This window comes from Podarcis liolepis (genome assembly GCF_965112155.1).
Source record: "Podarcis liolepis genome assembly, chromosome: 7".
Taxonomy (NCBI): domain Eukaryota; kingdom Metazoa; phylum Chordata; class Lepidosauria; order Squamata; family Lacertidae; genus Podarcis; species Podarcis liolepis.
Genome location: NC_139561.1, coordinates 61,796,611 through 62,950,043, shown reverse-complemented (window position 1 = coordinate 62,950,043; position 1,153,433 = coordinate 61,796,611). Strand labels below are relative to the sequence as shown.

General features: G+C 43.8%; 6 protein-coding genes across 26 annotated transcripts; 3 read left to right on the top strand and 3 right to left on the bottom strand.

Annotated features, from left to right (window-relative positions):
- Positions 1-319,445: 319,445 nt before the first annotated feature.
- LOC310710638 (uncharacterized protein C1orf94) lies at positions 319,446-337,640 on the bottom strand. 2 transcript variants are annotated; one of them, XM_083511621.1, is made up of 6 exons: positions 337,244-337,640; positions 330,277-330,950; positions 328,763-328,932; positions 322,480-322,554; positions 320,668-320,852; positions 319,446-319,871 (listed from the first exon to the last, which is right to left on the bottom strand). In XM_083511621.1, the coding sequence occupies exons 1-6, from the start codon at positions 337,519-337,521 to the stop codon at positions 319,796-319,798; spliced, it is 1,458 nt and encodes a 485-aa protein (XP_083367747.1). In that variant the 5' UTR covers positions 337,522-337,640; the 3' UTR covers positions 319,446-319,795. The 2 variants fall into 2 exon arrangements, with proteins under 2 accessions (XP_083367747.1, XP_083367748.1); XM_083511622.1 differs by having other exon boundaries at positions 320,705-320,852.
- Positions 337,641-345,185: 7,545 nt separating this feature from the next.
- On the top strand, positions 345,186-840,702 carry CSMD2 (CUB and Sushi multiple domains 2). Of its 12 annotated transcripts, XM_083511534.1 has the most exons (71): positions 345,186-345,601; positions 409,438-409,654; positions 442,975-443,087; positions 486,978-487,172; positions 503,831-504,038; positions 598,152-598,264; positions 601,025-601,102; positions 610,317-610,404; positions 622,505-622,629; positions 629,438-629,559; positions 638,894-638,997; positions 647,501-647,613; positions 665,685-665,867; positions 687,365-687,691; positions 691,169-691,363; positions 696,804-696,942; positions 697,496-697,683; positions 699,436-699,624; positions 700,601-700,717; positions 709,499-709,714; positions 710,170-710,358; positions 714,390-714,559; positions 716,079-716,235; positions 717,743-717,934; positions 720,019-720,145; positions 723,746-723,948; positions 726,382-726,573; positions 728,545-728,683; positions 736,074-736,261; positions 743,599-743,793; positions 744,651-744,767; positions 747,666-747,779; positions 750,410-750,505; positions 752,382-752,585; positions 753,814-753,938; positions 758,645-758,741; positions 761,991-762,095; positions 763,773-763,891; positions 765,263-765,332; positions 767,139-767,255; positions 770,075-770,284; positions 771,454-771,642; positions 773,808-773,985; positions 774,411-774,556; positions 775,115-775,195; positions 776,251-776,364; positions 777,232-777,420; positions 779,571-779,717; positions 783,508-783,696; positions 790,260-790,445; positions 791,248-791,442; positions 796,653-796,826; positions 798,119-798,292; positions 799,547-799,720; positions 801,456-801,644; positions 811,324-811,497; positions 814,387-814,572; positions 819,758-819,934; positions 821,075-821,254; positions 822,312-822,485; positions 823,636-823,809; positions 824,770-824,843; positions 826,233-826,344; positions 827,838-828,017; positions 829,218-829,283; positions 830,302-830,463; positions 832,052-832,164; positions 833,718-833,805; positions 834,074-834,206; positions 834,394-834,572; positions 835,695-840,702. In XM_083511534.1, the coding sequence occupies exons 1-70, from the start codon at positions 345,445-345,447 to the stop codon at positions 834,551-834,553; spliced, it is 10,791 nt and encodes a 3,596-aa protein (XP_083367660.1). In that variant the 5' UTR covers positions 345,186-345,444; the 3' UTR covers positions 834,554-834,572; positions 835,695-840,702. The 12 variants fall into 12 exon arrangements, with proteins under 12 accessions (XP_083367660.1, XP_083367664.1, XP_083367665.1 ...); XM_083511538.1 differs by lacking the exon at positions 801,456-801,644; XM_083511539.1 differs by lacking the exon at positions 687,365-687,691 and having other exon boundaries at positions 345,187-345,601.
- A 102,461-nt stretch (positions 840,703-943,163) lies between these two features.
- On the bottom strand, positions 943,164-991,787 carry COL9A2 (collagen type IX alpha 2 chain). The gene is made up of 32 exons (XM_083511605.1): positions 991,576-991,787; positions 988,049-988,123; positions 984,907-984,942; positions 984,283-984,345; positions 981,475-981,528; positions 981,014-981,049; positions 979,917-979,940; positions 978,055-978,108; positions 975,680-975,733; positions 975,003-975,050; positions 973,743-973,799; positions 971,343-971,396; positions 970,257-970,310; positions 968,493-968,546; positions 968,287-968,340; positions 965,997-966,050; positions 963,263-963,316; positions 963,034-963,087; positions 961,259-961,312; positions 959,775-959,819; positions 959,505-959,558; positions 958,226-958,279; positions 957,728-957,781; positions 956,223-956,294; positions 955,068-955,103; positions 953,739-953,783; positions 951,400-951,432; positions 950,187-950,333; positions 948,357-948,411; positions 945,858-946,046; positions 945,037-945,114; positions 943,164-943,748 (listed from the first exon to the last, which is right to left on the bottom strand). Exons 1-32 carry the CDS (start codon positions 991,645-991,647, stop codon positions 943,543-943,545), a joined length of 2,073 nt encoding a protein of 690 aa, XP_083367731.1. The 5' UTR covers positions 991,648-991,787; the 3' UTR covers positions 943,164-943,542.
- Positions 991,788-995,175: 3,388 nt separating this feature from the next.
- Positions 995,176-1,026,194, top strand: SMAP2 (small ArfGAP2). Of its 3 annotated transcripts, none has more exons than XM_083511642.1 (11): positions 995,176-995,668; positions 996,462-996,580; positions 1,012,817-1,012,950; positions 1,014,231-1,014,316; positions 1,015,764-1,015,842; positions 1,016,663-1,016,743; positions 1,017,298-1,017,376; positions 1,020,321-1,020,415; positions 1,021,311-1,021,476; positions 1,022,690-1,023,012; positions 1,025,119-1,026,194. In XM_083511642.1, the coding sequence occupies exons 2-11, from the start codon at positions 996,478-996,480 to the stop codon at positions 1,025,242-1,025,244; spliced, it is 1,272 nt and encodes a 423-aa protein (XP_083367768.1). In that variant the 5' UTR covers positions 995,176-995,668; positions 996,462-996,477; the 3' UTR covers positions 1,025,245-1,026,194. The 3 variants fall into 3 exon arrangements, with proteins under 3 accessions (XP_083367768.1, XP_083367770.1, XP_083367769.1); XM_083511644.1 differs by having other exon boundaries at positions 995,192-995,623; XM_083511643.1 differs by having other exon boundaries at positions 995,192-996,580.
- Positions 1,026,195-1,032,317: 6,123 nt separating this feature from the next.
- On the bottom strand, positions 1,032,318-1,090,461 carry RIMS3 (regulating synaptic membrane exocytosis 3). Of its 4 annotated transcripts, none has more exons than XM_083511670.1 (7): positions 1,089,955-1,090,461; positions 1,057,171-1,057,435; positions 1,043,349-1,043,490; positions 1,042,173-1,042,285; positions 1,039,064-1,039,165; positions 1,038,108-1,038,247; positions 1,032,318-1,035,450 (listed from the first exon to the last, which is right to left on the bottom strand). In XM_083511670.1, the coding sequence occupies exons 1-7, from the start codon at positions 1,090,009-1,090,011 to the stop codon at positions 1,035,238-1,035,240; spliced, it is 1,032 nt and encodes a 343-aa protein (XP_083367796.1). In that variant the 5' UTR covers positions 1,090,012-1,090,461; the 3' UTR covers positions 1,032,318-1,035,237. The 4 variants fall into 4 exon arrangements, with proteins under 4 accessions (XP_083367796.1, XP_083367797.1, XP_083367795.1 ...); XM_083511671.1 differs by lacking the exon at positions 1,089,955-1,090,461 and adding an exon at positions 1,069,452-1,069,697; XM_083511669.1 differs by lacking the exon at positions 1,089,955-1,090,461 and adding an exon at positions 1,068,979-1,069,168.
- An 8,943-nt stretch (positions 1,090,462-1,099,404) lies between these two features.
- NFYC (nuclear transcription factor Y subunit gamma) lies at positions 1,099,405-1,153,137 on the top strand. 4 transcript variants are annotated; one of them, XM_083511650.1, is made up of 11 exons: positions 1,099,424-1,099,569; positions 1,101,015-1,101,080; positions 1,130,032-1,130,144; positions 1,134,893-1,134,964; positions 1,136,226-1,136,339; positions 1,137,810-1,137,905; positions 1,145,445-1,145,618; positions 1,146,677-1,146,835; positions 1,149,668-1,149,775; positions 1,151,241-1,151,300; positions 1,152,153-1,153,137. In XM_083511650.1, exons 2-11 carry the CDS (start codon positions 1,101,068-1,101,070, stop codon positions 1,152,267-1,152,269), a joined length of 1,026 nt encoding a protein of 341 aa, XP_083367776.1. In that variant the 5' UTR covers positions 1,099,424-1,099,569; positions 1,101,015-1,101,067; the 3' UTR covers positions 1,152,270-1,153,137. The 4 variants fall into 4 exon arrangements, with proteins under 4 accessions (XP_083367777.1, XP_083367776.1, XP_083367778.1 ...); XM_083511651.1 differs by lacking the exon at positions 1,101,015-1,101,080 and having other exon boundaries at positions 1,099,405-1,099,569; XM_083511652.1 differs by lacking the exons at positions 1,099,424-1,099,569; positions 1,101,015-1,101,080 and adding an exon at positions 1,111,217-1,111,519.
- Positions 1,153,138-1,153,433: the final 296 nt, after the last annotated feature.

Below are 1,153,433 nucleotides of genomic sequence, written 5' to 3'. Positions count from 1 at the left end.
AATACAGATTTCCTCACAGATACTGGATGGAGAAAACTGGTTGTGGATCTAAGCTTTCACTTACTGCTGGAAGAAGCAAGCTGGGGTCTTGGCAATGCTGTGGGATACTTTTCAATCACAAAGCTGCTCAGCTGAAGAATAAAGGATGGCTGGGAACTGTCAGATGGCTTTTCTCAACAGCTAAGCTGCTTACAAGGGCTTGGGTGAGTGGGCTGGAGGAGATGGAGGAGAAGAAAACAGGAGTAATGCCATTTCCAGACAGCCTGAAACAAGCTGGGGAGGGGACCCTCAAAATTCACACAAGAGAAACAAGGCATGGAAGACACCTATTTTACCTGTTGAGAGAGGAGGGCCTGCCTGGCCGTGCCACGGTTTAACTCTCCCATGGCCACTCCGCCTCCTGGCACTGATTGCCCAGTGAGGCCACACTCAGTGTGGCCCCACCCAGCACTGGAGAACTGGCCAGGATGACATGGAAGAGGGTGTCAACTCTCCCTCCCCTGTTGGATCACTACAGAGTCCCAGATGCCTGGCCACAACACCGCCCACCAGATGAGGCGAGCAGATTTATCACTCCCTCTAATATTGAACTTGGTTGGCACGTGCCAATCACTTTGTAGGCAAAATGGGGCTAATGAGAAAGAAGGGGGAGGTACTATATCTCCGTGCTTGGGTGAATTCTCAGGTATGTAAAACTACTAAGCAAATCAGAAAATGATTGTGACATTTGTCATTTGCTTTGCCATGTTCCACTCACCACTGGGACTCTGCAAACAAGGGGCATTTTTGGGTAAGGATGGAGAGAATGTTGTTTGGTCTGAATTTTTAGAAGGAACATACCTAATGTCTCCCCCCACCCCCCGGAATAATACATAGATTGGAATGCATTTTTTTTACATATATTGTGATTCCCTAAATATTGCAACACTGTTATTGGCTCAGACAACATCATTATTGCAAAAATTGGAGGAATGCGATATCTGAAGGACAATTACATTCCAATCTGTGTAACGGTCTTGGGGTGTGCGGGTGTGCAAAATTGGGTACGTTTGCTTAACAATGCAGATCAAATGAAGTTACACATTTAGAAATGCATACATCACAGATATGGATCACTTCCTTGTCTACCATTAAGTCGATGTTGAAAGAGCTGAGGGAATCTACAAAGGCTGCATTGATGGAAAGGGACCTATCCTTTTGCAAAGGAGTTTGCAAGACTCTTCAATTTTGTGATGGCCACAAGTACAGAGAACTTTCAAAGGAGGCTGCAACACCTGCCATCCCTCACCATTTGTCATGCTGTCTGGGGCTGCTGGGATTTGGGAGTTCATAAACGTATGGATGGCCATAGATTAACCACCTCTGCACCAGGGCACCAGTCTTCTGCTCGTGGGATGTACAGCAGAGATTGGGAACCATTGTCAGCTTGAGCTCTGTTCCCTTCTGGGCAATCTTCCAAGGGCCACATGCCAGTGGTGGATGGGGAGAGAGGCAAAAGTGGGTGTATACATGTATACATTTTACTTTTTGTATAGTAGGCTAGTTTCGTAAATCCATGTCTGTCTTCCATCCCAGGCAGGCAAAAGGCATCACTGCTGTTCAAGGACACATTTCCAACCAAGCAAAATCACTCAAGAAGGATGTTAAGTTAGGCCAGTGTGAAGTGCAGCCTGGGCAAACAGGGTGTGGCAGGGGATTGTGAGTTGCCTGGGGAGTGTCCCAAGGGCCAGAGAGAGAGGCACGGAGGACTGCGTTTGGCCCTAGGGTCTGAGGATTCTGACCCCCATTGTAAAGGTTCAAAGCCCTTTAGGGTGTTGTAAATTTGGGTGTTAACTCAGCTTTCTGAGAGAGGTTTGCATAGGCTAAGACAGAGAGTGGGGGACCCCCATATTCCCAAACTATCCCTGTTCTTTTATTGCTTTGTTGTCTTCTTTCTATGTCTTGATGTCTAGACTGATAAATCTTAGTTGCATCCAGTTTGCAATTTCCTGCTCCTCCTCACAGTCTTTTTTCTGGACCTTGAGGCGAGAGGTCATCTTGCATCTAGCTTCTGCGAACAGAGGGATAAGCATGGCTTCTTTGCTTCTCCAACTAGATAGTTAGCTAGAACTACAGAACTCTTTCCTGTCAAGAATGTGCTTCCTTAAAAAACATAAGCTTTCTTACTTTATACCAAGTCTCAATCTGAATACTTTTCAACTAAAGCTGTGCTCCAAGCAAGGATTAATTTGACTGAAGTTAACTACTTCTTCTGCATATAAGCTCTATATGCCAACATAGGGAAGCATATCTGCCATTATTGATCTTCTCTTGGAGGAACCCACAGAGTTCCCATGAGCACAATTCCAAAATCATTACATTCAATGGTTCTCTTTACATTTCTATTCTGTAGCATACATAGATAGGCAATTCTGTCCATTTTGCTTGTTCTCCATGTCTCGTTTTCCCCTCTTCAGTTCTCCACATTTCCTGATCAGTTTGCGATTTTTGTAAAAGTCCTCATGAAAATTCATCAGCACTTCTGTATGAATTTCTCCTATTATACACATTTTTGCATGCAATTCTGCACACACACACACACACACACACACACACACACACACACTATTTGCAAGCCGTGCATTTCTAATGTTATCTTCAGCAATGTATATACATGTTTACACAGGCATTTTTGGTCACATTATTTGGGCTGGGGTACTGCATTGCAAAATTCAGAGAAGTGTGAATTTTGAAGGAAGGTTGTGCTGTGATTCCCACCTTGTTTTAGGGAATGCAATTTTGGTGTATTTGCCTTTAAATGTGAACTGAACCAAATTTCCCCACCATTCTTAGCAGCATCTGTCCTCTGTTGAAAGCATTTCTGACCCAGAAAATGGACTGCCCAGTGTGTACCACATAGTGCTGATTTAAAAGAAAAGACCTCTGCTGCCTCCCCGGCCATCAGCAGGGCACCAATTCTCCATTGATAGCAGGAGGATTGTGAGCGAGAAGTGAGCAATCTTTCAGGACTCATCAAACACTCTGGTCGTTTGAGGTTTTTATATCTGACTATCTCCTACATTAGCCATTTAAATTAAAACATTTATAATTAATTGAGCCAATCATGCCTCCTCCCCACCCACCCCTGCTTTGGGGGATTTGGAGCGTATGAGCTGTCAGTAAATTTTAGTTTCTTAAGCAGTAGAGTAGCCATTTCATTTACGGGCATCTCGTTTCCCTGCAAGGCATGAATCAAGGGCAGACAAAGAGCAGCTTTAACATGAAAATCAATTGATAGGAAAGACAGATGAATGCATATTTTTCAGAAGCGGAAATGAAGGGAAAAGCAAGGATGTCATTAGGAATGGACCCGAAAGACAGCAAGAGAGAGAGAAAAAGGAGTGAAAGGGAAGAAGAGGGAGAGGGAGGGAGGTCAATATCCTAAAGAGATAATTGGGAAGATAAAGAGTGCAGAAGAAAGTAGTGAAATTGGGGTTACTTTGTACCTTTGTACATGCAAGTAATGCAGGTCTAGTATACCTGAATAAAGTAACTGCTAAATTCCCTGCTAAACCATGAAGCTCGTTTGCTGACCTTGGACAAGTCATTCTATCACAGCCTAACATACCTGCCAGGATCTTTCAGATGTGCAGTGTCTCCTGGAAAACTGGCATATATTGAGGCAAAGAATTTGAATGGGACTAGAGAGACAGCTCATGGGAAGCGGGGAATGGAGATGGGCAAATATGTCCATTTCAGCTTCAGGTTCTTTCCAATCTTAAGTTCAGTTCTCTACATTTCCACATCAGCTTGGAATTTTTAAAAACAGGTCCTCATGAAAGTTCAGCAGGATCTTAGTGCAATTTTCTCCTGATAGGAACGCTTGCATTTTGCCTAATGAACACACTTTTGCAAAGCAATTGCCCCTAGAACAATTCATGTCTGTCTGTTATTTTCAGCCATATATGCATTTTTTAGGCACACTTTACCCTAGTTATGTTCACTTTTGTACACATTACGTGGCTGGGGAATTGCATTGCAAAATTTGGAGATGTGGAAATTCCTGCATATCATATCGGAAAGTGTGCATTAGCAAAGTTTGCCTCCAAATGCAAAAGTGGATTGAATTAGAATGGATCTCAGGAAACAGCTTGTGGAAAGTAGAGGGTGGGATAAGGGGACTGGGTTGTATATCACTATTCCATTGCTGTAACATTGTAAAATGGGACTTCCCACTTTGGGCAATTAGATTCTCAGAATTAATTGAAAAAGTTTTAGAGCTCTCAGCAAGAGGTGGAGGGGGGTGGGTAAGTAATGTGCTGGAGGAAAAGCCCATAAAGAAGCCAAGCCGCCAGCATTCTCACTCAAGTATTAAATAGAATCATCTGTAATGGAAGGGAAGTTAAATAAGAAAGCGTAATAAGCAGAGAGAATGGGTGATGGGGGGCTTTTCTCTTCTGTAATTCAAAGGAAATAGAATTGATCCTGCTGGGTTTCAGTTTGTCATTCAGTAATAATCATTTCCTGATCAACAGGTAGGAACAATTCAAGCTCTTTCAATTACATTATCATCCTGCTAAGCGTACCTGTAGCGACTGCTGAAATCATCTGCTCATGATAAGAAGTGAAATGCTCACCAAACGTTAGGGATGCATGGAAACTGTAGACATGTATTTGTATGTATTTATTGCATTTACATACAACCTTTTCTTCCAAGGAGCTCTTCCTCTTCCCATTTTATTCTCACAGCAACCCTGAGAGACAGTGACTGGTGCAAGGTCACCAAGAGAGCTTCATGGCTGAGTGGGGCTTTGAACCCCAGTCTCCCAAGTCAAAGTCCAGCACTTTAACCACTACACCACACTGGATGGGAGTTGTGGCCCAAAATAATCTGGAGGGCACCAATGTTGGCTATATTTGGTTGACAGTAGTGGTAGCACATCACCAGGTTTTCAGGCAGGAGACTTTTCCTGCCTTCCCACGGGATGTCAGAGATGGACCCTGGCACCTTCTACCTCCTGCAAACTCTATCTCTGGAGGCTCACCAAAGACCAAGGACTCTGCACACTGGCTCTCAATGCTGCTCATGGAAGCTGCTTTTTCTGCTCTGCATATTTCTCCCAGCTTTGTGTAGGTTCCTGAAACCCAGTCCCTTCTACTTCCTCCCAGTTGTGGTATTTGTGGACAGCTTAGACATGGGTGACTTCTTTCTATCCCTGACATGTGACAGAATGACACATCTTGGCATTGTGTGTTTCCCCCCGGCAGAGTGACAGAATACATTAACACCAGCATGGTGCCTTCACATTGGTTGTGTGTGTGTGTGTGTGTGTGTGTGTGTGTGTGTGTTTAGAGAAGGCAATTGCAAAACATCAAAGCCCTGCTGACTCCTGGTGCTGGTAGAATTCATCATAAAATCTTTATTTATGTTCCATGAGTCAGGTGGAATAACAAAGACCTGACAGTCAACACCCCCTCATGCCCTGACCGCCATCGCTCTTCACTGAGAAGAACAGCCGCAACATACCTGGGAACCCATCAGGAAGACAGTGGGGCTACTGTGACAATGATAGGGACATCTGTGGAGGGGAGCCGGCCCATCTGGAAATGGGGCTTGAGAGCCATTAATCATTCAGTGAATGCATGTAACTGATTCCTTTTCAACCTTCACAGAATATTCTCTTATTCTGGCATTTGTTTCCAAACCAGCATACTCATCATGTTCCAGGGGTGGGGAACTTCTCTCCTGTGGGATGAATGTGGCCCTCCAGTTTTCTCTATCTGGCTCTTGGCACTATCTCCAGGCCACACCCATCTCCACAGGCCACACCCCTCTCCAGCCATGCTTCACACCCTTTTGAAGTGCTTTTGTCTGCCTTGACCTGTCTCCTTGAATTGTGTTCGTGCCTTGTGCTTCTGTGGATTGAGAGGTGTGTGCATAGTTTGTGTTTGTGTGTGTGTGCATGCACAGATGTAGAAACAGTTTGGGGTAGATGGAATGGAAGCTACTGCATAAATGTAAGACACACATCCATTGCTTCATCCACTTCTGGTTCTGGCCCCATGCAGCTTTGCCTCTGACTTTCCCCACTTTTGCCTCTGGCCATAGCCATCACTTCCATGTGTAAGGCTGTTAAGGAGACATCATTTCCCATTCTGCCTTGAATTTGTGGCATGCAGCAACATTTCCATTCTGCTGCAGTTTTTCTTCTGGCAACAACTACACTATTCATCTTGCTGTCTGCACTGGCAAATTTACTTAACTTATGTAATTTGCATAATTAGTTACACAAATTAAGTTGTCGTCATGTTATTCCACCCCATTCACTTCAGTGCAAAGGAAACACTATGCAAAAAGGAGAAAAAAAGTAATCATTTACATATCATTTGTGGACTGGAAGCAGCAGCAACAGCGGTTTCGGATGGGGGGGAGTAAGAAGGCATTGCTTTCCATTCAGCTCTGTATTTAGCACATGAGGCACTGTTTCTGTTCATCTCCTGCCAACAACTACATTTTTCGTCTCACTGTCTGCTGTGGTGAAATTCCATAACTTCCATAATTTACATAATTACACACAACTCCTACTGGAATGCTCGTTATCCAAAATATCAGAATTCTACTCAAATCTTGCTATACAAACAGCTGATTTGGATATCCAAACAGCCAGAGTTTGTCCACTTCCTTGCATGTTTGTATTTTGTTGGTCAGCGGCAGCCATGTTAGGCAGAAACCATGGAGGGAGGGAGAGAGGTCTGACAAATCAGGGATCAGGACAGATTGGACAAATCAGTTTTCCCTTTGTTTGGCTTTTGCTGATTGGCTGCAGCAGTTTCAGACAGAAAGCATGGTTGGAGAAAGCATGGATTAGAAATGTTTCCATAGGAAATAATGTGAATCATCATCTTGTTATGTGAATTGCTCATCTAACGAATGATTCTCTGGGAACACTGTGTTTGGAAAGCAGGACATGCATGTATATAAATTACCTGTTACATTGGTATTATTCTATTCCATTCATTTCAATGTGAAGGAAACACAATGAGAATGGCAAGGGGTTTAATAAACTATGTATCATTTGCAGACTGAAATGAATAACAACTGTGAATGCTGATTATATTTGATGGATTTGACATGGGCTGAAAAACTGAACTCCAAAAACTTTTGTTCCCATTTTTTGTTTTCATCTCTGACACCCCTATTTGGGTCAACTTTCACTCATGAAGCAAACATGAAATTAGGTAAATAGTTTTGACTCAGTTCTGCAGAAGTTTGTCAAAAGTCCACTCAAGAGCTATTTCTGTATTCCCCCGCCCTCTCTCTCATCTACTAGGAATCAACATTGATTGAGGATCAATAGTAGCCTGTGCTCATGAAATATTAGGTAGGGATGCACCATGTATCCTTGGCCTTTTTGACTCCTGAAGTGAAAATCATGTATTTGAAGTTGGTTGTTCAGAATAAGGCAAGTAGTTTCCAAAAAGGTTTAATGCATCCACACATACACAACATTCATTCAGTGAGGTGATGGAATCATAGAATTGTTGAGTTGGAAGGGACCCTGAGGATCATCTAGTAGTAGTAGTAGTAGTAGTAGTAGTAGTAGTAGTAATAATAATAATAATAATAATAATAATAATAATAATAATAATAATAATTTATTTATAACCCACCCATCTGGTTGGGTTTCCCCAGCCACTCAGGAATATGCAGCTGTCCCATACAGGGATCAAACCTGCGACCTTGGTGTTATCAGCACCATGCTCTAACCAACTGAGCTATCCATTAGGAACCCCACAAATATCCCTCCTTTAAAAAAGTAGATTGTTCTGTAAAGCATTTCCAAATTAAGCCTATTTCTCTGGATGGAAAGAAGCATAATAGTCAAGACTCTTCATCAACAATCTGACATATGTTAAACAGGAAGGTAGTCAATTCTTTGATGACAGAAAGTAGCTAGCCAGTCAGCAATTTGACAGATAACTACAGAAGGCAAAAGTGTGGTCTGCACCTTGATGGGTAAAACAATGATAAGCAACAGCCTGGCACATTGTGATATTACAAGTTAAATAAGAGACAGCAGTGCAATACAATAGCACATTGAATAAGAGACAATGCACATTTGTAGGAATGGAAACTGAAATGCAAGTAATGTGCACACTAACCACTTGGTTATTTGTGATATAATGGCAATTTTATTGCTTATATTTGCATTTTTTTTAATTTAAAAATCTACCTTGTAAACATAGGTCTTGTAATTCAAAGTCAGGATATAATTCTTTTAAATACAGAAATTAAAGCTCCAGTCCTCTACATACACAGTAAGGCTTACTTCTAAGTAGGCATACATCGGACTGCAAAATATGAAGTTTCCTGGCTCCCTCCCACAAACATGCAAGCAGAGGCTCTTAAAAATGAGAGGAGATATCTATTCAGGCAAATGACAGCACAGACCCAACAGCAGACACAAGGCTCAGATGTCATGGTTTTGGAGTCCAAGCGAAGGGCAAGTCGTTCAGAACTAGACCGAAGCAACAAAGATGTCACGACAAGTTTCCATGCCTTGCCCACCAAGCTATTAAAGACAAGGTGCGGTACGCACACTTGCAAGGCTCGCATGTCATTCAAGGATGTTGGAATTTCAAATGGTCACTCCTTCATAGGTGGGGTCTGTTGGGTGTAGTGATCTGCAAAGGTGCTATCTGATTCTAGGTGACAAGACTGCACCCACTTGTTTGGGTTTCTGGTCAGTTGCTGCTGCCCCCAGTTTTGCCTTCCTGTTGACTGCTCCAAACTCTTCCCAGCTTCCACTGCGGTTCTGTATTGCACAAGAATGTGGGGGTGGGGAGAGTCAACATCCCCGCTCCCCATTCCAAAGTGGCTGAAGTTGGGGCAGAAAGGTGGGATTCTCCCCCCTCCAACCCAGGTTTCCAACATTCATCCCCCTCCCCTGTTTCTTTCTCCTTGTGTGTCAGGACCCTAACAAATGGATTCAAATTAGAAGAAGGGTTCCAATAAACATTAGGGAGAGCTTTCTGGCAGTAAGAGCTCTTCGACAGTGGAATGGACAGTCTCGGAAGGTGATGGACCCTTCATCCAACAGAGGTTGGATGCACATCTGTCAGGGATTCATAGAACTGTAGAGTTGTAGGGTTGGAAGATATCCCAAGGGACATCTAGTCTAACACTCTGCAATACAAGACTCACAGCTAATGAAAGGAGATTCCAACTAAACATCAGGAAGAACTTTCTGATAGTAAGAGCTGTTCATCAGCGGAGCGGACTCCCTTGGAAAGTGTCATGGGTGCTTTAGTTGACATTCCTGTGTTTTGCAGGGGTCGGACTGGATGAGCACTGTTTTCCTGTGACAATTGTGTGCCATTTGGAAGGCTATATTATGGAGACGCTTAACTGTCACATAGCTATAAACTTGTGGCCACTGGGATAGTTCTCCTATAACCAGCCCTTTAAGAGCCATTTGATTAATTGATTAATTAGCAGGTGATCAGGCTTACCCAAATCATATGAAAAATCTCGTATTTTAAAATAAATTTTAAAAATAGATGAAGCAAACTCGCAAGTGATGCATTATAAACCCTTGGAAGTGTGAACGAAGATATTAGAGGAAGTAGCCACTAATCCCACTCACTTTAAAGTCAAATTTAATACGCAGTCTTGTAATACTGGGCACTCTCCATTACCTTGAAGAAGGACTAATAACTATTGATATAATGTGATTGTTCTGCCAAGCTGCAAAGGGAAGTAGATTGTTGCTGTGGAAAGCACTTGGCAAACATAGTTTCAGAAAGCTCCTGGATGAGTGGAGTTCAGAAGCTCCTTTCAGAGTGCTATCTTGCAGAGCACGTTCAATAAGGCTCTTCAGGCACTGCCTCCCACCTGACATCATAGTCATAGAATTGTAGATTTGGAAGGGGGTCTGGTCCAATGCCCTCCAATGCAGAAACTACACCTAAGAAATCCCTGGCAGATGGCCAGCCAATCTTTGTTTCAAAACCTCCACACATCTGTCTGTGAGCTGTAGACCAGGTCAGTTTAGAATTTGCAAAGAAATAATTTCTGTTTCACACTCATTCCTAAATCCTTACCCATTGTGCCACCAAACCTTCCTAGAAGGTTAAGGTTGTGAAGGAATGCATCTTGAAAATATTGGGTTTCACTGGACCATTACAAGAACCTCAACCCAATATTATTATTTTCAGGGGAAGGGATGTGGCTCAATAGCACAGCGTCTGTTTTGCATGTCAAAGATCCCAGGTCCAAACCCCAGCATGCCCAGGTGAAGTTTCCAGGTCCAAAGCTGGTCTTCTTGACTTCAAAAACGGATCAGTGTGTTTTAAGTTTAGGGATTTGGCTCCGTCTCTTCTTCAACTACTACCGCTTAAATTTTGGCTCAGAAAGTACATAGACAACTAAACTTTTAACAGCCAAGGAGAAGGATGCATCCTCTGGCCTTCCTGTTGGGAATCTTTCTGGTTGCAATCGCTTTGCAGACAGCAGAGTATAATGAAAAAGAATGCAAGGTGAGGCAGTGAGCTTGGGAGCAATTACCGAGATCGCCCGGCAGTCCATTTGATCGGACTCGTGTTCACCCTCCCTGCCCATTCCCTGGTATCTTTTCCCAGGCAATACATTTGGAATTAAGGACAAATTGTAATTACTTTTGTTGGTAACGAGAGCTTCTGAAGAAAAAGAAAGTGATAGATTCCAAATTTTATCAGAGCTGACAGGCAACATTATTTGTGTTGCATTAGTACTGGCACATTGTCAAACTTGAAAGGCCCTAAAGATCGCTTCCCTCCTGCTCTTCCCTACAGGGGAAGAGTGGTCAACCAAGGCATTCACAAAACGAAACCTAGAAATGACAGACACTACCCTTGCTTCACGAGAAACCCATGCAGGTCTTTATTCTGAACAGGGAGGGGCAAATGTGTCAGTTTCAGTTTCTCATCTTTCCTTTAAAAATATATATTTTCTTTTCTGTTATTCCATTTTATAATATTCAACAATGAATGGAAATCCACAAAAATTCAGTAATGTTTTCTGTGACTTTCCTCCCTTCTGTTCTGTGGTTTCTTATTTTTCTATCATATTCTTACTGCGTATCCAAATTTACCCTTTTTACCAGTTTATCCTTTTTAATTCCCTTAGATTTCTTACAGCTTGTGTTTATATCAATGTTTTCAGTTGTTTACAGTTTGTTTTCATATATTCAATAAATTTTCCCCGTTCTGCTACAAAACATTTATCATCTTGATCTCTTAATCTTCCGATAAGTTTTGCCATCTCTGCGTGTTCCATCAGTTTTAGTTGCCAATCTTTTGGGGCTCAGTTCTTCTTTCCAGTTTTGTCCACATCTTTAATCTCCATGGAGAGATCTGCAAGTGCTTCAGGGGGTTCCAGTTCTGGGTCTAAATGACTGTTGAGTCATTTAATGTAGCCAATATCCATCTGCAAGAGTCTTTGTATTGACTTGTGGCACCCTTCAGAACGGGATTTATATCACAAAGTTCCCATATTTGCCATCTCACTGAAGGAGGGAAAACCACTGGATTTTCAAATTTCTCTACCTACTCATACCTTTGCAACATACTTATGACAAGTCTGCAGGAGTTTACTCGGTTGCTGCTGATACTTCTCTGATTCCTGGATGATACATTCAGGAGAGAAGAGCTCCTCAGAGAGTCTGGCCAAATGTTCATCCATTTTCTTTACCATCTCCTTCTCTATCTCTTTCCCCTCATTCACCAGGCACTTCTCTTCATCCTCCAGAAACTGATGCACTTGTTTGAACTCAGCCACAGTCATTTCCTTATCAGTTCCCATTATTTTAAGAAGCTCTCATCTTTCCTTTCCTGTGTTTTCTTTATGTAACAGCATAGGAGCCAACCCCAGGGGGTCATGGGTGCCTGAGCATCCACAATAATATAATTGTGAGGGCCAAGCACCCACAAAGCCATTGAGAAAAGTCAGCAGATGGCAGCGGAACAACCTCTGAGAGAGAAGCAGTTCAGCTCCTTTCTTCGCAGCCAGAGAGCGAGGCAGTCTCTTCACATGTTCATGTTGAGGGTGTGTGTCCTGGCAAAGGCCAGGCAAAGAGACCTGGAAGGCTACATTTGACCCTCAGGCCTGAGGTTCCTCATCCCTTCTCTATCCTGTTTCCCCTGGGATGCCCTTAGCATCTATCCTGTGGTCCCCAGGATTGGTGCCTTAGTGCTTATGTTTTCATCTGGCCCAGCTGCAACATTTTCTGCATCTCACCACACTCAACTTTTTTTCAGATTGTTGATCTCCCTTTTTCAAATTAACACTGACTGCATTATATTGGAGGCTTTTTTTTCCCCTTTTAAGGTGGGAAGGGTAATTAAGTGCCACAAAATTAAAGACTGAGAGGGAAATGATGTAAAGAAATTAGTTCGGATATTAAATGGGAAGTTTATATGAGACCTTTACAGCATTTTGTCAAGCAGAAACCAACTCATTTATTTCAAACGTTAAAAAGGAGCCCTCAATCAATCTCAGAACTTCATTTAACACCGTAATGAATTCAATTGACCTTTATGTTGCAGGGAAACTGTGTTTAAGGAAGGGGGAGGCTGCAACTTATCTGAGTGGCAAGTTTATCACTATTGGCAACTGATGGTTGATGAGGGGATTCTAATTCCCCTTGTTTAGCTATACACACACTGTCGTCCCTGAGCCTGCTGAACAGACTGCTCACAAATCCTGATACCAAAGGAATTTTTTTTTATTACATCAGTGGAATGCAAATGTGTGTTTCACCGAGACATGGGGGGGGGACTGACCTGGGAGGGCCAAATTTGACTCAGCTCTGCCCACCTGTGGACTTGGTGTGCTATCAGGCTAGACTGGAGGGGCAGGGTGGAGGTGCTGCTGTAGACCACAGGAGTTCATTTTCCACCACTGGGAAACCCCTCATTCTTGAAGTGAGACTGGAGGGTCAGCACCTGATGTTGGGCCAAAGGGACAAGTTAGGAATGCTGTTAGGATACAACTCACCTGGTGCTTAAATGTCTCCCTGATCAAGCTGGCCAAGGTTGCCTCTGGCGTGGGGTTGAAGGGACCCAGGACCGTGGTTTTGGGTGACTTCAGAATTCATGCTGAGGATGCCTCAGGTCTGGCTCACAAGTTTATGTCCTCCATGGCAACTATGTGCCTCTCTCAGAAGGCCATTGGTCCAATGCACAGGTGTTCATTGGTCTAGAGCAGGGCATACCCTTGATTTAGTGTTTGCCCCCATGCAGGTAAGGGTGGTGGTGGTCTGGGAATAGGTAGGGTGGATATCACTACATTCTCATGGTCATACGACTTCCTGGTGAGGTTTGGATTTGCTGACAATTCTTCCTTGCAAGGGTAGGACACCAATGGTCCACCCTAGAGATTGCTCTGGATGGTCCCCCCCCCCCCCAGTGAGTAGAGTAGAGCAGAGCAGAGCAGGTGATCTTGTTAAGGCCCTAGTTTCTCTTTGGAATTTTGACATGAGCACTCTTCAGGGCCCTCTCTGGTGTGGCTATGAGGGCAACAAAGACATCCTACTTCACTGTCTCCATTGTGTGATTTGAAAGGTGTTTCTTGCAGTTTAGAGGTTGGTTACTCCTCACCAGGGTGGTAGAGCTCTGGAGAACACAATGTTTAACTGTAACCAAATGACTAAACACTTGTACATAATTTCCTTTAATTATACACATTTTTCCCCAGAGCAATTTTCACAAACAGAACACATTTTTCTATGACATTTTCACTAATATATGCATTTCCTGCACACTTTACCCTTGTACATGCTTTTCTGTAGACATAGTTGGAGAACAGCAGCGCAAAATTTGGAGAAGTGTGAGTCAAGAAGGATGACTGTGTTTTGGTTCACATATTGTTTTGGAATGCATTGGCCTTTGGAGCTTGTTGGCCTTTAAATGATGGTAATATTGTTATACCCACTTCTTGGCCAGGATAGCCAGACCACTGTCATCCATGGTAACCTCTAGGCTGGATTACTGCAAGGTGCTCTATGTGGGGCTGCCCTTGAGGTGGCTCCAGAAACTGCATCTAGTACCAAATGTGGCATATTGACTGTTCACTGGGGCAGGACTAGGGTTTAGTGTTACATGGAAACCTGGCTCTGAGGGCTTGCATTCCAAGACATCATGCACAAGGGTCAAGCGATGAAGCTGGGATGGCAGCCAAGCTCCAATTTGTAACAAGGCTGTTGTCAACAGCCAGCTGATCCCTGCTGACAAAGCATCCCTTGGGTCTTCCCTGTGAGAATCCATGACTTTTTCCTGTTCACTGCCCACAACATGCAGCATTTGACCTGACTGCATCTGCTGGGTTTACTTACTACCTGCCATACCACCACTCATCTATGTTCCTAGCAGTCTTAAGCTGAACACCTGGGTCCTTTTTGTTCACTTCCAGGCAACAAAACAAAAGGAAGGAAGACTTTGTCCTCACTCAAGGACTTATCCCGCCTTCTTCAGCTGGCACGGGAACAAACATTTTGTTCTGCAAACTAACCAGCAGAGAAGGGAACAAAAAATAAAAAATAAAAATGTACGGGCAACTTTCCTACTCCCAGAGCAATTATTATCAGCTAATATGAGCTGAGAGTCCCCACACCTCTCCTGCTGATTGAAATCTCATTTGTCTCTGTGCACTTTCAAAATGGAAGTGAATGCAATCACTACCCCTGGAAAATAATAGAGTGCTGGGATTTGAAGCTCAGGGTCACCCTCGTTACTTAAAGAGAGGAGGAAAGAGTTGACTGGGGACAGAAAGATTATTTGTCAAGTACAGTCATTCCAGTGGAAATGGCAGATTAGCAGTCTGATCTGATGCATGTTTACCCAGACGTTTACCAATGGAACTTACTCTCATGCTTAAGAGTGCAACCTTACAACTTGCTTTTATGCATGTTTACTCAGAGTCCCACACCCTTAGGAATGCAGACAACTGCTTTAAACTGATCCAGACTATTGACTAATCTAGTGCCAACACTGGTAGCCATTGATAGTCTGATCTTCCATGACATTGTCTAACCCTTCTTCAAAATCATCAAGTTGCTGGTTATTATACAAGAGCAAACCTCATAGTTTAACTACCGGTATGTGCCATGTCAAGAAATTCTATCCGCCATGACCCCAAGATCTTTTGCCTGGTCAGTCACTCCCAATTCAGACCACATATGTGTTGGCATCCATCTGTCTTGGGAGGCAATGGAAGGGTAAAGTCAAACCTATGAGAAGTTACAGCACCTGCTGTGGCTGTAGAGACCAATATGGGAGAGGTATGTTTTATTACAGGTGGGGCAGATGAAAGTATCCAGTTTTGCTGCTACAGGTGCACCATGGTGTTTCTTCTCTCTGCCCTCCTTCCAACTGACATTCATCCTCTGGTCACTGCTATGGATGTATGGCCTGACTGTATCCAGGCACTGCAATCAAATGCAAGGGATTCTCATACAGTGGGGTTGATGTTGCCAGGCTTCATGTCACATTTTCAGACATCCTTGTAACACAGAGTAGGTCTGTCAACAGCCCTAGGGCCTGAAGCCAGCTCCCTGTAAAGCATGTCTTTGGGGATCCAGCCATCTTCCATTCTGTGTACATTACCAAGCCAGCACAGACGTTGCTGAGACAAAACTGTGAACATGCTGGGAAAGTGGGCTTTGGAGAGCGCATATTGGTTTGAGACTCTGTCCTGCCATGTGATGCCCAAAATCTTCCTGATGGACCACATATGGAAAGCATTGAGGCATAGCTGTTGGTGGTTGCAAGTTGTGAATGAGTCACTTCTATAAAGCAGCATGCTCAACACACAAGCCTGGTAGGCTTCCATCTTGGTGTTGGTTGTTAGCATCACATTCTCCAATACCCTTTTGCAGAGGTGAGCCATTGTCGTAGCTGCCTTGCCAATATGCTTGCATATATGATATTATTTACCCTCTTCTGAATCTGTGGTTATATCCAGTGTTTGTCCTACTCACTGTAAACCACTGAACCTAATGGACATGGGACTACTTTGAGCAAAACTTAGTTGGTACAACCCATGGGTTCTTCACCATAAATGGCTTATGCCTCACACTATCCTTACTCCCATTTTGGGGTACCCCCCTTTTGCCTCTTAGATTGTGTTTCCAGCCTGATTGATAGATGCCTTCAAACTGGCAGTGGTGGTGGGGTGGTGGTGGTGGCACCTCCAAGAAAACAAAGAGATTGAGTCGTCATCCCTGGCAAGATAAGTCACAAAGGGGAGCTGTTTGCAGCATCAGTAACAGATGCTTTCCAGGTGATATCTGACAAGCTATTAACAAAGCAGACTGAGAAAAGGAGATGCTTTGTAACAGAGATGGTTATGCAAGATTAATGCTGATTTGGAAGCTATTACATCCAACACCAGCTATCAGATGCTACGCTTTGAAAAGAGATCTAAGGGGTTCTTACTCTTCCTTCCCTTTTGCTTGATTTCGTGGATTCCACCTGCAAGTAAGGACCACTTCCAGATACATTTAAAGCATTATGATACTACTTTAAACAGTCGTGTCTTCTCCCAAAGAATTCTGGGAGCTGTAGTTTGTTAAGGGTGCTGAGAGTTGTGGGAGACCCCCATTCCCCTTACAGAGCTACCATTCTCAGAGTGGTCCCTTCACAGGAAACTCTGAGAACTGTAGCTCAGAAAAAAGAAAGTTCCATTGTGTCTAATGGGGTTTACTCTCCGGTCAGTGTATTAAGGGCTTTCATTCTAATACCAGTATCAGAGGATTAATGGACACATCAGGTTCTCAATACCTGGGGGGAATCACCCAATGCCCTCTCTGTTTCCAGCACCTCCTCCTTCTCAAAGCCTTTTCAATATGATTAGTTTTCACAATCTGTTTATTTTTTAAAATGTAAAATGTAAATTTTAATTTGGCGAAAGGCTAGATTACCCAAACTCTTCAGAATGAACCAATGTGGCATACATACTTCAGATAATTTGCTGTGGACTCAAGATGATTATTTATATTCTGCTATCAGCTTCCAGTGCATTGTAGTGGCAGCCAATAATTTAAGTTGCTTTAAAATTGTTTTTAATTTTGTTTTTAATGCTGTAACCTGCCCTAGGATCTTAGGATGAAGGGCAGGTTATTGATATTGATAATAATATTAATAATAATAATAGCTCCCCCATGACATAAGGCCTAATATCTAATAATAGAAAATTGACTTTGGGGGAAAAAATTCAAACCCAACAATATGAGTAGTAATAGTAGCATTACTGGTATTATTACTATTAGTTCTGGGTAATGTTTGAACAGTTGATAAATAAATGCTTCCATGTAAGCCACTGTCAAAATTACATTGAGTGGGATGGAATACATGAGTCAAATTTTCCACTTCCTTAGACCCACACTGATTTTCTGCAGCAGGAATTTCTCTCATGTGACTGCTTAACTGAGCAGACATTAAGCAGACAAATGACATTGTGTCTCCCACACATTGGGGGGAGAATCAGCAAACTACACTGGGAGCTTGTATACCTGAATAAATGATGCATAATGGTTATGCATTCATAACTCAGGTCTTCACTGGGTGAATTTTTTTGGTGGCAGTAAAACCATACCCGGCTTGTACTACTCCAGAGTGTAGGTGGCGCTGGGAGAAATCACACAATAGAAATGTTCCTTCTTATAGAGTGGGGTGTGTGTGCAAATCTATCAGTTTTGGTGTCGCTCTTTTTTCCAACCTGAAGCTCAGTTCCCCACATTTCCACATCAGTCTGCAATTTTTATTTCATTTTTTTAAAAAAGACCGCATGAAAATTCATCAGCATTTCACTGTGAATTTCTCCTACCATGCATTTGTAGGCGAGCATAGTTAAACTTTAGAATTTGCTCCCACAGGAGGCAGTGATGACCACCAACATTTTGGGCTTTAAAAGAGGATTGGACGAATTAATGGCGAAGAAGGTTATCAATTCCCACTAGCCACAATGGCTACGCTCTGCTTCCACAGCCAGAGACTGACTGACACCACTTGCTGGAAGCCACAGGAGGCCTCAGTACTGATGGCTTCCTACAGGCACCTTGCAGGCCGCTGTGAGAACAGGATGTTGGATGAGCCATTAGTTTGACCAAGCAGGCTCTTCTTGTGTTCTTATGTTTTTGCATGCGATTTCTCCTGATATAGGGACACAGGTGGCACTGTGGGTTAAACCACAGAGCTAAGACTTGCCGATCAGAAGGTCAGCGGTTCGAATCCCTGTGACGGGATGAGCTCCTGTTGCTCGGTCCCAGCTCCTGCCAACCTAGCAGTTCAAAAGCACGTCAAAGTGCAAGTAGATAAATAGGAACCGCTCCAGCGGGAAGGCAAATGGCGTTTCCATGCGTTGCTCTGGTTCGCCAGAAGTGGCTTAGTCATGCTGGCCACATGACCTGGAAGCTGTACGCCGGCTCCCTCGGCCAATAAAGCGAGATGAGCGCCGCAACCCCAGAGTCGGCCACGACTGGACCTAATGGTCAGGGGTCCCTTTACTTTTACCTCTCCTGATATAATGCATTTTTGTATCTTATTTTCACTAATATATGCACACTTTAACCTACTTTATACATTTTTTTTGTACACATAGCATGGTTGGAGAACAGCACTGCAAATTGTGCTGTTGGAGAAATGACAACTTTGAAGGGATGGCGGTGGCTCAGTTCACATCTTGTTTCGGAAATTGCGAATTATGTAAGTTCGCCTTCAAATTTGCACTGAGCTGAATTTCTCCCCCTTCCCTAGCAAGAACACTTTAATTGTGGTAGAGAAATCTGTTATGTGATAGTCTAAGGGTGGTGCAGCCAAGGCAGCGAGTATACCACCACCACCATCACATCCTTCCAGCTCCTTTGCTAGAATAATCTTCCCAATAAACAACTGAGCCAATGCTAATGAGAAAAAAGTAGTTACAATGTATATACAGAGAAGCCATCTATTGTTGAGTGGGAAACTCTATAATTGCGCTAGAGATAATTGCCTTTTTGCAAGAATCCCATTCATAACCAACATGTATTAACCTTTGAGGCAAATAGAACAACAACAGAAGATGGGGAAAAAATCTATATCTGATGCGCCAGCAAAAGGTGGGGGTTTATTTGGTGGGGGAGAAATCCACTCAGAACAGCCAGTTTCATGACCCTGAACACCAACTTTGCTGGACTTTTCAAATATTCTTTGTCAGTCCCTTCAGCTTAAAGACAGACGGCTCTTTCTGCTTTCCTCACTGTTTTTCCAGCATCAGCCCTGACTAGAGACATCCGGGATCAATTCAAGGTGTCCTTTCTGACAGCTGAGACTGCAATCCTAAGTGCACTTGGAAGTAAATCTGACTGAAATCAGTGGGAAATGCTGATAAATAGAAAGGTCAGAGAATCCTGATGAAAACAAAAATAGGAGTGGAAATAGGCAACTTTTACTTATTTATCCCATGTCTGGAAAAGAACTCTGTCCAATGAATTTGGTTGGTGTCTCCTACTGCTGTTGCTTTCAGTCCACAAATAATCTGTAATTAAGCATGTTTCCCCCTGTTTGTATTGCATTTCCTTTGCACTGAAATGAAGAGGTTGGAATAAACGTACTAACAAGGCAACCTGCATAACTTATGACATTAATTACACAAATTATGTATATTACATAGTTTTGCTACAGCAGGTAGCGAGATGAATAATGAACTTTGGCAGAAGGGAAACTGCAGCAGAAGAGAAACAGTGTTGCATGGCACAATGGAAAACAGGGCATTTTCACATTCCTACTTCTGAGAAATAAACTAACATTGACCCTTAGTAGAGCTGGGCAGAAACCTCTCCTCTCTGATCCAGAATTAATTCAGACCTTATTGAATTCCAAACTCTGATCCTGGTTCGGTTACCTCCAGGCATGCTTGGCCAACTGATTAGTTGTTGTTATGCCACATCTTCCTCCTTCCTGGAGTCCAGGACAGCTATCAATAATCTTAAAACATGAGGCAAAGCTGTGTGTCACCTGCATACTTATTTAAATAGGTGAAGATGCATCCAGGTATTTCCTTGATCTCTTGACCTGAGTCTTCTGTTTTTGTGTATTTTAATTATGGATGGAACACACACACACCCCTACCTCACAGTGTAATGAGATTATTTTATCATATATTTTAGTTATGGGTGTTCATATGTCAGTGTTTGTGCATTTGCTTTTTTATTTCGCAACCTATTTTGGCAACAACAACAACAACGGTATTCAATTACCATATCTTGTTAACACAAAGATGTCCACTTCTGCAATGGGACTTCCTCCCCCTCCTCCCTCCACATGCAACTCTCGCCCACATCTGCTTCAGAAGGTTCATTGAACATCTAGAAGAGATTTAGGGGACATACAAGAGGAGGAGATGGGGAGAATGCTTTGTTCAGCAAACAGAAATCCTCGCACTGATGGAACATTCACTTAGCAATATATCCTAATATATTTATTTTATGTATATAAAAATGCCCATGCACCATTCAGGGCAGCTCATCACATTAAAAATCACAATACAACAAAACAAACCTTAGCCCAAACCTCTGGATGACCTTACCCAATGACTCATGCAGATATTAAAGAGCATGGGAGAAAAAATTGATTCCAAGAAGCAAAGATGTCTAGGGGTCCTTCCCCTTATGTGGCCTGCCTGACCTATATGGTTGATCTCCCGCTGCCCCCAATATTTTAAATGGTGACACCACCAACCACTGGGCATAGGTCCTTAATCACCCAGCTCCCCAACACATCTTGGACAAGCCACCCTTTAGAGCTTTTCAGGCTCAATGAAAGGAATTTAATTTGGAGCTCTCCCTGACTCCCTGCACCTGGCAGGCTAGACTGATGTCGGCACAGCCTGAGCATCAAGAGCCAGCAGCCTCCTTGTCCACTTGTTCCTTCCCTGGAATAAATGGCCCTTAACAGCATTTCCCATCCTATTCCCAGGTGATTCGAGAGTGATGAGAAGTGAATGGCCCTTTCAAAGTCTTTCTTGCTGCAAAATGAGCCTCTTAGGTTCAGTTTAGTGCACTTCTTTTTGGCTGTAATCGTTTCGGCTGCCATTGCCAAGCTGATCTCTGAACTGAGCCCCTGGTGGCACCCCCTTCAGGGAAGGCCAACTGTTTCCCTCAAGCAGAACTTACAAAGGAGGCTTAAGAGCTGGCAGGGAAATTTTGCTGACAGAAAGCAGCCGAGGCAAAGTTGGAGGTTCCTGCTGGAGAGGAACATCTCAGGAGAATTTTGCAGTCATGGAAAGGACTCAGTAAGACCAGTGTGTGATATTTCTCAAGGGTTTCCCAAGCATTTCAGCTTGGGACACATGGAAAACACTGAGATCTTGGAATGAGATCCGACCATGAATTTCACCTAGGGAAGTTTCAAGGCAATTTGGGAATTGGGGTGGGCTCTGGGGGGCCTTCTCAGGTGCAGCCCAACCATAAGAGTGAGTGAGAGAGAGAGAATTGATGAATGGTGGATTAATGAATGAGAGAGAGGGGAGAATAAAGGCTAGAGCCATCTAGCCTTTGCATTTCCAGAGATGGCTAGGAGCCCTGGAGAGCTTTTGACAGTTAGTGTAGGCAATGCTGTGCTACAGACCAATGGTCTGACTCAGTATGAGGCAGCTTCCTAAGCTCCTATGAGAGGGCTGGTGGCAAAAATCACTGAGCAGCAGAAGACTTTAGAGTCAGATGCCACCCCGCACATTCATTGAATCATAATTATTCCCATTCATATTTCAAGGGCAGGTGTCCAGATTTGTAAAAGGGGTGGGACATCTTTTTTGCTTCTAGAGTGGGATGTCCCCTTGGCCAACCCTTCAGGGGCTGCATGGCCCAAACCAGGTAGGGTATATCTGCCATCTGATGCTGCACCACAACACTTAAAACCTCAGAGGGGACTGTTTCTATGACTCCTCCCAGTTTCTTTGTTTTGTTGGGACATGACTCAGTTTATTCAGTGACTGTACCAGATCCCTAGACTTCTGTTGTTTTTCCTTTGATTCAACTCCCCTCACTGCAGATGCTTTGGGCCTAGCGAGAAGCCTGCCAACACCACCCTTGTGAGGTGGGGCTCCATACTGTCAAGTTCAATATAAGCAACCCAAGTCACCTTTATCCTTGGCACATGCCCATCTGCGAGAGCTGTGTCTAGCAGTTCTGGAACATGCTACCGTACAAGTATCAAGGATGGCCCAAATGGATCCTTCCCCCATTCCATATGCTGAATCCAACTCAATTGGAAGTTTGATTTTCTTACACCTGAAGGCAGCAGCCCTGTTCTTCAGCACCTCACCCAGCATCTGCCACCTGAGGAAACAGCCTCGCTCTCCATAATGGTAGGTCCGGCCCTGGCAAGAATGCTGCTGTATGTGCAGTGCAGAGGAATTCAGCAATGGACACGGATGTGAAAAGCAGGCCTTGGTTTCTCCTTTTGCAATTGAAACCTCTTGCGTTGTTTTCTCTTCTCAGCGGATATGGCAACAGTTGCTTTGTTTTTTTCATGTTAACGCTGAGCTTCAACCAGCCTGCCTGGTAGCTGTTTCTAGTATTTAACAGTCATAGGAATCATGCTGAGATTGAAAAATACCTGACTTTCCCTGATAATTGGAGGTGCTTCCGTCTTTCCTTGTTTTCTCCTTTCTGCAAACATTCTGGGCAACTTCCAGAAAAGGTCAGCTAATACAGTTGTGGAGTCAATGCTGCTCAGTTTCAGCCACAAGATGAGAGGCTCTGAGAAATCCCCAATCTATTAGTGAAAGCCCCCCATCAGACTGGATGAAAATTGGTCTCTCTGTTTGGGGTCCAAGGCATCTGGGTATGCCCTGCCAAATACCATCCATTGTTGTTTGCACCAGTTATTCCCAGTACAATCTTGCTCAAAGAAATGGCAATTTAGTTTTCATTGCTTGCAACTAGAAGGACCCTCATGCACATCAGAGAGAAGGAGAGCTGGGGCAGGGGGTGGGGGGAAAGAGAAGTAGAGAGAGGAAGAAGCTGGTCCAAGATTTAAATTGAAAATAGTAATCAATATCCCCCTCTTTGCAAAAAAAGAGATGGAAAGGAAAAAGTGGGCTTGAAATTGTCCTCAGCACCTTCTCATTAGCAAAACCCTTTGCAGCTTTAGATCTCTTTAGCACTTTCCCTTTTAATAGGATGTTGTAAAAAAAATAAAAAATAAAGAATTCTGAAGGGAAATGGATAAGTTAAAAGTATGAAGGACTTGGCAGAGGTTGTGAGATGATAAAGGATCTGTTGCTTTCATGTCTGCCTCCCAGAAGGTGAAAATGTGGACATGAAAGATGAATGTATGGATTCCACTTTGGTAGGTGCAGAATATTATGGCCTGATCCTGCCAGGTTTGCTCCATGAGAATAAGAAGAAACTTTCTGTGGCTCAGGCCAGAGGGAGCCCATTTAATTTTGCATTGCTTTTTCACAGTGACCAACTAGAGGCCTGTGGGAATGCAGTAGTCCGGGTTAAGCCAGGAGCCATGGGGTCAGCCTGTAGTCAGAACCAAAAAGGATGAACTAGGAGGCATGGTTGGGAATGAACTAAGCAAAGAGTAGGCAGTGAATGAAGGAGAAGCCAGGTGGGTAGGGTTGAGGGCCAAACTAGGTTTCCATGTTGAAGAATAACCAAGAATTAGAGGAACACATCAGAAGTCAGGAAGCACCTTGTTGCCAAAGCCAAGCTCAGCTAGAACAGGAAGTATTCTTATACCACTTCCTGTCTAGGATGAGTCAAAGGAAGGGCTGTAGCTCAGTGGTAGAGCATCTGCTTTGAATGGAGAAGGTCGCAGGTCAATCCCTGATATATCCAGTATAACTGGAAAAGACTTCTGCCTGAAACTCTGGACTGAAGCTGCCAGTCAGTGTATCATACTTAGAACATCCCTTCCCAGAGTGACAGCGAGGACTCTGAAGAGGAGGGGTGGCAGGCTGGGGAAAACAGAGGCTAGCTTCCTTCCCATACTGAGATGATGCAAGCCCCTCCCATCCTGGAGAGCCTGCTGTAAATACCCAAGATGGCGTAGGTCAGACAGAGGCAGGTTCAGAGGAACTTTAGCCTTTAGAGACGGCTCCAGAGGGGGATGGGCAAACTGCCCCCTGAGTCCCCACGGACACAATGAAGGAGTAGGGTCCAGGCTTGGTGTCAGTCCAACAGGAAGAAGAAGAAGAAGAGTTTGGATTTGATATCCCGCTTTATTAGTACCCTAGGGAGTCTCAAAGCGGCCAACAGTCTCCTTTCCCTTCCTCCCCCACAACAAACACTCTGTGTGGTGAGGCTGAGAGACTTCAGAGAAGTGTGACTAACCCAAGGTCACCCAGCAGCTGCATGTGGAGGAGCGGAGACGTGAACCCGGTTCCCCAGATTACGAGTCTATCGATTTTAACCACTACGCCACACAGGAGGAGGGGCGGGCGATGGAGGGTATCCTGTTGGTGGATGACCTGCCCTTTAGTGAGCTCAACGTCATCGTCAGCAGATGACTGAGTTGTGAGCTCAGACTGAAACAACTCTGTAAATACTAATAAATCTATGGGCAATTAAACCACTAGCTTGTTGCGTTCTTGGTGTAAGAGGGACGTCTGTAATCCTGACACCCATATTGTTTTTCTCACTGTGATCCAGAGTGACTTACAGTATACCATCCAAGTGTCCCTATTTTCCAGGGACAGTCCCAGAATTACAGAAGCCATCCCAGTTTCTGATTTGATCCTGATGGAAGGCAATGATGATGATGATAGTTGTAGTCTGAGGACACAATCCTAAACACACTTATCTTGGAATCAGTCTTATTAAACTCAGCTGGATTTTCCTCCTAGTAGGCATGCCTAGGAGTATGCTGCACACAAGTATAATCAGGAGATCAATCAACTAAAATTTCAGTTGATTAATTGGCTGGGAGGTGAATTTTAATTGGTGGGCTTTGAGTAAAGGGGTGGAAATGCTTATTTCTTAAGGCTGTTAGGTTTCTTGCAACTTACCATAGCAGAAAAAATGTAAATTGTAAACAATGAATGATGGATGCTATTTTATTACATTGTACATTAGCTCACATTTCTTTCAATATCTCAGAAATGCACCTGTATGGAGGTTTAAGCAATATGCAAATTTATTGAAATTTAATTCATTACTCACTTAATATGAATGAAAGCAAATGAATGACAGCCCTAAATGTAACCTTTCTCTATTTAGAAATATTTTAGTTGTTAGGGATAGACACGGGGTAATTTTAGGCATATTTTTACATATATTATATAATTCTATATATGTGTGTTTTTAAAATGACTGCTTAAGGAAAAAGGAAGACATGAGGAATACCTTGCCTTATTGGCTACTAACATATTTCTTCACCAAGCAGGTAAATTGTCAATGTCGCACCTCATTTAACAAGAAATTAATAATGATCAATAACTAGGTTTTCTTTTCTTTTTTTGCCTACTCAGTCGCTCTGTTATTAGCAGAACTGGCAAGGTTCCCATATCAGGTCATTAGCAGAAATGCATAGCCATGCAGAGTTGATGAATGACCATTTATGCTTAGAAGTACAAAGCCAGATTGCAGAAGGCTAAATGTTAGTCTTTGAGGTGGAAGAGAAAATGGAGGGGAAAGAGAATGAACTAGTTCCACTTGGGCTGGGTTGGGGGGAGAGAAACCATTATCTTTCATCATATCAATCTCAGGTGGTCAAGTGCCTATCAGCTTGGAATCAAGAGAGAACCACCCAAATATAAAGGAGTATAGGCAATCCTCGTTTTGCACAGGAGTTACATTCTGGACCCCCACACACGTCAGCAGAGCGCATGTAAGCCCACTCTGCCCTGCCCCTTTTTGTGACATCTTTATGACGTGGTGGGGGCTACTTCCAGGTTTGACACTGTGTGCATATGTGCGATCGCACATCCTTTGTATGCACCTAAATTGGTTGTTGCCTGTACGCATATATTTACAGTGGTACCTTGGGTTAAGAACTTAATTCGTTCTGGAAGTCCGTTCTTAACCTGAAACTGTTCTTAACCTGAGGTACCACTTTAGCTTATGGGGCCTCCTGCTGCTGCCGTGCCGGCGAGATTTCTGTTCTCATCCTGAAGCAAAGTTCTTAACCCGAGGTACTATTTCTGGGTTAGCGGAGTCTGTAACCTGAAGCGTCTGTAACCCGAGGTACCACTGTATTTATCACTTTTATTTCACACCTTTCCTCCAAGGAGCTCAAGGTGATATAGGTAGCTACTCTTCCTCCCCACAACCTACCTGTGAGCAAAGGAGAGCAAAGGAGTGGTACGTGTTGCTCAGTGAGCTCCATGGCTGAGAAGGGATCTGAACCTTCATTTCTCAGGTCTTAGTCCAACACTCTATCGACTCTGACACACACTTTCCTAGGGAGTCTAGGTAAACAAAAGCACATTGGCTATAGATTTATTATTATTACTTTTCATCAAAATCAAATGTTTAATATAATAAGACCTGTGAGCTTCCAGGATGTGTGGAATGTTGAGGTGCAGGTTCAGAAACTGTAACAACTCCAAAGCCAAAAAACCAAAACAAGGGAACACCCCATAAAAGAAATACGTCATGTAGTTTCTTTATGCTTTGCATATACAGAATGCTCCACTGCATATTCTTACTGGTTAAATAGTGCTTATCAGTCTTCACTGTTGCACCTAATGACTTGATTCCAATGTAGCGCTGTCACTTTTTCTGTGGGCACAAGGATTTCTATTTACACAATGGAACTCCCCTCCCTTTCCCAAAATCTGTTGTGAGTTTTCCCAAACCCTCCAGAGCAGATCTGGGGAGGGTGCAGGGCATGCATAGGGGAAGGTTCCCTTGCGCTAGCATCAATCTGTGCACTAATGGAACAAGGGGGTGGGACACCACCCTATAACTGCACATCCTTCTGTTTCTTAAAAAAGAAATATTTTTTCTTGATTTTGAAAAATTTCTATACTGCTTGATTGAAAAGAAAACTCAAAGTGGTTTACAAAGAGAATAAAACAATAAAATTATCAGTAAAAAACAGTTAAAGACAGCTATTTAAAAGCATGCAAAGAAAACTTCAATCATTAATAGGCTAAAAACCGTTTAAATCACATATCAAGATTCTACATATCTGGGTATGTATGTCTAAACAAAAATGTTTTTAGTGGGCAATAGAAAGCAGTGAAAGCAATAGGCATATATGCGGGAGACTTTTCTGGGTGGGAGAAAAGCTTTCCATTTAAAGCTCTGTCTACTTTGCTTGCTGTATTGCAATGATGATGGCAAGCTGTGACAAGCATCAGAAAGCAACAGTAACACGACCATTTCTCTGTTTGGCTCCATAACTCCCAGCTGGGAGCAGCAGCTGCCCTGTTCCTGTCTAAACTTTCTCATCCTTCTTGCCCTGTTTGGCTTGGGTGGTCTTTCCATGGCAGTATGAGCAGCTTTGGACACCACTGAATGCAGAGGGAACCTGAAGAGATGATCAGTCATGTGCTCTCATGAAAGGCAGTTTCTGGTGTTATTATGTCATCAGAGGAGTGCCTTTGACCCGAGTCTGACCACAGGTCCATCTAGCTCAGTAACCTCTGCTTCTCTCCAGGGTTTCAAGCAAACCTTCCTCAGTCCTACTTGAAGATCCCAGGGATTAGCTGGGATGTTCTGCATGCAAAGCCTTTGCTGTACCACAACACATGCTCAACCCATTATGACAGTTATAATGCCTACACTCATACTACCAGAGGCACAAGATATATCTTTTGCATCTCACAGTTGGTAGAGTTGTGCAAGTAGAGAAGACAGGAAGCTCAAGCTTCAGGCTCAAAAAAGGGCAACCCAAGCGATCCAAGGATTGGATTAACTCCTCTATGAGAAAAGGTTGCACCGTGTGGGCTTTTTAGTTTGCAGAAAAAGCAAACAAGAAGTGATATAACAGAGGAGTATAAAATTGTATAAGGTATGGAAATGGTGGAGAAAGAGACATTTTTCTCCCAAAATAATAGAACACAGGACGTTCAATGAAGCTGAATATTCATTCATTCATTCATTCATTCATTCATTCATTCCTCACCCATCTGGCTGGGTTTCCCCAGCCACTCTGGGCTGCTCCCAACAGAATATTAAAGATACGATAAAACATCAAACATTAAAAACTTCCCGAAACAGGGCTGCCTTCGGATGTCTTCTAAAAATCAGATATTTGTTTATTTTCTTGACATCTGATGAGAGGGCGTTCCACAGGGTCCTGTGCCTGGTTCCCTGTAACTTGGCTTCTCGCAGTGAGGGAACCGCCAGAATGTCCTCAGAGCTGGACCTCAGTGTCCGGGCTGAACTATGGGGTTGGAGACACTCCTTCAGGTTGGAAGATTCAGGAAAGACCAAAAAAGCTACTTATTCATGCTGTGCATACTATGGATCCCACTCCGACAAGAGGTACTGGTGGATGGATTTAGGAAAGGGTTACAGAAATTCATGAAGGGCAAGGCTACTGATGGCTACTAGCCATGATGGCTGTTTTCTACCTTCACTGTCTGAGTACCAGTTTCTTGTAATCACAGGTAGGCAGAGTGCTACTGCACCCAGGTCTTGTTCTGGGGCTTCCCATAGGCATCTGTTCCGTCACTGTAAGAACCAGATGGCCTGATTCAGCAGGATCTTGTGTTCTTAAGCAACTGGCACTTCCTCTCTATCCCCTCCCCCCTCCCTCTTACACATTTCTGAAGCTTTTCCATATACACTTGAAAATACAAATTTGGTTCTTATAATCTTTGAATGCTCTCTGACAGTTCCTTCTCCTCCAGATCCTGGTGAATTTGTTTACTGCACATGTAGGAATAGCATATCGGAAGGGATTGGTTTCAAGAAACTTCTCTCAAACCCAGGCATTTTATTACGCAGCAATCAAGAGGCACCGGGGACTTTCACCGTTATGCACAGTACTCCATAAAGATTCCTAGAGTCAACAAAAGGTGATTGAATTCAGTGCAGCTATAAAAGTAGGAGATGTTTTCAGAAGGAACAATGAGAAGCAATTATGCTTATCTCAACCATTTTAGAGGAATTTTGCAAGTCCGCAGTCTGGGTGCCAGTAATCAAAGTAAATTTTACGAAGTCAGAGTGAAATATTGGAGAGATTTAGATGTTCTAATTATGTGGGAGAATGCAGGAAGGAGGCGAGGCTGAGGCTGCTGATCAAAATGTAGAAAAAAAGAATCTCAAGGGACTGTTAAGGACAAGAGGAGAGGCACAACTTGCATGTCCTCCACACAATTACTTGGGGAATTGAAAGCCCATTGTGTAAGTCCACAAGGACAGGGACTGCCAAGTTTGCCAGTCTTGCATTGCCACAAGATATACAGTTCATTTCAGGCAGAGAACATTGGACTGTGTGTGTGTGTGTGTGAGAGAGAGAGAGAGGGGGGGGGCAGAGGAGAGCAGTTCAGAGATGAGAGGGGATGGAACTTTCTTCCCTCATTTGTATTTCAGGGGGCACTGTGGGCAAATTTGGGGGACTGGGGGTGAAATTTGCCAGCCCCTTTGCAACCTTCTTTTCTTCTCCAGAAAGTCCTGGAATAATATCACGTCACGGTGTAATCTCATTCCTAGAGCATGCTGGGGAAGAGGGAAAAATCTACAGTAATTAAATTACAGCATTTTAATAACACTCTTCAGCCAAAAACAGTTCCCAGAGTGGCCTACAGATATCAATAGTGAAGCTATTCTTGCCCTCAGGTTTACAATCTAAAAGGCGTAGCACAACAGAAATCTGGGGAAGGAGGAGGGGAAAAGCAAACCCAGGCACTATTTTGTAGTTACACAATACATGTAATGACCATATTTAATGGAAGGAGTTCAAGGAGAGGGGGAGATCCAAAGGTTGTTGGTCCTTCAGCAGAATCAATAGAGAGGCCTGCAGCCCCAGCCCTCCCCGTCTCCTGTAGCATGATGGAACACCCATAGGTGCTTTGGATGCTTCCCAGTCATCGAGCAGAATACCACCCCAATGGCAAGGGCTGCTTGCCCTACTGCCATGCAAACCCTACTTACCAGCTGTGTAGTCAATAAAGTTGTGGCACATTTTCACCCAAGACCACATCACACATGTATCATTTCTGCTGCACCCATGAGCCGCAAATCTCTGACTGTCCCACATCAGGGGAACCTATAGGCCTTCCAGGGGTGGTTGGACTCCAACTCCCATCAACACCAGCCAGCATGGCCAATGGTCAGGCTTGAAGGGAGTTGTAGTCCAACAACATCTGGAGGGCCGCAGGTCTCCCATCCTTGCTACATCAGAATACACAATTGCTCTTCAAGGGTGTGCTAGGTCTGGGCCTTGGGACATCAGAAAACCCCCAAACAGTAGAACCAGGAGAAGTCACCCATATGTTTCCATAGCCTTTCACCCTGCTTGTTCTTTTCTTCAGACCAGCTCTTTCAGTCCTGCTTATTACCTGATTATCATCAGGGGTGGAGGGAGGGAGGAGAGAGACATTCTTACAGCAATGTCATTGACAAGTAGCTGAAAGTATTCACTTGGCTTCTTTCCCTCCCTATCCTCTGCTGGTCTCTTGAACCAGATGGAGTTTCTTATTTAATCAGAGCCTTTTGCTTCCAATCAACCCAAAAACTTCACTTAAAGGTTTTGATGGAAGGCTTCTTGTAAATGGCTAATAGGATACATGTTCCTCACCCTGGCCTCTTCTCCAGGCCTCTTGTCAGGCCTTTCAAATGAATCTGAAGAAAACGAGATAGGGATTTTTAGGGCACCGGCTTGTGGAGGCAAGTGATTATTGGGCCTGTCAAGGGACGGAGCTCATTTCAAAGAGACTTTTCTGCTGGTAGCTTCTATTAAGAGGTGACCTGAAGCAACTCAACCTTTGGGAAGGTGAACATTTTTGGTGGTATTCTGCCCCCAGCCTTCAACCCCAATTTGGGGTTGTATACAATGTTTATCCTACTCAGAGCAGACACATTGAAATCAAAGGACTCAAGTTAGTTGTGTCCATTAATTTTTACGAGCCTACTCTGAGACAACCCTCAGTCAATAGTTTGAATTGCTGTCAGATCTGCGTCTATTCATTCATTATAGGAACAAGAAGGTTCAAATCACAATTCAACCTTATTCTTTATTAGGAGGAACATGACCAGAAGCTGTCTCTTTCTTTCTTTGGGTCGCATCCAGCTAAGTTCTACTCAGAACAGCTCAACTGAAATTAATTAACCAAAGTGGGTCATGACCGTTCATTCTAGCGGTTCTACTCTGGGTGCAGCTAGCATTGGGTACAATCCTTTAATTTTTATTTAGGAGGATGTTGTCAGTGTTGTCATTTTCTGACCATTATAATGTATCTCTACTTTTCCATTATTGTGGTTGTTGTTTTTTTGCTTATCTTTGTTATTAAAATTTCTTATAAGGTCATCATTATAAATACATAATGAATAAGAAATAAGAAATAATTCTGTTAATAAGAATAAAAAAACAGTAACAGCAAAAACTTTTTCCCTCGCTTACTCTTACATGCCCACAAGTAAAAGTGGATAATGAGTGCATTCTCCCTTGATAAACTAGGGGAATACCTTCAGAGTTTCTTTCTGTATTGTGAAAATTATATTTAAAAGATTTACCAAAAAAGGGAGGCACTCAGTTTTGTTAGTAGGAGCTGGTGATGTGGCTGAATATTATTCATTTATTTATCTAAAAGATTTCTTCTCCACCCTTCATTGTTGCTGATTCCAGGGCAAATGAGATCACAACAACAATAAAATAAGAGCAGATAACGATGCAACGATTAAACCACCATTATTATTTTTTTAAAAAATCCTATTAAAAATTCAGAGGATACCACAAACAATTCCATAGACTTATCTCACATAAATGCTTGGGGGCACAGGAATGTTTTACATTGGCGCCAGCAAGAAAAGCCTGTTGGCATCAACCCTACCTCTGATTAAGATTTCAATCGATTTATGAAGAACAGGAAAGAATACAGAATTTACTGTTGTGGACATGAACAAACGTAATGTCTGCTGGTTTTATGCATACAGATTGTTGGTATCTGAATGGATTTTGAAACTAAAATAATGTGTGTGAATGTGTGTGTGTGCATTTACTTTATTTGCTTTGGGAACGGTAAATGGGATAATGTGGAAAGAGCAACAGATTTAAATTTTACTTTGTACAGTAGGTCACCTTCTACACACCCTGGCACACTCTCCTCTGTTCTCCATCCAGGAAAGCCAGAGGCATCATCAGAGTTCAAGGACACTTTAACGCTTGCTAGGCAAAAACACTCCAGGAGAGTGTGAGGGCCAGACAGAGAGGCTTGGAAGAATGCATTTGTGGCTGAGAGGGAGTCTGGGTGCTCAAGGGTGGGGTGGTGGGAGCCATGAGGGCATTCTTCTTGCATTTGGATTTTCCGAACCTTCTCCAAAATTGGTGAAATGCAAGCTGCCCAACCAGTGGAAGCAGATCTATTAAAGTCAATGTGGCACTGCCCCATCAACATCAGTCTGCGCTCAACCAATTACCACCAGCCCACCTAGCTACTTCCAACCAGTCCAGGGCATTGTAGCCCATGCCATCATCTTCCTCCTCCATAGGCTCAGTGCTGTCCTTGTAAAACTCAGGAGGGGAAAGAATGGGGCCAAAACTAGACTGCTCTATCTCTCACTGACTCTGCCTCCACCTACTGTTGGCCTCCTTACCTTCTGCCCTACCAGTCCCAGTGAGCACCAGGCCCTGCTGTTCCCCACACCCCCTCCGAGGGCTCCTTGAAGACGCTAGACCGGGAGGCGATCCCCATAAAATGTTTCCTAAGCCGTGCTCATGGAGCTCATCCCTCATGGATGTGTTTCAGCTCCTGGAAGTTTGAGAAATGCTGTGCTAGGTTTAGACAATTCATTTCTGGAGAGTAATAGAGATGAGTCTCTCCACTCACAGCCTGCCACTCCCCCTTCCCCCTCTCTCCTTTCTGTCTGACCTCTGTGTGTTTTGACCACCTTGTTTCAGGAACAGATAAATACACAATAGAAGGGGTTCTCATTTCCCATGGGACGAAGCAGGCATTCAAGCCTTGATATATTAGTGTTTGATTCTCTGGATAAGTGTAGACTTCTAACAGCTGAGAAGAACACATTAATACATCAACCGATCCATTGGTAACTTTAATAAGACATTGTTGCTTTTAATCTTCTTTTATGGCTGCCTCCTACAGAATTTCAACAGGATACTAAGACGAAGAAGTGTCTAGAATGGGCAATTGCAGGCTTGTACGTATGTGTTTTTGTTTCCTTTGGTTTATAAAGGAACTTGCAACTAGAAATATGTGAAAAAGGAAGGAAAGGGGGAAAGAGAGTATACAAGGGCTAAAGTGTTTATTTTATGCTGTCAATCACTGTAGCACTCCTCTCCCCTAATGTTGGCAGTATAGGGATTCTTGCAAATTAATAAAAATAAATAAGTCTGGCACTACACCCTGCAGATTGTTGCAGAGCACTCTCCCAGAAACAGGGTTTTCTATAGTTGCCCCCTCTGCAATTTGCAAGGTGCTTTGAGTTATCTGTCTTGGCCGTCTCTCATAAACATCTCTTTTTGCCTGGGCCTTTCCGGATCCCTGAGGCTGGATTTTTACACCTCTGTGTTTTTGTTCTTCTGTTGTTGTAATTTTTACTGTTCTTATGATGTGTTTAATGATTTTGTGGCATCTTCTTGCGTTATGTTTTATCGCAAATTGTATACTGCTTAGATAGTTTTAAGCGTTAAGCTGTCTAGGAATGTTCTACATAAATAGCAATTACGTCTTCTAGTTCTGTCCTTATCTTGCCTTTTGGAGAAGTGCAGGGCATATCTCCAGAGGTCAGCCCTGCTTACCAGGTCTCTGGAAGTTAAATTTCAGGGTAGTTTCCTCCTTTGCCATAATGTCCATGAGCATCTGGTCAGCCACTGTGGGAACAGGACAGTGGATTGGATGGGTCTTTGGCCTGAACCAGCAGGGCTCTTCTTATGTTTGTCCTGGAAGCCGTGTGAGCCTGTGTGCTGCTTTTTAGCTCCTGACCCATGGCTGCAAGCCTGTGTTTTCTTACTTCATGTAGTTCCATCCATTGATTTCCTAAGCAGCTTAACAAGAGAGGGGGAAATAAAGCAGGAAATGTAATTATTTCATTTGGTAGCACTTATCTATAGTTTCTCTGTGTTCAGAGGCCCTTCAGTACCAGACACCCACATACAAAAGCATGATATTACTCAAGTGGTCAGCTACTTTCAGGATATATTTGTCCCAAACAATCCACAATTTCTCTTGAAAGAAATATTTCTTTCTCTGAAAGGTTGACAAGTGTCCCGAGGAAGGTAGAGTTATGAACTTGGTACTAGCAAAGTCTTTGGAGGAATCCCTTCAATTCAGATCAGCTCAGAGCAGTTTGGTGGGTAAAAAACAGGATGTCCTCAGGTTCAGCTAGCAAATCTAATAGGTCACCTACTCCTTATCAGCTTCTTGCTTAAGATACTCTCTTAGGACCCTTCAGATGGATGATTAATGAAGAAACAATCTTTAATGTGGTGGCGCAAAAACTATGAAATGTTCTCCCAGGACATGTCCACTTGCTACCAAACCTGTTATCTGTTATGCACTAGATAGGGATGAGTGGTGGGAAATGTGCCTATTTCCATTTATTTCAGTTTCTTACTTTTCCAGTTTCAAGTTCAATTCCTTACATTTCCCCATCAGTTTGGGATTCTCTTAAGACTTCATGAAAGTTCACCCGCATTTTAGTGCAATTTATCCTAATGCACCTTTTTGTGTACATTTTTGCCTGATACAGTGGTACCTCAGGTTATGTTACTTTTGGGTAACGTAACTTTTGGGTTGCGAACGCGGCAAACCCGGAAGTGTATACTTCCAGGTTTCGCAGCGCGTGCATGCGCAGAACTGCTTTGCACACCGCATGCATGTGCGGAAGCGCTCTATCATGCCGCACACATGAACAGAAGCGGCGCCTCTTGTTGCAGACTTTTCAGGTTGCGCACGGACCCCCGGAACAAATTAAGTTCATATCTGGAGGGTCCACTGTATACATATTTTTGCAAAACAGTTTTCCCTAGTATAATGCAGTTTTGTATGTTATTTTCGCTAATATATCAGTACAAGGGCACCTTCTGTGCAGGCAGAAACTCTCAAGGAGGGCATGAAGTGGGGCTGGGGAGGGGGCATGGTCTGAGGAGAACCCAGGGGCCAGGTGAAGAGGCCTGGAGAGCCACACCCAGACTCCTAGGCTGCAGTTCCCCACCCCTGCACTAAGCAAAGGCCATCCTGTTCTCTCATTCTTCTAATGACAGTGAAGATCATTTTATATGTTTCTTGCTTCTATTTTAATGCACTGCGTTTATCATTGTGTCTCTATTCTTGTTTTGCTGTTTTATTACGCGTCATTGTTAATATTGATTGCTTGTAAGCCACCTTTGCATCAGAAGGTGGAGTATAAATACTATAGATAAGTCGAGAGAGCATGGAGAGAGAGGTGAAATGAGGACAGTGGAGTCAAACTGGAGGGGAGGATACGGCTATCAATGGCTACTAGTCACAATGGCTATGAACTGCCTGCATGGTTACGAGGCAGTAATGCTTCTGCACACCAGATGCTGGAAGCCACAGTAAGAGAGAGGGCTCTTGTGCTTGGATTCTGCTTGCCAGTTTGCTACAGGTATCTGGTTGGCCACTGTGAGAACAGGATGCTGGGCTAGATGGGCCATTGGCTTGAACCAGCAGGCTCTTCTTATGAATTTTGAGTCTGGAAATATAACTTCACATCCAGGACTAGGAGTAGTACCTGGCATCTTCAGGCAGTTGCTAATAGCCAAGCATCTTGGAAGCTCAATTGAGTTGGGTTTCCTGTCTTCTCCAGTGAATTAACTGAGTGGCAGGTGGTGAGGAAGCCATTTTGACATTCCTACAATGCTCTGGGGTGATGCTATGTTGGGATGTTAGGAAAATGTCAAAATGTTGGTCATCTCTTGTCAACCTGCTGAAAATTGCAATGGTGCTGTCATGACTGGCAAATCTACCAGGGAAGGGGGCACCCCAATTGATGTTGTTTTGTCCATGTCATGGGTCCCATGGCACTGCCTGACTCATGGCTGGAAGGATCTGTCAGGGGAAGATTCAAAGGCTGGAGCTGGGGAGAACCTCAGTATTCAGTTGGGATTGCCTCATTATTGATGGACATCACAGAAGGGAATGGAGAACCAAGTGGACCAGTGCTTAACCTACCTTCCAAGAGTGAGGCCTCCATGGCCTGACTCCATGCTGAGGCCAGAAGAACCAGAGATGGAAGGGGCTCAGAGGGACTGGTTCACCTCCCATTGCCAAGTACATACATGAACAGACCCAGACTACTTGCTGGAGTGCATGCTTGCAAGCTATGTGAATGATTGGTCCTACCCTGTTCTTTAAAAGAGGGGCATGTCAAGTGCTGGGACCATGTTTTAGCTATTGCCTAGTCATGACTCATAGAGATCTGTTGTAGACTTATGAGTCTTGTATCTTGTCTTTTGAGCTGATGCTGAGACTTTGTACTGATTTATTGAACAAGCATTTATGTTTCCTCAGATCTCACCTTGCACTTCGCAGTGCAGATCTCACTCTGCAGCTAAACCATGCAGATATTTTTCACAAGCTTTAGTGCAGCCTTCCTCAACTAGGTGTCCTCTAGGGCTGATGGGAGTAGTGGTTCAAAACATCTGGAAGGTACCAGGTTGGAGAAGGCTGCTGTAGGGTAACATGGTTGGAATTGACTGTGCTCCCATTCTTCATACCATGTGCCACCACACTCATGATGTCAGAGCACATCCTTCAGGAACTGGAAAGGAATTGTTACCGGCACAAGGACTGTAGGTAGATTACACAGAAAGCATGATTTCAATTCAGTATTAGTTTGTTATCTACACTCTGGACAAGACTGGGTCTCTTGACTGGGGGCGGATAGCAAAATGTTCAGCTGCTGTGGCACAGAAGTTGCTCTGAATTGCCAGGATTCTAATGCACAGCATAAATCCAGCTTTGAAAAATGGAGTCTTGATATAGTTACCTAAAATATATAGTATATAGAGAGTCAAGCTTTGTATGCAATTACATCTTGATCTTGCCTGCCATGTGCTGATTGATTCAGGCAAAACTGATCCAGGTATTCCAGAGAAATTTGAGAAGGCCTTAAATTTCAAAAGAGTTGTGTAGAGGTGCTTAAAGGGTTATTTAATTCAGATTGAAGAGCTGAGGATGCATTTACAACATCCTCTCTAAATGAGATGCATGTGTGTCAATATCAGAGTAGGCAAAGGATTCTGAGTAATCACTCCCAGTTTGGTTGGCAAAAGCATAACTGCAACAGTTAATAACCAGCTGCATATACTCATAAAATCATAGGACTGGAGAGTTGGAAGGGACCAAAAGGGCCATCTAGTCCAACCCCTGCAATGCAGGAATCACAGCTATGCACCAAGCTGGCAAACAGATTCCAAATGACCTGGATTAATATACCTCCTGGCTAGGCTAGCAAGCCTACAACATAGGGCAGTAGGGTCCTTAATCCAGGGGTAGAGGACCTATGACCCTCCAGAACTTCTTTGACCACAACACACATCAACCCGATAAACAGGTCCAATGGTTAGGACTTATAAGGGTCTCATCACACGTCATCATCTGAAGGGCCAATCCCTGCTGTTCTGACTGGCATAGGAACATAGAAAGCTACCTAAAGTGGAGTCTGATCATTGCTCCATCTAGCTCAATATTGTCTAGTCTGAATGGCAAAAGTTCCCTGGGGTTTTAGACATCAGCCTTTCTTGCCCGTCCCTGGAGATGCCCCTGGGGATTGAACCCTGGGAGTTCTGCTTGCAAACAGATACTTTACCACTGAGCCATCTCCACCCACTCCCTACCCACCCTCCCTATCCACTGACAGGCAAGGAGTTCTCCAGACCTGGGGAATTTCCTTATGGGTTAGGAGTGTGGAGTGGCTCCTGATGGGGAAGATACTTAATCGGATGTCCAAGTAGTTCTCTGTCACTGTCTGTTACATGGTTTCCTTGCCTATGCGTGAGTGAAGGGTTGATGCGGGCACTGCATCCTCTGCCAGAGCTCCATATGTGCTTGTCTGTCTCATCGTATTACCCAGCTCTTCCCAAATAGGATTTCATCTCCAACTGGGTCATCAGCTGCTCACCTTCCTTGTAGCAGATGTTTACCTTGAGGTCATGTGTTTCTCCTTCTCCTCTGAAGATGGAATCTTTCCTATTCTGTACTCAAAGCGTGGTACCCATGGGAAATACTCCCACAAAACTGTTGCCTGCCAGTACATGAAAGGCAGAAAATTAAATCTGCGGGACACCGAACCGTCGCAGGCCAACTGGCAATTGCTGCCGTCAAATCAGAGAAACATCAGGAAGGAAATAATAAATCAGAGCAAGGAGGAGGAGAAGGCAGGAAAGGGGAACCTTTCAAGTTCATAACCTAGCTTCGCAGCCTATGTGGGAACCTCACAGAATATTTCTCCCAGCCCAGGTTGCTCATTTTAGGAACATGTGAATCATAGAATTGTAGAGTTGGAAGTGTCCAAAAGGGTTATGTAATCCAATCCCCTGAAATGCAGGGATCTCAGCTAAAGAATCCCTGACAGATTGACATCCAACCTCTATTTAAAAACCTCCAATGAAGGGGAGTCCACCACCTTCCTCTCATGTCTAAATAGCTGGTTGAATTTGTTGCCACAAGATTCAATGATGGTCACTAGCTTTACACAAGGATTAGCTGAATTCATGGAGAGTAATGAACCATAACAGGTAGCTTCCATGTTTAATATGCCCTAGAATACCGATGGTTGGAGCCAGACATCAGGAGACAACTCCTGTTCTCATGATGCTTCTGCCTATGGGCTTTTTTGGGAAGTTGGTCAGTGTTAGAAAGAGGCTCTTACAGGAGCAGAGAACCTTTACAACCTGAGAGCCACATTCCCTTTTAGGCATAGGAGCCAAATGATAGGGGATGAGGTCCCTTCAGCCTCCCCAATAAAATATTTGAGAAGGCCAAGCCACCTCAAAGTTGACGGCCATTGCTATTCAAGTGGTGTGTATGTGCTGCATCTTGTGATCAATTTTGTGGGGCAGGTCTGCTCCCCCCCCATATTTTATTCAAGTTGGCACCCTTGCTTTTAGGCTACCTTCAGGGCCCACATGTTAGCTGTGGTAAGGCTGAGGCAAAAGCAGGTGGAGCCAAGATGCATACCGGCCAGGCCAAAAACAGAGTTCATAGGGCCAGAGTTCCAGAAGGGCCACATTCAGCCCCCAGACCTGAGGTTCCTCACTCCTGAGATACTGAATGAGTTTTGAGCCTTGATGAGATCTAACAGGATGCTTCTTGTGGAGAATCCATCTACCGCAAGGCTCTCAGCAGCCTAGCCTGTGAGCTTTGGTGACAGCAGTCAGAAACTGGACTAATGAGCAATGTTTGTGTGAAAGCTATTAATAGCCCGAATAAATAAGAGCTTACAGGACCGGTGCTGCTATAACACCCTCCACCCCCTTCTTGGCAAGAAGGAGCAGAGAAAATGCACAGGGGAGCTAATATTCTCCACTAAACAGCAGGCTACACTATAGCATTGTAGTATTAAAAGGTGTGAGAGAGAGCGAGGTGGGGAGGGGAGGGGAGGGAGAGATTGCTACCAGCTGTGTAAATCTGATGGCTATGAAGATTTTCCTGAAGACTCACACCCAATGTGCACCCAACATGGATAAAAATGTAGTTTTAAAAAGTTATTTCAGAAACAGTTTGTGGTGGGATTCCGCCCCCCACTTTCTCTAAAGCTTCCGGGCTTTAGAAAGCCAGATTCCCAGGGAATTCGATGATGGAAATTAGCAGCAAGGCAATGCTGGGTCCAAAATGACTGCTTTTTCTTCCCAAGGAACCTTTGCAGCCTGCAAAATTTGGAGGTTTTCTATAAGCACGAAGACTGTCGGACCACAAGATGCTGCCTTATGCTTAATCAGATCATTGGTGCTCAGTATAGTCTACATTGACTGGCTATGGTTCTCCAGGGTTTCAGGCAGGGAACATTTCCAGTCCTAACCGGAGAATGCTGGGCACTGAACCTGGAACCTTCTGCAACCGAGGCAGATATTCTACTGCTGAGCTATGGCTCTTCTCCAATTTGACCTTGCAGAGTCAAATGGCAATGCTGTATCCCTTCCCGAGCGGGTGACAGGAAGAAAGACAAACTATTGACGCAAACTGGAGGCTGCTTGGACAGAAATTGGCATAAAGAAGCTCTCCCTTGTGTCCTCTCACCTTGTGTCCTCCATATGTTTTGGACCACAATTCCCACCAGCCCCAGCCACCTTGACATAGTTGTGGTCCAAAATATCTGGAGGGCACTGGGTTAGAGGAAAATTGTGGTTCTGGGGGCCTCATTGATGTGTTAAAGTTTGGAAATACTGAAGGTCCCATGGAAGAGTAAAGCAAAGCAAAGCAGATGCTTCTCAGCAGATTCCCCTTTATTACATCAAAATTAAGAAAGAAATGCAAAATGCTCAGGGGGATTGAGTGACTCACCTATGAGTTTGGAACTTTTCATTTAAGAGAAAAATATGTGAGTAATATGTGACCTGACTGAAGTTTATAAAATTATGCATAGCATGGAAAAAGTGGAGAAAGAAAAGTTTTTCTCCATCTCTCGTAACACTAGCAACTCATTGACATCCAATGAAGTTGACTGTTGGAAGATTCAGGATGGATAAAAGAAATTATTTCTTCACCCAGCACATAGTTAAACTATGGAACTTGCTCCCACAGCAGCTAGCAATAAAAGAAAGTCCTATTTCACCTAACACATAATTAAACTGTGGAGCTCGCTCCTATAGGAGGCAGCGATGGCCACTGAATTAGATGCCTTTAAAAGAAGATTGCGCAAATCCATAGAGGATAAGGCCATTAATTGCTACAAGCCAAGATGGCTATGCTCTGCCTCCATGGTTAGTAATGCTTCTGAATACCTTCTGCTGGAAACTACAGGAGGGCAGAGTGCTCTTACACTCAGGTCCTGATTGCAGGTTTCCCACAGGCATCTGGTTGGCCACTCTGAGAACAGCTTACTGGATTGGATGGGCCATTGTCCTGATCAGCAGGCTCTTCTTATGTTCTTGCTTCTGTGTGGGTGCCAAAGGTGAGTAAGAGGCTGGGAGAAAGTCAGGCTGTCACTCCCAAATGCAATAATATAATGCCCCTCTCCCCAACCTTGTGATGTTTCCACTCTAGGGTGAAAACTTGTGCATTCAGATGGATGCAGCTCAACAGCACTGAGACTGGTGAACCTAACAGCTGGAACATGTGGTCAGCAGTCTCCCATGATGTATCTGAATTTCATAAGCCTCTTTTCAATCCAGCTAAGCTATCTTATTTTGGATCCTGCTGTAAGGGACTGGCTGGATGCCAAGGAGTGGTAGGAGGCACCAGCTGGGCACTCCCAAGGGAAGAAGAGCTACGGAATGGGTGGTGGGATGATGATGAGTGGTCAGAGGGAAAAGAGGGGGCAAAGTTGGAGGAGGTGTTAAGGAGGTAACAGGATTTAGTGAGCAGGAGGAGGCTGTGACAGAGAGCAGTCCAGCAGCAGAGGCAGAAGCAGAGGCTGGTGAGGAGGGGAGCCAAGAGGCAGAGTGGAGACAGACTGCTGAATAATCTAGGGAGTCTCCCCCTCCTACTGAGACCAGTTCCCTTCCTGCCTGATCTCCCAGAACACCAAGAGGAATGAAGAGGACAGAGCAGAGAGAGATCAGACAAAGGAGCCTCAGGTTGCTGGTGAAGGACCCAGGAGAGGAGCAGCTGTAGGGAACTGTGGGAAGGCGGGGACCTTCAGTCCTCACAGCTGTCTCATTGGGGCAAGACCTACTGGGAAGAGTTGTTGTGACCACAGCAAGAGTTAACTTCACTGACACTGGTGTTTTATTGCTGACCTGTTTCTGACTCCAGCTCCTGACACCCTCCCCTCCCCTCCCAATTCCTCTGATGTAAATTGTTTTAACTGATTTCAACATTGTATTATTATTATATTGTCATAGCCTGCCCTGGAACCTTATGGTGAAGGATGAGTAACAAATCCTATAAATAAAGTAAATAAATAACAAACAATACTGGCTGACATTACATCTTGTGGCCACAGATTCTGCACATTAATGATGTGCTACTTGAAGAATTAATCACGAGCCCCAGGATTTTGTGGGGATCATAGTGATGACAGTAAAGCTCCCGGCACTTTGGAAATGCTACAGTAAATCACCGTGATCGACAGATCAGGGAGCTGGACTCGTCACCTCACTTTTATTATTTCTTTTTTTTATGCGAGCCTGAATTGCCTCACTGGTTTAGAAATACTTTGTTTCCCGGCAACCCTGACGGCAATGCTAGACTGACGAGGCCATGCTGCACTGTCACCTGCTTTCATCCTGGCCCCATCAGAACATCTCTTGTTGATGAGCAGGGGAAAGATTCCACACACCTGGCAGCTGGCTTGGTTTGCAAACAGATGCTCTTCCTCTTCACTTGGCCTTGCCTTGAATGGATCAGACAGTGAAGGTGAGCAGCAGAAAGGGAGCTACATGGCATGTGGGCTTGTTGTTTTCAGTCTGCCTTGTGGTGCACTGCCTCGGAGGATGGTAGAAATGCAACCTGATCAACGCACTTGGAGGATGCAACCCCCTGCCTCCTGTGACCAGTTCACAACAGGACACCTACCTATAATAGTGAGCATTTGGGAGCTTTCCTTGTATTGGTTTGGAGCATTGGCCTAGCTAGCTCAATACTTAGAGAGCCAATGTGGTGTAGTGGTTAAGAGCAGTAGACTCGTAATCTGGTGAACCGGGTTCGCGTCCCTGCTCCTCCACATGCAGCTGCTGGGTGACCTTGGGCTAGTCACATTTCTCTGAAGTCTCTCAGCCTCACTCACCTCATAGTTTGTTGTGGGGGAGGAAGGCAAAGGAGAATGTCAGCCGCTTTGAGACTCCTTTTGGTAGTGATAACGCGGGATATAAAATCCAAACTCTTCTTCTTCTCTTCTTTTTAGAAGTGGGCTCACATGACCTCTCCTGTGCATTCACAAGTATGTGGAGTTAATACAATCATGGCTATCACCCACAGCACCTGCACATCTCTGTATGTGCTGGCTACTCTCCTCATCTGCCAAAGTTTTGGAGTTAGTGTGAAGGATCATGGTGTGTGGACAGATACATAGGGTTTTTTCCAGGGCTGAGTAAACTTTTTCAGCCGGAGACCCATGTTCCTTCTGGCCACATATATGGGGGATTTGTGCCAAAGGCGAGTAGCACCAGAAACCAAAATGGGGGGGGGGGGAATCCTTTTGTGCACTCACATGTCTCTTTCTATCCACCATCCAGGGAAGCAAGATGCTGTGTTCAAGGGCACATTCCAACCAGGCAAAAATGTGGGGTGCAAAGCAGAGCCAGGAGGAGGTATGGCTGGGAGCGGGTGTGGTCTGGAAGGAGACCTAAGGGCCAGATAGAGAGGTGTGGAGGGCCACATTCAGTCCTGGGTTACTGGATGTTACTGAGAACCCTGATTTTCACAGAGTGTGGAGGAGCACAATGTGCATAAATTTGTGTGCATGTAGCACCCCTTCATGGTACTCTCAAATGCGCCGGGGTCATGTCTGTGGTGCGAGCTTGCTCCTGGTCACATGGAGTTATAGGAACTCTTCTACTGTCTTCTCCAATTAGCAGTATCCCATCCCATCAGTCTAGAATGATAAGGCTTTGTATTCCTCATCATGCCAGCAAGGACAGCAACCAGTACAACAGGTCAAGAAGTCAATCTATGGAAGGTTGCTGAAGCTGCAGGGAGTTGTTCAGCCAAGGAAACACCCCTAGAACTGGATGGAAGGTGTGGCTGCACTAGAAACACCCATGCAGTAATTGAGCAGTTTGATACCTGGTCCAATTTGACTCCCTGTTTTCTGTCTTGATGCCAGGCAGTCCAGATGAAACCATTCATCCAAACAGCCTTATATTGGCTTGGTGTAAGTGAAGCCCCTTCAAGTACGTGAGCATGTGTGTGTTCCAGACCTCTGACAGCAAATGCTTGGAGAGCAATTGGCCATGGATATGCTGCTTTGTAGTTGCCTGTCTAGCCCTTTAATCCTGGATCTTTATTCAGCACTGATTTGTTGGCAGCTGGATAGGGAGTCAGGGGACAAAAGAGGGACAGAAGATGAATGCCTTCAATGTCATGCCACTAACGTCACTGGTGGAAGCAGCCTTTACTTACCAAAGAACTAAACCCCCACAGGTCTCTAGGTGCAGAAGAGAAGTGAAAGTCTCTACCCTTCTGTGAACTGAATTGCAGTAGCAATGAAATAGCAAATAGGACTGGGGAATTCACATTCCACTGCAGCAATCTAAAGCAGGGGAGGGGAACCTGTGTCCCCCCAGCTCCCATCAACCCCAACCAGCATGGCCTTATCTGGTGTCTTTCTGGTGTCGGGGGAAGACCTTATAGATTTATTTGTCTCGAACTCTGGCATTTCATCAGTAACTGGTAACTTGGGGTCAGGAGGACAAGGGATATGCCATAGCTCACTGCACTGCTCTTCCCTTAGCCCAATTGGATAGAGAAATTTGCAGGCTGGAACTGAAGCAACGTGACAACATAGGGGCTGGGGGGTAGCATTCGGAAGAAAGTGAGGCAGGGAAGTTGACAGAACGAGGAAGGTGTAACCTGAGAAACAAGAAGGGGAGAAAAGAGAGGACAGAGACAAAAGTATAGCTGCATATGTGACAAAGGAACCACTCTGGGGTTTGTTAAGCCCAGTGACAAGCCAGGAAGGGGGGAGGGGGAAAACCTGAACTGTGAGGGAAAATAAATTAAGGGTCTTGTGATGTGATGGGTACCCAATCCTTGGTAGCAAGGGACACACCAGGTAGTGTCTGAAGGTAAGAGAATGCTGGAAACCTTAGGTAGGTTGAGTCTGACATCTGGCATTACTTGCTTCGTTTTGTTTTTCCTGATTCTGATGGTTTTATTGGTGGGTTGTCCTTTTAGTGGTTCCCCTGATTTAATATTGTGTTTTATTGCATTTGAAACTGTTTTGATTAGTCTGTGAGCTGCCTTAGGAGTTTTGCAAAATGAAAGATGGCATACAAATGCGCTGTGTATATGTCAGTATGTAATTACATGCTTATGAACGAACCAGCAAACAAACATGAGAAGATTAATTTGGGATTCTTCCACTCCTTCCCAGAATACATAAAAAGCTTTTGGCTGTCCACGTAATGGCCTGTGATCTGTATGTTCTTCAGCTGTGCCTTACGAAAAGGAAAAATACTTTTAAATGAGCTACGTCAAGCCAGGCAACCAAGAAAACACACAGCCTTGCAGGAGCAATTTCCATTAAGTGTAGGGATAGCTGTGTGAAAATTCTCTTCTGCCCAAGACAGGAAGTTAAGCGAGTTGCTCATAATGACCCCTGCTGCTTTTAATACCTAGGAACATATGGGGAAAATGAGAGGGCCATGTTGGTTATTCACACTGGTCTTTTTTTGTCTCGTTTGGAGAGGACGAATGGCTCATCCCTCTCCCTCCTCCCCTCACACAACCCTTTCTTTTAACAAATGTAAATAAGAAGAAAAATATCTTGGATGGTATCTTTCAAGCTTATTCCCTTAGCTGCAGGGGTCTGATGAAGGGAAACTTTGCCGACGCTGACGTCACAGGGAATTTTGTTGCCAAGGAGACAGAGGCTCTTTTGTGTGTCCAGCATGTAGCCAGAGCTTAGGAGGCGGGGGGAACAGCCCCTTGATCTCTTTCTGACGCTTGTTATCTTGAAACCTGTTGCCAGTGGAGTCTGGTCCATTCGGGCAAATGGATCACTGTTCCATCAACCTCTGTCCTGTCTTTTTGCCTTCCTACTTACATACCATCCCAGGGTTGGCACTGCCTGCCACTTTCATCCTCCTTAGTCTCAGAGCTGCCACATGTAGGGAAGAGGATGGGGTCGGAAACTGGAACGAGTATGCTGTGGATGTGATTGGCTCCGGGGCAACCTCTTTTTGGATACCCTGCATGCAGCCTCACCAGCCCCAATGGTAACCAGCCACCACCGCCAATCGGGATGGCCTCTGTTGGACCAGCGGCAGAGCATATGTCTCATGGAGGGAGCACACTGTGGCTACAGCTCACCGCTGCTTCAAGGGTGCACTCAGGCCACCCTGACAGCCCTGCATGGCTTAGCAAGGCTGGGGTCAGGCCTCAAGGCTGGGATCAGTAAATGCTGCCATCGCCTCTTCTCTGCCTCTCTGCCCTGGGGTCAGACCTGACCCAAGAGCAGAGATGTGGCTGCCTGGTGGCATTGGGCCATTGCACAAAGAAGCTGCCTTCACTGCTCACTCATCTACCTGAGCCAGGCCTCAAAGGCCTGTCCCAGCCCCAGCTTCCTGCCCTATGGCTCTGGCCTCAACAAGGGAGCCTGTCATGGAGGCACCTGGTTGTGCCCCCTCAAAAAAACCCCAAAAAACAACAAACAAAACAAAACAAAAAACCATTGTTAGGGCAATAGTTTCCCCAGCCTCCCATGCAACGCCAATGTGTTGGGCTATTGATCAATAAGAGATGGGGCTAGGGGGAGACTGATCACAGCCCCCCTTGATCCCTTGGATATTCTACCATAGGTATCGGTACCTTCCAATCTGCTATCAAGATTGAGAGCTATTTTTGTTTTACTTCCTATGTGACCATACTTGCACCATGGCAGCTAAGTTCTTGGCAGCACTTCCAAATAAGCATCTAAACATTAGACCTACATCTAAAATCACAGAGCATTAGGACCCATGCTGTCTGGGTGGGTATGATTGTGTACCAAGGATGTGGAGTGGGGCAGGGCTGTAGCTCAATGGTAGAACATGTGGCTTTACATGGAGAAAGACCAGGTTCAGTCTCCATAGATAGGACTGGGTATGTCCCCTGTCTGAAACCCCAGAGATATAGGCAACTGTGAGCTAAACGGACCTAGATGGATCAATGGTTGACTCAGTATACATCATCTTCCTATGTTCCTAGTCCTTCATTATGATGTTCATACAATCTGAGACACCACTACCATTTCCATTGAATGTTGATCTCATTTGCAACTTTGGTCTTGATTTCCCCCCCTTTTCCCTTGAGGGTTCTTTCAAAAGGCTGAAAACCTCGACCAGTGTTTCTCTCTCTTGAGCCACAGGTCTTCATGCCATGGGGAGTCATCCCAGCTCAGCCACAGCCTTTGGCAAAAGTAATCATTGACAGGTGCAGGAAGACCATGGGCTGTCCTGGTGGTGTTTGCAACTTGCAAACAGGGCAGTGAGGTGAGAAAATTCATTTAGACTCAATTTCTCAGCTGCTGTTGGCTTCCGGTGCTGATGGGTAGAACCAAATAGACTAGAGTCTTGCACCCTTTGTAGTCTGGGGCAACTGATGATTCTGATCAGAGCCCCGCAGAAACTTTGCATTGCCTTCCAGCAGAATATACACTCAAAGCAGTAAGAACTTAGCAAAATGGAGTGGTCTGAAGGAAAGTTTCTTTAGATTAAGCACTTCTTACCTTAAGCTACTTCAGCTTCTTACCTTAAGACTCTTGAAATATGGGCCCAAATCCACCAATATCAGAGTCTAGAACAGCTTCTGCAATCTTTTGTACTGCTACAAAAAGCCAGGTATCCTTTCTCGGTTCACTCTTTTGTTGAGAGGATTTGGCTGTGGTCAGGTTGTAGACATGCAAAGCAAGCGGTAATCTCAAGCCAAGCTATTCATGGGTTCATATGTTATCGGCGCTGCGTCATTCTCTGTGCCAATGTTATGGAAGAGGCTTTGCATTGTGAATCGATTCCAGGACTCTGTAAAGCAGCTTGAATGAGTTGTTAATGTTCTGTAAGGAATTGTCCAAATCGCTTCATTTGAAACCTGGGAGGATGAGAGAGGCAAAGCACATTTAGAAGGGGGGAAAGCCCTCTCCCTGTTGTGTTAACATTCTTGTTGATGATATGGTGAGTTCTGTATGCCTGACACACAGGTTCTTTGGGTACCTGACACACAGGTTCTTTCAGAATTAAAACTGTAGGCTTCATTTATTTATTCATTCCAAATTATAACTGGGATGGGCAGTGGAGGGTGGAGTGGATCTGGGGATTAAGATCATGGTGTGTATGAAAGTAAGGCAACCTGCAGCACTTGTAGGAATCAAACCTGCCTCATGAGGATAGGGATGTAAGATGGCATCATTTGCCATCCCACTCTGTATTTGTCACATGCAGGACTGTTTCCATTCCACTGCTGTTCATTTTCTGCAAAAAAAGAGAGACTATGTTATTCGCCTTGTTGTCCCCTGTGATTTAATTTATTTTTTGTAATTAATTAAATGGAGTATGTAGCTGAATGCTAGATTTGGGTTGCGAGTGAGTCTGAGAGGAGCAATTGAACTAAATTGTGATCTTTTTGTAATCTGCCCTGGGAATGCTTGGTGACGTGTGGCCTATAAGTATGACTGTAAACAAACACGCAAATAAACAGGTATTTGCTGAGACTCAAGGTCTATTTTGTAGAGGTATTTGAAACCAAACCACCCATTGGCATAAAGTGACGAAATATGAGTGGGGTGAGAATTAGGACTTTTGGTGCAGCATGTAAAGTACTGCTTAAGAACACAGGGGTTAATACATGGTTGTTTAGTGGAATTTTAAATAGGAAAGCTTAGTGGGGGGGGGTTTGCTAAGTTTACTGAAGAAGCATCACTGGAAGGGGTGTGTGATAAAGATTTCCCTTTCCCCTTTTCAAATCCCATTCCATCTCTGCCGGCAGGTCCTCGCCTCCTTTCCTGCATGAATGGGAAAGTAATTACTTACCCCATTTCACCCTTTCATTCCAGCCCAGAAATGCTGCTGCAATCAGCTTCACAGCCTCCTCCCCACATCTAAAGATGGGCAAATGTGCCAGTTTCAGTTCTTCTCAGTTCCTCATTTCTCCAGTCTCTAAATTCAGTTTGCTACATTCCTGCAGCAGTTTGTGATATTTATAAAAAATATTCCCTTAAAAATTCATCAGCATTTTATTGCACATTTCTCCTAATGCATACATTTTTTAAAGCAATTTTCTGTAATATCATGAACTTTTGTGTGTTATTTTTACTTACTAATGCATTTTATGAGCACTTTCCCCTAATTTCCTCTAATTTTGCATTGCAAAATTCAGAGAAGTGTGAATGCTGAAGGACAACTGCATTTCATTCTGTGTATTGTTTCAGAAAACATGGTTTTGCGTAAAATACCATTAAAATGTGAACTGGTCTGAATTTCTCCCCCAACTACATTTCCTTAAAAAGCAAATAAGTGGCAGGAGATCGTATAGCAGCACTGGAGAATACTGCAGCATTCCCATACACTGTTCTCTCTCCATCCCCCAAGCTGGCAATACGGATGTAACAATACTCGGCTCTTTTGCAGAACTGCATTGGTAGGATATTTCTTGAAAGGAAGCCCTGAGTGAGAAAGAACATGAACTGCTATCTCTGCTTCTTCCTTTTGTTCTGGGCAGAATAACTAATGCTCAATAACAGCTATACTGAAATTCGGGATTTTGCTATTCTTTTCTATGAACAATACTCCAGCAGCGAAGAAGAAAAATAAGAAAAGGATTCAAAATGAACCAAAGCATCCCTTCTCTCTTCTCCTTTCTGACAATGGCTAGGCCACTCAGCACTTTCATACAAGCAGTCTCCTAAATGTCAATCATACCTGGGACTGCACTCATTGGTTTAAAACTCTGAAACGCAGGAAGGGGCTCATTTCTCACAATACCTGTAGATTTATTTTGGGGCTTTTGGGGCCTCTGAAGCAAGTTTAGCCTTATGCATTAGTGGTGGATTTCTTGTCTTAAGCCCTGATTTCCCTGCAGTTTGGAGCTTTAAAGGAAGTACCCAAACTGTGTCCAACAGAGTGAATGGTCTGCATGTATGGGGGAGCTGTCAATATAGCAAAGCAGTAAGCTAGTTATAGCAAGTCGAGTTATTGTTTCTGTGGTGTAAGGTACCATAGAAAGGGGAAAGCTTTTCAAACTTTCCCATACAGTGGCCCATGTTCTTAGCTGCTACTCCAGAGCTCTCCAAAACAGGGGTCTGTTAATAGGGGTCCACATCAGCCTTTTACTTCCCGAATTATGAAGATGAAGAGGAAGAAGAAGAAGAAGAAGAAGAGAAGAGGACTTTGGATTTGATATCCTGCTTTATCACTACCCGAAGGAGTCTCAAAGTGGCTAACATTCTCCTTTCCCTTCCTCCCCCACAACAAATACTCTGTGAGGTGAGTGGGGCTGAGAGACTTCAGAGAAGTGTGACTAGCCCAAGGTCACCCAGCAGCTGCATGTGGAGGAGTGGAGATGCGAACCCGGTCCACCAGATGACGAGTCTACTGCTCTTAACCACTACACCACACTCTCTCTCCAGTGAGATCAGTTGTGGTGATTTAGGTGAGCTGTCCACATTCTCAAGTCAAATTGCACTGTAAACAAGGAGTCTCAGATAGCATCAGAAATTCCCTAATGCTCCAAGTCACTTAGTCAGTTTGGCTGCCCACAAAATGTGACATTTTAAAAGTGACTGCTGCAATCTTTTTTTTTTTTTTTTTTTTAAGAAAATGAAAGAAAGCTAACTAGGAAGAATCTCTCCTTGTGTGGGGAGAGCATAGGTGCTGATTCCCTGGGGCTCCGGGTGCTGAAGCACCCCCGAAATTCCCCATGAAAGGGCTGGGCACCCACAAATGTCAGCACCAGGGCCATGCATGCTGCATGGGACCCATGGCCACAGGCACTCAGGGTCACGAGGCCAAGCTGGCACTCCTGGGGGAGAGAGTGTAAAGAAGAGAGGGGGGTGTTTCATTATAACTGACAGGTCTCGGTCACAGTGAATTGTTTTCTCTGGCAACTTCAGTCACAGTGATTCGTGGGTCTTTGCTGTTGTTTCTACCACCACCCTCTCTCCTATGCAAGTCAACAGAGACATTCTGTTAAACAGCCTTGCTGTTTTAGATCATCCACACACTGCATAGGTGACCACCCCCTTGGTCTTTTAAAATTGTAGGGTCCTCACACTAGCAATGTCCCCCCCCATCGGTCTGAATTGCCTCTTGCCGCATGTCCTGTATATGTCCGTTTCAACTTCCCAGCCTTTTCCACTACTTTAACAACTTTTAATTTTTGCCGTATCCAATTGGTTTTTATATCTTTTAATTATATTCCTAACATTGCATGTCCCACGGCATGTTGTGTTGTTCTTAAACTATTTGTGTTTCTCTGTGTCAAGGGCCAATTAAAAAAAATATGGTATCAAATATGTGAACCATATGTGAACCCTTTAAAGCACTGCCATCCTTTGAAATTCTTACTTCGGAATTTAATACTCTAACAAAAGAATGTGTACAAAAATGCATATATTAGGATAGAATGTGCATCAAAGTACACATATTAGTGAAAACAATATACAAATGTACAAATTTGCTTTGCTAAAATCTGTATATGATGCATACAAAAAATGTGTATATCAGGAAAAAATGCATTAAAAAGCTAATGAATTTCCATGAAGGTTTTTTTTTTTTAAAAAAAAAGTTATGGAATGATGAGAATGTGGAGCATTGACCTTAATACTGGAAAAAATGGGGAAATGTGAGAACTCCAAATTGACAGATTTCCCAATCTCTAATCAGTTCATTAGGAAGGGTCTGCCTGCTCCAGTGAGCATAGAGTGATGGGTTTCTGCCAACTTTATAACTTTATTTTCCAAGGCACCGTCTTACAGCCCTCTCTTGTGGCGCTCTAATTGTGCTGCTGCACTCAGCCTGAGACCTACCGTCTTGCAGAAAGGGCACCTTCCATGAATGAAATTGACATGAATATTGACAGACACCTAAGCATTAAAAAGAGAGCTTGACATATTCACTACGATTTTTTGCCCAGCCATTCACTGGAAGAATGGCTTGGGGAAGCTGTGTTAAGGTACACCTAGTTTCAGCAGAGCTAATTTTAAATGTCAGTCCCTGTTCACCGAGGAGGGCTAATTAGGATGGAAAAGAGAGGGGGGAAAGGACGGATTTATTTTTTTTAAAACCCAAGCAAAGCTAAATAGAGATGCAAGGAATTCAATTTTAGGCGTAGCCAACCTTGAAATACATTCTGGGCTGGTCATTAGCCTTGGTTTCCTAATTTTGACTCCAAATGTTAGTCAATATAACAAATGGACTACAAATAGCATATTGAGGACTTGCTGAAGCAGTCAAGGTTGCTGACTTCTGCAAGTAGTTCACCTTATCCCTGGGCCAACTCTCAGAAAGCCCCCTAGCACAGTGACTCCAGGCATTGGGACATATCCAGGGGTGGCCCTATCACAAGGCACAATGAACCTACCATCTCATGTAGCAGATATTGAGCAACAGTGAGAGTGGAATAAACTCTCCCTCACTTGACATTTTCTTTATTTTTTATTTATTTTGAGAACTCCCCCCCCCCACTCTGGTTTCTGTTCTCTGGATCCCACAAACTTGGGAAGGTGGTGCTGTGATGCAAAATACAGCAGGCAACAGTGGGTTAGATGGACCGGCGATGTGGCTCAGAATAAGGCAGGTCTTGTTGAGCTGGGCCAGAATTCCTCAGAAAAGAATTTGCTGATACGTTGCGTGAGAATGTCTGCTTTTGAACTCCTCTTGTTGGGAGTCGATGGGAGAAATGTCACCCCTATTCAGAGAATATTCAGGACTATTTCCCCATCCCCCCACTCCCACAATTTCACAATCTAAAAATAGGATGGAGAACTTTAGCCGCAGCTGTGGATCCAGTTTTAATATTGTTTAATAGTGTTCTAATGTCTGGTTGGGCTAGATGGGCTATTGGCTTGGTCCAGCAGGCTCTTCTTATGTACTTAATGTTGTTGAAGGAAAGAATAGGCCTGACCCCTAACTCCTTCCACTCCTCCATTCTTAGCCCATTGCTTCCTTCATACATCATCATGTACTAACACTAGCTGAATCTCTTGATTTTGGTTTCTCTCCATTTCTCCTTTTTCCCTGTCTTAAATTCAATTCTCCCTTTTTCTACAACAGATTTTTTTTTTTAAATAAGGGAGGGGGCACATGAAATAGTGCATGTGTTTATATACATCTTGCAAATGATTTTCCAGAATATAATGCATTTTGCACAATATTTTCACTAACACGAGCCATTTTTCTGCGCCTATATGCCTTTTGCATGCATTTTTCACTGCGCCATAAATTTGGGAGAAGTGTGGATTTTGAGGAATAGCTGTGTTTCATTTTGCATATTGGTTTTGAGAAGCATAGTTTAGGTAGGTTGGCATTAAAATGTGAACCAAACCCTCCCAAAAATCTCACCTATCCCTGACACTTTTCTTTCCATCTATGTACAGTGGTGCCTCGGGTTACATACGCTTCAGGTTACAGACTCCACTAACCCAGAAATAGTACCACAGGTTAAGAACTTTGCTTCAGGATGAGAACAGAAATCGCATGGCGGCGACGCAGCTAAAGTGGTGCTTCAGGTTAAGAACAGTTTCAGGTTAAGAACGGACCTCCGGAATGAATTAAGTGCATAACCAGAGGTACCACTGTATAGCAAAGTTTTCTCCGCCCCCTCAACACACACAATTTAACTGCCTGAAAAGAGAATGGAGAATTTTGAAGCCCACTTTTGGTTCAGCCCTCCTATATTCATATAAAGACCTCTCTGTATGCCTCCACATCAGCTTTATTCAAACCTCTGCCATTATTTAAAACAGCCACTTCCCCCCTCTCAATGTCTCTTCTTTCTTGCTCCCATGCCATGACCGCTGTTGTTGTTGTACAACCTGCCTTCACTATTGCCCCGCTGTTTCATCCTGACTTCATGCAAATCCAGGATTGTGATGAGGCACAACAAATCCTCCAATGGGGGTTGCATGATGACATTCATACATTTTTATTCTATAAAGAGGCATATTGATACTGCTTCTCCTGTTTTATTTGTTGTATTTTCACTGCTCTTAGCTGATTATTCTGTTGTAGTTGTTGTACATTCTTTTATTTTATTTTTTGCTCTACTTCTACAGTTTAGTTAAACTGCTGTGGGATTTATTAAGTTCTGCACTTTGAAGATTCAGCTGTTTGCCTATGTGTCTGGGCAGTGAAGATGGAGGGACGGAGGTAACTCATGCTATTTTTACAAGGAGACTGTAGATATTTTTATAACGGCCAGACATTTGTATAAACTTTTAGTTGTGGGTTGACCAATATTTTTTGCATTTTCATTGTTGCTGTTAGGAACATAAGAAGCTGCCTTCCACCAAGTCAGACAATTGACCCATCTGCGTAGCTTAGCATTATCTACACTTACCTTACAGTACAGGATTTCAGACAGAGTTTTCTCCCTGCCTGAGATAAAGATGCCAGGGATTGAACCTGGGACCTTCTACATGCAGAGCAGGAGCTCTACCACTAAGCCACACCCTCTCACCTCTTATGGCTTTATTACTGCTACTATTACTGTTTATCTATTGGTTGTGAGCTGCTCTGAGCTCCAGATGTGAGATGGGTGGGATAGAACACTCTTGAATAATGATAAATAAAGAAAGAAGCTGCTCTGAGCACCTACGTCAGGGAAAACGCAGCTCACCATTTTTGTTTTTATTTTAAGCACAGCCGCTGAAAAAGTTACAAAGCCGTTGTTGCAAATGATGGGTTTTCATTATCAAGACAATAGATTAAGATGGTGGCCGGGGCAGTGTCCTTCTGCTAGATTCAAAGTCAAAGCAGATGAGCTGAGAAGAAGCTCTGGAGAAGCAGAGTGCACACATTTTCCACCTGGTCAGCCAGAGAAGAGAGCAGATTCATTTCTCTTTGTCTCTGCAGCCAGTGGGTTTCCTTTCACGCCTTTGTGTGTGTGTGTAAAGCAGAACATCAAACACACTTATGTCATTCCCCCCTTCTCTTTCTGACCTTCATCTTCTTAGACGTCTCTCGGCAAAGAACAAAGTAGACAGAAAAAGCCAATTGAAATCTGTTATCATCCGTGCCTACTAATATCACACACACAAACGTTCTTGTTCCGTTGCAAAAACAAAGCCCAAAAGGAAATTGCATTTCCAGTTTCTTGTGGTTGGGCCATCCTTTCATCCGGTTAAGATATTCTCCATGAAAGAGGGCAGTGGTGCAGATACGATTCCAGAACAGAAAGCAGTGGGCCGGCCTTGTGTAGTGGGCAGCACGGCTTCTCTGTAGTTGTGTAGGAGAAAGGATTTCAGTAAGGACAGCTTTTTCATCCCTTCAAGGACAAAAACATAAGAAGAGCCTTGCTGGATCAGATCAGTGGTCCACCTAGGCCAGATGTCTGTTCCCAAAAGTGGACAGAAGCCCACCAAAAAGGACTGAGGGCAGCAGTTCTCTACTTTTATCATCATCATCACCACTCATCTGGTATCTTGAAGTATACATTCCCTCAGTTCCACCTAGCTTCGATGGCTACTAGCATCTGATGCCATCCATGAATTTATCTAATCCCCTTTAAAATGGGGCTGGGTGAAAAAGTCCTCCCCAAATTCTCTCAATCCTATCTGTCGGTATCAGCCTATTTTCACTAGGTGGCAGTTTCACACATTTCCCCTCATAAATCCAACCAGTCTCCTGTAGATTGCCAGGAAAATATAAATGAAAAAAACTGCTCATGAGTTGTGCACATTTCCCCCTAATACACAACATCTGCGAGTGCAGAGGCACCCACAGGACCCAATTTTCCCTACCTCCTCTCCACACTGAAAGAAGGAAGATGTCTATTGTAGCCAATAGAAGTCCCTTCCCCCACAAATAATAATAATTGCAGTGCATGAGGACAATGGGATGGGGTTACCATATACACTCCTAAGCTGTGGCACTTCCACAAAAACTAATGAAGCTGTGTTCAGATGTTATGCCTGAACTGGAAAAATTAACACAAGAAGAAGGCAATGAAGATGCATCGATAACATACCTGTTCCTGGCCACATAGTTCCCAACCTTTCCATGTTGACTGGAAGTTTCTATTTGCACTCAATTATGTACAAAAGAGGAAGATGTTGGATCAGGCAAAAGGCCCATTTAGTGCAAAACTCTACTTTTACCATGCCCCACCCGATGACCACGGGAGGCCTGCAAGTAGGACCTGTGTAATTCCCAGCAACTGGTATTCAGACTGGTATACTGATTCTGACAGTGGAGGTCGAACATATTTATCCTCCATGAGTATGTCTAACATACTTTTAAATTGATCCAAACTGGTGGATATCACTGCTTCCTGTGGGAGTGAATTGCATAGTTTAACTACACACTCTGCGAAGAGTGCATAGTTAAACTTTTGTCTTCCAACATTCGGCTTTATTGAATGCTTACAGGTTCTAGTAAGAGGAGAGAGGCTGAGAAGCTTTTCATTCCACTTCCTCCTTACTATGCATAATTTTATACACCTCTATCATGTCCCCTCTTACCTCCCCTTTTCTTTAAGCTAAACAGCCACACATGTTGTAAGCTTTCCTCATGGAGGGGGTATGGTCTCTCCATCCCCTTGATCATTTTGTGATATGATTGCAACTGTACACAGTATATTCCAAGTAATGTCAGGCCATAGATGTGCATAATCCCATTATGATATTGGCAGTTTTCTATACACTGGGACTGTACTCTGGAACACAGAGGGAGGAAGGTCAGTTAATAAGCTGTATTGTGTGTTAATAAGAGCTGGTGCTCTTTTAAACTGCTTTACGGCTTTCCTCCTTTCCCCAATCTCCTCCTCAACTGGGCAAGGGCTGTAACTCAGTGGCATAGGACCAGCTTTGCATGAGGATTCAATCCTGGATTCAATCCCCAGCACCCCCAGGTACAGACAGGAATGTTCCCTCCCTCAAACCCTGAAGAGCTTCTGCCAGTCAGTGCAGACAGTTCTGAGCTAGATGAGCCAATGGGTTGATTCAGTGTAAGGCAGCTTCCGAAGACTCTAGCTCTTCTGGAACTCCCCCCGCCATCTGGAATTTTTGCCACCTTGATAGGAATGCTTGAAGTAGAGAGCTAGCCCCCAAGGAGAATACCTGTGCTAGCCTAGTTCACCACAGGACAGAACTAAAGCCCATTGCACCCTGGTTTCATGCAGAAGAAGTGCAGATTTAGAAGGATGGCTAGGTTTGCATTCACATATTGTGTTGGCAAGTAAGAATCAGGTCGGTTTGCATTGGAATTCAAACCTTATCAAATTTCTCCCCCCATGCTTACAGTCTAGGCTTATAACTGGGCCCTCTCCCACACTTGCTATTCAGTATTGGAGGCAGAGGTGGAGAAAGGTGGGTGCGGTCCGCCCCGGGTGCCATCCCTGAGGGGGGGTGTGACATCGCCGTGCTGCCCCCAATGCATGCCATCCTGGTGCGCGTCCTGGGGGTGTGGTGCACCGCCTGCGGGGGCGTGGTGCCCAGCACAGGTGGGGGGGGCAGCCGGCATGTCACCCCACCAGGATCATGCTGCCGGGGGCGGTGCGCTCCCCCCCCCACTCCTCTTCCTCTGCCAGTGGGTTCATTCAAGCTCAGTAGCACTGGGCTTCTCTGCAGGATCCCACTCCTCCTCTTCAGATCTCTCCAAGCTAGTTTCGGCAGGATCCTGACAGATGCTAGTTCTTTAGACAGGTTGCATTTTGAAGGTAGAATGTATGAAAAGCATCATTTTCAAGGCAGTCCTCAGGCTATAACCTTAGCTTGACTGAAGCCAAAAGGTTCTCTCCTCTCCTTTTTATGAAAGAGCGCTGGAATAGTGAGTCTTGCTGACAGATGTATTATTTTTTTTAAAGCTTAGCCTCTGTCTGCTTGAGGGGTGGAGGAAAGGAGCCATTTCAGATGTGTTGGATGAAAACTGTTATAAAATATCAATACAGTATAATTTTATCTACCTGGAGAACTGACAGGCATTTTTGACACCAGACTATTTTCAATTATCAGTCCCACAGCATATCTTCTCTTTTACAATTTCAGGGAAATCGCTTGTCAGGAGGATGGAAGGAAACCTCAGATCTTTTCCTGCAGACAGGCAGTCCCATTTGCTGAGCAATCTATCCTGACCTCTAGGAGCCACTTCATACAATCAGAATAATCAAGTGGAAACACTTCCCTTCTTCTTCAGTGGTCTCATTTCATAGAATTGTAGAAACCATTAATTTGGAGGAGACCTCAGATATAATCTAGTCAACCCCCTGCCAGTACAGGAAAAAAATTAAGACGCCAGAACTCTCGTGTAACACTATAATTTGTGGACATCCAATGAAGTGGAATGTTGGAAGATTCAGGACTGAGAAAAGGAAGGACTTCTTCACACAGTGCATAGTTAAACTAAGGAACTCGCTTCTACAGGATGCAGCAATGACCCCCTACTTGGATGGCTTTAAAAGGGGAGTAGACTAAATCATAGAGGAGAAGACCGCCAATGGCTACTAGCTATGATGGCTGCGTTCTACCTTCATTGTTGGAGGCTCTGAATACTAGCTGCTGGGAGTCACAAGTTGAGAGAGTTGCTGTTGTGCTCAATTTCTGCTTGTGGCATCTGTCTGGCCACTGCAAGAATAGGAGGCTGAACAAGATGGGCCATTGGCCTGATCCAGCAAGCTCCTCTGATGTTAATAAACCCACTAACACAGCATTCTTTATCAGTGGCCATTAGGATGAGTGCTTTTGAATTATGGTGCTGGAGGAGACTCTTGAGAGTCCCATGGACTGCAAGAAGATCAAACCTATCCATTCTTAAGGAAATCAGCCCTGAGTGACCACTGGAAGGACAGGCTCTAATACTTTGGCCACCTCATGAGAAGAGAAGACTCCCTGGAAAAGACCCTGATGTTGGGAAAGATGGAGGGCACAAGGAGAAGGGGACGACAGAGGACGAGATGGTTGGATGGTGTTCTCGAAGCTACCAGCATGAGTTTGACCAAACTGCGGGAGGCAGTGGAAGACAGGAGTGCCTGGGGTGCTCTGGTCCATGGGGTCACGAGGAGTCGGACACGACTAAACTACTAAACAACAACAATTAGGATGAGGGAGATTGTCGCTTCACGCAAAAATCTCTCCACACTAACTAGCATCATCTAATAGGGCTCTGCACAAGTTTTGACCCAGCCGAAACAGACATAACTGAAGAGCCTTGGACAAGTCAGGCACACACAGTGATGGATTGCTGCAAGTTGGGTTGGATTGACCCAGAGCAATCTGTGGCTGGGGGTGGGGGTAGGAAGGGGTCAAGCAAGAGGGAAAAGAGGACAGGAAGGATGGGAAAACCATGCAAGAAAACCTGATGGGCAGCTGCATCTTCCTGGAAGGAAGGCTCAACACCATGGAGTACAGCACCAGATGCTTAGCAGCTTTTAAGCAGGAGGATCCAATCCTGTGCAGTGCTGGCTCCTCCTTGTTTGGGAGCAGCTTCCCTCAAATGCCACTCATGAAGGAACAGCAATCAGCACTGTGCAGGATTAGATCATCCTGCTTAATAGCTGTTAAGCGGGAAGAGCCAATCCTATGTGGTGCCATGCACTCCCCAACCTTTTAAAACCTGTATCTTAAAAGTCTTTCCCCAAATTATTGTAGGGATGGATCCATGGTGGGGTGGGTGGTTCCCCAGGACAGCACAGGGCAAATTGCCACAGGGTAGCCTAGGGAGTCTATGCACAGCCCTGTTTTCGGATGATGGCCAAGTCAAACCTTTGTACTTGACCTCCAAGCTTTCTAAGTGGAAGGAGTGTTTTTATAAGAGAGGCCAAATGTGCTACAGTGCAGGAAAATATTGTCTCTGTAATGTAACCCTTGACTCTGTAAAGCAACTTCATATGTGCCTACTAAATCCTAAATACACTTGAATGACGATTCATTTTTAAAGCAGCTAAATATTTCTAAGTGGGGGTGTATATGAAATAAAGAACAAAATAATACATGGTGTCAGGCTTATAAACTGAAATACATGACACAAAAGGGAAGGGGGATGGCGACATCAGTTCTTAAAGTTACCAGATTCTTATAGTAACCATATTGAATGGAAACCTTTCAGGGATAGGAGGAGCCAAAAGACAGCCAGTATCTCAGTTGAGATGATGGAGTGGGACCTGATGTCCCATTTCTGCTCCTGCTGCAGCCATGTGGAATTGTTGTTGACCACTGAGGGCAAAGGTGGCTTTGATATTGTCTGCTTCAACAGCCCATGAGGACAATAAACCAGCCCTTTAAAATTTCTGTGCAGAATTAAACCAGATTCTGCATTAAATGCAGCTTCCAAGAAACCTTCTAATAACAAGTTTGAAAGTAAGTGCTCTGTTAGTCAGGAGGAGGGGGAATGTGGAATTTAGCAATCGTATAACAGATTTGCTCCCCCAAGATTCTGTTGAAGGCAACAAAGGATAATGTTTTCTAATGTTTTTTTCATTACAAATCTTCGGCTTCTTGTGTGCACAGACCTCTGGGTATTATAATGCCAGCTGCAATAATCACTTGCTGCTAGGGTATCCTTTATATTACTTCTCTCTCTCTCTCTCTCTCTCTCTCTCTCTCTCTCTCTCTCTCAAATATAGGAACTAACCCCCTACACACACACATACACAGTAAAATGGCTTAATCAGTTTTGCTTTTGGAATTTCTTGAGATGTGCAATTCCAACTGACTTTACAATATAATGGTATGGGAGGCATTCTTGATATTCAGTGGAGGGGGGAGCATCCAGGGGCTATAATCATGGCAAGGTTTTCTCATACGCATTTGCATTAATTAAGTCATCGGTGGAAGCAGCAATTCCCCAATCCACATCCTTGATTGTGCTTTTGGAGGAACATTCAGACAATTTAGATTACAGGGACTTGGTAAAAACACACACAAAGAAACTCCCAAAATTGTGGAAGATTATGACTGATAGTTATAACATCTTCCCCTTTAAAAGTTTGGAGGGAGGGGACTGAGGCCAAGGAGAAGTGGCTTCCTTGACCCATTTCACAATCAGTTATGTCTCAGGTGTTATTTGAGTTGTGTTTTAGCTTGTACTCTTATTCCCTTATGGGACTCGGGTGGCGCTGTGGGTTAAACCACAGAGCCTAGGACTTGCAGATCAGAAGGTTGGTGGTTCGAATCCCCGTGACGGGGTGAGCTCCCGTTGCTCCTGCCAATCTAGCAGTTCGAAAGCACGTCAAAGTGCAAGTAGATAAATAGGTACCGCTCCAGCGGGAAGGTAAACGGCGTTTGCGTGCGCTGCTCTGGTTCGCCAGAAGTGGCTTGGTCATGCTGGCCACATGACCCAGAAGCTGTACGCCGGCTCCCTCGGCCAATAAAGCGAGATGAGCACCGCAACCCCAGAGTCGGTCACGACTGGACCTAATGGTCAGGGGTCCCTTTACCTTATTCCCTTGGTGTCTATTCAGAATCAACTTGGCAAATGGAGCTATCTTCCAGGGAACGACTTGGTTTTCCCCAATTCTGCAACTCCTACACACTAGTAGGTAACACTGATCATTTCCCCATTAATGCAGGTGAGCATGGCTTGGATGAAATGACCTCTCAGGCCTAATAAGGAGGCTTTTCAGAGATTTTCACTGAAGCCTTGAGTCAGATATGGGGCTCATTTGTCCTCATGCTAAATGGGTCTTTTATATATAAAAAACTCCTGTTCCCCCCTTTAAAACCTTATTTTTAAACATCGATTGATTAAGAGGTCCCATAGTATCTCCCTAGTTCTATCTGCAGAATATCTCCAGCTCCTAGGCTTTGCATCTCTCTGTAAACTCATGACCTCCCTGACACCAATCTTCCTCTGCTATCGTTACTGAGCATCCCACAGTGATGGCTGGTGCCTCTTGGGACTGGTAGGGCAGAAAGCAGAGAGAGCAGGAAGTGGTGCCAGAGCCAATTTCAATCAGAGCCGACTAATTCAAACTTTGCCTCCACCCTCCTCCTTACATGGGGCAACACTGACGCTAAGGAGGAGGAAGTCAGAGCCACTCCCTGGACAGGATGGAAATAAGAAGGTAGGCTGGTAGGGATTGGCTGAGGGCAGAGTGAGCTTGCTGGGGCAGTGCCCATTTGTCCTAATGAGCCAGCCTCCACAGGCATCTCAGTTTTGCTTTGTTTTCTCTAGCACTGTGCAGATTCCCCCACCATCACCACCTGACACAGGGACTATCTGCCTCACCCCAGATCCAGCCCCAATGGGGTGTTTCCCCCCTTTAAACCAATTAAACATACAGTATAGAGTGGGAAGGTGCTTGCACCCCACAGAACTCAGTCTCTTAGGCTCTGCTTCCCCAGCACATTCCCTGTGGGGAACACACACTGGTGAAGCAGACCCCTGCAGCCTTTCTGCCTGATGCCCTGCCCCCTGGCAGCCCTGGAACACCCTGGGCAACTCAGCCCAAGCTTGGATCCTCACAGAATTGGTCCAATCTAGTTCAGGCTGTGGCCAAAGCTGTTGACAGCCCTTGTTTTCTTTTCTTGTTCCGTCATCCCTTTGCCCAGTGCATTTCTCTGTCTTGTTGCCCTGTCCTCCGATGCCAGCGATGAAAACTCTGTGTCTTCTTGCTCGCCCTCCCTTAAGCGTCATTCATTTGGACCACTACGGACGGCACATAGGGGATTGGTACGTCAGGATGAAGTGCTCTCACACAGCCTGTGTGTTTGAAGTACAGAAATGAAAGGTTGACTCAAGGTATCTTTGCCCACAGCTGGAACCCAGCATGAACATCTGGGAAGTGACAGAAATGGTTTGCGGTGAGGTTCGTTCCTGTAATGAGCATAAAGCAGGGAGTTGATTAAAAAAGGAGCTTCCTTTTACATCAAAGCAAACCTAAACCGTAGGGTGACCAAATGCAAATGAGGACAGGGTTCGCACACCTTTAATAGCAGTGAAGGAGAGTAAGTGAGGAACATCATAGGAAGTTTTCTTATACCCAGTCAGACCATTGATCATTCTATCCTAGTACTGTCTGCGCTGGCTAGCTGTGACTCTCTAGGTTTCAGGCAGGATTATTTCCCAGGGATGCTGGTGATTGAGTGTGGGACCTTCTGCATGCAGATCAGATGCTCTGCTTCAGAGATATGACCCTTCCCTTTTGGGGGGCAGATACAGGTTCTCTCAAGCAGCACTTATCAAAATTAGATGGTTCAATCTTTTAACTTGGCAAATTATAGGGAGCTCAGCCATTACCTTTGTGAGTGGGCAAAATCCCTTTCCACTCTAACTGTGATCTGCACAGCATGCAAATGCAAGAAATATATAGGGCTTGAATGTCCTTTCTATTCTGTCTGCCACTGATGTCTTTGTGCGTCAACCCAGCTATGCAGATCTGGACATGTATCAATTGCTGGATCAGTAAACATTGATGTAAACTGGTGCTAAGCTGAATGTCATCCAGGTTCAACTTTCACCTTGAAAGCAGTGGGGATTTTCTGAAAAGCTCCTTGATCCTTCCCTTATTGTCACTGCTTGCAAATGATTGCAGCCACACTGCATACTATTATTATTTTTAGTTTTTCACTATACTCCCAATAATAGCCAAATTATAACAATAACAATTAATTCCAAAATTATACATTTATCAAAATGCCAATCAACTTCCAGTTAATACATTTTAGTTAAAGTGGCTCCCTGCATGGTGGTTTGGATGCATTTCCGATCTTAAATCGCTGCATTCCATAATCTTAATTAATATCAGTTACATTTCAGTTATAATAATAATCCCTTAGTCAAAAGCTACATAATTAATGATTTCCATTTGTGATGTTACAATATATAAATTTATAAAGCTTTAAGTGAGGAACTCAAACTATTATCTTTATTCTGCCCTGCGTGTGAAAACTTCTATATCTATGGAGATCCCTTCTGCCCATATATGATGTTGTCTCTTTCACTTCCCAGCTGTTATTTTCTCCCACCGTGGCTTGGGACAGAACTTAATCTAGAAGTTTCTCAGAGGTCTTATCTCTCCATCCCTTGCTTCGATGTTTCGGAACAGGTGGCAGTCTGCTAGAAACCATTCTGTCTCACTAGAAAAACATGTTGCAGATCTTCGCCATTTTCCCCAAGATCCAATTAAACCGAAAACCTCTGCTTCTTAATGGCGGCATAGGAGGGTTTTTGCCAGGCAAAGTGCTTTTGCACTCAGTGCCTCGCTGCCACCCACATTCCATGCTGGAGTGAGAGCCAGGTACCGAGACAAACTGCAAGTGAAGCCCTGAGGGGACTTGGCAAGGATGATTTACCCTCTGTCATCCTTGTTTTTCATTTGCCGACGATCCCCCGCTGTCATAGGGGCTGCCTCCATTAAAGCAGGCAGGACCAGAAGTACAGCTACACGGCACACCCATTATTTCCAGCACACAGAAATCTCTGCTGCTCAATTGGCAGCTGGTTTTCCTCAGTATTATTCTTCATTTACTGATCACAACCAGCGAAGTTTCATGTACTGGCTGTGGAGGCATCGTGGCACTGGGTTCTTACTGTCTATTTGTAGGCCACCCTGAGAACTCTGCTATAGAGCACCCAGTGAATGGATGAATGCAACCCGTGAGATTAAGATATTTGTTGATGTCACCCATGGTTAACTCAAACCTGTTAGACAGGTCAATGCCTTCTGTTTAAGCCACATCCTAGTCAATCACACGTCACCATAATAACTGGGCAGTTGCTCAACACTCTTGCAATGATCTCTGGGACCAAAGTGCTGAAAGGAGATGCTGCCTCTCAGTTTTGCCTAGGGATGGGTGATTCTGTTAATTTTGGTTTCTGTGTTTTTGTTTTTTCCATTCTTAAGTCCAATTCTCCACATTTCCATATCAGTTTGTGTGTGTTTTTTTAAGTTCTCATAAATATGCATCAACTGTTCAGTGCAAATTTCTCCTAATCTACACATTTTGTTATGCACTTTTCTCTAATGCACACAAGTGCAAGTGATTTGCTTGTCATTTTCACCAATGTATATATTTTATGCACACTTTACCCTAATATATACATTTTTGCCCACATTACATGGCTAGAAAACTGCACTGCAAAATTCAAAAGATGGTTGTGTTTTGTTTTGCATTCAGAAAAGGATTAATTAGATAGGTTCGCCTTTATACGCAAACCAAAATGACTTTCTTCCCCATCCCTTGCCTGATGCACAGATTTATGAAGATGCCTTCCTGACTTTGGCTCAGCACTAGAAAATCAGAGGCCCATCAGAGCACACATCCAGTTGTGGCTATCATATAACTTTTGCTTCAATAGGATGAACATTTGCATGCACATCAGAATAGATATTTGAGCTAGGGGAAAAAAATGCTTTATTGGGATAAGCATTTGAATGTGCATTCCAATCCAGTTTCTGATGCAAGCTCTCAAGAGTACGTACCTTTTAAAAGAATTTGTGGAACTGGATTGCTGCATTTGCTGCATTTGTCTGGGCACATCCAGAAGAATCCAAGGCCAGGGCTTGTACAGTGGGTTTATTGTCTTCAGTCTGCAAAGCATCAGTGATGTCCTCAGTTGTTTTGACCTTTGCTCTATTGACTTAGCTCCATGTAGCCCCATGGAGAGAAGATTTCTTTATTCATGAGCGTTGTTGGGAGATGAGAGAAACGGGGGAGAAATGAAGGCTGTGACAATGACCTCAGGAAAATAAAATAAAATACAATGCTTGACATGGTTTGCCCAGAACTAAGGCCAAGGGACTGCGATCTTGTCAAGGACTCGAAACGATGTGAACGGCAGTGTGATTTCATTCACTGACATCTGATCACTACAGAGCCATCTCACATGCTGACAGGCATATGCGCGTGCATGCACACACACACACAAACACTGCCCAACAGTGAGGTGATGTCAACATGATGTGGCATTTGTTCAAGCAGGAATTCTATCTGTGTATACAACTTTGTATAGATATATATGACAAAGTCAGAAAGTAGACTTTCCATTGGAAGAAGGTGAACATCCATTCAACTCATAGGTGACAGATATGAGGCCCTTGAGTAGGTTCTTAAGAAGGCTTCCGTTGGGATGGGGAGTATAACCCCCCCATTTCTCAAATGAGAGCAAGGGGACTCAATCCTGTGGGGTGATGCTTCACAAAAAGCACACACTCCTACTGCAGCTGCAGCTTATATGGGAGGAGGGGTGATGTCAGGAAACTGTAGCCTTGATGCTGGTGGCACCATGTCGTCTCTTGCACGACCATGTTTACATCTGCCTGAGCCCATACAACAACCTACTGCACAGCACATTTTTTTTTTTTTGAATTCTTGAAAATTGGCATCATGGATACAGAATGAATACAGTGTGGTGTAATGGTTAGAGTATTGGACTAGGACTTGGGAGACCAGGGTTCGAATCCCTACTCAGCCATGAACTTCACTGGGTGACCTTGTGCCAGTCATCATCTCTTAGCCTCAGCTACCTCACAGGAGGAGGAGAACTATGTCCACCACCTTGAGCTCTTTGGAAGAAAAAGGTGGTATATAAATGCAACATATAAATAAATAAATTTCTGCTAAAACTAGAATGTGACTTTCTCCATTTGTGAATCATTCTATTGGTGGCATTTGAAATCAGTGTAATGGCAAGTTGCTCCCCATTATTCAAAAGTCAGGCAGTATAATGCTGCCTGTCACACATGCAATAGGCTTGATTGTACAAGGTCTTGCATTCTGCAAGTCTGGGTTAAGTTTGGGTATTTTATATGTGGTTGGCTTCATTTGCACAACATCCTCCACAATTAAGCTGTCGCTTTTGAGGGCATATCCAGTAGAAACATGTACAATCTTGCTGGAGTTATTCACAAGGGCAGCAGCCAAATAAGGGTTTCACTTTGGTACAAGAAAGTCACAGGTGTTGCTGCATCCCTCACTCTGCCAAAGGGAAAACAGAACCGGACTAGTAGCAGAGATGAAGGATAAATTTTATTCTGTTCACATGAACCTACCTAATAAACGGCGTTTCCGTGCGCTGCTCTGGTTCGCCAGAAGTGGCTTAGTCATGCTGGCCACATGACCCGGAAGCTGTATGCCAGCTCCCTCGGCCAATAAAGCGAGATGAGCGCCGTAACCCCAGAGTTGGTCATGACTGGACCTAATGGTCAGGGGTCCCTTTCCCTTTCCCTTTACCTAATTCACACCAATGAGTAAGCTGAAGTGCAGAAAACCTTTGAAAGTTATAATTGTCCAAATTTTGTGATAGAGTTCTCCAAACAGAAAAAAGTGGGAGAATGCATATATTAAGGGAAGTCATTTGTAAAGATTGCATATTAGGCAAAACTGGACACACAAATGTGTGTATCAGGAGAAATGTACATGAAATCTTTTTAAGTTGATGAAAAACAAATAAATCACAAACCAATGTGGAAATGGGATGAACCGAACTGAAGTTTGGAAAAATGAGAAGCCGAGTGAAACCCAAACTTGATGGCTATGTCCATCTCTAGGTAGGACTGGAATGGTGTGAAGGGAATGGTGAGGCATGAGAATGGGAAAAAATGACAGAAAGAGGGGAATACACAGGGGTGTTATAGAGCACATTGGGAACAAGCTTTAAGTCAAGAGAACAGAATAAAATAGCTGACGAAACTGGATAAAAGAAGCATTTTAAAAAATAATATTTTACAATGCACGTCATTTTTAGTGGTTGACACAGCTTTTCATTCTTCACCAAATGAAGCCTGCAAGGAAGGGGGGGGGGCTCATCATTAATGCAGAGATGGGACCTTGAAAATCTCTATTACAGTTATGAGGTCTGGCAAGAGAAGCCGAGTTGGCAAATATTCCCATCTCAACTGTAAAGAAGCGCCTCATTGTGTTTCTAGTGTTGTACTTTTCAATTTGGACTAGATAGGGGTGATTTACAGTGGAGGACGAGTCTGATGTCTCTTCCCCACCACATCTCCCTCAGTTCAACACCCACTGGTGTAAGGAATCAACAGAAGCTGAATGCTGAGTTTAATGGCTCGTGAATTTTGCTGTGATGTGATCCTGTGTGGGATTTTTTAATTTTTTTTATTTTGGGAGGGGCAATACGATTTCACCATTATTTTTAGAGATGAGGCAAGGTGAGGGATGTAGCAGTCAGAATTGGCTCCTCTGGTGGTCTGAGGCAACAGTAAGCCCTTAGCTGCTTAGACAAACAGGCAGCGATCTGGAAGTTTTTTTAGGAGACAGGGCAGGGATGGGTGGCTAAACTGTGGCCCTCCAGTTGTTTTCAGCCTGTGACACCCATCAGCCACTACCAGAACAGCTAATGGTCAGAGATTATGGAAGTTGTCGTCCAATAGCACCTGGATGATTAACCACTTCTGGGTTAGACACTATCACCTGGCCCACTCAGGCCTATAAATGCAATTTATTGCATTTTAATAGGTTATATATTTTAGTGTTTTGTTGGAAGCTGCCCAGAGTGGCTGGGGGGACCCAGCCAGATGGGCGGGGTATTATTATTATTATTATTATTATTATTATTATTATTATGAAGTTGTTTGGGCTGATGTGGGTAGTAGTTCCCCACATCTGCCATTCCTTCCTTTGTTCAGGCTCAAGTGGTGGGACACACAAGTTGAATCCCTGCCTGAGCTCCAGTCCATGGTTCTACATAAGGTTGACTAGCCTCATGCAGCCACCATAACACCATTGCCCCACAGTGGACAGGGTAGTGAATTAGGAGAGCTGCATTCAATCTCCACTCAGTCACTAAAACCACTGGATTATCTCAGCCAGCCATTATTTCTCAGCCTCTCCTACATCACTGTGTTGTTGTGAGGACAGAATGTGCAGGAGAACCATGCACACCACACTGAGCTTCTTGGAAGAAAGGCAGGGTAGAAAACGCAGCAGCAAAGGACAGATCAATACATTAATGCCACTATGTGCAGCTGTGCTCATTCTGCGTGCCTATTTTATAGTTTGCTTCCCTTTTCTCATTTTCTTCTGTTGTTACAATTGTCCTCTCTGTGCTATATATATATTACAAAATGAAATAAAAATCTTCACCTCCCCCCCAAAATACACGAATGCCAAACTGAAACATCCTGCTTTATTTCAGTCATTTGAAGTGGAGGAGCCCTTGGAGATGGAGTAAGGGCAGATGAATGTCATTGAACCTTTCAGTTTAGGGAAGGGTTTATCTTATCCTGCCTCAGGGGTAGGGTGCCTGTGGCCCTCCGGATGTTGCTGGACTACAAATCCCAGCATCTCTAACCATGAATGATCCACTGGTGCAACTTGGGGTCCAGCATCTGGAGGGCTGCAGGTGCCCCATCCCTTCCTTGCATAAATGGACATTTGGGGCCAACACCCAGTAGGAATCATATTGGGGCAGAAACTTCCAAAGTTTATTTGTACCTGTTCAGGGCAGTCATGGGAGGCTTGTTTATCTATGCTATAAAAAATGGGGGGAATGTATATCAGCATCTCATTTAGGTAAATTAAGACTAATCCTCCCTTAACCCCTCCCCAATAGTTCAATGAACATTATCTCATCCCCATGTAGCATCTCATTTTATAAGGCATGGACCGTCTTCTTGAAAATGGGGTGCAGATTTCAGTTTAGTACTGCGATAAACAAGCCATTGGAAACCTGATGCCTAGGTTGGTGAGGGGAGCAATAATTCACGCAATAATTTGTGCAGAAAGGTGCTGTTAAGAGAGTCAGTGTGGTGTTGCTGTTAGGGTGTCAGATTAGGACCTGGGAGGCCAAAGTTCAAGTCCCCACTTGGTCATAAAGCTCAGTGGGGGACCTTGAGCCAGTCACTGCCTCTCAGCCTAATCAGCCTCACAGAGTTGTTGCAGGGATTAAATGGGGGTGAAATGAGTTCCTTGGAGAGAAAGATGGGGATATAAATACATTAAATAAATAATAAGAAGGTGCTAACTTAAACGAAATGCTACCAAAATTCCACAACTGGTAAAAGCTGCAGCCTCCCCATGGAGGAATCACCCTGGTGTGTCATACACAAAGAGAAACCATCTTAAAATGACTGTAGCACATCAAGAAGTCATCTGTGAATCGCTCCCTGGTTGATCAAAATAGGAAAAAGGCTTATTGGCACGTGGCTCACGCTGGAACCTCTTCAACAAATCATTTGCAACGAGGGTTGGAAGAGATGATGTGATCGCAAAGCCTGTACCAGTTGGAAACAATTGTTAAACATGATCCCTGTGGAGCAGAGGGTGTGCGCTTCATGATCCATCTCTTTCTCGGTGCATTCCCTTTGAGTTCATTTCACTGGGGTATGAGGAGGAATTCCTAGAGATAAGCAATTAAGCCTCTAATCAATAACTTTCACAGTTCTGGCTCCTTTGGGAGGCTTAATTGGCAACTCCAAGTCATATGGGAAGAGAGGCCAGACCTTTGAAGAGAAAGTAAGCATAATCCTTTGGCTTCAGAGTCAACATGGCAAACATCTTATGCCCAAATTAGGTGGTTTTTGTTCTGCTGGGGCAAAATTATTAAGTAAAGGGAAGATTTAGATGTGGTGTGATCAGCTCTGATTCACATTAGGACAAGTACATCAGCTAACAAACCCGTTTCATTTTTAATTCAACAACCAACTGAGTAGCTCTCATATTAAATGAGGGGTGAAGCTAAGCTTCACAAAAAGTCAAAATCTTCAAAATTTAAACCCTTCAGTTTAGACTTTAATATTTTATTATCTCCCCAACCCAGGGGGAACTCCTGGCTCTTATGGCTGACTTGCAAAGAATTATCTGGCTTTTAAAGCACCACATACAGTATAATGCCCTTGTAAACCACACCTAGAGCTGACCACTGTAATTTTGCTGAAATTAAATAGATATGTGGGGTTGGATCCAGAGAAGACATGAGAGAAACTGAAATAATGTGTTGGGGTTTTCCTAGCTCCAGCTCCCCCCACCCATGAGTGTGAAAGACCCCTCTGGAAGGATGTAGGGCAGGGCTGTAGATCGGGGTGGGGAACAGGATCTGGCAAGTGAGCTGGATCCTGGTGTTCCGGACCCATTCTCATTGGCTCTTTTGACAAGTGAATAGAAATTCCCACCTGTCAATCGCCTTGTGTCACAATGATGTCAGGTTAGCCAAAACAAAACAAAAAGACTCTTGAGGGTGTGGCTCAAGCTACACCCACAGAAGAACAAGCTTTACACTGCTGGCTTTTTCATTCCAGTAATGGACAAATGTACTTGCGCTTACAGAAAACCCCACTTTGTCAGTACAGATCAGCTGTCTGGCACTTAAAGCAAAGTAGCTTTGGGCAGGGGTTGGCTGTGCTGTGAAGTTCCCCATCAGGAACTCTGAAGGGCAGCCAATCTCAGTGGACTTCCTGCGAGCACCAAGCAGCTGTTCAGTGCTTCCAGTTAGCCCACTGAACTTGGTTTGCTCCCACTGTCAATCAGTTGGTTGACTCTGACAGCCAGCTTCTCTGACCAAGGAACTATAAGAAAAAATGGCCTCATGGGCCAAACTGGGACCTGTACTTGACTTAACTGGGGCTTGTGTTGAGGTGCATCCTGCAGATCAGGAAAGGTACCACAAGGACCAAGAGGATGCCTAGGTGGTTAATAAGCAGAGTCAAAGAGGCTGTTAGAGGTAAGAAGGCTTTCTTCAAAAAGCTGAAGTCTTGTCCAAATGAAGAGAACACCAGTTTTTGTTTTAAGGATCCAAGTTTGGAAATCACAGGCCAGTTACATTAATGTCTGTCCTACGAAAACTGGTGGAAAGTATTAAAGGTAAAATAAGCAAGCATGTAGAACAACAAGGCTTGTTGAAGCAGAGCCAGCATGGGCAAGTCTTGTCTCACAAACCTATTAGAGTTCTTTGAGGGTGTCAACAAGCATATAGATAGAGGTGAATGACATAGCATATAAGCAGGAGACAAACAAAAATTTCTCCCCAGTATTGCAAGGTTCTGAAACGATACAAAATACTCTTCACCAAAGGAGAAAGCAGGCTGAGTTGACACAGTCTGGGCAGCCACCCTTCTTTAAAATTGCCTTCCACTCCAACCATCTGTTGTCATTTCTAACCATCTGTTGGGGAAGGGCCATGGCTCCATGGAAGAACATTTGTTTTGCATGCAGAGGGTCCCAGTTTCAATCCTTGGCATTTCTAGGTATGGGTTGGAGAGGTCCCTGCCTGATACCCTGGAGAGCCAATACCAGTCAGTATATACTAAATTAAAAAGGTAAAGGGACCCCTGACCACTAGGTTCAGTCGTGGCCGACTCTGGGTTTGCGGCACTCATCTTGCTTTATTGGCCGAGGGAGCCAGCGTAAAGCTTCCGGGTCATGTGGCCAGCATGACTAAGCCATTTCTGGCGAACCAGAGCAGCGCACGGAAACGCCATTTACCTTCTCACCTATTTATCTACTTGCACTTTTGATGTGCTTTCAAACTGCTAGGGACTGAGCAATGGGAGCTCACCCCGTCGTGGGGATCCGAACCGCCGACCTTCTGATCGGCAAGTCCTAGGCTCTGTGGTTTAACCCACAGCGCCACCCGCATCCCTCCATAGGCTAAATTACTAAATACTAAATTAGATGGACCAGTGGCCTGACTTGGCATAATGCATCTGTTTATTTATTTGATCAGCAGGAGGTTAGACTAGAAGATTATTGAGGTCTTTCACAACTATGCATTTGATTGTAGGTATAATTGTAATTTCAGTTCAAGAAGAAAGAAAGCAAAATAGGTACGCCTATGTCTCCTTCCAACTGAAATTTGAGCTGAATGTTCACTTTCAGCTCAGTCTTAGGCATGATACAAATGTCACAATGGGTTAAATAACAGTCCATGTTCTGGGTTCTAGGGGCCATGACACTTTACGGAGCATCAAATAGCATGATTCACAAAAAGTGTGTTCTGCTATGCTGTCGCTTCCTCCTAATCGTGGTCTCCAGCAGACACAGAAATTTGTCAGTCCAAAAGTGATTTCTGTTTAAGTGTTTAGAGACAAGCGGCTTCATTTAGCTTGTCACTGCAGATTCCACCTGGGAGATAAATAGGCAGAAATGAAAAGCAGATTAAATGAGGGATGGGGCGGGGGAAGAAGAGAAATATATTAATATATCAGGTTGCCACAAGGGAGATAGCTTTGTAATGGACCTGTGGAGACTGATTGTCATATACGGCCCCTGGGTAAACATAGTCACTTCCACCACCACCCATCCCTATCACCAATAATTTGAAGGAGGCTTCTCCTGTATCTCTGGGCACAGCTGGGAAAGGGAATCCAAACAGCTGGTTTCAGCATGGCTATGTTGATTCTTCCATAATGAGAGAATAGAAACTAGAGAATGTTAATTGAGTGGGTGGAGAAAGCAGGGTTTGTTCTGGAAGGCAGGACACATTTGCCATGCTGCCTGGAAATAAATGGAAAAGGAATAAACTGGCAGAAAAGGAAGGGGAGCCCTTTCATTGGCAAGGAAAGCAAGACCCTTGTACAAGGCTACTGGGCTTTGGATTACACCACAGCTGTAAACCTGGAGTATATATCTTAATTCATTTGTTCATGTATAGGATTTATATACCACTCAGGGCAGATCCACACCATACATTCAAAGCACATTCATCACATGTTTAAAGCACATAACTTATGGGAACTCTTGTTCATTAAGGTTGCTGGAAATGGTAGCTCTGTGATGAGAAAACTACAGTTCCCAGGATTTGGCGGTGGGGGGGGGGGAGAGTCATTTCAACACACATTTAAAGCACATGACTACCCTCAAAGAATCCTGGGAACTGTAGCCTATATCAGTAGGCAGGGAGTTCCAAAGTGTAGGCAGCGCCACACTGAAATATTAATTCTTTGCAAGTGCAGAATGAACATTATAAAGCATTTGTAAAAATGCCAGTACCCAAGGTTCTAGAGTCTGGGGATGGAGATGGAGGTGAGGCTGTGATGCAGCAGGATAAGCAGAAGATTCTGTTCAGTTGGGCAGGCAAAGGGGCATGGAGGCTATCTCCCACTGCCCTGAATACCCACACTATACCAGCCTTCCTTATTCTGGTGTGTGCCTCCCCCCCATTGTTGCTGGATTACAACTCCCATAATCCATGAATGTTGGCCATGCTGGCTGAAGCTGGAGCAGTGGCGTAGCGTGGGTTGTCAGCACCCGGGGCAAGGCAAGTAATTTGCGCCCCCTAACCCGTGGATTTGCGCCCCCTAACCCATGGATTTGCGCCCCCTAACCCTAACCCCTAGATGTTGCACCCGGTGCGGCCGGCCCCCCCTGCACCCCCCACGCTACGCCACTGAGCTGGAGTTGTAGTTCAATGACAGCTGGATGGCACCAGGCTGGGCAAGGATGTGCTGTTAAATGACAGTTCAAGTATATATTTCCAAATATTCCAAGTTCACTCCAGAGAGCCTGTCTCTTTGTATAGAAGTCTTTAGCTTTTAGCTGTGACTCCTGCGTTGCAGTGGGTTGGACTAGATGACCCTTGGGGTTTCTTCCAACTCTATGATTCTGTTATTCTAAGTATGGTGCCTTCTAGATGATTGGGACTGCAGCTACCATCACATGTAACCAGAAAAGGGGGGCAGGAACCAACTCGCTTATTTCCCCAAGTCAGTCTAAGGCTCTAAAAGGGAGTCACTTGGCAAGTAATGGAGAGATGCTTCCATAGCTTCATTAGGGAGGTCGTTGAAGGACTATATATATATATATATATATGTTTGTGTGTGTGTGTGTAAGTGTGGGCTACAAAGGGGTGCAATTAGGTTGATCCTCATGGGGGATCCTAGGGGTAAGAGGACCCTGGATGGAGTAGGCTTTGCCTCGTCTGTTTTCCTGAAATCAACTCTTCAAACGCTCAACATGGAAATCTTCTCTGCTCAGATTTTAATCTAAGCCAGAGAAAAAAAGTGGGAATTTTTGTAGGGGCATGTGGGGAGGGGGAGAATGTTGAACCCCATCCTGCTTATTCTCCTTTTCCTGAAGAGATGACCTCTCACTACCCCACAGTTGCTCAAGACGGGACAGATACTAAGTCCCCAAAGCTCTCATGTGAACAAAAGACTTGCACGTTTCACCATACTTACCTGGAATTTTACATTGGGCATGTAAACAGTGTCCACTGAAGAGGACAATAAGAATCTGACTGTCATTTTCCATGTAATCCAAAGTCAGTCTGTGCCGTTATGGCGTGGTACTCTGACCCATAATGGAAGCCCCACTGGGTCAGACCCCAAGGTCCGTTCTGTTGCAAAAGGGCACTGTGACACTTGTTCCAAATGGAGGCAAAAGAGCCAGCCTTTTCAATAACACATTTTGCTTGTTTACAAGTGCAGACGCCCATTAAAGGAAAAGGCCAGGATGAATGCAAACAGAGTCTAGCAGAGAAATGAATAAATGCTAATACATACTCTCATGCTCCACATAAATGACTCTGCATACATTCAAAGCTGGTCCATTCATGTGCGTGCTCACATTGTGCCCCCTCCCCGTTATGGACACATATACAAAGAGAGACATGCTTAGGTCAGTGGGCAATTCTTTGGCATGACTGCCGAGCCAAATTGTGATTTGCTTTTCAGATGAAATGCCACTCTGGAAACATCCAGTGCTGAAATGAATACAGTTTTGAGCAGGTTAGGGGGGGAGGGAGGGAGGGAAAGGAACGTTTTACATGACTTCTCTGGAGAGTTAATTGAAGCCGTAGATCAAATTGCAATAATGAGGTTGGAAAGTTGCATCATCTTGTGAATAAACAATTGGGTAGGAATGTGGATAAGGGAGCGTCCAATAGGCAGGGCTGACCCAACCCAAGAAGCAGCAGAGACAGCTGCTTTGTGGAGCAGGATTCTAGGGGTTCCAGCTAATTTGGAAATCTCCCAAGGGAACTTCAATTCTTGACACATCACTTGGATCAACATGGCCTGATAGGGCAATCATTACTTATCATGCTGCCCATTTTCTTGACCATAAGTCCCCTTTACCTGCTCCTTTCAAATGGATGGAGTGAAAGCATTATGTGCACTTTACAAGGAAAATGGGTTGCAGACTGGGAAAATTCCTTGCAGAGGGAACATACCCCTTTGTTTGCCCTAGACTTTGTTGCCCTAAACAGTGGCGTAGCGTGGGGAGTGCAGGGGGGGCCGGCTGCACCGGGCGCAACATCTGGGGGTTAGGGGGCACAAATCCACGGGTTAGGGGGCGCAAATCCACGGGCTAGGGGGCGCAAATTACTTGCCTTGCCCCGGGTGCTGACAACCCACGCTACGCCACTGGCCCTAAAGATAACTTTGGACAAGAACAAAGGAAGGTCACTTTATAAATAAGCCACAACATTACTAAATGAAATAAGAATGTAAGAAGAACCTCTCTAGATCAGCATCCTCTGCCGTTGGCCAAGCAGTTGCCCATGGAAAACCTGAAAGCAAGATTTTTCAGCACTTTCCCCATTTGAAATCCCCAACAACTGCTGATCGCTTGCCACAGACACTGCCGATCGCACACCTCACTGCAGCCGCCAATTGTCTGCCTGCTCGCCACCACTAACAGCCCACCTGTCCAAATGCCGCAGCCACAGCCAATCGCCAGCAGGCCGTGCCACAGCCACCAATCACCTGCCCAGTCATCGCTGCCAATCTCCTGCTTGCTGCTGCCATTAATCACACGTCCCCCCTCTGCATTCACTATCTGTGTATAAGACAACACCCAATTTTTGCCCCCCCCCCTTTTTAAGCAAAAAGCATCGTCTTATACACTGAAAAATATGGTACATCTTGTGGGAGCAAATTCCATAGTTTTCCTTTTATGTGGCCCACTGGTCTTCAGAAAATGGCACTTTGACTTGGAGACTCCGCTCCCTCCTCAGCTTGTGCTGCTTTGAGACAAGTGCCTGATCTTACCACAGCTTTACATAAGAGGGCCTTCAACATTTCCCCATAAAAAGTATACATTTTATTAAGCATTTTCCCTTTTTGTGGAGCCGAGAACCACAAAATCCAGAGGAATCTGAAGGGCAACTGCATTCTGGTCTGCGTTGTAGTTCATGCGGTACAAATTCGGTTGGCACACTTCATCTCAACTTAAAAAGGATAGTGTTGGGAAAGATCCAGAAATGGGCAACCAAAATGACCAAAGGTATAGAGCAGCTCACCTAGGAGGAACAGTTGCAGCCTTTGGGACTTTTTGCATTGCTCTGAGGCAGCAGGGCTCTCTTTCAGTCCAATAGTCATCATTTCCACCTGTTTCCTGATTGGCATGCCCTTTCTCTTAAGTGGTAAATTATACTCCCCTTGCCACAAAAGGCTCCATCCTTGCTCAGCTGAACTCCAACAAGACTTAAACAATTTGAATGGGGAAGGGATTATTTATGGGGAAACCTATTGTTGGGTCTGGCTTGATTTATTTTAATGCTTGCCATTAAACATCAGAATGGTAGTCTGCTTCCCCCAGCCCTCATGCTGCGGTTCTAGCTGAGGAAATAATAACAGCCCTAGTTATTGGTGCTGTGAGACTGCAGCTGCCAATTACATTGAATTATACATTTCGGTTTGGGAATATAAAATAATTAGTTTCATAAGGTCGGAGAAAAATGGCTCATTCGGTAGGAAGAATCCTCTTTCTAAATGCCCAGGATGTTTGTTAAGGTTGTAATAAAGGGGATCTATGTATAGTTTGGGGCCTGCATTAAAAAATGATTTCAGTGTCTTTCGTGATTGCCCTGGTAATATCTCAAGCGGGAGGCTGTTGTCACAGCTGGCTGAGACATGAAGCAAGAGACCTTTGCAAAACTGGGTTCAAAAAGCTAGGTTACTTTCCTTGTTGGTGTCACATGGATTAAGGCAGACCATGGCACCACTTAGAGAAGACAAGGGCTGAAGCTCTGTGGCAGAGAATCTGCCTTGCATGTCGAAGTTTCCAGGTTCAATCTGCAGGCACCCTGGAGAGCTACTTCCAGTCAGTGTGGACAATATTGAAGTAGATGGATCAATGGTCTGACATGGTATAAGGCAGCTTCCTAGGCTGTATGTTCCACTGTCCATTTCTTCAGCCAGAAACATTCGATTTGAGGTTAAATGTTTGGCCCAATTGATTGACTGATTGGGTTTTATTCCCCAGCCATAATTACTATCTAGAGCAAATTGGGCTCTCAAGCCAGGTAACTGAAATAGTACCATCCAGACCCAGAAGGGGAGATGTCAGAATGGCAGATGAGCTGGGTGACCAGAAGGGACAGCTGAAAACCCCGCACCATAGTCAGGCTTGCACAATTAAACAATCCTTCACTTAAAAGAACCACAGAAAACGTTTCTCCCTCCCATAATCCCTTGTCTGAAACCTTTTCCAGCCTGAGGACCGCATTCCCTCCTGGACAACCTTCTGGGGGCCACATGCCACTGGCAAGGCCTGAGGCAAATTTGAGTAGAGCAATGGCTGCAGCTTTAATCTTGCACTATAGGCTTCATTCCAGCTACAGAAAAATCAGAGTTTTCTGTGTGTATATGTCTTCACATACATCTCACTATCCAGGCAAGAAAGGGGCATTAGGCCCAGTCCACCCATGAGGCAAAGTGAAGCGACTGCCTCAGGCGGCAGGATCCTTAGGGACAGCAGATCAGGTCTTCAAGGAATGCATCGCCTGTTGTTGCTGCTGGTGCCACTGTTGCAGTGCACTCCTTGGAGGCCAGATCTGTGGTGTGCTTGGCGGCGCCTCACCATGCTGCCTCTATAGCAGCTTCTCGGTGAATAAGGCACACTGCTGGTCTCCTCCTAAGGAGGAAGTGGCAGACCCTCTGGGGTCTCTTGGGCTCTGCACTTGCTCATCGTGATCCAGAGTGGGTCTCTTTTCTCCGCTGTGATGACCATCAACCATCAGGTGAGTTTGGTTTGATCCCCCCATGTTTCCAATGTAGATCTGCACTCACCCCTTCTTCCCTAGTGGGCAGAGAGAGCATGATTTTGGGGTTTGCTTCAGGTGCCAAAATGTCTTGGGCTTAACCCTGAGGGGCAAGGACACATTCCTCTGGGCTCCTTGGGGAGGAAAGGCAGGATATAAATTAAAAATAGTAATAATTCCAGCCAAGCAAAGTACTTGAGGAGGTGTGGAGCAGGGCCAGTGAGAGGTGTGGCCTGATAAGAGGAAGTGTGACTTGGTGAGAGACCTGAGGACCAGATAAGGAGGACATTTAGCCCACAAGCCTGAGGTTCCCTGCCCAGGCCCCAGGACCTGCCTTTAATTGCATCTTCATAAGGCTTTATCATCATTTGCCATCAACTCACCACCACTTGCCAAATGTGTAGATCTACTCTGCAAATGGGGAAGGTGTGGTCAGGAGACTTTTTTGACCATAATTGTTAACGTTATTACCTCTCCCCACCTGCTTTCTCCACCCACTCTCCCCTTTCGGAGGGGTATGGGAGTCAAATATTATTTAGAAACGAATGTGTAGGCACTCATTCCTGAGAGAAGCTCTTCAAAACAGAGAGGATATAATTACCACAATGTCTCAAGACAGCTGGCATAGTTTCCTTAGGGGGCTTTTTTGCCTCCTGAAATTAAAATGACTTTAATTGAAAGGAGTCCATGCTTTTGGATTTATATAGCTGTAACTATATAACTAGGGAAATCTTATGAAATGGGGGTGAGGATAATTCCTAGTCCCACACCATGTAATTCTGACATATTCCTTAAAATTAAAATGCTTTTAATTGAAGGGTATATTAAAAATAAATAAATCAGTGAGCCTCTCTCCTAACTCAAGCAATATTAATTGCACATCACTCTCTGATTTTCATTTTCTTAACTGACATTTTACTCACACACATTTACTTCCGAACTCCCTGAAAATTTTCCTGTACCTTAACCCCACCCACCTCTGCCCTGCTCAAAAGACCTAGGCAGTACGGCATCCTTCATCTTAAAGGCAACTGAACATATGCTATTCTGAGCAAGTTCCATAATATCCAGTGTCCTTTCACAAAGTCCAAAGGATAAAAAGAATAATGGCAAGAGTTCTTTCAAGAACAGTTAGGATATTTTCCCATTAGTAAAAGGTATCTGCTGCTCCCAAGCTGTGAAATCAAGTACAGTATATTGTGAATATATCCATATGTGTAGCAACCAAAAGATTCACTTGTAGTTTTTCAGATGCAGATAGATCTGTTTCAGATTTTTTCCATGTCATTCTTTTTTGGATCCAAATCTGATCTGTTAAATCTAAAGCTCTGTTTATCTCCATCCCCTCTTGACTATTATGGAGAATCTAAAAACAGCTATAACTATTTCCCCTTTCTTCACTAAGTGGGTATACTGGATTTGATATTGTTGTTATACTTGCAGTGGTTTTAACTGTTTTTATTTTATTGTGAATTTGCTTTATAGGAAGCAATTTATAAATAATAAACTACTATTACTACTACTGATGATGATGATGACATCAAAGGAGCCCATCCAGAGTGGATTCAGCCTGCCAAATTCCAGGCAAATCCACCTGGATGTTTTCATGTAGGGAACCTTTAATTTTTAATGCATTTCTTTTTAAAAAAAAGAACTGGTGCAAATTGGAGAGCTATTTGCCCTTCTGAGGGGAGGGGAGCTTGCCGGATTTCAGCCAGATAGCTGTAGCAGTTCTCCTTCAAGTGTGGGAAAATAGAAACGATGTTCTCTCCCCCCCATATTTACTTACTTTTATTTATTTACCTATTTGGTGAGCAATCAGTTTGAAAACTGGAGGATTTGAAGAAGGTGCTCCTGGGTAAGAAGCTTGCCAAGGTTCAGACAAATAGTTCCTGGGGTTATCAGATGATTTTATTTTATGTTATCTAAAACTGGAAAAGACACCATTTTCTCTCACCTCTGTTGCCCCACCCCATCCCAGAAAATCTGTCTGTGAAGAAGAGAGTGAGAGCAAGAGATTTGCAGGGGCAGGGTCCGAGGGTGTGACTTTGGCAAGGTTTGAGCTGGGCTATGTGTCCTTAGCAGTGCCGGATTTACGTACAGTGGTACCTCAGGATAAAATAAAACCTACATACAGCAACAGTGTTTTGTGTTGTGTAGGCTCCTATGATGTAAGTAATGGGCCCTGCCTGCTAGCCTGCTCCTTATTCAACACAAAAAACAGCAGCAATTTGTTGTTGACTAAGGACAGCTGGACATATAAAGGGCCCCATTACCTTCAGTAGCTTAGGGCCTCATCAAACCTAAATCCGGCCCTGCTCCTTAGTTGCACCACCCGCATTCAGATGTTTGCATGATAAGTACAAAGGTTGGAAGTGGTCATTTGTTTACTTATTGCATTTCTTAGTCAATTGTTTTTTAAGAGTTCAGGCAACTCTCAACTTGGGGTTACATTCCAGGGATAGCAGGCAAAGCCAAAATTGTGTCTAGTCAAAACATTGGGTTCAGTGGTGGGTGGAATTGCCAAAGGTCATCCCCCCACCATGCTTGCCCCCTTTCCACCCCCTTTTGAGTTTTTATTTGTGCCAAGAATGTAAGGCTGAATGTGCACAAGTTAAATGTGTGTTGTGAGTTACCTGTAAAAGTTGTGAGTTACCTGTAAATGACCCAAAGCTACTTATAGAATAATACCAAGATTAAAACCATTGTTTCAAGTTGTGTTAGTTATTATTAAGAGCCAGGATGGAGTAATATAAGACAAATAACTTTATTTACACAAGCTTGCATTCCTCCCCTAACTCTTTCTGACTCTCCTCCTCTGTTTCTCTATGGCTTGTGCTAAATCAATTCCTGGTTCCCTTAATCTATGCCTCCCCTTTGCGTAACTAAGTATATCTCCTTGTCTGCTGTCCTAACCCTCTTACTTAGTTCCACATACATCGATAACAGCTATGGACAAAATTTTGAAAAATGCCCTGAATCAAATATAGACAGAAGCCTCCTTGAAAATGGCAAACTTTGGCTCATCGGGGTTTTCGTTCACAGGGTTAGTTTCTAAGCACCTTTAGGTGGATACTCCTTTAAAAAACCCTTCAGACCTTTGCGCTAAAAGTGCATTGGCCTGAACATGTGTTTAATGTTCTCTAAATACCAGGGCTATGAAGCTCTCCTGGGTGGGCAGACATGTGCCATTGCCAGTCCCCTCCCTCCCCTCCCCTCTCCCGCCTCCTCCACATCTCTATGGGCTGTGCGTAATTAGGCTATGAGGGTCACATGGCTTTTGTTTTTCCAAATGCCATTTTCCCAAGCATTTTTAGGTAATTTCATGCAGTGTTGGTCATTTGTTCTGTTTTATGATCTTTTTAATTATCTTATCATTTTATGATGTTCTAATAATATTTTTGCAGACTGCTATGGTTTTTAAATGAACTGATGGTTTATAAATATTTTTATAAACAAACAAATGTGATCCACAAGCCTTAGTTCCCCAGCATTGTTATAAAGGGTTTTATTGATTTGTCTGGCGTCTCTACTTCCTACCAAATTGGGCTAGCGTCTATGAACCAATCCTATGCCCATTTAAGGATCTAATTTTTATTCTCTTTTTTGTTTTGCTTTTCAAATGTTTTGGCACTTGAAGGATAAAATTCCATCTTCCTACTTTCCAGCTGTTTGCATTACCCTTGTCTCCTCCCATAAAACGTAAATGCTCTTCTCATTTTATTACGAAAAAAAAAAAGGAGGAGGAGGATGGAAGTTTAATATTCTTTTCTCCCCCGAGAATTTGCTTCAGGGCTTTGTCACTCAGCCTTCCCTGTGAGAATCTGATGAACTCTTTGGTTTAACAAACTTTTCACATTCTAATCATATTCCCCCCTCACCATGAAAAATAAGAAAATAACCAAAACATATTAAAGAGACAGATGGAAATCTTTGCAATGCCATTGCAGATACATAGGGGGAAGTAATAAAAGAAAGGATGAGAGGCATGGGAGTGAGGTTTTTATTATGACAATTATAACTCTAAAAACATTTGAGGGTAGGTGGTGAGCTGGCATACTAGCTTACTGTTTCTTTGCAAAACCAACTTTTTATTTGAACTGGCCAAGAATGGGTCTCTGACATTTTAAATCCCTGCCCCACCCCATCTCCCAAACTCTTTGAACCTATTTAACTTTAGGAATCGGTGCTTGAGGTTGCTTTCTTCCTCTTTCCTCCCTCTCACTTTTTTTTCTTTTCCATAATTTATTTTAGATTGCAAGCCTGTGAGCAGTGAGTTCTGGTTTTAACTGACCATAAGGTAAGTAAGCTGCTGTAGGAAGCTTTGTGGCTGAAGAATGGATTGCAAATGCTACAAAGAAAATACAATACAATACAATCAATGCAATGCAATGCAATGTATTGGTTTGCATTTTTAAGCAAACCATCCTAATTTGCTGGTCCCAATGTAGATCAGAATGCAGCTGACAGACTGTACACTTCTCTGAATTTTGCAATACAGTTTTGTTTCAAAAATGTATAAAAAAATGTGAATCTTAGAGGGAAATGTGCTGAAAATCACACACATGCATATTTCAGGGGAAGGAATAATGCATATAGAATGAGTGCAATTCAAATGCCCATTTAACATGGCAGTGTATTTTTTAAAGTAGAGGGGATAAAGCATGTGGGAAATGGTGGGGGTGGAGTATGGTAATAAGAGGATGAAACTACTCACCCCATTTCATTCCATTTTTTAAAAAACCAGGATTGATTTCTTTTTATTTTTGGTTTTTACAATGTCTCTGGAAATGCTGTGCAATTTTGTTTCAAACAAAACTAAAGCCAAAACTACTCATAAGTTTTCAGTCAGGTATTTTACACACAAGAACTTTCAGTGGTTTCATAATTTCAGTTGCTGCCTTGATACATACATGAGGAAAGCAACCCAGTTTATGAGAACAGCAATTTTACTGGAGCAGTCAGTGTGTGCAAGCAATCAGAGGGACTGTCTCGGGAGTAAGGAGCTGAATTTACACACACTGTGGCTCCTGCCATCAGCCAGGAGCTCAAGGGCCATAAGGAAGCTGCACCCTCAGCCTCCCAGGAAGAACATCATAGAAAGAAGGAGAACAGTCTGGCCCCTGGCATGACCCTGGCATCAGAACCCCCTTCTTCAAGGGAAAAGACTCTTGAGGCAGAAGTTGGTGGCCATCACTGCCTCATGTGGAAGTGAGTTCCATAGTTTAACTGGGTGCTGCACAAAGTACTTTCCTTTATCTGTTCTGAATCTTCCAACCTTCAACCACATTGGATGCCTAAAAGTTCTAGGGCTATGACAGAGGAAGAATTTTTTTCTCTACATCCACTTTTTCTCTATGCATAATTTTATAAACTTCTGTCATGTCACACCTTGCTTGGCCTTTCATCTAAACTAAAGGTAAAGGTCAAGGGACGCCTGACCATTAGGTCCAGTCACGGACGACTCTGGGGTTGCGGTGCTCATCTCGCTTTATTGGCTGAGGGAGCCGGCGTACAACTTCCGGGTCATGTGGGCAGCATGACTAAGCCGCTTCTGGCGAACCAAAGCAGCGCACGGAAACGCTGTTTACCTTCCCGCCAGAGCGGTACCTATTTATCTACTTGCACTTCGTGCTTTTGAACTGCTAGGTTGGCAGGAGCAGGGACCAAGCAACGGGAGCTCACCTGTCATGGAGATTCGAACCGCCAACCTTCTGATCGCCAAGCCCTAGGCTCTGTGGTTTAACCCACAGTGCCACCTGTGTCCCCAAATGCTTGCAAAGAAAATGCTGAACCTTCTCCTCATAGATGAGTTGCTCCATCCCCTTGATTATTTTGTCTGCCCTTGTGTGGACTTTCCTACCGTTACAAGATCCTTTCTGAGGGCTTCACTGAGGATCACAGCGTTTCTGACTAACCAGAAACTTCTCACCACCTTCCATCAACTCAAGCAGAATGAAAACATACTCAATATTAACATCTAATAATAAAATTGTCATGATGGAAGCAATACTCATGAAGTAGTATATGTGCAAGATTAGTATGTAGGAAGAAATGTAAAATTTTCATGAATACAGCAATGAGGGTAGGATATTCAAAGTCTTATTATTGTTGCTAGGAGCTAGTGTGCTTGTTTTATGTCCCCAGCTACCATAAAATATAAAAATTTAGAACTGCTGATAGACCAGTTGGCTCCCCACCAAGAAATTTGTGTTGTAATATTCTTCTGGAAAAGTCCTCCATCTTCATGCGCTATAAATTCGCACATTCCACTTGGGGAAAGCAGAGAAAAATAGAATGATGTAAATTCTCAATTTTTATGTTGTTTGTTTGGATCTCTCCCCTTGTTATTCCAATTCATCAAAAGGATTTTCAATTTCATATATATCTATATATCCTGATATCGGGGGGAGGGGGGCTTGGCCTTGGATGAATTGCTGTTGCGTTACAGAATGTTCACAAACATTCTAACTGATGATAGAGATAGGCACGAAGTGCTGAATGCAGCAGCTGGAATGCTACCTGAGACTCTGAACTTTGTCCATGTTTGGACAACTTCAGTATCTAGTGCTAATAAAATTTGGGGACCCTTTTTCAGCTCAATATTCCAGCTTCTGCCACTGGCCTCAGGGATCATGGGATGGAGAACAAACTTGTCAGGTCTAGCTTGGCACATGCAGAGATTTAAGAAGGCAGCACTGTTTCTATTCCACTGCAATCTGTCCTCTTCCCAAAATTACTTTACAGTGGTACCTCTAGTTGTGGACATGATCTGTTCCGGGGTGCCATCTGCAACCCGAAAAGTCTGCAACTAGACCGGCGCTTCTGTGCAAGCTTGGAGTGCGATAGAGCGCTTCTGCACATGTGCAAAGTGTGCAGAACGCTTCTGCGTGTGCAGCAAAACCTGGAAGTATACATTTCCGGGTTTGCCACGTTTGCAACCCAAAAAGCCGCAACGTGAAGCAAACACAACAAGAGATATGACTGTATTAATATTGCTGTGTACTGTAGGAAATTTACATAATTTATGTAATTAATTGGGTAAATTATGCCAATTATGTTGGCATTATGTTATTTTGGTGCAAAGAAAACTCAGTGAAAATTAGGCGAAAAAGTGATTGATGGTGTATTGTTTGGGGACTGAAAGCAACAACATCAGTAAATACTGATTGTATTTCCTGGATTGATTTCCATTCTGAACATGGGATGCATGGTCCGCTCCCCTTTTCATTTGAGTCTGGATCCTATGACATCTTTAGACAAATGTCACTTCTGGCCCCCATAGTTTAAACTCGTCTTAGTCCTGTTCTCATGTTCTCTGCACTGTCAAAATGCCACCTCGTGCTTTCTCCCCAGCTTGAGACACAGTGCAATGAACATCACCTAAGATTATAACCATGAGAACTTGGGAAGGCTTTCACTGTCCCACAAAGGTTGTCTATGATGATTACTGAGAATCAGAGTTTACTTTGGAGATTCAAATCGGAGGTGCAAAAGTGGCTTGATTTGGACCTAATTTGGGTCATATTCACAGGTGCCTCCCCAAGGAAGTATCACCTCGAGCAATAGGCAGAGGGAGACCAGATGTATTCCTGGAATTACTGATTGCCTTGCAGGAGGCCTCCCTCCCCATGAGCCTTCCCCCCCCTCAAGGATTTCATCATATGTAGGCATTGATTTCAATCACTAACCTATTTCCATGTATAACTCTCGCTATTTTTAAGCCTGAATAGTTCATAAATAGCATCACATTTTTTCCCCTTTGCTACCACTGGATGGGGAGGGCAGAAGGTGCGACATACTGGTGTCCTACTTTTCTCTTTTTTTAACTTTAGACTTCCCCAGGTGTTAAGCTTGCTGCAGCTTTCTCCTGCTTGCCTTGAAGAGACACCAAAGTCACAAGGTCGCTTATAAGATCCGGTGGTACAAGGTAATGTCATTTCATCAGAAAAACATCCTCTTCGGATAGCTTCTGCCTCACTGAGCCTGCATGGCCCATTGATACACTCAAGGCACAAGCCCATGTTTCCACCAAGGGTTGTGAATCTAAATCAATAAATGTTGACTTCTTTGCTTAGCTTGTTCAGCTTCCAAGACACAGCACTTGAAAGATCAGTTGCAGAAGGATTGAGAAACAAAGATGGAGGGAGGGGCATTGAGAAGCAGAGAAGCATAGATGGGATGTTGCTTGTGCAAACAGGTGCTGAAATCCCCTTGGGCTCCATCTACATTAAAATCTGGGATTCTTCCTGATTTGCGGTTTGGGATGGCCAGCAAGGGCTGGTTTTAGCGCCCTTCTGATTCCCTTCCAAACAACCAATCTCTGGGCACAGTCCAGATTGTTAAAGAAGGGTCATGGTCATGCTGCTCTGTTTGATGTTTTGGAGCAGGGCCAGAAACTCAAAATGTGCATTTTAGTATTTCAGGCAATGTGCTTGAAGGAGCCGAAGTGGCATTGGGGATGAATGAATCTGTCAATTCCATCATAGCTCATTTTCTCAGTTTTCCAATTTTAAGTTCAGTTTGTCACATCTCTGCATCAGTTTGGTGTTTTATATATATTTTTTAAGTCTTCACAAAAAAAAAAAAAATCACCAACAGTTTAGTGTACATTTTTCTTAATGCACATATTTTAAATCCCACCCCCATCCCTGAGAATAAACCCTTATCCTGCTTCTAGTAGCAACTGATATAATCGTGAAAAGGAAATGTGGCCCAAGCTGCTACTTTATGATTCTCAGTGAAGAAGATCCAGCTGTCAGCAGACTGGAAGGATGCTTCCCTTTATAATTGCCAGTGTGGTTCCATGTTATAGACATCCTTTGGGCAATAGCATCTTAGTTGGCCCACTGCAGTTGCCATGGCTGCTTTGCTTGCCTCTCCCTCTGGGCTCAGTCTACACTATGTCTCAGAGAAAGAGGACAAGGTATGAGGGAGGTCCTCTTCCTTGCTACTTGTTTGGAGGGGGCAGCTGCACAGGCAGCAACAGGAAGAGGGATGGGCCTCTTCTCCTTTCTCCATTGCTGCTGTTTCCTGACTCCAGTTCTAATAATGGCTCAGGTGGGACTGATCAAAACCAGTAGGTAGAAAAGTAAGCCTTGTGTCCAAACCAAGCAGCAATGGAGCAAGGAGAAGAGGCAGCAATATCCAGGCCTGTGACCTCCAAGAGTTAAACATGAAGAAGAAGAAGAGGAGGAGGAGGAGGAGGAGGAGGAGGAGTTTGGACTTGATACCCCACCTTTCACTCCCCTTAAGGAGTCTCAAAGTGGCTAACAATCTCCTTTTCCCTTTCTCCCCCACAACAAACACTCTGTGTGGTGAGTGAGGCTGAGAGACTTCAGAGAAGTGTGACTAGCTCAAGGTCATCCTGCAGCTGCATGTGGAGGAGCGGGGACGTGAACCTGGTTCACCAGATTACGAGTCTACCACTCTTAACCACTATACCACACTGGCTCTCATGAAGGATTGTTGGTCACATTGTAATTATAGCATGTGCCCAGGATCTCTGATAGGCTTGCTGGGCATCAAGGTCTGACTTGACCTTATAAGGGTTTTCGTCTCCTTCTCAGAGGCTTCAGGGGAAGGAGGGTAGAATGAAGAGGGGTAAGTCATTTCTCACAGGGCTTCTCCTCAGCCTTCTCACTCCATTTGAAAACTTAAACCAACTTCCCTTTCACAGTACACACTCTCACTCTTGTTCCCAGGTAAGTGGGGTTAGAAATGCAACCTGAGTCCGCAATCTTAGTTACTGCCAGTCACTTTTCATCATATGATATCTAAGCTTGCTGTTAACATAGAATGAACACTTCCTCAAAATGAATGTTCCAAGCAAATTAAAAAGAGAGGACAAAAATATGATTCTTTTTCTTCACTTTTAAAGTTGGTTTTATTTTATTTTTAAATAAACTTAATGTTAAATAGAAACACCCAAAATGTGTGTGAATGTGATTTGGTAACCAAAAGCCGCTGCAAATATGACATCTCCACTTAGCCATTCAGAGAAAGGTGACGTGGTGGTCAATAATTGCAAGTGTTAGCTACAGGCAGCAGCACATCCGGTTCAGCCTATTACTCCTGCTCAAGACTGGCAGCACAAAATGTTCAATGTGAAGTAGTAAAAATGCAATTCCTGTCCTCCTTTATGCATTTCTCAGCTTCAGCAGATTTATCGTTGCCATTGAGTAAATGAGTGGTGGAGAGATGTTTCCTTTAATAAACATGAGATGAATAATGTTCCTCGGGCTCACATCAGAGAAAGTCTTGAAATAAAGTCACCTGAATGAAACTCTTTGACAAGGAAGGCTGGATATTGTGTTTACTGTCCTCATGAATTGCAATGAAACGGACTTGTTGGTGTGCAATTACTGAAGTGCAAAGCTAGAGGAGACGTGAAAGTCATTGATGCCCAGCTTCTTTTCTTGGGAACCTCCACATTTGTGAAATAGGCTACGGAGAAGCGAAAGCTATTGATTGTAGCTGAAGATCACAAAGGTTAAAATAAATGTATTGCCCTGTTTTTGTGATGGAATCTTGTATTCTGCATGCACTTATTCTGATGCATACTTTTGGTTTGTGATCTGTGTATTACCAGTATGTGTGTGCGTTGGCCTGGTTGGCCAAAGAGCAATAAACCAGTCATCCATATATGCATTTTTGTACACATTTCTGGTTGCAGAAATCCACACCAGTATTTGGAGATGCCAGGGATTGAACCTGGGACTTTCTGCATGCAAAGCAGATGCTCTGCCACTGAGCTATGTCCTTATGGCAAGTCCACATATTTCTGAAACAGAAGATAAATATCTTCAGAGCTGACTCCAAGCTCTGAACTTCATGTGACCCTGGCACGTGCTCCTTCTTTTGGCTGCAGCTCCTCAAACAGTGAAATGGAGCACCTGGTCCTTCCAAGTGCAATGTTAATTGAAACACAGAGCTGTTTTTCCGTGGTACAGCATATACAAATATTATTCCTCCTACTGGAACATTTGAACAACGGGAACAAGGGGGAAGATCGATAATTCTTCTATTAGATAATTGAAACATGCCACATGATTTACGCTAATGTACTTGTTAAGCAATAAGTAATCAGGCCCAAGCAAGCCTTGCATATGAGATGGAAATGTTTGATTTAACACTCTGTAGAAATGCCCCAAATGAGTTAGTCTGGGAACTGCATGTTAGAGATCCCACCAAATTTCACCTGAAGTGAAATTCAAGGAGAATTTGAGGTGGGGGTTCCTTCTCAGGAACAGCATCTGGGGGATTTTCAGGGAAGCTATATTGATAACCCCAGTGTGAATCCACCAGGGCATATATGCACACACCTGAAATTGAATGTCAGCAATAAAAGTTTGTTGACCCCTGGTTAAAGTGGTATATTAGTGCTTTAAATCTATGGTGTGGGCAAGCCTGGAGGGTGATGAATTCAAGGAATTAACATTTCTGAAGAAAGAGGGGAAAGGAGGACCCCCCCAAAGGTTTAGATTAATTATATCTAGAACTTCAACACCACACCCCATTTTTGCTTCATTATAGAAACGCATCAGGATATGCCATAGCTGTCAACGTTTTCCTTTTTTGAGGGAAATTCCCTTATTCTGAATAGGATTCCTCACAAAAAAGGGAAAAGTTGACAGCTATGGGATATGCAGAGAGCTACAAACAGAACCACCATTGGAAGCTTTGAGGGCATAAGAATTTACATAAGGTTGAAACTGAATGGATCCAGGTGGCTATTTTGACCAGATGTGCTGACCCAGAGTTCCTTCTCCCCTTGTTTGTGCAGCTATTTGTCTCTAATCATATCAGATAATGGAGTAAGTCCCTTTTATGACTCTTGTTAGGAGGTTACACCAGTGACCCTGATGCAGCACAGCTCTCTCTCTCTCTCTCTCGCTCTCTCTTCCCTGAGAAATAAATTCATTCCCCATCTATGGAACAGCAAGGAGGAGGGTGTGCTAAAAAAAGGGGGGGGGGAGACTGGTTGTGGCATGCAGCGCATGCACATCAAATGTGAGGCCAGTAATGAGGCTGGGCCTGGTGGGGCCAGGGAGTTAATTTCTGCTCTGCAACTAATGAGATGGCAGACAGGCGGCAAGGAAGATGCTGAGGCCGTGGGACCCACACAGGCAGCATAATTAATCCTTGCCTTGTTAAGAAGTGGTGGCACCTTCAGGACATGCTAATAGGATCCTCTGCTTCGGACTGCCCTGCGTTTGTTTTGACCTCTGCTTTCAACACTAGATCTTATTAGCAAAGGGCTTCTGTCTTATATCTTACTTGTAAGACATGGCAGTGTCAAAGGTGCTTTTTAGAGCAGAACACACAGTTCATATTAATGCCACCAAGGGCTTGAAAAACAGCTTCCCATTGTTATTTTATTTATTTTATTTTATTTCTGACTTTTGTATACCACTTTTTTGTCATAACGACTCCCAAGTAGCTTTCATGTATCAATAAAAGCAACCACACATCCATATTAGTCAATGCACAGTTTCATTCCATTTCCTGATAAGAGCAACAATCCAGGTTGAAATTTCGTCTCCCTAAAGCTTTAGAAAATAGGTGGGTTTTCTCCATGTTGCAAAAACCCATAAAGGTTGCCAAGGGGAGGGAACTGCGTGATTGCAGTGCCACTGTGGAAAAGGTCCTGTTCTGGATCTGGAGCAGAATTGTTGGCAAGTCTGCCAATTTCTCTGTTTGGGTCAGGCTGTATGGATAGAGGCATTTCATCATACACTAGGTCCCATATCATGAAGAACTGTATTGTTTAATGTTTGCACCTCAAATTGGGCCTGGTAACATACAGGCTGCCAGGGCAGAATCCTCAGAATAGGTGCTTATATAACACAAAACCACAGTGCTGGCTAGTACTCTCAGGGCTGTATTCTGTAGTAGCTGTAGCTTTCAAAGGGCAGCCCAATTAGAGTACATTACATTAGCCTATACAGGAGGTAACCAGAGGGTCATAACTGAGACTTTTGGTTGAAGATGGCAATGCGTAAGGCTGTTCATCATTAAGCTTTGCGGCCTGTTTTAATTTGTTTTTATTTTGAATAGTTTTAAAGTCAGTTGGCTCAGCTGTTAATGTTAATATTAATCGCAGCATGCAGGCAAGGAGCATATCTGTTTTGTCTTTTCTTAGTTTTACGTGGGCTTAAAAGCCATATTTTTAATTGGAGGGCAGGCGCTGGGAAAGCATCTGTTTTGACTCAGCATTTAGTATTTAGCTGATAAGGAAAGATTAGAAGCTCATTAGAAGCATGTTTCTCATGAGTGGGTGTCACCATTAGCTGTGACAACAGGACATCTCCTTTCCTCCCCCACCCCCAAGGTTTCCCACCACCACCACTACTGAAAGTGAAAGCAGGAGGACCTGTATTGGCAGCCTGGAAATATTGGATTGTACTCAATATAGTGCAAAGGTGAATGTTCCATTAACACAAGGATTTTTCCTGCACAATGGAACATTATCTGCCTCTCCTCTCCCTGTGTGCCCCCTAAATCTGTTCTGAGTTGTTCCCTCAACTCTGAAGCAGATTTGGGGATGGGGTTGGGGTGTGCATGTAGGGGAGGGATAAATTCCCTTGTGCTGGTGCTCATTTTTGTGTGAGTGCAAGAACTTAGTTGAATACCACCTATCACCTTGAACCCAACCTCATTCTGGGGCATCAGAGTGGCATTGGGAGGGGGGAGTGAATAGCAACCACCACCCAAAAGACAGATGGGAAACACTTAGTGAAAATTCTGCAAAGTTGCCTTTCTTTAAAAATAAAAAAAATCTCAGCTATGTTCTCAGGAAACTGTCTACTGATTTTTTTTGACTCAGCACAAGCTTGTGTGTTGGGTATCTTGTCAGAATACTGGGAATTAGATATCACCTTAGTTCATATAGTTTGTCAGCCAAACAAATATCCGATTCTACAATTAAATGTGTCTCCAAGGCCCTCTACAGTCTAGCTTCTCCTTCCCCATCTCTCCCGTGCCAGCTGGGGATGGATACTAACTTGATTATTGGGTTCTGTTTCCTAGACACTCCCTCTTAGACCTATCATACCAATTCAGCCTAATGTGCCTTGTATTTGTACATCCTGGATGCTGTGCTTGCTTGTTAGAGGAACCCTAGTGGAAAATCAGCCCCTCCCTGCCAGCCAGCCACTTCCACCCACAAGCCTGGGGATTTGTGTTGTGATGTGTCTGATCTCCTAGCACTAAGATATCCACAGCTGGTGTGTGTGTGTGTGTGTGTGTGTGTGTGTGTGTGTGTGTGTGTAGGTTGGCACTTGGTGCTTATTTTTCTGTCTGAACATGTGAGTTGCTGCTCTGGATGCTCTGCCAGACAGAGAGAAAATCAGTAATGAGAACTGCAAAATAACTGAAGAGCGGGGGGATGTTGGATGGATGACAAATATCAGCAGAGCCAAATAGAGTGGAGATCTAGTGGTACAGCGGCACGGACAGAATTGGAGAGATACAGCAAATAATCCAGCAGGGGTTCTGGGGCTGAAATAGAGCAAGGCTGGGAGCTGGATCAGCACCTGGGACTGGCATTTTGGGGAGATGTCTAGGCCCGGGTATACTGAAAGGGCTCACAGCCCAGACTTTGCTTACATTTCCACTAATCCCCACCATCTCCCAGAAGGAGGGAGCAGAAGAGCAAGCATGTATTTGCTCCACTTCCTTGCTGCTATTGACTCACCCATTGGCTTTCTGAGTAACTAACTGCATGGTTGTCAAAAGTCATTGAAGCTTGACATCTCTATTTTGCTATGTCTATTTTGTATTGTTTTGGCTTTAAATGTATTGATTAGGTTTTGTTGTGTTTTTAAACTGGTTTGTTTGCTAAGTTTTTTTACACATTGCCCTGAGACAATTTTTGGGTTTTGTGCCACTGAATTGTGTCTTGGTAATTTAGTACCCTCGTGACCTGGGCTGTCCCTGCCCACCCAGACTGGGTATTGGCTCCTCTTGGTCAGGAAGGAATAAGAGAAGTCTTCCTGTTCCAGATGAGTCTTGCTTGAGAAACCAGGTCTTCCTGAGCTTTGGAGCTTTCCAGTGTCTTTGGTTGTCATTCGGTCCAAGCTTTCGGCTTCTTCTTCATTCCCTGACATCTGGTTAGTCCTCCAGTTCTGACTTGCTCTTAGATACTGATTACTACTAAATGTTCCTACAACTCTTGAATAAACTCAGATTGCTTCCCATAGCTGAGCCCTGAGAAATGTCGATGCTACTGGGTCCCCTTGTCCATATGTAACAATGGTACTTGTCAGATGCTTCATAGAATTATGGTGTATTCTTATTTCCTCAACAGTAATGGTGTCCATCTTCACTAACCTCTCAAAATTCTCAATCCTTCAGTTGTCCTTTGGCCCTGATGCTCTGGCTTACTCCTCAATCCTGCCTCATGGTTTGATCTTGAATCCTGGGGAACTATTTGATCCTTCCTACTGCCACAGCTCCTGGTAAGGTCAGCCCTGAGAATAGGATGGTGATGATGATGAGCTGCTATCTGCTTGCTCAAGTCATCTGCCGTGGATGGGATAGGGGTCCACCAAGTGGTATCTTTCTGAGCACCTCCAGAATCTAGCATCTAGAATTTGAGGATGCTCAGAATGATTCTGCAGATTCTAGGGTTAGCCCTAACTGTGGGTAAGAAGCACACAAGCCTGAGGTGTCCCTCCTCCCACATTACAGCATGATGACTATAGGAAAGACTTCCTTCAGTTTGCCCAAGTATACCCTGGATATTCTAAAAAAAGCTTTTGTCTTCTGGAAATTGTGTCAATATTTTGCTATTTCACCTAACCACCACCTACATTTCTATCCCACCTTGCAAATACTTCCAAGGACAGCATTTTCCTCCTCTCTCCACAGAGCCATGGAGCTTTGGCCAATCTCTCTGTCATGGCTCATCATGTTCAAACAGAGGCCTTCTCTTCCTGAGGCACCAGCCTTGGGCTGCCCTTAGCTAATGTCATTTTGTCAAAACAAGCTGATGATCTCTGGATCCAACTCCTCCTTTTCCTCCACGTTGGACAGGGTGAGACTGGAGTAGTGAGAGTCATCTGGCAAAGAGCACATGTCCCTGGGGAAGACAAAGCATTGGCGATTAAGTCTCTCCATGTTACTGACACTTCCCTCTGTCTCATGACATGAGCCTTTATTATAGCCAGGAACCAGCTGATCCACTCTCCTCATTGCCCCTATTCCAACATCTCTGTCCTATCCTCAGTCTAGCATTTTCCACAGGACAATTCAAGTGGACTGAGCAATGTAGATTTTAGACAGTAGCAGTGGGTGGAGTGGCAGCACTTGCCTGGCCTTCTGTTCTCATGATCAAAATGTATCTTTAAACACGGTTTTAGTAAGCTGACAACCTAATAAGCAGAAGCCCTATGCCCAACTTGTGTATTTGTCAACCTGGCGTTAATATCTGTTAGCGATCAAGGCTGGGGGTTGGACTTGATGATCCTTGGGGTCTCTTCCAACTCTACAATACAATGATTCTGTGATCTATATGTTTGCACTGTGTTTACCTCACTGCCACCTCTCTCTCCCAGTAAGTTACAGAAATGCTAGTGTTGGAGGTCAAGGAAGCACACATACCCCTCCTGCTACTGAGATTAGGATATGTGAAATTTCCCCCAGAAATGTCCTGTTGACACACTCCTCACCCAGCAGGAGTGGCTCTCCAAGCAGCTGTTCTTTGATCTGTGATGTGGAGACAAAAAAAAGGAGGAAGAGCCTTGTGATGGGTGAATCTGCCTATTTTGGTTTCTCTCCGTTCCTCAGTTTTTTATTCTGAAGTTCAGTTCTCCACATTTCCACATCAATTTGTTGTTGTTGTTGTTGTTGTTGTTGTTGTTGTTGTTGTTGTTGTTATTATTATTATTATTTTAAAAAGCCCTCATGAAAACTCATCAACACCTTATTGATTCCCCCTATATACATGTCTTTGTATGCAATTTTGCCTATTATACACATTTTGCAACAGAATTTATCCTTATATAATGCATTTCAAAACACGATTTTGACTAATATATGCAATTTTATGCATACTTTACCCTAGTGTGTGCATTTTTGTATGCACTGTTTGACTGGAGAAGTGTGCAATTTTAAGGATTACAGTGGGCCAATAGGCCTGACTCAGTACGAGGCATTTTCATGTTCGTGTGATGACTCTAAAAGGGAAATAAAACATAAAGGGGGAGGGAGAGAGAGAGAAGAGGAAGAATAATGAGAACACAGTCAATGGCTATAGTGGCAGGGAAAGTTGTATTCATTTGAAATCACCAACCAACCATTGGGCCGTAGGGACAGAGAAGGTATGGTTTACAGAGAAGGGAGCTTGTAAAGATACACTGCCAGGGGGAAGAGAACTCTTTCCTGCCCTTCAAGGAGTCACACAACCCTGCTTATTTAGGCTCCCCCAATACAACAGGCCGACTTGGGCTTGGAACTACGATCGCTGCCACAAGCACATGTGCTAAATCAAAGACAGCCATTCCACTGAGACAGAAAGCTGACGCAGCATCTTCCTCCCGTCACTTGTGAAATGGGCTGAGTGACACGTTTACAAGGCCGAGTGCAGTCAGGTCACCCAGCCATGCTGAGGTATTGCTGAAAAGCTGCCCAGTTTGCATGGATGGAAAAGCTGTCCACCTTCAGCGCCCTACCGCTGCCTGACATCTGTTTACTTTATCTAGTTCCTTTCTCTGGCCATGTCCTTTGCGTCAAGAGTGATCGACACCCCTCCGGAATGAGGTCAGGGGGAGGCCAGCTAGATTAAGCTCTGTAGGGAGAAGACAAACCTGTTTTCTGGGGGACGTGCTATGCAAAATGGGTTTCTTCCAGTGGGCAACCAGAGGAGTGCTATCAGGCAATCAGACTTTGAAACTATTTTAAGCAGACCCTGACCAGGGGCTTTGCATGTTTAGTTTCTCCACTCATTTTTCATTATTGGAACCTCTTTCTTTAGTTGGTCATTCATTTAGCCAATCACACCCACCTTTGCTCCTGTTTCCCATTGCCTTCAATGGGTGACTCAGATGCTCTTCAGCTGCCTGCAACTTGTGTGTTTTTATTCAAATTAGTATGGCATATTCAAGCATGCCACTGCCTCTCCAAGGGATTGCTCTGCCAAATTTCAGACAGGTGTAAAACAAGGACTCTTCATTTTAAATTTAGTATTTGGGGGTGGAGGGAATCTACATGGACACATAGCCTAACAACTACCTAAAATCATTAGACTGGATTCAAAGTATAGCTGCTGGCCTTTGCAAACTTTCCCAGGGCTAAACTGCATTAAACTGCAATATACTAAACTGCATTAAACTGCAATATATGTGGAATATATTGTATATTGTATACCACAAAGAGTAGCCCTGTCTCCAATACAGTGGTACCTTGGTTTACAACCATAATCTGTTCCGGAGGTCCATTTGTAAACCAAAACAGGTTGTAACTCAAGGCGCGCTTTCGCCAATGGGGCTTCCAAAAAAATTTGTTCGTAAAAAAGAAAAGAAAAAAGGGTTGTAGTCCAAAAAAGGTTTGCAAACTGGGACACACACTTCTGGGTTTGATGTGTTTGTAATCCAAAATGTATGCAAACCAGACTGTTTGCCAAGGTACCACTGTAATGCACCCTCCTCTTCCAATAAATGTATATGCAAATGGTAACATTTATAGTGAAAGGGCCTCTGAATGCATGCACACAAAGGCCCACTGCCTACAGACATTTCTGGTGTACTTGTCGGTGTCAGGTGGAGGCCTAGTTGGGTGTGCATGATGTGAGGGTGGGGCCCCTCTTTTTGATCCCATGTTGATGAACACAGGAGTTATAATTCCTACATATGGCTTTAGATTGGATCCAGACTTATCATTGTTTTGCAGGTGTGATTCAAACTCATACCAGAAATGTTGGTTTGGCAATTAAAGTGGATTAAAGCACTCTTCCACTCTGGTAAAACATATCTACTTAAAACAACAACAACAACAACCCTGGGATTTTTCGGATTGCAAAAGCAATAGGGAAATGCACTCAAAAATGTGGGATGAATGAATGAGCAACAGAAAGATGTGGAAACATCATACAAGGAAATTGGGATGAATGTTTGTTGTTGTGTAACCTCCACACAAAAACCTCCAGCACTAATGCTCCAGACACCCTCTTTATTGAGCATTCATCCTGATTTGTTTGCAGGGAGATTGGGGAGAAGCAGCCCCTCTTTTCTTTGCTCTCTCCCTCTGCGTACAAATGGGACCCAAACTGAGAGGCCAAACATATGAGAATTGGTGACATCCGTGAGAAGAGCAGGGCCCACTGATGACATCTTACAATGGGAAAGGACAATAGTGTTGCATGAAGAAGGTCTTATGTTCAATCCCAGGCATCTCCATCTTGGACTGGAAATATCCCCTACCTGTAACCTTGGAGAGCTGCTGCCTGTTGTGGTAGACAGTACTAAGTCAGATGAACCAATGGTCTAAGTCAGTGATAATCCCTACCTGATGCTGCAAGGGCTGTGCTGGTGCTGCTCCCTTGGGAGTGGCTGAGAAGCAGATGAAGCCTCCTCCTGGCTCCCGTTGCCCTTCCTTCTCCTCTTGCTTTGGCCTTGTTACCTGGAGCCCACTAAGAGGAACAGCTGTGGGACCCAACTTTGCCTGGCTCCCCATCAATATGTTTTGCAGCACCACATTGTAATAGCTTTTGCTAATAGCAGCGGTATCAAACCCCACTGAAGGCGTCATCAGTTTGAGGAAGATGTGTTTCTCATTTGATTTTACATCTTGTACATGATTTCTTGCCATTGTGAGCACCTTCTCACCAACCTCCTCCTTCCTCTCTTCTAACATGAATAATATTGACTTTTCTAAAAGAAAGTTCATCTTCATTGGTCTGTTGAAAATTAAATTTTGCTCTAACCACCTGCCGTTGGTTGCTGTTATCTGTCATATCCAGACTTCACTACTGGCCCTAAAATGTTTTGAAGTTCTGCTATGTAAAGATTGGGATCCAAGGGAATCAAAATGCTTTATACAGTGAAGTGATGGCATTGCACTCAGAGAATCACCTCCTAGCCCAGTATCTGCTGTTACTTTATTTTGAGCAACCAAGGAGCCAAGCACCTTGCTGCAGTTCTTCCCTCCTTGAGAAAGATCATTTCCATCCAATGTCTCCAGGCAGAGGTGGCACTGCAAGTCCAAAGGAATTCACAGATATTGCTCAGGGACTCTGGGTAAACTCTCTGAGGACTCCTGTCTCCCACAATCACCTCCATAAAATGAAGAACAGAACAAAAAACTGCAAGCAAATAATAATAATAATAATAATAATAATAATAATAATAATAATATATTATTTATACCCCACACATCTGGCTGGATTTCCCCAGCCACTCTGGATGGCTCCCAACAGAATATTAATAACAGAATCAAACATTAAAACCTTCCCTAAAGAGGTCTGCGTTCAGATGTCTCCTAAAGGTTAGGTAGTTGTTTATTTCCTTCACATCTGGTGGGAGGGTGTTCCATAGGTTGGGTGTCACTACCAAGAAGGCCCTCTGCCTGGTTCCCTGTAACCTCAGTTCTCGCAGTGAGGGAACCACTAGAAGGCCCTCGGAGCTGTCCTGGCAGAACGATGAGGATGGAAATGCTCCTTCAGGTATACTGGGCCAAGGCCGGTTAGGGCTTTAAAGGTCAGCACCAACACTTTGAATTGTGCTTGGAAACATACTGGGAGCCAATGTAGGTCTTTCAGGACCGGTGTTATGTGGTCTCAGCGGCCATTCACATTTACTTAGAATATAAGAAGAGCCCGCTGGATCAGTTCAGTATCCCATCAAGTTCACCACCCTGTTATAATTGTGGTCAACCCACAAGCAGGACCTGAGCACATAATCACTCTCCTTTCATCTGGTTTCCAGCAACTGGTATTCAGAAGCATTTCTGCCTCCAACCATGGAGGCAGAACACAGCTATCATGCATGGTTGGTAGATGTTGATAATCTTGTCCTCCATTGATCTGTCAAATCCTCATTTAAAGACCTCCATGTTGGTAGCCATCAGCCCCTCCTGTGGGAATGAGTTCCATCTGTCATGAATATGAATCCCTCTTGAAGTACAGCATTAGGTTCAGTGTTCGTTGCTGTTAGGAGTTGTGACATCAGAGGCAGGCTGAAAGCCCAACCTACTTAGTTAGGAACAAAGGAAGCTGCCTTCTACCAAGTCAGGCCAATGGTGCACCTATCTCAATATTGTCTACATTGATTGACAGTGACTCTCCAGGGTTTCATAGTGGGGTCTTTCTCAGTCCTATCTGGGATTAAAACTGGGACCTTATGCATACAAAGCTGATGCTCTGCCATTGAACTATGGTCTTTCCTCACTGAGTTATGATCCTTTCACACATAGGGTTCTTTTCTAGGATGTAGGGATGGGGGAGAAATTTGTTTTTCTTTTCAGATTAACGAGAAACCACCCAATTTGCACTTCTCGCAACAATATGCAAACCTAAACCCAGCTATCCATAAATTCTCCAGCTTTTATGCTGCAGCTCTCTAACCAAACAAGGCATTTATTGGAAGAAAGTATGCATGGAAATGTATGTGAAAAATAACACGAAAAATTATATGCAACAATGCTTTCATTATATTGGGGAAAATGCTTACAAAAAATGTGTTTAGTGGTCCAAAATGCAGACAAAAAAATGCTCTTAATAGGAGAAATGTCCACTAAACCGCTGGTGAATTTTCATGAAGTTGTGTTTTTTGTAAGGGAATTGTTGCAGAAATGCGGGGAATGGAATTTAAGATTGGAAAAATGAGAAACAGAGAGAGCAGATACTGACTGATTCATCCATCCTTATGCAGCGGTTATGTCCACACAAATGACACGTGAATAGGGCTTATGTAATAACCCTTCAAGTGTTGGCAAGATTAGAAACTGAACAACCATCTTCCGCAGAAACTGCTGCTTGCCTTCTATCACTGTGCCATTGAGAGCGTGCTCACTTATGGCTTATGTGTGTGGTACGGAAGCTGTACTACCCGGGACAGGTTGGAGTTGTGCAGAGTTGTTAAGGCAGCAGAGAGCATTGTTGGCTGCCCACTCTCCACCTTAGAGCAGATTTATGCCACAAGGTGCCATAGGAAGGCACTGGACATAGTAAAAGATCCATCGCATCCTGGTCACTGTCTCTTCGAGCTCCTGCCGTCGGGACGGAGATACAGGACGATGAAGACAAGAACAAGCCGTCTTAAGAACAGCTTCTTCCCCAGAGCGATCTCGGCCCTGAATGGGAAGCCTGGACTTTGAAAGTCATCTAATCTTCCTTGCTGTTTTATACTGTATTGTTTTAATTAGTGTTTTTATAGTTGTTTTGATTTTGTGTGGAGTGCCCTACCTGGGTGGATGGAGCAGCCAAGTAATTTCGTTGTCCCCGAGAGGGGGCAATGATAATAAAGATATTATTATTATTATTATTATTATTATTATTATTATTATTTGCACAGGGTTGATTTCTTCAGGAGATGGAGGATGGGAGTTCACTTTGCTTTCTATAGGCATGAATTACCTGGGTGTGTAGTGTATATGAGTAGTCTTCAGCCTTTTCAGAGCCAGGACCCACTTTGAATCCAAACGTGCATTTGGGGACCCATTTCTTAATCCTTTGCCATATATTTGTAAGGTAGTAAGGCTGCTATGGTGACCCACCTTGGATCAGGCTATGCCCCACTGGTGGGTCCTGACCCACCAGTTGAAGACAAGTGGCATACATTGCAGTGTGCCTTCTGGGACGTTGTTGTGAAGAAAAAGGGCTCTGCGGATCCTTAAGCCAATCCCCTCCTGAGTATGCTGCTGTATTGTCTCTCCCTCTGCCTCCCTCTCTCTCACACATACCCTGTTGGAGAATTTTAAATAACACCTCAACAAGTCATTCGTAAAATAAATGGAGAGTGTTCAAGGGTGGAATCCAATCATTCTTCTTTTTCTCTATACACAATGATAAAACAGAATGCCAGCGTACTGATTCTCCAGAAAGGATTTTCTCCAGAACAGACACCACTAGCACTTTTCCTGCTGAACTCAGGGAAATGTTTTCAGCAGAGGTGGGGTTGGGGTGGGGTGGAAGAAATTGGCAAATAATAGAACTGCTATCGCATACATTTCAGGTCTCCTGTTGATTCATTAAACTCCGTGGGAGTTTACATTCATTCCAGTGACCCAGGTGCAAGAGAGATGAAAAAGTCAAAACAAAGCTCTTGAAAGGTAAAGGCAGAATCAGGCTCTTGTCAAAAGTCAGGCGAGATGAGAAATTTATTTGGAGTAGTACTCAACAAAAGGGTTAGAATTCATTAATTAATTAGCATTTATGGACCTCTATTGCCATTTATTCATTTCAATGGGTCTCCTCTGAGTAGGACTAGCATTGTTTACAACCCTGGACTGGAATTAAGAGGGATATGCATGCAGGGATAGGGTACCATCTTGAATAAAATATTGAGGGGGGGGGGTGCGCAATGATCTCTGGCAGGCAAGCAAGCCTTCGAAAAGAAGTAATGACTCCCGGAAAGTTTATGTATGTTTATTTACAAAAAGACACATCCCGAGCCCGGCTTCTCGCCTGCTCAAATTTACATTTGTTGCGCAGTCTGAAGTTTTGCTGCTCCCACAGCAGGAAGGACACCAGACTCCCCCCTTTCTCCTCTTGCCCTACCGTTGCCATCTGATTTTATCCCAATGTCTAGATCGGGGACTGAGAGGCTGACATTCTATCTCCTCCTCACTCTCACTCGACCCAGCCTCAGATTCCTGCTGATTGCCTAGCAACACCCTGGCTGCCTTCCAACTCTTCCTCTTCTTGAGAGCTAAAAGTGTCTTCCCCGTGAAAGGGGGCCAGACAACCCTTTATAGATTATGTCAGGCAATTCTCATCTGCAGAGTCGATTCCTCGTTCACTCTCTGAGTCTAACTCATCCCCTGCACACTAGGGGGCCATGTTCTTGATTGGGGGGACCCAGGTAAGCCCCACATATATACAGATGTACGTATACAATTCTTATGCAAACCACTGACCTCTTTTGTCCTCTTTTCTGGTGACACTGCATCTCTGATGCTGGGGTTTTGAAGATGCCTCGGTAGCCATGCTAACCATAACTGTCTGGCAGTGGGTTGACAGTCCTACTGTGTCAGTGCCCTCTGCTGGTGCCATGTAATCATCCCTCCTCCCGATCCTGCCCCGGTTAGCCTTCAGGAAGAAGGGGCAAAAAAACCCTCAGAGAGCCACTGCCTCCAAAGGCATTCAAGAGGTCAACTGATTTCCAATCTGCCCTTGATCAATCTCCAGGAATGTGAAAAACAAGCCCCTTCGAGGAGCATCTCCTCCATAGGCCATTTATCAGCCTTGGATCCGGCACTCTCTTTAGTCTTTTTATTAGTTCTGCTTGTGGGAGACATTCACACACAGAGGCCTTGCTTAATGCGGCGAGTGCAGTACATATTTCTGTGTTAGAGGTAGCCATTATTCACTAGGCGGTGGGGATGTGATGGGGAGTTAATGAAGCCCTACAACGAAAAAGAAAGTGCCTCTTCCGTCTGCCTCCTCCCTGCCGCCACCCCATCCCATGCCTACAGTTTCATCCACAGCCTGAGTTTTCTTTCTAATCCTCTTTCTGCGGACTCCTCTTTCCCTTCAGGTCAGGGATGGAGAACCTTTTCAGCCCAAAGGGAGGCATTCCCTCCTAACTGAACTTCCAGGGGCCATTTGCCAAGGGTGAGAGGCAACTGTAGGCAGAGCAATGGAAGGGATTTGATACCTTTGCATCAGCAGGCTACCCTTCAGCTGTTCAAAAGTCAGAACTCACCCTTTCATATCCAGGCAAGTAGGAGGGATTATCATAATTCAAGGACACATCTCAGACCAGCCAAAGCATTTGAGGAAGGTGTAGCTGCAAATAGCCTTTACGACAATGAATTGGTCTGATCTTTAAAAAGTTGGAAGCCATCACTTCCTCCTGTGGGTATGTGTTCCACAGCTGAACTGTGTGCTGTGCAAAGTAAGTAGAATAATTTTGGTTTATTGTTTCTCAGAATTATTGTGATAAGACTGGATATAATATATCCTCTGTGTAAGCTTTCTGCAAGCAAATCAGGAGAAATGCTCATCAAGAGGAGCTCCAAGACAGTTTTCTATGTTTCTATGTTCTGTTCACTGTTATACTGATGCAGCCTGAGCTCATTAGCACACAAGAATCTCAATGCAACTGTACATTTGCCCCATCAGGGTTGCTTTTTAGCAGTTTCTTATCAACGCACAGAGGCACATCAGCAAAGAAAAAGAGGTACATAAAGGCACAAATAAACTAAATGAAATGAAAGCTATGTACAGCACAGCACAGGGACAAGTGCTCCGTACTTAAGTATGGAAAACAATGGGGGCTGGGAGCTTTCTAGTTCAGCCTTCTCTAACCTGGTGTCCTCTAGATTGGTCCTGATGGCTGGGGTTGATGGGAATTGGAGTTCCAAACCTCTGGAGGACACCAAACTGAGAAAGGCTGACATATGCAATGGTTCCATTGCAAAAATGGATAGTTCAAAATCCAGGCATAAATGTGAACAAGGAGAATTTACAAGCATCCGTAAAAATACTTGCGAGAAAACAAGGACTATTCCTGAAAAAGTTCCCATTTAAATATTTGCCATGGCAAAGGCATCTACGCCAAACAAAGCCACTAGTTTTGAAAGTGGTGCATAATCTTCATTTGAACTCAACCATGTAGGGAAAGATCACATTAATGGCAACACTGATTAGCTAAAGCAGATAAAGCAAGCTAAGTGATATAAATTGGTCACAATGAAGCACACCTTCAATTGAATAATCAATAAACACTCAATTGAAGAGGTAACGGAACAGTGATGATCCCAAGATGCTTAAAATCCTCCTGGGGATGAATGTGCCTCTTGCATAAACCCCTCATAAGGCAGTAGCAGCAAATGTCTAAGATGGCAGCAGTACACAAAGCATTTATATGCAATACACACAGTGGATCGTTGCTGCTGCTTCTCCTGAGAAGAGAGACTGAGCCACTTTAAAAAAATTAAAAAAATCACACTTTAATTAAAATCTGATGGGGCTGCAGGAAGGGATGAATCTCACAGAAGGCAGTGATGGCCACTAACTTGGATGGAATTAAAAGAATAGATAAAGTCAAGGAGAAAAAGACTATAAATGGCTACTAAATGTGATGGATATGTTCTACCTCCACGGAATGCCAGTTGCTGAAAACTGTAGGAGAGAATTGTGGTGTTGCACTCAGGTCCTACTTTCATGTGGCTGCGGTGAGAGTGGGATGCTGAATTAGGTTGGCCACTGGCTTGATCCAGCACGCTTGTCCTATGTTCTTATGTAGTACTGAATGTGTATTTTTAAAGTAGGATGATTTCTAAATGTCATACCAGAATTGTAACTTCTTCTTCTTTACTCGTAGCTGAGTAAGATGGTCTTCCATGAACATGGTTTTAACAGTGAGTCCATAAGTGACTGTGGAGGCCAATTCTGGATCCACACGCCCCTCTGTGGTGCCACAAATCCAACTCAGTGGTGTAACGTTGGAAAATGTTGATCACTTCTCCTACCTGTGCAGTTATCTTTCCACAAGGGCCGACATATATGCTGAAATCCAGCATCACCTGTGCTCTGCGAGTGCAGCTTTCTCCCAAATGGAATTGTAGAATGCACATTTTGCCTACAGGACCTCTGCACACCCCTGACCACACCTATATGAAGCTTTTGCTGGTCGGCTAACCCAGAACAATTTGACTCCTCAAGGTCAGCTAACCTCCTGCTGACTCATCTCATCTACGATCAGCAAGTTGCAGGGCTGAATTGCATGGCTCTTGCTCATGTTGAGTATGCTCTATATAACGTCAAGTTTATTTATCATTACCAGCATCGCAGCATCTGACATTTTGTAAGTGATGTACATATATTAAAAGATAAGCCCTTTCCGCGGGCTCACAATCTGATAAGGCACGATAGAAAAGAAAAGATGGACAAAGAGGGAAAAGAAAAGCAAGGGCTGCAGCAGCTGCTGCCTCACTGGCCCAAACTCATCCTATTGCATGTGACAAGCTGTCGAGTACATTTATTAAGAAAGACTGTGCCAGAGAACCATATATTTGGATTATTTCTCCAAGGGTACAATACTCACTCCTCTCTTTAAATGAGTCTAGTAAATTGTGGATGCAATAATGAATAAGTAACATTTAAGGCAATTAGAACTGCATGTTGGCTATTCCAATTATTATTATGAATGACACTAACAGTTATTAAATAATCCAGTGCAAAGTGAGATATTACAAAGGTATTGGCTCAGCTTAATTTATTTTAAATGATATTTAACAAGGAAAAACGGAAGGAAGATGGGCTGTGGGCACCAGCAATCTGTTTTGTGCAACTTGAACACACCTGCCGTTTCGCTGCACAGATTCCCTGGCTCTGTATATTTTAAAAACCAAGTTTCAAGTCCTCATGAAGGGATGTGGGGGAAGTCAGACTGAAAGTGAGTGAGCTGTAGAGGAATTTCAAACCGAACTAAATTCTGGGGTTGTGCTCCCACAAATTTGAAAGTCAAGCCCCAGAGGAATTTTACTAGAAGCTGCATAAAGAACCCATAAGCCTTCCTTCCATTACCAAGCTGGAACTAACTAGGCTTGCACTAAGCCCTGTAATGCTTACTAGAGACAGAGCAGTGTACTGAGTTTATACACTAAGACTGAGCCAAAATTCCTCACATGAAAACTTTGGATTCAAATAAGGTGAAAAGTGGGAAAGGCATCCCCTGGCTAGCTTACTTTTTCTTTCTCTCACGGCTGGTATATCAGCAGGTGGCAGCAAAGCTTTTTCTAGCTTCTTCTACCTGCCATCTTTATTATGCAGACCCCACCATTGCTACATCAAGGGAGCTTATGGGGGGGGAATTGGGGTTGCCAGTAGATGCCACTATCCCCACCTCCCTGAAGCCCCTTTGGAATGATGCTACAGAATAAGAATGCCTCCTGTGGCGCAATGGGCCAGTGGATCTGGCTGTTAACCAGAAGGTTGGTGGTTCAAGCATACCTAGAGACCACTGTGAGCAGGATTCCTGCATTGCTGAGGGCTGGACTCGATGACCCTCCGGATCCCTTCCAACTCTACAATTCTATGATTCTAGTCCAGTGTCTGGGCGACCAAGATGATCAAGGGCCTGGAAACCAAGGTCTCAGCTACCAAGATGATCAAGGGCCTGGAAACCAAGGTCTCAGCTACCAAGATGATCAAGGGCCTGGAAACCAAGGTCTCAGCTACCAAGATGATCAAGGGCCTGGAAACCAAGGTCTCAGCAAATAAAACATTTAAAGTGTGTTATAAAGTACAATATACAAATGGTACACTTGATGGGAATGGTGAGCTATGGCAAATTCAAAATATTTTTCAAAACTTTTTTTTTTTAAAGCATTTGCATAGCGTTTTTTAAATGTGTGTGTTGATTCTACCCAAGTCTTATGAGGAACAGTTGAGTGAGCTGAGTATATTTCTAGCCTGGAAAAGAGAAGTCTGAGAAGTATCTGAAGGGGTGTCACAAGGAAGATGAAGCAAGTTTGTTATTCTGCTGCTTTGGAGGGTGGGATCTGTACCAATGGATTCAAATCACAAGAAAGGAAATTCTGACTCAACACTAGGAAGAACTTTCTGAGGGGAAGAGCTGTTTAACCATGGAATGGACTCTCTTGGGAGGTTGTGGACTCTCCTTCACTGGAGGTATTAAAATGGAGTGGATAGCCATCTGTCAGGGATTCTTTGGCTGTGATTCCTGCTTTGCTGGGGGTTGAACTTGATGGTCTTTGGGGTTGCCTTCCAACTCTACTATGATTCTATAATTCATGCATGAAGTGGCTTATCTGCAATCTATTTTGTTTCTCTTCACAAATGTTTTATTGTCACCCGCATGCTCACAAAAACTGGAGCCGCGTAAATCAGAGAGGATGAGAGGAGCAGGTTTACCGTTGCTGTGATGTCCATAGCTGGAAGGTTTTATGGTGCGTTACTGAGGAAATGGCTACTTATATTTAATACGATGCTTTGAAAAGGACAACAGGACTCCATGAAACCCAGTCAACCACCAATGTTTTGCCTGAATGCTCCATGCTGGCCTAGGAGCAAAGGCAACTGCCTTTTACTAAGTCAGACCATGGACCATCTAAATCCATATTGCCTATATCCATTTCCCCCAGTATGGAACCCATGAACATCTCCCCTGGGGCCCACAAGGGTCCCTGCCACCTCCTAATTTAAAAAAAAAATAAATTATTTTTTTTCATGTGGTTGGTTGGATGTAGTGCAAAGCCAATCACTGCCACCCAACCAGCCACTATCTTCATTTCTTCAGAATACCTCTGAGTCCAACATTCCTCTGTCCCCTGCCCCAGTACATGGACTTGCCTAGTCACTGAGGTTTTCCTGGTGGAGTCTCATGCTCCTGGGGTCTGCTGTGGAGGTCCCTATAAAAGGACCTTCAGCATCATGGTTTCTCTTATACAGAACATTCTCCCCACTGATATAAGACATGCACCATCAATAATGAGCTTCTGATATCATCTGAAAACCTTTTTTGTTTTGTTTCTGTAAGCTTTCCCAGAGGACTGATGCCAGCCATTGACATCATTGTCACTGTAATGGTTCAGACTTGCTTTAAACATTGTTTTATTGCATATAGTTCACTTTTATTTTTTATTTTAGTGCACCACTTAGGGATCTTTTGACATGAAAGTGATTTATAAATATTTCAGATAAGGATTTGATCATTCTGTATTCAGAGTTGCATACACTGATGCATCTGTGGACATACTTCTCAGACTTAGGGTTGCCTGAAGACTGCACATGCAGCTTGTAAGCTTCAGCCTAGCAGAAGAACTTAAACCATTCTGCCCAGAAGCAAATAGTCTAGATTAAAATCTTCCTAACCAGGCTCCCTAAACAGCTGAGAAGCAAGGGTTCCTTCATTTCAGCTCCTGGGAACACCCCAGGTATCTGAAGAAGTGTGCATGCACACAAAAGCTCATACCAATAACTAACTTAGTTGGTCTCTAAGGTGCTACTGGAAGGAACTTTTTATTATTTTATTTTATTTATTTTATTTTTTTGTTTTAACTATGGCAGACCAACATGGCTACCTTCCTGTAACTGGGAACACCCCCTTTAGCTAAGGTTTCTGAATGTCCAAGCAGTGGCATTTTTCCTTATTTTAAAAGCTTTGTGTTTTTTTATTTGAATGATGTGCTCTTGGTGACTATGCTTAATGTGTCCTGCTTAAGGATGTGACCAGGACCTGACCACTGTGACTTCACCAGAGGCCTCCCTTGGTCTCAGGTTTGGGCCCTGAAATCTCAAGAATTGAGATGCTCTGGAGCAAAAGAAAAGAAAAGAAAAGAGGGAGAACACTGAGCTTTAAAGCATGATTGTGCCTGGAAAGAGTGCAGGAAAGGTAAGTGTGGATAAGCCCTTTATTATCTTAGTGTATGTCTTTGTTGTGAGTAAATAGCTTGCCACAATCCGCTTCCCTGCTTTTGAGCTGCGGATTTTGGTGGGGAGGGGGCATGTGCCCTGCGGGTTTTATTTTTGACATTAGTTACCTTAACAACCTTTCCTTTAAGCCTCAGAACACCTCCAAGGAGATGGAATCGGCATCCTTGGGCAATAAATAATGCCTGGATCATAGCAGCTCAGGACCTCACGGCAGTAATTTTGAGCAATGGCTTACAAGGTCGAAATGTTCCTTCAAAAGCCTCTCCTTCCCTGGGCTGGCACTACCACAACCCATTGGCTGCTGTATTTATGTGACAGCACACTCAGCCTGAGCAGGAAGCAGGTCTATCCCCGGTAATGAAAGGATCTTTCATGGGGGCTTCTCTCTGGCTTACTCTCCTTCCTCAATTGCTTTTCATCTTCACCCTTTTTGCCCTCGGGGAAATATGACAGATCTCCTTCTCTCCCGTTCCCCCTCCTGCCGCCACCTACATTGTGATGCATATGCCCCTGGAATGCAGCTGGAGATATGTGGAGTCTTGTAATAAAAAATTAGTCTCTTCTTCCTCACCCCAAGCAGGGACCTTGTTGGTTCAGCAATGGTGGTTCCATTCCTCACGGATTTGACTGCTTAGGGCAGAAAGTTGCCTCACTCAGCCTGATTATTTGTCATTGTGGTGCCTGCTGTGCTTACCATCATAATGGAGGACAAGTTCTCATCCTGTCCAGTGGTTTTCAAACTTACTACCTGTAGGAAATGTGTTGTTGTTTATTAATGGGGGGAGGGGAATGGAGTTGGAGTCAAAGAAAGTTCCTGTTGATTTAATCACATGGAGATCAAGTTAGCATACCACCACTGACTTCAATGTAATGTGACCACCTTCCTCTGGAACCATCCCATTTATTATTGCATATAGTGTGCCACTTTGGGTGTCTCCGGGTCAAAAATTGCTATTTATTAATTATGATTATTATCATCATCATCATCATCATAAAAAGGTGCCATTACTCTCCATGAAGTTGTTACAGTGCCACACTTTTAACATCTGAAAAAGAAAATGTCCTGGTACTTCATATCCTTCAGTACCTCCAGAAAAAAGCACAGATGAAGATGGTGATGATTTCTACACCAGCTTATCTCAGAAGAACTCTTATGGGTCTTGTTGCAGACGTTTCCAGTGTGGGTTCTAGGTAAGTGACCCTGCCAAAGTTCTAAAACAGGGTTGGGGCACAATTTGCAGCCCATGCATTTTACAGTGCTGTGCATGGACCCTCCCAATCTGATTTGCAACTCCAATTTGTAAATGTGGATTGAGCCCGATCCAGACCCGTTACAACTCAATGTAGATCCAAATCCACATCCAAATCCAGGTTTTACAAATATCTGGGTATCCCATTGGCTTCCATTGCAAATTGGATATAGTTATTACCTTCTTGCCTTTTTTAAAAAAAAACATAGGGGTATGAAATTCATGGACATGCTAGCCCCTACAGTATTTCAGAAGCGTAGCTCCAGGGGTTTTCACCTTTCAAAGCACCTTTTAAGCTAAAAATGTTTTTGAAATTAAAATGGACATCTCTCTCTCTCCCCCCCCCCCATAGGGATGTGAACTTTGTCGAAATGGTAGGCCATACAGAGGGGAATTGACCCTGCCAAATTCAGGTGAGTTGCTCGAGGGGTTTCCATGCTAGTCACCTTTAAAGTTTGCTTTTGCAAAAAGTTTGTTCTCAGAATTCAAACTTGCCAGTTCTCATTTTCCTGTGTTTACCCTATTACTTCCATCAAGATTTATAAAACATTTGAGAGTTGTTGTTTTTTTAAAAGGCTTGAGATGGCATCAGGGATGGTATAGGGAATTTCCCTAGCAATGTCTAACCTAGGAGATTTGTATCTTGTCTCTCATAATGCCTTACAGGGAAGCATGAATTCTCCTGGAAGATGCTAACAACAACAACAACAACAACAACAACAACAACAACAACAACAACAACACCCACCGAAGAGGAGCCTGGCTGAATCAGCACAGCACAGATCTCAGGGCAGAGTCAGACAATGATCCAGGGAAAACCACAATTCGTCTAGAAATACCTTTTCCCTCAATGCACACACCCCTCCAATTTTCCTCCTCTTGTATTTTATGCCTTCCTTACCCATTTCCAGAAATAGTCATCCAATTGGGTCTTATTAATATAGGCCCTTCATTAAGAAGCAAATTTTATTAATGAAAATATCTCAGTGTTGGATTTAATAAGCCCAGTGGAATCAGCATCCTATGAAAGCTGAAAGAGCTTCTGTAAACAAAAAAGTTAAGATTCCCTTGACTTCCCACCACAAGTTGGTAATTCCCCTTACACAGAGTGTCAGAAGAGGAGACAGTAGACACGTAGGCATTTTGTGTGCTTTTCAGAGTGTCCCCTCCTCTTTTACGGGCATAGCCCGTAACTGGTTGTGCTCTTTTATCTCTGGTCGGGAACAGAGGGTGGCACTAGGGAGGGAAATGTCGTCGCGCCACTCCTTGGTGTGTGGAGTGCCGCAGGGCGCAATTCTCTCCCCGATGCTTTTTAACATCTTTATGTGCCCCCTTGCCCAGATTATCCAGAGCTTTGGGCTGGGCTGTCACCAATATGCTGATGGATGGCCACACCGACTCGGCCCCTTACACACTCACCAGATGCTTGGAAGCTGTGGCTGGATGGTTTTGTGGGAGCTGATTGAAACTAAATCCTTCGAAGACAGAGGTCCTATGGCTAGGTCAGGATGGCATGGGGATGAGGGACCAACTCCCTTCTCTTGCGGGGGCCCAATTAGTGCCATTGCCTTCCGTTAAGAGTTTGGGTGTAATCCTTGACGTCTCCCTTTCCATGGAGGCGCAAGTTACAGCAACAGCCAAGGCAACATTTTTCCACCTTCGCCGCATCAAGCAGTTGGTCCCTTACCTTTCCCACCCCGACCTGGCCACAGTGATCCGTGTGACGGTCATCTCCAGGCTTGACTACTGTAATTCGCTCTACGCAGGGCTGCCCTTGAAGCTGTCCCAGAAACTCCAGCGGGTGCAGAATGCTGCAGCGAGGCTCCTCACGGGGTCTCTGCCATGGGAGCATATTCACCCAGTGCTTTTCAAGCTGCACTGGCTCCCGGTGGAGTACAGGGTCAGATTTAAGGTGCTGCTTTTGACCTTTAAAGCCCTTCACAGCCTAGGACCCTCGTACCTACGGGACCGCCTCTCCCGGTATGCCCCACGGAGAGCCTCAAGGTCCATAAATAGCTACACCCTAGTGGTCCCAGGCCCTAAGGAAGTTAGATTGGCTTCAACCAGAGCCAGGGCCTTTTCAGCTCTGGCTCCGGCCTGGTGGAACGCTCTGCCTCATGAGACCAGGGCCCTGCAGGATCTGATTTGCAAGATCTGATTTCTTTCCGCAGGGCCTGTAAGACAGAGTTGTTCCGCCTGGCTTTTGGCTTGGAACCAATTTGATTCCCTCCCTCCCTCTCTTTCTTTTTTCTTTTTCTTCTCCTCCTGCGATGAGGCTACATTTTAATATTTTAATGTTCCATTATTTTAATGTTGTATTTTATTTTTGTTTTTAAGTTGTAATCATTCATCTTGTTTTTATTATTGCTTGTAAGCCGCTCTGAGCCCGGCCTTGGCTGGGGAGGGCGGGGTATAAATAAAAAATTATTATTATTATTATTATTATTAGTAGTAGTAGTAGTAGTAGTAGTAGTATTTTTGTATGCATTTCCCCATAAAATATACAGTTTTACACATCTTTTCCATCCCAAAATTCATTGCAAAATTCAGAAGAGTATCTAATCTGATCCCATCTATATATAAGGCAAATACAGTTTTCTTCATATGTGGACTAATCAAATTCTTCCTTCATTCTCTTTTTAATTTTTATTCTTATTCTTATTATTAAGAATGAACTATTGACCATAGCTGCACCACTGGACCCAGGAGTATCCAATGCAGACACAGACCCTCCAAGTGTCCCTATTTTCCAGGGACAGTCCTGGATTTACAAAAGCTGCCCCAGTTTCTGATTTGATCTTGGAATGTTCCACTTTTCCTGAGGATGTCCCTATTTTCACCAGAGAAAGGTTGAAGGGTATGGTAGAACATCCCTATTTTCATCGGAAGGTATGTAGTTATGCAAGCCAGGGAGACAAGCAACTATCCAACCTTTATAAGACACCTGGAGGCAGTCCTGCATAGGGAAGTTTTTAATGTTTTGTTATCTTTTTATATAAGATAGAAGCCACCCAGAGTGGCTGGGGCACCCCAGTCAGATGGGCAGGGTATAAATAATAAAATGATGATGATGATGATGATGATGGTATGACTGGACACCCCTATTTTCATGGGAGAAATGTTGGAGAGTATGCAGACAATGCATTGCCTCAAGATCAGCTGGACTCCAAACAGCCAGCATCTCAATCTTAGCTAAAATGTGTTCAGATTCATTGCCTCTCCTTGAGCCTACCGGTGCTGCTACAGAGAATCCACTGCTACATCTCAATTCAGATGCAAATGAGAAATAGAGGTAAGTGTCATCAGCATACAGATGATACCTGGGCTCCATCACCCTCAGCACATTTGATGCCATGAGGGCTCTAGCAAAGTCAAATTCAAACAAAGTGTTAAAAGAGACCTCCCTCAATTTTACTTTAGTGTCACATATAGTCCAATAGTCCAATAAAGCAGTGGTGGCCAAACTTGGCCTTCCAGCTGTTTTGAGACTACAATTCCCACCATCCCTCACCACTGTTCCTGCTAGCTAGGGGTTGATGGGTAGTCCAAAAACAGCTGGAGACCCAAGGTTGGCCACCACTGCTGTAAAGGAAGAGATTGTGGGTGTTTTTTTCCCTGAGAACCTTGTTAATTATTACCATGTTTGATACAGCATTATATTAAAATGAAAGCAGCATTGGAACAGATTAATACTCTTTTGCATCAAATTAGCAATTCTAGTTTGGATGCTCTTAGAAGGACTAACCTTTTCATCTTTCTTACAAAACTCTTGGGCAGGCATCTCTCCCTTGAATTCTGATATGATATCATTTGTTTAACTTACTGAGTAAAGTAATTAATACTACAGAGCCTTGGCTGCTTGGCAGAATACATTGTTACAGCTAACAAATTTTTATGTCTTTAGGCTTCACAGAAGAATTTGATTTAATTTGTCCCAAGGTTAAAATGGGGGTGGGGGAGAGAGGCAGGGGAAAGTCTCCACTTCTCCTTTAACTGTGCTCTTGGAATAATTTCAAATATATTATGTATCACATGGACAGCACTTACTGGACTGGTGACTGGGAGTGGCCGCCAAGACCACATAACACCGGTCTTCTAGTACATTTCCGAGCAAAATTCAAAGTGTTGGTGCTGACCTTTAAAGCCCTAAACGGCCTCAGCTCAGTATACCTGAAGGAGCATTGCCACCCCAGTTGTTCAGCCCAGACACTGAAGTCCAGCACTGAGGGCCTTCTGGCGGTTCCCTCACTGCGAGAAGCAAAGTTACAGGGAACCAGGCAGAGGGCCTTCTGGGTTGTGGCACCCGCTCTGTGGAACACCCTCCCATCAGATGTCAAGGAAATAAACAACTATCTGACTTTTAGAGGACATCTGAAGGCAGCCCTGTTTCGGGAAGTTTTTAATGTCTGATGTTTTATTGTATTTTTAATATTTTGTTGGAAGCCACCCAGAGTGGCTCAGGAAACCCAGCCAGATGGGTGGGGTATAAATAATAAATCTAAATCTATCTTACCCCAGGTTTAGATGTTTGCCTAGTGATATTTGTTTTGCCCTCAGATGCATGTATATCTGATTTAAGCATGTTCATCTCTACTTACACTGTCCAACTCAGGTTTTGCGGGGTGTTCCCAGGCCCCAAAGAGATAGATAGCAGCAGGGGGCATAAGATCATTATACACCCCAGGTGATCTGTGGCATCAAGCCACACCCCACATAAGGTAGTAAAATGTGGTCAAAGCTAAGAAGTGATGCAAAGTGTTTGACTTACAAAGGGTTGCTTTTGCACAGATATGTAAGGAAGAGCTTGCTGGATCGGGACATGGTTCTGCCTGGTCCAGCAACCTTTTCTCACAGTGATCAGCCAGTGTGGTGCAGTGGTTAAGAGCGATAGACTTGTAATTTGGGGAACCGGGTTCGTGTCTCCGCTCCTCCACATGCAGCTGCTGGGTGACCTTGGGTCCAGTCACACTTCTCTGAAGTCTCTCAGCCCCACTCACCCCACAGAGTGTTTGTTGTGGGGGAGGAAGGGAAAGGAGAATGTTAGCTGCTTTGAGACTCCTTAAAGGGAGTGAAAGGCGGGGTATCAAATCCAAACTCTTCTTCTTCTTCTTCTTCAACCACTGAAGCTGACAAAAAGAAGCTGAGTGTGACAGCAACTCTGCCCTTGCGATTCCCAGTAACGAGCATTCAGAAGCATTTGCTTTTGTCAACAGTAGAGCCTGGACTAGTTGTGGCTAGTGGTCCTTGATAGCTTTTCCCTCCAGGAATTTGTCCAATCCTCTCTTAAAACCATTCCATGTTCTGGGAAGAAGATACACATTTTGGAGTGAAGTCCTTCTTTGGGAACTATAGACTGAAACAGACAATATTAGTGCCTCCGTTTTTTAAAAAAACATAGCACGTTGCATATGTTGCGTAGTATCCAATGCTAGAGCTACTCAGAGTAGACCCACAGAAACAAACGAGCCTGACTAACTTGGGTCTATTCATTTTAATGCTGTCTACTCTGTATAGTATGTCATTGGAAGCAACCCATACAATAGAAAGTTTGCATGGTTCAAAAATCTATCTATCTAGAACCAAGTGTCCTGCAGATCATCAGCTTCCATCAACCCTTTTGACCACTGGTCATTTTTGCTGCAGGTGTAGGAGTAGTAGTCTAAAACATCTGGAGAGCAGGCTGGTTTGTAGCACAGAAATATTTCAGCTTTAGCTTTAGCAGTGGCAGGGAGGTAAAGGATCCAATACCAGTGTTCTATTGCCTTTCATTGTGAAACCATTAACAAGGTGGTTTACAACAATAAAACCAGTACAATAAAATAACACTAAAACATAAACCATAATATCTAGAGCTTAGTAAAGCCAGTACTAATGACTAGAGTGTAGAGGTGCCTGCCTGTATGAACAGGTAAGTTTTTACCTCCTTGGAGTTCCTTAGTATAGTGTATTCTTTGTGCCTGTTCTCTGCTTGTGGTTCAGATGATGACAGCTAATTAATGTGGGGCTGGTGAGCAGAAGATCCTGCTTTTGGGGAGAAGAAGCTGGGCTTGATGACTACAATTCCTTTGCTTGCACTGTAGCTAACTGAATCTGATCATACCATTACAGTGTCAGAATGTAGGGGCTGTAAGGGTAGAGTGGATCTCTGTGACAGCGCTCCATTGTATTATTAATTCACTAGGTCTGCAGCAGAACTGTCCAGGGGAGAAAGGTTTTAGACTTTACAGGGCCTAGCAAGCAGAAATGAGGTCTTTACGTGAACTGAGATGAATCTACAGTTGAAATAACGGGTCACTGCAGTCTACTGCAGTGCATATATTTAAAACTAGTCTTGTAACCCTGAGAGAAAGAGAGAGCTGATTTAGTTATGTAAAAGCTTCTTTACCATGTCTACATTTTAATTTAATAGGCATTCTTATATGCAGTATGATTTGGGCAAATCTCATTTGCAGCCTTTTATTTTAGATCATGTTCATTATGCTCTAATTATACAAGGGCATTCTGTGTTTTGGAATTTTTTCAGCAAACTGTGAAAGTGTTATACAGTGTATATTTCAGGGGGGGGCATTAAGGGTAATGTATTATTCCTCTCTTTATGAACCTTGGGCTGTTGTTTTTCTACATTCTACAGGTTTTTATCAATGAACAACAAAATAAGCACCAAAAGTATTGGGGATTTTTGTGTTGTCTTTTGCCATAAATCTGCCTTTCCTCTTGATTCACCAAAATCCAAGCCAACTGTATTTTATCAGAAGTACTATAACATTTTTTTCCTTGCAAGTCTGGGCTTTGGCTGGGGTGACAGTCTTGAAAACAGTGTCACCAACTGACAGGGAAATATGATTTTTTTAAAAAAGGCATTTGTGAAGGATGGCAGAAAAGAAAGGGGCAATGCCATGAATTCCTCTAGGGGAGGCTGCTTCACTGTCATTTCCCCCCCAGCTGGATCCTTCTTCATGGATTTGTCACATGTATGGATGGTGCCAAAGTTTGTTAAGAGCAAGCAAAAGAACTCCATCAAAGCTCATTCCCTAACACAGAAACCAATCTCCGGCCTTACATGCAAGACTTAGCGAGCAGTCTTCGATACCAATCTTTTAATACTTTCATCCCGAATTTCATGTCACTGTTCTCAATCTCTGAACTAACTTGTAACTTTGCTCTCTGTTATTGTTTCTGTATATTGGAACTGTCTGTGTCTCCTGCAGTAGCAATACACAAGAAACTTACAGAAGACCTTTTTTGAAAAATGTACTAGCAATGAGCAGCATCCATTGCCAAAAGCAGAAAAGAGAGGTATAAATTCATAATCATGTACCTGCATTCTATGATTCTATGAATCAGGGAATATGTAAAGATATTTTTTATTTTTTAAAAAATACAGGCTTTTGGCCAATAGTCTTGTGAAGTTTTGACTCTACTTGTTTTAACTGCAGTATGTTATACAGTGGTACCTCGGGTTACATACGCTTCAGGTTACATATGCTTCAGGTTACAGACTCCACTAACCCAGAAATAGTACCTTGGGTTAAGAACTTTGCTTCAGGATGAGAACAGAAATCATGCTCTGGCGGCATGGCAGCAGTGGGAGGCCCCATTAGCTAAAGTGTTGTTTCAGGTTAAGAACAGTTTCAGGTTAAGAACAAACCTCCGGAATGAATTAAGTACTTAACCTGAGGTACCACTGTAGTGTTGTTTTATATTGTTCTTTGGTGTGTGCGTGCATGTGTGTGTAACCAAACGTATTGAAATTATGATTAAGTGAATCAATCACAGAATCTTTGAAATCTCCAATGAAGGAGAGTCCACCACCTTCTGACATAATATATTCTACTGTCAAACAGCTTTTACCCTCAAAGTTCTTCCTAATGTTGAGTCCAAATCTCCTTTCTTGTAGCATGAATCCATTGGTTTGAGACCTACGCCCTGGAGCAGCAGAAAACAAGCTTGTTCCACCTGACAGCCCTGCAGATATTTGAAGATGACTATCATATCACTTCTCAGCCTTCTTGAAGCTAAACATACCTAACTTATTGTCAATATTATTTTTAAACTGTGGTGCTTTGAACGAAGTGGGGTCTGACCAAGGCGGAATAGAGTAATACTATTACTTCCCTTGATTAGGACACTATACTTTTTTTGGTGCAATCTGGAATTGTGTTAGCTTTCTTTGGTGCTACACCACACTGCTGACTTATATTAAGCTTGTGGTCTACTAAGACCCCTGGATCCTTTTCCTTGCCATCAGGTCCGGACGACTTGGCCCCCTCCATCTCAGCCTTCACCTCGGGGCCGCCAGCAATGTTCTGGACCTTGGTAAGGGTGGGGTAGAGGGACGGGCGGACCTCCACCTTCAGGGAGATGATCCAGTGCTTGGTGCTGCTGCATTGGTGCGGGACGTGGCCGGGGCTTCCGAGGCCGCTGCTGCAGAGGCAGGCCTGAGTCCGGGGAGGGGGCTTGGCCTTTTCACATGTACTACTTGATCCTTTTCACATGTACTACTGACAAGCCAGGTGTTCTCCATTCTTTATTTGTGTACCTGATTATTCCAGCCTAAGTGTAGAATCTTACATTTGTCATTATTGAAATTCATTTTGTTAGAGCTGAAATCAATCACAACATTAAGCTGGAGATCAACATTGTGGCTGACAGCAGAGTCAATATATCTGCTATGGGCCAAGTGGACTAAGTATTAGTATGAGCTGAGCTAGTGTGGTGAGAAGCACAACACAAAAGGGGCACAGACAAGCAGTGAACCCCATCCCTAGTCACATGGGTAAGCTATGGCAGACTGGACTTGCCCTACCAAAAAGTAGAGTGAAACAGCTGCTGGGGGCAACACAAAGGAGAGAATGGTGTGTGCTTGCACTGCTGCCCTGGATTGTAGTGGATGGTGCTATCCAATTGCCAGTATCAAAGTAACAGTAGTCCATGTACTGGGGGTGGCCATCTTGTCCTTTGCCTCAGGTGGCAAAACATCTTGGACCAGCCCTGAAGCTCACCAGGGATTATATGGATGGTCAAGAGGATGATTTCACAAGGATTTACAGGTAAACAAAATTGGCTATGTGATTACATCACTAAGGACAAAGCCTTCTAGTCATATAGATGATCCTACCCAACCAGGGATTAGTCACTGAATGAGATATTATGAATCAGATATGGTTGTTCTTTCCAACATGGCCTGAGTTAGTTGTTTTCATCCACTCTAGAGAGGCTCCTGTGCCTTTAAATTTTATCCACTTTGGCCAAAATGGAAAAACTTACCGGTATCCATTTTAGTGTCTTCATTATAGTGGATAGAGGACAGAGACTTTTTTTATATTTTCGAAACATTTATATTTTTTACTTAGTATTCAAGAAAGACTCTGCTACAGCAGGGTTGTAAACCTCATTCTTGTGGTGAAGATAATTTATTTCTGCAAAAGAGTCCAGATCAGGAACTTAGTTGCGCAACTTGTAACACCATACAGACCCCTGGCTACTGGACCCAGCTACAGCGGGGGCTGAGACAAGTGTTTTCCCTCTGTATATGTCAGTGGAGACGTAGTCTGGCTGCTGAAATATAGCCAGCAATGGAGAAACAGATATGAATGTTGAAGCTAGCTGAGGAGAACTGCATGCTGTTTGCTTTGGGGAAAACAGAGACTGCTTTTTGCACTGTCTGCATCTGCATGCTTGCTTGCTTCATGCTATGACATTTGTAAATAAAGAGATACTACACGAATACACAGACACAAAATCCTAGCCTTCTTTCTTCAGAAGGACACTGATCTTGTAGCAGCTGCCCCTTCAAGCTACCATTCAGGGAAGCCTGGAGTCCCTGACACAATATTGTTAACTGCTCCAAGCCCTGGGGTGAATGAAATATCAATACAATAAATAGTTACAAGGGCAGCAGAAAATAAAAACGCAGCTGCCCTTAAAAAAAAGAAAAGCCTGCACCTAAAATGACAAAGTCATTTCCTGCTTTCTGTGCAACAGGCTTGCCCAATAGACTATAACTTGCAAAGGGCTTTTGTGGAATACCGTTCTCCTCCAGCCTGTGTAGAGAGCAGTCAGCCGAAGGAATTAACCTTTTGAAAGAGCTCACAAGCAGGTGCCTTGTATCCCCACGGGCCTTGTGTAAATTATTGACAACATGACTAAAAGGACGCAGGATTTGCCTTAGAGATAGACCAGAGATGGGTTCTGCTGGGGGTTGCATGACGCATATCTAATGACATTTGGAAATCCAGGCAAGATGCTGTGTGCTGCCTGAGCCATCAGCTACTAAAGCTTTAAGGGGATTACTATCAGAGGTGATCCAATTTCTCTAGGGGCATGGTCTATACTTACATATTTCATTCTGTTTACTAATCATGGCTTTCCACTCACCCCGACCCTGGCAATTGTATTTGCAAGAGGGGCTCATGGTAAACTTCATTATTATGATTATTTTTTATATATTGTTGCAGGAAATTCCAGTCTTTGAGCGGCAAGAGACTCGAGGACTACCAACGCTTACCCATCATTTGGTTTCCTTGGAGACCTGAGTGTCTTTAGGATATATGGTTTTATTTGCACATACATACAATCCTGGGATGGAGTATGGGATGGAGGGGCTCACATCATTAATAATACCCCTGTAGGTCTTCCTCCCCATTGGGGTTTCCAGGGAAGCCCCAAACTCACAGCCTTGGGTCTAGCACAGAACAGACACGCCTCTGTCTCTTCAGCATCCTGCGTCAGCCCAACTCACACACATATCTGACATACACAGCTCCCTTTGGCCTATTGTCCTCCAGCCAGATGAGGCGGGAAAAGACCCACCCATTTCTCTCTATGGCAGCCTCTTAGCACATATAAATAGAAGTACTATGGTGGTGTAGTGGTTAAGAGCAGTGGACTCGTAATCTGGTGAACCCGGTTTGAGTCTCCGCTCCTCCACATGCAACTGCTGGGTGACCTTGGGCCAGTCACACTTCTTTGAAGTCTCTCAGTCCCACTCACCCCACAGAGTGTTTGTTGTGGGGGAGGAAGGGAAAGGAGAATGTTAGCCGCTTTGAGACTCCTTAAAGGGAGTGAAAGGCGGGATATCAAATCCAAACTCTTCTTCTCTTCTACTTAACTGGTCAGTTTGGATGGTTCAGCAGGTTTCTTCTTATACATTCTTCCCTCACAGATAAAGGATCTCAGGTTTGGAAGAGACCCAGGGAATCACCCAGACTGAACCCCCACAAAAAGACATAACAATATATTTAGTGCATCCATAATAAATAAATGCTGTACATAAATCAAGCCTAGGGCTGTGCCCAACATTCTCCAGCTTTGATCTGCAGATCAAAAATATTAACTTCAAAGTGGTAGACACAAGGTAGACATGCCACACAAAGCCCACAATTAAACTATGCAATTTGCTTCTACAAGGTTAGTGATGACTACAGACTTGGATGGCTTTAAAAGAGAACTGGATAAGACTATCAAATGTCAGTAGCCACAATGGCTATGCTCTGCCATATAACCTCTGGTGTGGAGGAAGTGTGCCTGGGCACCATAGTTTAAGAAATATATTAACATGCCGGAATGTGTGGAGAATCACCAACTTTATTAAAAGTCTGGAAAGAAAGCCATGTGAGAAATGACTGCAGGAGTTGTGTATGTTTAGCATGCAGAAAAGAAGACTGAGAGGTGATATGATAGCCGCATTTGTATATCTGAAGGACTGTCACATGGAAGATTGAACACACTTGTTTTCTGGTAGGGCCAATGGATTCAAATTACAACAAGAAACCTTTTGATGGTGTTCACTGTTTGACAGTGAAATAGAGAGAAGATGGTGGATTCTTCTTCACTGGAGTTTTTAGAGGTTGGATGGCCATCTGTCAGGGACTATTTAGCTCTGATTCCTGCATTGTAGGGGGGTGGATTAGCTGGTCCTTGGTACCCCTTCAAACTATATGATTCTATGACTTAAAGAAGAAGTCTTCAACTCAGTTCCCCTAGGATGACTGACTTAAGATCAAGTGGCTCTCTGACTCAGTGCCCTGTGTGCCATGCCAGCCCCCTTACAGTTTACCCTAGGCTCCCGCACCCAGGAACCAGCCACCTCCAGCATATTCACCACAGCAGGTCTAGGAGACTCTCATCAGTAGGGCCCCCTGTTAGGATGCGGGGCATTGGTAGAACACTCAATTGCCAGGAATGAATGAAGGGTAATGAGAACAGCCAACCCACAATGACCCAACCCACAATGAGTGCTGGGTGTTGTGTGTGTGTGTGAGGGAGGGAGGGAGGTCACCAGTGAGGGAGGGAGCACACCAGGGTGTGCTATGTGTCAGAGGCGGTGAAAATAGCCCCACTCTGATTGTATGTTATACTTTTTCATAAAATCTTTAGAAGTTCTGGATCAAAAGGCACGGTAGCAATCACATTTATTCATACATATCGCTGATGATAAAACATTGAGATAAAAACTATCTGGTGATAGGTTATCCCTCCGCTCCAACCCGGTCGTCTTGTCACACTATGAGATTTTCCCTTTCATGATGCTCTTTTTGGGTGATGTTTCAGCCTTAGAATGTTTGGAAATAGACATTGTAATAACGATTGCAATCAGCCCTTTGTTAATCAGCAAATTACAGGCTTGCCTTGTATTACAATGCATTTAAGCGCCAGCTGCTTATCAAAGCATATTTATGCGGTAACAAGTCTGCCAAGCCGATTCCCCGTCTATTACTGAGCTGTTAAGACTCGGCAAATGTGGTCTTAATGACTGGCTGCCATTTATTTAGGACACGGTAACCCGCCTGCTACAGGATATTGAAAAGAGACCCACAGGTGAGTGCATTTAAGGGTCCACACTGGAGAGTCTATTATGGAAACAATGAATGGGACTGAATGCAGACCAGACTAGTCTGACAGCTGTGCAAGGGGCAAGCAGGGAAATGGATAAGGCACGGCAGGGTTTGGGGGTTTTGCCTCTGGGGCACATCCAGCATGGAATAAATTACACACATACACACACAGAGAGAAAATCACAGATATTTAAAAGACTTTGACAAAACTGCTGAGTTATTTTTTTTAAAAAAGCACAACAGTTTTCAGTTCTCTTTTTTTAAGAGCAGTTTTTCAAAGTTTTTCAATGTGGCATGTGTATGTGTGTGTAATTTGTTTGTGCTAGATGTGTACCATAAGCAAACCCCAAACCCTGCAGAGCCTTCTCCATTTTCCCTCTTGCCCCGTGCACAACTGCGAAAGCAGCCCAGTCCACGTTCAGCCCCATTCATTGTTTCCATAATAGACTTTCCAGTGTCGTCCCTTAAATAGACTCACCTGCAGGTCTCTTTTCAATTTGCTGAAGCAGGTGGGTTACCGTGTCCTCAATAAATGCCAGCCAGTCATTAAGACCACATTCACCGAGTTTTTAACAGCTCAGTTTTCAAAACTATTTCAAAACAGTTCATAATGCTTTATAGGTTTTCCCACCGACACACACTCAGTTGATAGTTACTCTGGCCAGAGTATTGGATGCCTGAAAATTAATTAGGTCTACAGGTTTGGTTAAGCCAATGCTTAATTTCTATTTTGTTTTTAGAATATCTGCAAGCAACCTTGTGATGCCAAGCCTTCTCCAAGTGCAGAGCAGCAATTGAAAAAAACGATGCACTGAAAAGCAAGGGGTTGTTAAGGATGCTGCCTGTGAGGAAGGGCTGTCGATCAGTGGCAGAGCATATGGCTTACATGCAGAAGGTCCTGGTTGCAATTCCCAGCATCTCCAGGTACAGCTGGGAGAGAACCCTGTCTGAAACCCTGGAGAGCCACTGCCAGTCAGGGGAGACAATACCTATGTTCTTACTAGGATTGCTGATGTAATCTCAGCTCCTGTACAACCAGGCTCTGTTAAATGCAGGGAAATCAGGGTTGCCATTCCCCACCTTCCCACTGCCAGTTCTCATTGCCAGGGGGCCTCTGATAGCACCTTGGTTTGTAGGCAATAACAAATGGTGACGTTTATATTTGTTCTGTAAAAACCTTCACATGCAAACCTCTTCGGTTCGAACTGCTAGGCTCAAGAGTAGGATATGTCTTGTTTAGTTGGCAACCCCTGTGCAGCCTAAGGGAAACTCTTGATTGGAAGGGAGAAAGTGCTGCTCTAACATTTATCTAGTGGGTACACCAGACTGAGAGAAGGGCATAAACTGAGGAGTGAAACTGAAATTGCCCAAGCCATACATCTGGTAATTATTTTTCACCTGAAGGTGCAGGATTCCCCCCTCCCTCCTCAAAACAACAACAACAGCAAGGGATGGTTTATTTATTAATTAATTTAGTTTAAAAATATTGCTTGATATTAAAAAACCTCTATGCAGTTTACATAAAAACAATAAAAATGTGGCATTCAGTATACTTTTCTAAAAGCTGGATAAAATCAAACCACATCTGCATATCACAAAGAAAAATGAGCAGTGTGCAAATTTACAAAATCCAAAGGAAAGCTTGGATAAGCATACACCTTTAAGAGACGTTCAGAAGGAAGGCAGTGTGGTAGGAATTTTGAGGTCTTAGATATATGTTAAATGTTCGTAAGTGTACCAACCAAGCACGTACATAGATCAGTATAGGAAGACCGACCGGAAACCATTTTTGATTCCCAGGCTGACCAAGTGTTTTCTCTGCAAGGTCAGGGGAAGATGGAAAAGCCTCCCCATTGTCTTTTCCTTCACAAATCCTGTCTTAAGGGCACATTTAAGATATGAATAGGGTGTGAGCCTGTGACCTGGCTCAGGAACTAAGTATTTATCATTACAAAAGACTGGCCAGGCTCCCCAGGCAATCAAATCAAATGATCATTAAACAGGTAACCTGGCAGGCAGGAGGTAAACAAAGCACTAAGATTTCCTGTAGACCGCCCTTTCTGTGATGTAGGTATGATGTTTCTGGGGGTGGTCTTGATCTACAGGGTGGCAATTTCAAAAGTCTATTTAAAGGCTTGCACACCATTGTTCTGCATTCCTCCTTCCTCCTGTGTGTGGTAAGTGAGGACCCTGTTGCAACAGATCAATAAAGATCAGGCTTACTAGCTACTTTGCTTCTCAATATTCTCTGGTTGGCTTCTGTTATTTTCTCCTACCAATAGGGAACCTACATAAGGACTCTATATGGGCTCTTTGATACCCCATAAGGGAAAAGGGCAGATTTTTGTTTACAACAGCAGTATGGTGCTGTGGCTAGAGTGCTGTATTAGGACATGTGACACCGGGGTTCAAATTCCCACTCAACCAAGTTCCCACTCAACCAAGCCCCTCAGCTCTGGGCAGCAAAGGGGTTTTGTACCCTGCTAGCTGGGTCCTGTGGCCCTGAGTGCAATGTCTCAGAAGTCCCCTCTGAAGTCTTGCCTTTGTTCTTACCTGCCTGTGTTACATTTTCCCGTACCCCCTGGCCATAATAGCCCAAACAACTTGCTTAATGTACATTTAGATACATCCAAGGTACTAACACTGGGTAGACAGCATAGACTAGGTGAATTCACTGTTAAACTACCCCAATCGGGTAAGCAAACAACAACAACAACCCCCTACTCAGCTCATTTGCAATCAATTAATCCTATGCTGTAACCCTAGCCTGGAGTGCGGTTCTAAGAGAGCAGCAAAAGAGAGCTAGTTGTGGGTGCTTAAATATTCCACCGGCCTTCTCACCTCAACCATCATTTGTGTGAAATGTTTGTATACACATGCCTTGCCCATATCCCAGGTGGCCATAAGGACTGGCCCAGCCCAAATTCATTTTAATCAGGAGGAATTAAAAAAAGGGGGGGGGAGGTAAAGGACCCCTGGATGGTTAAGTCTAGTCAAAGGCGACTATGGGGTTGCGGCACTCACCTTGCTTCAGGCTGAGGGAGCTGGCATTTGTCCACAGACAGCTTTCCAGGTCATGTGGCCAGCAAGACTAAACTGCTTCCTCATGGAATACCAGTCCGCACAGAAATGCTGTTTACCTTCCTGCCAGAGTGGTACCTATTTATCTACTTGTACAGGCATGCTTTCAAACTGCTAGGCTGGCAGGAGCTGGGACAGAGCAACCGGAGCTCACCCCATTGTGTGTATTTGAACCACCGACCTTCTGATCAGAAAGCCCAAGAGGCTCAGTGGTTTTAACCACAGCACTACACACGTCCCTTTTACCTTTTATCAGGAAGAACATGCAGGTGTCAGTGCCTCTTTCTTCCGTTTGTGTGTAGATCATTTCTCCTCTGAATATGCATCCAGATCCATTATCCAATGCATTCCAGAAAAGTCTATCAATACTAAGTATTAAATGAGCCTCCTTTCCTCTCAAGTGCCTTGAAGGGACAGATGAGATAATCCTCCTTTGGAAATCATAGCAATGGTTCCCACCCCGCTGTCAATAAACAGAAGAAAGGCAGAAAGGTATGTACCTGCTTCTCTCTCAGAAGCTACTTTCTCCCAGGAAAATCATTGGGAAAGTGTTTTCCTTTGGTGTGAGCCTGGGCCTGATTTCCTAGGATCTTGCCCTTCTCATTAATTTCTATTTTATGGTTTGAGTTACAGCACCCTCCTGGTCGTTGTTAGTTCTGCTGGGCTGCCAGGTCACTTGACCAAGCTGAATGGGGTTAGGATCCAGCATAACTCTGTCCTTCTTGGTCCCACCTCCACCACTCCCACAGGACACCCACTTTTCAGGACCTACAGCAGTTTAAGATCCACTAGGATCAGCTGAGCCAGTTATGTCCTGTCTGAACTGAGCTTGGAGACTTATTCTAGCATGGCCAGCTGAGTCAGGACCCAGCCAACTGAGCCAGAGATCTTCTGAATCCTAACTCATCCCGGTGGATCTAGGGATAGGGTTGCACTTTAAATTAGGTCCATTAATTTCAGTGTGTCTACTTGGAATAAAACCTAGTTGGCTACAACCCTATATGTCCAAGAAAATGTATGTATAATCATGCTAATGTTTGTTAAAATAATAAAATTGCATATATCTGCTTTGTTCCTCTTTTAGAGGATATAAAGTACTCAGAAACCAAAAATGAGACTGATGACGACTGTGTTCCTGGAGACGGAAGAATGGCCATTATGTTCTGCTCTTAAAGCCATGAGAGCTAAATTGGCAATGCGGACCAAAATTGCAGGCATAACATTTGAAGATATTTATTTTTAAAAATGTGAGGGGTGGGGTGGTTACAGATGAAAAAATTATTCTGAGCATGATGGAAAAGCTGCAGGATTTGGTGCTTTTCGATCAAGCATTTTTCTTCCGCTATCACTCATTTTTTGAAAGCTAAACCTTTTTTTTTTTGCTCGCTATTTCATAAGGCAGGAAAATGCCTTACTATTAGCTCCCATTAGCCAACCATTCTGAGCCATTAAACAGCAATCTGCCTAACAAAGGTGTGTCCAGTGGTCAGCCAGCAGTGTAACAATACAAAGGGAGGGGGCAGATCAAATGCATATTTGCATATGAACATGAGAAGAACCTGCCGAGTGACCCAATCAGGCCAGCATCCTGTTTTCACAGTGGCCAGCCAGATGCCTGTGAGAAACTCTCAAGGGGACCTGAACACAGTGATAAAGGTAAAGGTAAAGGGACTCCTGACCATTAGGTCCAGTCGTGACCGACTCTGGGGTTGTGGCGCTCATCTCACTTTATTGACCAAGGGAGCCGGCGTACAGCTTCTGGGTCATGTGGCCAGCATGACTAAGCCACTTCTGGCGAACCAGAGCAGTGCACAGAAACGCCGTTTACCTTCCCGCTGGAGTGGTACCTATTTATCTACTTGCACTTCGACATGCTTTCGAACTGCTAGGTTAGCAGGAGCAGAGACCGAGCAACAGGAGCTCACCCCGTCGCAGGGATTCGAACCACCGATCTTCTGACCGGCAAGTCCTAGGCTCTGTGGATTAACCCACAGCGCCACCTGCGTCAAACACAGTGATACTCTCCCCATTTATTCAACCCCCCCCTAATTCCTGTTTCCCTCCCTGCTTTCTGTCTTGCTGCCCTACATCCATCTTCAGACTGTAAGGCTCTTAGGTAGGGCTATAGCTCAGTGACAGAGCATCTGCTTTGCATACAGGAAGTCCCAGGTTCAATTCCTGGAATGCCAAGGTAGAACTGAGAGACATTGTGGTTTGAAATCCTGGAGAGCCTGTCAGTGTAGACAATGCTAGGCTATGTGGACCAATGGTCCAATTCAGTATAAGACAGCCCCCTGTGTTCTTATGGGTGTTGTTGCTAATAACATTGTATGAAGTTGCCAAAAATATTTACATAATTCCTTTCTCCTCCATAGCTTCTAATTAGGGGGCAGGGACGGAAGTCAAATACCTAGGTTCAAATCACAGCTCTGTCAAGGAAATTTACTGGATAGCCTTGCCACCAACCACCTTTGCTCATTCAACTGTGTTTCACAAGGTTTCCATGCATGGATAAAATGGATAAAATTGCATGGATAAAAAATCCCCTGCCCGGAGATCGCTTGAGGAAAATCTGGATATAGAAAGAGGAGAGAGAGAGAAAAGCAAGCCCAGTCATTCAAAACATTGTGTCATTCGTAGGAGATTGCTGTGATTGTTAGCACTGAAACGCATCTGTTGTAAATTGACTGGCAGGGAAGGAAAAAGAAAGTCCTTTACTCAATGCATAAATATCTCATGTGGCTTTCACTACTATAACTACCAAACAGAGCAATGGGCTGTTAGATAGCTTTTTTTTAAATATTAGATAAGTCTACCAATGACCACTGGCTGTGATGGGCATTTGGAACGTCTGAGTCAGCCTTCCTCAGCCTGGGATGCTACAAATGTTGTTAGACTACAATTCCCTTCACCCCTGATGGCTGGGCAGGCTGGCTGAGCTAGATGAGCCTTCAGTCTCACTTAGGAAGGCAACTTTCCAAGAGAAACTTAGTTGGATGCATTTTCTTTCCCCAGTGGCCCCACGAGATCTTGCTGAGCCTGTTGGAGCCTTTCTGAGTGAATCTTTGTGGAGGATGGGTGGAGGAAATCTATGTCTTCATCTTCCTGTGAGCGTTTGGCCACTTTGCCAGCCATAAATAATTGAGATAATACTTATTTTAATTATATCTGGATAGAATAAATTAGAAATTCAATTACTGTGCTGCGCGCTGAAGAGGCATTCAAAATGTTTGGGCTATTAGTTGAACAAATTATCGGTAAAAGACAACAGCATTTGTGGAGACTCACCCCAATGCCCTTATTTTAATGAGAGTGAGTCAAGGCAGAAAACATGACTAAGCAGATTTCTGTACAAGAGGACTCGGGTGCCCCTTCGCCCAGGCTTTGTTGTGGGAGGGGGAAACCAAAGGATCTCATGTCTACAGTTACCTTATTCCTTAGCTTGTAGCTTTCACATTTGTGGTTGCTGCTGCTATGACCATAATGCAGGAAAGAAGAAGACAAAACAATGGGAAGTGGGTACTACATGGACTGCATTTTTAACTAGGGAGATTTGGAGGGTGACAATCTGTGCAGAAAGCTAAATACAGTTCAACTGCCATTTACTTGGTATACTTCTCCCTTGTTCCTTGAACCCCACAACTCTGAGCAGGTTCAACAAGTTCACCCAAGAGATGATCCTTACTCTGGCCACAGACCCTGTGTGTTTATAATAATTGTCATTTTAATTACTGGATATTGAATATGGTTGTCATAGAATCATTAAATTGTAGAGTTGGAAGGGACATTAAGGGTCATCTAGTCAAACTCTCTGCAATATAGGAATATCAACTAAAGCATCCATGACAGATTGCCATCCAACCTCTGCTTAAAAACCTTGAAGGAATGAGAGTCCACCGCCTTAATGGCATAATGATGTAACTGCAATCTTCTTAAGAGGGAGAAGGACAGCAGAGCCACCTGTTCACTGAGAGGCCACTGTAGAGGTAGCAGATCTGGCCTCCAAAGAGTGTATTGCAGTCCTTGCTGCCACCACGTGGGCAATTGTGGGCAACACATTCCCTGGAAGCCAGATCTGCTCTCTTTGTAGATCCTGCCACCTGAGGCAGTTGCTTCACCTTGCCTCATGAGTGGGCTGGCCCTGTCTTGTTATATTTATCATTCTGAAATGTTGTTTTAGATATATGTTGTTATATTTGCTATTACGTGGCTGTTTTCTTATGTTATTAAGCAATTGTTCTCGCCATGTTTGATTTTGAGATGCATTCCTTTTTTCTTTGCTGTAAGACACTTTGAGCATGATTTGTGTGTGTGTGTGTAATAGAGGTGTATAAATAAAATTATAAATGCACGAGAGCTTTAGGGTGATGATTATGCTTTTCTGGCATACCTGTAAGCAAAACAGATACCTTTTGGGAAGGGGGCATGGCTGTTGCAGTGTAAATGCGAGGATAAGAACTGAAGAACCTTCAGCAATGTGTAATGGTTGAAGGAGATAGAGTTGGCAATGTATGGGATCAGGACCATTAAATATGTATCCCGCTTTTCATCTGTGAAATTGTAGAGGGCATTCTTACCAATATGGCCAGAATGTGCATTTCAGCTCCCTACTTGCTTAATTGCCTATGGCAGGGATGGGGAACCTGTGGCCACCCAGATGTTGTTGGACTCCAGCTCCTATCAGCCCTATCCAGCACAGCCAATGGTCAGAGATGATGGGAGTTGGGATACAGCAACATCTGCAGGGACACAGGATCCCCATCTTTGGCCTATGGCAAACCCTGAGCAACTTACAATGGAGAGACAGGATTGACACTGAAGGTTCGAGAAGAAGGCAGCTGTCTACCATGTCCTCTGCACAATCTCTTGCTTTAGCAGAGGCCAGCCCCAGGAGCTGTCATCTGCAGTGGTGGGCGGGGAGGTTTTTTCAGGTGGGATTCCTGGACTTTCCACTACTTGGGGCCCACAGCCAACTACTTGGAGGAAGATCACCCCAGTCAGACATTGTTTATTATCCCTTGCTCCTGACTGCTGTCGCATGCGGCCTTGGAAGTTTCTCTCTGGACCTGACCCAGTGTGAATAATGCATGAACTACCCATTGTCTCGCTTGCTTGCTGAACTGTGGCTCTCTCTTTCCGCAGAGGCAATGTGGATGGCGTTGATTTTAATATTTATTTCTTATCCTCCATAAATATTTAAATGTTCTGCCTTTTGGAGGCCAGCAGAGCTCATGAAGGGGAGGGAGGCAGGGAAGATGACCCATTTGCTCATACTAGTGACTGCCCAAGCAAAACCTCTGCTGCTTTAGGGCAGTAATATTCCTCAGTAAACATGGCTGAGGGGTGATGAGGGTTACATCTTCTGAGAAACCTATGCAACTCAGTTTGCCCCAGGCTGAAGAAGACAAACACATCAAGGAAGGTCTGGCAAATGGGGGGGGGGGTGGTCTCCAAAGGCTTTAAAAGAATTCTCAACCAAAAACCACAGTCTGAATAGCAAATATGAATTCCTATGCATTTCAGTCCATCATTCACGATGCTCATTCAGCAATAAGCTATCTGCTTGTAGACTGAGGAGCTTCCTGAAAATAACTCTTTGAATATCCTTCACCAGATCTTAATTTAAACCATGGTCAAGTAGAACCTTATTTATGGTGCCAGGGCTTCAATTATAATGTGGAGTAAAAAATAGTGTTTTTCCTTAACCATTCAATAATGAGGGAGAGGGGGGATTTAGGATTGTGGGAAAGGGCTGCCAACTCAATCCATGAATTCCCCTAAGTCCTCAGACTAATTCCTCTAATTTAGATTATGATAATGTTGAGCATTAAGGATGGTGTATTCCATTTGGGAATTGTCAGGGACTGGGCAGAGGAGGAATGGTGGAGACCGCCCCCCTATCCTGACCCTTCCAGGGAGGAGGAAGTATAGATTTAGAGCAGGGGGTTGAGGGAGGTAGCAGCTCAGAGGCAGATGAGGGGAAAAGCTGGGAAAGCATTGGGGCAGCCGGAACAATAGCCAGCTGACATATTGTCATTAGAAACCATTCCAGATCCTCCATCTCCCAGAACCTGGTGAGCCTTAAAAGTAGGAGAGCAAATAGCTCAAAGACAGAGGGCACATAGCAGCACCCGTAGAAGAGATGATGAGAATAATGAATGAGGGAGTGGGAGAGACATGAATGGGGTGGGGTGGAGATTCACTTGGTACAATGCCATTATCCAAGAGGCTGGGTTCTATAGCCTCTCTCTGTAATTGTTGAAATAAAAAAGGATGGTAATAAACTTTTCCTTGTATTTATATTTTCCTGGGCAACCAGCCGGCACCTGCTGACATCATCCTGACAGGTATCATGTTCTGGATGTTGTGTGTGCATTCAGATCTGCATATCCTCCAACATTTCTCTGATGAAAACAGGGACGTCCTCTATTCCATGCTCTCCAATATTTCTCCTATGGAAATTGGGACGTCTTAAGGAAAAGCAGGACATTTCAGGATCAAATCAGAAATGGGGATGGCTTCTGTAAATCTGGGACTGTTCCTGGAAAATAGGGAGAATTGGAGGGTCTGGACTTGGGGAATATTGCATTCGTTTTCCTGATTACAATGCTAGCATTTTTCTAATGTTCTTTGCATCCTGCAATACCTGTTGTGCTATGGAACTGTGGCTTTTCAACTGATACACTGGCATGTTGTACTAAATGTCATTCGCCAGTGTCTGCCCTCCCCTCCCATGTGTAACGACTGGAGAATTCCCCCTCCTCCTGGAGAAATTTGGTGAAATGTCCCACCTCCCAGTTTGTGTGATAAAAAATAGGATGTAGAATTTCAAGAGGCCATTTGCACACAGCTCTAACTCTGAACCTACTGCCAATTAATTTCACTGGGCTGTTCTGAGTTGTAGTACTATGAGAAAGGGTTACAAATTCCTTCTACGTATGGAGTCTATGAACAAAATGTGTGCTGTGCTATAGTTAACTGAAATGAACAAGCAGAATTCTGACGAAGTCTAATAGCTGCTGGAGTTTATGGGTCTGGCGCAATGCAACTCGCCATGATCTGACAGGTTAAGTATGGCATTAAAGCTGAATCGTCACCATCTACTGGTTATGAGGCCATCTTCTGAATCCTGTCAATGTGGTGGTAGCAGCAGGATAATAGAAAATTAGTGAGCAATAAAAATATTCTGGGAGCCTGGACAGCTGCCATGTAACAGTTCCACTCCATGAATGAACTTTGCTAAATGTTTAGAAACCCAGATACACTATACAATTAATTGAGCATAGCACACAAAGCAAATATCACTGTGAAATGAGATAAAACAGAGACATAAAAATAAAAACAGCCAAATCAAGGCAATGTAACTGGTGCACAAAATAGCCAAGGAATGAGTGTGTTAATGGATACTGTAATAAATACGATGGATGACATAATAAAAATATACCTAGACATTTTCCACAGATGGCCAAATTGCAAGACAGGAAACTAAAGGCAACTAAAGCTTGGAGGGTAGCAAGACCCCTCAGAAGTTCCAAGGTGCTTCTACTGACAGTGTTAACAGGTCCTATTTTATGAATTCTTTTTGCTGCTGCCTGTGTCAGTTTGCATTTCTTAGTGCAGAAAGTATTGATCTGATGTGTAGAGATCTTTCCTATTCTACTTAATTCAAAAGGGTTCTGGAAGCTTCTCTGTGTGAAAGAAACAAGCAGAAGGTTCATGATGTTTGGGTTATACCTTCAGAGAAACTGAGTATAGCTGGCTTAAACTGGTTCGCTTATCTTCTTCTGTCAAGGTCATGCTGACTATAAAAGTAAGGTCAAAAAGAGCCTGGCTTTCACTTTCTCTTTCTATCTCTTTTCCTTCTGGTGTGATGTTCTGTACATAGTATGCTTAGTGTTAAGGTTTAGACTTATTATAAGCTATTGTAAGTTTAAGTTAAGTCTGCTGAAACTGGATTTCTTATGGGCAGCACCAATTCTGAATATATTGGATTTGTGACCATTATGTTCATTTGCCTTCAGTAGCAGTAAAGCTCTGCTGGATGAACTATAATTGCCTCTGGTCTATTTTTTTTGGGGAATCCTGCAACGTGTTTAAGTTTTTATTCTTCCAGCTATACATTGGAATCTGCTCTGGATTGATATTGAGGAGAATTCCATGACAGCCTGTGGTGGTAGTGGCGGTAAAGATCCTTGTGGTAGCTATCATTCTTTCCCCCTCCAAAGCCTCTGGATGATGCAGCAGCAACCGTTCTGAGGTGCTGTATTATTTCAACACCATTATCTTGAAATCATTCTCTCTTATTAGAAGCTAGACCTGTCAATCAGAGGAGCTCCCCGCTCCCCACAGCATGGGGTTTTCCTTATATGGCATGCTTGGGGAGAAATATTTCAATTTTTGCATGCACACAGCATGCAAAAACATCTGAATCTCTGAAACACTCCAAAGCACTCCAGAGATTCACACTTCAGCCTGGGATGCTTTGGAGAGATCTTTCTTCAGCTCTGACAAGCTCTGAATCTCTCCAAAGTGACTCTACTTTGGTTCTTGATTTGGGAGTTATCCAAACCTTTTGCGTATCCTACTGGAAACCCTGAGATTTTGAACTGAACCAGCTTTGCAGATTGTGCTCTGAATCTCAGCCAACAAAAATATTCTGCACTCAGACAGTTTCCCATAATATATTGCAGCATGGCTACATTTTGTCCATATGGCTTATTATATTAAAAGCTTATTACACAATCAGTACTGCAGGGAAGTTGCCCTTTGCGTATGTTTACTGTGTACTCGTAAATCCCCAGTGTCCATATGCTCAGCTCAGCCTAATGGCTCCAACAACAGACCCATCAAATACTGCTGTTTCCAACAATGTGTTCCGGGAACGGCTGTGACAAATGGAAATCGGAAGCTGCCTCCTTCTGGAAAACTCTTTCATCCGAGTGTTTGAGCATTAAGTACTATTCATCCAAAGCAGCCTACAAATCCCATGCATCTTATCAAACACAGTCTAAACAATCATACAATCACAATCTAGATCTACTTCAGCATGGAGTAGTCCCCAGGGCAACATCTACATAAGTTCAGAGGAGACAACAGTGCTTTCAAGGTGAGGACTAACCTGCCACAAACTAAGTTGGAATGTGAGAGTGTGGCAGTCATTTAATCAGGGATGGAGAACCTCTGCCCTGATGTTGTTGTGCTCCAACTCCCATCAGCTGCAGCCCGTATAGTCCTTAGTCAGTGCTGATGGGAATTTTAGACCAGAAAAATCTGCTGGCCACAGATTCCGTGTCCCTGCATCCCAGCGTGGGTCTGTCCCCTGCCCATCTCCTTTGCATCCTTTGCATTTGAACAAATTTATTCTCTGACTGAAGCACTAAATATTCTTAAACCCTTTCATGCCCCCCCCCTCATAATTCCACCTTCTATACTGCCGAATTTACTCGGCAGATATAAGGGTATTTTCATTTGAGGATGGATTATAGAAAGACACACTCCAAGCCAAGCCCTGCTGTATTCAGAGAAGCCATTATCTGAAGGAACAGCTAAGCTTAATAAAAAGAAAGAAAGAAAACCTTCAGGAAATAAAAGTGTTCGTGGCGTATTTAACCATGATCTAGCCTCCGGTGTAAGTAAAGAGCAAGGCAATTAATAAGGTATATTTAGCATACAGCTGAGAAACATGGGTACCCAAGTGGATTGGTGGAGCAATTTAAATAATATTTATCTTTAAGATCATTCTAGCTGTGACTAGTTCAACTAGAACCTGTGATTCTGTACAAACTTGACTTTTCCACCCCCCAAAAAAGAAAAGAAATTGGAGCATGTCTCCACACGAGGATTAATATGAGGGCCCCATTGCCTTGCTCTGCCCCACCCTGCCCTGCTTTTGAGTCTGTTAAGCATTAATCCAAATACTGGTGCTACTGACCTTCAGTTGGAGAAATGTAGCAGCATGTTACAGGCAGAAGAGTTGGGGTAGAAGTTCTAGCTGCCACTAGGTGCTGCCTGTTTGGCACTGACTCATGGCAAACCCTTCTCGGGGCAGTTCTCCATTTGTGGAATGCCATCTCTGTCTCCCATATTATTAACATTCAGGAGGAATTTAAATGCACTTCTGTTCATCCAGGCATTTGATGACAGTAAGACAAGGCTCCTGGCAACCTTGAAATTACTAGGTGTGAGGGTATGTGACTGCATTTACATGTTTTTAATTCTTCTAAAATGTCTTAAATGTGTTATTTTGTTTTTAATTGCATTGGCTTACCATTTTCGCTCCTCGGCTTCTTTGGGATGAGAAGTGTGGGGAAGTTAAAAGGGCTCTGCCTCTAAGCGTTGAGCTGTGGCATTGTTTAATGGCCTTCAACTGCATCCTCACCCTGCTCCATCAAGGACCCATGGGAAACCAAGCTTCACTGGTTGATAGGTTGGTTGCTTCAGAAGTCAAAAGATCGGAGCTCCTCCTATCAGGTTAGAAGCATAGTAACTTGTCTTCCAGTTCAATCAGGTGTTTGGAAGGGTGTGGTATTCATTCATTCATTCATTCACTCACTCACTCACTCATTCATTCTATTTCCATCCTGCTTTGTATGGGGGGTGGGATGCTTTCCCAGTTGAATACAGTAACGGTGGCAAGCACGGGACATAAGTAAGGCAGACGGACTGTCCTCAACAGAAATGATAAGACACACAAATTAAGAGGACTAGAGGCATAGTACAATGCCAAAATGAAGTGACTTCCCCCCCCAACCAACACAGAAACATAAAAGCTGGTGGATACATCTAGCTCAACATTGTCTGAACTGCATGGCAGCAGCTCCCTGGGGTTTCAGCCAAGGTTCTGTCCCAAACCTGGTGGGAATTGCTGCAGACTGTGCCAAGGGTCCCTTTGTATACATATCTGGGCAGAAGAGGTGCAACTGTTAGAGCCAGGTCAACTGTAAAAAGGTAAAGGAAAAAGACCTCTGGCAGTTTAGTCTTGTCACAGACTACTCTGGGGTTGCGGCGCTCATCTCACTTTACAGGCCGAGGGAGCTGGTGTTTGTCCACAGACAGTTTTTCCAGGTCATGTGGCCAGCATGACTAAGCAGCTTCTGGTGAAATGGAACACCGAAACCAGAGCCGCACACGGAAACGCCGTTTACCTTGCACTTTTTGGTGTGCTTTCGAACTGCTAGATTGGCAGGAACTGGGACCAAACAACGGGAGTTAACCCCATTGCAGGGGCTTCGAACTGCTAACCTACTGATTGGAAAGCCCAAGAGGCTCAGTGCTTTAGACCACAGCACTACCTGTGTCCCACTAGGTCAACAGTAACATGTCCTAAATACCTGTTTAAGAAGATGTGTTTCCCTAAGCATCATGGGCTCTAAGGCTTGTTTCCAATGCAGCACATAGTAACTGTTCCATCAGTGCAAGAGTTTACTCTTGTGCAATGGGGCTTCCCTGCTTTTCCTCCTTCTCCTGGGCTGGGGTTGATGAAAGTCACAGTTCAGAACATCTGGAGGGCACCACATTGGCAAAGGCTGCTCTAGAGCCCACTTGGCCCCCATTTTCTGAGTCAGATTTTCACTTATTTTCCTTTCCCCCTTTTTATAAAAAGAAAAATAATAATCCATTGATGGGATGAATAGCCTCTTAAAATAATAGCCAAATGGCTGGGCTGATTGACTTCTCACCCTGACCTTATCCACCAGTCATTTCCCAGCTTCCTTTATCTGCTGCAGGGATGCAGAGAGCTCTCCGTCTCGGCGTGATTAAAGCTGGCCTATTTGCGGCTGGTAATAAAATCCTCCACACAAGGGCTTTATTACAACCCCACCAAATGGAAAAAGGATGGTTAAGAGATTTAGGAGTGGAAAAAACAGGAGGAGGAAAAAAGGCCTGATCTCAGCAAAATCTCTATGCAAATGAGCAGTTAAAACTTCCAAGACTTGACATTATGGACCTAGAAGCAAAACGTATGAGAGCCATTGTAAAGAGTTAAGCGTCTTTTCCCCAGTGAAGAAAGTGAAGTTTTGAAATGAACAGCACTGGGATGTTCTATTAACGATCTTTATTGCCTTGTAATTTATGGTGACCCTCCCCCCCCCTTGAGGAATTGTTTTGGAGGAAAAGGGACATCAGCCCTTCCTCTCTGCATGACATATGCCCAGCCCCTTGCTGTCCTTTGCTTTAAGCCCATGCAGAGTGGGGTTGGCCTGGCGAGTCCAGAGGGTCAGGCAGATAGACCTGAAGGGATGCATTTGGGTACAGAATCTCAAGCCAAATGCAGCCCTTCAGGGCCCTTCCCAGGCTGCCACCACCCCTCACTCTGCTGCATGTCCTCCGTGAATGCTTTTGCCCAACTCACTAGCTACCTTGTTGTTAAGAATTCAAACAAAAAGTAAACTCACAGGTGTCTCAAACGTCCTTCTCTACCACATTGATGAACTGCTAGGACAGTGGCTTGAGCACTTCCTGGGCTTGGTGGCAATTAAAAATATAATTTGGTAGCACAAGTGACATTGCCTCTCCACAAAACTCACCTTGCCTGCTTCCCTCATGAAGCCAGTTCATAGACTGAAGGGGGAAGAACTAAGAAATGGATCTTCCTTTTCCACTTAGGTCACAGTGTTGCCCTTTTGCCCAGCACTGGCAACCTTGGGCAGCTGACAGAGATCTCCTTCCTTGGCAGGCTTCACTGCTGATGCTTGCCAAGACCATACTCTGCCTTTTTTTTGCTGTTCTGGTAGTCCCAGCAGTCTCATATGTAGGGTTGCCGTACTTCCAGAATTTCCCGGAGATATCTGGAATACTGTAGTTTTCACTGTTTGAAATATGGCAACCCTACTTGTGTGGCTGGATCTACCCATTCATTTAAAGCCTCTATTCTAGCACCACTCGGGGAAATTGTGGGTAATTAAAAGTGTAACTAGATCCACCTGTCTGGTGCTGCACATGCTGTCCAGTCAAAAAGAAATGAAGAATTGGGTAGGGCAGGCATCAGCAGTGATCCCTGACAGGATGCTGAAGGCCTGACAGCTGCCCGAGGATGCCAGGTGAACCTGTGCTATTATTATTTGCTTCCAGTATGTTCTGATCCCTTTCTAAACCAGCGCTTTGCTCTCCAGCCAACAAGAATGAGCATCAAATTACAACCCAACTAGATGAGACACCATTCATGCAATTAGCTGCTTGACATGTTGCCACCTCAGCCAGGGGGTCCACAGCAGGGCACTTTGCCCAGGGCCCTCTGAAACAGGAAGCCATCCCTGCTGTCATCAGTCTCCTTACAAAAACTAGGATTAGGTCTCAATCATTGTAAGGGAAAGGTTCCAAATTATTTCAGCCACACAATAACAAAATTCGGTCAAACGATTTAGCAAAACAAAGAATGTTTATCAGACAATAGAGGTGGTCTCACAAAAATCTTAACTGCAAAAGGTCAGTGTAAAGAGGTGCCTCTTTAGCAAATATGAAAACTTTATAATGAGGAGTGGAGAAGGAGTCCTGAGCATACAGGGGTTTAGCTCATGGGCACAGCCCACACACTTTAAACAGGTTTGTCTCCTTCAGAGATTTCCCCAGTATCTCATAGGAACGTAGGAAGTTGCCTTATACCAAGTCCATTTAGCTCTGCATTGTCTACACTGACCAGCAGTGTCTCTCCAGAGTTTCAAACAGGGGATATTTGCAACCCAACCTAGGGATGCCAGTGATTGAACCTGGAACCTTCTGCATGCTTTGTTCTACAAGTGCCCTTCAAATGTGTGGTGGTGGTGCTGGGCAGGATAGGTGAGCATTAAGGAAATTTAGCCCACTGTGTCAAGGTAAAGGTCGCATCCATTACTCTGCCCACTTTTGCCTCTGGCCTCATCCATCCCTGGAAGTTTGCTGTGATGTTCAAAAGTATATGCAAATAATGTCATGTGTTAATGTAATGAGATATTAGAGTAATGAAGGTAAACTAATATGTGACAAATGTGTAGGTAAATATAATACGTAAATCATAGTGTTTGGTTGATATCAGTGAGGGAGTGTGCTTGGAATGCTGGAAGTGAATGGAGAATGGATAAGAGTTTGAAAGGGAGCTTGAATGCTGGTGGGAGACCATTTAGAGAGACAGTTGAGTTGAAGCTAGTGAGTTGTATGTGGAGAGAGTGTGTTTTGAGGGAGCAGGGTCAGCATTGTTATTAGTTGTTGCTTTATATGAACCAAAGAAACTGGTAAGGAAGTGCAAAACTGGAACAATATGCTTCTGGACTCTGAGTTACCTTAAAACCTTTTTATTGTTGTTGTTTAGTCATTTAGTCGTGTCCGACTCTTTGTGACCCCATGGACCAGAGCACGCCAAGCACTCCTGTCTTCCACTGCCTCCCACATTTTTTATTACTTCTGTTCTAATAAATTGCTGTATCATATTCTCATGCCTATTGACTGGTTGTATTAGAGGTAGGAGATAGTCAGCTACTTGGTCTCTGTGGTGGCAGTAGAAATAGAGTTTAAGAATACCTATTAACAAACCCAGCTCAGGACTGTACACCTTACAGAAAGAGGGAGAAGAATGGTGGTACAAGGGAGCTGAGGTGACTCCATGGGTAGTGCCAGGGCACCCCATAGCTGGAGTGGGGGTGGCATGAGAGTTGCCTATGAAAGAATGCATCCTTCAGACTGTTCTAAACAATTTTAAAAAAAATCTTAAATACACATTGAAAATGAATGTGGTATACTTTTGAGCCAAGAAGTATACTGCAAAATTCAGATGAGCATAAAGTACAGTGGTACCTCAGGTTACAAAAATCTCGGGTTACAAACACTTCGGGTTACAGACTCCGCTAACCCGGAAGTAGTACCTTGGGTTAAGAACTTTACCACAGGATGAGAAGAGAAATCGTCTGCCAGTGGTGCAGTGGCAATGGGAGGCCCCATTAGCTAAAGTGGTACCTCAGGTTAAGAACGGTTTCAGGTTAAGAACGGACCTCAGGAACAAATTAAGTTCGTAACCAGAGGTACCACTGTAATTATGTTCTGATACCCACATTTGCTTGAGAGGTACAGCTTTGCTCAGTTCACGCAGGAATTCATAGAAATCAAACTCATCAGACATCCCTAGGTTGGATAAAAAAACCAGACGTTGTGTATAAAGAGATATCAGCGAAACAGCCCAACAGGATATGACTCTGTGGCAGTGCTAATAAACAGCTATTTTTGCTCCCTGTATGTTAAAATTACTTTCTGCAGCTCTAGGGATGGCAGTCACCTTCTGCCCTCTCTTTCCCCCGATCTAGCAAGGCCATTAAGAGTTTCTCCTGGAATTGTACCAGAGTATTTGTCTCCTTTATAGCAACTGCCACCCAGAGTATACAACCTACACCAAAGCACTTCTGACCTGGCCTCTGTGAGTGAGAGGGGAAATGGTGGCACGTCGCATAGAGGCAATAACAATACTTCGTGGTGTTGCAGCTCTGAGGGTTGTTGGAAGTGTTTTACAGGCCATAGATTTCAGAGGCTGAAAAACTACAAAGTATATAACATTTCTCTCTCTCTCTCTCTCTCTCTCTCTCTCTCTCTCTCTCTCTCTCTGGCATACACACTGGAAGCTATAACCAAGGCTATTCAGATCATGCAAGTATAAACATGCAAAATTAGCTATTTCTTTATCTGCAATAATTTTAACCCCTCTCCCTTCTGTCCTCACACCCACCCTGTGAGGTAGGTTGAGCAAATACTTCATGAGTTGCTCAGACATAAGCAGACATTCAATGCAAGAGGAAGTCCATTGCCAGCATAGCTCATTCGAGTGGGGACAGCCATATTCTGTCTCTAAATCCATTTAAAATGGATTCCTCCTCCCTCCTTACAACAGACTGTAGGAGCCAAGCATTAGAGGACTCACACAATAGTCTAGAAAATTATCAGGATTCCCACCATCCTGCTTTTCTTTGTTTAATCTTTAAGCATTTGATTCTGCAGCACAGTCAAAGCTCATGAAGTATGGACCTGATTTGTGCTTAAACATGAGACCACTGGGAATCCAGCTAAATTGTGCAAGGACTTGTTTATTTCAAAATTACATTTGAGTTTTGTTGTTATTGTTATTAGAGATGCCATTCATTTTGTTAGTCATTAAAACCATATTTGGTCTCTTACATGATAATTAAAGTCATGTTTGTTTCATTATATTCATTCTTCTTTCATATGTTGCTTCCCCCACTCCTTAACCCCTTTCTTTCGGCCAATTAAGGCAACATTGAAACTGATTCCATTACCTGCCCCTTGGAGGCCACCATTTTATTTTGCCAGATCCCCCTGACATGACATTGCTATGGGGAAATCTGGGGGTGAAATGGTGGCCCCTACTGGTGGCCACCATTCCCGTACCCCCCAGAATGCCCCAGAATGATGCAACACGCAGGGCAGCTAGATAAAATAGAATGGTTGCCCTAAGGAGACAGCCAGTGAAATCAGTTCTACTGATCCTAGTGAAGAGGCACCACCAAATACATTTTCTAAATAATCTGCAGAACATTTTAAAATCAGGGGTTGGCCCACAAAGTGGTCAATAGCCAGGGATGATGGGAGTTGCAGTCCAGCAACATCTTGGAGGGCCACACATTCCCTATTCTGTCTCTTAAATAGTGGGCACCACATCAACATGGACCAGTTGCTCCTAGAGTGTTTGATCAGCTACTGGTCTCTGGGCCACAGTAACTCTCCTACAGTTTTTCTGGTGTAATGCCAATGTCAGTGAGATGAGGTGCAAATTCGGAAAGGCTCTCCCCATTGCCACTCTTGATGGTGCAAAAAAAGGGGGGGCATATTACATTGGACTCTAAGCCACAAGCACTCCACGGAGATTGTACAAGACTGACATTAATGAAAATGAGATCGGATGCAAATGCAGAGAAAGTCCACGGGGGGCAGACCAGAGTGACACCACTATAAATAGGATGAGATGTAATTCTGGAGTAACTTTAACTTGGCTTACTATCGAGTGACATTAATGTTCAGGTTTACAGATGGATACATGGGAGATCTTTTTTTCTTTACTCTTTTTCCGAGATGAGGTGAGATAAATCATCAGCCCTAACTTCACAGCCTCGTTCGTAATCTGCAAAATCTGCACTTTTTGTCAGTTTTTGGGGAAGCTACAAAGATTGGTGAAGTTGTTCCATGACAGTCTGCCTAAGCAAGTGGTCAAAGTTACCTTATTGTTATAGTTTGCTTTTCCTCAAAGGAGCTCATGGTGGTAAACATGGAGGATAAAGCTATTAGTGTCTACTAGGCATGATGGCTATGCTCCGCCTCCATGGTTGGAAGCCACAGGTGGCAAATGTGCTCCTGTGCTTGGGGTCCTGCTGTTGGATTACCCACAGACATCTGGCTGGCCATGGTGAAAACAGGATAGTGGACTAGATGGGCTATTGGCCTGATCCAGCAGGCCCTTCTTATGTTCTTAAAGGGGTCAGGCTGGTGATTTACCAGCTTGTGTAAATAAAGGAAAAGAAAGGGAGGATGTTGGTCACTAGTCACTGTGGTTGGTTGGTCCCTCTGCTCTCATAATTGGCCTCATTACATGTTCCTGTGCTGCAGAGCTTCTAGACCAGGGGTTGCCAACATGGTGTCCACAATCCTCTGAGCCCCCCAATCAGAGGGTGGCTAACTTTCAATCCCTTGAAAAGTACATCAAACGGAAAGAGGAAGTTGGAAAAGTTCAACAGGGGCAAACACTGAAACTTTGGAGGAACAGGAAGCTTGTGGCCAGTCCCACCGTCTGGATGATTGCAAGTAAGATGGCAAGAAAGTAGGTACTGGCTGGGGCTAATGGGCATTGTAGTCCAAAACAGCTGGAAGGCACCAGGTTGGCAAAGGCTGGCATCACTCGTCCCCTGAGTTGCCAATGTCCAGCACTCATTTAGCTGCAATTGTCTCCCTGCTAATTTAACTTATATGCAGAATTCATCATGCGAAAGGCTGGGCCGGATGAATCCTTAGCCGGAATTAAGATTGCTGGAAGAAATATCAACAACCTCAGATATGCAGATGACACAACCTTGATGGCAGAAAGTGAGGAGGAATTAAAGAACCTTTTATTGAGGGTGAAAGAGGAGAGCGCAAAATATGGTCTGAAGCTCAACATTAAAAAAATGAAGATCATGGCCACTGGTCCCATCACCTCCTGGCAAATAGAAGGGGAAGAAATGGAGGCAGTGAGAGATTTTACTTTCTTGGGCTCCATTATCACTGCAGATGGTGACAACAGCCACGAAATTAAAAGACGCCTGCTTCTTGGGAGAAAAGCAAGGACAAACCTAGACAGCATCCTAAAAAGTAGAGACATCACCTTGCCAACAAAGGTCCGTATAGTAAAAGCTATGGTTTTCCCAGTAGTGATGTATGGAAGTGAAAGCTGGAGCATAAAGAAGGCTGATCGCCGAAGAATTGATGTTTTTGAATTATGGTGCTGGAGGAGACTCTTGAGAGTCCCATGGACTGCAAGAAGATCAAACGCATCCATTCTGAAGGAAATCAGCCCTGAGTGCTCACTGGAAAGACAGATCGTGAAGCTGAGGCTCCAATACTTTGGCCACCTCATGAGAAGAGAAGACTCGCTGGAAAAGACCCTGATGTTGAGAAAGATGGAGGGCACAAGGAGAAGGGAACGACAGAGGATGAGAAGGTTGGATAGTGTTCTTGAAGCTACCAGCATGAGTTTGACTAAACTGCGGGAGGCAGTGGAAGACAGAAGTGCCTGGTGTGCTCTGGTCCATGGGGTCACGAAGAGTTGGACACGGCTAAACGACTAAACAACAACAAAAGGGGTGGAGTTTTGGTGTAAATGTTTGGCTTGCCTCTTTTCTATAGCCTCCTCCACTAAAGGTCACTTGAGATGAGATAAACAGGCTGTCACCAAGCTGGACCAATTCTGTCTGAGTTTTGAGGGCAATGTAAGACATGGCTTAATGGAGCCAGACAGGGTAGGTGAATCATTGGAGCAGATAAGCCCCATCCATAATGAATTTTCTTCTTTGTGCCGAGCTCCTCTTCCCGCCAGGAGCCCCCTAACGCCTTTAATTTAAAAGCTCTGTAATCTATTCCCTTACCTGCTGCTTCTTAAACTTGTGTTGATTTCCTCCTCTGGGTCTCTCAGGCAGCCTGACATTCTCCACTGTCTTCTGCTTCTCCTTTTGTTTGCTTTCCCTTTCTTCCTGGTGAGTAGCCGCAGGCTGCTCTATTCCCTTTCTGTTGAGGTACTTACAACAGGCTCCCGTCCCTTCCTTTCCTTTTTCTTCATTCCTTTCTCTAATGCACAGAGACATGAAATCTGCTGTGAGTGTGTACATTAGGTTTGGGGTTTTTTTGCATATTTCCATCACACAAAGGCCACATTCACACCAGACATTTAAAGCACTATTATATCACTTTAAATAGTTATGCCAACCCCCAAAGAATTCTGGGAGCTGTAGTTGTTAAGGGTGCTGTGAGGTGTTAGGAGACCCCTATTCCCCTCACAGAGCTACAATTCTCAGAGCTCCCTGTGAAGAGGGATTGGTTGTTAAATCACCCTGAGAATAGTAGCTCTGGGAGCAGACTAGGGGTCTTCCTAACAAGAACCATGACATTAAAGTGGTATGGTCCTATGGGTGTATAGAGCAAATGGTGTCTCAGTTGTTGTGAGGATACAATGGGATAACTTTGGGGAAATGTGTAGAACCCCTGTCCTAAGAAATCTGTTTAGTCTCTGTAACCCTTTTATAGCTTCTCTTAAGGTTCCTGAGACATTTTAACTTTGGGATGCTCCCAAAATCATGTTAAATTTCATTCTTGGAAGAAACTGAGTTAACTCTAACCTCAAGGGTGCTGCTGACTGCTTATAAGAATAGTGAACTACAAACTCCATGAAAACGTAGCTAGTTGGGCTTCCAAAAAAATCAGATGGGTAAAATCATATAATGAAGAAACTGCCTTATACTGAATCAGAGCACTAATATGATGCTTAATATTTCAAAGAAAAAAAAATCTCAAAGCAGTTTACAACACAATAAAACATCAGATAAAACAATCCATAATAAAACATTATGGAAGAAAGTCAAATATAAAGTTTATATTCAAAGCAACATAATTAACAGGAAACTAAAATATTATCTTAAAGATTTCAAAATAAAACATTATAAAGGAGATCAACTACAGAATGCATATTCAATACAGCAAAGTTTGCAACAAATATCTTAAACATTTCAAAAGAAAACATTACTAAAGGAAGTTAGATATCAAATGCACATTTAAAACAGAATAATTAACAAGAGAATAAAATATTATCATAAGCATAGAACACACAGTATCTGCTGATCTTGCTGCCAGTCCTGCCACTGGTGGTTCATAGTGGGCGGTGGCTGTTGAAGCTAAGACTCGATGATCTAGGTCTGCAGTTAAGAGACTGCCAATATGGTCTTTGGCCTCCCTGTGGGGATGGGACCCTGACTGACTCCAACTACAAAAGCTACAAAAGCTACGACTGCTTTCAGGGTCCCGTCTTCCCAGGTGAGGTGGGAGAAGCTCACAAGGCAGGAAGCAGGTCTTCCAGGACTCACAGCCAAGATGGTCAAGCTTATTAGATTCCAGCTGAGTGCCTGCCAAACCTCCCCATACATAACTTCCTTGCATAGCTAACACGAAAAGGCCTGTAAACAAGAGATGTTTTGTTAAAAAAGAATCTGAAAGTGAAGCCTCTTCTTCTGTCTCAATGACCCATCCAAAATCTAAAGCTCTAATTGCCGGGTGGGCATCGCAGCTGGATGCCGCTTAAATTGGTTATTATGCCAAGAGAGAGAATTGTTCCCTTTGATGCAGAATATGCAACCAGATGAGACAAACACTTTTGAGAAAGCAAAGCTTTCTTTTCTTTTTTTCCTGCATGACAATCCATAACAATAAAAGAACATCAGGAGAAGATTGAGGCCCAAACCATCCAATTAGCTATATGGATGCCTTGTAACATCCGCAAGGAGACATCCCTTCTCTTTGTGTTTCCTTAAAGAGTCTCTTGGTCGTTTAAAAAAAGCTGTGGCATTTCCATGCATTTGAATCATCTCACCTTTGGGACACAGAATTTGGTTTAGCTTCAGCCAATTTGCTTCTGAAGCAAGAGTTTAAGGTGCTGAGCAACTTGGGGCCTGGTTACCTGAGAGAGCACTTGTGCCTGACTACCAAGATCTCAAGATGAGGATCTCTTGCTTGTGCTACAGCCAGTGGATGTACATCTGGCAGCTTCCAAGAAGAGGATCTTCTCTGTAGTGCCACCCAGCTTATAGAACCATCTCCACCTAGAAATAAGGCAGGCATCACTGAGTTTCGGAACCTGCCATTAATCTATCCAGAACTTTGAGGGCTACTGATACCTGTCCTTGAGAATTTATTACATATCCTCCAACATTTGGCTTATGAAAATTGGGACACCCATCTTTTGGTTCCCAGCACCAAAAGATGGGTGTTTTAATTATTATTTGATTTCCTCACCTCAGCTCTGGCCAACTCTGGCCTCTGAACCACAGGTTGTGGTGGCGACAGCTTCTGCTGCTCCCGTTGAGGAAGAGGCAGCTCCCAGTCTTGGCTGGTCTACAAAGTATATGGCCAGAAGCAGCGGAGGAAGTGGCTGGAGCTGAACAGGGCCTGCCATTCCTGGCACTGAACTCAATGTGGCCTTCAGGCCCATTGCCAGGAGCACCCAAGACCAACGCTCATGTCCCTCACCTTGGGATTCTTCTTAAGGAGACTCTGCATTAAAGAAGTCTAGAGATCTTTCGCAAAGGCGTTATTTTCTCCAGCCATGCAACGGAAGCCTTAAAGAAGCCCTCTTGCTCTGCATCCACCTCTTTGATTTGAAAATAGGGAGGCATGTATTTTGATGCTACTGACTAATTTGCGGGGAGCAGGTGGCAATTGGAGGGCTCTACAATTCCAGGCTGTACAATTTCCTCCGGCAAAAAAACTTCATTGATCAGCATTTGGATTTATGCAGGTAATTATAATTACCCTTACTGCCCCCTCATCTCAATGTCATTCGGAAAGTGGGAGTTCAGAAAGGCGATAATAGATCTGCTCAATTCCTCTTCTAGTGTCAGTATGGAGTTTCAACATGCTACCACAACTAGTGTGTGACAGAGACACCTTCCGTGGCCCTCCTATGGATCCCTTGAACTAGCATTGCTATAAATCAGGGATGGGAAACCACTCTCAGTCTGAGGGCCATATACCCTCCTAGGAAACCTTCCGGGGGCCACAAAACCTCTTCTCAATCTCCCTCCAGGCAAGTAAGAAGTATTATCAAAATTCAAGGACACATTCCAGCCAGGCAAAAACACTCAAGGCATGGCTGGTGAGAGCTGTGAGTGCAGAGCTTGTGTGACCTGGGGCCGGACAGAGACGCCTGGAGGGCTGCCTGTGGCCCCCAGGCTGGAGCATCCCCATCCCTGTTATAAATGCTTCTGGATAAAGCTTGGGGTTTCTTTGGGCAAGAGTGAGCTTTGACCTTATCTGCCCACTGTTATCAAGGGCCCTTTGGGTAATTCCTTTGCCCTTGGGTGTTCGACGGGTGGCACCCCAGGAGAGGGCATCCTCTTTGGCAGCCCTCGAGTTGTGCAACTCCCTCTGGCACCTTGATTGTGCAGCTTTCATCACCTGTACCTCTTTACCCTGGCCTTTGACAGCTGAACGATATCTATAGGAGTCACCTTGTCCTTGTGATGTAAATTGTTTTAACAGATCTTAAAATTTTATTTTTTTAATTGTTGCAGTCTACCTTGGGACCTTGAAGGGACGCAGGTGGCACTGTGGGTAAAACCTCAGCGCCTAGGACTTGCCGATCGTATGGTCGGCGGTTCGAATCCCCGCGGCGGGGTGAGCTCCCGTCATTCGGTTCCTGCTCCTGCCCACCTAGCAGTTCGAAAGCACTCTTAAGTGCAAGTAGATAAATAGGGACCGCTTCCTAGCGGGAAGGTAAATGGTGTTTCCGTGTGCTGTGCTGGTGCTGGCTCGCCAGCTGCAGCTTCATCACGCTGGCCACGTGACCCGGAAGTGTCTTCGGACGGCGCCGGCTCACGGCCTCTAGAGCGAGATGAGCACGCAACCCCAGAGTCGGACACGACTGGCCCATATGGGCAGGGGTACCTTTACCTTTACCTTGGGACCTAATGGTGGAGAAAGGAAGGTAGGAAATCCTATAATTAAATGAATGAATATCTGTCCTGGTTTGCCTGAGGCTCTGGTCCCAGGCATCCCTACTCCTCACCCTGCAAATCTATAACCTGCCTACAGCAAGGAACATCGTGACATGAAAACACAATCTGTTCAATAAAGGAAAATGAAAGTTCTCTTTTGTTGGGCCATGGGCAGAAAATTGGGATATAGATGTATACAACAAATAAATGTGAAAGAAGCAATAGCTTCATTATTATTATTTACTTACTATTTTTAACTGAATACTTGCAAGCAAGCCACGGAAGTCTGTCATCCCCTTGCTTTTTTAGTTTATTTATTTTTATTTATTTTTTAAAATGGTCCCAGCACAATGAATTATTTAACATGGATTTATCTCATTAATTCTCAACAGGGCCTTAAGTAGCTTGTGTAACTGGGATAATTCAAGGTAATGAGCACGAATCTGTACCTATTGTGGCCAGGACCTGTAGGATGTTATTTGAAAGAGGACTTCATTATTGCTTTTGTTATCATCATTGGCTCTGTAGTATAGTAATTATTTGGAATGCAAGAAGTTCAAGTTCAATGCCTGCCATCTCCTGAAACCTGGAGAGACCCTGTCAATCAGGATAGGCAACACTGAGCCAGATGGAAAGGTCTGTAGTGCAGTCATACACATCCTTTGCACAGAGAGGGTCTCCAGTTCAGTATTGTCTACACCCCTTGGCCTTCTAGATATTGCTGAACTACAGCTCCCACCAGCTCCAGGAAGCATAACCAATGGTCATGGAAGATGGGAGTTGCAGTTCCACAACATCTGGAAGGCCATTGATAAGGTTGCCATGTGTCCTCTTTTTCCAGGACACGTCCTCTTTTTCAGGGGTAAAATATGAGACAAGTTGCATTTATTTGCTTTGAATGGCCGTCATAGCGTCCTCTTTTTTGCTCTTCAAAATATGGCAGCCCTAAAGGTTTCCCTTTCCTGGCCACGTAACACTGAACTAAATGGACCAGGCTTCGTATAAAACAACTCCCCATCCTGTAAAAATTAGAAGCCCTTAGAAGGGCTGTGACTCAGTTGTGGTGAAGCACAGGCTTTGCACATGAAAGGTCCCGGCTTCAATCCCAACATCTCCAGGCAGGAATGAAAAAGGAACATACCTTGCCCCAAATCTTGGAGAGCCCCTGCCACTCAGTGTAGTCAACACTGCGCTGGATGCACCAACGCTCTGACTCATTGCAAGGAAGCTTCCAGTGTTCCTATGTGTGTGTCTGGAATGGTAAAAGGCTGGCGTTATTAAGTGTCTTTAAGTGGACCAGGCCCAATAATGCTTGGATCTAATTAGTTACAAGCACTTCTACTTTGGTGACAAAGCTGGATTTTAACACATGGAACGCTCCATTCCTGGCATGGCGATGAATGCTAATTACTGGCAGCAGCTGCTGAACAGCGAAGCCTGGCGCAGTTGTGATAAAGGCGAGGTCTGTGTAAATCCAACCAGACTCATGCCACTCAGGCCTAAATACTTTGTTTTAATATCTGTAGCCAATCCCAGGGCTTTTTGGCAAATATTTGTAAGACGTAAACAGAGGGAGGGAGGGAGGGAGGGAGGGAGAGAGAGAAAGAGAGAGAGAGAGAGAGAGAGAGAGAGAGCGCCTGTCCCAGAGCCTGTCCTCGCTGCATCTTGAAAAGAGGTAATAAAAATGAATAGACTTTATTCCCCTGGGGGGCTCATTCGATCTCAGCCTCCATTCTTCTCACACATGCTTTCTCGTCACATCTTTCCCCTGGCCTTGCAAAGATCAGGACTTGAGGAGAGGAAGAAGAAGACAATTTACTGCAGAGGGAGCAGGAAGTGTTTACAATGGGCTGATTTGCAGGTCCAGAGGGTGGAGTGCAAGCCAGATTCTTTCAAGGTTTGATACTTAAGTCTGATTGGGTAGAGACTGAGCTGAAGCTGACACTGAAAAATGCTATAGAGAGAGAAACCAACTCCCAATGTTTGTTATTTCTGCAGAGGCGTCCTCATCCCCTGATTGTTGCTGCTGGCAGGAGGGGGTAAGGACATGGCCAAAGAAGTTCCACTTCTGCAAAGGTCCCTGCCACACCCAGCTTGGTGTGATGTCATTGCTGGCAGCAGAGAGAGCCTTTGGTCCATCTAGCTCAGTATTGTTTATACTACCGGGGAATGACTGAACTCTCTCTGTCCCAGCTGAAGAAGCCCATGGTTGAATTTTGGATCTTCCACATGAAAGCAATTTTTTTTATTTTAAGTTTATATCCTGCTCTTCACAGGTGTCTCGCCACTGATTTACTAAATGTAGTGTTGCACACACCCTAATCTCCAAATGGTGAGAGACTCCAGGAGTTGCAATGCTTACCCAGGGTTTGATTGCCTTGGAATGAAGATCAACAGAGACTGTGGTGTCTTTAGGATATGTGGTTTTCTCTACACATATACACATCCTGAGCATAGAATGGAGGAGCTCTCAGCTTTAACACCTCAACTGATCTTGTGTTCCCATTAAATTTCATAAGAAGCCCCAAGTCACAGCTCTTGAGTCCAGCACAGAGCACATCTCTGTGTCTGCAGCTTCCAACCTCAGCCCCAAAGCTTCTCACACACCCTACACTCCCATACACAGCCCCTCTTGGCTTATTGTTCTCCATCCTAGGATGAGATGGCATCCAGCCAGGTGAGCTGGGGAAAGGCCAGGACTCAAAACCTATTCCATAAGTTTAAGGATGGAGGAACAGACTTTCTCATTGTCAGGCTTCTTAGGGTCAAACAGGGGGCTGCAGAGGGGACTCAAAGCCTCTTCCTTGAGATCATGGATACCAAGCCAGTCACATGCATAGATTACATAGCACCCAAAAAATAAATTATTTTGTCATTGGGACCCCTAAGGTTCTGGGGCCACACAGAGGGCTGTGGAGACTTGAAATCTCTCCCATATAGTCAGGAGCAATGAGATAATTGCATAAAGGGGCCACAACCCATCCCTAAAACCAAAATAAGTGAGACTTCTGGTGAAATGTGAGAGCGACACCTGCCTTTTTAAAGTTTGGTGAATGGCTGGTTCAGGAATGTCAGCACTGACTGGCAGTGGCTCTCCAGGGTTTCAGGCAAGAGATGCCACCTGGAGATGTTACAGATTGAACCTGGACCTTCTGCATGCAATCCACTGACCTAAATCCACTGACCTAAATCTATTCCTCAAAGGTAAGAACATAAGAACACAGGATACTGCCCTATATTCTCCAGCATTTCAGACTGGTGTCTCTCCCAATTCTATTTGGAGGTGATGGGGATTGAACCTGGGACTTTTTGCATGCAAAGGAAATTCTCTACCACTGAGCTATGGGCCTGTCCCAACTTCTGTAGTGCCACAGGTTCCCCACTCCTGTTCTGCAGGCAACTGATGGCCTGTTGATGTGAAAAGAATGACAGATTACATGGGTCTTAGTCTGGTCCAGCCAGGCATTTTGTATGTTCTTATGCCATGTGTGGCTGTCACTGGGCATCTGCCTGGATTTAAAGAAGGCTCTCAGGTCCTATGGCCTTTGGCTCAGTTCAGCAGCTCTAGGCATTGCCCTTCTGCCAGTGGAGCAACACTGCAGGCGTCAAGGTCAGGGAAGACGTAGAGCTGCTTCCATGATATTAATATTACATTGAGAAGATGTAATGGAGAATGTGAATGAAGGCTATCAGTCACCAGCTCATAATCCATCACACAGAGGGTGGAAGGTGACAGTGACTTTTGTTTCTTGTACCAGCTCTCTTTGTCAAGAAAAGCACAGAAAGAATTTCCCCAGAGTGAAGCCTGTTAACTAGTAAAGTACAATCAATATAGATGTGAGTCACCCCAAACTTTCCATCCACTGGTTTCAATCTGGTAAGGCTTAAGTATAATAGCAGCTGGAGGAGGAGAGGGCAAGAGGCTATGGAAAGAACTGTGAGTGGAGGAGTGTCCTGTCCCCATCCTTGGGACCTCCTGGGAAACTCACCAAACCTGCTGAACCTGAAACTGTGTGTGGAAAGTGCAGCTGGCTGCTGAATTAGACTATTTGCTATTGTTGTGGCAAAGCAATGTATTTTTTTTTATTAAAAATGTAAATGAAGCTTCATAAATAGTTTTTTTAATCCTTCCCTGTTGTGCTTTAACACCAACAAAAAATATAGAGCTCTTCAGCGCTTTGCAGGCAATATTTTGGAAAGTCTCACTTTTTGTAAGCTAAAACCCATGGACCTAGAGAAACAGTTATGAGTGCCATATAGCTCTGCATTTCCTTATAAGTACAGAAATAACAGAGTTCCACAATGCTCTATGGGGGCCCTGATCCACCTCAAAGTGTATAAATGACTCAGAAGGTGGGAAAGACCACCAAACAACCCTGATTTGCCTGATTATTTGGCCTACAGTCAGAGCTGATGCAGACTCCTAATGCATATTATTACGAAAGAAAAGAAAAGGGGAGAAATAGAAATTTAATAGACTGTGCATTATTTCCATTTACTGAAAACTGCATTCCATGTTTGGAAACAACTAACTCTTTCTGTTCCAAACAATAAACATCCAATTTTTAACCCAAAAATAAATCTTACCTTGGTCTCCTTTTTGCCTTTGATCTCAAAAGGTGTGTAACATTTGCCACTGAAATGAATGCATTGCTATATTTAACTTTTAATATCATATTCATCACCTCATGGTATAGGTAATGACTTCGGCTGACTAGTTAAGTACTGCTATTTTCCTTCTCCAAATAGATTGCTCTTTTGCTATAGATACAAATGGGTGGACCTTTCCACACCTCACCTGGCTGGATGTCACCTCATCCTAGTTTGGAGAACAATAGAACAAGGGGAACTGTATATGGGACAGTTTTGAGTGAGAGTTTTGGCTGATGCTGGAAGTTGGATACAAAGACACCTTATGCTCTGTGCTAAACCCACAGTCAGCTTTGGGGTTTCCCTGGAAACATAATGAGAAAGCAAGGTCCACTGGAGTGTTAATGCTGTGAGCTCCTCCATCCTTTGTTCAGGTACTCTATCTGTGTAAATAAAAAGACATATCCACTACAGACTCTGTTGCCCTTCATTCCAAGGAAACTGAATCCTGTGTTAAGTTCATGAACCCCTGGAGTCTCTTGCTACTCAGTGACCGGGACGCATGCAACAATATTTAAATATAAAGTTGCATTTGTTTAACTGTGTTGCATGTTGTCTAGAAAATCTATATTATGAGATGACTTGTGCATCAAACAAACAAACAAACAAACAAACAAACAAACAAACAAACAAACAAACAAAGTCAATCCTACTTTGTCTTCCTTCTCCCAATGTACAATGACCACCCACTCCTCCCTCCCTTAGCCCAGGGGACTGCCCCAGATAGCGATCTCAAAATCTACAATTTGTGCAGATGGTTTTCCCATCACTGACAAACCTGCACACAGGAGCCCTGTTGCTTCGAATCCCTTAAATGCAATTACCACCAAACAGAGCCCAAGCCGCAAGAGTTCAGGCGGCTGCTACTCCTGTTGAATGTACAATTAACAAACTAATCTGAAGATGTGATAATTGATGTCACTTCATACCGAGCCTACGATAACAAAAGAAGCCTGAGAGATCTCTCTCCTGTCCTGCCAGTGACATAGAACTGGGAAATTTAATCGCATCAATACAGGGGGTCAGACACTTGGAAGCCATTTCCATATTTATTGACAAATTTAATTTACACCCTGAATTTTCACTTTGCCAAGTGTATTCTTTAACTGCAGAATGTATTGGTCTTTAGCAGCTGGCAACCCTCCCCCCTTTTGTCTCTCAGACTTTTTTCTTCTTTTTAACACAAAGGTGCTGATTTTTTTTATTTAAAAAATCCATATGGTTGTAACAATTTCAAAGAAAAAACTTTTAAGTGTCCATTTTAAGAACTGAGATGCAAATTAATTGCAGCACACAACAATCTGGGAAGGAAGCAGCAGAATAGGAAATTATATGGTTGTGAAGCACTCGTACACATTCTTTGACTGAAAGAGGACTCTCAAGGCTTCTTTCCTATCAAGAATCGTGTGTGGTCCATGAAGGTTTCTCTGAAGCTGGAGATTTGATGATTTTCTGTTATTTTATTGCAGGGGTGGCCAATTAGGTGCCCTCCAAATGTAATTCCCATAATCCCTGATCATTGGCCATACTGGCCAAAGTTGATGGGAGTTGGAGTCCAATAATATCTAGAAAGCCACAGGTTCCTCATTTTGTGACCTAGACTGTGGAACTCATTCTTTGAAAGGACACGGCAACCATCTCCAAAACAGGCTATTTCAAAATTGGTTGGCATAAGAGTGCAATCCTGTTTTTTAAGCACCCTTATGGTGCTGGAGGAGACTCTTGAGAGTCCCATGGACTGCAAGAAGATCAAACGCATCCATTCTGAAGGAAATCAGCCCTGAGTGCTCACTGGAAGGACAGATCCTGAAGCTGAGGCTCCAATACTTTGGCCACCTCATGAGAAGAGAAGACTCGCTGGAAAAGACCCTGATGTTGGGAAAGATTGAGGGCACAAGGAGAAGGGGACGACAGAGAACGAGATGGTTGGACAGTGTTCTTGAAGCTACAAACATGAGTTTGACCAAACTGTGGGAGGCAGTGGAAGACAGGAGTGCCTGGTGTGCTCTGGTCCATGGGGTCATGAGGAGTCAGATACAACTAAATGACTAAACAACAACAAAACAAACTATAGCTCCCAGAATTCTTTGAGGGAAGCCATGACTATTTGATACAGTGAAGGTTGAGGTGCCTTGTTGCTGTCCTTGGTCCTGCAGACCAAGCTGGCAGATTTTTCAACAACCTGCAGGCTAATAATGATGTTGGAGCGTTGGTTACTACGTCCTCCAGTGGAGACTCCTCTATTGGGTAACCCTTCCAAGATTCTTCTGCTCATCTCCTCTGCTAGAGGGAATTATTGTGAAATCACTCTGGAAATTGCAGCTCTGTGTGGGGAACTCCCTGCACCCTTAAAGAACTACAGCTCCCATAATTCCTTGTGGGAAGTCATGACTGTTTAGGATGGTATCATGGTGCTTAACTGTGTGGTGTGAATGTAGCCCGCGAGTACTGAAATTCCTTGTTAGACAGATCAATCTGGAACAGATTACCAGAGGTTAGGATATTTTGAAAAAAGCATGTGTAAATCCACAACAGTCAAATGCTCTTCTCTGATAGATTTTTTTGAGGAACATTTTTCAGTTTTCATTTCCTATTCGCACACACTTGTTCTGTCACATTCTGCCATTAATCTCTTGTTAAGCTTTAGGTTTCTATTTCTTCTTGCCGTTCCACACACAACCATCAAAGAGACAACAAAATGGATCCTGATATGTAACAAATAGGAAGTGTTAAGGTTACCTGATAATTGCTTTCTTACTAAGACATGGTCCATGCATCTCCCTAGCTCTGAGAGGAGACTCTCTTTGAAACCTGTTGACAGCTATTTCTAACCACCTCAAAGGTGCTTTGAACCTGTCCAGAAAGTTCGGGGGGGGGGGAGGAGAAGGACGGTCTTATTTCTAAATGTGATTTGCTCTTCTAGCTAACTGAGTGACGAGCAGAAGATATAATGCAAGTCTAAAACTTGCTTTATGGCAGGTGTGAGGAACCCTTTTGGCCCACCTTGCAAGTCAATTTTGACAGGTGAGAGGGATAACCCCCCTGCCAATCAAATGATGCCATTATGACACCATGATTGACAACTGGCTGTTGGGCACTTGGGAACTACATTGCAAAGGGCATTGCCAGGCCTATATCCAGTGCTTTGGAAGCTCTGAGCATAGACCTGGCAAAGCACTAGCCTCACCCTCTTGCACATCAGCTGAGTTCATGAATGACAGCTGGGTATGGTTGGTTTGGGGGAAATGGTCGCAAGGGCCAGATTGGATCCCCTTATAGGCCAAGATTAGCCCTTGGGCCAGAGGTTCCCCACCTCTGCTTTATAGTGTTCCACTGGGCCATTCAACTCTGCATTGACTGGTAGTAGCTCTCAAAGGTTTCAGGCAGGGAACATTCTCAGCCCTACCTGGAGATGCTGAAGATTGAACCTGATACCTTCTGGTTTCAAAGTGAATGCTCTACCACTCAGATATGCCTCTTACTTTAAGAGGCAGTCCTTTAAGGTTACTCCCTTAAGGTAGGATGGCATTGGGGCAGGAGCAGAAAAAAAGTTTTGCAGTGGTCCTCATTTGGATTTCCAGGACTGAACCCATCAGTAGTTCTGGTGCAGTGCTTTATTTTTGGCTCCAGGAATAAATAAATTGCCTGCTATAAAGGGCATGCCACATAGGGCTATTGGGGTGCTTCCTTGGGGTTGTGTAAGTGGAGATTACTATTTATTAAGATGTTTTAAAAATGGTATTTCTCTTCCCTCTTCCTAGGCAACAAAACATGCTCTAGCCCATTACCTGAGCATTACCTTCCTTGAGACAGTCAATAATTATGGGACAATGTTAACAGCCAGGCTATTCCAACGGATTTTAAAGATCAGCGATATGCCAATGGCCACTTTCTAACCCAAAATCCATTAAAACGTTTCTGTTCTGCTGTCCCTAGGAATAAAATCCTCGAAGAAGAAATTGCATCTCCATTAAAGAGAAATAGAGGAGGGAGGGAAGGGGAGACTACTTATGATCAGTCCCTTTGCTTCCAGCTTAGAACAGTTATCGGCCTCTGCAGGCCTCTTTCATGTCAAGAAGGATGCTATAAGACATCAGTCTAGAAAGTAGACTGGGTCTGGTGAGGACTACATAACCTTTACTTTCACCGTTGTACTTAACAGTTTTGACTTGTATTCTTCTTGCAGAAAGGAGATGACTATCGGCTACAATCCAGGACACAAGGTGAAACTGTCAGATGTTTTATATTGAGCCCTGTGTGTGTAAGCAGGGAAGGAGTTGGGCTTCGGGGAAGACTTTCTTCATGAAGGAGGACCAGAGGGCCCAGCATTAGAATTCCCAACAATATTTCACCTAGGCAAACTCTTTCTCTCTCACACACAAACAAACATATCAGAAGTGAAGGCATGGTGAGGGGAATTTCTCCACTGTGTTACATGCAACCCAAGGTGGTCTAAAGCGAGAAGCAAATTTTTGAGGTTCTTCCTCAAGCAAAGCATTTGAAGAAATCTTGTAGAAGCCAAAAGTGTGCAGATAATGAAGTCTACTGAAAAGACAGGGTGGCTCACATGTCACTTTGACCTTGGCTGATCTGTGAAATTTGACTAAACTGCGGGAGGCAGTGGAAGACAGAAGTGCCTGGCATGCTCTGGTCCATGGGGTCACGAAGAGTCGGACACAACTAAACAACAACAAATCTGTGAAAAAGCTTATCCCTATGGTAGTAATTCAACTGTGGTTTGCTCAGAGTAGACCTGTTGAAATTAAAAGATGTCTCAGTCATGTTCATCAATTTCAATAGCTCTGCTCTAAGTAAGTATTCAACTAATACCCCCCCCCCCCATTTCTCTAGCATTCTCTGTGTTCATGCTATACAAAAGAGGTAAGGAACCAAATGTGACAATTCGAGTCTCTCTTTCTGGCCCTTGCAACTCCCCCCCCCCCCAGGCCACACTGCTCACTTGCTCCCCACTTACATGTTTTTGCCTGACTGGAATGTGTCCTTGAACTCTGATAATACATCTTGTTTGGTATAAAGGAGTAGAAAGCAGGTAGAAAGGAGTCAGTTAGTGGGCGTAAAAGCTAACCTGCTTTACAAAGGTGAAATTAGCATTTGTTGCTCCACATATTTTTGCCTCTGGTCCCACCCAGTGGCTCCCAGAAGGAAAAGTGACCCTTGCATTAAAAAAGCTTTCCTACCCCTGCTATACAGAGGTAAAGAAGCCAAAATACAGTTTTTTGCCGCAAAATGAGTTGTGTGAAGGAAAGGAAAGAAAGCCAAGGGTAGCAAGGGTAAGAGGATGCTGGCAAATTATTATTGTTGTTAATAGCATCATTATTATCATTCTTTTTTGGAGTTATCTGTACACATGTCTATGATAAGCAGTTGTTTTCTGCTGCTCCAGAGAAGTGGACACGGAGCAATGGATCCAAACTACAAGAAAGAAGATTCCACCTAAACATTAGGAAGAACTTCCTGACAGTAAGAGCTGTTCGACAGTGGAATTTGCTGCCAAGGAGTGTGGTGGAGTCTCCTTCTTTGGAGGTCTTTAAGCAGAGGCTTGACAACCATATGTCAGGAGTGCTCTGATGGTGTTTCCTGCTTGGCAGGGGGTTGGACTCGATGGCCCTTGTGGTCTCTTCCAACTCTATGATTCTATGATTCTATAAAAATGGACAATCTCTGTATTCACTAAGGATAACAGCTAATTGCAACCAAGCTTATTTTTTTCTTTTAAAGGGGGGGGCATAGATATAATAATAATAATAATAATAATAATAATAATAATAATAATAATAGAAACAATAATGGAACCTCTTTGTATGAATGAGATCATTAAAGACGTAGAATGTACCAGTCACTTGAAATGAAATGGGCAATCACCAAATTATAGTGGCTACAATGACAGGAAGAGGGTTAGCTGGAAACCTGATGCTTTAAAAAAGAGGTGTGCAAAATCCTCAGGCATGGAGGAACAAAGTTTCATTCCTGGGGGTCATAATATGAAGAGGGAAAAGAGGGGCTGTATGCTGCTTGTACTAGCAGTGGTGGTTCAGAGAGCTGGAAATAAAGATGGTGGAAAAATTCAATTTTCTTTCAATTTTAATGAGAAACTAATTAATTCACACTTCTGAAGCCAATACGTGAACCAAAACAATTGTTCAAAATTTAAATTTCTTTGAATTTTGTGAGCCCGTTCTTCTCCCTTACAATGTATACAAAAATGCATATTTGAGTGAAAATAACATAATTATATTAGCAATGAAAAACGCTTTGAACGTAAGTATGTTAGGCAAAATTGCATGCAAACCTGTGTTTATTTAGGGAAATCCGCACTAAAATGCTGGTGGAATTTCATGAGTTTTATTTCTAAATGCGAATTGCTGCAGAAATGTGAAGAACTGAAATCAAGGTTGAAAAGAAGAGAAGCTGAGAAAAAAAAATGACAGATTCGTCCAGCTCCACTTTGTAATTCTGCCCCAGGAAGTCGGTATCAAAGCTAACGGGCAGCGGGTGATTCTGAAATTCACATATTGAGATACCAGCCATATTTTTGCCTGCAGGGTTTTAGTTATTAATTGGTTTTTAACCACTGTAAGTCACGTTGAGCATTCAGAGACGGAGCAGGTTAAAAATACCCAATCAAATCAATCTATTGTCTGGGCAACCAGAAATGCATTGATTCCACATTCGTTTTCATGCCTGCTGGGTGCAGCTTAAAATCATTGACTTCTGAGGCTTTCAGCAGAGGATGTCTTTCTCCCCTCCCCCCCCCAACGTCTTGCTACTCAAATGCACCATTTGGCAAACCTGAATGTTGACAGCTTGGTAAGCGAGTGAGCATCAAGAGAGGAAGAAATATGTGTGCAGTTGCTTTGTCTGGATTGGTGACTGAAATATGACACCCAAGACTTCATTTTGCAGTCCGGGCAAATATGAAGCACCCTATCTAAAACCCTGGGATGGCTGCAATCACAAACAATAGCGCACCGGAGTGATTTTGCTGCCTTTCTCTGCATAGAGGCCAGGTATTGTGAGAGGAGGTAGACCCTGGATTTCTCAGTTTCATTTTTTGATTCAGGTGCAAAATGTGGACTCAGGCTCTGTTACTCCCACCCAGAGCTTTAGTGAAGTTTAGTGCAGGGCCATAATTCACTCAAGGGTTCGGAAAGATGCGGCAGTAGAGAACATGCTTTCCTTGCAGAAGATTCCAGGTTCAATTCCCAGAGTCTCCAGGAATAACTCCTGCCTGAAACCCTAGAGAACTTCTGCCATTCAGTGCAGACCTTACTGAGCTATAGGGACCAACTGATTTGGAATAAGGCAGCTTAATTGAAGGGCTACAGCTGTGTGGTAGACCACAGGCTTTGTATGCAAGAGGTCTCACTTTCAATACACAACATTTATGATTAAAAAGCAAACTGGGATTAATGCTCAATAAAAAAAATGGAGGAGCTCTAATATGGCATGGTGGATTCATCACGGTGCATATTGCATCTCTGGACTGTTTTAAATCTGCTAGATTTTAGAATAAATTCCTGAATCTGTTTCAGAGTCATTCCATGAAGGGCAAAGCTATAATTTGCCACTGACTTCTAGGTTTCCCAGTGGTAACCCACGATTTTCTCCTAGAAATCTGTTCATCTCTAGTTCATTCATGACTGATTATCTCAGCAGCACTGGTTCAGGCACCAGGCATCACTCTTTCACAAAGCTACTTGTCCTGGACAATGATGCTGACCCACCACACCATATCAGGTGCCATCAACAGCAGCCACCTCACCTAGGAATACCAGGACACAGCTGGATGTATCTTTGTCCCTCCATTCTGCTCAGTGGGCTTTTACTTTGGTTGTCATGGCAATGACTCAAGCAGGGATTACTCCAGGTGTAGGAAAGATGAGCCCCCTCCAGATGTTGCTAGACTACAACTCCCATCATCCCTAAATAATGGCCTGGCTCGTGGAAGCTGTAGTCCAACAACATCTGGACAGCACCAGGTTCCCTATCCCTGAATTAGACCCATTTGTGATGTGCAGAAAAGGTCAACCAACAGGACCACTTGGAATTTCACCTGATGCAAAAGAACCAGTGTGATGCAGTAAGACCTCAGAGGCCAGACTTCAAATCTCTACTCAGCCATGAAGGCCAGGGTGACTTTGGACTAGTCACTCAGTCTTAACCTACCTCATAAGGTTGTTTTATTGATAAAATGAGGAAGGAGAAAACCAAGTATGTCACTTTGTGCTCCTTGGATGAATGGCGGGACATCATCACCACCACCACCACCACCACCATCCTATCCATGTCTGCTCAGAAGTAAATCCTGTTGAATTCATTGGAGCTTATTCACAGGTAAATGGAGTTAGGAATGCATTGATCTATTGCAGAATATGCTTTACTTGCAAAAAAACCCCAAAAAAACTACAGGAGAAAAGGATTGGGAGGTATGTTAGACATTGGAATGCAGCCCTGTTTTGGGAAGCTTTTAATGGTTATGGTTGTTGTTGTTGTTGTTGTGTCTTACCTGTACATTTGTAGGAAGCTGCCAGAGTGGTGGGGACAACCCAGCCAGAAGGGCAGGGTATAAAAAATAAATAATTGTTGTTGTTGATATTGTTGTTGTTGTTATTACAAAGTTGCCCTGCTTTTTAAAACGTTTATATAAACTGTATTCTTACAATATGCACTAACTCATACATAAAAATAATGTAAATGGAACTTTGATCTTTTCCCAGTATTTTGCACAGTAAATCTTCATAGCCACAACCATTCACAAGATTGGTTCACGAGACTGTGTAGGAAAATCTTCAATAAAAGCCAACAGATTCTGACGTTAATATCAATATGGGTTTGAACAGAATAGGGGTCTAGATACAACACTTAAATCTGTAGAGCAGAGAAAGAGAAGTTGTGTTCAAGGCAACTGTGTCTATCTACAGTACATCTTAATTTAATTTATTTTTGTCATTTAGATTGGCAGGTACTTTTTAGAACTACTGGGAGTTCTTGTTGACAATAGTAAGAGGGGACAGGCTATAAGCACAATAGGAAATGGGAATTCACAAGTCCTGTTTTCTGTTCTATCATTTACAGTAATGGACATGGCCAAGCTAGGCTATGTTCAATGTGATACAGCAAGTAGTATTTAGTTAGAGCTGATGGATACTGCCAAGATGAAATTTCCTCCCAACGCATTTTGACACAAATCCCATTTTGCAATGACAAAAATCTACTCAGCCTTGTAAGATGCCCAAGGCTATTTGCTGGGACATGAAGATACAAGGGACCATCTTCCCATCTAGCATGTCAAAAGCATCCAAACCAGCTATGCTTCTGGGCATGCTGTGAATAGGTTTAGAAATGCACACCCTGTCCCTGGAGGGTATGAAGAACACCTCTGTGAAATGTCGCTCAAAGAGTTTTGACACTCCTTCCAAAATTTGGTGGAATTTTTTTTCCAAAGAAGGTTCTCTGAAATTCACCTTGGGGTTTTGCATTAGGCTAGTATATGCCCAGATATTATCAACTAGGTAGGAGAGACGTTCCTCCACCCTGCACCAGCTCTTGTGGGATTGGTTCAGAAATAAGTCATTCCATTTCCCACTCAGCTTAAAGGTAAAAGGTGCCCTGACCATTAGGTCCAGTCATGACTGACTCTGGGGTTGCGGCGCACATCTCGCTTTATTGGCCGAGGGAGCCGGCGTACAGCTTCCGGGTCATGTGGTCAGCATGACTAAGCCGCTTCTGGCGAACCAGAGCAGCGCACGGAAACGCTGTTTACCTTCCCTATTTATCTACTTGCACTTTGACGTGCTTTCGAACTGCTAGGTTGGCAGGAGCAGGGACTGAGCAATGGGAGCTCACCCCGTCGCGGGGATTCAAACCGCCGACCTTCTGATCGGCAAGTCCTAGCTTCTGCGGTTTAACCCACAGCGCCACCCGTGTCCCTCCCACTTTTAAGCAAATCTAAGTTGAGCCTCCAAAGTCACCGTCTATGCAGAAGCCTCAGCTCTCAGCCCTACCCACACACAGCTCCAAAGTCCTGGAAAACCTGCACCCTGCCTTGCTGGCCTTTCCCCATCTGGCCTGGGAGCGTGGAGTGCTGACTGACTCCAGCTACAAAGGCTGAGGCTGTTGAACAGATTCTTGGGCTGGATTATTGTTTAAGTGGGGTTTAGAGAGTTGGTTGCTGTTATTGATATTATTGTTGTATCTTTAGTTTTAGATCTTATGATTTACATTGAAATTGTTTCCATTTGGTTGTGTACTTTTTGATGTTTTAGTTATTGTTTATGACCTCTGTTATGATTGTACTTATGTTAATCTTGTCGTGTTGTAAGCCATCTTGAGCATAGTTTCAACTATGGAAAGACGGCATACAAATAAAATGGTGGTGGTGGTGATGATGATGATGATGATGATGATGATGATGATGATGAAGTTCTCATTTGTAGCTAGCAGTCATGGAATAAGATGGGGCTGGCTGAACTGTGAAAGAGAGTGGGGTAAAAGCCAGACCCTCCTCTAGTCCTCACTTATTGCCAAAGGAGATGTGCACTGACATCTTTATTAGTTAATCACAAGGCAGAAACAAAGCCTGCGCTGTCTTGTTCTATGCATTTTTTTAAAATTATAAAAATCACAAAAGGCCCAAACAGGGGTGGAGAACCTCAGACCCAGGGTCAAAAGGGCCCCCAGACCCTTCTGTCTGGCCCTTGGGACTCTCCCCAGGCCACACCCTTCACTGGCCCTTCACACCCTCCTTTTGTCTGGTTGGAATATGGTGAAAGTAACATATTAGAGAAAATTGTTTTCCAAAAATGTAGGCAAAATTTGCACACAAAATGCAGACATTCAGATAAATTCTCACAAAGATGCTAATGAATTTCCAGGAGGATTTTTTAAATAAAAAATTGCAAATTAAGGTGGAAAGGTGGCAAACTGAACTTAAGACTAAAGAAACTGAAACTGAAATGTACAGATTAGCCTATCCCTATCTGCAACCTTGCGTTAATATTTTCTGTGAGTCATTTGGTGGGATAGCTAGAGAAATCGTTTAAGGAGTTCTTGGGATTAGATTAGGAGTGTGCACCAAGCATGGTGATTGCATACAGGATTAACTCGGTTGGAACAAGTTGCTGGAAATGTCAGGAAGCGAGAAGGGACTACATTCACATGTGGTGGAAGTATAAGATTTTCATATAATAAAAAACCAAATTATACAGATTTTAGGATATGGGATCCCACTGCAGCCTATATTCTTTTCACTTAATTATATTAGACAGTTGGTGAAATTAGAAGACCAAGAGATGGTTTCTTAAATGCTCACTATAGCTAGAATTCTTTGTGCTGAATATTGAATATTCCAAACTATACCATCAGTCACTATACCAAGAATCAAAGAATGGGTTGAAAAAATGGGATTAACAAACTTTCTGAAAGATCAAGAAAGAAGACAAAGTTGACATAATTGTTTGGCAAAAGGGCAGAAATGTATGGGGTATCGATCCCAATCAATACTTATGGACTTACTGTGTATTAATAGTACTGTGGAAAAATGACTAGAAATACTATTAAAATTTAAAATTAGTCCTATAGAAAGTAGATAAAGATATGATTTATATATGAAGAGATTAAGAAAATTATGGAAATGGTGCTTTATATTAATTTGAAAATCAAATGGGCAGGAAGATTAAAGTTTACCTTTTGGATAAGCTTTTGGTTATTTAAGGATTATTATTAAGGGATCAATGTTATATTGTTTTATCTGTTACCACAGAGCTTTCCAAACTGTGTGTCACGACACATTAGTGTGTTGGCTGCAGTATGTAGGTGTGTTGCACAAATGATCCCTGTGCTCCTCTCTGGGCTGGAAAGGGGTTAGTTTAACCTCCAGTTTGCTAGTAAAACTGAATTGCTTTGTCGTGAAACGATGCAGGTCTAAAAAGTGTGCCACCAACACAAAAAGTTTGGAAAACTCTGTGTTAGCATGGACAATTTATTCATTTTGTGATATGATTATGTATGCTGTTATGATAATAAATTAACTGATCTTTTGCTGTAGGTTGCAGGTAGGTATGTGTGGGACACTCCCAATATGAGAAAAGTACCCCCTGAGGAACAAAGCCTACAGACAGGGTGGAGAACCTTTTCAAACTGAGGCATTCTCATCTGAGCAGATTTCCAGAAGTCAAATGCCTGTGGTGGGCAGGGCCAGAGACAAAACTGAGGGGAGTAAAAAAAAATAAATGCAAATTTTGCTTTTCTACAGTAAACTAGTTTCTACACAAACTCATGCACCTCTTTCTATCCTGCCAGCTAAATAAAAGAGGCAATATTGTTCAACTACATATTTCAGACAGGTAAAAATAGTTAAGGAACATAGTGGTGACAGGAGTGCCATGGGGGAATGGCAGATGCCCTGGAGAGAGACCTGAGGGCTGGACAGAGAGATCTTAAAGTCTGGATTTGTATCCTTGGGCCTAAGGGTATGAATCGTATCCAGCTATACACAATTATGGAGGGCCGCATATACATAATTATCAATTATTTCCAGTAGTTGGGTTTGTGAAGGTAGCAAGAATAGCATGTTGACCACAGTAATTTGAGAATTTCACTTGGAGCCAGTTCCCAAGTTTGGGGAGCTGCCAAGTTTCAGATGAAGTACAAAGTCATGTTCCTGTCTGGTTCTCTGCTGTGTGTTCAGTTGATACATATTTTCCAGCTAAGAAATTGCTTGGTGCCAGGATGCCAGATTCCTAGCCTGTTGTGTAGCAGCTGCTCTTATATGCCTTTTTCAACTCTTTGTACAAAGGACAAAAGTGGCAACCTTTGGTGAAGTGAATAGCACCTACAAATGAAGAAGGGAATCCCTATCAGAGATGCTACAGGGTGCTACATTGGCTATCCCTGAGGTATAGGGAGGATTACATTATTATTCATATGTTTGAAAACTTGGACTTAGCAAACAGATGGGGAATATCTCTACTGAGAACAGAGAGGGGAGTGTGAGTGTTTGTAGAAATCAGTGCAAAGGTTAGGGATGGGCATAATATTGGACGCAGTTTGCATTTAAAGGCAAACCTCATTAATTTGCACTTTTTGAAACAATAAGAAAACTGAAATGCAACCATCCTTTGAATTTTGCAGCCCAGTGCTCCAGCACAGCACTAGGTACCAAAATCCATATACTGGGATAAAGTGTGCATACAAATGCATGTATAGTAGTGAAAGCAGTGTACAAAGAAGCATTATATTAGGCAAAACCTCTTTGCAAAAATTGTATTAGGCAACATTGCATGCAAACATGTATATATTAGAAATTCACAGTAAAATGCTGGTGGATGTTCACGAGGACTTTTAAAAAAACTTCATAAATTTCATGTGGAAATGTGGCGAACAGAACAAGATTGGAAAAGAGCAAAATAGAGAGAAACCAAAATAGATAGATTCAGCCACCCCTAACAATGTAACATTATATCCATCACTCCACCAAATTTGCCCCAGGCCTCACCCACCACCATTATCTGGCCCCAGAAGATTACCTAGAAGGGAATGAGGTCTCCAGATTGCAAAAAGTTCCCCACTCTTGCCTTAGGGCACAGTGTCTCACCAAACAAAACCCTGGGGATTTGCTGGACACTTTGTGGACCACCACTGATATCTGTTCAACATCTTGCTTCTCGCAGTAGCCAACCAGATACTTCTGGGAAGTTCAAAAGCAAGGCATGAAAAAGGCCATATTTCTCCCTGCAGTTCCTACCCAGAAGCAAACTGCCTTTGAACCTGCAGGTTCCACTTAGCCATCATGGTGACTAGCCACTGACAGCCATTCCCTCCTCTGTGAACTTGTCTCATCCCCTTTTAATGCCATCTAAGCTATTAGCTATCACTGCATTTAGCAGCGATGAATTCCATAAATTATGTATTGCACAAAGAAATACTTTTCTTTTGTCTGTCCTGAATTTCCTGTCAATCATTTTAATTGGATGGTCCTGAATTTTAGTGTTACAAAACGGGAGGAAAGTTCCCATTTATCCACTTCCTCAACATCATGAATTGTTTTGTTTTTTTAAAAAAACTTCTGTCATGTCCCCCAGTACCACCACCTCCCTGCAGTTGTCAAAATGTCAACATTTGCTGCACACACACATGCAAAAAGAGAATGAGCAAGTGTGAGAAAGAGAATCCCATATATACAATTCTAGTAGGAACGGGTCTGGCTGCTTTGGGAAACAGGAATCCGGTCTGAAGACAGAGAGATCCCATGGCTTATGTTCCAAAATCTGGGTTGCTAACAAGAATTAAGCTGAGCTTGAACCCAGAGAACATTGGAATCTGAGAACGAAAACAGATCCATTAAACTCCTCACTGTTTAAAACCTGCTGACATGTTGATCAATAAAATTTTGAAAAATTGAGGCTTCTTGTTACTTCTTTAAAAAGGAACCCCCCCAAAAAAACTCCACCACATTTATTTAGGAAATTAATTTTATTTAATTATATGAAGAAATCAATCTATAGAACCCTGTATGTTGATAGTGGAATTGTCCAACTACTTTATGTATTGGCCCACTGAATTAAAGCAGACGATTGAGGATTCCTGTTTCTTAAAGCCCACCTTCTAGGAAAGAACCCCTCTTAGGGCACCTTCCAATATTTTATCATTTTGGTTAAAAACAAGAACAGGGATTATGTGGTGATGATGCATTCTATGTGGGGCTATCTTTGAAAGTCCTCAGAAACTCCAGCAATCTAAAAGAGCTGCAACCAGACTGTTGACCAGGATCCTTATATAACTCCTCTGTTACAACTGCTCCACTGGCTGCCACTCAGTTTCCAGGCACAATTCAAAGCACTGGTTATGGCCTGATATGGCTTGTGACAAGGGAGAGGGCCTTCTTGGTGGCTGCTCCCAAGCTTTGGAACTCCCTTTGTAGAGAAGTTAGGTTGGCTCCCTCCTTGCTCCCTTCCACTGGCAAGTGAATACATTTCTATTCCAAAAGGCCTTTGGTGACTGACTTTTTGAGGAAAGGGGTGGTGCAGTAATTTTTGTGTTTTTAATGGTTCTTTGATATTACTTTAAATCTATTAGTGTTTAATTAAATTTCCATGATTGTCCTTTGTATGTTTTTAGCTTGCTCTATTTCATCTGGGGGAAAGGTGGGATATAAATATAACAATATAAATATAAGAACATAATATAGTATATACGGTAATATATAATTATATTATATTATAAATATATATAATATAATAATATAGCAACAAATTATTTATACAACGTATAATAAACACTTGATTTAACAAACACTGAATTAACACCAAGCATGGAACCGCATAGGCATCTGTACCAGACACCATACAGCTATGTTCTGGTTTAGATTCTTTCTTTTATATTACTCTCTCTCCAGCCACCAGCTGCTTGGACATTTGTTCTCCTTCCCAACTGACAAGTCTCCAAGCAGCAGGAGAGCCACCATCTGGAAGGTCAGGAGAAAAGATAGTTTGGGAAGTGCAAATGAGCTGGCAGTCTTTCATCTGGTGCCTGGGAAATGGCAACCGCTCCCGACTCACTCAAGCAGGCCTGGGAAACAGGCCGTGCCACGTTGGGGGCCTGAGGCCTGAGGCCTGGTTGGAGAGAGGGAGGAGATGATAGGGAAGATGGGAGCCTATCAACATCCCCTTGCACTGAGGGATGTCTTGCCATCTGTGAGAGATGTCCTGCTAAGGGAAAAGGAGTTAATGAGGAAACGAGCAAGTTATTCATGTAGGACACAGTGGATGGAGGAAGCTCCGTGGCAGTCATGTTTTGCCTGCAGGACAGAATCATCATTATTTATTTATTTTGCAAGAATATTTATATGCTACAAAATCATAAGAAAGGAACTGTCCTCCGTTCCTGCTACTATTTGTTTTAGTTTTTGAGCCTCTGGCACTGCACTTGAGGACTGTGGTGGGAACACAGGGGCTCCTGACTGGTGACAAAATATACATTTTAGAGACGTACTCAGACAACATGGTGTGGGTTACACTCATCCAATTCACACAGCTATGATTCTGAAAGAAGAATGAGGGGCGGGGGGCAGGGAGAGAGTATAGTTTCTGGCTTGAAAGAGAATTTCCTTAAACTAGGGGTTATGCTCATTAATATTCAACCATATATACAGACTCCCCTTTTCAAGCACTTCCAGTTTGGATACCCCCCCCCCCCGACAATTGGCTATATGGAAAAAGAAACGAAATAGCATACCCTGCAAGTGTCCTGGAAAACAGGGACATTCCATTTTCTCGCACAAGAGCACAGCGGCTATTTTGGGTGCTGTAATCTCACACAATTTTGAAATGAGATCTCAAACTGAAAAAAAGCAGGGGTGGGGTGTGTGTGTGTTTCCGGGGCTGCAATCTTGCGTGCCACCCCAAAATGCACATCTTTTGGCACTTTGTAAGCATGGCCACCCCAAAATGCATGTCCTTTGGGCTCCGTGATCTTGTGTGGGAGCATGGATGGCAAGATGCATGTCCCAGTTTTGGAACTCAAGGTGTTGGAGGGTATGAAATATGTTTATCTTTAAGTCAACTAGACCTATATTATTATTTTTTTAAGAGCTTTATACAAGACTATTGGTTGGTGGCTGGGGAGTTCTGAACCTTGCCCATTACTATTATGCTTGACAATTAAGTCACATGTTTTCCCTGATAATAGAGAATGAAAGTGATCTATGGATGCAAATGGGAAATGTGGAACTGGAAGGTACCTTGCTCTATGCTTATCCATTCTGGAAATACAAATTTTGTTCTCCAAATTGGTTAACTAATATATTTTCATTAACAATGTTTAACCTCTGGATTAAATGGGTAGAACACCTGGCACATGGCATGTTTCCAATCATTTCATTGCAACATCACCCCTTGTTCAAAACTAAAAGTAGACCTTACAATACTGCTTCCTGGAAAATCAGCCACTTAGTTTGCTGGAGTTTTGTGCAGAGGGTGCCCCTTTTTCTATAGCAGGCATAAAATACCATATAGGTAATATGCAGGTCCCCCTATTCATTTTGGCTCACAAACAAAAAGTGATGCAACCAGTGTGATGTGAGGGGGAGTGAGGAAGAGAGAGATGGAAATGGGAGTATGGATTGCCAACACCACAGGGGGAAGGCTATGTCAGGAAATCTACTGAATTCCCTCAAAACCAGGAGGTTCACCATCAAACTCAGCTGGTTTGTGGTGCCATAGTTTAGCCCCTGAGCCATGTTTTTACAATCCAGTTGAGTTTGCAGCTTCTTGTCGCTGAGGTTCACTGAAGGATGGAGGCTTTACGATAAACCATTCCACCGCTTCTGCTATAAAAACTGGTTCCAGGTCACTAGAGCCTGCAATGAACTCAATTGCTAGAAAAACTCACATTGAATTTATAAAGCTATTTTAGCTATTGACAAATGAAATTGTTTTCATAACAGGGGAAATGAGAGTCCACTTATACCCTCCCCCCCAAAAAAAAATATTTCGCCATCACATCAACAACAACAACCTAAAAGATCATCTCACACCTTATATATCCAATTTAACACTGTGCTCTGCAGGTGGGGGTGTCTTGCAGATACCAACCTATCAGGAAGCCCACTCTACACAGTATAGGACTTAGGTCTTCCCAGTTTGTGTTAAATATTAGACAAGCGCAATCTTTGCTGCTGTTTTTGGTGCCTACTGAGATCGTTCCAAGTCTGCAGAGATCTTTCTCAGTCTGCATCTGTACTGGATTTATTTTTAGAAGTTTATATGCCTGCTGCCCTGACTCTTCTGGGAGGAAGGGTGGGATAGAAATTTAAGAGGAGGGACAATAATAAAAACTAAAGGCTATTCCTGAACCCTACCACTTCCCCACGCACACTATTTTTCTATGTCCAGGGAATTGTATTTATTTTTATTTTTTTCTCCCCTCTTCCTCTGTGTAAGCTTGCAACATGGGGCACATACACACCATACATTTAAAGCACTATGATACCACTTTAAACACCCATGGCTTTCCCCAAATAATTTTGGGAACTGTAGTTTGTTAAGGGTGCTGAGAGTTGTTAGGAGACCTTTATTCCTCTTACAAATATTCACATTCAGTATTCATATTCCCCATATGAATATCCATACTTTGATTGGACTTCTTGTTGTTGCTTAGTTGTTCAGTTGTGTCCGACTCTTTGTGACCCCATGGACCACAACACGCCAGGCACTCCTGTCTTCCACTACCTCCCGCAGTTTGGTCAGACTCATGTTTGTAGCTTCGAGAACACTGTCCAACCATCTCATCCTCTGTCGTCTCCTTTTCCTTGTGCCCTCAATCTTTCTTAACATCAGGGTCTTTTCCGGGGAGTCATCTCTTCTCATGAGGTGGCCAAAGTACTGGAGCCTCAGCTTCAGGATCTGTCCTTCCAGTGAGCACTCAGGGCTGATTTCCTTCAGAATGGATAGGTTTGATCTTCTTGCAGTCCATGGGACTCTCAAGAATCTCCTCCAGCACCATAATTCAAAAGCATCTTTTCTTTGACAATCAGCCTTCTTCCATTCATCAATACTGGGAAAACCATAGCTTTAACATTAAATGTGCATTTTGTTGCTTTTTCAGAGAGCATGATGGACCAGATGCATGTCATGTATACCTTTGTCCTGAACTGGCTGGATGCAAAGGAGTGGTGAGGCACCAGCTGGGGAACCCCCAAGGGAAGATGGCTCAGAGTCAGGTGATTGGTGGTGGGATGACAATAAACGATCAGGTGGAGAAGAGGGAGCAGAGCGGGAGGAGGAGGTGTCAGGAGCTGAAGAGGTAACAAGGTTTAGTGAGCAGGAAGAGGCTGTGGCAGAGAGCAATTCAGAATCAGAGGCAAAAGCAGAGATTGGAGAAAAGGGGGCAAGAGGCAAATATGAGGCGCTATGCTGAAGAAGCCAGGGGGTCTCACCCTCCTGCTGTGACCAGCTTCCATTTCCCGCCCCAGAACACAGAGATATGAAAAGGGTGGAGCAAAGACAGGCAAGACAAAAAAGTCAAGTCTTGTAAAGGACCTGAGGGGAGGAGAAGACTTAGGGAACAGTCTTCACAGCTGTCTCATTAGGACAAAACTTACGGAGAAGAGTTGCTGTGCTCACTAGGCTTAAGCTGTTTTGTTTCTTTGAATAAAGAGTCAACTTCACTGGCACCTTGCGAGTTATTGCTGACTTGCACTTTGCTCTTGCCTCGACAACCACCCCACTATTGAAAAATCTAAAGATGCTTTTCATCATTTGGGTACCTTCATCCTAGCCACTACAAGAAAGAATGTTAACAACACCTAAAGATGGGCGAGAAATGTTTTCAATTTTAAAGGAAACCTACCTGATTCATGCTTAGGAGAACAATGCACAAACTGAAACACAGCTCCCCTTCAAAAGTCACACACCTCCAAATGTTGTGATGCAATTCTCCAACCAAATAATGTGCACAGAAATGTATGTATCACAGGAAGGTTGCATAAATATGCATATAGTGGTGACAGTAACATAAAATTGCGTATAAGTGAAATTGCTTGCTAAACATGTATTGGAAAATTGCAAGCAAAAAAGAGTATATTTGGATGAATTTGCACTAAAACGCTGACACGTTTTCATGAGGATCTTTTTGTTTTTGTTTTTAATGCAAACCAATGCAGAAATTTGCTTAAGGCTGAAAAGTAGAGAAACTGAGAGGAACCAAAACTGACAGATTCATCCATCCCTAGCAGGTCCTTAGGAACCATTATCCTAAGCATATATGGACAGGCGAGATCAATAAAGATGTTCTGTCTCTATCCTGTTCCAGGCAGGGTGCAAAGGGAGAACAGGGAGAACACAGCAAAAGTTCAGACAAAGCAGCCAAGCTAAGCAAACCACCGGCTGATAGTCTGTTTCACTGTCAAACAGCAGTTCCTAATGTTCAATCAGACTCTCATTTCTTGTAATTTGAATCCCTTGGTTTGGGTCTTACACGCTGGAGCAGTAGAAAACAAGCTTGCTCCATCTTCCATGTGACAGCCCTTCAGATATTTGACAATGGTTATCATATCACCTCTCAGTCTTCTCTTCTCTAGGCTAAACATACCCAACTCCCTCAACCATTCCTCATAAGTCTTGGTTTCTGGACCCTTTATCATATTGGTCATCTTCCTCTGCACATGTTCCAGCTTGTCAATATCATTTCTAAACTGTGGTGTCCAGAACTGTACACAGTACTCCATGTGGGGTCTGACCACGGCAGAATACAGTGGTACTATAACTTCCCTTGGCAACAAGCCATTGGTGAGCACTCCATGTGTTCGGACATTCAACCAGCTACAAACCTGCCTGACAGTAACCGCGTCTAGATCACATTTTCCAGCTGCTCCACAAAGATATCATGGACTTTGTCAAAAGCCTTACTGAAATGAAGATACATTACAAGCTTGTAACTTTGTTAAAAACAAAACAAAACATGGTAATCCCAGCATCCTTTTCTAAGTGTTCACAGATTGCCTCCTTAATTGTCTGTTTAGGTCCTTTCCTGGTATGAATGAAAGCTGGCCAGTCAGTAGTTGCCTGGGTCCTCTTCCCCCCACTTTTTTTTTTTTTTAATTTTTATTGGTTTTACAAAATTTTAAAAAGACAAACAAACACTAAAAGTGACAAACATACACGTATAGTTTCAAACATATTTTCATATAAACCTCTTTTCTTGGACTTCCCCATACCCCCCCTCTCTGCATCCCAATGTCCATACTTCAACTAGCAACTCCCAATTGTTGCTTTCAAATCTCTGTCATCTTAGTCCTCTTTTATATTCTAACCTTATATCCCTGTACCCCTTTGTTTCTGGAAACCACAACATTTTAGCATTCATTAAGTTTGTAGTAGTCCTTAAGGTAACTTTTGAATTTTCTCCATTCTTCTTCCACCGTCTCTTTTCGTTGGTCACGGATTCTGCCTGTCATCTCGGCCAATGTCATATAGTCCATCACTTTCATCTGCCATTCTTCCAGAGTGGGTAAGTCTTGTGTCTTCCAATACTTTGCGATGAGTATTCTTGCTGCTGTTGTAGCGTACATGAAAAAAGTTCTATCCTTCTTTGTCACCAATTGGCCGACAATGCCCAAAAGAAAGGCCTCTGGCTTTTTAAAGAAGGTACATTTAAGTACCTTTTTCATTTCATTATAGATCATTTCCCAGAAGGCCTTAATCTTCGGGCATGTCCACCAAAGGTGGTAGAAGGTACCTTCAGTCTCCTTACACTTCCAACATTTGTTGTCGGGCAAATGATAAATTTTTGCCAGCTTGACTGGGGTCATGTACCACCTATAAACCATTTTCATGGTGTTTTCCTTTAAGGCATTACATGCCGTAAATTTAATGCCGGTGTTCCATAACCATTCCCAGTCAGCTGACATAATGTTATGTCCAACATCCTGTGCCCACTTAATCATAACCGATTTGACTGTTTCATCCTGTGTATTCCACTTCAACAACAAGTTATACATTCTAGATAAATTCTTAGTATTGGGTTCTAGCAGTTCGGTTTCTAATTTTGATTTTTCCACTTGGAAACCGATTTTCCTGTCCTGTTTAAAAAATTCCATTATTTGGCGATATTGGAACCAATTTTCTACTTTGTGTTTCAATTTCTCCTGACTTTGTAGTTTGAACTTATCTCCATCCTGTTCTAAAATTTCCCAATACTTCGGCCATCCGACCTCCATATTGAGTTTCTTCACTGCTTTGGCCTCCACTGGTGACACCCATCTAGGGGTTTTATTTTCCAATAGATCTTTGTATCTTATCCAAACATTAATCAGTGCTTTTCTGACAATGTGATTTTTAAAGGCACTGTTGACTTTATCATACCAAAGATATGCATGCCAACCAAAAGCATTATTGAAACCTTCCAGATCCAAGATGTCCGTGTTCTCGAGGAGCATCCATTCTTTCAGCCAGCAAAAAGCTGCTGCCTCATAGTACAATTTTAAGTCCGGCAGGGCAAAACCCCCTCTTTGTTTAGCATCTGTCAGTATCTTAAATTTAATTCTGGGCTTTTTGCCCTGCCAGACAAATTTCGAGATATCTTTGTGCCACCTCTTAAAACATTCCATCTTGTCAAGAATCTGCAAGGTCTGAAACAGAAATAACATTCTAGGCAATACATTCATTTTAATCACTGCAATTCGGCCTAACATTGACAATTTCAACTTTGACCATATTTCTAGATCTTTTTTAATTTCTGACCAACATTTTTCGTAGTTATCCTTGTACAAATTCACATTCTTAGATGTTAAGTAAACCCCTAGGTATTTCACCTTCTTGACCACAGTCAAACCTGTCTCCTCTTGAAATTTCTCCTTTTCCATATCTGTTAAGTTCTTCCCTAAAACTTTAGTTTTTTGCTTATTCAACTTAAATCCAGCTACCTGGCCAAACTGTTGTATTATTTCTAAAACCTTTTTCGTACTAGTGTTTGGCTCTTGCAAAGTCAATACTAAGTCATCTGCAAACGCTCTTAACTTATAGTGTTTAGCTCCGACCTGCACACCTTTGACCTGCTGGTCATTTCTTATCATGTTCAGCAACACCTCCAGAACTGAGATAAAAAGTAATGGGGAGATCGGGCACCCCTGTCGTGTTCCTTTTTCTATCTTAAGTTCCTCAGTCACAACATTGTTTACAATCAGTTTAGCTTTTTGTTCAGAATATATTGCAGCCATACCATTCTCAAAACCCTGGCCTACCCCCATCCCATGAAGATTCTTCCTCATAAAACTCCAAGAAATATTGTCAAAGGCTTTCTCCGCGTCCACAAAGATCAATACTGCTTTAGTGTTTATGTTCACCTCTAGCTTTTCTAGAATGTCTATTACATTCCTTACATTATCTGCCAGGTGTCTTTTAGGGAGGAAGCCTGCTTGGTCCCTATGAATCTTCTCCATCAATACTCTTTTAAATCTTTTTGCCAAAATGTCTGCAAAAATTTTGTAATCCACATTGAGCAATGATATTGGGCGGTAGTTCTTAAGTTGGGTCTTTTCAGTCTCTGACTTTGGTATGAGTGAAATATATGCCTCTTTCCACGATTCAGGTGCCCTTTTTCCCTCAAGGATCTCATTACAAACTTCTCTTAATGGTTGAGTCACCCATTCCTTCAGCGATTTGTAGTATCTGGAAGTCAGTCCATCTGGTCCCGGAGATTTGCCCAGTTGCATATTCTGAATGGCAGCCTCTATCTCTTGTTCTGAGATTCTCTGGTTCAAATCCATCTTACTTTGATGAGAGATGTTTTGTAGTCCATATTTTCCAAGGAATTTGTCTATATCCTCTTCATTTTGCGGGCCTTGAGTGTAGAGTTTTTTGAAATAACTTAAAAAGCAGTTTCTAATTTCATTGGGTTTAGATATATTCTTTCCGTCGACCTCTAGACTTGTGACTGTATTTAATTTCTGCCTTTTCTTCAGTTGCCAAGCCAAAAGTTTGCCACATTTATTTGCTGATTCAAAAGTCTTTTGCTTCATTTGCTTTATCTTCCATTCAATCTCTTGGTTCATCAATTCCATATATTGTGTTTGGTATAACTTAATCTCTCTTAAAATGTCCTGAGACTTTGGTTTTGTTCTTAATTTTCTCTCTCCTTCCTTTATCTTTTCCAGGATCTTTTCTTTTTTCTCATTTTGTTTTTTCCTCTTTATTGAATTTTGTTGAATCAAAAATCCTCTCATCACCGCTTTACTTGCATCCCAGATCACTCTTTTCTCCACGTCGGTCCTCAAATTTATTTCAAAATAGTCTTTTAGGGTCTTTTGGGCCTTCGTGAGAATCTCCTTATCTCGGAAGAGGGTGTCATTCATTCTCCATCTAAATTGACCAGTTATTGCGAGTTTCATCTCCATCTTCACGGCGTTATGGTCGGAGCAAGTTTTTGGGCAGATTTCCACTTTCTTGATCTTTGGGGCCATTCCACTAGTAATCCAAATTTGATCGATTCTGGTCCAGGTCATCATTGCTTGGGAGAAGAAAGTTCCCTCTCTCTCCAGAGGGTTCCTTGTTCTCCATATGTCTGTCAAGTCCATATTTTCTGTCATTTCGAAAAAAGTCTTAGGGAGTCTCCCTTCCTTGCTAACTGTTAGTCTTTGTGCCTTGTCCATATTAGTGGAGACCACGCCATTCATGTCTCCCATGATTATCATATTGTAATCCAAATAGTCGGTGAGGGTTTCATGGAGTCTCTTAAAGAAGTCAGATTTGCCTTCATTTGGTGCATAAATTCCGACCACTAAGAATTTTTCTCCTTGTATTTGTATCTCCACTGCCAAGTATCTCCCTTGTTCGTCTTTAAATATCATTTTTGGGGCCCATTTCTCTTTCACGTATATTACAACTCCTCTTTTCTTAACTTTATCTGATGAAATAAATTCTTGTCCTAGCCTTTTATTTATGAGTAGTCTCCTGTGGGCTCTGGTTATGTGAGTTTCTTGCAGACATATCAGATCCAATTGTTGTCTGTTCAATATATGAAATACCTGTCTTCTCTTCAAAGGCCCATTGAGCCCATTACAATTCCAACTAAGGAATTGCAAAGCCATCTTGTTATTTTTCTAAACTCCTCCCACAGCTCCGAGTTGTTGCTCTTCCTCTGTTGGTGGTAGTTTTTGTCCAGTCGAGAGATTCAGAATCTCTAGTGCTCTCCTCTGTTCTGCAAGTGGGTCCACAGTCCCCTTCTGGAGGTCCTCCTGATTTCTTGCCAAAAATTTGTCCTTGTCTTGAATTGTCTTTATTTTCACCTTCTTTGCCTTGTAGTCGAATGACAGTCCTTGTGGGAACTCCCACCTGAAGCGGATAGAATTTTTCTTTAGCAAAAGAACCAAATCCTTGTAGAAATTTCTTAAATCCAGAATATATTTTGGGATGTCTTTAAAGATCTGTACAGCTGAGTTTCCGATTTGCAGGGCCTTTTCAAAGTGTAGTCCTAGTATTTTGTCTCTTTCCTCCTTGGATCTGAGTGTGATCAAGCAGTCTCTCGGAGTCTTTCTGTCTTGCTTTTTACCCAGTCTAAAGGCTGTCGTAATTTTAACTTCGTCTTCCTCAAAGTCCCAACAGTCCACAAACTCCCGTGTCAGATATTCCACAAGGTTGTCTCTTTCATTCTCCGGGATCAGTCTTAATTTTAAATTCCTCTCTTTTCTCTGTAACTCCCACAAGGCCAAAGTTGCATCATGCTCATAAACCTTCTTGGCAATCGGCTCTAATTTCTCCTGTGTCTCTCCAGCAGTAACTCTAGCTTCTTCAGCAATTTGGCGCGTGGTGGCGTTTTCCTCCACCAATTTATTTATAGATTCTGTATTTTGGTTTAATCTTACTGATATTTCTGTTAATTTTTGTGTGTTCTCTGAAGTCTGTTTTGTCAAAGACTCCAGAGTTTGGTTTATCTTGAGCAGAGCATCTGTCACAGCTTCCATAGAGGCGGCTGTACCTTTATCTTGTCCTGTTGTTCCTACTGATCCGGCTGTTGCGCCTGAAATTGAGCCTCTTTTCTTTGTCTGTTGCTGCTGCAGCTGTTGTTGTTGTTGTTGCTTGGTCTTAGCTCTTGTAACTATCTCTTCTTGTGAGCCACTCATGTCAAGGTCAATTCCCACGGGATCTGTTCTCCGTTGGAAAATTCCACTGTCTTAGGCCGTGCCGAGCTTACTTTATCCTCTAGAGGGAGCAAATCAAGATGGCCATAGAGCAGAATATCCGGATACAAAAACAAAGGAGATTATTCAAAGATGTAAAAAAGAAGATTAACACAGTCAAAGTCAGTATTACTAGAAACTTATAACTTCAAATTGCCACAGTTGCCCAATTTATGCTGTTTCTTCTTGTATTATACAGTAACCAGGCACTGTGGAAACTTTGTATCAAAGTATCACTTCACAGGGAAAAGTCAGTTCAGTGTCCTAGGAAGGCAGACCGTTTCATGCTTTCAATAGGTGAGACAGCAGAGGTTTTTTACTTCATATAGATCATGCAGATATTGATCTCATACGCCTCCCCTCTGCTCTGCTAGCTAGAGGGGAGATCAAAGGTCTAAATGTCCGGTTTAGCTGATCAAAGAGCGGGTTTCAACGGATGCGAGTTCAGAGTTCCGTTGCTTTCACTTTCATGCAGTCGGGGGGAGGCAGACTTCCTTAGTTTAAATCTCCCCGTTTTCAGCTCAATTTTCAAGATTAAAAGGGGTCCCGATTATTTTCCAATTCTTACTCACGGGAATTCAGTCCAAATTTTCTTTTCAGGAAGGAATCGGCGCTCTCCGCTTATGGCGACGCGGCTTCACTTCGCAGGCTGGGTAGCGACTCTCAGCACCGCGCTCACTCCCGATGTCGATCCGTAGCCTTTAAAAAGGCTCTTTCACGGTACCGGGGGGCGCAAAGGTGCCCACCGAGTCTCCTTGTTCTCAGGCTTCAGCGCCTGGGATTTTAGGGGTCCCCCGCTTGCCGTAGCGGGTAAGACCCGAACTTGCGAAGCAGTCCTTCTCCGGAGCTCGGAGCTAGGACCGCCATTAAGCGCTGGCACCGACCGGAAGTCCCTCTTCCCCCCCACTTTTTGAAGGTGGGGACAACATTTGCCTGCCTCCATTCTGCAGTGGTCTCATGTGTTTTCCAAGAACAAGGCTCCCCCTCTCACCAGTAATTTTTGCAATGCCCAAAGATCTTGATTCCCGAGAAAATATATTTCCCCCATTTACAGATGACTTCTCTCTTTACCAGAAGATATGACACTCTGTTAGCATGTGTGTGTGCAGTGGGGAGAGGGAATCAAAATTGGCTGTGGAGTGAAAACATATTTACATTTCATTCTACGGGAAATAAATCTAATGACCATGTAAGTGATTCAAAATTACATAAGCAATAAAAGCATAATTACCTTTGTATTAATGTCTCTACTAGAGTAGGGCCTCCCCTCCCCCCGACAGCAAGTACCCGCTGGCGCTTGACCAGAGTGATATGGCGAAAAAGTGATTAGGAGCAGGTAATTGTTAACAGAGAGAGATGGGTAGGTATTAATTAATAATTAACTGAGTAAGTAGAATTCTATAGGAAAGTGTAATTAATTCCACTTGGGTTTTGTGGGACCGGCACTTATTAAAATGTAATAATGAGCTTCCAGAATGCCAGAGGCTCTTGCTCTATGAATGTGTGTGTGTGTGTTTTAAAAAAATTCTGGACTAGTATCAAGAGAGCTGATGGAGGATTCAGCATCAAGCTTAGTTTTAATCCTACTAGTCTCAGGGCTAGAGCCGATACTAGCGCCCAGCCAAACAGGAAGCAAAATTATGTTATATATTCTGTTGGCTAAAAAACCCCCATCCCTCACTTTTCAAATGGTCCATTCTGCCTTTCATTAAATTGTAGATGTTGCTTGAAAGATGAACTGCCCAATGATTCTTGGGTGTCACCTGAAGCAAAGGACAAGATGCACATACATACACACACAATTCCATTTCAGAAGGTGACTGACAGTTGAATCTTCCTTCAATACTGCCAGCAGGAAAGGGTCCTGAGAGCAGGAGGCTGGATACAGAGGAGCGAGACAGATAATGTGGCACACACAGCCCTGTCTTCCACCCAATGGGTGTGGCCAGTAGACTCTGGAGGAACAACTATGGGAGTAGTTGCCTTACTGTGCCTAATGGTAGGGCCGGCCCTGACAATACTGTCACAGTTATCCAGGGCTGAACCTAGGGAAACTTTCAACTAGCAAAAGTTGTTCTCATCCAGCTCATCTTTTCAGACAATGACCACCAGTTTTGCTGTGGTGGCAACATTTCTTCCCCAAGTACAGACACTCCACCTGTTTACCTGAACAGCGAGCAGCTGCGATCCCCTTCTCACTTAAAGTCACCAGTGAACAATACAGTGAAGGGGGAATCCTTTTTGCCCCCTGCTGGGCAAACTTCCAGGGGGCACATCCCAACAGTGAGCAGGGCCAGAGGCAAAAATGGGTAGAGCAATAAATGTGAATTTTACCTTTGTGCAGTAGGCTAGTTTCTTCACTTTCACACATTGCTCTCTATTCCCCATTCAGGGAACCAAGAAACATGATCGGCATTCAAAGACACATTCTAGCCAGGCAAAAGCACTCGTGGAGGGTGCAAAAGAGGAGCATTTTGGGAGATTGTGTGGCCTAAGAGCCAGACTGAGAGGCCTGGAGGGTCATATTTGGCCCGTGCAGCTGAGCTTCCCCATTCCTAGTGTACAACCTTGACTCCCATGTTTGCCAGGCTTGGTATGAATGTATCACAAATAGGTTTGCACTCTTGGACTCAGGGGCGTATGAAGGGGGGGTGCAGTGGGGGTGGTCCACCCTGGGTGCCATCCCAGAGGAGGGTGACAAAATCCCCCACCGGCAGACTGCACCGCCTCGCTGTGATTGGCCCCCCGCTGGGAGAATTGTGCCACCACACTGCGTGCCACCACACCCTCGCCAGGAGGATCATGCCACCTCACCACGATCGGACCCCGGCCAGGAGGATAGCACCACCTCACCGTGATTGGCCCCCTGCCGGAAGGATTGCACTGCCTCGCTGCGATTGGCCTCCTGCCAAGAGGATCGCGCCCCCTCATCATGATCGGACCCCCCCCCGGATCACGCCATTGCACCGATCGCCCCATGGGCAGATTGCCCCACCCCGTGAACGGATCGCCCCACCTCACTGCTCCAGATGCAGGAGCAGCTAGCTCCGCCACTACTTGGACTAAGCAAAAACAAAAAAGCCCAGATAATTTCTGACTTTGGAGTGCTCTGGTGAATGACCTAGCTTTGTCCTTGAATTAAATTGATAAATAATGCACTGAGGACTAATGTTTTTCAAAGTGTTTTGCATGTAAAAATGAAAAGCAACCTGGGATTGTGAGGAGCGGAGTGGGAAGAAAGAAACTATCGAGCTCTCTGGGCCTTTGTTTATGCATCTGTTGAATGTGTGGAATCAGATGCTCTTTAGGGAGGCTGTGGTGGGCTTAATTATTTTCTGTTTGCAAAGCTGTTTAAGATCCTAAGTGAGCAGCGACACAGGAGCAGAAGGTATTGTGGTGACATTAGAGCTGGCACTGCTGCCGTGCCAAGTTCACAATAAGGCACAAAAGCAGGTCTGCAGTGGGAGAACAGAGAACCATGGAGATATGCTAAGAAGGGATGCTGCCAAGTTTTGCAATTGTGGGGTTCAGAAACAAACAAGCACCCATCCACCCGTCCAGCAAGAAGAAGCTTTTTTACATTCCAAGTTAACATGCATACCCTTTTGGATTTTAGCTCAGCTTGTAAAACAGTTTTGCCCATTCTAAGTTGTTCCTTTCCTTTCCCCAAAATTTACCTTCCAGCATTCTGTGGGGTGGGGTGGGGGGTGGTATGGAGTTGTGATGAGGAAGGTTGTTCATGCCATTATTAGCCCCCAAAGCCCTACTAATAGGAAGACTAGGGATGCTCAAATATTTCATTCTGTCTGCATATTTAAATGATGCCACTTGAGGCATTCTTTCTGAACTGATACATTGTTCAAAACAAAGTAGAAGTGGCTTGCTGGTTGGGGTGGGGACACCATGCTAACTTCCCAGCAGGTGGGTTGCTGCTGCATACCAGGAGGGGTGAGATGGTGGGAAGGTAGGAATGGTACAAATGCACTGGCAGGGCTGATCTGGTGCTCCTGCCAGTGTGTCTGCACTGTGCCAACCTCCCTGCCATTTCGCCCTCCCTTCTGGCAAGCAGCCCATTCCGTCCCCACATGCCCTGTCTCTAGGTGGGAGGGAAGAGAAAATCTGCCCCTAATGAAAGCTAAGTGGATGGCATTGTGTGTGTTTTGTCAGCAATTTTGAACCATAGAGAAGTGGCATGAATGGTTATTCAACGAAAATCTAAATGAATGCAAAACAAAATAAAAGGCACAGCCCCTGCCCTCAGACTTCTAATATGAAAGGCTCGAAAGAGACAACAGAAGATGAATGCAGGGGGAAAGAAGATGATCAGTTTGAGAAGAACGTGAGTTTCACATCACAATCCCATGGCTGTTTCCTAGGGCTCTGTGTGCCTTCCCCCAAATATGACCCAGAGCCCAATTTGAACTTTGGATCAGCCCCAGCACAAGCTGATCCAGAGCCAACCCAGCCCATATCTGGACCCTGAATCAATTTGGGGACAAGTGCTTTAATTAGGCTTTAGTTAGGAGCAATCTGAGCTGTCTCATTTCAACCTGATTTGGCCAAAAAATTGATCCACCCAGAACTGTCTGAATTGGTTCAGAATCCAGGTTTGGACTGAATCCAGTGCACATCCCTACTGTTTACTCAGAAGAAATCCCATTGAGTTCAAGGGGACTTCCTCCTTAGTATGGTTAGCCAAAGGTTGTGGGGCCTTTTTGCTGCTCCAGCAGGAATCTTACATTCTTACATCCTATAAGCAAATTCAAAAAACAACTGGATGTCCCAACAGCCCCCCAAGAGCAGTGACTGAGATTTGTTGTTGTTGTTTGTGTGTGTGCAGTTTTGCCACTAAGGCTGAGTTGACCAAACAGAAAGATGTACACAACTATTCTGACTACCCAAGCTCCATAAAAATGTAAGAGCCTGATCAGGTCAATGGCCCATCTAGTCCAACGTCCTGTTGTCCCAGTGGCCAGACATACCGATGGGAGACCAGCAAGCCGGCCCCAAGCACAAGAGCACACTCCCCTCCTGTGACCTCCAGCAATTGGTCTTTAGAAACATTACGGCCTCCAGCTGTGGAGACATGATGATGGGTGTTAAAACTAGCAGTGGGGTGGGTGTGTCAGTGACAGCTCGTGGTTCTTTCCCTTCAGAAGGGAAATGATTCTCCTTTGCTAGAGCCATCCCCGGCTCTGTGCTGTAATGAAGGCATCCCTCTTCGGTGGTTGTCTTTTGAAGTGGCTAATTATGTGGCATGGCTGATGGGCCAACACGCCTCGCTTGCGTATTGAGTGGGCCACGCATATCGTACGGCGAATTACAGACTAAGATGAAGTGCCGGGAATCATTTGAAGATGAACGTCAGGATAAAGAGCTGAGTAGTGATCTCAATTAGGCAGCCCAAAGATCTCCTGGGGGATGTAAAGAACAAAAATCCATAGCTTGAACCATTTTAAATTGAAGAGGATGAAGGAAACCATGGGTGTAGGAGTCAGTATATGGACATTTACTTATCTGTTTCCAAATTTCTGCATAAGCTGGTCAGCATTGCTTTAGTTGTGGAGGGAAGTTTCCACCTCCTGTCCCTGTTCTCTCTTTATGTGACAACTATATTGTCTGCTGCCTCCCCATCCTGACTCACTTACCTCTCTTTTCTCTGCTTTTGCTCCTCCACTGCCCCATCAGACCCTCCCCACATTACTAAATCTCCGCTCTTTTATCAATCCAGTGTAAAGTACCTCCCACCCCCCAAAGGAGATAGCCTGTATATTTTTTTAGCCCCTCACATACTGTTGGGACTCTACATGTATATTCTGTCTCTTTGTCATAGTGTAGTGTGAGCAAGTCAGAAAAGCCGGAGTGAGACAATGCCAATGAAGCTGAGAGACTATATAAGCAGCAGCAGGGGTGGAATGGGACGGTGCAGTTTCCCTGGCTTCCTAGGAGAGACATAACTACTGGCAACCGAAAGGGAGAGGGCCATTGTCCTGATCCAGCAGATTCTTATTACATTATTATGTTCCTATGATTCCATTTGCATGGGATCTTGAGCTTGAGTTCATGAAAACATGGGTAGAATTCCCCCTTCAAACCTTCTACCGTCAACATGGGAAAGTCAGTTACTGAGTGGGCAGGGATAGACACGCTGAGGTTGAAGGTGGCAGGCTCTTTCCTGCTCAGAACTGCAGTTCAGAAAATGCAGAGTTGGGCTGGTTCATCTAAAGACCCATCAGCATAGTGGCCAACCAGATGTTCCAATGGGAAGCTTGCAAGCAGAACTTGAGCACAGCAGCAACTCTCCCTACTTGTGAATCCAAGAAACTATTATTCAGAGGCATTCTCCCTTTGGCAGTGAAGGTAGAATGTAGGCTGGAAGCCAGGGATAGTATTTATGCAAACATTAGCTTGTTCCCATAGAATAAGTCTGAGCCTTGTGAAAAAGTTTGGTGTGGAAGATGAAATCATGCTCTAGGAAGACCTTCCAGGTCTGGAGGGCAGCAAGAAAGAATGGATGGAGTTGGTTAAAAGTGGCAGCCCTAGACCTGCTTACCTGGGAGGAAGTCCCATTGAAAGCATGTGGGATAGCTCAGTTTGTAGAGCATGAAACTCTGAACTTCAGGGTCATGGGTCTGAGTGCCACGTTGAGCAAAAGATTCCTGCATTGCAGGGGTTGGACTAGATGACCCTCGTGGTCCCTTCCAGCTCTACAGTTCTATGATTCTGTGATTGTTCTGGAAGAGACTCTAGGGTGGCCAAGACAGCAGCAAAGATCACTGGCTGGATATAACAGGAGGAGTCATAATAGATTGACTCTAGATGGCGCAACTGTCTGCACTCCCAGTGCAGTTAAAGAGCCATGAATGAAGTGAGGTTTAAAGCTTCCAATAAATGAGAAGAAAAAGACTGAGCACCGTAGTCTCTTCACTTCATTCTCCTATCATTAATAGCCTCTCAACAACCTCATTTGCATCCTCTTAAAAGGCAGCAGAGCGCATTAAGCCCCAAGGAACTGTGTGCTAATGTGTCAGGGTGTGTGCTAATGGAAAACTCAGGTGAGGTTTCAGTTGCAATCCTGTCTTAAGGGCAGCACTTTGAAAATAATTCTCAGTGCCATGTTTCTCCAGACTATCATCATACTACTACTTCTCTACCTACGCCTCCCTCCCCTGCCTCCTCAGTGACATACCTTCCAAGATAACAACAGGACTCTCGATCCCTGGCCCGGTGGGCTTTCAGGAAGGGTTAGCTTTTGCTAGCCAACAGGCTCTCGGGAGCTCATTCTGACATTGGGGGTGGAGAGGAGGAAGGCACCATTCAATTATCTCAGGGCAATGTACAATAAAAACAGGAAAAATCTGTTGCATTTTCAGGGGGGGACCTAGTAATTTTAAGTAGGGCATAATTTCTCCAAATAAACACAATGCAATCCTTTATTCCATGGGTTAGGAACTTCAGATCTGGGGATCAAATATTGCCCTCCAGGCTTCTCTATTTGGCTCCTGGGACTCTTCCTAGGCCAAACCAGCCACTTGCCCTACTTATATTTCCCTTTTCTTTCATCATGGAGCTGCAGGTGATATACATGTGGCTCCCAGGTGGTCATTCTTCCAGATCCAGGCTCAGACATGTTTAGCTTCAGGAAGGTGATGGACTCAGGTGATGCCTTCAGAAGATACCTTAGGGTTATATTGGTAGGGTGACAATCTGTTAGGGCAATGTATTTATTTAATTAAACATCTTTTGGTGTTGTTTTGAAATTGATGTTGTCTTGTATTAGTAAAGATGGAGGGTGAGCGTGACATTTTTCTACCTCTCTCATAAGACATAACACTCCTGGCAGATCATGTTATGAGTGGCTACTAGCCACAATGGCTATTGGCCAACATTGGAGACAAAATGCCTCTGAGCAACAGTTGCTCGGAATCACAATTAGCATGAGTGCTGTTGCACTCATTTCTTGCGTGTGGACTTCCCAGAGGCATCTGGTTGTCCACTATGAGAATATTATGCTGGCCTGATCCTGCTGCAGGCCCCTTCATGTTATCCTGAGGGCATTTAGTCTTGTCTCCTCCTTTCATAGTATTCTTGCAGGAAGTCAAACCTTCCTTTTCAGGAATGCTTGTGGGTCAGGAGTGCTCATCCTAACATTTCAATCGATTTCACTTGCTAAAAGCTGTCTGGTTAAAATTGTGTTTAACGACTGTCTGCTTTGTTGTTTTTTTAAAAAAATAAAATACAATCAAATAACTGGCTAAAGAAACAACGATTGGAAGCTTGATGCAAGGACGCCCATTACCAGCAAGAGAACAGCCTGCTTTGCCCAGATTATTCAGAGCCCATGTGTCAATCCAGGGTTCAAGCTGGGATTTCATCCTAAAGCCACCACACATGACTGCTCAATATTAGCTCGACGGCTGGAGTCCTTGCTGCCAATTATTTAAAAAGCACTCTTCCACTCAGGCTCTTTGTTACTGCTCCTGCTCTCCGAGGCAGCAGATGTAACAAATGCCAGGGAGATTCTAGGCAGAGACTGGACCACGTGCCCTGAGGCAGACCCTAGAATGCATACAATAATTCCTCCATGATGTGGTCTGGTCCCTGCACTGCCACTAGGGTGCACACTTGCATTAAAATGTAGTTCCAGAGCAAGGTTGTCTCCAGCTGGGAATTTAATAAGCAGCTTCACTTTTTATTAAAACCTTCTTGAAGGTGAGCAGCTGGGTGTGTGTGTGTTAATCTGTGGGCCAGTTCATGCACAACTCCATGAAAAATGCTCTATACAATGAGAAGCCTCTGAGTGACTGTAGCAGCTAGTGGTTCATATGTAAAACATTAAGATGGTATTTGGGAGCAGTTGGAGCACTTTTATCAATATCCTCACATTCATCCTTACTCCAGCCTATGGTGAACCAGCGGGATGGGAATCCATTCTGCACCTGAGAGAGTGAGAGAATAGTGGTTTATCAAAAATCACCTAGTGAGCTATAGGAATGAATCAGACTTCCAGATATTTGAAGGTTTGTTCCTAATATTCTGTGTTGGTGAGATGATCCATTTCCACCCAGGGGTTGAAACTGTAATTAGGAAGTGATACATTTTATTTTGCACGTGGGGGCCTTGCATAGTGCCTTGTGTTGGCTGGTCCTTTGCCTTCATGGTTTCATTTCAAACTCTGGGGGGGGGGGGACTTGTGGGGCTCCCCACCTGTCAGTGACCTGTCAATCTTGGCAGGGCCGGATTTAGGTTTGATGAGGCCCTAAGCTACTGAAGGTAATGGGGCCCTTTATATGTCCAGCTGTCCTTTTTTAACAACAAATTGTCGCTGTTTTTTTGTTGAATATATGCTATATAGTAATTGATGGACCTAATAGGTATCTAAAGCCATTTGCCACTGTTGCTGTATGTAGGTTTTATTTTATTTGTTTTTTATCTTATATTTTGGAAATGTACATCCAATTTTTTCTCTCCTTTAATCTTTTTGGGGGCCCCCAAGAGAGTGGGGCCCTAAACTATAGCTTGTTTAGCTTATACGTAAATCTGGCACTGAATCTTGCCCACCACCCAATCTACATTCCCACTCCAGAACTAGTATTACAGAGTATAGGGGGCTATTGCCATTGTACAGTCAGTTTCCTGACCAACAACCAATGCAGTGGAGTAGAGACAGGGAATTCTCAACCACGCACCTCCCACGGCATCTAATTCTGGCTTCTGTATTGCTATATTTCCAGATGGCTTTACTGTTTCCTTCAGTTAGCTGATTCCTGGTAGGGCGCTTTGCTTCCTTATGCTTTGGTAGCTTTCGTAGGGTAGACAACTTCACAGACTCCCTGGAGGTTAGAGGATGCAAGAAAAACTGCCATTCCTTTCTGTCATTGTCTTTTCTTTGGGAAAAAGCAAACTTACTGGGGGAAAACGAACCATTTTAAATGATGCATGCAAAGTGTGAGAGAGGGAGGCAAATCAAAAAAGTGGATTCTAAATAGGTGAAACTGACAACTTTCCCCCCAGTCCTGCCATGTCCTAATAAGTTAACAGACCAGAGAAAGTTTGTCACCATCTCTTAAGAGAAGCAGGAAAGTGGAACTCTTGATATCTATCTTCTTGCCTTCACTCCTTCCAGGGAGAAGTATGCAAGCAGCATTGTAAAGATGCCATATCTGAACTCCAATGGCGATGGTGAATTTTGGGGTGGAGGGGAATCAGAAAGAAAGCTTGGGAATTGCGTCGCCCCCATGGAGCAAGCTGTGCTTGAGCAAATTGAAAACTACAGTTCCCTAGATTCCTGGTTGCAACTGAGGCTTTAGAATGTGCTGAAAGGCCTTCATTGCTGCTAGAAACTCAAGGATGAGACTTCCTGTGTTTCTGGATTTCCTCCTCCTAAGTTTTAGGAATGAGCGGATCAAGCAAGGAGTTCTGAAAGTCAGTGCCTGCCACCCTAAAGGCTCAGTCTGTGGTAAAGGCCAACCAAACCTCAGGGGCATAAGGAATCAGTGAAAGACTGTACAAAAATGCACATTTTCATCGAAGCAAACATTTCTAAATGTATTTAACCCTTAAAAAAATATTTTTACACATTTTCAGTTCATACACATTTTTCTTCATTTTTTTTTTGGAGCAAAACTCAAAGTGTGACATCTGAATGGTCATTGGTATTAGTCTAGGAGGTGCAAATTGGGCCACTTTTGCTTAAAAGTAGAGACCAGACTAAATTCTCCTGCAACTTGAGGCTGCCTTTGAAAACAACTCAGAAACTTCAGTTGGTCCAAAATGAAACAGCCAGGTTACTGGTTGAGGTTCCCTTTAGATCTCACATAATCCCTGTTTTAAAACAGCTTCCCTGGTTGCCAGTTCATTTCTGGGCCCAATTCAAGGTGTTCATATGAGAGTTTAAAGCTGTAAAATGGCTCAGGCCCCAAATACTTGAAAGCATCCCTATTATATTTATTCACTTGGAATATTTATGAACAACCCTTCCTCCAAAGGAGCTCAGGGTGATATATAACATGCACAGGAGCAAATTAAATCAACATCAATAAAACATGTGCAAGTTGTTGTTTTTTAAAGCAAGTAACAAAAACATTATTGAAACGTATTTTTAATATTTTTAAAGAAAAATTTCTATAGGGCAGCTTCCTCTGGGAGCCTCTCATAGAAAGCTGCTTTATATCAGGTCTTTGGTCCATTTAGCTCAGTTTCGTCTACACTGACGAGCAGCAGCTTTCAGGCAGGAGTCTTTCCCACCCCTAACCTGATGATGTTGGGGAATGAACACAGAACCTTTTTGCATGCAAAGCAACTGAGCTATAGCCGAACCTCCAAGGATAACTTGGCAACTGAATCTCCAGTCTGAGATGTACATTACTGGGAAAAACAAACCCCCGTGTTCTGCAGAGGGAAAGCAGAAGAACGGGGAAGTAATTCCTTTTGCAATCAGCTGCCCACATGAACTGAAACACATTCTCATCTTTCTCTCTCTCTTTTTAATAGTTTGGTAATATGTTTTCGGAGTCAGGTTTGGTGGTGGAGTGGAGGTTGGGAGACTGTGGGACTCTCAGAACTGTTATAAAAATAACAGTGTGATGAATGACCCCACACTCCATTAGATGGGGAGGAGGAGGGTTCCCCACCCCCCAGCACAAGATAAATTGTGCTTGTCATGAAAGGTACTGTACCGATTTACCTGCAGTATACCTAGGCCAGCTCACCAGTGACCTGGCTGTGCCAGCTTTTATCTCAGAAAGGAGTATCTTTATTGGTCTGGTTTGTAATGGAAATTAATATAGTTTGGAGATAGGAAGGCAGCTCTGTAGCAAGAGGTGCAAGGGCAAACCAGCTATTATGCTTCTCACACAGGGACCCTTGGCCAATCATTTGGCTGAGGTGAAGGAAATAACTGTCACCCCACCCCCATGTTCAGAAGCAGACCCCTTTAGCAAGTAAACCTCATTAACCTTTTCAAGATCTTTGAGAGTGTCAGCAAGCATCTAGATAGAGACAGTCAAGTCAACATTGTGTAGGTATGCTGTACACAACATACTGCTATAGTAATAATGATAATAATTTATACCCCATCCATCTGGGTGGGTTTCCCCAGCCATTCTGGGCAGCTCCCAACAGAACATTAAAAACAGAATAAAACTTCAAACATGAAAAACTTCCCTAAACAGGGCTGCCTTCAGATGTCTTCTAAAAGTTAGATAGTTGTTTATTTCCTTGACATCTGATGGGAGGGCATTCCACAGGGTGAGTGCCACTACCGAGAAGGCCCTCTGCCTGGTTCCCTGTAGCTTCACTTCTCGCAGTGAGGCCCTTGGTGCTGGACCTCAGCATCCAGGGCAGAACGATGGGGATGGAGACGCTCCTTCAGGCATACTGGGTTGCGGGCAGGGGGTCTTTCCACACATGCAATCTGGTATGTGACACTAGGATGTATAAGTTAAGTATCTATCCTTTCCATCTCAAAGAGCAAGCTATGTTGCCACAGAGATAAATGGGTGTGCCTTTACCCACCTCACCTGGTTAGATGTCATTCTAACCCTAGGATTGAGAATGATAGACTAATGGGCAGGGGCTGTGTGTGTGTGATTTGCGAGAACAGAATGCTGGACTAGATGAGCATTTGGAGTGATCCAGCAGGACTCTTCCTATGTTCAGCCCTGGGCAACAAAACCATACTTTAGAATTTTTACATGAATTCATCCTTTTGGAAAACAGCAAGCATCAATCCGTATGCAACTCAACACTCTTTGTAAAATGTTAGCCAGAATCAAGCCAACAGACTATTCAAGCCCTCTAAAGGATCATTATAAGGAATTCCACCACCCAGGAGCAACTGTAGCTTTGAAACATTTTCTGTGTGCATGTATTTAGGCATGAATGTGTTAAGGAAGCTTGAAGAATTGGATTTTTATGAATTTCTGGCATGAACTGGCCCAATTCTGCACATTTCAGGAAAATAAAGAGCAGATTGGAACCCAGTTATCTGAATTTTTCACTTTTCTGAAATTTGTGCTAACAATCTTTCGCTCAAAGAATGTACCAAAATACAAAATGTGTACTTTAGGATATAATATATCTGGAAATGTGTAGATTAAGATAAAATACATATTTTAAAATGTGCTTTGTGAAACAACAATCAGATTAATGTAGCAACAGAATGGAAGGAGCACATGTGAAATTGATACGGAGCACAGAAATAGATATTGCCACTCCTAATTTTAGAGAATATTCCTTCCTTCCATGCAGGAGAAATCCATTTCATCACCTAACATGAAATTATAAAAATTCACAAGAGACATTATGCAGGCTTATTTTTTAATGTTGGAGTTCACCTGGTGGTGACATTTACATTGTAAAATACCCATTATGTAAACTCACACTAAGTCTCACTTTGTAGATTTTCAGCAGAGGAGGAAAAGCTCTGCATTAACCCATCATACCCACTGCATGAACCATACTCCATTCTTCCTCCTGGCTAAAATACAATGAGCAAGCCACTTGTATGGAAAAGGGAATGACATTTTTATGACAGAGTCTCTTCACATCTTGGCTGAGTAGGAAACAACAGCTGCACACAAGAGACATGAATAGCCTTCTTGCTCGACTCTATACAAATCCCCACCCTGAGTTTCCACTTTGAATAGTTGCAAGGTTGGTCTTAGAATAACCATTATCTGTATCTGTACCTTTCCTTAGACAGCTGGCTCACAGCATGGCCTAATGGATGCAGATATTCTGGTTTCTAGCTAAGGGGCTATTAACAGTGTTATTCCACCAGTGTGGTGTAGTGGTTAAGAGAGGTAGTCTCATAATCTGGGGAACCGGGTTCACGTCTCCTCTCCTCTACATGCAATTGCTGGGTGACCTTGGGCTAGTCACACTTCTCTGAAGTCTCTCAGCCCCACTCACCTCACAGAGTGTTTGTTGTGGGGGAGGAAGGGAAAGGAGAATGTTAGCCGCTTGGAGACTCCTTAGGGTAGTGATAAAGTGGGATATCAAATCCAAACTCTTCTTCTTCTACACATGCCTGCTCAAAAGGGACTTACTCCTAGATAAGTGTGTATAGGATATTAAGTGGGACTTACTCCCAGGTAATTGTGCCTAGAACTGCAGGTTTAGTTTGTTCTCTTTGTGAACTTGAGTCATCCACCTTCTATAACCAAGGATTTGGGGTGTTTTTTTTTAAAAAAAACCTCTTGGGATCACTCCTGTCACAACTGACAGAGCCCTTCTTCCCTATTTGAGAGGGGGAGAGTTGGAAGAGTGGCGATTACATGGTAGGTTTGCTGGGCTCCTTGGAAAAACTGAGTCAAATGTCAACAGGTTCTTTGTCTGTTTTTAGTTGTGCTGTACTGAACTCTGCCAAAGAGGCTTCCATGGCTCTGCTCCATTCTTGAGTCACCTTAGAATTTCGTTTAGAATTTCAGACAGTGAGGGGCTTTGAGCTTAATTTATCATAGTAAGATGGCTGAAGGTGGCATGTGTGTTTTTCTTCCTAGTAAACATTTCTCCAGCGCTCTGCAGTCTCCCTGACTGCAAATAGTTTCTTAACTGAAGAAGCCCTATGGAATAAAATATCTCATGATGCTTTCCCCTGGACTTCCCCTGGTTCACCTCATCTCCATATTACCTCACAATAACCCTGTGAAGTAGGTTAGGCTGAGAGACAGTAAATGGCCCAAGGTCACGTCTTGAGCTTCATGGCCAAATGGGAATTTGAACTCTAGAGACTGAGGTCTTACTATTATATCACACAGTCTGAAATCTGCCTGATCAGCCATTGCAAGTGAGTGTAGGCAAGGCACAGTTACAGTTGCTATTAAAGAGTTTGTCAGTGAAATAATGAATACTAGCAATGTTGGCCCTGAATATGAATCTTTCCTGGCAACAACAAGGTACACAATGGCTAATAACAACACAGTTGTTTTTATCAACAGGTTTTACCTTGTGAGAGGCAGCATGGTCGATGCCATAGGCCTGGTTTGAATGATAACCAAGACTCTTCCTGAAACCCTTAATGCAAAACCACTTTCCTTCTAAACTTATTAAGTGTACTTGGTAAATTATGCAGAGACTTTGATGTGGGGAGGTTTTCTTTTGATCAGTACCTTGAAGGGTCACTCAATGAGGTAACCCATGCCAAAAGAACTGCTGAGATGAAGTCAGTGTATTGTTATGTAAATGATGTCAGACAGATAAAATCAGTGAAAGACATTCTGGCCAACATGAACACCAAAGCTGAACTAACTACTTCATTAAGAAAGTCATCACCCATTTCCATAACAATCAACAGAAGATGCTGGCTGCTTATCAAACTGTCATAAGGGACAATAGCCGCCTTTCAGAAATTGTCAGAATGATAATTGTGGAAGGGTAATTGTCCTGGTGGGCCCATTGCTGAAGGATGCACATGAATCCTGAGCAATCAGTGAATATTACTCTGAATGTGACTCCAGATCAAGCTGACCCCACATCCATACAAATGCAGTGCAGATCACCCCAGAATGAAGACAAAAACCAGAAGTGGAATCATCAAAAGGTCACAGCTAACGTCACAAACCATTCTATTTCCAGTTTATGTTCCTTTTACATGAGTGCTCTTATAAGTCTATTCCATCCTGTTTCACATTAATCCGCTTTAAAAAACAACAACCTCCAAACCTCCACCCAAAATACATTTAAATACTAGGGGTATGCAAAAAAATCAGATAAATCCCAAATCAAGAACTTAAACAGGGTTGCTGTAGAAAAGGCAGGTCCAGGGGGGTGTCCCTGGTCAATTGCCTTAGTGTTCCAAAACCAGAAAGAAAGAAAGAAAGAAAGAAAGAAAGAAAGAAAGAAAGAAAGAAAGAAAGAAAGAAAGAAAGAAAGCTGAACAACTTTGGCAAAACCTCTCCTTAAAAAAGCTCAAGAACTTTGGTCAATCCTCCCCTAAAGAAACTCAACAGCTCCTGGCAATGACAATGGGTGGATCACAGCCAGTCTTTTTATACTGTGAGTAGATTGCAGTCTCTTGGAAGTTGGACGTGTCTGCTGTAGACCAAATTGGCAATTGCTGAAGTCAATGGAGGAACGCCTCAATGTGTTCCCAAGCAAAGTGTGACCTCCAAAGTGCTTTGAGAAGCTTCAGAGAACCAGATTTATTTATTTATGCAAAACCTTTCTCCCAAAGCTTGCCATATAAGGAAAAATGCAAAGTTGAGGTGAAGGAGGAGGTGGAGCTTTTTTCTTTTGTGATGGATGGGTCTGATTTCTAGTTGGAGGGAATGATTTTACCAGGGCTCTGCACTCAAGGTGTTGAGAGAAGGATGTTGAAGCAACATATTACCTGGTGAACACAACTTTTCTCTGTACACTTTATTCACGCTGTGTGTTCATCTACCCATCTCTTATCAGAAGTCCCTCTATACCAGCTTTCTCTGTAAACTAAAATATACCAACTCTTTAGCTTGTTCTCATGGGGAAGATGCTCTGACCTTTTGATCATTTCCACAACCCAGGCATGAAGAACATTGTTCAGACCAATTCTCATCTGGGCAAGCTTTTGTGAGCCACACAGCAGTGATGGAAGCAAAGAATGGAATTTTAACTTTATATGTTATGGTAGTTTCTACAAAGACTCAGGGAATCTTCCCTATCCTCCATCCAGACAACTGGGAGACATTATGAGAGCTCAAGGATGTATTCAGGGCAGGCAAAGCACTCAAGGAGGTTGTAATGCAGACTGGTAAGGGATGCAGCCTTTGGAGAAGCCTGAGGGCCAGGCAGAGAGGACATTTGGCCTCTAGGTCCGAGGATGCTTGCTGTTGGTGTCACTCTTTCTAGATGCTTTTTACAAGCTCTGCAACAATCTTTTTGAGATGGAGTGAGCAGAACTGCATTCCAAATGCTGCCACACCCAGGGAAGACTGAAGAATCTGGTCATTGCAAACTCCTACATGAAATGGCTCGATTTGTATCTCTTGTGTTAATATGTCCAAACTTAGATTTCCATCGATTTTTGCACTTCTTCAGATGTTTTTATGCTAGTCTGGGCAGTTTGAACATATCAAATTGATGCCTATTTTGAGAGAAAATATACATTTATAATATGTTTTTTGAGAATATTTGTTTTTTAAAAAAATTAAATTCAGATTAACCTGGAAACAGAATGCAATAAAATGATGGTAAAAATATGCTAAAGTGGTACAGACCAGAAATATATAGATTTATATGTTCCTAGACACATTTTTTAAAATAATAATAATAATTAAATAAATAAATAAGCTGTCTATCCTAATACTCTCTAGTATAACAAGGAAAATCAATTCCATCTACTGGAACCCCAAGCTCACCCCCCCAATACCCCTTTTAAAAAGAAATTGACCACTGGGATTGCTTCCCTACCAGGTTCCTATCTAGAGTCATCATGTTATCTAGACATTGCAGGAGTTTCTTAGAATGTGGCATCCTCATCCTTGTTCACAAACTCAGGACCATTTTTGAGGTTCTGCGGTTGCTATAGCAACTCAGCATCACTATCAATTGCAATAGGTCAAAATGCTGGGTAGCATCAGAAATGTAATTTTCCTGCCGCCTCTCTCTCTCTCTTTCTCTCTTGTGACTGTTTCAAAGGTTTCAGTACAGTGACAGCAACATCTGAACAAATTCGCATGTGGGTGGGGGAGTGGGGAGAAGGGAGGAGACCTGGGCTGTGTTGCTGCTAAACATTATCGATCAAAAGCACAGTTTGTCTCTGCACCTACCTTCATTTTTCATCTGCCCCTAAAGATGTTAAACCAAAACAGGGAAGCAGAGCAGAGGATGGGGCCATGTTGCAGTGTGCGCAAGGAGATGTAGGCAGGATTGTTAAGGACAAGCTAAGTACTTTTTATTCTAGGGATCCTTCTCCACAACACAGTGAGTCATCCTCGAGGCCAAATATACCTTTCAGAGAAGGCAGAGTTGAGAAGAGCTTGTGCATTAAGGGGGCACATCTCAAAATGGCATATGTTAAACACAAACTGCTTGGCACATATTGTACTAGTTTGAATTAATTCTGATGGGTTGGTAAGGTGGCTGCTGTTCCCGCTTGTGGAAAGGGGCATTATTCAGTGAAGGGCCATGGCTCAGTGACACAACACACGCTTTGTGTGCATGAGGTCCCAGGTTGAACCCCAGCATCAGTTCCCAGCATGGCAGGGAAATGCCCCTGTCTGAGAATTCTAGTGAGTGCAGACCTCGGATGGCTAATCTGTGGTCCACCAAGTGTTGTTGGACTACAACTCCCATCACCCCTGACCATTGGCCATGCTGCCTGGGGCTGATGGGAGTTGCAGTCCAACAACAACTGGAGGACTATAAGTTCCAAGTCCTTTTATCCAGAGTGGATAAAACCTGCCAAGTTAGAGACAAATTGGTGCAGGATTTTCTGTGTGTTGGGCACTTTTAAAATTTGCTCTCTCTCTCTTTAAGTCTATTTCTTTTTTTATTTTTGAACAGGATTTGATAAAATTTGTAGGCACATCAGTTCCTTCTGAGGAAATGGATTCTGACAAATTTTAAAATGGTTTCAACATAGTGACAGCTGCTACAGTTTAGGGATAGTTAAAAAATGAATCTCTCCCCTAGTGTTCTGTGGAGAATTGTCATAAAAATTGCAGAGAGCTGCATCCTTCAGTAAGAAGGCTGACAAATTGCAGACAAGCAAGTCCAGGGGCTTTTGTACTAGGCACTTTTTAAGTTTATTTGGGTGTTAAGAACTAAAGGGGATGTGCCTTCTGGGTAAAATCATTCCCTCTGATTACAAGCTTGACCTGCGAGTCACCACAGAGTTCTCCCTCTGCCTCTCCCCATGCCAGTGTTTGCTCTCTGTTCTTCCACAGTCTCCAGGCTGAGTCCTGCATGGAGCTGTCCGTGGTGCAATTGAAGTCTTCCTTTGCCTTGCCCTGTTGAGACCATTACTCAGAATTGGTCACTGAACTCCTTGATGCTATAGTTAGGATATAATTGGAGTAAAGGAAATACATAAGCGGACAAATCATTTGTTGAGAAGGGGAAGAGGGTCAGATTGGGAAGGGCCTAAACCCACCAGAGATTCATTTCTCCTACAGTAAGAATTAAGTGCAAACCAACAAGCACTCTAATCTTAGGACCTCTTCTCACAATATTTTGTGTGGATTCTAGCTATCATCTCTCTATCTATCATCTATATCTATCTATCATCTATCATCTATCATCTATCATCTATCATCTATCATCTATCATCTATCATCTATCATCTATCATCTATCATCTATCTATCTATCTATCTATCTCTATCTATCATCTATCTATCTATCTATCTATCTATCTATCTATCTATCTATCTATCTATCATCTATCTATCTATCTATCTATCTATCTATCTATCATCTATCTATCTATCTATCTATCTATCTATCTATCATCTATCATCTATCATCTATCATCTCTATCATCTATCTATATCTATCTATCTATCTATCTATCTATCTATCTATCTATCTATCATCATCTATCTATCTATCTATCTATCTATCTATCTATCTATCTATCATCTATCATCTATCATCTATCATTTATCATCTCTCTCTCTCTCTCTCTAGCTATCATCTATCATCTATCCATCGGTCTACACAATCTTTATTAGTTTTTTAAAAACAATCCTTCGCTTAACAGAAAACCCTCTTGACACAACACAAGGTTATACTACTCCCAGGCCAGAATCCAGACTATGAAAAGAAAACTCAGAGCAACCCTCCCAAATCTGAATGCCTTAGGGCATGTATGGTTGTCCTTATTTATGTAAGCAATAAAGCAATATCAGCTGGCTGTAAAAGAATCTTCTCACAATATTTTGTACTTGGGTGCCGATTCCTAAGAACAAATGCCTGTACTGGATCCCACTTGGTCAACAGGCAGGCTCTTTTGCTAGAAGTGCCTTTTACCAACTGGAATTGGTACAACAGGTATGACCATTCTTGGACCATGGAAGCTTGATGACAGTAGTTTGTGAATTGGTTAGCAATTAGCTCTGTTTGTGGCTTCCTTTGCACCCGATCCAGAAGCTGCAGTTAGTGCAGGATGCTGCAGCACCACTGCTGAGAGAAGCGAGAGCTTGTCAGCATATAATACGTGTGCTCGGGGATCTGCACTGATGACTGATTTGCTACCAAGACAGGTTCAAGGTGTTACGTTTAGTATATAAAGTCCAGTTTACCTACAAGATTGCCTTACCCCATATACACCCACCCAACTGCTTCGATCTACAGAACTGAAATGCCATGTGATATCTGTTCTACATTTGATATCTCCAGTTGCTAGTCACAAACTGAAAAAAGGATGCATTATGTATTTTGTAGCCAACGGGGGTTACACAATTTTATTATATTTTTTAAGTAGTCAGTTAAACCTTGTGGGCATATCAATTAGCCACAGCCTTCTGAATTCAGGATGATGATCATAATGCACGAGAACTGGCATGACTGTACACTCATAATTTTTTTTTAAAGGTGGTTAGCATGAAAACCCCTGGAGCTACAAATCTGCAATTTGGGAAGATTTAATCCCTCTACAGAGGCTACCATGTCTCCAAATTTCATGTCCCTGGGCTAAAAGCAATAATGTTATGGCCATATTTTGTTTCTCAAAACAAGTCAATGGGATTTCTGAAGATTTGTCAAATCCGGATCTGGATCCAGATCAAGTCAGACTTGTTCAGGCCTAATCAGGTTTTACGAATTGGAGTCACAAATATGACCAGATGGCCTATACACAGCCATAGTAAATTGAGCTTGCTTTTGCTGGACTCAGTTCTAATTCACAAATCCTGCTATGTTTGTTACATATCCAGCAACATATCCTCTTCTTCCTCTTGTGGCCTGGTGGAGCTCTGGAGGCCTCAGCAGTCTCTTCTCTCTGTCTCTCTGTGCCTCTTTTTACTCCTTCCTTCCTTCCTTCCTTCCTTCCTTCCTTCCTTCCTTCCTTCCTTCCTTCCTTCCCCTCCTTCCCTCCCTCCCCTTCTCTCTGCCACTTGTTTTCCCAGGGTACCCATGGGTATGTGTGGTGGGGCAACAGACCTACAACAAAGGGTAAATATCTTCTCCAGTTTGGGTTACAATCAAAGCCAGAGGATAACTATCAAATATTGAAGATTGCCCCATAATGCATTTGAAGTTCTCTTCCAAGCCAGGGAATAAGCAAACTTCATTAGCCTCACTAGTCACCATTGCATTACATTGCATCAGATCCACCACAACACACAACGGAGTCACTTTTGCATTAGTATATGGTCACTGTTGTATGTTGGGAGGGGATCTAATGCCAGATGACTGCTTGTCTAAAACCAAGTGGCCCTTCAGGCATTGATGACAACAAGTCCCATCATCCATGACCATTGGCTATGCTGGCTGAGCCTCGTGGGAGATGACATCCCACAACAACTGCTGGGCCACAGGTTGTGCAACCTTTGGTCTAAGTCACTAGTCCATAAGGAATTGCTCTTGACATACAAAGGGCTCTTGACCTTCAAGGGCTTCCAGTTGGAGGCCTAGATACCCAAGTCCTCTAGACCTCTGTTGCTAGCTGTGTACTTCCTATGGCATTTTTTTTAATTCATCCCTCTCTCTCAAAAAGAGATATAGCTTCACAGCCTCCAGCACAGCATGACTCCATCAGACCAGAGCATTCATGAGCAACTTGGTTGTTCAGTTTGTTTTGAAACACATGTTCCCCAGGCCTCCTTAGGCTTCCTTTAACCCAGCAGGGTCAAGATGCTCCAGTTCTCTTTGGTGCAGTGGGAAGGCTTAAGCAATAAAAGCAAATCAATACACAGGATGAAGATACAAAGTGCCCCGGTGCAGCTCAGAGTTGTGTCTGACACGCGTCATTCACAGGCAGAGAGGGAGGACTGGAGGGAAGAGTCAAGCAGCCGGGCCTCGGTGAGAGAAGATCTCACAGCTTCCTTACACACACATACACACACACTCCTTCGTTGCTCACAACAGCTGTCAGAAGCATAAAGCCGTTTGATTTAAAATCAATTGCCCAGTCAAGACATACCCTTTCTGCTAGAGTGAAATATAACATTCAAAACGCAGAAGTGAAGGCAAAGGAGGCAAGGGAGCTTTTCTTTTTCATTGCTGAGAGCTCCTGCGGTTTGTGAAATGAGTGTAAAACCTCCCAGTTAATCTGATCATGCAAGTTGGGGTCAGCTTCAGCAAACAGAGTTCAGAAGAGTGCCAGAGTTCAAGCAAACAGATGATAATGATGTACAGCAGACTTTGCAAAATGGACCCGTTTTGCTTATTTGGAATCATAGGAACCAACTCCTAGTGGCCGAGGTCCCTTCAGCCCCCCAATAAAACATTTGAGGGGGCCAGGCTCCCCCCAAGTTGATGTGCATTGCCATTCAAATGGTGTGTTTACACCTCATCAAGTGACTGATTAAGCAGGGTGGTGCAGGGCTTACCTGCTCCCCTCCAATATTTTATTCAAATTGGCACCTCTGTTTGAGAGCCAGTGTGGTGTAGTGGTTAAGAGTGGTAGACTCGCAATCTGGTGAACCGGGTTTGCGTCTCCACTCCTCCACATGCAGCTGCTGGGTGACCTTGGGCCAGTCACACTTCTCTGAAGTCTCTCAGCCTCACTCACCTCACAGAGTGTTTGTTGTGGGGGAGGAAGGGAAAGGAGAATGTTAGCCGCTTTGAGACTCCTTCGGGTAGTGATAAAGTGGGATATCAAATCCAAACTCTTCTTCTTCATCTTCTTGGAGGGGTGGCTTGTAGTAGGTGGGTAAAACTGGGGGTGAAACCAAAGGACTTTTTTGGGGGGGCAGAGCAAAAAATAAAAATTGGAGGTGAGTGTGTGGGGGCTTGGGCAGTTCTTGCTTCAAATATCTTTTAGATTTTTTTTTTAGAAAAGCCAGATTGAAACAGTAACGGCCCAGCTGAATTACCACATCCTCCAAGCTTTTCCCTGACCCATATTTTGCTCACAACATAAGGTAAGGCTGGAAGCCTGTGACTGGCCCATGGTCCCCACGTGACCCTCATGGCTGAACCCTGGTCTTCCAGGCCCTAGTCCAACACTCTAATCATGACACTCTAGCCAATATAATCAGAAGATCCCAGGTTCAAACTTTCACATCCCTAGTCTTAGAGATCACAGCCAGATAGGAGCTCCTCCTGAGTGCTGCTGCCAATCTGAGTAGATGATACTGACCCAGCAACTTCATACGTTTAGAAAAGAAAACTGCAAGCAAATCAATGGCCTGGTGATGCTGGAACTAATCAGCCTCTAAATCCCAAATACCCGTGTCTTTCATTTTACTATAACCTAGAGCACTGTGTGTATTGCTGCTGCCACAGTATACATAATAAGCTGTTGTAGAAATAATAGCATCAGTAACCCCAGGGAAAATTACCCCATATCAGATCATTTCACTTCCTAGGAATGAAGAGCCTGAGGTGCATGTTGGGTGGGGAGAATATTCCTGACAAGGTCAGCAAGGAAGAGAAAAGAATTGGCCACAATCAAATCAGGGAAACTTGTGAGCAGCAGAAACCCAATTAAGGGTGGTGAATTACTTCCAGACACTCTAGTTAAAAATGAAGCAACATCCCCCCCCCCCATATGTCATGGCATTGGCACTCTCTCCCACCTCTTCCAGGAACAAGGGCAGACCAAGACATTTTGCAAGGAGCATAGTATCCAAGGCTGGTCAACTAATTCACTTCGCTAAACCTTTATTAGGCATTACAAGTATAGGCCATCATAAAGCATCCATATATAAAATTTAAAAAATATATACAAATAAACAGGGCTGGTCAACTTACTTTGGCACCTTAGGTAGAAAATCCCACCACTGGCAATAAAAATACAACAATAATACATTAAGTCACCAACAATTTGCTGTCTTTTCATGACATCTCAAGTCTCTGCCAAAAATGGTAGGGCTAACCCCATCAAAGAGCAGGAGTCAACTTGTCTCCATCCCTTTGAAGAGGGAAGATATGGAAGTGTGCCAGGTTTACTGCTTCGTGCCCAGCATGTAACAGGAAATACCTGGTCTAGAAACAGGAACCATCCACTCTCTGTGTGGCTGCTCCCTGAGGTAAGCTACCAGTGAACGAGAATGTCTCATCTCCCATTATCTCTCTGTTAGAACTCCATTTTGTTTGTTAAAGCTCCATATTTGATATTAGAAATGCTGTTTAGCAATCCATGTATGAACTCTCAACCTACCCCTTCTAGTTAAAAAAAAAAAGGAGAGATTGTTTCAAGTACACCCTGTATTCTAATGTTAAACACACCCTGTATTCTAATGTGAAAGAATGAAAAGTTGAGAACATATGAAGGGCATTGGCTAGGCAGAACAGTATAATTGAATTTAAGTTAATGTAGAGAATGGATGTGTTAATCATTGATTATTAAGAATAGATGTTTGCAGACGTGCAAATAATAGAATAATTAATCCGAAATTAAATTAGACCTTGAAGGATGACAATGTGTGATCTCACATTATTATAATGAGAAAACTGTGGTTGGCTAGCCAAAAGAGCTACTGATGACTATGGGTTGTAATATCTATGGGAAAGTTGTAATCATTTGATGGGTTGTTTAGAAATCATGTGTGTAATCTGGAAGTGTACAAGAAACATTGCTTTGGATGTTTTTCTCAGCCTCCTCCTTATTTTTTAAGCTGTCCCTATGCAAATTTGTATTTCAGGAAAGGACTATCTTTCCACTTGGAGCCTGCATCCTTTTCTTTTGAGTTTCTGGGTGGGATATATTCAGTCTAGAATAAGGTTACCAGGCTTTTTTCAATGAATCCAGGAACACTTTTCAACTTTCTACTAAACAGATGGATTTTGTCAGGGGACTGATTTGTAAATCTGGTGACTGTCCTGGGAAATGGGGACGTCTGGTAACCTTAGTCTAGGAACCCCTTTTCAATTTCTCCAACACTACAACTGTGACTTGAGAGTATTGTCCTGGGCAGAATAGTGTTTGTGGGTTCTAGGACGGCTCCACCCAGCCAGGCAAGCCACTGGGTGCTTTTAGACACAACTTTGGAATCTTGCCTGCGAACCAAAGGTCTTCCTCAGCTCTGGTGTGTTTTGGTTTCCTTTATTGGCTTTGACTCTTGATCTGCTGGCTTGAGCCCTCAACTCTGACACACCCTGCTGGCACAACTCCTGCTTGCTATCTCTCAGCTCAACTTGAACTACAGCTGAGCCTGGCAGTGGGAAAGTGGTGTGGCCCTTTTTTGTCTGGTGTAGCTTACCTGGTTAACACAAGGATATGACCGAATCCACCCTTTCCCCCACTTCTAATTTGTTTTAACAGCTTTTCATGTTGGATTTTTATATTACTGTAATCTGTCCTGACACCTTATGGTGAAAGGGGGAGGGTAATGCTTGAAATCATCATCATCATCATCATCATCATCATCATCATCATCATCCTTCCCTTTCTGGAATTGACTGGAAAGGGGGGCAGTTTTGTTTTCTTTGCTTGACATTACAGATTAATTATTGGCTGTTTAATTGCATTAATTAAATAGGTCACAAATGAAGCATGTGCATGTGTTTGTTGCTTTTTTATTTATGCTTAGTTGTTTTCCTCCTTGTTTTGGTTTACTTTTGCAAAGTTGCATCCTCTTCTCTTCACTTTTAGGATACCTGGGATTTCATTACACTGAATTGTTGTTGTCCTTTGTTATTAATATAATATTAAGATTGTTTCCCTCTTCCCTCTCCTGGACTGGTACTTTCCCTCCACTCAGCCAGGCCTGCCTGTCCCATAAATGAGCTCCCAGGTGTGTTGATCATTGCCAGCCTAATTACCCACCTACCTAGAGGCATCTCTCTCACGTCACCAGGTTTTCAGACTGATTGCCCACAAAACACATGGGGAGGTAAGAGATTTCTGTTTTACCAATTCTGCAATGCTAACTCCTGCTCTTGCAGGAAAACCACCACACTTATCATTCTGACATTTGTCAGGCTTCCTCCCCTCAGAAGAAGCAACCGCATCTGCAAATTGCATCTATGTCTGGCAGAAAATAAAAAAGGTTTTTATTTAATTTTTTTGTAAAGTTCTCCACATGAAAACTCATGGAACGGCCTGCCTGCAATTTGGAATGTTCAACCACTCCATTGCCTGAAAATTTCATCTACTTCTGAAATAATAATAATAATAATAATAATAATAATAAGAAGAAGAAGAAGAAGAAGAAGAAGAAGAACATGAGTGAATACCCACCTCCTTGTATGCCACATTTCCAATCAAGATCAGGTACCCATCCAGTTGCTATAAATTAATGGAGAGGAAAAGAAGAGGAGGAAGAAGATGAAAAGGAAAAGACTGGTGTTAAGCACAATTTATTTTAAAAGTATTTAAAAGCCATTGTTTGACCTTTAGTGCATTATAATAGGAGCCCCCTTGACAGCAATGATGCTACTCCTGAAATACGGCAGCCACAGAGAGAAAGAACTAAAAGCCCTTTAAATGTGCTCATCATTTAAACTACGTAGTAATGGTCGGCTTTGTTTTCAGATCTAAAAAGTAATTTCTGAGACTGCTTCCTTGTGCCAGGAGTTCACATAAAATTGATCGGTGTCTCAGCCCAAGAAGCAACCTGGGTGTTAAAAATTCCAGAGATACAAAACAATCTGGTTATGAAATATTTTCTGGTTTGATTTTGAATCTCCTCTTTGGGTCTCATTAGTGTCCTTCGGAGGTCCAAAAGAATCATTTGACTGCAGAAGTGAGCCGGTTTGCGAGGGGTGCTGCTGCTGCTGCTTGCTCTCTTTCCAAATGTTTGCCGCATGCTGCGTACCCTTGGCTCCCTCGCCATGCAGAACATGCTGCTTCTATTTTTTTATCTGAAGGAATAAAAGGGCAATGGGAAACAGTGTTTTTCTCAGGGTAGTAACTGTCATTTTTGCAGTGCTGGACCAATAAAAGAAAGGGCCTTGAAGGGAGCCACAAGGGAGCTGGGAGGCCAAGCTCCCATCCATGCTTTGTTTGCAGGAGGCTGAAATCTTTAATGACACACCAAAATAGAAAGGGCAACCATAAAGAATATGGGGCTGGGGAACAGCGCATATCAATTGGGATAGTGAATTGAGGACTTCTTGGTTTGGGAAAATTGTAGGTAACAATGGTAGGGACCCGTGGTAGAACCAGGAGAAGCGAGAGAATGTTCTCAGCCCAAGGGCCATATTGATAACCTTCTAGGAGCTGCATGTGGTAGTGAGCATGGCCAGAAGCAAAAGTGAGTGGAGCAACAGATGTAGTTTTTCCCCTTTGTACAGTAGCCTACATACCCCTCTAAGCACACAAGCCATAGGTTTCTACAGACTCACACATTCTTCTTTCTCCACCTATTTAAGCCAGAGACATTATCAGAGTTTGACCTATTCCAGCCAGGCAATAACACTGAAAGAGTTACTAGAAACCTGGGCTCACCAAACCCAATGGGTTGGCAGGACATTCGGGGCAGAGAAAAGAAAGTATGTAATGCATCCTTGACTTAGGAAATTGACTTCCACAAAGAGTGCTGGTGGCACACTTAGATCATTTCGGAGGAGAAAGAGAGGCAAAAAGCTTAATGTTAGCTAAACAGAAGCTCTAGATCCTGGCCACATTCACACCATATATTGAAAGCACTTTGATACCATCATTACTCCCCCCCCAAAATTCTGTGAGGTAGTTTGCAAAGGGTGCTGAGAGTTGTTAAGAGGCCCCTATTCCCTCCGCAATCCCTGATTGATTTAACAATCAATCTCTCTTCTCAGGGGAATCTGTATGGTGTGGATGTGGCCCCAGAGCCATCTAATAAATTATCTTTGGGAATGCTTAGTGTGTGGGGAGGAATCCTATTTCACTCCATTGTGATGGTCCCTGAAGAAGACACACTTCCAAGAGAGTGGAAGCTTAGTATGCTGTGTGAGGCATTTTACAGGTGAATCCAACTCCCAGCTACCTGCTAGCTCTTTTCCTTGTTGCTTCACAGGAAGGAGTTTTTCTACTGCCCTTCTCCCAGAGTTTGTACCTCCAAACCGCTCAAGCCCCCCCCCCATTTCCTCCAGGGCTGGATGAGCCTCTCTGCCACTGTGAGGTCAATAGGCTACTGATGACTCTGCCTCTGGGGAAAAAAGTATTTGCTGCCAGACACTCTCTTTGCTCACCCACAGACTCATCATTCCTTGCTTCTCCTTCAGGACTGATGTGCCTTTTAGAGGCACCACAGCTCATGCTACACCACCTCCTGACCCCTGGCACCCTCTTTCTGCTTAACATCTAACCTGAGTTTGCCATGAGAGGCAGTAATGTGTTTTGTATATTGTAAGCTGTTTCAAATGCAATCACTTTGGTTGGAAAGCAGCACAGAAATTAAAGCCTAATCTAAGTCTAATCTGGGACCTAAGAACATGCCCACCTGCTACCTAGTTGCTACATTCTCCTGTCATTTAACCCGGCAGCTGCTCCGTCTTAAACACCATCTGATTGTTAACACAGCAGGCTCAGAGCAAGGCAGAAGACTGCAGCCATGTGTGAATAAAAGGTCTGTCAAAGAACAAAAGGAAAAACCTGTCCATTGCCTAGAGGAGATACACCGCAGTGTAAACAGAGATGACACATTAGGTCCATCTGGAACCTCAGACAGGAGCACACACATATGCACGTATTTATCTTTGGCTGTATAGCAACAAATTCTGCCAGTCCTGCACAATGCTGTTTTGTTGGTTATTGGTAGGAATGCTGCAAATATTTGCACCTGTCGAGCTACTTGTCAGTGTAGCTCAGTATTCCCTACATTGACTGGAAGACATTCTTCAGGGCTTCAGGAAGAAGTCTTTCCCAAACCTGGCTGGACATGCTGGGAATTGAACCCTAGGCCGTCTGCATGCAAATCTGATGCTCTACCACAGAGCTACATCTCTTTCTCCAACTGACGGTGTAAGCTCTGGCAACCTCATGCTTAGATGACAATGCACTTTACATGATATATGTAATTAATTAGGTAAATAAGGTAAGTTACATAATTATGCTGCAGCAGACAGTGAGATGAACAACATGGATTTTAGCAGAAACTGAACTGCAGTGGAATGGAAACAGTGCTGTATGAGACAACTACAGGGCAGAATGGGAAAACAATGCTGTCTTACAGCCCTACCATAAAGTATCCAGTGAAGTAGTGACATTCTTACAGAGGAGGGGGACAAAGTTCTCCACATTCCTAGGTTCCATCCAATCTTTAGTCCCCTCTTAACCTTTGGAGCCAACTCAAAAGTTCCTTGCCAAGCAATACATCTGAGGAATTTTGGGAGATGTCAAAAGAGTTTTGGCAAGCCTAGCAAAATCCCCCTGTTGTACTGTGTTGATTCTCAGATGCTGATTCAAAGCTGCCAGCCAATTCTTTACATGCCTGTCTTTACCATTTCATAATGAGCCACAGTGTCATGCCTTGCAGGAGTGCAGAAACAAGGAACGCCCTGGTATACCTGCATCAGCACAACCGGACACCTTCATCTGTCCCAGTTGTACAAAACATGTATTTCCCATATCGGTCTCTACAGCCACAGCAGACACTGTAACTCTCCAGTGGTTTGACTTCACACCCGAAGGCACACTCTACCACTGTCTCCCAAGACAGACAGATGGTAAACAGTGCTTTGTATGGAGAAGATCCCAGATCAAATCCCAGTATCTCCAGGTAGGGCTCGGATTGTTCTCCAGCCTGAAGCCACGGAGAATCTCTGCCAGTCAGTCCCAAACCTCCCCACCCCCTTCTGACCACTTGAAAATTACTTAGGATCTTGGCAGAGCACTGAAACTTTTTTATGCCTGTTGTTTAGCGATTGTAATGTGTTGTGCTACTATATCCTAAGTTTTTTTAAAAAAAGTTTACTACAATCAATAATTTTATGTGTATGTCATCTTTCCTAAGTTAAAACCATGTTCACAGCAGTTTACAACATGTAAAAAAACCCCTACAGTTACAATCATAACAGAAGTAGTCATAAACAATAAATAAAACATCAAAAAAACCACATTGAACAATTTCCACACAAATTTTAAGGAGATCTAAAATGAAAATACACTGGTGCCTTGCAAGACGAAATTAATCCGTTCCGCGAGTCTCTTCGTCTTGTGGTTTTTTCGTCTTGCGAAGCACGGCTATTAGCGGCTTAGCGGCTATTAACGGCTTAGCGGCTTAGCGGCTTTAAGAAAAAGGAAACAAACTCGCAAGAACTCTCAAGACGTTTCACCTTGCGAAGCAAGCCCATAGGGAAATTTGTCTTGCGGAACGACTCAAAAAACGGAAAACTCTTTCGTCTAGCGAGTTTTTCGTCTTGCAAGGCATTCGTCTTGCGGGGCACCACTGTACAACAAATTAATATCAATAACAGCAACAACACCCCCAAGAAGAAACGAAATCCCAAACAATTCCCAAGCCCAGGACCACTTGAATAAAGTTCACTAACCACTGGTGGTCTGCAAACCAAATTTTGGGAACCCTGGTCTAGAAAGTACTGAGTTAGATGGACCAATGGATTGATTCAGAATAAGACAACTTCCTATGCTTCTATATCTATGTAGATCTGTTGCACATTCTCTTCTGGCCTATATTGAAATGTTACCCTTTTTTTGCTTTTGTGAGATTCTTCCAGCTGGTGTTTTTGCAGAGGAGGAAATGTTGGAAGGAGGAGGGGGAGACCACAACAACCTTCAATCACACGATAAGTATTGCCAAATGGGATCATAACCTTTCCCAAAGAGCTATAAAGAAAACATCCAGCTATAATTTATTTACACACAACTAGGGTGAATATGAAATTGTGTATTAATCACCATACAGAGGAACAAAAACTGGAAGGAGGTAGCTCATTACTGTGAAGGAGATACAATTCCATTACTTTTCCAGGCGCTGCCCCCTGCCTTCTGAAAGTAAGGTAATGCTTTGTCATTGCAATCAAGAATGAGTTCCCTATGCAAGTGAGGCCACAGGAGGGAGAGGAAAATATTGTTGCTCAGCAAGACCTGATAGCCAGTCATCAACTTATTTTGCCCTTTGCACAGACAAGCTAAAATGTAATCCTATACATGCCTATTCATAAGCTCCACTGAGTTTGATATGACTTACTCTCAGGTACGTGTGCATAGGAGCGACAGGGAACTGTTTTCAGACTGAAGGGGACAATGCCTTATGGTCAACCTCCCAGGCGCCACCTGACAGTGGTGAGTGGAACAAGGGACAAAACGTGGGTGGAGCAAATTTGTACTATGATTGCAATGAGAAAGTAACTGTACTTACAGTATGTACAGCGGCCTACATTCCAGTCATGCAAAAGTCAATGGCTTGTGTGTGTGCGCGCACCTCCCCCCCCCCATTAGGGATGGAGGAGAAATTTGTTTGTTCACATTTAAAGGCAAAGCTACCCAATTTGCACTTCCCGAAACGGTAAGAGATCTGAAACCATGCCGTCCTTTGACACTTACGTGTCTCTGAATTTTGCAATGCTGTTCTCCAGCCAAGTAATTTGTACAGAAATGCATATTTATGGAAGTGAGTCATGGGCAACTTACAACCTTCAGGAGTGATATCTCAATACCTTCCAGATGCGCTGTGTCAGGAAGATTTTGGGCATCACATGGCAGGGCAGAGTCTGAAACAAAGATATGCTCTCCCAAGCCCATATTCTTAGCATGTTCGTACTCCTGTCTTAAAAATATCTATGCTGTGTTTGTCATGTCCACAAAATGGAAAATGGCAAGATCCCCAAAAACATGCTCCACAGGGAGCTGGCTTTAGGCACTAGGCCCATTGACAGACTAACTCTGTGTGTCAAAGAGGTGTGCAAAAGTGACTGGAAGGCTGGCAACATCAACCCCATCATGTGAGAATCCCTTGCAGATGACCACAGTGCCTGGAAACACACAGGTTGTGTATCCACAGCAGTGACGTGAGGAAGAATGACTGCTGGGAAGAGCACAGAGAGAAGAAATGCCATGGTGCATCTGCAACAGCACAACCGGACACCTTCATCTGCCCCAGTTGCAACAAAACATCTCTCCTGTATCAGTAGAGTACAGCAGGCACTGTAACTCTCCAATGGTTTGATTTTACCCCCGAAGGCGCAGTCTTCTATTTTCCCCTTAGACAGACAAATGCATACCCTCTAATTTTCCACGGAGAGTCCCAGAATTACAAAAGCCATTCAGGTTTCTGAATTGATCTGGGAATGTCCCTATTTCTCCTGCTAGTGCTGCTGCCACCAAGCTCAAGGAAGAGGAGGAGCCAGGGCTTGTCCCAAACACTTGTCCGGCAGCTGCAGCTGCAAAGGAGCATCCCATTGCCTCTCCATGGCCACCGCTGCCAGCCTCCTCCCTTGGGCAGCTCATAGCAGCTGCTGGAGAGGTGGAGGAGAGGCTGCTGCCGCCATGGCCCAGCCTTGCATGAAATGCCAGCTCTGAGGGGCAGGCTGAGAGCTGGGCCACCCTGGGTGGGAAGAAAAGGGGAGCAGAGAGCAAGGAGTTTTGTTTTTTTATCTGCGTCTAATCTTGCCCCTTTCTAAAATTTATTTTTTGGTACAGTGGTACCTCGGGTTACAGACTCTTCAGGTTACAGACACTTCAGGTTACAGACTCCGCTAACCCAGAAATAGTACCTTGGGTTAAGAACTTTGCTTCAGGATGAGAACGGAAATTGTGTGATGGTGGCACAGCGGCTGCGGGAGGCCCCAGACCTCTGGAACAAATTAAGTTCTTAATCCAAGGTACCACTGTATGTGTTTTTCTTTTTGGAAATCTACCAAAGAATAAAATAAAATTGGGATTAAGGTGTTTTCACAGAACAGTGGAGGGCATGTGTGCCGTGTCCCATTGGGGTGGCGGCCCTCACCTTTCTTCTGACATAAAATGCGTTGTGGTGGGGGGCAAAAAATGGGGTCGAAGAGAGTCAGTTGGAGGGAAGTGAGAACTCCTGCTGTGGACAGAAGCACAGACATTGAAGGGGCAGTTGCAGGGCAGGAGAGAGATGGACATGCAGAGATACCCATCCATTTGTCACATGATCCCATCTTGGGAGCAGGTGAGTCTGTACATGGACGAAAAGGGTCCCAGAAGTACCTGCTCTGGTAGTGAACGTGCTGAATCCCATTGGGTAATGATGGCACTCGCCCTTTCTCTAGTGGGAAATGTTCTGCGTGAAAGTTGGGGGGGATCCAAAAAAGTGGGGGTCATTGAGGGCTAATTGGGGGGCAGTGAGAACTCCTGGGGAGTGGTGGCAGAAACATAGATGCCCAAGGGGCAGCATACCCTCCAACATTCCTCAAATGAAAATGTCCCTATTTCCATCTGAGGATTATTGGAGTGTATGTGAATGCCAACAAAAAGCATATTAGGAAGCAGGGGTGTGGGCTAAGGAGAGGGTGTGTGGTTAGGGAGCAGACACAGACTGAGAGAATCCTGAGAACTAGACAGAGGGGTTTCGAGCACCACATTCAGCCCCTCCTGCTCCCCACCCCATTCTTGGTTGTTTAGGATGGCAGGCTCAGGCTAGGATCCTTCACACACTTATCTGGGACTAAACCTCATGGAAGTGAACCTGGCTTATTTCTGAGTAGATGTGTACAGGACTGCACAGTTTCCTAAGAATATCGCATTTCTTTTTTTTTCTTCAAAAATCAAGCTTTTACTCTTCGTGGTTGAAAAGATAGGATGATCCCAGGACATTCAGAACTTCAATATCCCAGGAAAAATTCAGGTAAGGAGGATTTCTCTTAAGAACTGTTGTTTTCCCCTCCATGTCCCAGCACTATTTTATTCACCTGGAAAAGGGATTTACAAGTGAGGTTCATGTTCCAAAGCATGCTTGTCAATAAATCTCATTGCGTGGAAATAAATCCAGAGAGATTAATCTCAGACAGTCTAATGAATGTTATCAAGATGGCTTTCTAAGAAGAATTTCAATGAGTGCTGGGAGGAAAGTGCACTTGTATTCATGGTGACTTGACAAACAGCTAATAGTGGGAGCCACAATGGACTTGAAAAGTTGTGCAATTTAGGGTTTGCAATCTGAAGTTTCAGATTGGCCTAACTCAAGATTCACACTGAAGATTTATGTGTTTTCAACCTGAAAAAATGCACTTTCTATTACTACTACTACTACTACAACATTCCTTTTCAGACTTTCCTACGAAGAGATCAAGGTGGAATTTATGCTTCTCTCCCATTTTATTTTTACAACAGCCCTTTGAGATAGGCTCGGTTGAGAGAGAGGCAATACCAGGTGCTAGAAAATGTACTTTATTGAAGACCCAGGGCATCTTGGAAAATTCCTTCTTCTTCCAACACAGTTTTTAGAAACAGCTATCTTATCTAAGTTATACTGCAATAACACAGGTATTTCCAGCAGCTAGAGTTTTCTTCTTCTTCTTCTTTTGACCTGGCATGATACTTGGGGGTGGATAAATATGACACGATCACTTTCTCTCAATTTCTCATTTTTCCCAGTTTTAAGTTCCATTTGTTGTATTTCTCCCAAATATGCACATTTTTGTTTGGTTCCAGAATTGCATCATAAAATTTGAAGAACTGTGACTTTCAAAGTCAGCTGCGTTATGGTTTGGGAACTGTCCCTAACAGTGAATTAAAATGTGAAGCAAACTGAATTCCTCCCTCATCATGCAAAGTGCTATCCCATTTTGGGGCTGTTGTTTTTCCAGGCTGAGAGATAGGATGTAATGCAAAGTCATTCACTGTCAGGTTTGGTCTGTGAGCAGCTGTCTGAGCTGAGCCTAGTGACAGTGGCCAGAAACCACAGCACAAACCAGGAGACAGGAGTGTGGACCAAATAAAGCCCAAACTCAAGGGTGAGGGAGGAGCAGACCAGGAGGGCTGCAGAATAACCAAGGAAAGAGGAAGGCCCACGAAGATCATGTTACTAGGCTCAGCTGGAACACGAAACCCTCTTATACCCCTTGTCTGAGTAGATCCAGTCACCTTCCTAGGTGGTAGTAGGAGTCAGTCCAGGGCCTGAAGGTATTTCAGTGAGAAGCTGCCACCCGCAATTCTGTGGTTCATCAAATGGGGCAACTGACCATGGGCATGCTAGCAGCTGGACCTGATGGGAGTTGTAATCTAGCAACATCCAGAAGGTAACAGGTTCCAAATCCTTGTGTTAGGAATTTTTTTTAGTAAAAAGTCCTCATTCTATTAATATTTTTCATAGCTTTTTAAAAGGCTTGCTTCCCAGGGCAGGATACTTGGAAGGAAGGATGCAATGATGGCTTTTATTTCCTGGAGGAAAAATAAATGTGTATAAGTTACGATGTGAATATGATACGGGCACTGAATTAAGCAAAAGAATATAGGTGTACAACGGGGGGAACTATTTTGAGTTGTTTTCATTTTTTAAAGCCACATTCATCATCTTTTGTTTTTGTTTAATTGACTTTGTTTTTGTTTTGCCACTGATTTCAACGGAGGCCCATCCTTGTCTCCTGCTTCTTGATAACGTTTGCATTTTCCATTCAAATGGCACAAATTTTTCAGGCCTTCTGCTGTTTCCCCTCCCCAATCTCAGCCAGGCCATCAGAACTATTAAATTCCAGACAGATGGAACAAAAGGTCCTCATGTAAAATGAAGGTGAAAGGGAAAAGAACCACAAGTGAATGTAACCACATGTTGTTTCTCATTCATTCTTGAAAATGAATGCACACTAAAAGAATAGCATCCTGGACATTTTATTGCAGTTCCATGGTGGGAAATGCAACACTTTGTTGCACATTGAGGCTGGCCCTTTGAGCAATAGCTGGCACCTGCTCAATAGCAGACCTGTCAGTCTTTTGAATGGGAAGCTGTGATGAGCTGTAACAAATTGGTCAGGATTCTCAATGGGTAACTAGATGAGTAATGGACAGTCAGTGCTGTAAATAAGAAGCATGCACAATTAAACAATTTCCCTTGCCCCCACAATCCAGAAGAGCATGTTAAATTTGTTTAAAAGGGTTGGATGTGCACACATACACTTATGGTTTTAAAATTAATCCATGTGCCTTTAGAACAGAGATAGGGGAACCTATTTCCCTCCATATGTTGCTGAAATACAACTCCCATCATCCCGACCATTGGTCAGACTGAGTGGGTCTGGTTGGAGATAGAGTCCAACAACACCTACAAGGCCACAGGTTCCTTCCTCACCACTGCTTTAAAAGGATGGTAGACATTGCAAAGTAATGCTACCACCTGAAATTACAGGCAAATGAACAACTAAAAACACACACCTGTCCATGCAGATATTGCAGCCTGTTTCAGCAGACCTAAATATGATGCCACTTTCTGACCATGTGGAAGCATCTGGAGAAATGACATGTGACAGGCCAGCTCCATCAGGTCTTCTCTCTTGCACCTTTCACCAGGGAGCAGTCATTTAATCAGACTGCATCAGTGGAAGAGATGGGAAGCAAGATTCATTTCATCAGCTTTGCCAAAAGACCTACTCCATGAGGCGCCTCCTACTCCAGAACGGTGTCACCTGGGCATTTATAAGAACACCTGTTTAAGAATTGGTGCCAGAGTTTGATTCCCTCACCCCATCCCTCCCCTCTCTGTCATTTCCCCCTTGTGTGTCTTTTTTATTATTGTAAACTGTTTATATTGTAAGCTAGCAGACAGGGACTATCTTGTTTTAATTGAGTGGTGTACAAATGCAAATAATAATAATAATAATAATAAGCAGAGTTCGACACATCACAAATTTGTCTTTGCCATCTTTGGGGGTGGAACTTTCTTCTGTGCCCCTTCAGGATTGTTATCAAGGAGAACAGAAAAGCAGAGCATTTGAGTAGAGGGTTTTTGTGGGTTATTTTAATGGTCCCTTCTGAGATATAAACTGCTTTCTAAGTGAATCAGCAGCTCTGAGTTCCCACAATCCTTTAATCCCCAGAGTAAGATCCCCCACTATCTCTCCAGTACAAGACACATTATTAATGGATTATGTTTGCTGCAGGTAAAGGTCATTTTTTAATGCTTTTAATGATTTAAACCTGGATCTTCCCTTTTGGATTTACTGTATTCAAGTGGGCCAGCTGTGAAATCCCCACTGAATAATTAATTTTTATTCAAAGGGTGGAGATGCCACCCTTTCTTAATTCTCCAGCAGGACTACTTAGAACAAAAAAATACAGTATATGTCACAGCCAATTTACCCCCTTTCCCAACAGAAATGCTCCGCAGATAACAGCGTTGGAGAATTCAGTTTGGTCAAGACTGTAGGCAGATAGCGTTGGAATAACTAAACCAGAAGACTGATAAGTAAACCAATTTCAAAATGATGTATTTTTAAAACATGATTGTGAACATGCTCCTTTATTTTGCAAAAGTCTTCTCCCCCCCCATTTCTTTCTGCTCTTCTATAGCAGATGTTTATGGACAATAGGATCATCATTAATAGACTCTGATGGCTTGTGGCTCTTCCAAGCCCTTGGAATCTGTGTCCCATGGACACCAATAGCAGATGTGCTGCTATCCTGACTCTCTAGCTTCACTGCTGCCCACAAGGACCAAGAGTGGGGTGGTGGAGTGAGGTTAGTAAGGTAAAGGGACCCCTGACCATTAGGTCCAGTCGTGACCGACTCTGGGGTTGTGGCGCTCATCTTGCTTTATTGGCTGAGGGAGCCGGCGTACAGCTTCCAGGTCATGTGGCCAGCATGACTTAGCCACTTAGGTTTTTTTACTTACAAATCATGTCAAAAAACTGGGCTCGTCCAATACACGGATAGTAGCATGGGGGGGGGGAGCGGCACACCCGCCAGTCAACCGGTTGGCAAGAGCGCAACTTTTCCTGATGCCACTGCATGCGGGAAACACTCCCTATATCGTTCCTGCGCACAGCTCCGGGGGGGGGGGAGCGGCGCACCTGCTCACCCACTGGTTGGCAGGAGCACAACTTCCTCCAATGCTGCTGTGCGTGGGAAACAATCTAGGCAGTGTTTCCTGTCCACAGCTGCGAAGGGGGGAGAAGCTCAACAACTTTAGGCCATCTCCCCTCATTTTCTTAAAATTGAGTCCCCCAAAATAAGGGGGGTGTCTTATACATGGCGGAGTCTTATAGATGGAAAAATACAGTAATTGTAAAGGAGTCTTTGTTTTAAAAATGTTTTAAACATTGCATTTTACTTATTGTAACTCACCCTGGGACCTTGGGGTGAAGCACAGTTAATCAGTTGTAAAAGTAAAAAGAGTAGGTGTTGCCACACTAAAGGCCCTGTTCTGTGCTGCCATGTACAGGAACTGTCCCCCCCCCCCCCGGCTCATGGCAGCATCAAGAGAGCCTCCCATTATGACTGCAGTGACCAACTCAGGGTATGTGAAATAAGGTGCTTTCTCAAGGACATTGATCTTTCTATAACAAGGAGTTTATTTACTAACTCTGAAGCCTTAAACCTGGCCTGTCACCATATTGACAGCCAGCACAGATCCATCAGTGATGTTGTGATCCAGTGTGTTCTGAGATGTTCCTTGCTTCTGTCCCCTGGTTCCTGGCTCCACTATTTACTGCTCAGCCCTGACCCTATAGAATCACAGAATTGCAAAGTTGGAAGGGTCATCTAGTCCAGGGGTCAGCAAACTTTTTTCAGCAGGGAGCCAGTCCACTGTCCCTCAGACCTTGTGGGGGACCAGACTATATTTTGGAGAGAAAAAAATGAACCATGCCCCACAAATAACCCAGAGATGCATTTTAAATAAAAGGACACATTCTACTCATGTGGAAACACGCTGATTCCCAGACTGTCTGCGGGCCAGATTTAGAAGGCAAATGGGCCAGATCCGGTCCCCGGGCCTTAGTTTGCCCACTCATTATCTAGTCCAAGCCCCTGCAATGCAGGAATCTTTTGCCCAACGTGGGGCTTGAACCAGCCACCCTGAGATTAAGAGTCTCATGCTCTCCCAACTGAGCTTGCACTTTAGTCTTCTTAAAGTATACCTGTTTACTACAAATTCAAGTTTGTATCGAAGCACTGGGCTTTGGACTTCACTGAATCTTCCCCTATTCTACCCAATGGGAGACTGTCCAGAGTTTGTCAATCATAATTCGCTGCCCTGAGGTTGGACAGCAATCCCAAGATAGAAAGAGAACGAAGCATGTGTCATGGACAACCACCACAGGAGATGTGAGCCTGTAGCCCTTCTCAAAGTTGCTGGACTCATGCGAGCTCTACTCAGCATGACCAGTGGCCAGGGTTGATGGAAGTTGTAGTCAAACAACATCTGGAGATCCACAGGTTCTGCATCCCTGCTGTGAAATAAACAGGCTCATTCCTATTATATGCAGGAGTGCTAGTTCTCCCTGGAACACGGGGAGTATAAATTTAAATGCTCTGAGTGTGGTCAGTCTGTAGCATTGAACAGGGGCTGGACCAATTTCACCCCCTTCTCCATCAACATGCTCTTGGCAGGAGAGAGGGTGATAATCTCCCTTTCTTTGCCTGATGGAATCTTTAGCTAATAAATAATCATTAACAACATGTTTATAGCTTCTTTTTAAAAGGCTCTTTATTGCATTGAGAATTCGGGAGGATATATGTTAGTCCTCGCTTCCAGCTCCCCTTGTCTCCTTTCTCTCAGCCACCATCTCTTCCTCCCCCAACCCATCAACAATTACAAAGCTTCCTAGCACTACCCAAGTCCCCATCTCAGAAAAACCATATTGCCTGCTTTATTAATAATAAAGATATAGAAAATTAAAGTAATACATCATTAGGGGCCCATAGCTCTGATGGAGTGTGGCTACAATGCATCATCCGGGAGGCTGGAAGCAGGCTTCAGAATCCCAAGGAGACAGGCCTGTCCATTATGTAGGGGTGTAAATCTTTACATCTAGCCCCCATGTGCATGCTTGGGTGTTGCTGAAGAAGGAATGGAAGTCTGGGGTAGTGGGAAATGAATTTTGCAGGCAAGAAGCAGATACGGCACAATCAAGTTGCCGTTGCAAAGATACGAGACCCTTAGGGTAACTCATGCTGCTGTACAGCTTGAACTTGCCACAATGCTTAAAAGAACCATGAATGGATGCTTCAATAAGATGCTCCCATAGTCAGGGTTAAGTGTCGGCCAAACCAGGGCATTCATTTAAACATAGAGAATGAATATCATGATTTCCCACTAGCTTAACAAAAAACCCCACACATTTGGTGGAGCAGATAAGGGCTCCAGCAAGGTAGTAGTTGTGTGGTGATTATCATCACAACTTAGGGGAAGGGGTGGCTTGATAACTCAAGGCTTGCACATAGAGCATATCGTGTTTGGGGTGTTTCAGATCTGCAGTGATATACACTGCTGCTTGTGTTTCTGAATGCACAATTCTGCCAGTAGGACATACAACTTAAAGCATTGGTCCTTATCTGTGTTTGCTGCCATGCTTTCAGATTGGGAATATGATAGATAGATAGATAGATGATAGAAAGATAGAAAGATAGAAAGATAGAAAGATAGAAAGATAGAAAGATAGATAGATAGATAGATAGATAGATAGATAGATAGATAGATGACAGACAGACAGACAGACAGGTGGAGCAGCAATGATTTAGTGCAGCAATGATTTTGATCAGAACTGTGAAAACTGCATACTGACACACAAACACCATTTATGTGGTTGTTACATTTCAAGGCACCACAAGAGTCAGTGTAATCGCATATATTTGAAACACCACTGGAAAAAACCCTGCAAACACCTTGTTCTGTCCCCACCCAATTCTGCCCCTTTTTGTGACTTTTGGGGTCACTTCCAGGTTTGGCGTGATGTGCGCGTACGTGGTCACACACATATTGAATGTGCATAAATTCAGGTGGGGTGTTGCCTGTATTTGCTCTTCTGCAGAGAGCAGGACAATCCAAACCCTCAATTTGCCACTCTGGGGCAGAGGTGTTCGATAAAGTCGAAGGGTCTCTATTCCCAGCTCTGCAGAGGTGCAGCATGCTCATATAGGTCTGCCATCAAAGTGCTCCCTGCTTCACTCACCTAAACTGTTGATGATATCCCTGCAAATGGCAACCAGTTTTTCTGGGTCAAAGATAAAATGATTATGGGAGTGGAGCTGGGCCAGCCCAGGAACTGCTGAATCCTAAGTTGGTCAGGCCTAATATGGCTTCTCTGTTGATGCAGAAAACAAGCCCCACCTTCTACACTGACTGGTGAGCCCCTGGATGCATGACCATATTTTAAGCAAGCAAGAAGATGTAAATATTTGGGAACAGATTTTGCATACTGCCAATCAAACATGTAAACCGGATCATGGAGACTTAACAGGAATTACACCTGAAGCCAAGCCTGAATTTAGCACACCAAAGAAATGGTATCTGGTTAAGAAACCAAACTGCTGTTTCTTCCTCTTCTCATGACTATTTCTGGAAATAAGGTAAGCAAATCGAGTTTGGCCAGCTTAAAGCTGGGCATGTAGTAATTCTGTTTCTGCCTCTGATTCCCTTTGCCCCCCAAAGCTATTTCGTTTGTATATTTCAAACTGTGACGGATTACACTCCAGGGAAAGCCAAGATTTTGTTAAACCCTCTCAACATAAATAACAATTAACAGCCATGTTTTGACTTGAAGGCACTTGTTGCTAAATATTGTTTGGAGAATCTCATTTAAAGGCTGGGCTTGGGCACCCAGGAAGCCAACCCAAAAGTAAGAAACATTTTCCGCTCCTTTCAGGCTTTCATGATGGGCTTTTCAGTATCAAATAAAAGGCTTTGGGAGTGAGGGACCTGGCTCTTAAAACAAAATTTACATCTGGAGACAAATTTTACTGGTTCAAATGTTTTTTTCCCTTATTCGCAACAGTTCTTTCCCACTCAGTCAAAACGTTTGACGATAGGTTACAAAATATTTTATCTTATTTGCTTCCTCTATAAGCAACCTCATGCCCTCCCAAACACCAATCAGCCCAGTCAATGAGTTAGAGTCCAAAAGATCTGGAAGGGGAAGACTTCTCTATACCATCATTTCTAATGTAAAAACTTTGAAGCCAGATACAGTAATGCCCACATGGTCATGGTCACCAGTTTCTAATAGAACGACAGCCATGGGAAGCCTATTATACCAGTGCTCTGAACTGACTGCTATTCACCTGCTTGGTGCGATTTTAAGGGACCTACAATCCTGATATTTTGTCATCTACTGAAAATGTTTCTGTTTCACCAAGTATTTAATTGTTCTTCGATAATAAATTAGATAATTCTTAGTCAGTTAATTATTCTTAGTTAGCTAATTTGAATTGGTGTTGGTCATTTCTTCTGTACTTTATTATTTTATTACGTTTTAATGACTTCATTGCATACTGCCTCGATATTGAAATGCTTTGATAAATAAATAAATAACTTGCAAAATTGTATTATATTTGGAAATTTGCTTGCAAAAATGCACGTATTAGGAGAAATCTGCACAAATTTCCATGCGGACTTTTTAGGGGCAAGGGTAGGGTGTTCATAAACTGATTCAGAAATAAGGTGAATGGAACTTAAAGTTTGGGAGAAATGAGAAAATGAAACAAACAAGTATGCTTGGTGACTGTCCATCTTCCCCTGGCAACTTGCCAAGCCTTTGCATGCTCCAAAAGTAGTGTACATTCAAACCGATTTCAGTGAAGTCTGGTATTAAAGAGCAATGAGGGTGCAAGGTAGGAAGCCAATTGCTCCTTACTTTAAACAGCTACCCTGTTCTCATGATTGTAATTTACTTTAAGATGCTTTTAATATTGCACTTCAAATTGTTGTGATCTGCCCTGGGACCTGAGAGGGCAGGGTGAGTTATGCATTGAAGAAGAAGAAGAAGAAGAAGAAGAAGAAGAAGAAGAAGAAGAAGAAGAAGAAGAGGAAGAAGAAGAAGAAGAAGAAGAAGAAGAAGAAGAAGAAGAAGAAGAAGAAGAAGAAGAAGATTGGGGAGGGGAATCAAGCACTAGTGGGAAAACAAAGGTGGACTCTGGGTAAATTCATATTAAGAGTGTCATTTTAAAAAATCATCATGATTATGCACTGTCAGCATGGAGAGAAATAAATTATAGCTCAGGGAAGTGAGGAGATCTTGCTCGGAGTCTTGGCAAGGGAAGACCTGGAATTTTGCCTAATGCAAAAGTCTCATGAAAGTGGAGCCCGATTTCTCAGCATCCCTGAAACAGCTTGTTTATGGACAGTGCCAGCACAATTTCAATTTAATGCTATGATGAGCATTAAAGCAGAAGAAGAGCCCTGCCGGATCAGACCAAGAACCCATCTAATTCAGCATCTGTTTTCCAACAGTGGCCAAACAGATGCATTTTCTCAGGAGCTCACAAGCAGAGCATGAAGGCAAATGGTCCCACTCTGCCCATGTTTTTCCCTGGCAGGTGGTACTCAGATGTACATTGCTTAGAAACTGTCACGTTCTGGTCCGATGACAGAACCTATGGAGAAAACAGCAAGGCTGGTTGCAAAGATGGTCAAAGGTCGTCAGCCCATGGATAGCTCCATGTGAGCAATTTGCTCCAACAAAGTTTGCAAGAGCTACTCTTTGGATTTCAAAAATTGGCACCTGAGTTTGTTTCCACTCATCTTCCCTCCCTGTCCCTTTTGTTCCTTTTGTGTTTTGTCTTTTCAATTGTAAGTCAACAGCCCAGAGACTATCTTACTTTAATTTATTGCATTTTTATTATTTATTTTTGCTGAAGGGCAAACAAACAAACAAACAAACAAACAAACATCTGTTACCCCCGCTCCCTAAAGTCTGAAATACCATGATCAGACTAACTGTAGCTCCAAAGAAACTGGAAAACATCAATAATTAAGGGGAGAAGCTCCCCTATTAGATGGCAGTCTTTCCAGCCAAGTAAAATCCTAGTCTCTTTTCCTTGCAATGAACCACCAATACGTTTTTCCCCTGCCTTTGAAACACCTCACCTGTTTCACTCAAGAAGGAACCTCCAAATTCCACTAAGCGTTGAGCTTTAGCTGAAGGTCCTACCTGACCTGGCCTGGCCTGGCCTCCGCACTTTTGAGGAAAATCATGTATTGCAATCGTGTGTGCAATACTCTCACATTTTATCTGCAGCGTGCTGGCTGCTAATGTAACCCCAAATACCATTTTGCTTTTTAGCAAACGTAAGGAGATTAAAGTGGCTTGCTAAGGAAGATTTATGCCTCTGCTACCTTCATAAGTCTTGTGAGTAAAGGCATGTCAGGTTGTACAGAAACCCTCCATTATCCAACACAGCTCAGCCTATGGGGGCCAAATGGCATTTTAAACAGCTTGGGACATAAGTGAGTAACTGCGGTATTATTTGTAGCCGAGTGAGATTTAATTGCTCACCTTCAACGGATATGTTTTTGTCTTGACAGAAGTGTCAAATTTAACTCAAGGCGTTCTGAGAGCATTTCTCTCCTCTGTCCTTGCTGAGGGGAAAAAGTGGGCAGGGGCAGAAAGGGAAAAGAGGCAGAAGGAAGAGCAAGAACACAAAGATGGTTAGGAAGCTTCAACTGAGGCAGAATGTGCAGCAAGAATGTTTGTTAGAGGCAGGCATTCATTCTAGTTACATTATCTCTACTCTGCACTTTGCATAGACTGCCGATTAACTTCTAAGCCCAGTTTAAGGTGCTGATACTGACTTTCCAAGCTCTAAACAAAGTAGGACCAGACGATCTAAAGCAGTGCTCTTCATCCTTGGGTGTCCCTTGGCTAAGCTGGCTGGGAATGATGGGAATTGTAGTCCAACAACACCTGGGGATCCAAGAATGAAGAACACTGACCCAAAGGTCATATGTATGAACTAAGGGTGTGCACATGACCCAAGTTTCACCTTATGTCTGTGTGCTTTTTAAAATTGTTGTCTGTTTCTGGGTCTCTCTGTGCTCCCTCAAGCTTTGATCTTCAATTCAGTTCCTGAGTCGCTTCATATGAAACAAACCTCCCCATTGCTTATAATGGGGAATCTAAAGGTGGGCCAAAGTAGCTGAAAATCACAGGCATAGTAGTGTTGGTTTGTTTTGATTCTATTCTCTGCATTCCTTCGTTGTTGGATACTGACCAGCAGAATAAGACAAGCAGGTTCTCCATCAGCTGGATTTTAATAAAAGCCTATTGTATTTTAATATTTTGTTGGAAGCCACCCAGAGTGGCTGGGGAAATCCAGCCAAATGGGCAGAGTATAAATAATAAATAATAAATTATTATTATTATTATTATTATTATTATTATTAGGTGAGCTGGCCATGAAAGGCTCTCATCAATCTAACATCTGCTGGGTAGAACCTCAAGCCCAGTCGTAGCATTGCTCATGTGAAAAAAGAATAGGATTCTACCCCTCTGCTCACCTGGAAGGACACTGACACCCTGCCCCGTTACTTCAAACTATTGGGTCATGTGATGTGAGGGATTTCCCAGGGCAAATCTCCAGGTGGACGTAGGAACAAACGTGAGAACATATAATGAACCTGCTGGATCATGCCAACGGCTCATCTGTTCCAGCATCTTGCTTGCACAGTGGCCAGCCAGAGGCCTGTGGGGAATCCCTCAGACAGGACCAACGCACAAGATCACTGTCCCTCCCTGCGGTTTCTCAGGTACTGGTATTCAGATGCATTTACTGGCTAGTAGCCTTCCACAACCCTCTCCTCCATGAATTTGTCTAATCATTTCTTAAATCCATCTAGGTAGCTGGCAATTGCTGTCTCCTGTGGGAAAGAGTTCCATAGTTTAACTCTGCCCTGCATGAAGAAGTAGCTTCACAATCAGTTTCACTGGGTGTACATGAGTTCTAGTGTCATGGGGGGTGGGGGCAGGACTTTGCTCAATTCCCTTTCTCCATGCCATGCATAATTCCACAAACTTCTAATATGTCACCTCCTACGTGCTTTTTCTCTAAACGAAAAAGTCTCAAGCGCTGCAGATCAGGACAGGATCTGGGTGGGGGAATCTTGGAAAGAACCACACTGAAATTATTCCCATTCATTGTTTTTATGCCCATTCATTGTTCTGATTTATGCAGTTGCACAAGTCTTGCATTTTTAATATCAGATCTTTCCTCTGTGTTGCTTTTGCGTTTGGTTCAGTAGCACTGGGTTGGGGAGTCCATTATTAACAAGCTGGGTTTTCTAAGCGCCCTGCCATAATTTTAGCAAAGTGAGCCTTCTTGGTTGGGGAAAAAGGAGCAACCCTGTTGTTTATGGGCCAATCCCATAGATTATTCATTGCAGGGTTGCCTGCCATATGCACCTTGTGTGATTTAAAACCTTTTCCCGTAGCCACTGTGGATGGAGTCACCCTGAGCGAAAGGAGAAGAAAAATAATGAGAGGTGGGGGAGGAGATACAGAGTGTGAGCGGGTATCAAACAGAAAAAAGAAAAGGTGCCATTTAGAAAACGTATTAGCATTATGCACTAGAAGCCGATGTGGTGGGGCACGTTGCTTACCTAGATGGGGCTGGAGTGGGGGAGTACTGCTGCATTTTATCTGGTTATTGGAACAGGGCTCGAATGGGGCATTGCTACAGCTTCCCTAGATGAGACTGGGGTGGGGCATTGCAGCAATTTATCTGGATGGGGCTACCCCAGGGCCCGACTTCAGTTTACATGGATGGGGCCAGAGTGGGTCATTATCTGGACAGGGTTGGAACAGGGGCAAACGAAGGCTAAATGACACCTAGGGTGGGGCAAACCGCCGGCTGCACATGTGTTGTACTGCTACAAACGATGCATGTGCAGAGTCGCTATGTACAGCGCATATGTGCAACACTACGCATGCATTGTATGTAGCGGTTTGCCGCAGGCGCTGCCTGAGAGCCATACAGACGGTGGTGGGATCCTTTGCTCACGGCTGCAGAGGTGATGGAGGGATCCCACCGCCATCTGTATGGTGCTCAGGCAGCGCTGGTGGCAAACCGCTATGTACAGCAAATGTGTGGCATCGCTACGTACAGCGCATAAGTTGGAATGGGGCATTGATACAGCTTCCCTAACTGGGGCTGGTGTGGGGCATTGCTGCAGTTTGACAGGATGGGGGGGGGGTAATCTGGCTGTACCAACGGGAGTGTTAGATTGCTTCTGCCAATGTGCCCACACAGCACCCCCAGCCCCACTTCCAGTCCCATCCAGGTAGGCTGCACCAATGCTGGTGAAGCTCTGTGCTACCAGATTGGCTACACTACCACAAAATGTTTTAAATTGTTGTTTAGTCTCTTTACTCATAAAAATGACTCAAAGCAACTTACAAACACAATAGAAATACTAAAAACTAATTACAACAAACAGAATCAATAAAAACTTAACAAACAAACACAACTATCCAAAGACAAGTCTAACAGATCCCTCCCAAAGAAAATAGGTCATAAATACTTAAAATCCCTTCAAACTAATAGCCAGAGCCCTGGTAGAAAGGATTTTTTTTTTTTGCCTGGTACCTAAAACTAAAAGACATGTGATACCAGATGATCGTCCCTGAGGCAGCATTCCACAAGTGAGGAGCTCACAATGAAAACATGCTCTCCCAAGCCCACATTTCTAGCATGTTCACACTCCTGTCTCAGAGACGTCTACATTGGCTTGGTCAGGTCCACTGAATGGAAGATGACAGGATCCCCAAGGATGTGCTGTATGGGGAGCTGGCTTCAGCCACCAGGCCCGTTGGCAGACCAACTCTGTGTTACAAAGATGTCTGCAAGCATGACATGAAGGCTGGCAACATTGACCCTGCTCTATGGAAAACCATTGCAGACAACTGCTGTGCCTGGAGACAGACAGGGAGGTTGTGTATCCACAGCAGTGACCTGAGGAAGAAAAACTGCAGAGAGAAGAAATGTCACGGTGCATCTGCAGTAGTACAATGGGACACGCCATCTGCTCCAGCTACAACCAAACATGTCTCTCCAGTCTCAGTCTCTTCAGCCACAGCAAGCGCTGTGACCTTCCGAGAGTTTGACTTCACCCCGAAAGGAGCACTCCCCACTGTCTCCCAAAATAGATGAATGCCAACAACAATCCACATTTGTTTCACCACTAGGGGGCACTATTAAGATGGCAACACCTTGTGACTTAGAATTTGCAGCAGCAGAATATTGTTCCTCTAGTCCAGAGGTTTTCAATCTTTTGGAGTCCACAGCTCCCTTGACCAACTACATTCTTTCTGTGGCACCCCTGTGGGGCAGTGGCATGTGGTCAGTGGACAAGGGGGACTAAGCTAGTCCTCTAAATGTTCCCAGTAAATTAGAGTATTGAAGTATAAAAACCTAGTGCCCCCTTTCTAAAGCCTGCGAAGCTTCTGCCTGGTTTAGGAGAGCACGATGCTATGTGAGCAACACCACAACATCCCCCTACCCCGTAATCTTCCTCAAGCTGGTGCCTCTAGCCCTAAGTGTTCCCCTACTGTGGGGCTCAGGAGCCCAGCTATGTCACCCCTTGCCTGCAGAGCTGGCAACCACTCACCCTTTTTCAAACACTCTCCCTTGTGAAGTATTCCCTCAGCCTCCTCTCCTCTCCCCTCTCCTTGGGAGTTCTCTGGGCCACCGCTGTTGCTGCCCCTGGGCTCTGAGCTGCCCCCTCTGCCTCAAAGAGTGGTGCCTCCTCACATTGTCCACAGGGGCCTGGGACTTGTCTGTCCGTTCCCAACAGCAAGGGCTGGGTGCATTAGTTCTCTCGCCCGCTTGCTTGCTTGCTTGCTTGCTTGCTTGCTTGCTTACTCTGAGGTTGCCTCAGCTCCTGGCAACCAGCACCCCTTGGCCAGCCCCAGAGGCACCATTTGCCTGGGGAGCTTGTAGCCAGGGCTGCTGCAACAAACAGCTGCACAAGCCTTTGGCAGGCAGAGATGCAAGAGGGCATCAGAGGAGGGAGGGAAGAAAAGAGGGGCAGAGGCCAGTGTTGCCCGTGGCACCCCTGACCATCATTCAAGGTATCCCAGGGTGCCCTGGCATACTGGTTGAAAATGTGGGAATGTTCAGGGATGCAGGAGAGGATATATTGTTTGATTATAGCCTTTCCAACTTGCGTAAACAAGTTCACAATTTAGCAGAGTAACATTCCCCTTTTTAAACTCACAGCGGATGCGTTTGCTCAGGCTCGCTAAAGCCTCTATAATAACTGTTTTGGTATTTCCCCCTTATTCCCTCATAAAAGATAAGACATGACACAGTCATCTATAAAAGTATAAAAGGAGTTTACTCACTCACATTCTGTTCACAGTTGGATCCCAGAAGGCAGACTTAGCCTAGAAAAGTAACATACACCTGGAAACTATCCCATAAAGAGACAGTTCCTTTGTCCTCTCTTGGCTGGAGGCCAAGAGAGCATCTTTAGCTAAGCAGATGTTGCTTCTTCTACGAAAGTAGTCATAGAGAGAAAGATGGCTGTCCTGCCCTGTGCTTTTGTCATTACCTGCACAGGTGAGGCCACGCCCACCTCTAGTCACATGCAGAGGAAGTCTGTCCCAGCCCAGAAGGAAACAGGAAGTCTACCTGCTGGCTGGACAAACATTCCTCCCCATGTGTAAACATGTTCACTCTAGGAACGTTGTACTTGACTGCTCTTGTGTTTCAAATCCCACAGAAAACCACTGCCCTAGCTGATGTCCTGGTTGCAACCAGTATTTAGCATGCTTTTACTTATGTGTCTCCCCTCATAAAAGGATATCTGAGGGTTCCTTTTTCAACACGGCTCCCACTCATGCACCCTAAATTGCTGGACCTAGACCCTTCATGCTGAGGGGAAGTATCTTCAAGCCCAGGCTCGGCCTAGACATACAAAGTCAGAGGTCTGAATACTGTAGCATATGATACAATGTCCAGTCCCAGCCCAGTCAAGTAAAATATTACTTGCACTCTGCAAAAACAACTAGACCCCATTGGAACTAGAAAGGAAATACAAAATCAAAAAAGTACCAGGGTGCAACCTCCCCACACACTTTGGGAATAGGGCAAACTGGAGAAACCATCTCAAAGCACCTGGGGTGTGTTTTTTTTTGGAGGGGCAGCAGAGGCAATACCCCAGGCCCTCTTCCTCCATGAGGCACAAGCAAAGAATGCAGCTGTTCTTGGCTGCACCTTCCAGTGGCTTGTGGCTCAAATTGCAAACAACACAGTGGTTTAGGTATGGCCCTCTCTTTTCTCCTGACATGCTTTCTTCATATTCTATTCTTCCTCTCTGCTTTCCTGGAGGTGGTCTGACTCTGAGCGAGGGCCTGTGTCAGAGTAAGTGATTTCTAGATCACCTAACACTTGCTCAGCTTGCCTCCCATCACTAACTGTTAGAAACCTGCCTGCTCATGGCACAAGGAGCTTGAAAGGGAACCACCAGTGATAAGGGCTTTTTTTCAGCGCTGTTGTAGAGGGCATGAATGCTCACCTCCTCTTCAGAATTTCAAGGCAGCTATCCAGGAAAATCTCTCTTAATGGCTGCTTATAGTTTAGTTCCCTGAAGGGTGCCCTAAAAACAGAATCCTTCTTACTGAATAATTATGTTGTAGGGGGAGCCATCACTATGGGCCCATGGACCCAAGCCCCTATGGGCCCTCTCAAAATCATCAAGGGAAAGGGGGCGATCAAGATTCAGGCTTTTAAACCAGCCCACCAGGAAAGTGGCATATCTGTCCCCTTCCTCCCTCTTTCCCTTGGACCTCACTCACTCTAAAATTCCTTCCGTGCTCCTGTTTGGAGTGCTTCTCTAGCTTCAGCTCAAATAGCTCCAATTCAGTTTGATTGTCTGAAGCCAGTAACATTGCCTCATTAGCAGTTTTAGTGATTTCAGCCACCTGGGTTGAAAGTGCTTTTATTTCTTCCTCTAACCATTAGAGGGCAGTGGCCCAATCAGCCCTTCAACCTCTTCTTATTTTTTGCACTTGCTCATCCTGCTCTTCCCCTTCTGTTAAGGCATTTGTCAATCCCACACCCGTGAGCGTTATTGAGGAGCTGCATGCCTTACTGTAGGCCTCCTCTTCATAAATCAGAGCATGCACCACTCAGGTCAATTTCTCTCTCAGCAGATAACCTCAGCAACTTCACTTGCATTCCCTGGTTCCTTTGATTTATTACCTTCACAGAGCTTTGGAGAGGAGTGAAAAAGCTCAAGAACTCTGCTGTCCTCAGCTTCAAAGGCCCTGTGGGTGTGGGAAACATAGATTTAAGCTTCCATTATGCTTATGTGCGAGCCAAACACCTCCATACAGTTCCAAGATCACCCAAAGATCAGCACTGATTAGGTGACAAGTTCTCAGCTTCTACTTAAAACTGACCAGTTTCAGGCCCAAACTCAAAACATATTTCTTATAGATTACAGGTCAGTTCCAGGAATAGACTGGGAATGACCCCTAGGCATGGCATGCCTCTCCACTCATGACCTGGTCCATGGTGCAGGTTCACTTTCACCACTGACTCCACAGTGACCTGGGTAGCTCCACAAGCTAAAAGCGCCAAATGGACTGCAACATTCACTCTCAATTTAGAAGTCCACTTCAGCTGTTTTTAGCAAAACTGGATCTCTTTTGTTCTGCTAAATATTTATGAACTGAGCTTAGCAATTCTGCCTATCCTTAGACTATCCCATTTTTTATTTTTCACAAGAAGTTCAAAGATTTCATAAGTTATTGTTTGGTTTTTAAAAATATTTTTCCCCTACCTGGGAAAAATAACTTGAGAATGAACAATCCCAAGCTCCTCAATGCCAGTGGTGAAATAGCAGCATGCCTTATCATTTTGTCTTTGAAATCAAATATATTTATTTGTTCAATGTGGCCGAGAAAGTCTCTAAATGCCCCGTATAACTTTACAGTGTTCTGTAGTCATTGTGTGTGCTCAACGCTGCAGTAGGTGGGTTTTGTGTGCTTGCGTCTGTAAATATTTGTCTCTTGTTGGATATTAAGTTCTGCTGCACTGGACTTCACTAAACATTCCGATTCAGAAAGCTGCCTGGGCCATAACCGGGCTCTATACGTTCTATCAGAATGAGGACTATAAAAGGTAATGTTGGACGAGGGGATTTTATGAGCTGCCATTGGAGCTGGTGTAATGCACAAAGGTCAGCGTTTGAAAGAAAAGGGCCTTTCTCATATCGCCCATCAGTTCCAGATTCATACCTGCCAAGTGCATTTGGCAGTGTGAAACAGGAGTGCAGCCTTTGGCTGCTGCCATCTCCATGAACCTAGCTATGACTTCCAAAGTTTGACCTTTTGATCCACTTCTTTATTTCTAATCTAGGAAGCACTGCCTATTTTATTTTATTTTTGTATTATTCAAACTGTAAATCTCTTACCAGTATTATACTACCTTAACCACCTGAGCTATCCAGGCTGATCAACTATATATTTGGCAGATATATTTCAATATAGGCACACGAAACTGAAGATGTGCAGAAATGTAGCTCTGCTTCACAGATTCAGGTAAACCATATGAGTACTAGGAACACAGGAAGCTGCCTTATACTATGACCACATTCACACCATACATGTTAAGCACTCTGCTAAAAGTTTAAGCAGTCACACCTTCTCCCAAAGAATTCTGGGAATGGTAGTTTATTAAGAATGCTGAGAGTTCTTAAGAGACCCCTGCTCACCTTCCAGAACCACAATTCCCAGAGTTCCCTGAGAAGAGGGATTGATTGTTCAACCACTCTGAGAATTGTAGCTCTGGAAATGGTAGGCAGCTAGCAAGAGAAGCTTGCCATGCCATAGGGCTAAATTTGTTCCTGACCTGGGCTAGGGGGCAAGCTGCCCTCCTTAACAAATGACACCACACTGGATTTTTATTTTTATTTTTGAAAACGTAAGCTGCCAGCAACACAATGGTATTCTTGGACTATTTGTTATTCAAAGAATAGTCAGTGACCTGACCAGCACACCAACCCAAATCTCCTGTGATTGCTTTTATGAATGGGTCACTCTGCTCTTACCTTGGATATAATTGAGATCTGCAAAGAAATATCACAGGCCACAATTCATGGTTTGCAGGCACCAATATTTATAAGGCACTTTTCTCTGTGCCCATGTAATAATGTATGTGTGTGCATCTATTTGCCAACAGGTGATAACTCTGCATGCATTTAATGAAGTGGACTCTGCCTTATAGTTAGTCTTTAAAATGCTGCAGGATGCTTTAAAGCACAGACCTGTGCCTGGAAAGCAGAAGGAAAAAGGTAAGTGTAGGTGAGCCCTCAGTGGCCACACCCACTCTTCCTATTTCTACTTCAGGGGTAGCCAACATGGTGGTACCCTCCCAGTGTTGCTGGATTACAACTCCCATAATCCCTGACCATTGGCTATGCTGTCTGAGGCTGATGGGAACTGATATCTGAAAAAGCACCTCATTGGCTACTCTTGTACTGCTTTGAGAGAACTTCAGACGTGGCATTGAGGAGAAAATAGATATAAAGTCCGAGGAGAGGGTTATATAAAACAGGAGGCTGGGTAACACAGAAATGCATGCCACAATTTTATGGAGAAAACAGATGATCATATATATGGTGTCAGGTGTGCGTGCAGGAGCCAGGCCCTGTGACCAATAGGACTTTGCAGGACTGGGGCCTTCCTAAGTTTGTTCTGAAGAGGCAAGGCGCGGCCTCACAGGTGAGGCCGATTGGTAACTCACAGCACCTGGTGGCAAGAGCTGGGAAGGGTTATAAGGTCAGCATTTCCCTTCAGCTCTTTGCCCCAGCAACACATTTCCTGCCTTACTGCGTTTGGCTTCTTGCTTCCTGATCCTTGAACCTCGGCTTCTTGACTCCCTGCTTCTTGTTCCTTGGATCCCTGACTTTGTGACTCCTTGCTTCCTGACCCTTGGACCCAAGGCTTCCTGAATCCTGGCTTCTGGACCCCCGTTCCTGCTCCCACCCCGCCATCTTGCCCCTGGTCCTGACGTCCCCTGCCGGGACTTCAATTGCCTGTGAACTGGACCGTGACATATGGGGTGTGTGGGGGGGGGTATAGGTGCACCATGCTTGGTTTGGAGAAAGTGGATAGGGTGGCAAAAGCACATATTAGAATTTAATGAAGCTGGATATTGGGAGATGCAAATACTTCTGCACCCAGGGCATACTTAAAACTATGCAGTTCACTCCCCAAATATGTAGCGATGGCCACCAACTTGGATGGCTTTAAAAGAGAGTTAGACAAAACCATGGACGGCTACATTCTACCTTCACTGTTGGAGGCAGTATGGCTGTGAAGACTAGGAGCCACACGTGGGAAGGAGCACTGTTCCACTCAAGACCTGCCTGGGAGACCCTCATAGGCTTCTGGTTGACCACAGTGAGAACAGGATTCTAGGTTAGGTGGTCCTTTGGTCTAATTCAGCAGGGTTTTTATATCAGGGGCAAGAATTGAGGAGAGACCAGTTGCTTGTCCTCTTCAGCAAGGAGGGTGCACTGCCACTCACTAGCCCCCCTTTTTAACATGTCAGGGAAGATTGAGCAACTGTGTTCTTGCACCCCTCCTTCCCAGTGAACCTTGGAAATCGGTTGCATATTAATAAGCAGGTTGGATTTTTTAAAACACTGGCGACAGCTCACTGTATTCCTTTGACTGCCGGCTTCAGCCAGTTTATCATGCAAACTAAAGCCATGCAATCCAAAAAATTATTGATTGCTTTACCAGGCCTTGTACTACACAACCGGACAATTTAATTCATTTCTTTTCAATAAGTTACCTTGAGCTACCTCTTTGGCATAGCAGGGAGAAAGCTGACATGTTGTTCACAGAGTACATGATAATGATACAAAACATCCTATTTTTACATTTGTTTCCAACAGCTGCCAAAACCAGAAAGATCCTGATATTTATGAAAGCAACCCAAGGAGATGAAATAACTTTATCATCCATCCTTTGAAGAACAGGGTAGTATGAGGTTGCTTTTTTGAAACACACACACACACACCAAACCAAATATCTAGACAGCTTCTTCAGATGGCAAAAAAAGACTCTGTTGCTCCTGTCAAGTTTTGGACACAGCGATTTGATTACCACCCCCTTCTCCTATCCCTTCAGAAGCAATTCTTGTCTCTCTCTTTTTGATTTTATGGTGTTCACTGAAGGAAAAAGACGCATTATCAGTAATAGGGTCTGCCCATGATGAAATCTGATTGATGGACTGTACTAAAAGATATTATAATTCAACCGGTGGCTCTGAGAAAGCGACCAGATATATCAAAAAGGTGCAACAATAAAAATGGGGGAATGTCTGCAGAAAAATGATTATAGCTTTTGGCTACGTAGCTATTTCCTTCCATCCACCTCAGAGAGAAAAAGGGAAGACACCAGTGGGATAAAAGTGCAGAGCAAAAGGGCACATTGCTTACCAGAGGCAACTTTGCTTGTGCAAGTGAAGCTGGTGTTGTTAACAAGGCCATTATCATGGAAATCAGGAATCCACAAGAGCTGATGGGAGCTAATAAGTAGGGTTGCCACCTTTGTACTAGCAAAATACAGGACAGGACAGCTGGGGGGGGGCATTGGGGTGATTCCCCCCCCCCCCCACCTGGTGCTGAAATGACTTCAAAACAATCTATTACAATCTATTGCAGCCTAACTGGGTGGCCCCTCTTGAAGTCCGTCCCCCCAACACGCACCAATTTGTAAATCTGTCTGTGCTTTACTACCCAGAGCTGAAATGCACAGCCTTTCATAGGCAGTACTGTACAGCCCAGGGCAAAACTAAAACTAAATAAAGAGAGGCATATTCTGATGAGGGGAAGAGCTTTGTTCCACATGTTAAATTTCTGAAAGAGTGAAAAAAAATTAGGCAAGCCTTGTGGGTAGCTACTTCTCCCCCACCCTCCTCTCTCAAATATCATGCAGATAACTCACAAGATAACAAATAGGTTGAAGGGGATACTGGAAGCACTCAACCCTCACCCAGCAGAACCAAGTACAGTGGTACCTCGGGTTAAGAATTTAATTCATTCTGGAGGTCTGTTCTTAACCTGAAACTGTTCTTAACCTGAGGCACCACTTTAGCTAATGGGGCCTCCTGCTGCCACCACGCGATTTCTGTTCTCAACCCGAAGCAAAGTACTTAACCCGAGGTATTATTTCTGGATTAGCGGAGTCTGTAACCTGAAGCGTCTGTAACCTGAAGCATCTGTAACCTGAGGTACCACTGTAAGGATTAGGCACTTTTAAAGCAAAACAGGAACTTTGTTTACACTCATAGATGTAGCGTAGTGGTTACTTTTGCAAGGCACAATTCTTTATTTTAAATATTCATTTTTAACAGAGATGTTTAATAACTGTCTTAACACTTTCAATCTGTCACTGAGCAGTGAAATACTTTCTAGGATGGCTATTGGCTTATATTATCCCTAAAAACCTTCCAGCCCTTTCTACAGTGCTAGTAGCCTTTCCCTCAGGTGGTTAAACCCTTGTCTGGGCATAGATTGTTCCTAACTCTAACTGAGAGCCACTAAATGAACTGTTCCTTCTAACAGATAAATCCTACCCAAGTATGTTTAGATAACCAAATACCCCTTCTGCCCACCCAGACAGAAAATCCCTATTTCACCTACCTAATCCATAGACAATCCATGCTTGCACTCTCTCAGACAGTCCTTGTCCCTAACTGACTGCTAACTGTGAGCACCTAACTTAAATTCTACCCCCCCTACCCCGGCTGGCTGATCTACTCACATGTTCCCACTGATTGTTGGGTCCCAAGGAGGGAGCTCCAAGGTCTGTCTGTCATGCACCTTGACTAATTGAGATCATGGGAGAAGGTGGTAGTAGTATAACAATGAGAAAGACAGAATATTTCAAGCGAATCTCTCTCTCTCTCTCTCTCTCTCTCTCTCTCTCTCTCTCTCATTTGAAAATCCACAGGTGTTTCCCCTATTGCAAAAACTTTTACATCCCTCTAAAACATTTGTTGCTCTAGGCAAACTTTGGTAGCAAGTCTGCTCCCAGTTCTGAGCCAGTGTGGTGTAGTGGTTAAGAGCGGTAGACTCATAATCTGGTGAACCAGGTTCGCATCTCCTCTCCTCCACATGCAGCTGCTGGGTGACCTTGGGCTAGTCACACTTCTCTGAAGTCTCTCAGCCTCACTCACCTCACAGAGTGTTTGTTGTGGGGGAGGAAGGGAAAGGAGAATGTTAGCCACTTTGAGACTCCTTCGAGTAGTGATAAAGCGGGATAACAAATCCAAACTCTTCTCTTCTTGTTCTGTATTACACAGAGATTATCACAGCTACATGCAAGGTCCAAACAGGAACCTAGTGCTAGCGGCAGACAGTGAATGCAAACCTATGTAGTGCACACTTCCTGAAACAATACAGAAACTGAAGCAAAGCTGTTCTTCAAAATTCCTACTTCTCTGAATTTTGCAATGCAGTTCTCCATACAAATAATGTGCAAAAAAGTATACATATAAAACTGGGGAAAGTGTTTATAAAATTGGATATATTAGTGAAAATGAAATACTAACATGCATTATATTAGGTAAAATTGCTTACAAATGTATGCATATTAGGGAAAATTACATTTTAAAAATAATAGGAGAAATGCACAATGAATGAATTGCTGATGTTTGTTGTTTTTGTTTTAATCTAAAAATTTGTAAACTGTCCCGTGATCCTCATATGGAGGGCATTATAGCAATTAAATTAATAAATAATAAACCATCCCTATTCTGTGGCGTGGTATCAGAACTATTATTCTTTTTATAAAAAAATCAAAAAGAAAAAGAGATTGGGAAACCTTTTTTCATCCAAGGGCCACATCCTCCAAGGGCTGCATGCCAGGGTTGGGCACAGCGATAAATGCAAAGAGGCTGTGTGGTGCAGTGGTTAGAGTGTTGGACTAGGACCTGGGAGACCCGGGTTCAAAGCCCCACTCAGCCATCAAGCTCATTGGGTGACCTTGGACCGGTCACCGTCTCTCAGCCTAATCTACCTCACAAGGTTATTGTGGGGATTAATGAGGAGAGGGACCACGTTGAGGTCCTTGGAGGAAAAAAGGATAATAATAATAATAATAATAATAGTTGGCTTTGTACAGTAGGCAACCCCTCTCTATCCTCATCTAGGGAAGCAAGAGGTATGATACATTCCAAGGAAGCAGAAACACACACAGCAGGACTAGTGAGGGACATTTCCTAGGGAAGAGTCCCAAGGGCCAGATGGAGGTGCTTGGAGGGCCACATTTGGCTCCCAAGCCAGAGATGCCTCATCTCTGTTTTACAGAATCATATCTCTCCCCCCCCCCCCCAGTGCTGGAGGAGAAGAATCTTTTATTTTAGAGTCTCCTGTTCCACAGTGACAGACAATGGTGTATATGTGTATGTATAACCTGATATCTCATCTGCTTGTGTTGGGAAGGTTATTATTAACTTCATTATACTCCCACAACAGGGAACCCTCTTGTAAAATGATGCAGACAGAGAGAAACATAAGCAAAAGACTGCATTTCAGCACTTGCCCAATTGGGCTAGGAGGCAGGAGGCATAATTTGAAATACAGACACATCTCCCAATTCTTTTGCAATTTTAGAGGCCTCTCTTGTCTTGGTTTGTTGACAACAGCTCTGCCTGTCATGCATTTTTCTTACCATTCTCCCTTGAATTTTCTACTATACAGACTAATTGCATTGTCAGGACTCAGCAGCTAACGAGACATCGTGGCTGCTGCCAGTCAGTGTAGACAAGGCTGAACTTGATGGATCAATGGCCTGACACAACGAAAGGCAGCTTTCTGCGTTCCTAACTGTGTGCAATCAGGGCTCCTAATTCCATGAAGTGCCTGCTTACATATAGCTGCACACACATAGGCATTCCTGTGCAGGTGTGCCCTGAAAGGTGTGCCTCTCAGGGACAGATAGGTGTGACAACATCCTAAGAACATAAGAAGAAACCAGTTGCATCTGGCCAAAGAAGAACTCAGTTGCATCTAGTCCAACTTCCTGTTCTCACAGTGTCCTACAAGCCGGACTTGAGCACAACAGCAGCTCTCCCCATTTGAGATTCCCAGCAGTTGGTATTCATAGGTATGCTGCCTTCAACAGTGGAGGCAGAACATAGCCATCATGACCACAAGCTATTTATACTATTGATGCCCTTATTTTCCATGAATTTGTCTTTGTTCTTGTGAACACAGAATCGAGACACTCCAAGTGTCCTTATTTTCCAGGGACAGTCCCAGATTTACCAAAGCTGTCCCAGTTTCTGATTTGATCCTGGAATGTCCTGCTTTTCCTTAGGACATCCCTGTTTTCACTGGAGAAATCTTGGAGGGTATTGAGTTATGCAACACCCCGAGCCATGGAGATAAGTAACTATACAACCCTTAGAAGATATCCTTGTACAGTGGACGCTCGGGTTGTGAACGTGATCCATGCAGGATGCATGTTCGCAAGGCGCAGCGGCGCATGTGCGGGTTGTGATTCGGCGCTTCTGCACATGTGCAAAGCGCAATTTAGTGCTTCTGCGCATGCATGACTGCTGAAACCCGGAAGTAACCCGTTCCGGTACTTCTGGGTTTTGGCGGTCCGTAGCCCGAAAAAACACAACCTGAAGCATCTGTAACCCAAGGTATGACTGTATAGGGAAGTTTAAAAAAAATGTTTAATGTTCAGTTGTGTTTTTATATATGTTTGAAGGGCTTTTCCTTGCAGAGCCTCACCACTCCCCTCTCCCACCACGATGGCAGGGCATTTTACCTTGTGTGCAAAACTGTGTTGTCAGGGGCGGGGGGCAGCTGTTCCCTTAGACCAACCTTTCCCTCATCATTCTGGCCCTCACAACACTTCTTAAATAAAAAGGGATGCATCTAAATGATCCAGATGCCACATCTTAAAAGAGAAAATAACTACACTTGTGATGAACAAGAAGGCTGTTTGAGAGACATCTGTTTGTTTCCAATATAAAAACAAGACCTCCACATTCCAGCTTTAGGATCAGGAGAGGCTATAACAGATGCCGTCGTCTGCCCTACAGCAGAGGCTGAGAGGACCATTTTTATAAAGTGCCATTTTAATTATTAAAATCAGTACCGTGGCATATTTATCATTGAAGCAGCCTGGGCAGCATCCAAAGGAAAAGAAGAAGAAAAAGGCTGCAGTATTTCTTGGAGTGGAGAGTGGTGGCAAATTCCAGGAATGCTTATATTGTTCCCAGTGGATTTATTGATTTATCTCATTGGCATCCCATGCTTCCTCTAAGGACTTCAGAGAGCAGCAGAAAATGGTGTTTTCTCCCTCACAATCCCCTGGGTGAGAAATGTTAGAGGAAGTGATGTAACCAATGCTCTCGCCATGCTTAGGAATAATGGCTGGTGTCTTCTTGGGACAGAAGGGCAGAAGGCAGTGGGTGGAGCGAGAGCCAATGACAGGTGGAACCTGAACCAGTGGCAATACCAGAGGGGGGAGAAATCAGGAGAGGAAAAGGGGGCATAAACAGAGGCAGATTGAGAGGAGTGTAGTTGGTTTGGTCACACTGGGTGTGGAGCCTGGGGGGTGCCACAGAGAGCTCTGCAACTACGAGGTTAAAAAGGAAGACAAGTGGCAGGGGGCGCTGAATTTTGGTGTCACACGGACACCACTGGCACAAGCCTGGGCAATGTGTCTGTAGGTCCTGAGCTGCTCAGACAAGACCCCCCTCTCAGCTTGTCTGATGTGGTCCAAAGGAAAGGAAAGCAAAAGAATTGGCACCAGCTTGGCTGCAAGAGTTGCCAGAAAGAGGCATACAAGGCACCAGCCAACTGCCTTAGGGACTCCACTTCAGATTTGTGTAGGGTGTGCTTAGAGAAACCTTTAACTGAATGTAACAGATGCAGAAAAAAGGGATGCAGGTGGCGCTGTGGTCTAAACCACTGAGTCTCTTGGGCTTGCCGATCAGAAGGTCAGTGGTTTCAATACCCCGATGGGGTGAGCTCCCGTTGCTCGGTCCCAGCTCCTGCCAACCTAGCAGTTTGAAAGCATGCCAGTGCAAGTAGATAAATAGGTACTGCTCCGGTGGGAAGGTAAATGGCGTTTCCGTGCGCTTTTCTGGTTTCACCAGAAACAGCTGAGTCATGCTGGCCACATGACCTGGAAAAACTGTCTGCGGACAAATGCCAGTTCCCTTGGCCTGTAAAGCGAGATGAGCGCCACAACTCCAGAGTCGTCTGCGACTGGACTTAACTGTCAGGGGTCCTTTACCTTTATCTTTTAACCGATGCAGAAAGGTATTATACGTGTTGCTCTGCCCTCAGTGGCATGTAGTTCTTGGAAGGGTTTCCTTGGGCTGAAAAAGGTTCCGCACGCCACTTTGAAAAGAGATTAGCAATTTGCATACATAGGATGTTGTCTCATTAAGCAATGTTTTCCACCGTTGTTTCTGAATGGAAGGTTTATCACCGCATGGAGCACACAGAGGTGGTGGGAGAGAAACTAGAGCAATGCCTCTTACTGCATGATGCTATCCCTACTGCAGGATCCAAATGCTTTTTGAACAGCTCTGTGGCTGAACACGGCAGCCTTCTAAATGAATTCAGCATAAATATTTCACACGGTGCTATGATCAGCTTCATAGAAGGAGGGGGAAATGGGGTGGGAGATATTTGCCATAATCACTGGAAAATTTAATTGCATTTGATAACTTTGTACAGTCACGGCCACAAATGCTACTTTTTCCTGGCACCTTCTTTTGTTGTGGTGTTTTATTTTGTTTTTCAATATACTTGAGCTGCTAAATTGTTGGAATGGAAACAGAGCTTGGCGGTTGGATGCAATGCAATGCAATGCAATGCAATGCAAGACAATCCATCCTTGCAAGGGTCAACAAGGGAAAATAGGTAGAGCTATTCACAGAGCTCAGCATTGTATTCCAGCTGGGAGGTGGATTATATGGGTAGCACTGAAGATAAAGTTGCATGTTGGCTGAGCTGGCCAACCTTCTCTTCCACAAGATGTTGGGATGGCCACCAACTTGGATGGCTCCAGAAGAGAAGTAGACAAAGACATGGGAAACTGAGAGGTGAGAGCCATTCTGGCTCTGTTCTGCCTCTTTGATGTTTCTTCTACAAGGAAACAGTATATACATTTTATGAAATATGTCAATTAAAAAAATTACCTCCGCTGTTGAGTCCCCACCTGGTTTTGCAGTCTTTGACTTCTGCAAGGCTAGGGAGACAGAGGTACTCCAAGAAACTCATCCTCCAAGTTAAAAATATATATAAATGGCCACAGGGCTGCCTTCTGCAAAGTACACAGTTGGTGGCGTATAATACTGAAAATATGAGACAACTGAGAAGTATCTAGAATTTTGCTAAGAATATCAGCTCAGTTAAAGCATTTCTCAATGGGTTGTTGTTGTTTTGCTGGATGCTGTTTAATTTTCCCATGGCTATAGTTATAGTTTCTGTGCTATTATGTGTAAGCAGCACAAGAAGAGGTTCCTGCTGGCAGGGATCTCACCAGCAACACTTCTGCCTGCTCCACATCAGCAGAGTAATGCGGATGTCACTCTATGTGCAGAGGCCAGTGGAGATTGTGAGAGCTGCAGGGGGTGTCTGCACCCAATCTTCCACCAGGCCAGCATATAGAAAATTTGAATTGCACTGCCAATCTGGATCCAACCCATTACTTGTTCATATTTTTTTACATTTATACCAAGCTTCTTACAAGCTCCACGACTACAGAAATTCGGAATTCTGTTTATATTAAAAATGAAAACATGGCCTTTGAGACTGTATTGCAGAGCCTCTAAATAGACTCCCGAAGTTCAGTTTTCTCAATTAATTTGAACCACTCCCTTTAATAGCAGGAAAGCAAAAGAAAAGAAATTGAGAATCAGACAATGAGATAGAAAACTCCCCAGTGAAGAGAAGTCTGTCTACCTTCCAGTTTAATAAAACAACTTTTTTTTTACTGCAAAGATTAAGAACAAAGAGAAAACAATTTATATAATTCCCTGGTTTCATGGCAACCTCTGGGATCAGTGTTAATGACCACATACCTTTCACTTACGATCTACTCACAAGCAGGAACACCTCATTCCCCACATTCATTGGGACTGGTGCTTGCAAAATTGAAAAAAGATGCTCGTAAAAGCATCATAATAGCCTATCATTTCTCAAATTCTTGAAAGGTGCATCCAGATGTTAGTTATACTGAGTCATGAGTTTTGGTATTTATCACATAGCCCATATGTAAATTCTCCCCACTTTATTTTTCATGGGATTTTATTAGCTTTCTGTTCCCCCTTCCTCACTCATTTCATTCTGTAGTGTACCTCATAGACCAGGTATTTTCCAGCCCCCCCCCAGCTGTTCTCCCTCAGAGAGGAGCAGGGTGAGCCACTTAACTTGAACACTTGAGGTGGCTGAGGGGTGCTTCATTTTTTAAAAAAACCTTGAAAAGAAACATACTGCTCATAACAGTGTGAGCTCCTCTATACCAGCTCCTGTCATGGTCCCAAGAGTCCAGAAGCAGTAGAGACTTAGAGGCTGCAGAGTCTCAGCTAAAGAGCCAGACCAGGTGCAGGACCCCAGTCTGCTGCTAGAGATCAGGAGACCACTGAGCCTGAAGCTGATGGACATGAGCCACCAGAAGAACCTGGACCCTCATGGACAACTTCCCCTGGGCCTGAGGAGCCAAATGCCTCCCACAGGACCTCATTGTCTAGTAGCACACAGAGTGCACCAGGAAGGGGTCTACAGAACTGAGGAGGAGTGTCCTTCTTCAGGCCAGAGGATTGGTCCTTTAAGAATCCACAAGGAGGCAGAGCCTGAAAGAGGTAGTCTGCAGGCATAGGCTTACAAAGGCTGAGTCTGGTCTCAGCAGTCGATGGAGCACCTAGCTCACTTGGCACCATCCAACCATGATTCATTGAGTAGCTCTGGAACTGAAGCCCTTCTAGGAAGTGTGGGCAAAAGGAATGATGCTGTTGTGAACATCACAAGCCCCTTCTTTGAATGCAGGTATGGCCAGGGTCCTAATTTGGCCTGTAAGGCCATTTCCCACAAACCACACTCACCTGTCTCACACTTGGCATCATATGTGTTGCCAAGTGTAGAGCCGTAAAAAACCTGGCTGCAAAGGAACAGTAGGAAGCCTGATCATCCCTTACTGCAATTGCCAAGTTCCTGATCAACCATTCCCAATTAGGAAATCTGTAATGCAACTGATTGCTGCCAAAAAGCAAGGTAAGGATGAGTGTACACTGTGGCTGAACTGTACAAATCAACATATGTGCACCCATTCTGACTAGGGTTGCCATGCATCCAGAATTCCTGGACATACCCGGAATACTGCAGTTGGAAGAATGCCTGCATGTTGGCAGCATGGTTTTTGCCAATTTGCTCAATAACTCCACTCCCACCTCCCCAATGCTCAACAACACTGCCCCAAAAAAAGCTAAACAACTTTTGCGTCTGGATTTTCACTTTTTGAAATATGGCAACCCTAATTCAAACAAGCACTTGTATGTGTTTAGAGACAGCTTGTACCTTTGTCTTCAGCGTAACATGTGAACAAGCCCCACATATTTCCTGATGCACATGGCTTCTCAGCACACTGCTTTTTTCCACAGGATTTTGGTCTATCATTGCCTCTCTTTCTACTCAGAGCTTAGTCAAGGCTCTCACATTCCTTATTACTTTTTATCTCCAAGTTAATAATCCCCTTCCATAAGAATAATTCGTACAAGATTGTACACCAGCTGCCAGCATGTAAAATTCCTTAGGTTTCCTGCAGAGCCAACAGACCACCTACTTCTAAGTGAACAAATCATTCTTTTAATGGGTATTTGCCACATATTTCTTTTTGCCATCCCAAACTACCCTACTGGGCTCAGGATGCTGTCCTTGTAAAACACTTTCAATTTCAACTTTTGTTTGACGATGTAGGAGCTTTAGATGCAAGGCATTTATGAGCTCCACAGTTCGCCCATTGGGTGGTAGCCCACTCATCTGAATTTTACTGTCTTAATTTAACTTGTATTACCATGACAGATTGTTTGCAAATTAGTGTTCCATTCTTTTTTGTCTTCTGCAAAAGATCATAAAGGATCTCCCTTGAGTCTAACAACTGGAGTAGTCTCAAACTTGCAGAAAGCCTTGCTCCTCCACGATCATCACTACAACATCATAAATTGGGTTTATTGATAGGAAATTGTGTTATAGAAAATAAAAAGAGAGAGGGAGAGGGAGTTGAAAGATTTATCACTGTTTTGCAAATGATCCCATGGCCCTGGGCTGCAACTGGTGGCTCAAGACAATAGTAAAAAAAAATATTTTGAACTAAATATGCCAAGACTCAGCTGTTACTGTCACAGAGGTGCTTGGGGCTCTTACCATATCATACTGCAGACCGGGGTTCACATGGTTAAATATTCCTTTGTTGGAGGCAATTGGGGGGAGGGCAATTGGTCTTCAGTTTACACACACCCAGAGGCCAGATTCAACCTAATTAAGTCTAATGGGAAGAACTACGACCCAAATGAAGTTTTACAGTTTCTTGATTTCTTTTGTGGGGGTAGAGTTATGGCAGCATATAACAAAGGCTAGCAGTTGAGCTGGCCAAGGAAAAGGCTTCACAGGAGGTGCTGTGATATGAGATTTTCTATTTAGATGTATGAGCCAAATTATTATTATTATTTTAAATATGTCACTTAATTTATTGCTACGTCAAGCCATTGGCAGTAAGTCACAGGCAATAACTTTCCCCAAAACAGATCACTCATTCCTTTTAAAAAAAACTTTTATTTATGCACTTTTAACAGCCTTTATACACAAATTGTACAGTATCCATTGCTTATCTCTTTTCCTAAGACTTCCCAGTCGATCTCTCTGTGGCATTCCAGGGAAATCTTGATCTGCTGCATATCCTGATATTTCACCCATTATCATGCCAAGTCTTACTTTTTTGATGTTATTTGCTGCTCATATGTTAACTCCTACTTGTAGGTTCAATTGTATATTATACCCTCTAAGATAATCTCCAAAACACCTCCACTCTTCTCTTATCTTTAACTCATCCTTATTCCTTAGCTTCGCGGTCATGGTTACTAATTCTATGTATTCTATCAATTTGTTCTGCCAAATTTCCTTCATGGGTATCTCTTCTTCTTTCCCTTTTTTGTTTTTTGTTTTTGCATATACTATTCTAGCTGTAGTGGTTACATACAGAAAAATATTGCTTTTTTTTGGAATGTCATCATTTATTATCCCTAATAGAAAGGCCTCTGGTCTTTTGGGAAATGTGAATTTTGGAATCCTTATTTAATTCTGTGTGGATCATTTCCCAATACTCTCTAGCATATTTACACGACCACCACATATGGATCAGGGTTCCCTCCACCTTGTGGCACTTCCAGCATAAATTAGACCCCTTTTTTATACATCTTCACTAATTTGCTGGAGATGTGTGAGACAAACATCCAGTAACAGGATGACCCACTTGCCAGATTCCTGTAGTAAACATTGACACACATCCGAAAGACATGTGCATGCTATGAGACACCAACAGAGTCAGCAGAAGCAAGATTGTGCAGGAATTGTGGCATCAAACATTTATTATTTACAGCAAAGAAAACAAAAGCAATATGGTGTGCAGTGTGAGCTCCTTCTCACACATCTTCTCTGTCCGGAGAGAGAGAACAAAGAGCGCTTATACACAGAGTGATAAGAAGTGGAAACATTCGATCATGTGACCCTCTGCAATAGTAGCAGTGAAAATACTAGTTACAGGTGGGTAGCCGTGTTGGTCTGCCATAGTTGAAACAAAATAAAAAAAATCCTTCCAGTAGCACCTTAGAGACCAACTAAGTTTGTTATTGGTATGTGTATGCACACGAAAGCTCATACCAATAACAAACTTAGTTGGTCTCTATGGTGCTACTGGAAGTGAAAATACTGACACCCAGCACCTCTAAGAGGTATGGAGCCACAATCTGCAAGTAGTCACTGTCAGAGCGAACAACTAGTTGCAGAGAAATGAATCTTGCTGAGGCACTTTCCTCATCTCTTACATGCACAGGCTGAGAAACCAGCATAAATGAGTAATTACTCTGCCTATCTGTGGTATTTATCAAACCATTAAATAATCAATAGTCACCTTGCATCAGAAGCTTTCTTATTAGACTTATACATCTGCATTCAAAAGGAGACTTGCTTTCCAAATGTCATAGGATGTACCTTTTTATTTGAAGAAGCTTCACAAGTCTCTCTTCCCCTTCCTAAGGAGACCCGTTGAAATTCAGCACCCACTCCCTAAACTTTTAATTCATTGCAGTGGGACAATAAATCTGATACTTCATTTTATAATGAGGAACTGGGGAGGAGGGAGTTTTACTAGGCCTTCAGAATCAAAGGGGAAGTGAAAGCAAGTATCTCATGTGGAACATTTAGGGCCCCTCCAGATGACCAATTTATTCAAGATTCATACTGATTTGCTTGCACATCAGTCTTTTTTGAGCACTCATTCTCATTTCTTTGCAGGACACTTATATGACAATGAACATTCATCCTTCCAGGGTATCATCCAATTAATCATTCATTCATCCTACACTTTTCAATGCATTTCTCCATCACTTTCAAACCACAAAAGTATTTGTTTTTACAATGGATCTGTTGTGTTAGGATGACAGCATCCTCTAATTCACTTTAAATGTGCAAACCTAAAGTTCTGATATGTACTTCAATCCTTCCACAAAATACAGGAAATCTGGAGGCATATTTTGTCACAGAAAGGTTATGTCAACAAGGAAGTACTCTTTTGAAAAGCTTCTGATTCCAAACTTCAAATGAAACGAGGGCAAGGGGTTTCAGCTGCGGCTTTGCCAGTTAAAGCTAACTGACCAGTAAGACGTGAAAGCACTTGATTCACTAGTACATATGGCAAGCTTGTGCAATTGGTAGGTGCCTCTGGGGTACCTGTTGCCCTTTGAAAGCAGGTGCAGCATTCGCTCTCAACTGTTTCAAATTGCTGTCCCTATTACAACATCACATCATCATAACCCATGGCCCAATTGGTGTATTGGTTAGTGAAATGAGAATATGCCGCATCCATAGCTCTCTTTATATGCAGTTGCATAAAGAAACAAATACAGGTACAAAGGAGCTGTAGAGCCACACATTTAGTCCTGTCCCTGAAGTCAGATGGTTCCTCCAAAGACAAGCTATGCATTATAATAATACTACACCAGTGTGGTGTAGTGGTTAAGAGCAGTGGACTTGTAATCTGGTGAACCGGGTTCGGTTCCCTGCTCCTCCACATGCAGCTGCTGGGTGACCTTGGGCTACTCACACTTCTTTGAAGTCTCTCAGCCTCACTCACCTCACAGAGTGTTTGTTGTGGGGGAGGAAGGGAAAGGAGAATGTTAGCCGCTTTGAGACTCCTTCGGGTAGCGATAAAGCAGGATATCAAATTCAAACTCTTCTTATTCTCTTCTTAATAATAATAATTTATTATTTCTACTCCGCCCATCTGGCTGGGTTTCCTCAGCCACTCTGAGAGGCTTTCAACAGAACATTAAAACCAGAATAAAACTTCAGACATTAAAAACTTCCCTAAACAGGGCTGCCTTCAGATATCTTCTAAAAGTCAGATAGTTGTTTATTTCCTTGACATCTGATGGGAGGGTGTTCCATAGGGTGGGTGCCACTACCAAGAAGGCCCTCTGCCTGGTTCCCTGTAACCTTACTTTTCACAGTGAGGGAACTGCCAGAAGGCCCTCGGAGCTGGACCTCAATGTCCGGGCAGAACAACAGGGGTGGAGATGCTCCTTCAGGTATACTGGGCCGAGTCCGTTTATTTTGCAGTTATTTTGATGGTAACTCTAGGCAGGCCAGAACTCTGGACAGCTCCCAGTGGCTTTAAAAGATGTCTCAGCAGCAGGAGAGAGAAAGAAGGAAGAATTTTATAACCATGTAGCTCCCCGCACTATTGAGAAAGCTGAATGAAAAGGGTTGCCCACTTCACAAACTATCCCTCAACACACAAGGGGGTGGGAGGAGCTGTGAGACCTTGGGGTGGGGCTAAGGCTAAATGCATGGAGCTCCACTCCCTTTACATCCATATTGCGGGAGTCATGTGTAAGGAGGGCATCTTAGCCTGTGCATGTTTCAGCAAAGGAAACTGTGTTTTTCACCTTTCTCCCTGCCCAAGTAAAAGTCATGCTCTATCCAGGCTTCGTTGAACAGTCGGGCAAAATATGTGCAGTTGTAAAAGAGTTGGCAGTATCTTCGCTATCTCATAAGACATGATAGGCAAAGGAAGGAACTGAACAGATAGGGGTTATCTGTGAGTTAAGATAATGGTGGCTATCAGGCAGACACTTTCCTGACTCAGGAGCACTTTGAAGAGTTTATTAACCTCCCCAGTAACTATGCGGTTTCTCTTGTTGGCATTTTCAGCCCAGCAGAAGTTATAACAGCTGTCAGGCTCTGAAATAATACTAAATCTTGATTGATGCCCTCCTGCCTCCCATTGTATGCAGGAGCAATGGTCTGACACAGAACTGAAGGATAATGTTTGAGGTGCCAAAGGCATCATAAATGCCATTGAGTTAATACAGAGATTGGCAACAGGAGGCCACACCTCTATTAGCGTCAAGAAGGATGAAATTACCATTGTATATTGGGGGAAAAATAGGCCAGAATCCAGGTATGTGTATTGAAGGAAGATGAATTATGCATGTATCTGGCTGGTGCACCCCCTTCCCCGAAAAAATCCCTTAGAAAGTTTCCAGGAGTCCAGCCCAGGTCAGTGCTGTTTGTTTGATCAACTGATTTTTCCCCAAATTCCTCACAGCAACCCTGTGAGGTAGGTTAGGCTGAGATGTGGTGATTGGCCCAAGGTTACCCAGTAAGCTTAATGGCTGGGTGGAGATTTGAACCCGTCTTCCAAATCCTAGTCTAACCACCACACCATACTGGCTCTACTGCAGACAAGAAATAGAACCTGCCACCAAATTTCACTGAAAGCATGTGTGCATGCCGCATAGATAGGCAGATGAATTCAGGGCTTCCTCCTCAAGCAAAACTGAGTTTCAACAAGACTAGTGAAATTTATCAAAGGGTTGGCCTGGAGATTCTTCACAGCTGATGAATATGTAGCTCGACGAGGCCCTGAGCAGGTGAGTAAACACTGACTGTTGTCAAAACAACCTAGCTGTGTGAATATATATTTTGTACAGCTGAAGGAACGGATCTCATTATGTGTCTAAAGGGGGGGACACCTGAAATTCTCATTGACAGATTTTTGTTTTCCTAGAGCTTTAAGAACAACAGCATCATACATACTAGGGCTGTGCACCAGAATTGTCAAAGGCTCAAGCCAAGCAGAGCATATGCAGAATGACTTGGTCATCGGAAAAGTTGGGTACAGGAAGCCATGGATCACTATAGGTTGGAGAGCCTAGAGCAAGGCATGGCTATAAGAAGGTAAGGCATCAGACAGGAAGCCCTATGAAAAGGCCCACACCTACCCTGACTGCCAGCTGCATCTTCATGGGAGAAGACAGAGTGCCTGGGGCAACCCAGTCAAATGGGCCGGGTACAAATGATAAAATTGTTGTCATTGTCATTGATGTCATTGCCATCATTATTATAGGAGCCCACTGCCTGGCTTGCCTTCTTTCTTGAGGCCAGTCCTGGAAGCAACACCATGCAGGATCAATGGCTCCAACAATGGAGGCAACATTCTTGCATGATGTGGGTTCTCCTTTGCATAGAAGCCACTGGCAAAGGAGCACCTTGCAGAATTGACCCCCACCTCGCTGCTCTCAGTTGGCAGTGAGGAAAATATAAACATTAGACCCAACTCAAAAGAAATCCAATATCAGATCTAGGGTGAGAGCTGGTGGTCCCCAGGGTAGCCCAGGATAGGTCAGCCTGCTTGGGGACCCCCAGATTGGGACCTTTGGGTTTACAGTGGGACCATGAACAGCCTAATATATGTGAATAGCAGTGTCATTCTCTGAGTGCCAGCCCTGATGTAGCTAGAAAGCCATGTCCATATCAAAAAGGAAGGTCTCAGTATGCTCAAGAGAACCCTCGCAGTTTGGGGACAGCCTTTTTTTTTAAAAAAAAAAAACAAAACATTCAGGAAGCAAAACTAAAAGGGGAAGAGCCCAGTGAGGATAGCAGGCTCAGTAGTCACAGAATGCAGACTGGGAATGGATGGAATTGTTGGGATCTCCACTCGGCCAAGCTGATAAGGCTAATTTTCCTCCGGCCGAGTCCTCCGACGATAATTAATGACCTGAGCCTTTGATGAGGCCTCAGGAACATTCCCGTTCAGCAGAGTTTCCAGCACAGGGAAGTGATGAGATTTATGGCTACATCGCTATGCTTTATTTCTTACTACGCAGGCAGCAAAGAAATATACATCCTCTCTCTATGAAAGCAGAGAGCAACTGAAACAAACAAAGGAACAAAGGAACAGGAAACCAGTACGTCACATCCGTCTCCCGTGAGACTTCCAACAGTATGGAATCCCCAGGAATGTAAACAGAGTCCTGTGACTCCAAGCACTGCATAGTGGCAACACACAGAAACCAACAGGAATATCGTGTAAAGGATCCCTTTGCACTGCATCATTTTGTTGCAGGTCCTGCTTGTGAAGTTCTTAAATAAGTGATTTTTCCAAGCTATTTTCTGATTACCCTGTCTAGGCTGACAAGAGCCACCTGTGCATCTACCAATGAATCCCTGCATGCTGCAAGAGGATTTGGGGCAATTGTCTAGGGATACACACACACTCAATCTATAGAAGGCAATGAGCCAGGCCTATATCTAAAGCACACCCAACAATTCCCCAAGACTTCAAATTCCAGAGAGCGAACAGCAGCAGTGAACAAACTGTCTTTCAGGAAAGCTAAATCGTTATTACTGCTCTTATCATTAAGGAACCTCCTGAAGCTACTAAGGAACCACAGGATTTCCTACGAACATACTTCTGAAAACCAGCTTTCTTAAATTCTTTCCAATTAATTGCATGATTTATATTCATAGTGCATATGAAGTGTGATTTAGTTACTAAGGTAACTAAACAAATATGAAATGATAGAATGAGCACCTTTGCTCACCCTATCTCTCTTTTAACTTACATGTTGCATTTTCAAAAATTATTTAAAAGCATTTGAATACTTCATTTTTGTTTTGTTTTTAAAGAGAGACAAGAGTACTGAGAACCATGCTATGCTTCTGAATGAAAGACTGGAAGGAGATGAGCAAATGTTGATTCTCCCTACCTTTCCAAATGTTTTGCCTCTGACAGCCCTCAGCTGCCTTGTTAGCAAATAATAATTGCAATTGGTATAATTTTTTAATTTCTACTATTGGCAAGGGAGCGACTCGAGGCAGAGGGAGGGGAAACAAGAAGGTGGCTGGGAGAGAGAGAGAGTGAGAGAGAGATTGTTGCCTGACATTGGGTGCAGCCAAGCTTAGAAGCCAAAGCGTGCTTCTTATTAAAGAGCTTGCTCTCAATTCTCCTCTGCCGAATTTTAGTCAATAAAGCCCTAACGATAACAAATGGCAACATGACATGTGTGGGGGACTTTTGCAGCTCTGTACGTGTTATGGAGCCAGCAGTGAACTCTATCAATGTTCCACTTTCTAATTGCAATGTGCCTGGCTCATATCTTTTCCTTCTGCTTCCTTGTTTCCAACACACACACACACACACACACACACACACACACAAAACACCTAGCATCATGGTCTATGGAACTGGAAGTATTGCAGATACCACATATTACTTCTGCATTTGTGAGAAATTACTCTTTTAGTGGGTAGTACCCACAATTTGGAACTCCCTCCATACTGACACTGGGCAGGCACCTTCACTGTATCCCTTTTTGGCACCTGATAAAAACAGTTTTGTTTAGGCAAGCCTACCCAGATATGTAGAACGTTAATATGTGTTTTAAGCTGGTTTTAATGTTCTGCAAATTGGGTGTGTTTTTTTGCTGTTTTTATTGATAATTTCATTATTTTATTAAACCACTTTGAGGTGGTTGTTTTTACAATCAAGTGGTACATTCAATCTTAATGATAAAATAAATAAATAAAACAATATTTTGGGAACGTTTGTCAAAAAAAGTTTGCAATTTTCACAGTTGGATCCCCCTACCCTGACCTACTAGTTCAGGGGTCTGCAACCCACAGCTTCGGAGCTGCATGTGGCTCTTTTACACCTTTGCCGCGGCTCCGGGGTGGATACTAGTGAGGGGTGGAGGCGCATTGTGCGCCCCGACACTCCCCACTGTGGCGGGCGCTGTACTGGCTGTGACTTCGCATGGGGGTGGTGCGTGCATTAGTCACACACCGTCCCGACGTCACCTTCCCGCCCGCCCGCTACATTGTAAGGGGCATGTACGCTGGTCACTGTTTTGAAGGGGAGTGAAGAACACACACACACAAAAAAAGGTAACTTCTTAATTTAACGTTTATTTCTATGAGGAGGAGTAATTCTGAGGGGTCAAACAAAGAAATAATAATAATAAGTGACAAAAAAGTTATTTTTATAATGACGAGTTTTGCGGCTCCCAGTTTTTTTTTTCCTTCGGAAATGGGTCCAAGTGGCTCTTTTTGTCTTAAAGATTGCAGACCCCTGTACTAGTTCATGTAGATTAGTATATAATCATCTTAATAACTGTGATCTAGAAGTGCCTTCTTCCATATGTGGTGGGGATGTGGGGAGATTTGGCATTTGCGGTCTTAAGTCTTTCCTCCATTATATGCTATTGCAGGTAAAACTCTTGTTTGAGGCCCCTCTTTAGCTCCATCTGGAAATGACCTAGAATCCTGAAGTCAAACAGAAAACATTCGTATCTTTGCTCTTCGCAGCCACTAGAATGACAGTGGCTAGGCACTAGAAATATTCTACCCTTCCATTGCCAACAGGCAGGTTTCAAGCACTCTCAGAGCATCTCACCCACCATCCTAGAGCGCTTCTGGGGGGCACTAAAAGTACCATTTTGATTGGGTGCCGTATCAATTTATCACTTATATAAGCAAAATGGAAGAAGTGCCCTGTGCTCCAGCCACTCACGTGTCAAAGTGCAGAAGTTATTTTGGTGTACATTAAAAATATAAAGGGAATATGATCATCCCTTCTCTCCCCCCTCATTTGTTTATGATCTACTTACTTATATTGATCTGTTTTGTGCTACAAGTCTGTAAGCTCCACTGATGTTTTGGAAAGTGGTTACTTCCTCTCTTCTTTGTATGCTAAGAAAGAAAGATCATGTTGATCAACTTGCTCGTGTGCACGGCTCCAGGGAGGCTTCATGTGGCATGTTGCTTACAAGTTTCCATTTTTGCAATCCACAGATGAATGAATCCCTCTCTTTCCAGATCCTGTCACAATCACAGCCCTAGCTTTCAGCTCAATAGTCAGGAGGAAAAGCTGGCCTCCTCATAATGCAAGAATCCAGGGGAAGGGACAGAATCATCCAAGCAAGCTGCATGTTGGAAAATTCAAGGCAACATGAAGCATTTCTTTGCACAGTGCCCAAATTATGGAAATCTTTTTCAGCCCAAAGGCCACATTCCCTTCCGGGCAACTTTCTGTGAGCCACATGCCTGTGGTGGGTGGGGCCAGAGCCACAAGCAGCTAAAGCAATTAATGTAAATTTTACCATTGTGCAGTTGGCTAGTTTCTACACACACTCATGTGCTCCTGTCTAGCTTCCATCCAGGCAAGCAAGAGGTTACATTGCAGCCAGGCAAAAACACTTGAAGGTTAATAGCAGGGCCATTATGAGGTGTGCCTAGGAAGCAGGGTGTGTGTCTGAGGAAGAGTCCTGAGACTGAGATATAGATGCTCAGAGGCTTCTCCCCTCCCACAGTAGATCCTAACCTGAGAAAGAGGTGGCCATCTCATTCTAGGTACTAAATTGCATCTTCGTTATTCTTGTTGCTTTGTGTTTACATTTAGTTCTTGGGAGTCACCCAGCTATCTCCATCATATAGAATTACCATAAATGCTATTGAAAAAATAGATTCATTCACTGCTGAGATAACTGAGCACCCAGCCTGTCTCACAGAGTCAGCAGCTGTTGAGGAAATAAAATGTAATTTAGTGTCGTTAGTTTAAAAATAACATCGTTATATCAGATTATAAGATAAAAAGGAAATGAAGAGAAATAAGAGTTCTTAATTGTGTTACAGTGCAGTCCTAGCCCATGCTGTTGGGCATGGGTGGGGGAGACTAGTTAGAATTGTTGGAGGAACTGGACATGGAGGAAGGGGTTAATTTCCTTCATGAGCAGAAATCACCTTATGGTTGAGATAAGACAACAGGTGCAAGGTCAACTAAGCCAGTTGCTATGGCAATGGCCCAGCGATGGCAATACAGGTGATTAAGGCACATCAGCTCATTAGGTCTGGGGGTCTTAGAATAATAGAATTGTAGCATTGTAGAAATGTAGAATTGGAAGAGACCCCAAGGGTCATCTAGTCCAATCACCTGCAATGCAGGAATCTCAGCTTAAACATCAATGGCAGATGGCCATCCAACCTCTGCTTTAAAACCTCCAATGAAGGAGAGTTCACAATGTCCCGAGGAGACCATTCCAATGTCAAACAGCTCTTATTGTCAGAAAGTTCTCCCTGATGTTTAGTCGGAATCTCCTTTATTGTAACCTGAAGCCATTGATTCAGGTCCTACCCTCTGGGGCAGGAGAAGACAAGCTTGCTAGGTTGGAATGGAGCCCCACACCCTTGTATTTAAATCAGCCTTCCCCAACAATATGCCCACCAGATGTTTTAGACTACAACTCCCAACATCCTTGACCACTGGCCATTCTTGCTAGGGCTGATGGGAGCTCTGTCTGCACACAAGGTGTGGTGTGCTTCAGTATGCTGTGCTCCAACACTGTGCCTTCAATGCTGTTTAGCTGAGTATTGCACAAATTGACTGAAACCTGGTAGCTCCATCAGTGCTTGCAAAGACAGCAGCTCGCAGTAGATCAGGTGTGGAGAGCCTTTGGCTATCCAGATGTGGCTGAACTACATCTCCCATCAGACCAGCAAGCATAGCCGGCTTCCTCCCACTTGCAGTAGACAATACTGAGCTAAATGAACCAATGATCTCACTCTATATGGCAGCTCCTTTTGTCCCTATGTACCTATTTCTCTGGCTTCACTTGCCCAGACTGGCTTTTGTTCAACAATGCAAACCTTTGTTGATATCACTGGAAGAGTTAAGCATTTGGTTCCATCACTCCCATGGAAATCAATAGAACTTCCAGGTGATCTGGTTAGGGGTTTGGGAGATGAGTTTTTAAATGCACATGCTAGTTTCCCACAAACAATTGCATTCTAAATGGCTCTGAATAAACGCACACAGAAACCCCGAAAGCAATAGCAATTTATTGAGGAAAATATATATCAGCATATCGGTAGACATTTTGAATCTAATTAATGTAGGAGCAATATAGCAATGTAAGCAAAAGCAATAAAAAACAAAGAAATCTAATACCAGCAGGAGCCATAACAATAAAACCAACAAAGCATCAAATAGTAAGGAAGAATACAGATACCATCACAACACAAATACAGATGGCAACTAAAGAGCAAATTGTTGTTTCCTATCCCACTTGGAAGTCTGCACAGTTTGGGTCACTCGCATATCCAAAAATCCACACACACACCTCATGCCAGTAGAATCCTTATCCCATTAGCCCACACTCTCCCATGAAACTGAGAGGCTATCATCCCAATCTCCAGATGTCCCTATAGGACCTCCAGTATGTGCAAAAATCCAAATGTTCATATGCTCCTCATATACGATCCATGCCATCCATTCTGCAATGACACATTGCATGTCCAGAGCCTATGCTCATTAGGACTTCAACCCAATACCAGTGAGACCTCGGCCATCTGGAGGTTTGGGGTGAGGCTAGCAAGCATGTTCCTGACTCGCTCTTTCCCAACACATTCATTCATACAAATTTTTGACTCCACATGGCCAGCTTATATCCTTTTAATGTCCCCTGTTTCCTTCTGCATGCTTCAGTGGAATATAATTTATTCTCTTGGCTCTGTTTATGATGAAATTTTGACTTAGGGACAGCATAATTTTGTACCAAGGAAAATAAAAAAATAAAAAATAAAAACTTCAATACATTTTGGGGGGTGGGGCAGGGCATAACAGGCCATCCATCTAATGGGCAGAGAAAAGAGACCACTATTGGAGAGGACCCCCCCCCCTTTCACTCTGGATCATAATCTGGCTTGGGAAGTCAGAAATTGGTAATGGGGTGGCCTCACCATCAACCAAAGGTAAACTTCTCAGTATGCTAAATTTTGGCTGGACCATGCCTTCTGGTTTTGCCTTGCTGTTTGGACAGGGAACACACCCTTTGAGTGTGCAGGTTGACTTTTATGGGTTTTTCTTTTTTTAATTCCACCCTCTGTTTTCTGAAAAACACAAACACCTCCTACAACAGGCACCATCTTTCCTTCCCACTTTGTCCTTGAGAGTAGATGCACAACTTCACCATTCTCCATTCCACCCATGAAACACACACACACACACACACACACACTTCATTACATTTCTGCCTCTGATAAATATTGGATATTATTATCGTGTCTCTGCTGAGATTTCAATACATCACTGAACAAATTATTAGCTGTAAGTTGTCTTGTGCTTTGATTATACCAATAAATAATGCCTCGTAAATTAAACAAAAGAAATTAGGGAGGGGGAGAAAAATACAAATCTTCCCAGTGGAGCCATTACAATTAAGCTATTTTGACAGCACAATTAGGGTTAATCGGTCTCCAAAAAAGAAAAAGAAAAAAAGAAAGCATGATTGTGCATCTGTTCCATATGCACTTCAACCAAACAATATCATTACCACCCAGGCATGCAGTTTCTCAAGAACTGAGATGTTTACCATGTAAATACAGTGTGCCACACATAAGGCATGAATGCAGGAAAGTAAAGGATCACTTCAAATGGAAGCCTTCTTGCAAGTAGGTCTACTCATGAGCAAGGCAGCTGAAGGGCATTCCAACAAGGCCAGAGGGAGACATTGAGTTAAAGTTCCACTAATGCAGCAGGTGTCATGTGACATGTTTCTCCTGGCCCTACAAAGCCTCCCACTCCATCCTGGGTCTTCAGTTTGAGCAACTTGTCCTTAGGAAATAGTCCCTAGATGCTGCTAGATGGACAGGGTGTACCTGCTTGTAACTTTGTTTTGCCTAGCATCACAGCAGTGACTCCCGTCTTCCAACTGATTAACTGATGGCAATCACCCTTCTGTTGCTCAGCTCATCCATGTCTGAGCCTCCAGGCCACCAGACCTGAGAACAAGTAAAGTTAAAAAAAAAAGGCACACTAAGAAAAATCAAGAAACGTCCCCTCTGACCAGAGGGGAAATTTCTTCTACAAATTTGACAGATGGCAGCCTATAGGGCACTTCCAGGGTGATGCCCTGGAATTTGAAAGCATTTCTGGAAGATGAGAGCTTTCTTATGTCTTAATTTACTTCTGTCTCTTTGCAGGCTATAAGTGGATGTTGCAGAGAGCTGAAGGTAATGATAGCTCAAGGTCATTGAAAAATGCCAGGTAGTCAGTTTTTTTTCCTCATTCTGCTATGGGTAAAATGCTACTAAAGCAAATAATTGACAAAGGGTTCTATAGCTCTTACACCTCCCTCCCCCCATACACATATATCTCTTCATCCATCATGCATGTGTGAATACTTCTTCTTCCCTTTATCTAGCAAACATAATTATCTGCCTAACGTTTATTAAGTTTCAAGGTAATCATAAACTAGGTATCAATGTGGTGGCAAGTTGTCATGTCATGAGAATGGCAACAGAGGAAAGGAAATGGCAGGTATCCCAGCAGAGGCCTAGTTGTTTGAGCATAGCCTCTGTGCAAGTAGCAAGATTCCCAACAAGGTCAAGCCATTCCACTTCCTTTTTTCTTCCCGCTTCAAAACCACCTCACTGTCTTCAAACCATCCCACTTTCCCACTTCACCTTAGTCAGGCAGAGAATCACATCAATTCAGAATCAACAGGTGAAGGCATTGTGTGTGTGTGTGTGTGTGTGTATGAGAGAGATAATGATTCATACTATTCATTAATCATAGCATTTGTTCATTTTTGGAAAACCAAAGAACTGAATTTTCAGAATTTCTGTTGGTCCTTGACAACCATCCATTGATATCAGATAAATCTAACCTTTGCTGAGAAAAACAACAACATGAAATTCCACTTTCACTGCAAATCACTTTGATACCGTGATTCAGAAGTTTTCCTTTGATGTTCTGGAATAACCAGATCAAACCAGAAGAGAGAAGAGGGGGGAAAATCTCTTTTAACAGCTAATAGTTTACACTAAAGAAAGTGCAGCTCCATGAACCGACTGATTTGGCTCTTTCCTACCCTCCAAACACTTTAAAGTTGAACTCTTTGTCCAATTCGAACCCCGATACGTGGATTCATTCAAGGTGAGGTGACACCTGAAGTGTCAATTTTTAAAATGTGACTATGTTTGTGTGTGAAAGTACAGTTTAATAGGGACATTCCGCCCTCCAGAAGGAAGACACAAAATATATTATATGGAATTATTGAGAGCAAATGTGGTCGTAGTGATCACAGTGTTGGACTAAGACCTGGGAGACCAGGGGTTTTGTTGGACCTTGACAATCATCCATTGAGAGCAGGTAAATTTAACCCTTGCTAGGAAAAAATATTAAAGGCTACTCTCACTTTAAATCCCCACTCAGCCATTAAGCTAAAGGAACAGTCACAGTTTCTCATTCTAACTTACCTGGAGGGCAGCAGAACCATGTATGCCAACATGAAAACTGGGATCTCAATGTAATAATAAATATTAAAAATAAGCTGAGGACACTATGAAAACTCGGTCAAATATTCAAAAAAGGGGAAGAAACTCAAAAGATGCTGGATATCAAACCCTTTTACTAGACCCAGGAACCACCAACCCACAATACCTCCATCCTGTCAGGATTCAGTACTTTTAAATGTTCTTATAATCTGCTTTCCAAGATATATAATTGACTGATTAATATTCTAAGATGTTGCTTGGTGTACATAGCTAGCTGAGAGAATGACTGAAAACAGCAATTAGCAGGAAGATAGATAGATATGGACCCATATACCCAACTGTTTGCTATTTCCAGCAATTAAAGAATGGCAAATTAAATGACTTTATCAATCATGATTGACTCTAGAAAATAGCAAACAAACTGAGGGTTGCTGAATGGAGGAATTATGTTTGGTAGGAAATTTGCCAACAATTATTATGGAAATGGATTTATCATCATTGTACACTTCAGCCAAGAAGATCTTTGTGCGAGAGAGACATATATGGGATTATTATATTCTATCCTCATGACAGACCATAACCACTTTATATTTCAAAAACAAAAACATCTTAAAGGCATTTATAACTTAACTTAAAGTATCAAACTGAGTGTTACAAGATACAGATTTCTCCCAGTAAATTTGTAGCCCACCTTTTCTATCTCCTGATGACAGTATCATGCTGGTTTACTGGTCCATCAAGGTCAACAGTGTGTGCTCTGAAGGGCAACATCTTAGACAAACTGAAGACTTTCTTTCATTTCTTATTTAAAATATATTTTATTGATTTTCATGAGAAAAATTGCCCCTTAACTCACCCACACAAGAATAAGCAGCTGAATAGCTTTTGAGGCTATCCAAAGCAGAATAATCTAGAGTCCAAATGACAGAGGACATTTCGACCAGTGTTGCACAGTCTCAGGAAGGCAGCTAAGTGATGAAGACCTTGTATATGCCCCTTGATGTATTCCATGCTTGGGCTTTGGGTGGAGGGAGTCAAAAGGTTTTAGCTTTCCTTTGGCCAATTTTATACTGAACATCAGTTTTTCTGCAAGTGCGATATACAAAGGTCCATAGAGCCAGAACATACACAGATGTCTGAAAAACTATGTACTCATACCACCAAAAGACAACAACAACCCTTCTACATTTCACATTTGTATTTTTTCGTACTGATTCAATGTCTGTCTGTGGCAAATAAGGTGATTTGGTTTGACATACCCAACCTGACAAAGCCACATGGTAAGTGGGCTGCTGTTCTACTGCAGCACTTAAGTGGTGATGTCATCAAACCACAGTAGGGCAAAAGAAGTTCTGCCTTATCAACTCCAGTCTGCCATCAACCAGCCCCTATCTGCCTGCCTGCCTTGTTTACAGCCAGGCTGTAGGTGCTGGCAGTCAGCATCATCCTCAGTCTCAATGTTGCCCTTGTAGAACTCAGCAGGACAAGGGTGGGGACAAAAATAAAAATAGCTAGCTCTGGCTCTCATGCGCTTTGTCTCCAGCTACTGCCTTCTGCACTGCAAGCTTCAGTGGACACCAGCCACCACTGATCAGGGTCCAACAGAGAGCCATGAATGAGTGGAACCTTCTCCTCCTGTACAACTTTCCAGTGTGTGCTGTTCTTTTGCTGGATCAACAGCTCTCATACCATTTCCCAAGCTTCAGCTTTCCTGACCTGAGGAAACGGACCCCCCCCCTTTGTGTTGTGCTGTGATGCGGTTCACCGATTTTGGATGATTGGATGATGAGAAAACATCTTGCCCAGAGATTTCTGTGTCCCTTCCCTCCTCTCCACTCCCCCTGCCTACCTCTATACATTTATCTATATGAAATCAATTCCCTTATTCAATGGACCATAATACCACTATCACCCGTAAAACGGAATGTATACAACTTTATATAGACATTTCTTGCCCCATTAAACCATTCTCTCAATGACAAGAGGCTATGAATAAGTTATAAGGTGTTTAAGGCAACGGCTGTTTTAGGACGTGGCTCCTTGTAATATAATAAAACTAAAGGAATATATAATATATCTGAACGCATCGCATCCCTCTAATCATGGGACGCAATAAAAAATATATGTAAACCAATTACCTCATACGTATTAAGAGGAGGTAGAATTATGTCGAGGGCCAGTGGCCAAAGGCCATGGGGGTGGGAGGGTTGCAGCATGAGGCAGAGAAACCAGGGGCCTGACTCTGTTCTCTCACAATACTAGAACCCAGGACTACCCAATGAAGCTCAGTGTTGGGATATTTGGGACAGACAATAGAGAGTACTTCTTCAGATGGCACACGGTTAAACTAGCCACATTCATGATAGACTATCAGTGGCTACTAGCCACGATGGCTATGTTTTAGACAGGCAAAGAATAAATCAATCTTAATTTAATGTATTCGCTCATGGGGCCTGCTCAAGTGGCAGTGACTGACGAGGAATGAGATCTTAGGGTCATTAGGATATGAATTTAAAATAAAACTGCCAATATAATTCCACTATACAAATTGATTGTGCAGCCACACTTGGAATACAAGGACAAGAAGGAGCAGAGGACACACAGGACATTTCCAGGTCAACAATTTATGGAACATTAAGCCATATTTGATTGCACAAAGTTTTCAGGGAGGTTATATGACAGCCACTATTTATTGTGCATTTATTCTGATTTGTTTGAGGGGAGCTAATACAACATTGCACCAAGCTTTTCCTGTCACTTTTCTTATTGCAGAAGGTCTGGGAGGGTTGGAGTGTTGCACAACACCACCAAATCCACTTTAATTGTGTGCCCTGAATTTGCCAGTATGTGATAGAATCAAGCCTGGAAATAAGGACAGCCTGGAAACTCCCCAAACTTCTTGCATTGATTTGAAATAAATGGCGGCACTTTGGGCTGTAGGTTCCACTCCAGTTTCTAAAACTTTCCACAGATAACAATGGATAATTTAAAGCAGCAAATGTCAATCTGTTTGAATCAATGCAGAACAAATACATCATCCCCTATTATAATAGCAGAAGACAAGATGCTGATGAGAGTAAAAAGAGAAGCAAATACCTTTACATCCCAGTTTACCCACCAAGTAATCATCTAATCATTTCTTTAGAGAAATGGGAAATGCTTTGTGTTATTCTTCCACCCCCCTGCACAAACATACTCATTATCCTCATGTACAAAACACAAGTGCTACTTTGATGCTGTCATGTTAAATAAGAGCCCAAATAACACACTGTGACAGTTTCCTTTCCATTCCCATGTGAGAGGCACACATTTTTAAACAACTATGTTTAAGGGTTTGTCCACACTTCTTCTTGTCCCAATGCTTTTCATCAGAGTAAAGCTCTCTTTAGTGCTCATTCGGAACAAATGGCATTTCAGGTTTCCCCCAGGTTGCCATTTGTTTTGAACTATGACTAAAGAGTGGGTTTTCCCTGGGAAAGGAGCGGGGCAATGGGAAAACTTCTCAGACCCATGCCAAGCAGAAAACCACTTGGACTTTCTAGGCACAGCACAAGTGAAAGAGTGGGGGAGCCTTAAGCAGACCCTCCACTTTTCAAAAGAGGGACTTCCAACCATCTCTGTTGACTCCTCTTTGTGATAACAAAGCCAGTTTAAGGCCAAACCTACATAATCTCACATAGGGAGAACTTGCCCTGCCATCTTAGACCAATTGGAAATGGACAACGTTATCCACCTCCTACAGAAATACGGATGCAGGGGAAAATTCATCCAATCTGCATTTAAAGGGAAACTTACCCAATGCACTATTTTCTAAAACAACATGCAAAAAGAAACAGCCATTCTTTGAAATTCACACTTCACTGGTTTCTGTAATGCAGTTCTCCAGCTAAGATGGCTACAAAAATGAATATACTAAGATAAAGTATACAGATTGGGATAAATTTGTAGTAAAACACTGATGAATTTTCATGAGCACTTGCTTCTAAAAAGGAGGGAGGGAGAAACACTATGCAAACCGATGTGGAAACTGAGGGAAACCAAAATGGACAGATTCACCTATCCCTACTACAAATGAAAATAGTGTGTGTCATATCTCAGAAGGTTCCACGTCAGTCTCTACGGCCACAGCAAATGCTGCAACCTTCCAACAGTTTGATTTCACTCTCAGAGGCACACCCCTCCATTGTCTCCCAAAACAGCTGGATGCCAAGAAAAACCAACGCTTCTCATTTCAACTGCCAAATCTCAGAAGGCACCTAGTTTCAGGTCTCTCTACTTTTGATTTGAAAATTACTCCCTACCAGCAGGAGCAGCAGCTGGAACCAGCCAAGGATGAATCAGGGGTGGGGTGGGGCAGGGCAGAATCTTTGGGTCAGGATGGAGTTAAAAAAGAGTCTAGTAAATCAAGGGTGGAGCCTTGGATTGAACTTGATAGGATCTGGAGCTTACTGTTTTTTTGCAGACTCCACTGCTGGTTATCTAACAGAACATGTTTTTAGTGGTTGGGCCATTAAAATATTTGCTGCAGGCATTCAACATGTCCATGCTTTAATAATAATAGTAATAATAATAATAATAATAATTAATAATTTTTATTTATATCCCACCCTCCCCAGCCGAAGCCAAGCTCAGAGCGGCTAACAACAGTAAAAATAACACAGTTTACATAAGATCACAATCAATTAATTAAAATACATTCTAAAATCAATTCATTCTAAAATCAATTCAAAATCAAATTAATGGCAACCATTGGGCTAGAGTACTATGAGGATTACAGAGGGAGGGGGTCAGACTGCGCCTTGGCCAAAGGCCTGGTGGAACAGCTCTGTCTTGCAGGCCCTGCAGAAAGATGTCAAGTCCTGCAGGGCCCTAGCATTCCACCAGAATTTAATAATAATAATAATAATAATAATAATAATAATAATAATAATAATAAAATTTTATTTATATCCCGCCCTCCCCAGCCGAAGCCGGGCTCAGGGCGGCTAACAACACTAAAATAGTGCAACATTATAAAAACATCATAAGAATTAATTAAAATCAAAATTGATGGCAACCATAAACTAAAGTATTGTAAAGATTGCCAAAGGAGGGAGTCAGGCTGTGCCCTAACCAAAGGCCTGGTGGAACAGCTCTGTCTTGCAGGCCCTGCGGAAAGATGTCAAGCCTGCAGGGCCCTTGTCTCTTGTGACAGAGTGTTCCACCAGGTTGGAGCCGCAGCCGAAAAAGCCCTGGCTCTAGTTGAGGCCAGCCTAACCTCTCTGTGGCCTGGGACCTTCAAGATGTTTTTATTTGAAGACCGTAAGTTCCTCTGTGGGGCATACCAGGAGAGGCGGTCCCGTAGATACGAGGGTCCTAGGCCGTGTAGGGCTTTGAAGGTTAAAACCAGCACCTTAAACCTGATCCTGTACTCCACCGGGAGCCAGTGCAGCTGGTATAGCACCGGATGAATGTGATCCCGCAGCGAAGACCCCGTAAGGAGTCTCGCTGCGGCATTCTGCACCCGCTGGAGTTTCTGGGTCAGTCTCAAGGGCAGCCCCACGTAGAGCGAGTTACAATAATCCAGTCTGGAGGTGACCGTCGCGTGGATCACAGTGGCTAGGTCAGGGCGAGAGAGGTAAGGAGCCAACTGCTTAGCTTGGCGGAGATGAAAAAATGCCGCCTTTGTTATAGCTGCAATCTGCGCCTCCATGGAGAGGGAGGTACCGAAGATTACACCCAAACTCTTAACGGACGGTGCTGGCACTAATTGCACCCCCGCAAGAGATGGGAGTTGCCCCCTCAATCCCATATCATCCCGTCCCAGCCAGAGGACCTCTGTCTTCGAAGGATTTAACTTCAACCGGCTCCCACGTAACCATCCAGCCACAGCTTCCAAGCATCTGATCAGTGTGTCTGGGGCCGAGTCAGGATGGCCATCCATCAACAGATAGAGTTGGGTGTCATCAGCATACTGATGGCAGCCCAGCCCAAAACTCCGGACAAGCTGGGCGAGGGGCGCATAAAGATGTTAGAAAGCATCGGGGAGAGAATCGCACCCTGAGGCACTCCACACACCAAGGAGTGGCGGGATGACAGTTCCCCCCCAAGCGCCACCCTCTGTCCCCGACCAGAGAGAAACGAGCGCAGCCATTGAAGGACTGTGCCCTGGATCCCCACGTCGGCGAGGCGGTGGTCCAGAAGTTCGTGATCGACCATGTCAAAAGCTGCTGACAGATCTAGAAGAATCAGCAGCCCCGACCCGCCTCGATCCAGCTGTCTACGAAGATCATCTGTTAGGGCGACCAGAGCCGTCTCGGTCCCATGACCAGCGCGGAAGCCGGACTGGAATGGATCCAGAGCCGATGTTTCATCCAGAAACCTACCAAGCTGTTCAGCAACCACTCTCTCAATCACCTTACCCAGGAATGGAAGATTTGAAACTGGGCAGTAATTGGATAGATCTAAGGGATCTAATGATGTTTTCTTTAAGAGCGGACGCACCACTGCCTCCTTCAGTTCCCCTGGGAATGTCCCGGTGCCAAGGGACAAATTGATGATATCCCCCAGGGGGGCCCGCACCTCGTCTGGACACGCTCTAATCAGCCAAGACGGGCACGGGTCGAGAGGACAAGTGGTGGGCTTTCCAGCTCGGAGGAGTCTGTCCACATCAGCTGGGGATATCCGGTCAAAGTGGTCCAATACTGGACCCGAGGACAGTCGAGGGGCCTCCAGTTCCTTTATTGTATCCAAATTGGCAGGGACGTCATGGCGGAGCGACAGGAACTCAAATTGTAATTGGTGGCCCCCTACCTTTTGTGTCTGCTATCCTAGATACTATTTTTAGAAGTTTTCTGTAGTGGAGGGTATTATTTTGTTAAAGGGGGTTGAGGCAATAAGTCACAACAGGGTCTAGAGATAACATGAAGAGCCCCCTACCACCTTGTGAGTCAAGTACTACCAAATGATCATGGCAAGTTTAGTTATGTCTTTTAAGACTTCCTTTTCTTGGCACAAATGAACTCTCTCTCTCTCTCTCTCTCTCTGTGTGTGTGTGTGTGTGTGTGTGAGAGAGAGAGAGAGAGAGAGAGAGAGAGAGAGAGAGAAATACTACAGAGACAGAGTAATTGGGGCATCTTATGGCTGTGTGTAAAAAATGAGTAGAATGCACATAGCAATTACTGTCATGTTTCTATTCCATACCAACTGTTTGAGGTGTACCTGAGCCAGACAAAGGTGCGTTAAATGGAAACAATCAGTGCGTAAAAGCTGCAACAAAACCTGATCCCCCTCAAGAGATGCGCCTGAAACAGCATATTGTTTGAGAAGCTAAGGGATGGAAAATAAACAGAAGGCAACTGATTCCCACAATCTAATTAAATTCCCATTGGTCTTAGTAGAAGAAGCTTTTTCCACTTTGGAAGCATTGGGAGAAAATATGTGGAAGAGACAGAACTGTTAGTAGCCACTAAAGACCAGGCAGAAGGGAGCCATTGTTTGAGTTTTTATGGAAATTTTGCCTAAAGCAAGAACTGAAGCAAACTGGGAGGTCCTTCTCAGCTGAGAAGTTGAGGACTATTGAGGGGTATCAAAAGACTTTTGAAAAGTGAATTGTCTTTAGATTAAAACAGCCTAAAACAAAATTCAAAGCAAATTTGGGGGTTACTCTTTTGGGGGAAAATACAATGGATTGCTGAGGAAAGTTAGATGAGTTTTAGGAAGATTGGTAGACTTTTCCCAATGGGCTTCAAAATTCCATAATAATGATCTAACATTTGGAGGATATAAAGTCTCTCCTGAATTAAATACTTTTCACTTGTACTTAATAGGGCCAGCTCATGTCTATGGAACAAAACCCTGCCAAGGCTGGTGTTGGGCATGGATTGGAACTGCAGTGAGAGGGCCCTTTCCCAACTCTGTTGATACAGGAACCTCTCTTGGTCCGAACAACTAGGTTCAGCAGCCGGGCCCAAATCCTGAACTCCCGCTATGCAATGTGCCACTAAAAAACTGGCAATCACTTCACTTCCTCTTGTCAGCAGGTTGCAGCAAACTGTCTAATTCAAACTTATTCAACTGGAAAAGAATGTAATGATATGATATTGAACAATGTATGTTTGGGGCCTCAGGCACAGATGCAAGTACCCCTTCCTATCCACACAGCACATATTGCAGTCAATCATACGAGTGTGGTTAAATCTATAGCTCTATTAAAGACCACTCCGTAAAATTCACATGCACAGTTCTTCCACCCAAAGAAATAGTGCTTTTTTGTGTCTTTGTTTTGCAAAATGGGTATAAAACTGCCTAGAATATATATCCATAGTTGTACATGAATTGTCACTACCTCCTAAATTATTAAACAGCAATGAAAAAAAACAAATAGGGAGAGAATTCAATTATGATAAAGAAATACATTTCCTTGGCTCATTTTGGCTCAATGGGAAGCTGCTAGTTTCCTTATTATGCCTTCATTCACAGCCTTTCCAGTGTTTGGGTAGGGAGCTGTGTGTGAACAGGCAGGAGCTCCACACCACAAGGAGTTACACTAGGGATGGGGAACCTGTGACTCTACAGACATTGCTGAACTATAATCCCCACCACTCCTGGCCATGCTGGTCTGTGCTGATGGAAGTTGGAATCCAAAGACATCTAGGGGGGCCACGAGTTCCCCATCCCTAGTTTATACCATGACACACACAAAAATATTGTTATGAATTTGGGGGTTTGGAGAACATCTGACATCCCTTTAAGACCTGTGATCTTGTGTCTGTAGGAGAGAATCCAAAGGAGGAAACCAGCCAAATCAGTTCCTATGTTAAGGTAATGGCCTTGGCTGGTCAGCTAAGTGCTGCTATTTAGGATATCTAAAGAAGTTGCTCTATTGTCATAGAATCAAATGGGTAGATTTATTCCTATCCCACCTGGTTGGATGCCACATCATCCTAGGATACAGGGAAAGCAGAAATGTGGTATTTACCTTATCTGCACAAGGGTGGAAGCATAAACGTTAAACTTTTTGCCACACCCCACTGACAAAGCCACGCAATTTGAAATGCAGTGTGGAGAGCTTGGCTGCTTTTTCATAGACTCTTTAGAGTTGATCTCCTGAATTCTGCTTAACATGGCATTTTAAATCATCTTGGTTCTGAAAGAGTCTTGCAAAGATGTGCAGAAATTCTCAAAGAGTTGATACGTCTCTATATTTCACACAAAGCACAAATTAAGAAATTCCTTTTCGGGCCAAACCTCTGACAAATTTCACAGGGAAAGCAAGAGTAAAATAGTGATCTGAGCCAATTTCACCTCAGCATGGGAAACCCCAGAGTTTTCAGATCATCCCTCCTGTACACTTCTCCTGAGCTCAGATGTTTCATATGAAATTACTCTAGGCTCAGAGTACACAGGATGAAATACAACCTCTTCATCTCTAACATACCAGGAGTCATGTTGTCTTTGCTTAAGTTGAATTGGGAAGAATTTGTGATGCTTTCCTGAAGGTAACTGAAGCACATAAGCTCTAGAGGAGTCCACAGTACATAACAAATCAATGGTAAAGAGGAGTTCCCCAGATCCAATCAAAGTTGGTATCAATCTTGAGCTGACACCCACATGAAGCAAAGGCTTTAATTCCCTTGTCAATGTTGAAATGCTGTTTGTAGATTCTAAGCATCATATAATCTCTAAAGCTTCCCGAATGACTTTTTTTTTTTGTAATCCTAATATCTACACTGCTTTGTACTTTCTCAGTGGTGCAGAAAAAAGACTCTTGGATCTCAGAATCCTCTGGTAAGATTCCATTCCTGGCTCTGTGATCTCTCTTTCCCTCCCTCTTTCATAGACACAAACATTCACACAGTCACCACAGAACTGAGTATATGTTTGCAACATGAGAGTATAGCCTGAACTTTGTCTAAATCAGCTGATCATCAATGTTTGCAAAGCCATTTCCGAGCTTGGGAGGAGAAGGGTTGCGGGTTACCCCTTCCCACACATGCGGGGGCTGGCCTTTTGCCCCCGCGAGATCCAGGGAATCCCTCGGCGTGCCTGCGACCTGGCCCGCCAATCGGCGGGCTGGGGAGGCGTGGCCTAGCCTACTTAAGGCCAGGCACGCCCGGGGACCGCCCTCTTTCCCCTTGCCAGCTGAGCGGTTTTCCCATCCCACCCACCCTTAGGCTTAGCTAGCTACGACCTTGCTATGGACTCCGGTTGGTCGCCGCAAGGGGCCTGGTAGGAATTTTTCCAATTTGGTGCACTGTCAGCCTTTTGGGTTTTTTGCCTACCTAGTAGCAAACGTCACAACTTCCGTGGTATTGGCGGTTAGGCATTGGCAGGGGTTTATTGTTATGCAAATGAATGGGAGGGATAGAAAGTGACTGCAAGCCCTCTTTGGGTCCAGCCAGGTCTTTACCTACCCTAAACCTGATGACATCAACTGTGTAGGGCAGGTAGCAATAGTTTGGCCAAAACAGCATTGTGGGCCAAATGGGAAAGCCTACCAGCCTGATTAGATCCACTGGATGATTCACGCTGATTTAAGAGACAAATGGTAGATGGTTGGGAATTTTCAGTGACATGAAGAATCAGATTTCACCATCATCCCTGTGTATCATAGTCCCTACCCTGGTTAGCAAGTGTGCACACACACTTTTCTTCTTTTTTAAAAAAAAGTATTGGGTAGGCAGTCACATGGCAAATGTATCATTTTTTCCAGGTCTAAGTGAATGTCCAAATACAGAGTTAAACCTTTCGGCTTTTGCCTTCGTTATTCACACAGTTGGGATTTCAAATGCACACATGCAGAAGAAGATTCCCACTCCCAAAGGAAATGGGAGTCAATAGGTTAAATAGAAATTGTGTCAACTTCCAGATTAAATCCATGCCCAACCCCCTGCAATGCAGACATCTCAACTAAAGCATCCATGATAGATGGCCATCCAACCTCTGCTTAAAAACTTCCAATAAAGGAGAGTCCAACACATTCTGAGGGAGTCCATTCCACTGTCAATCAACTCTTATCATCACACAGAGCATCCTGACATTTAGTCAGAATCTGCTTTCTTGTAACTTGACTCTATTGGTTTGGGTCCTACCCTCTGGAGCAGCAGAAAACTAGCTTGCTGCATCTTCCATGTGAAAGCCCTTTAGACATTTGAAGATGGCTCTCATATCTTAGTCTCCTCTTTTACCCAACTTCCTCAACCATTTGCCATAAAGTTTGGTTTCCAGACCCTTGATCATCTTGGTCACTGTCCTCCATACATGCTCCAACTTGTCAATATCCTTTTTAAATTGTGGTGCCCATAACTGGACCCAGTACACAGTGCAGATGTGGCCTGGCCAAGGCAGATTAGAGCAAGACTATTACTTTCCTTGGTCAGGACACTATACTTCTGTTGATGCAGCCTAGAATAGCATTAGCTTTTTTTGCTGCATCATCACACTGTTTACTCATGTTCAACATGTGAATCCTTTTCACATGTACTACTAGCAAGTCTGGTGTCACTCATCTTATATTTGTGCAACTGGTTCTTCCTGCCTAAGTGTAGAATCTTACATTTGTCCCTGTTGAAATTAATTTTGTTAGTAAGGGCCCAGTTTTTCAATCAGTTAAGATAATCTTAAATCCTGATGCTGTCTTCTGTGGCATTAGCTACCCCTCCCAGTTTGGTGTCACCTGCAAATTGGATGAACATCTCCTCAATTCCTTCATCCAAGCCATTTATAAAGATGTTGAACAACAATGGGCCCAGGACAGAACCCTCTGATACTCCATTTCCCACTTTCCCCCAGGATGATAATGAGCCATTACTGAGCACTCTTTGGGTTCAGTCAACCAGCTGCATATCCACCTAACAGTTACCTTGTCCAGCCCACATTTTACCAACTTCTCCACAATAATATCATGAGAGACTTTGTCAAAAGCCTTAATGAAATCAAGATAAACTACATCCACAGCATTCCCCTGATTCACCATGTTTGTAACTTTATATATAAAAAAGAATGAGATTTATCTGGCATGACTTCTTTTTGAGAAACCCATGCTGGATCTTAGTAATCACAGCATAATTTTCTAAGTGCTCACAGACAGTTTATCTGTTCTAACACCTTTCTTGGTATCAACATCAAGCTGATTGGTCGGTAGTTACCTGGTTATTTCCCACATGCCACTTTTTGAACATGGAGACAATCTTTGTCCACCTCCAGTTCATAGGGACCTCACCTGTTCTCCAAGAATTCTCAAAGATTATAGATAGAGACTCTGAAATTACATCCACAAGCTCCTTTAGTACCCTTGGGTGCAGCTCATCAAGCCCTGGAGATTTGAGTCATATAAAGTTGCAAGGTGTTCCCTTACAAGTTATTTTCCTATCTTGGGCTGCAGTTCCCTCCTTGCATCATTTATACTGTTATCACTAGGTTGGGCACTGCTTTCCTATTGGGTGAAGACAGGCAAAGTAGGTATTGCCTTATGTCTGTCACCCAATAGCATTGTTCTATCTTCTTCACACAGAGGACCTACTACTTGCTTGACCTTCTTGCTTCAAACACAGATAAATAAATTTTAAAAATTATTTTTAACCTCTCTTGCAACCCTGAACTCATTCTGAGCTTAGGCCTGCCTAACTTTCTCCCTGCAACTGTTGGCTACTCATGTATACTTTTCCTTCATGATTTCCCATTTCTTCCTTTTATTATACATGTCCTTCTTAAATCTCAGCCCATCTATATGTGAAATGCATGTGGTTGAATAAATATACTTCTATGTGCCTGGAGACTTCCTACTCCTGTTCCCTGGCACTTTTATGCACCAACTCCAGGAATTCTGTCTGTGGTGTAGATATTTGGCACTAGAGATACCTCTGTCCACCCAAGTGGAGGAGGAGGCCAGCCAGGTATGGAGATATACCAGTGGAGGCTGCTTGATGGGGTGAAAGTCAATTGAAAATATTTGGAAGGAAACAGATGGTGGTGGACTCCCATCAGTCCCAGCCAGCACGGCCAATTTGCATAATATGCAAATTAACTGATGAAGTGATTAACACATATTATTAACACCATTAGGTTCATAACTAACCTAGGGGCCCAGACTGTCACAAGGGTGGAGAAACTGAGGCCTGTGGGATGAATATGATCCTCCAGTCTTCTCTGTCAAGCTCTTAGGACTGTCCTCAGGCCATGCCCACCTTCTGCCCTGCTCCATGCCTCTTGCCTGCCTAGAATCTGTCATTGAACTGCTTTTGCTTGGCAGGCAGAAGAGAAAGCTTCTCGCTTTTGAACTGCTGGAACATAGTCTACTGTACAACCGCTTTTGACACCGGCCATATCCACCACTGACATGCAGTCCTCAGACTGGAAAGGTTTGTCTTCACTTGGGCCAAGAACACGGCTGCATACTCTTAAATTGGAATCTGCTTCCTCGAGTGTAAGTCCCATCAAACTCAGTGGGAATTTGAGCATTTGCATGATGTAAAAGCCACTTCAGGAAATCTAGCAGAATTTAGCGGAAAATTACAGAAAATTACAGGAGTAACGGGATGAAATTTGGGGTGGGATACCAACATACAGCTGTTTTAATGGATGAATCATGGGGAAGCAGGAATATACATGTGTGAATAAGGAAGGGGCGTAGCACGGTTGTCCAAAGAAGTTGGTTGCCATGTCCCACCACGTCCACTGGATGTGAATAAAAAAAGCCACAGTTCCATAAAACAATAGATACTGCAGAGTGAAAGGACCATTAGAAAACAGAAAAGAAGTGCTAACATTACAGTCAGGAAAACTAATGCAGTATTGTCCATGTCTGAATGCACCCTTACGTCTACAAAAACACGCATAGGGTTGCACCATAAAGTTTCATTAAATTCATAATGAATCTCATTTCCATTCAGATTTCTCCACTTTTATCCTATACTCTTGTGGCTGCGCTGACTGGGACTGTTAGAAGTTGGAGGATACCAGGTTGGTGAAGGCTGTTCTAATACAACAAAATATGGCCTAACAAATAGATGGCCATTTTTGTCCTTTTTTTAAAAAAAATGCCATGCACAGCAGATCTATGCTGTCTGGTTTACTTGGCTTCCATTCCCACCCCCCCCCCTCGCCCCAGAGGCTTGACAGAAGCTGACATGTAAAGATGCATTGAGTTTGACATCCAGCATTTTTGAAAAAAAGATAAGTCCCGTCAAATAGCCTTACAGTCTCCGAGAGACGTGAAAAGGAAGAGTTAGAAGAGCAGCGAAGGAACTCAGGAAAAGGCATCTGTGTGTCATTTCCACAGCCCCAGCAACAAAGAGCTTTGAGCCACAACAATGTTCGACGGGTAGAGTTGCCAGCAAGGCATACTGAGGTGATTTGGAAGGCCTTCACATAAGGAATGGGCATTGAAGCCTGCTCAGAAGAACCTAACCTGACATCTCCCATCTCAAACTATCATCTAAAATGCAGAGGTTTCCTCTTTAAAGGAAATGAAAATCTGGAGGTTCCTGTCTGGGCCAAACGTCTGGCAAATTTGCAAGCAGAACTCGGAAGGCGTTTCAAGAAGACAGCTTAGGGCCAGGTTACCTGAAAGACCGTCTACCCATGGGTAGACCTGTAAGATCACATCTAGGAAAATTCAACCCATGGTGCCATACCATGAAGAACAGCATGGTGGTGGTGACCAGAAAATGGGCATTTTCTGCTATTGTTCCTGCACTGTGGAGTCCTCTTTTAAAGCCATCCAAGTTGGTTTCATAGGGTTCTACCCAGTGTTAATCATACTTAGAGTATAATAAATGCATATGACTAACTTTAGTCTCAGTAGATCTACGCTAAGTGGAACTTAGTTGGATGCATTTCAAGGGGTGCAGGAGTTTGCAGGGAGAGGAGGGAGGGAGGGAGGGAAGGCAAAGGCAAAAACTCAGGGAACAGTAGAAGGCAGAGAGGGGCACTCTGCAAGAGCAATCTGTGTTTCTGGCAAGAGCAATCTGTGTTTCTGCCAAGAGCAATCTGTGTTTCTCCTGTAAGCCCCTTGGATGAGGGAGGATGGGGAGAAAGCTTGGGCTGCAGAGGGAGAGAGAGAAGGGTGGCAGAAAGAGAAAGAAGAGGGAGGGTGAGGGAAGGAGAGATAAAAGGTGTGGCCTCACCCATCCTGACTCAGGTGCTGTCCACTTTTAGATCTGATCTACCTGCCAGGTTTTTTGACCCAACCTGTCACGAACATACACCCCCTGCATTTCCTCAGAATACCACTAGGTCATATCCACACTTAAAGCACATTTGAAGTGCACGGCTTCCCCCAAATAATCCTGGTAATGGAACTTTGTTGAGGGTGCTGGGAATCATAGCTCCCAGCTACAGTTCCAAAGGTTCCCAAAGCCATGACTGTTAAAGTGGTATAAGCTGCTTTAAATGGATGGTAAGGATGTGTCCTTCTCACTGGAAGGACAGATCGTGAAGCTGAGGCTCCAATACTTTGGCCACCTCATGAGAAGAGAAGACTCCCTGGAAAAGACCCTGATGTTGGGAAAGATGGAGGGCACAAGGAGAAGGGGACGACAGAGGACGAGATGGTTGGACAGCGTTCTCAAAGCTACAAACATGAGTCTGACCAAACTGCGGGAGGCAGTGGAAGACAGAAGTGCCTGGCGTGCTCTGGTCCATGGGGTCACAAAGAGTCGGACACGACTAAACGACGAAACAACAACAACAAAGGATGTGACCCTTGATTGGGGGGGGGGGGAGTTCCTTACCATGGCAGTAAATAAATGATTCATTGTATGAAGAAATTTGTGCTGTCCTGCATGTAAATGCCAATTAGCTTTTTGGGTGACTTCCAGTTTTCATATCATGTGGGCAGCAGACAAAGTCCCTTTCCTGCCACTCTCCCTTTCTCTCGGTGCTACACTTTTTTAAAACCTCTGTCATCACTGCTTACTCTTGTCATGCATGAAGCCCAAGCCAGATTGTCACCATGGCCCTTTCCAGCTTCCCAAACTGTTAGCAATCTTATTGAGTAGCTAGGTCTTTATCCGGACCAATTGTTGCCAGTTTTTTGTGTTTTTTTTGCAATAACCCAATTGAGGAGTAAATAAATAAATTACCCGAGGTGAAACAACCCCTTTTAAAATAAGGTTACAAAAGTTGAACGCAAAACAATTTGCCGCTCCTGTTGTACTCGAGTGATATTTGATTATATCCCCAATAGCTGAATGGGCAACAAAATCAAAAAGCAATTTCACAGAGCAAATGCTGCACTACTCATTTGCCATGATGGGTCGCCCTGGAAGTGAAAGGAAGGTCTTATGCTTTGTGAAATAAAATAAAAATAATTAGCCACCCAGTTTCTGCAGTGCTAAAAGTGAGACCTATCACAGCTAGAAACTAGCAGACTGGATTGAATATTGGTTATTTAAATCCATCAAGAATCTAGTTATACTTAGAAATATACGGATCATAGGAGCCAATAATAGCTGCAAAGCCTCTTCAGACTTGCCTTGTGCAGTGCTCCATTCATTTCTTATAAAGGCCCCTAAGAGATAGGAACAGCCATTTCCCCCAAAACTACTGCTACCAAGAAGGACATTGCAAGATTTGCACCAGGAACCCTACAGGGTCAGGTAACCATTCCTCACTTTCTCCGGCAGCAGAGCTGATGGATGGGGAAGGGAACTGCCAGCAGATCATGCTATAATGCTAACACCATAAACCAGAATGCTCCTTGTTCCAGGAGTTAGTTGATTCTTGAGCAACCTTTGCCAACCTAGTGTCCTCTAGATGTTTGGAACAACAACTCCCATCAGCCCAGCCAGCTCACACAGGGACTTACTCCCCTGCCTCTCTCCTGATAAAGGGTGACCAAGGCTGTTTAGGTGCAAAAAATAAGCCTTAATCAGACTGAAATGGATTTAGATAATCCAGAGCCAGAAAATCTAGACCTAGCAAGCTCTTGGCTGATCATGCAAGGAGGGACATACTTCTTATACTGGGAAAATCCAAAGGTTTTGTACTCTCTGCCCATCACAAGGGTAAAAGTTGGCAGGTTAGGTCTCAACCCCAGATCCAGAATATCTCAGAAACTAACCAATAGCACCATGAGATATGTCATAGCTCGGCAGTAGAGTGAATGCTCTTGCATGCAAAAGGCCCCAGGTTCTATTCTGGGCATCACCAGGAAAGGCAGAGAAAGATGTTTGTCTGAACCCCTGGAGGGCTACTGCCAGTTGCTGTATAGAATACTGAGCAAGATGGACCAAATGTTCTGACTTAGTGAAGGATAAAAAAGGTAAAGGTAAAGGACCCCTGACAGTTAAGTCTAGTCGCAAACGACTCTGGGGTTGCAGTGCTCCTCTCACTTTACTGGCCGAAGGAGCCGACGTTTGTCAGCAGACAGTTTTTCCGGGTCATGTGGCCAGCATGACTAAGACACTTCTGGCGAAACTAGAGCAGCGCACAGAAATACTGTTTACCTTCCCAGCGGAGCAGTACCTATTTATCTACTTGCACTTTGGCGTGCTTTCGAACTGCTAGGTTGGCAGGAGCTGGGACTGAGCAAAGGGAGCTCACCACGTTGCAGGGATTTGAACTGCCAACCTTCCAATCAGCAAGCCCTAGACTCAGTGGTTTAGACCACAGCGCCACCCACATCCCTCCCGTGTCAGCTTTGCTGGTGCTCAGTCATGAGCGCACTCAGTGCGTTTTTTGAAAACCACATTTATGTGGCATAGAGCTAGTGTGGTGTAGGCGTTAGAGTATTAGACCAGTACCTAAGACGCTGGGATTCAAATCATAATCCTCACTGGGTGAACGAGGGTCAGTCACTGTCTCTCAGTCAAACCTAACTCACAGGGTTGCTATGAGGGTAAAATGGGGTTGAAGTAAAGAATGTGCTCCTTGGGCTCCTTGGCTGGGATATACATGCAGTAAATAAAATAACTCTTTTTTTTATTTATTGAGGGGAGGGGTGAAACTGCATCACACAAGATGAAGAAGTGATGTTCCAATATGCACACAATTTGAGGTACATTGAATTGGCTTGGTCTGCTGAAAAAAACCCACACAAATCATACACAGTCCTCCTCCATCCCAAAATAAATCAGAACATGTGAGGTTCCAGCGTACCAATCCTATGAGATGCCACTGCTCTTCTGTTGCCTCAAGAGATCATCCTTGCTCAACAAACTGAACACTAGTTATTGTCTCCCACGTTCAGTAAGGCAACTTATATGAGACAGGTCAAAAGGAATTGGCCAAAGACACTGGCCAATAGAAGCAGACCTACTGCTTTTGGTCTTAGAGCTCAATTGCAAGTGGAAAAACCCAGTGTCAGTTTCCTAGGAACATTCCACCCCCCCACCCCCGTGGTTAAGATGGTGGGCTATATATATAATGTTTTGTTTCTAGATTACCTACAGAATATTTCATTGCAGTCCCAAGCTTTCCAGCTGTCATTTCTGTCATTTTTAGCACCTTTGGACTTTTCGATGATATGCCCTTTTCTGACAAGGAAGCAGAAGGGCTGTCAGCCTCATACATCAAATTGGCTTCCCTGGAATTATTCAAAAATCAAGGTGCCTCTCCAAAAATAACAATACAAGAAAGACAAGTTTGAGTGGCTATTTCTTTCTCCCGGTGCCTTTTAATTTCATGATAATGGGGACCAATTAGCTTATGGAAGCGCTCATCTTTGAAACGTTCCCCAGGCTGCTATAAAATAGGCTTCAGTTCATCTTGTCCATTTTTCTTCTGCAAGAAAAAAAGGAAAGGGGAAGAGGGGAAAGAAAAATTGGGAAATGTTCTCTTCTTTAAAAAAAAAACGGGGGGGGGGGGGAGAAGGGTTGTGGACAAGTGGATGCTTTTATCCTGATAACACTTGGGTTGTTTCCCTCGCAGCAACGTCCATTCTTTAAAACAGAGAATGAATCAGGATCTCTAGATTGTTCAACACCCAGATCAGATTTTGGCATGATTTTATTGCTAATCCAGGTGTTGACCTTGCACTGTTTTTAGATCTGTCACCTTGCCATTAAACACCACATATTTCAAGTTTCTATGTTTCTGTCTCTTTTCCTCCTGTTTTGAGAAGTTGACTTTTATCTGGTCCCATTTGACACTTATGGAACTGATGTGAGTAACATTCACTGGCAATTAAAGTTTAGACCAGACAGATAGGCAACCATGCTGTCTGTGGGTTCTCCATCCCAGTGGAGGCATTTTTCCTGGGCCTGAAGATAGAAGCTGAGGCCTACAGTGCCTAGAATGCAGACAATCTAGAGACCTGATTCATATTAAGACTGTGCACTGGATCACAAACAAGGGTTTGGGCAGATCAGATTGAGGCAGCCCTGAATTGACCCAGCTCAGATTACCCAGACTAATCTGGGGCTTTCAAAATGGGGTTGGCTTGATAATGAGGAGAGATGGGCAGGCAGCCTAGGCATATCTCCTCCTCTACCCACTTCACTGTGCAAGGCCCCCAAATCAGTTCAGAGGTCAGGTTGCCCCCAGATCATCCCAGGTTGATTTGGGACCATTCCAAAGTGCCTGATCAGGCCCTGAATCAGATCTGGAACCCCAGTGCACAACCTTAGTCTCACACAGAGTGTGAATGAAGAGCTGACTGGGAGGTAATGGGCTTCCAGCCTCGAGGACAGAGGACTGCCTCTTAAAAGAGCACAGCTGTCAAAGGGAACCCTGTGGCCCTCCTGATGTTGTTGGGCTCCTGCTCCCATCAGCTCCATGGTCAGCAGTCAGGGGTGATGGGTATTGTAGTCCAGCAAAAGCTGAAGGCTCGCAGGTTCTGTACCCCTGCCCAAGGGGGATAAAAGGTCTCAGTTGAGTATCAGATTGGAATTTCAGGACCTTGGGCAGCTCTAAGCAGACACCTTCCTCCCATAAGGTCTGATGCTCACTTGAAGCCTTGTATCCCTCTTGGGCCAGACCAGTGGAGGTTCGTGCAGACAAGACTTGGTAGGTGGGGCTCCTAAGAGGTCACAGAAGCATAGCCAATAAGGTCACAGTGATGTGACCAAGTTGTTTTGGTTTTCTCCCCAACCTCCTCCCTTGCAAAAAATACTGTGAGAATTTAAGCATTACACTTTAAAAAATACTTATTACTAAACTGAAAAGTGTCTTGCTTTGATTCAGCAGGGTTCCTGGTATCGAGAGAAAGGTTGTGTGAGTCCCACCCTGTTCTGGTTCTCTTCCTATCCTCCTCCTTTGCAAAGAAACAGTGGGCACTTAAAACATTGCAGTTTTGTTCATACTTAGCATTCAAGTATCATAGCTTGGTTCAGAAGAGGTCCCTGCTGCCACCGTTTCTAGTGTGGGTTCATGCCAAAGAAACTACATTTCTCACAAGTAAGCCCCACTGAATTCCATGAGGATTGCTCCCTGATAAGTAAGTACAGGACGACAGCCTGAATTGGTTAGTATTAAAGGTTCCACACAGGGTTGTTAACATGGGAAGCCATACATTTTCAAATTATCTTGCTGTTTTAAATCATGATTTCAATTTGCTAAAGTGTTTTATAGTATTTTTAGCCTCATAACAACCTGTAAATTGTAGGAAAACATCAACAGGTATAGTGCTAGCACCTTAAAGACTAACAAATTTCTTTTGACATAACCTTCATAAAATGTATCATTCTTGGTAATCATTTTATGTAATAATACCTTTATGAGCCTCTGAAGTAGTACTACTATTGTTTCATTTTTGCTTATACTAAGTCAGACCATTGTTCCATCTAGTTCAGCATCATCTAGACTGACAGCAGCTCTCCAGGGTTTCAGTCTGGGGTCTCTTCTCACCATGCAATTTCCAGAAATAATTGAGATCTACCTTGTGAAAAATCATGTCAGCTTTTGTTGATAGGTCTCGGGCCAAGTCTGTACTTCCCCAGCCAGTTCTCTTCTCAGGATCTCACGAAGGCAAGGGAGAGTGTTTCTTTCCATTGCAGTTGCTGCATTGGCATCCAGGGATGCTTTCCTTGAGTAGATTATAGGCTTGTTAGTATTCACACACCACAGCGCCCTCTTCAAACAATGACCCCAAGCATTAATATGCAAAGTAAACAGCAAAATAGTTCCACATGGAACAGCTGGGATGCTCACTAACCAAGAACTTCCACAGTCAATGTTTGCCATTGGTACAATCTGCCAGCAATGCTGCCAGCCATTTTCAAATCAAATCAGTAAACAGGCGATGCAGCTGTTTATAATATGTGTAATGGTGAAAAATTGCTTTGGGTGAAATTGGGGGCACTTCTCATATTGTTGCTTTTCCTTTTTTGTTTTTTGTTTTGTTTATCATCCTCCCACCTCACCCCCTTTGCTTCCCCCTTTCATCCAAGCAGCTCAGGAACCACATAAATGGGTTTATCAGGTTTTAACCCTGCCATAATCCTGCGAGGTAGATTACACTGCAAGAAAAAGAAAAACAATGTTCCCAAAATCACCCAGTGAACTTCATGGTTAAGCAATATTTGGATTTCCAGTTAGCACAGTCTCCAGAGTAGGAACAGGGGAGAAAAATTGACTCAGTTTGCGTTTAAAGGTGGTGTTAACTAATTCACACTTTGCAAAACAATGTGTGAACTGAAACCCAGCCACACTTCTAAATTTGCATTTATCTAAGTTTGCAGTGTAGTTCTCCAGTCAAGTAATGCATACAAAAACACATACACTCAGGTAAACTGTGAATGTAAATGTATGCATTAGTGAAAATACACACCATTATCAGGGGAAACTGCTTTGCAAAAATGTGCATGTTATGAAAATTTACATGCAAAAATGTGTCTAAAAGGAAAAATTTGCCCTACAGTGATAATTAATTTTCATGAGGATTTCTTTTTTTAAAAAAATTGTGAACCAACATGGAAATGTGGAAAACGTAATGTAAGACTGAAAAAAAGAGAATCTGAAAAGAACCCAAATCTATATTAGCTCATCTGTACCCAAGTCTGCCTCCATAGATTGTACCCTGCTCTCACAGCCAAAGTGCTGAAACAACCCATATGAAGACCACCTTTCCTGTAAATCACTGCAACTGGAATGCACTGAGACAGTAATTCACTGTGGTGAAATGCTAGCTCTCTTTGCCAAAATGAAATATTCCCCAAGTCTCCACCCCTCCCCTCTCAAGGTCTGGGCATTTCGCAGCTTGATTCTGTTTCTCATAAAATCAGAGGGTATGTGCTCGAAAAACAGAGGTAACAAAAGTATTGAGATGGTTGGAGACTGCCTTAACATGCTTTATTAACAGCATGATCTGACTGGGAAACATGATATTCTGCTCCAAATCACCCAATCTGCCCAGCGCTCATGTACATCATTATATATCCAATGCCCTGTGGCCAAACCAAACCTCCCCAAAGCAGTTGCTGCTCACCTCTGCTGTAAAGTCACTTACTGGCAATGTTGAAATCATCCAAAAGGAGTGCTGGAAGAAAATGTCACAGTATTGCATCTTCAGAAACTGGCAGCTGCTTTGAATAAGCAAATTGTTCTCCTAGCTACAATTCAGACCTGTGCTTCCACAAATCCAGCATGGGACATTTGACAGGACTGGGAAGAGGCTCCTGGGCCACAACTCCTGAAAACGCCTCTCTTTGAGCAAATAAAGGTGATCGCTGAAACTGAAGAACTGTCACTGAAGAATGCTGGTGAATTGAGTGGGTCACAGCCTCTGACAAAACCACAGAAGCTGTAGGAACATAGGAAGCAGCTTTGTATGCCTTAGACCATTAGTCCATCTAACTCAGTATTTTCTACAATGGCTGGCAGCTTGTGAACAAACCTTATGTTGACCTGTGTAGTTGAGCTAAGATCCCACCTGTCTGTCCAACATCTTGCTTCTCTGCCTTTGTCAGGTGGCAGCCGTTATCAGTGTCTGCAGCCTGAAATGAAGAAAACCATGCCAGGGAGCTTGGGGTATCAGCTCCTCAAGCGACAATCAGTCCTTCATGCTGTGTTTTGTAACAGTTCCAGGTTTGGGGGGAGCCTCCTGGGCTTCCTTGTCACTGCAAAAATGGACACCCTTGGTAGTGTGTGGGCCCCAGCAGATGTCTAACCTTGGTGCTGCATCTTTGCAACATTTATTTCTTTTAGTACTTAAAACTGTAACACATCTTGGGTGACAACTGGCAAGGCGGAAGCTAGTGTTAGCATACCTGTGAACCCTGGCATTCAACAGTGCCAGAGTAGCATCTAGTCGGCAAAAGCACTACAAGAAGGAAAGGCAATTCAGAACTCCTTAGTGGGAACTATTGCCAAAGTGGGGTAGTGGTTAGAGTGTTGGGCCATAAATGAATGAAGAAGAAACATATGAGAAATTGCACTGCTGGTTGCTGATTCATGGTTAAAGGTAAAGGGACCCCTGACCATTAGGTCCAGCCGTGACCGACTCTGGGGTTGCGGCGCTCATCTCGCTTTATTGGCTGAGGGAGCTGGCGTACAGCTTCCGGGTCATGTGGCCAGCATGACTAAGCTGCTTCTGGTGAACCAGAGCAGCACATGGAAACGCTGTTTACCTTCCCGCCGGAGCAGTACCTATTTATCTACTTGAGCTTTGACGTGCTTTCCAACTGCTAGGTTGGCAGGAGCAGGGACCGAGCAACGGGAGCTCACCCTGTCACGGGGATTCGAACTGCCAACCTTCTGAACAACAAGTCCTAGGCTCTGTGGTTTAACCCACAGCGCCACCCGCGTCCCTTCATGATTCATGGTTAATTATCAATAATTCAGACCATTGGTATTCCCATACATGGCACATCACCTTGTGTGAAAAAATCTCACATAAGCTGAATGTGTCTTGGCCAAAGTGCTTGAGATTTCTTCTTTGCCATGTGGTTTAATTTTATTTCCTATACAAACACAAGAGGGTCAGGTCCGATAAGTCTGTGTGAATGTCTGGGTTTAGTACTGTTGAAGGTTACCTTTCATTTCTTTTTTGAAATAAAAATTTGTAATTGATTTAGACTATGGAACCCTTTTTAATCATACACTACCCATCCTTTTCCTTTTGGTGTGTTTTATTATGACTCAGTAAATTGCATAGCTGTATCCTGTATTTCCTTTATTGGCAATTGCGGTAACTTATACTTTTTTTAATTAATTTTGTTTCATCCCCCCCCCCCCGGCAACCTGTCAGTTGTTATTAAAATTCAATGAAAAATATTTGAGGAACACAAAGACATGCAAAGAAATCATACTGTTAACCAAAATTGGATAGCATTCAGGAAGCTCTTTACATCTTGAACAACAACAAAGTGTGAGGACAGAATAAGGCAACACATTCTGCTCCAACAAGCAATAACAAGCACCAATCAGTCCATTTTCAAAAAATGTGCATATTTTTGTATATGGGAAGGAAAGGTTTCCTTTTGGAGACTTCAGAGAACCAATGGAAAGCAGATGTTTTTGGCTTTGGTTTACTTTGCCTAAGTGAATGAAATAATTGAGGAAAACATGGCTTGTGAAGATATCATGTGATAGTATTATTTTGTTTTCCTTGCTTTCCCTGCAAACTAAAATGGTTAAGCAAGATAATAAAGGACTATAATGCATCCCCCCCCCCTTAGCTCCATCGCTCACAGGTTAGGTCACAGAAGTGCTTAGTATTTCAAAGGGAAATATAAACACTAATGGTGAAAACATTAATGCTGATTAGAAAAGAACTATTTCTCACTAGCTGGCATTTTTAACCTTGTTTCAAATGCTATACTTAATAATTAAAATAATTACAATGATGTGACTAGAGACCAGTACTTATCCTCTAACGAAACACCCACCATTATGACAGGTGGGGGAGTGTTTGGAAAGTGGAGAAACAGGAGGGAAAATAAGAGTAAAACACAGCTTGAATTTCTGGTGAAAATGGAAAGCCAGAGACCTAGTGGAGATGCCAGAAAAAGCATATTCACCATCCCAAATGCAAGCTCCATGACCATGCCTGTGGTGGAATTCAAGGCTACAGTTTCTCAATATAGTTGTCACTGCTTGAATGGCAATGTCACATAGCTGCCTTATTATTATCTAGGGTTGCATAACATCTGGATTTTCCTGGACATTACCAGGATTTCAATTGCATTTGTGACGTCTGGGGGTTCATCCTGGATTTCTGGTAACATAACCCCAAAATTGTGGTTTTTGTGTTTGTGCTCCCCCCTGAAATAGCCCAACAACTTAGTTTATTTCTCAAAAAAAAAAAAAAAAAGCTCAACAAATTTGGGTCAACAATTTATTGAAATATGGCAACCTCATATTATTGATATTATTATTCATTACATTTCTATATTTTAAGAAAAAAGCTCAAAACAGTTTACAATATATTAAAACATCAAATAAAACAATCCAGAATAAGACATTATTGACGAAATTCAAATATGAAATATACATTCGAACCAACTAATTAGCATGAAACTAAAACATTCCGAAGGAGGTCAGCTACAGGTGGGATCCCAGAGCATCAGAAGAGTCAGGATCAGGCCAAAGGCTCACATTCTCCAAGACCCTGTTTTCACAGTGGACAATCAGATACTTGTAGAAGCCCACAAGCAGGACCTGAGGACAAGAGCACTTCCCTGACCTGCATTTCCCAGCAACTGGTATTCAGAAGCATCACTGCCTCACTCTGGATCAGGCTACTCCTGATTAGTAGCCATCGATAAGCCTTATCCTTCATGCATCTGTCTAAATCATCTTTTGGGAATTGTGACAGCAAATTCCATATTTTAACAATACACAGTGCAAAGTACTTTTGTTAGTGCGTCCTGAATCTTCCAACATTCAGCCGAATAGGATATCTATGAATTCTATTGTTATGACATGGGGAAACACTTCTCTATCCACTTTTCCCGTGCCTTGTATAATTTTATAAATCTTTATTGTGTCACCTCTTACGTGTTCTCTAAACTAAAAAGTCTCAAACATGGCAACCTTTCCTCGTAGGAGAGTTGCTCCCTCCCCATGATCATTTTGGTTGTCCTTTTCTGAAACTTCTCCAACTCTACAATATCCTTTTTGAGGTGAGGTGACCAGAATTGTACACCATGTTCCTGCAGTCACATTTGAATGTATATAAAGCCATTATGATATTGGTAGTTTTATTTTCAATTTCTTTCCTAATGATCCCTAGATGGAATTTGCCTTTTCCCCCCACAGCTGCCACACACTGGGTCTACATCTCCTTAGAACAATCCATTATGACTCCAAAATCTCATTCCTGGTCAATCAGTGACAGTCTGAGCCCCATAAGCATATCCATGAAATTAAGATTTTTTTGCTCTGATATGCATCAATTTACACTTGTTGACAATTAATTGCATTTGCCATTTTACTGCCCATCTACTCAGTTTGGAGAGCTCCTTTGGGAGCACTTCACAATCTCTTTTTTGTTTTAGCAACCCTGAACATCAGCAAACTTGGCCACCTCACTGCTTTTCCTAGCTCTAGGTCATTTTTGAACAATTTAAAGAGCACAGGTCTCAATACTGATCCTTGGAGGGCTCCATGTTCTGCATCCCTCCATATGAAGGACTATTTATTCCTGCTCTTTGCTTCCTGCTACTTAACCCGTTGCAGATCCACAAAAGTACTTCTCTTCTTGTTCAGCTCAGCTTACTCACAAATCTTTGGTGAGTTGCCTTTTCAAATGCTTTTTCAAGTCCAAGTACACTATGTCAACTGGATCATGCCTTTCTATGTGGTTATTGACACTCTTAAAGAACTCTGATAGCTTTGTGAGACAGAACTTGCCCTTGAAGAAGTCATACCAGTTCTGCTTCAGCAATGCTTGTTTTTCTATATGCTTGGTTATTTCATCCTTAACTATACTTTCCACCACTTACAATCCTCAAGGGAATCTGTAAGCATCAGACCTGGTCAATCCACTGTAAAAAAAACCAGAATGAACAAATTCTACCTCCATCCCTATCCATGGTCAGAGAAATGGAAACAGAGCAATAGTCATAAATGAGATATTGCATGTTTAAATTCTTGTCTCTCACGCAATAAGACACATTTCATCCAGGCCACAATTTTTTATGCCAACAGATAGGGATGTAAAAAGGCGTTGTTTTCTGTACTACCCTGCATTTGTAACAAGCAGCACTGTTTTCATTCCTCTGTGGTTTCTCTTCACCAAAAAAATACCTTCTTTGTCTCTTTGTTAGCTGTAGCAAAATTATGTACTCTATATACCTTATATAATTAAGGGTGTAAATTATATGTTACATTATCTTTGTTATTCCACCCCATTCATTTCAGTGCAAAGGAAATGGAATGTACCGGTAAATAGAAATGGGGAGTCATCAATGATGTATCATTTGTGAACTGAAAAACAAGTTTGCTTGTTTGCTGGATTATATTCCATTTCAGATATGGGATGAATAGGTGAACACCAAAAATGTCTGGTGATTTTAGAATTTTGTTAGAACTTCCAGGTGAAGGAAATTCCATAAATGAGGAGCACATTGAAGAACGCTTCTCTATATAAATGCAAAACACTTAGAATCAGTGCACAGGATATATAATTGGTGGTATTGTTATTATTGTAATTTGGACTGATTTGATTTAATTTGTCATCAATTGGAAGATTGTTATTGAAAATGAATATTTTTTTTAAAAAAAAATCAGTGCACAGGTGGTACGGTTAAGTGGACCTTCTCCTTTAATCTCAGTGGTGTAACAAACCGGCCTTTTATTGCTTATTTCTGTAGTACATGGGGGGAGAGTAATCCATCGATCTGCCCCAGAATTAGCAGCTGCTAAAACACTGCCTTTGTGGCCTTGGTTATTTCCCTCTTCCCAGCCCAGACTTCAGCTGCAAGGGCTAAATCGTTCTGTTGATGAAGACATTGAATACCACAAAAGCAATTAATAACAACCATGCCAAAATGGTGCAGCCAGGCTAGCTAGAAGTGCCGAGAAGGTCTCATGCAGGGCAAAAGGGAGGGTGGAAGCTGAGACTTAATTAATTTAGTTTCAGAACTCCAGCAATTTCTGGTCTTTAGGAGGTTTCATATAAATGTGACATGATTATTATGAGTGGCATTACTATGCATTGCTCATTCTATGCAGGATCAACAGGCCAGAAAAGCCAAGTCAGAGAGCCTCTTTCAAAAGAAGCAAGCAGGAGGCAGAATGATGTAACCTGAACAAGAGTGAAACATCAGGGGTGGTCTCAGAGCCCCAGAGGGGACAAGCATTGTACAGCAGCAGAAAGTCCTGGTGCTGGTCACAATATGGCATGCTGTGCAAACACCAAAAGCGGTTAATGAGAGGGATGGGTCTGATAATATTAAACTGTGCATGTGTACAGGGGATGGATCAATTTATCAGTTTCAGCTTCTCATTTTTCTACTCTTATGTTCAGTTCTCCACATTTCCAAATTCAGTTCAATAAGTTTATTTTGCTAGCCAAAGGCCATAGCAACTGCATTATAGTGTACCAAAATGCAAACATAATAACAAACATCAACAATATAAAAGAACAGTCAGAAGTACCACCAACTAACTCACCTTCACATTAAACTCCACAATCTCCAGAACAATTTATAGCAATATTAACTGACATTACCATGACAGTTTGTGAAATTTAAGTCCTGGTGAAAATTCAACAGCACTTTAGTGTAAAGTTATCCTAATATGAACAATTTCATTTTAATTTTGCCCAATATACACATTATCCCTAATGTATTTTGGTGTTATTTTCATTAACATATGCATCCTTATGCTACTTGCCTCCAGTATATTCATTTTTATAGACGTTATTTTGGCTGGAGAACTACATTGCAAAATTCAGAAAAGAAGCATTTCAAAAGATGGCTGTGTTTCAGTTCACATATTGTTTTGGCAAGTGCAAATTAGATTGGTCTTCCTATAAATGCAAACTTAAATGGAATGTCTGCCCCATCTGACTTGAATGGCTTTAAAAGGGTCCATATGATTCAATAGCTCTCTCTCACTCTCTTTTTATTAGGGACAATCCTGAATTTCCAGTAACCGTCCTCAGAAAATTCCTGCCTGTCTTGTGCCTATAAGGAGATTTGGGGTAGACTTTTACAAATGCTGTTAGAGTTGTCACTAGAGGTGCCATTTTCCAGGACTTTGCCCCCCCTCGCTGGATTGAACCTGGACCCTTTTGTATACAAAGCCGCTGAGCTATGGCCCTCTCCCAAACCTCTGAACTTGACAGGGCAATCCTATGCATGTTAACCTATTGAGTTCCAAAGTTGTATGTCGTAGGCATGGAGGAACCTTTTTCCTGTTGAGGACAATTTTGCCGTGAGGGTAAAAACCTGCCAGGGCACATGCTGGCGATGGGTGCTGCCAGTGCCCAAAGTGTTCTTCATTAGCTAGTATGGTGTATTGCTGTGAGTATTTTGAGATTAGAACTTGGGAAACCAGGGTTCATATCCCCATGAAGCCATGAAGCTTACTGGGGTGACACAGTCTCACAGAGCTACCACACAGGTGTGTTGGGGGGGATAAAATGAAGAGGGAGAGAAGCAGGTATCCCAGCTTCAGCTTGGCGTATAAATATAGGAAGGCAGGAAGGACGGAGTCTAGAATAAAGACAGCAGCCATCCTTCAATTTCTACTATAGCTTACTCTGATACTACAGTATTGTTAATGACTCCACCTTTGTATTTCTTATGTGGAGGGGGGGTGCCTTCCACTTCCCCCATTCAGTCAGATAAAAGACCTCATCACCCTCCCGTGGTGCAGTGGCCTGCTTTCCACAGGCCTGGTACTTGACATGCAGCTGCTCTCCTGCCGCCTGCCTTTGTAGAAACCCCACCTGGACAATTGAACACTTCACAGAGGGTTCTGCATCCCTGCTGAGCCACTGCGTATGGACAGGGCTATGGACCGCAGCTTCATATTATTTCTTTCCTAGACGGTGCACAGCCATTTAGTGGGTCCTCAGAGACTCGGACAGCTTCAGATTTCTCCCATTTCAAAGGGCAGCATCGTGGAGGGTGGGGGAGGGAAGGAAACCTTCCAGAGCTTTGTGGCAAGGGAGATCTGTAGAGTGGATAGGACAGGGCTCCATGGCTGTAGCAAGACTGGATGTGGGCTGCTTAGCTGCTTTTATGTTTTATTGCTCATCTTCCTGACAAGAGCTCCATTTCAGATATGGAAATGGTGCTCACAGGAGGTGCATTCAAGCTTTTTGCCTTCCAGTCCAGCCACTTCCTCTCAGATTCTTCCTCTGTTACACTAAACAGACCAATAAAAACCTCTATATTTACTCTTATTTCTACTAGTAATAAGTTCATTGTGTTTAATGTTAAGAATAATTTTAATTATTTAAAAATATTTATGTACTGTACCACATCCATTAAAAACATCGAAAGTGGAGTACAAGATAGGGCTAGATCGGCAATAAAACACCCAATGTCAGTGAAGTTAACTCTTTATTCAAAGAAACCAAAACAGTGCAGGCCTAGCAATCGGAGCAACTCTTCCCAGTAGGTCTTCCCCCAACGTGGCCGTTGCAAGGTCTGAAGGCCACCATTCTCTAAGGCTCCTTCCCCAGCAGCCTAAGGCTCCTTAATCTTTGTCTCTCTTTTCTCCACCCTTTTCATTTTTCTGCATGTTCTGGAAGACCAGGGAAGAGAGGAGCTGATCACAGGACGAGGAGGAGCTTCCCTGCTTATTCAGCAGCCTGCCTCCACTATGCCTCTTGACCCCCCTCTGATTCTGCCTCTGATTCTGAACTGCTCTCTGCCATAGCCTCTTCCTTCTCATGAAACCCACTTGCCACTTCAACTTCTGACACCTCCTCCTTCCAGCCTGTTCCCTCTTCTCTTTCCGACCACTCATCGTTATCCCACCACCAATCCCCTGGCTCTGAGTCTTCTACACCTGGGGGTTCCCTTGAGGGTTCCCCAGCTGGTGTCTCCCACCACTTCTCTGCATCTAGCCAGTCCATGACAACAGCTGTCCTGAGAATACAGAAGCAAGAGGAAAGGACATTCTGGCCCCACCTATCAGCCAGAAGCCAGACCTACTCTTAGCCAGAGCGAGGCAGTAGAATACAACTTTATGTGTGCCAAAGGCCTGTCAAGCATCTCTAAGCCTATTTCTACCCATGTCCCAGGCTGTTCTCACCCATGTCCTTCAGCAGGCCTCCTCTCCTGGGGTGCCTGGCTTCCATGGTGTTGACCTTGCCAGGCTAAAGCCAAGACTTCTATGCCTCCCTGTGGAGGAAGGGGTGGGCATGATTAAAGGGCAAGGTGTCAGCAAAGGACCAACAAGCCCCAGAGACCTATCACATGATGGCAAGTAGATAGCTTGAATATTGCAAGCCACGCTAGGGCAAAGATGGCTCCACACTGGCTCAGTTCCCCAAACTTTTCTTTCTCTCCCCCTCCCTGGACCCTCCCCCAATGTTGGTGAAAGCAGCAGCAAAGGGTGGGAGTGGGAAGGGAGATTTTTCCTGCCTCAGTAATCAGATTGATTGAAGAAGCAATAGCCCCTCTCCACAGTGGATGTGCATGAAGACTAGGGGGATTCCTGCTTCCACTGGTGATCCCATGATCTCCACAACCATATACTGGGCTCTGGCAGTGGATAGATGGATAGATTGTTCAAAACAACAACAACAGCAAACACTATGGAAACAGCTTTGTGATAAGTATGAAGTTATTGAGAAGATGGAAATGAACACTCTGGTCAGTGAAGGCCACCAGATTCTTTGCATGAGTTAATAGTAGGAAAAAATCTAATTCCTGAGGCAGATTTAATGAATGACTGTCATTTTAAAGAAGATTAAAGGAACAAGAAGGGCTCAGGCTACTCTTAAGTGGTTTAAAGTCAAAGCAAATGTTCTGACATGTTGGAAATATGTAGAGGCCAAAGCCTTTGAAGAAAAAACTGGAGGGATCACTGATAGTTTAATTACAGAAATGCAGAAGGGGCTTTGCTACAAGTTAGGTTAGCTCCAGGCCTTTCCTGTTTTGAACCTTCCTAGTGCAAGTTCAGGTGGAGGTAGCTCTAAGTACACCAGATCTTTTAAATGAGTCTGGGATTAGAAAGTCTAATTTTCTTTCATTTAAGAGAGGCTAAAAGGTCACAGATAGGTTATGAATTCTGATAGATGGACAATTCTTCTGCATGCAGTAATTTAGGAAAGAGGGAGGACTCTATATATGCTTTGGAACATCAGGAAGGATTCAGTTGTATGAGGTTGAACTCAGTAACTTTAGCAGTCATATATTGTTAGCAGGAGGTGTTCATAGCTGCCGTCTAGCAGTATTGCACGGACGTTAATTTATATGGGTTGGTAAGGTTGTCAGCATCAACCCATATAATGGGGTTTGGGTTTCCAACCACAGTTTGTCGTATCCCATTTAACAATTACTGTTACATGTTGGTTATCAAGTAACTGGTAAATTTCAAATGCCATTGCAGGTCAATTATCACATACTTTCAGAAAGTAAATTCATTTATTTCCATTTAAAACTCACATGACCCTTGTTTTAAAACAGCTGCACTGGTTACTAATTGGTTTCTGAGATGAATTCAAGGTATCAGTTTTTAAAGCCCTAAACAACTTAAGCCCCATATATATGAAAGACTACCAACTTTCCTACATACAATATCAGGTGTTAAGAGTGTCAGAGTGTTCTTTGTGGCAGCCCCTAAGCTGTGGAATTCCCTCCTCAAAGATGCACCCTGCAGATGCACCCTGGCTTTTAACACCTGAGAGGCCCATCTTAGGGCCATCTTAGGCCCATCCTATTCTCCTGACTGTAATCTTTTTTCGCTTGTCTTAATGTTGTTGTTGTTGTTGTTATTGTTACCCACTGTTGGAACCTCATAGTGAAGGACAGGTAAGTAACATAAATAATACCTTTCCCAATTCCTGACCCCACCCACCGCTCACGTGTAACCCTCAGAAGGTTTTCCCACAACAGAATGTGGTCCTTGGACTTCCGGGGTGGCGCCATCAGTAATGGCGGATTCCCTCTGATCCGGAGGGACTGGCTTCAAGGAAAACGGGTCTGTTCCGCTACGGCGAAGCAGGGACCCTTTAAAAAATCACAGGCGGATGAAGCCTGTGACCATGGGACTCGGCGGGCACCTTTCGCGCACCCCAATTCGTAAAGGAACCCAATTACGGGCTCCGGAGCGAAGAGGGGTTAGTGGAGCGGTGCTGAGAGTCAACTGCTTCTTCCGTGGAGCGAAGCCGCACAGCCGTTGCCGGAGAGCGATACCTTTTTCCTGGGACAATTTGGCTACAAAAACAACTACCCGTGAGCAGAACAAATTTAGACAATTGGACTTTAAACAACGATCTGTGAGTAGAACGGAAAATTGGATTAAGAAATTCCTCTTAATTTGGCACTGAAGCGGGAAGGTCTAAACAGGAAGTCAGCCTTCCGTTTCTTGTAGATAGATTAAAGCAAAGACATGGCAAACTAGAGTTTAGAAAATCGTTTGTAAAGGATCAACTTTCATCATCTAAAACTACTGAACCCCCTTTGGAAGCAGGAGAAGAGGGGCGATTTTTTTTCCGGATTGTTTAAACCTGCAGAAGAGAGTGTAAAGAAAAGTAATTTTCCACCGTCTTGAACCTGGGAGCGGGGTGTCAGGACAGACGTTTTTGGGAAGTTCATTGACTATAGACAAATGTTTTTGAGACAGTTAAAAGAAGAGAAACATAGTGATTCCATTGTTCTCTTTTGCATTTTAAAGGAACAAATATTGACAAAATATCTGAAAAAGGAAACTTTGTTGTTAGATCTGCTGTTAAAAAAAAAGAAAAAAAGAAAAGAGATTGATACAAATAGAAGTTCTTCCCCTAGAGGGAGCTTGTGAAACTGTTATTAAATTTGAACTGGTGAGCTTTGCAGCTGCAAACAGATTAAGATCGTGGGAACAGACTTCTGACCTTGCATAACAATGTATTCAGAGGCTCTGGTGCATGCTTTCTGCAAGACAAGTGCTTTATTGGAACAGTTACATGAGAAGACAGATTTGATGACTCTTGCAATTAGAAATTTTGGACAGGTAGTGGGTATCTATATAGAGCCCACCCAGGAATCAACTCAGGAGTGTGCTCTGACAGATCAGATGAGGGAGGAGGTTGTTGCTGGATCTCGGGTGGCAGAGATGGAGGGAGCTGTGGCCCAGCAGGAACATGAGCTGTTGGATCTGACAAATGAACTTGGAAAAAGCCAGATTTGGAGAGATAGAGTTTTGTTTGGCTTGGAGATGGGGGGCTGGATAGACCCTCCCTATGCAGGGATGTCTTGACTTTTCAAGTCTGGCAATGGGCCGTGAGGAGTTTGGGGTTGTGGGGGTCCTCAACTCTGGAGGGACCTTGAAACATGCTTTTAAATACCACATGGAGCTCAGTGTGGACTATGGAAAAGGGGCTGATCTGTCGAGAAGGGACAAAAATACTGTCAAGTTGGAGTTTCCACGAGTGAAAGGACCAGGAGACAAAGTAAAGTACAGGTATAAATATGAAGAAGATCTGCGGAAGGGACATGAAAGACACTTAAGGGCCTCGGACATAAGATTACCAGGTTAATGAACTAGATGGATGGGATAGAAAGGACTGACAAAACCCGGGACCAGGAGGAAGAGACGTTGGATGAAGATTGGAAGAAAGCTTTAAAAAATTTTTATTTAGGATTGTTTTGTAAAATTAATGAGTATTAGAAAAATGTTGGAACAAAATTATTTGGCTTTAGCAGAAATGATAAAAAGAACTATGCAAGAATATGTTATGGTTATGAGAAATTGGTATAAATAAGATTTAAGTTTTAAGTTTTAGGGTTCTTTATAGTAAGATAAGGTTAAAATAGATTAAGGTAATTTAATGACGGAATATTATGAAAAATGGGAAGGATTTGCTGTGATAATTAATAACTAGAATACAAAAAAGGGAGGTGTGAGGAGGTCGATGAAATAAGGTAATGACAGTTAAGGATTTGAGAATATTGGATCTGTTTTTAAATTTTTGTGGTTTACTTTTGTTTTTTTTGATTTTGATGTGTTATGTGTTTTGGTTTTGCTTTTTGCTTTTGCTTTTTATTGTTTGATTGCTATTTGTTTTTCCCTTGTTTTTTTCTTTGTTTCTTTGTTTTTTCTGTAATTTTAAAATGCTTAATAAATATCATTTTTAAAAAAAACAAAAACAGAATGTGGTCCTCAGGTGCAGGGCCATTTTTAGCAGATGCGGCGCCGGGGTGCAAATATCCACCCAGTACCCCCAAATTACCACGAATAGTGTTGGGGTGGATGTAGCTGCGCACTGCCATCCATCAGGGAGCCGCAACTCTCCCCATGCTGCTGCAGGAGAGCAATCCCCACAGAGGCTTGGGAGTGAAGCTGAGCTCTTCTCCCGCTGAGGCTTAGGAGGGGTGCAACTTCACTCCCTCTGTGAGGCTCACTCTCCTCCTGAGGAGGCTTGGGAGGGAAGCTGCACGCCCGCCAGACTTATGGTTGCCGGGGCGCAGCTGGCAGGCATTCTGGGAAAGGGGAGGCCTCCGGTAAAGCCGCATAGCTCCCCTACTTGCTGGGGTGCCCCTAAGAGGCCGGCGCCATGGCACGATACACCACTAAGCCATATGGGAAATATGGCTCCGCTCAGGTGGCAAAAAGTTTTCCCATCACTGTGTTACAAAGACTCACAGGCTTTGAATTTCTTTCCTTCTCTGTAATTGTTCTCATCTAACATTCAATGTCCTTCATGCCTTCATTTGTTCTGAGGAGAGGGCATGTCCCTGACTGTCCTTCATGTAGAGAGCTTCTATCCCTCATTTTGATGTCCAGGGGTTGAGAGGTATCCCCATATGGACTCGATTTTGGCACACTTTGTCAAGATTGTCAGCTGAACGCTAAAAGAGCCAACTCCAAAACTCTCTCTCCATTTGCTAGATCCTCTTTCCAAGGGTCTTGCTCCAAACATGACGGTTCAGCATGAAAGAGTCCTTAATTTCTGTGTACGTTTGCTGTGGCCCACCATAAATCATTTGGGAAAGTTACTGGGAACGAGCACAAAAGAAATTGACTCAGCAGCCTTTGAAAACCGTCTTTCACAAGAGGCCTTTTGATTTCTCTGTGTGGGTTAGAACATGTTTCCATCAGCCCAAATCCAAACCTGAGTCTTTCGACAGTTTGAACCATCTTAATGAGTGCTACTCATCAAAATTGTGCAGGAGATCAAAGTGATCCCCCCAAGCCCCACTTTCATTGGGGAAAGGGAATGCATTAAGGTCCCTGTTATCCAAAGGTTAGATTAACTGAATTGATATTTTCCTTCCCACAATAAAAAGCCATGATATGATTTATAACAAGAATGACACAGATTGGTAAAAAAATACATCCATGTATTAAAAGCATAATGAGAGTAAAAACCTCCAATGACTAAAGCTGCCCAGATGTATAAAGGAGGCTATGTCTGGAATTGAATTTTCTTTGTAAAACACCTTTGTGTTTCTGCAGGCAGGTATTTGCATGGACCAAACACAAGGCCAAATCGGAGTGATATATTCCTCACAAGGAAAGTACGAGGCAATCCCTTTCATTTATTTCTTACAAATTCTTGTTCCATGCAGGTGTCTGGCATATAGCTTACAGCATTGTCAGTAAAAACTCGGCACTGTGACTGTGGCATGCAGGGAACTAAGGGCTATATTTAGAAGTCATTTACACTTTCATCAGTTAAAGGGGAGACATGATTATTTATGTACAGGAGGCATCTTCCATTACTATGGAAGAAGAAGAAGAAAACAACCCATGCATCTATTTCCTGGTCAATTCCCCCTGCTTCTAGAACCCAGATTCTGCTTGCTCATTGTGCATAAAACTTCCTTGATTGTTTTACCTTAGTCAAAGTCATAGGCCTAGTTAAATGTATATTATTATCATTTATAAGACAAACCTGACTCCTGGGTCAGACCAAACTCCAATCTAGATCACTATCCAGAGTGTCTCATCTAACGCCTGTGGGAAGCCATTCTTTGGTGATGTTGGACCCCAAATGTCAGCTAAAGTGAAGTTTGCAGCAAATGCTGAGGTTTCTTTTTGATTTAATAGCCAAGGAATTAGTGGGGAGGGGGACAAAAGTATTTCAATATTAGGCAAATTTGGGGTAATGAGCATAGCACCAGTAATGGATCATTATGTGATCTTGCAATCTAAACTTTGCATTTGTAGCTGCTGTTTCACTTAAGAACACAATATGAGCCACACTAGATCTCACTGATGGTCTATCTAGTGCAGGAATGGAGAAACTTCTTTGGCCCAAGGGCAGTATTCTCTTGTTGGCAACCTTCCAGGGGTAACATGCCAGTGGCTGGTAGGGTGAGAGACAAGGGTGAACAGAACAACTTTACCTTTGTACACTAGGCTACTTCCCTTTGTACACTAGGCTACTCCCTACACACATCTTCCAATCCTCCAGCCAGCCAGGCAAGAGTCCTTATTTGTCAGGCTTTGAGGAATCGGCTCTCCCGCCCCCCGTGGCAGTAGATAAGAAGATCAAACAAAAGGAACGTCTTACCTGTTAGAATCTTTAATAATCACAGTGAGAGAATAAAGAACACATCTCCTAGAAATGGCAGTGCTCCCAATTATCCTTCGTCTTGTAATCTGAGCTTGTACCATCTGCACTTTCTGTTCTAACACTTTCTGAGCTCTCCGTGACTTTGGAGAAGGGGAGTGAATGCTGTCCAGAGACTGTGAATCTGTTAACCCTCTCTCTTCTAGTGTTTCTTCTCCTAGCTGTGCCCCATCCAGTATTTCCCAGCTTCTGCCTTCTGAACTATGCCCCTCTGCAAACCACTGTTCCAAATCTATACTGTCCTCCTGCTCCTGGGAAGATTCAGGATCAGGGGGAGGGGTGGCTCCCACCATTCTTCCTCAGTGCAGCTCTCCTCAGCACTGTCCCTGACATTATTAGAGTCCTCCGTTCCAGCCAGGCAAAAGCAAAGGCACAAAAGAAGGTCTGGTGCGGGATGTGACCATGGAAGAAGGTGTGTTTGCGTGGACAGGCGGAGTCCCCAGATCCCGAGCGGTCCCCCCGTCATGTGGAATAACGACTCAAGACAACGTGCGATGGGATTAAATTGGCCACAACTTTATTAAATTTCAAATGTGGGTAGACCTTGGCTCAGGCATTGGGCGTTCTCCCTCCCCAGTCCCCAGCCGGGGACCTAGGGAGCATCAGGGTTATCCAGTGTTTGTGTGGGGGATGGGCCGGCTCTGGAGAACATATGTTCAAGCAGAGATAGCCGCCCCCATTACGCCGCCGCAGGGGAGAGCAATGACGACCTTTTAGCATACGGTCAAAGCCTCCCTTCAGAAACCCCTTTAACGGGGAACCCTGGTATTGCCGCTGCAAAGAGGAAGATGGACAAAAGGATTCCACCCAAGGCCTGATACCGCCAAAGTTGTGACGTTTTGCTACGGGAAAGGCGAAACCTGCCAATGCAGGGAAATTCCTTTCCGGCCCTTTGACAGCGACCTTAACGTAGCAGCGCCCGCATACCTGTGAAGAAAAGTTAACCTGCAAAATAATGCATTAACTGAGGGTGGGTAGGGTGGGAGAAGCTCTGGAGCCAAGTGAGGATTCCCAGATAAGATCCTCCCTCTATTGTGTGGGCAGGTAATCCCTCCCCTACCTGGCCTGATCTCCTTGGCAACGCTTCCCCCAGGTGGGATTGGACAGCTGACTGGGGTAGGCAGAGACCTCCAGGTATCCCACCTGAGGGAAGGCAAAGCCAAGCCTATGCTGATGGAGCCGCTCCAGATCCAGGGGCTGTGTGCGTCCACGCAAAGGTCGCCCCCCGTTTTATACAGGGAGCGGTCATTCCTGTGGAGACTTCTGATGGCAAGATGGAGAAGCCTGGAACATTTGAGGGGCCCCTTCCCCAAGGTCCCCCTTCTCTGAACTAGTGACTAGATTCTAGTTCATCATATTTCTTTCCAACAATGGGCAAACAAATGTTTCAAGGAAACCCACAATACACAAGGGCCACTATCCTCTTTACTGTTAGTTCACTGAATACTCCCTCTGTTCCATTTTAATTCCATGGACAGTAGCTGCTAATAGTCCTATCCTCTCCATGTGTGCCTTAATTCCTTTTAAAGTCATCTAAACAAATGATTATCAACACATCTTATTCATTCTGTGCAAAAAATATTTGGAGAGAGGGGTGGGTCTAAGAATGCTCTGCTTTTTGACATCCCTTGAGAAATATCCCCTCCCTATTAATTTACATTGTCATGGTTTTCTCCCCCTCCTCCCTCACTGGGCACCATCAGCCCAGTGATACCAGCCCCCATGTCAGCTTCACTGCACATCCATGTCATCTCATTCATGCATGGTGCCTGACTGATTGGGTTGAACTCTGCGACTGATCCTACAAAGAGAAAGCAGTGGCAGGAACCAGAGGGATTCACTGTGAGGGATACTCACAGTGTTTAATATTCACGTTAGGTAAATATTTCATTGGAAGGGGGTATATGCTATATTCCTCTGCCCCACTAAAATCTCTACTACTAAGCCAAAAATCCAAACTTGTGAATATTCAGCAGAGGCATTTGAATAGATAAACATTTCTGCTCCAGTAAGAATGCATAAATGAAGGAGCCCTGCTGTTTTGCATGCAAAGACCTCTTGCTTACTCCTGTCACTGCAAAGGTAGGTTGATTCTCTCAATTAAGAGCCTTTTATTTTATTTATTGGTAGACATATGCAGTTGATGAATGCCAGTTGGTAATTAATAGCACTGAAACAAGGTCAACACTCAAGGACATTCCCCAGCAAAGGTCACTTTCCCTAAAGTCAGTACTGGCATAAAGTTGGCTCTAACCTCAACAGGGGATGGGAGAAAATAATATCAAGGAAACTGGCAACAAGCTGTTTGAATTGTGTAAATTCTCAGGTGACTGTAGGCTTTGACCTTTCATTAAAAATAAAAAAATAAAAAATTGCAGCTTTAATTTAGGATTCAAGGCATCATTCTGTCTAAATAGCTGCCAAGTCAACTTAGATGCTTATTACTCTAATTGAAGGCTGTTACATTCAATCTGGTTGGAGTTGAGACAGCAATGCCATTTGGTAAGTGTGGATCTCAGGTAGCTACTGGAATGCTTTGTGGTGGAGGGTGTACTGCTAAGCAGTTTGTGAAGATATCACTGTGCTGAAGTATACAGTGTTACCTCAGTTTAAGAACAGCCCTGTTTGCGAATGATTCGGTTTATGAACTCCGCAAAACCGGAAGTAATGTCCTGGTTTGTGAACTTTACCTCAGTGTAAGAACGGAATCTGAACGGTGGAAGGGCACCGGCAGTGGGAGGCCTCATTAGGGAAAGCGCACCTCGGCTTAAGAATGGTTTCAGTTTAAGAATGGACTTCTGGAACGGATTAAGTTCATAAACCAAAGTACCACAGTATTGTACTGTGGGATCTTCAGCAAGATCAAGGTGAAATGCAACCAGTTTCTGTGGTCTATTGACACAACATCAATACTTGGATGCCAATATGTCCAGATCAGCTGGAATTTGGCCCAGGAGCTTCCTGGAGAGCCACCAGAGGTCACAAGAAGGGAAAGAACGGTCAACATTGCCTCTTTCCAGGTGTCTGCATGGCCCCATTCTCCACCATACCCAAGAGGAAGCCACTGGTTGCTTCTGAACTAAAGCTGATGAGATATTAAATGCCAAATAAAAGCAATCAGGTGGACCCCATAATACATCACAAAGGTACAGGGAAAATTGGAGTGTGGTTGTATCTTAGTAGCACTGCCTATGTTCCAACACTCACATATCCAGCTTATTGTCCTCAAATGTTTCTCCCATACCCCACCCAAGTACATTTACTTGCTAAGTCATTTTGAAGACAGTAAGAGCATAAATGCTGCACAGACCATACAGCTTCTAATTAGGTCAGCAAAGAGGAGAAAGAGTTCATTTTGCTTTGCCTTGAGTCCCTGACTGGCAAATAATACCTGTCTAGGGGCATGTATGCGAATTGATGAAATGAGGGTAGAGGGCGGAAACACCAAGGGAGGGCATGGGCTTAATCTAGAGTCAGAATAAGAACAAAGAGAAGAACAAGAGCAAAGATAATGAGCCATATTGACACTTCCCATCCCGCTTTCAGAGTGAACAACTTAGCCTTAGGGTAGCAGAGTTAAGAGGCAGCACCCAAAGAGAGGCAAAAGTAGAAAAGGAATTTGAAGAGTGGTGCCATTTTTGCTATGAAAGCAGAAGCAGACCAGCAAAAATACTGCCCTCACCTTAGACAAGATAATAAGGGAACAAGAAATTGAGACCAAAGTATGAGGGCATATATATATAGCAGGAGATTAGTAGGTAGAAAGCAGAGTTAATGACATGCCTGGGTGTCATGGCTGGTTGGACTCTACTAAACTTGCTTAAATGGGGGACATTTTATGGGAGATGCAAATGTTTCTGAGCTCTCTCCCATTTCACCTCATCCCTGCTTCTAATGCTTCCCAGTCTCCCCGCCCGACTTAATATTTAAATAGTTTCAACAGCCTCAATATTTGAGTCATTAAAGAAAAAGTGACTTCTTTGCATCATGTGGAAATCGGCTCAGATTTTCTAAGGCCTTAATATGTACATCTTTTCCTACCTCACAACCACTTTTCTCTGCTCACTCTCCATTTAAAAAGTTACTTGCTTCACTCTTGATTTTTCATCTCTAGGGACATTACTTGAGGCACACACACAAAAAGGGTGAATTCAGCTGTGCTGAATAATGAATATTATATTATCTAAAGTGAAAATGAAATACAGTCAAAAAAAGATTCAGTATTTCACGGTAAAATGTTTTCATGTTGACAAAGCCATGGATTGCCCTGGGATTTGTAAATATTGATTTATCTGTTTAATGTAGAGCAGAACATGTGGCATGGATGTGGAGTTGGAATTCATGATTCACAGAATTGTAGGGTGGGAAGGGACCACAAAGGTTCATCTAGTCTAACCCCCTGCAATGCAGGAATCACAGCTAAAGAATCACTGACAGATGGCCCTCCAACTTCTGTTTTAAAAAACCTAATGAACGACAGTCTACCATGGTAACTGCTTTTAGATGTTATTCATTGTGATTGCTTTTATAATGTTTTATAATGTTTTGCAGAAGTTTTCTGCCCTGGGCTCCTTGAGGAAGAAGGGCAGTGTAAAAATACAATAAATAAATGATTATAATTATATACTGCTTTCTGTCGACACCTCAGAGTAGTTTCCAAAATAGTCATAATAATACCAGTACAATTATGAAAACAAATGGAAATAAAATCACAATGTAACAATAATCAGTGTGGTATATAGTGTTTACGGGACGCGGGTGGCGCTGTGGGTTAAACCACAGAGCCTAGGACTTGCTGATCAGAAGGTCGGCAGTTTGAGTCCCCGCGATGGGGTGAGCTCCCATTGCTTGGTCCCAGCTCCTGACAACCTAGCAGTTTGAAAGCATGTCAAAGTGCAAGTAAATAAATAGGTACCGCTCCAGCAGGAAGGTAAACGGCCTTTCTGTGCGCTGCTCTGGTTCGCTGGAAGCGGCTTAGTTATGCTGGCCACACGACCCGGAAGCTGTACACTGGCTCCCTCGGCCAATAAAGGAAGAAGAGCGCCAGAACCCCAGAGTCAGTCATGACTGAACCTAATTGTCAGGGGTCCCTTTACCTTTACCTATATAGTGTTTAGACTAGGACTTGGAAGACGTGGGTTCAAAAGCCCACTCAGCCATGAAGCTCCCTGTGTAACTTTGAGGCAGACATTGCCTCTCAGTCTAACCAACCTCATAGGGCTGTTGTGAGGAGAGCCCTATATGCCACTTTCCTTGGAGAAAAGGTGGGGTATAAAGGTAACAGTAAAAGAAAATAAGCAATGAGACAGTCACAACAGAGCAGCTTAAAAGGGCTCCTGAAAAGCCCAGGGCAAACTGACCAGCTCCCCTAAAGGCCTAGGAGAAAATATAAGTCAACAGCATCTGTGACTCTGAGAAGGAAGAAGTTCCTAAGCCAAAGCACAGCTACCCATAAGCCCTGTCCTGCATTCCCACATGATGAAATACATTTGCTGATGGGACCACAAGGGCGCACTCCTCAAATTGATCTCAGAGCCAAAATTGGCTGATCTGGAGAGAGTGGTGGTCCACCAAAAACCCAGGTCCCAGGTAAATCAGCACTTTAAATGCAAACAGTAACACCTTGCATTGGACCCAGTAACATATCAGCAGCCAGTGAAGATCCCACACCATTGGAGCATCTGTTGACACCACATTTTATTTCCATCCTTGACCAAAAAGCAAACAAACAGACAGGCAAGATTTTCCTCGCTGGCAGGCTTTTGTCCACAGAGCAAAATGTGTTGTTTTACTTGCTGTTGCTGTGTTGTTGGTTTTTTTTTAAAGGTATCGTTTATAATGTGTACACACACACACACACACTCCTGCTTTTCTAGAAGGGATTTGTTACAATGCCGAGGTAAACAACGGCTGCTTCCGACGAGACCGGCTTGAATGAATAAATAGCATGTCATTTTATTTGTGTCTCCCATCACTTGCTTGATTTCCATGCTGTGCATGTTTTTCCATGCCCTAGCAACATCCATTCTGTTTGCTGGATGAGTAAGCCCTCATCCACCGTGTAAGGTATTTGCTAGAGCAAACTGGCTGGCAGTCATAATCAGCCAACCCCACTGCTGCTGCTTGCATAGATCTGTGATCATTTCATGTCAATGGCTGGGGTTGCAGTTTAGGGCTGTGTAGCCTCAAGGTGGGAAACGCCCTGGAATAGAGGAGTGTAACATTGACCCCTACGACAGGCAAGCCCTGCCATTTTCCATCAGGGATGGGGACAGTGTGAACCTTCAAATGTCCCTGGATTCCAGCTCTCATCAGCCCCTGCAGTAATTGCTGGTAAGTTGGAGCATCATTGCTCACCTGGTTTTCCAACATGGAGGTCAGAGATGACACCTGTCAGGCAGCAAAGGAACCAACCCCCGAGGCAGGTTGCCAGGAACAGATAAGACAAGGAAAAGTCATTACCATCTGCATTTATTCAATATTTACAGAGATAGGCTTGAGAATGCAGCTTCTTGGAATAATAGTGTTGTCCCAAGTAAATCTCCACCCCACTTTTCTCCCACTTCTCATTCGTCAATGGTTGCTGCTTAGGGTCGTCTGTCTCCGAGCTCTTTGCTCTCCTACTTTTAAGGCTTACCAGGTTCTGGGAGATGGTGGGTCTGGAATGCTTTCTAGTGATAACGTGTCAGCCAGCTGCTCCAGCTCTGCCTCCTCCTTCTCTCCCATTATTTCCCAACTCCCCCCCCTCTCTTCTTCCTCTGAGCTGTGACCTCCCTCAAACCCCTGTTGTAATTCTGAACTGTCTTCTTCTCCTCTGGAAAGGTCAGGCTGGGGTGGCAGTCTCTGCCCAGTCCCTGGCAATAACTGAGAAAGAGATGGACATGGAGGTTAGCGCAGTGCAGACATAGTGGCAGGAGTGCTGGATTGGCTCCATTGCTGCACCTGCACTTCTTTCCCTGCCACCTTCCCCCTCTCCCTCTTGGTTGCCTCTGTGTTGGGAAGCCAGGTGAGCCACACTATCCTTTTCTGCCCCGCCACTCACTATGGAGCCCCAGCCAGTTTGGTTAATGATGAGGGGGTGATGGGAATTGCAGTCCAGTAGTGTCTAGAAGGCCACTGGTTTCCCACTGCTGCCCTAACCTGTTGGATTATCCAAGGCAAGGGTTGCTCAAGTGACTGCATCACTCCATGGGAGGTGTGGTGCAAAAGAGAGCTGGTGTTGAATCATGGCCTTGTTACATCAGACCCAAGGAAAGGAATTTGCACACAAGGCTGACCAGCTGGGCAACAAAGCAAAACTGCTCAATTTCCATGTGCCAGACTTCTCTTAAGGATATAGGAGTACAGCTTGCTTAAAAATATGGTAATCCTAATCAGATAGATCGGCCAGAAGGGCCAATGGTCAGGGATGGAGAGAGTTTAGATCCAGCAACATCTGGAAAGCCAAATGGTCACCAACCCTGTTTTAAATCATAAGCTTGTGGCTAAGGGCCATTGTGTTGTATTGCTGTACAACAGTGATTAGTATATTTCTGGAGCTTTTTAAAACAACCAGTTGTTTCTCGTTGCAAAAAATAAAATAAAATGTATATATTTAAAAGGTATCCCACTGTTCCTCAAAAAAAGCCAGAGCATATGATATAATTGAATGGCATCAACTCAACATATAAACCAAAGAAAAACAAAACAGAAAGAAACAGAAACAAATCAAAAGCAATGGAGTGTAAAGTTCCAAGATAATGCTCAACCTGATGGGCTAGTTTCCTTCATGTGTGTGTAGATAGATAGATGACAGATAGACAGATATACTAATACACACATCTTTCCTTTTCTGTTATTCTTTGCCTTTTTCTTGTGTTGTTCAATATGATTTTGCTAATCACATTCTTTATTCTGTGATATGATATGGCATGTTTTACACCGTAAACCTTTGCATTTTCTCAAGTTCAAGTGTTTCTTAGAAAAACCAAGAGCAGCATAAATCAGCAAAATAACCACTAAAAACATCAGCAGGTCAACAATAAAGAGGGAAACATAATCACAAGGCAGCAACAAAAAGAAAACAAAAGTAAAACAGCCTGCAGTCTCCACCAAAGACCTCTCTCTCTAAAAAAAGTCTCTGCCTGATGTTTAGAAGCAGGGCTGACCCTACTATTAGGCAAAGTCGGATGACGGCATCAGGGGGCAAAAGCTGGGAGGTGGCAGTTCCCAGCTGTTTGTCCTGAGGTCCTAGTCTATTTCCCTCTGTTGCCACTCTGTAAGCCATGCAAAGTGGCTGGGGAAACCCAGCCAGATGGGCGGAGTATAAATAATAAATTATTATTATTACTTAGTCTGTCCTCAGCATCCTAATTTGGCTTACTCATCAGATGTGGTGGAGGATGAAATCCCATTGACAAGACTTGAAGTAAGGGTGAACTGCCAGTCCATTCAGCTTTTGTACATGGAATGGTGAGGGGGGTGGGGGATCTTGTACTTTGCTTCATGCCCCAGCAATACAAGTAGACACCCACAGCAGAGACCTATTTATCCAGCTGGGAAAGCTTGTCAGGACAGAAATGCCTTGTATCATTTCTGGAAAGTGCAGATAGTGTGCACCGGTCACATCCCAACAGGAATGATGATCCATAGAAGAGGGGCACCAGACTGGAAGCTCTGATCCATGTTACAGTGGAGTGGGCATCTGGTATTTTGGAACTTGGAGGAAAAGCTCACCCACAGACCACTGTGAAGCAGTGGCAGAGCTTCATGCTCCGGCACCGGGGGGTGGAGAGCAGGTGGGGGCAGGGTGCGTGTCCTGGGGGCAGGGCATGCCGCCTGCAAGGGCGGGGCGCCCAGCGCGGGCGGGGGGCAACCACGATGGAACCCTACACTCCTATTACTCCACCAGTGCTGTGAAGTACTGGGTATATATTTATGCCTGCTTAGAACATGTTCCTGATTCCTCCTTTGGAATTTTGCATTGTAGCTTCACCAGTCCATCACATGACACCATAAGACATCACATAATGGGCAGGTGGTTATGGGTTTTCTAATCAAAACCACTTGATGGGTTAAATAAGGATATCTAGTGGGCCAAAACAGGAGTAAGGCTTCCCACAGCTCCCTAGTTTGAGAGCAGATGTTTTACTCTGCAATATAATTTAACCATAGTTCCAAGGATAAAAGACTAATCCAGTCTCCCACAGAGACCAGCAAAATGTTTCTGGAAAGGTCAGGAGCAGGGCATGATATTAAGAGTATTTATTTCTCACATTCATGTACTTTCTTTCTTCCAAGACGGATCTCAGTGCAGGTTTCCCCAGTGGTCTCCTAAATGAAAACGGACTAGACTTGAGACTGTGGTTTGACCTCAGTATCTATATACTCAAGTATATTGCCCTGTACATACAGGTTAGTTGCCACAGCAAGTTTAACCAGCAACAAAATATTGCAGCATATCCTCACTCCCTCGGCAGTTGTGGCTGGTGTCCTTTGGGGCTAGCAGGGAGGTCAACAGCAGGTGGAGTCAGAGTCAATGACAGGCAGAAGCAGAGCCAACTAATTCTAGTTTTGTCCCCATTCTCTTCCCTGTTGAGTTCTACAAGGGCAACACTGAGACTAATGAGGAAGATGATCGCCAGGGTCCCCTCCTATCCTATTTGTAAGGGGGCTTGGCTTAGGGCACAGGTTGGTGGGGCAATGCTCTCTTCACAGTTCCCAGGCTACTACCCCAACAAATGAAATGGTCCCCACCCCTCCTTTTTTTTTTTTTTTTTGGAAAAGGGATCAATTATTGCAAAAACACTCTTTGTTCTCCAGCGACTTCTCCTCCAAAACTCAGGTAGTTCTGCCACTGGAACATGAGGGACGTGGGGAGTAGGGATTGGGGAGAGATTCAGTTCACAGTTAATGGTGAATTTACCAAATTTGCACTTTTTGAAAAAGCTGATACACAACCATCATTCAAAATTTACACTGATCTGAAATTTTCTAAATAAAAAAATTCCTTCCAGTATTTTATTTTAAATACTTCCAGTATTTTATTTTGACTATGGCAGACCAACACGGCTACCTATCTGTAACTGAAATTTTCTAGACAGTTTTCCAATGAAAAACCTATCACAAAAATGCATTTATTAGGGGAAAGTGTGCATAAAACCAAATATATTATTAGTATTATTTGTGAAGCTAACAGACCAAAATGCATTCTATTAGGAGAAGCTGCTTGCAAAAATGTGTCCGTTAGCCAAAACTGCAAACAGAAATGTGTTTGTTGGTAGAAATTCATTCTAAAATGCTAAAGAATTCTCATGAGGATTGCACAAATTGCTGCAGAAACTTGGAGAGTTGAATTTAAGATTGAAAACAAAGAAAGGAAAGTGAGAGACATGAAACTGGCACATCCTTCCATCCCTAGTGGGGAGTGTTGGTATTAAAAGTATAGCTACAGCAGCTAGCTAAAAGGTTGGCAACCGTAGAGTGAATTGGGAATGGGTGCACATCCTCGTGTGGCCAACAAAGGAACAAATAAATCTAATCCACCACCAAACTTCTGTGCCTGCAAGAAAATCCCCACTTCCTTCCAGACATGGCTTATCTGTGTATTCCTTTTCTAAAATAAAAGCTTTAATTCTCAAGTCAGGTTTTAGCTTGTGCCGGTTGAGTGGAAGTATAAATGTTGCACCATATCTTATTATACATTCCAGCTCTCCCCCCCCCCTTGCATCTATTACTTGGGAAGCAGGGCCCCCACAGAATGTATGCTGCTATGTCCATGGGCACAACAACACGGATGCTGGCATAGCCTATGGGTGCAAGCATAGGCGCCGACTCCATGGGGCTTGAGGGGGCTCGAGCCCCCTCAAAAAATTTTTTTGGGGGGCTCAGCCCCCCCAATAATCTCGGGCGGGCGCCCTTCCAGCAGAGCGCCGCCGCCGTCCCCCGCCTCCTCCCCACCTGCTCCTTCGCCAGCCAGCCAGCCGCGCGCCCTAATCGGAGAGCCCCGGCCGGAAATCCCGCGAGAACAGGGGAATCCCGACTGGCCACACCTCCCAATCGGCTGGCTGGGGGGCGTGGCTTGCCCTATTTAGGGCCGGAGCCACTTTATTTGCATATTCATGAGCTTATTTATTATTCATGAGCTTTCCCGGCCCCCCCCAATATTTTTTCTAAGTCCGCGTCCCTGGGTGCAAGACAGGTCTGTAAACCAAGACAGGGACTTGGACAAGAGTCTTTCTCAGTCTCAACTCTCCATCTGCAATTGGTGACCAATAATACTGACCTGCCATGCAGGGTTGTTTGTTAGCTAGCTGCCACACTAAGTTACAGAGAAACAGGCAGAGGGCCTTCTGGGTAGTGGTGCCCACCCTGTGGAACATCTTCCCATCAGATGTCAGAGAGATAAACAGCTACATGACTTTCCAAAAACATCTAAAGGCAGCCCTGTATTAGGATGTTTTTTATGTCTGACATTTTGCTGTGCTTTTATTATGCTGGAGATTGTCCAGGGTGGCTGGGGCAACCCAGTTGTACCTTGGTTCTCAAACGCCTTGGTACTCAAACAACTAGGAACCCAAACACTGCAAACCCAGAAGTAAGAGTTCCAGTTTGCAAACTTTTTTTGGAAGCTGAACATGCTCCGTTTTGAGTGTTATGCTTCCAATTTGAGTACCACACTTCCATTTTGAGTGTAACACTATTTGCTATTTATTTTGCGTTTTTGTTTATGTGGGTCTTTTTGTGTGTGACACTGTGGAACCCAGTTCAGCTGCCAAGGAGTGTGGTGGAGTCTCCTTCTTTGGAGGTCTTTAAGCAGAGGCTTCACAACCATATGTCAGGAGTGCTCTGATGGTGTTTCCTGCTTGGCAGGGGGTTGGACTCGATGGCCCTTGTGGTCTATTCCAACTCTATGATTCTATGATTCTACTGATTGATCAATTGTGTGACTGCAGTACATTGTTTATTGCTTTCATTTTATGGATCAATGGTCTCATTAGATAGTAAAATTCATGTTAAATTGCTGTTTTGGGGGTTGTTTTAAAAGTCTGGAACAAATTAACCCATTTTGCATTACTTTCTATGGGAAAACGTGCCTTGGTTTTGGAACACTTTGGTTTTGGAACGGACTTCCGGAACAGATTAAGTTTGAGAACCAAGGTAATACATTATAATTATATAATTATATAATGTATTATGTAATACATTATTATTATTACTACCATCATCATCATCATTCCACTGATGTCTGTTTTTAACTTCTTTGTTGTTTCCATAGTATAGTTTTACATTTTTATTGCTATAAACCACTTTGATACATTTTTTACACTACAACAGTATACACATATTTTATCAATAAATTAATAAAAATGCTGGCACTGATGTCGCCTTATTCTTATTCTTATTCTTATTCTTATTATTACTGCTGCTGCTACTGGTACTACTCTAGTTTCTTTTCAAGTTATTATTATACATTTATATTTCATTTTTCCCAGTATTCGTTTCTTTTTCTTCTTCCCACTGTTCTAATTTACCAGATACAGGACACTGGATAGACTCCAAAATCTACTTAGGGAGGGGTGGATGGGAAACTTTCCCATTCCGAAACCATAAAGTACTACCACCACTTCATCTCTATAGATCCCTCTCTTTCCAGACTCTCCAATTGCATCCGCCGAGACAATGTGAAAAAGAACAGGGGGGAAAATTTCCCCAATTAATAATTTAGGCTTTTGTTTAAACATTTATGAGTAAAAAATGAACAGTCCTCTATCTGAACAGAATTGATTGCCTAAGCTGATATTGGAGTCTGTCTGGGGGATGGAGAACAAGACGAGTGATAGTAATGCAATTGCAGAAATATTTGGCTGGTTATAAAACTTGAAGGATTGGAGGAAGAGAGGTTCTGGGAGAAGCATGGAAAATAAGACAATGAGCATTCCAGAGGCTGAATTATACTTCTGAAGTATAATTGAGCTGGCCAGAGTTTTCTGGGTTTCTTGGCATAGCTGTATTTCAGTAATCCAACATTATTTTTTAACTTTTATACAGTGGTACCTCGGTTTACGAACTTAATCCATTCGGGAAGTCCGTTCTTAAACCAAAACCATTCTTAAACCGAGGTCGCACTTTCCCTAATGAGGCCTCCTGCCGCCAGTGCCCTTCCACCGTTCGGATTCACTTTTTCGACCGAGGTAAAGTTCTCAAACTGGGACACTATTTCCGGTTTTGCGGAGTTTGTAAACCAAATCGTTCTTAAACTGGACTGTTCTTAAAACGAGGTACCACTCTACTTGCCACACACCCTGCTCATTGCTAGCCACTTCATAACAGATCAGCAGTTCCCTGCTTGTTAGGAACTGGGTGGTTAGATGAGTTTGAAACCCATTTAATCTACAGTAGCCATGGTTTTGCACATTGCAATTGCACTGATATGGTAAGCCTCCTTGGATAGCCAATGCTGCTGCAGGCTTCTGTTCCTATGACATTAACAGTGGCTTGATCTGTAATGCTGCTCTGCTCAACTCCATAAAGCTGTGCCTGGTGTTTCCTGCTAATAGAAATAGAATAGAAATACTTTATTGTCACTGTACCACTTGTTTACAAGGAGATTAAATGAGCCCTCCCTCCCCCCCCATCTCTCAGTCCTTGTTACACTCTGTGTGCTGTCGTACGACCACCAACCCCAAACGTCAGCTGCAATGTTGCTGTCTTCCATTCAGTAGTCTCACGGCCCACGGGTAGAAACTGTACTTTAATCTGTTAGTGCAGCTTATCATGCTTCTATATCTGCTGCCCGAGGGCAGGAGATTAAAAAGGTGCTGGCCAGGGTGTGAGTCATCCCTGAGAATGTTCCTCGCCCTTCTGAGGCAATGGTCTCCTGCCGCTGCTAAAGGCAAGGGAGCAGGCCAGGACATCCCCACCCAACCCCACCATTCACTTCGCAAACCTGTTCCAGGCTTTTTGAAAATGAATATTTGAAAATGGTGACTAGAAGAAGGCTTTTAGAAGGACCAAAATGAAGGCAAGCAGATTTATATCACTTCACAATCTGATGTACGCACCTTGGACTGAGAACCTCTCAAGAGAAATGCATGCCATGGTAACAGTCTAAGAGCAGAAGGGGGTGGGGAAGAAAACAACAGACATATAGAGGTTCCAGCACAAACAGAACCATTCATATAACCATTCAGTGAAAGCTGCCTGTTTTTGTGCTTGTGTCAGAGCGATGCCCAAGCATGAAGCAAGAACAAAATCTACCTCAAAACATTAATGGTGGCATTTCTACTCCTAGGATGCAACGCCCACCACCCATCTAAACGCAGGGTAGACATGTGCTCCAACCATTATTGTTTATTGGGAACTGCCTCAATATACAGATACCCTTTCCAGAAATCTGTTTGGTGATCTAGATTGTGTTTTTAGCTTTTCCTTCTGTTTATTAATGTATTACAGTGTCTTTCTTTTTTCCTATGTTGGTTAAATAAAAACAATAACAATAATAATAATTTTTTAAAAGTTATTATAAAAATTATTTTTAAAAAGTTTTCCAAAACATCCCAGTCCCACATTGCCCACCCACTCTCTGACAGGAAAAGTTGCCAATTGTCTTTTGAGGTTTGGGTACCAACCCAAATCCTGTGCTTCTTCACAGCAGCCAGATATGCAGTAGTCAAGGGGCTTTACCTGCTCAACTCCTTCATATTATTTGTCCTTTGGATCAGGCTGGTGGTGAGACACAGGAGCAGGGCCAGTAAAAAAGAAGAAGTTAGCAAGCCTTCCAAGAGTCTAAAGGAAATATAAGTGTTCAAAGTCCATTTTAAGAGAAATGTAACATGATATAAATACTTAAGGTAGCTGCCTCACAATTGGGATATGATTGCTGAAAGCAGAGGTGGTTGGAAAACGTATATCCTTAAGCAAGGCTTTTCATTCCCACCCACCCAGCTGTGTGCTTTGCAGAGCTCCCCCCTTCTAGTCTGCAGCCTGTCCCTGTCTCCTTCCATCCTTCTTTACTTGTTACAAAAGATTCGTTGAAGTTGCCAACAGCAAGCAAATATATAAAGGCCCCTAGTGGTCAGAAGCACACACACACACACCCCAGCCTCCCAGAGCTTATCAGTCCATGCCTCCTCTCTCCAGTCACAGAGATTGTGAAGACCTTGACAGCAAATCATTGTCGTTCATCTCTTCCAGACTAGGAGAAAGCTGATGGGTCAGAATGATTGCATTTGGACTCCTATCTGTGTGTGACATTGATGGATAGCTGGAAGGTGCTGATGGAGAGATGGAGACTGAATGGCAACCGTTCCTAATCAACACAGGCGGCGGGGGGGGGGAGAGTAATATGCAAACTTTCCGCCCTCCTCAATAAGATCTCACACAAATAATTTCTTCTAGATGCACTTTGCTTCTTCTTCACCTCCAAACAGAGGTGTGCCTGGGACTGCAAGATGTAAGAACACACATGTTTCTGGTCCACAGTGTTTTCAAGTAGCCCACACGGCACTTAAGTTATTTGTGGGCGCTCTCTCTCACTCTCTCTGTGGGGGTGGGTGGGTAGGGGTGGGGGTGAGAGAGAGAATGAGAATGAATTAGTAATAGGGGCAAAATTCAACTTAGTTTGCATGAAAAGGTGAATGTTCCAAATTTGCACTTTGCAAAGCAATATGTGAATTGAAACACAGCCATCCTTTGAAATTCACAGGAAAATTACATGCAAAAACACATTCTGATAGGGAAATTTGCTTTGCAAGAATGTGTGTACAAAAATGTGCCTATTATGAGCAATTCATACTAAAAGTTGATTTTTATTTTTATTTTTTTTAAATCACGAACTGCTACTTAAGACTGGAAAGCTCAGAGAAATTGAAATTGTAGCTTGTGGTCAAAGTCAGAAGCCCATGTGTCACTGGCTTTGAAACCACTGCACTGGCTGACAGAAAGCAAGCACCCAAGTCAATGTATTAGTACTGGAATATAAAGCCGTAAATGGCCCAGGACCAAACTACCTAAAACAGCACCTTCATGACTACTAACCATTTTGGACCCTTCAGTCAGCAGTTGGGACCCTGCTAGTGCCACCCTAGAGCAGTCTACTTGGCATTGACCCATGACAGAGTCTTTTCAGCAACAATTCCCCACTTGCTGAATCCTAGTAAGGTGCAACTTCTCTCTCTCATTATTGACTTTCAGGAGGAATCTAAAAACATCCCTGTTTATCCAGATCTTTGAGGACTGAAGAATAATGCTCCTGGAAACCCTGAAATCATGTTTCAAACTGTTTATGGAATGCTTTAAAAATGTTTTTAATGCCTATGTGTTTCCCTGAGCTCCTTCAGGAAGAGGGGTGAGATATAAGTTAATACAGTGGTGCCCCGCAAGACGAATGCCTCGCAAGACGGAAAACTCGCTAGACGAAAGAGTTTTCCGTTTTGGAGGTCCTTCGCAAAACGAATCTCCTATGGGCTTGCTTCGCAAGACGACAATGTCTTGCGAGTTCCTGCTGGGGTCCCCCCCCCCTTTTCTAAGCTGCTAAGCCGCTTATCAGCTGATCTGATCAGCAGATAAGCCGCTAAAAGCAGCTAAAAGCCACTAATAGCGCTAATAGCGCTAAGCCGTTTATCAGCTGATCCGATCAACAGATAAGCCGCTAATAGCGCTAATAGCGCTAAGCCACTTATCAGCTGATCCGATCAGCAGATAAGCCACTAAAAGCCTCTAAAAGCGCTAATAGCGCTAATCCGCTAATCCTTCAATGGGCTTGCTTCGCAAGACAAAAAAACCACTAGACGAAGAGAATCACAGAACGGATTCTTTTCGTCTTGTGAGGCACCACTGTAATAAATAATAATAATAATGATGATGATGATGATGATGATGATGGGGTATGGTTTAAACTAGATCTGAAGTCAGCAGCACCAACTTGAGCCAAAGTTAAGCAAATGCCAGTTTGACTTCCTGTTCTGAATGCAATCTGCTGAAAATCACAGCAGATTTGCCATTTGCTCATCTGTGCTGGATGCCTCAGTCTCCCAGGAGGCACAATCTGAACCGTGAGGTGAGGGTTGAGCACCAATTCAAGGAGACACTTAATTTCTGATCAGCCTCTTTGCATAAGCATCCCAGGAAGATTAACTTGCAGGCATGTTCATAAAAAAGTGACTATGCATATGGAATTAGATTTTCATATCAAGGTGTCGGATGCTATTCCTGAGCATCTTTTACTCTCCTCTAACCATTGCCATTCCCTCATGACAGCTTTTCTCTTATGCTTCAGTCACAAAGATGGATTTAGCCATTCAATTCCATTGACAGCCCCCTTTCTTCCCCTCCCCTTTCTAAGAAGAGTAATTACGCACAGAGATTGATAAATACCTCCTCAGCATCTACGAGGTTTCAGTCCCTGAGGCCTGTTAACAGTACAATATGCTTATTACCTGTGTCTATCATAGCATGATCGAGTGTTAAGAGGTTAATCTGCAAAGTACTGCTAAGAGTCAGAAAGAATTAAAGGCATGAAACTTGGTTTCTGATTTATCAACACACAAACAAATGAGCTTCGCCTTAGTTACAAGACTAGCAAGGTACTCCAAGCGTGTGGAAATGTGTGTGGACAGGCTGTGGATGCGATGCTGATCAGATCTCATTTCTTATCCCTCTTTCCTGTTCTCATTTGTTCCTGCTTCTCTTCTAGGCCCTGTGAGTCTCTTCTCTGGTTCTCTGGTATGCATCCGCCCTATCTCCTCCATTCGTGAACCCCGACTTGACCCAACTGCCATCATTGGCTTCTGACCTCACCATGCCTCTTTCCTCCAAACTTCTCATTTTGATCCAGGTTCACCTGTCCTTGCTAGAAGACACAGTGGGTTAGCACCAGCCAAGCCAAAATACCTCAACCCAAGATTGTAGTTGCTTACATCAACTCAGGTGCATCTACCCCACGTGATGGCCACCAAATGTAGTCTGGAATAGGGTTCTTCTGAAGCTTATCTGCCATGCCTCAATGAGAAGATGGGTAGGGATGGGCAAATCTGTTCCAGTTTCTCCTAGTTTTTCATTTTTCCAATCTTAAATTCAGTTCTCCGCATCAGTTTGTATTCTTTATTTTTTTACTTGTCAGCATTTTAGTGGACGTTTCTCCTAATACACACATTTTGTCTCATGTTTTTGCAAAACAATTTCCCCATATAGAATGCATTTGTGTATCTTCTTTTCACTACTATATGCATTTCACCAGCATATATTATGCTAGTATATATGTTTTTGTACACAAGACTTGACTGGAGAAGTGCATTACAAAATTTAGGGCAGTGTGAATTTCAAAAGATGGCTGTGCTCCAGTTCATATATTGTTTTGGAAAGTGCAAAATTTCAAAGTGTGAAGGTTTGCCTTTCATTTATATATAATTTTTATTAACTTTTCTATTCTACCATTTAAAGCACTAATTTTTACATCATTAAGATATCAACGACTTCCATTCTTCTCTTTCCGTGGTTCATTTTGCATATCATAAATCCCTGCATATTTTACAAAAACTATACCATTCAATATTTCATTATTACATCCATCAAAATTTATTTACACTGTTGAATTTATCTTAATGCTGCCAACGTTTTCAGCTGCGCACAGTTATTTCCCATATATTCAATAAACGTTTTCCAGTCTTCTCTAAACGTATGTCCTTCTTGATCTCTTATTCTATATGTTAAGTCTGCAAGCTTCACTTTTCAACACAAGCTAAATTGAATTTCTCCTCCATCTCTGAATTGGCAGGCAAGCCCTCCTGAATGACCGTTTATGCCCATGGCACCTAGTATCCTTTGTTGCAATGTGCAACTGTGCTACAATTGGGTGCACGCTCAGTAAATGTTGGGGGATGAAACTGATGTGGTACCTTCCACATACTGCTGGGCCATTAACCATGCTGTCTGGGACTGATGAGAGTTGGAGTCCAACATTATCTGAAGGGTACCACCACACTGCTGGTCCATGTTATAATGTGAGATGGTAATAGGGAAGGGCTGTGGCCCAGCAATAGAGCACATGATTTGTGTGCAAAGTCAATCCTCAGAAAATCTAAGGAGAAGTGACTCCTGCCTAAAATCCTGGAGAGCTGCTGCAAGCTAGTATGGACACTACTGAGCTAAATGGACCAATGGTCTGCCTTGGTATTAGTTAAGATTCCTATGTTCCTTACAGCGCAGTCTGAGCCTGGGTGAACAGGCGATACCCCAGAATGCTAAACAGTGTGATTGGAGGCTCGGTGGTTGCTCAGCAAATAAGTAGGCACAGAGAGGCAATAGAGCGTTTGAAAGCTGCAGCTTTGAACAAATGCTCTCCTTATCCCACTCTTACGGCTCCTTGAGATAAGAGCTCCTGAATCTTGACTGTTTAAACAAGCAATCTGCAGTGGTAAATGAGATTCAAAAATAATAAGGTGGTAGCTAGAAAGTAGGTTCCCAACTATTACTGGTGGTGTCTTTAAAATTCATCCATTTTCACATTCCCTCTAAAATAGCATTTTTATGCAGTCTGAAATTGCATTTTTTCCCCTTTTATTTTAAACAGGACGCTGGTCTAGATAGAGCATGGGCCTGATCCAGCAGGGATCTTCTCCTTACATACCTTCTGCCTGTGACAGGGCCCTGGGTGGCATCCTGTCCCAGACAGACTCTCAAGTCAGTCCTGGCTACTATAGACACCTGTCCTAAAGGATGCAGCGGTGTAATAGGATCCTGCCAGAGTCCCAAGCTTACACAGCTTTGCAGGTTCGATGCACCCTAAGTTCTCGTGACTGTGGGCCAGAAAGCGAGCCATGTGACCACAGAAGGAAATGTGGAAATGAACACGGCTCTGCTAAGTGGTTTTCAGTCTGTCCTGCCGTTTGATAGATGAGAGTTTTTATTGGACGCTCTAACTTAATGAACTCCTATGTGGTAAAAGTAATTCAATAACAAATCAGATTCCTAGTTTGTCATCAGCCCTTTGCTAAAGGAGAAGCCGAGGTGGAGGAAGGATGTAATTTGACTTGATGATTGCTTTATCTCATTACTTAAATTGTGTTAGGAATCCCGGAGAATAATGGGTAGTTGTGAAAAGTTCCCCCAGTATTTTGAAGCAAAACCCAGTCATCATCTCCTTCACAACCTCCACACCAGCACACATTATGGAAACATCAGCCCCTGGTTCCACCGTGTTCCCTGGACATCTGTCCGCAACAGTGACTTATAGGCAGCAAGACCAAGGTGCATTTGGACATGGGCAGGGCCGGCCCAATACATTTTGGCATCTGAGGCAAACCACAAAATGGTGCTGCCCTCTCTGCCAGGGAAGAAGAGGTGAGTGAAGATTTATATCTTGGGGCTGGGGGTTAAAGGTCTACATCAGGATTTGCTACCCCCATGGATCCTGCTGCCTGAGACCTTCACCTCACCTTGCCTCACGGGTGGGCTGGCCCTGGACATAGGGAATACTGCATTCATTTATAATAATAATAGTAATTTTATTATTTGTACCCTGCTCATCTGACTGGTGTTGCTCCAACCACTCAAAATAATGCCTCAAAATCCACACTTTTCCAAATTTTGTGATGCAGCTCTCCAGTCAAGCCAAATGTAAACAAAAACACATGCATTATGTTAAAGTGTGCATAAAAGTACAATACTAGTGAAAATAACATAAAAAGATGCAGTATATTAGGGGAAATCGCTTTGCAAATTGTGTACAGTTACTAAAATGCACACCCCACAATTTTTCAAAATCTTTTCCTATATCAACCCTTCCAGGCACTGTGTTTGGTGTTTGTGTTGGGGGGATGGTCTTCTCGTTATCCCTCCACTGGGTTTTGCCTGCTGAGTGGTGACACAGGATAGGGCCTTCTCAGACGTGGCTCCCCAGCTTTTGAATTCCTTTCTCTTGGAGAGAATGACAGCAGAGACCTTAACCGATTTCCACTACCAAAAAAAAATAATTTCCATTCTCCCAGGCACTGATGGTTAACCAGCGAGAGCTGCCATTGTTATTGGTCATTGAACTGCTACAGCAATGTTTCAATTTTTATTGGTTGTTCCATTTAAAAGTCATTTTAATTGGGTTGCTTCTATGTTGGAAACTGTCCCGGGGTTTACTGATGTAATGGATAATGGTCAATAAAAACGGGCAAATAAAAAAAAATGCAGACAATTTTTTGTGAGGACTTAAAAAAAATCAAACTGGTGTGGCAGTGTGGCAAATTAAATTAAAAACTGGAAAAAAAGAAACTAAGATTAATTAAAGTTAGCAGATATTACTCTGAAGTTCCCTTGTTTGGCATGAGATGGTCACCCACAGATTGACTTTCAGCCTGATATTTATCAGCTCAGCAACTAAAGAGCTGCTGTATGTTCCAGTGCTGACAGAAACACAGAGTGCCATGCCAAAGACAAAACAAAGAATTAGGGGATCATTCCCTCCCCCCTCCCCGGTAAACAAGCATTAAAAAACCCCCCAAAACTGTTTTTTTCTCAGCCCTCATTTTTTTTCTTTGAAGGTGAGGATTGGGTGTCAAAGACATGTCTGCCCACTATGCACAACTTTTAAAAGTTACAAAAAGGGGAGAAAGGGAAGAAGCCCTCCTACCTCCATTGTTGCATCTTTCCTTTAAAAGTGTTTTAAGATAATGTCATCAAAAGACCTGAAATGGCACAAATTCCCTTTCTTTCCATTTCAGGATTTACCCTAAATCTGGAATGGGGAACCCTGCAGGCCTCCAGATGTTGTTTAGACTCCAACTCCCATCAGCCCCAGTCAGAATGGCCAATGGTCAGAGATGATGGGACTTGTAACCCACCAATATGAGAGGGCCTGCAAATTCCCTAGCTCTGCTGCAAATGATAACCCATAAACTCAGGTCAGCAGTCAAACAGTTAATCTCACTCTGAACATTGGCTAAAAGATATCACTTCTATTTAAAACAAAAACAAAAACACAATGGGATCCTTTCTTCATCAGCCATCTTTATTACAGCAAAATTCAACTTTAAATAGTTTCAATAAACTTTTTATTATTATTATGCCTCTCTCTTTCATTTCAAAAAATAAAAAACAAGTTTCTTAAAAGTACCTGAGTGTTTCATCCATTTCTGCTAAACAAAATTCTGTTTTTTTCAGATGAACTTGCAAGCCTATTTGCCATGAATCTACACTGTTTGTGGTTTGGAATCAAATTATTTTAACTTTGTTCCAAAATGTTCAAACAGAAATGAAAAACCCTAAGGATTTCATACTGCTCCCAAAATGTTCCTATCTCAAAAAAAACCCCTCACCCTAAAAACAGTGCTGGCAGATCTAAAAACTGTTGCCACCTCCATTGGAAGAGAAGTAAGGATTGGTCCTTACAGGTCCAGCAGTAGTAGATGTGAACCTGAGAGTAAAATAAACAGATTGAGCTCAGCCTCCCTCAATAACTACCACTATTTTATTTTATCTATTGTATGCTGCCCCTTCTTCCAATTCATCAACATGTCTGGATCCTGAGATCATCACCTATGGGGATTCTAAAGATACAGATAGGGTTCTGTTTCTTCAGCAATTCTAGGGAATGCAGATATGCCATTGGTATAGATTTTCCCACCCAATCTTGCAGTGATGGCCACTGCCCTCCTTTCCTTCTCCAGCATACTTTCCCAAGGTGGCAATGGAGCCAGGGAGCCACACGGTGCCCTCCAGATGTTGCTTGACACCCCAACTCCCACCAGCATAGCCAACAGTCAGGGTCCATGGATGATGGGAGTTGTAGTCCAACAATATCTGGAGAGTGCCACATTACGCTTTAAAAGTTACCAAAAAGTGTGGAAATGTAAAAAAACAAAAACCCTTTCTGTCCATTTTAAGCCCCCATCACTATTCCCCAAAATGTGTTTAAGAAAGGAAGAAGCCCGTCTGTCATCAAAATCCTCCTTCCAAAATTGGCATGAATTACTTTATGCCATCCTCTTCTCCCCATTTCAGGGTTTTCCCAACATGTATCTTCATAATTCATCCTAAACGCACCCCTGACCCCCAAAGAGGAAGAGGAAGAGGAAGACGAAGAGGAAGATGAGGAAGAAGAAAGTGAATCCTAAAATGGAGAGAAAGGAAACTATCCCTAAACATGCAAATTGATTTCCACCTTTGACTATTCTGCACTTATGCACGGCCACTACAAAGCACAGACTCACCCATAGGAAGGAGAAAATGGATACTGTGGACCATCACCTGCCATTGCTGGGGGATCACGTACGCTGCTGGATGGCTTGGTCGGGTTCCTCTGCTGATAAGAGTAACCTGGCTGAACCAGTGGGATGTAGCTGAGCACAGGTGTGTAAGGTGAGCGGAAGATTTGCTGCGGATTGTAAGGAGTGACCTAAAGAATCAGGAGGGAAAGAGGAATGGAAAGGGATGATGCTTTGGGGAAAGCGGAATTTTTTTAGAGTTCACAGTGGCTTGAGTAGACCCACCAGCATTAATGGGCATGACTGACTTAGGCCATTGATTTCAATGGGTCTACTCTGAGTATAATTTACTTGGCTACAACCCAATGTCTTAAATTGTTATACCTGTTCAAAATGGGGCTGGAATCACCAGGATATCAGCATTATTTATGGAGGGGGGCATATCCGAGGCAACAGCCACTACATAAAGGGGTGGCATGTCTTGGTTCCCCGCCTGAGAGATCTCACCAGAAGCCACTGCCACTTCTCCGACAGTGGCAGAAGCAGCAAGATGGGCCAGGTGTTCATGGGGCTGCTGCCTCTTGGGTTTCTGTCACACAAGGTATATTTATGCAGCCTCTTGATTGTCTCACTTGGCCTTGATCTTCCCACTTTAAAAGCTGAGTTTGAGAAAGCTCCCTTCTCTCCCTCATCATCCTCTGCCTCTCAACTTACCTAGAAAATCCATATGGATTCTAAACTTGCCAAACATCTTGAGCCCCTGCGTTTTGCACTACTCCAGCAAAATATTCTGCAAACTATGTACAACTCAGTCTCTCTTCTTGATAAAAAAATCATCTTCCCAAGGTGGCCATACTTGATCTCCTCCCCTTGTTAATATTGCCTAGGTATAGGTAAAGGGACCCCTGACCATTAGGTCCAGTCGTGACCAACTCTGGGGTTGTGGCAGTCATCTCGCTTTATAGACTGAGGGAGCAGGCATACAGCTTCTGGGTCATGTGGCCAGCATGACTAAGCCGCTTCTGGCGAACCAGAGCAGCGCACAGAAACGCCATTTACCTTCCCGCTGGAGCGGTACCTATTTATCTACTTGCACTTTGACGTGCTTTCGAACTGCTAGGTTGGCAGGAGCAGGGAGCGAGCAACGGGAGCTCACCCTGTCGCAGGGATTTGAATCGCCAACCTTCTGATCGGCAAGTCCTAGGCTATGTGGTTTAACCCACAGCACCACCCTAGGTCTACTTTAGAGAGAATTCACAGCAGGAGGAGCCCAGAATTGGATTCCCAGCCATGTCACTGAGGTGGGCAGAGGAAAATGGAGGAGGAGGAAGAGAAATGGCCTGCTTAAGCCCATATCAATGTAGTATTTTGGAAGGGGGATTAAACCATTAACTCCATGTGACAATTCCAGAGAAAAAATATGGGACTTAGGTCAATCTTTCCGCCCTTGACAGCCAACTAGCTCCAAGGTAGCAGTGAAACTTGGACTAACCAAGGCCAGATGACGTTATGCCAAAGCATAATAACCCCACACTTTCCACGGCATATCCCCATCACTTTCCTTATTGCAAAAAGTCTAACCATTTGGGGAAGCAGTTTTGTTGCACAAGACCTCCCAACCAAGTATAACTGCGCAACCCAATTTTGCTGTTATGTGATTGAATCCCACCCCAATATGGTGACATTCTGGAAGCACCAAAAGGCTGCAAGAGATGGACTTGCTTAAAGCCACTGAAAGCTGAAACCATATTCTTCCTCCCCATGCCCAGCAAATCAACAGCCTCTATACTGACTCATGCTAGAGTACTTATGCCATACCTGTCTAGAATAGCATCCCAACTGAGGATGTAGCGTCTGCTGGTATGGGATCCGTGCTCTTTGCTGATACAAACTCTGTTAAAAATACACAAGGCAGGAAGTGACCGTTGTAGGCCTCAACCTATTATTCTTATGATTATGATTAACCAATTAATTTTGGATCTCACTCCAGTGGTGATCTGTGTTCCGATATCACATGCTGATTTGAGGACCTCACTGTCATATCTTATATGAGTGGGCAATTTTTTGTTTTTTAATTTGCTACTCATACAAATTTGAATAAATCTGCATCTTGCCAGACTCTAAGACAGGTCGTTTTTTAAGAAACTGAGGGAATAATAGAATCACAGAATCGTAGAATTATAGAATTGGGTTATCTAGTCCAACCCTCTGCAATGCAGGAATCACAACTGGTAAAGGTTGGTCTATTCCAATGTCAACTGGAATCCTTGTTCCCTCATCCCTGCCTCATAGTGCAAATCTATACATATTTACTCAAAAGTAAGCTTCACTATGTTTAATGGTCCTTACTCCTAAGTAGGGATCATGGAGAAATTTAATTATGTTTGCATTTAAAGACAAACTAACCTAATTTGAGCTTTTCAAAACCACACAAGAACTGAACATAGCCATCGTTTGACATTTCCACTTTTCCGAATTTTACCATGTTCCCCAGTTAAGTCATGTGCCCCAAAATGCATATAACTGGAGTAAAATGTCCAGTAAAATTAGTAAAAATAGCATACAGAATTTCATTTTATTAGGGGGCATTGTGCTGCAAAAAATGTGTATATCAGGCAAAAATGCATACAGATGTGTATATTAGGAGAGATTCACACTGAAATGCTGACGAATTCTCATGAGGATGCATTTTTTAAAAAATCTTAAACTGATGTGGAAATATGGAAAACTGAGCTTCCGACCGGGAAAAGAAGAAACTAGAGAAACTAAAATTAACAGTTCTAGGTAAGCATGTATAGGATTGCAGAAGGTACTACCTTAATAGTAAGGATGGGCAGATCAGTCTGTTTTTAGTCTGTGTCAATTTTGCACCTATTTATTCATAAATCCATTCTGTCCTGTTTTTGCATTAAGCGGTGATTCCGCCCCCCACCCCCAAATCAACATGACAATTTAAATAGGTCATATTACAAACTTATTTAGCTGCATATTCTATCTTAACATAGACATTTTAAAGTGTATTTTAACCTAAAATATGCATTGTGGGGAAATTTTTGGTATTTCTTTTGAGCTAAAAATATTCAGTGCAATCCTAACCATGTCTACTCAGAAGTAAGGCCTACTCAATTCAGTGGGGCTTACTCCCAGGTTAGTTGGGTTAGGATTGCAGCCTGTATCACAAAATTCAGAGAAGTGATCTGTACATTCCCAATCCACACGAGTCTGGCAGGTGTGAGTCAGGTTAGTTCACAATGGAATGCATAGATATCATATTCAAGAAGCTTCACTACCTGCTAGATGGAAAGGACATCTTTTCTTCCCCATTCCGTACAACAGTAACACACCAAAACCACAATAGCCCCCAAAGGTGAGCAATGTGCCCTTAACTTCCAATTATCCAAGATAAATTTCCCCCTCTGATTAAACCAAAGCTTTAATTAATAAATGGAAGGAATTAAGGATTTTACCTATTATTATGGCTACTGCTGCTATCCTTTCCCCCACCAGCTGTGGCTGTTGCCCATTGGGACTGGTAGCACAGTAGGCAGAGAGGACAATAGCAGATGGAGTCAGAACCAATGATAGGCAAAGTCCACTATTTCTAATTTTGTCCCCATCCTCTTCCCTGCTGAGTTCTCCAAGGGCAACACTGGGTCTAAGTTGGAGGAAGCTGAGAGAGGGCAGTCTGAGGTGGGTTGGGCCGTGCCCCATTAGCCTTAACGGATCAACCTCTGCTGCGTCTTTCTGTGCTATGTATAGAAAATTAAATAAACATGGCAGTGATTTATATTTCTCAAGTCATGTTGACTTTTAATTTGGGAGGGATCATCAGTAGACACATTGGGAAATCATTATGTAGACATGAGATAATAGGAATCATTATTATTGTCATTGCAGTAATTGCTGGGGCTCCCCAGGTTGCTGCAGCTTGGATCCCTGCCCTGTATTTTCTGCAGTGCTAAATTGAGAGGGAGAATAGACATGGCATTCTCCTGTCCATTTTCTCCTTGCCTAGAGGGAACAACAGGAGCTTTAAAGATAGCGGGGGAAGGTCCATGTTGCATTGTGCCATCACACAAGTTACTGTCATGATGTTGTTGTTTAGACATTTAGTTGTGTCCGACTCTTCATGACCCCATGGACCAGAGCATGCCAGGCACTCCTGTCTTCCACTGCCTCCCGCAGTTTGGTCAAACTCATGTTAGTAGCTTCAAGAACACTGTCCAACCATCTCGTCCTCTGTTGTCCCCTTCTCCTTGGACCCTCTATCTTTCCCAACATCAGGGTCTTTTCTGGGGAGTCTTCTCTTCTCATGAGGTGGCCAAAGTATTGGAGCCTCAGCTTCAGGATCTGTCCTTCCAGTGAGCACTCAGGGCTGATTTCCTTCAGAATGGATAGGTTTGATCTTCTTGCAGTCCATGGGACTCTCAAGAGTCTCCTCCAGCACCATGGTATCATGTTATTTATAAGGAATTCTATCTTCCCTTCTATAGACACTCCAATCCAGGGCACATACATTCCCCACTGGATCGGGAATCAAACCTGTACATCTCCTCTTTCTTTCTTTCTTTCTTTCTTTCCTATTTATTTTCCATAATTTAAAAACATCAACCATAAAAACATTTACAGATGTAGAGGTGCTACCATGCTAAACCCTGACCCCTACACTGAACATAAGGATCTCCTGATGAGATGGTATCTGCAGGAGGTCTTCTACCATAGAGCACAGTGGTTGATTGGGTATATAAGGGGTAATTTGGTCATTAGGTGTCCTGGTGCCAAGTTGTATAGGGCCTTGTACACTAGTACTAACACCTTGAACTTAGCCTGGTAGCTAATTTGCAGCTAGTGTAATTCTTTTAGCAACAGCCTGATATGATGGTGATAGTCAGCCCCAGTGAGAAGTTGGGCCGCTACTTTTTGCACTAGCTGCAGCTACAGGGCCAACCGCAGGGGCCGCCTTGTATACAACACATTGCACCATTCTAACCTGGAGGTTACAGTGCCAAATCAACAGTGATCAAGCAGGCTATCCCCATGTAGAAACAGCTGTAGTTGTCTTACCAACCAAAGCTGATAAAAGGCATGGTTCACCACTGAAGTCACATTAGCCTCTGGTGCCAGAGATGGTCAACAAGACAAGGATGGGAATTTTTGGAAGTTGAATCACCACCTCTTTCAAGATGCCCAGAACTACTCCATGGTGCAAGAGTGTGCTAGCCATGCACTGGATCCATTGATTTCTGAAAACTACCACCCAGTGTCAAATACCTCATTTGGGGAAGGTGATCAGGAGGACCATGTTAGGACAATTGCAAACACACCTGGATAAAACAGATAAACTTTACACAATCTGGGTTCTGGCCTGGTTCTGTGGCTGAATCAGCCTTGGTCATGCTGATGGATGAATTTTATCAAAAGGATGTGTGTGTGGTGCTGTTATTATTACTTAATCTCTCAATGGCTTTTGATACCATTGCCCACGGTATCCTCTGAGCTACCTTGATGAGACAGGTATTGAAGGGTATTGAAACCATGATGTTACAGCGGGTGTTGCCCTGGACGTCTCAATGCTGTAAATGTGAGGCCAATATTGCTACAGAGATGAGAGACAGAACCCTCAAAGTGCCTTTCAAATAACACACAATAGGCTTCCAATTGGTCTAAAACTCTATTCACTGGAGATGATGTTTATAGGCCCTGGACAATACAGAAAAGCTCTACGGGATGGCTACTTGAGGATGTGATGAAAGCAGAGAAGTGACCCATCTTCCCTGCCCTCAATACCATGTGATAAACATGATTGTGCTGTTTAACTCATGTTGGGTCAGCTTCCCAGTGCATCTTTTGCTACTTGCACTCAGTCGTCCAGCCTGTTTCATCATCCTTAGTGCTCTGATACGTGAAGGTGCAGAACCGGTTCGACAGTGCTAGAGGAGACACTTGGGTACCCCCTGTCAAGAGCTCAATGCATCTCCCCATTCTACAGTGAAACAAGGGTCTCAACAGGATTGTGTGTTCACTGGAAAAACTCTGAGAGCATTCAGGAATCCTTCCATGTCTAGACCACACCTTCCTCCAATTGTAGCAAAAGACATACCCAATTATTTCTGCTTTTTCACACAAGGTATGTCTCCAAGGTCCTCTGTTATTACTAGTGGCTCCTCTGAATCCGTTCCCCTATCAACATATACCATGAATGGGCATCTTCATGATTTTCAGGTCCTCTCCAGCATCCTGAAAACTTGAACACGTGGATATCACAAACTGCTTCAGTGTTCCCTGTGCCACTGAGACTCCTGCCCTCTCTGACTTACTGCCTCTTATGCTTCACACAGCCTCCCAGAATGCCTATGTGGTGCTACTAAAGATGAGGGAGAAATTTGGTTTGCATTTTAATGCGAACCTACCTAGTTCGCGCTTCCTGCAAAACTGCTGTCCTTCACTTCAGTTTGAACTTCTCTTGAATTTTGTAATACAGTTCACCAACCAAAAAATGGGCACAAAAACACATGTTTTAGCGAGGAGTATGCATAAATATGCATATATTAGTGAAAATTACATTAAAAATAAATTATACTACTGAAATTGCTTGCATTGCAGAGTAGCATGTGTATATGAGAAATGAGCACTAAAATGCCAATGAATATTCATTAAGATTTCTTTCTTTTCTTTTTTACATTGCAAACTGATGTAGAAATATGATGAACTGAACTTAAGATTGGGAAAATGAGAGAAACTGAAACTGGCAGATCCATCCACCCCTAGATGCTACCTCTTGTACTTCACATTGCTCTAAAAATGCCCATAATGTCCCACAATTCCCCACAATGTCTTGGGCACAACTCCCCAAATTCCCATGCCTTGATGCAACTATGTCTGCAACTAAAGCCAAATTCACACCATACATTTACAGCACCATGACACCAGTTTAAACAGTCATGGGTTTCCCCAAACGGGAAGCTGTAATTTGTTAAGGGTGCTAAGAGTTGTTAAGGGTCCCCTATTACCCTCACAGAGCTACAATTCCCAGAGTTCCCTGAGAAGAGGGATTAACTGCTAAGCCACTTGGGAAATGGTAGCTCTGGGAAAAGGGACAGGGGTCTCCTGACAACTTTCTGCACCCTTAATGAGCTACAGCTCCCAGTGTTATTTGGGGGAAGCCTTGGCTGCTTAAGGTGTATGGTGTGGATGTGGCCTAAATCTAAATAAGCTGATAACCAAAACCCTAGAAATTGTGATGGCAAAAAGCACGCAGGGGCTGAGGGCACATAAACTCTGGTCTGAAGGGTTTTGGAATTGCATTATTTCCACTGAATTCACTATAAAACCTCCACCCAGGTGGGAACCTTAATAAAGTTCCTGATTGTGGGAAGGTTTCTAAACATGTCCAACTGAGCGTGCATAGAACCCTCCTTCAGACCCTCCCACTCAGCATCGCGTTGGAGCAGGCACACCTGGCACAGATGGGGACACTGGAGGCAGGGTGGGTGTGCATGCCCTCCACCCTATACCTGCTTGGTCTTCTCATGCTTCCAGAAAGAACACAGAGTTGGGCTCCAAACTAAATATGTGATGAAATCAAATATTATTTCCCTGTTAACCACTGGCTCCCCTTCCCTCCCTGTTGTCTCTTGTGTGTCAAATTTTATACTGTAAATTTCTTGAGGGAGGGACCTATCTTCTTGCACCAGGCAACTGATGGCAGCATCAGCATCTGGGAAGGAGATACCACAAACTAGAATTCATCTGGTCATGAAAATCAGATGAGCATGGATGAGCCAATCCCAGGCCATGGCCTGCCTTATGACTCAAACGTTTGTTGCACAAGCCTTCAGTCTGGATTCTTCATTGAAGGAATCCATAGTTAGGTTTTCTGGGCTTCCAAACTGTCTAGAAACCCTCTTAATTTCAATTTATTGCCACCCTTCCAGATTTGGTCTTGGTCTGAATCTTGACACTTCAGGCTTGGTTGCCTGTCGGTGTTTCTAAATCTGAGTTATGCAACCTCATAGCTCTTTCTTTCCTCCTCACTGCCAGCCTCATTCAGTTTTGGAGCTCTTTCCACACCCCATTCATAAGGGTTCGTGTCATTCATTACCTGATACTGTGGGAAGCTGGAGTGGTTTGGGAAAACAGGAGGTGGAGGGTAGTTAAGGCTAAGCCACATTGGCTGTTTTAATGAGGTGGCCGTTGAGTTCGTCGGGAATCGTGGGGTGAAAACATTCCCACTGTATTTAAGGTTGTTCTTATCAATGGCTGTAGAGGTTGCTGTGGAAAATACAAAACAGAGTTAGGCACCATCAATGGGGGCTGTTTGACAGAACTCTTAACATTTTAATTATATGTATATTTGCCTCATATCTGGCATTGGTCAGGAATTCTAGGAAACCAAAGCAATTAGCACAGTTTTGAAATCAATGCTTCAAATCAGTGCAGGGTTGAAAGGTTGAGTCCGCTATCTTGATCCCAATGGCATTAGGTTGTATCCTGTACAAAACCAGTTGTATCCTGAACAAAAACCTGTTCTTTGATCTCAGGAGCCATCAATGCAAAATTTGATTATGGTAGCTTAAGAAGTGTCCAAATGTATAGTGAGCAAACAACTTTCTAAAATAGATAGTAGACCTCTATGAAACAGAGCATTTTTGCAGCTGAAAGAGAGGGCCACTGTTGTTGTAATAAATAAGAAGAAGAACAACAATAACAGTAGTAGTAGTAGTCAGAACACTGCTCTACCAAGTTCACTACTGTGTTCTCTGACTGCTAGTGGTTCTCCAGGGGGTCTTTCTCAGCCATCCTTGGAGATGCCAGAGATTGAACTCAGGACCTTTTGCATACAAAACTTGTGCTTTGCCAATGAGTTAGTGCAGTTGCTCTGAACCAAAGGAACAATAAAAGGAACAATAAAAGAAGGTAATTGATGAGGATCCTCTATCAACCCTAATCCCTGACCCCAAGGTGTTATACAAGCCTGGCTCTGCCTTTCCTGCCCACAGCCCAGAGCTGACAACCCCCCTCACTAGAAGTGACCCACCTGTAAAACTGATGAGTGAGCAAGGATGGGCACCTATTTCATATAGGCTTTGACTGCAAAATAAACGGGAACTCCTGGGATGCCAAAGGATAACAGGAGGAGCAGGTAGCAGGAGTTATTTCAACTGACTCATCTGTTTTAACCAGAATGCTACATAATAACATAAGAAGGGTCCCACTGAATCAGAACTATGGCTCATCTAGTCTAGCATCTTGTTTCCTACAGTGACCAATCAGATGCTTTTGGAAGCCCACTGGCAGGACAACTAATATTCAGTAGCATTCTGCCTTGGAACATGCAGGCTCTATATAGCCAGCATGAGCTGTAACCATTTATAGACTGATCTTTCTCCATACACTTGTCTAATACCCTTTTAAAGCCATCACCACATCTTTTGGCAGAGAATTCCATAGACAAATATATGTGAGCTTGTCTTTCCTGAATCTCCTATCAATCAGTTTCATAAAACAATGATGATAGGGAAAGCATTTTTCTCTGCACATGTTCACAACACACCTTGGGTTCCTTTCCCTTCATCATTCTCGAATAATCATCACTAGTTAGCCCACAACCCTTACCATTATTTTGACAGAGCCCATCAGCAACTAGTTCAGGGTCAGTTTTTGAGCAGATCTTGGCAAATACTGGGAGCTGTTTCTTTTGCACAGATCCTTGACTTTCCATGACTGCCATTATTGGGGATGGCCTTGTTACATTGTCTTTGTGGGCTGCAGATCCAAAGACATTGTTCTGCAGTAGTAGGTCCTTGATAAACTTGGTTTCTTCTGTCACCGTTTTGGTGTCCAGAGTCTTGGTGGCCTCAACACGTTTGAGTGGGAACTGTGCCAAAAGCTTGGCAATCTGAGTGTTGGAACCCATCACATTACTGTTTCCACTTTCTGTACTTTTGGCATTCTTGTAGATTAATTTTGCAGGGAGCAAGATCCCTGTGACAGTGGACTTAGTGGACAGCTGGACATCACATATGGACCTCAGTTTCACTTCCCTTTTGTTTCCAGTGAGTGCTCTGTAGACATTTTCCATTGCATCCCTCTCATCTAACATCTGGTCTCCATCAGAGGGCATTGTGAGGTGGTTGTTTGCTGGGGCTTGACACGAAGCAGCTGGGGTGGCCTTCTCCTCTTCAGATCTTTGCATCTCTAGTTCAGTTGCATTCTCTTGTGTAAGGCTCAAATACTCTTGCTCAACCAGCATGGATATTTCATCTTTACAAATGCTGTTTTCCAAAGATCTATGTGAAACAGAGAAAGAACCATTTATGTAGGATTGCACAAATTGGATAAGAGGAAGGGCTGTTGCCTAGTGATAGAGCACATGCATTTCATGAAAATCCTTGACTTCAGTATGTGGGTTTAGGAAAGACCCCTCCCTGAAACCTTGAAAGCTATGGGCTTTTGTCAGCTTTTGTCAGCATGGACAATACTGAGCTAGGTAGACCAGCTCCCTTTGATCATAGAAAAGGCAACTACCAGTGTAGTTAAATAGAAAACAAATCCTTCCTTCAACCAAGTTTGATTGGGGGGTAGTATAAAAATGTTAAAAGAAAACAAACGAAAATATTCTACATATTATATTTATACATCACCATTCAGCAATATAGGATCCTAAAGAGGCTTGTCCAGAAATGCAAGACTATTCACAATCACATCAATTAAAATACTAAAGTAAGGGCCCCTTCAGACACCCTTTTACTGAGCATTCACGATAATTTCTGCTCATTGTGGTATTGAGACAGTTATTTGCAAAGGGGGGGGAGAGTGTGTGTGAAAAACTAATACTCAATGGAAATAGGCTGATTTGTTGGTCACCTATTCCCACCTGCATTTTTCCTGAAGAACTGTTTGGGTCCTGCAATTATTCCTTGATAATACTTGAAAAGCCTCCATGGGCTTTATGACTACTTGCAATGAATGTTTACCAAACCCAGATGGCAGACCTCCTCTCCTGCTCATCATTCCACCCCTTTGCAACTAACCTTAGTAAACGGACACAAAGTCACTGTTGGTAGGAGAAAGCCTTTGACTATGATCCAGACAGGCCTGTTACCCTGGCTGCCCAATGGATCTAAAAGTTGAAGCATCATTTTCTGTTGGGATCAGCGGATTTGTAGGAAATATTGCTACCCCCTCAACTCACACTACTATTAGGGATTAAAGAAGACATTGTTTCCCATTCTGTCCTGTTTTTGTTGCATGCAGCCCTGTCTCCATGCTGCTGCAGTTTGCCTTCTGCCCAAAATTACATCCATCATCTTACTTTCTGCTATGGTGAAATTACAAAAATCACATAATTAAGTACACAAATACCATAAGTCTCATTTCATTAAATTGTTCCATTGCATTCATTTCAATGCAAAGGAAACACAAGGCAAAGTGTGGGAGGATGTAATCAATTACATATCCTTTGCAAACTGAAAGCAACAACAGTGAATACCAATCATATATGCTGGACTGATTCCCATTCCAGACAAGGGATGAATAAGCAAACATTGACAATTTCTTCTCTTGTTGCTGCTTTTGTCAGAATTCTCTGACATCCCTAGTTACTCCAGAGCTCTGATATTATTTGGAAATATAACAAACAGGGGTGAAAAGAATGATGTGGCAAGTGAAGTGAAGGTGCACTGTGGAAAAGAGACAAAAGAATAACTAAAGCAAGGGAGTGCATTTCCATGCTACAAAAGAGGGCCACAAAGATTAAGCCTTTGCTTTTATGCTGTCTGAGAAACCGAGGAAGAAGCCACAGTAAGAGTTTGTACAACTGCACCATCTGGCAACACAAACAAGAACTTTGTTTGGATTGCCAATCCAGCTTGATCACTCATTACCGATTGCCATTAACAGCATAAATGTAGTTTGTTTGTTTTTTACTTACTTTGTTACAGGCTCTGAGGATGGAACAGCTGGTGTTATAAACATGCACTATGTATGTACTTATCTATACATATAAATATTGTGTCAAATTTCTTTGTAAACTGCATATTACTTAATTATCCTCTAATTATGGCATCACTGTGTAATTAGAGCAGCCTTTATTATTTTATAAATTGAACCAATCTTCCATTCCCTTTCCTTTAGAGCATCTCTGAAATGTTGCTGGGTCGTTGTTTTTTAATTCAGTAATCTTTTCTCGGTATATATCTCCTGCAATTGATGCAAAAGACTGAAATACACCCCTGATCATTAACCAGAGAAATTAACCCACCAGACTCCTCGGTGGTCTGATGTGACTGTCAAAACGACTAGTTGTCTCCATTCCTCCTTTGCCTCTTGGGTTGTGATGATAGTGGGGTAAATGTCAGTACACAGGAAACTGGAATTGGCCAAGGGACACCAATTGTTGAATCGCTGCTCAAATTGCAGGGGCATGGTGAGGATGTCTGAGAACACTGGGGAAAATGGAAACAAAGGTGGAAATTGCTGGTGTTTGTTCATTTGTTCCATGTCTGGAACGGGAATCAATCCAGTCAATATGAGCGATATTTGGTGTACTTGTTACTTTCAGTCTGCAAACAACAAATAATTGATCGTGTTCCTCCTTCCCCATTCACATGGTTTCCTTGGTATTGAAATGAATGGGGTGGTATAACATAACGACAATGTATTTTATGTAGTTTATTACTCAAGTTACATAATTTTGCCATAAAAATAGACAGTGAGACATATAATGCAGCTTGTAAGAACATAAGAACAGCCTGCTGGATCAGGCCAGTGGCTTATCTAGTCCAGCTTCCTGCTCTTGCAATGGCCAACCAAATGCCTGTGGGAAAACAGCAAGCAAAACATGAGCACAAGAGCATTTGCCCCCTCACAGTTTCCAGCAGCTGACACTTGGAAGCATTGTTGCTTCCATTGCTGGTAGTAGCCATTGATAGCCCTCTCCTCCATGAATTTGTCTAAACCCCTTTTAAGGCAATCCAAGTTGGTGGCTAAACCCAGATACACTATGTCAACAGCTTGTAACTCTATCAAAATAAATGAATGAATGAATGAATGAATGAATGAATGAATGAGATTTGTCTAGCATGGCTTGTTTTTGAGAAGCCATGCTGGGTCTTAGTGATCCTAGCATCCGTCTCTAAGTGCTCACAGATTGACTGCTTAATTATCTGTTCTCAGACTTTTCCTGGTATTGACATTAAGCTGACCAGTTGGTGGTTGCTTCGGTCTTCTGCCTCCCCTTTTGGAAAATGGGGACAACATCTGCCTGACTTGTCTATTCAAGTCAACACCTGACTAAAATCCTTATACAGCTAATAGATAGTAACAAAATTGATGAAAGCCAGTACTCAAAATGGATAAAATTGCAAAAAAATAGTATATCAATTTCACTTCTCTAGTAACATCAAAGTCTGATCAAAATCCAATAAACAACAACAAATATATATATATACCTCGGGTTAAGAACTTTGCTTCAGGATGAGAACAGAAATTGTGCGGTGGTAGCAGGGCAGCAGCAGTGGGAGGCCCCATTAGCTAAAGTGGTACCTCAGGTTAAGAACAGTTTCAGGTTAAGAACAGACCTCCAGAATGAATTAAGTTCTTAACCCGAGGTACCACTGTATATGCGGCTTTCATTATTTGACGTTTCAAAATATTTTTTGTTTAAAATTATTTGATATTAACACTATCACTCTGGATATTATTATTTTTATTTGAAATTGAAAAGTGAGCTCCAAGTAGCCTAGATAAATCAACTCAATTTGGGACTGCCATTCTCTGCTACCAGCGGCGTAGCGTGAGTTGTCAGCACCCGGGGCAACGCAAGTAATTTGCGCCCCCTAACCCGGGGCAAGGCAAGTAATTTGCGCCCCCCCAACCCCTAACCTGCGAGTTGCCGCGCAAACAACGCTGCTTGCCCGGAGGAGGATGGAGGCAGAAGCAGCCGCCGCCTGTGGCTGGGCCGAGGGGATGGCGGCGGCGGCAGGGTGCAGAGGCTGCCCGTGCCCGGCCAGGCGTCGGTGGCGGCGTCGGCGCTGCTGCAGCGGCTGCTCCTCCTGCGAGCAGTGAGCGGAGCGCAGCCACAGCGACGGCGGGGGGCGCGCGCTCTAGGGCGCAAGGCTGGCGGTAGCGGCGGGGAGCCCGGCGGAGGAAGGAACTTGTCCCTTCCCTCTGAACTCGCGCCCCCCCCAGATGTTGCGCCCGGTGCGGTCGGCAGCCCTGGCACCCCCCACGCTACGCCACTGTCTGCTACTAGCACCTATATCTCTCAATGCCTCATTTTGTCCTGAACACCTCCAGAAGGAGACACAACCGAGAAGACTAGCCTGGTTCTCCCTCCTCATGTGACTTCTGCAAGGCAGTGGGGCTTGTCTTGAAACTGCAGAAACTTGAGAAATTTCATATCACCTTTCGGGGACTGTTTCTGATGAGGGAGAAAAAATTAGGCATGACACAAGCCAAACTGTGTGTGTGGTGTGTGTGAATTCTGGTCAGCTTCTACTGAGGCATGTGATTAAATCTCACTGAATAAAGTGAAGAGAATTTTGATCTTGTCATTTTAAATTCTCTTGACCATGGAAGCAGAAGCCTCCATGACAAACACCTTTGATTCATTAGAGTCTTCCTAAAGGGCACAGTTTTGTTGTTGTTCTTTGCATCCTGCCGCTGCCCTGTTTAGATCTCTGCCTACACTTGCCTGCCAAGGATGGAAGGTGTCTGTTCAATTTGTCATCTGCTGCAACATTTTGGGCCAAGATTATACCTTCTGCCCTTTTGCTTGATCCACGGCCTTTAATTATTTTAACATATTGACTTATGCAAATAGGATGCTCCAAGTCCAATTTGAAAGGGCTCTGGAATCTTTTGAACAAACAACAAAGATTTGCCTTCCTGGTCTGGGGTATTTTCTTTTGCTTAGTGTTATTTTGTAACCACAAAGGGATGAGAATTAGGAGAATTCTATCACAGTGTCAACATTATTTTTCATTACATTAAGGCTGAGAGATGCCATAATTTAACATCATGAATCCCTTCTGGCCCCAACTTGTTATCCCTTCCTCACTGAGACTGAAGTACAACATTTCCCCAAACTTTTGATATTGAGAACACAGTTTAAAACTAGAGGCACACACTCCAAAAAAGATGTATGTACCTCTGCACTCATCTTCCTTGTAACTGAATGGCAGCCTAGTTAATCTTCCTACTTTGGCAGTTCCTAGAGAATGAAAATATAAATATAAATTCCTCCTTCTCCCTTTCTCTTTTCTACCTTCCCCCTTGACATCTCCTCACCAATGGAGGTTTTTGTAAAACACCCCCTTGCCAAATCTGGCATTTCAGAAAAGTAGATCTTTTTAGCCACCACCTTTGAAACTCATTTTTGTTTTTAACTTCTGAATGCTTCCTTTCATCTTTCCCGTAGAAGTATTTCAATTTAAAAAATATAAATGTACAAGCAACTATGGGCACTATGGACTTCTGGTTGTTTCCAGTATCACAGATGTAGGCATATATCACAAGGAGACAATTTTTACAGTGGGGAAAAAGACATTCTATTTATTCTGCACCTTCTCTTTTAATATGGTATTGAAGCCCTCTCATAGTGTGGTCAGATTTCACCCTAAAAAATATTTGAGTCTAAATGTGCAGCCAATCTGAATTCCATGCCCCTACTTTTGAAATCCTCTTGGGGTTTGACTGTTTTAGATCTCTGGAGGAGAGTTCTAAAATTGAGGATTAGCAGCTAAGAATACCTTTCGATATGCATAGGAACATAGGAAGTAGTTTTATGCTGAGTAGGACCACTGCTCCTTTTAGTTCACTGTTGTCTATGCTGACTTGCAGTGGCTCTCCAGGGTTTCCCAGCCAGGGAGTCTCTCCCAGAACGACCTGGAGATGCCAGGGATTGAATCTGGGATGCTCTGCATTCAAGGCAGATGCTCTACCACAGATCTATGGCCCTTCTTACATGCCGTTGCCACATGGCAGTGGTGACCAACTGTCAAATCTCAGCAGCCCCAGCTAACATGGCCTCCAAGGAAGATGGCAGTTGTATTCCAACAACTTCTGGAGACCCAACGTTAACCACCCCTGTTGTATGGTCTTGGCAGATGTCCAAAAATATGAGAATGTGTGGTATCCTTCCTACAGCCATAATTTTGGGCCAAGAAGTGTTACTGGTCCAGGGTGCCTGTGGTTATGGCAAGGCACTCAACAGATGCTCAATATTTACTTTCCACTCTGTTATTAATTCATGGTTCTCTGGCATTCAAAGAGGTCCAGGCTCAAAGTTAGACTGAGAACAATTTGAAGAGTATTTGACCACAAAAATTGCAGTTGGGTGCATGGAAGGAGATTGTCCTTGGGGCATGTGAAGCCCATAGGGACTGATTAGGGCATTATACAATTAAATAAATGAATTACATAAACACTTTCCCATTATTTCAGATTAACCGCTATGAAATATATTCTCCAAGACTCTAGTTTCAGCTAGCTAGGTAGAGCTTCTATCGATTTGTGAGTTAGGAAAGATTCCTCCTCTCCTTTTTTTGTGTTGAGGTGTTTTGTTTTTTAAAACACTCACTCTTTTTGGGAGCTGCTGGTGTTATTACTGCTATCTTCTCTGAGAGCCTCTGAAGATGTGACAGGATGACAGCTAAGTTGGAGAAGCGGTGATGAGGATCTTGGTTGGAGTTCCTCAGGGAGGCCTTGGACCCTTTTCCAGATCTCATGGCAGGCTTTGTCCAAGCTGTCCTGAGGAGTGTTGTGATGGATCCAGATGTGTCTTGGAAAAGGGCCTAGGGGGAAAGGACCTTTAGGGTTGACTGTTGAACACTGAAGGCTGCTCCTACCAGTCAGCATCCTGCCTTGTACAGTAAGGAACAGGGGAATTGAAAATTAAAAACAGGAGAGCTGCCTACACACCTTTGTGTTGTGTGTTTTATTTTTATTTTTTATTTTTTAAAAAGGTGGCATAGAATGAACTAGATGGCAACAAACTGTGGTAGCCAAGTAACCGTAGAACCCTTGTGGCATAGCAACTGTTATGAAGGAAAACAACCGGATGGAGCTATACTGTGTCCCAAAGACCCAGCAGCAGCTGAAGCAAGATGGCACATAAATGAATTCAAAGGAGCTCAGTGTCTCAAAGTGGTATGTCTGGAACATATAATCTGGGATGCTGCTGTCAGTCTTGCTGGCTGGGGCTGATACAATCAGCTCCACGTGTAGTCCAACAATATATGGAGTGCACCACATTGGGAAACAGGGTTCTAAGCCCAAACACATAGAAGCGCATTTGTGCAAGCAAATCCATCTCTTGATGCTCTCTTTTCTCCTCCCTGCATTCTACAGTTGGTTTCTTCCGTCAAAATTAAGTTGTAAGCTTTTGCCTCTTCTTGCTAAAAACAGGTATGTTACTCTGTTGAGTGCAGTGTTCAAAGGTGGTACAATATTTATTGTAGTAAACAACAATAGATGGAATGTTTGTCTCATTGGATGCTGCCCTACTAATCCTATCAATATATATCAACAAAGATAAATACCTGTGTTAAACCAAAGTTTCCACAGAAGAGATCTTGAGAAGCAATTTGAAGGGTGGAAGCTTGCAGCAGCTCTCCATGTAAAACTTTTCAACAGATCCCATAGCTGTGCCTTTAAGAGGCATTTGACAGACGGACAAGTGATAGGTAGCTTCATAAGAGACGGGGAGCAATCATTGCTTCTTTATCCCAGAGTCCCAGATGTATAACCTGGTATCTTTAGTTCCTGGAATTGGAGGGGTTTATTCAGCCTTCAATCACTGTATTGTTTTGGGTTTGTTGTTGTTGTTTAGTCTTTTAGTCGTGTCCGACTCTTCGTGACCCCATGGACCAGAGCACGCCAGGCACTTCTGTCTTCCACTGCCTCCCGCAGTTTAGTCAAACTCATGCTGGTAGCTTTGAGAACACTATCCAACCATCTCGTCCTCTGTCGTCCCCTTCTCCTTGTGCCCTCCATCTTTCCCAACATCAGGGTCTTTTCCAGGGAGTCTTCTCTTCTCATGAGGTGGCCAAAGTATTGGAGCCTCAGCTTCAGGATCTGTCCTTCCAGTGAGCACTCAGGGCTGATTTCCTTCAGAATGGATAGGTTTGATCTTCTTGCAGTCCATGGGACTCTCAAGAGTCTCCTCCAGCACCATAATTCAAAGGCATCAATTCTTCGGCGATCAGCCTTCTTTATGGTCCAGCTCTCACTTCCATACATCACTACTGGGAAAACCATAGCTTTAACTATACGGATCTTTGTTGGCAAGGTGATGTCTCTGGTAGGAGTTTCAAAACAGGAGGAATCCTTTTCCACTTGTTTGTTCCTGTTATTTTCTTTTGACTGTAGGTGGCACTGCAGAGTGATCTTGTTTTTTCTTTTTACAACTAGTCGAAATGGTTATGAGCTTTTAAATATATGCCTTAGCAAAGTAAGACACTTACCAGTTAGGGTTCAGGACAGAGAGATCTAATATTGATTAACCAATAAATTCTTTTGCAAAAAGAGAGAGTGTTTGTGTGTTATTTGGGATATATGCAACCATTTCCCTGGGAAAACATTCACTTTCATAAAGAAATTGAAATTAAGTAGACAGGGGTTTGTTGAAAGTTAATTTCAAATGCTGGACCCATAACCACAGTGATATATTGAAAGGAACAAATGACAGGCAGCAAGTAATGTAAGTCTACCCCCCTCCAAGGAACAGGTAGTGACTAAGGGCTTAACCACACTTCTCATTCTGCTGCTTCTCACCCCGCCCCACATCCCAGGGGAAACCGCTCTTTAGCATTCAATCAGAGCAAACAGTGATTTCGGTTTTCTTTGGGTTGGTGTTTGCCCTGATTTTTGCCCTGATTTAGCACTAAAGAGCAGGGTTTTTTGTGAGAAAGGAGTGGGGCAAGTAGAAAACCACTCAGACCCATTCTTCCTAGGCATGGGACAAGCGGAAGTAAGAACAAACCCCACCCCCTCATTGGCACTGGCTTTGCATTTACAGCAATGTCATGGCTTCTGTTCTCCCCACCCATAAATTTGTTTAGGCTTGTTTTCTTTCGTTGAAAATCTCAGGCTCCATTTAAAAAAAATTAAAGCACATAGCCATTGCTTTTGCAAAAGACAGGAAAGTCATGAATCCTATGCATGCATGCATGCTCTGGCAAGAGTCCAGACATGCATGCCGATAGAAAGTAAGCAGCCTGTTGAATTAACTTGTTTAAGTGCCAGTAGCAAGGCCCATTTAAGTCTGTAGGATGCATTTCTGAGTTAAATGTACACAGGGGCTAATGGGAGGAAATCCCACAAACCAGCCCTTATACAGTGGTACCTCGGGTTACGTACTTAATTCATTCTGGAGGTCCATTCTTAACCTGAAACGGTTCTTAACCCGAAGCACTACTTTAGGTAATGGGGCCTCCCGCTGCTGCCGCGCCGCCGCCGCATGATTTCTGTTCTCATCCTGAAGCAAAGTTCTTAACCCGAGGTACTATTTCTGGGTTAGCAGAGTCTGTAACCTGAAGCGTATGTAACCTGAAGTGTATGTAACCTGAGGTACCACTGTATTTAGAACTTGCTACTAGAAGCCCCTGCCTCCAGCTGCTAGCTGTTTCCTAGTTCTCTCACTACATGACCATGTTTTACCTCCTCTGCCAGAGGCAGTAGCCCTCTGAATATCAGTTTCTGGGATTCACAAGTGCAAAGAGTGCTCTCATACTCAGGTCCTGCTTGTGGGCTTCTGATGAGCACATCTGGTTGGCCACTGTGAGAACAGGATGCTAGACTAGATGAGCCTTTGGCTCAACCCAGTACCAAGGGATGTTCTTATATGAGTTGCTTTGTTACCCAGTGTGAATATATGATCTATTCCAGATCTGGCTGCTCACAATCTGGGACTTGTTGGAGTTTGGTATATATTGCAGCAGAGTGCAGAAATGAAAAAATCTGGGAGAACTGCTGGTTGAAAGAATCAAGGAACGTTTGCATTAGGCATGGGAGGTTTCACTCTGGCAAATGCAGCAGAAAAGGGTGGATGTTTCTGTTTCAGTTAGGCTAATTGATGACGCATCCTGGAAACCTGATATGCAGATCTCTCACAGTAGGAATGTGGAACCTGAGAACGAGATGATGGAGCCAGTAGCAGTAGTGGCTCAGTTCCTCAATGGTGATATACCTAAGCATATTGCTTACGCTCTCTCTCTCTCTGGGACCTAAGCTTTTACCTAAGCTCTTATCTCCATATGGAGCTTGGAGATGGAGCAGAGACAACAAAGGGAAGCTTTTTATGTTGGGTTGCATCCCTTTGTGGGTAATCTTTTGGGAGCTTTTTAGCTGTGGTGAGTGGGGCTGAACATAAAGTGGGCAGAACCACCCTTTCTCTCTCTCCTTATCTCATATGATGGTGAGCAGAGATCCCAATGACCAGCAAAGCCAGCTCATTCTGGTTTCGTCCCCACCCTCTCTCCTGATGATTTCTACAAAGTCAGCAATGAGACTACAAGGAAGAAGCCAACAGCCAGTACCACTCCTTGGACTAGTTGTAACTAAGGAGGCAGGCAGGTGGTGGCTAGCAGAGGGGAGACAATGGCTGGTAGGGCAGTGCCCTGTTCACCCTAATGGAGCAGCATTCACTGGCGAGGAAAAAGAAACTTGCCTCTGCTTTGCTCAGTGCTCTGCCTAACACTTGCTCACTCAAACAATTGCTGCAATGCAGCAGTGGTGGCACCAGTATGTGGCACATGATCAGAGCAATGCACGTGCATGCACAATGCCTGCTGGAGTACATGGGTTGGGATGGCTCTCTGCCTATTCAATGATGGTCCATTCCAAGCAGTGCTGTTGGTGAGACACTGGGAGAAGACAACTAGGCAAGACAGCCCAAACCACTTACAGGCACGAATGGCACCGAATCAGGAGAATGGGAATTGGGGGAGGGCAGGAGAGTGTACAGGAGCAGCACCTGAGGACAGGAATTGATACCTTTCACTCCCACCATAGCATCTGCTGCCTCACTCTGCTTAATGATAGGCCTGGCCCTGGCCCTGTGCTTAGTTTTGCACATACAGTACAATTGCATTATGCAGGGGTTCGGTTCCAAGGGTTCCACCTATATGCAAAAACATGTATAGTCAAGCATGACCATCCCTAGCCTTCTGGAGATGGTGTGCTAGCAGTACTTGCAAGGAAAGCTAGGCTTAAAAGCTCTTTTCACACTGGGTAATCCAAATGGACCTAGTACAAAAAGCTTTTAAGCTCTCTGTCTTGTGTGTCAGGTGAGGCCCACTCAGCACACTAGCTCCAGAAGGTTAGGGATGCTCACAGAGGAACTCAAATGGTGGCATGAGATCTCATGAGAGCTTCCCTTGGTGCATCCCAAGAAAGACAGATTTTCCCCCCAGAGAAAAAAAGAGCTTTTAAGCTCCCCTGCCTTGCTTGCATTTAACTTGCAGAATTTCAGCCAGCTGGCCTTCAACAGGGTGTGGTTGAAATTGTGCAAGTTAAATGTGTGTAAGATGTGGTTGTACTGTACGTACGTACGTATGTATGTATGTATGTATGTATGTATGTATGTATGTGTATTGTAATTAAACATAAAAGATACAGTTCTTATCTCCCTTCCTTCCAGTGGTGTAGCATGGGGGGACACAGGGGCAGTTACCCTAGGTGGGAAATTCTTAGGGGTGCAAAATTTCAACACCCATTGCTGCCTCAATACAACTGTGCTCTTCTGTCACTGGGCTCTTTTGGAAATGGCTTCTCTGTGAGAACCAGGAAGTGACCTCTGCAGACAAGAGAGCAACTCTTCTTTTCTTATCTCTGCAGCTGCGATCTCCTGGGTGACACAGAGGCCATTACAAAGTTGGAGGCACACCCCTCCTCCATCCGTTCCCCTCCCTCCCACCCCTGGGCACTGGCAACCCACACTACCCTATTGCTTCCTTGCATGTAGAAGGGAGGCAGGAAAATCATATTTGTGGATGATGGAAAGCTGGGTGTAAGGGCCAAAAGTGGGAACTTCACCATATGGCTGGTTCTTGTCCTGAGGTTCAGACCTTGAGATAGAAGGTGGGGCTTGGGAGTTCAGGGGTGGTGTCTTAGAGATTAGGGAATGGAGTCCACTGAAGGCACCTAAGTCATTAGGAGCAGAGCCTGGTGAAAGGTAATGGACTGATAGGCAAAAAGCTCAAGACAGCAGTTCCATTCACACACAAACTTTCTGGCAGCCTAAGCTTCAAAACAGTGGCAAATGGATCGGTCCAGGGCAAAATTGCTTACTTACAGCACAATACTTACTGGCTACAATGGTTATGTTCTATGTCCAAGGCAAACTGAAAGCTATTTCCTGGAAAGAGAATAGTGCTCGGGTCCTGCTTGTGGACTTCTCAGACAACAACAAAATGTTTATTCGGCTTTAAGCCCATCATTGGACTTCTCAGAGGTTGGGCATTGTAAGAACAAAATCCTGGATTAGATGGGTATTTTGTTTAGTCCAGCAGATTGTTCTTATGTTCAGACCTAGCCATGTCTGCTCAGAAGCAAGCTCTATTGCATTCAGTGGTGCTTACTCCCAGGTAAGGGGTTAGAAATCCATTTAAATGATTGGCTAATCAAGAAAGTTTAAACAGCTGCAGAAGGCCTGTCATCACAAAGAGGTCTTCAAGAGACACCTGGAAGTCAATAGTGAGGATTCCTGCTGAATTTCTGCTTGAAGAGGAGCAAACTGTTTGTGACCAGTGACCTGAAATACCCAACTTCTAGTTGAAACCAGTCAGGTCTTTGTAACAGAAGAAGGGACAGTTACTCTCTCTGGGAAACAGTCCTTGCCCTCCAACCCCAAACAAAGCGAGGTAACTTTTACATTTAATGCAATCGGCTTGCAAGCCTAGAACGTGTGCAGATTACATGCTTCCTCGGAAGTAATCGCTCCTTTGATTTTTGCTGGCATTTACTTCCTCGAGCATACAGAGGGCTGCACTGCAGCCACGCGTTTACTCAGGAGTAAGCTGCACTGAGTTAAGTGCTACTTAAGGAAAAAAAGTGTGTGCATAGTACAGTATTGCAAGCGAGACCTTGTTGTTTGCCTTGATTCTCGCTGGCGCATTGTCTGGAGAGGCATCTTTGCACCTCAAGCGCGTTTCCCACCCGAATCTCCGCGCGCGCGCGCGCGCGCATATACTACACAATTTCTCATTCATGTTCTTTCTCCTGGTTTGTATTTTTGAATATGATGTAATATTACTCCCCACAGCACCAGTACACTTCTCAGATAAATAAGAGGGTGCCCCCCCTTATCTGTTGTCGGAGAGGGGACACTGGGGTCGAAATGGTCAACGGAAAAGCCGCGTGTGTGTGTGTGTGTGTGTGTGTGTGTGTGTGTGTGTGTGATGCCTTTTGGAACGAATCCGGAAGCTTTTGGAGTGTGGGGGGAATTGACAGCCTGACCATTTCCAGCCTCCGCCGAAAGCTAATCAAGCCCCCCACTGTTTCTTTAATTTCCTTTATGTTCGCCCTTTTGCATTGCATAGGTGCGCCATCTGAGGGGGGTGGGAGAGAGAGGGGGGAATATCCCCTCCTCCTTCCCCAGCAAGCCGTTCTCCTCTCTGCAAAAGGACACTAGTACCCGAGCCCAGCATCATTTAAGGAGTACTCGGCAGGGTAATGGCCGAGATTTCTGAATCCCCCTTCCGTCCCACTCAAAGCCCTTCCAAGAGCAGACATAGACAAAGTCGCCTGCGAAAGAGGTGGGGGGGGGAAGGCTCCGATTCTTTGTTGCGGGGGGGGGGGAGAGAATTACCTTGTAAATCCTCGCTAGCTCTTGCAACATCCTACAAATGGTTTACAAATGCAGACATCTCGCCCTCGCCCTCCTGAGCGAAAGGGGCGATTGTCTCCCCACCTTCCCATCAATGCAGGGCTTGGACCTTGTCAATTCAACTCAAGGGTCTGTGGATTGTTCCCTGGAAGAAATGGTGGCGTGAAACTGGCACGCTTCCCCGGCGCCCCCCTTTCTTCTTAAAGGTGGTGATGAGGAAGAGATTTTGCAGGGAATTTTATTCTCATCAAATCAAGCTAATGCAAGCTGGATTGGAGGGTTTTCCTTCCCCGCACGATGCGGAAAGCGCTGGGAAGTTAACGAACCTTTCAGCGGCCCATCCAGACTTGAGTCCCCCTCCTCAATCTTCCCAACCCCCAGTATTTAGTGTTTGTTTTAAAGGTAAGAGACCATTAAAACAAAATCCCCAGCGATGTAGCGGTGATTAATCACCTGGAACTTAAAAGAATAATTCCCTGGGGAGCTTCAGCTGTTAATCCTGAAAAGCTTGATCCAAGGTAGGCATAAAAAATAAAAAAAGACCGAGGAAGAAGAGAAGGGAGGGTGGAAAAGGGGGAGAGAGAAAGAGATAGCCAGTTCTCTCCCCAAGCTACGGTGTGAGTTGGTTTAGCCCAGCTGCAGCAGCTGGGAGGAGAGAGAAAAAAAGCTCTGTGCGTTCGGATCTTTTTTTTCTTTATGAGCAAATATATATGTATGTATATATGTATATAAGATTAAATAAGCGCCATCCTGACCCCCCCCTTTAAAAGAAGCCTCCCTTTCCTCCTATCCTAATTATCCCATTGAGCAAAGGAAGGGGGGGTTAAGACGAAAATTTCAAACCAATCACCCATCTCTCTCTTCTCCCCCCCCCTTTCCTCCTCTTCCACCTCCTCCTCCTCCCCGTCTTCCCTCCTCCTCCAAGCAAATCAACCCCCCAACCCCTCTTTGACATGCAACCCTCTTTCGGTTGGGACAAGCCGGCATGCCACTGCAGCTTTAAACGGAATTGGGGAAAATTGGGGATTTTTGCTCTCATGACGGTGGAGGTGAGCTACTGGAGCCGGATTCTTCTGCTTTCGGTGGGGGTTTTGGCAACATCAGCCGCCGGTAAGTGGGGCCAGAGGAGGGTGGCTAAGTTTGGGAAGACCTTTCGAGGTGTGGGTGGCGGGTGACTTTGGGCTGAGGCTGGGGGTTCCCCCAGTCCATGGAGCCACCTAAATTCTCATGCATTTTTCGGCTGTGTGTGTCGGGGCGGAGGGGGGGGGGTAATCTCTGTGCTTAAGGAAAGCCTTCCTAGGATCTCTGCTTTGCAGTTGTTGTTTTTACAGCAGGATGTTAAAGTTTGCAGGGATCTGGTTCTGAGAGCAACGCTGTTCCAAGGGAGATTTGCTTTGGGGGGTGGGTGGGTGGGTGAGATGGGACGGAAATGGGCAACTCCTCTTTTCAGAATGTCAAATAAGCCTACAACACCCCCCCCCCTTGTAAAGCAGGATGATAGCTCCATCAAGGTGGGAAATTGAACATGTTTCATGGCTTTTTCCACCCGCCACCCCTCTTGATGATCCCTCGCCAAATGTTGTGTCTGTAAACCTGTAGTTCTTGAATGATGATAGAACCACTGTGTAACACATCACACCTCTTCTCCCCACATTATAAGGACAGAAGGGTTAAGGATGGGCTCCTTCCTATTTTGGCCCTGGCATTTTTGATAACCAGTCTACCAGAAGAGGTAAAAGAGTAGTCTGAAATCACAAATGCCCCCCTTTTCCATCCTCGCCCCTGACTGCTTCTCCTGCAAGTGCCCTTGCTGCAGAAGCCAAGCAAAGAAATCTATTGCTGAAGTTTCATTTCTTGATGGAGTGGGATTGAGGGAAGGAAGAAGTGGTGGTCAGTTTTCTTCCCTAAGAGGGCTTTCCTAAAATTTCTGTTACTGTCTGGAATAATGAGGATGTCTTCATAGATGGCTGCTTTTGGCACTCTTCCCTACCAGAATCATGAAGGTATTCCTCCCTTCTCTCCCCCCACCCTACTTTTTAAAGTGGTGGGCCACAGTCCTAAACATACATTACAAGGGTGTAAACTCCACTGAACATAATGAGGATTACTTCTGCAGAAAGAAAAAAAATACAGTGTAGGATTGCTCTGTGGATAGGCTTATATGGTTGGTCAACTTTGTGGTTGTAATTGAAATTCAGCACCGAGGTCTTTCCATAGGGAGAGTCTCTCCAAGAGGACATTGGCTGACAATTAACTGTTTGTCTGAGAGTATCTTTTGGAAAGTCGTATATGGATGGGGGTTGAGATGGAGGGGGTGCGGAGAGAGTCAACTAACTGGGTATGGGTAGAATATTGCTTTTCACTTGCTGCAGGCGCTTTTTCCTCTTTGCAAAACCTTTGTGGGTCTGTGATGGTGAAAGGGAAGAAAGCAGTCAGATCTGGTTTATCCTACAAGTGGGACACTGGTTAGCCATGGCTGATGGATTGTCATATGGGTCTACTATTCCCCTCCCTTGATCTCCATTGTTTCTTCGCACTGGCTATTTCCAGTTTTAACTTCACTTGATGTTCCCAATTTTGCCTATTCATGTGCCTTTTTAATTTATTTATAAATGGATGCTTGCTTTGAAGTCAAACCATACTTTGGATTGTGTCCAGAGGTACAGTCTGTACTACTATCTCTTGGTTCTCCCTTATGCTCTCCTGCCACCTCCTCAGTCCGTGGTCTCCGTGGACTTCAGTGAGTTTCAGTTGGGTTCCTTAAATCCACACCTATTGAATCCACCTGTCTGGTTTTTTAAAAAAGAAAAAAAAATACCTAATCTAGATTTTAGGAAGAAAAATGATATTCCTTCCCCAAGGGAACAAGTTATTACTGCCTAAATAGATATATAAATGAATGAATGAATGCAGTGATTATTTCATGCTTGCTTCCTTGCTCCTTTGTTGCACAGATGTTACTGTTGCCATCAAACTGTTGGCATTTTTCAAGGCTGCGGTGTGATGCTGGCTGGTTAGTCAAAGGATTACCACTATAATGGAGCAAAATTGGAACCTCAGTGGTTCGACATCTACCTGGTTCTTTTTCCATGGAAAAAGGTGCTTTATTAGAGAGTAATGACCAGGAGTGCCCAAAGTGTGGCACTACAGTTGTGTGAATAAAACTACCAGGAAGTAGTTGTAGCCTGTATTAAATGTATAAACTCAGTTGCGTATCTAAACCCACCCACCTTACTAGTGTTGCGCTAACCTTCTTCTAATTATTGAAACCTGTCAATATTTTGAATTCCTTTTGGAGTTTTGTAAATGAGAATTACAAAAAAGGGGCAAATACACCATTTCTCTCTGCAGATGTTGATGGCTGGAGGTGATCATGAGTACAGCCAAATCCTGAGATGCATAGATAGCTTATTCTATGTAAGGTTACTTCTGATTTGGATTGTCTGTCAAAATAGCTTGCTTCTTTTGCATAAAGATATTTTGGAATAAAGCATTTAAGGGGGGAAAATACAGTAACGAGCTGTAAGAAGGGACAGGTTTTTTTAGGGTTGAAATTTTTCATTTTAAGCTAATACTCTGCTCTAAAACAGGATATTCTATACCTAATTTACTTGTGTCTTTACTTGCAAATCAATACAGGGAGAAATTAATCCACTGCTTCCAATGATAACATATTTCATTGCTGAACTGCTTCTGACAGGTTGTAGTCCACAGGAAACTGCATTTATTAACTTATCCTGATATCACAACAACCCTGTGAAGTAGGCTAGACTGAGAGTATAGCAACTCAACCAGAGTCACCCAGGGAGTTTCATACCTGAGTATGGATTTGAACCCAAATCTGGATGGTTCTTATCCAAACATTCTGTCCGTTGCACCAGGCTACCTCTCTCAACCCAAGGATACCTGAAAGGCTGGTGAGTTGCATATGGCTTTGTGGACTTCAAAAGCATGGGGCCATGCTCTCCCACCATATACATTCAGCACTTCAGGGTGGTGGGAATGTTACTAGTTTCTATAAAGGTCACTTGCTGGATTCTACTACTTGGTCATGCTACAGAGCAATGGAGTAACTGAACTTTGGGATATGCAGGTATGGAAAGATTTACTTCTCAAACCAAGGCAGATGTATTGGGCCAGTAGCACATCTAGTCTAGCATCCTATTCTCACAGTGGCCAGCAAGGTGACTCTGGGTAACCTGCAGACCAGGACCTGGTTGAAAGGGTGAGGAAAACCTGCCTAATGTAATTCTTCCAGAAGCTCCTAATGCCTAATATACCACCATAGAATTGCAGAGCTGGAAGGAACCCTAAGGATCATCAAGTCCAACCCCGCGTAATTGCAGGAATATGAGCTGTCCCATATGGGGATTGAACCTGCAACTTTAGCATTATCAGCACCGCACTCTAACCAACTGAGCTATCCAGGCTGGATTCTATTCTTACATGTTTCTATTAGCCTTTCAGATTGTAGGACCATTTTAAATTTTGTTATGTCTTCTAATTGCTAATGAAATATCTTACATAAACTTCCTGATGCTGTGAGCCACTTTGAGCGTGGTTTACCATGGAAAAGCAGGATACAAGTAAACAATGATGGTGGGTACTTTCTTAGTCTCATCATAATTCTTTTCAGCCATTACTCATGAATTCTGCTTTTCCCATACAGACCGTTGTCGTGTGTTGTGGCTTTGAAGTGGGTATTTTGTTTTCGTTTTTATCAAATTATGCAAATAATATGCTGGTTTCAATCTGTGCATAAGGGATATGAGAGAGCTGACTGATTGGGGAAACGTGTCTCTAGTCTGATACATCTTAGATCCATGCATGATTGAAACAAATTATTTACATGATTCAGGGATAAATCTGAAGTAGAAAGGAGGAGTCAAGAAAAGAGCTCCTGAATAATTAGGGGTGTAGTAGTCATCTTTCTTACCAGTTGTCTAAATCATCATTTGGCCACAACACAGTTGGTGATGAGACCAGAATTTGCAGAGATCCTGATCGCAGGTCCTGTTGTTTCAGTTTTAACAACTGCTTGATAGTTTAACAGCACATTGAATATAAGCAAGCAGGACCAACTAGGGGGTGGTGGTGAGGCATTTGGCCTGGACATCAAGTGCAAAGGGAATGACAATGAAACAGCCAAATTTGTACTTTGTATGTGTGTGCCTGTGCATGTGTGTGTTTAATTGTAGTTTTCATTTGATTCTCTGTTGTTTTTCTTTTGTGTTATCTGTTTTTGTGTTGTTGAATTTTTAATTTTTTTTTTTTTAAATTCACTTCTTGATCTTTTGGCATTCGATAAGCTTACCGCCTTTCATTTACTTGCATCTGGCCAAAATGTGGCACACTCTCTCAGTTTAGAGCAGCAATTTTAAGCAAATAAGAGATGTGATTTGGAGATAGATCAATATGCTAACCAATGCAGATTTTGTCATGTTAAAAGAGGTCAATTAATATTTATGAACATTTTAAAATACATCCATTCTGATGGCACAAGATTAGACCATGATGATTGTGTCCTCTCTGATCAGCTGATTATATAAACCAGTGGTTCCCAATTAGCTAATTACTGAGGACCCCCTATTTTTCAAAAGCTAAGCCACAGACCCCATACTTTTGAAAATTTTGATAACTCTATGGTAGTTACCTGAGCAAAGCAGTTTTCTGAAGAAAATGTGGGGTGGTCCCTAAAAAGCAAAGGATTTTAAGTGTACAGTGGTACCTTGGTTTGCAAACAGTCTGATTTGCATATGTTTTGGTTCGCAAACACATCAGACCCTGAAGTGCGTGTCCTGGTTTGCAAACTTTTTTTGGATTACAACCCATTTTTTTTGGATTATGAACAAAAAAATTGAAGGCCCCATTGGCGAAAGCACGCCTTGGGTTACAACCTGTTTTGGTTTACAAATGGACCTCCAGAATGGATTATGGTTGTAAACCAAGGTAAACCATTAGGTCCAGTCGTGACCAACTCTGGCGTTGTGGCGCTCATCTCGCTTTATTGGCTGAGAGAGCTGGCGTACAGCTTCCGGGTCATGTGGCCAGCATGACTAAGCTGCTTCTGGTGAACCAGAGCAGCGCACGGAAACACTGTTTACCTTCCTGTGTCCCTAACTTGCAAGTGTTCTATATGCAGAAGTCTTTTTATATGAAAGAGTATTCAGACATGCTATTCCTTACTTGTAATCTAAGATGGTATATCTCAGCAAAACTTTAGAAACATATGGTTCTGCTAACTGAGGGATCTTGCACCTTCAAGTTATAAGTGATGGCTTCATCAGGGCTTGATAAAATATTGCTGAAAACTGGGTAGAAAACAGCTGGAATTTTGTAATGTTCGTATTATTATTATTAGTCTGCTCAAAGTGGCTCACAACATCAGGAAGTTTATGCAAAATATTTCACTAACAATTAGAAGACATAACAAAATTTAAATTGTCCAACAAACTGAAAGGCTAATAGAAACATACCATAAATATAAGAATATAACCCAGCCTGGGTTGCTCAGTTGGTTAGAATGTTGTGCTGATAATGCTAAGGTTGCAGGTTCACTCCCCATATAGGACAGCTGCATATTCCTGCAATACACAGTTTTGGACTAGATCAGGGGTCTGCAACCTTTAAGACAAAAAGAGCCACTTGGACCCATTTCCGAAGAAAAAAAAACCTGGGAGCCGCAAAACCATTGCGACATTTAAAACAAATATATCTCCAGAGCCGCGATCTGACAGCGGGTGGGAAGGTGATGTCGGGACGGTGCGTGACTAACGCACTCACTGCCCCCATGCGACGTCACAGCCAGTACAGCGCCCACCACAGTGGGGAGTGTTGGGGCGCACAATGCGCCTCCTCCCCTTGCTAGTATCCGCCCCGGAGCCGCGGCAAAGGTGTAAAAGAGCCACATGCGGCTCCGGAGCCGTGGGTTGCAGACCCCTGGACTAGATGATCCTCAGGATTCCTTCCAGCTCTACAATTCTGAGGCCTCTTCCATCCCCCAGCTGAGCAGTTCAGCAAAGCCCCAGTGCTCCTCAACTCACGCGTGAGCCTTGAGAGGCATCAGGACTCGCTCACTGTGTAGGGCTGGGCCATGTTTTTCTGCTGCTTCTTCCTTCCCTAAGTAAGGCCTGCCCTAGGGGAGGAAGAAGCAGCCCAAATAAATTCCAGTCATTATGATATATCAGCATATACCAGCATTTAGCTGCTGATATATCACGATGTTGAAACGAAAGTGTCACCCAGCCCGAGCACTAAACTAAATCATCAGAGGGTGAGCTGTTGTGCTAATCATTGTGGCAATTTGCTTAGCTATTTCCCCTGTTGGGAACATGAAGCCCAAACTCATGAGGCAAGGTTCAATGAAAACCCTACCTACAAGTACTGGTAGAGTGCTCAAAGCTTGATAGTTGTTGAACGCAATTAAAGTTCTTTTCAGTTAAAAAGTAGAGAGCAAGGGGAAGGAATCGGTTACATTTTTTTTTTTTTTATGATATGCAAGTGAGCTGTTTGCAATCTCTTCCCCCACCCCTCCAATCACAAGAGTGAGTCTTAAGAAACTGCACCATAGGTTTGCTCCCAATCCCAGCTCACTTGCCATCCAGCAACTCTTTCACAAGTTTTCCCCCTGCCAGCAAGCAGGCGCTGTTCATGAGCAGTGGCAGGATGATCTGTGGAAGGCTTTCACTGTGCAATTAACAAGGTAAGTGAGTCCCAGGCAGGGGATGGTGCTGGGGACCCCTCTGGCACCATCCCCTGCCAGGGACCCCCACTGGTCCCCAGACCCCTAACTGGGAACCACTGATATAAACAAACTACTGCAAGAGATTTTATGATGCTTAGAGGCCTTAAAAGCTGGACTTGGACTTGGTGTTGGCTGTAATCAAGTCTAATCTTCAGCTTCAAATGAAAGTGGGAAACCTTGGTACAATCATGCCTTGGTTCCCAAACGCCTTGCAAGTCGAACGTTTTGGCTCGCAAACGCCGCAAGCCCAGAAGTGAGTGTTCTGGTTTGTGAAAGTTCTTTGGAACCCGAACATCCAGCACAGCTTACACAGCTTCCGATTGGCTGCAGGAGCTTCATATAAATAGCCAAGGTACCTTTTGAAAGTAGTCAGTGTAAATATATTTCCTTTTTTAACCTGGTATTTCTACCAGCAGTGATTCTGTGATTTGATTTCTTCCTCAGGTTTCTGATTTATTGTGCTCGGTGTCCTCTTTGACATGTAGGGCAACACGATTGCCGGCATGACCTACTCTCTTTTATGTAGAGATTTTATATCCAGAGATAACTGCATTGCATTGATTATCACTATTCCACCAGGCATCTTACATTCCCACTATATCAGCGGGTGCTCTTAAGTCACCCATCTTGGCTTTGAAGATTCTGGTATGAAATGTGTTTCCCCTTTCATCTGGAATCTTCCTTTCCTTTTGCTCTCCTTCCCACCACCTGCTCTTTTCTCAAGGGTAGGGGTCAGCTACTGCAGGCCCCTGTCAGTGCACCTCCATTATCTCCCCACTGCCCACCCAGAGGTGGATGTAATAAAAGAAAAGAAAAAAAGGCTGTGGTGCTTGCGGCAATAGGATCTGGCAGCAGCTGTTTGGATTGGGTGGGGTTGCAGCCCTGGCCTTCCATTTCTTCTTCTAGGCTTTGCCAACCATGTGCCCTCCAGATGTTTTGGAGTAGAACTCCCACCAGCCCTGGCCAATACAATTGATGAGTTGTTGTCCCAAACATCTGGAGGGTGCCAGGTTGGTGAAGACTCCATTCTCAAAACTGTTTGCTGAGGGAACCTGATTGCTGACCACAGTTTCTAAGACTTCAGAGCACTCCAGCATCAGCACGCAGCTTCCAGGACACTGTGAGATATTAAAATGGCCGCTAAGCTATTGCTACCACCAAATTAGCTTAGGAGGTGTTTCACCAGAGTGCCTTTGGCCAAGGGCCCCCTCAGGCCTGGATGGATTTAGGGACTGGTATGACCAGGAAATCAGCCCTGAATGCTCACTGGAAGGACAGATCCTGAAACTGAGGCTCCAATACTTTGGCCACCTCATGAGAAGAGAAGACTCCCTGGAAAAGACCCTGATGTTGGGAAAGATTGAGGGCACAAGGAGAAGGGGCGACAGAGGATGAGATGGTTGGACAGTGTTCTCAAAGCTACCAGCATGAGATTTACCGAACTGCGGGAGGCAGTGGAAGACAGGAGTGCCTGGAGTGCTCTGGTCCATGGGGTCACGAAGAGTCGGACACGACTAAACGACTAAACAATGACCAGGCTAGGAAAGATCAGTGTTCATTCCAGTAGAGGTCATCCCCAAATAGTCCCCTTATGAGGAAATGGTGGGTGGTATGTTGGGACAGGAAAGAGATTCCCTAAGACCCAATAGGTGACCCTGGTTTTTTTGTTTGTGTCTGTGTTTAAAAATGGGCCATAGTTCAGTTGGTAAAGCAGCTACTTTGAAAGTAAGAGGTTCCTTGGTATCTCCCATTAAAAGTATCAGCTGATTACAATCAATTATTATTGCTTCATTTGTTTAAAAAAAGAATATTCAAAATGGCTGATAAGAAAAACACGACTGATTGACCACTGTGAAAGACCTCTGCCTGAAATCTTTCAAAGCTACCACTAGTACACCATACTGGGGTGGGCCAATGTTCTGACTTGGTAAAAGAGACAGAAATACTTTTGGAAACAAACAAACAAAAAAAGATACATTTGGAGTGATGGGGAACGTATGAGACAGTTTCATATGGTCTCCATGTGACTAGGCTCACTTACTAGAGCCATCTTGTGCTAGAACTAATGAACATTTCTGCTCCTTTGGTGTTGTGATTTTATTTTATTCCTACTCCTTGCTTATACTCTGAATTAGTTCACTTAATCTGTAATAAGGTTGTGGGTGCAGTGTCCTACTCTTTGGGGTGGGGGTTTAGACTGGCTGACCTTCCCATTAATTCCAGTGCTGAGATTAGAATCTGGGAGTGGAAAAGAAGTATACAGATGTCGCAATTGCTGAATGCTAAGATTGAGAGGGGAAAGAAAGCCAACTGAGATTCAGATCCATCTGAACATCTTGAAACAAGTAGAACTTGCCTCTTGGTAGACTGTAAAAGCATGAGAATTGCCTCAATAGCTTTTCTAGTCTAGCATTTTGTTTCCAAGAGGTAGCATACATTTGCTTCTTTGGGGTTATAAGCAAGATGTGAAGGTGATAGCATTCCCTTATTATTTGTGCCCAGAGTATGAGATGTAGGTGTTCTACCTCTGCATTTGAAGGCTTAACTTTGCTTCAATGGCCAATGGCAATGGATAGGTTATCCTCCACAAAGCAGTTCAATCTTTTAAGGAAGCGATCTATTAGAACACCCTGTGGTATCACAACAGTGTTATGCCTTGGGTTAATTCCGTGTGTGTCAGGTACCATTTTAGTTTAAGAAATAGTGCAGCTCAAGAGCATCTCAAAAAGGGCTGTGGTGGAACCTGCTGTTCTAAATTGGGATTTGGGAAATGTCTAGGAAAGTCTTCCCTGGCCTTTCCAATCCCCACCCCAGTACAAGTAAACACTGAGAGTTTGGGGATAAATAAATCTGTTCCACAGAAAGTTGTAGTGAAGATATACACAGTTTATTTCCAAACCATGCCCCTACAGTTTATTTTATATCTCTGTGTTGAAATAAGGGGACTCTTTTCCACACACACACATCCCCCCCCCCCAAGCTCAGATTTGGAAATTCATTGTCACATTAGTACCACAAAGGCTGGATTATTAATATTTTAAATAATAGCAGAAATAGCAATAGCAGTGACAAATGCCACTGTCCAAACAACATACCTTGGTATTTGATTCTTCTGGTGGTCAGGCTCACACATCCTGGTGTTTCAGCAGTACAAACCCTGTCAAGGGACACCCTGGTCTCAGGATTGTTCAGTCTGCCTGCTGAGCTTTTTCTGCAGAGCCACTGATGGGAAGGAAGGAAGGCGAGAGGTAACCTTGTGTTGCCGTCTTCCAGTTGTCTGGGAGGTTCTGTCAGAAGGAGACACATATCAAAATGGGTGCATGGAATATGATCCAGGCACTCTGCCATGGGATCTCGGTCATTCATGTTCACTGTCAGGTTGATTCACTGTTGAGAGTATCACTAAGCAATTTGCCAGGATGATTTCCCCCTCTTCTCTTCCCTCCCCCTGTCTTGCATCAAGCTCTTTCTTACAATCATTGGTTTAGACGCTCTAAAGGAGCCTGACATTTGATGGGGCTCCTCCTCAGCCATTATTTATCAATTAATTAAAACAATTGATTAAATGGCTAATTAAAAGAGCCAGTGTTGTATAGTTCTCAGCCATGAAATTCTCTGGGTGACCTTGAGCTGGTCACTTTCTAGTCTACCTCACAGAGTTGCTGTGAAATAAAAATAGGGGAGGCAGGAGAGCCACGTACATCACATTGAGCTTCTCGGAGGAAAAGTGGGGTGCAACTGTAATGATTGATAAATCATGACAAGTTTTGACAATCTATCTCTTAAACACTGGGGGGCTCATATTCAGGGTTTCTGTTCAGCCTTGCTCTTTAAAGATACAGTGGTACCTCACGTTAAGGACTTAATTCGTTCTGGAGGTCTGTTCTTAACCTGAAACTGTTCTTAACCTGAGGTACCACTTTAGCTAATGGGGCCTCCCACTGCTGCCGTGCTGCTGCTGCACGATTTCTGTTCTCATTCTGAAGCAAAGTTCTTAACCCAAGGTACTATTTCTGGGTTAGCGGAGTCTGTAACCTGAAGTGTCTGTAACCCGAGGTAGCACTGTAATTGAAATAGAGAGAGGCAATGTGGTGCCTTGCAGAGGTTGTTAGACTACGTCTCTCATCAATCACGGCTATTGGCTTTCCAGCTGGAGCTGATGGGAATTGAAGTCCACAAACATATTGAGAATGCCACATTTGCTATACCTGCTAGACCAGGCATCCCCAACCTTCAGCCCTCCAGATGTTTTGGACTACAATTCCCACCATCCCTGACCTGGTCCTGTTAGCTAGGGATCATGGGAGTTGTAGGCCAAAACATCTGGAGGGCTGCAGTTTGGGGATGGCTGTGCTAGACTGCAAAGAGTTCAATCAAGGCATTCCACCCTCCACTTCTTTTCTTTCCCATCTGATGCTCAGCATTCTGTGGATTGGTTTTTTGTTAGTTAGTTTGTTGTGGTTTGTTTGTAGACTTAAACAGACCTTTACTTCAGCAGACCTTGAAGTCCCCCTGAGTATGCTGGTGCTTCTTGTTGCGCAGTTACTTTGTTTTGGGTTCACATTCTGTTGACACTCACCACCTGAGTTTGCAGTTAGAAGGAATGATAAGTGGGTGAGAAATTGGATCCTCAAAGGCGTGGTGGTTTCAGAGAAGAATAAAATATAAATGGAAGCCAGTTCTTCCAGCCTGTCCTGCAGTCACACTCCAGTCTGAAAAGTAATGGAGCTCTGGGTGGAGCTGTGCAAATAAAAGGTCAGGGCTATGCAAATCTCATGTGTTATATTTCTTAGCTCTTAAGGTGTTGTTGTTGGGGTTTTGTTGGGTTTTATTCCCTATACTGGAGAACCTTGAAGGAAAGTGATTTTTCAGTCTTATTTTGTGTAGCATAAGACAGTACAGGAAAAGAATACCTTTTTCTAAATGTTGTGCCAAAATTGATCCAAAAATGGATGTCCTCTCTTGAAGTTTTGCAACTCCGTAAAGGTAAAGGGATCCCTGACCATTAGGTCCAGTCGTGACCGACTCTGGGGTTGCGGCGCTCATCTTGCTTTATTGGCCGAGGGAGCCGGCGTACAGCTTCTGGGTCATGTGGCCAGCATGACTAAGCCACTTCTGGCGAACCAGAGCAGCACAAAGAAATGCCATTTACCTTCCCGCCGGAGTGGTACCTATTTATCTACTTGCACTTTGACGTGCTTTCGAACTGCTAGGTTGGCAGGAGCAGGGACCAAGCAACGGGAGCTCACCCTGCCACAGTGATTCGAACCGCCGATCTTCTGATCGGCAAGTCCTAGGCTCTGTGGTTTAACCCACAGCGCCACCCTTTGCAACTCCATACCCAGCACTAAATGAAAAGTATCTGTATTTAAAGATTTGTACAAAGTCTTAGGTGTGTGATAATGCCAGCCAAGCCATTGTTTCATGCATCAGAGCACAGAGCATCTGTTGAATTGCTGTGTCTCTTAAAAGGCTTTCTAGAAAACATGATAGTAATGCCTCCCCTGCCCTCTGCAAGACCCTTTGTCACACCTTTGCTTAAATCAGCCATTTATATCCAGGCAGGGAGAAGAGGGTTCCTTGGCTGAAATTAAAGCCTAGGCTGCTACTTTTGTCTGAACATAGCTTGTGCACCTTTAAAAACTGTCAGTTCAAGGGCAGTTCTGGGGGGGGGGGGGAGATTCCTATTACTTCAGTTGTTTCCTGAGAAAATCTTTACCAGCTGAAGTCATGTTAAAGACACAGAAGATTGTGCTGGATTCATTGGTGGATGAATTATGGTCTTGGGCTGATTTTTTACAGCTTTCATAGCCAGCACCCACAAACATAAGTTTAGGGGGCTGGGGTCACAAAGTGGAATGAGTTAGAGGCTTTCGAGCAAATGTGAGAACTCTCAGTCTTGGATCTAAAGAAGTTCAAAGCATGTGCAAAGACTGTTTCCTATAGTGAAAAACAGTTGTAACCAGTACCAGAAAATCTGGTCATCTTGTGGTCAGTAAGATTGCATACATACAAATATACCTTCCTCCAGGAGCAAGTGTGCGTTTTTCCATTTTCCCTCCTGCTCTCACTCTTCTGTGCTTGGCTCAGATGATGGTGCAGGCATTTATGCTCACCTCCATAAGTCTCTTGGCTATTTTTAGCTCCCCCTAGGTGCTGAACATGTTTCTATTTCAAACATTTATTTGGTGTGATCATTGATATTATTTGAAGCCAGCACATTTCTTAAAAGACTTGAAACATTGCTCTTGATGGAGCAGAGGGAGTTTGGAAGGGTTTTCATGATTGTGGTCTGCACAAAGGGGAGGGGCACTTTTGTGTTTCCCACAAGGGCCAGCCAATTGGTGTTCTGAACATCTGGCTTCTCCTGGCAACAGGAAAAAGCAGTTGCTCCTGAGCTCAATTCAGTCTGGAAGTTTGTATGTACATCCCAGGTGTGGTGACTGTGGATCTTCAGTGATGTCTCTGCTTAAGCGGTGAACAACTTAAAAAGTTCAGGACTTTTCGTTCAAAGGAATAGCAGTGTGCGCAACTCATATAGAATGTGGATATTAGGACTTGATTTTTGGTGGAAATTCTCAGCTCCTGATGAGGGAACAAGCAATGGGATTTCCTGAGGCGGTTCAGCAGTTCTCCCCCTCCCCCCCGAGAGTTTAGATTTTAAAATACCAAACTGGCTTCCTGCTGTGTTGTTGCCTCTTCTGCTTTGTTGACTAGATAAAACATGATTCTCTCTCTCCCCCCCCCCCAATATCCTTGTAAATACTTGACTAGCACTGGCCATGCTATGGCTTTTGGACTCTCTGTCTTCAGGGAGTCATTTCCATTGTGATTTGTGTGCTGAATTACCCCTGCTTATTTGCCATGGAATCCCAGTGCAACAACAGTAAATTCTAAGTGATGTTCAAGGGTGCATGTTGAATTTGTGTGGAGCACAGGCTAAGCCTGGTGGGCTTTGTCAGGAGTGGGGAACTGGCTCCAGCCCGTGTGCTGAACGCTTACCTCATATATCTCATGGGACACATTTAACAGGCTGGTAGGGCCACCCGCCTGCAAACGCCGGACATCGTTCTAATGGGCCTCACTCTCAGTGCTGATCAATGCTGAGTGCATGGTCCATGTGCTGCATTAGGGAGTTATCCATTAGAAACCCTGGTGTAGCCAATCTCAAGTGGTCAGTCAATGAGTCCTACTTGGCAAGGAACAATTAGGAATACACTCTAGAGACGACTGATCTTTTCCAGCCATGTCCTTACCTGCCATCACATATGTGGTGATGTCATAAACCAAATTGGAGCTATTGAGCCTAATGGGTCTATTGAGGAGTTTCTGCACCATTGAAATATGTAAACAAAGTGCAGTTTTATACACACTTAATATTCATTGATAGTTACGCATTATTGGGAAGATAGTGTTGGGCAAGCTTCCTTTCAGAGATGCTTGCTTGCCATGGAAGATCTGATTGAATAACTCTTGAGATGCTTCCAAAGCTGAAGTCAAGTCAGCATGGTCAAGCATCTACAGAGCCCACCTGGGTGCCAACTGACAAGAGTCTCCTAGACATGCTGCAAGGAGGAGGTGGACTCACTGAGAGAGAAGGGCCCATGGAGGGTGACTTGCCAAAAGACCCTTCAAAAGCTGGACTTCACTCTGTAAATCTCTGTGTAACTTTGTAAGACTCCTGAAAGCACATCTTTGAAGCCATAACAGAGTGTTGAAATAGAAATGGGGGTAGCCCCGGGTCCAGATTCTGCTTAGTGACAAATTGCATTGGTCCAAACTTTTTCTTTCAGCCTGCCTACCATGCAGGATTGTTGTGGTGCTAAAGTTAGGCAGGGGGTGCTGGTGGAATCCCATGTATCCTGTCCTTAATTACTTGGAAGAAGAAGAAGAAGAAGAAGAAGAAGAAGAAGAAGAGGAGGAGGAGTTTGGATTTGATATCCCGCTTTATCACTACCTGAAGGAGTCTCAAAGTGGCTAACATTCCCCTTTCCCTTTCTCCCCCACAACAAACACTCTTTGAAGTGAGTGGGGCTGAGAGACTTCAGAGAAGTGTGACTAGCCCAAGGTCACCCAGCAGCTGCATGTGGAGGAGCGGAGACACGAACCCAGTTCACCAGATTACGAGTCTACTGCTCTTAACCACTATACCACACTGGCTCTCTCTTACTTGGAGAAAGCCTGAAGAAAGTTTTTAATGTTTAGTGTTCTGTTGGGAGCTGCCCAGAGTGGCTGGGGAAACCCAGCCAGATGGGTGGGGTATAAATAATAAAATTATTATTATTATTCCAAATGCAATAAATAAAAACAAGCACCTGTGGGATTAAATTCCAGTGTGGTTTAAATAGCCTAACCCTTAAGCCTTTTCTTCTCATAGCTTTCCAGAAGCATGGACTGATTGCTCCTGGATAGAACAGTGTTTTCTTCTCTGCAATGAAAAATAAATCTCCATGCATTTTAGTTGATGGAGTCATAAATATTCATAACCTGCCACAATAACATGTGACCTGTAGTGTCCTTGACCTCAAAAGTCAGATACGGTTCGCTTATGGCTCTTCTTATTACATAAGAAAGCAGGTTTTAAGTTGGTGCTGTGGATTCTGTTTTAAGAGATTGTGAGTACAGGTGTCAGGCTTTGCAACTGAAATCACTTTCAAGCAGGTGGATGTTATTTGTAAAAGAGACACTTAATATAACTGACTTAAATGCAAGCACACACATATTGTAAAGCTTCCAGTTTTAGCCTCCCTCCATGCAGGACAACACCACTTGATGCGCTGTCACTTGATGGGCATCCACCAGCCTGGAACTGTCCAGATGTTTTGGACTCCAACTCCCATCAGTCCCAGTTGGAGTCAGAAAGAACTGGAGGACATCAGGTTGGAGAGGGATGGGCGATTGAAATCTGCAGGAGCTCCTTGTCCATTTACTGTCTCTGGCATTTAGAATTGCTACTGAGCCTGCTTGTTGTCACATCAACAGGTATGACCTATTTGAATGGCAGGGCCTTCTTTGTGGTGACACCTGGAGTGCAGAACTCCCTCCCCATCGAGTTGCAGCTGTTCCTCACATTGTCATCTGTCTGTCAACAGTTAAAAACATACTCAAGTGTCTGGGGAATGGTGATTGGGAATGATTGCCCATTATTTATTTCTACTGTATACAGCATGGCACATTCTTACTGTTTTTAATATTAGTTTTATATTATGACATTTAAGGATTTTGATTGGAGTGATTTGGTTTGTAGCATGCAACCCTAAGCTGTGGCAAAGAAGGGTGTGGTAAAACTGTAACAAATAAATAACACCCATGTGTGAACCAGTCTTGAACCGGGTGGATGTTGTTGTTTAGTCATTTAGTCGTGTCCGACTCTTCGTGACCCCATGGACCAGAGCACGCCAGGCACTTCTGTCTTCCACTGCCTCCCACAGTTTGATCAAACTCATGCTGGTAGCTTCGAGAACACTATCCAACCATCTCTTCCTCTGACGTCCCCTATACCGGGTGGATAGGGAGAGCCTAATGACACAGTGTGCTACATTTATTTACTCCAACCGTTCGTTTCTGACAAAATATGAGCATGCTTATATGTGCATGCATACACAAGCAAAACCCTAGTTATGAGAACAGTCTACTTGTGTGAGCAGTGTAACATCATAAGTAAGAACCACATGTGTTTGTGTCTCTGCTGTTTTGCCATTCATGTGACTAGAGTGCTTTATGGTTGCTGGTGCATCCTTGGGTCTTTGCTGTCAGAAGCGTTCATGTGTCCTTGCTTTGTACTGGCTATGCCTGGCTCGAAACAGTTAAGACAGCATGTGAGGATATTGCCTAGCAACAGCACCACTGGTTCCCTCATTATCTCCTCCTCCGTTTCCCATGGATAGCGGTTCCATCAGAGGTATGGGAGAAGGAAGAGGGATGCATTGAGGGAGAGAATTGTGGGAGGCAAGTTATCTAGGAGGAACTTCTGACTGCTTTCCTCTTTTTCTTGCTCACCTCACTCTCTGTCCCTTGGTCATGTACGGTTGAGGTTGGTGAACACAGGGAACTGTCAAATTCCAGTTTGGATAATTGACTCCTCTTGTTCAATATTGTCTGCACTGGCTGGCAGTAGCTCTCCAAGGTCCTAAACAGCATCTTTGTCAGCCCTACCTGGCACCCTCTGCATACAAAGCTCTTTCCACTTAGCCCCCTTTCCATTTGATTACAGAGGACTGTGGCACCTAACAGACAGTTTCTGTAAGTGCCTTTGCACCTGCACCTTCCAAATTGTTGGGTGCAGGTGCAAAGTGCTTCCCTTGCTTGAGGCAGCATGAGTAGCAGCACGTACATTAAGCTGGATAGGTCTCTTCATCCCACCCACACCAGGTTTTTGCCCCTGTATTCTATTGCACTAACACAGGTGGTGCTTCTGACATGACAGCTATGGCTCAGTTGGTAGAACATGAGACTCTTAATCTTAAGGTTGGTGGGTTTGAGCTCCACCTTGGGCAAAAAGTTTTCTGCATTGCAGGTGGTTGGACTAGATGAGCCTTGCAGGCCCTGCAACTCTATGATTCTATGATTGGCATGCAAAATCTTCCTCTCTACAAACTCATATTATCAAGAAAGTGACTTGGCACTTCTTAAGACACTTTTGTGCAAAAGCAAATTTTTATGAGTGTTGGATTTTTTATATGGTTTCTTGAGATGCTGTTTTCGGGTGGGAAAAAGGCAAAGTCTACTTCAATCTCCCTGTAAATTACTGTTTCACAAAGTTCTGGCTGTATTTAAGTATCTTAAATATAGTCATAGTTTTCCAAACACTTATTTGAAACTCAAAAGATGTGATTTTTCTTGAAAGCAACGAGTGTAATTCTTCACTTGAGACAGCAAAAGACTGGGACAAATATTTTATTTATTTCATAAGTGCTCCCCTTCCCCCTTATATGATGACAAACACCAGATTGGCTCGCTAGTAAAAATCGATAAAAAACCTCACAGAAATAAGATACCACAAAATGCAACAACAGCAACAACAACCCACAGATTTACCATAACCACAAGCACTACAATACATCAGGTTGAAAATCTGAAGGGAAGAATCAAATTAATCCAAGACATGCTGAAAAAACTAAGGCTTATCCAATATACATCTTATACCCCACCTCTCACAAAAATCCCCAGAAATGTTAAGATCAACTCTTTCTAGCCTGTATGCTGAGCTGGTGCAGATCACACAAGATTGGAGTCACATGCACTTTAATTTTAGATGTCCTCAAGGTATATGTGCCTTTGCCTTCCCCTTTAGGCAGTTGTGAAAAAGGCAGGTGCTAAGGATCATTAGGAAAGGAATTGAAAATAAAACTGCTAGTATCATACCTTTATACAACTCTATGGTGACACCACAGTTGGAATACTGTGTATAGTTCTGGTCACCTCAACTCAAAAAGGATATTGTAGAGTTGGAAAAGGTTCTGAAAAGGACCTTTTCAGATGAAGACATCTAGATGTCTGAAGACACTAGACAACTCGCGGGGTCCCTTCCAACTCTACAATTGTATGATTCTACGGACACTTCTGCAAGCAATTTCCCCATATATAATCCAATTTTGTATGCTGTTTTTACTAACATATGTGAGCGTTTCCCTAGTTTTTGGTTGGCGAAATACACAGGAAAATTCAGTGAAATACAAAAGTCAAAGGACAGCTGCATGTTGGGTCACATTTTGGATGGAATTTAAAGTTGAGCTCACACAGTTGTTCCATCAGTGCAAGCATTTCTGCTTCCAGGGGGACTGATCTCCCTTCCTCCCCCCTGCATACTGTTCCACAGGTTCTCCTGCCCCTCTAACATGGATTTTGGGGAGGTGTGGGGTGTGTGTGGAGAAACTCTCAAGGTTGCAGTGTTCAGTGTTTTTATATAAAGAAAAGGCAAGTAAGAGATGACATGGCAGAAGTTTATAAAAATACCCAACTCCCTCAACCATTCCTCATAAGGCTCAGTTTCCCAAGCCATCATCATCTTCGTTGCCCTCCTTTGCACATGTTCCAGCTTGTCAATATCCTTCTCAAACTGTGGTGCCCAGAATTGGATACAGTACTCCAGGTGGGGCTTGATCAAGGCTGAATAGAGCAGTACTATTACTTCTCTTGAGCTGGACACTATACTTCTGTTGTGCAGCATACAACAACATTAGCTCCCCCCCCCCCCGTTGCTGCTGCATCACACTGTTGACTCATGTTAAGCTTGTGGTCTACTAAGACCCCTAAATCCTTTACACGTGTACAGCTGTCAAGACAGGTGTTCCTCAGCCTATTCAAATTCATTTTGTTAATTCTTGCCTAGTTCTCCAATCTGTTAAGGTTATTGTGATTCTATCTTCTGCGGTATTCACTACCCCATCCAGTTTGGTGTCATCTGAAAATTTGATTAGCAACCCCTCAATTCATTTGCCCACATAATATATAAAGATGTTGAACAGCACTTAGCCTGGGACAGAACCCCACATCACTTTTTCTAGGATGACAAGGGACTATTGGTGAGCACTGTTTGGGTTTGGCCAGTCAACCAACTACAAATCCACCTAACAGCCCACATCTGTGATACAACTCATTCGTGGTATTCTCTCACTGTTAGACTTATTCATGTGGCTGCCTCCACACATTTAATCTATGTGTGGAGGGGTAGCAGGAGCACAGTTGCTGATCATCATCCCCCAACACCACAAACATGCTGCTGCCATCATCCACACTTCAGGCAAAATGTATCTGTTGTATACATATGGACTTGGCACATCATAGAGAAGCCAATCAGCAAGAGAGGCTGTGCCCATACAGTACACTGAGCATGTGGGTGTTGGGGTTGGGCCAAAGGAGCACATGACAATCAGGTGTGGGACTAGAATGAATGGTTGCTGTCTGCCCCTCCACATATAGACTAATCATATGGAGGTGACTGCAGTACCTAGGATGGGGTCAGGGTTGGGCCATTGATGGTAGTCAAAGGTGAGACAAGAAACAGAAGCTGTGGGGCAAGTCAGAAGTCAGGACCAAAGTACCAGTGCACACTAGACCAACCCTGCTGGATCAGGCCACAGGTCCGGTTAGTCCAGCATCCTGTTCTCACAGTGGATAGCAAGATGCTTGAGGTAAGCCTGCAAGCCAGACATGAGCACATAGTAAAAGAGGTGGAGGAAGAAGGCCTTAGAATGTGATCTGAAGGTACATGACATAGCAGCCTTCCCAAAGACAAGCAGGTCTAGCTCTGGTCAGTGACTGTATGGAAAATCACCCGAGAGCCATGTGAAAGGTTGGCTATACATGTAAAAATAAACTCTCTATTTTCTGAAAAAATGAACTTACTGCTGTGTTAGAATTGCAAGGAACGACCCTGGTGGGGATGAATGAAGCAGGCTTGGCTGCCTGTCTCTTAGGGTTTAATGTCCTTGTTAAAAATGGACACCTTTCTCTGAATTGATATGATGAGTGTAACGAGAAAAACAAAATCTGCCTTGCGTGTTTTTCTTTCTTTCCGATCACTGTTTGTTCTCGCACAGTGTGAGCTGCTGCTCTGTGGCAAGCCTCATTCCTTTGGTAAATGTTGCTGCTGTGTTGTTTGGAGATGGTGGAGAATGATTGTTACGGGTTGTCAAGGTTTTCCAACAGTCCCAGTTGCTGTAATATGGGAAACGGGTAATTATTACCTGGTGCTTTGCGGTGCTGTCTGATGTGGTGTTAGGAAGGAAGCTAGTTCAGTGGATGGCCTTGGTTTTGTTTTTATAAAAGAAGCAATTAAATGAGGTTACCACTCTAGCTATACCTTCTATTTATACAACCTCCTTTTCTTTTTTTTAAAAAAGAATTGAAATTCAACACATTTATGTAATTCAGTGAACTTGGCTTACGATAAACACTGCATGGTAATGTGAAACCCATATCTATACTCATACCATGTGCTGCTACTGCAGCAGCCTGATCTGATGGTGTTTAATGTGTAATTGGGAAAATCCCGTTGACTAACAGAATTGTTTTAGCACTCTTTTACTGTTGATGATCTGTTACTCTGGGCATATTGCTGGATTGGGCAAAGATACTCTGCTGCTGTTTAAGGTAGTGCATATATTTTATGTGAGCCTGCTAGCCTGCAAATGGAAAGACGCAAATTCAAATGGGACATTTGGTTCACATGGTTACTATTGTCATGAGACCATTAATATAGATACAGGAATGGGCAAATAGTTTGTTTTTGGTGCATGCCATTTTTTTTGCACGTGTTCACTCTATAAATCTGCTCCATCCCATGTTCCTATTGATCTGCCATTATTATTTTTAATCTGCATGACGATGTCTGAGTGATACAGTTCAGAATTCACAGAAACTGAATTTCCTAGGACCTATCTTTGGGTAGATACAGATATCTACACCTAAACCTGGTTACTGTTACCTGCAGTGTCTTCTCCCAATCTCCTTCCTGAGTTATAATGGTATTACAGAATGAATAGTTTAATAAACAGGAAGGGTCAGTCAGTGTTGGCAATTAGTGCTGCTGTGAGGGACATAGAAACTTAATTGGTGGGTATGTTAGGGCCAAGGGTCAAGTGATCCCATCTGCTGCTTAGGGAATAGAGAAGCTAAACATGGGGGTGGGGTTCAGTGCTGGGGTTAAGGTGCTTAGGAATTGAAGGGGGTGTCAGTGGTGTGTGAATAGGGTCTGCATGGGGGCCCCCGCATGGGGGCCCTATGGGCAATACGCACTGTGGACCACTGAGCTTTCACAGCAACTTCCTGGTGTTCATGATGAGATTATCAGAAATAGTGAATCAAGTTTCCCTGAAAGATTATTTGTCCCCAGCTTCTCCAGCAATATACCTCCACAGGTGAATGGTAGGGGTGCTCCAGGGCTCATCCTCCTCTGTTTTCTTGGAGCAATGGTGAAGCTTCATGGTCTTCAACAGGATTCCCACGTGTCTTGAGTGTGTTCTTTGCCCCAGATCATGACTCAGAGTCCTCTACAACAGATGTGGTTTCCATCACAGAGAAAGGGCTAATCATTTGACTGCTCCCCCCCCCCCAAGGAAAAAAAAGATATAGCTAATTGACCAATCAACTATTTTTAATGCATTAGTGTTATGGGCACAACAAAGTTTTGTTTGATATCTATGCTAATCATAACAAATGAGAGAGCTGTTGTGAAACAATTACATTGGATTGTATCCAACTAACTTTTACTCAGAGTTGAAATTAATAGACCTAAGTTAATCACATCCAGTCATTTCATTGGGTCTACTCTTATTAAATATTAGTTCACTGTAATCCACTAATTGTAATGAATTGCTCATTTTTATTTTATTGCATATTTTACAGCACCATCTCTCCACTACTCCCCATAACTCAAGCTAGTTCCCTGTCCCCCTTTTGATCCTCACAATAGCCCCATGCAGTAGGCTAGTCTGAATGTGTGCAACTGGCCCTTAGAAGCTTTGTGGCTGTGTGAAGATTTGAACTTGGCTCTCTCGGCTCCTAATCCATTACTTTCCCCACTAGGGCAGCCTTGCTTCACCTGGTGCCCTCCAGGTATTTTGCATTGTAACTACCATCAGCTCCAGACAGCATTGGCAGTGATCAATGATGATGGAAGTGGAAGCCCAGGGTTCTGTCCCAGGCAGTGGTCCCTGCCACAGGACAGTGCTTACACACAATCCAGAGACACCAGTTCAAATACCACCAGCACCAGTTCCAAATCTAAGAAGCAGAATCAGGCCAAGCATAGTTCAGGTTCCAGCAAGGCAAGGTCAAACACAGCAGAGTGTAAGTGTAGTAAGCAAGAGGACAAAGTCCAAAAGGCAAGCAAATAAGCAAGATAATTAGCACCCTGGATAGCTCCAAGAGTTTCCTCAGCTGCTGGTGAGATGAAGCAGACTTGAATATTGTTCCAGCAGCCCGCAAATTCTGCTTGACTCATAAATAGACCTTCAACTTCCCTTGAGCAACTGCTGTCACCTCTGATGAGTGGAGCCTCTTATCTTTTAGAGCCATGGACTCTAGCGGCACTGGATAAGCCATGGTTCTACCATGGTCTCTGAGCCCTCTGAGTCTGATTTCAAATTCTTTAGGTTGGAGAGATGCTGGTATTCCTCAGGTACTGGAACTCCTAAGAAGGAAGGGGTATCAAAGGCTGAGGTTCAGAGGGTGCATCCTCCTCCCAGGGAGAGATGTCCTTTGAGTCTATGACCTCTTCTCCAGATGATGGAAATTCAGAATTATGACTTTCGGCAACAAATAGAAGGCACCAGGTTGGCGAAGGTTGCACCTAGGTATTTTCCACTGGTGTCTGCGTTATTGCTTGGAAATGCATTCATTTCTAGCAAGTGGCCAGCAGGAGAAGCCCTTCCTCACTGCTGGAAGGTCAGGGGCAACACTGGCCCGATTTCTGCCCTTCCTAACAAATGACAACAAAATAAAACACGAAAGATCAGCTGCCATCTTGTACAGACATACGTAGAATATTTGACCATTGTCAAGTAATGGCTGTTACTCAACCACTTGAGAGATAAATGGACTGACAATCCTTGTTGCAGATTATCAGTGGTATGTTGACAGACAATTGGATGTGGATATTCAAAAGCTGCTGGGCCAGGGAGATGCCTCAATTTGGAGAGCTCAATTTCATACACCAATTAGAGGTAACCAGCCAGATCTTCCAGCTTTTGTCTCATTTATTCTCTTGGTGCCAGTTAGTGTACAGAATGCAGAGGTTAACAGTTCCTCTTCCACGTTAGACCAGCAGCAATCTCTTGTCAAGAAACTTTCATAGACAGTTCTTGCTTCTGAACTGTCCATACATAAAAGTGCTGTTAGTACACAGCCCCCTTCTTGAGATGCTTCTGGCCACCATAGATTACATGAATAATCCTGATCCAGTTTGCAGGAACCTATTTGCCCCCATTTTTAAAGTCTACAGACTCTGTCCCTGTAATGCTGATAAGGTGAAACCAGAAGTATAGGAAGCTTTGCCTGAAACTAGGAAGGAAATTTCAATTATAACCCCGACCCCCCCCCCCCACTTTCTCGAAGGAGCTCAGGGTGCTTTATATGATTTCCTTTCCAACTTTCTCTTCACAGTAACCCTATTATTGGTAATTTAAATAGTATTGGAAATGGTAACTAGTTTAAGGTTACCCACTGAGCTTAATGACAGAATGAGGATTTTAACCTGAGTCTCCCTGGCTGTAGTCTGACATTCTAGCTGGGGTAGCCAACTTGCCCATAGTATCTAGCTGGGGTAGCCAACTTGCCCGTAGTGCCTTTGGTATTTTGTTGAACTACAATAGCCCCTGTCCCTTCTCATTGGTCATTCTGGGTAGGACTGATGGAGTCTTGTAGAGAATGGAGGCAGCTGTGTTTCCCCTCTGTCTAATTTTTCCTGAGAGTGATGGAAGGTCATTAAATCCCATTGCTCCCCAGAGACTTTATATACTGCATTCAGTGTGTGTGGTGACAAGAAGTTCCATATACTGGCTACTGTAGGCAGCTGGATTGCTTGGTTTTTGTTTTTAAATGAGGAAATATATTTTAGATTAACGTAAAGGGATCTGTGGATTTGGAAGAGGACCCTTGATCTGATCTGCCAAAATTAAATCAGATGAGTCTGCTTTGGAATTGTGAGTTTGGTGGATCCCTTCCTCACTGTCAGCTAGAAATGTGTTCTCTTTCATTCAAGTATTATGTTTTGTGTGTGTACAGAATTATGCAATGCATGCTGCCTGCCCTGTTAGCATCTGGTGGAAGAAAGCAAGTTACAACCTTAGTGCAAAACTGTTGCAATGGTGGGCTTTGGGATCTCAGATTTCAACAGCCTCCTGTGTGACACTGTGTGCCCACTTTGAAATTTGCAGAAGTACATAACATCTATAGGAAAATAGTATAAGGGATGGGAACACCCAACGCCCCTGGATAGTTCAGTGACGACTTTGCATTCTCATTGAACATGGAATGTTGACTGACTTACTGTCTGTGGAGTAAGGATGACGGAATGCCAAGGGAGTATGGAATGGAGTATCCTGGAAAAGGGCATGGCTGGCTAGCTGGTATACTCACCTACAGCACTCTGTACTGCCAAATTTGTTTCAGATATCACTGGTTGTTGATCTATAAGTGTTATGTAATTTTTACTTTGATCAATAGCAGACTTTTCTGACTGATCATTGTTCCCATTCAGCATTAAAGAATGGGTTTCCCTGGAGAAAGTGGCAGGGTACAAAAATTGAAAATCATTCAGAAACAGAGCTTAGACATGGACTTTTGCCTAGTAAGTGCAGGGTGGGGCAAAAGGTAATTGTGGATGAGCCCTTAATGACATTCAAAAGCCACTTATGTTTGAGGTTCAGGGAACCATGCAGATTGAAATTAGCCCAGGGCAGAAGAGTTTTCAGTTTAATAAATAATATTTCATTGGTGGACAATCCCAGCCTCTAAAGACTGTGTGGATTTAGCAGAAAAACATTAGCTACCCACTGAAGTATGTGTGTGTATATGTGGAGTAGAGAAAAGGTAAATTGGCTTTCTTCCTAAACAGAATCTTAAATTACCTTAAATATCATGTGGTGGAAACTACAGGGGGAAAATGGACAGAGCAGCTTAAACCTGTTAAAGAAATGTGTAGTAACTAGTGCTTGCTTTATAACTGTGGCATGTGAAATGACAGTCATCAGCAGAAGTTCTTTCCAACTGGCCTGTTCAAGAAAATGACTTTGCATCCCTGTGAAAATGAAGGAGGGCACCGAAGAGAACTTTGAGCAGCTGGAGAGACAGAGCAGCTGTGAGGAAGATTATGTAGACAAAGATTTAAATAAATGCAGTGGCTCTTCTGAAGTAGTTCAGGTCTGGAGGGACATGATAGAGGTTTATGAAATTTCGAATGGCAAGAGCGGAATGAGAGGAAATTTCCCAGCTCTCTTAAGGATCAGCCAAGTTGATTTGCAGCAGGGTCTGCTGGGTAAAGAGAAGAAAATGCTTCTAGGTGCAATGTGTTGAACGGAGGCTTAATCTGGTTCAAAATGCACTTGCCAAGTTATTATCTAGGATAGGGGTGAGGAGCCTAAGGGACTTTTACCTCACAGGCAATGTACCAAGGGTCACAAACCAGTAGGGGTGGGGAGAAAAGGCAAAGTAGATGGCAAATAGAATAGACTTCCAGAGGTTTCTACCCTCTCACACACCTCACCATCCTCTCTCCGGGTAAGAAAGAAGCATTATCACAGTGCAAGCACACTCCAGTCAGGAAGAATTGCAAGGGGGTGGGGATAGAAGCAGAGTTGATGTGGGGTGCAGCCTGAGAAGAGTTGTAGAGGTCAGATAGATATGTTTTGAAGAGCACAAAGGCCCCCAGACTTGAGGCTGCTTCCTCCTGATTTAGGGCTAGTAGGTCAAGCCATATTTCTCCAGTATTAAGTCATCTCCATTGGTAACTAGTGTGTTTCTGAGCCCAATTCAAAGTGCTAGTTCAGACCTTTATTTATCTGTAGCCCAACTCTCATGATCTTGGAGTAGATACAACCAGTGCTTGGGTATGTGTGTAAATATGAGGTGCTGGTACTTGGATCCCAAATAAAATGTTGTGGGTACCAGCACTCAATGGCTGCCACGGGCAGCAAAAAAGAAAAGAACTGTATTTTGTACCTATGAGCACCATCAGAAAAAGCATTGGGTACAACGCAATCAGAATCCAACAAATACATTAAAAAAATCACAAACCAAAAAACTAAAGCAAAACTATCAACAATAAGAACAAGTGAAGACAGCACTGTAATAACTGGCATATAAGACTACTTTTTAACCCAGGAAAATCTTCTCAAAAGTCGGGGGTCGTCTTATACACCGGCTACAGCAGCAGCTCCTGCAGCAACCCCCACCAAAGGACAAAATGACAGCAAATTAAATCAGAGGACACCAAGCTCTCTAGATGAAGCAGAAATACGCTTGAAAATTGGCCCCAGAAGCCCCCCCAATCACCAGCAACAGAATGACCCTAACCGTTCCCCGTAGTAGACCACGTGGTCCAAAATGGCAGCCTCGCATTGCCCCAGCAACTAGACACGTGGCCGCTGCCTCAGCCCAAGCAGCCCCCGCAGTAAAAGAAAAGGAAAGGCTCGTAACAAAGGCAGGGAACCAACAACAGTATTAAGCGCAACCCCAGCCACTGGGAAGTGGAGCGGATTTCCGAGCCGGAGTAAATACAGTTTTTTTTAAAAAAAATATATTTGGTGTGCGTTGGAAGAGGGGTAGTCTTATACGGTGAGTATATCCCAAACTCTATATTATACGCCCAGTCGTCTTATACGCCGGAAAATACAGTAATTTGAACCACAAATCCTTCAAAATACTGATCCTTAAAATTTCAAAGTAGGCTGCATATGAAGAGTAGGGCCTTTTTTGCTGTGGTGCCAAGAATTTGAAATGATCTGTGGAGGAGAGCCCACCAGGCTCCACTCCTTAGTGGCCTTCAAGCATGTGGTGGAAGATAATTTTATTTCAATAGGTCTTTAGTGATCCTTATTGATGATCATTGTACTGCATATGTTTTATCTGCAATTTTATTACATTGTATTTATTATGTACCTTAAATTTTGTAAGCTGATCTGAGTACCTATGGAAGAACAGGGTGAAAATATTAAGAATAAGTAAGTTCCAAGGGGATTGGATGACAGATGCATGCAACTGAAAATCCAAGGAAGGTTAGCGAAAGTGTTGGAAAAATGGGTGTTAATTGGTTAATGCTTGTGTAGTGCATTAGAGGTGAGAAATAGCTGAGTAATGCCTGGGGTTATCATTATGCTGACAATGACTATGCAATGTGCTAAGGGACCCATTGGAACCGATTAAGAGATGGTTAAGAGGAGGAAAGTTTTTAAAAGGTAAATTATGTCCCCAGAGAAGAGGCTGTGGTGGTCAAAGCTTGATAAGTTCTGTGATGTTTGCCAGTTCTTCATCTGAATTCTTACATCAACCAAAAGAGTGCAATAACTTATGTGTTGCTTGGCATCCACCACATAGGTTTGCTCATTTTGTTCATTTTTTATGAGTTACATCTCACCTTTTGATCACATTATTAAGGCTGCTTACAGCAGGTTGTAATCTGATTTGATTTAATATTTGTCTGTCATTTTCCAACAATGATGCAAAGCGTCAAGTGGCTCACAAAGAATTCCTAATTTGCAAACATTTCTATCAATATAATCATTTTTTTAATAAAATACCAACAATACCATATAAGTAAAGGGGGGGGGGTGGACACACAAGCAATTAAGTAATCAACTGGTGCAATTTAATACAAAGTCAGAATAATTCCAAAATAGTTTTTCAGAAATGGTTGCTAAGCACTAGGTCAGCACCAGTTGACATATTCCCTCTGGGAAGGGGGCTTCTTCACCCAATGCAAAAGCAGTCCCAGGCAGAAGGTTTTTTTCATAATTCTAGTCACAAGGAAGGTGGGGCTGGTCTCTCAGCCTTGGAATGGACAAACGCTCTTCTAATAATGCAACCCCAGTTCCCAAAGTACACATATAAACATAACCCAGCAGCCCTTAGTCTGCTGCTTGATGGATGGAGCCAGAGCATGTTTCCTTTGGGTTCTGCAGAGCAACTAGCAAGTGAATTCAACCTGCAAGCTCTCTAAAGTTTCCTGTGTTAGTTTTCCTTATTTTAGCTAAGCAAAAGGGAGTGCATGTACTATCTGTGGACTAATTTAAGTGTGTTTTCTTGGACTCTTTCTGAACTAGAGGGAAAGGGGGCCTTATTCCACATATGATTCCAGGAGGTGTCATCAATGGATTTGCCTGAGTCTTGTTCCCAGCAGGCCTTTAGTGGTTAAAGGTTTTAAGGAAAACTGAAACAAAGACTTGTAGATCAATGAGGTTAAAAGTTTCCCCAAAGGGTGGGTGGAATATGTTGGGATACTGCCAGGGAGATAAAGTCCATCATGGCCCCAAGCCGGCTGCCAGACGATCCATCGATCTCCCGTAGTCACGCAGTATGAGCAATTAGTGACATGAGGTTCCAGAAATTTATTGCCACATTCCAGTGCTCATGCACACTCTTTATCAGCAGATAATGCACAGCCAAAAGTTGCACTCAGGAGAGCATTATTTACAAGTTTATTCAGCGTTGATCAGAACAAAGAAAGACATGACTGTCTGCGTCAGTGTCTCCGACAGAGAGAGAAAAACGAAAGCAACAGGAAACATAAACATCCTGTGAACAGGACATGCACAGACTCTGTGACTCACAAAGCCTGCTCCCTTTTAAGGTGGAACGGAAATATCCTAACATCCTCCCCCTTTCCGTGTAACCTGTAGTACCTGTGGTTCAACCCAATTGCAACCTTTGTACGTAAACCTTAAGTTGTTCTCTGTTAACAACCTTAGACAATAGATCAGCAGGAATTTCATTTCCTGCCATGTAGGACACCTGAATGAGTCCTTTCTGAATACACTCTCTTGCACGATGTAGCTTAATCTGCAAGTACTTGGTTCTTTGCTTGCAACTCTCTGAGTTCAGCAAAGCCAAACACGATCTATTGTCTTGATACACTTGTACAGGACATTTCACAGAAACTCTGATGTCCTTAAACAGTTGCATCAACCATTCACAATCCATGAGTGAAAATGACAGAGCATTGAGTTCTGCTTCACAGGAACTTAGGCTCACTGTTGCCTGCTTCCCGCACAACCAGTCAAACAGGCAGTGGTTGTACATGTAGCATACTCCAGAAGTGCTTGTACCATCCGTGGTGCCACTTCCAAAACTTGCATCTGCAAAGATTTCAAGACCTCCAGTCTTCTGACTGGTGAACCTCAGCCTGTAGTGCAAAGTCCCTTTCAAATAGCGGGCTATGCGCTTCAGAGCTTTCCAACCCTGAACAGTAGGATTGTTAGCATGTCTGCTAAGCAGGTTAGTGCTTACAGCTATGTCAGGTCTTGAGCATCTAGCAATGAAATTCAACTTGCCTAGAATGCATCTGTACAGCGTTGTGTCAGAAAACGCTTCAGCAGTACTGTCTACCTGGTAACCTGTCACCATCGGTGTGTCTGCTGGGTTTGCATCAACCAAATTCAACCTGGTTAATACATCAACAATTTTCTGTGTTTGGTGTACCAGAAAATTACCTGCTTGGTCCCTCTCCACCTGCAGAGAAAGATAGTTGGATACCTCACCAAGATCCTTCATGTCAAAGTGCTCCTTCAGCTGAGCTAGGGTGCTTTGATAAAAAGCCTGATTCTTCCAAAACATCAGAAGATCATCAACAAAACATAAACAATACAGTTTGTTTTGCCCCTCCTCCTTGACAAACACACACGGATCAGCTTTGCCCTGGTGAAAACCTAGAGAAAGCAAAGTTCCTGTGAGAACTAGAGGGAAAGGGGGCCTTATTCCACATATGATTCCAGGAGGTGCCATCAATGGATTTGCCTGAGTCTTGTTCCCAGCAGGCCTTTAGTGGTTAAAGGTTTTAAGGAAAACTGAAACAAAGACTTGTAGATCAATGAGGTTAAAAGTTTCCCCAAAGGGTGGGTGGAATATACCATACGTTCAAAGGAAGTCAACAGGTGACTGATAAGAGTCCACCAGTTCCAGACCCATTTGGGTCTTGGAAATTACTACAATAGCTGTAGTTTTCCAGGTGTTCAGGACTCAGCCACTTTCCTGAATATCTAGGAATAATTTTAATAAGAGGGGAATCTATGGATTGCCAATGGCTTTATAGAAGCTTACAGTGTAGCCATCAGGGTGGGTGGATTTCAATGATTTTAATTTTTTCCCTTAAAAAAAAATTCTATGTAGAAGGCCTGATTCAGAAAATTATTGTGGTCAGATATCAATTTGGGTTTATTGAGTTTCTCAAGATGGTATTCTATTTTTAGTGTTGCCTTTTTATTTGTGGAGTGGGAAGGAGCCGGGGGTTAAGGTGCCATCTTAGTTAGAGATATAACGCTTTAAGTTATTTTTATGTGACTGAAATTTAGACTTGCACAACCCCTCCTTTTTTCTTCTCTGATGTGGTCACAAATAGAATATGGGAAGTGGCCACTTTCATTTTCAACTAAACATACCGTATTTTTTGCCCTATAGGACGCACTTTTCCCCCTCCAAAAATGAAGGGGAAATGTTTTTGCGTCCTATGGGGCGAATGCAGGCTTCACGGACCTCTTCGCAAGCAGCGGGAGCGCTCCTGCTGCTTGCGGAGAGTTGCCTGCATGCCGAAGACTGTGTGCGCTGAGATCAGCGCATCCAGGCTTCGCGGACCTCTCCGCAAGCAGCGGGAGCACTCCTGCTGCTTGCGGAGAGTTGCCTGCATGCCGAAGCCTGCGCGTGCTGAGATCAGCGTGTCCAGGCTTCGCGGACCTCTCTGCAAGCAGCGGGAGCCAGCGCTGGGCTCCCATGGCTTGCAGAGAGCTGCCTGTTTGGGGGCTGGGGTCGGGGGAAGCTCGGGCCTCCCCCGCCCCAGCCCCGCGCCTGGGGGGGGGGGAAAATAATTTTTTTCCCTTTATTTCCCCCCCCAAAAAAAACTAGGTGCACCTTATAGGACGGTGCGTCCTATAGGGCGAAGAATATGGTAGTTTGCTGCTTGGTCTGAACTGGGTGGTTGTGGTGGTTAGTTTCAACTATGGCTTATCTGAGCTTACCATTATTATTTTTTAAAAAACTTGTAGATGCGAACAAAGTCCAACCTGTGGTTTATGATATTGGCTTATTGGATAAACAATAGTTAAAACTAACCATGGTTTGCAGTTTGGACAAAGTGACAAACTGTGGATAGTTTAAAATGGAAGCAGATGTTTCCAGCCAGGTAGGCTTAGGAGGGGAAGGGAGCAGACTTTTGCAGATGACACTTATCTGTGCTTTAGTGTTGTCTCCAAGCTAGGTCAGTACCAGGGACAGTACCAGGGACAGTACCAGGAAAATAGGGAGTGTGCCATTTTAATAAGAGTTGTTCAAATGTATGCATTCCCCTCTGTGCATCAGTTCTGTTCTGCTCATATTTTTACTTCCAATACCCTGAACTCCTGGTTGACCACGCCAGAACACACAAGGTTGCATCCCTTCTGGCATTTTCATGTAATCTTCAGGAAAAATTGCTTGAAAATTGAAGGAAAGCCCTAGGCATACAGTCAAACTTGAAAGCCCAATAGGTTTGTAAAGCTACACTGTGTCCTGCTGAACACCCTCTTAATCAAGGTACATTGTGTGATTTTGGTTTTGTGAATTGTTGCTGCTGCTGTTTTTTGTTTTTATTCGTATTTGTATTCATGGCACTTTACAAATAGCAGATATGACAGGTCACAACCCCCAAAGCGTTTACAATTTAAAAAAACAAACAGAGAGAATCAACGGAGGAAGGAGGGGAATGGAGGCTGGACGGGGACAGAATAAGATATTATTTTAATTCCATGTGCTTTGCCCTTAGTTGCAACAGGAATCTTCTGAAGTATCTGGTATGACTAGGGCTTTCTCACTTTGATCCCAGTTTTGCTACAATGAGGGGTGCATGTCAAATTTATCTCCCTTTAAGACACCATGATAACAAAAGAAATAAATACTTTTCAGAGCAATTAAAGATAACCTTGGAGACATTCAAAGGAGTTTGTTTTATGGACCACCCGTAAATGGGGGCAGTGGTCCATTCTTCCTTGAAAATCACAGAAGTGTGGAGTTGGAAGGGACACGGGGGGACGGACATCTGATTCAACCCCGTGCAATGCAGGAATCTCAGGTACACCATACATGACAGATGACCACCTCTGCTTAAAAATCTCCAAGGAAGGAGAGTCCACCACCTCCAAAGGGAGACTGTTTCACTGTTGAACAGCTTTTACTGCCAGAAAGTTATTCCCCGTGTTTAGTTGGAATCTCCTTTCTTGCTTTCCGCTTCTGTCCTTTTAGGAGCCTCGATAAGCTCAGTGAATTTTAACCTTTGTTCCTGGAAGGCACAATGTTTGTTTTGTTCTAGACACATCCCTTATTCCATCACCTTTCAGATGGTGAACCTTCATGGTTTTCTCTGTCCCACTCCATCTTTCCTCACTTGGCTGTGCTTGTGGCCAAGGGTGGGACAGAGAGACCTTTTCCTGCCTTCTAAGCTTTGTGTGCTTGCTTTATACGCCTTGTGTTCTGCAATGCTACTATTGTGGAGGACAAGGTCTGCTGCACCTTGTGTCACATGGGTCTCTTGTTTGCTGCAATCTGAAATGATAGTCCAATTTGGTATTTATAAGGCTGCATTATTCTCCTGCACCCAGCTACCTTCCCTTAGCCTTGACTCTGTTCATTGTTAGTAGCCTTGAAATCCAGTGATCATTGCCAGGCTGTCTCTTGTGACATCAGTTCTGTTTTTAAGTTCAGTGTTTAACTGAATTTGGGCTTATTGGTGGTAGCCACAGCTCTGCTGATCTGCATTTGTGACACAGGAAGTGAAGCAGGGCTGGCCCTAGGCTTTGGGGGGGGGGTCCTGGACAAACAGTGTGTCCTCTGGTGGCTTCCCTTCCTCTCTGAGTGGTTTATTTGCCTGTGGTGGAAGTGCCCTGAACAATTCTGGCTGGCTGGCACTAGCCATTTTTTTTATTTCCTACAATGCCCCACAGAGATACTAATGCAGAAGAATTAAATGCATGACTAAATCTAGCAACCTGGAATGGCTCAGAGTGCTGGACTGGTGTTTCTTCTTTGACTGTGGTCAGCCATTGGCAATGGACACTGGTTGAGCAAAAACAGAAACAGGAATGGAAATTGCTGGTGTTTACTTATTGACCATTGGCAATGCTGGCTGGAGCGGATGGGAAGTGTGGTCCAAAATGTCTTGAGGCTCCAGATTAGAGATACATTTTCATGTTGATATTAGCTGTTATATTCTGTGTTATTGTGAGCCTCTTTAAGGATAGCTTTCTGTGGAAAATCAGCATATAAATTAATCTGATCTCCTGGGCCAGATGAAGCAGGGGTCTGACTCAATATTAGGCAGCTTTATGTTTCTCTTTTCCCTCTAGTTTTTGAACAAGGAATTAATCTCCCAAAGATTGAAACTCTTATTGGGCTAAAAATCCAGTTTAGCTCTTCATTCCTTAGCTAGGTGGCTTATATCGGGGTACAGAACCATTTTCAGCCTGAGGGCCTTGTTCCCTTCTTGGCGACCTTCCAAGGGCCACATGTCAGTAGTGGGCAGTGCCACAGGCAAAAATGAGTGGGGAAATTGTATTTATTTTACCTTCGTATAGTAGACTAGTTTCTACACCCCCCCACACACCAACACCTACACCTCTATCCTCAATCCAGACAAGTAAGAGGCATTATTAGAGTCCAAGAACACATTAAAGCCAGGAGGTTATAAGGCAGGCCTGGTGAGGGGCATGGCTTGGGAGGGTCAGACAGAGGATTGCATTTAGCACCTAGGCCTGAGGTTCCTGACCCCCATTTTGTCATTTCCTTGCTCTACTCCTATTCTGTATCTGCCTCTCTCTACATGGTCAGAATCCATTGGTGCTGGAACTGGTAATGCTTGGATCGGGTTTCCAGCTCCCTGTGGCTACTTAGCCCCTGACACACTCTCTTCTCTTTTTGCAAAAAAAGCCTTCTGTCCTGTGGTATAGCAGACTGCACTTAGTGCTGCTGAATATTGATGATCTGGGTGCTGCAAAGGCAAAGAGGCAACAGACCTGAGTTGTGGCGACCTCTCGGAATGCAAGCCTGAATTCGCCAGGGATTGTTTATAAGCTGGTCACTGGTTAAGTCGGGGTTCTCCTCCCCTTCCCGTCCTCCAGAAAGCCTTTGTTGTTTATTTAATCACCCAGGCCCGGCTTTCATTTTTATTTTATTTTATTTCAAAGCTCGTCCTGCCATGGAACAGCTCAGCAGTTTCCTGTGCGCCTTTGCCTAGCAACTGTGCCTACCAACGTCATAGCGTCACAGCAAAGAATCCATCACAAGGGGATGAACCAGGCTGGCTGTCAGGGAGCTGGTTAGAATGGTAATTTGTAATGAAAGATATTCGGGCCTCCTGCGCGAAGCATTCAAAAGCTGGGCTCCCGTTTCTTGATCTTCAGTCCTCCTTGAGTGCTTGCAGAAGACTCACTGCTCTCACGCTGTGACTTGCCTGGCAGAATCGGAGGATGGGGCTGCCCCCACCTATGCAACCCTCCTGAATAGACTTGAGTTGCTTTAATAACAAAATAAAGCAAAAGGAGGGCCATCTGCGGACCTTCGGCTCTTTTCAATGCAGCCATGTTACTACGTGAGAGAAAAGGCCACTTGTAGCATGGAGATGTTTTTAAAAATAAAGCTCTGTTTTGGCTAGTTTATTCATTGCTGTGTAAGTTGTGCCAAGTGGGTGGGGTGTATAGGAGTGATGTAAAGGAGGGGCATGTAGAGTTCAGTGGGCATGCTGAGCACATGCCTTGCATGCAGAATGACCCTTTGTGCAATCCCTGGCATTGCCAGGTAGGGCTGGGAAAGACTCCTGTCTGAAACTCTGGAGAGCCAGTGCTCATCAATGCTGAGCTAAATGGACCCAATGGTCTGATGTGAGATAAGGCAACTTCTGGCCCTTCCAAGGTGAATGCTGGAATGCTTCATTTGTTCCAGGTTTTTATTTTGCCTTTTCTCTCCAAAAGGCTAAGGATGGGGGAGAAATTCATTTGGCCTGCTCTTTACAGCAGACCAGCTAGACCCAAAGCTTGCAAACTTGCTTGAGGATTGGAACGCAACACCCCACCCAGATGTTGCATTTATCTGGATTTTGCCATGTAGTTTTAGTGCGTAAGAAATAATGCATTTTACATTAAACGTGTATATAAAATGTATATTGTAAAGGAAAAAAATGTGTATTTTTTGAAAATTCATTTTATGAAAAAAGTATGATTCCCAGTTAGAGATTAAATATAAAATAGTTTTGCTTTACCTTTTAATGCAAGTCCACCTAATTTGCCTTTCCTGAACCAACAGCAGAACTGAAATGGAGTTATCCTTCAAAAGTCACATTCCTTTGAATTTTGTAATGCAGTTCACCAACCGAAATACATACAGACCCTCCACCCAAAAATCCCCTTTCGTGTGATCAACTCGCACAGTTTCACCCATACATGCAGTGCCAGGAAACAGATGAATAATTCAAATGGCAGGAGAGAGCTGGAAAGTCCCCATAGCTCACGAGGAGACCCTCTCCAGATGTCAGTGGGGTGGAGCAAGCCTCAAAGAGGTGATAGGGAAATACTTTACTCTGCCTGAAACCTAAGGGAACATCTGCAACTTGATGTTCTCTAGATGATGTTAGACTCCAACTCCCATCAGTCCCAGCCAGCATGGCCAATGGCATGGGATGATGGAGTTTGTAATCCAGCAACGTCTAGAGGGCACCAGGTAGGGAAAGACAATGGTGAGCCAGATTGGCAAATCATGTGACATGGTATAAGACAGCTCACTTTGATCCTAAATGAGTTATGTTAGCTGGGGCAGATGGGAATTGCCATCCCAAACATTTAATAATAATAATAATAATAATAAATTTTATTTATATCCCGCCCTCCCCAGCCGAAGCCGGGTTCAGGGCGGCTAACAACAATAAAACAGTATAAAAGTATAACATAAACAACACTCCAAAATCATTCATTATAAAATTAATTAATTCAGGCCACTGGCAACCATTGGGCCAGAGCTCCGCGAAGATTGTCGAGGGAGGGAGTCAGGCTGTGCCCTGGCCAAAAGCCTGGTGGAACAGCTCTGTCTTGCAGGCCCTCCGGAAAGATGTCAAGTCCCGCAGGGCCCTGGTCTCTTGTGACCGAGTGTTCCACCAGATCGGAGCCACAGCCGAAAAAGCCCTGGCTCTAGTTGAGGCCAGCCTAACTTCTCTATGGCCTGGGACCTTCAAGATGTTTTTATTTGAAGACCATAAATTTCTCTGTGGGGCATACCAGGAGAGGCGGTCCCGTAGGTACGAGGGTCCTAGGCCGTATAGGGCTTTAAAGGTTAAAACCAGCACCTTAAACCTGATCCTGTACTCCACCGGGAGCCAGTGCAGCTGGTGTAGCACCGGGTGAATGTGATCTCGCAGCGAAGACCTCGTAAGAAGTCTCGCTGCAGCATTCTGCACCCGCTGGAGTTTCTGGGTCAGTCTCAAGGGCAGCCCCACGTAGAGCGAGTTACAATAATCCAATCTGGGGGTGACCGTCACGTGGATCACAGTGGCTAGGTCAGGGCGAGAGAGGTAAGGAGCCAACTGCTTAGCTTGGCGGAGATGGAAAAATGCCGCCTTTGTTATAGCTGCAATCTGCGCCTCCATGGAAAGGGAGGTGTCGAAGATTACATCCAAACTCTTAACAGACGGTGCTGGCACTAATTGCGCCCCCGCAAGAGATGGGAGTTGCCCCCCCCCCAATCCCATATCGCCCCGTCCTAGCCACAGGACCTCTGTCTTCGAAGGATTTAGCTTCAACCGGCTCCCACGTAACCATCCAGCCACAGCTTCCAAACATTTGAAGGGTGCCAGGTTGGCAAATGCTACTCTGGACATTTTGAAAAAAACTTCCCAGTGTAAATTATTCTAATGTGCTTCCATAATCACTAGCACTAGATTATTACTATTTTTAAGGTGAGTTTTTCATTCATTTGTACTGCATGGAAATGCAAAGTGGCCAGCTTGTATGCAAACACACTAGTAAAGAGGAGTTGCTAAGGCTCCAAATGCAATGTCTCCTTCCTTCCAAATGCTGGCAGAATCGCAGTGATTCTGAATGTAGAAATTGGGCTGAATGTTTTTCCTCCTTCTTTACTCTAGAAATCTTGCTAAATGATGCTTAAGTCTGGATTTCTCTTATGATCTCACTGACCTGTGACATGTGTCCTCCTAACCAGTGCAAAGTCTTCAGAGTGCTGTTTGGCAGTCAGCGTCAAGGATGTGTGTCCCCTGCTTTCCCCCTTGTTTTATGGGGCAGAGGGGAGGGGAGAGAGAGGTGTGTGTGCTGTGTTGTCATGACAACCATGCCTGAGGTTCTCTCAATGTCACACTGAGCATCTTTTATCCAAAGGCTGCCTTTAAATGCTGCTCCCTCCCCACCCCCATACACCCAATTTGACAGCGGGGATTGTTGCTCTGTTGTGAATGTGTGCAACACTCTTCTCTATCCTCCTCCTTTTGCAATCATCCCAGTTTCCTTCTCACCAGTGTGGTCAAATGAGAATCTAAAATCCATTGATGTGTTTCATGTATCTATTTTATTTAATTGTCTTTCTTTCTCTCTCTCTCTCTCTTTCCTTTTTTGCAATTGTTGTTTAAAAGCAGGGGTGCAAAGGCATCTTGTTCCTTGAAGGAGCAGATCATTGATTTTCTGTCCTTCTTGGTATGAGCTGCGGAGGGGTTCTTCTCTTGAAATGATGCTGACTAAACTAAGAGAGTACACTGTAGTCTCTGTCAGGAGGCATTCAGGGCCAGAGTTAGGGGCTGGCATCCTCAGGCAGCTGCCAAGGCCCATCATCCAGGGAGATGCGTCAACTGCTGCTGTTTGGTCACAGATACAGGAGAGTTGCATTCCTGTTAGTGCAGACCAGGGGTGGGGAACTTCTGGTTCATGGGTCTAGTGAGGCCCAGCAGGGGACCTAATTTGTCACACAGGGCCATTTCCCCCAAACCACGCCCACCTGCCCCAACCCTGAAGTTGGGGGGTGGTGAAGCAAGTAAAGGCATGGCTACCATCCCTTTGAAGTTACTTTCCAAGTAGTTTGCAGTGTGGTATAGTGGTTAAGAGCGGTAGACTCGTAATCTGGGAAACTGGGTTTGCGTCCCCGCTCTTCCACATGCAGCTGCTGGGTGACCTTGGGCCAGTCACACTTCTCTGAAGTCTCTCAGCCCCACTCACCTCACAGAGTGTTTGTTGTGGGGGAGGAAGGGAAAGGAGAATGTTAGCCGCTTTGAGACTCCTTAAAGGGAGTGAAAGGCGGGATATCAAATCCAAACTCTTCTTCTTCTTCTTCTTCTTCTTCTTCTTCTTCTTCTTCTTCTTCTTCTTCTTCTGAGAAATTGAAATGACTTCAAAGGTGATGCCTCTCAGTGCTGATTAGCTGATGGGCACCAGGAGACATCACACTGAAGTCTTTTTGCAAATGGCTTGTATTGCAAAAGTGTTTGGAAATGGACTTCGAATGCGAGTCCCATTCAGGTTGTCAGCAGACGTGACAATGGCATCAGGTGACTGTTGGGTGGGTAGCCTCACCCACCTATCCAAGTTGCCCAGGGTGGGGTGGTCATGCTAGCTGGATGCTGTCCCCCAACACTGGTGTGGACAGCACTGAGCGAAATTGACTTACTTGGAATAAGCCATATTTTCATGCTTCAACACAAACCTCTCCGTTCCTGTTAAGGCTAATCCCACTCCTATCTGGAAAGAAAGTGAAGGTGGCAAATATAGCTGACTCTCCTTGCTGCCATTACTATTCACCTGGGAGAGCAAGGAGGTGATGAGGGCTATATGCAGCAGCCTGCTGTCTCATTTCTGGTACTGGATTGGGCCAAGAGGATGAAGAAGAGTCCATGCCATGGACAGTGGTGAGAAATGGTGGGGCACGGGAAAGCATCCAATAATCTGGTGGCATTTCTGCCCCTTCAGGTAGAAGAGTGGTGTGCGTGGTTGACCTTCCAAAACTGCTGTTTCAAAATATCAATCAGAAATGTGCTGGAAGGATCCCCTGGCTGTGAAGTAGTTGCTGTGCTTGGATGTTATGCTATACCACAGGTGTGGAACTTCTGTGTGTGGCAACAGGTGCATTCTCTGGGGTGGCAATTTGTCAGTGGCCATATGTCAGTGGTGAGTGAGGCTTAGGTAAGAGGGTGGAGTTAGGTCCAAAAGTGGATATGGAACCTCTCCTCTCTTTCTTTGCCTACTTCTTCCCCCTAACCCTCATGAAATTAGGACCAGGGCTGCATCAGCCCCATGCTAAGCCATAGTTCAGCACGATGTGAATGAACCTAGGTGACATTCAGGTTTATATGATATCCCTGTCCTCTCTCCTGCTCTGGCATCCCTGCAAAGAGGAGTCTGGAAGATTTGCTTCTGTCTTTGCTCAGCCACAGCTTGGCTTGTTGTCTGAACCAAATATACTGTGGTTTGTGTTTAACCATGTTTCCAAGTTGGCTGGCTTAAATGAAAGCGTAGTCAACATTAGCCATGTTTTATCAATTTGGATTACACAATAAACTGTAGTTAATAAAAATTGGAAGTGTAACTTTTTCAACTTCTCACAGCCATGCAAGAAGAAGAGAGGATGCATATTAAAGCTTGTTCACATAGGACTAAACTATGGTTTGCCCTAACATTGAATGTAGCTTGTGTGCTCTTTTTAAAGACTATCTTTGAGAGTTTGTATGGAAACCCAGAGCAAATCAAGGAGTTAATATTAGTTGCCAGTTAATGCTGTTTGTTCTTTTTGGGGGGGGGGTCAGTATAGCAGATTACACCCTACCCCTCCTCTGCTTTTTGCTTTTCTCTTTCTCTTCTACCTTTAGGCTTCTTATTCACAGAGCAAATCATTGCCTTTGAATGATGCATTCCTATACTTAGGTTCCTCCTTGGATCTTTGCCAGCCACAGGCATTGCTGTGGAGACGTTGCTGCTTTTTGAAACCCAGTGATAACAGAACTGAATCTGTATCATTTTCTCCAAAGCATTGCAGACCTCTTTTGATGTTTTTGAAGCCAGATTTTGCAGGAAACTAGGAAGGGAGACTAGTATGTGCACACTGAGCTGCTTCAGCTACAATCTGAAGCCCATTTACCTGGGAGTAAGCAGCATTGAATTCAATAGGACTTTTTGGGCTGCATTTTTCATTTCTTGTGGTTTGTTTGCTGGCCAAAACATGAGCAGCAAGATAATCTGTAGACTCACAATGGTTCAAGGGTTACTAGGATCATAAACACCAGAGGATAGGAAGGAATGGTTTCTGCAGTATCTGAGCTTGGAATTTTTAGATGTTACAGGTATGGTAGAGGGAGAGGATTGGTCTACAGGTTGCTGATGTCACAGCAGTCCAAAACTCATGTGAGTGAGACACTACTGTTGATCCTAGAGGGCTGAGACACTTGGGAGAAGGGCGGTCTCTATCCCAGATGAAGATTCAGGTAAAACAGTGATAACTATAGCATGTTGATTTCAGCAGAAATCCTCAAATAACCCTCTGAGATAGCTCAGTGTTGTGAGTGTGTCACTGTTCAAGCATGATAAGTGCCCCCCACCCTCAAATAAGCAAGCAGTGCTTCAAGAGAATGAGAGCCTAGTGACTTGCTTTGGCTTAAAAATAAATGAAATGAGTGCAAAGGTCTTTGAGAATCCTTGTGTCATGGAAAGGATTGCAGACAAAATTCTGTACTGGCAGGTGCAAAAGTCTGCCTCAGGTCTGCCCAGACCCCAGTTGACTAAAGGTCCAGTTGGAGAGACAGCACTCTGCAGTCCATCCAGAGGAAGGAGAGTTAAAGACATAGGAAATCATTTTATACTGAGTCATGCCATAGGCCCATCTAGCACAGTATTGTTTATGCTGATTGGCAGAGGCTTTCTGACAGAAGTCCTTCCCAGTTGATGGGGAGCCCGGGGGGAGCTGGTTAGATAAGGGAAGAAGCTAGTGGAGTAGTGATGTTATCTTCCTTGAGGTCAAAGGCACTTTTCAGATGTCCGGGGATGGCTGAAGTAGAATTCTAACAGCTCACATCTTAGGATCATAGCCTGTGAACTGGGACAACCATTTAATCAGCATGAGGGGAGCAATGATAGTTATGTCGAAGCGCTGACCATTGCTATACTTTTCTCTAGCTGATTAAAAACCCCAATTTGTGCAGCATGAGAATTAAATTAAAGGCTCTAATACTATTCACCAACAATATTGCCCGTTGCTTCTCTGCATGATTTGCAGCTCTGGCCTTTCCTCCTTCTAGTCAGTTTTTGTAGTTAGTTCTTCTGCTTTACTCCTAATTTTAGAGTTGCAGCAAACTCTGTCCATCTTTGGGGGGAACTGCCTGTTGCAGGTGTGAGGAACCTGTGGCCCTTAAGATGTTATTGAACTACAGCTCCCATAATCCCAGCCAAAGTCGGGTGCCTCAGAGGGATTTGTGGCTTGTCTGAGGCAAAGTGGGATTCACAGGCCGGAACAAGGCCTCCTGAAGCTCTCTGTGACATCTCAGAGATCCAGGCATAAAAAAGTTGCATGCAAAAGTTTGCTAAAAGCGGAACTATGTACCTAAACTTACATAGTAAGGGAAACAGCAAAGGGGGTGGGTATGAGTGAGGTAGCAGCTTAACGAAATCAAAACTTGTCTAAGAAAGGCAACAGGATGGGGGAGAGGGAACTGCTTTGCAACTGACAGGTCTAGATTGTAATCTGAGGTAGTTTTAATCAGTAGTTAGGAACCTGTGAGCTAGCTTACTTGAGTGAAGAAATGAAGTTTTCCTTCTGATTTTAATACAGGAAAAAATATGTGTTGGGTATCAGGACCAAGAAACACTACTCCAGCTATACCTCTTTTGCTGTTCCTATGCAGAACCAAACACCAAGAGCAAACATACCCACCCATGCTACAACCCCCTGTTAATGCTCATTTCTCCTTCCAGACATAGACACACACACACACACACACACACACACACACAGAGAGAGAGAGAGAGAGAGAGAGAGAGAATAGAGAAAAGGTGTCTGTATGCCAGCAGGTGTTATGATTCAGCAGCCTTGTGGTGCATTGTGATGCGTACTATCCTTTGTGGTTGCTTGACATCTTGAGACCTCATGTTTCTGTTGCTGAAGAAAGTGGGAATCTGAGCTGTTCAAAATAGCAACAGCGACGACAAAAATAAAATATAAAAAACGCTGCCATTATTAAAAGCTTCTCTTGGAGAGGCTTCTTTTGGGAACTGCTCTCTCTTTTGTCTGGCTACGCTGGGTCAATTTATCTGCTTGTTTGTGTGCCTGAGAATAGACTGGTTTAATACAAGAAGGAGAAGGGGGCGGGGGCTCAATAGGATAATGAAATTACCGATGAGTTTCTGGCTGCTTCTGAGTTGCTCGTTTAATTCTCTTAGCCAGGCCGCCTTAGCTGGGGAATTTGCCTCCTGACAAAAGAAGCGCAATTCTTGCCCATTGGAATGATTGAAAATGCTGGGCACCTGAACCCTTCTTAGAGCTAGTGACCGTGAAAACATTACAAGCTTCATCAATTATTTGTTGTCATAAAATGAGGACTTACGTGGCCAAGCTTTGTGGATGACTAATTGTGAGCTTCAGTCATGCTGTGGTTTATCTCCAGATTACGCCATCAGAACCAAATGGGAATCTTCCGGAGTGAAGTTTTGAGTGATTTTATTTTAGTTTAAAAACAAACAAACCCCAAACTTATTTTTAAAATAGCAGACCTGACAGTTTTATGAGGCATATGAGGGCATATGAAACTCACTGGGTTGTGAATGCTTTATGGCTGCCTTCTCCAACCTATGTCCTCCAGATGTTTTTGACTACAACTCACATCATCCATCACGGTTGGGATTGGGGGAGGGCTCATTTATGGATATGACCTCATGCTAATTTTTGACACTGAAGTATTGCTGTTGCATTCTGTGTACTGTGAGGCTCTTTAGGGACATTTTCCTATGGAGAATGACCTGTCCCACTTCAGGCAACCCACTGTGTGGGAATGCTCGAGAGATGGAGGTGGCAAAAAGAGGGAGATAAAAGAGATGACCACAACCACGGCTGGTTTTGTTCCGACCTTCTGCTGCTATGTGGTCCCCAATAGATTAAAGGTAAAGGACCCCTGACAGTTAAGTCCAGTCACAGATGACTCTGGGGTTGTGGCGCTCATCTCACTTTACAGGCTGGGGGAACCAGTGTTTGTCCGCAGACAGTTTTTCCGGGTCATGTGGCCAGCATGACTAAGCCACTTCTGGCGCAATGGAACACCGAAACCAGAGCAGCGCATGGAAATGCCGTTTACCTTCCCACCGGAGCAGTACCTATGTATCTACTTGCACTTTGGGGCATGCTTTCGAACTGCTAGGTTGGCAGGAGCTGGGACCAAGCAATGGGAGCTCACCCTGTCACGGGGATTTGAACCACCGACCTTCTGATCGGCAAGCCCAAGAGGCTTAGTGGTTTAGACCACAGTGCCCTTCCCCAATAGATTACTCCTGAGCTAATATGGCCCTCAAGCTAATATGGCCCTCAACAACAACAACAGGTTATCCACACCTGGACTAGAGTAACCAGATGGAGCTTTGGACGGATCTGGGAGGACTGGTCTTATGTACTGAATTTTGGAAAAAAAGCTGCAACCCCAAAGAAAAGCACCTTGCACCTGCGGTGACAAGCAGTGGCACAGGTATGCGTAAATAAGACACAGGGATTAAGTCTCAAATTGATGCTTCTATGAACTTCCATTCCATCCTGAAAAGACTCAGTGCAGGTTTTCCCAGTTCTTGGAAAGACTATCAGTCAATGAAATATTGATTCACCCCCATTTAATGTCACCAAGGAAAGACTCTCAGCATCAAAGCACACATATCTGTCAAAGTTGGTTTCTTTCGGTTTCTCATTTCCCCACAAACCTAAAGTAAATACTCCACTTTCCCACAGAAATCCCTGTGTGTTTTTTTAAAAAACCGTCATGAAAATTTGGAAGCAATGTAGTGTGAATTTCTCCTAATATGCACATTATTGTTCACAGTTTTGGCAATATACACACCTTTTTGCAAGCACTTGCTGCATTTTTGTATATTTTCCCCACTGATATATGCAGTTTTTTTGACCACTTTCCCCTAATATGTGCACTTCTGTGCACACTGAGGAACCACATCACAAAATTTGAAGAAGTGTGACTTTTGAATGAAGCTTTGTTTGAGTCACATATTGGTTTGAAATCTGATTTGTGTAGTTTCTCATTAGAACACAAACAGAACTGAATTCTACCTGCCAACCTTAGTTTAAATACTTGAACATGCATATCTCAGTGACTTCAAGGAGTGAGACTAAGACCATGTGGGGTAGACCTGCTGGTTCCTGGATGTGTTCCCAAGAATTCACTGGCATTTTTCCTGGAATGCTGTGGGGTGTATATTAGGACTGTGGAAAAATCCCTGAAATGAAGTATTTTCCCTAAGGAGGGGCATTTGGAGGTTTCCTGAAATGGGAGCTATGATTTTCAATGGTGTATATGTCTCGGGTGCGGGCAAAATAATTCAGCTGGTTTTAAGAGGGAAAGGAGAGAAATCTTATTAATATGGTGACACTGTTTTTAACTTCTTTTCAACTTAAAACTCCACTTGATTTTGAGTTTTTTAAAGCCTGAGAACCTTATTGGTCTCTACTGCTCATCACCCAAAGCCAGAATTACCAATGATCTGTGAAGCTGGGAGTTCTAGTCAGGGCTGATGGGTCACATTCCTAAATTAAACCATGGAGTCCAGAGCAGATTCATTTGCTATGTACCCCTCCCCATGGTTGCTGCCATTCCAAAAGGAGAAAAGCATAGCACCTGCCAGCTTAAACAAAATGAACAAAAAAGCACCCCAAGGGCTCTCAAACTTCTAAGGAAATCGGGTCCTCCCTTAAAGAGGGCACGTGGTGCGGTGAGACCTGGCAACCAAACCCTGTGTTGTGGGTGGGTTCGATTGAATAGCCACAACACCCAATTGGTAGGTCCCTAGATGCTGTTTTTAATCAGGCCAATGGATCAAGGGACCTATATATACCTATGGACTTGACCCAGTGCTTCCTCTTTCGGTGGGTGCATCGGAACACCTGCCCACCTCTCCCTATATTTAGGGCTTGTGCGATTGACCTTCCTATGCCGTCGTGTGTCGTCTGTCATTGGGACAGGGGCATGGCAGGAATTTCCCCACTTGGTGGATTGGCTGTTGCCATTTGGGTTTCGCCTGCCGCATAGCAAATTGTCACAACTTGTAAGGTTGTGGATAGGCTCTGGTTCAGGTGAAAGGGATGGGAGAACACTCTTGCCATCTCTATGTGAAGGGTATTCCATTAAAGGAATCCAGGGACTCAATGGTTTGGTCAACCCCTGTGAGGGGGTTGTGCCCGTGCCTGAATCCAGGGGGGCATTTGGGTGGCGGAGATAGCCTGTTCCTGGCTTTCCGCTTATCCAGATGTTCACCCTAGGCTGCCCTATGCTGGTGCCCTGGGTCAGCGCTACCTGCAACAGTGCAGGGAGCTAGTCGAACCAGAGTCTATGCAACCAGTCACTTTCTGTAATCCATAAAGTTGAGTTCTAAATTCTGCCAAAAACCAAACCAAAATTTGAGTCTTGTCTGAATTTATTTAAGGGGGAGGTTTAAAGGTCTGAACACGCAAATGTTTAAAATGAGGAAGCTGCCACTAGCACGGCAACAACGTGCACCCCCCATACCATCTGAATAATTTAGCCCCCCACTTCTTCTGAAAAAGTAACAAAATGCCCTCCCTCAATTTGCCACCTGCCATGCCTCAATATTGGCTGTATACCAGTTTAACTGTCAGGGCTCTCTCACACCCCCAAAGAATCCTTGTTATTTTAGTTGCATAAGAGTCATGACAATTTTCTGTTATAGGACCCTATGCTTGACCCCTCCCTACAATTCCCACAATTCCCTGAAGATAAATAAATATTTGTTAAACCAGTTTAAGTCTCCACACAGAAGTACCCACAGTTGTACATATGGATAGGCAGGTCTGTCAATTGCAGTTTCTCTTGGTTTTTGCGGTCTTATATTCCGTTTGCCACATTCTGACATCAGTTTGCTATTTATTTATTTTTCAAGTCCTTACAAAAATAACCAGCATTTTAAAGTGAATTTATCTGGATATGCATATTTTTATGTTATTTTCCCTAATACACATATTTTTGCAAGCTATTTCCTCTAGGATAATTATTTTTCTTTGCTATTTTCACTAATATGTGCATTTTCATCCACACTTTACCTAGCACATTCAGGGTTTCTTTTGTACATTAAAAGGTAACGGGACCCCTGACCATTAGGTCCAGTCGCGGACAACTCTGGGGTTGCGGCGCTCATCTCACTTTATTGACTGAGGGAGCCAATGTACAGCTTCTGGGTCATGTGGCCAGCATGACTAACCACTTCTGGCAAACCAGAGCAGCACACAGAAACACCGTTACCTTCCCACCGGAGCGGTACCTATTCATCTACTTGCACTTTGATATGCTTTTGAACCGCTAGGTTGGCAGGAGCAGGGACCCAGCAATGGGAGCTCACCCCGTCGCGGGGATTCGAACCGCCGACCTTCTGATCAGCAAGCCCTAGGCTCTGTGGTTTAACCCACAGCACCACCCACGTCCCTTTTTTGCACATTACTTGATGGAAAACTCCATTGCATAATTTGGAGAAGTGCAAAGTCGTGGCTACATTTCGGTTTATGTCTTGTACTGGGAAGTGTGAATTAGGTAGGGTTGCCTTTAAATGGGAACTAAAGTGGATGTCATCCCCATCCCTAATTGTACCTAATATTTCTTAGGCAGGTGATCTTGGAAAAGCTATGGAAAAGCTATGTATGTTGTGAGTTGCCTTCCGGCGAGAAACAAAGAAATTCCTGGCTTAGGACTGATGCATACCACTGAGTGTTTTACATGTGTTTTCCTTAAGAGATAGGGAAGTACTGAACAGGCGAAATGACAACCGCTTTCCCCTTGATGTTCTTATCTCTGTACTGGTGAATTTTGATTAAAAGTTATAGCAAATGGAATTGTCCTGCATTATTCATTACCCAGAAGGCCCCTGCTATGAGATTGTGGGCTAAGTAGAAAGAGCAGCAAAAAGTCGAAAGCTTTAGGAGAAAGGAGCCGTGAAGAGACCCCAGCAGAAGGGATGTTGGCTGTGATATGGTGTGCCTGAACTAGGTCTAGTCGTATGCAGAGTATGGAAATAAAGACCGTAGATTTACTAGAAGTCACGAAACCAACATTTGTGCGCATGTGTGTGTGCGCGCGCATACACGGGGCAATGTTTGCAAGCAGGCTTTGTGATTGCTATAGCAGAAACATAGGCGGGTTGTTGCCAGATATGTGTTGAGCTCCAGGGCTTCAGATCCTGCTGAAGCACAGCATGCTTTTTGTGATTCTCCTGTTCTGAAGTTTGTACCTTCTAAATATACATTCCTTTTCTTAGCCTCTGGTGAGCATGATGCTGACTGTAACAGGGACAAGCTTCTGGCTACCATCCTTGCCACCAATGTAGTTAGGTGATTTTAGACTCTGGACTGAGGACAGATGAATTGGTCAATTTCAGTTTCTCATTTTTCCAATTTTAAGTTCACTGCTCAAAATTTTGATATCAGTTTATTTAAAGACCCCATGGAAAACGATCAAAATTTTCATGATTTTTCCTAACATGCTCATGTTTGTATGCAATTTTGCTTAATATACACATTTCTGAAAAGCGTTGTCCCTAAATAGAATGCCTTTTTGATGCCGTTTTCATGATTATATGCATTTATATGCACACTTCACCACTGTGCATGCAAAACCCTTGTTCTGTCATCAAGTTATGGCTCTTTCCCCAGTAAAAGAGAGGGGTAGGTGCAATAAAACCAGCTAAAACTTATGGACCCTTATCACTACATCCTTGATGAAGAAACTGAAATCTTAATATCTGTAAATTTTTTAAGGTGAATAGATTTGTCTCTGCACCCTGATGCAGACTGTTTCGATTGTGTGGACAAAGCTCTCCCTGATGTGTCTGGTGAATGTCATTGCCACATGACTGAGTTCAGAGGTAGCAAAGTGATCCATTGCAGTCCTATTTTGTCAGGCTGGAACCTGGGCATCCGGTTTAAAATCCCATCATAGATGGGCTAATAGGAAGGAGGATGGAAGAGTCATACAAAGCTAAATGTCTGAATTCCATCCTACTTTTTTTTGAGTTTTGCAACTGTCCCTGTTCTGGAATTTTGGAGGTTCCCATCAGCAGAGGAGGCATTGACTGTGCTTGTGTATAACACTTAAGTCATGGTTTGTTCAACCACAGGCAAGTGAACTGCTGTGGCTTCTTTCTCCAAAACTTTGTGTTCCAGTTGCTGTTGCATCATGCCTCTATAGTTTCTATAGCTTGGCAAGTGTCTACAGGGAGACTACAGGGTTTTGAACAGAACTCCAAAGAGCAGTTAAAGCACCCAGCCAACTATAACATCACATCAAAAAGAAATAATGGCTTTGCACTGCAGATTGTTGCTAGAAAACAAACCATGGTTAGTCTACTGCCTGGGTTTGCATATTCAACGAAACCAAACTTGGATAAACAAACTGTGACTTGGCATTATGTGCAAATAAGGTAACTGAGTGAAGAATAAAATTGGGTGGGGTGGGGAGTTTAGCACAGGTGAGGACCATCATTGCATGACCTGAAGATTCCTTTGCCCCATGATAAGGGGCTTGTGTCATGTAAAGTGCTCCTCACCACACTATGTGTAATTATTACTTCTCTTTGCCTCTTACCTGGATGATGTAGATTAATCTGCAGGTGGCTGGCAAATGGGTGATTAGTGATAAATACTTGGACCTGGTGGGACTTCTGCCCCCTTCCTAACTGTTCGATCTGACTTCCATGCATATAAAGTCTGTGCAGCTTCTGTTTCTTTCCCCACCTCTTTGCCAGGCCTGCTGCCTGCCCCCACCAGCCAAGAGTCCCCGCTGCTCTAGGAAATTGCATTTTGCAATCGCATTGGTTCTGTCTGCCCTAGTGTTTTGCTGGCATCTGCTGTGACGATGATTTAGCTTGATCAGGCAGCTCTGAGACGATTTGTGGGGACAGTGTAGGGACACGCTGGATTTATGACAGGCATTCAGTTTGGCCTAAACTGTAAATGGCACAAACAAACTCTTGCTTCAGAGTTTCTTACAAGGTGTTTTCAGACAGGTTTAATTCTCTGTGGATGTATTCACTTGATACTTGTGCAGGGGTTATTAAGGAGACCATGCCTTATGACTATGTTGTGTGCACATCAGTTATAGGCCTATGCTCTCCACCATCACATGGTGGCTCATGCTCAGTGAAGTAATGATGTCTGGGTTACCTCAGGACTTGAGCCACAGTGAGCACTCACACTTTACATTGTGGGTACCCTTTGCGGGATCACATGTGGTGCTGGAGTTCCTAGGGAACTTTATGGCAAACAGGGACTGGCCTACCTCTCAGTGTTATTATTTGGAGGTTTACGCCCAGTTTCAGTAGTCAAGTTTCATTGCTGGGAGGTGGGGCCAGACCTATTTATATACAGTGGTACCTCGGGTTACAAACACTTCAGGTTACAGACTCTGTTAACCCAGAAGTAGTACATTGGGTTAAGAACTTTACCTCAGGTTGAGAACAGAAATTCCACGGTGGCGGCGCAGCAGCAGCGGGAGGCCCCATTAGCTAAAGTGGTACCTCAGGTTAAGAACAGTTTCTGGTTAAGAACGGACCTCCGGAATGAATTAAGTTCTTAACCAGAGGTACCACTGTATAGGGGTTGGAGCTGACAGCAGCCAGGCAGTTGGCTCAGGAGATTCACCCACCCTCCCCTCTCTTAGTTTAATGTTTTCTTGTTTGCATGTTAACTTTTTTTTCCTGTTTAGTGGGTGCTGCTGTGGTCTTTGACTGGTTGCTGTTGAAAGACCAGGATGAAATTTTCCTGCATTGGCAGGTTTTGTCTTCGCTGGAGCAATTCATCACAACTTTGGCGGTTATGGCCTTGTGTGGAATCCTTTTGTCTTTTCTTCCCTATATGGGGGTGGCATGAAGTGGTGACTCACCCCCCTGCAGCGTCAATTCCAGAGTCCCCTCTTAAAAGGGGTTATATAATGGGTGTCACTGGCCATACATCGAAAGGCTGTCAGTGAACTACCCTGCGTGAATGGGCTGAGCTGCCTGCTACACTTACGTCTCACAGAGCACCCCCATATCCCATTTACCCTGATGAGCCCCAGTTCCCCCCGGCTGGGGGGCTGGGAGGAGTACACGCCCGAGGCCTAAGCCCAAGGTCTTCCTATATTCAGAAGTTTAATAAAGTTGTGGCCTAATTTAATTCCATAACACATTGTCAGAGTCTTTATTCCTTCCCTATGATCCCTGGGGGTTGGGGCTGTCACGGCCTGGTCACACAATGGTGAGCCCTGAACTTGGGACCTGAGGGAGATCAGGTGGAGTGTGTGTGTGTGTGTGTGTGTGTGTGTGTGTGTGTGTTTGTGTTCCACCCAGGTCTGACCAAATAAGAAATTACTGGAAGATCTTCATTGAGGATTGACTCTGCAGCAATAGGCCAGAATGGGACATGCAATATCCCCTGCAGAAATCTGGACTGACACAAGCAGGTTTGGGGAGCTCCAAGTTTCTGCTTAGGCACAAAACACTTAGACCTGCTGCGGACGCCTCACTACTAAACAAAGGACGTGGGGTGCTTTATATAAGAGCATAAAACAACCTCCCAGTAATCATGTGCACGTGTGTTTCAAAATCAAGGAATAACCTGTAGCTAGGAAAGGGAGAAGTGAGCATTGCAAAGCCCTCAGTTTTTCACCAGCTTGGAATGAACTCTGAGTCAGAGAAGTCTTGGATTGACACACCAGGCCCTGAAAATCCAAATGACAACTTTCTTTGGCCAAGGAGAAGCCTCCTTGGGATGTCTCTTGGCTATATAAATCTATCAAGGGGAGCTGGGGACCAGGGAGGCTTGTATATCTCCTACAACCTGTGGCTGACTTTGGCAGCTGTAAAAGTCACTGATGCAAAGGGAAAACTCAGATCTCTAGTTCAACTCATTTCCAAGTCACACTGGCATGGTTGGAGCACTGCCACTGTTAGTGGTGCCCCACAGCTCAGACATAAGGCTCATATCCATCAGGAGCTATTGTTTCAATACTGGGGACCCAATCCTGTGGAACTCCCTCTTGGCTGAGATCAAACAGGACCCCCTATGTTGAACTTGCTTGGTGAATACTTTTGTTTATTTCAGCTAGCATTTTCAATACGTTTTCTGATTTTATGGTTAATTTTAACTGATTTTACATCTGTTGTGTCCTTTGTTATCTTGTACGCTGCTTCGGCACTATGGTGCTCAGTGGTATATAAACTGCTGAAATAAACAGAATAAACCTTGCCCCAAGGTTCCTCTGAGGGAGTGTTTTATGGGTAAAGTATCTTTCAAACTCCCTGTTTAGTCTAACAGAACCACAGAGAGGGCAATTTGAAGGAGCTGTAACTGTAGAAGCTTATAGGTGTGTGTGGGGGGGGGGACTCCTTGGAGACTGCCCTCTTGCCCCCAAATTCTCTCTTTGCGGGAATCTCTCCAAAAAGTGTTTATAGGTGCAACCCTGGGGAGCTTGCAAGTGATCCCTGACTGCTGTTCGTGTGAGAGGGGGTGGGGGTGGTCAGATTCAGAGTGGCTTGGAAATAGCTGTTCCTCATCTATTATAGTTGTTTAAAAGTGACTTAGCACATTTCTGATCCCGTCTGATGTGAGCCCTGGGTGGTTTGTCCATTTCTAGTTCCAAACACTTTATGAGAGCAGACTCAGCATGGAAGTGGGTAGGACTGGGGTGGGGAATCAAGTCCTTAGGCATAAACTTCTGGTGATTAAAAAGTGAAATGAGATTTATTCATGGCAATCAGGGTTTATAGGCTTCAAACAGATGGAGGGAAAGATGGGGGGAAAGATCAACAAGTAACATGAAAATGGTCCGTGCTTTAATACTAGCTTACTTCTGAACGTTTGGCAGAGGGGCAGAGCAGGAGTTTTCATTTCTCAATTGGAAAAGGTCATTTCAAATGTTCTGATGCCATCCTCAAAAGAAAAATGGTTGTGGACACATTGGAGAGGAGAGTGAGGAGTTCTCTGTGATATTCTCTAGCAGCCTTCTCCAACCTGGTGCCCTCCAGAACTTTTGGATCAGAACTCCCATCATTCCTGGCAATTATTCATGCTACTTGGGGCTGATGGGGATAATCTAATGCTTATTTCCCCTAAATTGTTTTTTGAATTTTATTGTTATTCATGTTTTTATACTGTATTTTATGCTGCTTTTATAATTAAATGTTTTAAATTGGTTGTTAGCTGCCCTGAGCCTGGTTTTTGAACCGGGAAGGGCGGGGTATAAATAAACATTTATTATTATTATTATTATTATTATTATTATTATTATTATTATTAGAGGACCTGCTTGCATGTGGACGATGCCTGGTTCATTCCCTTCCATCTCCATGTAGGGCTGAAGAGGACTCCCTATCTGAAAACCCTGGAATCCTGCTAGTCAGTGTAAACAGGGCTAAACTAGGTGGACCAGTAGTCTGACTCTGTATAAGGCAGCTTCCTACATCATCCAAAAATAACAAAGTATCAAAACAACTCCCAATTTATTATAGCAAAACAGCATAACAGAAAAAGCAGGGAGAAAAATATGTTTTGGAAATAACATAAATGCTGTGAAGCTTTATTGGTTTTCACCAAAAAACAGAGGAAGGTGGACATTGCCCATCAAGAGGAAAATGTACAAAGCTCCCTTCACCATTTTGAAAGCATTTAACAATACTTAGCCCATTGGAGAAGAAATTGAAAATATTTGAATGGGCAACTGATTCCAACTTCACACAGGGCTGGTAGTTGAGCTACACAGAGAAAGAGAGAGACCAGGCCTGAGCAAGTGATAGGTTTGAAATAAGGCTGGTTGGCTCTCCAAAATAAAGGTTTTCATCCAAACCTTTAAAGTTGTTCCTTAGGTTTTCTGCGTTCTCCTGATGCCTGTGGATGCTTCCAGGTTAGGCTTACTCATCATCTGGGCAACAAAGAGCTGTTGTTCTCTGCAGTAGACCCACCTCTGTTTCCGCCCTGCCTTGCCCTCTCCAGCATGGGGAGGAGCAGCTTCTGACAGTGAGATGGGAGGTGTACAGTTCTGTTGCTGCAGTGATGCTCTTCAGAGGCTTGCAAGGAATGTGTCCTTCGGTTGCTAGGCAACTGCTTTCTGCATCCTCCTCTCCCCTCCCTGCACCTGGCCTGCCTTAAGAGCTGAAGCATGCTGGTCACCCAGCAGGTGGGGAAAAACATGTACATCTCGTAACCTGACAGCTCTCAAAAGGAACTGCTGAGTTCCCCTCAAGATCTGGGGGCTGAAGTTGTATTTGGTATTCTCCCCCCCCCCATATATTCTCAGAACAGTCACAAGAGGAGGAAGAGCCACACATTGGCATGTGCAGTCATTGTGGGAGTCCAGGGATGCATGCTGAATGTGTGGCCTGCAGGTCTCCAAGGTGCTGGTCTGGGATTTGCTGAAATATAAATTCCTCTCTGTATTTAACAAAGGCCGCTGGAGAGGAAAAGTGGGGAGAATTGTGATGAAGCTTCACAACTCTTCCCTCCAACCCTCTCCTGCCTTCCCTGCTTTGAAATGCAGAATTTTAAATTGAGGATGGCTGATCAAACTCAGACTGAGCAACCACCAACCCAAACCAGATTATTTAGTGTGAATGAAGTCTCCTGTGGCTCCTTCGTCTCTTTCCCATGCCTTCTGACTGGTCTCATCACCATCCAATATAATCCAAGCTCCTGCCTATTATGGCTGATGAAGAATTTATTGCCTTCTAGGTTGTCAGCTTTGGGGAAAATCTATTTTCTCTCCCTCCCCCCCTTTCTATTTTCCTCTGCAGTAAGAAATTCTTCTTATGGACAGATCCATCTGCAAAGTGCTTCTTAGCCAGGATTGTGAATGCAAAATTATTTTTAGTGGATTGATTGGAAAAGTAAGGTGCTCTGTTTTTCTTTTCCTGCTCTTAGACGCTGCGCCCTCGTGTGTTTATTGTTTTCCATCCCCACTGGCAACAGCTGTTTATATCCCTCCCACTTTATATCACCAAAGGATACACAAAAGAGCTTTACAAGAATTACAAAAAAATGCCCAACTATGAAAATCAAATGCATGATACAAAACTATTGTAAAACCACAATAAAAGCAGGCAGTATGAAACCAACTTGTAAATATTCCCACCAATTTACTAGCCTGCATGCTCTTTATTAGCCTGCTAAGAGGAGGGAAATACCCACTTGCAAGGACCAGGCATGCAAGAGAAATGCAGGCTCCTAGTCTCTTATTATGCTGTTAAAACATTTGCTTTCTACCAGTTGGACTGGTGCAGGGAAGATGAGATTATCCACAACCCACTGTGCTTCTGTGCTGGTTGTGGTGAAAGAGGCTTTTCTTTCCTGAAAGCCCACATATCAACTAAACAGGCTGGTGGAAGAGAGAGTGGTCTGTCCCTTCTTCATCAGCTCCAGACTGGTTTATAAAGCCAGCAACCAAACTAAAAGCAGGAAACAGCCATTCTAATACGAAAAACAAGCAAACACACACTGCATAGAATCTTGTGTCTTCCAGATGTTTTAGACTAGAACTATGTCACCCTGTCCAGGACTGATGGGAGCTGTACTCCAAAACATCTGGAGGGTACCAGGTTGGGGAAGGCTGAAATAGCCCTTTTGCCACTTAGGTGATCGTGTGTCCTACTTTCCAGAAGGAAGCTGTCTATTTAAATAGCTGTCCATTCCAAGTCCACTATAAAGATAAAGGACTCTAAAGAAGGGAGAACAGGGGCCTTGAAGTAGTTTCCTGTCAAAAGTGAGCATCTGGAGAACAGACTGAGCAGGCACACAGGTCATCTAGTCTTCCTCACTATGGTGAGATGCACTTCTTATTTTAGTAATTCTAAATTTGCATCTATACCTTGCATAATGCCAATGTATATCTTCTTTTTTTGGGTGGTGCGTAATTAGGCACCCTGCTTGGAGTAACTGTTCCCCAACACTTTGCAGATGCAAAGGAGAAATAAAAAATATTTGCTGCTGCCACATAGTAGACTCCAGTGGAGGGGTGGGCCATATTGCCAAAAATGGATGTGGTCAGAGCAATCAATGCTCCCCAGATCTTGCAAAAGCTCAGCAGGGTCCAGTATGGTTTCAAACTGGATGGGGGACTGTGTGTTGAGATTTCCTGCATGGGGTTGGACTTGATGACCCTCAGGATCCCTTCCAACTGTACAATTCTATGCTGCTAGCATCCTTCTGTATTCACCACTTTCCAGAGAGAACATTGTATCAAGAAATTTTCTTCCAACAATTAGCTCCCCAAAGAGGCATGAACTAGCCTTACAGGCCGATTAAGAAATAATAACATTCCTTTGTCTATTCCCAGACTCTGCTCAGGTATTGCCTTACAGCAAGACCATGGTAACTGTCTCATTTGCAATAACCAGACAGTAAACCCAAAACAATATAATGTAGTATAAGATTATGCAAACAACCACTGAAGAGGAAAAGCACAAAATACATGGACACAAATTGTGTCTTTTAAAAAATCTATATCAAAAACTGAAAACAATCAGATATAAAATTTAAAGGCAATTTTGACTCAGAACTTACATTCCCTTCATTTTTTGAAAAAAATATTTTATTATTATTTTTCTCCTTAAACAATATTTTCAACAATACAATAACATACACATTTACTTTCAGCTCTGCCGAGCCTGTAGCTTCCCTCCCTCCCTTCAGCAGGTTTTCCACTTTCAAGTCCTATCTCACACTTTAGCTCTTTAACATTTTGTCCACATTGTAGGATTTATTTCAGTCCTGCTAGTGTCTTCAGATTTTTGCAATTATTATTCAAATGTACAATAAATTTACTCCAACCCCTTTGTAATTTTTGATCATCCTGGTCTCGAATCCTGCAGGTCAGTTTGGCCAATTCTGCAAAGTCCATCATCTTTGCCTGCCACTCCGCAATCATTGGTAATTCCTGTAACTTCCACTTTTGGGCCATTAAAGTTCTTGCTGCTACTGTGGCATACATAAATAGTCTTTGGTCTATCTTCGCAATTTCATCTCCCATCAAACCTAGCAAAAATGCTTCAGGTTTTTTGGGAAAGGTATATCTAAACATATTTTTAAATTCATTATAGATCAGTTCCCAAAATATTTTTATTTTGTCACATGTTCAGCACATATGGTAAAAGTCTCTGTCTGCTTCTTTACATTTCCAGCATGTTTTATCTCTCATCCTATACATTTTAGCTAACTTTACTGGTGTCAAATATCATCTATACATCATCTTCATTACATTTTCTTTTAATGTCATACAAGCTGTGAATTTCAAGTTTTCATTCCACAATTTTGTCCAAGAATCGAACTCAATATTGTGCCCAAAATCTATTGCCCATTTTATCACTTCTTTGATTTCCTCATGTTTTGTATACCATTCTAACAACAAATTGTATATCTTAGATAATAATTTACCTCTGCTTTCCAGCAGATCGATTTGAAATCTTGATTTTTTATTTTCAAAACCAACCTTCCTCTTTTCAACATTAAAAATATCATTGACTTGATGATATTGCACCCAACCTGTAAAAAAAAATTCAGTTTGATCATATGGTTTAAGTTTTAGACCCTTATCGGGTCGATATTCCTTTCAATAATGGTGGTCTAGTTTTGAGGGCTACAATGAAGAACCTGCCTACGTTATCTGCAATCTTATGTTGAAGTCTGCTATTAAAATTGAAGCATGGAATTCATCTGTGTTCCCCACATGCCAAGAAAGTTCTAGAGAGATAACTTGGAATATTTTATCCCTGTAAATGTTGCATTATAGAAGAACATGGGCTAACATTTTAAATGAGCTGCTTTACAAGGACAAACTCTCAAATGGCAAGTAAACCTGATAACCAATATTTTAAATATTGTCTTCTCATGAACATTTTAATATATTTTAAATATCTTAATATCTTTTAAATATTGCCTTTTCCTGAAGCTAATCTATTGGTATTGCATGTTACATGTTGGGACCCCCCCCCCCCCCAATTTTACCTTTGCAGCAAGTCTGAGAGGAAGGTTTTTCTGAGGTACAGGGGCTGACTCAAGGTCATCCAGCAAACGTCAAAGCTTGGGATGTGATTACTGGTCTTCCCATGAGTCCAAACTGACTTCCTTTACGTTTCCTCTGAAAGTCTGAGGAAAAGAGTCCAAGCAGCAGAAAGTTTAGGATTTAGTGCTATTCTGTGGAAATCCAGCTTCACATCCTCAAGATAAGACCAATCCCCCAGCATACAGCAGTTTGGTTGTCTCTGGTGTTTATGTCTAAACCCACAGCCTTGAAATTGCACAGTTAACGCCATGCCGGCATCTGACAGACTTCTCAGCAGCTCCTCTGGTGATGCGGCCTTTATAAATTGCTACTTTCTTAACATCTTTTTGACATTTCCTGATGATTGAAATTAAAAGTATGCTGTAGAGTCAAATGGCTTCGTTCGACTTCGCTCGCTGAACCCTTGTGCTGCCGTCGTGGATGTGACAGGGATGGGAATGTGATTTGACAGGGAGGCTGGAAAATTGAGGGGGTGGCGGCTCCCAGGCCTGTTTGTGAGGCCCTGAGGAAAAGAACGTACATGTTGTCTATTTGCTTGAAGTGATATCTGGCAGAAGGGCGGGGGGCACCCCTTTGAAACCATCACCAAGGCATCGCAGACAGGTCTATGAGCCCTGTGCAATAGTAGCACTCTGTATTCCCCCCTCCTGCTCCATTTTTTATTTTATTTTTTGGTAGTCTTATCAAAACTTGTTCAATTTTTCTTGACAGTTATCAGCTGTTTTTCCCAAGCAGGAACTTCCAAACTTCTCCTCAGAATTTTGCTGTAGGTGGAAGTCGAAGGGAACTGAATTCTTTCCCTTTGAGAATTTGGTGTTCCTTAACTCTTGGCCATAGAATCGTAGAATCGAAGCACACCCGAAGGGTCATCTAGTCCAACCCCCTGCAATGTAGGAATCTCAGCTGAAGCATCCACGACAGATGGCCATCCAACCTCTGCTTAAAAACCTCCAATGAAGGAGAGTTCACAATCTCCCGAGGGAGACCATTTCCAATGTCAACAGCTCTTACTGTCAAAAGGTTTTTCCTGATGGTCATTTCAACACTCTTCTACTCTCCTATCCTGCTGTTCTTCTTGCTGGAAGAGGGGCCTCCAAATTTGCCACAGATTACTCTTCAGGTGAAATTAGCCTTTCAGTTTTAAAGAAAAATGTCACCTCAGTCTGTCCAAGGACCCCAGGAGCTCAAAAGGGCCTTGAATTGACTCTGCTGTCAACTCACTGTTCCTCTCCGCTGGCCATTTTAGTGGTGGGCAAGTGCCTGTGTTGGCTCCCATTCACAGTGGCCTCTTGGCAGCTTAATTTATCCAAAATGCAATGCCCCCCCTCTCTATATATCCCAGCCTATAGATCTCTAAAATCTATAGACCTATAAAATCTAGCATTTGGGGTAAATACTGTGCACTTGAGGTTGTGTGCATGGGGTTGTGGGGGTTTAGCCCATCACTGATACTGTGCCAAGGGCTCCTTAATATCCAAATAGACTTTTGGTAACCTGATGCAGCAATCTCTTGCTGATTTCTGCTACGGAGAATCCGAGCTAAGTGAGCTAATGTCCTTCTTTGTAACTTTGCCTAGATAGGTGAAGGCTGACTGTAAAATGCTCTTAGCACATGCTCAGAAGTGCTCCTTTATTTTTACTCCACAAGACTGAGTCCCCTAAATGCATATTAAAGCTTTAAGCTTTAGCTTAATGGACTGTTGGTGGACTTTGGTGGGTGACTATGACAATTCACCCCCCCCCCATTTCCAGACAAACCCTTCTCTCCACGTGGTTAGAGGACTAAAGCTAGGGCATGGTCCTGATCCGTATTTTGTACTGTTGACCATTTGAGAAAGGCCCATCACTGCTATGGAGGCTATGAATTCCCAAGCCGGACCTGAGGCATCCTCAGCATGGATATAGAAGTCACCCAAGACCACAGTTCTGGGTTCCTTCAACGCAACACTCAAGACAACCTCAGCCAGCTCAGTCAGTCAAATACTAACCTGTCTCTCTGGCCCCAACACCAGATGCCAGCCCTCCAGTTCCACACCAAGAGAGAGGGGTTTCCTGATGGTATGAAGTGGACTCCCGTGGACTACAACAACACAACCTGCACCACCACCACAACCCCATTCCAGGCTGGCCTGATGTTGCCCTGAGTAACTGGTTGGGAAGAGCTGAGTCAGATTTGGTCCACCAGGTTCCCCCACCCAGATCTTGGTGATGCACACCAGGTCAGCTTGCTTATACACAATCAAATCATGAATCAGCATGCTTTTACTACAGACTGGCCAGTTCTTCAGCAACAGGACCACCCAACTGTTAGGGGCAGTTGTAGAGCATCTATTGCATGCCCAGGCAGAGACCCCTGACCCCAAGAGCCACCCGGAAGAAATGAATGACTCATGACAACATGTTGTGGGATTAAATTGGCCACAACTTTATTTAAACTTTCCTTGGCTTAGGAATTGGGTGTGTATCCCTCCCAGTCCCCAGCCAGGGATCTGAGGCACATCAGGGTAATCAGGTCTGTCTGGGAAGTGGGCTGGCTCTGGAAGACATTTGTTTACTCAGAGTGCCCGCCCTCATTTCACCGCAGCACTGGGGAGTGCACTGACCACCTTTCAGCGTATGGCCAGTGACTCCCCTCTGACTCAGCCCCTTTAATGGGGAACCCTGGGATCACTGCTGCGGTGGGGGGGGGGGAGGCATCACCACTTCACCCCTCCCCCACATTTAGGGAAGATAGACCAGGATTCCGCCCAAGGCCTAAAACTGCCAAAGTTGTGACATCTGCTATGGGGAAGGCGAAACCTGCCAATGCAGGGAAATTCCTTCCCTGTCCCTTAACAGCAACCATCCTAAGACCGTAGCAGCACCTGCATATCTGTGGTGGGGGATGTCAGGTGCAAACACCAATCATCATCCCTTCAATGTCTTCCTCTGTAATGTCTACCCATCCCCTCAACCACTTAGACTCAGTATGACCCATGCAACTGTTTGGCACAGGCTGCCATTATGGCCACTCACATAAAATGGCTTTAGAAAAAGATGAGGTTGATTAGAGAAGGGCGGGACTTCTTTATGGCTACCAACCAGGAACTCCAGAAACACACCTTCCACTTTCAGCCACAGTATGGATCTAACCTGGGAATGCTTGAGGAATGCAATCTTGCAAATTGTGACATGGACTGACCTAATCTGCACCTCCCAAACTAATGTGCAGATCTGAACATAGCTGTCATCAACTTTCATACTCATCCAAATGCTGCGACTCAGTTCTTGGCTCACAAAAAGCATCAGAATGTGTTTAGAAATGCATATTCAAATGTGGGTTTTCATGTGAGTTTTATTTAAAATGCAAATTATCGTAGAAAAGGAACAGAACAGGTTTACGAGTGACAGACGGATTGGAAAGAAACTGATCCTGTGCCTAATCTGATTTAGGGGAGGGATCGATGATACCATTGTGTGCTTCTCAGCGGCTTGTGGTTGGCTGTTGTCAGCAGATAGAATGCTGAGAAAAATAAAGATTTCTTTTTATTGGAACAGCATCTAGCAAGCTATTTATATATCGGTCACCTTGGTACATTTCTGTTGTAAAGGCACTGTAATTTTGCTTTGCTGATCTGACTTAACTGTGTGACTCATTAGTGTCTTGCCCCTCTGGAGCAATCCTAATAAATATGATCATTTGCCTAATCCAACTACAGACAGGCTCCCTCCTTGGGATAAAGATGGCAACTGAAGATCTATGGAGGGGAGCAATGGAAGTCCAGCAAGCAGACAGTCACAGAACTGGAGTCAAAGCTTTCAAAAGACAAATATGCACCCCTCCCCACTAAAAAGGACATAAAGCTATGGGTTTCTTTTTGTGGTGGCAGAGCAGGTCAACCAAATTACGTCTGGTTCTAATGAATGCTCACATTTAGTTTAGTTCCTTGGTGTGTTTGTGTGTGTTTTGGATGTGGTGTAGTCAATCAGCCTGGTGTTTGTAACTCCACTGGCAGTGTTTATGAAAAGCAGCAGCAGCAAGCAGAAAGAAATATTTTAAAAAGTGCCATCACTGCCACAGATCAATGCATTTTAAAATTAAAATGGCTCAGCATTTATCATGTGCAAGGAGTGAACCAAGCCAGACTCATGGGTGAAGGGGAGACAGTAGTTGTTGCATCAGGACAAAGCCTCACAGTGGCTTTGGTTTTTTTATGTGGTTTATTTTTATAACGTGTTTGTTTCACTATTTATATGCTGCCTTTCAGTGTGCATTTTGTTCAATGGCTGAGATCTTGGTTTTGTTCCTGTTGGCAGGAGTATTCCCTGCACAGATTTACACTCATGTGCAGGGATGCCAACAGGATTTCCTGGGCCCAGTACACTGTGTGTGGATTGAGCCTCCAGCATCCCACCCCCTCCCACATCCGTTAAGAATTGCTGGATATGTACACGTAACAACTTAATCTAGCCTACCTCACAGGGCTGTTGCAAATATAAAAGAGGGGGGGGGGAGAGGAAAACATCCACCACCTTGAGCTGCTGGGTGGAAAATCAAAATACAGATCTATGCCCCCCCTGGCAGCTTATGCTCACTAGACCTGTTGGGCTGCTAGGTGGTTACAGGGATGTGGCTAATGATAAATTTAAAAATGCTAATAATAAAAAGTCTGTTTCCTGCCTGCCTTTCTCTGATTTTGAATGGGTGTGTGGGATGGGAGGCAGGTTTGGAATTAGGGGGGGGGAGCCCTAAAAATCAAGGAAAAGGGAATCTGGGACACAACCAGACATTACATGTAGCTCCGCAGCAGATCTAATGTGTAGCTGCCTGTTGGGACTAGCTTGTATGAGTGAGGCGTTCAGGCAGGTTGCAATTCATGCTCCCCTGCTGCATGTAGTCTTTGCACACTTGAGTTCTCCTTTGAACTATCCTCTTTTTTCTAAGAGCGTTTTAAATTTACCATATTGTTTTATAGTCTCTTATCCTTTCTTTGGCGATCACTTGTAGCCGAGTAGGATTGTCTTCCATAAACACGGTTTATCCTTAGAGCAGACCTGTAAAGTAGAATGTAGTGCAGTTTTAGCAAAACAAAAGGAACTGTGACTTAAAGACTAATAAATGGATAAATATTATGGCATAAGCTTTATTTGGCTATTGGATGCCTCATTCCTCATAATCTATGTACGTTTATGTAATTATACATTTGCTCACCTTCAAATTACTACCGGGCTGTTGCTTTATTTCTGCTATCCCTTTGGCTGATAGGGTGCCAGAGCAATGTAACAATGAGTAATGCACAATGAGCCTGTGGCAGCAGAAATGTTCAATTAGGTCTCTGGATCTGATGGGCTGACTTAAAGTTTAAAGACAAGACTCTTGCCAATTGGCTTATTGAGAAAATTGATAGGGCTCATGAGCAAGATAGTACTATTACACTCATGCTCTGCTTGTTAGGCATCTATAGGCATCTGGTTGTCCACAGTGAGAAGAGAATGCTGGACTGTAGAGGTCTTTGTCTGATCCAGCAAGGCTGCTCTTATGTTTCTATGTTCAGAAAGCAGTGAAACAAACAAAGGCATTTATGGTGGCTGCTGTCCTCTTATAGCACTCTCACTCCAGAGTCTCCCAAATTCAATCCAAATCCACAACTTCCTTGTGAAGCTTATATCTTTAGGAGTGGTCCACATTCCTTCCTCTGATTGCTTCGCAACAGCAGTGGATGTTAGCAGAAGTTAAGAACTCCCTTCATGCTTCGTGTTCCAACTTTCCTTAGAAACAACCAATTGATTTTTGAAATTGAGACCTAAGAGTCTGGGGCTTCTGTTGGCCTTGGACTCCCCTGAAGTGTGATCCCTTTTTCACATCTGCCAGTGGTCCTGCTCATGTGGTTCCCCTAACAGTGAAGGACTGGGGGGGGGGGGAGGTGACTCTTGCTGATTCCCTTTTCAGCCCCTTGCATTTCCACAAATTAGAGAGAGGTGGCACAAGGAGCTGAATGAACAGGGGGAAAATTGCCTCTCAACAAGACTCTTGTCAGCAGGATCTCCTGCTCAATATGTTCATGAACGAAAGAAGCACTTGCCTTCATGATAGTCTAGTTCATATCAAAGCCATTGAAATCAATTAGTTGTTTTGTGGCCTTTGAGTTTATGGGGGAGCTAGTCATTACTATGATTGGGCTATAATCTCCTAATGATTCAGTGATGGCTCTTGTGTTGCCCAGCTAAAATCCTGCAGCAATAATGGAGCTTCTGTCATATTTTCTCCTTTCCTCTTCTCCCCAGCCCAGAACTGCAGTTACGTTTTGCGAGGTCCAAACGGGACAATACAAAGTCCAGGATTCCCGTACGGCTATCCAAATTATGCAAACTGTACATGGACAATCACCGCCAAGGAGCAGAACAGAGTGCAGCTTGTATTCCAGTCCTTTGCGCTAGAGGAAGATTTTGATGTGCTGTCTGTCTACGATGGGTTGCCTCAGCAGGGAAATCTAAGAACGAGGTATGAAAAAGGAGGGTTTAAAAAAAATACCTGTCATTCAGAGAAGGGAAATGTTCACAAGCACATTAAGATGTCTGTTGGTTGGATTAGAACACTTTGAATGAAGGTTTTATGTTGCAATAAAAGCAGGTCCTAGCTCTATTTCTGTAGTTATCTCAGCTGTCTGGATTTCACACACTTGATAAGGCCTCAAAAATATTGCTAAGCATGTTCGATGGCATAGTGTTATCAGTGCAGTTGCTGCCTGAGACATCTGGAAAAGTTAATTAGAAGTTGTTGCTAGAGGAACTGAGCTTGGAGAGGAAGCTTTCTAAAAGTCAAGTCCCTCCCCTCCCTGCAACCCCATCTTTAGGGATAGCAGATAAATAATTGGCAATTTGTGAAACTCTTAAAACTGAGAGGTTTTGCACCCCCTCTCCAGTCTTTGAAGTCTCCCTCTTCAAAACCTTATACTGTTCATTTTATATATTAAAGTATTTCTGTACCAATATATCATAAAATATCAGGGTGCTTTGCAGTTAAAATATAAAACACAGGAACACAGTGTTGTTTTTTAAAAAAATAAAAATAAAATGCAGATAATAGCTAAGATGACTGGGAAATCATTTTTTTAAAAAAAATAATTTAAAAAGCCACAAAAGTGTGTCAGAATAAAATGGTTTTCAAGAGATGCCTGAAAGTCAAAAGCAAGGATCCCTGTGAAATCTCTGCCTGAAGAATGTTACCCAACATGGGACTAACAGCACTAAATCCCTGATTTCTACTTGAAGTCTGGCCCCCTGTAACAACTAGCAGATGCTCCAGATGGTCTAAGTGATCAAACTGGAATATAAGAGGTCATGCTGGGATATAGCAAGTTGAGATGTATGTAGTCAGGAAAGGTTTGGCTTCTTGGACTTTGGTCTCCACTTCCTGGAGGAAGGACTTCTGGCTAGAGATGGGCTGCATGTTGCATCTCACAGCAGTTGGCAATAATGTGTTTGCTAAGAGTCTCATGAACCTGATTAGGAGAGCCATAAACTAAATCCTGAGGGGGAGGGAGACAATATTACAGATAACAGGGGAACACATGGTACTGGAGATAATAGCTTCATTGTTGCACAGGAAACTGAGGTGGTGGTACAGAAACTTGCCAAAGGGCAGGAAACTACAAGAAGGAAGCAGCTTGTGGTGTCAGTTTTCTCTATACTAATGCACAGAGTATGGGAAACAAGCAAGAAGAATTGGAGCTTTTAATACAGGATGGTAAATATGACCTGGTAGGCACTACTGAAACCTGGTGGGATGAGACTCATGACTGGAATATATGAATTGAGGGGTATAACCTGTTTAAAAGGAATAGACCAAACAAGAAGGAAGAAGGAATAGCATTATATGTAAAGGATGCGTACACTTGTGAAAAGATCCATGACCTGGAGCACAGAAGGCAGATTGACAGTATATGGAGGAATATTGTAGGAGATGGAAACAACAGTGACGTTACTATGTCACCTCCAAGCCAGACTGAAGAATTAGATAATGCCTTCCTAGAGCAGATTATCAGACTTTCAAAACGGAGAAATATAGTAGTCATAGGAGACTTCAATAAACCTGATATCTGTTGGAACTCAAACTCTGCCAAGAATGTTAGATCCAACAAATTCCTAAATTTCCCCATTGACAGTTTCATTTACCAGAAGGTAGAAGAAGCAACAAAGGGAACATATATCTTGGACTTGGTCCTCACTAAAAGGGAGGGTCCTCAACAAAAGAGAGAAACTGATCGATGAAGTGGAAGTACTGCAAACCGTGGGAAGAATTGATCATGTCCTCTTGGGTGTCATGATACAGAAGAAAGGGAAAGCTGAGTGTAAAGACAAAAATTGTCTTTAAAAAGCTTCAAAAAGCTGAAAGAACTACTGGGTGAGATCCCATGATCAGAAATACTACCAGCCCCATGATTCTCAGTGGGCAATGATTCCATACAGGTCATTTGCTACTGAGTGTGCAACCACTTGGGGAAGAAGGGGCCAGAGGAAAAAGAGTGTTGGCTAAATTAGATTATGCTTTCTAAGTGCTTGTACTCAACACATGAAAATCCCTCAGAGGGGTTTTGAGCATGGAGTACGGATCACTTGAAGAGCACAGTTTGTTGTTTGGGACAAGCAGCAGGATGCTCACACATTCCTTGTCAGTACACCAGCCCCCTACTTTGTTTCTTGGTTATTTCCTCAGAGTTTAACAAAAGCACGTTCATTATGCCAAGTTTATTACACAACAGCATTTGATTTCCATTTCATTCAGATTGCAGAGTTTCCTAGTGCCAGACTCCATGTATAGTCCAGCAGATGATTTTCAAATATGTGTGGCTGTAGCTCAGTAGTGAATCCCATGCTCTATGTGCAGATGTTCCAGCCCCAGTCTTTGACACCCCTGTCTACATGGACCTCAGGCAGCAGAGCTGGAAGACTGCCTGACACCTTAGATAATTGTTGTCTATCAATAGTTTGACAGTGCTGGTGTGAGATGGGCCACATGTCCACTTTGTACAGTAATCTGAGGAGCAGCATCCTGAAAAGGTCCAGGTGGAAGCTGCAGACTGCCTTTAGCAGGAAAACTTCATTGAAGAACTGAGTGTTTTCAGTCCTCTTGGCACATTCTCATGCCTTGGCTCCCTAGCCGATGGAGATCTCACTATGACAAAAACTTCAGAACCAAGCAAAAGCTATGATAATGGAGGGCCATGATCTCCCATCATTGATTTGAGGCAGGAATTAACTGGGTGGATTTCTGTGTGACCCAATTATGTGCACAAGGTCAGATGTTGACAACTTTTAATGGTCCCCTCTGGCCTTCAAGTACTCTGAAAGTTATCATGTGTTACATTATACAGTAAGCCATTTGCTCTCTGGTGTAACTTCAGAACAAGTCCCACAACCTTTGAGTGTCTCTGTTAGCTCAACTGGAAGAATCTGGGTTAAAGAAGCAGAAGTTACAGTGGAAGCCAGCTGCTCTGCTGGTGTGAGAGATGAGCAGAGCAGTGCCAGTAAATAAATTATACCTTTTGCTTATGACAATGGAGGTTTCACTTCCTTTCTTTTTATTATCTTTAAGAGCATGTTTGTGCAAATTTCTTACTTTATTACTTAATTCCTAAAAGGGAAGGGCTGTAGCTCAGTTGTACAGCATTTGCTTTGCATGCAGGAAGTCTCAGGTTTAATCCCCAACATCTCCAGTTAGGGCTGGGAAAGCACCTGTCTGAAATCCTTGAGAGCCACAGCCAGTAAATGTACTAGACCAGGCATCCCCAAACTCGGCCCTCCAGATGTTTTGGGACTACAATTCCCATCACCCCTGACCACTGGTCCTATTATCTAGGGGTGATGGGAGCTGAAGTCCCAAAACATCTGGAGGGCCGAGTTTGGGGATGCCGGCACTAGACAATACTGAGCTAGATGGACTAATGGTCTGACTTAGTTTAAAGCATCTTCTTTGTCCATGTAGCTGGTGGCACCTTATTCGAAGAAGTCCTTTGGTGGTATTCAACACTGACCATAATAATAATAACAATAATGGAATTTATATACCACCCTAGACTCTCAGGGCGATTCACAGAACAAAATCAAAATAGAAAACCACAAAATATATAATCAAAATAAAAACAACAATCCACATCCCCCAACAATGAAGTCTAGTTTCCTTTTGAGTGAGGTACAGTAATGAAGAGGGATGCAGGTGGCGCTGTGGGTTAAACCACAGAGCCTAGGACTTGCCGATCAGAAGGTCGGCGGTTCGAAACCCCACGACGGAGTGAGCTCCTGTTGCTCGGTCCCTGCTCCTGCCAACCTAGCAGTTCGAAAGCACAAAGTGCAAGTAGATAAATAGGTACCACTCAGGCGGGAAGGTAAATGGTGTTTCCGTGCATTGCTCTGGTTCACCAGAAGCAGCTTAGTCATGCTGGCCACATGACCCGGAAGCTGTATGCTGGCTCCCTCAGCCAATAAAGTGAGATGAGCGTCACACCCCAGAGTCGGTCACAACTGGACCCTTTACCTTTACAGTAATGAAGACGCCTGGTGTCTTATTGCTACATTTCTTACTCTCAGATATACAAGCAGATTGGAAGTAAGGGGACTCATAAAAACAAGGTGGAAACCCACCAAATCTTACACTGGATTCTCATCATCAACAACTAATAATCAGCTCTCTGTCAGTGAACATAAACTCATCAGCACTGAGCATTAGCAACTAATCAGCAGGAACACCTGGTCATCCTTGTTCTTCAACAAACGTTTTGACTGATTCTCTTGAAGAACATTGGCAATGAGAGACTCCCGAGCATTGAAGAGGACAGGTGGGAAGTGAAGATGCTCATTCAAAAGAGACATTCTTGAATGTGTGCTTTCAGTGACCCTCGTTCGTATGGAACTGATTGGACTTTGAAAATCACTTGGGGTTATGTAGTTGGGTTTAGTTATTCCCTTGTTTTATTGAACCAACCATAACCAAGCTGTGAAGTTGTTTATGGCGTTTGAGTTTCTATATCAACAAAATGAGAATGGCCTCCTAATTTTTCATCTGTTTTGGTGACAGGGAGCCCCGTGCACTAGCTGGCTTGCTTGTAGGTGACTTAAATCACTTTTAAAGAACAAAAGTAACATGCACTGCCCCCGGCCCCATCCTGCAAAACCATTGAGGTGAATGTCAGTGATGGTGCTACCAGAAGACCAGCCCCTTAGTGCCATGCCAGTCACTCCTGAAGAGAAGGCAGGCAGGCAGAGTTTAGCTAAGCGCACAAACTTCAAATTAACTTGCAATCGATCGTGGTTTGAATTACAATAATATTAGCTAGGGGCCATGTAAGGCTTGGTGCACATCCAGTCTTTTCAAACCCATCAGGTTCACTTTCTAAACTGCCATATATTTGTGGCAGCACAACTTAAAGCAAAATGTATTTTAAAATATCTCTTTGGGGTTTTTTTCCTGAAGGGGGAAACCTTTACATATCCCCATGTTAACCCTAATTCTCTATGTGGTTACCTGGAAGTTCCATTAGCTTAAATGAAACAGACAGAGCAATCGAAACTAGAGGCATGATTTATGTCTGCTGGCAACATCCCAACTTAAAAACTTCATTCAAACCCTGTTCAGAATCATCTGGGAGGGTCTGATGCCAGCAGAAATTGCCGGAGCCCAGTGGAAGAAACACAAAGATTCACACAGCACCCACAGCAACACCACTGATGTCACATAATCAGCACACACTGCTCACTCGGCAAGCACAGCACCCCCACCACACACAATCATGAATGAACATGGACAAACACCAGCCCATGTACAGGCAAACAGGTACAAACAGGTATATATGGCACAGCCAGAACACACACACAAACAGCAAGACCAAGCAGAACATTAAACAGACACAGACCTGCCCAAAGTCCCTAGTGCCCAGTGATGGCAGTCTCTCGCACACAGGCCAAGGGACAAGCCATTAAAGTAAGGTTTGCTGCAAGCATGGAAGGCGATGCAGCCCCCAAATGGCACAGCAGCTCAGAGTAGAGACAGGCAAATCGAACACCCTCTCTCACAGCAGGTCTTGACAAACGTTCACCACACTCTGCTGCAGGGGACCAGAATGGCTGCAAGAGGCGGTGACTGTGCTGCAAACCCTCTGTAAGAAGGTTGCTGTTGTCTGCAGCTGTATCTTCCCAACGCCCCCCACAGTGTGTTGCCAGTGCCAAGTTTAAATGGTCAATCTCCCAATTTCCCCCTCTTCCTTTTTGAGGGTATGGTGATGCTGAGCAGATCCTGTGGGCACTGACAGCATGTATCTATGCCAGCATTGGTTTTCCTCTGCTGGATGGGTGATCTCTCTCTCTCTCATATATATGTATATACACACACCAGCATACCTGGGGCTTTAGTTTCCTAGTAAATATACTTAGAATCATAGAGTTGGAATAGACCACAAGGGCCATCGAGTCCAACCCCCTGCCAAGCAGGGGGTTAAGATTGTCCCATCCTGAAAAATGAATTTTAAAAAGAGTTTAACCCATATCTCATTGTTATGTGCTTTATCAGCATTTTGATTTTGGTTCTACTAATATTTTTTTCTGCATCCTTTCTTTATAAAACTTTTTTAAAAAAGAAAAAAAACTCACAGCTGTTGCCAATACAGAATTTTTGTTTCTTTTCTAAGCTATCAATTTTACGTGCCCCCCCCCAACTTCCTCTCTCTGCTTTCCAAATGTACTCCATTCATCATCTGCCTGCTAGCCTTGAAGATGGATGACTGTACATCATTTATCAAAGCTCATGCCACCAACTTGCTGGCCAGAAAAGGGGAGCAGGGGAGGACTATAGAGGAAAGTTTCTGGAAGGAAAGATGAACAGGTCCATCGATGAAACATGCTCCAGTCAAGTGTATAGGATGAAGCCCCATCTGCATTTGATTTCTTCTTTTTAATGGAGAAGGTTGCTCTTTGGAGCAGAAATGTGGCAGAAGGGAGAAAGTGCATATCCCTTTTCAAAGATTGTTTTTCTGGTTATAATTTCCCTGCCCCAAATGCTTTCCCTCTGTGCATCTCCTTTTCCTGCATAGGAATGGGGGAGAAATTTGATGTAGTTCGCATTTAAAGGTGAACTTACCTAATTTACACTTTGAATTGAAACATAGGCAACTTTTGAAATTCACACTTCTCTGAATTTTGCAATGCAGTTCTTAAGCTAAGATGTGTACAAAAGTGAATATACATTGCTGGTAAAGTGCACATAAAAATGCATGTTTTAGCAAAAAAGATGCAAAATGTGTTATGTTATGGGAAATGGGCAAAAATGTGTATATTAAGCAAAATTTCCTATGTAAAATTAGGAGAAATTAGCACTAAAATGCAGATTGATCTTGATGAGAACTGAATTCAGGATTGGAAAAATGAGAAAATGAGAATCTGAAATTGGCTCAGGGGAAGATGTCATGAGGTAACTCCTCCAAGAGAACCTTTTTTGGATTAGGAAGAAAACAAGGGAAACAGTCTGAGTAGGTTGCAAAGCACTGGATACATTTTAATGAGGAAACACACACACACACACACACACACACACACACACACAGCATTGTCAACCACTGTGCAGCCATATGGTAAACTCAATCCTGCACACACCAAGATTCTAAAGAATTTCTAAAGTCCCCTGTACACAAGGCAGAAAAACATAAGCCTCTACATATGAGGTCCACTCAGCTCTTTGAATGACAAATATTAGTAAATGTTGCACTTTAGATTTAGTTACTAATAGGAGTGCACCTGCTCAGAGTGCCAGTCAGCCAGCCAGCCATTCCCTCTTCCAGGTTACTCCACTCTGTTCTTCCCACCCCTTCCCCATTTTTCTTTTGCAATTGACTTTCAACATTCCATGGCTACTTAGCATGCTCCATCCTCCTTGAACTGTTTGGGGTTGGGGTTCCTCCTCACACACTTAAGTTTAATTGTTCTTTTTTCCTTTTTGGTATGTTTGCAGTCTCAGCTTCCTGAGGCATGCATTTACCTCCTCTCGTTCCCTTGTTCCCCTGCTTTGGTTTCTTTCCGTTGCCAATCACCACCTGACACCTGAAGAAGGAAATGATGGAGCTATATAAACTGAGGTTGGAACAAGAGCCTATGTTTTGATATCCCTTCTCCCTTGTTGTCCATGTTCTGATTATGGACCCTGACATCAAAGAGGAAACATTTGCTAGCACTGCTACTGTAAGATTAGAGGAAACAGTAGAATCTCTTATCCATTATTCAGTGAGCATCTGTTGGCATTCGTGTGCTGTTCAATGGCAGCCGCTGAGCCCGGTGCCAGAAACATACATCATTTGTTAATGGAGAAATGCCCTCGTCAGATCTGCGAATGAGTGCTATTGGCTTTAGAAGCGTCTTAAATGCTTTTGCAGCTGTAAAACTTGGCCTCCTCAGCAGTGTGATCAACCGATGAGAGACATAATTTTATTATTGTTGTCATTATTGTTAAACAAAACTTTTATTGTGTGATTGTGTGAAGGGAGGATCAATTATTAACCAGGTTGGTCCGTGTAAAGATCATTGGCAAATTACCTGTTTACCTGTTTGATTCATCTTGTAGTTATTCTTGCAAGAGAATTGGGCTTCAATGATTTTCAGTTGTATGTGCTGAAACCTTGAAAGTTTTCAAGGATAGCCCCAGATAGAGTCCACTGGAATCATATAATCAAGAGGTTAGTAGAGGATGCACGACTGTAACTAAGCCATTCCAGGAAAGGCAGTAGCTACTGAACCAGCCATAGCTGGGTAAAGGTGCTTCATGACATTGGAGCCAGTTGGGCTCCCAAAAACACCAGTGACTCCAAGAGCACCTGCAAGCTATAAACCTGCTTGCTCAGCAGGAGTGCAACACTATCCAGAGCAGGCTGTCTACCCAATCTGCATGTGCTTTTTAGTTTGGAGAAAAAGGTGAGTAAGAGGCAACATGATATAAGTTGTAAAATTAAACATGAGGTGGAGAAAGCAGAGAAAAGCTTTTCTCCCTCTCAGTGATGGAATTTGTGTTCCTATAGTGAAGCTGAATGTTGGAAGATTTGGGACAGATAAAAGAAAGTACTCCTTCATGCAGCGCATAGTTAAACTTTGAAAGTTGCACCCCCGGGTGGTAGTGATGGTCATCAACTTGGATGGCTTTAAAAGAGGATTAGACCAATTGATGGCAAGTAACTGTGATGGCTAAAGGGACACAGGTGGCTCTGTGGTCTAAACCACAGAGCCTAGGGCTTGCTGATCAGAAGGTCAGCGGTTCGAATCCCCGTGACGGGGTGAGCTCCCGTTGTTCGGTCCCTGCTCCTGCCCACCTAGCAGTTTGAAAGCACGTCAGAGTGCAAGTAGATAAATAGGTACCACTCTGGCGGGAAGGTAAAAGGCATTTCTGTGCACTGCTCTGGTTCACCAGAAGTGGCTTAGTCATGCTGGCCACATGACCTGGAAAAAACTGCGGACAAACGCCGGCTCCCTTGGCCTATAGAGTGAGATGAGCACCACAACCCCAGAGTCGTCCGCAACTTGACCTAACAGTCAGGGGTATCTTTACCTTTAGCCGTAATGGCTATGCTCTGCCTCCATGGTTAGAGGCGAAAATGCATTTGAATGCCAGTTGTTGGTATCATTTGCACTTCCATTTTTAAAAAGGTTTTAAAGGCTGCAAGATCCATGATGGATCTTGCACACCACGTCTGTTTTGGCTTTTAGGTACTGCAGGATCTGGGAAAGCTCCCAGGAACAGTAGGAGTTGACTCAACAAAGCTCAGCTGAGTCCTTTTATCCACAAGCAGGGTGTGATGACTGCACTCTTAGAATTCTGGGTCCATGCTGCGTGCTTTGTCACCAGGGAATCCCCTTGGATTGTGTGCTCTCTGCCTTCATCTTTGGGAACTTTGAAGAAACAGTCGTGCTTCTTGAATGGTCAGTTGCTGCTGCCAAGTTTGCCCTCCACAGAATGCTGCTCCTTTAATAGTGTGTTTGGGTTCTTCAGGGGCCATGAGACCTCATCAGCAGATGATGTGAATCTGGGTCTGAATCAGAGGGGTCTGGGTTGTAATCCTGTGAAATTTCCCCACTATAGATTTGGAATGACATCATGGTCAGCCTTCAGTAGCTCATGTGGATGTAGATTCATGATGAGCAAGGGGGCCTGGGGTCAGCACAGTTCATCTGGCATCCAATGAGTTCCTTGCTAAGCTGGAGACTGAATCTTTACCTCTCCAGTTAAAATGAAATATTTCTGTGCTATGGATCACTTCATTACTTAACTTGGCTTGCAACCTCTGCAGAATATACAAAATAGCTGTATTCAGGGAAATTATATGTGTCTGCATTAGCTTTTCTGAAATACCAATCTTGCTGCGCTGGAGGGATGTGGGGAGTTTATTGTTTGTCATGTTGTATTGGCTTGCCGGGAGTTAAATGCACTTAACATCTGTGTGCTGCTGTTGGAAAATAATAAACTATGCACTGTTTGTCTCGCACACATATTCACCTGAGAAAGGTCAGATAATCAGAGGTCCTGTCATATCACCTTAGGGAGGTTCTGAATATTTATATGTGACTTTGACTCCTGCTACTGCACAAGGCAAGAGACAGGAAGGACAGTCAATGTTGGTCTGGGGAAAATGATTCGGCATATTTCTGCAATGGTGAGAAATTTGAGAGTGCATGAAATCAGGCTTTATTTTTCTTATTTGTAAAAAAAGGTGTTTAGCACCCCCCACTTTAGCCAAAGCTTCCAAGGTAGTGGACACTTTTCAAGAACAGTTTAACACAACAGAACTGCAATTAAAATCATAGTGGAAGAACCACGAAACGAACATAAACCCAGCATAAAAATATGAAAATTAAAACCAGAAGCTCTCAAAAGTTATATATTAAATGTATGGGGAAAAGGTGGTCACCTAGCTCTGAAAAGATAGCAAAGATAGCTAGATACCAGCTGAGTGTTCCTAGAGTGAGCATTCTACAGCTGGGGCACTACCACAGATAAGGCTCTGTCTCTGTAGCCATGCACAACACAATAACAGGTAACAGTAAGGCTGCATAGGACTCTGAATTGTACCTGGAAACAACTTGAAAGCTAATGAGAGATCTCTCTCAATTAGTTCCAGCCACCTGGAATATATCTAAAAGTAACTCTAAATTTGTTTGATGTATTCTGATCCAACTATAGCCAGTTGGTAGGCTCGACACTGAGCTCTAACCTGTGTCTGGTCCGATTCAGAATGAGTTTTCCACCACCGATGCTCTAGCCCTCAGCCCTGGAGAAAACCATGGGGCTGTCCGGGCTCAATGCAATCAGAGAGGGTGCTTCAATAGCCCTGGTTAACTCCGCATTCCAGTGGGCCATCAGGGAAACAGCAAACAGTTATAAGTAGCAGCATCAGTATTGGTGTTGCCCTTCTGGCCACCAGGTCACATCCTTTGCAATGCCCAGGACCTAGCATCCATCTGGGCCAGTGTGTATGTGTGTGGCAGTGGCTGCCACCAAAAAACCGTGGAGAATATTTATAGAAAATTCTGCAAAGTGGTCTTTTTTTCTGGGAGGAAAGGGGCTGAAGAACTTCTCAGAATTCCAGCCCCAACCAAAAGCATGTCTTTCATGACATTTTTGGCTCAGCTCCAGTCACAACTATGCCCAAGGTGTAACATGACAGCTTAAGGATGGTGAAAGGTAGCAGAATCACAAGTTTTTGTTTATTAGATTTCTGTACCTCAGCACTGATTACCTGGCAGAGCACAGTTTTACTGGTTGTGCCAGTCAAATGCTGGCTGGCAACCCTAATTATTTTTGTCAGTTGTCTGGGAGCAAAATCTCCCCTCCTCCAAACATTCAGATTTGTAATTTATCTTCATCTGCCCCTGCTTCTAGCCTTTGTTAGCCATTTAACCTTCCAGTACCATATTTTTCCTCATCAGTCAATGGAAGCACCCGGCTCCCGAACTCTGAGGTGTCACTGTGCTTGAAGGTTTGCAAAAAAAACCAAAGACCCTCAAAGTGGTATGAATAGGATGTATTTTTAGCTTCTCCCTTCTCCCATTTGAAAGGAAGGGTCTCCCTAATGCTGACCCCAAATGCTTGCCGCTAGCAGATTTTGCAAATTGCTGCTTCCACACTTAAAAAAGAGAGAGAGCAAGCAGAACAGCTACTCTGTTGCCGTGAATGAATGGGGATTTAGATCATTTTATAAATGTCTCTGTTCCTCTTACAGCCATAAAAATGAATTGTGTTATATAAACACACATACCTGATGATCATTTTGACCTTCAATTAGTGTGGTTAATGAGAGAGACAGCTTGTTGGAGGAGAAAAATAGAACAGGAGATGCAAAATTACTGTTAAAAAGGGCTTGAGAGGAATTATGTAGATGGGTAATGGAAATGGAAGCATAGACTGTAACACAGGCTGTGCATGCTAGAAAAACTGGAATTCTGCACTAAGCAGGGCACAATTCTACAACTTGACTTGGCCAGGATGCCCAAAATGCTGGTAAATTCCAGATTGGATTATTGCAATGTATTCTACTTGGGGCTGCCCTTGAAGACGACCCAAAAACTTCAACAGGTCCAAAATGCAGTAGCAAAATTATTGGCAGAGGTTGCTTTTAGAACTCTCATAGCCCCTTGTTCTAAAACAGCCACATTGGCTGCCAGCTCATTTTTGGGCCCAGTTCAAGGCGCTGACATTAGTGTTCAAAGCCCTAAATGACTTTGGCCCCAGATATCTGAAAGACCACCTCCTTCCATACAAACTCAAATAGGATCATTTTTTATTCTGAAAAGATGGAGATCCTAGGGAGTGGGAGTAGATGTAGACCCCTCCCCAATAGTATTCAGAACTGCACCACTTGTAAGGCTGTTGCAGAGCTAGTCCTGAAACTGGCAAAGGGGGTGGAGTCGGGAGCAAGTAGGTAGTCCAGGTCAGGTGAAAGTTAAGATCCAGAGCACCAACCATATTTCTGAGGGGCCAGTGGCTGGTTCATAGTCAAGCTTAGACAGCTGGTCAGATGGTATGACAAGGCACAGGAGTCTAGAATAGCTACAACTTCTGACGAGTTGCGTAACCTGAGGAATCAAACCCAAGGCAATGTTTATATAAGGCCAGCTGGATCACTTGGTCTGGCTGGGCCAATGAGTAGCAGTACCCCCCTCCGACCATTATCTAGGTGGCACAACAGTGTCCCAAAAATCATGTCAATAGCTTCTTTCACCTGACAATTGGCCTGGTGGTACAGGGGATAAGGAACCTGGCTCTTGCTGCCAGAGTCTCTGATGTGAGCTCCCTGGAAACTTACATCACCTTAGTTTCTCCTATATAAGTGAATGGCAGCCAATCCTTCCTTTGGGGAATGGCAGAATGGAGACACTGGGGCACAGCATGCCTACCACCCCTGACAGTGGATGGTCTGACCAACAGGTACCCATTTGGAGGTGCAGGCTAAGGTCCTGTATATCAAACTGCAGGCATCTAGCATTTATTGACGGTCTTAAATGTTGTGGGAGGCATGTGTAGGCCTGCTGTTGGGGGAAGAATTGTAGCTCACTGGTAGAGTACATGCTTTCTGTGCAGAAAGCCCCAGGTCCCAGTCCCTGCCATCTGCTGGTAGGGCTTGGGATGGGAGAGACTCCTGTCTTGAAACCTTGGACAGCTGTTGCCAGTCAGTGTGGATCAGACTAAGCAAGATGAACCCATTGGATTGAGTTGGAATAAAGCAGCTCCCTATGTTCCATTGCAGGATGATGGTGACCGGATCTGAATTTCTCCCTCTGCCTTTCTTTGCCTGCCAAACATAAAGGGTCTCTAGCTGGTAAATAATATGTGCTATTCCCCAGTGATGTAATTGCTTCTTAAATGGAGAAACATGAGCACAGATGCAATGGGGTTTCTGAATGGGCATCACTAAAGTAAAAGGGGTGAGGTTACAAGGGCAAAACCAACTGTCCGTGTAAGAGATGATTTGATTTCCCTCCCACTACTGACACCACTCCTTTGGCTCTTAAGCAATACAGATGGTTAATATTGTACTATCATTGCATATAACTGGAGTTCTATAATATATCAGAGACAGAGACTGTGTAATAGAGAAGTTCAGTTATTTCTCAATAAATGATTATACCAGCATAGATGTATGCATATTTTTGTTTCATATATTATGTGGGGAGAATGGGAGTGTATGCAGGGACATACACACACAGTAGTCGTGACCTTCAGAGTTTCCCAAGGGAGGCACCTCTTTAGCTGCTAGATTTCCCTTTTATCAAAATTAATGGCCGCCTACGAGAAGCAATGCAATCTTAGTAGATCATTGAAGATACAATGAAATTGTGGAGTGCTATTGCTAGAGATATCAAATTGCTAGAGATATCAAATGGAGAACTGACAAATCTTTTGCACCCATTGACTTTAATTCATTGCTGCTGCTGGGCTCTCTAAGGGGAGGGAAGAACAATGCAGCTTTGAGAAGCAGCTTAAGAATTGGAAAATCGTGCTCAGAGAGCCAAGCTTCAAAAACCTTTTCTTCGTTTGGTATAGAAAACAACCGTTGGGTTTTCAGAGCTTTGAAGAAATGTGTTAGCAACCTCAACTGATGAATGCTTGCTTCCCCGATCCCCAGAAGGTAGGAGGAAGGTGTCTGTACCTTGAGTCCTCAGGTGGAGCTGGTAATGGGTTTGGAGTTTTCACAGAAAACCTATGGGAACCATTTGGTTTCATTTTTATTTAAACATTTATACCATGCTTTTTGGGGAACTGCCTTCACAAAGGAGCTTGCAATCTCAAATAAAAGCCAACTCCATCTGATAATAAAATATAAACAATACAAGATACAACTAAACAATAAACCAGCATAAAATGTGAAGGGCAGGGAAAAAATGTAAAGCAAAATACAGATTATAGAAATAACATGAGAACTAACAATATTTTTTTTAACACTGTACAAATAAATAGGCTTATCTGGGAAGGCTTGGCAGAAAAATGATTTTCTATAAACACCAAAACCACAAGAAAGTTGGGTCTTGCTGCTCTTCTTCGTTGTTGTTGTTGTTGTTGTTTAGTCGTTTAGTGGTGTCCGACTCTTCGTGACCCCATGGACCAGAGCACGCCAGGCACTTCTGTCTTCCACTGCCTCCCGCAGTTTGGTCAAACTCATGCTGGTAGCTTCAAGAACACTATCCAACAATCTCGTCCTCTGTCGTCCCCTTCTTCTTGTGCCCTCTATCCTTCCCAACATCAGGGTCTTTTCCAGTGAGTCGAGTCTTCTCATGAGGTGGCCAAAGTATTGGAGCCTCAGCTTCACGATCTGTCCTTCCAGTGAGCACTCAGGGCTGATTTCCTTAAGAATGGATGCGTTTGATCTTCTTGCAGTCCATGGGATTCTCAAGAGTCTCCTTCAGCACCATAATTCAAAAGCATCAATTCTTCGGCGATCAGCCTTCTTTATGGTCCAGCTTTCACTTCCATACATCATGGATCACTGCCTTGATGTGGTGAAGGGGCTTGAATAACTCAGAGAAGCTATGAACTATGCCGAGCAGGGCACCCAAGATGAACAGGTCATAGTGGAGAGTTTTGACCAAATGTGATCCACCTGGAGGAGGAACCGGCAAGCCACTCCAGTATCCCTGCCAAGAAAACTCCATGGACAAAGACAACAGGCTGCTCTTCTTAGGGAAAAGAAATCCAGAACTGGTGCCAGAATGCTAAACGTTTGTCTTTGAGTCACAACATGCCTTTCCTATGGCACCTTAACCATTAAGCCTAAGTATTGGTCACTCCATCCCTTCATGATTTACAGCTAGGTTCTGGTCCAGCTGTGCACTGGTACTGACTTTCCCCTCCTGCCAATTAATACAATGCAAGGGGCAGCCACATGCTGTCAAGTGGGCTATTTGGTGTTTCCTCTGAGTCTTTCCCTTGTTCGGTGTCATCTCTGCTCCTGATATCCCAGGAGAGAGAAGGGAGAGCCAGAGTTGGACTCAGGAAGGCAGCTCTGAGGTCAGCTGATTCCTGACAGTGACCCACTATGCTGAGGATGGAATGGCACATGGCAAAGAGTCCAAGCTGTCATTGAAAATGGCAGCTTCATGTCCAGTCGCCTCCCATCCCCTGCTTCATAGTGTCTACCTCAGTTTGCCTTAGACTAAGTATGAGAGAAGCGCTGAGTTAGGCACATTCAGTGGCAATTGTATTCTTTTCTCGACTTCCTTTCCTTTCTCCTCCTCCTGGTCCAGCCTTGAGAAGGAGATTGTTTCATCTGCTCCAGCCTTGAGAAGGAGATTGTTTCATCTGCTTTTAAACTAACAATAGTTTGTTGTTTCACCTGACACGGAAGAACTCTAGTTAGCTGAAACTATGATTCATTAACAAATTGGAATAAAAAATCATGGAAACAAAAGCTTGTGATCTCCTAATGACCATGTCAGAGGAGGAAAGGGGACAAGTGAGCAGCTGAACCTGAGGGTCACTGCCTTTTGTTCTTATAATCCTAAGCCATCATTAAGTGTTGGGATGGTGAATCTGTTGCCCTTGAGATGTTGCTGGACTACAGCTCCAATCACCCCTAGTATTAGCTGGGGCTGATGAAGGTTGGATCCAAACAACACCTGGAAGGTCACAGGTTTCCCACCTTTGCTCTAGCTCTGGGTGCAAAACAGGCCATCCTTTCTGGCTTCTTTTCTTAAAGTTTCCTGATACATAACCTATTCCTTGGAACATCTGCGTGGTATCAGTGATCTCTCTTGAAATGCCTCTTCAAAGCCCGCCTTTTCTATGAAGTCTTTGGCTAAACCTCTGTTTCTATTCATAACCAAAACAAATCCCAAGGAAACACAACTGTGTGTGTCTACCCTTTCCTCCTTTTCTTCTGTCTTCCAATCCCAAAGGAGCCCCTAGACAACCATTCCAAGATGATATAACAATTAAAATAATTATTTAAAACACACAAGCAGAAGCAGCAATATGAAGCATAAGAAAGATGCCAAACACATTTTAAATACCTAACAGAATAATAATAATAATAATAATAATAATAATAATAATAATAATACTTTATTATTTATACCCTTCCCCTCTGGCTGGGTTTCCCCAGTCACACTGGGAAGCTTCTAACAGGAGATTAAAATACATTAAAACATCAATCCTTAAAAAACTTCCCTAAACAGGGCTGCCTTCAGATGTCATCTCAATGTCAGATAGTTGTTTATTCCTTTGACATCTGATGGGAGGGTGTTCCACAGGGCGGTAGCCACTACCGAGATGGCACTCTGCCTGGTTCCCTGTAACTTTGCTTCTTGCAGCGCAGCCAGAAGGCCCTCGGCGCTGGACCTCAGTGTCTAGGCTGAACGATGGGGATGGAGACGCTCCTTCGGGTATACTGGGCTGATGGCGTTTAGGTCTTTAAAGGTCAGCACCAACACTTTGAATTGTGCTTGGAAATGTACTGGGAGCCAATGTAGGTCTTTCAAAACCAGTGTTAAGTGGTCTTGGCCACTCCCAGTCATCAGTCTAGCTGCTGCAGTCTGGATTAATTGTAGTTTCCGGGTCACCTTCAAAGGTAGCCCCATGTAGACCACATTGCAGTAGTCCAAGCGGGAGATAACTACAGCATGCACCACTCTGGCAAGACAGTCCACGGGCAGGTAGGGATGGAGCTGGTAGACAGCTGCCCTGGACACATAATTGACCTGTGCCTCAATGGACAGCTGTGAGTCCAAAACGACTCCCAGGCTGCGCACCTTACACAGGACCTTCACCGCCTTCACTGGTTCTGAATTGAAAGAGAGGTAGAGCTGGGTATCATCTGCATACTGATGAACACCAAGCCGAAACCCCCTGATGATCTCTCCCAGTGGCTTCATATAGATGTTAAAAAGTAGGGGGGAGAGGACGGAACTCTGAGGCACCCCACAAGTGAGAGCCTAGGGGTCTGAACACTTGTCCCCCAAAACCACTTTCTGAACACAGCCCAGGAAGATGGAGCAGAACCTCTGTATAACAGTGCCCCCAGGTCCAGAAGGATGTTATAGTCAGTGGTGTCAAAGGCCCCTGAGAGATCCAGCAGAACTAGGAAACAGCTTTCACCTTTGTCTCTAGCTCGCCGGAGATCATCGACCAGTGCGACCAAGGCAGTTTCAGTCCCATGATGAGGCTTGAATACCCTAATTACTTCTTAAAAACAGCCATGATGTTTTAATCAGTAACGGGACCAAATGGGTTCTTCCTTGGGAGGACTTGCCGGAAAAAATACCATGGCCCAAAGGGCATTGCCCTGTGTGCTCACCTGTCCCATCTCTGAGCATAGCAAACTCCAGAGCAAGCCCTCAGATGTTGACCTGACAATATCGGTAGGCACAGATGACACAAAATGTCTCTTCATGTATTCCCCCCCCCCAATCATTTTTACTTTGCTTAATTTTGCCTCTGTTGTCTTCCCACACTCTGACTAAATTTAGACTGTAAGGTTTTTATTGGGGGGGGGCAGGCAGCTGTCATTTGCTTGCATTACTCTGCAAAAGGCATCTACACAAATGGTGCATGTTAAATAAAAATGAGATGATGATTGATATTATTAATAACAATAATAATTATTCCATCTCCTCTGCTGAGAGAACAGCTGTCTTCAGCTCTCCCTCAGTCATTACCAAGTGGCAGTCTCCCATCAGGCTACCTGAACTGTTTCCATCCCAGCTGGTAGTTATGAGAAGTGGAACTGTAACTGGTGTCTCTGAGCTTGATTTTTTTCACTCTTCCCTTCCCGTCCCCATTTTTCCTTTTATGTTGTTAAGATGATAACCCCAAGGCTGGTACTGATTTTTTATTTATTTTAAAGCTTTTATTATACGAAACAGATAATATTCCAAACAACATATACAGCATAAACAAATCTAAGCAGTATATATAACGACAACATCAAATCCTGAGTGCAGGTGGGAGGATTTCTATATTTTCTCTCTCTTAACTTTAGGCTCTTTTGGGGGCTATCCTTAGAAGTAGCATCTCCCAGCTCTGGACTTTTGTTACAAAATTTAATGAACCTTTTAAGAACTCCAAGTCAGTGCATGCTTGCTATTGATTTTTGTAAAAGGCTCTGGGGTACTTTTTGGATGAAGAGTGGGGCAAGAATGACTGGACAGAAGAAAGGGGGGGGACTGTATGGCGTGGGCCAGAGCTACATTCACCCTTCATTAGCAGGCCAAGCCATGGTCTTCTCCCATTGCTCCAATCTATTTCAGGCATAGAAGTTTATTTACTGTGGATCATATGCAGCGCTGACAGAAGTGAAGCACCTGACAGCAGAGCTACGCCTACACCAGTCACATATTTATGGAGGAAGCCTGTAATAGCTGGCAAAATCCTTGTTTGCTGTGTCGATTTGCACTGTCTATCCATATTTATTTCAGCCATCAGCTGCTGTTCATCACAGCGAGATAGGATGCTGTTGTCTTAATCCTGAGTCTATGGTTAATGGTCTGTGTGCATGTTTTTCTATCAAGCTTAGAAACTGAGTAAACATACATTTCTCAATTTTGGTTCTTAATCGCCCTGGTGCCCATGAATCACAAATACCCTCCATATGGGAAGAATGGTGCATGGTTGATACTATTTTTAAGAGTACTGCTTCTGCTTTAGCGCTTTCTTATGACTTTTTAGTTACCTTGCTAAGATTTCTGGCTATTCACACCTGTCTAAATAGAAGTCCTGAACTTCTGTAGTGTGCAGGTGACGCCAGAAGTTATGTAAGAGCCACTCAGTGGTAGTGCAGATGAGAGGCAGGAGTGTTTTTCAGGGCTGAATTCAGATTCAAAAGCTGAAAGAAAGGAACTGGATGGGAGAGAACATCTATACATCATTGTCCATGTCTACATGTTGGTATTTTCTATTTCCAAGTAGCTCCCTCATATTCTTGAACCACCATTGGGAAGCGTCAGCTAGGAATGATTGGAGTGGTGTTTTTCCTGCCATAGTGGACAGCTCCTGGGTTCTGATGTTGGCAGAGTGTTTCACTTACACTAATTAGACTGGTTATGTGTTGAGTGTTGTGCCATTTTCCTCTAAGGGCTGGGAGACCTTTTTCAGCTTGAGGGTCACGTTTGCTTCTTGATGACCTTCTGAGGGTCACATGCCAGTGGTGAGTGGAGCCGAAAGCAAAGGTGGATGGGGCAACACATGTAAATCTTACGTTTGTACAGTAAGCTGGTTTCTACACACAATCATGTTATTGGGGGGAGGGGTAGAGGAGTCTGCTGCATCAGGCCGTGGCCCATCTAGTCCAGCATACTCTTCATGTGGCCAACAAGATGGCTATGGGAAGCAGGACCTGAGCATAGCAGCTCTTTCCCCTTCTGTGAATTCGAGCAACTGGTATTCAGAAGCATTTTGTCTTTGATGGTGGAGGTAGAGGCTGGTAAGGAGTCTGTTGAGCTAAGATATCAGAATTCTCATTGGTTCAGGAAAAGTAGAAGCAGACCTCCTATTCCCCCTACTGCCAGGGCAAAATGAGACATTCTGTTCCACCCTCAGCATAGGTGCCAAGTGTCCAGGGCCCTGGGTGCTCCAGACCTCCCAACATTCCACATGAAGGGGCTAGGCACCCACAATTTTTTGTGCGGGGGCTGTGCATGGCACGGGTGTGCAAACATCACACACCCACACACCTGTGGCATGCACAGCCCCAGGCACTCATGGCCCCGGTGCCAAGTTGGCAGGCCTGACCCTCAGTAAGGTGCTAAGGAAATACGGGCCATGAGAAAGAGAGAGAGGCACAATTCAAGAGCATTGGAGATATTCCGTGCATTTTGCTTCCTCATTGGACAATGAGGAGCACTGATAGTCCCTTGTCCAGGCTTTCAAATCCTGCAGTAGACCCTGCCACTGTTCCAGTTCTAAGGGGTCAGGACAGTGGTGTACAAAAAGATGTGACCCTTGTTAATCTATGTCCTTTCTTGCTTAGATTGCTGCTATCTCCTTGGATTCTCTTTTGACATTGGCAGGTGTAGTTTGATGACATTTTCACCCCATCTGTCAATCTAGGAGAGTGCTCTTGTGCCTAAGTCCTGCATCCAGGTTTCCCACAGGCATCCTATTGGCCACTATGAGAAAAGGGTGTCATACTAGATAGGTCATTGGTCCAGCATTCATTATTCTACCAGGACTTCCTTCCTTCCTTCCTTCCTTCCTTCCTTCCTTCCTTCCTTCCTTCCTTCCTTCCTTGACAATAGTCATTCAGCCCCCAATCCAAGCATTAGAACACAAGAATGCATGGTAATTTGAACAAATTGGTGAACAATGGTGTTTTCGGGAGGGGAAAAATAATTCTAAATGGAACTGTTACAAAGCTATAACGGAGGGAAAGGCAAAGAAGGGGAAGAAAGGAGTAAAACAAAACAAAACCCTGAGAATCCTTGAGTAGACTTGAGTGGGGTTAAAAAAAGTACCCACAAAAATGGCACAGCATGGCTGTCATTTATCCTAAACTGCTTTAAATTGTTGATTGGAAGGATTTAATGAAAAATACCAAATCATAAATGAAACCATTTCATTGAAAAATGAAGAGAGAGATTGAGGGAAAGTGAGCCATTTTGTGGCAATGGCCCGTAGGTAGTAATATCCCCCCCCCCTTGACATTATTGATTGTATGCCGCATATTCTCCTGGCAAGAAACATAATTAACCGTTCTGTCAGGCTCGCTACATGGAACCGCTTGTCAAAATTTGTCAGATTGATGTTTTTGTTGCTTAGGAGAAGCAGAAATAGAGCCGAAATAGCCAGAGACAGCTTTAAAAATAAATAAATAAACAAAACAAAATAATACCTTTTGCATGCTTGGACTCCGCAAGCAAATTCTTAAATGGGGGGGGGGGGGGCATTCCATAGAGGTGTGTCTCAGTTCTTGAGGCTTGGCCTGCCAGGTGCTAATTTTTAACAGTGGCCACAATTTCTATCCATTTAACAGAAGCCTGCACCAGAACACATAACGATGACTAACTTGGATGGCTTTAAAACAGTCATTTAGAAAAATTCGTGGAGAGCATAAGAAAAGCCTTGCTGAATCAGACCACAGACCCATTTAATTCAGCATTCTGATCCCACAGTGGCTCACCAAGTGCCTGTAGGAAGCCTGCAAGCAGCACATGCTTGCAGTAGCCTTTCCATGCATGTTTCCAAGCAACTGGCACCCAGAGACTTGATGCCTCTATTACTGGAGATAGTAAAAAGGTAAAGGGACCCCTGACCATGGGGTTGCAGCGCTCATCTCGCTTTATTGGCTGAGGGAGCTGGTGTACAGCTTCCGGGTCATGTGGCCAGCATGACTAAGCCACTTCTGGCAAACCAGAGCAGCGCACGGAAATGCTGTTTACCTTCCCGCCGGAGCGGTACCTATTTATCTACTTGCACTTTGACGTGCTTTCAAACTGCTAGGTTGGCAGGAGCAGGGACTGAGCAACGGGTGCTCACCTCATTGCAGGGATTCGAACCGCTGACCTTCTGATCAGCAAGTCCTAGGCTCTGTGGTTTAACCCACAGCACCACCTGTGTCCCTACTGGAGATAGTAGCCTGTAGCTAATTCATCTTACTCCTCTTTAAACCATCCAAGTTGGTGGCCATTGCAAAAGCTTCTGGTAGTGCCTTCCATAGTTTAACTGTGGGTGAACATGTACTTCCTTTTGTCTGTCCTGGATTTTTCAACATTTGGCTTCACTGAATGGTTCTACTACTATGAGAGCAGGGTGAGGGCAGGATGACTTGTCCCTATCCACTTACTTTAGAGTATTTCCCCATTCCCAGAGATTTGTTCATCTGCTTGGCATAGCCAAAACCACTTATTTTTCTCCCTTAATAGAGCAGTTGTTCCAGCCTGATTATCATTTTGGATTTTCTTTTCCAATATCCTTTTTTACAATATCATTTTCGAGGCACAGCATCCAGATCAGTGTGTAATATTCCAAGTGAATACACACTGTAGATTTGTGTAATACCATTATGATATTGGCAGTTTTATGGATAGTAAGTTCATCAATGGGTGTGAGCCATAATAGCTGGAAAGGAAACCTCCACAGGCAGAGGCAATATGTTGCTGATTAATTTGTGGTAGGGCCAAGTGTGCTGGGCTTATACGTTTTTCAAAGTATATAGCATTTCCATGTTAAGTAATATTAAATGTTTCCTACTTTTAAGTATAGGTATTCCTTGATCAGACCCAAATCCACCCAATCCATCAGTTTTTGTATGAATGCCAAGCTAGTCTGCATATTATTAAACCATGGTGTTATTGTCGTGTGCTAACACAGCCACACATGGTAGAAGTGTTGCCAGTTCTGATGTGTCTTTGCCCAGCCTGGATTTAATCATGACCATTTCTCCCCCTTGTCTCAATTTCTTTCCCTGGGGCACCTTGTTTTGGATGTCAGTCCATTTGGGGGCAGAAATTTGTCAGATCCTATCAGATTTATTTGTCACTTCATAATACTTAACAAAAACCTTGGTTGGTTAGCCATTTTGGGGTTATGGTCACATGTTCTTTTTGCATAAACCTGCCTTTGATCATCATGATTTGAACTGAGGAAGCAACCTAGTATTCTGTATGGTGGAAAAGTGATAGGCATCAGAGACAGTGCATGCTTTTTAACTTCCCTGATTATGCAATATGAAAATGTGGTTTATTGATATTCAGAGTATTCAGAATATGTGAAGACTTTACTTGTGTAGTCTGAGATCCCTGGCTGAGGGTGCTGTCTTGTCTAGGAAGGATTTCCCCCCAGATGCATTTAAACTGAACGCAAAGATCCATCCACTATGAAATGTAAGACTGTCCCAAGAGACAAGCCCATGTTATTGGTTAATGGAGTGTTTATTATCAATGTCCGACTAATAAGCAAGAGGGCAGTTTGATACATTGCTTTTGGTGCATGGAAAAACAAGGTGGGGGTTAAAGGGGGTTATCTGCAATATTGACATCCAGGTGCTTTATTTATCCCATTCCATATTTGCTTTGGGATTTGATGCAAAGAAAGGAGGGGAAAATGACAAATAAGCAAATCATGCAGAATAAACAAATCACACCTAAAATTAGAGAAGAGATTAAGGCCTGAGGTGGGGATGTGATATGTGTTGTTGACTTCTGTCTTGTGCTTCCTTTCTCACTTCTCTGTATTTTTACATCACTGCTGTGGTCATACATGGAAAGATAGGAATCAAACTTCTGTTCCACATTCCTAGGTTCTTTATGTGTAATAGATAGATATAAGGGATCAGTTCAAATTGAATTCATGTTTGTTTGTTTTTTTTAGAGTACTTTGGGTCAGTTACCTTGTAGAGAGTTGCATTCAAAGGGGAGTATGTGTAGAATAATTACAACAGTGGCAGAAACTGACGTGGGGAAAGGTGTGACCAAAGGAATCATGACCTGCCACCAATATTGCACCTAAGGCAAAATCAAACTATGAAGAAAGCCAAAAGAGTTTCATGGGAAATGATTAAAATGCTTTGGGGCAAGTTCTGTACGCTGTTCATTCAAGTGGATTTTCCAGGAAGGATATGGAAATTCTCAAAACGGTCCAGATAATATCCAATTCTGCCATAACAGGATTGTTTTGCATGCATGTCTTCCTTTATGGGATTCATTCCAGAAACACTCCCTTGGTAACAAACTTCATGTAAAAATAGGGTCTCAAGTCGAGCTTTTGGGAAGTGAATTGGAAGGTTGAGAGATGGGCATAGGATGAAAGAGGATTAATTTGGCTCACGTTAGCAACTGCATCGACTCACAGTTGTACATTCTCTGTGTGTACTGAAAGGAACAAGTATATGGCTTGCTGTGTTTTTCTTGCAACATGTCCATGATGGAAGGTGTTGGTTCAGAGATCTCTGTGCAGCTTGACTTGAAATTAAAGGAGGCCTGATTTTGGTCATAAATCATTCCAATGCGCTGGGCTCCACCATCTTTCATTTCTACTTTGAGTGCAATGAGCCTGTTCCCTCCCTAACTTCTAGAATTAATAGGTTTTTAAATTAATAAAGGAAAGGAAGAGGTGACTATATGTTTGTTCATTTGTTTTTGCATTGGAAACCTGAAAATGTGTGGGTGAGTGGCCTATATGGATATGCAAATCCTTTCCCTTCATTTTCATGGAGTTTCTCCCTATGGCCTGAGATATCCATGGAAACTCTACAGAGTGTCTTAGAAATCCATACTTGTGTGTAAATAGGAAGGGCTATGGGAATGCACATTGATATCTCAATGGTGTCCATTGCTTTTAGTGCACATCTGGATGCACATCTAAATGTAATAATAATAATAATAATAAATTTTATTTATATCCCACCCTCCCCAGCCGAAGCCGGGGATAAATAATAAAATAATACAACATTCTGTTGTATGCATTCTGTAGATGCATTTCTTTGCTTTGAGTAAGAGACACAATTGGATGTGAACCCCTATTCATAAATTCCTGTTAACCTGTGCGTGCAGTTGCACATTCAACCGCTGATAATTTCCCTACCCCACAATTGTCTTCAGAAGTGAAATTACTGTGCCCAGGTTGTAAATCAGGCCTTCCAGATTACTGACATCTGCAATGGTTAGTAAGATCTGCTCTAATTACCGTATTTTTTGCACCATAACACTCACTTTCTTCCTCCTAGAAAGTAAGGGGAAATGTCTGTGCGTGTTATGGAGGAAATGCCTACGGGTGGCATGCCTATGGATTTTCCTCCTCTAAAAACTATGTGCATGTTATGGTCGGGTGCGTGTTATAGAGCGAAAAATACGGTAGTTAATCTATATTTTACCAGTGAAAATGCTTGGATATATGTTGCGGCAGGGGACAGCAGCAATTGGTCCCATATCACTGGCACTTGCACAAGTGGTTTCGGGTACTTTAGAGCAGGCAAGATCATCCTTTTTCCTTTAGGTAGAATGTGACCCTGTGATCCTGGTGGCTGCCTTTGGCTCTCTGGATACGGTTGGACTCCCAGCTCCCATTAGTCCAGGCTCACACCGCTAATGGGCAGAGATGATGGGAGTTGTAATCTAACAGCATCCGAAGGGCCACAGGTTTGACGCATCTCTGCCAGGACAATGACTGTCAAGCTTTCAACATGTGTGGATCCCTTTCCACATTCTGAGGAACTCCTATGCATTACACAGAATTCTTGATTATACTCTAGCCCCATGTTTGGCTCTCTCTTTCATTTGTCTTTTGCGTGGAAAATCAACTGGAGGGATTAGCCTAATCATTGGGACAGGGAATGAATGCCATCAAATAAAGACAAATAGCTTCAAAAACCTACACAAAGGTTTGCCTTAGTGTGTCATAACAATATAATTTGAAGTTGGCTGAGCTTTGTGTGGCCCAGAGCACCGTGTCTGCCTCCAGGGAGCAGAGATTTAAAGGACAACCATCCGTGTAGTGCTCCTAAGCTCAGCCTGGCAGACAGCACTGCCCTTTAACTGATTCCATATAAGGCAGTGCAGCAGAATTTTGCTTCGCTTCTGCACCAAGCTAATTTTCCTTCTTGATTAATGAGGTTATTTAAGATATCAATTATTATTCTGCCAATATAAAATAATGTCACTCTACAAATCTCATTGTAATGGCTTGTAGTATTAAAAATTCAAAGTAACAACTAGGGGGGGGGGAACTTTGAGAAAAATGGAAGTCATCAAAACTTATAGTGAAAACTTTTGGCTGTGCTACAAAAGGCTACTCCTGACATGAGGTTTTCCTCAATTTCACCACTGGTGGCCAGTGCATTGGCAATCTGTGTGCCATCTCTTTATGGAGGGGAGCAGAGTTGCATTTAAAGCAGGGATGGGGAGCCTTTTTCAGCCAAAGGGACATATTCCCTTTTCTACAGCCTTCCAAGGAACGCATGAGCAGGGTTAGAAGCAAAAGCAGGTAGAACAATCAATGTCAATTTTACTTTTGCACAGTAGGCTGGTTCACACTCATCACATACCTCTTTTTGCTCTCCATAACGTAAAGGTAAAGGGACCCCTGACCATTAGGTCCAGTCATGGCCGACTCTGGGGTTGCGGTGCTCATCTTGCTTTATTGGCCGAGGGAGCCGGCGTACTGCTTCCGAGTCATGTGGCCAGCATGACTAAGCAGCTTCTGGCGAACCAGAACAGCACATGGAAACACCGTTTACCTTCCCGCCGGAGCAGTACCTATTTACCTACTTGCACCTTGATGTGCTTTCGAACTGCTAGGTTGGCAGGAACTGGGAACAAGCAATGGGAGCTCACCCCGTCGCGAGGATTTGAACCGCCGACCTTCTGATCAGCAAGTCCTAGGCTCTGTGGTTCAACCCACAGTGCCACCCGCGTCCTAGCGCCACCCGCGTCCTGCTCTCCATAGGGACAAGCAAATGACATAATCAGAGTCCAATATATCATTCCAACCAGGCAAAAATAAAAATACACGAGAAACGCATGAGAGGGGAAGCAGTGGGGCCTGGAGCAGGGGTGGACTTTCAAATTTCAGCAGCACCCTGTGCAAAGCCAAAATTTGGCGCCTCCCCCTCTGCCTCTCACCTTCCATTCTGTTTAATTCACGACATAATAGTTGTGACTCCCTTAGGTGCTCCTAGACTTAGCACCCAGTGTGGCAAAAGCAGATGGGGAACTGTGACCCTCCAGATGTCCTCCTGTCACCTCTGGCACTTGGTTGTTGCTGGCTAGGACTGATGGGAGTCAGAGTCCCACAACATCTGGAGAACCACAGGTTCCCCATCTTTGGAACGAAGCTTTGAAGGTATCCAGTGCCCTCGGAGTATCACTTTGAGTGCAGCTCTACAGGCCCAGTCTCTATTAGGCTACAACAACACCCATATGATGGCTAGAGCTGGATCTGCAGCCCTACAGCTCAGCGGGGGCCAAGTTGCTTGAAGAGTCAATATGGGCTGGCTGGCTCTATATAACTCTATAAACTTCTGCTCCAGATCATGTTAGTCTGAGCAACTCATCTTTATGCATAGTAGTAGCAATCTCCTGCTGCCTTCCCTGCCCTCATACCTGTTATCCAGCCTATATCTGACATCATTCCTGCTCCAGCTCTTTAGCTTTTGTTTAACCAACCATCAGCCTGTCTTTTGACTACATCTTCTGTAAATGGCTCTGATCCAGTGGCTTTTCTCCTCATCCCCATTTTTTTCTGTGTGCAGATCTTCAGCTTCTAACCAACTAATATTGGTTAACATTGTTTCCAATATTCACCCTGCCCCTTGGGAAATGGGAGGGTAACATCCCACCTGATTGGATTGTCTGGCCAAGAGAGTCTCTTGTAGGGGTAGTCTTTGTTCTACACTCAGAATTTGTGTGTAAGTGTGTGAGCTTTTCAAAACAGGTCCCTGAGAAAGCAACAAGACATATCGCTGCCAATTAGCTGTTGGTCTAAGTTCATGGTACTGATTTTGCTCTATGAAGCTGTAAATTGCTTGGGGCTGGATCACCTGAAAGGTCATCTCACCCCTTATATACCCAATTCATCACTGTGCTCTGCAGGTGAAGACCTCTCCTAGATTCCATTTAACCAGGAGCTCTGTTCTGCACCATGCAGGAACCAAACCTTTATTGCACCAACCCTTTGGGATTCCCTCCTTTAAAATATTAGGTGTTGCCTCTGTTTTCTCTTTGGCACCTTCTCTAGACTTTCCAACAAAACTTTTAGGTAGAGCTCTTTCCCAGCCTGTCTCTATATTGGGATTGTTTTAAATATGTTTTTATTGTTGTATTGTTTGTTGTTTGCTGCCCTGGACTCCTTTGGGAGGAAGAGTGGGAAATAAGTTTCATAATAATCATAATATAGTATAATACATACAAGACAAAGGTAGATAATATAATATTATATAAATATTTGCTTGGCTATAGGCAGATTTGAAGATCTGCCCTGGGGAGATGGGAATGAGTCCAATGGTCCTCCGAGGGGTGCTGGCTTTTGCCCTCGCTCCCAGTTTTACTGGGGGCAGCTCTACAATTCTGCTTCTAAGCCAACAATGGAGAAAAGGGGACATGATGACTGGGAACAGTCACCAAAAACAAACACACCAAGGTACAAGTGGTTTTTCAGGGGAAATTTCAGCTCCCTTTCCAAAGCACATCTTTCATCCTGAAGACTGAAATGGGCAAACATTTGGCACAGCCATAGTTCTGCTGTATGCAGTTCACAGATAGTGAGACGTGAATTGCAAATTAATGAAGGAAAAACTCAGAAAATTTATTTTGCTGTTCATTTCTGGAAAGGATCTCTGGTTAGTCTTCATTACTGAATGAATGCTTAGAGGTCTGCTGCTTAATTAATATGTGAATTATAAATGTTTCAAAACATTGAGTATCTGTTTTGCTTCTCTTTAAAAAGATGTTTTCTTCCAACTTTGCAGTTTTTCCTAGAGTAGGTAGCCTTGTGCTGCTTTCTCCCACAAGACCCCATATCATATTAACTGCATATGGTTAAAAGCAAGAGAAAAGCTAATTTGATGGGGAAATTCTCATTAATAGGCAACATTTAAATTTGGTGCGAGTAAATGCACTGGACTATGAGGTAGAGTAATTTAATGCCAGGTTAAATGGTGCATTCCACTGGATTTTCATTAGAGGAAGTCGGAAAAGTTTGGAGAGCGTTCCCTGGCCTTCTGGCTTTTAATAGGTTAGTCACCAGGAGCAGTAACTGTTGTTGATTGAATTGATGATGAGAACCATATCAGAAAAGGGGGTAATGGATTCTGTGTTATCACAGAGAAGTTTTAGACCTAGAGGAAGGAAAAGGGGGCACTTATAGCCTATATTATATTTTGTGATATGACAGGATATCTCTCTATATTAAATACAGGAGAAGTGTTTCTGGGAAACTTTGCTAGACTTAATTAGAACTCTTGATTTCCCTTGGAATTATTCAGATGCATAATATAAGAGAGAACCTTCGAATATGTCTCATATTTAACTATAGACGTAATTCAGTAATATTTTTTTAAAAAAATTACTCCTGGATTTTTTTAATAGCTGTAACAAAACTCCCTCAGAATTTCTCAAGTGTTTTGCTTCAAGCAGAACCCGCAGGTTTGCTTCAATTTCCACTTTAGGCAAAACGTGAATTGCCTTCTACCATGATGCCTTCTTCACCAACAGTACAGAACAGTGTGTCTATGTGTGTGTGTGTAACATCTTTATTGAAAGTTCAGAAAGTACATAGTTATATGTGCACTAAACATGGTAAGCTGTAAAGAAAAGAGAGAGAAAGAAAAAGAGAAACAGCACCCATATAGAAGGAAAAATAAAGGGGAGAGGGGGGGAACCCAAAACTATATACTTTACAAAGTTGTTATTGTACTTCACCAGATCTTAACCTATTACAGTATTTGTAAGAATGGACAAATATCATAATGGAAGTTAAACAGACCGCAGCCGTTGCACAGAGATCAAACCAATGGCACAAGAGAATGCCAGCCAGGCACCTGAACTGCCACACTCTGACCAGATGGTTGCCTAAACACCTCCACCAGACCTGCTCAACTGTGGCATCAAGTTTGGAATGGGTGAGATGGACTTTACCCTCAAAGTTTTTGCAAAACTCTTGCAATGCGCTGCTGAGCTGGGTGCATTGGAGACTTGGGGTGCATTGGAGACAGAGAAGTACGCTTTCTTTGCTGCCGCATAGCAAACATGACTATGTGCTCTGTCCTGTCACACTCACCATGAGATTTGAACCACTTGTGCTGTAGCTGTCAGCTACATAGTCCAATTGTAATTGCTACTACAATGCTCATTGCAATGGGAAGTGAGTATATTGCATAATGCTTTTCTCAGGTTGTTTGAAGGATGTGGGGGGAGGGGGTCGAACTGCCAGGTTGGCTTTCCATGACAATATGACATAGATGTTACTAAGAAACCCGCTTTATTGGCAAGAATGTTTTCCCGCTTACAATATTCTTGAATCTACAAGTGTGTACCTGTGTGTTGTTTTAACAACTAATGGAGGTCAATGTGCTCCCCCCTATTTCACCTGTGATATAAGTTGATGTGTGTATCTGGAGGGTGAAAATGTAAGAATGGAGGATGTGAGCACTGGTAGACTCTCATATTCCATGTATTTGTGGCAGTTGGTCATATCTTTATCTTATTAAGAGCTTAGTAAAAAGGTAAAAGACGGTTAAATCCAGTGCCCTGGATCTCACTTCAGACTGAAGGAGCTGGCATTTGCCCACAGACAGCTTTCCAGGTCATGTGGCTAGCATGACCAAACTGCTTCTGACGCAACGAAACACTGTGACGGAAGCCAGAACGCATGGAAACGCCACTTACCTTCCCGCCACAGCAGTACCTATTTATCTACTTGCACTGGTGTGCTTTCGAACTGCCAGGTTGGCAAAAGCTGGAACAGAGCAACGGGAGCTCACTCCATTGTGGGGATTTGAACCACTGACCTTCTGATCAGGAAGCCCAAGAGGCTCAGTGGTTTAGACCACAATGCCACCCGCTCCCCTAAGAGCTTGATATTGGGAACTGGGCTTCAGGCAGCCTTAATAGAACCTGTCAGTGAGTACTCTAGTTTAGGAAGGTCATGTGTACCCCAAAGTCCAACTTTGGTACAATGGAGACTTTGTTACAATCCAGCAAACCTTTTTAAAGTGTAAATGGCACCAGGTGAGACGTCTGGGGGTGCTGTGGTATTCACAGGCACTGCCTTGCCAACTGCAGACACATATGATATATATTGCGTTGGCAGGGTGGTGCTCGTGAGCACACCTGTGACCTCAGAGGCCTTCTCTGCTGCAACAGCCCCCTGCTGAGTTAGGCTTGAAAGATGCAGCAGGTTGTGGTGTGTACTTGGTTGTGGGGGAGGACATAACAGTTTCTATGGTTTGTATATGAGCCCATGGGCCTAAAATAGTTGACAAACCCTGGACTATATTATGGGAATATAACTGTAAACGAGAGCTATGGTTCTGAAGGAACCATATGAGAGAGCTAACTTTTTTAAAAAAGAAAAAAGAAAACACCACACAATTTAAACAGCAGAACAAAATATAATAGAAAAAAGACAACAATAGCAGAAAAAATAAACTCCTCTTCTCCCAGGCCTATGACTAATTAGCAATCTACAGCTTTTCAAACTGAGGAGGGGGGTGTTGCTTTGTTTGCTATTATGTTATGTATTTTTGTGTTTCATACTGCAAACCACCCCTGTGATCCTTGAATGCAGGGTGGTATATAAATGTAGTAAACCAACAAATAAACCTAGGGAACTGCTTTATTCTAGGTAGGCGATGAACAGAACAAGTAATTCTGTCCTTTGTCAGTCTCACTGATGCTTAACCTCAATTTGTGTGGACTTTTTGAAGGAACACATTAAAAGTGTGCAGCTCCTTTTACATAAAAACACACAATCTTCAGTTTTTTGTGTGCATTTTTTATTTAGCAAGGGGTGCACACATTTTTCACACCAAAGCTGCATCATGAAATATGCTGAAGAGGCTTATCCAACCAAGAGTCGTGTTCCAGTCCAGAAAGAAGTTTGGTAGCATTGTGTTGGGTCAGCCCACTGGGAAAAGTGGACCAAATGAATTTTCCCCTTGTCCCTACATCTGAGTCCGATTATGGGTCCTTTTATCCTGGTGTTGCCTACACTGACTGGCAGAGTCTTCAGTGCCTTCCTCCAGCCCTGCTTCATGAGTTGCTGTGGACTGGACTTGGAAACTTCTGTGTTCAAAGCTCTGCCACTGAGTTATTGCCTCTCTCCAGTGTTTTTATGTAGTATAATTTTAGGTCTTAAGCTGATGAAAGCAAAGAGAGAGAGAGAGAGCACTTTAAATTAAAATCCACATTTAAAGCTTTTTTAAAAAATAAATTGCCTTAGCCAGGTGAGAGGCAATAGGATTGGAAGATAAAACTGTAATTGTTCGTCAGAAATGTACATCAGCTATTTCCCAGCTGTGTCAATAGAACAGCTGGGAATTAATACCTGGGATATCGTAATGCCAGTTCAGAAATGATTGCTGAACAAACCTGTGTTAATAAAATTAACAATTGCCATCTAGCTGCGGAAGAAAAGTCATTCAGGGATGGAACCTACAAGGGCTGCAGAATGTCACCAGCTATTATCTTTAATTCACATATCGAGTCAGCCTTTGTCAAGCTCATTGAGCCTGCCCTATGAGTTACTTTGACGGCAAAGACATAAGTGTTGCTTTTTTTATCAGTGTGAATGAACATATGAAGCTGCCGTAATTGTCAACCTTTTTGTTCATCTACTGTAGCTCTTGGGTAGGCAATCTTCTTTTCATTCTGAGGGGTAGATTCCCTTCTGGACCACTTTCTGGGGCCAAATGCCAGTGGGGGGGGGGAGGGCAAGGGCAAAAGTGGATGGAACAATAAATGTAATTTTTGCCTTGTTTCTACACACACTCGTACACACCCCTCCCTCTCTCTCTCCTTCCAGGCAAGCAAGAAACATGATCAGAGTTCAAGGGCACATTCCATCCAGGCATAAGCATCCACAGAGAGTGCAAAGTAGGGGCTGCTGAGGGATGTGGCCTGGGGAGGGTTATAGTCTGGGGAGAGTTTAAAGAGTCAGCTATAAAGGGGCCCCAACCATTGTGGGTGGCAGTCATGTTACCCAGGTAGTGCAGAGGTCAGGACTGTGCCACAGTCTGAGTAATCCCCGTTTTACAGTATTACACCTTCACCTAAAAGGAAGGCAGGAGATGGTTGGGCAGGTTGGTAACAGGATGATTCTGCATTACATGTTTAATAGGAAGTGCCTGGTGTGATTCTTCCCATTGTGATCTCTTTCAGGTTAACAGGATTCCAACTGCCTCCTCCCATCGTGAGTACTGGGGTGGTGCTGTCCTTGTGGCTTGTAAGCGATTATGCTGTCAGTGCTCAAGGATTTCAGGCAAACTATGAAGGTAGGTCAGCTTTTCGTGTCCAGCCTTTGCTTCTGTACAGGAGTTCAAGATCCATTTGGGTTTTCTGGGACAAATTATGTTTTGCAACTCAAAACCACTGTCTTTTTTCTTAAGGGTAATTCTGTGCATTATGTACTCTGTCCTGTATTTTGCTGCAGTTCTGTCTTGGTTTTAATTGTGGTTTTTTATGTTTTTACATTACTGTTCACCACCCTAATATTTTAGTATATAAATGCTTTGGGGGGTGGATATCTAACTATATTATTGCTTTGAATCTAAAATTGGACCAATACTCCTTTCCTTACATTTTTTTAAAAACAACAACAAAGAAACTCCATCTACTGTATCTATCAGTCTAGAGAGAGAGAGAGAGAGAGAGAGAACAATGGCTAAATTGACAAATTATGTGTATGTGTAAGAAAGAATCAAAATGTTGAGTAATTCCATGGAAATGTCAACCCATTTTTCATTTTCACCTATTCTTAATATGCTCTGTAACATTTTAAATACAATTGTCCAAAGTTTCATTATCTGGCAACAATTTTTCAAAATGGAATTTTACATGTGAGTAAAATAACTAGAAGCGTGACATCCAAAATGACAAGACAATGATTTTCTTCTAAACTTCAGTTAAAGATATCTCCAAGCAAATAGGCAATAGATTAATGATCCTTTATTATATTGATAGCGTTGTTTTTTATTTGGTAACAGAGAAGAAGTTTTATGTTAGTAATAAGATCAGAGAAACTTAGTGCAATCAAAAATAGGTTGGCTGAGTGTGCTATGTTGGTCACAAAAGCACATGGAGTGTGAGAGGTGTAGGGGTACCAAATTCTGGTGTTGAGGGAGCTGCTGAAATTTGAGACCCTAAGGTCCACCACTGTTAAATATGCCACTGAACAGGTTCATCCCACACGCAGGAGAGCCTACTTGCTTGCATAATCCCATCTCTTGAGATGTGAATCGTGCCCTGTGCCCACCCCACTCAAAAGAGAAGCCCAAGGGGCATGTCCAGTGTTGAGACAAAGTTTTCAGCTTGTACCTATCCATGTATCTTAGAGCTATGTTTAAACCATGCCCTAATTCATGGGTAGGCAAACTAAGGCTGTGGGCCGGATCTGGGAATTAGCGTGCTTTTACATGAGTAGAATGTGTCCTTTTATTGAAAATGCATCTCTGGGTTATTTGTGGGGCCTGCCTGGTGTTTTTACATAAGTAGAATGTGTGCTTTAATTTAAAATGCATCTCTGGGTTATTTGTGGGGCATGGGAATTTGTTCTTTTTCCCCTTCAAAATATAGTCCTCCCCTACAAGGTCTGAGGGACAGTGGACCAGCCCCCTGCTGAAAAAGTTTGCAGACCCCTGCACTTATGGAATAAAGTATTCGGGAATAATCGAGTTGAGAGTCAAAGTGCCATGAATAAGAGTGGGAGCTTGGGCAATATGCTCTAACTATATGCTCCCAGTGGTCAGGGATGATGGGAGCTGTAATCCCAAAACATCTGGAGGGCCGAGTTTGCCTATGCCTGATATAGAGAGACATGGATTGCATCTCTGTCTGTCTCTATATCTTTCTATCCATCACAGAGAGACTGATTTGGAGTTCAGACTGCCTGCCTTGGCTTGCAGACAAGCAAGTGCTCTTAGTACCCTTCCCTGAGGATTACGTATGCTAGCCATGTCGGTACGATGTGAAATTAATTACAATCACCTCTACAGCATACCTGATGAATATATGGTGAAGTGACATTTAAAATAAATTGAGGGAGTGTTTTGCAGTAAATGGGAAATCAGTATGAATTCCGCACCACATCCTGGTTAATACCAACAACAGTTCATCATAGCAGAGGACGAGGTTTTTTGTTTTTTAAAATAAGCACATTAATACCGTGTGCATGACAGAATTGCATTATAATTTATAAACCGCTGCCTCTTGGCTGTGCTGTTGTTTGCGTGGAGGGCATGAGTAACAAGTCAGGGAAAGCTAAATGCAGTGATGGGAAGGTTTGTTCTTTATCATAAGGCAAATAAAGAAGGAGCAGTTCTATAAAACAACAAGCTGGGCTTAATAAAGTTTCAGAGTTTTTTGTGCTGATTTCTGGTTCAATGTTTCAAAGCACTTAGCTGGGCATCATGCTGTCTACCATGGCTGCCTGGTGCTCTGATGGTTGATGGTGGTCTGTCCATTGGATAAAGAAAGTAGCAGCTATACTGTACCTTTGATGTCTTAATGAACCAATCCATCCCACTTACTGATAAACTAAGCATAATGGTGTGTTTTTTAAGGAAAAAAAAACACCAAGAAGAATTTGTGTTAGAATTCTCATTAGGACTAGGAACCAATTCATTTCAAACATCGTCAGATGTTGAAGGAGGTGTGAAGTGGAGTGGGTGACTTGAAAGATTTGGGAATCGATCCCACCTAGGCTTGGACCTTTCTGTGGTCTCTTAATGCTTTTTCAGGCATCCCCTTTGCACCAGGATGAAAATCATATGTAAAATGATGATGACCTTGAGATCTCTTTGGAGTTCCCAGCATCTTAGGGACAATCCAAATTGCAGTTTCAGTTTTAAAACTCACATTTGCGCAGCAGTTGTATCTGCTTTTTCTTCTTGTGCGTTCACTGTAAAAGAGAGACACATACTTACTCCTCGTACCAATACTGGCTCAGTTGTCTCTTGCACATTATCCCTACATCATTCTGACAGGCTGTCCACCTTTTTTAATGTCAACCTTTTTAAAAAACAAATGCATGCTGTATTCAGTTTGATGCTCGTTTAGCAGGCTGTGTCTGGGGGGGGGGGAGTTAGAGTGTTTAATTGGTTAATCCATGAGTAGGATACCTTTGGCCCTCCAGATGTTGTTGGATCTCAGGCCCAGTCAGCATGGCCAATGCTCAGGGGTAGTGAAAGCTGGAGTCCAACAACATCTGGAGGCAGTAAGAGGCCTACTATGAGCTTTATGGAGCCACTTGACTCAGGTGGCAGACAGGAAAGGGTATGCTCCCCATCCAACGCTCACTGGTGGAAGCATGAGATACAACTGAGTTGACTCCTTCTCATCCATGGTTGCTTCAGTCCCACCAGTCCCTCATAGCCCACTCACTGAGTACATACCCTCCAACATCTTGAAGGTCCCAGGCCACAGAGAGGTTAGGCTGGCCTCAACTAGAGCCAGGGCTTTTCGGTTGCGGCTCCAACCTGGTGGAACGCTCTGTTACAAAAGACAAGGGCCCTGCAGGACTTGACATCTTTCCACAGGGCCTGCAAGACAGAGCTGTTCCACCAGGCCTTTGGTCAGGGCGCAGCCTGACTCCCTCCTTTGGCAATCTTTACAGAACTTTAGTTTATGGTTGCCATCAATTTTGATTTTAATTAATTTTTATAATGTTTTTAGAATGTTGCACTACTTTAGTGTTGTTAGCCGCCCTGAGCCCGGCTTCGGCTGGGGAGGGCGGGATATAAATAAAATTTATTATTATTATTATTATTATTATTATTATTATTATTATTATTAACATTCCTCAGATGAAAATAGGGACATTAATCACTCCTCCCCCAACTGACCCTCCTCGACACCCTATTTTTTTTGTTCCCTGCCCCACAGAGCATTTCCTATCAGAAGAAGGGCAAGTGCCTGTCAGGAGCTTGTCCTACACTCGAGTAGGACCCTGGTAGAAACACATGCCCGACTGCCATGTTCTCTCCCTCCTGGTCATTCATTCGGGAGCTTCAAAAGCTTTCTTCTACCCAAACATCACAGCGACCAATGCCAACAGACATCGGCACAAAGGGATCTGCAGAGTGTTCGCAGTTTGTGTGACAGACCTCAGCAACTCAGCATTTTGGCTAATCTACTCTTTTTACATATAAACACACACGGAGCACTGCAACATGGCTCCCTCTCTCTCTAGCATCAGACAGCAAAGAGAAAAAGAGCAAAGGACAATAGTCCCACTTCACGGAACACAGGAACACAAACACCCTGTCTCCTTCACTTCCCACTCGGTGGAGTCAAAACATATACCGTCATGTGATAGACAAAAATCCCATGACTGCAATCATGGAGCAGGAATTCTATCAGTGCCACCACCACTACACCAATGGGAACAGCAGACATGTCCTCCACCATCTTGAGAAAACCCCTTAACCCTGATTTTATTTTTTCTTTGGTAGATTTACAAAAAGAAAACACACACCAATGAATGAATTTTAGAAAGGGCAAGATTAGACAGGGACACACAAAGCAGTCCCCCACCCCAATCAAGACACGTTGTGCTCTGCTCTGCTCTGCTCTGCTCCCCCTTTCTTCCAACCAAGGACAGCTCTGCCCTCTGCCTGCCCCCTCAGAGCAGGTGTGTCATGTGGGCCTTGGCCTTGGTGACGACAGTCTTTCCTCCTCCTTGCCCACTCTTCAGCAGCAGCTGCTATGAGTTTCCAAGGGAGGAGGCCAGCTGCTGTGGCCATGGAGAGACAACAGGGTGTTCCTTCTTAGCCTTGGCCATTATCATCATTCGGGACAAGCACTGGCTCATCTTCCTCCCCCAGCTTGGCAGTGGTGCTGCTGTGGGGGAAAAGGGACATTCTGGGATCAAGTCAAACGGTTTTCACAATTCTGGGACTGTCCCTGGAAAATCAGGTGTGTGTGTGAATATGTGAGTATCTCCAGCGCCTTCTGCTAGCACACCCATTGCTGACAAAACAGAAGTGACACTGATCCTCCATGACTCAGTATGAGTCCTTTGTGGATGCACTTGTCCAAAAAGCATCTGCGCTACTGAAGGTCTGCCACAATGGCTGCAAAGTACTATTTAAAGATAACTAGCTTTCTAAAAAGGATGCGGGTGGCGCTGTGGTCTAAACCACAGAGGCTAGGGCTTGCCAATCAGAAGGTCGGCTGTTCGAATCCCCATGACGGGGTGAGCTCCCATTGTTCGGTCCCTGCTCCTGCCAACCTAGCAGTTAGAAAGCATGTCAAAGTGCAAGTAGATAAATAGGTACCGCTCCAGTGGAAAGGTAAACGGTGTTTCCATGCACTGCTCTGGTTTTACCAGAAGCAGCTTAGTCATGCTGGCCACATGACCCGGAAACTGTACGCCAGCTCCCTTGGCCAGTAAAGCGAGATGAGCGCCGCAAACCCAGAGTCGTCCGCGACTGAACCTAATTGTCAGGGTCCCTTTACCTTTACCTAGCCTTCTAAAAGAATGCCTGCCGTGGCACAAAGATTTACATTTAAAAAGTGTGCTTCTTGATTCAGAAATATTGTTTCAATCCATATGCTAATCTAACTGATATATCAATCAGCTACACAACCAAATGCATATGATTAATCAATTTCACATTTCTTTATTCAGGTTGCAGCCACAACATTCATACTGAAGGGAAATCAAGGAATGAAACAACTAAAACATGACCAATTTAATTTTAAGAGGTTGAAAAACTGGTGGGAGGACAAGGATAAGAAGGTGGTATTCTGTTGTCAAAGCTGCCAGTCAGTCAAAGCAACATGCAGCTGAGTCATGCTACAAACGAGCAAAACTTGCATTTCTTCAGTTTAACCCCAGAGATTGTCAGAAAGCAATGTGTGACCTTCCAAAGTGCAGCAACTGCTGTTTTGATGTAAAAACAGCCTGCCTCTTCAGCAGTCCAGGAGGCAGCAGTGGATTGCTCAAGGAAAGTAGAAGGGTTCAGATGAAACTCCCTTCAGTGTCATAGTGTGGTCATGTGGAATGTATGGGGTGATGGGGAACAGTAGTATTATTATCATGCTCCTTCTGGGGTAGTTTGTTCACCTTTGGTCCCCACCCTGCATCCAGCTCTCATGTGTGGCTCCTAGATGCTGTCATCATATGACAGCAGCCACACCTTAGGAAACAGCTTCCACTGGCCGGCTAAACTATGTGGAGGTAGTCAATGGGTCTCAAACCCTTGGTGGGTTAGGGACTTGCCTTGTCTTTTGAAGACAGGCTCCAGCAGTTTGAACGGATGAGACCAATAGTGGGTCCAATGGTCAAGAAGGTGGTTTCTGCCAAACATGCCAAATGTATTGCTCTGTTTTCCTTTAGACCACATCAGTGCAGCTGGGGGCGGGGGCGGGTCTTGTTGCCTGGGCAGCTCAGGACTTCCATATACATTGCCCAGGCTTGTGCCCCACTTTGGTGCTGCTAATGCATCAAAAACCATGCAGGAGGCAGCAGTTATGAGTTACCACTCTCCGCAGCCACAGTGATTCTTCACTGGTTTGACTTCACCCGGAGGGACAATCCATTGTCTCTCAAGGCAGATGAATGCCAGCAACAATGTGGGGAGGGGATTCCTAGCAGAGCTGTGTGGCTACCAGGTGTGGCAGAAGTGGTAAGCATGGCTAGCTCACATGGCCACATGAGCCTCCTGCCCCCGCCCCCCAAATGAGTGGGGGATTATCTGAACCTCCCTACTCTCAGCTGCATATGTAGTACTTTGACATGCAAACAGCTAGCTTTATTAGAATGTGGCTGTGGGTTATTTTCCCAAGGACTGATCAGATTTGACATTTATTTGCTTCCATTTTTGAAAAGTCCAAACTGCATTTTAAGATTTTCTAAGGCCAGTCCTAAAGGGCATCTGGATGAAATTTACATTTCCTTTGTTTAAGCCTCTCTAATCTACACATGGAGTAGGTTTGGACCTTCCAAAGACTCTTATTTTAAATGTTAATAACTCTGTTAGTAGGCATAGGTCGAGATGAGGTGACAAAGCTCTGGTGCAGGTCTGTATCCATGACTTCTCCCATTCTAATTGGTTCAGGGACCCAGAGGCATGGAGATCTGGTCTCCTTATGTGGAACTTTGTTAGTTTAAAAATATGGTGGGACTAGTTCTCTTTGGCTTCCTTCCTCTTGCTACTTTCTGCCTGCATATGTTAGAGTCAAGCAATTAGTCTATAAGAAGCAGTTCTCAGGCAGAGCTATTCCACTAGGGGATGGCGTAGTCATGATATGGCCACAGATACGGACCTTATTAAGTGTTCTGAACAAAATTAAACTGCTACAAGCCGAATAACTAAAGCATGTATCTAAGGAAGGCGGCCCAACTTTTCGTACCAAGTGGACTGCAAGAGTATTTCAACACAGAACTCACAGGCCACACACTGTCTTGGCAGGGAGCGGGGGGGGGGGGCGGGAAGGAGTGAGGCCAGCCTTCTCTTAAAGCCATCCAAGTAGGTGGCCATCACTGCCTCCTGGGAGAGTGTGTTTCAAAGTTTAACAATGCACTCTACTTCCTTTTATCTGTCCTGAATCTTCCAACATTTAGCTGCATTTGATATTCATGAGTTCTGGTGTGTGTGTGTGTGTGTGTGTGTGTGAGAGAGAGAGAGAGAGAGAGAGAGAGAGAGAGAGAGAGAGAACATTCTTTTGCATTGTTCTTATCAGGGAAATCATAGCATTGAAAGGGACCTTGGTGGTCTCTTTGTCGAACTTCCTGTTCAATGCTGGACTTGAAATCTGTCATGCCATGGTTCAAGCTCATTTCCTTAGGTGGTTTGTGAAGGTTGTGTACTATAGCATCCAATCGAGAAAAGTGTTGTGCTTTGTTATCCTGCTCCATAGAGGCGCTCTGTTCTGAAAGTAGGTGAGGATTCATTTTCTTGTGTTGTGATTCCAGCTGTGACAAATTTGATGGCCACAAACATCAACATTGAAAAGCAGTAATTATGCATTGAAGCATACTGCTTATTTTTAGAAATTTGAAGCATTTACATACAGAGAGAAGCAGCCTTAAGTAAAGCAGCTCTCTCTCTCTCTCTCTCTCTCTCTCTCTCTCTCTCTCTCTCTGTGTGTGTGTGTGTGTGTGAGTCCCTCCCTCCATCTCTCTTTCTGTTCCCCTCCCCCAACGCTTTCCTTTCTTTTTTTTTGCACAAAATGTTTTATTTGTATTTTTAACAGGCTGGTTCTGTAGCACTATTCAAATTGTCTTCATCCCCCACAAGTGTTCCTGAAGCCACTCTGCTTTCCACTCTCTTGCGTGCCCATCAGTTTGATTTGCAAGCCTATCTGATTTTGCATGCCTTCTAAGACTGCATTATTTTAACTTTAGGAACACATGGTTCAGTTACTAGATCGCTTTACCATCTCTCACAATATTAGAACTCAGGGTCATCTGGTGAAGTCAATTACCAGTATGTGTGAGAGACAAACTGACATGACACAAAATTCACACATAGAATTTGCTACCATGAAATTGTGGTGGCAGCCTCTAGATTATATTGACTTTCCTTTTAAGGACCGGATATATTCATGGACCATAGGTGTATTGACAGTCAGTCATGATAGCTTGGTGGAACCTTTATGTTCAGAAGTGTTATATAAGCAATGTACCTTTATTAATTATTATTTATTACCTTTGAATTATAGATCCTGGGGGAAGATCCCAGGGACAGATCATCACTTGCATACTTTGTTTCCAAGTGTCCTCAGAGCACATGATATTTCATAATTGGAAACAGAGTGTTGGGTGAAATGTTCTTAACCTTACCCACATGTGCCCACTCAAAAGCTTCAGCAGAATTGGCACTACTACAGATGCCACATAATACCCAAACTTGTAAGAACTCAGTTGTTTGGTGTGGCAGCATCTGCACTTTGGAACTTCCTGCCTATTGAGATCACTCTTTTCTGTGCCTGCTAAAAACATTCTTGTTTAGACAAAGTCTAAAAGGAAATTTTAATCTGTTTTAGTATTTTAACTTTTGTATGTTTTAAAGTACGTTTGCGATTTTTTTCTTGATTTTCTTGTTTTGTCTTTTTTGTGTGTAAACCACTTTGAAGTTTTTTAACAATCAAGCAGTATGTGTGTGTGTGTGTAGAATTTTTATGAAATAAATAACCTGGCTGTATTACTCCTACACACGTGCGATCTGCTGGATGATCTTTGAAGTCTTTTCCATTATAGTTATCTTCTAAGAACATCTGCATCTTTCACAAATTTAATGCATTCAAATGCAGGCAGATTTAACACCAGACATTGCTGGTTTTATAGTTTCTACTTGGTGGAGAGGAGAATAAATTATGAGGCTGGTTAAAAAATAACAATATGCAATCCAAACAGCTATCTTGATATATGACAATAGAGATAGCACAACGTGAGTGTGGATCTGTCACGAGGTTCAGATTGGGAGTCTTGTGGGCAAGGCACCAGTTCTTGCACTGTTAGGGTTTCTGCTTGAAGTAGAAAACTATAATACTATAGAGTAGAGTTGGAAGCTCTAGGAGAGCAAGTCCCTTGCCACTACCAGCTATATAAATCTTTGTGTCAAAATCCTTCCTTCAGTAGTATTTACTGCCGTGAGTTTAGGTACACTTTGGCTTCCAGGTGTTCCACCTGCTGCCTACTCAGTGGCAGACCTACATTTTGGGAGCCCTGAAGCTTGAACTGTTATGGGGGGCCCTTTGCAACCAGCAGCAAGGCCTGGGTAACCACTGTCATCTTCTACAATGGGAATAGACCAAAGTCGGTTTTGGACTCTCTCCAGGATTATTAGGGGTCCTGAAGTTTAAGCTTCATTAGTTTCACAGTAGATCCGCCCCTGTGCCTCCAAGTTGTTGCTGTCTGCAGTTTCCCCCTAGTCAATTCCTTTGCCTATGCAACCCTGTCATCTGTGTCTGGTCCTGAGAACCTTAGGAACTGCTGTCTGGGCACAGCCCAGTCTCCTCTGTAGCCTAATCAGTCCCTTGAACTAATTTTCCCAGCACTCTGTACTTGGCATCTAAAAATGTAGACCCTTCCATGTCTTATAAACCATAAGGTAGATCAGAATCTACAGGTAGATCTCATGGCTCCCTGCAGAAGACCAGCAAATGTTTCTGATTTCCAATGATCTAGTCATAGAAAGTAATGTTACAAATTATTATTATTTTTAATTAAAAAATAACCACACCCATTATCTGCCACAGAATTATTATCCCACACTTTCCAGTGAATATTTTTTGTAAATTTTCTTATTGGAAAAAAATATGATTTGGGGAGGACAGAGTGGGTTTGCTGCACAAGAGTGCCAAATAACTGTTCTGTGTGCAACATCAATTTGCCAGATTGTTGGAAATAGTAATAATCTGGAAGCCCCTTTAATCTCACCAAGCTGTAAAATGAGGGTATTGATTGGTGCCTCTGGCCAAGTTTTTTATGCAGTTGTCCTGGTCAAATTTTGGTGTATTTTTCCTCAGTTCTCTGACCAGTAGCAACTTATGATGGGGGTGAGGAGGTAAAATAAAAGGTTGGGTTTCTAATAAGAGATTTGTATTTGTATATGCAGGTTACCCTACCATAAGACTTGTTGGATGCCATATGCAATTGGTTCTGCATGTGGAGCTACCATTTTACATTTAGCTACAGGAGGTGGTGCTGTAGCAAAAGAAAAAGAAAGAAAGAAGGAAGGAAGGAAAGTGTATCCTATTAGCATCTGCCACCCCTTGGTTTGAAATCCACCCTCCACCTGACAGTGCCAAACATCCAAGACCTCTAGGCAACCAGCACTGACCATCCCTATTATAAAGCTCCTCTTGCTGCTGCTGTGTTAGGTTAGGAGAGGAAAAACCCCTCTCTCTCCTTATCAGTGCCCCAAGACCATTTCATTTGCCTGATCGGCTGCAGCCTGTTAGGGAGCAGCTTAATGTGCTTAAAATAACAAATGACCTGCACTCAGCCGCATCCCTCTTAATGCCTTAAATTATTGATCAGCCTCTAAAGAGCGCCTCTTTCTTTTCAACTTACCTTCCAGATGGCTTGAGCCTTTTAGGACCTAGAATATGTCGGTGATTTTCATACGACTATACGAAGAGCCCAGCTGCTGGATCAGACCAAAAGTCCTTCTTCCCCAGAATCCTGTTCTCACACTGGCCAACCAGATGCCTCTTGGGAATTCCATAAACAGGACCCCACCCTCCATTTACTAGAGCATGAAATGTTCAGTCCCTAAGAATTTGAGTACATGTCTCAAGTTTTTGAACTTTTCCACCCTATGTACAGACAGATAAATTGCAGGGACCATTTCTCTGAATTTCTCCATGGGGAGGTCAGGTTATCCAACAGTTTCTCTGTAGTAGGGCTCAACATTGGCAGGAGCACAGCTCCTTAATTTTTTTCCTAATGCCCCCACAACCACACACACACAGAGCAAGTAGTAGTGGTAGTAGAAGAAGCTTGTCCATCATTTTGCATCCTCCACAATACCCTGGAGCTAGTAATGTTCTGGACTTTGCAGCTGAGTCGGTAGGGGGGTTGTGGAGGGCAATAAAAAGAAAAATCTTAGATTTGTTTTATGCCAGTTAGCCCTCTGAGAGTTTCTCCACTTCTGAAGCCATTGCCGGTGATTAAATACATCAGCATAGGTGGGGCCTGTTCAGGCAATTCCTGGGTCTCCTTGTCTCCTGTATACATAAGAAATACAAATGGGCCTGTAGCTTTTTTTGTTTAAGCAATGACCATTCTCAGCCTTCAATACTTAGAAATTCCCTAGCTGATGAGCAATTTCAGTTTGCATCTATGCCTGAGGTAATTTAAATCCGCATAAACAGCATTCAGATCCTCAGGGATGTTTTAATCTCTCTTTCTGAATTTTCATATTCTAGATTTTTAAAAAACCCATCACACACCGTACAACCAGCCCTCACCTAGTCTTGCTTTGTTTGTTTTATCCTGTCTACAGATAAATCTTGTGCAGGTTGATTGCATTTCCCCCACTGATGTGCTGAAATATTTATATTTAAAAGGTGTTCTTCGGTTCTTTAATGCAGCACGAATTTTCATATCTTGGTGCCCAGCTTCTTCTATGTGTCATAGTGCAATCCCTCACATCACCAGAGAGTACTACTTTAATAATACCATATGTGTGTTTTTTGAAAGTCAAGGGCAGAGAGAGAGAGAATGGTACTCTGAGCTAGGAAAGAGGCAGACATTTTATTTGGATCACATTAAAACACTCATAGGTTTCATTTCTTATCAAGATTCTGGCAAATAAATAATAAATACATTTAAAGGCACACCAAAACAATACAGAACCAAACAGAACATTTTTTAAAAAAAAGTTTGCACTTCTCTGAATTTTGCAATGCAGTTCTCTAGCCAAGTAATGTGTACACAAATATATACCCATCTACTATCTGTTAGGCAGTCGTTGCCAACCTTTTATTGGTCCACAGACAAATATGGAATTTGGAATAGGTGCCAATGGCACAAGTCACAAAATGGCTGCTGCCAGGGGTGTGGTCTGACACAAAATGGCTGCTACCTCCAAAAGAAAACAGAAAGAAAAAAGTTGTTCTTGCTGACAACTAATGAATGAAAAACTTTGTTCTTTTCCAGACAGTGTTAAGCTTTGGTTGTTATGTTGTCTGTTGCTAGTGTGCTGCTGTAGATTGGAGCTGGGAAATAAAAGATACTTGAAACTAGAGATAATTTTCAGTTACTGCAACCAGCCATACACATCCATAGTCACAAGTAAAAGTAAATATATTAAGGAATAGAAAAGGATAGAAATACAAAGAAAATAAGCAGAAAATACATCATCATCATCAATTTCTTGTTGCAGATTTACTGTACAGTTGTCCTGAAACTTACAAGCAGTTTATTCATGTAATCACAGGTTTTCAGGTGTTGCTGAAAGATAGATAGATAGATAGATAGATAGATAGATAGATAGATAGATAGATAAGGGGCAGGAGACAGGGGGGAAATGTCAAAACGGGTTGTGAGAGATCTTACAAGAGCCTTCAAAGCCTGGAAAGAAAGGTGGAAGGCTTCAAAAGCTCCTTCCACTGCAGGAAAACCCATCATGGAAATAAATTTGTAAGCCTTCCACCTTGCTTACTGGCCTCTAGGAAGGTCCTATGGTACTCCCAAGATCTCACCCACTCAACGCTTTAGCTTTGGACAGATAGATATGGTCATGGAGGAAGGAGTGGCAGTTCCAGGGGTCTTCCCAATTTTATGTGATCTTGCTTTTGTGCACTAACCCCACCCCACCCCAGAATGTAACCCTCTCATAAGTTTCAGGCCTACTGCAGAGACAACAGAAACAATGAGTCTTTGTCTCCAACTGCTTCCTTATTTTTTCCTGCCCATTAGCAGGTTCCTGTACCCCCCCCCCATCCCACCCCTAGTGAACCCTATTACACCTTTGGGGCCTGTATGCTTACTGCTGTGTTTCTTTGATCCCTCTCTGCTATCTTCCTTCACCTTCAATAAGTTGCACAGAGGCTAGATAGGTGCTAGCTGCAGACCTTCACAGAACCCCATGATTAGGACTAAGGCTGACAGGGATCGGGATCCAGTTTGGATCAGCCTGGACTATGGATGGGTGAGATCCAAAATGTACCCTGGCTGGAAACCGTTCCTGCAGTTAGGCATTTGCTAAAACATCTTGAGATGTAGGTTGCTGCATTTCCAGATTTTGATCCTGGCTGATGTGTGACTCAGCCTAATGGGTAGCAGGCAAGGGGCAGCTGGATGGGCAAGGAAGAGGTAGAAACAGGCTCCTGCTCTTCTGTTTCCGGTCACTTGGTCAACTGGACAACTTCAGTTGCTGATCACCAATCATTTTGTTAATTTAAAAAAATAAACAAATACAAAATTATTTTTCACTCTGATGAGTGGACCTTCTCTCTCTCTCTCTCTCTCACACACACCTGTCTCTCTGCATCTCCTAAGAGGGTCAACGTATCTTCTAAAGTCTTTACGGGTAAACAGGCGTGTTGTATTTTGTTCCAAGAGACAAAGATCTGTTTGCCAGAAGAGTGGGCATTTTCCGCTTATCTCTGCCATTATGTCCTGTGTGCTGGGTAATACTGTTAGTGTTAGCATCCCATTTCAATAAGCAATTCAAGCAGATGCCCCGATTTCCCCCTTCCTTTTCCTTTTCCATTACAACTTCAGATTAAAACAACTCCCGGGGGGCACTTGGAACCCAGCCTCATCCACGTGCATTTTCTTCTCCTCCTCCTTCCACTTTGTTAAGCTACACAAAAACGATTTTTATTACTTAAATGAGCTCCCAGCCAGTGTGGCTTAATATACTAACTAATTGATTTTTAAGGCTGGGAAAGCAGTGAAGTTTAATGGCATTTGCCGAGTCAGCTAGAAAATAGAGAGAGAGAGACTTTGCTTGCAGACATGAGTGAGAGAAACCCATTTGCAGCAAATGCAGCACATGGCCTCCAAGCACTGGGCCAGCTTTCCTTACTGACTTCTCCAGAAAAAAAAATCTATCCCTTTCCCCAGTAAGCTATCTTGCAACAGTTAAGCCAGCTAATTGAAGTGTATTGGTAGCAGATTGCACCTGCAGCCTCACCATGGTTTTTGTTCAGGGATGTGGGGAACCTGTGGCTGTCTAGATGTTGATGCTCTTCAACTCCCATTCTCCCTAATTAGCATTCCCACCATATTTATATCCCACCGTGTTAATTCCCACAATGATTATATCACCATCTCAAGTCCAAAGACAGGAAACACAACCAAGCCTTTGTCTGTTGGTCACGTCCCCTGCTCCTCAGTCTGTTCCATAGAAGGCATTGGAAACAGATTCTGACACAGGAAAGAAACATCTAAACAACATGATGAGCCCTACATACTAACTAATCAGCAGCTTAAACCCAGAGTTGCCTCCTAAAGAACCACCTGGAGAATCTGCCGGTCAAAAGCCACCTCTACAGATACATACTTACCTATCCTATGTTGTTTTATGGATATTGCTGGATTCACCCAAGTCGCTGCTCTGCCCACCTCATAGCACATTGGCTGAAAAAGCTGTTGTGGTTGCGGATCAGGGGTGTTGGAAGTTGTAGTCCATCAAAATCTAGTAGGACACAGTTTCCATGTCCTTATTTAGACAATCAGGAGTCAAAGCGGAAAAAGATGGTATCTTTCTCACTCTGTGGCTCTGAAGTGCTTTTACAATTGAGGACTGATCTTCTAATTTGTCTGCACTATCAGATACCCATTTTGCAGCTACTCTCATGGAGCATATTTGAGTGGGAGATCGAAATAATTCCATTTCTCCTCTGTGGTCTTGCTTTTGTGGAACTATATTTATGCACAGGTGAGATCTCCCCCTGCCTGGAATGAACAAACTATCCTTTGCTCTTTTTGGACTGAACTGAAAATGGACCCAAACAATCAGAATTTTTTTTTTTGGGGGGGGGACATGTAGTGCATAATTAAACAATAAAACAATGGCACTCACTCCCACAGGAGCCAGTGATGACATCCAAGTTAGATGGCTTTAAAAGAGGATTAGACAAATCAATGGATACATTCTACCTACACTGTCAGATACATCATGCTGGGGATCACAGGTGGGGAATGCTGTTATGCTGATGTCCAGCTAGCATACTTCTCATGGGCATCTGGTTGGTCGCCATAAAAACAGAATGCTGTCATATCATGTCATATTCTAGAGATCATTTCCTGAGCCAGTTGGGGGTGGGGTTCAGGAGATGTCCACCAATCTGCAAACTTAACTACAAGGAGGGAGTGGAGACTTTGGTGGTAGCAGCAGCACGGAGAAGGCTAGTTTTCCTCTGTAACAAACTGGGCAGCACATCTGGACCAAATGAGCAGCACTTGATCAAAGTCATTGCAAAAGCTATGACAGGTAGATCTTGAGAGGTCTCCAGTTTACAAGCGCAACTGCTCTTCCATTCCTGATGCACAGTGGAGCATTTTAGGATGGCTGGGAGGGAGTAGGTGCAAGGATAAAGATGCGGGGAGGACTGCTGTGAATCCTTTTCTGGCTTGGGTATTGATTCAAGCCAAAAAGCTTTGGGGTGGGTGGGTGGGTTGTTCTTCTTTTTTAAAAATGCAAACGTTACAGAAAGAAAAAGATAGAAACATTGTCAGTTGACATGGACAATAAATATATGCTATTGATTCTGACTTAAGCATCTAAAATAAGAAGAACCTTCCAGATTAGGCCAATGGCTTATCTAGTTCAGCATCCTGTTCTCACAAGAGCACTCTTTCCTTTTGTGGCTTCCATTAACTGACATTCAGAACTTCACTGTGCTCTAAGGTGGCAAGGTGCACACTCCCTAGGTCTCTGCAACCCTAAGGGCTTTCAGAGTCCACTTTTGTGATGCCATCTGCGTCTTTGCAGGTACTTAGAAGCACACTTTTCTTTCAAGGAGCCCTTTTAAGAACAATCACTCAGGTGAACTTCTGCAACATCTCTGGTACCCACAACATGGGTCGTTCTTTGTGTGTTTGCCGCAAGCTGGGATTTTTTTTTTAAAAAATGAAAATGTAAATGGGCTGATTCTTCAGCAAGTTGTGAAATCTTCTAAAAAAAAAAACCTCTCTGTCTTCAGTATTTCTATCATGATTTCAAGAGCCAGGGGCAATAGATTACAATCCCCAGATTGCAGTTTAAGAACAAGAGGTGACAATTAGTATGAACTAGTCCAAAGCAAGGGATATATGAACAGTAATAAACTGTTGCGAACCAGAGATGGAAATGTTGGGTCTTAGTTAATTATGCCCCTAAGTATTTCCCTCCCCCTTTGTCTGTTCAGTCTTGAGTTTATTTTTTCAGATCATACAATCATTAAATGTGTTTGAATCTGGTAGAAAAGGCAAACTCTCCAATATTGGCTACCAATTAACTGTGATAAAACATCAGATTCTCTGCCAAGACAATTTGTTTATAAGGCTCCTCCCTCCTTCAGTACCAACTGGCTTGTGCAATGAGGAAACAGGTGTAAATCACAGAGACTGGAGAAAAGTAAAGGATGACATCCCATGATATCAAAGCTTTGGAAGAATGTGCCCCCTCCCTGGTGGATGCTGTACAGCTGCTCCCCTCCTTTTAATTTTTACTTCATTTTTGAGTTTTATTTTTATCCTCCATATGTTGGGTTCCCGGCTATATTTCATCAATGGAACTGAGCCATCAAAATTAGGAACGGAGCTGCTGGTGTTTCCATCCACATGGCGAGTTGGCTGAAGCTCTCCCCTTCCTCCTTGCTTCTAATTTTGTCCAATCTTATGTTGTGTGTGTGTGTGTGTGTGTGTATAAGTATAAAACATGGTAATGTCTTTTGCAGAAGAACCACTTGCCCACTAAGCTCTGGCAAGTATCAATTGTCTCCAGCTAGAAGCGAGTTGGCTTGTGTGTAGCCTTTCAGGCTGTTGATCTATTGTCAATGACTTGCACTGCTTTGCATGAGCAGATGGGCTAATAACTGTGGTGGATTTATCTGGTCTTTTTATTTCACCTCCCTCCCGACTTTATATCCATTGACATAGCATTTTCTTTTTATATGCAAGCACTCCTGACCACCCTTGAATGTGTCTCTGTACAGGGAATGTAATATATGACCTGGATATACCTCAGCTATAGCACTTCCTGGGATCATGAGGGTTGTCCGATTAGAGCTGAGGCAAAAGAGCTCTCTGAAGACCTGTTGCCTTGAAAGTGTGTGTGTGTGTGTGTGTGAGAGAGAGAGAGAGAGAGAGAGAGAGAGAGGCGGGGATGGGGAAGAAGGAAGGAAAGGGGCAGCCTCCATCAAATTGTGTGGGTCAGATCTGAGATGGGTGGGGGAAACTCACCAGGCAGAACACTTCCTCTGGGGGTTGCTAAGTTTAACACCAAAGTTCCCATAAAGGAAATTTGAGACTCATATCTTGATCTCTCCCCATCTTGGTTACTGAAAGCCGTCAGAGTGAGGGGCTTTGACTTCTGTGCTTGTGAATGCCTTCATGGTTGGGGTGGGGTAGGGGGCAAGTTTTTTTTTTTAAATGAAGCAGTATTGTGTGACCTTTGCTTAAATAAATTATAAAAATCTACACAAGCATAGGTCCTATGAACTTGGACAACTACCATCATACAAAGTCTAATATTAACTTTTGGGTGTTTGAGAGGGTGATGGCAAAGTATCATAAATCAACATGAGAACATTGCTACAATTTCAAGTAAGAGACCTTCCCAGATTACATACCTGCTCCTTCAAGGGGAGCTCAACCCCACCCAGAGCAGGCTGAACTGTCATTTCCTGCACCACAAGAACCAACCACCATCAGCGCTTCAGTCTTGATGGGATTCACCTTCAGAATCTTAATGTGATCATGAACAATCAGGTCTGGATTGGTAGTGTTTTATGCAAATGAAAGGAAGGAGCTGCGTTCTCCAGTTTTAGAAATTGTCCTATTTCATTCAAAATTCAGGAGGAGTAAAATGCAGGGTACAGTGAACTAGAGGAAAAGGGTGAGGGAAATTATTTTAACCCTACTCACAAACCACTCCCATTGTAGCCTGATTGTGCCCTTAATTCACTAGTTCTCCTTTTCCTAACTCTGTCCCCTGTCGTCATCAAGGAAGTCCACAATTATTTTTATTTCTTTAATTGAAAGTTGTCAAATCCAGCAAGAGCTGCTTGCACTGAGAGTGAAACAGCCCTGGAAAAGGTAGCCTTGGAAAGGCTCTCTAGGGGAAACCTAGAGGTTGGTCCAGACTAACCAGACTGCGATGTGAGGGTTGCAATCTCATAAGTGCTAGACATCTTTTAAAAAGTAATGCCTCTGTTGGATTCCGTGTTTATTACCTTGATCTCCTTGTGTTTTTACTCTTGTATCCTCTCCGGTACTTCACCATTATTTCTTTTGAAATGTCAAGTGGGTGTTTTCTATAACTATGTTTTAATTGGGTTCTTTTGTTCCTGTTTTTTACAATCTTGCTTTCATGGTGCTCCTCCCCGTCCTTAACCTACTCTCTTCACTTCAGTGTGTAAAGTCATTTTCTTTTTATAACATTGGCTATTATTGCTTTGGCCTTGTAAAGCGACCAAGGAGCCACAAAGTGCTTTGTGATGCTCATCCTTCATGCTATACATCACGGGTCAGTAAACATTTTCAGCAGGGGGCTGGTCCACTGTCCCTCAGACCTTGTGGGGGGTGCAGACTATATTGGGAGGGGCGGCGGAAATGATGCAAGACCAACATGAGCCCCAGTGGCTGCTTACCTGTGTCTTGCGAGCGGCAGAGACTGGCGGCAGTGGAGGGATGATGTGAAAGGGCTCCAGAGAGGGGCTGCTTAAAATGGCGGCAACTCAAGCACTGCTGCTGCTGGCACCAACAAAGCTCAGCCCCCTTCCTCCTCTAGGCAGGGCAGGGAGAAGCCAGGAGAAGGGAGGGTGGAGGTGGCGGTGGCTGCGTGTGAGGGAGAGAGAGGGAGAGGGAAAGAATTTGTGCACTGATCCATGCAGCAGTTCCCAGACTGTCTGTGGGCTGGATCCAGAAGGCTATTGGGCCTGATCTGGCCGTGGTCCTTAGTTTGCCTACCCATGCTGTACCTCCTGGGTTCCCACTTTCTTGGGGTGGTGTGCGGATTTGGTAAAGGAGAATAGAAGAAGCAAATATTGCTTGAAAGACATGCTCGAATCCTTCTGCTGGTACTTGTGGAGCAAGGGAAAATGCAGCCGCAGAAAATCCACTTCTGCCAGCTGATTTGGATCTAAGCTGCTTGTAAAACATCTCATCTCAATCCGCTCAAATCCGCCTGGCCCCTGACTGGTACTTTTCTCTCCTCTTCTTCACCTGGTGGTGTTTCTTTCCGTTTTCATGATTAAACTGTCAACCACTCCAGCAGAGCCTGACTGTAAAGGAGCCATGAACTTCAAAGCAGTTTGTCCAATATGCGCTTTCCTAGCCAAAGGATTAGATATAGTTTCATTTTGCAGTCCTTTCAGCTGGTTTGATATGTTAGTAAAACAAAATAAGGAGGGTGGGGCGGGAAATCATTCCCTATCATGTTTCCTCTGCAGTGTATGATGTGGGGAATCTCTCATCTTCCCCTGAAGAGGCGGGTCTAAATTTGCATGGGATGACCATGGTTTCATGTTCTAATGTTACCATGGAACCCCTACATCAATGGTAGCCAATGTGGTGCCCTTCAGATGTTGCTGGACTGCAACTCCTATAATCTAGCTGGACCTGCTGAAGAGTTGATGTCCACCAAAATCTAGAGGGCAGCACATTGTCTACCTCTGCCCTCTGCAATTAAGTGCCCAAACCAATACAGGCCAGCCCCTCTGGACATATAAGAACCCAAGTTGATGACAATAAAAGGAATCAGATTGTACCTGGGACCAAAGTCTTATTGTGGCATCAAGAGGTGGGACAAGGAAAGTAAAGAAAGCTGCACAGGGTGAGGCAATACAGTTCTATGATGCTTATGGCTTTTTTCAGTTGGGCCATTTATAAATAGAAGGGAATGAAAGCCACACTATTGGATGATGGTGGTGGAATCACATGCATTCGGGCAAAAATCTACATTGTATTCCTTTTGGAAAAAATAACGTTGGAGGATGGCAGCTACTGAGGGTGACTGCAGAGTGAATCCATCTTAATTCAAATTAAATGACTTTAATTAACATAATCTCTACTTCCAGAAGCAAGTTTGTGCACCACATGTTTATCTGTGTGTGTCTGATTATGCTGTATTTCACCTTGAACAAAATTTTATTAAGAATTGCAGGACGATTAGCCGTACTCAGTTTAAGATAAAGTCTGGGCCAAAGGAATTGTGGTGAAGGTGGGAAGAGAGTGGGAGAATCTTTTATTCATCCAGACTGTGTTTTACATATCCTACATACTAATAGTAAACTTGTTCTCCAAAAGCTGTCTTTATGTAGTCATATTATGTAGCCAATCAGACACCACCCACACTTATGAGAGAAGTATCAGAACACTTGAGGAAATCCCAAGATTTGCAGAAGAAAGAAACTCTACACACACCAGTCCAATGAAGACTCAGCATGCTCAGTGGCCACTCACACACTCGGCAGTTTTAAAACCCAAATACAATGGGTCACTGCCAAGCACACAGAAATAAGATACACTCCAAATATCTGAAAGAACAATGGACTCATGCTCCACCCCCACTGGATCACCTAATACTCCTCTCCCATTTCTCACCTGAGAATGACCCCAATCTATACCATAGCAGGCTCACACCCCGGAGGGCATTGAACTACTTCCAGGTATGGAATCATAACATACATGGTACCACATAACCCCAGCACCTGTTAAAGGTCAACCAGTCAATCATCTGTTGAACTTAGGTAGTTGAGGGCCTCACTTTTTTGAGCATAACTGGAGTGGCAGTTGCTTGAGGAGTAATTCCCCCCCCCCATATACTCAGCAAACAAAGCTTAATGGATCCCAAAATTCACCTGTAGTAGATATTGGTGGACCAGAGGGAGAGGTGCACATTATGACCAGTAAATGAGGTGGTGTGAGCCTATCTAGAGCTCACATCCAACTGAAATATGACCTGTGAAATATTGGAATGAATTTTATAATTGTTAGGGAAACCAGAGTGTCACATAGCTCAGTGTTGTTGTTGTTTGAAACTGTGTTCTAGAGGACTCTGGGGCTCCTTGAAAGCTTTACAAGGGTTTTTCAGTTATGGAATCAGAAACTGTATTTTTTTTAAAAAAATCATCTAGTTAATCATTGACATTTCTAACCAGTGTACATAAAGATTACAGAAAGCATACAGTAGGTAAAAACAGTTGGAATTCATAAGGAAAATAGAAAACTTCCTTAAAATATCTGCTAAAATAGATAGGTCTTTGTCAAGATACTGAAATTCAACAGAGAGCGGGTTTGTCTGATCTCAGCCAGGAGGAAGTTTCAAAGAATTGGGACCATAATACTGAATGCACAGCTCCTGGTAGATACAAGTCATGCATTTGAGGCATAGGTGACCACTAACAGCGACTCCCCCAAATATCTCAGTAATTAGACAGAGATACAAGGAATCAGGCAGTCCTTTAAGGTATCCTGGACTCAAGTTGTTAAGGGGCATTGCAAATTGATATGAGAACCTTGAACTTGACCTGGTGTCATATGGGCAGTCAGTGCAAGCCTTTCAGCACTGGAGTTAAGTGCTGGTATCAGAAGCTGCATTGTACCCAGCCTCCTTGTCTCGCTCATTATTTACACTGACTGGCAGGGGCTTTCTGAGATTTCAGACAGGTCTTCTTCCCCAGTCCTACCTGGAGATGCCAGGGATTGAGTCTGGGACTTTTTGTGTGCAGGGCATGTGATCTACAATTGAACCATGGCCATGATCCTTTCAGTGGCAGATCTGCCATTTATAAATGCAAGAAAGTTGAGATAGCTCTATGTTGTGTTATTCTAGATCATGTAAAGTGATGCCCAGTGGGTCTCAGCAACAAACAGCATAAACTGGGCACACAACCTAAAATGGATGTCTCAGTTGGCCACTGCGAGTACAGAATGCTGGTCTAAATGGGCTTTTGGTCTGATCTAACAGGATGCTTCATGGTCTACTTCTTATATATTTTATTAAAGAGATTACTTGTATGATGAGTTTAAATGTAGAGTTTGTGGTCAGCATCTCCTAAGAGCTTTGGACAGGCATAATATATCTGTGTTCTGTGCATCCTGATAATAGCCCCCCCCTTAAGTACACAAATGCAATGCTGGATCAACCCCTCTAGTCCAGCATTCAGTGCAAGAATAACAACAACCAGTATTTAGTCCACCATAGTTTGACCACAACCCACATCATGCCAACCCATACCCTGGAGCGTGCTCCCATATCTTCTCAGCACGGTGCTTTCTGTGGCAGATGTTGTGGGAGGAAGTGGACAACAGAGCATGTCTGGTGAAAAAGAGTGTTTGACTAGGGTTCAAGTTTCCACTCAGGCATGAAGCTCACTAGATGACCTTGGGACAGTCATCATCCGTCAGCCTAGCTCAATGCAATTGTTGTGCTGTGAGGATAAAATGGGGAGTGGGGAAGCAATGTACACTCCCTTGAGCTCCTGGGATGTAAATGTATTAATAATAATTGTGGAAAATGCTCCTTTCTAGTACTTAGTGGCCAATGTGCTTCTTGGGTACCTCAGCTAGCACAATTAGAACCACAGAAACATGGAATTGCAGACTTGGAAGGCGCCCAAAGAGTCATATAGTCCAGTTCTCTGCAGCTGTGAGTTTGTGGCATGCCTAGACAAGGCAGTGAGACCCAGCAGCCTAGAGTTTGCAATTAAATATGTTCTGGGTCTGTTTTCTTTCTAGAATGTACATTGCATAAGTTTTATGGAATAAATAAGTAAAGTTGGTCCTACTCAGAGTAGACACATTAAACATAAAGGATGCGACTAGCTTAGGCCCAGTTATTTTAATAGGCAGGACCCAACTGGATACAACCCAGAAAAACAACTTCCGAATTCAACTCTGAGCAACATTGACTGTGATCCAGCTCTCAGAATCTGAAAGGGGCGGGGGGGTGGGGAGCTGTGTGACTGCTTTCATGTTGGTGGGCATGGGAAGAGGCTGTCGGAAAAGGTTCCTTCCCCTCCTTCCTTCTTTTGTGTGAGAAATTGCAAGATGTTTTGAAAACAAATACACACACTTACGGTCTCAGGTTCAAACCTTAAAAGCATTAATTATCTTTTCTTAAAGGTAATTTCATCCTTCCAGTGCCAGTAAGCACAATAAATAACATAACAATGTTAGGACCAGAAAAAGCAGAGAAAAGAACAGTCTTCTTCAGCAGCAGGAGCCGAGACTCACGGGGAAGTGGTGTGTGTGTGTGTGTGTGTGTGTGTGTGTGTGTGTGTGTGAAGCTGCTGCTTTTTCATGTGCATATGCCAATAACCATTGTAAAACAATCAAACCCTTAAAGCAGTTTACAAAAAAGGTAAAGCAACAAAATAACCAATGATAGTTAATAATAATTCGAGACTTTCGAGAAGTTAAAATAACAATAGGCTAAAAAGAGATTAAAACTTTCTAATGTTGGATACACCCCTCTGTGTTTGAAACTCTTAATTAATTTTTATTTGTTAATTTTTGGTTTTCGTCTACTCAGTTTATTGTTGCACAACAACTCTGTGAGGTAGTTTAGACTGTGAGACAGTGACTGGGCCAAGATTGTTCAGTGCCTGATTTGACTTTCCAGGATAGAGCTGTTCTCTAAACAAAGATGGCCACTGCCAGACTGCAGAAGATGAGAAGGCTATTAGCTGGCAAGTATTTTGGGGAAAGCTTGTGTGTGTGTATGTGTGTGTGTGTGTGTGTGTGAAAGTGACAGCACCTGGACCACTTAGAGAGGTCTTGATCACTAAGTAAGAAACTGAACATTTCATATACCAATGAAGCATTTGAGGTAAGATAATAATCAGGACATGGGTGGCGCTGTGGTCTAAACCACAGAGCCTAGAGCTTGCCAATCAGAAGGTTGGCGGTTCGAATCCCTGCGTCGGGGTGAGCTCCCGTTGCTCGGTCCCTGCTCCTGCCAACCTAGCCATTCGAAAGCACATCAAAATGCAAGTAGATAAATAGGTGCCGCTCTGGTGGGAAGGTAAACGGCATTTCCGTTCACTACTCTGGTTCTCCAGAAGCGGTTTAGTCATGCTGGCCACATGACCCGGAAGCTGTGCACCAGCTCCCTTGGCCAGTAAAACATGACGAGCGCCGCAACCCCAGAGTCGGTCACGACTGGACCTAATGGTCAGGGGTCCCTTTACCTTTAATAAGCAGGAAATGCTTACAATAGTAATGAGACTGTTTGCTATGGTGGTCAGCGTTTTTGTATTCTCCATTCTCCAAATGCACTGCGACTTTTGACATGATGTTTATATAAATATGTTTTGTTCCATAATTTGAGACTCAGTGGTAGGTATTTGTCCCAAACCTGCCAGAGAGCTTCATGGTTGAACATGAAGCTGAACTTGAATTTGTCTTGTCTGAATCTGCACTCTTTTCAGCTTGAGCAAATCTTTATTATCATTATCATCATCAATATTATCTACTATATATTTTGGAAAGTTGTTCCTGTCCTCTTTCTTTGCAATTCTTTTTAATTGATTTTTCACATTTTAACTAATTATACAAATGTTTCTGTCTGTTCTCTATGCATTTGGACACCTCTTGTTAGCAAATTTGCGTGATGGATCCTGAGATTTGTTTGCTCACTGGGTGGGGAAGAAGGGGGAAGGGGTTGGGTTAGGATTTCCCCCCTGTGAACTATCTGAATTTTGCACTCCTATGTTATCTTTCACGTTGTATCTTTCACATGGTTTTTCAACTGCTTTTGTTCTATGTTGGAGAATAAGATGTCCTTTGAGCCATCTCTATTGCTGTTGTCGAAATGGGAATAAATACAACCTTCTTCCCAGGCTTGTTATGTGAAAGGTTATGAGGAGCTTTTGTAGGTGGGCAGACCAGAATTCAACATTGTGTGCAATTAGTCCCACATCACCAAGGCAGTTTCAGCAGCCTGCCCTCCAAGCAGAATGTTATATATTTCTATTTGATATTCTATCGTCTCTTTTTCGTGCCTTTTTTCCTTCAATGGAAGTGATGCATGCGTGTGCGTATATAATACAGAAAGTTGCTTTGTTTACAGTGGCTGCTTTTAACATTAGGGGTGACTTTGTTAAAGACCACACGGCTGTGGGGATTTGGGTAAGTGGATTTTTTTTTTGAATGGTGGCTTCATTCATTCATTCATTTATAAAACATATTTATATGCCTCTATTTATTTAAAGAAACAGAATGGTTTAGAACAATTGTACACAAAACCGTCAAAGCATTAAAAACAGTAAAATCAAAAATCTGATAACTATTGTGGAAAGATTTACTGTCAGCGAAAGCCTGATGGAATAGAAAAGTTTACAGCAGCCGTTTAAAAGTCAAAACAGAAGGTGCATGCTGAGTCTCTATTGGAATAGTATTCCAGAGGCTTGGGCTGATGACCCTCCGTTTCTTGTTGTTGTCAAATGAATCTTGCCAACGTAGGGAATGACTAACGATGTTCCTGCAAATGATCTCAGTGATCGAGTTCAGGCAGTCCCTGAGGTACCCTGTACCCAAGTTGTCCATGGCTTTGTAAATTAATGCCAGGACCTTGAGCCTTTGCAATAATGGACAGTTGTGTAAAGAATACATGTCCACAGAAAGCGAGATGTGCATATATATATATATTTGTCCTCATCCCACATATGGCTGCCTACTGAGGGCATGAGACACCTCCTGCTGCTGCAGTTTGGAGCTTTTTTTACCAGATTAAGCTGTGACACCTTCTGGATAGAGGGGATCTGGCCATCATTATCCCTGCACAAGTAACCTTGAGGCCGTTTATCTGCTCGTAATTTCACTGGTGGTTTTTTTTTGTAAATATTTTTATTGATTTTCAAAAGTACAAGAAAACAAGCAAGACTTGAGTAATATCAGTCAACGTTCAACAAGGTTAGCGTATGCTGAGCGAAATACAGATATAGTACTGTTTAAAGTTTAAGAAATGAACCAAGTTGCTCAAGTTTTTTGGACATATCTGTTCCATGATATAGAACGCAACATTGGTGGGAAAGCATTAGTTCCACGCCAAATTATGTAGCTGAGAAAGGGAGCAAGCCCCATTGAATCTGTCATGTTTTGAAATATCTTTGACTACCCATTGGTGTTCCATCAAGCGTTCAGATAGCCCTATCTCCCTTAAAATCCACATAAAACAGGATGGAATGGATTTATGATGGGGTGTGTGGAGAGGCTGATCTGTCCATCCCAAGTGTTGTCCACATGCTTTCAGTGTGGCTTTCCAACCATGAAGGCTAGAAACTTATTATTTTTTAGAAATGAGAGAATACAGATTCTCATGAAGTCAAATTCTGTAATCTTTGCTTCAGTGGAATTGTGACACCCATGTGCCCCCTCCCCTTTCTATTAAACCAGCTGAAATTTTAATAAGATGGGGAAAGAAGGTCAAAGAATCCATACACTCAATTCAGAATAATATTGTCCTCAGGCTCAGAAATCAGACGAGATAAAGAAAATCTTTATTAAAAAGGGGGAGGGGGTATTTTCACAGTAATTTCATCTTCTTGTCATTGTTGTATAAACAGCTCCATCCTTTCCTTAACACAAAAGATCTTCGTGTTTTGTTTTGTTATGCCTTGGGGAACAGCAAATGGATTTTCCTTGTATTTTAGTGCTGACAAAGATTAATTGGATAAAAATAAAACACACACTGATGGGTGCACAAATGCATATATTTGTAGGTCCTCAGATATATAAATCTGCACAATCTTATCATGAACCCTAATTTCCATTTTCTCATGTACAACATGATTGACCAAGATTTGCCACCACTAAGTTGCTGATTCTTATTGACTGAAAGTGCTGGTTTTTGTTTTGTTTTTTAAATTCCACATCATCAATGTGTTGGATTTGTTTAGCTTGCACCCATCTTTGTGGGCTAGCTATCTTGGTGCTTGACTTATGAGAAGAGGTAGGGAAAGTCTTAATACAACTCACCCCCCGCCCCCTCATTCCATTAAGGATTCCTAAAGTAGTGGTTTCTGCATTGCCAAATAAGAAGAAAAGGCACCACACACAAAAATGCCGAAGGAAGATTTGTTTCCACAAAGATAAACACAGATTTAGAAATAAGTACTGTAATTGAAACAGAAATGCAGCACATCTCACCATAGTGACCTTTTGAACATAGGTTTGCAAGTTATTTTAGTTAATGGCTTTGCCTTTAAGGTCAATTCACCATGTCCTCCCATCCCCAGGGCATCTGTAATGGTGCTCAGGAAGCAACATAATGGTGATGCTTTGTTTCGGTGGAAGTGCAGGAGCAAACAAGGAACTGGGTGTGTGAGTTGACAGCGCAGAAAGGTGCAACCACTGGAACTGGAATTAAGAGTCCCATAAAGGGAAGCCATCATTCAGTTTTGGGGCCCAGTCATGTGAAACACTTTGGAGTCAATTGGACCATTCAAGGGCAGTAAAATAATATGCTTGATGGCAGTTTGCAAGTAATTGAGCCTTAAATCAGATTTGTTTTCTTTCTCCTTGTCTTCTGGTCTTTCTTTCTCTATGTTGAAATGCTTCTGATGATGAAAATCATTTAAACTGTAAACACAAGAAATTTTCCTGGTGCAAAGTTGGCAACATCCCTAGCTAGGAGCTATTTCTATGTGTGTCTTCCTTTCTTGGAAACATTTATGCTAGTGCTGAATACGATATCCTGCAGCAGTAGGTTCCACTGTCCAATTTTTTGAGTTACAAAGGAAGGATTAATTGCATCTCAGAAACACATATATTTGAAAATTAAATGGGCACCATGGATTGATTTTTGTATTGGACATTTCTCCTTCTTCTGACTTTGTTGGGTTTGGTAAATATCTTTCTGTCTCTGTGGCAAATTGTATGTTTAGTCATCTGTTAAGTGCTCCCTTTTGACACAAAAGTTGATGTCTGTAATCATGGTGAACTTGGTGAACAGCCATGCCTAGAATTTTTTCTTTTCCTTATGTTTCTTTTCAAATATTGTGCTGTGAGTTTCATAGGTTATTTACAAGTTGTACTAGCCTTGGAATCTGAACAAATCCTAATGAGCCTTGAGCAAAATCTCAGTTTGAATCTCAGAATCTCGGATCTTGCTGTTAACTCAGGGCTTAACACGTTTAACTTTCTTCTGTGCTTTCCAGGCATGGTCCACACTTTAAAGCTCTGTGTCCAAGCACTCCCCCCCCCCTTTTGCTCCACAGCTTTCCCTTAGAAAACCCACTTTGAATCAAAGGAAGTGGTGATACATGGAAAATGCCAATGCCTGTGGGTTTTCACAGGGAAAGCTCCGGGGTGCAAAAAAGAACACTTGGACAGAGCTTTAAAGCTTGGATCTGTGCCTGGAAAGTGTGGGGCAAAAGGTAAATGTGGATAAGCCCTCGATCTGTCCATAGCCAGCTTATATAAAACAGCCTTAGTCACAAACCACTGTGATTCTACCACTCCACAGGAAGAGCATCTGAGCAACTCTCCCACGTTTCGGTGGATGATGTTTCTAAAACATCATGGGGAGATATATTGCAGCAGTGACAACAGAAGGTGGCCTTGGGCTATAGCTCTTGCCCTGGAGAAATGTCCATCAAAATGGAACAGGAGGATGATAGATAGATAGCAGAAGTGCATAGCAAGCATCATTAGGTACACATTTTGGGCTATTGTGGTTCAGCTAATCTTCCAGATTCCTTTTCTAGCATACAGCCTACTGCTGACTTGTTGATTTAAGACTATATGCTTTTTCCAAGAGAGAAGCTTAGGCAGTTTATTTAGAAGTATGAGCATGTTCCTGGTCCGTTCTTTTGTACCTTCTCTGCGTGCCACAAGGAATATCTGGGCAGGGTATAAATAATATATTATTATTATTATTATTATTATTATTATTATTATTATTATTATTATTGTTATTATTGGAAGATTTTCATTTTTGAAATGAATGGTCTGCTCAGAACCCTTTGCATTAATATGTACATTGGAATTTCACTGTCCACCAGATTGAAGATAGGTTATAATGGAATTTAAGTATATCAAAATATACTGTACATCTAAAATATATCTTTTTTCTGAGAGAGAGACAGCTCATATTTAAATAAACATCTTAAGAGGGATCCTTTTTTTAAAAAAAATGCAGATTAATGCATCAGTGGAGTGGAATGATGGCTAAAAATATGTGCGAGTGCCATGGCCACTGGAACATTGTGTGCCTACCGTGGGTCACAGGGGAGGGGTTTTGGGGTAGTTTTGCATAATGGCATTATAATGTTGCTTTACAAACCTATGGTGTGACTACATTTGGAATACAGTGTACTATTACAGTTGGTGCACCTCCAAAATGGCTATGTAGAGTTGGAAAATGTGCAGAAAAAGCAAGCAAAATGACCAAGCAACTCTCCTATGACAACACCTGGAGCTAAAAGGCGAGTAAGTGAGGACACAGAAGCATAAAATTGTAAGGTTGGAAGGGACCTCAAGAGTCATGTAGTCCAACCCTCTGCAGTGCTTGAGTCACAGCTAAAGAATCCCCCACAGATGGTCACCCAACCTATGTTTTAAAACCTCAAATGAAGAAGAGCCCACCATCTTCTATTAGATCATATCTTCACATGTGATGGGGATGTCATAGGGTTCAAGAGTTTGGGAATTTGTTTTTGTCTTTTGTCAATGAGCAACATTAGATAATGCTCCAAGACCTAGGAATGGGTTTTTGCCTATTTCTGGGGGAGGGTGTGGAATATAAAATGCTTTATGGAGCAGGGCTGAGCAAGAGATATCAAAAGTGCTGTAAGAATTTGCATTAGCGCAATCAAGCCTGAAGAAGGAAAGTGGGGGGTGGAGAGGTTAGAGAAGAGTTAATCAGCTCAGTTCTATTCCGGGTTGAGCTGCAGCCTCTTTCTTCCCACCCTGATACGTACAATTCTCTTTTAAAGGCCTTTAAGTGGAGAAGATGCTCTGTTTCCATGACAATGTTTATGAAATAGCCTTTCTATTTTCCCCCCACCTCCCTCATTTCTACCCCCTCCCCTCTTTTTGCAACAATTCCATGTGGCTTTCTTCTTTTTTGGAATGCCAGCAATGCCCTTGGCTGTGGAACACTACTGAAGGGCCCTCGGGAGCTCCTCTTGAAACTGAGTAGGGTACGACAATGCGTAGATATTGGGGAAACTAGTGCCAGCTTAGATAATTGATTTACTTTCCACATGTCTCTCTCCTTTAAGAACACAAGAAAGGCCCTCCTGGAGCAGGCCATGGCCCATCGTTCAGCATCCTATTCTTCACAGTGGCCAGCCAGATGCCTGTGGGAAGCCCCAAAGCAGAACTTGAGTGAAACATGTGCGATTCCCAGCAACAGACGTTGAAAGGCACAATGCCTTTGACAGCGGGAGTAGAACATAATAAGAGTCATGTTGGATCAGACCTCCTTACCAGGGACTTCTGAGTTCAGCTGAAGGGAGCTATGATTTCTTTGCCATCTCTGAAACCTAAGATTGGGGCTAGAAGCATATTTATCTCTTTATTTAATTGATTTCTACCCTACCATTCTGTTTATAGAATCTATAAAGTGCCTTGCAACAAAACTGCAAAACAATATATGTCCATCCATATGAAGAAGAAGAAGAAGAGTTTGGATTTGATATCCCACCTTTCACTCCCCTTCAGGAGTCTCAAAGCGGCTAACATTCTCCTTTCCCTTCCTCCCCCACAACAAACACTCTGTGAGGTGAGTGGGGCTGAGAGACTTCAAAGAAGTGTGACTGGCCCAAGGTCACCCAGCAGCTGCAGGTGGAGGAGTGGAGACGCAAACCCGGTTACCCAGATTACGTGACTACCGCTCTTAACCACTACACCACACTGGCTCTCAGTGTGAGAGCATAGGAAACTGCCTTTTACCAAGTCAGACCATTGGTCCATGTAGCACAGTGTTATCAGCACTGACTGGCAGGGACTGTAGGGTTTCAAGCAGGGATCTCCTAGTTGGAAATGTTGGACATTGAACCTGGGACTTTATTTATGCAATGGAGGTGCTTTACCACTGACCTATGGCCCTTCCATTTATCCATGCACTCTAAAAACCAAGCATGTGATGAAACCAACAACTCAAAGGTGGCATAAAAGCATGATGCCAATAAAAACTGAAGCGATGCTTAGTAGGATAGGACAGTCCTGGAGTGATGCCTGAAGGTGTCTGCTGAACTGCCTAAGGGATGTACAGTCTCCACAGTAGCCATCCCTTACAAACTTCTCACAGAAAAGGGTCTTCACTGCACATCTTAAATAATGGACAAGTTAATATGATGGTCCTGTAAGTCTGTGGTCAAAGGCCATTTAGGACTATTTAGGTAAGATCCAGCACCTTGAATTATGCAGCTAATGTGGTATGTCCATCTCTGGTCTGTCTATGCGTGAAGAGACTTTGAACATGGATTGTTTCAGGTAGCTCAATAAGCTACACCTGAGTCTCAGGCCAAGCAGGTCCCACTTGAAGCCTCAAGAGTCCCTAACAACATGGAGCCTGGAGACTGCCCCCTCCTCTTGCTCTCCACCCCACCCCACTCCTCTGACCACCTTTGGCATGTAGGCCCCCATGAATAACCCTAGTAATGAGATGCAGAGGCCTTAGGCATGTTTTTATGGCACAGTTATGCCATTTCAGCTTTGTTTGCAGTACAGCATAATAGGATTTCTTCTTGAACTTCATACTCTCCTATTTGATGATCGTTTATGACTGCATATTATGTCATCAATCTCCCAGACTCCGTGAGAAAACGCCATAATCATTACAACAATGCAATGGTCTGGCGGCCCATTCAGGGGAAATTTATGTGACCTTTTTGCATTGTAGCATAAGCTGACTTGAACTATGAGCTCAGCATTTCTGGTGCGCCTTATTAATGAGCCTCTAAGAGAGAACCCACAACACGCACAAACCCTTCCATACAAACACACACTTTTCCGTTGGTGCTTGCAGGCTCCCTGCTGCAAGGTTTTGGTTCATGGACTGGAAATGTCAAAAAGGTCATGTTTTCTATTATAGTCTGATCAAATGCTGTCTGAGATTCCACAATAATAACCTTGTGAGGGTTGCCTCCTTTGTATACCCCACTCAGACAAATGAGGCTTACTTGAGACCATGTTTTGGAGCGGGCAAATGCTGCAATAGTGTGATGCTGGAAGTGGTGGGGCATGATGCAGCCAAAGTTAAGGACTTCACTTCCACTCCACACCCCCAGCAAGGGGGATTTAAGCATGTTCTTAATTTCCCCACTGAAATCAACGTGACTCCAAAGTGCTTGGCTGGTTCATACCCATAATGTATGAGTATACAATGTATAATGTATAAATGAAATTCCCACCTGGAAAACATGCAGATTAGTTCATATGCATATGATATGCAAGTGAATATGTACATTTCAGACTCAGATAGTATGCTTTATATTACTTTGGAGACTTAAGATGTGATCCAAGCCCACCTTGCACTGGATTGTGGGGGGTTTGGATGGAGTGGAAGCACCCCCCCCCCCGCTTGCTTCAGCTGGCTGAGCTAGGCATTCTGAGGGTGGCGGGTCTGCTGGGTTCTGAGCCACTATCGCAACTGGCACCTGCCAGCATAAGGCCTGAAACTGGCTCAATCACTGCACCAGCCTGGAGCTGGCATGGAGACCAGGACCAATCTCCCTGCCCCTGCTGAGCTTCCACTGCTGCTGCCATGAGTGACCTGTCTACCGATGCAACAGGGCTGCAGTGCCCTGCAAGAGCCCCCACCGCAGCTGCAACAGAGTGTTTTGGACTGATCTGTTAAGCTGAGAAAGTGAGATGCTGGCTGAGGGTATGTTTACATCCAGCTCAGTGAATCCCATGATGAGTGTCCCAAGAGAAGTTGCATTATGTGCCTTGAAAAAACCTCTAAGGCATCATATTGTATGTCTGCTTGAGCAGGGAGGCACTGTGCAGTGTTCCTCTCCCCTTTTCTGTCACTATTTGGGGATGGTGACCACACAGGGATTCATTAACAGTAAGAGCTGTTCGACAGTGGAATTTGCTGCCAAGGAGTGTGGTGGAGTCTCCTTCTTTGGAGGTCTTTAAGCAGAGGCTTGACAACCATATGTCAGGAGTGCTCTAGTGGTGTTTCTTGCGTGGCAGGGGGTTGGACTCGATGGCCCTTGTGGTCTTTTCCAACTCTATGATTCTATGATTTAGTCAGCCTGAATTGCAGTTTACACTTCTCAGGAATGACTGAAAGCACCACCATTTCCCACAAAGCCCAATTCCAACATTGAGCTCTAAATAACCACATAAAGGAATGTTGGGAGGCACACCTGGAGAATGTAGTCGCAAGGAAGATGGCTGCCCATTATTTGGGGAGCTGCTGATTCAAAAAATATTTGTGTAACATTTCACATGTGAGAGTAACATGTGCCTCCCATTTTAACCAGTGTGGTGGGGGGAACCCAAGGAACAAAAAAGTATACTGAAACACTGGTCTAAATGATCAGAACTGATTGGTGAGTTATCTCTGTGCAGCACATAATGTTGAAAAGGTACTGATGTTTCCAAAGGAAATATGTGGAGGTGGTAAGGAATTTATCTGTGCTCCAGTCATACTTCCATTTTCAGATGTTGCGCATGAAGTAGGGCCTTCTCGGTGGTTGCACCACAACTGTGGAACACTCTCCCCAGAGAGGCTTACCAAGCAAGGTACTTCACCAGATAGCATCTGATGACATTGCAAGGCTCTTCTATTCACGGGAGGCCATTATAAATTATTTTTGAAGGGTAGTTTTTACAATCTGCTTTCACTGTTTTTTTCCCATAGTTGGTTCATCTAACGGTTAATTTAAAAACGGTTAATTTTCCTTCTAGCCATCTAAATATCTTGGGCCCGGGATGCCTTTACCCTACCCTCTTGCCATCTCACAGCTTTTACCTTTTGAGAGAGAAATGGAAGAGGGGAAATCCACATAGCAAATTACATCTTCACTCAGTTTGATGAATGCTCCCAGCCATGTTCTTGGCAAGATGTTTTGTTCTTCCTAGCCAAGCAGTAGCAAGGGAAGGTCAGTGAGACTGCAAAGTTTTCTGACTCCCATAAAGTTGTAAGCTTCTGAGTATTTTCATGATCAACAAACAAAACCTCTTGGACAAAGGAGGAATCTCCGGCATATTATATACAGTGTAGATCAACACTGGCCCCCAGTGTTTGGATGAAATAATTTCAGATCTGAACCTCTGTCTCCCTGTCTTCCCCCTGCTGGCAAATCAAGGTGTAAAATGTTCTGATAACGTCCGATAGCTAGACTCTTAGAAGGCAATGTTTGTTGACCCATGCGGCTATTTGCTTGCCATGATGCTAGCCCATTTGGGGGCAAATATGGAGGTTCTGGCTCAGGAAATATAACTGAGAAAAGCAAGTTTAGTGGTTCTTTCTCAGGAAAATCATCTGAAGATTTTAAAGAAACCTAAGAATTTGATGAGCAAAATTTCTCAGGAAAATTTACTTTTGCCAAAAAAGAGGATTTTCATCAGTATAGGACAAAAAAAAATGCTTATGGTAATTAATATGTATAGACACATATTTAGTAGCAATTAGTGTAATTTAAATAGAAACACAGTACATCTCACTCCAGTGGCGAAGACACCAGGTGGCTTGTGTGGCTGCAGGTGCTGCTAGCCATTATTGGGTGACTCCTGTTTCTTTCTTTTGATGGTTCTTTACCTTTAAACGAGCTTTGGACTGGACAGCCCACAAATAGAGGACACCTTTAAATAGCAAGCTATCCTCTGAAATCTCACGAGTAAATACAGGCCCAGGGCAGGCATTCACAATAGACCATCCCAGGCTGCTGGGACCCTGCCATCTGCCTGTAGATGCCGAGTTCTGCCTGGGAGGAATTCCTCTGAGCTCAAGTTTATTTAAACATCCTGAAGTTTCTGTCTGCCTGTCACTGTGTTTGTTAAGAAGGAACATCTGTGCTGCAGTGGCAACTACCAGGGTCCTAGACTGCAGGAACATCCCTAGTCCCTTCCAAGCATTCAGGTTCTCTGTGGTAAAGACCTTGGTGGCCTGGTGTGTGTGTGTGTGTGTGTTACTCTTAATGGAGAGTAAACATCTTGAATCTAAAGGTATCCTGGAGGTCATGACCATGGACTAGAAGGAAGGAAGGCTATTTCTGTGAGAAATCATTGTGGCGGCAGTTCTAAATACATGCATTAGGGAGTAGGGATGTAAGAAGGCATTGCCTTCCATCCCCCGCAGTATTTGTTGCACGCAGCACTATTTCCATTCCATTGCAGTTCATCTTCTGCCAAAATTTACAATATTCGCCTGGCTGTCTGCTCTGGAGAAATTACATAACTTAGGTAAGTTACCTAATTACGTTATGTATGTTGGCATTGTCTTACTCCACCGCATTGATTTCAGTGCAAAGGTAACACAATGCAAATGCAGAAAAGGTAATCAGTTGCATATTATCTGAAAAATGAAAGCAGCCATGAATACTGATGATTTGGGCTGGAACGAATAAGCGAACACTAGTAATTTCTGCTCCTGTTTCTGTTTTTGTTGGAATTTTCTGACATCTCAATTAGCGAGTAATCCCCATCAAATGCAGTAGGGCTGTGTTCCAAGTAACCATGCCTAGGATTTTGTTCGATTTGTACTTTCAATTTCCTCTCCTGTGCTGGTAGATTCCAGAAGTGGAAAATTGGAAAAAGTGGTTTTTTTCCACATACCCCCCCTCCCTCCCCATATCTACAAGATGGATGATGTCGCATTCAAAACCATTACATTTGAGGGTGGGGGTGGAGAGAGAGGGAGAGGGGGGGAAGTATCTTTCTGGTTGTTGTTTTTAGTGAACAAAGAAATAGAGAAGAGCGAGAAAATAGTTTCCATTTAGCTTTAGCTTTCTTGGCCATACTGGAAATGAATCATGACATAAAAGGGGGATAAAATGAAATGAAAAAAGATACCATTTATTTCCTCTTCTCTAGAGCTCGCCGGACACTTATTCTGAAGGTTAAAAAACTTTGCTTTGGCACTGAAACACATCACATGAAGATCGAGATAAAAGGCTCTCAAACAGCCACAGCCTTACTTAGCCAAGAATTATGGCCACAGATTGGGGAAAACAAATTTATCTGCCGACAAAGCTAGTATGGCTTAAGTGTTTTTAGAGGTGGTAGCTTTTTTGTACAGAGGTCATCGTAGATGAATGGCCATGCATGTTGTTTGCATGCAGAAAGCTCTGGGGTCAATGATAGGCACCTCCCATTAAAGATTTTCACAACCACTTTGCATAGGAGTAGGTGGAGGAATAACACTTGCAAAGGAAGGCTCTATCCATCCTACCCTTCAATATCAAGATGCTCAGCTTCCAAATGCATATCCATTTGTGTGTATTACTCAGGAAACCTGTAAGGTTTTGGCATAAGGTTGCCTATTCTTTAGGTGCTGGAGAACCAGTGTACTCACAGTGACAGTTGTTGGGGGACCAATGATCTGACTTTCCCTCAAGCCCAAATGTCCTCCCCCAAGTATTTATGATTTAGAGCACCTTTATCCCATGCTTTAGCCAAAAAGGTTCCCGCCAGAGCATCTTGCAAACATCAGTAATAAGAATGTTATTTCTTATTTAGGCTTACAGTCTTGAAGACATGACACACAAGGGGGAAAGGGTGGGGAGGGAGAAGGCAAGGAGGCAAGTGAGCTCAGGCAACTCTTCTTGTAACAACCAACTTGGAACCCAGGGCATCTGATGGAATGGCTCCTTCTAGGTGGCAGCTCATGGAGGACTAAAGACAGCTAGTCTCTCAGCAGTAGGGATAGGATAGCCTTTCCTCTCCCCTTCCTCTCTGTTCTGCAGCCTCGTTATCATACATATATATTACATATTGCATTTTATATCTGGTTCAGCAAAAAACAAACAAACAAACAAACAAAAAACCCTGAAAAAATGGGTCTTGCTATATAAATTGTCCTATTTGGTATCACACCCACCATTAATAAGAATGCATCTTTCTCTAGAGAATCAGACCAGTTTTTTTGTTTTGTTTTTACTTAATAATTATTAAAACATTGCACTTTTTAAAGGGCAAAAGTGTTGAAAGATTCTCCTCTCCCTCTCTTGGCATACAGATTTTATGTTCTCCAAACAACCTGGCTTTCCTTTCCTTTTTGGTCTGGGTGGGGAGTTGAAGAAGACTGTTAAAGCAGCAAATAACATTCCTTTCCTTATATGCATAAGTCCTTGGTTTTTTCCTTTGAATTATTATTAATTATTATTAAAGGGTGCTTTTCAGTTAATCTGATGTTTCAGTATTTTGACCTGACCTAAGTCCTTAACTGTGAGGGTACGTTGAATGAATGAATGAATTTCAGGAAGCTTCATCCACCCCCGCTCTTCGAAAGTGAATTGGCTGATGACTGAGGAAGTTGTGTGGGAACCTTATTTCCTAAAGGCAAAGGATGTTTCTCTCATTGATAAAGCTTCAAGGTTGGAGCCACAATGGTGTTTAAAATATAGCTGTCATAGGCTGCCACAAGTAATTCAGGCAATAAAGTATTTCTTTTATCCATGTAAATAAGGCAATAGGCAAGGCTGAGAAATGGATATCTATGTGCAAGCTGTGCAGAAGAGGATGGAGACAGAACTGTAGATTGATCTGGAGAGAAACTGGGGAAGACATTTAATCGGAATGGTAAATGAGCAGGGGGTAGGTTTCTCCCACTGAAAATTATCTGAGATGGTGCCGTTCTTGCCAGATTTGTTTATGTGAGAAACACAGGAGGAAGCATCTTTCTCAACTTTGTAAGAAAATCAGTTTCAAGCTTCTAGTATCAAAAATGGACAGGCATATGTGCCCTTTGGGCTGCTTCTGGATGGAGTTTGGATTCCACCTGGCAGCCACCATTCCACCTGCTGTGGCAGAGGGAGAGGTGAAAAAACAGGACTCCCCTCCATAAGCTCGGAAGGCACCCTGAATAGCCATCCTGCTAGAAAGTTTTCTTGTTCCTGTTTGCCTTTCTCCTCTCCGTTCCCTGTTTATATGTGAACATGAGGTCTTTGTCATTTGGGGGGGGGCAAGCAGAGGAGAAATAAATAATATGTCCCAAAGCGTAGGTGGTGCCAAACTAAAAGATCAATTTCTTACAAGTGTGGAACAAATATTATGTGGCACCTGTAACAGTTTGATCGAAGCAGTGAATTGGGCTAAAGATGGGGTAAGGCATCTTTACACATAAACTGGCTCCAAGCTCTTGGGGACTTTATACACTAATAATAACACCTTGAACTTGGCCTGGGAGAAAATCAACAAGCTGTCCTGGTGTCTGAGCAGAGCTGTTATATGCTGACAAGGTCTCGTTCCTCTCAGCAGTTGTGGCCATTCAGACATTACAGAGGCAGGTGTATAACCATTTTCATCTTTCCCCATCTTTTTTTAAACATCCAAAGTGGTCCTTCCCCCCCCCCCTCCAACTGTTCTAGGAGACATCACTGAGCAAATAACTGCACGTATACCCCTTTGCTCCCTGCTTTTAAAACATTCAGCAAATCTTTTGACAACTCCCAAAGGTTTTCTTCTTTTCTACATCCATTAATTTGATGCATCAGGCAGAGAACTGGATTTTTATTTGCGAGCCAATAAACAGGGCTTTTATGCAGCTGTATCTATCTTTGTCTTTTGCCTGCCTTGGCTTCCATATAATTACGGGAAGGGAGACTCTTTGGTTGGTTGTTAGCAGAAAAGCTTTTATGGAGGGGGACCTGTTTCCAAAGGCTGTAGAGGAATTGGAAATTGGCTGGATCCAAAGGCTTGATGTTATTATTACACTGCACAGCATCTGATGTAATAAATAATATCTATGCCTTAATCTCAGCAGCAGCTGAAAAGGGGACAGCTCTGACAATCAGGCAAACGTAAGCAATAATATTAGTTCAGAGGACATTTGTGGTGGTGGAATTTTTATGTATTTAAGTTTATATGCTGCTGTATCCCAGGAACTCTTGGTGTGATTTACACTGCATTATAAAACATGAAAATATACTGTTCCTTGGCCCGAAAGCTCACCATCACTGAGTGAGCATGTAGAATTATGAAAGCAGGGAAGGAAAGAACAGGGGAGAGAGGATGGGCATGCACAAAGGGCCCTTTTCATGTGCTCAGAACAAGAGCATGCAGAGTTACATTTTTGCATGTGCTCCAGGCAAGGCACATGCAGGAACACAGGAAGCTGCCTTATACCAAGTTAGACCCTTGATCTATCTATCTCAGCATTGTCTACATTGACTGGCAGTGGCTCTCCAGGGTTTCAGATAGGGGGCATCCCCAGTCCTCCCTGGAGATGTTGGGGATTGAACCTGGGACCTTCTGAATACAAAGCAGATGCTCTACCACTGAGCCATGGTCCTTCATGTAAAAGAAGACCCTTCAAGGAAAGCACCTTTCCCACTGCCTTCTCTCTCTTATCCTGCCCACTTCCTGGGTATGTTTCTGGATCTGTGAAGGCAGATGTGATGGCAAGCACACATGCAGTGTGGATTGAACAGGGCCCCATTTGAACACACCTCAACAAAAGTATGAACCAGGGTGGAGATTTTTGTGGAAGTTCCTGTACGATTTCCCATGGCATCCCCATTCCCCTGTCACTCAGCACTGTTTTCATGTGAGTCGCTTCTTCTGAATAGGCCTACAATGGAACTGAGAGTTCTAATCTGAGGTGGCCATAGTGAAAACTGAAGGAAAGACATATTCACTTCATTAATCCAGAGCAGTTCTTCTCTGGCTTTGCTGCTGGCAGATGCCCTCAAAAAATGTGGCTCTCAAAAGAAAAATGGTCAACACCTGCTGTAAGCACATTCCTAGGGACAGGGAAGGGTCAGCAAGGGTTAATTCCAATTTGTCTATAATCCAGAGGTGGACAGTTCATGGCCTTCCAAATTTTATTGGAACATTGACTGTGTTGGTTGAGACTGATGGGAGTTGGGGTACCACAACATCCCAAGGACCACAGAAGACCCCACCTGCTTAACCTAAAGGAAAGATATACTGAGTATAACCATCATGGGATACAGGACTAAACCTAACGGCCTAAGACTGGGTCCTAGCCTAATGAGCTAGCCAGAAGTGGTCTATGAACCCTGGAGTAGTATCAGCACCTGTGATTGGCAGACAATATAAAATCCCAGGATTGGCTATGCTTGCTGTAAATAAGAGGAACATGGTCTTCTGACCTGGTCAACTGAACAGAACTTTCTGTCTTCTGGGTCTCAGACTCCTGCATAAGCCAAGGTTCTCAGTTAGGGAATACACTTACTAGGCTAGGATATATCTGTCTGCAGCCCCAGCCCTGCCCATAGCCAGCTTACACTGATGTGCATTTTACAACGTTGTAATGTGCACCCAAGCCCTCAGGATGTGCATGTTGTCTAGAAGTGAATATCACATTTGCTAAAAGAGGCAAATGAGGCGGAATTTGTAAACGAGATTCTAGTTTTCCAAATATTATGTGTAAAGAAGCAAGCAGCCTCAACCTGCGTCTTATCTTAACAGTTCATTAAGTAAAGAGCAGAGAGTGTTCAGTGGTGACCTTTTTTAAGAAAAAAAGAAGATAGATTTTTACTTGGAGTGACGTTTCGGTCATTAATTTCAAACGAAGAAGGCTCAAAAGCCGGGAACAGGTTCAATTTTTGTTGCTGCTGTTTTAAAAATGACATCAATGATATAATTAAATTGGGTACTGGAGTGTCAGTGCAGAAAATGAAGTGCTCATTTTGTGCTGCTCCTCAAACCATTTGTTCATTTTAAATGGTGCCCCTATTTGTGGGAGCACTGGAGGATTCTTGCCTCATTTCCCACGTGATGGGGTGCCACAGTAATGCAGTCATTCTTGGTGGTATCTCTGTGTCATGAACTGGCAGAACTACAGGGAGGAGGAAGAGAATCCCAGTGAGGGGTGTAGCTGGGACTGGGACATACAGGGGCAAGCAGGGGAAGGAGAGGTTGGTGTAGGAAGTACTCATAGGGTGACAGAACTAGAGCAGCAGGACCAATCACCAGAGTCAAAGGGGAACATCTCAATGAACATGGCTGGTGCTAATGTATAGGAAGCAATGGGCTGGGCATTCCAGGAGGCTAAGGCAGGCAAGGGCCCACAACCCAGCTCAGTAGCTGGCCAGGTGGGTCTCGCTAGCTCTGGGAGGAGGAGTATGATTTCTCAGCTGAAGTAGGCTTGGAACTGATGAAGGTCACCTGCCTCATCAAGTCCAGGTGCTGCAGTCAGCATGCAAAGTATAGAAGGGCAGCAGAGCTGTGTCTACTCAGTTACCCATGTTGATGGACCTTAGCTTTGATGCTCCAGGATCTCTGTGGGACTGTGGTTCAGTTTGGGCTTTGGATGTGTGGCTTGACCCTGGACTGGGGGCTTGACATACTGACTTGCTGCCAGGTAGGCCAGGGGTTCAGGACACTCTAGTGAGCATCCGTCTGTCTCTGCAGACAGTGGAGGAGTGTGCCTTTGGGGGTGAAGTCAAACCACCAGAGTCTCACAGTGCCTGCTGTGTCTGTAGAGACTGAGGAGCACATTTAAACAATTGGGCTATTAAAGGACGTTGAGCAGAGGTGCAGTTAACCACAACAGCATCATTGGGTGTTTGGGAATTGCCCCGCAGAACTGCTTCCAGGGCTGGTGGAACCCATTGTGGATGACTGCCCCACCCCTATTTCTTATTTTGTTTAGCCCATCACTATGAACTGTGCCAAGCAATTGGATTTAGCCATGCCGCAACTAAATGTCATCCTGGGGCATTCTGAGACATTTATAGACACAGCCACCCTCTGCATGATCACTGCAGTCAGGTGGTCCCATTGGGACCCACTGGTTAGGGGCCAACAAGATGACACTTCTTCCATACCTTCTTTAGATCTGGAGCTGGCCCTGATAGCTTCACACATTCAGACTTAAAAGGCGTATTTACTTATGACATTTTGATTCAATGTTTCCTCTAAAATGCTCTGGGCAGAGTACACTTTTATTTTCATAATGACCCTGGGAGTTAAGCCAGGTTGAGAGACGGTGGCCTGCTGAAGGTCATCTAGTGAACTTTTTCTTGGCTGAGCAGGAATTTGAATCTAGGCCTCCTCCCTAGTTCAGCTCTCTTAACAGGATCACCACACTTTCTAGGTGGTGGACTCTTCTTCCTGAGAGGTTTCTAAGCAGAGGTTGGATGGCCATGTGTCATATATGATCTAGTTGAGGTTCCCGCATTGCAGGTGGTTGGACTAGTCAGACATGGCGAAACTTGGCCCTCCAGATGTTTTGGAACTACAGTTCCCATCATCCCTGACCACTGATCCTATTAGCTATGGATGATGGGAGTTGTAGTCCCAAAATATCTGGAAGGCCAGGTTTGGCCATGCCTGGACTAGATGATGCTTGGGAACCCTTCCAACTCGACAATTCTATGATTTTGACCATGTGTACAGCCTAGTCAGCAAACTGGACCACACTGAAGGAAAGGTTATGTATAGTGGGGCCCCATTCCACTACAGAGGGCTGTCTTCATGGAAGTGCTGTTGCCACAGGAATTTATTCATCTATCTTGCTCCTGAGTTAGCAGCTAAGTACTCCTCGAGGAACTAGAGACTTTCAGCTGTTAATCCCTAGAAGAGATCTAAGTTGTTTGTATAATATCTCCTATAAAAATGTGTTTTCTATTCATTTATCTTAAAAATCTAATTCTGTGTTCTGTGCTGCTGAAGTGACATTGAAAACTGTGCAAAACATTGCTGTTGGATACTGTAGAAGATTAACAGTGACAATTAAAAATATGGGTATGCAGGGGGGCAGGGGAAGGAAACTAAATTAATTTGCCTGCAGCCAGCAGCAGAAACTTTCCCGAAGATCTAGGTTTATACCCACATACAGTGGTTGCTAAATCTAAACTCGCTTCCAGTGGAAACGCATTTCAAATTATAGCTGCTGCCAGAGAAAAGGTATCTGTGGGGTTTGATGTAATTTGCAAGACAAGGGCAAGTTATAGTTTGAAGGATTGGATGTCACTATGGTTTGTCATAAAGCAGGAAATAAGCAATTAAGCAAAACAAGATGAGGATAAGGTAGAGCACATACGGACAGGTTTTGTTCCCATTGATTTGGTGTTGCCTGTCTTGATCCTTGAAGGCTGAGACATGAAGTGTGAACTGTGGGGATAGCACCCCTGTATTCATTTCCACCAATTCCCTGGGCCCGGAGCAAGGAGCTATTACAGCTTATCAAGGAAGAAGTTGTCATGTCACGATTCCCATTGTTTGATGCTTTGCATGGCCTGACCTGAAAGGTCTGGAAGAGGAAGACAAGACACTGCTCCTGTACTCTGAGTCTTTTCAGTGATGTGGAATAATGGGAAGGCAAGCGAGAGGGTGGTGGAAGAGGGCAGAGCAGTAAATGAAGCCTGTGTTTGCAGAAGGGACTGAACATTTGATTGATTATAGCTTGGTGCTTTTGACTAACCAAGTGTCATTCCTTCTTCTCCTGCTCTGCACTCAGTTCTGCCAAGTCACACATGTGGAAATCCAGGAAGGCTGCAGAATGGAATCCAGCAGGGGACGACGTTCAGTGTTGGCGACAAAGTGCGTTACAGCTGTAACCCGGGCTTCTTTCTGGAGGGTCATGCACTGCTCACTTGTCACTCCAGTTCAGAAAACACTGCCTCCTGGGACTTCCCTCTGCCCTTCTGTCGAGGTAGGTGTGCTTCTCCTCCATTTATTCTGGGGAAGGGATGGTGTGTTAAATTCAGTTCTCCATACAGTGGTGCCCCGCAAGACGAATGCCTCGCAAGATGGAAAACCTGCTAGATGAAAGGGTTTTCCGTTTTTGAGCTGCTTCGCAAGACGAATTTCCCTATGGGCTTGCTTCGCAAGACGAAAACGTCTTGCGAGTGTTCCGATTTTTTTCCGCTCCCCCCCTTTTTCTAAGCTGCTAAGCCGCTAATAGCCTTTTAGCCGCTAAGCCGCTAAGCCTTTAATAGCCACTAAACCGCTAATACTGCTAATCCACTAAGCTGCTATTAGGGTTGCTTCGCAAGACAAAAAAACCGCTAGACGAAGAGACTCGCAGAACGGATTATTTTTGTCTTGCAAGGCACCACTGTATTTCCACATCAGGTTTTTTTTCCTTTCATGAAAATTGGTCAGCATGTTTGTTTGAATTGCTCCTAAAATGCACACTTTTGTTGCAATTTTGTCTAATATACACACCTCTGCAAGTAATTTCCCAGAATGCTTTTTATGCACACTTCACATAGCACATGCATTCTCATATGCATTACATGGCTGGAGAATTGCATTGCAAAATTCAGAGAAGTGAGAATTTTGAAGGATGATTAAATTTCAGTCTGCATATTGTTTTTGGAAATTGTGAATTATGTAGATTCATCTTTAAAGGCAAACTGGGTCATCCCCCCCCCCCCCGCCAATCACTATTGTTGGGTCATTCCAATGTCTAGGTCCAGACTAACACTGTGGACATTTTGAAGTTGTTCTGTAGGGAGGAGACAATACTCAGACTGCATTTTAATGGGATGTTTGGTTTTTGGTGTGGGGGGAGAATCTGTGTCATTCAGTCCAAATTCTGCACCAAGCAAAGCTGAATTGTGAGGCCTGCATGTATAAACTAAGCAGGGAATATTTGAGTATTTTATTATGTATAATTTATTATGTTTCTGCTGAGTGGGGGGAGGAAGTGAAGTCCTCCTTATTAAAACCACTAGAAATGCTAATATCCAGTCATCTTACTTGCTTCCACAACTTCAGCTGACACTGGGCACGTAAATATAATTTGGTACCCATAATGGCATGAAACTTGGTTTTAAGTAAAAGGGAGAATGCATAAGAACCTAAATACTACATTTTGCATTTTCCCCCATGCACTTCCACAGAATTGTGACATAAAAATAGTCCGCTTATACTATGGAATGTATAAGGAGGGTTGGGGGGTATGTCTATTTTCATTTCTTTTATGCATCTATAGAAAAGCTGTGGGTACAACCATTTGAGAAGAATATTGATAAGCTGAAAGGTGTGCAGAGGAGGGCGCCCAATATGATGAAGGGTCTGGAAGCCAAGCCTTATGAGGAATGGTTGAGGGAGTTGGGTATGTTTAGCCTGGAGAAGAAAAGACAGAGGTGATATGATAGCCATCTTCAAATATCTCAAAGGCTGAACTAGATGACACTTTGGGGTCCCTTCCAACTCTGATTATATGAAAGCTTCCCAATACCCCCCACCTCACATTTGGGACTAGCCAATCAATCTATAAATAGAAGCATTTGATTTGATACACAGTAATAAATGTCGTGAGAATTCTGCCTCTTTCCTCCATTCTATCATGTATCCTACGTGCCTTTCACTCAATTATCTCATATTGATTCCTTTATTGATTCTTTGTTCATGTAATCAATTAGCAATCCTGAGCTGGAGCATACATCTTATATTTAAATTGAGCAAAGATGGTTTGCCTAGCGGTGCATAATTCCCGGTGCTTTCCTTAGTTTAACTCTGATATATGCAGCTGGCTGCATTTTTGTCTTGCATTTATCCACTCCTGCCCATTTTTGTTACCAGTGCTCTGAGTACGAATAGTATGGCTAGTGCAGCTGGGGTGATACCAGAGAGGGACCATTCTGCCTCCTTCATTTTTCTTCTCTGGAGTTAGCATCATCCATCTTGACTCCTTAGCGGAACTTCATGCTGAGTTGGTGCTTCCACCGAGAAACCTTATTTTTCAACTTGGCTGTAGGAAATAATCATTTTATCTCGGTGCTCTGCTCCGCATCATGTTTTATTTTCTTGCAAAAATAAGGAGGAGAAAGCTGCACTGGCAGAGACCAGTGTTCTACATAGGACTGAGCCAAACCTACTTGCTGGACCCACAAAAGTTAATAGAATCATAGAATTGTAGAGTTGGAAGGGACCCCAAGGGTCATCTAGCCCAACCCACGGCAATACAGGAATCTCAACTAAAGCATCCGACAGAAAACAACACACCAACGAGGACTAATATTGCAAACACAAGGTGCCCGGATGCAATTCAGCCTCTTGATAATCGTGAAAGCCCTGGCCTCACTATAGTTCATCTCCCCACGGAAGGCAGACCTGATATTGTCACTGCTGAAGAGATGCTTAACTGGTCTATTAACCCAGCATTTTATGACGACGTCTCTAATGAACCTGGGCAACACCAAGCCTCGCAAGTGAAAACTACACTGCCAACAGGCAAAGATGCCCCCATCACAGAAACGCAGCCACCAGGTGAAAGTGGGGTCTCTGAACTGTGGGAGACCCTTTTGGGACCACTGTCTTCTATCTCACCACATTGTGGAAGAACTTTTTAGAAGCATGGACTCACTTTGCAAGGAGGTAACGGGTCTCAAGGCCACTACTGAGAGACCCTTGTGGGACTTGTTGAAAATGGCATCTTGATTGCAGCCCCTCCTTCCAACCATGAGAACACAGAATCTGGAGCTTTAAATGACAGGCGTTTGCCAATGCGGGGTTACTGGGAACCAAGGGTTCAGGGCAAGCTGGGAGCCCCTGACTAAACATTATGCATATTCAGCAGCCCTTGCTGCATGCTGTTGCTGCTATCTTATGGCTTTTAACCCACCTGTTAGGGCATAGGTAGCAAACCCATGGGTAGAATCTGACCTGTCAAGCTGTGGGAAATGGACTACCAGGCCACACAGCTTTTATCTTCTGATCCTAGAGCGGAGGTGCTCAGTAATGAGATCCAGAGATAAGGCACTCTGCCTGCTCTTTAGCTAGGAAAAAGAAAATGAAGCATTTTACCCCACCCCAGAGCCATGTGGTGGTGCGGGTCCTGTAAACACTGCAGTCACAGATCATATTGTGAAGACTAAAAGGCAGCATCTCCCAGCAATCAGAGAATGCTGTGTGTGCGTGCGCGCATGTGAGTTTGTGTCCATGTATACAATCAAGCGTTACGGCTGCATATGTGCGATGAGTGTGTGTGCTGTGTATGTGGATTTGTGTGTACTCTCTTTCTCTTTTTTTAGCCACTCTGGGCAACAATGGGAGCGTCAATTATGCACTGCCACCTGCAGCCCATTAGAGGCAGAATTGCCCAGAGAATACTCATCCCGTTCTGAAAATTCAGATCACGTCCCTGCATAGCCAGCTCTGAATCTGTGGTTCTCTTACGGCTGTTGATTATTTTTTCACAGTGATCACGTTCCTTTATCTCTTTTGCCTGTTCCAATTAGCTTTAGTCAAATTTATCTTCTGCGCCAGCATTATACTAACTTTCCTCACTTATTAGTTTGCACACCAGTGGGAGGAATGGCAGCGTGCAGGCATTTGTGCCTATTAGGGGAGCAGCCACAAGAAGAACCTCAAAATCACACACACACCCCAGCATCATGCATTGTGACAAATTAGACTTGCAGAGATGAGACAGTAAAAACAAATACCCATCTCTGGCAGGAGTGAAGAATGTGGCCTTCCAGATGTCTGTGGGCTATAGCTCCCATCATCTCTGGCTGTTCACATGCTGATTGGGGCTAACTGGAACTGCTGGAGGGCTGCAGGTTCACCATATTGGATCTATAGCATCTGCACTGTTTTCATACTTGTTTCTAAGTTGACTCGTTTGCCAAGGAGTTCCTGCTCCTGTGTCATGGGGAAAAGTGAAAGGATACCTGTTGCAGGCAAAGGAAGATGCACAGCATTTTGAAAAATCATTGCTGTTGGAGTCGCCACAACCCAGGGTTCCAATCCTCCCTTTCTCAATGGAAAAGGCCCCAGAAGGTGTGCATGGACAAAAACAGATCACCTGCTGTGCCAGCCCCAGTGATCAGCTGATTGTCTGGGCTTTCAAAGCCCTACACACAACACTTGTAAGCCCCCGTGATTGGCCAAAAACCTATTTAGAGTTTGCTATCAGTCCAGTTAAGGCTCTCTGGTTTCCATCTCCATTCTGAGCTGTGCATGGTGCTACCAACTTCCTTGGTTCTGCCCATCGGAGACATGACCTCTGCTTCATCTGACAGCATTTCTGGAACCCCCTCCTTTCTGGCCGTCCTAGAACTTGACCTTTTGCTGTGTCTGCCTGTGCATATTGGAACTGGACTCCTGTTTGCTGACCTGCCCTTCCAGACATCAAGCTAAAATTAAATGACTCTGCTTACTGCACCCTGGGCATGGAACCCATTGTTATTTCTCCCACTGTAGCTGTGCCACCACAGACTCTTTCCCCAACAGAGACTGCTGCCTCAAATAAAACAAGAGTGCAATCCAGTTCTTCCTTGGAGGCATTCTTGCTGGGAAAACCTGGGGTTCCTCAGACCATGTCAGGGGTTATTTAATTAGAAGATCAGTAATGGTAGACAAGCTTCCCTGAAAGACAGCTCCCCCCACCCCCCGCGTTGTGTGAAAGTAGGTGTAGGGAGTGCCAGGTGTGTTTTGGAATGTGAATTTAGTTAATACAGGGTGGCAATGAAGCCAACTGTCCTAATCCCCATGTTGTGTGAAGTAGGGTATGAGTGGAATGTTTCTGGAATCCTCTGCAGCTCTCAAGAGTCTTTAGATGTGGAAAGAATTCTCTTAAGATTTAAAGTTTGAAAGCTCCTACCTTGGAGGAAGACTCTACTGACATGGGGAACAGGGCTGTTAAAGAAAAGAATAATGGAGATCCTAATAAACTGCTGGTCAATTGTTAAAAGGGCCAAGCAGGTCAATAAGTTGATAGTAACAACCTATCATGCCTTTCACTGAGCGAGTCCAGAATTGTCTTGTCATTGACATGGTCTGCAATTTACAGCACAAGCTGGTGCGTGCTTCCTTAAAAACCCATTGGGCAGCTGTGTCTTGTAGGGCTTTCTCCCAGGAAAGTGTGCATATGATTGAAGCTTCAGATGCATGAGAATCACCATGTAGGGAGAAAGACAGATCCAGTGTCCTGCTGCCTATGGTCATTCAGTTGGAAGCCTCAAATCATAAATAAAAATGGATAGAGATGTGGCACCCAGCTGTAACCAGCACAGGTCTTGCTGAAAGTGGCTTCACTGTATACAGAGGCCCAACGTTTCCCAAGAGGCGCATTTTCGTGGGTGCAGCTGCTGCAGCATTGTCAGCACTGGCGTGGAAGCCCCATTACGCCACAATTGATTCTCAAGCTCTGAGCTAAAAGAAGTAATAAATCCCTCAACTGCACAGACTCCCTGGTTGAGTTATGGCTATCATTTGTTTCGTAGTGGAAGGAGGATTTTTTTTTTAAAAAAAAAGCAGGGCAAGAAATGCACCAAAAAATGAAAGAGGGTTGGTCCTTTGGCACACAGCACTGACAGCTGGCACAAAGGGCTGGAGCATGGGACATCTTCCATTGCACAGTTTGAGAAGTGATGGGTTGGTATTTCGTTTCCTGGGCCACTTAGGAAGCATTCCAGGGTAAGAAACCAGAGGCATGCGTCTTCTGTCCCTGGTAGCTCCTCCTCCCTCTCCAGGGGAAACCCTGTTCATGTTATTTCCAGAGCTTCTGTGTTAATGGATATGATTCTATGATTTTGCAAAAACAAAACAGAAAACAAACCCACAAAATAGATAAAAGGGTGAGGGCAAGGAGCAAGTAACTGTGCTGGAAGCAACCTGTCCTGATCACCACTGAGCTAAAATAACGTCATGTAAAATATTTCTCTTAAAATTTTATTGTAAGACCTCCTCTAAAAGCACCTTCTATCACCTTTTTGGTTGCTGCAACTTTCACCACCTTTCTTTCTTTACCTCAGGCTTCCTCATACTCGGCCCTCCAGATGTTTTTGGCTTACAACTCCCATGATCCCTAGCTAGCAGGATCAGTGTTCAGGGATGATGGGAATTGTAGTCTCAAAACATCTGGAGGGCCAAGTTTGAGGAAGCCAGATCTGCCTCCTGCTGGTGCCCATTTCTCCATCTACCTTCTTTCCCCCCTCCTCCTGTCCCCATCCCCTGCCCGGCCAGATGGCAGTTGCCCCCCCCCCATCTACCTTCTTTAAGTATTTGTCCTCTCTTACCTGTCTTGCCTTTGTTTTTCCCTTCCTCTCCTTTGCCTCCTTGCATGTTTTCAGTCCTCCCTCTGCTATATTTACTGTTGCTTCCCCTCCCCTCAACCCTTTCTATCATCGGCTGTCTGCCTCTAGCTTCTTTCCTTGCACCTTCTTCCATATTCTCTTTACCTTTTCAAACATTTCTCTCCTTTCTTTTTTCACCTTCCGCTTCCTTTTACCTGTCAGCAATGTCTTTCCGTCTCCCTCTCATTTTCTTTTATGCTCTGCTCACTTTAATTCACCTTAACTGCTACTTCAGTTCACCTCTCTGTGATCCTTGGCCCCTCCTAATGTCAGCTTGCCTGGGGGGGGGGGGGGAATCAACAGGATTTCTTGGGGAGGTCACTCTCTTAACTTAACCTAGGCAGCAGCTGCTCTTTGTTGCCTCTTTGCGGGATGCTCATGTCTGAAGAAACTTATTTCTCCCACTCTGAAGCAACACATCGTTGTTCCCAAACAAGAAGTTTCTTTTTTTCTAGTTTGCAAAGTCTTTTCATTTTACAGTTCTTTTTAAAAAGCAACTAAATATTAATACTCCCAAATCAATGCTGAAATACTGAAGATGCAGTCCTGTGTATACTTGAGTGAGCCCTTTAAAAATAAACGGGCCTTACTTCTGAGTAGACTTGCAGAGGATTTGCTTAGGAATTCAATTAAGGTTAAGTAAGGGTCTCCCTTCCTGAGGAGCCAAATCTCCCCTACCTTTCCTGCATTCCCCCCCCCCCCGCCATCTTTTATGGATGCCCTTCCAGCTGCACTTTTTTTGTGTCAGCTTACTTAAAATCAAATGTATCAAAAATAAATCTGGAAAAGTTTCAATATCCTCATAACCTATTATAGGCAGCAACTGTTTGCTGCTGTCTAACACCACTTGCCAGTAATTTTGAGTTAAGTCCCACATTCATTTAAGGCCCAGTTCTTTCAGTGCAGTGCCCATTTGCTTCCCCAGTCTAAAGGCACTGTGCCCATCCCATTCTTTAGAAGCAAAGAGCAAGGGGTGTTCTGTTCACTGGGTGAACAGTCTTAGCTTGCTTAGCTATGTTGTTCTGCTGTGCCTTCAACCCTTCACCTTGCTGATCTGCACTGTACTTATCTGAGCATGAAAGATGCTGGCAGAAACCATAATCCAAGTTCAAGTTCTTCATCCAGCAAGATCCAGGACAGTACAGTGGTACCTTGGTTTTCGAACGTATCCATTGACGAACATTTCAGTTTTTGAACACCGTAAGCCCAGAAGTAAATGCTTCAGTTTTCAAACACACCTCGGCAGTTGAACATACCACATGGCTTCCATTGAGTGCAAGATCCTGAGGCCTAACTGTCAGCTGTTGAGTTTTTGGTTTTCAAATGTTTCAGAACTTGAACCGCCTTCCAGAATGGATTACATTCGAAAACCAAGGTACCACTGTACTTAGCTATATGAACTAATGGCCTGAGTCAGTATAAGACAAGCAGCAACTTGTCTTCCTAAGGTCCTGGAAACAGAATTCTAAAATCAAGTGTGGCTGATATGATTGCTTTGCCACCTTCAGTTCAGTTTAACTTAGCCATAGGTAATAGTGATCAGCAGAAAAGAGCTGACATACGCAGATGAGACAGCACCCGAAGTTACAAGGGGAAAACACCAGAGTAAAACCATAATTAAAATATTATGTCTGTCAACCTGTTGCAGGGTGATCATGCATATAATTGCAAAGCATTAGGAGGAGAAGTAGAAGTAGTCAACAAAAAATGGATACAGAACCAGCCCAATTACAAATATATCTGTTTTGCCGAACCTCTACAAAATTTACCCACTCTCTCCAAATACCTGTACTGTCCAAAGATCTTCAGCTCTTGAGAGGTGTGTCATTTGAATCCTCTCATGGCTCATTGCCCTCATGGTGAATAGAGATGCCACCACACCATCTTCCATGCTCTAGGACAGTGTTTCCCAAACGTTTTTGGGCAACGGCACACCTGCTTACCGGAAAAAAATCTCGCGGCACACCACCATTAAAGCCCCGCCCCGTGACGTCAGCGCGCAGCGTCACGCGGGGGGGGGGGGACGCACAAAAGTGAACGTTTTTTCCCTTCCCCTTGCCGGGGTGGGAGGAGGCAGCAGAGCGAGGGCAGCTGAGGCGGCGGCGGCGATAGCGGGCGGAGGAGGAGCCGTCGCCGGGAGTTGCTGCTGCTGCTGTTGCTGCTGCTGCCCGGACATGCCGGCCTCCTCCTCCTCCGCTGTCTCGCGCTCCTCCCTTTTGCGCGAGCTGCCCCGCCGCTCGGCACCACCACCGCGGAGCCGCCCCCGGCTCGACGCGCATCCTCGCCGCCGCCGCCGCCGCCTCTCGCCGCCCGACTCGCCCGCCTCCCTCCCACGGCACACCAGCCGGTGTCTCACGGCACAGTAGTGTGCCGCGGCACACCGGTTGGGAAACACTGCTCTAGGAAGAATAATAATAAAAAAAACCTTCCTCCTGCCACATAGGCAAAGCTTGCTAAGTGAAAAACACCCCAAACCCTTTGTTAGTTAGTTTGCTGAATTTAAGCGGAGCTGATGGGTTTATGACTCCACTTGGCAGCTGAGCACAGATTCAGGAAGCCAGCCGAAGGAGTTGAGAACATTTGTAATGCTGCTTTTTAAGCATATCAAATACGCATTATCTCATTAAAAGTGCCCTGGCCTATTAGAACTCAAACAGTTGCTTGGAATGCGCTGTGCACAAAGTGTGTGTTTATGTTTTGTTTTTATTTATTTATTAATCCTGGGCTCTTGACAGGCACTTTGATATGTTGTAATAATAAGTTAAAAATAAGCTCATCAAATTAGGGGAAATATTAACAAGTAGTGCTGGAAGCTCTTAATATTTTAAAAGGGTTTTTTAATTAAAGTTTCAAGAACAAAGGGGATAATTCTCCAGAAAAGGAACCAGCTGGTTTATACTGTTTTGGTATCAGGTCTGACATAATGGTTTTATTCAGAGAGAGTGCCGTGGGATGATTTCCATGAAGAATTTAACGGAGAAATGATTTTCAGGATGGAAAATCGACTCTTTAATTGGGGCCTTTAAAAAAAAAATCCACATTGTCTCTGTCATCAGTATTCCTGCTGTCCTGTTTCTTAAATTGTCTGTCAACAGTCATGTCATCCAGGCCTCAGGAACTTGAACTACAAAACTCATAGCCTTGGGCTGTGACCTATCTTGGTGCGTTACCTGGGACCATGTGTGCTTAGACCTCAAAGCACTCTTCAGATGTGGAAGGAAATGCTGCTGCACAACAACTGCCACCGTCTAAAACATATCGATTCACAAGCACTGGGAAGCTTCTGGATTGGGCAGGCCTACTATGTGGACTGATAACCTGACTTTCTGCTCTTCACTGGTCAGCACAACAGAAGGAGATGGGGCTGTGTGTATCATCCACCTCTATGAATATGGCAGGCAGCAAGAGGCCTCTGGTTTGGCCAAGTCAAATATACTATAAACTCTAGAAGCTGCCCCAGCCTGCCTGACAGAGCAATGCCTTATGCCAGCTGAAACCCAGCTGTTCTGGCTCCAGCAACTGACCTTAGGGATCCTAAGATGGAGAGAACACACTCTAGTTCTGGGTTTTGAGAATGATAACCACACAACTTTGGTCTGATCATGATATCACGAGTACCAGAAACTTAGTCTGATTTACCCAGATGAAGATGCTGGAAATGGTTCAATGAATGCAGAGTGTTATCTGGAGAGCTCCTGCTTTTGAAGAAGATTGCCTCAGCCACAAATTAACCATTATTCCTCTCAGCTTCAGTGTCTCCCTTCCTAATTATGGAGAGAATACCACTGGCCTGCCTAAGTAGGCTGTTGGAAGGGTTCCTGAGGTACTTTATGTTAAGCACTTGAGCATTAGACATACATACAGTAAATACTTAAAACTAATTCTGTTATTACTCATTCTGTTCTAAATGGAACTTGGGCTTTTGGAAGGCCAGTAAAGGATCGTGGTTGTCACAGTTGAACTCTGCCTAGACCTTGAACTTGAACTGTCCTCAGAGGAGGAGCAAGAGGAGCAGCAAATCTCCATAATGCCAATGTTCCTGAGGAGACCTTGTCCTAAGGAAGCCTTGCCTCACATCAGCTGCCTGGATTCCTGGACTACTCTCGCCTCACCCAGAACCACAGGGGTAGAGGAGGCAATAAGCCAGGCAGAAACTTCAGAGCCAAAGTGCCCTGCAAGGCTACTTGGGAGGAGGCTGAAGGGCACTGAAGCACCTGTTAGGATCAGGGCCTGTCAGCAAAAGAACCTTCATTGCTGAACCTCTAGCCTTCCTCACATGGGGAAATGCATAATGGACTCCACAGAAGTGATTAAGAAACTCACATGTCCATGGCCTTCAGACACTGTTCCTGTCCCCCCAAGTGGCTGTAGCAATTATTTGCCAGTTTGGCTTGTTCCTTTTCAAAATGCAGACAGAATTGTGATTTGGGTTATTTCTGCCCCGAGTACCAGCTGTCACACACAGGGATGCAATTTGTACTTACGCAATGTGTTTGCCTCACCGGCTTGACACAGTTAGGCAACAGATGGTCATAAGAAATCTGAGTTGGCGTGAAGGAGAGTGTCTTTCCTCCTGGAGTTTACAGCAGTCATTTCAGGCCCTGCTCATTGAGATGGTGGCTGAATTGTTCAAAAACCAAGATTCTACCAATCATAATTCAGGCTCAAAGTGTGTTAAAGATTGCTTCCTTCGCTGGATACCGTTATAATATTTTAAGGTGCACAGAGAGATTCCTCTTAATGATACCATCCATGTACTAGATTCAAGCAGCAAATGTGGGGAAAGAGAGGTTCTCAGTGGATCCCACCTCCTTAGGGATCTCCCTTGCTGGAGCATTTAAGTTTGTGTCCAGCTTTTATGCACACCCAGTGCCTTGCTCCAAACCTAGCCTCAATTCCAGATGACAAATGATGATCTGCAAGCTTTATTCAGGCTTCTGAGTTCTATTTGTGGCTCCCCCTCTTTTTAAGACTGTTTGAAGTATTGGGAATAAGATACTGATGCAAGAATTCTCCTGCACAATGTGGCCTAGTGCTTCACCATAAACCTCAATATACCTACCAACATTACAATTCCAGAGATGCCAAATCCTGAGCACCTTTGGACCAAGTGTCTTAAGTTGTACCTGTTTGGACTGGCCTTTGGGGCTGTGGATTAGCTCAGCCCAAAGCCTTTGGCACAGATTATGCGGGAAATAATCAAGATAACATTGTGACAATATGCCTTTGTGGTAAATATTCCAGGACCAAGCCAGCTGTCTCATATTGCGAAAAGGAGAGCTCTGCTGATTTGACCAAGGATCAGACTAGAGCAGGGGTAGCCAACATGCTGCTCTCCAGAGATTGTTTTCCTACAACACTCAAGTTTCCTGACCATGGGCCATTGTGTCTGGAGCTGATGGGAACTGTAGTCCAGCAAACACTAGAGGGCGCCATGTTGGATAGCTCTGGTCTAGAGAAGAAAAAACTGGCAGAACCAAAGAAGCAGATGAAAGCTTGTCAACTCATTGTGGGGTAAGGTAAGGACAGTGCAGGGAACAGTGCAGGTTTACAGGTACATTTTTAAATCCTTCTGCTGGGTCTGACTGAAGGCCCATCTAGTCTGGATCCTGTTTCCTACAAGTGCCTCAACACCTTCAGGTTAAGAACAGTTTCAGGTTAAGAACAGACCTCCAGAACAAATTAAGTACTTAACCTGAGGTACCACTGTAGTTGATGTTCAGCAGCAGGCTGCCTTGACTCATGGTGAACCTAGGTATTGTGGTTAGTAGCCAATAATGCTTGCATACTTCATGAATATGTTTACTCACTTTTTTAAAGATGTACAGTAAGCTCGCAACTTACATCTGGGGATCATGCCTAAAGCCAAAATCGTGCATAGTCAAAAACATATTGGGTGCCATGCATGTGGAATTGCTGAAGTCTTTTTTCCTGGATGCCCAGCCCCTTTCCACCCCTTTTTAATTAATTTATTTTTTTGAGAATATTTTGCCAAGAGCCTGAAGCTGAATGCACGCAAGTTAAATTCACATAAGTTGCAAGCTTGCAGCATATGACATCACAACAGCTTTGCCTAAAGTAGGAAGGCAATCTGATGAACTGCTTCAATACCCTAATGAGAAGTGTATAGGGCTTAGCCTATAAGAGACTGATGTATACTAAAGATGGTATTGGGCCTTGCAAATATTTCCCTCTCTTCAGTTTGAAGAGGACACCCAGGGAGTGGATGTATTGGGGGGGGGGGGTTAAGAGGCTGTTTTGCTGCTGGCATAGTATTGTGTGACCCAAAGTGCCCAGATATAGGACTGATGAATGTGACGCAACAGTGCTGTAAATGTTCAAGTGGAGATGACCTGTGCCTTCAACCAGAAGTCTTTTGAAAATAAAATGACAATATTTATCATTCGGTTTTAAAGCTGCTTGAGACAAATAGGTGTTCACCATGTAAAGCTGGAGAGAGCCCCTTGACGAACGCATCTGCAATGCTGTTCTGTAGTGTGCATTGTAAAGTTAACAGGCTTTTGTTGGCGCCTTCTCAATAAATAGTGCCGCCTTTTGATGGCTCTCCAACATCCTAAAGTGACACACTACCACAATGCAAGTCAAATTAATTCTTCACTTCCCTTTATCTTCTTCCCCATGTTTTTCGTCCTTGATCCTCCTACTTTATTTGCTCTAATAGCTTTGCGTTAATAGAGTCAGCTTGTACAGGAAGATAACCTGTGGCAAGCCACGGATCCCGTTCTCTTTCTGCACAGTAAATGCTGTCAGCTTTACTGAATGACTTTGTGTGTGTGCGTGTGCATGCGCGTGTGTGTGTTGCTTATTTAGAGGTGGGACCTGCAGCAAAACATTGCAGTGTGGAACACAGTACTTTTGTTTAGAATTCCAACTACTCCAGTTCATGAAAAACCCTCCATTCAGGTTTTTCATGCCTCTGTCCTCATTTCACTGTTTTTGGGTCTGGTTATTTCCCCTTCAGTATTTCTGTCCTTGTGCAAACCTTGGGATTCCCCCAGCCTGCTGATACCTCTCTTTTATGTGTGGGTGGTGCTGTTTTGGCTACACAAGCAGCAATAATCACAGACTGAACTTGGAACTAGAGGAAACCCCCCTAATATTAATAGTGATTTAATAGTGGTTTAATAGCAAAGGTGAGCAAATGCACCCATTCTGTTCCTATATCATCCTTTACTACTCAGCCCTCTCTTACTGCATTCATTGCCAAACTCCTAATGCTTTGGGGATGAGGCCTTGGATACTGAAGAGATGATAGAGTTTGGGAGGAAGGGAGAGAATAATTTCCCTTGCACCAGCCTTGGATAACCCCACTTCCCACCCCTTGAGCCCACCCCTTGAGCAGGGCCCCACCTAGTGCCAGCGGCATAGACAAGCAGCAATGAGAAGGGTGCCAGTCTCTGTCCCCTGCTCGGATCATCATGGGGCCCAGGGCCACCCACCAAAGAAGCAGACTTATTAGACAGGAATGGCAATAAAGTGTTTATTGTTTGGGCTGAGAGTTTGCGTGAACAGCAATGGCACTGCTAGTTCTGGACCAGATTATCTCCATGGTCTCTTCCAGCTCTGCAATTCAATGATATGTTTTTCAGTTCTGGTTCAGCTCTAACTTGTTTGCAAAACTCCCACCTTCCTTGTAATGGTTCTAGGGGTTGCTCGTGCATAAATCGGCACCACCACTGGCTGGGTTACCTGGGTGAACTCTCACTGTCCGGACAGCCATTCACCCGTGGCTGTCTCAATCGCTGGCAGAATCCGTCAGTGGGCGTTTCTTGAACTTCTTCCAGCATAAAAGTTCTTTGACGCCTAGTCGCCGCCTACTCTCCCTGCGCGGAAGCCTTCTGCACAAGGAGGGTGTGGGCAGCGAAGGACCAGTGCTCTCCCCGCTGGTCTCCGGTGAAGAGCCATGGAGCCACCTCGCCGATTCCCCCATCTGCCCCCCTTCTCCACTGGTGCTACGCTGATTTCCTTCCCCAGAAGATGGGCTGCTTCTCTCCCTCCCGGGACGCTCTCCGGAATCCCTCTGGACTCCTCCCTCTCCCTCTGGCTCCGATGGCAGTTCCCTGACATTCCTGCTCCCAGTCCCTGGTTCAGCCCTCAAATACTGAGGAAAATGCTGCAACTCCTATCTCTGGGGACTGGAGATACCTTGCTGTGAGATACTTACAGAAGAAGAACCCAATTAATATTTTTCAACAATTGTTATCAACTGATGGCAATGAAGGCAGTATTTTTGGTTGCTAACATAATCTATTTCTGAAATATGGAAAGGGGGGAGACTTGCGGTCTTTTCTCTTTTTTAATATGCATGTTAAGCAACGGAAAGGATTACATTCATGAATCAGCCATTTTTAAGTCGTTTTTAGCCATGGGCTATTACGAATAATTGCCAGTTATATATGCCACTTGGCACATGCACACACTCTATGGCATAAGCAACAATAAACTAAATAGAACCAAATATTAGACTGTGACTTGTCAAAAATTTAAATAGATTATGTTTTAAAAATGAAAATGTCCAACATGTCAACAAGAGATAATTCAAAATTACCAAATTCTTCTGAAATGCTGTGGAATACAAGATTACTGTATATAGAATTCAACTTGCAGATAGCTAAATCAATCATTTGTCTATTCTTCTGTTTTCATTAAAGCTGCTGCTGCCTTGGTATTTTTGTGTTTTGCCACCTTGATGGAACACTTGTGAACTGTTTCCTTCAAGCTATGTTCAAGCACACTCCAGATTTCATTGCACTCCTATTTGTTGTTAGTTTTGTGAGCTTGTGGCTGAGAAGGGGTTTCAACCAAGGACAGTAGGCTTACATTATAGACAGTAAAATGAGCATTGCATCCAACTCCACAACCGGCGTGATGAAAAACAAGGACAAAGCAAGCCATTTCATGGAGAAAGCTGCCTTGGGTGCTGTTTATGTTGAATGTCAGAATATAAGCTGTTGCAAAAAGAACAATAGTGGTGCATTTTTTTCCAAAGCAGAATTGTGTTTTTTTTTTGCCCCAGTGGAGGGTGGTGTCCCACTAATGCACTAATGCTCAAAGCCCCATGCCCGAGTGGAGGGTCCTAATGCCCAGTGGCAAAGCACATTCTTTTCTTGCAGATAATCTACAGTTCAGTCTCCAGTGTATTCCATTAGAAGAATCAGGTTCTAGTTGGTGATATGAAAGGACTTCTTGCTTTAAACTCTGAAGAGCTGCTGCCTGTCAATACTGGTCTTGGTGGGCAAATAGTCTGACCTGCTATAAGACAGCTTTCTATGTTCCTGATTCCACCCACCTTCCAGATTTGCCTGGTCTCTTCTATCTGTTCTGTTGCTCCGTTCCAAGCTGCATTCCCTCCCCCTTGCTATCACCTCCAAGGATTTTTACATTAAAAACAAACCAATATATCAGGGCGAAAGGTCACTCACATTTCTGCCATGTATCGTTTGAGCCTGAACTGCCTTGTGCTAAATGACTGTGTGTCGGAAAGAACATAATATTTCAGCTTTGGCAAACTGTCATCACTTTGCTGTGCCCTCCCATGGGGATGAGCGATATACTTTCTTGATGGCATTTACAACAAAGCCCCCCACCTTGTAGAAGCCAGAAACACAAATAAGCAGACTAAGGACTCATCCAGCCCTTGCCCTGAAACTTTCCCCCAAGGAAACCCGATCTTTACTGCTGAATTGGAGCAAATGTCAACTGAGTTTGGCGTTTGCTCCGATTTATCGCTAAAGAACGGGTTTTCCAGGGGAAAGTGGAGAGGCAAGGGAAAACTAATCAGACCTGTGCTTTCTAGGCAAGGGACAAGCACAAGTTTGTATGAGTCCTAAAGTTGGATCCTGGAATATGTGTGAAGAAATATTCAATTTGCTTCTAAGCATGCACAGACTGCCTTCCCCACACTATGAAGCACCCCCAGCTGCATTGTTTTAGAGCAGGTCTTCCAAGACCTTACAAAACTAGAGCCTAGAGTTTGTCCTTAAGTTGTGGGTGCCTAGGGATGGTGGTGGGGCAGTTCAGTTTGACCCATTTCCACATCCATTTGCATATATCATCATCATCATCCTCTTCCTCCATGCAAAAATTGGTCTAGGTAACCACCCACTAAGAGTGCCTCAGTATTATATGTACTTCTGTGCAAACCATTTTGGTTGGAGAACTACATCACAAAATCTGTAAGGAAGTGAGAATGACATAGGTTTGCCTGAAAATGCAAACTAAATACATCTTCTAATTCAACTTCATATTTTGCCTTCAGCTGATGATGCCTGTGGTGGAACACTTCGGGGGCAGAGTGGGATTATTTCGACCCCCCATTATCCTTCGGAGTACAGCAACAATGCAGACTGCACATGGACCATTCTAGCAGAGCCTGGGGACACCATTGCTTTGGTATTCCTGGATTTCCAACTAGAAGACGAATACGACTTTTTAGAGGTTACTGGAACTGAAGGGTCCTCCCTATGGTAAGATGATGGCTATGCTTTCTTATATCTGTGGGTTATCTGCCAGTATATCTCTCAACTTTGGTGAATCTGTGGGGAAAGAAAACTCCAAGCCTCTACGTGTGTGTCCTTGCAGACTTAAATTAGACAGATCTCTCAAGGCTTCCAAAATTAGTCTATTTTTAATGCAGTCTTTCATTCTCGTTGGTTGTTTTCTTTTAACACTGCTTTATGACCTGTATTATGTTTTATATTCTATTTCTGCACACCACTCGCGTACGCTTTGATGTAGAACAGCAGATGAGTTCTGAAATAAAATAAATAAATAAAAGTAGAGGTATTTAAAAAGGGCACTGCGAGTCTTAAAAGCTGCAATATATCATAGGGGTTGAGGCTTTGATAGTCTGGGACTATCTTTGATAGTCTGGGTCCAGATTTTTTTAAGGATTTGTGGGATGTATCTCACATTAGTTACACTCAGAGCAGACGCACTGAAATTAATGAACATGACTAATTTAGATTTATTTCAGTGGGTCTTCTTTTAGCATAGCTGATGTTGGATACAACCCTTTGCTGTTAGTGTTTGTGGAGTGCAGTTAAGTTCTGATTTTCCATACCGCTCACATTGGCATACAAATTTAATTGTATCTGTGCATTTATGATTTTAACTCTGAAATGAAATGCAGGGTGTCATCTATGATGCACTAAAGTTTTGCACTTAAAGGGAAGATTTCATGGTCAGGATTTGCAGCTTGTTATAGTCACTATTAAGAGCTTTTTAAAGCATGCAGTAATGAGAAATATCTAGATATTTTTGATAGCTTGGTTAAGCTTTGCAGCAATGGGCTTCTGTCTTTGATACATGTCCTTGCTGATGATTTCCATAGCAGAGAGCTAGTTAAGTAGAATTTAAAGTGTAGGATGTAACGGTCCGTAACCTTGCTTTTTAGAATGGTGTTATTATTTTAAAATGGGTTGCTGCCTCTGTTATGGGAACTGTGGTGATCTTGCTAAAATTAGGTTTTCTCTGAAGTGTGGCTTGGGATGAACCTCAGGCTTCTGTAGACCAGTCAAGCTCCCTTCGCTCTGGAATGCTACCATTGCCTCTGTCCATTTGTCTCTGTAACTATTGGTGGCGCTAGTTAAGTAATTAGGGTACACAATCCCTTGTTGACTGGGTGAAACTCTGAACTTCTGCCACGGCACCTCATCCCCACCCCCAGAAATTGTGAAGAGGAAGAAGATATTTGTGCTGCTGGAAATGTCCCACTGTTTTAGATTAAGATGTACCAGCAGTAACAGGAACCATAAGACTTTTGAAGCCAGGTGGTCTCAGTGTTGGTATGATGCTGTAACAGAGGTACATCTTTCAAGTTTCCCATAGTCATCTGGTTAGCCGCTATGAGCACAGGATGGTGGACTAGATGGGTCATTGGCCTGATCCAGCAAGGCACTTCTTATGTTCTAATGTTGTTATGTTCAAATAAAATGGGGGTTCTTGCAAAGGCAATACAAATGTGTTTTGGGGAAGAACTCAAAGCAGATTTTTGTTTTCTAACTGCTCTGGAGGATTCAAGGGTGGGGAAATAGAGTGAGACATGGAAACTTTAATTGCAATCAAATAATATTTAATCAAATGGGAAGATGAAAGGAAGATTCGTGAAGCAATTGGAAGCAGCCATGTGTCTTTTGTAGGATATTGCTTTTGCCTTAATTTCTAATGTGTAAGTGTACCCTGGGCCCGTGTGACATTGACAAAGCATTTTTTATCAAGGCCCCCACTGGGGCTGCAGCGGCTGCTGACTCCAGGGCTTTACATGCAGGATGGGAATGCAGTCTCTTCAAAGACAAGGTCTTCCTTTTGGGCTCTGATGGCAGGATTAGCATTTTGTCACCTATCTCTCCCGCTCTCCCCTCCTGCTGTGTTACAAGACACTGTGACTGAGAGATACCCAGAATAAAAGATGCAGAGAATCATTCATGAAGGAGTCTTAAAATAACACAGGCTCCATCTGCTTAGAGCAAAATAAATCAATCTTCTCTTGTAATCACAGTTGTGTTTCTTTTTTATTTCCTGTGGTAAATAATTCTCAGTGGTGAAAAAGAGAGCAACCTTTGCATCTGGGGCTGGACCTGTGCTTTCTTTCTGGAAGGGAGGAGGACACAGAGGGCATGTCTTGAGGTCCAAGACAGGGTACTTGTGAAGTATCTGAAGAAGAGAAACCAACGGGTGGAGTTTGGTGGCTGCCCAGATAAAATGCCACCATGGCAGTGGAAATCACCACCACCACAATAAGCAGCCAGTATGTTGGGCTGAAACAACTCCACAGGTGGCTAAATTGGAGAAGGAATATGTTTTGTAAATTGGGGTGGGTGCAATGGAGGTCTTATCAGTGCCAGCAGCATTTGTCTTGGATGTCCAGTAACCCCCCCCCCAAAAAAAGACTTGGAATGATGTTGAATCATGGCAGCCATCCACTGTCTGCCACTGGCAGAAGAACTTGCCTCCACCACAGATAGGCTTTGTGCGCCTCTCACACATTTCTTGAAATTTTGCAGGTTTGGACAGCTCAGAGGTTTCACTTACTTCTAATATTTCAAGTTCCAAAGTCTTGTTGAACATACTGCTGCATTGATAAAAAGAGAGTATAAGTTCTGGCCCTTTGGTAGCTGTGGAATGAGCATCAAGAACTGGGAGCCAGACACAGTAGAGTAGACACTTGTGTTGCCCAGGAAAAATCCCAGCCTGATCCAAAAGCCAGATCAGAGAGCCAGTGGTCAGCTTGGGTCAATCACTCCAGAGCCTACGAGCACTTTACCATCCAGGGAATGCTCCAACCTACAGCCTCAGTGGCTCACCAGATAGGTTTGCAGAACACAGGCCTGCAAGTCCCCTGTCCTAGCCATGAAAAATGCTGACACAGACTTGAAATCTCCAGTAACTGCAAACATTCTTTTTCTCAAACATAATGCTGTAAGTGATTTGTGGTAGTTAGATGGTGAAAAGGAGGTGGTGGAGGAGAGGAACTCTCTTCTAATTGACTAGATCATCCTTTCCTTGCCTTGTCACTCATAACCAATCCTTAGTCATCGTAGGTGACCAGGCAATTTACAAGATGTTGGGGGGGGGGGGGAGGCCATTATTTCTACACTCCAAATCCTCTCAGGAAGGGGAAAGGTTGTCAACTGCTGACATAATTAGAGATATTGCTGGGTATTAAATTAAAAGGTAATGTGTTTACCACAGTTGTGTCACCATCAGAAGTAAAGACGTATTCATGTAGCTAATTTTATACTTGCCTGACAAGCTGTTTGGGGGGAATTATAGTCTGAGTTGTTGCAAAGCTATTAATCTGGGATAGCTGCCATTTAACTCGTACCCAATTGTTTAATGTTCCTGGAGCTTGCATGAAAATTAGATGTTGCTCTTTTTAATGCAGAAATGGCATTTATTAGTGTACGTTAATACTTTAGGGGGCAGTCACTTTCATCTGGTGCTGGCAAACTTCACAAGCTATGAAGCTTCTGAGGCTAGTCAGGCCTTTGGCTTGTCTTGGTGTAGTGCTGGCAGCAAGTGCCTATTGCAGGTAGGAGGGACGTGAGCTTCTCCCAACAGCCTTTCTGTCCTGTTTCTCTTCCCTAAGGACAGAGAAGAGCCCAAGTTTGCAGCTGCTCCTGAATATGGGGTGGTATTATGCTACCATCAGGGGAAGGGCTGTAGCTCTGTGGTAGAGCATCTGCTTTGTATGTGAAGGTCTCTGGTTTGATCCCTGGTATCTCCAGGTAGGGCTGGAAAAGACTGCCACCTAAAACCTTAGAGAGCTGCTTCTAGCCATTGCAGCCAGTATTGAACTAGGTGGACCCCATTGGTCTGACACACTATAATGCAGCTTGCTATGTTCCTAGGCAGAGATTTCTCCTGGGTATTTTGGATCTGCAAAATCTTGATTAACAGTGATTAAGACCACATCAAGTCATGTGACCAGTTCTGATCTCTGTAAGAGCTTTCAGATTATATCCAGTGAATTGAAGTAGGGATGGAGAACCCGTGGCCATCCAGATTTCATTGGGTACAATTGGCCATTGGTATGCTGTCTGTGGCTGATGGCTGCTGAACAGCATGAATGAATCAGGGAGAAGGCTAGCAAACAATCTTTCTTTTATGCTTATGCAGGACTTCTTCCTGGTGCATTATGCTATGTTAGTGGGTACTGTGTGGATCCCCCCCCCCCCAGGGACTAGCTGCCTTGGGCTGTCTTTGGCAAACCTCATTATTTGTAAAAGTCCCTTTTCAGAAAAGGGCCAGGTCTCTGTTGTCTAAAGTAAGCCAGAGGGCTGCTCTTTCCAGTCTACTAGCCTGGAGAACTCCCCATGATTTCAGCATAATTTAATTTCATATTCACAAGAAACTAACTTCTCAAGTTCTAGGCACAGACTTGGAAAAGGCTTTTCAAATTTTACTTTTGAAAGCTGCCAAAGAATACCCAGAGGTTGGTAATTAAATTCAAATGATTCATTTCCCCCCTTCTTTTTGTAAGTAATTTTTGCCAGTGGGGGTGGGGGTGGAGTGGGCTGAGAGAGAGAAGAAATCTGGTGTTTTGTTTAAAATATGTTTATGATTCTGTTTCACAATACTGCTAGAAATCATTTCCCCTTTTGCCTTTTAATTTCCTTTATTAAAACAAAATAAGAGCCATGATTTTAATTATTAGCAACATGCCAGATAGACTCAAGGCCAAATTATGCATTCTGACTCAAATATTTAATAAGAATTATAAACAGCTATAATTAGGTCAAAAAACTCATAGAAAACACACAGAAAAATTTGAGCCATCCATGTAGCAAACTTGTGTTGGATGTGGTGCCATGCTTCAGGATGGAAGAGGCACAACCATAACTGGAGGCAGCATAAAATCAAAGAATTGTAGGGTTGGAGGAATCACAACTGAAAAAATCCCTGACTGATTGCCACCCAACCTCTATTTAAAAACCTCTAAAAAATGAGTCCTCCACCCTCTGAGGCTGTCCGTCTCACCTTGGAACAGCTGTTACCATCAGAAAGTTCTTCCTAAAATTTTGTCGGAATATCCTTTCTTGTCATTTTAATTCATTGGTTTGGGTCCTACACTCTGGAGCAGCAGGAAACAAACTTGCTCCATCTTCTATGTGACAGCCCTTCAGATATATGAAAATGGATAGCATATCACCTCTCAGTCTTCTCTTCTCCAGTCTAAATGTACCCAACTCTCTCAACGATTCCTCATAAGGCTTGGTTTCCAGACTCTTGAACATCCTGGTCTCCCTCCTCTGTACATGTTCCCGCTTGCCAGTATTATCCTTAAAATGTGGTGCCCAGAACGGGACACAGTACTTCAGGTATGGTCTGACCAAGGCAGAATAGAGCAGCGCTATTACTTCCCTTGATCAGGATACTATACTTCTGTTGATGCAGCCTAGAGTGGCATTATGCTTTTTTCTTCTGCTGCTTCACACAGTTGACTCATGCTAAACTTGTGGTCTCTTAAAAAACCCATATTCTTTCTGCATGCATTGTTGTCAAGTCATATTTTTCCTGCACAAGTTAAGAACCTTACATTTGTTCCTAATGGAATTTGTTTTGTTAGTTTTGGCCCAGTTCTCCAATCTTGAATCCTAATTCTGCCTTCTGCAGCATTAGCTACCTCTCCCTGGTTGGTGTCATCCTGCATCCAAGTCATTTATAAAGATGTTGAACAACACTGAGTCCTGGAAAAAACCCTGCGGCATCCCACTTGTCACTCTTTTCCAGAAAGGGGAGGAAGCATCTGTACGCAAAACAGCTTGACAGAAGTTTTTAAGCCTGGAGACAACAAGAAAGAATTGGCAGCGTGCTAGTAGCTCATTCTTGAGCTAAGACAATTTTACAGTGCCAGGTGGGATGTGTTTTGTCTCTGCCCCTCCACATCTTTCCAAAGGCACGAGCTGCTTTAATAGTCTCCTTATGTGACAGTCCAGTGGTGATCAAGCAAGGCCCTCCAGCTGCCAATTTCCTTCTGGTAGAAAAAAACAATGTGCCTGGGCTGCATGGCCAAAGTTCCAAGTCTGATATCCCAGCTACCTTAAATCTCTCAGAATTCACATCCAGAATAACCCCCTCCCTCAAAAAGAAGGGCTTGCCTTATGAGACCCCATCACACACAAAAAAAGTCTTGCTTTAACTCACTTTTGTGTCAGGATTCACAACTGACAGAGCAGGGCATCACATCAATACATTCCTTCTAGATTTGGGAGCCAAGGTTTGGAAGAAAAAATGGGCACTTGCAGGCAAGTCTTACAGCTTCTACATTTCCCATTTATATAGAGAAATTAGTGTTGTTGTTTTCAAGGCTACTACTGGCAGATTAGTAGTGACTAAATCATGTACCCTGCTAAGTCATTAGTCAGCTATTTCTTCCCTCTTGTTTCTATATAAAAAAACCTGTTTCTGGCTTAAGACTAGAAAGGTACATTTTTTAGGGGCTAGAAATTGACCAGTTTAAAAATTGACTGTTCCTAACACAAAACTGGGGTGCCATTTTGGAGGAGTAATTGCTGCCCCCTCTGTTTATGTCTGTATACAATTATGTCTCAGGATAACCTATACATGCCAGAGGTCTGGTTCTACATACCAAGTGCTAAGAGACTGAGCTAAGAACCAGGTACCCTCTTGTCTGAATGTCACTTCAGCCATGAACTCAGTAGACACGCCTCTCTCTCTCTCTCTCTCTCTCTCTCTCTGCTTCATTCTTTTCCATCCCAGTTGTTGCTAAGTTTAGGTTTATTAAATTTATGTATCACTTCCCACTAAAAAGTCCTTAAGTGATATATAAGCAAGTAAATAAATGTATGTATGTATGTCAAAGGCACAAATCCATTTCTCCCCTATATGCATAAAAATATCAGACCGTCACCATGCTGCAGTTAGTGTGGCTGCCAGTAGGTGGCCTCACACCTGCAGTGAGGTTTAATGAAGGGGGAGGCACTTCACGTAGCAGTTTAGCAAGCTGCTGTACAAAGCACCTCTCCAATTCAATTAAAATGGGGTAGGGATGAGCTGGGAGGGCAGGGGGCAGGTGGTGAGCTTGTGGGTATAGGCAAGGGGGTGGATGAAGTGGAAAGTGAGAAGGTTTGCTTAGGTGTGGAGGAAGAGTGGTTGGCAAGGTAGGGTTTGCAAATGGAGAAAGTAGAGCAGCAATCCTTTAATAAAAAGGATGATAGTTTGACCTGCATTAGATTTAATCCCAAGAGTGAGCTTTTGAGCCTTGTTGCAAATTTTGTTCCTCGGCTCTACTCCAGAGTGAGTTTCTCTATACATCAGGACAGCTTTGTTGTTCTTCTGCAGATGAAATGAGAATGCCATAGATGTGTCATGCAGCCATTGCTTCAGTTGCGAGAAAGCAGGATTTTGCTAAACTTCTTTCTGAGCTTGACATGTGCTAGGGCATTTGTTTGCTTCCTGCATTTGACCTCCTGGCTTTTGGCTCTTACCTGCCTCAGGCTCACATGGATATCATGTTACCAGGTGGGTGTGAAACAGGCAGTCCAGGAGTGGTTCACCACATGCGGATCACCTAACAATGAAACAACACTTCTCACAGCTCATGAAACAACACTTTTTACAGCCCCTTTAATGGCAATTGCACTGTTTCTGGTGAGATCTTGGGCCCTCCTGTTTTCCTGAAAAGTGTGAAATGAAGCTGTAATGGAGATGGAATAAAAGTAGGAGAGAAGCAGTGAGGGGGAATGAAAAGCCTTCTAGCCAATTAGAAATGACAGTTCTGGGTTTTCTCGCCTGGTAGGGAAATGTTGGCAACATATTCTAGTTCAGTGGGCCTTCCCTAATTGTGTTTTCTCTTGTAGGGAACGGGTGAACAGGCTTTATAGAAGAATAGAAAACAAAAATACCATATATATTTTCTGCCATATTGACCCTCTCATTTTCTAAAGCTATTGTTTCTACCTCTCAGCCATCACCAGGACACAGAGATATAAACAGGCATCAACATTCACCTCTCCTAGATTTCTTGTTGGTTTAGACCAAATTATTGTCAAGCTGGGCATGGGGTGAGACACAGGTGAAGCGGGAAAGGTAGAAGGAGGCTTCACAATAGTAAGGAGAGCAAATCTTCAATTTGTTTTAACTGTTGCACTGCACTGCTCAGCACAGAAGGATGCTCAGGTCAAATGTATTCTGGTCTGCAGAATTTCCATGTGTTCCCCCATTAGTTGGTTCCTTTTTGCATCTGCAAGAAGTTTGCCATAAAAAAAGAACCTGCTTGAAAATTCATATTAAAACAGATTAAAAAAAAAATCCTCTCCAATTTATGCATTTAAAAACGTATTTTGATATACTTGTGAGTTGAGAAATTCCTTGAACATCCTTAAAGGTGAAGGTAAAGGGACCCCCTGACCATTAGGTCCAGTGGCAGATGACTCTGGGGTTGTGGCGCTTATCTCGCTTTACTGGACAAGGGAGCCGGCGTACAGCTTCTAGGTCATGTGGCCAGCATGACTAAGCCGCTTTTGGCAAACCAGAGCAGTGAATGCAAATGCCGTGCATCCTTACTTAGGTACATCCTTACTTAGGCTAAATGTCTCTTATTAGGATTTAAGAGATATAGCCTATAATGCCCCATATGAGTTTCTCTGGCCAGCATTCTTCTTATTCTGAATTCTGGTATAATTAGGAGAATTTCTAGAATTAATTCCAGCATTGAAGTATGTGCAGTTTGCTGCAGTTTTGGCTTCCTAAGTTCATTTGCATCTCTTCCCTAAATACAGTTTTCTGTATTTAGAAATTTTGGTAGTTGGGCCACAGTAGGCCATCACTGAGGCATATAGATTGAAATGGATTATAGAACAATGCTATTGTCCCTGGGAGCTCTCCCTGGTCCTGTAGTACCTAAACTGACCAGTTGCTGTAACCAACTCTCTAGCATCTGAGACCTGCTCCTTGTTGCTTCATCCTAATGCTGATTTCTCAATAGATTATCTCTCCTCACCTTATCCATCAAATAAAATCTGTAGTCCAATACATGATTTAGACTTTAACCCTTGGGGCCAAGTGTGCTCCGGTATCAAAAGTTTAATCTAACAAGATATCTGAATTTGCCATGAACTGCAAGCATGGAGATATTTTGCTTTGGCTTTTTCCTTGGAGGTGAATTTAACCTGGAATAATTTCAGGCACTTGAAATAAGGTTGGGTTATTCATTAATTGATAGCCTCTCCATCAAAATGCTGTCAATGCAAGCCATAAAACCAAACTGCAATAGCTTGCAGTTTCTTAAGGCAAGTGTTCTTAGATATTGCAATGATGAATATGGAAGTTAAAAGTGTAATATCATTTAATTGATTTTTATAACTTTTGGCCAATTGTCATTAAACATTTAGCTTTCAGGGGGAGTGTAGGGAAAGAGGCTCTGGTGGTTAAATGACACATTTTTACAACTGTTCTGTCCCCAGAATATGAACAGCTTCCTCATCATAGTTAATTATTGCTTTGCCACTGAACAGTGTCTTCTGTAATGATGATGAACAGCTTTTGATTTTAGTACTGTTTAAGGACATATAGTTGGAAGATAAAATTGGAGACCAGCTTTGAAATGTACTTTGCAAAGAAAAGGGAAGAACTTACAAAGTGATCCTTACAGGAAGCTAAGTGGTAGAGCAGCTGTTTTAAATGCAGAATGTCCCAGGTTCAATCCCTGGTGTCTCTGGGTAGGGCTGGGAATATTCTCTGCCTGAAACTTTGAAGAGCTGCTGCCAGTCAGTGTAAGCAGTACTGAGCTAGGTGGACCAATGATCGATCACACCCTTAATGTTCTCAAGTGGCTTCCTGTGCTCCCATTCTGGTAAGCAGTATTGATTTGTGAACTAGTAGATTATAACAAAAGTCATTCTAACAAAAATCCTTTCAGAGATTTGGGCCCAATGAACATTGCAAAAAGAGTCAGTGTCGCTCTGTAATAGATGTGTTCCACATCAGTTTTGTGTGTGAGGTTGTGCAAATGGAAGAACACCTTGCATGACTCTCTAGTGTGAGGTGCAAATCAACCCTTCTGTGAGCAAGCAGGATAAGTTACTATCTGATCAGAGCCCATTGATGATGTTGATTTAAAAAGCACAAACACTGAAAACAATTTGTACAACATGTCTTCAGAAATAAAGAGCTACTGTGAAACTAAAGGATTTCTGCAAGATCCACAAGTGCCTTGACCAGGGAGAGCCTAGCTGGTGTCCTCCATATGCTATTTTACGACATCTGTGACCATTGGAGCTGGGGTTGATGGAAGCTGGAGTCCAACCACACATTGCCTATCCCCAGTCTAAGGTCTTGCTGTATAGTTTTTGACAGCTACTGCGAGGCTAGAGCTGAGAGCACTGTGGGACTTGTATTGCTGCCCTGATGAAATTGTAGGCAGTTCCCACCAGACCTGCTGCACTTCTGTAGCTTGGACAATGGGTTGCTATTCCTCTGCACAGGCAGATGACTGACCTCCTTGCCTCTGGTCTTTCCATCCCAAATACTTGCCCAGACTTTGATTTGAGAGTCTGACAGCTCTCACCAAAAAGTGATGGAAAGTGAGTCGTAGGCTGACCCTATCCACATGATCAGTTCTTGTTCTCCACCCCAAATGGGGTCAAGCGAATCAGTTATTAGAACCTTTTCTTTAAACACACAGGTTTTCTCTCTGTTGCTGCTTGAATGTTAATTACCGTCTCGTAACTGTGTGGAAGTCAGTTCAGTATGTATGGTGTATCTTTAAAATAAAAGTGCAAAATTAGATCCTAAAGCGAGTGATTATTTCCCTAGCTCCCATAGCCTTGCCTGTGCTCTTTTGAAATTTGTGCTATTCCCAGGTAAGAGTTGTGATCTGAGAAAGAGCTTCGTTTGCCCAGGGTTGTCTGATCCCAGTCATGGCAGCCTTCTTTCATTTCTAGTGCTGTGAACACTTTACTTAGATTAAGAACTGGATAAAGCTTTTACATAGGTGGTACCTCACACTGCTTAGCTTGTCTGCTTAAGTTAAAACACTAAAAAAAAGGATTAATACCTCAACTTTCTAAGCATCTGGTTAGGCTTGTCTATACAGGAATGGTTTGAGCAGGTGCTGAAAGCAGTACACCGAAGGCACCTGCTTGATCTCAATAAGCAGGGAGTTCCAAAGTGTAGGTGCAGCCACACTAAATGATCAAGTTCTTACAAATGTGGAAGGGGTGTCATGTGGCACCTGTAGTAGTATTTGAAGCAGTTGTGTAGGCACATCTGGGATAAGGCAATCTCGTAGGTACAGTGGTACCTCGGGTTACATAAGCTTCAGGTTACATACGCTTCAGGTTACAGACTCCGCTAACCCATAAACAGTGCTTCAGGTTAAGAACTTTGCTTCAGGATGAGAACAGAAATCGTGTTCTGGCAGTGCGGCGGCAGCAGGAGGCCCCATTACCTAAAGTGGTGCTTCAGGTTAAGAACAGTTTCAGGTTAAGAACGGACCTCCGGAACGAATTAAGTACTTAACCCGAGGTACCACTGTAAACTGGTCCCAATATGTTAAGGGCTTTCTATACTAATAGTGACACCTTGAACCTCGCCCAGCAGCAAATCTCCAAACAGTGCAGATCTCTGAGCACAGGTGTTTTATGCTGACAAGACCTCACTCCTTCTGGATCAAGTGTGAGGAAAACCCAACATAAGCAAAAATTATATGGACTGGACAATTGCCTGTCTCTAGAAATATTATGCCACTAAACTGCCACTCTTTTTTTTTTTAATCTCTTCTTTGGTGAAGTTTGTTAAACATGGAAGGGTCAGAATTTTATGCAAGGAACTATCTCCAGCAAGGTTTGCAAAGGAGCTCTGAATGGGAGTCTCTGGAGGGTCTCTGGGCATGTAAGTGGCTTTGAAGATGCTATTAGCTACTCACTCCATCTTCCTTTTCCTCCTCCCAAGGGTGTGCACAAAGGCTGCCTTCAGGGGCCTCTAGCCCCTTCAGTAGGTTTCAGAACTGTGTTCTTCCGATTGACATTACAATAGCAAATTGCAAGTCAGTGAGCTGAATACTGCCTGATGGGAAACAGCTGACCAAGCTCCCTTTCCATGTTTTGCTTCACTGTCCGCTGTTTTAACAACTTGAGTTCATCGACAGTGCCATCAGAAAGCCTTGCCTCTGGCACTGAGGGACTTGTTTTACTAAATGTGTATATACTAGACACTCTGTGTATATGCTACAGTATATAGACAGGAACCCTGGAAACCAGGAATCAGTACCAGGAATCAGTTTTGCCTAGAAACCATATGGGGGGGGGGAGAGAGATGAATTTGGTTGTTCAAGAATGGATGCCCTCTAAAGGGACACAGGTGGCACTGTGGTCTAAACCACAGAGCCTAGGGCTTGCTGATCAGAAGGTCGGCGGTTTGAATCCCTGCGATGGGGTGAGCTGATGTTCCTTGGTCCCTGCTCCTGCCAATCTAGCAGTTCAAAAGCATGTCAAAGTGCAAGTAGATGAATAGGTACCACTCTGGCGGGAAGGTAAACGGCGTTTCTGTGTGCTGCTGTGGTTTGCCAGAAGTGGCTTAGTCATGCTGGCCACACGACCTGGCTCCCTCGGCAAGTAAAGCAAGATGAGTGCCGCAACCCCAGAGTCGTCCGTGACTGGACCTAACGGTCAGGGATCCCTTTACTAAACATGCTCAGAGACACCCACATTATTATTGCACTGTAGAATAAAAGTCTTAGATGAGAGGCAATTGCTGGAGGCAGATTCTGGTTAGCCATGACAAAAGATTTTATCTCCAATGCTTCTCTCTCCAATGTCTTTCACTGGAAAGGGCATTTCTGATGTGTCAGGAAATGTGATGTTGATGTAGTCTACCTGGAATCAAAGGCCTCAGATGAAGGAAATAATGTCTGCTATCACCTGATTCCTCCTCTTGGTTCTTTCCAATGCCACCCTAAGGCATTTTGTTGTACATGACTTTGCAAGGACCACTTGTGAAAATACTTGTTGTACCATTCAGTCATCAATTCCTGCCTTCATCTTCTGCCTTCCCCCACAGTGGTGTTTCCTGTGGTACCTATTTATCAACTCGCACTGGTATGTTTTTGAACTGCTAGGTTGGCAGGAGTTGAGGCAGAGCAATGGGAGCTCACCCTGTCTTGCAGATTCAAACTCTTGACCTTGTAATCTGAAAGCCCCAGAGGCTTGGTGGTTTAAACCACCATGCCACCTGTGTTCCCAATAGCGTTTCCCTGTGCTCTGGCTTCGGTCATGGTGTCCTGTTGCGCCAGAAGCAGTCATGTTTAGTCATGTTGGCCACATGACCCGGAAAAACTGACTGTAGACAAATACCGACTCCCTCAGCCTGAAAGCGGATATGAGTGCCACACCCCATAGTCAAATTCGACTGGACTTAACCATCTGTCCAGGTGTTTCCTGAAACAGACTGCTTCACCCTGTATCATAAGTGGGTTTTCCCATCTATTATAATGGAGCCTTTGGGGATGGCTCATTGGCTGTCCTCTGTCTGTCTGCCTCTTTTGCTAATTGCCAGTCACACATGGTTCCTATGTCTCGCCTGAAGCCTTATGAAACTTGCAGGATACACCTTTGTTTGCTGGAGGCTGTGGCTGTTTCTCTGTGCATCAACAGATCTTGCTAGCTTCCACCTGCCTAGGGTGAAGCTCACTCCACCACTTACTTGATTGATTGATTGATTGATTGATTGATTGACTGACTGATTGATTTAGGGTATATTGGATTTCTTTTACAACCCCCTCCAGAGCTTAATGTAACACCCCAGAAGCCTGACTTTTGCACGTTGTTTTTGAATTCTGCACTGTGCCACACTGGGTTGCGGGTGGAGGAGCCCAGGGTGTCACGGGTGGGGTGCTGCATGTTCCATTACTGTTGAATCCTCATGTGCACCATCAAACTTGCATTCATTCTGAAGCTTGAAATCCAGTTTGTTGGCAGGAGCTGCCCTTCCAGACAGCTGTCTTGGAGAGAAGCCACAATCCTGCTTATTAAAGTCTTAGCATGGCCTTCCCTTTTTCATTCTGGTGTGGCTGGAGGGTGCATTACACTTCTGCAGTTAGGCCGTAGGTTCTTTTCCCATCCCCCTTCCCTCTGGCTGTCTTCTCTCCCCTTCTGCAGCAAGGCAGTTAAGAAAAAGAATTCACAACACATTACAGTGCAGAGACCCTTTGACCTTTCCTGCTTTGTTTCATTCAATAAAACATGATTAGATTTTATAAAGTGTTTCCTGACTAATCTGATTTCCTTCACCTCCCCTGCTCCTCAGCATACTTGAAATATGATTAATTTAGCTTGCAAGATAGGCCAGGGTGTTTTCCCCATGAACACATACACCAGCCTTCCACAACTTGGTGCTGTCCAGATGTTTTGGACTACATCCCCCATTAACTCCAACCAAAAATGTTGTGGAGTTGACTTACTGGGGTGATGTTGTGGTGCAATGTCACCACAGTGCCATATTTTTTTATCTCTATTTCCTGATCCTACACACTTACAGTGGTACCTCAGGTTAAGTACTTAATTTGTTCTGGAGGTCCATACTTAACCTGAAACTGTTCTTAACCTGAAGCACCACTCTAGCTAATGGGGCCTCCTGCTGCCGCCGTGCCGCCGGAGCACAATTTCTGTTCTCATCCTGAAGCAAAGTTCTTAACCCGAGGTAGTAATTCTGGGTTAGCGGAGTCTGTAACCTGAAGCGTATGTAACCTGAAGTGTATGTAACCCAAGGTACCACTGTACTCTCCCATGTATATAGCAAGCTGCCTTGTACCAAGTCAGACTATTGTTCCACCTAGCTCAAGATTTTAGCAGTGGCTTTGCAAGGTTTCCACTAGGTTTCTCTGGGGTTTCAGGTAACAGACATTCCCAGCCCCACGTGGAGTTGCCAGGTATTGAACCTGGGATGTTCTGCATGCAAAGTGAATGTTACTGGACTGAGCTTATAGCCCTTCTACAATTCTGGGACAATTGCTATGGTCCCATTCTTTTCGCTATTGGTGCTAGGTTCATGGCACCCTTTATAGGACAAATTCCCCAGGAAACACTGGCTGCTGATAGCATCATTATAATTTTATTTTCAAATACACTGGTTGAGCAGGCATTATCAGGGTCGAGGAGCAAGCATACAGGCTAGCAGTGCTAGTTCCAATACAGCATTAGTCCATTGCTGCTGCTGTTGTTGATGATGATAGTGATGATTTTAAAAAGAAATTATCAATAACATGACCTCAGTGAGCTGCAAAATAGATAGACGTGTTGTTCATAGGATGTTGTGGATTGTTGTTGTTGTTTAGTCGTTTAGTCATGTCCGACTCTTCGTGACCCCATGGACCAGAGCACGCCAGGCACTCCTGTCTTCCACTGCCTCCTGCAGTTTGGTCAAACTCATGTTGGTAGCTTCGAGAGCACCATCCAACCATCTTGTCCCCTTCTCCTTGTGCCCTCCATCTTTCCCAACATCAGGGTATTTTCCAGGGAGTCTTCTCTTCTCATGATGCGGCCAAAGTATTGTAGCCTCAGCTTCAGGATCTGTCCTTCCAGTGAGCACTCAGGGCTGATTTTTTTCAGAATGGATAGGTTTGATCTTCTTGCAGTCCATGGGACTCTCAAGAGTCTCCTCCAGCACCATAATTTGAAAGCATCAATTCTTTGGCAATCAGCCTTCTTTATGGTCCGGATTACCATTGCTCCTAATTTTACATTAGCATCCTTGGTCTCCATCAATAGACATAAAGAGGATGGCATGGCATCAATACACTTAAATTCTAATTTACATAGTTTATGGTTTGTCGGCTCTGTCTCCAAATCCATGGCATTGTGAGAGTGTACAAAGTTGAGAGTATGACAATAAGAATGTGAAGCTGGAGGAGAAGTATTTAAACATTCCCATTTGCTGGTTCTCCACCCCTCATCCTTCTGAATCTTACCCTTGCTTCCAAAAATAATTTTTTACCTGCAGGCTAAAAAAGAAATTATTGGCAGGTTATGCAAATGTAGCTCTGAGAGAGAGAGAGAGAGAGAGAGAGAGAGAGAGAGAGAGAAATTGGATGGAAATACTGCTTAAAGATGAATAGCAAAATGAAATCCTATAGACATGTGTAGCTAGAAAGTGGGGAACTGGAAGTCTACCCTCCCTAAGAATCCAGTAAAATTCATAGTGAGGTGTGCCCAATGTAAAGTAGTAGTAGGAATATGTCTATCAAATCCAAGGCTATTGTGGTTGAGCCATGGGTCTATGGAGATATGGTTTAGGACATGTTCATAAAAGGACATAGGAACATAACCCAATGCATAACCTGTTGTTTTTCTCCCCTGTCTCTGAACACTGAGAAACTTAATGAGGTCAATGACACCTGGCTTGCCAGTAGTACATGTGAAGAGGATCTAGGGGTCTTTAGCAGACTACAAGCTTAACAAGAGTCAACAGTGTGATGCAGCAGCAGCAGCAGCAGCAACAACAACAAAAACTACCACTATCCTAGGCTGCATCAACAGAAGTATAATGTCTGGATCAAGGGAAGAATAGTACCACACTATTCTGCCTTGGTCAGACCACACCTGGAATGCTGTGTCCAGTTCTGTGCACCACAGTTTAAGAAGGGTATTGACAAACATGAACATGTGCAGAGGAGGGTGACCAAGTTGATCAAGGATCTGGAAACCAAGCCTTATGGGAAAGGGTTGAGGAAGTTTATTGTGTTTAGTCTGGAAAAGAGGAGATTGAGAGGAGATATCCATCTTCAAATATCTAAAAGGCTGTCACATGGAAGATGGTACAAGCTTGTTTTCTCCTGCTCTGCAGGGTAGGACTCGAACCAATGACTTCAAGTTACAAGAAAGGAGATTCAGACTAAACATCAGGAAGAACTTTCTGGCCGTAAGAGCTGTTTGACAGTGAAACAGTTTCCCTTGGGAAGTTGTGGACTTCCTTTCCTTGGCGGCTTTTAAGCAGAGGTTGAATGACCATCTGTTGTGGATGTTTTAGCTGTGATTATTGCATTGCAAGGGTTTAGACTAGATGGCCCTTGGTGTCCCTTCCAACTCTATGATTATGGGATTCTACGACCCCTCGCCACCCCTGTGCCCCATCCCAAGAGTCAGCAAAACAGCATCTTAAGCACACAGTGTCTAACTGGGCCCTTACAACTTATCACTGTCACTTTACTTTGGTCAAAAATTGCAAGTCAGTTGGCTCATCACACCATTGTGTTTAAATTCATTTTGGATTTCAAGATGCTAATGCTTCTCTTCTTCCACAATTAACTCCCATCTCAGACTTCCTCCCTTGTTTCCATAGCAAGTTAATTCATGATGTGGAAGGTAAGGTGAGAGAAAGAGAGAGAAAAAGAGAGGGACACACACACACACACACACACAGAGAGAGAGAGAGAGAGAGAGAGAGAGAGAGAGAATGAGAATTGTTTCTGAAAACAAATCTGAAGCTCAGGTGAGGCAGATGTATATGAATGAGGAATGAGGCTGGAAAAAAATGTACCAGAAGATTAATGGCATGTCTCTACAATTTCAGCCTGAACACACCATGAAATGAAACTCTTCCTTCTTCCATACTTGCAATTTATTCTTTTTCTTATATATGTATTAAACTCCCTATATATGATTTTCCACATATGCTTTTAGAATGGCTCTTCTCCACAATCAGTGTCTCACACAGCTGGACATTTCCTGAAGCCCAGTGTGTGTGTGTGGGGGGGATCTTTGCCTGGTCCTCAGATACTTCAGTGCTAGCAGGGTGTATATTTGATACAATCATCAGACCTGCTGCTGGCATGTCTGTCTTTTTATTTGGGTGTTTTGCTTAGCTGGGATTTGAGACTTGGTTGTGCTGACACCAAACTCCATTATGTGAAACTAGAGGTTCTGGGGTTCATGCTTACCTGTAAGTTATTGTCTTCACCCCAAAAGTCTGTTCTCCCTATCTCAGATGTTTTGAGGCTGGCTGAAGGCAAAGGAGTATAATGTACTTTATTTTATTTTTTTTATTCTAATGTTTTAACATCAAAATAGGCCTAATGTCAGGGGGTGGGCATTGACAGCCTTTCGTTCAAAGGCCCACAGAAACCTGGGTGTGTATCACCGTTGAAATTCTGCTTTAACTATCAACACACTCCAGGCTGAGCCTTATCTACAAATTACATGTGCCACCATGCTGTTGCCATCCTACTATTACTCCTCAATGGCAGGCACTTGTGTTGTATCAGTAATGGTAAGAGTTCTGCATTGTATGAGTCTACTGGATGATGTGCACACTTCCTCCATCAGCATTAGCAATTTGAAGGAGGTGCATCACTTCTGTTTTTTAGATGTGTGTATGGTGTGTGTTTAGATGTATGTATGGTGTGTGTAGATGGCCACTTTCAAATTGCCAAGAAAGAGAAAATGCATAACCAAGAGGGCAAAAAGAGGACACAGATTTAAATTAAATGTGCACATTCTAATGCATATGTATAGATGCAAATTTAGAAATAATTACTGTAATGCTAATGGAAATAGAGTACTGTTATAGGCTTGGTGTCAGACTGGATGATACCCATGGGTACCTTCCAGGCCTGTTCAGAATCTATTAGAAGAGGCTGCTGAACAAGCCAAACCAGTTTCTTTGTTAAGGTAATGGCTTTAGCTGGCCAATTAAGTACTTATATTTACCATATCCAAAGAGGTTGCTCTGATGCTATAGAGATAAATGGGTGTACTTTTCCCCACATCACCTGGCTGGATACTGCAACATCCTAGGATGGAAGGCAACAAGCCAAGGAGACCTGTGTATATGAGAGTTATTTGACTGATGCTAGAAGCTGGAGACACAGGGGCATATCTTGCCCTGTGCTGGAACCAAAGCTGTGGCTGCGGCATCCCTGAGAACTTAAAGGCTAAGCAAGATCTGTTGGAGTATTAATGTTGTGAGCCCTTCCATCTTATCCTCAGGTTGTATATATGTGCAAATAAAACCATATATCCTAAAGACACCACAGTCTCTTTCATTCCAAGGAAACCTAACCCTGAGAAAGTGCAGCCACCCCTGGAGTCTCTCACCATCCAGAGTTAAGCATTGCACACAGCAGTGCATTTCACCACCATATGACCAGGTGATCTGTGTGGCTACTCAGTCTACTATCCAGGCAGGTGCTAACTTTTGATTGACAACTGACTGGGAGCCCTCCCCCATCTCCTTTCTTTCTTTGATCAGGCATCTCCTGAAACTGAGGACTATCCTCTGTGAATGGGACACATGATCACCGTTTATGTGTACACTCAGTGCTCTGGCTTCTGATCTGTTCATTAGCTGCCTGTTTGGTTTTAATTTAGTAAGAGGGAACAGAAAGTCAGGGAATTTCTTGCTCTGTGCCAGTCAGTCAGTCCGTGCAGGAGACATGTTTGCCTTTTGACTTGAAAAGGGTTGAGAGTCAAGGCACTGAAGATAGGAAGATGCTTCCTACTGTGGGAGGCCACTGGGTCCTCTGGCTCAGCAATTGGCAGTGGCTCCCCAGTACAGCATGCAGGGCTCCCCACCCAAGCCCTCCTATTGGAGAGCTTTTTAACTGGATAGAAACTGTGACCTCATGCAAAGCTGCATGCTCTGGTTTGGGTGAAGAGATTGGGGGACCATTGCAGGTAGTTCTTGCTATATGGTATATCTCATTGACTATTCCATATGGTTGTGGGGTGTGATCAATTTAAAAGAAGATGAGAAGGAAAACAGACCATGATGACCCAACTGGATCTTCATAATCCTGGACAGTATGTGGCTGAATACCACTTCCTGTTAAGGAGCTGACAGCAGGAAATGGCTGTAACTTTCATGCTCTGTTTGGTGGCTTCCTTGGGACCTCCGATGCAAATTGCATGTTTGACTGCATAGATCCCTCAGTGGATCTGCAAAGGTTCTTCTTACAATCTTCTTGCATTGTTTGGTGGAAGGAGCTGCCATCTGTAGAGGTTGTGGGTAATATTCAGCTAATGAATTGCATCGGCACAAAGATTTATGCTTGTGCAATAGGACTTTCTCCTCCCATGCACCCTGCACCCTCCTCAAATCTGCTCTGGGAAATCTGCTGTAGAACAATTTTAGAGGATGCATGGGGGAAGGGGAAGGCCCCATTACAGAAGTGGAAACCCTTGTGCTGATGAAGGTGTTATTTAATGCAGCTTTGGATAGAACCCTATAATTCGGAATCTGGGAGGTGGCTTTTAACTGGAAATGCAATTTTATTATGAAATAAAAAGATTCCCTTAAAAAGAGGTTGTGTTTTTTGGGGAGGGGTGGACTCTTCTGTACAACCTTATCCTTGTGACTCTACAGTAAATCTTCAGATTCTTTTATTTACACTGAGGCAAAATCAACCCTCTACAAGTGTGTTAAGTGCCCAACCATTTCATCTGCATAGATACTGTAGGTATTCCTTTGTAACCATCCCCACTACCCTGAATTAATTACTCTTTTTTATGTGAAATTCTCACTTCAAATGAGAGAAAGTGATTATCTTTGTTTTCCCCCAAAAGACAAAGTCAGATACCTTTCCCATTCATAAAGCTCCCTTTCTGGAGACAGGAAGCTAGAATGAAACAATGCCTGAGTAATCTGGCAAAGGATGAGCCACAAAAACATTAATTAACTGTGCAGAGTGGAGGCCAAGCTTCATGTGTCAAGAGAGGTGAAACAAAAGGAACAGCATATCCTAGTCATCTCTCTGCCACAGCACAAAAAAAGGACTTTTAAGATGAAGGATTAGAAAATATTTGGAGCTAGTCCATTGCTGCTCCTTACTTCACCACATTTTAATAGGTTGTGTTTTCCCCTCTTGCCAGCCTTCTGAAGTTCAGCTTGACAAGGCCACTGCAAATTAGGAGGGGCCGTTGTCCTTGAGTGGCTTCCTCCGAAATGCACCAGGTTGAGGAAGTTATTCAGAAGCTTTTGGGGGTTGTTGCCTTAGTCCCACGCCAGGGGTATTATTTATTCTTTAGGAGGGTACCTTCTTGTGAGCATCAGCTTACCATCCTCCAAGACTGCAGACTCTGGATAAAGATTCCCAGCAGAAACTGGTTGCAAGTAACGTTAAATAAAGATAAGATGAAGGAGAGGTTAAACCTCTCCTCTCTGATAAAATAATACATGGAAGTGGCTGGCAATGAAAAACAATAAAAATCAAATATAAAGATATTGTGTTCCATGTTCAATATAGCAATAATACTATCAAGCTGCTGCTAATCCAGCTATCTTCAGCAGGGCATACCTTTTCTGGTACTCTTACTTGGATCCTCTGAAGGATCACCTCAAAGGGTGCTTTCACTTACGCATCTTCCTCAAGGCAGTCTGTAGACATGAATGATGACAGTCTCTATCTGTGGTATCATTGGCTTGTATTTCGTTGTGTAAGGCCAGCCTTGGGAGTGGTATTTCTAAACAAGTCCTTCCCTCTGCCCTTTTAATCCACTTCTTCAGTTTTTCACCATGGGTGCTGTGCCACGGGCCAAGGTTCCTTTGGTTCTTGCCTTTTGGATTGCATCAAAAAGGTGCCCCTGCCAAATACTCACTTTATACATCCGTAACTTGAATGGAGGCTCCTCACCTCTGCTATAGAACAAGGAGGAATTTCCGGAGAGGGAGTTGGGTGCTGTGTGGAACAGGGGTGTAGTGTGGAAGGGGCCAGGGGAACCATAGCCCAGGCCACACGGTTTTGAGGGGCTGCGAATCATAATCCTTTTGCCTCAAGTTTGGTTGACATAGGCGTGTATGTTTGTGTGTGTGTGTGTGTGTGTGTGTGTGTGTGTGTGTGTGTGTGTGTGTGTAGTATCTGTGTGGCTAGGTAAAGGTAAAGGGACCCCTAACCATTAGGTCCAGTCATGACCAACTCTGGGGTTGCGGTGCTCATCACGCTTTATTGGCTGAGGGAGCCAGTGTACAGCTTCCAGGTCATGTGGCCAGCATGACTAAGCTGCTTCTGGCGAGCCAGAGCAGCACACGCAAACGCCGTTTACCTTCCCACTGGAGCGGTACCTATTTATCTACTTGCACTTTGACGTGCTTTCAAACTGCTAGGTTGGCAGGAGCAGGGACCGAGCAATGGGAGCTCACCCCGTCGCGGGGATTTGAACCGCCGACCTTCTGATTGGCAAGTCCTAGGCTCTGTGGTTTAACCCACAGCGCCACCCCCGGCCCTATCTGTGTGGCTATTGAATGCTAAATAGGCCTGAATTTTTGCCTTATTTACCACCTGCACCCTGGTTCCCCAAATTATGCTGCAGCAGGCTGTATCTTGGTCTTTCCACATCTGATGCAGGTTATGTTGACATGTTGAACTGCAAGTTTGGAGACAGCAAGTATTAATCTGCTAGGCAGCAAACAAAGACTTTCTTTGGAGGTTGAAGTGACTGGGTGCCCCGAGGGACTGAACTCTGCCAACTCTTTGCAGCTGACAGTCTTGGAAAAAAGAGGCATTGTAACATTGTTGGAAATGGGCATTCTTCAGAACTAATGTTACGACTAGTGTTTTTGGGAGTGACAGGTAAGGATTTTCTGCCCAGGGGCCACTTTACCTTTTGGTCAACCTTCCTGGGGCCACCTGCCAATAGTGGGTGGGGCCAGAGGCAAAAGTTTTATCATTGTATTGATATAATTGTTTTGATGTTTATGCTGAGTTGTGTGTTGTAAACTGCCTTGTGGTCTTCTGATGAAGAGCAGTAGATGAGTATAATTAATTAATTAATTAATCAACAGTACTAATAATAATAAATTGTGTGCCAATTATGTGCATTCCATCACACCAACTTTTATCATCAGTTTATTTTTTCAGTTTTTTATTCATTTGACAATCATACAGATTAGTTAGATTTTCAAGTAAAAAATATACAGTTTGACTTCCTTCCTCCTTCTGTAGTTTCATATGTTTTAATTTTCATTACTGCATCTCCCACTTAATTCTATTTATTAGTTATTCCCTATGTTTTCCTTAATAAATATGTTAAACTGCTTGTTTTAAATTAATCCTGCTAATGAAGCCCAGCCAGATGGGCATGGTATAAATAATAAATTATTATTATTATTATTATTATTATTATTATTATTATTATTATTATTGATGTTGTTGTTGTTTGTTTACAATTTTTTTCCAAATAATCTATGAATCTTCCCCATAGCTTTGAGCATCAGTTCTGTGTAAAAGATCGAATATTAATGACCTCAGCTCCCAAGGTTGCTCTGAAAGCAAGACAATTAGCTATTTCAAAGCACCTTGTGAATGTGTGTGATTTTGCTGGGATATCACAGCACTTCATTGCGGTGTTTGTTGAGCCCTTTAGCCTTCGCACACTAGAGAATTTGCTAACATTCAAGGTTCTTCTTTAATGCCATTTTTGCTGCTTCCTCTACTGTAATGGGCACCACTTTAAGATCCATATGAATGTCAAACTGTGCCTGGGAAGCTTGTCCGTCTTTTCTTTCCTGGGCTTTAAACTTTGAGTGCTTTTGTCATTTTGAGGGCAGCTCCATGAGCATCTCTCTCTTTCTAATTCTCCATCCCCAGAGAGCCTTGGCAGCTGGGGAAAGAGCGCTAGCTAACAGCAGGAGAGCTCTATGAAGGTTACATCCAGTTTTCAGAAATAATTGCTGGCAAGCATCAGACCCAGGAGGTTGCAACTGAAGTTCACAGGCATCATCATAGGTCAGGGCATATGCTGTGGCATCTAGCTCACATTGGCAAAATAAGGCTTATTGCCCAAGGAGAAGGCAGGCAGAGGCTTAATATAACACAAATCTGGACAGGGAGATATAAAAATAGTACACATGTTAAAATGGGTGGGGAACCTCAGACCTGGTGGCCAAATGTGATCCTCTAGGCCTCTCTGTTCTGCTCTTGGGACTTTCCCCAGGCCACGCTCCATCTCCCCTTCCTCTCCCTTGTCTTGCTTTCTGAATTGTATGCTCATTTGGGACAGGGACCCCTCTTCCCTTTCTTCATGTTTGACACACTATATTCTTTGTTGTTATCAACACCACCAGCAAGCTCTCATGTCACCTTAAACACAGAGCTTTCATGGGGAATTAGTTCACACATTCAGCTTCAACTTATCAACAGCTGTGCATGAATGTGCATGAATGTGTGAACTGGCTGCTAGCTGACTCAGTGTTGGGAAGAGCTTATCATGTGGATAAAGGTAAAGGGACCCCTGACAGTTAAGTCCAGTCACGGATGACTCTGGGGTTGCGGCACTCATCTCGCTTTACAGGCCGAGGTAGCTGGCATTTGTCCGCTTCCGCGGACAGTTTTTCCGGGTCATGTGGCCAGCATGACTAAACCGCTTCTGGCGAAGCCAGAGCAGCACACGGAAATGCTGTTTACCCTCCTGCCACAGCGGTACCTATTTATCTACTTGCACTGTGTGCTTTCGAACTGCTAGGTTGGCAGGAGTTGGGACCGAACAACGGGAGCTCACCCCGTTGTGGGACCTCGAACCGCCAACCTTCCGATCAGCAAGTCCAAGCAGCACAGTGGTTTAACCACAACACCACCCATGTCCCCCTATCATGTGGATACTTAGTGCAAAATTCAACCAGTTAATAGGAAGGAAGAATCACCTGTATACATTTCCCTCTTTCCGCTTGCTGAATTTTTTTTTTTATGCATTCTGCTGATTGTCTTTTAGGTAATGAAAGGATTCAAATTAACTCTTTTGGCAAGCATTCCTTGCATATTAAGAAACCCTTTAAAAAAAGCATAAATGTAATTAATTGCATCAATTATAATAATGTGGCTGGGCCCCTGTTAGTTTTCTCATTATGAAGCACAGTTTATTTAATGTCAGCTTTTTTTTTTCAAAGGAAAGGAAGGGGAAATAGCTCTAGGCAAGGTGTGTGTCTGTGCATAAGATGGTTTGGTGTAGACACTTTGAATATGTTTATTAATGGGGTGTTCTAGACAAATGGCTTTACTACAGTTGCTGAGGCAGAGGTATAAGAGGTTGGATGAATACCTTTGGCAATAATTAGACCACTCTTATTAGAGACTGGCTACTGCAGTACAGTAACATTAATTGGGCATTGTAGAATGCTGAGATACCCAATCTTCAACAGGGATCTGTGAAAAAATATAATGGGAGTTTCATGCATAAAAGCAATAAGTCTTGTTCTTGTTGAATCCAAAACATGCCTGTTCCCCTCCCAAGTCAGTGCCATGGACTTGCTGGATGCCACAGGGGAAGAAGGCTCAGAGCCAGGGGATTGGTAGTGGGACAATGATGAGTGGTCAGAGGGAGAAGAGGGAGCATACTGGGAGGGGGGGTCGAAAGCTGAAGAGGTAAAAGGGTTTAGTGAACAGGAAGAGGCAGAAGTGGGGAATGGAGAGGAGGGGGCCCAAGAGGCAGGGTATAGGCAGGCTGATTAAGAAACCAGGGAGTCTCCCCCTCCTGCTGTGACCAGCTCCCCTCCCTCCTGGTCTCTTGGAACATGAAGAGGAATGAAGAGGGTGGAGCAAAGATAGACAAGACAAAGGAGCCGTGGGTTGCTGGAGAAGGAGCCGGGTGAGGACTAGACTTAGAGAACCGTGGGAAGGCGAGGACCTTCAGTCCTCACAACTGCCTCATTGGGGCAAGACCTACTAGGAAGAGTTGCTGTGGTCATTCTGCCTGAGCTGTTTTGGTTTCAAATTACAGTCGTACCTTGGAAGTCGCATGGAATCTGTTCCGAAAGTCCATTCAACTTCCAAAGCATTCAACTTCCAAAGTGCAGCTTCTGATTGGCTGCAGGAGTATCCTACAGCCAGTCGGAAGCCGCAGAAGCCATGCTGGAGGTTTGGCTTCCAAAAATCATTTGAAAACCAGAACACTCACTTCCTGTTTTTGATCATTCGGGAGCCAAAACATTTGAGTTCAAAGGCGTTTGGCTTCTGAGGTTCCACTGTCCTTGAAAGAACTTTCTTTTTTAAAAAAAAAAAAAATTATTAGAGTTTCCAATTTTTTACAAACAAAAAGAAAAAAGCTAACATAAAAACATTAAAAACACATAAATTTCACAACTTATTTTCTCATAACATATTTCCCCGACCTCCTCATACCTCCCCTTCTTGTATATCCAGTTCAAATTATTTATAAAGCAAATCCTTATCTCAAAGCATTACAGCTTAAAAAAAAGAAAAAGAAAACACCTTATTTTCTCTCCAACATCTTAGATTATTATAACTTTAAATTCTTGCTAACAAAAAGAAAACCATTTTATCATATTCCTTTTACCATTACAGCTTGAAACCACTTAATTTCAATCCAACATCATTCAACATTCCTTAATTTTACAGTATTTTTGTAGATAGTCCTTAAATTTTTTCCAGTCTTCTTCTGCCGACTCTTCTCCCTGGTCACGGATTCTGCTAGTCATTTCTGCCAGTCCCATACAGTCAATCAGCTTCATCTGCCATTCTTCCAAAGTGGGCAAATCTTGCATCTTCCATGTACTAGAAAGAACTTTCTGACAATCAGAGTTGCTTGACAGCGGAACAGACTATCTCAGAAGGTGGTGGCCTTTCCTTCACTAAAGGTTTTTTAACAGAGTTTGGGTGGGCATTTGTCAGAGATTCTTTAGCCGTGATTCCTGAATTGCCTTGGTACCTCTTCCAACCCTACAATTCTATGGTTCTATGGAGGTGTCATATGGAAATAATAGAGAAAGAAGGGAGGAGACAGAAAACAGGAAATTGGACGTCCAGAGTGTGTGCAAGCACAAGTTTGGTGGAAGTGGAATAATTTTTATAATCTGTTATGTCGTGAAAAATGTTACATCCTCAAAATCTGAGCTTGTTAAGGCTATATGAGCTTATTAAGGCATTGTTAAGGTATTTTCTCAAGCTGGGCCTATAGTCCTTATTGGGATTTCTCTCCCTAGTTTCCAAGACCTTCCTTCCTTTTTTGCCAGGCTGATGCAGAACTTTTCTTGGCCCTTTGCCTAGGTGATATGCAAAACCTATCATTTTCTTTCCATAGGCATGGCTTGGGAGAGTTATTTGCAAGAACAGTTTTTGCTATTCTTGCATTGCAGATCCAAATAACTGTTGTGCGATGCATGTGCATTAGTAACCTCAGTGTCCCATCCAAACGTACTCCACTCTCTCTCAGGGCAGTATTATGCAGATTTGAATAATATTTGTGCACTGCATATAACATTGGCTTAATTGGGCATCCTGTCTTTCCTCCTCTGGGTAAATCTGATCATAACATTCTCAGAACTGCTGCTTGTTCAGGATGTTCACCAGGCACATCAAATCTGCTGGTTTTGTTCTCTTTCTTATTGCTCTTGTTTACATTGTTGGTTAAAAGAAAAATAAGTATTTTGGATATCCCAGTGTTTTTGCTCATTGTTTCTTTGTATTGAATAAGAAATCCTGTTAAGGCACTTGTAAAGCCTACACTGACAGGATTGTGCACTCCATTTCTCTACAAGAGTCTTCCTTCTGTTAATAGCATCTGCAAGATCCAAGTGCTATCAGAGGTGAATCAAAAGTGTTTTTCAAAGGCTCACACATACAAACTCTTTTGCACTCTCAATTTCCCTGCCCTAAGCCTCCAGACCCAGACCATTGCCGCTGCTTCCTCTGTAAATGCAGTTGTTTTCGTTCACATTTGGCCTTGCTTTGGTATTCTTCATTTTGAAAAACTGTGACAGTGACAAAGACTCTGAGGCAGATCCTATTGCATACAGTCCCAGGAGGGGTAACTCTGCAAAGCAGGCTGCCTCCCAAGAGGATGGCGGAAGCCTTACCCACACACACGCCCTTCCATCCTTGAGAACTCTCTTGTTGCCAGCCAGCATGTGTCCAGGGAGAAGAACTTGTTTCATAGCACTTAGATCTACAGAGACCTTGAAGAGCTTAAATTCCCATGGAAGCGTAAGATGTCAAGCCATGCCCTTTGCAGTTGAGAGAATTGGCAAGTGAGAAGGGAGTACATAACCTCTCCTCTGCCGCCACCAATAGCCTAGTAATGTCTCCCTGACATCCATTTTCTACCTTTAAGAGAGCAAGAGAGTGATAACCACCAAGGAATGAGGGTTGCAAGGAGAAAGTGAGGAGTCTGGCAGAGGTAAACACACACACACACACACACACACACAGACACACACACACACAGAGAGAGAGAGAGAGAGAGAGAGAGAGAGAGAGAGAGAGAGAGAGACACTATGGTGCCTCTCAATGAATGCCTTACTTTGTATTCATGTTATTCAGCAAATATGGGAACAGGTGCCCATTAGACTATCACTATAACAGATCCATTATGATGTAGTGGTTTGAATGTTGGACTCTAGCCAGGGAAAGAAGAAGTCGAAACCTCACTCAGTCATGAAGCTCACTGGGTGACTTTGAGATAGTTGCTATCTCTTGGCATAACCTATATCATAGGGTTGTTGTGCTTCTAGACTCCATTTGCCATCCTGAGTTCAGTGAAGGAACAGTGTGATAGAACTGTGCTGGAGCAATTAAAAAGCAAATGTATTATAGTCTTCCTCCAAAGATCTCAGAGTCAGCATATGGGGTCTTCTCGTGATAGCCTCACAACAGCCTGATGGTGGCAGGTTAGACTGAGAAAGATAGTGGCTGCCCCCAGATCTTCCAGGGACCTTCTTGGCTGAGTGATTACTAGCACTCACTGTTCCAAACCTGTGCTTGCCAGTTTCACTTACAGCCTGCTTTGAATTGCTATACAACCTTGCTTGAGTGTATCTTGAGGGAATGGTCTCTCTCTGGGGAGCAGCCATAGCATAGTGGCAGAGTGCTTGCTTCTGATTCAGAAGGTTCCAAGTTCAATCCCTGGCATCGCCAAGCAGGACTGGGAATGTTTCCTGTCTGAAACCATAGAGAGCCACTACCAGTCAGCATAGACCAGGGTTGGCCAACATTGTCCCCTCCAGATATTGGACTACAACCCCCATCATCTCTGACCATTCATTCTGGCTGAGGTTGTTGGCAGTTTAACAACTTCTGGAATAAAAAAATTCCTTCTAGTAGCACCTTAAAGACCAACTAAGTTAGTTCTTGGTATGAGCTTTCGTGTGCATGCACACTTCTTCAGATACATAGTGTGCATGCACACGAAAGCTCATACCAAGAACTAACTTAGTTGGTATTTAAGGTGCTACTAGAAGGAATTTTTTTATTTTGACTATGGCAGACCAACACGGCTACCTATCTGTAACTGGAACTTCTGGAATGTACCATGTTGCCTACCATGTGTGAAGACAGTACCAAACTAGGTGGACCCAAAAGTTTCACTTGGTATAAGGCAGCTTCCTATGTTCCTGGTTTTAGTTAATGCGATATTTGAGCTATCATTGTACCACATCAAATAATTTATTTATTTTTTAAAGTCAGTGGACCTGTAAAATGAGTAATTTCCAACATGATGCCAGTTTAAGCCAGGGGAAATAGAAGCTGCCTTTGATGAGCTTTCAAAATTTGTTGCACCAGCCTTCCTTTTGTGAGAAAGTGATGGAGAGAGGGGGGTTAATAGGGAAACAGCTGTGCTGATGATAAAAGTGAAGTGATCAAATGGTGGATTAATAACACTTAGAACTTAATGGCACTTGGCACATACAAAAAGCTCTTCCAACACCAGCTAATCACTTCTCCTCCCTTTCTGTTGTTTTCCTCCCCAGCCACTGCCCAACTACCCTGTAGCTCAGCAGACACAAACCTCATGCAAAATGCTTCAGAAATGTCCTTTGCGTTAACAGTAACACTGTAACTTGTACAGAGCACTTCATATCCATGAGATTTTTGAAATCCTTACAGTCCTCTTTTTCAAATGTATTTTTATTCATTAACTGATATACAGACCACCGTTTAGAGCACAAATGTTTGCTTCGAAGTGCTGATAAGGGTTCATAGAAGCAGAGCAATAATTATAAACAAAGTATTATGCAAGTAAAACTACCTTACACTTTCTTAATATTGAGCAGTGCCAATAGATAGATCAGCAGCAATATTAAAAACTACATAAAAAGATTGAAGTAGAAATGTCTACTTGTATTTCTTACATCTTATAAAGCGTATTCTCATCACAAAAGCTTAATGTTGCAAAATATTATAATATAGCAAAATATGTTGGTCTTTAAGGTGCCAGAAGACTCTTAGTTGTTTATATAAAGTAGGTTAGCATCACTATGATTTTATTATAGATGAGATTTGGACTTTTAAATATACTGCATCAGAACTAGATTTTACATTTCATTTCTGCACTGCAACTCACATCTGACTGCTTTGCTGTTGTGCACTAGTCCTCATTAGGCAAGAATGCATTCAAGTGGCCTGCACATGGCAGCCCTCTTAAATATGGCAGGGTGCCCTTGTGCCCCTGCCCTGATTGGCCTTGTGGGTGAGGCCCACCCCAAATGGAGCATCTGGCATGACTGGAGTTCTGTGTACCAAGTGGCCATCCCCTTCCCTGTCAGTGCAAGAAGATGACTTGGTATAAGGCAGCTTCCTAAGTTTTTAAGACCAAATAACTACCAAGTGCTGCACGTATGTTATCAACAACAGACTGAACCTTAAGTGGTAGAGCATCTGCTTTGCATACAGAATGTCCAATCCCTGCCTGGCATCTCCAAGAAGGGCTGGGAAGTTCCCCTGCCTGAAAACTTGGAGGGCCAGTGCCAGTCAATGAAGCTGCGGAGATAGACCAATGGTCTCATTCAGTATAAGGCAGCTTCCTCTGTTCCAATAGCAGTATGGTGGGTATTTAAAACTTCATTTTTCTTGCAGATCTTCCAATGCTTTCTTTTTGGGAGTAGATGTGGAAAACTGCAGCTATTCTAGAGCATCCGTTTTGTTAGCTTTTGGGGTGTGATTCTTTGCTTCCTGGAGGGTTTCTGAATAGTTTGCATGTGGTTGGCCTTTTGTAAGCTGCTGTTCTTCTGCTCTTCATTTGCCACATGTTAGATACCTATTTTGAGAGAGCCCCGTTGTGGGTAAGAGACTCGGCTGGCATTCTGGTATTGCACACTGATGAGGGCCTGAGCACGAAGCATAAAGAACTGAAGGGTAATGTGGATATTTGAAGGTTGCCCAGGGGCAGATAAAACATCCTGTTAAATGCCTTGAACAAAAGGCAGCCTACAAAGAGAGTCAATGAGTCAGACAACTCACCCAGTGAATGTGGGGAAATTGGCAACAGTGTCATTGCTCAGCACTTAATCCTAGTAAGTGCTTTTACTACATCCAAGCACTGTGTGCAAGTGTTTGTTAATCATTGAGTAATACAGTGGGATGCTGATGCATCAGGCAAATTGCAATGTCTGAGAAAGAGGGGAGGAGAGAACTACTCCACATATTTTTCTGAGTATTCCATTAAAGTCATTGGGCAAGGATCTCTCTCTCTCTCTCTCTCTCTCTCTCTCTCTCACACACACACACACACACAGAGAGAGAGAGAGAGAGAGAGAGAGAGAGAGAGAGAGAGAGAGAATGACTGCCAGTTTACATGAGTTTCCTCTGTGGTCTTGCTTAGGCAACTCTGTTCAAACAATGCACTGGCCAGCACTCTCTAAGATTTTTTTTATACGATCAGTTGTCCTGAGAAAAGAACCTTTTCATATCATTTTAACATTTCATTAGTTTGCATGACCTTGGAGATGAATCAGAAGATGAAGAACAGTTGCGATGGCAAGCTCAGGAGGCCCTGACTCATTTCTTTTCAGTCGTGACCCGTAACTCAAAAATTATTCATTTATTATCATGGTGGCTGGTCCCCTTTGGAACTTCCTGCAGAAGGCAGGGAGACTAACAGTAAGTGGAGCCAGGGCCAACTGATTCTAGTTTTGCCCCCAACTTCCTTCTCCCTGCTGAGTTCTGCAAGGGCAATGTTGATATTAAGGTGGATGAAGCTGGCAGGCAGTGCCATCACTGGACTGGCAGGCAGGTGGGGAATGGCTGAGGGCAGACTGAGGTTGTTGGGGCAGTGGCCTGTTTGCTGTGATGGACCAGCCTCCCTCCACTTCTTTATTCCAGTTTCTATTTTTGAAGGCAGTTGAATGCCTTAATCATACTCAGTGCTTTTTTCTAAAATAATAATAATAATAATGTTTAGGGGTACTTTCATTTTCCTACTCATGTTGAAATACTGCCCCTCATTGAGGCCAAACTTAGATTCACAAAATGTTTAGGGGTATGTATCATAGCTGTCAAGTGTCCCTTATTTGAAGGCACAGTCCCTTATTCCAGCGCCATGTCCCGCTGTAGCACCCTGCTTGTGGTTAACGCTTAGCTGGAATGAAATATTCAACGCAGCAACAGAGAAATTAAAAAAATAATTTATTTGTCAGACAAATAAATAAGAGGCACAGTGGTATATGGTTACCAAGCTCTGGCCTGGCCTCCTGCCATTATGGCCAGCACTTATATTTCCTTAATCCAGCCCCCTTTGCTCCTCCTATGGCTGCCTCTGTCCCATCAGCCTGGTTGAAATTCCTATTGGCTGATTGGTATAACCAATCACAAAAATACACTCATATCCTACTGTCCTTATATGGAACACAAAGAGCTATATATTGTTACATCTATAAATGACAAATAAGTATTAATATATCTTACATGCGTCTCAACAAGGAATCTTAATTACCAGCTCACCTCTTACCCCCCTTGCCCTATTGCCTTCTAAAACAAATGGTTAATAATTTTAAATTTTTATCTTGAACAGATGTCAGAGACCTCGGGTTCATATTCTCATGCATCATCAATGAAATATCTCCTTTTGGAGGTCTTTAAACAAAGGTCTGACAGCCATTTGTCATAAGTGCTCGATTGGCGTCTTCTTGTCTGACAGGGGGCTGGGCTGGCTGACTTAATTTCAGGATAAATCTAGCATTTCTTAAATCCTTTGCATAATTACATTTAAGCCAGCATATTTCATACATTATCATAGATAGCTTTTTAGAAGGATAAACTTCCTAAAAGTAACAAGGAAGGAACAGTTTACAGCCTCAAAATAAAATAGGAAAAAAAACCTTTTCCCCTGTTTACACTTCCCCCCCTTCTCCAGCCGGTTTGTTTTCCATGTGCTCTTGGCCTTTTGACCTTAGGCTCAAGTTTAAGGCACACGGTTTTATTTTACTGTTTACCAAACTCTTAATTATGTAGGGTCTGTGTAACCTTGGTCTTCAGCCTGTAATTCCAGCTTTTACAACTTTGAGAAACTTGTCTCCTGCTACTGCTATAAATCAGGGAGGCCCTTGTTCAGGAGAGCAGGAAGATAAACAACTGCCAAAGTACTTAGCCAGCTGGTTTCTGCATGGCATGAAACTTTTGAAAGTCTAAGCCCATTTACCTGATCAAGATATAAGCCAATATATGCCTTGATTAAAAATGCAGTCTATATTCAGATGCCACACCGCTGCTGTCCCTTATTGATAGATGTCCCTTAAATGTCCCTTAAATGATGTCCCTTAAATGATGTCCCTTACATTTCAAAGGAAGCAGCTCCTCTCCCTCCCTCCCTGCCAGCCGGGGAGGAGGGAGGCTCCAACTGTGTTGCTTGGCTGTGTTGCTCACCCAATAAGAAGTCTAAGAACGACTGGGGGGTGGAGCTTGCATGCCTTGTTTGTGGCTAGTTAATGCAAGCTGAGGGGGGTTTTGAATGCTGGACGCCATTTTGTTGCACATGCTGCTGCAAACTTTGCAGTGCAAAGCCAGGCCGGGGAGCCATCTTAAGCTGAGGCTGCATAGGCCTTGTGGTGCATGTGATTCAGATTCTATTCAGTTGAACCTCTGGTTACAAAGTTGGTTCGACAGTGTTCTCGAAGCTACCAGCATGAGTTTGACCAGACTGCAGGAGGACAGGAAGACTGGAGTGCCTGCAACAGGTGAGGCTGCAGGTCCCTTATTTTGGCTGCTGGTCCCTTATTTTCAAATCTGTAAGTTGACAGATATGGTATGCATACCCCTGCGTCCCCCCAGAACCCACCTCCCCACTGTGCATACACTCTGGCCCGTAAGCAGCCCATACAACATGTAGGGTGGGTCACCAAGTTTGCCAGAAACCCAGAACCTGAAGTGGAAGTCATCACTCAGAAGCAGTTGTACAGAGAGAGGTATCAGGACTGAAGCCAAGATTTCAGTCTGAAGGGAGTGGAAGAGAGACATGTATAAGTCAGCCTAGTAGAGAAAGGCATGAGATAAAGAGCAAGAGGGCAATGGTGGGTCAGACAGAAGAGGCCAAAAATAAGGGGCAGGGTGAAGCTGGCTGGACCCAGAAGCAATTTATTAGCCAGGCCACAGGTTAGGGAGAGCCAATGAGCTGCTGTGGGGCTGGATCCATGTTGGAGCCTGAAGAAGGTAATTCCTTCCTCCACCCCACCTCAGTTTTGATGCCTCATTTTGGCTGCAAAGGGCCACTACCCAGCAGAGTTATGGAGCGGCAACGCATGTGTAGCCCTAGTATATATGGTAGCCAAGGTGGATGGAGCAGGGGGGGTAGGCAGATTACAACATTGGCCCCAGATTGGTCCTGGCTCAGGATCCAATGGGTCCCATGCTATCTCCGCCCTGCATCTGCCCTGCCTCTGGAAAGCTCCATTTTGGGGCTTTCCACTTGCTGCTGCCTCATGGTGCTTCTTCCCAGGGGAGCTGCATGTAAGTGGCCTGACACTGGCATCCTCTCTACACAGCCTGGAATGAGCTGAGGGACTGCTCTGTCCCAAACACACCCACCACTTCCATCCCCTCACAATGCAGATTTGGATTACTCTGTTAGCTTTCACACTTCCCAAACATCCTGACACAACTCTTAGCTCAGTAATGTACCAAAATGCGTTTCGAAACATGCATTTTGATGGGGAAATATGCCTAAAGTATCATATTTTGAGAGAATTTTTTTAGCAATATGCACTTAAATATGAATTTTCATGTTCATTAAAATATCTGACATGCTAACGTGGAACCAGGCAGAATAGGCTAAGGAGTGAACATAGGTAAAATTGACATGAGCCAGCCTTGGACTGATTTGTCCATCCTTGCTGCTACTTGACAATGATGCTTTGCTGGGCTTAAAGAGCACAATCCTAGCCTTTATAGATATTGACTTTGTATCATTGTTAAGCTATCATACAGTGATATATAAGTGGAATTGTGAGAATGGCTGGGTGTCCAAAGATGCCCCTAAGGAGCCTTATCCTTTTAATGACCAAGGGCTCAGTTTAATGCTTGCCAGGAGATTACTGAGGTTTTTCTGACCATCCTAGAAGCTAAAAGAATGCAACTTTCAAGTCATGTTAATTGTTTTTAATTACAGCGAGACATGCCCCTAGGCAAAAGCACAGAAACTCAACCAAGAACTAAATCATGTGGCATTTAGTTCTGAACATTAGTGCCCCCCACAATGCCCATTGGGCTTCCTCCCAACTCTCCCTCCCTCTCTCTCTGTACTTTGTACACATATAAATGATTGCTTGTTTGGGCTTCTGCTGCCGCTAGTCTATAGGAATTTTGCCACAAATGATGAAGTCTTCAACAGAACATGCTCATTTCAAAGATTTGCCAGCATGTCCCTCCCTTGTGCAGGGGTGCTGTCTTTCTGCTTTGTTTACCCCCTTACAAAATGGGCAGATTTTAGCATTGGGGGGTGGGCTGCGTAATTGCCTTTTCTTGTGAAAATGTGTGTGAGAAATAAAGCCATCATACAAATTATGCCACCCTGGAATTTCTGCAAACCTTGAAGGCTTGCAATTAACACTTGTTTTTGAAGTAAGTGGAAGGAAGATTTGTTAATGCTTAACACAGCTTTATTGGTGTCATTCTTTGCAAATTTGGAATAATTAAGTCCAAGGGGACAATATGATAGATTATGCACGTTGCTGGGTAACAGGGTTTATTATGCTGGCAATCAATTAGTTGTTGGCATGTCCCTCTCTTTCCTTTCAGAGGAAAATTTTGATGTGTGTGTGTGTGGAGAGAGAGAGAGAGAGAGAGAGAGAGAGAGAGAGAGAGAGAGAGAGGGATTTTCAGACATTTCCCACCTCCCAAACAATTAATAACTTCTTAAATATTATTTCCAGTTGCCAGAACTACATATGTTTTCAGTCAGGGCAGTCAGGTGCTTTGACTTAATCAACCTTTGATGAGAGTTTCAGCTTTAGCTGCTGTTGGGGTCAGCATTAGCAGTTTTTCCTCCACAAAGAAAAGTAACAACTTCCCTAGCACAGACTTACATTCATGTATATCACTGTGGAATATGGCTGGGTCCCTGGTTCAGTCCCAAACATCTCTAGTTAAAAGAAGAAGACTTTATTATTTATACCCCGCCCTTAGGAGGCCTAGCTTCTCATCTGGGGACCCTGGGGAGATGTTGCCAGACAGAGTCCATTGCAGTAGAATGGTCTGACTCAGTTTAAGTAAGCTTATGTTCCTGTTTGATCAAAATGGTGGCCCTTTGCAAACTCAAGTGAGTCCACAACAATGGACACATTCAAATGTTCCAGAGATCAGCCAGGGCTTCAACAGGAGCTCCAGTCTCATCAGCCAGGAAATCTCCAAGAGCTGACTGGAAACCCATTGGATCTATCAGCCTCCAAGGGCAGACCATTTTAACAGGTCCCCCAACTCTGCAGAGGGGGAAAGGTGCTGAAAGCCTGAATCTCAACGCAAAGTGATCTGACTTTAACAAGGACGTGATGTCAGTATCCCCCACTTTCAGATCACCCTCTTCCTGCTCAGGTGAGAAGACAAGATCTAGAGTGCGGCCTGCCATATGCGTTGGGCCAATGACATGTTGGGACAGCCCTGTGGTTGTCATGGCAGCCATGAAGTCCTGATACACCCTAGAGCCAGTTGCCTTGGCTTGGATGTTGAAGTCCCCGCAAACTGGGAGTCCTCAACACTGCCTACTAGACCAGCTCTGTCAGCTCAGGCGGGGAGACTGCAGGGCTACAAGGCAGGTGGTAAACCAACAGAACCCTTAATCTGTCCCGATAACCCAATGCCCAAATTAGTATTCAAAGAAGTGTATATTAGGGTAAGTTTCCACTACAATGCTCCTGAATTTTCATGATGACTTTTTTTTTAAAGAAACAAAAACCAGACTGATATGGAAATGTGGAGAATGTGAACTGAGAGAAACTGAAATGAACAGATTTGCCCTTCCTCAGGCTTGAATAGTTCTCCTTTTTCAATATCAAGATCCACACTGTTACTGACCTGCCCAGACCCCAGTTATGAGCTGTTCTGCTCATTGCTGAATCAAATTCTCTGCCTAGTAGCTTAAATGGCTTTTTAAAATAAAATAAAAATTTGATAATTTGATGATGGCACCTCAATGTCCAGGGGCAATTTATCTCTGAGTACTGAGTGTTGTGACATACTTCAGGGGAAGGTTGTAGCCTTCATGCCTGCTTTTGAACTTCCTCTCAAGCCACTGTTGGAATCTGAGTGCTGGATTTGTCCTTGATTGAGACAATGCAGTTTTTATGAATTTGGTTCTCATCTCTTGCTAGTCTTTTGGAATGTAGGGATTTTCTGTCTGCACAACCACCCATAAAATAAAATGATAAAGATTGCACTAATTCTTTTGCATTAAAGTGGCACTTAACCACCCACAAACACTTGCTCCCCAGCTGCAAAATGTGCTCTTTTAGTGTTTAATGCAATTTGACTGGGAATATTGCTAATACATTACAGGCAATTGTGGTGGAGAGTTTGTGTGTGGTGTGTGCGTGTGTAATCTCTGGCATGAAACACAAGGCTTGAACTCTGAGAGAATTTTTAATGGCCTTTTATTGATGGATAGAGGGGGGAAAGTTCATCTACGCTGTGGCTAATTTTGGCCATTTTCTTGAAAATTTGACTGTGGCATAGCAGTAATCACAGCTGGGGAGCTGTGGAATGGCTTATAAGTAATGCCACTAATAAACCGATTAGCATATTGTGCCTGTTTCTGCATGGTAAAAAACTGCATTGTAAGGCTGCTTGGCAAGCCTGTTGTCTCGTGCTAATTGGCCAAAGGATGACATCAAATCACTTTGAGGAGAGCTCATTTACTCCTTGTAGGCAAAATTGGCTTTTTAATATGCATATTTTTTGAGATGACCCCCTCCTCTGGAGCTGAAGACTCTATAAACATTTGCTCCAGCTTTTTAAGAAAACAAACCACAGCAAATTGTCCTCCAGAACCCTTTTGATAAACATTCCTTTTGGCAAAATAGCCTCTGTTTTTCCAGAGGAGCAGATGGACTCTGCAACTGAGTTATGTGGAAATGAAACAGATGGGGCTGGGGGATCTGTATGAAGCAGGGGCAGGCAGGTGGGTGCAGGGCAGGCAGCGGCTTAACAGTAGAACACACACAACGCTTGTAAGACATTTTTGCGTTGTGTTACCGACTGTCCTTTTGAAGGATGTTGGATGGCAAACTTGATGTCTGCTCATGAAGCTTTAGAAAATTGATAGTTTTCACGTTTTGCATGCAGATAGTCTGCTGTGATTTAAACCACAGAGCCTAGGGCTTGCCGATCAGAAGGTCAGTGGTTCAAATCCCTGTGACGGGGTGAGCTCCCGTTGCTCGGTCCCTGCTCCTGCCAACCTAGCAGTTCGAAAGCACGTCAAAGTGCAAGTAGATAAATAGATACCGCTCAGGCGGGAAGGTAAACAGCGTTTCTGTGCGCTGCTCTGGTTCACCAGAAGCGGTTTAGTCACGCTGGCCACATGACCTGGAAGCTGTACGCCGGCTCCCTCGGCCAATAAAGCAAGATGAGCGCCGCAACCCCAGAGTCGTCCACGACTGGACCTAATGGTCAGGGATCCCTTTTCCTTTACCTTAGTCTCAGCTTCAATTCCTGGCATCTTCAGCTAGGGCTAGGAATGACTCCTTCCTGGAACCCTGGAGAGCTGCTGCCAGTCGGTGTTGACAGTACTGACCTAGATGGACCAGTGGTCTGACTCAGCATGTATGCGCATAACAGCTGAGAGGGAAAAGACTCAAGGTCTTCAGTCAAGGGAGGAAGTTGTCATATCAGCCAATACATTAAGGCACTGTCCAATGCACTGGTTCAATTAACTCGGGGATTTCCATTTGAGTAATGGTGCTCCTGAAACTGCTCTGGAAGGTTGGGGGAAACCCCAGAACAGTTTTACGGGGGGCAAGGGCATGAGAAGATGAGAGGGTGAGGAAATCCTTGCACTGATAGGCCTCTGTTCAACTGATTTGTTCTATGAGAAGACCTCTATTTTGCCACATTGACTAAGCATGACTCATGTATGCTGGTAATCAACTTGTCATGTCTTTCCTTGCCCTTGGCAATGGCTGCCAATTACATGGGAATAGCACTTGGAAATTCTCCAGATGAAATATATACAAATACACAGAGAGGGGATATGTGAGACTCAACACAGGCATGCCGGTAGCTATGAGCTGCATAGGAGGAACTCTAGAGGAACAGCCAAATTTAAATACTAATTTGACCCACAGCTGTGAGGCATTTGTGAACTTTTTTGTGGAGAAAGTCTTGCTGCTCCTCCATGACCTCCCTGCCAATTTGGATACAGTAACAGAACTGGAGGCCCCTCGACTGTCCTCGGGTCCAGTATTGGACCACTTCAATCAAATACTCCCTGCTGATGTAGACAGATTTCTCCGAGCTGGAAGGCCACCACTTGCCCTCTTGACCTGTGCCCATCCTGGCTGATTAGAGTGTGTCCAGACGACGTACGCCCCCCCCCCCCGGGTGAGATCATCAATCAGTCCCTTGCACGGGGACGTTCCCAAGGGAGCTAAAGGAAGCAGTGGTGCGTCTGCTCTTAAAGAAAACATCTCTAAGTTCCTTTAGATCTATCCAATTACCGCCCGTTTCGAATCTTCCATACCTTGGTAAGGTATTTGAGAGAGCGGTTGCCGAACAGCTTGGTAGGTTTCTGGATGAAACATCGGCTCTGGACCCATTTCAGTCCAGCTTTCGCCCTGGTTACGGGACCGAGACAGCTTTGGTCACCCTAACAGATTATCTCCATAGACAGCTGGATTGAGGCAGGTCAGGACTGCTGATTCTCTTAGATCTCTCAGCAGCCTTCAACATGGTTGATCACGGCCGCCCTGACTTGGCCCCGGACACACTGACCAGATGCTTGGAAGTTGTGGCTGGATGGCTGTGTGGGAGCCAGTTGAAGTTAAATCCTTTGAAGACAGAGGCCCTCTGGCTGGGTTGGGATGACATGGGGTTGGGGAGCCAACTCCCATCTCTTGCGGGGGCTCAATTAGTGCCAACACCTTCTGTCAAGAGTTTGGGTATAACCTTCGATGCCTCCCTTTCCATGGAGGTGCAGGTTGCAACCACAGCAAAGGTGGCATTTTTCCATCTCCGCCGTATTAAGCAGTTGGTCCCTTACCTTTCTCGCCCTGATCTGGCCACAGTGATCCATGCAATGGTCACCTCCAGGCTTGATTATTGTAACTCGCTATATGTGGGGCTGCCCTTGAAGCTGACCCAGAAACTCCAGCGGGTGCAGAATCCCGTGGCGAGGCTCCTCACGGGGTCCTTGCCACAGGATCACATTCATCCAGTGCTTTACCAACTGCACTGGCTCCCGGTGGAGTATAGGGTCAGGTTTAAGGTGCTGGTTTTCACCTTTAAAGACCTATGCGGCCTAGGACCCACATACCTACGGGACCACCTCTCCTGGTATGCCCTTGGAGGTCCACAAATGACAACATGTTAGAGGTCCCAGGTTGCAAGGTGGTTAGATTGGTCTCAACTAGGGCCAGGGCCTTTTCAGTACTTGCCCTGACTTGGTGGAACACTCTGTCACAAGAGACTAGGGCCTTGCGGGACTTGACATCTTTCTGCAGGGCCTGCAAGACAGAGCTGTTCTGCCTGGCCTTTGGTTTGGACTCAGCCTGACCCTTATGTTTCCCTCTGCTTATGGTTTTGATCTATGGGCTACTTTTAAAATGAGGCTGCATTTTAAATAGCATTTTAACCTGTATTTTAAATTGTCCGTCCCCCCCTTATTATATTTATACTGTAATTTTACTGGTGTTAGCCGCCCTGAGGGAGGGCGGGGTATAAATAATAATAATAATAATAATAATAATAATTATTATTATTATTATTATTATTATTATTATCACTCCTCCCCACTGTCTCCCAATTTTGCAGCAAATTTTACAAAGCACCATCCATGTGGATTCCAACCTATAGTAAAACTGGTGTGGACAGGAGCCACAGTCAAAGGGAGGGGCAGTGTTCTATTGTCCAAAGCTTTTGGCTTGGTGATCTAAATTTGTAAAACCCTTTATGTTTTGCACCAGGAAATGAAATAAAATAAAGTCCTATTACAAAGCTCGCATCATTTCATATTATTGACCATGCCGACTAGGGACTGATGGGAATTGTAAGCCAAAATATCTGGAGCACATTGATTGGTGAAGACTGGACAGTGAGCTAGGTCTTTCATTAGCTGCATGACAAAGTGAGAAGTTGCAGTGGCTTAAGTGTTTTTGTGACAGTCCTGGCATTTTGGGGGCAGCTGGAGACTATGCATGCAAGGCTGGAGGAGAAACTTGGTTCAGTTCACGTTCAAAGTTGAACCTGCCTAATTCACACTTTCTGAAACAGGAAGCAGTGGTGCGTCTGCTCTTAAAGAAAACATCTCTAAGTTCCTTTAGATCTATCCAATTACCGCCCGTTTCGAATCTTCCATACCTTGGTAAGGTATTTGAGAGAGCGGTTGCCGAACAGCTTGGTAGGTTTCTGGATGAAACATCGGCTCTGGACCCATTTCAGTCCAGCTTTCGCCCTGGTTACGGGACCGAGACAGCTTTGGTCACCCTAACAGATTATCTCCATAGACAGCTGGATTGAGGCAGGTCAGGACTGCTGATTCTCTTAGATCTCTCAGCAGCCTTCAACATGGTTGATCACGGCCGCCCTGACTTGGCCCCGGACACACTGACCAGATGCTTGGAAGTTGTGGCTGGATGGCTGTGTGGGAGCCAGTTGAAGTTAAATCCTTTGAAGACAGAGGCCCTCTGGCTGGGTTGGGATGACATGGGGTTGGGGAGCCAACTCCCATCTCTTGCGGGGGCTCAATTAGTGCCAACACCTTCTGTCAAGAGTTTGGGTATAACCTTCGATGCCTCCCTTTCCATGGAGGTGCAGGTTGCAACCACAGCAAAGGTGGCATTTTTCCATCTCCGCCGTATTAAGCAGTTGGTCCCTTACCTTTCTCGCCCTGATCTGGCCACAGTGATCCATGCAATGGTCACCTCCAGGCTTGATTATTGTAACTCGCTATATGTGGGGCTGCCCTTGAAGCTGACCCAGAAACTCCAGCGGGTGCAGAATCCCGTGGCGAGGCTCCTCACGGGGTCCTTGCCACAGGATCACATTCATCCAGTGCTTTACCAACTGCACTGGCTCCCGGTGGAGTATAGGGTCAGGTTTAAGGTGCTGGTTTTCACCTTTAAAGACCTATGCGGCCTAGGACCCACATACCTACGGGACCACCTCTCCTGGTATGCCCTTGGAGGTCCACAAATGACAACATGTTAGAGGTCCCAGGTTGCAAGGTGGTTAGATTGGTCTCAACTAGGGCCAGGGCCTTTTCAGTACTTGCCCTGACTTGGTGGAACACTCTGTCACAAGAGACTAGGGCCTTGCGGGACTTGACATCTTTCTGCAGGGCCTGCAAGACAGAGCTGTTCTGCCTGGCCTTTGGTTTGGACTCAGCCTGACCCTTATGTTTCCCTCTGCTTATGGTTTTGATCTATGGGCTACTTTTAAAATGAGGCTGCATTTTAAATAGCATTTTAACCTGTATTTTAAATTGTCCGTCCCCCCCTTATTATATTTATACTGTAATTTTACTGGTGTTAGCCGCCCTGAGGGAGGGCGGGGTATAAATAATAATAATAATAATAATAATAATAATAATAATTATTATTATTATTATCACTCCTCCCCACTGTCTCCCAATTTTGCAGCAAATTTTACAAAGCACCATCCATGTGGATTCCAACCTATAGTAAAACTGGTGTGGACAGGAGCCACAGTCAAAGGGAGGGGCAGTGTTCTATTGTCCAAAGCTTTTGGCTTGGTGATCTAAATTTGTAAAACCCTTTATGTTTTGCACCAGGAAATGAAATAAAATAAAGTCCTATTACAAAGCTCGCATCATTTCATATTATTGACCATGCCGACTAGGGACTGATGGGAATTGTAAGCCAAAATATCTGGAGCACATTGATTGGTGAAGACTGGACAGTGAGCTAGGTCTTTCATTAGCTGCATGACAAAGTGAGAAGTTGCAGTGGCTTAAGTGTTTTTGTGACAGTCCTGGCATTTTGGGGGCAGCTGGAGACTATGCATGCAAGGCTGGAGGAGAAACTTGGTTCAGTTCACGTTCAAAGTTGAACCTGCCTAATTCACACTTTCTGAAACAGGAAGCAGTGGTGCGTCTGCTCTTAAAGAAAACATCTCTAAGTTCCTTTAGATCTATCCAATTACCGCCCGTTTCGAATCTTCCATACCTTGGTAAGGTATTTGAGAGAGCGGTTGCCGAACAGCTTGGTAGGTTTCTGGATGAAACATCGGCTCTGGACCCATTTCAGTCCAGCTTTCGCCCTGGTTACGGGACCGAGACAGCTTTGGTCACCCTAACAGATTATCTCCATAGACAGCTGGATTGAGGCAGGTCAGGACTGCTGATTCTCTTAGATCTCTCAGCAGCCTTCAACATGGTTGATCACGGCCGCCCTGACTTGGCCCCGGACACACTGACCAGATGCTTGGAAGTTGTGGTTGGATGGCTGCGTGGGAGCCAGTTGAAGTTAAATCCTTTGAAGACAGAGGCCCTCTGGCTGGGTTGGGATGACATGGGGTTGGGGAGCCAACTCCCATCTCTTGCGGGGGCTCAATTAGTGCCAACACCTTCTGTCAAGAGTTTGGGTATAACCTTCGATGCCTCCCTTTCCATGGAGGTGCAGGTTGCAACCACAGCAAAGGTGGCATTTTTCCATCTCCGCCGTATTAAGCAGTTGGTCCCTTACCTTTCTCGCCCTGATCTGGCCACAGTGATCCATGCAATGGTCACCTCCAGGCTTGATTATTGTAACTCGCTATATGTGGGGCTGCCCTTGAAGCTGACCCAGAAACTCCAGCGGGTGCAGAATCCCGTGGCGAGGCTCCTCACGGGGTCCTTGCCACAGGATCACATTCATCCAGTGCTTTACCAACTGCACTGGCTCCCGGTGGAGTATAGGGTCAGGTTTAAGGTGCTGGTTTTCACCTTTAAAGACCTATGCGGCCTAGGACCCACATACCTACGGGACCACCTCTCCTGGTATGCCCTTGGAGGTCCACAAATGACAACATGTTAGAGGTCCCAGGTTGCAAGGTGGTTAGATTGGTCTCAACTAGGGCCAGGGCCTTTTCAGTACTTGCCCTGACTTGGTGGAACGCTCTGTCACAAGAGACTAGGGCCTTGCGGGACTTGACATCTTTCTGCAGGGCCTGCAAGACAGAGCTGTTCTGCCTGGCCTTTGGTTTGGACTCAGCCTGACCCTTATGTTTCCCTCTGCTTATGGTTTTGATCTATGGGCTACTTTTAAAATGAGGCTGCATTTTAAATAGCATTTTAACCTGTATTTTAAATTGTCCGTCCCCCCCTTATTATATTTATACTGTAATTTTACTGGTGTTAGCCGCCCTGAGGGAGGGCGGGGTATAAATAATAATAATAATAATAATAATAATAATAATAATTATTATTATTATTATTATTATCACTCCTCCCCACTGTCTCCCAATTTTGCAGCAAATTTTACAAAGCACCATCCATGTGGATTCCAACCTATAGTAAAACTGGTGTGGACAGGAGCCACAGTCAAAGGGAGGGGCAGTGTTCTATTGTCCAAAGCTTTTGGCTTGGTGATCTAAATTTGTAAAACCCTTTATGTTTTGCACCAGGAAATGAAATAAAATAAAGTCCTATTACAAAGCTCGCATCATTTCATATTATTGACCATGCCGACTAGGGACTGATGGGAATTGTAAGCCAAAATATCTGGAGCACATTGATTGGTGAAGACTGGACAGTGAGCTAGGTCTTTCATTAGCTGCATGACAAAGTGAGAAGTTGCAGTGGCTTAAGTGTTTTTGTGACAGTCCTGGCATTTTGGGGGCAGCTGGAGACTATGCATGCAAGGCTGGAGGAGAAACTTGGTTCAGTTCACGTTCAAAGTTGAACCTGCCTAATTCACACTTTCTGAAACAATAGGAGAACTGAATGATAGCCATCATCAGAAAATAACAAACAAAACTGCTTTATATTGGGGAAAATGCTTTACAAGCAAAAAATGAATGAAAATGAGTATATAAGGAGAATTTACACACTAAAATTCTGATGAATTTTCATAAGGATATGGAAAAGCTGAGAACTGAACTTAAAATTAGAAAAATGAGAAACTGAGAGAAACCCCCTCCCTTTTTATAGATTTGATTCTGTAGAACTTTTGGTGCAGTGGCTTAAAGGTGTAGAAGAGAAAGATGTTGTTAATAGAAAGCGCTGATGCAGCCATAACTCTGCCGGTTAAAATGAGCATAGCTACAAATAACCTCCATTAGAGGAGTGGCAGGGGGCTCACTTGGAGAGGCATTTTAAGGTTAGCTCACCTCTCCTTCCATAGTAATTCACTTCTTCTTTCAACAATTCAGGCTGCTTGGTGTGTGTGTGTGTGTGTGTGTGTGTGTGTGTGTGTGTGTGTTTAATTTGACCTTGTTGTTTCCCCATATTTTTTTTAAAGACATACTTAGCTCCCTTTTTTTGGAAATACCACTAAAGTTAATAATAGACCTTTGTCTAAAATTTAATGCATCTGCCAAGGGAATCTTAATCGTGTAAAGTCTTCCTTGCAAGGGATGCTTTTGACCTTCAAAAATGGTGTGTGTGTGTGTGTCAGTCATACATAGCTTCCAGAAATGCATTAGGTTTGTCAGCATCTCACAATCTCATCTAAGATTCTCAGTGCACCTCTCAGACAGTTTCAGGTTGGTTTTGTTTCAGATCAAGTACTTCTGTGCTTTGTGATGGGGTTGGGGGCTTCTTTGGGGAACTTTGGGGATTACCATTTTTGGGTTGGCCTCCATTGGCAGATGTGCCTTTCTGCTCTTTCTAAAGGTCCAGTCTGGCTAGCAGCTTGATCCCTGGTTCAGGAGTTGATCAACCGAACAGGCAGAAGAAGCCATAGCTTCATGGTTTGCATGCAGAAGATCCCAGATTTAATTATTGGCACCCTTACATGAATGAAGAGGAAATGCCACTGGCTGAGGTTCCACAAGCTACAACCTCTCAGAGTAGATAAATTGGGGAGTGGATGGGGCCAATGCTCTGGCTTTGTATAAAGCAACCTAATATGATCAGAATTATAGATTCCTTTCAGCACCTGTGAATGTATTGCTTCCGGATTTGGGGTGCAGGGACCAAACTGACTCTTTCTTTTTCTTTTTTAAACGCCAACATGACCTTCACATGAATTCACAGGACCTATTCTAAAAGCACTTCCCAGGAGGGAATTGTTACATCAAAATAGCAAACTTGTTTCACATCCAGGTTGTATTGTGTACCGGTTATCCGGTGCCTAATAAAACTTTAGTGCTTTCCTAGTGACGCTGTGAATTGGGGAAGTGGAACGCGGCTTTACAGTGGAGAATAGCACCTTTCTGAAACATTTTGCTAGTTTTAGAGCCATGTGACATTAACCTGACTTTGCATTCATTGTGCAGGGTTTTTTTTTAATGCAAATATCTTGAGAGATGTGTATGTGTGTGCAAAGTTCAGATCAGCACCCTGGTGCTGGGGGAAGGGGGATTTAGCCATTTCCTCTGAACTATTTTCCTGATGAATATCTCTCCTCAAAAGTGTCATCTGGCCCTAAGGCACTTTTTGGTGGGCGGCGGGACGGTGGTGGTTAGATCAAGAACATGGCTCAGGAGGAAATGGCTGGCACCTCCACTGCCCACCAGTATCTTAGTCCCTGTCTTGATTGCTGTGAGCCCTTAAAAAGTAAAGGGATATCCTTTCCTGGATCAGTGGATTAAGCATACTGAAGCACCAGTATTTTCTTAGGCTGTGTCAGGTAGCCATCAAAATTAATCCATTCTCTACTCTGCTCCCCACATACGCACACCACCACTCATTTATCTGCCAGTGATCCAAATTAATCCATTTAGCCTGTCTCGCTAAATTTAAAGTGGCATTGCTGCTGATTTTCTTCGGCAGAACTTAAAAGGTATTCTCTTTAGTCATCTCCTGCCTCTTAGCAACGGTAACAAAGGCCGCATTAAGCTGTATAAAAATGATATTACAAGATCTATTATAATGTCATTTTCATTAGTTTGGAGCATATGAAAAATATGTAAAGTGTCTCTCCCTGCTGAAGGCTGTGCATGTGAGAAGGAGCGATGGTCCCAGATTGAACCAATATACATTGAATTCAGAGTCTGCAAGTGTGCAGGGGAGCCTTATTATTACTATTATCATGTTGTGTTGTTTGTAAGATGTTGAATGGTGTGGTGGGGAGCATGTGGCCCTGCGTATGTTGCTGGGCTCCCAACTCCCATCAAACCCCAGCCAGAATAGCAAATGGCCACTAATGATAGGAGCTGTAGTTTAGCAACTGCTGGAGAGCTTCAGCTTATCCACCCCTGATGTAGACAGTGACTAAGTTCCAGGTTCTTGATGAGAGCTCTGTGAGAGCAGAATGTGATGATTTGTCCCTTTCTTGAGAGTGCCCTAGGGCCACACTAGGTGATACTACATAAATAGGGGATTCCCACCTCTTTTTCTTCATGATGCAGGAACTAAGCTGGGTTGTGTGTGTGTGTGTGTGTGTTCATAGAATTGTAGTGTTAGAAGGGACCCTGAAGATCATCTAATCCAACCCCCTGTAATTCAGGACCATGTAGCTGTCACATACAGGGATCAAACCTCAACCTGTTGTGTAGTACTTTCAAATGAGACTTGATAGGCAGGAAGTAAAGGTAAAGGTAAAGGTAAAGGGACCCCTGATCATTAGGTCCAGTCATGGCCGACTCTGGGGTTGCGGCGACCATCTCGTTTATTGGCCGAGGGAGCCAGAGTACAGCTTCCAGGTCATGTGGCCAGCAAGACTAAGCCACTTATAGCAAACCAGAGCAGCGCACAGAAACGCTGTTTACCTTCCCTCCGGAGCGGTACCTATTTATCTACTTGCACTGGCGGGTTTTTGAACTGCTAGGTTGGCAGGAGCAGGGACCGAGCAACAGGAGCTCACCCCATGATGGGGATTTGAACCTCCAACATTCTGATCGGCAAGTCCTAGGCTCTGTGGTTTAACTCACAGCGCTATCCGCGTCCCAGGCAGGAAGTACGTGGGCACTAATTATTGTCCTTTCTGCCAATCTTGCCCAGCAAATCCTCTCACCAGTTTGTAAACTTGTCTCCCAAGCTTGGCTCAGAAAATAAAAGTAAGCCTGTCTGGGAGTAGGGATTTCCAGAGGAGATTTGCCTTGTTCAGAAGAAGAAGAAGAAGAAGAAGAAGAAGAAGAAGAAGAAGAAGAAGAAGAAGAAGGGAAGAGTTTGGATTTGCTATCTCGCTTTATCACTACCCGAAGGAGTCTCAAAGCGGCTAACAATCTCTTTTCCCTTCCTCCCCCACAACAAACACTCTGTGAGGTGCGTGAGGCTGAGAGACTTCAGAGAAGTGTGACTGGCCCAAGGTCACCCAGCAGCTGCATGTGGAGGAGCAGGGAATTGAATCCGGTTCACTCCTCCCAACCCATTCCATTCTTCTCCTGAAAGCAGACCCCCTTCTGTGTTTGGTGTTTTCTCTGCAAACAGGAGGATGGGGCTGTGCATTTGCCCATATAATGGTTGCTTTGGTGCTTAGGGTTAAGTTCTTGTAGGATCAGGGAACAGTTAGAGGCTTAGCTCAACCTTAGCTAGAAAGAGAGAAATTGCAGCTGAAATAGGACGGAGTAGACGGAGGGAGTCCCAAAAGATCTATACATTGTTAGAAGTTATGGTTGCTGTCAAAGGGGCTTACATTAAGTCAGGTTGTCAGGACTGATGGAATTGAGACCCCTTGATACCCAGTGGCATAACCTCAGAGCTCCTAGAGATAAAAGCCTGGGCGCAGGGATTCACTCTGCAAAACTCCTATTTGAAACCACCTGATCCACATCTCTAAGATTTATGAATGGATCAGAACTCACTTGAAACAACCTGTTCCACATCTCTGAGAATACCAAGCGGATCATAGGAACATAAGGAAGCTGCCTTGTACTGAGTCAGACCATTGACCCATCTCTCCAGGGTTTCAGATAGAAGTGTTCCCCAGCCCTACCTGGAAATGTCAGGGACTGAACCTGACACCTTCTGCATGCAAAGCAGATGCTCCACCACTGAGTTTTAGCCCTTCCCCAAAGAAGCGGAGCCACCTACCTGATTTTGCACTTCTCCAAATGTTGTAAGACAGTCTCAGCAGTTTATCAGAATGTGCACTGGAAACCGTATGTTGGGGGGAAATACACATTACAATATGTAGTATAATTAAGGATGGACAGATCGGCCTCAATATGGTCTGTGCCCGTTCCACACATGGCTTGAGAGCAGTACATGTAAAAAGGATCTAGGAGTCTTGGTTGACCACAAACTTGACATGAGCCAACAGTGTGACGCGGCAGCTAAAAAAGCCAATGCAATTCTGGGCTGCACCAAAAGGAGTATAGCATCTAGATCAAGGGAAGTAATAGTGCCACTGTATTCTGCTCTGGTCAGACCTCACCTGGAGTACTGTGTCCAGTTCTGGGCACCACAGTTCAAGAAGGACACTGACAAACTGGAACATGTCCAGAGGAGGGCAACCAAAATGGTCAAAGGCCTGGAAACGATGCCTTATGAGGAACGGCTAAGGGAGCTGGGCATGTTTAGCCTGGAGAAGAGGAGGTTAAGGGGTGATATGATAGCCATGTTCAAATATATAAAAGGATGTCATATAGAGGAGGGAGAAAGGTTGTTTTCTGCTGCTCCAGAGAAGTGGACACGGAGCAATGGATCCAAACTACAAGAAAGAAGATTCCACCTAAACATTAGGAAGAACTTCCTGACAGTAAGAGCTGTTTGACAGTGGAATTTGCTGCCAAGGAGTGTGGTGGAGTCTCCTGCTTTGGAGGTCTTTAAGCAGAGGCTTGACAACCATATGTCAGGAGTGCTCTGATGGTGTTTCCTGCTTGGCATGGGGTTGGACTCGATGGCCCTTGTGGTCTCTTCCAACTCTATGATTCTATGATTCTAAGTCCTTTGGGTCTAGTTTGAAACAGTGAGTGTAGGCCCCTCCCCTCCGTAAAAATGCACTTTGTAACAAACAAACACAAATTCCACCCATATACTCTCAACACATTTACAAGGTGGTCTGAGGGCTGTATTTACATCTTTCTAGATACCACAGCATCTGCCGCACAATTTGAAGTGGGCTGTGAGGGACAGAAGATGATGCCATTGTCCCCTATAGTGTGTCTGTGAAGGGCCCGATCCTGTTTTAAAAAGAAGGGAGGAGTTCAAGATCGACTAGTACCTCACAGATCTCTTTGGGAGGAGTACAGATTCTGAAGCACACCACATTCCAGTCTACACATTGATTTGGTTGTTGTAGATCAGATGAGTTCTCTCTAGAAGTTGGAACTCCCCCACCCAAAGTCTCCCCCCACTCCTAATTTATAACTTTAAAACAACAGAACAATGGGCAAAATCCTGCAAAAGTGGCAAAGACTAGAAATAGACAGATTTCTCTATCCTGAGTGTGGCAGCCCAGTCCATGTTTTCCTGCTGCTGTTCAAGAGCTGCAGCAGCCCCAAGGAAAAATAATATCCTATCCTCCTGCTTAAGGTGCACAATTGCCTGCTGAGGTATCCATCCACATCTGCCACAGGACCCTTTCCTCCTGCTGGGGAATCTGTAGAATGTTCCAGGGTGCAGTCCTAGTTGACAGTGGTTGTGTGACTATGTTAGGCTTCATTATTACACTGAGTGAGCTGAGATTTGCCCAACACTCCCTTGAGAGTATGCCTTGCAGGGGGAGCATTCCGAGTGATGCGGATTCTGCCTGTTAGTAAAACTTTCCTGACATCATTGATCTTCTATAGGCTTCAAAGTATCAAGGTTCCCTTGAACATAGACTGCCATTAAACTGATCAAACATATGTTACTTCCATATCCATTTGCTGAGTGCTTGTGAGCCACACCTTAAAAGAATATAATTCTAATTATATTAATTTGCATTATTTCCTCCCATTACCACATTTAGGGGAGCACAATGCAGTTTTAAAACATGCACTTTATTTTTTATTTTTTAAAAAAAATATAAAACAAAACTTAATAGTCTTTCAAACATTTTTAGCAGTATCAGTGAAAAATAACCCAAGCAGTTACCCTTCTGGAGTATGGCTAGAAATAGATTTTAATGAATGGAGACTGTCAAGATGCTGGTGTCCCATTAGGGTGATATTTCCTTGTCCCTGCTCAGTTAAATACTCTGCCACGAAGTCATAGAATAGAATAGAATTGGGTGGTTGTTGTTTTTCGCTCAAGATGACAGTGGCATCTGCAACGACAAACTGTCGTTGCTTCTTAAATTCTCTCTAAGGCAAAATTGTGGCCATCAGAATTATTCTCTTGGCATCAGAGCAGATGGTGTCAAGTTTGTTCTTTTGAGGGGGGCAGGATTGACAATGGGGGAAAGGAGAGAAAGTCGTATGTGGTGTACTAGCTAATTTCCAGGGAAACCTAAGTCAGTACCTACGGTAGTTTAGAATCATAGAATCATAGAATCATAGAGTTGGAAGAGACCACAAGGGCCATCGAGTCCAACCCCCTGCCAAGCAGGAAACACCATCAGAGCACTCCTGACATATGGTTGTCAAGCCTCTGCTTAAAGACCTCCAAAGCAGGAGACTCCACCACACTCCTTGGCAGCAAATTCCACTGTCGAACAGCTCTTACTGTCAGGAAGTTCTTCCTAATGTTTAGGTGGAATCTTCTTTCTTGTAGTTTGGATCCATTGATCCGTGTCCGCTTCTCTGGAGCAGCAGAAAACAACCTTTCTCCCTCCTCTATGTGACATCCTTTTATATATTTGAACATGGCTATCATATCACCCCTTAACCTCCTCTTCTCCAGGCTAAACATGCCCAGCTCCCTTAGCCGTTCCTCATAAGGCATCGTTTCCAGGCCTTTGACCATTTTGGTTGCCCTCCTCTGGACACGTTCCAGTTTGTCAGTGTCCCTCTCTGCTCAGTCCTAATGGGCCAGACCTCAGGCAGAGCTCACCTGACAGACGAATGGGAGGCTGAGGGAGGCACAGTTCATAAATGCAGTCCTGGAGACTCTGAGATACCAGGTTCCAAAGTGAGATCAAGAAGCAGAATCGAGTGGTGGGTTTGCAGAACCAAGGGTAGCTCCCAGGTAACAGACAAGTTGCTCTGATTGAGTCCTTGTTTCCTCCATCATAGCCCATCTTACTAGTAGGGGCTGTAGGTAAACCTGTTTGTTACAGGGATCTTCACACATCAATGCTCCCTCCCAAAACATTCACCGGATGTGCAAAGGGGATCAGGATTGTGCATGCCAGCCTTACCCTAAATTCTGCTGGCCATTCTGCTCCCCAATGCCCCACTCTTCCTGTAAATTCAATATCTGCAATGGTGTGTGTGCATGTGCACACCCCTTTTGATCTGTTCCGATGTGCATGTTGGAATATACGCCAAGGTCTAATCCATCCACTGGGGGTTATGCTTGCAGTGTGCAGCATTAGACCACTGGGTCATACAGCTCAGTGGCAGTGCACATGCTTAGTATTTGGAAGATTGTAGGTTTGATTCATGGTATCACCAGTTAAAAGGTGAGGATAAGGGCTCTCTTCTCTGCCCAAGACCCATGAAGAGCTATATCCAGTCAGAGTAGCCAGTACTGGGTTAGACTGGGCAAATGTTCTGACCTGATATAAGGGAGCTTCATGTCTTTGACTGCATATTTTATGTATTTAGAACAGCCATTGCACCTCGCCTTTCTCTGTAAACAGACACAAGGCAGATAAAAATGGAGCAATCCAAAACAACAACACTTCGTTGAAAGTGGAGCAAACAATTAAAGCTCCACTAAGTAGAATCAGAGTTTATCTGGTCTTAAAAACTGCTGGCTTCTATAGCTGGAATTGAGGTTCTCCTCTGATGAGGCGGACCCCACTCGGTGGACCTAGCATGACCACAGGGTGACATGGTACCCAGAGAAACCCCTGACCATACCCAAGGACAATATCCCACATTCAGTAGACCTAATGTGAGCATATAAGGCAGTCACCTCATGTTGTCTAATGGTAGGGCCAGTCCTGTATATAAATCCTCAGTTGCCACTGGTGCAGCATCCTCTGCAGGCCTGCTTCTACTCAGGTCTTTCTGGACAGCTTTCCAGTGTAGCACTAGATCCTCTCTCTGCCAGAAAAACACACCCCAACGCCACCCCAAATTTACCACCTTGTTTGGGAGATCAAAATGGGAACTCTGGAGTTCTGAATCACCTTAAACCTTATAGCCATCACTAGAAGAAGTTGCATACCTGGCTAAGCAAAATCATCCCCTCCCCCCGCCAACAGCTTATTTCTTTTCTAGGAAATAATTCCACTCATAAATCAGTACACTAGCTAGGGATGTGCCCTTAGTTTTACTCAAGCGTTAACAGAAGCTCTGGACGTGGTGGTTGGGGAGCTGCCTTAAAATGGCTTCCCAGACTTAGCAACAGCCCAGGCGTTCCAAGTCTCTCATAAGTCCGGATCATCTGCCTGATTTCTTCTTCTTCTGATTCTTGGTGCAGTTGCCCTTGCCCTTGCCCTTATGGTACTGGCTCCACAGCTGAGCTGCTTTTTTCTTGTACTTTTCTTTGTCACCAGTGGACTGCTGGTGCCACATAGACCCCAACCGTTTGGCCATCTGGACCACAGTCCAGCTTGGATAATCACACCTGAGCGAGGGACGTTTGTCTGCCATGAAGAGGAAGAAAGCAGGTAACGGCCTCCGTCTTTTGGAGTGATGTTTCCTCCTCTTTGATCTTGTTCGATGCCTCCGGTGTGACTTTGTCACTCTTCTCAGCCGACTGGATCTTTGCCTTTTCTTTGAGCAGTGGGTCCTGTATCCCTTGGTCATGTTGTCATACTTTCCTTTTCTCACACGTTTCTCAGGCAATTTTCTCTGCTGTTTTCAGCACCTCTAGAAACAGTTCAGTGAAGTTCAGCCTGTTGGACTGCTCCTTGAAGATGATTAAAAAAGCCGCCTATGATGAGACTATGCCCCTTGATTCCGACATGCTATACCGGACTGTGTTTATAAAGGGGTGTTAACGCATGATGGTGGTCATCTTGGAGGTGTCTTCCTGGTTGCACACACACCCCTGCTACTGTGGGCCTTCAAGGCCTTCCCTAGACCAGCTTGTGCACTTGGATGATATACCATTGTTCCATAAGAGAGTGTGATTGTGTCTTCAACTTCAAAGTGAACCAATAAGGACAAAGCCTGACTTTAACCATTTGCATACCTCAGGCCTATTGGCCCATTGTAAAGTCATAGTTACAAGCAGGAATGTACCAACTCATTACTGATATAAGCCATGTTTTCTTTGCCAGTATAGCCACATACCCTCAAAAGATAGCTTAAGTCCTTCAAGGCTTTTCTTTGCAGGCCAAGGGTCTGCTAACTGTAGCTAGTTTCCCTAGGGAAATGTAACCAATCTGGTATTCCCCAGATGTTCTGGACTACAATTCCCATCAGCCCCAGCCAGCTTTGCCAATAGTGAGGGATGATGAGTGTTGTAGTCTAAAACATCTGGAGCATGCACAGTTGACCACCCCTTCCCTAGGGTTCGAGAATGCAAGGAATAAAACTTGCTTTATCTTTGGAGACTGCACATGTTGCTGCAGCCTTTTTTTGCACTGTAACCTAAACTGGGTCTAAAGGTGAGATGGAACAGAAAGGGTGAGATATTTTCCATTGACTTTTTTTCCTGCTGTGCAAACTCCCACCTATTTTGGCAACTGGGATTGTTGTGAGGTGAGGGCAGACTATGAAGGTATTGATCTTACTATGCACATGGTGGAAGCATGCAAAAAGTGGAGCCAGTGGTGCCTGGTGCCTGTTGGGAATGGTAGGCTGGAAGACCAGGAGCCCAACAGCAGGAGGAGCCAGAATCAGTGAGAGACAACTCATTCTATTTTTGGTCCATCCTCCCAGCTGAGTTCTACAAGGGCAACACTGAGGAGGAGAAAGGTGACAGCAAGTTCGGGCCCCTGGAATGGTTGAAAGTAAGAAGCAAGCAGGTGGGGGCTATCTGAGGGCTGGCTAAGGTTGGTGGGGCAGAGTCCCATATGCCCTATTAAATCAGCCTTCACTGTGTAGAGCCACTGCCAGGGCGCAATGAGCAGGAATGGTCAGGTATTGATCTCAATGGGCACATGATGGAGGGCAAGCATGAAAGAGGTGAAACCATTAACATTAAGCAGGTTAGTGTTTGTGGCTACAGCAGCGGTCTCATCCTTCCTCTGATAGCCACTCAGACTACATCTACAGTCCCCAGCTAGAGAGTGATGGCAATATTTCCCACCCTCGCTCTGAATTGGTTTCATTGAATCACCACAAAAACCTAATCTGCTTTGCTCTGTAGTGCTATTATGCTCACAACTTGGTCCATCTTACTGTGAGAAGGAAGCAACCCTAGTTGGGGGAGAGAGGGAACCCACAACAACATCTTGCTATCGAAGCAACTGCTGTGATCTGTAGGAAAAGAGGCATGAAGAAGGGGGACTTTTCTGAAAGGGCATTCAGGGAATATTCCCGCTTTCTGAAAGAGCCCTTTGCACACCAAGCATGTTCTCATTCACCCTCTCTCAATACATTCCTATAGGACCTGTAGTTGTCACTGTTTTCGTTTTGAACTTTTCTGACATCCCTCCCCTGCCCCTGAGTTGGGAACTTATTTCTTCTTTTTATCTAGGGATGAGCAAACCAATCTATTTGTGCCCCTTTCACATCTGCTCAGCCATAAGTCTGTGCTGTCACATTTCTATATTATAAATAAAAATCAGCATGCAAATTTATATTTAAATACATGTTTTAAAATGTGTATTTTCTCTTAAAATAAACATCTTTTAAAAAGTGTGAAAGCCAGTGGAAAACCAACAGCACAATCTTAACCACGTCTTTTCAGATGTAAGCCCTATTGAAATCAGTGGAGCTTACTCGCAGGTAAATGGGTTAGGATTGCAGCCCAAGTTCCCATCTGCACATTAGTGTAGGTGGTAAAGTTCAGATCTATTCATATCAGATTTTGCAAATATCATCCCCCCCCCCAGCACCCTTGCTTTTATCACAAACCTAAATGGCCTCTTTTACCTCCTCTTTATATGTGTTAACCTTCATCTCATTTATAAAGAACTTCACAAGAAGACTCGTTTATTCAGCATTCATCTTGTTTTGCTTGAAGAAAGCTGATATGGTTGGTAGACCATGTTCAGTCTTTGCAGAGCATTTTTTGCTCTGATTTGTTTATGGGGCAGTTGTATGACAATGAGCATCAACCTGCATTCATCCTGATTTCCATATGGAGTGTTTTTTACAAGTCTCCCATTATTCATTTCAATGCATTTCTCCACCACATTCCAAACTGCAGATGGCCATCACATTGATGGAGTATTGGTGGTGGCAGTAAACATGCGGGTGGGCCTTTATGGCATCCAGCAAGGAAGACAGGCACCTGCTGGTGGAGGACCGGGAGGCTAGTTGAGCACCATAGGCCACATCCTACTGGAAGGCATCCATGGCCAAGTAGCACAAGCCCAGGAGCACCTTCTGGAGCAGAATTCCTCAAACTAGTGTCTCCCGCTTTTTAAAGACTACAACTCCCATCATCCCTAGCTACCAGGACCAGTGTCAGGGATGATGGGGATTGTAGTCCAAAAACAGTTGGAAACCCTGTTCTAGAGCATGGGGATGACCCTGTGGGCAGGGATCTAAGTTTGCAGGTGGGGAGCCAGCATCAAGCAAAGCTCCTTGATGGGCTCCTTGTCCAGCTAGAAGTACAGACAGGACTCCAGGTTGGCCAGGGAGAACTCACCTAAGCAGGTAGACCCACAGCAATGCATTCTGCACTTCACATGGGTGAGCAGGCAGATGGCGAGGGTGGCTACATCCAAGTCACACAAATGCAACAAGGGATGTGGCAACAGAAGATACAGGTGCTGGTTGAGCCTCTTGCCCCTAATATGTGAAACTATGGAAAGGGGTGGCACTGTGAGTGGTTTACAGACACCTCCTCCCTGCCCCTGCCATCAGCCCAGGCACAGCCTGGGAGCCATCCTCTAAAAGGCTCCCTGCTTTGGTACAGTCCCAGGGAGCTGCTTGCCTGTGCAGCTAATGGTGCCTTCCTTGTGGGGTGTGCCCCACTCGTCTCCCCCTACTGTTTGCTTCTCTGGCTAGTTTACCTTTGGGGGGAAAACAAACAAAGCAACCTTCTTTATCTTTACAGGTTTGTTTACATACAAAAGCAAAAGATTGTGTCAGCAGTACAGCAGCTCCCCTTGATTTTGAATTCCCTGGGGCTAAATATTGTATTCCATAATAATTATGTGGGAAAAGTCTTGTGTTCCGTTATGGATTTCTTGATAGGGGAAAAAAATGAGAGTAGTCCTTTTGAATTAAATCATAAGCTATCTGCCTTTTAATTGGACTACCCAGGGTATAAATTTTAATAGGATTAGTTGTGAGTAACACATAAAATAAGGTATCAGGAGGAGAATTGAAATACTTTGGGATAAATCTCTCCCCTGATATATATCAACCAACATTACCCATCTCCAGAATCATGCTGACTGTATAGGATAATCCATATACTCTTGTGGCTCTCAGTAACTCCAGAAAAACAAGCAAACAGAAACTTCATGCCTAGAGCAGAACCCTACTCCTTTCATGAGCTTCTAAGACACATCTTAGGCAAGTTGCATAGGCATGTTATAAACTGCAGGGAAAGAAACATGAAAACTGTATTGAGAAAATTCCTCCCCCAGGTCTAGATATACCCCAGTTAGTATTTCAGATTAGTAAGCTTCCTTAACAGGATAGTGTCAATACAATTGTACCTGTCTAAACAAAATCAGAGAAACATAAAAACCTGCATCTGCATGTCCAGTAATGAAAATGCCCCAAAGACAGTATTAAAGCAACTAGTAATATAGTCATATGTTTAGCAAACAAAGGAGTAGCCCAAAGATAATGAGTGCATTGGATTTCACTGTAATGTCCCTTCTGTGAGTAGAGAAAGAGCATAGTGGCCTCATAGATTTTCCTTCTCCTTGCTTGTTAAAGCATGGACACCTTTCTCTAGGTGTCACTGTTTTCCGGTCTCTAGAGTCTTGCAAGTCCATAAGTCATCATCTCCACTAAGTTCTCTGTCAGCTTTCAGAAAAAAACACACCGCCCTGGATTATTGGAGAGGGTGTTATTCCTAGGTGTAGAGCTGTGTCATCAGTTGCTTCCACTGCCTGTGGTTTTTTGTGATAGTTTCTCCAGCTGATCTTTTAGCAGCTCAAAGGCATTCTGACGTTCTGAAATTAGAGAGGCAGTAAGTTGTTTTACTTGCCCTGTGACTGCTCCCATCATAGCCATTGCTGATGGTGCCATGTTTCCCTGACCAGCCTTTGTATTTGTAGCTGCCGTTTTGGAATCACTTGGTTTAAAATATTTACAAAGCACAAAGCTAAGATAAACTCAAAGAAAGTTGCTTTAGATTGTCTTTAACGTTATAAAATATGCAGCGGGGTCGGAGCTGCCGCCTCAAGCGTCATTCCTGCTTTGTGTGCACATACACCTGTCTTGTTAGTTTTGATACATTTCAAGCACTGGCAGCATTGTGGAGACAACCCCCCTCCCCACCTGAATATTTAGCATACCCCAGTGAGCAAATGGAGGAAGCTAGAAGTCCAAGCACACTTACTTGCTATGGTAAAACATGAAGTCTTGCTGTTAGCCCTTGAGAAGTGGCAGCTGATAATGTAAGAACTGGTTGCTGCCCTAAAAATAATTGTATGTGACAACTGTTCTTGGTTGCTGTCAGCCTAACTACTGTAATTTAAATCTCTAGCACTTGGACTACAAGTCTAATTTACTTGGGTGGACTTTTCATTAATTTGAAAGGTTCTTGGGGCTTAAAAGCCTTCATTAATTACATTTTAGTAAATGAAAATGTAATAAGGTTCAAAAGGGAGCACAACTATCTCCCCACCCCCATGATCGTATTTGGATTTGTGTGTGTGTGTGTGTGTGTTTCAATTAAGACAATTTGCCTCCTGGGAAAATACAGATATTTCTCTTCTCCCTTTGACGTCATGGTTTCCTTGAGTGATTTTGTTTGCTTGTTTTATTGCAGGGAGATGTCTGATGTGATGCAATGAACAGTGTTGGGCATGTATGTAGGAGGTCCAAGTTCAAATTTCTGCTCAGCCATGAATCTCATGGGGTAGCTTTGAGCAAAACCAACATTGGGGGTGGGATGTTGCACCTTCACCTTCCTGCCACTGGTGCCATGGCTGCTTACCTGGATAGGGATGAGGCAGCATCACTCCCTCTGGTGCACCTGCATTTGCTCAACCTCCCCACCACCCAACTCCATCCAGGTAAGCAGCGATGATGTCAGTGTCAGGAGGGCAGTTCTGCCCCACCACATGCACCACTACTCTTACAGTCCCTTTATCAGCCTCATACATTCTCAAGTTGCTAGCAAGCTGTGAGTTTTGAAACAGCAAAGTTTGTAGAGACTCTGTTAACAGTGATTTAAAAAAATCTCCACAAAACATTGCAAGGGACCATTTGCAAGAAACAGTGCTCAAGTGGACATAAAGGGCATTCTCTTGTTTGGTAGGATAATACCTTGACTCACCAACCACATAGTTAGAATGAAGCTGGGCCTGCACTTTCCTCCCAGAATGCTTTCCTTTCTTTTGCCTTTTCAAGGCTGGAACATGCCATTTTTTGACAGGTGAAACTCTCCATAGCTTCTGCAGTTCTGATCAGTTGGCAGCCACTATTTTGTTGCAGCTACCATTTCATTTCCAACCCAAAAAGAAAGAAAAAAAAGGAGAAGGAAAGAATGCCTTTCAGAACAGATCGTTCTGGGGAAATAAAAATGCGGTGCAGCAGTCAACTGGCAGGGGATATTGTTTTTGTTTGTTGCTATGGTATGTATTTTCAGCTTTTATATTGCAAACTGCCCTGTGATACTTGGATGAAGGGTGGGACAGAAATATAATATATAATACAGTCATATATCGGCTACCGAATGCCTTGGGAGTCAAACATTCCAGCTCCTGAAAATCGAAGTAAGTGTTCTGGTTTTTAAACATTCTTTTGGAAGCCGAACATCCGACAGGGCTTCCGTGGCTTCTGATTGGCTGCAGGAGCTTCCGAACTTCAGTTTCTGAATGTTTCAGAACTTGAACGGACTTCCAGAACAGATTCTATTCAATTTCCAAGGTACGACTGTAATAGTAATAATTTTCAAGTGCTCTGTTGATCCTACCCATCCCTGAAAACTGTGTGCCCTGTGACCCTGAAAAATGCCCTACTCCTCTTCTAGTTTTGCAGCCTGTGAGTGAGGTAGCTAAAGGGGGCACATTTCAGAACAGTCCTGGAATTGCATTATTCTTTAAGTGGTAATTGAGAATCCCGAAAGAAGAGCCAAGTCCCAACGCATCAGCTTTGTTTGCGGGTTGCCAAGTTGCAGTACATTTGCATTAAGTAGTGGCTGCTACACAAAGTGTGTGCGTGTGTGCACTTGAGCATGTGTGTGTGTGTGTGTTGGGACTAATTCACAAATTGAATTTAGAGGTGTCCATGTTTAATTGCCTTGCATGCACATCTAAAATGTAAAATGTGGCTGTGTTAACTAACTGTGTGTTTGAAATCAAGTGTATTATGCCGGTCTTGTCCTCAAGGAGCTGTGATTAGTAGGAGCTTCTTGCTGAGCTTTCACTTAGCAAATGTACAACTCAGGTTTCCCATTATGTAGTTTGTGAAGCGCCCTGGAGATTTGATTCATCCTTTGGGAAATGCAGGCAATGTGGTGGTATCCATGTCAAATTTAAACTTGGTGAACACCACACATTCAAGATAGTGAAATGCAGACATAATAATTGAAATAATACAGGAGTGGGAACCTCCAGCATCTGGGCAAACTTTGGCCCACAAGGGTGTCCAATTTGGCCCACAAAATAATTTCCCTCAAATCACACCCATCCACCCACTGGTGATGGGCAGAAGGGCGGGATTTAATCCTGCATTGGCTCTGTGCCCGGTTCCCAGAAGGGAACAGGATTGCACAGCTAAGGCAGCAGGATTTAACCTTTGCTCATCAATTGATGAGTGCAGGTTAAAGCCTTCTCACAAGCATAGCTCCTGCATATGTGCAAGTGGGTAAAATTGGGGGTGGAAGGGGCAAGAGTCTCTCATGCACAGTGGCAGACCTACATTTTGGGGGCCCTGAAGCTTGAACTTTGATGGGAGCCCCTTCACAACCAGCAACGAGGTCTGAGTAACTGCTGTTATGTTCTTCAATGGGGTTGTTCCATGACAAATCACCCCCTTTTTAAATGTTTTGCTTGATGAGAAACCATGAAATTTACTTGAAATAATGTCACTATGAGCAAAATTTCAGTCTCAACTCTAGCTGCATCTCCCTTGTGGATTTGGGGTAATCCAGTCTGCCAGAATCAATATGTTTTCTTCCCAGTTCTGAACTTTGTGAAACCAAGCAGACAATCCCCTGGTGACCTATAGTATGCATGTGCCGAAGTTGTCTTTTAGTAATGACCTCACAGCAAACAATAAAATGTCTGATAACCCACTCAGCCCAAACTACTTCAATAACAGAACACCTTTCTCTGCTGTGATTCTTGCATGTTGGCATGTGTTGGGTCATATCCTTTGTTTTGTCCTCCTGTCATGCTGCCCCCTCTCCCTGCCATTCTTCAGAGAACGAAATAAGCATATTTGATTATTCTGAGGCAGCAAAATAATTTGATTATGGTCCCTTAAACAGGTGTTTTATTATCTCACTAATTCAGCCTGAACAATGTTTCCAAATTCCCTGTTTCTCAAGAGTTCGAGGTAGCTTTTTCACCTCTCACTCCCACCGCCCCCCTCAGTTTCTTCAACCCCTGATTAAGCTCATTTAGCCTCATTTTCTTGGAGTCATTTCCACTCTTTCCCCAGGAACCTGCAGCATTTGTAGTGATGATCTTAGGGAATGAGAGAAATGGAACCATTTGATAGAGGTCATGTCTAAAACGGCTTTGGAGATGCAGCTCTTAATCTCATCTTCAGCAGAGCACTTCCCATTGTCCCCTGATTTAAGTAAATAATTTAGCAAAACAGGCAACCTCTGTTCACAAGAGACTCGTGCCCAGAATAATAGAGCTCAGAAGCACTGACTGCAGACTACGTCTCACAGACAGCAGAGTTATGTCTGGGCATTGCCACTTCAGACTGCATGTGGGGACTTGAATAAGGTGAATGTTCCTCCATCCACACGCATACGCACAGAAGAGGGGAAAGGGAAATCCCACACATAGCAAAGCAGTGTATATCAGAGAGAAAACAAAGCAAAGACCTTTCCCCTGCTATCTAGTTTCTATGTGCAGTATTGGAAGGGATCCAAGGGTCATCTGGTTCAACCCTCTGCAATGCAGGAATCACAGCCAAAGAATCCCTGACAGATTGCCAACCTCTGTTTAACAACCTCCAATGAAGGAAAGTCCACTACTTTCTGAGGGAGTCCATGCCACTGTCACCCCTTAATTTGAATCCACTGAATCTGATCTTACCCTCTGGAACAGCAGAAAACAACATGGCTCCACCTTCCATGTAACGGCCCTTGAAATAAATATTTGAAGATGGCTATCATACACTCCTCAGTCTTCTCCAAGATAAACATACCCAGTTCCCTCAACTGTTCCTCATAAGGTATGGTTTCTAGACCCTTGATCATCTTAGTTGCTCTCCGCTTCACAAGTACCAACTTGTCAATCTCCTTATTAAATTGTGGTGCCCAGATCTGGACATACTACTCCAGATGTGGTCAGACTAAGGCAGAATGGAGTGGTACTATAACTTCCCTTGATCTGGATGCTATACTTCTGTTGTTGCAGCATATAATGTCCCCATTGAAATCAGTGGGACTTAAACACAGTGAGAGTTTTTGGGATCACATCCATTAAAATGATATGTCTTGGCGATAATAAACTATGACATTCCTTTATGGATTGGTTTGCTTCGAAAGCGTCAATATGGTCACCATGGGACTTCACCAGAAAGACTGTTTATTGAGCATTCATCCTGATTTGCTTGCACTAAACTTATACAGAAATTAGACGATGACTAGAGATGGGCAAATCTGACAATTCTGGTTTCTCCCAGCTTATTTTCCGATCTTACATTCAGCTCTCCGCATTTCTACATCAGTCTGTGAATTTCTTTTTTCTTTTTAAGTGCTAATATAAATTCACCAGCATTTTACTGCAAAGTTATCCTAATATGCACATTTTCACAAAACAACATTTCCCCTAATATTAGGAGTTTTCTGTATAAATGAATTCTGTATGCATTTTGTAAAACTTACTCAGCTGGAGGACTGCACTGCAAAATTTGGTGAACTGCAAACTTAGAAGGATAACTGGGTTTCAGTTTGCATACCATTTTTAAACATGTATCTTGGGCAGTGCCATAGCTACAGAGCGGACTAGCCAGGTTTTTTGCCCCAGATGAAGCCTCCAGAGGGGCCCCATTGAGGCTCCCAGCCTGTTTGTGTGTGTGTATGCAAATGTGTGTGAGTGGGTGTACCAAACTGGATGTTTGACCTGGGTGAAATAAAGTCTAGCTTTTCCCCTGCCTTGGGTAGGTTTGCCTTTAAGTTGGAGCCAAACTGAATTTCTCCTCCATCCCTAACTGTGACCTGTCTTTCTAGAACATTTGTTCAGATTCATTTATGGTAAGGTCATACAACAATGACCATTCAACCAGAATTCATCCTGATTTGCTTGTGGCGTGTTTATACACCTTCCCGTTAATCATTTGTTTATCCCACACTTTTCAGTGCATTTCCCATCAATTTCCTAACCACAGAAAATCTGTTGGGTTTTTTTAGTGGATTTGTTGTGCGAGGGAGATGGAGCGCTTTAATCCCTTTTGATTGCACAAACCTACATTTTGGGTATGCGCTTGACTCCCTTCTGCAATATACCAAAGGTCTGGAGGTGACCTTGATGGTTCTCACAGTCATCCAGATGAGGACAAGGTACTGCCTCTTGAAGTTCATAACATATTGCTCTGCTTTGGACCATGTCTCATCACCTTTCCATTGTCTTTTGTCAACAAAGCTGCTGGCTCTCCAGGTGAACGACATTCATGTCAACCCTTTTACATCATGCATACTGCCTTGGTTTGTTTCCCCCCCCCTTTCCCCTCCCCACTACAGGTTTTATATTGATGTCCACAGTTCAGCCCGAGTCTCTCTTTCTTTTTCTTTCCATCGTAGGAATGGCATTTCATACTTGTCTTAGCACCTGACAGCCTATCTTTTGCTAGGAAAACTTTTGGCATTGGCTTGTTGTTGTTTTGCTTGCTTGTTTGTTTTCCCTGTCAAATATGATAAGTCAGTAACATCACAATAAAATGGAACAAGGATTTATCTGATAGCGGTTTATAAGGCACTATAATTTTAAAATGACTGGCTCTGCCCGAATACAAAAACAAGGTACATTGAGCTTGCTGTATATACTGATAGAAGAAACTGGATAAGGAGAAACCTCAGCTCCTTAATATGTTTCTGTCTGCTTTTCTCCCGGTTCCCCATTCTCCTTTTTCACTGCTGACTTAAAAGCTTAGCTGTATCTCCTTGGAGAATCTGGCCTCTTATTTCTTTACAGAATAAATGTCTCTGAGCCTTTTTATAAGGGGGTTATTCCAGCTTCTTCCTATCTGTTGTTTAGCTGGCAAGAGCCAGTGCATGATGGGATCCCTGGTATTTATGCTGAGGAATGATGAAAGGTTTCTCAAGCTTTGAATTTCAGGGGAAATTTCACTTCCTCGTTGAATTTTATTTTCGACATACTGTAATTGCTTGAGCTGAGTGGTGACCAGTTTCCGAACAAATGCAGAGCTCTTTTTGTAGGGGTGAGTGGGATGAGGTGTTAAATCATCCTCAGTCAGTTTCACCAGGTAGTCAGACTTTTAGGTTTGTTTGTTTTGAGCTATGTAGCAACCAAGAATAGGTCCTCTGCATATACTATACTTGTTCAGACAGGTCTGAGTACTGGGAAGTGTGGGATAATGTGTTTGGAAGAGCTAGACTGAAAATAGTCACTGGCTATTATTATTATTATTATTATTATTATTATTACAATTTCTAAAAATTAGCATTTTGGAACCACTTTTTTCAGTGTTTGGAGCCTTAGTTTAGAACATTTCACATTAATCTTCTAAGAAATCTTACAGAAAAAATATGTAAGATGCTAATCATTGCTATTAAAGATGTGCTGAATATTATACACATGCAGTTTTGTGGGGCCATTCACCCCCAATTATCATAATTAAAGTATTGATGAATATTTTGGTTATTTTACCACTAAACCAGAGATGGGGAACCTGTGGCTCTCCAGATATTTCAGATATCAGATATTGGTTTCCATCATCCCAGATAATTCACCATCCTGGATGGGGCTGGTGGGCATTGGTGGGCCACAAGTTTCCTATCCCTGTTCTAAATACAAGATGGCTGAGGAAGTACTTTCTGATGGTGTGTGGACAATGCAACAATGGAAGGGACTGTTTTGGGAGGTGGTACTCTTCAGCAATCTCTTTTCAGCCTCTCTTCTCAATCTGCAACACAGGGGTAGTGGTATTGGTCTCCCTTTCATAGTTAGCTTTTGGACAAGTCAGAGAAGGTACTGTGAAGGTCTTTGCATGCACACAAAAACTGGAAATATTAAGTATTCTTAGCCACTCTAACGCAAGGGATAAAGCCCTTCTATTTTACAATTGTGGCAGATTGTCTTAAAGAGCAATTCTCATCCACTGACACTTCCCAAGGTAAACAGTCTTGTGCCACAAGCTAATGTCATTCAACAGCCTGTCTCTGCTTGTGATAGTCCCTGATGCTCAAAATAAAGGTGGAAGGGCTGCGCAAAAGATAATATATGAGGAACAGCAAAACCCATCCTTCTTGACCCTAAAAGATAACAGCTTTCACATAGCAAACGGCTGTGACTCTGGGGAAACAGAGCCTGGCTTGGCCACATGGACTTTCTAAGCAGCTTCTTGTGAGCAACATCTTGACAGTTAGGGCCAGCTCAGAATGAATTACCTTGCATTATCATTATGGATGATGCAATTAATTAAAGAAAAGTTAACAGCAATGTTTAGCCAACCTTGACGAGTGTCCTTTTGTTAATGTTGGACAGTTTTTCAGTTTCCAAGACTTTTGTATGTCAGCCGCATGAGACAACATCTTGCAGTTGTTAGACCACAATTACTATATAAGACTGCAGTGGCGAGCCCTACCTTCATCACTTGAACCAGGCATGTATCCTAGATGGGTACTAGTATCCTAGCTACCATGCCCTCTTATGATGACTGCAAATATGTATCATTTTAAAATTCTAAGTACATTTAGAGGGTCTAATTCAGGAGTTGCCAGTGTGGTGTTAACAGGCTCCAGTTTGCTCACCAGTGCCTCTTAGGGTGTCTGTGAAGGGTGTAAACAAATATCCTCTCAAAAATCCACGATACATGCAAAACTGTTGGTGTTTCCTGCTCAGTTACTTTTTGCACTGGTTCAGACTCTTCAATGCTGAGCATGCCAACACATCATTGGATTGGATTCCTGATCCAGTGGGTCAAGATTGGATGTCAATCTGTTTTGAATAGAGCAGAGGTACAAACAAGTTTTCTCTTTGAACAACTGTGGAGGCAGCTGATGTATATACCCTTTCCTACATCACAGGGATATGCCCACACCATTCTCTGATCCTGTCTCTTTTTCTGCTCTTTTTTAAAGATGTAGCAACCATTATCTCATGCTCCCACAGCATCCCTTTTGTAATATTGCATACCTTCACAGCAGCCATTTTTGTTTTATGCTATGCCCACCCCTGCTTCTCACGCTCCCTTAATGTGTCCTTGAACTCTGAGAATGGTTCCTGCTTTGCCTAGAGAGTGATGTGGGACCATGAAGAATCTACTCCAAGGTATTATGAGTCCAGGGTATAATGTCTGCCCACCCCGGCATGTGCCCCCTGGAAGGTTGCCCAGAAGAGAATATAGTCCTCAGGATGAAAAATGTTCTGCACCCCTGATCTCGAGTGATACTACTGAACTGAGCTGAATTATAAGGGAGGGTGCTCCAGCCCCTGAAGCAGCATATGAACCAGGCTTTAGGGTAGATTAAGATGGCTTGTTAAAAACATAAAACTAGCCCTACTGAATCATCCCAGTGGCCCATCTAGTTCAGCACCCTGTCCTCACAGTAGCTAACAAGATGCCCATGCAAGCATCACCTGAGTGCAACAGCCCCCTCCCCTCCAGCAATTTTCAGCATCTGGCATTCAGGAGCATTAATGCCTCTGGCAGTGGAGGTAGTTAGCTTCATCACATGGATGCCATCTGACGAAGAGTATTATTTTAGGTCTGCCTCACTTTGGCACACAATTGGATTTAAGCTCCAGCCTACCAGGGAGCAATGTGATAATTGCAATCATCTTGTGACTACACAGCCATCTAAATCCACCCTAAATTTGTATACATACAATCCCCTTCCTTAGGCACTTTTATTTTAATTTATTTTACTGCTTATACTTGTTAGAAAAGAACCAAGCTACCTGCAGGTATCCAGTGATCTGGCTGCATGTTTGCATGGAATAGCCTCCTTACTTTAAATATGCACCTTTTCATTTTTCATTTTTTGCAAGAGAGACCACAGTAAAACCCATCTGTTCCTGTTTGGTGTGCTAACACATTACAGCAAATACATCAGTGTCTACTTCTCAGGGAGTGGAAGATGCTCCCGACCCTTCGAGATGAGATGGTTTATTTACCGTGAAGTCACAGAGTGCTCCGTCAACACGAAACCGTTTTGTTGCACCCGTCTTTGAAGAATGGGTTGCTTAAATAATTCACTCAGGTGATAGGACCCAGGCTTGTTTCATATTCTTCTGCTCTAATTATTCATCTGCTTGCTCAGTAAATATACATGATCTTACAAGCACAACTTCAGGGTGCTGCTTTGGTCTCTTGAAGAAGATCTGAGCCCATTAACATTGCCCTCAAAAGCAGGGAGGGTATCTGGGAGATCAATGAAGGACCAAGGCAGACCCTGCCACAACCCGGGTGACCTCTTATTGAAACTCTTATTGCAAGCGTGGTAGTATTGCTACTGAAATACAGCATTGTTGAAATTAATCAACTGAATTTTTAGGCCTGCTAGTGTCAAGAAGTAACCTGTAATGTCTTGGTTTATAAAATCCCATCGTTTTGTCTGTCTGTTTGTTTAATGAGCCTGTTATTGAAGATCAGTAGTGACCTATATTCTTGCAAGTGTAGTATTATTGCTCTTAAAGTTCACCATTATTGAATATGTTGAATTTTTTGATCTGCATGCATTGAAAAATAGCCTGACATTTCTTGTTGCTTTATAAGGTAGAAAGGTTAAGTCCAGTCAAAGACGAATATAGGGTGTGATACTCATATCGCTTTTCAGGCCAAGGGAGCTGGCATTTCTCCACAGACAGCTTTCCAGGTCATGTGGCCAGCATGACTAATCTGCTACTGGTGCACAGAGGACCATGATGAGTGCCAGAGCACACACAAATGCTGTATACCTTCCCGCCACAGCTGTACCTATTTATCTACTTGCACCAGTATGCTTTCGAACAGCTAGGTTGGCAGAAACTGGGACAGAGCAATGGGAGCTCACTCCATTGTGCAGATTCAAACTGCTGACCTTCTGATGGGCAAGCCCAAACAGGCTCAGTGGTTCAGACCACAGTGCCACCCACCCCTTTACAAACCAAGGGCTATCATGGACAACCTCATCATTTGTACAATGAACTAGTTTCTACGTAGACCCTCACACCTCTGTCTATCACCTATCCTGGTAAACAAGAAACATTATCAGAGTTCATATGACACATTGCAGCCAGGCAATGTCATTCAAGGCAAGGCTGGTGAGGGTCATTGTGGGTGTAGGAATACTGATAAGAAAATGGTTGCTTTAAACAATGACAGAGTTTTGAGTAGAGCAAGCAAGGGGGAGCACTGAGGAGTAGAAAGTGGCAGTTTATAACATTGGTTGAATACAGCAATAATAAAGGGCTGGGAAAGGCTGTGTTGTGTTAGCTTTTTGGTTTTAAATTTTGTTTTGTACCCCTCTACTATTTTTCCTTGTCAAAACTGGTTTGTTTGTTTTCTTAAAAAAGCAACCTCTCTGTCTCTTCCCATTGGCTTTAAAACTTCCATTTTCCTCTCAGTGTCCCTCCACTTTACTCGGACTTCTGTCATTCTTTTAAGCAGCAACTTTTTCCCCTTCAGTGTTTCTCTTTTCTCACTATAGTCAAACTTCTCTCTCTTCCATTTCTCAGCTGCCTCAAGAGAGAGAGAGAGAGATGAAGGCTGTGGAGCCCTCAAACATTCTGTTGTGGTTGGGAAGGAGAAAAGTGAGTGTAGTGGTTACATAGGGTGGGAAGGGGGAGCTCTAGGCAGTAAATTTGGGGAAAACAGCAGGGGGATTGGCAAGCAGAGCTAGGAACAACTCAACCCCTTGTGAGTATAAAAGAAAGTTTACTCAGAATAGTCACTGTCCTCCCCAATTAATATTTTAGTAACTCTGAGACATCTTTATGGCTAACATTAAAGTTACACTACTGTGTTCTCCTTCAAATGGGTTTACCATTGATGACACTCTGAAAGTTCAGATTGATGCCCACTGAAGTGATCCATATTGCCCCAGTCTTCTCTGTCTGCTTTGGCTCAGAATTTCCTTGAGGCATAATTCAGCATGCTACTTTTGGTCTATAATACCCTTACCCATCTTTTCTCTTGTGTAAGGAAAATCTGCCTCAGTGCATCACTGTTGCATTGAATTTAATATATTGACAATTTACCAAGAACCCTTAAAAAATAAACAAAAATAAACGGGGACTTATGTTAAGAATAACAGACCTTTAAATGCCTGAGCCTAACTGTGTGAGGAATCTGCTGGGTTATAAAATAGTTCCTGGCAATGAAGCTATAGATCACATCCCTATAGCTGTTGCAGAAATTACCACGGGGACCAATGCACATTGCCTCCTGCCTCTTCAACATCATCGTTACTGTATCTTCACACCTTCATAAGCATCCTTCTTTGTCATAGTGCTGCTAATTTTGCTGCCACAGCCTGCTTTTCCATGTATGTATTACCCTAATAAAGCAGCATTATTAATGTGGCTCTTTAAAGAGGTCTTCGTCGATATTGCCTTCATCAGGCTGCTTACAGAGGGTGGAGAATGAGGCTGTAGGCTGCAGGGGGTCAACAAATCGCTCCGAAATTCTTAGGTGTTGTTCAAAAACACAATATTAGAAGCACAACTGGAGGTACGCAGGGGATCAGGAAAAGTACTGTGAGGGACAGGCAGGTGTCAGCATGGTAAACAAGCAGAGTCAAAGAAGCTATTTAAAAAAATGAAAGTCATAAAAGCTTGCTCCGCCCTTCTCTCTTCACTTTCCTTCTCTAGCCACTTCTTCCCTCCGTAGCCCACCTTAATCTATTAATCTCTTTTCTGTCTACCCATGCTGCTAGCCAACAGGGGCTCCAACATGCAGCAGGCTGGGTGGGGGCTTGCCAGTCACCTGAATTCCATTCTGCTTCAGAGCAGCGAAGTGGGTTGGCTTGGCTGAGGCCTTAGCCAGCTTCTTAAGGGGAGCAACCTTGCAAGCAGCGGTGGCTGTGAGAAGTATCACTGCCTCTTTCCCCAGCTCCCAGAGGGGAGTGTTTGTAGCAGCAGCGGCTGCCACATGTGATATAAAAAACTTTTTGTCCAAGTGCACGTATGTGTATTAATAGCTGGCATGGTGCTGCTGCTGCTGCGGCTGTTGGTCTGTTTCTTTTCTCTGCTCTCCATTAGCCCCTGTTTTGGAGGCTATCCAGAATCCCAGCCTTCGTTCAGGGTGTCCTGCCTTTTATAGATTTTGCTCAGATGTTTAATAATATTTGATCTTTTATATTTTAATATATGGCACACAAGTATTTCACTTTTATGAATCCTTGGGGAGGCCTCATTTACCGAGTGCCGGGCAAAGATGACCTTGGAGGGCAATTTAATTCTTTCTTCCCGCTACCTGCCTGAAGTCATAAAAAGCTGATGATAGTTCTCGCTAGGTCTTGGAAGCTGCTTATTAGGAGTGAAAGGGAGCTCATGTTTAGTGTTGTGATTGCAATTTTTCTTAATGCTGATTTAGAAATTATATCAAGCCACAAACAGGGGAAGTTCACTGATTTCTGTGGGGTGAAGGGCTCTAGGTTTGCTTTGTTTTTAGTATACTTTGAATCCTGCTATTTGTTTGATTTTTTTGTTTGCCATAGGACTCAGGGGAAGGACATTGGGGTGTGTGTGTGTCTTAAACATGTTTGTGCATTGGATTTCATTGGGATTCTTCCCTTTCTTCGTGATCTCAATATCCAAAATCCCTATGCATACATTGATAATTCATGTGCATCTAGAGATGTACCAAAATGGCCCCTTTCCAGTTTTACCACTTTGTTTGTAAGCTATAAAGATGGGGATATTTGGGCAAGTTTCTGGCAGGACCTGTAAACAGGGTTATAGTAGTGGGTAAACTTAAAGACAGCAGCATTCACATGGAACCCATAATCAGGCAGCATGGCTACCACTACCAGTATAGTGCAGAACAGATTTTGGCAGTGAAAAAAGGGAATATGGGGCAGATCTTTGTGAAGCCTCTCACTCTCTCCACCACCCTCACTCCTGCATTCTCCTTTTAGCAAAAAGGTTTGTTCACTAATTTTGATGAATACGTTTGTACATGGACTTAACATTTGTATTACAATAGCTTCACTTTCATCCTTCACCCACAATCAGCACCAATATAGTAAATATTGCTGAATACATGTAAATAACAGCTATTTCATAATAACTGCAGCCAAATCCATTGTGAGGTTGAGCATTCCATTTGCCAGCTCATATTGCCAGAATGCTTAACACAGTCTGCTTCAGAAGCCCACACAGACTTATAGAAGTCAATGAATGCATCATTCAGCAGGTGGAGAAGAAACTACAGCAATGTGATAAAGGTACTCAGCCACAGAGGACTTATCCACACTTACCTTTTTGCCCCACTCTTTTCAGGGGCAGGTCTGTGCTTGAAATCTGTGCCTGAGCATTTTTTTGCTTTGCCTCAGAGCTTTCCGTATGAGATTTGCTCTTTAGTGCTTAATCAGAGCAAACATCCATTCAGGTTTTACACGGATTGTTGTTTGCTCCAATTGAGCTTTAAAGAGCATGTTTTCATGGGGAAAACTTTGCAGCAGCAACAACAAAAAGTGCTTGAATGTGTGGAATGTGCCTGGAAAGAACAGAGGAAGGGTAAGTGTGGATAAGCCCTGAGTCTTGGCGTGAGACATCTCAGCAGCATAAAGCACATGATTCCCAGCTCATAGCCATTAAAGGTTGGAGAGAATGTGGTTTTCTTTATTGCTGTCTCCACTTTACGGGGTACATGTAAGTTTTGATTAGCACTAGAATAGAATTTGTATAACTGCTCCAGATTTTATTTTATTTTCAAATGGAGAACCTCCATTGTTTCCCTGTCCCAGTGCGCCTCTGCATAACCCAAGATCTTTGGGAACATCTGCATATAACACAGGTCTTACAGTCTGTAAAGGGCTTCTTCCATTACTCTCTTAAGACTGAAACAAAATGCTGCTCATAAAGGCATTGTTTTACAATCTTTGTGAATTGTACTTGTGAGTGAAAAAATTGTTAGTTAGTTATTTTCCCTAGCACCCCCCAAATCTACCATCCTTAACCAGGTTAGAATGGAAGAACCTAGGAGAGGACTGTGGACCAGTGGCGTAGCTAGCTGCTCATGTGCCTGGTGCGGGGCATGTCCTGCAGCCATGGGGGCAGGGCGATCTGCCCATAGGGGTGGACTGAGCCTCTCTGACACTTGGAGCCTCTCTGCCGCCTCCCCCTCAGCTGTAGGGTGGCTGAGGAAGAGGCAGTAGGCAGACGCAAGTTGCACGCTGCTGTTTCAGGCAGCGCGGAACCTGCAGGAAGCCACCATGTCACTCCTAAAGTTTTGTGAGCCAATTTTTTTTTTAAAAAAACCCTCATTTTGTCACCCCCCCTCAGTGATGACACACGGGGTGGGCCACACCACCCACTCCCTCCTTCCTCCGCCACTGCTGTGGATTTGGCGGTTAAAGTATCAAGCGGAGTTGTGAATTGATTTGGATCCCTTTTTTCTCTTTATAGTAAGTAGTTAATGGGCGATAGCCAACTAAGTCAGAGTATACCCAATGATTTCAGTGGATCTGCTTCAAGCACCTCTAACATTGGATCTCACCCATAGTGTTATAGGTTAATTGAGGGAGGGAGGGATTTCTATACCGTCCTTTAACAAACAGTCATAGGGCAGTTTACAAATGTAAAGACCTCTTATTTCCAGCAGGTTGTGAGGCAGCTCAAATAACTGTCCCTGTCTCTGGGATTTGGTGGCTTTGGGTTTGGGGTGGGTCCCCCAGCTCCTCCAACTCCTTAACCATTTAATAGCTTCATTACAGTGTAGAATATTGTTGGCTCATTCTCTCCACTAGACGGTAAAGAGCCGGCAACTTTTTTCTTTTCTTTCTTCCTTTGCATGTAAGTATCCAAACCAGGAGCCTTGTTCCTTTCGGTGGGTTTAGCTTTCCAAGCCCCCTAAGTATCTTGGCTGCTGACCTCCTTTGTCTTTAGTTCCTGAAGCCTGCCAGGAGCCAGAGGAGATAATGCCTCATTAAGCTTGACGTGTGTGCACAAGAGAGAGGGAAGAGAGCACAAGAATGCAAGGATGTGCATGCATGTGCAGGTTGAGCAGGAAAGAGTAGCGGCAAGGGAATGGCAGAGAAGGGTATGGGAATGCTTAATGAATATTCCCACTGCAGCTGGACTTTGAACAGTCACTGATTATAATTAAATCACTCTTTTTCCTTGGCAAGTTAACCATTTCTGAAATTGGCTCAGATGGCACTGCTGTCTTACATAGTGACCTGTTCAAGGGATTCTAGACAAATGGGAGTGCCGAACAAGGAAAGGCACATCAAAGTACCTAAGTGAAGGTGGTTTTGCCTGTCGTGAGAAGTAAAAGCTTTAGCTTGCATGCTCTGTGGGTCTTGAAGTGGGCACTCTGGCAAAAAGAGCCAGAGTCCCCAGACCCTCCAGCTTATGCTATAGAATTGGTTACATGAAAATACAATCTATGTTGTTGTTGTTTAGTCATTTAGTCGTGTCCGACTCTTCATGACCCCATGGACCAGAGCATGCCATCCTGTCTTCATTTTTTTGCATTTTTTTTCTTCAAATGCAATCAATAAGATACAAATGATAATAATAATAATAATAATAATAATAATAATAATAATAATAATAATAATAATAATAATAATTTATTTCCCCAGCCATGCTGGGTGGCTCCCAATCAAATATTAAAATACAATAATTCATCAAATATTAAAAGCTTCCCTAAACAGGGCTGCCTTCAGATGTCTTCTAAAAGTCTGGTAGTTGTTGTTCTCTTTGACATCTGGTGGGAGAGCATTCCACAGGGCAGGCGCCACTACTGAGAAGGCCCTCTGTCTGGTTCTGTGTAACCTCACTTCTCGCAATGAGGGAACCTCCAGAAGGCCCTCGGCGTTGGACCTCAGTGTCCGGGCTGAACGATGGGGGTGGAGATGCTCCTTCAGGTATACAGGACACCAATGCTCTTTTGTTTTATTTTATCATATCTTGCCATAGCTCTGTTCATATGGCGTACACATACGGAAGCATGGGAATTAAGATCAACATTTTTGTTTGATCCACCATGCATTCCACATAATGGTAATTACTATGGTATTTCCCCCTCCAAAATATGTAGATATATTTGTTAAACCACAACAATATTTGTGCTGTATTCATGTTCTTGGCCTGGGTTGATGCTGCAGAATGCTTTTCCCCCTAGTATCTTCTCTCTCCTCTTTTTCTTTTTCCTGCTCTTATATTTTAAAAACTTTATAAAAATTCTATGAAAAAAATAATAAATAGTGTTGGGTGAGTAAAACTTTTTAATGGCTGCCCCCTGCACTGTGAGATGTTCTTTACTCCCTTAGATCATCCTCTGCATACTCAGGAGTGGGAATAGGTTCACTATGTGAGCTGGAAATCCCCTGAGAGGTGAGGTGGTAGACAGACTAATATTTCTGGATAGCACAAGTGGTAGCACTCTGATAGCTACTGGGATAAGCATGGCTAAAGATAGCAAACAGGGTGGACACTCCTGAGCAACCTCAACACCTCAATTAAGTTGTCATCTCAAATGGACAGATCCCTTCAGAGATTAAAGGGGTGGCACTCTGATCCACGGTGTCTGTTTCCTAGCACAAACTGTCTTCAGTTACCTTCCCGTAGAGCAAGAAATTGGTGCCTGACCTATCATGTTGACAAGCCCAAATGAGCTGTTTGTGGCAGTGATGTCATTTGAGGTTGTCATTACTTCGTTCAGCCTACAGATTTGCTTGGTTCAGAATTGTCAGATGAATTGGGCCCCAGATATTTGTTGGACAATTTTCTCCTGCCTCAATCCACCTGCCCACTGAGATGGTCTTCTGAAACTTATTTTTCCTGGGCGCCCCCACCTTCTGAGGTGTGGTAGGGGGTGACCCGGGAGGCAGCCTTTGCTGTGGTGGCTCCTTGTCTTTGGACTGCCCTCCCTAAGGAGGCCTGCCTAGATACTTCATTACCTGGCAAAACTTGCTGGGCAAAACTTCCCCATGCCCCAAGCTTTTAAAAATTGCTAATTTAAGCCCTTTAAATCTTAGATCAGCTTCATTTTACCACAGCTGTTGCTGTTCTAGTTTGTTGCTTTAAAAATTCTGTGTTACTTTGTATGTATTGCTGTTTATATATTTGTTACTTCTTGCTACTTTTTTTAGCCTCCTTGGGAACATAAACGTGTGACATATAAATCTATATGTAAGTAAGCAAAGCTGAATTGAGTTTTGTGGACCCTCCCTCTAAAAAAAGTTATGTGTGCTCTGCATTTCGTGCATACATGCAAGCTCTTTGATTTTAATCCCTCACTCCTGATGAAACTCTGACTGACTGCAGTTGTGCAGGGTTTGGAAGGAGAAACATTGAGTTTCCAAAGGCCTCTCACCATGGCTGGGTGTTGTGGTTGTGACCATAGAGCTGGTGAAACCAACTACAGTTCCCAGGGTGCAATGCATCATTGTGCATGTGCACAGCCCCATCAACATGTATGCACCCACACTTTGGAACTCTCTGCATACTGACACCAAGCAGGTGCCTTCAATGAACTCTTTTCAGAGGCTGCTAAAATATTTTTGTTTAGGCAAGTGGCTTGCTACAAGCCTATCCAGACAGGTGGAATATTGAGCTAGGTTTTCATGTACTACTAATTTTAATCGTTGTTTGAATGTTTTAAATAGTTTTGTTGTTTTTTTAACTGTGGTGGGGTTTTGTTTTTTTAACCTGATAATTTTATTGCTTTATTTTTCTTGTAAATTGCTATGAGATTTTATTACAATCCAGCAGTATATAAATCTTGTGAAATACGTGCATACATAAATCCATATAGTCAGCTCAAGGAGAAGCTCAGACCCCTCGTTCTGATTGCTGGTTTTAAGCCGATTCTGATTGATGTGCTGGGAACTTTACCCAGTGTTAATGTGCAAGTGTTTCAGTAATCAATTTCATATATTTTTTTCTACCAATAAAGTCAGGTTCTGATGAGCTGAATGAGTTGGGCATATACTAAACATAGTTGCACACATTTGTTTTCTCTCTCCATTAATCATTGAGATCCCACCCCACCCACTGCTCGAGCTTCTGTGGGATGACAGAAAATGTCCACCCACACTAAAGGAAATTTGGCAAAAATTTAATGATTGCAGCATATTAGTCACAGTGTGAAAGACACATAATGTTCAATAATCTCTCTTTTCTAGCTTCCTGCCTTTGGCAAAATGGGGGCTTACATGAAGTAAATCAGGGACACAGCTTATTGCAAAAGACCTGCTGGAATGTGGAAATAAGCAAACCAGCCCTCCCCCTACAGGCAAATATCCAATAGGTTTAGAAGGGAATTTCAAAACAGGCAGTTCTAGAAATGTATTCCGAAGCGAGCCCTCTGAGGAGATGAATGTAAAAGATGATGACGTTGGATGTTATAACTATAAAAGCATGTGTGAATATACCGGAAAGGAAGGGAGGAGGCTTATTCTTAGTGGTAACTGAAGGTAGAACAAGAAGCCAATTTTATAGCTGTCGGGACGATTATTAGACAATAGAGTAAGCTGCCAAAGGGCCAGCTTGAATCACCATCACCAGAAACATTCAGAGGCTTAAACATAGGAAGAAAATGAGAATAACTTCCCATTCTTTCTGATCTGGTGTGAGCAGGAAGGCCATGTGTACAAATAGTCAGCTATTAGATTAGCTTGAGGAGATGGCTAGGAGAAAACACAGCTGTGGCATTTTGGGTCAGGGAAGGAGTGGATCTTCTTGGCTATTCCTGAAATGTTTCTCCTTCTTACACCAGGACAAGGGAACCTTTTTCAGCCTGAGGGTTGTTTTCCTGCAAGAGCAGTCTTCCAGGGATTGCATGCCAGTGGTGGACAGGGCCATAGATAGGCAAGAAGTGACCAGAATGTCAGTCTTGCTTTTGTACAGCATATTACATGCAGAAGGAACTAAATAAAGATGCTTAACTGCACCCCACCAAAAGAAAAAAACCACCCAGAAGCATTCCTGTTAGCAGTAGTAGGTCAGGAAACACCAAAGAAAATTAAAAACTTATTTCTATATGCAACAAAAGCTGCAAGAATAGTATACGCAGAAATGTGGAAAGAGAAATCTAGTCCAACAAAAGATCAATGGCTGCATAAACTAATAGGATATGTCGAACTAGGAAGTATGACAGCCAAAATAAGAAATATAGATGGAAAGACAGTAATAAGTGAGTGGGAACAACTTGAAGGGTATCTAAAATGAAGCGGTATTAAGATAAATCTACAAGCACACACACACATATACACATACACATGATAGGATGAAAAACAAAAGTACATATAATGTATATGGAAAATGTAACAACAACAACAGATTACTGTACATCCAAAAGTCAGAGATTTCTACAAACACACATACCCTCAGGCAAGCAAGGGACAACATCACAGTTCAAGGATACATTCCAGCCAGGCAAAATCCGCCCAGGGGGGTGCAAAGCTGGGCTAGTGACCCAGGAAGAGTTGTTAGAGCCAGACAGAGAAGTCTGGGGCTTCCCAATACAGTTTGGCGCCTTCATTTTATGCCAGTTGATGGATCCTGAGGCTACCCATCCATTCTCCTTAATAAGACCACATTTGTAAAGTGTAGCAGTTTATGTGGTAAATGTTCAGACATGGAATGGGGTCTGTACAGGGAGTGCAGGGCTCTTGATGAGCTATTCCCACCCATGTCATCCCTACTCCCATTTCACTACCATCATCCCTTCCAATAAAACAAAATACTTTTTTTTCCCTGCAACTGGAATGTATGGCTAAAGTACATTATTTAAATAGCAGGTTGCTTTATGCTGCAAAAAATGTAGGCTTGTTGAATTGCAGGCTTTGGTTACTTTTTTTTTTTTTTAATCCTCCTACCTTGCATGCAGAAAGGTTTGGTCCCTGGTTTGATCCCCCACATCTCCAGATGGGGCTGGGAAATGCCCCTTCATGAAATCCCAGAGAGCCACCACAGCTCATCACTAGACAACTAGATAAACAAGTGATCTGACTATTTGGAAAACCCAAATTGCCATTTGTTCCAATTCAACGTTAAAGAACGGTTTTTCCTGGGGCAAGTGGTGGGGACAGAGAATCCACAGACCTGTATCTAGAAAGTGCAGGAAGGGAGAAGGTAAGTGTGGATGAGCCCTTAGGATAAGGCAGCTTCCTGTGTTGCATCTTCAGCTAGTCATAAAGGATACACAAAGTTAATTTACATTGAATCAGACAATTGGTCTGTCTGGCCCTGAATTATCTACTTTGGCAGTCTGGTAGCCAGAAACCAGGAGATTCCAGAAATTGAACCCAGGCTCTTGTGAATGCAAACATATGCAATCCACTATGCTGCTGCCATCCTTCCTGGGTCATGGGAACATGCAAGAAAGGATGTGTTTTCTGGTATGGTGCTAGAAAATGCCAATGCAGAACATACCTTAGGCTCGTTCAGGCATTTGCCTGGATATATAAACGTAAGGGACCCCTGACCATTAGGTCCAGTCGTGGCCGACCCTGGGGTTGTGGCACTCATCTCGCTTTATTGGCCAAGGGAGCCAGCGTACAACTTCCGGGTCATGTGGCCAGCAAGACTAAGCCACTTCTGGCAAACCAGAACAGTGCACGGAAACGGCGTTTACCTTCCCGCCAGAGTGGTACCTATTTATCTACTTGCACTTTGAGGTGCTTTCGAACTGCTAGGTTGGCAGGAGCAGCGGGAGCTCACCCCATTGCGGGGATTCGAACCACCGACCTTCTGATCGGCAAGTCCTAGGCTCTGTGGTTTAACCCACAGCGCCACCCGTGTCCCTTTGCCTGGATATAGGTGTGCTCAAATACAATATGGGAACAGGGGTGCACATGCAAGCCCCGCCCACAGTGTCCTTGTTCACATCACCCCATCCCCAACCTCCCCATCTTGCATGGGGCATCTCTTGAATGCCAGCATGAGGAGGGTCAGGGAGTGGAACAGGGCAGGGGGCAGGGGTGCACATGAGGATGTTGGGGGCAGGGCAGGCATCCTTATCCCTTCCCACACTGTGAGTGTTCATAAACACACCTCTTGAACTAAGTGTAAACTAGCTTTGTTCCACTGTTGTTGTTTAAAGAGGCAGCTGGTGTTTGCAGATGCTTGCCACATCGAGAAATCCAAATTCAAATTGCATCTTTTCTTCTTTAAATTAAAAAAAACATGAATTAAGAATATCACTGTAAATCTTTTGCAATGAAAAAGAAATTGATTGGTTTCTTTGTTTTTTGCTTTGTTTTGTTTTTGGCCAGCCAGTGTAATGCGAGAGTGGATGGTAATTAAAGCTGACAGCCCCGGCTGATTCTCCTTGTTCTGTGCAAGCCTTTGCATCTTTTATGGGAACTAACTCCCCCAAAGTGGGCGAGATAATGATAAACACTATCTCAGGTCACCTCTAGTAAGAAAGGGCCTTTGTTCCAAAAGATGCCTTTTAAGAACAAGGTGCTGCTGACTTAGAAGGCGTTTGATTTGCAGGTACTGGGGGAATTGCTCTGCTGGGTGCTTGCTTGTTCAGTAAAGATACAGGGGTCATCTTCTTGAATTGGTTTCCTCGCAGAAAAATAAACCCCTGAAGTTCCGACCACATCTCCTTTCAGACAACTAGAAGTTCTACCTTCATGAGTTAGGTGGCTTTATGTCTCATCAGTAAATTACCTGTTTCTACCTTCAGTTCTGGGACACGGGTGGCACTGTGGGTTCAACCAGTGGGTTTAACTGTGGGTTAAGCCAGTGTGGTGTAGTGGTTAAGAGCGGTAGACTTGTAATCTGGGGAACCGGGTTCGCGTCTCCGCTCCTCCACATGCAGCTGCTGAGTGACCTTGGGCTAGTCACACTTCCTTGAAGTCTCTCAGCCCCACTCACCTCACAGAGTGTTTGTTGTGGGAGAGGAAGGGAAAGGAGAATGTTAGCCGCTTTGAGACTCCTTCGAGTAGTGATAAAGCGGGATATCAAATCCAAACTCTTCTTAAATCACAGAGCCTAGGGCTTGCCGATCAGAAGGTCAGCTGTTCGAAGCCCCGTGATGGAGTGAGCTCCGGTGCTCGGTCCCTGCTCCTGCCAACCTAGCAGTTCGAAAGCACGTCAAAGTGCAAGTAGATAAATAGGTACCACTCCGGCAGGAAGGTAAACGGTGTTTCCGTGCGCTGCTCTGTTTTGCCAGAAGCGGCTTAGTCATGCTGGCCACATGACCCGGAAGCTGTACGCCGGCTCCCTTGGCCAATAAAGCGAGATGAGTGCCGCAACCCTAGAGTCGGCCACGACTGGACCTAATGGTCAGGGGTCCCTTTACCTTTACCTTCAGTTCCATCATGCAACTATTGTTGCATCCCCTCCAAGTGATGAGAGACTCCAGGGGTACCGGCATGTATGTGGTTTTCTTGAGGATGAGGGTTTGTTTTCTTGAGGAAGAAGATTGACAGAGACTGTGGTGTCTTTTGGATATATGCTTTTATTTACACATATATGCAACCTGAGCATAGGTTGGAGGGACTCTCAGTATTAACACCCCAACAGATCTTGCTTCCCCATTAGGGGTCTAGTGAACTCAAAACCGCAGGTCTTGGGTCTAGCTCCAAGTAGATATGTTTTTGTGTCTCCCCAGTTTGCAGCAGCAGCCTAGTTCACCCACCTACACCCCTTGGCCTGTTGTTCTCCAGCCTAGGATGATGTACTATCAAGCCAGGTGAGGTGGGCTAATGCTCACCCATTCGTTTCTATGGAAACAGAGTTCACTTTTTATGATGCAGGTGATAGGTGCTTAACACCCCCCCAAAAAAACCTGTAGTGCTATAAATGCTATGAATGTCCAAATCTGAAGAACAGGCTTGAAAATGCCTAGGATTGGTGGGAAGGAGGGAATTACACCTCAAATATTGTCATGAATGGTGACTTCCAATAGGAAATTCAGATTAACACAGCCTTCCCCAGTCTGGTGTCCTCCAGATGTTTTGGAAGACAACTGCCATCAGCCTCGGCCAGCACATGCTGCAAAAACTCCTGCAGCAAAAACCATAAAAAAGACTTATGGCACCTTAAATACTAACAAATTCATTATGGTATGGGGGGGAAAATCTTGTGGACTCAGCCCCACTTTGTCAGATGCATGAATGCAAAGGCTTAGTTGGCAGATTATAATGTACAGTATAATGGAGAAAATTGTAAGGTGGGAGTTGAATGGCAATGAGATGCCAGAATTACAGTCAGTGATAATTAGATTTCAAGCGTATGCTAAATGGGCACACCTTTAATTTTTCATAGTAGAAGACTGGTTTTGAATGCTTAACTACTACACAACATACCCTCTCTTGCAGTGAATTTGTGCAACTTATTGATGAAACTGGTTATGGGATGTATTGATTATATAACACAGTGATAGCTCACGTACACTTGTAAGATTTGTTAAATGGCCAAGGTGTAATATGGAACACAATTAAGCTACCGTTGTTAAGGGGAAAAGCATAAGGAGCAAATGCCCCACCATATACACTGAAACATTTGCCTGTGCAAATAGCTTGAATGGTTTCTGGACTGCAACCTGAAACCATAATCCCTGAAGCAGTGACAGGCCCCCCTCATGCCCTTCAACCACTGGGACTCTGGCTTCATCAATTCCTGTTTGGAAACAAGATGGATCTATTTGGAGAAGTGCTCTTGCTCTTTACTCCTGTGGCTTTTAATCTTGAAGAACAACTTGACCTAATTACTTGTTTTCCTTGCAGAAGTCCAGCCCTGGCGGGAATTTTCTCATCCTGCTGGTAAAATAAAATGGGAGGTTGGGTGGGGGCTTTGCCCGTGTGCTTTATTAAAGAGAATCGCCTAAAATAACGTGCTTTTAAATTAAGGGCCATCTCTTCACCTCTTCAGATAATTAGACTGGAAGTTTGGAGGGAAAGGTTAAGGGGCAAAAAAAAAAAAAGTGAATACAGTAATAAATAATGATGTAGAGTTTGTGAAACACTGTCTCTTCTGCTTACTGAAAGATCGGCACCCTCTCTTTCCCTCTCTCTTCTGTAGATGAATTGCTTAATGGTGTGGTTTTCATATTTAATAAGCTTTGCAGCCATCAGGTGGGATAGTCATTGCAGGCGTTCCTCACCAAGACAAGTTTGTTCTTAGAAACATGAAATGTGTTCCCCTTTCCCCAGTTTTGTTCATTACGATTGTTGTAGAACTACTTCAGATGTATGCTATACTGTGCATACATCTCAAATGTAATGTATAACTGATAAAATAAAAACTCCCCCAAAGAAAGAATCATGAAATGTGAAGACAGTAAAATATTGAGTCTAATGTAATATCTATTTTTATTTTTATTTTAAGAAAAAAGGGGGAAGTCTGCATTATTATTTGCTGTTATTTTACCCCTGTCACCTGCCTCTCAGCTGTGACCCACTTCTTCTCCCTTCCCTTTTTTATCCTCAGGAGAACTCTGTGAGGTAACTTAGGTTGAGAGACTGGCCCAAGGCCACCCAATGTGCCTTATGGCCGTGAGGATTTGAACCCAGGTCTCTCTCCAACATTAGATCCAAGCTTAGATTGCTACATCACACTGACTCTTGAGGTGCATGTTTGTTCATGCCCCTCTATCCAGTACCTAGAAATGTGTGTTATTTGTGGATGCGGAGAAAGCCTTTGATAATATATCTTGGGATTTCATGATGAAGAATCTCCGGGGGATGGGGGTAGGTCAAGGGTTTCAAAACGGTATAGGTGCGATATATTCTGAACAAAAAGCAAAACTTATTGTAAATAACGTGGTTACAGATGAACTAAAGATAGAAAAAGGGACACGTCAGGGGTGCCCAATCTCTCCATTGCTTTTTATATCGGTCCTGGAGGTACTGTTGAACATGATTAGGAAGGACCAATTGGTCAAAGGTGTACAGGTCGGAGCGAAACATTATAAACTGAAAGCATTTGCAGATGATCTAGTACTTACTTTACAAGAGCCTGAATCTAGTACAAAAAGAGTTTTAGAGCTAATTCAAGACTTTGGTCAGGTTGCAGGATTTAAGTTGAATAAATCAAAAACGAAAGTACTGGGAAAAAATCTAACATCATTGGAAAAAGAAAGGTTCCAGAATGAGACAGGGTTAACTGTGGTTAAGAAAGTGAAATATTTGGGTGTTAACATGACTTCAAGAAATTTGAATTTGTTTAAAGATAATTATGATAAATGTTGGAATGAAATCAAGAAAGATTTAGAAATTTGGTCAAATATGAAGCTTTCCTTGTTGGGTCGAATAGCAGTTATAAAGATGAATGTGTTACCTAGAATGTTGTTTTTGTTTCAAACTTTGCAAATATTGGACAAGATGGATTGTTTCAAGAAGTGGCAGAAAGATATTGCTAAATTTGTCTGGCAGGGCAAAAAGCCAAGAATAAAATTTAAGATACTAACTGATATAAAAGAAAGGGGCGGATTTGCCCTGCCAGACTTAAAACTTTACTATGAATCAGCAGCTTTTTGCTGGTTGAAAGAATGGCTCCTTCTTGAGAATACGGACATTCTGGATTTGGAAGGGTACAACAATAGGTATGGGTGGCATGCATATCTTTGGTACGACAAGGTTAAAGCGCATAAAGGGTTTAAAAACCACATTGTCAGGAAAGCACTATACAATGTTTGGACTAGATATAAAGATTTATTGGAAAGTAAAACTCCAAGGTGGCTGTCACCGGTGGAGGCAAAGGCTTTTAAAAAAGTTAATATGGAGGCCAAATGGCCAAGATATGGAGAAATTTTGGAACAAGAAGGAGATAGATGGAAATTGCAAAGTTTTGAAAAACTAAAAGAGAAAGTGAGAGATTGGTTTCAGTATTGTCAAATAATGGAAGTGTTTAAAACAGATAGAAAAATTGGCTTCCAGGTGGAAAAATCAAAATTAGAGACAGAGCTGCTAGAACCCAGCACTAAGAATTTGTCAAGAATGTATAGCTTGCTGCTGGAATGGAATACACAAGATGAAGTGGTTAAGTCTGCAATGATTAAATGGGCACAGGATATTGGTCATAATATTTTGTTTGCTGACTGGGAAAGGTTGTGGACCACAGGTATGAAATTCACAGCGTGTAATGCCTTAAGAGAGAACATTATGAAAATGATATACAGGTGGTACATGACCCCAGTCAAGCTTGCAAAAATTTATCACTTGCCTGACAATAAATGTTGGAAATGTAAGGAAATTGAAGGAACATTCTTTCACCTTTGGTGGACGTGCCCAAAGATCAAGGCTTTCTGGGAAATGATCTATAATGAATTGAAAAAGGTACTTAGGTACACTTTCCTTAAAAAGCCAGAGGCCTTCCTCCTGGGCATTGTCGGCCAATTGGTGTTAAAGAAGGACAGAACTTTTTTCATGTATGCTACAACAGCAGCAAGAATACTCATCGCAAAGTACTGGAAGACGCAAGAATTACCCACCGTGGAAGAATGGCAACTGAAGGTGATAGACTATATGGGACTGGCGGAAATGACGAGCAGAATCCGTGACCAGGGAAGAGATACAGCACAGGAAGACTGGAAGAAATTTAAAGAGTATTTAAAGAAATATTGTAAAATTAATGAAGGTTAGGAAAATGCTGGATTGGTTATTAAGGGGTTAAAAGCGGCAAGGGATAATTAGAAGAAAACAATTTTCTTTATTTTAAAAAAAAAAAATTAAGTTAAAACTAGGGCAAGGATTTGCTGACAATTGAATTTGAATTTGGAATACAGAAAGGGAAGGTACGAGGAAGTCGTGAAAGTAAGTTAAAAGAAAGTAAACTCTGGAGTTATACATGTTTGTTTTTCTTTTTGTTTATATATGTGTGTATTTGTTAGTATGTTATTGTTATGGTATTGTTACTGTTGTTGTTATTGTATTATGGTGACTTGTTAAAACTTTATTAAAAATTTAATTTAAAAAAAAAAAAAAGAAATGTGTGTTATCTCTGAAGCCCTGCTTAAACATAAGGACCAGGAACTTGAAGCTGACATGAAAAGATACTGTGTTGCTCCCTTTTGTTTCAGTTGGTCTTATACAAGGTATTGTGAATTGCTTCATTCCTCCTTGGAATGACACCATATTGTAAAATCACTGTTCTGCTTGACCGAGTGCTGGCAATAATCTACCATCCCATGCCTTGAGAAGTGGTGTGAACCTGGAGCAGAGGGAGCAACTGCCAGGCAGGCAGCTTGGGAATGAAAAGTGAAGGCCTCGTGGCTTCTTGCAGCAAGGAGTTGCTCAGAGTGCAGGAGTTCACCAGAACTTTGGAACCTGGAGGTGGATCCCTTGTCTTCAGGGGACAGGGGTGAGGACTCTGAAGCAGAAGGGGAAAGGCAGCCAAGGTTAGCTCCAGGTGGGCTTTCACCAGATGAGCCTGTAGTACCAGCACCCTTCTGGCTTGAGGCTGAGGTGTTGCTGTCCTCACACTCAGAGGGCTCTGCCACTGAACTCACCCCATAACTCTTCCCTGATCTACCAGATTAGAAGACTGATGGAGTGAGTAATGGCACCTTCCATGGGCAGCCAGGCTAGGGATTGGGATGCTGATGTTGCTCCTGCTGAATCATAGCTCAACTCTCTTACAGCACAGCTGGAACCCTGTCTGGACTTGCATCCAGGCTGAGCCTGGCCTTACACCGGGCTGAGCCTGAGCTCAGCACTCTGCTCAGAACAGATTGGCTCCCTTGGGTCACCTGATCACCAGGACAATTGCTCCAGGGTGACCCTATTGAGATTCCTTTCTCCAAGCAGTGTTCCTAGTGGGGAATTGGTTGGGAATTATTGCTGGGCTTCTCATTGGAATCCCATTGTGCACACAGCACTTTGTTTTTTGTTTTCTTGTTTCTGATGTCTTTATTGTTGGAAGCAATTCAGTACATGAAAACAAACAAACCCACATCTACAAAAGTGAGTCTAAAGAGACTGGGACCTCAGCCCATGGTCAACAGAAATATATTGGAGTCTCTTTAAATTGTTGGAGCATCACGAATTGGCCGAGCTGCACTGAAGATTACTCTCTTTTTTTCATCCATCTGATGGATGGAGATAAAAGAAAACCCTCCTGAGGGACGGTGAAGGTGTGTGTGTGTGTGTGTGTGTGTGTATTTCTCTATTGTGTAGGAAAGGGTTAGAGCTTTTGTTGCTTAAACTTATGAAGCAGCCAAGTGCTTTCCAGTCCCTTCCCCTCCCCATCCTATTTAAGATAAAAGCCCCATATTCCTCATCACAGGAGAAAGCTAAATTCACAGCTTCCTGCTTGCATCACTTCTTGGAACACCTTTGGAGCCATGTAACACCATGTCTCCTTGTGTTACTTGAAGGCATCCTGGGAAATGTTACTGACAGGAAGCAGTGCAAGGCTGAAGAATTGCCTCCATGCCCAATGTTTGCATGGAGAGAATATTTTTGAGACCCTGGGGCTGAGGATTTGGGGCCAGCATTACACTGAACATATCTGGGTAGCAAATAGAGATATGGTTGAAGTTTCCTCCTCTCTCTCAGGTTATTCCTCTTCCCGTGGAACATCACATCCTTGTTTTGGGAGTGGGGGTAAGATGCATTGGCCTTATTTGGAAACAAGAACCATCTAAGTACATCTTCAACTTCCTAAAGATTGCAATATACTAATTGGATATCCTCATGGGTTTGGATGACTAGCCGCCTATTAAGATTAAAGTAAAAAATCAATAATCATTACTCACTAGTGGAAGTTCAATAGCCATTCTAAATTAAGGCCTCTCTGGGGGTGCAGGGTTAGAGAGAAAGAAATAAGCTGTTTAGATCATCCTTCCCCAACCTGGTACTTGCCAGCTATTGTGGGCAACAAACCCTGAGTTCAGGAGTTGTGGTCCAAAACATCTGGAAGGTACCAGGTTAGGGCAGGTAAGTGTATAGTTAAGGCAAAACACAAGGACCAAGTGCATTTAAGCTGCTAAGCCACTGAGTTATAAGTTTGCTGAGGAAGCAGTTTGGCCAATGAACAACAAACAAGCTTAGAAATTGCCCAGAATTTTGATGAAATATTTTTGATTGGTGTGTGTGTGGAGATTTTAGCACGAGCCACAAAGATTTGAGACTAATATTTAAACCCATGCCAGGTGTTTACAGAGGTAAAGCATACCATATATATAATTGTAGCAGTTAAATGTAAAGGACCTCTGGCTAAGTCCAGTCAAAGGCGACTTTGGGGTGTGGCACTCATCTTGCTTCAGGCCCAGGGAGCCAGGGTTTATCCACAGACAGCTTTCCGGGTCATGTGGCCAGCATGACTAAACCGCTTCTGTGGGTAATGATCAAAGTAACTAATTCTATAAAGTCTGCATATATCAAGCCAACTCCTAGGAGCCGTGGGGGCTTTGGGCCCCATAATAAAATATGGCATTGCCATTAAATGGCATTGCCATTCGAATAGTATGTGTGCACCATGTCATGTGTTAGATTACTTGGGCCCCCGCAATATTTCATTCAAGTTGGCACCCCTGGTGTATATTAATACTTCGTCTTGCAAAGTAGACCCAGATCTTTTCAGTCTGCCCGGAGCTTGGCAGGGTTATGTGGGGTGATAAGATGTCATCATATTGGGTGTCAAGCTTCCTTGTTATCTTTGATTGACAGTGATTGGGAGATGCACAGACTGATGACATGTCACCATTTATATTATTAATAGGGCACATTAGCAGAGCATTTAACCCATCATAGGATGGTTATATGGCTTCCATTTTTATGCTTTATAAATAACATTAATGAACTGCATAAGACCCAGAAAACGTATGCCCCTATGAGACAATGCTACCTAAAAATAGGTGACTCTTACTTCCATTTGCAAGATGTATTTTATTTTGACGTCTGCAAAGGTGTACTAAACCTTCTGTTCATCTTATTCCAATTGCAATATGTGCTCCACACATCCATTTTTATTTGTTACTTTAAGCTTGTTTTGTCAGTATATTGTTATTTCTGGAAACTCGACAAACCCATCTTTTTAAAAATATACAGGTCACATTGTGAGGAAGTGAAGGCAAAGGGCCATGGAGTGGTGGTTTCTCCATGTGTTTTACAGTGCCCAGTTCCTTCCTGAGGGTGGGAGCACTTGCCTCCTGTTGCACTGGAAACTTCTATTATGTTAAGCAGCAAGAGAGACTTTTCTCCCCTAAAGTACGCCCTTGAGCTAAGCAGCTACTTGAGTTCTGTGTGTCTTTACCTATAATTAAATAGCCCATTATGTTAGGCATTAAAGCTTCATCACCATTCTTTTTAGCCCTATGGAGATCACAGTCTTCTGTTGTAAAAATTAACAGTTATCAATCAATGGACTCATTTAAGATATGTATCTCATAGTGATCTTCTTGCTCATTGTATTCAAGTCGTGTCCTCCATTGCCTCTTTCTCCATGCAGCAATTGATTCTTTCTTAGCTGTGGCTGAGATGGCCATTAGGGCTCTATGCTGCACGCAGCTTCTCTAAACTGGAATCTGTAGAATCACAACTGGGTTGAACATACTTGAATGAAAGGGTGGCTGTTCAATCAGCTGCTGAGCAAACTATTCAGGAAGGAGAAGCTTCTGGTAGGACTTCAGCTGCCTTGGGAGGCCTGCATAAGGATGTGTGAATTCCCAAGAAATTTTCCTTCTCTCATCTAACTACTCTAACTTCCCTTGAAATTCCTCAGGGGTTCCCCACCAAGTGGACACAAACCTATGGGGAATAAACCAGGACACAAATTTCAGATATGTGTGGGTACATGCAACAAAATGTGTGCGCGCGCGCACACACACACACACACACACACACACACACTAAGGAGGCATTAAAGCAGATTGAGCAACTAGATCAAGACATGAGAAGTTATGCAATTTCTAGTCACACAACAAAGTTTTCAGGCATCAATTCCCGACATGCATAGTTTTCAGCACAGATCAATAGCAGACAGCCACTGCCACAAACATTCCTTTGCATCACGTATTAATTTATCCCCCTGGGGCTTTGCATTGGGTTCTGAGATCAGCACAGATGCATCATCTGCCAGAGATTGCCTTCTAAGCAATTAGTCTAATTAAAAGGCAAAGTGTTTCTTTTACTAGTTTTATATCACCCCTACCCAAGCCAGAAGCCCCACCCACACAGAATAGTTCTAGATTTATTTTGGGTCTTGGGATGTAATGATTTAAAGGCTCTTTGTGTCATTCTTAAGGGAGGATTAGTGAAGTCTTGCATTGTGACAGAAAGGTGGCATTACCCTGTTTGAACATATGAAGCTGCCTTCAGCAGAACCAGACCATTAGTCCGTCTCAACCAATACCTGCCTAGCTCAGATAATCTACACCATGGTAGATTTTATTTTCATGAATGAGCTGTACTTTGGGTTCCTCTTTCCATTCTCCATTCGTGAGGAGAGGAGAGTAAAATTACCCATTTGCACTTCCCAGTAAACTAATTTCAATTTACATATGCAGGTGGGTTTATGAGTTTTAAATACAAACTGTGGTTTATGAGTTTTAAATGTGAGGAAAGGGCAAACCGTGGGTACCAAACAGACCCAGGAAAAAGGTGGCAATGTGTTCCTGCCAGGGGTAGAGGAAAGGGGGTGCGGTGGGGGCGGGCTGCCCCAGGTGTCACCACCAAGGGAGGTGACAAAATGCTAGGCGGCAGTCACCGTGGAGCCTGCAGTGTGCCCGAGCCATGCATCTTTCCTGGGAGTGACATAGTGACTTGGGTGCCCGCAGACTCTGCGCTGCCCCAAACTGTCCACCTGCCACCTCCCCCTTAGCTGTAGGGTGGCTGAGTGGGAGGAGGCAGGCAGACTCCTCGGAGGCCCCACGGAGCATCCTGCCCTGGCTGGCCCCGCCCTGTGGTGGCTGGCCCCGCCCCCACAGGCATCTGGCTCCAGCCCCAGGCGCAGGGCACACATGCCGCCCCAGTCACCCAATCGGCTTGCTCTGCTGCTGGTTCCTGCATACTGGGGAATGTCTGCAACATGCAGGGAATTACTGAGAACCTCCCCACCCCACCCCAATCTTTCACCTACCACTCACTCGTGGTGAGAGGGGGTTGGAAGGCTGTTCGTGTGGCATGCAAAGTGGCAGGAAAGTGCAGGTGTCATTTCTCAGTACTCTACTTATGTTATTTCGTTAGCCCAGAGGTGGGGAATCTTTTTCAGCCCAGGGGTTCATTCCCCTCTAGGTATCCTTCTTCATACCATTGTTGGGCAGGGTCAGAACAAGAAATGCACATTTTGCCTTTGAACAATAGGCTCGTCTATATGCACACCTATCATTGTGTCCTCCATCCAGTAAATTAAGAGGCATTGTCAGAATCCAAGGAAACATTCCAGCTTGGCAAAAACACTCAAGGAAGGTGCAGAGCAAGATTGTTGAGAAGCAGGATTTGGAGAAAGGATGTGTGTTGTGGGAGAGTCCTAAGCACCAGTTAGAGTTTCTTAGAGGACTGCATTTGTCCCCTGAGCCTGAGGTTCTTCACATCTGGCATTAGCTCTATCCACACATTAGCTCAGCCTTTCTCAAGCTTGGGTCTGCAGATGTTGCAGAACAACAACTCCCATCATCCACAGGCAGCAGGGCAGCAGTCAGGGGTGATGGGAGTGGTAGTCCAACAACATGGGAACCCAAGTTTGAGGAAGGCTGCATTAGCCACACGCAGGGTGGGAGAATAAGGGATCCTCGCCCCAAAGTTAAATCTACAGAGCTGGTACCACCCATCTGACCATACATTCAGCAAAGGTATGGAGTGTGAGTTAGCTGGACTGGGGTAGACTCATCCACTCAGTTAGGAAACCTGAATTATTAGAGCTCCGGGTCACCTGTGCAAGGCTCTGAACCTCTAAACACATGGGTATGGTGAGGTGGGTGGGGTAGGGCCAGTGCCAGGATGCATGGTACACCTTCCCATCCATATGTTACTTCTTCATGCAGAGGGTTAACTGCTGAATTGGTCTATTATCTCAGACGCATCCTCAGTAGATTATTCTGGTGATTGTACTTGGTTGCATATTGATTTGGTGATTTGTTCTTGCAATGAGAGCTGAAAACCACAGCCTCTTCAAGGGCAGAATATGTGGGGTTTCTTGTCATTGCCTTCTTCTTTTTTACGCTGTTCTTGAAACACGGAATTGGTCTTAGAATGCCAATAGCATATAACTAATGTGACACTGTCTCTAATAAAATGTCTGAAATGGACTTTGGTTAAAAGTAATTGGATTCTGTAATAGCTCTTATCGCATTAATGTTGTTTGCACTGTTCTGGTTAAGGCCATTAATTTTGCTCTCATATACCCCAATTTTCAAGGGTGCTTGTGACTATTAGGTAAACATTTGTTTCCGACAGAATCCTTGATGGCTTGGCCAAGAGTTCCCTCATTATTATTAATTCCCTATCCCCCTCCAAGAAAAAATATTCATTGCAATTCTTTTCTCTCTCCTTTTGTTAAAAAAGTGAAAATATAGTATTGAATAAGTGAGTAGAGAGTTGTGTGGTTTTCTGTTTAATTGGATCATCAATAGCATGCTGTATGGAAATACCAGTGCCATTTTAGTGCTCCCAAAGTGAGCCATGGATAATGTCTCTGTGTGTTTTTTCATGGCCTATCTCAATATGTTTTTGTTTCTTTTTCTTGTTGACTTCAGCCACATTCACACCATATAGTTTGAGCACTACAATGCCACCTTGACAAGAGATTGCTTCCCACAAAGAATTTTGGGGTCCATGATTTAATGGTGAATGCCTTTGCACAGGGAACTCTGGGAATTGCAGCTCTGTGAGGGGAATAGGGGGTCTCCTAACAACTCTCAGCACCCTTAACGAACTACAACTCCCAGAGTTCTTTGATTTGAATATATGGTGTGAATGTGGTCTTAGTCAAAAGGAACCATAATTGCTCAAAGTATCTGCCTCTAAGAGCAGTGATACCATTGAGCAGTATTTTCCTGCATTCAGAACTGGATTCAGGCTCTGCCTCTGCTAAACATATAAACAACTTTATTTATTTATTTTAAAAAATGTATGGACTCCTGACCAGTAGATGGAACTATTCCCTGCATGTTGATATCATGATGATTTCAAATTTACAATGCAACCTTCCTCCCCAAAGGAGTCAAGGACAGCTCCTGATAATAAAATGCCATAGAAACAATTTAATACATCACAACAGCATGATATAAATTAGTTAAAACCAGGTATGTATAAATGGTGAGGTGTGAGGAGGAAGGTCAGTGGGGTATTTTTCCTTTTACTGATTTCTATATGTTTTGGAAAGTGCTTTGTCTGTCTTTTCTCTCTGCATTTGGACCCCTCTTGAGAAGGTTCCCAAGATGGAGGAGCTGTCTTTCATCCATGTTTGGATGCCACTGGATGCCATTTTGAATCAGGATGGCAGTCAAAATCATTCCAAACAGCACTGACCAGAATAGCTCTGAAGGTGTTGTCAACCAATTAGGTGTGACAGTTCCCGAGATTGAATCTGTATGAAAGGATACATCCGCATGCTATATTGAATCAAGATGGCAGAACTTTTTTGTTTTAGGAATTCTTGAGCAATGCTGACTCATTCTACTACCGTAGTATATTTTGTCCCTCTCCCTTAAAATTCTCTGAAATGGGTTGAAAAGCTGTGGAAGGGTAGCATTTTCACTTGTTACAGAGATTCAGCTCCTGGTGATACTCTATGATGTATTGATTTCAACTTCCTTGCCTTTATTGGGGTGGAGAGAGACCATCTGAAGGCAAGGAAATAGCCACACAAATCCACTGACTATGGGTGTGGGTGGTATTTGAAAGACACTGTTACAACAGGAACTTCCTCTACATCTTCAAAGAATACTTTTAAAATATATATAGTAATAATCCACACAATTTTGACCTTTGCTGTCTTTGTTTTGTCTTTGTTTTTTGCAGGTTTACGGGAACAAACCTTCCTGCCCCTGTAATCAGCAGCAAAAACTGGCTTCGCATGCACTTTATGTCAGATGGCAACCACAGGCAGAAGGGCTTCAGTGCTCAGTACCAAGGTATTGACAGTCTCCTGATTTATTCTGCCCAGTCCCCTGCTCCTCCTGAATGACCAATGAACAGTGGGGATTCCTAAAACCAACTTGAGAATTGGAGTATGCATTATTTGCTGCAGTTTTCAGTTTCTCTTGTTCATTTTTTCATCCTGTTTAAATACACTTTTAATCAAAATGCAGATATCTAAACCTAGTGCTTTTTTTTTAGTTTTTGCTGATTTTTTGAGCTGAGAACTTTGTCATAATATTCAGGAAACGTGCAAGCTGGCAGGTAGCCAAATCTTATCCATAAATTAGTCTGGGAGGGTAGGATTAAGTCAGCTCTTATTGATATTCACCAATATTGGAATCCCTCCAGCTCCTAGTGGGCCTTTGCTTGCTCATAACCACCTCAGTGGGCTGCATTCCAAAGCAAATCCTGCGGCATTCCTTGGGTTTATCCATTTCTGTCCCCACCCTGCTGATCAACCCCTTGCAATGCTTTTGAAACAGGAGACAAAATTATAGCTTAACACAGAACTGCAAATATGGTATTGAAATATTCTTTTCCATACTGCCATGGCTAGCAGTGGGAACTACTGTCCACAAATGGAGCAAGGCTGGTGACTCTTGCACGGCCTGCAGACCTCAAATTTGTCTGGCATTTGCCAGGAAGGAAAGTCATGCCAATATGGCCATAGCTCAGTGACGGAGCTGCCTCTTTGCATGCAGATGGTCCAAAGTTCAACTCCTGGCATCTCCAGTTAAAAGTATCAGCTGGCAGATGATGTAGATCCTTTGCCAAAGACACTGAAGGGTGGCTGTGAGTCAAAACAGACAATACTGAGCTTGATTGACAAATAGCATGAAACAGCTTCCTGTGTTCTTCACATCAGAACTTTTTGGGGAAGGTGGATTGTGTCTACAACTCAGCAGTGTAGATTTTCTGGCTCACAGGACCACTTTGGCCTTCCAGGGTCTTAATTTCATTCAGGAGACCATTTTCCCCAAATCATACCCATCTTGCTCTATAGCTGCAGTTGTGTTAAATATGCAGCCTCCTACTGAAATCGGGGTTTGCGGGGACTGCGGATTTCAAATTACTCAGGCAAAGGAAAGCAGTTCACCTGTGATGAAGTCAGGTGATTGGCAGGTGGGTGCCCCTGTTCACTAGACAAAATGGCCTGCAGGTGTTGTGGGAGGTCAGAATCCAGAGCACCAGCAGGATCCGGTTCCAAACCTCTGCCATGGTGCTTTCAGAATAAGGCTTCATATGTGTTAATTCAGAAAAGGTTCTCCTCCCCTCCCACCACTGTGTTCTGCGGCTAAGAAACTCAGGTTGTGATCTTTATGAATCATCTTTCAGATTTAATACCTGAAGCTGTTTAGTCATAATTTTCAGTTGCCCTGATGCTGATTTTTTTTAAAAAAAAGAAAAGAGAAGGGAAATCAAAGTCATGATTGCTGCTTTGCTTATTAAAAATACACCTGCCTGAATCATACCTTTTTTTTCTTTTTTGCAAAAATAGTCAAGTAAAGATTAATGTTCTAATTTCCTCTCTGATTAAGGAAAATGTCAGGGGCTTCTAATCCAGTAAGCTTGGTTAAAAAACCCCAAAAAAACTTATACATAATAGTCTGAGTGTTTGCATGTTGAGTGCTTTAAAAGATAAATTTCCAAGAAGCCATTGCTCATATGGAAGAGACACTAGGGGGTTCCGAACCAATTTCTTGTGTTACTTTTTAGAGACAGGTTTATGTTTAGACAGATGACAGAAGATGCTTGCAAAGGACAGAGAGAGCTAAATTAAACGTTGCTATTTCCCTTACCCTTTCCTTTATATTTGTAAGGCTAAAGCTGTGGGTGGAAGGTGTATCTTAACCTTTTCCCATCCCTCTATTTATTGACTCAAAACACCACATCCATCTGCTTTCCTCCCAGCAAGAGAAAGTGGATGGAATTCTCAGTTCCCAGAGTTCCTTAACAATCGGTCAGGGTCTTCTAACTACTTTGAGAACCCTTAACAAACTACAGTTCTCACAATTCTTTGGGGGAAACCATGACTGTGAAATCATAGGTCTTTAAACATATAGTGCAGATGGGACCTAACATTGGTTGCATCTCTTTATATTTGAAATACCCTGTATATTCTTCAGTGGTGCATTAATCCTAAATAGTTTACTTGATGCCTTTTTGTTACTCTGGGAGAAACTCCTTCCTGGTATTTTTTGAAGATGCTGGCAAGGCATGCACTAAATATGTACAGTCCAATGAAGAGTCTATTGCCTGCTGTTTCATGGGGATCTTTGAGAGGGTGAGAGACAGGTGAGGCTCAGGAACTGAGTGGCAAAGAAGGAAATAGGGGGTAATTCTACTAATGTGGGTCATTCATCCTGTTGTGATTGGGAGCTTCTGGAGAAAATTATTCCACCTGAACTTAGAGCAATTTACATGGAAAAGTCTGCAAGAATAGCAGTGTTTTGTTACCTTAAAGGCAGAGGCATTCTATTATAAGCTTTAAAAGATAAAGTCCATTTTATCAGGTGCATATAGTATAATCCTCAGGGGTGAGGAACTGAAGAAGGCTTTTACATTTCACATTGTGGGTGAAATTCCTTTGGGAGATTGAATTGTTCTTCCACCAATTCCTTAGCATTGCTCCCCCCTCCCCAATGTCTGATTTGCATCCATTGCAAATGGACTGGCCTGTAGAAAAGTCTGTTTTCTTGGCAGGCTGCAGTCCATCTTTTGCTGATCTCTCTTCCCTTTCGTTACCTCTCTAGTCAAAAAACAAATGGAGATGAAGTCTCGGGGAGTGAAATTGATGCCGAGTAAGGACACAAACCAGAAGACATCTGTGTGTAAGTTTCACCCACCGTTGCACGTTCAGTGAGAACTAGCGCCTTAAGCATTCCATGACTCTACAGCAATCTCCAGAACGTTGCCACTCTTTCTCCCAAGTTTTAATGCTTGTTACCCCCACCTCCTACCCTGCATTATCGCCTCACCTCCTTCTTCTGGTGCTCTGTTTGCAAGCACCTACTAACTGTCAAGATGCGGCCTGGATGGGTGGGAAGGGGAAAGCCATATGTGTGCAATCTATAGTGTTAGCAATCCTGTGGAGGGCTTTGGGAGACTCGGATATCTCTGCTTTTTGTCACATACTCTATAGAGTCATCACGATGCAAACACATTTTTTGACAACCAGATGTATTTGTCTAGCATGAATGTAAGAGGACTTGGATCAGCTGCAGTAACTCCACTGATAATCTGAAATGAGATCTTTCCTCTCTCCCATTCCTGGTCATTGAATTTTACTGTGCCTAACTTAAAGAAAAAGACAAAAGGAGAAAATAGTAATATTCACCACACTTATTCCGGATGTGCTTTTTAGTTTTTCACTAATTTTGCCTTTCTTTAAACAAAGAACTTGCTAGAATAGATAGTTTGTTTTGTCCTGGAATTGTTCCTTTACTGAAGTTAGCAGACTCCTTTTGTGTGTGTGTGTGTGATCTTTTGTTTGTACATGTGATCCCTTACACACACAAAAAGCATTAGATGCACTCCTTTGATAGGTATGTGATTTCGAAGTGGAGCAATCCTTGGCTGTGGATTCTTTCTATAGAATTGCATTGGAATGGAAACTGAGCTGGGATTTTGCAGTTGGATGTCAAAGGTGGATTTAGAGGAGTGTGATCAGTTTGCCTGCATTGGGCATTGAGCCAAGAGGGCGCCACAGGGGGCGCTGCAACAATGATGAACAATGGATGACGAGCGAGCCTGGAGACAGCCAAATCTTGGCATTACACAGAGCATCACTGAAATTTTAAAGCACAAAGTCTACCCCTGCTGGATGTGGATAGAAACAGCGCAAGAGTGGGCATCTGGTGGCTGTGCAGGAAAGGTTTGTGTCATTCCTAGACAGTGCAGAAGTGCCTCTAGGCTTACCTTTAACGTAGGATCAGAACTAAAAACTCACTTGGTTCCTTGGGTCAATATACTAAACACTGACATCTTTCAAGACGGTATGGGGAAAGGTTACTTGTGCTATTTGTGTGGTTTAGTAGCATTATGGGATGCAGACTCTTTTAAAGTAATTCCATTTGGGCATTTGTATCAGAGAGAGAGACAGCAGGAAAAAACCAGAGTGGTTTTGAATTGCTCTTTCAAATGTCATTCTACTCTTCTGCTCATTTCTGGCATCCGAGCTGTGATTGCACAAACTGGCTGTAGTTTGGCTAGTTGATGAAAAGCAGGATGTAGAGTTAAAGGAACATTCTCAAGGTGAAGGGGTAACAATACCCGATTCAGATGGTGACATAAAATTTGATTTTGATCTAGTCCAACTTATTTGGCTGGGAATATTGCTATTAACTACTCAGCCCCACCTGTGCTCTGTTATGTGTTATCTATTTCACATGGTTGTCTGTGTGGATAGTGGGACTCTTAAGAGATTGATGAGCAAGGAGAGACAGCAGCTGAGAGATAAGCTATAGTTGTGACGGATTGCGTGTGTTTAACATGGCAGAGTAAGTTACAGTGCCTGTTTCTTCAACACATATTCATCTGAAGCAGCACAGTAGTTTATATTGGGGCATATTCGGTTTCCCTCTGCTTTGGCAATACAAAGCAAAAATAAATAATAATTTGTGTTCTTAATCGTGTTGTAAGACACTGGTTGGGCATCCTGCAACCAAGTGAGTCTTAAATCAGATATTTAGTTCAGTGACACACCATGTTCTCAACATGGCACGGGTCTTTCTAAAAATGTAGGAATTTTAAGAATAAAAATATAATATGCTTGATCTTCTCAGCCCTAATTGTATCAGGAGCCAAAATGTCAAACTATTTCTTCCCAAATAGATGTGAAGGTGATTGTCCATTACTTCAATATAGTTTTTGCAATGGCTGCCAATGCAAGGTGCAATCAGATCTTGGCTTTCTGGGTCCTCTACTCACTAGCAGCAATGATTCCTGCAGACATATTTCTAGCGGCAAGAGAGTTTGTTTCACATGTCCACATAGGCAGTTCCTGCATCTGTCTCCTTAGAAGGACCACATCTTGGCTACAAGCAGCTGTCTATCCTGACTCCCAGCTTAAGAAGAACAAGAACTCAAAGAATGATTCTTTCCAAAGGCTTTAATATTGAGATTGGTGTGATACGTATGCAAATCTCTGGTCTATGGCTCAGCAGGCAATACACATAGTTAATCCAAGGCACACAGGTAATCTAAGCACTCAAAGCTTAGACTGTTGATCCGACACTGGCACACCCCTTGCTGTATTTTATAGAGGAATTGTGTGGGCTCAACATAATGCAGTGAGTGGTTCTGCTCCTTAGCAAGCAATCTAGCAAGAACCAGCCAGTAGCCATAATGAGCTGAAGTCTAAGATTGCCTAGCACCTGGATGTGCCAAGGGCCTCTCCAAGACATTTTGTTGAGTAAAATGGGGTCCACTTCCATGTACACTTCCATGTGCAGAAGCTGAATGAAGTGGCAATTGAACCTTTCTTCAGTGCTGATGATAGTACCCCAGGATAACGGGTTAGTTTAGTGTATGTGTGGCATACACAACTCTGTCTACCTCACTACTAGCTGCTCCCCATTCCCCAGCATCTGCAGCCCAAGGTGGCTGCCTGACTCTGCCTAATAATAGGACCAGCTTTGAATGGATATGTACAGAGAGTAGTTTACATGTAAACCAAAGAATGGATTTGTTGAAATAGAACTGTGAAGTGGCATTTTAAAAATTAAGACATGAATTGTAAGTATACCGGAGGCGAAAAGGCCCCCCAGCGACATCAGGCTTTGATCTTATGCTTCTCAAAAAGTGCCTTGCTACATGGTGAGCCATTTTTTGCAATTTGAGAGAGTCGCTGGTGATTTGTATGTCTGCTATTCAAGGGGAGGGTGGTTAGCAATCCTTCTGAGCTCATCCTTCCAACCATGCTAAGAACCTGTGGGGCACCAAACTAAGTTTCAGTTCATACATAACAACAAATTGCTTGTTGTTGCTAAAGGCATGAACCTCAGGCTCACATATACCCCCTTCCTCCTTCCTTCACATACAGGTGGAGGAAATGTAAAGCATTTCATCAAAGTTCATCCGAAAAAGGCATTTGTGATCTGAAAATAGAAGACTGTTCTATACAAAGCACAGCAAGTTAACAAACCAGAAAAGAAAACACTTTGATCCTGGTTTAATACTTTACTTGGTTAACTGAGTTTGTACAAACCACAGTTTCCTTGTTTGGATGCAACAGAAACTTCAGGTTGCTACAAACTGTGATGAGCAGCATTAAAACTTCTGCACATGTATGTAAGGTGAGAAGGAGGAGGAGCACACAAACCTAAAATACATTGTGTTGTCATGACATGAAACAATGATTTATTGGTACATCTGAATCAGTCTAAACCAGGGATGAGAAACCAGTTGCCCTCTGGATATTGTTAGACTACAATGAACAGTTATAGGTAATATGCAGCAAACTCCAGGACTTGAGCAAGCTTCCAAGGAAAGCAGATTGCAACCAACAGATTTCAGCGTTCACAACCGAGCTATTCTATACTCATGCAGGGCCTGATGGCTGCCAGAATTTCAAGGGCCATTTCAGGAAATGTAAAAGACAAGTTTTCTTGCTGTTGAATGGCCTCGGGTTGTTGGCCTTTGCCAGGGAGAATCTCTAGAAGAGAGAACAGAGGTGGGTGGAGCAATTCAAATTTTGGAAAGACTTTCTCAGTCTGGTGGATTTCATGTCTATGGATCCTCCTAGTCGGATGGTCCTGGCTCCATGTTAAGATGAACAATTCATGCAGTGTGTGTGTCAAGTTTGTAGTGCTCTTTGGACCCTGACAGTTGTGTTCCTACACTCTTGTTTGGTTGTGTACACACTCCTGAGAAGGGTTAAGACCAATAGTCCTATCTTCTGACCTCCACACAGGCAGCCTTCCCCCCAGCACCCAGTTGTGTATGTAAAACCTTAGGATAGTTTATCATGGAATCAGTTGAGGCCCTTAACACAAATGTCCTCTGTTTGTTCACAGCCATGTCCTTTTGTGTTTTCTAAGTGTTTTGTTGTACATCTGCCAGACAATACAAAACAAAAACAACAGAGTCTTTGAGGAATAACAGGCCAAAGCTAAGCTTTTTTTAATGGGAGGGCCCATTTTCTTTTAACTAAAGATCCTGCTTCCCCAGACAATAAGAAACTCATTTATCTTCTAGCTGATATTAAAAGACAACCCCTCATTGAATGGAAGCTTCCCCCACCCCCAAGGAAAAAAAGGATCAATTATCCCTTTATTAATGCTGTGTACAGAGGGAGAGAGGATTGACGAGGGTTTGCCTGGCCTTTGAGTAGCTGAAGTAAATTATCACAGCAAACAATGAAACCATAATTGGATACATTTAACACAGAACTATGAATTGGCAAATTGTATTTATTTATTTTGCAGAGGAGAGATTGGCTAGTTAGGATCTAGAAGGAGAAGACACCTCCAGCCACCCCATCTGCATGCACTTTGGATTGTCCTTCAGGCTGACACAGATGGTTGGTCCAAGAGGCAAGGACAAGATACACGTCAGTGTCTAGGCAGGGTGGGGAACCCTTTTCCAGCCTGAAGGCTGCTTTCCCTTCTTTCTGAGGGTCATCCACTCCAATCCCCTGCAGTGCAGGAATCTTTCACCCAACGTGTGTCTTGAACCCACAGCCCTGAGAACAAGGGTCTCATGCTCTACCGACTGAGCTATCCCAGCTCATAGTCTGACTACTGAACCTAGGCTTCTGGCTTGTTTGCTCTCTATTTAGTTTATTTATTATTACGGTCATATCCCATCTTTTCTCCAAGGAGCTCCACTATGGTGTACACAGTTCTCTCCCCTCCATTTTATCCTCACAATGACCCTGTGAGGTAGGTTAGGCTGTGACTGGCCCAAGGTGACCCAGTGAACTTCATGGTCAGGTAGGGACTAGAACCCTAGTCTCCCAGGTCCTAGTCCAACACTCTTAACCACTAAACCACACTTGCTCCTAAACAAACCATGAGTGATAACCAAAGCTTGTTCTAGACTTATCACTCATGGTTTGTTTGAAGAAAACAAATCATGGACATAACATTAGGCCAGAGCATGGCTTGTTTCCTGACAGCATGGCAGCAGCAGTGGGAGCTGAGAAGGAGCAAAGCATCCACAATTTAGGAGCAAGGCACCAGCACACTCTGCATTCACATTATGCCATAGTTTATTTAACTATGATTTAATGTGACATGCAAACAGAGCCATGGTGTCTTGACTGCCTTAATTTCCAACCATCCTTAAAACCACTTATTGGTTCCCAGGAACCAATGTGCTCTGTGACCGTGACTAGCATCCAGCATAGGAATTGGATCTGAGCCAAGTGATTAAAATGCTCAATAAATTGAGCCAAGTGGGGATTAAAGAGTTCAATAAGTTGCTGCTAACTCAACAAGGGTCCAGAGGAGATGGAGAGAATTATTATTACAATTATTATTATTGCTATTATTGCTATTATTTCTCTTATTACTATTAATTACATTTCTATACCATCCTTCATCAGAGGATCACAGGGTGGTTTACAATATAAAAACAAAACTGCATAACATAGTAACTAACAAAAACACACACCCCACCCCCACAAACTGTCAACTTCTGCTCTTCATCGTCATCTGCATTGTTCTCAGCTGGATCTTCCCCTTCCTGCCAAGGAGTCATCTGGCAACTTCTGGCAGCCAAATCTGCATTCCTACATTGACTCTGAGCTGCCATCTTTGCTTTTGAGGAGCAATCCTAGGGAGAACAAGGGATCAAGGCAGGTTGGAAGGGTTAATGGTGGTGAGTCTGGGTCAAGTAAAATCCTGACACCTTCTCATGGTTATTGTGATCTATATTCTTTTGTTCACATTCTCAGGACTCTCTAAAGTGCCATACACACTGACAGTGATGCAATAGTAGTTGTAATAGTAGTAGTGGTATTGGGTTGCATTGGTGTTCTCTTGTTTCCCTGACAATATGATGATTGCTTCGCCATCACAAGACCTTAGGATCTTACTCAAATGCCCACAAAGCCTCTAGATTGCTCCCTCCTGCACTGCCACATTGGTCATAAGGTGGTGAAGATGGTTACCTTTTCCTCCTTTATAAGGTACATGGAGTTGAAGGAGGAAGTTGGAAGAGTGCTGCTTTTCCCCACTTTCTCTTTCAGCTCTATGTGCTTTTGAAGGCTCAGATAAATTCTACTGAATCTGGCTTTTGCCCAAATTCCCCGGAAAAGCTAAATGTGTATCTGCATGCATTCTCTCTTTTTTTTGGGGGGGGGGCGCATGGCTGATACAGGGAGGGGAGAGAAAGCAGTGGCCAGAGAGGGTGGCACCCACAACACTCACTCAAAAATCTAAATGTGCCCACAGGCCTAAGAAAGATTGATGACTGGAACCAAATGGGTGGACCATGCATGTCATCAGTGGCTTCTAAATAATATAGCTGATGGTTATGGTGCTTCCACAGAAAAAAGTGTTGCGTCCATATGTGGTAGCTGCAAGGAAATTGTCTCCCACCTGGATGATGAGCCCATCCTTGTATACGGATGTGGCATTCCAAGTCCGCCTTTCATCTTCTGCAGCAATTGTTTTGGTTCATGTATACAGAAATGGTTTGTGGACTGGGCCTTCCATGCAATGTGCTTGAAAAGAAGGCCCAGAGAGGTGATACTGGGTTCATAAAACATTGTGGTTCATAGGATGACCTGAAGGTTGATTGTATGAATGGTTTGTTCCTTAGGGAAATGTCTGTGTGGGCAAGCACAGAACTGAAGAGCCCTCCTTCAAGAGTTTCAAGATTGAGTGATGGATCTGCGCCTCAAAGGCAGAAATTGGGGAGGATGGATGATAGGGTTTGCTAAGGGAGGTGGTGGGGGTGAGCCTCCTATTATAGAATTGAAGAAAGAGGCAAAATAAACACTCTTCTAGAATATCAGCCATAAAGGGATGTTACTTTTTTTGTTTTTTAAAGATTGCATTGAGTTGTTGAGGACTTTTTTCATATGTGTGCTCATGGGGCTTCCGTCTTGTTTCTGAGAATACAAATGCACTCACAATATACAAGGATGAATGCTGATAATACTGCTCCAATCTTTATCCCACCATCGCAACTGAGGGTTGCTCCACACACCATGATCATCATCATCATCATCATTACTAGTGTGCATTCAGAAAACATTGTGCACCCCTCAAAGTGAAATGTGTGAATGTGTCAAGGTCTTCTAGGCTGAGTCAGGAAAGCAGTTCATCCAAGTCAGCAAAATTGAAAGTCAGGGTCTGGCAGTCAAGGTGGGAGCTATCTATCAGTACCAGCAGAGTTACTGGAAGTCAGAGACATTGAGGCACAGTTTTGAACACAATGGGATGGAGTTTCCCAAATGCTGCTGGGATTAAAAACCTGGAAGTGAGATGATAGATAGAGAGAGAGAGAGAGAGAGAGAGAGAGAGAGAGAGATGATAGATAGATAGATAGATAGATAGATAGATAGATAGATAGATATAGATAGATGATAGATAGATGATAGATGATAGATAGATAGATGATAGATAGATAGATAGATTAGATAGATAAATGATAGATAGATGATAGATAGATAGATAGATAGATAGATAGATAGATAGATAAAGAAATGTTTTGTGACCTTAGTGTCATTCTAAGGATGACCTGATCCCAACCACTCCCAGTCTCACTATGTGCTGGGGTCTGTGATACGGCTGTCCTCTAAAGAGATCTTGTCTGGTTCTGAGTGCAGGCACAGCCTGTCAGAAACATATGTGGTTGCAAGCCTATGTATCTTGCCAAGTACTGTTGTCCCAAAGCCAACATTGACCATGGCTCCCTGTTGAGGGCTCACTGTGTGGCATACCTCAGTTCTATGTGCAAAATTGATCTACCTGTACTTTTCATCATTGTTATGACCACTGGCACCCAGTCTTCTACAGTGATCTTTGGGGATCTGCTGAGACCAATGGACACATAGTATAGTTGTGTGTGTATGTATGTGTGTGTGTGATTTAGTTAGCCACTCAGCAGTGGGCACTGGGCATCCTTATTCGTTTTTTCATGCTCTGTGGCTTTTTCATTCATTGCTAAAGAACTTTCACATTCTTCTTCACCCACCCACCCACCCACCCAGTGCAATGTCAGAAAATTAAGCTGCATCAAATAACAGAAGGGTTGGAGGAAATAAAGCAATGATGATGAAGATGCATGACATTTATGCAGTAGAAACTATTTGTTTCTTTGTTTATTACTTTGGGGATTTTTTTTAAAAAAAGAAGCTGGTGTACAGTTGAAAGACCAACATATTTTCTCTGAATCTCATTTCATCCTGGTTTGATCCCTGCTGTGTGTGTTTGTGGGCAAGAGTGCAAGACTGCAGTGGGTGGGATGGAGTTAATCTTGGTCCAGTTGACTTTTCTTTATCTTCTGCTAATAGGAAGAGGCTTGCTCTGTTGCAGATTGCCCCACATTCAAACTAAATCACCAACTTTGGAACACTGCAACCAGCTTCTGACCTCTTCTCCCTTCATATCTCTGCACACTTTTGATGTCACACTATACAACTTATTTATTCATTATTTATTCATTTATTTAGCTGTGTCTTTTTCATTCACATCTGTGTCTTGGTGATGGTGGGCTTTTTACAGATATTCTGAATCATTCCACAGGTGTCCTTTTAAATAGCTGGTTCTGGAAATGTGCCCTTTAACTTGTGTGTATGCGCGTGAGAGATAGGCAAAAACATGCTCTGCATCAGGGTGGGGGGCAGCAATGGGTGGATCTCAGAGGCTGCTGCATAGACTGAGCTAAATTAAGTATTTCCATTGCACTTATTCCCTTAGTAGACATATAAAGATTTTGTTGCTTTTTTAAAAAAGGGAAAACATACAAATTAAATGCATTCCAACTTGTAATTTTCCATTTTCTCTTCACATTCACCAACAGAGTTGACTTTTTTTTTTAATGATTCTGTCTTCTATTCTATCTCTGTATATGCTGTTTTTTGCTTTGTAGTAACACAGGTTGGTGTGTCCCAGGGACATAACATGTGTCCGGACCCTGGGATTCCAGACCAAGGCAAAAGGATAGGCAATGATTTCAGGTAAGAATTTGTTTATCTGTCCTCCAACTCCACTGGTGTGTGTGTGTGTGTGTGTGTGTGTGCATGTGTGCTTCAGTCATCATCAGGCCCTGCAGATGTCTCAGCAAAGTACTGCTCTTGATTCTTTGAAGGTCTGTTCAGAGCAGATCAGAGGTAGAAGCTTCTTCACCCTATGCACAGTTAGCTTCTGTAATTAGCTGCTGCAAGGGTGGTTACAGATATGGTCTAGAAGGCTTTTAAAAAGGAGTTAGACAAATTTGTGGAGGGGAGTTTTACTGACAGCCATTAAGCATAATTATTACGTAGAATCCTTACAAGAAGAGGCAGTTTGCTTTGAATATCAGTTGCAATGGGCAAGGGCATGGCTAGGGAATGCTGTTGACTTTGTGCCCAGCTTTTCCTGAGAGAAATTAGCTGGCTGGTGTTGGAAACAGTATGGAGTGTGTACTGGCAGTGATTGACCTAAAAATGAGATGTTGGGAGATGTCTAGCTCCTGTCCCAGAACACAATGACAGTGGCACTAATGTCAAAGTAAGAAGAGATTTTTCTTCAAGTTTCCCCACCCCCTTAAAGTCCTTTATTAGGTTTTTACATATTACAAAAGAGAAAACCTTGACACTGTCATAAGACTGTTCTGTGAACCGTCCTGAGACCTCCTGGTATATAAATTCAACAAATAATAATAAATAATGATAAGACATTACTACCAAAAAAAGAAAACTACCCAAAAACTCAAACACCCACCCACTTACAGAGATAAATAGGATCCAGATGCCATATTGCAATCCAAGGTGCAATGTAAACATGACAACACAATTAATATAAACTTAACAAACTGTCAAAAGCAGTGCTTGAATATTTAGATACTTTCTTCCCCTTCTGTTACCTTTTTACAAAATACAAAATTTCTACCTAGCAACTACAGGGGGAAAAAAGATTAAATATTTTCCCTTCCAAAATTTTGCTTTTCTCCACCTAGCTACGATAAGATCAATAAGAAGCTCCTTGTTCTTTTAAAATCTATTTGGGTCATCAAAGAGTTTCAATAATGCCAAGCTTGTGGTAAGCATATAGGTTCAGCAGCAAGCACAAGGTCCAGGAGTCAAGAGTTCAGAGTACATGAGCAAGGCGAGAGATTCAGAACCAAACAGAAGCCACGGAGATGTCCCAACAGTTTGACGTGCCCCTCCCTCCAAGCTTTCAAAATTGAGGTAGGGCTTGCTCACTCATAAGACCTTCACCCTATGGTGCTTCCATGCATGCGCCTGCCCACTCCTCCTGGGTGAGCACAGCTGATCCCACTTATAAAAGCAGCACCGTGCATAATACCCTGCCCCTTTACATTCAACTCTTCTTCAGTTCCTCCCTCTGGCTGGTAAAGTCCTCCCTTGCTGCCTAATAAGTCTCTGTACTCCACATGAGGGTGGGTGGCAAGAGCAGGCATCTCTGCTCCCCTCCCCGGTTGTCTAGAGTTACAAGGAACTCCCATCTGCTGTCTCTTGGTCCTTCTTCTCTTCTGTCTGGGTCTGCCATAACCATGGGGCTTATGACAGGAGACCGCAGTAGAGAGCATAAAGAAGATGCAGCTATCAAAAGGGTAAAAATTGTATGCCAGGGTTAATTAGGAAAGGGATTGAAAATGAAATTGTCACTAGCATAATGCCATTAAACAAATCTGTAGTGTGACCACCGTTGGAATACTGTGTACATTTCTGATTAACTCACTTCACAAATGATATTGTAGAGCTGGGGAGAAACTCAGAAAACAACATTCAAAAATATCAAGGGGCTGGAGCAACTCCCCTTTGAGGAAAGGTTACAATAATTGGGACCTGTTAGAAAAAAGTGAGTAAGAGAACATGATCAAGATGTATATGAATGTTGAAGAGAATTCCCCCGCCCCACGCACTCTCATAAGACTACATAATTCATGGACATCCTATGAAGCTGAATGCTGGGGGATCCAGGACTTCTTCACACAGCACATAGTTAAAAGTAAAAAATTAGCTTCCATAAGATGTTGTGATGGCCACAAACTTGCATGGCTTTAAATTCATGGAGGAAAAATCTGTGAATGGTTACTAGTCACAGTGGCTATGTTCTTCTCACATGGTTGGAGGCAATATCCCTCTGAAGCTAGCTGAGAAGAATCGTAAGTGGTTATAGGGCTGGTTGGCAACTGTGAGAACATTTGGGCTGATCCAGCAGGACTCTTCTTTTGTTCTTAAGGAGTCAGCAACATACTTCATAATGTTCTTTTTCTGCACACACACACACACACACACAATATTTCTGTTATCAGCTGCCCATGCGAAATGGGTGGAAAACAAAGCTCATTCAGTTGGACAAAGCAAAGTGGATTATTCCATAAGGAGTGATTCACAGATGGATCTGTTGAGAAAGTGATTAAGGTAACCCAAGAATGTGCTATTTCATGATGGGATGAGATTCTACACTATTATTAACATGGTGACCTCTTCCAATCTGAATTGAGCCTTGCAACCTCATTGCAGCCATGTTTCCTTCAAGTGCAAGCATGGTTGATCTCATCTGCAGTTACTTTCAAGAAACTGCTTAGGATTGCAGCTCAACATGGGCACCACACTAGCTTGAATCCATAGGTCGGATGTGTAGGCACCTACAATCAGATATGTGGTGTGTCTCAGCCCACACCCAGGCCCCACTGATCCACACAGCTCTCTTAATTGCTTTGGAATGTCACAGGAGAAATGTTATATTTGTTTTCCTTCCACTCCATCACTTTTAAAACTCTCTGATGAGTCTTTCCACATTGCTGTGTCTGCTAAATGGCCTCTGTGAGGTGCAGAGGACTTTGGGATATGTTCAAGGCCAGCCCCATAGGGTGAAGGTCTTCAGGATAGGTGAGGTCTGTTATAAAGCTGGGGGAGAAATTAGTTTGGTTCAATTTTTTATGTTAACTTAACCTGCATAGTTTGTACTTCCCAAACCAGTACACAAATGAAAACGTAGCTATTTTCTGGATTCTGTGTTATTTTAAAAGTGTTGTTAAAATGTGTGTAATGAAAGTGTGTACTGAAATATGTACATTAGTGAATAAAAAGTACAAAAATCATAATACTAGGGGAACCTTTATAAAAATGGGCAAATGTATATTAGGAAAAACGTGCACAAAAATGCATATATGAGCTGATAAAAAAATACATCCTTAACTGGTGTATAAGTGGAGCGAACTGAATATGGGGGGGGGGAGGGCAGGACTGAAAGTCTGAGAAAGCTGAGAAAAATTGAGAGAATTTTCTTTTTTGAGTGCCCCAGGTTTCCCTCATTTCAAAATGCAAGTGCACTCTAGAATGTGGCAACACACCCCTGCACTCTACAGGGCATTGCAGCAGACGAGTGGTAGTGTTAAGTTGTAGTTTTCTGGGAGCTGTCCACTGTCAATGATCATCTCATTGGTCAATTCCTAACAGCATTCTGTAGAATGGAGTGTGAAAACCAGTGCATTATAGTTCTTCATGTGATTTGTCCCAAGCATCCTCTCATCTGTCCACTTATGGGTTTGCTTGTTTGCCTTCAGAACACACAGTTGTTTACTCCCTATGGATTACGTTCCACAGTAGTCCCAGCTATAGATCGCTCTACCAAGCCCTGAGCTGGTTGGGGCTCTGACATTTGAAATGGGAACCTCAGAATCTGGGATTGTGGACCCCAAATTGAAGAACACTCCTCCTGGGTCTCTTTCTTGGAATGGATGTCTTAGCTCAAATGCTGAAGACAGGAGTGCCTGGCATGCTCTGGTCCATGGGGTCACATAGAGTCGGACACGACTAAATGACTAAATGAAAACCAAGCTCAAATGCTATCCTGGTGATTTGCTGCAGGGCGTGGGGAACTTCCTGATGCCCCCCAGATGTTTTGGACTGCAACTCCTATCGTAGTTGCAGAAGTTATGGTCCAAAACATCTAAAGGACACCAGGTTGGGTAAGGCTGGTGTAACGATATCCCTGTGTTGTGTTTAGAATCATAGAATCATAGAATCATAGAATCATAGAGTTGGAAGAGACCACAAGGGCCATCGAGTCCAACCCCCTGCCAAGCAGGAAACACCATCAGAGCACTCCTGACATATGGTTGTCAAGCCTCTGCTTAAAGACCTCCAAAGTAGGAGACTCCACCACACTCCTTGGCAGCAAATTCCACTGTCGAACAGCTCTTACTGTCAGGAAGTTCTTCCTAATGTTTAGGTGGAATCTTCTTTCTTGTAGTTTGGATCCATTGCTCCGTGTCCGCTTCTCTGGAGCAGCAGAAAACAACCTTTCTCCCTCCTCTATGTGACATCCTTTTATATATTTGAACATGGCTATCATATCACCCCTTAACCTCCTCTTCTCCAGGCTAAACATGCCCAGCTCCCTTAGCCGTTCCTCATAAGGCATCGTTTCCAGGCCTTTGACCATTTTGGTTGCCCTCCTCTGGACACGTTCCAGTTTGTCAGTGTCCTTCTTGAATTGTGGTGCCCAGAACTGGACACAGTACTCCAGGTGAGGTCTGACCAGAGCAGAATACAGTGGCACTATTACTTCCCTTGATCTAGATGTTATGCTCCTATTGATGCAGCCCAGAATTGCATTGGCTTTTTTAGCTGCCGCATCACACTGTTGGCTCATGTCAAGTTTGTTGTCAACCAAGACTCCTAGATCCTTTTCACATGTACTGCTCTCAAGCCAGGTGTCACCCATCTTGTATTTGTGCCTCTCATTTTTTTTGCCCAAGTGCAATACTTTACATTTCTCCCTGTTAAAATTCATCTTGTTTGCTTTTGCCCAGTTCTCTAATCTGTCAAGGTCGTTTTGAAGTGTGATCCTGTCCTCTGGGGTGTTAGCCACCCCTCCCAGTTTGGTGTCATCTGCAAATTTGATCAGGATGCCCTTGAGTCCATCATCCAAGTCGTTGATAAAGATGTTGAATAAGACCGGGCCCAAGACAGAACCCTGTGGCACACCACTAGTCACTCTTCTCCAGGATGAAGAGGAACCATTGATGAGCACCCTTTGGGTTCGGTCAGCCAGCCAGTTACAAATCCACTGAGTGGTAGCATAGTCAAGACCGCATTTTACCAGCTTCTTTACAAGAATATCATGGGGCACCTTGTCAAAGGCCTTGCTGAAATCAAGGTAGGCTACATCCACTGCGTTCCCTTCATCTACCAGGCTTGTAATTCTGTCAAAAAACGAGATCAGGTTAGTCTGACATGACTTATTTTTCAGAAATCCATGCTGACTGTTGGTGATCACAGCATTCCTTTCTAGGTGCTCACAGACTGTTTGCTTAATGATCTGCTCCAGAATCTTCCCTGGTATTGATGTCAGACTGACTGGGCGGTAATTATTTGGGTCCTCTCTTTTCCCCTTTTTGAAAATAGGGACAACATTTGCCCTCCTCCAGTCTGCCGGGACTTCGCCTGTTCTCCAGGAATTCTCAAAGATGACTGCCAGTGGTTCTGAAATCACATCTGCCAGTTCTTTTAATACTCTTGGATGCAGTTCATCTGGCCCTGGAGACTTGAATACATCTAAACTAGCCAAGTATTCTTGTACTATCTCCTTAGTTATTCTGGGCTGTGTTTCCTCTGCTGAATCATTTGCTCCAAATTCTTCAGGTCGGGCATTGTTTTCTTTATCGGAGAAGACTGATGCAAAGAAGGCATTGAGGAGTTCAGCCCTTTCTGTGTCCCCTGTTTGCATTTCACCATCTTCTCCTCTGAGTGACCCCACTGTTTCTTTGTTCTTCCTTTTGCTACGAACATACCCATAAAAGCCTTTTTTGTTGCTTTTAACCTCTCTAGCAAGCCTGAGTTCATTCTGTGCTTTAGCTTTTCTGACTTTGTGTCTACACGTGCTGGCTATTTGTTTGAATTCCTCTTTGGTGGTTTCCCCCCTTTTCCATTTTTTGTACACATCCTTTTTTAATCTTAACTCAGTTAAAAGTTCTTTAGATAGCCACCCTGGCTTCTTTAAGCACCTTCCATGTTTCCGTCTCATTGGTATTACCTGACGTTGTGCTTTTACTATCTCCCTCTTAACAAACTCCCAGCCATCATGAACTCCCTTTCCTTTTAGTATTACTGTCCATGGGATCTCACCCAGCACTTCCCTAAGTTTTATGAAGTCGGCTTTCTTAAAGTCAAGAAATTGAGTCCTAGTATGCTTGGCTGCTCCTTTCCGCTGTATAGTAAACTTCAGAAGAGCATGATCACTCGCGCCTAATGATCCTTCCACTTCTACCCCACTAACCAGGTCATCAACATTGGTTAGGACCAGATCTAAAATGGCTGTTCCTCTTGTTGCTTCTCCCACTTTCTGGACAATGAAGTTGTCTGCAAGGCCAGTGAGGAATCTGTTTGACCTTATGCTCTTGGCTGAGTTTGACATCCAACAAATATCCGGGTAATTGAAGTCCCCCATTACTACTATCTCCCTTCCTTTTGCATGCTTGGCCATCTGTTCCAGGAAGGCATCATCTATGTCCTCCGTTTGGCTTGGGGATCTATAGTAAACTCCCACAATGAGGTCTCTGTTATTCTTCTCTCCCTTAATTTTGACCCAAATGCTCTCACTTTGGCTTTGAGGTTCTAAATCTTGGATTTCTTCACAGGTATACACATCCCTGACATATAACGCCACTCCTCCTCCTTTCTTGTCTGGTCTGTTTCTCTGAAATAGATTGTATCCCCCCATTATTACATTCCAATCATGGGACTTATCCCACCAGGTTTCAGTGATGCCTATTATGTCATATTTAGTTTGCTGTACCAAGAGCTCAAGCTCATCTTGTTTATTTCCCATGCTTTGCGCATTAGTGTACAGACATTGAAGTCCATTAATCATTCCCCCGTGTCTCTTATTTAAGGATTTTTTTCTCCCACCACTAGGTCTGCGTGCTGCTTGCTCCATTTGGTCTATGACATTTGGATGATCATCTTCATCAATTGATAGACTCCTACCTTCAGGAGCACTGTCTCCCTCCCCCACATTAGTCAGTTTAAAGCCCTTCTGATGAGGTTTCTGAGATTTTTGGCAAAAACATTTCTCCCAACCGTTGTGAGGTGCAGCCCATCGCTTGCCAGAAGTCCATCTTCAAGAAACTGCAGTCCGTGATCTAAGAATCCAAACCGTTCCTGTTTACACCATTTGCGAAGCCAGCTGTTCACTTCCACTATTTTTCCCTCTCTCCCTGGGCCACGTCGTTTAACTGGGAGGACAGATGAGATGACAATTTGTGCATTTAGTTGCTTCAATTTCCTGCCGAGAGCCTCGTAGTCTCTTTTGATCTTCTGGAGGCTATTGCTTGCAGTGTCATTGGTTCCCACATGAACCAAGAGGAAGGGGTATTTGTCAGTGGGTTTTATGATTCCTTGCAGTCGTTCAGTTACATCTTGGATCTTTGCCCCGGGGAGACAGCACACTTCCCGAGACATCTTGTCAGGCCCACAGATGACTGCTTCTGTTCCCCTCAGTAGGGAGTCCCCTATCACCACTACACGCCTCCTCTTAGGTTTGGTTCTTCCGTGAGCTGTCCGTTCCAAGATCGCCTGCACATTCCCTGAAGACTGACTTTGCTGCTCGTCTTCATATACCTGATCGACTGTAATGAGGGAGAGATCCTCAAATGGAGTCTGCTCTTCGTCTTCCATGTTAGGGGAGAGGACCTCAAAGCGATTGTGTATTTCTAAACAATCAGAGCGAACCCTGGGCCTCCTACTTCTTTGAGTCACGTTTCTCCATATATCTGGCTCCTGTGCTGGTGAACTAGCCTCCTTCTCAGGGGAGTCCCCTGTCTCCTCCTTGGTGGAGACGGTGTGCTCTGTTGCTTCCAAGAAGAGCTCCAGCTCTCTAATTCTTTGGAGCGTAGCTACACGTTCCTCCAGTTGCTGTACTTTGTCTTTTAAGAGGGCAATCAACATGCAATTGCTGCAGGTAAAGCTGCCTGCAACCTTTGGCAAGATGGCAAACATTGCGCAGGAACCGCAGGCGACTGCAGCTGTTCCCTCCCCCTCCATCTTGAGAACTTTAGCTCCCCTAAAACTAAAAGATGGATGAAACTGCGCGCGCCGCTGCCCTTCTAGGTCTGATAAGCTCCTCCCACAGCTAATCCCCTGCCTCAACAGAAACCCTGCCCCCTCTGACCTTTGCACAGGGAAAACAGCTAATCAGCCACAAAGAAAACCCTTTTTGCTCCTTCTTCAACTGCTGCCCTTCTAGGTCTGATAAGCTCCTCCCACAGCTAATCCCCTGCCTCAACAGAAACCCTGCCCCCTCTGACCTTTGCACAGGGAAAACAGCTAATCAGCCACAAAGAAACACACAAGAAAACCCTTTTTGCTCCTTCTTCAACTGCTGCCCTTCTAGGTTTAGGGCCTTGCCATGTCCACAGGTAAGCAGGGTTGTGCTTTTAGCATCAACCCCAAGGTCCCTACTCCTTTCTCCAACAACCACATGTCATGTGCACTTGCTGGTAGTGAAATTATAACACCTGCAGGAGCTTTGCACAATTAGGAGACCCACACTACCAGATGTCCCTATGCTAGTGCCTTGCGGAAGCCAGTTGTTAGTCCACCACACCTCAACCCGTGTGATGTATCAGAAGGGTCTTCAGAGATTTCCTGCTCCCAGAAGAACAGCTTCTTCCAGAGTCTCCAGTTAAGGGAAAAACTCCTCTCCCACACAGTTCAAAGTAACAATGTGTTTATTGTCTCCAGATACAAAACAAAGCTAATATACTATATGCAGTTACAGTATTCTGGTCTTTGAAGTAAAGATACTTATGTACAGGTCCACTAACAGAACCACCATGCTAGCTAACGCTGCTGTGTAAAACCCACAGCCTCTTCCTCTGACTCTCACAGATTCAGAACCTGACAGCAAATTGGACAGAGGACATGAGAAAGGAAATGCCCTAGAGACGAGTGTTGCTATAGTTACCCAGTGCATCTCAGAACATTCAGACATGGGGGATGTGAACATTCAGACATGGGGGATGTGTACATGAGACCAAGCACTGTGTAATTTAGCCTGTTGTTCACATTACACCAACACCCTCCTTATGACCTCCAGCAGATACTTCCATGTTGAAATTTCACTGTGCACAACAAACGTGGTTGTTGCAGAAACTAATAGTGAAATGGGGTGGGCATCTCAACATGGCAAGCCCAGGCACATGAGTAACATGTGAATGGAGCCTCTCTCAACATGGTGAGGAAAAAGAAAGGGAAATACTGACAAGTCACCACAGTGGGGTCTGTGCTAAAGTTTCCTACAGACTGGATGTGTCCCTAGAGATAGTAGTTTCTATGTAAATTTTTTAGTATGGCCACAACTGTTTACAGAGAGTTATTCCATATCATGTAATTATCACTTCTTTTTGAAATCATGCTTCTCCTTCCCCCCTTCTACCCTTTTGTTTCAGTGTCCCTTGAAAAGGAGTTATTCCTGTATGTAGAAGCCCTCAGTGAAGGGTTGATTTTGGGATTTGAACCCACAGCTGCATACACACCATATAGTTAAAAGCACCCCCCCAAAAAAAAAGAATCCTGGGAGCTGTAGTTTGTTAAGGGTGCTGTGAATTATGGTCTTGCAAGGGGTAAACTACAGTTCCCATGATCCTTTGGGCAGGAGATTACGTGAATGATGAGCACACAGCCCAAGTCACTCTCACACACCTGAATTCCTGATGACTGCACAGCTAATATTCCCCAGGCCTCAAAAACTCAGGCTGTTTCACACATTCTTATGCACATTAAAAAGGTAAAGGTAAAGGTGGCACTGTGGGTTAAACCACAGAGCCTAGGGCTTGCCGATCAGAAGGTTGGTGGTTTGAATCCCTGCAACGGGGTGAGCTCCCATTGCTCGGTCCCTGCTCCTGCTAACCTAGCAGTTCGAAAGCATGACAAAGTGCAAGTAGATAAATAGGTACCGTTCTGGTGGGAAGGTTAATGGCGTTTCCGAGCTCTGCTCTGGTTCACCAGAAGCGGCTTAGTCATGCTGGCCACATGACCCGGAAGCTGTACGCCGGCTCCCTCGGCCAATAAAGCGAGATGAGCGCCGCAACCCCAGAGTCGGTCACGACTGGACCTAATGGTCAGGGGTGCCTTTACCTTTACCTTTTTAATGTGCATGAGAATGTGTGAAGCAGCCTGAGTGTTTGTGGCCTGGAAAAAATTAGCTGTGCAGTCATCAGGAATTCAGGTTACCTAGTGGCTAAAATATAAAGTGCCAATGTCTGTCCTTGTGTAAATTGAAAAACTGCATGGATTTAACAATTGCAGATCAAATACCACAATCAGTCAGAGCTTTCATCCTAACCCAAGCAAAGTGCTTCTCAATCCAGACAAGTCGCTGGCACCAGTATTTGTCAAGTTACAAATGTGTATGTGTGAACCAACCCCTTTGATGGTCTTCTCCAGCCTGGTGCCCTCCAGATGTTTTGGACTAAATCTCACAACAGCCCCAGCCAGCACAGGCAAAACATCTGAAGGATACCATGTTGGGGGAGACTACCCCATGAGGTTGTTTGAATGGCATGAGTGGCTTCCCATTGCTGCGTTGCCATCTCTTCCCTTTGGCTTATAATAAGCCAGTCAAGCTCTTCACATTGTGTGTGTGAAGGGGGTGTGGGGGTGTGGATCAATTTTTAATCTAACTTCTCTGCCAAGTCCTGATTTGTTCTCTAAAAATGCCTTTCAATTTTCACCCCAAGACTCTGTCCATATTCTCCTGGAATCTGGGTCAGAACCAAAGAAATAATGATGTCCACTGAGGGATATGATGGGGCAGGGAGGGAGTGAACACACAATCCCATCTAAGAGTATTCAGAGACCCTATAAGCTGCATCTGATCTATATGCTACATCAAATGTAAGATGCACAGACTACCTGCTCTCCAGGACTCAGCAGAGGCTTCTCCCTGTTCCATCAATGACATCCTCTCCCCATTGAATGAGAAAATAAGTACTTAGGATGTGGTGAGCTGATTGCTGTGTCAATAAAGTGCCAGCAGCCAAGACACACCATATGCTATGCTGATATTTGGGGCAGGTTAAAAAGTGCAGGTACAGTGGTACTTTGGTTTGCATATGTCTTGGTTTGCATACATTTTGGATTACAAACACATCAAACCTGGAAGTGTGTGTCCCAGTTTGCAACCTTTTTTTGGATTACAACTCATTTTTATTTTTATTTTTGGATTACTAACATTATTTTTTTTTTGGAGGCCCCATTTGCAAAAGTGCGCCTTGGGTTACAACCTGTTTGGGTTTACAAACGGTCCTCCGAAACAGATTATGGTTGTAAACCAAGGTGCCACTTTATTTAATTTGTGTTGAAAATGCCCCTTTGAAATTTCCCTGGTGGAATCGCAAATAAACCTTAGAATAATAAAAAAGTTGATATATATCATAGAGCAGGGGATGGGGGGCAGGATTTGACTGGCAAACCAGATACTTAGCTCTGTCTCCCCTGGCAAGCCAATCAGACAGTAGGATGGGGCCAACCACCTGTCAGTCACCTGACATCACAATGATGTCAGGTGACCCATTTTTCCTTTGCAGTGCAGCTTGAGTTCAAGCGCCAGTGCAAAGGAAGATCCCTCCTGATCCAAACCACCTGTAAAGTCACCACCAATCATTTGGTCAGTGCTGTCTTCATGGTCCACTTTTGGCAGGGATCAGCTGCACTCATGAGCTCCAAGTGGCAGTCTCTATTAGTAGTCTCCCTTGGCCCAGAGGCATAGCTTGTAGCTACCACAAGCCATGCATTCAATATTGTGGGCCCAGTCCTGTGGACTCCTTTCTGAACTCCCTCCCGAATTTCAGGCACTTTACAAAAACTTCCATATTTCAGCAGACTTCTTAAATTGTTCTTATTCTTTGTATGCTTTTTTATAATTAAATACTCTGCTTAGAAAGTCTGGATGTTGAGGAGCAAATAAAGAGATAAACGGCCAGTCAGCTGCCACAGTGACTTCCTGACTGGAAACCAGAATGCACGAAGAACAGCTTTTAGTTCTTATTGCTGATCCGTTTTCCCAGAAGCTGAAAGCAACGCCATTTCTATCTTTCAGGTTAGGATCCAGCATCCAGTTCACTTGCAACGAAGGCTACGATTTGCAAGGTTCCAAAAGCATCACCTGTAAGAAGCTAAGTGGTATGATAGCAGCCTGGAGTGACCAGAGGCCAGTTTGTAGAGGTGAGGCAAGTAACTGTGCAGTGCCAAACACTCCAAATTGGGCAGGAAATTGGTTTCAATTTCCACCTTCTTGGGGGTTCATTATAAGCAGGGAAGGGGGGGGAAATATGATGCTGTGAACTGTATCAAGTTCACTCGGTAGGGGTCTCTTTTCAGGGTAGCATCCAATAACATCCTTGCTGAGAGCCTTGGTTGGCCCATTAATCCTGCAGCATGTGTAGCCTGCAGTGGGGCTGGGAATGGTTTAATTGCTTCTCCTTGTTTAATCTTCTAAACACACGTTTCTCTAATTGTAAGGTAGGGCTCAGTCACTGAGGTGCAGTCACTGAGTTCTTCCTCCAGCTGTCAAACTTACCTCTTTGGCTGGGACAGGTGTGAGCAACATTAGGCACCGATGGCCATTTTCTAAGTGTTTGAGTGTCCCAAATCAGCAGGAATTGGGATGGTGGGGTCAGAGTGTCCTTCAAGATCCAAACAGGTGTGATCTCTGAAATTCTTTATGCTTAGGCCAAAAGCAAGGAAAGGTGACAGTTACTGGTTCATGGGGGTTTTCCATAGATGTTTAAAAGTGCAGTTTGAACATCCCATGTTGCCATGATGGTGCTATACTGACTAGCCTACACAGAACTGCCATGTGCCATGTTTACTGAACGTAACAGGGAAACTTACTTGAGGTTAATATTTTTATTTACTTATTTATTTCATGGAATCATAGGATTGTAGTGGAAGGGACCCCAAAAGCAATGTAGTCCAACCCATTGCAATGCAGGAATCACAGACTGCAGGAATGACAGAGGACCACCCAACCTCTCTTTAACAGCCTCCAATGCAGGAGAGTCCACTATCTTTATTTCTAAAGAAACAGTACATGTAATGAACATAAACTAAGGGTGATTAAACTGTGACCTTCCAGATGTTGTCAGACTCCAACTCCCATCAGTCCCAGCCTGCAACAGCCAATGGTCAAGGGGGTGTGTGGAGTGAAGTTGTAGTTCAGCAACATCTGGAAGACCACAGGTTAGCCACCCCTGGCATAGGCAATCAATGGGGGGGGGGGACATATGCCAGAGGATCAGTGCTAATAACACTTAGGGCTCGTCCACAATTCCACTCCTTGAAAGCATGGGTCCAAGCAGTTTTCCTCTTGCCCCACTCCTTTCTAAGGGAAAATTCACTCTTTAGTGATAGATCGGAACAAATGGCAAACTAGGGGAAACCTGAATTGCTGTTTGCTCCGACTGAGTGCTAAAGAACATTTCCCCCCAGGAAATGTGGATAAGCTCTTAATGTCATCACCAAATAGGGACTCCAAGGACTCGTCCACACTTCTGCTTGCCTTGCACATTCTCCTGGAGAAACCTGTTGTTTACTGCTGAATCGGAACAAACACCTATCGTGTTTTTTCCTGCAGATTGATGTTTGTTTTCCAATTCAGTGTTAAAAGTGGGTTTTCCTTGGGAAACCATTGGAACAATTGAGAAAACACTCAGACCCATGCCTAGAAAGGAAAGCCTCTCTGATCCATGCTTTCTAGGCATGGGACAAGTGGAAGTGTGGAATAGCCCTAAGTAATTGGAAGGAGAGGATGTATGGTGTACTGGAGATTTCTGTGCCCCACGGGGCACATACAAGATATTCCTCTGGGCTTACAAGACATTCAAGAAGGAAAGAGAAGAGGCGAGTTTGTGCCAGAGATGTCCTGGAGACGGAAGTTGAGTGTCCTGTTTCCTTCTCTATCTGCTGTAGTATTTAGTCAATAGGGAACATCACACTTTCCACTTCACTGGATCTCTCCGACACAAGTCTTTTTGAACCATCACTGCACAGCTTGTGCATTTCTGCTCTTTCCTTTTTTTTCTTGGTACTTGCTTGGCACTGCAAAATCCCGGCTAATTCCCTGAAGTGTGGATGAATTAAATCAACATAAGAGGATATTTGGCATAAATATCTGACTCTGCAAATGAATTCTATAGCAACCTTTCATTTGAAATAAGGGAGGACTTGCCAGTGCCATTGTGACAGTGTTAATCATTAATTTTATATACAGTCACAAACACCTTCCTCCTTTTAAAATTTAGACTTTTCTTATCCCTGTAACTATTTTTTTATACTGTAATTTGGGTTTGTTAGGTTTTTTATTTTTAAAAAAATAACTTTCAAATGTTGAAGCCTTGCCTTTTTGATGAATTGTATTAAGAAGTGAGTTTGGAGTCATGGAGTTGCCTGTCCTTGAAAGATCTTGGTCTATAAGTACCTCATGGTCATAGCAGATGCTCAAGCGGAACGTTGGCTGGGTATTCATCAGGGCTTCCAAAGACCTACTTTAGCCATTTGGGGCAGGGGAACTACAGGGGACCAGTGAGGAAGGCTCTTGAGAATGATTGCCCATAACAGTACATACTGTGGAACACCCTGAGTGCTATAAATATGCAAGTCTGACCAGCTAGAAGGGCTCTGATCAATGGTGACTAGTGTCCATTGTAGAGCCAAAGGCAATGACAGGTAGAGCTGCTCCCTGACTGGTTGGAAGGAAGAAGGTAAGCAGATAGGAGATTGCTAGGGGGTTGGTGGGGCAGAACCCCTTTCACCCTAGTGGCTCTGCTAGACTAGGGAAGTTCAAGCAACACCTCCCCATGTGTTCACTGACTACACTGGGGAGGGGGCAGTCAGATTGCATTCACTGTCTATTCCCCACGGCGCCAAATCTGACAGAACTTACTTACTTACTTATGCATACCCCATCCATCAGGCTGGGTTTCCCCAGCCACTCTGGGCGGCTTCCAACAGAATATTAAAAATACGATAAAGCATCAACCATTAAAACCTTCCCTAAACAGGCTTGCCTATTATTCCCTTGACATCTGATGGGAGGACATCAGTTTGAAGAGACTACATAGAGACAGATGTTTGCTTGTATGAGCTCCTCTGGACAAGTGAGAAAGCAGATTAGCCAGGGATCTGGCTTATCCAGAGGAGATCCTGTGCAAATAAACCTGTATACACTTTGGATCCCTTCACATTTAGGGGTATGCTTGTGCCCCTCTTGCACACTTTGAGTGAATACTTCCTGGGGATCTTTTAAACATCTTAGACACTGCAGTATACTTTCTAGGTCTTGACCCCTTACCCCCAAATTTTGCAGAAACTGGATCTGATGACTCACTTCCCCCATGGCCAAACTCCCTAGGTGAACGCCATGTGCATAGGTGTGTTCTCAAATATGCCATAACATCTTTCCCCTGCCCATTTCCCAGTTAGATATATTTACTTTTCACTCACTGGATGCCCTTTTCATTTGACATTCATTTTTTTCTTAAATACACACAGGCACCTACCTTTTGTCCCTTGCTTTACATTGGCCACATTCTTGCCATACATTAAAAGTGCTATGATACCATGTTAAACAGTCAGGACTTTGCCAAAGAATTCTGGGAGCTGTCGTTTGTTAAGTTCTCTGGGAAGAGGGATCTATTGTTAAGGCACTACGAGAAGTGTAGTTGTGTGAAAGGAATGGGTCTCCTAGCAACTGTCAGTGTTCTGAACAAACTACAGCTCCCATAATTGTTTGGGGAGGGGGCATGACTATTTAGAGTAATATCATCGTACTTTAAATGCATGTAGCCAGTTCTCTTGTTCCTCGTTTTCTCTTTTTGCTTCTCCCGCTCTGTCCTTCTGCATTCAGTTCCTTCTTCCCCACGCCATGCCTGAGATGTCTTCCTCTGTCTCCTATTTCCATCTTTTTTTTGCTAAATGAACCATTCCTGTGGGATGTCTTGGCTCCTGACATACAGACATCTCCATCTGTCTCTGTATTCAAACAGCTGCTGAAGACACTCTTCTTTGCTCAGGCATCTCCTCTGTGGTCATTTCTTCTTTCGTATCACCCTCATATTACATCGCCCTTGTGTCATCTGTAACGTGAGCATGAGGGCAGAACCTGTGCTTTCCTTTCATTTAGAAAAAAATCTGTGTAAATTTAATAGATTCTTCAAAACTGCTTTTATTATTACCACTAGCAACAAATAGTCATTATTATTTATAAGAGTAAATATTATTAGTATTTTGAGGATGGATCCAATTTAGTGTGTGCGCAACACTTGATTTGTTTGGTTGAGGCAAAAGTAAAGATAGCACAATAGGCTTCCAGGAATTGCTTCAGAGAAGGGATTTATCTCAGTGATGTGGCACACAATTTGCATGGAGAAAGTCCCAGGTCCAGTCCCTTGGCATTTCCAGGTAGAGCTGGGAAAGACTTCTATCTGAAACCAAGAGGTCTGTTTCAGAATAAAGCAGCTTAATAGTTTGGTGAAGGGACGTAGTTCAGTGGTAGAGCACACAGAAAGTCCCAAATTTAAGTCAATTCAACTTCAATCCAAGTAGGTCTGGGAGAGATTCCTGTCTGTAACCCTGAGCAGGTTCTGTCAGTCAGTGTAGACAATGCTGTGCTGGAAGGACCAATGTCCTGACTTGATATCAGGCAGCTTCCTCTATTCCTGCTCAGATCTAAAAGACACTAATAAGAGATTCCTCGTATGTTGCCTCCCAAAGTGGTGTTCAGAGCATTTAAGGTCTAAAACTGAGCCTTTCATGAATCTGAATCCTAATCTGAAATGAAGTTTGATGCTGGCATCCAAACTTATGGATTTCCTCATGAACCCAAAGAAAGACACTTTGTGTCCACCTTTTCTTTTTAAATCTTGCCTTTTTCTCCTCTCTTTCATCCAAAGTGTTCTTCAAAAATATTCTCCATCATCCCAGAACCTGTGGAAAAGCCAAACTTAATTTGACTGCCTTCTATTAAATATTTACCGTGCTGGGATTTGATTAGGCCTTCAGGCTGAGCGTGGGTGAAGGAAGTTAAAGCCCACCTCACTCTCTATCAGGAAGCCATACTGCAAAACAAATTTGATAGTGTTGCCAATAGTCTGCTTAGCTGCCAGGTATGGCCTCTTCTCCCTGCTCTTTTTTGAAATAAATTGATTGCATCTTGAGATATCTATGCCAAACCACCTTTTCAGTTTCATAAGTGCGGAGTTGAATGCACAATCTTGTAGGGTGCTCTGCATCTTTTTAATCCCAGCTTTATTTCATTTTTATTTCATTTTTCTTCTTGTAAAAACAAGAACTATAAAATAAGTTTCCAGCTCTCATTGGTGGTGGAGCTAGAGTTTGTAAATGAACTATGAAGGGTAAATAATTCATAATGTCATTGCCTTCGAATTCGGCCACAAGACTTTAAGGTATATTTTGCTTCTTCGTTTGTATTGTATAACTCAAGTCTTACAAACCAACACTTGAAAAAAATATTAATAAAAAAAAAATCTAATTTAAAAAATGCACAGGGCAGTCCTCATCATGTCTACTCAGAAGTAAATCCAATAAAATTTGATGGAGCTTACTCTCAGGTAAATGGGTATAGTTCTGTAGATTAGATTTGTGGAGGCAAAAGACAAAAACACTCAGCTTTATAAACACCCCTTCCCCATAAGTACAGTTTTGGTTTGTTAATTTTGTGTTAGGAAGGGGTTTCCCCCCCTGTTGTTATTATTATTGAGTTAATATCCCGCCCCCCTTTCTGCTACTGTACTTGTGTGATTACTCTGTGCATTCAAGATCTAAAATGTGGGATGATCCTGCCTTTAGGCAACCTGTTTACAGTAGCCTAGGCCCACACAAGCTGTGATCCAATAAACCAGCTGATGGGAGTTATAGGGAACTGGGAAAGGAACTCTGGAATCAGCTAGTTGCAATGTTTGGGTCAGATTTTGAAGGAAACACTCCTGTGCTTGGCTCAATGTGGCATCCCTGCCACTGTGTTCTAGTACTACTGTAAAGGTGGAAAGTTGGGTATAGCCCTCAGGTTGGCTAGCACATAATTCATATGCAGAAGGTTTGATCCACTGGCACCTCTGAGTAAAATGATTTCAAACAGTCTGGCTTGGAAGGACAATGGAGAGCTGGCACCCATTGGAATAGGCCCATCTTCTCCAGCCTGGGGCCTTCCAGGTGTTTTGGACTACAACTCCCATCAGCCCTGGCACCATATATCTGGGCTGGTTGAGGCAGGTGAGAGTTGTGATTCAACACATCAAGAGAGCACATAGTTGACAAAGTGCTGGGCTAGATACACCAATGGACCCATTTGTGGCATACTCTCCCCAAGGAGGCCCACCTGGCACCTTCATTGCAGATCTTTAGGTGACAGGCAAAAGCATTTCTCTTCTCCCAGGCCTTTGGCTAATGAAACAATCTATGGCCTTTTAAACTCAGGGGGGTTATTGTTTGGTTTGTTACTATGCTATACATTTGTGCTTTTATACCGTAAAAACTCTGCAAACCTTGGATGAAGGGTGGTATATAATTAATAGTAATAATAACCCGAAATATCTGGAGGGTACCAGGTTGGCACAGTCTGCAATCAACACAGGCCACCAGCCTTGCATTGAAATCTGCCAGGTGCTTGATAATCCCATCCCCTTTACAGAGTCAAAGGCAGGCAGCAGAAGCTGAGCCCTTGTGTATTTCCATACATGACCAATGGGATGCATTCAGCTTGGTGGTCTTGTGATGTGTGGGCTGGGAGTAGATGATCTTCAGGTGCTTTTTCAGTTTGTTCTTTTGTTATTCTATGACTTGGTGGGTGGGAAGCAGAGTGGTGGGGTGGGATGAGGAAACAGCAGATAAAATATGAAACCTAATTCGTTGCCTGTGCATTCCTGGCCTCTTAACAAAGGGGCCACCCCAAGCTTAAATATTCCCTCCACACATACTCCTTGCTTTTTGTTTTCCTTTCCCCCCACCCCCACAGCTAGGATGTGTGATACATACCTCCGAGGCCCCAGCGGCATTATCACATCTCCAAACTATCCTGTCCAGTACGATAACAATGCCTACTGTGTGTGGGTGATAACAGCAGTCAATCCAGCCAAGGTAGGTCTTGCGGATGCATTGCTGGGGGGGATTGGGTGTGTGCCCTTTTTGAGCAGCGTGTTTGCAAAGTTGGGCTCATAATTCAGCAGCAAACCTGGTAAAGGGCAGGAAGTTGCATCAGCAGCAGGTGAGAGGCATATGAAAGTAGGGCGAGGCAATCATGTTCCAAACTAAATGGCTAAAATGTAGCTACAGGGTCAGCCATGGGACAACCCAGCTAATGCTGTCTTCCCCAATCTGCTGCCCACCTGATGTTTCGGGCTGCAGCTGCTACAACAAAATACAGCCATGCTAGCTGGGGCTGATGAGGGTTGTAGTCCAAAACATCTGGAGGGCACCAGGTTGGTAAAGGCTGAGCTAATGCAACCAAGGAAAGGTGTGCTGCTTTGTAACGTGATGCAGGTATGGCAATGCACAGGTCAAGAAGGCCTTCAGTTGGCAACAGGGAGGTGGGATGCAAGAAGGTCTAGAGTTTCTGTCTGGCTGTTCAGACAGACCTTTAACACCTAGCCTTTGGTCCCAGCAAATGGTCTGAAGGCACTCAAGCTAAACAAGCCTGAGTCTAGTTAGTCCCCAGAGGGGGAAATGCTTGGGAATATCATGAATGCTGCCTTGGGTTCCATGATGAAAGAATGGTGGGATATAAATGCAAGGAAATGGTACTTAAATGAATAAATCTAACCTGAAAGCATTTATAGAACTTGCAGACAGTGTGAATATATGCATGAAAACTTTTGTTCTGTCATTTATTCTTACTTGTTGTTGTTGTGGCCCACCCTGAAAATTAGAACTCTATTTAAGTAAATCAATAGAGATTCAGCCAGTCAGAAACCAGCAACATAGCTGAAAAGGGATGCCCATTTTTTTGAACCAGTGGGGTTATGGTTCCCTGTGTATTCATTATGTATTTATAGCACTTTACCCTGAAAAAGGGCCCCCAGAGCAGCTTACAGATTTTTTTAGATATAAAAAAATATTAAAGCGATTTACATACCACAGTTAATTTAGAGAACCTGATAGCGGTATCAGCAGATACTCAACCATAAGACAGTCCTGCCTTCACTTATAATATAAAATATCACAATATAAAAGGAAAGAAGATCAAGGAGCAAATTTGCACACAGGCTCCTACATGCAGAGTTCTTATAATGACCAGCTGGTTTGAAAAGATTTCAAGGAGAGGAGGGTTTGAAAGTTGCTGGCTTCTCAGTGGAGCCTATGGGGGGAGGGAACTGCAGTCATTTCCATATCCCTCTCTTTCCTGGGAGACAGGCTACCAATGGCTGTTAGCCGTGATGGCTATGCTCTGCCTCTGTGGTCAGAGGCAGTAATGCTTCTGAGTACCAGTTGCTAGAAACTGCTGGTGGACAGTTGTGCGCAGGTCCTGTTTGTGGGTTTCCCATGGGGGTCTGGATGATCACTGTGAGCACAGGGGGCTGGGCTAGATGGAGCATTCATAGAATCATAAAATTGTAGAGTTGGAAGTTACCCCAAAGGTCATCTCTTTCAACCCCCTGCATTGCAGTAATCTCAACTAAAGCATCCATGGCAGATGACTTTTGCTTAAAAACCTCCAATGAAGGATAGTCCACAACCTCCCTCGGGAGTCTGTTCCACTGTCAAACAGCTTTTACCCTTAGAAAGTAATACATGATGTTTAGTCAGAATCTTATTTCTTGTAGCTTGAAGCAATTGGTTTGTGTCCTAACCTCCAGAGCAGGAGAAAATAAGCTTGCTCCATCTTCCACGTGACAGCCCTTAAGATATTTGAAGATGGCTATCATATCTCTTCTCAGTCTCCTTTTTTCCTGGCTAAACATACCCAACTGCCTCAACCATTCTTCATAAGACTTGGTTTCCAAACTCTTAATAGTCTTGGTTGCCCTCCTCTGCACATGTTCTAGCTTGTCAATATCCTTCTTAAGTTGTGGTGCCACGAACTGGACACAGTACTCCAGGTGTGGTCTGACCAAAGCAGAATAGAGTGGTACTATTACTTCCCTTCAGCTGAACATTAGACTCATGTTGATGCAGCCTAGAAAAGCATTAGGTATTTTTGCTGCTGCATCACACTCGACTCATGTTAAGCTTGTGGTCTACTAAGACCCCTCGATCCGTTTCCCATGTACTACTTGCAAGCCAGTTTTCCTTCATCTTATAATTGTGCAGCTGTTTATTCCTACCTAAGTGTAGAACCTTACATCTGTCCCTATTGAAATTCATTTTGTTTGTTTTGGCCCAGTTTTCTGATCTGTTAAGGTCATCTTGAATCCTGATTCTGTGGCATTATTACCCCTCCCAGTTTGGTGTCATCTGCAAATTTGATGAACAACCCCTCAGTTTTTTTCATCCAAGTAATTTATAAAGATGTAGAACAACAACTGGCCCAGGACAGTACCCTGTGGCAGCCCATTTATCTCTTTCCCCCAAAAATGATGAGGTACCATTAGTGAGCACTCTTTGGCTTGGGTCAGTCAACCAGCTACAAATCCACCTAGCAGTAACCTCATCCATTAGCCTGATCCAATAGGCTCTTATGTTCTTATAGCCTAGTGGAATGGTTGCACCAGATGACAGTTGATGGAGGACTCTGGTGGAGCTGACATTTTTCCAGAGCCAGCAGAGTCCAATTTCTTCCTCTGCTATCGCTTGCTGTGATAGTTCCTTCCCCTTGCCTATGACTAACAAAAGGAAAGTGAATTCTGTAAAAATATACACCATGAATTGCACAATATAGGGAAAATTATGCAAATGGACACTGGTCTCAGAATTGCATTGAGTATATGCAGCCCCAACTGTATGGGTCTAAATTGTCTTGTGCAGAACAAATACTTGATCAGTAGAAGGGTTGTATCTCAGTGGTTCGAGATGTCAGAGAATTCCATCAGAAACAGAAATCCCTGCAATTTGTTTGTTCATCTGAGATCAGGAATGAAAAATCATACTACTGAATATGAACATTATTCATTTTTGTTAGTTTTTAGTACATAAATATTACACAAATAATTGCATTATTTTCTGCATTGTTTTTGATGTTTCCCTTCTACTGAAATGAGTTGAAATTAATTACACAACTATTATGCTACTAATTGCATAGGTGTTAACCATAGCAGTGAGTGATACAAATAATGTAGATTTTAGTAGAAACCAAACTGTAGCAGAATGGAAATAGTGTGGTGATGAACCTGGGCCCTGATGGAAACCACTGCCTCCTTGCATGCCTATCAGCGGTACAATATCTGTTTTGAATGCAGAGGTCTTCAAATTCAATGCCTGTCATCTCCAGATAGGGCTGTCAGAAACCCTGGAGAGTTGTTGCTAGTCAGTGTAAATGGAACAATAGTCTGAATCAGTTCCAGGATTGTAGTAGTTATTAGATCAAGGCAGGGTTATAAAGTAGTATTCATGAAGCTGGTGCTCTTCAGATGTTTTGGACTACAACTCCCATCAGCCCCAACAAATACAGCTGTGTTGGCTCTGATGATGAGAGTTGTAGCTGAAAACATCTGGAGAACACCGGGCTGTTAAAGGGTTTAATAAAGAATGTTTGGAGTATCCCTGGTTCCCCTACCCCTATCTCTGAAGTAGCCTCTGCTCCCTTGTGTTTATATCTCCCTCCACATTCAGAACTTGTTGAACCTGGGCATCTCTTTTTGTTCTAGTAGAGTGGTTGCAGAAAGGTTGAGTGCTTTTTCTCCAGTTCTGGTGTGGGTGAGAGAAAGAGGGAGAGAGAGCATATACAGGCCCCAGAGAGAGGGGGGGTATTGAGCATTTACAGGACCCACTTTTCAAGAGAGAGAGAAAGATCCAGTCACTGGCCACCCACAGGTGTCAGGGGCATTGCTACTGCCACTACAGTAAAGGTAGACTCCTGACCATTAGGTCCAGTCATGACCGACTCTGGGGTTGCGGTGCTCATCTCGCTTTATTGGCCAAGGGAGCCGCTGTACAGCTTCTAGGTCATGTGGCCAGCATGACTAAGCCGCTTCTGAAGAACCAGAGCCACGCACGGAAACACCGTTTACCTTCCCGCCAGAGCGGTACCTATTGATCTACTTGCACTTTGATGTGCTTTTGAACTGCTAGGTTGGCAGGAGCAGGGACCGAGCAACAGGAGCTCACCCCGTCGCAGGGATTCGAACCGCCAACCTTCTGATTGGCAACTCCTAGGCTCTGTGGTTTAACCTACAGTGCCACCCGTGTCCCTGCCACTACAGTAGATTAAGCTAAAAAACACTCAAGCACTCTGACATGGAGTTTTAAAGTAAGAACATGTGTCTGGAAAGAACAGGGCAAATGGTAAGTTAGAATAAGCCCCCATTGAGGGATAGCCTGTCCAAGCAGACCAAGGAAAGAGCTCTTTTCTTGCGTGGCTGGCTGCTGTTGATCCAAGAGGGAGAATGGTCCAGATGACAGTTGGGCCAGGCAGATGAGTGGAAAGACCCTCTCCATTGACTTTTGTCATACTGTATGTTTAATGTCGGGTGGGGGCTGTAGGGCTGTAGCCCTCCAGATGTTAGTGGACTACCAGTCCCATCTTTGACCTTTCTGGCTGATGGGAGTCCAGCGACATCTGGATGGCCACAAGTTCCTCACCTCTAGTTTAATATGAAGTGTGATGTGTGGAGAGTTGTACCCCATGTAAGGAACGTGAAGGATTACAAGGAGAAGATGCAGTCATCTTTTGTTAGGACCCTTTGGCTTTCCTGACAACTAGCAGACAGCACAGGAAACTTTTCCCTGGATGTGTTCCAAGGCCTTCCCCTAATCCTCACTGTCCTTGTTCCTGAGAATCAGATGACTGGCCAGAACTTGTATTGATGGATTTTGAAAAAGTGCAGCTATGCTCACTTGTTACCACTCAGCTTGTTGCTATTAGTATGAGAAGTTGTTCCACAACTGATGACTGATATCTTCCCTGTGTTTAAATAGCTGAGGATATTCCTTACAGTCCTGTGGGCTTCTCTTGTCAGGCGCATGAGGGGGAAGAGAGACAGAGAAGGTGGAAAACAAATCAATTCCTTTTAGCATTTGAGTGCTGTCACCAGAATCTGCAGCAATTGCAGAAATACAGCTGAACGAGTTTAGAGTGTGTCAGAAAAGCAAATTGTGTGTGTGTTGAAGATGTGGGTGGCAGGGTGATCTAGAGAGAAATCTCCCACATGGAGACCTTGGGCATTTCTTCTGATGGGTTACATTACTGGACTAAAAAAATTAATGTTAAGTGTTATAATCACCCTCTCTTGCAGTCAGATACACAGATATACCTTGAGACAGTAAAAATGCTGATGACAACTCATTAATAGGAATGCATTGTATATAAAATGTCCCAGGTTCAATCCTGAATATCTCTAGTTAGAATAACCCCAAGTGGTTGTTGCTGGGAATCTTCTCTCCACCTGAGACCTTGGGAGAGCCACCGAACAATGGTCAGACAAAGACCAGTGGTCTAACTCCATGTAAGCTACCTCCTGTGTTCAAAGGCTAGCAAATTGTGTAGCCCTAAAACAGGAGTGGGGAACCTTTGACCTTCCAGATGTTGTAGGACTCCAACTCCTATCATCACTGCCCATTGGCCATACTGATTTTGGTTGATAGGTGCTGGATTCCAGCACTATCTGGAGGGTCACTTGGCCCTAGCAGATTGTAGTTTGTGGAAATATTCCTAGATATGGAATTGTAAGGATATGCACATGCATGGACACACACAACAGCAGATCTGTTAAGCTGAAATCTGATCCTTGGTTGTCAATAGCCAGCCTGAAGTAAAGTGACCCATAATGACTATTGACAAGCCTTAATAGCTGGGCCCATTGAAAACTGCTCAGCAGATCTCACCACATCTCATGGTTTTTTTTGCTACTTGTTTTCAGTGACTTTTAAAAGGTGGGCTTTATACCATCCATTTATCTATATTTTCTAGGAGGTCTCTTGTTATTTAATGACTCATTAAATAATTTTCAATTTTTAACTAAGAGCAAAAGCGAAACTAGGGCAAAGAAGAAAGTGGAAAGGTAGGGGGAGGAAAGAATACATAAATAATTCTTGGACTCCAGAAACTTGTGTCTCTGCAACAAGGTTATGGTCCACAGTGTACTACAATGCAATTAGCTATTTAATTAGGGTCAGACTTGTTAAAATGTAGTTTACTTGAATGGCTGCTTTAACTAATGATGTGTGTCACTTAACACCTCTTTGTTCTTTGCATTAATTACATTATTCAATCATTACATGGTTTTTAATAATATTTTTTTTAGTACAAGTTCATACTAGGTGGAGGTTTAATGCAACATAGTGTAGGGAGAATAGTAAAAAGAAGAAGAGAAGAAGAAGAAGAAGAGTTTGGATTTGATATCCCGCCTTTCACTCCCCTTCAGGAGTCTCAAAGCGGCTAACATTCTCCTTTCCCTTCCTCCCCCACAACAAACACTCTGTGAGGTGAGTGGGGCTGAGAGACTTCACAGAAGTGTGACTGGCCCAAGGTCACCCAGCAGCTGCATGTGGAGGAGCGGAGACACGAACCCGGTTTCCCAGATTACGTGACTACCGCTCTTAACCACTACACCACACTGGCTCTCAAGAATTTGACAAAGCCTCTTGGGGGCCAAATGCATAAAGCAGGGAGTGGAATTGTATGTAATTATGTGTTTGCTGCATCTATATACCACCTTTCTACCAAGGAACCCCAGGCGCTTGACAATTTTAAAACAATACAATAAATAAAATATAATGTGCAGTTTTCCCCAGGTGGGGGTCAGCTAAAGCAGGCCCTGGTGTTTTCTTTGCCTGCTTCCCTCACTCTGTTCTTCCTTGCGAGGGGGCAGACTGTGCCCACTCCCTGTGCCCCCTGCAGGTTGACATGAGTGCCAGCCATGCCCTTGTGTTTGGCAGCACTGTGGGAGGGGTCTCATGCAATAGGAGCCTTTGACATTCACACTGAATGCATGACCATTCAGTGGCATGACTAGCATGTGAAGTGTGTGGCTTGCTGGTGTGACCCTATGACACTTTCCCCTTGCATGTGTGGTACCCATATGAACCGAACGCATGAATGGGCTACAGCCATCTTTGAGAAGGATTGTGCTCTTTTCCACCCATGTACAAATGCAAACACTTTTACCTTCACTTTGAAAAGAGTGTAAGATCCTGAATAAAGACAACAACAGCAACAAAAACCAATAAACCACCTTTCCCCAACCCTTGTACCCTCCCTCAAGTTGTGTTGAACTACAGTTCCCATTATCTCTAAGCATTGGGCATGTTGACTGGGGGCTGATGGGAGTTGGAGTCCAGCAGGATGTGGAGGTCATCAGGTTGGAGAAGGTTGATTTAGACAGTGCCTATTGCATGATACTTTTCTTATTCCCATAAATACAGTCAGATACTTTGAAGAACATCCTGTGGTGAATGTTCACCAAAAAGACACAAACATATTTCTCCCACTTTTAAAAACTTATTTTTATTTCTCTCTTCTTTAAATCAAAGTTCTGAGGAACCAGGGGCAAGTGTGTAATTAAGGTCAGCTTTGAAAATGCAGCAAGGGCACAGGACTAGCCAGCACAGCTGCTTCATCCAACAACTTTGTCAGGCTGGAGAACAAAGTTTAACACAGCAGTTAAAAATAGCCAGTTGGCTCTGTATATCATGTCACCCAACTGGACTCTGTATATCATGTGACCCAATAGGACTTGTGGTGTCCTATTTTGGTCTTGCAGAGGCACTTATGGAGCATGGCAAATCAGGTGTCAAGTCAGAACGAAGGAGAGCTCCTAATGAGCTACTTACTTCAAGGGTTAGAAGTGAACTGGCCCCTCTTGAACTGCTGCCTCCAGCCCACATTTCCTAGGTTTTGTCCTATTCTAGGGTCTCTTAAGGGCCAGCCCTCTGACCTGAAGAAAGGAACTTCTGCTCCGTGGCCTCCCTCCTGATGTGCTCTTCCTCCACCACTGGACTGGCAAGATACTGTGGGAGGCACTTAGCTCCTTAGACCCAGGGAATGTGCCTGTGAGAGTCCTGGTCCCAGGTCTTCATTCCTTGGTGATGTGGGAGCTGGTTCTATGGATTTTTGCTACCCAACCTCAGGTTCAGTGGTCCCCTAATCATCAGCATCAGGCTCAGAACCAGGGACCAAATCTGGTTCTTTAGCTCAAAGCACTGCAGCCTCCGACTTGGTGTCATGATCTCTGCTGGGCTGTAGGGTTGTGGCATGCAGAGCAACAAGGTTGATTCCAGTCTACCTGAGAGTTTCCCAGATAGTGCAGAGATTAAGGTGCCTAGTCCCTGCTGCCAGAATACCCTGTTTGGATTCAGTGATTTACACTTGCTTCAAGCAGTCATCAATGCTATTTTTTGGTCAGCTGTACCAAAGCCGCAGTATTTTCAAACAAGCACTGTCATTTCCCAAGATCTAGGGAATGTTAGACAGCCTGGTACTGTACAGATTTGCAGCTCCCATCAGCCTAAGCCAGAATGGCCAATGGTCACAGATTATGAGAGGTGTAGCTCAACAAGAACTGGCTTCCCCTGAAAAACTGACATGGATGCAAGCAAATTCATTCTCCTCCTCTCTCAGCCCTCCCCCCCCCCTTGACATTCAGCCTTCCTAAGTGTGCACTGAGTATGCTCTGTCTTCACAGGGCTTTATGGGGTGGGGAGCTGCCTCCTTTTTTTAAAAAAAAAAAATTTCTAGTTCTACATCCTTGGGGGATACTCATCCCTCACCTTCTTTCCCAGTGGCTTAATTTAGGCTCCCTTTTCTGTTGACCCACAAGCACTGAGATTGCTTTTAAGGGGAGCAATCTCATCCTTTCTTCAAGGAGCCCAGGGCAGCATTTTTCCTCACAACAATGCTGTGAGGTAAGTTAGGCTGATTGGCCCATGGTTACTCAGTAAGTTTTATGATTGAGTAGTAAATTGAACCCAGTCTTCATATGATGCTGTAAGCACTACACCATGCTGATGCTCTTGACATAACTGTGAGTGATATGGCTGATTTAGATGATTGCACAGCTTGAATATAGTCGGGGGTAGAATCACTGAAGTTTACTTCCTGATCATTCATTGCATCACTTCTATAACACTGGCTGTTACCCCAGATGTTCAGTGTTGCAACAACCTTTAGAAGTGGGTCAGACTGAAAGATTGTTGCTTTCCAAGGCCCACTCAGTTTCTTTTATGGCTCAGTGGGAATAGGAACCTTGGTATAACGCACGCCAGCTCAGCACGCTAGTCACTACTCCATATTAGCCCCAGTTTGTTCGATGCACTCCTTCTGTTAACCTGGTTCCTCCCTGACATTTCAACCATTTGTTCTAACACCATGTGTCTTTGGTAGGTCATCAAACTCAACTTTGAAGAATTCGACTTGGAGAGAGGTTATGATACGCTAACTGTGGGGGACGGTGGTCAGGTCGGAGACCAGAAGAGTGTGCTCTATGTGTAAGTAGGCTTTTCTTCATGTAATTCTGGTTGGGTTTTTGCTTGAGTGTTCATGTATTCATCACTGTAGGCAGTTTAGACTTCTTTGGCAGAAAGCACATGCTCACTTTTGTTTACTAAATAATTTGCTGGGGTGGCCTGGAACAGAGAAGCAAATGTGTGTTACTGGAATGGTTACTCTGTTGGGAGAGAGTTGCTGGTGTTGGATTGTGGCAAGGGTCTCAGGCAGGTAGTGATAACGGACCTAGATTAAAGAGCTTGTTCTCTACAGCAATAAGTTATTTGTTTTGCTAGGCCTTGCAGAAATGGTAGCTTACACCAATTCTTCTGCCTCAGCTCTGTAACCACTTCCTCTGCTGAGATGCCACAGGTCTCTCCAGAGACCCACACCAATGACTCTGGGTGGCTGCCTGTTCTGTATCACCTATTAATTTTCAGTATATTGAAAGCCTGTATACATAGGAAGCTGCCTTATACTTGATCCATCTATTTCAGCATTGCCTACACTGACTAGCAGTATGTGGGGCATTCATAGTGTTTGAAATGTCTGTCTTGGGGAAATAGCAGAGCAGTGTCCATGGCTACATACTCTGGGTTGAGAGAACCAAGAAGAAATGGGAAGATGGTGGCTTCTTCCATTTACACAGCTGGTGGTACAGGGTAGAAAGGGAAGTGGGCAGCCATTTATCAAGCTGTATGCTGCGTTTGGTGTGCCATGGATTGGAGGCAAATCAGAGTCAACAGTGGCAGTCTTCCCTCCCCACCCCCACCATCAAGTTCTGAAGTGGGTTCTGAGGAAGGGTTGAAAGGAATTGGAGAGACATTTGGTGGTTCGGGTTTGGAGCTATTCAGTTGTCATTTTCCGAATGCAGCTATTGGACTAGTTAATGTAGCCACTGGGGTAGCTAGTACATGTGTAGGATTTGGTGGCATGGGTTGTTATGGAAATGTTTTGATATAATTGTGAGTGATTGCAGCTAGAGACAAGGCAAAATGGATTCCCCCACTCACCCGCCCCAAATATAGCACCCTCAATGGATGGGGTAGTACTGAACATTTTAGGGTATTGAACCCAAATTCCATATTACATGGAAAAGCAGGAATGCTGCTGAACAGTATGTCCCTGGTAATGTGTTGATGAAAAGAAGTCTGTTCTGACATCATCAAGTTCCCATTTTCTTCTCCCCTTAAGCTTCATTGGCTGCCACTTCTAAAAGGAAGGGAAACACTGGCACAAATTATGTCAAATTGAACACACTTCACCAATCAATACTGAGGAAACACAGGGCATTTTCCAAAAAACGTCTTGGCCATATTTGGAGCTGTAAAAGAGTTTTCCCCAGCTCCCAATTGCAAATTGCTCATCAAAGGTTTTGCGTCTAGTTATTTGGATCCCGTTTCATCCTTTGATCTATGTGGCTTAACATAACTCTAAGCAATAAAAGCAATTCAAGTTCTAAAGTATGCAAAACTATAACAAATAAAACAAAGCTGTGCTTGGAACAACAGACAGTTTAAAGAACTTTCTACACTTAAGTGGAGGATAGAAATCAAATAAGCCTTTTCACAGAGTTCCTGTTTCTACCAGTCACGTTGAATTCCTCTTGGTGCTTATGGAAAAGTTAGAGCGATTGTCAAGGAAAGGAGGTCACCCCCATAGTGTTCCCCAGTCCCCTTCTGCTAAACAGAAGCTCAAGTTGACCTTGAGGCTATAAATGCATTTAGTAAGTGATCATTCAAACCACATTACACTAACTGCCTGGGAAAACAAGTGCATTAGATTGTGCCAGCACTGAATTATGGGGGAAGCTAATGCCATTACTGATTTCACTCTCAGCACAAAGGAGTAAGCAGACTTGGTCTTTATTTGAAGATGGGTGGACAGATGGACGGATGAATTATGCATTGAGAGAAGCATGGGGACAAGACACACAGAATCTGGGAGAGGGAAATATTTTCCTTCTTCCAACAGGTTAACTAGTTCCAGTTCAGATGACCCTGCAGCAAAATTTCTGCTGGGAATTAAGTTTGGACAAATGAAGAGATTCCACTGTAACTTGGAAATGTCAAGACAGACACTGTGCAAACAGATGATTTAGCTAAGTGCACTGAAGGTGTCGGGTTATCATGGTACTCCAGAGGAAATGACAGCTTTCATGCCATTTACATTTCCCGTAGGAAATTAGAGAGCTGAAAAAGGTGCAGGAAAGGGCAACCAGAAGTACTGCAAGATGCAGTGATGGCCACCAATTCAGATGCATTTAAAAGGGAATTAGGCAAATTCATGGAGCATAAGGCAACAAGTGATAATGGCCATGTACTTCTTTCAATGCTGGAGGTAGTATGCCTCTGAATACCAGCTGCTGTGAATCAAAAGTGGAGCAAGTGGACAGCATTCAGGACAAGTAGTCCTTCACAGTCAGCTATCGACTAGTGGAATTTGCTACTGAAAAGAGGATGCATGATTAGTCATCAGTGGCTACTAGCCATGATGAATAAATGTTCCCTCCAGATTCAGAGGCACCACCATGCCTCCGTATTACCAGTTGCTGAAGAACAATCATGGGAGAGGGTGGTTGTTTTCAGGTCCTGCATATGGGTTTCCTAAAGGCATCCATTTGGGCAGTATGGGAAGTGTGATGGTGGACTAGATTGCTCTGACCCACCCACCAGGGTACTTCTGATGTACCAAACTTGAAGGTCCATCTCATAGATTTCTTCAGTTCCATAACATGTGGCCCTTAGAGCATATCTGTGAGAACAGATGCTGGGCTAGATGGGTCATTGGCCTGATCTAGCAGGCTATTATTATTATTATTATTATTATTATTATTATTATTATTAAGATTGGTTAGTCGCTTTATCTTGCCCAAGGCAACCCAAAGCAAATTAAGTTCTATTAAATTTGTTAAGAGCCTCTGTTGTCCTGTAAAAAGTCGATTACTGAATTTTATACGAAGCGCTTTGTATGCAATATTCACTACCACTTTTAGCTCCTTTTGCATCTTCTCTTCCCACCCCGCTTTCATTCCTGCCATGTGCACATTTTAAAATCTTTATTAAATCTTCTATATAACTTGGAAAGTGGTTTGACTGTCTCTTCGTTATGCATTTGGACATCTCTTAAGATATTGTAACCAAAATTTGCATGATGATTCCTGAGATCGAGCATGTTTTCCTGTGGATGCCATTTTGAATAAGTAGAGTACTGAACCTTGCAAAACTGCCATGACTTCAAATCTGCAATGATTTTGGGGTTTATTAGAATTCCTGAGTGCTGCCAGGTACAAAAGTGCTAGTAAATAAATAGAATAAAATCCTGACCTTCTCTCTCTCTAGATATATACAATAATATGAATATTGTTTTTCTTATCAGGTGCCTTACCAATACACTTGAGCATATGCACGTGTCAGTAAAATGCATAAGATTAATTATCGAATTAGAATATCCACAAATTTCCACCACTTTCAGCATTGAAAAGCAATCTTGATGGGTTCATTTGTACCATCAAAATATTCTCCTCGCGTAGATCAGATTTCAGGGCAAAGTGATATTCTGAAACAATAAATGGACAAAGAAGAGGAAATTATCCTCCCCCCTTCTTCTTTGTTATTCCTTCAGAAACTCCAGGTCTGAGTCACAGGAATCTTGGCTCAAACAAAGCCTGAGTTCTGGACTCTGGTTTTGGACACACTTTTTAACTGTTGCCCCACTGTTAATATTTTACACTGGCTACTAGATTGTTTACACAAACAAGATTCAGAGGATTTATCTCAGAGTTGCTTTCCTCCATTTAAAACAAGAAAGAAATTCAGGTTGGTTCAGCTACATCATCTTTCAGGTTGTCTTGAGCCATTTAACTGGTTGCTGTGACTGAATCTTCACACGCAACAGAATGAGATGGTCATCCTCAGGTGGTAGAGTGAGAGGGAGATCAGTTCACCCAATATGACTGTATAAAAAACAAACCGGAAAACCCTTCCCTGCCAATAGAAGCCTAGCACAGGTTGGGACCTTTCTCCTCATGGTGTCCCTTTTTTTTTTTTTTTTTTTTTTTTGCTTGCAGGGAGTTTTTACTAGGAGATAATTAAAAAGTACAGTTCTGCATTGAAATGGTACAGGCCGCTCTACCCCCCCCCAAAAAAAAATTCTTCTTAGTCAGGTCTGAATTTACCTTCCAAACCTATGGCCTCCTCTCACCAGAAAGAACCTCACAGCCATGCCAAGGTCAATATGATAAGTTGCTTTAAGACAAGAGATTGTTTTTACAGCAGAGTCAGTATACCCAGAAATTACAATATAAGAAGGTGGGAAAGAGGACCCTGACTGAAAGGTCTCACAATCTTGAGAAGTGGTGTAGCTCAGTAACAGAACACGTGCTTTCATGCAAAAGGTCCCAGATTCAACCCCTGGTATCCTTGGTAGAGCTGGAACAGACTCACTTTCTGAAACTAGTAGTGAACACTACGGAGCCAAGTGGATCTGACTTGGAGTTGTTTAGCTCCCTGGGTTCCTATGAGTCTGATTGTGCTAGAGACACTCTCTCTTCCCTTTCGATACCTAAGTCAGAAGCTGAAGTAAGTTCAGGGGCTTTCTTCACAAAACAACATTTTCTAAATGCGGTGAGAAGCTCTTGTTAGAAAAGTGTCCAGGGAAGTTGTAGAGCAAATCCTCCTGGACTTTCATATTGGAGTATTTCATACTGGCCAGGAATAACTTCCTCAGTGGTCCTGCACCTCATCTTTCTTTTGACAATTGTTGTGCAAGAGCACGCAAGCACTGTAAGGGGCCCATGCTCCACTGTGAGTCCAGCACCTCTTGGGACATGTATGTGTTTTGCTGGGAGAGAGACTAGAAGAATCTAGACCCTGTTGTTCTGTAGCAGCATAGTCAGGCCCCTGCTTCAGATTGAGGGCAAGATGAAATAGCCATTCAAAAGACTTCAGGTTAATTCTGGAAAGGCTTTCCAAGTAGAAGTTCCCAGTGAAAGGATAGAAGCAAGGGCTGGGGTTTTGCTGACAACAGCCAAGGGGTGAGGCATGGAAAAATAAAAAGATTGGGAACTGTGAGCTGTACATGGAGTTGTTCATTTGCTGGTCGAAATGTGCAGTACAGGGGTCAGTAGAATTAACAGCGAACTGTTTCAGGCAGTAACTGGGATATTGACAGTCTGAAGCTGTCTTGATAAGGCAGAAATGTTTTTGGTCTGGAGGTCTGAAAACTGTACCAGGATTGGATGTTAGAACATCAGAAGAGCCTGCTGGATCAGGCCAGTGGCCCCTCTAGTCCAACATCCTGTTCTCATGGTGGCCTATCGGAAATCTGCCAACAAGACCCAAGCACAAGAGTACTAATCCCTTCCTCGTGGTTTCCTTAAACTGGTATTTGGAAGCATTATTGTCTCCAGCCATGGAGGCAGAGCGAATGCATCAAGGGGAGTTCCCAGGTATGCTAGCATGCATCATGACTCATTCCCAGGTGCCCTCCCCTCCAGGCAGTAACCAGACCCAGACCTGCTTAGCTTCATCAAGGTGATGGCTTCATGTACCTTTAGGATCTAAACTGGGACCAGGCTACAGTGACTGGCCCAAAGGTTATCCAGTGTGCTTTGGGTTGGGGAATTTAAACGTGAGTCACCTCAGTCCAAACCCGAGGCTTTGTCAACTGCTCCACACTTGCCTTACTTGCACCTGCTGTTTGACTTGCACATAGTGTGGGACTTTTGCTTGAATTGATTGGAGAGATTTTCCTTCTCTTTACTTTTCTAAAGAAGTTTAGGCTGCTTTTCCACAATTCAATGCACAGGAGCCAGTAAAAGAAACCAAAGGAACAATAAACCAACCCTACAAATATAAAAGCATTGAAATCAATAAAACAACCATCAAGCAATCACAAGACTATCATAAAAACAACATCAAAATAATATATTACAAAATCCACAGGAGTGCAACAACAACCAGACTATTATCAATCAAGATAGCAGCAACGTAATTGGTTCAAATCTGCTTCCCCATAAACCTGGCGGGAGACAGAGATTTTCACTAACCACCTAAACTTCCCTGTGTTATAACTGCAAGAGCTTCCCTGAGGAATGGATGCTATGGAATTCCAAGGGCATGAACCCCATCCCTTACCATGATGGGTAATCTTTGCTTGTGTTTCCTGCTTGTGGGGCACTCTAATCTAGGTTAATGGTAAACAGATTGAGATCTGCGGGTTTTTACAGAAGGTCAAAAGAGATTTCTGACTCAGTCTAGTTGTTGCTAAACAACTGAGTTATCCATCCACTCTACAAAAAGGGGGGGGGGGGAGAAAAACTTGGAGACAGTACCAGAGTTGATGATGTGGTGTTTCTCGTGTAGTTTGCCTTGTGTGGCTCTTTTAAACCCACCCACCCCTCGAAAAGAAAACCCAGCAATGGATCAGGACCATGTCACGTGGTGAAAGGGATTTAACCTTTCGTCTCCCAGCATAGACACTGTCATTTTGACAAGGGACAAATGTATCTATATATGGTGCCATGAATATTTTCTTCTCATTACAAATAACAGGTGCAAGGGGGAGGATTTCATGTGGGGACAAAGAATTTAAACCCCCTAACACACACAACGCTCCAAATCTACTCCGTAGCTTTTTTTAAATGTTCAGTTAAGCAAGGGCAAACAGTCACACATCTAGTTCCCACCTCTAGTGTCATACTATAGTGTCTTCCCCTCAGCCCTCATTTTGCAGGGTTTAGTCTGAAGTCTGCTTATCCTTTATCTTGTTGTTAGATGTGTCAGGTTAGTTAATCTGGAATGAGTCAGCCTAACCTTGAAGCTAGGGATTGGATGATGATCCCTTGATTTATGATTCTGTGAACTCCTTGGGACTTCGTTGCTCCTTGGTGGATCATGAATCCATTGACGTGGAATCAGGCAGCATAGCCACATCCCTGGGTCTTTGGTCCTGACTGAGCTAGGAAATACATCTGTTTAAGGTCCCTCATTCCCACAACAGTGAAAATCCCAAATGTTTAAGAGTTCTTTTGATGTCAACACTGGTTTGTCTTTGGGAGAATTATGCCATAACATTTACCTGGAATGACCAAATTGACAGGGATTGATTTCAGGGTATTTGTAGGCACAGACTTGCACAGAAATGAGGGACAGCAGAGTTTAAGATACTTGAGATGATGCCTGTATTTTAGACTAAGGATTTACAGCACAATCCTAATTTTGTCCACTCAGAAGTAAATCTTATTGAATTCAACAGGGCTTATTCTTAAGTGAGTAGAGGAGTTAGGAGTGAAGCCTTAGAGGCAGTTGGTGCTGGTGGGTTTGGTTTGAGTATTATTTTAACTTAATGTTACATTGGGTTACATTCCCCATGTTGACTATGATCTGTACCTTCAGAAAATATTGATGCAGGCCATCTTTGGTAAGGAAATTATATTCTGCCCTCTAAAAAGACAGTGAAAAGCATTCGGTTGTCAACACTCAATTTTGAGAGTTCTGTTACTTGGATGAGGCCAGTGGAAATGGGGGCAAGTTTAGGGGCAAGACAATGTGGAGAAGTGGATGTGATAAGAATCTCCCCAGGTCCTGTTGCTGTATTGCCATGCTACACTGCCACAAACCATACAGCCTTTCTTGACTCAACAGATTAGGGGCAGGGCAGTTAGGAAGCACCCATACATTCCTGTTCCTACTGTCATATTGTACACAGCAGTGTGTGAGTGGTGTATAGCAGCCAAGTTTGGTGGCCTTGCTTGTTCATGAGTTGGCTACACAATTCATATATGCACACTAAGGAGAAGGGACGCAGCTTGCTTTTACTGAAAATCTCTGGCAACTGAGCCAACCTTACTACATAAAACCCAGCTAGATCATCCTCCCTCATCCCCAACTGTGTCCTATCCTGGTCTTGAAAGGGAGCCCAACAGAGGCGGACAGCAATGTAGTTCAGGTGCTGCAGCACAACAGATTGAACAACTTGCTCCACTGAAGGCTAAAGGTGAACTGAGGCTTTTTTAGCCTGAGCCTCTAGTCCATCTCTTCTAGGTTCCACCCCCTTCTTGAGTACTACAGTCCTTAAAGGGTTTACACTCTGGCCTGCAGATGAGAACCTCTTCTGCAATCCCTAGTCTCCTGGTGCATTTTCTGTACCTTTGGACTGTGAGGTAGGTCAGGAAGCACTTCATTTCTCAGCCCCAGGGGCTCTGAATTTGTGGTGCTGGTGCTGTCGGATCTATTCCAGAAGGCTGCTGCCTTGGGTTTAACAGAGGTTCAAGAACTTGGTCTGACTCCTTAGCTATTGACCCTGAAACATCTGGTTCTGTGTCTGCTGGAATCTGTGGTCAGGACAAATCAGTTGCCTTAGCAAAATCTTCGCTCCTTGCATTTTTATTTTTATTTTATTTTTTGCCTCAGGACGAACTCCCACCCCAAAATTCAGTTAAATTGTTGCCTTCCGTTGATGTTACTGCTGCTATTACCACTCCTTTGTCTTCTTTGTTGACAGTTTAACAGGCACAACAGTCCCTGATCTGATTGTCAGCACCCAACATCAGATGTGGCTTCTGTTCCAGACAGACAGTGTGAAGAACTTACTGGGATTCAAAGCAACATATGAAGGTAATCCAGGTTAATATGTTGATTAATCCCCTCCTGCAACTTCCCTGAAGTTTTCTTGTCCAGGTGAATCAAGGGTTACAGACATAACACAGGGCAGTGCATACAATTGTACCTTTTATGCAGTTCTTGCAAAAGTACTGCATATTCTTCTCAATTCTTAGAAGTTCAGAGTTAAATAACTAGATATGTGGCTTCCAAACTTTCCACCTTCAGAGTCCCTTTTCCCCATTGACTTGCCTGCAGTGGAAACCAGGGCTATTGGGACCCACAATCATGCTGTGTGAATTAAAAGAGCAAGCTAGGACACACTCAATATTATAAAATGAGAAGAGAAGAAATAAGTACGGTCATACCTTTAAAGTCGAATGGAATCCATTCCAGAAGTCCGTTCGACTTCCAAAATGTTCGAAAACCAAATTGCAGCTTCTGATTGGCTTCAGGAAGCTCCTACAGCCAATCAGAAGCTGCAGAAGCCCCGTTGGATGTTCAGGTTCCAAAAGAACGTTCACAAACCAGAACAATCACTTCTGGGTTTGCAGCGTTTGGGAGCCAAAATGTCTGAGTTCCAGGGCGTTCGGGATCCAAGGTATGACTGTATGCCACTTTGAGCTGCTTGGAGAAAAGGCAGGATATAAATATAACAAATAAATGCTCCTCAGCATTACAGGGGCACATCAGTAGTGGTGTTCCAGACAGTGGCTTCAGCTAGATGAGGATGTAGCCCAAGATGGGGCAAGGTGCTAGGTACAAGTATGTACAAGTCTTATGTTCATGTTCTAGTCAGGCAACATCATGCAAAGCAGAGATCATGTTCCAAGAAAAGCAGACATCACCTTGGACAGCACCCCGTGAAACACGAGCTTAAATGTTGCTTCAGTAGCAAGCAAAACTAGACTAAGACTTAAATGGAATTGCAGCTCCATAGATGATTAGGCCCACCTCTGAAGTGATGGAGTTTAGGCTGCTTTGGTAGCCTAAATCCAGTAGCACAATGATTTCTGCTGGGGCTTCTGAGCAAGAATCTAAGGAAGGCACCATGAGCTTCTAAGGCCAGAGAAGTTCTGGCAAAAGAGGCTCCTCTTGCAGTAGAGTTTCAAGACAGTGGGAATGTCTGGGGCTAGTTCTGAGGGAAAATCCCTCTCCAATATTTCCTCCAAATTCTTGGCCACATCTCCTAAAGATGGGGAGTCAGACCACACATTCATGGAAAAGTGATGAGTGACTTTTCAGGGCAACTTCCTGTTATCACTGTTTCTTTTGGTGAAGTACTGCCAATGGAGTCTACAGCTGTCTCCATTCACCATGTGAAAACCAGTGGCCTCAATGAGTGTCTGGGTGCTAAGAATACACAATTTAAGGGGGATTTCCAGTGCATACAAATGTATACGAGGTATTCAAAGGAAGGCACCTGCAGGGTGACACTTTAGTATTCAGTGACTATTAAAAAAATCAAAGAGTGGCTTTGTGTTTGACTATGCTAATATGTTCCTTAGCACAATGGGAAACAAGGCAAGACAAAAGAAAATTTAACGTGGAACAATTAACCACTGAGAGAGAACTTGTCAGGAGGTTTGCTGAGGACTATGCCACACAATCCCACATTTCATAAGGGAAAGTTTCTTACAATTTTTGGGTTGTGTTTTTCTTTTTTTTATAAGAAAATTGCTTCTGTTCCTTTCCCTTTTGTCATGGTAATACTGATCTCCCATCATGTGTCTACTGAGTGGTAGGAGCTGGCTAAAGTATTGGGAAGAAGTCCTCCCCAGCCTAGCTACTTGAGTTTCTTTAAATGGGCTTTAGGGATTGAACCAAGGACCTTATAAATGCAAAATGTGTACTCTATCACTGAGCTCTGAGACCTCCCTAACATAAGGAGAGCCAGGTCAAAGGCACCCTATCTAATCCCTGTCTATTCCAGCAGCCTGTTCTCACAGTGGATAAGCAGATGCACATTGGAAGCTTGTCAGCAGAACCTTAGTGCAATAGCACTCTCCTCCCTTGTGATACCCAGCAGCTGGTACCAGCGGGATACAGCCTCCAGCTGTGGAAGCAGAATGTAAACATTGTGGCTAGCAGCCACTGATAGCTGAGTATGCAAACCTATGCAGCTTCATTATACTGTTGGTCCATTTAAATCAGTATTGCCTATTTTAGGACCAGCTCTAAATGTAGGAATATGCACCAAAATGTATATTTTGATAAAGATAATATGCATAAGAATTTTTATGAAGATCCCCCTTTTAAAAAAAAGTTCAAAAATTGTTACAGAAATAGGGCAAGCTGAAGAGTGTAAAAATGAGAAACTCATATATATATATATTCAGATTCCTCCATCCCCAATGACCAAACGGCAGCCTGTTGTTGTTGTCCATTTGTTTGTTTTTGTTTGTTTGGATGCCAAGTATCCTGCTTTGTTTAACAAAGCAAAATACAAGGCTCAGAACTGATACTGTGTAAATGGAGAGGAGACGGCTTCTCAGAGCATAGGCTAGGTCATCTTGACCTGCTATTTCGGGTGATCACCTGTTCCTTCTGCCTGCTGCTTGTTGTTGCCGCTGACAATCTGGTCCAGGTATCTGGCTCCACTTTCTGTGCAGAATTGAAAGAAAACATAATGGCAGAGAGTGTGTGTGCTGAGAGTTGGTGTAAACAGCAGAAAAGGTTGTTGGGAGCAATGGGACCTTAGTTCACTAGTATAGTCTATGCTGTGTATGCAGATGTTTTCAGGGAGGTTCATCCCCTGGCATCTCGAGACTTCCTGGCATCTTCTATTAGAGACCCTGGAGAGCTACTAGTAGCATAAGGAACATAAAAAGCTGCCTTTACTGAGTCAGTCCATTGGTGCACTGAACTTGGTGTTGAGTATGCTGACTGGCTGTGGTTCTCTAGGGTTTCAGGCCCTTGAACCAGGAGATGTGCCTAGCATGTACTATGCCACATCCTGTATAAATAGCCACTCAGCTGGCTCCTGTATTGAGTAAGAAAATCACCTCTAGGAGATCAGAAAATAAGTTGTTTTTGCAACTTATATGGGTTTATTCCATCCCCAACTAGGCTGTCAGAGTATGCTACACATAATTGACATAGCCTTTCCACCCACACAAATCTAACAAAACAAACAACATGTTGACCAACAACTTCTGTAGAATTATTTGCAAAATAGCACAGCTTGAAACATAAATGGGTTTTTCATCTTGCTGTGAGACTTCAGAAATCACACATCCCTCCTACCCTGGGAGGAGGGGACAAGAATTAGTGTTGCTATGCATTGTTTTGAGTTTACGTTTTGGCTCTGAAAGTTGTTGTTCAGGTGCAGATGGGCACAAACATGTTTATCATCCTTCCACTGTTTTGTGTGCTTTTCCATGCTTGTGTGTAGTCATAAGATTGTAGCCAGTGTTAATCCTACTCAGAGAAGACTCATTGAAATTAATGAACATGACTGACATGGGACTACTCTTGAGTAGAACGTGGTTGGATACAGCTCATAGTTTGCAAAGACTGTGGCTGTGATGCAACCACTCCACAAGGAATTCTATCCAGTCGGTCATAGAACCACAGAGTTGTCCATGCAGTCCAACCTTTTACTACAGAAAGTTTCCAACTACCTCCAGCAAGGGAAAGCCCATCCACCCTTGGCCCCATTGCTGGAATGCCCTTACCATGAAGAGATGCTGCCTAACGCTCAACCAAAATCTACCCTCCCTTAATTTAAGACCACTAGATCTAGTCTTGTCCTCTGGGGCAGCAACAGATAACAAGTCTCTGAACCTAATTCCAGTCAGTCCTCATTGTTCTGACTTAAAAGGGCTTTGCCCAAAACTAGACATGATGCTAAACCATGCAATCGGGGATCGTATATTGATCACAATGATAAAAGTACCATGCAGCCAATCAGATTAGTTTTGATGCTGCTAAGTGCAAATGAGGTCTATCACATTGTCCTTGCTCTGTGTGTAGATGTGAGGAAGGAGAATGCATCCACACTGTCTTATCATCAATATTGATGTTCCCTGTTTCATCAAGCTTCAAGACTTTCAGCCTCATGCAACTCTGCTTGCACTTATTTATATGTGGACTAGCTCGGGGTTGGAGATGCACATCAAGATGCAGACACCATCCTTGGGATGACCATTCAAATGTCCATGCACATTCTGCTCAAATGAGTCAATTATGTGTGACTAGATTGGGGTAAAGGAGAGTTAGCCCAGTTGTCTTAGCATAGGTGTGGCCACCCTTCGGTCTGGGAACCAAATGTGGCTCTCTAGGGCTCTGTGTTTCCTGTGGGACTCTTCCCAGGCCACATCCCTTCCCAGTCCTACATCCTCCATTCCCTGGCTCCACACCCCTGTGGTCCTGCACTGCACTATCCTGGAATGATTTTGCCTGGCTGAACTGTGATAATGCCTCTTTGCTTGTCTGGATGAATGATAGAGACTTAGGGTGGTATTCAACTAAGTTCTACTCAACATAGACCCATTGAAATTAATAGACCTAACTTGGTCATGTTCATTAATTTCAATGGGTCTCTGCTGAGTAAAACTTAGTTTTACCGCACATGCCTATCATTCCACCTCTTCTGCCTCCACCCACAGCTGACATGAGGCCTCTTGGAGGATGTCCTTGAGGGAGTGTAACCCTTGGACCAAATATATACATATATCCAGTCAACACATCTTCCACTCTACTTGCAAACAGCTTTGCACTGTTCTGCAAAAGGGAAGGGCACACAGCAGTGAGCGACGTGTTTGTGAAACATGCCCCCTCCTTCAGCTCTAGTGTGAATAGCAAAAATACAGAAAGCATCGCATGTAACCTGCTGGGAGTCTTCCCTTGGGGGTAGCCTGCTGCTAATTGAACCAGCTGTGTGCAAGCAATGGGAAGTGTAGTGGTGATGCAGCCTGCCTTGAAAGCATTTTTGAGTTGGAGCACAGAATGAGAAATTTGTAGAGGAAAGCAGCAATTAGAGGGCTGCCAATTAGGTGATGAAATTATGTGCAACATACTTGCAAACTGGATGTAGTTTTACAGCCAGCTTGTCTGAAAGAAAGTACAGCTAATGGATCCTTGTTAAACCTAGATGGAAACGGGGGTGGGGGGAACCTCACCAAAAATTATCTGGGAGAAAGGGGAGATATTGGCTTCTGTAGCATGCTTAAATAGCTATATATCCTGGCAAGGTTCTCCATCCTGGAGCGCCAGTCTGGAAATGTAAGTGTTAATCTTATTCCTGATAATAAGGTAGCAAAGGAAAAGAAAGACATCCAAGGGTAAAATGGTGAGGAATGGGTGGTGGTGGAGGAAACACACTGATCCAGCAATAGTATTGCTTACTGTTGTCCAGAAAATAGAATGTTGGCCTCAGATTTAAGTATCTCCCATTGCCAAAAAAGCAATTTGTTACACCTACTGTGGGTTAAGGATTGGGGAAACATTCAATTCAGTTCACGTTTGAAGGCAAACCTACCTAATTTGCACTTTTCACAACAATAAGCAAACGGAAACACAGCCGTTCTTTAAAATTCACACCTCTCTGAATTTTGCAATGCCATTCTCCAGTGAAGTAATAGGGGCAAGAATTCATTTACTAGAGTCAAGTGTGCATAAAAAATTCATATATCAGGAAAACAAAACAAAGAAGTGTATATTAGGAGAAATTAGCACTAAGATACTGCTGAATTTTCATGAGGACTTTGGAAAACTGACATGGAAATGTGGAGAACTGAACTCAGGGAAGGCAGGATGGTTTTATATATATTTTATTTTATTTTTACGTATTTCACAGCAGCCTTGTATATCCTGACAATGGCATGAATCATCTTTCAACTTACAGAGTGTCTCTCAGTTGGCGAGCAATACAGTCTGCTCACCCTGAGGCAAAACTTGCAACCAATTTTACTCAAACCAGTGACTCCAGATTCCTAGATTCATAGCAAGCTGGTTTTCACTGACCTAAAGTCTGATGCAGGTTATGTGAACCTATGATTGCCCCAACAACAGGCCATCTTTATACTGTAGCAGTGTGTGGCTTTAGAAATAAAAACAAAGATCCACATGCAGTGGGGCTCATGATCAAGGTCATGCCTGAGTCACAATGAGGTGTGGAGATTTACCACATGTGTGGAAACCTTCTCTTTCTCCCCATCCACAAATTTACCACCAGCTAGGCAAGGATTACAAGCAATATGCTTTTGGAGATTGGTCAGTAGTTCAGCTCACTGCATGGGAGCCAGTGTGGTGTAGTGGTTAAGAGCAGTAGTCTCGTAATCTGGTGAACCGGGTTCGCGTCCCCGCTCCTCCACATGCAGCTGCTGGGTGGCCTTGGGCTAGTCACACTTCTTTGAAGTCTCTCAGCCCCACTCACCTCATAGAGTGTTTATTGTGGGGGAGGAAGGGAAAGGAGAATGTTAGCCACTTTGAGACTCCTTAGGGTAGTGATAAAGCGGGATATCAAATCCAAATTCTTCTTCTGAAGATGTTTCCCCCCCCCTCCATTTTGAGGATAAGGAGAGAAAGTCTCCTTGTGACACCACCAGGATGTCAGACATAGATGTGAAATGGGATCTCAGGAAAGGCAGACTTTGGGCTTTCAATTTTCAATGGCAGCCCTTCCTCCTGCCACCTCTTGCCTTACATTCTACATCATCATTGCAGCGCCCCCTGCAGGGCCCTCTCGGCTTGGCACCCAGTGTGGGCAAACCGGTATCAGTTTTCCTCTGGTACCGCAGTGTGAGAACCTGTGACAAAAGTGGTTCATACAAGAGTGTAGGAGTTGCCTCATGCAGTTTGTAGGTTTCTGCTCGGGTGAGCTACCTGAGGAAGCAAAATGTATTGCTAAGGTTAGCAGCATATCACATGTGGAGGGAAGGGGTGTTGGCACAGCCCTAAGTCCCCACTGAGGTTTTCCTAAAGCAGCGTCTTCCAAGTTTAATCTGGATGTTCCTGTTCAGGCACATTTGTGGGATTTCAAGAGAAGCAAAACTAGTATAATTGTTAATATGTTTTTAAAAGCCACAGCCCACCGCTTTATCAATAAATTGAGTGTGTTTATTGCACTTATATCACATCTTTCCTCCAAGGAGCTCAAGGCAGTATATATGGTTCTCCTCCCCACAGCATTGTCACACAAAAAACCTGTGAGGTAGATTAAGCTGAATGATAATAAATGTTCCAAAGTCACCCAGCAAGCTCTGGGTCTCCCTAGCAACTAGCCGCTATCCTGCAGTAGCTTCTCAAAGTGGCTTACAACTCTCCCCCCCCCCCCGTTATGAGAACAGCAGAATTTCTCAAGTGTTGGGGTGGCTTGCACACAGACCCACCACAAGTTCATCGCACCTTGCTTAACAAAGTCTCCTGAATACAATACCTTGATCTTATACCAATGTAGCGAGACTATCCAGCACACCTGTCTGGAGGTGGGTGGAAGAGAAGAAAGCAGTGAGCATGAGGTGTATGGGAGGGGTGCTTGTCAGCTTGACTCCCTCTTTCATAATCTATTAAGATTGGCCCTCTCGGCTGGACTTCATTATAGTAGCCGAGTACCTTATTTAATCCGCTAATTAAAGTCTTTAGTGGAGCTGAATTTTCATATTGAAATGTAATTGGATAAATAATAGACTTAAATAAGCAAGTCTCTGAGGGGGAAACTGTGTGTGTGCGCACACACACACACATGTGTGTATGTGTTGGGTTTCTTTCTTTTTTTTACAAAAATACTTTCTCCTATTCTGTTATGTTTTCCAATCCTTTGGTCATGTAAAGCCAATTTGTGCTCCAAAATTCTCAAAGTTCTTTAAATCACTACAGTTACAGATTATGTGGTTACTAGGGGCTGTGCCCCTGCTTGTTTTGCTTGCCAACGCCTCTGCCATTCCCCCCTAGAGCTTCCCCTTCCAACCACGTGAAGCTACTATGCTCATTTTTCACTTTCCCTCACCCATTTGTTGTTGTTGTTGTTGTTGTTGTTGTCTTTAGAGTACCACCCTCCTTAATTTTTAGTCACCACTCATTTATCACATTTGTATCCTGGCTTTTGTCCAGGAACTCAGGGCAGTGTACATAAGGGTCTTTTCATTTCTCTCACTACCAGCAAAGAAAGAGTTATTGCTCAATGCTACCCGCTGAATATTATGGGGGAGTAGGTGGGAATTTGAGGCCGAGCTCAACACACACCCCACTGCATCACATTGACTCATCATCCACCCATTGATCCATTTTTTAATGCAAGCTCTTCCACTTCTGGCGTAGCCATCCTAGCTGCAGCAAGGACATACAGACACCTTCCCATCTGCCCATCTCTCTGGCAAGCACAACAGGGAAGACCTGCATTTATGGATGGTTCTCCCCCAGCCCTTCTTTCCTCTCACTGTAAATTCGCATGACACCCCCCCCATTTGCAGTATGTATATATTCCTTTTAAAAAATGAAAATGAAAACCTTGGTTCCTGCAGTGTTTGAATGTCTCTTCTCCCTCTATACTGTATTTCCACCCCCAATACCTATCAGAAAAGCTCTTGTTAGCATCCTTCCCCCCATTCTTTTATTGTGCCAACTCTTGAAAACAAATATAGCCCCCCTCCTCAGTATTTAAAGAGCACTGAATCAATTGAACACACCAGTCTTTCTGTTTTCTGCTACAGCTGTCATGGAGGTTCTCCTGTGTCTTATTTACCTTAAAGGACAAGAATTTAACTGAGTGAGAGATCCTGAGGATTATTCCTCAAGAGGGATGAGCTGCATTAGCAATTTAGCACAACCATAACTGGACCACCTTGCAATGACAGAGTATTTGCTTTGCATGCAAAAGGTCCTTTGGTCGGTCCCTTGCAAATCCAAGCAGTGCTAGGAGAGTCCCCTACCTGAAACCATGGAGAGCTGCTGCTCAGTGTTGGTGTAGTACTGAGCTAGAGAGATGGGTCATTGGTCTGGCTTGGTATAAGGCAGTTTTCTATGTTCCTATTTTCTCAGTCATTTTTTTATTTTATTTTTTGCAGGATGGTGGTGATGTTAAAAATTAAAATGTTCCTTATAGCAAAATGCAGATGCACTCCTTCCCACTGTTACCACCTGGGACTCTGGGAGTGCAGCCAGATCTGGGAATGCTGACACACACACACACACACAGAGAGAGAGAGAGAGAGAGAGAGAGAGAGAGAGAATCTGTAGACCTGCTCAAAGGAGCAGAGACATCTACCATCGCCTGCTCACCAGTCCCTCAATATGAGCTCCACCCAATCTGCTGCCATCACCTCTGTACATGTGCCATCAACCTGGGACATCATCAACCTGCCCATTATATTTATGGGGCATCAGCTTGCGCATTATATTAGAATAAGATAGAAGGGAAGTGAAAAGGTGGAAGATCAGGACACTTCAACCAATGTGACTGTTTAGGGAAGTTTTTAATGTTTGAAGTTTTATTCTCTTTTTAATGTTCTGCTGGGAGCCGCCCAGAGTGGCTGGGGAATAAATATTACTATTATTATTACTATTATTACAGTCATACCTCGGGTTACAGATGCTTTGGGTTGCGCGATTTCAGGTTGCGCACTGCGTCGAACCCGGAAGTACTGGAATGGGTTACTTCTGGGTTTTGGCACCTGCGCATGCACAGAAGCGCTAAATCATGCTTTGCACATGAGCAGAAGCACCGGATTGTGACCTCTGCATGTGCAGATGCGGCACTGCGGGTTGGAAACGTGCTTCCTGCACAGATCACATTCGCAACCCGAGCATCCACTGTATTACTGTTGCACTAAAGACAGGTCCCAAATTCTAATTCTCCCGTATGTTAATACTGAGCCATGCCATCCAGAAAGTAGTCCCGCTGGGGCTCAGTAGGACTCATCATGCTTAAATAGTTTTAGAGGTTTGGTGCAAGATAGTTTCAGTGAAAGAAGATGGAAGGACCATAACTCAGTGGTAGAAAACATGTTTTGTATGCTGAGGGTGCCAAGTTGGATCCCTGACATTGCCAGGTAGGACCAGGAAAGACTTTGGTCTGAAACATAGGAGCATAAGAAGAGCTGGCTGGATCAGGCCAGTGGCCCATCTAGTTCAGCTTCCTGTTCTCACAGTGGTGATTCAGAAGCAGGATAACAGCACTCTCCTCTCCTGTAGTTTTCAGCAACTAGTATTTGGAAGCATTCTGTCTTCTTCACAGACTGTCAGTAGTGCTTCAAAGTACTGAGCTAAAGCTGCTCCCTATTTTCCTATCCTTAAGGGGGTCTGTGGATTGTTCTGTCTGTCTCAATGCAGGGATGGCTGGCAAATATCAATGAAGAATAGGAATGCAGATATCACTGTGCAGCGTGATAAGAGACTCCTGCCCAGCCCTCTTCTCATGCAGCTGGAAATACTGTGGCTGTTTAGCAACCTGTGGGTCTGGAGATAGGAGTGAGCCACTGAATGAGGTGCTGCAGCGTACAGAAAGTGAACACTCTGGCCGCACTGCAATGTGTCCAGCCAGACAGTAGTGCATTCAGCACCATGGACAGGGCAGGGAAGACTATAGTGGGCCTCTGTGATCCACACCCAAGCCCTGCTCTCTGCAGGTCAAGTCAGCAGATTAATGCTCAAATACTTGCAGATGTATTGCTCTGCAAAGAGCCTTCTTGCTGTATCAGATGATTTCATCATCTAGTTTTCAAAAGAAGTAGGTCAGAACAAATTGTTTTCTCTGAGTGCTACATATTCCACACACACACACACACACACACACACAAACACAAACACACCCTTGTTGGCTCCCTGCCAAAACAGCTTTATGAGTTCGCCGACCTTTGTAATGGATGTTTGCCGAATATTCAAGGGATGTTTATTTTTTAATGTACTTCTCTCCCCACACTCGCCCCTTTCTGTCGCTCCGCCTCCAGACTGACTGCTATTGACCCCTCTTAACGACTTTAAAGCTTAATGGAGTGAAGACTAAAAAGGGGGCAACATTTCACGTTGCCAGTTGACATTTTGCTTAAGCCATCTGGAGTTCGCTTTTGCTAAACTTTTCTTCAATGCCTTCCCCTTCATTGTGTTTAATTTGCATACCAGTTACTGGAAACCACAGGAGGGGAGATTGCCCTTGTGCTTGTGGCCTCTTTGCAGGTTGCCCACAGGCATCTGGTGGGCCACTGTGAGAACAGGATGCTGGACTAGAGGGGCCATTGACCTCATCCATCAGGCTTTTTTTTATGTACTTACATTAATATTGCCTACAAGTCATACACCCCTGATCTGCCAACCCCACAGTGCAATCTAATGCTTGCTTACTTTCCTTTCTGTTACTTGAGGCTGTCAGTAGTTGTTTCAGCTCAAATCCACCAACTGTTGATGCTGTGAGTCTGCACTCACCCACCCCTTCTGCTGGGTGGAAGAGCATTTTTGAAAGGTTGCAGGAACTCCTGAATTGGTTTGGAAACCTGTCAAGGGTTCCTAAATGAGAAAATAAGTCATGGCAGGCAAACCTTTTTTCCTAAGACAAAGCATGTGCCCTCCATTGCCTCTTGCAAGTATGCAGTTGTTGTGGGGTACTGGTGTATTTCAGTTCATGGAAGTCAGCAATCCCAACAAGATTGGCAGATGTCCTACAATAAGGTTACCAGATGTCCCCATTTCCCGGGAACATTTCCTGGAATTACAGCTTTCTCAGCATTCACATGTACATAGCAAACAATAAGTGTCCCTGGATTCATTGAAAAGAATCTGGTAACCTTATCCTACAAGGGGCTCCATTGTACTCTGCAGTGTGCATGGCTTTCATCAGTTGACTCCAGATCATCCTATCCATACACCCAGAACTGTCATTGGAGCCCTACCCCCAGTGGCAATCAGTGGCAAGTGAGGAGAGGGCATTCAAATGTTTGCCCCCTCTCGCATTTATGGAGCTCTGTCCCTAGGGGGGACCTTTCCAATGGCAGACTGAGTGCTGTTTATTTCCCCAGACTTTTCCTTCGTAACCATTATGCTTTTTTTCTCCCCTCTGCAATAAAGGGGTTTTATTTTGTTCCTTGTATATTTTGTTCTTCAGTGTTTTTAATGAGCCACCCTGAGAATATTTATGGTGATGGGTGACAAATGTTTATTTATTTAGGAAATATATAAAAATTGAACAGTCAAATACAGTCAAATAATGGTCAAGCCTCTTTAAAAGCATTCACTTCATTAAAACAAGAGCACTTAACAATAGCTTTTATACACATTGTTTACAAATACAAATTAATTAAACTAGTGTTGTATACAACATTTAAAAATTGCATTGGATCATTATAAGAGTTTTGAAAATGTGTTTCTATTTTTATGCACTGGAATAGAAATTGGATAACATCAATCCTTACTTCTTTTTTTTACAAAAGAACGTTACATCATCAACTACAATCACATTAAACAGAATTTGATCATCTTGAATGGAATTCCTGTATTATGGAATGCCCTTTCCTCTGCTGGACATGAAGCAGCAACCAGTTGCTTCAGATGTCTTTTAAATCCCTCCCTTTTTTATAAGCACAGGCTTTGCTTGACCAATGAGATTGGGTCCTGTTTTTATTGGTTTGAATTCCCTGAATTTCTGCTTTCATTTGTTTTCCTATGTTTTTATACTACTGTTTTACTGGTTTTGTGTTGTATTTTTCATATTGGACTGCATCCACTGTAGCATGAAGTAACTTGTACCGTCAGCGCAAGGATTTACACTTGCGCAACAGAGCATTCCCCTCTCTTGTCCTCCTATGTGCCGATCTGTTCTGTGGGATTGCCCAACCCTCTGGAAGAGATTTGAGGGGTGTGCTGTGTGTGCATAAGGGGAAGAGGGGGGAAGTTCTGTTGCACAAGCATAAATTCCTGAGCTGACAGAACAAGTGTGTTGGATACCACTCAACATTTGCTGTTTTTATGTGTTGCATGGCTTAGAGGTTTTTTTATTTTAAAAAATTAAGTTGCTTATAAATGCTTTTAAACAAATAAACAGGAGAACGAGTATAATCCTGCAAAAAGTCTTTTGGCCAGAAGCATGTGTGCTGTTGTGCCAGAGAAGAGGGAAACTTTTCTCTGATCAGAAGGTTGGTGGCTTGAATCTGCACAACAGGGTGAGCTCCCGTTGCTCTGTCCCAGCTCCTGCCAACCTAGCAGTTTGAAAGCATACCAGCGCAAGTAGATAAATAGGTACTGCTATGGTGGGGATGTAAACGGTATTTCCATCCACTCTGGCTTCCGTTAATGTATTCCATTGTTCCAGAAGCTGTTTAGTCATGCTGGCCACATGACCCTGAAAGCTGTCTGAGGACAAACACCACAACCCTATAGTCGCCTTTGACTGGACTTAACCATCCAGGGGTCCTTCACCTTTACTTTTTTACCTGTTCTGTCAGAGAAGAGGGAAACTCTGGTAGGACAGCACTCAGGGAAGTCTCATCAGCAGTGTTCCATTAGTAACAGAGACCAAAACAAGGTGTTCCAAGAGAGGCTGAGGATCCAGGTACCCCCTCAAAAATAACCTGAAACTAGGGGCATTCCAGAGCTCACAACTGGGAACTCCAGAGTGTAGCCAAAATCAGCAGTGCTTGAAGCCAGGGCTGATCAGCATTAACGTCAAACCCTGCTTTAATTTTTACCTGTTCCACACCTGTAGTCACATTTGATGTGAGGTGTGGAGCAGATATATTGGGGAAAACAGCCTCACAGGCCCATTTAGTCCCAGAGATCCCCCCCCCTCTTGCTGGCTTAGGAGATCATGGTGTTGTTTGGTGATTGCCAGTTGGGCAAGCCTGACCACTTATCAAAGTTTCCCACAGGAGTTGGGGGGAGTTCTTCAGCATTAAGTAGCTCAGAGTTCCTGATGAATAAACAGTTAATCATTTTTTTAATGTCCTGTGTTTGGTTTTTAGATATGGTGGGGCAGGGGCAGGTCAGAATCCAGCCTGTTTGAAAGCCTGTGTCCTTGACATATTATCAGCAGTGACAAAATTGAAAACAACAAATTGTTCTATTTTCACCACCTATGAAGCATGTCTCCGCCTTAGTTATTTGGCAGAGAGTCCAACCTGCATCAGTGCCTTTCCAGAGACAGTTTAGCAGTGGGAAAATCTCATTGCTGTTCAGCCTGCATCAAAACAGGAGCTGGATTAATGCAAATCATGGATTATGTAATTTTCTCTGTAAGGAAGGTGTCACAAAAGATGTTTCAAATTTGCTATCAAAAACTGAAGGAGAAGAAGGAGGAGAAAACCAAGAGAAACACTTAGTTTAGTTTAGTTTTTAAAAGAAAGGGCAATGAAAGCAAAGTGGTTGATCACAGATGAAGGGGATAAAAAAAGGCCAGGGAAAGTGGAAAATGGGAATAATGTGACACAGATTAATAGCAGGAAAGTACTGGAGAAGGTATGAAAGGGAGAAACTGCTGGTGTTAATAGCAAGAGGGAGAAATGAAATTCTTTAGAAATGAAATGGTGTGTAAGCAGATAACTGGGACTGGGGGATGACTGCACATAGGCAATATTCCTGGATTCAGAATGCTATTTATCTCCCCAAGGCTTTTATATCTCTGCAGGAACACAAAAGGGTGTTTTGCCTTGGTTTTAGAAATGAGAGAATCTTTTACACTAGGTTTGGGGTTTGTTTGTTTTTTACAACCAATCAGTATATAAACTTTATGAAATAAATAAAATAAATGAGATGATCCTGGGATGGTCATGCAACACAAAACACACATACACACACATACACTTTTTCTCTCTTCAATCATGATTCTGCAAAAGAGCTGACACCCTGCATCTCTTCACACTTTGATTTGACATTTAATTTAGTAAAAATGAGCCAGCCAGCTCCTCAGATCTGCTTGAGATTTTTCAGGGGGCAGGGTGTGTGTGTACAAGAAGTCATGGGGGGGATCTTTAAGCCAATCCAAGAGCTCAGAGGCCCAGCAAATGACATGCTCAACCCACCAGCCATCTCCCCACCCCTCAATCCACCATATTCAGCAACACAACACATTCATCAAAAGAATTCCCTTCCCCATCTGCCTCTTGCTTTCCCCCTTCCTCCTGTAGTTATTCTGATCAGTGTGACCACATTCAGGATACCGTGTGCAGTTCTGGTTACCTCAGTGCAGAAACGATATTGTAGGGTTGGGTAAGGTTCAGAAAAGGGCATGCATAATGAACAAGGAGCAACACTCCTATGAGCAAATATTACAGCCTTTGGGACTTTTTAGTGGTGACATGATAGAAAATTATGCATGGCGCAAAGAAAGTGGAAGGACGAATGTTTCTCTCCTTCTCTCATACTAACTAACTCATGGACACCCAGGAAAACTGAATGTTGGGAGTTTCACGCAGAGTTAAGCTATGGAACTCACTCCCACAAGGAGGCAATGTTGACCAACTTGAATGTCTTTAAAAGAGGATTTGACGAAGTCATGGAGGATAAGGCTATCAATGGCTGCTAGCCATGATGGCTGTGCACTGCCTCCACAGGCAGAGGTAATAATGCTTCCAAATCCATTTGCTGGAAACCACAGGAGGAGAGAGTTGTTCTTAAATCCTGCTTGTGGGTTTCCCAGAGATGGCTGGTGAGAGCAGGAGGCTGGACTAGATGGACCATTGACCTCATCCAGCAGGGTCTTATGTTCTTGCGATTGCAGGAACCCTTTGAGAAATCACAGCTCTGATGGTTCTGCAAGCCTGTCCTAGTAGGGGTGTTCACATGTTACATTCTGCGTATATACAGTAGGTGTACACAGTCGTTGAACTGTAGAAATCAAGAAGTGTAAAGGTAAAGGGACCCCTGACCATTAGGTCCAGTTGTGACCGACTCTGGGGTTGTGGCGCTCATCTCGCTTTATTGGCCAAGGGAGCCGGCATACAGCTTCTGGGTCATGTGGCCATCATGACTAAGCCGCTTCTGGCAAACCAGAACAGCACACGGAAACACCGTTTACCATCCCGCTGGAGTGGTACCTATTTATCTACTTGCACTTTGATGTGCTTTTGAACTGCTAGGTTGGCAGGAGCTGGGACCGAGCAACGGGAGCTCACCCCGTTGCGGGAATTCAAACCACCAATCTTCTGATTGGCAAGTCCTAGGCTCTATGGTTTAACCCACAGCACCCACTCACACAACCCCTTTTACTTGGATATGCTTGTGTACAAGCTGTTATCCAGGCATGAGGGCTGGGGGGGGGGCTCTCTGTTTGATTTGAAAAGTTCAAGTTTGACAGATGCTTGCAGTTCAATGTTGAGTGCGAGCTTGGACAGCGCCAGTGGCATCACTGTTGCTTAGCCTCATCAGTGTGTGAAATTCTGCAGGATCCGAAGCTCTTCCATGTTAGGTGAGCAGAGCAAGGAGAGTGGAAGAGACACAGAATTTACACTGAGCAATCAAGACTAGATGAGGAAGGGTTAGGTGGGATTAATCAGAGGAGCATTGGGAGTGGTTTACAAAAAAATGTTGCTGAAGACGAGGGATGTAAGAAGGCAGCCGTTTCCATTCCCACCTGTATTTTATAATGGCTGGAGCTGTTTCCACTCTGCTGCCATTCTCTTTCCACAGGAAGATGCTTTATCTGGCTTACTGTTCGCTATGGCAAACTTTAATGTAATTAATAACTTAAAGGCACCTGCATGGGAGTCAGTTCCTGGGGCTGAGGTTCCTTCACACACACCCAATAAAATATTTGAGGGGGCCAGCCCCACCCCAGTTGATGGGCATTGTCATTCAAATGGTGTGTGCTGTGTCATGTGATCAAGTATGTGGGACAGGGTTACCTCCCCTCCCCCAAAATATTTTATTCAAGTTGGCACCCCTGGGTCAACTGGTAAAGGGAATTGCCTTGATTAGCAGAACCAGGTATGCTACTTTAAGCCAGTTCACACAATCATAATTTTTAAGGTGGAAAAGTCACAGTTCCCTGTATTGACATGATAAAAGTTACTCAATGGAAAAACTGGGACAGAGGAAGCATAGGTGAATTGCACTTCCTCGCCATTACTTCTGTGCTGCTTATTTTCATGCTCAAAATGCCTCTGAGCTTTGGAAAATTCTCTTAGCAAAGTGACTTTTCACATTGTTCATACAGCCATGTTCACAAAATGAAATAAATATTCAGTTCCCCTGCAGGGAGTACAAAAATGCTGCCTAGGAAATGTTTCCTCCCTCTCTAATTAAACATCCAAATGCATTTGAGGTGATGACAATAGTGGCTTAAAGTGGGCCAGTTAGGAAGGCAGATAGAATGAGATGAACTCTGAAAATAGATCCAAATATATTTTTAGCAATTAATCTGGCAAAATACCACTTACTCTATTTGGCACAGTTTTATAGGTGTTCTGGTCCTAGCCATTCTCTCTCTCTCTCTCTCTCTCTCTCTCTCTCTCTCTCTCTCTCTGTGTGTGTGTGTGTTGGGCTGAGGGTTAGCAAGCAGCTCATTCAGATGTTGGCATTTCTCTCTTTGCTGCTACCCCCCCCCCTCATTCTGTATCTAAAAGAAAAACTTACAGGAGAGACTGGGAAACAGCCTGTATATGATTGCAGGTAACTTCTCCTTCATCCTACATTTGAGCTGCATTGTTTCAGAGAAGATTTGAGCCACCTTCCCCCCACAGAAACCTTTAGATCTAAAAACTTGCTTTTTATACCAAGGAGTGGCAAGCCAGCAGCCCAGAGGCTGCCAAGACCACGTCACTCTTGGCTTTTCTCAGCTCCCAAAGTTGCCTTCCACATCAGATTGGAAACATGAGGTTCTGTAACACTTCTGAATTGCCAGACTCATTTCCCAGGAAGGGGAGCAATGAAGCCAGAAGGGGGCAACAAGGTCGTGGAACTGCAGGAGTCAAGCACATTCTTCTATAGAAGTGTTGACTGCCACTGGAAAATTCAAAGTGTCCCCTAAATTATTATTTAAACAAGGAAAACAAGCCAGAGTCCCCAGTTTAATCACAAGTGGTGGTGTTCTTTGTTGTGTTTAAAAAAGAACGTTCCCAGCTTTGCAAGAATAAAATCGAGGGATTGTAAAAAGAAGTTGCCCCCAGGTCTCCTTTTGCCCTCCCCACTTCTCTTCCTGTCTCTTTCTTTTTGTGTTTTTTCAGAAATCGACCAGGGGAGTTGTGGAGATCCAGGAGTGCCAGCCTACGGCAAGAGACAAGGGTCAACCTTTCGCCACGGGGACTCGTTGACGTTTGAATGCCAGCCTGCATTTGAACTGAAAGGACAGAAAACAATCACTTGTCAAAAGAGTAGCCAGTGGTCCTCTCAGAAACCAATCTGTGTTTGTAAGTCAGAGAGAAGGAATGCAGCCTTGAGCCATTTGTGAGGGATGGCAAAGGAGCTGTCGACATTGCACATTTTGGAAATGGGTTATTATGTGGGATATTGAGAAATTGAGGTTTTGGTTCTTTGTTTAATGCAATAACTCTGGAAACATTTTTGAGCAGGTTGAGGGAGGGAGTGAACCTGCAGGCTGCATCTTGAACAAGTAGGTCAACTGGGGGGCGGGGGGCAGGGAATGCTTCAAAGTCTCAGCAGTTTAGATTCTCAGCAGCCCATGCATAGATTGTCTGTGGGGGTGTCAAAGCCTCAAAGTTCAGCAATGACACAGACATGGAGGGTGAGTGGGTGTGGGGAGGGAGTGGACCCAAGCCCACCATCCAGATTGAGCTACCTTGATAATAAGAAACAATGCTACTATGTGGAGGGGCCATTTCATACAACATGTAATCCTTGCCATGTCGTAAGACCATCAACCCCATTTGCTCCTGAGACAATCAGGTGTCCTGGTCTGAGTCTGAATCACACATGAGAGCCTGGTTGAATGTTGCATTCATGTCAACAGAGGCCGCTTGTTGAAAACAGAGAAGGTTGAACAACAGTCTACTTGCCCTTAATATGAGCTGGAATCTCTCAGACACTGAAACTCCTGAGGAAAGTGATTGATAGTCATTGGGAATGCTGATTCCTTCCTTATTCCAACCCATCACATGCCTGCTTACTTCCTCTTTCTCCCCCACTGCCCCCAGTCTGTCCTTGTCCAAGGCTTGGCATGGGGACCATATTGGAGGCCAGGCAGGTGTCATCTCCTTGGATGGATCATACCCACTGCATGTATGAGCTTGCAGGCTTCCCATAGGCATTTGGTTGTCCACTATGAGAACAGCATGCTGAACTAGACTGGCCCCCTTTTGGCTTGATCCATGCAGCTGGGCTCTTCTTGCAGTCTTATGTCCACCTGGCTTCCTTCCTGCATTCTTCCTCCCAGAGTGATAGAAGATGCAGCTGGCATCCTGATGTGGTGGCAGCTACTTACACCCTGGATTTTGGACATTGATCTCCCCATCTTTGGCCATTAACATTTTGTGCTGGGTGTGTGTGATCGGAATTGTGATCCCAAGCAGAAGTAGGCTCCACAACACCAAGATCATAGCAAGAATTTCATAGCAAGAATTTCATAGAATTGTAGAGCTGGAAGGAACCACATGGGTCATTAGCCCAACTGCATGGTCACAAGGCCAGGTAGCCCCATTCCATCCAAAGAGCTGCCCTAGTGCTGCCTGGCCCCTAAGGTAAACATTTGACCATGGAGTGGGGGAAGTGCAGTAGACTGGCATTGAGACTGTGTGAGAGTAGAATTAGGTCAGGCAGAACACTTGTAGTGGGCGTTACTTTCCATCTTGATTCTCCTTTTAGGGGCTGAGTTGAGGCATTCACCTAATATAAGACCTGCCTTGGTTTCTTGTGAAATCCTTAGCTGAAATTTCTGAGCTTCTCCTCAAAAAATAGCCACAGGCAAAGTATTTTTACTTATGCAGCTTAATTTGGGAACATACACAGAATATCATTGACACTCACAATTATTGATTGTCAAACATTATAGAGAACAGAGCATTATATTGGGGAGGGGAGGCGGAATCTATTAATATGTTGCAACTAAAACTGCTCTGGAAACTTTCTGTTAGCATTTGGGGCTGTCTTCTGGGCATGTTTCCATACCAGGAAAACTGGTGGGTACCACACAAATGTGCACACCCCATAACCAAACAAGTCTTGCCACCTATTCAATTGGCTTGAATTATATGCAACTTTCAAGCCTAATTTCAGTAGAAAGAGAAGACCCTTTGGACTCCTGTAAAGGCCTCTGTGCTTGGGGTGGGTGACAGGTTGGTGACCCCTAGTTTAATTTATTGATCTAACTAGTGCAGTTGAAATCTGTGTGTGTGCTTTGAGGTCCAGAGTTGGTGGGGTTTGTTTTGGTATGTTTTGGTTTGGTTTCCGGATCATCCTGGATTATTTTCTGATGGTTCAGTAGCTGGATATGAAGCAGTGCAGGGGGAGGCTTAGAGATGGTAGGAAGGAGTCCATGCAAATGTTTGATCAGGAATTGCAGCAAAATTGGTCAACGTATTAATGAAGAAATCAGCTGTGTCTTTCTCTGCTCTTGATACCCTTTTGCATGAGATGCCACCAGTGAAGGCTTGTTCATAGTTCTAAATGCCATTGCAAGAATGGGGCACTGCCCAACCAAACTCAGTCTGTTCCCAGTTGACCCCCACCTGCCTGTCTTCTTTCTTGCGGTCAATCCAGGGGGTGGAGCCGACTATCAGCTTCCTCCTCCTTAGTCTCAGTGTTGCCTTTGTGAGATTCAATGGGGAGGACAACTAAAGCTAGAATTAGTTGTCTGTACCTGCCATTGGTTCTGGCTCTGCCACTCATTTGCTCTGGCTCCACCCACCATTGGCCTGACTGCCTTGTCCCCCACCAGTCCCAATGGTTAGCAGCCAGCACTGCACATGATACCTGATTGTACATGAGGCTGACCTGTAGCTCTGTAGTTGTGATTCAATATTATTTGAGAATAAGAAGTAGAAGTAGATTGATGGTGGTGGGAATTTGGAGGAGGAACAAAGAGAGTGAAATGTTTAAAAGTGTAAATAAATGCATGTGTGTGTGTTATAACATGGGAACATGGTACATTCATCTTACATCATTTTGTCATATGTAGCTTCTCCATAGTTTATCACCTGAATAGCTCTGGAACAGTTTGTGGACTGCTTCGAGCTGTGCTTGTTCCACAAACCTTCTAAAGTTCATGAGCAGGATTGGATCTGGGCCAAGGAGTGTCACAAATGATCTGGTTCTTTACAGGCTGAAGATTTGGGGAATGCTTCCATGACATTCCATGGACCCTTAATGTCTTGGGAAATGTGCTGAGTAGAACTAAGGGTTTCTTTCAAGCCCACAGATGGGATCAGAAGGTCAGTCAGATAACCAGGAAGCCTGTGGTACCTTCAGTGACAGCTTTGAGCACCCTGCTGTGTCTTGCTTAGCCTCCACCCCCAGTTACTCTGCTGTCCAGGCATCTGTAGTCACTTCCCAGGACTGGCAAGACAGTGGCGTCTTGATCAGGTGGGGAGTGGTAGTTCAGTCCATCTGGACAACCCAAACTTACCCACAAAGCTAGATCTGATGCTGTATAATAAAATGAGTGGCAGCCTTACAACTTGGGGGGGTGCAAGGGTGTGTGGTGATCATATGCAGCTGACTTTGGGGAAAGAAAAGGGTAAAACACAATATGATTGTGAGGAAGAGGTCCAGGGTCTCATCTGGGGGGGGGGGCATGTGCTAGGGCTGGTGGCATTGCTTGTGGGCCATGCAGTTCCCTGCCACTGGGAATGGCAGGGGAGGGGAAGGGTCTTCCTAGTATTAAACACTGTGGTGTTACCTGCCTCTCATTTGTGCAAATTGCAAGGGAATGTGGGTGGGAAGCTGTGTGTGTGTGTGTGTGTGTGTGTGTGTGTGTGTGTGTGTGTGTTTTCAGCCACTAACTCCCAAATTGCAATGAACTTGTCTCAGCTCAGAGGGAAGGTGGGGTGACAGCTAGAAGGTCTGGAGCTTCAATAGAGTTGTGAGCCTCACTGTCTTGCCCAGGTGTTCACAAGTCTGCTTTTCCTTGTTGCCATGTGCTCTTAAGCAATCAGCAAATATTAATGAATCAAAAGAAAGGTAGTGATCACTTCATCCTTCTATAGATATAACTGCATTTGACTGATTTGTTCATGATTAATGCTCTACGTTTGGCTGCATGATAGGCCACAACTATCTCATGACTGCACACTCAACAAGAAATAAGCTTGGTTGTCTTAATTGGCTAAGATCCTTATTTTAGGTCTTTAAGTCATTGTTGTTCTGCTAGAATTTGTAGTTTGTTGGAATTTGTGCATCTACTTAACTTTGCAACCGAAGTGGGAACTACCATTTCCAAGCCAAAATGTGGCTCTTGTGATATAGCATTATGATTTTTATTTTTATTTTATTTTATTGGTATTCCGTGAATAAGTGTGATGTGAAAGGTACATATGATGTTGCTTTCTACTTTGAGCTGACATAGCATTCTGGCTTTCATGGGAGGATATTGTCTCTGGGTTAACTGCACGTTACATGAAGCTTATGGCTCTTACTGCTCTGTGTCCCTTTGCTCCCTGCCTTCTTTGTAACCTCTTTGTGAATAAGTATAATGTGTGATGTAACACCAATTGCTGAGCGCAGATGCTGAGCAACAATGCATAAAGACAAGCAGCAAAGTGTAATGATTCCACACCATGTGTTGATGTTTACCTAGACATTATAAGGCATACTGCTTCTGAACATGGAGTTTCTAGAGGAATTCACATGTCAGGATCACTGATTTGGTCAACAAACCCTTATATGATGTTTGTGTTTAGTTACTTTGGTGGTGCAACTTGGGTACTGGAGTGGAGTTTTTTTCACTATGGACCCCATCTATCGACCTCTGAGGGGAGGTTCCTAAATTTGTTCAGTTTCCATCTACTGTATTTTAATTTTGGTTGGCTGCCCTCACTGTAATTGTTCTTTCTTTTAACCTCACGATTATTTTGAAGCCTCTATGAGGACTAGTTAGTTAGAAACTGAATACATAAATATGGAAATGCGTGATGAATGTGAATGGTTAGGAACCTGGGATGAACAGCATTCAAGAAATGGAAGAAGCTATATTACCTATCTCTGAAATGGAACTAAAATGTCAGCAAAATCAGAGTTTGACATACGGCTCTAATCCTGGTCATTTGCAGCTTAGGGAAAAATCATTAACTTGTTGATGCTTGGACCTGCTGTTCAGATTAGAGTTGCCCCCAGATTGTCACTGTTTGGTAGGAAGGATTAAATAGTATACTTGGAAATTTAGGTTTGTGCCATTAAAGTGGATTAAACTGTTCAGGCACAGCAAATTTACTTTTTAAAAAATGGACTTGGGGGAGTGGCTAACTTTTGAGGCTAGTGGTGGAACAACCCCTCCAGTTACAATGGGACATCTAAGGCAACATGGCATTTATTTCCACTTTCCCATTTCAAAAACTACATTCCCAGCAAGGTGATGTTAGAGACTGTGTGTCCCCAAATGTATGCTAGAGGAAGAAGTTGTGGGAGAGTACTCAGAGCTGTCAGGTGAGGCCTCGACTCCGACATGAAGAGCAGAGGTTGCCACTCACAAAAGAGCACAAAATAATCCTCACAATGGAGGAGGCCCAAGAAGCAGATGAACATGTCATTAAAATTAGCAAAGTCTTTTCCTTGGACTGGGCAACTACCCTGTTATCACTCAAGTAAAAAAGAAAAAAGAAAAGAGGAAACATTGAAGAATCTGATTTTGAACATTTCCAAAATGGCGAATGAGACTCTTAGTCAGTCAGTTGGAGAGACAAGTCCTGCAAATGGCAACTGATGAGCTGGCATTAAAATTTATTTGCACCCTTGTAATTGTCAGACAGTCTGAGATCAGTGTAACATAAATACATACCTTTCCAAGGTTAAATTAAAGCTGTCTGACAAGCAGATAGAACTTCTGAGCTGCCCTGTAACTTGGGAGGAGGTGTTGGAAGTGATCCAAAAGCTCAAATCTGGGAAATCCCCAGAGACTGATGACTTCATGGTGGAATACTACAAAGCTTAAGAAGAAGAACTGTTGCCATGCTTGATTAAACTGTTTTATTTTATTTTGGATGGGAGCAAAAATCCACTGATGTGGCACAACTCCAGACTGTTGTTATTGTTCAAACCCAGAGCTCTGGACTCCTATCACCCTCATAAATGTGGATGTGAACTTACTTACTGCCATTATGTTAAAGTGCCCTACCAAACTGCCATCATGCAGGAACATTTAGTAAGGTAATAAACCTTATCAATGAAGTCAGCTCTACCCGCTTCTCTGCAGTGTTGACCTCATAGGGCACCAAATTCTGAATTTGACAGAATTCAGTGGAACTTCCTAAGTCTACTACTTTCCAAAATGTGGTTGTGGTTGAAGTTCCTCCATGTGATGCAATTACTCCACTCCACATCCCATGCGTTGATCTCCATTAATGGGACGATGCTTCAGCAAACAGCCTTCTGGGGAGCAGTAAACAAGGTAGCCCTCTCTCACCCTTGCCATTTGCTCTGGAGGGGGTGATGCTTTGTGGAGCAGAACATAAGGTAAATATGTTTGTGACTAACATGCTATTAATGTTGTAAAAGCCCAGACAAGCCCTGAAACCACTAAAATCACAGCTCAGTATGTTTTATCATGTAGCAGGACTGGAATCCAATATGCTAAATGTGTTGTATTCCCAGTTAACATGTCCCAGCCCAAACACAAGTGGCCATTCACTACATCTGCCTTTACTCCAACCCAATTTTTTGTGTTGTTTTTAAAAAAATACTTAGGTCTAATTCTTATGTCAGACCCCTATCAATTGTCAGAGCAAAATTTTGGCCAAGAAATCTTGGCAGAATTAAAAAGGTGGAGCCGTCTTAATTTGCCTCAGCTGCATCACAGCAGTCAAAATGTCTATTTTGCCAGATTTCTGGATGCATTCCAAGTGATTCCCATCCCTGCTCCCGTTGCAAGTTTTAAACATTGCCAAAAACTGTTAAACAGTTTGTGTCCCAGGAAAAGAGATGGAGGGTAAGCCTCACTACGCTTTATGGACCCAGTGCGGAGGGGGGCGGGCTGGGTGTTCCCCATTGAAGTCCTACTATAATGCATTCCAAGTCAAACACTTAATTCCACTCATCAGAGTCTCTCTGGAGACCCCTTGGGTACAGCTTGAGCTCTCTCCCTCCTTGCCATCCATTAGAGAACTTCCCTTTCTGTGGTTCTCCAGGGGAGCAGTGAGGAAAATGAATAACTCTTAAGAACAACTTTCTACCTTGGAGGGAGCGGGGCTCCGTGCTGGTCCTGGGTGTATCCTCCCCTTACCCTGTTGTTTGAACATCCCACATTTAGTCATTTAGATAAATATCAGCAATTTTGGACCTGAGAATCCATTGAGGTATATAGAATTCATGATCTAATACATAGAGGCCAAGCCACCAAGAAGGAGGCTCTTAGAGGACAGCTAGAAGGGCTGCATGGTTCCAGCTGACCCAGGCATGCTAATTTCCAGTCTACCTCTCTTACGCTATTTGACTCCCTATGCACTAGATCAAATTTAAGAAATAGAGAAGTGGCCTCAGTGATATAATGTATACTCATAGATCACACCTTGGGCACCTCTGATGGTTTTCACCAGGTCTGGGAAGGATACCTTGAGATACAAATTGATGGACATAAGTGGGAAAGGGTGTGGTCCTCCCTCCCCCATGGTTAAGATAACCTTTGTGCACCTGCAGTTGGTGCCCCTCAAGGTCCTTCACCGACGGCACTGGACCACAGTGTGGCTCTCCCAATTAAACAAAACCTTATCCCCTTTGTGCTGGAAGGACTGCATGGGACATGCTTCATTTTTTTTTCATATGTTGTGGACCTGCAACAAAGCACTAAACAGTGAGGCATGGATTTTTGCCATTGCCTCTTCTGTTATGGCCAAAGTATTGAAACTAGCCCTGCTATCACTGCAAAATGACAAAAATCCAGAGATCAAGCACAGAGACCTGGTGTTCTTTTTTGTTAACAGTGCAATTGGTTGTTGCCTATCACTGGAAATCTGACTCAGAGCTCCTGATGGAAGCTTGGATAAATAGCATCTCAGACGTAGCTCTTTTGAATAGCCTCATGCAGCACAGAAGGATGACAAGAGGATTATCTAAGAGGGATAGGTTTGAGGAGATTTTGTTTCCATTACTCTCTGTATCCCCTGGCTTCCCAAGCCCCCGTGTGGAGAGGTTGTGTAAGTAGCCCACTGGCTATGATGACTGACCTTCGGGTACTTAGGGCAAGATGAATATTTCCATGTTTATGAGCAGATCATTTTTGCTATCACCTTAATTAATTCTTCACTTCTTCCTATGCTGGGCTTCACCCAATATATCCATAAAACTGGAAAAACTTTGTATAGTTTCACGTGTTGTTTGTATTGTTGTGTTAAAATAATAATAAAAATTGTTGGGTGGGGGGAATGCAGTGACAGGTAGATTCACTAAAATATGTGGTATAAAGACTGATCGACAGGAAGATGTATAATCATCATTTAAAGATAACATAATGGATGCTCAGTAAAGAACAGACATTGTGTAACCTCCATGCAAGCTTTGTGCAAGTGGGCAGCCAGATTAATTCTTCTTGGTTTGTTGATTTTGGTTTCCCTGCTGTTGCTGTGTGCTTCTGTTTTATCATCTTCTTTGGCTATTGTATTGGTTTTATTTCTGAGCCATCATATAGATTTTTCGGATCAATAGGCAGGATATTAACTTTCTTTTAAAAAAGAGAGAGAGAGGAAAGGATATCCACCGAGAATACTGACAGCCTCTGCATATTATTTGTGTCTAGAATTATCTGTTTCAATTACAGTTAACTCTCTGTGCCCAGATGTTGCCTGGTGTTTTACCTCCATGGAAAACAGGAGCGCTTCATGTTCATTCCACCCAATAAGGGCATTTTCACACCTGAGTTTTTAAATTTGCTTTGGCTTCAATAATGTTGCGTGAATTTACAATATCTGTCAGCTAGCACAGCACTGGGGAACCCTGGGTTCTCTAGATGTTGCTAAAGTACAACTCCCAACAGCCCTCACAACCATGGCCAGGGATGATGGGATTTGTAGCTCAGCAACACCTGGAGACGACAGGTTTCCCACACCTGAGCTAGAAACTTCACTTTCCTGTTTCATTTTGCATTAGCCACAGTTACCCATGATGCAGTAGGCACCTGAGAGGCCTAAATTCACTTTTTAGATTTAAGTGGGGGACTATTTTTAACAGCTGTAAAAGTTTTTCTCCCCTTCTGAAGTCTCGTTTCTCTGCTAATCCTCCTCTTAGCCCTTCCTCCTGTGTGCCAAAATGGATTCTTTCTCGTGCATTAATTTTGCAACCCTTAGTAGTAATTACCTGTTCTTGTTAATCCCATATTGCCTTATTATACCTGCTGAATGATCCCAGGCCCCCATCATAAACAGGCTGCTTTCTGAATGTCTAGCCTCTTGTGCTCACTGCCCCATGTATGCTTTCAGGATTATAAGAGGGGAATTCAAACTGTGATCAATGGCTTTCTCCTCGCAATGTTTCCAGAGTCACTATATAATTTCATGTTAACTATGATGAGCTTTACATTCAGCTAAAAATTAACCTGTCACTTGACTATTGCTTTCTTTCCCAACTTTCCTTGTCTCACTTCTTCCTTCCCATAATGCACAACTTCATACAGAGCCCCAGAGTGGCAAATTGGAGAAATGAGTGATGGGAAACAAAACAGTGGCGGTTATGCTCTGCCTCCACAGCTGGGAGGCAATAATGCTTCTGAATACCACTTTCTGGAGTTTTGCTCCTGTGCTTGGGTGCTGCTTTGAGGCATTTGGTTGGCCACTGTGACAACAGGATGGTGGACTAGATGGGACATTGGCCTCATCCAGCCACTCTTCTCACATTCTTCACATATCTTCTCTTGGGTTTTGGTAACAGGCGTGGCATGTTGTTTAGCAAAGGAACCAAGATAGTGGAATTGTCTCCAAAGCCAACTCAGTTATGTTTGACCAACGTATGCTGGAGCCGAGTTTCAGCCTCCTCTTGATTTACCTTGCATTTGCGGGAAAGGTGTAGCTGTTGCTAGAGCTGTGGAGTCACAACCTGGAATCAGAAGTCAGAATCAGTCACAGGAGATGCTGCTGTTGCCCAGAATAAATCTGAGCTTGACACGGATGCTTTTCTAGCCCTTCCAGTTTAAGGGGAGCCAATGACTAGACTGGATGAGTTGAATTGCACCAAAGTGTGGTAACGTTTTGCCCGTCCATGAAACACTCTGACCTGTAGCCTCTAGTTTCTCACTCCAAAGGGACAGAGGCAGACAGATCTGGGTTCTACGTCAACATAACTTTCTGCTTTCCCACAGTCTAGCTGTGTACAGTCAGGGTATCTTTCTGTCAGCAATGGCAGATATGGGGATGCCCAAGCCACAGCCATTCCATCAGGCTGCAGCAGAGGAAGAGATGGGCCTGCAGACCCGAATGCACTGGCCCTACTGAGAGATCAGCTCTTTTTGGCTCTTCTTTCTGAGCAGTTTCCATCCCAGCTTGTCACTACCAGTGCCTGAGTTGGCTTTTTTCCTTCTCCGACCTCATCCCTTCATCCTTTTGTATTGTGTCTTTTAGATTGTAACCCTGAGGGCAGGAACTATCTTGGTTTAAAAGAAGAAGGAGGATTGAATTGAAAGGTTATGCTACTACTGTATTAACAAATCTGCTAATGGTGTGTGTGTGTGTGTGTGTGTGTGTGGTGGTTTCCCTCGGGAGCAGAAAAATGGTGATGCTCACGACACCTGTATGTAACATCTGTTAATTTGGGAAATCTCTTTGTAGGAATCTGTTGAGGACAAATATTACATAACATTGTGCTGAGGTTGTTTATCTGTTTATTTATTTCCATTTCTGAATTGCATCCTATGAAACATCTCAAAACAATTAAACAATAAAAAAACCTTTCCTTGTAATTTGCCAAGTTCCACTAAGGAATTGAGGAGTAATTGCCTGCCTGTTGTTTTATGGGTTGCTGTATTTTAAAAAAGAGTTTGTGGATTCTGCTTTGAACTTCAGGAGAGAACTGCAGAAGGAATATGTAGTGGATTAGCCTCCCGCAGGTTTGTGCCAAATCCCCTTAAGCCTAGTTACATTTGCTGATGTCCTGAAAAATAAACTGCCTGCTGCAAAGAGCAGTCCAATAAATTGTAAGCAGAGCATTTCTAGAATGAGTGGGTGGGTATGTGAATATATTTGCGACCACATGCATGCCCAACACATTTTTCTGTTTACTGTATAAGTTCAAACATCGGGTCTGTTCAGACTTCATCATCTTGAGAATCTTATCTTTCATTGGTTCATTGGAATGCAGATTATAAATCCTAATTGTTGCAAAGGTAATCTTGACCTTTCCCCCCTCCCCCTCCCACTTTCTTCTCCACCCCCCTTGTAAATCAATTATTTCATTCTATTGCAATTTTGTGTATTATGCTTCCTCTTTCCGGCTGAAGATTGTGTACATGAGCTTTTCCTATTTTATCATCACAACAGCTCCGGAAAGTAGGTTATTCTGTACTATGAGCTGCATACATTGAAGGTATAAATTAACAAAACCTGGTTGAGTCTGATAGTAACTGGCCCAAAAACACACACAAACACACACAAAAAGAGAACTTCATGCAGGAGTGTGAACTCAGATCTCAACAACCTCAGAGTACAAGCATTTTATCAACTAATCTCCAACAGCAGTGGCAGACTTTGGGCTCTCAAATTTCAGCGGTGCCCTGTGCGATGCTTAAATTTGGTGCCCTTCCCCATCCCACAGCGCTGCTGTGGTGCCCCCTGCAGCGCAGCGCCCAGTGCTGCCACACCAGTCATGCCACCCTAAAACCGCCTCTGCCAACAGGATAAAACAGCTGAATCTTGCCTAGGAACCACCTTGGCCTCACATGGAGGTGGGTTTTAGAATGGCTAATCAGAAAAGGGTTAGAGCCAGGTGGCTTAGCTTTGACCCTTCAAATGTTGCTGGACTATAACTCCCACCACTCATGATTATTAGCCATGCTGGCTGGGGCTGATGGGAGTTGGAGTCCAACAACTTCTTTAGGGTCACAGCTTAATCACCACTAGGTAAGAGATTTGGGGTTATCGAGTTGGGATTGGAGGGGAGAAGGTGCAGATAAGTGTGCTCTACTCAGCTTGTGTTCTTCAGTGTTACCTCATGAAAGGATGGTCTTGGGGATATGTATTGCATTGTCACCTTTCATCTCTTGGTCCCTTCATAAGACTGTCCTCCATCAGAATTGCACCACAGAGTCACTGCAGATATCATGTTTGTGTCAAAGCTGCTTTGTGAAATTACTTGAATTTCAGGCCGCAATGCACATCTGCCCTGAGCTTTGGCTTTATGCTAACCCAGGGATGGATCAACCCTTCTGGGGATGCATGTCAAAGTGAGTGTGGCCAAAATGCAAAAGCAGGCTAACCCATGCTGACCTAAACTCCCCACAGTGAAGTGGTTCACATGGATCCGTTTTATGATTCAGTACACTTCTGTTCAGGGTGAGCTGGGTTTGCTTCTTTCCAAACTTCATGAGTAGTGGAACACATACTCACAGTTAAACAACTGGGTCTTAATGCTGGATAGTCCTTGGACTATCCTCTTGTTTGTCTGGATCAAAAATTGAAGGTGGCTGTTCAGAAACCTCTGGCTTTCGTCTCTCTATATAATGAAAATGTATGAATGTCATCATGCAGCCTCCAATGGAGGATTTGTAGTGCCATATCACAATCCTTGATTTGCACAAAGTATATTTCCAGGGATATTTATTTATGTGGTTGTGTATTAAAGCTGTTTTGTGATGGTGGTGTTCACAAAACAATTGGCACTAAGTGGCTGAACTTCTCTAATGTCATGGTAGGGGAACACGTGGCAGACAGTGTGAGAGTCTCTAGCAATGAAGTTGCCTCTGGTTCTAGAGACGATCAGGCCAAGCTGGAGCATGAAGGGGGAGGAAACTGCACAATGTGTAGAAAGGAGAGGTGCATGTGCCAAGAACTGAAGGCATTTAAAGCCAGATGTTGGCTGTAGGTAGTTCATTGCATTTATTTTACAGCCATGTGATCAATTCTCTGTTTCTAAATCAAACACTAGTTTCATCCTTGTACTACTTTCCTGTCAACTGCTATTATTTCCTCAATAGAGGTTAAGTGTAACTCATTCTGATTGTGGACTAGTATATTTTCTTGTAGTGCAGGGGTGGGAAATTTCAGGGCTGAGTGCCAAATGCAGCTTTCCAGGTCTCTCTAACTGGCCCTTGTGACTCTCCCCAGGTCATATCCCTCACTAGTCCTATTTCATACCCTGCATGAGTGTTTTTTGCCTGGCTAGAATGTGTCCTTAAGCTCTGATAATGCCTGTTGCTTGCCTGGATAGAGGACGCAGAGGGGTGCATATAGAAGCCAGCCTGTACAAGGGGGGGGGAATTCTCTGCCCCCTTTTACTTCTGGTTTTTCCCACCACTGGCATGTGGCCTCCAGAAGGTGGGCCAGAATGGAATGCAGCCCTTGGTATGAAAAAAGATTCTCCAACCCTGCTGTAATGAAAGAGGCAGGCTGAATAATTCCTTGACCTTACTGTCATTTGGGTAAATGTAAGAGCTGAACTGTTTAAAGTTTAGGTGGAAAGTTTAGGTGTCGTTTTGGCTCCTTTTTTTAAAAAAAAAGATATTTATTAATAGTTTAAGAATTACAGAAAAAAGAAGAAAAGAAAACAACAAAAGATTTAACAAGACATACATTACAATACATAAAAGGAAAAACATAAAAAACAATACAATACAGCAAAAACAAAACAAAACATTAAAACACACATCCAATGTTCCATATCTTTATCTTTCATTTACTTGTTTCATCGACCTCCTCACACCTCCCTTTTTGTATTCTAATTTAATTAATTGTTTCAGCAAATTCTTTCCATCTTTCTCAATTTTTGTTATATAATTTATCTTAACAATCTAACCTATTAATTAACTCAGCAAATCCTTTCCATCTTTCACTATATTCTGTCATTCAATATACCTTAATTTATTAACCTTATCTTACCATAAAAAAACCTTAAAAATTAAAACTTAATACTTATTTGTACATGACTCCTTATATCATTTCTACTAAAGCCAAATAGTTTCATTCCAACATTTTTCCTAATACTCATTAATTTTACACTAATTCTCAAAATAAATTTTTAAAAACTTTCTTCCAATCTTCATCCAACGTCTCTTCTTCCTGGTCTCAGGTTTTGTCAGTCCTTCTTGTCCATTCCATCTAGTCCATCAACCTGGTGATCTTATATCCGAGGCTCTTAAGCCTTTTCTATGTCCCTTCTGCAGATCTTCTTCTTGTTTATACCTGCACTTTACTTTGTCTTTTGTTGATCTTTTTCTTAATTTCTTTCCTTTCTCATTGGGGGGTAGGTCTCGGGACGACTCCAATCCAAAAATATCTCCATCTCCCCTCAGCAGATCAGCCCATTCCCCACAGTCAAAACTGTAATCCAGAAAGTATTTAAAAGCATGTTTCAAAGTCCTTCCAAAATTAAGAGCCCTCACAACTCCAGACTCCCCCTGGTCCACTCCAGATTCAAACTTCAAGAACAGCTGCTTATGCTCCTGCAAGGCCTAGAGTCTCTCCATTTGTATTACTTGAGGTTCAACAGCAACCTCCTCCATTATCTTCTGCACTTGCACTTGCCCTGTCAAAACAGGTTCCTGGATTGGTTCCTGAATGATTTCTATATGGGTATTCGCCGTTTGTCCAAAGTTTTTAACTGCAACAGTCATCAAATCCATCTTCTCATGCATCTGCTCCAGCAAAGCGCTTGTCTTGCAAAAAGCAAGCACCAAAGCTTCTTCTAAACACATTTTTATTCAAGGTCAGAGTCTGGTCTCACGAGCCTAATCTTCACAGCTGTGAAATCCCCAGATCGAGTCCAGCAACAATTTAACAAGCTCCCTCTAGAGGAGACAATTTCTATTTGTATCCATCTTTTGAAAGCAGGACCAACAAAAGAAAGTTACTTTCATTTTTCAAATATTTTGTTTCTTTTGAATGCAAAAGGCAACATTGGAATCAATTTGTTTCTCTTTTTTAACTATCTGTCAAAAGATGTTCCATTCACAGTCAATGAACTTCCCCATAAATTTCTGTCTCTGACACCCCGTTCCCAGGTTTGAGACGGTGGAAATTTATCTTTCTTTACTCTCTCTCCTGCAGGCTTGAACAGTCAAAAATTCCCCCCTTTTTCTCCTGCTTTCAAGAGGGGTTTTGGTGGTAATAACTGAAGGAAATTTAGACCTTTATATACGACTTTCCAGACTTGCAAAGTTTTTGCTTCAATCTATTTACAAAAACAGGAGGCGGACTTCCTGTTTAGAACCTTCCCGCTTCAGTGCCAAATTAAAATGTTTCTTAATCCAATTTTCCGTTCTACTCACGGGTACTTGTTTAGAGTCCAATTGTCCACAGGAAAAAGTCAGCGCTCTCCGGCAACGGCTTTGCGGCTTCACTCCGTAAAAGTAGCGGTTGATTCAAAACACCGCGCCACTCACCCCACGTCACTTCGGATCCCCGAAAAAGGGTTTCCTTGCGAGTAGGGGAGGTGCTCCTGGTGTCAGCCGAATCCCACGTTCCCAGGCTTCCTCCGTCTGGGATTTTTAAAGGGTCTCCGCCTTCGCCGCCGCGGCAAGACCGGATTATCACGGAGTGGGTTCCTCTCGGTCAGAGAAACTCCGCCATTGCCGATGGCGCTAACCCGGAAGTCCAGGTGTCGTTTTGGCTCCTTGCCTCCCCCTCCACAAAAGTCCTTTTCTAGCATTGTGTTTCCATGAAGTGTCATTCAGCCATCATACCGGAAAAATTAAACCTTAGCCTGGCATTGGCAGCTGGCACCTTTGAACAACTGCTTCTGTGTAATACTCACCAGCACTGATGACTGCCCTGCTCCCCTCCACTAGGCAGTTAAGTTTGAAAGCTGCCATTTTTAAGTTCCCACAATTCCCCCAGATGTACTCTTTCTCCACAAATTTAAAATAGCAGCCACTGGGCTCCATCTCAAACCTGAACGCAGTTCTGAAAAATCCCTTTCTTAATATATAATAAAATTGTAATAGTGTTGTCATGCAGCTGTTGCTCATGCAGAAAGGGGGAGTGAGTGGACAGAGAGAACAAGCAGTGCAGGTGGTGGGCAGGCCAGGTAAGCCACACAGGGACAGACTGGGGCAGCTACCCTACAACCTTCCTGCTATGCTATGCTGCTGCTTCCCCTGTTAGCGCCACCACTAGTGAGTGGGAGGGAAATGAAGGAGAGAAAATCCTTGTCCCTTTGTAAACCACTGCCATGCTTCTGATACTGTTGTGATGGCTGCTCTGGAAAGGAGAAAGTCATGCTCACCACTAGTTTGGGGGAAGGGAATGAAGTGTAAAGTGGATGGAGAGCTGTAATGGGGGGGCGCGTTGGTCAAGTGTAAAGGGAGTGGGGTTGGCAAGAAGATAGGGATTGGCAAAGGGTGGCAAGTAGGTGGGCTTGGTGAGCAACATGTATAGAGGTACAGCTCCTAGTCTCCAGTAAGATTGCATGAGTTTCCAGAGGCCTATGATCAAGTTTCATGTCTGGAGGGGTGATGCATAAAGTGGTATTTTTTTGGGGGGGGTGTCAATGTGTGCAGAAGCTTTGGAGGAGAGTTTGTATTACTAAGATGGGTGTGGAGATGTGTTGTGCACATACATATGTCTTCTGTTACCTTAAATTTTATTCTTTATTTACTGTGTTTCAAGACAGAGGTGTGTAAATGTCTAACTTGGAAAACTTTTTTCAGTAAATAAGTTGCCTTTGTCTATACATTCAAACACATTTCAGGTCTTTTAGGTGGTATGGAAGTTCACCAGCAATTTGGATACTGTTGTGAATGATTTGGTCCTGGAAGCCTTTATAAATAGAATTGCTTGCCTCTGCCAGTGTAGGACAACTAGTTTAACACTTTTCAGGGGCCTTTCTTCCTGACCTTCATAACTCTCTGTTGGCCACTCAGCGCCACTGCCACCATTATCCCTGTTCCCTGTCGTTCTCAAGTACTTTTGCCTGGCAGTAAAGTGTTGTTGGCCTGTGATAATGCATCTTGCTTGCCTGGATGCAAGCTGAGGGTGAGTGTGCAGAAACCTCTGACTTTGTCTCTCTCTATGATAAAAAGGTAAGAATGTCATCACACAGCTCTCACTGGAGGATTTGTAGTGCCTTGTCATAATCCTGCAATTGTTTGAAGTCAAGTAGGGAAGCAAAAGTGAAGGCCAGTTGCAAAATAGCAGTGGACCTGGCATGGGAGTGAGAAAGGAGGAGCACTGGGGGAGGAAAACTAGTGTCTTAAAACACTGGCAGAAATTTGAGTAAAGCAGAGATGGGGAAAATGGAGATGAAAATAGCAGTTTTAAACAATGGCAGGGGTTTGAGTAAAGTTCCTTCATTCTAGGAAGGTACTACAAAATATTTGAAGGATCTACATACCTATCTCTTTTACATGTGACAGTTGAGGAAAGGAAGCATTTGAGTTCACTGAGAAGGGAGGAAAACTGAAAAGAAAAAAGTGGTTGTTTTAAACAGTGTCAGGGGTTTGAGTAAATTGGAGAGGAGGGATACTGGGATAAAAAGAGGTGGCCACTGTAAACAACAATAGAGGTTTGACAAGAAGAAGCAGAAAGTAACACGGAGGGAGCAAAGTGGCAGTTGAAAACGAAGTTTGGGTAAAGCAAGGAGTTTAAAAGCCCTGTTGTATTAACATATTTTGGAATGTAGCCTATAGTACAAAGATGAGAGGTGCATCTATTGCTCTGCCCGACTTTTGCTTCTGGCCCTGCCCATCACTGGAATGTGGCTGCTTGAAGGTTGACTATCAGGGAATCTGGCCCTCGGGCTGAAAAAGATTTTTCACCCATGACTTAATTGCATCACCAAGTTCTTTTGTCCTTGTAATAGAACTGCTTCCCATTTCCTCTCTCATTTCAGAAAATGGCTAGACCAGCAGAAGCCCTTACAGTTTAAAAAATATAATCATGGCATCATAACCTTTGGTGAGGGGTGTGGGAAGGTGGAAAAGCAACGGCATAAATAATAATACAGTTCTGTGTTTGGGAAAACATGCATGATGAACCTTTCTTTCTGGCCAGCAATTAACATGAAAAGGTTTTACATACTAGGTGGAAGGGGGGAGGGGCGGGTCCAGAGGGTATCCAGGAGTAGGAGGTGAAGCGTCGCAAGCCAGTTTGGTTGTGTATGTGGTGTTGGTGGGGGCACTATTAAATCAGTAATGTGTAAGACAAGCAGTAGACAGTACCAATTAAACAGCCTACTTGCTATGGGAAGCAAATGGACCCTGTCAGCTGAAATGTGGGGAGAGGGGGAATCCCTCTGGACATTGTTGTGCTTTAAACGTTTTCCTTAATTGCCTTTACTTTTCCAGCATCTGGCTTCACACCTGGTTAGCTCAGGCCCCTGGCCTACTCATAAAGGGAGAGGATGACGGGCAGGGTGGCAAATAGTTGCTCTGTAGTGCTTCAAAAGTCTGCAGGTTGTGAGTTGGGATTCTGTGGTTCACCCATTGCTTAGTATATAAGAAGGGGCTGCTGAATTAGGCCAGGAGCTCATTTAGTTCAGCATCCTGTTCCCACAGCGGACAACCAGATTCCTGTGGGAAACAGCCTCCAAGTGGCAGTTTCTGCACACCACTTCCATAGTGTGCAATGCTCCTCCTTTCCACTGTTTTCCGATGACTTGTGTGAAGCATTTCCACCCACACCTGTGTGCTGTCTACAGTGATGTGTAGAATGCACTGGCAAGGAAATAATTCATACCTTGTAATAATCTTACAGCAAGTGTCTTAGATGTAGCTAAGATGGACATGTGAACACTGACAGTCCCAGATTAATGACTGAAGATGCATATATGCCCCCCACAAACTTTTTTTGGAGACACTACAATTAGGCCTCATGAATTGGGTGACTTTTGAGTTCTGCTTGCCCCGATTTAAGCAGGGAGGTGTTCCAGGGATGTCATGCTTACCTGATATTAGTTTCCTTTGGAAGGAGGTCAGTGGAGGCTTGTGGCATTTTGAGCTTATTGACAAATACAGTTGACTCACAACTTACACACATTTAACTTGTGCAAATTCAGCTTTACTTACTTGGCCGAAAAACATAAAAATAAAAAGGGGGCTGGCATCCTGGGGGAGGGGACAATAGCAATCCCACCTGCCACTGCACTCACCTTGGGAGAGCATTTGCAGGTGCAGGGAGAGTATTCAGTACCTTGAAAGAGCATTCAGAGGTAGAGGTGGAGTGTGATTTGACTATACACAATTTTGGCTTCATGTGCTATCCCTGGAACGTAATCCCTATGTAAGCAGAGAGTTGACTGTATGCAGAATGGTTATACCAGGGGAAGAGGCTGTGGCTCAGTGGTAGAACATCTGCTTCATTTGCAAAAGGTATTGTGTTCAATCCCCAACATTCCCAGGAAGGACTGAGGAAAACCCTGAAGAGCTGCCACCAGTTAGTATAGATAGTTCTGATCCAGATGAGCCAGTGGTTTGATTCAGTATGAGACAGTGTCCTTAGGAAGGGACTGCATGCAGATGTTCCCAAGTTCAATCCACACCATCCACAGCTAGGCCTGAGAAACACTCCATGTGAAACTGTCCAGAGCCACTGCCACTGCACACAATATTTACAGCTTGTCTGAACCACCTCCCGTCCCCTTACAGCTCGACTGACAGTAGGTGTGAGGAGGGCAGCAGCAGCAGCAGCAGTGCAGGACAGATGTTGGGGAGCTGCTTCAGTCTGTCCTGACTGCTCCTCTGTGGCTTTCCTGGGGCCGCCTACCCTAACCGCTTACCTGGGCAACCAGTTTGCCAGCCTGGACTGCCCATTCACTCACTAACCCCGGCTGTCCCTCCTCACTCTCCAACACTGCTGAAATAACCCACCAGCTCTGAGAGCTCAGTTTGTTGTCACGCCATAGTTTACAGCAGCACCACCTGTTGACAGCTACGCAAACTGCAGCATGGCAACGCTGTTACATACTTACTATATGTAAGAATAGGTGAAATTGCATACAAACATATGCATATTGGCAAAAATGAGCACTAAAATGTTGGTGATTTGTCAAGAAGACTTTTTTTTAAAAAAAATTGAAAGATGCTGTCAAAGTGTGGATAACTGAACTTAAGATAGGAAAAAATGAGAAACAGAGAACCCAAAACTGACAGATTCACCCATTCCTACTGGCTCTGTCAAGGAAGCTTATATGTTCCTATGAGCTAAGGTAGCAGCACAACTTAGTACTACAACTGGCAGTTAAATGCACTGCCACACATCACACACACACACACACACAGAGAGAGAGAGAGAGAGAGAGAGAGAGAGAGAGATGTAGTCCTGAATTGCCTGATGCTGTTAGTTTAAGGACACTGCCCCTGAACCCTGTTATCTGGCTCCATTCAAATGGGGAGTCATTGGGGTATTGGGATCCTGAGCCACAAAAGGCTCAATAAGTCAAAAACAGCACTTTGAACTTGGCCCAGAACATGAAAGGTTCTCGTTCTTGTTCTCTCTGTGTGTGTGTCTCTCTCTTTCTCTCTCTCACACACACGTTATAACTTTATTTATATATATATATTTTAAGACCCAGCTGCAAGACAGAATTTTAGCAGCATAGCTAATGAGGTACATAAGAGAGAGAGAGGATAAGTGAATAATAATATTGCCACGTTTTCCTTCATTTTATTTTATTTTATATTTAATTTCTAAGCTGCTTATTGCGTTGATGCAGAGGCAGCCAATTTTCTTCTGCCCCCCCTTTCTTTCCCCCTTTCCTTATATTGCCTTTGTAATACTGAGAGATTATTAGTTTGTATGACTCCCCCTCTTTCTCCCCTCCCCAAAATCTCACGTTCAGAAGTCTGTCACCTGTTTAGCTGAGCTGCCTTCTGTTTCTACAAGGCAGAGGGTATTTTTAGCTATGGCTCCCCAGCTTTGGAATCCCTTCCCTGAGTATTTATGCTGGCACCAGCACTCCAAGGTTTTCAGTGCAATATTAATACCTTCCTCAACATTTTTTGTTTGTTTCAATTTGTGCTTTGGTTGCTTCCGTTTTACATTTGGTCCCCCCCCCTTATATTTTGTTACAGGTGTTTTCCTGGTTTAAAATTGGAACTTGAATTGGTTTCTATTTACACTTTTGTACAAAACTCTGAGTTCTTTAGATAAAGGGCAACTAAAAAATATTATAAATTAAAAAACAAAAAGTCAAACCAGTTTGATGCATTATGGCTTGTCTGACATTAGGAAAGGGGTGGGGGGGATTTGTTAAAGTGCACTTTCTAAAACAATACATGAACTAAAAAAACACACCCATCATTCAAAATCCACCCTCCTAATTTTGCAGTGCTGTCCTCCAGCCAAGTGATTCGTACCAGAATGCATGAACTAGGGTAAGGTGTGCAGTAAAATGCATATATTATCAAAAAAATACAAAAATTAATTGCATTAGAGGAAATTTATTTGAGATTTCCACAGCAGGAGAAATTGCCTACAAATGCATGCATCGTAGGACAAACTCATACTAAAATGCTGATGAATTTTCACAGCAGGACATTTTTTCCAAAAAATCTCAAACCAATGTGGAAATGTGGAGAACTGAAATTAAGAATGGAAAACTGCAAGGAACTGAAATTGACAGATTTGCCAATGCCTAACTGACACCAACCTTCACTTGCACTCTTTTGTTGCAGTTTCCTGCTTCTTCAACTTCACCACGTCATCTGGCATCGTTCTCTCTCCAAACTACCCGGAGGAATATGGCAGCAGCCTGCACTGCGTTTGGTTAATCATTGCAAAACCTGAAAGCCGGATCCATTTGGCCTTTAATGATTTTGACGTGGAGCCCCAGTTTGACTTCCTGGCTATCAAGGATGGTGGGACAGCTGAATCGCCTGTCTTGGGAACATTCTCTGGGAGTCAGCTGCCATCTTCTCTGACCAGCAGTGGCCATGTCGCCAGGCTGGAATTTCAGACTGACCACTCCACCGAAAAGCGAGGCTTCAATATCACATTTACCAGTAAGTGGGCAAACATGTCCATGTTGTGTGGACTGAAGGGTCTCTCTCCCCCCCCCTTTATTCAGGGTTGCAGCCTTTGGGTTTTTTAAATTGTTTTTATTAAGTTTTCAATTTTACATCTCAAAATAAATATCGTACATAGAACCATACATTCAGTGACCTCCTTCCCCTTCCTTATCCACCATTCCTGCATATTTTACTATAACCATTTTATTCAGGGTCTCCAATCTTACATCACTCAAGTGTTTTTATACTGTTGAATTTACCTTAATGCTGCCAGCATTTTCAACTATGCACAATTATTTTCCATATACTCAGTTTTCCACTCCTCTTTAAATACATGTTCTTTTTGCTCTCTTATTCTATATGTTGGACCAGCTAATTTCGCATATTCTATCATCTTCAATTGCCAAATATCTTTACCTGGGACCTCCCTCACTTTCCATTTTTGGGCTAACAAGACCCGGGCTACCGTTGTTGCATACATAAATAAGTTTTTCTGGCACTTGGGAACCTCTGTCTGAACTATTCCTAACAGAAATGTCTCCGCTCTTTTTGGGAAAGTTGTTTTAAACATTTTTTTTCATCTCATTAGAAATCATTTCCCAATATTCTTTAACTTTTTTACATGCCCACCACATATGAAAAAAAGTTCCCACCATTTCTTTATACTTCCAACACAAATCTGATTCTACTTTATGCATCTTAGCCAGTCTGCTTGGGGTTAAATACCATCTATGAATCATTTTCATTTATTTCTCTTTCAGTGTATAGCATGCAGTAAATTTCAAATCATTCTTCCTAAGTTTCTCCCAGAGATTTAGATCTATGTTATGCCCTATGTCCATTGCCCTGTGTGTCATTGATGCTTTAACTAGTTCGTCCTTTGTTTCCCATTCCAATAATAATTTATACATTTTAGAGAGTAATGTATCCTTATTCTGTAATAACTCTCAAATTGTGAGTTTTGGTCCCAAAACCCATTTTTCTTATCTTGTTTAAACATATCATGTACTGGTAACTGGTAATACTGTAACCAATCTATAATGTGGTTCCTTAAATCTTCCATTGATTTCAGTCTGGGTTCACTTCCTGAAAGGTCCAACAAGTCTCTGTAGGTTGCCCATTGTCTATCCATATTAATTCTCTTGATTGTGATTGCTTCAGTGGGTTGCACTCTTAACAAACTACAGCTCCCCAAAAAAATCTTGTGGGGATGCCGTGGCTGCTTAAAGTGGCTTCAGGTTGCTTTAAATGTGTATTGTGGATGTGACCTCAGCTTCCTTTCTTCTTTTTCTTCATTTTTGTGTGTGGATCCATAAATGTTTGGAAACCTGTCACTTTATTCAAGGATACTTAGCAGCAGTCTGCAAATATGTGATTTTTCACTTCTGGAGACCCTGGATATTCATTGCCTATTTATTTAGTGCCCCAAATATTACTTTTTGAATTAACATGGCCCCGATGTACTGTACTTGCTTTGAGTATACCCTCAGAACCGCCAAGCACTACATAAATGAAAGGATAAACTTTGTTGCATAGAATAACAGAGCAGGAAATATTTTTGGGTCCTCTTAAATTTGAGCCATGAATGCCAGCTTCCCAAAGCAATGTGCTCTCACGCGCTCTCCTATAATTTTCTAAAGAACACGATTACATTGGCTTGGCAGGAGTGATGAACGACCTTTGTTATAACAGTGGTTAACAGCTCTGCAAAATTAATGGTATTTCTGGTTGGCAACTGCAAACCGGCTATTATTAAAAATAATTTGCTGGGCTAGATTAGGGGACAGGTTCATCAAAGTCACCTAACCTGTTGGGGGTTTTTGTGGGGGGAGGTTGCCAGGGGCTTAATGCCTAATGTTTAGAAGTGTGGATGTGGAATTTGTTCACCCCACTGGGAACAGAGGGGTTATTCTGGGTCACATCATGGATTGAGCGGTTGCTCTCTGGATGTTAGTCAGCAAAGCAGTTGCTGCTGCAAATTTAAAGAGGTGGAGAAATAGTTTGGTAATGTATTAACAGAGGATGTATATGCACTATACATTTTTATATGTTCTTTAAATGTATGGTGCATAGGCAGTCTCTGCTAATTGGGACTGCAGTGTGCCCCTCACAGAACTACAATTCCCAGCACCAAAGTCAGTTTCCTAAGCATCTACACTCATAACTTGGTTCTCGAACCCCTTGTGATTGAGATGTTTTGGCTTCCAAACGCCACAAACCCGGAAGTGGGTGTTCTGGTTTGTGAATCTTTTTTGGAAGCCAAACATCCGACACGGGTTCCACGGGTTCCAACTGAGTGCAGAAAGCCCCTGCAGCCAACTGGAAGCCACTCCTTGGTTTTCAAACGTTTTTGGAAGTTGAATGGCCTTTCGGAACTGATTCCATTTGAGAACCTAGGTACGACTGTATATAGGAAGCCAGGTGAAAAGTCTGAATTTTTCAGGGAAGTCAGCAAAGCTATACTAAGCCCAGTAAAATTTACTAAGGAGGAGGGTTGGGCCTGCACATCTCCATCCAAAACATACAGAAAATGTGAATGTAGTTTGCTGTTTGAGCTGTGTCACAGGGGTCATTTTCTGGAATTATTCTCAGATTAGATGACTGTAACAAACTCTGCATGGGGCTGCCCCTGAAAACCATTCAGTTAACACAGATGTGGCTAACCCAGTACCTTCCAGTTGTTTTGAACTCCCATCAGCTGACCAATATTCCCATGGCCAATATTCAGGGCTGATGGGAGCCTAGATTCAACAAAAGGACATTTTGGAAGAAAGAGTCAAATATTGATAAGGTAGCCTTGCCACATAGAAGCATGTGTGATGCAGCCTTCTATTTTAATTTATAAAGCATATACAGTAGTACCTTGGAAGTCAAACAGAATCCATTCCAGAAGTCCATTTGACTTCCAAAATGTTCAGAAACCAAGGCGCAGCAAGAATCTCCTGCACTCAATCAGAAGCCATGGAACCCGCGTCAGACGTTTGGGTTCCAAAGAACATTCGCAAACCAGAACACTCACTTCCCGGTTTGCGGCGTTCGGGAGCCAAAACATTCAACTTGCAAGGCTTTCGACTTCTGAGGTACCACTGTAAACAGAAACCCTACAACACCAAAATGGTCTTGATTTACCACCCCTCTTACAACTCTTGTTTGGTGGGTTAAACACTCAGACAAGGCAGCATCCCACACCCTCTCAAACCATCCTAGATGAACCTAATGCAGACTTTCACTGTTTAGCGATTTCGAGTCTGGCTGTAGCCAGCAGCACAGCTAGCAGCTCCTTGCGAACAAGGATGGGATGTAAGTCTCTTTCAGTGGCTTACAGGGCTAGTATTGGGTCCAGGATAACAGACTGGTTTGTTACTGCAGAAAGATCCATGAATATAGACTGCCTATAAGCTGTTGGTTATTTGCACTTCCACCGGAAGGGAAATGCTTTTGTTCATCTGCCATCTTGTTGCTTCCTTCCAGCCTTCAGACACAACGAGTGCCCTGACCCGGGTGTACCCGTTAACGGCAAGCGTTTCGGTGACAGTCTGCAGCTTGGCAGTTCAGTGTCCTTCCTGTGTGATGAGGGATTCATCAGGACACATGGCTCGGAGACCATCACCTGCGTCTTGAAGGAAGGCAACGTGGTGTGGGACAACTCTGTGCTTAGATGTGAAGGTGAGCTGCCAAACTGGCATGCCATGTTCTTGATTGCGGTACAGATTGGGGTATTTGATTGGGGGCCTGGAGGAGTTTGACATTTGCCTCTTCCAGTACAGACTCACCTGGGTGTGGATTTGAACTTGTTTCTCTGATGGCGTTCACACTTCCCAAGTGTTTTATTTTGCTCAAAAGCCTTTTCAAAATGCAATTCAAAATGTGTCTTTTGAAATAAAAGGTGTATAAAAATGTGTACTTTGAGAAGAAGATACATTTGGAAATGTGTATTTTGGGAGAAATTGCATTTAAAATATGGATTTATTTTAAATGCACCCATGCATGTGATTCCCACCCCCTTCATGCAGCAAATGAGTAAAACAAATTGTAAGAGGCATATGGAAGTGGGAAGAGAAAACTATAAAAGAAAACAGACGTCTCTATTTATAGCAAATTCTAAGTGGGAAAGCTGTGAGACTATCTCCAGAACAGATGTGTTTACTTCATATGACAGAAACGGAGCTATGCAGGTCCTTGCCACAAGGAAACAAGGAAATTTAGCCATTCCCAAAGATGGATCAGTAGAAAATGACAGCAGTACAGGTGTCCTCAGACTTTCTACCCTCAGGGCCCACTTGATATGGCTAACAATTACAGAGGCCTAGCAGTCACAAAGGGACACAGGTGGCACTGTGGATTAAACCACAAAGCCTAGGACTTGCAGATCAAAAGGTCGGCAGTTCAAATCCCAGCAACAGGGTGAGCTCCCATTGCTCGGTCCCTGCTCCTGCCAACCTAGCAGTTTGAAAGCATGTCAAAGTGCAAGTAGATAAACAGGTACCGCTCCGGCGGGAAGGCAAACAGTGTTTCCGTGTACTTCTCTGGTTCGCCAGAAGCGGCTTAGTCATGCTGGCCACATGACCCGGAAGCTGTATGCCGGCTCCCTCAGCCAATAAAGTGAGATGAGCGCCTCAACCCCAGAGTCAGTCATGACTGGACCTAATGGTCAGGGGTCCCTTTACCATTACCTTTTAGCAGTCACAAAAGGTTGACACAGGGGCAGAGATAGGCCAAAATGGAGGCAGATGCAGCAAGTTTGGTGTAATTAGCTGGCAATCACCAATATCTAATCCATCTTTGAAAATTGCACGTTGGATAGTCTAACATATGCACGCAGAACATCCTATATAGTAATAGTGAATTCCTTCTCTGAGTGTAGCTCCTTATGCAGCTAAAAGAGCCCCATCCACACTTTAGAGGGCAGCATAGGGAAGCTCCATTCCTGGTCCACAGTGCCAACTTTGCAGTGGTAGTATACAGAAAGCCTTAGTCTTCACATTAATAAACTGTTGGGGTGAATGTACCCTTTTCTTATCTTTCTGGTTAATTGAGTAAGAGTGTTTACCTTCTGGCCCTTTAAGAATAGTTGTGCACTATTCCAGAGCTTGATATTCACACCAACACACAGAGTGTGAAAATTAATAGACCTAACTTGTTCATGTTCATTCATTTCAGTGGGTCTACTCTGAGTAGGAGGGGCATTGGATACAACCCTCAGTGTCTGGATGTACATGGCTGCCGCTCCCAGAGTAAAGTTTTCAGGGATTTGTTCAAGGGATGGATCTGAAGCTTATCAATGGCCTTAGGACATATCTGAAGCTTATAGCTTTTGGCATGTTGAAGTTAGATATCTTGTGATCCATCACTCTGCATTGCAGGCATACAATTTAGGAAAGAAAGAAAGAAAGAGCTGTTAAAGTGATAGCAAATTAAAGTCTCTGATAGAACATACCCCTGCTCCGGCAAGCTGCTCTGTGAGCCTTAACATTTTCTGTTACAGGAAAACCAAGTGAAATGAAAATAACTTGTTACAAATTTAAAGGCTTTCGCCTGCCCTTTATTCTCTGAGAAAGATGCCAGTGCGTGATATCTTTGCAATCGTTTGAATACAGATGTGCCAAATTCTTGAGAAATAATTCTAGTAATTGGTTCTCCGAGTCTTTAATGTCAATGGGCAACATCACAAAGTGTGGGAGGCTCATTAGGAACCATACCCTGATGCATGGAGGGATCTGTCCTTGCTCCATAGTACCAGAACAAGTCAATAACTAAAGGGGGTGCAACAGGAGCAAAAAAAAAAAAAGTACTACAAAGGCCCACCAAACCCATCTGTGTTGCTGCCCATTAGCAACACATTTTAGAAACACAGAAACTTTCCTGCATTTAACCCTTGCTTAGCTGTAAGCTGCTTTAACCTTTCTACATAATTAGTGCACCTTATACTCATGGTCCTCCAGACACCCATCAGCCCCAGCCAGCATGGTTTGTGGTTGGGGATTAGGGCAGTTGTGGTCCAGCAACATCGGGAGGTCCCCATGTTGCCCATGCCTGATTTAATGAGAACAGAGCCGGCCCTACCATTTGGCAGGATGAAGTAGACATGCTCCACCCTCCACATTTTGGAATGCCAGGAAGCGCCAGGCAATTATCTGAGGTCTCAGATGATGAACTGCATCAGTGGGTCATACTGTGATAGCTTGCCAGAGAAGAGGTAGTTCTCATCCAGTTACTGGAATGACGGATTTTGTTGTTTTGCTCTCTTCTCTTTCATTTCTATTCCAGAATACCAGCAATACTGTCAGAAAATGCCTGTGGCTTTATTTGTTTACTCATTTTAATTACTTTAATTCACTTAATGTGAATTTTCACTCCCCCTCCTCCCATCACTGCCTTTGGTATATTATTGCATACACCTACCTCCTCACTTTCTCTTTAAGTGGCGGGGGGAAATGAATAATATATTTCGAAAAAATTAAAACTGCTTTTCATCTCTGGGAAGCTTTGATAACCCCACCAATATTAACGTGTACTCCTTTATCGCCCATCTCGTTGACTCGCCTTTGACTCGCCCTCCAGTGTGAGCTCAATTAAATGTGAGTCCTAATTAGCTTCCTTTTTTTAATTAAGTAAGAGGGGAGAAGTCTGTCTAGAATATTTAAAGTGCTGTTTGACATTTGAATAAAAAAATCAGCAGAGAGAACCAGCAAGGTTGATTGAGATTCCGTCGGGAGAGAGGATAGCGTAGCCACCAAAAATTATCCCGGGTTTCTACAAAAGCTAAAAGGAAACCTGTATAGAATTTGGAAGCTGTTCCTTACACCACCCATCTGGGAATTTCAGTAGAGGCTAGAGGAGCTTCAATAAGATGAGTGATTCCCCACCCCTCATATATATTCTAGGCACCCCCAACTTGTCATCTGATTCCATGCACATCCCACCGGCCAATAAAATTTGAATTTCATTTGGACTGTCCTCATCAAGAGAAAAATCAAGATCAGCCAAAATGTTAAGATTACTGAAATGTCTCTGGTGAGGTTTCACAAAAATGCAGAATCACTTAGGTGGGCCCACCTCAAAGTTTATAGGTTTCTGCCTTTGGGGAAAGACTAACTTTGCATGCAGGAGTTCCCAGCTGCGATCTCTGGTATCTCCAGGCAGGTCTGGGAGAGAGACCTATTGGCTGAAACCCTGGAAAGCTGCTGCCAGTCAGTGCAGGCAGTTCTGAGCTAGATGGGCCAAGAGTCTGGCTTAGGATAAGACAGTTTCCTATGTCCTTAATATGGGGAAGAGCTATGAATGTGGCTATTTATTTGTTGATTTATTTAGTCATCTGTATCCCACATTCTTCTTCAAAGAGATCAAGGTTGCATGTATGGTTCTCCCTCTCCTCATTTAGACACCACAATAGCCCTGTGAGACAGGCTAGTCTGAGAGGCAGTGACTGCCCCAGGACCACCCATCAGCTTCATGGTCAAGTGGGGATTTGAACCCTGGCCTCCCAGGTCCTCGTCTGACACACTAACCACTACACCACGCTTCTCTGAAACTATATGAACACTCTTATAGGGATATTTCCTAAATCCTTCACATGTACACCTCACTGCCTCTCTGCAGGTAGAACAAGGAATGTTCCCTTTCTGAAACCCTGGAAAACTCTCTGCCACTCAGCACAGATAGTAATGAACTCAATGGACCCATGGTCTGGCTCAGTGTACAGCTGCTTCCTGTTTTCTTATATTGGGAAGAGAAGCATCCTTTTGTGGGCTCACTATGTGGCAGAGGTGCTGCCTTTCCAATTGTTCCATTCCTGTTGTTGTCGTTTAGTCGTTTCCGACTCTTTGTGACCCCATGGACCAGAGCACACCAGGCACTTCTGTCTTCCACGTTCCATTCCTGACAGAATAGTTAAAGCAGGAGCAACAATCTGGTGCCCTCCAGGTGCTTCTGGACTACAACTCCCATCATCCTTCACCATTGCCAATGCTTACTAGAGCAAATGGGACATCTAGAGGGCACCAGGTCTCCAGTCCTGAGCCACTGGAGAGTTTTGATCCATGTAGCATGGTAAATAAAGTGTGAATCAGTAGACCCAGGAACCACTCAAAGATTAACCTATAACATATCTGCAGTTCTGCTAACCATGCCAGATGGGGGCAGAAGGCAGGGGGAGGGAACGCCAGCTGGAGCTAGTACAACAACCATAACTGATGCCATCATGTGACAGGAGTGGGGTCAACTCAAGATCCAATGGATTGCCTTCTCCCTATGCCTGGAATGCTCCATTTGGCAAATGAAAGGGAGAGCTCTGCCCTGGTGGATCGACACTTCTGCTCATTCCATGCACAAACCAACCTGGCACAAAGAGAGTTTGGATTGCTCTATTACTGTTTTAAGGTTTTTCTGTCGTAACCCAATACTGAAGATTTCACGTGAGCTTAAAATGGGGTGGCCCACCTCCAACATCCCTGTTTACCAACTCCACTTCTGATCTTTGCATATGGAGTGACACTGGGGGACATTGGGGGTGAGTCTTGAATGCCCCCCATATTAAGCCCCCACATGTTTAACCAGATACTTGTAGAAGGGTTACCCTTCTTCTGAAGTGTTAGGAAGATCAGGTGAGGATGGGTCCCTGTCCCTTAACACAAGCATGAAAGGGGAAACTTTGGAAGAAATACAGCTTGTCAGATGCAGGCTAAGAAGTTGATCCAGCAGAATTTCCCTCCTCTTCAGAACAATTCAAACTAAATGACTTTGGTGTAGTTTTGTACATACTGTGTATATAATGTGTGGTTAGAGAGGGCTAAAATGCCGTCCCATTTTACTGCACCATTGCAGGCCATGCAATTGTAAGGGAGAATTTAAGGTGTGGCCTTACTTCTGCCAAGGTTATTCTGAGAGGCGGCCTGTTGACAGCCACCACTTTTCCTCTCCAGAATCCCCTTTGGTATGATGGTATATGAAAATGTGGGGCTGTTCTGGGCATTTGCGGTTGAAAGTGAATAGCGGTTATTGGGAGCCTACTGTGAGGTGGAGGAGGGGCATAAAGGTGGGTGTGCAGCTGGCACTGATCTATTGGCCTAACATTTGTATTTTTGCTCCCCTCCCCACATGCGGACAGCTCCATGTGGTGGCCATCTGACCTCTCCAAGTGGAATGATCTTGTCTCCTGGCTGGCCTGGATTCTACAAGGATTCTCTGAACTGCGCGTGGGTCATAGAAGCTCAACCAGGATACCCTATCAAAATTACATTTGACAGGTGGGTGCTATTATGATTTATTCCAACCAAATCACTTTCAAAATGCAAAAATAAATTTTAGAATAAACTAAAACAGTGTGGTTGCCAGATACATGAGAACTGTGGCAAGCTTGAAATCCTTGGAATGTTCTGTTTCAAATGAACTTTCACCCCTTTAAGAACATACAAAGCTTCCTTATACCAAGTCAGACCATAGTTCCATTTAGGTCAGTCTTGTCTACACTGGCAGACAGTGGTTCTCCGGCATTTCAAATGGGTTTCTTTCGCTGCCCAACCTGGAGATGCCAGGAATCAAGCCTGGTATGGGGTGGGTGGGTGAACACCTGCCTTTTGTGGGGTTGGAATGCAGCCTATTGTACAGGATTTGTATCTGTGGGTCCTCCCACTTTCGTCTTTGGCCCTTGCCCCTACTGGCACACAGGCCCCAGAAAGCGGCTCATGAGGCTCCATCAGCTGAAAAATATTCTGCAACCCTGGTTTAAAAGAAAGGGATGGACAAATGGGGATACAGGGAGTTGTTGTTTTTACAGGCACTTCTCTCGCCCCATTGCAGATTTAAAACGGAGGTGAATTATGACACACTGGAAGTGCGCGATGGCAAGTCCTACTCGTCACCCTTGATAGGCGTCTATGACGGCACTCAGGTCCCCCAGTTCCTCATTAGCACCAGCAACTTCCTTTACCTCCTCTTCACAACTGACAAGAGCCACTCTGATGTCGGCTTTCAAATCCGCTATGAAAGTAAGTCAGGAAATGCAGGCAATTACGCCCTCACCAGTGTCATAAAATTAGTCCTTATAACTGTCTGGAATATGTTCCCCCCTTCATCTTCTTTGCTTGGTTTGCACTATTGATACCAAATGTTAGAAGACCTTGAAATTCTTTAGTGTCAGTCACAGCCTGTATTTTGGGGACTCAGAAATAAAGCTTGGTGTAGGGTGGGGACTTAGTGCTGAATGGAAATGAGAGTGTGATGGAGGCTTCCAGGGAATATTTTGTAGATTCTTTGGCTCCTGGGTCCAGTCATGTGGTGATGATATCATCTTTCATCATAGTTTTCTAGATCAGTCTTCCTTAGCCAGATGCCCTCCTTTTTTTCTTTTTTGGACTACAATTGCCATCATCCCTGACCATTGGCCATGTCAGCTGGGATGATGGGAAGCTGTAGTTCATAATATCTGGTGAGTTCCAGGCTGGGGAAAACTGATTCCAAACCAGATTCAGTCTATATTATTTTGAGGATGTCAAGTAAGCATCTCACAAAAATAATCTGTCCTGCTCAAATTTACATCAGGAACGATCCATCTCTCACTAGCTGGCTCCCCTCTTTGATTTAAGTTTCAACACTCCCCAACAAACAAGTGAAACATTTTGCAGAAACTTGAAATGAAATGTCAGGACAGCTTTATATATAAACCTATATCTAAAGATGTTGGAGAATTTTGGCAGAAACAGAAATGAAAGAATGAAATTTCCAGTGTTTGCTTCTGGAGCAGAATTCAACCCAACAAATATGATCATAGAGTTTTAAAACTGGTAGGGACCCCAAGAGTCATTTAGGTCAACCCCCTGCAATGCAGGAATTGCAGCAAATATAATTCACAATTATTGTTGTTTTCAGTCCTTAAACGCTATGCAATGATATGTAACTGATCACTTCTCCCACCCCAATTTGTATTGTGTTTCCCTTGCATAGTTTCAGGCCTTTTTTTCCCATTGCCTGTTACATTACCAGATCAGAATGAAAGCAACCTCATATCCAAAGTGCACCCTGTCCCCTTAAAGATCAGCTGGCAGCCCAACATGATGCAAAAGTAAATCCGTTGAGTTTAATGGGATTTAATTCCAAGTAAATGTACAGAGGATTGCAGCCCAAGACAGAGTCCTAAAATCATTACCTATTGACAGAGCCAGCCAGCCCATGACACAGGGTGTAAGCTCCCACCTCGAGTGGCGGAAGTGCAAGAGGCAGCACTCTGCCCATCCCAGCACTTCCACCTACCAGAAGGAGGGGTTCCAGCATGTAGCATTTCTGCTCATATTCCCTACCCTCAGATGGAAAAGCCGAGAGAACAGCCATACTTTGAGGAGGACTCAGGTTCCCGCCAAGTACTGTGGAACTGGGGTGCAGCAGGGCGGCCCAGGAGGCAGCAATCCCTATTTTGCTTCAGGTGGTGAAACAGGGTGGGCCATCCCTGCTTATTGTGCAGAGTTATGTCTATCTCGTGAGGTGTGATTCTCTCCCCACCCCCACTTCTGCTTCCAAATACCTTGAAGCTGAGTCAATGTGATAAGCAAGTAAATTTAAGACAATGTGATATCCAATTAAACTTAAGTGTTTCTCTTATTTTGTTATCACTCTAGTATTTTTGGGTTGTGAAGTTGCTTATAAATCTGCAAATAAATAAGTATAAATGTAGCATTTAATGCTTTCAATGGCCAAATATGTGCCCAGGACCAGCAGCCAAACCTCTCCCTCTGTGTTCTTTGCAGCGGTAAAACTCCAATCGGACCACTGCCTGGACCCAGGGATTCCTGTCAGTGGGCAACGACATGGGGACGATTTCTATGTGGGGGCCTTGGTGACCTTCAGCTGTGACGCAGGCTACACCTTGAGTGACAGTGAAGCTTTGGAGTGCGAACCTAATTTTCAGTGGAGCAGGCCTCTTCCTAGCTGTGAGGGTAAGAGCTGAGTGTTGAAAAGCTAAAAAGTCTGGGCTTAAAGAATAATAACAACAGAGCACTACACTATTGGCCCCATCCATCCTTCTCTCCTGCTCTCCATGAAGTAAAATGGCTCATAGCCTTGTTTCCAAAATAGCTTCTATGTTTCTCTTCTCTTTTGCTGTTTTCTTTATTCCGCTTGTTACCATAACCAATTCTTATTTATGTAAACCTTAGGGAATTAGGATTATCTAATTCAAGTATGCTGACTCTTTAGGGGATGAGGCCAGGGTTCAGAGTGGATCAGAGTATTGCTGTCAGGCCCAGTCATGGATTATACATACTAAACCAGAAGCACTTGCATCAGAGAAGGTGCCAGCACTCTGTTGACTCTCTGTTGCTTTCCTCTCTGGCTGGGAGGCCACAAAACAACAAAATGATCAGTAGAAGCAGTTAAGAGCAGGTTTTAAAACACTGAAAAATAATTAAATTAAATGATGAGCTAAAAACAGATTAAAACACCGGCCAGCTTTCTGCATACCTGGGTAGACGTGTGTAAACAAAAAAAACAAAAAAAAACGTTTTTAGCAGGTGCTGAAAAGAGTGCAGAGAAGGTGCCTGCCTAATATGAATAGAAAATTGGGGTGAGTGGACACTTTAAAACCTCATGAAAGTAAGGTGGAAGTAAACCAAAATTAGCTGAGAGAGGATGGGAAAACAGGGCAGCGTCAGGGGCCACCTATGAGATCGCCTTACCCCACATGTGCCCACACAACGACTTCGGTCAGTGGAACAATTCAAGCAGGTGCCTTCAGTACTGCTAAATTGTCATAAAGGCTGTCCAACAGCATCAGGCTGCCTAGCCCAAGCAAGGCTGAAAACCAGGCAGCAGCTGGGAAGGTGCTTGGGTCTTTGCTAAGCAACTGCTCCTCCCTCCCCACCTCTGAGAGCTCTGGCTTTTAATGTCTCCTCTTCTTCCCTTGCTTGATCACAGCTCTCTGTGGAGGCTACATCCGTGGTTCCAGTGGCACCGTGCTTTCTCCAGGCTTCCCGGATTTCTACCCCAACAATTTGAACTGCACTTGGATTATAGAAGCTTCTCACGGCAAAGGTAACTCACATGACATGCTCCCACCTTTTGTCCCACGGGCGGTGGAAAGAAAGGATCTAGCTTTGTGGGTCTCCAGTTGATCCTCAGAGCAGGGAGGTGTCCCTCCACCACATTTTCTGAAGTTACCATGAAGTGGAAAGACTAAAAACTTACTTTGGAGTAACATAGTGCAAAAGGTACATCCCTCTGTGGTTTAAGTCCCAGCACAGCCTACTGCCTACTTCTGCAGTATGGAAATACTAATAAAACAATGCTGTTGTAATAGTTGTCAGGTAATGTATTAGCTTTGAAATGCACTGTAGCAATTATAAATATGGTGATACTGATAGTACCTCTGTGAATGATAAAACTGAAAGGATAGTAGTTTCCCTTGTATTATGAGAAAATGAAAGGATGTACTCAAAGACAGCATGAAGCAAGGAGCTCCATACCTGCTCCCTGTCTTTTGTGGCATGCCTCTCAATCAAGAACCAAACTCTCTCCTATTTCCTAGTTCCTCAGTTTGTCACCGTGCTGAAGTGGAATGGAATGTGGAACTGCAATAGATAGGCAGGCATTTCCTGCTTTTTTTTAATTTTTGCAATCTTCCAACACTGTTTTCATGACCTCCTCACTGCTTTGCTTCTAATCATCTTTCCCCTGTGATGGGGTGCAGTCCTGGGCTACATAACCTCTGCCTTTCCCCTGTATCCCTCTGGCTGTGGTATTAATCTGCTGCAGGCCACACTAGCACACCCTGCCCTCAATGCAGTTCCTCAGCTGCACAGGATTTGCTGGTTCCTCTGCTAATTCATGCTGATTTGGGACAAAGTTGGGACTTGAAGAAATGCTGCTGCAAACAGCCAGATTTTTAAAAGGGGAAAGAGAGAGGAAATCAGGCACATAAGTGCACATTAATTTTGAGCTGCATTCAGCAGCTCTGCTCTTTGAGTTCTGCTAGATACCAGCACAATGGGAGCCACTATCAATCAGTTCTGTGATGCCAATTGTATTAAGGCAGATAAACCAGTCACTGAAAAGCGCAACGCATTAGTGCAGGCGTTACACACTGTGCAAGGTACCCCACAGAGCAGGAGCAATCCACTCTTCATTAATCCACTCAGCCCTGGATTCTCTCTTCTGATGAGAGGCTTCCCATTATCCTACTGCTATGCTTAACGTGCAGCACACAGAGCCTGACACTCTCCCGTAAGATGTAATTTGTGCAGCTCCTTGTTTTCCTGAAGATCAAAGAGCGGCTTCCGACCACCCTACGTGAGCAGTGTCTGCAAGCCGTGTGGGGCCATGTGATGTGGATCCCAGGACACCTTTGCTTGAAATTGTTCATTTTGGGAAAGGCTGTGGGGTCTTTTGTATCAGCCTTAGGGAGCCAGAGAGAATTATGAATAGTGGAGCCGATATGGTTGGTGTAAGCTGTCATATCCCAAGGATCATTCAAAAGCCCTTGGGAGGCAGATGGAATCAGAAGCTCACGAAGGGGGCAGGAACTGGCAGTGCAGGCAAGAGTCCAGTTTGTTACTCAAATCCAGGAGCACAAACACAGGATAAATATTGAAGGCAGTCAGATACAGAGTTTTCAGGACCTTGGACAGGTCAGTGGAAAGCTGATCACTTGTTCCAAGGACATCTGAGCTCAAAACTGACCCAAACCAGCTTTCCATGGCCCCAACTCCATCCCTGACTTGGGAGAGGAGGACCTTTAAGGGCCAGTCCTTGATCCTGAATCCAAGTACTCTTTCACCTATCCACCTGCCCTCACCTGCATTGAAGAGCAGGAACTGGAGTCCATGACATACCTAGCAGGGAAGGTTCTCATCCCATGGGAAAGTTTGGCTTAAGCAGTTTCTGGGGTGTCTTGTGCCTTTTGGTACCTTCCAGTGCATGAGTCTGTGCTAAGGAGTATAAAGGCCCACCAGAATTGGGAAGGGGCAGCTCACCTTAATCCGGGGGTGTGGAACCTGTGACCCTCAAACTGTTGTTGGCTTCCTATTCCCATGAGCCACAGGTAGAATGGCCAGTGGTCTTGGATGATGAGAGTTATAGCCTGACCACATCTGGAGGGCCACAGGTTCCCCATCCCTGCCTGAATCCCATTGTTAGGGCAGAGCAGATCATACCATGAAGTGCAGCAATCAGAAGGTCCTGCTCTGTTGACAGGGCCATGGGAGAAAGCCAGTCTCCTGGAATTATTCATATCAGGCCAGCTAATCCTGAAGCTTTGTACTGCCAGACAATCTGTCAGAGCTGAGCTGCAGGCAGCCATTGAGTAGGAGCCAGGAGTTCACACCAAGGTCAGAGACGGGTGTTGAGAGGGAAAGCAGAATCCAGTAGCAAGAGGCCAGCAATGATGATTGCTGCTCAGGCAACGTCTCAGCCTGAAGAGGAAGGTTTTATTAGTCCCTCTTGTTGAGGAGAGCCAGGCCCTGGGGGGAAGGGCAGGATAGAGAGAATGTGGGCAATTCACTTGGACCTCACCCATGAAGAGGGTGAAATAAAGTACAATATTGCTGGGGGTTTTTTTTCCAAAACAATCAGAACATTTCCCCCACTCCCAATGTAATAATACGGGTCAGTGTTTCACCCAGTTGCAGAAGTAATTTCGGTGTTTTCCCCACAGCTCCATTTGCTGGGCTGTTGACATGAGGATCTGTCCATTGGCCTGTTGTTCCACCAGCAAACTTAATCAACATTTAGTCCAATACACTCCATCCCTCCTCTCCTCTGCTGATTGACTGATAGCTCCATTGACCTATCCTCCAGCCACGATGTCACCCCAGCCAAGAACAGCAAGGGACGCTTCCTGGCTCTGCCACAACCCTTGACTTTGTATCTGATGTGTTTATTAGTTGATGAAACATGATCCCAGATGTGGGAGAAATCCTGCTATTTGCAAGGGACTTTTTTCTGTTTTTCTCTTCCAGCTTTTGAGACATTCAGTTCTTATTCAAGCATTCTACTCATCAATTCACCTGGGACACAAAGGGGGTGGGTGGGAAGAGGGGTGGGCTATGTAGTCTCTCCTCCCATGCTGTAAATGTCAGCCTCCTTCCCTCTAGTGTTTCTGCATGCAGTACAGATGTCTGTGGGCATGAGGCCCCTGTTCACACGGATGCACTTGCTAAGGCTTCCATGCAGTTGCAGCTGGTGGGCCTTCGTGACATTCTCTCTTCTGTTTTCAATAGTGTGTGTTGCTGCCGGTTACTTTTTAAAGAAGTGTTTATTGAGTTTTCAGAAATAACAAAACCTGCCTATCTAGGTGTGCTTGTTTTCCTGAGAAAATAACGTGATTTTGACAAACAATGCAGTGAGAAGGAATTAGTGCAGGGTGGGGCCTTTAGCCTTCAGGCGGATTCTCAGAGCCTTAAAAGGGGCCAGAGATACACTAGCCAATCTGGATGGACAGACTCATTCTAGTACCTGGAAATGCTTTACCTACTAGGGAGATATTAAAAACTGCAATCCTGCCTGCTCACCATACAGGGGAGCTGTGCACCAACCTCCACAGGCTTCCACTGCCCAGTTTTTGACACAGAGGCAGGTATTCTCCTTTTCCCCTCTGAGTCTGAAGAAGGCTCTAACACATAGATCCCCTCCCCTCCCGCACACATTTTCCTAGGGCCATAGTCTTGCTTTTTGACTTGGGGTTTTTACCTGCTTGCTTAGTCTTTCTGTCTCCCCATCTCCCCCCACCCACCCACCCAGCTTGACTTGCACAGACTGTCAGAGAGGTTTGATGTCTCATGGTCTCTGGGAGGTACAGCAGAATCATGCCCATTTGCATATCAAGGATCTTGACGTCTCTGATCCAACCTTGCAAATGTAGCCATGGCTGCCTTTGAAAACTAAGAAAGCAAACTCTCCTTCTTACCAACCTAAAGCTAAGCACGGTGCTTTCTGTTATCCATTGGAATTAAGTTGCTAGCCTTTTAAATCCTGTGCTATCAAAGCTTTGAGGCTGCCAGCTTTTCTTCCTATACATGGTTGCTTTACAGCTAGCTGCCCCCTCCTCCTTGCTACCGCTGAATGTTTTTTTGATCACAAAGGTCCCCAGGCACTGATCAATCCCTAAGAAGGAATGCAGCGCTTCACAGGGAGCCACTATTGGAAGACAGAACACTGTTGGTTTCAACCCAATATGATAAGAAACAGGTTTTTATCCCCAGGCAAGGAATCTTCACCCTTAAGTAGTGTTCTGCTTTGAGTGATGTCCTCAGCAATAGGGGAGGCAAGGCCATGTAGCACCCTGGACAGCTCCATGCAGGGCTCTGGCTGGAAGCTTCATGACCGCAGAGCTCAGAGGTTGCTTCAGCAGGGATCATCCTCAAAACTGAGCTTTCAACAGGACTTGCAGCTCTCAGTTACTAGCTCATCTGCCTTTGATGAAAAGAGCCTCTTCATTTGCAAGGGCCCAGTTTCCTTTAATAGTCCTTGACTTTAATGGAGCAGAGGAGAATGTGGTTTCACTAAGACTTCAGAACTGGAGTCTTCTGTTAGTGGAGGACAACATAGCAAGCTGGTGGCACTGGCACAAGGGCTCCTCTTCCAGATGTGCTTTTAGTTCGTTATGTATATCTGGGGCTGGCCATGATGACAGTTTCTAAGCTGAATGCGTCATTAATATCAGACAGGAAGAAGCCACATGATTAGCTGGGCCTAGGTGATTCAGACACTTGGCGCAGCCAAATGGAAACCCCACTTCACCGGAAAGCAGTTCTCCAAATTGATTGGCAAGGTAAATCAGTGGAAGCAGATAATTAAGTAGTATTACCCTAAAATAGGGGTCATGGCTCTCACTCAAGTGGTTTTTTTTTTAAGGATCAGAAAAATTAATACATTGATCTATTAGCAATTAATTCATGGAGCTTCCATTTTCATAGGTAGTATACCTTTGAATACCAGGTAACATAAGAGAATTGACAAGGGCAGGCTATTGCTTTCATACCTCGTGAGCTTCCCAAAACCATCTGGCTGGCAACAGTTAAAATGATGGGTGAAATCGACCCTTGGCATCTTGATCCCCCCAAGTCAATTATAAGCATGAAGTTCTTGCAAAGGAGTGATGGGAGAATAGCATAGATGCATTCTTGTAGGGCTCGGACAGGACAATTATTCATCAAAGGTTCCTAGTCCTCATAGCTATATATTACCTCCAGAATGAGAGGCAATATGCCACTGAATACCACCTGTTGAGGGGCAAACAGCAGGACAGCTCTATGCTATTGGCTATACCTCATTGTTAATGAAGAGAGAGCTGAACCACAAGTTCTAGTTTGGATAGCATGCTAATATTGGCTTAGCACAGTGTGGTATGGGAGTAAAAAGAGAGAGAGAGACCAGGAAGGTGCAAAGTATTTGCAAGCTCCTCTCCCAGAGCCTACGTTTTCACACTGTCCTCGTAAGCCATAACTTGCTTTTGCAAGCTTCTGCTTTAGCACTGGTAGCCTCCACCCACAACTGCTGCTTCTCTCCCTTTCCCAATCCCAAGTCACATATTTTGTAGTGACTGAGGTACCATCATAACACTCCCTAGCCTATCAGATCCTGCTGCACAGTGTTGTCAGTGAGGGTAAATGTGGGCAATATGAGTAAGAGCAATGCTTCCTAGAGCAGTCATGCAGGTGATCCAAGCCAGTCAGATACAGAGTGAATATGAGGATGTCGCTGTACTGCATAACCAATCAGATATTTCTACATGGTATCATGGAGGGCACCGACAACAACTGACAATCTCAGTATGCAGATGGATAATTCTTAAGGAGCGTTGGGGCGGGGGAGATGTATTTGGCACAGTTGATCATTTTTTGTACCGACCGTGAGTGGCTTTGGCTCAGTCCAAGGTTTTACTCATGTTTTAGCACCGTAGAGATAAGACTTTCCCCCATGTTCGCCTCCCAGCTGTGATTCTCTGTGCTTTTAATCTCTTTTCTGTGTGGCCAAGAGAACTTATCTGCATTATGGACTAATGAGCTGTAAAATTACAGTTTAAAAATAAATCTATTTTTAAGACATTAAAATGCATCAGAAAGAAAGAAAGAAATCCCAGTATATTTGTAAGAGATTAGATAGCTCAGAATCCAGCTCGACCAATTTGTCTGGCAGGACCCAGGTTTGCTAAGAATAAAAAGCAAAGCTCAGTTTCAGCAAGGAATGTTGGACCTGTTTTTAATGCCAGTGGTCGCTCTCTGAACATGTGAAATATAAGTAAATAAAGAAGGGAATGCCTTGGGTCATGTGCAGAGTGCTTTTGTCTGCACCCTTCACCACAGTGTATGTTCAGAATGAACATACAGTATTGTTCAGTTGTTACTTCCCTGTATATCGCTTAATGACAAGCTGCTAAGTGTGTCAGCCAACTCCACAGCCCTGGTGTGTGACCAGAATGCCCTTTTCAGCATGCTTTGATCTGTGATGAACTGGGAATAAGGGAATAAGCTGCAAATCAGGACATCCCTAGTTCAAATGTTGATATGACCCTAAACTCACTCAGGGCCTTAGGCAAGCCGCAATCTCTCCCTGAGCCTCCCAACTACAGGATTGTTGTAAGAATGAGTGATATAATGTATGTAAACAGTTGTGAAACATTACTGACTACGTTTCTATCATGCATCTCAGTTGCCATGATGATGCACTGGCAACATTATAGAGCATTTCTTCCAGCAGCCTTTGAGCTCAGGGACCTCTCTCTATGGGGTTTCCCAAAGAGAAGCACACTGCCTGATCCACGGCAAATTTACCCAGAAAGAAGTCTCACTTAGTTTAATTCTAGAGATGTCAAGAGGATTTTTCTAGATCCAATACACTGAATGCAATTCCCACCCCCCAACGCCATTCGCAAAAGCGGATGCAAATTTGCATATGTTGTTTGCCATGTGTGCATTTGTACCCTTTTTCATAGATGGCTGGAAGGCCCCAAAATATGTCAGCAACTACATGCAAATAACGTGTCTGACAGACTGAATCTCAGGAGGTGAAGCTTTCCCCCATAACTGTACCTCCATACTAAAAATAAAAAAGGCTTCGTCTGTTGAATTTCTGCCTGACGCACAGCTATTAAAGGCACAAGACCAGGCATGGCATTTGCCATATTCAGAGGTGGCAGGCGTATATGTCAAAAGAGATTTCAGATTTACAGCAACTAAGGTTCAGATGGCCGTGCTTGGATAAATTGAAGCATAAATTGTTAAAAAGCAAACAGTGTATCCTAAGAGCATTTGTAGTGGTTATTTATTTATAATGCGTAATTACAGCGATGTTATGAGCATGGGTCAAACAGCCACCCTTCCCTTTGCTTTGCTTTGCTTTTTTTCTCCTTTTTCTAGCAAAAAATAAAATAAAAAATCTGAGCCTTTGAAATGGGCATACTCACTTAGGCATTTATACCAGCAGCACCAATCCACCCCCCAAGGAGCCCCTTGTTTTTCCCAGGGGTGGGAAAGCAGTAAATCACTCCTCCCACATTGCTGCTATAATCTGCTTAATATCTCCCCAGCTGCCTCACCCCCCCCCAAAAAAACCCCCAACCCAATATGACATGAGACCAGATAAAAACACTGAACTATACTGCAGGGTTTTTTTCTCTCAGCCCTCCACCAGCAACACTGCACAATTTTGCAGGGCTGATGCAACCAACGCTTTCTCAACCCCAGCTGCCTCTGCTTGCAACATGGAGGTCCTAATGGTGGGCTTTATTTGCATTAGAATGTTTTTTTTAAAAAAATGTTTGCACACTCAGAACAGAAGTAAAATTGAACCTCGGTTGGAAAGAGCATGTGTTCCTGTATGTGCTGCCACCTTTTGCTTTCTCTACCAGGGAAGATAAAAACACAGCTTCTGTCTGTGGAGTCCCTTCACAGGGAGCCAGACAACCTCTTTTCTAATGTCTACTTCTAAAGTCATAGAGTGACACATGCATCAAGGCAGACCAAAATATAGCCTTCAAAAAAGGAGTCAGGGAGTCTGAACTCTAAAGATGGGACTTCCTGGGTAAGGCCTAGAGACTTGCTTTTTTAAAAAAGAACTTTTTAGGAAAGAAGTGAGAATGAAATCTCAGAGTCGGAGCCATCTTCTGACTCTGGGCCCAGTGCAGTACCGCTTCTCCACTGTACCTCCTCTCAAGCCCCAAGGCTTTTACCTACATACAAATCCCACCCCCGACAAAGCACAGCTGCATCTGGGTTCAGGGCTCTGTGTGAGCTGTGATTCCACACATGAGTGTAGAAAAGGAGTGCAGGTTCCACATGATGTTATATAAAGTGCATAGTTCATGAGTATCTCACTATTATCGTTTGCTATTTGTTTAGAAGTCAAGTTTCTAATCCGTATGACTGAAAGCAAAAAGTGAGAAAGGCCCCTAAATAAGGAACAAACAGGATGAAATGTCCCCATTTATTTTTATTTCTATTTTTGTTATTTATTAACTTTATTGCAGGCGCTGCTCCAATCAAATCAGCAGCTCCAACCTGCAGATGCCTTAACTTCCTTTACGTATCCCCGATATCCCATTTAGGTTTCCAGTGTTTGAGGCCAGCTCCTTGTCCTGTTCCATAATAAGAATAAAATATGCAAAACAGTAAAATAGAAAAGCAAACTTTCCTTAGACTGCCTTGGCTGTCGTCTTTTTGGAGTGAAAAGCTGGTTCTTTGAAAAACGCTGAGTGCCATGGAACTCAGTGGCTCAGTCAATGGTGAATTCTAATGCTGCTGCTGCTGCTGCTGCTCAACCATGTTTCTTGATGCATATCTTTGAACTGGGGTGCCTCCCTGCATTTGTGTCACTCCACAGGTGTCTTCTTCACCTTCCACACCTTCCACTTGGAGAGTGGCCATGATTACCTGCTGATCACGGAGAATGGCAGCTTCAGCCAGCCACTGAAACAGCTCACTGGCTCCCACCTGCCTGCTCCTTTCAGCGCTGGCCTCTTCGGGAACTTCTCCGCTCAAATCCGTTTCATTTCAGACTTCTCCATTTCTTATGAGGGCTTCAACATCACCTTTTCAGGTAGGCACTTTTTTTCCTTTAAAACAAGGGTAGCTAACCTACAGCATTTATCCACCTTCCTAAATATTTTGATGTGGCTGTCTGACACACACACACACACACACACACACACACACGGCCTTTTCTGCTTCCTCCTCAACTACACAATCCTTACAACTTTATTTTGTGTGTGTGTGTGTGTGTGTGTGTGTGTGTGTCCAAAATGCCTCCAGTCACCAAAAATCAGGCAACTAATCTTTCAAAGGAACATTTGTTGCCCCTGCAGCTCTGACGTGACATGAAGGAGTTAAGTTAAGAGCTCAGGAAGCAGGAAAAGCCTTGTGGGAATGGGCAATGTTGGATCCTTATGGAGAATAAAGCAATGTGCTCTACATGGGGCTGCCCTTGAATCGTGGGAGAAGAAAAACTCTTGGCTTGCTCAGTAATGCCATGCCTGCTTTTTGTCTGTCTGTCAGAATATGACCTAGAGCCTTGTGATGAGCCAGAAGTGCCGGTCTACAGCATCCGCAAGGGCCTTCAGTTTGGTGTGGGGGATGTCTTAACCTTCTCCTGCTTCCCTGGGTACCGGCTGGAGGGCGTCTCTCGCATTACCTGCCTGGGCGGTAGACGGCGTGTGTGGAGTTCGCCTCTGCCAAGGTGTGTTGGTAGGTGGTCACGTGCTTTAATTTTGCTTGGGCAATCTACCATGTCATAATGTTACACGGGCAAATAGCTAGTTCTCTGTGGGGTTGTGGGCTTTCTCAGTGCCAACAAGCAGGAAGCATTGGAGGGACAAGGTAGGGCAAGGCAAGTGAAAGACATATAGGAGGATCTGTCTTGCATTCTGTTGCACCACCCACGTGTGGAGTTTCTCTGACAACAGGGAGCTGGAACATGTGCAGAGGAAGGTGACCAAGATGATCAAGGGTCTGGAAACCAAGCTTTATGAGGAATGGGCAAGGGAGTTGGGTATGCTTAGCCTGGAAAAGAGGAGTCTGAGACGGGGTATGATAGCCATCTTCAAATAGCTAATGGGCTGTCACATGGAAGATGGCGCAAGCTTGTGTTCTCCTGCCCTGGAGGGTAGAATCCAAACCAATGGCTTCAAGTTACAAGAAAGGAGATTCCAACTAAACATTAGGAAGAACTTTCTGACAGCTAGAGCTGTCAGAAAGTGGAATGGACTCCCTTGGAAGGTGGTAGATTTTCCATCAAATGTTTTAAGCAGAGGTTATGCACATCTGTGATGTATGCTTTAGCTGAGATTCCTGCATTGGAAGGGGTTGGTCTAGATGACCCTCAGGATCCCTTCTACAATTCTATGTATCTATGGACAAGCAAAGACCTGGAGAAAGCTGGGTCATCACATGCAGTTAAAAACAATAGAACAGCTTTCCATCTGCACTGTCATTCTTCCTAAGCGTAGGCAGGTGAAATCAGGACTTGGAAAGCATAGGTAGCTCCAACCATGGTGGCAAAACTCAGCGAATTCTTGTGATCAAATCCTGACTTAATAATCCAGAACATGAACAAGTGGTGTGCACCTGGTCCAAGCCCCTTTCTGGAAGATTCGTTCCTTCCATCATGGAAGCAGGTGAACAAGCCAGAGCTTTATCGGAGCTGCCTGTTCTGTGCGAACCTAAAAACTATGGTTAATGGTCTTCAATAGAGCTCTTTTTTTCCAGATGAAGGGCTTCGTTGTCTAATAATCAATTCTCTGGGTGTCACAAACCTGTGGTGGGCAGGATCAGAGGCAAAAGATGGGTGAGACTAGAGGCTTAAATGAGTGTAGCAAAATATGTGGGCTACTTTCTACAGGAGGCTACAATCCAGCCACACAGTTCTTCTCCTTCCGCAGCTCTGGTGTTTTCCTGCTCATTAATTGAGGCCTATTCAATTGTTAGTTTGCTTATCTGCAACGGACTCTGACTTCAGACACGATAGCCTCTGGATTCCCCTCCCTTCCATCCTTTTGCTCAGTACAACTAAGTCTTTTCAAAATGCTAGTAGTTAGCTCTCAGTGGGAGGTTAGCCAGTTTTCCCACATTTTTTTTTTGTTAACGATCAGCTAACAATGGATTTGTTCAAGGGGCTTCTTTGCCTGTACTTAAATAGGAAGAGGGGGGGAATCCACACTCCCCACCCCCCTCAGCAAATAGAAGCAGCTAAATTGCAGTCTGTAAAGGCATTAGACATTATTATAGCCAGCTCTGCTTCTACTCAAGTTTTGGCTCTTGTCTGCACACCAGCCACCCCACATTCAATGGCAGCACCTGCCACTTTCAGCTCAGCTATGGCAGATCTTCCCAGTTGGCCAGCTTCTCCTGCATCTCAGAGCCAGATCAGGTAGGCCCATGAATTCCCCTCCTCCTGGAAGTACTCTAGTTACAGGGGATGTTACAATGGAAGGTCAGCAGGAGGCTCTGCTCTTGCTTTGGTTGAGGAGTGCTCACTACACAGGGAGAGGAGGACAACAGGATATCTCCCTGATGAAGGAGAGCAAGCAGTTCACCAGCTCAATATCTCACAGGGGAAATCTTCCTCAGCTGAATTTAGAGGAATTTCCTCATAAACCTCTCTCAGAGCTAATGTGTTCATGCAGCTCACTCTAGCATGAATCTGGTGTTTCAACCTCATTACTCAACTGTCCAAAAGCAGCCTCTACTTCAGAAGACAGCATTGTTAATTCCTGAATTTCCTCCAGATATACTGCACCTTCTCAAGGAGGCTCTATTAGTAGATCTAGCTAAGGAAGTATTTTTTCCCTCAACTACCTCTCAGTCTCCAGGTGTTCTTCACCAACAATCTCTATTTGCTGCCCCCACTCCTCCACTTTTAGGAGGCAGCCTGGAGTGTGACCTTCATGCAGGGATCCTGGTCCCACCTCAGGTGCTCTGTTTCCCCTGAAGACCTTGACTCATATCATCATCATGATGATGATGAATGCAGTGATGAATCAATACCATGTCTACTAGGTATAAGTAGAGCAATTAGGAGACTGAGACCCCTGTAGACATGACAAAACATTTACTGTGAGCACTGGAAAATATGTGTGAATGTATCTGTGGACTGTTCAGGACCTGGAGGTTTTCTTTTGCTGAAGATCCATTTTCCTGAATTAAATATGCTGAAGTGCTCCCTCGGTAATTTTGCCACTCTCAATAATCAGAAGCCTAATGAGTTCCATAAAGACACATGTGCTAATTGCACTTCTTAAAAGGTTGTGTTACACCAGATGCTAGCAATCCCTGGGTTGGCTGTAACATTGGGTGACTGTAGGAGACTTGCACAGGGCAGCACATTGAAACAGGCAATGAAATGCTTTGCCTGCAGCAAGTGACAGATGCGGATCTCTATTCCCACTTTGGTATATGCCTTCCACAACCTGGTGCTCTCAAAGCATTTTGGACTACAGTTCCCATCAGCACAACTCTTCCTGAGGCCCTGGAACATCAATGCCAATCAGAGGTAACAATTCTGAGTCGCATAGTCTGACCTGGAAGAAGGAGGTGTCTTCCTATGCTGTCAATGGTGAAACTGTGGGGAACTCTCAGGACCACTGTCTTCCTGTTGCCTTCCCTGGTCACCTTGGTGGTTGCAAGGGAATATTGAGGTTGGCTTTGCTTTTACTGGAGCTGGGGGATATGACTGGTTGGATATTTCATTCAAGGTGAGGCTGTTTCCAGTCCCTCTGCTGGGCAGCAGACTGGTCTGCTATAACTCTGAGTGCTATAAATTTGAGTCCTGAGTTCCTCAATGTGTGTGTCATGGCCAGAAGGAGTTAAATGGTGTTATGGGAACTTCACTGTAGAAGCCAGTTCTGAAACATGCAAATGCTGTGTGCATCAGTCTCCTTTCTGTGTTCCCAGCCTCCTCATGTTAAATGAGGTCTGCAGGTCTAGTTACAGGTAGGTAGCCATGTTGGTCTGCCATAGTCGATACAAAATAATAATAATAAAAATCCTTCCAGTAGAACCTTAGAGACCAACTAAGTTTGGTTTTGGTATGAGCTTTCGTGTGCATGCACACTTCTTCAGATACAAGTGTGCATGCACACAAAAGCTCATACCAAAAACAAACTTAGTTGGTCTCTAAGGTGCTACTGGAAGGGGAAAAAATATTTTGTTTTGAGGTCTGCAGGGTTGGGTTTTTTGTTCTTGTTTTTTACTCACACTTGCCAGAGCTCCAATGGAAACCTTCTCATGAGCAAATACTGTGCTTTATCAGTATCCTTTGCATAGATAGTTCTGCCTCTGTTCAAGTAAACACAAGAGCCCCCTGCAGATCTCCCCCACTCAGTGGGGACGTTCGGCACAGGGTTCGCATGTGCACTTCTTCCACTGGGTTTTCATGCTCAGGGAAGTGCCTGAACGTGCCCTTGCTTACTTTAAAATGTGGTAAGCTGGTCCTCTTGGGAATGGAGGAAACACCATCCCTGCTTACCCTGCTGTGGGTGGGATCCTGAACTACTTCTCTAAAGTCTTGCCCCGATGGCACTGCTTTCTTTTCTGTGGTTCATGGGAGTTTTAGCATGTGCTTGTGTTGGATCTAGAATTCTGTGTATGTGTGTAGATAGGAGAATTTGTGCAGATCCCAACCCAGATAGGGAACATATCAAAGGTGTGTGTGCTCACGCTTTATACTAGTGGCCTGTTCCGGAAATATTAAAACCCAACCACTCTGCTTCTCTCTGTAGCTGAATGCGGCTCCTCTGTAACCGGCACTCAAGGCGTCCTGCTGTCCCCAAACTACCCTCTGAACTACAACAACAACCACGAATGTATCTACTCCATCCAGACACAGCCAGGGAAAGGAATTCAACTCAAAGCCAGGACTTTCAGCCTGGAGGCCCGGGATGTCTTGAAGGTAATGGCTAATTATTTGGTGGACAGATGAAAGGCTTACAATGAGGAAAAACCACTCATCTCCAAATGGATTAATCCTGAGCAGAATTTGCAACCCTGCCAAGCAGAAACCAGCTGTCAGAGTACAATTGCTTCCCAAATGTTGACAGCCTAGATTTTCTCAAACTTTTGTCAGAGAAAACATCTTCGAAATGGTGGGTGATGTTTCAATGAAAAGTTTTTGGGAAAGCATATCTGCCTCTTTGAGGGGACGGGATGATGTTGGTGACTAGGCTTTGGGTTTCTGTCTTTCCCCCCAAAGTGCTTATTTCATTTCATTTCATATTTTTTTATAAAGTGCTTAGTACTAAGGACTCATCTTTACCTCCATTTGCCCTGTCTCTTTCATCTGGGAAAGCGAGTTTTCTTCGTATTGCCATTTGTTCTAGTTTAATGCCAAAGAGCTAAATCCTCTTCAATACACTGATTCACAATGTACAATACTTTCCTTGGATTTGGGGTGAGGAGTGGGACAGGGATGGCTTATTACGAGGTGGTTTACCACACAGGGAAATATAGAACACCTTTAACATGACCTGAGGTCCCGGGCACTCTTTTTCCTTAGTTTCCACCTTACATGTCCATCTTTCTCTTCCCCTCTCATTCTCTTCCTGTCTTCTTTCTCCTCTTCTGCCTCTCCCTTTCTGCTTCTTAACAGACCAAGCAAAACCCTCCAACAGAAAAATAATGTATCCACCAGGGGAGTTCCAGTGAACACTATCTAATACACTTCTGGGCCATTCACTGCAGCTTTTCATTGATTTATAAGTTTGATTGATTGGATGAAACTTTTTATTTGACTGAAAAGCTGCCTCCCTCCCAGTTAATCAGGCAATACCCTTTTTATGCAAACATTTTATACATGCATTTAATTGTGCTGTTTTAGTACTGACATGTTTGCTGATCTGGAAGGGCAGAATATGAATTTAATAAATAATAATATAAGCAGCAGCAGCTTCTCATTTCACCCTTATCCCAGAAAGAATGTCCCTTTTAATATTATGATTCCTGTGAGATATATTTATTTCCTCAATCATATGCAAATTTATGCTAATTTAACAAATAATCTGATTAGTGCATTAAAATGCCATTAATTGGGTGATGAGGGGTATCATTTCCACCCCCCATGGTGACAACCAATATCCCACAAAAAGAGTGGGGCATTGTGGGAACTCTGCACTAGACACAGCTTAGCAGAACTTTAAAAAACTCTGGGAAATCTCACTTCTCTTCTAGCAACCCCTGAAAACCACCAAAAATATCTCCCATTTCACAATTAATGGGTCTAAGAAATTGGGGAGGGGCATTCACTCAACTCTAATTGATATAATGCCATCAGTGTTTATAGGTAAGAAAAGCAGAAAATGAGCAGAATTATTATCCAGAAGGAGACATTGGGTCAAGACAATGCAAAGGTTGGGGGTGGACAGAATTGTGGGGAGGAGCCCATCCTCAGTTGCAGTTCTTTTTCCCTTTTGCAGATCTATGATGGCAACAATAACTCTGCCCGCCTCCTGGGCACCTTCAGCCGGACAGAGATGTTGGGCCTCAGCGTCAACAGCACCTCCAGCTCCATGTGGCTCGAATTCATCTCAGATGGCAACAGCACAAGTCAAGGATTTGAATTGCAGTTTTCTAGTAAGTCCATAGACAACCTTGCTGTGACACAAGACATAAAAGCTGGGTCATCATCTTGTGGGACTCCTACGTTTCTTGCAGAGGCAGGAAACTGTTTCCAGCCAGTGGACCACATGTCTTGTTCCCTAAACACTGTAGGACATTTTGACAGGTATGGGGGGCTGCCCACTAGGTACATTCAACTAGCAGCCTGATGTTCCAGCCTCTGAACACAGCCCCTAGTTCCCATGAAGTCCCCCCCCCCCAGTGTTATTTTGTAGTGCTTTCTCTCAATATGTGATCCCAAGCACATCTTGGGATCTTTAAACACCTTGAATAGCAACAAAGCTTCTGGCCATAGTTCTTCCCCTTGCCGGCCTCGGCTTCAGCCTTGCTTGAGTTAGCTAACAAATAGGAATGGGGCTCTTCCCCCTGGGGAGAAGCTGGTTAATACACTCTGGTTATTTTGCCTGTATCCTGACTTAAGCACAGGACAACTTATTAGGCAGAGCTAACATGGTTGAGGCTGCTGATCAGTGAAGCAGCATTGCACTTGGAGCTGAGAAATGTGTGGTTTAGTGGACAATGCAGCCTGTGCTTTGGGAACAGATTTTCTTCTCTCTCGAAAGCAGCTGTGAGGAACCGGAAGGCTGCATTTGAGAGCTTGTAGGTCACATTCAGCTCAAGGGCTGCCAGTTGCCCATCACTATTTTGGGGTCTTCAGCAAATAGCAAGGTTGCGTGATGTGGTGGATCACCAATGCTTTATTTTTCTAAAATAGGAGATGGTTACACAGAAATTGGCCCTGGAAGTCCTGTCACCTACTCCAGATCTATTGCTGTTGCAATATTTACGTACTCAGCTGCAAACTCTTCTTTATTATTACTTGCCTGTTACTGCTCTGCTTTCCTTTGGACCACATCAGTGAAACTGAGAGAGGAGTCTTGTTGTCTGGGCAGCCCAGGACTTCCATACACACTGCCCAGGAATGTTCCCTGGGGAGGTTGGTTTGGTGCTGCTAAGACAGTGGTTGGACTTCACTCACAAAGGTGCCCTCCATTGTCCCTTGAGACAGACGAATGCCAACTATACTTATTCCTTTTGCTTGTTAGTTATCATTACCATATGCCTTCAGTGGTTCAATCCTGGCAAGGTTATGGTGCTGAGATCCTGGGAACACTCAGATTATTGATTATTATTAATTGAATTTACACCTAACGCTTTCTCCCAAAGGAGCCCACCAAATCCCTGGGTAAACAGGAATGTTGTCAAATTCCTTTTAAAATTAAATAATGATGGAGAGAGATGCTCTTTACTATGGAGAACATTCTGCAAATGTGGAACCACTACTGAAAAGGCCCTGTCATGGGTCAGTGGCAATTGGGCAGGCCCTGGTGATAGTTCCACCAACAAAGCCTCATCTGCCAGTGGAAGTTGCAGTTGTGAGCAGGTTCTGCTGATGCAGTGGCATGGATTGGGCCAGGCAAGGTCTCCAAAATAACAAGTTTCTTCTCTCTTCTGCTTTGAGGTTTTGAGCTGATCAAGTGTGAGGACCCTGGCATCCCGCAGTTTGGCTACAAAGTCCACGACGAGGGGCACTTTGCAGGCAGCTCGGTCTCTTTCAACTGCGACCCCGGCTACACGCTGCGAGGGAGCCGGGTGCTGGCTTGCTTGACTGGGGAGCGGCGAGCCTGGGATCAGCCACTCCCCATCTGCGTAGGTATGACTCCTCCCTTTGGTGTGACCATCCACTCACTTGGGTCACTTTTAGCATGACTGCTGTGGGGCCATTGTCTGAGGAGCTGAATGATTTTGACAGTGGTGGCTGGTGCCATTTGGGGCTTCTGCAGTGGAAGGAAGGAGCCCAGACAGTAGGTGGAGGAAGAGCTAATGACAAGCAGAGCCAATTAATTTTAGCTTTGTCTCTGTTCTCCCTACTGAGGTCTGCAAGGTCTGCACCTGGGACTAAGGAGCAGGGGGGAGTTGATCAGTAGAGCCATCTCCTGTATTGGTTGTAAGTAGGAAGGCAGGCAGATAAGGAACGTCTGTATGGCAACACCCCTTTATGAACCAGTCTCCACTGAATTCAGAACAAGGGTAGCCAGTGATGCTTTAGACTACAGCTCTCAGAATCCCTGACCATTGGAGTTGTACTTCAAAACAGCTGGAGGACACCAAGCTGATCTGCCCCTCATTTAGAACAATGACTTGCCCACTTCAAAACAGTTCTACAGATGACCTGTCCTGAGTGTCAGGGTCTCTGGGGTTCACATGTTTTTGCTTGGCTATCTCCTGATCGAACCTTCTTCAGCTTAGTCTGCTGAACTCGTGGAGCTTGAACTGCAGAGCAACATTTCCAAGTCTGGATTTGAGTGCCACTCTGACGCTCAGTCTGAAATCAGCTCTGAATGAGCCAAGTGCAATAGGAGCTGAGCACCAGCTCTAATAGTGGGAACCAATCAATGGAAGGGCTGTTCCAGAAGATTTACTCACTTGTGCTTCATCCAGTTCAGTTTTAAATGCTGGCAGTAGTTTTAATTGCTGCTGTTTCCATTCCAGGTTTCACACCAGCCATTTTCCAATAACCTTCAGGTTAACTAGCCAATCAATAGGAGCGGGGCTGTTTGTCTCCTTGAGTATACAATGAGGATATAAATCAAGCCCTCCACTTGTTGCAATATCTTGTTTTAATAGTTTGGCTACATCTGTCCACATAAGAAAATCTGTCCTTTTAGTTTCCAGCCATACAGGAGAGGAATTAGTGTCCGTTTGTGTACATGTTGTGTACATGTTGTCGTTTGTGTACATGTTGATTAGCAGTATGATAATCATTGCTGAATTTGAATGAAATTTACTTCTTCATCTGTTTAGAGGACACTAACTTGTTCGTTGGACATATCTTCAGGGCTGGGGGTTGTTTCTTCATAGAATCATAGAACTGCAGCTTTGGAAGGAACCACGAGGGTCATCTAGTCCAACCCCCTTTGGAAGGTTTCCATTGTGAGCCACAGAGGGCCACTTTTTGCATAAACTTTCTCAAGTGATTTTTTGTATTGGTGAGTGGATTAAAAATTGAACAAAAGTGCAGCTTCAGTCTCCATCCACCATGGTATCTGGCATGCAAGCGGTGGTAGCACTCTGTGGTGAACATCTTCACAGCCTCAGCTGGCTCAGTCCTTCCTCCCCTTGGGACAAGTGCTGCAATCACCTTGTGCTTCAGATTTGTCTACCTGGTTCAATGGAAGACAAAGATAATTCATAGTTTGAAAGGGTGTTTTTTTAAAAAAAAAAACACCCAGATAAATAAATAAGGGTTACATAGAAATCTGCCTTCTGCCATCAGACCACTGCCCTGTCTAGTTCAGTACTGTGGACAATAACTAGCAGTAGCTGATGGGGGTTTCAAGCAGAATCTGTCCTAGCACTAATTGGGGACACTCAGGACTGAATATCTGAACTTTTAGATGCAAAGCATGTGCTCTTCCACTAAGCTGCAGCCCTTCTCTTTAGAAGGTTGTCCTCACTCTGAATGAAGTGGAGGCAGAGGACGATGGCCCCCTGAATATGGGGGGTTCAGCCTTCTACCCACAAATATTGAGGGGGTGAAGCCCCTTCTCCCCCCTATAGTTGGTGCCCCTGTTCTCTATTATCACCTCCCTTGTATTTTTGTCTATGTACTGTATGCAGTTACTATGATCTCTTGCCTCTTGAACCCAAAGGGTTATGGGGGGGGGAAGTTGCCAAAGATTACTAAGCAAATGGCATGCAGAGCAGCAATGGAACCCCAGTGTTGCTATTTTTCAGCGGAGTGTGGGGGCAGTATCAAAGATGAGCCTTCGGGAAGGATCCTGTCTCCAGGCTACCCAACACCCTATGACCACAACCTCAACTGTGTCTGGACTATTGAAGCAGAAGCTGGTTGCACAATAGGGTGAGTTCATGGAAGAAAAGCGCTTCTTCACACCAAATTCTGCTCCCATAAAAGGCATTGATGACCACCAACTTGGGTGGCTTTAAAAGAGGATTAGACGTATACATGGGGGAGAAGGAGACAATCAGTGGCTACCAGCCGCAATGGCTATGTTCTAACTCCCCTGTTGGAGATGCCATGCCTCCCAGTACCAGTTGCTGGGCTTCATAAGCAGGGAGAGAATGGTGCTGCATTCAGGTCTTGCTTGTGGGCATCTGGTTGGCCACTGTGAGGTTAGGATGCTGGACTAGATGGATCTTTAGCCTGATTCAGCAACATGGCTTTTATTAATTATAGAGATGGAATAGACTAGATTTGCACTTCCGTAAAACAGGCTCATGATGTGAGATAGGGCAACCCGCTCAACTCCCCTTCCCATGTCCCCTGGTGATCTAAATCACATCATGCTATATGCAGGGAACAGGTGCCCCTGTGTAGACCTGTTTGTGATCTGCAATTAAACATAAATAAATAGAGGAAAAAGCCTGTGCCAAAATAACCCAAAATCTCTGGCAAGAGTAGCTGGGTTGTGCAATGTGAGTGAATTATGCAAATTGACCATATTTGCATGATTTCTCTTACTTTGCATAATTTATTTTGCAATGTTTACTATTTTGCATAGGCAGAAGGTTAAAAAATAGGACCTCAAGCTTCATAATCAGTAAATTAATCAACTATTTTGTTTCTAAAAAATCTAGTTGATTAATCAGTGGCGGGTGGGCTAGCTTTAATCATAGAGGCAGAGAGTTAATGCTATACCTATTGATTCTTTTGAGGTTAGTTTCATCTTTGTGCCTGTTGCTGTAACGGGCACTGTGAAAATAAAATAAAAAGGTACCAGATTCCCAACCCCACAAAAAACTGGTTGTCATGGTGGGTGGCATGCAACTAAGTTTTATTCAGAGAGGACCCACTGAAATGAATAGACCTAAGTCGTGTTCATTAATTTCAGTAGGTCTACTCTGAAAAGAGTCCTTCCATCCAGGCACCAATCAGTTTTATATATTCTGCAGAGTTTATAGCAAGGATTACTTCTGGAAAGATATATGCTCCCAACTGCAGTGTCTGCAGCCCAGAGGCTGAACATACTCTAAATTGTGATTCTGGCCTAGGCAGTGCTGTAAGGTTACCAGATTTTTTTCAATGAACCCGGAGACACTTTTCAACTTCAATGGATTTTGTATGGGGATTGATTTGTAAATCCGGGAACTGTCACTGGGAAACGGGGACGTCTGGTAACCTTACGCTACTGGCAAAAGGAAGTCTTTGAGTGCCCCAAACAGGGATTCAAAATACCAAACAGAGGTTTGAGCAAAGAATGCTGAATCCTTACTTGTCTGCCCTCCCGTAATTTCCTCTGCAGTTTCACCCTTTCCACTCAACTTTTTCCCAGTCTACACTTACTTCTAATATTAGAACCTAGCTGGTGGGGGCAGGATATGTGTGTCATGACACTAAACCAGGGTGCCACAGTGGAAGGGCCCATAGAGCCCAAACCATCACAGGCGCCTTTCCCTGGACCTGAGGAACTGAGGGCCTCTCACATCACTTTGCTAGACCAACAGCACACAGAGTGCACCAGATGTGGGGGCATGTGGAGAAGTGCTTGTTTTCAGGCCAGAGGGATGGCCCTTTTAGAGTTTACAGTCCTCCAACATAAGGGGTGGAACTGGAGGCAGAAGTTCAAAAGACTTCACATCCAGCCCTCCACAAGTGTAGTTACCCTATTGGGAGCTCTCCATGGTGCTGCTTTGCCATGAGGTCACCTCCTTGGGACCAGAAAAGGGAAGGAGCAGGGAGGGCTTCAGCAAATGGGCAGCAGGGCTTCAAATGGGGTTAAGCAGCTCTGTGCACCCTTTTGGTGATGTAAATCATCAGCCCCCTGTCTATGCTGAATAAAAATCCCTTGATCCCAATATACTACTATAACATTGCTATTAGCCAAAATCACTGTTAGTATTTTACACCTATGTTAATCAAAGCGATCAGCCTATCATTTTCAGTCCCTGGATCTCTTGCCTTGCCCATAGATATGTGTGCATGAGGAGGGTCTCATCTGAATCAGAGTGCTTAGAATGAACCATGACAGGACGGTTGATATATGTCAAAGGAGGCCCCGTGTGCAAATCATGGCTGGCAGATTCTCCTGTTGTGGCATCACGAAAGTAGGTCTTCTCTGTAGTGACACTGACCCCTTAGAATGTCTCTTCCCTATGCAAACCAGAAGGTGCTCACTGTGGCAGGCTTTAAACAGCTACTTAAAACTTACTTATTTTGTCAGGCTTTCCCTAGGACTTGGTTTTCTGAACTCACTGCTCAATATCTTTGCTGATTCGATTTTCATATTGCATTTGGATAGTAGGTATTTACTTTTTGCTTGGGATTTTATGGTCATAATTTTTGTGAGCCTCTTAGAGATTTTGCTAGGGAACCTGTGGGATGGAGAAGTTGTTGGACTACAGTTCTCATCATCCCATACCATCCGTGATACTGGCTGGGGCTGATGGAGTCCAACAACATCTGGAGGGCTGCAGGTTCCCCATCCCTGTATTAAATGGGACAAGTGTGTATGAGAAAGAGAGAATAGATACATACTGATGGATAAACAGCTTCAGTCACTGTGAGTGAGCTGTGAGTCCCCTGTAAGTTCCCTCAGCGGGAGAAGGATGGGGTTCTTGTCTTTTAAGACGTTTCAGAGGAGTGCCAAACAATAGTGATAGGACCTTCTTCAAAGCCTCACATTTTCCCTCTCTGCTTTTCCTCAACGTTTTATTGCACCTCAAGTACAAACGTTGGCAAAAATACAGATATAACAAGCATATTCAATAAAAAGTCAGAGGTTTGGGCCGCCTGAAAAAGCAGTCAATTAATAACCATGCAGTTGTCTGACATATATAATGCATTGCCACAGTACCCATTATCTCGAAGATGGAATTAAAATATTGAAAGCGCCGTGCCACTGTGGCCGCCGCTTAACAGGGTGGAAAAGAACGCCAATAATAAAGAAAACAGAAGTGGTTGTTAAACTTGGCTTGAAGTGCGCAGAGACATTTGGAAAAGGCAACTCCTTTTCTCCCTGTTCTTTTCTGCTTTCTGTAATGAGCTTATCTTGAATTGAATCTTTTTGTGACTGTCCAGTTATCCCTCTCTCTTCATAGCAAATACCCAATTTCCTGTCACCGTGAACTGTGCTCCTCTCCGTGTTCCTTTTAACCAGCAATCTCATATTATTTTTCCACCCTACTGACTTGTTTAATGCCAATTCCTCCCCCACAACCCAGGAATCCTGAGGACAACTGTGCAGTGAAGGGAGTGGGAGGACATATGTAACAGTTTTTGGGACATTCTGATCAGGCTAGAGTTGACCACTGTGAGAGCAGAATACTGGACTGAATGGTCCAATGGCCTGACTCAGCAGACTTTTCCTATCTCCTTAGAGTTCCCAGGGCTCTCTGGGGGGGAGCCAAGGTAGTTACAGTTTTGAAACTTACAACAAGTCTATAGTGCAGATATAGCCTTATTGTATCTGTTCTCTCCTCCACCTCTCACCTTGCATGGCAGCCTCCATTTCATGGTTTTCCACACAGAGGAGTTCCATGATGTTCTGAGGATCTGGGACGGGCCTGTGGAGAAGGGGATTCTCCTGAAGGAAGTCAGCGGTTCCACTCTGCCCAGTGACGTCCACAGCACCTTCAACTCTGTGGTCCTCCAGTTCAACACAGACTTTTTCACCAGCAAACAGGGCTTTGCCATTCAGTTTTCGGGTAGGTCTGATAAACAGTACTAATCATTTGAGAGGAGGGCAAGAATCAGATGGAAATGCCTTTTCTCATCCTGTCATGGGCTTTAGACCAGGTGTCCTTAGGTGCAGAATCTTGAGCACTAGCAGCCCTTCTTGAATTGGTACCATGCTCTGCACTCCTTCCTCATAATCCCTTTGTCACTGCACACTAATGAATGGACCTTGGACCCATCAGAGCATCAGGAATGTCCTGAGGAGTGCCCCCCCCCCGCAAAAAACCCATGAACACAAAGAATCAAACATCAGCATTGAAAGACACTGGTCCTTTAACTGCCCAGGTGCAACTCTTGAGCAGCATGGCAAGATAGGCGATGTTGGCCTAGTTGCCTCAGCAAAGGGAATGTGTTCCCTCCTTCCCATCCATCCATTTGAAGTGAGGGCAACACAAGGGCCTCAGGTGCCCTCAGTCATGTCACCAGGAAGCTAAATCTGGATATACTGTGCTGTGATGTTATTTGCAAACAGGTATGAAAAAATAAGAAACCTCTAAGATAGTGGAGAACATTTCATGACCTTTGAAAGCTCATTTCCACAATGAAAATTCCACCCTGAGACAGTGTGTTACAAACCAAGCAAGCAGAAACACATTTGCACAGGAGAGGACTCTGAGAAGTTTATTTGGTGCACACCCAAGGGTGCATGGATCCCCAGCTATGCCTCTTGGGCCCCAGGATCAGCCAAAGTATGTCATAAATGCTTTCTAAACCCTCAGCACTTTCCCTCCACATTGCAGCAAATCATCAGCAGTCTTCTATTAGGCGTTGAATGATCTTATTTGAGTAACCCCTGAGAAGCACCTGGGGACCCTCAGTGTTCCCCCAAACAAAGCCATTGCTTTGTTTTATTTTTAATAAGCGTACTTTGGAGTCCCTCTTTTCAAGGGGCTGCTTGCTGCTTTCAGCACCCCCTCCAATTAAGAGGTATTCTGTCTGTTTTTAAAGCCTTGGGCACTGGAAAGAACAAGAGTGAGTTTTCACTTAACATAACATCAGATTTCCCAAGTTCCTTCCATAAAAAGGTCAGGCCCACGACTACCTCTGAAAGCTGGCGGCAAAATTCCTCTCCATCACTTAGTAGGAGCATCTTTTTGCAGTACAGTTTATTTGAGAGCATATGGTTGACATAAGATTGTAACAAAATGCCATGTAGGATTAGCAGATGCCCAGGCTTATTAAGTAAACATGAACGAGTGCAAATGTACATCAGGCTGAACTCCACGGAGCACACTTGAACTTGTCATCCCCCGCAGCTTTTTCCCAGCTGCAGAGGCAGATGTCATCTGTGAAACAAGTGATAGTGTGTGCTTGAGTATGCATCCCTGTGCAAGCTCACACGCACACGTGCAGACCAGAGTTTGACGTGAGGATGTGCAGAGTCACCAAAGCCTGTTGTCAGTGCCAGGCCTTATGCCCTACACTGAAACAGTGACAGCGCATCTAAGCATGTGCAGAGTGCACTTCATTACCACTGAGAAACCAAAAACAGAACATCTAGGCTGGGAGGAAGGGCAGTCTGCACACAAGCAAGAAGTTTCAGGCAGTGTTGTGGAATGGGAACACCAAAGGGGACCATGTAGCATAGATGGCCTGGCATTGTTGTTGTCCTCAACCAGCAAGAGGTAAACTTCTGCAAAACTTTTGAAGTGTAGGAATGCTGGTGTCGCCTAGTGGCTAACTATGGTGACAAAAGGAACCAGTGTGGTGGAGAGGTTAGAGTGTTGGACTAGGAGTGTGGACATCTTGCACCACACTTTTCTTCCATTGAGCAGGATGCAGGAAAACCTTGCAGCCTCATCCTTCCAAGTCCGGAAAGTGTCAGGCTATATAAATACCCCCAGATTGGCTAAGACAGGTATGCACTCTAGGAACTTCCCTAGAATGACAAGTGACACGTTCAGTGTCTGAGATGCACAGTTCAACAATGTCAGGCTATGGGTGGAGGTACCTGAAAGGAGAGTCATGTTCTCCAGCTCAGGATCCCCCACATCTGGACTAGACTGGAAACAGAACCAGGGAAAGCTGTGGCGAGTGGAAACCCCTGTTCTGTTGACTAGGCAAGAATAGAAGCCTGTGTCCCTGGTATATGCTGGTATTGGCCAATCCAGAGGATTAATACTGCCTGACAATCACATGTGCTTTTATTTTGATGGCCCTTCTCCCTTTGCTGCCTGCAGGGAGCCTTGAGCACCTCCATTCCAGGGCAAAAGAGAACAGGGCAACAAATGTGAGTTTTGCCCTTGAACAGTAGCCTTTTTTTCTGCACACACTTGCACACACCTCCCTCCAGCCAAGAGGTTCTCGACCCGTGGTTTGAACTGTGGAATCATTGAGAACTGGTTAATATATGAGAAACGCTGTTGCCTTAGTTCACTCACTTTTCCCCTTCTTGTTTTCAGTGTCCACTGCCACCTCCTGCAATGACCCGGGTGTCCCACAGAACGGGAGCCGCAGTGGCGACAGCAAGGAGGCGGGAGACTCCATCGTTTTCCAGTGTGATCCTGGTTACGCCCTGCAGGGGGATGCCAAGATCAGCTGCGTGCAGATTGAGAACAGGTTTTTCTGGCAGCCTGACCCCCCCACCTGCATAGGTAGAGGCTTCAACTTGGCTCCCTCTGAAGTTGACAGCAGCTAGAGACAGTCACAGTAGAACCAGCAGGAAAAGGAAGTGCTTAGCCCAGCTTGGATCGCTTCACTGCTTCATGAGAACTTAGCGTGGAGCAGGTCCAGAGCTGCAAGTGAAGTGATCTTTCAATCTAGTGTAGTAATAATAATAAATGAATACATAAATTATTATTATTGGACATTGTAGCAGATTATTGTGTGAAATAGAATATTCTTAATCCTACCTGTAGAATATATTGTGGTTTAAACAAATATAATCTGAATCTTGAAATACAGTTCATGGGAGGAGGAGGATAATCTATATTTATATTTAATTTTGTAATACAGTTTGTATCATTTTTATTTTTATTTTTAAAAAAGATGTTTCACTGAGGTCTTTCTCCTCTGAGCTGGCAAGTCAAATGAGTTGGGAGGAAGAGGACCCTGTAACTCTGCCAGTGATGAAGCTGCAATTCTCTCTCATCTTCCAGGATTTTGTGTTGCAAAGAGAAGATTGTAGTTGGTGGAGGGGGGAGCATTTTCAGGGATTGGAGGGAGTAAATATTGTGGGGAGGGGGATGAAGAGCACAAGGGCTTTTGTCAACTGCCAGCCACTATTATTTTCTTCACCAGAATGGCCCAGTATGATGCTGTGTCATGAGGTGGCATCATTCTGGGGCATTCTCCAGAAAACAAAATGGTGGGAACAGTTTGGGTGAATTCCACATCACCCAAATTCACTGACTTTTGAAATGGTGAAATAGGGAAGAGCAGTGTTACCCCTCTTTTTTTCACCAAACCTGCCTCCCCGTCCCCACCCCAAGGCAGCCAAAAGTTAAATGCATGCACACATAGGTCCACGCTATATTAAAATTGTCATGCCAAGTACACCGAAGCAATAAATGTTCAATTAATGGCCTAATTAAATGTTAGCTGTCTGTGTCATCCTCTTGTACTTAATTTGTATTTATAAAATATAATCCCAAGCAAGGGAAATTAATTAATACCCTTTCATTCTAAAACTAATTTAAAAAGAAGGTCAAGAGTTTTCTGTTTCTTTTCTTTCTTTCTCTGTTTTCACTGGAGGGCAGCTTATGGGTTTCATTCCTTTGTGAGTGACTAACTTGATAATTTGATACCCGACCCAACCAATCATAGCCGGATAAACCACTGCTTTGGAAAGTTTTGGAAAGGTGAAAATATACATTATTTTGGCAAACGTACTCCAAAAGGCATGGAAATGCCTTATAGTTGGATTCAGGACCCTGGACCCTCCAGATGTTGTCATGGGAGTTGGCGTCTGTCAACATCTGCTGGGCCCATCTCTGCCTTATAAGGAAAAGAACTGTAAGAAGGGAGAAGGGCCACATAACCATTCTGATGAAAATCCCCCTTGCCGAGACCATCTCACCTCACAAAACCTCAACTGAGCTCTGTTTTTTTATGTGTTTTGAGTCTGGGTGGTTGGAAATTACTTCCAGTCATTCAGAGGAGCATGTTGTTGGAGGGGAAAATGTCATTAGCAGCAAACCTAGGAAGATACAGGGGTTGTAGAGGAGGAAGCCACTCCTAAAGTTGCTAGGTAATACTCAGGTCCTTAAAAAGGTAACGGTAAAGGACCCCTGACAGTTAAGTCCAGTTGCGAACAACTCTGGAGTTGCGGCACACATCTCACTTTACAGGCTGAGGGAGCCAGTGTTTTTCTGCAGACAGTTTTTCTGGGTCATGTGGCCAGCATGACTAAGCCGCTTCTGGCGAAACCAGAGCAGCGCATGGAAACGCTGTTTACCTTCCCGCCGGAGCGGTACCTATTTATCTACTTGCACTTTTTGGCGTGCTTTTGGACTGCTAGGTTGGCAGGAGCTGAGACCTTTTTCAGGACCTGAAACAGATGCCTTGCATGTGTGCATGAGAAAGAGGCTCTGAAAGATAAGCCTCATGTATACCTTCTCTTATAGCTCCCTGTGGTGGGATCCTGACTGGGCCTTCAGGAGTGATCTTGTCACCAAACTACCCAGAGCCTTACCCCCCAGGAAAGGAGTGTGACTGGAAGCTGACTGTCTCTCCCGATTATGTCATTGCCTTGGTATTTCACACGTAAGTTCTCCAAGTTTCTCTTTCTTACCAGGTAAGGATGGGAGGGGGGTGCCTTCTTCAGTTTGCTGTTATGCTTTGAAATTCACGCTTCACCAAACTGTGTGATGCAGCTCTCTAGTGTATATGAGGAGAAAGTGCTCACAAAATCTGAATATTAGAAGAAAACAATTTACAAAAATGCATTACAGGAGAGGGAAATGGCTTGCAAATATGCAGACACTTGGCAAAATTAAGTACAAAAAATCCACAAATATTAGGAGAAATAGATGTGGAAATAAGAATTTCATGTGAAGTTCTTTTTTAAAAAAAACGCAAACGTATTTGAAAAATTGGGGGGAAATGGAAAAAATGGAAAGAAAATCATTTGGAAAAATGAAAAAAAAGGAGCAACCCCCTCTGTGTTAATCATCATGTATTTTCTCTTTTCTCCTGGAGGCAGAGTTTCAGGGTGCCTGGGGCACCACCAGTACTTTAGTGCTCTTACATGATTCTGTATTCAATTTCCAGACTTGGTTCTAACCATAGTGCAAGTTCAGTTTGACATATTTTTTCAATGTGCATATTTCCTTTTCTTTTCCAGGTGTGCATGAGTGCATATGAGTGCATATGCAGATTGAGGAACATATCAGACACAAAGGAATCTTGATGTGATTATGTGCTCACATCAGGAATCTGTTTTGTGTGGTGGTTTTAATCTATGTGCTCCTGCACATCTCTTACCTGTGTAGGGAGGGAAATATAAATTTTGAAAGGAATGACTTCCGTAACACACTTCACATTTATTGCAAAAGGGGGAGGGGGTGTCATTAACATCAGCAGTCCTCATTATTATTGCTTGTAAGCCGCTCTGAGCCCGGCCTTGGCTGGGGAGGGCGGGGTATAAATAAAAATTATTAATATTAATATTACAACAACTGGACTGTATGATATTCTTAGTCACTGACTTCTCCCCACTTAGATAGATGCGTTTTTTTCTGTTACTATTTTTTGCAAATTTGAGCAAGGAGGAAAACTGGAATGAAGCTTGGGGTTGTTCCTACCTTCTTGTAGATAGAACATTGAAATAAATCAAAGATGGGTGTCCTCTGCAAGACCCACACTGACAACTGAACGCCTTTGATCATATGAGATGCTTTTTAGCCACCATCCAAAATGGCTGCAGGCATCTGCTGGAACTTCAGCTGTTAGAAAACCTCCTTACTGATAATGCTCTGAGATCAGGCAAAGAGCTTTTGTAACATTGGTCAGATTTTAATTCTGCTTTTGGCAGGGTGAAGATTTTGTCAACAATGATAAATCTTTTTGGGTGGGAACATTCCTCATTGTCATGGTGCAGATTTTTGTCAACAATGATAAATCTTTCTGGGCAGAAACATTTCTCAGCCTAACTTTTGAGTTCAGTTTCAGCTGCTGCAAACTTGGAAATGGAGGTGGGAAATAACCAAAGGGTTGTAAAAGTTGTTACATAGATATGTGTCAGGGAACTGACATCAGAGGCACGGGAGAAGGAGAGGGTCTCTGATTCTGCAGGAGAAGGTCCCAGCACTAGGGGGAGACTCAGCTGGGAAGAAGGGGAAGGGAATAAGTAATAACACCAGGGATCCAGGAGAGCAACGGGACAGGGAGGTGCAGGGGCTCCAGGACTCTTTGTTGGATGTTAGTGAGGAGAGCCCAGGCACCCCGCTACCCACGCCCACCCTGCGCAGGAGACTCCCACGCAGTGAGAGGCGGAGACGATTGGGCGTCAAACAACTCTTATGTTGGCAGTTTCAAAACCTTTATCAATACTGGGTGTAAACTGCAACCTATAATGTTTGGTATGTTTAAGGTACATTACCACTCTCTTAAGAGCAGAGAAACATTTCATAGTGGGCTTTTCCACACTGTGAAGCATCTTTTAACAAAAGCTTAACTGTTTCATATTTTACACTTGGTGAATAACACAAATCATAATCTTCACCTGGAATTTGTTGAAAACCTCTAGCAACTAGTCTTGCCTTGTACCTTACAACTTCATTTTTGTCATTCATTTTAACTCTATAAACCCATTTTGAATCAATAAATCTCATATCTGGGGTTTGTGGTACAAGAGACCAAGTGTTATGCTCATTTAAAGAAGCTATCTCAGAGTCCATAGCTTTATACCAATTTACAGCTTGGTGCTTAGGTAAATTCTGAACATCATTGTAGCTTTTTGGCTCAAAAACCACCTTATTGGCATACACAGTATTAAAATGTTCATCTGCGAAACGTTGTGGCTTCTGCCTCTTTCTATCTGAACGTCTCAGTCCGGAAGGAGAGTCAGACTCCTCAGACTTAATGGGACTAAGTGAACTACTAGTTTCAGGTTGTAAATCATCATTGTCAGACTGAAGAGGTGCCTGTAGGCTAAGCTCACGGTCAGAAAACTCAAGAGAATCTAACCTCCCCTCAGATGCCTGTGACTTTAAATCAAACAAATTATCAGATTCAACAGGCTTTTTGTCTTTCCCCATTAATTCAGAAGCACCATTTCCTGCTGCTGCTGCTCCTGCTTCCTCTTCTTCCTCAGTATCATTTATACCATCAGTATCTTGGAAAACAGCAACCCCATTCCAATTTACAGTTTGTATCATGCTTCTGGTAATATGAAATTTGCCAGTTGCTGGTATATAAATTCTGTACGCCCCCTGCTGGTAGCCCATTAATTTTCCCTGGACACTACGCTCACCCAATTTCTGCTTAGCGGGATAATGCATAATTACATCTGAACCCCAAATACGTAGGTATTTCAGATTAGGGCGTTTTTTTAAACAGCTTCTCATAGGGGGTGACATCTAAACCAGAATGATAACTGCGATTTCTAACATAACAAAAGGCATGGAGCGCTTCAGCCCAAAAGTCTTTGGGCAGATTAGCATCGTGCAGATAAGTTTTAACCCCTGCCTGCAGGTCACGCTGCACAACTTCAACAAGCCCATTTTGCCAGGGACTTCGGGGGCAAGATAACTCATGAGTAGTCCCCTGCGCTTCCAGGAATCTCTCAAAATCCTCAGAAACAAATTCCCCGCCCCGGTCAGAAAACAGGTTCTTAATTGGTTTGTTAAAGTGCGTTTTTACCCAGTTGCAAAAAACCTTGTACTTCTCAAATGCTTGGGACTTCTCAGCTATTGCATAAGTCCAACAATATCTACTATACTGGTCTATCAGGGTAAGCCAGTACTTAGAACCTCCTAATGATGGTGGGAGTGGCCCAACTAAATCACAATGTACACGCTCAAATGGCTCAGTTACTTTCCTATCTGAGCACCTACCCTTGCGTGCAACCTTAATCTTATTCTTGCAACAGGATAGACACTGCATAAAGAATTTGCATGGTTTTAAGTTGAGGCCATTGACAATATCCTGTGTCTTAATTACATCAGCAAAATTCAGGTGTCCCAGAATTCTGTGCGCCACGTGGATACACCCAGAATGTGGCCTTACATTCCTCAACCCCTGGCTTGACTGTGCTGCTCTGCAATTTATAGGCGATTGTGAGTAGGTGCGAAAATACAGTCTATATAAACCATCAGATTCCCGGGCATACAATAGACGTTTGTTCCCCTCGAAAAACTCACACATTGACTTTAAGAAACGCACAGTTATGCCTTGACGAGCAAAACACCTTACTGATAATAAATTGTCCACTGACGGGCAGTAAATGCAGTTCGCTATTGTAATGTTTAAAGAGTCAAGTTTAACGGTACCCCTGCCAAGCGACTGCAAGACTTGTGAATTGGCTAAATGTACATTACCAATTTCCTCTTCGAAAGAAATAAACAAGCTTCGATCATTGCAGATATTTTGAGATGCTCCTGAGTCGATAACAAAAGACTTCCACTTGGCACCTTTAATTCTTTTACGATCTTTAGTCCGAGCATGAAAAGCTCGCGGCTCGTTTCTGTCTTTACAGTACGATGCCGGCTGCTGGGCTGACGACCGTGATTGACGAACAGAAACAGGCTTGGGAGTACTTTGTTTTCTTTTGGATCTGCAGTCCCTTGCAAAATGTCCTTGCTTATTGCAGAACCAACAACGCTTTGCAGCTTTAAATGCAGTTGTATCACCACAGGTTTGCATATGGCGTTCCTCATTCTTTCTGGAAACAGGAGTGCTTATGGCACAAGCCTCCCTTCTATCCAACTCGCCCATTAATCTTGCCGTTACCCCTTCCACAGTTAATTGTGCTGGTGGAACAGCAGATATCTGGCTAGCTATACCATCAAAGTCCTCATTAAGGGAACAAAGGATGATAAAAACATACTGAATATCAGGTATCTCCATGTCCCTTCGAATTAACTCGCCGCGTATTGCCTCCAGACGTCTCAAGTGTGCTGCCAAATCACCACCAGGCTGCAACTTCGTCTGGTACAACTGCTTGAAAAATGTCAATGCAGACGCTGACTCTTTTCTAACATACACTGCTGCAAGACTGTCCCACATTTCTTTGGCAGTTTTCTTATCTCTTATATAGACTACTTGCTGGTCGCTGACTGCCAAATTAATTATCGCCCTGGCTTTTGCATCTCCTTTCGACCAAGCATTAGTTACAGGGTTAGGAGGGTCATCAGTTACATAGGTCCATACTTCTCTAGAGGTCAAAAGCGCCTCCACCCGAAAAGACCATAAACTATAGTTCTCATCTGTCAGCTGTGGGAAGACCAGAGCCTTCTCAGCTTCAGGAACCCGGTCAACCATTCTGGAACTCTTCCAGACCCACAAAAACTACGCTAACAGGAGAAGGAGTTTTCAAACCTTTCTCAGAGTCCAAAAATATGCAGTCATCCACTCAGCAGCTGGGCCCATAACCAAAGATGTTGGCTTTTTGCAGTATGGTAACGCTGCAGAGAGCTTGCTGGGGAGAGCATGCATTAAAAAGAAAGGACTCAAAAATAACTTAAAGAAGGTTTTAATAAGAAAAACAAAAACTCCATTTACACTAAATACATCAACAAACCAAACCAGACCCAACCACCAACCCATCCCCCAGGGTAATGGGAGAGCTAGATGCTGCTCCTTATATACTCTACCCAAATGCTGACACACCTTAATCAAATACAACTCAGCAGCACCTGCTATGTTACACAGCTGTAAAGCTGGGTCTCGTTATCTTGCTCTGGCCCTTGCTCCGGCCCCTTAAAGACATACACATGGAGTGGAACAATGATGAACCTTTACATTTAAAGAAACCATTCAACAGGCAGTGCTTTAAGAAACGCCCACAGACAGATTCTACGAGTGACTAAGGGCAGCCACGCTGAGATGGGCTGTGCAGTCCGGAGGGTTTAACCAGGCAAACTAATGCTCAAACGGAGCAGGATTACACATGAGTAACTCCCAACCACTACAATATGCTTTGCTTTTTCTTGGAGTATTTGTTAACCAGTGTGTTGCCAGCGTGATAAACACATTAGCCCAAGTTGAAACCCCAGCTTGCATTATCCCTGTTTGTTAAGGCCCTAAAGATGCTATTTTGCTCCCTGTCTCTCCTCACCACCTCATTTGCTGAAGTGAGAACAATGGGATGGGAGGCACAGTGTAGATCCTGCTTTGCAGTAGTAGCACTTTACAGATTCACCAGGAAGCCTTTTCTGCTGCCTTTTTGCTGGCAAGTGACAACTCATATTTTCCCTACAAGTATTCTTTACCAGTGGATAATACATTTGTTTACATATTTCATATATATATGAAATTGGAAATATATATGTATATATGTGTGTGTGTGTATTATTGTTTATTAAATCAGTATCCTGTCATTCTGCCAAATGAATCCCACGGGAGCACGCTTTGTATTTTTCCTCCATGCTGCTTTTATTGTGTATCAGTATAGTGTTGTTTTAATGTGAGAGCCCTTTTCATGTAAGTGGTCACATGAAGGGTCAACACTGTAATGAAGCAGGGGATGAAGGGCTTTGCCACTGGCCTCATCTCCAAACTTCCATGTCTCCTTGACTTTGGTGCGTTGTTAGACGAAAGTCTGAAAGGTGAGGTAGCTCTACCTAGGGAGGCTCCATGGCATGATTTGGAGCCTTGCACAAATTAGAGTTCCATATTGTGTGGAGGAGCCTTTGCAAGGACATCTGCCTCCCCATTAAACTTTTGCCAAACACGTGGAGCTCAAAGGAGCAGGGCAGGGCAGTTGCATGACATTGGGGTGTGGTTCAGGAGGCACAATCCTATTCCTCTTCTCCACGGTATGCCTCCACATAGAGGGCCAATGACTGTAGACTCCATCTCAGTTCCAGCAGATCTTAAGGCCCTTTTCTGAAGCTGGTGTTTACATCCCAAGGCTGCATGTTTAAAAATCAAAACATTCTATTTTGATGGGCAATTTTTTTGTTGTATTCTCATGTTGTAAATCTTAGCATGACCATAATAGAACCTCCTACTGGCTACCGTTCCATTCTGCAGGCTCTGAGAAACCTTCGCAACCATTCGCTTTTAAGCCATGCCAGCAGATCCCACCGGGTTCCATTGGCCCAATGAGTTTGTATTTCTGGGGCTTCTGCTTGGAAGACCTTCCACATTAATGCAGTTGCCCTTTTTCTATCTTGAGTCACGCTCCCAATTTCAAAGAGCTATTTTATCCTACTTCCATTTTCTCTGTTTAAAAAAAAAGTTAAGTTACCTCTTGTATGACGCAAACTCTTATGTGACCCATGGGGTTTCTCTCTACACTCAAGAATCCAAGCAAAAGCTATTTCAGACTTGGTAGTTAATTGCCATGGTGATGTTTCAGTCATTGGTATATTTGGATTTGATGCTATTTTGAGCAAAACTGAAATTAAGGCTCAATTTTTAGTTGCTGTTGTTTTCTTCTCCCATATTTTGAGCTTGAATTTTTATTTATGATGTTTATCTTATGGCTGCTGGCTGAAAACAATAAAGGTTTGCTGTGCTGAAACCTGTCATTATTTTCTGTTTTGCATGGTGGGTGAACCTAGGCCAAGGGGCCAAATGCAGCCCCTTCTCTTTGCTTCTCAGGACTCTGAGCTACACCCTGTCCTGCCCCTGTTTTGTGCCCTCCATGAGTACTTTGCCTGGCTGGAATGTGACCCTGGACTTTGATTATCCCATTTCCTTGCCTGAATAAATGATGGAGAGATATATGGTGTGGGGGTGGGTGTAGAATTCTCTGGCTTCTGCATGGCCAAAATGTAACCTTCTGTACAAAGGTAAGTATCACATGCAACCCCCCGCAGAAGGTTGTGCTCAGACAGAAAAATATTTCTCAACTCCGTTTTAGTTTATCACTTAATTCTAGTGTCATTTTAATAGAGGGGCAAATATACTTGGTGGCAGTGGTGGTAATGGTAATAAATCTCACACTGATGGATTTCCCCCCCCCCCTTCCTACCTTTTTCATCAGCTTCAATTTGGAACCAGGATACGATTTTTTGCACATCTATGATGGTCCCAGCTCGCTTAGCCCCCTTATTGGGAGTTTCTACGACACTCAGCTACCAGAGAGGATTGAGAGCAGCAGCAATAACCTCTTCCTGGCCTTCCGGAGTGACGCCTCCGTCAGCAACATGGGATTTGTAATCTATTACACAGGTGTGTGTCAAATTCTAGGAGATAGCTACGTTGTTATTATCTCTACCATTTTTTTATCCTGCCCTATCTTTTGCTACCAGTCCCTAGTCGCATTTAATTCAGCAGACATCTATGTTATATTACCATTGTGGCAGCGAAGGCTTGTCATGAGCATTGCATGGGGGGGGGCAGAGGGTTAGAGAGACAGGCGTGCGGGAGAGAGCGAGAGAAGAATGGGAGCTTGCACCATGGTTGAGGGAAGCAACAGAAATTAGTGGGGCAGAGGAAGCTGAGCTAATCCATTGGTCCAGCCAGCACAGTTTTGCCTATACTGTTTGGCAGTGGCTGCCCAGGGGTTCAGGCAAGCGTGTCTTTCAGACACTACCTGGAAATGACATGGATTGAGCTTCTAGTCTCATGTAAAGGCAGTGTGGTGCACATTTAGAAGGAAAGCCATCAGAATTTCAAAACCAGGAATGATTGCAGCTCCATGAGCAGTTTTTGTTTTAAAGGAAATATTAAACACTGCTGATTTTCATGTATAAACCTGCTGCCATTTAGCTGAGAATCACACCGTCTAACATTTTCAAAGGGGACAAGGGAGCAATTTATTTTTTTAAAACAAAAGCATAATCTCCTAAGTGGATGCCTGGTGAGGAACATCTGCAGAGGGAACGAAGTGGGATTGTACAGGTGTAATATATTCCATCTTCTTTCCCCTTCCATTTCTTCTCTGCATTTGACTAATCCCATCCTGCATTTGCAACCCTTCAAAGAGCAGAGCATGCCCTTTGCAACTTCCTCTCAGCTTTCAGCCTCCAGAGTACTTGGAGAGCACTGGGGGGTTAACCAGGTGCGCCTCTCTGTGTATTGCAGCAGGATTAAAGATTGCTTCACATGGGTTGTTAGCTCTCTCTGGAGGGAAAGGGTGGGGGTGGGGGTAACCTCTCTTGGCTTAATGCTGAATGCAGGGATGTCATTCTTAAAAAGGAATTTGGATGCTCTGCCCTGTCTCTCTCTCCCCTTCAACTCTGGCTTGTTCAAAGGGAAAAAATAACATGAAACTTTGCTCCAGAGTCAGACTTCTCTGTGGTGAAGTTAGTTCCATTTGAGAATTAATGCAGTGTAGCTGTTGAGAGAATGAACTGTAATCTTGGGAGTCCCGATTTCAAGTCTCACCTGAGCCAGATCACTCCCTCTAATAGCGAACTCAGTTGTTGCATGCTGACAAGACTGAGAACCAAGAAGGAATTTAAGAAGACCCCAGCTGCATTAGAGACTGCTCCATTAGGGCAAATGGGGCATTGTCCAGCCAAGCTCAGGCAGTCCCCAGGGCTGGCCCAGGATGTATTGCCTCTTGAGGTGATTCGCTTCCATAGAATCTGTAGCTCTGTCTTACTCCGCAAATCAGTTATGCTTCTCAGGTTTCACCAGGGCAGAAAGGATGACTATTAAACTCACTGGACTTAAGCCAGTTTAAATACGTCCTGTGTGTTTCTGTATGAAACTCCACCCAGAAGTCTCAATATTCACACCATAACTTACTCTAGGGTGAAAGAGAATGACCCCTGTCTCCCCACCCCACTGCCCCATCTATGCCACCTGTTGCCGATTCTGTTTTAACACACTGTCAGCCTCTCTTTCACTTCTTGAACATGAGCCTTATGTGAGTTTGGGGGGCTGTTAATCTCAGGATAAACTAATCTGTCAGCAAGCCCCAGGTTAGTAAGCCATGTTTTTAAAAGACACTGCCTGCCTCTCCCCCCATCTCCAGACCTAGCAATAACAAATTCTGGGTTTTTTAAAAAACTAAAAAAGCTCAATTATTGGTTATTTACATCCAGCCAATTAAACCTGTTTAGCTGTTGCTCCTTTAAGGCATTCACTTAGCTCTAGTTTTTTTAAAAGGCACCCAAAATGATTACAAGGTTGAAGGTCCTTCAAAATGAGAACAAGTGTGTGGCCACTAGTGCTGATGCTAGGAGTGCTGGTGATGTCCTGACCCAGGATGTTGGTCTTCGTAAAGCTGATGGTGAGGCTGAACTCCCTGCATCCTTGTGCGAAATGGTTTATGAGTCTCTGTAGAGCAGTGGTTCTTAACCTGTGGGTCCCCAGATGTTGTTAGACTACAACTCCCATCATCCCTGAGCTCTGGCCTTGCTAGCTAGGGGTGATGGGAGTTGTAGTTTAACAACATCTGGGGACCCACAAGTTGAGAAAGGCTGCTGTAGAGCTTCCTCTGTCCAGGCTGACCACGGCGATCTCTCCCACCAACAAAGGCAACCCATAGCACACGTACCATATGCCAATCAGGTAGAGATGATAACTCATAACTCATAACTGCTGGCTCTTGCATTGTTTTCGCTGCTTTTGCAGCACCAAAGTGACCTCTCCCAGGCACATGCCTGGGTGATGTTTATGGAGGTCCTGGTCTGCCCAGCCAACAAGATTCTCCCCCTCTTGGCCTCACTGATGTGGTCCAAAGGAAAGGAAAGCAATACAGTTGGCACCAGCTTGGCTGCAGGAGTTGCTGAAAGAAGGCATGCAAGATTCCAGCCACTTTAGGGACTCAACTCTGGATTTTTGGATGTAATGGAGTGATGTCACTTCATTCCATCCAGTGAGGGGAAATTAAAGACTGCAGGAGCTAAAACTGAGGGTTGTGAGCGGCAGAGACATAGCTCAGTGGCAGAGCATCTGCTTGCATGCAGAGGCTCCCAGGTTCAATCCTCAACATCCCCAAGTAGGGATGGGAAATATTTTGAACTGAAATCCGGGAGAGCTCCTGCCCCTGATTGTAGATGAAAATGATAGCAAAGGTGACGGGAAGAGTCAGAGGCCAAACAGAACAAAAAGTCCACAAGGAATGTAGAATATTAAAGAATATTTGAAGAACCGTGGTATACAGGGTAATCTCCTGGCAGAGCCAGACTGAGCCTTGTAGTATATAAAGGTAATTGACAATTTACGTAGAAATATGATAAAAAATAGAAGAAATAAGTAACTGTGCGGTAAAAGTGTATTTAACAGATAACAGATAACAGATAACATACAATGAAAATGTTTGGAAGCCTTTTTAAAAACTTTTTTCTTCTTTATTTTTTATTTTATTTTTATTTTATTTTTTATTTTATTTTATTTTTTCATAAATTGTAGTGTCATGTGTATTGTGTGAGGTATAAAAAGTATCTTTGCTTCACTTGTCATCATTTTCTTTTTTGTTACAAACAAAAACAGAGAGTGTTGTATAAATGTTGTATAAATGTATATTTTTAAAAATAATAAAGATTGAATAAAAGGGGGGGGGGAATGAGGGGATGGACCAATGACCTGACTCAGAATAAGGCAGCTTCCATTGTTCCTAAGATATGAGGAGGGTTGCTGTTCTTTTTTGTGTTTCTTTTTAATGTGTAATTCATATATACATAGTACTTAGATAAGATTTTTTATCACAAAATGCTCAATTAAACATGTATTTTATCTCAGTGTGCACATTTCTCAACATAATATAAACACTTTTGAGCCACAAACTGTATCTCTGCATTCAGAGAAGTGCAAAATCCTGAAGGATAATTACTGTCTGATTTGCGTATTGGTCCAGGAGTTTGCAAATTAGGTCAGTTTGCTTCAAAGTGCAGATCAATTGACATTCTCCATCTCCAAGCTAAGGAAGGAATGAAAGTGAAGAGAGAAGACATCTCCATGAAAAAGCTGGGGGGGGGGTAAGGACAGTTGGTCAAGGAATATCCCCCTCCCCACCTCTTTTTCCAGCAACAAAGCACAACATTGTGCAGTATGGTTTCATTTCATTTTTTTTCTCAAAGGGAGCGCAGAGGCAGAGATCAAGAGGAAGACCTAAGATGCCTGACAGCTGAGTGGGAGGCAGAGTGTCAAGCGGTAGCTGCTTCAGCTCCTTACATGAAAGGCACCACGGCTCTTCAGAATAACAAGTGGGGAGGGGGGGAGTGAGAAATAGAGGCACTGAATGGTGGCAGGAAGCCTGTAGGGGTGAGAGTTTCTTTAGCGTGGAGAAAGGGCCTGATAATAATATCCCTTAGAAGTCAACACTGCAGACAAGAAAGGCAACATTTTTATTTTTACTTTGTGGCTTGTGGCTGGAGTTGCCTGCAGGGAGGCTTTTGCTGCCTATCGTCATCAAGGCACTCTCTCTCTCTCTCTCTCTCTCTCTCTCTCTCTCTCTCTCGTAGTCAGAGGAGGCTGCTCCATTGGGGCAAATGGGGTGCTGTCCCACCAGCTACAGTCTTCCCTCAGCTATTCTCCACTCGCCTGCCTTCTTTCTTACTGTGGCAATTAGAGACCTGCAACTAATCTTGCACCAAAGAGTTGCCCCATTGTATCAGGAAACATTAGGGACACGGGTGGTGCTATAGTCTAAACCACAGAGCCTAGGGCTTGCCAGTCAGAAGGTCGGCAGTTCGAATCCCCATGATGGAGTGAGCTCCCATTGCTTGGTCCCTGCTCCTGCCAACCTAGCAGTTCGAAAGCACGTCAAAGTGCAAGTAGATAAATAGGTACCATTCTGGCGGGAAGGTAAACAGCATTTCCGTGCGCTGCTCTGGTTCGCCAGAAGCGGTTTAGTCATGCTGGCCACATGACCCAGCTCCCTTGGCCAATAAAGCGAGATGAATGCTGCAACCCCAGAGTCATCTGTGACTGGACCTAACGGCCAGGGGTCCCTTTACCTTTATCAGGAAACATTCTGTCCTCAAGGTACAAGGATTCGCCTTACTCCTTATCTTGTTACCACATACCAAAGTGTATGCACAATGCAGAAGAGGCCCACATGCTGCATGAAGGTGCTCAGAGAGTCCTTTGTTCGCTTGCTTAATTAATATGCAATTAACCAGAGTCCTTATATGGAATCATAGTAGGGCGTTATCCCAAATGATTGGAAGGTACTCCATGCATATGTATAGTCTTAACTGATAAGGGGAAAGTATATTAGGAAGCCCCCTTCTTTGGGAGGGTGCTCAGTCCTTTTGGATGTTAATCCACTGAGCCTCTTTGTCTGGCCAGCAAAGACAATAAACGTTCCTTTTTTCTTCTCATGCAACAGCGTGGTATTTTCCTTTCAGCCTGTTAAATTGCAACATTTGTTGTTGTTGTTGTTTAGTTGTTGAGTCGTGTCCGACTTTTCGTGACCCCATGGACCAGAGCACGCCAGGCACTCCTGTCTTCTACTGCCTCCCGCAGTTTGGTCAAACTCATGCTGGTAGCTTCGAGAACACTGTCCAACCATCTTGTCCTCTGTCGTCCCCTTCTCCTTGTGCCCTTCATCTTTCCCAGCATCAGGGTCTTTTCCAGGGAGTCTTCTCTTCTCATGAGGTGGCCAAAGTATTGGAGCCTCAGCTTCAGGATCTGTCCTTCCAGTGAGCACTCAGGGCTGATTTCCTCCAGAATGGATAGGTTTGATCTTCTTGCAGTCCATGGGACTCTCAAGAGTCTCCTTCAGCACCATAATTCAAAAGCATCAATTCTTCAGCGATCAGCCTTCTTTATGGTCCAGCTCTCACTTCCATACATCACTACTGGGGAAACCATAGCTTTAAATATATGGACCTTTGTTGGCAAGGTGATGTCTCTGCTTTTTTCCAAAGGGTGGCTCTAGCTGTCAGCTTCCTCCTCCTCCTCCTTGTCAGTGCTTCCTCTTGTAGAACTCAGCAGCGATGCCGATGAGGAGAAAACAACACTTAGTTGTTTTTGCCACTCGTTGGCTCTCTGGCTCCACCTTCTGCTGGGCTCCCTTCCTTCTGCCCTTCCAGTTCCAAGGAGATGGAGCTGCTCCTGGTCACAGGCTTTATCTGAGCGGTGCCTTTCTCATTAATGTCATACAGCAGCTCCACCTGATGCCATCGTCATGGCTCGGGTGCTTAACTCTGTCTCAGTGAATAAACAGGAAGCCATTGCTTCTTAGGATATCCTGGCCCCAAACCATATAGGACTTACCGGTAATAGGCCCAAACCATCCTGAATTGTAGCCTGAAGCAGTTTAGAAACCTGTGAAGCCTTTGAAGAGATGTTCTGATTTGCCACAATATTCTGGCAAGCTTTGTAGCTCAGTGGCTATGTTCTACCTCCAGAGGCAGGATGCTTCTGAATACTTGTTGCTGGAAATCATGCATGTGAAAAGCTACTTGCAGACATCCCATATGGATCTGGTCAGCTGCTGTGAAAATAGGATACTGGACTAGATGTGTCTTTTGGTTCTCTTATCTTCTTTAGTTTCAGACGAGATGGACTCCTATTTGAAACCCTGGAAAGCCACTGCCAGCCAGTGTTGTAATACTAAACTGGATGGGTTGTCTGACTTGGCACAAGGCAGCTCCCTACATTCCTGAGCCATCTGATATATCCAATTCCCACTTGTCTAATGTCAGTGGTTGTTACCCAGATCCAGAGCCCCTTGCATGCAACTGGTTGAATGAATATGACTGTATGCATGGATCTCCACATCCACCTTGGAACAGGTGGTTGCTGCCAGCATGGGAGGACTGAGCTCAACAAATTTAGAAGGTCAAATGGTTTTAAGGAAACACTGCCTTAGAGGTTTCCTATGGTTTCTGTTTGTAGTTATTGGAAACTCAGTTGAGGCTGTAAATAAGCAGAATGAGCAGAAGCAAGTGGTAAAGAAGATGAGGTGACGTTACAGTATCCGACTTTTTACACCTAATGAGGACATAAGATCTTGAATCTTTTGAGGGAGAATAGGTGAGGTATGGGGGGAAGTCGTGGGTTTTGTGTTTTTTTTTAAAGAACCATGACAATCTAATTTCAGGGCACATTTTCTTATTGTTCCAGGGCCACGATGTTCACAATTAAAATAAAATACAATAAAAAGCCTTGGGCTTTTAATGAGCAATTTTCAAAAGACAAAAGCTATGGATTAATCAAAGCCCCTAATTATATTTCATGCATACGAAAACCAGGAGGAGATGAGGGGAGAATAGAGAAAAGGAGCACACTTTTTCTGGATTCATTCCCTCCCCCTGAATTATTTATATATAAATTGAGACATATTTCAATCCTATGGAGGTCTCTTCAGAAGGAAATCCTGATGGAATTCCATAGGGCATGTTTCTCATTAAGTGTGTATAGCAGTGTGTATTGCCTGCATAAGCCTGGTGGAATAGAAAAGTTTTCAACAGGGATTCAAAGGCTGAACCCTGCTGAATCCCTGTTCCATAGGTAGTCAATAGGTACTCCAGAATATGTTTTCCATAAACCATCCTGCATTCTTTCCTGAGAGGATCCTTTGGCACTTTGTTTTATTCAGAAAGACAAAGCAGGGGTGGTCACTAGCAGTAAACAGTTAACATCGTGGCAATTTATTGTTCCAGAAAACCCCAGAGAATCTTGCTTCGATCCTGGTTCGATTAAGAATGGCACCCGGGCTGGTAGCGAGTTGAAACTGGGATCCACTATCACCTACTACTGTGGCAGTGGCTACGTGATTGATGGGGTGTCTACCTTGACATGCATTATGGGAGGAGATGGAAAACCTGTGTGGAACAAACCAAGACCTACATGTACAGGTGAGCAGGGTAGAGTGGAAGTGGACTTCTTTCTGTTTAGTTAGTTATCACCTTCTGCACATGTGTCTCAAGGCAACGTGCAATAAAAACAGCTTGAAAACGGTTTTAGATAGCTGGTATATTTTAAATAAAACAATAGATACAAAATAGACACTTATGGCAGACACCCATTCATGCAGTTGGGAAAGGCTGTCAGAACAAAAAACGTACTTGTTTGTTTCCAAAAAGTGCCTGTTGTATCTCTACAGGAGTGCAGTTTCACAGAGTGGGCAGCCACACTGTGAAAGCCCTACTCCAAGCTACTGTGGGACTGGCTTCTGATATCTTTGAAACTTGCAGGAGGAGCTCTCGCACAGACCTCAGTGACCTACTAGATATATAAGGAATAATTATATATAAGGAAAAATTCTCCCAAAGCTGACCAGGGCAGCTTCAAATTGCATCATGTGAGCATTGCTGTTGCACGGGTACAGGTAGTTATGCACCCAAAATCATAGCAGAGCCGTTCAAGCAGTTACCGCCCATGTGTACCCCACTCCACTTCTCAACAACCCACATAGTTCAAGATGCTGCTCACAACAGCTTTTGAGATCAAACAGACCCTACATCATGGTGATAAACCTTCCAGTTGATGGCACAGAGTTTGTAATGAAATATGTATCAGGCACAAGTTCTGCTTAGGATGGAATCCTCTATTTCCTCAGTGAGATACTACAGAGTTCCTACTGCTTTCTGGGCATTGTATTAAGAGAATGCATTGTCTGATATCTTTTAAAAAAGGGGGGGGGAGAAAAGCATGTGCTGCATGACAGACAGACAAATTTATTGTTGCTGTTGTTGTTTTTTGCCCATTCCAGCACCATGTGGCGGTCAGTACACAGGATCAGATGGTGTTGTCCTGTCTCCAAACTATCCTCAGAACTACACCAGTGGACAAGTGTGCCTGTATTTCATCGTTGTGCCCAAAGACTATGGTATATTCTTGGTGTTCACAAGCCCTGATGGTTAAATTGCTCACGTTGTTACAGTTCTGCCCATCAGATGACATCTTTGTTTCCTAAGACAGGAAATAAAAACGCCACTTGATGGGAGAAGTATAATAAGAAGCAACACAATTGGTGATTTTCCCTCCAGAAGAATATATTCCACTGGTCCCTAAGGCTGTTGGAATGAGTAGTTTGAAAAACCTGGAGGCCACCAAGTTATTGAGGACTGGTCTAGTGGAATATTTTAATCTGCATGCAGCAGTGTATACACTTTATATTGGAGAGACCCAAGGATTAATTTTAGATGTGTGGGAGTGGTGTGGCCATGCACTGAAGACAAAATGGCACTCATCAGTTCAAAAGTTCAAAATGTTGTGTTGTTTTTCTCTGATAGAAAAGGATTGCCATATTGTCAAGATTAGTTTTGCTTTAAAGGCCAAGAGGGACGAGGAGTGTGGTTTGAGTGGAAAGCAAGGGAAGAAGGAGCCCACTAAAATCCTGTGCCCCCAGAAACCTGGAACCAATCCTGGAGATTCAACTGCCCTTCCCAGTGGCCCAAACATTTCAGCCAAAAGTACCATATTTTTCGCTCTATAGGATGCACTTTTCCCCCTCCAAAAATGAAGGGGAAATGTGTATGCGTCCTATGGAGCGAATGCAGGCTCCTTGGCTTCAGCGATAGCAACGGGAAGCCTCCGAAGCGCAGAGGGAGCGCTCCCTCCCCGCTCCGGAGGCTTCAGTCAGCTATCTGCAAGCCTTCGGAGTGCAGCTGGTGGTGGCGCCGTGCTCCGAAGGCTTGCGGATAGCAGCCTGAAGCCCGGGGAGCGCAGCGCCAACTCACGCTGCACTCCTCAGGCTTCAGGCAGCTATCTGCAAGCCTTCGGAGCGCGCCCCCAGCCCCGCAAGCTCTGGGAGCGGCGGCAAGGCTGCATGCAACCTTGCCGCCACTCCCGGACCTGTTCTGGGGGCTGGGGTCAGGGGAACCTCGGGCTTCCCCCACCCCAGCCCTGCGGCTAAAAACAAAGCCAAGACTTGGCTTCTGCCAAAGCTGCGCGCAACCTCTCCCGGCTGGAGAGGTTGTGCACGGCTAAAGTGGAAGCCAAGACAGCCAGCGGGATGGATCCCGCTCACTGTCTTGGCTTCTTTGCTCTTTGGGGCTGGGGGGGAAAATTATTTTCCCCCTTTATTTCCCCCCCTAAAAACTAGGTGCGCCCTACAGTCCGGTGTGCCCTATCGAGCGAGAAATACGGTATTCAGTGGAGAACTAATGCAGGGGTCTAAAGCCTCGACTCTTTGAGCTCTAGAAATCTTACAATTGTCCCCTGCAGCCACACTTTGTTGGGGAAGAGTGATACTTCCAGGGTTCCACAGAACAAGGGTGACCAGTGTGGTGCCCTCTAGATGTTGCTGAGCTACATCTCCCATCATACTTGACCGTTGCCGGCTATGAGTGTTGGGATCTGGAGTCCAACACCAACATCTGGAAGGCACCAGGTTAGCTACCCTTGCAGAGTGAAATCAGGACTAGCATCAGCATGTGGCATCCTTTGGCAGTTTCAGGCACTTCAGCATCCCAATGGGGCCTACCTGCGATTGAGAGAAGCTGTGATGGGCCTACTGTGGAAAATTAAAAAGGTGACTTTTCTCTTGACACTTACTAGAGACTGCTGCCACCCACCACCACCAGATAGACCTGCCAATGTGGCCCAATGGCTTAGGAAGCTGCCCACCAGGGATTGCAACTCCCATTGGCCCCAGCCAGCCTGGCTGTATGATGCAGGGCCTGATGGGAGTTGTAATCTAGCAAGCTCAGAAGGACACCACCTTGGACCTATTGGATATAGCATTATCCAGGCTTCACAAGTTGTGCCACAAAGTCTGACAAGAAAGGACTGTGAAGAATCTTCCTTGGAGGATTACCTGAGGGGGCATCAGGAGAAGATTGGGGCTCCCTGCAGCATTCCAGCGCAACATCTGATTTTGCAAAGTTCATAAACATTGCCGCTGGCTTCACTGCTGAAATTTCCTAACAAGAGAGCGAGGCACTTGTGAATCTGTAAATGGGCATTTACAAGCTGCAAATAACAAATCTAGCATGCAAAAAAAACAAGCGACAACAACAAGAACTTGAGCCTCAGGGTTTTGAGTCAGAAAAACTGCTGTTATGCTTTGAAAAAAAATAGATATGCATAAATAACCCAAAGCCCTCAGAAGGTAGTATTTTGAAAAGAAATAAATAAAATGGACTAATGAGCTGCCTGTTATTTATTTCCCTCTCATTTTTGGAGGGGGAGGAATCTGCTAGATGTATTTACAATGAAAGCATTTGGGGGAGCTGATGGGACTAAACATTGACTGCCTTTTTCTGAGCACAATCCAGACAAGTGCTGCTTCTGTGCAGCTTTCATTCATTTCCAGTGGGGCTTCTGGATCTTAATTTTGGGCATATTGCTGAGCACCCATAGCTCCTCCGATCCGCAATCTGTGTTCTTGCACGTTAAGATTGATTTTAAATATTTATAGTGTGCCCTTCATCTGTGTAGATATAAAAGGGCAGAGTTATACAATACATAATACAAACCAGCCATACAGTAAAATATAAAATAATAAAGCCCCACATCAGTATAGACAGTGGTAGCTGAAACCACAAAGGGTTTTATCCAACTAAGGCTCCATCTCCGCTATACATTCAAAGCAAGTACCACGTTAAATAGTTATGGCTTCCCCTAAATAATCATTGTTAGTTGTTGATTTTTTGTTGCGATTCTACATACTTTGAGGTATGCCAATACCACTCTGTTGTGTCTCTGTTGCTTCATTGGTGTGATGGTAAACTTCTGCTCTTTAATCTGCTGTTTAATTGCGCCAAATGTGCTTCATTGACAGTGGTGTTTGGTCAGTTTGCCTTCTTCCAGACCGCTCTCCACGATATCATCGAAGTGCATGATGGACCCAACCAGCATTCCCGTCTCCTCAGTTCTCTCTCTGGTTCCCACACAGGTAAGAGTATGTTCCCCCTCTCCCTAAGATCCTAAGCTTGCTTGGGCCATACATACTGCTCAGGCATCATTCAGTAGCATGGAGAGAAATCTGAGGGCCACAGCAACAGGTAGCCCTGAGGAGATGCCCTAACTAAGTGATGTTGACATATGCAGCTGAATTCCAGTTGTTGGGGAAAATGAGCGGGAGAGTGATATTGCCCTCCTGTCCTGCCTAGTGTGCCTTTCAGAGCAGAATGCTCGACCGGATGGGCCTTTAGTCTGATCCAGCAGATCAGTTGCTTTGTTCTTGTGAGGGAGTGGGTGAGTTTGTTCCATTTTATGTTGCTTCCCACTCAAACACCCTGGAGCAATTTACAACCAACGTATTTAAACCCCCGCACGCAATAAAAATCACATAAACATTAAAAACAGATTTAACTGTACAGTATCATAATATCTTATCGGTGGCCTCCAGAAAAAGAAAAAGAACATCTTTGCCTGTTGCCAAATCAATGATAGGAGGCTTGTTCATGCAGTGCACTGAGCACAGGTACAAGCTGTCTCTACACATGTGCAAGCGTTTGTGTAAAAGTGTGCGCTTGTTGGTTTGCACTCTGTAAAGTGGGGTGAGGGGCAGAACGGGTAGCTGCTATAGACAAGGCCTTTTGTAGAGGATGCCTGGTACATTCGTGCCTAGCATAACTGAAATCTGGGCTACACTCCCCTGGGGGTAGGCATGGAAGGCAAATATAGAAGCTTGACTTGTGGGAAAGTCCTGAAACTAGAGGGGAGATGAGAATAGGATGGATGCGGGGCAGGGTGTATGGCCTACATAGCTTAGTGGGCAGTCAGGAGAAGGTCCATAACATACTTGCCCTGCAGTAGAGTGTTGTGAAGCTCCATGCTTGATGTTTAAGCACTGTGCCAATAGGAAACAGAAATATATAACGTTATGAATGCTTCCAGCTGCATCATCTGTCAGGGAAATTGCATCCTTTGTGAGAATGGCTGAGCCCTGGAGCCTTTGCACAAGTAGTTGCTCTTGCAAAAGGCTCCCTTTATTTGTAGTTTAGTCATTTAGTTGTGTCCGACTCTTCGTGACCCCATGGACCAGAGCACGCCAGGCACTCCTGTCTTCCACTGCCTCCCGCAGTTTGGTCAAACTCATGCTGGTAGCTTCGAGAACACTGTCCAACCATCTCATCCTCTGTCGTCCCCTTCTCCTTGTGCCCTCAATCTTTCCCAACATCAGGGTCTTTTCCAGGGAGTCTTCTCTTCTCATGAGGTGGCCAAAGTATTGGAGCCTCAGCTTTAGGATCTGTCCTTCCAGTAAGCACTCAGGGCTGATTTCCTTCAGAATGGATAGGTTTGATCTTCTTGCAGTCCATGGGTCTCTCAAGAGTCCTCCTCCAGCACCTTACTTAAGGTGCAGAGGTCAGAGCAGCACAGCAATGGTGATGCAACATTGCGGCAGAATTAGAAGTGTGACCCCACTTCCAGTGGTTCATGAAGGTGCCCTACACCTGAGCGAACATGTGACTATGGCACAACTTCTTAGTGTTTTGTTGATCAACCCCATTCTCAGCCTCTTGCCATATGGGAAGTAGCGTCCCACTGGTACCTATATTGGAAGCCCAGTAAGACACAGACCTTTATCCCTCGCAATACAGGAATGGGGATACATTGCAATCCTTTCTTTGCGTTTTGGGCTCTGCACACCCATGCAACAAAAGATATCTGAATTACCCAGGGACATGTCAGCTGTGGAGTGTGATCCCACCAAATGGGGGCCAAACATTTTCATAGTTTATGACCCATAGGCTTGCAGCAAGTAGAGACTTCCTGCATAGCTCAATCCCCCTCCCAGCCTGAGTTGCAAGAGGGAGTGGAATCAAAACATCTGGAGCCATCCTCCCCCTTGCTCCTCAGGTGCTTACCTCCACTCTTCTTGCTGGGCTGGTAGAGAGCTCTGGGGCTGGGCCAGCATCTGAACAGTTGACTCCAGGCTTGGCAGATGCCTGCCCCCTGACCACATCCAAGCTTCCAAGCAGAGGAGGAAGCACTCTGTGCAGAGAGCATTATCAGGAGGTCCTCCAGCAACACTTCTTTTCTGTCTGGAGCAGCATGGTCCTACAGCATTCCCATCCAGGTAACTTTCCAGATGCCACATCATCACCATCATATTTATATCCTGCCTTTTTCCCCTGACAAGGGAGTCAAGGCAGCTTTCAGATATAACAGATACAGTCAATGCCAGTGCTGGATGTGGCCAAAAGTGGGTGGAGCAAAGACAAGATTTGACATTTTGCATAAGCTGCTTTCTACACACACACACCTCTATCCTCCATCTAGGCAAGCAAGGATATGTTCCAGCCAAGCAAAAACACTCAATGAGGGTGCAAAACCAGGCCAGCAAGGAATGTGGTTGGAGAGAGAGTGTGGCCTCAAGGGAATCTGACAAGCAGGATAAAGAGGCTTGGAGAGCCTTCTTTGGCCTCCAAGCCTGAGGTTCCCCTCTCCTGGCCTACAAAATTCAAATTGTCACCTTGCTACACCAGACCAATCCTGGCTTCACTTAGGTCAGAATTGTGCTTTATTGTATTTTCTTTGGGAGTTGTTATTTTTGTTGTGTGCTTTCTCCTTCCCTAGGTGAATCTTTGCCTTTGGCCACCACCAACCAAATCCTCATCAAGTTCAGTGCCAAAGGTCAAGCCACAGCCAAAGGTTTCCATTTTGTCTACCAAGGTAGGCAGAGATATCAATAAGCAAACTGGATTGGAGGCACTTGTTGGGTGGTGTGGAAGCCATCGAGGGAGGGTCACTCGGGAGAGAGTTATTTGGGAGGATCATAGCCTAAATCTTACCGAGCAAAGAGGAGCCTGGTTGTGCAATATATTACAAGGAGCAGATTTAAATCCAGAACTAATCTGGGCTGAGTGCTCTAGTGTTAATGTATTTATGCCAGTCACTCCTGCTGTCCCCATCTCTCCTCAGGTGTGCCCTGATGAGACGACCACTCACTTGTAATTGTTCTTCATCATTCCCTCTAGTAGTGAGCTCAGCTTGTGAGTGTTAACAGAATTGTAGCTCAGACAAGGAGGGGCAGGGAAATAGAGAAAGTTACCAGCATACTCAGGGGAATGAAGAGGGCAGAACACAGTCAGATGAGGACCAAGAATGCTCAGTGGCCACAAAATGCTAGCTGTCTATTGAGTAGAGATACAGAAAACCAGAGAAGGAAGTGAATAGAGCATCCTGGAAGAGAGGGTATTGCTGGCTGGAACCCTGAACAGGAGCACTCCACAGTGAAACATTTTGTTGCAGGTCTCACTTGTCTATTTTTCTTTTGAAATGCCCACTCCATTTCCACTAAAATATGTTCAATAATATATATATAGCTACCCCTGACTAGTCACAAAATTCTGCCTCATTCTGAGCATAACCAAGAAATAGTAAGCCACCTTGAATCCCAGTTTGGAAGAAAAGCAGGGTATTCTATCTATGTATCTCCATATCCAGGTGGGACAGGAAACGTCTACTGCCTGAAACCCTTGAGAGCTTCTGCCAAGTCAGTGCAGGCCATACTGAGCTAGGGAGACAAAGACTCTGGCTTCGTTGCTTTGTTTCAGCCATGGCTTCCCTCCGCAGAGAGCAGCAGGGTTAGGAAGGTCCCCAGTTGTATGTGCCTCTGTGGAGAGGGTGGAGAGGAGACTGCCTTTGTGTGCTTGCCTTCTGGCTTTGGTCTAGATACCTCTCTTATTGCGAGTCAAAACACTGCTTTTATATTCTTTTGACAATTTTACTCTAAGGGAAGGAAAAATAAATCTTTCCCTGTGGTGTTTTTCAAAAGCTTAATTGGGAGCCCATAATTAATGACAATTCTGGTGTGCATGATTTATCCCAGTAGGGAAAGCATACAAAGTCATCAGATGTTCCTCCCTCAGGAGGGCTTCATAATTTTTGATAGCCCCTAGATATCCTGGGTAGCTCAGCTTAGTTGCAAGCTTGAGCCTCCGCAGGAAGGCTCGACCCTGATTTCTTTTGATGCTTTTTTGCACTAATCAGAGAACCTTTCAGTTGACTCTCGTACCTAATTATTGGGGAAGAGATTTTGATAGCAATTGTTAATGATTTAACCGAATCAAAGACTCTGATGAAGTCAAATAAAAATTGCCGCCTTCCCTCCAGAGAGTTAATTGCAGCCTCTCCTGGGCTGCACAATCGTTTCTGATTGCCTTTTGGAGAGGAATAGCAATGGGAGCAATCCCCACCCAGCATCTGACCTCTCTTAAGTCCACATCAAACACCTTTCCATTGGGCCGCTGTCTGCTTTGATGGCTAGTTCTTGGCTCCTTTTGCTGGGCACATGCAGGAGCGGGTGGATGGTTTTAGCTATATCAGTGTGGCACGTATGAGAAGTTTTCAACAGCTGAGGATTAACTCCAACAGCAAAGCAGGGAGTGAATTTATTGTGTCTGTCTAATATGGGTGGGTGGGGTGGATCAACCTGAGGAGCCACGTTCATTTGAGAGGCAACCTTCCAGGATTATTGCTTTAAGGATTTCTCATCTCAGGCATGCATTATGCTCTGTAACTTTCTCCCCCTGTGTGTTTGTTGAAGCTGTCCCACGAACTAGCGCCACACAGTGCAGCTCTGTGCCTGAACCCCGCTATGGGAGGCGGATAGGCAGTGATTTCTCCGTGGGGGCTGTGATCCGGTTTGAGTGCACTGCTGGTTATGCCCTCCAAGGATCCCACGGCATTGAGTGCCTGACAATGCCCGGAGCCCTTGCTCAGTGGAATTCCTCTGTGCCTACTTGTGTTGGTATGTACCTATAAAATCTGGAACAACACTGAACCCGACTACAGATTTGTGATCTGTTCAGTTCCAAGATTCCTGGAGGGTCTTGGGCTTAAGCTAGGATTTGAGCTGGTGCTAGCACAAAGGGACAGCAGGCAGGGACCCCTGCTTTCATTAACCTTCCATGCATGCAAAGGAGCAAGGCTAGGCACACAATGCTGATAAACAGACATATCCTAACCTTTATGTGTAAGACTGAAGGGGAAGTTTGGCTGCTTACTCTTCTTTGACATTTTCTCCACTGTTTCTGGTGTGAATTCCATTCCTCCAAAAGCACCTCTCCTCTTGACAAGATGCCTTTAGGAAACCAATGATTCTGAAGGCTCTGTTTCTTGTTGATCATATTGCCCCTGTCATTAGAAGTGGCTTCTAGCCCATTTCCAAGTGCAATTCAAGATTCTGGTACAACCCTAACAATCCTAACTGCCTTGGAGACATGTTACCTGAAGGTTGGCTTCCTCTCACAAATACCTTTCCAGACCTTAGAGCAATCTCCCAAGGCCCTTCTCCAATAGCTCATGCCAAATGGAGAGGAAGAGCTTTTTCTGATACATAATGAATGGCTATATCTTGGGAGTACAGAATTTTCTTTGCATGCAGGAGGTCCCAAGTTTAACTCCCAGTATTTCCTGGTAAGACTGGGAGTGAACCGTGCCTGAAACCTGGGTAAGCTGCTGCCAGTAAGTGTAGACAATATTGAGCAAGACTGACCATTTTTATTATTTAGGATAAGACAGCTTAATTGTTCAAGGGAAGGATGCACAGCATAGATGTCAACTTTTCCCTTTTCTTGCAAGGGATTCTATTCGGAATAAGGGAATTTCCCTTTAAAAAAGGGAAACGTTGACAGCTATGATGCACAGCTCAGTGCTTTGCATGCAAAAGGCCCTAGGTTCTATTGTAAAAATTCTGGTGTTGCTTTAAGCTTTGTTGCATGGATGTTATCTGTGGCTGCAGGCACCACACTGCATTAGATTTTATGGTTTTATGGTCTAATTATTTTTTAAATCTTTTTGTAAGTGTCCCAGAGAACCATTATTGTTGGGCTGCATATGAATGTTATGAATAAATCTTAGGACTTAGGGGGAAGTGAAAGCCGATAACAGTGTTGATAGAGAGTAGTAGCAGCCTGCTAGCAATTAGGAAGCCTCATATGGAATAGACCTGTAGCAGCCTCTCTTCTATGTTTCAGTGCCCTGCGGTGGAAACTTAACTGAGCGAAAAGGCACCATTTTGTCCCCTGGGTTCCCTGAGCCCTACTTGAACAGCCTCAACTGTGTATGGAAAATAACCGTCCCTGAAGGAGCAGGAATACAGGTAAAACATTAGAGGAATGCCCTGTTTGGTAAGCTCAGTTGAAGGACTTGTCCAGCAGTCCCAGCCCAACTATCCCAAGAGCAATAAAAACTCCCTCCTTATGTAGCCAGATATGTCAGGATGCTAACTGGGACCAGGAGCTGAGAACTTCTGAGGCCTGCATGTAATGAGCTCCACTGACTGCTTGTCCACTTCCAGGTGCAATGCAAAAGGTAGTCTGCAATGCAAGGGAAAAAACCCAGAACATGTCTAGGAGTGCATAGGGGAAGGGGGTAAGTTGTACAAGGGTGAATCATTGCACTAATATAATGAGAGACTTCACTCTTGGCCAAAGTACAGCTGCTTACCTTTAATGGTCTGAACAGCAGCAGGCCCAGGTATCTGGAGTGACATTTGGAGTAGTGTGCATTCTCCAGCCCAGGGTCTCTGGAGTCAGTTGCTGAAGATGCTGGGGCCAGAGTTAAGGTGTGAATTTGAGCACAGGTGAGGGCAAGGAGCAAACTGCAGAAGGCAGAAGATGCTGGCTGTGCTCTGCCCCACAGTCAGAGGCAGCAATGTTTGTGAATACCTCTTGCTGGAAGCCACAGGAGAAGAAAATGATCTCATGCTCAGGTCCTGCTTGCCGGTTTCCCACTGGTATGTGGTTGGACACTGTGAGAACAGATGTTGAACTAGATGGACCATTGGCCTGATCCAGCAGGCTCTTCCTATGTTCTTATCTTGGCAAGGAAAAGTCAGAAGGCCAGTGTCTTTATGATAGGCCTGGCCAACACAGAAGTCCATTCTGCCAGCTGTCAAATTTGGTGCATGAGGCTGATCTTGATATCTGACCTATGGAGCCAAAAAGGTTCCTCACTCCTGCCTTAGCAAAATAATGAATCAGTTAGCAGGACCCTCCTGACTGCAACTATCCAAGGCCCTGTTCTTATCTACTTTCTGCTTTGAGACCGACTTTGATTGGACAATGGTTGGACACTGCCTGCTTCCACTATGAGCCTTGGGATTCGGCAACATTAGTTATGTCACTGTCACATCAGATGGCGCTGTGGAGTTCTGTCTTTCATCAACTTGATTTCCCCCTTTGAGGTTTACAACGCATTTTTCTGAAATGCTTTTCTGATGTGTCTAGATCCATAGAACTGCACAGGATGGATCCAAGCTACGTAATTTTTCACATTTATTTCAGTGGGACCTAGATGCAACTAATTTAACCTATATCCAGTGTATTATGATGCTGGCTATACTTGTTTGCAATATTCTTAATAATAAAAAATGTATTATTATTATTACTTTATTTATAGCAACTGCTCTGCTTTGGTAGGCAGGGAAAGGGAGGCAGAGGAACAATTAGTGCCAGCAATTATTTAAAACTTCCGAACTAGCAACTGGCATGTCTTTCTGTGGGTGCTACAGCTAATTAACAGATCGGTTTTGTTCTGGGTTTGTTTCCCCTCCCGCTATGTTTAATTTTGGCCTGGATATCTTGTGACTTGTTTGCATTGTTATCAGTATTTCCCACAGGCATTGCAAAGGGGAAAGAGAGAGGTGGGGGGGATACTCACTTTAGCAGAGCAAAACTGTTGGAACAGTTGAGGTGGAGTTGCAAAGCATTTGGCACTTGCAATTTCAAAAGGTGATAATTCATTCATTAATTTAAGCAGGGAGGGAAAGAAAATGAGGAGAAGAGAGAGCAATATCCACTAATGAAGTACTTCTTTTTCTTTGCGCCTTTTGTTTGAAACGCAGTGGAGAATTTTGAGATTATCCTCAGCGAAGCTGCTAATGGATTTTTGGAATATATGCAAAAAAAAAGTAGGGCTGGATTAAGAGCTTTAGAGGCCCTAAAAATTTAGAAGATTGTGGTGCCCCCATAATTCAAATTCTATTTTTTTTAAAAAAACCACAATAATAAATGGTAAAATAAACTTTTATTTTTAAAAATGAAACAAAACCTATAGTAAGATGGAATGGAATGTCTATTTTTTGTATACGTCCACTTTATTTATATTTGACATTTTTTCTCCTACCTTTTCTAATTGCAAAGTATTTGATCAGATGCTCAAACCTAATCTTATGTAACATGTCTGCTTCTATACTTAGTAGAGATAAGGCACCCAGCCTGCCTTGTTGCATAGTAGTTCTGTTGGGATTTTCAACTGAGAAAAGGAACATTCAGCTGAGCGATATTTGATGATGAATGTTAAAAATCTGACAATGGAAAATTTCTGTGGTGGCCCCCTTTCCTTGATGCCCTAAGCACATGCTTATTTCGCTTAATGGTTAATCTGGGGGAAATGGTTAAGACCTGGGGAAAAGTGAAACATTTAAGCAAAACATGACTTTATTCATAAAATAGAACTCTCTTCCTACTTCACGCACTACCACTGCAGCGATTTTCAGGTTTTCTCCTGGAGAAAGCTACCTAGTGTTTTTCAGAAGCTTATTAAGGGTTACTAAATGAGCAGATCAGTCGTGACAGATACGCTCTCCTAAAAGACCGCTCGATCACTGCTGCTGATCCTCCTCTGCCATGTGCAACCAAAGGGGAATGTTGAATGTGTTCTTGGAAACAGTGGTGAGGCCTAGCAGTCCTGGCCAGCCAGTCTTCTGTGTGAACTGAGTGTGGACTCTTGAATATGCTCAACTATCCATTTCTTCCGTGCAGGGCTCCTTCAGCTACCTAGCTGAAGTGCTCCTCAGAGGTAGAAAGTACGAAAGCCTCCACAATCATCAAACACTCTTCTAGCAAAGTCAAATCGCTTTGGAAGCTAAATGGGGCCACCCCAGAATGCAGCTGTTGCTTCTGCATATTTGGGGGTGCCCTAGATAGGAAGAAGTACAGAAATTTGAAAGCTGAAAGGGAAAGGATTTGTTCCTTTTGAAACCACTCGCTTGATAGCTTGTGAGCTTACAAGATGTTTATGGCAGCTGAGCCTATAGAGATATCGGACGGGGGGAATAGTCTGCAGAAGCTAGAATCCAGCTCGACTTCATGAGCCTTGTCAGGTTGAGAGCAACTGAGACCCAGAATGTTTTGAGTTTCACTCGCCCAGAGAATAGGCAGGTAAGAGGCGACATGACAGAAGTTTATAAAATTATGCATGGCATGGGGAAAGTGAGTAGAGAAAAGTCTCTTCTCCTCTCATAACACTAGAACCCATGGACTACCAAAGAAGCTGAAAGTTGGAAGAATCAAAACAGATAAAAGAAAGTTCTTCTTAGCATAGCACATGGTTAAACTATGGATTTCATTCCCACAGGAGGCAGTGAGGGCCACCAACCTCCCCCTTCCCATATACCAGTAAAATGTTCTGGTTTAGGGCTGGCAGACCTCCAGTGCCATCAAATGCAGAGGGCTGTTCTGTGCTTTGAATGGGTGCTGGTTTGGAGACTGACAGAACATGCAGCCAGTGTCTAGGACGAGGCCCAGCTCCATCGGTGCCCATCCCTTTAGACAGCTGTTAACCCCTGTTTGTACCGCAGGTATAGGTTAAGTGGTGACAAAACAAGAGGAGGCATTGGAGATGAAAGCGTTCTTGATAGCACAACAGAGGCAGTGTCAGGCCAGTGAGGATTTTATGTAATCATCCCGCTCACTAGCACTTCTGGTATGAATTATTCATCCCAAAGGCAGCTCTTCCCTGGGTGAATTAATTTAGATCCCTGGCAGAAAATACAGGCTGATCCTTCGTGAAATCCTGCACATGAGCGTCAAATTAGAAGCTTACAATGTTCGTGCCCTTCCAGTGTGGGGAGGGGAGCTTTGGGGGTCAGACAGGATGGTGAGAGGGAAACCCCCCAAGTCTTGTTTCTGTAATGCATGAAATTATTATTAGGGGGATAATTATGCAGATGCTGATTTGGCTGGAGCAATTGGTAAAGACTCGGTGGAGGTCATTAGCATTTCAGTGAGATGGATTCTAAAGGTTTTCATGTTTTTGCTTTTGCTTTAAAGTCCCTGCAAAGTTGATATTCAGGATAAGCAAGCTAGAATGTCAGAGATAATGGTTTATTATCACTCTTGTGACACACACCTTTTCCCTCCGTGGCATTTGGCAGAAGAGGAGGAACTTTGCACAGCTGTAGCATGGATCAAGCACTTCCTAGAGAATGTCCAGGAAAGGCTGAGAGAGACCAAGTTGGGGCTGGTGTATACTATCATCAGAATCAAGCGGTGAAAATTAACCTGGACTTCTTAATTAACCTGGACTTGTTAACCTGGACCTGCTAGGGGAGCATGTCTAGTATCCTATTCTTGCAGTAGCCAGCCGGATGCACACAGGAAGCATGCAAGTGTTTCAGAGAACCCTGTGGTATCTTGGGCATTTAACAGGGTTTCCTCATCACTAATGGCAGACGAGCTTCCCTGGAAGAAAAACACCACTGGCAACTGCAGGGGCCTGCTTAAGAGCATGCTGCCAGCTTTGGTGTGGCAACAGGGGAGCCCAATTGACCACATGCTAATCAAGCCTGTGCCCTAGAACGTACACTTGCTAGTCTAGGCTGTGCTTGACAGCAATGCTTTTCAGTGCACTTCAGAGTGCCCATCAGGATCCTGGAAAGGATTCTCTGTAAGCAGAAAAGTATGCCAATGGCTACCTCAAATGTTTTGTTTCTTTTTACAAAATTAAATTTGGTTTACTAATTAAAAGGCAATCCGTATCATAATTTTTCAGTTCTTTTCTTTTCTCCCTCCCTCTTCCCAGATTCAAGTGATCAGTTTTGTGACAGAACAGAACTGGGATTCCCTAGAAGTCTTTGATGGTGGGGATAACACAGCCACCATGCTGGGCAGCTTCTCAGGTGAGTTCTGAAGCAGACACAGAATGGGCCACAGCAGCCTTCACTAACCTGGTGCCTTCCAAATGTTTTGGACTACAACTCCCAGCAGCCCCAGCCAGCTTGACTGCAGTCCAGAACATCTAGAGAGCATCAGGTTTGCCTTTGCAGCTCCAGTGTTGACCATTCACCAGGCTTGCCACCTCCAAAGTGATGAAAGAACGCCCAAAACCGACAGAGGACAGAAAGATTCAGCTTTCCCTCCATTGCAACTTCTCCTCTAGCTGGGCTTTGAGACTTGCTTCCACAGTCAAGCACAGAAAAGCCTTTTCTTTGGTGGCTCCCTGCTTGTGGAATTCTGTACATAGGGAAGCATGCTTTTTTGTAAACATCGTTCTTTTTTTAAGGCACCCAGGCCACTGGTCTTTCATTAGGAGGGCAGCTAGCTACACCTGTGAACTCTTTTTGCCTTCATGTTTTTAAGTGGGGTGTAGCTAGGATTGTGCTCCTTTTCTATGTATATATAAATATATATATTTGGGTGAGCAGTTTAGGTCTAATTTTACTGCTGTTTTTGTATGTTTCTTGTTTTCACTATTTATTGAACCCTTTGGTTCCATTGAGACAATTTATGTTAAAAAAGGATGAACAAATATAATAATCTATTAATTAATGACAACAGTACAAAGCAGCACTTGCACAGACAAGGCAGAGAACAGGTTGAACACTCTTACCCCCATGCACAGCCTCCCCACCGCCACATACACAAACAAATTCCTCCCTCCCATGCTTTGCATGTTAGAAGCAAGCACAAACTTGGAAATACTACATTTCACTCCAAATACTGAATTCCTGCCCAGCTTTATGGCTGCTTGAGAAGGGAAGCCTTTTTGTCATTACTCTTGCCAGCACAAACTAGCTGGCACCCTGTGGTCTGGTTTAGGCTTGGAGCAGTGCCAACATTTCCAAATTTAATACCCCTTATTTTGAAGGGGTCAGTTGTGCTAATATTTGGGCCTCTTCCCCATCTTGTTCCATACCTGACTTCTGTGAATGACGTTACTTGGGTGAAGGACAGTGTTGTGTTCACTTGAGAGCAGGGACACACTTTTCGCCCTACTTCCAACATCACCTCTGCCACCTTCAACAATGGCGTGTTGTTTGTACCGGTTGTGTGAACTCTTGCTTGCACATAAAGGCACCACATGATCAGGACACCTGTACAGCTGGGTGTCCCACTTGTGCGGGGCAATTGCACATGATCAAGAGTTTGTGCCTTGAAGTTGTTTTGCAGGCATCCATATGTAGTACATGGTTCTTGGAGGATGCAGATGTGATGTTGGTTGTAGGGCTTAAAGCATTGTGTTGTCCTATATGTCAGTAATGCATGAATGGTGCTTATGTGGAATAAGAAACTAAGTTGGCAGTGGATTTTTTCAAAACAGGAAAGTGCATCAAAGAAGCAAAGCTGAGAGTGAATCCGTTTGCATTCCTAAACCACAGTTGGAGTCTCTTGCCAAAGCTTTCTGAGCGATTTTTCCACAGAGTTGCATCCATTCCCCTCCAGAGCTGCCTTTATTCCTTTCATTTCAGGACCCCAAGCTGTTATTCAGCCAGCAAAGAGGGGAGAACAGTGCCATGAGGGGTCCTCTGTGACTCCCCTCCCCCCGTAACTTCTCATCTCCAAATCCTTTTCTCTATCTGTTAGTCCAACCGGATAATGCTTTCTGTGATGAGAAATGTGTCTCTGCGCTTTGAAAACTACATTTCTGAGTATCCCTCTGCTGGCCTCTGTGGAGCTTGATCAAAAATGAACCATGCTGCCAAAGTTAAAGGCTGCGTTCTCAGACACACAGATGCAATCTCTGATGTGTTCTCAGATAAGAGTCAGGCTTTGCCCTGCAGTTCTCCAAGACCAATGGGATAGAAGGGGGTGTGCAGAGCAGCCCCCTAAGTCTAATTCATTCTTCATCCTTTTAATACAGATCTATTATGGGGACATCTGCTGGTTGTTTAAAATGATTGTTTTACTGGCTCAGTAATGAGCTGTTGAAGGTGCTAACCTTCAGGATGCTCACACCTTTATAATTGTGTGTGCACATTAGGGATGTTGGAGAAATTTGGTTCAGTTCATTTTTTAAGGTGAGCCTACATAATTTGCACTTCCCGAAACAAAACACAAACTGTAATGTAGCTAGCCATCAAAATTTGCACTTCTCTGAATTTTGCAATGTAGTTCTCCAACCAACCGACCAACCAAAACATGGTACAAAAAGGTGTGTGTATGTGTGTGTGCACGCACACACACACACACTGTATATGGAAACACACACACACTGAGCACACGGACGCGCGCACACACACACACACACACACACACACACTGTATATGGCTAGAAATGCATATACAGTGGTGCCCCGCAAGACGAATGCCTCGCAAGACAGAAAACCCGCTAGATGAAAGGGTTTTCCGTTTTTGAGCTGCTTCGCAAGACGATTTTCCCTATGGACTTGCTTTGCAAGACGAAAATGTCTTGCAAGTGTTCCGATTTTTTTCGTTCTCCCCCCCTTTTTTCTAAGCCTCTAAGCCGCTAATAGCCTTTTAGCCGCTAATCCGCTAAGCCTTTAATAGCCGCTAAAAGCCTTTTAGCCGCTAATCCGCTAAGCCTTTAATAGCCGCTAAGCCTTTAATAGCTGCTAAGCCGCTAATAGCACTAATCCGCTAAGCCGCTAATAGGGTTGCTTTGCAAGACGAAAAAACCGCTAGACGAAGAGGCTCACGGAACGGATTAATTTCGTCTTGCGAGGCACCACTGTATTAGTGAAAACAAAATACAAAATGCCTAATATTCAGGGAAGTTGCTTGAAAAACTGTACTGGGCAAAATTGCAAGTCTTTTCAGAGAATGTGCACTAAAATGCTACTGATGTGAGGACCATGAAAAGAGAATTGCAAACTGGTACAAAATTGTGGCAAACTGAAGCTAAGATTGGAAATAATGAGAAATGGAGAGAAACCAGAAATGACAGATTTGTCTCTTCCCAATGCACAAAAGACCTGCCTGTCTCCTGTGCTAGATGGGACCCCACTACCACTGCCAAATCCCCTCTTCTAGTCTTACTTTCCAGGGTTTAGGGGTGGCTAGAAGGGGTGGAGGGAGGACACCTCCCCAGATATGGTGAGTGGCTCCGGAAATGGTCCGGATCCTCTCCAACATTTCTGAAGCACCCTGGTAATGTCTCTGCTTCTTGTGTGCATGTGTTTCTCCCCTAGGAACCACAGTCCCTGCACTGCTGAACAGCACCTCCAACCAACTCTATTTACATTTCTACTCCGACATCAGTGTCTCTGCTGCAGGATTTCACCTTGAGTACAAAAGTAAGGATTCTTCTTGATGATGCTGTTCCAAGATGTCCAGGTTGTAGCTTCTGTTGTGAGAGCAATTACTCCGAGGGTTGTGCACACTTTGTCATGGTGATCATGCAAATACAGGATCGAGAAAGGGTATACGATGTGGAATTTAATATAATTTGAAACTTCAGTTAATTATATAAAAGTTAAATAAAACCAAGCTTCCAGATCTCATGACTGAAGAAAGGGGCTGGGGGATATGCAGGTGGTGACTGGGGAATCCTCAGAAACCAGGGAAGAGCATTGGGTGGGAACTTAAATGGCCACTGCATAAGAGTAGTCTATTTCAACCACTGAGCTTTCGTTGATGTGCTACCAAAATGAACATTTTTTTTTTAAAAGGAAATAAAGTAGCCTTCATAAATAAAATGGAAAGGTAGGCCAGTAGCCAAGATGAAGAGCATGGTGAAAATGCTAGCAGCCTTCCCCAAAATGATGATATTCCAAGTTCTAATATTTCTGAATTAAAATTGGGGGCATTCTTCTTTGATTCCTGCGATAGTTTATTTTTGAGGTGCTCCAGGCAGGAATGAGAGATGTGGCTTGTTAGCTGGAGATGGCAGGAAATGTGTTTTATGCACATGCTTCTTTATGTGTTTTAATGCATGCATAAACTGCCCTTGATCCAAAAGAAGAAGCAAGAAAATGGATTTCAAAGTGGTCGACAGGAAAATTTCAAGATTCCAAAAATGTAACACAAACCAGCAGCACAATGCAGCTAACAAGTGGTGCACAAATCACCTGGTGCAAACAGCACAACTCTATAAGGCTTTGAAGCTCTTGCCAGTTCCCTGGCTGATGCACCATTGATCACAAAGGCGTTAAGTCCTGCAACTCAGCTGCTACCTTCACAGCCAAACGTCTGGCTGAGAACAGCAGAGCAGCTGGACTGGGCCTGCTGTGCCCGTCATAGTGGCTGAAAAGTAAAGTGCCATTGCCAACCGCTGGAGGGAGTCCCAAGGGAGAGGTCACTTTCAGAAACGAGAGCAGCGTTCTGTTACTTTTCATTCACCAAACAGGGATCAACGGCAGACATGATACACACAGTTCCATACGGAATGTGTACAGGCTTAGTACATCTGGTGGTGCTTTAGAATTGGAGGCCCACTTCACTTAAACCTGGTGGGGGAGTTCTTTTTAGGGCCAAACTGGACACAACGCTATCACGTCAATGCAGTTAGTGTGTCTAGTTTGTAAAATGTAATAGCTGCTGCAGGGTCCTGCTTAAAACTTGCCCACAGGCATCTGGTTGGCTGCTGTGAGAACAGGATGCTGGACTAGATGGGCCACTGGCCTGATCCAGCTGCCAGTTTTTAGGTTCTTAGGAGCACCACCACTCTAGACTTAGCTGATTAATCAGCTGGGTGCCAGAAGAGATGGAGGAGAAATTTGTGCATTTAATGCAGACCTATCAAATGTGCACTTCTCAGACCAATCATGAAGCAAAGCACATTTTCTTCAGTGGCAGCTAGGTCTCTGTTGTCAGGTTGGTGTGATTTAGGGGAAATGGTCTCATGGGCCAAATTGAGACTCATGCTGGGACTGATAAGGCCAGAGGTTCCCCACCCTGCCCCAATCTACATCCTGATTTGTACACACACACACACCAGCCACCCCCATTCACCTCTTCTTGCTTTCTTGCAGCTGTAGGCCTCTCCAGCTGCCCAGAACCCACTGTCCCCAGCAGTGGTCTGAAGATCGGGGAGCGATACTTGGTGAATGATGTTGTCTCCTTTCAGTGTGAGCCAGGCTATGCACTCCAGGTACTGAGTGTTATTGAATCTGTGAAGTGTTTCACTTTGCAGTGGAAACTGTGGATATGTGAGCTGCCCATGTGTGAGTTGACAGAGCTGATTGAAAGAGATACACAGGGATCTGTGATGTGACAGATTCAGGGGAAAACAGGATGGTTAAGGCATTTGAGCATTGCAAATTCTTATATGAAGTGACCTCAGCTTTGGTTTGAATGTTATAAAGCATGAGTGTCCTGGGCTGCAGTAATCAGCTTGATTAAATAAATATTCCAATCTAACGTTCTATTAGATGCTGTGATGTACCTCTTGAGATTAAGACAATATATTTCACTCAAACATTATATACTATAACTATGGGCAGAGTTTTATATGCCAGATCATTGGAAAGTACCCATAAACCAATAGGTGGATTTGATGTAGTTGGGCAAATCTGGAAAAAAGCCGAATATAATGAACTATAATGAAATTAGCAGTGTTCCATAAAGACCGTGAAATATATGGTGAGTCAATTAATAGATGGGTTTAAGTAACACAATACTTTAAGAAGGATTTGGAGGGTCTAAGGAGGAGTGATGAAGTTCTAGGCCTAATAGACAAAACAAAAACTGACAAATTGCTGGGTCTGGATGGCATCCACCTGAGAGTTCTCAGACAACTCAAATGTGAAATTGCTGATCTTCTAGTAAACATATGTAACTTGTTCCTCAGATCAGCTTCCATACCTGAGAGCTGACTTTTTCATTCAGTGCATAGTTAAACTGTGGAATTCATGCCTACAGGTAGCAGTGACGGCCACCAACCTAGATGGCTTTAAAAGATGATTAGACCAATTCATGGATGGCAAGGTTATCAATGGCTACTAGCCACAATGGTTATGTTCCACCTCCACTAACAGAGGCAACATGCTCAGGTCCTGTTTGCACTCGGTTCCTGTTTGAGGGCTACCCACAGGCATCTGGCTGGCTGTTGTGAGAATGGGATGTTGGACTAGATGAGCCAGCAGGCCATTCTTATGTTCTTATGTGATAGATTATATGACACAGATTAGGAAATTGCAGATTAATCTGACAACTAAAGTTTATTTTTGAGAAAGAAATCGATCTAGATTATTTAACCACCCTTTTAGCTGTTTAATGCATTTATGTTTATATACTGTTTTGGTCTTTAATGTGGTTTTGTACAATTTATAAATATGTGATTTTTAAAAAAATCTTCATGTAAATTAACTTAATTTAGGATTCAAGTCTGTGTATATATCTTTTTTGTTTCGGTGGTGCAAAATATAAACTTGCTTTGGTATTCTCACTTCTCATTAGGACTTTTTTTCCAGTTCTTCCTCTATCCCACCATCTCATAGTCTGTTTTCCTTCCTTGATTCAGGGACATTCTCACATTTCCTGCATGCCAGGGACTGTCCGGCGCTGGAACTACCCTCCTCCACTTTGCATCGGTAGGAAAAGTCCACCATGAAATTTATTTCAAGACCGTGACATCCTAGAGGGACACCCTTGTTGCCTCATCACTATTTACTATTTACTGTTTGTTTTTATTTCATTTAAAGGGAGCTTGGTGATGCTTGCTTAAGGAATCCCTTGGGGGAACCTGAACTGATAAGCTGTTCTGTTTGTTGCTTCTGTTATAATGTTGGGGGACTTCTGGCCCTCTGGTCCAATTAGGCTCACCAGGCCTCCCTGTTTTGGCCAAGCGACACACACTGCTCTATGCCTGACATCATATATCACAGGTCTGGGCTGAAATATCGTTTGTAGGCACCACCAATCAGCTGGCGGACACTTGCAAAGCCTTTTCCACAGCACTTTGCAGGCTGAATGCAGGATTTCCTCCCAATGTAAATAGCAGCTTCAGATGAATGGTTTTCTCAGGACCACTGGGGAGAATAAAGGGTTATAAGCTCTATTCCCCATTCAACCTTCCCTTTCAGCACAGCTGCACTGGGGTGCAGAAGGAGCAGAGTTTTAACCCAAAAACCTGATAAGTAGGTGCCCATTTGCAAAACCACAATGTAAGAAGGTCCGATGGTCTGCAAACCAATATTGCAAACTAGAATATTGGTCTGCAATGTAATTGAGTTAGGCAATTCGGCTTTATAACAGCTGAAATCAGAAGCCCATTTTCCCACGAGAGTTTGTCTTTCATTGCTCCTTTTGAAAATCAGGATGCTTAATTTGGTGCATAAATATGCATTTGAATCTCAATCTGTTAGCTGCAGATCCCGAATGAGAAATTGCCTTTGACAGCTACACACACAAAGGCGCACACCATTTCATAGCAGAGAAACTAGATTGGAGATTTTTCAAATATTTTTTATGCCACACTTAGAAAGGCAGAAGCGATCAAGCTTTGGTGAAATGTTCATGAGTCCCTACAAGCTCGACTGGCTGTTTCTTCTTCTTCTTCTTTAATCCAGATGTTATCCTTTTTTAATAATTGAGGAGGAGTTCCATTTAAGTAGACATCAAGAGGGTGGGGAGTTAGAGACTAGCAAAGTCAGCAGAAAAAGAATACATATAATGAGCCATTAAATGGAGGGAAATCTGTGTTGTCAGTGTCAGCATAGATTAAAAGCACAGGCCTCCATGTTCTATTTTAGACTGTGCAAGGGGGGGACCCAAGAGGATTTGCGGAGACTTTCATAGGTGAATGAATATAGAGGAATTAGGAACAGAAAGAGCCCTGAATTTAGGTTTGGGAGATGAAAACTGGACTCTGCGGTTCAGGTGAGAAGGGTTATGGTGGTGGAGCTAAATCTCCCAAAACTACCCACCTCCCAAAAATGACTAGTGAAATTGGGAGGGTAAGGGCATTATGCCATATATTCTCTCAGAGGGCTGGATTTTACAGTAGTCTGAAGTAAGGTGAAGAAGAAAATAATGTGAAATGGAGATGTTGGGGATTGATCCTGAGATATTCTTCACACAAAGCACGTGTTTCACTGCTGAGCTGGGGTCCCTTTGCCTTTGTCCTCAGGGCAAACAATATTGCAATAGGATTATTTTTAACTGGCAGCCTTGTGCCTGCTGTTGCTGGGGATTCCAAGAAACGAAATGATGTAGTTTTGGAATTGGTGGTTAAAATCAGTGCTGTTTTAAAAGGTTCAGTCTACCATCTTGATTCCAAATGGAATCCAGTTGTACCCCAAAATATATGAAAACTATGAAAACCTTACAAACAGATAAACAGCTTTCCAAAATGCAGATATTTGTTCCTGGCCACCTTCTTCTTGCTTATCTAACAGCTCAGTGTGGTGGGACCATGGAAGAGATGGAAGGTGTAATTCTGAGTCCCGGCTTCCCAGGAAACTATCCTAGCAACAGCGACTGTACGTGGAGGATATCCCTTCCGGTGGGGTTTGGTAAGAGAGTGCCCTGTGCTGTTCGCATCTCATCAAAAGCCTAATGAATAAACCTATTTGCACTTACTGTTGTTAGGCTGACCTCAGGTTGAACAAGTTTAAGTCTTGTCTTTTCCACCACTCTTTCCAGGCACAAGTCCAGGCACAAGTGCCATGACTGAGGGTTTGGGGGGGGGGGTTGCAGGGGGGAATGGTGCCCCAGAACTTTCCCTATGAAAATCTGCTCTTTAGCACTCAATCAAAGCAAATGTCTATGGATTTTAATGGGGAAAACTCTGGAGCAGAAAAAGGGGGGTGCTCAGACATGGAGCTTTCTGGAAAAGCAGAAGAAAGTAAGTGAAGATAAGCCATAGTCTGAAGTTGTAGAATGGGTTGTACCACTTAAGACAGCAAGTTGGGGGTGCCATTTTAAAATGCTCATCCCTTTATATAAAAACCGCTGTGCAAGCAACCGCTGTGCAATTAAAAAAATGTATAAATTAAATAATAGAAGAAAATCATGATGGTATGGAGAAATCATTCTAACAATTGTAACCCAGCCTGCCCTGTCTGAATCTATTGAATTTTCTTATGCAGAGAAGCATCCAGAAATGGAATTCTCCACCAGTGGTTTGACATGGTGCAGTCCATTATATCACCTCAGGACTCCTCTACCTTCTTTCTTCTGCATTATGTAGAACTTGATGGCTTAAACCCAACCTTTGCCAGACTGGTTTCCCCCAGATGTTTTGGACTACAGCTGCCATCAGCTTTAGCCAGCACTGTGCTTGCTGATAGGCTCTGTAGTCTAAAACATTTGGGGAAACCAGGTTGATGAAGGCTGCTTTAACCCCCCCCCCCACCTCATTCTTAGAAACTGTCCTCCCTTCCTCATAGTTTCTTTTAAAAATGTAGTGGCTATTACATGCTATCCTTTACATGTCATGATCTCTGAAGCTAGAGAAAATCAAATCCGCTCTAAGGGCAGGGCATGCCTTTGTCCCATATAAATCACCTTTTTAGAAACAAAACAAAAAACTCATGATCAGTTAGCCAAATTTGGCTAAACTTGACCATTTTTTAATGAATGTTGTATTTTTTTATGTGTCTGTTTACTTATTTATTTTATTCTTTGGATTTTGTGCCTGTCATTTACCGTAAGGTCCCAGGGCAGGTTGCAAGGAAACCATGGTACAATTTAAAATAAAATAAAACCAATAGTTAATACAACACCAAAACTACAATTAAAAGGAAGAGAATAAAGGTAGTGTCCGAAGCATATATCTCAGCTGTCAAAAGGCCAGGGTAAAGAGGTGCACATGTGTAATAGGAGTGAGTAGGTGACAAATTGTGGTAAAAATAAGAACATTTTTAGTTGGATGCAAAAGTTTCTTATAATTAGCTATCTACAATATGAGCACCAAAGGGGATTGCGCATCCCTGGACCCAACTCCAAATGCTGAGGAAACTCCAGTAATCTTTATTCAAAGTACGCAAAAGATAGGAAGCAGGAAAAGAATATGGAAGTTCAAAGTAAGAGTCTAGTGCAGTGTTGGCCAAACTTGGGTCTCCAGCTGTTTTGGGACTACAGTCCCCATTATCCCTGACTACAGGGTCCTTTTAGCTAGGGATGATGGGAGTTGTAGTCCAAAAACAGCTGGAGGGCCAAGTTTGGCCAAGTGGCTTCCTGGTCTAGTGGCTTCCCTCAATGACAGACTGCCCATACTTGAGGGAGAGCAATCATCAGAGAGGCAGCCTCTCCAGAAACATCTGGTTCCCAGGATCCAAGATGATAATGTTCTCTGACAGTGCTTCCCCTTTCACTCTTTTAACCATAAACCTTTTGGACTTGTGCCAAATATATGTGCCCATATTTTTAACTGTGCTTCCATTACGCTCATCACATTTGCAGATGACACCAATCTGGGAGGGGTAGCTTATGCTGCAGAAGACAGAATCAGGATTCAAAATGACTTTAACAGATTGGAGAACTGGGCACAAGCTAACAAAATGAATTTCAATAGGGACAAATGTAAGGTTCTGCAGTTAGGCAGGAGGAAGCAGCTGCACAAATATAAGATGGGGGACACCTGGCTTGCCACTAGTACATGTGAAAAGGATCTAGGGGTCTTGGTGGACCACAAGCTTAACATGAGTCAATAGTGTGATGCAGCAGCAAAAAAAGCGCTAATGCTATTCTAGGCTGCATCAACAGAAGTATAGTGTCTGGTTCAAGGGAAGTAATAGTACCACTCTATTCTGCCTTGGTCAGACCACACATGGACTACTGTGTCCAGTTCTGGGCACCACAATTTAAGAAAGGATATTGACAAGTTGGAATGTGTGCAGAGGAAGGCAACCAATATGACTAAGGGTCTGGAAACCAAACCTTATAAGGAACTGTTGAAGGAGCTGGGTGTGTTTTGGGGATTGCAGCCAACCCCAAATGCCTTTGTCAAGCCCAGGGATAGTTGAGGAATTTGATCTTTGCAAATCTTTCCGAAGTGAGCTGATCTAAACTGCACTTCCCATACTAACATACAGATCTGGACATCGCTATCTGTTGAATTTTTGTTACTTTTCTGAATGTTATGACACAGTCCTCATTTCAAAAAAAGTACATTAAAAATGTGTATTGAGAGGCACTTGAAAATAAGTATTTAAATGTGAATTTTTTGCATATTTTAAAAATAACCATTGCAAATTAATGTGGAAATGATCTTAAAGTTGGGCACATGTGAACATGAGAGTGGCCTGCACTCCTAGTTGAGCCACAGTCCACTTTCTGGCTGGGACCCTGTAATATACCTCCTTTCTCCCTCTTTCCCCTTATCATACAGGTGCCCACCTCCAATTTTTGAACTTTTCCACTGAGCCTAACCATGACTTCGTTGAAATCCGTAATGGGCCGTATGACACCAGCAACATCATCAGCCGGTTTAGCGGGAGTGACCTCCCAGGCTCCCTCCTTTCCACATCCCATGAAACCACCATGTATTTCCACAGCGACCACTCACAGAACAAGCCTGGCTTTAAGGTAGAATACCAAGGTAAGGAGGAGGGAGCCAATGAAGCTGTGCATGATGCAGCCAGATTGCCCTTGAGGCTCCTGGAAAGAGTGCTCAGAATGCGAGAGCCACTTCTCTAATTTTGAAGTCATATCTCGAGGCTTTAATCCAAGCAACTATAAAAGGGTTACACAGTAGCCTGGCATAATCCTAATAGCCAGGGCCTGTTCACCCTGCCAACACAGACAAGTTAATTCACAATGTGTTTTCCTGGAGGGCTTCTGCACTCTGCCTGGGGTTTCAACCTGACCTGAATTTCTTAGATGCTTGGAGACCTCATAATTGTTGCATCAGAGGAATACTCTGTCCCACTGGTCTTTTGTCCAGGCTTTTTCCTGCCGCTCTTATTCTGGTTCTAATTAGAAGCACAGAAAGCTTTGGTGTCTGTCTACAAGTTTTTAGAATTATTGTTGCTCTTTTCTAAAGAGCCACTACCCCAAACAGAAGCCCCACGCACACCCCAGAGACTGCAAACTAATTTTTTTGACACTGGGAGAGAAAACAGGGGAGTAGAGAGGAAGGGAGAAAGATAATAAGGGGGAGATATATGTGAGCCTATGCAGTTATATGTCCTAAAGCATGGATTTGATTGGGAGTAAGACCAGGGGATTTAAACCAAAGAAAAAAGGTGGGTCTTGAAAAGGGACTTAGGTTGCAGTCCAAACCTAAGATCTTCCAGGATGAGTGGAGTTTGTAATAAGTGGATCTTCCACTGAACCAGCTATTCAACCAGGGCTATGCCAACTGATGTCCCCCATCCAAGCTCACCAGAGATATACTGCTGTAAGTCCTCCATCCCAGCTCAGTTGAGGCAAGTCTCCAATAAAGGGCATTCCAGGGGAATGCCAGGGGTGGGATGGGACAGTGGGGTGAGGAATGCATTCAGAGGGTACATGCTACAATGGATGACTTACTGTCTTCAGACACACTCAACCGTTCACTGCATTATTAGCAAGGTTTCTTCTAGTGATCTTAGTGAACTACAGAGCCATTGTAAGCGGAAGATGGTCCTTCAGCATCCCTGACACCAGAGACTCCGCGAAATAGACTATGTGCCCCAGAGTTGCTTGTGCCCCGGATGCCTCTTATGAAGCCATGCTAATAAATGCTTACCTTAAAATATGGCACCTCTTGTCTCATTTGATTTCCAGCTTATGAGCTACAGGAATGTCCTGACCCCGAGCCCTTTGCCAATGGCATTGTGAGAGGAGCCGGTTACAGTGTGGGCCAGTCCATCTCCTTTGAGTGTCTCCCTGGCTATCAGCTCATTGGCCACCCGGTATTGACCTGTCAACATGGAACCAATAGAAACTGGGACCACCCATTGCCCAGGTGTGAAGGTATGGCTTTATTGAGTCACTTCCCAAAAAGTAAAACACTAAGTAGAATAATAGAAGCATAAGCACACCACCATACCCACCACTCCCGTCCCCCTCTTCCTCCTCCTCCTCCTCCTCCTCCTTCTTCCTAATTGTTTAAACCAATTCATAACCAAGAACCCACACATTGACCACTAATATTGAAACATATGTTGTAGGTATTTTCCCACATTTCTTATGCTATTTTTGTGATATACATATGACATGAGAAAACTTGGTATACTTATTTGTATAACATTATTCTTGTTTATAAAACCCAATTTTTAAAAAAGGAAATTCCTTGAGTGGGCACAAAGGAAGAAAGATATGTCTCTCCCCCTTCGCCAGCAACATTTTATCTCAGTATTTGACTACAAGCAGAGCCCTGCTGGATCAGGCTAGAAGACCATCTAGCCCAAAATCCAATCCTCACACTGGCTAACTAGACGCCTATGGAAAGCCCAGAAGCAGGACACAAAATATAGCCATCCTGACTATGAGACTTCTGATGTTCAAAGTGTGGAAAAACTGGTTGGTTTAAACTCTGGTTTGTAGAAACAAGCTAGGTCATACCATGGTTTATGATCCCATCTCCTGTTACCAGCCAGAGTTTCAACTAACCATAGTTTCACCCAATTTGAACAAAACCAAAAATGCTGGTTGTCTTAAAACAGGAAGTGGATCCTTCCAATCTTCTTCTTGTGGCCACACTGTGGAGGTGAGAGGAACAGAGAAAACACAAGCGTAAGGCTTGCTTCTGCTCATACACGTAACATTAAGCTATGGTTTAGTTGGGCCCTACCATTAGGCAGAGTCAGGTGGCAGATGCTGGGAGGGGGGCAGTAGTTGGTAAAGTATTAGAGGGTGAAATTTTGTGTTCCCTTGAGCCTCTAAACTAACCTACTGCTTTCAGGTGTGGTAGAAATTGGCTTTCCAGTCACTGATGTAGAAGCAATATTCATCTGCCATCCCAATTGGCTTCTCTACATGACATGGAGTGGGCACCATCTTGATCTGGCCCTTGGGCAGCAAATTGCCTTGAGCTGACCTCGTTTCACATTACATCTGAAACAAGCCATTATATTTTTCCCCGAGATACGACTGCTGAACCCTTCCCCTCTCTCCTATGAAGGCAGCCTTTCCTTCCTGATCTCTCTCCCTTCTTCTCCTTTTGGACACCCCCACCTCCATTAGGATGATTAGAGTGGAGTTTTATTGTTCTAAGTGAGCTTTTGCCTTTTCACATTCATTCAGCCATCAAAGTCTGAGCAGAACTAGGAGCCAAGCAGCAGTATAAATAAGGTGGAAGGAACAGGGCTTTGATCACCTTCTTGCTTTGTGCCTTTGACATCCATCTTGCTGTGCTGGAGTAAGTTTAATGACTAACTCCTTGCTGCTCCACTTGCTGAGAGATGGCTTTCCAGCAGTCAAACCCCATGGATTCGGGGATGGCTTGTCAGCACACGCTTCTCAACCACCCAGCGTGGGGGGCTGCCATGATTCCAAAACGCTGGTTTTATGAGCAACACATTCTTCGGACAATCTTTTGATTAAGGAACTTCAAGGAACTGCACAGGGACTTTGTTCCCCTCAGCCACTGGGATGACCATACCTCCCCTGTAAAGTTGGAGTGTCATACCTGGGATGGTGAACTATCCCTAAATATAGGGATATTCTGGGACACCCCTTTAACAAGGTTTAATGTTCTCCCTTCTTATTCATTAGAAGACAGATACAATGAAGCCCAATAACAATAGTGACAGCACTGAAATGGAATCTATCTTGCAACCCCCTTTTTACTGTGGTTTCTCTCAAGGGGCTAGGAAAGGTCTAATCTATCCCATTATACAATCCCTTCCTAGCTGCTCTTTTGATCACTTTGCTTCAGTAAGTCTGCCACAGGGCAAGAGGCAAAGTTTTTGAATATGACTGTTCTTATTAGATGTGATCCTGACTAATGAGTTGAAAGTTCATGGAGAGAAAAGGTAGGTGATGCCGTACCAAAATCAGGCCACTCCTGATTTGGAAGGTTATTTATCTATAGAACTGTAGAGTTGGAAGGGCCCCTGGGCGTTGTCTTGTCCAACCCGCTGCGATGCAGGAATTTACTAGACTTCTTTTTCTCTTTCCTGTCAATCAACATGCAGTTCCTTGTGGAGGAAACATCACTGCACACAATGGCACTATCTACTCTCCAGGCTTTCCCAATCAGTATCCCAGTTCCCAGGACTGCACGTGGCTTCTTACGGTGTCGGCTGGATATGGCATCTACCTCAACTTCACCTTGCTGCAAACAGAGCCATATAATGACTTCATCACCGTCTGGTAAGAAGGACATGCGGACTGAGAAAGCCCAACAATGGTAAATCAACTTGAGTAGAGGTCACATGAGTGTGGAAGAGTCAAAACCATGGTTGATGTGTTTCAACAACACAAGGATTTCTGCTTGTGCAGTGGAAACCCACACCCTGCACAAACTCCATGCCCTCCCCAAATCGGCTCTAGAGGTATAGAAGGAGGAAAAGGGCAGGAAGCCTGCATTATTGTGACCCTGCACAGTTACAGTTCCCACATCCTCTTCGAAGGCTCTAAACCTGCTGATAGTCATTCAAACCTGCAATAAATAAGGCATCTGGAGCTTTTGGGTGGGAGGCACAGGGAGCCAGCCTCTTTTACAGAGCATTCTCACTTTAACCCATGCAGTTGCCATGCACTTGTTTTTTTCATTCATCTTTCTTCTTTCTCTTTAGGGATGGTCCTCAGCAGACAGCCCCACAACTGGGTGTTTTTACAGGAAATTCTGCTAAGAAAGCCACCCAAAGCTCTTCCAACCAAGTCCTCCTAAAATTCTACAGCGACGTGGCCAACGGAGGAGTCTTTGCGATTCACTATTACGGTCTGTACAGCTCACTGACATGCTGACATCTGCTATGATATATATGTCTTTATAAACCATTGCATGCAACATTTGTCGGGCACAGTGTCATTTACATATTTATTTAAGCATTGATTAGCTGCATTCCTCATTGAAAAGTATCTGCGGCCAGAGCATACTAAAGCCCACCCTTTGCTAAACTTTATCAGCATGCCCAGTTGTCAGGGATGATGGGAATTATAATGCATCAAACGTCTGAGGGGCACAGGTTTCACATGCCTGGCATGGCTGGTTTCTATAGTGCTACAAACCTACTTTTTTAAAAAAAAAATGTTTTGTCCTTGCACAGCAGCAACAAGAACAAAAAGATGAAGCAGGTTGCATTTGGAGGTGGGGATGGGTAGGATCTGTCTCAGGTAGGTTAGATGGAGATAGATCTTCAGACCTGTGGCTTCTGGTTTCCTGAGACAGATTTAAATGCTCACATTTATTGCCTTTAAACACAAAAGGCACATGCAAGTCCATATAGTTAGCAATCTGGAATTGTGACATATCTTGTTCATTCCCCTCTCTTCTCAGCCTATCAGCTTTCTAGATGCCAACCTCCAACCATGGTCCCCAATGCTGAGATCATCACAGAGAATGAGGATTACAACATAGGTATTGACTGCATGACTTGAATCCCTGGCACTTGCTCTGTGGTGTTTTCTGTATTTTCCTTAACAGAATACAGTTCCCGGGATACTTGGGGGGAAGACATGGCTGATATATGAGTGTTTTAAATGTACGGGGTGAATGTTGAATTTGTAATTAATTAACTCAGGCTGAGTTGCCTAGTTGCTGTCCTTGGTCCTGCAGACCAAGCTGACAGGTTTTTCAGCATGTCAGGTTGTGCTGAGAGTTGTTAGGCGACTCCATGATAGTGTTTTGCATGCAAAGTAAAAGTGATTTACACAATCGGACCATTCTAGCAAGCCAGGACTCACCCACCTCATTCAGCTGTTGATTTAGAACCAGGCTTGGGGGATGGATCTCCATCGTTGCAGCAGTGGCGGGATTTGGAAGATAAATGGGGCTGGGGTTGAAGCAAAGTGAGGGGAAACCTCACCAGACAAAGACACAGAGAGCAATGAGGCTTGGCTAGTGAATGTCTGGTTGCCACAGAGAGCTGGAGAAACCATTGCAAAGTAGCTCAATAAATGTTACGTTGCTGCCTTTTGTGGCACAACTGTGGCACAAGGATTTCTTGCATTAAAAAAGGTGAGGAAGCAATAATGCAGGAGGACTTTTTTGCTTGCAAAAATGTCTATATTAGGCAAAAATGCATGCCAGTATGTGGAGAAATTTGCACTAAAATGCTGATGAATTTTCATGAGGACTGTTCAGTGGCGTAGCGTGGGTTGTCAGCACCCGGGGCAAGGCAAGTAATTTGCGCCCCCTAACCCGTGGATTTGCGCCCCCTAACCCTAACCCCCAGATGTTGCGCCCGGTGCGGCCGGCCCCCCCTGCACCCCCCACGCTACGCCACTGGGACTGTTGTGGAAATGTAGAGAACTGAACTTAACACTGTAAAAACTAAGTGAAACCAGAATTTACAGACTTGTCCTTCAGTAAGTCATTCTGTCTAGTTTGACCACAATCTGATTTTCTTCATTGGGGGATTTGCCCCTTCTGCTGTTGAAATGCATTTTGAACTCCCTTGTCTCCTTCCCCAGGTGATATCATTAGGTATCGGTGTCTTCCTGGCTTCACCTTGGTTGGAAATGAGATCCTGACTTGCAGGCTTGGTACTCACCTCCAGTTTGAAGGGCCTCCCCCAACTTGTGAAGGTAAGTCTTTTAGAGGTTACTGTGGCTCTTGGAAGGGCCCTAGGGGAGACAGGAACTACCAGGCAGTAAATGGGGTTCGGTGGATTTTTTTTGTTAGTTTTAAAATCTTTTCTAAGTGTACTAAATGCAAAACAAACAACAGCTATATTAAACACATAAAAATATCAAAAGATACAGCAGTTATACCGAAGCTCGACAGAAGAGATTGATGATACCTTAATTACAGTGTTCCTAAAACTTGCAGCCTGATATTCTCTTGTGGAAATTAGGAATAAAAAGAAATTTGGTATAGTTTTATACATGATTCTTCCAAAGTAGGAAGGGCCCATGAAGTAGTGATGGGAGAGACATTTGATGCAGATTGCACTACGGATGAACCTAACTGATTAGCATTTTCCGAAGCAGCATGCAAACCAAAATACAGCCGTCCTTCAAAATGTGAATTTCTCTGATTTTTGCAGTGCAGCTATTTAGCATAGTAATGTGTACAAAGCTGTATATAGTTGGATGAAGTGTGCATAAAATTGAATATGTACTTTTTATACATTTGTGAAAACTAAATACAAAAAAAAAATACTTGGGGAAATTGCATTGCAAAATGTATATTAGGCAAAATTGCATACAAAAGGAGAAATCCACACTGAAGTGCTGATGTATTTTCATGAGCAGTCCCCCACACAAATATTTTATTGTTTTCAAAACATGCTTTTCATACAGAATTCCCTTGTTCCAGTCTAGGTGGACCAAGAATTTGACTTTCTATGTCCCTATAAGCCCCTTGCAGGTATATTTACTGTCCTGCTGCTGTTTCTCTGTAGCATTGGCACAAAGTGATGTTCTGTGTTTGCTTTCTTTTGCACCAATCAGTTCATTGCCCAATGAATGAGGTCCGCACAGACTCCATGGGAGTGATCCTGAGTCCGACCTTCACAGGCAGCTACCCTCACTTTCAGACTTGCTCTTGGGTGGTCAAGGTGGAGCCAGAATACAACATCACCTTCACTGTCGAGTACTTCTTGAGTGAGAAGCAGTATGATGAGTTTGGCATCTTTGATGGTGAGTCACCAGGATGATTGGGAAATTTTGAGCTGTTCAGGTCATTAAAAGAAAAATAACTTACGAAGTAGAAGGTATACAGCCTTATAAAATCAAAGAATTGTGTTGAGAGAATCGCTGGCAGAGGTGTGTGTTGCCTCTGTGTACTTTCTGATTTACAAAGCAAGCAGGGGTGCTTTGAGTAAGTCTTTCACATTCCTGAGTTGGATTGCACTGTTAACAAGGCATTTCAAGTTGGATCAGGGACTCCCTAAAATCCCATACTGCTCTGTGGACTTGGGTGCCCCCCCCCCCACAAAAAGCTACATTTTGAAAGTGACTGCTGCATTTTTATTTTTATTTTAAAGCAAAACCAAGCTGACTAAGGAAATGATTGAGTGGGGAGGGAGCAGAGAGTTTGTGAGTGAAGGGCCACCCAGGATGTTTTGCTGCAAGATGCAAAACAGAAAATGCTGCATGCATTCACCTGCTGCTCACATGCATGCATACGCCGCAGCCTCCGCAGGCACGCACATGCAACTCACTCATGGCATGCAGGTGCACAGCAGAAGAGGAGGAGGTGGTGGCGGCGGCTGACAAGTGCAGGAGATGGTAAGTGGCATTCTCGAAGGCTGGATCTGCCGTCTCTCAGCTGCCCAGAGCCTGCTATGCTGAGGCCACTGCCTCACCTTGCCTCATGGGCAGGCTGGCCCTGTGTGTCTTTCATTTTGACATATAGGTCTAATCTCAGTGAATGATTTTCCCAAGGCACTCCAATCACAGTGTTCTGGGGGAGGGAATAAAACTGCCATCTAAAATACCCAAGATCTTCACCAAAACCCATTGTCTTAGTCATATCTAAGCAAATGCTACACATAAGCAAAGATCTAACAGGCCTCAGCAAGATTCACAAACCAATATTCCATCCTTTCTTATGAGCATCTGTGATTACCTCATTTTATTAAGACTAATTCTTAATAAAGATAAATCTCAGTGCCAATGTTTGCTATCAACCTAGTAATTCTCTATTGAGACAGCCTTTATGTATATATATATTGGTCAAGCTTTAGTTAGTCCTAGTCTGGGGCTTTTCAGGAAGCATCTGCCATGTCTCCCTTTTTCCCCCTCCTTACTCTTCTAGCTCAGTGAGATCATTTTGCAATACAGCCTTCTTATTTGAAAGTACTCAAAATTGTAAGCACATAAAGCAGCCTTATCCCCATTGGAAGGCCCTCCTGAAACATTCAGTCAATAGTGCTCTTGGTCACATTTCCCCTCTCTTTCTGACATTCCCCAGGCATAAGGTATATGCAGTGGTACCTCAGGTTAAGTACTTAATTCGTTCTGGAGGTCCGTACTTAACCTGAAACTGTTCTTAACCTGAAGCACCACTTTAGCTAATGGGGCCTCCTGCTGCCGCCGTGCCACTGGAGCCCGATTTCTGTACTCATCCTGAAGCAAAGTTCTTAACCTGAAGCACTATTTCTGGGTTAGCGGAGTGTGTAACCTGAAGCGTATGTAACCTGAAGAGTATGTAACCCGAAGTACCACTGCAATGTTTTCCTGTGCCTATGAGCCTACTGTACTTTATGCTATGCACAACATAATCACATCTGTGAAAGTGTGCTGTTTAAATAATAATATTAATAATAATAATCTCCAATTCTGTCACATTCCAGTCCTTTTTCCTCACCAATTTGCTGGGCTTAATCCACTCTGCAAATATCATCTAAATTACCGGCAATTTTTAGGTTCCCTAAAGAACGTTTGTAGTTCTGCAAAACTTGAGGATCCCCTCAAGCATGCTGATACCTCCCCCTTGCTTTTCAGTGGCCAGGTTTGGGCTTCAAATTTGTTGGCCCTCACCATATGAGCTTGCTATTAGAAGGAGAAATTAAACTAATTCATGGAGGAAGATGGGTCTATCAATCCGTATTAGCTATGGTAGCTAAGTGAAGCACCCACTTTTGGAGGCTTCCTACTCCTGAATACCAAGTCCTAGAGACAAACAAGAGGAGACAGCTGTTTCATTAGGTACAGTTTCTGAGCTTCAAGAGGCACTGGCTGACGAAGGTTGAAACAAAATGCAGCTAAACTATATGCACCCATGGCTTGATGTGGAAGGGCTTATTATATATTATTATATTTTGTTTGTCTGATCTTTCTTCAAGGTCCTTCAGGCCACAGTCCATTATTGCTGTCCCTAAGTGGGAATTACTCTGCTCCCCTAACAGTAACCAGTTCTGGCAACAGAGTCTATCTCCACTGGTCCTCTGACCACGCCTATAGCAGAAAGGGCTTCAGAATCCGCTATTCAGGTTAGTAAATAGCAGGGATAGAAATGACATGTGTATTGATGCATAAAGTAGTGATAACGAGCTGAGAAATTTATGCTCAGTTTTGTTTGGGGCTTTTTTGCAATCTGAAGTTATTAATAGAACTCCAGTATCCTGTTCTCGTGCACAAAAATAGCTCAACCCATTTTCTTTAGCTAAATGATTCCCCATGTAACTGAGACTGCAAATCCTATACATGCTGTCTTGAATAAACCTCGAGACTGGATCACTACAATGTGCTCTGTGCAGGGCTGGTTTGGATGCTCCAGCTGGTGCAAAATGCAGTGGCCAGATTGCTGGGAGGGGCAGTACCTGGCCAATAACATGTTAAAGCATGGGTAGACAAACTAAGGCCCGGGGGCCGGATACAGCCCAATCGCCTTCTAAATCCAGCCGGCAGACGGTCCAGGAATCAGCGTGTTTTTACATGAGTAGAATGTGTCCTGTTATTTAAAATGCATCTCTGGGTTATTTGTGGGGCATAGGAATTCATTCATCGCCCCCCCCCCCGAAAAAAAATATAGTCCAGCCTTCCACAAGGTCTGAGGCACAGTGGACCGGTCCCCTGCTGAAAAAGTTTGCTGACCCCTGTGTTAAAGCATCTGCACTGACTGCCCATCTACCACCAAGCCCAGCTTCAAAGCTAGGCATCCCCAAACTCAGCCCTCCAGATGTTTTGGGACTACAATTCCCATCATCCCTGACCACTAGTCCTGTTTAGCTCGGGATGATGGGAGTTGTAGTCCCAAAACATCTGGAGGACCGAGTTTGGGGATGCCTGTTCAAAACCCTTGTATTAATTTACAAATCCCTGAACAACTTAGGTCCAGGGTACCTTTGGGGCCACCTGAACCCTTATATCCCAGCTCAGTCACCTGGATCAAGCCTGACGTAATGTGTTTATGGGATGGGAGCTATTAGTTTGTTTTTATTATTATGTATTTTGTGTTCTCATTTTGTAATTTTATGTTACGAAACACTCTGTGATCTTCAGATGAAGGTCAGCATACAAATTTAATATATATAAAAAATAACTCTGAGAATTATAGCTCGTTGGGGGGAATAGGTGGTTTCTCAGCCATTCCCAGTTCTCTGAACAAACTACAGCTCTCAAAATTGTTTGGGGGAAGTCATGGCTTTTTAAAGGGGTTACATGGTGCTTTAAATATGTGGTGTGAGTATGGTCCCACTCTCGTTGTTTACAGGTTATTATAAGCCTGTTGTATATTTTAAGATCCTACATTTTCTTGTTCTCAAACTTGGGGCCACTTTCTGCCTCTTACCCCCCCCCCCCTTCCTCTGCTTTGAGCCTTTGAGGTGCACAGAAATACTCTGTTTGGGACTCTAAATGGCAGCCAGGAGATGAAAAGTAACACACAGCAATCTCGGAGGAACAAAGCTTCTGTGTTCATTCAGCAACGCAACCAAAACATAATTTCTGCCAATTAAATATTAATTCATTCATTTATGGAATAACAGTATTAACTTATTTATGACACATTTATATGTGTCCCTGTCCCGAGTTTGATTGCTTTTCATTAAGTAATTAAAATATGCTTCATTCCAAGACTGCGTTGTTTAATTTTAAAGGGACTCTTTGCCAAACACCCGGTAATTGCTTTTATACAGGCGGAGTAATTAAACTTCATATGAAACCAAGACCAGTGTAAAAAACACCCACATTGAAAATGTTAATGGTGAAACTAGCTGCTGTTTCTCTTTTGGGAAATCCAATTCCTTTCCTTTCCTTTCCTTTTTAATTGGCAATTTATCGTGGCATTTCACCCATCCCCCACAACACAACACAACACAACACGGAGGCACAAAAGCAAATTCAAGCAGAAATATATTGGATGCCATCTCAGGCCTGTTTATGTTATATAGCCGTGTCTGTTCTAATATTGTCTTTCTAGACTGGGGCTGGGAACATTTATTTCCGTCCAATGGCCACATTCTCTTTGGGGAGCCACATACCATATGTGGGCAAGGTCAAAGGTAAAAAAGGGCACAGCAGCAGATGCACATTGTACAGTAGGCTAGATTCCGTGCACATACACCCTCTCCCAGTAGAAGCTGGTGCATGAATGAAAAAGGGGCTGTGCTCAGCCAACCTCAGGATGCCCTTAACCTGAGTCCCTTCCCTGCCATATTACTTACAACCAGCCAGGAGGTGGTTCTGCCTGTCAAACACTATTATGCCTCTCTGTCCAAGCAAGCAAGAGGTGTTATCAGAATTCAAGAGCAGATTCCTACCAGGCAAAAGCACTCAAGAAAGGGTGTGAAGGCAGTGAGGGGTCTGGCCTGAGAAGAGAATGTGTGGTGGGGAAGGGCCTGTGGCCTGGACAGAGTCCCTAGGGAAAGATGGAGAGGCTGGAGGGTCACATTTGGCCCCTGGGCTTGAGGTTTCCCACCCCTGTTCTAGACCTTTTGCCGGGCACTAGTTGTTGAAGCTAATAACTAAATGCTAACTAGCAAACCAGTACAATTCTCATTTTCTTCTCCTTTCTCATCCTCTCATTGTGGTGTTTGTTGAAACAAACAATGAGGCCCAAGCTACATGTTACAGGGAGATGTGCTGAGAGAAGTGAAAATCAGAAATCAACTAATTATAATGCGGAAAGATGTATCCCATATCCCACCTCTCTTCATACTCCACACCTTTTCCCTTCCTTACACTGCACCAGCCCAGATTAATCTGGTGGTCTTAACATACACTTTTGACTTCCTTGCTCCACAATGTTCAGCATACATCTCAAGGGTGGGGAATCTTTTTCAGCCCTCGTTCTTCATGGGATGGAGGGATGGGACACGCCAGTGGTAGGTTGGGCCAGGGCAAAAAAAAAAAAAAAAAAAGAGCAGATCAAGGAATGTGACATACCTTTGTGCAATGAGCTACATTTCAGCCATGCAAAAATCAAAGGTTTCTCCAGACCCACACCAATCTTTCCATCCTCCATCAAGGCATGATACACGAGGCATGATCAGAGTTCAAGGACACATTCCATCCAGGAAAAAGAATTCACTGAGGGCTAATTAGAGAAGTCTAGAGAGCTGCATTTAGCCCCCAGACCTGACAATCTCCTCTACTGGTACATTTCCATAACATTTATAATAAATGTTCAGCCACAGTTGTAATTTGTGCTGCCACACTTCCTAACATCATTGCATTGTTGATACAGATGCCAGATATCCGCATTATTATTTTTTACTGGTTTTATGGTTGATACAGTGACTTTAATTGCTTGAATTTAATGGTCTGAGCAGTTGTTAATTTTATTTTTATTACCTCTTGTAAACAAGCTGGGGGTTCCTTTCAGACTGGAGGGTGGGGCAGAAATAAATACATATCTGGATGTGTTGGGCACAGTTCAGTGACAAGCAATCAAGATACTAAAGGGCTTTGAAAACTAAACTAAAGAAATTGTTCTGGACAACACAGTTGTGTGTGTTCCAAGGGTTCAGGGGGTTGTGTGACCACATGAGCTATGCCATTCCCTGCCCCCAAGGCATCCAGTGACCACACCCTCTGCCTTCAGCATGTTTGGCAACCATCAAAAGAAGATCTATGTGTGTACCAATGTACAGAGACCTTTCACACACCAGCTGAATACATAGGAGGCAGGGCCAGCCTGTGGTATTTTTTCAGTGCCTGTAGGTGGGGTCATCTGAACCCAGCTTCTGTGTAGCAATATTTATGTATATGTGAGCAAAAGCAATTCATGTTTTTCTCACACTCTTGTGGGTGTGTTTTCTTCCTTTCCCCCTTATCTAGCCCCTTATTGCAGCCTCCCTCCACCTCCTCTCCACGGTTCCATCCTCAGCCACACTGGTTTGCAGCCAGGAAGCACCATCCAGTTCGGTTGTGATGTCGGCTACCGCCTTGTGGGTCACAGCTTTGCGACGTGTTCAAGGCACCCACAGGGTTACTTCCACTGGAATGAAGCCATTCCTCTGTGCCAAGGTAGGCAAGGGAGAAGCTGTGAAATGAACACATTATTTCTATTGTTTATTTAAGCTTATGATTTACCCTGCTCTACATATATTTTTGGAGTGGGGGGAAATGGGCTGTTATATTGCATAAATTAGAGGTCTGAAGCACAAGAATTATCTTTTCGAAGGTGTCCAAAGGTTCACGACCACATCTCTTTTTCTTGGACTTGCAATTCAAGCAAAACGATGGTTTTCACTTTTCATCTTCCCATTTTTTTCTTCTTGTTGCAATATTGTTATTAATATTCTGCTCTTACATTCCAAGTGGCCACCTACCCAGGTGGATCCTTCAGATCCACAGCTGCTTAGCTTCAGCACTGATCCAGCCTCAGATGATATGAGACCATTCGCTTTGGCCTACTGTCCCATTTTCTCTGCCACAATTGCTGTGTTTGTGTGTAACACTAAGCCATGATTTGTTTAAGTTGTGGTTTGTTTAGTCATGGGTTAATAATGAGTTGTCCTAAAGGTGACTAAACAAGACATGGTTTCTTCTCTGAAGCTTGGCTTGTTCTTGCTCCATGCTTTTATAGTTTAATGACCATTTGGGGTGGGGTTGCCAAACAAGCCATGTTTAAGGAAATGTCCTGAGTTCACATGTAACAGTAAGCTATAGTTAAAACAAACCCTGGTTCATAAGCCTCCAACAAACTATGGCTTCAGCTTGTGGTTTGTTGACAGTAAACAAGCCATAGTTAAGCTACTGGATAGGGTCCAGAAGATCAAACAAATCTTGGTTTAATAAACCATGGTTTGGCTAACTAAACTTAAGGCCAGAAGTAAAAACAACAACAACAACCAGGAGACAGGAGAGTGATATTTTTCAAGGCTGTCCCAAGTTCTCACCAGTCCCTCAAGTTACAATCCCAATCTAAAGCAAATTTGGGTTGTTTTCCTCACATGAAACATTTTGAGAGAAGCCCCCCAAAAGGAGCAACTAGCCTAATGGAATTTTCCAGGAGGAAAAAAGATCCAACCACCTCTCAGTCATCCGCAGCTTCCCCCGGCCCCCTAAATGGGAGTCAAAGTGAATTTGAAAGTTTCTCCTTGAGCAAAATCTACAGGGAAGTTCAAGGGAATTCAAAAAGAGTTTCTGCTAGATCAGCAAAATCCATTGTCACACAAGAACAACTGGATTATCAGATCTTTAATCAAGTGTTTCTGACTAAACATCCACAAGTAGTCTAAGTAGGGCATCGCTGCAAGAATCTTAAAGTACCTCCTTCTCACTGAAAAAGAAGAGAGCCCAGTCTAACAGTAGTGGGATGAAAGCAGCTAGTTTTGAGTAGAGCAGCAGAACTGGGTGGTGCGGCCTACTCAGCACTAGGCTGGGGTTACCATGGTAACTGCAACTCTTTCAAATCCCACTGGGAGCAACATGTTAAAAAACCCACCGGTGCGAGCACATCTCCACCTGTGAAAGCAGGAATTAATTATCAGTGTCTTCTGAAATGAAAAGCCAGCTGATTTTTAGCTGCTGGAACCCAGGGCAGCCAAGTGATAATGTGCAGCAATTATCATCCCACCATCCCCAAAGCACTGACTGCCCTGAAAGGGCATATTCCATTGAATAATGCCAGCTCCTGAGACGTTATAAAAAGATTTTTTTAAAAAATCAAGTGGCAACGTGTGCCGCTTTTGGGGAATGAAGAATGTTCCAGCTGAGCTTCCTACAGCTATAGTTCATACAGCAGCACATGAAATATCAGAGAGAAAATTATTATTATTATTATTATTATTATTATTATTATTATTATTATTATTATTATTCTCAGACTAGGTCAAGCTGTTGCCAGTGGTCACTTTTGCTGCTTAGTGAAAACTCTTTCCAGGTTTCTCTGGACTTGTGATTTACCTTGGCAGTTTTGCTGTGAAGTGTGTATTTCGCTGTCACAGCACAGTAAAGTCACAAGGCATTGCATTTGGTTGTGGCTAAATGATCTACATGCAAGGAAGTGCTTGGAATTTGATGTGAGTGAATGCGCTGTCTTGGTGGAAGGAAGGAAGGAAGGAAGGAAGGAAGGAAGGAAGGAAGGAAGGAAGGAAGGAAGGAACTTGCTTTCTGGGGTAGCCATGGAGGAAAAAAAGTCCCTTTCCCCAGAACCAGCATGAAAACACAGATGGACTACTATCCCTCTTCCAAGGAGGACTGAGTTTCCCCTCTGCCATAGCCAGCATGCTGGCTACTAGCCTCTTGGTGGGCTAGTAATTTGCAGGCTTCTTTCCAAGTCTCTATCAATTGCTACATTTAAAAAACCATTTCAAAATATGTATTTAAATGTGTATTTTCTCTCAAAATACGTATTTATATGTGATGGGCCTCTTCTTCTTCTTTGGCGATCACACATAGCCGAGTAAGATTGCCTTCCATAAACACAGTTTTAACAATGAGTCCATAAGTGACTGTGGAGGCCAAATCTGGATCCACATGTCCTTCCACAGTGGGGACCCAAGGCAACTACTCTATTCTGATAGGCCTCAGCCTCCCCAGAGCCTGAAGCCTTCCATCATATCTGACCATTGGCCATGCTGACTGGGGCTGGTGGAAGTTGGAGTCCAACAACCTCTGGAGGGCTCCAGGTTTGAAAGCAGGTTGATGTAGCCCAAGGAACAAATGGACACCACTTGCCATGGAATATAAATTCATGCACTCTCAGTGTTGAATAGACAGACACCATTCCCATTTCTCTTTTGAGAGTCAATGTGCTTCATTCTGGTGTGGAGTAGGATCAGTGAGGGCTGAGCTCCTTGGCTCCATGGAGCCTGAATTATCTATTTAACCCACACTTGGTTTGAAATGAGCCAAGAGGAGCTGCCTGCCTCCAGCCAGCCCACTTACCCTCCCCAGCAGTTCCCTAGATGATTGTGTGCTCTTGCACATGGAAAAGTAGTTGAAACATGGAAAACATAGAAGCCAGTTCCTCCTGGCACAACAACCTTCTCTGTTTGTGGGTTGTTGTTGTTGTTGTTGTTGTTGTTGTTGTTTTTGGAGTTTGCTAGTGGCTTATTGGCACTTTCAAATCTGTGTCCTGATTCCTGATTCATTTCCTTAGCACATCACAGTTAAAAATACCACTATGCCAGCAGGTGTCTCCCAGTTGAAGACTGTAGGATCTCTTTCCGAGGAAAATACCCACCCTAGCTTCTCCCCTCAAAAAGCCATATATTTTGGTCTGCTTTTACATCACTCCTGGAGAGCAGTACTCTCTGCTGGGTATTGTGGAGGAGCAGATGGGAAATTTATTACCATCCTGAAAAACCAGGTTTCTCTGCTGCATGTAAACAAAGACTCATCATACCACATTCTGCCAAATTTTGCAAACTGGGATGTCATTTTGATGCCAAAGGGGTGCCTCCACCTTCTCTGACGAACCAGTAGCAGAGTCCATTTCTGCCTGACCATCTGTGGTAGAAGTGAAGTCAAGGGCTGCCTTTAGTGGCTTAATGAACTTTTTGGTGAGCTGCAGCTGGTCTGGACAGGCCTGCGCTCAGACTAACTAGGTTGTATATTGACATAGAATTAGTGGAGATCATCCAACTGGAAGCTATGCAGGGCAATAGAAGCAAGCATGCCAGATGTTAAAAGATGGTTAATTAAAGTGTGGAATATCACAGTTATGGAGCAGATAACTCAAGAGGGGCCAAAATGTCTGCAGTCAAGTAAAATTGTGATCATTCATTCTGACTTTTGGTGGGGTGGGGGAGTGGGGAATGGTTTGGAATTCAGATTTCAGAACACCGTTGCTGGGGTTTTTTAAAAAAGAAAAGAAAAAGCATTTGGGCTGCTGTAACAACTTGAGGAAAGTCTTTATTATAACAAGCTAATAGCATTCTCATTTTCTCTCTCTTTCTATATATATATATATATATATATATATATATATATATATAATGCACCACAATATTTATACCATTTATATATCTAAAGCATTTTACCTTTGCTCTTAAGGTGAAAATGTGCTTTCCAAAGCCACTTACAAATATCAGTGATAAGACAGCCCATGCCCTCAGGGACTGGAAGGGAAGAGGAAAAAGGGGGGGGGAGAGGGGGGAAGGGGGGGAGAGAAGGAAAAGCAAGCTCAGGCACTAGTTCCTAGTTATGAAGTTCAAGCTGAGAGACCAAGCTGAGCATCATCATCCTGATAGTTTTGCACTATGGTTTCATGTATGTATATTAAACAGCATACACAAATACCTGGGCTGTCCACTTATACAGATATTTGCATGTAGTGTTCAACACCTGTATAACTTGTGTACAGAAAGGAATAAGGGTGTGTGTTGATGGCCCCTGACTTTGGCCAGTGTTGTTAGGGATGGGGGAGAAATTTGATACAGTTTGCATTTAAAAGCTTCTCTAATTCACGCCAGTCTGCTGCCCTTGCATGAATAACAAAGTGGTCTGCTGCAATTTGGGCTTCAAGCTTTGACTGAGGGATGCTGAGCTGGAGAATATATGTTCTAAGTCTGGGTTCAGGTACAGCCACACACACCCCCATCCGGCCCTGACACTAGTATTTCCTTGATTTATACGGATGGGGCAAATTCCCCTCTGACTCCTGAGCAGATGGGCTGAGGGACAGCGTAAGCTGTCTACTGTGTGAGCTCTGAGCAGATATTTCAGAACATAGAAAGCTGCCATATGCTGAGTCTGACCACTGGTCCATCTAGCTCAGAATTGTCTACACTAACCTTTCCATGGTTTCAGGCAAGACGTGCCCTTGGGTATTGAACCTAAGACCTTCTGCATGCAAAACAGATGCTGTACCACTGAGCTACAGCCCTTTGCCTGGGCCAGCTCCACAGTTGTCCTGCCCTGCAATCGGAAAATGGCCCTCATGTTTTGCATGGACAGGATGTACAAAATGAGTATCTAAAAAAGAGAGAGAAAAGAGTCTGTGTGCAGAAGTCCAGAAGAATCAGGCAGAAAAGTTATTTGAAAGAAAAGAAAAGGAATAGACTGTATGGGGAGGTGGGGATAAGCTGCATACCAGGCCCTCCTGATTGTTTTGATCAGATAACACCTGAAGGTTAAAGAGATTACAGCACTGGAGCTGGAAGGGGCAAGGATTCCCAGGCGCCTGTTGCTGTGCTTGCTGCTGTTCCTGCTGCTGCTGTGTGAAATTGGTATTCATCACAAGCAGCCGTCTAGACGCCTGGCCTTGCCAAAGGATTTGCTGAGCTCCTTAGTGGCTCAGATGACATGCACACAATTATCATTGCAAAGCCAGAATGCGACTGATGACCCTTGTGCTGGCCAGTGAGATCCGTTTGTGCAGGCCTCTTTTTCCCCCCCCTTATCCCAGCTGCCACTTCATTACATCCTAAGTTTAAACAGCTCTCATTCTCCTTATGCCAAGGAAGAGTGGGGTATTTGGCACTGTTTCAAGTGGATGGGGAGGTTCTAGGGGCCCCACTGTAGGGAATGAGACCCCAGGGTGAAAAAACTGGGCTTTATTTCAACCTGGTCAGAGACGCAGTTTGGCACACATACACATGCATGCATTTGTGTACACATGTACACAGCCTGGGAACCTCAATGCCACTCATCTGGAGGTTTAATCCAGGGCAAAAAAAAAAAAAAAAAACACAACCCAGCTATCATCCCTCACCCCCATAGTTATGGCACTGTGAAATCCTTACAGCGTACTTTGTGTCATTTGCTGCCTATATGACACTCCCTACCGAGGCGCTTATGAGAATTCTTCCCCAGATGTCCATTCCTGTCTACTGCCTGTCGTCCATTTGAACTTGGTCTGGATTTTTGTGTCATGCACTTGAACTCTCTCTTTTGCCTTCATTTGCCTTTGAGACCAGATACTTAAGCATCATACAACCAGGTGTAGTTCTGCCAACGCCACTTCCAGATCTGGAATAGGACAGATCTCCTTTCACTTCATTTTGGGCATTTGGATGTGGGTTGGGGGGGGCAGGGGAAACCCACAAAGCAAAATAAAAGAATGGGGCAAAATGATTTGGGCAGCAATAGGACTAAGGTGGGAATTAATTTCAGCTTGTTTTTACAGGTGGACCTACTTAATTCATACTTTCCTTGTTTAAAGGGAGAGACTTGTAATTATGGAGAGTTCCTTTTTTCCTTTCGAAAAATAAAAGAAGAAAGAAAAACTAAAGAAGCTTGTTCTGCACTGCAGCTGCAAGTTCCTCCTTCCCCCGACCCCCCAAATTGTTTCATGGTTGAATCATGACCAACACAGCTGCCCCCTAACTTTTATTTGCCTGCAAATAAGGTGCTGAAGTGGGGCCAGCTGTTTCAGACCCCACCCCTTTCTTTGGAACTGCTTAATCATTGGTCAAAGTTGTTGGGGAGGCAAGGAGAAGGAGTGGATTATCTCTACCACTTGCATTGATCTATATTTTTATTCCAAATTTTGCAATCATAGCATTGCCGCTTCATGTGCTTCTGGGGTGGGAGGTTGTGGATAGGCAAGAAGGGCTACTTTTGGAATAATCCAATTAGAGAAGCAAAAAACTCATGTAAGGTGCAAATGATGGCACACCTCACCATTTCCTTCCCAGCCCTCTCCTGCGGAGTTCCCAAAGCGCCAAAGAATGGGGTCGTTTTTGGCAAGGAATATACAGTGGGCACCAAAGCAGTCTTCCAGTGCAAGCAGGGTTTCCACCTTCAAGCCCAGGAAACATCCAGCATTGAGTGCCTGACAAACGGGCAGTGGAGTAATGGCAATAACCCTCTTCCATGCGTGGGTAAGTCCCCTTTTATGTAATGTTTCCCTTTTGAGAGTTATATGTTTGTTGAACTAAACATCTGGCATTATTTAAGAAGAATACAAGAGCTCTGCTGAATCAGACAAATGGTCTGTGTAGTTCAACAGTCTGTTTCCATCAATGGCCAGTCATTCCTTTGGGAAGACTTGAAGAAGGACATGAAAGCATAAACCTTCCTTTGTAGTCTGTTAAATCATCTGATGCTCAAGAATAAGGAGATTCCCTTTTCAGTTTGCACAGCTAATTACCTCTGATAGACCTACCCTTCCTTGCCATTTGTCCTCCTCAGCATCTGGTCTGGATGTATATTTCCTCCAATCACAGAGTTTCCAATAAGCTATTCATCCATTTAGCTATTTCATTTTCCATGTTTGTTTGTTTGTTTGTTTGTTTGTTTAGAACTTAAAAGTAAACAAACCCAAACTTCAGACAGAAAAAGGTTCCCAGTGCATCTTACAAACCATTAAACAATGACAAACTATCAAGTGTCACATGGATAGCATTAAATGGTTGGAATGAGGGTGCAGTATCCGAATTGTGATGTGTTGCCTTTTGCTCCCTCCAAGCATCCCTCTCTGTGACCAACTCACAACTACTTTCATGCATTGCCAAATATTTGAGCTCAGTAACAGTGGCAGAAGCAGCCATTTTGCCTTACTTGTAAGCTTCATCAGGTCACAATACTGGTCAATGTTCAGCTGTGGTGGTGGGTCTTTGGTCTGGTTTCTTGCAGGTAATTTTGTTAATTTTGTTTTCTTCTCTTTCCATGGCTGGTGCTCAGCGGTTAGCTGCCCTGATATTGGCAGCATTGCTGTGGAGCATGGTAGATGGAGGCTGATCTACGAGACCCAGTACCAGTACAATGCACAACTAATGTTGATCTGCGACCCCGGGTACTACTACACAGGTTACCGTGTCATCCACTGTCAAGCCAATGAAACCTGGAGCATAAGAGAGCCCAAGCCAACCTGCAGAAGTAAGCTAGCTGCCACCTTGGCATTTTAGCTGCTCAGAAATGAGAAGATAAAGATGATGAGGGATGGACAAATATGCTGCAATGTGTTCCAATATTCATTTGCACTTTCATCTGGTATATTCTGTTTTGCAGCAAATAGTTGATCTCACTCAGGTGTTCCATTTCATTCAGTAATGCAGAAATATATGTTATGCAACACACAATGGATATTCATATTTCATAGAATCATGGAACTGTAGAGTTGGAAGGGACCCCAAGGGTCATCAAGTTCAATGTCTTGTAATGCAGGAATCTCAACTAAAGCATCCATGACAGATGGCCATCTAACCTCTGCTTAAAAACCTCCCATGGGAACCCATTCCACTGTCAAACAGCTTTTACTGTCAGAAAGTTCTTCTGGATCTCCTTTCTTGTAACTTGAATCCGTTGTATTGTGTCCTACTGTCCAGAGCTTGTTCCATTTTCCATGTGACAGCCCTTAAGATATTTGAAGACGGCTGTCATTTCTCCTCTCTCATCTATTCCTCATAAGACTAGTTTTCCAGACCCTTGAACATATTGGTTGCCCTTCTCTGAACACATTCCAGCTTGTCAATATCCTTCTTAAATTGTAGAACCCAGAACCATAAACATTATTCCATGTGTGGTCTGGCCAAGGCAGAATAGAGCAGAACTATTACTTCCCTTTCAGCCATCAATAGATATCTGCAAATCAATTATCACCCCTCCATGTTCCCTTTCATAGTTAATGACCGTGAAACCTAACCGTGTCTAGTCAGAAATAAGCCTCTTTGATTCAGTGATGCTAACTCCCAGGTAAGTGAGGTTAATATTGTAGCCACTCTCTCTACCTTAGTTTAACAATCTCATTCCCCTCACTCAGGCATCAGGGAAGGGTGGGGGGAGAAGAAAAGGAGAAGTTTAATTTTAAAATGAGTTTTTAGAATGAGCAGTCAAATTCAGATGGTTCTCCCCACTTTGACAAACAGGCTAGGACTTTGAGGAACAGAGATAAAATCTACAGGTAACAAGGGATAATTTATTTTCATATGTAAAGAACAATAATGAGCAATGCATTCTAATGGTTTTTGAAATTCACAATAAGAAGCAGAAAAAAGACCGTCATCCTAACCCCACTTACCTGGGAGTACGTGTCACTAAATTCAATGGAATTTATTGCTGAGGAGACATGCTTAGGAGTGCAGTCTTAAGTGCATATCAGCTGCTTTGGGCAGCAACCTTCAGAAACTGGAAGAGTGTAAATAACATGCATTGCAAATTAGTTTAAGTATCTATTTACCTGTACGCATAGCAGGGGTTTCTAATACAGCCCACAGTGTCATTTTCCCCCAAATCACCCCCAGATGCTCCATGATATATCCTAGGTGGGGCAAGGAAAATTGGTGGCTGCAAAGGAATAATCAGGACCCCTGAAGTGCACTCCTGGTTGTTCCTTGGCAAGCAAGATGTGCTGTCAGTACTGAACAGTTACTTCACACATACAGCAAATCCTTTGCCTGCATGGTTGGATTGCATACAGGCAAAGAAAGCAGCAGCCACTGAGCATCTGATCAGCAGTTGCTGCAAACCCCACTTCATTTGCCCCTGCAGTTTGATTTCAAACCACACAGACAAAAGAAGCATAAGAGAAACACTTCCTTTGCCTGTGCAGTTTGAAAGCAACCTCCCTGCTTTCATTAGTCTGCACAATTTGATTTCAAACCACAAGAGCAGAGGAGAATGCTTCACCTGTCATTGTGATGCTCTGCCCACATGTCAAACTAGCCCATAGGAATTGGGAGAGGTCTGGATTGAGCCTGCTGGGCAGATCCAGTTCCCATTCCTGTTCTAAGCAATAATTTTTGGAGTGGTTGGTCAAGCTGGAGTTCCTGAGCAATTGCATAAGTGAGAACAAGCATTGACCATTCAGAGCAACTTTCATTTTATAGACAGATATTTCCCCCCCACACACACACACATACACAAACACACCTGCCTTTCACAGTGATCCATGTTTGGGCAAGGGATGCCTTCATTGCTGACAGAACTGGTCACTAAAAGTGCCCCAGCTCAGTCTTCTATAAGCACTGCTTTTAAAAACAAATCAGAGGGTCTAGTCTGTCACTCACACCAAGCTAACAAGAGCAGAAGCTGTGACAGCTGTCTTGTAAGCCCTGACAAAAGTGTTGTGTTTTAAGCTCAGCATTTATGAAAAGTGTTGTCATCCCCTCTCCCCGCTGCCCTCCCGTAAAAAAAAAAAGGCTTCTCATATATATATAAACATTTCCTCACTTTTGCCAAGGACACATACTGTGCTGCATAGCTATTCTAGCTTCCCCATTTTGTGGTGGGATAAATGAAGCCAAACCAAACTGTCAAGTAGAAATTGCTACTTAAATAAAAAAATCAGTTTACTATCCCAATCCCCATGAGAATCTGCACAGAAGCATAGCTGAGTGACAGGTGAGCTTTTGTGTAATGAGTAGGAATTGGGGGTGGGGAGGATTTGGTTCAATCAGCATTTTAACTGTGAACTGAAACACAGCTAGTCTTTGAAACTCTCACTTCTCCAAATGTTGCAGTGCAGTTCTCCAGCCAAAAATTGTGTACGGAAATTCACATTGCCCTTTAATATTTAGGGGAAAGTATGCATTAAAGTAGGGACGTGGGTGGCGCTATGGGTAAAACCTCAGCGCCTAGGGCTTGCCGATCGTATGGTCGGCGGTTCGAATCCCCACGGCAGGGTGCGCTCCCGTCGTTCGGTCCTAGCGCCTGCCAACCTAGCAGTTCGAAAGCACCCCCAGGTGCAAGTAGATAAATAGGGACCGCTTACCAGCGGGAAGGTAAACGGCGTTCCGTGTGCTGCGCTGGCTTGCCAGATGCAGCTTGTCACGCTGGCCACATGACCCGGAAGTGTCTGCGGACTGAGCTGGCTCCCGGCCTATAGAGTGAGATGAGCTCACAACCCTAGAGTCTGGCAAGACTGGCCCGTACGGGCAGGGGTACCTTTACCTTTATGCATTAAAGTGCACACATTAGTGAAAAGAAAGCATTATACTGGGGAGAAATTGCTTTGCAAAAGTCTGTATATTATGAAAAACGCATACTAAAATCCTGATAGTTTTTTTGTGGGGACTTTTTAAAAAAGCAAATTAGTGAGTGAACTGAATTTCAGATTAGAAAAATGAGAACCTGAAAGGAACAAAAATTAGCAGGTGCATCCATCCTTAATAGTGAGCAGGGTTCATCACTCCTTTGCCAATTGCTGTGGCATAGATCTTGAAGAATATGCCTCTTTTTCTTTGAGGTCTTCACTCTACTCACTCTACTCACAGGTGCCCAAATCTTAACTGTTCAGTAAGTTTTTGCCAGACAGATCTGTTTGTTGCTTTCAAAGAATTACCAAGCTGTAAATACAAGAATTCTTGATAAGAGAATGCTCTCATTTGTAGGAAATTCATGTCATAAGTATTTTGCACTCTGGATAACAAATTTTCCATATAATTACTGCTGAGATGGGGGGGTGGAGATTTTGGCAATTGGATGGTGTGTGCACATTTTTGTCCTCCTTCCCTTTGTCTCCCCAATCCTCAGCTCTGAAACAACAATATTCCACAAGCTTATTTGGTTTCTGGTCCACAGGGCATCTACAACCATTAGATGATCCAGAATGTCATCTGTTGATCTCATGGGCACATGGACCAAGTCAGTAGTTTAGAAAATGTGCATCTAGTAGCAAATTTTTGCCACTTTTGAACTCTCTACATAGTAGGCAGAAATGTGGACATCACCACTATGGATTCATGTGGTCAGCAAGCCAGGAGTTGTGCTATGACAGCCTTCACTAACTTGGTGCCTTCTAGATGTTTTCTAGTACAGTGGTACCTCGGGTTAAGTACTTAATTCGTTCTGGAGGTCCGTACTTAACCTGAAACTGTTCTTAACCTGAAGCACCACTTTAGCTAATGGGGCCTCCTGCTGCCGCCGTGCCGCCAGAGCATGATTTCTGTTCTCATCCTGAAGCAAAGTTCTTAACCTGAAGCACTATTTCCGGGTTAGCGGAGTCTGTAACCTGAAGCGTATGTAACCTGAGGCATCGCTGTAAAGCTCTCACCAAAAAGCACAACTGGCTGGAGATTGTAGGAATTGTAGTCCAAATAACCAGAGAGCAAACAGGGTGCTGATGGCAGTGCTATGATAACACTAAGATATCAGTTTTTCATAGCAGTGGAGTATTTTTTGAGGAAAATATAGGGCTAAGGGAATTTATTTTCACATAACAAGTTATAAAATGGCATGTAATGTTGGTTGTGCTATATTAGATTGGCTTCAGTTTTAATTTGGGTTTTTTTGTATTCCTAGCTATGCTGCACTGCTCCTTAATCCTAAACATTATGAGCATTGCTGGGGGTTACTACCAGTGTATGGAGCCTTAAGGGGTGGCGGGGGGGGGGGAGAGAGAGAGAGAGACAGAGAGAGACTCTCTTTGGATTGTCTGATTAGCTCTGTGTGAGCACTAATTGATTCCAAAACACAGACTAAAAATAGCTGCGTATGCAGTGTCTCATTTTGTAATCTGAGCTGTAGAAGACCTTTGGAGGGAAATAACCTTTGATCTGTATGATGGGACTGGCAGAACAAGATTATAATTAAGTGTTTTGGTGGCATCACTAGCAGTTTCTGTTTTGGTGTACAAGCCTAAGGTTGCTCTGGCTCTTTTAAACTTCTGCTGCAAATTGACAGTTACCTGCAACTCATTTTATTTGTTTTCCTGATCTACCTACCTGTGTCTGTGTATGTAAAAACACAATGCGAGCTTCTTCAGAGATCATAGGTGTAGAATCCATTAAGTGTAAATTGTGGACCACAGCACACCACACCAGATAATTTTCCTATTCTGTCAAGAGCTTCACACCACAGACATGCAGACACATGGACATTTGTGTGCACACACATAACCCATTTGTGGCGCCAGCCTTGGTCTGCAAGAAGCAGAATATAAATGTTTTGCTAATTAGATTTTTTTAAAAAAACTTGTGTGAAGCATTTTTCAATGCTCAATATGGTAGAAACTTCCTGCAAAAAATTCATTATGTAAGCGATCATTAATCCAGCTTTGTGAGCAGAGTATTCCTAGCAGGAGACGATTGCTTATTCTTTCTACCCAAGTTGCTTTGTCCTTCACTAGGATGTTTCTCCTCTCCCTCCAGTTATCTCCTGTGGAGATCTGCCTGTACCACCCAATGGGAACAAGATTGGGACCCTAACCATTTATGGTGCTACTGCCATCTTCTCCTGCAATACTGGTTACACCTTGGTGGGCTCACGTGTGCGGGAGTGCATGGCAAACGGCCTCTGGAGTGGTTTGGAAGTGACATGCCTAGGTAGGTGCTTGAGTACTGTTTTGCTGCTTTTGAGCCGCTAAATTGAACGTTGTTTGTAGTCCTGATGAACACCATTAAAGCTGTATTTCTGTGGCATGTAGATTTAGAATGGAGGCTGCAAGCTTAAATCAAGCCAATAGATGAATCAACGGAAACATTGGTTGATTAATCTCTGGTTGCCATTGCTAACCAGCTGGTATCGGAAACGCTAGATTGGCATGCACAATAAAAGAAAATATGTGTGGTTTTTCTTACTTGCATTACAGTATTTCGTTTATTTGTTTGTTAAATTGAAACATACCTTGAACTTCCTTTATTATCTCTCCCTGCTGGGAAAAGCCAATGAATGATCTTAGTTAAGCAACTAAGAGAATTGTCACAAATCTCTGCAGTCCTTCTGACTACCTGATTGGGGTATTTCTAACATTCTTGTGAAAGAACGGTTGCTTTGAGAATTTCTCCCCAGATGTTGGGGTTACCTGATGTTTATCCTTGGAGTGGCATCAATTTATTAATGATAAGTTAATAATATCAGTCAGATTCTTATTGTTTCTAGCCAATAGCCATTATAATAAAAATTAAAAAACAAGACAATCCAGGAGTAAGTTCGACATAACAAGTTTGGGAACTGCAAATAATCTAAATTTAAAATGAGAAAGTTCCCCAAATCGTTTCGACTTTTAAAAAATAAATAAATAAATCCATTTGACACTGATTTGGGGAAAAGAAAAAGTATGGTTTATGTTTCTCACTGCTAGCATTATCTTATAAGTAACAAACTTATACCCTACCCTACATTTGCCACAGATGTTTTAGAATATTCTTCTAATTCTTTTTAATTCCAGCCTTACGTCTGATTTGCAGGTGCCTATCCCTCTAGTATTTTTTCTCTTAGGGGTAGGTAACCATTGTAGCGTCCCCTAGATATTTTGCAGTCCCATTGCCACCATCCCTGATCACTGCCTACACTGATAAGACTGATGAGAGTTGGGAGTCAGGAGTCAAGCAACATCTGGAAGGCACCACAACTGGGTACCCACACTAGTTTAGCACTTTATGGTCTACCTCTGCAAAATAAGCTCAAATTCTTTTTCAAAACATACCCCAGGATTGCAATTATTTATACATTTTTACCTCTTGATTGTAGTAAAAAAGCAAACAGTTTACAAAGAGATATTAAAATTATTAATAAAAACATCAAGTATAGGTTCAGAGGACCATATGCTGTTCTTAGGGTAAATCAGTAGCTCTGGCTGATTCCCCCCCCCCCCCCCGGTTTGATCTCTGCCTAGCGGGTCACTGTGGCGAACCTGGCCCCATCGTCAATGGCCAAATAAATGGTGAGAACTACAACTACCGGGGCAGTGTGGTGTACCAGTGCAACCCTGGCTTCCGACTCATTGGGATGTCTGTCCGGATCTGCCAGCAAGACCACCGCTGGTCTGGAAAGACTCCTGTCTGTGTGCGTAAGTATGTTGCTATCTTTACTATAGAGTTGTGTGTGGTGCAGTGCATGTCCCATCAGAAAGGGGCAACAGGCAGGGTCAGCAGTGTTGGGCAACTTGTCAAGGAAACCAGTGGGCCCACTAGCAGGGGCCCTGCTGGACCTGCATTTTGAAGGGGCAGAAAACTGTTCAGGATTTTGTGAGGCGGGGTAGGTTTACCATTGTAGGGATGGGGAAGAAATTTGGGTTTACTTTCCATCGTGGGGTAAACCTACCTAATTCACACTTCAAACATGAACCAAAATGCAGAAGTCTTTCGAAATGTGTACCTCTCCAAATTTCGCAATTGCATTTCTCCAACCCAAAAACTACACAAGAATGCAGGTATTTGGGGAAAGAGTGCATAAAGATGCATACACCCATAGAAATATTAGGAAAAAACAGGAATATATTAAGATAAATTGCTCCCTAAAAATTGTAGCATACAAAAGAAGTGTAGCAAAACATATATGTTAGCAAAAAAGGACACCAAGGCGTTGGACAAGTGGACTTTAAAAAAATTAGCATGCTGATGCAGAAACATTGAAAACTGAATTTAAGATTGGAAAAATGAGAAACCACAGTTGGCACATCTGTGCATCCCTACTGGCAGCAGTGGTGGCAGCAGAATAATTTCTTTCCCTTTTTATAGTTATATTTTTTAAAAGATCAATTTTGGTTTAAACTCAGTCACTGCTCAAGTGCTGCTCAGAGTAGAGCCATAAAAAATAATGGACCTAACTAAGCCAAGTTCATTAATTCAAATGAATCTACTCTGAGTAGGACTGACATTGGATAAGTTATGTTATGCTACTGTTTATTTACATGCTACTTTGGGGCTGAAAAATCCCCCCCCCCCCGAGGCAACTCACAAAGAATAAATGCAAATAACAAACAATGCAAATGTTAAAAATTAAAAAAAAATGAAACTTTAACATTTCAAAAGTATTAGAAAACCAAATACCTTCCGTTCCTACCAAAAGGGCAAAGAACATTCCCTATTTAAAAATGTTAAGAAAGAGCAAAAGTAAATACTTAAGCATCAGCGGTGGGGCAAAGAAGGGGGAAGAACTTGTCCCTTGATGGTTCCAGGGGTCTCTCCCCTGCAGCAATCCTCTGTGCTTGAAAAAGTTTACGCATAGCACCTCGTTACATTCTGTCCCCTGTCCGAAAGCACCCATACGTCAGCCACACAGCAAGGGCAGACTGGCTAACATCTCAGCTTTCTCACGGCAGCCATAACCTGCGGTCACCCTGGAAATCCAACGAATGGCCTGACACAAGGCAACCAATTCAACCTGAATGATGTGGCCAAGTTTGTCTGCAACATTGGTTACCGCCTGGAAGGGACATCCAAGTCCCAGTGCCTGGCAAATGGCCAGTGGAGTAATGCCCTTCCCATCTGCCGCAGTAAGTCAACCTTCTCTTCTTCTTTTCGTCTTCTGTCTTTGTGTCTGCATTTGTTAAACAGGTGTAAATTGATGTCAGGGCAAAAGCATTTAATTTCACATATCCGCTCATGAGGTCTGGACTGGTGGTGACAGACCAGGAATAAGAACTTGGGGCAGTAGTGGACCCAGCTGTGAAAAAGGAACTGAAAATAAAACTGCCAATATATCAAAATGCCATTTTACAGATCTATGGTGCGACTGCATTTGGAGTACTGTGTACAGTGCTGTTCACCTCACCTCCAAAAGGCTATTCTAGATTTGGAAAAGATTCAGAAAAAGGACAACCAATATAATTCATGAGAAGGAATAAAAAGCAGATCAGGGTGGTGATAGGGGACCATCCTGGTATCTCAGGGGCCTGGAGTCTTGTCCCCCCAGACTACGCAAAGGAGAAGGGGGACAGGGAGGCCAAAAGAATGCAGGTGCAAAAGAGGAGAGTAAGGTCTCACATCTGAAGCTGGGAAGCATCAATGTATTTCATAAAGAATATGCAGTGCATTTTTCTCACAGGAGCACAAAAATGAGTGAAGTATATTTAAAAATGGATATTAAAACCAACTGAAAGTGCCCAAGCAAATACTGACTTTTGACAGAATATATAAATGATGCAGTATGTAACTATGGTGAAAATTGCTTTACCCTTCCAGGTTGTGAAATGTACATATTATGACTTACATGATGTTGCGTGAATGTTGAGCAGTAAATAGCTTGAGTTGTTCGTGACATTTTAAATAATTTATACTTTCTATTTAAAAATCTGATATTTATGGTGTGCCCATCTCTTCCTTCCTTCCTTCCATCCTCCCTCTGGACCAACTTCTTGAAGAGGTGCACAGCCCCCAACCCTGGTGATTTTCAGGAAGGGCTGAGAGTTGTTCTTTTTTAGGTGGGGGGGGGGTGAGTTTTGCAGATGGTTAAGAGATCAGGAGGGATGCTTTTGCATTTTGCATTGCTGACCAGTGTTTAATCTACTGATTATATCATTGTTCCATTGAAATTTGAATTGTTTTGGCAGCTTGATTTGTAAGCCACCTTGAGGGTCTTTGGATAAAGGGATGTGTAAAAAAAAAATGATTGCAGGAGGGATGAGTGCACATTTTCAAAGGTCATGTCAGCCAGGCACAAGTGGAGATATTTCCTATCTCAAGGCCCCTCAGTGTTGTTCCTGTTATTCAGCCCTCCAGGGCTATTCTATCAGCTTGTAGCATTATATATTTTATTAAAGTTCACTTCTCGAATTCCCACCCTTTTGCCTTTCCCCCATCTTGGGCACACACACCCTTCCCTTCTTTTGTCTCCTTCCTTCCATATCCTTGTCAAATATTCCCCCCCCACACACATCTTGACAAGGTCTTTTCTCTTGATTGGGGTTGAGGTTGGACCCCAATCCTGGAACAATCCCACTGGCAATGTATATTATAACCCTCCATTTCTTTTCAGGATTGGGAGCCCTCTCCCCCGTGAATGACCGTATTTACTTGATAAAAAAATCACATTATAATTAAACATTTTTCCAAAAAACAAAACAAAAACCACCACCACATTAATTTCAATGCATTGTGGAAAAGAAACCAAATTTTGGAAAAGTATTGTGTAAGAATTTAACACCCTTTTTTAGTTTTAAAAGAATATTTCCCCTTTTGTTACACCCTCTGTTTTTCTTTTTATTTATTTTTTCTGTGATTTGCTTGCAGTTGTAAACTGTACTGACCCTGGGCACCTGGAAAACAGCGTCCGACAAGTGCAACCGAGTGGGCCTCACAGATACAGCTTTGGAACAACTGTCTCATATCAGTGCAACCATGGATTTTACTTGCTGGGCACCCATGTTCTTACCTGTCAGGGGGATGGCACTTGGGATCGGCCCCTCCCAGTGTGTCATTGTAAGTTCTTCAGTTTCCTGTAGAGGCTGAGTTCCCTTATGGTGGTACATGTTTTGAAAATGCCCGCCCCCCTTTCTGAGATGGTGATCTCCCACTGCCACATACACATCATATTATAGCTGACCAATTGAAATGTAGATGCCACCAACCCAATATTGCTAAGGAAACTGGAGTTATTTGTTTAGTTGGGTCAAAGCCTGCAATGCACATTGGAAGGTTTTGACCAAACTTTCTCTGATGGATCTACTTGGAACACAGTGTTTGAGATTTTATCCAATTAAGATTCATGAATAATAAGAATGGTGAGCGGAGGAATATTTAGCTGTTTGATTTCAAGTAGTTAAACCTTTCTTAAAGTGAAGCTGACATCATAGAATCTATACATTAAAATGGTTTAGGTGAGTAAAGAGATAAGAAAGGAGATGCACAACTGAGTGGTGAACGTTGAAGGTGGTTTGCAACAAACTCTGGATAAGCAATCCTTTAGTATTCTCTACCCATCCCCTTTTGTTTTTTTTGTGTTTGGCCCCAGCTTTGGGCAGCGTATACAACTTCTCTTGGTGGAATTCCTCTTCATTATCCCTCACTTCTGAGGGTTACTTGGCCTCCACCCGTGTCAGTCATTTTGCAGGCCCAAGGGAGGGAGAACTTCAATCTCCTCTAATATTTCCTGTAAGTTACAAGGGCGAGGAGTAATTAGTCACTGAAGATGATGACCAGAGATAGAATCATAAAACTGTAGCATTGGAAAGGAGCCAAAGAGCCATATAGTCCAGCTCCCTGGAATGCAGGAATCAATGCCTGTATGGCACTAGAGAAGTTTGCGTGTTTCATAACTTAATAGCAACAGCAACAGATGATGGAGAAAAGGCAACTAGCACCTTACGTTTTTCTGTGTGATTGCCTGGCAGGGGCAGAGGGCTACTTTTGATGCCCAGGCTTTTGAGACTTCTTAGCCTCCTCCTCTTGCCTACTAGAGCTGAAATCAGCTGTAGTTGCACACAGTTGTAGAAGGTGTGTAGAAGGTGAAAGCTGAAAGTATCTCCAAAATTTAATGTATGGAACCCATGTATACATATAAACCCCTGAAAAACTGGACCAGTGGATAGGATTTAGGAATGGATAAATCTGTCTTTTTTCAGTCTGTATCATGTTCACATGTTTCCCCTGTAACCCTGTCCCATTCCATTTCTGCTCATTTTTTTTAAAAAAGTATATCCATACGTATTCTTAAATGTGTAATATCTTTCAGTACAGATTCAGTACAGATTCAGTACAGAGTGAAGCACTGCAAAATAGCAAAGTTCGAATTTGAACATTTGTCTAAGAGGTCCACATCTTGTCATTTAATTCACAAAAATCCAGGTCCTCAACCATCATCCCTAGTAGAATCAGGGGGCAATGGAGACAAGAGCAGCCCTGCTTAGACAATATTTTTCATCTTAGGACAGGCACTGGTTGCACCAACAAATTAGAAAATCATTACTGCCTGAGAAAAGTTACCATCCAGGACAGCCCAACAGCTTTACATTTCATAAAGCTGAGATGGTCCAAAGTCTCACCCCTTTTGAACAAGTTTTGGGGGGTTTTTTAGTTTTATTTTTCCCTCTCCCTTCTTCTCCTCACGTTAAGCAGTTTTTTTAAACACACGCGCACACATTTTTGCACCTTTTGTTTCCCCCATGTTATCAGCATGCTACCTTGCCACTATGTGCAAACCATGGGAAATTGATAAGTGAATCCCACACTGGTATTCTTAAGGGTGATGGGTAAATATTGGACAAATGGGATTAAACAGCTGCTCTTTGTAAAACTGAAGCAACCAGCAAGCAACATTTCTGGGGAAATGTGAAGATTCCTACACATCTGAGAAATTTCAGTGAAGTGAAAGGAGTTTTGATGAAACTGGAGCAACCTCTCAGAGGTTACTGTATACCTGAGACCTGCAGAAAACACTAAAGCAGGTTATTAGACAAGTCCTGCCTCTCACCAGCAACTTATATGACCTTTTGGGAAGCCTGGAATTAATGAAGAATATCTCCACACAGTGGGGAAATTTCAGAAGATCTGAAAGTAGAACCACTCAGCAATTTTACCTAAGGCAAAATTCTGAGGTGAATCTGGAGGTTTGTGCTTGGCATTTTATATGCAGGGTGTTAAAGTGATCGTTGGGATTACAATCAATCAATAAGTAAGACTAACAATCTTTATCAGGGCCTTGATGGGTGGGGGAAGGGACTGCACAATCCCATTCTGGGATACTGCCGGGGAAGGGGTATTGCCTTGGAAGTTCATCAGAGGCTATATCCTGTTCCGGGTGAAGTCCATTGAGAAAGCAGGAAAAGTGGAGGAGGCTTTGAGGCAGGGGAGTGGAGCCACAGACAGCTTCAAGAGGAGCTGGGAGAAATTCATGTTCGAGCCTGCCCTGTTCTGAGGAAATATACAGGGAGGACTGGGAAGGCAGAACCAGTGGTATAGCATAGTGGGGGCCACAGGGGCAGCTGCAAAATTTCAACACCAAGTGCTGCCTCAATACTGCTGCATGCTTCCTTCACTGGGTTCCATTGAAAACAGCTTCTCCATGCGAACCAGGATGTGACCTCTCCAGACAATAGAATGACTCTTCTTTTCTTACCTCTGTGGCTGGGTGATGTGGATGCTGTTAGGCAGTTGAATGTGCATGTGTATTTCGTGCCTCCCTCCCACCTGCCCCCTCCATGCAGACTCGGGCACTGGCAACCCACACTACACCACTGGGCAGAACAAGAGTTCAGGCACAGAAGCAGAACCATGGATAGCTTTGAACAAAGCAAAGCACTTTTCAGGGTTGATACAGGCACTGAATGGCAACAGATGAGGATGCCACTCCAGCAAAGGTCAATAGCTACCTGGAAGGAATACACTGCAGGCATGTCATGACTTCTAAGGCTACCTGCAAACAGAGAGCCATTAGTACTTAAAGTGGCTGCACTTGATTCTTCAGATACTGACTGAGGTGAAGCCGGGGATTCTTTGGCTCTGCTGTAGGTTTGGAAATGGAGTCCTCAGAGCCTTCTCTTGATTGTAGTGGTCTTGACCTACCATCATGACAAGAGGCCCTAGCTTGAGCATATTTTGAAAGTGATGCCTCTGGGAGTTTCACAACAGATTGAGGAAGCCAGCAAAGCAAAAAGGTCCTTTCCCTACTGTAGCAAAGAACCAGACTCGCCTATCCTAACAGCCCAGAACATCACTTTTTTAAAAAAAAAACCTTAAATGCAAACAAAAACAAACACCCTAAAAAACTTAGAAAGCTGGAAATTCAGGAAGTACTTATTTATGTTTTCATACCAGCACTTTTCAGTGGCTTGTATGTATGTTTTGTGTGTTGATAGATAAGATAGATTAGAGAGAGAGAGAGAGAGAGAGGCTGTGCCCTCAGGCTTAAGGTTGCTGACTTAGAAAAACTGAGAGAGGGGAAGCTGTGTAGACGAGGCCTTCAGAGACCTGCTAGGGAGATTCCACTCCCACCGTGATGGCTCAATTGCTATTACAGTGAATGAAGAACCCAGAAGAAGATGGTGTTGTGGAAGAGAGAAATAATCACTTGGAAGGGACTCATTTTTTATATCCTGATATTCTCCCCATTTCTCAAGCGGGGAGCCTTCTCCTGCTGAGGATACACCTCCAAAGAAATTGTTGGTAATTCTAGTAGGACCTGTAAGAAAATGTCACAGGGTTGGTTTTTTAAGGAACCTTTATTCTATTTTTAACAAAAAATAGCAGCAAGTAGGCAACAATAAAGAAAAGAAAAACATACAGGGAAAAGGGGGGAGGAGAAAACAACAGTAACCTGTGCCTTGTTCCAAGCTTGGGTGTTATCTGAAAGAAAAGGTACAGAGACAGCATATGGCAATCAGCTATAGGTATCAAACACCCCCAAACTAGTAGAGGTTATTGTTGAGAGAAGGTGGTGCATGCTGTGCAGGATATGAAAGAATGTCATACCATATAAAAAGAATTTAGAGATTCTGGTCCCTGCCTAAATTTCAGATTATGAGTGATTTTCCTCCCATCTGTCCAATATGAGTCCCTAAGCCATTTTACACTGGGTTGCGAAAACAAGGTGAGCTGCTAATATCATATAAGTCATAAATTCCTTTCATAATGTGCTAGCATTTTCATCATCAAATACATTTAATACCATCAGTTGAGAGCAACCTATAAGCCATTCCACAGAAATTGTACACATTTCAAAGTGAACCCGAGCCCATAACTGTTTTACCAGATAACAGTCCCACCACAGGGACAAAATGGTGAGCAAGACCACTATCAGAGTAAGTTCAGCATGTGTCCTCTAATAAAGCTGGATCCAATTTTTAGTGGGTGAGTTTCCCATATTTTGTTCTGATCTTGAATCCAGATTGTTTTACCTACATCTGACTTTTACATAATCACATGTAAAAAACAACAACGACCCCAACAAATTTGATTAAGGAGTAACCGATTTGTCTGATTGTTATTAAAGAGTAGTTTTAATTATTAGTGCTTGAGTAGCAGAGTAGAAATCCTGTAAAGGGATAGAGACCTTTTACTTTCCAGTTCTTAAATTGTGCTTCTCTACCTGATTGAGAAAAGAGCAGATGGTATGCTATCGGAATTACCATAGAAATAATCCATGCCAGTTTAATCTGCCATTTTTTCCCAGACTTGTACTGTGCTCTCTAGAAATGGGCTTGATAAAATTATTTAGCCTTTTTGAGTGTATCAGTTGAAAAGTTAGTGCTTGAAATGAGGCATTGATAATTAATTTTCTAATCTACCCATTGCCTGTCCCATTCACCTTAAGCAGTTGTAGAATGTGATTTGCTGCTTTTTTTAGTGGTAGCCAAGTGCAAGATACCATCAATTTCCATACCTAAACAAAAGGGCCATATTGTATTTTATCTGCTTGTAACTTATCAGTGGCAGGTCATGTTTCTGTCTCAGAATCTTGGCAATGAGAGTGCTAAGATTCAATTTTTTTGTGTCACAAATTTATCTCTAATAAGAGAGATCCCCCCCCCAAAAAAAAACCCCTCAAACTATAATAGCCCTAGATATTACTGCATTTTTTGGTTTGGGGTTTAGGCTTCAGTGTGCTTTCTCTATGTCAGAATGATTGACAGGAATGTCAGGTAAATCTGTTGCCCATCAGGTTATCAGAAAATTCACATAGCCAGGCAGATCTGAACAGGGGAACACCACCTCATCTATCCATAGCCCTGGAGTTTGGATTCCTCTACTCATCTATTAGGCTGGGGAATATTTCAGGCTTCCATTGCTCAGGCATGGTTTAAGCATAGAGTAAGGCTTATTTGGAGGAAGACCCTATCTAAGGTCATGGGGAGAGGCATTTGTAGTGACTGGCCTCACATCTACCAGGAAGAACAAAAATGTACAAGTAAGGCAAAATTCCTGTTTAAAACCAGTTGGTTCCAACAGCATCAGTTAATGGCTGGCATCCACATGTTTATATAAGGCATTTCAAACGGAGTTAATATATCTAATTTTTGTGGTAAGGGAGAGATTATTGCTACATTCCAGCAATTTCTAGTTTTAAAAGACCCTGCTCAGGAAGGTGAATTATGCATTTGTGAAATCTGGCACATTGTACGTTGTTAATCCTTAGAAGTGCTGTCGCTGAAGCAGGTTTTTAGCTTAGATGTAATTCCTGGAGGATCAGTTATTAAATTATTTGCTACAGCGTGATTTCTTGCGTTGGCTGTCAGAGCATTGGTCTGGAAATCTTGGCACGGTCTCACTCACAGCTCAGTGCCAGGGTCTTAAAAGACAAAACCAAAAATGCTCATGTAGGCAAACACTTTAGTTCAATCTTTTATTTGTTATTAAAAAGTACATTTTGCATATTCCATCTGGATGTTGCTAATAACATTTTTAGAACCCATCAAAAATGGGAGAGGGGATGGGGGACGCTTCCATGGCTAACATTCCTTTCATGTTAAGGACCCTTCAACTTGAGAACAGATTCAATGACTCTTACAGAAGTTAGGATGTTTGTCAATAGCCAGCCTCCCACCCTCTAATTGCTGGGATAATATGGTGATGCTGCACGGCTTTTTAAAAGCAGTTTTAGACTAATAATAATAATAATAATAATAATAATAATAATAATAATATGGGCATGTTTAGCCTGGAGAAGAGGAGGTTAAGGGGTGATATGATAGCCATGTTCAAATATATAAAAGGATGTCACATAGAGGAGGGAGAAAGGTTGTTTTCTGCTGCTCCAGAGAAGCGGACACGGAGCAATGGATCCAAACTACAAGAAAGAAGATTCCACCTAAACATTAGGAAGAACTTCCTGACAGTAAGAGCTGTTCGACAGTGGAATTTGCTGCCCAGGAGTGTGGTGGAGTCTCCTTCTTTGGAGGTCTTTAAGCAGAGGCTTGACAACCATATGTCAGGAGTGCTCTGATGGTGTTTCCTGCTTGGCAGGGGGTTGGACTCGATGGCCCTTGTGGTCTCTTCCAACTCTATGATTCTATGATTCTATAATAATAATAATAAATTTTATTTATATCCCGCCCTCCCCAGCCGAAGCCGGGCTCAGGGCGGCTAACAACACTAAAATAGTGCAACATTATAAAAACATCATAAGAATTAATTAAAATCAAAATTGATGGCAACCATAAACTAAAGTATTGTAAAGATTGCCAAAGGAGGGAGTCAGGCTGTGCCCTAACCAAAGGCCTGGTGGAACAGCTATGTCTTGCAGGCCCTGCGGAAAGATGTCAAGTCCTGCAGGGCCCTTGTCTCTTGTGACAGAGCATTCCACCAGGTTGGAGCCACAGCCGAAAAAGCCCTGGCTCTAGTTGAGGCCTGCCTAACCTCTCTGTGGCCTGGGACCTTCAAGATGTTTTTATTTGAGGACCGTAAGTTCCTCTGTGGGGCATACCAGGAGAGGCGGTCCCGTAGATACGAGGGTCCTAGGCCGTGTAGGGCTTTGAAGGTTAAAACCAGCACCTTAAACCTGATCCTGTACTCCACCGGGAGCCAGTGCAGCTGGTATAGCACCGGATGAATGTGATCCCGCAGCGAAGACCCCGTAAGGAGTCTCGCCACGGCATTCTGCACCCGCTGGAGTTTCTGGGTCAGTCTCAAGGGCAGCCTCACGTAGAGCGAGTTACAATAATCCAGTCTGGAGGTGACCGTCACGTGGATCACAGTGGCTAGGTCAGGGCGAGAGAGGTAAGGAGCCAACTGCTTAGCTTGGCGGAGATGAAAAAATGCCGCCTTTGTTATAGCTGCAATCTGCGCCTCCATGGAGAGGGAGGTATCGAAGATTACACCCAAACTCTTAACGGACGGTGCTGGCACTAATTGCACCCCCGCAAGAGATGGGAGTTGCCCCCTCAATCCCATATCGTCCCGTCCCAGCCAGAGGACCTCTGTCTTCAAAGGATTTAACTTCAACCGGCTCCCACGTAACCATCCAGCCACAGCTTCCAAGCATCTGATCAGTGTGTCTGGGGCCGAGTCAGGATGGCTAGGCAGCACTTGGGACCTGCCTCTGTTAATTTCTTCAAGAACAGCAATCTAACCGGACAAGTGCAAATGACTTCACACAATCAAACAGAATAAGCAATCATGTATGAACATAGGGAGCTGACTTATACTGGGTCAGAATTGGTTCATCTAGCTCAGTATTGTCAGCACGGAAAGGCAGCAGCTCTCCAGGGACTCCAGCTTTCTCATCCTTGCCTAGAGATACTGGGGATTGAACCTGGGACCTTCTGCATGCAAAGCACGTAAGTTGTCACGCCATGTTGGTGATTGGAAAGTTTGGGACCAGACCAAAAGGAAGCAGGCTTGCACCTAGCCCAGGACTGATGAAAGATAGACCCAAATCTCTTCCTTGTTGGGACATTTAAGCAGGCCTTAGGCTTCAGCTCCCTGGTGATGCCCCCATTTCCATATTGCTTTCCCTAAACCAGAATGAGATGCTAGTGTTGACTGCACCATTTCAAATTATAGGTCAAGGGAAGGGTGCCAAGTACCATCCTGTACAAGTAGCTTGCCAGCCGCTGAATCCCTGTGGTTACTTTTCATATTCAAACTATTTTAAATTGTTTTATCAAACATATAATACATGAGACCAAGGGACAGACAATAGAAGGAAATTCTAATTAGAAAAGTTCATGAATCTGCTTAACAGAGAAAGTTTAATTAATAATTATCTCAACAATAAACTAAGTAGTTGTAATCTAATACTTAAAAATACAATTTTAAATTGTTAGGATTAAAATGTTACATTTCTTTAAAAGCAGTTATTCTAATCTTTTGTTCATACATACAGAAATTCAATGTACGAACTCTAAGGGAATCATAAACTGGAGATTAAAATAAAGCTGCAACCCTAAGCACCCTTACTTGTAGTTTAACTCTGTCAAAATCAATAGGATTTTCTTCAGAGAAAGTAGGTTTAGGATGGGAATGTTAATGTGAAATATACTATTATCTCTCTTTTAGAAATAAAAATCTATTTCCACCCAGTGCATTTTGCCTTCCTTTGCCCAATAGCTTCTGGTGCTTGTACTGGTGTTGCCAGTGGCATAGACTAGCCTGAAGGGTAGTCATGGCATTAACACTTGGCAACCTGGAATAGCTGCCAGGGACCAACTGCCCCAGCAGGACCCACCAGAGTTCACATCTGATGTGGACCCTCCATGCTCTGCAGCTAGGGCTGTGAGCTACCATTTTAATTTCCCAGAATGCCCCCTCAAACTTGGAGCCAGCCTTTTCTGAGAGCTAAGACAGGACAAGCTGAAACCCCTCCAAGACATATTCTTGCCAGGCATATTCTATGCTTCAGCCCATTTGAGCTGAATACCCCACATTTTTTAAAAATAAAAAAATGGCAATGTCATTCAACCCCTAGAGCTGAAAATACAAGCCGAAGCTGGGTATGAATTATTTCTTGATGGACTGTGCCATTTTATGTCGGGGTTTGAATAGTTCTATCCATAAAATCATCCCTTCAGACATGGAAACAACTCATCAAGAGGAAGGTCTAGGCTAGCCTTCTTGGTGTGCTAGTTTTGCATATGTAGGGAATAAGTATCCATACATTACTACACACACAAACACACACCTGCAGTCTAAAATGGCACAGCCCACCAGCAGATATATCACCTTCAGTTTGTGCTCATGGCTTTAAGGACTAATAACACCATCACATCTTTTTCTTACTTTGTATATTGAACTATGGTCAAATCAGTTTTAATTCCCATATTCACTGAACTTCAGGATGTTGGCATGGCCTTCTAAGTGGCCTGCATGGACTTTTGAGTTTCTGTTTCCACTGGGTTGAACTAGATGACCCTTTGGGTCCCTTCCAACGCTACAGTTCTATGAGTCTATGTTTTCAATCCATTTTAGGAAGATGTGTTGGGCAATGTTGAGGGAGGCATGAGATGGATTTCCCATTGAAACACAAATTGAAATCCACCGGAAATGTCAGCTCAGGTTGGGCTTACCTTATGAGAAATGGTTCTATCAATTGACTACTTTTGGGTTAGGACTAAAACTGCCAACACTATTGACGAGGTGGCTTTCCAGTTTGTGCCCTTTGAATGTGCTGGAAGGCTAATGCTGTGTCTGCTCAAAACCTTCTTGTCCCCCTCCTGCCTTGTTTCAGTGGTCTCCTGTGGCCATCCTGGATCCCCACCCCACGCCCAGATCTTGGGTGAAGTCTACACAGTTGGCTCTGTGGTGCGTTACAGTTGCCTGGAAAGGAGAAGCTTGATTGGCAATTCCACCCGTATGTGTCAGCTTGATGGGCGCTGGAGTGGGTCTCTCCCTCACTGCTCAGGTGGGAAGACTTGGCCACATGGCACAGTTGACGCTAATGATGGTTTTATTTATTGCCTCCTTAAATCGCAAGGTCAGCAACTGCAGTTGTTTATTTCTGTCCTGCTTTTTTATCCAAGTTGGCCTTTAGAAAAAAATATAATTGGGGCGGTTGTAGACAAATAGATGGATGGCTTTGAAATTGAATGTTGACAGAATAAAAAAATCATCCATCTGCCATCTGGAAAAAAATGAGGTGGTTGCACAGAGGTGTTGTGTGAAGCAGTTCAAAGTAGAAAGAGCAGCAAGGGGGAATGGGCAGGGTCTTCCCAAGGAGCAGCAGACCTTTGGAAAGTGGGCTGAGCCATTTGCCAAATGTGAGAGCAAAATAATTGCCCTTTAGCTTAGAACTGTGCTTCACTTTCATTCTATTTCCCACAGTGGCCTGCCAGCTTATAGAAGCAATGTGTTGCCCTTGGCCTGTAGCAGCTGGTACTCAGAGGTCCATCTAAACAAGGAGGGGAGCCATCAGTTCAGATAGGCCTTCTGGGGCTTGGTTTCCGGTGCCTCTGGGAAGCTTTTAAGCAGTGTACAAAGAACATGGCATTGCCACCCCAGCATCTGGTAAACATGTTGTAGGATGTCCTACATGTTGTAGGATGCAGTGAAGACAATTGTGATGAAAGGGGAGATGTTCATTCCAATACAGTTTTTCCCCAACCTAGTGCCCTGCAGATGTTTTGGACCACAACTTGTGTCAGCCCCAGTCAGCACAGAGAAATGGGGAGGAGAGTAAATGAAGTCATGTGGTAGAATATATTGTTAGTGCAATTACACATACATACAGATTAGTTACAAGAGGGACTAGGGGGGATTATTCAGATGCTTCCCAGAAAATGAGAGTTTCCAGGAGGGACTTGTATGGGTCATGGGTTGGGAGCTCGTATTCCTCCCATCAGCCCGAGCCTTAGGCAGCAACATGCGGAGGGGCACAGGTTTGCCAAGTCTGATTTAGATGCAACTTGTGTAAAAAGAGAAAAATAAATGAAAAGCCTCCCTGCTTGTGGCTCACTGTGATCTTTATTCTGGCAACGGCAAGCGAAAGGCCTAGCCTCACAGCACAGCTTGGGGAGTTGTGGGCCTTCAGATCACTTTCTGATTCTGTGAGCTCCCACACCAGAGGATGCTTTTATTCCTTGTTTGCAAACAAGTCCTTTTACAAAAGATTTTAAAAGTTCCCATTAGGTGTTTACATGAGACACGGATAGTGCAGAGCTGCTAGGGAGGTGCTTGTAGCCCAGTCACAGAGCTAGTTGGTGGAAAGAGCCAAGAACAGATGGTTGCCATGCCACAAAAGGAACAGGCTCATCTCCATCTCTCAAGGCAATCCCGCAAGGTGGCCTCCTTGGCCTCCTTGCATACCTCTGTACTCTGCGAGCAAATGACTCGCTGGCTCAGTGGTATGTCTTTTTTCTTCACTGGATTCCCAATAAAGACAGCAGCTCTGAGTCAGTGAGGACAACAGGTGGCTTTGAAGCATCTTGTCATTTTCAGTTTGAGGAGACCAGAGCTGGCTAACCGAATGAAAAAATACCCAAACAGCAACAGCTGTTGCTGTGTACATCTGGCTGAGATTGTACTCATAGCTACCCAAGGGTGTTCTTACACCTGATGATTCAGCCATTGGTGTGTCATTTCCATCCTTGTGTATGTACCATGTGAGCATATAAGACTATCAGAGAATTCCATCAGAAACAGAAGTGGAAGTTTCCACTATTTGTGTTTTTGTTGCTGGACTGGAACAGAAATCAGTATTCACTCACAACCCTTTTTTTAAAGCCCACAATTGATATGTAATCAATGGCTTTTTTGCATTGTTTTGATGTTTTATTTACATTGAAATGAATGTAATGATGTTAAATAATCGTATAAATTAATAGCTTCAATAAATCATAACATAAATTACAGTGGTGCCTCGCAAGACGAAATTAATTCATTCCGCGAGTTTTTTCGTCTAGCGAATTTTTCGTCTTGCGAAGCACGGTGTCAGAAAAGTTTTGGAAAAGCTTCAAAAATCACCAAAAACCTCAAAAAAGGCTACCACACCGCGTTCTATGAGTTGCTCCTCGAAGTCAAGTCGCAACTGTATTAACGGTGTTAAGAAAAAGGAAACAAACTTGCAAAAAACGCAAGACGTTTTTGTCTTGCAAAGCAAGCCCATAGGGAAATTCGTCTTGCGAAGCAGCTCAAAAACCGCAAAACCCTTTCGTCTAGCGAGTTTTTGTCTTGCGAGGCATTCGTCTTGCGGGGCACCACTGCACATTAAATAGCAGGCAACAGTATGAATTACATAGTATGTGGCAGAAACCACACTCTGGCAGAATGGAAACAATGTGGAATGGGATGAAGACAGGCTGAAATGGAAATCACCTTCTTACAACCCTACAAACTCAGAGGCAACTTTGCAAAATGCAGTTTTGGGCACACAGAATTCAGCTCTCTCAGAATACCGGCTTCCACATTTGTTCGATATTATTATTGATATTATTACTGTTCAGATTTCTAGCCCTCACAGCTGCAAAAGCAGGCTTTAAAGTTTGTGGGCAATGCCTGCTGAAGTTAAGAGAGGTGACCCATTGATAGCCTATGTTCTACCTCTGAATACCAGTTTCTGAGAATAGCAAGTGGGACAAATGCTATAGCATCCCGCTCCAGCTTTCAGACTTCTCACGAGCATCTGGTTGTTCATTGTACCAACAAGATGCTGGCCTGGGTGAGCCTTGGCCTGATCCAAGAAGTCTCTGGTAGCTTTCTCCCGGGACTTTCTGCTTTCAAGTATCAGCTAGGCGTGGAAAGAGAAATGAAAACAGGGACTACCTGAATGACAGTACTTCTGCTTTCCTCTTGCCAGGAAGCCTCGAGGGACTGTGTGGCGACCCAGGAATACCTTCTCACGGCATCCGGCATGGCGGTAACGAGTTAAGTGTGGAGAGTACCGTCTGGTTCAGCTGCGAGCCAGGCTACACCCTCCGGGGTTCACTGCAGAGAATCTGCCAAGCCAACGGTTCTTGGAGTGGGACTCAGCCAGAATGCGAAGGTCAGTGCAGCGAATGAGCCACATGGAGCACTACAAGCACAGAGGATTTGGGGGCGAGCTGCTGGTGGAGCAAATTATTTACCCTTGTTCACCTCCAGGACATTTTTATATTAAAAGAAGTTTATAAATTATTATTATTATTATTACTATTAGTATAAAAAATGTTGAGGGAAGCAACTCCATTAGAGGCTTCTGTGTCTCTTCATACCCACCAAGGGCACAGCAGCAGTGGCGTAGCGTGGGTTGTCAGCACCCGGGGCAAGGCAAGTAATTTGCGTCCCCTAACCCGTGGATTTGCGCCCCCTAACCCTAATCCCCAGATGTTGCGCCTGGTGCGGCCGGCCCCCCCTGCACCCCCCCACGCTACGCCACTGCACAGCAGCAGTCTAGGGCAGTGCAGCCCCTTTTCTGTCAAAGGCCTCATGGCCCTTGGGATAAATGTTTCTGCCATTCCCTTTCTTTTCTGCCTTCTCTCTCCCCACTATTCTATTTTGCCCCCTTCTCTTTACTCTTCCCTCTCTACCCCAGCCCACCACCCCAATGCCAGCTAGGTTTTAGATTAGGTGAAAATCCTCTGAAACCTAATTACTGTGTGGGGCGGGGCAATTTGGCAGTTGTGGCATCAATTAGAAAAATAGGCCCATTCCCACAAATGCAGTTATTCTGTTTAAGCCTAGTTGCTGCAGTAGGGAAAGAATTAGGGGCAGCACAGCTCCACTCCCCCAACTGCCCCCCCCCATGTGGCCTCCAGAAAGATCACAAAAGGCCATAAGGACACAGCCCACCAAAGAGGATGCTGGACTAAATGGGCCACTGGCCTGATTCCTCAAGCTCTTCCTATGTCATTAAAAATGCTGCATTGATTGATTTATAACACATAAACAAAGTGAGTCATTTCTAGAAATCTATGAATTCTTTCCTTGGTTTGGGCAGGCAGGAGGAAATTCAGTCAAAAGAAGGCTTTTGCATTTCCCCACTGCCATCTCACACCAGACTAATTTACATTAAATGTCCTATTAGAAGCCTCCTAAACATTTATATGCAGATTCTTATTTTTATTTTAAAAAAATCATTTTGTGTCGACTGTTGTTACATGTAGAAAAGAAGAAGTAAAATCAGGTAATCCGGTGTGATAAACCTCAGGCAACCTTTTCAGGCAGATGCTGTTATAGAAATACTTAAAAATCAATCAGCAGAAGCCACAAAAGCAGGAGAGAGGCAGGGAAACGACACGCAAGAAGGCCCAAGCGAGCTCATGCGTCTCCCTGGCTGATCAGAAAGCCGAGCACTTTGCAAATGAGTTGGAAATTTATTCTGAATTGATGTAGCCAATGACGCTGTGTCCCATTTATTAATATACTGGGGTCTGAAGGGTTTGATTCCTCCCCGTGCTATCAAAAATGTTCTTTTAAAAAAAATTGCTTGAGCTAGGGAGGAGTTATGTACATTAATCCCAGGATAAATAACTTGTCAAGTTCAAAAGCAAGCAGGAATACAGATCCCAGGCAAGACTTTTTAATCACAGCTTTATGAATAATAGGAATATTATGCCCCTAATGCAGATCCTTTAATGTTAGGCGCTTACCGATCAGGGGACAGAAAGTAATTCATAGTGATGTGTAGTTCACAGGCTCTTCTGATTTGTATTCAGGACAAAGAGAGCGGAAGGAGAAGGTATTCGAAGGGCTGACATCCAAATGTGAATCACAGAAGGATGTTGTTAGCAGGCAACCCCAAAGAAAACCTCCTAGACCAGCTCTCTGACTTTACTTTCCTGGGTCTGACCTGCTTTAAGCAACTCAGAGCTCCACAATGGCCATGACCTCCCTCTCTTCAGCACCTCTTTCCCTATGGGCTGGAAACGGGGGTGGGGCAAAGGGAGAGAAGGCAAGGAGGTTGGCAAGGTACAAATGCACTGGCAGGAGTGGCAGCTGGGCTTCCCCTGGTGCTTCCACCCCATGCCAGCCTCCCCAATGTCTCACTCTTCCCTCTCTTCCTCCCAGTAATCCACAGTGGCTCACCTGCCAGGAAGCTAGTTTCTGCGTCAAGTACCGGCTGCCCTCAGGTCCAGTGGAGGGCTATGGCCTGTCCGCAGCATTGAAGTCAGATTCAGCTGTTAGTAAGAAAAAGAGAGATCCAGCATTTTAGCATGAATTACATGCTATCCTCGTTTTGAGTGGAAGTTACCGTATTTTTTGCACCATAACACTCACTTTTTTCCTCCTAAAAAGTAAGGGGAAATGTCTGTGCGTGTTAGGGAGGGAATGCCTACGGGTGGCATGCCTACGGATTTTCCTCCTCTAAAAACTATGTGCGTGTTATGGTCGGGTGCGTGTTATAGAGCGAAAAATACGGTACATTCGAGAGCCACATGCACATTGGCAGAGCACACCTAAGCCTGCTCTGCCCTGGCCCCCCTGCCCCCCCTTTCCATGACATCTTTATGACATTTTGGGGCTACTTCTGGGTTTGGTGGTGTGTATGTGTGCACGTGATCACACATCATTCAGACACGCCTAAATTGCCCGTTGCCTGTACTCCTAACTCGCACTGTTTTGTATGCTATTCAGCCTAATATACACATTTTGGCAAACCAATTTTATATAACAAAATACATTAGTGCATGTTATTTTCATTAATACAGTGTTTTTCAATACACATTTTACCCTGTTTATAAACAGTTGTATTCACATTACTTGGCTTGGGAACAGCATTGCAAAATTCAGAGTAGTATGAATTTTGAAGGATGGTTGTGTTTTGGTTCGCGTTGTGCTTCATGGAACTTGGGTTAGGTAGGTTCGCCTTCATCTGCAGACCAAACTGGGTTTCTCATCCATCCCTGCTTCTGCATAGACATGGTTAGGATTCCATTGTAAACCCCCAGACTTGTGGCAGTCTGCCATCAACCCCTATGACCTTTAAAGCCCTGAATGGCCTCAGCCCAGTATACCTGAAGGAGCGTCTCCACCCCCATCATTCTGCCCGGACACTGAGGTCCAGTGCTGAGGGCTTTCTGGCAGTTCCCTCACTGCAAGAAGCAAGGTTACAGAAAACCAGGTAGAGGGCCTTCTCGGTAGTGGCACCCACCCTGTGGAACGCCCTCCCATCAGATGTCAAAGAAATAAACAACTATCAGACTTTTAGAAGACATCTGAAGGCAGCCCTGTTTAGGGAAGCTTTTAATATTTGATGTATCATTGTATTTTAATATTCTGTTGGGAGCCGCCCAGAGTGGGCAGGGTATAAAGCAGTTGGTGGGGAGATGCAGCTTCCCCAAGACCAACATCTACTGCTGCCCCACACCCTCTTCCTTCAAGTCATGGTGAAATGGCAGGGACGGGGAAGGGGCCGTAGCTCAGTGGTATGCAGAAGGTCCCAGGTTCTATCCCAAATGGCATCTCCAGGTAGAGCTGGGAGAGCTACTGGTAGACCCCGTTGAGCAAGATGCACCAATAGCCTCACTGAGCATAAGGCAGTTTCCTACGTAGGAATAGGCTTCCTTCTGGTCTAGTTCATCTGCAGTGAAAAGAACAGCACTTACTCTCTGGTGGGATTATTAATTTGAAGTCTTTTTTCTATAATTATAAAAATTCACAGGGAAAAAAAGGATTTCTTTTTTTAAAGGGAGGGGGGAATCCCAATCAGTATTTCAAAGGCCACTAATGGTTTGAAATGAAGCGAGTTAATTAATCGCTCTGCGTTAGAAGTCTGCTGTATTATCTTCTCTGCTTTATGCGACAGAGGCTGCCTTGTATCCCAGACCCATTTTCCGTGCGCAAGTGTCAGGCTTCATTTAACTTTAATTTCCAGCAATTTTTAAACATGGAAATGGACATTTTTCTTTTTAGAACAAAAAACGAGTCAGCCAGCCAAAGCTGTCCCCTGTCCTTCTCCCAGTTTCTTTCATCCGAGCATGGGACCAACTGAGCCAGTGGTGTGGGGACTAATGGACATCACGGGATCTCACAAAAATAGTTTTCAATCGCTGCTGCTGCTGTTTTCATCGTTGATTTGCACATTCATACCCCCGACTGGATTTCCAAAGCAGACTTTTGTTCAAAATCAAGCCCCTTGAATGCCACAAAAGGCTGAACACATTTTGAAATCAATGCCGCTGTGCTCTCTTTCAATTGGCAAATGTCCCCCTCCTCCGTATTCTGATATGACCGTCAAAGGTACATTTACATTGCCCGGGTGTGTTGTTGCTGTTGTTGTCGCCATCCCTCTCCCCCATGCCGGCACGTCTTGCTTTGCATTTCAAGCAAAATGTAAGTTACTGTTTAATTTTAAAAGTGTGTGAAATAGCCAGCTCCAAGCAAGGACTTTAAAGGGTGCTGAAGGCTTTCAACAGCATTTTGTTCCAAAGCAGGCTTTCAGCAAATGCATTGTAGTGTCTTGTTAGGGAGCAATTGCAGGGTGTTGTTTCAGCAGCAAGGAAAACATAAAGGGGAGCGTGTGGGATCAAAAATCCTGAATAAGGATCAGGTAAAAGGCCAGATTTCCTGTTCTTGAGCCTTCTAGGTTGATAGTCATTAATACATATGTTTAACTGAGGAGATGAAGGTCATATTTTCCACAACTCCTGTGCAGAAGCTTATATTCTTTAAAAGTCACCTGATCTGGAGGAAGCAGCATTTGGAACCTTCAAGAGGAGTTGTAAAGCCAAACTTCTCAGTACCAAAATGTGGCTGGACTAGCTATGTCACCTTCTTGCTCTATTGAAAAGGATGTTGGCATGTTGAGGAAACTTAACTGGGCAGTTACTATATATAAAGGAGAGAGGGAACCTGATTCCTTTGGGAAATAAAGGAGACTCTCTCTTATTGTACACAGCTGTTCATTTATTTGTGTTTTCCTATACATTTTTACAGCTGTTTGGTCCTACACATCTTGTGAGCAGATGCAGGACTCATCCAGACTTCATTTTGCACCATGCTTTCCAGGCACAGGTCCAAGTGGTTTATTTTCCTGTTTTTGGACCTCAACTGCCATCGTCAATAGCTAGCAGGACCAGTGGTCAGGGATGAAGGGATTATGGGAATTGTAATGCAAAAACAACTGAAGACCCAAGTTTGGGGAACCTTGTCCTAAGTCAACTACATACACCAATCCAAATGCTTCTGGAATGTAGCTTTCATAAGTAACCTTTGACACTTCTTGTTTGACCTTTATTTGCTCATTGCAGTTATATCTTGTGGAAACCCTGGGACTCCCAGCAATGCAATAGTGACATTTAATGATGGCCTGGTGTTTTCAAGCTCCATCATTTACAAGTGTCGGGATGGCTATTACTCCACGGGGGTGCTCAGCAGGCATTGTACGGTCAATGGGACCTGGACTGGAAGTACCCCAGAGTGTACAGGTGAGTAGCTCAAGAGCTGCTGGGAGCAATCCAGTAAGGCATTATATATACAGTGGTACCTCGAGTTACAAACACTTCAGGTTACAGACTCTGCTAACCCAGAAGTAGTACCTCAGGTTGAGAACTTTACCTCAGGATGAGAATGGAAATCGTGCTGTGACGGCGTGGCAGCAGAAGGAGGCCCCATTAGCTAAAGTGGTAACTCAAGTTAAGAATGGACCTCCAGAATGAATTAAGTTCTTAACCAGAGGTACCACTGTACACTGACCAAAATTTCATCCACCTTGTCTAGTCCTCCCTCTTTTTCAACACCAATTAGCCAGATGCCATTGGAAGAGTCCAGATCAGGCTCTTAATCTTAATGATGAACAATTGAATAGCCACACTGCAGTTTATTTGCATCCACCACTCCCATTTGGTCCCTTCTTTTTCTATATCAGCCCTCTTCAACCTACTGCCTTTCAGATGCTTTGGAATGCCATCAGCCCTAGGCGGCATGTACTCAAATGGGGGGTAGGGGTGGAGTTTGAATCATAAAAGGGAGTGAAACTCTCCCCCTTCTCTCTTGGTTTTTTTTTTGGGGGGGGGGTCACTTCAGCTCCTTTGAAGATGGTGGCTGTAACCTTCACACATAGAGATACAAAGTGCCCCCGTTTTAAAGGACTTTTGGGGTAGCTGCCACTAAAATATGGCCACTTTTTCCTGGCAACCACAATTTCCTCCTAGACTACTCCCTGCAGTTAGACTTTGGGGGGGGGCTGGGGGGGATGGTAGACACCAGCTAATCAGAACCATAAGAGAGCTTCAGTGATTTTCATGTGCTAAAAATCACATAGGCACCCAAAAATCAGTGAAATGCTTCCTCTCATTTTTGCAGTCTGTGAATAGGGCCACAAATTATTTAGGTGTGTGTGGCATTTTAGCTTAGCCTTACCCAGCACATCATTTAGGAATTAGGCAAATGACCATTCTCTGCTTTCACCCACCCAAATCTGCAATCTGGAGAAAATACAGGTTTATATTTAGAACTGAAGTGAAGATTTGCTCATTATATCTCATTATTCAGAGGCCAGCTTTGCAACTTTGCTTTGGAGACATTCTGAGAATGTAACCACTTTATGTGTTTTTCTTCCCACCCAGTTATTAACTGTGGGGATCCTGGCGTGCCAGCCAATGGCATTCGGTTGGGCAATGACTTTACCTACAATAAGACTGTCACGTTTCTGTGCATGCCTGGCTATATGATGGAGACAGACAGAGCCTCTGCTTTGACCTGCACCAAGGACCGGACATGGAATGGAACAAAACCTGTCTGCAAAGGTAAGGCCTATTTGTTCAGCATCTTCAGGATTAGGTTGTTGTTGTTTTTAAAATGCATTGTATGCCTGGGAATATAATCTAGATTTTCCAAAGAAATTTGGATGGCAGCGCTTGTTATGGACAACCATTTGTCAAGGTTACAATTATCATGGTTGCACACACAGTAAATAGGACAAGGAGAATATTACTATTCCTTCCATGGGTTTCTGACTGGGTGTGCATGTGTGTTGAAGTCCACTTTACCATGCAACAGATGTTCCAGATGGCCAGCTTACTGTATGGCTGGTTGCATGTATGCTGTGGTCATCTTGTCCCCTTGTTAATGGGGGCCATCTATATCCATGCAGTGTTTGATTATTCCCTTTCCCAAGTGGAAAGGGCAGACTGGCATTTGTGAAGTCAATTTCCTTTGGAGAAGAGAGACCTGGTGGGTTTTTGCTCTTCTCTTTTAAACCAATGAATGCCTATCTGCGAGGGCCGGCAAATGAATCAGTGCTGGTTTTGATGGTTAAAGCTCCAAACAGTTTGGGGCCATGTTATCTGAAAGATCACCTCCACTAGTATGATTCTGCCCCAGGCACTAACTTCAACCTCATTGGGCCTGCTTGCCCCTCTTACCTTTTTCCTCATGGACAAATTTATGGGGACTCTGTGCCAATGATGGCTGAGGCCAAAGATAAAAGTAAACTGAGCAGTGAAAGTGATTGTTGTACAATAGACTGCGTCCCAGTCATGCATTCTCTATTTAGGCAAGCAAGAAACATTACTGCAGCCCTTGACTGCAGTATTTAGAGAAGGCATGGAGAAGGAACAGTGAAGGATGTTGCCGGAGGGGGGGGAGCCATGGTTTGAGGAGAGAGTCCCAAGGGCCTGACAGAAGCCTGGATATGACCCCTAGTGTACTTTCCCACCCCTGGCATTATTCATTCTGGATGCTGAGATCTAATCTGGATCCATTCCATTGTCTGCCAAAACGTTGGGGAGTTGAACCACTGGATTCTGCTCATCCCTGATGGTTACCTGGGAATGAATGTGCCCTTTTGTTCTCTCTGCCCAGCTATCATCTGCAAACCTCCTCAGGTTGTCCCCAATGGAAAAGTTGTGGGGTCAGATTTCAGCTGGGGATCAAGCGTGAGCTACAGCTGCCTGGAAGGATACCAGCTATCCCTGCCCGCAATTCTGACCTGCGAAGGGAATGGATCATGGAGCGGAGAACTTCCGCAGTGTTTTCGTAAGCATGCAATCTCAGCTGTGCTGTAGGGGAAAATTGGAAGTGGAATGGGTGGGACATATTTCACTCCAGACATTACCTGCTTTGGGCTAAGGCCAGGACCCAGAGGCCTGTGGAAGGACCACTGAAGTAACTTGAGCCCAGACTTCATGCCATTTCCCAAATGTCTCTGTCTATCACAGGCAAAGTGGGTAAGGTTACTTGCTTTCCCAAAAGGGAATCAAGGCAGGAGAGAAATGGCAGGGTGCAGGCTCTTGCAGCGGAGCAGGGGGACCTGTAAGCACTCCCTTGGTTCAAGTGGGCCAGCCTCAGCCCACCTCACTCTACTCTACTTGTGATTCCTACTTAACACACAAACTGCTGATCCAAAGGTGTCATCAAATCTACAATTTACAACCCATCCTCTTCATTCTTGCACCAGAGGGAAATGCTGGGTGGCATTTGCTGACCCCTTTTCAAACCTGCCTTTCATTTAGACAGAAAATGAGAAGCTAAGCTGTGTTTGCAGACTTGGCCCTTGATGCTGAGGAAGTGTTTGAAGGCTTGCTAGATGCTAAATCCTTCTCCAAGCGCAAACTGTGTGTGATTGAACAAGCTTTGATTGTTTCTGTGCAGAGAGAGTTTCATCGGCCCACACCACCGCTGCATTGGGTTCTCTTAAAATAACTTGCCATAGGAAAGCTTGGCATTAAGGTGCCTTCTTCCCACCGTCCTCCCCGGACAATGGCTATCAAAAGATTGAGGGTGGGGGGAGCTCATGTACTGCACACCTCCCCTCACCTGTTGTAGAACAAAACAAGATTTCTTGTTTAATGCAGTGCCACATGGTGACTTTCCACTGTACAATTGAAGATACATTTTAAATGTAAACCAAAGCAGGGGTGAAAAATGGAAGCTTACCTTTCATTCTCCCTCAACCCTTCTGCTAGGAGATGGTGGGTAGAAGGAAATTAATTAAACAGTAATTGGTGACAAGGCAGAAGTGTACTGAATGATGCTCGCCTACCCCTCATGCCGGAAGCTGATTTTTCTTTAAAATTGCAGCTCTATGTGGGATGTGTCTATAATCGGAGGATTCATTTGTGTTGGGAATCGTTTGCCTTACTGAACTGGTGGCCTTTGTTAAGGTAGCCTAACTGCTCTGTTACAGCCGTTTTCTGTGGTGACCCGGGAATCCCAGCTGAAGGGAGGCGTGAAGACCGGGGCTTCACGTATCGCTCCTCTGTCTCGTATTCCTGTTTGCCTCCACTGGTGCTGGTGGGATCAGCAAGGAGGTTCTGTCAATCTGATGGATCGTGGAGTGGAACACAGCCAAGCTGCATAGGTAAGAGGGCATTTTGGTGGGGCATTTCACCAATGAAAGCCATGAGCCAGTGAGTGCTGAAAGTGGACAACAAAATGTCTAGAAGGGGTGTGTGTGTGTGTATGTACACACACATATACATATATACATATGGATGGGTGTGTGTATAGAGAGAGAGAGAGAAGGGGAGGGAGAGTGATTGGTATGGTTGCTAGACCAGGGTATGAGACACTTGACTCCTTGTGTGCCTCCCCTACTGCAGTTGATGGGATCTTCAGTCCTCTCCCTTTCCCAGTCAACACCTGAGATAAGATCTTTTGTCTCAGGCTACTACTTTAAATATCCAGACACACAAGATTGGGGGAGGGCTCATGGAGCCTTGTAGTGTAAAACTGTCAGCCCAGAAGTTCCCAGTGCAACATTCATCAGAACCATAGGGAAGAATGGCAAACCAAATTCAGTTTGGTTTGGATTTAATGGGAATCTACCTATTTTGCACTTCCCATAACCATCATTGAGCAAAATCAAAGCTATCCTTCATGACTCATACTTCTCTGAATTTAATGATCCAGTTATCTAAATAAACATTGTGTGCAAATTTGTGTGTATTAGGGGGAAATGTGCATTTTGTTATTAGTGAAAATAGCATAAAATTGCATTCTGTTAGGGGAAATTGCTTGCAAAAATGCATACATTAGGCAACATTGTGTATAGTAGGAGAAAGTCATACCAAAATGCTGGTGGACTTTCATGAGGGATTCTTTAGATAAATCACAAACTGATGTGGAGAGCTGAACTTACAACTAGAAGGATGAGAAGCTGAAAAAAAACTGAAATTGACAGATTCACCCATCCCTTTGCCACAGCTCACTTGTTGGAATTAAGCAAGATAAATGGAGATAAATAATGCTAGATTAATAGTGCCATTAACTCTTCCTTGCTCTTCAATCTTTTACTACATTTCTGTCTGCTTCTAATCAGACTCAACACACACAACATGTATAGATCCTGGTGTGCCCCTTTATGGAATGCAAAACAACTCCCAAGGTTATCAGGTAATTATTATTGCCTCTTTATTGATCTAATTTTATTCTCTCCTCTCTCTAAATGAACTCCTTTATCTGCCTGATGCATAGTATCTCTCGATCCTTCCATCCATCTAATCTAGTCTCCCTTCCTCCCTTCCACGTAACGTTTCTCAGACACAGAATGATTCCTTTGATTGAACTGAAGTGCAAATGTGTTGCATAAGAAGACCCTACTGAATCCAAACGAAAGGCTTACTTCATGCAGCATCCTGCTGCCCACAGTGGTCAACCAAATGTCTCTGAGAAGCACATGAGGAGCAATAATTGTTCCCAGCAGCTGGTGATTCACAGAGATGTTGACTCTTTGTGACTAGTGGCCGTCACTACCATTATCATTCAGGGATTTGTCTTGTCCTTCTTTTGAAACTGTTAGCTGTCAGTATATCCTGTGGCGGCAGATTCCATAGGTTAGCTGGGTACTGTGTGCAGAAGTACTCCCTACTGGTCATGGTGGTCACCTGTGATCTCCAGGATCAGAGGCAGCATACTAGTTGCTGAAGAACAACAGTGGGAGGCAGGGCAATTGTGGTCCAGTTCTGCTTTGTGGATTTTCCAGAGGCAGCTGGTTGTCCATTGTGGGGAAATGGGATGCTGTGTACTAGATAAACCTTTAATCTGATGCTGCGGGGCTCTTTGGGTCACCTGAACTGAGGTAGGGGCTAAACCAACCCCTGCATCTAATGACTACTAGTCGCTCAGAATTAAATCCGCTCCTCTCCTCCTCCCTTGACAGTGGGATGCAAGTCCTGGTTCTCACAACTTCCTATTTCTGTTGCCCTTCCCTATTACATCTTTATCCAAGGAACTTGGAGCAGCAAGCATTAGACACACAATCCAAGGCTGAGATAGAATGACTGGCTCAAGGTCACCCAGTGAACTTCACAGCTGACTGGGGGATTGAATCCACATCTCTGCAGTCCAACATTCTGGCTACTGCTATGCATGGCCTTTCGTAAACTGGGCTGGCACAAGATATTGTGCTGCTGCCACTGCCACTGCCACTGCCACTGCCCCCACCCCACTCCTCCTCTTCATTTTAGCCCACTTCCCCCCTGCTTAGGTTATTTCTTTCACCCTAACTTTAACAGTAGAGTCCCTGCTGCACTCAAAAAAGCACCAATTATTTTTATTATTATTTATTTGGAATACATATACCCTTCTCAATAGTCCAGAGAGGCTCTCAAAGCATCATTCTGGGAAGGGTGGCTGTGAGAGTGCCTGAGCTGCCTAAAGATGCCACCTGAAGTTTATTGGGCCACATCTCACAGCTTGCAATTGCAGGCAGGTTCCAAGGCTGTAAAGGCTGTAAACCCCTTTTCTTTCCACCGCTCAGTCCCTGTTTCTCCATACCAACAGATCGGGAGCATCGTCTATTTCAAGTGCCACAAAGGATACCTGTTGCAGGGCTCCACCACGCGGGCTTGTCTCCCAAACCTGACATGGAGTGGAATGCAGCCTGATTGCATCCGTGAGTCTTGCAGCCTGATGTGAAGCAGAATGTCTTGGCCGGCTTTTGGGGTGCAGCCTGCACTAAAATCCTGGGGTTTGGGGTGTGTGGTGAAGCAAGTCTCCTAGACTGCCTTCAGATTTTCTAATGGCCCCATGGAAAATGTACAGGTTGGTGGTCTGGAAGCCAGTGGCTTCCATCCAGGCAGGGAGTCCAGCTGGGAAGCAGATGGGCCAGAAAATGGTGAAGCAGGGATTGGCATTCTGAAAGCCATTCATAGGAAACTTGCTTAGATTCAAGTGTACACTGTCTACACTGGCTGGCAACTGCTCTCCATAAACCCAGGCAGATGTCTTTCACAGCCCTACTGCTGGAGAAGCTGGGGGTCAAAGCATGTGCTGTGCCACTGAGTTCTGCAGCCCTTCTCCTTATCTTCCTCTCATGGTTAGTGAGCCTAGTGCTCAGAGTAGCAGCACAATCGCAAGGGGAGCTTATGACACTTTTGCCCTTGTGACATCTTCCACTTCCACTCTGGCAAGCAGCTAAGCTTTGATACAGCAATAAGGTCTGCGGAATAAACAAAATTCCCACTGGCCATTCTTAGTTTAAGTGCTCATCCTTTTGCCCCACACTTTCTAGGAACATGTCCACGTGTTCCATGTCCAAGCACCTTCCTTCCTTCCTTCCTTCCTTCCTTCCTTCCTTCCTTCCTTCCTTCCTTCCTTCCTTCCTTCCTTCCTTTTTCCCTGGTGATATCCCTGTGAAAACCCGCTCTTTAATGCTGAATCAGAACAAGCAGCAATTTGGGCTTTCCGTGGAATTGTTTTCAGAGATAAAGTGTGGATTTTCATGTGGAAAGCACTGGGGCAAAAAAAAAGTGCTCAGACACAGAGCTTTGAAGCACAACTCTGTGTCTAGAAACATGGCACAAAAGGAAATAGGGGTGAGATCTAAGAGGTTGCATTTATCAGAGGGTGTGCTTTAAGCCAAAGTCTTAAAGTCCCTGTGCTTTGTGGCTGAGCAACACATTGCTCTGGCTGAGGCGGTAGGCCAGAGTCAGCAGCTTTAACCCCAGAGCTTACAGAGATTGTTGGTGCAATACCACTCTCTGGCCATCCACACTGGGGGTGCTGAAGTGCAGCTGCTCCCTTACCTGTTAAGCTGCAATGATGGTTCAAAGAGTAAAGCTATTGTACCCTGCTCAGAAACGACATCATTAAGTGATATATAAATAATTAAAATAAACAAATAAGTTTCTGAACCCCACTACCAGAGACCCCTGGCATCTTACAATGAGCACCTCTTCCTGACTGATCTCAATAGGACTGGCTTGTGCAGCTAAATCATTTTTTGGCAAGGGGGAAGCTCTAACCAGTGGGTCATTTGCAGCTCACAGGACTTCCCCATCCAGCCCAGCAGCCCTCCTGCTCCTTAGAAATGATGTCCATCTCCATAACTGTGTAGAGTTTATGTAGGTGTAAATTGTGTTGACTTTTCTCTTTGTATAATTCAAGCTCACACTTGCAAGGAGCCAGAAACCCCATCCCATGCCAACGTGGGTGCTCTGGACCTGCCCTCCCTCGGATACACCCTGATCTACTCTTGCCAGAGTGGCTTTTACCTGACCGGAGGATCAGAACACAGGACCTGTAAAGCAGATGGCAGTTGGACAGGGAAGCCCCCTATTTGCCTTGGTAAGCATTCTGTGATGAGGCTGAAATTTGTCCTTTGCCTGCAGACTCAGAGAGAGAGAGAGATCGCAAGATCTCATTTATATCCTGCACTATCCTGGCCATTCATTCATTTCATTCACTCTTCCCCCCCCCACACACACTCACATCCATTACACCACCCATTCTTGCCTCTGCCTCCACCCAATGCTGGGCCATGCATCCCCTGACCTGCACGTTCCTCAAAAGATATGGGCATCCATGGTCCAAAAAAGCTTCCTTACTCCTCCCATAAATTGATCTCTCCTCTGTGGATTTGGCTAGTCCTTAAAAAAAAAAAAAAGCCATTCAAGAAAGGCCATGTCTTCTGACATCATTGAATTATGCACTGCAGAAAGAGTTACTTCCTATTGCCTGCCATACTCATATCACCACAGGGGAAGAAAATCCTCCGTCTTGTCTCTCCCCATTCAGTATTGCTTGCGTCCCAATCGCCAAGAGGTGAGAGACTCTAGGTGTTCCACTGTTTTCCCAGGGTTCAGTTTTCTTAGAATGACGGCCAGTGAAGACTGTGGTGTCTGTAGGATATATGTTTTCATATACACGTAAATATAGCTTGAGCATAAGATAGAAGGGCTCACAACATTAATGCCTCAGCAGATCTTGCTTTCCCATCAGATTTCCAGGGAAGCCCCATGTCACAGCTTTGGGTCCAGCACAGAGTAGATAGGCCTCTGTGTCTCCAGCTTCCAGCACCAGCCAAAACTCACAAACCAAACTCACAAACCTAGGATGACTTGATGCCCAACAAGGTGTGTGCAGAGGACATGGCTATCCCCCTCCTGGAAGCATATCCAGTTGTCACTATGGCAACATCTCTTCTTAGCTAACTTAGCTGATGAGGCCAGTCAAGACCACCTTGAAAAAGGAACTACTTTTACTAATTCAGCAAGCTCCCTCTTATAGATTCTAGACCTCACTGGATTACAGAATCACAGGCCTGGAAAGGTACCCAGAGGTATCATCCAGACTGACCCCAAAACCTATAACAACAATTTTATAGACCTCTACCAAGAAAGCCCCTGTAGTCTTTCACCTAACCCTTCCCACCACAACAATGTTCTCCTTTATTCAGAAAGGTCCTCTTGTATCCTCACATGTTCTGGCAGACCTGTTTGTTGCGCTGCTTAGAGAACTGACCTTTGTTTGTCTCTTTTTTTATAGCGGACATCCGTCCCAGTGGGAGACCAGTGGGCACTGCGAGGGACCTGCCTCTTCCCAAGGTGTCAGGTACTGCTTTCCTTTATTAAAACCTTAGTACCAAATTTAGAAAATTAGCTCAAACAAGAAATGGCACAGAACCCATTCCACTCACCCACACCCCCAACAGAATCAGTGCTTGCAAATTTATGCAAGTGGAATCAAATAATTAACTGATTAATAGATCAAAACTCATTCCATTAATCAACTAAAATACTTTAAATGAGTGCTCTTAATTGGAAGTAAAGGAAGATAAATTCACAGATAAATGAAGCTTTTTTTGCCCCATATGCGCATTAAAGTTGTAAGCACCAGTATAAAGTCTGTTTGCTCAATGTACTGAATGATTTCAGTGTAAGAGGACCAGGTAGTTTTAGTGAGCAATGCAGAATTAAAGGGTAAGCCATCCCTTCTGCTATCCTGAACCATATCCTAAGGCTTGAGTCCTATTTGCCCCATATCAATATGCCTTATAATAATTCCTCTAAGTTATGTCTCTGCAGATTTCCTAGCAACCTTGAACCCAAGTGGTGAGGAAAACCCTTTGTTTGTGCTCATAGATATAGCTCTGAAGGGATGTATCATCTGCACCCTTTGCTAGGCTGCCAACATTTTATAAAGTCCTGCTTGCCTATCCTTGTGCTGCTACTTCACTTAGTTTACTTCACTGGGAAGGGCTGCCCTAGGGGTGATAACCAAATTCTCCTTAAGAACATAGGAGGCTGCATTTGTCAGACCATTGGTCCACCTAGCTCAATATTTTCCACACTGAGCAGCAGAGTCTCTTGAGGATTTCAGACAGGGGTATGTCCTAGCCTTACCTGGAGATGTCAAAGATCGACCTCGAAACCTTCTGCATGCAAACCAGGTGCTCTACCACTGAGTGGTGCCTCTTGCCCTAGTTGCAGTGCACTCTGCATTCACACACCAAACCACAGTTCCATGGAAACTCCATGGACAGCTTCAGTTAGTATGAAACTGAATGTCAGGCAATTTTGGCTAACTGTTGCCATCTTCTTGCAAATGTTCTGCCTTGCATTGTTCCTAGTTCCCGCTGACGTCTTTGCAAAGAACTCCTTTTGGAAAGGCTCTTATGAGTACATGGGCAAGAAGCAGCTGACTATGCTCTCTGTCACGAGTTTTGACCCAGTCACCAGTAAAGTCAATGCCACCCTGAAAGACCACAGTGGTGTGGAGCTACAACTGTCTGGTAGGTCAGCTTCCATATATCCTTATTTGCCACAGATGATGCAGTCAGTTGCCCATCCATGTTGGCTAATAAAGAAGTAGAAAAATTCCATACTTCACTTAATTAGCACAATATGCAGTGTCCTACAGATTTGGTTGTAGTGCAGCTCACATCATCCCTGACCATTGGCCATCTGGCTGTGGATAATGGGAGCTGCAGTCTAATAAAGCCTGGAGAGCACCACATTGGCTACCCTGCAGTATAAAGGTAAAAAGGTAAAGGTACCCCTGCCCATACGGGCCAGTCTTGACAGACTCTAGGGTTGTGCACTCATCTCACTCTAGAGGCCGGGAGCCAGCGCTGTCCGCAGACACTTCCGGGTCACGTGGCCAGCGTGACGAAGCTACTCTGGTGAGCCAGAGCCGCACACGGAAATGCCGTTTACCTTCCCGCTAGTAAGCAGTCCCTATTTATCTACTTGCACCCAGGGGTGCTTTCGAACTGCTAGGTTGGCAGGCGCTGGGACCGAGCAGTGGGAGCGCACCCCGCCGCGGGGATTCGAACCACTGACCATGCGATCGGCAAGTCCTAACCCTGCAGTATACAGTACAGCAAATTAATAGTGTATTAATGGTGCCAGGTTATGGCTAAAAGTGTAGGTAGCTATCTCCCTGCCGAAATAAGGGCAGCATTTGGCCAAGGCTAGGGAACCTGCAGCCTTCCAGATGTTGCTGGACTCAACTCCCATCATCCATTGGCCATGCTGGCTGTGGCTGATGGGAGTTGCAGTCCAGTTGGAGGGTCCACAGGTTTCTCATTCCTGCATCAGACCAATGAGGACCCAGAAACTGCCGTTTCCTTAGGTCCCTTGCAATAAAGTGTGTAGAGTCATGAACTGCAGTGATCCTTAGTCCTCCCTGTTCAGGCATCTAACCAACAGTCAAGGCAAAACAAGTGATCAAAGAGGCAAGCTGAGGTCAGCTTCCAGATAATCCACTGAAACTCTATTCATGGTTAGGATTTTTCTGCCTCCAAGATGCATCGCTGCGCACTTACTCGCACTTACCTTTGTCTGATGTTTCATCACCCATCCACCTTGTTTGGAGTGAGCTTTTTGGAGCTCTTAGGAATTTCACCATCCTGAATAATTCAGTGCTGCCTGAAGACAGGAGCATCTGAAATAAAATGCATCTTAACTCTAGCATTGTGCAACTAGAGAGTGCAGGTCCAGTGTGTGAAAGAGCTTGCAAGTCTTCTTCTCCAATATCACTAGGATATTACCCATCACTGTCACTTTCATTGTGCCTCTGTCAGGGCTTGTCCACACTTTGGCTCATCTTCTGTCCAGAAAGCATAGGTCCAAACAGTTTTCCCATTGCCCCACTCCTTTTACAGGGAAAGCCCACTCCTTAGTGTTAAGTCAAATGAAACAGAAATTTGGAGAAAACCCAAATTGTTGTTTGTTCCAAATGAGCACTAAAGAGTGATTTTCCCCAGGGAAAAGCAGTGAGACAAGAGGAAGTGTGAATAAGTCTTTTTGCTTTTCTTTTTGCTAAGAGAAGCCACAAGCTCTTGAAGGACCAACCTTCTCATTGTATTCTCTTTACAGGTATTTACAAAAGAGAAGATGTCCACCTGCTCCTCCAGGTGTACCAGATTACAGGGCCGGTGGAGATCTTCATGAACAAATTCAAGAACGAAAAGTGGGCTTTAGATGGTCATGTAAGTATTAGCGCAGCCCAGTATTGTCTTGTTCATTTGGCCCATCCACACATTACGCTTTCAGAATTTGTCTGAAGTGTTCCAATGGCAGACGTATAGAGCTGTGGAAGGCGGGGGGGGGGGGGGCTAGGGATGAGAACAAGAAACAGCAGGAGCCATTGCACTGGGAGTCTGAAGTAAAAGTCAACATAAGATTACTAATTGGAGTAGTGACCTCCTTGCTATAGTTATGGAATATCCTCTCCAACACGACCCGCTGGATTCTATTCCACTTCACCAGATCTTTAGCTCCTAATCTAGTATGATCACCAATGGTTTCCCGTCATCTTGGGAAATTAGTGACAAGTGGGATGCTGCAGGGTTCTGTCCTGGGCCCGGTGCTGTTCAGCATCTTTATAAATTACTTGGATGAAGTAATAGAGGAGGCACTCATCAGATTTTCAGATGACACCAAACTGGAAGGGTCAGCTAATACCTCAAAAGGTAGAATCAGGATTCAATATGACCCTAGCAGATTGGAGAACAGGACCAAAATTAACAAAATGAATTTCAGTAGGTACAAAGATAAGGATATACACGCAGGCAGGAATAATCAGATGCACAAATATAGGATGGGGGACATCTGGGTTGACACCAGTAAATGTAAAAAAGAAGATGATGATCTAGGGATCTTAGTAGACTACAAGCTTCAGATGAGTCAACAGTGTGATGCAGCAGCAAAAAAATAATGAATGCAATTCTAGGCTGCATCAACAGAAGTGCCCAGATCAAGGCAAGTAATAGCTCTGTTCTATGCTGCCTCGGTCAGACCACACCTAGAATACTATGCCCAGTTCTGGGCACCACAGTGGAAGCCAGGCCTTATGAAGAATGGTGAAGGGAGCTGGATGTGTTTAATCTGGAGAAGAGGAGACTGAGTAGTGATATGATATCAGTCTTCAAATATCTGAAGGGCTGTCACATGGATGGCAGAGCAAGCTTGCTTTCTGCTGCCCCGGAGGGCAGGACCCAAACCAATGAATTTAAATTACAAGAAATGAGGTTCCAACAAAACATTAGGAAGAATAGTCTGACGGTTAGAGCTGTTCAACAGTGGTGATCTGCAGGGACTCTTTAGCTCTGGTTCCTACATTTGTCTCTCTGACCAGCATAAGCATTGACAGAGGAGAATCATGCATACTTAGTTTCTGTGCTGGTCCAACCAGCATGAGCTGAATCAGTGCCCTTTGGGTGGCTGATTGAGCACCCGGACCCAACACTACACTTGAGCAGTTTCAACATTTGAAGAGACTGCTCAGGAGCGCTGGATTTGCTTTCAGGACGAGCAACCTGCTGTCTGTGATCAGTTCTCTTTGCTGTGGGCTCCATATCTTTGCTGTCAAAATGTGTACTTTCGTCATTTTTGTACTGTTATGTTGTTTTGTTGAATAATTATTTGGGGGCTTTTGGAGAAAAAGTCTAGCAATCTATGCTAAACCACCCTCCAAAGTAAAGAATCTTTATGCAATCAGAAACATGGGATTCTGCAGTTTGTTCCTCCTTCCGATACACAGGTCTCTCCAGAATCATCGAGTGGGACGTTTGTCTACCAGGGATTTGTGCATGGCAAAGGTTTTGGGCAGTTTGGCCTGCAGAGGCTAGGTAAGTTATCCTGCCTTCGTGCAAAAAATCCTATCCTTTAAATTTTTTTACTTGTACATTATTTTAATACCAGTATAACTATTACATCTGTAATTTTTATACAGCAATGCAATGGGGGGATTTTCAGTTATGTGAATTGAGCAAATATCTATGCAGTAGTGGGCACATGGCGAGGGATGGGCCATTCAGACTCAGAACCCCCAGCCTCTGTCCCCCAAAGCACCCCCAAAGCATGGCATGCGATTTAATGGCACATCTTCCTTTTCAGACATCATTGAACGAGATGCCGAGTCTATAGGACATCCATTTGCATCCAACAGCAGTTCAGTGGCAGCTGCTATCCTTGTGCCTTTCATTGCCCTGATTATTGCAGGGTTTGTGCTCTATCTCTACAAACACAGGTGAGCAAACCTGGAAGCAAACGGAGGGAGGCTTAACCTTGTAGGGAGGAGAGTGGCTCTGCTTGTCTAAAGGAACTCCCGACAAACAACCAATATCTGATCAACCATGCTCAATCAAAGTAGCCTCTCTGCTGGCATGCCCTGCAGGGCCATCTCTGACTCCTCTTTTTGGTCTTGTCTGGTACAGAAGGAGACCGAAGGTGCCATTCAATGGTTACGCTGGGCATGAAAACACCAATGTTCGTGGAACGTTTGAAAACCCCATGTATGACCGCAACTTGCAGCCGACGGATATCATGGCCAACGAGGCAGAGTTTACAGTCAGCACCGTGTGCACTGCGGTATAGCACTTAACAAACCTGCGCAGTAAGTGCCGTGTTGTTCAGCTGTTCCCAGTTCACAAGTAATCTAGCGTTTTTAATTTGCAAAGTATTTGCTGGAGTTTCCCAACCTTGTTATTGGTGACTCAACACAGGCCAAAGACTTCCTAGATCTGGGCCTCTGCATTAGGACATAAATTTCAAATAAATAGGGACAGGATGCCCAGTAGTGACTGGCAGGGCAGTGCAGATGGATTGCTGCATTGCCGACCTGCTTTCCTAACATCGTGCATTGTTGCTGCTTATCCAGAGGGAGAGGGAGAGGGAGAGGGAGAGGGGCAAGGCAGCAGGAGCTCAGCGTGGTGTGCATGCAACAGCAAAGAAGAAGAAGAGGAGTTTGGATTTGATATCCCGCCTTTCACTCCCCTTCAGGAGTCTCAAAGCGGCTAACATTCTCCTTTCCCTTCCTCCCCCACAACAAACACTCTGTGAGGTGAGTGGGGCTGAGAGACTTCAAAGAAGTGTGACTGGCCCAAGGTCACCCAGCAGCTGCATGTGGAAGAGTGGAGGCGCGAACCCGGTTCCCCAAATTACGAGACTACCGCTCTTAACCACTACACCACACTGGCTCCCAATACAATGCTCCTGCCCACACTGTGCCAAGAGGGAATGGTGCAGGGTGTTGGGAAAGCAGAGCAGCAACGTGGCCACACACAAATCCCACCAACTGCTACTGGCCATACCATAAATCACTCTACTTCTTAAGCTTCCTCACAATCTCCATTTAGGGTGTTGTTTTTTTACAGATGACTATGCTCAGTGTTTAATGGAGTCCACGTTTGGTGTTACTTTTATGATGGTTTGTATACACCTCAAGGTCTCCTTTCTATGGTAATATAGATGCAATGTAAATATTTTCATAAATAAACAGCTGTTTTGGGTAAAATTACTTGGTTTATTTAGGTTCCACAAGGAAAAAATGGTAATCAGATTTGAACATGACTGGACATAATTCACACCACTTTGGAATAATAAGCAGGCAAGGATTAGTTATAACCCTTTCTCAATTTTAGAAACGTAGAGGGAATTAACAGCCAGCCCATTGAGAGCAGGTAACTCTTTTGTGCTGTGGATCCAGCCTTGCTTCTCGTTTTCTCTTCCTCTGCAGCATTCTCCAGAGACGGGAGTCTCGCCAGTGCCCGGTGTTCCTCCTGGTTCATCTTTGCCCATGATCATCCCTCCCAGAAATGTTGGGGCTGTGGAGTTGATATGGTGCCTTTGAGTTGATCCAGAGAGAGAAAGAGAAAGAGAGTGACTGCCTTGCTGTTCATCACTGCTCCACATCCTCATTGCCTTCCGTTCCACCCTGCAGCCGATAGTCAAATCAACCAAAGCACCCACTCCAGCCCTTGTGTTACGACCACATGGGAGTGGATCCACCAACACGTCCCCCCACCTCTGAGCCTTTTTCCAGCTGATTCTGGCCAATTTTAGAACCCAGAGACCAGAGGTTGTCCAGCTGTTTGTTTTTGGTTGATTATTGCCTTCTGGGGAATACATCGTGACCTAGTAGGGAAATCCAAGAGCGTTAAATTGCCAGAGGAAGTGAAAGACATGTAAGATGAAGTGGCTGCATTGGGGCTGACGAGACTTCCTGGATGCAGAGAGTATGGGGCACAAAAGCACCCATCACATTGAACTAAAGCAGCAGGTTTAGCAAATGGAGAAATGGTTGCTTCATGTGTGTTCATTCTCTCCTTCCTCCCCCATCTCATGTAGGTACTTCATGCTAATAGCCTACTTCAAGGACTGGAGGTTTCTGCAAAACCTGCCACACACATCCAGACCCAATCCACCTCATTCTGTACTTTAAAATAACCTCTGCTTTATTCTGTCAAGGTCAGCTGCTTGTCTTTGTTCCAGGTATAAGGCCAATTCGAACCCTGCCTTTTAAACCACAGCTGCCATTGTTGCTTTGTCCTTGCTAGCGTTGACAGGATTGTTAGAGAGTAAGGACCATGCCAGGGACCTTTCTTGGCATAGGGGATGGGCAGCCTTATTTGCACAGTTGTCAAAGTTGAAATCGAAGCATCTTTCCCTAGCTAGCACATTCATTGCAGGTCAGTCGCATTTTGCCAGCCCTTGAACTACAATATTTTGTCACTGGGGAACAATTTCTCACAAATGCACTTCCCTTGCTTTTTTGAATAATGCCCTGAGGAATATGGCAGCATGAGAGTCATGAAGTCCTTTTGGTTACTGTATGTGGCCTCACCAGTGTCTAAAAAGACTAATTCATTTTGTTCTGACCCCCTCCCTCCTCATGTAGATTCCTTTTAGGGAAAAAGAGGCTGAGCCCCCACCCCCCAAAAAAAATCTGTACCACCATAGTAGGGTTGCTCACATTTCTTTTACATTTATTTCAAAAAAATATGGCAAATACGTTTGCCTGCAGCATTGTGAAACTGCTCTCTTCTCCATTTTATTACATTCTGTGCTTCCTGCTGGAGTGCACAACTGCTCTACTGAAGTGAGAACCTGAACGAACCCACTCAGCCCCCATCTCTTGCTACAAGGACAGAATCTTGCACTACTGGTCTAGATTGGATTTTTACTCTTGGCAATAGACTAGAGACTTTGCATTGTCGAGAGCAGCCCATTTGTCACACGCAGTCAGATCCATCTAGCTCAGTGTTTGGTTATAGCAGTAGTCTGCCAGGGAGAGTTGGTTGAAAATATTCTCTTTGACATCTATTTACCTCACTCCCCTCACCCCACATGCAGAAAATTTCAGAGAGTAGAGGGATAAGTATAAATACAGCCCTGCAATGCCCCACCTGCAGTCTGAAGTGGTACAATCGAGAACACATGTTTGATGTGCCTCATCTACTGAGCATCCATCATCAAGCGATCAAAGGTATATTACAGTTGACTGAACATTAAAGCCTCATCTACCATTTGTGTAAACTAGGGTAGATGGGCCCCATATTTTCCCAGACAAAACAAAATTGGGATTTGTGTAGCCATTGGGGCATGGTTTAAAGCTGGAATTTACTCTGGCTGCTTAACAAACTTGAGGCAAAATCTGATTAAACTGGAGCATGCTTCAGTCATGTCCAGAAGATTCTAGATGTAATCCTGGATCCACCTGAGAGCATAGAATAAAATTGTAGCATTGGAAGGAACCCGGGGGGGGGGGGTCATCCATGCCAACCCCCTGCAATGCAAGACTATCAGCTAAGCAAAGCTCCACTAAGCATCTATGACAGGTGGCTATTCAACCTCTGCTAAAAACCTCAAAGGAAGGAGACTCCATCACCTTGCAAGGGAGTCCGTTCCACTGTCAAGCAGATCTTACCATCAGGAAATTCTTCCTGATGTTTAGTGGGAATCACCTTTCTTACCAGCCTTTCAGGAGATTTTTACAGTAAGAACTTTTGAACAGCAACCCCATGATAAGAACTCTTTGACCTTTCCCCCAAATAACGACTTGTATAATTTCCACGCCAAACGGCTTTAGAATCCCAGAGGAAACTCAAAGTGCAGGATTGTTTTACTGTGTGCAAATACCATTGCATTTTTTAATCCCTATAAAGGAGCACAGGTGTTTGCATTCTTTGCCATCTACCCCAATAAAAGGGAGAAACCGGCAGCGTTGACTTTCACCAGTATTGTTGGTTTGGTTCAAGCTTTCAACCTGGAAAGCTGCTTTCGTCAGAAGATGCCATTTGGTGATAGTTGAGGTTTTTTAGCTGAGACTCACAGCAAGGGAAAAAACATACTGGTGCCTTAACACACACAACCAGGTTTGGGCAGAACCAGGGACAGTAAAATCACAATCATGCCTTATCCCTTTTCAAAAAAATCTTTTGCAGGGAACAAGTATATTTTGAGTAAATTGTCAGACAGCTAGTGTTGAGGACTCTGAATTAATTTTCACCCTTTTCATGTCAACAGCTTTGAGCAGGAATGTAGCCTAATCAGGGTGAATGTGCACCTTCGCCCCTTGTGTACTTCTTAGCAGTCTAGCATTCTCCAAATACTGATTTGGTGATATATTTTTGTAGTAGTGCTGATTTCTCTGAGCTGTTTGGAACTGAGAGTGTGGGCAGTTCAGGAAGAGTAGAGTCAGTGTAACTACTTTGGGCATTCTGTGTGGAAGCTCCCATCAGCTGGGGACAGCAGAAAGGAGCAGCTTTCATCATAAGAAAGAAACAATTTGCACACAGAAAAGTACTATAGTGAGTGTCAAGAGAGAGAGCCAGGCTAGGGATCTTTCCCCTAATGCAAAGGTTTCTACATGCAGGGCAATTTGCTTGGTTTTAAACTGCAGTAGTAGTGAAATATTTTCATAACCATGGGAGGTAACACAGTACAGATTGTTTAAAAGGGCATGTTTGGACACTCATTCTGCCATATTGAGCTACAACAAACCTTCAATGTTCACTAACTTTTCATGCTAGAACCCAAAGTCCCCTGCTTCCCCAACTGAAGCCCTAAATTAATGGTGATTCGTAGAACAGAATCATAGGGCTGGAAGGGGCCTTGTAGATCATCTAGTCCAAATCTCCTGATCTGCAAGGCAGGCTATAGATACAACATCATTCACAGATGGCTGTCCATTCTCCTTAAATTCCTCCAGTGAAATGAGACCCCAACACCTCCTGAAGCAGTCTGTTCCACTCTGGTTTGTTACCATTTTTCTCCAGAGGACAATGAGTTAAAACTTCAGGGATTCTGGCTAAACTTTTGACATGGGTAACAGAGGGCTAATAATTGCATGTGGCAGTGCGAATGCTTCCAAACCCATCCAGCACCATGCAGCGATACCCCTGAAGTAGCATGCTTAAATTATTGTCTTGAAGGAACTTTGTTCCACTCGCCACTGTTGCCATCATGAGTTTGCTTCAGAACTTGCCTCCCCTCTCCCTGGCTTTTGGTTCACTCGGGAGCTACTTGGCCAAAAGCTGTGTTCTCTTTTACAAATTCACCTGCTCGCTGAACAGCATGGCCCGGGATCAGGGAGGATGGAAGCTGTTGTCCACCAACATCTGGAGAGTACCAGCTTCCCCTGCAAACAGCATCTTGCATTCTCATAGGGATTAAAACCAGGGGACCTTCTCAGCCTAGCCTACACTACACTTCTGAAACTTGCTGAGATAATGCAATAGAACATGGTTTCCAAACCGTTCTTCAGGACTTCTCCAAAGTTCCTCAGGAAGATCAGCAATGGCGAGCAGCTTGCCCACAATTACTGATCTCTGGTGTATACTAAAGGCATAGTCTCAGTTTAAGTGGTCAACAGACCCTTGTGGACTGAGCTTAGGCCCCAGAATCCATTGCCACATGCAGTTGAGGGGAACTTAACAGAGCAGCCACTGTGAAAAGTTACCTTAAGGTAGAAAACTATGAAAACCACTGCCCTGGGAGGCTAGCTAGTATAAAGTTGCAATGTCAATGCTACTTCTTCAAACCCGAGGGCAGCCTTCACTAGCCTGGTGCCCTATGGATGTTATGGACTAAAACTCCCAACTGATGGGAGTTGCAGCCAAAAACATATTGCAGGCACCACGTTGGTGAAGGCTGACCCAGAGCAAGGGGCCCCCTGCTGCTGAGCATTCTCCCACTGAAAGCTTGATTCTTTTTTATGAATTCCTTTTCTCTTATCAACGTGGGGGGGGAGGGGGAAGAGAGAGATACTTTTATGTCCCTGTTGCTTTTTTGAAAGCTGGACAAGAGATCTTTTCATTTTCAGTGCCCATTGGACTTGCATCACACAGTTTAACAGAAAAAAAATGAAGAAAAAAAGAAAAAAAAACTTTTTTGTACAGAGATATATTTTTATGAAATAAAGGTTTGTACAGTGGAGAAAAAGACACAATGTAAATTTTCTTTTTTCATTATTGTAGTAAAAAGTAGTGGAAGATTCAGCTTTTTTTGTAAATGTAATAAAATGTATAAATATGGTTTCCATTTAAAAAAAAGAAAAAGAAGGAAAAAAAGAAAACCAACTGTAAATATGTATTCTACATAAAGCTGGCTTGTCTGCAGTATATAACATTTTAAGTTATCCTGTCTCTGTATATGAGGCTTATCCTTTGTGTCTCAGCGTACTTTACTGAATTTGAGAGCTATTTTAAATTTTTGAATTAAAATAAAATATAAATTTTTGCATTGCTTTTCTTACATGGTGTTTTTTTTCTTCCTCATTCTTTTATGCAGCAAATATTCAGGGGTGGGCAGGAGTTAGACCTAGTCTGCAGGTTGACCACCTGATGCTTGTGGGCTGTTGGAATTCTTCCTAAGATTGCTGAATTAGCTAAACCATGGCCTGATCCAGCAAACACATCTCATGCTTTCGACAAAGGGCTTTTTGATGGACTCCTGCCCATGGAAGCCCATTAGATAGCCGCCGCCACCGCACCTGTGACAACAGGCTAGTTTAGAGTCACCAAGACACAGTCACACAGATGTACTTGGTGGTGAGCTGCTTTTGGCTTGATAAGCACAAAGGACTTTTTTTTTCGGCCTGAACTTGCTGGGACTCAGTTCCAGCGCCTCTCAGATGGGCGTCATTCTAAGAGAACAAGGGAGGTGAGTTCCAGCACCATTTTTTCTAGAAAAATAGTACTGGGTCTATCAAGCATCAAAGAGGATGCTTGACATGCACACAAGTTGAGCACATTATGGGTGCACTTCCTTTATAAGTTGGAGATATTATATTATATTATATTATATTATATTATATTATATTATATTATGGCACTCATCCCATTAAAATTCACACAAGGTGGGAAGTTAAGAAGAGAGCTGATCCCTTCCAGTTTGCCGATCTTACCCTTTTGCAGGTTCTAATTCAGCAGCCCACAGAAAGCATTTACCAAGCTAATTAACAGCAATTTATATACTAGTTCTTTGTAAATTAGCAATTAACTCCCAGGGTATCCTACACATCCAGCCCTCCCACTCCTTCATTCTCTACCGCTTTTATAGAGTTTAAGCATTTATGCAAGGGAAGCATTTGTTGTTCTTTGTTCAAATTATTTTTAAAAAAATGCTTCATAGCTTCCTTCCATGATCTAATTTTGCTTCCCGAATTCATCAAGAGCAAACAAAACTCATGTCTATTCATTGTTTCTGCCTTTATCCCCAAATGGCTAGACTATCCTATCAGTTCTGCTATCTTCTTGCCTGTTTTCCCTGACCAAAATACATCTCCCATTGTGGTGGGTTAACCACCTTGCCAATCCAAATTTCAATGGCAAGGAGTGGTAGAAGCCACAAACGGTCAAGAGCTAGATCTCATGGGTTTATATTTAGTGATCTTACACTACAGATTTAGTCTTTAGACCATGGATGGTCAGTGGCTCCCTGGCCCCCTATTGTGGACTGCATTCTCTTGAGGGTAATCTTCTCAGAACCACATGTCATCATTGGGCAGAGCCAGGGCTGATTATGGTGGAGTCTGAATCAAGAGTGTACAATTCTTACAATTTTCATCACTGGTATCTTAGATTAGAATTCCCAGTCCTATGCTGCCCTACTCAGTAATTCTTTTCTAACTGTAGTTTCCTACATATCTGAAGCCTACCAATTTATTCTCAGAAAATGCAGGGAGGATGTCTTTCCCAGTCACGTAACCAGGAATAAAAAGGTTAGAAACATATCTAGCCAATACAGTATTGTCCCAGTTGTTAAGAAAGTCTATAGAAAGGGAGAAACTACTTTTAAACGCCAGAAAAAATAAGGAGATAGGAGATGAGAAAGAATCATTGTGGGAGATTGGAGTCACTTCCGGGTGCATTGGAGGGCCACATAAAATGAAGCCATGGGCCACAGGTTGTGTCCATTTCCCATGCTCTAAACCACAAATAGATGCCAACACTCCACAGGCCAGTTTGAAAGGTGGGTCAGTCACCTGGTGTCAAATGCAGAGGAAGAATTAAGAATATGCTCCAGGTGCACTCATGAGCTTTCTTTTGCAGCCGAAACTTGACACTTTTTGAATTTGATGTTTTTGTTGTGCTTTTGGCACCCTACCAAATTCAAAATGTACCACTTTTTTCTGCAAAGGGGGCGGGGGTGGATCAGGAGCACACTTAGAATGCATTCTTCTTCTTTTGCAGCTGTGGCTTCAACCTATAATACATGATCAGACCCAGGAAAATAGGATGTAAGTCTCACAAAATGTCCTCGTAGGCTAACACTCAAAGCCTAATTAAGGTCCACAGGCCAGAGATTCCCCACCAGCATTTTTAAACCATGTCCACTGGTTGCTAGAAACAAATGGGTCACCCACAGACATGGCTGAAAATAACTCTCAAGCTGTTCTATACTTCCATGGACGGCGGAGTCTTTTTAAAATGAACCTCAAGCCCTTTCACACAGACTTCAATTAGAGTGCAATATTTTCCTAGAAGGGACCTTGGAATAAATCTACTACACTCCAGCTGGTGTCAGGCATTTTCTGGACATAGCAATTCTATCCCCTGGGGGAAAAAATTCAAACCTTGTGCCCTCAAGATGCTGTTGATAATCAGCCCTGCTCAACATGGTCTATGGCTGTTCTGAATTAACTATGTGATCTACACAGAAGTGAGATGCTTTAGTACTGAAGTAACATGGGCCTTAACTTCTGCCTTTTTGAAATGATTACCTAGTGTGTTATTAGACATTACATCAACTCAATGGAAACTATCCAACCCCCTTTCTTTAATAATATTTAACAAACAAGATTTATTTTTGTCTCCTTTAAATCCAGAAAAGCAAATAAGGCCAAATTTATCCATTTCAGTTTCTCTTTCTTTTCAATCTTAAATTCTGTTTACTACATTTCTGCAGCAGTGAGATAGATAGATAGATAGATAGATAGATAGATAGATAGATGAGAGAGAGAGAGAGAGAGAGAGAGAGATGATAGATAGATAGATGATAGATAGAGATAGATGAGAGAGAGAGAGAGAGAGAGAGAGAGAGAGAGAGAGAGAGAGAGAGAGAGAGAGAGAGAGATGCTCACAAAAATTCATCAGCATTTTAGGATGCATTTCTCCTGATACACGAACATCACTGGGATGGTTGGGGAAACTATTTCAACCTAGTAGGAGACTCTGAATATGACGGGGAGCAAAGCAATTTCATTAGGAGTCTGCAATGTGAAACCGGCGCATTTCAATACATTGGGAAGTTCAGTGCTATCACTTGTTAAATGAACGCATACAAAGGATTTTTCCCCCTAATCACATTGTGTGTGTTAATTGGCTTTCTAATGCAAGATGTCTATGTTTTCAACAACTATTTTCTTAATTACTATGGTTAATTACTGTGCTTTTCTGCATTTCATATCCCTTTGAAAATGTTTACAACCCCCGCTTCCAATTCACGTGTGTACCTGCGGCTCAAAGATAGCACTTCATGCACCTGATGAGAAGGGCTGTAGTCTTTCCAGCACCACAATACTCTTTCTTACAAAGCTCACCTTGTATTTGAAGTTAGAGGTGTGAAACTTCAATGTTTGCATACAAATACAACAGCATGGGCTGCAGTCTGCACCGTGATAGGGAAGGGAAGCAAGCTAACTAGCCAAACCAACCCTGGCTGCCTTCTCTGGCTGCTTTCACTAATCAGACCTTTAGCTTTCTGGACTAGACTGACCTATTCTCATTACCGGGTAGAGCAGAGTGTCATCCGGGCATGTGGTGAATAACAAGGCATCAGACCATTTCTCCCCAAAAACAAATTATTCTGAATGCATATATCCTGTATTTGCTTTCACGTTTTAGGTTCTCTGACTGTAAAACTAGATGCAGCAGAAGCCAAGAAATATCAAAAAGGACCCAGGAGCTGAAGGATGGATATTAATGAGAAGTATTGGCTTTAATTAGGAAAACAGTCTAAGACAGGAATAAATGGATGCATTTACCTTCTAAAGTGTTTAAACCCTTTCCTTCTCTTACAGCTCTTCGCCTCTTCAAGTTACTGGTTTCTGAACTTCCAGACTTACTTGTTTTCTAGCTTGACTTGTATACAATAGTTTCACTTTCCCTTCTAACATTTTGGCCAATCAGGAAGTGAGTAGAGTTTTGACTACATTTCTGTTTCCCCTTAACTGCAAGGTTTCTAGGATGAATCACTGACTCTCCTGTTCAAAACATCCCGAGCAAAACAGCTGCTTTTAAACTTTTGGCCCTCCTGTGCAGGAGAACCTTTAAGGCAAAATGCAACCTTTCAACAACCAAGTTTACATCACAAAACAATGGAAAGCCTGGTTTCTTTACATTAGTCAACTCTCTCCTCCCTCCAAGGGCACTTGATGCTGCTACAGTATCAAGCTCAGAGCCAAGTCCAGTACCAGATTTACGTACAGTATAAACTAAACAAGCTATAGCTTAGGGCCCCACTCTCTTGCACCCCCCCCAAAAAAAATTCACTATTAATATACTACTTCTTAATTGTATTTCAGTTCAACAATTACTTCGATAAAATACATATTTTGTTATGTGCAAATGGTTTTAGATACCTATTAGGTCCATAAATATATAGCATATATCCAACAGAAAAAACAGTGACAAATTGTTGTTGACAAAGGACAACTGGACATATAAAGGGCCCCAGTACCTTCAGTAGCTTAGGGCCTCATCAAACCTAAATCCAGCCCTGGCCAAGTCCTATGTCAGGAGGAGGAGAAACATGATTTCATTCCTCTGCCCCACCACTGTTGCTTCTGATGGAGTTATATCTCAAGGCAACTTAGAAGGAGGTGAGATGGGTTGGAAGCTTTCAGTTGCATGGGGTGCGGGGGAACAAAGAGGTCCAAAAGAGGGAGAAGGAAAGGGGATGGTGGTCACTGTGGAGGCATGGGGAGATATCAGATCTTGTGGTCTCAATCAGAGGCTTGAACAAGTCATATTTGACCTGAATTTTCCTGAACAGAGCCATGCTGGTTGGCAATGATGGAAGTTGCAATTCCCAGCACCAGACTGGGGGAGGCTGCTGTAGTGCTGGACACACTCATATTTTTTGTGCCTGCCCAAACTGCTTTTACAAGCTTGCCAATAACATTGCATTGCAAAAACCTGCTTGGAAGACATGCTAGCGAGTCACAAACAATGTTTCCATCATGCCTCACCAGGTCTTGGGTGCAAGAGAACTTCTCCCAAAGCTCCAGCCACTAAGCAGAAAATTATGAAGCGTTTTATAAATTAAAGCTGAATGATGTGTGTTATGTACCCTACTTTTCTCTCCACAACTTCCATCATCCCTTCTCATCAGCAAGTCTGCTTGCCAAGGTGGGAGTAGCCGTCAGATGGTAGCATGCATAATCTGCCCTCTGAGAAGCTTGTTCAAGGTGACCATGATGCTCCAGGAACAAAATTGCAGCTGCCCACTTGAGTGGTGCCTGTTCAGTGTACCTGCTCAGAAGAAAGAAATGGTGATCAGGGAAAGGCAAGTCAGCTGCAGTTTCCTCACTGCTCCCTTGCAATTGAGGGAGCTAACTTAGGTGGACACCTGAGAAATCAGGATGGGGTGAACAAAGCCTCTGGGAAAGGATGTTCAGATGCCTACTACTGATGTAGTAGCAGGGTGAGCCTGGGATGTACCAGGGAGTACAGGAGTCTGATAAACACTGTGCAGAATCCTGAGCCAAATGTCCAAGGGGCTATATCTCCTCCTACATCAGAACATAAGAAGAGGCTGCTGGATTAGCCCAAAGGCTCATCATTCTCACAGTGGCCAACTACATGTCTATGGGAAGCCTGCAAGCAGGACCTGACCACAAGAGGACTCTCCACTCTCCAAGGGTTCCAGTAATGGTTATTCAGGTGTATTCCTGCCTCTGACTGTGGAGACAGAGCATAAGCATCATGGCTAATAACCTTTGATAATCCTCTCCTCCATGATAGTGTCCAATCCTCTTTTAAAACTTTTCTAGGTAAGAGCCATCACAGCCTCCTGTGGGAGCCAAGTTCCATAGTTTAACTATGCGCTGTGTGAAGGAGTACTTCCTTTTATCTGTCCTGAATTCTGTGGTTGTCTGTGAGCTCTAGTGTTATGAAAAAGGAAGTAAAGCTTTTCTCTGGCCAGTAACTGATGCAGCACATGGAGAATAGCCGGGAAAGCCAGAAAGAGTCAAAAAGGTTGCTGCAGGGGTATGGAACCATTTCCAGCCCATCTGGGGTAGGGGCAGCAGCAAAAGTGAGCAGGACAACAAATATAAACCTTTCCTTTGTGCACTGGGCTCATTTCTACCCACATTCTCACACCCCTCCAGGCAAGCAAGGGACATGATTCACACACATCCTAGGCAGGCAAAAACACTCAAGGAAGGCATGAAGCAGAACTGATGAAGGGCATGGCTGGGAGGGAGCTCGGAGGGCCAGTGAGAGAGGCTTAGAGGGCCACATTTGGTCCCTGGCATTGAGTTCCCCATCTTCCTAGGGGGTATCATAACAAGAGATGGCACAAGCAGCCCTCCCTGTGGCTCCATCATCATGACACTTCCACGAGAGCTGGATGAACAGACTCTGGGCCCATGTGTCTAGGTCAATAGCGTTGCTCTAGAAAATGCTTCATAAATTTGTTGCCCTTCCTGAGGGGCCTTTCCCCGCTTTCCGTTCCGGTCTGTTCCCTCCTCCCTGCCATGGTGTCCCTTTTCTCCTCCATGCGCCTTAATCATGTGAGTTGCAGCTTCTGCTTGTATCTCCTAATTGCAAAATTAAGGCTGAACTTGGAGAATGGCGCTGTGATGGCAAAATTAAATTATTCAAATAACGCCAGGCTATTAATTATGCATGTCCTTCAAATCTTTCATCTCCTGATAAGCTTCAGCAGCTGTGGGGGGAGGTAAGTGGGGAAATAGAGCAAAAAACAAAAAACAAACCCACACAACCTCCTAAAAATAAAAAAAACACAGACAAAAGGGGGGCAAGGGGAGTCTGCAGAATTTAATGAGGCAGAAGCAAGCCCAGAGAAGGGGTGTCAGGGGGACACAGATGCTGTTGACGCAGTTTTCAACAGAGGCAAAGCTTGTGCAATTTGGCTTATGTCTGAGACACGCAATACAGTTACAATGGGAGCCATGAAGTCAATATGAAGCATGGTTGTCCCCCCAAAGCAGCACTGAAGTCAATGGCTGAGCATTTGCACTTTCTTCCTTATGATCTGGGAACAAGGAACCTTTGTTCGGCCCAAAGTCACACTCCCTTGGAGCAAACCTGGGTGCTGCATGCCAGTAGTGGGCATGTGCAGAGGCAAAATAATAATAATAATAATAATAATAATAATAATAATAATAATAATAATAATTTATTATTTGTACCCCGCCCATCTGGCTGGGTTTCCCCAGCCACTCTGGGCGGCTTCCATAGAAACCAAAAAAACACTAAAATATCATACATTAAAAACTTCCCTGAACAGGACTGCCTTAAGATGTCTTCTGAATGTCAGGTAGTTGTTTATCGTTTTGACATCTGATGGGAGGGCATTCCACAGGGCGGGCGCCACTACCGAAAAGGCCCTCTGCCTGGTTCCCTGTAGCTTTGCTTCTCGCAATGAGGGAACCGCCAGAAGGCCCTCGGCGCTGGACCTCAGCGTCCGGGCAGAACGATGGGGGTGGAGACGCTCCTTCAGGTATACTGGACCGAGGCCGTTTAGGGCTTTAAAGGTCAACACCAGTGATCAAAGTACCTCTTGACCCTAATAAAGGTAAAGGGACCCCTGACCATTAGGTCCAGTCGTGGACGACTCTGGGGTTGCGGCACTCATATCACTTTACTGGCCAAGGGAGTACTGGGACTGAGCGATGGAAGCTCACCCCGTCACGGGGATTCGAATTGCCGAACTTCTGGTCGGCAAGCCCAAGGCTCTGTGGTTTAACCCACAGTGCCACCCGCGTCCCTTGACCCTAGTACCCTGGGCTTATTACCAGATGCACAAAGATTCAGAGGTTTTTGCACACATATCTCATGATTCTCCACCCAGACAAGCAAGAGAAATTATTCTCTTATTTTATTCTCTTGTTTTCTTGTTTATTATTCTTACATTTGCACCCCATCTTTCCTGTGACAGGGTTCACAGGGCAGGGTGTGGGGCAGAGGGGCATAGAGATAGCTGCATTCAGCTCCAGACCTGAAGTCTCCACCCTGTGCCCGGCCACCAGTAGATATATGGCTGCATCAACATCTGTTATTTACCCTGGAATCCCAACCACCTTGGCTTAGGACAATATAGATTTGTTAGAGGACACACTCAGTGTCAGAAGCATCTCACGCAGTCAACAGAATTGCCGCCCATCAATCGCCACTCAGATCATGGGGGCCTTGAGCCTAAATCAAAGACTCAGGTAGTAAAGACAAAGAAAAGAAGCATTTCTAGCCAGACATTTTTGTTACCAAGAAACACAACAATTAAAGATGCATTGCAAAGCAATACATGTATAGTGAGGGGGAAAGCAAATGTCAGTACTTTATTCATCTATCAAAACACTCAGCATTCTGCATATGTGTACGCCTGATGGCACATGTGTGTTGGGAAGGGTGTACAGTCACAGCAGATCGCTCGATCTGTGAGCTACCCAGCATCTTGGCTGGATGGACACAGCAGTTTCCCCAACTGCAGAGGTGTGCTTTTCCTTTCACCCTCGCATTAAGGGTGAATGGCCATCATTTAAAGGTAAGAAGTAAAGGTTGTGCTTGGGAACAGATGAAAGCTAAACTTGTCGATGGTGGTGCGGCCTTTGAGAATCAGGTCTGCAAAGCCACGCTCCTTCATCTGCATAGTCTCAGCAGGCATGTATCAAGGTAAACTGAAGAATACAGAAGCAGATTTTAAGATAAATAATGCAGACACAGAAATTGTTTGCATAACTGTAGCAACAGATAAAATGAAACAAAGAAGGGAGTCTGTTGGTTATCATTTGTTAAGATTATTATGCCTAAGTAAATTGTTATTTTTCCACATTACACACCCTTTCTTACATCTTTCTTTATTCACATATTCTTTATTATGGTCCAAAGTCAATGTCTGTATTTCTGCTAAGATACTTAAATTTATTCAATACAGACTTAATTGGGGATGGACCTGGACTCAATAACCTTTATCATAAATCCAAATCTTTAGAAGTTATTGTATCAAAAATATTTTATTAAGTTTAATCTTTTTATTACCTCAAAGTAATTTCTGCAGTGAAAATGCTATGATATTATATTTGAATATTGAGATACCCAAATAAATTCAGTTCATAAACCATGTTATACAGTTTGTAACATATAATAATTTTAAATTAGGAACTTGAAGTCCTCTCCTCTTTCTTTCTTATCACACAAAATTGTTGTTTTCAACCTTGATCTTTTATTCCATATAATTTTTCTTATGCCTTGTTGACACATCTTCAACTAGTTTTTTGGTAGTTTAAGTAGTAGGTTGGAATAAAAAAAAAGAAGATTTTTTGTATTGTAATCATTTTAACTTCTGCTATTCTGCCTGAGAGTGATGATAATTTCTGCCACCCTGCCCTAAGTAATTGGCAATCCTTAACTAACACCCCATAATTATTTTCATACAGATCTTGTAAGTTCTCAATTACCTTTATCACCAGCTCACAAATTTTCTTTGAACATGAGCATAAGGGGAAACTGGTTTAGAGTATGAGCAGATGGCATATTACTCCAAGATAAATAAAATTAGCAAGAACTACTCACCCTTCTGCTAGAAATGTCAAGATGAGTTGGGAGATTTTTTAAATATATCTATTTTCAATAAATACTGGATGATTCTAAAATATGAAGTTATAAAGGTTTTAGGCTAGGAAAATAGGTAAATAAGTAAGGTAATAATGTACCTTATTATTATATTATATTAAACAATTAGGGAGGTTTGAAGACATGCTAACAGCAGCTAAAATTCTCTATGCAAAACACCAGAGATAAAAAATGATATCCAAAAGACTCAGAGCGTGGTTTGAAAAAATTAGGGATTTTGCCATCTTAGCCAAACTGGTGCTCTTAGCTTGAGAAATAAAACAGAGGCAAGTTTTTGCTGTTGCCAGCAATATCTGCTGAGAGTCTATTACTTATGGATACTTTCAATCAGCCTCTTTTTATGAATCAAAGATACCTATTTTGTAATGAAATATCACTTTATTCAATTAAACTCAAGCATTGGGTAGCCAAGTGCGGCAGAAAGGGACAGCTGCCCCCCCCCCCGATCAAGTAAAACAATAGAAATACTTAACTGACCAATCACGTTAGTTCTGCCCCCCCCCCAACAAAAGTCCTGCCCTCTCCCCAAAAAATCCTAGCCATGCCCATGAATTCAGGCCAAAATAGTACACAGAGCAATACCTAGTCCTTATTTCCCCCTAGTCTACCTCAGAGACCATCTCAAGTCACAAAGCAGGACATTCCTGACAAGTATATGTTTTATAGACAAGCAAACCTGCCTAAAGGGAATGAATGAAAACAGGCCTGTGACAATGGATTGTGGAGTCAAGGTATTCACCATTTCAAAAATATGTCTCCTTTCATTTAACAGTCATCATCATCATCTTCATCATCATCATCTTGCATTTAAAAGATATCTTAAAAGGAAAGGAAGGAAAGGAAAATGCATTTCACACTTAGATTTAGCAGTAATTAATTGAGTCAAAGTCATGAGATTTATTAAGATATCTTTGAATGTGCAATGGACAAAGGGTTTTTATTATTATTAAATCCTTTTTGAAAGCAAATTATGCTAGGGGCTCTTTAGGAATCAAGATGTGGCCAACGCTGACAAATTAACTTTCCTTCAGCACAATGTGTAGAATGCACCCATTGCTCTTTCTCTTGCCTATAGCTGTCATTAGGTGTGTCCTCCTCGATTGCCTTTTTGCTTCCCAGGAGTCTTGGGAATAGATTTGTTTCCTTAATGAGTTTATCTAAGTGGCACTCCGTGGGAGCTAGCAGTGTGCAGAGTGTAGCTCCTCTTTGTGCATCTGACTTTTTTTGAAACAACGCAACAAAACATACATTTAGTGCTGGAGCAACCGAGTGCCAATTACTTAATAAGAGCCATTATGCTCTGCCTCAGGTAAAATACCATCAAGCTGGAATGAGGCGAAGACTTGAGGGGAAAGGGAGCAATATCTCTGGCTTCCTGGAATTTCTCCCTTGCACTTCAAAAAGGGTTTGCTACCATGTTGAAATAAATCGGGGGTTTGATTTGGGTTTCTGGAATTTTATTTTATAGTTAATGATTACTTGTAGTTTAATGGTAAATGTTGGACATAATGGAGATGTAAAAAATTTGGAGTATCATAAAAGATGCAGGAGGAAATGATTAACAATAGGACCCACAAAGGGGAGGAGGGAAGTCCAAGAGATTCTTTGGAATCTTGTCTTTATGTTGTGTGTTGGATATGTGATTGAAAAACTTTAATCTGAAAACCAAATAAATAAATGAGAGAGAGAGAGAGAGAGAGAGAGAGAGAGAGAGAGAGAGAGAGAGAGAGAATGATTACTGTTGTTGTTGTTGTTAAGCAACAATATTAACAAAAGCACATTCTAAAATGTTAAAGAGGCAGTTATCATTACATCCTTTTGTCACATGCAGACATCAACACTTTTCTACAACAAACCCATAACTATTTGCTGTAGTCTCATCAAACAAAGGACTCTTTAATCTTCTTGATGTCTTCATGCATTACAAGACTTAAGCCCATCATTTCAACCTTCATTAGTCATTCTCATAATGAACCCAATATATCAACATGTTGACATCATATTTGCATTAATCATAGAATCGTAGAGTTGGAAGGGACCCTGAGTGTCATCTCGTTCCACCCCCTGCAATGCAGGAATCTCAACTAGATCATACACCACATATGGTCATCCAAGCTCTGCTTAAAAACCTCCAAGGAAACAGAGTCCAGACCACATTCTGAGGGAGTCTGCTCAACTGGCAAACAGTTGCATGCCCAGACACTGCCCACCGACCTGGTTGTGTCATGCATGCAAACATAGAAAGGACCACAGACAACATTATTGGGTTCAAATGAGGCAGCAACTTAGTTGATTACAGATATAAGTGAGATTTGTCTTGGCATTGGGTATCACCTGGCTCACTTACTGGACAATTACCAGTGGTCAGACCTAATATAGGGCTGACTCTTAACACACATCAATTAGGTGTAATCCTGACAGGATCACTGTGTAGAGGAGTGTTATGGGCCCCAGCCCTTGCATGGGCATATGGACAGAAGCACCTCTTCTGCGATCCCTTTAATGGGATACCCGACAGCCTTGGAAGGGAAGGACACCTCCTTGCATCTCCCCCTCCGACAATGACAAAGAACCACACCCAGTGTCATATCTGCCAAAGTTGTGATAATTGCTGTCAACTCAGGTTAAGCTTGTGTTTTGCTAAGACCCACAGATCCTATTCACATGTATTAGTAGCAAGCTATGTCCTCCATCTTATATTTGTTCAGCTGGTTCTTCTGCCTAAGTGCAGAACATGACATTTGCCCCTATTGAAATTCATTTTGTTAGTTTTGGCCCAGTTCTCCAATCTTCTAAGGTCGTCTAGAATCCCGTTTCTGTCTTCTGGGACCTGTCTCCTGCAACATTAGTCAGTTTGGTGTCATCTGCAGATTTGATGAGCATCCCCTCAATTCTTCAATCCAAATAGTTGGTTTGAGGATAGCGAGGGAATGGGGATGAGGTGCTAGAAGTTCCAAATTGTGATCCAAACCTTAATCATTTTGATTTTTAGGAGTATAAACTGCCATTTTTTTTAACCCAGTGTCTAATGAAATCATTAAGACACATTAAAATTATCAAATCATAAAATGTGTTTGGTGCAAGCCCCTGTTATTTATGAGCAAAGAAAGATTACAGCCAGTGGCGTTTGATCACCCCAGAAGCCTACTGCTAAAGTTATTTAGACTCAATGTGTGAAATTCGACTCTCTTCGCCTTTCCATCCAAGCTTTGTACTTTCCCCCCAACCATCTGCTTCTCTTCTCCCCAACCTTTTCCAGATCCATTTGCCTCAATAGCTGCTCTGTGACATCATAGTATCCAGCCAATTGCTGCCAGGCAAGAGCAGTTTGTGCTGGTCTGCAACAGCCCAGAATGAAAGCTGCAAAGACTATCATTATGCCCCACGATGCATCCCCTCACCTCTATCAGATGCTGGGGGCCAAAGAGCAGCCAACCAACAGGCGCCCTACTTCAAGCTCTATTTTTGTACATCCCTGCAGCATCTGGTTGGCCACAGAATGCTGAGCTGGACAAATTTGTCTGGCAATTCTGAAGTGTTTTTATCCAGGCAGATTTAAATAGCTACTCTGGCCTCTGGGTTTATTCACCCTGCACTTTGCTGTTCTTTCTTTGGAACTAGAAATGGGCGAGCTTTCAAAAGATCCTCTCAGATTAATTTGGAAATCATCTTGAGTGCTTGATGGCAGAGAAATAGATGGGGGGGGGGGGAATGAGCAATGTCTCCAAATTAAACCAAGATTTTGGAAAACCTCACAGCACCACCACCCTTCTCTCTCAAGCAAAGTGAGAGACTCTTTCTTCCCCAAGTTGCTGAGCTACAGGTGTTTTTGGACTACAACTATCAGCCCCACCCAGAGCATCCATTTGGACTATGGCTTCCAGTTGCCAGCTATGCTGGCTAAAACTGCTGGGAGTTGCAGCTCAAAATACTTTGAATGGCATCAGGTTGTGGAATATTGTGAAATAAAGGGTGGGAGTAGTTGTATTACCCTGTACTCAAGCGACTGAAAGGGGCTGTTGGAGCAAAATCAGAGAGGAGAGAGAGGAATTCTGGGGCTTGTCAAGCTCTCCTCTCCCTTGAAGGGGGATTTAGTAAGAGGCTGAAATCATTCCCTACGCCTAACTGCCTCGTATGGGATATCCCAGCAATATCCAAACAAGCGAGGGCCCCTGAATTGCAGATCCAGTAGTGGCAGATGTGAAAAAGTAAATCAAGAGCAAAACTACTAATAGAAACTCAGGGACTAGGGCAGGAAGATTATTCAAATTCTATTTACCAGGCCAAATGTCTTTTTCAAGACACTCTTCCATTTTCTGTCAAGTTGCTCCACATAGAATGGTTAACTGCTACTTTTTTCTGCTTTGCTACTTTTCAGCAAGTCACTAGTTCCTCTTGGGAGGTCTTGTTAGAGTCCTTTGGGAGTGGCAGGGGAGGGGAGCAGAGAGAACATCTCCATGCTACAGTGCAGACATCCATCAGCTGCCCTGCTTTTTATTCCCCAAAGTCTCCACTGGGATTCTGTTCTCCCCTGCTGTCTCACCGAGAGCTAACATAAAAGTTGCAGGTGCTCTGTGCTTTAACAAGACTGGGAAGATGGGGAGGGACAGCCACACAGAACTAAGAGACACACAGGCTCCAACCTTTGGACCAAGGTGTCCTTTTTGCTTATCTACACTCCTTGAACTTAGAAGACTATTTAAATATTAAAGTACATATCAGGCTAAGAAAGTTTGCCTAGGGGTTTGAGGAACTGGGAGAGGCATACAACAACTTTTGCTTCCAATCTCTGAAAACTAATATTTTGCTTTACAGGATTTGCAATGGCTGTATATACATTGTCTTTAGAGGTATAAGAAGGCATCAGTTTTCATTCTGACCCTTGCTTGTTGCATGCAACATCGTTTCCATTCAGCTGCAGTTCAGCTCCCAGCAGAAACTAAATTGTTCATCTTGCTATCCACTGTAGTGGACTCCTACATAATTAATGAAACAGCCATGCTATCATCATGTTATTCCACACAATTCATTTCAATGCAAAGGAAAGGAAATGCAGTGCAAATTTTAAAAACAACAATAGTGAGTGCCTATCATATTTGCTGGATCAATTTCCATTCCAGGCACCGGATGAACAAGTGAACACTGGTGATTTCTGTCAGAATTCTGAAAACATTCCTAGTTACAGTTTCAATGCTGGTGTTTACATGTAATAGCTGGGGACCCAGGCATCCATTGGAGAGCCTCTGTCAGCACCAGGCTTTGAGATCAGCAGAGGGTGCCCTACTTGTCCCACCAGCAAACATTGCTAGGTTGTTGGAGATGTGAGATGGGATGCCACTACTGAGTGGGCCTAAACTATAGAACTCCCTTTCCTTACTCACATAGACAGCCACATTCCTGCCCTATCTCATGGACATTTGTAGTGTTTACATGGTGCGGCTCTGTCTGCCTCCTGAATTAGAATGACACACCTAATGAGTCAGCCTCTGCCACCATTGCCTAAATGCCACTCAAGCAACTTACCTAGTTACCTAGAGCTTGGTTCCCTTGTTGACCGATGCCAATAATTAAGTGCAAGGGAACAAAGGCTGGCAGAGCCTTCAGACTCATGGAGATAAGGGTTGCACAGGCATGGGCTTTAATGGCCTCTAATGAATTGCCATGTAGTTGGGGTAATGGAAACAAATTGGTGTCAGGTTAAGGAAATGCAAAAGTGACCTCTAGCTGCTGCCTTAATTGCTTCTCATTTTTGCTGGCTGGTGGATATATACGAGCTTGTCATAACACAGCCTGTGCTTCAGAAAAGTCCCTTTGTTCCAATGAAAATCAATTTTGCTGTGATATACCACAGGCTCAGTCTGTGCAAAAGTATATTGGCAAGGAGAGGCAGTTGCAAAGCTCTGTTGCTACACTACTTTAATAGGAGGGGAGTCAATGACTCTGTGGTCAAATGCATGCTGGGAAAGATGGACCAATGTACAGGGATGGGGAACCTGTAACCCTCCAGATCCTAGGTTTCTACCTAGGATCTGTCTTTCCCCCCCACTCTGTTAGCATAGTGTTCTTCAACCTGGGATCCCTACCTGGTGGAGTACAACTTGCACTCTCCCTAGCCAATTTAGACAAAGGCACCATGCATATGGATGATGTTATATAAATAAAAATAAGTGAGACCTGCAAAAAAATGTTGCAGCATTGAGTTCTCTAGTTCAGGGTCCAGTGAGCCATATCCCTCTGCAAATATTCCATTCCATGCCCACCCACTCTCAATTACCTAACAGTTTCCATCTCAGGATCTCAGTCAGCATTATTTGGCTACTGAGCAAGTTTGGCTACTGAGTATTCCTTGGGATGTGCTCCCCCACCTTAACTGTCAGTTCCTAAATATTTGCTGTAATTCTACAATTTATTACCTAAATATTTTGTATGCCTTTCTTGTTTGTAGATTACCCCTATATAAGTACCCACGCTTGGCAAATGAGTTTGCTATTAGTATAGCAAATAGTAATATAATTGTGATCATGATGGTGCTATGTGCTAGTGCAGAAAAGATTATTTATGACATTTTTTTAGTCTGCATATGGTATTATACAATCATAAAAGAAAATGGAACAATAAAGAGATGCAAATGCTCCCTTCACTTTACTTGTTTGGAAATGTATTACTTCTCTATTCATCCATCTATTCAGATGATACAATATACAAACAAAAGTAAAATATCCGGCAGATTTTTTTATATATTAAAAAAAATCACCTAAAATGCAATGCTAGTCCTAATTAGAGTGCATCTATTGAAATGAATAAACATGTTTTTAATAAATTTTCACAGTGCTTGGTTGTAAAAAAAAACCTGTAAGTAGTTTGCAAAAAGAACAAAACAATAAAATTATTGGTAAAAACAGATACTTAAGACATTTTTTAAAACCCAGAATCTGCAATAAATTAAAGCAAATTAAAACACTTATCAACATTCTACATATCTAGGTAAACAAATAAACAGTAAAGGATCCCTGAATGGTTAAGTCCAGTCTAAGGCGATTATGGGGTGTGGCGCTCATCTTGCTTTCAAGCTGAGGGAGCCAGCATTTGCCCACAGATAGCTTTCTGGGTCATGTGACCAGCATTACAAAACCACCTCTGGTGCAATGAGACACCATGATGAATGCCAGAGAGCACGGAAATGCCATTTATGTTCCAGTCACAGTGGTACCTATTTATCTACTTGCACTGGTATGCTTTCGAACTGCTAGATTGGCAGAAGCTGGAACAGAGCAACGGGAGCTCACCCCATCATGCAGATTCAAACCGCCCGCCAACCTTCCGATCAGGAACCCCAAGAGGCTCAGTGGTTTAGTCCACAATGCCACCTGCATCCCTTCCAATATCTGGGTAGGCTTGTCTGAACAATGTTTTTATCAGGTGATGAAATAAATATGGTTTATTTCTAATACTTCTAGTTCCTGCACTAGAAGACAGATTCCTTGCAGATATGGAACAAATATTATGTGGCAACTGCAACAGTGCCAGTTCCTCTGATCAAATGTCCCCCTCTCCTTGAAATATTTCCATTCTAGCTGGGGTTTCTTTCTTCCTCCTCCCTTCCAGTTGCTTCTCTTTTTGTGCTGTGTCTTTTTTATTCTATGCCCGAGGGCTTTGAATATGATCAGGCAGTGAATGCTTCAGGTATGTTGCTATCCATATTGGAAGGGCTCCTTTCTTCCCAGTCCTCTGAAGTTCCTGGTTAGTTGACTTGTGTTGAGATTAAAACTAGTAAAACCATTCTAACAACAACACTTCAATTCACGACATTGATTTATTTATTTATTTAGCTAGTTAGTTACTTACTTACTTACTTACGCAAAGCACTTTTACCCTTACTCTTCAGTCAAACAAGGCTCCCAGAGTGGCTTACAAATATCCATGATAAGACAATCAAAGCCCTTCTCTATGGAGATTTAAAACCAGACCCTCTCCTGGACTCAAGGTCCAGCAACTGCACACCACTGCCCTTCTTTCTGGAAATAATTTGCATAGAACAACTGTGTAGTATTCTAGCACTAGCTACCATTGTCTAGCTGCTTCAAGCTCACAGGAAGGAAGTCAAGTCACTCTGGAAATTTTTTCCCTCCCTTTCTCCTTATCTTGCTCTGTCATTCAAACACAGAAGACATCAGCAACTTATTTTGAAATGGAGATGCAATTGTGAGTGTAGTATGCTGGGATTAATTGCTGCACTGAGTAACTATCTTTTCCATTAGCCTTTCTTTTTTTGCAGACTTTCTGCTATAAAACAATGCATCTGCCCTTAGAATAGGCTGTTGTTTGGTCCAGATTGTTCGTTAATTAAAATATGCTGACTGGACTTCTCAGAGGGGTGATGACATATTGACACAGCAGCCCTTTGGGGCTACCTGGGCTCCATGTTAGAGAGGCTGGACTTACAAAAGCTTTATAAATACAAGCCCCAGAGTGGTTGTTTTCTTTTCACATTATTCCTTTCTGCTTCCAGGATTACAACAAGGTAGGAGGAACTAGTACCATGGACAGCAACAGGTGAAATGTTAGTTTTTCAAAATAGAGCTGGAAACTGATAGTAGTCAAGACAAGTTGAGGGGGAAACAGATGTTAATCTAAGCATGCAACTGGATGAGTAAAACAGCAAGATATACCTACTATCATATCTCACACAGTATTCAAAAGTGTAAATGCACTTTTGGACCATAGCATTGGGGAATAGGAGCTGAATGCTTTCCACACATATCATGTCTCCAGTCTCAATTGCCCCCCTCCAAAAGCTAATGGAATATTAGCAGCATGTGTGACAGTGATTCAGATTAGGAAGATGGAGCAGGAGGAAAAAGCTACTGCCACCCCTTAGTACCTCAAGCCAAATCAAGACCCCAAGGAGCTGCATTTAGTCCAGGAGGGGCTTGCTGTGACCCTCCAGATGTTGCTGGACTATGATTCTCATCATCCCCAGTCACCATAGCCAACAGAGTGATGGGAGCTGTAGTCTAACAACTTTTGGAGGACCACAGGTTAACTACCCTGATTTAGTCATTTGAAAATACAGAGGCCCATCCTTTCATAGATCTCCAAGTGACACGTCTAGTTTGACTTCAAACAGCTGGTGACTGCTGAAACCAGGGCCACTTGTCCAGCTCTGCTCACCCACTTCAATGCCCAGCATTTAGCACAGGCATAGGCAAACTCGGCCCTCCAGATATTTTGAGACTACAATTCCCATCATCCCTGAGCACTGGTCCTGTTAGCTAGGGATGATGGGAGTTGTAGCCCCAAAACATCTGGAGGGCCGAGTTTGCCTATGCCTGATTTAGCACCTGCTAATCCTGTAAGGGAAGTATGGAAGAACTGTAGATTGGTGGCAGAACATCTGCCCTACATTTGGAAGGTAACAGATTCAATGCCCAGCATCTCCTGATAGGGCTGTGGGGGGGGGACCCTTGTTTGAGACCCTGGAGAGCCACGATCAGGCACTGTAGACCAATGAACTGCCTAATGCCACATTCGCACCACACTTTTAAAGCAACATGAGACCACTGCAAACTCACGGCTTCCCCCAAAGAATTCTGAAAGCTGTAGTTTGTTAAGGGTGCTGAGACCACTATTGCCTTCACACAGCTACAATTCCCAGAGTTTCCTGAGAAGGGAGGTTGACTGTGAAACCACACTAGGAACTGTAGTTCTGGGAGAAAAATAACAACTCTCAGCACTCTTAACAAACGACACCTCCTGGAATACATCAAAGATGTAGGATGCTCATGGATTTCTCTAGCTAAAGGCCAACCAACATGTTTTCCTCCACATTTTGTTGGCATTACAATACCAATCTAGCCTGACCATTGGCCATGCCAGCTGGGACTGGGGCTAGCTGAAGTCCAATGATATATAGAGGGCACCACACTGCTTGCCCATCCTCTAGTTCTTAACAGTGGTTCAGCTGAAAACCGTAGCAAAGCACTTTAGCGCTTCTTTACCTGCTTCTTGGCTTTCTCTAATGTGTCTGCCAAACCCTTAATGCTTTAAATTATTGCTTGCTCTGCATGCTGTCAGCCTGTCTCCCCAACCCCCACAAACAGCTTCCCAGAAACACCTCAAACACACTCCCTTCCTCCTGCCTCACTCTCCTTTCAGAGCAAGGCCATTAGAGCACAGAGACACAATTTCTCTTCCCATCAGCAGGGGAACTCGCCAGATATTATCATGTGCCATTTCAATTCCAGTAAAATGCAACAAGACTTCCAGGTCCTATAGCAAGGAGGTAACACTGGTGCTGAATTTAAAAGCGAAAGCATAGCCTAACTAGCATGGACAGAGGTTTGGGGAGCTAAATCAAAGACCATGTTGAATGCAAAAAAATATAATTACAGAGAGGATTGGCTTTCTTGACCTCTTCACAATCTAGATTTTTAGTATGCATTTAAAAATACATGAGCCAACCTGGTGCCATCCAGATGTTTTGAATGAAAACGCCCACCGGTACACTTCTGTATAGTGTGTGGAAAGGCCCTTTGATCTCTGGTGAAAGGTGGTTTACCATGTTAGTGGTGGGGTTTGGATGAGCTCGCATGATGCAAACTGACACCCAAAGCAGAGTTTCAATCATTGCTATGATAGCATTTCAGCTTAACACATCAATGATGAGCTGCACTCAAGGGTACTAAATGAGCTTACTGATGTGATCTCAGAGCCTCTGTCTACAATCTTTAAAATTATTGGAGAACAAATGAGGTTCCTGCAGATTGGAGGCAGGAAAATGTTGTGCCAATCTTCAAAAAGGGAGGAAAGAAGACCCAAGTAACTACTGACCGGTCAGCTTGACGTCAATACCAGGAAAGGTCCTTGAATAGATAATTAAACAGCCCATCTGTGAGCACATAGAAAAGGCTGCTGTGATTACTAAGACCCAGCATAGATTCCTCAAAGAAGTCATGCCAGATGAACATCATTTCTTTTCTTTTTTTAACAGAATTACCAGCTTCATGGATGAAGGGAATGCTGTGGATGTACTGTATCTTGATTTCAGTAAAGCTTTTGACAAAGTCCCCCATGATGTTCTTGAGAAGCTGGCAAAATGTGTGCTGGATGACATAACTGTTAGGTGGATTTGTAGCTGGTTGACTAAGTGTCTTAGTAGGGATCTATCTAGGGGTTGTAATAGGCCATAATGGGTCCAGTGGGCAAGAAGGTGGTTTCTGCACATACTGCAGAGGGAAGTGAGGGGCAGATGGGGCTCATCAACTTTGGAAAGTATTCCATCTAGGAGAAGGAAAACTCTCATCCTAAATCTCCACTGCCTTGCAGGATATCTTCCGGAGAAGAAAAGGCTAAGGAGTAAACTCTGCATAAATCTAGAGTGGAGTCCCCAAGATGGCTGGATGGTGCCTTGTACACCTCCTTCCAACAACTCCTGCAACCAAGCTGGTGCTAAATGTATAGCTCTGCTTTGCTTTGGACTGCAGGGTGGAGAGAAAGTGGCAGTGCAGGGCTTAGAAAGTGAGGTGTGTGGAAAGGAGAGGGCATGATGATGCGAGGACTCCAGAGGAAACCTTGCCAGGACCTCTTCCAGTCTGGCAGGAATCCTGATATTCCTCTCCCTGCACCCAAACTGGACCACAGCTGCAGTCCATCTCAGAGCAAGGCCAAGATGTGAATTGAATGAAATAACAGCAAGATCACAAAGTGATTCCTGACTGGGTGAGAGAACTAACGGAACTAATTCTGGACAGAAGCAGCAGCAGGCATTTTGGATACTTTCCCTCAAATTTGAAGGGAAGTAAATCTTCAACTGACTTGGGGTACATTGAAATGGCTCACAGGATTCAGCTACTTTTTAGCCATTATCTTGGGCAGGCTGAAGCTGACAGAATAATGAAGACAGAACATTCCAAACATATTACAGTTCCTTGTGTGAACCTTAGCATGTAGATACTATTCAATTCCTTTCCCTCATGGAAGAGCCTTTCCCCCTTTTGACAATCTCCCCCCACCCCCAAAAAAGGCCCTCCTCAGAAAATAATAATCTAAAAACTCCACCTCTTATCTTCTGCTCATAGGTGGGAGGCTGCAGATATTTGAGAGAGAAATAATTGTCTCCAATACAAAGCTTACTTGTCCCCCCGCCCTTTCTAACATAGAGCCAGGTCTGCACAGTGAGTTATTACTGCCATTAAAACTAATGAGATCCCTTGTGGTATGAGCTTTTCATCCCACCGCATTCCCCACCTTATTGATTGCAATTGTACAAAAGGCATAACCATATATCAGCTCATTGGAAACAAAGCTCGCTTGCATTTTTTTTAACTGTTCACTCCTTTGCGGTTGTAAAGAAAACATCCTCCATGTAAAACGGTTTTCCCTTTCATGTGATTGTTTTCAGCATTCCTTCTGAAAACATTCACTTACCTGTTTAAGTTGCCCTTACGCCTCATTCCCCTCATTTGCTTTCAATGATGTCATCATGTTACCAGATTTAATTGGTTGTTTCGATCCATGTAATTCTATTTACTGGCATTCAGATGACCTCTCAATGGCAGGCAACTTGCTGTGACCTCATTCTATTCACTATGTGATCCCAGATTGTATGGGACTAATTCTAGGATGAGGAAGGAGCAGAAGCAAGTGGGGAAATATACCCACACACTTTCGAAAATGTCAATAGCCATACGTTCTGTGTCAAGGACGGGGAACCTGTGACTTTCAAGATGTTGCTAGACTACAATGCCCATTACCCCTGGCCCATGTGTGTGAGACCTGAGCCACTGTCTATCTTTATTTTGCCTGAGGAGAAAAGCCATGTTAGATCTTGAACAAGACTGGTTTTCATTTTAACATGTACACAAGCAGCAGTTATTGGCAATAGATTATTGGTGGGGTAGAGGAGCCATTCCAAATATAGGTGTTTATCCACTGCAGTGCTAAGTATGTGTCCCATTAGCGCAGAGGTTCCCACTCATGTGATGGGGCTTTCTCCCTCTTCCCCACTCACCCATACCCTAAATCTGTTCTGAGTTTCCCCAAAACCTTCTGGAACAGATTTGGTGAGGGTATAGAGGGAGGAGACGTGGGAAACTTTGCATTGACAGGATGCTGACATAGTGCTTCATTGCATACGAGACACAATGTACAGCACTCATAAAATCTTGTAGGCATCCCATAGCTTCACAGGTGGCTGGTGCCCGTTGGGTGGAAATCAGGAAGCCCAACATTAGGTGGCACTAGAGCCAATGACAGGTTGAGTCAGGACCAATGACAGGCAGAGCCAACTAATTATAGTTTCATCCCCATCCTCCTCCCAGTTGAGTTTCATAAGAGCAACCCTACAATTAAAGAGAAATGAGCTGACAGTCAATGCCACCCCCTGGAAGGAGGGCAGGTGACAGCTCTCTGAGGGTCAGGGTGAGGTTGGTGGGGGAGCAACCCATTTGCCCAGATAGACAAGAGTAAGACCTAACAGCAAGAGTTAGAGTTATTCCCCTCCCCCCGAAAGTCTACTAACTTTACACCTATGCAAATAAATCAGTATGTGCTGGTTTTATTTGGAGTTTTGCCGCAGGTCTCCACCCCAAGTCTTTTATTTACCTAGGAATGCTCCTGGCGGCACCCCACATGCTGCTTCTCTCCAGGTTGATGAGGAGCCATTTGGGTACGGTTCAATCAATCAGCTACGAATCCACTTAACAGTAGCATCATCTTGCCCACATGGTATCAGCTTGCCAACAAAAAATTCATGGGGGACCTTACCAAAAGCATTGCTGTAATCAAGATATGCTTATGTCCACAGCCATCTTCCCCTGATCTATCAAGCTCATCATTTTGCCCAAAAGGGAGATGTTATTCTGGCACGACTTGTTCTTAAAGAACCCATTTTGGATCTTCATAATCAGAATGTTCTAGAACTTTTCAAGACATTGTTGACCAACCTCCTTCATTGGAGGTTTAAAAACAAAGGTTGGATGACCATTTGCCAGGGATTCTTTAGCTATGATTCCTGCATTGCAGGGGGTTGTAGTAGATGACCCATTGGGCCCCTTCCAAATGCAATGGAATATGATACTATGGCATTGCATAGTTCTTCTTTTCTCCTCTTTTCAAAGACGGGAAAGTTTCCTAACTACCACTCTTTCAGCTCATTTCCATTATTTATCTCAGGTGCAACAATTACTTGTGTCTCCAAGGCAGACAGAAAGCAAAACCATCCTGAACTATAGGACCAGCTGCCTTTATCAGAAGGGGTGGCACGGCTGGTTCTCGGGTTGCTTTCCATGACACCAATCTAGTTAAGCTCATGGCTGTTGATTCAAGGCTGTTTGCTCAAGGCTGTCAGCTTTCAGAGCCCATCTATTATGAAAGATTTAAACATCGGGGAAGATCAATCTGCTGGCGATCACAGTTGCAACGCCTGCTACAATTCTCCAAGTATCCCAACATAAAATAGTTTCCCCTCAAATCTGTTTCTTCCTTCCATTGTCTCCAGGGTAGGGTTGGGGATTGCTCTAGAAATTGGTGCAGGCCAAAGACATTTCCTCACGACTTGCAGCCCATCTCCAAATACTGGGGATGCAGGGGAGTTGAACAACAAGGCAAATACAGGAGTATTCCCCCTTCCAGATGTCCTTACAATTGTAGAGTTGGAAGGGGTCCAGAGAGTCATCTCGTCCATTCCCCTACAAGTTGGATCAAGGACCCCAACTCTGATGCTCTGTTTTTCTCTATAGAATAGTTGCCTGTGTCCATATACCCCTGTGTTGCTTTAGGTCCCTTCTTTTGCAAGAAGTGAAGCTGCCCAACAAGATGAAGAAGTGAGCACCAGAAATTTCTGATGTTCTGAATTCTCTGACATTCCTCCAGCCCATAGGGCAACATTTTGCTGCGGATCTCTCTGCTAACAGCCATTGATATAGCTGCCCTACATGAATTTGTCTCCGTATATGTTATTGGCTCCATCAACTTTTTTTCCAAGTTATACCAACCCACCCCAAATACTGTATTTAGGTTGGTAGCAGCCAGTGAGGTAAGGAAGAACTATGGAACCACTCTCCTTTCATTGGCATTGCTGCAGCTTACTTGCATGGCATGGGGGGCAGGGCAACAGCAGGGGGTTAAGCCTGTGTAGATGCTATGCTGGGCATGCATCCATTGACCCCCAACCTCATCACATCTCCCTGCTGCACCCCAGCACAGAAACATCGGGAGCATTCTTATACTTGGTCCATTTAGGTCAAGGAAGATCCCATTGGGTTTGAACCTGGGACCTTCTCATTTCCTTTCATTTCCATCTCACTTTTAATTTGTATGCCGCCTTTCTATATTGCTAAACACACGGCAGCTTACAAGCCATAGAAACCAACAAAATGTACAACAAAGTCCACATGTCCTATAACAATCTGATCCAATGCAAATAATTTTTTAAAAAACTGACTTTAAAATAAGCAACTTTATATCAAATAAAGCAATGTTCAATAATCCAATTGGACTAAAACATTGCACAGTAAAATTAACTCACAAAATAACAACAAATAACAGACAACGATTACAATATATCATCACCAGGCTATAATCAATGAAAATAACAGCTAAGTCACAATGAATCCAACACCACGATACACAGAAGGCCATCTAAAAAGATTGAACTGAGTCACACAGCTTATAAAATTACAAAGTCAATTAACATAACTGGCAACCTGGTCACAAAGCAGACCCAGTTTCTTTCACGCTCAGTGGATTCAAAGCACAGCTCACCCCCCGCCATCACCTTCCTCATAGTCCTAACTGGCAAGAAGAAAAGAAATCACCAAACCCCTCACAATCCCATTTTAATGATGAGCCGCTGCATTCCATTAGGGAAAGCTGGGACTCAGTGGTCCTTCTGTGTTCTGCTGACAGGCCACTCCACTGCAGCAGATGCATATAACAACACCAACAGTAATGAGGCTTTCGGGGGGGGGGCTGTGTGGGTTTCTCCTCTTTTTAAAGGCAAGTACTAGGCTGCTTTCAGGGGGGGAAGGTTTGGCCATTTTCAGTGCAGCCAGCCCAGATGTTCCTGAGTCTGTCGTGAGCCCAGTCCCACATCCACCATGAAGAATCTCCCTCCACAAAAGTATCTGACAAGAAACCCAAGGTTGGGGAGAGAAATTTGCTTTCCAAACCTGCCTGGTTCACACTTCCCAGAACAATAAGGTAAAAGGTAAAGGACCCCTGGACGGTTAAGTCCAGTCAAAGGCGACTATGGGAGGGCAGCTCTCATCTCGCTTTCAGGCAGAGGAAGCCAGCATTTGTCCATGACTAAACTGCTTCTGGTGCAACGGAACATGATGATGGAAACCAGAGTGCATGGAAACACTGTTTACCTTCCCGCCACAACAGTACCTATTTATCTACTTGCACTGTCATGCTTTTGAACTGCTAGGTTGGCAGGAGCTGGGACAGAGCAACAGGAGCTCACCCTGTCACGCGGATTCGAACCGCTGACCTTCCGATCAATATGCACATGTGAAATGCAGCGAAACTTTTCAGAATGTACACAACTCCAAATGTTGCAATACAGTTCTCCAGCCAAGAAATAAGGGACAAAAAGGCATTATGCTAGCAGGGGGAAATGTTTGCAGAAATGTGTGTGTTAGGAGAAATGTGTGCTACGTGTGATAGAAATGTGTAAAAGGAAATGTGTTTTTCCTTCTCTCTTTAGAACTCATGTTCATCCCTTGAAGCTGAATGTTGGAAGATTCAGGGCAGATAAAGGAAAGTCCTTCTTCGCACAGTGCACAATCAAACTATGGATCTCAATCCCCCAGGAGGCAGAGAGGGCCACCAACCTGGATGGCTTTAAAACGAGGGTTAGACAGATTCATGGAGGAAAGGGCTACTAGCCATGAGGGATGGATGCCATAATGTTTCTGAATGCCAGCTGCTGGAAACCACAGGAGCGGGAGAGGCTTCTTGTGCTCATATTTTGCTCACTGGTTTCCCTCAGGCATCTGGTTGGCCACTGTGAGAACAGGGTGCTGGACTAGATGGGCCATTGAACCAATCCAGCGAGCTTCTCTTATGTTCTTAAAATGCTGACAATCTTTTTGTGAGGAAATATTTATTATTATTAATTATTATTATTATTATTATTATTATTATTATTATTAAAGGCAGCAGCATTTCAACTGAATTCACCTGATGCAGGGAGTCTTGAAGCGATATGCACACATTTTAAAATAATAATAGTAAAGCTTACAAACAGATGCACAATGCAGCAGTTGAAACTTAAGCTTAGAAAAATGAGAAACTGAAATAAACTCATGTGTGCATCCCTACAAGACATGGGGTCAGTTGGCTGGGGCTAATGGTCCTGGTTTTGATCTGAAACATCTGAAGGGCATCGGGCTGTGGAAAGATGGTCTAGATATTTCTTTTTAAAAATAAAATGGGGTGAGGCAGCAAATTCACAGGCAAAAGTGAAACTGTGCAAAACATTTGCCTCGTACCATTTTATGTAGTTAAAATGTAAGCCTTTTCTTCTTCTTTTTAACCCTCCCCCATGCAGATAATTCATTGTCCCCAAACATTTACTAAAAGCTGGGGGTGGGGGGATGGATCTGGATGCAGCAGGAGACAAATAGCTCCCTAGGAATAAATTTTCTCCCTTGCGGTTAATGAGGAACACAGTAGATGAGATTAGATGTACTTACACTGTTGCTTTCTCTGAATTTTTCTTGGCGGCACATCTTGTTCCGCTGGCAAGACCCTGTCAGATGACATGCAAACAAACATTTGACATATTCGCATCCAAAAGGAAACAATTGCTACAAAATACACATTATGCTAAATGTGCTAGCTACTGACAGATAGGCATACACACGTGATTGGTGGCGGGGAATGGGACCTGGGCCACTTTTTCTTCTGTTTTGTATGTCAGGGAGAACGGGGGGCAAGGCTCTGGCACTTCTGTGCCACTAATGTAGACTTAGGAAGATACAACCAAGAGAACATTTGTAGAAAAGCCAAAAGCGGCCCTTCTTCAAAGCTACCATGTTTTTTTGTATTATTCTGGGTGAATAAACTGGTTTGCATAAAAACTAGTTCCCCACCCTGGCATTAAGTCTTAATGATTTATGTGAGGCCAGGTGTTGGAAAGAGTTTAAATGCAGGCCCAATGGTCATGTGTGGGCCTTGATAGTGATTTTCAACCCCTGGTGCCAGGCTCACAAAGGACTCAGTTCTGATAGCTACCACATATTCCAGCTACTGTAACTTTTGTATTTGCATTTCTGAAGTAGTTTTTTTTTGAGCTATATTCTCTTTCCTTTCCATCGTACTGTCAAGTTCCATTACGGAGTGTCTTGTTAACGTCAACGAAAGGTATTTTTACACCTTCCAAATGGTAAACGAGGTATAAGTTAATTGAATCTAGACTCTAAATAACTCACTGGCCTGTGATAATAATACTTCTTCATTTGCTGTTACATGCAGAAGGATCTGTAATCATTCTTTAGGGCGGCAAGATTTTTTTAAAGTGAGGTTTGTTCATTTTCACTCTCCCCATCCCCTCTCTTCAAAAGGAAAGAAAGGGCTTTAGAAAGGGCTGGGTCAGCACTTATGTGCTCTCACAGAAAATGGAAATATGGGTCTGAATTGTACAGAGCTGGGGATGAAGAATCCAGAATGTAGTCCTTTGGTCCTAGCTTCAACTCTGCCTTATGGGTTTGTTTGCACTTATTTCTAGGCAAGATGGCCTGATTACAAAAAACAGAGTGATTCACATAAGCACTCCATCTCATAGACTCACCTTAGAAGCATTTATATACGTAACTCCCTTTCTGCAATTTGCCTTTTATACAGAATATGCTGTGTGCATAGTTCTGTTACTGTTTACATGGTTATATGTTAGTTTGCACATCTCTTTAAGAAAAATCAATTAAAATCTTTTTAAAGAGGGCCTGACCATAGGCACCCACAGGGCAATGGGGGGGCAGCCCCCACCTCACCCAGGTAAACCGTAATCTCTGGATTCCCAGCTTTCATTTTTTAAATAAAATATTTCTTTATGCTTTCATAATTGAAGAAATCTGTAACAAGTAGTGAAGAACCAGAGGCGGACATCACAATATGAAATAAGGACGGGGAAACATGCTACACAATGACAATTATCAGATTATGCCCTGCCTACAGACAGAGAAACAATGAGGGGGACAAATGTCATAGATACCCTTTGCTGTACATTCAATGAAACTTGCATGACTGTAGGGCAAAATCAAGGTAAAGCTGTATTAATGTATCAAGGGGAACCAAAGATGATCAAATTTATCTTTCCTAGACTGCCCCTGTATCACCCTACTAAGTTGCATAAGGTTTTTTTCCCCCTGACAGGGCTATTTCCCACACGCTATCTAAGCCATCTCTTAATCAATAAATCTCCTACAGTTTTTCCACTGAAAGGCAATCTCTACATGGGCTGCTGCTCCCAACTTTCTTTCTTTTTCTTAAGAAAGGGGGAAGTCTGTAGCATTTATAGAAACTGAGATATGAGGCAAAATATGCAGGCGTCGTTCATCTCATGTTTTTGCAAGGAACAAGTGCTTTACTTCCTAACCCTCCCCTGGGCCTGACACGCCTACTCTGCCAAAATGCTTAATTCTATGTTTGTTCACAAAGAGCTGAAGTCCACCCTAATTCGCCATTTCTGAAACAACAGCCAAACTGAAACACAGCAAACTTTCAAAATTTGAAATACTCAGAATATTGCAATGCAGTTTGTCAGGTAGGTAGGGTGTACAAATATGCATGTGTGTGTGTGCGCGCAAAGTGTGCATGCATGTGTGTGTGTACAAAGTGTGCATGTGTGTGTGTGTGTGTGTGTGTTTAAGTAACATGGAAATGCATCAGATTGGGGATATTTGCTTTGCAAAAATGTGTATATTAGGAGAAATTCACAATATGAATTTTCATGATGACTTTTTGAAAAAACAAAAGCACTGCAAATTGATGTGGAAATGTGGAGAACTGAATTTAAGACTGGAACAATGAGAAAGGCAGAGAAACTGAAACTGACAAATTTCCCCATCCCTACCAAGAAGCAGCAGCGAAAGAAAGCTGAGGAAGCAAGATGAGGTGGCCCGTTGTGATGCTTAACTTAATCCCCCTTCCACCAACTCTGTTATTTAAGAATAAGAACAACTGGACAGGGCAGGCGCTTCCCTCGGGCACCGCTCTCTCCAAGATGCTATCTTCATTTGCCGGTGCAGCTGATCAATCGTTCCCATTTGACACACTTTTTAAAAAGCTACTGCAAAATCCTGGTGAATTATGATTGCTGACAGACAAGCTGCAGAGCCCTGTCTAGCATGTCACCATGGGGCAGCTGCTTGATGAGACGTCACAGCCCTCATCCCTGCAGCTTTCGCTTTGCTGCCTGCTTTTGAATGAGCCCTTTGCTGTGATTAAGGGGGGCGGGGAGGGATCCACATGTCCACGGCAGCGAGAGACGTAACACCTACTTTCTAAAAGTCCCCTTCTTGTTCTGGGGACAATTTAAATACAGTTGTCTACAGAAGACACTTTCTTGCCTAGACTTTGCCAGGATGGGGACATTTTGCTGGGTATAAGCAACCTACCATGCTTCCAGTCACTAGAGGGCTGAGTTGAGACAACAGATAGCAAGGGAAAATACACTTTTGGTTTCACAGTAAACCCCTCAGCCAGAGCTTTCTGGACTTTTCATGCTGGTGACACACTTTTTAGACATGCATCATTTCGCGACACAGTCATTCAGTTTTACTTGCAAACCAGAGGATAAACTAATCCCTTTCCAGCCCCGGGAGGAGAATGGGGAGCGTTTGCATGACACACCTGCACACTGCAGCTGACACACTAATGCAGGGGTCAGCAACCTTTTTCAGCCATGGGCCGGACCACCGTCCCTCAGACCATGTGGTGGGCCAGACTATTTGGCGGGGCGGGGGGGGGGATGAACGAATTCCTATGCCCCACAAATAACCCAGAGATGCATTTTAAATAAAAGGACACTTTCTACTCATGTAAAAACATGCTGATTCCTGGACCGTCCACGGGCCGGATTTAGAAGGTGATTGGGCCGGATCCAGCCTATGTGCCTTAGGTTGTCTACCCCTGCACTAATGTGTCATGAAACACAGTTTAGAAATCTCTGCCCCTTGCTCTCTTTCTCTTCCTCTCAGAACAGAAAGGATATTTTGTTTACCCTGTTTGTTCCTGGAGGGCCAAGAAGTGGTCACCCAGAGCCCAAATCTCTGAAGGATGCAGCATTCTCTGTATAGCAGTTGTGCCTGGTCCTTTGGAGCAAATGGGGCACTGCCCCACCAACTTCAGTCTGCCATCAGCCAGCTCCATCCTGCCTGCCGTATTACTCCCAACCAGTCCTTGGGGTGGCCCTGCCTGTCTTCCTCCTCAGGAAGGGAGGGTGACGAGGGAACTGCCTGTCATTGCCCGTGTACTGCAGAGCAACTGTTAGGCCAATCACTAAACCATCTTGCTCTCTTATAAGATAGGGTGTGAATGTACACACACAGACACACAGAACAACTTGTTGAACATGTGTTGCTGTTCAGTTGTATTCAATATTTATTTCATTCTATTTATTTATATTTTCAAGGAAATATTTCAAAGTGCATATTATTGTGCACATATATCCAATGTGATATCCCTCCATCGGAAAACAGACACTTTTTAAAGCCAGTAGATAGAATAAGATCTGTTTTGTATTAGAGATTGTAAGGATCAATTTATGCACAAAATATATTAAAGTTCAGGGATTTGGGGGGGGGGGAATGTGGCAGCCAAAAGGAAAATGTGCCTAATGTCTTCTTCTTTGACAATTACTCGTAGTAAGATTGTCTTCCATAAACACGGTTTTAACAATGCGTCCGTAAGTGACTGTGGAGGGCAATTCTGGATCCACACGTCCTTCCACAGTGGGGACATTGGTTTCCAGGCAGGAGTTGATCACGGTTTTAATTTGCCAAGTGTGCCTTCCTCTCAGCACATTACCTCCTTGCATCCTGGGTTTGAGTGTCTTCAAAGCCTATGACACCTTTGGTAAAGGCTGTTCTCCAACTGGAGCACTCGCAGGCCAGTGTTTCCCAGTTGTCAGTGTTTATACTACATTTTTTTAGATTTGCCTTGAGAGAGTCTTTAAACCTCTTTTGTTGACCATCAGCATTACGCTTTCCATTTTTCAGGGTATCAAGGTGGCTCCCTCACTATTTGAGGTATTTTTTCCAGGACACTGTTAACTCTTCAAGCCCACAAATGTAACCTTTGTTACATTTAAAGTACCGCCACACCACTTTAACAGCCATGGCTCCCCCCCCCCCAAAAAAAGTCCTGGGAACTGTAGTTTGCTAAGGATTATGAGAGTTATTAGGAGACCCCACTCCTCTCACAGAGCTACAATTCACAGAGTAGTTTAACAAACTATCTGTCTTCCTAGGGAACTACAGGAATTGTAGCTCTGTGAGTGGAATACAGTAGGTGGTCTCCTGACAACTTCCTGCCCTTAAACTACAGTTTCCATGATGCTTTTGAGGAAGCCATGACTGTTAAAAGTGGCGCAAGAGTGCTTTGAATGTATGGTTCAGGAGGGAGCTTTTGAAAGCAATGAATGCAGAACTGCACATAAAGACCCTGATGCCATCATGAGTGCAAATAACCATGAATGCACAATAATAATAATAAACCAGCGTCCATAGGAATCAGAACTCTGAGAAGAGAGAGACTGAGATGAAGAAACCTCAGGTCAAACCCTGAAAACCTGATGTTGTTCCAAGAGCTTATCAAGAAAAATCCATAACCATTTTCCTCAGTGCAAGCTTGAAGTACTGGGGCTTTTCCAATTTAGGGGGCATCCATCTGGACTTGTTTGTGAGGAGGTGAGGTGCCATTGCTTTAGACAAAAGTTATCCTGCACTTCACCCATCATTTTCCTTCTCACAAAAACTCTGATCTTTCAGGGAAGCAGGTTTGTTGCAAGGGCCTCTCAATCAGCCATAATTGCATAACATGAATTTGCCTGTATATTATTGAATTCTGCCCCAAAAGAGTGGCAGTTTGGACACACCTTGGATTAGAAGGTGGGGAGGGGGAAGGAGGCAGTCCATAAAATGAAGGGTGGTTGTTGTTTTTTATTCTACCATCTCAGCTCTCAGTGTGAAGACAGCACCAGAGCTAAATATGGAAACAAATATTTTCAATATAAAAGAAATAATGCATATCCATTGAGTTAGCATTGGCATTGTGGCTGACAGTGATCTGGGAGGATGGGAAGCCAAAGAATGTTTGGAGCATCTCTCTTTCTCTCTGACAAGGGAACTGGGGGTGGGGTGGGATAAGGGGAACAGAAGCTGGAAAAGGAACTTTGAACCAGAGCTGTTTGGTAAGCAGAGAACCAAAAGGTCTCTGGGCAACTTTGCAAATTTAACTGGTCTCAGAGTCCACCTATCAAAAACCTCTACAGTTGTTGAGTGTTTTCTTTTTACTTTTTAATGAGACATTTTCATACTTTAACAGTTCATTACATCCACAGCCACCAAAACCAGAGACCAATTTTAGATTGCATATGCCAGCCCAGTCTTCGACTTCTGGAAATAACCATTGACACACGTCATGGATGCCACCTGACCCTCATGCAGGCGGGCAAACACAAAGCACCACCTCTGAGGAGGATATAGAGCAGGCATGGCCAAACGTGGCCCACCAGCTGTTTTGGGACTACAATTCCCATCATCCCTGACCACTGGTCCTGTTAGCTAGGGATGATGGGAGTTGTAGTCCCAAAACAGCTGGAGGGCCAAGTTTGGCCATGCCTGATATAGAGAGAACTCCTGCAACTGCCCCGTCACCAAAAGAAGGCTATGCAAGGCCAGATGCTAGAGTAGCCTGGCTTACTACAGTTTACAAAGGGTTTCAGATTCTTATTTTTCCAACATTAATTTCAGTTCTCCACATCATTTTGTAGCTATTGGTTTGTTTTTTTAGCTTCATGAAAATTCATCAGAATTTTACTTTGAATTTCTCCTAAGTTGCACCTGTTTGCAAAGCAGCTCCCTCCCCCAATATAATGCACTTTGTGTGTTATTTTCACATGGCTGGCACTGCAAAATACAAAGAAGGATGGCCACATATCGGTTTCTGTACTGTTTCAGAAAGTTGTGGACAAGGTCGGTTGCTGTAGTCTCATTGCTGAGCAACAACAAGCAGAGCTCAGTGGCCAACTAACCAGAAGAGTCTATGAGATGTACTTGCCTGGAGGCAGAGGCTGCATCCCAAGTCAGGTCCAGTCCCAGGCTCAGGAGAACAGCAGTCCACTTGGTCAGGCAGCCCAGGGGTCAGGGAATCCAAGGATCATGGGGTCAAGGGTCAAAACAAGCAGGAAGCATCAAGGTAGGACCAGGAACTACAAACATTGTTCCCCGCCTGTAAGTGCTGCTGAGAGCTCTACATAAGTAGGCTAGAGCCAGCTGGTTCTCATCAGTGCCTTCTCTGTGTCCTTGAAGGCTGATCAGCCGCAGGTGGAGTCACTTCACCTTCTCCCCCTTCAGGCTGCTGTTCAGCTGGCAAACCATGACACTGGTTCACATTTATATGTGAAATGAATCAAATTTCTCCCGTCACTCCTAGCTTCTTATCAGCCTAAGTGCAATTCAAATCATGATGGCTGACTCCTGCCCAGGTCCCCATATATATATATTTTAATTGTGCAGATTATTATGCATAGCTGTAACTCCTTGACAAGCTGAATAGGTTAGGGGGAACCCTGGGGGCAAAAAGAATGAAGGAGGTGGAGAAAAGAAAGGGATTTATACCTTGCAATGTTGAGAATAAACAGTTTAGGAGCAGGGGGTGTGGACTGTCTGGAGCCAATTCTATGATTCTATGTGGTTTGTCTGACGAGGCCACCATAGGTCACAGTTAAAAGACTAAAGTGGCACACCTGAAAGATCACCTTGCATCTTATATACCAAATCCATCATTGTGTTTTGCAGGAGAGGGCACCCTGCAGATATCATCCCACCAGGAGGTCCATTCCACATGATGTAGGAATCAAGCTTTTAGCAGAATTCTCATTACATATGGAACTCTCATGACATATCAGGCATGTGCCATCTCTGTTGCCTTTTTGGTGCCTACTGAAAGCCATCCTTTTCTCACCAGTCTTTGAAGATTCATATCCCAGACTACATCTGTATTGGATATTTAAAATTGTGAGTGTGTGTGTGTGTGTAGCGGTTAAGAGCGGTAGTCTCGTAATCTGGGGAACCAGGTTCGCGTCTCCACTCCTCCACCTGCAGCTGCTGGGTGACCTTGGGCCAGTCACACTTCTTTGAAGTCTCTCAGCCCCACTCACCTCACAGAGTGTTTGTTGTGGGGGAGGAAGGGAAAGGAGAATGTTAGCCGCTTTGAGACTCCTTAAAGGGAGTGAAAGGCGGGATATCAAATCCAAACTCTTCTTCTTCTTCTTCTACGTGTGTGGTATATTTTCATGTGTATAGATATATTTTCATTGTCAAGCACCTCAGGATGTTTCAGAGGAAGCGATCCATAAATGAAGTGAGAATAAATAAATACAACCCTTGAACTTCTGGCAACCTCCATTTTTGGTGGCGACATCCAGACTTAAAGATGATAGTCAAGACTAGAGTTACCTGCAAGCTCTGGGACTTCTGGCAGTGGCTAGAAATGGCTGTCACCTGGGCTGCTGAAGGCTGCAACTTCTAGGTATTCATTAGTCACATCTCAACAATGCAATACACACACTTGTTAAGGCAGGAGTGGACATTTTACTTTGCTGAATGTTTTGTGATCTTAAATCTCTGCTCAGGTTCTCTCACCAAAGAATACTTGCCTGAAACCTGGATCTTAATCACCCAGGGAATTCTCTTTTTATTATTATTATTATTATTATTATTATTATTATTATTATTATTATTATTATTTTACTTTATTTACGTTCCCAGCCAACAAAACATTGGTTGGGAGATCATCCAGCTCATGGTTAGTCCATCTGCCTCTTGTAAGTGCCCTCTCTGTGTTTGCTTTGACCCCAAAGGAAAAAAAGGGATTCCTGTTGATCCTCCTACTCTGCAGCTGGCAAGATTATCCATTCCGCCTCTGCCAGCTACAACTCCTGCAGAGGCATAGCACAGTTTATGCAGCAGCCCCTTTTAAAATCCAGTTGGGACATTTATTATAAATCCAAGTTAAAATAGGTGAAGGATTGAAGCTGCTGTTTTTCCGCAGGAATAGCATTTGTCAGCTAATGGCACGGGGTGGAGTGGGGGAGAGATGAGGCATTGAGCATTTATTTGGAAGGCTGAGCACAAACCTTATCATTGGCCTCTGCTGCCCCCTGCTGGTTGTTGCCTGTGCCTGCTGGGACTCCAGTTGCAACAAGGAACTGTAAAAAAAAAAGACCACTCCTGTAGGATATCAGCCTGGCACCGTATGAAAAAAACACATTGCTTTTCACTTGCTCTTATATTTTTTTGGATGAACCATGTGAAATTCATACTGATCAGATGATTTTTGCATGGCTAACATCCAGCTTTCTTCTAAGTGGCAGTAAAATGGTAAGGTTTCAGAACAGATTACATGGCGATTTGCCTGGTGGCATGCATTTGCCATATCACAGCTTTGGTGCTATCCTATTTTTTTCCCCTTTCTCTACCATCCTGCTCTGAGCTACTGCTGCCAGCACCCACTGCAGCCAGTCTCAGCCTGCCTCTTTGTTGTTGCTGCTGTTCAATCCCAGGTACAACATCCTCTCTTTCCTGGGTGGCTTTACCTGTGAGGAAGTCCCTTTGCCTTTAATCATAAAATCATAGAATTGTAGAGTTGGAAGGGATCCAAAGTGTCATCTAGTCCAGCCCTCTGCAATGCAGAACATACTTCTGAGTAGGAGCGCCTGACACTAAAGAACACAGGCTGGGTTGTCCTTGATTCATTTGTAAGGTTACCGGTAGTTCTAAGGACACAAAGTTTAGTGTTTTCTTGTGACGCTGATCAGTGAAACACATCGTTAGCTGGATGCGAAAATGTTTAGTCGGAGCATCTTTGCAATCTAAAAATGTCCCCAAAACACCAGCGAGGGGGGAGCAAGCAGAGCACCTGCGTTTTCCTTACTGCCACTGGAAACAGCAATAGAAGGGAGTGGCAGTGGGTCTGAAGGGATGCCCATGGGCAGAGTTGTTGGTGTGTTTTTTAATGAGCAACAGGATAGCTCAGTCAGTAGAGCATGAGAATTTGGAGCAAATGATTCAGCAAAGGAAACACAGCCCAGAATAACTAAGGAGATAGTACAAGAATACTTGGCTAGTTTAGATGTATTCAAGTCTCCAGGGCCAGATGAACTGCATCCAAGAGTATTAAAAGAACTGGCAGATGTGATCTCAGAACCACTGGCAGTCATCTTTGAGAATTCCTGGAGAACAGGCGAAGTCCCGGCAGACTGGAGGAGGGCAAATGTTGTCCCTATTTTCAAAAAGGGGAAAAGAGAGAACCCAAATAATTACCGCCCAGTCAGTCTGACATCAATACCAGGGAAGATTCTGGAGCAGATGATTAAGAAAACAGTCTGTGAGCACCTAGAAAGGAATGCTGTGATCACCAATAGTCAGCATGGATTTCTGAAAAATAAGTCATGTCAGACTAACCTGATCTCATTTTTTGACAGAATTACAAGCCTGGTAGATGAAGGGAACTCAGTGGATATAGCCTACCTTGATTTCAGTAAGGCATTTGACAAGGTGCCCCATGATATTCTTGTAAAGAAGCTGGTAAAATGCGGTCTTGACTATGCTACCACTCAGTGGATTTGTAACTGGCTGACTGACCGAACCCAAAGGGTGCTCATCAATGGTTCCTCTTCATCCTGGAGAAGAGTGACTAGTGGGGTGCCACAGGGTTCTGTCTTGGGCCCGGTCTTATTCAACATCTTTATCAACGACTTGGATGATGGACTCAAGGGCATCCTGATCAAATTTGCAGTTGACACCAAACTGGGAGGGGTGGCTAACACCCCAGAGGACAGGATCACACTTCAAAACGACCTTGACAGATTAGAGTACTGGGCAAAAGCAAACAAGATGAATTTTAACAGGGAGAAATGTAAAGTATTGCACTTGGGCAAAAAAAATGAGAGGCACAAATACAAGATGGGTGACACCTGGCTTGAGAGCAGTACATGTGAAAAGGATCTAGGAGTCTTGGTTGACCACAAACTTGACATGAGCCAACAGTGTGACGCGGCAGCTAAAAAAGCCAATGCAATTCTGGGCCTCATCAATAGGAGTATAGCATCTAGATCAAGGGAAGTAATAGTGCCACTGTATTCTGCTCTGGTCAGACCTCACCTGGAGTACTGTGTCCAGTTCTGGGCACCACAATTCAAGAAGGACACTGACAAACTGGAACGTGTCCAGAGGAGGGCAACCAAAATGGTCAAAGGCCTGGAAACGATGCCTTATGAGGAACGGCTAAGGGAGCTGGGCATGTTTAGCCTGGAGAAGAGGAGGTTAAGGGGTGATATGATAGCCATGTTCAAATATATAAAAGGATGTCACATAGAGGAGGGAGAAAGGTTGTTTTCTGCTGCTCCAGAGAAGCGGACACGGAGCAATGGATCCAAACTACAAGAAAGAAGATTCCACCTAAACATTAGGAAGAACTTCCTGACAGTAAGAGCTGTTCAACAGTGGAATTTGCTGCCAAGGAGTGTGGTGGAGTCTCCTACTTTGGAGGTCTTTAAGCAGAGGCTTGACAACCATACGTCAGGAGTGCTCTGATGGTGTTTCCTGCTTGGCAGGGGGTTGGACTCGATGGCCCTTGTGGTCTCTTCCAACTCTATGATTCTATGATTCTATTCTATGATTCTATGAGACTCTTAACCTCAGGGTCGTGGGTTCGAGCCCCATGTTGAGCAAAAAATGCATGCATTGTGGGGTTGGACTAGATGACCTTTGGGGTCCCTTCCAACCCTACAATTCTACTTTCTATTGTGCTAGATCCATAATGCAAATAGGCAGGGTGTCTGGCCCTCGTACAATGATATGTAGGAACAGTGAGCAAACTGGATAGGTGATGTGCCCAAGGTATGTGTGCTTGTGTGTCCGTCTTCCGATCTCTGAAATATGAGCAGGCCTGCCCCAGTGATTCTGTCTCTCTCTCTCTCTCTCTCTCTCTCTCTCTCTCTCTCTCTCTCTCATGAGCAGGCCATGGTAATTCTTCATAATTTTCCAGCTGCCAAAGGGAAATTACCAAGCAGTAGGGGCTGAGTAGACAGGCCCAAAGCCGATGGTTCTGGATGTGGAGTTAACTTGGCAGGAAGCTCAGGAGAAGAGGTGAAGGATTTCCTTATCCACTCAGCATGTCCTGAGCAGGACTTAACGTGTGCAAAGATTTGCAAGCCATGGGAAGCTCCTCTGTTAGGGCAAAGGGGGGCAATGTCCCACCAAACTCAGCCTGCCCTCAGCCTGCTACCAGCTCCTGCCTTCTTTCTTACAACTAGTCTGGAAGGGGCTACTGGTTTCCTTCCTCCTCCTCTGTCATCTCTGTGTTGCCCTTTCAGAATTCAGAAGGCAGGAAAAGGATGGGGAGCAAGACTAGAAACAGTGGGCTCCACCTATCATTGGCTCTGGCGCCACCTACTGTTGGCCTCCTTCCCCACTGTCCTACCCTCCCCCCCCCCATTATCATTGATTTGAAGTGTTGCAAGGTCAAGAGGTGAGGAAGTGAATCTGTATATTTCTTCTATTTCTTCTAAAGGGCTCTGGACTGAGCCAGATTTTTTTCTGTCTCAAGAGGAGCAGCTGTGCCTTTAGGACAACAAGGAGGCATGTGGCAAGCCCAAGACATTTGACTGCCTGAAGCAAAGTGCATGATGCTACTCTCCTCTTCCACCTACAGAAGCCAACTGGACTGGCAATGAATCTTACTCCAACAATGAAATATTCTCCACCACACAGGGATGTCAGAAGGCATTGATTTCCATTCCTCGCTGTATTCATCACATGCAACGCTGGTTCCTTTCTGCTTCAGTTCGTCTTCCTCACAAAACTGCATTGTTTGTCACACTGTCCACTGTGGTTAAAATTGCATTAATTACATTGTTACTACATTACATTTCAATGCAAACAAAACACAATGCAATTGGGGGTGGGGGAGGTAATCAATTACATATTTTTTGTGAACTGAAAAGAAGAAAAACAGCCAGTCGTATTCATAGGATGAATAGGGTGAGAACCGGCAATTTCCACTCCTGCTTCCATTTCTGTTGCAATTCTCCAGCCTCCATACCACCAGGTAGGAGGAGGACTCAAGAGCAAGAGACAGGCAGCAAAAAGCAACAGCGAACATCACGTAAGTGGAGTCAAGAGGTGTTCTGGAAGAGTATAGCATCCCCCACCCAGTACCCCTCCCTTGCATCCCTGGATAAATGGGTTCCACTGACAGGTGATTGACTAGAGGCTTAGAGAAAGCTGAAGGTTATATTACTACTGCAGTATTGATGATCCTTCTCTGAGGATCGTGGCTCTGTGTCTGCATCTTGCTGGCAAGGAATGATTGAGCAGCCTGAAACCCAGCCTGCAAGGAGAATAACTCTCTTTGAGCTGGGCCCTAAAGCGAACTGGTGACTAAGTGTGTGCCTGCAAGAAAAATCCTAACTCCCCCCCGGACTTTGACGCTCCATAAAACTTTAGCGGTGGCATCAAGTCACCTCCTGTATTTAAGGGACGATTCACTCAGCTATTTCTCAAGTGATGGAGACTTAGTGCCAGACCTGATTGCCATTCAAGGGAGTGGGGAGCAAAGAAAGCCTTCAAGCTGCGAGAGCAAACTTCTGAGTTGCCGAGAAGATGGGGCAGATCTGCTGTGGAAGTCGGGGAGGAATCACCTGACCTGTACAAACCAATCAGCATTGAGAGTCTTCCTTGGCCAATCTGCATCTTCTTCTCCCCTACTCCCAATTCTCATTAAACACTGTGCAATTCAGTTTGAAGCCCAGATCCAGATTGGATCAGGGTCACTCCAATTCAGAACAATTGTCCTTTTAGCTCATATTGTTTACACTGACTGGCAGTGGCTCTCCAGCATTTCAGAGGTATCTCCTAGCCTTTACCTGGAGATACCAGAAATTAAACCTGGGACCTTCTGCATGCAGGGCAAATGCTCTGTCAGTGAGCTATGGCCCTTCCCTAATGCACTGGCCTTCCCAATGCATTGGCATTGTGCCTTGCCAATAGTCCTCCAACCCACCAGTTGCTTGGCAATAGCATTCCCAGTGATGGGAAGTTGTTGTTGCATGATTGGTGACTCTGCTGCAGAACTGATCCAATGAGCTGGGATTTACTGATGTGCCACTCGGAGCCAGAAGCCTCAAAGGCATCTCCCTTAGCAGTTCGCTGTCAGGCCAGGATGGCTTTCTGCCTGCTAGCGACTAGCCAACAGTTTGGATCAATGCACTCCAGCTGGGCACCCGCACTGGATTAAAATGCTTAGCTGTTTTCACACACACACAAAAGCACTTACAATGATATAAGAAGAGCGGACAGGCAGAGCCAGTCTATTGGCTGAGATAGGGGGAAATCCATACAGCAGCTTCTATAAAACTGAGTTCATGGGTGCAGTTAAAGAAAGGCTTGTAGATTTCGACCCATTGATTAGTGCCTGCTGCTTTGTGAATTGCAAAATCTATAACAATGTACATACTTGGTGTGTATGAAAGAGAGAGAGAGAGCTGCACTCCTGAACCCCATTATCAGCAGAGGGGGTAAGTTTGCCAGTGGTGACTGGTGCTCACTAGACTGGATGGAGCTGCAAGGAGTTCTTGAATGCCTGGCCAACAAGGTTGCAGGGGTGTGGCCACGCCTGGTTTTCTCACTGTTCTCATCCCTTTCAAATACACTTTGGACACTTAAGCATTGCAGTTTCACAAACAGCACCTAACTAAACTATTTTGGTTCAGAAATGGATCTTAAGCATTGGGGTTTTATTAATTCTTAGCACCTAACAGAGCTTTAGGCCACTGCCGACTCTCATGAGCATGCACACAAATAAGGCATCCTTCCTCAGTAGCCAACAGAAACTCAGATCTCTGCTCTCAGCCCTGTTTAAACACACAGAGAGAGTGAGCAAGCTGTTGGACACTCACATTTTGTAGCCCTACAAAAATATTTAGTTGTACGTTTGCTCACATGAGCAACCCCCTCAGAATACAAAGGTAAAGGGACCCCTGACCATTAGGTCCAGTCGTGGACAACCCTGGGGTTGCGGTGCTCATCTCGCTCTATAGGCTGAGGGAGCCGGTGCTTGTCCGTAGACAGCTTCCAGGTCATGTGGCCAGCATGACTAAGCCACTTCTGGCGAACCAGAGCAGTGCATAGAAATGCCATTTACCTTCCCGCTGGAGTGGTACCTATTTATCTACTTGCACTTTGATGTGCTTTTGAACTGTTAGGTTGGCAGGAGATGGGACTGAACAACAGGAGCTCACCCCGTCACGGGGATTCAAACCGCCAACCTTCTGATCGGCAAGCCCTAGGCTCTGTGATTTAGACCAGGGATGGCCAACAGGTCTTTAAAAAGCTGAAAAACTTTTACCTGAACCCCTAAGAAACGGGGCATCTTCCCTCCCTAAATAAAGCTCAAGAACTTTGAATGCCCAAAAAGCAGGGTAGATCACTGCCAGATTTTAATTCTGAAAGTAGATCGCAGTCCCTTGGGAGTTGGCCACCCCTGGTTTAGACCACAGCACCACCCACATCCCCCTCAGAATATAGTGGGGCCTATTTACTTCTGGATAAACTGAATAGCATTGTGTTAGTAGCCCCCAGCGATTGGAAAGTTACCTTTTAAAAGTAATAAAAGAGTTCAAGTTCATCCAAATGCACATTTTCCTTCACCATAATTTCAGCCAGCCATGCAGCTGTTAAAGTGAATAAACCACACAAAGAACTCAAATTTAGGGTAAAAATAAAAGGACGTACCTTTTATATCTCCTCCTCAGTGCAGTTAACCATTGCATATGCTAGACTATATCACCCAAAATAGGTCTGCTCCCAAGTGGACTACTGCAGTGCGCTCTACATGGGACTGCCCTTGGTCTCTAGAAACTGTAGCTGGTGCAGAATGCAGCTACAGTGGTGCCTCGGGTTAAGTACTTAATTCGTTCCGGAGGTCCGTTCTTAACCTGAAATTGTTCTTAACCTGAAGCACAACTTTAGCTAATGGGGCCTCCTGCTGCCGCCATGTCGCCGGAGCCTGATTTCTGTTCTCATCCTAAAGCAAAGTTCTTAACCTGAAGCACTATTTCTGGCTTGGTGGAGTGTTTAACCTGAAGCGTATGTAGCCCGAGGTACCACTGTATTAGGTTGGAATGTGGGCAACCCGACTGGACCATGAGTTGCCAGTCATGAAAGAACTGCACAGGCTTCCAGTGAGCTACCAGGCCCAAGTCAAAGTGTTGACACTGTTGCAATAAGCCCTAAAGGGCTTGGGATCCATTTGGTACTTGGGTACTGGCCTAAAAGAGCACCTTCCTCCAATATTTGCTCCCTCGGGTCCACTGCTGGCTGGGGCTGGTTGGAGCTGTAGTCCAAAACATCTGGAGGGCACCAGCTTGGGGAAGGCTCCTTTCAGTATGCATCCTCACCTTCTTCTCTGTGCATCAGTGATGTGACTGCAACATGATTCCTCCAAGATGCCACCCCTTCGGATACGTTGCACTCATCATGGTATTTACTATAAAACAGGAGAGAGATTTGCAAGTGGATGTGTGCACCAGAGAAAGAAAAATGAGATGAACTCCACCTTGGGCATCAATTACTTGCTGCTGGCCCACTTATTTCTGAACAATCCCCTCCCCTGGCAGGCACCAGTAATATATGGCCAGGAGCACTGCACCATCCAGCCAATAACACGCCTATGAGAGCTCCATGCCCTGGTGCAAATTGCTCCCGACAGTGATATATAGCTGAGTTCAGTTCCTATACCAGCATTTGCCTGTTTTTTCTCTCCTCTGGTGGGAGAGGCTTGCCTCAGTGCTTAGGCAAAAGGCCACACGCTCCTTCAGTGTCACATGTTGCCCTCATCTGTAAGAAACAGGAGATTGCCATCCTACTTCAGAAACCCGGTAGGTTTTCTTGGTTAACCCGCTGGGTTAAACTGGGACTTAACTATGTGGTTCTTTGCCAGCATCCTGAGGCCTGTGCTAATTCATAGAATCATAGAATCATAGAATCATAGAGTTGGAAAAGACCACAAGGGCCATCGAGTCCAACCCCCTGCCAAGCAGGAAACACCATCAGAGCACTCCTGACATATGGTTGTCAAGCCTCTGCTTAAAGACCTCCAAAGTAGGAGACTCCACCACACTCCTTGGCAGCAAATTCCACTGTCGAACAGCTCTTACTGTCAGGAAGTTCTTCCTAATGTTTAGGTGGAATCTTCTTTCTTGTAGTTTGGCTCCATTGCTCCGTGTCCGCTTCTCTGGAGCAGCAGAAAACAACCTTTCTCCCTCCTCTATGTGACATCCTTTTATATATTTGAACATGGCTATCATATCACCCCTTAACCTCCTCTTCTCCAGGCTAAACATGCCCAGCTCCCTTAGCCGTTCCTCATAAGGCATCGTTTCCAGGCCTTTGACCATTTTGGTTGCCCTCCTCTGGACACGTTCCAGTTTGTCAGTGTCCTTCTTGAATTGTGGTGCCCAGAACTGGACACAGTACTCCAGGTGTGGTCTGACCAGAGCAGAATACAGTGGCACTATTACTTCCCTTGATCTAGATGCTATACTCCTATTGATGCAGCCCAGAATTGCATTGGCTTTTTTAGCTGCCGCGTCACACTGTTGGCTCATGTCAAGTTTGTGGTCAACCAAGACTCCTAGATCCTTTTCACATGTACTGCTCTCAAGCCAGGTGTCACCCATCTTGTATTTGTGCCTCTCATTTTTTTTGCCCAAGTGCAATACTTTACATTTCTCCCTGTTAAAATTCATCTTGTTTGTTTTTGCCCAGTTCTCTAATCTGTCAAGGTCGTTTTGAAGTGTGATCCTGTCCTCTGGGGTGTTAGCCACCCCTCCCAGTTTGGTGTCATCTGCAAATTTGATCAGGATGCCCTTGAGTCCATCATCCAAGTCGTTGATAAAGATGTTGAATTGTTTATCAGTATAATGCTCAATATCAAAGTAGGCTTCTCAGTGGTTTTAAAGTATAAAAATCCTATTGTGCAGAGCATAAGCACCCATAATTAAAACACACAGTAAAACAATCTCATAAAAGTACTTAAAATATAAAGATCCATAGTTAACACACACACAAAAAGGCAATTGCATTAAAACACAGTAATGAAAACAGGAGAGATCAAGGGAATACCTGTGTAAACAGGTGTGTCTTCAAAAGCCAGCAGAATGCCAATACAGATGGGGCTCTCATATCTCGGCTTGGAGACACTGGGGTCTCCCCTCCCTCTTTAATAATGTTAATAATTAGCATGGAGAAATCACTTTTTAAAACGTGTTTACTAAAACAGGGTTTGGTTTAGATATAATGTATGTGTATGTGGGGTCATGTAAATTTGAAATATTAAGTATCAGTTGGTGGCTGACAGATAGCTGTTATTTACTAACAGAAGACTGGTCTGAGGAAAACTGGGTTCTTTAAAATACTGAGAGGATTCTGAAATCACACCTGATTGGCTTACTGGGTAGCAATTCATGGTCACTCACTGGATGGGAGAAGTGGAGGGGGAGCATTCTATGCCAATTCAAAGCTGATTGATTGAAGGATAGGCTTGCTAGTAGGCGTATTCTGTTGAGAGACTTTGGAAGAGAAGAGGAAATCAAGAATGAAGAAGATGGAGAGAGAAACACTGGCTGAGAAGGAGATGAGAGAGCAGTCTGGTGCAGAAGCAAGATAGACAAGAAACTATTGAGGTTAGGGAAAGCCTGCTGGTATGATCCGTCAGTTTAAGATGAATATTGGCAGTGTGGCCACATAAGGGTGTTGAGCAGTAAGGAGAATTCAGCAGTGGGCTTCTGGAGCAGACCAGAATGAGAATTGCTTTCAAGCCTGGCTTTTTAAATTGGAAAGCGAATATTTGTATTGCAACATAGTTTTAGGAACAGTTGCGATCTGTGTCTTGTATTGCTATTGTTGGCATCTGTCTGTCTTGATAAACCATGGAGTGCACCTCTGGGGATGAAGTCAAACCTTTGTGATAGCAGCACTAAAGTGACCTCCCTGGGGCGCAAGCTTGGCCAGCGTGTGGAGGTCTTGGGCTCCCAGACAACAAGACCCTCTCTTGGCCTCACTGATATGGTCCAAAGGAAAGCACAGCAATGCATTTGCACTAGCTTGGCTGCAGGAGTTGCCTGAAGGAGGTGTACAAGGCGCCACTCTGGATTTGTGAAGGGTGTACTCCTTAGCCTTTCCTTCTCCCGAAGGTATCATGCAAGGTCTGGAGGTTGAGGATGAGAGTTTGATGGACTACCTTCCAAGGTTGATGAGCTTATTGGCCTTTGGACCCACTATTGGTCTCATCTGCTCAGTCCACCAAAACGTGCCTTGCATGCAAAGGATGTCCCTAACTTACTGTGTATCTGAAGAAGTGTGCTTGCACACGAAAGCTCATACCAAGAACTAACTTAGTTGGTCTTTAAGGTGCTACTGGAAGGAATTTTTTTGTTTTTACTGAGGGTTTGAGACCCATCAGCTACCCTCATCTGGTTTAGCTGGCCAGTCAAAGCGGTTTCCTAGAGTGTGGCTGCTGTTGCAATCTGACAGCTTCTAGGAGCCACAAGTGAGAGTAGATTTCCAGGTGGGAACCAAAGGTGGACAAATTCCCCCAGAAGGGGCATGACATTTCCCCCACTAGAGGTACTGCCACCTTATTTGATTCCTATGGCCCTCCTGACCTCATCTCTCACAATTTTTTAAAAAGTGTTTTACCCCCTTCCCCAACAATAATTTCACTTCAACTCCCTTATGCTGTGAATGTTTGAAATAAAGGCCATTTGGCATAGCACTGGTGCCTAAATTTCCTCTCCGCTCCACCCCAATCTCTTTCCCTTTCCTGTTGTGTCTCTTAGATTATAAACCAGAGAGCAGGGGCTGCATTAATACATTAAATAAAATAAAAGATTGATTTGGTATTTTATTAATTCATAGTGAAGAATGTTTTGATATTCTTGGCTTGAAAGCACTTGTAATGTATATAAGTACATATCTTCTTTCCCACTCCAAACATTTGTCAGGGGTTAATATGGGAATGATGCTCCAGATCTTTAAACTGCTGTGTAACTGTTGGGTTTTTTTTTTAAAAAAAAAAATGGCACTCTGTTTTATTGGCCTTGCTAGTAGCCTGTAAAGCAGTGAAGAGAGGCATATTGCTGGTTTTATACATTTTTAATAGCTTTGTTGTCTCACGTCTCTGCTAATGAGCTGGTGATGGCAAGTTGTTAATAGACTCTTAATAAAATTTGACTTTGAGCTTTTTTTCTGTAAGTGCCCATTTAAAGCATCCTGGCTCTCTACTGTTGATGATGCTATAATTTTGCAATGTCAGCAGCACATGTGACACTGGATAAGTTAGTTTATAGCGCAAGCCTAACTCATGTCTACTCGAGGGGAAGTCCCGTGGAATTCAGTGGGGCTAGTTCATGTATGTGGGGTTAGATTTGGAGTTATAGAGTTGCATTCAACAAAGTTCTCCTCAGAGTAGACCCACTTAAATTAACGAACCTATACTAGTCATGTGCATTACATTCAGTGGGCCCACTCCCAGTATGACTGTTGTCTGCAACCACTTCATACCCTCCAACATTCCTCAGATGAAAATAGAGACATTCTATTCTACATCAGTATCACTGCTTGAACATTTCTTCCTGGTCAAATTCAAAAGTTATTAGAGAAAACTCACAAAATTGAAGTATTTTAAGCACAGAAAACTTTGAATTTATGTACAGTATTGCATTTAGAGAAGCCTGAGGGAGAAAAGAAAACCCCAAATGAATAAATACAACTCTCTCTTTGTGTGTGTAAACCAGACATAAGAAGAGAAGAAGAAGAAGAAGAGTTTGGATTTGATATCCCGCCTTTCACTCCCCTTCAGGAGTCTCAAAGCGGCTAACATTCTCCTTTCCCTTCCTCCCCCACAACAAACACTCTGTGAGGTGAGTGGGGCTGAGAGACTTCAAAGAAGTGTGACTGGCCCAAGGTCACCCAGCAGCTGCATGTGGAGGAGCGGAGACGCGAACCCGGTTTCCCAGATTACGTGACTACCGCTCTTAACCACTACACCACACTAGGCAAACTCCAGCCCTCCAGATGTTTGGGACTACAATTCCCATCATCCCTGGCTACTGGTTTGTTAGCTAGGGATGATGGGAATTGTAGTCCCAAACATCTGGAGGGCTGGAGTTTGCCTATGCCTGGTGTAGACAATGCAATGTCATCATTCATTTATTCTGGAAGCATGATAACTTTATACAACCATTATTGTTACGATTGTGCAGATGTATGATATGGAGTATCCCAGTGTTTATTTTGGTGTCCGGGGACATATAAACCTTTGAGTTTGTGGACACATAAACTTCCCCTTTTTATTGTTTCAAACTTCTCAGCACATTAGGAATATGCAAGCAACTGCAGCACCCTAGTGCCATGGTGAATTCTGGATGGCTTAGATGCAAGGACATAGCCTTCCTCCCCCACCGCTTCAGCCCCCAGGATCCCTTTCCCCAGCTGCACTGGAACTCCCCTTCATACAAATGCAGAAAATGGGGAGACTCATCAGATTTCAGAAGGCATCACCAATTTGGCTCATGGGAGACATCTACATGCTTTGGACTTCAAATCTAGTCAGCCCTGACCACTGAGAATGCTGGTTGAGGTTGATGCGAGTTGGAGTCCAAAGCACTGGGAAAGGCTGGTCTGGCATCTGATAAAAAACAAATGTATTTGGGGTGGCAAACACTTAAAATCCAGTGTCCCAGCCCTCCACATCAGAGGTTTTTATTTTCCTTTTCATTATATTTATTTTCCATACCAAACTGTTTTACAACAGTAATATTGATTGAAGTAGAAATACTCCATCAACAGTATTTCAAAATTCAGGTTACATTTAAAGCACAATATATTCTACAAGTAGAATTAAGAATCTTTTATTTAATTTAATGTTTGAACTACTATAATAGATCATACTATTTCTTTCCCTTTACAGCGTTGATGGTTTTCTATAACCTTAACTCTATTAAACAGATTTGCATTTTGTTGTCCTTAATTCATCTCACCCTTCTTCAACAGATGCTATTTCCCCTTAAAAAGAACAAACCATTTTATATGCAGTTGGAACTGATCTCCCAGATTCCTGGCTACTTATAATATTAGTAGTCAAATGCCTGCCTTCCAAAAACTTGTCTGTGTTTATTTGACCTCTGCCTTACTCAAAGTTTGCGAGGCAATCTTTCCAGTACAGCTATTGGCCCAAACTTTCCTGTAACGATATTCTAGATTCATGACCTTAACATTTTCCCCCCTCTAATGTTTAGCTATTGTCGCCCTGCTGCAAAAAGGAAGTGAGTAATCAGTTCCCTCTCCTTCAGATCTTTATAATTATTCCTCATAGAAGTTCAGCAAGGCATGTCAGAGTTCACCACGTTACTATGCGACCGGGAAGGATAGATGGATTGGCGCCTCCTAAACACAAGTGGAATTAGAAGTCATCACAACGCAGCTCAGCGATGTGTCAGCCTGCCCTGGTTATGCGCTCCTTGTCTTTGTGCTCTGGGTATAAACCGCATGCCATCAGAAGAAATTGGCCTCCATGTCACGTGCTGCATGTTTCTATCCTCTGTCCCCCGGAGGCCCACTTTAAATACACTTGGAAGAAGCAAGCAGGGCTAGAATATATATATATATATATATATATATATATATATATATATATATATATATATATCCTCTGGATGTGGTTCCACTGGCACTTTTCTCTTTTCTTCTTCCTTGTTCTGCCTTCAATCAAGAATAAAGTGAAAAGCTGCCAATTGATCAAAAGAGCAGGTGATTTTTTCCCTCCCTTCCCTCGCAGAAAGGACAATCTGAATCATGCAGGGTTGTGTTCCTTTAAAAAAAAAAAGAACCTAAATGTCTGTATATTTCAGCTGCCTTAAGCCACCATGATTAGAAGTATTCTTACACCAGGGACAGCCAAAATGAATAGCACCGGCACCCCTGCTACCCCTTTCAGAGTAGTGTCAGTGAGGGAATATTGATGAGCGCAGCCTTGTCATATCACTGTGCCGCAGGCAGGGGTGGTGGAGAATTTCTCTCCAGTCCACATTTTAAAGCAAAACTTACTGGCGGCAGGGTCTCCGTGCTTTCAGACAGTCCTACCTGGAGAGGCCAGGGATGTAACCAGCTGCCCAGAACAGGCCATGGCTGAGAACTAGGACAGTGTGGAACCTCCAGCTCTCACTGGGCTGACCCGATTCGAGATTGGGGCAGTCATTTCCTTCAAGCTATTTCTGAATGGTGTGAAGGACAACTGTGCTCTTTCAAGCTCTGATGGATTTCTTAGGGTTTGAGCTAATCCTCTCATGCCAATGCAAAATTACTGGTCCTCCATTTTCCCATTTCCTGACATTTTTGTTTGTGGGATGGGTTGCTCTCTTTGAAAAAAATGGATCAAATTCTTGCCATGCTATTAAAGTACTGCAGCACAAAGTGGACTCAGGTTAACTCCTAATGGATAAACACCATCTGCAATGCTGAGCAGATTCCAAATGGTCTTTTTCTGGTTCCCTACTTCTTCTTTGCCCTGCTCTCAAACATACCCCATTTTGAAACCCTCATAGAATGCAACATCTCGTTGGGGTTGCAGGGACATTGGTTTGGAAGCTGACCCGCCCCCCCCCCACCGCCACCGCCCCTTGGAACTGAGTTCCTTTCCCTATAGAAGACAAAGGCTGCCAGTGGAGACTAATGAGATGAGCAAAAAAGCACAGGCCACCCACTGCCTTTTTTCATTCTCCTCTGGAAGTGTTAATATTAACACAATGTGAACATTATGCTCTGCTGGTCTGAGTTAAGCTTCATTCTCCTCCATCGCTTCTGACACTTTGAAAGCGTACCAACTGCTCACAGCCCATTCCAATCATCTGCCGTGGCAACTCTATGAAATTAGACTTGTGTCAAGGGGTTGGGGGAGCGGAGGAGAAGGGCAGTTTGGCATCTGTCTCTGGACACATGGCGCTAGCAAGCTGGAGGGCGCTTAGAACAGGGAACTAAGAACAGGGAACTAGATGGGCACTAGGAAGACAGAGACACTGGCAATATGGCCACTCAAAAACAGAAATTGCAAGGAATGGTGATATTGGTGCACGCATCCCAGTTTTGAGGAGTGCCTTCATTTTCCTTGGAATGAAGGTCAATGGAGATCTTAATATGTGGGACAAAACTTACCCACCTAGAAAAATACTTCCCCCATTCTGTACCCCTCCTGAATTATTTTTTTCTGGTGTTGCCACTGCACTGATGCATTGTAAGACAACCAGGTGAATGAAGCTCTGATGTTGTGGATAACATTATTAATTCCTGTAATAGTGCTGCCAGGGTAGAGATGGGGCTAGAGTTGGCATCTGGGTCTACTGTCAAATGGCCTGTTGTTTCTAGTAATTAGCTCTTTTATGTTCTGTTCCATCAGGTTACAAGAGAGGGAGAGATATGGGACTGCAGGGCACCATTACAGGAACTAATAATGCCATTCACAACATCATTCCCCTGCTTGTCTTTCCAATATAATACATCAACCAACAGTGGCCTTTCTGCATTCTCCACAAGACAAACAGGACAGTCTCTATGCAAAAGAACAAATGGGCACAAATCTGAGATCAGAAATGGAAATATAGGGAAAAGCCCGTGGGGTAATGTTTTAGCCTCCCAGGATACTCCTCGACTGACTTTAAGCTGCCCATCCTTGAACAAAGAAAACTCAAAGGGAGGCTGGAACCAAGAATACATTCAATTGCAATGCATCCAGAGGCACTGAATCAGCACACTGGGTTTTAATCACACTACATGTGTTAATTGGCTTACCAATGGCAGAATGCCTGTGTTATTAACTGTCATGTCTTCATTTTGAATGCAGGAGGGTGAATGTTAACAAGGCAATACTTGCCAATCTGTCTAAAACTCTGGAGAACTGAGAGCAGCCTGTCATGAGCTAGATGGCCCAGTGCCCAGGCTCAACATCCCATGGTCCAATGGCCATGACTAAGCAGGGATTTGAACCCAGGTCTCCATGGTTCCTCCAAACCACACTGGCTCAAACATTCAGGGAATATGTCACATCAAAATGCACATGTGGGAGAGAATTGTTGGTTTCAGCTTCACGCAATATTTCTCTTAACCACCCACACACCAACCCGGTCCCAAATCTACAGTTTCTTGTGACTCAAATAACAGTTTAACAAGACAATCTGAACTTCATCCCATGGCTGGTTAGCAGGAAGGTCATTCTAAGTCAAAAGGATGTGAGTGCAAATTGTATACCCCTCCAAGAGAATTCTATCGGTCCTTTGGGCATTAAAACACATCAAGATTAAATATGTTCTGTTTGACCCCTTAATTTAATTAGAGTTTTCAGTCTTTGCTCATCCATGCCGTGCTTGTTAGTTCAAAGAATCAGCTCCCTGGCCCTTCCTGCAAAGGTGCTTAAATCTTAATTATGACCTCTGTTCCAGATCCTGACTACAATACCTCTAAGAGGGCCATTTGAACCTTGCCATAGATGATGCTCAAGACATCCCATCTACGTTAGCAGAAGCAATCTTCAGCGATCTTTTAATTGAATGCTCAAACTGCAGGGTCACGTAAGGCAGCCTGACACTGCCAAGAGTAACAGCAGCTGCTTAAACACTCACACAAGCCCCATGCAGGCTTTGTGGTTTTTAAAGAGGACGTTGCCCAAAATATTCTACTGGTTGAGCAGAATGCATTAAGCAATGTTCTGACATTCTCTTATTGTTCATTAGCAACTTGTTGGGGTGGGTGGGTTTTGCAACCCTTCTCCATCAACTGAAGAGAAAAGAAATTGCATTTTGGAATTGTTTAAAAGGAGACCAAAAAAAAATGGTAAAATTCTCATAGGTGCACTGCAGGGTTTTATTTGCTTTCTTTCTTTCTTACTTGTTTCATAAAAGATAGAAACCACTTGATTGTAAGAACATGCAAACCAGTTTACAAAAAGAAATGAAACAATAAAATTATCAGTAGAAATGATTAAAAACAGCTCTTCAACACCTACAATAATAATTGAAATCAACATGAAGATTCAAAAACAGATTCAAACATGCATTGACATTCTACATATCTGGGTAGGCTTGTCTAAATAAAAATGTTTTTAAAAGGTAAAGGGACCCCTGACCATTAGGCCCAGTCGTGGCCAAATCTGGGGTTACGGTGCTCATCTTGCTTTATTGGCCAAGGAAGCCGGTGTACAGCTTCTGGGTCATGTGGCCAGCATGACTAAGCTGCTTCTGGCAAACAAGAGCAGCACACGGAAATGCCGTTTACCTTCCCACTGGAGCAGTACCTATTTATCTACTTGCACTTTGAAGTGCTTTCGAACTGCTTGGTTGGCAGGAGCAGGGACCAAGCAATGGGAGCTCACCCCGTCGCGGGGATTCAAACCGCTGAACTTCTGATTGGCAAGTCCTAGGCTCTGTGGTTTAACCCACAGCAGCACCCGCGTCAAAAAGATTACAGTGAAGGCACTTGCCTAATGTCAAGAGGCAGGGAGTTTCAAAAGGCAGGTGCTGCCACACTAAATGGCCAATTTCTGACAAGTGCAGAATAGGTCTTGTTGTGGGTGCCTTACTTTTGAGGTGGCTGACGAGGTGTTTGTGTAAATAAAAAAATTCCTTCCAGTAGCACCTTAAAGACCAACTAAGTTAGTTCTTGGTATGAGCTTTCGTGTGCATGCACACTTCTTCAGATACACTGAAACAGAAGTTGCCAGATCCTTCTATATAGTGAGAAGGTGGGGAGGGGTATTACTCAGAAGGGTGGTGGGAATGGGAGATTGGCAGATAGCTGAGATGAGCCTGTTGACGACTCTTAACGACTGCAATAGGTCTTACAGGAAAAGGCAAGGGGTGAGAAGGTGAAAAATGGCTTAGTCATGTATAATGAGATAAGAATCCAATGTCTTTGTTCAGACCAGGTCTCTCCATGGTTTTAAGTTTGGTAATGAGTTGCAATTCAGCAGCTTCTCTTTCCAGTCTATTTCTGAAATTCCTTTGTAGTAAAACAGCTATTTTGAGATCTTGTATAGAATGTCCTGGGAGATTGAAGTGTTCTCCTACTGGTTTCTCTGTTTTGTGATTCTTGATGTCAGATTTATGTCCGTTTATTCTTTGGCGTAAGGTTTGGCCTGTTTGTCCAATATAGAGAGCTGAAGGACACTGTTGGCATTTGATGGCATGCACAATGTTAGACGATGAGCAATTAAATAGTCCCGAGATGGTATGTGTGATGTTGTTGGGGCCAGTAATGGTGTTGTCCGGGTGTATGTGGCAGCAAAGTTGGCATCTGGGTTTATTGCAGGCTCTGGTGCCAGTGTCTGTGTTAAGTCTGGTTGTAGTATTATTGTGGGTTAGGAGTTGTTTAAGATTGGGTGGCTGTCTGTAGGCAATGAAAGGTCTTCCTCCCAGAGCTTGAGAAAGAGAACTGTCATTGTTTGTGGTGTTTGTGGTAATCTTTTCTTTCCGCAGAGATTTACACTGAAATAATGAAGCGGTATAAGAAAAAAATAAATGAATAAATAAATAATATTGGGTGTGGATGGGGCAAGAGATGAGGCTTTTGCCATTGTACAACAGGCAACACTCCAGCCATCCAAAACCCAGAGGTTTCTGTGCACAGATCTCTTCCATCCAGGGAGGTAGGAGGCGTCATCAAATTCCCATGACACAAGCCACCCAGGCAAAAGCACTGGGGTGGGGTGGAGCAGGTTCATTTAGGGGTGTGGCCTGCAAAGAGAGAGCCATGGGGGACATATAGAGAGGTTAGATTAGCTATTAGGTTCCCTACTTCTGCACAAAACCCTGACTAAAGCTGGGGAGTTTGTGTAGAGGGTACTCAGCTGCTTCTTCCCTCCATAGCTGCTCTTATATCTGCAAATCACCAGATGTATGTTCGCTCTTGTTGCTAAGGCAAGCTCCTACAATGAAGTCACACACCTGGAGTTGCCAATGTGGTGCTCTTGGGCTCACTGGTGCCCTCGAGGTCTTCCCCGGCACCCATGAACCCTCTGAGCCCCCCCTTTTTTTCTCTTGGGCATGAGGTAGTGAGGGTACTTACCTTTCTCATCCTTGCAAAATAACATAGCAGAGAAGGTTGGCTGAGTGGTGCTCTTCCCACTTCCTCTTTCAACTCTTATGTCCTTTTAAAAACAAATGATATTTACTGAATATTTTTAGCATATTTTTCACCCATATGGAAAAAAGAAAATGGCGACAATGCACAGGGATCCAAGAAAACAGGAAATGTATTTGACTGCAGAGCCAAATTATCCACCATGTTAATAATAATAATAATAATAATAATAATAATAATAATAATAATATCTTTATTGTCATTGCCCCCTTCGGGGACAACGAAATTACTTGACTGCTCCATAAAAACACTAATTAAACAATACAGTATAATACAGCAAGGGAAGTTCCAGTAAGTGCAAAGGTTTATCCCGAAATATTCTTCCACAAATCACCCTGAGTGATCGGAAGATGGCCATATGGGTGCATATTACAATAAAGTTAAACCATGCCAAAGGGATTCTGTCTTCCTGGTTGTTCTTCCTCCATAAAGGTTTGTCAGATTCTTCATAAGAACAATGGACCATAATTGCCCAAGTCACCCATCATGGGAATTCCTTCCTTCCTTCCTTCCTTCCTTCCTTCCTTCCTTCCTTCCTTCCTACAACTTCAACACATGCTGAAAACACATTTTTGCACATAGACTTTTGTTGTCCATTAATATCAACAGAGGTGAATTTGGGGGAAGTTTGACTGATTCAATTGCACTGGGCACAGAGAATCAGGGGCACCACAACTATGATTTAGAACGGTGCATGAGATATTGGGAGATGCTGAATTTTGGCATCACACAGGACATCACTGAAATTTGAGACCCCGAGATCCGCCACTGATACCCATTGGATTCTTTTAGCTCCCTGTGTTTGTTCTGGCAGTGGCTGTTTTATTCTGAACATTGTCACTTTATTGCCCTCTTGCTTTCCTGCACCACTTTGTTATGCCTGAAAGTCAGTCGGTAAATCTTTCAGTTCATTAACACAAAGCATATCTGTCATATTCACTCTGTGTTCACCCATCATCTTCCGCCTTCCCCAGAGGATCCTCAGAACACCAGGATACTTTTACTTCGCAGTGTGCTGGGTTGGGACCATTGCTACAGAAGCTCAAATGCTACAAATTTCCTTTTCATCACTGGACTCCTCCCAAAAGCGTGCGCTTTATCCTGCTTCCGACCTCTACTTCCTTATTTTCCACCCATCTCCTGTTATAGGTTCACCACTAGGACTCCCCCCCCCCCCAAAAAAAATCCTGACTCTGTTTCTTGTTGCATTCTTATTTGTTCAAAGTCATGTTTCTCCTCTGCTCTTTCTTCTGACGCTGCTTTAGAGGGCTCCACCCACCCAGGGCCGTCTTTACCTGGGTGTGCAAGGGGTGTGGGGCACCTGGGTGCTGAATTATGGGGAGTGCCCGGCGCCCACCACTGAAGCTGCCTAAGCTCTTAACTATCTACCTGTTATGAATCAATAAATAATTTTGATCAAGCTAGAAAAGCAAAATACATATATACCTAGTTAATACCTAGGTATTGCCAAAATGTATACCTACTGTTTCACTAAAGGACTGTCGACTTTGTGTGCTCATTTACCAAAGACACACTGTGCTTGTCAGACTTAACAACGGCACTTGTCATTGACGACGGTGCCATGCACGTGAAATTAACTCTTACATCAAAATATTATGTTACATATTGTACTGAGCTGCTATGTGGCAGCGGGGTCAGTGGCACGACTGATGTTTCTCCTAAGTAGGTGCCTAAACAATACTTATAAGTTTAAGTGTGGTGGTGTTGTATACTTAAGTATAAGTGTATTGCAAATAAATGAGCAAATAAAAAGTTTGTTTCTTTTTCATCTGTTCTTCCATAAACAAGAGATAAGGGATAAGCGTGGTGTCTGACATAAGCATAATAAAAGTTAATTTGGGGGCTAAACTAAATTTGGGGCCGCTGGGCAGATCTTTGCATCCCGACGGCGCGTATGCTAAAGGCTGAGCTGGCTCCACCCTCTTATCTCTGTTCCCCCAAACTACTCACTCTGCAAGTGGCATGAAGTGCACCCTGCCAACTCCTTTCCTTCTTTCCACTGTCCTCCTTCTCTCAATTTCATAATCCCATGCCGCCACAGCCCCCCAAGTGAGTCTGCATTATCTCTGCATGCTGAGAGGAGAAGCATGATCTCTAGCCTGACCTGATGGGTTGCTGTTGGGGGCTTCCTGCAAAGAATTATACAGACACAGCAGCATTGCTGGCTCCTCCTCACATTGTGCAATAAGTTAATTAACTAATATGTACTTACATAGGAAACAGCTTAGGAGTGTGCAATTAAACAAACAAAAACAAAACAGTGAGTTGTGGAAGGGTTAATCATTTCTTCCCCACCCACCCAAGATTTGCTCTTTTCCAAAGTGGCTTGTTTTGAAACAAAAGGCATCCATCGGGGCTTCATTGAACACATTTACACATCCCATGCAGTTTCAGGATAGTTAATGCCATAATTGCCTGAGCTTTTCCACCCCATTGCTAGTGAAGATTCCTGCATTCCTCTCCTTCCCCTCTCCATATATTCTGACACAGCCTGGCCAGATCTGACTTCTGAAGTACAGGCGGGTGGAAATGCCCACAACAGTTCCTTTGAAAGAAAGCCTTGAATATTTAATTTCACAATGATCTGATCATACTTATTACAGAACAGATGCAGCTCAAATGCATTCAGACAGATTTACTCTCTGGATAGGCAGTCGCAGAGGATGGGAAAGGAATCACAGCTCATTTTGAGTCCATCTGCAGGCATTCTTCAGTATAAACATGTAAAGCCATTAATTATAGATCAATCTGGCGATTCAGAGGTTAATCTCCATTTGCAAATCCAGGCACTTATTCCAAAAATTAACACATTTTACCCATGGTAGGGAAAGGGCTGTATGGTTGGGGTGGAGTGGGGGGGGGGGCAGAATGCAGCATTTGTGTGAAAGGGAAGTGCTATTAATTCTTTCTTCAATTGATGCATATTCAGATTTCATAAGTGGAGCCCTCGCTGTTTCAATTAGCATTAATGCACCATTATATTTTTCCCCGCCCTCTATATTTATGTCACTCTAGCAGAGACACAGGCCATCTCCTTCCCTTTTTACATTTGTATGTTAATTTGATGTTTAAAATAGCCTTCTTTCTAAAACTGGTTTCCCAGAGCAGTAATGTGGGGAGAAGGAAAAGGATGAAATATGGGTTGAGGTTTCATGACCTTGCAGACCATGGTTCCATCGTGCACTGAAATTACTTCTGGGGTGAGGGAAAGAATTCATTCTGTTGGGTGCAGCTGGGTACAAGGGGGGACAAGGAGGAGGTCATGGTTGGTAGGCAATGAAAGGATGTCCTCTGAACTACTGGGAGTGCAGGGAGTTGGCAAGAGCATGGGCTGATGGAAGATCCTGTAGTGAGCTCCGGATTTAGAGAATTGTAGAGTTGGAAGGGACCCAGACGCTCATGTAGTCCAACCCTCTGCAATACGGGAACCTCAACACGCAGTCCCCCATCCAAATGTATCCACATTTTTATTGCTGCACCACTAGGAGAAGGGCGAGAGAGAGGGAGAGAAATGAGATGTGGAGGAATGGAAAAGAAAGGGCATGTTTTCTCCATCTCTCATAATACTAGAACTCATGAACATCCAATGAAGCTGAATGTTGAAAGATTCAGGACAGGTAAAAGCAAGCCCGTCTTCATAAAGTGCATGAATGGAACTTGCTCCCACAGGAGGCAGCAATGGATGCCTTCAAAAGAGGTGTGGTGACAATGGCTATTCTCTGCCTCCATGGTTGGAGGCAGTCATGCTTCTGAATACAAGTTGCTAAAACCAAGAGGAGAGGAGGGTGCTTTAGTGTTTGGGTCCCGATTTAGTTTCCCACAGGCATCTGGTCAACCACTATGAGAACAGGATCCAGGACTAGATGAGCGACTGGCTTGATCCAGCAGGCTCTTCTTATCTTATTCTTTTAGGGTTGTGACTCCCTGTAAGGCAGATTCTTGTTATTCCATTCCATGTTCAAAGAGGCCTTCTCACCTGTTTTGTGCCTACCTTGTGCTGCTTGGTGGGCGGCAAGCTATATAAATTGGGCTTAGTGATGCCCATAAGATCCATCCCAGCAAAAAACTGGCACAGGAATGTCACCCACTAGCTAAGGGGCCACTGGGTGGGGGGTGGTCTGCTGCCTTCAGGTTTGACTGCTCACTGTGAGATTAGATGAGCCTTTGGTCTGATGATCTTATGTTCTTATATGTTTTGCCTAAAATGCCTAAAATGCATGTTCAGAAACAGAATGTGCTTCTGAACCAGGTGCTGAGGATGAACAAGGGGTTGGTATCCTAATCACCACCATGATATTTACAGGAGTTTACCAGAACTTCACTTTACTGGGCTTCTGCTTCTAATATTGTGCTGATCCTCACTCCTGCATTTCCCCCAAACTCTGTTCCCTATACACACACACAGAGAGAGAGAGAGAGAGAGGGAGTGTTTAAAAATAATCATAATGAAATGTTGGAAAAAGAACTCGCTCTTCAGAGCCTTTTCCCAAGAGATGTTTTTAAAAGTTGCAGGGCCGTTAAGGCAGGTGGTGTTACTGCTTCCTCTTTTTTTTGCACTGGCAAAATTATAACTGAACAGGTGCGTGATAAATGAATCCTTGGTTATTTATTATATTTTCATGGTCGATGGGTTCTGGAGATGAGAATGTACCAGGAGGGAGCAGGATGGCTCGCAAAACTACATCTGCTGAAAGTGTTTGGGGAATGCGAGACTTTCAACTGTCCCGCCGGGATGTAAACAACTTCTGAGTCTTCCCCAATCCCTTAAACTAAGGCTGAGTGAGAGTGGCCTCCCAAATTCTACATCCTCCCGCAGGTGGAAAAATCAGGTAGGAGACATTTCTCCAAAAAGTCTCCTTGGGGCCTTGTTCTCCAAGGGTTTGTGGAGGACAAAGAAGAACATTTGAAGAACAGTTCTCAGAAGAATGATCTCCTGAAAATAAAAATAGGCTCAGTTGTAATATGCACTACACTGATATTGATTGAGATGTAGTGATTACACTATGTCACGAGTCCTAAAGACACATTGTGGAGGGGCTGGTCAGATCAGGATAGGGGGGGAGTGGCCTGTTGACAACCCTGGGGGGGGGGCATTGCATGAGGGTCCTAAGAGGCAGAGGAGTCATCTCCAATAATATTGCTTGTGGATCTGTTTATTTAAACCTTCGTAAGGTTTTTAGTGGAATTGTTACTTTTTGTGAATGTTGTCAGCCATGCTGGGGATTCCTGTAAAAAAAAAGTGGGACACAAACCTACTTAATCATTAAATAATAAAGAAGCTGTTAATGGTGCAACCTTTGGAAAGTGTTGGGAACTGTAACCAAGGGTATTTTTGTAAGTCTTCTCATCCAAATTTCTCTCTGGATTTTGGAGTCCCGAATTACTTAGGCATGTTTCCAAAAACAGAGCAGATGTATTAGGAATTCTACTTTGTTCTAAAACAAGCAAACAAATAAATTCAGTTGTTGCACAAAGGACTCTGAATGAACACCACCACTTTCAATTTCTTCATGTTGCTCTCCCTCACTATACATATATATGTGTGTATACTGTATAGCATAATAAAATACACACACGCACAAGCAATCCTGATGGCTTCTGCACATGATTGCTGCCCTGGGCTCCTTTTGGAGGATGGGGGGGGGATGTACATTTAATAAATAAAATAAATAATACATTGTTACATAAAGGTTCATTTGGTTTTGTGGTTTCCCAGTGTACGTCTTCACTTCTGCTGATTGATAACACTATGCAAAGAAGAAGAGGAAGCTTGACCTGACTGCAGATTTAGTTGTATCAAAGTTACTTCACTGCAGTTGTTTTACCAAATGTACAAAAGCACATTTGAGTAACAATGAACCACTGGAACTTGGTGCAATCAGATACATGGTCACATTTTGAAAAATCTTTTTTGAAGCGTTTTATCCATGCACCTTGGTAACCCAGAGGGAGATGGCAATGTCAATGAGATGCTAACAAACTGAAAGCTGCAGCTGAATATTCCACACCCAGAATCCCCTTTTAGAGGGTTATCAAAATATGTGGTTGTCTAGACTATAGTGTAATATATTGTGCACCATTTCCACATTTGCCATGCAGCTCCAGCTGTTAATTGAAAAGTGCTTCACCTATGTGCCTCCAAATATTGGTGGACTCCCATTAACCTTAGCCAGCCTGGCCAATGGTAAGGGATGATGGGAGCTGATTACCAGGCTAGGAAAATATTCCTTATTTTCCACCTAACATTTCCCCCTTTTGGCCAGCCCTCATCTCTGACATGAAACCATTCTCTTACTAGGACAACCACAGCATTATTTTGTGTATATAGACAAGAAAATAACATCAATTTTTTGATCTTGTTGGAAGCATTTGTGTGTGTGTGGTGGGGTTTTTTTTGGGGGGGGGAGTCTGACTAGTAGTTAAACAGCTTCCCCCACCTCTGGCATGCCAACTGGGAAATGATTGCCTCCCTGTAGGTTCTTGTACATGGAATGTATCAGCACCAGGATCACCTGCTTTCAATTCTTTCCATACAGAACTAACATAAATCAGATATTGATTTTAAGAAGCCTTTGAAATAGATGCCAAGAGAGCTGGTTGTAGAATAAGCACAGCAGGAGAAATGTCTCTCACAAAAGAACGACCCTCTTCAAATTAGACCCCCCTGGAAATATATGCTAAGAGGGAGTTAAGACCATTGCAGCCCATCATTGCCTTTGAGAAACAACAGCATCTCAGTAGGATCTCAGACAAGTGTTTCGCCCATCTGGAGATGTCAGACATTGAACTTGGGACCTTCTACGTACAAAGCAAAAATTCTGCTATTGACTTTCTCCAAGGGAAAAGTGTAGCGTTTAACCCACTAACTTGAAAGTCTCCTATTGGATCTCTTGCACAAAGCTCTGTCAGCCCTGATTCTTGAGAATGCCGGCTGCTGAGGAGTCCAAGTAGGAAGTTGTTTTATACTGAGACAGACTGTTGCTCTGTCTAGTTCACTATTGGCTACAGAGACTGGCAGCAGATTTCCAGGATTTCAGACAGGGAACTTTCTCAATCCTACCTGGTTTGGATTTGGGACCTTCTGTATGCAAAGCCGATGCTCTACCATTTGGCTGCAACCCTTCCTGCATTGTGGTTCCTGCATTGCTGGGGGCTGGGCTAGATGACCCCCACTAAAGCATCCCTGAAGATGGCCATCCAACCTCTGCTGAAAAACCTCCATGGATGGAGAGTCAACCACTTTCTGAGGGAGAGAGACCAGTTGACTCGCAAGTAACAGCACCACCAAAAGAAATGTGTCCCAGCAGAATTTTGGAGCTTATACAGTTTTCTCTGCTGTTCAGCAAGAAGCACTCCTGTTTACATTACAGAAACTTTCCAAATATGCAACTATACCTAAAAGAGCACCCCCACACCCAGTATCAGTCATGACCGGGAGGGGAGGTCCTGTTGTTGGTTACTCTGTTGGGTGCTGCCCAGTTGGCATTGACCTGCAAACAGGGCGTTCTTGGTGGTTGTTCCTCATTTGTGCAATTTGCTCCCTGGTGGCACATGTCTGTCTCCCTCATGATTAGTGTTCAGGAGGAATGTAAACACATTCCCATTCACCTGGGCATCTCATGGCTGAAAGCGGCTGTTCCTGGTAAGCTTGCGGTTATCAGGGTACGCGATTGTCTTTAGACGTTCCTAGCACTTTTCGTTGCTTTTGAATGTTTTAAATACATTTTTATTTTGGTTTTAATTGTGTTTATATGTTGGTCTTTCCTGCCCTGAGCTCCTTTGGGAGGAAGGGTGAGGTAGAAATGTCATAAATAATAACACAGAATAATATGCAGATAAATTAACACATACAAATTTGTCCTCATCTTTCGGTGATACATTTCCTTTCAGTCTTTTTTTTCCCAGTGCCTTTTGCACCCTCCTTCCTTCCTGTCTTGCTTCCTTGCTTACAAATAGGCCCTTAATTATGGGCAGACAAGCCCTCTGGGGCAGGTTGGGTGGGCGGAGAGGTTTGGACACAGCCTCCACGGTGGGGTTGCTGTTTTCCCTTCTCAGCCTTCCCTCTTCCCTCGGCAAAGCATTCCTCAGTCCTTTCCAGTATGTTTTCCAGATGTTTTTCTGCCCAGGTAATACACTCCCCCCCCTTCTTTCCTTGAATTGTGAACTGATTAGATTTTTCACTTGACTGATCAGCGGCTTTGTTATTAGCTGAGTAATTGTGGCAAATAAAATTTAACAGCATAATACAATAGAGTCAGTTTGGTGCATTGAGAAAGCAGAGACCCCCTAGAGCAAGAAACTTACTTAAAGCTATGAAGTTAGTCTATGACAGGGATGGGACTTTGAATCTGGGTTTTCCAGCTCCCTATTTGCCTGTCTGTAGTAGTCAGAGGCTCCTTCATGGGTCACTGCCTTGATGTGGTGAAGGGGCTTGAATAACTCAGAGAAGCTATGAGTTATGCCATGCAGGGCCACCCAAGACGGACAGGTCATAGTGGAGAGTTTTAACTAAACGTGATCCACCTGGAGCAGGAAGCAGCAAGGCACTCCTGTATCCTTGCCATGAAAACTCCATGGACATAAACAACAGGCATATAAAAGTTATGACACTGGAAGATGAGCCCTTCAGGTCGGAAGGCATCCAACATGCTACTGAGGAAGAGTGGAGGACAAGTATAAGTAGATTTAGAGCTGATGAAGCAGTTGGGCCAAAGCAGAAAGGTCGCTCAGTTGCAGATGTGCCTGGAAGTGAAAGGAAAGTCCAATGCTGTAAAGAAAAATATTGCATAGGAACCAGGAATGTAAGATCCATGAACCATGGTAAGCTGGATGTGGTCAAAAATAAGATGGCAAGAATAAATATTGATATCATCTCTACTGCTGTGGGCAAGACTCCCATAGAAGAAATGGAGTGGCCCTCATAGTCAACAAAAGAGTGGCAAAAGCTGTCCTGGGATGCAATCTCAAAAATGATAGAATGATCTTGATACGAATCCAAGGCAGACCTTTTAACATCACAGTAATCCAAGTTTATGCACCAAATACTGGTGCTGAAGAAACTGAAATTGACCAATTCTATGAAGACTTACCATACCTTCTAGAAATGACACCAAAGAAGGATGTTCTTCTCATTATAGGGGATTGGAATGCTAAAGTAGGGAGTCAAGAGATAAAAGGAACAACTGGCAAGTTTGGCCTTGGAGTTCAAAATGAAGCAGGGCAAAGGCTAATAGAGTTCTGCCAAGAGAACAAGCTGGTCATCACAAACACTCTTTTCCAACAACACAAGAGACGACTCTACACATGGACATCACCAGATAGGCAGCACCTAAATCAGATTGATTATATTCTCTGCAGCCAAAGATGGAGAAGCTCTATACAGTCAGCAAAAACAAGACGTGGAGCTGACTGTGGCTCAGATAATCAGCTTCTTATAGCAAAATTCAAGCTTAAACTGAAGAAAGTAGGGAAAACCACTGGACCAGTAAGATACAATCTAAATCAAATTCCTTATGAATACACAGTGGAAGTGAGGAACAATTTTAAGGATTTAGATTTGGTGGACAGAGTGCCTGAAGAACTATGGATGGAGGCTTGTAACATTATACAGGAGGCAGCAACAAAAACCATCCCAATGAAAAGAAAATGCAAGAAAGCAAAGTGGCTGTCCAACGAGGCCTTACAGATAGCGGGGGAGAGAAGGCAAGCAAAATGCAAAGGAGATAGTGAAAGATACAGGAAATTGAATGCAGATTTCCAAAGAATAGCAAGGAGAGACAAGAAGGCCTTCTTAAACGAGCAATGCAAAGAAATAGAGGAAAACAATAGCATGGGGAAAACTAGAGATCTGTTCAACAAAATTGGAGATATGAAAGGAACGTTTCATACAAAGATTACCATAATAAAGGACAAAAGTGGTAAGGAACTAACAGAAGCAGAAGACATCAAGAAGAGGTGGCAAGAATACACAGAGGAATTATACCAGAAAGATATGGATGGCTCGTACACCCCAGGTAGTGTGGTTGCTGACCTTGAGCCAGACATCCTGGAGAGTGAAGTCAAATGGGCCTTAGAAAGCACTGCTAATAACAAGGCCAGTGGAAGTGATGATATTCCAGCTGAACTATTTAAAATTTTAAAAGATGGTGCTGTTAAGGTGATACATTTAATATGCCAGCAAATTTGGAAAACCCAGCAGTGGCCAGAGGATTGAAGAAGATCAGTCTACATCCCAATTCCAAAGAAGGGCAGTGCCAAAGAATGCTCCAACTACCACACAATTGCATTCATTTCACACGCTAGCAAGGTTATGCTTAAAATTCTACAAGGCAGACTCAAGCAGTATGTGGACCGAGAACTCCCAGAAGCGCAAGCTGGATTTCGAAGGGGCAGAGAAACCAGAGATCAAATTGCAAACATGCGCTGGATTATGGAGAAAGCTAGAGAGTTCCAGAAAGACATCTACTTCTGCTTCACTGACTACGCAAAAGCCTTTGACTGTGTCGACCACAGCAAACTATGGCAAGTTCTTAAAGAAATGGGAGTGTCTGATCACCTCATCTGTCTGCTGAGAAATCTCTATGTGGGACAAGAAGCTACAGTTAGAACTGGATATGGAACAACTGATTGGTTCAAAATTGGGAAAGGAGTACGACAAGGCTGTATATTGTCTCCCTGCTTATTTAATTTACAGTGGTGCCTCACCAGACAAAATTAATCCATTCCGCGAGTCTCTTCGTCTTGCGGTTTTTTTGTCTTGCGAAGCACGGCTATTAGCAGCTTAGCGGCTATTAGCGGCTTAGCGGCTATTAACGTCTTAGCGGCTTAGTGGATTTAAGAAAAAGGAAACAAACTCGCAAGAACTCGCAAGATGTTTCGTCTTGCAAAGCAAGCCCATAGGGAAATTCGTCTTGCGGAACAACTCAAAAAATGGAAAACTATTTCGTCTAGCGAGTTTTTCGTCTTGCAAGGCATTAGTCTTGCGGGGCACCACTTTATATGCAGAATTCATCATGCAAAAGGCTGGGCTGGATTAATCCCAAAACGGAATTAAGATTGCTGGAAGAAATATCAACAACCTCAGATATGCAGATGACACAACTTTGATGGCAGAAAGTGGGGAGGAAGTAAAGAACCTCTTAATATGGGTGAAAGAGGAGAGTGCAAAATATGGTCTGAAGCTCAACATAAAAAAAACTAAGATCACGGCCACTGGTCCCATACCTCCTGGCAAATAGAAGGGGAAGAAATGGAGGCAGTGAGAGATTTTACTTTCTTGGGCTCCATGATCACTGCAGATGGTGGCAGCAGTCACAAAATTAAAAGACGCCTGCTTCTTGGGAGAAAAGTGATGACAAACCTAGACAGCATCTTAAAAAGCAGAGACATCACCTTGCCGACAAAGGTCTGTATAATTAAAGCTATGGTTTTCCCAGTAGTGATGTATGGAAGTGAAAGCTGGACCATAAAGAAGGCTGATCACTGAAGAATTGATGTTTTTGAATTATGGTGCTGGAGGAGACTCTTGAGAGTCCCATGGACTGCAAGAAGATCAAACCTATCCATTCTTAAGGAAATCAGCCCTGAGTGCTCACTTGAAGCACAGATCATGAAGCTGAGGCTCCAATACTTTGGCCACCTCATGAGAAGAGAAGACTCCCTGGAAAAGACCCTGATGTTGGGAAAGATGGAGGGCACAAGGAGAAGGGAACGACAGAGGACAAGATGGTTGGGCAGTGTTCTCGAAGCTGCCAACATGAGTTTGACCAAACTGTGGGAGGCAGTGGAAGACAGGAGTGCCTGGCGTGCTCTGGTCCATGGGGTCACGAAGAGTCAGACACGACTAAACGACTAAACAACAACAACAAAAGTAGTCAGAGGAAGTATAGTTTTCTTTTTTTCCTTTTCCTTTTTTTACATTTCCCCCATTTTCAGTCCTATCGTCGTGCCTTTGCAAATCAAATGACCAGGGTGATAACAAGGGCTAGAAACATATCTTTAAAAACTGAAAACTTTTTTTTTACTGATGCCAGATGTGCATTGTGGGGGGGGGGAATTGAAGGGATTCATTTAAATATAAAGGTGTACACATTTCTTGGGTGCCATTTCATGGTGCCATTTCTCTGCTACCGTATTTATTCTGGGGCTGTGCAAAAAGAAGAAGCGCCTATCAGTCTAGCACAGGCAGCTGTCTTTCCATTTGCTAGACCCACAATACTAAAAAAGGAAGGAGGGAAAGGATATGGTAGCTTAGGTAACCTATCTCTTGACAAACAGCAGCTATGCTTTCCTATCTAATGAAATGGAAATAACACCCTAATAGCACCCTGTGTGGAGCTGGGGGTATGTAATTTGCTGGGCGAATGTGTGCAAGAAAACTCGGTGGCCAGTAAACATCCCCTTTTTGCATCATTTCTCCAACCACCAAATTATACGTTGCCGGAATGATCTTTTTAGACAAATGGGCAGGTTAAATGGGCAGGAGAAATAGAACCGGCAATGCACCAGTCCTGCCTGTTGTGATTATGTAAGCAGACTCATTCTAGTTGCCATTCCCCCCCCCCCCGCCCAACACACCCTCCCCTGGCAAATGTTTTTTTTTGAGAGAGAGTTTAAGGACATCTGGAAGGGCATGGGAAGGAGGCTCCCAATTGATGGTGTTTCTTTCTCAGTCGAAAGGTAGCACTCACCAAGCAATAGGTGAGTCAAATGGAACATTAGTGCCAGGTGCCAGATCAAAACCCCAGAGAGAACACCTGTGTGACGGCAAACGCCAGCTCTCAAGCCAACTTGGTACACGAATTCAGTTTGCATTCAAGTATAAGGCAGAGAAAGCAAATAATGTACAGGTACGTGTCAACCAGTTCTTATATGAGGTGTGGCTGGGTGAGAAGCAGTTCCAGTGAGTGCAGGAACATAGTACAAAAATGTAGCATTTGTGGTTAGGCTGATAGCTTGCTAATAGTCCAGAATAATTGACTGATATTTCATCACTGGGAGCAAAAGTTCTGAATGCAGTATCTATTGGGGGAGGTAATTACAAGCATTCAGTTACTCTTACAAGGGAGAGTGAAAACAGTTTGGAAGGCCATTTTCCAGGGCTGTCTTCTCTAGCCCTCCTCTGTCATAGGTGAGATTTTACACTAATTGCAGAGAGAATACAGTATTTCGGAAGTAGAAAGGCCCCAACTATGGAATGACCTCCACAAGGAGGTCTTGTGCCCATATTGCTGATCATGCCACCAGGCTAAAACCTTTTTGTTTTCTGTCTGTTTTGATCTTTGCCTGTTTTATTATTAGTGATGCATTGTTTCATTTTGTCATGTGTCTTGGAGATTGTCAGCTGCTTTGACCACTTTCTTTTAAATGGAAAAGAGGATATCTTGTGCGTATGCTGGATTATAAAGAGAATCTGGGTGATTCAGGGAAGGTTTTCATCTTTGGGGAGGGGGTCAGATTGCACCCTTAGCAAGGCACCTCTGGACGACGCTAGCTGGAACATTTTTATCTACATAAAGGAGAACTGTTGCCTTGGGCAGGCTCATTTCACAACTTGTGTTGTATCCTCTACTGGTCATTTCAGAAAGACCACAGGTGTTACTATTGGTATATCAAGTCCTTAACAGATTGGGACCAGTTTCATGTAGGATCGCCTTACTCTAATCTGCACACATGGCACTCTTTGCAAGTGCCACATAATGCTCATTCTGCACTAGTAAGAAAGCAATATTTGTTTAGGTAAGCTTGTCTCGGCACGTTGGGGCATTTTAAGCTTTCACAGTTAATTTCAATTATCTTTTAAATATTTTTAATTGCTTGTTTTAAACTGCTGAGTTGTTTTTCTAACTAATAATTTGAATATTTTTTGTAAACCACTTTGAGGTTATATTACAATCAAGCAGCAGTATATAAATCTAGTTTAAATAAATAAATCATATACATGAGCTAGTTCTGTATTTTTCATCTCTCTCTCTCTCTCTAGATACATATACAGAGAGAGAGAGAGATAGATATATCTGCAAGAGGAGTCCAGAATTCCCCTCCTGACAAGGTCACCAGCTGCAACCGATCTTATATATCTGCCAAGGCAAGGAGAAGGCGGTGCATCATCCGAATTAGTTCCCTTGTGTTCTGTGACTTGGCAGCCCCACAACATGTTGGGTTTTTTACATGCCCCAAATAATTCTTCAGTTGCCATGGATTCAGCAATGTTTTTTTTAAAAAATGACACCAATGTTATTTGTGGTACTGCAGTCTCTTGTTTTTATATTTAGGTACTTCTTGGCTTGAGGAGAGCTAAAATTGTCCTTAATTCTATGTCAGGTTGGAGAAGTCTTTCTAACCTTTATGCTGGTCACCACTTAGAAAAAGAAAGTTGTCATTAGATTTCTACCAATTTTCACAAAAGAATTGAATTTGTAAATTTATGGGATTGCTGCTGAGTAAGTAGCATCTCCTTATTATTCATTGTGTAGATTGCTGCTTACAGTTGAGAGGAATTGCCTTGAGAGGAATTCCCTTGCGATCGTACAGTCTGGCCCATACAGAAAGGTAGCTGCTGACAGGGGCATTGCTGGATATTTAAAACACTCGGTCAAAGGCCCATGGTACAAATGAGCATAAAATGTGCACATGCTACTTTATATGCATTGGTGCATAATTCAATATGACTCTCAAAATTCATAATGTGCCCACTAGTCTAAAAAGGTTGGCAACCTCGGACAAAAAGGTTTGGTACTGAGCGGAATTTGACTTTAATATCTCAAATCACTTAGGGAAATAGCAAAATAGATAAAGCAGTAGATATACATGGGGCTACTTCATCAGATATATTGGTTTTCTAGATCTCTCCTTCCTTGCCTGCAGACACATTGAGGAGGACAAACAGAGAAAATAGCATTATAGCTGCTTCCCAAGCATGTCAAACAATAACCAACAGCTGTTCATTTCTGTGTGCTTGCATTGATTTCCCAGAGGGCCTAAAACCAAAACAAAACAAAACCGGTGGTTCAAGCTACCATCTGTAGGTGAAATTCCATCACAGGGGCCTTGGGGCAACTGATCTGCAATGGTGGATGTATTTTGACCAGGGGAAGGGCTGTAGCTCAGTGGTAAAGCAACTGATCTGCATGCAAAAACTTGCAGGTTCAATGTTCAGCATCTCGAGTTATGGCTGGGAATTTCTACAGTCCACAACCCTGAATAACAACCTCCTGTCAATACTGAACGTGAAGCCATCAATTCTATCCGCTACACCACAATGGCTCACAGGTTCATAAACCATGGGTCACCAACCATATTGGACCTGCATAAAATGGCTGCAATGAAGGGCATGCCATAATGCATTAGAAAGAGTGAAACTTTTCCTGTAGCTGGTGATGCTTTTACCATAATCTTATGTCCATGCTAGAAATGGTTTATCCTGCCTGCCATGCTGTTAAATGCAACAACTTTTATCCAACGCCAACAACAAACCAAAGTCTGGGCTGCCCATGAAGGCCTCTACTGGCACCAGTGAACCTACAGGTGCCCTGTCCAAAACTATAGCTTTGGTTTGGTTTTGGTTTGGTTTATGCTGATTTTATCATTTATGTTTCAGAACATAAGGAGAGCCTGCTGGATCAGAGCATGCCCTGTCTAGTTCATCATCCTGTTCTCACAGTGGCCAGCCGAATGCTCCCATAGGAAGGACCTGAGCACAATAGCCCACTCCCAAGCATCCTTGGCTAAATGGGCAGAGGAGAATGGTAAAAATCTTGGGATCTTCTCCCACATAAGTGCCGTCAAAGTTCCATTTGACTGGAAGCCATCAGCAGAATGGAACTGGCAGGGGAAAGCAATGGAAAATTTAGAGGTGTAATTAACTCATGCAAAAAAGAAATGTTGGTACCATTTCAAATCTGTCTCTCCGGAGAATCTTAACATGGCAGACAATTGGCTGGAATTGCCCAGCCTGTTGTTTATTCAGACCCTGGAATCTCATTGTACAGTTTTTTTTTATATTGATTTGCTCATGTCGAACATGACTCCGCAAAGCAACAAATCTTCTTGGCCTCCCCCACTTCCTTTTCTTCTACAACACTTGTTGTTTTTAAGTGGCAGGTGGGGGTGGGGTGGGATGTTGAGAGAGGATGTCAAGGAACAGGCATATTTTGGAGAGTGTTCCAAGGTCAGGAAAGGCCTGTAAGCAGTCAATCAGAAGGACCAGACAGAGACAAATAGAAAACAGCAGTCCAGAGGAAGGAAAGCAAGGTGCAGGCATCTGTAGGGATTGGGGGAGGAATTCATTTCAGATCACATTTAAAGCCAAACTTACATAATTCACATGAACACAGCCACACACTGAAATCTGAACTTCTCAAAATTTCGCAGTAAAGGAAATCAAGTAATGTGCACCAAAACATGTACACCAGGATAAATTGTGTGTTTGAATGCATAAATTTGTTAAAATAACCTTTAAGAATGCACAACATTGGGGGAATTTGTTGGGTTCCCATAGGCATCTAGCTGGCCGCTGTGAGAACAGGATAAATGGACTAGATTGTAGCACCCTGCTTGTGGTTAACGCTTAGCTGGAATGAAATATTCAACGCAGCAATAGAGAATTTAAAATAATAATTTATTTGTCAGACAAATAAATGAGAGGCACAGTGGTATATGGTTACCAAGCTCTGGCCAGGCCTCCTGCCATTATGGCCAGCACTTATATTCCCTTAATCCAGCCCCCTTTGCTCCTCCTTTGGCTGCCTCTGTCCAATCAGCCTGGTTGAATTTCCTATTGGCTGATTGCTATAACCAATCCTAAAAGATACACCCATATCCTCCTGTCCTTATATGGAACACAAAGAGCTATATATTGTTACATCTATAAATGACAAATAAGTAATAATATATCTTACATGTGTCTCAACAAGGAATCTTAATTACCAGCTCACCTCTTGCCCTCCTTGCCCTATTGCCTTCTAAAACAAATGGTTAATCTTAAATTTTTATCTTAAACATATGTCAAGGATCTTGAGTTCACATCAACATTGAAAGATCTCCTTCATTTGAAGGTTTCTAAACAAATGTCTGACAACTATATATCAGGACTGCTTGGATGGCGTCTCCTGTCTGGCAGGGGGGCTAGGCTGGTGGCTGACTTAATTTCAGGATAAATACAACTCTTACAACTATATGAAATAAGAATCTAGCATTTCTTAAATCCTTTGCATAATTACATTTAATATATTTAATACATAACATAGGTAGCATTTTAAAAGGAAAAAGGCCTTTGTAAAGTAGAAAAAGGAACTCAGTAAAAAGGAACTCAGTAAAAAACCGCTTCAAAAGAAGCCTCTTCAGTTTACACCCCCCCTTCAGCCAGCTGCCTTTCCCATTAGCTCTTCCCAACATTTATTGCCCTCTAACTCTCTCAGTTTAAGAAAGAAACAGCTTTAAAAAAAGACTTCCCAAAAATGCTCTCTTTCTGCCAGCTAGATGCTTCTCCATTGCTCTTTAACCTTAGAAAGAAGATCTGGCTCATTTTACTGGGAGGCACATTGGTATTATTTTACTATTTACTCATTCCTAATTATGTTTATCTCTGCCTTTTTTATCTTCTGTAACATGTAGGGTCAGTGTCCTCGTTCTCAGCCTGTAATTTCCCCCTTTTTACGACTTTGAGAATTGTTTTCTGCTATAAATCAAGGGGCCCCTTGTCTAGGAGGAAAACATTGCCAAGGTTCTCTAACCAGCTGGTCTTGTGCCTGGCATGAAACATTTGAAAATCTAAGCCCATTTAATTTAGGAACCTGATCAAGATATAAGCCAATATAAGCCTTGATTAAAAATGCAGTCTATATTCAGATGCCACAAGATGTGCCACTGGCCTGATCCAGCAGGGTCTTCTTATGAAACTAGGGCCTCAGCAGGATCACCTGCTCTGGCCACTGGAACACCCCTCAGAGTAGTCAAGGAATTTATCAGATTCCATCAGTCTCCAGGGGCGGACCATCCTAACTGGTCACCCACACTTGCAGGAGAGAATTGTCACAGTGAAATCCAGAGTCTGTGACTTGTGTCGCCACTTCCCCTCCAGGAAAGCCTGCTCTGTACTGTTGAATTAGAGCAAATGCCAGTTCTGCAGATGGATGTCTGCCATGATTCAGCGGCAGGGAAACCGCTCAGACCAGCGCTTTCTGGACATGGAACAAGCAGAAGTGTGGACAAGCCCTGAGTCAGCCTGGCTGAGAGAAATGATGGGGCCAGGAGCCACAGCCCCCTGAGAAGATGAAGTTTGGAGTCTCTCATATCTGAAACTTTATCTGAATCAAAAGAGCTGTTTGTGGATACAGAACTAATTTCACCAACATTTTTTCTCTCCTCTGATGATTTTTGAATGCAGCTTTCCCCCCCCCCCAACAATTCCCAGTCATCGCCATCCCCTTATTACTTGTAGATTTGGCACAGCAGTAAATATTACTGAAGAGAGGTGCTGGGGGTCTGGAAGGGCTAAAAATGGAGACACCAGAGGAAACTTGAATGCAAATGGCAGGAGTCTGGGCCATGCAAGTATAGAATATGATTTGTTCCAGGTGGTATAAGTAAAAATCAATCAAGTGCCTCTTTCCTCAGGCATAATCCCTGCAACCTTTAGTGCTGAGAGGTTTTCATGAGTGGAAGAGAAGCCTGAAGTGGGGAAGTTAATTATGAGAACACTGTTGGCCTGACCTCCAATGGTGTCTCACCTCAAGCCAAAGAGGAATCCTTTGTCTTCCAAATTGCAGCCAGTTCCACAGAAGTGACATTGCCTCTTAAAGGACAAATTACTGGCTGCTGCTCTGAGGCAAGGGCATCATATATGCACCAGAGGACAATTGACTGGCTGTCATGTCCTCCTTGAGCTCTGCTAGCTTTTGTTGTCAATTCCCATCAAGACAGGCGTCCATCAACAGCCCTTCTTTGCAGGGACTTCATTACCTACACATTATTAAGAATTGACCTTAGGTTTGTTTGAGGGTTTGGGGGGGGGGTTGCGTATGCTTTTTTAAAAAAAGAAAAGGGGGGGAGAGCACTGCAGCGAGAAATAATCTCAAAGATCAGGTAGGTCGAGTAAAGCCTTTCCCGGTTGCAAGATGACAGAATGTACTAGAAGATCTTAACATACCTGGGTGTCCTGATGCAAGAGATATTTCTGAGATGATTAAATTGCCTCTGAATAAGTTGATGATGGAGGTTTGTAGTGGTTTGGAACAACAGGCATTACTTATATATAGTGTCTGGGAGTAAAGTTAATACGCTAAGATTAATATATTTCAACAGGTAATATATGTACTGCATGGTGTTTCATTATATATTCTCCAAGCGTGTGTGTGTACACACACACACACATACTTAAGAGAATGCCAGTATCTGAAAGGTGCTTTTAATTTTCCAGATATTAGCCTATGTTGTAAGTCGGATTTGTTAACACATAAAAATGACTGCCAAGTTTATTCTTCCTTCAGTATCCCAGCTTGGTTAATTTTAGAGGTGGTTTATTTAACACCTCTCTTTGGATGGCTAGGGACGCGGGTGGCGCTGTGGGTAAAACCTCAGTGCCTAGGACTTGCTGATCGTAAGGTCGGCGGTTCGAATCCCCGCAGCGGGGTGAGCTCCCGTCGTTCGGTCCCAGCTCCTGCCCACCTAGCAGTTCGAAAGCACCCCTAAGTGCAAGTAGATAAATAGGTACCGCTTTACAGCAGAAAGGTAAACGGCGTTTCCGTGTGCGGCACTGGTGCTGGCTCACCAGTTGCAGCTTCATCACGCTGGCCACGTGACCCGGAAGTGTCTTCGGACGGCGCCGGCTCCCGGCCTCTTGAGCGAGATGAGCGCGCAACCCTAGATTCGGTCACTACTGGCCCATACGGGCAGGGGCACCTTTACCTTTACCTTGGATGGCTAGTGATGGGGTCTAACAATAATAAAAAGGAAGGACCTAGACTACCTTCAATTTTAGCAACGAGAGAGACAGTGCAGCTTGACATGTCAGCTACAATTGGACACATATGCTCATGTTAAATTAGCCTCATGGGGTAATCCAGTTCTGGAGACAGAGAGGCAATCCTTTTTGCAGAAGAAATAGGTGGAATGTAGGATATATATGTTAAGGGAAATGCAAGTTGAGTGATTAATGTGCATAATAACTGGCTATTGTGCACAATCACCAAGTCTCAGGGAGAATGAACACATGAATTGGGAACTGTTAACATTTCCTAGTCAATATATTCCCCAACAGGTCTTGGGGAATGTGCATAGAGTGACTGAATGAATTTGTACATTATGGCCATTATGTATAATCTCCAGCAGGCTTTGGGTGGTGCACATCTTTCATCTCCATTTTGTACATTTTCTGTGTAATATGCACATTCTCTGGTCAGTATGCATAGTCGTCAAGAAACATGCTCTTTAATTTCTTAAGGGTTTAGAGTTAGGAGTGGCCGCCGGGAACACATAACACCAGTCCTGAGAGATCTGCATTGGCTCCCAGTACGTTTCCAAGCGCAATTCAAAGTGTTGGTGCTGACCTTTAAAGCCCTAAACGGCCTCAACCCAGTATACCTGAAGGAGCATCTCCACCCCCATCGTTTAGCCCGGACACTGAGATCCAGCGCCAAGGGCCTTCTGGTGGTTCCCTCATTGCAAGAAGTGAGGTTACAGGGAACCAGACAGAGGGCCTTCTCGGGAGTGGCGCCCACTCTGTGGGATACCCTCCCTTCAGATGTGAAGGAAATAAGCAGCTATCCTATCTTTAAAAGACATCTGAAGGCAGCCCTGTTTAGGGAAGTTTTTAATATTTAATGCTGTACTGTTTTTAACACTTGATTGGGAGCCACCCAGAGTGGCTGGGGAAACCCACCCAGCTGTGCGGGGTATAAATAATAAATTATTGTTATTGTTGTTGTTGTTCATAGAATCATAGAATCATAGAGTTGGAATAGACCACAAGGGCCATCGAGTCCAACCCCCTGTCAAGCAGGAAACATCATCAGAGCACTCCTGACATATGGTTGTCAAGCCTCTGCTTAAAGACCTCCAAAGGAGGAGACTCCACCACACTCCTTGGCAGCAAATTCCACTGTCGGACAGCTCTTACTGTCAGGAAGTTCTTCCTAATGTTTAGGTGGAATCTTCTTTCTTGTAGTTTGGATCCATTGCTCCATGTCCGCTTCTCTGGAGCAGCAGAAAACAACATTTTTCCCTCCTCTATATGACATCCTTTTATATATTTGAACATGGCTATCATATCACCCCTTAACCTCCTCTTCTCCAGGCTAAACATGCCCAGCTCCCTTAGCCGTTCCTCATAAGGCATCGTTTCCAGGCCCTTGACCATTTTGGTTGCCCTCCTCTGGACACGTTCCAGTTTGTCAGTGTCCTTCTTGAACTGTGGTGCCCAGAACTGGACACAGTACTCCAGGTGAGGTCTGACCAGAGCAGAATACAGTGGCACTATTACTTCCCTTGATCTAGATGCTATACTCCTATTGATGCAGCCCAGAATCGCATTGGCTTTTTTAGCTGCCGTGCCACACTGTTGGCTCATGTCAAGTTTGTGGTCAACCAAGACTCCTAGATCCTTTTCACATGTACTGCTCTCAAGCCAGGTGTCCCCCATCTTGTATTTGTGCCTCTCATTTTTTTTTTTTTTTGCCCAAGTGCAATACTTTACATTTCTCCCTGTTAAAGTTCATCTTGTTTGTTTTGGCCCAGTTCTCTAATCTGTCAAGGTCGTTTTGAAGTGTGATCCTGTCCTCTGGGGTGTTAGCCACCCCTCCCAGTTTGGTGTCATCTGCAAATTTGATCAGGATGCCCTTGAGTCCATCATCCAAGTCGTTGATAAAGATGTTGAATAAGACCGGGCCCAAGACAGAACCCTGTGGCACCCCACTAGTCACTCTTCTCCAGGATGAAGAGGAACCATTGATGAGCACCCTTTGGGTTCGGTCAGTCAGCCAGTTACAAATCCACTGAATGGTAGCATAGTCAAGACCGCATTTTACCAGCTTCTTTACAAGAATATCATGGGGCACCTTGTCGAATGCCTTGCTGAAATCAAGGTAGACTACATCCACTGCATTCCCTTCATCTACCAGGCTTGCAATTCTGTCAAAAAACGAGATCAGGTTAGTCTGACATGACTTATTTTTCAGAAATCCATGCTGACTATTGGTGATCACAGCATTCCTTTCTAGGTGCTCACAGACTGTTTGCTTAATGATCTGCTCCAGAATCTTCCCTGGTATTGATGTCAGACTGACTGGGCGATAATTATTTGGGTCCTCTCTGTTCCCCTTTTTGAAAATAGGGGCAACATTTGCTCTCCTCCAGTCTGCCGGGACTTCGCCTGTTCTCCAGGAATTCTCAAAGATGACTGCCAGTGGTTCTGAGATCACATCTGCCAGTTCTTTTAATACTCTTGGATGCAGTTCATCTGGCCCTCGAGACTTGAATACATCTAAACTAGCCAAGTATTCTTGTACTATCTCCTTAGTTATTCTGGGCTGTGTTTCCTCTGCTGAATCATTTGCTCCAAATTCTTCAGGTCGGGCATTGTTTTCTTTATCAGAGAAGACTGAGGCAAAGAAGGCATTGAGGAGTTCAGCCCTTTCTGTGTCTCCTGTTTGCATTTCACCATCTTCTCCTCTGAGTGACCCCACTGTTTCTTTGTTCTTCCTTTTGCTATGGACATACCCATAAAAGCTTTTTTTGTTGCTTTTAACCTCTCTAGCAAGCCTGAGTTCATTCTGTGCTTTAGCTTTTCTGACTTTGTGTCTACATGTGCTGGCTATTTGTTTGAATTCCTCTTTGATGGTTTCCCCCCTTTTCCATTTTTTGTACACATCCTTTTTTAATCTTAACTCAGTTAAAAGTTCTTTAGATAGCCACCCTGGCTTCTTAAGGGACCTTCCATGTTCCCGTCTCATTGGTATTGCCTGAAGTTGTGCTTTTACTATCTCCCTCTTAACAAACTCCCAGCCATCATGAACTCCCTTTCCTTTTAGCATTACTGTCCATGGGATCTCACCCAGCACTTCCCTAAGTTTTATGAAGTCGGCTTTCTTAAAGTCAAGAAATTGAGTCCTAATATGCTTGGCTGCTCCTTTCCGCTGTATAGTAAACTTCAGAAGAGCATGATCACTCGCGCCTAATGATCCTTCCACTTCTACCCCACTAACCAGGTCATCAACATTGGTTAGGACCAGATCTAAAATGGCTGTTCCTCTTGTTGCTTCTCCCACTTTCTGGACAATGAAGTTGTCTGCAAGGCCAGTGAGGAATCTGTTTGACCTTATGCTCTTGGCTGAGTTTGACATCCAACAAATATCCGGGTAATTGAAGTCCCCCATTACTACTATCTCCCTTCCTTTTGCATGCTTGGCCATCTGTTCCAGGAAGGCATCATCTATGTCCTCCGTTTGGCTTGGGGATCTATAGTAAACTCCCACAATGAGGTCACTGTTATTCTTCTCTCCCTTAATTTTGACCCAAATGCTCTCACTTTGGCTTTGAGGTTCTAAATCTTGGATCTCTTCACAGGTATACACATCCCTGACATATAACGCCACTCCTCCTCCTTTCTTGTCTGGTCTGTTTCTCTGAAATAGATTGTATCCCTCCATTATTACATTCCAATCGTGGGACTTATCCCACCAGGTTTCAGTGATGCCTATTATGTCATATTTAGTTTGCTGTACCAAGAGCTCAAGCTCATCTTGTTTATTTCCCATACTTTGCGCATTAGTGTACAGACATTGAAGTCCATTAATCATTCCCCCGTGTCTCTTATTTAAGGATTTTTTCTTCCCACCACTAGGTCTGCGTGCTGTTTGCTCCATTTGGTCTATGACATTTGGATGATCATCATCAATTGATAGACTCCTACCTTCAGGAGCACTGTCTCCCTCCCCCACATTAGTCAGTTTAAAGCCCTCCTGATGAGGTTGCTGAGATTCTTGGCAAAAACATTCCTCCCAACCGTTGTGAGGTGCAGCCCATCGCTTGCCAGAAGTCCATCTTCAAGAAACTGCAGTCCGTGATCTAAGAATCCAAACCGTTCCTGTTTACACCATTTGCGAAGCCAGCTGTTCACTTCCACTATTTTCCCCTCTCTCCCTGGGCCACGTCGTTCAACTGGGAGGACAGACGAGATGACAATTTGTGCATTTAATTGCTTCAATTTCCTGCCCAGAACCTCGTAGTCTCTTTTGATCTTCTGGAGGCTATTGCTTGAAGTGTCATTGGTTCCCACATGAACCAAGAGGAAGGGGTATTTGTCAGTGGGTTTTATGATTCCTTGCAGTCGTTCAGTTACATCTTGGATCTTAGCCCCGGGGAGACAGCACACCTCCCGAGACATCTTGTCAGGCCCACAGATCACTGCTTCTGTTCCCCTCAGTAGGGAATCCCCTATCACCACTACAAGCCTCCTCTTAGGTTTGGTCGGGGTTCTTCCGTGAGCTGTCTGTTCCAAGGTCGCCTGCACATTCCCTGAGGACTGACTTTGCTGCTCGACTTCATATACCTGATCGACTGTAATGAAGGAGAGATCCTCAAATGGAGTCTGTTCTTCGTCTTCCATGCTAGAGGAGAGGACTTCAAAGCGATTGTGTATTTCTAAACAGTCAGAGCGAACCCTGGGCCTCCTACTTCTTTGAGTCACGTTTCTCCATATATCTGGCACCTGTGTTGGTGAACTAGCCTCCTTCTCAGGGGTGTTCCCTGTCTCCTCCTTGGTGGAGACGGTGTTCTCTGTTGCTTCCAAGAAGAGATCCAGCTCTCTAATTCTTTGGAGCGTAGCTACACGTTCCTCCAGTTGCTGGACTTTGTCTTCTAAGAGGGCAATCAACATACAATTGCTGCAGGTAAAGCTGCCTGCAACCTTTGGCAAGATGGCAAACATTGCGCAGGAACCGCAGGCGACTGCAGCTGTTCCCTCACCCTCCATCTTGAGAACGTATCGTTGGGGGTGGCTACAGTGGTCCTCCATCTTAAAAAACGTGAAGACAGGACAAATACCCCCCCCCAAAAAAAACCTAGGTCTCCCCCAACAAACGTTTGAGACTAGCTCCCCTAAATCTAAAAGATGGATCAAACTGCCCTGCAAGCTCTGATAAGCTCCTCCCACAGCTAATCACCTGACTCAACAGAAACCCTGCCCCCTCTGACCTTTGCACAGGGAGAGCAGCTAATCAGCCACAAGAAACACACACACAAGAAAACCCTTTTGCTCCTCCTTCAGCTGCTGCCCTGCAAGCTCTGATAAGCTCCTCCCACAGCTAATCACCTGACTCAACAGAAACCCTGCCCCCTCTGACCTTTGCACAGGGAGAGCCGCTAATCAGCCACAAACACACACACAAGAAAACCCTTTTGCTCCTCCTTCAGCTGCTGCCCTGCAAGTTGTTGTTGTTGCTGTTGTTGCTGTTGTTGGAGTGACCCATTTTGCTGATGAAACTAAATTATCCAGGGTCATTAAAACAAAAAAGAGAATGTGAAGAATTCCAAAAGGACCTCTCCAAACTGAGTGAATGGGCAGTGACATGGCAAATGCAATTCAATGTAAACAAGCGTAAAGTCATGAATGTTGGGGAGATATCTTAATTTCACATCATTAATTTCACTCATGAGGTTTGAACTGGTAGCGACTGATGAAGAACAAGACCTTGCGGTTTTACTGGGTAGCTTAATGAAGATGTTGCCCCAGCTTGGGGCAGCTGTGAAAAAGGCAAATTCCATGATAGAGATTGTTAGGAAAGGAATTGAGATTAAAACTGTCTAGATTATCCTTGGGGGTCCCTTCCGACTCTGTGATTCTATGGTTTTATGTGTATAAAATTATGCATAGCATAGAGAAAGATTTTTCTCCCTCTTTCAGAGCACTGGAACTCGTGGACAACCAAGGAAACTGAATGTTGGAAGAGTCAGGACAGAGCAAAGCAAGTACTTCTTCTCGCAGTGGATAGTTAGTCTATGGAACTCACTGCCACAGGAGGTAGCGAGAGCCACCAACTGGGGTGGCTTTAAAAGATGATTTGGCAAATTCATGGTGGATATGATTATCAGTGGTTACTAGCCAGAATGGCTATGCTCTGCCTCAACAGTCTTCTGAATACCAGTTGATGGAAACCACAGGAGGGGAGAGGGCGCTTGTGCTTGGGGCAGCTCATTGGTCAGTGTCAGAAGAAGATGCTGGACTAGATGAGGAAGTGTCTTGATCCAGCAGGCCTTTCTTCTGCTTTTATGTTCTTCTTTCCTTTTGAATGGTGTCTTTTAGGACAGGGACTGTTTTGCTATTGTTCATGGTGAGCTTTGTCAGGAGCCTTTTTTGACTGAAGCTCAGGGTGATGAAAGACTGTCATAAATAAATCTGATCAAGGTGAGTCTGTCCAGGTCAGCCTCCCGCTTCCCACAATGGCCAGAGATCAGCTTGCTTTTGCCTTTCAAGCCCTCCAAGGTCATGACCAGGGCTCCATCTTCTGACAGTGAATTCCATAACTGGATGCCACCCTGCAGGAACAATAACTGGCCAAGAAAAGAACTGCTGCTTTCTTCCTGCACTGCAGGGTTTAAGCTGAAGACCAAAGCAATCTTTATTAGAATAGTTTCATCCATTTTCTCCTTCCTTCCTTCCTTCTTCCTTCTTCTTTTTTGCATCTCCACCACCTAACTGTAACACTTTGGTGACCTGGGCAGTCTTCGCCATCACAACATTTTGCCTGACAGCTGTGAGCTACACTGGAGCTTTAGACGCGGGTGGCTTTTGCAATGGGCTGGGGACTCTGGCTGCAAATTAGCTCTGCTAATGAAATGTCAGGATGAGTTTGTGAGCCCTTGTTTCACAAAGGGGTCAGGGTTGGCGGTGCTTGAGAGAGGCTCATCAGTCCCTCTATGCAGAATCTTGCTGAATTATAAAACTGGAGGAGGTAGAGGAAAGGAGAGGTGATTTATAGGATATCCTGCCTTGCAACCTCTTGTGCCCAGACTTTTCAGAAGATCTAGGGGTGGACGAATCTGTCAGTTTCAGTTTCTCTCAGGTCACAGCCACGCTGTACATTTAAAACACTTTTTAAAAAAATCACTTTAACATTCATGGGTTGGGGAAGGACTGTAGCTCAGTGGCAAAGAGTCTGCTTGTATGCAGAAGACTCCAGGTTCAATCCCTAGCATCTCCAGGTGGGCTTCTCAGCCACGTGACTGTCTTTGCATGTTTGGCCTGATCTAGCAGCAAGGCTATTATCTTAACAGGGCCTATGGAGACAATACATGGCAAGTCACAAGTTGTACTGGGAGCCTCTAGCTTAGATGGCTTCAAAAGACCATTAGACAGATTTATGGGGGAGGACAGGCCTATCCATGGGTATTAGGTGAATGGGACATGGATGGCACTGTGGTCTAAACCACTAAGCCCCTTGGGCTTGCCAGTCAGAAGGTTGGTGATTCAAATCTCCACAATGGAGTGAGCTCCCATTGCTCTGTCCCAGCTCCCGCCAAACTAGCAGTTCAAAAGCATGCCAGTGCAAGCAGATAAATAGGCACTGCTGTGGCAGGAAGGTTAACAGCTTTTCTATGCGCTCTGGCTTATGTCACGATGTTCTCTTGCTCCAGAAGCGGTTTAGTCATGCTGGCCACATGACCTGGAAAGCTGCCTGTGGACAAATGCCAGCTCCCTCGGCCTGAAAGTGAAATGAGCACCACAATCCCATAGTCGCCTTTGACTGGACTTAACCCTCCAGGGGTACTTTACTGTTTGTTTGTTTGTTTGTTTGTTTGTTTGTTTGTTTGTTTTTGTTTGTTTACCTAGATATGTAGAATGTTGATAAGTTTTAATTTGCTTTAATTTATTGCAGATTCTGGGTTTAACCTTTATTAGATGAATGGAGCATCCCTGTCCAGAGGCAGAGTACCACTGAATACCAAGAGTTGGGAGCAAACAACAGAGAAACGCATCACCATCGTAGCCTAACTGCTAGCCTCTCAGGGATTCTAGTTGGTCACTTGCTGGAAAGAGAATGCTAAACTAGATGGTCTGTGCCAGTAGGAACCATCTTAGTTTGAATGGCATTTCACAGAGCAAGCACAGGGAATGTGCATAAATGAAGATAACCTTTGCATATAAAAGAAGTCTTTAATCCTCAGATAAAAAGGAGGTCTGGATTTATTAGCACTAAGGCATCCCTGTTGGAAATGATCAGGAGTTGCCAGCCTGTTTTCCCCTTCAAGTACCACCCTCTTAAATCTAAAGCGCCCCCCCCAGCCCCACAACCCCAGTTGCCCTCTCCCCAATCGCTCTCTATCTGCACAAACCAATTAAGTTCCTAAGGCATCAGACGATCAGCTGGCGGCCCACAAGTCATTGTGTTTAATCATGTACTAATGGTGGTTTCTTGGCAATAATTACAAGATAACAGTGTTTGCAGGCTGTAATCAGAATGATTTCCATAATTAAGACAGCCTTTTCGCAGTGCATTCTGTATCAGACTCCCCCCTCCCCGCCCCACTTTTATCACATTGATGGCAGCAAGCATCAGAGGGCCCTCTTCAAAGAGGGAACAAGCAAGCTCTTAAAAGCTCCCTCTACTAGGACAGGGGGTCACTTCCCTGTGGTTGACGTGGCTAATTAAAGCACGGTGAAGGTGACACTTGGAAGATGTGCTGGAGGTTGCTGGGGGGCCCATGAGTGAAAAGGATTTCAGCTTTTGCCCGCAAAGACTGGGGTTGTTGATGAAAGGCCATAGCTCAGTGGCATAGCAGTTGCTTTGTACCACGTTCAATCTCTGGCATCTCTAGGTAGGGCTCAGAATCTCTCCTGCCTGAAACCTGGAGAGCCACTGGGCCAGTCAGTGTAGGCAGTACAGAGATAGATGGACCATTGGTCTTGTTGGAGAAATATTGGGGTTGGTCCACAAAACTGCAGACAAGGAGACATATTCTGGTGCCAACCCTCAACTACTTGTTGGTTGAGGTTGTGTCACACTGGCCTTGCTGTTTGACCGACCGTTGGAGTCTGGGTCTTACTGGCCATCCAATCTGGACCCACAGGGTATTGAACATTGAATCCCAATATTTCCCTAACCATCTGACAGTCTCCTCTGTTCTTAGGATCCTATGTGTGGAATCAGGGCCAGCTTTGTCCTTAGGCAAGCTGAGGTGGCTGCCTCAGGTGGCATAACCCCCAAGGCAGCAGCCAGGCAAGTGCTCCACCTTCCCTTCCACAACTGGCACAGATGCCAGTATCGGCTGAAATCACATCCGAAATCTCACAAGATCTTGAAAACGGGCAAGATCTCACCCAAAATCTGTGCCAAGGCACTGCCACTCCTTCGCCAGTGATGGAGGTGTTAGGGCGGGTGAAGAAATGGTGCCAGCAGCCACAGGTATGGTGGTAGGAACAGCAGGGCAAGGAAAGGCAGCACTTCCCATTTTGCCTCAACTAGCAAAGCAGAACATGCCACCCTTGTGTGGATTACCTACACACTCCAGGGAGGATAAAGTAGAGATGAACAAAAACGGAACGGTTTTCTTGAAAGCTCAGAAAAAGAGCTGTTTTTCTAAAACCCTTTAAAAAATCATTTTCTATTTTCTGAAATTGAATTAAAAAATGGGGTTCGAGTCCCTAGTAAACCTCAAAAACTGACCCTGCCCAACCTTGCCCTGTCTTCTGACCCCTTCCAAGTTCCTCAGCACTGGGGGTTGTAATTATACCCGTCCCGTAGGGATGGGGAGCTGGGGAGAGAAATTGGTTCAGGTCATATTTTAATGAGACTGTATCTGGAACTTTCGCTTCTAGAAACAATATGCAAATCAAAATGCAGCTGAGATTCACACTTCACACAGTTTTGCAGTGCAGTTCTCCAACCAGATTACATGCATGAAAATGCATATTTTAGTGAAAATAACATGCAGAAAATATTAGGGGGAAATGCATACAAACATTTGAATAATAGGAGAGATTCATAGTAAAATGCTAGTAATTTTTTATGAGTGCTCTTCAGAAATGACAAATGGATGTGGAAATGTAGAGAACTGAATTTATGACTGGAAAAATGAGAAATGGAGAGAAACCAAAACTGGCAGATTCCCCCCCATGGTCCCTGGTGCATGTTTCAGGGAGGGGAATAAAACCTCCCAGCCTCCTGCTGCATCCACAACCAGGACAGGTGAGCGGGAAGGCCAGCGATGGAGGGTGCGACTGGGTGGGGGCTGAAATATGAAGCTTCTGCTTCAGCTTGGGGGGAAGAGGTCCCAGAAAAGGGCCATGGAAATCCAGAACTTCAGATTATTTGGAAAATAACTTGACATGTGGTGAAGGGATGAGTATGGTAAGGGATTACTGGGACATGGACTTTGCAGAAATCTCTGCTACTACAGGGCAAGTGATGCCCCCTTGACCTGCCTTTCTATGATCAAGTGGTCAGAGGATACTAAATTCAGGCACTGGTGTTTCTCTTGGTCACAGGTGTGTGCCTGAAGCTCACCAGTCATTAGATGACCCCCTCATTTTCTGAGAAATGCTGACTGGGTGGGAATTGGGAAATTGCACTCTCAGAGCACTTGAGGTATCATAATAAATTTCTAAGGGGTTTTGCCGAAAAGAAAAGGAAAAACCTGGAGAACGACACGTTCAAGACAATTTCAATGCCTTTCTTGGCTTGTGTGAAATGGAATAGATGGCTATTACAACCCTGAGTGGCTCAAGCAAAATTGTTTCATACAAAACAAGACCCCCTAATGTTCATAAAAGGATAAATAACAACTCATAATTGGACTTGCATTCTTTGCTCTGTTTCAATTATCTCTTGTCAAGCATGTACTCTGTGCATTATGTGTATTGCTCTGTAGTGGAGTTTCAAAAAATAATTATTATTGTACATATTATTTTAAAATCCCACACCTCTCCGGTTCCCTTGAAACTCAATCTCATATCATAAGCTAGAGAGTAGAGCTCTAACACTGAACATACGCTTGGGGGCTAAGCCACAGCTGATAGACTCAGGCTCAAATCAGGCCATCGCTGCCTCATGTCAGGATGTTCTAATGCCCTCCAGGGATGCTGAGCATATCACTTTCCAGGTGCATGGATCAAATCTGATTACATCCTTGGCTATGAACCGATATTCAATCTGTCTCTTGGAGGACATGAATTAATTCAAACAATCACAAACTCAAGGGCAAAAAGGTGAACAGTTAAGGTCCAGTTAAGAAAGACATGGGGCCCTGCATCATTAAGCCTATAAAGTCAAGAAAGATACAAGTCAGTGATATCAAGTATCAACAACCACTACCCAAGTCACGTCGGCGGAGGACAAGGGCAAACAGCTGGAGACGGTAAATGGCTGCAAGGATACTGGGCGACTTAGTTCCTCTCTCCCATTTAGAGTCATTTTCTCACTCAAACTAACCTCACAGGCCGTTGTGGGGATGAAATGGAATGGCTTCCCATATATGCCAGCTTACTCTCCTTTCTCTTCCTCCAAGAGGAAATGACTGAGAAAATGACTCCAATTGCTACACCAGGAGTATGGAACCTGTGGCTCTCCAGATGTTTCTTTATTTTATCTAAACTTCCCTGGGAGAGAAGGAAGGAAGGAGGGAGGGAGGGAGGGAAGGAAGGAAGGAAGGAAGGAAGGAAGGAAGGAAGGAAGGAAGGAAGGAAATCAAACTAAGTCGTTAGAAGGTTCTTTGTTTCTTTTCCCTGTACAGCCTTGTGTGAATTAATTGAAACAAACAATGAATTTAGTAGTTTATTGTACAAAACTCACATATACGTACATTAGTAACAGATATGGCAACTGCTATTTTTAAGCAGCATTTGAACACGGTTTGGCATGGTGTCTACTGGTTTCAGACATTCACTATTGATTTTCAGATCCCTGTACCACACTTGAATCAGCGCCTGAATGAGCTTCTCCAAAGCTGTACAGTCTACAGCACGGAGGCGACTTTTGCATATAGCCCACAAATCCCACAAATTCTTTTCTCCACTGGTCTTTCATCCATTCCTTGTACTTTTTTGCCCATGCATACCACTTTTCTTTCATTTTTTTGGTTAAAAGCTGTTTATTGACAGGTCTTCTGGCTTTTTGTCCAACTGCAATAAGGCGCCTGCGAACTGTAGAGGAACTGATTTGGATTCCTTTCTCCTTCCAATCCATATCCGGTGCATCACTCATCATGCGGGGATCCTTTTTGCTTTGTCGAAGCACGAAAGCATCATCTCTAGGAGTTGTTTTCTTCTTACAATCACACTTTAATTTATGTTTGGGAGAAACCGATCTGGTTTCCTGCTTCAACTTGATGACACAGCTGACAGTTGCTAAACTCACACCAAGCACTGAAGTAATCTCTCAATATGTCTTAGCTGTGCGTTCATGCAGAGGTACGATCTTCGTACGTTTCCTAGGTGTCACATCCATCTCGAACGGCGGTTGAATCAAAAGCTGATGAAATACTGTAGCTGATAATAATAATAATAATAATAATAATAATAATAATAATAATAATAATAATAATAATATTTTATTATTTATACCCCGCCCATCTGGCTGGGCCTCCCCAGCCACTCTGGGCGGCTTCCCAAAAAATATTAAAATACTGTAATACATCAAACATTAAAAGCTTCCCTAAACAGGGCTGCCTTCAGATGTCTTCTAAAAGTCTGGTAGTTGTTGTTCTCTTTGACATCTGGTGGGAGGGCGTTCCACAGGGAGGGCGCCACTACCGAGAAAGCCCTCTGCCTGGTTCCCTGTAACTTGGCCTTCAGATATACTGGACCGAGGCCATTTAGGGCTTTAAAGGTCAGCACCAACACTTTGAATTGTGCTCGGAAACGTACTGGGAGCCAATGTCGGTCTTTCAAGACCGGTGTTATATGGTCTTGGCGGCCACTCCCAGTCACCAGTCTAGCTGCCGCATTCTGGATTAGTTGTAGTATCCTGGTCACCTTCAAAGGTAGCCCCACGTAGAGCGCATTGCAGTTGTCCAAGCGGGAGATAACCAGAGCATGCACCACTCTGGTGAGACAGTCCACAGGCAGATAGGGTCTCAGCCTACGTACCAGATGGAGCTGGTAAACAGCTGCCCTGGACACAGATTTGACCTGTGCCTCCATGGACAGCTGTGAGTCCAAAATGACTCCCAGGCTGCACACCTGGTCCTTCAGGGGCACAGTTACCCCATTCAGGACCAGGGAATCCTCCACACCTGCCGGCCTTCTGTCCCCCAAAAACAGTACTTCTGTCTTGTCAGGATTCAACCTCAATCTGTTAGTCACCATCCATCCTCCAACCGCCTCCAGACACTCACACAGGACCTTCACCGCCTTCACTGGTTCTGATTTAAAAGAGAGGTAGAGCTGGGTATCATCCGCATACTGATGAACACCCAGCCCAAACCTCCTGATGTAATGATTGCATCATACACTACGGCAGTCGGACAGGATTCTACAATCTGATGCAATACAATAGCTGCTGACATAATGATTGCATCATTAAAACGTAAAAAAATGATCAAACTGACTTTTGTCTTTGCTCTGAGTACAGGATTACGAGTAAGATGGAAAACATGCTTTGTTTTAATTAATTCGCACAAGGGTGTAGGTACCTGACTGTTTCCTAAGATTAGTTTAAACTACAACTTCTTAGTAATCAATGTATCTGAAGTAGGTTTGCCACTCTGCTCTGGAAAACTGACCTTATTCCCAGAATCCTTTATGGAAAAATCTATACTCTTCTGATCCACAAAGGGACTAAAAGGTAGAACTTTAAGTAAGTCCTCTATATTGCTATAGACCACTAGCACCATCTAGAGTGTTTAGGACTCTGGACCTCTGCTGGGAACAAATATCTTTGGTTTTATCTCCAATCCACTTTCCCAGTTTAGTCCCTCTTTTTCTCCCCCCCCCCTTTGAAGTAGCCCAGCTATCTTTTTTGTAAAGGAAGTTGAAAACTATTAAGAAGGTGGAATGATCCTCTAAGTAAATTTCTGATTGGTTACTGTGATTCCACTTACATGGAACTTGGTTTGGCATTGTTCCAGCCCCTTTCCATCTGAGGTGGGAGGCCAGCTTTCATTGGCTTCAAATTCCCATAAATGTGTGGGGTATTGCTCCAGTGCTTGGTCCTCTATGGGGAACCACATGCTCTGAGACAATTTTTCAACCGGGAAAGGACACTTTCAGCTGGGGTTATGTTTTTTCCAATCCTGTTGGCTGAATCAGCTATCGCAACTCTGAGTTGGAGCAGAAGAATTGCTGGAGCCTACTTCTGCCATAAACTGGACCACTTCTTCTTCTTTTTCAACGTGGAAAAGTGAGCGAGGGATACCAACTCACCAAATACCTCCTTGCATTAACAATGAGTAAGGCGACAGGATGTAGACTTTTGTTGGCACGTCTAGACCCTGGGTGGAAAGAACTTTGGGATATCCTTGTCTATGCTACATTTTTTTGTTGCTGGCATTGCCAATTTGAATAAATACGGTAGTTTAACCATCACTCAAGTGTGTATGGCGGGTGCGGGGAGAGACAGCTACCTTGTCATTCAAGTTGGGCTTCTGGTGGAGGCTCAAATAAGAACCAAATATAACAGAAATAAAATATAGACATGCCCCCCCAACGTCTTTTTATTCTACAATTTTATTATCTCTGTACACTGCTTGGAAAATTTCATACATGAAGCAGTATATAGAATCATAGAATCATAGAATCATAGAATCATAGAATCATAGAATCATAGAGTTGGAAGAGACCACAAGGGCCATCGAGTCCAACCCCCTGCCAAGCAGGAAACACCATCAGAGCACTCCTGACATATGGTTGTCAAGCCTCTGCTTAAAGACCTCCAAAGTAGGAGACTCCACCACACTCCTTGGCAGCAAATTCCACTGTCGAACAGCTCTTACTGTCAGGAAGTTCTTCCTAATGTTTAGGTGGAATCTTCTTTCTTGTAGTTTGGATCCATTGCTCCGTGTCCGCTTCTCTGGAGCAGCAGAAAACAACCTTTCTCCCTCCTCTATGTGACATCCTTTGATATATTTGAACATGGCTATCATATCACCCCTTAACCTCCTCTTCTCCAGGCTAAACATGCCCAGCTCCCTTAGCCGTTCCTCATAAGGCATCGTTTCCAGGCCTTTGACCATTTTGGTTGCCCTCCTCTGGACACGTTCCAGTTTGTCAGTGTCCTTCTTGAATTGTGGTGCCCAGAACTGGACACAGTACTCCAGGTGTGGTCTGACCAGAGCAGAATACAGTGGCACGATTACTTCCCTTGATCTAGATGCTATACTCCTATTGATGCAGCCCAGAATTGCATTGGCTTTTTTAGCTGCCACGTCACACTGTTGGCTCATGTCAAGTTTGTGGTCAACCAAGACTCCTAGATCCTTTTCACATGTACTGCTCTCAAGCCAGGTGTCACCCATCTTGTATTTGTGCCTCTCATTTTTTTTGCCCAAGTGCAATACTTTACATTTCTCCCTGTTAAAATTCATCTTGTTTGTTTTGGCCCAGTTCTCTAATCTGTCAAGGTCGTTTTGAAGTGTGATCCTGTCCTCTGGGGTGTTAGCCACCCCTCCCAGTTTGGTGTCATCTGCAAATTTGATCAGGATGCCCTTGAGTCCATCATCCAAGTCGTTGATAAAGATGTTGAATAAGACTGGGCCCAAGACAGAACCCTGTGGCACCCCACTAGTCACTCTTCTCCAGGATGAAGAGGAACCATTGATGAGCACCCTTTGGGTTCGGTCAGTCAGCCAGTTACAAATCCACTGAGTGGTAGCATAGTCAAGACCGCATTTTACCAGCTTCTTTACAAGAATATCATGGGGCACCTTGTCAAATGCCTTGCTGAAATCAAGGTAGGCTACATCCACTGCGTTCCCTTCATCTACCAGGCTTGTAATTCTGTCAAAAAACGAGATCAGGTTAGTCTGACATGACTTATTTTTCAGAAATCCATGCTGACTATTGGTGATCACAGCATTCCTTTCTAGGTGCTCACAGACTGTTTGCTTAATGATCTGTTCCAGAATCTTCCCTGCTATTGATGTCAGACTGACTGGGCGGTAATTATTTGGGTCCTCTCTTTTCCCCTTTTTGAAAATAGGGACAACATTTGCCCTCCTCCAGTCTGCCGGGACTTCGCCTGTTCTCCAGGAATTCTCAAAGATGACTGCCAGTGGTTCTGAGATCACATCTGCCAGTTCTTTTAATACTCTTGGATGCAGTTCATCTGGCCCTGGAGACTTGAATACATCTAAACTAGCCAAATATTCTTGTACTATCTCCTTAGTTATTCTGGGCTGTGTTTCCTTTGCTGAATCATTTCCTCCAAATTCTTCAGGTCGGGCATTGTTTTCTTTATCGGAGAAGACTGAGGCAAAGAAGGCATTGAGGAGTTCAGCCCTTTCTGTGTCCCCTGTTTGCATTTCACCATCTTCTCCTCTGAGTGACCCCACTGTTTCTTTGTTCTTCTTTTGCTACGAACATACCCATAAAAGCCTTTTTTGTTGCTTTTAACCTCTCTAGCAAGCCTAGAGAGGTTAAATAAGGTTAAATATAAGTGTTGTTCATGTAAATAAAAAAACTTTTTTTGCTTTTTTAAAAAAGGGGGGAGGGGGACAGATCTGGGACCCAACACAAAAGTCTCACTGTTTATCAGTGTCCCAGATTCCACTCCTGAACTCCAGGAAACCCTGGGTCGAAAGGTAGCTCTGCTGCACATTTGATGAGAATAAATGCAGCCCAGCCAGGAAGGCAAAACATTTAAAAATGCATTTCCAATTTAAGAAGCTGAGGCGTGACGGTCTCATTTCTCTCCCAGCTTCTCATTACAGAAATGGAGAAGAAGAAGAAAAGACAACCCACTCCGAAATTGAATGTAACAGGCAATATGATGTGAAGGCAGTCCACACGGTCAGCAACAAATTCAGCTAACAGTCATTTAAATTTTAAAGTGTGTGTGTGTGTGTGTTCGAGCTCAGTAAAAGACTGTTATGGAGAGAATTGACTGGAATATTGTTTTTATTTGTTTTGTTTTGTTTTGTTTTGTTTTTGAGGGGCGTGGATGCAGCTTTCCCTGTGTTAAAAGTTGAGCTGAACACCCCATCTTTATATAACGGAATGCAACAACTTTGTATGGATCTACACAAGCCCTGCATTGGCCACACAAAGCCTTTGTTGGATGCCCTGGCAAGTCTAGCAGTTCCCATCAGCCCATCAGTATGGGTGGCAGGCCAGGAACCGTAGCTCCCAAAATCTGGTTGGGGAAGGCTTGTCTAGCAGTTAGAGCAACACAACTGTCAGTGGATTCAGCTGCTATTTGTGGGCCTCTTTGCAGTTTGCTTTCATTTCTCTCCCCCGGGACCCCTTCACAGCAGAAAGGAAATGCTAAAGCTTTTCCCAAGCTCCCCGCAGTCCCCCAGAGTGTGGAAAACAACAACAGGCTTCTCCTCCTGACTACATGCGTGTTTATTAGAATGTGTTCAGATTTTCTAATGAATGTGTATAGGGTGGGAGCACAGGCAGACCCTCACTCCCCCCCCCATATACACAGGCTCTGGAATATAATATTTCAGGCTGCAGGTGGGGTGCATATTTGAAAACTCCACAATTAAAATTAAAGGACTAGCACGTCAGGAGGAAAGGTGGGCTGGTCCTATCTCCCGCACTTGATGATTTTCATTCTGCAGGGAATTTTTCAGTGAGATAAGATTCCATAACTAGACACACATCCCTCCCCCACCCACAGCCTACGGACGAATATGGTTGATATAGAATGACTTTGGGTATTTGAATATTCCAATTACTTTCCCTTGGTGTAATAGGGCTGTTGTTTTGTTTAACCATTATGTCTGTGGTATATACAGTTTTAGTTGCTACCTTCCACGCATTCACTTACCTGTAGCTTATTTGCTTTCATGCCTGTATTTGTTCAACAGTCATTTATCATTGTATATGGACTGTGTATGTCATCAGATCCTGTTTGATAACACTGTGTTTTGCAGAATTTTGTACATTATTATTTTTTTTGAAAATTTATAACAACAACGTCTAGCTCAGGCCCTGAGACATGGATACAATGATGTCCTGATAAGTCTTTGAGCATTGGTATGCATTACAATGGCATTCCCCCCCCCCCTTCTTTTCCTTTTGGTTGTTCCAGGAAAAGAAAAGAAACAGGGCTCTTTTTGTATTTCTATGTGGGAAGCAGGAAGCAATTATTTTGCCTGGTTTCCCAGAAAGAGGACCATTGCATCCACAGCCCCTTCGGTCAAAACATGTCTGAACATGAAGTGGATGGAGTGTGGGGCTTCTGCCAATGCAAACTGCAGCCTGCCACCCGCCCTGGAACACCCCCCTGCTGGTAAATGCTCACAACTGGGTGCCTTTAATTACAGAACACTTCAGCATCCCCAGTTCCTATGGCTTTCAAGACAGAGTACAGAAGTAATTAATAATCATGAGCACGCACACACGCACACACAAGAAGAAGAAAGGAATTGGAAGAAAACTGTAATCCAGGGCAGGAAGATCACTCCCAACAGACTGTTAATCCATTGGGCTCTGTACTAGAGGTGATGGGGCCACATGTTCCTTAGGGGCCTAGATCTGCTAGGCCTCCCAACTGTCACCAGTCTGCTGCCTGAGGCAACTGCCTCACCAAGGCTAATGTGTGGGCTGGTCCTGCCTCCTTTCTTTGGTTAAATGTTCCTCGATCTTTTCCAGACAAAATAAAAAATAATAATTGTCCAGTAGCCCAGAACAAACTTAGTTCTCTAAGGTGCTACTGGACAATATTTTACTTATTTTGACTGCGTCAGACGAACACGGCTACCTACCTGAATCTTTTCCAGACAGATTGTGCAACTCTGGAAGAAGAGAGACTCCCAGTGCTTTGTATGGAAGTTTACTCAGAGTAAAGTCCCACACACTGTGTACAACCTTCAAGTAATTAATGTTCCTCCTAACATGAGCCTGGGTGAGAGGGTGGATGCCATTCCAGAGCTTGAAAGCTCTCAACGCTCCACAACATGCCTTTCTCGTGGCCCATTTCAGCTCCGTGCTGAATGAGTCTGATGCCTAAGTTCAGTCAGCAGCTGCAAATCCAAGAATGAAAAGGGAAACCTCACAGACGAGGGCAGTGGAAGATATCAGCTGGGTCCTTTTGCATCCTAGGATATCCCTGCAATATCAAGGTTTGGCGAGTCCCATTTGGTCTGCACCAGCGAAGTGACTCAAGCCAAGCTAAGACATGCACTGGCAAAGGGAAAGGAAGAAAGACATCGAGACCTGGGCAGCTACTTTAATTAAAACATAATCTTTCTTAATCTGCTCAGGCACTGTCCTTCCAAATCACTGCCTTGTAAAAGTTGTGGGGAAAGCTCTTTAATCATATCAGCTCGGTAGCCTTCCATGAGCTGGGGACTCTGAAGATTGGGCCAGGCCTCCAAAGGGTAAGCTTTGCATTTTCATTAATCATAAGCTTGTGGAAGGGTTTTCTCCTACTCCTTCTTCCTCTGCCATGCATTTTGTTAAGCCTGGAAGGGTCTATGAACACAAAGATCCTCCCAGGCATCTGAAGTGGATTCCTTAAGTTAATTCTGCATTGCATGAAGGAGGACATGCTTTGGTCTCTCTTGAAGCTGCAGGCAGTCAGTGTCATCAAGTGATCTCTCCCATCCTCCATACTAGTTATGGTATCAAAGGTCCAGAAAAGGAAAACCGAAATCATCAACAGGCTGGGGTGACTCCCCCACAGACAAAGGTTGCAGCAAGTGGCGCTTTTTAAGAGGTGACACAATGTAAGTTTATAAAATTATGAATGGCATGGAGAAAGTATATAGGCTAAAGCCCCCAATATAACACTAGAACTCATGGGCATCCAATGTCAGATAAAAGAAAGGACTTCTTCATGCAACACCTTGGTTAAACTATGAAATACTCTGCGACAAGATGTAGTGGTGGCCACCAACTTGAATGGCCTTAAAAGAGAACTGGATGAATTCATGGAGGATAAAAATATCAATAGCTGCTTGGCACGATGGCTGTGCTTAGGAATACGAGTTGCTGGAAGCCACGAGAAAGCTCTTGTGCTTGCGTTCTGCTCGCAAATTTTCTGCAGGATGCTGGACTAGATGTTCTTATCATGAAGTGGGAGTTGGGAGGGAGAGAAGAAATCTCTCCAATTCCTCTGGCCCATGTGCAATTTTATCAATGTCAATCAGGTTCCCCCTTAATCCTTTTCCTGCCTTCTTCTTAAGCAAAATGCTCCAAAGCATTTTGCCTTTCTTCATAAGGATCCAGTGCCTTGATCTGTTTTGTTTCAGCTTTACTGAGGACACTGGGGAAAAAGAGTCATGTCTTATAGCAGAGGTTGCCAAGAGACCCGATGCTGCTGGACTGCAACTCACATCATCCCTCATGGTGGCTGAGGCTGATGGGAGTTGGAGTCCAACAGTACCTGAAGAGCTATAGGTTAACCACCCATTGGACAATTTATTCATTTATAAATGGTAGCTTATGATAGGCTGATGAACAGAAGGTGGAATAGTCAAATACATAAGCTAAATAATCAAAAATATTTCCAATCTCATTTCTGTATAGCTCATTCCAATAATCCTCCAAACAGTTCCATCTCTCTGCAGCTATTGAAATCCATTTCATGCCTTCTCTTTCCTGAATTGCATCTGTTAGTTTATCCATCATTGCCAGTTCAACACGTTTCATTAGCCATTCCCAAACGGGTGGTAAATTCCGGTCCTTCCATTTCCTTGCCTGCATGATTTTTGCAGCCATTAATAAGATAAAACTAAAAATCTTACAGTCTTCTCCACCTCGTTTCTTTCCAATGACATTGAACAGGACCAGCAAAAAAAAAGTAGCTGCTATTGTAATGTCCACGATGTCTGGCATACATTGAAAAATCCGACAGTCCGACAGCCCCACCACATATGACGAAAGTGAGCACAATCAGCTTGGCACTCTCAGCATTTAAAATAATTAGCCCTGTAGAGTCTATTTAATCTTTCTAGTGCTATGTGTTAGGTACCATCTGAAGAGCAATTTATATTGTTCCTCTTTTATGGATACACTATATGACAGCTTGTCAAACTGGTTCCACACTTATCTCCAAAATTGCTCCGTTGCATCCCTGCCTAATTCTCTTCCTCATCTCATTCTACACACTATTTACTTTCACATTTTTGTTTATTTATGTTTATCCCGTTGCATATGTATATCCCACCTTTCTTCCACCCCAACACCCAAGGCGGTGTAAATGTGGCTCCCATACAGCCTCTCATCCAAGCACTGACCAGACCCAGAGCTGCTCAGTCTCCGTAAAATGATATCATCTGCACAGAGCCTTCACTGCCTGCTCTGGCTCTGTGAGGCCTCATCATCTGCCACCTGATCCTTTTGCTTGCAATGCCAAATACTGAACCAGGACCTTCTATACTGAAAGCACAGGCTCCACCTGTGGGTTACATCTCAATAGGCTAAGTAGCTTCAGATCCATACAAACGTTTGGGGTTGTCACAACACCTAGGTGGTGGCCGCCACCCTCCTTAGGCCCTGCTTATGAACTCCCAACAACATCTAGCTGTCCACTGTTAGAAGCAGAAAGCTGGGCTAGACGTATCTGTAGCCTGAAACAGCAAAGACATTCTTATGTTCATCGGCTGGACTGTTTGTGTATGTCTTTCCCACTTTGATATACTGTGCTACTGAAAGCAGGTCTCCGATTTAAAGACCTGTCCATAACCCACGCGGTGTCAACATTTGAGAATCTTTGAGCAGCAATCTAATCTGAAAGTGGGAGAATTTCAGGGGCACTCGTACACCTTGCTCCCTTCCCCCATTTTACTAGTGCTCTGTTCACTCAACCAGTCTGATCTTGGTCTTTTTATTTTTCATGCCACACAAACTCTTATGCTTTGCAGTTCCTCTTTGGAAAGCAAACAGTGCCCCCTGGTGAAAGAAAGAAAGAAAGAAAGAAAGAAAGAAAGAAAGAAAGAAAGAAAGAAAGAAAGAAAGAAAGAAAGAAAGAAAAAGAGAGAGAGAGAAACCAATGACGGCAAACATTAAAACTTGTCTGTTTGGGGCTGGGCTGTAGTGCAGGAGCAGAACCTATTCTTTTCTTGCAGATGGTCTGAGATTCAAACCATGCCCCTCTGTTCAGGATGATATGGGAAAGAATCCTGCTGGAAACTCTGCAAATTGCTGCCTGTCAGTGTAGAAAATATTGAACTAGATGGGCAAATGATTTGATTTGGTATAGGACAGCTTTCTGTGTTCTAGCTAGGAGTAGATCAGCAACTTCCTCTTCTAACAAGCTTCCACAGCAGCATAGAGGCTGAGGCACCAGGCTCTGGCTGCCAGAGTCCCTAAGTTTGAATACCTTCTGCTGTGCTCAGGTCTTTCTTTTGGGCTTCTCATAGACACCAAATTGAGAAGAAACTATTGGGCTAGATGGGTCTCTGGCCTGATGCAACAGCCAGGCTCATCTTATGCTCCTACAGTTACTCTGCCAAGTGCATCACACACCAAAGCCTTATTCGTACACTCAGGTTGTAAGCACAATCTTCATGCAAGCGAGAGAGGGAAGGAAGGAACAGTGCCCCTCTGGCATGTACCTTTCCCGCTTTTCATCCCCAGCCTCCACAAATGACGGCAAGCTTGAAGCAGAGAGCCTCCTGAACCACTTGGTAGTCCTGAACAGTAAGCAGAAGGTTAATATTTGAAACAAACAGACAAATGACGACAACTGCACATCCGAACTGATTGCCCTAACAGGCTGAAAGTGCCAATTTAAAATCACCATTCTATAGCAGCAAAAGTGGGGAGGCACTTTCTGAGGAAAGGTTGGCAAGATGCAGCATCACAGGCCTCTCCCCTTTGCCCCTTCTTCTCTATGGGCTCCGTGAGATGACCTGTATACTGAGTGTTCATTCCAAGGTTAGATGCTGCCTGGTATTTGTTGAATAGTCTTTCTTCTTCATTGCTGGGTCATTATATGACAATGAGCATTCATCCTGATTTGGCTTTGGGGTGTTTGTGTGTCTTCTTGTGAATCATCCATTTACCCCAGACTTCTCCATGCATTTTCCTGTCACTTCCCTAACTTCAAAAAGTCCCTTTTTTTTTTTTAAGCGAATTGCACAAACTTAAATTGATGGTCTGTGCTGAGTCCCTCGCACAAAACACTGACGGTCTGCAGGCATCCTATAAATGTTTTTGCCACAATGGGAAACAAAAAGTGGTGCTCCAAGCATTGTCTGGGGCTATTTCACCCCACAATGTCTCTGCAGAAAAGCAGTGACAATGCAGCATCCGGTCAGGTACATTTGGGGGGTTTTTGCAGCTGGGGGGCAGGGGCGGACCCTGGTTGCCCTCAGTGGAACCCTTGGCGGGGAAAAAAGTTGGGGGTGGAGATAAACGTAAAGGCACCCCTGACCATTAGGTCCAGTCATGGCCGACTCTGGGGTTGCGACGCTCTTCTCGCTCTATAGGCCGAGGGAGCCGGCGTTTGTCCGCAGACAGCTTCTGGGTCATGTGGCCAGCATGACTAAGCCACTTCTGGCGAACCAGAGCAGCGCACAGAAACACCGTTTACCTTCCCGCCGGAGTGGTACCTATTGATCTACTTGCACTTTGACGTGCTCTCAAACTACTAGGTGGGCAAGAGCAGGAACCGAGCAATGGGAGCTCACCCCATCGCGGAGTTTGAACCGCCGACCTTCTGATTGGCAAGTCCTAGGCCCTGTGGTTTAACCCACAGTGCCACCCGTGTCCTGAGCGGTGGAGAGCATGTCCATCAAAAAATTCAGCCTCCAGCCTCTGAAATGGCCAGCCCACCAAAGATTGTGGGTTTCTCTCCCCACAAAATTTTTGTTGTTCCTCACCCCAGGGAATGTGCCCAAAAGAAAAGAAATCAACTCAGAACTTTCAGCACAGCATTATCTTACACTGAGCTGCTATATAAATTATAATGTGCAATTTATTAAGCTAACTATGGAACTCGTTTTTCTTTCCGAATCAGTAGACTTGTTAAGCAGGTGGTTGGGGCTGACTTGGGTTATATTCCCACGTCTTCTGTTTAGCTGCCTCTGGCCACATTAATTAATATTCATAGCACTTCATTCTAAGTGTCCAATACAATTAAAGCACCAGCAGGTCTTTGTTTAATTTTTTTTTAATAAAAAAAATTGGCTAACTCTCTTTTGATTTACCCTGAGGACTGAGATGACAAAGATGACAGGACTGTTTCTTATCCTCCTTGTGCCAATGATTTATTGTTATTTGGGCTGAAGTTTGGCCAGTTGCCTGGCCTTTTATTCCTGCAGAAACACTCTGATTTCAATCTCTCTCTCCCCCCGCCCGGCCCCCACTGCTTTCATGGCATCCAATCTTCTATTTATACAATGAATATTTATGAAGGCCCTTAATGAAAAAGATGGAGCATGCGAGGGGGAAGAGGAGGGAGGGGGAAGAGGGTTTTCGTTCATTTTTTCCATTTGTCAGATGCATCGTGGAGCCTTGTTAGTATGCAAGAGGCTTAATTTCTTGATTAAATTTCATCTTACAAATATAATATTGGAAATTAACTTCCACCTATTTTGCCCAACTTGAGGTGGGTGGCAGAGAATCAAGGAAGTGGTCCCCTGGGCGTCACATGACAGGACTCACCAGTGATGGTACACGCCCATGTCGCTATACTGGCTGGTCTCGCAACAACTTCTTCTTTATTAGCCCCTCTCCAATCCCCACAGAAGCTAATGATACCTGGACTTGTACTCTGTAAAAGGGCACAATGCAATAGCGATGAGAAATCTGTGGTGGTTTTATTATGCATTCAGACTCTCCTACCAAACCCTATGATTGGTGAGACATGCAAGCTGGCATATGGCTTCCATACTGAAAGAAGGGCACTGCCTATTGTAGTCTGTGGTAGCGGTTTTGTCCTTCAAAACTGTACATCAGGAGTAGCGAAATCTTTGAAGCCAATGAGCACACTTGGAATTTTGAGGAAGTTCTATCAGCACCAGCCACAAAATGGCTGCCACAGGGTGTGGCATAACTGGAAATGGTTGCCATGGCACCATTTCTTATTCTGGTTTTTGTTCTAAAATAAAGAAATGGAAGAATAAATTTCTTCCCCGCAAATAAAAGTAATGTCACTACAAATGCTCTTGTAGAGGACAGCTGTGAACATTTATGATGGTCTTATACACAGAGCCTCAAGTTCAAGAAGTGCTTGGAATTCCTATTTTAAATAACCTGGACAGTTCTGCTGTTCAGGACCTTGGAGAGTTCAAGAACACTGCCATTCCCTACAACCACATCCTCCTGCTTTGAAAGTTGAATTGTAAGATTTCAAATTCGTAGATCTTACAGCTAAATTGGTTATCAGATATATGAAGTGTTAGCCTCAATTAATTGTTTTTTAAAAGTGGATAAATTGTCAAATGAGAATGACACAGGGCTTCAGAGTTTGGGTAGGGGAATTTCAAGTTTTGGTTAAAAATTCAGTGACAAACTACAGAGAAAACAGCCTTGTGTCGCCTTAACAACTAACAGATTTATTGTGACATAAGCTTTTGTGAACCAGCTTTCACAAAAGCATGGAACACTACCCTTGGCCAAGTATTCTTAAAAGACTGGGATAACTTTCTAACATACTCAAAATAAAAAAATTCCTTGCACACGAAAGCTCATACCAAGAACTAACTTAGTTGGTCTTTAAGGTGCTACTGGAAGGATTTTTTTTATTTTGACTATGGCAGACCAACACGGCTACCTATCTGTTTCTAACATATTTGAGAGACCACTGTAAACAGGAATACAATGACACTTGTAAAGTAACATGAATTTAGGACACTATGATTATATAATAGATAGATTACAGTAAAAGATGAAGGAATAAAATTTAGAATTGGAACCCATGGAGGGAAGGAAGGAGGTCTGAAGGTTCAAAAGAACTTTTTTTCGAATGTTGAAAATGTTGTGTTTGTTATGTATAACTTTTGTGTAAAACCAATAAAAAAGTGTGTGTGTGTGTGTGTGTGTGTGTGCGTGTGTGATCTGATAACTGATTGTGATGCTTCATGCATCTCACAAAGGGACTCCAGCCCATGAAAGCTTATGCCACCAAAAAATGGTTGGTCTTCACAGCATTTCATGACTCTCCATTGTCCAGTATGGTTCTCCCCTAGAATAAATGATGTAGCTAAAGCCCTAGCATTAAAATCTGAGATTCATCCCTGCACACACACACCAAACACATTTCAGGACTGGAATTTGAATCAAATTTGGAAAGTTAGCTACATTTCAAGCCCTTCCACAAAATTTGGACAATATGGTATCTAAAGGATCACAGAGCCAGGTTGGTCCTCCAAAGTAATCCATTTTATCCCCTGAACAGGAGCAAGATCCAGTAAATAAATCATGAGGATGATTAATTAGCCACAAAAGATAATTATTGAAACACACACTAATGAAAAGCAAATTTTTACAAGTCTATTAAACCCAGAGAAGCTATTAAGTTAATTGGCATTCATTCTTCATTTTATTGTCTTGTTTGACTAGCTATTTTTTGTGGAGGGAAAAAAATAATGATTTTTAATTAGTACTTATAAAATAACATTATTTTACAAAGATTTACAGCTTTGGAGAGATGATTCGGGGTGACTCTGATAAATAATCAACCAAAAATTGTATCTCATAAAAAGTACAATAATAATGCAAGTAGAAATGAGGACAAATTTGGAGACTTCAATCCTTCCATGCAAATGCAATATAATGTGACAAAAAGTTAACAAGTTAGAGATTTAGAAGGAAAGGGGTTGAAAGAGTACAGGGGGCCCAGTGAATCAATGAAATAATTAAAGAATTATCAAGGGATCAATTGATAAGCATGTTCTTAAATTCTTCTGATAGCAAGCTTTGCTGTGCTATTTACACATAGTGAGATGAAGAAAAAATTGTATGGGTAGGGAATGATCAAAGACTACATTTTGAAAAATCAAATGCTACTTTTTAAGAAAATTCATTCATGCAATAATTCCAAATTTTTCCCAATGTGGAACTATTCCACACAAACACCAACAGAGAGAAGTCACCCTGTGTACTCTACAGAAGCTTTCTCCCAAAATGATGCCTTCAATTTTTGGACTACATCTTCCATGAGCCCCAGCCAGGACAGCCAGGATGTCTAGGACTGATGGGAATTGTAGTCCAAAACATCTGAGGAAACTGGATTAGGGAAGGCTGCTCTACAGAGTCAACAAATTATAATATGATTTGGAGTCAAGATAAATTATAAAATCCCCTCCCCCTTGCTTTTGGAACCATTGACAACATCCATCTAGACAAAACACACACTTATTTTCATGGCAGTGAGATGGGGTCAACAATTACCTCTACGTATTTAAAAGAGGAACAGTCATTTAGTGAGGTTTCATGTGCAATTTCGATCCAAGCTATTAAGACAAGTTTTGCATCTCTGCGAGTCTCCATGGGCACCTTTTAATTCACCTCGATTCTGGCTACTCACAGTGGCCAAGTTTTGTCTTCTCAACAGCAATGGACTGTTGCCCAAGCAATACAGAGCCTCTCCACTCTGTAAGAGCTTTTGATTGGCTGTTCCCCGTCTCTTTGCTCTCAAGTCCTGGTGTGTTTGGTCCCTCAATGCCAGTGGTGGAGCTTTTGCCAGCTCGATGCAACGGAACTTTTCCCCGACCACATTTAGTACGAAGGTCCTTTGACAGCACCTGGTTCAGTCAGGCGGGCTGAAGCATAGGCCGAGGCTCCTAGGCAAGCGGCTGCCTCACAGAGCCCAGGAGAACCAGGAGGGCCAGGTAAACCAGGCCGCCCAGCTTCTCCTGGAACACCTGGGGTGCCTCGCTCTCCCTCTTTGCCATTTGTGGCTTGGCCAGGGTGTCCTGGAAGACCTAGAAGAATGAAAAGAGGCATGGATAGTTCATGCTTGTGCATCTTTTGTGGGCAAAAAGTAGGTCAGGACCTACTGGTAGGTCTCTGGCTGATTTGCAATAGATCACCAAGCGTTTCTGGCACACAACAATTGAATGATCACAACAACTTTTGTTTGCTGAAACAAAGACAGATTTTTGTGTGATAGAACTGTGATCTCAGTTCTACTACTGAGAACAATTTCCTGGGGTGCCCTCATCCACTGCCACTGCCCCTTTCTATGACACTATTTTGCATTTGGCTCCAGTTGGTGGACCTCCAGGTTCTGGGAGGAAAGCAAAGGAGATTCCCATGTGGCCATGCTGGCTGGGGGTGATGGGAGCTCGAGCCCAACACCTGGTGGGACAGAGTTTTCCCACACCTGTAACAGTCTTACACACACACCCTTCAGGCAGCCAAGTGCATTGCTTCAAGTGTGAAGCACACAATTAACATTTCTCTTCTCCTCTCTGCTGCCATTCCATGCTTCATAGCTGATTCCACATTCTTGGTATGATAAAGCAAACAGAAAAACCCAGACCAGGTTACCAATCGTAAAAGAAAAAGGAGGCGAAATAGTTCCATCATGACTGTAAGAATAAAATGGTGTTTGCTTTTGCTAGTCTGGTGCTAAACACCTTTACCATAAGCACCATGGAAATGCATAATGTACTTCAAAATAAAAATATTGAAAAGATCATCTGTAGCCATGGACATGCCCAGTTGGCTGCCCCCTGACTATAAAAGGTTTCTAAAAGAAATGAGAACAAAAAGATGTCACAGCAAACGGGGTCAGCCCTGGCATACCCATGGCAGCCTGGATTCTGATGCTGGGCCTGTTTACTGTGACCTCTTTATTCTCACGCTCTCTGGGTGGGAATTTTGGGGAGGGGGCTGGGTTGTGGGGTGCCAGCCTGTTGGCAAGACCCTTGACAATGCTGCTCAAAGAGACAGTGGACTGAAAGGTAGGTGTGATAAGTGATCTGGGATCATGCTGAGTGGAAGACCCATGGCCATGGCGCATGTGGTGGGGTAGATCTGTGGGGCCTAAATGGAGCTGGGGCAAGGCAGAGTGGTTGTACCAGTGTCCTGGCCCCAACCTCACTACTGCTTCATTCCCATCCAGGGGCAAAGTGGGCACCAGAAGGCACCTCTGCCACACCACATGTACCACTACTGCCCCAGGCAACTTGTATTGATGTCGTGTGGGAAGTCCCTGACAAGCCCTCTGTTTGTGATTTACCCTTGGTGCCTCTGCAGTCACCTTACCTGGTATTCCTGGTGGCCCTGGCATCCCTTGATGTCCACGGCCGGGCTCTCCCTGCTCCCCTTTCTCGCCCCTCTTTCCTGTAGAATTGGAAGGGGGGAACAGTGAGAGACTTTTAACACTTCATGCACACATCCCTCCAGGACTGACAGCAGAGCAGCTGATTCTGCATTGCTCTTGCTGAAGAAAAGCTCTTATTTAACAAAATTTATATACCACTTGGTTGCAGTTAAAACCTCAAAGTGGCTTACAAAAATTAAAACATTGAACTTATCAGTAAAAGGCAGTTTAAAACAAGTGTTTTGAAGACATTCAACGGTAATTAAAATCAGCAATAAGCTATTGCAAAGGAAACTGACATGATTCAGCTCTCCCCCTCATTGCCAGTTATGCTTAGTTATGCTGCGATTCCACAGAGAAAACCCATAGAATGTGCAGTTACTTCAGAATCTCAGCTTTAAAATTTGAGCAGGTTTCTAGCCCTCATGGCTCAAATCAGCAGGTGACTGGAATCTGATAGGGCTTCAGTGCCCACACATAGCTCCTTGCCACTCCTCCCAATGACTAGCAAAACTTGAAACTATGCAAGACAGTAAGCATTCACAAGTCAGAGAAAATAGTCATATTTGCGAAGTTTACCAAGGGGATTCTGATACTGGTTTGGAGGGCAAACACTAAATATAATTTGCTGGTTTGGATGTCAGAATGAACCATTGCTAAGCACTGAAGAGTAGGCAGTACGGGGAGGAGGAAGCATGCCACATGTCACTTGAATTGAACCACAAAACTCAATGAGGCTTTTCATGCAGAGATGGGCTCTTACCTTTAGGTCCAGTGTTGCCAATTTGTCCTACAGCTCCTAGGATTCCTGGGATGCCTCGAGGGCCAGGGTGTCCATGTGGCCCTTGCTGACCAGGTGACCCAGGTGGTCCTGGAGGTCCAGGTGGTCCCATCACACCTGCCCCACCTATGGCATCTCTTTTAGCACTCACAGCTAACTCAGCCAATTGTTCTGTAATGCAGAGTGAGTGAGGGAGAATGAGAGAGAGGCATTGCATGTAGCTTGGGCTCCTCCATCCTTATTGGATTCAGCAGATTCAGGGCAGACAAAAAGAATGTGCTTTTCGTATGTATTCATACAATACACAATTAACACGTGGAATTCACTATGCCTTTAAACAAAATTAAACCAATTCAAGGAGGATGGATCTATGAATGGCTATTAAGCTCCACAGACAGAAACTAAGAAACAGAGATGGGCCAATCGGTCAATTTTAGTTTTTCACAGTTTCTCATTTTTCCAATCTTGAGTTCAAATCTCCACTTTTCCATATCAATCTTCATGAAAATTCATCAGCATTTTCATATGAATCCCTCCTAATATACACAATTTATGCAATTTCCCCCTAATAGAATGTATTTTGTATATTATTTTCACTAATATATGCATATTTATACACATCGCGTGGCTAGGGAAATGCATTGCAAAATTCAGAGAAGTGGGCATTTCGAAGGATTGCTGAGTTCATGTTTTGGTTTGGAAAGTGCAAATTGGGTAGCTTTGCATTTAAATGCTGGGTCAAATTCCTGTCCCTCCACTACTAAGATATGGACATTTTGTTACTCCAAGCCAAATTCCAGTGTGTCTTGGAGTGATAATATGTGTCAAAACAAAGCTAAATGGGTCAGGAGAAAGACATTTACCTGCTTCTCCGGGTTGTTTTTTCCTTGAAAATAATGAATGGAACACTTTTCACATTAGCATTATTTGGGACAAAAAAACAACACCCCAGTAGCAAAAAAAGAAGAAGATTTTATTGCAGAATAGAACTGCAAAAGTGGCTGAATTTTGAGGACATTGTTTACTAATGTGCAGCTGATGAAACTCTAGAAGGACTACACTGTATATCTTTCATTCCTTCCTTCCTGTTTTGGACATACACCTCTTCAAGTTCTCACCATTATTTTCTGTTGTTTGTTTCTTGCAACCACGTAAGCCCTGCTGTGAGTTTTAGATAATCAACCCGTCACGTAAGAGGTCACTCCCTTGGTCATTTGAAATTGTAGTGCCTCCATACTAACACTGCTAATTTCATCAGCCTGAACAGCCTCTTACCACATGTCCTGCATATGTCCATTTTAATTTTGTGGCCTTTTCCACTACCATCCATAACTTTCAATCTACGTCACATACAATTATTAGTTTTTCTATATGTTAATGATATTCTTAACATTGGGCATTCCATGCCATATTGTTTTATTCTTACATTGTTTGTGCTTCTGTGTGTCATGGTCCATTTCTTGGCAACATAACACATCACAAGTAAAATGCACTTATTGAGCACTTTAGCTTTAAAGCCTAAGGAATTTTTTTTCATTATACAGTTTCCCAAGGCCACCCACAATTGTTTTAATCTCCACTTTATTTCCACTGTTTGATTTTCAATTCTCAGTATTATTCTTTTGGCTTAAATAGACGTTATTCAATTTGCTTTGTTTAATTTCTAATTGTATATCACTCTCTTCTTTAAACATTATTTTGGTATTTGCTAGATTCATCTTCAGTCCTACCTTTTTCCTACCTTTTTCAGTCCTACATTTCTTGCACTTTTTGTCAACCTTTGGCAATTATGTATCATCTGAATATCATAGATTATTTAGGCATTTTCTGTTGATGTCAATTCCTTTTTCTGACCATAACAGCTTTTTAAACACACCTTTCAATGCAAGTGTAAATAGCTTATGTGATAAGCCATCTCCTTGCCTTATGCTTCTTTCTAAGGGTACTAGGTTGGTCTTTCTGTGGATATGATACATTGCTGTGGCCTTGTAGCTGGTTGTATCTGCTGTCAATTCTTCAATTTCATAATGCTCATTGTACAGCCCAGGTTTCAACAGCATCAAAACCTTTTCATAACTGATGAACCCAACTTATATAGGGACGCTATATTCGTTGCATTTTCCTATCAATATTTTCATAGTTAATAGATGATCTGCTGTGGAAGATCATTTTCTAAACCCTGCCAGTTTGCTAGGTTGATAGTCATTGTATATCTACATCTGTGAAAATGCTGTGTGAATTCTGTGATGGATTTCAACCCTGGTTGTTGTTTTTTAGAAGGTATGGGACTACCAATTTCAGAGGCAATGTGCTCCTGAATGCCAGTTACTTGGGGACAAACAACGGAAGGGTGAGGTTGTTTCATTCATGCTCTATTTGTGGGTTCATAGGACGCATCTGGCTGGACATTGTTGTAATCTAGACACTGGCCAAGGCAGACCCAACTTGTTCAGATCCAGCAGGCTCTTTCTATGTACTCACCTTGTAACATTTTTAAGGCCACATCAATAATGTGCTGATCTCCTGTGTCCCTGCCCTGGAAAGTGGAAAGAGAGGAGATCTTGTCATGCACCACAATTACAATCACAGTAGACCTAAGAAAAGGCCCTGGTAGATCAGATCAAAGGCCCGCCTAAGCCAGCATCCTGTTCTCATACCAGCTAACCAGATAGCTATGAGGCACCCATAAACAGGACACCAGCACAGTATTCCTCTCCTGCTGTTGTTTCCCAGCAACAAGTATTCAAAGGCATAGGCTCTGATACCAGAGATTATACATAGCTATCATGACCAATGACAACACTCTGAGTCACTAGGGGTTACAAGAGGCACACAGACTGAACCAAGACTACCAGGAATCCACCTCAGAATGGGTCATCCCAAGAAGAGAAGGGCGGGAGGCACTAACATGGTTGGGAAGTAGAGCAAGCAGAGTGGAACCCTCTAGTCTACCATATGTTTTCAAAAGTTGTTTGTCTCTTTGCTATGCATCTGACACCTCTTAAAGTATCATAACTAAATTTTGCACGATGACTCCCAAGATCAAGGAGCAGGCTTTCATCTGTGTTTGGATACCAATATGAATCAAGACGGTAGACTGAACCTTTAGAAACTGCACTAATTTGGGGGGTTTCGTAAAATTCCTGAGCAACTCCAGCTACAAGGCTTTTAGTCCTTCATGAATTTGTTCTATTCACTTTTAAAGCTGGTGGTCATCATGCCTCTTGTGGTCATGTACTCCATAGCCTAACAATTTCCCCCCGTTGAAGCCTGCACCAATTTCTTACCATCATAGTTAGCTCTGGACTCCAGAAACCTTACAGGCTTGCAAGGTGATTTGTTGGTTATCACAACCAGGACTCTACATGGAGGAAAATATCTGACTCATGTGCTATCAGACCTGCTACCTAAATAGAGCTGTGCAGCTGTGCATCTACTTACAATGAAGGATTGGGAGTGGGGGGACGAAAAGCCATGCAGAATGCTGACACCCCAACCACTAAACCTGGAAGGTCTACTCGCCCCTCTTTGTTTTATCAAGCAATGCCCAGTTCCAGAGTGCCTCTTCCAGTTCTACTCTCTGCTTGTGGTACAGCTGGGATTCTGTGTGCAAATCAGTGGAAGAGGAAGCAGTGGGCAAATATCAGTGCATGATAGCATCTCCTTGGAGAGGCAGTGTCCACAGAACCTGCAGTTCAGCTCTGCTGGGCTGACAAGTGGATCTGCATCCTTGCAAAACAGCAACAGCCAACCAGGGTTTCTACTTCACGTGCAAATGATTAAATTTCTGATTTTGTAAAGATTATTTTTGCAATACTTAGTGATGGCCATGAGAGGGTGCTGTGCCCTAATTCTGAGCGTCCAAAGTATCAACAGCAGGGCATGCATCCTGACATGAAGGAGGAATAATTATTCATGCAGAGGTGTAATAGGCCAGTCTTCTCAGTGATCCAATTGCACCTGATGCAGGCAGACACAGACCAGAATTATTCACCTCTAGAGGAGGGTAACTGGAAGAACGCAAGAGCAGCACAGAGGGCATGAAGACACATAGTGAACTGCTTCCTCTGTGAGTTGCCCCTTTGCTTTGCATCCAGGAGAACCCAGTTCCAGTTCCTAGTACCTCTTATTTTAAAAACCTGCTAATAGATTGTGAGAACAGGATCTCTTGGACAGAGCCTGAAGAGCCACTGCCAGAATACACAGGAATTGGTCTTATACTATGAGTCAGACCATTGGTCCATCTAGCTCTGGCATGTGCTGTGTGGCTGTTTTCTGTGGTAGCATGGGGCATTATCAGGTTTAACTCACCGGAGCACCTTGAGTCCCAGGCATTCCAGGTACACCGCGCTCCCCAGGTAGCCCTCGGGGCCCCGGAGGTCCTAGGAAGCCTCTGATACCTGGTGCGCCTGCATCCCCAGTAGGTCCAGGAAAACCAGGCTCCCCACGGACACCTTGCTGTGAAAGATCAGATGCTAGTTAAGAAGAGGACCAAGACTCAAAAAAGCCCCTTTTACAACTGGAGAGCTAACGCACAGTGATAAGAATGCCTGGTGGACAGGGGCATAAGGAGGCAGAAATTTATGTCCCATCCTGTGTTCATTACAGTCAGCACTGTTTCCATTCCACTACAGTTTGGCTTCTGCTAAAACCTAGGTTATTCATCTCACTATTAACAATGGTGGAAACTAACATTCAGTAATTATGCAATCAATTCCAATGAATTTCAGTGGAAGGAAACATGTGGAAAGTAAAATAATTATTTACATAACTTTGTTATTATTTAGCATGCAAATAATAGTGAATACTGCTTGTATCTGCTTGCATGGCTTCTGTTCTGTCCTTGGAGAAACAGAAGCATTGCAACAATTTCCGCCCCAGTATCTGTTTTGTACAGTATTCTCTGGAATCCCTAATGGTGGGTAAGACCAGCTTACCGTTCCATGTTTCAGTGACCTACCACATGCCTCTTACAGTTAACAAGCTAGGCATGAGGGTAATATCCACCACCACCCCATTGTGAATCCCCAAGCAGCCATAGAGGATTCTATTTTTGATTAAAATGTCTAATTGCCCAATAGCTTCCATAAACCTATCTAAACCATTTCTTCAAAAGAAAACCAGTTATGAAAATGGCCATTAGGGCATCCTCTGGCAGTAAATTCCAGGGTTAATTATGCACTGCTTGAAAGAGGAATTCCTTATGATTGCCTTAAACTTGCTGGCCATCAGTTTCCATAGCGCTTGCTTTCTAAGTGTGAGAAATTATTGGTTCTATTCCTTGCATTCTCTTCATACCAAATTCTATCCACATAACTTTTTAGGTCACTAGCATGTTTCCCCTTCATTGTTTTTTCTTATCTAAAAAAACTTCAGTTAGTCACACACTTTGCCCCATAAGTAATGCAATCCACCCTCCCTGATCATCAGAAGAAAAAAACATTCTTATTTTTTGTATTTAAAGGTGTAAACCGACCTAATTCACAATGCTAAAGGAAATGCATATTTGTTTGCAAATAATCACCTGTCCCTTTGGTCCTGGCTCACCCGATTCACCCTACAGATGAAAAGCAGAGACCAAAAGTAAAGATCATCCACTGTTTTTTCTTAACAGCTTGCTTGGGCAATCTCTAAACATCAGTTGAGAAAAACTCCCTATGTATATTTCATTCACACCATAATCAACGGTCTGCCAAAATTGGCAGTGGGCAGCACTGCTCTGCAGTGGTTCAAATCCTACTTGGATGGACTTGACTAAGATTTCTCCATGTTGTCTGACTTACTTTGAGTTTTATCAGGTTTTCCTATTTTACACACAGAAGTTCAATCAAAACCTGCCAATGGATTGGTAATTTGACAGTGTTCTTTTACATAAACTCTGTATATGTCCCATTCTCTGATAAATTTTTCATCTGCAACATCTCTAAACCTTGCTGATAATCTCACTGGTTCAGCATATTCCCTTAATTTGTTTTGCCAATCTGATTTAGATGGTATAGCCTCTCCTTTCCAGTCTTTTGCAATTAAGATTCTGGCTGCTACAGTGGCATACATAAAGATTCTCCTGAACTTTTTTGGAATTTCATGACCCATAATTCCTAGAAGGAAGGCTTCAAGTTTTTTAGGGAAAGAGCATTTGAACATTTTCTTAAGCTCATTGTAAATCATTTCCCAAAACTGTCTAATCTTTTTACAGTTCCACCACATGTGGATCCATGTGGCTATTTAAAGAACTTATTCAGGGAACGCAATGGAAGGATCGGAGGTCAAGTTAAATTGAATTACAAAACGATGTACAAAGCAAGTATCAATTAAGGAATGAAAGATTGTATACTCTTGTTTTTATTTTGTTTTCAACATCAACCGATCGTTTTTATTGTTATGCAATTTTCAACCCAACCAATAAAGCATTTATTTATTTTTTTAAAAAGAATCCTACTTGGGACGGTCGCTGCCAGAGGGTGGTGTTTGGGGAGTGTTGATCAGTCCCATGGAGCTTTCAATGTGGAGTTCTACAGCATTTGCTTTTATCCCCCATGTTGTTTAACATCTACATGAAACCACTGAGTGGGGTCATCCAGAGTTTGGAATACATTGTCAGCAATATGCTGATGACACACAGCTCTACTTCTCCTTTACATCTGCAGGAGTGGCAGTGGATGTGCTGGACCGATGGTCTTGCCTTGGTAATGGACTGAATGAGAGCCAACAAACTGAAGCTCAATCCAGATGACTGAGACACTGCTAGTGAGCGGTTCCCTAAACCCGATGGATGGGAGGTTTCCTGCTCTTGAGGGGGTTACACTCTCTCTGAAGGAGTAGGTGTGCAGCTTGAGGGTACTTCTCAGGTGGTCTCAGTGGCACTGAGTACCTTCCATCAGCTTTGGCTGGTGGCCCAGCTCAGCTGCTCCCCTATCTGGAGAGAGATAACCTAACTTCTGTTGTCTATGCTCTGGTAACCTCTAGGTTAGATTACTGCAATACATTATACATGGGGCTGCTTTTGAAGAGAGTACAGAATACCACCTGGTGCCTAATTCAGCAGCCGGGCTGCTCAACAGGGCAAGACCTTGGTCATGTGCTTCAACAGGTGTGATTAGTCCAGCTGCTTTTATTTAGAGTAGGGCAATAGCTTTGGGTTAAACCACAGAGCCTAGGACTTGCCGATCAGAAGGTCGGCGGTTCGAATCCCCGCGATGGGGTGAGCTCCCATTGCTCGGTCCCTGCTCCTGCCAACCTAGCCGTTCAAAAGCATGTCAAAGTGCAAGTAGATAAATAGGTACTACTCTGGCGGAAAGGTAAACAGCGTTTCCGTGCGCTGCTCTGGTTTGCCAGAAGCGGCTTAGCCATGCTGGCCACATGACCCGGAAGCTGTACGCCGGCTCCCTCAGCCAATAAAGCGAGATGAGCGCTGCAACCCCAGAGTTGGTCACGACTGGACCTAATGGTCATGGGTCCCTTTACCTTTACCTAATAGCTTTGGGCTTCAAGCCCGTTTTCTGACAGAAGCACTCCCTAGCTGCCTACTGTTTGCTGCTAAATATGCTGTTTGCAGTAAATAGCACTGACAAAAAGGAGTCAGAAGGGAACTTTTCAGAAAGGACACAAGGATGCTGTAAGGCATCTAACTGGTGGCCCTTCAGATGTTTCCAGCTCCCAGCTCTCATCACCCCTGACCATTGGTCATGCTGGCTGGGGCTGATTGGAGTTGGAACCCAACAACATCTGGGAATACCACAGGTTCCTCATCCCTGCCATAAGGCCATAACTGAGCCAGCTCCAAAAATTGCTCTACAACATTCTACCCACCAGACAATGTTGGCTTTTGCAAGTCAAGAAGCACAGTTTTGGCAACTATCTTACCTTCTCTCCCTTCTCCCCCGGAAGGCCTTCAACGCCAGGATCTCCCTATAAGGAAGGAACAATAGCTTTATTTTCTGGCCAGAATAGCAAATGATCATCCCAAAACTAACCCTTCCTGTTCCCTCTCAGTGCTCCACTCCGTCATGTCTTGCACCCGCCTTTGTCTCTGAATTGCTATGAAGTCCAGTCTTTTACCAGCCTAGGCTGAGCACCAACTGAAGCCACTAGTGCACAAGAGATAGCTTGGCCATGGTAACCTATGGCAAGCTGGCATTTGGAGAAATGCAATACATTGTATATGGGGCACCCTTTGAAGACAATCCAGAAACTGCAGTTCAGAATAGACTGCGGAGGTGGCCCTTCAGTGAGGTGAGGTGAAGCCATTTGCCTCAAGCGGCAGATCCAACCTCCTCTCCGCCCCCGCCCGGCCACTGTGCTGCTACCAGCCCTGCCGGGGCTTTGCCAATGCAGCTGCCACAGTGCTGTTGCCCTCCCTGCTGCCACTGTGCCCTCACCACTGCACTCTTGCAGCCACAGACGAGGGTGCAGTTGTGGTGGCGGGGCAGTGGCACCACAGGCATGATGGTGGAGGCAAGGAGGGGGGAAGTGCAGGGGCCTGGATCTGTGGCAGCAGCGGTAGGGCATTTTGCCTACAGTGGCAAAGCATCTCAGACTAGCACTGGTCACACAGGGCCAGGTGGCACGTTCATGCCTTAGTCTATTTCCCAGCTCAGTTCAAAGTGGTGTCTGTTATCTTTAAACCCCTCCCTAGTTGAAAAGCGAGATACCTGTTGGGCTGCCTTCCTGACACCAACGCCCTTAGCTACTAAGGTCATCATCTGAGGCTCTTCTCTAGATTCCTCTGACTAGAGGGTCTTTTCAACTGTATGTCTTGCCTTTTGAAGACCCTCCTCAGGGAAACTCACCTGGCACTTACACTGCTTCCTTTTAGGCCCTGGGTATATGTCCCCCCCCCAACCTTTATCTTCCAGGCCTTCTAGATATTTTAGCTTTTCTAGATTTGTTGGGATCTTCCAGACAACCTAAGCTGGTGGGTTTTTGCCTGCCTTATTTACTTATTGACTGACTAGGTTTTATCTCCTACTATTTGTCATGTTATTGATTTTTATGGATTAATTGCATAAGACTTTTTAATATGGTTTGTTAGCTACCCTCTGGGAGCATTTTATACTCAAGCTGCAAGATGAAAAATATAATTAATAAAATATGGCAAAAGTAGAAGGCAGTAAATTTCCAGCTGCTCACACCAATGTAACCCTATAAACAGAGCAGTAAGAAAACAGACAAAAATCAATCATAAAGACTTACAATGTCACCTTTGGGCCCAATTTTTCCTGGAAAGCCCTAGAGCAGACAAGAGGGAAATGCTGAGATTCAAGAGATGCTGAATTCTATATAAATTTCCAGTAATAGACCACCCACTCCAGCTTTTCACTGGAGATAGAAAAGACAAATGACTCATCAGCCTCTCAAAAACCTTCCACAAACCAGACCACAGTGTGTGCAGGTCCAGTTTCAACAGAAAAGGGGCTTGCAGAGTAAACACCAGTGAATCAAGCAAGATGCTCCAGCCCTTATGGCTAAGAAGATATGCCTGAAAATATGCTGATGATGGTGAAGACACCAGATACACCTCCATGGAGAGGGCATTTTGCAACTTAGGGGCTGTCACAGAGAATCCCCTTTCCCAGGTCACACACACCATGGACCTCTGAGGGAGGTGGAACTACCAAGAGATCCCTTCTCCCTGCTGATCTGTACATTTGGAGGGGTCTGTAGAAGAAGAAGAAGAATTTGGATTTGATATTCCGCTTTATCACTACCCTAAGGAGTCTCAAAGCGGCTAACATTCTCCTTTTCCTTCCTTCCCCACAACAAACACTCTGTGAGGTGAGTGGGGCTGAGGGACTTCAAAGAAGTGTGACTAGCCCAAGGTCACCCAGCAGCTGCATGTGGAGGAGCGGAGACGTGAACCCGGTTCCCCAGATTACAAGTCTACCGCTCTTAACCACTACACCATACTGGCTCTCTGTAGAGAAGGAGGGGTCTGTTAGATATTTGGGGCCTAAGTTGTTTAGGATTTTAAACACTAAGTTGGACCTGCAACTGAAGTGGAGTTAGAATCCCTGGTGTAGATCTGTACTTATGGATGCAGGCCGTCACATTGTATGGATCACCATGTGGGAACTAGAGCTTTGGTTCATCTCAGTGGAACCCAGGCCTGGCATAAGAAGCCTGGTGCATTCTGGGAGATATTCCTCTTTGCCTCCTCCCACCCATCCCCCATGTCCACATCTATTCAAAGTATGTGTGTTTATGCAAATCTGCTCCGTTTGCAGGATCTGCTCTAAAAGCGGCTTTGGAAGTTTCAAAACCTGCTGTCACATTTCCAGAGTTGCAGAAAAGCCAAGTGTGACTCCATCCTCAACACCACTCTGCTCAAAGAGTTCAAGACAATGGTACCTTGCCACCTTTAACTCCTGGGAGACCTTGTGGGCCTGGAATTCCTGGGGGGCCCTGCTCTCCTTTGGGACCCTGGAAATAAAGAAAAGGAGAAAACACATTAGGAGGAAAGTAAGTCACAGTGAAGAGGCTGATATCCTAGTCTGGCAGGGGTATCTCCCAGCCCTGCTTGGAAATGATGCCGGGGACTGAAAGTGGACATTCTGAATGCAAAGCAGGTGTTCCAGTCCTTCCACAATCATGGACCATGGGCTGCCTGCCACAAACAGAGATTGTCCAAGCATTTATTTATTTGGGAGTTATTTATACCCTGCCTACTAACCAAAGTTCTTAAGGCAGCTTACAATATATTTTAAAAAGCAATAAAATAGTCACTGATACAACAGACACTACAGCAGGGTCAAAGTACAGTGGTATCTCGATTTTTGAACACAATCCGTTCTGGAAGACCGTTCAAGTTCTGAAACATTTGAAAACCGAGGTACAGTTTCCCATAGAAAGTAATGCAAAATGGATTAATCCCTTCCAGACTTTTAAAATCAACCCCTAAAACAGCAATTTAACATGAATTTTACCATCTAACGCTCCCATAGGTCAGGGATGTCCAACCAGTAGATCGCAATCTACTGGTAGATCCCTGGCTGATCCTGGTAGATCGTGGGATCCTTATCGTGTACAAAAAGTTATGGGGGAAAGCTGAAAAACTCTGTGCAATCTCCCCCCCCCCCCAAGCTTAACAGCTCTGGGCAATCCACTCACCCCCCATACGCTCCTCCTCCCTCCAATGACAATGGGTAGATCACTGCCAGGTTTTTTTTTATACTGAGAGTAGATCACAGTCTCTTGGGAGTTGGACATGCCTGCCATAGATCCACACAGTCACAAAAACAAATTGGTTGGAGTGCTCCTGAGATGTGATGAGCACAAATATATTGCACCCAGTCACCAAATAAGCCCCAATATCATCTCCATGTTGCGTGGGTGCTTAGGACTCAACAGCCGGCAGCTAGGCCTCCAGATTTCGCACTCAGCGGAAGCTGCGTGGCATGTCCGACTTCTGAGGCATGTTCAAAAACCAAAGCATTTAGTTCTGGGTTTACGGTGTTCGTAAAACAAAATGTTCGTCAACGGAGACGTTCAAAAACTGAGGCGCAACTGTATATAAAAGTTGGCCTAGGACCTGGGAGACTTGAGTTCAGATCCCCACTCAGGTATGATGCTCCCTGGTTGACCTTGGGCCAAACACTTGCCTCACAGCCTACAGTGCCTGACAGGGTTGTTGTGAGGATTAGATGAGGAGAGGGAGAACCATGAACGTCACCTTGAGCTCCTTGGAGAAAACAGTAGGATGAAAGTTTGATTCTTATGGTCTCTTCTGAGGTGAAACAGAGAGGGAAGTGCCCGGAGGGGAGACCACCATCCAACGGAGCTCTTGGAAAAGAGCTCTGGTTCTTTTTTCAGAAGAAATGCATTTGAATTCAAGGACTGAATTTATTCATACTCACCACTTTCCCCTGCACTCCTGTAGGACCCACTGGGCCTCTCTCACCCCGATCTCCCTGTGAAATAGAAGAGGAGAGGTCAAGATGTTCAATTCTGCCATAACTGTGAGCTAAATGTGTCCACAGGGAGCAAGACATCCTTCGCCCTGCCAGACAAGGCCTACACCAGCCTCCCCCAATCTAGAGGCTATTGGACTCTAACTCCCACCAGCCCCAGCCAGCATGGCCAACAGTCAGCCATGATGGGAGTTGCAGTTGAGCAACATCGTGCCGGCTGAGGAAGTCTGGTCTGCATAAACCTCAGATTCTGAATGGAAAAATATCACACCCCCTGAAGCAAATACTCAACTTCAAGGAATCATCTGCCTCAACCGCAAAAGGCCCTAAGGATGCACTGATATTAGTTGAGCAATTCGGTGTACAAACTAAGTCTGCTGCCCCCACTCCTATAATGCCTCTACATTATCCGTACCTTAGAGGAATTAATTTTAAAAGACTTACTTTCACACCAGCGATCCCTTGCGGCCCTGCTTCTCCTTGAGGTCCTGGCTCACCCTGAATGGGGATGGCAGAACACACCAAATGAAGATCTGGTTTTAAGGAATGAACAGCCCCTTTTTGTGCATTGGTGACAATTTGTGCTCAGGGCAGCGATACGCAATCCCACTTTCAATAATGTTTGTGACTGCAAAGGTTCTGGGGTGGAGATACTGCTTCATTTCCATTCAGTGCATGTCCTGCAACTTTTTTTACTGCTAACGCTCCAGTTATTCTTTCTGTACCACTTTTATTGTGCAATAGCACAAAAGTTCTCCTCCAGACAGCATGAATATGGTAACAGCAGATAAGCATTGCAGAACAACTCACAAAGTGGAATACCATGAGGAGGGTCCAGTATAAATCCACCACTAATTCACTATTATTGTGTCAATGACAGGTCAAAGAATATATCTGCAAAACACACCAGTACCAGACGGTCTGGTGAGGCCTGAAGTCTGCTTTGTTGCAGGGCTGGGGGGGGGTAGAGAAAGATTACTCGGCCATGGAAAGAAGCTAAAAAAAAATTACTGCACAGAATTATGGTAATTCAATATTATATTTACACTTCTTTAAAAGCAGCACAGCCTTTGCTTGCTTTTAAGAATTTGATAGGCTTGTGCTGCCCCCTGCTGTCCAAGACAGGAAAGTGCAAGCACCCAAAGCAACGCCTGCTTTGCCTTGGCACCTTTTTGCCATTCAAATGCAAGAATCTGATGTGCGCAGGTGAAGCCATATTGGACCTTCTCCCCTGCAGTGGGGAGTAACAGGAGCCCCACTTCATTTATAAATGTTGAATATTACCATGGGATATAACCAATGCAACTAACAGAAACCAACCAACATAGAGCTGTCATTTACATATACATTATTAACAGCAGAAGAATCATTAATGTAACAGAAAGTGTTTGTGAGTCCAAGTAGACTGCAATTTCTCTCACTGCCCCAAAAACCCCACAGCCTGCAGAAGAGAAAAAGAGGTTCTACAAACAGCAGAAGTGAAGGAAGTGTGTGTGTGTGTGTGTGTGTGTGTGAGAGAGAGAGAGAGAGAGAGAGAGAGAGAGGGTGGGGGGATAAATAAAATGAATTAACAAGAAATTATGAGAAAGGGGGCAGGAAGCAAACGCCTACTGGATAAGCAAGGAAACCTCAGAGACTGGGATGTATTGCAGAGCTCTTAGTGTCTATGTTTTAAAGTTAAGGGACAAAATATAATGGCGGGCAGAGATCCCTTTTTACTTACAAGTTTCCCAGGTGCCCCCGATGAGCCTGCCTGGCCACGACCCCCTGGTTCACCCTGTTTAAAACATCAAAAGACATAATTCAAAGCATTTGATGGTTACCTGATCCATCAATGTGCCTATGGTGGCCATCTGTATATGGTTTATAACAGCCTTCCTGAAACTGTTGCCCTCCAGAGGTTTTGGACTACATCTCCCATCAGCCCCAACCAGGGGAAGGCTGGTTTAAAAGGAAAGAGGAGCAGGTGATATTATTAAGTCAAGGCACTCACCTTCTGTCCTGGGCCACCTTTGGTTCCAGGTGTGCCTGGCAAGCCCTGCGATGGAAAAAAACAACAACAACCCCAAATTATCTATTGTGTGATAATTTAGTATTTTTTATACCAGAATTTCTTGTCTTGTTTGGCTTGGCGAGGGGTGGGTTTCTTGGTCCAGATCCAAAGAGAAATTCCTTCTGAGACAAACTAGATAATGCATTAACATGGATGGTTTGTGGATGTGGCACTCAGCTAGATAAGCCACATGGATCATTTTTATAAGCAGAGTTCTGCCAACATGTGGCAGCCTGGATAGAGTGGTTAGAGTGTGGTGCTGATAATGCCAAGGTTGCAAGTTCGATCCCTGTGTGGGACTGTTGCATAATCCTGCATTGCAGGGGGTTGGACTACTTCAGGCATAGGCAAACTAGGCCCTCCAGATGTTTTGAGACTACAGTTCCCATCATCCCTGACCACTGGTCCTGTTAGCTAGGGATGATGGGAGTTGTAAGTCCCAAAACACCTGGAGGGCCGAGTTTGCCCATGCCTGGACTAGTTGATCCTCAGGGTCCATTCCACTTCTACAATTCTATGAATCTATGGTATGCTTATGGTTTGCTTTTTTAAAATGTTAAAATCATATGTTATTGGATATAAAGGTAAAGGTAAAGGGACCCCTGACCATTAGGTCCAGTCGTGACCAACTCTGGGGTTGTGGCGCTCATCTCGCTTTATTAGCCGAGGGAGCCGGCATACAGCTTCTGGGTCATGTGGCCAGCATGACTAAGCCGCTTCTGGCGAACCAGAGCAGCGCACGGAAACAGCGTTTACCTTCCCACCGGAGCAGTACCTATTTATCTACTTGCACTCTGACGTGCTTTCGAACTGCTAGGTTGGCAGGAGCAGGGACCGAGCAATGAGAGCTCACCCCGTTGCGGGGATTTGAACCACTGACCTTCTGATTGGCATGTCCTAGGCTCTGTGGTTTAACCCCTAATTGAGGACCTTTACAGCTATTGCTCAAATATCTAACAAAGGTGTTGGGAACCTTTGAGAACCCATTTGTTGCTGAACTACAAGTTCCATCATCCCTGGCCATTGGCCTTGCTTGTTGGGGCTGATGGGAGTTGTAGTTCAGCAACAGCTGGAGAGTCAAGGTTTCCCCACTCCTGACCTAAGGAGCCTATCTCTGCAGCAGTTCCTGAGACTTCCCCGTTCCCATCTACAGCCACATTATCCAGTTAACCTGTCCATTTCAGCTAAAGATTTCCCAAACTACCAATTTGCTAGTTCAAATCACAATCTTCACTGTTTCCAGCACATATTCAATAAGAGCTTTACAATTACACAGACGAGAAGATTTTGTTTGTTTGTTTTAAATGAAATACAGCAGTGGCAGCTTTTCACCAATGGATAAATTGACTGGGCTGATTCTAAACTAGGAAGGTTGCCAAACTACCTTCAGGTGATATAATAAAATGATTTGAAATAATACTTACAGCTAAGCCTCGGTGGCCTGGAGGCCCCGGAAGACCTGGTTGCCCTGCACTTCCCTACAAGACAGAAGAATAGCCATTAATGGAAGGCAGGAAAGAATGAAGCAAATATTGAGAAACAGCAAGACAGGACACGGTTGCAGCACTTACAATGTTGTCTTTTAAAAAAATAAAACTTCAATAGCTGTAGGAACACAACTCCAGGCTCACAGAAGGGAACACCATCTTATTGCTTATACAAAAAGGAGACTCGTGGGATCTCACAGGGACCTAACATCAAGCAAAGGCCACACCAAGATCTCTTTGCAATCTGAAGACTGAGAAAAAATATTAAGAGGCTTCCAGTTTGAATGTTCCTCCTGCCTGAACTTGCTAAGTGGCATCAGCCCAGCAATTCTCAGCCTCAGTCCCCCAGTCTAGAATGTGGTGATATATTCTATAACTAGCATATAATAGTAACAGTAATACAAGTGATAGTAGTAATAATATAATAGAAATACTTGCAGGGTTGTTGTAAGGACTACAGCTAGATAATGCACTTTGAACATCTGAAAGCACTACGCAAATGTTTATCATTTATCATTATATAATTCATACATAATATTGTGTTTTAATTATGGATAATTCCAGTGATTTATGATATTTTAAAATGTTATAAGGTTAGTGTTAGCAAAATGAACTGTTCATTTAGATTATTAAGCAGGGTGCTTCCAATGTCAGTCCTACCCAGAAATGGCCTATTGAAATTAATGGATGCAAGTAACTTAGGCCCATTAAGTTCAATGGGCCTACTCTTGAGTAGAACTTAGTTGGATACAACCCATTACATATGAACCGAATGAGGATTAGACTCTTGGTTGTACTAATATGAATTGTTGTTGTTGTTGTTGTGTTGTTGTTCTGGTGCCATGAACCACTTAGGGCACAATTACGGGGGAAATAAAATAATAATACTGTTACAGCATCCCCAGCCCCTCTGTGGCCTAGTACACAAAAATTACCTGCGGGAGTTGTAATTCTGGGAATTGCTAAGCAAACACAAGTGATGTCTGGGCACCTGTGAGGCCTAACAACTGAAAGGACAACATGGGCTCTGTGTTGCTTAGCAACTGCTACAAATGGGAAAGGGAAGAAGGAGAACAGGCCCATTCAGACATGACATGGTTGCCAAACAGGAATGAGACTGGGAGTAGGCCTTGTGTAGTGGTGGCACCATAAAAAATATGGAGGGGAGGTGTCACATGTGCTTAGTGGTTGTGAAGGGAGGACTTTGGTCCATACATTAGCTTTCTGAAAGATATATATATAAATATATATACAGAGAGAGAGAGAGAGAGAGAGACTTGATAGGCATAGCTGCTTTGCTGCCCCTCCCATCAAAAACCCTCACCCAGGCTGGATTTAGGTTTGATGAGGCCCTAAGCTACTGAATGTAATGGGGCCCTTTATATGTCCAACTGTCCTTTGTCAACAACAAATTGTCACTGGTTTTTTGTGTTGAATAAATGCTATATGGTAATTTACAGACCTAATAGATATCTAAAGCCATTTGCACTTAACAAAATATGTGATATTTTAGGGAGCAGGCTAGGAGGTAGGGCCCATTACTAACATCATAGGAGCCTACACAACACAACACAAAACAAAACAAAACAAAACAAAACACTGTTGCTGTATGTAGACAAACAAGTTACAATTGTGACAGAACAATAAACAACATGAAAGAAAATGCATACAGAACAAAGAGTCAATTACATCATTTAAGGGCATCTTCTTACCTTCACCCCAGGAATACCTGGGGTGCCATCTTTGCCATCAATCCCAGGAAGACCCTACAGCAAAGGGGAAAGAAGAAAAATATAATACTGTTTCTGGATGTTTACATGTTTTCAGTCAATTTGGAAGCTGATTTACCCCAAGCAGGAAATCAAGGAACCTTACTTTCATCTTTCTCCCCCAAACACCATTGGACTCCAAGATGGAGGTCTGACAAAAGGAGGTACTTACCTGTCCCCCTTTTGGCCCCATTCCTCCTTGAGGGCCCCTGAAACCACGAGCACCCTAAAAAAAGTAACCCCCCAGAAAGACCCATGGTTAATATACCAAGGAAATGACAACCACAAAAATCTGAATGAGCTTCTGGCTGTGGTTTCTGCACTGCTTATAGCTGCCACCAACTGACCTGCCAAACTTTAACAAGACATTGAATGTGAAGAAAATCAATGGCTGGCTTTTGACTGCAAGAAGGAAGGGAGTTCCTTTGGCATTAAATCCCTCTGGGGTTTCGATGGTCAAGTAGCTGTACATTGTCCCGGAAATCAAAAGCATAGCTGTGAACCGATGCTACCAATTAGCTAAGTGGAACTAAAAGCCAACCAATTTTTATTTTTTTTTAAGAACCTATCATAATAGTGCCTTAAATGTGTGGTGCTGATGTGGCCTAAGGTTCAACTGGCCATAGCCAGCCCAAGATGTTTTGGCACCTGAGGCAAACCACACAATGGCGCCCCTCCCACTACCTGGGAAGAAGGGACAACAGGAGGAATCAAATCACCCTTACCCGACGATTGAAGTGGAAATCAAAGGCCGTTGGGGGGACAGGACACCAATCTGAAACCCACTGGGTGGGTGCAGAGCCCATGCATCTGTGGAGGGCTGCTCCCACCATTACACTAAGCGTGGAAAGAGACCAGCAGTGCCTCTTATTCACTGAGGGGCTGTTGCAGAGGTGGCGGGGGGACTACTGTGGAGAAGGCAAATCCAGCCTTCAAAGAGCGTGCCGCAGCTTTCGTCACCACGATGGCAGTAGCAGCGGCAGCAAACAGTGCATTCCTGGTGCTGACCTTTAAAGCCCTAAACGGCCTCGGTCCTGTATACCTGAAGGAGCATCTCCACCCCCATCGTTCAGCCCAGACACTGAGATCCAGCGCCGAGGGCCTTCTGGCGGTTCTCTCATTGCGAGAAGTGAGGTTACAGGGAACCAGACAGAGGGCCTTCTCGGGAGTGGTGCCCACCCTGTGGAACACCCTCCCTTCAGATGTGAAGGAAATAAGCAGCTATCCTATCGTTAAAAGACATCTGAAGGCAGCCCTGTTTAGGGAAGTTTTTAATATTTAATGCTGTATTGTTTTTAACACTCGATTGGGAGCCACCCAGAGTGGCTGGGGAAACTCAGCCAGATGGGCGGGGTATAAATTATTATTATTATTATTATTATTATTATTATTATTATTATTATTATTAAGGCCTGCGGATCCTGCTGCCTGACGCAGTTGCTTCACCTTGCCTCATGGATGGGCCGGCCCCAAACTGCCAGTCCCATCAGCTTTAGAATCCGGACCAGGAGGAGGGTGCCATTTTGTTTTTTACCTCAGGCAGCAAAATGTCTTAGGCTGGCCCCAGGGAGTGTGTGCGTGAGAGAGAGGAGGAAAGTAGTTGGATAAATTTCAAAAGCAAGATTCATGATACAAGTTTAGACTCCAACTCCTCCCTCTTCAGCTACAGCAGGGAGGCTGGAATCCCACTAATGCCGTTTGTACTGAAGGCAAGTCAACATGCATCTTGATGATGGCTGAGTTAATGAGCCAGTGGAACCTGGAAGGAGTTGAGGTTTTTGTTGCCCCGGTGAAATAAAGAGGGAAGGAGCAGTATTGTTCAAACATCACAGTTGGGGGGAGGGAAGCATAGGTCAGAAAGCTCTTCCCTTCATGTTCTTGGGAAAGTTTCAAAAAGCAATTTCAGATGTAGATGGGGAGCAGATTACAGAAGTAATTCTAATTGGACGTGCCATGCCGTCTCTAAGAGGCCCAGTTCCGAGTGAATTTCCAGTGCTATTAGGAACATGGGAAGTCAGACCCTTGGTCCATCCAGCTCAGTGCTGTCTCCCATGATTGGCAGCAGGCACCTTTCCCAGTACTACCTAGAGATGCCATTGGGGATAGAGCCTGGGACCTTCTGTATGCAAAGAGATGCTCTGCCACTGAGTGACAGCCCTTGCCTCGGTCCAGTATATCTGAAGGAGCGTGTCCACCCCCAACGTTCTACCCGGACACTGAGGTCCAGCACCAAGGGCCTTCTGGCAGTTCCCTCGCTGTGAGAAGCCAAGTTACAGGGAACCAGGCAGAGGGCCTTCTCAGCAGTGGCACCCACCCTATGGAACACCCTCCCACCAGATGTCAAAGAGAACAACAACTACCAGACTTTTAGAAGACATCTGAAGGCAGCCCTGTTTAGGGAAGCTTTTAATGTTTGATGCATTACTGTATTTTAATATTTTGTTGGATGCCACCCAGAGTGGCTGGGTAAGCCCAGCCAGATGGGCGGGGTATAACTAATAAATTATTATTATTATTATTATTATTATTATTATTATTATTATTATTACTATTATTTTCACATCTAGAAGAGCCAAATTCAAATTCCCTTTCAGCCGTAAAACTGGCATGGATCCACCGGCCTAGCCTAGCTCACAGGGTTCTTGCGAGGATAAAGGGGGTAGGGGGAGAAATATATGCTCTGCTGCCCTGAGAGCCTTAGAGGAAGGATGGGATATATAACTGAAATATCTAAAATCAATGAAATAAATTAATGAAGTGGGAGTTGTCACATGCTCTTGAGCCCCTGGGATAGGGTGGTGTGGATTTATCAAGAAATCAAAAAAAGGTCAAAGGAGCACCCTTATCATGAAACTGCTTATCTCCTGATGATTCAACTGAATGCTGCAGTGAAATGTTTTACTCACAAGGTCTCCCTTCTCGCCAGCCTGTCCTGGCGGCCCCCTAGGTCCTTCTTCACCCTACAACAAATATTTTTATGGTTAAAATAGAAAATGAAAAAGAAAGTGAACATTTTCAAGCCTTCCTAAAATTAACATGTGGCATTAATACTGCAGGCAGTTTACTGAGATATCACAAAGCAGTCAGTGGCAACAGAGGTTTTTAGGTTTTTTAAAATAAATAAATAAAGAGGAGCAGGGATATGGGCTGACCTTTTTAATGCCAATGAACTTCAGTGACACTGCACTGATCCCCCATGCCCAACTATCTGGAAGCACTCTAATAATCCTTTTCAGAGAACATGGACTCCAACATGGATCCTTCTAAAGTCCTTGAAGCCTGATTCAATTTGTTTATGGAGAGCCAGAGAGCTGGGAAGAGCTTCTGATTCCAGGTGATTATGGATAGACAACTTGCATCTTTTGAGAGTGGGGGAGTGGCTAATCCAGTAATCCCTATGCTCGCTAAATTGAGAGTAAGCCCCACTGGTAATGAGTCTGTGCAGTAAGTGTGAGAGCTCCAAACCAAGAAGTTCCGGTTTAAAACAAACAAACAAAAAACTGTTAATCACAACCATACTTAGGCAAGTAGTAGATAGGTAGCCGTGTTGGTCTGCCATAGTCAAAATAAAAAAATTCCTTCCAGTAGCACCTTAAAGACCAACTAAGTTAGTTCTTGGTATGAGCTTTCGTGTGCATCTGAAGAAGTGTGCATGCACACGAAAGCTCATACCAAGAACTAACTTAGTTGGTCTTTAAGGTGCTACTGGAAGGAATTTTTTTATTTATTCATACTTAGGCAAGCCACTGTCATTTTAAGGCCCAATACTTCTTCCACCACATCTAAGATATGCAAATAACACAAAATAACCAGCATCAGGCTGTACAGTTCATTATTTCTTCCTCATTTTTCTGTCAAAGCAATCCAAGTGGCACATATCTATGTGTGTGTAACACAAAGCAATTAAATATATATCCAATAAAAGTGCACACACAAAAACCAGCAACTGTTAAATCACCCAAAAGACAGCAACAGGAAATGGTAGAATTAGCCCCATTTGACCATCTTTGTGAGGTTACAAGACTCTGAAAAAGACTTAACATAGGATACCCCCTAGAAAAAAGTTTAACTGGTTAACAACAGACCAAACACAAAATGTGAACACTGGTGGAGGAAGGTGGTGTGGTGGGTGCAGCCCGCCCCGGGTGTCATCCCTGGGGGGGTGACATCGCCCCCCCCCCGTAACCCTGGGAGGCTCGCCCTGGGGCGATAGCCGTGCCCCCAGGTGCACAGCATGTGCACCGTTCTGGGTGCCAGAGCAGCTAGCTCCGCCTCTGAATGTGAAGCAGAAGGTTAGCTGAACTCATGTACAGCACACACTTTGAAAATTTGAAATGTACACCATAAATGCAATGATTTATTGAAACCCTTGAGGGAGCCACTATTTGAGTTTAAGAAATGGCTGCATTACATGCTGTATTAACCATGTTCGCTAGTTCAAAAGAGAGCAGGGCAAAAATGTTGTTTCTAGCATCTTTTATGAATGCTTCTTTCAGGGCTGGTAACTCCTACGAGTTCCTTTTAGCGTGTGGTGCAGAGTGGAACATGGGTAAACAGCCAAGCCCTGTGGCCCAGGAGAAGTTGTGTGGTGTCAGGGAACTGATGTCCTTTGATGTCCAGCTCCTGGGACATCTGCTCAGATTATCCTCTAAGAAAACTCCTCTAGCAAAAACCAAAGAAGAGACTTCCGCACCCACAATCCAGTTTCCATCCATGATGTCAAAGGCAGTAGCATGCAGTCAGTGGACATGGGGAACTAGGCTAGCCCCCTAAATTAGAGTATTAAAGCTTGGCGCCTCCTTCCCAAAGTCTGGGACGCTTCTGCCCAGCTAAAGGAGGGAGGCTTGATGCTCCAACAGGATCCAAGAGCCCTTCCTCCACCTTCCCAAAGCCCTTCTGGCTTTGGGAAGGGGGCAACAAGGCTCCAACATCCTGTCAGAGGCCTGGTGCTTCCTTCCCAAAGCCTTTGAACCTTCTGCCTGGCTTAAGGAGGGAGGCACAACGCTCACACGTGCGATGTCAGGACATCCCCCTCCCCTGCTAATCACCCTCGCAAGATGGCGCCTCTGGCCCTAACTGTTCCCCTATGAAAAATTTCACAAAACGCCATGGGTCAAAGGGCTCAAAATGGGACCATAGTGAATGTATAGGGTTAACCAGAAAAACAAACCAAAAAATGAAGAATAAATGAGTTACCGGTGGCCCTGCAGCGCCAATGGTTCCAATCATGCCTTTATAACCTTGAGGGCCCTATGCAAACACAGAGTGAAAAGAAGCAGACATTAAGATTCATAGCCAACACTTTGTGCTCCGATGACAAAAGTAAACCCCCCAAATGGTGTCCTGCTGAGTTGTGACATCATCAGCTCATTCACCATTTCCCTTCTGCCTAGTGTACCTACAATCTCTCCTTTGGGGCCTGCCATTCCAGGATATCCTCTGAGACCTTGTGGGCCCTGGAAAGAAAAGGAAACCAAGCCTGGATTAAATACCTTACTTCTGGGTGAGGTCTCATCTGGCAGCTAAAGCTGTTCAAACCCCCACCCCATCTGTCATCTTGAAAAATATCCATCCATGGATGAAGCGTGGGAAGTCATTATCCGTAAAGATTAATCACCAGTTTCCTCGCCACCTTTTCTGTCTGATTCACTGATTATCACCTAATGCTGATATTTCCTGCCCACAACCCCATACAGGAGTCGAGACATTAGTTTAATGATTACATTAAGTGAAAGGACCATAACATTTACTCAAGCAAAGACAAACTTTCCACCCAGCTTCAACAAAGAATTCCATCCTGTTAATTCCTTCTTATCACCAAAGCAGAAGAGCTTTGAACTAATGAATTCGGTGGGAAAGTGAGCTCTTTGTAGACCCTGAGAGCAGAATGCCTCAATGGTAATGTGATAAACTAAGATGGATTGGCCAAGAATACAGTCCCAAATTGACCCTCCTCCCACTTTGCCTTTGAACTCTACAGTCTGCCTATATGATATACCCCACACGTCAAAAAGTCATCACTGGTAAGTAATCAGGCTCTGACTGTTAAGAATTATGGTCCTTCCCAGACTGTCACTATTTCAGGGTGGAATTAAATCTGTTACAAGTTGTCAATTGTAGGTGATTTTGAGAGACCTTGCGCAACAAAGGTGTTTCCCCAAAAGACTGGACTTTCTGAGATTAGAAAAGTGATAGGGAAATGAACCAGAATGGGAGAAAGAACCTGCTTTGATGCAGGTACTCTAACCTAAGGTTATCAGATGCCCCTGTTTTCCGGGGACAGTCCCCGGATTTACACATCAGTCACCATACAAAATCCATTGAAGTTGAAAAGTTTCCCCAGATTCATTGAAAAAAATCTGGTAACCTCGCTACAAACAAATCAGGATGAATGCTCAATAAACAGGTCATCTGGAAGTGCCCTCCAAAGGCTCTTCCAGAAACAAGCAGTGAAAGCAGCAGGGGATTGCAGACTGCATTCCAAACACGAAAAGCATTATATACAGTTTACAGCTCAAGCCTGTACATATCTATTCAGAAGTAAATTTTATTGAGTCCAATGGACTTATACCACAGGTGGGTAACAAATAAAACAGTGCTATGTGTATAATATGATGTTTAAAAAAACAACAACAAAGCCTTATTTAGTTCCCCACTCGCTCACCTCACCGGCCCCCCAATATGCCTAGACTGAAGCGACTACATCATAAGCATATTTTTCTCCAGCCATTTTCCCCCCTTTGGCAATTAGCAAGTAGAAAAACTAAAAACAGAAACCATTAACCTCATACCAAGTAAAAATGAAGGTTATATTAATTAACCTCATAAACTGTATGGAAGTCTCAATATTATCTAATACAGGGGTATAAACAATAGCATATCTGGTCCCCTGTGGTAAGGAATGAACATCTCTCTAGGTGACCAGGTGAGGTTGTATGTGAACAGATACACTAGTAAACCCTTTCATGGACTTATTTGCACAACCGAACATGCGGGGGGGGGGGGAGAAGAAATCCGTATTTCTAGAAAAAAAGTGTCCATATTAATACAGTTAATATAATTACACTGACCTGGTGGAAAGACAAAATACAACATATAAATTATGTCCCCACAGGTCTAAGACGAAAACAAGAACATTAAGAAACAGAAATAAATAAATACGTTACGGGAGGGCCAGGAATGCCTTGTTCTCCAGAGAGGCCCACATCACCCTTCGGACCCTGAGGAAAGGAAAATAAATAAATAACAGGAAGATATCAGAGCTACAAGTGAAACAAAAATGCAAAATCCAGCTTTGAAATGTGGACTTTAAGCTGTAAGTTTGATTCTATGGTAGAATGGAAAGGAATTTAGGAAATCTACGTTCAATTCTATGCTGTCAAGGTGTATTAGGTCTTCCCTCATCATCCTACGCAAGTCTGTCTTTCTCCTTGCCCTTGGTATTGCCATGCTATTTTCATGTCTTCCCTTGCTTCTTTCTGCCTTAAAAAAAAAATCTTCATCCCACAACTTCTTTTTATCTGCTTCTCTCTTTTCCAACACCTAACACTGAAACTGTTTCCGTTGGGTTGCCATATGTCCTCTTTTTCCAGGACACGTCCTCTTTTTCATCATAGCGATTCAAAGGTAAAAATAGAAGTCGGTAAATGTGTCTTCTTTTTTGCTCTTCAAAATATGGCAACCCTGTTGCTATTTTGCAGGTGGGATTCAACCTTATAAAATTTTAAAATAATAAAGGAAGCAGGTTTGGTGTTCATGTGCTTCCATAAAAAAAACAAACCACCCAGCCTTTTCGCAATAAGGAAAGTGACAGGAAATCAAATGGGGGGATAACCATCACTTGACACAATGTAGTATAACTTCCACACACACTTTGTGAAAACAAATCAGGGTGGATGTTCAATAAAAAGGTCGCCTGGAAGATCCCTAAGACCATGCCAACAACACTCTAAATATGAAGATCTCAGAACCCAGGGCTGGTTCACACATGATGTGGTGTTTCTTTATGTTTAAAGGATCTACACATGGGGGGGGGATGGAGTAGATGGGAACAGCCTTAATTTTGCAAATGTACACATAAACTTCACGGGGAGCCCAGATTAGATAGAGGTTCCAGCTGAATGTAATTCCAGTTGCCAGGCTGGGTTTGCTGTTGTGTAGTGTGTGAAAAGCACTTCCGTTGCCCAGGCTGCACCTTTCTTCTTAAAATCAACTACAGGTACTGTGAAGAGATAGACCAAGTATGTACTCACTGGTCTGCCCTGTCTGCCAGGCTCTCCCAGAGCTCCAGGACGGCCTTTGTGTCCCTATAGAGAAAGAGAGCCAACATTTTAAAGGCTGCCTGAGTCTCACATAGAATGAATAGTTTCCTACTCTATAATCAAACAGCATGCCACCTCTCCAACCAATTACGATGCGATTTGCTAGTGGTTGTTACATGGGGTTTGACCACACGAATGCACACACGCGCACAGACAGAGACGAGAGAGAGAGAGAGAGAGAGAGAGAGAGAGAGAGAGAGAGAGAGAGAGAGTGTTCTCAGGCATACCAATAAGAAGTCCAAGCATATCCCAAACACATTTTCACAACTCCAAGCACAAGGACAGAAAGACAGAAAGACAGAAAGACAGAAAGACAGAAAGACAGAAAGACAGAAAGACAGAAAGACAGAAAGACAGAAAGAAAGAAAGAAAGAAAGAAAGAAAGAAAGACCAGCTACAATGGCCAGAAAAATTGTTTTGAAATTTCAAAAAGATGGGTCTCAGATAAAGCAATGACATACCAGGATTGTTTTATTTAAAGAAGCAACAGACTCACAGAGCAGAAAAAGGTACAGCAGATGCCACTATAGGGGAATCTTGGCCCTCTATTTAGTGTTGGACTACAGTTCCCATCATCCTTGACCACTAGCCATGCTGGTTTGGGCTGATGGAAACTGAAGCCCAACAGCATCTGGAGGGCAACAGATTCCCTATCCCTGCATGAGAAGATAAATTACAGCATCACAGCTACAGCAGTGCCTAGCAGCCACCTTTAGAGGACCATATCCATCATGTTGCTTAGCAACCACAATGGACAGGTGCTCCATAGAAAAAGAATGGAGTACTGCCATTTCTGTGTGGGCCTAGCTCACCATTTGAGAGAGAGAATGGGCAAACAGTGCTCATTTGCCTATTATTTCAGCCTTTGCCAACCTGGTGCCATCCAGTCTGATGACTGGGCATGCTGGCAGAGACTGATGGGAGTTGTAGTCCAACCACATCTGAAGGGCAACAGGTTGGTGAAGGCTGTATTATTTAATAAGGTTTGAGCAGGGAGGTAGCTACTGTATGTTAGTCTCTTGAAGAAGCAACCGTTTTCTAGTACCTTAAAATCTGACCAATTTGTTATGGCAAAATGCTTTCATGGCGCAGAATCTACTCCAACAGAAACATTTGATGATTATACTCTAGTTCCACAAAAGCCACCATAATTCTGCTCTATTTTGAGGTCCTACAAGACTCTTTGCTGTTTTCATTAATACGAGTTTTGTAACCCACCCTTCCTCAAGAGTTATTGTTGCCTCACAACAACCCTGTGTAGCAGATTCTCCTGAGAAACAGCAGCTTACTGGCTTCAGTAAACCGTATGTGACTGAGCAGGGATTTGAACTGGTGTATCCCACATCCCAATCCAACCCTCTGCAAAGCAATGTAACTTAAATAACACAGATGGAGTCCAAAGAGGAAAAAAATCCTGCTAACACTTTACAGAGGAAATGGAACAAGAACAGTATAATGTGAGAAGAAACAGAGAGGTTTTCTCTTCCTCACTTCAGGCCTTGGGTTGTATGAAGTGTTAGGGGAGGGTTAGTGCCTCTGGTGGGGGATATGATGTGCTCCTTCTGGGGTATTTTGTCCCCTTTTGGTCCCTACCCTGCACTCAGCTCTCTTTTGTGGCTCCTAGAAGCTTTCAGCATGCGACAGTGGCCACACCCTGGGAAATGGCTTCAAGACCAATAGTGGGTTCAATGGTCAACAAGGCAATTTCTGCACATGCTGCAGAGCGAAGTGAGGGGCAGATAGGGCTTGTCTACCTGGGAAGGAAAACTCTGATCCCAAACCTCCTACACAAATTCGGAGTGGAGTCCCTAAGATATTTGGATGGCATCTTGTACACCTCCTTCTGGCAACTCCTGCTGCCAAGCTGGTGTCAAACATATTGCCAGGATTTTGGCATTTCTGTTAGTGACAATGACAGTAGAAAGTGATAGCTAATTCAGGTTCATTCACCTCAGCATTCAAGGGTATGTGGATTGATTAGCTATCTAAGAGCAGCTGTCCAAGATGCCCCAACTCCTTGAGGTTACCATAAGAAGAAGAGGAAGAAGAGTTTGGATTTGATATCCTGCTTTATCACTACCCTATGGAGTCTCAAAGCGGCTAACATTCTCTTTTCCCTTCCTCCCCCACAACAAACACTCCGTGAGGTGTGTGGGGCTGAGAGACTTCAAAGAAGTGTGACTGGCCCAAGGTCACCCAGCAGCTGCATGTGGAGGAGTAGAGACGCAAACCCAGTTCCCCAGATTACGAGACTACCGCTCTTAACCACTACACCACACTGGCTCTCTACCATAACCACTATCAACCCCAAAACAACATGTAATGCTTTACCTTCAAGCCCTGTAATCCCTGAGGTCCTTTGGGTCCAGCTGGGCAGTTGGTTGGACACTGTGTGTGGAGAAAACGGAGGGAAGAGGAGATTAGAGGTCTGTCTCAACTGAGAAGGAATTTAGCAGCTAGGGATAAACACAAGCTAGTCCTCCTAAAGCCCACATTACCTGGTCTTCCACAAGATCTCCAGGTAGTATCCTCCTCCAGGAACCTTACAGTGATAAACTAATAGGTTTATACATGGCCTTATTTTTTGTGAGGGGCAAAGAGGAGGAAAACATCAGGACAAGCAAAGAGAGTTGATGAGGAATCCTCCTGTTTTCACAGTGACGAACCAGATGCAGGATCTGAGCACAGCATCACTCTGCCCACTTGCAATTCCCAGTAATGGGTATTCAGAGGTATTACTGCCTCTGACGGTGGGCGTAGAACATAGCCATCATAGTTAGTACACTATCCTCCTGCATTTGTCTAGTCTTCTTCTAAAGTTGGTGGCCATCAATATACTGTACAACTTGTGGAAGCAACCCTCTTAGTTTAACTATGCACTGTGTGAATATTTACTTTTGCAGAGAGGCAATGAGGGTGAGAAAGAAGTTCCCTTCCCTCTGCTCTGAAAACCCATAAGCAAGGATGGAGAAGCTGTGGTTCTCCAGATGTTGATGGACTACAACTCCCAGCATCTGTGCCAACTGGCCAGACTGGCTGGAGAAGACAGAAACTGCAGTCCAACAAGAACAGCTGGAGAGCCACAGGTTAGCCACGCTTGCTTTATGGTGATGGCCACTGGGCTGAAAAAGCAGAAAGCACAAATTCATGCTGGATAGGCCTATGAGCAGACATGATAGCTACATGAAGTTTCTGTATGCTATGAGTACCATACCCTGCTTATAAGCTTTCCAGAAGCATGTGTCTGGCAGCCACTGTTGGAAACAAGATGCAGCTGTTAGATCCTTTAGAGTGCATTTAGAGTGCAGGGCCCTTATGTCCTTAACATGCATCTGCATTCAGTGTGCCATGCACCATGCATACCAAACATCATGGATTCTGACTAGTTATGGCTGTGCACACTGCCACCCTTAAAGGAATGGCCAAGCTCTGAAAACATCTAATGAATCTGTGCCAACAAAGGAATCCAAGCCAAAATCCCAAATGCACTTCCTATCTTTTGCCTTCTGCTTTTCAAGCGTTGTGTACAAGATGGGTGGCTTTCATTTTTAAAAAAAATGGAACACGGCATGTAAATGCAACCCTCCTTACCAAGAAATCTGCACTGCCTTCAACTCCTTGGATGCGCCCAACAGGGCCCTGTAGAAGAAAATAAAAACAATCAAGTATCCAAAAAGGCAGTATGTGCATCAGCCTGAGAAAGGGAGAGGAGGACTATCCCCTCTCATTTTTAACCAGAAGAAAAGAAGAAGAAGAAGAGGAGGAGGAGGAGTTTGGTTTTGATATCCTGCTTTATCCTACCATAAGGAGTCTCAAAGCGGCTAACAATCTCCTTTCCCTTCCTCCCCCACAACAAACACTCTGTGAGACGAGTGGGGCTGAGAGACTTCAGAGAAGTGTGACTGGCCCAAGGTCACCCAGCAGCTGCATGTGGAGGAGCGGGGAATCGAACCCAGTTCACCAGATTACGAGTCTACTGCTCTGAACCACTACACCACACTGGCTCACAGTGTGGATTTAAGATTCAAACAATAGAGGTCACAGCTTGGAACAGATCAAAAAATAAATGTGCATGGTCAACTTGCATAGAAATAGGTGCTACCCACAGCCCACAGTAGTTACTCATATTTTTTTAATAAAGTATCACACTTGCATGGCATCAGGGGCATTGTAGTCTCTAGCTGTCAGCCAGGGCTGCTTCCAACTTTGTAAGTGTTTCCCCCTCCAATTCTATGGAAATTACCCCAAGTAGTAGCAATAAAACTTACAGGTTTCCCAGGAGGCCCTGGAGGCCCTTGTGGCCCTTCTGGTCCACGTACCCCCTGAAAAAGAGACATGAAAGTCAAGAGACTAGCAGCCTAACATGTGAAAAAACAATCCAGAATGTTCCCCATTAATACTGTCACAGTCCCTACGCAGGGAAGTTACTAAATATTGTTTTTTAACATGAGTCACTGACAGCCATCAGTAGAAGACATGAAGGTCCAAATACCCAAAGGTGCTGATGGGCAGGCAAGAGTACAATGACTGCCGGTAAGGGGGCATCAATATCAGGGTGAAGATAATGACTGTGACAGGAGTTGCTGAGAGGATGAGTTAACCGAGGAAGGAAAAGAACAGAGACTGTCTTTGGTGAATAATGGCTTAGCAGATGATGGGAACACACAACCTGGCTTGAACACAGGAAGCTGCCTCATTCATAGCAAGCCAGGCATTGGTCCATCTAGCTTACTGTTGTCAACAGTGACTAGTAAGCAGCACTCCAGAGTCTCAGCCTTTCCCAGCTCTAGCTGGAGATGCCGCTAGGGACTGAATCAGGGACCTCATGAGTGCAAAGCAGTTGCTCTTTCCCATGGAAAGACTGCTTGGCCACTTAGAAAAAAAGGGGAATTTGAGAATGAACATACAGTGATAAGGACAGGGAGGAAAGGTCTTAGGCCAGGTTGTGTTTATGCCGCAGTTCTGCAGAGTGGCACAGAGGAAGAGCAAAACATCATGGGGAAGTTGAATACATGTTTCATTCTAAAAAGTAAGTTTCTTATGGTTACAAAGGCATATTGGAAAGTGTGCATGCGAAACCCATTTGGAGTGCGTCTGAACGGAAAGGGATTTCTGAATTAGGTGGAAGGGAACATTTTTCTCACCCCTGCTGCCTTCATACCTAACAGAAAAAGCATACATTTTGCAGAATACTACAAAACAACAACATGCAGAATACATGTGCCACATAGTTTATGCAAATATAATTTTGCATAATTTATGCAAGTTGTAGCTTACAGCACATACTGATACAGAATTTTGCAGAGAAGTTCAATTATTTTAGCATACACAGTCCTAGTGATAGGGAAGAGGATAAGAGAATGGAAGCAATTGGGAAGAGATGTAGCTGTTTTCATTTTATGCTGACATATTTCTTTCTACTTCTGGATCTTTTGTCCTCTCCCCTCTCCTTAGCACATGAGTCCTTCAGCTACAGGAGGACCCACCCACCTGTTTATGTTTAGATTTGCATATTGTTGCAGCCTTGCTGATTCCCACCCCCACCTGAGCTGTTTGTGCAGCATGGTCTATCCATTTGAATACGCAAGTATAAATCACAGAAGCTCTGGATGCCAATGAACATTGGGTCTAAGGCAGGCTTCCTCAAACTCAGCCCTCCAAATGTTTTTGGCCTACAACTCCCATGAGCCCTAGCTAGCAGGACCAGTGGTCAGGGATGATGGGAATTGTAGGCTCAAAACATCTGGAGGGCTGAGTTTGAGGGAGCCTGGTCTAAGGCCTGGCTACGTGCTACAGTCAATACATGAAAAATATCTATGCTCTGACTATTCAGAATTCTAAAAATTCATTAGGAGAAAAGCAGAGAAAGCTGGTGACGATTACAGTGCCCCTAGATGCCTTTCTCCATCTCAGGGTCACCCTTCTCCCTCCTTTAGGGGCAAATTTTCATTAAGAGTTAGGATGGGGAAGATGAGGATGAGTGAGGCAGTTGAGGCAAATAACAGGTATATGGAGGGAGGCAACACGAGAACAGGCCTTTCCAGCAGTGGCTCCCCATTTGTGAAATGCTCTTCCCAGGGAACCTCCCCTGAGGCCATCATTACATATCTTAAGCCGGCAGGCAAAAACATTCCTTTTTCTCCAAGCCTTTGGCTCTTAATTAACTGTAACCACCTTGACTGGGTGGGATGTTTTAATCCTGCCTTTAAAAAACAGGACTGTGTTTTAGATTTGTCATTGTTTTAATTTATGCTAGTGTGAGTTTGTTTATTGTTGTAAGTCGCTTTGAGTTACTTTTGTTTTGAAAATGACTAATGTTTAACTTAAGTAGTAGTAATGTGCTGGTACTATTAAGATATGGCCCTCCGGCTTTAGCTTTCCCTGTGCTTGCCTGTAATCCCCTTCAGTTTTCTCTGCACACCTTAATTTTCAACAGGTAAAGCTTATCTACTTCTGACAACTGTAGCAACATATGTTGTTGTTTAGTCGTTTAGTCGTGTCCGACTCTTCGTGACCCCATGGACCAGAGCACGCCAGGCACTTCTGTCTCCAGCAGCACATAGCCAGGCTCTTATTGCAGAGCAGGCCCAGGAAAGCCAACAAACCCCAAGTCGCATTCACCCATCTCAGCTGGATCCCTTACCTTGGGTCCCAGAGCTCCAATTTCTCCAGGGAGTCCAACCTGGCCTGGAGAGCCCTTAAGAGAAAGAAACAGAGAGGGGAGAAAATGCTCTTTTTTAGTCATATGATGGGAACAGCCCTTTGTTCATCTGTTCAGGCTCTGTCGGACGTCTGCAGTGGCAAAGGGTTTGCTAGGTTAACAAGCAAGGAGAGATGAGCAGGCACTCTCCGGCTAACAGCAAACAATTCCATCTATGTCTGCTGAAAATGCAGTGCCTCTTTCTCCCACTTAGGTGACACATTAGTGAACATAGGTGCCCAATGACAGCACAAGTATGTGCACATGTAACAGGTGAGAGAGCTCATCTGGAGGCGCTTCTGGGTTTGCATTTTCTAATTCTGGCCACTGACCAAGCAAGGAAAAAAATCTGTTTAATCCAGCAAAAGTCTGGATAGTTATCAACAGATAAGGCTGGTTTATTTTACGCTGAGTCAGATCGATCTAGATTCTAACCCAATACTCTGGCAGCAGGTCAGGTAGGATTTATTTGTTTCATTTGTTATTCCTATAATCTTTGTTTATATGGCCATATATATACAGTGGTGCCTCGCAAGACAAAATTAATTCGTTCCGCAAGTTTTTTCTTCTTGCGAGTTTTTCGTCTTGCGAAACACCGTTTCCCATAGGAATGCATTGAAAATCAATTAATGCGTTCCTATGGAAACCGCGTGCCAGGCTGGCGGTGCGGAGAAGGGCTTTTCTCCCCACCGCAAGCCTTCAGGACAGGTACGGGAACAGAGGGGAAGGGGCGCAGTGCTTCTCCTCTGTTCCCGGGGCTTGCGGTGGGAGGAGGGTTTTTCCTCCCCACCGCCAACATTCAGAACAGCATTCTGAATGTTGGCGGTGGGAAGGAAAACCCTCCTCCCACCGCAAGTCTTCAGGACAGCCATCCGAAGGCTGGCGCGGGGAGAAGGTCTCTCCGCCCCACCACCAGCCTTCGGAGGAGCCTTCCGAAGCCTGGCGGCGGGAGGAGGTCTCTCCGCCCCACCGCCAGGCTTCGGAGCAGGCTTCCGAAGGCTGGCGGTGGGGCGGAGAGACCTCCTCCCGCCGCCAGGCTTCGGAGCAGCCTTCCGAAGGCTGGCAGTGGGGCGGAGAGACCTCCTCCCGCCGCCAGGCTTCGGAGCAGGTCCGAGGACAGTGGGGAAGACACACTGTGCTTCCCCGCTGTCCCGGAGATTTCCCTATGGGCTTTCGTCTTGCAAAGGAAGCCCATAGGGAAATTCGTTTTGCGAAGCGCCTCCAAAACGGAAAAACCTTTCGTCTAGCAGGTTTTCCGTCTTGCGGGGCACCACTGTATATATATATATAGGATGTGGCTGCAAAGGAACAACTGGGAGCCTTGAAATGGGCTCCTGGTTGTTCCTTGACAGTTGGTGCTCCCAAGTGGAGTCATACTCTGCTGAGAGGTGCTGAATTCAAGCCCTTCTCAGATCAGCAGGGATCTTTGTTTCATGATGCCATGATGACACCAAGTGATTGGCATGTGGGCATCCCTACCTACCCACCAAAGTAGCTTACGGGAGCAAGGGAACCCAGGATTTGGCCCACTGGCTGGAAAAACTCCCCCCCCCCACCCCCCGGTACGTCTTGGCTCAAGATCCCTCTTCCAAATGGCTGAACTAATATTATTTCTTTAATAAAAAATTGCCAAACCAGTGGCACATCACTGCTCACAACGCTGTGACAGCACAAGACCCTTTGTGTTGGGTCACTGCCCCTTCCTCCAAGCCAAGCTATGAGCACACACTCCTGTAAGCACCCCTCACAAATCCAGCACACTGCCTCCCGTCAGCCAAACCCAAGCTCACATGAACAGCACTTACAGGAGATCCTTTCAGCCCAGGCCCCTGAAATGAGAAGACAGCCACAGTAAACAATCATGCTGCGTTGAAGAAACCAGCTGAAAAACAGGAAGGCTGCAGCTGAGGCATCTCCCAGAGGCAGAGCAGCTGTCTCTTTTTCCCAATCTGGTTGCGTCATATCAATTAACTGCATTTCTGAGTCACCTGCCCCATAACCAGGGTTCTTTTTGGGTGACAGACAGTTTAGGCAAATAAAACCGTTACAAACAAAAAAGCAACAAACAGATCTAATATAGCAACTGAGTGTGCATCACTCAGATCCATCTAAACCACAATGCAGAGGCTTAAAACATCTTACAGGACAAAACACACCCTCCAGTGAAAGCGTCCACTACCTTCTGTCCACGCTACTTATGAGTAGAGAGGGATGATTTGGATTGAACTGTTATCCATGCTTAGAGTAGCCCTACTTAAATCAATGGGACATTAACAAATAAGTGACTTAGTTATTAGTATGTTTGCCTTCTATCTCTCCTCTGCAGGGCTTAAGGTTTCATACATAGCTTTTCCCCCCTTCCCATTTTATCCTCATGACAACCCTGAAAGGTAGGTTAGGCTAAGAGATGGTAATTGTCCTAAAGTAGCCCATGTTGGCTACACCTGCCCTAAACTATAGCTTAGAGCTATAGGAATGAGCCTTGATAAGTCCCAGGCTCATATGCTCCCTCCCATGGCTATAGAGAGATCGGAAGAACTTGCTTCCACTTTTAAACTAATGAGAGCTCCACTCTGTGTCTAAACCTGGGGGGGTCTCTGGCTAGTTTAAACTACGGATTGTTATCAAGCCAGCACCATAAAGGACAGGTTGATTTCGGCTTGTTTCAACAAACCACAGTTTCCCCAAGTCCAAAGGTAACAAGCAACTGTGGTTAGTTTAAAAGTGAATGCTATATAACTCCTCCTTACTGCAGCACTAGAGGAGAGGAGGGGAGTGTGCAAGCCCACTCTAACCACACTCAACTATAATCCAACACGCTGGCGCGGTTGTGTACACTGGATGCGTTCATATAGTGGTATACTTTCTTAACAAATACAGCCAATAAAGAATAAACACTTACCGGAAGCCCTGGAGGTCCTGGAAGTCCAGTCTGGCCCTGAGTGAATGCAAGAGGGAAGAGATATTCGGTGTAGCAGGATCCACACAAGTGGAATATGACTTAAGCTGCAGATCTACTTCATGGGGCAGATCGAGATATGAGCTCCAAGGACCCAGTCCTACCAGATAAGATTGAACCTCTTGTGTTTGCAGGTGCAGCCTGGACAGTATTGTTGTCTGAATTCACTTAAGGCCTCTGTTACCTTGCACAGGCCAATTACATCTCCCGTTTCCCTCTGCTGCAGTTGCTTAGGGGTGTATAAAGTGCATACATGCATCCAAAACCACTATGAATCATTTTGTCCCCCAATTGGTCCTCATTTGGAGGACTTTGGCCCCCCTCTACAGCATCTGCAATGCACAGCTGCCACAGTCTTAAAAGAACCACTCCATCTCCTCGAGTCACAGAAAACAGTCACTCACTTTGGGGCCGGGTCGCCCAAAAGGTCCTGGTTCCCCTTTTGCTCCCGTTAGGCCCTGTAAAAAAAAGAGAATTACAGGATCAGCTTGCAGGACATCAACTGGCATCTGCAATAAAATAGGTAAAAACACCAGGGCTGGAAAAGAAATGGGTGAAATAGTGAATTCAAACCAAAAATCTTTGCCACAGCTGCAGAGCATCCAGAAATAGAAACTGCAGGTGTAAAATAAAGTTTTTGTGGCGTATAAAGGCATGTGCGTATAACTTTCGCTGCTAAATCAAGGAATAAGCTAGTCATCTAAACCAGCATTTCACAAAAAGACCTCAAATGTGCATTCTCTTACCAAGATTCCTAAATTACCTGCTTTCTGGTACTAATCCCAGTGATCACAGGAACAGCCAGGTTTTTTTTGGGGGGGGGCAGACTAGATGCCTCCCACACCCGCTATGTCCTTTCCATTCTTACCTTAAATATATGAGGTGACCAAGGGTTATTTTATTTACAGTGGTACCTCGGGTTAAGTACTTAATTCATTCTGGAGGTCTGTTCTTAACCTGAAACTGTTCTTAACATGAAGCACCACTTTAGCTAATGGGGCCTCCCGCTGCTGCTGCTGCGCCGCCACTGCACGATTTCTGTTCTCATCCTGAAGCAAAGTTCTTAACCTGAGGTAATATTTCTAGGTTAGTGGAGTCTGTAACCTGAAGCGTATGTAACCTGAAGTGTATGTAACCCGAGGTACCACTGTATTTCTTTATGTGTTTGCTTTTATTATTACATTCCTTATGTAAGCTTCCCTCCATAGATTTCCCGGTGGTGTACATGGTTTCCCCCTTCTCTATATTGTCTTCACAACATTCCTGTGAGGTTGGTTAAGCTGAAAGTTGGTTAATGGCCCAAAATCACCCAGTGAGCTTCACGGCCCAGTAGGAATTTGAACCCTGGTCTCCGAGGTCCTAGTCTGACAAGCCAACACACTAGTTTTGAACTTTTGGAAGAAGGGTCACACATAAGCGCCAATTCCCAGCACTTCCTACTGGACGGGTTTCAGAGTAGTAGAATATGAAGCAGCAGCACTCCAAGAAGTGTGCCAAAGTGGAAGCAGCCAGCCATATTTCTGAAAGCATGGGAGACTGTTCAGACACTGAAGCTGAGGACTATTATAAGAAGGTGGGCACACAGATAACTACAGTTGTACCTTGGTTTTTGAACAGATTAGTTCTCGAATGTTTTGGCTTCCGAACGCAGGAAACCCAGAGCAAACTATTTTTGGAAGCTGAATGCCCAACAGGGCTTCCGCGGCTTCCGATTGGCTGCAGGAGGTTCCTGCAGCCAATCAGAAGCCGTGCTTTGGTTTCTGAACGTTTTGGAAGTCGAACGGATTCCGCTTGAATTCCAAGGCACCAGTGGCGTAGCGTGGGTTGTCAGCACCCGGGGCAAGTAATTTGCGCCCCCTAACCCGTGGATTTGCACCCCCTAACCCGTGGATTTGCGCCCCCTAACCCTAACCCCCAGATGTTGTGCCCGGTGCGGCCGGCCCCCCCTGCACCCCCACGCTACGCCACTGCAAGGCACAACTGTATTTTGATAAGAGATACCTTTATTATGTATTGGTGTCACAAAATACAGGAAAATGCTAAACCACAAATGCAGATTCTGGGAATACTATAAAAATGTTATGTACTTCTATTTATATGTGTTCTCTCTCCATCTCTTGTACTTTCTCCCCATTTATTTCATCTATCTATCTATTTCTTTTGTACCTGTATTTATAGTTTATAGCTTTTGAAAATAAAGCTTATTTCTTAAAAAAAGAAAAAAAATGCTGTGAATAAATAAAAAGGTTTAGCTTTGGGAGTGATTGGGAGTGATGTGGGGGTGCCGTTTTTACCCCCCCCCCAAAAAAGATAGCACAAGTTGCAGTCCTTCTGGCTTCAGCCCCCACATCTCTAGCTAGCAGTTCAATCTCTGAGCAGGAGGCGGCTGCATCTCCTTGACAGTGCATCTGCCTCTTAACAGCACATGCAGGAACACTACGGCACCAAGCAGAGCACACAGTTTGCTATTTCACCTGCTGCTGCAGCCACTGACATGTTATCAACAGCTCAAGATGTAACTGAGGACAATAGTGTTTTTCTAGGATATCTTTAACCAAAACAACACGCCCTCTTTGCTTTTAAAATCAGCACAGGGCAGGCAATTGCAAAGTAAACAAACAGAGCAGGCAATGCTCAACCTCCTGTAGGCAGGATGGGGCTCAGGCAGTGGGGCCAGGAGTCTTACAAATACAGAAGCTTTCCCCTGTTTTAATATGTCTAATGGAAGTAGGGGTGAGAAATAAACAAATATAAAGCATGAGTTGCTAAAGTATCCCAAGTGTGGTGCAAAGCAACCAGTTTCTGCAGCTCAACAATTTGCCCCAAAAAGCTCAACAATGATTGTGTCCAGATTTTCACATTTCTAAATATAGCAACCCCACCATGGACAGGCTGAAAATGGATAGTCAAACCTCAGATCCCGAACGCCTCCGTTTTGGAACGTTTCAGCTCCCAAACGGCGAAAACCTGGAAGTAAATGCTCTGGTTTTCGAACATTTTTCGGAAGCTGAACATCCGACGCAGCTTCTGCTTGGTTGCAGGAAGCTTCCTGCAACCAATAGGAAGCCACATCTCGGTTGTGGAACATTTCGGAAGCCAACCGGGCTTCCGGAACGGTTTACGTTCGACAACCGAGGTTTGACTGTACTAGCAAAGCATGCAAATCACACCGGATTTGGAGTGAGCAAAGGAGGACAACCATTTGTACTCACATCAATCCCAGGTTTCCCCGGAGGGCCATCTGGACCTGGAAGGCCGGGTTCTCCCTTGGCGCCCTGTCACACAGAAACATTTGAGGAATCAAAGGTGTTCTTAGGGAGAAAAGAAAGTGAAAGCATCACAGTTGCACACTGCCACTCTGGAGGATGTTGGCTCTGTCCAACACTGCAAGCTCAGTTCCACTTGTGCAATGAAACTCCCTCTTCCCTCTCCACATGCCCCCCAGATGTGCTCTGGAGGGTCCCCCAACCCCCTGGAGCAGATTGCTGGGTTGTTGTTTTTTAGTGCAAAGTAATTTGATTTCCCACACGATCACAACCACAGCTTTACAGTGATAAGGTCTGATACTACTTACAAACTGCATATTAAAATGAAGGCCGTCTTTGCTTTCCAACAGTTACGAAACAGGTCTTAAGCCTCCCACAACAGTAGCTTCTCATAAGCATCATATTTGGGGCTCTGCATTCTAGACCTAATTCTGACAACTCAAAGCTGGGAGACAGGTACTGTATGTAACCTGAAAGTGGTTGCAGCTTTTTATTAATACTAATGTTCACACTATAAACAAATTATAAGCCCAAGTAACCTCTGCTGACATTGCTTGCTTAGATACTCACAGGGCTCCCTGCTGCTCCTGGTGGGCCTTTATCGCCCTAGAGGAAAAAGGGGGGGGGGGAATGGTTAATAGCATGTTCCTCTTGACTTCTTCAAATGATCGCTGTCAAAGCAACTGGAAATGCAAAGTCACCAATGCGCAGTTCTGGGGGGATATAATGAGCATATCTGCTCCCTGGTCCTGAAAGATATGCACAGGCTGCCTCCTTGGAACCAATTCCAGGTGTTAGTTTTGATGTGTAAAGACCCAACAGCCTTAGGACCTGGTTACTTGAAAGAACATCTCTCCCCATATTGTCCTGTCTGGGCTCTGAGATTCAGCAGGGATTGCACTCTCAGCAATGCCAGCATCAACTGATCAGTGACCGCCCCACAAAGCCTTCTCAACAATGGCACCCCCAGCTGCAGCACATCCTCCTTCCATCAATTTGGCTGGCATCAGCTGAAGACAGTCCTCTTTCTGCAGGCCTTTGAAATACGGTTGTTTTGCCTGGCACACCCAGGTAGAAGGTGGAAGGCTTGACACCCCAGGTGGGTGAGAGCAGTTTGAAAGAAACCTTTTTATTAAGAAGACTGTGTATGAGGCTTGCAAGCATCAGCCCGGCAGGAGCCAGCTGCAGATTACTACACAGACTCTCAAGAGGGAGGGTGTCTGAGGTTTCTATCTTAATTACTAAGCAGTGATATATTTGCTCATTTGTTAGACTTTCAGTTTTTAATTTAATGGCATGCTCTCAGAGACTGTGGTTATGGCTTAATTTGTCAGGCTCAGTGGCATCACTGGAGGCTGCCCCCTGTGACATCACTGTCCCATGACATCACTGGAGATGACCCCAGGTCTCAGATTTGGAGCCTTAAATCTGGGATGCTCCTGACCTGGCAAACTTACTCTGAACTGGCCTTCTGAACATGTAATATAATGCAGATGGATGTGCTGGTACACCGTAATTCAGGGGTCAGCAAAGATTTTGTGGCTTGGGCTGGTTCACGGTCCCACAGATGCCGCAGTCGGCCAGAGTGCACACGCACACATGCACAAACACTATTTCCAGCGCTCCTTCTGGCGCGGTGGAGGTGTGCGCAGCTTCCCATTGGCTGCAGAAGCTTCCTGCAGCCAATGGGAAAGCCGGCTAGTGTCACGGAAGGCGATCCCCGCTCTGCTCCATGCCAGTTTAGCCAACCGAGTGGGTGACAGGGGTCCATGGGACGGTTAAATGACCCTCATGGGCCACTTGTGGACCAATGCCTTAGGCTGCCGACCCCTGCCTTAATTGAATTTGAAATTTACAGTTGTATTTTAAACAACATTTTTTAAAAATGCATTTTATATTGTTGTAACCTGCTCTGAGATTTGCATTTGAAGTGAAGTGGGGGATAAATCTCATAAATAAAACGAAAGTTTTCAGGTTTTCTTTTCTTTCCTTCCATCCTTCCTTTCTTTCTTTTTCTTAGTAATACAAAATATATGTCTCACCCATTACAGAGTGGCATGGGTCCACTATAAAAAAGACACATCAACAGGAGGAAAGGTTTAAAAACAGCAATTATTTGTAATGCTGTCAGTAGGGGCCAGACCTGCTCCTGGATATTAACAGTAAGTCACAAAATCATACCAAGTGAAAATAAACTTATCACTGGAGAGACATGGAGGGAAGTAGATACAGTGGTACCTCAGGTTACAAACACCTCAGGTTACAAACACCTCAGGTTACAGACTCTGCTAACCCGGAAGCAGTACCTTGTTTGGGGACTACAACTCCCATCATCCCTAGCTAACAGGACCAGTGTTCAGGGATGATGGGAACTGTAGTCTCAAAACATCTGGAGGGCCGAGTTTGCCTCTGCCTGGTGTGGGGTATTGCATTATTAGAAAAATTGGCACACAAACTGAGAGTATGTAGAGGCCAATGCAAAAGTGTTACGTTTTGTTTTGTTTTAAAATAAAGTGTCTAGTCCATATGATTGCTGGGGAAACATGCCACACTGCTTGCTGTGGGCTTCGGGGCCTGGTGCATCTCAGAAGCCAGAATGGTTATGAGTTATGGTCACCTGTACAGACTCTAAAATTAAGAGATGGAAATTAGAGATGGGTCCATGAGAAGGGAAGAACCACAAACAGCCACCATGGTAGGTAGTCAAAAATTGCATCCAAGGCACTAAGACTCCAGAACTGCGTACTGGAAGTCCTCTCACGCCCTGGGCAACTGCAATTTCACCCCCTCCAAGCTTTTTGTCTGCAGCCATAAGGACTAGAAACTTACACTTGGAAATCAAAGGTGCCTGTATTACCAAAGGGCAATCCAAATATCCTGTTCTGAGTTTGCACTGCAATCCCAGAATCACATAAGTGTGCTAAGAGTTACAAGCAAGGGGGTGGAAGACTTGGATTAGGCCCCACCCCATAGGATCATGGCATCATAGAACAGATTCCCCTCCACATCATCATCATCCGCCCCAGTTTACATTTTTCCATCCCTTCTATCCCACCACATCCATCTCCCCTCAGCCAACTCCTTTAGGCAGCTTCGAAATAATAACAGGAGCCCAACCCCCCCCCTCCCCAGGAAAAGGCAATGCTGATACATAAAGCCAATGAATGAACATTCCCACTCTAGCCATAGCTCTCCCCAGCATTCCAGGGAATGTTTTTTTAAAGATAAGCCCACATATGGTGATAGGGTGTTACTGCGGGAAGAGAATACAGTGGTACCTCGGGTTAAGAACTTAATTCGTTCTGGAGGTCCGTTCTTAACCTGAAACTGTTCTTAACCTGAGGTACCACTTAATCTAATGGGGCCTCCCGCTGCCGTCGCGCCGTGATTTCTGTTCTCATCCTGAACAAAGTTCTTATCCCGAGGTACTATTTCTCGGTTAGCAGAGTCTGTAACCTGAAGCGTCTGTAACCCGAGGTACCACTATACCACTTAGAGATGAATCAGATTCTGGTCTGTACTGTAAATCAGATTTGAGAAAGCAAAGCCCACTGGCTCCCTCTAGCCTTTCTGGATGGGCACTGCACCTGGGATCCTGTATACAATGCCTTCTTTTGTACCCAAACCATCTCTCTCTCTCCCCACCCCCCCAACACACACACACACACACACCATCCCTTCTGCTGCTCAGGTTCCTGTGCAGTGTGCTTACATCAATGCCGTCAGCGCCTGGCACTCCTGGCGGACCCGGGGGCCCTCGTGGGCCAGGTTCTCCTGGAGGACCTTGCTAAGGAGAGAAATCAAACAAGAAGCAAAGTTATTTTGGTGGAGAAAAAGGTCACCGAAAACCAAGAACCAACTAAGCTGGACGAGCTTGTCCCACAACCACATCACAACCCCAGAGAAGCCAAAGATTGAAAGCCTCAACCTCTTCCCTGGAGAGCTGGGTTGCAAAACAGAGGTGTGGATAGGAGTGTGCCTGAAGCCTTGGGAAGGGCAGACAGATTTCCAGCCCCCCCCCCCAATGCCTGAGCAAAAAACAAAAAAAAATCAGTTGAAAATAGGTGAAGCCAACCATTGAGAAGCAGGGTGACAATAAGGGGTATGGTACAGATCATGATAGATCTGGGAGATTTGAGGTTAAAATCCTCAAGCAGGCAGGCAAATCACCGAGCAACCTTAGACTAAGCACCATCTATTGGTCTGAACTACTTTGCAGGGTTGTTGTAATGGCAAGATGCAAAAGGACAACAACAGACAGACAAAATTTTGTTTGGAAAAAGAAAAAGGTTTGGCTGGAGCTTTGAAGCCCTTTTGATCAACCAGGTAAAGGCAAATAGATCTTGTTTCCTCCTCCTTTTCCTCTCAGATCTCAGGGTGTTCTAGAATTGGACACAGGATCTTAAGACAGCATGGAATTTGGCCTCAATGAAATTTCCCCTCAATATGAATCACTGGCTTCAGCTGCTTACTTGTCCAACACATACAGCTTCATAAATTGGACTGTGGCAATGCCCTCAGGCATCCAAAATTTGGACTGACATTTTTTAAGTAATATCAACAAATTTTAAATGCTCTGTTCAAGTTTCTCTGCAACTTGGCCTTTTGAATTTGTGGGAAGATCAGACAGCAACTCTCCAATCTAAGGAACTTCTTAGGAGGATGCTGGCGGCAGCGAGAACATCTTTGGCCCCAAAACGGAAGACATTACAGGACTTAAGCCTCTCATTGTGGTAAAAGAATATGTGAACCCTGGCTACTGCAGATAAAATAACTCACAAATCACATGTTTCTAAGGGTAAGGAAGAACCAGAACATTTCTATGCCATTTGGTGGCACTGCATTCCTTGTGTGTCAAATCCTCTCCCCCACCACCAAATTGCAAAATTTGGCTTTCGTGATGTGTTCTGCTGCTTTCATTTTTCTCCATTATCTGCTCTCCACATACCCAAAGGCAACTTTGGTGTGCTTTAAATTACAGGCTCTGTGCGATTTTAAAACTAGCTTGAACAAACATGCAGAAGTTGCGCAGAACTCTGATTGAATTTGGTACCTCAAATTCCTTTAAAATTCTAAAAACAATTTAGGGTGCTTCCAGAGTATTCATCCCGATTTGTTCGTGGGTAGGTTAGATGACATTGCATCAAGTGTTATCCCACATTTTCTAGTCCATTTCCCCCTCACATTCTTTTATTGCAAAACACCCAATTTTCGGGCGAAGCAGGTTTGTTGCACCAGAGGGCCAAATCGCCTTTAAATGCACAACCTGAATTTGCCGGCATATGAATGAATCACATTCTAACGTGTTCAGTACATAATTTCTCTGAATAGATGGCTGCATACCTGAATACAGACAGTAATAAGTCAGCCCGAGATTACTACTCTGTGTAAAACAAGGAGCTACTATGAAAGCACAGGTCCTTTGGTATATATTTATAGCTGTCGGGGGTTGGCCTGTGTTTTCCCCCAATGATGGCATGCTATAAATAATAGCAAGTAATAATAATAAGTAAGTAAGGCTGATTGAGTTTCAGTATGTGAAGTGCTTTCAACAATAAATGCTAAGGGAATGATAAACGTAAGCACTTTGCAGTTCCATTGATTTCAGTGGGGTTAAGCATATGCATAATAAATACATTCCATTGAAATCAATGAGATTTCAAAGTGCTTACATTTTGCTAGATCAACCAGTATTCTTATTTAAGGGTTTGGATGGTAGATGATTAGACTGACATTGTTTGGAATAAAACAAAGCATTCCTGTCTGAAGTTTTACTAGGTGGTTTGGTTAGTAAGGATCATCTTAAACGTCTCTATGTATGATTACAGCCAGTGCTTTTTTTCTTTAAAATTGTTTAGGGTCATTTTGACTCAAGAAAATCACCATTTTACAGTTCAAATCAGGGAAAATAAATACAGTAAATGGACAAGAGTACAAAGATTCACAAAATGTTTAGGGATATGCATCCCCCCAGAAAAAAGCACTGAATACAGCAAATTGAGTCCAGGCCCCTGTGAACCTTGGAACTACATAAAACAAAGCAGTCCAGTCACATGCTAAAGCAATCTGAGGCTTCTGGCTTTATTTCCCCCACTTCTCTTTACTTTAAAATGTGACATTGTAGCGTCTGGACTGATGCAAATAATATATGTACATGTTCCTAAATAAGGCATTGAACTTATAAAATACCAGCTTTGCAGTCACTGGGGATGGAAGCTTCCTGAAGGCATTCGCTGAATGAATAGCCCCCTTTGTCCCTCAAAAAGGGTGGCAAAAGTTTCTCTGTGTTAAGGTCCTGTGTTCTTTTCCAAACCAAAAAGAAGTTGTAGAAAGGACTGCATGTATCTCTGACTGCATGTCACTGTCCCTAAGGTGAGACCCAATATTCAGCAAATCAAGGGCTTTCCAACCACCACCACCAAATAACTCAAAGCATTATCTTCTGCTTCAAAAACTGTTTTTCTTTTTCTTTTCAGAATTGACCAAGGACTTGGATTTTTATTTTAAAACATCCCATTGCCATCATCAGATGACCAGCCAAATTTCTTCAACTCCTTTAGTTTGCAGTCTGCAGAGAGTACCGGTTGCTGGACATATCCTGTTCATCACGATCAGGATAATAATAACACATCTTTTGCCCCAAAAGACAGATCCACATAAGTACTTTTTAATTTGGTTCCCAAAGGCAAGATGTTTTTCCGCAGCTGTCCAGGGCCCTACAAAAGGCAACATTTCCTGCCATAATACTTACTATACCACCCTACTGAATATAATGGTATAATGCAAGATCCCTTTTAGACATCTGAAATCACTTTTGTTTTGCTTCTTACAACATTGTTTCCACAAATCTCTTCCACAGATCTCTTTCCTGTTCACTTCCAGGGAGTAAAATTCCCCAGGAGTCTCCGTGCAGAAACACAGGGAGACCCCTGAAAACAACAAAAAACAGTTTTGCCAGGAATAAAAGGAAAGCACTTCTCTCCTCCCCTGACCCAGCCAAAGAAAAAGAAAAAATAGTATGTTTTATAACCCCAACAATCAAGCTGTGCCAGTTCCCCTCATTATTTTAAGCTTGCAAGAAAAGATAGTGTATTAAAACTAATTATTCAGACATTGTCCTCCAGCACTGGATCCCAAACTGCAAACAAGTTTTGTTGTTTTCAAGGCCCCCACCCCCCACCCCATCTGGATCACACCTAGACGTTTTCCAGTAGAATCATAGGTAAAAAGGAAACTTACGAATTGTGTCACGGAGAAAGAGATGGTTTGGAGGAGAAGGCAGAATTTGAGGCTGCCCAAAAAACTAGCCATATCGAGGTCTTCAGGCTAGCTGGATGAAAAGTGGGGGCCCGCCAGCCCCTGAATGACTAAATCTTTAGATCCAACAGGAGCAGAGAGAAAGGCAGAAGGGAGGAGATGGTGGGTCATTAATATGTAGTATTTTGCTGAAAGGGGAGTTAATGACCTGACTGGGAACTCCCCTCCCAGCCCACTGACATATGAGACGAGAGGAGCTGGCCTCAAAGATGGAATTCATGGGCCAGGTGAAGGGAAATTACTGTAGGCACCCTGCCCTTTTGTCTCCTCTTGGACTGTGGGAAAGTATAAAACATTCATTATTCAGCCCTGTTTAAGGGAAGTTTTTAATGACTGGTGTTTTAATGTATTTTTAATCTTTTGTTGGAAGCTGTGAAGAGTGGCTGGGGATAGAGCTAGATGGGCAGGGTATATTATTATTATTATTATTATTATTATTATTATTATTATTATTATTATTATTATTATATTTTCCTTAGCAGAGAGGTGGGAAACCTGTGGCCTTCCAGGAATTGTTTGACTAAGACACTGAGGGCTTTTTTTAGGGAAGCCCTGTTTAGGAAAGTTTTTTATGACCGATGTTTTAATGTATTTTTAATCTTTTGTTGGAAGCCGCCCAGAGTGGCTGGGGAAACCCAGCCAGATGGGCGGGGTAGAAATAAATAACTATTATTATTGTTTTTTAAATGAATTTTCACTGGTGATGAGGGGGGTGAACTCAAAATGGCAATTTAAAATCATGCAAAGGGGTATTTTTAATCTTTATTTAAATAAACAAGTACCACAAGGCATTCATTTAAATTAAATTAAATTGTAAATTACTGTGATTTAAATAAACTGCGCATTTAAAACTCCACAACTCCAAAATATTTTATTTTATTTTATTACAAAATCCTGCTGAACATAAACCTATGGAACAGGCCTTCGTCATCTCCCGCCTCTGGTTGAAAGAAAGTAAAGTACAGCGGACTAGGCTGTACCAATCCCATTCAGAGCTATGTTTAGCTATTCATTAACTGCTTGTGTTGTTATACCTCTTCGCAGGTTGCCTGCTACAAGGTTATGCAGGGACACAATTATTTCTGTTTGCACTGAGTGTGGTGAGGGAGCTGCAATTCCAAAAGGTTTTGCACCGTGCCAGAAGATGTGGGCAGCAGCTGGTGAAGACATGCAGACATTGAACAGCCTATATCACTCCCTTGTGGGATGTGGGACACTGCAGAAATTATTTGCCACTTGTCAGGTGCTTCCTTCCTTAGGGCTCATCCCCACTTCTGCTTGTCCCATGCTTTCGATGTTTCTCATTTGCCCTGCTGCTTTCCTAGGAAAACCTGCTGTTTACTGCTCAATCCAAACAAATGTCAATTGCGTTTTCTGTAGACTGAAGGTTGTTCTGATTCAGCAATAAACGGGATTTTCCTGGGGAAAGTGGTGGGGCAAATGAAAGCTCACTAACCCATGCCTAGAAAACATGGAACAAGCAGAAGTGTGGGTGAACCCTCGGAGGGGGGATTCCCCTTCCCCAGCTTATTCACTCCTATATCTTCTTTTTCTCTAGAAGGTGAAGGCGATATTATAGGAACTGGACTAGGACTTGGGAGACCAGGATTAAATTTACCACAAAACTAATGGTGAGACCTTGGGCCAATCACTCTCTCAGCTTAAACCAGAGTTGCTGTGGGGAAATGGAAGACCGTGAGTGCCACATGAACTCCTTGGAGGAAACCAATAGTGGCAGGGTTTTTTAATGTAATAGAGAAGATCTCCATCTTGTCTGCCCTTGTCCCTGAAGTGGAGCAAGGCTTGAAATACAACAAAAACGAAGCAAGCTTGGTGTTGAAGCCATAAATCCTGCCTGAGTGTCCGTCTTAAGATGGACAATGGGAACTGCTAGGTTCATATTTTTATTGTTGCAAACTGCCTTGATATTTTTGTTTATGCTAGAGGTATATAAATATTTTTAATAAACAAATAACTAAATAATATGATGAGAATGCAAACCTGTACAATTATTTTGGAAAATGGTGTTTGAAAGTTTCTGCTATTGTGCGAGAGGTGATACTGCCTGGTCTGAGGCTAGCTTTAGAATGTAGTTCTTATGGAGAAAACTGAAAGACAGCATTTCAGAACACCAAGACCAAAGATGATTTTGAAACTGTGTGGTAGCTGTTTATTCAAAACACTGGAAAGGTCAATATACCGTATTTTTGCTCTATAAGACTCACTTTTTCCCTCCTAAAAAGTAAGGGGAAATGTGTGTGCGTCTTATGCAGCGAATGCAGGCGGCGCAACTATCCCAGAAGCCAGAACAGCAAGAGGGAACGCTGCTTTCACTGTGCAGCGATCCCTCTTGTTGTTCTGGCTTCTGAAATTCAGGGGGGGGGGGGAATCTTGTTTTCATCCTCCAAAAACTAGGTGCGTCTTATGGTCTGGTGCGTCTTATAGAGCGAAAAATGTGGTACCCTCAGCACCCATGGCTCACTCTGGGTCAATCTGTTAAGATGGAGAGTTAAAGACACTTAACTGATATAATCAACTCTGTGACAGCTGGGGCTAATGGGAGTTGTAGTCCAAAACATCTGGAGAAACCTAAGTTGGGGAAGGCAGGTCTAAAGCGTATCCTGCATTGCTATACACATTCAACAGTCTTCCCTACTACCAACCACTTGTGACACTGCCTCTGTGTTACTCACTTTTCCTATAGTGTCATTTCTTAATTAATCCAATTAGCACCTCAAATTGAGACTTCTGGGATCTGAAAGCTCAGTGCACACACACACAAAAACATTGTGTAGGTTTTTAGTCTTGGAGGGCAGCAGTATTACAGTTTGGAGTATAAAAAGCTAAGGATGAGGAAGAAATTCAATTCTGTTTGCACTTGGAGGTGCATATACCTAATTTGCACTTCCTAAAACAATATGCGCTTTGAAATTCCCACTTCGCCAACTTTTGCAGTGAAGTTTTCCAACCAAATAACGTGTGCAGAAATGTTCGTATGCCATCTGCAGTGTGCAGTCTGCAACATCTGCAGTATGCAGCCTACACTGACAGGCAGCAGCTCTCCAGAGCTTCAGCAGGGCTCCCTCCCAGCCCTGACTGGAGATGCTAGGAATTGAGCTTTGGGCATCTGACAGGCAAAGCAGCTCCCTTCCTCCGAAATTCCCCTCCCCTCCATGGATCAACACAGCAACTTCCACTTCTCCTGAAACAAAAACCACTTTCCTCTTCCCCCGCCCCCAACCCATTTATCCCCCCTCCCCGCCGCCCTCATTCATTCACTCTCCCGTTCATTCATTCTTGCCTCACCCTTTCCCCCACCGACTTCGCTCCGCCCCTCCGATTTGATTGGCTCTCCGTTCGACGCACGCGCCTCTGCAATCCGCTCGTCGAATAAACCAAGGTTGACGGGTTTAAAGTATATACAGTATATACAAAAAAAACCCTCAGAAAAGCCGGTGGGCGGGGCTTATATCACAGCCCCGCCCACATCTCCCGGAAGCGTCTAGCGGCGCTATGTGTGTGCGTGTGCGCGCGCGCTGCGCTGCCAGGAGGCGGCGCCGTCAGTCGCTGCCTGGAGACGCGCGCGCGCGCACGTCTTTTTCCTCTTCCCCCCTTCCTTCCTCTTTTCTCTTTCTTTCTTCCTCCCTTCCCTTCCCTTCCCTGCCCGCCTCTCTCCGTACCTTGACAACGTCCTCCTTCGCCACCACCACACCGGGGGCTGGGGGTCTTTCGGGCTCCCCCTGCTTCCCCTTGAGGGGCCAGAAGGGCATTGTGTGGGAGGGGAGAGCTGCGGCTGAGGGGCTTTTTGTATTATTATTGGGGTTTTTTGGGGGGTGACCTTTGCTGGAGTTTTAGGCGCGGTTTTAAAGTGGCCACAGGCACCGCCCGTCCCCTCCCCCCCCCGAAGGTGGCGGTGGGAGGCTCCGGAGTCCCTCAGGAAAACCCCCTCTTGAGTCGCCCAGGGTCGAAGGTACACCTGAGTGCCGGCACTGCATGTATATCTGAGGAAAGAGAGGTATTTATTTGCCAGGTGCTTGGCAGGTCCTGTAGGGCCCCTTCTGTCGTGTCTGCCGGTGAAGGGGGAAGAAGAGGTGTGCTTGGGACATGCTCCTTATCTACTTTCAGGGGTGACCCTTCCCTGGTCTAGGTTTGCGGAGGTAGCAAGGGCATTCAGACGTCCGGGGTGCTAGGTGCCTTTGGGGAGGCTGAGTTTTGGAGCCTTGGTTTCCAGAGAACTTGCCAGGGTAGGGAAACCTTGGGGACTGTCAATTGAGGTGGTGGTGGTTGGGGGAAGGAGGAACTGGCAGCTTCAGCTTATTTAGTTCTGGTGCTGGGTTTTGCTTCTTATGTGGAAAGGGGGGAGCCTGACCTGGCCCCTGCTTTTGGTTCGGGAAGTGCTAGAGGGATTCTGTGTCCAGAGGGAGGCCGCAGAGAGGCTTTATTACGGAGCGTAATCCTTTGTAGCATGTTAGCGTGCTTCTGGGATATTATTTCAATGGGAAGGTCTGTGGAGGGGTTAAAAACTCTGTGACAGTCAGTTGGGGAGGAGTGCTCGGCTCAGCACTGCAGAAGGCCTTTTTGGCAAAGAGCAAGAGGGGAAGTTGCATTGTTGGGAGCTGAGAGGCCGTTTTCTCTCTAGACCAAGATCTTGATTATGTAGAAGAGTGTGAGCTGCATTTTAGGGTGGGGTGCACTTTATCAGAGGTGTGGAGTGAAGGAGCCTGGAAAGGCCTGCTTTAGAGAGCTAAAGGAAGGAAAGGACATCTCTCCCTTTTTATTTTTTTATATTTTTTTGCACTCCTGCGCAGCCATCTCTTATCTGCAATGACAGGCAAATCGGTCCGGGATGTGGATAGATATCAGGCTGTCCTTGCCAATCTGCTGTTGGAAGAGGAGAACAAATACTGTGCAGACTGTCAGGCCAAAGGTAACATGCGGTGAACGTATTGTGGGGTTGGGGAAAACTCTGAGCTTAGCCTTACCGTAGGGAACTGTGTGGCAACGAGTAGGTGGGATAAGATTGTGCCACTGTTGGTGGATGATGATTATATCTTCATTGGTGTGTGCCAGAGCGTGTTAATATGCATATGTACATAATATGCATACATAATATACAAATACATGTAAGGTTTTTTTAATTAAAAAAAATACTAAAAGCATTATAAAAATGTAAGCAGCAAATGCTGTGATTTTCAGGTCATCTTCATTAATACTGTGTGGTATCAGGATGAGACTTCCTCTTAGGCAGAAGCATGTACTGCAGGTTTCTTTGTCAGAAATTCTAGCTCCTTGGGTGTATGCGCTCGTGCCCTGCCTCTTGAGTTGGATGAGGGAGGAAAAGCAAACAGGTGGTGAAAATCATCCCTGCTGCTGGAAAAATCAAGTGGCGGTATGAAAGGAAGGTTGCTGGCAGGCTGGCTGGCATTTTTGTAATGGGGGGGGAGGGAACCCACGCCTAATGCAGGGGGTACTGCATGCAGTTGGTTACATAATGGCATCAACTGGGCAAATTGACAGCACAGACTGTATTATAAATTCTGTATCTAAAGAAGGTACATTGGGGATGAATTCTTTCTGGAGGCTGTTAAGGCCAGATCACATGGGAAGGCCGCATCAGAAAAGAGAAGGGAAGGATGATTCACAAAAAATACAGATTTGGGAAATGTATATGTGAGCCATGGGCAGCATCTGTCTACTGGAGTCTAGCATTATGTACTCCCAGGCTCCTGTTAACATTCCTGTGTCTCAGCTTCCTGTTAAATGCCTTAACTTTTTAGCTCTTTGGGTTGTAAGGAAGTTTGAAAAAAACTTAGTGTCTGGAAGGGTCGCAAACAAACATGTTGGTAAGGCAGCTCAATATTTATTCCGAATGCCTCTGATTACTAAGATCTATTCAGAGTTCTCAGGAAGGCTGACTCATGATATCCTCAAAAACTGATTTTGGAAAACTCTTTGGAAGGGGATTGCCATATCTGGAATGGAGAAGATGATGCTTCCTCCCCCAATCAAGCTAGCTAGAAAAATGGAGCATGTTTGGCTTCTTTCATATATCTTTGCCCCCTTACTTCCGTTGCCCAGTGCTGTTTGCTCTGCAGTAACCATTCTGAAAACACTCTGCTTGTGTTCCTGGAAGCAGGACCCAGTGGCCTTCTGGTTGCTTTCATGATGCAAGGCTCCAAAGCTTATAGTTAAGAACAGTAATATAGATTACAATTGAGAATCCAGTATAAACTAAACATGTTCCAACAAACTCTGCTCTGGGGTCTAGTGGCACTTTGCAAAGTACAATGCAAAATTGGGAAAAGATTAGCTGCAGTCCAGATTGCCCAACTCTAAGCAAAGAATGTTTTGGCTCAGTTGGTTCGGTCCCATCTGTGCTTTAAGCAGAAGGATTCCTGTATTTTGGAAGTCAAGTGGATTTCTTGGTGGATGTTGATGGCTTGAAGCTTGAGTTACCAGTGATTTTGGTCATCCTGCCCCAACCTGGTGCTCTTCAGATGTTTTAGATTATGAATTCTCATGGGGGTTCATAGTCTTGGAGGGCACCAGGCTGGGGAAGGCTGATTTAGGTTTTGCCCTTTTCACTCTTTGTGCTGCACCAAACTTCGGAGCTTCTAGGCTGGGCTACAAAGAACATGTGAAGAATGCCCATGTGTTTGCAAACAGAATTGGGTCATTAAATTGATTGGAAGCTCAAGGCTGGTGGCAGGGGTAATACCCCTTCACAAAACACATCCTAAAAATATGGAATTCATTGCCACAAGTGATGGTGAAAGGTGAAATGCAGCCTCCAGGTTCAGAGGCAGTATAACTCTGAATACCAGTCGCTAGAGGAATGATTTCTGTCTTGCTCTGCTTGTCTAAGGGCATCTTGTTAAAAATGTGCTGGCCTGTTTGAAATGAACCATTGATTCATATCCGGCATAAGATCTGTGTATGTCTGAGGGAGAAGCTTCTTGTAAAGTCCATAGGCACTTCTTGTGTTATCCCATGTCAATAAGGGTTCAGGTCTATAACACCAATGACCAATATTGCTGAAGACCTTTGCTTAGTTTCTTGTTGCCTGCCTCATATTTCTGTCCACTTCCTGTTTTTCTGAGTTTCCTTTCTTCATTTGCATAGCTTCCTGTGTGCTCATAGTCCTTGACTCCAAGCAGCCTACGCTAGCCTCCCCGTGGTTGAGCGTTGGAAGATATTTCTATGACAGTTCCCTGAGAAGCCAAGACTGATAGTTTTGCTCTCTATGATACTTGGCTGAAACCGCTTTCTAAAAGGTTCCCTAAAGTCTGTACAGTATTTAATATCCACTCCCTGACCTGCCAGCATTCGTTTTTGAGTAGCCCATAAAACAGCAAGCTACCTTGGTGCTATAATTAATGTAAAATTGAAGTGTGCCATTAAAAATGTAAAATGCACCACACAGCTAACAAATTTCAAACAGCCAGTGTCCCCGCAAAAGTGTACAGAAAATTTAAAAAGCATGGAGACAAAAAGGAAACAAAAGTGAAAAAGGATGCCTAGCACGAGAAGAAAGCTGGTTAGGTTTGACAAGGGAAGTCTGCGGTTAATACCTGATAGATTCATGATTTTCAGACTGTGATCAGGGACTCTTAGGATTCTAAGGGTGTCTTATAGCAGTTCTGGATCCTTAGTACCTAGGTCAGTAATGGTGGACAACCCTTCCTTGTGTTGTGTACTTCTAGGATCCATTCACAGATATGTTTGCCTTTTTGCAGAGTAAACGGCAAGACCAAACAGACTTTGCTATCATCTCACATGGGCTGTGTATGTGACCTCAGACATTTTCCAGAATCCTCTGTATCGTGTAGGATGTTTTCCCTCACCTTGGTGGGGCTTCCAATTTCACAGGTGAACTTAGTCAAAAGTGCAGAACCTCAGACTGGAATTATAAGTGAGTAGAGCCTTAGGTGGAGAGATATGGGTGGGGAAAGAGACCTTTTGCAGTTGCCTGAGTTTGACTTAAACTCTCCTTGGTAACGTGGGTTTTTTTCCATTTGTCTTCAATGGAATAGTCTCCTGAGCCATGTTTTGACATTGAAATGACACCTGGCCAGATAATTGACTGTGAAGATTGCTATGCACATCCACAGTGTGCTCAATTTAAATATCTCTTGGGATGACTTCGTAGATAGGGTTTTCTTAATGCTCACTGCTTGCTTCCCTGCCATATTTTGGGCCTGAAACAATTTCTCCCTTGGGCCAGATTAACAACCCTAATTTGGGGATTTGGCTGCTGTTGGTGGGGTGGCAGGGGGAGAGAGAGGGAGTGGTATGCCTTTTGTTGCAGAGAGTTGGTCTTCTTCCTTAAGTTATCTGAATATACTCTTCTATTTCGCTTGCAGCACTCTTGTTCTTTCTGCTTATAATACTACATTTTGCGGTCTGGTTTGCATCCTCCACAGTAAGGGCTTATGCAGGCTAGTTAAGCAGAACTTTATTTACATACTGCTTAATGCTAAATTTGGCTTCTAATTGGTTTACAAAATATAAATATGGGGACTGCAGAATTGGGGACATTAGCATTTGAGTTGAATGCTGGCAGAAGCTGAACCCTGTTGGAGCAGCACACTTTACTCTGGATACAATCACATCAAGAGTCTGGTTTTAGGAAAATAGGAAAGATATTTATTATTGGAATAAATGTTGGATAGGAAAGATGCTAGTTCTGTCTTGTTAAGGGAGGGAAGAGAAGTAGGAAGTAAGATCAGGTCAGCAATTAATAATAATAATAATAATAATAATAATAATCCACCCTTCACCCTAAAGTCCCAGGGCAAGTTACATCATTAAAAACACTAAAAACTTACAATCATACAAATAATTGTATGTCAGGTGTCAAAAGCCAGGGTAAAAAAAGTGCATCTTCCGCATTCTCCAGCAACTGTATAATGAAGTTGCTAGATGCACCTCCATAGGGAGGCAGTTCCACAGATTAGGGCTCACCACAGACCATGCCCTCTCCCAGGCGTCCACCCCCTGCCTGAGTCTCTATGAAGGCAGAGGAACTACCAAGCTGGTCTTCTTTGCCTATCTCAGCACCCAAGAGGGTCTCTAAGGAAGAAGGTGGTCTAAGTTACCAGTAACACTAAAGGAAGAACAACCCAGGTTGGGATAAGGACAGTCTAGGAAACTTGGCGCTTTCTCATGCAGATGCATCGGCCTACAGTGCAAGCTAGGTTGCACCCCAGTACTTCCAAGAGGTTCATCCTGATCAACATGGAGTAAAAATTAGTGATTTAGCCAGAGCCCCTGGCAGAAGTCAGAAGATGAAGGTGGTACAGGAAGGTTGACCCCCGCCCGTGTTCCTCTTCTGTACATAATGGTCATTGAGATTTTGTCGTTTTTAAAGCACTTTCCCACTTGGATAATGGTCAGGCTTGTAGCAATTTTGTTTCATGGGAGGTTGCATTTGGCTTGAACCTGTGGTTTTGTTTTTCTAGCGATTGCAACTGGGGCATAAGGCAGCACAAACACTGCCACAGCAACCTTGAAGAGGGAAAGATACCTTGTAGAAATGGGATGGCAGTGAACGAGGAGGTTTTATGCCTAAGCAGGCATATAGACTTCAGTGCTGAGAAAATGGGACAAAGGCAACAACAGAAGATTAATCAGGTTGTGCGTAACATGGCTAATTGCAGGGTGTCCATTTGTGTGTATGCCTAAGGTTGTTCTTTTGGCTTTGAGCAAACTTGATCGCCTGCCTGCCTGCCTGCAATACTTGCGTTTGAGTGAAGGCAGTTTGCGGGGCTGTTGCTGTGTTCTAACATTTATGTAGTGCAGAATGTGCTCGATGCTGTACATATTGCAGTGATGATGACTGTTCTTTTGCAAGATGAGCAGCCTGACCCACTGATTGCAGTGGAACATACTCCCAAGTCGGTAGCCCAAATTTTTGTTAATTAAGAACTTGAACTGCCTGTGCCTTCTGGGATGTTACAGTTGCAGAACACACTAAGGAAGCGACGAACCTTTTGCAGTCAACAATGGCATGTTTAATCTGGTTGAAACTTGAACTGGAGCCACTATAAACAAAGAAATAGATCCATGGGCAGCTTATTCTGGTTCATATCAGCTATCTTAGTTTTTCTTGAGGGTGAGGGGGAAGTATGGCAAATAGAGGAACTGAAGGGCAAAGGCTGTTGACAGGTTTTTTCTCCAGACCATAAACTTAGATCCTGTTTCTTCAACTACGCTTGCTTCCTTTGCCTTGCTCAAGAAACCCTCCAACTGGCTGTAGCCAATGCTGTCGTCTTCAAAAGGTCCTGTTACGTTAACTTCCTGTGACTACACAGAGAAATGATGAAATTGTCCTTTATCTTTCCAGTGCTTGATGGTAAAGCTGAGTCAAGGCTGCTCGGTGTGTGTTAATAAATGTGCTTGTTGAAACAAATTCATTTTGTTTTCCAGGCTGGAAAAACTTTTTTCATGTGGCCCCTACCCACAAAGGTTCAGTGCAAGGTAACACTGCCACAGCACAAAGTGGAATTGCTTAAATTGCAGTGATAACTTATACTACTATACTACTACTGTAGCACTAGAAAGGTACAGAATGTAGTGTTGGGTGCACAATTCAATTTTCCTAGAATCAGGACTATTACTTTTCAAAAAGCAAGATTCCAGCCCTTATGGTTGAGAATATATGCTTGAAAGCATGCAAACTATGCTTGTGAACTCTCAGAAGTGACATCTAACATGACCTTCCGTGGCTCCGTTGTCCTGTCTAGTGGATATAAGGGCAAACTGCAAAAAATATGCTAAAATTTGCATAATTTATACAGGATGTAAAATGTTGGTTACCTTGGAATAATTTAAGCAGGGGTGTGTGCATTCACACGTAATATTAAAATGCCACACCATAAACCAGGCTGTAACTCTGACAAATCAGATGCTTTACATGCAGAAGTCCTGGGTCCAATCCCCAGCATCCTCATGTGGGGCTGGGAGGGAACCCTGTCAGATCCTAGAGAGCCACTGCCAGTAAATACAGACAATACTGAGCTAGATGTACCAATAAGCCAACTTTCATTGTTCCCCTTTAGCCTGTCATGGTTAGGCTTACTGTAGCTGCTGTCCCTGGCATGTCCGTCTTTAGTTAGGTTGATTGCTGCTTTGCCTTGGGTGGGGTGGTCCCCACCAAAACATTTGTTCGCAGGACCCACACCTGTCTCGGCTTCTACCATCCCCAAATGCCTTTGCGACCCAACTCTCTTCTCTGCTGCCCATGGCAGCTGTTGATACTGTGTTCTGCCTGCCTACCATGGTCACTTGTGGTATTTCATATGCACATGAAGTGGGTTTCAATACAGTAGGCCCACAACGTACACAGGGGTTACATTCCAGGGGTAGCACATAAAGCCAAAATCGCACATAGTCAAAACAAATTGTGTGCAATGAAGGGTGGAATTGCCATTTCCTCCCACACTCCGGATGCTTGCCCCCTTTCCACCTTTTAATTAAAAACAAAAATCACCTAGCAAGTAAAGCTGAATGTGCACAAGTTGAATGCACATAAGTTGCAGGTTTACTGTATTCTTGGAAATGACTGTGTTTTTCAGGATAGCTGCTTTGGTCACATTGTTCACATGCAAATAAAGATGGATAGGCTTATCCCACTGGTCTCCAGAAGCCTCACATACCCAGAAAAGGGCATTGTCTTTGGGCATGTTGCCTTGGGCCCAACCTGCCTTCTGATTTGTATTAACCCTGCTGCGGGGTATGGATGCTGAGAATGGTTTGTCAAGCTAGCATTGGAGTTTTCTAAGCATGTGTGACATTCTCTGGCTTGCTTGTCTTTGAATCTTTAACACTAAACTGATCACGCTGCACAGATGTACTGTATCTGATACTTCCCCTTCTCCAAACTCTTCCTCTCTACTTCCAGATCCACATCCCTTCTTTCCCACAGGTTCCTTTGGATCCAGAGCCACAGGTGACAAGAGCTGCAGGTTCTTCCCCAAGTGGAGCCCTCACCAGCTGATTATTGCAACTTCTACTGTGTCTACTCATCAGGTCTTAAGGTTGCCCCCTAATTCCTCCTTTGGTTTGTCCAAACATCATTCCCCTGCCTTCCCCTGCTTCCTTCTTGCCCCAGTGTGTTGTGGGAATTTCCCCTTAAGTCCCTCTCTGAAATCCAACCCTCTTGCAGCACATTGCCAGGTAGATGGGAAGACCTTACCCTTCCTTACTTTTGTGATGGCGCACAGTTCTTGGTATTTAACCATAGCATTTATTCATTGCTTTTATCGTGTATACTTGCCATAAGCAAGGTTGGAAGAGTATTTCAAATTCCAAGGCACAAGTACTTTTTTCCACCCTGGGAGTGGAAGCTTCTGGGCTCTGGCCTTGGACAGACCTAAATAAATATTTCAGTACTCCTGGATGCCAGCTTGATTCAGATTTCGAGGTGGCTGGTAGCTTTCCAGCTTCTGCCTTGGAGCCTCTGATGCAGTCAGTTAACATCATATGTGGTTACCAAATCAGTTGTGCAAAGGGAGATGTCTGTTTTCATAGGCTGTTACCTAAGATATGTTTCCAAAAGTATATCTGGAGGGCAGATATTACCTGCTCTCAACTTGGGGTTGTCTTCTGGAGTTCCAGCTAAGCTGCTCTTGAAGTGGTAAGGCTGGAAACAACTTTTGTATTAGTTTCTGTGTGGCTTTGTTTTCAGTGTGCCACCCTGCATTCCAAGCTATGGAAATGACAACTTTCTACATCTGCAATCTAACTGCCACTGTGTGGTTTCATTAGAGCTAGAAGGCAAAGCCGGTGATGTTTCAGAGACAGCAACATATCTAAAGCATATATAGGTGGTTTGATAAGGGAATGGCATGTGTGTGATGTAATTGTGTGACTCTCCACCTTTTGTGGAAGATTCAATATCCTAACTGAGCTGTACAGCTCAGTGTTCCTTAACATTGGTAGCAAGCCATTTGATGTTTTAGTTGGTCTTTGCCAGACTCCATTTTGCAGATGCCCTGAGCTACCTGTTTATGAACAATGAAATGTATACATTTTCCCCCCTGAGCTCATAGCATGGGCTGTATTGTGAAACTGGAGCCTCTAAATTTGTGTTTTGTGTGAAAGACAGCTGCTTTCTGTAGAAAATTGAACTTTCAATTTAATATTTTTTTCACAAAAAAACCTGGCAGGTTGCCATAGTGATGAATGTATGAAATCCTTTTGGGAGATGTCAAAACGCCTTCATAAAACCCACATGTGTGGATACCAGTTTCTTTTGAAACAGAACCTGCTTGGAGTTTAACAGAGAGACTTGTCTGTCTGGGGAGTGATGAAAGCAAAGATTGTTTTCGTAAATATAGTCAAAATCTGACTTTGGGCAGCACACAGCATGAGCATATTCCTTGGCCGGTGAGAGATTATATCAATAAACTTGTGTCACTGTTATGGTGGGCTTTAACCATTAAATAATCTATGACCTGTTAAGTGGGCCCGGAGGGGGGGGGGACTGTTATCATGACTGTTTTATTATTATGCTGTCAGTATGCTTTATATTATGTTTTTTATTATTGATGCTCCGTAATGTGTTCTTAGTGTTGTTAAGGACAAGATATTGGGGTTCGCTAATTAAATCATTTCCCAACTTTGGGTCTAGCCCTGTGGGTTCAGAATTGGTCAGGTTCAAGCACGAGACCAAAGCCAGGTTAAAGAAACAAAACAACAGCTAGTTAAGCCTGATCATTTATTGTTGCAACAAGCTTCCAACTCCTAAGCAAAAACAAGGAAGAAGAACCCTGAACAAAAGGTTACATGAGTTTTGAAAGCTCCCACAACTTCTCATAATACATTTCACACAGTGTCATCAAAACACCATAGCTACTGTTTTATTGCTGATTACAGTTCAAATCCTACTTGTGTGTTAATCTGATTATTGTTATGTTTCTTCAAATACTCAGCAAAGGGCTTTCACTCCTCTCAAAATATAGATTCCTCCTGGTCTCTGATTTTTGTTGTCAAACTTGCCAACTCCATATACTCTGTCGGCTTGTTCAGCCGAACTTCCTTGGTTGGCATATATTTGTCTTTCCACTTTTGTGCATATGTTACTCTTGCTGCTGTCGTTGAATACTGTACAGGAATAAATTAAGTAGCTTCTTAGGGATATCCAATTCCATTATTCCTAGAAGAAAGGCTTCTGGGGTTGGTTTAATTTTTCTTTGGGGGGGGGATGTCTTAAACATCTTCTTTAATTCCATATATATTGTCTCCCAGAATTCTCTAGCGTTTTTGCAGGTCTGCTGCATGTGGAAAAATGTGCCTTCCATCTCTTGACACTTCCAACATAGGTTTGAACCATCTTTGTACATCCTGGCCAATTTACATGGGGTCAGATATCTGACCCTGAAGGCTCATTCCTCCTAAGTGTGAATTAGGTATGTGCTTAAACTTTCTGCTGGACCTTCATAGATTTGAATTTTTTTCTGGCAAATGGAGAAAAGGCCCTAGTCTATTGCTCCAGTGGTGGATCAGCCACCCTTTAAAACAACCCATTGTAGCCTTTAAAACCACTCAAAATTGTAAATTGGCACAACCCACAATTTAAACAACTTTCCCTTCCCTCCCTCTTCTATATATGCAGTTGTGCCTTTGGGATTCGTTCCATTTGAAGGCCTAACAGTGTTTTCTTTCCCCCTTCTTGACTTGCCCTGGAAAACATGATGAGTATTTGAGATCATAAAATTGTAGGATGATATTTACCCCCTGCAATAGCCTTTGGTTAATATCTGAATTGTTGCTGCTACTTTGATTTAAGGTATAGGGAAAATGTGCATCTTTCACAGCGTAAAAAGCTGTTTCTTGGAATAACAGAGTTCTCTACACCAGGCTTCCCCAACCTGGATCCCTCCAGAACCACTGCTTCCATCACCCCTGATTATTGGCTGTAATTGGCTGGATCCAAAATATCTGGAGGCCCCAGTTTTGGGAAGGTGACTGTACACACTGTTTTTGGAGAAACATGTTAAGAAACTTGCTAATTTTGTTTTTTCTCTTGGACACTTGGGTCTTTTCAAGGCACAGGAGCTTAGCAGTAGTGATGCAAAGCCAATTTAATTGTTCCTTAGCAGCAGACATTAGAATCCCTTTTTGTTAGGAAGACAAGTCTACTAAGGGATTCTTCCACAGCCATGGCTTGAATGTTGTTGGGAAGCCCTCAAGATTAAGCCCACAATCCAACTTGGTTTCGATCATATCCTTACTGGCTGTTCTCCTGTCCCAACAAGAGCAGGTACATACTTTCCATAACATCCAGACAAAAATTGTGCCGTCTTCCACTTCCCCTCACACCAAAGTTCCAGCATACATGCATTTTTAGTGCTGTGCGGCACCATGAGAGGTTGGCAGTACAGTTGCTGTTTCATTTGTGCATTTTTAAGTTGCTTTCATGGTGGAGCTGGCAGGCAGAGCTGCTTGTGTTCTGCTAATGTTTTATTTATATAGAAATCTTTCTCCACTTCCCAGCCCACTGAAGCCTGCACACCTATAGCTTAGTTAATCCTATTCAGGCATTTCTCTTGGATACTGTGATGTTCCTTGCTTCTTGTGTTTTGAAACAGGGGTGGGCAGCCTTCAACCCAAGAGCCAGATGCAGCTCTCCAGGGCTATTTGCAGGTCATGAGCATCACTGGTTCTGCTTCATTCCATCCTCTAGTGCTTTGGCCTGCCTGGAATGTGTCTCTGAAATGTAGTGATGCCTCTAGCATACCTGGATGGAGAAATGGATGTCTCTATAGAAACCTATGACTTCTGTGTGGCTGGAATGTGGCCTGCCATACTAATATTGCTTCACTCTTGACTGCCATGCGGCCTCTGGAATGTTGCCCATGAGTAAATGCGGCCCCAGACTGAAAAGGGTTCTCCATCCCTGCTCAAGACCTCTGTGTTGTAGATTTCAAGTAATTCTATGGAGTCATGAAAATGCATCGACACTGGAGAGGAAGGGGTTGGCGGTTATAAATTTTGTATTTTATGTCACGCTTTCCCCAAGCATTCACAGTGGTGGTGTTGGCCATGGTTTTGTTTCTCCAAAGTCTGGCTTGTTGTCCAGTAGTTTGTGCATTTGTTGCTTGTGAGCTTGTGGGTTGGGGTGGACAAATAAAGCGGAGCCCAGGGTGGCAAGCAGAGTGGCAACGCAATATAATTAAAGCCTATTTTGGTATTAAGTGGTACTTCGAGTTACAAATGCCTCAGGTTACAAACTCCGCTAACCTGGAAGAGTTACCTCGAGTTGAGAACTTTGCCCCAGGAGGAGAACGGAAATTGTGTGCTGGTGGTGCAGCGGCAGCAAGAGGCCCCATTAGTGAAAGCACGCCTCTAGTTAAGAACAGATTCAGGTTAAGAACGGACCTCCAGAACGAAATAAGTTCATAACTAGAGGTACCACTGTAATGTAATTTAAAATAAATTAAATGTAAGAGCATTAAAAACATTTATTTGCTATCCTGGGCTCCATTGGGAGGAAGGGAGGGATAAAAATATATTTATTTAATTTATTTATTATAGTTGCATGCCCTCATAGCTAATAATTTCAAAGTTGCCAGGAACAGCATGTTTCAACCATCAACTGCCTGGGTGAGCAAGAATGCTTTTAAAATTCTGCCTGAATGTTAATAATGAGGGAGACAAAATTTACCTCACCAGAGATGGTTTTGCACAGATAGGGAAACGCCACAGAGAAAGCCCTATCATGGGTTAATGCCAAGAGGGCAGCACCCAGCAGTGGTGCCACCACCAACAAGGCCTCCGTTGCTGATTGTAGGTTCAGAGATAGTAGATATTGGGGGGCGGAAGCCCCTTTTATGTATATATTGATTTACTGAATAGCTTTAGATTCTGTTTTTTATCCAGCGCCTTCAAAGCTGCCCTTACATCATTTATAAAACAGAAATGAAAAAATAAAACAGACTTCCTGTTTTAGATTGTGAAGGATAGGGAAGAAAAACACCTTTAAAATCAACTTAGTTGGTGGCAGTTGATCTCTCCCTTAAGTTTTGACTCTTGTGCCTGCAGAAGCCAAGAAGCTAAACTGGAAATTGGCTCTTAATAGTAGGACACAATTAAAACAATTAATGTTTTCATTATGTCTGCTTAAGCTTTTTCAATGGAACTGTGCATACAGGTGGTGGAAATGAAAAACAAATCTTCCCTACCAGCATGATATTCTGAATTGGTGTATGTCCCCCATCTACTGTCTCAGTGAAGGGGGGAGAGAAGTGGGGGGGGGGGGTCAGATGTTTCCAGCATTTGCATCTCTTAGCGCAGGCTAGAGCTGTATGTGAATCAGTTGGTGCTAACCCTCAAGGTGATGAAACGGCTTTATCTAGATTACTAATCCTTTCCAACAAAGTAAATGCTAAATATAACAGGGACTTTAGACCTAACCCTAAATGATTCCTAGCTAACTTTCAGGGCTAAAAATAACTTATAATATGTGAAAATAAAAAAAATCCTTCCTGTAGCACCTTAAAGACCAACTAAGTTAGTTCTTGGTATAAGCTTTCGTGTGCATGCACACTTCTTCAGATACACTGAAACAGAAGTTGCCAGATCCTTCTATATATAGAGAAGGTGGGGAGGGGTATTACTCAGAAGGGTGGTGGGAATCGGAGATTGGCAGATAGCTGAGATGAGCCTGATGAGCCTGTTGACGACTCTTAACGACTGTAGTAGGTCTTACAGGAAAAGGCAAGGGGTGAGAAGGTGAGAAGTGGCTTAGTCATGTATAATGAGATAAGAATCCAATGTCTCTGTTCAGACCAGGTGTCTCCATTGTTTTAAGTTTGGTAATGAGTTGCAATTCAGCAGCTTCTCTTTCCAGTCTATTTCTGAAATTCCTTTGTAGTAAAACAGCTACTTTGAGATCTTGTATAGAATGTCCTGGGAGATTGAAGTGTTCTCCTACTGGTTTCTCTGTTTTGTGATTCTTGATGTCAGATTTATGTCCGTTTATTCTTTGGCGTAAGGTTTGGCCTGTTTGTCCAATATAGAGAGCTGAAGGACACTGTTGGCATTTGATAGCATACACAATGTTAGACGATGAGGAAGGATTTTTTTTATTTTGACTATGGCAGACCAACACGGCTACCCATTTATAATATGTGGTTACCTAGGTTCTCTTTTCATTCAAACGCTTGACTTCTCTGGCCTCTGAGGTTTCGTGTGCAGGCATGCCAACAGGACTGGACCCCCTGCATCTTCCCCCTAGCTAGGCAACCTTTTGGCAGGAATCAGCAACCTATTGCTGCTTATTTTAGCCTGGCCTATCTCACAGGGCTGCTGAGAAGATAAAAAGTGGGAGGGGAGAAAAGTGTACACAGTCTTGAGCTCCTAGAAGGAAAAGTCTTACCCATAGGCGCTAGGGGTGCAAGGCACCAGGCTCTCAGGAGTGCCAGGCCGAGAGTCCAGGGCCCGAGAGTTGAGTCCGGGAAAGAGCCTGCCCATCGGTCAGAGCACCGTGGCGGGCTCTGCTGCTGCGGTGCGAATTTGGGGGCGACCAAGCCTGCGAGGCCCTGAGGTGGCCGGCCGACCGGCTGGCTCTGCCCTCCTGCGCGCCTGGGACTGGGCAACCTGGGGGAGGGGCGCTGGGCGGATCTTTGCACCCCGGCGCTGCATATGCTTAAGACAGCCATGGGAAAAGCAAGACATAAATGTAGAGCCAGCAAGAAAAGTGAAGTGTAACTATATCATGTGACTGGCAGCAGCTCTGCAGAGTTTCAGGCAGGAGTCTTTCCTGGTCCTATGTGGAGTTGCCAGAAATTGAACCTGGGGCCTTCTGCATGCCAAGCAGATGCTCTGCCACTGAATTGCAGCCCTTCCCAATAATACTGCTGCACTCAACTGCCTCTGTGGCTGGACTTGAAGACTTGTGATTCTATTCCTTTAAGGATCTGCCTGTGCAAAGCAGCGTAGGTGAGAAACCGTTTCTGTCCCACACCGCTGGTTGTATTCAAAGCAGCTGATTATTCAGTTTCAAGGGCACATGAACAAAGTGAGCAGCACTGTGCAGCCTTGTGTAGTAACTCCTCTCTTACTCTGCAGTGGGCTTCCTAGCTGGCTTGTGTGGGAAAGAGTTGTGGTTGGCTTTGCAATGAATGAAACTCAATTCATATTTGGGCGGGGGCTCCCAAATCACAGATTTGCAGCAAGTTTTTTTAATGAGGTGCATCCCCCTCACCTGCAGTCTGCACCTCAGTCTCTTCACTCTGAAACTGCCTTGGTCGCACTGGTTGATGATCTCTGGCGAGCTAGGGACAAAGGTGAGAGTTGTTTCCTAGTTCTGCTGGATCTCTCAGCGGCCTTTGATACAATCGACCATAACATCCTTCTGGACCGTCTAGAGGGGTTGGGAGCTGGGGGCACTGTTATACAGTGGTTTCGCTCCTTCCTCCTGGGCCGTGTTCAGAAAGTGGTGGGGGGGATGAGTGTTCAGACCCTTGGGCCCTCACTTGTGGGGTGCCTCAGGGTTCCGTCCTCTCCCCCATGCTTTTTAACATCTATATGAAGCCGCTGGGAGAGATCATCAGGGGGTTTGGACTGGGTGTCCATCAATATGCAGATGATACCCAGCTCTACCTCTCTTTCAAATCAGAACCAGTGAAGGCGGTGAAGGTCCTGTGTGAGTGCCTGGAGGCGGTTGGAGGATTGATGGCGGCTAATGGATTGAGGTTGAATCCTGACAAGACAGAAGTACTGTTTCTGGGGGACAGGGGGCAGGCTGGTGTGGAGGACTCCCTGGTCCTGAATGGGGTAACTGTGCCCCTGAAGGACCAGGTGCGTAGCCTGGGAGTCATTTTGGACTCACAGCTGTCCATGGAGGCGCAGGTCAATTCTGTATCCAGGGCAGCTGTCTACCAACTCCACCTGGTACGCAGGCTGAGACCCTACCTGCCCGCGGATTGTCTCGCCAGAGTGGTGCATGCTCTAGTTATCTCCCGCTTGGACTACTGCAATGCGCTCTATGTGGGGCTACCTTTGAAGGTGACTCGGAAACTACAGCTAATCCAGAATGCGGCAGCTAGACTGGTGACTGGGGGCGGCCGCCGAGACCACATAACACCGGTCTTGAAAGACCTACATTGGCTCCCAGTACGTTTCCGAGCACAATTCAAAGTGCTGGTGTTGACCTTTAAAGCCCTAAACGGCCTCGGCCCAGTATACCTGAAGGAGCGTCTCCACCCCCATCGTTCTGCCCGGACGCTGAGGTCCAGCGCCGAGGGCCTTCTGGCGGTTCCCTCATTGCGAGAAGCAAAGCTACAGGGAACCAGGCAGAGGGCCTTTTCGGTAGTGGCGCCCGCCCTGTGGAATGCCCTCCCATCAGATGTCAAAACGATAAACAACTACCTGACATTCAGAAGACATCTTAAGGCAGCCCTTTTTCCTTTTAGATTTTATTGCATTAGCCGTGTGGCCATAGCATGATATACATTGAAATAACAACATAAAATGGGGGTGGGGAGGTAAAGGTAGATATTAAGGCAGCCCTGTTCAGGGAAGTTTTTAATATATGATATTTTAGTGTGTTTTTGGTTTCTATGGAAGCCGCCCAGAGTGGTTGGGGAAACCCAGCCAGATGGGCGGGGTACAAATAATAAATTATTATTATTATTATTATGTGTAAACCAGACCTAAGTGCAGATGGGAGCAATGTCTAGAAAGTGTACAATGTCCTTCGCCCTGTGATTTATGCAGAGGCCTTTGCATACAGAGAAATCTTCCACTCCTGCCTTTGAAAAAGAATGCTTCTTCTTGTTCTAAGACGGTGCTCTGAAACTTATGCTTTTCTTATGGATTCCTAGTCAATGTGGTTGGGATAGACAGATTTTTGGACCTGTTAAATAATTTTAAAAAATTGAAACTGTCTTTTCCTGCCTGCATCTGTTTTGTCCCCCACCACTCCAGTCCTGTGCCTGTTTTTTAAGATAGAAAGCATGGTCGGATTCTTTCCCAATCCCTCGTTTCTCCAGCATGGTTGTGACCTTTGGTAATGAATGTGTTAAAGCCAGCCTACATTGCAGATGGAAACTCTTCAGCCCCTGCCTGGCTTGCAGCAGTTTTCAGGGCAGAGCCCATCATAACTAGCTTGATGCTCAGAAGTGCTCCTGTGACCACTTCCTTTGTACTTTTGCAGGGCCAAGATGGGCGTCATGGAATATTGGTGTTTTCATCTGCATACGTTGCGCCGGAATCCACAGGAACCTGGGTGTCCACATATCCCGGGTAAAATCTGTCAATCTGGACCAATGGACACAAGAGCAAATACAGGTTAGTAACTAAAAACTATCTTCCTTGTATGTGGGCTTCATTTTTGAAGACCATTCAGCTTCTCCTCTGCAGTTCTGTATCTCTGCTTATATTAATATGGGGAACCTTGGCCTTCTTTTCTCAAATGGCAGATGAGAAGGGAAAACGTGAGCCTGGACTACTCGGGTGCTCCTCCATGCAACCTTCCCCCCACTCCCTGCCCCCAATAGTTAGAAAACTCATGTGCTGGAGCATAGCTTTGTGCTGGAGTGTAGCTCTGTTTTTTGCTTAGAACCCCAAGAGCTGCCAACCAAAGCAGATCCAGCAAGCCTGAAGTCTGCCCTCCAGAAGGGATCTGGTAGGTAGTGCTCCTTAAGGAGAGGTGTCTGAACAAGAGTAAATCGAGCTTGTGTGCAATTACTCAGAGATTGTCATTGACATGCTCTGCAGTTCAGCTCTTGCTTTTTATCAGTGTGCTTCAGATCTAGGACATCATTGTGTTATGCAAATCAGGTTATGCTTGCTGCAGTGCTTACACACTCTGTAGAAAGTAAAAAAGAGAGAGAGATGGTTGTATTAGACCCAAACAAAATCATCCAGCATGAATCAAACCATCAGTATTACAATGCCCTGCCCAATCTGTACTTCAGTTGATATTCCTAACTCTCAAGTGAGTGAGGATGAACTTCTCTCACACAAGTACTGAAGAATAATTGCAAATGTATTCCTGGCAGTGTTCTCTGTTCCTTGCCTTGACTTTAATAAAAACTAAAATTGAATAACTGTGCTGAAAAAGTGGCATAGTCCAAGGAAAGCTGAACTGTGGGAAGTTTGAGGCAGGCAGCGATGTGAATGGGCAAGACAAATACAGATGCAGGCACTTGAGAATATATCAGGCATCCACTTTGGAAGGAGAGGAGAATTAAAATAAATCTGTCCTATTGCAAAAGCAAAAAGTGTTCCTTGTTGAAAGAACAAAAACTGCAAAAAGCCTGCTCTTTGTAGCCATTAGGAGCTGCAGCCATTTTCTGCTGATCTGTCAGAAATCGAGGACATGAATTAACTAAGTCACCGTTACCGATGACTCTGCAGATTGGTGTAGGAGCACCTTTCAGAAACTGCTTTGGCAGACTTTGAAAACTCTCATCTCCTTCATGCCAGCACAGAGCAGGCTCTGTGATACTCCTGCATGCTGGGTTCCATAAAATGTTTTATGCTCAAAGTGAAACAATGGCAAGAATAGCCTAACTGGCAGCACCCGGTTCCATGCAATTATTGAAGGTTTCTTGCTTCTGTTCCAGTGCATGCAGGAGATGGGGAATGGCAAAGCAAATCGCCTCTATGAAGCTTACCTTCCGGAGAACTTCAGGCGACCTCAGACGGACCAGTATCCTTCTTCTGCTTCTCTTCTCCCAGCATATTGATGCTAAGACTTTGTTGCATGGAGAGCATCTCACTAATCTCTGAATGCATACTTTTGAAGGGAGCAGAAGTCTACCTTAAATGGAATGTATAACTTTTAAAAATATTTGTTAGAGTCTGTATTCATTGAGGCCTCTCTGTTACTTGGCACTTTTTCGAAAACTAGGCTGCAGAAAGTGCTGTTGCTAGAGGAGTGACTGCCCACAGCAAAGCAGACGGATGCTGTGGGTTTGTCCCATTTTGTGACTACGGGTCTTGAATGCAGGGCCAGCAAAACAGGTGGTGAAACTTCATGTGCTCTCCTCTCCCTGCAGTCATGATCTTGGTCCCACTCCCACAGGGTCAAACGGGGGGTTGCTACCATGGTGCCCATTGGTACAGTTGTGCCTTTGAGGTCTTCCCCTGGCACCCGTGCCACCTTTGAGCCGTATTCCTATAAATCCCCCTTGGTCATGAGATGGTGAGGGTGGTTACTTTTCTCACCCATGAAAAGTCCATAGAGCTGGAGTTGGAAGAGTGGTGTTTTCTCACTTCCTCTTTCAGTTCTAGGTGCTTTTTTAACGCTCAGCTTAATTATACTGTATCCAAGATTCCTTGGAAAAGCAAAGTGTGTGTGTCTCTCTGTCTCTCTGCAAGGCAGAGGGGCTGATCAAAGGGAGGGAAGAGAGAACTGACTGGAGTGGGTGGTGCACAGCATTCGCTCAAAAAATCTTGGCGTGTGTTGCACATTCCAAGGCTATGGCCTCTGCATTTCTAATTGTCAAGCTCAGGCCCAGGGGACTAATGCAGCCCTTCTGTCTAGCCCTCAGACTCCCTCCAGGCCACACCACCTCTGCTTGCACCCTGAGTGTTTTTGCCCAGCTGGTACATTCGCTTGAACTTGGATAATGCTTCTGGCTTGGATGGAGGATAGAGAGGGATGTGTGTGTAAAAACTAGCCTACCATACAAAAGTAAAAACATTTGTTGTTCTGCCCACCTTTGCCTCTGGCCTCACCTGCCACTGTCATGTGGCCCTCAGAAGGTTGCCCAGACGGGAATGTAATTATTGGGCTTAAAATGGTATCCCCACCACAGTCTAGGTAGATTGGAGGCGAAAGCCCCATAAAAGGCACTGGGTTGCTGCTGGATCTGCACATGTCCTGTAGCTCATACGAGTAAGGCACTGTCAGCTCATACGAGTAAGGCACTGTCACCACCTTTGCTGGACTTGGCTGGCAAGCACAGCTATAGCAACTGAGCCAAGGATCCTGGTGGTCACAATGTCTACCTTTTCAACAAGAATAGAGAAGGTGTGGGTCAAACCATGCCATGACAGAGGTCTAGCTCGTGCTACAATCTTGCTGCTACCTAACCATGTTGTGCACAAGCTGTCAACCCTTCCTTGTTCTTCTTTAACTGACGTCCGTGCAGAGCAGTGGAGGGCTTTATCAGGGACAAATACGAAAAGAAGAAGTACATCGACAGAAGCCTCGACATCAACGTGTTGCGAGTAAGTATTAAATGCATTAGAATGCTTGCTGCATCCTGAATATATGATGTCCATTAAGTCCCATCTAACCCTGTCCTGTTCATTCTGACTGGCAGTGCTCCTTTTAAGGCAACCTTCCCCAGCATAATGCCCTCTGAATGTTTTGGACTACAACTTCCATTACCTTGTGTCAGCTGGGGATGATGAGAGTTGTAGTCCAAAGCATGGAAGGAGCCACACTGACTACCCCCAGTGTAAGACCTCAGACAGAGAGGTGTCTTTTCCAGTCTGGCTTCCCAAGATCCCTGGATTTGAATCTGGGATCTGCTGCATACAAAGCAGTGTTATAAATTCAAGAGTATAAAGCCATAATCTGGACTAATTTGTTAGCATGAGACAGCCAAACTGTTGGTGGCCCAGGTTTTGGAAGAATTTTCATCTAAACTGTCCTTTTATGGTAGAAAGGATAAGAGTTCTTCACCTCCCCCCCCCAAAAAAAATCCAGTTGAGCTTGCCAGAGGCTGCCATCTTGGTCAGCACACTGGGACTTTAGACTACCTGAACCTTTTTTGCATTTGCTCAGCAGCCAGATGTGGCTACTGTGTCCTCTTGCAAATTGGAGAAGTTGAAAGGGAATAAGCACCAACACATGTCCCATTTCTGACGTAATATGGCTGGAAACTAGGAATGCTTCGCTTTTGTTGGGGAAGCGTGGTGTGGTTTAAGGGGTTTTACATTTGCCAGACCAGCTGGGCTTTCTGTCCCACTGGCCTGAAAAAGACAATGTCATGTTCAGCTACCTTCCTCACTCTCTCACTGCTTCATTTGATTGTATACACAGAGAGAAAAGGATGACAAATGGAAAAAAGAGATAGCCTCAGGGAAAAAGCTGGAGCCAATAATCTTTGAGAAAGTGAAAATGGTAAGACAACCCTTCCTTCTGCTGTGTGTGGTTGTTCCTGAACTTCAGATGGACAGATGGGGGCGAGTTAACATCTGGGACTGTAATTTTATGCTCCGTGTATCTTTTGTTTTGTTTTCTGTTGGGAATTTGGGTAAACCCTCTTTACGTACAGAACTAGCATGTGTTCTTTTACTTTGGTAGTAGGCAACCAGATGCCCTTCAAATGTTGTTGGACTCCCAACTCCCAGGCAGCATGGCCCAGTAGTCAGGTATGATGGGAGTTGTAGTCTGACAACATCTAGAGTGCTCCATATTGCTTGTCTCCAGTTTACTTAGTAGGTTTATTTTCTGCTTTTCAAACAGCCTCCAAACATTTGAAAAAGCTTTTCAAACTGGAGGCAGCTTTTGACAACGTGTGAAGGAAACATTTGGCAACCTAGTACCTTCAAGATGTTTTGGACTACAACTTCCACCAGCCCTAGCCAGCATGTAGTCCAAAACGTCTGGAGGGCACCAGATTGGCGAAATCTGCATCAAAGTAACTGAGGGGCTTTTTACTCTATTTGGCTCAGCCTCAGAAGAAAGACGACTCTCATGCCAGGAAAAGTCCTTCCAGATCTTCTGAGCCCGTCATGGACTTGCTGGGACTTGGTAAGGTTACGTGCGCTTTGGAGCTTTTTCTTTGTCCAAATGCACCTTGGTGTCATGTTCTGTACATGATAACACACACTGTAGGTGCTGGAAACAGGTTAAATAGCTGCCACAGGGTATTCTGTCCACTCTTGTGTTCCCTTGAACAAAGGGCTTTTATCCATAAGGAAAACACACATGGCAGGCAAGCCTCTTTGAAAGACAGCTTGTGCCTGATTTTACTGCCCATCCTCTGCAGTGTGAGAGGTGGGGGAGCATATGGTGTGTTGTTGTATGCTCCCAAGCTTATGTAGAGTCAGGCCCTGCACTACCCCTGTGTGAACTGTGTGTCACCCAGAATCCTCTGCAATGCATCAACACAGGAACCAATCCTGTTTGGTTTGGGTGCACAAACGGGTTCTTTGCTGGGAACTCACTTGTGTACCTGAAGAAAGCAGGATTGAATTTCCTGCTCATCCGTTGATGTGTAAGGAGTTCAAGCCTACTGGTCACTCACTATCTCTCCCCACTTTAAGAGGTGGGTGGTCCCAACCACCTGTTAAAATTAGAACACATGATGGGTGGGAATAAATTTCTGACCCACCAAGCCAGAAAGGTTCCCCACCCCTACTGCAGACAGTGCTGAGATAGATGGGCCAATTAGATGGGCCAATTACCTATCTCTGTATAAGGCAGCTTTCTGTGCTATACTTCTGTGTTTCAGGGAAGCATAAAAATCACTGCCTTCAAAGTTCCAAGACCAACCTCTCCTATAAAGAATCTGGCCTAACCTTTTAATCCTTCATTCTTCATCCTCGACTGAAATGGAACTGCATAAACGACATTTGCTGAAACACTCAGGAATGAGACTGGGTGTTCCAAGAGAGCCCATGGCTCAGTCTGTCTCCCTTCCCACACTCCTGGGACTGCCTTCCTCAAAAGAGCCACTTTGAACACAACATAAAACGCAACATCCTTGTTCTTGCCTTCTTCCCCTGCCTGCACCATTGCCAGTCAGCAGTGTGGGTGGAGAAGAGCACAGCAAGGTGATGTCATACTCTGTGTGGTATTAAAACTAGGCATTTGTGAGTAAGAGAAGGCAGAAATAACAAGTGCTGCTCCCTAGAGAGGCCACAGCAACAAATCCTTTGGGGTGTTTCAGTGCTACCTCTACCTTTCAGTAGACGTTCCTGGATCTACTTCCACCCATTGTTTCTTTTGGAAGAGCCTACAGAGATCTGGTCGCTTTGGTAGATTGCAAAGCAGATTGTTAGGCAGGATTTGCAGGTATACCTGTGCAGAAAGGGGTGCTTCAGGTTCCCTCAGGTGAGCATGCTCCTGGCAGGTGGCCTCTTGGCAGCATGGATCACACCATTGGCATTGGCAATAGGATTCTGTGACCTGCCTGGGTGGTGGGCTCCAGTGTAGTATAACTTGTCTCTGCCTCTACATCATTGTGCTTTTGCATAGGGGTTTTGCACACCCATAACCTGGCAGGTGCTTTGGCATGCAGAAGACCCCAGGTTCAGTCCCTTGTATACCCTATCAAAAGGGCTTCCAGCACAGTAGTTCTCTCTACCTGAAACTTTGAAGAGCTGCTGCCTGTCGGAGTAGGCTTTACTGAACTAGACTGTTGGTGTAGGGCTGCCTTTGAGCTGAAAGTGAATTAGATATTCTATTCTTCTGTTTTCTGCAGCTCACACAGTTCTATCTGGCACCAAGGTTTAGATCCCAGCCCATCTCACTGTTACTCTTTAAAGATGATGAAACATTTAAGGGAGGGGGACGACAAAGAAAAACTGCAAGCCATGCATGAAATTCCTCTTATCCTGGCTGCAGCAGCTCACCTCCCTCTTAATGAGGTTAAGGAACAGCTGCAGATGTTGCTCTCTGCATTACTCTCCCTTCTGCACTTGCTCTCTTCTTTCCAGATTATGTAGCATGTAATATTCTGCCTTTGCTCCCCAAGAGTTGTCCCCTGATGGGGGCTGGGGCCCAGGAACATATCCTTTGAGGTACTGAAATTCTGCCTCTGCAGCAGAAATCACCGAATTGAGTCTTCTCTGAGCTGCAGCTGCTACCCAGCACTGCAACAGAGCTTGTGGTCTCAGTTGCTTCTGCAGGATCAGCAAAGTGAAGAGCGTAGCTTGGTTTAAAGGACACCGTGGCCCAAATTAATACACACCATGAGCCATTGGGGTTGGGTTCGTGGTGGGTGCCTAGTTTAGGGTGGAGATCATGACAATTCCAGCCTGCCTTTTTCAAAAAAAGATAGATGGCTGGGGGGGGGGGCAGCACTAACGTTTGTGGCAGTTTCTCCTTTTATATCCTGAAGCCAATGCTTTGTGTCTTCCCCAAGTCCTACATAGATTACAGTATATGGAGTAAAATTCAGCTTCCTAAGAATCTTACGTTTCATGTAAAAAAATTAAATCAAATTTGTAGCCCCTCTGGCAGGGATGGTGAATCCCTGTGGCCCTTCAGGCACAATTGGACTCCCAACTCCCAATATCTCTGGCCATTAGCCATTCTAGCTGGGACTGATAGGAGTTCGGAGTGCAACAACATCTGGAGGGCCATAAATCCACCGCCTGCTGCCAGCATAGCTGCCAGGATACACTTGTACATGTGTGAGCAATGCCTGATGAAACCTCGGAAGCCAGAGGTAATGGGGAGGCTGAATAGGATTTCATTTGGTCTAGGTGATGGGACTTTGCACTGTGTAGCTCCTTGCCCTCCATGTGAACACAGCAACAGATATAATCCATGTTGAGAGAACTCACCCTAATTTGCACAATTTTCATATAGCTAGAGGGATTTGATACATCTTGTTGTTTGGGGTCAAAAGGCCCAAGCAAGTGAGGGCCAGCTGGTGATTGGGCCGCTGGCCACCAGTGGATTTCTACTGGATTTGGATTAGTTAGCCCCCCTTTCAGGCTGTTCCCATTACATTCCTCTTTTCCAGATGTTCCTGTTTCAACGACCCTCCCCAATGGCAGATCAAGTAGCTGTTTAGAGAAGGACTTGGACCTGTTTGCCTCCATGACCTCTGAGAGGAAGGTGAGAAAAGTAGAATACCCAACAGCCCATGTACGAAAGAAGGAGGAAGATTCATGTTGATGAGCTGGTGTACCCTTGCAGCCAGCTTCCAAATGCTTGTATATTGTTGCATCTCACTGTTGTTAAATCAAATTGAGTAGCAAAGAAAGCTTGGCTGACATGTTCTGCTTTCAGTGTTTGATTGCAACATCAGTGGTGAATTGCATATACAGTAGAACCTCGGTTGTCGAATACTTCAGAAGCCGAATGCTGACAACCCGGAAGTGAATGCTGCTGTTTTCGAATGCGCCTCAAAAGTCAAAAGGCTTCTGAGGCGCATTTCCCCATTTTTTAAAGGAATTTGCTGACTGGCAATTGCACCTCGGTTGTCGAACGTTCCGGAAGTCGAACGGTCTTCTGGAACGGATTACTTTCTACAACCGAGGTTCCACTGTAACTAGATTCTGGTTACACATTACTTAACAGGTAACCCTGTGCAAGTCAGGCTCTTCCTCTTGAGAATTCTGAAGATCCTCTCAGGCAGGCAGAAGAAGCTAGAGGCCGACTGTGGAGCTGTTGACCATCTTTCTCTCCATTGTCTATCTGCTCTTATTTGTCCCTGATGGACTATCTGGCTGAGATTTCAAAGAGCAGCAAATCCACTTTTCTTTTGTCCTCCGCTTTTCATCTGTTGCATGGGAATGGCAATATTGTCCTACCATGCAGGGCTGCTGTGTAAGGACTGTAAATTGGTTTGTTGTGCATTACCTTGAGGACCTTTTTGGTCACAGAGAATGAGATACAGTATCTCAAATATTTTTGTGAAATGCTTTTGAATGTTTAGGGAGAATGCTGTATCCCTTGTTTTCTCCCTCCCTCCACCATTGGGAATAAACATGGTACATTCTCTTGCCAGGTTGTTGGCTCTATGCCCACAGCTGGGAGTGCTGGTTCTGTTCCTGAAAACCTGAACCTTTTCCCAGAGCCTGGAAGCAAGTCAGAAGAAATGGGGAAGAAGCAGCTCTCAAAGGATTCTATCCTCTCCTTATATGGCTCCCAGACCCCACAAATGCCTGCACAAGGTACCCAGTGAGGGATGGAAAGGGTCCTGTGGCCAGTTATCGCTAATGCTATATTTGGGGAAGGCGAATGAATGTAACCAGTAGAGAATAATTTTGTATGTGATTAACTCATTTGCTGGGTTTGAAGCATAAAGTTGCATTGTTTGGTGCAGCTTCTAAACTTAGGAAAGGTTTTGTTCAAGTTGGTAGACTGTCATGGAGATGTTCTAATGGTAAAGCTAGGAAGGCTTGTTGAATATGCAATTGGTTTTCTTGAAGAGTTTGTGTCAATGTTTTATGTTGGTTTTTTCATGGTGCTGGGGCTATGACAGGCAAGTAAAGTGCTTCTCCTAGATGCTGTGGTGATATCTAATGTTCATCATACTCCGAATAAGCCCACTGAAATCACGAGTTAGGAAATTTAATAGTAGAAATTGATGGACTTATTGTTTGATTTATTGACCATCCAGTACAAAGCATCTCTAGGTGGGGAAAAAAAAATCTCCGTGAAGTTTAGCAGTAAAGCAGTGCTCGCTCTCTCCTACGCCCCCCTTCCAAAACAGCATTAAGCATGGTTATCGAAAGCCTGGGAGAAGAGATATTTTGTAACTGGGCACCAAAAAGTTATTAATTTTGGCACCTAGTCCAGGCAGTCCTTGCTGGGGAGAGCATTCTACAGCCATTTGCAGTGGGGGAGGGACAGCAGCTGAAAAGGGTCTACTCTGCATCGGATTTAGTTTGATATCCTGTATTTGGATAGCAGTGGTGTGGCTAGCATTCTGATGCAGCCCTCATCTGACACTGTTAACTGCTTCACCACGCTGCATGCGAAAGAAGTAGTTGCACTCTCCTCCTCCCACTCCCTGTCTCCATCATCACAGACTGTTTTACGTCATTCACACCCTTTGAGAGCACTTTTCTAGGCTGCAGAGGAGGAATGCATTACTAGTCTTTCGTCCCAAGGTTAGTTCCTGATTTGGATGTGCGTATGCGAAGAGGTGATTGTCTCTTCCTCTTGCCCCACCCCCAATTCCCAACCTTGCTTCTTGGTTACAATCGGTGTGACTCACACAAAATGTCAAACTCTGATGCCCATAGAATGGAGTAGCAAAGAAAGGCTGCCTTGTGGGATCGTCAGGCATAAAGACAGCATGTCAGCAGAGAAATCGAAATAACCTAGACTCCTCCCAGGACTCCCTTCAGCACTAGCACCTTTTTTTATAATCTCATCTAGGAGCTGTGTTCATCACCCCAGCCCAAATGGGGTACCCTGCAGCATACCCCAGTTTTCCAGGCATGCCACCCCCCAGCAGCATGATGGGTGGCATGATGGCACCACCAGTTGGGATGATGGCACAGCAGGGAGCAGCAGCTGGCATGGTGGCACCCATGGCGATCCCAGCGGGTTACGTAGGCGGCATGCAGACAGCAGTCATCGGTGTCCCCAATGGGATGATGCCAGCACAGCAGGCTGGGTACGTGGCTGGCATGGCACCCGTCCCACCCCCCGTGTATGGGGTGCAACCAGCACAGCAGTTACAGTGGAATATTGCCCAGGTAAGAGGGGGCATTGGGGGCAGGGGTGGCTGCTGCGTAACTCCTTTGGGCATTGGGCAAGCTCTCTTGCTTCCCACAAAAACAAGCTGCCTGCTCTTACAGATAATGTAGAATTTAGTTTTTACATTTCTAGTCTGCTCTTTTTTCAACGAATTGGGAAGCCTGAGAAATGGGTGTGGGGATACAGGAGATCAAGGATGAGTGAGGGGAAGCCTGAAGTGATGCAGCAATTTTTAGTCAGTAGAGTTACTGTACTTTTCCGTGTATAAGACTATGGTTTTTTATTCCAAAATCATGTTCAAAATTAGGGGTCGTCTTATACATGGGTAGTGCATTGTGGGGCCATGGGATAGGTTGTTGCCACGAGTTGTAGATTGTGATTGGTGGCTGCTGCAAGGGCTGTTGTTGATTGGCTGTCGCTGCAGCAAATGGCCGGTCGATTTTTTGGCATTTCCGCCTTAAAAAAGCTCAACAACTCTTGCTCCCCCCCCCAAAAAAAGAAAAAGCTCAACAACTGTGGGCAGTCCTCCCCGAAAAAGTACGTACACAGAAAAGTACGGTAGTTGACAAATAAAATTGCCTCTCACTTTTTGTGTATTCTCATTATATAGGTAGTTCTCTGTGTAACAGTTCTCAAAGTTTCTTAAATGAAATGCTTGAAACAAATGGAGGCTGGGAGTTAAACAGGGTGAGGTGGGTGAGCTTTTCTGGCTTTGTGTTCTACTTGTAAGAGGGAATGAAAGGAGATACTAAAATAGGGTCTCTCATATAGGTGCCTTCTGGGATTGAGAGATACAGTGGTACCTCGGGTTAAGTACTTAATTCGTTGTGGAGGTCTGTTCTTAACCTGAAACTGTTCTTAACCTGAGGTACCACTTTAGCTAATGCGCCGCCGGAGCACGATTTCTGTTCTCATCCTGAAGCAAAGTTCTTAACCTGAAGCACTATTTCTGGGTTAGCGGAGTCTGTAACCTGAAGCATATGTAACGTGAGGTACCACTGTAGAGGTTTGGGTAATATGCTTACTGAATCCTTCAATAGCCTGGTAGCCCTAACTAAAACATATGGAGGGAAATGCAGGGTTTTAACTAACCTACTGCTTGTTTTCCCTCTTCTGCTGCTTCAGTAGCCTCCCCCCACCCCCATAATCCCAGCCAATTGGGGATCATGTACTGTGTGTGATCACATCACATCTCTTATGTGCTGATGTGGTGAAGGGCAAATGAAATACATTAGAATACATTGGTTGCTTCCTTTTATAGCTACAGGGCTCACTAAGAACTATTTCACAGTCCCCTCAAAACATTGCTGTCTGTGTGTTGGGGGTGGGACTGAGCCTGATGAAGCTTCATTTGGCTCAGCCCTACCATGCACATGTGATGTCTGGCCTTTGCTCAAGGCTGGGCATTGCAAGAAGGCATTCTGCCTCTCTTAAGCAAAGAGGCAGCCGCCTTCTTGGATGGTTTGGATCCAGAGACAGAACATCAGGCTCCTGTGGTGTTCAATCCATCAGAACTCCAAGCAGTAAGCCATGGAGTTAGTTGCCAACATATTCTGAAAATGGATATTTTTCATAACAATCATGACCTCCCTGTAAAGAATAAGAAATTGTGGAACCTCATTAAGTCCATTCTGATAACCACCATGGTCACTAGCAACTGGTTATTGGACCTAGATGCTAGCAAGTCCAGAAAAATGAGAGCAGCAAAGGTGTCATAGCCAGCTGAAATCTGTTTACAGAGCAGGAAATTTAAGAGGTGTGTGTAGGACAGGGATGAGTATCCTCTGCAGCACTCCTGACCGGCCTGCTCCAACCTGATACTCTCCAGATGATTTTGACTGAAACTCCCATTAGCCTCAGCCAACATGGCTTAAGCATGGGATGGGTGATGGGAGTTCTCAGCCAAAACATTTGGAAGGTACCAGGTTGACGAAGGCTAATTTAGAAGTTGCTGGGCTCCAACTCCCATCATCCTGGTTATCGGCCACGCTGGCCACTGCTGATGGGAGCTGTAGTCAAATAGCATCTTGAGGCTCACTGGTTCCTCATCCCTGGTATTGTAGAATGGGCCTTCTGACCAATTTCTTGCCTTCTCTCTCATTCAGATGACGCAGCAGATGGCTGGGATGAACTTCTATGGCACAAATGGAATGGTGGGATATGGACAGTCTATGGGCAGAGGAGGGGCCCAAGGAACCAATCAAACCCTCAGTTCCCAGGTGTGGAAATAATACACCAGGATTTTGGACCTTTTGTTTCTTCCTTTGCTTCTGTTTTCTTGTTTGAGGGGTTTTTGTTTGTTTGTTTGTTTTCCGCATTATTAAAAAGTTGCTCCCTGAGGTTATTTTAAGGTTTTGCTTTCCATTCTGGTGATCTTGGCTGGACCTTCCCTGTAATAAGGGAAACCTTCTCTGCTGCTTTCCAACTCCACATCCATGGAACTGATGATGGAACTGGATATTTCACTATCTTGGCTCTTTAAACTATGTGAGCGTGCACATAAGGTGGGAGGTGGCCTATATTTCAGAAATCAGGCCCCTTCTCTGAGGTTTACGATCTCTTCTCCCCCCTCCCCCATACCAAAAAAAAAGTTATCTTGCCTTCATCCTTTTGCCTTTTTTCTACTGAACATTCCATTTCCACACACACACTATGGAGTTTTCCAGAACTAGTTCCACCTTTCATGAGCTTGAAATTTATTACCCTGGAGCTGGTAGAATTCCCATGAAGCCCCTGAGCACAAATCTTTTTTTCTGGAACTGTGAGCAAGATGGAGTGAAATTGGCACCACTTTGAAACAACTGCTTCTTCTTTCTAACCACCAGTGGTGGCAACCTATTTAAACAACCTCTCCTCTCCCCGCCTGCCCACCAATATTTTCTTTCTTTTACATTTTAATGACCTAATTGATCAAAGGGCCAAGACTCTGGCAAGTTTTCTCCTTGCACTTTTTTGCACTTTTTTGTTTTCCTGTGTAACACACACACACTTGCCAGCCTGAAAGTTTTAGTGGTGGAATACAAACTATGGGACTGGGGTGGTCCGACTCTCCTCAGCAACTACACAGAGGAAGAATATCCAATCTGTGGTTTTGAAAGAAAGCATAAATGAAAGCTAGGCATCTTCTGTCTACTTTACCTTGTGTATATGTAAATTCCTTAATAAAAATATTGCAGTGAAACCTTGTTTCTCTCTATCTTAACTCATTGTGTTAAAATTATTTTAATACTTCTACACTTTAATACTTCTATGCTGAGTGAATTTCAGTTGTCTCTGCTAATCAGCAACTAATCAGAACCATGCATTGGTTTTTGGGTTTTTTTGTTTGTTTGCATGGAGCATCCTGTGTATGCTTTTTTGCCTGCTAGGTAGAACTCATGCATGTGTCCTTGGTGCTGTGAGCTTCTGGCTCTTATGAATTCAAATCTGTTATCTTTAGTCCAAGGTGGCTGACCTAGAGTGTTGTAATCCCATAAATATAGTTACAAGGTCCTGGCAGCCTAATTTTAGGATGCTGAGCCCAGGACCTCAAAGGCATTGCTTTCATTATCGCTGCCTGGACAAGGTCTGACAAGCAAATTAACAATGAGGCTGGTGCTGGGAGGAAGGACATAGATTTGGTAAGCACTGAGAACATTTTGGGACATGTTGGACTTGTTGAAGGAGACAGGCTTCACTCACTTGGAGATGTTATGGGTTTTTAAGTGACCTCTTAGGGAGGGAGCTGTCTGCTTGGAAGAATCTGGTTTGGGAAAACTTACCCTTTAGGGATGGTGTTAAGTGTTTCAGATCCTCAAACTAGGGAGGGGTGAACTTTGGCAATGAGCATACAGAAACAAAAGACTAAAGAGTCACAAGAAAAGTTGTGCAGTTAAAAGAAGCTTTGCGGGACCTGAAATCTGGTGTGTGAAGCAAGCATCGAAAAACCTCCCAGGAAAAGGTGTAAGTGGACAATTATCTAGAAAGTCCACCATGGCCACATCTAATTTCAAAACAGAAAGTTCTTCAACATGAGACTAGTTAAAAAGGAGGGAAGTAAAATTCCTCAGTGTAAATCTGTTAAACATTTTACAAATGACACAGTATTGATTCTGTGTCTATCAAGAGTCTCTCTTTCATCATGGCAACATCAATTACTCTGAACTTCCTGCCCATTAACATCAAGCATGCACCCTTGCTTATACTATTTTAGATACCTGCCTTGTGATTATTTTATATTGTCTTGTTTGTGCTGCTCAGGTGTACTTTCATTAAACAGTTTATAATTTTTTTAGATGGATAAATAATCAAATGCAAGAAGGCTTCCTTAAAGAAGTGGAAGTCTTGCCTAAATGGAGATGATAAAAGAGCCCAAATTCCAGAAAAACAAATGCATGCAGGTTGACAACACAGCAAGGGGGGGAAACAATTTCAAAGCTAAAAACGTGTGTTAAAGCAGATGTTTCAGATGCAAGAAACGTTAAGCAAGATCATTGAACCATTTGATGACAACAGTGTGAAAGGATTAATGAAGGTGGGATAATATTGTGGAGAAGTTGAATGAATCACTTCCATCTTTAGTGTGGCGTACACACAGCCACGTACATCTCTCTGGAAGAATTAAGGTAGACTATTAAAACCAAGTGTGAATTTATGCAAACACCTACCTTTGGAGCTTATTTGCGTGGGTGCATGTACTGGATGCATGAAACGTGTAGTCAAGAACTGGAAATACTATTGGCGCAACTTTTCCAAACACAGTTTGCAGTCAAAACAGTTTTCAAAACTGGCTTTAATTGTCTTTACTTGCTGCCCAAATACTGTACATGCATTTAACAAGCCAAATGGAGAGACATTAACTTTTTTTTTTAATCCATCTTGTCTCCTTTGGAAAGAGGAGAAAAAACTTGTCAAGAATGTTTATACAAAATTGAGCGTGCACCCTCAAAGCTGTCAGTCCTGCTGCATATAAACCCACAGAAAAATACAAGAGTTCTACATTTAGGAAAGACCACATCACATAGAAAACATTACAGAGCGCAGGTATAAAATTGCCATTTGTGTGTTAGTGTGTGTTATGTTTCTTGGTTCGTAAATAATCAAATTTTCCACTGCCCATCACAAGCTCATCCCTTCTTGTGCTCAGTGTGACCAGGAGATTTTGAACTCTAATCTCCAAGTGTGAGGTTTTCCCTTGTATTCAAACTTTGTGGTAACTCTATCATGCAAAGGCCATTATATACTGTATATATTTTTAAAAAATGATAGCCAAATAGGAGAGATTTGAAGGCAGGTTGGCAGTTGTATTGGTTGACTTAGAGCAAGGATGGGGAAACTTTGGCCCTCCAGATGTTGCATCAGCATCAACAAGCATGGCCAAGGATTATGGCAGCTGTAGCTCAGCCACATCTGGAGGGCAAAAGTGTTCTCCACCTCAACTTAAAAAATATTGGCTTTCTACGTACTTTAAAAAAACACACACCCCAAAACCACAATTTTTAAAACCTGATTTAGAAACCTTTTTTTGTGCTGTATGGTGAAGACTACCATAGCTATTCCTTGAAGGAAAACTATATTTGGTCCATATCTTTAAGCAAAAGATTTGCACCTCCCAGACAAATACACTGATTGGAAAATAATCATCTTTTGGCTTTCGCCCTGGTCCAAATTTTATTATACAGTTATCAGCTCAAAACATGTACCAAAATTCATATTTTGGGATAAAATATATCTAGATGAAATACTTATTTAAATATTAATTTTTGTAAAGATCTGAAAATAAGTTGCAGATTAATGCCAAAAGAGGGGGAAATGGTTATGTGAAACTGACACAGGCCAGAAATAGACTGATCCCTGCTTCGCTGCCATATTCTAACTCCTAGTGATTGTTCGTGTCACCCTTGCTTAATTAAACATTCTTTGCTGTGATCGTGTCACACACATACCCCTTCTGCACTCCTCAGTCATGTCAGGCTTCTAAGTCAATCTTTTGTTCCTCATCTCCCTGTCTCCATGGAAATGTCCCATGGCCCATGCTACTTTGTTGACAGAAGGAAACGTGGGTGAGGTGACGGATGTGCCTGCTTTCCAGTTACTGCCCTTGAAGCAAGTCTGAAAACTTAAGCTAGAGCAGAATGCTGCTGCCTGACTATTGGCAGACGCAACGTGCCACAGTCGCATTACACCTCCTTAGAGAATCTGTATTGGTTGTTAACCTAGGCAGGGCTAACCTGTGCCATTCCAGATGTTGGGACTCCAACTTCCCTCAGCCCCAGCCAATATGCCCAGTAGTCAGCTGTAGTCCCTACATGTTGAGGACCAAATGTCAGCCACCCCTGGTTAATGAGTTCAGTTCAGGGTTCTGTTTTTGACCTAAAGAAAGATAAATGGTTTAGGTCCAGATTCTCCCATGGGGAATCTTGTTTCCATATGAACACCACCAATTTAAGGTCTACTGCTGAAAGTATAATATATAGAAATCAAGTTGGCCTCCATGAAGCAGAGCTTTTTTCTGTTTAACCCCAGAACTTTTAGCCTATTTGACTCCCTCTCTGCCATCCCTTTTGAAACAGATTAACATCTTTTTCTGTTATGCATTTAGAAGTGGCATCTGCTAAGATCAGGAGTAGGCAACCTAAGGCCCGGGGGCCGGATGAGGCCCAATCACCTTCTCAATCCGGCCCGTGGACGCTCCAGGAATCTGTGTGTTTTTACATGAGTAGAATGTTTGCTTTTATTTAAAATGCATCTTTGGGTTATTTGTGGGGCATAGGAATTTGTTCATTTTTTTTTTCAAAATATAGTCCAGCCCACCACATGGTCTGAGGGACGGTGGACCGGACCACGGCTGAAAAAGGTTGCTGACCCTTAGCTAAGATGCTGCTCAGCTCTGTTGCTAATGTGGTTTTTACCGTGTATGTTTTGTATGCAGTTTAATTACTTGTATACTGTTTTGAGGTTTTTTTTATAATGAAAAGTGATATAAAACTGCAAATATATGAATTCCTGCACCACATCTGCCATGGGGAGCGATTCTGAAGGAATCATATTCACAAGGACTCTTTCCTCCAGGGAAGCATTAGGTCTCATTTATTTAAAGCAATGGCAATATAAAGAGTTTCTAAATCAGGTTTGCATTTATCAGTGTCTCTCTTTATTTAAATGGTCATTTGGGGAGTGTTTTTTAAATTGTCTTATGGATAGATCTCAGGCCTTACCACGATTCTAGTTCCAGAACAGCTCCAGGCCAAACGGGATTTAGAGGTAGAATCGCCTCCAGTTTCCATTGTCACACTCTGGGAATTCAGTGGGTATCACCTGTGCTATTTTGCTAGTTGCTTTGTTTAAAAGGGATGGGAAGACCAAACTGATGGGGAGGTGAAGGATTTTCATTCCGTTAACAAATACGGTACGGTAATAAGCCCTTTTTTAAAAAAAGAAGGAAAAAAACCCCAACAAGGCCACCAACATCAAAAGTGCTAACAGTCCAGAGCTGTTCTCTACTAGGCCAAAGCCAGGTGCACAGTCTTGGGGGAGACCATTGCACCCAAGCCCAGTGAGAACAAGCTGTCATCTCTGGCATCAGGAAAGCATTGCTTCGAGGTCCTTGCTATGAATATCGGAAATACAGTCCTCCATTCCAGCAAGTGCTTGGAATGTCTAATTGACAAACATCTCTCTCTCTCTTCCCCTCCCACCCACCTACCCCCTGAATGTGGACAGAGACCAGTGACTTAAAAACAACCTCAATCAACACACACATCACCCCTTTGCCAACACTCCTCAACAGTTCTGAGGCTGCTTTTTCAAGCCAAAAACTACTACTACTTTTTTTTTGAAGTTGTGGAACGGACAAATGGCTTCTACAAGACCTACTTCTCAACAGCAACTTCAATATGAACTCTAATAACTATTGTTATTGCACATGTGTGCTGACTGCGTCCAAAACATCTGGAGGGCACCAGCTTGTGCTGAAGTGCTCATAATTATCTGATATTATTTCAATTGTGATTTTATTGTGGTTCTGTGGACTCCTTTTTTGTAAACTTTTTTTTAAAGTGAAATATACATGATGGCAATAAATAAACGCACACTAGTAGACAAACTCTGAATCTGTATCTACTCACGGGCAAAGCAAACGGGGGAAGAGATGTGCTAATGGAGGCTTCTCACAGCTGTTTCTCAACACCCACAGTTTCCTTTATCAGACAGACAAACACTTGAAACAAGTCACAACATATTAGTAATTAAAATAATGAGGTATACAACCAATAACTAGCAGTTAACTGGAGCAGCTAGTCTTGTGCTATTAATTAACAGCACAAGGCCAAGACTGTTGCTGTTCACCATATCCACTCCCAGAGGAAATATTCCAAATGAGTCGCCCCCCTCTGCCTTTGTTTTAACCATAGATCCCAATTTTACTTCCACCTTCATGCATTTCCTGTAACCTGGATTAATGTATGGGGGAAATAAATACCAAATTATTCATTCATCAGATATACTTTCACCCTACAACCCAACTGTCCTTCAGGATGTGCTGGGGAAACTGCTCAAAGTCCCATTTATTAGTGGAATAAGATTGGGAATGCAGAGTAGCTGCTTCTTGGTAGCTTGGTTTCCAATGAAAGGAGCTCCTATGAACCCATTGCCCTTAGTTTGCAGCAGCTTTCTTTCCTACAGTATTACTGCCACGAGAATGGGTTGTGTGTCCCCTAGAAAATTGCTTAGTGCAAGAGAATCTGGAATGTTGTTTTTTTTTTCAAATACCATTTGAACCTTTATATTTTCTGTCTATGGATGCAACCCCTTGCCTACAAAGATGAGCCATTAGAAAAAAGTTTTAAATGTGTTGTGTGTTTTTTAAGGTCTTTGAATGCATGCATGAAACTAATTGCTTTTTTCTTTGGATGCCGGCCAGTGCGCTTATGTTTGGAAGCAGACATTAAAATATAGAGCTAATCGTAATTCACACATTGCTGAACAAATATGGGTTGGGGTTCTTCATGGTAAGAAACCACAGTTTGTTATGGGCCAACTGATAAAGCCTAAGCCCATATGCTGACATGTGGACTGCGTGGTTCTATGCCCCAGTTTGCACCTGTGACTTGTCTTCATACCCTTCTTGAAACATCTCCCACAGAGACCAACCTTGATGTTTGGTGCAGTAATTGTGGGTTGAGTTAATGTACAGCATAGCAGTCCAATGATTGCACTAATGTGTGGCTGACTGCAATGTGAAGCAGGTCAGGTTTTTCATGCCTATCAGCACTGGCTCAAGAATACTGCGTCCATCTTGGAAAACTGATTTGTCATAACTTCACCATGTGGATGCAAGAGGAATGGAGAATCGTTGACCCGCTTTCTGTCTGCTGCCTGGTGCTTTCAGCCTGGCAACAATGTTCCAGTTTCATCTGAATAAATATCTGGTGAAATGTGTTTAGAAGTGATGCTCTCTTATTCTTGTTTTTCCAGAGCATGGGTGCCATTATGAAAACTTAAGCCATGTATTACAAGAGAGTTCCTTCCTATTCTGGCCCAGAGGCATTAGGTGCTTCATGAATATTCTTCCAGCTGGTGTAACTTGCGGAACTAGTCAACTAGTCCACTATCTCAATGGTCTTTCCTACTTTGCTCACAAACAAACAGTGGGCTCAGTGATGCCTTTGGCAGCAAATCTCGTTATGGCCCTCTTTTGGTTTCAAGAAATAGGTCTATTTGGTTGCACAGTTCTACTATTGGCACAAGAAAGTAGGTGGCTTGGACAGCCAATTGAATAACTTTCATGTCATGACCTAAGTGGTGATTTAGTCGTTTTTTCCACCTCCAAACAGATCTGTTCACTTTTCTACAAGAGCAAAGTTGGATGCATTGGTTGTCATAAATGCTGATGGACAAAATAACTTAAAGTAGTTCATGCTTTGCTATATCTTCTGCAGTGCCCACACCTGCAGGTACAGCAGGAGGATAGCAAAAAGCAATCAATACAGATGACTTGACTAACACATCAGTGAACATCAGTTCCCCACCCCCGCTGAAGACATTCTAACATTAACCAGAGAATGAGCACCTTGGGTGCAAACCAACATATTGCTTATTCTGGGGGTGGGGTGGGGGGGCGAGGGGAGCCACAATGGACAAAATACTGGAACAAAGGCATGAAATGGCCAAGGAGAACACCCAGACCAATGGAATTTCATCAACTCTCTGAAGGCTGCAGGTTTGCTGGAATTGTAAATCTGATGCCTTAAACATGAAAGCACATAAATTACAAATCCAAAAGATCAGAAAGGTTTAAAGTTGCTGAAAGAGGGTTACTGTGCAGATCTTTGTGCCTTGTGAGGGCAGAGACAGGATCCCTTCAGATCATCATCAGCAAAAGGTTGCCATCCACTTCATTTCAATGGTGGAAATGATTCTTTGTTGTTTTCTTATCTCTCTGAATCTAACTCTTCTTAAGAACTTGGTTGTTTCATGCTTGGCTAGAGCAACAGAAGAAGCCATATCTTATCTTGTGCATTATATTATGAAATTTCTTGGTGAAATGTGCTCCTTACCACTAATAATAATTTCTTTAAAAATCTCAATTTGAGCACTGTTGGATTGAATATGAAACATCCAAAGCTACCTGGCAAGCAGAAATTGTCCCAAAACTTCTTGTTTGCTTCTGCAGTGACAAGGGATCCTTCTGTTTTAGATCTCCTACACTACGATCAGTGTGAAACTTAAAAAACACAGGAATAATGAAGAAGAAATAATGATTTCCAGTAGTATCTCCCCTGAGTAATTTCATCAAATTTTAGTAGGCACCTTCATTAAAAGCTGTAATTCTCAGTTTTGCTACAGGAACTGGCCCTTGCTTTGGGTGCCAGATTGCTACTTAAAAACACATGAATACACAACTAATAACCCAGTCCAATGCAGGTTTACACAGGTGTAAAACCCCACTGGGAATTCAGTGGGGACTTACTCCCTAGTAAGTGCATTTATGATTGCAGCCAGAACGTTTTAAATTCAAAACAGTAGATTGACAGAACCACATTCACCCTTATGAGAAAACCACAATGTGCTATTCAGATATGCCCACCAATAGGGTTTCAAAGAGGCATATTCTACCTTGTCCAGTGAAAGCTTCACCTTCTATTTGAATGCCAGCGGTTTGACATCCTGCCTCTTGGGTTGCAAACTGGACCCAGATGCAAAGGCAAAGACCATGCAAAGATGAAACAGCAAAGGACACCAATCTCTGGCATTATCTTGTGTGCATCTCTCAGCTGAAGCAATGCAGCGCTATTGGGCTCTTGCACAAGCCCCACAATTCCAGTGAGGCTTGGATGAGAGATTGGATTATGCCCAAAGGCTAATGCCTTGGTTGGAGTAGGAGAAACAAATTAAATTGTTCCTAAGATGAGAAAGCAAAACAGGAACCTTAATATGCTTTAAACTTAACAGTCATGTCAAATGCACCATTTATAGCTCCCCCCCCCCCACTTCACAACTTTGGCAGAATCACCTGTCTTCCCACCATTTATATGCAAGACAAACAAAACTCTGATTGCTTGCTCAACATTTCCAAGGCTTGCACCCAGAAATTCAGGAGGAAAACTGTCTACCCATATATTGCAGAGAGATTTGTGAGCACATAGCAGGCTACATAATGTCTGAAGATGCTACATTCCTTTTTAAAAAGCTGAGTAGTGCTTGATTTCAGTCAGTCTTTCTTTTTTCTTTTTTTCTAAACAAAAATGGGAAAAGCTCTACTTTCTCCTTCAGAGATATGGAAATGAAACAATATGGAGCAGGAAAGAAACATATTCAATTAACATGCTACTTGCAATGGGATTAACTGAGTCAGGTTGGAGATGTGTCCCCCAAAATGCATTAGAGATGTGAGAAATGGGTGACTCCTTTTCAAAGGCAATTTGTTTGAAAGTGATGCAACAGTCTTGAAAATGGGGAGCCAGCCGCATGACTTGCCTTTTATCACATGTTCCTTTCCTCCCACCCCCATCTCCTTTTAATTCCTCCCCCACCACATTCTGGAATTATCTCTTCCTATAATCGCATACCTGCAGGGTGAGTGAGGGAACGCCTAAAATCGTTGGTAGCAGTCTTCCCTCTGTGAAGAAGTAGAAGGAAGGGTGATGGGAGGGAAAGACATGGGATATTTACAAACCATGCTACCAAATTTGTGGCAGAGCAGGGTGTCTCCTCCTTTGCTTTCCTTCTTTTCTCCCAGTCCATCCTTAAGGGCAAGACGGACTTATTGAACTCTCTAGAGAGGACTGGGAGAGACGTCGTGTAAGGGGTCCGATGGTGGAGTCCGCCAGCGAGGAGGTGGGAAAGAGCTTGTACCAACCGGTCACCACACTGGACAGGTCCAGCTCTTCTAGAACGATCTGGGCCATTCCCATGAAGCACTTATGGTCCATGCGCCCATAATCTCCCCAAACAATCACCTACAATGAAGGAGAAGGAGGAGTTGAACTGCCAGCAGAACTTCACTATGGGGAGTAAAAAGTAAGGAGGATGCCTACCAGATATACCACTTAGAGAAGTTGGGAAGGAATCTGTCCGCCTTCTGCTTTTTCAGACCACATGATTAATCCTTCGGAGCCCCTATGTTTCTAGCCAACTCCCTAGTTCTACACATTGGGTGCATTCACACACCATCCTAAACCATGATTAGTGCTTCACAGAGAACATGAATATCTTCCCCAAAAGCATTGCATTTGAACCAGGGATTGTGGTTTGTTTTGCTCCAAACAACCCATGATTGGTAAGCCAAGAACAAACATTAGCTTCAGATCATGGCTTGTTTGAACCCTGGTTCAGATGTAATACTAAGCCAAGGACTGTGGTTTTTTGCTCCTTCTCCCTAGCGGAGCAAAGTGGGAGTGATCTGTGCATGGTGATAAACCATTCACCCTGGTTTACTGTGAGATGCAATACAGCCGCTGAGTGACAAAATAATCCACAGGACAGTCCTATCCATCTTCACTCTGAAGTGAGTCACACCATTCAGTGGGGTTTATTCCTAGGCAAGCATGAAGAGGGATTGCAGCAAAAGCAGTTTAATCTGTGCAATCCTATACTGACTTACCTGGGAGTAAGTCCCAATGAGTTCAGTGGAACTGACTAGGGAGACGTTTGGTTATGTTACTACCTAATCTGCAGTTCCTGAAATAATATGCAAATCAAAACATAACTATCCTTTGAAATTAGCACTTCTCCAGATTTTGTGACCAAAAAAATGTGCATATTAAGGGAAGCATGCATAAAATGCACTTATTAGTGAAAATGGCACACAAAAATGTACGAATTACACACTCCTGCAGAAATGGGTTTTTAGTATTCTGCTGGGAGCTGCCCAGAGTGGCTGAGGCAACCCAGTCAGATGGGCAGCTTATTATTATTATTATTATTATTATTATTATTATTATTATTACTACTACTACTACTACTGAATTTGGTAAAATAAGAAAAATTCCTATTTATGAGCAGACATGCACTGAGAGTATATTAGACATGTGTACCAACTATATTTTCTTTTTTTTTTGTACTGGTTTTTGTAAGCTGCTAGCCAACCTTGAGGATGTTCCCATCAAAAGGTAAACTTGTAAATTCTATACATAAATAAACAATTAAATCCCTGTGTTCCAAAATGGGGAATATATGTGCAACTGTTTGACCTTTGTGGTTAACATTACTATGCCAACTATGAAGTATAAAAATGTAACCACAAGCATATAGTCTTTGGGCTTGTCTAGACTTCCTTTTATGCCGCATTTCCAGGCACAGATGTATACTTTAAAGCACCATGTCCAAGCGTTGTTGCTGTTGGGTTTGTCTTTGCCCTGGTGCTTTCCCCATGAAAGCCCACTCTTTACTGCTGAATCAGAGCAAACAGCAATCCACAAAAAAACAAATTTCTGTTTGTTCTTATTCAGCTTTAAAGAGGAGGACACAGCACTTTAAAGCACAGCCTGTGCCACCTGTGCCTAGAAAGCACAGGGGCGAAAGGTATGAATGAGCCATTAATGCTACATTCCTTTCCTTTTCCGTCTGCAATCTATTTTGAATATATTGAAGAGCAGGCTTTTAACACCAGCTCCTTGGCCCCATATGAAATCTAAAATGACACCTCTAATTTCTTTATATCTGAACTAGATTCTGGACATTTGTACACACAGGAAAGCAGGAAATAGAATAGTACATGCATGGCTAAATAATAATAATAATAATAATAATAATAATAATAATTTGTATACAGCCAGCAATCCTGAGCTCCATTGCCTTTAACTTGCTGACATTCATAAACTATATCCCTTTTAATCCCTCCCTACAGAGTCAACCGAAGGGCTGCTTTATGCAAGAAGGACTGTAGTTCAATGGTAGAGCATCTACCTTGCAACCAAGAAGGTTCCAGGCTCAATCCCCAACTTCTCCAGGTAGAGCTGGAAATGTTCCTTCCCTGAAACCCTGAACAGCGGCTGTCAGTTCCCCTGTTGTGTGGGGAAGATCTGTAAGGAGCTTCCACTTGCATTGGGGACCCTGAGAAAGCAGACCTCTGGGAAAGATAAGGGACTGAGGAAATGCTCATTCACTTTCAGCATTTGTGAATGCCTGAACATGCCTTACTGTATGTATTTTTGAACATGCCTTATGTATTTTCTCTCTCATCTAAAACTGGGGCTTTGCAGAAGCAAATCCTTTGTCTTGTGGTTTTAGCGTACACACTTCTCCCTGCTCCTCATTCAATCCCCACAACCCCCCTGTGAAGCAGTGACTATCCCAAGGTCTGGCCCCAGTGAGCGCCATGGCTGAGTGGGGATTTGAACCCTGGTCTCCCAGGTCCTAGTCCAATATTCTACCCACTACACCACCCTGGCTTTTTTATTGCTTCCCACACGCCCACACAGACCTACTGGCCCCCTTCCCATAATCAGGGCATTTTACCTCAGCAGAAACTTTCACTTTGCCCCAATGGGCTGCCCTCCTATAAAAGCTTCTAGAATATTATTTCCCTCATGTACCACCAGGACATATTCTGTCCGAGGGAAGATGAGCTGCGGTAGTGATCCTCTTACCCTTTAAAGAGGAGGAAAGCAATCACCTGTAGCACTTTTCCCTGAGGGCCCTCGTCGAAGAGTAGGGCCTGCTGGTAGAGCGGGTCACAGGTCTTTTTGGCAGTCTTTGTTTTCTTCTTGGCCAAGCAAGCACCATTTTCTAGCAGATAAACCTTGATGTAGGTGGCTGCATTGGCAGAGAGAAAGAAACATGAATGGCCTGTTATAACAGCAGCTATGTCTTGGGGCTGGTTTTTGAGGCAGTCTAGCAGATGAAACACTTTTAAGGTCTCTGGGGGATAGGGCTTGAGGGGAGACTTTATTCTTACATTAAGGCACTTTCATTTGTCCTTATGGTTAAACAAAATTATCCTGTGGCAGGGAAACTCAGAGAAAATGTCGCCTTCTGGTAAAGAAAAAGGTAGAAGCTGAGGCAGGATTAAAAAGGACCTGCCAGATATTTAGGCAACAAAGGTATAATCAAATAGCACTTTATGAAAACATCTCATGAATTAATTAAACGTTAAGCATTTATTAGCACTCTTACTAAGTCAGACTATATAATCTGTGTGTTCAGAGTTAAAAAAATACGTTAGAGGGAATTGGGTGTCCTAGTGAGACTAATGATGGTAAAACTCTTGGAAGGAAAAACTAAGTGAGGAAGGAGTTACTGGAAAAGACCTAGTCTTCCCTGTACTTTTTCCTCAAAAGGAAGACCTGAATATATTAATTCCCAGTTGCCTCTCTACAAACATGAACCCCATTTTACATATTCTTTCTACTTCTAAAGGAGGCAGGAGGATGTATAATGACTAGGTTTAGCACTTTGAAACAAGTAAACAGCTAGAAACAACTCAATTAACTCCTCCATGGGATACCTCTAGTCCATGGACCAAATTGAGTCCACTAATCTGTTTTCCCCAAACCACATCCAATTGCTCCATGCCGGTTGTCATACGTGATATTTTCTATCCATACGGCCTTCTCTGATGTGGCTACTCACCGGGAACGGACTTGGATCCTAGCTTTGGACTGAGTCCCCGGGCCTCTATTACTTCTACCTCCAACTGTCCATTCCTGTCAATCATTCCAATGTGGACATCACCTAGAAGAAGTCAGAAAAGTCAACATGGGAACATATTCACAGTCCTGTGCCGGTCATGTATCATCTCTGCGACTTGCTTTATGCCACCTTGACATTTCTGTAGCATATCCACATTTGGAATACTGTAACACCATGGATTGGATACAGATTAAAGAGCAGTGGAGGGTGGTCTCTAAAGGCAAATGGGGCGCTGTCCCACCAACCTCAGCCTGCTCCTACCCTGCATGCCTCTTACTCAAAACCAGCCCAGGGGCTGGCCCTGGCTGTCCGCTTCCTCCTCCTCCATCTCAGTTTTGCCTTTTTAGAACTCATCAGGCAGGAGGATGGGAACGAAACCAGAATTAGCTGGCTTTCCCTGTCATTGGCTCTGGCTCCAGCTACGGTTGCCCCCTGCCCGCCCGCCTTCTGCCCTACCAGTCCCAATGAATACCAGCCAACACTGCTAAAGGGGGGGGGTTTTTCAAAAATCCGGACACATCAGAATCCTATAATAAAACAACAATATTGAAACAAAACAATATAAAATGGAAGCAGGGTTCACCAGATGAAAACATTTTTCCCCATCAGTGCAAAGCGTTTACCAAAAGGGTTTACCAGGATGCATTCCCTTGCCAGGATGCTTTTGAACAGGCTGGACAGCTTAGGAACCTAGTAATCTGGCATCTACTGACTGAGTTCCTTGGTTCCTTGAGTTCAGGAATTGCTTACAGCACTGATGGGGAAGCTGTTGCTCTCCAGAGGTTGCTGGGCTCCCATCCACCTCCTAGCCAGCATGGCCACTGATCAGGGATGATGGGACTTGTAATCCAACAGCATCTGGTGGGCCATAGGTTCCTTGCCACTGTTTTACATTGACTGGAAGAGGCTGTCCAGGGTCTCCCATTGTCCTATCTGCAGGCGATAGGAACTGAACCTGGGACCTTCTGCATGTAAAGCAGATGCTCTACAACTGAGCTATGATCCTCTTCAGAAAGCACCAAAGAGGACAATTCAGTGCTGTATTCACAGAACTGCATGGTCTTGTCCTGCCCTTATGCTGAGACTGTAGCCCTATTCACACATGACTTGTGTACAGGGAATACATGTGTAGAAAAGCAGGGCCATGCATTTAACGCTGCCCCAACATTGAATCTCCCTGCCCCATCCACCACATGTGGGCCTCAGTTCTGCAAGGAGGAAGTTCAATGTATGAGCAACTGCTAATGAGTGGGGGCTCTTCACATCAGGACATCTGATTGTGCTGGTATTATGATTACGCAGAGCCCTTACTCACAAGCAGGGGGGTGGGGAAACCAAATGTGACATCAAGGGTGGAGCTAAAAGCACAGCCTGCACATTTATACAGTGGTACCTCAGGTTACACACGCTTCAGGTTACAGACTCCGCTAACCCAGAAATAGTACCTGGGGTTAAGAACTTTGCTTCAGGATGAGAACAGAAATCATGCAGTGGTGGCGCAGCAGCAGCAGCAGCAGGAGGCCCCATTAGCTAAAGTGGTGCTTCAGTTTAAGAACAGTTTCAGGTTAAGAACGGACCTCTGGAACAAATTAAGTAAGTAACCAGAGGTACCACTGCACCCAGTGCCATTTCTCTAGAAAAAGAGGTGCCAGAACTCACCATGAACACCTCCCTTCTTCTCTTATAACAACAATGGCGCCCACCTGAGAGGAGCTGGAACTGAGTTCCGGCCAGTTTCGGCTGAAAAAAGCCTTGCTTATCCCACATGTAATGTGTGAACAGCACAAAGCAAAATTGTCTCGCCTGTTCATGTGAATACAGCCCTAGGATAGTTGTCTATGCCCATCATTCCTGTTTTTAACCAGCAGAGGGCAAAAAAGAAACTGGGTTCTCCATTGCTAGGAGAGCAAAAGGAGAGACGACTCCTTTATGATATGTCGTATTTGTAGAAGAGAAGAATGAGCCATCTGTTATCTCAGATCTTACCACTAGAGGGCACCGTTTTCAGGCTGAAAAGGCAAATTGAAATAAAATAAAATAAAGCAGCACAGAAGGAAAATAAAAAAGATAATAGCAGCACAAGAAACAGAAAAACAAAATGAGCCCTCCTTATAAGAAAAAGACTGTTGTGCCAACAGTGCATTTTCACAGTTGCTTTATCTTGAACTTTATGCTCAAAGGAATTTTTGTAACAGAGGTACATGGAGCTGATAGGAAGTGAGAACAGGATCTTGAACAGAACAGTAATTGGAGAAGTGGTCCTTGTTCTGTGCCAGAGCTCAGGCTTGGAGCATGAGAAAAAAGGATGTAGAAGTACCTCTGAACATGTGCAGATAGACTTTTCCTCACTGCTTAACAACCTCATCCTAGTCTCATATAAAAAGACGAGAGGAATTTTAAAAGGCAGGCTTTCAAGCAGGGGTGGTTGAATCTCCCAGAAATCCTTCATTTTCAAAATTAAGTGCTGGAGTGAAAAGGTTCAAGGTTCACACCTGAACTGCAAAACAACAGGTGTATTTATAGAGAATTTTGTTATACCTCATAATAGCAAGGTTATCAACACAAGGTGATCACAGATCCCCTCTTAACAATGACGAAAAGGGGATTTGTGGCTCTTTTTTGGCACACTTTCCTGGCCTTCTTTGATTGTTTCTAATAAGAACCACTTAAAGCAGTGGTGGGGGCTTGTGACCCTCCAGTTGTTGCTGGACTACAACTCCTATCATCCCCGTCAGCCATGTTGCTGGTGGGAGCTGGAGACCAGCAACATCAGACAGGCCAAGCATTTGCCACCCCTGTTTAAGCCATCTGGAGAGCTTCAGAGCTCTGCGAGGATTTGAACCTCTGATTCCCACATCAAAACTCAACAATGGGCCAGAGGAACAGCACCATTCTGGTCAGTCTGAGAAGAGCTCAGCAGGAATCCACCCCTGTGCCATGCCTGTTCAACAAAAGATGACTTTGATAGCATGTTAACTGCCCAAAATCCAAATTAGGTGGGTGTTCAGGTGACCTTGTAGCACTGAGTGCCTAGAACTGGTTTGCTCACCCATTGGCGGAGTAGCAAGTGTCTGCCGTCCTACGATTTGTGCTGGCCCCAGCCCATCTAGGAAGTCGCTGAACTGGCTTTCAGCTCCCAGCCTAGTTGTGGGGAAAATAAACCTGAAGGAAAGGACAACAGAGTTAGGGACTGAGTGGAGAGAAATGGCAGTGTGGAAATACAGTGAGCAGGTGCTACACTGGACATTTGAGAGGTGAAAAGAGAGAAAATGCAGAAACAAGATTCACTATTATCCCCGCATCCCTTTGTCTAATGGAAAAGATGCAGTGCCAGCCCCAGGTTTTGGCAGACCCTTGGGCAAGATGCCATCAGTGGGACCCCCTCCCTCAGCAGACTTACTCCCCTCACTACCTCTGTTGCCAGCAGCGACTGCTCCCCTGCCTCATCAGTGCTACCACCTGACTGGTTGACAGACAGAGCCAAGCAGGCCGTGGCAGCAATTCTGCTTCCATCTCCCCACCATGGTTCTTTACCTGCTCATCCTGCCTGGGAGTTGGGCGAACAAGCAGGTTGTGATGGGAAAGAGGAGGAGCTGGCTAAGAGGGCTCTTGTCAATGGGTATGGGCCCTCAATCATGTCAACCTTTAACACTAGGTCTGGAAAATGCACATCTTTTCCATGAGGAACAAGGGGGTCTCCTGGGTGAGGACAGAGTATGTTCATATCTCCCTCAGAAGAAATGCACCCCCCTGCCTTCAGATAAAGCCTGGCAGGGTAAGGCATGTGATTCCCTTCTTCATTTGCCCCTTCATTCATTCATTCCTCGTGCCACAGGATGGTTTCAGACGTGATGGTGAAGCAAAGCGGGAAAAGACAGGCCAACTATCTCATGTTCCATTCACTTTTCTTGCAGAAGCCTCTGTTGAGGAATGTGTTTTTGATAATGCAGAGGAGTGAGGGAACAGGAAGCGCCAGGGCATCATGCTTCCTGTTCCTCTTGTGCCTTTTTCCCATTTATGAGCCGCCAACAGCAGATCACTAAAAGAAAAAACCAAGCCACTGGGGGACGACTGTGTAATCTGTCTCTCCTGTGCTTATGTTTATTTATGTTTATTTCATAAAATTTATATACCGCTTGATTGTAAAACCTGAAAGCCATTTACAAAAAGATGTGGGACATCTGCCCTATATAGAAAAGTGGCCTTCACTGCCACTGGGCCTTACGTGCCATCGGAGCTGTTACTATTGGTGCTTCCATCAGTTGACTCCCGACTGCCTTGCCGGGTGATCCTGTTCCTCATCTCCACAGCAATGCCAGTCTCCGTACTCCTGCGGATGTTACTACGAAGCTTTTTTGGCCCACCATCTGAAAGAAAGAAATCATTATACTTGGGGGGGGGGGTTGATTTCAGAGACTTAAAAAGTGCCCATGGTTGGGTTATTATTGGTTTCAAGACACCTTAAGGTCCATCAAATTATTGAGGATTGCTCTTTGCATGCATCTATGCCACAATGTTATTTATTAATTAAACATTTATACCCCGCCTTTCCATTTGAAAATTACAACACCATTAACATCCACTACAGACTTAAACATAGTTCATGCTTATTAACCAACCCCCCCCCCCCGACAGGGAAAGTCTGGTGGGGGAAGCTAAACAACAAAGAATTCTCATCAAATGACAACTCCCAGAATTATCTGGGGGTAACCACTAAACTGGTATAAAATGAATATGTGTTATAGTATAGTTTTCCATACTGTAACAGAATGTCTAACACACTAAGTTAGACATTTCCTTTTCCATCACATGTCAGTTTATATACAGATTTTGACAATCTGTTTATATTTTAACATGATCGTATCCCCCATCCCATGTTGCAGACTGAGGCATGGTAAACTAAGGCTGAGAAAATGGGGCAGGTTTGCAGAATCGGTGACCACCAAGTTATACACAGCCCACCAGCACAACTCGCTCACAACTCCATGGTCTGTGGTGTCCCAAGGAGGGAGCAAAAATGTTGATTCCCCCAGTGGGCTGCCTTCATCTTGGTGGGTGAGAGGCTAGTTACACAAGTGTGGGACAATATCATGCCTAAGGCTAGCAAGTGAATTCATTGCTGAGGTTAATATTCACTCAGGGATTTCCTGGTTCACAGTTCATGTTCTGCACCACCATAGTGGGGAGAGAGGAGCACCTGCTCTGTGCTTGTGCTTTAGGTGTTAGCAAGTGATGCTTTTCAGAACGGGGATAGAAACACCTCCAATTCATCTACTGCTAAATGTACAAGGGTGGGCTGTAGTTAAAACAGGGCTGCCATATGTCCGGACATTACCGGGATTTCAAAGGCAGAATTGACGTCTGGGGAGAATTTCCAAAATGTGGCACTATGTCCTAAGTTAAAACAAAAAAGTTGATAACTCTACTGCACAACCACAACTGAAATCAGATGGCTAACCAACCTCAGAATCCACAGCAATTAACCTGGGGGAGCAAATCTGTCTCCATTAGTGTGTCCCCCACCCCCATCCCCTGTGGCCAAGCTGTAATTCTCAGAGAGTTACAAGAGAGTGAATTTCCCCTCCTGATGGCTCACCAAAGCAAGACTCCGCTTTGTGCTTCAGCTATGCTGTTTACCTGCCCTTTACAACTGACCTTTCCCTCAGATAGGGACAGTAGAGCGGACAAGATTAACCACTTAGAAACAGTCCCTGACTTGCAGACCCCCAGGCTCTGGAAGGGGAGAATCAAGGGTGGCATCGCTTGCAAATACTTGAAAGCAGATGAGAGCAAAGCAGATTCACACTGCGCACTCCCTACAACAGATTTCTGATCCCTGCATTGCCAGTCCCTGGCCCTTTGATAAATTATTCACAACCAATATTTTTTATTTTAAAAAAATGTTCAAAAGGCCTTTAATGTGCTTAGTTGATCTTTCAGTGATGAAATACTTAACATTGCCCTCTGGAGCAAGCTCAAAATGCTTGGATGTATGATGAAGTGAGCTGCATTTGTCCTCCAAATTCTTTGCTGGCTCAGAATGAAAAACAAGATCCTGCATGTGCACAGTCTCATTATGCTAGAACTCAGCTGGGGCCATGCAAGAAAGCTGAGCATTGGAAGATTCAGGACAGGCAAAGAGGTATATTTTCTTCTTCTTACAGCACATAGTTAAACCGTGCAGTTCTCTCCCACAGGATGTAGTGATGGCCAACAACTTGTATTACGATTGCATAAAAGTATTAAACAAATTCATGGAGGATAAGGCTACTAAAGACTACACAGGATCCAGGAGCCCTTTGTACCCACAGTGGTGCCACTGCCAGAGCAGCACCCCATATCATTTCTGAGAAACAGGGGCAATGGAAAGAGAGGGGTTGCAAAGGAACCTAAAGCCTTATAGTAAGCACGACCAATAAGCCATCTTGCTTGGTGTTGTCTATGCTGAGTGTCAGTGGCTCTCCAGGGTTTCAGAAAGCATTTTTCTCAGCCCACCCTAGGGATGCTGGGGACTGAGCCCAGGACTTTCTGCGAGCAAAGCGTGTGCTGTGCCACACAGATATAGCCATAGATTTGGGTGGTGGAGGAGAAAAGGTCTCCAGAGCTGGTCATGTCTGCAATGATATCATCAGGAATGTGACAAAACTTGGGAGTCTCCAGAATAAAGGGTAAAGGGACCCCTAACCATTAGGTCCAGTTGCGGACAACTCTGGGGTTGTGGGGCTCATCTCACTTTATTGGCCGAGGGAGCCGGCTTTCAGGTCATGTGGCCAGCATGACTAAGCCGCTTCTGGTGAACCAGAGCAGCATACAGAAACACTGTTTACCTTCCTGCCGGAGCAGTACCTATTTATCTACTTGCACTTTGACGTGTTTTCGAACTGCTAGGTTGGCAGGAACAGGGACTGAGAAATGGGAGCTCACCCCGTCACGGGGATTTGAACCGCCGACCTTCTGATCGGCAAGTCCTAGACTCTGTGGTTTAACCCACAGCACCACCCACGTCCTAGTCTCCAGAACAGACCCAAGCTATTCAAGATCAGTCCAAAGAAATCCCAAATCAGCTCATTTTATGTGACTCAATTCAGAACTGAGCCTAAGAAAACTTGCCCAGCCCTATCGAAAAGGCTTGACTCTGTGTGAGAGATTGTACTTCTTTCCACTCATTAGCAGCCTCCTCCTCACTGAGCAACCAGCACCACTCACAATATTTGGGGGCTCAAGAGCAACTCGTTGAGGCTGTCACAGATTGCGCAATGAAGCCTCACGCGGACAAGCCTCCTGCCAGGCCTCTGGAGAATCCAAAATAAAAGAGCTATTTTTAAACCCTTCCAGCTCTAAACTCAGGCACTTCTGTGTGTCTCGGAGCCAAACAAAGAGGAAGGTGAGGCCATCTTACTGAAAATACGTCTCCCTCCTCTAGATCTTTGGTGGCAAGGCGGCATCTAACCTTCTCCACCCTGGTGTCTTCCATATGTTTTTGACTAAAATTCTATTCAATCCTACCTAGCAGAGATAGCAATTTGGTCTAGATCAGGAGTGGGGAACCTGAAGCCTGGGGGCCAAATGCAACCCTCTAATCCTCCCTAACTAACTCTCATTTCCCTCCCCAGGCCACACACTTCACTGGCCCTGCTTACAGCACTGGCCTTCCTTGAGTGTTTTTGGCTGGCTAGAATGTCCTTGAACATGATGATGATGATGCTTCTCATTTGCCTGAATGATGCATTTGTTAGGGTTGCCATACGTACGGCAAAACCCGAACATGTCCTTTTTTGGGGTGCAAATATGCCTATCCAGGTGGATGTTTACATTTTAAATGCAATGTCTGAGTGTTGGAAGGGGGAATGGGCTTGGGTGGCTTGTGCTCAGGCTGCTCTGCATGCTGCAGCCACTGCTAGCCCAAGTCAGGGAAAGAGGCAAGTGGTGTGGTAGCCCCCACACCTCTTTTCCCAGCTTGGGCTGGCAGCAACTTGAGCTGTCCTCTTTTTGCTCTTCAGTATAGGGCTGGCAGCCCTAGTGTTTGTAGACCTTGGTGACTTTTGCTTAGCTGGAATATAACTCTTTGTACACTCCTCACTGTTTCTTTGACCATTTCTTCCTCTGGCCCTGCCCACCACCTGCACATGGCTCCTTGGAGGTTGCAAATCAGGGAACCTTGGACTGATAAAGGTTTGTTCTCCCTGGCCCTGCTGGAGCTGCTGCCACAGGGTGCTGCCCAGTTGGCACTGACCCATTACAGGGCCTTCTTGGTAGCAGCTCTTTGTAGAATGCTCTTTGGTAAGGTGTTTCTTTCCCTCATTCTTGGCTTTCAGTTGGAATTTTAATATGTTTCTGCTTTCCCAGACATCTTTTAGCTGAAAGACTATTTCTGGCAACCTCAAAATTGTTAGCTATGAGGGTATGTGACTGTTTTACATTTTTAAAATTGTTTTTATTTCACCACTTTCGTGTTTGCCACCCTGGGCTCTCATAGAAGGAAGGGCGGGATGCAAATGTAATTACTAAAACAAGCCGACCAACAAATAGAAGGCAAGCAGGGCTTTCCAGTTTGCATCTGGGTAACCTTAGGCTCTAAGGCTTGGGTGCTGTGTTGTCTGATGTAGGGGCCATCCACATGACTGCCTCACACCAAGGCAGGTGTGATTCAGAAGCCAGCTGGTGTTGACTCATGGCCATGCTGCCACAGACTGAGGTGTGGGCAGTTGGACAGCAAAGCAAAGCTGCTAAATTTCTCTTACAGATGCAGGAGCACAGCCTCCCCTAGAGAGGGAATGAAGGAGACTGGTGTAGATAAGGATAATTTTCAGAACAGAAGCAAAAGAAGTTGTGTGCACCACTGAGCAAGACTATCCAGGCTCCTTTTGGCTCCCTAATTTCTGTCCTAATCAGCACTTCACACAATCATTCACAGAGTTGCCATGACAACCCTTCCTCTCCTTGTCAACCCCCTCCCCAGTACCTTCCTTCCTCCCAGAGCAGGCTTATGCTCTCTCTTTTGCTCACTAATACTAATCTGTCTGTGCCAGCATCCTTCAGCAGGCTGTTCCCCAGGGAGAGTCTGGCATAAATCATACCGCCAGGCCATTATGGGAGGAGCAGGCCTGGAAGAAAGGACAAAGTGGAACCAGAGCTGGGCTTAGGGTGACCATATGTCTTGCACTAAAGAGGACAGTCCTCTATTTGAAAGTGTCCTGTTTCAAGATAAAGAACCTGAGACAGGAGAGAAGGAACCTTGAAACTGTGCATCAACTGTTAGTGCATTGCCAGCAAGCACACCATGCCCCCAGGTCACAGCCTTCCCCACTATGGGGCAGTGCACTGGATTTCCATTTAAATTATATTGGTCCTAAATTTTCAACTATATAAATAATTTGCATATGCAAATTTTACACAGATCTGTTCTTATATGGCAACCAGCCACCCCCAACCTACAGATGTTTGGACAATTACTCCAATAATCCATGACCACTGACTGTGCTGGCTTAGGTTGAAGGAAATTGTAGCCCAAAACATCTGGAGGGTTCCAGGTTGGGGAAGGAAAGTGTTAGCCTCTGCTAATCAAAGCTGACCTTAGTTCCCCTAGCTATCTTGCATCACTCAAAATGTGTGATGCAGCAGCAAAAAAAGCTATTGCTATTCTTGGCTGCATCAAGAGAAGTATCGTGTTCAGATAATACCACTCTATTCTGCCTTGGTCGGACCACACCTGGAGTCCTGTGTCCAGTTCTGGCTGCCACGATTCAAGAAGGATGTTGACAGTCTGGAATGTGTGGAGAGAAGGGTGACTAAGATGATCAAGGATCTGGAAACTAAACCTTATGAGGAATGGTAGAGGGAGTTGGGTATGGTTAAACATCAGGAAGAACTTTCTGGTGGTAAGAACTGTTTGACAGTGGAACGGATTCCCTAAGATGGTGGTGAACTCTCCTTCCTTGGAGGTTTTAGGCAAAGGTTGGATGGCCATCTGTCTTGGATGCTTTAGTCGAGATTTCTGCACAACAGAGAGTTGGGCTAGATGACCCTCAGGATCCCTTCCAACTTTGCAATTCTATGGTTCTTTAATTCTAGGATACTTTCTAATGTGTCTCTTTAGTCAAGGAGCAGTACAAAATGCCCATTATGAAAAGCCTGTTGTTCTCCATCAAATACTTAACTATTTAGAAACCTAGAGAAAAGGATTCCTTTTGTACAACAGAATAACTTATTGTGTTAATAACAAGCATCTGTGAACCTTTGCGCCAGACTGGAGAGCCCCCTCATTCCCATCTTTATACATCTCTCTCATTCACGGTTACCAGACAATTTGGTTTACAGTCACTCAGGAGGCATTTCTGGGAGAATTTAAACTAGACCATTGCAGGACATAAGTCAACTGATTTAAAGGTCAGGAGAGAATCTGCTGGAGTCCACCACCCACACACATCCAGTACCACGGCAAACAGCATTGTGGGAGGAAGGAGCAGAACGTGGAGGCCGGCTGCTTTGTTTCTTCTGAAGCGTAAGCCTGTCATGGGAAGGGAAATGAGACGGGCCAGTGGCCTGATCTGACATGGCAGTTCCTCTGGTCCTGTTGACTGTGATTCATCCCCACAGAGCATGGCCTGACTACCAGCTGCTCATGATTTCACCTCCCTCCCTCCCGGAGTTGCTCACCAGCGGAAGGAATGCCAGCAGTGGGGAGCTGAACCATCCCCAGGAATGTTGGCATGCCAAGTCTCCCTAGATCAGGGATGGGATATCTGCAAACCTGCAAATGTTGCTGAACTACAACTCCCATCATTCCCAACTATTGGCCATGCTAGATGGGGATGGTAAGAGTTAGAGCCCAAGAGTATACAGGTACCCCATTCCTACTGTAGATCAAGAAATCAACCCCACAGATACACCCACAAAATCCAGACCAAGACATGCAGGAGTGAGGCTTAAACACCCCAAATGCCAAGAAATCTCCAGTGAGTGTTCTGAGGAAACCAAACGACACAATCAGTGCCTGGACAGGACCCCCTTCCTAGTATGATGCTCTCAGCTCCTCAAACCTAAGTTAGGATCCTGCTCAAGCAAGTGATTAAGCCACGGGGGAGGGGGCAAAAACTGTAAGGCTCAAACTAGGAGCACCTGGTCCACCAGTGCTGCTGGTCCTGAGATGGAACTGCAGCTAGATTGAGTTGCCAGTTAGAATGAAGCAACCTGGTGCCCTCTAGGTGTCTTGGACCACAACTCCCATCAGCCCCAACCAGCATGAGCAATGGCTAGGGATGATAGGAGTTATAGCCCAAAGTCCAGAGGGTAGACCGTACCAGGCTAGGTGGATCAATGGTCTGTCTATTTCCTAATGAGTCATGGAGGATAAAAGTCCTGCCACCCCCATTCTATTTTGCTTCATGATCAGAACACAGTGTGGGCAAATCCATGGCAAGGATTAATTAACCCTATTTGCATTGACACTAATTTACAGCTGAACCTCTGTGCTTCTTTTCCCCCCTTCCTTCATGCCGCAGTTTGCCTGGATTCAAGATTTGCAGGGTGGGAGAATAAATAGAGTCAGAACTGAACTTTTCTGAAAATGACATGTATGTGAACAGAGCAGGAGCAGTTCAAGATTCTGGGCTAAATCCAGAACATTGCAGCAAGTGTGGGGGACCTTTGGCCCTCTGGATGCTCCTGAATGACAAATCCCAACATCCCTGACCATGCTTTCTGGGGTAGTAGGAGCTGTAGTTCAGTAACATCTGAAGGGCCAAAGGTTACCCACACTTGCACTATGGTTTGTATTTGTTGCTAGGCTTACTCAGAGTAGACTCATTGAACTGAAGATGCCTAACTTAGACCCATTAATTTCAGTGGGTCTACTCAGAATAGAACTTAGTTGATTACAACTCTATATCTCAGAAGACATGCATTCCCTACTTATAAAAGTTCAGCACCATGGACAGCAAGGCAAAGTGTTACTGATTTGTAACCCCTCTCCCCATTGGATGAGATTGACAGGGGAGGGGAAAAGGAAGGCACAGATGCTTCTAGTTTTCTGCTCAGCACTCAAGAGGGTAGAAACTCAAAACTGCTGCTTTCCTGTCTGGTCCAGTTTCCTGTAGGTGGGCACCTATGCCATACAAGCAGCCAGCACCCTCGGCCCATGCTAATTCAGCAGCTTCAGAGTATGGGAGGGTTGCAAGCACAACAGAAACTGAATTATGTCTCACTTCTTTGCCCTAGAGGCTGTGCAGCTCATCTAGAGCAGGGGACAAAAGACGTAATAATACAATACTGAGCACCAAGGGACATCAGCTCAGCTCTAAGCTTCTGACCTTTTCTAGGTGGCTGCTAGGATATTGGCAAATGGGCCAGAATTCTGTACTCATTCTGTAAGCAGAGATGTTTGGGCATCTTTATATATTGCCACTTGGTTCCTTATTTCCCTGAACAGCAAGAAGTTCAGGGGCATTGCTGCAGAGTTCACTTGCCTATGGATTAGGACAGTGATCTATTGACATTTTTATAACATATGTTTTAATTACAAATATTCAAGCTGGGCTTATTGGAAACAGATACTCTCCAGAAGGCAGAAAATCTGCCAGATTCCCAGGGAAGGCCACAACACCCACAGCTGCTTCATCGTCAGCCAACTCTAGACAAAAACTCTCAGTGCTATCTCTTTCTCTCATCTCTCATCTCCCATCTCCCCCAGTCTCTCTATCACTGTGATCATCTCTGCCACATTCAAATTGTTTCTCTGTCCCCACTTCCAAGAGCTAGAAGGTGATAATGCTCAACCCTTGATGAGTATTGAATTCCAAAATCTGGAAAGAGAACCCCACCTATTGTGAGATCATGCTTCTCAAAAAACAAAGTAGGCAGGTGTTTTTTTCCTTTGAATGTATAGGGAACGTGGGTGGCACTGTGGGTTAAACCACAGAGCCTAGGACTTGCCGATCAGAAGGTCAGCGGTTCGAATCCCCGCGGCAGGGTGAGCTCCCATTGCTCGGTCCCTGCTTCTGCCAACCTAGCAGTTTGAAAGCACATCAAAGTGCAAGTAGATAAATAGGTACCACTCCAGCGGGAAGGTAAACGGCATTTCCGTGCGCTGCTCTGGTTTGCTAGAAGTGACTTAGTCACGCTGGCCACATGACCCGGAAGCTGTACGCCGGCTCCCTCGGCCAACAAAGCAAGATGAGCACTGCAACCCCAGAGTCGGTCACGACTGGACCTAATGGTCAGGGGTCCCTTTACCTAGGGACCAGGTGTTTGAAGGACCACCTCTTTCTGCATAAACCTTTGGAGGCTGTGTTCTGTGTTTTACCACCAAGAGATACTTGGTTGTTCATGAAGCAAGTTTTAGTGGTTCCACATTCTCTGTAGAACTGCCACCCCTTCCCCCCACACATGCAAGGGACATTAGAATGGCACTTTAAAAAATGATTTTTAGGTGGAAAGATGAACTTTTTTCCACCAAGCTTCTGACTTATTTTAACACATACTTGTTTTTTTTTTTTAGATTTGCTTTTTATTGGCATGTTTAATGTGCTCTGGTTTAATTTCACTGTGATTTTAAAGCTGTAAACTGGTCTGGGAGGTTCTTTTGAGGCTAAAAGACAATATATAAACCAGACATGGGCAACATGTGGACTCCAACTCCCATCAGCCCCAACCACCATAACCAATGGTCAGGAATGATGGAAGTTGCAGGCAAAAAACATCTGGAGGGCCATAGGTGCCCCATGCCTGATATAAATGGTTTGATAAATAATTTCCCCTGCTGCACAATAATCATTTGTGGAAAAGAGGCCTTTTCCCAGCTTGGTCCCCTCCAGTTGTCCTGGACCCCATCTCCCATCAGCCTCAGCCAGCATGGCTAAAACAACTGGATGGCACCAGTTTGATTCACTCCACCAAAGGTGAACCTGGGTTGGTGTCTCTGCTCCTTGTTCCATGTGGGCAATGAGCACTGGAATTTTTTGTTCATATCTAAAATTCCTATGCATCTCCTTTTCTCCAGCTAAACTGGCAGTATTTTTTCATGTTCAGTAGAATTTGAGAATGTTGCTTTGGGGTTCCACATTACTGAGCTATGTTCTTCACCATTTTAACTTTTTTTATTTTTGCTCTTTCTTTTCTTAGCCTTTCTGCGGATAATTACAACCCTTTGGATACATCTCAGATGTGCAAGTCTTAAAAAGCTCCAAATAAACTCCTTCTTTTCAAATCACAGCTGAACCATGAAATGCCAGCAAATACCAGAACTATAATAATGCAAAGGGACGACGTTGAAAAACTGCCAAGATTATAATGGGCTCTTCATATTATTATTTTTCAGGCTTTCCCCCAAATATCTATTTTAGGCAAATAAAAATTTCCTGAAGCTGTAATAGTTGACAAGCCCCTTTTCTTCTGAAAGAGCATTTTCCACACCCCTTCAGCAGTTCCACTTGATGGTCTCTTTTGAAAATTCATGATGCCAAATGCAGAAGGGCAGGTCACAGAAGATACTGCCCATTGCCTTGTAGGTATTCAAAGCCTAAAGTTTCAAAATGCAATTGCATAACAAAAATGAGAACTGGGCCAAAACAAACAAGATGAACTTTAACAGGGAGAAATGTAAAGTATTGCACTTGGGCAAAATAAATGAGAGGCACAAATACAAGATGGGTGACACCTGGCTTGAGAGCAGTACATGTGAAAAGGATCTAGGAGTCTTGGTTGACCACAAACTTGACATGAGCCAACAGTGTGACGCGGCAGCTAAAAACGCCAATGCAATTCTGGGCTGCATCAATAGGAGTATAGCATCTAGATCAAGGGAAGTAATAGTGCCACTGTATTCTGCTCTGGTCAGACCTCACCTGGAGTACTGTGTCCAGTTCTGGGCACCACAGTTCAAGAAGGACACTGACAAATTGGAACGTGTCCAGAGGAGGGCAACCAAAATGGTCAAAGGCCTGGAAACGATGCCTTATGAGGAACGGCTAAGGGAACTGGGCATGTTTAGCCTGGAGAAGAGGAGGTTAAGGGGTGATATGATAGCCATGTTCAAATATATAAAAGGATGTCATATAGAGGAGGGAGAAAGGTTGTTTTCTGCTGCTCCAGAGAAGCGGACACGGAGCAATGGATCCAAACTACAAGAAAGAAGATTCCACCTAAACATTAGGAAGAACTTCCTGACAGTAAGAGCTGTTCGACAGTGGAATTTGCTGCCAAGGGGTGTGGTGGAGTCTCCTTCCTTGGAGGTCTTTAAGCAGAGGCTTGACAACCATATGTCAGGAGTGCTCTGATGGTGTTTCCTGCTTGACAGGGGGTTGGACTCGATGGCCCTTGTGGTCTATTCCAATTCTATGATTCTATGATTCTATGATTCTATGATTCTATGATTCTATGATTCTATGATTCTATGATTCTATGATTCTATGATTCAATTGCTGAATGCATGAAAGTCTTTTTGTTTATGTATTTGCAAAATCTCTATGGAGACATATTCCCCTCTGCTTTGATCTCCTGCTCAATTATGTTGCATGCGTTTTTACAACACCCCTTCTCTAAGGAGTTCAGTGCCCCCTTTTTATTCTTGCAGCAACAACTCTTTAAGGTAGAATAGGCTGAGATACAGAGTCCAAGATCATTCTCTGCATTCTCAGCAGGAATTTGAACACAAGGCTTTCCAATCCAAGTTTTCCCACTATACCACACAGGCTCTTCCTTCAAATCCCCCTCAAAACCCACCCATTCTGTGATGCCTTTGTTATATCTCCTCAGTCTTTGGTCCAACCAAAACAAGTTCTATTATCTGTTTAAATTTGCACAGGTATATCACTTGTTACCTTTGCCACTCATGAGAACATAGGAAGCTGCCATATACCAACTCAGATCATTGTTCCTTCCAGGCTAGCATTACACTGATTAGCAATTGCTCTTCAGGTTTCCTGGGACTGAACTGGCAACCTTTGACATGGAAAGCAGGCCCATCCCCACCACATGATTTTGATTAACTGACAAGGGCACCAGACTCCTAGCCCCTTCTCCTTTATTCCTCTGTACAGGTGATGGAGGAGGCACCCCTTCCCCCTTTTAATTAAGCCATTCAGGTGGTCCTCAGCTCAAATGGTAAGAAGAGGAGCAGCTCCCAATTTCCAGGATTCTTGCCAGAGTGAAAAAGGTCATAGTAGCTGGAGCTGATGGGAGCTGTTGTACAAAACATCCAGAGAGCACCAGGTAGAGGAAGGCTGCTCTAAAGTGTTTAACTGCTGATAGATACTGCTTTATGAAATGAGAGGAAAGACTTCAGGCTTGTTTTTCACTAGAACCCTGAGATCCAAAGACCAGCGCCTGGTGCAGAAGACAGACAGACGTCAGAAATAATGAATTCTGAGCCCAGTAATTTGTTTTGGCTAGAGCTGAATTGAACCCACAGCCCCTCCACGCAAATATCCAGTCCTAGGATGGAAGGCAGAGATGAGTGCGGGAGTGTGTGTAGAAGTTAGCCTCTTGCTAGTTTACATGAATTGCTGTTCTCCTTTATGGCTCTGGCCCCATCCACCACTGGTTTCCAGAAGTGAGTGTGGCCCTTACCATGAAAGAGACTCCCTGTCCCTCAAACAGAGGAATAAACACACTGATTGCATGCAAAAGAGAGTGAAACTTTCTTTGGCTGTGAGAGTGTGGCAGGGCCTTTCTCCAAAGTCCTTTGGGGAGGCATGCTGCGAAACCTAAGGGATGTCGCTCAGCCACTTGGCTTGTTCAGTATCCTACCGTGAACCCTTTTGTGTGATTTATGTACAATGACTGGAGGGGATTTCTTCCATCCGATGTTAGAGGTTACAAGAAAAAGAGAGAGGGCAGAAGAGAAAGAGGACAGACGGGAATGGGATTTCCCCTTATTAAATGATTATAATTTGATCACTGTTCTGGCGAGAGATGGGACGAAAAGGGGCAGGTGGCTGAGCCAGCGTGAGCTGTCCATTATGTGCTAACCCTTCCTAACTCCTGAGGACAAGGCAGCAGCTTAGCAAGCATGGTGCCAGATAGCAGCAGCTGACCCTGATGCCCGCAGCCGAGCCGAAGCAAAAAAAAAGCATAAGCTATCTGCTGGGGAGAGCAGTGGCATGAAATTCTGCAAGGAGAAACTATTCCACAGGCAAAAGAAAGGGCAAAATGTGCATGTAAGCGAGAGAGGGGAGTTAATTGACTCTGCAGAAGAAGCAGCAGCAAGGAGCATCATATGAATGTAGGAAGGGGCCTTATACCAAGTCAGGCCATTGGTCTATCTAGCTCTGTATTATTTATACTGACAGGACTATTTACTAGCTCTACCTGTGGGGTGACAGGGATTGAACTCGGGTCCTTCTGCATGCAAAGCAGATGCTCTACCACTGGTGGGGGAGGAAGTTAGATGGAACTTGCAACCTTGGAGGGGGCAGCTTTGCCTCCCTGCTGCTGGTATATATGTAAATAAACTAGATACTGCAACAGCAACAACTTAAGCCTCCAAATCTCTTGGCATTTCTCACCACTCAGGGAATTGCCAAGCACCTAACTGTCTCTCGAGAACATTTGTTGTGGTTACTTTTGTAAAATCAGGAAAGAGTAACTCCTTCTCTAGGCAGAGATGCTTGTCAATTTGACATGCATATCGGCCTGTTTAACAAACGGTAACTATAATCACTCAGCAGCTTGGCTGAGCAGCCTTCCTCAACTTGGTGCCTTCCAGATGTTTTGGACTACAATTACTATCAGCCTTGGCTAGTACCTGAGGATATCAGGTAAGGGGAAGGCTGTCCTTGGGCATAGCTACAAGTGTCATTTATTATCGCGTAGCATGGGTCTTGGAGTTCCTTCTGCTTCCTGAAATGAATAAAATTTCTGCTTTCTGGCAGGAAATGATGTCCCTGAGCATGATCAAAAGCACTGTTTTCACTTAAGGAGAGTCCTCCAAGGCTTCCCTAGTCAGCCCTCCATACATAGAAGCTGCTTAACTCTCAGGTCTATGAAGGCTGATTCCAGTCTCCCTCCCCTGGTATCTCGCAGCACACAAAAATCCTTGACAGCCTCCCTACCAGGATGGTTGAGCTGCATCGTACTCTTGCTCCATTGGGACAGCCCCACGATAGCCACCATCTTGGCCCCCAGGCTGGATCGCCGCTTCTTATTGGATGAGAGGCTAGCTGAATCCGGGTTGCCTGCATTACTCTTCTCAATGTTGTACATCTCTCCACTGATGCTGGAGCTCCGGACCACATTCCTGGCTGAGGAGGAACTTGTCTCCCCGTTAAGCATGGTCACCTGAGGTGATCTCAGTGGCTCCTTGCCAGCAGGGTGAAGCTGCAACAGAAGACAAAGGAGACATGAGTGCCCGAGGAAAGAGACTGTCAATGTCTCAATGGTTTTTTCACTTTGAACATTATAATTACGTATTTTAAAGGCTGGGATAAGACCAAAGGTCCCAGGTTCTAGTATTATTGGGGGGGGGGACATGTCCTCACCCCCTTACTCACCTTTTTCTTAAAAAACTAAAACCAAGTGATGGTCATCCCAGCTGTCAGCTTCCTCCTCCTTAGAGTTCGTCCACACTTTCGCTTGTCCTGTGTCCAGAAAGCATGGATCCAAACCGTTTTCCACTTGACCCACACTTTCTAGGCATGGGTCCAAGCAGTTTCCTCCTTGCCCTGCTCCTTTCCCCGAGAAAACCCACTCCTTAGCACTAAGAGCAAACATCAATCCAGAGAAAACTCAATTTTCTGTTTGTTCCAATTGAGCACAAAAGAGTGGCTTCTCCCAGGGTGGGGTGGGGTGGAGAGCAGAGGGATAAGAGGAAGTGCGGATAAGTCCTTAGTCTCAGGTTTTCTCTGACAGAACTCAGCAGGGAATTATTATTATTATTATTATTATTATTATTATTATTATTATTATTACCCCACCCTCCCCAGACAGAGCCATGCTCAGGGTGGCTAACACCAGTCAAATTACAATAAAAACATAAAAGGAGGGGTTAAAATACAGGTTAAAATGCAATTTAAAATGCAGCCTTATTTTAAAAGTAGCCCATAGATCAAAACAGTAAGGGGAGGGGAAAACATAAGGGTCAGTCTGAGTCCAAACCAATGGCCAGGCGGAACAGCTCTGTCTTGCAGGCCCTGCGGAAAGATGTCAGGTCCCGAAGGGACCTAGTCTCTTGTGACAGAACGTTCCACCAAGAAGAGGGGGAAACAAAACCAGCATTAATTGGCTCTGCCTCTCATAGGTCCTGTCTCCATCTACTATTTGCCTCTGTGCTTTCCACCCTGCCTGTCTCGATGGACACCAGCTACCACGGCCCTAAAGCTTTGCTGAGTGTTGCTGTCTGCCCCACCCCGCCAGAGCTGACCGCCAGCTTGAACATTAGAGCTGTTTTAGCTCTCTCGCGTGGCATGGATTAGATTTAGCTGTGCCCAGTCAATGGCATTTGTCCATGAATTATGACAGTACCAAGCAGTACACACAGATGGGGTCTTTAGAAAACAGAGATGTTTGCATCTCAGACCATAATTGTCTTTAACAAAAAAATTTTTAAAAAAATGCAGCAACATAAATCATGCAGGATGTTCTTATTTCTCGCACTGAAGAGGAGGATAGCAAAAGGCGCTTTTTGGAGCCTCAGCCACAGTGTAATTAGGAGAAAGACCCACTGGACTCCATGGGACACTTTTGAGTACATTGAAACAGTGAGCTTAATAAAATATGTATCATTTTCTTACTGAAAATCTAGTCAAATCCTCCAAACATTTCCTATAGCCATATTGATACCTGATCAATGAATACCCAATGGCTATATCTACATTTGAAAAGTCCTACTGGATGGTGTAACTCTCAGTCTTATTTTAGAAGCCAACATTGTAACACCCAGAAAACAAGTTTCTGGGAAGCTCTTGAATTGTTTTTGTTGTCCTTAATGTCCAGGAGATCTATTTACCAGAGCTCAACTGTGATTTTCATACAACGTAAGCAGGTCCTTTGGCATTGTCTTCTGATATGTTCTTTCATTTACCATCATAATTAAACAAAGACTGACAGCTTAGGGTATAAAAGGTTATTATGGTTATCATCGTCTTTCTTTTCTTTATTGTTAGCTAATGGCAGAGCCTGCAAGTGGGCTGGCACAGCCAGCTAGAAGGATATCAATGGCCATGTTGGCTGGGGCTGATAGGAGTTATAGTCCAAACTGTCTAGGTTGGGGGAGGTTGCTTCCAAGTCTTAGAGCTGGGAAAGACCTTTCTTTGACTCTCACCCATGAAACTTTAGCCGAAAAAAATGAACCCTTAACATTTTGCATGCAAAGTGAGTTCTCCAGCCACTGAGATACAGTTTCCTCCCTATATGCACAGATTATACAGGATCTCCTCCTTAGGTTGTCTCTGCGGGAATCACCATCAGTGAATTAAATATTTGATCCATTAGGGGTATGAGCGCCAAACGGATAGAATACAGTAGGCCCATGATCTGCCTTCCTGTCCCTGGCTGCCTTTTCCAATAACATGGGCTCCTCTGCTGCTGTGGCCAAACTGACAGTGGAGTTTATGGGAAAGCAGGTGAGATCTGCTATCCTAAGCTCTTCCAGTTCCCTGTTAGGTCCCCAAACAAAGGGAAATTTGGTCAGACTTCTGAGTGTGTCTAAACTTTTTGCTTCCCTTTCAGGGTGGGAAATGTTTTCAATGTTGTTGTTTTAAATCTAAGCCTAGAAATATCTGGAAGAACACAGAATGCTACTCTATCCACCCCTTTTGCATCTCTAAGAGCAGGCATCCCCAAACTCAGCCCTCCAGATGTTTTGGGACTACAACTCCCATCATCCCTAGCTAACAGGACCAGTGGTCAGGGATAATGGGAATTGTAGTCCCAAAACATCTGGAGGGCCAAGTTTGGGGGTGCTTGTCTAAGAGGGTGTCAAATGAGTGGTTAAAGTGCTGTTGTATCCCTCTCCCCTTTCACAAGCTATAGGATTGCACCCTTAAAATAGGAATATAAGCTGCCTTATACCAAGCCAGACCATTGGGCCCATCTACCTCAGTATTATCTACATTGACTGGCAGCAAATCAGGATTTCAGAAAGGAGTCTCTCCCAACCATATCTGGAGAGGCCAGAGATTGCAGCTAGGACTGAACTATGCCCTGTCACTGAACTATAGCTTTTAATACAATATTAATAATGTTGTAATAACACATTTTTAAATAATACAGTATTAGCATGCAGCACAGAACAATAAAAACTAGAATAGCTTGATCTGAAAAATTAAAACAGTTTAAAACTGAGAGGCCCAGGCTGTGAAACAGAAGTTAAAGAACTGAGAAAATAGGAAGGTTCTCTCCTGATCATAAAGGCGCAAACAGCTATGGGAAGGCTATTCTACAACTGGGGTGCCTCTACTGAATGAAAAGTCCCTTTCCTTAGTGGTGGCTTACTTCATTTTGTTTGGTGAGGGCCCTCAGACTAGGGTTTCTGAAGATCTTAAGAGCTGGCTAAGTACTTACAAGAAAAGGAGGCTCTTTCAGTTAATCTGTTCCCAAGTCATTAACAGCTTTCAAAGCCAAAACCAACACTTTAAACTGTGCCCAGAAATGAACTGACATTTCACAGGCATAATATGGTCAAAACACTCAATTCCAGTTATTTCCCAGACGTTTTCTGATATGTGTCCTTCGAGACTCAGAAACTAGAGCTTGCTGATGTCACAAGGCAGAGGTCTACACACACAAACACACACTCTTTCCAGGCAAGTAAAAAAGGATTATGACGCTTCAAGGAGGGTGTGCGGCAAGGCCAGTATGAGGTATGGCCACCACTCTCAGCTCCTAGATAAGAGGTTCCCCACCTGCAGCCCCACTTAATTTCTTTGGCAGCTTCTGCTGTTGGGATAGCCTAGGTTTTAGTCACATTCCCAGCAAATGTCTCCTTTTGCCCATTATGTGCCAAAGTGGCTCAGCCTTGCCATAGGGACCGTAGTGGGCCAGGCTGCAGCCTGATGGTGGAGCATCCACTTTGTGCGCAGATACCCTTTGGTTCAATCCCTAGCAGAATCTCAAAGTAGGGAATGGGAAAAAATTCCCTGCCTGGAATCCTGGAGAGCCTCTGCCAGTCAGTGTAGTCAGTACTGAACTAGATGAACCGACGGCCTGATTCGCTATAAGGCAGCTTCCAACGCTCCTCTAAAATGCCCAGATGCCTAACTTGCTCACTCTTGCTTTTCCCTGCCATGAATAATTCAGCCTTCCCATGTGATGGGATGCATCCATCATCTAGAGGAAGCTAAATTATTCATTCCCTGCCACTTTGTAATAAGAGGGGAAGGCGGCTGCGCCTTGGAAAACACTTCCAGGAAAGCGGTAAGAAAGAAAAAAGTAGGGAGGAAGGGGAGGGAAAAAAATAAAGATTAAATATGAGCAAACTCTCTAGATCTCTAGAGATGACATTTCTCACTGGCCTGCCAAGTTACCAGCTGTGCCTGGGTGGAATTGGACTGCTTTGGTGTGGGAAAGGTTTTGTGCTACACTTTTAGCTGGTTGGAGCTAACTGGGAGACAACAAATTCCTGTCATTTTATTACACATTATAGCAACTTTTGTGGCATCCTTGTGATTTTGGAATTGTGATTTTGGTGATGTTGATTTATTGGAGGGGTTCTCAATCTTTCTGGGTCCTGAGGGCACATTTGGAAAGCTAAGGCTCTGTCATAGGCACATCAATGTACTCATTCCACAGAAGAAGAATAAACGGTGATGTTCAGACACCCACCCCAAAGAAGAGACAAAACATGGATCCCTGAACAAATAATGCACAGACAAAAAAACAACAACAGGCACCCAACCAAACAACCCCTACCAATGAAAGCTTTTTCTTTTTCTTTTTAAAGAGAAATGCAGGCTTGGCAGATGGTAAAGGCACCATTTTGGGAACCCCAGATGTATTGATAAAGGTTGTTAGCTGCCCTAGGCTCTTTCTGAGGAAGGGCAGGGTATAAATAAATAAATTTCTCCTCCTTTCTGGTCGCAAACGTAATTTTGGATGCTAAACAGCACTAAGGAGCAAGGGAGAGGGGAAATAGCTTGTTACTGCTGGTCCAACTTGAAATATTTTGATGCTTGGAGTCAGAAAGTTCACAGGCCACCTACTTGCAGATGCTGATGAATGTGAGGCACAATCCACGAAGAAGTTCCACAGCACAAACCTCACTGAAATAGTTGGGTGTCGTACAATAACATTACTGTGACCTTCTGCATCCTCCATTTGTTTCAGTGGAATTTGTGTGGGAAAACATCCCAGATGAATTGAATTCTGTCTAGCCCACTGGTTCCTCTAGCCCAATATTTTCTACACTGACTGGCAGGAGCTCTCTCTCTTTCAGATAGTGGTCTATCACAATAGGGGATTGAACCTACAGTCATTTCTTGGCAAGGCAGATGCTCTGCCACTGAGCCATGGCCCTTTACCCAGAATAGGCATGATACAACAACACACGAGTCTCAACTCAGCCTCGGAGACAGTATGAAGGAAAGAAGCAGAGTGCTGAGACAATCACTGGCAAGAAGCTGGGTAAGCATCTCTGTTATTTACAGGGCTGGCCCAAGACATTTTGCTGCCTGAGGTAGAGCTGCAAATGGTGTCCCCCTCCAGTAAAGGGGCATTGTACCCAAAGCCTGCCAAATTATTTGGGCACCTGGGGCACAAAATACCACAAGCAGCAAAAAGTGGACCATGATAGAACTAACAATCTGCTACTCTTTCATGATACTAAAAATCAGCCACCTGAAGTAGCCACCTCACATTGCCGAATGGTAGGGCTGGCCCTGATTATGGATGGCTGGAGAAGGGAGGCTTCTGTCCCAGGTCTCCTTTCCAGGTGGCAATACTGGGCAAAGGGATTACTAACCTAGACCTGAGTACAGAGCACCTTGAGGTTATATAGAATAGACTGTTTCTCATCAACCTAAAGGAGAAATCTAGTGGTGACACAGGAAACCTTACTCTGAATCCGATCCTATCTTGTTCAGAATTAGCTACGTTGAATGGCAACATCTCTCCAGGGTTTCAGACAGGGAATCTCTACCAGACCCACCTGGAGATGCCAGAGATTAAACCTGAGACTTTCTGCATGCAAAGGGTTTGCTCTGCCACTGGAACATTGGAAACTGCCTTATATATTGAGTCAGGCCATTGATCTAACAAGCTCAGTACTGAAATGTTTTCCCCTGTCCTATCTGGAGATGCCAGGGATGAAACCTGGGACCTTCATGTAAAACAGATCTCTACCATTCACTATAAAAGTGAATGGCAGCCATTTGCTGAGAAGCATAGAGAAAACGTTGGGAGGAATATGCCCCTTGCAACTCAGGTTTGTGGAGTGGAGGGGGGTAGCTGCCCCCCTTTCCCTGACAGTCTACCAATCACAGAAGTGAATTAGAGTGACTGAACCTTAAGCCTGCTTCTATCTGCATAGGAGCCCTGTCCCTTCATCTGATCTGATTCCAGAAAGAGTGCTTGCCAACATTGCTGTTTGCCTGAAAGAATTACAGATTACTTATCATAGCGGGGAAGCACTTTTGGCCAGAGGGCCAGATCCCCTGTCAATCATCTGGCATCATATGATGTTGGGCGGATCTAACCTCTGCTGTAAGCAGCACAGCTTGCATTTTGTGCCAATTTTAAACATTCTGAACCAAACTGTGCTTGCAAAAGAACTGGGAGAGCTCACTTTAAGGCTCCCATTGTTCCTTTGCAGCCACAGCTTTACCTGTCCTGCACCTGATGTCAGGTGAATATTGGGTGGGCAAAATGGCCTTTGGGGTCAAATTTGGAGGCCCAGCCATGACTTATCAGTTTACTCTATACCACAGGGGTGGGGAGGCTTTTCTGGCCAGACCAGATCGTTATCTCCCCACCCCTGGTCAAATTTGTCAGGCAGAGCCACTCACCTGCCAATCATCTTGCATCAGATGATGCTGTGCTTTGAAGCCCTAACTCTCATGACTTCAAAGCACAGTCCAGAGCTGTTTGAAGGCCTTTTTGCAAACAGCCCTGCACTGCTCTTTGAACGTTTGGTTTTTGGTTTTCCCAGTGTGTGCAGGAGACACCAGGCTACTCACACATTTAGAAACAGAGGTGCTGAATAAAAGCACCATTCACTGGGAAAAGCTCCTGCACATGAATGGCAGAAGTTCAAGAGCATGGTGTCCATGTGCTTTCCCCATCCAGTTCAATGAAGTTTCTGCAAGAGAACTCCCTTGTGGATGGTTCCCCTTGACTTTGTTCCAATCATATAGTGGGGGCAGGATGGGGAGTCAAAGGGAAGGACAATGATATTGGATAGGAAACTGAATTCTCTCTCCATTCTTCTTAGTTTAAGCCTCTGGCAATGCAAGTTAACCTTGAACAGCCACAATATTTAAGAAGCCCCAATGTGGAATGAACAGAATATTAAAAGGGCGGGGTATTCAATCTCCAGGGGACTCCCTTCATTTGATTTGCAGAATCTATTCAGGTTGCAGAATCAGGCTTTTCTCTGTTCAGAATTTGGATGTGAAATTGAGATTTTCTTTGTGGCCCAGAACAAAGACAGTGCTGGCTGTAGGCTGTTGGCCAATGATCTCCATTGTCAAGGAGCAGGACTCTGTTTTCGACAGGCATTGTGCGGCAAGTTTAAATCATTGCCAATGCCACCCCAGCCCTCAATTAGTCCTGCAAATCAGCTGTTCCCCAGGAAATTTAGATAAATAGACCTCTCTTGCCAGCCTTTCAATAAAAGATTTGGCTGTTGCTCAAGAGCGTTAACCAGCTCCTAGTAACAAAATGGGTTAGCGGGTCGCTTTTCTATTCTCTGAAAATGAACGAGGCAGGGGACCTTTCCTTCAAGCCAGCCATAAATGGCAAAGCAATACTTAGCACAGTGGTGAAAATTAAAGAGTAATGTAATAGTCAAAATAATGAGATCCTTAACTGCACACACACACTTTTTGTAACATCCTGCTTTCAGTGGTATATAATTGAAGTTCTCAGGGTCACTTCGCACATTACATTTTAGGTGCACTTCACTAGGGTCGTCAGAGAATTCTGACAAAAATTGAAACAGGAGCAGAAATTGCCAGTGTTTGCTTATTTGTCCTATCTGTCCCATGTCAGAAATCACTCCAGTGCAAAGCAGTTGCTTTAGCACTGAGCTAAAGCTCTTCTCCTGTAGCGATTGGCTGCTGTTACCTTTAAAATGTTAGTAAATCTAGGTATTCAGCCATACAATGAGGGAAAAGTTGGTTTCATGCTACTTCAGTGGCTTCTCCCAAAGAATCTTGGGAACTGGAATTTGATGAGGATGCTGATAATTCTCTACCACAGATTCCTTGTCCCCACACACAGAACTACTGTGCCCAGAATTCCCTGCAGAGAAAGAATGACAGTTAAATTGGCTAAAATAATCCCAGCACATTTTAAGCATTGGTACTCATATATACAAGTGGCTTTTCAGCTGCTGGCAATTGCTTTCTACTGCAGCCTCCTGCAGAGCACCTCAGATTTGCCTGTCCCCTGCCCCCTGTCCCCAGTTAATATCAGCTCAATTTGAAAAACTTTGCCTTCACTTTATCACATTGGCGGCAAATCCATTTCGTGAGTTTCCATCATCCCTCCTCACTTCGTGAGCTGGTGCAAAACCTTTCCTACTTGCATTGCAAAGATCTCATGTTCCTATACTGGTGGCCCTGAAAATATTGTCTCTTACCATTTTGCTTGGACCTTTTCAACAAAAACATCAAAAGGAGATGGTCCCCACTCTTCTGATAGCAGGAAAGAGATATTGTTTTTTTAGAATGCTCTTTCATGTGAAGATTCTCTGTGAGCAGCAAAGTAGCACACTGGGAAGAAAAGCTCTTGTTTTGCTCTCTCCCTAAAAACAGTGCCTATTTGCTATTCAAAACAGGGAGAGTTTTGAATGCCCTGTGAATTCCTTCATCTGCTGCCTGAAGTGTTACAGACCAGTCCTACCACTTTGTTCTGCTCCATGGAAATGCAGTGTACTGTTTTGTTTGGCTAGCACCCCTGGCAAAGAATACATGCTGATACAAATTGGGTTGAATAAATGACATTTTAGAGCACCTTATAAGGCCACTGGCATGGGACAACACCAGCTGTGTGGAAACAAGTCCAGGTATAAAAAGCAAGGTCAAGGCTGGTCAGGTGACTACTGCCTTTGACATAGCAGGTTCTAAGGAGCAACAATCAGGACCATGGAAAGTTCTATGTACCCTCTGCTAGCTGGGCTATAGAAAGATGTTTTATCAGCAAAGGACCAAAATTATGTGAAGGCTTTAAAAAGCTGTCGGGATCTCTTTTTCCAGTGATTCTGCCCACCTCTCCCAGGAAAGCTGCCTGCAATCCTTAAAGGGCCCATAGTGGATTTCAAACTTATGTGTTCCTACATGACTGTGGAGCTAAAGAAGCTACAGGGGAGTCAGAGCCAGAGTATGAATAAGATGGGAGAGCCATATCCCAGCCAGAAGAGTGCATAAGGAAGTGCTAAGAGCCCAATTTGATCCAAATGGGATCACTAGTGATTCATCTGAATGCACCTATAGCAACACTGAGACCCAGATATAGAGTGAAAGGTACTTAACTCTCCTTAGAATTACAAAGGAGGCTGCTGAGGTTTCTGAGGTAGACCCTTTGAAAATTCATTATGATGCCATACAACACCAGCACTGAAGCTATCCTAACACACCCTATTCAAGTTCTTAATAGGTCCATCAGCCAATTAAAAGAACTCTTACCTGATACGGGATTTCTATTTCTATTCTATTAGCAAATGAATGAAACAATACCTCTATGAGTAAATAAGACATTTTTATTTGTGTTTAAGTGTTGTCTCTACATATCACAGCAGCACCCAACTTACAGGCATCTTTCATGAGTGAAAGAGAAGGGGAAACATCCACTTTAAAAAGTTGTCTGCCACCTACAGGTTTTGCCCATTCTGGTGTTAAGACAGCTAACCACTTTTTTTAAAAAAACTGCTGCTTTGTTCATTGCGGTCAGCTTTTTAGTTGACTAATCTAACAAATGACTGGTTGAAGGTTGCAACCTCAGTTCTTAACAAGTTAAATCCTTTTCAACCTTCTCTTAAGCAACCTGCTAGAGATGCACAACTCTTTCCAACCAGCCATCTAGTCCAACCCCCTGCAATGCAGAAATCCCAACTAAAGCATGCATGGCAGATAGCCATCCAACCTCTGTTAAAGGAGTGCTAAGCAAAGGACCAAAGTCTCAGCAAAGGACCAAAGTCATCTGAAGGCTTAAAGTTGGCAAGCGAAGTCCACAGCTGTTTCTGCAGTTGCATGCTCCTGCAGGACCATGGAGCAGGAGAAATTACAGAAGGCTTATCAGATGAGTCTGAGGATGATTAGAGAGCAATGACCTCAGGTTTGGGTGGCATCGAAGAGGTGCTGGTGGCTGCTGGTGAGTCATCTCCATCTAAGCCCCCCTCAGGGCAACAGTGGGGACATGGATGCAGCACCAACTGCAAGTGGTGTGTCTAGGTGGGCAACCTGTGACCCTCCAGATGTTGAATAGAAATAGAAAACCCACAAGCCCCATACAGTTTGGTTAAAGGCCAACAACATCTGGAATGCCACTCCTGGTTTAGGGTCATGTATAGTTTGGCCACTAGACTGCAACCCTATATTTGCTTAACTGGGGGTAAGCGCTATGAAACTCAACGGGGCTTGCTTCTAGATAGGAATCCAATAGATTGCACTATTGGTCTGCTTAATTCCCACTCTCCCACACCAAGCACATGTTGGAACAACTAATTACCACAGTTCTTTTTGCTATCATAATGACAACACTCCACAATGTTAAGTGAAATTGTGCTTCAGGACAGGGCAAGGCACGACTGGCAGAAAGATGAGGGGTGCAATAATCCTTCAAACCTCTTGTATCCATACATAGCTAAATGAGGGAACATTTGTGTTAGTAAAAGGGCTTGCTTTCCTTTTTCAATAAGACTTCCAAATGGAGATTTTTATCCCAATCGATATCTGCATTGGATTTGAAATTGTCCTGTATGTTTTTATTGTATTGTGAAATTGATTTGATATGCTTCATTGGGAGTGATTCATAAATGAAGCAAATTTATGTTTCATTTATGATTAACAACAACAATAATCAAAGCAGCCTTCTCTAAAAGAAGGTAGAAAGGACCATGTCAGTTGCCTCTTCCGCCCTGCTCTTTATTTGCTGCTGCTGAGATTGACCAGACTAGGGTGGGTGCAGAAATTAGATCATTATGCCACAGCGATGCCAGTAAGATCGCTGGCAATGCAACATGTGAAAGAGAAGGTGAGGCAAAAAACTGAAACGGTGGGTGCTTATTTGCTCATTTTGGAACACAAGACAAGGCATCTATTTTTCTTAGCCTGTCTGTTTGGTTTACCTTTTCCTTGGCTCTCCCAGGCTGCTTATGCCTTTAAGGTAGTTCCAAAAAAGAAACCCTGAGAGTTGCACTGCTAATTTAGCCACAGGGTGGCTGCTGTAAGACCCACAACAGCTAATACCATCATTCACTTCAGCATCCCAAAACCAAACCGCTGTTTGTTTCCTCATCATTTCTCTCCAAATAAACAGCAAGAAGAGGGGAAGGTTTGCAAGAGAAGCTCAATCAGTTCCCAACTCTTGCTGTCTTTCTCTTGCAGAAGGATTCTGTCCCTCATCTTCTGACTTTTTAACAAATGAAAACATTCTCAAAGATACCAGGTTCCTATTTCAAGTGAATGGGGGGGGGGAGAGAGAGAGAGAGAGAGAGAGCTAACAGGATTACAGATGCTCAACCAGGTTGTAATTATACATCCACTTACCTGGGAGTAAAGGCCACTGAACTCAATGTGTGAGATTTGTGCCTCTAGACACTGTTCTGAGATTTCTTTTAAATCATGCATCCATTTCACATTCCTGATGACCTGTCATCCCTGCCAGGACCCTTAGGAAGCAAAGAGGTGGCAGGACATGAAAAGAATGCATCCTTTAGTACCCTTGCCTCATGGTGCCAGCTTGGTTGTTCTTTGAAAGAGCCATGCATGCAAAATGCAAACAGAAATCTCCCTTTGTGCCAAGGAAAATACAATGCATAGACCCAGTCATTTGGCAGAGGGGGGCGGACAAATTCCTCACTGTTTTTGTTTAAAAAAATTCACCTTTGCCAACCCAGAATTGACACTGCCAAAGGTTATTGCAAAAGTAATGCTACACCACCCTCCCCCTCCCCTCCCCCATTTGCCCAACATCAATGAAAATAAACATCAATGCTGATGGGAAGAAGGATGCTCCTTACCTAGAGATGGACGGGTCCTATATTGCATCCAAGTGTAAATGGAGTCACGGAAGCAGCTCAACAACCCGCCCTCCACCTCCCCTCCAGAAATAGATCGGAATAATCGTGGCCCCCAAATGGAAGGGATTCAGGCCCCAAATCTCATTGCTGGAGCTGACAATCTAGTTAATCTGTAATGTAAGGGTTTCTGGAGGGAGAGAGAGAGAGAAGGGGAGAGGGAGATGGTGGGGAGGGGGGCTGGATTGTAGACTCTCTTTGCTTAAGCATTACCATGGTTACCTTGCTGACCCAATTCTCCTCACAGCCAAAAGTTGGAGGGGGGGGAGAGGGAGAGAGAGAGAGAAAGAAAGAAAGAAAGAAAGAAAGAAAGAAAGAAAGAAAGAAAGAAAGAAAGTCAGAGCATGTGGGAAGCAGCCTCTGGATTTCTTCCCCCTCCAGAAATGAAACGGGGGAGAGAAATATTGTGTCTCCTCCTCCCCACCCCATTAACTCTATTGTCATGGGGGGGGGGTAGTATACAGTGACAGGGAGGGATTAGCCACAGAGGAAATGTAGAGAGGGGCAAGAATCTGCTGAACCCACACGCAGCATTCACCCCCATCCCTGTACCACTGATACGGCGCTGGGTCTGAACCAGTGCAGGAAAGCAGACAGTACAGTGCTAAAGGTTCAAGATTCAATGGACAAGGTTCATCAGAATACACAGGATATTTATCCATATCTTCCAAGTGTTCTGGATTTCAACCACAGCAGTACAAATCACTGGCTCATTATTCCACAATGCTAATCAGATCACTGACAAGTGGTGACGCACACAGCACATGCATCCCCATTACCCTCACATTTTCCCTAAAATCCTTCCAAACGGGCTCCTCTTCTTTGGAATTTGCCTGCCACTGTGAGTTGCTGCAAATGAACACGTTCCATCTTCTGATGGCGGCGGCATCAGTGATTGTATCATGCATGAATTGAACATTGCAGATCACATGCCACAGACAGAGCTTCAGCATCACCTCACAGCACCTCAAACGCAAATTGCCAGGGACGAGTGGGTGTGCACCCCATTCCATCTTGTTTTCATTCTGTGGGTTTCTGGTTTGACTAGAATGATTTCTAAAATTAATTTCAGGATTGGTAGGTGCACAGTTTGCTGCAGGTTTGCATAATGTATTTTTCTTTCTTACTGACAGACCGCCAGGTGGAGGAGAGCAAATGTGCATTGATCAAAACGCCAGGCAACATAGGGATCTTGATGGGTTTGTTTCTGATGCTGTAATTACGTATAAGTACGTTGATTAAATCACAACAGGAAAGGAATCCAGATGTGATGGTCTCATTACATCAGTATTTCTTTTTAAATGATATGTTAATCAATACACATAATGTTGCTCCTCTGCTTTGGTAATGACAGCACTGCCTCAGTGCTGATCCACAAACAAGATCAGGTGAATTGAAACCATAGAATCTTGGGTAAAATTTGGATGCTGGGAATTTTGTTTGTTTGTGACATTGAGCCGAGAGTCATAAGGGATTTGTTGAGTGATTAGATACCAAGTGACATTTATGCTTGTGTGTACTGGGTCTATGTCTAATCGGATTTAGTATTTGAGAGGTGACAGTTTATGAGGTTTGACACCTGCCCAAATCAAACTAATCGAGAGATGCCAACAAATCTAACTGAAAATTGGACTCATTTAAAATTTCACACAATGTTTAAATATGAGTTTCAGGTTCAAAATTTTGTACGTAAAATTTGTCAAATGAAATTCTGGGGCGAATTTGAATATCTGCATACTGTTGTTTCAGTTCTAAAAAGCACTGTTTTTGTTGTTGTTGCTCTGTTTTGCAGAGTACTTGATTCTTAGGCTGAGTATAAAATAGCCCATGCATCCAAATGTTCATTTGTCCATGCTGGTCATGGTGCAGGAGACAAAGGCAGCTCCAGAATTAAGATGTTTGAAGACTAAGGTGAAAACTCTGGCTCCAGTGAAGCCACCTGGAATTGTTTCATTGGCCACTGCTGAACAATAAATTTACTCCAACAGCATTCCTCAGGAACCAAGGAAAATGTAGCCTCACATATCTTTGTCCCAAGTTTCACGGAGGATGGAATAGATGCTTTCTCTTAGCAACTTAACAGGCTTGTCAATGAACTGAAATTCCCATTTAACTGTAGAATGAGGACCCGGAAAAGGAGGTGAAATAGTAATGGCAGCAGTTGCTATACGGAAATCCTGGCTTAGATGTCCAGGGCTTACCAAGAGAACACCCATTCCTTAGGACTGACTTCTTGACCCAGAAGAGCTCATACAGTATATAGCTTCTAGCCCAGCGATGGGGAACCTTTTTCAGCCCAATGGCCCCTCATGGGCAACCTTCTGGGGTGGGAGGGGCCAGATACAAAAGTGGGCAGAGCAATCTTTCCATCCTGACAAGCAAGGGGCATTATCAGAACTCAAGAACACATTCCAGCCAGGCAACAGTACCTTATGAAGGTGCAGAAGAGGGCTAGAGATGGATGCAAGCCAGAGAGGCCTGGAAAACTACATCCAGGCCCTGGGTTAGGCAGATGAGGCTAAGAGTCAACCACAAAGCACAAAAATTCTGTAAGCTATGGCGTTCTACACTTGGTTCAACTTTAAAGCTTATCAAGTTTCTGTGTCTCCTCCTTCTACACCCCATGTTCCAGATTCAGTCTTCCACTGGACAAAGCCAGAGTTGGTCACAAGTGCATCTCTTGCCCTCATAAAGAAAGGGTAAAAAAAGAAAACTATCAAGTTTGGATTGGGTTGCACATCTGTTGATTTCTTTACCTTTGATTACCACACACTTACAAATGACCCCTAAGAGTGGGCCTACAAATTCAGTAGTCCATGTGCTGAATCATTGCCTAGAGGCAGTGGTGAAGTGGATTAGGATGAATAAACTGAAGTTCAGTACTGACAAGACAGAAATACTGGTGTTGAACAGTTCATTTGTCCAGGGGAGTGTTACTCAGCCTGTTCTGGAAATCATCACACTTGCACTAAAGCGTCATATTTACAGCCTGGGGATGCTCATTAGTCCAGCTCTGTGATTAATGACCCACAGGGCCTCAGTGTCATGGAGCACCTTCCACCAGCTAAGGCTGCTCTGCCAGCTGCAACCCCTCATGGATGGAGATAGCTCAGCTGCAGTCGCCCACATTTGGGTAACTTCCAGGTTAGACTACCGCAGTGCATTGTGCATAGGGCTGTCCCTGAAGACTGCCTAGAACGTTTCTGTTGCAATTGCTTTTTTATTGCTGCAATAAAGTGTTTTACTTATTGTTGCAAATGCATTGTGTTTTATGAGCTATTGAAAACTACTCTAGATCTGTTTAATTGAAGGACAATATAGGCATGTTTCAAACAAACAAACAAGCAATATGGTGGTAAAATGAGCTGCATCACTCCTGGTGGGCCAATCATATTTTTTTACTGCTTTCCTACATCAAGGAGAAAAACCCCTCCTTGCAAACAGAAAGCAGGTACAGGAGGGACAGGGTTAGGCTAGAATTGCTTTCCTCAATGTTGTTTATTTCAATTAACTGGGAACATGGGGAGTATTCAAAAATGGTAATCTCCTTTCCATATGCAGTTCAGAGAATAAGGTTTCTTATTCTATTGCCTCAGCATTACATCAACTCATGCTGCTGAATATGAAGACTGAGCCCAAAATCTTGAACGTAGTGGCATAGTTCTGAGGTTCTAGACTGGACTATCCCCTTCAGCCTATAGGTGGTGGTGGGGACTCCGTGCAAGTAGAATAGTAATGCAACACCACACTGGATTAGAAGCTTCCCTATTTCCTTTTCAAATGAATGAGGTTTGGGGTTGGTTGGTTTTTAACACATAAGAGACCATTAACAATGGTACCTGCCCCCTACTTGAAGTCTGAAGTGGCACAGTCCATTCTGCCACTGCAGGATCGCACACCACTCGGCCACTTGTGTAGCCCTGGCCTTTACAAACTCTATTGAAAAGCAGTGCATTTAAGTTGATGTCAGAAAGCTTCTGTGGTATTCTGTGCATTGCAGTCATCAAAGGACATGCATACATGTGTGAATCAGAGCTTCCTTATCTTTCTTCTTGCGAAGGAAAGGTTTCCTGTGGCTTAGACATCAAGAGAGCACAGTCGTACCAACAGGCAATACCAGTATCTTCCGGAGCCTTTCTTTCCCCTAAGACAGAGCTATTCTCACTGCAAGGAAGCGGGCGGGGGGGGGGGGGACAGGATATATTAGCAGCCAAGAAACAATTATCATGTTAGAGAAGTGGCTAACAGCTCTGGCAGTAGGTTCTTAATCCTGAAGTGCAGGAAGGGTTGAGACCTCCATCAAATGGCTGATTAACTTTCCTAATCCAATTCAGGATAAAAGAAGAGGCTGAGAGCAATCTTTGCAGAGCACAGGTCAGTGAAGAGGGCTGAAGTCTATCCACCACCCATCACACAGGGGAGGTCACCCAAAATGGGGAAGGCCAAAGAAGAGAAACATCATACGTATAGCAGACCTCAACAGTAGCATCTAAGCTGGAATTGGCCCCTTCATAGAAGGCAAGTATGTGTGAATGCACACACAAACCCGTTGCATCTGAGGAGAGGTCTGTAAATGATTTCTCAGTATCCTAATCCATGTAGGTTTTGGACAAGGTTTTGTCATCTCAGAAGGGATGGAGGAGAAATTAAATGCCCAATTCACACTTTCTGAAACAATAAGGGGGAAAATGCAGCCATCATTTGAAATGCACACTTCTTCAAGTTTAGCAATACCGTTTTCCAGCCAAGTACAGTGGTACCTCGGGTTAAGTACTTAATTTGTTCTGGAGGTCTGTTCTTAACCTGAAACTGTTCTTAACCTGAAGTACCACTTTAGCTAATGGGGCCTCCTGCTGCTGCCATGCCGCCAGAGCACAATTTCTGTTCTCATCCTGAAGCAAAGTTCTTAACCCGAGGTAATCTTTATGGGTAAGCGGAGTCTGTAACCTGAAGCGTATGTAACCCGAGGTACTACTGCATTTTGGAATGTGCTGGGTGGGGGTGGGCAGAAAACTTCACTTTTGCAAGCTGCAACTTTTCAGGCCTGCCTGGCACACACAGACCTTGTTCTGCAAAAGGCAGTGGTGTTTTTTGTACTGCAAGCTGGTCATTTTGTTGAAGCAGTGGCTTTCATTTACTGATACAGAGGCTGTTGGGGAGGAAATGGAGCATTACTTGATGAGTGGTAGAGAATGTAAGACATAAAAAGGAAAGTGGATGGACAGAAATCTCCTGAAGATTTCTGTTTAAGAACCTGAAACTGTTCTTAACCTGAAGTACCACTTTAGCTAATGGGGCCTCCTGCTGCCGCTGCGCCGCTGGAGCACGATTTCTGTTCTCATCCTGAAGCAAAGTTCTTAACCAGAGGTACTATTTCTGGGTTAGCAGAGTCTGTAACTTGAAGCATCTGTAACCTGAAGCATATGTAACCCGAGGTACCACTGTAATGTGTAAAGAAATGCATCTAACTTAGTCCATCTAACTCAGTATTGTCTACACTGACCAGCAATGACTCTCCAGAGTTTCAAACAGGGGTTCCAACCCTATCTAGAAATACCAGGAATTGAACCTGGAAAGCAAATGCTCTACCACTGAGCTAAAGTCATTTCCCAAACACTGTTGTTTAGGCAGAGCAATGTAATCTTTTTTCCTCCTATCCCAGTCAACTGCTTTTCCAGACAGACATACTTCGTACTTCAGTAGCCAGGTCAGGACTCGCTATTGCAGAGTAAATTATCAGCAGGCAGAATAAAGCCTATAGCAACATGTGAGGGTTGGGGTGTTCAGGCAGTGCTTCCTGGAAGGAGAACAGGGGTGTGACAAGTGTTCACTATGTGAAATGCCACTGTCTAAGAGAGACTTTGCGCTTCTAAAGGTCATTACTGAAGAGGGCAAAAGGTACCATTCAAGGTAATTCAATGGCAGCCTGATACATGGCTCTGAGCCAGAATAGAGGGAGGGAGGAGAAATTCAGTTCAGCTCGCACACAAAATTGCACACAAAAATGTGTACGTTTAGGAGAAATTCACATTATACGCTGATGACTTTCCATGGGGACATTCTTTTTTTTTTAAAAAAAAATGCTATTAAGATTAGCGTGTAACCAGACTCCTGTTTTCATCCTTCTGTATTGGGGTTGAGAAACTCAGGCCCAGAGGCCAAATGCAGTCCCCCAAGACACCCCCAATGTCACAACACCCACTGGCCTTGCTTTGTACCCTCCTTGCATGTTTTTGCCTGGCTGGGATTTGTCCTTCAACTTTGATAACGCCTCTTGCTTTCCTGCATGGAGGACAGAGAGGGGTGTGTGAGTTGGGTGTAGAAACTACCGTACTGTACAAAGGTTAAATCCATATCCATTGCTCTAATCACTTTTGCTTCTGTGTGGGGGCCCAAAAGGGATACACCCCTCTGGCTGAAGACGGGTCCTCATCCCTGCTCTCTATATATCTTGCTCTCTGTGGGAGCAGCTCAGCAATCACAGCCCCCTTAATCTGAAGCCACTGAGATGCACGTCTGATGCCCATAAGCTGATCTGCCAGAGCATCACACTTCTGACATAGTAACAAGAACCAATGCTGCAATTTACATGCGGTTCTCTCACTGGGCATCCTCTAGGACTTTGCAGTTTGTGCTGCCCAATCACAGGGAAGCATGCAAATGATGAAGACTTTTAAGGCACAGGATGCAAATCCCAATTTTTCAAGGGAGCAGGAGGGAAAAGAAAAGAGGACCAGTTAGAGGCAGATCCACTACAATTGTCACATTAAATCATTCCACCGAGGGCCTATTCATACGTCATCAGGGCAATATCATTACTGCTTCCCAGTGACTATAACCCACGCTGCTAAGATTGTATTTGAATAGTGGAATCAAATGAAATCAGCAATCCATTATACGTAATAAAATTACATGTTAAAACGGCATGTTAAAATTATATGCCTGGGTAGGCTTGCTGAAACAAAACCGTTTTTAGCAGGTGCTGAAAACAATATAGCCAAGGCATCTGCCTAATATCAAGGGGCAGAGAGTTCCAAAGGGTAGGTGTTGCCACACTGCAGGATTAATTACTCACAAGTGCGAAACAAGCTTTTGCCCGCAAGGCCCTGATGGCACCACTGTGCTCCCCTCCTCCCACAACTTCTGCCATCCACTCACTTGCTTTCTCCCTCTAGGCCCAAAGCGCACCACAAATCAGAGGTAGGGATGGGGAGGATTTGATTCAGTTTGCATTTAAAGGGTTGTTCAAGTAAGGATAAGAAAAGGGTCTCAAAAAGTAAGATTTGACAGAGGTGTCTTGACCAATGGAAAAATGGGCTTCCTTGGGGTATTTTTATTAAAACTAGAACAGTTATTGACTATTGCCAGCATTGTGTATATAGTCCTTTACAGAGTAATTTAAGCAACAACAAAAAGGTGTGGTCCCTGCTCGTGCGCTCTCTCTCTCTCTCTCCCCTCCCCGTCCCCCCGGCCAGGCCCTTGAAGGCTTATATGCCCTAAGCGAAAATACAGAATTATCCCACTGAGCTGTGTTTCAGTGGCAAAGGTGTGTTATATGCTAATTTTCAACTGAGAGGAGAGAAAAAAGGGTGTGAGAACAAGAGCCTAGGCAGGAACTGGCATGACTCATCAGTGTACTACTGAGAGTATGAGCTACACATCTTAAAGTAGATTCCCAGTCATTCCCTTTCCCCAGGAACCTTGGGAAATGCAGTTCTACAAGGCCTCCAGTGATGAATTCTCGGCGCTTTTGCCAAACTTCAGTTCCCAGGATGCTTTGTGGGAAGCCTTTGCATTTTCCATCATCAGGGCTATGAAGCAAGGCCAAGCACCGGGAGAACTGGGCTTAATGGAAGCTGCCACCAGGATCAATATGTAATCAGACCCAAGGAGATGCACAAACATATCTCAGTGGAACCGAGGGAGAATGTGGTGCTTCTTGAGTCGCAGGGGAGCTGCTTTGAAGCCCTTGAGTTGCCTTTGTGCCTGGCAGGTGTGTCACATGCCTGGTTATTTGTTTGCAAGGTACTCCGCTCAAACATGTGACTATTGTATCACTTTGCATTCCCCAATGTCCTGAGGGGGTAGACCTTTTCAGCAGGGAGAGTGAAGAGTGTACTGAAGACTTTGGGCTTTTTCATAATACCTGTTTACCAGTGGGACTATAATGAAATGGGGGCGGCCGCCGAGACCATATACCACCAGTCTTGAAAGACCTACATTGGCTCCCAGTACGTTTCCGAGCACAATTCAAAGTGTTGGTGCTGACCTTTAAAGCCCTAAACGGCCTCGGTCCAGTATACCTGAAGGAGCGTCTCCACCCCCATCATTCTGCCCGGACGCTGAGGTCCAGTGCCGAGGGCCTTCTGGCGGTTCCCTCATTGCGAGAAGCAAAGCTACAGGGAACCAGGCAGAGGGCCTTCTCGGTAGTGGCGCCCGCCCTGTGGAACGCCCTTCCAGCAGATGTCAAAGCGATAAACAACTACCTGACATTCAGAAGACATCTTAAGGCAGCCCTGTTCAGGGAAGTTTTTAACGTGTGATATTTTACTGTATTTTTGGTTTTTATGGAAGCCGCCCAGAGTGGCTGGGGAGGCCCGGCCAGATGGGCGGGATATAAATAATACATTATTATTATTATTATATTGCCATATAGCCTCATCCCCTAACTGCTAGGGCCCAATAGAAGGGCTGCTGTTCAAATCCACAATTCCTTTACCCCAGAATACTATAAACTGTTAGTTAGGGTCTCAAGCACTAACTCTCCTCTCTTCCATCTCTATTTCCCCTTTTTCTTTTCCAACTGACACTCAACGTCCTGTGTCTGATGATGTTCACAGGCCTCAGAGCATACTCAGCCCTCGTTGGGCTATTTTGGGGAGGGTGGGTTGCCTCCTTGGTGTGTTCCCCCCCAAAGGCTTTGGGAAGGAGGTGGGAGGACTCTAGGACCAGACCCATCTTTCCCCGGGGGTGCAATGCATCCGGGTGCCGAATTCTGGGGAGCGCCAAATGTATAACTACTGTATACCGGTCCCTCTCAATCAGAGGCAGTGAAAAGCAATGGAGCGAAAGTCCCCACCCCTCCTCCTTCGCTCTGTTACTCCGTAGATTCAAATATTGCCCCCCTTAAAAAAGGTCAAAAACTTTGGCTTTCCCCCTCCCAAGAAAAGCTCAATAAAAGTTAATTTGGGGTTGCTAAACTAAATTTGGGGGCACTGGGGGGATCTTTGCACCCCGGCAGCGCATAGGCTAAAGACAGCCGCTGTCAGAGCCCTCATGGCTCCTTCCCATAACCAGCCACATGTTTACAGGGCACCCTCTCTGCTTGGGTCACGCTGCCTTAAAACCACCTCTGCTGGTTACAGACTGAGCTCTTTAACCACTCACTGGTCCAGTCCACCAGCTTGGAAGTGACCTCTGCTTAGCAGCTAGATTCCTGGGATGGCAGCTATAATACAGTAGTATCAACAAAATATATATGTTCAATATTTTTAAGAGAACTGATCTAATTCACAAGTCCCAGACTAAAAACAGATAGAAATGCAATTATCTTTTGGATTTTGCACTTCTCCGAAATTTGCAATATAGTCCTCAAATTTTTAAAAAGTCAACATTCATTTTTATGAAAATGTATATATGTTTAGAAATGCACACATTGAGATGAAATGTGCACTGTGTCAATTTTACATGTGCCAATTTATAAATCCATTCTGTCTCATTTGTGCTTTATCCCAAAGTATGTGTTTATATTTAAATACCTATTTTGTAACAAAATAGGCATTTAAATACAATTTTCACGTGGATATTATGTGTGTATGTATATATATATATATATGTTTTCGTAGATTTTCACGGGTACAGGAATGCAGGTTTTGGTGTCCTCGGGTGTCTTCCCGTGTAAAAGTTGGGGTGTCTAGGCGACGTTTCGACGAGGTCTCACTCGTCATCTTCAGGCTGGTGCTTTCGGCTTCTTGTTACTGGAACCACTAGTTCCAGTAACAAGAAGCCGAAAGCACCAGCCTGAAGATGACGAGTGAGACCTCGTCGAAACGTCGCCTAGACACCCCAACTTTTACACGGGAAGACACCCGAGGACACCAAAACCTGCATATATATATATATATATATATATATATATATACACACACACACACACACACACACACACACACAGAGAGAGAAAATAATGCAGAAACAAGTATGGAATGCAGTTATGAATAAACACAGGTGAAATTAACACAACCAGAAACAGATTAACCCTAACTAACAACCCCTCCGCTTGGGCAGTGATCTCCAACAGCCCTCTTATGAGGAATGAGGGGAGAAAATCAATGCAGTTTCAATTTAAAGGAAAACCTACTTAATTCACACTTTACGAAACAATTCACAAACCAAACACAGCCAGCCTTTGAAATTCACACTTCTCTGAATTTTGCAATGCCAAGTAACATGTTCAAAAAAGCTTTGAGGAAGTGTCTATATTGGGCAAAATTCCATACAAAATGTGAATATGTGGAGAAAATTGCATTAAAATGCTGGTGAATTTCCACGAGGACTTAAAAATATGTAAACTGATGGGGAAATGTGGAGAATTGGTTAGAAAAATGAGAAACTGAGACAAACAAAAATTGGCAGGGTCATCCATGCCTAACCTCAATACCCTTCACCTGCCCTGGGGAAAGCTGTTGGAGGGATCAAGCAGCGTCCCCTCACCCAGAGAGATCAGTTGCTGGGTCCTTACTTGATGGCTTCTTAGTCATACTTTGTTCTTACTTGCAAAGCAGAAGCTGATCTCTGCAAAGCAAGTGCTTGGGTTTCATTAGGGCACTGCAGCCTCATCAACAACAAAACTTAATCTTCCCTTCGGGAGAACTCCAAAAGGCTGGCAGCAAACCCTGGAGAAGATTGTGCTTACCACAAACAAAAAAGAAGCTCTCAAGGAGGGAGGGGTGTCCCCATGGGGCAAAAAGAGTGTCTGTGTTTTAGAAATGGGGGAAATTAGTGAGGTCAGCATGGGGGGAATCAGATAGCAAGGCATCGGTTTTCAAATGCAGAGAAATTCCATGCCTCATCAGTATATTCAGACCCACCAAAGCTTCATCAGACATGTGCATAATGTTGAGACTGACCATGCTTTTCCTTGCTTTGGCCTCTGCTTAGAGGTTCCACAAATACAGGATTTCAGTGAAGGATGCTAGAGTTTTGGCCATCAGCCCTCTGAAAGGGCCCTAAGGTTTGAGAAGGCCAAAAACAAGCAGATATTCTTTTAAAAGACTGATGTACCCCTACCTCAACAGAGATAGCCTGGCCTCAGTAATCCATGCTTTAGTAACCTCCAGTTTAGGCTGTTTTGATACACTCTATGTCAGCCTGCCTTTGAAGTCTGCTCAGAAACTGCAGTTAGCATAGAATGTGGCTACTGGAGTATTTAACTGGGACCAGGTACTTATGTTCACATTATACCTATTCCCTGTGAGCTACGCAAGATCCCATTCTTTTTCCAGGCTCAGTCCAAAGTGCTGTTTTAGATATTTAAATCCTGAGGACCAAAGAACTTGAAAGAGCGTGTCTTCATCTGCTCCTGCCTATCCATGGAGATCTTCAGTGGAGGGCATCCTTGCAGGTGCCCCACCATCTGACATGAAGCAGGAGGCTGCCAGAGGGCAGCCTTCTTGTTGGTGGCACCCCAGGTGTGCAATGCTCTCTCCAGAGGTGACCACCTGGTTCCTACCATCATGTCTTTTCAGCCTCCAAAGACCTTCCCTTCCAAGCTTTTCAGACACAATTTTAATCTGAAAACTGACTGTTTTATATTTCTGTGGCTTTGCATTTTAATTGTTTTCTTTTTTCTTATTTTGCCATCCCTCCCTGAGAATATGATTGAAGGGTGGTATAAAAACACCCAAAACAAAATGAATAGGTCAGAACCCTTTTTTTTTCTGCATTGCAAGACATCCGTTTCTAGGGCAGAGACTGTGTGTTCAAAATTCAAACCATTTCCAGCATGCATTACTACGGCCTTCTGCCACCTGGTGCCTCCAGATGCTTTGGGCTTGGCTGTACTGGCTGGGGCTGATGGGAGTTGTGGCCCAAAATGTCTGGAGGGTTACTGGCTGAGGAAGATGCTACAGAGTATCATCTTCTTCACCTGAAGCTGTGTCCCTTTTCTCCCCACCTCCATCTGTCCAGTTCTGGTACACGGATGCAGACCCATGGCTTCAGCCCATGCTAGTATCCCTGAACCTTGGCTTCAGTCCAGATTGTTTCCAGACATCTGGCAAAATAATCCATTAGATTAAGATAATTTCCAGTCTAAAACAAGTCTTGTACACCCCTAAACCAGAATTACTGACTTCATCTGTGTTCTGGTTTGCTTTCAACCTTTCTTGCAGTTTCCTAAATGATTTCCAATTAAGTCATTAGCCTCTAGCACTGTTGCTTTTACTCCCTCTAGCCCTTCATCGTCAATTATTATTACTATTATTTTGCTACAGCATGATGGAAACCTATTGCCTTTGGCAACAAAAGAAACAAGAATTAAAATCAGCTTATAGTTCAGTGAGAAAGCCCAGACTTGGATGAAGGTGGTCCCATATTTAATCCTTGCCAACTCAGGATCTTGTGGAATAATGCTAAAAGAAGAATTATTCCAGCTTTAAATTCCCAAAGAGTTACTTTCAGCCCATGTAAACACCACCAGGCTAGATGGTTGGATGGTCTGACAGTATCAGACAGCTTCCTATGTTCAGGACCCCCAAGAGGCTATTTTTCTATTTATGTCGCTAAATTCATGTTCTCTTGTGCACTACTATGAAAGATAAAATATTGGTGGTCAGTCTGCTTTTCTTCTTTCTTCTTTTTTGGTCACCCTACGTTAGGGATGGAGGATAAATTTGGTATTGTTAGCATTTACAGGTAAACCTACCTATTCACTCTTCCTGAAACACACACAGACTGCAACCCAGTCATCCCTTGGAATTCACTTGCCTCCAGACTTTGAAATGCTGTTCATTGGCTAATTAATGTGTATAAAAATGCATATAATGGAGTAAAATGTGCATTAAAAAATGCACATATTCATGAAAACAGCAGCTATATTTACGTGACGAGCGAAAATATATTTATTTGTTCAGGTGTTTGGAGCAGGATGAAATCGATGCCGATTGGAGCTTAGGCTTAGTGCTGCTGTTTTTTAAAATAATGGATGCATGGTTTTCTTCTGTTTTATTTTATATCACTGTTCATAATTTATGGTGCGTATTGCAAACAACCCTGTGCTCAGATCTGGAGGAAAATTGGGGTATAAAAACTCTGAAATAAATGAACAGCTAAAGTTTTCATTCCGAAATTAAGGAGCAGGGCACCAAAGAGGGCTGTTGGGCTTTGGGCTGTATAAGCTGCCATCTCTCAGATAATACAAGGCCCTGTCGTGGTGCTAATGAAATCAGCCACTCTAGACAAGACACTGTCTCAGTACACTGAGTGATGTAATACAGTGCCAGGCTAATTGCTTGTTTAGCATAGCCTTGAAGGTTCGCTTTAAATGCCTCCTTGTCTGAGAAGTGAAAAAAACAAGAGGCATTTATGCATAATCCCTTCCATCACCCCCGTTCTAGTTATTGATCTGGAGTAATACTATAAAAACGATTCCCAGTGTGTTTATGCAGATAATTTTAATTGCAACACTGTTCTAACCTTCCCCTTCCTGAAGCCTCAAAGTGGGTGGGTGACAAAAACTGCTCCCCCACCCTGGTCACTGAAACTTGATATTTCTAGTGATAAGTGTACCCACCCAAATCCTCACTAGTGTTAATCCAGAGTAGCTGGATTAATTTCCTGGATGGACTCGTGAAAGAGTGATTCAGATGCCACACTGGCAGTTGTTGTAACATGGTTATTTCAAGCAATAATGTGGATGAAGCCCCAGATTAACCAAAGAAAGGTGGCGCTGTGATCACCACAGAGCCTAGGGCTTGCCGATCAGAAGGTTGGCAGTTCGAATCCCCGCGATGGGGTGAGCTCCTGTTGCTCAGTCTCTGCTCCTGCCAACCTAGCAGTTCAAAAGCACATCAAAATGCAAGTAGATAAATAGGTACCACTCCGGCGGGAGGGTAAACGGTGTTTTCGTACGCTGCTCTGGTTCGCCAGAAGCGGCTTAGCCATGCTGGCCACATGACATGAAAGCTGTACGCCGGCTCCCTCAGCCAGTAAAGCGAGATGAGCGCCGCAACCCCAGAGTCGTCTGCGACTGGATCTAATGGTCAGGGGTCCCTTTACCTTTACCTTTACACAATGTTTATGCTAAGCCAGAGCTCACCATGACTCAGCCTTGGCCATGGGGTTTTTCGGTTCCAGAGCTCTACCACTCAACACCTGGTTTACATTCAGCAGTGCCCCAGAGAATATGCAGAGTGCTAAAAGAACATGGTGCATCCCCACATGCTGAGGACCAGGGAGGATAAAGCTTCCAGCACACCTCTCCCCCCCCCCCCCCATTTTGTTGTGTTAACCACCAGAAAGTGTCAGTTCCATGTGCTTCCTTGTTGGCTGACAGGAGCTGTGGAAAGTGGGCTGCTTCACCTGTTGGATTTCTACTGGTCAAGCAACTAAATGATTTAAAAAGATGCAAAGGTGGCGCTCCGGGAGACCTCCCTGCATTCCTCATTCTTGGCCTTGTGCACTCTACATGCACACGCCACCCCTGTTCCATTATCGGTTTTACATTCCCAGCATTTGGGCAAATCATTTAAGTTTGCCGCCAATTAGTCCAAGCCACATTTCCCCAAAGGGACCTGCTGCTGTCTTATTAAAGCTAATTGGAAGAGAGCTTCTGGCGGCTGAAGGTAGCCTGTTAACCCCTGGCTGTCTGATCCTTTGTTAAAAGTTTCTTGGACCCTCTCCTCACCTCAACCCAGCAACAGGGGTGAGGAACATTTTTCAGCCTGAGGGTTGCATTCCCTGTTAACCAGACCTCTGGAGTTGCCCCATTTTCTGCCCCCAAATCATCTCTAGACAAGGTGATCTAAAATTTATTTCCCCAAATTAATATTCCACACTGGAATTCAACTCCCACAACACATGCAAGTGGTGGGTGGGGCCAAAGTGGGCATGGCCTCCACACACAACTCTCTCTCTCTCTCTCTCTCTCTCTCTCTCTCTCTCACACACACACACACACACACACACACACACACACACACACTATTATAAATATATTTTAAGCCTAACCCAGGCCCGGGGCCTGGATCCAGCCCAATCGCCTTCTAATTCCAGCCCGTGGGCAGTCTGGGAATCAGCATATTTTTACATGAGTAGAGTGTGTGCTTTTATTTAAAATGCATCTCTGGGTTATTTGTAGGGCATAGGAATTCATTCTTTTTAAAAAAAATATATATATAGTCCAGCTCCCCACAAGTTCTGAGGGACAGTGGACCTGCCCCCTACTGAAAAAGTTTGCTGACCCCTGGTCTACCCTTTTCCTCCCCAGCTGTGATGCTTCTGCAAACACCTCCATGCTCCGTAGTATTTTTGGAAAAAAAAAATCCTCCTAATGGATCCAGTAGAATACTTTTTTCAATCCTAAAACCTGCACAGGGTGTCAGGCAGCACAAGGAGGAGGCAATGATAGAGACCACCCCCAGGGGCCACATTGGCTTGTGGGTCACTGGTTCCCCACCCCTGCAAAACAAGGTTGTGGATACAGCTTTGTTAAGTTAGTGGAGTAGGAATGGATTTCTACTCTGCAACTGCCTACCCACAGGAATTTCAGCTGTGTGACCTTCAGTGATTCATTTCGAAGAAGAGGTCTTCTGGACCCAGTTTATTTGGATGAGAACTGGATTGACCGGTCTTGCTTCCTGATCTGTGCAAACTGGTTGTGGAGAATTGGCAGTTTGGGTAGGTATGTGCTCATACAAGTACTTTTTCATGAAAACGCCATGGCTAAATTCTAGTACTGGGGGATTTAGTTATTAGGGTTTTACTCTCCACCCCAAATCAATGTGTAATTGGAAAAGCTTTGCAAAAATAAAGAATGTCTTTAAATTTGCCTGAGTGCAAGTCCCGCTGATTTCCACAAGTGAAACAGATGCTTAACTCTCTCCTGCTGAACTCACTGGGCCTTAAGAGTTCTTTTGGCTGGATTGTGCCTAGCCAAAGTTGTCATCCTAAACAGGTTTACTAAGAAACAATCCCCATTGAGCTCAATGGAATTTACTTCTGAATAATCATACTTCAGATTAGGCTGGACACTTCCAAAGAACTCAGACCATACCGAATATAGTGACTATTGCCTACACCTGTGTGGGATCTGGCTGCACCTCATAGGAATGGGATGAAAAGAAAGCTTGCCAACTTCTTGAACAGCCCCTGCTTTTTTGTGCTTTTAACAACAGCCTGATCTCCTGAGGTTAACAGATGAAAATGCCATGTAAAGCTTCACCTGCTGACTCCTACCTCTCCAGCTCCTGTCTGGGTGCTATTAGGAGTGGTCATATGGGGCACAGGCTCCAAATCTTTTCCTATGTGCCCCAAGTGTTCCGATTGTGTGTGTGTGTGTGTGTGTCAGGGTGGTGAATTGGCAGCGGTGATCCGAATTATTGCATAGAATATTAATTTGGTAAAATAAATTTAAGATCACCTTATCTAGAGATGATTTGGGGGCACAAAATGGGGCAACGGAAAGAAAATTGATTTATAACAGGATCCGTTGGGAAATTAATTGGGGCAAATGAATGGAAAAGGAACTGGTTTGGGGGGTAGAGTGCAAAATAATTGAAAGAAGAAGAATTAATTTGGGGCGATTTGGATGGGAAGTCAGTTGGCTTGCCTTCTGTGACATTTAGATTCTAAATTCGCACCCACAATACAAATGAGCATATTCAATTTTTCTGCAAATTGTGCCTATGACCATAAGTCTCAAATCTTTTAAGTACCTGGGAATGGCTCTGCCTGCTGTTCAATTGAGAAAATCAGCAAAACCAGCCATTTCCTGGACATAACAGCATATGAGCAGCCTTGGTGGAACAAACCAAAGGCGTATGTAGTCCAAATCCTGCTTCTTACAGCAGGCCACCAGATGCCCTTGGGAAGGAAGCCCACCAACAGGATATGAGCACAATAGTTCTCTCCAGCTGCTAAACCCTGGCAAGTGGTAATTCAGAGGCAGGCTGCCTCTGACCCTGGAGGTAGCATATCACAACTCAGCCAGTAGAACACGAAACTCTTAATCTCAGGGTTGTGAGTTTGAGCCTCATATTGGGCAAAAGATTCCTGCATTACATGGGGTGGACTGGATGGCCCTTGGGGTCCCTTCCAACTCTACAATTCTATGATCATAAACAGTTGCTACTTTGCATCCTCACCTTCCACAAGTTTACCCACTCCCCTTGATAAGCTGGCAATGCTACTAGAAAGAGGTATGGCACAAGATCTACCAGTAGCCAAGCATGCTCTCAGTCAATTAGGAAATCTCCATCAGTTAATCATATGAGTTTCAACTGGTTAAAGCTGCACGAAGCAACATTATGAAGGGCAAAGGTACTGCATACGGTGCAGCAGTAGAGTGGTCACAGATGCGGCCAAAATAAAAAAAGGAAGTGCATTCACACACACCCCACTACAAAAAGAGAGTTGCATAAAACTGAAGAGGCTAATTTATAGGTTCAATTAGAAATAATTACTATAATTTAAATAGAAACATGATATGTCTCACCATAGTGGGGAATAAGAGTATAACCAGGTGATCCGTTGTGTGTGCCTGCTTAGTCAGTTGCCCAGGTGCTGTTCACTACTGATGGCGCTAACCACTTTGAGCCCCTCTCCTGGTCTCCCTTCTTGCAGTTATTTAAACAGAACGTGGACGGAATGGCTGTGGTGCAGTGGTTAAGAGCGATAGACTTGTAATCTGGGGAACCGGGTTCGTGTCTCCGCTCCTCCACATGCAACTGCTGGGTGACCTTGGGCCACTCACACTTCTCTGAAGTCTCTCAGCCCCACTCACCTCACAGAGTGTTTGTTGTGGGGGAGGAAGGGAAAGGAGAATGTTAGCCGCTTTGAGACTCCTTAAAAGGGAGTGAAAGGCGGGATATCAAATCCAAACTCTTCTTCTTCTCTTCTTTCAAGTAGTGACAGACTGATAAATATTCCCCTGCTAGCAGATTGCAAGGTGGGGGAAACCCTGCTTGTCTTGATACAACCTTGATCTAGGATGGGGACCTGTAGCTCTCCAGATGTTGTTTGACTTCCAGCTGGAGTCTCAGAAGATTTTGAGGGCACTAGGTTGGAGAAGGTGGACTTAGGAGAACATTTTCCAAATGTTCTGTCAAGTTTTTCAATAGACCAACTGTTGAACAACTGCAGGAGAACAGTCCACCAGTGACGCTGGGTATCCAAACATGATTGTTATTGTGCATTCATAATGATTAGTGCTTATGATGGAATAGGAGCAGTTGTACATAAAATCCCACTATGAGAAGATGTGCAGATGGCACAGTGTAAACTAATTCAAAAACAAAACAGAACAAAACCACAGTCCAGTATGGATGGTCCATCGACTCAGTTCATCCCAGGCTACCTAAAACTGTCAATTCAGAGGTTTCAGCCCAGTACCCACTGACCTAGGAAAGGGTCCCATTGAACTGAATGGGTCTTGCTTCTGAATGGAAATGTAAAGGACTGCACTGTAAGGCAACAATCCTATGTAGCCTTACTAAGAAGAAACTTCACTGAGCTTACTAGGCTTGCTCCAAAGTAAAAACATGCAGAATTGGGCTGTATGCTTCCCACCAAAGTGGACAGCTTCATGTCTTCCTGTGTTCCATGGACTGCTTTAATGTGGGGAATTAGCACAGGGGCAAGGACCTGACCTCTTCCTTTTGCACAGAGGCCCCAATCCAAATCACACACACACCATTATTTCTGAGGACAGAAAAATTTGTTGGAAGCTCCAAACATGGAATTCCTACATAAATCTAGCTGGGTAGTTAGTCACAATGGACTTTGGCTGGACTTTGGCTATGGTTGCCAGTTCAGCAGGGGGGAAAAAGGACTGACATGCTCTTCTGCCTTTAATAACAGCTATAGAAACCAGCAAGTGAAACACTTGACAACATGGAAATTATCATTATTTATATATTTTTACCCACTGTTTAAAAATAGAAAATTTTATCTCAATGTGGCTCCCAATATTAGAACACAACAAGAATACAACCAGAGAATTAAATATAAAAAGTATATAAAGCAGCATTTACTCATTAAAAACCACACAGAAGAAAAAAGCTATCAAAACCCACCTAAAGAGATTTATACTTGTCAATGCGTATGAATCAAACTGTTACCAAAGGTACTGTAACAAAGAGCAGTAAAGATGTTGGCAAACCTGACTGGTGATTGTAAGACGATAAACAAAATATTGTGTAGAAGATTTTGGGGTACTAATTTATGGCAGAAACACATGCAACCCAAACCTATGCCTTGTTACTCAGAGATAATACCCACTGAGCCGATTCCCAAGTAAACCTGCATAGGAGGACCACTGCCTTAATTTGCATGATGAGTTATTTATTTCAAGCTTCTAGGAGTCTCTGAGAAAAAAAGATTCTAAATATTCTAAACATGAAACACCGTGATGCATATTTTTACACTGTTGGTAGGGAAACACTTGGAGTAAAAAGTACACACACTTCAGGGGGGATGGTTTTTTCCCCAGAGAGGGTCACTTCCAGTTGGGTTGCCATGTTTGTTTTTAACTCACTCTGCTGCTGTACCTAGAACAGCCACCCAGCATGCAAAACCAGCAGATACAAGCTTTTCCAGTTGTGGAGCAAAATTAAAGATGTTGTTAGATTACACTCCCTTCAGTACCAGCCACCATAGCCCATGGCCACGGGAGCTGTCATCTAACAACACCTGGAGGGCCACATGTTCCCCATCACTGAGCCAAGTGGTGGGGAGCATGTTATGGGGCATGGACGGACAAGTTGCTGCAAAAGGCATAAGATCACCAGGATCAGTCACAGACAGGGAAAAAAAGTCAGAACTCTTCCTGGGAGGGGGTTATAATGCACTCCTCCATAATACTGGGAGGGGGACATCTGCAGAACTGATGACCAACAGCCCTCTGGAGCACATACCCCAGAATTCCTTAGGACCTGTAGGAAAAAGACAAGTTCTGTGCATGCACACACACCATTCCCCACCCAGCCCCTTTAGTCCATTCGTTGCTGAGAGTGGGGTTGAATAAAAACCCTTAGTCGAACTTAAGAGAGTATCACAGCTGAGAGTAAATTGCAGCCGCTTGAATACAACCCAGGAGACCAGAAGGCTGCGCACCCTTCCTAGACAACATCCATATTGTTCCCAAAGAGAACATCTCCCGTCTTCAATAAGAACAAATGCCTCTCGCCCCCCCCGCCCCCGCCCGAGCCGGCTGTTAGTAGCTACTCACCTCCCCGCTTCTCCCTGCTGCCACTGGCGAAGAGCTGCTCCCCGCTGCCTCCTGCATGCATCCACCTGTCTCTCGCAGCCTTTCCCTGCTTCTGCTGTTGTAGAAAGATGCTTGCCAGGATCTGACGATGCAGCCTTAAACGAGCGGGGTGGGTACCAGCTGTCTCTCTCAGCAGTGGCAGCACAGCATCCCCTTCTGGAAATCACAGCTGGGGCGGAGGCAAGGGAAAGCCCAACTGTTGGACGGTGCTACTCTGAGCTGTGCTGTTCAGATGCAGCTGCTGCTCTGGTTAAGAAAACACTGGGTACGTGCATACACACACACCTGTCCCCACCCTGCAGTGTTGCTTCCATCTCAGCATGCAAATCATCAATTGCCTGTTTAGCCCGGTGGGGATATCAGCTCTCCTTGTCTGGGTACCAGACTGGAACACAGAATCCTAGAGCGTCAGGTTGGAAGGATGGCACACCAAAGGTCCTCTAGTCCAACCCCCTGCAATGCCAGAATCACGGCTAAAGAACCTTTGACAGGTGATCATCCAGCTTCTGTTTAAAAAATAGCAATGAAGGAAAGTCCCAGACCTTCTTTACTGCAGGAGTGGTAAATCCTGTGGCTCTCCAGCTGTTGCTAGGACTACATTTCTCACCAGTAGTCAAGCTGGTTGCAGAGGCTGATGGGAGCTGCAAATGCAAAACATCTGCAGGGCACTAGATTAGCTTCCCCTGATATACAGATGACCATATCACCTTATTAAATAAATGCTAGCTCATCAAATAACGCTTAAGGATGCAGTTACAGATAGGGAGCCGTGTTGGTCTGCCATAGTCAAAATAAAAAAAATCCTTCCAGTAGCACCTTAAAGACCAACTAAGTTAGTTCTTGGTATGAGCTTTCGTGTGCATGCAGGTATCTGAAGAAGTGTGCATGCACACGAAAGCTCATACCAAGAACTAACTTAGTTGGTCTTTAAGGTGCTACTGGAAGGATTTTTTTTATTTTGACTATGGCAGACCAACACGGCTACCTATCTGTAACTGGAACCATGGAAGGCACCACATTGAGCCGCATGAAATGGAAGTCCATCAACCTCACCAAGAAACTTGCACAGGTACAGAAAAGGTATCTGAAGAAGTGTGCATGCACACGAAAGCTCATACCAAGAACTAACTTAGTTGGTCTTTAAGGTGCTACTGGAAGGATTTTTTTTATTTTGCTTAAGGATGCATTACATATATAGATCACCATAAACCGCTACAGTTCTTAGTTAAATCTCTTATTCTTTTATGGTGTTTTATTCCTCTGGACATGTATTTTAAGTACACTTAATTAGTATATTGACTGTTAAAACCCCGTATCAGTCGTTTTTATTGTTTATGTAGAGAATTATGCAGAATTTCTGGTTTAATACGCTGGCTGTTTGCCGTAACAAACATTGACTGACTGACACATAGATCAGCTCCTGATGGGTAGACTGTTTTGCTTCGTTAATATTTATAAAAATATTTATATTTTGCTAATAATAATAATAATAATAATAATAATAATAATAATAATAATGAGTCACAACAATTATAAATAAATTCATGCAATAAAAACCAGTGCTTTTTTCTGGGGGTACCCAAGGGCACTGGCACTCTTTTTCTCCCTTTCAAATGTTAAAAGTGTGGCACTTACTATAAGAACATCATGGTGAGCACCAGGCACCTTTTTTTTCAAAAAGAAAAAAAGAAGCACTTATTTTTAAAAAGTATCAAAAAGTTAGAATCAGAGCTCAGCCAGCTATTATGGAAATACTGTACATGCCTGGGTACTGCATAAGGCTGATGGAATCGAAAAGTTTTTAGCAGGCATTTAAAAGAAACAGAAAGCGCCTACTGAATCTCTATTGGCAGAGAGTTCCACAAGACACTGCCAATGACACTCACTGCCAGCTGGGCTGGGTGTGCCAGTTTTCCAGCGGGGGTGGAAAACTAGCCTGCTCTTGTGCCTGTATCAGAAACTTTGTCTGCAAGAATATCACGAGCTGAAGCTTTCCAAACACAAAAAGAAATGTTAACACCCACTAACATTATCTGTCATTACCTGCTACGAAGCACACAACTAGAGTCGCTGGTTGAAATGTTGGCAACTCCAAATCTAAGGCAGGTTGATAAATACCATTTGAATTTAAACTTTATTGTTGTAGACTCAGAAAGGATCCTCAAGGGTCATCTAGCTCAACTCGCTGCAATGCAGGAATCTCGGCTAAAGCATCCCTGATACATGGTCATCCAACCTCTGATTAAAAGCCTCTAATGATCCTAGGGTCGTCCACCACCTAGGGAGTCTGTTCCACTGTCAAAACAGCTTTCACCCTGAAAAAGTTCTTCCTGGGGTTTAATCAATATTTGAATGTTTAATCAAAGTCTCCTTTCCTGGGTTTTCAAGGATGCTGTGCTTACTCAGAAAACATTCCTTAGAGCTAAGCCCCTTTTAAGAAGAGAGGAGTGGAGCCCTGCAGGCCATCTTTCAGCTCCCCATAGGTCTCCTTGTCCACAATGTGACCGGGGATCAATTAATTAATTCCTCACAGCTGGCCCAGCTGTAAATCCCTCAATTCCGGCCAGACTTTGTTCTGCCCTTCCTGTATGGGCCAGAAGGAGAAACTATTAACTATTTGTGTATTTTTTAGCGCCCTTGCCAAAACCATGCATGGGCAGGATATTCTTTTCATGGAAAATGCTTTATGAAGATTCCATTCTGATCATAACATACATTTGTCTTACTAAACAAACCTGCTTTTCTGAAACATTCTAGTCAAAGCAGCTATGAGAAAGAAATAAAAAGAGCACATTATTTTCTTTTTAAAAACTTATTTTAGCAAATAAAATGTACAAAAACATTGAACGTGTCTGCACAATATATGCCACAAGAGTTTGAAAGTTAGATAAAAGATGCAAGCAGGCACTCCAACCTCTAATCAGCAAGAAACTCCAGGGGTTCCTGTGCTTCCTCAGGATTCAGTTTCCTTGGAATAGTCAACAGAGACCATGGAGTCTTTTGGATATATGGTTTCAGTTACACATAGATACAGCCTGAGCATAGTATGGAGGGGCTCGCAGAATTAACGCCCCAGCAGATCTTGCTTCCCCATTAGGTTTCCAAGGGAGCTGAACAGGGCCATCTTTACCCGGGGGTGCAAGGGGTGCAGGACACCCGGGGGCCGAATTCTGGGGAGGGCCAGGCGCCCGCTGCTGAAGCCGCCTAAGCTCTTAACTATCTACCTGTTATGAAATATATGCCTGTTGTCTTTGTCCATGGAGTTTTCTTGGCAGGGATACTGGAGTGGCTTGCCGGTTCCTGCTCCAGGTTATGAAATAATTAATTTTGATCAAGCTAGAAAAACAAAATACATATATACCTAGGTAATGTTGTTGTTGTTGTTTCGTCATTTAGTCGTGTCCGACTCTTCGTGACCCCTTGGACCAGAGCACGCCAGGCACTCCTGTCTTCCACTGCTCCTTGGTCAAACTCATGCTGGTAGCTTCGAGAACACTGTCCAGCCATCTCATCCTCTGTTGTCCCCTTCGCCTTGTGCCCTCCATCTTTCCCAACATCAGGGTCTTTTCCAGGGAGTCTTCTCTTCTCATGAGGTGGCCAAAGTATTGGAGCCTCAGCTTCAGGATATGTCCTTCCAGTGAGCACTCAGGGCTGATTTCCTTTAGAATGGATAGGTTTGATCTTCTTGCAGTCCATGGGACTCTCAAGAGTATATACCTTAGGTAATATATACCTATATACCTAGTAGTATATACCTAAGTAATACCTAGGTATTACCGAAATGCATACCTACTGTTTCACTAAAGCACTTTCGACTTTGTGCGCTCATTTACCAAAGACGCGGCGCTTGTCATTTATAATGGCGGCGATTGTCAGACTCAACAATGGCCCTTGTCATTCACAATGGTAGCGCTTGTCAGACCTGGGGGCTCTGGGCGGATCTTTGTAGCCTGGCAGCACATATGCTAAAGACTCCCCTGGAGCTGAAAGTCTGGCACAGAGCAGACAGGCCTGTGTGTCTGGAAATCTGAGCCTCACTCCAAAAGCTCAGACACACAACTCTCATGTACCCAGCCACCATGGCCTATCGTTCCTCTTCCAAGGAGGGTGTGGCATCTAGGAAAGAGAGGTGGAAAAAGGCCCACCCACTTGACCTGATAGGAACATCTGGAGGAACACAAGTACTCCACAACTGTTTTAAACTTCAGAGTTGTACAGACTCTGCTCAGCTCTTGTATATGGGATCAGTGAGCAGAAGAAGCAACAGCGGTAGGTCCTTCGCCTCAGGCTGCAAAATGTCGTGGGCCAGCTCTTCTACATAAATCAAAAGAAAGAAAAAAGAAAAAACCTAGACTGTTCTGTAGGCCTAAAGTTCCAGAGAATCTTAGATCTTTTTCAATCTCTTGATTCAAATCATTCTTTTAAAGCGCTCAACCTTGAGAGAAGCTGGATATTTGCCACTTCGTGGCAGTGATCACTGTCAGTTGGTTCTCTGCAAAAGGAACGGCATGGCTTTAACAGGATTAGCCTTCTGAGACATGTCTTAAGAGGATTCAAGGAGGGCTTCCTTGATAGGCTTGACTCCAAAGCCCATCAACGATCTGTGAACTGATCTGGAGTGTTTGAAGAGCTGGTGATGCAGGTGGCTAAAAGGTAGGTCTGGATGCTGCCTCTGGACAGATGGCATACATGTATTAATTTATGGGTCCCCTTCGACGCACATGGACAAACATACTCAATGAAAGGGGTGTAGAAATGTTAGCATGCTGCATAGTCTTAAATTACAGGAGCAGACTTTCTGGGCTCTCAGCTTCATGCCGAGAGCAACTGAGATAGTAGAACTGAGGTTCCCTCTGCAATTATTATTGGGGGGGGGGGAGAGTTAACCTAGATCTTTACCCTCCCAGGTTCTACCAAAGCTTCCAAATTAATTTCCAATGAAGCCAATGGCTTCTGGGGCAGCCATTTCAAGCTCCAAAGTGAAGCCTGAAGCACCTGTTTGGTCTTAGACATGCACAGATCTCCTGCATAGTGTACAGTCAACTTGTGGCATTTTGGAGGTGCACTGGCAGACGAAGGGGGGTGGTCCGACCGGGTGCCATCCCGGGGGGTGCCATCGCGGCCACCCCCGCCTCCCAGGACGCTCACCGCTTGCTACATACACCCCGGGACGCACACCACTTTCCACGCACCTCCCGACGCGCGCCATGCCCCCGGGATACGTGCCAGCCACGCCCCAGGATGTACACGCTCCTGGTGCCAGAGCAGGTATCTCCACCACTGTGGAGGTGTCTGTGCATCTAATAAATCCCATTTTAGTTCCTTTCTAGCAGGAGTGCAAAACTTTCAGCCCAACTTACCCTGCCAGGGCATTTCCCCAAAACCATGGTCACATGTCACACCACATGTGTGTGTGTGGGGGGGGAAGCATGGCTGCTAAAGACATGGCTGATAAACAAGGAGTTCAACCCTCTTTGGGTGTGCCAGCTAGTTTGCATTTGGCCACAAATGTATCCCTGCCTTTCCAGAATGAGTTCTGCCCAGGCCGCTAAGCAGGGTTAGAAACCTTTCATAGCCTGCAGGTTGGGATCAATGATAGACTAGGATCTACTGGCAGATCTCTGGACATTTTGCAGTAGACATTTTGCAGTGGCATCAAAAATATCATTTCCCCTGCATACCAAATCAGACTGTTGAAGCACGGACTAACTAGGAGTCTAGGAGTTCAACAAACTACTGGTACTGAAAATAAATTCTGAGTCTCAGAATGTGCTCACAGACCACCTAATTCTTTTACTTCTTGCTTTGGTTGGTAGATCTTGTGGTTCTGTCACAGGAGCATGCTGGTCAGTAATCACACGGTTCAAAGATGGAGTTGATTCTTTATTAGCAAAAACACAATCTCCACAGACTTGATTGAGTGTCAGGCCTAATGAGCAGAGCAGAACATTTCCTGGCTGGATCTATACTCACTCTTTAAACATTCTTAGAACGATGCTTTTGATATTCTAAACATAAAGGCATTCTCTTTCCTCTGCTTCCTTTTCTACACAGTCTACCCACTTATTTGACAGGGAGAATTCTGCAGTGCCCTCTGGTGTCACATTTTAATACCTCATTATTGAAGTTTTAAAAGAACATCATATGGCTATAAGATTACAACAACCCTTTTGAAACTCATTTTTAGCATTAAAAATCATGAGTATAGATGAGTTCCTCCATGAAAGTGGAGACTGAAAGTCCCTGCCTCCTCTGCCTTTTTCCTGCCTCTTCTGGTTCCGGGAGACAAGGGGGAGAGCAGCTTGTCACAGCAGGAGAGGGAGATACCATGACTCTTCACCAGTCTGACTCATCTCTACCTCATGGCCTCCCTCATCTCAAGCTCCTGCTTCAGCTTCTGCCTCCGATTCTGGACTTCTCTCTTCCACAGACTCTCCCAGCTCACTAAGTCCTGTGACCTCTTCAGCTTCTGAAACCTTTTCCTCCCAGTCTTCTCACTCTCACCACTCACCGTTGTCTGACCACCGCACCCTGACCTTTGAACCTACTTCTCTCAGTTGTCTCCCTCTGCATCCAAACAGTCCGTGACAGGTTCTAGTAAAAAAGAAAAAGTAGATCTGGCAAGCCTGAAGTTTGCCATGCAGCATCAAACATGCTAACACTTCTGTTTGCCCTGTCACTTTCCCCAAGGAAAACCCATGGTTTACCACTGAATTGGAACAAACAGCAAATGGATTTTCCCTGGATTGCCATTTGATCCTATTTAGCACCAAAGAATGAGTTTTCCAGGGTAAAGCAGCAGGGCAATGCCCAAACTGCTTGGACCCCTGCCTAAACAACATGGGACAAGCAGAAATCCACTTGGACCCATGTTTTCTACACACAGAACAAGCAGAAGTGTGGACGAGCCCTATGTTTTGTGCTTTTCCTCAGGCCACATTCACACCACACATTTAAAGCACCATGATACCACAATAAACAATCATGGGTTCCCTCAAAGAATTATGGGAGCTGTAGTTTGTTAAGGGTGTTGGAGACCCCTATTCCCTTCAAAGAGCTACAATTCCAAGAGTTCCTTGGAAAGAGGGATTGAACATTAAAGCACCCTGAGATTTGTAGGTCTGGGGGCGGGGAGTGGGATAGAGGGCTCATAACATCCTCTCAGCACCCTTAACTGATGGGAGCTGGAGGGCACTGGCTTGGGGAAGGCTGTTGTAAGCTTCCCCCAGCAAGCCATTATGCTTGATTACATATTAATTATTCCAGTGTGTCGGAAAAATTGTAGTTTCAGCTGTGGTGGCCCTGGAGCTAGCATTTTTGAGTGGGCTCAGCTTTGTAACAACACATCATCATAATCTCATTCTGCAAGGTAACTAAAGCGGTCTGAAGGATGAGGATCAGTGGTTGCTCTCTGCCTCCATCTGGAGGCAAAAAAGAAACACAAAAATATACTGTTTCCTTACTTTGCAGATACACATAGGGGGTTCATGACCATCAAACTGTCCATGAAACCTCTGATTATTCTGTTCAAGGCAAATTATGCAATGTGGAACAGCAGATTATTGTTTTTCTAAATGCCTATTTTGTAGGGAAAAAATCTTGTACTTTGTTCCCCCATGCCCATAAATCTACAGCTTGGAGTATGCAGACTTGTAATGTTCTATGCTCTGAAATTAACAATTAACTTCTGAAGAACCAACTCTCTTTTTCTGTGTTTCAGCAAAGGCACCATATGAGGTGCCAGACAAAAGTGCAAAAACAAAAAATGCTGTAGACTTGCAGACATTGCTCTATCATGAAACTGAAAGAGGAGAATGTACAGTGGTACCTCAGGTTAAGAACTTAATTCGTTCTGGAGGTCTGTTCTTAACCTGAAACTGTTCTTAACCTGAAGCACCACTTTAGCTAAATGGGGCCTCCTGCTGCTGCCATGCCGCCGGAGCACAATTTCTGTTCTCATCCTGAAGCAAAGTTCTTAACCCGAAGTAATATTTATGGGTAAGCGGAGTCTGTAACCTGAAGCGTATGTAACCTGAAGCGTATGTAACCCAAGGTACCACTGCATTTTGGAATGTGCTGGGTGGGGGTGGGCAGAAAACTTCACTTTTGCAAGCTGCAACTTTTCAGGCCTGCCTGGCACACACAGACCTTGTTCTGCAAAAGGCAGTGGTGTTTTTTGTACTGCAAGCTGGTCATTCTGTTGAAGCAGTGGCTTTCATTTACTGATACAGAGGCTGTTGGGTAGGAAATGGAGCATTACTTGATGAGTGGTAGAGAATGTAAGACATAAAAAGGAAAGTGGATGGACAGAAATCTCCTGAAGCCATCTGGACTTCTCAGTTGGTTTGAAATAGGGTGCTGGTCTGTTCTAAAAGGGCACCAGGGAGCAAATTCAGCAGCCCCATGAAGACTCGCTCTTCCGTTCTCAGTCAGACAAATGACAGTTCAAGTTTTAAGCAGATTGCCCTTTGCTTAGATTGGGCACTAAAGCACAGATTTCTAGAGGGGGTGGACTCCAGGGCAAAAAAAAAAAAAGGAGCTCAGACCTAGAGCTTTAAAGTTTGGACCATGCCTGGGAAGAGGGGAAAAAGTAAGTGTGGATAAGCCCAAAGATTATGCTTGTTTCCTGCACTCTTATCCTATATAATTTGTGCCACATTTTGGCCTCGCACAGGACGCTTGCTGCATTACAGAAGATTACCAAAGCCCGGCCGTGCTCTTATAAGCATGCCTGCTTGGAATTACAAATTGATGGAAGGGGAGGGGGCTGCTGTGCTGGAGTCGTGTTTGCAGGCTTCTCATAATGGGCATCTGGTTGGCCACTGTGAGAACACTGTGTGTACCATTAGGTAGATCCAGCAGGCTCTCCTTATGTTCTTGTGATAGGGAATGAAGCAGTAGGTCTGCCATAGGTCTTTTGCAGATGAGGACAGTACGTATAACCACCATTCCCGGATAAAATGATGAACACAAAATTTCGTGGATGCACAATAACGAGGACGGAGGGAGACACCTCCGACTACCATACCCTACAGCCAGCGGAAACCAATTCGGGAGTTAATCCCACTGAACTAAGAAATGGGATCTGCGCCTAACTAAGCGTGCACAGGATCGTATCGCGGGGCCACAATCCTCCTTGGCTCACTTCTTCTGTTCCTCCTTGGGAAACGTGGTTCTATTTCTTTGGTACATACAACTATTACCTTCCGGGGAGGTAGAACAAAAACTACAACTCCCAGGCTCCCACGCGGAAAGAACGCGCGTCGCTCGCGTATGGCAAAAAAAAATCTCGCGATACCGAACGACTACGAGGAACGTGGAGGGGGGGGGAAAAGAAATTTGCGCCTGCGCAGTAAGTGGACGATGAAACAAACGTAGAGAAGGGGCGGGGCTCACTCTCCTCAGTCCCAGCCCCGCCGCCATCTTGTTTCACCGCCACTTTGCGCTCGCTCCGTCCGTCACATCCCCGCCCCCCCTTCCTCGTTGCGTCCGGGAGCGCGCGGGCTGCGGTTGACGCACTAGCACTCGCACCCGCCACCGGAGCGCAGCGGAAACCACGGACTCTTGATTAGCTTGGTGAGTCTGGGATGGATCTTTTTTGTTTGTTGGTTGGTGGGGGGGTAGATCTCGTAGAGAGGAGTAGCAGCAGTTGGACTCTGTTTTTCCCCTCCCCCTCTCTCGGTGCCGCCATTCCCTCCCTCCCCGCTTCTGATTGGTTGGATGGGCCCTCCGGTGTTGTCTCTGATTGGCTGGCAGCGGGGTAAGGCGGCCGCCCGGAACTCCAACTCGGCGATTGGGTGAGTGCCGCCAGCGGACCGTGGAGAGAGCAGGATGCAACGGAAATCGCATGTTTTCCCCGCCCCCGCCCCTTTCTGATGCCCTTAAGCGCCCAACGGTATTGGGGCGGGGCTGAGAGCGAGCGCGTGCGTCTGAAAGGGAATGCTTGGAAGTTTATGGAAGTAACCAGGATAGAGGGTGGGAGAGAGCGGGAGAAGTTGTCGGAGTGGGGCCGAGGGCAAGGTGATCAGAGAAGTGATCTGGGGGGTTCAGGCTTTGGGGTTTCAGTAGACCTTGAGGCATCAACATCCTGTGCATGCTTAAGGTGGTTGGACAGAAGGAGCCAAGTGGGACTTCAGAGTAAGCATGTTATAGGGTTGCAGGACCTAGAATCCTGAGAAAGAGGCAGTGGGCACAGTAGTTAGAGTAGCTCACATCTGTGAGCCATGAAGCTCAGTGTGTGACCTTGAGCTATGTGTTCTCCTCTCAGCCTTACCTACCTCTTAGATCCAGTGTGGTATAGTGGGTAGATTATTAGACTAGAGCCCTAATTCCTATGCATCCATGAAGCTCGCTAGGTAGCTTTGGGCCACTCACTGTCTCTCAGTCTCGCCTGCCTCACAGTGCTGTTGCCGGGATAAAATAGAGTGGGGGAGATCCATGTATGCTAATGTGAGCTAGGTGGAGGAAGGATGAGATATAAATTTACTAAAGAATAAATGAACCAGGTTGTTGTGAGGATGGGGATAGGGGTAGTAAAGGGCCATGTATATTGCCCTGAGCTCATTGGAGGGCTATTGTGATATTTAAATAAAGAACGAAGCTGCCTCAGACATTGCATTCGTCCTTTTCCATTCATCCAAGCCTTGACTTTGTTTTTGACCTGATTTTATTTAAAGCATCTTTATACCTTGCTATTCAGCTGAAAAGATTCCTAGATAGGCATACAGGCCAATAAGAAGCAATACAGGTTTATAATCTATAAAACATTAATGATGCACATGGAAAAGGGATTGAGGAGGAAAGGAAGAAAATAAGCAAACTCTGCATAGAAGCTTTTATTATATTTTAAGACCCAAGGAAGTTATGTTCAACTGCTTTTGTGATTTCCCTCCCTTTGCTGCTCTGATAGATTTTGTGACACTTCATTTTTTCATTTGTGTATTGCTTGTTTAACTTTGATAAAACATTTATTGTGCAGGCATATCTCATTTTATCGCACTTCACTTTATTGCACTTCACAGATACTGTTTCTTACGAGGATGCAGTTGCAGGCAGCTTTGCTGCTTCCAGGGGAATGAAGCCCTGTGGTGCATAATAATAAATTTTTATTATTATGCCACCCCTCTTTGGGCAACTTGAGTGAAGCTGGCTGGGGCTAGGGCAAGGTTTTTCCTCTCCTGCCCCTGCAGCCGGGGGGGGGGGGGGAGGCTAGCTTAATAGACTACAGTATAGTGTAAATATTACTTTTATATCACTGGGGAACAGAACCAAAAAGGGTGTGAATCACTCTATTGCAATATTTGCTTTACTGTGGTGGTCTGGAACTGAACCCGTAATATCTCCAAGGTACCCCTGTATACTTCCTAAGCTTCACCCAAACAACTTTCCTTGCTTCCTCATAACTTGATTTAATCCTCTTGTTGTAAGTGGCTTTGAATATGCTGTCTGATAAAAAGGCATAGAAATGGGAGCAAGTAAAGGTATCTTAATAGGAACATATTTTACAACAGAGTTTTCCTAGCAAACCAGAGGTTAAACTAACCCCAGGAGGAGCTTGCAGCTGACAGTGTCATGACACAGTTTGGAAAGCTCTGCTGTAATGCATTGGAGGAGAGAGATGGAGGGGCAGTTGCAACTGCCTTGCAACATTCCACATTTTAGCCTTTAAGCTTTTAATCCTGTGTGACTATGAATATAGTCAGCTATGTTTAAATGTCGTTTTTGAGTAAATGTCGTTTTGGAGGTTACTACTCCAGTGGACGCTTGGGTTGTGAACGTGATCCATGTGGGAAGCACGTTCGCAACCCGCAGCACCACGTCTGCGCACGCGCGGGTTGCGATTCGGCGCTTCTCCGCAAAGCGCGATTGCCGAAACCCGGAAGTAACCCGTTCTGGTATTTCCGGGTTTTGGCGCATCCGTAACTCGGAAAAACGCAACCTGAAGCGTCTGTAACCCAAGGTATGATTGTACTTAGAGATATTAGCAAATAGGTGAAGCATTTGGCATGTTATAGCTGCTCTTGCAGCAAGTAACATGACGCTGGGAATTGAAATACAGTGGTACTGCTGGTTGTGGACGGGATCCGATCTGGAGCTCTGGTCGGATCCTGAGGTTTCCGCAACCGGAGGGACTGCTTCTGTGTATGCATCAGCATGGTAGAGTGTTTCTGCACATGCGTGCGTGGCGAAACACTTCCAGGTTTGCTGCTTTTGCAACCTGAAGTTTACGTTACCCGAGGGTAATGTAAGCTGAGATGCTACTGTACTATGTATAATTATTTGCCTTCCCTTAAAACCTATATAATGGCCCTTTAATATTAAGTTCTTTATGAAGATGTTTTTGGAAAAGCATTTAATAATACCATTCATATAAAGCCTTTTGTACAATTAAAGTAGGATAAATAGTGATAGATTACAACACTTCAGCTATAAACATGTAGAACTAAGTGGCTGTTTTCTAAAAACAGTACATGCACTATGTGGGAGAAAACACTAAACTTGAAACTCCAGATTTTATGTTAAGGGAAACATTACTACACCTTGAAGTATTCTGTCAAGCAAGTTTCCAGCTTGACTGCTATTATCTTCCTTTAATGTCCTGGCATTAACTAGGCAGCCCAGGGCTATATTTGACTCATAGTGACTTTGCTTGTGATTTCTGTGTCCTTGTCCTTCCCTACACAACACTTCTCTATTCTCAGCAGGTAGTATTGTCTAGTTAAAATGAGCATATGCTAGGAATGCAGGTGGGTGTAAATCGGGTTGGCAAAGTTTTTGCGGCTTGGGCCGGTTCATGGTCCCGCAGACGCCACAGTGGGCCGGAGTGCGCATGCATGCATGCACAAATGCTATTTCCATTGCGGAGGAAGCGTGCCCAGCTTCCCATTGGCTGCAGGAGCTTCCTTCAGCCAATGGGAGCCAGCCACTCTACTCCACGCCGGTTTAGCACGGCGCACAGGAGCCGAGCGAGTGGTGGGGGTCCATGGGCTGGTTAAACGACCCCCATGGGCTGCTTGTGGCCCATGGGCCTTAGGTTGCCGACACCCTGGTGTAAATTGAGGCAGTTCAGTTGCATTAGAGCCAATGGGAAGGGGACCTGTGTATGCTATGAACCTCTGAGCTGCAAGGCATTCTTGCAGCAATATTGCTGCATAAGCCCCATTGGATATGTTTTTGTTTCCAAATGCATTTTTTACACACACACACACACACACACACACACACAGGAACCTCTGACCCATGTGCCAAATTTAGCTTGCTTAGACCTCCTCATTTGACCTACCAGGCAATTTCCCCCAAACTGGATCTTTCACAGTTGGCCCTTGTATCTCTCCCCATCTCCAAGATTTGGCCTGCCAAGCCCAAAAGATTCCCCACCCCAGCAATATAAACTTACCTCATAAATCTCAGTGGACTCAATAAAACTTATTTTTGAATAGATAGACACAGGATTGAACTGTGAAATGGCCATAAACTGATTTCTCTGACACATCATTATTTCTCACACTAAGCTGATATTGAATCCTCTCAAATTTGTTTGAAAGAAATAACAAATTCCATCCTACCTATCTCTTTCCTTGTTTTCTATTCTAATTTCCATTTGAAGGTTGTGTTATACTGTGTAGTACACTTCGGTGCACTATGGCGTGAATCCCCCTGAAATCAGTGGAACTGACTTACTAATAAGCATGCATATGATTTTTGCAGTTCATCCCATTCAATTTGCCTACTACTCTGATGCAGAGGTGGAGAACCTGTGGCCTTTCAGATAACTCACTGGTAGAGCCTTGCATACAAATGGTCCCTGATTCAGTCCCCAGAATCTTCAGATAGGGCTGGGACTGTTCCTCATTTGAAACCCAGAGAGCTGCTGCCAGTCAGATAATGAATGAATGAATGAATGAATGAATGAATGAATGAATGAATGAAATGGATTACTCACCCTTCACCAGCAGGTTCTGGGGTAGATTACAGCAGCTTGAAATTCAGTGTTAAAAACAATTAAAACAAATCACAGGAAATACATATTGTCAATAGCCAGTGTAAAGATGTGCATCTTTAGCATTCATCAAAAGCTGCGTGGTGGGTTGGGAGATTCAGCTCTATGGGGATGGAGTTCCACATCTTAGGTGCTGCCAGAGAAAATGCTGTCTCTCAGGCTGCCACCACCTGAAACTTCTGAGGGTGGCAGAGTTACCTTGGCTGCTCTTAACACATGAAAGGGTCTTTAGGGAAATACCTCTGATATTTGGGGCATCAGTTGTTTACAATTTTAAACAGTAGCATGAGCACCTTCAATTGGGCCCAGAAACAAACTAGCAGCCAGTGTTTAGATAATATGGACCTAGATGGAACAATATCTGACTCTGTATAGGGCAGCTTCCTATGCTGGTTTGCAGTTCCTATTATCCCTGACATTGTCCATGTTGACAGTGGCTGATGGGAGTTGGAGTCCAACAACATCTGGGTGCCACCATTTCCTCACTCTAGCTCTAAAGTAATCCGACACTATCATAGCTGTCTTAAGAGTTTTTTGTACTGTTAGGCCATGCAAACAAACTATTGATTCTGGAGCAGGAAGAGAACATGCAATGTTTCATCTTATAAAAGCTCGTTTTCAACATCTGTCACAACCATGAACATTATCCGTCTAAACAGTTTGACTAGCACAAGGACTTCCAGTGATGCAATAGAACTTTCCTTTCCCTGTGTACCTCCTGCGTGCCTGTAAATCTGCTCTGTAGGGTTGAAGGAACTCCTGGAACAGGTTTAGAGGAGAGGAAGCAGGCAGGAAAGTTCCATTATGCAATTAAAAGTTATTGTGCTAGCGAAGCTGTATAGTTGGATTCCATCCCATGTTTTTAATATCGGGATCATGGCCCTGTTTGACTCTTATTCTTTGTTGATAACAGTTTCTGCCTTGGAGGTATGGATTATGGGTTTTTTTGTTTTCTATTTCCAAATCATCATGCAGTTGTGTCTTAGCCCTAACTTTTTGCCCCAGGTTGTTCAGAGTAATCTTCTTCTTCACCGTCTCTACTTGGTTTATTCTCCTGATCTTGTTGAACATCTCGGCATCAGTTTTTGAAGTATAGGCCTCAGAGGCCTCCTATTCTTGATCTTGGATTTTCTGTTGTAGGACTCCTTTTTCAGCTTCTGAGATTTCCAGATTGTCTTTGGAGATCTTTATTACTTCACTATATTGATTTATTTTCAGCCTCAGCCTGCCTCAAATTATTTCTCCTGCAGGAACTTCTGATTTTCTTGGTCATATGATTGTCTTGCCTCAAGATGTCATAATAGTGGCTCTCTGTTCTTCTTCTTTTCTTGTGGCAGTGTCAGCTACATATCTGGATGCCCTGCTTTGAAAGGAATTTCATACAGTTATTGGGCTAATACTTTGTGCTGGATGTGCTTCACACTATGAGGCAAGGATCAAAACCAGAGTCAAACACAGTGATGCTTTCTAATGGCCCTGGAGGTCCATTCTCCTCCAAAGTGGATCTTTTGGGCAACAGCGTTCGAAACTCCCATTGTTCTAGGTGCATTTGGCAACAGGGAATTTCATTAGCTCAAGCAATTTTTGAGCTCTGGGTGCAGTACTGCACCTAAAATTTCAGTGGGAGGAAAGGAGGACCTTTTTCTGCCTCCCCAATTCCAGCTACTTTCTGAAGACTGGCGAAGAGACCCTCTTAAGATTATTAGGGAGGTGGGCAGGGGAAGGACTAGATCATGTGCAAAATGAACATAATATTTTAGCTGCAGTTCATTCACTTTCAGCTTTGTGTTCTTTCTTTTTTTAAAGCATGTTTAGACATTCTGTTGTTGCACCCATAATCTAGATTTAAGGTGCCATTTAGCTCCTAGCTTTCATATCTCAGTTTCTAACACTGGTGGGCAGACTTGGCCTGAAGCTAACCCTCTTTCATAACCAGGGTTTGCTTTTTCTACTAAACCCATATTTCCTATTGCTTACTCTGCTTTTTCTGTCAGTCCCTGTAGAGGTTCCACTCTGAGAGTATGTATGTGTGCCTTGCTCTCCTCCAAAACGTGCCTTATTTCCTCTGAGTTTTTTGTTCCCTTTTGGTCTTTTTCTTTACTGTTTCTTACACTCTGACCTTCCCCACTCCCCTTTCTTCTCCTGATTTGGTCCGTTTTTCTTCTCTAGAAATTAGGGGCAAGTTTGCTTCTCCACTGCAGTCTAAAGCTCCTGCTTTGCCTCTTGTTTCTCTTGAGCAAGTCACACAATTTAGTTAGATGTGAGCTGTGAAAGCAGTAGAAGTAAATAATACTTCATAGCAGCCACCTATGCTTAAAGGTATGCTACCTTTGAACATGGGGAAGGGCCATAGCTCAGTGGGAGAGCATCTACCATGCATATACAGAATGTCCTGGGCTCAATCCCTGGCATCTCCGAGAAGAGTTGGGAATGTCCTCTGTCTGTAACTCTGGAGAGCTGCTGCCAGTCAAGATAATACTAAGCTGAAAGGGCCAGTGGTCTGACCCTGTGTAAGGTACCTTCTTAGGTTCCTATTGCCGGAGCAATTTCAGTGGTTATTGCCAATGATTTTAATCTGTACTTTGGACCCATGAACAGAAGTTTAAAAAGTTTATTCTTCCTTCCCTGCTCCTATTATCAACTTAAGATCACAGTGTTTCACAGAGAGTTATGAGCCTTAAATACCCCTTTTATCTGTAAACAGTGTGATAATGCACAGTAGCCAGCATGGTTTTTATCTGTGCAAGCAGCTACTTTGTGCGAGTTATTTCCATATGTGGACTTTTTCCACTAAAGCAGCGGACTTTCCCCCACTAAAGCAGGTATATCGTTGAAATGAAAGGCGACATACAAATTATTTTAATCAAGTAAATGAAAAGCTACAAATAAACAAATCTATGTGTTTGCATTCCACTCAAAGAACCAATGTTGGCCAAGGGTCCGTTCTGTGTATCTTCACCAACCACACAAGTTCACTAATAATAGTAAGGCATTGCCTGCTTGGACAGCTTAGCCATACATTCCCTCCCTCCTAACCCTTGGATGTTGCAAGGTAATATGGCTATATCATTGTTACATTTCCTCCCACCCTTCTGCTATAGAACATAAAATACTATGCAGTATGGAATATAAAATACTGATCGCTTGTGTCTCCCTGTGCTCTTGAGGGAACTGTATTAATAATGACACTGCTCTTTCCAATCTACACAGTTTATATAGCTGCCCTAAGAGGAAAACAATATTTTGTTTACTTGTAAATTAACATAATTTAGTGATCAGATGGGCAACTTTGTTTAGGAAATATATGAAGAATCATTGGCTTCCTTTTCTGATTTAAATCAGTCCATTCTGGTGGAGGGTTATGCCAATTATTAGGATTAACAGGTGTGATAAAGTACCTCCCTACTCTTCATAAACTTCCTTCCATGTATAGCTTCCTACTAAACCAGGCATAGGCAAACTCCATTCCTCCAGATGTTTGGAACTACAATTCCCATCACCCCTAGCTAACAGGACCAGTGGTCAGGGATGATGGGAACTGTAGTCCCCAAACATCTGGAGGGCCGGAGTTTGCCTATGCTTGTACTAAACCTTATGTGCCACAGTTCTACTCCCTCTTTTCCTTTTTTAGGCTGGAACTCTCTGCTTCCAAGAAACTTCTTTTTCTCAACACCCTTGTCAGGGATGGGAAATGTTCTTCCTGTCTGAATGGTGAGGAGCCCCTATTCTTTTCTAACATTTTATATTTCAAGTTGAAAACATCCACTTTAAAAAACAACTTGGAAACTAGATTCTTAAGAAAAATGAGCATTGTTCATATAAGCAAACAGAGCAAAGACAAAATTGCATTGTCAGACTGTTTAGTACCCTTATTATGAACAGGAGAATGTACTTTTTCAGGCTTCCATTGAGTTTTTGTTTTGATCTGGCTGACTTCCGAGCTGCAACTTGGTTCTGAGGAATTGCACAAGGTCATTTAAAAATTATGCTTCTATACATGTTCCTTCTAGCTGTGAAGATTTGTGCATGTTGGTAGCTGCACTGACAGGAATATAGTAGCAGGTAGATTGATTTAAACCAAGAGGATTTAAATTGATGATTCATTGTACTAAGGTCAGGGTGCTAGTTATGCTGCATAAAGCCTTAAAACAGCTTGGGACCAGAATGCCTTAAAGGCCACCTCACCTGCTTGACCCCCCTATGCATGGATGTTTGGACTTTCCGAGTCTGGCAATGGGCCGTCAGAGGTTTGGAGTTGTTGGGACTTCCAATTTTGGAGGGAATTTGAAACATGTTTTAAAATACTACATGGAGTCTAGTCTGGACTATGGGAAAGGGGCTGATTTGTTGAAAAGGGTCAAAAACACTACCAAGCTGGAGTTCCCACGAGTGAAAGGAAAATATGAAGAAGAGCTGCGGAAGGGACATGGAAGAGATTTGAAGGCCTCGGACATAAGATCACCAGGTTAATGTGCCAGACTAATGGGATAAAAAGGACTGACAATCCCGGGACCGGGGGGAGGGGACGCTGGAAGAAGATTGGATTGTTTTTTCTCTCTTTTTTATCATTAGAAATGTTTTATGAACGTTGGAAAAATGTTGAAATGAAACTACTTGGCTCTTGTAAAAATGTTTAAAGAATTAGGTAAAAAGGTAATGGTTATGAGAAGCTGGTAAAAATAAGATTTAAGTTTTAAGGTTTTATATAAGATAAGATGAAAATAGAGTAAGGTAATGTAATGACAGAATATTATGAATTATGGAAAGAATTTGCTGTGACAATTATTAATCAAGATACAAGAGATGGGAGGAGGAGGAGCTCATGGAAAGAAGGTAATGAAAGTGGAGAATATGAAAATGGCACCTGGCACCCAACTTTTACAAATATCACTGAAGGAACCCTTGTGCCAGGTTTGGTGACGTAATCTCAAGAGATGGCCAAACCTATGCCAAAAAATAGGCAAAGTCATGCCAAAATGATGTTTTGGTCTGCCATCTTAATTCAAAATGGTGTCTGGCATCAACTAAGGCGTCCACCCTTACCTTGGGAACCCTTGTGCCAACTTTGGCAATGATATCTCAAGAAGTGCCAAACTCAGAGAACAGACAGATAGGCCAAACTGTTTCCAAAAGATATAGAAGATTATTTTATTTTTCAATCTTGTTGTTTTTTAAACCCATTCACATTTGTGTTTGGGGCCTGTGGCTGCTTGGCATTTTGTATATCAGATTGTGTAAATGCCTCAAGTTCATATCTAGAGTGACATATCTAGATTGGCAGAAGAGAATGGAACAGCAAAGATTCTCTTCTGCCAATCCATTCATGGCTGCTGCTTCTCCCACCACCCCTTTTATTAAAGAGATATTAGAAGCAAAAGAATTCAGCCTTTCATATATGCACAGAATAATTGGCTTGCTTGCACAACAGGTTGTGCACATTTGCCTGTGAGTTGGGATGGCATTATTATATTGCTATATTGTATTACAAGGAATCATTTACTCTTCCCAAAGACCAGTTGCAAGGCTTGCCTAAATATATGCAGTGTGTTCTCCTGATCCAAGAGCTTGGACTTTGGGGAAGAAGGGATTTGTGCAATGCAAGCACCATAGCACTTCTGCTTTTTGCCTCTGGATTGAAAACTGATGTACACAGTTAATTTAGTACTTGGTCGCAGTTCCAGGTCCGCAAAACAGAAGTAAAGTTTGCCTGTTAGGTTATCCACTTTCCACGTACATTTGTTCAGTGAAATACTGTGTTTTATTACAATTCAGGTAAAGCATTGTAATGTTGCAAGAGATTATGGTGGTGTTGGTCTTAACATTGTTTAGTTGAGTTACTCTAATGCAGGAATAGGCAAACTTCAGATGTTTTGGGACTACAACTCCCATCATCCCTGACCACTGGTCATGTTAGCTAGGGATGATGGGAGTTGTAGTCGCAAAACATCTGGAGGAAAGAGTTTGCATATGCCTGCTCTAATGTCATGGTGGTTGTGGAGGAAGCACAGCTTTGTTGCCATGGTCTGAGCTACTCAGAGATCAAGGGAGGCAGGAGAAGGACATGAAAAAAGAGAGAAAGAGGGAAAACTTAGGAAAACAGGCCTGAGAGGGCAGCAGCCCAAGACAAGTAGGCAGTATTAGGAAAGGAGGGTTTTGGTTAGAGAGAGGGAGTGGTGCCAGGGAGAAGAAGGAACCTAGGAAGAGAGGCGCTGCGGGTCATTCAGTAGATAGACAAATGCATCTGACAAAGTAGGCTTTAGTCCATGGCAGCTTATGCTGTGTTAGGGAAGGTGCCACAAGGTTCTTATGCGGTATCTGAATGTTCTCATGAAAAGCGTGCAGGTGAAGGGGCATAAAATGATTTCACCTGCCTTTTGAATTATTATATTGGCATGTCTTTGGCAGTTGCAGGAAGCTGAGCTCAGTTGCGGGCATGGAAACCTGCCGCATTTCTGGCAATTGATGTGTAACTGCTGATGTGTGGGAAGCGTTTGTGATGACTGTGTGCAGTAAGGGAATCCCTTGATGAGCAGCTAGTTTTGCCAGAAGACCACTTTACTAAGAGGGGTGGGTGGGAAGAGAACCAGCGCTCCTAAACCTCAAGTCTGCTGATGAGTCCTGCTACCATAAGGGTGCCTGTGTACTCTAATAATGATATGTGCCCACTGTTTCTCTTCTCCCCTTTACTTCTGAGCAACCCCAGGTGCTTGCTGTTGCTCTGTATTTCAATGCCTGTGAAGCTATACTGTATATGGACAGCCTCTGGGGCCAATAGGCATGCTGTGAAAATTACAGCTTTAAAAAAAAATAATGATTTTTTTTAATTACCAGTTTTTTAAAAAATCCTATGATTAGCAGAGCCAAGTTTTTATTAATATAATGTGAAGGAAAGGGCCAGAAATGTAGATGTTACTGTGCTGGGTACAGACAAAAAGGTGGGGGGAGGCTTGCCTTTCTTTTTCAAGATTTCCTATTCTCATTGCTAAAAGTGTGTCTTTGCCAGAAATTCCTTTTATGTAAGTTGTTTCTAGCTTGAAGTCTCCGTGTCTGACCCCTGTTCTGCATCTCAAGGTAACTTTAAAACAGGAAGTGTACAAAGGAGGTTAGTGATGACTGGAGCAGCCAATCCAGCCTCTGTGATCTTCCTAGATAAAGGGGCTTAGCCAATGAGATGCAGGCGGAGGCGAGGTTTGGTGTCAAATAGCATGCTAGATTGAATGTCTTTGACTGTTAAAGTGGAAGGAGGCTGCACAGTGTTTCATTGGAGTCTCTGGGAGTTTTTCACTGAGGCAGGGGTCAGCTGAAAGACAAAGAAAAATGGCGAATAGTTTGTTGGGAGGGCAGCTGTTCAGTTTTGTACCACAGTGGACACTCCAGAGACCTTTTCCTGCATCTCCTGCTGCCTTTGTTTCCTCTTCCTCCACCTCTGGTTTTGTGTGTGTTTGTGTGGAGAAGGGCTAGGAATGACTTAATTAGCTCTGTCAGAGGAAGCACAATTAACTGCACATAAAATAAACGCAATCCCTGGTAAGTTTTTTAAATTGTTTTTGTTTTGTTTTCTATGTAGCGATCCTAGCTGTAACCAAGAATCCAAGAGTGCAGATAAGTTGAAACTGTCTCAGAAAATGGCCCCTTTGCATTCCTTGCATACCTTACGGAGGAGCACCTACGTTACCTTGCTCTCCTTGGCTTGTGCATGCCCTTTAGCTGGCTCCCCGTCCTCCCCCCACCCCCCCGCTTGCCCCCACTTCTGTAGCTGTAAAAGGAGATGTGTGAGGAAAGAGATTAATTTGTGCAGAGATGCCTAATCTTTTGTGCAAGATCTGGGTTGAAAACCTGGAACTCTTTCTCTCCCCCCCCCCCTTTCCCCTTCTGATAATTTGTCTTTGTTCAAATGCACTGAAGCTTTCATAGAAGGAGAAAAACATAAGGGAGTTGTTCTTCAAATGCCCTTTTGGTTTTGGGAAATACAAAGAACATTGGCAACACATTTGGAGGAGTGGGGGTGTAGGGAGGAGAGTTAGCATTAACCTGCTCCCTTGCTATATACCATTCAGTCTTTAGTAGCTGAGGCCTTAAACTGATACATTACTCTGTACATATTAGCGTTAATGTAGGTGCCATGCATTTGTAAATCTTGGCAACATTTTTTTCACCTGTCATCTCCCCCCCCCTGCCCCCCAGTGTTTATAAAGCTTCAGCGAGGGGGGTGTATTACTTGCTTAAATCACCATCGTTCTGAACGGCAGCTGTCATTCTGTATTGTATTGCATGTATCATAAAGTCAGTTTCCATGTGCTGTGATCTGAAAACCTTTGCAGCAACCACATTTTGTTGATGTGGGAAAGTAAAGGGGACAGAGAAGGGTTTAATCTCTTGCCCTTGTAGTTTCTGCCTCTTATCTAGGTTAAGTGAGACAAGTTTTTCCTTTGGTCACAGGCTACTAAAGACTTTGCTGTGGGTACCAAAAGACTTGCATCTCTTTTGCAGACTTCTGCTTTCTTTTGACAAGTATTAGAAGGCTTTTGCTTTTCTTCTTAGTTGTAAGTAGATGATGAAGGTCACTGGGATGTTCCTACCACTGAGATCAGTCATCCTTTACTGGAAGAAGGGGAACAAGTGCACTCTGGAATGGGTTACCTGTTTGCATTGAGTAAAGACTGACACTCATGGTTTTTTTATTTTTTACATTTCTCCCTCCTCGTAGTTGGAATGGTGTTGCAGTAAAAGTTGCTGGAGCAAGGCCTTCCTTTGCTAACAAGAGTGACCTTGAAGCACTGCTTCTCTGAGTTTTAACGATTGAAGGACAAAGTTTGTTTATGCTGTTCTTAGCTATCAAGAAGCATCTGGATTAGGAGGAGGCTGAAGAGTTATTTGTAATACCTGAGCAAAACCATAGTTGGTATAAGTAAGTGGAAGACTGAAACTGAAGCCATTTAAACAAAAATCCTTGAAATTGTTCTCCCTCCCCCCCCCCTTTGCCTCAGTTCCAAAGTTTCCAAGGGATTGTGATATTTAAGAAGATAAGGAATGTTGTTTTCTGTCCTTATATCCTGCCTAACCTTTCTCCACTGGCTTTGGAAGTTAAATTTTGAGTGTTCAAAGCAGGTTGCCACCCCCCCCCCCCATGTAATGGGGTGATGAGCAGGGGCACAACTTAATTTTGCATCAACATTAAACATAGTGTTAACATAAGAGTGTCTCTTGGAAATAAACTTTACCAAGTGTCAGTTTCTAAGGATGGATTTTACACCACCCTTCAAGAATCAGCTGTTCATGACTGAGGGTGGCAAGCATCCAACCACCCATTAGCCTTGTTGGCTCAAAATTGGCCCTGGTGTCTTGAGTTGCTGAAGGGGACAGGAAGCTTGTTTCTCCTCATCCACTGCCCTGACCCCCATGTATGCTGCTGGCATGTGTGTGTGTGTGTGTGTTTGTGAGGGAGAGAGATAGAGATTGTGAGATTGCTGCTGTCTCCAGCTACCTCTAACTTCATTTGTCCCCATTTGCAAGCAGCAACCCCTTGCTGGACATAGATCTCCCAAACAGATGCTCTGGTTGCCCAGTAGCAGCTCTCACTTAACTGCAAAAGCAAGATATCCCATTTCATGGATGTCCTCAGGTCTCCCACCCCACCCCCCTCCCCAGCTGGCACAGAAGTTTTGCAAATGTCTATGCATCCTTGTTTCTGCTGTAGTTAAGAACTTAGGGCACATTCCTGAAATGAATAGCAACATCAGTGGAGCTTGTACAGTAGAGCTTCCTTGTGGACTGTGCCACTGGCATATTCTGTGTACATTGCTACACTTATTTCTTCCAACTAGCTTCTGTATTGCCCCAGTATTAGCTCCTCATGGAAGGGACTGATAAGATTCAAGCCAAGCCTATTGGTCACCACCATCCTTAAATGCATAGACTCTGCTTCGCACGTATAAAGGTGTGTTAGGAAACTGCAGAACTGGCCTTTTTATGAATCATAAACCAGGCATTGTTTTGCTTTTATCCTAGCACCCCAGTTTCTCAAGATTGACCCTGTTTTCGCTAAAGCTTGCAGTTCTGTGTCCTAGATAAAATGAAAGCATGCCTCCTGTCCCTTTATTCAAGTCATTGAACCCACTGGCAAATAGAGGATAGCAGTAGATCTCCATGTAAAGGATTGATGATGTCACTCAAAATGTGATTGCCATTTTAGTGACATTAACAAGAGTATTGCTCTGTTCAGGCTTATTCAGGGCCTTGACTGAGGTCTTCACTTCTGTTTGACAAAATTTAGGCTGTCATTAGGTTGTTATAGAGGATTTGGAGAAGTTGAGGTTATTGAAGTGCATTTTTGAGGCAAGTCTGAAGGAAGTAGGAGTCTTGACTATGAGGAGGACATGTTTAGAGAAAGGCTACATGGAAAAGAATGATGGAACATCAGTACTGTTTACCATGGTTTTTAGGCTGCTTGATGCTTTTCAGACATGCATTCTACAGAACCTTGCGGATCCTTGCATCTTTTTAGGTGTTCTATAATGAGATGACTAATAATGGCGGACAAGCTCATTTTCAGGGTATCTTGCTCACTACTGCCATTTTCCTCCCTCAGTGGTTTGTGCTAACCATAGTTTAGAACCCAAGCCATGGTTTGAGCTTCCCCAAAGCACTAGGCAAACCTCTCTTAAAGGTGCCTGTCTGCTTTCATTTCCCATGCACTCAGCTTTTTTCGATGGTGTAGTAACCTCTGATAGGTGTTCTATTACCTCCAATATGGTTTGTTTATGTATGCTAACACATAGTTGGCATAGAGCATGTTTTGTAAATGCACTTCAAGCAATGGTTTCTGATAAATAGCTTATGGAACATTTATGTGTGGGCATTGTCAGGTGTTATAATATCAATAACGTCTTGTATCTCTTTAACCTTGTGGAAGCATTTGGAAGCATGCATACTAAATAGTTGCTATAACTATTAAACATACTTGTTTGCAGCTATATAGAGCCTTCAGTGTAGCAGCATTTTAGAATGCATTTCATCATTCAACTTATGTGCTTTTTATACTGCAGAATTACTGCTGCTTAGAGCTAAGGAACATATTTCTGTTGACTTTCTTTGTAAGGATGCTAAGCAAGATCACTTACATGAAGGCTGAGGCTGCAATTCCATGCCCATTTTTTCGACTAAGTCCTGTTTGAATACAGTGGTACTTCTTTCAAGTAAGCATTCATAAGATTGAGTTGTAACTGTTCCAAAAGTACAGACTAGGAGTTACCAGGCAAAAAAGAATCCCCACGTGATGCAAACTTTTAATGTCCATGCTTTTGCTTAGTAGAATCAGTGTTAGAAACTCAGATATATAAGCTAGGTGCCAAATGGCTCCTTAAACCAGGGTTATAATCGCCAAAATGGAATGTTTAGTTGCCATTTTGGGGCCCGACAGCTCGAAAGCCGTATTTTTCAATACAACCTTTTGGTTCTTGAAATTCATTCTGATTGCGCAGTTAAATATAGCAGGTTGAATTCTACGGGATGTGTTGCTAATGTGTGAAAACAGTCAAGATCCAAGGATCCCCAGGCATGCACCTCCAGACGGTGGAGATGTAAGGCACCATACTGGTGCCCAGGCATCTTCTCTTGGTCACAAGTGGTCAATAGCCAGGTGCTAAATTTCAATTTTCAATTTCAAATGCTGAGTAGAGTCATAAGCATTTATGGAGAACTATACATGTTGCACAGTTCAAGTTGTTGGATGTGCAATTCCTGGTTGCTAGTCCCTGAGTCCAGTAGGAAATCCACATGTACGGTATATAGCATTTGTTATAACTGCATGTTATAATAATTAACCTAAGTAGTTAGATATCCTCTCCAGTAATTCTCGTTTACATAGAAAAAACAAATTTTAACACAATGTTTGATAGGTGGAAATGAATCAGTTTTAAGACTGTGACTGTGTTCACATGATCATGTCCTGGTTTATTATTATTTAGTATGCAGTTCCGTTGCTCCTCCCTTTGCATGAGTGGCAAAACAAACCAGGAAGCTGCACGTAGCCTTAGTTTCCCATTACAGTACATACAAATGGAAATTGTGTTTAATGGCTTCCAGCCAATTCTAAACACACCCTATAACAATTTGTATTCAACTGATACCCCACACCCTGCAGATTAAATGTTTTGTATGTCACTTTGAGAGAATCTTATAGATAAATTAAATAGAAAATTGACAACTAATCTATGATCTGGAAATATTGTACATATAGCAGACTCTCACTAGCAGTGTAAGGTTTGAGACATAGGTACGCGTATACATATGTATTTAATACCCTGATTTCCATTATCCTTGTGTCTGTGTGTTTGGATGGAGGAGGATTGCAGAACTTGGGCATTACACACAATGCTGTAAGTTCAAGAGGACTACAGTAGTGGTAGGAGGTGGTGCACATAGAATCTGACACCCGAAAACACACATACCCACCCACCCACAGAGTACTCCCAGATTGCAAATGTGCAATTTGGCCATAAAAGGAAGGGATGAATTATAAGGAATAATAATTGGCCAGTGTTCGAAACTTGCATTGTTCTAGGCACATTTTGCGACAGGGAATTTCATTAGTGTGAGCAGTTTCTGAGCTCAGGGCGCAGTATTGCGCGTAAGATTTCTGTTTAAAACTGCAGAGTGGAAGGAAAGGGGGATCTTTTCTGCCTCCCCACCCCAGCTACTCTCTGAAGACTGGAGAAGAGACCCTCTTAAGAGTATTGGGGGGTGGGGAGGGAAAAGACCGGACCATGTGAAAAATGAACACAATATTTTAGCTGCAGTTCATTCATTTTCAGCTTTTTGTATTCTTGTTATAAAAAAGTGTGCCTAGAAATTCTGTTTTGGCACCCATAACCTAGGTTTAAGGTGCCATTTAGCCCTTAGCTTTCATATCTCTGTTTCTAACACTGTAATTGGCTTATGCTTTCACTAAACGTTATTCTATCCTTTAGTCCTTTTAACACAAGCCAATGAAAAATAATTAGAATAATTACTTTTTCCAAAAAAAAGAAAGATTGGAACTTTTCAGCATACAATACCATAACAAGCTAAAAAAAAAAAGAGAATATTTTACACCATCTGCAATCATAAAGGATAAGGGATTACAAATAATGTTTAGCCAGCTTTGTAAAAATCAAGAAAATCTACATTTGTTGAGTGTGGTGCTTAAGATATGTTTTGAAAACATAATTCTCCCAGAGGCTGAGAATGAATTGCAGAGAATGGAGGAAGCAGTCTGTACCCTCTACAGTTAGAACTTCGTAGAGCTTCCATTAAATGCAACATGGAATGAAAAATAACAGAAGTTGGACTCACATTGCTGTGCTTGCTGTGGTTCAGTAGCTGGTTCAGAACATTTATATTTTCAGTTGTTATAATCTGGTCATTAATGTTGACCTGGGCCAACTTCTTGAGTTGGTAAAGACCACCTACGAGATTCTCAGATCACACAATGGCCAAGGGTGGCCAAAGTGTAGATCACAAGACATGTAGCTGACCCTCTCATTGTTGCAGTACAGCCAGTACACAATTATCTGTGAAAATGTGTGGCACCTCGTACTAAATTTGGATGACTTGGGAAAGTGTCTAGGAATAAGCAGCTGTGAGCCTCAGAGGCCAGATTTGGCTCCTGAAGGTATACTGACTCTTTAATTGTCCACTCAGAGGTTTGATGAAAATTCTAGCTCCCATGTTTTCCTGAAACGATACAGTAAATATGTTCTTTTAAGAGGCCACCAAGAAGACATAAAGGAAGCTGCCTTATACTGAGTCAGACCAATATGACATTAGATACCTGACAAGTGACTTGTTCCACTCACCTGTCTAAGGTCCTTATGCAGTGCTTCCGAGTTGTCCATCAGCCAGCTGGTTGTCAGGTATTTGCAACAGCTTTGGGTTCAAACCTGTTTTCTGAAGGTGTCAGCTGCATAAGTCAGTTCTGTACAAAAAAGCTAGATTTTAGCAGCAGTTTCAATACAAACTGTTTTGTGCTATGATGATAACAGTAATAATAATTTATTTATACCCCACCCATCTGGCTGGGTTTCCCCAGCTACTCTGGGTGGCTCCCAATCAAAAATTAAAAACACAATACAGCATTAAACATTAAAAACTTCCCAAAACAGGGCCACCTTCAGATGTCTTTTAAAAGTAGGATAGTTGCTTATTTCCTTGACATCTGATGGGACGGCATTCCACAGGGCGGGCGTCACTACTGAGAAGGCCCTCTGTAGCTTCACTTCTTGTAGTGAGGGAACCACCAGAAGGTCTTTGGTGCTCAACCTCAGTGTCCGGGCTGAACGATGGGGGTGGAGATGCTCCTTCAGGTATACAGGACCGAGGCCATTTAGGGCTTTAAAGGTCAGCACCAACACTTTGAATTGTGCTATTGATGGGGGCAGGAAAGGGTCTTGCTCCACCAAAGGAACAATTGGGAACTCATTAAGCCCCTAATAGTTCCTTAGTAGCCACATTGGTACCTGCCTCACACCTAATGTCACATGTGATCTATTCCAGGCCAGATTTTGTCCATGACCTGGAGGCATAGCTGTCAACCTTCCCTTTTTTTTTTGCAGGAAATTCCCTTATTCCAGCACTGTTTCCTGCTGCTTCCCGCTGCTATCCCGGATTGTTAGATATCCTGTAGACTGTCCCCGGGACAGGTGAGGCTGCTGATCCCTTATTTTCAAGGCTGCTGATCCCTTATTTTCAAATCTGAAAGTTGACAGCTATGCCTGGAGGTTCCCCACCCCTGGTTTGAACTGACTAGCAGCAGCTTTCCAGGGTCTCAAACAAGGGTCCTTCCCAGCCCTATCAGGAGATGCCAGGGACTGAACATGGGAACTTTTGTATACTGAATGTGTGCTCTCCTACTGAGCTACAGCCGTTCTCCCCAATAGGAAGTTAAATCTTAACTATTTCTAAAATGTGTGTGCGTGTGTTTTGTTTAGTTTTTTTGGAAAATGTATATAAAATACTGTTTTTAAACAGTGTCTTAGGGTCCAAGAAACTAGTCTCTTAACACTTTGGAAAGATGAATGGGCAGGAGCAGGTGCAGATTAGGGTGGGATCAGTGTGCCTTAAGCATGAGGTCTCCTGTTTTTCAGAATGTTATCAGCTTAAAAGAGAGCACACCACAGAGTTCACCCTCAAATCACAAAACTTAAAGGACAAACCACACCTCCTGTGTACATGACATGCAGTGTTTCACCCCTGAGTTTCAGTCTTTTCAGACTTACATTTAACAACGTATCTAAATTACAATGTTGAATCGATCTTTTCTAAGGTGGTTCCACATTTGGAAAGTACCTTGCTAACGTGGAAAATCTGAATGGTTGTGAGGAAATGTAAAATAATGAGCTGTTTGATAAACTAGACCCAGTAAATGTTTAACTTTGGAAGTACCATTTTTATTTATGTCCTTGAACTGCTCTGTTTAAAGACAACTACAATAGATGGAAATAGCGATGCCAATGAGTTTTGCTTTTCTCTTAATACATTACCTTTTAAAACTAGCAAGTGAAGCATTTTCCAAATGAACTGTGATTGTGGTGGGGCACCAGCAAAAGGTCATTTCTTCTCTTGGTGAGCATTTAGCTTATTGCCTTTCTTCTGGAATTTTGCTGCATGCTGTTTCTGTAGCTACTTGTGATTCCTCCGTCTGCTTGTAAATTGAAAATCCTCCGACCTTGCATGAAAGAAACTGCCAAGGCAACTGTGTTTCACCAGTGTCTCAAGTTTTTGAGTACATGAATTGGATTATGTATGGTGTGGCTTTACTTAACTTCTTATTCTTTATTTTGTGGGCACAACTTGTGCTTAGCTACTCTTAATTGTGTGGATTATAAACACTTAACAAAAATAAGTTAGTGAAAGCAAACTTTTCCACAAGTTAACAGCCAGGTTAAGAGCCCCAGATTCTTTTTCATATATGTGGAAATGTTAGCACTTAAGTATCTATTTAAGAAGAGATGGTTATAGAACCAACACAATAGAACCAAATCAGTTATGCTTCTAAGAGGCAGTGCCATGTCTGCACCTTGAGAGATTCTATGATCAGAATAAACATGCTGGTTACAAGTTCCTTTTTCAGTACCCGTTCTTGTGTTCCCACTTTCTTGGTCTACTTCATGCATCTGGTGGGAAGTTGGTTGCTGCCTATAAAAGTTTACTCTGGCTTTTTGCTGTTTTGCTCTGACTTATTTTCCAACTTCCTTGTGCAGCCATGAGAACTAAAAACGATCTTAAAAGTTGAAAGAGTCAAGAAGTCAATTACTGTGCTGCCCAGTGCATTTGCAGATGCATGGGATACACACTTCACTGCCAATAGAAAATGTCTCTTGCTAGATGATAAGGACTTGGCCAGACCCAGCCAGTGATTCCTGTAGGCATGTGTTTTGTTTCCAAGAGTGGACAGCCATGTGCTTCTGGGAAACTTGCCTGAAGGCAATGGCTCTTCCCTGTTGCTTGCCCCACCCATCACTTGAGGTATATGGCGGTTTTATTTATCTAATGTGACCAGTAACTGTTGATAGAACTATCCCCCATGAATTGCCTAGTCCCTTTTTAAGGCCATCTGGCCATAACCACATATTTTACTGTATGCACAATGGGGGAATGGAACTAGGACTAAGCATGCTTGCCTTAACACATAATGACACGATACTTATTTCTATGTTCTTATGCCATCCTCTGTGTGTACATAAACCTTCTCTCTTGCTTTTCGAGGGTGAGGTGATTCTCTGCTTTGTGTGTAGACTTTCCAGCCAGTAATTTTGTGGACAAAATTTCAGTTTGTGTAGCTGTAGAGGTGCAAGTAGTGTTGGAAGAAATAATTTGGGTCCAGCCATGGAACTCCATCCTAAGGGAAGTCAGGCAGTTCTCTCCCTCCCCCCCATCCCCACCACCCCTTTCCTGTATTCAGCAAACATGTAAATACTTATTTGGCCAATAGTTTTATGAAGGATAGTACTGCTTTTAACATCTGTCTGGTGTGTAGTTTTGAATTGCTTTTACATAATTTTATTGTGAGCCGCCATAGTCTTTTGGGAAGGAAGAGTGGAATATAAATTTGGAATAAATTCACTTTCTAGATGTCAGCTTCAGCCTAAGAGTTGGGTGGCTTTGTCACAAGCCCTTTTTAGCCTGGGCGCTTTCTAACCTTCGATGGAGAGCTACATATTTATATATCCCTATGCATATACACACAATTGGCCTCTAATGGGAAGATCAGCTTTATTTTGAAAGTTCACTTGCATTGAGTATGTAAAAATAGATCCCTGTGTCATCTTCACATGAGATGTCAGACTTGTATGGGTTCTTTCCACTGCCACTGCAAGTATGTATAGAGTTTACACATTTTGACTCATGTGAAACTACAATGAAACAGTTGGAGCTAGCTGAGACTTCCCAGTAAATACATGGGGTTGATGTGGGATTGGGACACTATGTCTTCCAGACCCAAGTTCCGTTATCCCATTATACGGTGCTATCTCTTTAAAAGAAAAGCAGGTGCATTTATTCTTTCTGCATCTAAATTTTGAATAAATTGGGGACTTCCGGGATAGCGCGAACGGGTAATGGCGGATTCTCTCCGAGCTCCGGAGGGAATCGGCTCCGTTGAGGACGGGTCTTGCCGTGCCGGCGACACGGGGGCCCTTAAAAACCGCAGGCGCGGAAGCCTGCGGACTTGGTGACTCGGTGGGCACCCTAAGCGCCCTCCCCGACCCGCGAAGAGCCTTTTTAAAGGCTGCGGAGTGGACTGGGGAGCGGCGTGGTGCTGAGAGTCCATCGCTACCTCGGCGGAGCGAAGCCGCGAGCCATGACCGAAGAGCGCTATCTTTCTTCCTGAAATTGGACTGGAAAATGTAACCCGTGAGTAGAAGGAAATTTCGGCACTAAAAGATTTTATCCTTGAATTTAAGTACGATCGGGGGGACGTGTTAAAAAGGAAGTCCACACTCCCCCCCCCCCACTAAAGGACTTAAAGCAAAGAGAGGACCACTAGGTCGGAAAAGACGCTGGTGTTTAAATAGATAACTTTCATAAATTGGATTAAGAAATATTTGTGCTGGAGAGGAAGAGAGAGGAATTTCAGAGGTCTTTCTTTTTTGGTTGACCCCCCCCCCCTAGACCCGGGAAGTACCCTGTGTGTGAGCCCGAGAAAAAGAACAAGGAGTTTGACAGCTGTCAAAAGAGCTGTCAAACGGGAGACTAAAGATTGGAACTGTGTTAATAATATCTTTTTGGATTAAAAGTGTTACACTAAAAGTGAACTGATTGGAAACAAGGTGACTGTGAACAACAAAGTAACGGATTGCTGGAAAAGAATTGATGGAAACCCCCCTGGAGGGAACTAAAGACATTGCAATGGCTGCAGAAGGAAAAGTATGGGCGGAGATAGAAAGAATGTTTTGTCTTGTGGGAATTCTACAAGAGCACAGTATTCTTATGAGTGAACAATTGATGACCTTCAATCTTGAACTAAACAACTCTGTTGATGACACAAAGTGGATGGAAAAAAACTCTGCAGCTGCAGAAGAAAAGATAATTTTGGAGTTGGGGGAAAAAGAAGAAGAGAGAGGAGAGGAAACGCAAGTGGAAAAAACCAACCAAGAGCCTGCAACCTTTGGAAACAAAGGAAATAAAGAAGATGACCAGTGGATTACAAATCTGCAGAAGGAGAGAAAGATAAAGGAAGAAGCCCCTGGAATAACTCGAATATTGGATTATAAAAAAACAGATAACTATGATTGGGACTTCTTCTTTAGGTTGGAGTATGGGAGACTGATTGATCCTGGCCAGAAACTGCTCTTGGCTGATTCGGAAAGAGGGAAATACGAGGGGTGGGTGGCAGAACCCCCTCGAGAAGAGAACGCCAACAAAATGGACTGCCAACAAAACTGGTGGAGAGGGACCAACTGGGGCTTAAGGGCCTCGGATGTGAGAAATCCGGGCTAAAACGGTTTCTTTTCTTTAAGGACATTGGTTTGGGAAGGGACGGAAACCGGGGAAGGGGGGAGGGGAGAGTAGAGTAGTGAAAATCTGAGATTTAGAATGGGAATATAATGATTTTGGGTTTAACATTTTAAGGAGGGAATTTGTGGGAGAGAATTTAGGCCGACTCTAGGGAAAGTATTTAATGTATAAAGTTGGATAAGTAAAATTGGGCCAAGAAAAAGCAATAAACTTTAAGAAAAGACAAGAATAACATTTAAGAGATGGGAGAAAATAATTTGCTGAGACAATTAATGAAATTGGAAGGTGGAAAGGGGGGTGTGGGGAAGTCAAGGAAAGAAGGGAATGAAAGTAAGTTTATGAAATTATACGTGTTTTGTTGTGTCTTTTTATGTTTGTAGGTCTATTAAAATGTGAAAATCCAATAAAAATTTTATAAAAAAATAAATAAATTTTGAATAAATTAATGTTAAAGCAACACACCATATTGTCTCTTGTTGTATTCTGCATTTTTAAATATTGGCAAGCCTGAACTATTTCAGTTCAGTTTCCTGCAATTTAAGGGGGGTGAGTGAGAAATCTGATTGACATTGGCAATGGCCCAGTTCACACATCACGGTAAGCCATAGTTAATTGCTTACTGTGAATGAGCATCATGCTAGCATGTACTGCCTGATTGCTCCCACTTTGCTCTTCTCCAATAGCATTTGTATTCGTTGCCCTTGCATCCAAATTGGAGGTCATGGTTTGGTTCTCTCTGACAAACAGTTATCATTAAATCATGGTTTATTCTTGGCTTCCTGATCATGGTTGTTAGGAATAAACAAATGATGATCCCAGTTTGGACATAAAATGCAATCCAGGCTTCATGGCTTGTTACTCCTTCTTGTGCCAAAGGAGCAACAAGCGGAGTGACTGGGCACCATGTACCCTGCTTGCTCACAAGCAGCCATTGACCATGGCTTCCTGTGATGTGTGAACTGGGTTTGAGAAATACTTTTACCAGAGATAAGGGCTGAAACAACAACATGGTGCCTTCCCAGATGTTTTGAAATTGCACTCCCATAGGCCACAGGCAGTAGTCAGGAGTGATAGGGACTAGAGTCCATAGTATCAAATGAGTTCAGGTTGTATGGTTTAGCTCTGTCTCCCATGCATATCGTGCACAATATCTTGTAGGCATAGCGTGCCTACAACAGTGTAGGCTGCTTGTGAAAGTGAGCAGGAATGTGGCCAGGCTTGTAGGAAGCTTGTAGGCCAGGCTTGCACTGAAGGCATTGGGGGAGCCATAGTTGAACAGCTGGGCTACAGGTGAGCAACTGTTGTACAGCTCTGGGTGGAGGAACTCTTGTGCTTTCAGCAAATAGCTTGTTAAAGAACCAAATGTTGTTCTTTTTCCTGGCTTTGCTGCTATAGCATGATATTGTTTAAAAGAAATAAAATTAAGCTTCAGTTTGGGGGAATCATATGTCATGTAGATGGTTATTGATACTGAATAATGTTATCTGATAACAAAAGTACACATTTTGCTTGCTGTTTCTCACTGATTAGGTCAGATGCTAAAAAGAGAAACATTGCTTGTGAATTTTGCAGAGTGGTATAAAGCTTGGAGCAAACATCCTTGGGACTGGTGTATGTGTCATTGTATGCTCAAATTATTCCCCTCCCGTTCTTTTTTCCGTTTATTTGTGTTAGGGATGAGGAGAGAAACCAGTATAAGAAAAGTGAATGTAAAATGAGCCCATATTTTGGAAACTACTATTGCTGAGAATATGCAGCAGTTTTCAGTGTTGTTTTTGTAAGATAAATATAGCATAGCACAGTTCAACATGGAAAATTAATACACGCTTTAAAAGCATCTACGTATATATGCAACAGCTGCAGAATGGGAGGTGGGATCTCATTTATATGCAGTTCCAAAGCAATCCAATATTTTTAATATAAGCAAATAAAGTATGTATGTTGCATTCTTGCCACCACCATCTAAATGATGTTGGAAATCTTTCTGGCAGCCATGTCCCCTCCCAACCTTTACTAAGCATTTCCCCATGTGTCTCAAACTTTTGTCATTTGCACTGAGAGCTAGAAACTTTTCTTACTGGTATTGAAAATGAAAAAATTAGGCTTAAAGAGCATATGTACCTAGCAGTCTTCAAGGTATTGTTTTTTGAAATTCTGCCCAGAGAAACTGGGGGGTTCCTGAATGAGAAAATCAGTAATGTTGGGAAATCCTCCCTGAAATGTGTGTCGCCTACAGAAGTCGGACACAGTCACAACAAGTGGGCTGATGGCAAGGCTGAAGTTCCTCAGCAAAGATGTGGAAAATGTTCTCTGAAGGTGGAAAATTTGAAAAACCACTGTAAGCAATTTAGTTTTGTGAGCAGAGGTGCAATATGTTAAAGCGTTCAACCAAATGTAGGATGCAGCAATGGGGGCAGGAATGCTATTTTGCTATCTCTTGCTATTCTGTGATTGTTGAATGAAAGTTAGCACCTTAAAGTTTCTAGTAGACTTTTCATTCTGCAGACAGCTTACTAAACTGGGCTCCATTTCTTCTCCCTGATACTTTTTAAAGGAAGCACTGATGTTTGGGTTTTTAAGCATCCTGTAAAAACAGGAAACTTTTTAAAAGAATAGCATGAAGTAGAATAATGTGGCTGCTTTTGTAGGTATGCCATTGGCTACCTGACTTCCAGTTCTTGCCAGCATGTAGCTGATGCAGGAAGACACAGATTTTTGTCAACCTTCATAATCCCCTCCTACAACAATAAGGGGATAATGATAATGGTTTGTGTTAAGATGGAACGACACCTTACACTCAGCATAATGCTGCCTCTGAAAATGGCAGCTCTGTTGAGTTCTCTCTCCCCTTCTTTCACATTTAGGCTTGTTTCCTTGTGTGGTAGTGATTTCTTCATTTCATGTGTTTCCATGCCAGTGGCAACCAGTGTTGCAGGCTAGGGAATAGCACCATATGATGATATACTACACAAAGCAGTGTGGCTAAGCTTCTGCAGAGAGGGTGTGGTGGAGAGAAACTTGAAGTGGGTCTGTCACTTCTGGCACTAGCACCATGTCAAGGAGAGCATGGCATCTTGCTAGAGTTAACAATTCTGGAGGCAATGTATGTGAAGTGCTTTAAGAGCATCAGTAAGGCTGCCCTGCCCTGCTCTAGTCAACCTATTGCTTGACCTAGTAAGAGAGGATTGAAGCACTTTAGTCTCACTCTGTGCCAATATGCAACTTAGAAAAACAAGTACACATTTTCAACTATGTTGGAGAATAGCTAGGAATAAAAAGGTTTGATTTATGTACCCCCTATTTCCTAGACTAATCATGGGAAAAAGAAATCAAACTTCTCCCTCTCTTCTCCTGCTCCACAATTTTTGTGCCAGATGCTTTTACTTCAGTCCTAAACTGATTCTGTTCCATTGTTGTTCTGTTATTTTTTTCTGAATGTGATTTCCGCCCCAGATGTATCTTTAAAATAATTTGATCTTTTAATTTTGTGTGAGATGTGCCATAAAAAACACCCAAATTGTGGTATAACTGATAGCAAACATTTTTTCAAGTGACTGGCATGTTTTATTCTTGTTCTCTCCCTTTAGCACAAGGCAGAGGTTAAATAGATTGGGATGCAAAATAGCTACAGAGAGGGGGAAATTGCAGGGTGGTGGGATCATATATTGATTTTGCTTTTTGAGTGAATTATATCGCTGCTTGAAAGGAGAAAGTCCTGCCTGGTTCTAGTGTGCTAACATTGAAAGATCAGTTACATAAGAGATTCCTGCCAGGACAGAGCAGATCTGGGGGGATTAGTTTGTGTGTCCTTAAATCAAGACTTGCCTTCATGTAGGGAAAACATATAGGCACGCCTTTCAATCGCTGATGTTCTTAAACATTTCTAAGCATCTGAAGGCAAACAATGTTAATGGTTAAAAGAGATATAAACCCCCTAGTAAATTTTAATCAGTTTGTGTGTGCTCTTGTCAAGGAACAGTCTCTTAACCCTTTTCCCCCCTTTAGGAGAACACTTCCACATACTAGCTTATTTGCTGAGGACCCCTCTGTTGCTGAGCATTCTGGGGCTGGGACAAGATGTTCTCAGTTCCCCTGAGCCATTATTTCTTGCCATCATCCCACAAAAACTGTGTGTGCTGTAAAATACCATGCAGTTTAATTTTACTGGGGGAACTGGTAGTGGTGGGCAAGCTTTCTGGGAAGCTTGGTCATCATTCTTGTTCCAGATAAGCCCTTGTTTTACATAAAAGGCTAGAAAATAAAATATAAATGTCTGCTAGAAATCTGATGTTAAAATCTGGAATAATCTACTGTGGACAGCACAAGAACATAATAGAACTATGATGCCAACTTAAAGATGGACTAAAGTTAATTTTGGAAGGTGTAGTTTGGGTCATTGCCTATATGATTCCTGAAGGTTTCTTCCCCCACCTCATGGACAAGGTGTTTTCACTGGTGTGGAAGTACATGTACAGTATCTTGCATGAGCAGGTTGACTGCTCAGTACAACACAATGCAAGTGCCATGCCCTGCTGCATGTACCACCACTGTGCAGAAGTGTCTTGGATCCTCCAGGGTGGGGCAGAATACACAAAGTGGCCCACTGGGGTCGGAGCACAATCCACACCACCATATATGACTATGTTTTAAGTTATTTCCCTTCCTCAGAGGCCTAATTAGATTCTGCAGTGAGATGAGATGAGATGTTGGGTGGTGTGGCCTTGTCATTTGGACCTGTTTGCTCTGCAGGTGCTTTTCTGTTGCAAGCTTGCTCTGGCCTGCTGTGATATAGATTGCATCAGTAAACAATGTGCTCGCAGCTGGTGGGGGTTTGCCCTGCTTTTGTTGCCCGGGATCAGGCTGCATATTGCCTTGGTCTTTTCAGCTCCACATGAATTATCTATTTGGTATATATTATGGAAATTGCATACACGTGGCAGCATAACTTATTAGGGTTGTCGACTAATTGCATATTTGAGTGGATTGATTACATTTAAATAAGTATGTTCTAAAGAAGCTGCGAGCAATCTTTTATTTTCTCAAGATATTGCAGATGCTGTGCCATTAGGGAGTATTCATCAAAATCCAGTCTTAGAAAACTTAACCAGTCCTAGCTAACTTCTGATTTTCCCTTTTCTTTTATACCAGCAGAATTTATTGTTCTTCATGGAGTTGCATCTGCAAACTTAAGTACTAATAATTTTACACAATAGAATTATTTAGCACTGTGGTTGGTATTTTTTTAAGCAATAGGTTGGTGCTTTACATAGCATAAGCCAGGGTCCAGATGCTAGCTGACCCAGGACCACGGCATTCTCAACATTCTTTGGGGAGGGGAGCCCTCTTCCATTTCTCCGCCTGAGTAAAAATCCAAAATAAACCCCACCACACACAATAGATCATAAGTCAGTGGGAATCATACCCACTTATGTTAGAATTGTTCCTGGCCCCCAGCCATTTCCCATTACGCCACTATGCAGAAAGATTGCTTTCTTTAAAAGTCTGAATAAAAACAACCTCTGGTTTTCTTCTCCCCTCTGTGCAAACTTAGGAAGGTATATTTAACACAGTCATTTCAAAAAATCAGCTGTGGAATTATCTTCTGCCCATTCTTAAATTTTCTTACTTACAAACTTACATTTTCTCTGGCCAATCCAGGCTTTTGTCCCCTGTAAAAAACTAGTATGCAATCTCCTCCTGGAGTTTCTTATCACTTCTCACGGAAAGGCAAGAGAGAGATATCTTCTCCCTTGGGATATTCTCTTCCATCTAAACAGGAGGCAGGGCCAGCTGAAGTTTGGCTTCTCAGGAGGGCTCTTCAGTCTCACTGATAGGCTCTGCCTAGCGACTGTGATGCTGGGTCTCAATTTGTTCTGAAAAAGTGCTGATTTCTGTATTTTCCCCTTTTAATTGTTGTTTTCTTCTTCCCTTCTGACATAACTGTCGTAGTTGAGGAAGTACTTACCTTATGAGCAGTGCAGTCATGGAGCTTCAAGTTCCTACCAGACTGCCATCCCAAAGAATTCTGTGCCTGATAGCAGCCCTTAGGAAGTTAGGAGAAATGTGCCACCTCTTTGCATCCATTTCATTAAAGGTCTTTGAAGGGGTAGTGCTAGGGAACTCTTGTTTCCTAGCTAGAATGTGAATTGTATTCTCATTTTACATTTAGGAATGTCTTCTGTTTCTGTGGCCATCATGCTATCAAAAGATACTTAAGGCAGTATTTCTCAAGGTCATCAATGCATTGGAAACCTTTTCCTCCCACCCAGACCTAAGCTAAGGTGATCGGAAGTTCATATATATCATTTATAAACTTTTTCAAAAAGCATCATACAAAGCAGTAAATTTATCATCAAAAATGTTAAATTGACAACAACATTGAGAAAGCATAACAATATACAGCCGTAACAAGTGTCTGCAGGCCAAGAAATGTTAACTTAAATGCCAAACAATCTAGTTATTTATTTTTCTGGCATATCTGCTCTGACAAAAGACCCACAGGGCTCAGTAGAATTTAATAAATGTGTATGAGTACTGTACTGAGATTGCAGCCGTGGTGAACAAAAATATCTGAATTAAAATAGTGGAATGCAGGCTTTTGGGGAGACTGTTTTACAATGTAGGTGCTATGGCAGAGAAAGCTCTAATGTAGCCTTCTCCAGCCCTTCAGATACTGCTAACTAAAACTCCCATCAGCTCCAGCCAGAACAACCATTCCTAATATGAAGGAATCAGAAGAATCATGTGGGTTAATAAACTCCCAAAAGTACACTGCTTGGTCACAAATGCAAAACGTAAGATATTTCTGAAAGGTACCATATATAAGAATAGAATCTGTGGAGAAGTCATTTGTGTCTTCTCAAGACTCTTAAGAAAATTTTAGCAATGAAGGAGAATTGTGGGAAGCACCCCCAGATTATTGGATAACACTGAAGGCTTTGCATTTGCTCTTCATGTCCCAAAGCCATCTGAGGACCTTTTAAATGTGAACTCTGCAGCTCCTCAAGACAGTTCTGCTTCTAACATGTCTCTTACTTTCTTTCCAGCTTCCAAAATGTCCACAGATGGGGGCTTTGGTTCAGGAGGGAACAGTGATGCCCAGCAATGCCTTCAGTCTTTTTGGCCTCGGGTCATGGAGGAGATTCGAAATCTAACAGTGGTAAGTTATTTCATTAAAAAAAACAACCCCAGAACTTTCAGGTGATATTTGCAGCATTATTGAGGAGGAGTTATTGTCCACCAGATTAGTTTCATCTACAAGGGATTGCTGCCTTCTCAAGGGGTGGGGGGTGGGGGGAGAAAGATTGAATTTCTGATTTTGTTGGTAACTGTGTCTTTACCTCCAATAAACTCAGCAATACAAGCAGGGGGTCATAGAACTGTAGAGTTAGAGGAGATCCCGAGGGTCACCTATTCCAACCCCTGGCAATGCAAGAATGTCAGCTAAGCATCCATGACAGATGGTCATCCAACCTCTGCTTAAAAATGTCTGATGGAGGAGAGGCCACCACCTCTCATGGGAGTCTGTTCCACTGTCAAACAGCTCTGACTTTCAGAAAGTTCTTCCTGATGTTTAGTCAGAACCTCCTTTCCTGTGCCTTGAAGCCATTGGCTTGGGTCCAACCCTCTGGAGCAGGGGAAAACAAGTTTGCTCCATCTTCCATGCAGCATCCCTTTCACAAGAGAGAATTGCTTCCTATGCTGCCTTTTTGCGAAGCTTTGCAGTACAGAGAAGATTCTACGAGGGACCACATCTGTAGAGTTGGATTCTGTGTAGGGGCAAGTCTATAATATTTGCCTTTCCGGGGGTATGATTTGCTCAGTTCTCTTATTGAACATAACACAAAGAAATGCAGTGTTTTTTGTGTGTCCAGTAACAGAACGTAGCTCCATGCCTACCCATAGAACAGGGGTCAGCAAACTTCCTCAGGGGGCCAGTCCACTGTCCCTCAGACCTTGTGGAGGGCTGGACTATAATTCCTATGCACACTGCGAGGGGGGCAAGTAGTCCTCCAAATTTATGAAGAGGTTTGGACCTGTTTGTTGAAAATTTTACCTTAGAGATTAATCAGTATTAGAGTCTTGATATAATTGTAAATAAACCCTAGAGCCCACCTTGGAACCAGCAGGCTAAAGATAAATTTCCCATTTGGATCTGATGCTTAGAGCTGCATTTTTGGAGGCCAGTGGAAAGATATTGATGCATAAAAATCAGAATTAATTATGTTCCTTTAGTAAACATAGCTTTGACATGTAGGAGCTGCAAGTCTGAGATTTCAGCTCAGTGGTAAAAAGTCTTCTGCAGCTTTCCAAAAAGGGGCAGTTTTTGGGTGCGGGTTTTTGGGGGTTTTTTAGTACTCTGGACACGTGAGTCAATTTATTACACTGTGAATGAACAAAACAGTGAATGTCAAGCTATAACCCTTCTGCCTGAGTGGAAATTTTAATAGGGACTGTGGAAGAAAGATAATTACAAAAAAGCCCTCTACAGCTATACTCTGTTTATAATCATTGCTGAAATTACGTCTTGTACAGCCAGTCCACTAAATGTTCCTCTATGCAAATAGAGGTCTTGATTTGCCTGTACTATGCAATTGGCAGGTGTACAAAATGTTCAGATTCTGCTGCTGTTTGATGTGACCTCAGTGTCTGTTGTTGGGCTATATGTATCCAATGAAATCAATGGGCCCAAGTCCCACTTCAGTCATATGCCTGGTCTGGGTGTGAGACAGAGGCATTGGTTTGTATTTCATGCTAGTCCTGCTCAGAGTAGACCCATTTAAATAAGTGAAAATGATAGTGTTCAGTCCTTTAATTTCAGTGTGACTACTGAGTCAAATTGAGTTGGATACAACTCTTACTGATGGTATCCCTCTTGGTTGTTCTGAGAGTTCAGTAGAAGAAAATCTTTCTTTCTTTCTCCCATATTTTTCTAGCTTAAGGAGACTACCGTATTTTTCGCTCTATAACACGCAGATTTTTTTCTCCTAAAAAGGAAGGGGAAATGTCTGTGCGTGTTATGCAGCGAATGTGTGGTCCCTGGAGCCGAAAAATAAGGCAAAAATCAAACCGCGCTTCAGGGAGAAGGGAACTCCGTGAGAGAGAAAGCTGTTGCTTTCCTGCATTCTGCCTCAGGGTCTTACTGCCCACCCTGCTCTGTTTCGTTGCTGTGTTTGCTCAAACGGAACAAAGAGCAGGGAAAGCCCCTCCCCTCCAGGCAAGTAGAGAGGAAAGCAGAGCGTCGCTCTATCCTGTCCCTGCTCCGGAGGGAACAATGTTTGTGAAGGGAAGAGAGATTACAGGTTTGGCTTAAAATTCTGATTTGACTTCCTGCTTTTTGTTTTTGGAGACACACAGCATTCAAATATGCTTTCTTCCATTTAAAAGGATGAAATCCTTAAACAGTGGCTGGCTTGTGTGGGTGGGTGGGGGGAAACTTTTGCCTTCCTTTCCTCACGTTATAGCCCTCTCCTGCATTCTTAGCCTTCTGTGTTTTTCCTTCCCTCCCCACTTAAAATGTGGTTACAAAGCATGGATCACCATGGATCCTCAGGATCTTTGCATTGGGTCACCCCAAATTCACCATCAGAGCACACAGCATGTCCATGGCTACAGCCTGCCCCCCCAAAATCACACACCCATTGTTGCCTGGGGCTGCAATGGTGCAAAAACGTGGTTACAAAGCATGGATCCACATGGATCCTCAGGATCTTTGCATTGGGTCAGCCAAAATTCACCATCAGAGCACATAGCATGTCCATGGCTACAGCCTGCCCCCCAAAAATCACACACCCATTGTTGCCTGGGGCTGCAATGGTGCAAAAACGTGGTTACAAAGCATGGATCCACATGGATCCTCAGGATCTTTGCATTGGGTCAGCCAAAATTCACCATCAGAGCACATAGCATGTCCATGGCTACAGCCTGTCCCCCCCAAAAAAAATCACGCACCCACTGTTGCCTGGGGCTGCAATGGTGCAAAAACGTGGTTACAAAGCATGGATCCACAGGGATTCTCAGGATTTTTGCATTGGGTCACCCCAAATTCACCATCAGATCACATGTCTGTGGCCACAGCATGAAGCACAAAAATGATACGTCCACTGTTTCATTCAGAATATTTTTTCCCTTGTTTTCCTCCTCTAAAAACGATGTGCGTGTTATGGTCAGGTGCGTGTTATAGAGCGAAAAATACGGTACTTACACATTGACTTGACTGTAGGAAAAAACCATTCACATTAGCCTGCAAGTTGCGGAGGCTTCTGAGACATCCTTAACTTTACATGGCATGTTGACCCTCACATCAGCTGAGCACTCTATCCTGGAGCACACCTTGTATTGCAGGAAGCAGCTGTTTTCAGAGAAACGTGTCCACTCTTTTAACTGAAGAATGGTTGTTGATGTTCCAAGGAATCCTGGTGTTTCTTGAAATACATTTGGGCAACCACTGTCCTAAACCTCTTGGCTGTATTTGACATGGTGTTAATTCCATTATTTGTAGGAGACAGTGGAGATTATGGTAACACAAATTTTTTGCAATGCACTTTTCCAAGTGTTTCCCATATTATTTTGGTCATCCTTTAACAACCTGCTGAAGTAGGCCAACATAATTCTCATGCAGCTAGCATACGACTGTGCTAATTTCTCTCAGAATGCAGCCTGTTGTACATCACGGCTACCAGTATGCTGAGTTCCTCCAAGTTTCACATTGTCACCTCTGTAATTTCAACATCTGCAAGACGCTGCTGGGCAAGATCTTCCTGAGCTTTGGTATGCAGTGTCACCTGTATGCTGATGGTGCCAGTGTGTATGATCTAAGCATCTGGGAGCTTCCTTCTCGCTGGAACCAGTGTTTGCTTTGTTTGTGCACACAAGGGTTGACAGTTGAATCCAAGACCAGTGCAGATAAATGTCCATCTAGGTCAAGAGGTCTCCTGCCACTCAGTTCTTTTCACAGACTGCCTACTTGATGGCTGTTCCTCTCAAATGATCTTGAAGTTTCCATGGGTGTGAAAAGCCATCACTTGTGAAAGGTGCAGAATCATGGGTGTCTATACTACATACAGTAGCAGCTGTACTGACCTTTTAGATTCTAGGCCCACTTCAGAGGACAGGTGTTGGATCTTTAAAGATCATATTGCACCCTGGACCCTGCATAACTGGAAGTGCCCCCTATATTAATCCCGATGGTTGTTAAGATCTACTGGTATGGTTCTGCTTAGAAACATCTCTTCATAAGCAGTCACAACAGCTGGAAGATAAATCAGAATCTCTTTTGTGCTTTTTTAGTGACCCTGAAGCTATAGAAATTTTTCCTTGAACTTTAGAAATGCCTGTCCACTCTGACCTTGGGGGTGGGGAGATAACAGAACATAATTTATTAGAGCAGGATTCATTTTTAGGATAACTAAGCATTGACTTCGCTGCTGCTAAGCCTGTTTTGTTTTTGCTTTTTTGAATTGGGTAATTGTCAGGTGCCTTTCCTGACAATCCCTGTGGAGATTTTGATTTTCAGAAGCCAAACTCTTTTCAGATCTGTGGGTCACTTGCATAACCATAGCAATGGCGCTCCAATGATGGGGAGCAGGAGCAGCTCCAAATGTTAAGTGACCACATTTGTCATCCCTCAGAGCAGCCTTTTTCAACCTGGTGCCCTCCAGACGTTTTAGACTGCAACTCCCATCAGCCCCAGCCAATACAGTAGTAGCCTAAAACATCTGGAGGGCACCAGGTTGAAAAAGGCTGCCTAAAGGAAAAATAGACAATCTCCTGTACAATAGGTTTGTAAGCCAGCTTGTGTTAGCTAATTTTTTTTTTTTTAGTAGATGCCTTTGAATGTCCTTTTCTTTACTGAATTGTGTGTACCAGAGTGATACAAAGTCTTGTCTTTTCTGTTGATCTCTGCAGAAAGATTTCAGAGTTCAGGAACTTCCATTGGCACGCATAAAGAAGATCATGAAACTAGATGAAGATGTAAAGGTAAAATCCCTGTCAAAAATGTTGACTTTTGACATTTGCAAGTCAATAAATTTGTTCTGAGCATATTTAATATTAAAAAACACATCCCTGCTGGATACCTCTTCCCAAATGGGTAACAAAGCCAACTCCAGGCACTATTGGATATTCTGGATTAGCCCGACTCATTTCAGTCCAGATAAAGGCCAGGGTTTGGCAAAGAGACAACCTTGGTCACCCTGAAATATGACCTCTGTCAAGAAAGAGCTGGGAGTTTACTCCTGCTTAGTTTGTTCTTGATCTCTCAATATCTTCTGATACCATTTATTATGGTTATCTTGTTGGATTGGTTCTGTTTTTGGGAGGCGCAGTGGGTCCACTCGTATCTGCAGGATTAATTTCAGAACATAGCACTGAGGGATTCCTGCTTGACCCCATGGCATTTGAGCTTGTCCTCCTTGTCCTTGCTTTTTCGCATCTATATGAAACTGGTGGTTGAGGTCATCTGGGGATTTGCAGTGTCATCAGTGTGCAGATAATACGCAGCTCTCTTTCTCCTGGTCTTTTGGATCAGGAGAGGCTATGGAAGTTCTGAACCCCTGTCTGTAGACTCAATATTAGCTAAATGAGGTTCAATAAACAGAAGATGAAATGCCTCTTCTGGCATTGTGCATGTAGTTGTGTTTGTGTCTTAAATGGTATTTTTTTTACTTCAGAACGTTTTATTTATAAGCAATTTTAACTGAGTAAACTCATGATTGGCTAATACTTCTTTGACTGACAGTTTTATTTTTACTGTATCTGGAAGTGGTGAGGGTTGCACTGAGACTGACAGTGTGAAAGGAGACATTTCCTGTGTGAGAGAGGAAGTTTGTCTGTTCTGCAGATGACTTGGGGAATTGTCATAGCCGCTCTTAAACTACAAGGGTGACCAACACAAGTACACCCTCCCCCCCCCACACTAGAGTAAAGAACACAGAGACCTAACTACCCCTTCTTCTGTAGATATATTATCACTTGCTGTGACATTGCTGGCCTTGAGACCTTGCATCAACTTGGGTTGAAGAGGCCATGAGGTGCTTTTACATGTAACTCACATGTGCCACTTTGAGTAGAGCATGATACAAATGTGATAAAACAAAAATGATTTGACATCTCTTTCCTGTACATGAGGAAGTCCTCTTTCTGGAGTCTGAGCAGCAAAACGTAAGGGTGTGTGGGGACAGACTTTAGCATCTAGTTATGTTTTTCTATAATCAGAGTAAATGCACCCTTTCCTTATTAGATGATCAGTGCAGAGGCGCCTGTTCTGTTTGCCAAGGCTGCTCAGATATTCATCACAGAACTGACACTACGGGCCTGGATACACACAGAGGACAACAAGCGGAGGACCTTGCAGGTAGTGGAAGACTTATTTCTCAGCTACCTTAAAAGTGCCATGGCATATCCTTCTGCTCTCTTAATATTTCTTCAGTAGGGGCTGGGGCAGGGGAGTGGAATGGAGAGTAGACTGGAGCTATTTGACTTGGGCATGCAAAACCAAGTTGCAGCTCCTTTGCTGCAGAGTGGTGTCAGGAGGAGGAGGAGGCAGTTTTCAGTGGAGAAGCACCATTTAGGAACTTAACCCATCTCCCATTTCCAGACTTTGTTTCCTTTGAAGATATATGTCAGAACCCCATGGTGCTAATGGGTGGGGACAGAGTTGCAAGGAGAAAGTGGCCCTGAGGTGTCTGCATATGTGAGGTGGCTAGTAATTTGAAGTTCTGACTTCTGTGTTCAGTCCATGTGTGTCCTGAGAACCTCTGTCAAACCTCCATGTCACCTTTCACCTCCAAATGTTTCAGATTACTACAGCAGCAGGGCTGGCTGGGACTGATGGGAGTTGTAGTCCAAAACATTTGGAGGGCACCAGGTTGGCGAAGGCTGCTCTGTTCAACCTCACCAGTGTCATTGCCTTTAGAAGTGCAGCTCAGACTTTTGTTGATGGCTGCCACACTGGTTTGATACCTGAAAACAATTTGAAGGCAAAAAGAATCCCTAACTTCTGGGAGGGGGGAAGTCCCCCTTCTGAAGTGCTCCTTTGCTTCTGCTTTCAGTTAATAATGTAATAACTGGTTGGCTGCACTAGTGGTTCACCTTTCTAGAGGTTCCTGAGCAAAATGCATGGGGCTGAATTCTAGTAGTAATCCAATATAATAATCATGGATTTCATGCAAGCTGCACTAAGGACCAAAATAGACATGATGCTGAAAGTTCCATGATCAGATCTCAGGATCCAGAATTCTCCACCCAATTTGAGGGTCAGTTATGGGCAAGTGGACCACCCATGACTCATTATAAAGTAGTTGGCTGGTAGTACTAAATGATGTTGCTCCTTTGTGTGAAGCATACAAGACTTGTGACCTTAACCAGCTGCTGTAGAGTAGCCTTAGGTAGTTTTGAATCACATCCACATAATATTAAATAAGCAGTGCATGTGCTGAGTAAACTAGCAAAATTCAAGATATCTCTTATTGATTGACTTTCCACAAGGCTGTGAAGTTTGCGAATAACCTTTCCTTCCAGTTCTTCTGATAGCTTCCCACTGCTAAGGATTCGCTTCTTCATTGCCAAGCATCTCTAACGCAGCCTTTCTCAACCTTGGATCCCCAGATGTTGTTGAAGTACAACTCTCTCCCCCCCTGACCACTGGTCCTGCTTGTTAGGGGTGATGGGAGTTGTAGTCCAACAACATCTTGGGACCCAAGATTGAGAAAAGGCTACTTTAACATCTATGAGATGCTGTTGCTTGTTAATCTGAGCCTGGTCAATTCCAGCAGTGTACAGGTGGGCAAGGCTTAATGTAACCACCACCTTCTCCTTGTTACAGAGAAACGACATTGCCATGGCCATCACTAAGTTTGATCAGTTTGACTTTCTCATTGACATTGTTCCGAGGGATGAACTTAAACCTCCCAAGCGCCAGGTGAGCGTGAAACAGTGTGTGCCCTGTTTGTGTTTGTGGTCTCTAAAGATTTGGGCAGAGCGGGGGTGGGGGGAGGGTTTGCCAGTATTTTTATCTGTGCTGATTCCTTCCGCCATGATACAACAGACAAAAGCGCTTGCCTAGGATTAAGATGTGACTAGTCTGGAAGCACTGCATTGATTCTAAACTAGCTGTGTTTGCCCCCAAAAACATCAGGGCACATATCCAAATCTCTTGTGATGTTGATGAGATGATGGTGATTTTATTTCATTTATGTATTGCTTCCTACGCGACACCTGAAGTGATTTACAATATAACCTATAGAAAACAATTACAGATATAAAAACAATTGATACAATTGCATAAAGAAAATCAATTTTAAACAACAAGAGCATGGTCTGGGGATCCAAATGGTGCAGTGGAAGCAACTTCCAGTAGAGCCATTGCTGCCCTCTCTCCTGAGTGGCCAAGCTCCATGGTCAGAGGCTATGGAAGACCAGGCACAAAATACTGGGTACACCTGAAACATTGCCCTTGGAACATGCCTTTGGGGCAGGCAGATACTTGGAGGTGATGCACAAAGGGTTGGGGGAAGAAATAGGGATAGTGACTTGAATGAATGGGTAAGACGCAAGATCCAGACAGTGGATGTCATACAGAACCGGATTTTAGACTGTTATATATGAACAAAGTTCAGTTGACCTGGATGGCCGCCAGAGTTCACATCTTCTCCTTTAGTGAGGGTGGGAAAGAGCTATTCACTTAGCTTCAACACTCCACTTTTTGCATATATATTTAAACTGGATATAGTTAGACTGCCAGCCAATATTAAATGAGGCTTATTCTCAAAACCCTTACCTTTTCTGTCTTGTTGGAGTGACAAATGGTATTGCTGGCGCCTTTTGAGACGAATAATTGAATGTTTTAGAAATTGTGAAAAGCAGCATGAGTGTTGATTTGAAGTGCTGAGCGCACACACACATGCACCCTTCCACAGATGCACAATTGGGCACTTGATTAGCTGCACAGCAGGCTCCCATTACATAAGCAATAACCTGTGCACAATGCCCTCGGTTTATGCCAGGTGCTTAGAGATTGGATACATACAGGTTTATGACACTCTCCTCACAGCCATCTAGAACTTTCATTAAGGTGCTGACATATGACTGGTCAAAACACCTTGTAAGTGTGCTGGTCAAATAGTTCAAACATGGACTTCCTAGGGCAACAGTCAGAGATAATTATGCTAATTTAGAAGAACCACCGTCTTCCAGAAGACTCCAGTTCCTCCAAGAAGCCGTACAGAGCACCAGCCAGGCCACATTGAGGGCCCATGTCCTCCCTGCCACAAGGATTGAGCCACCCCAGGAACGTCACATCCCGAATCTTTCTCGGCAGTTGTTGCTCCTGTAAACATCCTTGACTGGAAGCTGTATGGTGCTTGAAGGGGCTTTCAGTCGGATGTTTACAGCGGCAGGCTGCTGCAGTTCTCCTGAAACATAACGGGTTTGTATTGAAGAGTCACTGTGAGGTGACATTTGGGGTTGGAGGCAACTGCGGTGTTAGAGCAGGTTAAGGATCAACACGTAGGTCACAGTTTTACATTAAACTACCCTTAGAGAATATATATATATATATAACGCCTACAACTATGTTACCATCTTTCTTTACTCATAAATAGACTTGCATTTCTGTACAGATGTTGCTATATAATTTTATTTAATTGAATACTAAGAGCATTTTGTATTTTTGTATCCCACTGTTTTTGTATCCCACTGTTCCTGAAAAATGCTGAAGGCGGTGCCTTATTGTGCCTGTCTTATAGCAGAGACAATGTCTTTGGAAGACCTTCAGAGAGAAGTTTGCAGTAATGTAGCCATCACTGTACATGGGACATTTGCAGTTTCATGAGCAAAAAAGACAGGTCCCTGGCCCCACAGAAAATTATAAACTAAATTTTGACAGTTCAGGAGGCAACAGGAGTGGGAGGAAAGGAAAGGCTGAAGCAAATGAAGCTACACATAATTAGGCTGGGTTACATGAACCAGAGACCTTTAAGTATTCTTAGTAGCAATGTTGTCATCAACCCTTTATTCAGGAGTGGGGAATTGGTTGCTGGGCTGCAACTCCCATCATCCTTGACCACTGGCTGTGTTACCTGGGACTGATGGGAGTTGGAGTCCAAACATCTGGAGAACATCAAGGTGATGGTCTTCTGCAAGCTTATTTACTGTGTGGGAATGTTAATGTGCAGTTCAAGTGGAGTTAATAGATGGCAGTTGCTAATTTCCCCATGCAGGAATGCAAGAAATCACAATTTAGCTTTTTCCTTCAGGGATGCACAATGCTGTTCCTTTCTGTTAAACACCTTGGATCCAGGGAGATTCTGGGGACAGCTGCTTCCAAATCAAATCAAATACCTCACAATATAAAATACATCACAATATAAAACATTTCAAATCACTGGGATAATTAAAAGGACAAGGGTGAAGCTGTCAAGGGTTATAGGGTCACACTGTGGTCGTGTGCACTTAAATGTTCTGCTACACCCAGTCTATTTCCCAAGAGGGTGGTTCGTTGGGAACCCTTTCGGGTAAAATTGTGGCTAAAAAGGAAGCTACTAGAGCAGTGGTATCTTTGTTCTGGTCTGACTCATTTGATTTCTTCTCGGAGTTGTGGGCCGGAAATCCAACATTTTACTCAGCATCAGTTGGCGAGGTCTGCTATGTAAAGGACAATCTAAGAGAATGTGGTCCATTGACTCTGGTACTTCTTGGTTGCAGGCACACAAATGGGCTTGATATGGAGTGTGTGAGAATCTGCCTTTAGTCACTGCAGAAGGGAAAGCTTCCTATTTGGGCAAGGCTGTCACTGGGGAGCTCCAAGATTATCTAAGAGCTTTTACTGGGAAGCTTAAGATAGCCTTGATTCCTCAGCTCTGAGGAAGCTGACTCTCCAGGATTGCTGTAAGGACGGTCTGCTGTCTTTGAAATTCAATCTCTCATCAATACAGCAGCCTCTGTTTCTGTCATCTGACAACCACAGGGAGTGCCTGTTTCTAAATTCCATTCCTGCTAGTACAGCATGTATATGCCTGGAATTTTGAAAGCTGCTATAGAATAAACATACAGTAATACTGGAACTGGGACGCGGGTGGCGCTGTGGGTAAAACCTCAGTGCCTAGGACTTGCTGATCGTAAGGTCAGCGGTTCGAATCCCCGCGGCGGGGTGAGCTCCCGTCGTTCGGTCCCAGCTCCTGCCCACCTAGCAGTTCGAAAATACGTCAAAGTGCAAGTAGATAAATAGGTACCGCTTTATAGCGGGAAGGTAAACGGCGTTTCCGTGTGCTGCGCTGGCTCGCCAGATGCAGCTTAGTCACGCTGGCCATGTGACCCGGAAGTGTCTCCGGACAGCGCTGGCTCACGGCCTCTTGAGCGAGATGAGCGCGCAACCCTAGAGTCGGACACGACTGGCCCGTATGGGCAGGGGTACCTTTACCTTTACCTTTAATACTGGAACTATCACCTGCTTTCTGTGATTTTAAAAAATCCCCCCCCCCCCGCACTTCAGAATATGATGGATATTATCTCCAGCACAATTGATAACTCCAGCAGGGGCACCATTTCCAGATGTTCTCATTGGGCTGTTTTGGTAATTCTTTTTCCAAAAGATTTTTTGTTCTTATGCAAACCACAAGGTACCCTACTGATACCTCCCCTCTTGCATTGTGACTGTGTCCTTTTGGGTACGTAAGAATTGGCACTCACTTCTGAACCCCGGAACTTGTGGTCCACAGCACATACCAAATTCAATTCCAATATCTCAGTGTGCCGGGGAGAATGTGCATGTTGGAAACACAACTGGAAATGCCGGACAGGTAGTCAGGACCAAAGGCCTCGCTTCCACTCAGCCAGCTGCCAGATTGCAGGGCAGCCCTTGGTTTTCTATCCATAAAGAAAGCAGGTGTGGCGGGAGGGTGAGCTTGCTTAGCTGCAGAGAGATTCCAAGGAAGTTGCTGAGCATCAGAGCAAACGCTAGCTTAATCAGCAGCCCCGGTTCTAGCTGGTTGGGCTGCAACACTCTGAAGATTTTTCTACTTTCTGTCTTTCCCAGGTGAATCCCAAAGCAGACTTTGTTTCAGCTGAGCCTTCACTGCAAACATAGAGTAAGTTAGGTGCCTCAGGAGGCCAAGTGTGGGGAAAGCTGCAGCGCTTTCTCCCTATTGCGATCCAAGGATTGCAACACTTTAGATTCCATGGAGATTTTGTCTAGAATGAAGTCACCCTCAGCATCTTAATAGCTTGCATTCCTAGTTAATATTTTGCAGTGTTCCAGGCAGAAATGGCTTTACATCTACCCCAGTTTGAGTTGGGCCACATCCTGCTGGGAGATGCTTGTTTTCAGCCTGTCTACTAGGCACTTAACCACCTCGTGTTTGTCATTGGTTTGAAAGCAAACCAGGACCACCTAGAAGTAAGATAGTGGTTTGTACGTATTTAGTGGGCTCTCTTGGTACATAAGTTTGCAAATTAAAAATTGTTTTGTTTTGTTTTATAAAAAACACAACCAAAACAGCTTCACAAGAACTTTCACCATGTAATAAAAGCTGGTGTCATTAGGAGGGGAGCGAGAAGAAACTAGGTGTGTGGGAAGAAAAGGGAATTGACCTGCTCAAGCTCTTAGCAGTTTATAGTAATGATCCTGGAGGAGGAGGGATTAGGGTTAGGGAGATATTTACCCTTGGGTTATAAAAAAGACTTTCCTCCCTTCACTATAAAGGGTTGCTGTAGGAAAAGAAAATGGATCTTTAGCTTTTTCACCCTTCAGCCCCCAACTCCTTCTGTATAGCTAAAACTTGCCTAGTTTTGGGACTGACAGCCAGCCCTGCTCCTCCGCCCTCTTGTGCTATATGGCACAGCAGGGAAAACAGGAATGGTTCTGACACTTGCCCTTTAAGAACATGAGAACGTAGTTTAATTGAATTCCGTAGTTAAACCATGTGCTGCATGAAGAAGTGCTCTCTTTTGTCGGTCCTGAATCTTCCAACATTCAGCTTCATTGGATGTCCACAGTTCCTAGTATTATATGAGAGGGGAAAGAGCTTTTCTCGATCCACCTTCCTCATGCCATGCATAATTTTATAAACTTCTATCATGTCATCTCTTACTCACCTTTTCTCTAAATTAAAAAAAGGCCCAATACTGTTACTTTCCCTCATACTTGAGTTGCTCTGGCCCTTTGATCATTCTTGTTTTTATTTTTTTTTAATCTCTTCCAACTCTACCCTTGAGATGAGGTGACCAGAATTGTACACAGTATTCCGAATATGGCTGTACCATAGATTTGTTTAACAGCATTATTTGGGGTTGATATCTAGTGTGTCCTTCAGAAAAGCGGGGCTGGGTGGGTTGCAGGCATGCATTCTTCTGGCAAAGCATTATCCAGTACTTGCGTTGTAAAGAGATTTTTCCTCCCCTTAAAGCAATCAACCCTACAGAGTGGGACAGACCAATAAGTTTGCACAAGAGATCCTTACATTATGTTGATGGAATCCATTCCAGCCATTCTTGGCGGTCTTGTCTCTTGGCCTCCACTAATCTACAAGACTACTGGCAGGAGAGCTGGGTGACTGTCACTGCGGTTCAGAAGCCTAAGTCATTAAAATCCAATCACTGCGCATCCAAAAATGTTTCAGAAACAATGAACTACCCCCCCCCCAATTATGTATGAGGATAATTGCTTTGTGTAACCTGTTTGTCTCTGATAAGCTTAAGATGTAAAGTTAGTCAGAATAACCCACAGGATCTACAGTTTTGAACACTGGAAGGTGAGGACATCTTCACACCTTCCTTTTTCCTACATGGAGAAAATTTACTCCATGCTGGGGAGGGGGGAGAGCACATTGAAGCCAACTGTGGTTGAACGAAAAAGAGTAATGAATGACTTCTAACCCTCAGATGCAACCAACGCTCCCAAAAAGGGATTTCAACATACTTGTAACTAACTTACAGACTTTTCAGCTTCATATGCATGTCTGTGTACTAGGAACTGGATGTTTGGTGCGCTGCCATTGAACCAGAAGGTAGTTGTGTAACAGCTTTGCAGAACTGGCGCTCAAGTTGGCAGTTGAAAGGTGACAAGGGTCCATACCCTGTTTCTTTCTCTACCTTCAAGGATAGGAAGGAAGGCAAAAGGAACTGATTGCAAGCACTTTGTGGCGTGTGCTCTACACAGAACCAGAATTTCCCATGCAGCAGCATGTGTAAACATCCTACACTCTCAGCTGTGACTTTGTGGTGGCTGGGAGAAGGTTGTTTACGCCTTCTGCCATGGATTGTTCATCTTCAAACATCTTCATCTTCTACTTCCAAATCATCTCTTACAGGCTGATTCAAAGTGGGGAAGAGAATGCTGTTCTTACACAAAAAAACAACCTGTGCCAGGTTTTCAGCCCTAGATTATCACCATAATTCATTATAATTAACTCACAGCTTTAATAGGGGCCCAAAAGCAGTCTATGAAAGCTTCCTGCCCAAAGGTTACGCTATTTATTACCCAACGCTGCCCATACCTGCAAGGGGCAGCAACACTAGTCCAGATGGTACAAATAATTTTCTCGGCCACATGCTTCCGGAAAGGGCAACCCACCCACCTACACCATACACACTCAGACATTTGAGTTACAGAGAAGTTTTCATCCAACCTGCAGTGGTTATGATCAAGGAGGTATTTCTGCTCTCCAAATCCACCTTGGAGAATTCAGAAAGGGAGTGATTTTTCTCCTTCTGGAGTTCATTTAACACCCCACCCTTGCTTCAGGAAGCTCAGAGTGGCATATGAGAGGTTGCTCCATTTCACCCACACCTAGGTAGATTAGATGGAGAGCTGGCAAGGCAAGATTTGCCCAATGAACTTCATAGATGAGCAACGATTTGAACCCTGGTGTTCCCGTTTCCAGGTCACATTCTACTGGCTGTAGCACCCTAGATTTTCAGCTAGAGGACTGCCATTTTCTCCACTGCTTGTAGTGACCTTCTAGGACAGGCTTCCTGAAACTCGGCCCTCCAGATGTTTTTGGCCTACTTTCTGCTAAGACCAAACCCTTGAGGGATGTCCCATGTATGCAGCACACATTAACCTCTTGTGGCTTCCTTTAAATAATTCAAATTACAATGTGCTTGGGCAGAAAGCAGGACTGAATGCTGAGCAAAGTGGCTGATAGATGCACAAAACCAATCAAACATAAGGTATCTGGGTTTGTTTGTTTGTTTTGGTGTCATGTTTTTGCATATAACAAAAAATCAATAAAATAAAATCAATAAAAAAATTGGGGGACGCACACCATAAGGTTTCTGACAGTGGAGAGACAGGCATTGAAGCCCATCATTTTCAGGTCAGTAGGCATAGACTTGCTGCACATTACTTAGGATCTGAACATCCCATTCCGAAGCACTGCACAGGCTGCAGTACTGGATATCACAAAGAGGACTTCAACTGATGAACTCTGCTTTTTCATCCCCTTTTTTTCCTTTGGCACAGGAGGAGGTGCGCCAGGCTGTGACCCCGGCAGAGCCTGTCCAGTACTACTTCACACTTGCTCAGCAGCCTGCAGCTGTCCAGGTGCAGGGGCAGCAGCAAGGGCAGCAGACAACCACGTCCACCACGACCATCCAGCCAGGGCAGATCATCATAGCACAGCCTCAGCAAGGGCAGGTTGGTAAATGGCATTCCAGAGGGCTTGTGCTCTGCGTTAGAGGTGGGCTGAAGAGTGCAACGTGTGTGACTTACCTTGGTACGTTCTGGCCATGCGAAATTGGCTTCACCACACGCACCCCTTTCCATCCTCCGTACAGGCAAGCAAGAGGCATTATCACAGTAAAGTGATAAATTCCAGCCAGGTGAAAGTGCCCAAGGAGGACAGAGCACAGCTAACAAGGAATGTGGTCAGCAAATGGGCGTAACAAAGGGAGAGTTCTGAGGGCCAGATGGAAAGGTCTGGAGCAGTGCTATTTTGCCAGAAAAAGAGGTGCCAGAACTCACCATGAACACCTCTTGTTTTCTTAAAATGGCAGTGGCGCCCACCTGAGAGGTGCTGGAACTGAGTTCCAATGAGTTTCTGCTTGAAAAAAGTCCTGGTCTGGAGGACCATATTTGGTCCCTGAGCCTGAATTTCCCTAGCTCTGACAGCATCAGAAACCACAAACGTCCTAGATAATACCGCAGCCCATTCCACTGCCTAGTGAAAAATGCCAGCACCCAGAAACGTGGCAAGATCCTTTGGCTGCTGGATGGACAGTTCTTTGGAAGTACTAAGACTAGTGGAGAAGCTTAAATTGGGCACCTTAGAGTATGGACTGGCAGATGTCTTGAAGTACATTGACATGGGGTTTTGGACCAATAATAGTTTTAACAATAGCAACACCTAAAAATGCAGTCTTTTTTTCAGGTAGAAAGCAACTGAGCTGCATAGATGTGTCCTGATTCTAACCGACTTTCACTTTCCTCTGGGGGTGGAGGTACTGGTCACTTCTGCTTTTGGATTGTTTTTACCACAAAATGTGTAAATCAGAATCTTATCCATTGCACCTCCTTGAAGGTAGTCAGCAGAGAAATTCTGGCAGATTGGGACACTGCTTGGAAAAAGTTGAGGGTCTGTGGGTTTTTTTCCTCTTTTCTTTTCAGTCTGGCTGTTGCAGGGAACCAGCCGGGCTTCAGGTATATTTGGGATACCTCAAGGCTCAGGGTGCTTCTCTTGCGCTCTGTTCTTTCAGACCACCCCTGTGACTATGCAGGTTGGAGAAGGGCAGCAGGTTCAGATTGTCCAGGCTCAGCCACAGGGGCAGGCTCAGCCAGCACAGAGTGGGACTGGGCAGACCATGCAGGTCATGCAGCAGATCATCACCAATACGGGAGAAATTCAGCAAATACCGGTAAGGAGGCATCCAACTAATCTTATTCTTTGTACTCAGGCTGTCTTCTTGTGACCCTTGTTCTCAAGAGGGTCTTCTCTCTGCAGGTTGTTGTTGTTGTTGACAATGATCTGCTTTTAAGACAACTCAGAATGCAAAAATGGCACTGTGCTTCTGCTTTAGGGACTTCTGTTTCCTTCTCTCTGCTTTGAGTGGGTTTCAGTCTTCAACTTTGGGTTTCCAGAAGCTGTTGGACTGCAGCTCCTCAGCCAACTTAGCCATTGCTCAGAGATTATGGGAGTTGTAGTCCAACAAAATCTGGGGCCCCAAGGTTAAAGAACATTGTGCTACAATAAAGAACCCAGTAGCTCCCTTCTGTGTGTTTCTCCCACTTCTGCCTTCTGCTGTGCTGCACTTTCAAATACCCACCAACCCACACACACTTGCAAACCATCTGTGCCCCTCCTTCCTGCCATCATTTCAGAAGTTCAGAAAAAGCATATGTGGTGCAGTGCTCTCAAGTCTGAACACTTCTGTAATCCAGCTAAGTGTTTGCATGTTGCAAATAATCACTGAAATAATTATAACTCTTTTGTCATAAACCACAATTTTCTGTAAAAGCTAACTAATCAGGAAGAAGATTAGGATAGAGCCTGACACTCTGACATGATAGCTTTCCATTTGCACAGCATTCTTTGATGTGTGGGAGCATTCGGGGGGGGGGGTCATCCTTGCCACCAGCACATATTGGAGTGCTTTTTGGACACTTGACTCTCACTTGCTCTCAAATCCATACTGTTTCTCTTCTCTGTGAGCTTCAAGGTCCTTCTGTTCATTGCACAGCAGTCTACCTTATGCCTAAATGTCCTCCTTTTTCTTATTCATGCTCCTCTTCTAAACGTCTTCTGCCTCCATTTCTTCCTCTCTTGCTGACTTACGCCAATGGCTCTAAAACTGTGCATAATACTGGGAGGAAGGGTCCAAAGTTTCAGGGAGCGAGAGAGGATCCTCCAGCAGGCAGAGCCAGAGACTTTTTGCCACCAGAGCAGCTGTGCTTACCCTGAAAGATACAGAGATGGGTGAGGTACAGGTGGGAGCTCCTGGCTCCAGTGAGCTCATTCCCTTCCTGCTTTTTCACTTGGTGGAATGGGTTAAAGAGGAAGACTTGGATGAGCCATGGTCGTGCTCTTCTGATGCCACTGTTGGCGTCATATCTCAGTCAACAGATCCTTATATACAGCAGCTAATTGCATACATTCATTTAGATAAGTGAGAGGATACTGCGTGCTTGGCTGCCAGAGGGTTGTGAGGCTCTAAGAGTAATTTTTTTTTGGGGGGGGGACCTGAATTCATTAAATTTTTGAGCGTGCCTTATGCCTCTGACAGCCTTCCCTTCTTTCCACCAAGTCAACTCCTTGTCTCTCACACATATTCAAACATCCATCTTGCACATATCTTGTTCATTGTTGCATAGGCTGCAAGCCCTATGGGTAGGACTGGCTGTCATTTGTATGTTCTGCACAGCACACTTTGATAATATATATATAGTGCTCTTAAGTCAAAGATCACATTGTCTTGCAACTTTTGTTACCAAAGCTGCATTCAGCTCTGAAATCTTCATTTGCCTGCTTTGTACAACCAGGATGGGTTGCAGTCCTTAAAACCACATGAAAAGATATATGAATGCTTTCAAATAATAAACTGTTCAAGTAGAGTCTTTGTGTGAGTGCTGCACAAGTGTTTGCGAACTATACCCAGCCCACCTTAGGAAAAGGTTTTGCAGGTGCACCTCAAAACAGCTTGAGGCAATGGGATTTAACTTTAACTCTGTGACAAAAGCTTTCTGGTTGTGAGCAGTAGGATAATAGTTAAACCCCTGAAAGTCTGCCTTGTCCATTTCAGAGTTAGCTCTTATAGTTAAAATCTAACTAGGGGCTTTTCGTGGCAAACATAGTTTTCCCCTGAAGGCAAATTTCGTTGCTGAAAGACAAATGCCTGTGCTCATATAGAGCATATCTGCTACAGGGGGCTATACTTTGCCTGTAACAGGGTGATGACCTTTAGAGAAAAATATTGCATGCTGGAGAAATCAGCAAGGGGGCAAACTGCAAGCTTCTTAGTTTCTGCTCCAAATAGTTTGGGCATCAGTGACAGGTATTAAAACACTTTCCCTGTCTGAAGATCTTCTCCCACCTGCTCCTAAAAAAAAGGGGGGGGGTTGTTCCACGTATAGTACACGTGTCTAATGCTAAAGGACAGAAAGTTGACTATTTGGAATGCTGTCCCCAGAGAAACACAACTGGCCCCGTGACAGCCAGTTTGTAGGTGCAAGGCTAATATTTCCGTTTGCCCAGACCTTTGGTAGTCAAGTAGCCTATATTGAGGTGCTCATCTTTTAGGGGAGTGGGATAAGACTTAACCTCCTTATTGTGTTGTACATTGATTTTTTTAAAAAAGGCTCTTAATTTTTCTTTGTTTTTGTATTTTGTATTGTTAAGTTGCTTTGAGACTTTTTTGTGTACAATTACTGACATAGGTAATAGTAATAATTCAGAACATAACATGGTAGCTTATAGCACAATCAGAAATGCTAGGTTGCATGTTCCCCTTTAACATTTGATAAAATTTCACTGAAGAGCAGCATGTTGATACCTATATTTCTGCCTGATTCCTTTCACGCTCCTATTGTTTTGCTGTCAAGGGGGATAATGTAAAAGGGGGACATGTGGTCACGTTTCAGCCCTGGCTTTATTTAGCCCTCCCTGTGTAATATCTCTGTCTCTTTCGGAAACAAGGGTGTAAAGCCTGCATGTTTCAGGTTACCAACTATATGCCATCTCCTACTGTTTCTAGGTACATCTCAACGCCGGTCAGCTACAGTATATCCGCTTAACTCAGCCCGTTTCTGGTGCCCAGGTGGTCCAGGGCCAAATCCAGACACTTGCAGCCAACACACAACAGGTATAAACTGAGGTCCAGTGGCTTGTTAATAGCTGTTAAAATGTACCTAGTCTGTTGAAAAGAAGTGGATTTTCCTGAACTTGGTCACTAAGGCAAGGGAGTGGCAGTAGTTTCCTTGGTCTTTTTTCTGCTGCCTGCCTTTTTCCATGTTAAAAAGTACAGAAACCTGTTTTCGACCTACTCCATAATACCCCACCCCTTCATTTTTCAAGCAAGGTCCTGAGGCTTGATCATCAGAATTTCCATCAAAAGACAACTCCCAGAAAACAAATTACAGTTAACGTGCACTTTCAGGAAATACCTGTCATGCACCAGAGAAAACTACAAGATACAAAACCTGTCCTGGATACAACCTGTCCTGGAACACATGCTGGAATACAAAAACCTGGCTGTTGTTTGGCACAGGCCTCCTCCAGTGTTTGGCAAATTCAGCTAAATGCTATTCCTTCCCTTTTCTTCCCACTCCCACCTTTCTTGTATAGGTCAGCTTTTCTGTTCTGGCCACCTGCCAGATTTAGCACAGCCATTATTTCTGTTCAGTCACCATATCTGATTTCCAGTGCTTTGCAAGAACCATTTTTAGTCACTGTTAATACATTTGTTAAAAGCATCCTTTACTTTTACGTCCTATATAACAGCATTCCTTCTCTTTCAGGTCTGGGATGCATCTTTATGTACAGCCTAGCAACACACTCAGTTTTTTAAAAGAACATGTGCCTTTCCCCTCCTACTCCATGCACACAGCTTCCTTCTCTCAGCTGGCTGTATGAATGCCTATGCAGGCATAGGCAAACTCAGCCCGCCAGATGTTTTGGGACTACGATTCCCATCATCCCTGACCACTGGTCCTGTTAGCTAGGGATCATGGGAGTTGTCGTCCCAAAACATCTGGAGGGCCGAGTTTGCCTATGCCTGGCCTATAGCAAAGGCTTGTCTTGAGGCTTTCAATATCACTTCCACCCCCAGGTGTCTCTACCACTTCCTCCTGTGAAATACATCCATCCATCCAATCTCAATAGGCACCATGGCATTTTTTGGTCAAATAAAGCACACGAGCAAAATAATCTGAAAATCTAGCATACATAACAAAGCAGCCTCAATCATCCTTTTGTCCTCACCCTTCCTCCAGGCGTATGTGGTTTTATTCTCTCTAATCTCTCTGATGAAGAAAATTTGTTTTGCAAATTGCTGTGTTTTTGTATGTTGAAGATACTTCCCCACAGAACATTTCTATTCCTTTCTTTTTGCCTTGTTCTATTAAATGGGGGCAAGGAGGTGGATTTGTGAACCAAAGGGCTCTGATGCCAGCCGAAGAGAAGAGCCGCCTGGTGGGACAAGCATGTCTTTAAAATTAAAATGGTCTCTCTGTGTGGGGGTGCAGTTAAGGCAAGTGGGCTCTGACCTCCTTTTTTGTTTTTACATGGTGGAGCTGCAAATGTCAATAAATCAATCATCTATTTTGTAGATTGCACAGACGGAGGTTCAGCAGGGACAGCAGCAATTCGGCCAGTTTACAGACGGACAGGTATGAGCTTCAGAACCCATGGTGACAGCCATTGAGTTGGATTAAAAGAGGATCAGACAGTGGCTACTAGCCATGATGCTACTATGTTCTCCCTCCACCAGCTGGAGGCAGCATGCCTCTGAATGCTAGTTGCTTGGAATCAGAAGTGGGGAGTATGCTGATGTGCTCAGGTCCCGCTTGTGGGCTTCTTATAAGCATATCGTTGTCCACTGAGAACAGGATGCTAGACTAGATGGGTCATTGGGCTGATCCAGTAGGGCTCTTACGTTATACAGTAACACCTTGATGTAGGTCTAGCTTGATCTAGCTCCTATTTGGCCATCTTCCTGCCTCTTATTTTCATTAAGGAAATGAAAAGCTTGGGAAGTTCATGGCTTCTGCAAAGTTAAGTCTGTGTCTCCATTTGATTATTTCAAACTTACAGTAGGAGACAGGGAAACTGGAGAGGCAATATTTCTCAGTACCAATTGCTGAGAATCACAAGTGGGAAGAGGGCTGTTGCGGTCGGGTCCTGCCGGCAGGTTCCCCATAATGGGCAACTAGATGGCCACTGTGAGAGCAGGATGCTGGACTAGATGGGCCTTTGGGATGAGCAATGATGTTGTTAGGGATGTGAATGGCGGTGTTAATTCTTCATTTTCAGTGACGTAGGGACTCCTTGAGTATCATACATGACCATGGATGGTGTGGGGTACGCTGCACACAATCGTGTGTTTAAACTGCTTGACCTGGCATAGTGGGTCTCACTTTTGCCTATGTAACGGTTGTTCCAAGATGCTGCGATTCTGTATTTGAATGTATCCATTGAAGAGGGAACCTCAGTGGGTCTCCTTGCTTGTTCTCTTCCAACAGCTCTACCAGATCCAGCAAGTGACCATGCCTGCCGGCCAGGACATCACCCAGCCCATGTTCATCCAGTCCACCAATCAGACAACAGATGGACAGGCCCCACAAGTTACAGGAGACTGAGTTGGTCCAGCCAGAGGGCTGTGGGATGTTATGGAAGATACGCCATCTTGATTGCTGTACTGCCAACCAGCTCTTCTCCATCCCTTCCCCAATGTATATCTGCATTTGATATAAACCTGCCAAGGGCAGCAATCTACGTTGTATTCTATGAACTGCTTCAATCTGGTGGCAGACAAGGAAACCCCACCAACTGAAAATGTTGCAATATTTTTCTTTTTTTAAAAGAAAATGGCAAATTCTACATTGCTCAGCAATTCTGCTTTGTATATAACTGATAAATTTTTATAGGGCTCTGTCAAAAGCAGTGTATCTGTTTCCCTGTTTCTTCATTGGTGCAGCATCCTTGTCCCTCCCACTTCCCTGTCCAGTAAACTTCATCTTCCAGGACTTTCATCCTGCAACAACCCTGCGTTGGCTGCATAAGGTGGACATATCCCCATCTTCATATTTCAGTCAGGAAGTGTGCGAGCCTGCGTGTAGGTGTATGTGTGTGAAAGGTTTCTCTTTTTTTAATGTCCCAAATCTAAGTATTGTTAACTTCAGCTTCTGAGGGAGGGGGCAGGGAGGGGAGTAAACCAGCCCCAGCAATTCTGTATTAAACCTGTTTTTGAAGGCAGCTTTCCCCAACGTGTGGCACCCTCCAGACGTTCTGGACTACAACTGGCTGGGGCTGATAGGGCATTGCGGGTGGGGAATCACGTTGGGGAAAGCTGCCCCATAGGCTTTAATATTGGCCTTGAACTATTTTTTGAAATACTTTTGGTTTGGATGCACAGATAATGAGTTATTGGTTAACTGTATTAAGTCTCAGTCAATGCATGTGTAAAATAAAGCTGCATGAAATGCAATAAACTTGTTTTCTATGATAGTTCAAGAGCCGTGTGTCTTCTCTCAAATCAGCAGCCCAACAGCCCCCACTGGATGGTCCAAGACAACTTGGGCCCAGTGGCAGAAGATATAACTGGCATCTTCCCCTGTGGTGGTAAAGTGACAAATCTACTGAATTTCAAGGCTGCCCTAGAATCCACTGCTTGAGGCAAGGTTGCTGCCCTGTCCTACAACACTGGAAGGCTTGGCCTTGCCCTAAAAGGAAGGCTGATATCTGCCATAGTGTTCCTCTTCCCCACAAACTTCATGGTTCCCCTTCCCCCAAGAATGCTGAGA

What these genes read in the sequence shown, in the direction of transcription:
- LOC310710638 (XM_083511621.1), bottom strand. Translation starts at nt 337,521, where the DNA reads ATGCTGACTGGTAGGAGCAGCCTTCAGTGTTCAACAGTCAACCCTAAA. An exon ending in ACCAGCAGCTCCCAAAAAGA is followed by an intron (nt 330,951 to 337,243) that starts GTGAGTGTTTTA and finishes TGTTTCACATAG; the next exon opens with ATCTTTGGAAAACAGCATTT. An exon ending in TGGGATGCTATTCTAGACAG is followed by an intron (nt 320,853 to 322,479) that starts GTATGGCATAAG and finishes CTGATTCTTTAG; the next exon opens with GTCACTCCTTACAATCCGCA.
- CSMD2 (XM_083511534.1), top strand. Translation starts at nt 345,445, where the DNA reads ATGCAACCCTCTTTCGGTTGGGACAAGCCGGCATGCCACTGCAGCTTT. An exon ending in CCAGAGGCCAGTTTGTAGAG is followed by an intron (nt 622,630 to 629,437) that starts GTGAGGCAAGTA and finishes CCACCCCCACAG; the next exon opens with CTAGGATGTGTGATACATAC. An exon ending in GCCCCTCCCAGTGTGTCATT is followed by an intron (nt 801,645 to 811,323) that starts GTAAGTTCTTCA and finishes GCCTTGTTTCAG; the next exon opens with TGGTCTCCTGTGGCCATCCT.
- COL9A2 (XM_083511605.1), bottom strand. Translation starts at nt 991,647, where the DNA reads ATGGCTAGTTTTTTGGGCAGCCTCAAATTCTGCCTTCTCCTCCAAACC. An exon ending in CTTTCTCCGTGACACAATTC is followed by an intron (nt 988,124 to 991,575) that starts GTAAGTTTCCTT and finishes TTCTCTCCTTAG; the next exon opens with CAAGGTCCTCCAGGAGAACC. An exon ending in CTGGCAGACAGGGCAGACCA is followed by an intron (nt 970,311 to 971,342) that starts GTGAGTACATAC and finishes TCCTTTCCTCAG; the next exon opens with GGTCCGAAGGGTGATGTGGG.
- SMAP2 (XM_083511642.1), top strand. Translation starts at nt 996,478, where the DNA reads ATGACAGGCAAATCGGTCCGGGATGTGGATAGATATCAGGCTGTCCTT. An exon ending in TCGACATCAACGTGTTGCGA is followed by an intron (nt 1,015,843 to 1,016,662) that starts GTAAGTATTAAA and finishes TTGTATACACAG; the next exon opens with AGAGAAAAGGATGACAAATG. An exon ending in TCTTTGAGAAAGTGAAAATG is followed by an intron (nt 1,016,744 to 1,017,297) that starts GTAAGACAACCC and finishes TATTTGGCTCAG; the next exon opens with CCTCAGAAGAAAGACGACTC.
- RIMS3 (XM_083511669.1), bottom strand. Translation starts at nt 1,069,059, where the DNA reads ATGCATGATTTAAAAGAAATCTCAGAACAGTGTCTAGAGGCACAAATC. An exon ending in GATGCAGCTCAACCATCCTG is followed by an intron (nt 1,043,491 to 1,057,170) that starts GTAGGGAGGCTG and finishes TCTTTCTTTCAG; the next exon opens with ATGGTGGGCCAAAAAAGCTT. An exon ending in AGGATCCAAGTCCGTTCCCG is followed by an intron (nt 1,038,248 to 1,039,063) that starts GTGAGTAGCCAC and finishes CTGCCAATGCAG; the next exon opens with CCACCTACATCAAGGTTTAT.
- NFYC (XM_083511650.1), top strand. An exon ending in AGATTCGAAATCTAACAGTG is followed by an intron (nt 1,130,145 to 1,134,892) that starts GTAAGTTATTTC and finishes TGATCTCTGCAG; the next exon opens with AAAGATTTCAGAGTTCAGGA. An exon ending in TTAAACCTCCCAAGCGCCAG is followed by an intron (nt 1,137,906 to 1,145,444) that starts GTGAGCGTGAAA and finishes CCTTTGGCACAG; the next exon opens with GAGGAGGTGCGCCAGGCTGT.